The 1,052,447-nt window shown below is 54.8% G+C and overlaps 273 protein-coding genes and 11 non-coding genes across 284 annotated transcripts in view; 157 read left to right on the top strand and 127 right to left on the bottom strand.

Moving 5' to 3' along the window:
- Positions 1-838, bottom strand: part of THITE_2170781 (uncharacterized protein) — a 1,567-nt gene extending 729 nt beyond the window's left edge. Inside the window, exons 1-2 of the mRNA XM_003654832.1 lie at positions 261-838; positions 1-171 (exon numbers count right to left, since the gene is read on the bottom strand). The exon at positions 1-171 is cut by the window's left edge and continues 729 nt beyond it. Of these exons, the coding sequence (XP_003654880.1) occupies positions 1-171; positions 261-348 (259 nt within the window). The 5' untranslated portion in view covers positions 349-838. The remainder of the gene's footprint in view (positions 172-260) is intronic.
- Positions 839-1,343: 505 nt separating this feature from the next.
- On the bottom strand, positions 1,344-2,405 carry THITE_2118088 (uncharacterized protein). The gene is made up of 2 exons (XM_003654831.1): positions 1,612-2,405; positions 1,344-1,541 (listed from the first exon to the last, which is right to left on the bottom strand). Exons 1-2 carry the CDS (start codon positions 2,119-2,121, stop codon positions 1,506-1,508), a joined length of 546 nt encoding a protein of 181 aa, XP_003654879.1. The 5' UTR covers positions 2,122-2,405; the 3' UTR covers positions 1,344-1,505.
- A 709-nt stretch (positions 2,406-3,114) lies between these two features.
- THITE_2090054 (uncharacterized protein) lies at positions 3,115-3,430 on the top strand (the record flags this gene model as incomplete). The annotated part of the gene is made up of 2 exons (XM_003654830.1): positions 3,115-3,234; positions 3,359-3,430. The coding sequence occupies 2 exons, from the start codon at positions 3,115-3,117 to the stop codon at positions 3,428-3,430; spliced, it is 192 nt and encodes a 63-aa protein (XP_003654878.1).
- An 884-nt stretch (positions 3,431-4,314) lies between these two features.
- Positions 4,315-7,183, top strand: THITE_131997 (uncharacterized protein; the record flags this gene model as incomplete). Its single annotated transcript, XM_003654829.1, has 3 exons — positions 4,315-4,828; positions 4,896-5,089; positions 5,148-7,183. 3 exons carry the CDS (start codon positions 4,315-4,317, stop codon positions 7,074-7,076), a joined length of 2,637 nt encoding a protein of 878 aa, XP_003654877.1. The 3' UTR covers positions 7,077-7,183.
- A 2,198-nt stretch (positions 7,184-9,381) lies between these two features.
- Positions 9,382-13,478, top strand: THITE_2118086 (uncharacterized protein). The gene has a single exon (XM_003654828.1). The coding sequence runs from the start codon at positions 9,956-9,958 to the stop codon at positions 13,280-13,282; it is 3,327 nt and encodes a 1,108-aa protein (XP_003654876.1). The 5' UTR covers positions 9,382-9,955; the 3' UTR covers positions 13,283-13,478.
- On the bottom strand, positions 13,478-15,612 carry THITE_2118082 (uncharacterized protein). Its single transcript, XM_003654827.1, has 5 exons — positions 15,139-15,612; positions 14,787-15,065; positions 14,657-14,716; positions 14,332-14,586; positions 13,478-14,261 (listed from the first exon to the last, which is right to left on the bottom strand). The coding sequence occupies exons 1-5, from the start codon at positions 15,493-15,495 to the stop codon at positions 13,674-13,676; spliced, it is 1,539 nt and encodes a 512-aa protein (XP_003654875.1). The 5' UTR covers positions 15,496-15,612; the 3' UTR covers positions 13,478-13,673.
- A 3,628-nt stretch (positions 15,613-19,240) lies between these two features.
- THITE_2118080 (uncharacterized protein) lies at positions 19,241-21,523 on the top strand. Its single transcript, XM_003654826.1, has 2 exons — positions 19,241-19,515; positions 19,601-21,523. Exons 1-2 carry the CDS (start codon positions 19,430-19,432, stop codon positions 21,390-21,392), a joined length of 1,878 nt encoding a protein of 625 aa, XP_003654874.1. The 5' UTR covers positions 19,241-19,429; the 3' UTR covers positions 21,393-21,523.
- Positions 21,505-22,536, bottom strand: THITE_2118079 (uncharacterized protein). Its single transcript, XM_003654825.1, has 3 exons — positions 22,396-22,536; positions 21,892-22,287; positions 21,505-21,793 (listed from the first exon to the last, which is right to left on the bottom strand). Exons 1-3 carry the CDS (start codon positions 22,399-22,401, stop codon positions 21,617-21,619), a joined length of 579 nt encoding a protein of 192 aa, XP_003654873.1. The 5' UTR covers positions 22,402-22,536; the 3' UTR covers positions 21,505-21,616.
- Positions 22,537-23,294: 758 nt separating this feature from the next.
- Positions 23,295-25,147, top strand: THITE_2118078 (uncharacterized protein). The gene is made up of 2 exons (XM_003654824.1): positions 23,295-23,404; positions 23,517-25,147. The coding sequence occupies exon 2, from the start codon at positions 23,869-23,871 to the stop codon at positions 24,955-24,957; it is 1,089 nt and encodes a 362-aa protein (XP_003654872.1). The 5' UTR covers positions 23,295-23,404; positions 23,517-23,868; the 3' UTR covers positions 24,958-25,147.
- Positions 25,148-29,651: 4,504 nt separating this feature from the next.
- THITE_2118076 (uncharacterized protein) lies at positions 29,652-32,038 on the top strand. Its single transcript, XM_003654823.1, has 2 exons — positions 29,652-30,388; positions 30,443-32,038. Exons 1-2 carry the CDS (start codon positions 29,921-29,923, stop codon positions 31,703-31,705), a joined length of 1,731 nt encoding a protein of 576 aa, XP_003654871.1. The 5' UTR covers positions 29,652-29,920; the 3' UTR covers positions 31,706-32,038.
- A 143-nt stretch (positions 32,039-32,181) lies between these two features.
- THITE_124872 (uncharacterized protein) lies at positions 32,182-33,406 on the bottom strand (the record flags this gene model as incomplete). The annotated part of the gene is made up of 3 exons (XM_003654822.1): positions 32,182-32,508; positions 32,576-33,122; positions 33,399-33,406. 3 exons carry the CDS (start codon positions 33,404-33,406, stop codon positions 32,182-32,184), a joined length of 882 nt encoding a protein of 293 aa, XP_003654870.1.
- Positions 33,407-33,852: 446 nt separating this feature from the next.
- THITE_2145661 (uncharacterized protein) lies at positions 33,853-34,911 on the top strand (the record flags this gene model as incomplete). Its single annotated transcript, XM_003654821.1, has 4 exons — positions 33,853-33,884; positions 33,969-34,085; positions 34,173-34,579; positions 34,652-34,911. The coding sequence occupies 4 exons, from the start codon at positions 33,853-33,855 to the stop codon at positions 34,909-34,911; spliced, it is 816 nt and encodes a 271-aa protein (XP_003654869.1).
- A 159-nt stretch (positions 34,912-35,070) lies between these two features.
- THITE_117234 (uncharacterized protein) lies at positions 35,071-36,854 on the bottom strand (the record flags this gene model as incomplete). Its single annotated transcript, XM_003654820.1, has 6 exons — positions 35,071-35,189; positions 35,271-35,656; positions 35,713-35,815; positions 35,869-36,060; positions 36,140-36,373; positions 36,440-36,854. 6 exons carry the CDS (start codon positions 36,852-36,854, stop codon positions 35,071-35,073), a joined length of 1,449 nt encoding a protein of 482 aa, XP_003654868.1.
- Positions 36,855-39,391: 2,537 nt separating this feature from the next.
- THITE_t95 lies at positions 39,392-39,483 on the top strand. Its single transcript has one exon. It is a non-coding gene; the product is annotated as a tRNA-Glu (tRNA).
- Positions 39,484-39,654: 171 nt separating this feature from the next.
- On the bottom strand, positions 39,655-42,227 carry THITE_52349 (uncharacterized protein; the record flags this gene model as incomplete). The annotated part of the gene is made up of 7 exons (XM_003654819.1): positions 39,655-39,750; positions 39,855-40,708; positions 40,741-40,994; positions 41,049-41,169; positions 41,399-41,502; positions 41,565-41,675; positions 41,968-42,227. 7 exons carry the CDS (start codon positions 42,225-42,227, stop codon positions 39,655-39,657), a joined length of 1,800 nt encoding a protein of 599 aa, XP_003654867.1.
- A 676-nt stretch (positions 42,228-42,903) lies between these two features.
- THITE_2090041 (uncharacterized protein) lies at positions 42,904-44,522 on the bottom strand (the record flags this gene model as incomplete). The annotated part of the gene is made up of 2 exons (XM_003654818.1): positions 42,904-43,483; positions 43,570-44,522. The coding sequence occupies 2 exons, from the start codon at positions 44,520-44,522 to the stop codon at positions 42,904-42,906; spliced, it is 1,533 nt and encodes a 510-aa protein (XP_003654866.1).
- A 1,098-nt stretch (positions 44,523-45,620) lies between these two features.
- On the bottom strand, positions 45,621-47,488 carry THITE_2151098 (uncharacterized protein; the record flags this gene model as incomplete). The annotated part of the gene is made up of 2 exons (XM_003654817.1): positions 45,621-47,377; positions 47,463-47,488. 2 exons carry the CDS (start codon positions 47,486-47,488, stop codon positions 45,736-45,738), a joined length of 1,668 nt encoding a protein of 555 aa, XP_003654865.1. The 3' UTR covers positions 45,621-45,735.
- A 2,072-nt stretch (positions 47,489-49,560) lies between these two features.
- On the top strand, positions 49,561-51,810 carry THITE_2118071 (uncharacterized protein). Its single transcript, XM_003654816.1, has 2 exons — positions 49,561-49,677; positions 49,763-51,810. The coding sequence occupies exon 2, from the start codon at positions 49,900-49,902 to the stop codon at positions 51,643-51,645; it is 1,746 nt and encodes a 581-aa protein (XP_003654864.1). The 5' UTR covers positions 49,561-49,677; positions 49,763-49,899; the 3' UTR covers positions 51,646-51,810.
- A 593-nt stretch (positions 51,811-52,403) lies between these two features.
- Positions 52,404-54,200, bottom strand: THITE_2118068 (uncharacterized protein). The gene is made up of 3 exons (XM_003654815.1): positions 53,753-54,200; positions 53,399-53,648; positions 52,404-53,278 (listed from the first exon to the last, which is right to left on the bottom strand). The coding sequence occupies exons 1-3, from the start codon at positions 53,998-54,000 to the stop codon at positions 52,532-52,534; spliced, it is 1,245 nt and encodes a 414-aa protein (XP_003654863.1). The 5' UTR covers positions 54,001-54,200; the 3' UTR covers positions 52,404-52,531.
- Positions 54,201-55,338: 1,138 nt separating this feature from the next.
- Positions 55,339-56,719, top strand: THITE_2049451 (uncharacterized protein; the record flags this gene model as incomplete). The annotated part of the gene is made up of 3 exons (XM_003654814.1): positions 55,339-55,500; positions 55,577-55,762; positions 55,955-56,719. The coding sequence occupies 3 exons, from the start codon at positions 55,339-55,341 to the stop codon at positions 56,717-56,719; spliced, it is 1,113 nt and encodes a 370-aa protein (XP_003654862.1).
- Positions 56,720-57,917: 1,198 nt separating this feature from the next.
- THITE_2050968 (uncharacterized protein) lies at positions 57,918-59,347 on the bottom strand (the record flags this gene model as incomplete). The annotated part of the gene is made up of 3 exons (XM_003654813.1): positions 57,918-58,914; positions 59,005-59,228; positions 59,303-59,347. The coding sequence occupies 3 exons, from the start codon at positions 59,345-59,347 to the stop codon at positions 57,918-57,920; spliced, it is 1,266 nt and encodes a 421-aa protein (XP_003654861.1).
- A 1,501-nt stretch (positions 59,348-60,848) lies between these two features.
- On the bottom strand, positions 60,849-62,754 carry THITE_2145653 (uncharacterized protein; the record flags this gene model as incomplete). The annotated part of the gene is made up of 4 exons (XM_003654812.1): positions 60,849-60,868; positions 61,093-62,100; positions 62,200-62,525; positions 62,606-62,754. The coding sequence occupies 4 exons, from the start codon at positions 62,752-62,754 to the stop codon at positions 60,849-60,851; spliced, it is 1,503 nt and encodes a 500-aa protein (XP_003654860.1).
- Positions 62,755-63,625: 871 nt separating this feature from the next.
- Positions 63,626-65,671, top strand: THITE_2118062 (glycoside hydrolase family 51 protein). Its single transcript, XM_003654811.1, has 5 exons — positions 63,626-63,880; positions 63,956-64,150; positions 64,245-64,372; positions 64,445-64,533; positions 64,602-65,671. Exons 1-5 carry the CDS (start codon positions 63,774-63,776, stop codon positions 65,619-65,621), a joined length of 1,539 nt encoding a protein of 512 aa, XP_003654859.1. The 5' UTR covers positions 63,626-63,773; the 3' UTR covers positions 65,622-65,671.
- Positions 65,672-66,670: 999 nt separating this feature from the next.
- Positions 66,671-68,905, bottom strand: THITE_76090 (uncharacterized protein; the record flags this gene model as incomplete). The annotated part of the gene is made up of 4 exons (XM_003654810.1): positions 68,429-68,905; positions 67,600-68,338; positions 67,386-67,519; positions 66,671-67,289 (listed from the first exon to the last, which is right to left on the bottom strand). Exons 1-4 carry the CDS (start codon positions 68,500-68,502, stop codon positions 66,671-66,673), a joined length of 1,566 nt encoding a protein of 521 aa, XP_003654858.1. The 5' UTR covers positions 68,503-68,905.
- Positions 68,906-72,537: 3,632 nt separating this feature from the next.
- On the bottom strand, positions 72,538-74,100 carry THITE_2151093 (uncharacterized protein; the record flags this gene model as incomplete). The annotated part of the gene is made up of 1 exon (XM_003654809.1): positions 72,538-74,100. One exon carries the CDS (start codon positions 74,098-74,100, stop codon positions 72,538-72,540), a length of 1,563 nt encoding a protein of 520 aa, XP_003654857.1.
- An 892-nt stretch (positions 74,101-74,992) lies between these two features.
- On the top strand, positions 74,993-75,494 carry THITE_159801 (uncharacterized protein; the record flags this gene model as incomplete). Its single annotated transcript, XM_003654808.1, has 2 exons — positions 74,993-75,048; positions 75,146-75,494. 2 exons carry the CDS (start codon positions 74,993-74,995, stop codon positions 75,492-75,494), a joined length of 405 nt encoding a protein of 134 aa, XP_003654856.1.
- A 1,387-nt stretch (positions 75,495-76,881) lies between these two features.
- Positions 76,882-78,512, bottom strand: THITE_124883 (glycoside hydrolase family 5 protein; the record flags this gene model as incomplete). The annotated part of the gene is made up of 7 exons (XM_003654807.1): positions 76,882-76,942; positions 77,143-77,477; positions 77,592-77,833; positions 77,909-77,966; positions 78,033-78,099; positions 78,179-78,225; positions 78,297-78,512. The coding sequence occupies 7 exons, from the start codon at positions 78,510-78,512 to the stop codon at positions 76,882-76,884; spliced, it is 1,026 nt and encodes a 341-aa protein (XP_003654855.1).
- Positions 78,513-79,662: 1,150 nt separating this feature from the next.
- THITE_2118057 (glycosyltransferase family 31 protein) lies at positions 79,663-82,188 on the bottom strand. The gene is made up of 2 exons (XM_003654806.1): positions 81,044-82,188; positions 79,663-80,880 (listed from the first exon to the last, which is right to left on the bottom strand). Exons 1-2 carry the CDS (start codon positions 81,935-81,937, stop codon positions 80,284-80,286), a joined length of 1,491 nt encoding a protein of 496 aa, XP_003654854.1. The 5' UTR covers positions 81,938-82,188; the 3' UTR covers positions 79,663-80,283.
- A 3,349-nt stretch (positions 82,189-85,537) lies between these two features.
- THITE_117250 (uncharacterized protein) lies at positions 85,538-86,536 on the top strand (the record flags this gene model as incomplete). Its single annotated transcript, XM_003654805.1, has 2 exons — positions 85,538-85,784; positions 85,845-86,536. The coding sequence occupies 2 exons, from the start codon at positions 85,538-85,540 to the stop codon at positions 86,534-86,536; spliced, it is 939 nt and encodes a 312-aa protein (XP_003654853.1).
- A 919-nt stretch (positions 86,537-87,455) lies between these two features.
- THITE_2118055 (uncharacterized protein) lies at positions 87,456-90,853 on the top strand. Its single transcript, XM_003654804.1, has one exon. The coding sequence runs from the start codon at positions 87,578-87,580 to the stop codon at positions 90,707-90,709; it is 3,132 nt and encodes a 1,043-aa protein (XP_003654852.1). The 5' UTR covers positions 87,456-87,577; the 3' UTR covers positions 90,710-90,853.
- A 636-nt stretch (positions 90,854-91,489) lies between these two features.
- Positions 91,490-95,127, top strand: THITE_2118052 (uncharacterized protein). The gene is made up of 3 exons (XM_003654803.1): positions 91,490-92,013; positions 92,065-94,005; positions 94,166-95,127. The coding sequence occupies exons 1-3, from the start codon at positions 91,910-91,912 to the stop codon at positions 94,785-94,787; spliced, it is 2,667 nt and encodes an 888-aa protein (XP_003654851.1). The 5' UTR covers positions 91,490-91,909; the 3' UTR covers positions 94,788-95,127.
- A 2,625-nt stretch (positions 95,128-97,752) lies between these two features.
- On the bottom strand, positions 97,753-98,611 carry THITE_2130252 (uncharacterized protein; the record flags this gene model as incomplete). Its single annotated transcript, XM_003654802.1, has 3 exons — positions 97,753-98,259; positions 98,396-98,401; positions 98,447-98,611. The coding sequence occupies 3 exons, from the start codon at positions 98,609-98,611 to the stop codon at positions 97,753-97,755; spliced, it is 678 nt and encodes a 225-aa protein (XP_003654850.1).
- Positions 98,612-99,348: 737 nt separating this feature from the next.
- THITE_2118049 (uncharacterized protein) lies at positions 99,349-102,130 on the top strand. Its single transcript, XM_003654801.1, has one exon. The coding sequence runs from the start codon at positions 99,469-99,471 to the stop codon at positions 102,034-102,036; it is 2,568 nt and encodes an 855-aa protein (XP_003654849.1). The 5' UTR covers positions 99,349-99,468; the 3' UTR covers positions 102,037-102,130.
- A 769-nt stretch (positions 102,131-102,899) lies between these two features.
- THITE_159809 (uncharacterized protein) lies at positions 102,900-104,492 on the top strand (the record flags this gene model as incomplete). The annotated part of the gene is made up of 1 exon (XM_003654800.1): positions 102,900-104,492. The coding sequence occupies one exon, from the start codon at positions 102,900-102,902 to the stop codon at positions 104,490-104,492; it is 1,593 nt and encodes a 530-aa protein (XP_003654848.1).
- A 724-nt stretch (positions 104,493-105,216) lies between these two features.
- Positions 105,217-105,965, bottom strand: THITE_2130250 (uncharacterized protein; the record flags this gene model as incomplete). Its single annotated transcript, XM_003654799.1, has 2 exons — positions 105,217-105,558; positions 105,624-105,965. 2 exons carry the CDS (start codon positions 105,963-105,965, stop codon positions 105,217-105,219), a joined length of 684 nt encoding a protein of 227 aa, XP_003654847.1.
- Positions 105,966-107,244: 1,279 nt separating this feature from the next.
- On the bottom strand, positions 107,245-107,760 carry THITE_2130249 (uncharacterized protein; the record flags this gene model as incomplete). Its single annotated transcript, XM_003654798.1, has 1 exon — positions 107,245-107,760. One exon carries the CDS (start codon positions 107,758-107,760, stop codon positions 107,245-107,247), a length of 516 nt encoding a protein of 171 aa, XP_003654846.1.
- A 647-nt stretch (positions 107,761-108,407) lies between these two features.
- On the top strand, positions 108,408-111,047 carry THITE_2130248 (uncharacterized protein; the record flags this gene model as incomplete). Its single annotated transcript, XM_003654797.1, has 11 exons — positions 108,408-108,613; positions 108,728-108,940; positions 109,006-109,130; positions 109,412-109,446; positions 109,512-109,593; positions 109,655-109,668; positions 109,733-110,208; positions 110,284-110,415; positions 110,642-110,679; positions 110,835-110,891; positions 110,953-111,047. The coding sequence occupies 11 exons, from the start codon at positions 108,408-108,410 to the stop codon at positions 111,045-111,047; spliced, it is 1,473 nt and encodes a 490-aa protein (XP_003654845.1).
- Positions 111,048-111,906: 859 nt separating this feature from the next.
- Positions 111,907-113,922, top strand: THITE_2090020 (uncharacterized protein; the record flags this gene model as incomplete). The annotated part of the gene is made up of 5 exons (XM_003654796.1): positions 111,907-111,958; positions 112,080-112,216; positions 112,326-113,166; positions 113,228-113,780; positions 113,847-113,922. 5 exons carry the CDS (start codon positions 111,907-111,909, stop codon positions 113,920-113,922), a joined length of 1,659 nt encoding a protein of 552 aa, XP_003654844.1.
- A 304-nt stretch (positions 113,923-114,226) lies between these two features.
- On the bottom strand, positions 114,227-116,646 carry THITE_2118047 (uncharacterized protein). The gene is made up of 5 exons (XM_003654795.1): positions 116,169-116,646; positions 115,406-116,065; positions 115,066-115,333; positions 114,782-115,002; positions 114,227-114,694 (listed from the first exon to the last, which is right to left on the bottom strand). Exons 1-5 carry the CDS (start codon positions 116,408-116,410, stop codon positions 114,454-114,456), a joined length of 1,632 nt encoding a protein of 543 aa, XP_003654843.1. The 5' UTR covers positions 116,411-116,646; the 3' UTR covers positions 114,227-114,453.
- A 625-nt stretch (positions 116,647-117,271) lies between these two features.
- Positions 117,272-120,458, bottom strand: THITE_159816 (uncharacterized protein; the record flags this gene model as incomplete). The annotated part of the gene is made up of 3 exons (XM_003654794.1): positions 117,272-118,167; positions 118,234-119,500; positions 119,556-120,458. The coding sequence occupies 3 exons, from the start codon at positions 120,456-120,458 to the stop codon at positions 117,272-117,274; spliced, it is 3,066 nt and encodes a 1,021-aa protein (XP_003654842.1).
- A 3,804-nt stretch (positions 120,459-124,262) lies between these two features.
- THITE_2118046 (uncharacterized protein) lies at positions 124,263-124,585 on the top strand. Its single transcript, XM_003654793.1, has one exon. It carries the CDS (start codon positions 124,300-124,302, stop codon positions 124,525-124,527), a length of 228 nt encoding a protein of 75 aa, XP_003654841.1. The 5' UTR covers positions 124,263-124,299; the 3' UTR covers positions 124,528-124,585.
- A 155-nt stretch (positions 124,586-124,740) lies between these two features.
- THITE_2118045 (uncharacterized protein) lies at positions 124,741-126,459 on the top strand. Its single transcript, XM_003654792.1, has one exon. It carries the CDS (start codon positions 125,064-125,066, stop codon positions 126,357-126,359), a length of 1,296 nt encoding a protein of 431 aa, XP_003654840.1. The 5' UTR covers positions 124,741-125,063; the 3' UTR covers positions 126,360-126,459.
- On the bottom strand, positions 126,460-127,478 carry THITE_2118044 (uncharacterized protein). Its single transcript, XM_003654791.1, has one exon. The coding sequence runs from the start codon at positions 127,317-127,319 to the stop codon at positions 126,549-126,551; it is 771 nt and encodes a 256-aa protein (XP_003654839.1). The 5' UTR covers positions 127,320-127,478; the 3' UTR covers positions 126,460-126,548.
- A 15,381-nt stretch (positions 127,479-142,859) lies between these two features.
- Positions 142,860-143,744, bottom strand: THITE_2050993 (uncharacterized protein; the record flags this gene model as incomplete). Its single annotated transcript, XM_003654790.1, has 1 exon — positions 142,860-143,744. The coding sequence occupies one exon, from the start codon at positions 143,742-143,744 to the stop codon at positions 142,860-142,862; it is 885 nt and encodes a 294-aa protein (XP_003654838.1).
- A 1,123-nt stretch (positions 143,745-144,867) lies between these two features.
- THITE_51372 (uncharacterized protein) lies at positions 144,868-145,836 on the bottom strand (the record flags this gene model as incomplete). Its single annotated transcript, XM_003654789.1, has 1 exon — positions 144,868-145,836. A coding segment is annotated over one exon (969 nt), but the record flags the coding sequence as incomplete, so codon positions are not given.
- Positions 145,837-146,175: 339 nt separating this feature from the next.
- On the top strand, positions 146,176-149,083 carry THITE_2130239 (uncharacterized protein; the record flags this gene model as incomplete). The annotated part of the gene is made up of 3 exons (XM_003654788.1): positions 146,176-146,973; positions 147,044-148,889; positions 148,956-149,083. The coding sequence occupies 3 exons, from the start codon at positions 146,176-146,178 to the stop codon at positions 149,081-149,083; spliced, it is 2,772 nt and encodes a 923-aa protein (XP_003654836.1).
- Positions 149,084-156,515: 7,432 nt separating this feature from the next.
- On the bottom strand, positions 156,516-157,341 carry THITE_2170772 (uncharacterized protein). Its single transcript, XM_003654787.1, has one exon. The coding sequence runs from the start codon at positions 157,026-157,028 to the stop codon at positions 156,642-156,644; it is 387 nt and encodes a 128-aa protein (XP_003654835.1). The 5' UTR covers positions 157,029-157,341; the 3' UTR covers positions 156,516-156,641.
- A 2,721-nt stretch (positions 157,342-160,062) lies between these two features.
- THITE_2130237 (uncharacterized protein) lies at positions 160,063-161,140 on the bottom strand (the record flags this gene model as incomplete). The annotated part of the gene is made up of 3 exons (XM_003654786.1): positions 160,063-160,232; positions 160,545-160,705; positions 160,785-161,140. The coding sequence occupies 3 exons, from the start codon at positions 161,138-161,140 to the stop codon at positions 160,063-160,065; spliced, it is 687 nt and encodes a 228-aa protein (XP_003654834.1).
- A 647-nt stretch (positions 161,141-161,787) lies between these two features.
- Positions 161,788-164,253, top strand: THITE_2118041 (glycosyltransferase family 90 protein). Its single transcript, XM_003654785.1, has 2 exons — positions 161,788-162,757; positions 162,809-164,253. The coding sequence occupies exons 1-2, from the start codon at positions 162,046-162,048 to the stop codon at positions 163,888-163,890; spliced, it is 1,794 nt and encodes a 597-aa protein (XP_003654833.1). The 5' UTR covers positions 161,788-162,045; the 3' UTR covers positions 163,891-164,253.
- A 799-nt stretch (positions 164,254-165,052) lies between these two features.
- On the top strand, positions 165,053-166,008 carry THITE_2130235 (uncharacterized protein; the record flags this gene model as incomplete). The annotated part of the gene is made up of 4 exons (XM_003654784.1): positions 165,053-165,137; positions 165,169-165,300; positions 165,371-165,903; positions 165,961-166,008. 4 exons carry the CDS (start codon positions 165,053-165,055, stop codon positions 166,006-166,008), a joined length of 798 nt encoding a protein of 265 aa, XP_003654832.1.
- Positions 166,009-167,155: 1,147 nt separating this feature from the next.
- Positions 167,156-167,890, top strand: THITE_2130234 (uncharacterized protein; the record flags this gene model as incomplete). Its single annotated transcript, XM_003654783.1, has 2 exons — positions 167,156-167,185; positions 167,246-167,890. 2 exons carry the CDS (start codon positions 167,156-167,158, stop codon positions 167,888-167,890), a joined length of 675 nt encoding a protein of 224 aa, XP_003654831.1.
- Positions 167,891-168,623: 733 nt separating this feature from the next.
- THITE_2034205 (uncharacterized protein) lies at positions 168,624-169,652 on the top strand (the record flags this gene model as incomplete). Its single annotated transcript, XM_003654782.1, has 1 exon — positions 168,624-169,652. A coding segment is annotated over one exon (1,029 nt), but the record flags the coding sequence as incomplete, so codon positions are not given.
- Positions 169,653-170,650: 998 nt separating this feature from the next.
- THITE_2051111 (uncharacterized protein) lies at positions 170,651-171,394 on the bottom strand (the record flags this gene model as incomplete). The annotated part of the gene is made up of 1 exon (XM_003654781.1): positions 170,651-171,394. A coding segment is annotated over one exon (744 nt), but the record flags the coding sequence as incomplete, so codon positions are not given.
- An 857-nt stretch (positions 171,395-172,251) lies between these two features.
- Positions 172,252-173,636, top strand: THITE_2050350 (uncharacterized protein; the record flags this gene model as incomplete). Its single annotated transcript, XM_003654780.1, has 3 exons — positions 172,252-172,855; positions 172,921-173,104; positions 173,213-173,636. The coding sequence occupies 3 exons, from the start codon at positions 172,252-172,254 to the stop codon at positions 173,634-173,636; spliced, it is 1,212 nt and encodes a 403-aa protein (XP_003654828.1).
- A 94-nt stretch (positions 173,637-173,730) lies between these two features.
- THITE_2090003 (uncharacterized protein) lies at positions 173,731-175,883 on the bottom strand (the record flags this gene model as incomplete). Its single annotated transcript, XM_003654779.1, has 6 exons — positions 173,731-174,183; positions 174,288-174,428; positions 174,499-175,070; positions 175,124-175,552; positions 175,617-175,742; positions 175,814-175,883. The coding sequence occupies 6 exons, from the start codon at positions 175,881-175,883 to the stop codon at positions 173,731-173,733; spliced, it is 1,791 nt and encodes a 596-aa protein (XP_003654827.1).
- Positions 175,884-185,692: 9,809 nt separating this feature from the next.
- On the top strand, positions 185,693-195,220 carry THITE_2090002 (uncharacterized protein; the record flags this gene model as incomplete). Its single annotated transcript, XM_003654778.1, has 4 exons — positions 185,693-185,698; positions 194,799-194,970; positions 195,032-195,089; positions 195,142-195,220. The coding sequence occupies 4 exons, from the start codon at positions 185,693-185,695 to the stop codon at positions 195,218-195,220; spliced, it is 315 nt and encodes a 104-aa protein (XP_003654826.1).
- Positions 195,221-196,117: 897 nt separating this feature from the next.
- Positions 196,118-198,132, top strand: THITE_2118039 (uncharacterized protein). The gene has a single exon (XM_003654777.1). The coding sequence runs from the start codon at positions 196,577-196,579 to the stop codon at positions 197,912-197,914; it is 1,338 nt and encodes a 445-aa protein (XP_003654825.1). The 5' UTR covers positions 196,118-196,576; the 3' UTR covers positions 197,915-198,132.
- A 327-nt stretch (positions 198,133-198,459) lies between these two features.
- Positions 198,460-199,443, bottom strand: THITE_2025869 (uncharacterized protein; the record flags this gene model as incomplete). Its single annotated transcript, XM_003654776.1, has 2 exons — positions 198,460-198,662; positions 198,750-199,443. Coding segments are annotated over 2 exons (897 nt in total), but the record flags the coding sequence as incomplete, so codon positions are not given.
- Positions 199,444-200,016: 573 nt separating this feature from the next.
- On the bottom strand, positions 200,017-201,537 carry THITE_128049 (uncharacterized protein). The gene is made up of 2 exons (XM_003654775.1): positions 201,172-201,537; positions 200,017-201,115 (listed from the first exon to the last, which is right to left on the bottom strand). Exons 1-2 carry the CDS (start codon positions 201,358-201,360, stop codon positions 200,255-200,257), a joined length of 1,050 nt encoding a protein of 349 aa, XP_003654823.1. The 5' UTR covers positions 201,361-201,537; the 3' UTR covers positions 200,017-200,254.
- A 1,052-nt stretch (positions 201,538-202,589) lies between these two features.
- Positions 202,590-212,899, top strand: THITE_2118035 (uncharacterized protein). Its single transcript, XM_003654774.1, has 2 exons — positions 202,590-209,326; positions 209,392-212,899. The coding sequence occupies exons 1-2, from the start codon at positions 202,833-202,835 to the stop codon at positions 212,537-212,539; spliced, it is 9,642 nt and encodes a 3,213-aa protein (XP_003654822.1). The 5' UTR covers positions 202,590-202,832; the 3' UTR covers positions 212,540-212,899.
- A 1,094-nt stretch (positions 212,900-213,993) lies between these two features.
- On the top strand, positions 213,994-214,266 carry THITE_2145626 (uncharacterized protein; the record flags this gene model as incomplete). The annotated part of the gene is made up of 1 exon (XM_003654773.1): positions 213,994-214,266. One exon carries the CDS (start codon positions 213,994-213,996, stop codon positions 214,264-214,266), a length of 273 nt encoding a protein of 90 aa, XP_003654821.1.
- Positions 214,267-215,648: 1,382 nt separating this feature from the next.
- THITE_2051582 (uncharacterized protein) lies at positions 215,649-216,026 on the top strand (the record flags this gene model as incomplete). Its single annotated transcript, XM_003654772.1, has 1 exon — positions 215,649-216,026. One exon carries the CDS (start codon positions 215,649-215,651, stop codon positions 216,024-216,026), a length of 378 nt encoding a protein of 125 aa, XP_003654820.1.
- Positions 216,027-216,953: 927 nt separating this feature from the next.
- Positions 216,954-217,262, top strand: THITE_2022370 (uncharacterized protein; the record flags this gene model as incomplete). Its single annotated transcript, XM_003654771.1, has 1 exon — positions 216,954-217,262. A coding segment is annotated over one exon (309 nt), but the record flags the coding sequence as incomplete, so codon positions are not given.
- Positions 217,263-217,576: 314 nt separating this feature from the next.
- On the top strand, positions 217,577-222,040 carry THITE_2096311 (uncharacterized protein; the record flags this gene model as incomplete). Its single annotated transcript, XM_003654770.1, has 6 exons — positions 217,577-217,886; positions 218,720-218,958; positions 219,031-219,347; positions 219,399-219,632; positions 219,685-219,871; positions 219,937-222,040. The coding sequence occupies 6 exons, from the start codon at positions 217,577-217,579 to the stop codon at positions 221,854-221,856; spliced, it is 3,207 nt and encodes a 1,068-aa protein (XP_003654818.1). The 3' UTR covers positions 221,857-222,040.
- A 32-nt stretch (positions 222,041-222,072) lies between these two features.
- On the bottom strand, positions 222,073-223,400 carry THITE_2145623 (uncharacterized protein; the record flags this gene model as incomplete). The annotated part of the gene is made up of 2 exons (XM_003654769.1): positions 222,073-223,020; positions 223,095-223,400. 2 exons carry the CDS (start codon positions 223,398-223,400, stop codon positions 222,073-222,075), a joined length of 1,254 nt encoding a protein of 417 aa, XP_003654817.1.
- A 1,558-nt stretch (positions 223,401-224,958) lies between these two features.
- Positions 224,959-225,695, top strand: THITE_2118032 (uncharacterized protein). Its single transcript, XM_003654768.1, has 2 exons — positions 224,959-225,303; positions 225,406-225,695. Exons 1-2 carry the CDS (start codon positions 225,056-225,058, stop codon positions 225,485-225,487), a joined length of 330 nt encoding a protein of 109 aa, XP_003654816.1. The 5' UTR covers positions 224,959-225,055; the 3' UTR covers positions 225,488-225,695.
- Positions 225,696-227,514: 1,819 nt separating this feature from the next.
- Positions 227,515-229,763, bottom strand: THITE_2118029 (uncharacterized protein). The gene is made up of 4 exons (XM_003654767.1): positions 229,607-229,763; positions 229,383-229,551; positions 227,960-229,308; positions 227,515-227,596 (listed from the first exon to the last, which is right to left on the bottom strand). The coding sequence occupies exons 1-3, from the start codon at positions 229,642-229,644 to the stop codon at positions 228,127-228,129; spliced, it is 1,389 nt and encodes a 462-aa protein (XP_003654815.1). The 5' UTR covers positions 229,645-229,763; the 3' UTR covers positions 227,515-227,596; positions 227,960-228,126.
- A 1,026-nt stretch (positions 229,764-230,789) lies between these two features.
- Positions 230,790-234,183, top strand: THITE_2118024 (uncharacterized protein). The gene is made up of 4 exons (XM_003654766.1): positions 230,790-230,906; positions 231,080-231,231; positions 231,294-233,996; positions 234,108-234,183. The coding sequence occupies exons 2-4, from the start codon at positions 231,175-231,177 to the stop codon at positions 234,132-234,134; spliced, it is 2,787 nt and encodes a 928-aa protein (XP_003654814.1). The 5' UTR covers positions 230,790-230,906; positions 231,080-231,174; the 3' UTR covers positions 234,135-234,183.
- An 861-nt stretch (positions 234,184-235,044) lies between these two features.
- THITE_t96 lies at positions 235,045-235,130 on the top strand. The gene has a single exon. It is a non-coding gene; the product is annotated as a tRNA-Gly (tRNA).
- A 569-nt stretch (positions 235,131-235,699) lies between these two features.
- On the bottom strand, positions 235,700-237,446 carry THITE_2067702 (uncharacterized protein). Its single transcript, XM_003654765.1, has 2 exons — positions 237,119-237,446; positions 235,700-237,049 (listed from the first exon to the last, which is right to left on the bottom strand). The coding sequence occupies exons 1-2, from the start codon at positions 237,336-237,338 to the stop codon at positions 235,941-235,943; spliced, it is 1,329 nt and encodes a 442-aa protein (XP_003654813.1). The 5' UTR covers positions 237,339-237,446; the 3' UTR covers positions 235,700-235,940.
- A 1,014-nt stretch (positions 237,447-238,460) lies between these two features.
- THITE_2118021 (uncharacterized protein) lies at positions 238,461-240,045 on the bottom strand. Its single transcript, XM_003654764.1, has 3 exons — positions 239,526-240,045; positions 239,201-239,454; positions 238,461-239,127 (listed from the first exon to the last, which is right to left on the bottom strand). The coding sequence occupies exons 1-3, from the start codon at positions 239,875-239,877 to the stop codon at positions 238,711-238,713; spliced, it is 1,023 nt and encodes a 340-aa protein (XP_003654812.1). The 5' UTR covers positions 239,878-240,045; the 3' UTR covers positions 238,461-238,710.
- A 4,019-nt stretch (positions 240,046-244,064) lies between these two features.
- THITE_136279 (non-ribosomal peptide synthetase) lies at positions 244,065-252,892 on the top strand (the record flags this gene model as incomplete). The annotated part of the gene is made up of 4 exons (XM_003654763.1): positions 244,065-247,016; positions 247,084-248,231; positions 248,314-252,223; positions 252,296-252,892. The coding sequence occupies 4 exons, from the start codon at positions 244,065-244,067 to the stop codon at positions 252,890-252,892; spliced, it is 8,607 nt and encodes a 2,868-aa protein (XP_003654811.1).
- A 2,198-nt stretch (positions 252,893-255,090) lies between these two features.
- THITE_2130213 (uncharacterized protein) lies at positions 255,091-255,572 on the top strand (the record flags this gene model as incomplete). Its single annotated transcript, XM_003654762.1, has 2 exons — positions 255,091-255,291; positions 255,459-255,572. 2 exons carry the CDS (start codon positions 255,091-255,093, stop codon positions 255,570-255,572), a joined length of 315 nt encoding a protein of 104 aa, XP_003654810.1.
- Positions 255,573-255,846: 274 nt separating this feature from the next.
- On the bottom strand, positions 255,847-258,161 carry lcc1 (benzenediol:oxygen oxidoreductase; the record flags this gene model as incomplete). Its single annotated transcript, XM_003654761.1, has 6 exons — positions 255,847-256,272; positions 256,365-256,433; positions 256,531-257,503; positions 257,554-257,623; positions 257,785-257,863; positions 257,925-258,161. The coding sequence occupies 6 exons, from the start codon at positions 258,159-258,161 to the stop codon at positions 255,847-255,849; spliced, it is 1,854 nt and encodes a 617-aa protein (XP_003654809.1).
- Positions 258,162-261,242: 3,081 nt separating this feature from the next.
- Positions 261,243-263,036, top strand: THITE_117292 (uncharacterized protein; the record flags this gene model as incomplete). The annotated part of the gene is made up of 6 exons (XM_003654760.1): positions 261,243-261,320; positions 261,355-261,371; positions 261,427-261,464; positions 261,497-261,548; positions 261,645-261,793; positions 262,786-263,036. 6 exons carry the CDS (start codon positions 261,243-261,245, stop codon positions 263,034-263,036), a joined length of 585 nt encoding a protein of 194 aa, XP_003654808.1.
- A 3,817-nt stretch (positions 263,037-266,853) lies between these two features.
- THITE_2118018 (uncharacterized protein) lies at positions 266,854-269,304 on the top strand. The gene is made up of 2 exons (XM_003654759.1): positions 266,854-267,607; positions 267,667-269,304. Exons 1-2 carry the CDS (start codon positions 267,130-267,132, stop codon positions 269,088-269,090), a joined length of 1,902 nt encoding a protein of 633 aa, XP_003654807.1. The 5' UTR covers positions 266,854-267,129; the 3' UTR covers positions 269,091-269,304.
- A 492-nt stretch (positions 269,305-269,796) lies between these two features.
- THITE_2118017 (glycosyltransferase family 31 protein) lies at positions 269,797-271,647 on the bottom strand. Its single transcript, XM_003654758.1, has one exon. It carries the CDS (start codon positions 271,492-271,494, stop codon positions 269,842-269,844), a length of 1,653 nt encoding a protein of 550 aa, XP_003654806.1. The 5' UTR covers positions 271,495-271,647; the 3' UTR covers positions 269,797-269,841.
- A 3,267-nt stretch (positions 271,648-274,914) lies between these two features.
- Positions 274,915-275,604, top strand: THITE_2118016 (uncharacterized protein). Its single transcript, XM_003654757.1, has one exon. It carries the CDS (start codon positions 274,947-274,949, stop codon positions 275,370-275,372), a length of 426 nt encoding a protein of 141 aa, XP_003654805.1. The 5' UTR covers positions 274,915-274,946; the 3' UTR covers positions 275,373-275,604.
- A 420-nt stretch (positions 275,605-276,024) lies between these two features.
- THITE_117296 (uncharacterized protein) lies at positions 276,025-278,355 on the bottom strand (the record flags this gene model as incomplete). The annotated part of the gene is made up of 1 exon (XM_003654756.1): positions 276,025-278,355. The coding sequence occupies one exon, from the start codon at positions 278,353-278,355 to the stop codon at positions 276,025-276,027; it is 2,331 nt and encodes a 776-aa protein (XP_003654804.1).
- Positions 278,356-279,485: 1,130 nt separating this feature from the next.
- On the bottom strand, positions 279,486-280,918 carry THITE_2118014 (uncharacterized protein). Its single transcript, XM_003654755.1, has one exon. It carries the CDS (start codon positions 280,554-280,556, stop codon positions 279,711-279,713), a length of 846 nt encoding a protein of 281 aa, XP_003654803.1. The 5' UTR covers positions 280,557-280,918; the 3' UTR covers positions 279,486-279,710.
- Positions 280,919-281,872: 954 nt separating this feature from the next.
- On the bottom strand, positions 281,873-283,835 carry THITE_165162 (uncharacterized protein; the record flags this gene model as incomplete). Its single annotated transcript, XM_003654754.1, has 4 exons — positions 281,873-282,962; positions 283,044-283,574; positions 283,667-283,740; positions 283,819-283,835. The coding sequence occupies 4 exons, from the start codon at positions 283,833-283,835 to the stop codon at positions 281,950-281,952; spliced, it is 1,635 nt and encodes a 544-aa protein (XP_003654802.1). The 3' UTR covers positions 281,873-281,949.
- Positions 283,836-284,608: 773 nt separating this feature from the next.
- THITE_2118012 (glycoside hydrolase family 32 protein) lies at positions 284,609-286,708 on the top strand. Its single transcript, XM_003654753.1, has 2 exons — positions 284,609-284,966; positions 285,042-286,708. The coding sequence occupies exons 1-2, from the start codon at positions 284,849-284,851 to the stop codon at positions 286,700-286,702; spliced, it is 1,779 nt and encodes a 592-aa protein (XP_003654801.1). The 5' UTR covers positions 284,609-284,848; the 3' UTR covers positions 286,703-286,708.
- THITE_2051257 (uncharacterized protein) lies at positions 286,674-288,658 on the bottom strand (the record flags this gene model as incomplete). The annotated part of the gene is made up of 2 exons (XM_003654752.1): positions 286,674-288,327; positions 288,423-288,658. 2 exons carry the CDS (start codon positions 288,656-288,658, stop codon positions 286,674-286,676), a joined length of 1,890 nt encoding a protein of 629 aa, XP_003654800.1.
- A 446-nt stretch (positions 288,659-289,104) lies between these two features.
- Positions 289,105-290,961, top strand: THITE_2118009 (uncharacterized protein). The gene has a single exon (XM_003654751.1). It carries the CDS (start codon positions 289,350-289,352, stop codon positions 290,724-290,726), a length of 1,377 nt encoding a protein of 458 aa, XP_003654799.1. The 5' UTR covers positions 289,105-289,349; the 3' UTR covers positions 290,727-290,961.
- A 785-nt stretch (positions 290,962-291,746) lies between these two features.
- THITE_2118006 (uncharacterized protein) lies at positions 291,747-293,257 on the bottom strand. Its single transcript, XM_003654750.1, has 4 exons — positions 293,024-293,257; positions 292,075-292,926; positions 291,902-292,018; positions 291,747-291,852 (listed from the first exon to the last, which is right to left on the bottom strand). Exons 1-4 carry the CDS (start codon positions 293,159-293,161, stop codon positions 291,826-291,828), a joined length of 1,134 nt encoding a protein of 377 aa, XP_003654798.1. The 5' UTR covers positions 293,162-293,257; the 3' UTR covers positions 291,747-291,825.
- Positions 293,258-294,959: 1,702 nt separating this feature from the next.
- Positions 294,960-296,774, bottom strand: THITE_117302 (uncharacterized protein; the record flags this gene model as incomplete). The annotated part of the gene is made up of 4 exons (XM_003654749.1): positions 294,960-295,368; positions 295,448-295,529; positions 295,606-296,331; positions 296,396-296,774. The coding sequence occupies 4 exons, from the start codon at positions 296,772-296,774 to the stop codon at positions 294,960-294,962; spliced, it is 1,596 nt and encodes a 531-aa protein (XP_003654797.1).
- Positions 296,775-299,994: 3,220 nt separating this feature from the next.
- THITE_2118002 (uncharacterized protein) lies at positions 299,995-303,132 on the top strand. Its single transcript, XM_003654748.1, has 4 exons — positions 299,995-300,153; positions 300,214-300,454; positions 300,538-301,246; positions 301,295-303,132. Exons 1-4 carry the CDS (start codon positions 300,146-300,148, stop codon positions 303,082-303,084), a joined length of 2,748 nt encoding a protein of 915 aa, XP_003654796.1. The 5' UTR covers positions 299,995-300,145; the 3' UTR covers positions 303,085-303,132.
- A 283-nt stretch (positions 303,133-303,415) lies between these two features.
- THITE_52337 (uncharacterized protein) lies at positions 303,416-304,404 on the bottom strand (the record flags this gene model as incomplete). The annotated part of the gene is made up of 3 exons (XM_003654747.1): positions 303,416-303,633; positions 303,748-304,100; positions 304,187-304,404. 3 exons carry the CDS (start codon positions 304,402-304,404, stop codon positions 303,416-303,418), a joined length of 789 nt encoding a protein of 262 aa, XP_003654795.1.
- Positions 304,405-305,128: 724 nt separating this feature from the next.
- Positions 305,129-307,107, bottom strand: THITE_2117999 (uncharacterized protein). Its single transcript, XM_003654746.1, has 4 exons — positions 306,961-307,107; positions 306,376-306,890; positions 306,224-306,304; positions 305,129-306,159 (listed from the first exon to the last, which is right to left on the bottom strand). Exons 1-4 carry the CDS (start codon positions 307,025-307,027, stop codon positions 305,221-305,223), a joined length of 1,602 nt encoding a protein of 533 aa, XP_003654794.1. The 5' UTR covers positions 307,028-307,107; the 3' UTR covers positions 305,129-305,220.
- A 2,286-nt stretch (positions 307,108-309,393) lies between these two features.
- On the top strand, positions 309,394-309,915 carry THITE_2170766 (uncharacterized protein). Its single transcript, XM_003654745.1, has one exon. The coding sequence runs from the start codon at positions 309,448-309,450 to the stop codon at positions 309,787-309,789; it is 342 nt and encodes a 113-aa protein (XP_003654793.1). The 5' UTR covers positions 309,394-309,447; the 3' UTR covers positions 309,790-309,915.
- A 635-nt stretch (positions 309,916-310,550) lies between these two features.
- On the bottom strand, positions 310,551-311,779 carry THITE_51398 (uncharacterized protein; the record flags this gene model as incomplete). The annotated part of the gene is made up of 3 exons (XM_003654744.1): positions 310,551-310,831; positions 310,897-311,156; positions 311,229-311,779. 3 exons carry the CDS (start codon positions 311,777-311,779, stop codon positions 310,551-310,553), a joined length of 1,092 nt encoding a protein of 363 aa, XP_003654792.1.
- A 29,688-nt stretch (positions 311,780-341,467) lies between these two features.
- Positions 341,468-343,887, bottom strand: THITE_2050737 (uncharacterized protein; the record flags this gene model as incomplete). Its single annotated transcript, XM_003654743.1, has 4 exons — positions 341,468-342,943; positions 343,022-343,053; positions 343,120-343,745; positions 343,808-343,887. The coding sequence occupies 4 exons, from the start codon at positions 343,885-343,887 to the stop codon at positions 341,468-341,470; spliced, it is 2,214 nt and encodes a 737-aa protein (XP_003654791.1).
- A 3,389-nt stretch (positions 343,888-347,276) lies between these two features.
- THITE_2117996 (uncharacterized protein) lies at positions 347,277-348,901 on the top strand. The gene is made up of 2 exons (XM_003654742.1): positions 347,277-348,435; positions 348,520-348,901. The coding sequence occupies exons 1-2, from the start codon at positions 347,534-347,536 to the stop codon at positions 348,629-348,631; spliced, it is 1,014 nt and encodes a 337-aa protein (XP_003654790.1). The 5' UTR covers positions 347,277-347,533; the 3' UTR covers positions 348,632-348,901.
- Positions 348,902-349,567: 666 nt separating this feature from the next.
- THITE_117309 (uncharacterized protein) lies at positions 349,568-350,279 on the bottom strand (the record flags this gene model as incomplete). Its single annotated transcript, XM_003654741.1, has 2 exons — positions 349,568-349,889; positions 350,011-350,279. 2 exons carry the CDS (start codon positions 350,277-350,279, stop codon positions 349,568-349,570), a joined length of 591 nt encoding a protein of 196 aa, XP_003654789.1.
- A 1,414-nt stretch (positions 350,280-351,693) lies between these two features.
- On the bottom strand, positions 351,694-354,149 carry THITE_2089960 (uncharacterized protein; the record flags this gene model as incomplete). The annotated part of the gene is made up of 2 exons (XM_003654740.1): positions 351,694-353,134; positions 353,233-354,149. The coding sequence occupies 2 exons, from the start codon at positions 354,147-354,149 to the stop codon at positions 351,694-351,696; spliced, it is 2,358 nt and encodes a 785-aa protein (XP_003654788.1).
- A 1,131-nt stretch (positions 354,150-355,280) lies between these two features.
- THITE_2022936 (uncharacterized protein) lies at positions 355,281-356,913 on the top strand (the record flags this gene model as incomplete). Its single annotated transcript, XM_003654739.1, has 5 exons — positions 355,281-355,728; positions 355,789-355,983; positions 356,055-356,154; positions 356,319-356,644; positions 356,735-356,913. Coding segments are annotated over 5 exons (1,248 nt in total), but the record flags the coding sequence as incomplete, so codon positions are not given.
- A 1,597-nt stretch (positions 356,914-358,510) lies between these two features.
- THITE_14002 (uncharacterized protein) lies at positions 358,511-359,814 on the top strand (the record flags this gene model as incomplete). Its single annotated transcript, XM_003654738.1, has 3 exons — positions 358,511-358,697; positions 358,780-359,478; positions 359,609-359,814. Coding segments are annotated over 3 exons (1,092 nt in total), but the record flags the coding sequence as incomplete, so codon positions are not given.
- Positions 359,815-360,364: 550 nt separating this feature from the next.
- THITE_2117994 (uncharacterized protein) lies at positions 360,365-362,712 on the bottom strand. The gene is made up of 3 exons (XM_003654737.1): positions 362,039-362,712; positions 361,283-361,975; positions 360,365-361,226 (listed from the first exon to the last, which is right to left on the bottom strand). The coding sequence occupies exons 1-3, from the start codon at positions 362,398-362,400 to the stop codon at positions 360,449-360,451; spliced, it is 1,833 nt and encodes a 610-aa protein (XP_003654785.1). The 5' UTR covers positions 362,401-362,712; the 3' UTR covers positions 360,365-360,448.
- Positions 362,713-363,653: 941 nt separating this feature from the next.
- Positions 363,654-365,250, bottom strand: THITE_2117993 (uncharacterized protein). The gene is made up of 2 exons (XM_003654736.1): positions 364,272-365,250; positions 363,654-364,210 (listed from the first exon to the last, which is right to left on the bottom strand). Exons 1-2 carry the CDS (start codon positions 365,103-365,105, stop codon positions 363,881-363,883), a joined length of 1,164 nt encoding a protein of 387 aa, XP_003654784.1. The 5' UTR covers positions 365,106-365,250; the 3' UTR covers positions 363,654-363,880.
- Positions 365,251-368,238: 2,988 nt separating this feature from the next.
- Positions 368,239-369,052, bottom strand: THITE_2130190 (uncharacterized protein; the record flags this gene model as incomplete). The annotated part of the gene is made up of 2 exons (XM_003654735.1): positions 368,239-368,431; positions 368,643-369,052. 2 exons carry the CDS (start codon positions 369,050-369,052, stop codon positions 368,239-368,241), a joined length of 603 nt encoding a protein of 200 aa, XP_003654783.1.
- Positions 369,053-370,926: 1,874 nt separating this feature from the next.
- Positions 370,927-372,069, top strand: THITE_159880 (uncharacterized protein; the record flags this gene model as incomplete). Its single annotated transcript, XM_003654734.1, has 1 exon — positions 370,927-372,069. The coding sequence occupies one exon, from the start codon at positions 370,927-370,929 to the stop codon at positions 372,067-372,069; it is 1,143 nt and encodes a 380-aa protein (XP_003654782.1).
- A 929-nt stretch (positions 372,070-372,998) lies between these two features.
- THITE_2117991 (uncharacterized protein) lies at positions 372,999-373,643 on the bottom strand. The gene is made up of 2 exons (XM_003654733.1): positions 373,414-373,643; positions 372,999-373,346 (listed from the first exon to the last, which is right to left on the bottom strand). The coding sequence occupies exons 1-2, from the start codon at positions 373,476-373,478 to the stop codon at positions 373,226-373,228; spliced, it is 186 nt and encodes a 61-aa protein (XP_003654781.1). The 5' UTR covers positions 373,479-373,643; the 3' UTR covers positions 372,999-373,225.
- Positions 373,644-374,608: 965 nt separating this feature from the next.
- Positions 374,609-376,622, top strand: THITE_2117990 (uncharacterized protein). The gene has a single exon (XM_003654732.1). The coding sequence runs from the start codon at positions 374,771-374,773 to the stop codon at positions 376,475-376,477; it is 1,707 nt and encodes a 568-aa protein (XP_003654780.1). The 5' UTR covers positions 374,609-374,770; the 3' UTR covers positions 376,478-376,622.
- On the bottom strand, positions 376,603-377,655 carry THITE_2117985 (40S ribosomal protein S20). The gene is made up of 4 exons (XM_003654731.1): positions 377,463-377,655; positions 377,200-377,318; positions 376,993-377,123; positions 376,603-376,890 (listed from the first exon to the last, which is right to left on the bottom strand). The coding sequence occupies exons 2-4, from the start codon at positions 377,255-377,257 to the stop codon at positions 376,729-376,731; spliced, it is 351 nt and encodes a 116-aa protein (XP_003654779.1). The 5' UTR covers positions 377,258-377,318; positions 377,463-377,655; the 3' UTR covers positions 376,603-376,728.
- A 252-nt stretch (positions 377,656-377,907) lies between these two features.
- Positions 377,908-380,146, top strand: THITE_2117982 (uncharacterized protein). Its single transcript, XM_003654730.1, has one exon. The coding sequence runs from the start codon at positions 378,007-378,009 to the stop codon at positions 380,020-380,022; it is 2,016 nt and encodes a 671-aa protein (XP_003654778.1). The 5' UTR covers positions 377,908-378,006; the 3' UTR covers positions 380,023-380,146.
- THITE_2117979 (uncharacterized protein) lies at positions 380,147-382,346 on the bottom strand. The gene is made up of 4 exons (XM_003654729.1): positions 382,114-382,346; positions 381,833-381,937; positions 381,573-381,775; positions 380,147-381,519 (listed from the first exon to the last, which is right to left on the bottom strand). The coding sequence occupies exons 1-4, from the start codon at positions 382,157-382,159 to the stop codon at positions 380,272-380,274; spliced, it is 1,602 nt and encodes a 533-aa protein (XP_003654777.1). The 5' UTR covers positions 382,160-382,346; the 3' UTR covers positions 380,147-380,271.
- Positions 382,347-383,072: 726 nt separating this feature from the next.
- On the top strand, positions 383,073-385,135 carry THITE_2117977 (uncharacterized protein). The gene is made up of 4 exons (XM_003654728.1): positions 383,073-383,403; positions 383,470-384,075; positions 384,131-384,363; positions 384,432-385,135. Exons 1-4 carry the CDS (start codon positions 383,338-383,340, stop codon positions 385,123-385,125), a joined length of 1,599 nt encoding a protein of 532 aa, XP_003654776.1. The 5' UTR covers positions 383,073-383,337; the 3' UTR covers positions 385,126-385,135.
- A 1,025-nt stretch (positions 385,136-386,160) lies between these two features.
- THITE_2145591 (glycoside hydrolase family 5 protein) lies at positions 386,161-387,511 on the top strand (the record flags this gene model as incomplete). Its single annotated transcript, XM_003654727.1, has 2 exons — positions 386,161-386,784; positions 386,855-387,511. 2 exons carry the CDS (start codon positions 386,161-386,163, stop codon positions 387,509-387,511), a joined length of 1,281 nt encoding a protein of 426 aa, XP_003654775.1.
- Positions 387,488-388,973, bottom strand: THITE_2117975 (uncharacterized protein). The gene has a single exon (XM_003654726.1). The coding sequence runs from the start codon at positions 388,775-388,777 to the stop codon at positions 387,767-387,769; it is 1,011 nt and encodes a 336-aa protein (XP_003654774.1). The 5' UTR covers positions 388,778-388,973; the 3' UTR covers positions 387,488-387,766.
- A 10,344-nt stretch (positions 388,974-399,317) lies between these two features.
- THITE_2049536 (uncharacterized protein) lies at positions 399,318-399,626 on the bottom strand (the record flags this gene model as incomplete). The annotated part of the gene is made up of 2 exons (XM_003654725.1): positions 399,318-399,499; positions 399,521-399,626. Coding segments are annotated over 2 exons (288 nt in total), but the record flags the coding sequence as incomplete, so codon positions are not given.
- A 7,292-nt stretch (positions 399,627-406,918) lies between these two features.
- On the bottom strand, positions 406,919-407,194 carry THITE_52411 (uncharacterized protein; the record flags this gene model as incomplete). Its single annotated transcript, XM_003654724.1, has 2 exons — positions 406,919-407,021; positions 407,058-407,194. Coding segments are annotated over 2 exons (240 nt in total), but the record flags the coding sequence as incomplete, so codon positions are not given.
- A 7,563-nt stretch (positions 407,195-414,757) lies between these two features.
- Positions 414,758-415,778, top strand: THITE_2117974 (uncharacterized protein). The gene is made up of 2 exons (XM_003654723.1): positions 414,758-415,437; positions 415,501-415,778. The coding sequence occupies exons 1-2, from the start codon at positions 414,843-414,845 to the stop codon at positions 415,521-415,523; spliced, it is 618 nt and encodes a 205-aa protein (XP_003654771.1). The 5' UTR covers positions 414,758-414,842; the 3' UTR covers positions 415,524-415,778.
- Positions 415,779-416,650: 872 nt separating this feature from the next.
- Positions 416,651-417,848, top strand: THITE_159891 (uncharacterized protein; the record flags this gene model as incomplete). Its single annotated transcript, XM_003654722.1, has 3 exons — positions 416,651-416,860; positions 416,947-417,150; positions 417,588-417,848. 3 exons carry the CDS (start codon positions 416,651-416,653, stop codon positions 417,846-417,848), a joined length of 675 nt encoding a protein of 224 aa, XP_003654770.1.
- Positions 417,849-418,135: 287 nt separating this feature from the next.
- THITE_52820 (uncharacterized protein) lies at positions 418,136-419,972 on the top strand (the record flags this gene model as incomplete). Its single annotated transcript, XM_003654721.1, has 6 exons — positions 418,136-418,410; positions 418,472-418,580; positions 418,644-418,974; positions 419,110-419,307; positions 419,452-419,534; positions 419,640-419,972. 6 exons carry the CDS (start codon positions 418,136-418,138, stop codon positions 419,970-419,972), a joined length of 1,329 nt encoding a protein of 442 aa, XP_003654769.1.
- An 87-nt stretch (positions 419,973-420,059) lies between these two features.
- On the bottom strand, positions 420,060-423,792 carry THITE_2117968 (uncharacterized protein). Its single transcript, XM_003654720.1, has 8 exons — positions 423,422-423,792; positions 423,198-423,365; positions 422,798-423,130; positions 422,616-422,742; positions 422,452-422,493; positions 422,303-422,387; positions 422,208-422,253; positions 420,060-422,150 (listed from the first exon to the last, which is right to left on the bottom strand). Exons 1-8 carry the CDS (start codon positions 423,516-423,518, stop codon positions 420,148-420,150), a joined length of 2,901 nt encoding a protein of 966 aa, XP_003654768.1. The 5' UTR covers positions 423,519-423,792; the 3' UTR covers positions 420,060-420,147.
- Positions 423,793-423,938: 146 nt separating this feature from the next.
- On the top strand, positions 423,939-425,792 carry THITE_2117966 (uncharacterized protein). Its single transcript, XM_003654719.1, has 2 exons — positions 423,939-424,093; positions 424,186-425,792. Exons 1-2 carry the CDS (start codon positions 424,004-424,006, stop codon positions 425,350-425,352), a joined length of 1,257 nt encoding a protein of 418 aa, XP_003654767.1. The 5' UTR covers positions 423,939-424,003; the 3' UTR covers positions 425,353-425,792.
- A 2,827-nt stretch (positions 425,793-428,619) lies between these two features.
- Positions 428,620-429,376, top strand: THITE_2117964 (uncharacterized protein). The gene has a single exon (XM_003654718.1). It carries the CDS (start codon positions 428,904-428,906, stop codon positions 429,105-429,107), a length of 204 nt encoding a protein of 67 aa, XP_003654766.1. The 5' UTR covers positions 428,620-428,903; the 3' UTR covers positions 429,108-429,376.
- Positions 429,377-430,106: 730 nt separating this feature from the next.
- THITE_2067650 (uncharacterized protein) lies at positions 430,107-433,877 on the top strand (the record flags this gene model as incomplete). Its single annotated transcript, XM_003654717.1, has 2 exons — positions 430,107-430,931; positions 431,076-433,877. 2 exons carry the CDS (start codon positions 430,107-430,109, stop codon positions 433,596-433,598), a joined length of 3,348 nt encoding a protein of 1,115 aa, XP_003654765.1. The 3' UTR covers positions 433,599-433,877.
- Positions 433,878-434,247: 370 nt separating this feature from the next.
- Positions 434,248-435,251, bottom strand: THITE_2117961 (uncharacterized protein). Its single transcript, XM_003654716.1, has 2 exons — positions 434,528-435,251; positions 434,248-434,382 (listed from the first exon to the last, which is right to left on the bottom strand). Exons 1-2 carry the CDS (start codon positions 435,122-435,124, stop codon positions 434,332-434,334), a joined length of 648 nt encoding a protein of 215 aa, XP_003654764.1. The 5' UTR covers positions 435,125-435,251; the 3' UTR covers positions 434,248-434,331.
- Positions 435,252-435,431: 180 nt separating this feature from the next.
- On the top strand, positions 435,432-437,549 carry THITE_2170761 (uncharacterized protein). The gene is made up of 2 exons (XM_003654715.1): positions 435,432-436,082; positions 436,149-437,549. Exons 1-2 carry the CDS (start codon positions 435,654-435,656, stop codon positions 437,061-437,063), a joined length of 1,344 nt encoding a protein of 447 aa, XP_003654763.1. The 5' UTR covers positions 435,432-435,653; the 3' UTR covers positions 437,064-437,549.
- A 1,990-nt stretch (positions 437,550-439,539) lies between these two features.
- Positions 439,540-440,954, bottom strand: THITE_2117954 (uncharacterized protein). The gene is made up of 4 exons (XM_003654714.1): positions 440,652-440,954; positions 440,308-440,597; positions 440,015-440,223; positions 439,540-439,958 (listed from the first exon to the last, which is right to left on the bottom strand). The coding sequence occupies exons 1-4, from the start codon at positions 440,816-440,818 to the stop codon at positions 439,560-439,562; spliced, it is 1,065 nt and encodes a 354-aa protein (XP_003654762.1). The 5' UTR covers positions 440,819-440,954; the 3' UTR covers positions 439,540-439,559.
- A 1,278-nt stretch (positions 440,955-442,232) lies between these two features.
- THITE_2117949 (uncharacterized protein) lies at positions 442,233-443,242 on the top strand. The gene is made up of 2 exons (XM_003654713.1): positions 442,233-442,756; positions 442,834-443,242. Exons 1-2 carry the CDS (start codon positions 442,551-442,553, stop codon positions 442,940-442,942), a joined length of 315 nt encoding a protein of 104 aa, XP_003654761.1. The 5' UTR covers positions 442,233-442,550; the 3' UTR covers positions 442,943-443,242.
- A 496-nt stretch (positions 443,243-443,738) lies between these two features.
- Positions 443,739-450,540, bottom strand: THITE_2117947 (uncharacterized protein). The gene is made up of 3 exons (XM_003654712.1): positions 447,345-450,540; positions 446,834-447,294; positions 443,739-446,775 (listed from the first exon to the last, which is right to left on the bottom strand). The coding sequence occupies exons 1-3, from the start codon at positions 450,220-450,222 to the stop codon at positions 444,001-444,003; spliced, it is 6,114 nt and encodes a 2,037-aa protein (XP_003654760.1). The 5' UTR covers positions 450,223-450,540; the 3' UTR covers positions 443,739-444,000.
- Positions 450,541-450,609: 69 nt separating this feature from the next.
- Positions 450,610-455,492, top strand: THITE_2117942 (uncharacterized protein). The gene is made up of 5 exons (XM_003654711.1): positions 450,610-451,152; positions 451,224-451,250; positions 451,312-452,297; positions 452,352-454,056; positions 454,115-455,492. The coding sequence occupies exons 1-5, from the start codon at positions 450,754-450,756 to the stop codon at positions 455,105-455,107; spliced, it is 4,110 nt and encodes a 1,369-aa protein (XP_003654759.1). The 5' UTR covers positions 450,610-450,753; the 3' UTR covers positions 455,108-455,492.
- On the top strand, positions 455,332-455,416 carry THITE_t97. The gene has a single exon. It is a non-coding gene; the product is annotated as a tRNA-Ala (tRNA).
- A 207-nt stretch (positions 455,493-455,699) lies between the features above and the next one.
- Positions 455,700-456,970, top strand: THITE_2117940 (uncharacterized protein). Its single transcript, XM_003654710.1, has 2 exons — positions 455,700-456,112; positions 456,190-456,970. The coding sequence occupies exons 1-2, from the start codon at positions 456,059-456,061 to the stop codon at positions 456,802-456,804; spliced, it is 669 nt and encodes a 222-aa protein (XP_003654758.1). The 5' UTR covers positions 455,700-456,058; the 3' UTR covers positions 456,805-456,970.
- A 120-nt stretch (positions 456,971-457,090) lies between these two features.
- On the bottom strand, positions 457,091-458,078 carry THITE_2130168 (uncharacterized protein; the record flags this gene model as incomplete). The annotated part of the gene is made up of 3 exons (XM_003654709.1): positions 457,091-457,157; positions 457,196-457,383; positions 457,584-458,078. 3 exons carry the CDS (start codon positions 458,076-458,078, stop codon positions 457,091-457,093), a joined length of 750 nt encoding a protein of 249 aa, XP_003654757.1.
- A 285-nt stretch (positions 458,079-458,363) lies between these two features.
- Positions 458,364-459,308, top strand: THITE_117337 (uncharacterized protein; the record flags this gene model as incomplete). The annotated part of the gene is made up of 2 exons (XM_003654708.1): positions 458,364-458,376; positions 458,656-459,308. The coding sequence occupies 2 exons, from the start codon at positions 458,364-458,366 to the stop codon at positions 459,306-459,308; spliced, it is 666 nt and encodes a 221-aa protein (XP_003654756.1).
- Positions 459,309-459,613: 305 nt separating this feature from the next.
- On the top strand, positions 459,614-459,707 carry THITE_t98. Its single transcript has one exon. It is a non-coding gene; the product is annotated as a tRNA-His (tRNA).
- A 1,550-nt stretch (positions 459,708-461,257) lies between these two features.
- Positions 461,258-461,787, top strand: THITE_2145578 (uncharacterized protein; the record flags this gene model as incomplete). The annotated part of the gene is made up of 2 exons (XM_003654707.1): positions 461,258-461,420; positions 461,504-461,787. 2 exons carry the CDS (start codon positions 461,258-461,260, stop codon positions 461,785-461,787), a joined length of 447 nt encoding a protein of 148 aa, XP_003654755.1.
- A 113-nt stretch (positions 461,788-461,900) lies between these two features.
- THITE_2079292 (uncharacterized protein) lies at positions 461,901-463,735 on the bottom strand. The gene is made up of 8 exons (XM_003654706.1): positions 463,719-463,735; positions 463,468-463,590; positions 463,361-463,410; positions 463,191-463,292; positions 463,084-463,125; positions 462,914-463,018; positions 462,211-462,843; positions 461,901-462,149 (listed from the first exon to the last, which is right to left on the bottom strand). The coding sequence occupies exons 2-8, from the start codon at positions 463,558-463,560 to the stop codon at positions 462,107-462,109; spliced, it is 1,068 nt and encodes a 355-aa protein (XP_003654754.1). The 5' UTR covers positions 463,561-463,590; positions 463,719-463,735; the 3' UTR covers positions 461,901-462,106.
- A 2,637-nt stretch (positions 463,736-466,372) lies between these two features.
- On the top strand, positions 466,373-467,470 carry THITE_2130165 (uncharacterized protein; the record flags this gene model as incomplete). Its single annotated transcript, XM_003654705.1, has 1 exon — positions 466,373-467,470. The coding sequence occupies one exon, from the start codon at positions 466,373-466,375 to the stop codon at positions 467,468-467,470; it is 1,098 nt and encodes a 365-aa protein (XP_003654753.1).
- Positions 467,471-469,240: 1,770 nt separating this feature from the next.
- On the top strand, positions 469,241-472,328 carry THITE_2117930 (uncharacterized protein). The gene has a single exon (XM_003654704.1). It carries the CDS (start codon positions 469,291-469,293, stop codon positions 472,216-472,218), a length of 2,928 nt encoding a protein of 975 aa, XP_003654752.1. The 5' UTR covers positions 469,241-469,290; the 3' UTR covers positions 472,219-472,328.
- A 594-nt stretch (positions 472,329-472,922) lies between these two features.
- On the bottom strand, positions 472,923-474,200 carry THITE_2117928 (uncharacterized protein). Its single transcript, XM_003654703.1, has 6 exons — positions 473,979-474,200; positions 473,818-473,898; positions 473,674-473,689; positions 473,472-473,597; positions 473,188-473,400; positions 472,923-473,127 (listed from the first exon to the last, which is right to left on the bottom strand). The coding sequence occupies exons 1-6, from the start codon at positions 473,979-473,981 to the stop codon at positions 473,099-473,101; spliced, it is 468 nt and encodes a 155-aa protein (XP_003654751.1). The 5' UTR covers positions 473,982-474,200; the 3' UTR covers positions 472,923-473,098.
- Positions 474,201-476,237: 2,037 nt separating this feature from the next.
- On the top strand, positions 476,238-476,986 carry THITE_2130161 (uncharacterized protein; the record flags this gene model as incomplete). The annotated part of the gene is made up of 3 exons (XM_003654702.1): positions 476,238-476,539; positions 476,611-476,718; positions 476,794-476,986. 3 exons carry the CDS (start codon positions 476,238-476,240, stop codon positions 476,984-476,986), a joined length of 603 nt encoding a protein of 200 aa, XP_003654750.1.
- A 92-nt stretch (positions 476,987-477,078) lies between these two features.
- THITE_2117925 (uncharacterized protein) lies at positions 477,079-479,661 on the bottom strand. Its single transcript, XM_003654701.1, has 2 exons — positions 479,423-479,661; positions 477,079-479,358 (listed from the first exon to the last, which is right to left on the bottom strand). The coding sequence occupies exons 1-2, from the start codon at positions 479,578-479,580 to the stop codon at positions 477,318-477,320; spliced, it is 2,199 nt and encodes a 732-aa protein (XP_003654749.1). The 5' UTR covers positions 479,581-479,661; the 3' UTR covers positions 477,079-477,317.
- Positions 479,662-482,431: 2,770 nt separating this feature from the next.
- THITE_2145571 (uncharacterized protein) lies at positions 482,432-483,789 on the top strand (the record flags this gene model as incomplete). Its single annotated transcript, XM_003654700.1, has 4 exons — positions 482,432-482,540; positions 482,931-483,401; positions 483,461-483,588; positions 483,652-483,789. 4 exons carry the CDS (start codon positions 482,432-482,434, stop codon positions 483,787-483,789), a joined length of 846 nt encoding a protein of 281 aa, XP_003654748.1.
- Positions 483,790-484,266: 477 nt separating this feature from the next.
- THITE_2117922 (carbohydrate esterase family 3 protein) lies at positions 484,267-486,233 on the top strand. The gene is made up of 2 exons (XM_003654699.1): positions 484,267-485,035; positions 485,095-486,233. The coding sequence occupies exons 1-2, from the start codon at positions 484,378-484,380 to the stop codon at positions 486,192-486,194; spliced, it is 1,758 nt and encodes a 585-aa protein (XP_003654747.1). The 5' UTR covers positions 484,267-484,377; the 3' UTR covers positions 486,195-486,233.
- Positions 486,234-486,819: 586 nt separating this feature from the next.
- THITE_2117917 (uncharacterized protein) lies at positions 486,820-488,834 on the top strand. The gene is made up of 4 exons (XM_003654698.1): positions 486,820-487,495; positions 487,553-488,032; positions 488,097-488,205; positions 488,282-488,834. The coding sequence occupies exons 1-4, from the start codon at positions 487,179-487,181 to the stop codon at positions 488,696-488,698; spliced, it is 1,323 nt and encodes a 440-aa protein (XP_003654746.1). The 5' UTR covers positions 486,820-487,178; the 3' UTR covers positions 488,699-488,834.
- A 1,529-nt stretch (positions 488,835-490,363) lies between these two features.
- Positions 490,364-495,489, top strand: THITE_2117913 (uncharacterized protein). The gene is made up of 3 exons (XM_003654697.1): positions 490,364-491,197; positions 491,260-493,368; positions 494,078-495,489. The coding sequence occupies exons 1-3, from the start codon at positions 490,532-490,534 to the stop codon at positions 495,236-495,238; spliced, it is 3,936 nt and encodes a 1,311-aa protein (XP_003654745.1). The 5' UTR covers positions 490,364-490,531; the 3' UTR covers positions 495,239-495,489.
- Positions 495,490-496,227: 738 nt separating this feature from the next.
- THITE_2151052 (uncharacterized protein) lies at positions 496,228-498,330 on the top strand (the record flags this gene model as incomplete). The annotated part of the gene is made up of 3 exons (XM_003654696.1): positions 496,228-496,318; positions 496,907-497,161; positions 497,224-498,330. The coding sequence occupies 3 exons, from the start codon at positions 496,228-496,230 to the stop codon at positions 498,156-498,158; spliced, it is 1,281 nt and encodes a 426-aa protein (XP_003654744.1). The 3' UTR covers positions 498,159-498,330.
- Positions 498,331-498,665: 335 nt separating this feature from the next.
- Positions 498,666-498,753, bottom strand: THITE_t94. Its single transcript has one exon. It is a non-coding gene; the product is annotated as a tRNA-Lys (tRNA).
- Positions 498,754-500,042: 1,289 nt separating this feature from the next.
- THITE_2117910 (uncharacterized protein) lies at positions 500,043-501,282 on the top strand. Its single transcript, XM_003654695.1, has one exon. The coding sequence runs from the start codon at positions 500,169-500,171 to the stop codon at positions 500,967-500,969; it is 801 nt and encodes a 266-aa protein (XP_003654743.1). The 5' UTR covers positions 500,043-500,168; the 3' UTR covers positions 500,970-501,282.
- A 906-nt stretch (positions 501,283-502,188) lies between these two features.
- On the bottom strand, positions 502,189-506,155 carry THITE_124954 (uncharacterized protein; the record flags this gene model as incomplete). Its single annotated transcript, XM_003654694.1, has 4 exons — positions 502,189-504,077; positions 504,225-505,016; positions 505,053-505,958; positions 506,014-506,155. The coding sequence occupies 4 exons, from the start codon at positions 506,153-506,155 to the stop codon at positions 502,189-502,191; spliced, it is 3,729 nt and encodes a 1,242-aa protein (XP_003654742.1).
- A 725-nt stretch (positions 506,156-506,880) lies between these two features.
- THITE_2067623 (mitochondrial 37S ribosomal protein YmS-T) lies at positions 506,881-507,755 on the top strand. The gene is made up of 2 exons (XM_003654693.1): positions 506,881-507,061; positions 507,195-507,755. The coding sequence occupies exons 1-2, from the start codon at positions 506,953-506,955 to the stop codon at positions 507,362-507,364; spliced, it is 279 nt and encodes a 92-aa protein (XP_003654741.1). The 5' UTR covers positions 506,881-506,952; the 3' UTR covers positions 507,365-507,755.
- A 128-nt stretch (positions 507,756-507,883) lies between these two features.
- On the top strand, positions 507,884-508,222 carry THITE_128065 (uncharacterized protein). Its single transcript, XM_003654692.1, has one exon. It carries the CDS (start codon positions 507,938-507,940, stop codon positions 508,091-508,093), a length of 156 nt encoding a protein of 51 aa, XP_003654740.1. The 5' UTR covers positions 507,884-507,937; the 3' UTR covers positions 508,094-508,222.
- A 769-nt stretch (positions 508,223-508,991) lies between these two features.
- THITE_2117906 (uncharacterized protein) lies at positions 508,992-512,681 on the bottom strand. Its single transcript, XM_003654691.1, has 5 exons — positions 511,881-512,681; positions 511,269-511,811; positions 510,973-511,215; positions 510,717-510,903; positions 508,992-510,658 (listed from the first exon to the last, which is right to left on the bottom strand). The coding sequence occupies exons 1-5, from the start codon at positions 512,478-512,480 to the stop codon at positions 509,109-509,111; spliced, it is 3,123 nt and encodes a 1,040-aa protein (XP_003654739.1). The 5' UTR covers positions 512,481-512,681; the 3' UTR covers positions 508,992-509,108.
- A 4,383-nt stretch (positions 512,682-517,064) lies between these two features.
- THITE_2117904 (uncharacterized protein) lies at positions 517,065-520,504 on the top strand. The gene is made up of 2 exons (XM_003654690.1): positions 517,065-517,356; positions 517,430-520,504. Exons 1-2 carry the CDS (start codon positions 517,167-517,169, stop codon positions 520,327-520,329), a joined length of 3,090 nt encoding a protein of 1,029 aa, XP_003654738.1. The 5' UTR covers positions 517,065-517,166; the 3' UTR covers positions 520,330-520,504.
- On the bottom strand, positions 520,462-521,527 carry THITE_2117901 (uncharacterized protein). Its single transcript, XM_003654689.1, has 2 exons — positions 520,636-521,527; positions 520,462-520,551 (listed from the first exon to the last, which is right to left on the bottom strand). Exon 1 carries the CDS (start codon positions 521,330-521,332, stop codon positions 520,679-520,681), a length of 654 nt encoding a protein of 217 aa, XP_003654737.1. The 5' UTR covers positions 521,333-521,527; the 3' UTR covers positions 520,462-520,551; positions 520,636-520,678.
- Positions 521,528-521,897: 370 nt separating this feature from the next.
- On the top strand, positions 521,898-523,057 carry THITE_2117899 (uncharacterized protein). The gene has a single exon (XM_003654688.1). The coding sequence runs from the start codon at positions 522,018-522,020 to the stop codon at positions 522,930-522,932; it is 915 nt and encodes a 304-aa protein (XP_003654736.1). The 5' UTR covers positions 521,898-522,017; the 3' UTR covers positions 522,933-523,057.
- Positions 523,058-523,429: 372 nt separating this feature from the next.
- THITE_2051051 (uncharacterized protein) lies at positions 523,430-524,860 on the bottom strand (the record flags this gene model as incomplete). Its single annotated transcript, XM_003654687.1, has 3 exons — positions 523,430-523,576; positions 523,642-524,687; positions 524,758-524,860. 3 exons carry the CDS (start codon positions 524,858-524,860, stop codon positions 523,430-523,432), a joined length of 1,296 nt encoding a protein of 431 aa, XP_003654735.1.
- A 9,326-nt stretch (positions 524,861-534,186) lies between these two features.
- Positions 534,187-534,569, bottom strand: THITE_159927 (uncharacterized protein; the record flags this gene model as incomplete). Its single annotated transcript, XM_003654686.1, has 2 exons — positions 534,187-534,304; positions 534,472-534,569. The coding sequence occupies 2 exons, from the start codon at positions 534,567-534,569 to the stop codon at positions 534,187-534,189; spliced, it is 216 nt and encodes a 71-aa protein (XP_003654734.1).
- A 3,118-nt stretch (positions 534,570-537,687) lies between these two features.
- Positions 537,688-538,480, bottom strand: THITE_2170753 (uncharacterized protein). Its single transcript, XM_003654685.1, has 2 exons — positions 538,143-538,480; positions 537,688-538,076 (listed from the first exon to the last, which is right to left on the bottom strand). The coding sequence occupies exons 1-2, from the start codon at positions 538,282-538,284 to the stop codon at positions 538,006-538,008; spliced, it is 213 nt and encodes a 70-aa protein (XP_003654733.1). The 5' UTR covers positions 538,285-538,480; the 3' UTR covers positions 537,688-538,005.
- A 1,249-nt stretch (positions 538,481-539,729) lies between these two features.
- Positions 539,730-540,465, bottom strand: THITE_117357 (uncharacterized protein; the record flags this gene model as incomplete). Its single annotated transcript, XM_003654684.1, has 2 exons — positions 539,730-539,882; positions 540,049-540,465. The coding sequence occupies 2 exons, from the start codon at positions 540,463-540,465 to the stop codon at positions 539,730-539,732; spliced, it is 570 nt and encodes a 189-aa protein (XP_003654732.1).
- A 932-nt stretch (positions 540,466-541,397) lies between these two features.
- THITE_2096274 (uncharacterized protein) lies at positions 541,398-550,702 on the top strand (the record flags this gene model as incomplete). Its single annotated transcript, XM_003654683.1, has 4 exons — positions 541,398-541,569; positions 549,486-549,616; positions 549,701-550,069; positions 550,154-550,702. The coding sequence occupies 4 exons, from the start codon at positions 541,398-541,400 to the stop codon at positions 550,382-550,384; spliced, it is 903 nt and encodes a 300-aa protein (XP_003654731.1). The 3' UTR covers positions 550,385-550,702.
- On the bottom strand, positions 548,285-548,356 carry THITE_t93. The gene has a single exon. It is a non-coding gene; the product is annotated as a tRNA-Trp (tRNA).
- A 408-nt stretch (positions 550,703-551,110) lies between the features above and the next one.
- On the top strand, positions 551,111-552,302 carry THITE_2117895 (carbohydrate esterase family 4 protein). The gene is made up of 3 exons (XM_003654682.1): positions 551,111-551,603; positions 551,669-552,036; positions 552,103-552,302. Exons 1-3 carry the CDS (start codon positions 551,320-551,322, stop codon positions 552,177-552,179), a joined length of 729 nt encoding a protein of 242 aa, XP_003654730.1. The 5' UTR covers positions 551,111-551,319; the 3' UTR covers positions 552,180-552,302.
- A 122-nt stretch (positions 552,303-552,424) lies between these two features.
- Positions 552,425-553,903, bottom strand: THITE_2089905 (glycosyltransferase family 1 protein; the record flags this gene model as incomplete). Its single annotated transcript, XM_003654681.1, has 1 exon — positions 552,425-553,903. One exon carries the CDS (start codon positions 553,901-553,903, stop codon positions 552,425-552,427), a length of 1,479 nt encoding a protein of 492 aa, XP_003654729.1.
- Positions 553,904-554,349: 446 nt separating this feature from the next.
- On the top strand, positions 554,350-554,886 carry THITE_2117894 (uncharacterized protein). Its single transcript, XM_003654680.1, has one exon. It carries the CDS (start codon positions 554,595-554,597, stop codon positions 554,799-554,801), a length of 207 nt encoding a protein of 68 aa, XP_003654728.1. The 5' UTR covers positions 554,350-554,594; the 3' UTR covers positions 554,802-554,886.
- Positions 554,887-556,525, bottom strand: THITE_2117893 (uncharacterized protein). Its single transcript, XM_003654679.1, has one exon. It carries the CDS (start codon positions 556,415-556,417, stop codon positions 554,972-554,974), a length of 1,446 nt encoding a protein of 481 aa, XP_003654727.1. The 5' UTR covers positions 556,418-556,525; the 3' UTR covers positions 554,887-554,971.
- A 1,008-nt stretch (positions 556,526-557,533) lies between these two features.
- Positions 557,534-559,716, top strand: THITE_2117891 (uncharacterized protein). Its single transcript, XM_003654678.1, has 2 exons — positions 557,534-558,671; positions 558,767-559,716. Exons 1-2 carry the CDS (start codon positions 557,735-557,737, stop codon positions 559,702-559,704), a joined length of 1,875 nt encoding a protein of 624 aa, XP_003654726.1. The 5' UTR covers positions 557,534-557,734; the 3' UTR covers positions 559,705-559,716.
- Positions 559,717-559,950: 234 nt separating this feature from the next.
- On the bottom strand, positions 559,951-560,038 carry THITE_t92. Its single transcript has one exon. It is a non-coding gene; the product is annotated as a tRNA-Tyr (tRNA).
- Positions 560,039-560,517: 479 nt separating this feature from the next.
- THITE_2130140 (uncharacterized protein) lies at positions 560,518-561,069 on the bottom strand (the record flags this gene model as incomplete). Its single annotated transcript, XM_003654677.1, has 1 exon — positions 560,518-561,069. The coding sequence occupies one exon, from the start codon at positions 561,067-561,069 to the stop codon at positions 560,518-560,520; it is 552 nt and encodes a 183-aa protein (XP_003654725.1).
- Positions 561,070-563,623: 2,554 nt separating this feature from the next.
- On the top strand, positions 563,624-565,230 carry THITE_2049965 (uncharacterized protein; the record flags this gene model as incomplete). Its single annotated transcript, XM_003654676.1, has 5 exons — positions 563,624-563,799; positions 563,868-563,945; positions 563,999-564,174; positions 564,248-564,884; positions 565,020-565,230. The coding sequence occupies 5 exons, from the start codon at positions 563,624-563,626 to the stop codon at positions 565,228-565,230; spliced, it is 1,278 nt and encodes a 425-aa protein (XP_003654724.1).
- A 1,136-nt stretch (positions 565,231-566,366) lies between these two features.
- THITE_2117885 (carbohydrate esterase family 16 protein) lies at positions 566,367-568,026 on the top strand. The gene is made up of 3 exons (XM_003654675.1): positions 566,367-566,666; positions 566,720-567,361; positions 567,429-568,026. The coding sequence occupies exons 1-3, from the start codon at positions 566,480-566,482 to the stop codon at positions 567,755-567,757; spliced, it is 1,158 nt and encodes a 385-aa protein (XP_003654723.1). The 5' UTR covers positions 566,367-566,479; the 3' UTR covers positions 567,758-568,026.
- Positions 568,027-570,404: 2,378 nt separating this feature from the next.
- On the bottom strand, positions 570,405-571,930 carry THITE_159939 (uncharacterized protein; the record flags this gene model as incomplete). The annotated part of the gene is made up of 5 exons (XM_003654674.1): positions 570,405-570,670; positions 570,745-571,333; positions 571,407-571,703; positions 571,758-571,768; positions 571,879-571,930. The coding sequence occupies 5 exons, from the start codon at positions 571,928-571,930 to the stop codon at positions 570,405-570,407; spliced, it is 1,215 nt and encodes a 404-aa protein (XP_003654722.1).
- Positions 571,931-572,706: 776 nt separating this feature from the next.
- Positions 572,707-576,983, top strand: THITE_2130135 (uncharacterized protein; the record flags this gene model as incomplete). Its single annotated transcript, XM_003654673.1, has 6 exons — positions 572,707-572,799; positions 572,925-572,946; positions 573,016-573,209; positions 573,277-573,852; positions 573,916-574,835; positions 574,865-576,983. The coding sequence occupies 6 exons, from the start codon at positions 572,707-572,709 to the stop codon at positions 576,981-576,983; spliced, it is 3,924 nt and encodes a 1,307-aa protein (XP_003654721.1).
- Positions 576,984-577,681: 698 nt separating this feature from the next.
- THITE_2051219 (uncharacterized protein) lies at positions 577,682-578,672 on the top strand (the record flags this gene model as incomplete). The annotated part of the gene is made up of 3 exons (XM_003654672.1): positions 577,682-578,057; positions 578,127-578,242; positions 578,301-578,672. 3 exons carry the CDS (start codon positions 577,682-577,684, stop codon positions 578,670-578,672), a joined length of 864 nt encoding a protein of 287 aa, XP_003654720.1.
- Positions 578,673-579,143: 471 nt separating this feature from the next.
- On the bottom strand, positions 579,144-580,428 carry THITE_159943 (uncharacterized protein; the record flags this gene model as incomplete). The annotated part of the gene is made up of 2 exons (XM_003654671.1): positions 579,144-579,225; positions 579,986-580,428. 2 exons carry the CDS (start codon positions 580,426-580,428, stop codon positions 579,144-579,146), a joined length of 525 nt encoding a protein of 174 aa, XP_003654719.1.
- A 1,514-nt stretch (positions 580,429-581,942) lies between these two features.
- On the bottom strand, positions 581,943-584,707 carry THITE_2117883 (glycoside hydrolase family 94 protein). The gene has a single exon (XM_003654670.1). It carries the CDS (start codon positions 584,398-584,400, stop codon positions 582,025-582,027), a length of 2,376 nt encoding a protein of 791 aa, XP_003654718.1. The 5' UTR covers positions 584,401-584,707; the 3' UTR covers positions 581,943-582,024.
- A 5,617-nt stretch (positions 584,708-590,324) lies between these two features.
- On the top strand, positions 590,325-591,998 carry THITE_2130131 (uncharacterized protein; the record flags this gene model as incomplete). The annotated part of the gene is made up of 4 exons (XM_003654669.1): positions 590,325-590,584; positions 590,636-590,902; positions 590,957-591,767; positions 591,933-591,998. 4 exons carry the CDS (start codon positions 590,325-590,327, stop codon positions 591,996-591,998), a joined length of 1,404 nt encoding a protein of 467 aa, XP_003654717.1.
- A 907-nt stretch (positions 591,999-592,905) lies between these two features.
- On the top strand, positions 592,906-602,830 carry THITE_2145549 (uncharacterized protein; the record flags this gene model as incomplete). The annotated part of the gene is made up of 6 exons (XM_003654668.1): positions 592,906-593,218; positions 593,347-594,198; positions 594,275-594,344; positions 594,437-595,271; positions 595,608-601,046; positions 601,334-602,830. The coding sequence occupies 6 exons, from the start codon at positions 592,906-592,908 to the stop codon at positions 602,828-602,830; spliced, it is 9,006 nt and encodes a 3,001-aa protein (XP_003654716.1).
- Positions 602,831-603,653: 823 nt separating this feature from the next.
- Positions 603,654-604,471, top strand: THITE_2117881 (uncharacterized protein; the record flags this gene model as incomplete). Its single annotated transcript, XM_003654667.1, has 1 exon — positions 603,654-604,471. The coding sequence occupies exon 1, from the start codon at positions 604,271-604,273 to the stop codon at positions 604,466-604,468; it is 198 nt and encodes a 65-aa protein (XP_003654715.1). The 5' UTR covers positions 603,654-604,270.
- A 1,034-nt stretch (positions 604,472-605,505) lies between these two features.
- Positions 605,506-607,004, top strand: THITE_64954 (C-5 sterol desaturase-like protein). The gene is made up of 3 exons (XM_003654666.1): positions 605,506-606,136; positions 606,213-606,279; positions 606,350-607,004. The coding sequence occupies exons 1-3, from the start codon at positions 605,578-605,580 to the stop codon at positions 606,687-606,689; spliced, it is 966 nt and encodes a 321-aa protein (XP_003654714.1). The 5' UTR covers positions 605,506-605,577; the 3' UTR covers positions 606,690-607,004.
- Positions 607,005-608,108: 1,104 nt separating this feature from the next.
- On the top strand, positions 608,109-609,569 carry THITE_2050221 (uncharacterized protein; the record flags this gene model as incomplete). The annotated part of the gene is made up of 5 exons (XM_003654665.1): positions 608,109-608,234; positions 608,299-608,398; positions 608,457-608,783; positions 608,888-609,404; positions 609,482-609,569. The coding sequence occupies 5 exons, from the start codon at positions 608,109-608,111 to the stop codon at positions 609,567-609,569; spliced, it is 1,158 nt and encodes a 385-aa protein (XP_003654713.1).
- Positions 609,570-610,062: 493 nt separating this feature from the next.
- On the top strand, positions 610,063-610,642 carry THITE_2130126 (uncharacterized protein; the record flags this gene model as incomplete). The annotated part of the gene is made up of 3 exons (XM_003654664.1): positions 610,063-610,121; positions 610,162-610,280; positions 610,371-610,642. 3 exons carry the CDS (start codon positions 610,063-610,065, stop codon positions 610,640-610,642), a joined length of 450 nt encoding a protein of 149 aa, XP_003654712.1.
- A 357-nt stretch (positions 610,643-610,999) lies between these two features.
- On the top strand, positions 611,000-611,703 carry THITE_2089888 (uncharacterized protein; the record flags this gene model as incomplete). Its single annotated transcript, XM_003654663.1, has 3 exons — positions 611,000-611,122; positions 611,201-611,279; positions 611,372-611,703. The coding sequence occupies 3 exons, from the start codon at positions 611,000-611,002 to the stop codon at positions 611,701-611,703; spliced, it is 534 nt and encodes a 177-aa protein (XP_003654711.1).
- Positions 611,704-612,224: 521 nt separating this feature from the next.
- THITE_2096267 (uncharacterized protein) lies at positions 612,225-615,016 on the bottom strand. The gene is made up of 3 exons (XM_003654662.1): positions 614,350-615,016; positions 613,674-614,274; positions 612,225-613,583 (listed from the first exon to the last, which is right to left on the bottom strand). Exons 1-3 carry the CDS (start codon positions 614,645-614,647, stop codon positions 612,683-612,685), a joined length of 1,800 nt encoding a protein of 599 aa, XP_003654710.1. The 5' UTR covers positions 614,648-615,016; the 3' UTR covers positions 612,225-612,682.
- A 931-nt stretch (positions 615,017-615,947) lies between these two features.
- On the bottom strand, positions 615,948-617,986 carry THITE_2117874 (uncharacterized protein). Its single transcript, XM_003654661.1, has 2 exons — positions 617,373-617,986; positions 615,948-617,309 (listed from the first exon to the last, which is right to left on the bottom strand). The coding sequence occupies exons 1-2, from the start codon at positions 617,691-617,693 to the stop codon at positions 616,386-616,388; spliced, it is 1,245 nt and encodes a 414-aa protein (XP_003654709.1). The 5' UTR covers positions 617,694-617,986; the 3' UTR covers positions 615,948-616,385.
- Positions 617,987-619,004, bottom strand: THITE_2117872 (uncharacterized protein). Its single transcript, XM_003654660.1, has 2 exons — positions 618,900-619,004; positions 617,987-618,832 (listed from the first exon to the last, which is right to left on the bottom strand). The coding sequence occupies exons 1-2, from the start codon at positions 618,939-618,941 to the stop codon at positions 618,281-618,283; spliced, it is 594 nt and encodes a 197-aa protein (XP_003654708.1). The 5' UTR covers positions 618,942-619,004; the 3' UTR covers positions 617,987-618,280.
- Positions 619,005-619,132: 128 nt separating this feature from the next.
- THITE_2117870 (uncharacterized protein) lies at positions 619,133-620,344 on the top strand. Its single transcript, XM_003654659.1, has 3 exons — positions 619,133-619,452; positions 619,573-619,838; positions 619,912-620,344. The coding sequence occupies exons 1-3, from the start codon at positions 619,320-619,322 to the stop codon at positions 620,212-620,214; spliced, it is 702 nt and encodes a 233-aa protein (XP_003654707.1). The 5' UTR covers positions 619,133-619,319; the 3' UTR covers positions 620,215-620,344.
- Positions 620,345-622,936: 2,592 nt separating this feature from the next.
- THITE_2117861 (glycosyltransferase family 4 protein) lies at positions 622,937-626,181 on the top strand. The gene is made up of 6 exons (XM_003654658.1): positions 622,937-623,408; positions 623,483-623,868; positions 623,926-624,206; positions 624,276-624,478; positions 624,674-625,017; positions 625,087-626,181. Exons 2-6 carry the CDS (start codon positions 623,606-623,608, stop codon positions 625,877-625,879), a joined length of 1,884 nt encoding a protein of 627 aa, XP_003654706.1. The 5' UTR covers positions 622,937-623,408; positions 623,483-623,605; the 3' UTR covers positions 625,880-626,181.
- A 423-nt stretch (positions 626,182-626,604) lies between these two features.
- On the bottom strand, positions 626,605-627,996 carry THITE_2117859 (uncharacterized protein). The gene is made up of 2 exons (XM_003654657.1): positions 627,698-627,996; positions 626,605-627,620 (listed from the first exon to the last, which is right to left on the bottom strand). Exons 1-2 carry the CDS (start codon positions 627,835-627,837, stop codon positions 626,693-626,695), a joined length of 1,068 nt encoding a protein of 355 aa, XP_003654705.1. The 5' UTR covers positions 627,838-627,996; the 3' UTR covers positions 626,605-626,692.
- A 2,045-nt stretch (positions 627,997-630,041) lies between these two features.
- THITE_30931 (uncharacterized protein) lies at positions 630,042-631,161 on the top strand (the record flags this gene model as incomplete). The annotated part of the gene is made up of 5 exons (XM_003654656.1): positions 630,042-630,179; positions 630,275-630,641; positions 630,712-630,829; positions 630,898-630,956; positions 631,034-631,161. Coding segments are annotated over 5 exons (810 nt in total), but the record flags the coding sequence as incomplete, so codon positions are not given.
- A 2,566-nt stretch (positions 631,162-633,727) lies between these two features.
- THITE_76240 (glycoside hydrolase family 28 protein) lies at positions 633,728-635,765 on the top strand (the record flags this gene model as incomplete). The annotated part of the gene is made up of 6 exons (XM_003654655.1): positions 633,728-634,266; positions 634,404-634,428; positions 634,494-634,687; positions 634,762-634,774; positions 634,837-635,360; positions 635,450-635,765. The coding sequence occupies exons 1-6, from the start codon at positions 633,824-633,826 to the stop codon at positions 635,763-635,765; spliced, it is 1,515 nt and encodes a 504-aa protein (XP_003654703.1). The 5' UTR covers positions 633,728-633,823.
- Positions 635,766-637,304: 1,539 nt separating this feature from the next.
- THITE_128077 (uncharacterized protein) lies at positions 637,305-639,278 on the top strand. The gene has a single exon (XM_003654654.1). It carries the CDS (start codon positions 637,529-637,531, stop codon positions 638,804-638,806), a length of 1,278 nt encoding a protein of 425 aa, XP_003654702.1. The 5' UTR covers positions 637,305-637,528; the 3' UTR covers positions 638,807-639,278.
- A 2,732-nt stretch (positions 639,279-642,010) lies between these two features.
- THITE_2050301 (uncharacterized protein) lies at positions 642,011-649,510 on the top strand (the record flags this gene model as incomplete). The annotated part of the gene is made up of 4 exons (XM_003654653.1): positions 642,011-642,166; positions 642,239-647,554; positions 648,014-648,394; positions 648,452-649,510. The coding sequence occupies 4 exons, from the start codon at positions 642,011-642,013 to the stop codon at positions 649,508-649,510; spliced, it is 6,912 nt and encodes a 2,303-aa protein (XP_003654701.1).
- Positions 649,511-662,745: 13,235 nt separating this feature from the next.
- On the top strand, positions 662,746-664,444 carry THITE_2117853 (uncharacterized protein). The gene has a single exon (XM_003654652.1). The coding sequence runs from the start codon at positions 663,129-663,131 to the stop codon at positions 664,323-664,325; it is 1,197 nt and encodes a 398-aa protein (XP_003654700.1). The 5' UTR covers positions 662,746-663,128; the 3' UTR covers positions 664,326-664,444.
- Positions 664,445-664,757: 313 nt separating this feature from the next.
- On the top strand, positions 664,758-665,763 carry THITE_2089876 (uncharacterized protein; the record flags this gene model as incomplete). Its single annotated transcript, XM_003654651.1, has 2 exons — positions 664,758-665,244; positions 665,327-665,763. 2 exons carry the CDS (start codon positions 664,758-664,760, stop codon positions 665,761-665,763), a joined length of 924 nt encoding a protein of 307 aa, XP_003654699.1.
- Positions 665,764-666,596: 833 nt separating this feature from the next.
- THITE_2130113 (uncharacterized protein) lies at positions 666,597-667,207 on the top strand (the record flags this gene model as incomplete). Its single annotated transcript, XM_003654650.1, has 2 exons — positions 666,597-666,971; positions 667,028-667,207. 2 exons carry the CDS (start codon positions 666,597-666,599, stop codon positions 667,205-667,207), a joined length of 555 nt encoding a protein of 184 aa, XP_003654698.1.
- Positions 667,208-674,130: 6,923 nt separating this feature from the next.
- Positions 674,131-675,363, top strand: THITE_52693 (glycoside hydrolase family 18 protein; the record flags this gene model as incomplete). Its single annotated transcript, XM_003654649.1, has 2 exons — positions 674,131-675,252; positions 675,310-675,363. The coding sequence occupies 2 exons, from the start codon at positions 674,131-674,133 to the stop codon at positions 675,361-675,363; spliced, it is 1,176 nt and encodes a 391-aa protein (XP_003654697.1).
- A 461-nt stretch (positions 675,364-675,824) lies between these two features.
- On the top strand, positions 675,825-676,323 carry THITE_2117851 (uncharacterized protein). The gene has a single exon (XM_003654648.1). The coding sequence runs from the start codon at positions 675,957-675,959 to the stop codon at positions 676,239-676,241; it is 285 nt and encodes a 94-aa protein (XP_003654696.1). The 5' UTR covers positions 675,825-675,956; the 3' UTR covers positions 676,242-676,323.
- A 979-nt stretch (positions 676,324-677,302) lies between these two features.
- THITE_159967 (uncharacterized protein) lies at positions 677,303-677,797 on the bottom strand (the record flags this gene model as incomplete). The annotated part of the gene is made up of 2 exons (XM_003654647.1): positions 677,303-677,350; positions 677,549-677,797. The coding sequence occupies 2 exons, from the start codon at positions 677,795-677,797 to the stop codon at positions 677,303-677,305; spliced, it is 297 nt and encodes a 98-aa protein (XP_003654695.1).
- Positions 677,798-681,068: 3,271 nt separating this feature from the next.
- On the top strand, positions 681,069-682,440 carry THITE_117394 (uncharacterized protein; the record flags this gene model as incomplete). Its single annotated transcript, XM_003654646.1, has 3 exons — positions 681,069-681,165; positions 681,267-681,767; positions 682,151-682,440. The coding sequence occupies 3 exons, from the start codon at positions 681,069-681,071 to the stop codon at positions 682,438-682,440; spliced, it is 888 nt and encodes a 295-aa protein (XP_003654694.1).
- An 8,508-nt stretch (positions 682,441-690,948) lies between these two features.
- Positions 690,949-692,444, top strand: THITE_128078 (uncharacterized protein). The gene is made up of 2 exons (XM_003654645.1): positions 690,949-691,330; positions 691,396-692,444. The coding sequence occupies exon 2, from the start codon at positions 691,536-691,538 to the stop codon at positions 692,052-692,054; it is 519 nt and encodes a 172-aa protein (XP_003654693.1). The 5' UTR covers positions 690,949-691,330; positions 691,396-691,535; the 3' UTR covers positions 692,055-692,444.
- A 1,532-nt stretch (positions 692,445-693,976) lies between these two features.
- Positions 693,977-700,202, top strand: THITE_51448 (uncharacterized protein; the record flags this gene model as incomplete). Its single annotated transcript, XM_003654644.1, has 5 exons — positions 693,977-696,024; positions 696,087-696,453; positions 696,565-698,370; positions 698,446-699,972; positions 700,074-700,202. The coding sequence occupies 5 exons, from the start codon at positions 693,977-693,979 to the stop codon at positions 700,200-700,202; spliced, it is 5,877 nt and encodes a 1,958-aa protein (XP_003654692.1).
- A 722-nt stretch (positions 700,203-700,924) lies between these two features.
- THITE_159973 (uncharacterized protein) lies at positions 700,925-702,746 on the top strand (the record flags this gene model as incomplete). The annotated part of the gene is made up of 3 exons (XM_003654643.1): positions 700,925-701,337; positions 701,401-702,215; positions 702,694-702,746. 3 exons carry the CDS (start codon positions 700,925-700,927, stop codon positions 702,744-702,746), a joined length of 1,281 nt encoding a protein of 426 aa, XP_003654691.1.
- A 994-nt stretch (positions 702,747-703,740) lies between these two features.
- Positions 703,741-703,825, bottom strand: THITE_t91. Its single transcript has one exon. It is a non-coding gene; the product is annotated as a tRNA-Gln (tRNA).
- A 432-nt stretch (positions 703,826-704,257) lies between these two features.
- On the top strand, positions 704,258-707,808 carry THITE_52692 (uncharacterized protein; the record flags this gene model as incomplete). The annotated part of the gene is made up of 6 exons (XM_003654642.1): positions 704,258-704,735; positions 704,778-705,059; positions 705,195-706,589; positions 706,641-706,948; positions 707,042-707,672; positions 707,768-707,808. 6 exons carry the CDS (start codon positions 704,258-704,260, stop codon positions 707,806-707,808), a joined length of 3,135 nt encoding a protein of 1,044 aa, XP_003654690.1.
- Positions 707,809-708,695: 887 nt separating this feature from the next.
- Positions 708,696-709,853, top strand: THITE_2130104 (uncharacterized protein; the record flags this gene model as incomplete). Its single annotated transcript, XM_003654641.1, has 2 exons — positions 708,696-708,907; positions 708,971-709,853. The coding sequence occupies 2 exons, from the start codon at positions 708,696-708,698 to the stop codon at positions 709,851-709,853; spliced, it is 1,095 nt and encodes a 364-aa protein (XP_003654689.1).
- A 446-nt stretch (positions 709,854-710,299) lies between these two features.
- THITE_2130103 (uncharacterized protein) lies at positions 710,300-710,968 on the bottom strand (the record flags this gene model as incomplete). Its single annotated transcript, XM_003654640.1, has 1 exon — positions 710,300-710,968. The coding sequence occupies one exon, from the start codon at positions 710,966-710,968 to the stop codon at positions 710,300-710,302; it is 669 nt and encodes a 222-aa protein (XP_003654688.1).
- Positions 710,969-712,487: 1,519 nt separating this feature from the next.
- Positions 712,488-713,478, top strand: THITE_2145534 (uncharacterized protein; the record flags this gene model as incomplete). The annotated part of the gene is made up of 4 exons (XM_003654639.1): positions 712,488-712,600; positions 712,697-713,139; positions 713,332-713,358; positions 713,423-713,478. The coding sequence occupies 4 exons, from the start codon at positions 712,488-712,490 to the stop codon at positions 713,476-713,478; spliced, it is 639 nt and encodes a 212-aa protein (XP_003654687.1).
- Positions 713,479-713,986: 508 nt separating this feature from the next.
- Positions 713,987-716,302, bottom strand: THITE_52325 (uncharacterized protein; the record flags this gene model as incomplete). The annotated part of the gene is made up of 4 exons (XM_003654638.1): positions 713,987-714,851; positions 714,921-715,151; positions 715,205-715,932; positions 715,985-716,302. The coding sequence occupies 4 exons, from the start codon at positions 716,300-716,302 to the stop codon at positions 713,987-713,989; spliced, it is 2,142 nt and encodes a 713-aa protein (XP_003654686.1).
- Positions 716,303-717,026: 724 nt separating this feature from the next.
- Positions 717,027-718,241, top strand: THITE_2130100 (uncharacterized protein; the record flags this gene model as incomplete). The annotated part of the gene is made up of 1 exon (XM_003654637.1): positions 717,027-718,241. One exon carries the CDS (start codon positions 717,027-717,029, stop codon positions 718,239-718,241), a length of 1,215 nt encoding a protein of 404 aa, XP_003654685.1.
- Positions 718,242-718,383: 142 nt separating this feature from the next.
- THITE_2117845 (uncharacterized protein) lies at positions 718,384-719,462 on the bottom strand. The gene is made up of 2 exons (XM_003654636.1): positions 719,166-719,462; positions 718,384-719,061 (listed from the first exon to the last, which is right to left on the bottom strand). Exons 1-2 carry the CDS (start codon positions 719,207-719,209, stop codon positions 718,731-718,733), a joined length of 375 nt encoding a protein of 124 aa, XP_003654684.1. The 5' UTR covers positions 719,210-719,462; the 3' UTR covers positions 718,384-718,730.
- A 3,208-nt stretch (positions 719,463-722,670) lies between these two features.
- On the bottom strand, positions 722,671-724,111 carry THITE_124995 (uncharacterized protein; the record flags this gene model as incomplete). The annotated part of the gene is made up of 5 exons (XM_003654635.1): positions 722,671-722,744; positions 722,829-723,413; positions 723,481-723,609; positions 723,679-723,813; positions 723,883-724,111. The coding sequence occupies 5 exons, from the start codon at positions 724,109-724,111 to the stop codon at positions 722,671-722,673; spliced, it is 1,152 nt and encodes a 383-aa protein (XP_003654683.1).
- Positions 724,112-728,511: 4,400 nt separating this feature from the next.
- THITE_124996 (uncharacterized protein) lies at positions 728,512-730,519 on the top strand (the record flags this gene model as incomplete). The annotated part of the gene is made up of 5 exons (XM_003654634.1): positions 728,512-728,935; positions 728,996-729,442; positions 729,512-729,918; positions 729,989-730,230; positions 730,504-730,519. 5 exons carry the CDS (start codon positions 728,512-728,514, stop codon positions 730,517-730,519), a joined length of 1,536 nt encoding a protein of 511 aa, XP_003654682.1.
- Positions 730,520-732,339: 1,820 nt separating this feature from the next.
- Positions 732,340-734,943, bottom strand: THITE_52603 (glycoside hydrolase family 31 protein; the record flags this gene model as incomplete). The annotated part of the gene is made up of 2 exons (XM_003654633.1): positions 732,340-734,675; positions 734,736-734,943. 2 exons carry the CDS (start codon positions 734,941-734,943, stop codon positions 732,340-732,342), a joined length of 2,544 nt encoding a protein of 847 aa, XP_003654681.1.
- A 1,614-nt stretch (positions 734,944-736,557) lies between these two features.
- On the bottom strand, positions 736,558-738,852 carry THITE_2117842 (uncharacterized protein). The gene is made up of 3 exons (XM_003654632.1): positions 738,086-738,852; positions 737,810-738,019; positions 736,558-737,735 (listed from the first exon to the last, which is right to left on the bottom strand). Exons 1-3 carry the CDS (start codon positions 738,703-738,705, stop codon positions 736,664-736,666), a joined length of 1,902 nt encoding a protein of 633 aa, XP_003654680.1. The 5' UTR covers positions 738,706-738,852; the 3' UTR covers positions 736,558-736,663.
- Positions 738,853-740,404: 1,552 nt separating this feature from the next.
- Positions 740,405-741,806, bottom strand: THITE_2145520 (uncharacterized protein; the record flags this gene model as incomplete). The annotated part of the gene is made up of 3 exons (XM_003654631.1): positions 740,405-740,700; positions 740,773-741,413; positions 741,469-741,806. The coding sequence occupies 3 exons, from the start codon at positions 741,804-741,806 to the stop codon at positions 740,405-740,407; spliced, it is 1,275 nt and encodes a 424-aa protein (XP_003654679.1).
- A 1,919-nt stretch (positions 741,807-743,725) lies between these two features.
- On the top strand, positions 743,726-745,811 carry THITE_2049700 (uncharacterized protein; the record flags this gene model as incomplete). The annotated part of the gene is made up of 5 exons (XM_003654630.1): positions 743,726-743,980; positions 744,037-744,301; positions 744,364-744,639; positions 744,766-745,037; positions 745,119-745,811. 5 exons carry the CDS (start codon positions 743,726-743,728, stop codon positions 745,809-745,811), a joined length of 1,761 nt encoding a protein of 586 aa, XP_003654678.1.
- A 787-nt stretch (positions 745,812-746,598) lies between these two features.
- On the bottom strand, positions 746,599-747,363 carry THITE_2117838 (uncharacterized protein). Its single transcript, XM_003654629.1, has one exon. It carries the CDS (start codon positions 747,162-747,164, stop codon positions 746,631-746,633), a length of 534 nt encoding a protein of 177 aa, XP_003654677.1. The 5' UTR covers positions 747,165-747,363; the 3' UTR covers positions 746,599-746,630.
- Positions 747,364-765,611: 18,248 nt separating this feature from the next.
- Positions 765,612-768,698, bottom strand: THITE_125001 (uncharacterized protein; the record flags this gene model as incomplete). The annotated part of the gene is made up of 3 exons (XM_003654628.1): positions 765,612-767,294; positions 767,355-768,491; positions 768,678-768,698. 3 exons carry the CDS (start codon positions 768,696-768,698, stop codon positions 765,612-765,614), a joined length of 2,841 nt encoding a protein of 946 aa, XP_003654676.1.
- A 1,524-nt stretch (positions 768,699-770,222) lies between these two features.
- THITE_2049425 (uncharacterized protein) lies at positions 770,223-771,584 on the bottom strand (the record flags this gene model as incomplete). The annotated part of the gene is made up of 2 exons (XM_003654627.1): positions 770,223-771,096; positions 771,148-771,584. Coding segments are annotated over 2 exons (1,311 nt in total), but the record flags the coding sequence as incomplete, so codon positions are not given.
- Positions 771,585-773,159: 1,575 nt separating this feature from the next.
- Positions 773,160-822,232, bottom strand: THITE_2170736 (uncharacterized protein). Its single transcript, XM_003654626.1, has 4 exons — positions 821,636-822,232; positions 821,115-821,566; positions 819,970-821,034; positions 773,160-773,184 (listed from the first exon to the last, which is right to left on the bottom strand). The coding sequence occupies exons 1-3, from the start codon at positions 822,128-822,130 to the stop codon at positions 820,311-820,313; spliced, it is 1,671 nt and encodes a 556-aa protein (XP_003654674.1). The 5' UTR covers positions 822,131-822,232; the 3' UTR covers positions 773,160-773,184; positions 819,970-820,310.
- On the top strand, positions 789,187-790,834 carry THITE_128080 (uncharacterized protein). The gene is made up of 2 exons (XM_003654866.1): positions 789,187-789,489; positions 789,548-790,834. The coding sequence occupies exons 1-2, from the start codon at positions 789,305-789,307 to the stop codon at positions 790,773-790,775; spliced, it is 1,413 nt and encodes a 470-aa protein (XP_003654914.1). The 5' UTR covers positions 789,187-789,304; the 3' UTR covers positions 790,776-790,834.
- A 6,357-nt stretch (positions 822,233-828,589) lies between the features above and the next one.
- On the bottom strand, positions 828,590-830,569 carry THITE_2130079 (uncharacterized protein; the record flags this gene model as incomplete). The annotated part of the gene is made up of 1 exon (XM_003654625.1): positions 828,590-830,569. One exon carries the CDS (start codon positions 830,567-830,569, stop codon positions 828,590-828,592), a length of 1,980 nt encoding a protein of 659 aa, XP_003654673.1.
- Positions 830,570-831,150: 581 nt separating this feature from the next.
- On the bottom strand, positions 831,151-831,543 carry THITE_2117814 (uncharacterized protein). The gene has a single exon (XM_003654624.1). It carries the CDS (start codon positions 831,469-831,471, stop codon positions 831,220-831,222), a length of 252 nt encoding a protein of 83 aa, XP_003654672.1. The 5' UTR covers positions 831,472-831,543; the 3' UTR covers positions 831,151-831,219.
- A 1,353-nt stretch (positions 831,544-832,896) lies between these two features.
- Positions 832,897-833,274, bottom strand: THITE_52547 (uncharacterized protein; the record flags this gene model as incomplete). The annotated part of the gene is made up of 1 exon (XM_003654623.1): positions 832,897-833,274. One exon carries the CDS (start codon positions 833,272-833,274, stop codon positions 832,897-832,899), a length of 378 nt encoding a protein of 125 aa, XP_003654671.1.
- Positions 833,275-834,780: 1,506 nt separating this feature from the next.
- THITE_2117812 (uncharacterized protein) lies at positions 834,781-836,725 on the top strand. Its single transcript, XM_003654622.1, has 4 exons — positions 834,781-834,998; positions 835,065-835,112; positions 835,176-835,297; positions 835,365-836,725. The coding sequence occupies exons 1-4, from the start codon at positions 834,855-834,857 to the stop codon at positions 836,659-836,661; spliced, it is 1,611 nt and encodes a 536-aa protein (XP_003654670.1). The 5' UTR covers positions 834,781-834,854; the 3' UTR covers positions 836,662-836,725.
- A 670-nt stretch (positions 836,726-837,395) lies between these two features.
- THITE_2155273 (uncharacterized protein) lies at positions 837,396-839,349 on the top strand (the record flags this gene model as incomplete). The annotated part of the gene is made up of 2 exons (XM_003654621.1): positions 837,396-837,556; positions 837,602-839,349. 2 exons carry the CDS (start codon positions 837,396-837,398, stop codon positions 839,229-839,231), a joined length of 1,791 nt encoding a protein of 596 aa, XP_003654669.1. The 3' UTR covers positions 839,232-839,349.
- Positions 839,350-839,480: 131 nt separating this feature from the next.
- THITE_2089828 (uncharacterized protein) lies at positions 839,481-839,836 on the bottom strand (the record flags this gene model as incomplete). The annotated part of the gene is made up of 2 exons (XM_003654620.1): positions 839,481-839,547; positions 839,670-839,836. 2 exons carry the CDS (start codon positions 839,834-839,836, stop codon positions 839,481-839,483), a joined length of 234 nt encoding a protein of 77 aa, XP_003654668.1.
- Positions 839,837-840,286: 450 nt separating this feature from the next.
- Positions 840,287-842,030, bottom strand: THITE_2170734 (uncharacterized protein). The gene is made up of 3 exons (XM_003654619.1): positions 841,747-842,030; positions 841,374-841,678; positions 840,287-841,312 (listed from the first exon to the last, which is right to left on the bottom strand). The coding sequence occupies exons 1-3, from the start codon at positions 841,883-841,885 to the stop codon at positions 840,617-840,619; spliced, it is 1,140 nt and encodes a 379-aa protein (XP_003654667.1). The 5' UTR covers positions 841,886-842,030; the 3' UTR covers positions 840,287-840,616.
- Positions 842,031-842,273: 243 nt separating this feature from the next.
- Positions 842,274-845,448, bottom strand: THITE_2117803 (uncharacterized protein). Its single transcript, XM_003654618.1, has 5 exons — positions 844,960-845,448; positions 844,259-844,896; positions 843,627-844,195; positions 843,388-843,564; positions 842,274-843,313 (listed from the first exon to the last, which is right to left on the bottom strand). Exons 1-5 carry the CDS (start codon positions 845,193-845,195, stop codon positions 842,663-842,665), a joined length of 2,271 nt encoding a protein of 756 aa, XP_003654666.1. The 5' UTR covers positions 845,196-845,448; the 3' UTR covers positions 842,274-842,662.
- A 150-nt stretch (positions 845,449-845,598) lies between these two features.
- Positions 845,599-846,042, top strand: THITE_2117800 (uncharacterized protein). Its single transcript, XM_003654617.1, has 3 exons — positions 845,599-845,691; positions 845,738-845,815; positions 845,887-846,042. Exons 1-3 carry the CDS (start codon positions 845,689-845,691, stop codon positions 845,962-845,964), a joined length of 159 nt encoding a protein of 52 aa, XP_003654665.1. The 5' UTR covers positions 845,599-845,688; the 3' UTR covers positions 845,965-846,042.
- Positions 846,043-846,119: 77 nt separating this feature from the next.
- On the bottom strand, positions 846,120-847,540 carry THITE_160015 (uncharacterized protein; the record flags this gene model as incomplete). Its single annotated transcript, XM_003654616.1, has 2 exons — positions 846,120-847,262; positions 847,328-847,540. The coding sequence occupies 2 exons, from the start codon at positions 847,538-847,540 to the stop codon at positions 846,120-846,122; spliced, it is 1,356 nt and encodes a 451-aa protein (XP_003654664.1).
- A 598-nt stretch (positions 847,541-848,138) lies between these two features.
- THITE_2151024 (uncharacterized protein) lies at positions 848,139-849,339 on the top strand (the record flags this gene model as incomplete). Its single annotated transcript, XM_003654615.1, has 2 exons — positions 848,139-848,789; positions 848,823-849,339. 2 exons carry the CDS (start codon positions 848,139-848,141, stop codon positions 849,288-849,290), a joined length of 1,119 nt encoding a protein of 372 aa, XP_003654663.1. The 3' UTR covers positions 849,291-849,339.
- A 593-nt stretch (positions 849,340-849,932) lies between these two features.
- Positions 849,933-852,053, top strand: THITE_2130070 (uncharacterized protein; the record flags this gene model as incomplete). Its single annotated transcript, XM_003654614.1, has 5 exons — positions 849,933-850,023; positions 850,102-851,265; positions 851,311-851,462; positions 851,576-851,987; positions 852,043-852,053. 5 exons carry the CDS (start codon positions 849,933-849,935, stop codon positions 852,051-852,053), a joined length of 1,830 nt encoding a protein of 609 aa, XP_003654662.1.
- Positions 852,054-852,924: 871 nt separating this feature from the next.
- THITE_2170732 (uncharacterized protein) lies at positions 852,925-854,038 on the top strand. Its single transcript, XM_003654613.1, has 2 exons — positions 852,925-853,824; positions 853,858-854,038. The coding sequence occupies exons 1-2, from the start codon at positions 853,142-853,144 to the stop codon at positions 853,946-853,948; spliced, it is 774 nt and encodes a 257-aa protein (XP_003654661.1). The 5' UTR covers positions 852,925-853,141; the 3' UTR covers positions 853,949-854,038.
- Positions 854,039-856,826: 2,788 nt separating this feature from the next.
- THITE_2117792 (uncharacterized protein) lies at positions 856,827-858,435 on the top strand. The gene is made up of 2 exons (XM_003654612.1): positions 856,827-857,453; positions 857,540-858,435. Exons 1-2 carry the CDS (start codon positions 856,937-856,939, stop codon positions 858,058-858,060), a joined length of 1,038 nt encoding a protein of 345 aa, XP_003654660.1. The 5' UTR covers positions 856,827-856,936; the 3' UTR covers positions 858,061-858,435.
- A 540-nt stretch (positions 858,436-858,975) lies between these two features.
- THITE_2117790 (carbohydrate esterase family 1 protein) lies at positions 858,976-859,328 on the bottom strand. The gene has a single exon (XM_003654611.1). It carries the CDS (start codon positions 859,186-859,188, stop codon positions 859,018-859,020), a length of 171 nt encoding a protein of 56 aa, XP_003654659.1. The 5' UTR covers positions 859,189-859,328; the 3' UTR covers positions 858,976-859,017.
- Positions 859,329-860,243: 915 nt separating this feature from the next.
- On the bottom strand, positions 860,244-864,293 carry THITE_125023 (uncharacterized protein; the record flags this gene model as incomplete). The annotated part of the gene is made up of 12 exons (XM_003654610.1): positions 860,244-860,264; positions 860,318-860,416; positions 860,470-860,572; positions 860,638-860,685; positions 861,002-861,917; positions 861,972-862,165; positions 862,223-862,253; positions 862,318-862,526; positions 862,627-862,731; positions 862,793-863,361; positions 863,438-863,656; positions 864,234-864,293. 12 exons carry the CDS (start codon positions 864,291-864,293, stop codon positions 860,244-860,246), a joined length of 2,574 nt encoding a protein of 857 aa, XP_003654658.1.
- A 237-nt stretch (positions 864,294-864,530) lies between these two features.
- Positions 864,531-867,388, top strand: THITE_2145496 (uncharacterized protein; the record flags this gene model as incomplete). Its single annotated transcript, XM_003654609.1, has 9 exons — positions 864,531-864,775; positions 864,828-865,008; positions 865,111-865,316; positions 865,425-865,586; positions 865,896-866,104; positions 866,157-866,268; positions 866,489-866,605; positions 866,666-867,118; positions 867,289-867,388. The coding sequence occupies 9 exons, from the start codon at positions 864,531-864,533 to the stop codon at positions 867,386-867,388; spliced, it is 1,785 nt and encodes a 594-aa protein (XP_003654657.1).
- Positions 867,389-868,716: 1,328 nt separating this feature from the next.
- THITE_117441 (uncharacterized protein) lies at positions 868,717-870,029 on the top strand (the record flags this gene model as incomplete). Its single annotated transcript, XM_003654608.1, has 3 exons — positions 868,717-869,066; positions 869,699-869,822; positions 869,886-870,029. The coding sequence occupies 3 exons, from the start codon at positions 868,717-868,719 to the stop codon at positions 870,027-870,029; spliced, it is 618 nt and encodes a 205-aa protein (XP_003654656.1).
- Positions 870,030-871,847: 1,818 nt separating this feature from the next.
- On the top strand, positions 871,848-873,873 carry THITE_2117788 (glycosyltransferase family 20 protein). The gene is made up of 3 exons (XM_003654607.1): positions 871,848-872,269; positions 872,343-872,715; positions 872,777-873,873. Exons 1-3 carry the CDS (start codon positions 871,963-871,965, stop codon positions 873,633-873,635), a joined length of 1,539 nt encoding a protein of 512 aa, XP_003654655.1. The 5' UTR covers positions 871,848-871,962; the 3' UTR covers positions 873,636-873,873.
- A 724-nt stretch (positions 873,874-874,597) lies between these two features.
- THITE_2117784 (uncharacterized protein) lies at positions 874,598-876,989 on the top strand. The gene is made up of 3 exons (XM_003654606.1): positions 874,598-875,140; positions 875,238-876,182; positions 876,253-876,989. Exons 1-3 carry the CDS (start codon positions 874,747-874,749, stop codon positions 876,873-876,875), a joined length of 1,962 nt encoding a protein of 653 aa, XP_003654654.1. The 5' UTR covers positions 874,598-874,746; the 3' UTR covers positions 876,876-876,989.
- A 915-nt stretch (positions 876,990-877,904) lies between these two features.
- On the top strand, positions 877,905-881,688 carry THITE_125028 (uncharacterized protein; the record flags this gene model as incomplete). Its single annotated transcript, XM_003654605.1, has 4 exons — positions 877,905-878,402; positions 878,535-879,135; positions 879,263-881,516; positions 881,604-881,688. The coding sequence occupies 4 exons, from the start codon at positions 877,905-877,907 to the stop codon at positions 881,686-881,688; spliced, it is 3,438 nt and encodes a 1,145-aa protein (XP_003654653.1).
- Positions 881,689-882,175: 487 nt separating this feature from the next.
- Positions 882,176-882,924, top strand: THITE_2117781 (uncharacterized protein). The gene is made up of 2 exons (XM_003654604.1): positions 882,176-882,497; positions 882,576-882,924. Exons 1-2 carry the CDS (start codon positions 882,342-882,344, stop codon positions 882,654-882,656), a joined length of 237 nt encoding a protein of 78 aa, XP_003654652.1. The 5' UTR covers positions 882,176-882,341; the 3' UTR covers positions 882,657-882,924.
- On the top strand, positions 882,773-882,871 carry THITE_t99. The gene has a single exon. It is a non-coding gene; the product is annotated as a tRNA-His (tRNA).
- A 25-nt stretch (positions 882,925-882,949) lies between the features above and the next one.
- THITE_t100 lies at positions 882,950-883,052 on the top strand. The gene has a single exon. It is a non-coding gene; the product is annotated as a tRNA-Met (tRNA).
- A 564-nt stretch (positions 883,053-883,616) lies between these two features.
- Positions 883,617-886,122, bottom strand: THITE_2117780 (uncharacterized protein). Its single transcript, XM_003654603.1, has one exon. It carries the CDS (start codon positions 885,883-885,885, stop codon positions 883,912-883,914), a length of 1,974 nt encoding a protein of 657 aa, XP_003654651.1. The 5' UTR covers positions 885,886-886,122; the 3' UTR covers positions 883,617-883,911.
- A 2,202-nt stretch (positions 886,123-888,324) lies between these two features.
- On the bottom strand, positions 888,325-889,114 carry THITE_2170730 (uncharacterized protein). Its single transcript, XM_003654602.1, is given in 2 exon segments — positions 888,325-889,065; positions 889,083-889,114. 1 exon segment carries the CDS (start codon positions 888,868-888,870, stop codon positions 888,523-888,525), a length of 348 nt encoding a protein of 115 aa, XP_003654650.1. The 5' UTR covers positions 888,871-889,065; positions 889,083-889,114; the 3' UTR covers positions 888,325-888,522.
- Positions 889,115-891,824: 2,710 nt separating this feature from the next.
- Positions 891,825-892,148, bottom strand: THITE_2050467 (uncharacterized protein; the record flags this gene model as incomplete). Its single annotated transcript, XM_003654601.1, has 1 exon — positions 891,825-892,148. A coding segment is annotated over one exon (324 nt), but the record flags the coding sequence as incomplete, so codon positions are not given.
- An 18,150-nt stretch (positions 892,149-910,298) lies between these two features.
- Positions 910,299-910,904, top strand: THITE_125031 (uncharacterized protein; the record flags this gene model as incomplete). Its single annotated transcript, XM_003654600.1, has 1 exon — positions 910,299-910,904. One exon carries the CDS (start codon positions 910,299-910,301, stop codon positions 910,902-910,904), a length of 606 nt encoding a protein of 201 aa, XP_003654648.1.
- A 4,685-nt stretch (positions 910,905-915,589) lies between these two features.
- Positions 915,590-915,865, top strand: THITE_52113 (uncharacterized protein; the record flags this gene model as incomplete). The annotated part of the gene is made up of 2 exons (XM_003654599.1): positions 915,590-915,726; positions 915,763-915,865. Coding segments are annotated over 2 exons (240 nt in total), but the record flags the coding sequence as incomplete, so codon positions are not given.
- A 13,620-nt stretch (positions 915,866-929,485) lies between these two features.
- Positions 929,486-930,290, top strand: THITE_136342 (uncharacterized protein; the record flags this gene model as incomplete). The annotated part of the gene is made up of 1 exon (XM_003654598.1): positions 929,486-930,290. One exon carries the CDS (start codon positions 929,486-929,488, stop codon positions 930,230-930,232), a length of 747 nt encoding a protein of 248 aa, XP_003654646.1. The 3' UTR covers positions 930,233-930,290.
- A 169-nt stretch (positions 930,291-930,459) lies between these two features.
- Positions 930,460-933,622, bottom strand: THITE_2117777 (uncharacterized protein). Its single transcript, XM_003654597.1, has 2 exons — positions 933,357-933,622; positions 930,460-933,185 (listed from the first exon to the last, which is right to left on the bottom strand). The coding sequence occupies exons 1-2, from the start codon at positions 933,373-933,375 to the stop codon at positions 930,757-930,759; spliced, it is 2,448 nt and encodes an 815-aa protein (XP_003654645.1). The 5' UTR covers positions 933,376-933,622; the 3' UTR covers positions 930,460-930,756.
- A 363-nt stretch (positions 933,623-933,985) lies between these two features.
- Positions 933,986-935,850, bottom strand: THITE_2145487 (uncharacterized protein; the record flags this gene model as incomplete). The annotated part of the gene is made up of 5 exons (XM_003654596.1): positions 933,986-934,301; positions 934,362-934,930; positions 934,986-935,078; positions 935,133-935,656; positions 935,751-935,850. The coding sequence occupies 5 exons, from the start codon at positions 935,848-935,850 to the stop codon at positions 933,986-933,988; spliced, it is 1,602 nt and encodes a 533-aa protein (XP_003654644.1).
- Positions 935,851-936,262: 412 nt separating this feature from the next.
- Positions 936,263-939,037, top strand: THITE_2117772 (uncharacterized protein). The gene is made up of 7 exons (XM_003654595.1): positions 936,263-936,556; positions 936,620-936,714; positions 936,771-936,792; positions 936,850-937,086; positions 937,137-938,136; positions 938,193-938,806; positions 938,867-939,037. Exons 1-6 carry the CDS (start codon positions 936,515-936,517, stop codon positions 938,429-938,431), a joined length of 1,635 nt encoding a protein of 544 aa, XP_003654643.1. The 5' UTR covers positions 936,263-936,514; the 3' UTR covers positions 938,432-938,806; positions 938,867-939,037.
- Positions 939,038-940,087: 1,050 nt separating this feature from the next.
- THITE_76291 (uncharacterized protein) lies at positions 940,088-941,280 on the bottom strand (the record flags this gene model as incomplete). Its single annotated transcript, XM_003654594.1, has 2 exons — positions 940,088-940,889; positions 941,117-941,280. The coding sequence occupies 2 exons, from the start codon at positions 941,278-941,280 to the stop codon at positions 940,337-940,339; spliced, it is 717 nt and encodes a 238-aa protein (XP_003654642.1). The 3' UTR covers positions 940,088-940,336.
- Positions 941,281-941,519: 239 nt separating this feature from the next.
- On the top strand, positions 941,520-944,711 carry THITE_2117766 (uncharacterized protein). Its single transcript, XM_003654593.1, has 2 exons — positions 941,520-942,737; positions 942,783-944,711. The coding sequence occupies exons 1-2, from the start codon at positions 941,733-941,735 to the stop codon at positions 944,421-944,423; spliced, it is 2,646 nt and encodes an 881-aa protein (XP_003654641.1). The 5' UTR covers positions 941,520-941,732; the 3' UTR covers positions 944,424-944,711.
- Positions 944,712-947,078: 2,367 nt separating this feature from the next.
- On the top strand, positions 947,079-947,946 carry THITE_160039 (uncharacterized protein; the record flags this gene model as incomplete). Its single annotated transcript, XM_003654592.1, has 3 exons — positions 947,079-947,105; positions 947,320-947,362; positions 947,753-947,946. The coding sequence occupies 3 exons, from the start codon at positions 947,079-947,081 to the stop codon at positions 947,944-947,946; spliced, it is 264 nt and encodes an 87-aa protein (XP_003654640.1).
- Positions 947,947-948,785: 839 nt separating this feature from the next.
- Positions 948,786-949,619, bottom strand: THITE_2089800 (uncharacterized protein; the record flags this gene model as incomplete). Its single annotated transcript, XM_003654591.1, has 4 exons — positions 948,786-948,821; positions 948,879-949,274; positions 949,391-949,474; positions 949,557-949,619. The coding sequence occupies 4 exons, from the start codon at positions 949,617-949,619 to the stop codon at positions 948,786-948,788; spliced, it is 579 nt and encodes a 192-aa protein (XP_003654639.1).
- A 757-nt stretch (positions 949,620-950,376) lies between these two features.
- Positions 950,377-952,075, bottom strand: THITE_160041 (uncharacterized protein; the record flags this gene model as incomplete). Its single annotated transcript, XM_003654590.1, has 3 exons — positions 950,377-950,394; positions 950,457-950,954; positions 952,022-952,075. 3 exons carry the CDS (start codon positions 952,073-952,075, stop codon positions 950,377-950,379), a joined length of 570 nt encoding a protein of 189 aa, XP_003654638.1.
- Positions 952,076-952,837: 762 nt separating this feature from the next.
- THITE_2089798 (uncharacterized protein) lies at positions 952,838-954,175 on the top strand (the record flags this gene model as incomplete). The annotated part of the gene is made up of 3 exons (XM_003654589.1): positions 952,838-952,924; positions 953,033-953,116; positions 953,627-954,175. 3 exons carry the CDS (start codon positions 952,838-952,840, stop codon positions 954,173-954,175), a joined length of 720 nt encoding a protein of 239 aa, XP_003654637.1.
- Positions 954,176-954,246: 71 nt separating this feature from the next.
- THITE_14793 (uncharacterized protein) lies at positions 954,247-954,984 on the bottom strand (the record flags this gene model as incomplete). Its single annotated transcript, XM_003654588.1, has 2 exons — positions 954,247-954,585; positions 954,670-954,984. Coding segments are annotated over 2 exons (654 nt in total), but the record flags the coding sequence as incomplete, so codon positions are not given.
- A 2,513-nt stretch (positions 954,985-957,497) lies between these two features.
- Positions 957,498-957,568, top strand: THITE_t101. Its single transcript has one exon. It is a non-coding gene; the product is annotated as a tRNA-Gly (tRNA).
- Positions 957,569-957,810: 242 nt separating this feature from the next.
- On the top strand, positions 957,811-959,197 carry THITE_2117764 (uncharacterized protein). Its single transcript, XM_003654587.1, has 2 exons — positions 957,811-958,197; positions 958,260-959,197. Exon 2 carries the CDS (start codon positions 958,409-958,411, stop codon positions 959,123-959,125), a length of 717 nt encoding a protein of 238 aa, XP_003654635.1. The 5' UTR covers positions 957,811-958,197; positions 958,260-958,408; the 3' UTR covers positions 959,126-959,197.
- An 848-nt stretch (positions 959,198-960,045) lies between these two features.
- On the top strand, positions 960,046-961,402 carry THITE_2117763 (uncharacterized protein). The gene has a single exon (XM_003654586.1). It carries the CDS (start codon positions 960,070-960,072, stop codon positions 961,171-961,173), a length of 1,104 nt encoding a protein of 367 aa, XP_003654634.1. The 5' UTR covers positions 960,046-960,069; the 3' UTR covers positions 961,174-961,402.
- A 402-nt stretch (positions 961,403-961,804) lies between these two features.
- Positions 961,805-963,085, bottom strand: THITE_2089794 (uncharacterized protein; the record flags this gene model as incomplete). The annotated part of the gene is made up of 3 exons (XM_003654585.1): positions 961,805-962,131; positions 962,227-962,728; positions 962,793-963,085. 3 exons carry the CDS (start codon positions 963,083-963,085, stop codon positions 961,805-961,807), a joined length of 1,122 nt encoding a protein of 373 aa, XP_003654633.1.
- A 2,182-nt stretch (positions 963,086-965,267) lies between these two features.
- On the top strand, positions 965,268-966,694 carry THITE_2117762 (glycoside hydrolase family 12 protein). Its single transcript, XM_003654584.1, has 4 exons — positions 965,268-965,612; positions 965,723-965,990; positions 966,097-966,317; positions 966,374-966,694. The coding sequence occupies exons 1-4, from the start codon at positions 965,444-965,446 to the stop codon at positions 966,451-966,453; spliced, it is 738 nt and encodes a 245-aa protein (XP_003654632.1). The 5' UTR covers positions 965,268-965,443; the 3' UTR covers positions 966,454-966,694.
- Positions 966,695-969,858: 3,164 nt separating this feature from the next.
- THITE_2089792 (uncharacterized protein) lies at positions 969,859-970,260 on the top strand (the record flags this gene model as incomplete). Its single annotated transcript, XM_003654583.1, has 1 exon — positions 969,859-970,260. One exon carries the CDS (start codon positions 969,859-969,861, stop codon positions 970,258-970,260), a length of 402 nt encoding a protein of 133 aa, XP_003654631.1.
- Positions 970,261-972,516: 2,256 nt separating this feature from the next.
- Positions 972,517-974,772, bottom strand: THITE_2117760 (uncharacterized protein). The gene is made up of 5 exons (XM_003654582.1): positions 974,268-974,772; positions 973,890-974,197; positions 973,289-973,814; positions 972,805-973,213; positions 972,517-972,668 (listed from the first exon to the last, which is right to left on the bottom strand). Exons 1-5 carry the CDS (start codon positions 974,442-974,444, stop codon positions 972,592-972,594), a joined length of 1,497 nt encoding a protein of 498 aa, XP_003654630.1. The 5' UTR covers positions 974,445-974,772; the 3' UTR covers positions 972,517-972,591.
- A 4,344-nt stretch (positions 974,773-979,116) lies between these two features.
- On the top strand, positions 979,117-980,568 carry THITE_2117756 (uncharacterized protein). Its single transcript, XM_003654581.1, has one exon. The coding sequence runs from the start codon at positions 979,372-979,374 to the stop codon at positions 980,512-980,514; it is 1,143 nt and encodes a 380-aa protein (XP_003654629.1). The 5' UTR covers positions 979,117-979,371; the 3' UTR covers positions 980,515-980,568.
- A 376-nt stretch (positions 980,569-980,944) lies between these two features.
- THITE_2117755 (uncharacterized protein) lies at positions 980,945-981,940 on the bottom strand. Its single transcript, XM_003654580.1, has 2 exons — positions 981,824-981,940; positions 980,945-981,752 (listed from the first exon to the last, which is right to left on the bottom strand). The coding sequence occupies exon 2, from the start codon at positions 981,654-981,656 to the stop codon at positions 981,045-981,047; it is 612 nt and encodes a 203-aa protein (XP_003654628.1). The 5' UTR covers positions 981,657-981,752; positions 981,824-981,940; the 3' UTR covers positions 980,945-981,044.
- Positions 981,941-982,676: 736 nt separating this feature from the next.
- On the top strand, positions 982,677-989,808 carry THITE_2117750 (uncharacterized protein). Its single transcript, XM_003654579.1, has 3 exons — positions 982,677-983,392; positions 983,449-983,594; positions 983,642-989,808. The coding sequence occupies exons 1-3, from the start codon at positions 982,773-982,775 to the stop codon at positions 989,713-989,715; spliced, it is 6,840 nt and encodes a 2,279-aa protein (XP_003654627.1). The 5' UTR covers positions 982,677-982,772; the 3' UTR covers positions 989,716-989,808.
- A 359-nt stretch (positions 989,809-990,167) lies between these two features.
- THITE_2117749 (uncharacterized protein) lies at positions 990,168-991,861 on the top strand. The gene is made up of 2 exons (XM_003654578.1): positions 990,168-990,200; positions 990,286-991,861. The coding sequence occupies exon 2, from the start codon at positions 990,345-990,347 to the stop codon at positions 991,851-991,853; it is 1,509 nt and encodes a 502-aa protein (XP_003654626.1). The 5' UTR covers positions 990,168-990,200; positions 990,286-990,344; the 3' UTR covers positions 991,854-991,861.
- A 2,476-nt stretch (positions 991,862-994,337) lies between these two features.
- Positions 994,338-994,685, bottom strand: THITE_2050087 (uncharacterized protein; the record flags this gene model as incomplete). The annotated part of the gene is made up of 1 exon (XM_003654577.1): positions 994,338-994,685. A coding segment is annotated over one exon (348 nt), but the record flags the coding sequence as incomplete, so codon positions are not given.
- Positions 994,686-995,991: 1,306 nt separating this feature from the next.
- Positions 995,992-996,624, bottom strand: THITE_2145469 (uncharacterized protein; the record flags this gene model as incomplete). Its single annotated transcript, XM_003654576.1, has 2 exons — positions 995,992-996,379; positions 996,440-996,624. The coding sequence occupies 2 exons, from the start codon at positions 996,622-996,624 to the stop codon at positions 995,992-995,994; spliced, it is 573 nt and encodes a 190-aa protein (XP_003654624.1).
- Positions 996,625-998,548: 1,924 nt separating this feature from the next.
- On the top strand, positions 998,549-1,002,672 carry THITE_136351 (uncharacterized protein). Its single transcript, XM_003654575.1, has 5 exons — positions 998,549-998,846; positions 998,954-999,827; positions 999,888-1,000,838; positions 1,001,351-1,002,203; positions 1,002,278-1,002,672. Exons 1-5 carry the CDS (start codon positions 998,655-998,657, stop codon positions 1,002,573-1,002,575), a joined length of 3,168 nt encoding a protein of 1,055 aa, XP_003654623.1. The 5' UTR covers positions 998,549-998,654; the 3' UTR covers positions 1,002,576-1,002,672.
- A 262-nt stretch (positions 1,002,673-1,002,934) lies between these two features.
- THITE_65044 (histone acetyltransferase-like protein) lies at positions 1,002,935-1,004,645 on the top strand. The gene is made up of 3 exons (XM_003654574.1): positions 1,002,935-1,003,139; positions 1,003,234-1,004,037; positions 1,004,121-1,004,645. The coding sequence occupies exons 2-3, from the start codon at positions 1,003,318-1,003,320 to the stop codon at positions 1,004,130-1,004,132; spliced, it is 732 nt and encodes a 243-aa protein (XP_003654622.1). The 5' UTR covers positions 1,002,935-1,003,139; positions 1,003,234-1,003,317; the 3' UTR covers positions 1,004,133-1,004,645.
- A 1,218-nt stretch (positions 1,004,646-1,005,863) lies between these two features.
- Positions 1,005,864-1,008,013, bottom strand: THITE_2117733 (uncharacterized protein). The gene is made up of 4 exons (XM_003654573.1): positions 1,007,803-1,008,013; positions 1,007,562-1,007,728; positions 1,007,187-1,007,508; positions 1,005,864-1,007,121 (listed from the first exon to the last, which is right to left on the bottom strand). Exons 1-4 carry the CDS (start codon positions 1,007,846-1,007,848, stop codon positions 1,005,983-1,005,985), a joined length of 1,674 nt encoding a protein of 557 aa, XP_003654621.1. The 5' UTR covers positions 1,007,849-1,008,013; the 3' UTR covers positions 1,005,864-1,005,982.
- Positions 1,008,014-1,009,979: 1,966 nt separating this feature from the next.
- On the top strand, positions 1,009,980-1,012,444 carry THITE_2130035 (uncharacterized protein; the record flags this gene model as incomplete). Its single annotated transcript, XM_003654572.1, has 2 exons — positions 1,009,980-1,009,989; positions 1,010,055-1,012,444. The coding sequence occupies 2 exons, from the start codon at positions 1,009,980-1,009,982 to the stop codon at positions 1,012,442-1,012,444; spliced, it is 2,400 nt and encodes a 799-aa protein (XP_003654620.1).
- A 1,597-nt stretch (positions 1,012,445-1,014,041) lies between these two features.
- Positions 1,014,042-1,015,207, bottom strand: THITE_2117730 (40S ribosomal protein S26). Its single transcript, XM_003654571.1, has 4 exons — positions 1,014,984-1,015,207; positions 1,014,806-1,014,916; positions 1,014,619-1,014,721; positions 1,014,042-1,014,470 (listed from the first exon to the last, which is right to left on the bottom strand). The coding sequence occupies exons 1-4, from the start codon at positions 1,015,021-1,015,023 to the stop codon at positions 1,014,365-1,014,367; spliced, it is 360 nt and encodes a 119-aa protein (XP_003654619.1). The 5' UTR covers positions 1,015,024-1,015,207; the 3' UTR covers positions 1,014,042-1,014,364.
- Positions 1,015,208-1,016,055: 848 nt separating this feature from the next.
- THITE_2117724 (glycoside hydrolase family 18 protein) lies at positions 1,016,056-1,017,904 on the bottom strand. Its single transcript, XM_003654570.1, has 2 exons — positions 1,017,283-1,017,904; positions 1,016,056-1,017,217 (listed from the first exon to the last, which is right to left on the bottom strand). The coding sequence occupies exons 1-2, from the start codon at positions 1,017,667-1,017,669 to the stop codon at positions 1,016,396-1,016,398; spliced, it is 1,209 nt and encodes a 402-aa protein (XP_003654618.1). The 5' UTR covers positions 1,017,670-1,017,904; the 3' UTR covers positions 1,016,056-1,016,395.
- A 448-nt stretch (positions 1,017,905-1,018,352) lies between these two features.
- Positions 1,018,353-1,018,748, top strand: THITE_2117722 (uncharacterized protein; the record flags this gene model as incomplete). The annotated part of the gene is made up of 1 exon (XM_003654569.1): positions 1,018,353-1,018,748. A coding segment is annotated over one exon (341 nt), but the record flags the coding sequence as incomplete, so codon positions are not given.
- A 586-nt stretch (positions 1,018,749-1,019,334) lies between these two features.
- THITE_51688 (uncharacterized protein) lies at positions 1,019,335-1,019,703 on the bottom strand (the record flags this gene model as incomplete). Its single annotated transcript, XM_003654568.1, has 1 exon — positions 1,019,335-1,019,703. A coding segment is annotated over one exon (369 nt), but the record flags the coding sequence as incomplete, so codon positions are not given.
- A 1,408-nt stretch (positions 1,019,704-1,021,111) lies between these two features.
- Positions 1,021,112-1,022,347, bottom strand: THITE_2117721 (uncharacterized protein). The gene has a single exon (XM_003654567.1). The coding sequence runs from the start codon at positions 1,022,052-1,022,054 to the stop codon at positions 1,021,227-1,021,229; it is 828 nt and encodes a 275-aa protein (XP_003654615.1). The 5' UTR covers positions 1,022,055-1,022,347; the 3' UTR covers positions 1,021,112-1,021,226.
- A 456-nt stretch (positions 1,022,348-1,022,803) lies between these two features.
- THITE_2089773 (uncharacterized protein) lies at positions 1,022,804-1,023,598 on the top strand (the record flags this gene model as incomplete). The annotated part of the gene is made up of 1 exon (XM_003654566.1): positions 1,022,804-1,023,598. One exon carries the CDS (start codon positions 1,022,804-1,022,806, stop codon positions 1,023,596-1,023,598), a length of 795 nt encoding a protein of 264 aa, XP_003654614.1.
- A 1,137-nt stretch (positions 1,023,599-1,024,735) lies between these two features.
- On the bottom strand, positions 1,024,736-1,028,266 carry THITE_2155249 (uncharacterized protein; the record flags this gene model as incomplete). Its single annotated transcript, XM_003654565.1, has 5 exons — positions 1,027,936-1,028,266; positions 1,027,609-1,027,847; positions 1,027,378-1,027,540; positions 1,025,162-1,027,312; positions 1,024,736-1,025,128 (listed from the first exon to the last, which is right to left on the bottom strand). Exons 1-5 carry the CDS (start codon positions 1,028,239-1,028,241, stop codon positions 1,024,736-1,024,738), a joined length of 3,252 nt encoding a protein of 1,083 aa, XP_003654613.1. The 5' UTR covers positions 1,028,242-1,028,266.
- Positions 1,028,267-1,028,610: 344 nt separating this feature from the next.
- On the top strand, positions 1,028,611-1,030,916 carry THITE_2117715 (uncharacterized protein). The gene is made up of 3 exons (XM_003654564.1): positions 1,028,611-1,028,994; positions 1,029,059-1,029,882; positions 1,029,952-1,030,916. The coding sequence occupies exons 1-3, from the start codon at positions 1,028,763-1,028,765 to the stop codon at positions 1,030,552-1,030,554; spliced, it is 1,659 nt and encodes a 552-aa protein (XP_003654612.1). The 5' UTR covers positions 1,028,611-1,028,762; the 3' UTR covers positions 1,030,555-1,030,916.
- Positions 1,030,917-1,031,089: 173 nt separating this feature from the next.
- On the top strand, positions 1,031,090-1,032,569 carry THITE_76326 (uncharacterized protein; the record flags this gene model as incomplete). The annotated part of the gene is made up of 3 exons (XM_003654563.1): positions 1,031,090-1,031,303; positions 1,031,389-1,031,851; positions 1,031,939-1,032,569. 3 exons carry the CDS (start codon positions 1,031,093-1,031,095, stop codon positions 1,032,411-1,032,413), a joined length of 1,149 nt encoding a protein of 382 aa, XP_003654611.1. The 3' UTR covers positions 1,032,414-1,032,569.
- Positions 1,032,570-1,033,432: 863 nt separating this feature from the next.
- On the top strand, positions 1,033,433-1,042,750 carry THITE_170170 (polyketide synthase; the record flags this gene model as incomplete). The annotated part of the gene is made up of 2 exons (XM_003654562.1): positions 1,033,433-1,041,466; positions 1,041,578-1,042,750. 2 exons carry the CDS (start codon positions 1,033,433-1,033,435, stop codon positions 1,042,748-1,042,750), a joined length of 9,207 nt encoding a protein of 3,068 aa, XP_003654610.1.
- Positions 1,042,751-1,051,860: 9,110 nt separating this feature from the next.
- The window catches only part of THITE_2117710 (uncharacterized protein), a 2,641-nt gene continuing 2,054 nt past the window's right edge, over positions 1,051,861-1,052,447 (top strand). The window contains exon 1 of the mRNA XM_003654561.1: positions 1,051,861-1,052,447. This exon is cut by the window's right edge and continues 2,054 nt beyond it. Within this exon, the coding sequence (XP_003654609.1) occupies positions 1,052,366-1,052,447 (82 nt within the window). The 5' untranslated portion in view covers positions 1,051,861-1,052,365.

Here is a 1,052,447-nt window from a genome sequence, read left to right as displayed (position 1 = left end):
CGACGGCGCCGATGCCTGCGTTAGCTTTGATGGTCTTGCGAAGAGGGCCAAATTGCTGAGCGTGATCGCGGTAGACGCTGAAGGTGGCGTGGGAGGAGCCGCTGGTAAACGATGCCGGAAGCGAATGGGTTGGCGAAGCGGGATGGGGTTGCGGGGAGTGGTCGACGGAGGCTGGCCGGGTGCTTAAGTCAGCGTTCTGTGCCTCGGAGAGACGTTGGGAAGATGCCAGAAGCTCGTGTTCTCGGAGACCTCGGACATACCAGGGGTCGTGCGCCTGCCGATAAATTTAATGGACGGCGTGCGTTCGACGTGGTGAGAAGCTTGGCGGAGTACCCTCGTGGCGAACATGGTCGTTGTTTTGTGGAACTGCTGTCGTGAAGCGGTATCTGGCAACGGCGGCGAAGTCGTGCTCGACGTTTCCGTTTTCCTTTGTTTGACTTTGCCTCTCTTCTCGGGACGATCGAGGTCTGAAATTTCGGCGTAAATGAGCGAAACTAGGTGGGTGGTTGTAAAGCGACGTACGGATGCAGAACAGGCAGAGGGAGGAAGAGAATTGAGAGCGAGCTGTCGAGTTGAAAAGCGGAAGCCAGCGGACAGTGGAAGGTGGTCGGCCAGGCGGGATGGCGCTGATCGCGAAAAATGGCGTGTTTTCGACCATGTGCGAAACTCCGGGCTTCGGGCCAAGGATTGGAGGCTGTCCTCTCATTGGCTGGTCCGCGGGGAGTGGCTTTTGGTGCCTTACCCTGCGCAGCAAAATCGGACGAGGGACTGCCTAGCCCCACCCCGACCCGTTACTTTCCGTTCGACTCACATGCAGGAGAACATCCGGGTTCGTGCGAATGTGCCGCGGCCCGCTGCTGTCTTCGAGGAAATTGAAAAGGGAAAATAAACGATTAAGCCCTTTCCTTTAGTCTTGGCCATTTCGGATAGGCTTTGCGATGCAGTAGTCAGCATAATGTCGTCCTTTTCATGGAGTCGCAACCCAAGTGAAGATTACCCCACGGGCCCACCCTTATCTCTGCCTTCCCCGCGATGCGACATTGATTCGAGATGGATTTGTGTAACGCCCGACTTCCCCACACCAACCGCGATGCGTGTCGGGGTTCAATGAGCGCCTTGCTTATCGATACCTGGCTCCGTCAGAAGGACTTCCCGAGCGGAAGCATTATCATAAGCCAGACATCTCGCTGTCCTTGGATACATCTTTCGATCTAGTTATATCTCTCCTCGCATTGCTGAACAGCGAACTACACAACTCCGTACAGAGCTTGATTCGGCAACCTTCGGCATCCTCAGCATGCCTTCTCCCCTGCCTTGCGCAGGTCCTCGAGCTGCAGGACAGCAATGAGCAGCCCGCATGTGACTCGGGACCCAAACCGGACCTGACGTCTGGTAGAGCGAATGCAACAACCGTTTCTCAGCTGCACAACTATCACGCCCGCATGTACATACACGTGTGAGGCACTTCAGCCATGCTGATTAAATTGAACCTCGCAGCCCCAGTCTCAGTTATTCGCCGTCTTGTCATTGTAGTAATGGATCTGACCGACCGCTTACGTTAGTCGAACGCGCCGCCGTTTGATCGAAGCCTGGGCCACGGATGCTGCTCACCGTCTGGTCCGCACATCCCGAGGGCGTCTGGTAGCCGTAGGCGCCCGTGTTGACGAACAGCGCCTGCTTCTCGCAGACCAGCCAGGCGGCCAGGTTCTGCCGCTTGATGCTCGGCACCGACCACGTCAGGGCGTCGCCCTGCCACGCGAAGGTGCCGAACGGGTTCTTGGTCGTGTTGAAGAAGGTGGCCAGCGTGCGCGGCGGGTTCGCCTTGTCGGCCGGCTCCTCGACCCACAGGTACAGCGGCGGGTTGGACACCTTGTTGACCAGCTGGCCGTCCTCGATGTTGAACTGGCCCGCCGTCGTGTACGAGTCGAGGATGGCCGTCCCCGGCACGTTGGCCGGTTTCGTCTGGAGGTACTTGTGGAAGTTGGGCGCCTCCACCGCCCGGATCCAGTATGCCCCTGGTTGGAGTGTGGTCGGTGTCGGCGTCGAGACGGGGTCGTCAGCTTCGACCGGCGCCGGGGCGGCCAGGCCGGCAGAAAGGGCCGCAAACAGGGCTAGCTTCATTGTCGTTGTCGGCGTGTTTGTCCACTGTCCTGGTGAGGCTTCGGGATCCTAGGTCCTGAGTAAGAGAGTGCCGGCCGGCCAGTGAGTACTGTAGTCGGGTTACAGGTTGTGTGTTTAAGGGTGCTATTGCGCAGGACTTCTGCGAGGCCGGGCAACAGCGGTGGTTTTTCATCTATTTATTGCCGCCAATCTAATTACAAGTCGCAAGCAGGATCCGCAACAGATGCGGCGTCCTTGCTTCCGTGCTTAGAACACCACCTATTTCTGCAAGTTCTTCAGATCCGTACTATATAGTAGCCACCATGGCCGGATAAATAGGGGGCAACGCCGGAAACATGACGTGATTGACACAGTGCAGGGCTTCTATCGTGGTAGCTTCCGAGCCCCGTCGAATACGGAGCTTCACCTTCGTTTCTGCAGTTCTCTCCCATGAAATGTTCTTACCTGCCTCCACAGTAGGCATTTATCGACTGAGGGCAAGGTACTTGGACCCTTTTCCCTGCTACAGCACCAATAGTCGCGTTTCCGGTCTAGGTGTGGGAACAAAGCAGCAAGCTACCTGATACTTCTTCCTTCGACCTTTTCTTCTGCTTCACCTAAAGTTCTGTTCACATTTTCAGGGTTGTCTTTCTGGGGACTCCTTTCTTTTTTTTTTTTTTTTTTTTTTCCTGTGCATTGACGGCCGTTGAAGGGAGTTTGACGCTGTTCACTCCCTATGTTCCTGACGGCGGCGATCACAAGTAAACTCGGAGGGATGGCCTCAAACCGAGATCTTGTTGTCTCGACTATTGTGGCGCTCAACAAGTGAAGTACAACTTCAGCTACATATGACTAAGATGCCAGGTATCCATGTCGAGTTTTGTCGCAGTGGAGCGTAAAGTAGCATTGTCTAGGCCATTCGCAGAGGGCGAGTCCGATGTATCCGCGTCATCCAACTCACATTGCCAAGCATCAGACTTCGACCGGTTCCCATAAGCCTGTGCCAACGCTGTGATGGATGGCAAAAAGGCGTGCGATGGCAGCAGGGTGTTAGCCTTGATCAACGGCTTTGGCGTCACCCTGACGCAGCACCTCGGGGACGAGATCCCACCCTCGCCGGCCTTCGCCATGACAGTGACAAGGTGGTTAGGCTTGCTAAGGACTTCAACGAGAAGGGAGAGCATGTAATGGTGAGCATATTTCATGCCGTTGTTCCGACACCGAGGCTTAGGATATCAGTGCTGACGCTGGGCCACAGAAAGGCTTGGGCACGGCCGGCGAGCTCGTCTGCTTCTCCAACCTCGACCTGCACTACGAAGATAACACATAAAACAACTGGCCTGCGGCGGCACCTGGCTTCGTCAAGAAGCTGATACGGCCAGTGTTCTGGTGGATGCACCAGAGTTCCAGGAAATTTGGCGCTATCGACAGGTCCGGCAAGATGAGGTATCCATATGCAGTGGCCGAATCTTCCAGGGGCAGAATTGAGGAGAATGCAGCTCGGCGCATAGAGTTTAATTGCATAGCTGACAGTAACTACTGATCTCAACTTTCTCAAGTCCTAATGTTCATCAATTTAAGACCAAGAAGTACACGGATTAGAAGAAAACAGAACAGACATCAGAGAACGAAACCGGAGAGGGTGGATATAAGGAGGAGAGCGAACAATGAAGCTACTAGGGAATCATGCATAATTAAAAGTGAACCCTCTATTCCGGAGCCACCTGCAAACTGCCGGCCTAGACTTTGAAATCCTCAAGGATCGCATATGCGAACCTGGGCGCCTGGTATCTCCTGCCGATTTTAGCCTAGCGGTTGGCTGCCGGCAGAGGAAGACAGGAAGCTCGAAGACGTCGAGGTCACGCGCTTCGCCGATGTCGTCCGCAGGCACGTCCCAACAGTCCCTGCGTGTTTCCGGACCCCCGCAATTTTAGCCCTTGGCTCTGGGCACGGAAGGGATCACCTTTATAGGATGCTTGGCTCATGTAACGTTCAACACGGCCGAGACAGGAATGTGTTTCCCCCGCATGGACCGCGCGGTACGGCACCGCGCAGTGTGGACGGGACTGTTGGTGCCGGTGCCAACGCTTATCGTCTCTTCTCGTGGACCCCTCCCTTCCTATGTCCCGACAGAGGCGCTGGAATTCCCTCCCTACGGAACCCAGCGTCTGGGACTGTCTGCCGCGGCAACACCCAGCGTAAACTGTAAGCACGATGGCGGGAAAGGTAGAAGTCGTCGACGAGGTCGAAGCTGCGCCCGGAGCCCCAGGCGGTGACCCGGAAAAGCTAAGGTCCAGATCAGCCGCGCATGAGCGGATCGGGGACCAGATTCCGCACGAGATGCTGGAGGAGCTGGCGCCCAACGGGGAGGGCGAGTACATCCTGGACAAGATCAACAACATGACCGAGGAGGAGGCGATTGCCATCGTGCAGGAGTCGTACAAGTTCCACGCCGACGACTGGAACTTCCCTTCTGAGATGCGCGAGCGCATGCGGCGCCTGCTCGAGGGGCGGAAGCAGTACGGCGAGTTCTACGACCGCGACCTGCGCATCGACGCCGTCATGATGCGCTACTCGTCTCCCTACCCGGGCGTCCGCGCCGTGGCCGAGGTCATCGACGACTCGAGCGTCCCGATCGAGACGATCCGCGCGTACTTCTTGGGCATTTCCTGGGCCGTCATCGGCACGTTCATGGCCTCCTTCTTCAACAGCAGGTTCCCATCTGTCAGTGAGTTCTCCAGAGTTTGCCGTGCATGCCGTGCGTGGATGGATACCCAGCTGACTGGCAACCGTAGCGCTCAGCGGGTCGGTGATCCAGATCCTCCTATATCCCTGTGCGAAAGCACTCGAGTGGCTGCTACCTGACTGGGGAATCACGCTCTTTGGAGTGCGGCATTCCCTCAACCCGGGGCCGTGGACCTTCAAGGAGCAGATGTTTGCGACAATTACGTACAACATCGCAATCTACACGACCAACTCTTACGGGATGGTAAGGACCTTAGACCACTTCCTCCTCTTCTTTTCGTCTCGAGGCTGACCGCCAGCAGATTCTCGTCCAGAAAATGGATGTCTATTACGGCTTGAAGTTCGTTACGTTTGGCTACCAGCTGATGCTGACCCTCTTCGTCCAGCTGATGGGCATGGGCTTTGCGGGATATCTGCGGCGCTTCAGCGTCTACCCGGTCAAGGCCCTATGGCCGACAATCCTGCCGACCATCGCCATGAACCGCGCCTTAACTCGCCCGGAGCCCAAGGAAAACATCTACGGCTGGACGATCTCGCGGTACAAGTTCTTCTACATCTGCACAATCAGCATGGCCATCTACTACTGGCTGCCGGGCTATCTGTTCACCGCGCTCTCGACCTTCAACTGGATGACGTGGATAGCCCCCGAGAACCTGACGCTGGCCATCCTTACCGGGTCGTCTCTCGGACTGGGCTTGTTCAACCCCATCACCACCTTCGACTGGAACGTGGCCACGAGCTCGTACGCGGCGCTGTCGCAGCCCTTCTTCAGCACGTGCACCATGTGGTTCGGCGCGATGTTCGGGGGGCTCATCATCCTGGCCATCTACTACCGCAACATGAACTACACGGCCTACCTGCCCATCAACTCCAGCTCGGCCTTCGCCAACGACGGCAAGCCGTACCGGGTGCAGAACGTCGTGGTCAACAACCGGCTCGACGAGGCCAAGTACCAGGCCTACTCGCCGCCCTTCTACTCGGCCGGCTACATCCTCACGGTGGGCGCCAACTTCGCCTTCTACCCGGTCTACTTCCTCTACATCATGGTCAACCAGTGGACCACGGTCGGGCAGGCGTACGTCGACTTCTACCGGGGCCTGCGCCACGGGCGCGGCAACTACGAGGGCGCCATGGACGTGCACAGCCGGCTGATGGCGCAGTACCCTGAGGTTCCCGACTGGTGGTTCCTGCTGATCCTGGTGCTGGCGGTGGTCGTCGCGGTCGTCTTCCTGTCCATCTACCCGCTCGACACGCCCGTCTGGCTCGTCTTCCTCATGATCGGCGTCAACCTGGTCTTCGCGGTGCCGCTGTCGTTCCTGTCGGCCACGACGGGCACGAACCTGGGGCTCGGCTCGCTGATCCAGGTGCTGACGGGCTACCTGCTGCCGGGCAACCCGAACGCGTTCCTGTTCGCGCAGACGCTCGGCTCGTGGGCGCTGGCCGGCTACGGCGACAACTACGTGCAGGACCAGAAGATGGCGCACTACGTCAAGATCGCGCCGCGCGCCGTCTTCCGCAGCCAGATCGGCACCATCATCATCACCTGCTTCGTCGCCGTCGCCACGCAGAACTTCATCATGGAGAACGTCAAGGGCCTGTGCACGCCCGACCAGCCCAGCCGCTTCACCTGCGCCAACGACGGCGCCCCGCTGTACGCCAGCTCGCTCATGTGGGGCCTGCTCGGCTCCGAGAGGATGTTCGGCGCCATGTACCCGCTGTTCAAGTGGTGCTTCCTGATGGGCGTGGCCATTGCCCTGGTGTTCCTTGTCGGCCAGGGCCTCGGGCCCAAGTACCTGCCGCGGGTGAAGGAGAAGCTCAGGGCGAGGCTGCGGCCGCGCACGTTTGCGGTGCTGGACAAGACGCTGTTCCCCTTCGTCGCGTCGCTGCTGTGGCTGAATCCGATCCTGGTGATCCAGGGGGTGCAGCACTGGGCGCCGTCCAACATGGCGTACAAGACGCCCGGGTTCATCCTCTCCTTCATCTTCATGTACCTGCTGCCCAAGTACCGGCTGGCCTGGTGGGAGAAGTACAACTACGTGCTCTCGGCGGCGCTGACGGCGGGCGTTGCCATCAGCGGGCTCATCATGTTCTTCGCGGTCGGCTACAACCCGGTCAAGCTGGAATGGTGGGGGAACACGGTCAGCTCGGCTGGCATGGACGGGCGGAGCGTGGGAATTTTGCCGATTCCGGAGCGTGGTTATTTCGGTCCTGAGAAGGGGAGCTTCCCTTGAGATGAAGACACCCGGTCCAGGGAGAGCACCGAGCATATCGAGTGCGGGATGGCTGGATGAGAATCCGAGACGCACCCTGCCCGCTTGCTTACACCGGGAGGGCGGAGTGCCACCATTAAGATCAATGGTTTTTAGAACATGGAAATTTCCTTGCAACTCTCCCCCTGTATGTTCACGTTGTCATGCCGCCGCGGCCCGACGGGTTGGAAATGTGCCCTCCTCGTCTCCCAGCCAACAACATCCTCCCGAATCCCACCGGCACATACATGAGCTGGGGGGCTTGCGAGGTGGGTACATATATGCTGAGGCATGAGATGAGCGATTTACGGAGTGTCTGCGTGCGGCGAACGGTGTGGGGGTAATTACCTGGCCGCCGAAGAGTGTAGCTGCGGCAGTTCAGGCATGCTGTGCAACCCAACCGGGAACCGCGTGCATCCAGGAGCGGCTCTCGCACCTTTCTGTCCCCAACCTTCCCGCTGGCGGACCCGGCATCCTGGTATTGGGCACGGCATGGCGGGCCACGGCGAGGCTTTCGGTTGTGCGTGGGATGAAGGGGGGTGAACAGCCCGCATGAAACCTCCGAGACGCGGTGCCATCTTAGTTTGCAGCCATGGCCTGGTAGGGTAGGCTGGTCTCTATCAAGAGACGTACGTACAGTACACGATTAGCAAAAAGGCTGTAAGAGCCGGCGTGTGGCCGCTGGACTTGGTCTGAGCCAACCTGTGTGCACTGAACCTCGGACCAGGGACCTTGGTGAACATCCAATCATCCATCCATCCACCTGAGCGAACCAGGAACATGCTAACATTAATCGTGATGAAGGATGCAGTGGGCGTCATGGCTTCCAGAATCACCGGCAGCCGAGCATTTGATCTTGTCCGAGACGGACCCCGCCGCCATGCTGGCCATTCAGTTCAGCGGCCAGCTGAGGACTTGATTGCGTCGTATTCGGCCCCAGTCCTCACCGCCGGGGTACTGTGCACTTACTGACTACCGTACATCACTCCCATACCGTGGTAGGTGGTAGTGTGTGTAAGCAGAGACAGTCGAGCACGTAGTGTAGGTTCCCTGTTCATCCTGATACACTTTTCTCCGCCGCCTCCCCGGCGCTGTGCTGCGAAGATCCGGAGCGAATCGAGGAGCGAATCGAAGTGTTTACCAAAGTGTTGCGGAAAGAGAAGCTGGGACTCTGCAAACACAGGTCGAGGCACAAAGTTCTCCGCACTCGAACGAACGTGCTCCCATGGAGGCTGCGACGCAGGCCAGAAAATCACGCATCGGCTTTCTGTTTTTGCTTCTGCGTCCGCAGGGGGGCAACTGAGGAGGGAGCATCCCTCCGCACCAGTCTGCTTTGTCTTGAACTGTGTACGGAGTACTGTGTAACTAAGCCGCGAGTTGCCATGGTCCTGACATCCATGGTGTTCCGTGGTCCATGCTGCATGCTGCATGCTCCATGTTACACTGCGTATGTAAAATGTTCCGGGCTGCAAGTTTGCAGGTTGCGGGCGGCCTCCGGCGCGCCAGAGCCCTGGCCCCTGGTGAGAACTTCGGTGGCGCTAACTCCCTGCGCGGGTAGCGAAGGTCGCATACCCGGCAGCTACTGTCGCGTACATAACGGAAGCCACTGCTTGCTGTCTCGCGTGACGGTACCTAATCAGACCATGTCGAATGTTTGGTCTGACTGTGAGCACATTTCCAGATACGGTGATTTCCGAGGCAGAATCTGTGTTCCATGTTTTGTCGTGTAGTAAGGGGCTTTCATGCACCACAGTTGATTTAGCAACACCAACCAGGAGCTCTGCAGCGCAGCGCGGGGGCCGACGGGGCGGTCTGCGCCGGCTTCTCGTCGCTAAATTTACCGCAGTACGCTCGTTTTTTTTTTTAGCGTGGCGCTAAGCTTGGGCTCCCAGTTAGCACTGATATTGGACTGTACACCGAGGTCGCGGCTACGCGTCGCAAACGCCAAGGTATGGCATCTGTACACCTTAACGAGCGGAGCCCTCACCTCGTCGACGGACATCCATCCTGCCTTGACCTAGGTGGCGGAGCATGACAGTTGCCGAAGGAACCAGCAACACGGGGCACATTTCGAAATACGCAGTAAATCACTCAGGTCCATCGTCCTCCATCGCCCAGACCAGTCTGCAGCCGTCACCATACCCAAATCAGGCAGGATACGCAAGAAAATGCTTCCCAAGCACAAAGCAGGGACGACCGAACACACCAAGCGCCCCGCTGCTTTTTGGCAATTTTTCCCGCCTCCTTCCGCTTGCTCCTGCTTGCTCCTCGCTGCCTGGGCAGGGCTTGCTGGTTGCGACTCTGCTAGGTAGCCTGGCTGACGCCAACCCGGGAGCTGCACGGGGATGTCCAATCGAAGTGATCGAACCTGCACGCCTTTGGCTGCATGCTTGGGGCGCTTCCACGTTCCTTGTTCTGGGGCGGCATCAGCAAAGGCTGGAATATGCCAGAACCTGGCTGTGGCGATGGAACAAGTTCCAGGTTGGTGTAGTCGCCGGATCCTGCCTGCGCCGTCGCTGTGCCTGCCCGCCAACAGCCGGCAAACTCCTCCGCGACGATCACCGCCGGACTGGAGCGGTCCGGGCTACTGCTGCGGCATGCGCGATATAAAGAATGTTCGGATAATGGCCTCGAGTTGTTCGCTGGATCTTCCCACCCCTCTCCCGGACTCGGATCCAGCTGCGACCCTTCTTTGTTTGGGTTGTTGTTGTTGGGCCCCGAGCTGTTCATCCGCTGTTCGGGCCCTCGAGGAGAACAACGCTCCACATACTGCCCTCCGGTCCGACTTTAAAAGTACCAGGAAACCGCCATTACGTCTAGCTTCCTGACCGCAGAGTCTGGTCGTAATCGTTCGAGACGCCATGGCCAACGAATCTGCGCCCGGAGCGCCCCCCGATTTAGAGGCCGCCGTCTCTCGGCCCACGGGCATTACGTTCGAGGACGGCACCAACAATCCTCGTGTTCCCCGCGAGGCTCGCGAGGCTCGTCGCGGTCGCTCGGACCGGAGAAGCAATTCGCGGTCTCGCTCCCGCCGCCGCTCGCTCAGCATCAGCTCGGCCGGAGCTGCGTCCACCTCTCCCTACAGCGGCGTTCCCATCGAGTACCGCACCCTTTCCATCCAAGTCGCCGAGTCCCAGGCCTTCCCCGACGAAGCTGGCGAGCTCAAGGGGAAAGCCGCGGGGAAGAAGGACGACCAGGACTATTTCGCCAATCTCAGCTTCCACCAGCTCGCTACCGACCAGATCTGCCAGCAGCTCCATGTCTCCCCTGACCAAGGTCTCTCCGACGAGGCGGCCGCCCGCCGCCTGGAGCGCGACGGCCGCAACACGCTGCCCAAGCCCAAGACGAACTACGCCAAGAAGCTCTTTTGGTATGTCTTTGGCGGCTTCTGCTCCGTCCTCTGGATCGGCGTCATCATCTTCTTCATCTGCTGGCGTCCCCTGAGCGACCCGCCGTCGCCCACCATGCTTGCCCTCGCCATCCTCGTCATCATCGTCATCGTCCTCCAGGCCGGCTTCTCGGCCTTTCAGGATTGGTCAACCGTCCGCACGATGAGCTCCATCATGGACCTGCTGCCGTCCGAGACCATGGTCCTCCGCGACGGCAAGAAGAAGCGCATCTCGGCCGCCGAACTCGTCAGTGGCGACATCGTCTTCCTCGAGATTGGCAACAAGGTCCCCGCCGATATGAGGCTCCTGAGCCACTCCGGTGACATCCGCTTCGACCGGTCGATTCTCACGGGCGAGTCGGACGAGATCGAAGGCGCCGTCGACTGCACGGACCCCAACTTTCTGGAAAGCCGCAACATCGCTCTCATGGGCTGCATCGTCTGCAACGGCAGTGGCATGGGCGTCGTCATCCTCACGGGTGCCCGGTCCGTCATGGGTCGCATTGCTGCCGCCACGGCCGGTGTCAAGGAGAAGCCGACGCTGATTCAACGCGAGATTTCGCGCTTCGTACGCATCATCGTCTGCCTCACCGTCGTCCTCGCCCTCTTGATTCTCTTCACCTGGGTGGGCTGGCTGCGCGTTAAGCACTACAGCTTCATGAATGTCGTGGCCATGCTGAACAACGTGATGGGTTGCGTCGTGGCTTTCATTCCTGAGGGCATGCCGGTTGGCGTCGCCCTCACCCTCATGATGGTTGCTCGCCGGATGAAGGCTGCGAACATCCTGCCAAAAGGCCTCGCGACCGTCGAGACGCTCGGCTGCGTCAACGTCATCTGCTCGGACAAGACGGGCACGCTTACCACGAACGAGATGCATGTGGCCTCGGTCGCGTTGGTCGACCACGAGTTCTCGTCGCCCGAGGACGTCTACCAGGACCTGCGGTCCGAGAAGCCGTCAAACAGCGCTTCCGCCCTCTACCGCGCTGCCGAACTCTGCCATGATGCCTCGTTTGATCCGACCTCAATTCACCTTCCCCCGCGCGATCGCCAGGTCCAGGGAAATGCCACCGACTCTGCCGTCCTCCGCTTCGTCGCTGCTGGGATGCAGGGGGACAGCACACCGCGGAGGCCCCGAGACTTTGAGATCCCCTTCAACTCGAAGAACAAGTGGATGCTTGCCATGTACCGCGACGCGAAGGATGCCACCTCCGAGAAGGCCGATTCGTATCAAGTCTACATCAAGGGAGCTCCCGACGTCCTGCTGCCAGCATGCACGCATTACTGGTCACGCAAAACCGACTCGGTTCAGCCGCTTGACTTGGCTGCTCGCGCCGCCTTCAAGGCCTTTCAGGACAAGCATTCCCGCCTCGCCGAGCGCGTCATCGTTCTGTGCGAGAAGGCCATGAGACCCAGGAGCGCGCACGGTACCAACGCCTTCAGCGACGAGGTTGCCGCCGACGCCATCTCGAACCTCACTGTTGTGGGAATCATGGGCATCATCGACCCCCCGCGAATGGAGACGGCCCATACCATCTCCGAGTGCCGCCGTGCTGGGGCCCGCTTCTTCATGGTGACGGGCGACTACGGCCTGACTGCCGCTGCTATTGCCACCCAGGTTGGTATCTTCACCGGTCCGCGCGAGCCCGACACGTTCGACCAAGTCCGTGCCGCCTCCGGCGTTCTCTCTGCCTCCGAGTCCAGCGACAAGAGCATCTCGACCGAGCGCAGCAGCCTCCTGCTCGAAGGCAACCAGATCGCCCGCCTCACACCCGACGACTGGGACGTCGTCTGCCAGTATCGGGAGATTGTCTTTGCGCGCACGACCCCCGAGCAGAAGCTCCGCATTGTCAACGAGTTCCGTGCGCGCGACAGTGTCGTAGCCGTGACGGGCGACGGAGTCAACGACGCACCCGCCATGCGCGCCGCCGATGTGGGTATCGCCGTGGTTTCGGGGTCCGATGTCGCCATCGAAGCGTCTGACCTGGTCCTCCTCGACCGCTTCGACGAGATCGTGCAAGCCATTCGCCTCGGCCGCCTCGTATTCCAGAACCTGCAGAAAGTCATTGCCTACCTGCTCCCCGCCGGCTCCTGGTCCGAGATCTGGCCTGTGCTCCTCAACGTCTTCTTCGGCGTCCCGCTGCCCCTCAGCTCGTTCCTCATGATCATCATCTGCGTCTTCACCGACCTGTTTCTCTCCATGTCCCTGATCATGGAGAAGGAGGAGTTCGATCTCCTGTCGCTCCCGCCCCGGAACCACAAGCGCGACCACCTCATCAACCTCCGCATCTACTTGCAAGCCTATCTGTTCATCGGCTGCCTAGAGACCGTCACGGCCCACGCCATGTTCTTCCTCTACATGTGGAAGTACGCCGGCATCCCGGCCAACCGCCTCTTTTTCGCCTTCGAGAGCTACTCGGACGGCTTCTACGGCTACACGGCCGACGAGCTGCAGCGCTTCAACGCCACGGGCCAGTGCGTCTACTTCGTCACACTCGTCTTCCTGCAGTGGGGCAACATCCTGTCGGTGCGCAACCGCCGGCTGAGCATCGTGCAGGCCGACCCGATCCGGCCCCAGCGCCGCAACCCATGGCTGATCCTGTCCATGGCCGTCAGCCTGGCCATCGCCGTCTTCGTCACCGAGGTGCCCGGCATCCAGACCCTGTTCGGCACCGCCCCGGTGCCCATCGAGTTCTGGCTCATCCCGATCCCGCTGGCCCTGGGCATCCTGTGCATGGACGAGCTCAGGAAGCTGGTTGTCAGGCTCTTCCCCAACGGCCCGGTTGCCCGTATTGCTTGGTAACAGTTGCTGCGACGGGGGGTAGCGTATCGCGATAGGATTGGGGGGTGACTGAGAAGTAAGCTCGGCTACGGAGGTACCTATGCTGAAAGGTTATGTACCTACATAATCGCGTAACCATAAGAGAATAGCACACTTATCAGACTTTTTCAGGGGCTTCCATAGTTGTAGGCGTACAACAGAGATTTACATAAGATATCGTCGATCTAGTCCTAAAATCACAGTATTACGAAGCCATCGTGTAGCTCCGTACAGCTCTCTGCAAAGTGCTCTCTTCCTCCAATTCCTCCAAGCATCGCGGCGGTAGCTGTGGAGTCTTTCCACAGTTAACCTGTGCTGCTGTGCTTGGCAGCGAGGCTTGGGCACGACACAAATGCGATCATCAACTCACGTTTTAGAACTCGAATCGCCACCTCGGGTCATCGTCCCCGCCCCAGTCTGGCAAATCACCCACCTCTTTCACCTCGGCGGCTATGGCCTCCCGCCTCTCGTTTTCCCTCTTCAGCATGAAGTACAGCAAGGACGAGACAACAATCTCAGCAACCAGGAAACCAAGCGCAAAGCTATGGCCGAGGACGTAGCGTGGTGCCGTATCGGTACGGTAAAGTTGCGTCCCGATGACCGCGCCGAGGTCGCCGATGCTGATCTGCATGGCGTTAGCAACGGCTCGCTTGGTCTGGCCGGACACATTGATGGCCGGCCACGACAGGGCAAGTGCCGTCGCCGGGTAGATGCCGCCGGCCGCGAAAAAGGTGCCGAGGTAGGAGACACCGGGCCGTGCGCTCTGGTCTGTGTTGGCCAAGAGGATGATGTAGCCGATGATGGCGAAGAGCGACGAGGCGATTATGGGTATCGCACGATGTCCCACCCTCTCGGAGACGACTGCGACGCCTGTGGTCGTCAAAAATGCGAAGGCGTAGGGCGGGATGGTCATGAGTTGAGCGTTCGCTGACGAATAGCCGAGATCCTTGATGATGGTTGGCTGTGGCGTGGACGAGTCAGCAAGCTGCCGTGATATAAGGAACCTCTCCATGGTGAGGCATAAGACGTACCAAGAACAGGGAGAAAGTGTACAGTGGCAGACTCGTGGCGTGGAAGCTGAGCCCATATAGCCAGCATTTTGGATCGCGCAAAGCCCGGGAGACATTACCCCAGGTGAAGCGCTCATCCCGGGTCGCGTCGCTGTCTGATGCTAGGCGAATGCGTATGAATTCACGCTCCTTGTTTGAAAGGAAACCAGCTGTGTCAGGGTAGTTGTAAATAAACCAGAACGCAGCCACCGAAACCACGACTGTTGCTATGCCTTCCTGCGTCAGGGTCGTTAGTCCACAAGGCGTGCCAGCAGACTAGCCTCGATGGCCGACTGGAGACACTCACGAGAATGAAAATCCATCGCCAGCCGTTCTTCCACACAATGCCCGCCATGTCTCCAATTCCCTTCAGGGAACAAACGCGTGTCAGCATTGGCTCTGTAACAGAGAAGAGACGAAGAGCTAGGGTCCCTCACATAGGCCAGGATTCCTCCAAAAGAGCCCGCAAGAGCGGCGGCGCCAAAGAACAGCGAGATCCGGAACTGCCGCTCGCGTCTCTTGTACCACATTGAGAAGTAGTACACGACTCCCGGAAAGAGACCGGACTCAGCGATACCAAGGAAGAAGCGATTGGCGAAGAAGCCGGATAGATTCTGGACAACGCCCGTCAACGTCGACACAACTCCCCACACTGCCGTCAAAAACGGCAACCAGAACCGAGGGGTGGTCCGCTTGAGAATGATATTGCAGGGTATCTGGTGACCCGACTCCATGGTTAGGGAAATCTCGAAAGATATGAAGCAAGAGAGAGAGGTGGTGGGAGCTGACTTCGAAGAGCACATATCCGATAAAATAGAGAGTGAGACCCGTGAGATACTGGTTCCCCGTCATGCCGGTGTCGTCGGCGAGACCCTCGATGCGCGCGTTGCCCACATTGCTGCGGTCCAGGAAGGAGAGCAAGTAGAGCACGCCAACCGCGGGAAGCAGCCGCCAGTCGATTCTGCGGAGCAGCGCTCTCTCGTTCACAGTGCCGTCGTCGTTAACCTCAACCCCCTTAGAGGCTGACACCGCCGGGTCTAGGTCATCTTTCAGCTTTGTCTCGGGATCGCTGACGGCCGAGCTGTCTCCCGGAGACTCCACGGGCGGCCCCTCAAGAGGCGTTTTGCCATTACGCTCGGTAGCCATGTTGTGCTAGCAGGTACAGGACAGGAAAAATCCGGATTGGCGGGTTCTTGTGCGCGTCCGCAGTCCTCCTGATGCATGAGCGTCGTGGCGATGGAGGGCGGCCGCTGATCGCTCGCCGGACACGGCATTCCGGTGAGGGGCGCATCGAAGGCCGACATGCCTCCTCGTCTTTAAGAAGAGCATATATGCCTGGAGCTAATCACACTCGACCCTTGAATGGAAACGCTCTTCATCCATGGCGACCCCTCCAATCCCCCCCGCCTGGCGTCAGCCTACCTTTCCTGATGCAGACGCGGTCGCCATGGCCACATTGTCGCTGAGAATTGCGACATCACGCCCCAACTCCGTCACTGGGTCTCGCGCCCCCATGCAGCCGTGCGTGAAGGGTGTCCGACCGCGCAGGGCTCCGATCACGACATTGGAGCATCCCTGTTTTTGGTGATAATCACGATGATAGAGACGCGAAACTTGCTGGATATTGGTCGCTGCTGTGGGCGACAGCTTCGGTCCATTGAGTTTCCGGCGTGGGGGTATGTCGGAAAACACTCGGGGGTGTGGAGCCCGCATCGGCTCTGACCTCGCTCCCCAGCCAAGCCTTGCTTTACCACTCACTTACTGGGACACAGTCAAGGGTCCTGTAAAAGGGTGCTAGCGAGGCTCAACCTTGGCACATACGAGCGTGTCCATGCAGCTGGCTACAGCGAAGCAGACCGAAGCCCCGAAGAAATTTTGACCGCACCTTTCTCTGTACGGTGCTGCCTCCCGCGGGTTAAAGGCAGAACCCGGAGATGCTGAAATACGTGCCGCCGCTAACATAAGGTAGTTAATCGCCAGGGCTCCTCTCGCGCGTTGTGCACCGCCAGCTTGGTCAACGCGGTGGGCCACCAGTGGTGCACATAGTTACTTGGGCCTTGAAGCTGAACCTGACCGCTGTCCACAAACGGATCGCACCGGATAGAAGAACGCTGGCAACGCTCATGAACGGTGGTAAATGAGTGAATTGGAGGTTGGATGCTAAGATTTGGGTTCAAGCAGCTGTCCTCAGTGCCGTAGCAACACCAATTGGGACATGATCGGCGAAATCAGGTTTTGACCAGCGCACAGCGCGTAAGGGGCGACCCCCTAAGTGGACTGCTCTTCACCTGAGATTCTTGGTATCCTCTTGGCACCTCGGCAGGTCTTGTGAGAATATCGGCCGTGAGCCACAAGAGTCCTAAGAGCAAAAATTGGGACCCTAGAGCTTTTAAGCTCAGTGGTCCAACAATTAAGAGTCTCATTTGTCTCGAAAGCCCAATCGAGATAACTGACACACCCCTTTTTAGCTTTGCCAACCGGTTTTGGCTGAGAGGCATAGACGCTTCTCGCTGAAGCTCGTGCTTTGATGAAGCTCGTGCTTTGATCATGATTTGAACCAACCTAATCAGGCTCTTGGGGCAAATGAGAATCTTAATTGTCAGACCACTGAGCTAAAAACGCTTGGGCCCAGTCTTTGTTGGTAGCTTGGGGCCCATATTCCAACAGGTCCTTGGCTTTTTCTCCGCATTGCCGGGCGGTGCACTTCTCGGCACCGGTTTGGCAACCACTTCAAGGCTATATACAATGGGGTCCAAAAAGTCATGCGCCACAGCCCCTCAGTACCACCCAACTTCATCTTCGCATTACTTAACCACAATACAACTTGACAACTTCCTACTCAAAATACTAGCTCATCTGTCAATATTTGATCGGCCTACCCTTTGTAGTGTATAACATTTCTATCCGTTTGGGCATTCCTTCCACCAGCTTAATAAGCAACTCGACAGGCACCTGCTCCCAAGTCCTCTGGATAGCTGTAGCTATCTGGGTAACGTTTTTAATACGGTGCCTTTGCTTAGAGATCCAAATCTTTATCCAGTGCTATATATTCTCAATTGGAGAAAGGTCTGGGCTCTGGGGTGGCCAATCTAAGATCTGGATATTCGTAGCCTTCTTAACTAAGCCTAGGAACCTACTATGGTAGTATATAGCTCTATCCTCTTGCAACTATATACTATAGCCGTATAAGGCCCTCATCTTCTTATAGAAAGGAAGGAAGTACGGTAGGAAGATCTGATCTATATATTCTATCTGGTTTAGCTAGGTCCCCTAAGGAAGGATAACAATAGGGCCTTTGTATAGCCTACAAAAGCATCTCCATACCCCAACTTTGGTCCTCCCACTTTTGAACGATGGTTGAAGACAATCTAGGTGATATTCTTCTTTAGGGGTCTAAGTAACGTAAATAGATCGACTGTCTTCCCCTACTTTAAAGTAGGCCTTGTCAGACTAATAGACTAAAGACCAAGGTATCTACTTATTCTAACGACGAAAGGCTAATCGCTTTATCTTGTTGGTTGGGCTGATCCAAGGCTTCTTGCGAGTATGTCGACGAGCTTTGCTGTTGGCCTTGAGGATAGCTCGAACTGTTGAACGGTTGATCTGTTGGCCTGATTTGGAGGGCGTTGCTAAGGCTGCAAGGGTATTGGTTCGATTGGTATTTGTACAACGAAGAAGATGCTGAACGGCTCGTTCATCGAGCTTGGGGGACTGGCCAGACCTGGGAGCCGATTTGAATAGGTTTTTAGAGCCATTGGCAAGGTTGTTGGTAATTGCTTGGATAGTTCGATTGATGGTAGAGTGGTGGAACCTAGTCTGGGCTGCAATGGAACCTCCTGTAAGCCTAGCAACGTGAAGGCCCCAGATATAGCTTCTCTGGGCCTCTGTGAGCTCCTTTCGAAAGATTTTCGATAGGCCGACTATCCTGGGTTGTTGTTTTGGAGAGGAAGAAGAAGAGCGGTGTACAATAGAGGATTGAAGGTATAAGTGGGAGATGGCCAGAATAGGAAAAAGGTGGCTCGGGAGGGCTGAATGTGGCGTATGACTTTTTGGACCCCATTGTATAAGAACTTATGTTGGCGTTCTTTTGAAAGCGAACAATGATCCGCATAATGCTACAACTCACCCGCTGGGGGGGGGGAAACCCAAGACTACAACCTGGTAATCCGTAGGCGTTGCACCAGAGAGGTCCTCTGTACAAGGGCTGGCTTATCGTTTGCCTTTCTCTTCGCCAATTACAGCCTAGGTACCTAAGTTTCCTACCGGAGTTTGCGTGAAACAACTAGCAAACAAGCTAGGCTTCCTAAGTGACAGGTCGGAGGATGACGACCAGCTTGAGGTTCTTAGATTAGATACGGTCATGGCCCCCCTAGCTCAAGAATACGCCTTTCCTTTGTCGACCGCCCATGTGCGCCTTCGTTTCGAGCGGACGGCGTTGTAGGCCATTTAGAGTTTTTACTTCCGTCAGACAGTCGGCTATCTTCGCGCTGCTCCCCCCTCACATCGCGGCCTTCGCGGGAGCGGTGCTGTGCCGGCGGGGATCTCGCGAACAAGGCACCCTGTGCCAGAATTCTCCGAGGCGCAGCCGCGTTGCCAACATATCTGCTGCTCCGGTTGCATAACGCCGTGCTGGGCAGTGCTGCTAACCTGGACACGCTTCGACGCGCCCGGTGAAGGCCTACCTAGCATGTGCTTTTCGCGGGATGAATATGGGTTGTTTGGGCGGCCGTTATGGACCGTACAGGTTGCTTTCCTTCAAATAAGATAACTAGCACTCGAAAAGAAAAAAAGAAAAGAAAGAAAAAAAAAGAAGAAATAAAAAAGACGCAAAAAAAAAAAAAAAAAAAAAAAAGCTTCCTTATAGATAGATGTCTGTTCAACTCCATTGAGAATCAGCTTCTTCCGTTCGGTGTCCAGTGGTGTCGGCCGCTGACCCACTCACTGAACTGAACAGAGAGCCATCAAGGTCCTCATCCTCCAAACCCCGCAACCGAATTTTTTTTGGGGTCGCTGCGCAGCCTCAAACAGCACGCGACAACAACGTACACTACCATACAGCCGACGCGACCACCATCGCAAGATGCATTCCCTCATCCGCCCTAATGCTTGGGTGGCCCTCAAACTACCATCAGGCAGTACCAAGGTCCTTCAGGTCACCCCGAACACGTAATGTCCCCCCGTCCCCTCTCCTGTTGGCCTGTACCGACATGGCGGGGTCGCTCTCTGACATCTCCATCTCGGCGGGGTACAGGACAATATCGCTGGGAAAATACGGCTCCTTCCCATCGAACCTGATTATCGGGCGCCCATACCACCTCACCTTCGAGCTGCAAGACCGACTGCCCGACGAGAATTTCTCGCGCCTCCGCGTCGTCCCCCCATCCGAGCTCTATGCCGAAGTGTTCGCAGACGAGGCGGCCCCGGGCTGCGAGATGCCCGCCGCCGGCGCCACCGATACTGTGATCTCGGCGACCGATGGGGAGGAGTTCAGCTTGGTCGATGATGACGGGAACGTGGTTGCGCGCTCAAATCGCGAGATCATCGACGAGAGTGCGCGCCAGACTCTGACCCAAGCCGAAATCGAAGAGCTGAAGCGCGAGGGGAGCAATGCCGGCAAGGACGTCATCGCCAAGCTGTTGCTCTCCCATACCGCGCTGGACCAGAAGACGAGCTTCAGCTTGGCAAAATACAAGCTGCTCAAGACGAAGAAGTACATCCGGCGGTTCCAGGTGTCGCCGATCGACGTGGCCAACCTTGCGCAATGGCAACTAGAGGAGAGGGACGCGAGCAAGATCCTGGATATGAGGGCCGAGATGATTGGCCTATTAGGGTGTTGGGGCAATGTGCATTTCGGAGGCGACGATGTGCTGCTCGAGGATCCGGGGGCCACCACCGCGCAAGGCGACGAGGCCTGCGTGCCTGTCGATAGGGATTTGCTGCGGGGGAGGTGGCTTGTCGTGGACGATACCTCTGGCCTGCTAGTTGCGGCGATGGCTGAGAGGATGGGCATTCTCTACGAAACCGAAGATGAAGGGGCGCACAGCAGTTCTGAGGAGCACAAGGAACCCACAGAGCCCAGCGCGGAGCAGAGCTCTGCTTCCGCCGCAGAGAACAGCCAGGAACCGGGTTCCAACCCGTCAGTACCTGCTCCAGCGACTCAACAAGGAAGCGACACGGAAATGGCGGACGCACAAGCCGCACCTCCAGAAAACCAAGGCGGGAAGAAGCCGAGAGAGCAAAAGCCGCGTGCGTCCGACTTTGCGATCCCCTACTCCCAGACCAACACCATCACGGTTATCCACGGGGCCAGCCAGCCGAATCTCTCGCTCCTCAACTACTGGGGCTTCGACATCACCTCGCCGAATCACCCGCCGCACCCCTTGCTCAATCACCTGCTTACCCTCTCCTGGCTGCAATTGCTCAAACCGGAGCTGGACACCTCGTACTCGACACCGCCGCTCACGGCTACTCCGGAGACGCTGGCGTCCTGGAAACCGAGCCGCCGAGGCAATTTCCACCGCAAGCGCAGGAGATACGCCCGGATACGGCACATCGTCGACGCCACAAGGGCAGGCAACTTCTCCGGCCTCGTCTGTGCGAGCACCATGGATCCGATCAGCATCCTGCGCCACACGCTCCCCTTGCTAGCGGGCGGCGCGCCGGTGGCCATCTACTCGCCCAACGTGGAGGCGCTGGCGGCGGCAGCCGACTGCTTCAGCGTGCCGCGCCGCACGGCCTGGGTTGGCGGGGGCGCGCCCGAGATCGAGGGCCTCTCGGCCGAGGAGCTCGAGCGCTGGCCGGGAAACGAGCGGTTCCCGCTCAACCCTACGCTGCTCCAGGGCGTGTCGATCCAGACGAGCCGCGCGCGTCACTGGCAGGTCTTGCCGGGCAGGACACACCCGCTCATGACGGAGCGGGGCGGCGCAGATGGTTACGTGTTGACGGCGTGGCGGGCGAAGCCGGCCGAGGGCAAGATTGCGGCCAAGGGGAAATTCAAGCGGAGGAAAGTCGAGTCCGAGGCGGTGACGCCCGCTTCGGGCTGATGCTCGGAGGAGAAGACGACACTGACAAGAGCTGAACAAGCACTTGGATCGCATCATGGCGTCGTTGAATATACCACCATTGTACTAATGAATCACGGGTGTTTCCGTTGCCTGTTCACAGTGTTTTTTTTTTTTTTTTTTTTTTGGGCCTTCGTGCTTGCTACCTGCCTGGCGCTGTCTATCATGTGGAGGAGGCATCTTTGCTCCTAAAGGCTCGCCGCCACTCATAGCCCCTTGCCCATAAACTTTCTCTTTGTGAAGCTCAACCACCACTTGCTCGGCTTCGCGTCACCCTCGTCGTATACCCTCGCCAATAACCTCGTCGCCAGTTCTTGCCTGACCTGGGACATGTACTGCCGGAGCACCTCTGCTTCTTGCCTGTCTCGCGGAGGTTCGTACATCTGCAGCAGGCGGAGAACCCGTTTGTCAGTACGGACCAACGCCTCCAGAAGAAACAAAAAAAACCCGCTTTGTCCAAAACAAGGAGGTAGGGACCAACCTGATTCAAAGGCCACGCCGGGTCGCCCGGAATGGCAAAGTTCAGGTCCAGCGCCAGGTTCATGACATCCTTGGTGGCCTCGCGCAAGCTGGCGCCAGGGCGGATCTTGGCCAGGCAGTCCGAGACGAACCAGATGCCGTAGACGAGCAGGCGGTCGGCGGGGCCGTGGATCTCAAAGTTGCGGAAGAAGGTGTTGGCGCGGAACAGCGCGAGCACCTCGTCCAGCACGTCGTAGCTCTCCGAGCTCGGGTCCGGCGACTCGTGCGCCGCCAGCGGCGGGTCCGGGAACGGCAGCGCGTACACGGGCCCGCGCACCTTCGTGCGCAGCGGGAACAGCGGGAAGTTGCCGATCAGCCGCGGCGCCGGCTCGGCCGTGTTGAAGACGGAGTTGTAGGCCTGTTGTTGTTGTTTCGTGGCACAGGTCAGCAACGGGGCAACATGGAGAATTGCAGCCTGCAATGGGCCATGATGGAAACTCCCGGTTGTGGGAGAGCAGAAACTCACCGGCATCGTGGGCTGCACGCGCCAGGCGGAAACTCCTTGCTTTGGGGGGGATATGGCAGATTGAGGTGGGATGTCTTTTGGATCGCAGCCTTGCGGGGGTTCGCTTGCTTGGGCGGGATGGGCTGGCCAGCCGCCCGCGATCTGCTGCCTGTGCGGCAGGTGTGGCTCAGCCTCTTGGCATTCTGGATATTGATGCCTGAGGCAACACACTGGTGGGTCACCGACAGGCAGCCACATCATTGTTGGTCACGGCATGGGTACCGCCGGCTTTGTGGAGGGCACGGAGTACGGACGATGTCACGGACCATTCGGCTAAACCGAGCCGGAGTCTCATGACACTGACCTAGTTATGTGTACCACTATGCGAAACACTCCGGCCGCCCTCGCTCAGACCTATCTGTGGGATCGCCCATGTAAATTCTGGACTCGTCTCCGTCGTTAGGCCTCTTGTATCGGTTACGGGATGCTGTGTCGGAGACAGGCACTGGAAATGCTGCGAACGACGCCCGAAAGAGCCAAGGCGCGGCTGAGGGTTCAGTACCAGATACCTGCGGACACGTTGGCGCCAAGCCGGATTCGGCGGGTGTCACGGGATTTCGTGTGTTAGCGCGTCCTGGCCTGGCCCACACACGGTTGGCTGATTTGCGACGCCACCACCGCTGACAGGCACACCAGGGGAGCGCTTATGTGCGAGGGTATTCGGCCGCCCCCCGCCTGTCCCTTTGTGTGTCGCCCTTCTTTAAAACCCACGCATTTCTGCCCAGCCCATCGAAAACCCGCCGGGAAGCCGTTCCGTCGCTGAACAACCGATTCAGTGGATATCCAGAAGTCGTAGATTTTTCTGGCCGTTGCACTGTTGATAACGGGCATCTTGAACTCATATTTTCTCTATCGCGACAGCGACCGCCTTGTCGCGGATTTTTGCGATAGCGTGTCTGTTTTGCGGGGCGACATCGCGACACCCCGGTCAGGCGACCGATCTGCCTTCCACTTCGATGCTCACAATTGAGTAAGTCGCGCCCGCCGAGTCTCGGACAAATGACCGAGTGCACACGGATTCCCGATCCGAAATCTTCCAGCGAGAACCCCTTTCGTTGACGCGCGCGCCATCCTCCCCCCAGATCCTTGTTCGGCAGCAACTTCTTCTGTCAGCTGCGCGCCATCGTCCACATGTCGGCTCTACACGACCAACCCGGTTCGCCGGAGCCCAGTCAACCAACATCGAGCGCGAGCGCCAGCCCAAACCAGCCCGCACCGACGCGGCGGCGGGTATGCAGGAGGCGCATTACGCGGCCCGAGCCGGGCTCGCTGTACGACATCCTGCATGACCATGCCGGCACAGCTCTCCACGTTGTCCCGATCTGCTGGACCGATCTCCATACCCGACTGCTTGGTGCGCGCTTCCACGCGCGCCCCGCCATCGCCAAGCCGGTGCCTGATTTGCTCCCCGGCACGTTTTTCGAGCCATCCAAGATGGCGCAAACGCTGACTGCCGAGCTGCACACACTTCTTCGGGAGGACGCGACGCCAGCCAGAGCGTTCTGCAAGAGTCGTGCCATCAAGCACGTCTTGACGACACTCTTCCCCGCGACGCTATGCCGCCCCAAGACGGGCGCCGAGCTCCACCTCTACTTCGGCCACCGCATCTTCAGGAAAGTGGTCCGCATCCCCTGTATTTGGAAGAGTCCCGGCAGCGTCGACACCTCGTTCGACTCCTGCCCGACCCTGCCTTCGACATCGTTCTCGCAGGTGCCCAAGGTCACCCGGGATGAGGGCATGCCGATGTTGGCGTACATCAACAGGTCACAGCTTGCCAGCATCCGGAAAAACTTGTACGGGGTTGTTCGCGGGCCCAACGACGGCGCCAACGAGCCAGTGTCTCGGCTGCAGCAGTTGCGGTCCAAGATGCTAATGCCCGCGAACGCCGACCACGATCCATACATCGTTGCGATCCTCCTGGCTATGGCGCAGGCACACTTCTATCACGAGTCGCCCTCGCGCCCATCATCTCAATCTTCCCAAGGCTGCCGGAAGACGGTACGCATGCCGCCGCCGTCGTTCCGCGATGTCAAGGTGCAGGTCATCACCCACGACGAGGGCAACGACAGCAGCCCGAATTTCGTCGTCTACACAGCGACCGTGACCGCCACCTTCCTGGATCGCTTTATGTTCCCGCACAAAGCACCAGCACCCCGAGACGGCGAAGACTGCAGCGCCGGCATGGACATCTCCTACACGCCCGTCAGCTTCTGGCCGATCCTCGGCTTGAAAGAGCGCCTCTCCCAGGCCCTGGGGCCCGAAATCGCTGGCGACTCGATCTACGACGACCCAAACCACATCGGCTTCTGGCATCCACTGCTGGAGTCACAGTCCCGGTCGCCGGTCTACCATCCCGTTAGTCTCAAGCGAAGGCGCGCAGCCCGGGAGCCGCTGTCCCAGATGCTGAGCAGCAGCTTCGAGGAGGAACCGCCCAGTAGTCCAGATGATCGGCCCGTGCTCAGTCCTGCGGCTAAGAGGCGGAGGACAGCACGGCGGGCGGTCAACAGCTTGGAGGTTTGTTGACGGCGAGGCCGCTGGTCATGACATCTGGCGGGGATTTGGTTCTTGGCTCTCCACATGCTGGCCCATTCACGACTTTTGGTATGAGCTACGACGGAACAGGATGACAACGGAAATGATGTATGGTATGGCGCGATACCCTTGACAAGACTGGTGGGGTAAACAGGTCAGAGGTGTTCAGGCGGCAAGGTTGATTGGACTCCAGCATCTGGGATAGGAACTGCGATGGTTATGCATCATGATGCATTGCACCTGGCGTTGGAGGTGGTCTGGTGATCCGAGTGGGCAGTTTTATACGAAGGCCGGCGACGCCTCATGAAGTTGGGTTCTCTTCGTAGTTTTGCTATGGACGTATTTTAGAATATCAACGCTTGGCTCTCGTATGTCATTGCACCCTGTCTGTGGTATTCTCGCATCAGCCGTTGCAGATCATCACTGCGCATACACAGTCCTTCTCACTAGAAACCATATGCTGTCGACTTCGTTCCGGCATTGGGCATGTAGCCCGGTTAGCGGTTAGGGGTCTGGCGTCCCGGTATCCCGGATGTTGATTGCTTTTTCCAAACAGCTACCCCGCGGTTGATGTGATGTCATCTTGACATGGGCGGTGATGCCGGGGTGCCGCAGCTGAAGCGAGACCCCTGAGTTACCCCTTGTCGTAGGGAACCGGAACGGATACTGGTTATTTCATTGCCTGAACCATGTGGAGGAGGGACAGAGTGGCACATGTATGTCCTGGCTATTTTTCTTGACCTATGTTGTATCATTGACAACCTGGTCAAAGGGGGAAAGGAGGTCAGCGTCATGCAAACACAGGAACAATTTTCCGATGCTCTGGTCGTCCGAGAAAGAGACAGGGAGAAGGAGAGAAAGAAAGAGAGAGAGAAGAGAGAAGTTGCCCGATAACGTCACATTTGTGAAAGAGCCACCTCTAAAATATCCCTCGGTCTCAGACAGGCCTTCCAGACTCTCGCGATTGCGGGGTTTTGAGTTGTCGCAGGTACAGCGCATTACCTCTCTCTTACTGGGGTCATGAGTTATCCTCGCCGACCATCGTCCTCTGAACTGGTTCTTGAAGGCAACCCATATGGAGGGAGTTTAGGCACGTTGGCTGAACCGAAGCCCAAACGCTCAAGATTAGCTTGACTGTGAGTGAATCAACTGTAGTGTAGAATCCTATTAACGGTTCGAGCAACCCAAAGAATGAGGCAAAGTGATGCTGATAAGGTTAAAAAGTCAGGCCAAATGGCTGAGACACCCCCATGTTCGGGGGTAACGGGTGAAGGAGTGAATACAAGCGGGTAGCCTCAACAAAGCATGTATCAATGTCCTCCTCCGGCAGCACCTCATATCACCACCCGTTGACTCCCTTTTTCGTACCACCATCCAACCCCGCGTCCCTTCCCATGATTACGGCCCCGCCAGCTGCCGCCTCTCCGTCGTGACGCCGCATCTGTCCAACGAGTGCCGGGGACTTTTCGCCGCGCAGGGTTCGCCGCGCAGGGGATGAACCCGGACCGAGGACTTAACAATGCTTCGCCACCGGCTCGAACTGGGTCCCCTCGAACTTGACGCCTCCCTTAACTTGGTTGGCGGTGTTGAGGCAGCAGCCATAGCACGCCAACTTCGCGGTCATGAAAGGGCTGCCCGGGCGGCAGATGACGGAGTTTTTCCACTTCGCGCTCTTGCCTTCGATGAGGGCAAAGGTGCAGGGATCGTAGCAGGCGGCGGGGATTTCGGCCGCCACGAGGCTGATCCAGCCGGCTGCGGCGATGAGCAGAGTCGTGGGGAGGGAGAGCTGCATTGTGCTGCCTGGTTGATGTGGGCGCTCAGCGGGGCGTCGTCAAGAGAGAGAGAGAGAGAGAGTGTGTGTGTGTGTGTGTGTGTGTGTGTATGTGTGTTTTGGACTTGTGGGGAGGTCGAGAAGATGTCGGGAGTGACAGGCGAAAGCGGTGATGGGCTCAGTGACCGTCTTTGCTCAGTGCTAATGGAAGCGGTGTGAGTGCTGTTGTCCCATTGAGTCGGCATCGTGGATGGAGAGTCTGCTATTTCTACACTTCGGCAACGAAGCCCAAGGCATCCCAACGCCGCAATGTGATGGCTTTTGCGCTCGTGAAAGCGCTTCCAGAACCACCCGTGGTAGATACGCATAACGTTCTTCGAACGATATTCCTTCAAAATCCTTCAAATCTCGTCTAGCCCAGGCCGCCTGCGCTTGGCGGCTTGTTGTCGTTGATGGTTACGCATGATGTTCTTGGACCTATATTCCTTCAAATTCCTTCAAATCTCGTCTAGCCCTGGCCATCTGCGCTTGGCGGCTTTTGTCTTCTTGGCGCCGGTTGTTCTCCCAGAGCGCCCAGAACTGTTGGAAGCACTGCGCGCATGCGAGAGATTGAAGCTATCACGATCTGAGCACTCAACAGCAATGCATTCAATTGTGGTGTTGATCTGTGTATTTAGGATGAAGACTATGGAAGAGAGGGCGCCTCTTGGGCTACAGTTGGCTTCTCGGATACTCGGGGGCTACACTAGTGAATAGTTAATGAGAGCGATCTGGCATGTTAGTCTAGCTTGGCAACGCCGATCCAATCCTTCGGTACTGACAGAGGTTCAGGCTTGGGCTGACAAGAACTATCTCAGGATCCTAGACGCCTGTTTGATCCTTGGCTGGGCTTCCGCGGAACTGACGGACTCGCTTCAGGGCGTGAGACCCGCCGTGGATTCCTTGTCTGGCGCCCACTAAGCCGCTGCTCACTTGGAGGGTGCAGCTCAACGTACATCTTGTACGCCACCGATACCTACCTCAAACTTTGGTGTGACTTGAATCTCTCCTCCCGAGGTGGGCTGGTAAGGGGTGCCAAGTAGGGAGGCAGTAACAGGAGATCTGTCACATGCTTCTACACCGTCGTGCTCGGAGGCGCGCAAAGAGGGTTGCAAGCCGAGAAAGGGCAGGCTTTGTCGTATCTCTAGTGCCTGGCGTGCAGGCACAGGATGGACTAAAACTGCGGGGAAAGTTTTTGCGAAGGGTGTCACGGGCGGGAGAACTATTTGTGGATCTAGTGAGCAGAACGCGTGTCCCTGCGGAGATTGTGTTGACCTACCGAAGCTACCTTAGCTACATCTTTACCCAAAGTAACGTTAGACATGTTTGTCAAAGACAACCTTCTGTTTCTGGGATGCCGGGTTCTTCCGGAGTCAAAACACGTGTGAACCATACCGCCGCCAAAGGCCTCAGGTCATGACGCATGGCGGAGGAGTCGTACTCGCATGCAAGAGAACGGCCGAGTGGGTTGTTGCGAAGGTGGTGGCCGCTTCCCTTCATTATCTCCGTTGGTAAGGTTCGTACGGGAGTTCGAGACTCTTCAGAAGTGCGGTGCTGGGCCGTCAGTGCATCGCTAGCGCGAATATATTGGAATAAGTCCTCTTGCCCATGGTCAGGATTTGATTCTTACAACCTGGAAGGCCTCAGTGTCGCTTGACTCCCAGGTGCAGCCAGTTCCGTTCCTCCTTTTCCACACTCTTCTATTCTTTTGTTCTCTTTTCCCATTTTTTCTTTCTTTTTTTCTTTCTTTTTTTTTCTTTCTTTTTTTCTTTCTTTTTTTTCTTTCTTTTTTTTCTTTCTTTTTTTTCTTTCTTTTTTTTCTTTCTTTTTTTTCTTTCTTTTTTTTCGTCCTTCGGATCCCCACCTGGTAGAAGAACTGGCTAGCGTGGTCTCCCGGCGAATTTCGTGAGCAATGGCAGTCTAAGTTGTATGCCCGCAAATGCCGCCTGGAGCTGAACCCCCAAAAGGGAAGTCGTCCCCGACAACTCCCCGCACAGCACTTTCCCAAGGCGCTACGTCACACAAGACCCTGCACGATGCACCCCACACTTTTCCCCAGATTCTGCCGTCTTGCATCCGATACCTAAATTACACCTAACCCGGAATGTGGCGGCTCTCATTTGTGGCCGGTCCCAGTGCGGCCGGCTCCCGCTCGCTTCCGTCTCATCAAATCCGCTTGCCTTCCTAGCAGGATGCCCACTGGGATATTTGGTTAGCGACGCCGATCGTCTCTCCCTGGCCGGCAGTTACGGCCCTCCTTGATCGGCCGTTGCGGGCCTCCAGATCTGGGCCCAGATGCAGGGGCGTTCGTCCCGATCTGGATCTGGCGGACCGGGATTCACCTGTTCGACATTGACGACAAGCACGTGTGCCCAGGGGAAAGTCTCGTTTCTTCATGGCCCGATCCTCTCCCGATGCGCCGATTCGTTCAGTGACCGCCTTTCTCTCCGCCGGTTCCGGCACGACCAAGCCACTCTTAGGGCGATGACGACCTGCCCGTTGCTACCCACCCGCCTGGCCGGTGGTGCTGTGATGCGGGGGAAGCTAAGCGTTGGCCATGGGGCGCCCGGCTGCCTACCAATCAGGGCGCTGGCTTTGGTTGTGTTGCCGAGGCTTGTTTCTATCACAGTAGTGTAATCCGAACATGCCTAGCGCGAGTCACGAAACTCTCCGGGCTTGTTCACATGCCTTTGCGATGGGTGGCCAGCAGCCTGGCCCAGCCTGGTCAGGCCTCGCGGCGCTTTGTTGTGTGACTTGAGGGGATGCAACCATGGCCTCGCCACGCATCATGCGACTGGCTGCATCCCTCGGGGGAGCCACCCAGGGAGGTACCCCACGCAGGCCTCGCAAACAGCGCCGCAAGCACCGCAAGAGCTGGCTGTTCAGCGCTTCCTTCGGACGCTTTCCCATCCTGTCCATATCCCCACGCGCTGCGTGACCTTCTTTTGGGCCGCCCGGGACCCTCGCATCAAACCAAGCCCATCATGAGAGAACTCGGAAGCTGCTATATGAGGCAGGGCCGCGGCCCTTTCCTCGCCCGCAACCGCAAGAATTGGTTAGGGAACTCGGAGTTCTCGTTCCTTCCCCCCACCTACAAACTTTACTCCTCGCTTCGGTCCGGTGCGGGTCACCATCGAACATACCATGAAGGCTATCACTGCGCTGGCGGCCGCGGCGCTGCTGCGTGAGGCTGCTGCAGCACCCCCGGCGCCGCCATCCAGGGTTATTGAGAAGCGGTCCGCCCCAACGGTCGTCATCTCGTCGGGCACCATCGTCGGCGTGAGCCGTGAGGACACCGAGGCCTTCACCGGCATTCCGTTTGCCCAGGCCCCGGTTGGTCCGCTGAGACTCAAGCCCCCTGTCAGGCTCAACTCGTCGCTGGGCACCTTCGATGCGTCGCAAACTGCGCCGGCGTGCCCGCAGTTCCTCGCCAATACAGCGTCCGACGATCTGCTGTCCGAAGTCCTCACCACCGTCTCAAACCTGCCGTTCTTCCAGAAGGCCCTCAAGATCAGCGAGGACTGCTTGAACATTGATGTCTATCGGCCCGTGGGCACCAAGGCCGGCGACAACCTGCCCGTTTTGTTTTGGATCTTCGGAGGCGGCTTCGAGGTGCGTCCGTGTGATTGGACTTTCACTGACTCGCCCACTGACTGAAAGTACTAGCTAGGTTGGAGCTCCATGTATGACGGCGGCCCGCTCGTCTCAGGTGCTGTCAGCTTGGGCAAGCCCTACATCTTGGTGGCTGTCAACTATCGCGTTGGTGGCTTTGGCTTCATGCCCGGCAAGGAGATCCTGGCCGACGGCGCTGCAAACCTCGGCCTCCTTGACCAGCGCATGGGCCTCGAGTGGGTCGCCGACAACATTGCGGCTTTCGGCGGTGACCCGGATAGAGTGACCATCTGGGGCGAGTCGGCCGGTGCCATCTCCGTCTTCGACCAGATGGCCCTCTACGACGGCGACAACACGTACAAGGGCAAGCCCCTATTCCGCGGCGCCATCATGAACTCTGGCAGCATCGTGCCCGCGGACCCCGTCGACTGCCCCAAGGGTCAAGTGGTCTACGATACCGTTGTGAAACAGGCCGGCTGCGCCTCATCCCAAGACACGCTGGCCTGCCTTCGCGCGCTTCCCTACGACAAGTTTCTAGCAGCCGCGAACTCGGTTCCTGCCATCTTGTCATACAGCTCGGTCGCTCTCTCCTACCTTCCCAGGCCGGACGGCAAAGCACTCACCGAGAGCCCGGATGTCTTGGTCAAGGAGGGGAAGTATGCCGCCGTGCCCATGATCATTGGCGACCAGGAAGACGAAGGCACCCTCTTCGCGCTGTTCCAGTCGAACATCACCACCAGCGACAAGCTTGCCAACTACCTCGGCACGCTTTTCTTCAACGACGCGAGCCAGGCGCAGGTGCAGGCCCTCGTGGGCCAGTACTCCCCCTTTGTCTGGGACGGCTCACCCTTCGGCACCGGCCTCCTGAACGAGGTGTACCCCGGTTTCAAGCGGCTCGCCGCGATGCTCGGCGACCTCGTCTTCACTCTCACGCGGCGCGTCTTCCTCCAGGTCGCGACCTCCGTCAACCCAAGCGTGCCCGCGTGGTCGTACCTGGCTAGCTACGACGCCGGCACGCCCATCCTTGGCACCTTTCACGGCAGCGACATCCTGCAGGTCTTCTTCGGCATCCTGCCGAACTACGCCAGCAGGAGCATCCAGAGTTATTACGCCAACTTTGTCTACAACCTGGACCCCAACGATGCGTCCGGCGGCACCAGCGCCCAGAGCAAGGTCGCCGAGGATTGGCCGCAATGGACCGGTGCGGACCGCAACATGATCCAGTTCTTTGCGGATCACAGCGGGTCTCTTGTGGATGACTTCCGGTCCGGGGCGGCCGATTTCATTGCCGCGAACGTGGACATTCTGCATATCTGAGCCGTACGGAACGGGGGAACGGGGGTTGGATGATGATGATTTGCATACAAGCATGGCGATCCTACGGGCACCATCGTTTGATGGTCGGATGACTGACAGCGACTCATGAAATGCGCAGGCCGTGGCGCTCACGATCCCACGAAGGTTACGCCAGGTTGATGTTTGATGTCTTTCATGTCGCATGAACTACAGCGTGTGATAGTCTCTAGGAGTAGCATCAGGAGAGTAGCATCATGATGAACAAAAGCGTCGGGAATGTCCTACTCAACTAATCACTCTCATCCGAAAGGACTAATTGTTAATCAGGCCTGTCCCCGCCCTAGACCTGGCAACTTCCAAGGGGGTGTAAGAGGGACTGGGAATGAGGGGGCGCGGAAGAGCATAGGCGGAAGGCAGATGCAAGTTCCAAGCGGGTTCAGATCCTCAACCCGCACGCTCCAACGTCTGGTGCGAGACTGTAAACCAACGATACTATCCTACAACTCGTCGTGTCCTGCATCGCCCCGCCACGGCTGAACCTTCCCCTGGACAATATCGCCGAGAAACGCCTCCACCGTAGCCGCAGTGATCTTCTCCCTCCTAGCATACGGGTACACATCCCCGGTGTTGGGGTTCTGCACGGATAAGCCCCCGGCTCCCCTCCTGAGCCCCATCATCTCGGCCGCATCGGCGTACTCATTCGCATCCGTCGTGACGAAGTGCAGGTACTCTCTGAGCTTCTTGGCAAGCGGCCGCATCTCCGCGACGTACGCCTCTCGCTCCTTTTCGTTGTGGACGAAGTAGTGGACTATGCTCTTGCGGCTCTGTTGTTGCGTCAAGTCATCAGCGCCCGGGACTTCGCTGGAGATTTGGGATTTTGCAAGAGCTCACTTCGTAGAACGACAGCTCGTTGCTCCTCATCAGCTCCGGGATGAGCGGCGCCGAGCAGAGTTTTACAAACGCCGGGATTGCCCTCGGACTGGCGAACTCCGCTGTCGACTTGTGCTCCCCGTCGAGGTTGTTGTAGCACGCCAGCGTCGGCTCTTGTCCCTGCCGCGCCTCGGCGACGGCAAAGGAGAACCGGTCATGATACGTCCGAGCAGCTTGGTCAAACTGGCTTCGTAGATGCTCGTGGTCCGGTCCGAAACGGCCGATGAAGACCACGTCGTCGATGGCCTGGAAGGCGGTCGCGTTCTGGCTTGTTACGAACGACACTGCTGGCCGCGTCGTCCTGCGAAGGAATCCTAGGATTTCGGATGCTTTTCGTGGGCCACGGTACCGGGTCCGTCTCCCGTTTTGGTGATGCAGTCGGATGGCTGGGAAGGAAGACACGTCGTGTCGTTGACAGAGTTCTGTCTCGACGGAGCAGTCAACGCTGACCAACTTCTCGTCTGCTTCGCCGTCCAGGAGTGAGCTCCATTCTTGCTCGAACACCTGGCTCTTCGTACTGTTCTGGGTGAGCTATGTGATCTCAAACTGCGGTGTCCAATGGCGGGATTGCATACTCATTTGGCTGCAATTAAATCCGCTTGTTAGTCTGGAAAGACCGGTCAACTCTCGGGTCTTCTAGATCTTAGTACGTACCAGAACATCTGGGACGTGTTAGCAATTGACTGAAGTGCCGCTATCCTCGAGCTATTTTAACTCTTACAAGCAATCAGAGTCCTTTCATTATCCCTCAAGATCGTGTCGAGCTCCTCTGATCCAGCAATGCGGGTCCATGCCGCTGACTTCGCGAGAACAAGGGCGAGCGCAAGCTGGGGTAACTTCATGTTCAAGAGGGATTAATGAAAAGCGAGAGATTAACTAACACCAGGTCATATACGAGTTTTTAAGATCAAGAAGAAGATGCTTGTCAGGTGTATAGAGGTTGGATGTGACATTTTGGTCGGGAGAGATGACAGACAGGGGTAGCTCGTGCGCCAGGGGCAGACTCAGGGGCAGCGATCTCCGACTTGACACAAACTGCCCCTGAGCTGCTCAGGTTGGGGATGGCACCACACCACACGTGTTTCACCTGCAAGTCCTGCAGGTTGTCACCATCTGAGAGTCCGGTTTTGCACGACAGGGCAGCAACAGGGGAGAAGTTAAGAAGCGAGGATGAGCAGATCTGAGTTTAGACGCGGCTCCTCATTCGCAATCATGAGCGAACATAACGCCAAGCAGCGATGATGCCTTCATTACGATCAATATTTTCAACGTTCAGCGGTCTTGCCGCGCTGCATTTCGCTGCAGGCTCAGCTAGTCCAGGGCTAGGCGAGCAACAAGCGCCTCTCGTAAGCAGTGACTACCGCTGCGAGCACCCGCCGTACACAGCCCACCTCGTATCCCACTCGCCGCTCGTCATCTACATCAAGAACTTCATCACGCCCGCGGAGCGCGCCCATCTGCTCAAACTCGGGTTCGTACACTTTCCCCTTCCCCATCCACCCTCCCCGCCATGATCACGACGCTAATCCCCAACCCGCCACTCTCCACCCAAAAACAGCAACGGGACCTTCACCCGCAGCGGCGTGACCACTTCCTCCTCCCGGTCCTCCTCCAACAACAACCCCCACAACCACAACCACGGCCAACCAGCCACCGCCCACAACCACCCCGTCCGCACCTCCCAATCCACCACCCTGCCCCCCTCGGACCCGGTAGTCTCCTGCATCGAGACGCGCGCGCTGCTCTTCCAGAGCCCCGGCACGCCGCGCTCGCACCTCGAGCCGCTGCAGCTCGTGCGCTACGCGCCGGGCGAGCACTACCACTTCCACACGGACTGGTTCACGGCGCCGGGGGCGCACGCGGGCGCCGACCGCGGCGGGAACCGGCGCACCTCGTTCTTTGTCTACGTCCGCGTCGAGGAGGGGACGTTGGGTGGGGGTACGAATTTTCCGCGTCTTCGGATCGGTGGTGGTGGTGGTGGTGGTGGGGCTTTGTCTGTTGTCGATGGAGGGGGTGAAGCGGCGCGGGAGGGGGAAGGGTGGTGGTGTGAGCAGGGGATTGTGGACTGTGATGCGGAGTGGGAGGCCGGGGTGACCTTCCGGCCGGTGGAGGGGAACGCGGTGTTTTGGGCGAATCTGATCGAGGGGGAGGAGGATGGGCTGGGTGGCGGCGGCGGCGGCCGGAGGGGGGACGAGCGGACGCTGCATGCTGGGCTGCCCGTGCTGGCTGGCGGGAAGGTGGGGATGAATATCTGGACGAGGGAGGGGCCGGTTGGGGAGGGGATCAGGGGGGGTTAGGCGAAGGGAGGAGGAATGAAAGTGGCTGTGGCCATTACTCGGTGCAAGTTTGTCTTGTGAGACCTAATAGCCGTAGGGTTCCTGCGCTTGTCAACGCCGGGCAAACTCGTCCCGTTGAACCCAACATGTTCGCCATGGTAATGGGGGTTAAACAACGCTCTAACAGGCTCCCACTATACGCCCCGTGTCCCCCTTTGACAGGCCAACCGTAGCCACGCCGTCGCCGCAGTTGTAGTACTGGTTCATCCAGATCGTGTCCGACTGCTGGTCAAAGACCACTGCCGAATGAGTTAGCATTTTTCTGCCTTTACCCACAAATGAGCCCCAAGCCATAAGATGACAACGTGTCGGCCACTCACGGTACGCCCCCCTGATGAAGGTATCCCCCAGCACGTAGTTCGTCGACCCCGCATCGGCGGGCTGCACTCCCAACAAGCAGTGGCCCGGGTATTGCTGGTATATGAAGTCCTTGTAGGGCACGTTGATGACCATGCGGCCGCTGTCGAAGCCAAAGTCGACCGTGCCGTCCTGGTCGCGGTAGGCGCAGTCGACAAGGTAGTTACCGGCGTTGTCGACGGTGGCGTCGAACTGCTGGCCGATGACGGCGACGAGGTCCTCGCGGAGGTACGACAGCGTCGAGCCCGTGTCGAGCAGCATGGGCATGTCGAAGGCGTCGCTTGGCGTGTAGATGACCGGGTGCTCGCCGGGCTTGGTCATCCCGACCGACGTGACGTTGACCCAGTATCTGGGGGAGGTCAGTGTTGGACAGTAATGGGTCTGGAGGAGCACGCGATCACATACTGGATCCATCGCGGATCTTGCTGTGAGATGGGCGGCCAAATAGGCACGGGCACCAGCGGGCCCGAGAACTTCCATGTGTTGACGCCGCCGAAGATGATCTCGCCTGGGCCGCGGTTAGAGAGGCAGGTCGCACAGCTTCGCAAGAGGACAACATACTAAAATTGTCCTGGTCACCGCCTAGGCCCAGGCTGAAGATTGGGGCGGAGATCAGCCCCTCGGAGACCATCAGGTTCAGCACGCTTGGGTAGTTGATGGAGTAGGGGTAGGCATATCCTAAGCCCAGGATCCCCGCAAAAGCATAGTTGCTGTCGTTAGCAACGGCAAATTGGACCTGGGGAATCTGAAACACTGGGCGCCGTCAGCGTTGAGAAGAACGAGCGGCCCGTGTCCGTCAGGGGGCCGGACCGGACGACGAGACGAGACTCACTTGCGATGCTCAAGACATCGGACCAGTAATATCCCTCGACTGACCCTGTGCCGTAACTCACGTCAAACTCGCCGCCCACAAACATGGAGGAGCTGGACTTGTCCGGGTAGTAGGTGCCCTGGGCCTCGCAGAGAGTTGCGGAGGCAGACGTGTCGCATCTGGGATTTACCCACAGCTCATATGAGCCCGTGTCGATGAATACCTTGACAGTCTGTGGTGGTGTACCGATATCCACTAGCAGCGAGTCAGCGACGCGTGTGGGAAGCAGCGGGGGAAAACATGACCAGCAGTGGTACCCACGTTGGATAGTATACGCGATCCCCCCTAGCTCCTCCAGGCTCGACCATCCCCATCGGTTGGTGGCCTGTACTTGGGCATCACGTCGTGGTCTGTGAGACGGGACTGATGGCGACGGTCCCGGCGGGTGCCCGGAGGACGCCGGCTGCGTGGACGATGCTCCGGGTTGGAAGGTGGACCAGGGCCGACGCGACGGCTGCGGCGGCGGCGGGAAGCCCGTGGCACCTGGCGGCGACGACCAATGCCAACCCCGTGACGACTTGCCCGTCCCGTTGAACTGGTGTCGAGCCACCGGCATGCGCACGTATCCCGGATTTCGCGCCGGACCTTTGCCACCTCCGCTGCTGCTTGCCGGCAGACCGGCGCTGTGGCATGCGACGGCAAGGAGTAGCCCCCCGAAAACGGCGTGGGCTAGCATTTTCGGAAGCAGACGTGAGCACCTGCCCTGGCGCTAGGTGGACCGGATGTCGGCTCGGACTTAGCGGAGGTGTTGCAGTAACTTCTCGCTGACCATGGCCCAGTTCATTTCAGTCCACGGCATATGTGGCCGTGAGACGTCGAGGCCAGCACCACAACAAAGTCACCGTGTTTCCAGACTCGCGGCAGCTGCGGAGGCGGTTCTGAAGAAACGAAAAAGCGGGCTGCGGTATGAGGATGTCTTGTACGTGGCAGCGAAATGCAATAACGAATAGGCCGCCCCTTGCTTGGTTCGGCCAAGAACCACGCATCCACTGGCCAGGAGAAAGAAGGATCGAGCCTATACCCGCACAATTCCGCAGGTGGAGCACACGGGAGATAGCTAGCTGGGGGCGGTGGTCGATCCATTGCCTTTGCCAGTTGGACTGCGCCATATGGAGCTGAGCGCTTCTGGGAACAGAACGGCCGAGTGGCCTCAATCTCGACCGGGGCGGCAGTGAAAAGTAGGCCAAGAGGCAAGCGGCGGAATGGGCGGATGCACCAACGAGATGATCGAGTCGGCATCTGGGGTCGCTTTTACCCGATCCGGGGTAAGCAGCGCAATCAATGCGAGATATTGCCGGACCCGCTAGGGCGGGTAAATGCGACGGCGCGCTCCAGTGAACGACGATCTGAGAGCGGCAGCCTCGCGCGGGCGCCGCCTAGTTCGGGAAAGTATGCGAATTGCCGAGGCGTTGCTGATCGTCGAGGCTCCATCGAGGCTTCAGATGGGTTACACTGGGTTCTTGACTCGAAGCACAGGTGGTACTTCCGCACTTTCTCAGGAAACACGTCGATGTCGGAACTCTAACCTTAGAGGGTTGGTTAGAGACAAGCTAAATACCTCTTTGCTGCGGGTAGCTGGAAGTCAATAGGCCGTTACATCTGGGCACGAAGGGGGGGGAACGAGGACACCAGAATGGTTGTGGACCAGAAGGAGCTCCCAGGCCGCCCATTCGTGCCTGCTATGACAGACAGACAGTATCACATTGTTTGCGAGGCAGGTGGGTGTCAGCGTGGAAGTTACCTTTACGGAATCACACAGTCCCGCGACCGGCGGCTAGCCCAGAGCCGTAACATGGAGCTCGACTCCTGGATTCACCTGTGCAACATCCTAGAATACGACTATTTTGAGCCTTGTTAGCGCATTGTATTTCTATCATGAGAGCGAAGCATCATCACGAGCATGCATAGCAGCGAGATGCGAAGGAAAAGGGACGGAAGCTGCGAATGGATCCAAACGGGCTCGCCAAGGCCAAGACAACGCCCCATGGCGGGCGCCTCTCCAAGAGGCTACGGAGGTGGCTCGCGAAGCAGCTCAAGACTTGACCGCTTCATGCCCGGAAACCGACGATCAGGATTGGACAAGCGGCCACCAGCCGACAGTCCCATATACCGGAACAACACTGAACTGCTACCCGAATTACAGCATCCATCCCCAGTTCGGGCGCTTTCCCCCGGTCTGTTCGACAACCTCAACAACGCCACTAGCAGGGTACCTTCCCACCAGGACGAATGGCTGCTTGCAAGCGCGGCAGTAGCCGTCCCGAGACCATTGCCCCCCTTTCCAGCACCGACGCGGTTTGCAGGACCGGGACAACCTCCGGCTATATCTCTGCCGTTTTCAGGGCCGATGACAATGCCGTGGCGGGCAGGACCGGTGCAGCATTTGGGGCCCGCCCCGTTCGTGTGGCCGTGGAAGTCTTGGTGCCCATCAAACTTTGATGGAACCGCGGCACCGTCAATGTCAACCCAGACAGTTCCGCCACCAGGCTTTGCTCTGCCTCCTGGACCATCACAGCCGGCACTACCAGGACCCTGGCGGCCCCAGCCTGCACGCCCCTCGCAGCCGTACGGTGAGAACCTCCCTCAGCCCCGGCGGTCACAGCCGCGGCGGCGTAGGTGCGAACACTGCCAGAAGATGATCTCCTACCCAGGTAGCTACATATCTCCCTGGCAGGTTCCGGGGCCGCGTCAACATGACCCGTGGCTTTGGCTTTGATGGCTTGGACGCCCAAGACACGGCAGGTTATGAATGAGTTGCAACGAAGGGTCATCATGCTATTGCTGATAGATGGCACCAAAGCCGATGAGCTAGAGCGGAAAAGACATCTGCACCAGTCACAGGAGGCAGAGGCAAGAGGCACCGCAGCAGGGTAGCGATCACGAGCGCAGGAGCTGGGTCTTAGAAGTGCAGGCTGCTGGGATAGGCACACAGAAGGCAGAACCCTCTTTTCTTGCTGATCAAATTGATGAGTGACCGAGCACAGTGCGGTAGCGATACAGTGCTTCCGAAAAGGGTTATTGCTGACATGCTCAGTGCGGCAGCGCTACGGTGCGGCAGCGATGCAGTGCTTCCGAAAAGGGTTATTGCTGACTGCGCGCCAAAGGGGCCGAAAAAAAGGGGCCGGGGTGGAGCCGAAAATTAGTATGCCTCCTTACCTAATAGGTTGCCAAATCCTCGGCCCAACTAACCAATCGGAAACCACACACGATTCATCGGGTATGGTGTAGCGGTAACATCGTTGACTCTCACTCCTCAGGAGTGACTGCTCTCTCAACAGCCCCGGGTTCGACTCCCGGTATCCGAGCATGATGTTCTTTTTTCGTTCATTTTCTTAAATTGATTCTCCCCTTTCCCCAATAATGACAATGCCGTCCAGCTCACGGCAAGCTCATGAACAACTCCAGCAACTTCGGAAATATCGGCGTGCTATGGCCAGGTCAGCGGAGAACCGCACGATTCAGCCCTTAGTTGACACTTACCCCAGTCCCGTCACCGGATCCCATCCTTCCTCAACCGGGAAGCCGTTGCTTCCGCAACCTGGGTTGGACCCCGTGGTGATGTCGGTGAAGACCTCTGGGTGCTCGTACTGCCGCTGTCTGTCAGCAGGAGGAAAAAAAAAAAAAAAAAAAAAAAAAAAAAAAAAAAAAAAAAAGCGAGAATGAAAAGGACACCCACCAACACCGGGTGCACAAACCCCACCGTGCTCTTGCCCGCTGCGCGCCGCTCCTCGTTGATCAGCGTCAAGATGGCCGCCCAAATCGGCGTCGCCACCGACGTGCCGTGCATGCGGTTCGCATACGCCCGCAGCACGACCCGGTAGTTCTCCCCGATGGCCGCCACGTCCGGGTACCCCCTGCCGGCCATGTTGAACAGCTTGCCCGGCTCGGGCGACGGCAGACTGTCCCAGCCGGCGCCGAAGCCCAGCACGCCCTCGCCGCTCCCACCCGTGTTCACGTAGCCCAGATCTGACACGTTCGCGCGCGCCAGGTAGGCCCGCACATGCGCGTCCTGCCAGGCCGGGCGCGCAAACACGTTGGAGAAGCCGCCGCCGGAGGCGAACGACTCGGCCGCGACCTCGACCAGCGTGCGGCCGTCGCCGGCCTCGGGCTCGACCAGCGCGGTCGCGCCCACGCTCAGCACGTATGGGCAGTTGCCCAGCGCCCGCGGCGCGTACACGTCCCGCCCCGGGCCCAGGCACCCCGCCCGCGAGTCCGTCCGCGTCCCGCCCACCCCGAAGTCGCCCGACGACTCGAGCACCGTCACCCCCTGCAGCCCCAGCTTCATCACCTCCAGGCACTGCCGCCGCATGTAGTTGGCCGGCCAGCCGTGCTCCGGGCCGCTGTAGCTGAGCGCCAGCACCGGCGTCGCCGGGTAGCGCCCGCACATCAGCGCGCCGGCGTAGCCGCCCTGCGCGGGGGAAGCGTTGGGGTTGGGGTACGTCGGGTCGCGGCAGGCGGCCGTTTCGCAGTTGCCTGTGAAGTTGAAGGCGCTGAGGGTGCAGTAGGATTCGTCGAGCGCGTCGAAAAATGCTACCTCCCGGGATTAGTCCTCTTTTTGTCACGCAGAAAGGCGTGGGGGGGTTTGGGGTAGAGAATACTGTTGAAGAACCCAGGGTACTGCGTATCCGGCTGCAGCTGGTTCTGCTCGTACCACTCGTCGTCCGTCTGGAAGAGGACCGTCTTCTGCGGCCAGATCAACGGCGCCGCCACCTGGATGTCGAGGTCGGCCTCCTCGCCCGCCTGTAATGTGGCGTTGGTGGGACCGAACGCGCCGTTGATGGACCGCAGCTCCGGGTGCGTGCCCTGTGGCACCCAGCTGTCTGTCTGTCAGTAAGCTCTCAGGGGCGCTGTGAAGAAGAAGTAGCCTTACGGGGCGACGTATTTCCAGTAGGTGTCGAGGTCCTCTTGGCTGTAGTGCTGGCTGAGGCTCTCGAAGATGCCGAGTTCGTTCCCCTTTGCAGCTCGTGTGCCGTTGGGGATCTGGTACTGGGCTGACATGTTGGGTTAGGAATGTTGGGGCTAGACTGAGATTATTGTAGCAAAAGGCTTGCTTACTCCTGATGCACTGAGGCGTAATGCTTTCGCTGCACGGCCCCGTTACTCGGAACTGGCTATCGTCTTCCCCGGAATCGACTGGGGGGGTATCATCCGGTTTGCATTTGCCCTTCCCCTTCCCCTTCCTCCCTTTGTCAGACAGGTTTCCAGTGAGGTACCGCCGACCCAGCGTCCGCTTGAGGACTTTCTCTTCGTACCCGCCCGACATGAGCTTGATGCCAGGGGTAATGTAATCAATGTGGTGCGAAACATCGTGCGGAACGTGGTACCTTGCTGCGAGTTAGTAGTCATCCCACTCTGGGAGAATGCATCAGTTTGATACGAAACGTACTGAGAGCACGCAATATTTTTGATCCCGGTCTCGAGATGCTCAAAGATGTGATACCTGGTGAGCAACAACTCCTCGACCTCGTGCACTGGGGCGTCAAACTGGATCCACTGGCTCGAGGACCCCGTTGCGGTCCCGTGTCAGCAGCCTGTTGGGATCAACTACATCCCTTCCCTTTGAGACTCACCTGTTTGTTTGCGGATTGCGATATCCTCCCCTCGCTGATCCCAGCCGAGGTGAGCCAGCGCTTGACCCTCGCAACTGACAGATTCTGGGGTGCGAACAGCTCGATAACTTCGCTCCGTGTGAGGTGCTTCCCGTAGTTAGGGGATCGCGGGTTGGATCTGGCGTCCTCGTAAGCCACGCCCCTGGACACAATGTTCGATTGGATCACGCTGCGGCTTACATGTCCATGAGCCGCTGGTGCCCAACATCGACGTTCGACTGCCTCAACCCGATGCGCACTGGAAGCATCCACTCCGCATCTACAGGCTCGCGCTTGACCCATCCCTGGAGGTGGCCCTGCTCGTGTCTCTCATGAACGACATGCGAGGACGGTACGCGCCTGGATGGTCTGTCCCTGCGGCCTATCCGGCCCCCCGAGGCTGGCCCGACGAGGCCGCAGAGGCCCCAGATTCCAACAACGACAGCGTTCCAGATCTGCATTGCGGCAGCAGCTGCGGTCAGCCAGGAGCGCCCCGGACACTCCGGATGTGAAACTGCGCTGGCATCCGAGGGGCATAACTACCTGGAGAGGGGGGAGGAGGGCCTAGTGTACAATTACACCAAGCAGACCACGGTGGCGAACCAGAGCTCCTAAACTTGGTGCTGAGAGCGAAGGACCCGCTGTGATCTATTTTGGTCTCTGTTGACCATCTTGGCAGGGGTGTGCTATGGCCTCGCCGTGGCACTTGGGTATATAGCTGGCCGGGTAAAATGCTACCTTAATTGCGGTACGGGGTCCAGAACCAGAACCTGCTTCGCAAGCTCGCGTCCTAGCCGCTTTGCTCCCGAGACGAAAACGGCAGGAAAGTGACTGTTCCGATAAGCCCTGCTCCTGTTCCGGTATGAGGCTGTCTTCTGCGCGTGTCCGCGTGCCACCGTCCGCCAGCCTCGACTCGCTCGGATCACGGAAGGCGGATCACGGGTATGCTGCCATGCAACGGCCTCGAGCTGAAATCCGGGCTGCTTCGGTCGCACAGAAGGAACGCTGATACCCTCCAGTCGATATTAAGCCAAACCGCTACCGAAAACCACAGCGTATAACCAAGACCCGCTAATTATTCTCCAAGTGTCTCTGGATCGTCCCCCCGCTTCAACCCCCGCTCTCCTCCAGCCCTTTTTAGCCATTCATCAGGTCATCTGCCAGCTCCCTGGGCAGCCAATCTAGCATCCTCTCCGCGCCGCGATCTTCAAGCTGCCGCTTCAGCGACTCCATCTCGGCGAACACGATGGCGTGCCAGTGCGCCAGGCACGGGTCCGCCGCCGTCGCCGGTTTCTCCAGCACCGCCTCGCGCAGCGCGTCGTGCGCCAGCCGCAGCTGCACGCCGGGCGGCTCCCAGGCGCGGATCTCGACCAGCCCGCCGAAGACGGCCTCGAAGCCCGCGGTCGTGCCCAGCGTCTCGGCGAGCCCCGCGGGATCCCCGTCGCGCGCGAGCCACGCCAGCCGCAGGTGGTCCGGCGCGAACGGGCGCAGCACGCCCGCCGCCAGCGCCCGCGCCACGCCGCGCACGAAGTCGCGCGTGCGGCAGCCGTGCCGGTCGTGGATGTGCTGCAGGATGTCGCGGTAGGCCTGCCTGACGGCGCGCGCCGGGTCGAGCGGCTGCCGGCTCGCGAGCTTCGCCAGCAGCTGCGGGATCTGCCCGTCGTTGGGGTCCGCGATGCCACAGAGCCGGACGCAGTAAAGGCGGGCGACGAAAAACCTGCACGCACGGGAAGGTGATTAGCAGGCGTACATGAGCATCGCAAGGAAAGGGCAGGCGGCGAGAGCGCTCATGGGGAAGCCTACACGCCCGCGCAGAGGCTTGGGAGCGTCTCGGTGATCTGTTCGTAGAGCAGCGTCGTGCGGAGGATGGGCATGTGATTGTGTAGTGTCTCCCTCACGTAGCGCCGGAGGTCGGGTTCATGGGCGCCGATCTCCAGCGTGGCGAACCAGTTGTTGCGATGTTCGCCGGGCATCTGGTCGCTGCGGCCGCAGAGGTACTGGAGCCTGAAAAGGTCGTTGCGCCGGGACGTGACGAGGAGGTTCGCACCGAGGGATCCGAGCGGCCCTGCGAGCTGGAGCGCCGACAGGAAGCACATGAGACGCCGACCGCCGGGGTCGCACTCGGGGCAAGCCAGGGGCATCCCGTCGAGGATGATATAGGCCCGCTCGAACCGCTTCACGCACCGCGCGAAGTAGTCGAAGACCCTCGTTTCCTTGACGAACAGCCGGCACCTAGCCTGGAGGGACGCCCCTCGGTCGCCCGTCTCCGTCGCACCCTGGGCGAATGCCACCTGTGCGAGCAGCTCGGCACACCGGCGGGTCGCCGTGACCCTCTCCCTGCCGTCACGGATGTAGTTATGCATGTCGTAGAGGCAGGCGACAACCGTCTTGAGGGTCGTGTCGGCTCCTGCCGTGGCCACCAGCCTGGCGACCACTTTGGTTATCAGGACCGACTTCCCGGCCCCCGCAGCAGCCGAGCAGAGCAGCGTCTGGCCGTTGTGGTTCACCCATCTCTGGAACTGTGCCGTGTCGCTGACCCAGTGGCCGGTCCCCGGATGCCTGCGGCTGGCGAGGATGCAGTGATAGTCGAGGCTGGTGGGATACCCGAAGTGCGCGTCGATCTCAACCCAGTCTGCGCTTCCCGCCCCTTGGAAATTCTCGAGTCGAGTAATCGACACCTGCCCGTCCAGGTCTACCTCCAGAGAGAAGCAAGGGCCTCCAGAGCGGCTGACGGCAGATCGAGGGCCCCACTCCATCCTCAATGCAAGTTTGGAGCAAGGACTCTGGACCGCGAACGAGGATCCTAAGTCATCGGTTGAAGCGTATCGTCCTGATGCACACTGAAGGAAGTGGTACTTAGGGCAAGGAGCCGGCCACCGGTGCTCCACGTGGTTGTGGTCAGCAAGCCGAGAGACGTAAGACTGAGATAAACTGCGGAATGTTGATGTTGGTTAGGGGTCGCGTGGATTGTGCATGGGGTGAGGGCAGGCCAGGACCAGAAGAAGGCATTCAACTCGGCCAGCATGTCGAATCGTTTTCTCCTTCCATTGCAACCGGCTCGGGTCAAGGTTGGCTGCTGCGCACCTTCCGATGGTGCCATGACGACAACAACGACACCTGCAGCCAGGTTGCTGGGAATCAGCAAGTGCCATCAGTGGCCAGTTTCGATGGAGAGGTGCACCTTCTCGACACATACCCGATTCTTCGAGGTCGGGGCGCACTCCGAGACAAACCCGGCTAGGAACCTAATGTCCGGTCTAACGTGAAAGTACCCACAACATGTCTACTTCATCATCATTTATCCACAGGACGTTACAGTTGAACCACTCGACGCCGTCTCTCACAGTCAGTTGACCGACCGACTTGCAAGCCAGCAAGGAACCAACGCCCCGGCCGAGCCCCAATACCAACATCACTGTTCTACATCATCACGGCTTCGACACCTGCTCCTTCCGCAAGAACTTAAAGAAGCTGGCCGGAATGATCGGCTGGAAAACAGACAGACCCAAAAACACGGGCTCGCGATTCCCGGCGTGACGCCCACAAGATTGACTACTCAGGTCTCTGTCCCCAGGCCACGGAGGACGGACTGCGCAGCAGCAGTGGAGCGGTTGGGCTGGGACTGTCGGGCGGCCTGCTGGTGACTGCCGTCGGGTGTTCGGATGGGCCACGTTGCCACTCGCCTAAAGAGGTGTCCAAGGGGCAGCACCAAGAGAGAATATACGTCGTGTTGCCGGTACTTTCCAGGTTCCTGTTGATTCCGTTCCTCGGAGTACATGCTACATACCTCTTACGATTAAAACCGTTCTGCTTGATTTGGCATCGCTTCACGAGGAAAATATTCACGAAGTCATGTCATCTGCTCCCCTCGACGCATTTGTCAATGACGGAAAGTGAACTAGCTCAGAGAAAAGGTAAACCTAACCAAGCAAGTAGAGAATTCGATAGGGAGACACGCCTTTCTGATGACTAGTGACTCTCGCCCGCCACCACGGTCTTCGCATGGAACCTGGCGAGCCACGACCCGGCCATAGCGACCCTGATGCGCTTGCCCCAGATCATAAAGACGACGACCATGAGGTTGTTGACCACCAAGACGGGCACGAAGGCGCCGATGATGATGGGGACGTAGCCGTGCGCCAGCACCCAATGCAGCAGCTCGAGGCTGAAGCCGAAGCTGAGGGCCTGCTTGCCGAGGCTGACGATGATGAGCTGCTCGGACAGGTTCGCATTGTGCGAGTCGACGGCGTAGGCCAGCGTCAGCGTGAAGTAGAAGTAGCCTGCCCACTGGGTCATGCCGATGGCGAGGAAGTAGCAGATCCAGTGCAGGTCGCGGGCGGCGGCCATGCCGAAGATGACCAGCCCCGCGGGCGCGACCAGGGCGGCGGGCAGCAGCGCGCCCAGGCGCATCTCGGCCTCGCGGATGCCGCCGTTGCGCGTGGTCAGCCGGGCCGCCAGCCGGTCGCTGGCCGGCACGAAGGGAACCGCCAGCGCGAAGCCGACCAGCGTCGCCACCGCCGACAGGCCCGAGTTGGTCTCGGGCCAGTTGTACGGCGGCGCCACGATCTTGAGCGGGAACACAAAGTTGAACGAGAAGCCGCACAGGCCGATGTAGATGCCGTACGTCGTGATCACCCAGAAGGTCGACGGCACGAGCAGGTAGGTGAAGGAGCGCGCCTGCATCAGGAAGAAGTTGGACCACGGCGCCGGGTCGACGGCGCCGAACGGGCGCAGCTGTTGGAGGAAGGTCTTGCGCGGGGGGATGGACGTGGAGGAGGACAGTTCGCGTTCGTGGTGGGAGACGGAATCGTAGGCTTTGTCGGCGGTGATGGTGGTGGTCGTGGTGGCGGCGGCGGCGGGCGGGGGCAGGTCGCTGCCGGAGCCGGTCGCGGAGGAGGAAGAGGGCGGCGGCAGCGGCTGGCGGAAGTACATGGATTCCTCGACGAAGAGGAAGGCGAGGATGAGCAGGGCGCCGGCGAAGGCGAACTCGACGTAGAAGAAGAGGTGCCACGAGTAGCCGGCGTTGAGCATGAAGCCCGAGAACATGGGGCCGGTGGCGCCGAGGCAGAGCGCGATGGTGTACCAGCCCAGCTTCTTGCCGCGCTCGTGCAGGAAGAAGATGTCGTTGACCAGCTGCACGGGCAGGGCCTCGCAGACGCCGGAACCGAAGGCGTGCACGATGCGGGCGCCCATGAGGCCCGAGAAGGTGGTGGCCTCGGCGGCGCCAATCACGCCGGCGGCATAGGCGAGCAAGGCCATGAGCATGACGGGGCGGCGGCCGATCTTGCGGTACAGCGGAATTAGGACGAAGTTGCCGAAGCCGAAGACCAGGTTCGGGTAGTTGACAAGGCCCGCGGCCGTGTTCGTGTCGATGCCGAACTCAGCGGCCCACGGGCCGATGTAGGTGCTGGGGCCGATCAGGGCGGAGTTGCCGAGGAAGGAGAAGGCGCAGCATAAGAACAGGATGACGTGCTTCTTCCAGCGAGGCCATTGCAGCGGGTCGTTGGGGTCCGCCGAGGGCACCGGGAACAGCGCCTGGCCGTAGTGCGTCTCCTCGCCCTCGCGGGCTTGGAGGTTGACGGTGCCCGGGACGCCCTCTTCGTGGGCATGGCTAGTGCCAGGTGCCAGGCTTGTCAGCACGGCCGAACACACGGCTAGTTACTGCTTCGGATAATGTGTGGGAGCTAGCATCTCACCTATGCACGTCGTGTCTAACAGCCATCTTGGCTCCCCGTTTCGACGGCAGCGATGCTTGGCAAGAGGAGAAGCGGGTGAATGCAGGGCCAAGCTCCTGTCCGGGGTTGTTGAATGTTATATCTGCGCCAGCAGCAATTGTCCAGAACCCTGCCCCCGTTGCAAAGTCACATTTGGGTTCCGGGCTGCCGGGGTAGGTCACATTGCCCTAGTGTCCGCTACCAACGTCTGGGGATGAGGGGGGAAGCTCACTAACTTCATGCCTAATGCGGCCAAGAACTTTAATTCATGTTCGCACCCAGCCCGGCAGCGGTCTGGATGGTCCAGCGGGTAGTCCAACGAATTAGCGTACATAAACTATTTCATGCAAGGGAGATCTTTGACAACTCCCGGGCGGTGTCACGGTTGACTATTCCCACGGGAAGCGGTGAGCAGTGCTCGGACCGGAGACGCAGGGAGACCTCGAAGAATCCGAGGGCAATCATGTATGTACACTGGGGTACGGAATACACTAACTACTGTATACCCAGGAGGCAGAAGCAATGTGCGCCTGACGGCAAAACAGCCCTGGTCATTAACGTTAATCTACGGGCTAGGTGTCCTTCCTCTCCATGGTTGCCGGGGTGGGAGTGCAGACGCACCCGAATTCCGGATATTAGGCTTGGCCAATGATTGCTTCCAATGCCTGCCGCCCTCAGGGTTAGGCCATAGAAGTTTGCCCCCCACCCACCCGTGATGCCGTGTCTGGCGTCCCGAGTCCCGTCTTTTTCAGGTTTCCCCTTCTTGACTTCTTCCAAATGGAACCAGTTGGTTGAGGTCGTCAGCACGCATGTACGGAAGTACATACACAGTCTAACGACACTAAAGGCAGACGACCAGCTGAGAGAGCTTCTTCCCCTCACCCGACCCCTGTGTGACAGACGACAATCCTCACTCCCAACAGAGCCGGGGTAGAGACTTCCTGGAGACGGGATTGGTGACCTTGCCTCGACTTCTCAGTCAATAATAAGTCAGGAATTTGCGAGCCCAGAGCCACGCCTTTACGGATTACTCCGTACATGATTCTCAAGCTGCGTTCTGCAAGTAAGCCTCTTGTGTCAGCAAGATGCAGATGCCTCGTTATAGTTAACTATTTGCGTTACTCCAACACGGCGTGTGAGGTGTCGGAACCCAGTATAAGCGCCGATGAGGGGGAATGTCGACCTCGGGGGGTCATCCAACGTCAGCCAAGAATTCGGGCTGGATTGGCGCTCTGCTCTTGCGCTTCCAAGATCAAGACTGCGAGGGTCTATGATTCGGCATGCAATGCGCATCGCAAGGTGTTCCAAGTGTTGGTTGGTTCTCAAAGCGCAACGATTCCCGCCCGTAAGACGCGCTCGTAAGACAAGTTAGTTATTGTGATGGCCACGCCAATGACCACCCACTTTGCCTGCCGATGCCTTCGCGGTCTTTTTTTCTCGATCATAGCCGGCTGGAAAATCGATGGGCTGCGGGGTTGGGTTTGGCACCGAAAGCACAGATGAAGGTCTGCGGTGTTAGGCTGCGGTCATGCCAAGTTCTCTTTACTTCCCATTTTGTGGTTTGCTTTGCCAAGATGGAATCGAGCCGGGTCGACAGGGCTTGGCGACTCGGGCCATGCAAACGCTTCACCTCTCGAAACGACTGAAGAACGTCAAGCGTTGCCGTGCTATAAGGGGCAGGACGTGATTCCTGGCACGATCTCCTTCCGGACTTGTCCGGGCATCTTTGCCTTGCTGGCTGTTGCAACTAGCATGGACTTTGAATCCATGAGCACCATGCGCTGCTCCATCACGGCCCGTCGGATTAATTGTTGCTGAGGAGCTTGTGGTTGTGGTTGTGACGCGCTAACGTTATGGCCGAAAGCAACTGCTCTAGCAACCTGGAAATGAACAGCATGGCCCCGCCCCGATCGAGACCGAGACCGAGAGGACGGAGGAAGGCCCACTGTGCAAAGTGGTTGAACGGTTCACGTGGCAAGTTGGGGCAGCTCGGCGGATGTGGGGAGAACGTGTGGGGAGGCCGAACGTGGCTGGGGTGGATCTGTTCCAGGTTCCACAGGAGCAACAGGAACACAGCCGAGGCAACTGCATCCTTCGCCTGCACTAGTGCGTGTACTGCACAGGATACGGCCGAAGTTAGGTACCGGGCGTTCCGTCTCGACTGCAAGCCAACACCACAACGATGTGAGGAGTGAAGGTCTGATGCTGGTCGCCCAACATATTCCCCAACCTTTGCTGGTTAGTGCCAATTCACAGCTGACACGAGATGATCTCATTCCCAGACCACCGAGCCTCGCACCCGTAACCGCTGATCGCCGACCACGCCCCCCCGACCCCCTCCCCCTAACTTCCGGCGTCCGCGCCGCCCCTACTGCCCTCCGGCGCCCTCCCCGGCCACTCCGCGCAACAAGACTGCACAATGGCTTCCGACTCGTCCCACGCGGGCAAGAAGCCCGTCATCATCGTCGGCGCGGGCCTCGCCGGCCTCGTCGCCGCCTTCGAGCTCTCGCAGCAGAACGTGCCGACCCTGATCCTCGACCAGGAGAACGCGGCCAACCTGGGCGGCCAGGCCTTCTGGTCGCTGGGCGGCCTGTTCTGCGTCGACTCGGCCGAGCAGCGCCGCATGGGCATCAAGGACTCGCGCGAGCTGGCCATGCGCGACTGGTTCGGCTCGGCCCGCTTCGACCGCGAGAAGGAGGACTACTGGCCGCGCAAATGGGCCGAGGCCTTTGTCAACTTCGCCACCGACGAGATGGAGAGCTACGTCAAGGCCCGGGGGATTGGATTCCTCGTGAACGTCGGCTGGGCCGAGCGCGGCGACGGCCGCGCCGAGGGCCACGGCAACTCGGTGCCGCGCTTCCATGTGACCTGGGGCACCGGCCCGGAGGTCGTGCGCGTCTTCGCCGAGCCCGTCAAGGCGGCCGAGAAGAAGGGCATCGTCGAGTTCAAGTTCCGCCACGTGGTCGACGACATCATCGTCGATGAGAAGACCGGCCGTGCCGTCGGTGTCAAGGGACGCGTACTGGAGCCGGACGACTCGCCGCGCGGAGTGAAATCGTCCCGGACAGCGGTCGGCCAGTTCGAGATCCACGGCTCTGCCGTGCTGGTCTCGTCCGGCGGCATCGGCGGCAACGTCGACAAGGTCAAGGCGTGTTGGCCGGTCGACCGCCTCGGTCCCAACGTCCCCAAGAACTTCGTCGTCGGCGTGCCGGCCCACGTCGACGGCCGCATGATCGACATCGCCGAGCGCGCAGGCGCCAACGTCATCAACCGCGACAGGATGTGGCACTACACCGAGGGGCTTGTCAACTGGGACCCCATCTGGCCGGGCCACGGCATCCGCGTCCTGCCTGCACCCTCGTCGCTCTGGCTCGACGCCACCGGCAAGCGGCTCCCACCCTTCCTGTATCCCGGCTGCGACACCCTGGCCACGCTGAAGCACATCTGCAGCACCGGCTACGACTACACATGGTTCATCACCGACCAAACCATTGTGGCGCGCGAGTTCGCGCTGTCGGGCTCGGAGCAGAACCCGGACGTGACGGGCAAGAGCATCTGGCAGGTGCTCATGCAACGCGTCTTCAGCTCCAAGGGCACCGTGCCGGTGCAGAACTTCGTCAAGCACGGCGTCGACTTCGTCGTGCGCGACAACCTGGAGGACCTCGTGGCCGGCATGAACGAGCTCGTCTCGACCGTGAGCGGCGCGCCGCGGCTCGACTACGCCCAGATCAAGCAGGTCGTCGAGACGCGCGACGGCCAGTTCGACAACCCGTACTCCAAGGACGCCCAGGCCATGCTGATCCACAGCGCGCGCAACTACTGGCCCGACCGCCGCAGCCGCGTCGCGCCCCCGCACCGCCTGCTCGACGTCAAGCGGCACGGCCCGCTGATCGCCGTGCGCATGAACCTGCTGACCCGCAAGACCCTCGGCGGCATCGAGACGAACCTCGACAGCAACGTCATGCGCCCCGACGGCACGCCCTTCCCGGGCCTGTACGCCGCCGGCGAGGCCGCCGGTTTTGGCGGCGGCGGCGTGCACGGGTACAGCTCGCTCGAGGGCACCTTCCTGGGCGGCTGCATCTTCTCGGGCCGGGCGGCCGGCCGGGCCATGGCGAAGGAGGTGTTGGCGGCGGAGGCGGCGGCGGCCGGGGGCGGGGCCGAGTGAGTGTTGTGCTTGCTCTGCTTGGACACTAGCTGGGAGTTGGGGGGTGTTGGCTTGCTTTTGCGTTCTTTTTGTTCTCTTCACCTAAGTTCACCTCTCATTCCCGCGATTCCTTACCTACTGCTGCATCTATATCATGAGCATTAATCATACAACATCGATTCTCCGCGCTCAGGTCTCTATTTGGTTGTGTCTCTGTTGCAGTTCCGTCTTCCATCAATACGCTGCCGCGGCCGGGCCATTGCGGCCGTCCGCCGGGACTCGTTTGACCTTTGACCCTGTCCCAGCTCACCCTCCTCCCCACCCCACCTGACACGTCTCCTACACTCCGTGTCACCCCGTCTGCAATCTCATGACCCTCACAGACAAAACCATGCCAAGATGCCAAGAGGTTGGCGGCTGCCCTGAAAAGGAAGCCAACATGAGCCTCTTGGGAACACGTTTAGGTCGGGAGCAGAGGGAAGGAGGGTGACAGCGCTGCGGCCCGAGCCTCGACCGAAGATTCTGGCCTGCGGGCACGCTCTCCACGGCAGGCGCCGCGAAGCTGACCGACCACACCATCACTCGCACACCCATGCAAGCCACAATGTGACAGACCTCGCATGGACGGTTGTCTCCAGGGGGAGGGGGCAACTGGATTTTCGAAAAGTGGAGCCCCCTGGTGCACAGACGCGGCCTCCTCAACGTCCGCCCCCTGACACCGCACACAAATTCTACACCTCGGAAGCACCCGCGTTGTCTGTCTCGTGATATGGAGCAGTTACTGGGCTGAAGGATTTTAAGACTTAAGTATTACGGTGTATTTGACCTACTCTCTCTGTGTCCTATCTCGTATCAAAACGGTCTCTCCCAGAAGAGCAAGCGGTGGGCGGGCAGTGCCCATCATCAATCACAGGTAGATGTAGCAGAACGGGCCGGCGGTGGTGCTCAGCAGGTCCCTGATCGGCAGGGGCGGGCCGCCGGCGTAGCCCAGGTCGACGAGGTCGTCGAGCGTGGCGTTGGGGCTGGGCGGGCTGTTGAGGAACGTGCGGGTGCCCGCGATGGCGGTGGGGCCCTGGGTGCGGTCGCGGGGCGACAGCGACTGCCAGAGCCACCAGACGCGGTCAATCATGGAGTGGTGCAGGTAGAAGGCCGGGTCGCCGGGCGACACGAAGAAGTCGCGGCCCGGGTCGCCGCCCATCGAGTAGTGCCCGCCGCCGTGGATGCCCAGGTTGCCGGTGCCCGGCACGCCCTGCATCTGCATCTGGAACGTGTCGATGTCGCGCGGCACCAGGATGTTGGACACGATGGCCGACGCGTTGGCGAACATCTGGTTGACCTTGGTGGTCAGGTCGCGCTTGAGGCACCGCGGGTTGTACGCGAACTGCCCGTCCGGGTTCGTGCCCACGCCGCCGCCCGCCAGGCTGAGGCTGACCGGCCCCAGGTTGACCGTCATGTTCTGGAACGGGCCCGAGGTCACGCAGCCGCCGCCGGTGCCGGGCGGCAGCACGATCGGCGGCAGGCCGTTGTTGGTCTGGATCACGACGTCGCCCTCGTTCGGCACGACGGCGCCGTTGCCCGACATGGACGTGTCGCTGCCGTCGAACACGGGCGAGTTCTCCAGGCCGGTGATGGCCGTGATACCCCAGTTCCAGTACTGTCATGAATCAACAAAAGTCAACAATGATAAATCTAACCAAAGAGAAAACGAAAAGGGGAAGAGAAAAAAGAGAAAGAAAGAAAGAAACAACGGAGGGACTATTGCGCATCATCGTACCGGCTGGGTGCCCGTGTAGCCGCACTCGGTCTGCAGAGCCTTCTCGTACATCCAGGTGAAATAGCGGTGCCAGGAGAGGAAGTTGGCCGTGTAGTGGATCTCCATGGTCTGGTTGATGTGCGACGCAACGAAGTCATCGAAGCGGTTCTTGGCGCCGGGCACCAGCTCGGAGGGCGTGTTCGCCGGCTTGGACATCAGGCACTGGACGGCGCTGATGTAGGCCTTCTTCTCCTGCTTGCTCAGCGTGCCCCTACATCGCCAGAGGTGGTTCATCGTTAGCGGCGAGGTCCGTCAGGGCGAGGGCGAGGGCAACAGCGAGGGCGGGGGTAAGGGCGAGAGCGAGAAGCAACATACCATTCTCGGCGGACCTTGAGGTTGCTCAGAGTACAAGCGCCGCCGGCGGAGCTGCGGGACGCAACGGTGCTGTTGTTGCTGCTGACAGCGTCTTGGGCCTGCTGCGCGGCGGCGTCGTTCAGCGCCTGCAGCTGCTGCAGCGCCTCCTCGGGGTCCGACGAGGGCACGGCCGTGCTGGTGGCCTGGGGCGCCCCGAGAACCGACGAGGCGGCCTGGAGGGCGAGGACGATCAGCGATCCCGTGCGCATCTTGCAGATCAGCTTGGCGTAAACAAGTGGGACTGGACGGCTGCTGGAACTGAAAACCTGGGAGAGTGACAGCAAGGAGGCGGCGTGGAAGACACCCAAAGAAGACTTTTTATAAGAGCAGGACCGGTTCTGATGGGTCAGACCGCATAAGCGAAAAAGCCATAGTAACCTCGCGTTGCCGAGACCCGGACACAGCTCCCGCTTCTGGGACCCAATAGTGTAGTTGGGAAGTATGTAATCCCGACGAAGACATGCCGGCAATGGTCGGTCGTGCCTCACGGCGGCCTACGAGAGGCCGACGCGGCCGGGCGTGCAGCGACTGGGGTCATGAGTGGGATCGCTTACTCCGTACATTCAACACCGGCGATATCTGGACCCGGCACAGGGGTTCTACACTAGTGTCGTTTATGTAAGGTTCTAGCCTGGGAGCGGCAGGGTTGGACGACCAACTCCTGCGTGCTCAATCTGTTGGTCCCAAGATGGCCTGATATCCGCTGCGTGTTGCATATGCAGGTTGGAATCCTGTGGTCGTTATTCGGGCGGATAATTCGCCCACTATGGACAAGCGAACGAGCGGCTGGTCGAGAGCCCTGCCTGTCTGTGCGCCGGCTCTCCTCCCCGGTCACCGGTGCCTCCACTGCCTGCAAGCTTCGGGAAGGCCTGCAAGCTTCGGGAAGCAAGCTGATTTGTTACCTCGGACGCTATACAGTAACTAGTGTATGTGCATAGACTAGTTAACGGTGCTACATATAGTGTGTTGTGGCCCCCAACGCGACATGCGGTCGTATGAATGGATTAGTATAGTTTACGGAGTGTTCCAGAGCAAGGGGGGCACGGCACCTGTTGAGTCTCGGCCTGCAACAGGGGAGACGGCCAAGACTACACTAGTCGTGTAAGTTCGTTGTACTCCGGACTCGGATTCATCCGTACCCATGCTTCCCCTCGCAAGCCATCCTCGCTTTGCTTGACCAGGAAGGTCCTCCATCGGCGTGGTAGTTGAGCCATCTCGCTAAGAAAGACTTTGTTGAGAACCCCTGCTGCCAGAGGTTCTGGTCCTCGCCAAGTTTCATGGCGTGCGCTGGGACTGCGCCACACAGCGAGGTTTGCCCGTGCGGATGCCAACCATGGCCTGCCTCGAGTGCAGCGTGAGCTCTCGGAGGCCCCGATGTCTCGGGCCAAACTGAGATTGAAGGATCGGAAACTTCAGCCATGAGAGGTCGGCGCTTGAACCCCTCTTCCCGAGCATTTTTACGCCCCGTGCTCCCCCATCTCCTTGTCCCCGAGATCCTCTAGCATCGAAGATCGATCGACGGACGGGCTGAGATCGGGACGCTGATCATGGCGAGTTCTGGCGGGGCCGCGCCCCTCCCCTCGAACCCGAACGACAATGACGGCCCGAGAATTCTGGGGGCGACGCTGGCCATCACCTCGCTGGCCCTGATCACCTACGTCGCCCGCATGTACGTGCGACTGTTTGTGGTCCACAATGTCGGCCTCGATGTAAGGAGACTACCGATATTGACTTCTTCACGACTTACTCGGCGCTGCAGCGGCTAATCGTCGTGGCAACAACCAGGACTACTTCATGACCTTGGCCGTCGCCTTGGTCCTCTCCGGCGAGGGGGTTGTGTGGGGTTCGGTTGTGCACGGCGCGGGCAGACACATCGGCGACATACCACCAGCCGACCTGTCGACCGGCCTCAAGCTGAATTTCGTCAGTCAGCCCATGTACCTCTTCGCCATCTGCATCGTCAAGCTGGCCGTCGGCTCCATGCTGCTCCGTATCGCGACCACGCCATTCTACAGGCGGCTGATCATCTCTATCATGTCGTTCATGGCCGTCTACACGATCGCCTGCTTCTTCGTGAGTCTCGTTCCCTGCTTGTCTTGTCAGCTGCCGAGGGCATACTGGACAGACTGTGCTGACTCCTTCGTGTGTTTCGTAACTGTGCAGACTATAATCCTACAATGCACCGACATACGCGCCCTCTGGGACTCGTCCGTCACTCCCCACTGCTGGCCGCAGTCGACGCTCCAGGGCCTCTCGTACACTAACGTGTCGCTCAACATCCTGACGGACCTGTGCTTCGCCGTGTTCATCCCCGGGCCGATGCTCTGGAACCTCAACGTCAACCTGCGCACGCGCATCTCGCTGCTCTTTTCCCTCGGGCTCGGCTGCTTCGCCTGCGCGGCCGCCTTCATCAAGATCCACTCGCTGGTCAACTACGGCAAGCAGGGCGACTTTCTGTGGGACTCGCGCGACATCACCATCTGGACCGTGGTCGAGTGCAACACGGGCATCGTCGCGGCCAACCTGCCCACGCTGCGGCCCATCTTCAGGCGCATCCTCGGCAGCACGCTCGGCTACGGCTCGCGCACCAACGGCGTCTCGGGCGGTGTCGGCTCCGGCTACCACCGCCAGAAGGACGGCGGCGGCGGCGGCGGCGGCGGCAGCCGCGCGATGTCCTCGACCCGGCGCGCCACCGCGTCCAAGCCGGCCACGGACGAGTCGAGCAGCGAGCGCGCCTTCAACGCCGGCGGCGACTACGAGCTGGCCGACCGGAAGCCCCATCACGGCCAATCGACCGTCGTCTTCGCCGACCCGGACGCGCTGTCTAGCGATGAGACGGTCGACAGGGCGCCGGTGGCTGGCAGGGCTGGGAATAGGACGACGACGACGACGAAGACGGGCGGTCCAGGCCGTGCGAGGAATAACTGAAGCTGAAGGGCAAAGGCGGGATGACGATCACGAGTGTTCCATGACGGTGTTACTGCATGTTGCGTAGGTAAAAATGGCTGTTGTACGTACCCCTGAAGCGGAAGCTGGCTCCCGTGGTTCTGGTCTCTACACCCACGGAGTTCGGAGTACGGAAAACTGAGTACTTGATTGCAATTGAGTTGGCGTGCAACCGCAGGAGCGCTTCGCGACGTCTTCCCACGCCAAGGCTTTGCATTTCTTGACAATCCAAACGTGGGCAATGTAACGCAGTCCGACCATCGTGAAACGAGGGCAACGACGTCGTGCAGTGTTTGAGATGCTGTGCATTGCGGCCTCCTTTCGGTATGATTGTTTTCTAATCAACAACCCCAGACACGTTGAACCGCTTGTTCAACACAAGCAGTCCCTGACCATATTGCAAGGGAGTCGGGCGGGCGGGAGTAAGTGGAGGGTGCCAACTCCTTGTCCGTCGTTCCTGTTCCGCATCATTAACACTAACACCTTCCTTCTTCAAACTCCGAAGGGAATCCCCGAAATTTCTCGGCTGCGGGCCCCGGATTCGGTTCGTAGCTGCTGCCCCCCACTAGAGACTATTAGGAGATCCTCCTATCGTTATATCAGTTACAACATCAAAGCGTGTTGATAGTGTACATACATACGGAAGTAGGGGAATCCCTGGCCGATTTAACGCTGCATTGAAAGACCCCATGCTTCACGTTACATAACTCGATGTGGCGTCGAGGTTCATCATCCTTCATCCTTCCTACACCTTCCACACCCCAGCCGCTGCTGGCCCTGTCTTACACTAGCGGTCTTGGCTGGTGTATGTCCGGAATAGTGTCAAGCAATTTGCCCCTTTCTAGTGTATGCTGCCGAGCGTCTTCGCTATGATTACTGCGTAGGGAAGCGGAATAGCTTACCAAACAACCGTAACGTGTTGCCACGTTGGGTATGGCATCGACAATGAACCTCTCTTCCAGCCCTTGTGCTTGCATGTCTCCCACCGCCAACATCAATGCGCAACAGTCGAGGCCAGACAACGCGAAATGCTGACATTTCTGATCTCGTAATTTCTAACGTTTCTAGATGCACCGATGAAGAAACTGCCCCCAACGCCGACGCTATGGAGTTTGAAATCTTGAGGCCAACACAACCCGTTGCCCATGCGACCACCATCCAGTAGTGTAGTGTGCACTAACTAGTAACCAAACGGCGTGAGCTCGCCCCGGAACGGGCGCTGCAGGTTCTTCACCCGCTCGTCGTCCACCCGCCAGACCCCCTTGGTCTTCTCGTGCTGCAGCGGCCAGTCCAGGCCGTCGGCCAGGCGGTGGAAGACGTGGTGCTCGGCACCGGCCACCGACCGGAACAGCAGGGGCTCCCAGACGATGCCGCGCAGGGCCTCGCTGGCGCGCATCTGGCGCTGCGCCTGCTCGATCTTGGTCTTTTCCGCCACCACGGTGCGCATGTCGCCCGCGTGCAGCCCGCGCAGCACGCCGGCCCACGCGCGGCGCGACTCCCACGGGTCCTGCGCCTCCACGGGCGGCATCTCCATCGGCGCCGGCCCGTTCTCGGGCGCGTCCACCTCGTACGCCTCCAGCACGCGGCCCGTGCGCCCGTCCTTGACCGTCCACCCCTCGCTCCAGCACCCGGCCACCTCGAAGATGCTGGCGCCCTTCTCCTCCCCCCCGCGCCGGTAGACGCGCGCCTCGAACGCGTTGCGCCGCCCGCGGAACACCCCCTCGCCGCTGAAGCGCACCTCGACGGCGACGCCGGAGCTGCCCACGATGTGGTAGGTGCCGCCGATCTCGGGGTACAGGCAGCCGGACAGGAAGCCGCGCACCCTGACGTCGGGCAGCGGCACGAGGTAGTCCTCGCCGTAGCGGTCGACGCGCAGCGTCGCGTGGCCCACCTGGCGGATCAGCACGCCGCTAGCGCCGGAGAAGGTCATCTCGACGCGGGCGTAGCCGTCGGCGCGCACGCCGCCGTGGGCCGGGGTCGACACGTGCATCGCCGTGATGGGTGGGTGGTGCGACACCTGCTCGGCCACGAGGCGGGTCTGTGTGTGCGTGGCCGGGTCGGACCAGGAGGCGAGGAAGAGCTCGCCGAGGAAGGCGTTGAGGGGTTTCCGGATGGAGGGGAGTTTGGTTTTTGTTTTTGGTTTTGAGGTTGGGGAGGCGGTGGGTTTGAGGGTTGGGCTGGCGGGGGGTGTTGGAGGGGAGGTCGGCCGGTTGGTGGGAGTTGGAGCGGTCGTGGTTGTGGCGGTATGGGTGGAGCAGGTGGACGACGGGTTTTGGAGGTCGACGCCGACGTAGAGCTGGCTGCGCAGGGCGATGAGGAACCAGCGGAGGACGAGCAGGGCGCGCTTCTCTGGGCAGGGCTCGAGGGCCGGGGCGGCAAAGACGGCCGGGCGCTGGGCCCAGCAGTGGCCGACCTCGACGACGGAACAGGGGGCCAACATGGACGGCGGGCCGGTCACGTTGGCGAGGTCGCCCTTGACTGTGCCGAGGAACTGCAGCGCCGTCAGAACTCAGAAGCGGGCGCGCGGCGGGGCCTGGGGAATGGGGAACGGGGTGAAGTACACACCTTAACCAACTCGCGCAGGCGAGACGACAGGGTTTTGCTGTCCATGACGGGCGGTTTGGGTGGGATGTACGGAATGTTCCGCAGGTGAGAAGCAGGAAGGAATGTGAAACGGCAATTAAAAGCTACTTAATTATGAGGTAGGCTTCCAGTATTACCTACGGCAGGTAGTCGTCACGAGAATGTCATGAGTCCAACCAGTTCGAAGGAGAGAGGAGACGGGAAAGGTCAAGAAAAGGCGTCCAGAAATGGCAGGCACATCAATGGCATTATAATCACCCCGGATGGTTCAAAGGCCGTTGTGCGAGGTAGGCGCTTTGTCCAAGCCTTTGTGGACTGGAGGCGAGCTTTTTGTTTCATCTTTGTCGCAACCCTCAACCAGCCAGACCGGGAGGCGAGGGGACCGCGGGGCAGTGTAAATTGGACCAACGACAGCGCCCAAAAAACTAAAATCCCCGATAGGTAGTGCGTGCTGTGCGTTTACTATTGGCTGTTGCTTTCAACAACATGGATGATAAAACGTGCAGCTTCCTCTGGAGGAAGTGGAATCTCCCTCAAGCTGGCGGGGTAAGTCTCCGCTGTGTGGCGGGGGCGACGCTAAGGTACCTCACTTAGTTGACAGAACGTCCCTGCAGGGCGAAAGCCTCGAACCGCCACACGGTTATGGCTAAAGAGGTCCCGCCAAGACTAATTTCGGAGACTGCCGCTTACAAGTATTTACAATCGCCACGGGGTAAGCGGCAATCGCCACGGGGTGAGCGGGGCCGCGACGACTTCGAGCAACATCAACAACGAACAATCGTAAAGACTCGTCGCAACAACTTCACGAAACCTCAACCAAATTGAAAAAAAAGAAAACCGAGATAACCCGCACCCTAACCTTAACCCGAATCCTAACCATTAACCCGAACCCTAACCAGCGGGGGGCTGACGCCGCCCCCCGTACCCCCGGCGAACTAACCAGCGTAACCGCTTGGCGATAGTGCAAACGCCTTGGCGATCGGGGCTACGTAATAACGTTGTAAAAACATTGCCGATAATTGGCCGAAATTAGTCTTGGCGGGACCTCTTTCGCCATCAGCCGCCACACCGTTACGCGGTCGTCCAGACTGGAGAAGGTGATTGGCCTGTTGGCGGGTGCCTGGATCGTGACGAGTCATGCGGACCAACTCCCGACTCCAACGCTGTACGGAATACACTTTTCCTGAATGTGGCCAATGTCGCAGGTTGCAGCTCAGCAGCTGCCAGCGGCTGGCTTTGCAATCACCAACTTTGTGCAGCGGTAAAGTTCCGAGCGTGCACCTGCTGCGCCACGCGAGATGTGTGGTTTTTCGGGAGCGGCAAGATGGGATGGATTTCTGCTCGGGTCGGCCGCCTGCCGTCTTGGCGCCAAGCATTTGATCCGAGGGGCGCGGCCGCCCCTGAGTCAAGGACACGACGATTTCCAGTTGGCGTTGGAATTCCACGATTTCCACCACCACCACAGTTGCACAGCAGTTGCACAGCACATTCACCACACCAAGTGACCAAAGTACGGTACGCTGGACCATCACCCTACATTCCATGGTACTACATGGATAACAAGCCAGTACATTCCACTGTCAGCATGGCTCTTTACTCTCATATTACCGCGGTCACAGCATCTTGTCCTCGACTTCCTTCCTCTCAAAACCAAATCCTCCTCCCACCTCCCTTCCCCCTTCCTCAAGTATCCCCGCTCTCAACATCACATTAAGTCGACTAATGCCCCCCGTAACCCGGGTTCGCACCGACTTCGCTGTGCATTGCCTCGCCCTGCTTGGCCTTGACCTCCTCGACGCGGCGCTCCAGGTCGGTGGTGGCCCACTGGCGCTCGTCCATGGTTGGCACGAACAGCGGCGCGTCGGTGAACAGCCGGTTCATCTCCTCGAGCGGCCGGTTGGCCGTCTCGGGCAGGAAGGCCCAGAAGAAGAGCGCGTTGGTGAAGTTGCAGATGACGAACAGGTAGTAGTACCGGTACCCGACCGCCTTCATGGCCGGGTCCGTGACCTGCCCGATCATGGTGTTGAAGGCGAAGGACGTCATGGTCGCGATCGACACGCCCTTGGACCGCGTCTTGGTGTCGAAGATCTCGGCCGGGATGATCCACGACAGCGGGCCGCACGTCGCGCTGAAGCTGAAGTTGTACGTCCACGTCACCACGATGAACCCCCACGCGGCCGCCTTGTTGTTGTTGGCCCCCGGCGGGTACAGCGCCAGCAGGATCGTCGCGATGATGAAGGTGACGCAGTTGCCCAGGTTGCCGCAGATCAGCGGCCACCGCCGCCCGAACCGGTCGATCAGCAGGATGCACAGGAACTGCGCCACCAGCGCGATCACCGACGAGATGGCCTGGTACTTGAGCGTCTCGTCGCCCTTGATCCCCATCAGCCCGTAGATGCTGACCGAGTAGTACTGGATCGCCGACACGCCCGTCATCTGGATCGAGGCCTGCAGCGCGCACGCCAGGAAGAGCCGCCGGAAGCACGACCGGTCCCGGAAGAGCTCCGCGTACGACTTGGCCTCGTGCTCGTGCTCGTATGTGATGGCCTCCTGGATCTGCTCGAACTCGGCCTGCACCCACGCGTCCGTCGTGTCGCCGTGCGCGTGTAGCATCGCCAACGTCTTCAGCCCCGCGTCCGGCCTGTCGTGGTCGATCAGCCAGCGTGGCGACTCCGGGAAGAGCAGGATAAGCGCGGCGAGGAACACGGCCGGGATGACCTGGATCCCGAGCGACGTCCGCCACTGCCCGTCGTTGGTGTCCGCGAAGCCGACGTAGGTGCCTGGTGTGGAAGAGAGAAGGGGGGGTTAAGCTTAATTCATACAAAAACTTCTTCTTCTCGGCAGTCACAGCAACATAACACCCGGGCATCTCTGCTTACCATAGGAAATCCAACCCGCCGCCAGAGCACCGACACCGAGCATAAACTGCTGCAGAGCCGTCACACGGCCACGGATGCTCGGGTGGGACAGCTCGGCCTGGTAGAGCGGCACAATCATACACAGGATGCCGACGCCGACGCCGGCGAGGGAGCGGCCGGCGTAGAGATACCCGAGCGTCTGCGCGCCCGTCTGCAGGCCGCCGCCAAGGCAGAAGACGAGAGCTCCCGACATGATGGTCCACCGACGTCCGAGGTAGTCACCCGCGGGACCGGCCACGGCTGCGCCGATGAAGGCACCGCCGGTAAACACCGACACGACCGCCGCTCTGCATGCCCCCGATGTTAGTTAGCCGGTCGAAAAAAGGAAGGTCTCGACGGGGTCGGGGGAAAGCCAAGGAGCACGCACGTCTCATTGCTGCTGGGGTTGAACTTGGTCAGGAAAGAAGGGGAAGCGATGACCTGGGCAATGACACCCAGATCGTAGCCGAACAGCACAGAGCCGAGTGAGGCGAAGACGCCCACCAGAAACTGGTACCACTTGGGCGGGAGCGCCATCCTGGGGTGGTGCTCGAGAAATGCTGCTGGGAAAGTCGGGCGGCTGTTCGAGCGGGAGAAGAGGAACTGGTTTCTTCTTCCTGCAGCAGCGCGATGAGACGTGACCCACCACCAGCGCACCTTGCCTGCAGATCTCGAGCTTGCTTTTATACTTCGATGTCTGCGTGTGCCCTTCGATCGCGTGCCAGGCCGGCCGCCTCTCGCGTGGTCCGTGGACCTTCCTGAACGCTAGTCCAGTGACGGAGAAGCTCCGGTCTTCGAACTACCTGGTACCACGAGCTCGGAGTAGCTTCTTCGCTCGTGCGTCAGCAAACAGGGCAGTCCGGGTACACTTGCCCAGGCCGAGCCCTGGCCTTCCCCAACCTCTCTCCCCAGACTAACCCCAGAGAGCATCCACGTTTCCCCACGGCCCCCGCTTTCTCCGCTCCCACATCCCGATTCCAGTGCTAGCTCCCCAGCTCCACCCCGCAGTTCCTCGGCCGGCACTGGTGGATATTCTCTGGCCGCATCCCTCCAACCTCCAGCTCCATTCGTGCACGCCTCGCGGGGTTCTGGACCAGAGCATGCGGGGATACGTCTGTTGCCGCGCGAATCAGACGAGTCATTGGCCAACGGCGCCAATCGCTAGCGTCGGCACCGGCGATGTGCTCTTGATCTGGGGTGAACGCCGGTACGCCGTTAGGGCCTCCCGCAACGTGGTCAAGTGGAGAGCTGCGCTCTAAGCGCGCCAGTCAGAGGAGACCGTTTCCCCTTGGCTAGCTCCGTTGCCACTTCCTGCATGCCGTGGTCGTATTAGCATTGGCATGCAACCCCTCGTGCTCATGTGGCTGGGTCCTCGTCGACGGACGGCCCTCCGCTGCGCTCTCGCGAGGGAGTGTGTTTGCGTCCGTCCTGCGGGTTGAATTAAATCACCGGTGCCGTTGGTTGCGCTGGCTGCTGCCGTCGGATCCAGGTCCCCGGAAACACTCGAGTGCTACGGTAGCACTGTTCAGATTCTGTGTTTTCTTTTCGTCGTCGACATGGCCACCTTCACAAGAATCGAGGACGGCGACAGCCCCTCCATCACCATCCACCCCGACCACAAGATCGCCAAGATCGACGACAAGATCTATGGCGGCTTCACCGAGTAAGAGCGTACCACCGCATTATGACCTCCTGGCTTTTCTGTCCTTGCGCTGACCCGCGGTCCGACTGCACGCAGACATATGGGCCGATGCATCTACGGGGGCATCTACGACCCGGGCAACCCGCTCTCGGACGAGAATGGCTTCCGCAAGGATGTCATCGAGGCTCTCAAGGAGCTGAAGGTGCCGGTGGTCCGCTATCCCGGCGGGAACTTCGTTGCCACATACCACTGGCTCGACGGCGTTGGTCCGAAAGAAAACAGGCCGAGCCGGTGAGACCGAACCTCCTCGTCCCTCCGCGTCGAGGCCGCGAGCGTCGCCGGCCGACCCAGCCCGTAGCTGACCGACCATTTGCGCTGTGGACAGACCAGAGCTGGCCTGGATCGGCACCGAGACCAACGAGTTCGGCACGGACGAGTTCATGAAGTGGTGTGAACTCGTCGGCTGCGAGCCATACCTGTGTCTGAATTTCGGCACCGGCACTCTGGACGAAGGTGGGCTCCCCCATTCCTGTCCCGTCTGTGCTGGGGGCATCAAGGCCTGAGCTGATCATCTGCCTGGCGCAGCCCTCGCCTGGCTCGAATACTGCAACTCGGATCGCAACACGTATTATGCCAACCTCCGCCGCAAGAATGGTCGCGAGAAGCCGTACAATGTACGTACAGTCTAGTCTCCGTCTTCCTGCCGATCAAGCAGTGCTGACTTGACGGGTACGCGTCACAGGTCAAGTACTGGGCCCTCGGGAACGAGTGTTGGGGCCCGTGGCAGGTCGAGCAGATGACTAAGGAAGACTACGCGAAGAAGGCGTACCAATGGGCCAAGGCGCTCAAGCTCCTCGACCCGAGCATCACGCTGATCCTGTGCGGCGAGACGGGCTACTCGTCCTGGGACCACTACGTGCTGAAGGAGTGCGTCAAGTGGGACGTCCACGGCCTGGGCAACGAGAACACCACCAAGTCGCTTATCGACATGCACAGCATCCACATCTACACGGCCGACAAGGAGCACCTGGCCAACGCGACGGCGCCGCGCAGCGCCGAGCGCGCCATCCAGATGGCCAGCGCGCTGATCGACCTCGCGCGCATCGAGAACAAGGTGCCGGCGACGGTGCCGAAGCAAAAGGTCTGCCTGGACGAGTGGAACGTGTGGGACCCCGCGCGCGCGCCCGGCGAGCAGGGCGCCGAGGAGCAGTACACGCTGTCGGACGCGCTGGCCGTGGCCGTGTTCCTCAACGGCTTCGTGCGCCAGGCGCGCGACCTCGGCATGGCCAACATCGCGCAGTCGGTCAACGTCATCTCGCCGCTCACGACCAGCCCGCGCGGGCTCGTCAAGCAGACCATCTGGTGGCCGCTGCTGCTGTTCAGCCGGTACATGCGCGGGCACACGGTCGCGCTCAACGTGCGGGCGCCCGAGTACGCCGGCCGCACGCAGCCGGCCTGGATCCGCGCCGCCATCGAGACGCCGCTGCTCGACTGCAGCGCCGCGCTGGGCGACGACGGCTACGTCAACCTGGCCGTAGCCAACCTGAGCGAGGACCGGGACTACGAGGTCGCGCTGCACGGGCTGCGGCCGGCCGGCGACGGGAAGGTCGCCGTCTTCACCGTGACGGGCGACAACGTCCACGTCACCAACACGGCCGACGAGCAGAAGGTCGGCATCCGCGAGGGCGAGTGGGACGGCCAGGGCAAGTTCACCTTTGGCAAGCACTCCTTCACCCTGCTGCGGTGGAAGAGCGGAGCATAAAACCGCATCGCCAGTGAGTGGGCACGCAGGTAATGGGTCTCGGCGGGATAGACGGTCACTATAGAACAGGAACTGCTGCGTAGTAATTGATATTCGACGTTTATACGGAGTAATACCCGGCAATCATACCAAGCCACATCGGGTTCTCATGCAGGAGGCTCGACTTAGTGCGCCATCTGCACGCAGGGGGCGGCCCGACCCGAAACCAGGCGCCGCTGCTCGCCGAAACGTGCTCGTCAGAGACCGCAGCTGTTAGCCACATGGTTGGAATCCGGGGCCGGCCCACACCGTGGATCCTAAGCGTAGCTTAATGTCACCCTGGGGCAGGCGTTGCTCGGCACGCCAATGCCGAGCGGCACCTATCAAGGCCCCTCCAGGGCAGTGGTGAGTGAGGACACGGGAGTAGCGTCTGTGGCAAAGTCTCTGGCCGAACGCTTACAGCTTGCCAGCGTGCGTGCGAATAGGAGACGTCAGGCGCCTGCTCGTGCACACAGTCGCTGCAGGAGGTTAGTCCTGGAGCTCAGACGCGGTTTGGGTATGCGATGAGTGACGGAAGCCGTCGAGCCGGACGACCCGAGGCCACGGAGTAGCAAAAATCGCAGGGGGGACCTGCGGCCACCCCGACGACCGAGGCAACAGAAGTATGAACGACCTCACCGACCTGTACCTGGTTCAGTAAGAGCTATGCTGGAAGCGACAGCGAGCCAAACCGGGCGTACTTGTATGCGTACAGTACGGAATGCACCGCCTTGGCGAGGGCCACCATGTGCTTCCTGCGTGGGTTTTCCCGGGTGTAAGAAAAGTCCTGGCCACACCTTTTTTCTGTGAGTGAAATAATCAGGGAGAGAGATGTCTACGTCCCTGGTTGGGGTGTTTGCATACATTATCGCAAAGTCGGAAGAACAACCAGCATTCTCGAGCACATATCCAATTTACTTCCCCTGGCAAATTCGAAAACAACCAACGGTCCCATTCCATATCCTGGCGTGGCTCCCCTGAGACCAATTCACACCACAATTTCCACAAAGACCACCTCTTCACTCCCCAGCCTAGACCTTCTCGACCTCGCCAACGGCGGGCGGCTCGGCCTCGTCCTTGCGCTTGCGCGCCGCCACGGCCTCGACCTCGGCGGCCAGGCGCGAGTCGCCCTTGCGGGTGTTCCAGGGGTACGGCCCGTCGGGAGAGAACATGAGCTCGACCTCCTCGAGCGTCTTGCCGCACGTCTCCGGGTAGGTCACGAAGAACCAGCCCGCGGCGGCGACGCAGAGGACGCCGAAGACGATGAAGATCTTCCACGTGATGTTGACGAATGCCGGCGGCGTGAACATGCCGAGCGCGAAGTTGAACAGCCAGTTGCTCAGCGCGGCCAGCGACATGCCCGTCGCGCGCGTGCCCAGCGACCACACCTCGGCCGCGTAGATCCAGCACCCGGGCGCCAGCGTCAGCGCGTACACCACGATCAGCAGGTACGAGAAGGTGATGACCGTGTTGGCCGGCGCGCCCTTGTGGACCGAGATGACGATGTTGGCGTTGGGCGGGTCGCCCACCCCGCCCGGCACGTAGGTGCTGTGCGCGCCCATGACGCCGCCGACGACGAAGTGGCAGAAGCCCATGCCGAGCGCGCCAAAGATGAGCAGCGAGCGCCGGCCTGTCTGGTCGATGAACAGCCTGGAGGTTGAGGAATGATCAGTCAAGCCCTAGTGGAAATCGGCCCGCCGGGCCCGATCCGAGACCAGAGAGAAAAAAGCAGGAGAGAGATCGTACCACATGATGCCGGTGAAGACGATGAAGACGGCATACTGAATGCCCGAGGTGACCATGGCGACGTTGCCGGTCAGCCCGGCCATGCTAGCGATGTAAGTGAGGTAGTAGACGATGACGTTGGCGCCGGCCAGTTGCTACGTAAGGCGCAGTAGAGGTCAGCAGCCCGTTCTGTCCTGCGAGATTCTGCCTGTGTTAGTTACAGACGGAAACCCACCTGCCAAGCCTGGACCGACATGCCGGCCAGCGTCCGCTTCCACATGCCATTCTTGAAGAACTTCCTCCAGCCGCGGCCGGCCTCGAGCTCAGCGTGCATCACGGTCTGGATCTCCTCCCACTCGGCGATCACCAGCGGGTCGTTGACGTCGCCGTTGGCCTGGATGTTGGCCAGCACCTGGATCGCCTCCTGGTCGCGGCCGACTTTGGCGAGCCAGCGGGGCGAGCGCGGCAGGAAGGGCAGGCCGAGCATGAGGAAGACGCAGGGGATGAACTGGGTGCCCCAGGCGGTGCGGAACGAAGCCGGGCCGTCGATGGACGCGCAGCCGTAGCCGATGAAGTACATGATCAGGATGCCGACCTCGATGGCGAGCTGCTGGATGATGACGATCGAGCCGCGCTTGTCGGCCTTGGCGATCTCGGCGAGGTAGACGGGCACCTGCGACGAGGTGATGCCGACGGTGAAGCCGTTGAGTACGCGGCCGGCGATGAGCTGGCCGTAGTTCTGGCAGGACACTTGGACGGCAGTGCCGATCAGCCAGAAGAGGCAGGCGAACAGGATCGAGTCGCGACGGCCCATCTTGTCGGACAGCGGCCCGGCGACGACCGAGCCGACGACCGAGCCCGCAGCCAGAGCAGAGCCGATGGCGCCCTGGATCACGCCGGCCGGGTTGTTGAAGTAGTCGATGTACTGGCTGGTCACCACAATCGCAGACATGGACGAGATGTCAAAGCCGAACCTGGGGGGTGAGGCAGGACAAGCGGCGTCTGGTTAGCCATAGGAACTACCTCAATCGATGCATCGGGCGGGCCGAGTGGACTGAACTCACAGCATGCCACCCAGGGTCGCGATGATGGCCACCAGGTGGACATTGTAGATAGTCGGCACCTTCGGCAGCTTCATGTTGGCCGATCTTGCAAAAGTGATGTTCCTTGCTGGAATAAGATTCGTGATGGATGTCGGTTGTAGGCAAGGCAGGTTTCGGTGACGAGGTTTAGCTTAAGGGTAGTAACTCGACACAGAAGATGGTCGGAAGTCGGGTATAGTGAGAAAACAGCAGGAAGAGAAAGATGTCAAGACTGTCCACCGCGCGTGCTCAAAACAGGTTGCCTCAGGTCCTTTCCATCGGAACCCTGAACGAGTTGAGAAAAAGGTGATGCTCCAACGGCTAGCACGCCGGCGTTAGGCACTGCAGGGGTGGTGAGTGAACGGCAGGGACAGTAGACTTGTGCATCCAATTGATAAACTGACTGCGTTTCAAAGTCTTCAGCATCGTCGACCTGTGATATGCAAGACGGCAAGAGGCGGTTCCCACGCACCCAAAGTGCTGAACCGGAACCCCAGATCAACGAGGAGGGTGGCATCCTATATATCTCCTGACCCTCCATGCTGGCCTTGGCCGCGTCAACCCGTCCTGGGGAAATCCAGCGTGAACATACACAGTACACAGTACAAGTTTTGAGGGTGTGGAGGCCTTTTGAAGATCACAACAACTGGAGCTCGTGATAGGTGCGCTTATGGACGACTGCTGCGTCCGGTTGTCTGGCTGGCGGGTTGAACTGGCGATAGGTGTCATCACAGCATGATTCTGACGGCCCCGCCCGGCATTTCTTGGCTGTTCCTCTCCACAAAACTCCGGCCTGGCCATGAGCCCTTGTGGGGGCCTCCGGACCGAATGCTACCCTATGTATGCACAGTACGGAGTACTACTCCACCACTCCTTCCTCGTCCCCGGAAAAGCTGGGCTAGGAGCTCCGGAAAAAAAAAAAAGGCGATGTGCCTTCATAGAGCAAAAGGATCCATCCTGGTTTCATAGAACACCCCATGGGGATGGTGGGCCCAGCAATCCGGTGCCCAGAAAGGTCAGGTTATGTTGCTGCTTAACTAGGTATTTGAAGAAGGGCCCGGAGCCACAATTGTCCCAATAACAAACTGGGGTCCCAGAGTTATCAGCTCAGTGGTCTGACACTACTCAACCGGCATACGCCCGCTCAGTAGGTACGGAGTAAAGAAATTGAGTTTTGAAGGGCTTTGACTCCAACTGACAGTGATTTGCTCGAATTGAACGAACAAGGCTGCCGGTAACCGGTAAGACTCGCCCGACGTCTAGCGGCATCAGCCTGCCACATCGCTACCGGTCTGGCACCGTCACACTTCGCACGATCAGACGATACCAGAAATTGCATGATTTCTCGGACGAGGCGAGGGAAGGTTAGGTCTACCGAGCTGTTGTTGCCGAAGCTAACCTTCGCCCGACTGGTTCGCGAGAACTGCACATCGGGTTACAGCATGATCCTTCTCATCACAATCCCAACCCGCCTCCACGAAGCCATCCATACCGGGATTTATCAGCCTCTTTCTTCTCCAACTCGTCAAAGCTGTAGAAAAGTTGGAGCATAGTCCCTGCTAGTACCGATTGAGCAAACAAGGCACATCCTAAGGCTAACAAACCCTTCGACAAATGGCGCATGGAGGTACTTTTCGACTTCAGACAACGGGGACGACTTGGCAGACAAGAATGATGCTAGCAGAACCTCCAAAGAACACGACAGAGCAAGAGCTTTGGGGGAAGCAGAGTCGTGTAAAGAATATCTGGTCGTCTTGCTTGACCATCCCTACCATAGTGGGAAAATGTAGCACCCAGTAATTGTTCTTTGCCTTCCAGAATACCAAGATGCATTCCAACATCCAGGAATGATTCCGCTCACAGGAATCATTCCAAGCCCCCCCACTTATCCTACCTCTTTAATTGGCTAAATTCGAACATCGAGACATCAACACTAAGAAGTGTATCCTACCTTCCTAATATAGATAGTAGGCAATTGCAACTTCCATCTTTATAGACTACTCCCAACACTTCTACCGCTCCTAACACTTCCTTACACTTCCACTGCTTCCAACCTCCACCACTGCCATCACTGCCATTACGGGGCACCTCCACCGCTTCCAATACCTCTATCACAGCTATTACGGCCATCACTGCCATCACACCTCCACTACTTCCATCACTGCTATCACACCTCCACCGCTTCCAACACCTCCATCACAGCTATCACGGCTATCACTGCTATCACACCTCTACCGCTTCCATCACTGCCATCACACCTCCACCGCTTCCAACACCTCTATCGTAGCCATCACGGCCATCACTGCCATTACACCTCCACCGCTTCTAACACCTCTATCACAGCCATCACGGCCATCACTGCCATCACTGCCATCACTGCCATCACTGCCATCACTGCTATCACTGCCATCACTGCCATCACTGCTATCACACCTCCACCACTTCTATCACTGCCATCACACCTCCACCGCTTCCGACACCTCCATTATAGCTACACCGCAACGCAATACAACGCAATGTATCGCATCGCACCGCAATGCAGTGTAGGCAGCGGTATAAGCGGGTACGGGTAGTAGTATAGGCGGGTAGGTACCGTAGGTAGCAGTGCAAACCCAGGATATAGGGCCCTGTAAATATAGCGCATTATAGGGGGCGCTTGCTGACTAAGTATAGCCGGAATGATTCCTATATACTGGAATGCTTATAAAGGTCTGGAAGGCATCTTGATACAATTGTCAAAACTTTTCAGGCTATGATTCTAGCGCCTACAATGGTTCTGACCCACTAGAGAACCCCGCTGCGGTATCTTCGTCCGAAAACCGCACACCTTTGGACGGTCCCGGAGCGCTTTGTTAGTGGTGGAGACATTAATCCTGTATGTCGCTTTTGGGTCATCGAAATAATCGCTACGCGATGACAACATGACGTCGCCACTTTGGATTGGATTTGTGGTTGAGCAGCCCGTGCTGGTGGCTCGTCGATGGGTCAGTGAAGGATGACCCAGGAGAACACCATCGCCTATACACTCGCATTGTTGTAGCACAAGGCGGTCCACAATGTCAATGCATCTGCACCAAGATCACCTCAAGATTGGGATCAGAACCGGCTCAACGGCAGGTGCAGGCACAGGCTCGATCATGCGGGAAGCCTGGCATTGGCGTGTCGAACCGCGGCAGATGGAGTGCCGCCCGGCATTCCACGAGATGGGGTAGGTGCAATTGCAGAACCATTTCTGGCAAATTGGATTCTGGAAGACAACGTCTCCGATAGAGATTTAGAGAGCCCAGGCTGCTTGTCGACGCCCGCCTGAGACCTTAGACATTCATTAAACACTGCTGGCAGATCTTTTGCTCCTCTCCTTGTACGCCAGGGAAGTCGCTGCGCAGCCGCGTCGTCATGCAGCGAAAGCAGACCTTGCGCTGCCCTAGTGGATCAGGATCCCCGTTAGCATGGGTGCAGTAAAAGCAGAACCCAGTGACGATGTCGATAAGCTCGAGAAGGCGTGCCATTGTTGTCAGGGGCTCCCGCGGAGGCAGTAAAGGCAGGACTAGCAGCAGAAGGATTGCCAGCTCCAAAACTGGGAGCCATTGGGAGAGGAGTGCCAGCCATCGCCTAGAAAGCCTCTTGACCCCGGGCAAGGCGACGCAGTCCTTAAACGGCGGCTGGCCTGGGTACAGTGGAGGCAAAACCCAGTGATGCGGCGGATAATGAGCTGCGGAGGCTATCACAATTCGCGGAAGCTGGCAGGGCTCACCCTCATCGCTCATTGATGAGGCATTCGGGACAAGTCACAGTATTGAAGGGCACATATTGGGAGAAAAACAATACATTACCTTGTATTTACATTTTCGAACCGCTGGCCGGGGCGGTTCCTGCCCATTGTTGGGCCCCATTCTAGTTGAAGTCCAGAGAAAATGCATCAATCATTCATATTTATAGAGAAGAGAAAAAAAAACTAAAAAAAACAGAGAAACCATCCCATCTCCCACTGATCCTCCATCACCCTCCGCCCTCCTCCCCCCTTCGCACCCCCCACCCCTCGCCACCCCGACGGCGTCCCCCCCGCCGCGCACCCCAACCACTCGCGGGGCTCAGTACCCCCGGCGCAACCGCCGCTCGGCGCGGATCTGCGCGGGCGTCGGCGACGCCGCACAGATCTGCGCCAGCGGCAGCTGGCCGGGCTCCCGCACGAGGCGGAAGACGAGGCACTCCTCGCCGCGGTGGTCGGGCGCGCGGCGGGAGGCGACGACGCGGTAGAGCCCGTCGTAGCGGATGCCGACGGGCGGGGCGAGGGCGTGGGCGCGGGCGCCCGCGCCGCGCAGCACGCGCACCGGCGCGCCGGTCCGCAGCGACGTCTGCAGCGCGCGCGTGTCCGACGACGGCGCGGCCGCCGGCGAGTCCGACGCGTACTGCACCGTGTGGCCGTTGTCCGCGTCGAGGTGCGCGTAGGTGGCGCGCGCGCGTCCCGAGATGACGATCGAGAAGGCGCCCTGCGTCGCGCTGCCCGAGATGCCGCGGATGGTCTGGCCGTGCGCGCCGTGGAAGACCGCCAGCGCCTGCAGCGGCCACCAGGCGCCTGGGACCAGGCCGTTGGCGCCGATTACGCGCGCGTCGCGCTTCTGGTGCATGTACCGCGGGTCGTAGCGGTACGTGGGCCGGTTGCCAGGGCCGCGCACCATGTACATGCCGTGCATGATGCCGTTGGTGCCCCAGATGGGGTGGTTGGCCGGCGGGAGACGGTTGCCGTTGGCGTCGGTGTTGGAGCCCGGGGCCGGGACGGGGGCGGAGACGGCGTTGTTGGCGGTGCTGGCGACGTTTGCAGGGGCGGCGTTGGCCGGTGCAGCGTTGGCCGGCGCAGCGTTGGCTGGGACAGCGTTGGCTGGGACGGCGTTGGCTGGGACGGCGTTGGCAGGTGCGGCGTGGGCCGGTGCGGCGTTTGCTGAGACGGCGTTGGCGGGGGCAGCACTGCTCGGGCCGGCGTTGGTAGAGGCCGTGTTGGCAGTGGAGGTGGGAGCGATGGTGGCGGCGGCTGCGGCTGCGGCGGCTGCGTTGGCTGCGTTGGCGGCGCTGTTGGTGTTGTTGCCGCCCGCACCCCAGTTGGCGCGGTCGAACAGGGCAAAGACGGTGGCAGCGGTGCGCGAGATGTCGGCGGGCACGTACTCTCGGTGCGTGTCCTTGAACAGCAGCTGCAGGGCTTTGTCGATCATGTTCTGGCGTGCCCTGAGCTGCGAGATCGGGCCGCTGTACTGGAACTCCAGGTACCACAGGAAGGCCCGGACATCCTCCCTGCGGTTGTGGAGCTCGGCTTCAGGGACGTTGCCCTCCTGGTGGTGCCTCCTGGACCGGGCAATCAATCCGCAGATCTGCATCCTGCCCTGCTCAAGTGAGCCGGTCCAGGCTCGCACCGTGGTGTTGTTGGCGCGGGCGGGGATGGCGGCGGGGGCGGTGGCAGCTGCGGGGGCGGCAGCAGTGGCGGCGGCGGCAGTCGACGCGGCAGCAGAAGCCGAGTTGGCGGGAGCCGGAGATTGAGGATTGGCCGGATTGGCCAGACCGGACGGAGCGGCAGGCACGGCCCCACCCGGCACGGCCCCACCCACACCGGGAGCCGACTGAGCCCGGACCGAACCAGAAACGGAAACCGGTACTTCGGCCATCTTGACGCCTGGGCGGTTCTCTGATTTCGACGCAGAAATTGACTTGGGCGAAAAACGTTGTTTTGACAGCAGGCGAATTAGCTATGCCGCCGTGCTTGTGGTGAAAAGGCCCGTCGAGACGGAATAAGCGGTCGTGACAGAAGAGACGATCGCGACGGAATGAGTGGTTGCGACGAAGGACGTGATCGAGAGAATGGGAAGTTGGAGACGAGAAGCCGAACTTGAACCTTTGAACCTTTGAGACGAGATTTGAGCCGAGAAACACTGTGCAAAGCAGCAGTGCTGTGATCGCCTTGGTTGCCAACTTGGAGGAACTGGGTAGAAGCGAAGAAACTCGATCTTTGTGGTGTCCGCTCTGCCTGGCAGCACTAAGTGCGGTCAGCTCCGGCACACTGGCGCACAACGACGCGCAAAGCGATCGCAAACTTGGATGTAGAGTGATGAAGACGTGAAATTACCTTGATGACAACGGCTGTAATGGTTCTCCTTGCTGTTTCGTCGCAAGAGAATGCTGTTATGACAATTCCGTCCGTTGGAAGCTTGAGTGATCGCTTGTGACGATTCCGTCTGTTGGAGAGTTGAGCGATCGCTTCAAGTTGCGACGACAGCGGCGGAAAGTTAAAACGTGGGGAGGAGACTCGCAAATTGTCGAGAAATAGAAAAGTTCCCGGCCTGATGGCGGAACGGAGGAACAGAGGAACAGAGAAACAGAGGAAGTTTTGGGTGTGTGTGTGTGCAAAATGTGGGTGACAAGGTTCTCGAAGCAGGCGAGATGGTCTTGAAGGAGGCCAGATGGTCTTCAAGAGGGCGAGATGGTCTTGAAGAAGGAGAGATGGTCCTCAAGAGGCCAAGATGGGCTTGAAGAAGGCGAGATGGTCCTGAAGAAGTCGAGATGGACTTGAAGAGGGTGAAGTGGGTGTGCAGGGACTTCTGGGAGACCTTGAAGAAGTGGTGGAACAGGCGAGTGAGCGGAAAGCGGAAAAGCCTAAGTAGTTGCTGAGGCGGGAAGAGTTCGGAGGCCGAGCCGCAGTCGATGGATGAACAGAACGGGCGGCGGCGGAAGCGGCGGCACCGTAAGCGTGAAGCTCGGAAGATGGCGGGACCAGACGGAGCCGGAAAAGAGGGGCGAGCCGGGGCCGGGAGAAAAGCCCAAGCTCGGAAGCCGGCGGAATCGGCGGAAGTGGTCGATGCAGCTGGGTTCACGGGCCCGGCGGGGGCCCGGTCCGGGGCCCGGTCCGGGGGCCGAGGGGCAGGCGGCACCGGGCACCCGGGCAACCAGCGCCAACCCCCAGAAAGTCCTGAACACTGACTTGCGATGTGCTTGTGACCCAGGCCAACCGGCTTCAGCGGAACAGCATATCGTCCTCCCCTCGGCGCCTCACGTCCTGCACTAGCCAGGATACCTCGACAACTTCAGGCCAGAATCGAAGGCCAATACTGTTGTCTGTCGAAAGTTGCCAGAGGGACTCTTAGGTTGACGTGTTTCCCAAGAGACTATTATCGTGACCGGCTTAAACGAGACAGTCACAGAAGCAGTGCGGCACCAGAAAAGGATGCTGACTCCAGGAGCTCGTTGTTCCCAAGCCCTTGTCTAGTTCGGTCGACTGCCTCTCACCCAAGCAGGGCCTGGCTCAGGCTATTATGCTAGTTATTGCACGGCTGGGCTGCTACACATCGTTTTAGTGTCGCCCAAGTGAAAGCCAGTGTTATGTAAAGCCACGCCTAAGACAACACGCCTGAAAGCGGTCGCCAAGGTACCTTATCACTCGTTGACAAACATGAAACGAGTATCGCGGCGAGTTGGCCTCTTACGAATTGTGCTTTACAGCTGCCTAGCCGTATCTAGGTATGCGCAATCCGCAGAGGGTATGTTGGCCAGAGAGTTTTTTCCAGAGAGTTTTTTGTCTCCGAAGGTTTATATTAGACCACATCCACCACGCCGCTGGCACTACGTGACAGGGTTGGTAGTTGAGAAGTCTTGAATATAATATTCCAAGCCGAGGTTGAGATTTCTTTGGTGTACTGAATATTTGACTGGTCTTGGCTGGTGACCGCTCCGGTGGTGACTAAGCAGCGGAGGACCGGAAATTAGCAAAAGGAAGAAGAAGAAATGCTTGGGAACGGGAGGGGTGCGCGCTGATTTATACCCAAACGAAGAGGCCCGTGCACATGATGAGTCATAAAGTATCATACATCTATATTCAAATATTATTTGAAAGATTATTATTATTATTTCTATTTTATTATAATTATTATTATTTGTTACCCTAAAGGAGTAAAATTAACAATAATAATATTATTAAATACTGTAATAATATTAAATATAATAATAATAGTTAAATAAAAGATATCTCTTTTTCTTTTATCTAATGATTGGACACTTCGTCATGCCCTGACCTCAGCGCGAGGCGCTCTGTTTGTGTCTCGTCTGCCTTCTCGTGTTGCATTCTCTGATACTTTTCCCCTGAATTTCAGCTTGCACTCCAGAGGTCGGGATCAAGCAGAGCATATGGTCGGCTTGAGATGTCTAAATGGACAACGAAACAAGTTCAAAGATCTGGACAAATGTTTGCGGCCGTGTCACCGGCAGTTCGAGCGGCGTCCTGTCGGCGCAAATAGAGAGGCCATGACGTATGCACATTCAGGAATTCAATCTACCACAAGTTCAAGTACGTCATATCCTCTCGCCACAGCGGTCTGTTTTTCTGGCACCAACTCCTTCTCTGGCTAGCCGACTGCCCAGTAGACTACCTTCTGTCGACCGCTGCTGGTGATTCCCCATCAGATGTACGCCTGCAGACTCGGCAACACTTTCTGATACGCAACACCACTCGGCGGTTCCCTACGAAAGCAAGATGTCAGTCGAACGGGAGCAACCCACTTCAGAGACAACTGGCACGGCAAGAGAAAAACGAAGGGGGAAGAGGTAACGAAAAAAAAAGAAAAGAAAAGAAAAAAAGAAAAAAAAAAAAAGAAAAGAACAGAAAAAAAGAAAAAAAAAACGAAAAAAAAAGGCAAAAGAAAGAAGGGGAGACAACGCACATCCCATAGATATACGACCCCCACCAGGGCCCAGCACCCCACCAGAGCCAGCCCAGCCAGACGTCCGAGTTGCTGGCCATGTCGCCCAGCATGCCGGTCAGCGCGGCGATGCACTGCGCGTTGGCGCCGCCCGCCGTCTCGCCCAGCACGCCCTTCTTGCCCTGCGCCTTGAGCCAGGCGGTCGCGTCGCGGATGCGCTCCTGCCCGATCGTCGCCGACACGCACGTCTCGGACGTGCCCGACCCGTCCGAGTCCAGGTACTGGTGCATCTCGTACACCAGCTTGTCCTGCGGGTCCGTCAGGCTCGCCAGGCTCTGGCCGTTGCCGGAGGAGGTCTGCATTGTCAGGCATTGTTAGTCCGTCCGTGTCGATGCCGGTACACCTGCTGCCACGGGTTGGGTGCAAGGAGTAATAAACGGAGTAGAGGAGAAGGTAGGGGGGGTATGTACCCAAGTCCATGCGCCGGTCCAGGAGTTGCCCTCGACAAAAATGTACTGCGACGTCGCGCCCGCCCCGCGGATGCCGTCGATGGCCGCCTGGTTGAGCCGCGCCACCAGCGAGTTGTCCATGTCGTGGTACTCGTTGTTGGTGTCGAAGATGACCTTGTCGTTGCTGGCGAACAGCTTGGCCGTCGTCGCCCACCAGGCCTTGAAGCCGTCGACGTCGCTAATGATGTTGTTGTAATACCGGCCTGGGGAGATGGTTACCAATGAGCTCAACTTCAATAACTCGGACAGAAGCGAAGATTGCGTGGTCAAGTCCCTACCGAAGTTGTGAGGGTCGACGACGGCGTAGGCCCCTTTGCCGGTGATGTATGAGACGATCTGCAGATATTCAGTGAGCTTCAGGGCCGGAAGGGTCAGTTACTAGTGATCTGCGCCTCCGCATACATCAGTCAGCCCTTGGGCGTACGTCTCGTTGATGCTGCCAGTCAACTTGGTGGGGATGAGACGCTCCCTGCCGAGTTGTGTTAGCCGCCATTCTGTCTGTTGTACCAGTTCATCCCTTTTCGGTCACCTAGGGGAGCGCAACTCACATCATAATGGGAATTCGGAAGGTGTTCATTCCTTTGCTCATGAGCGTCTGTGGCCTGATTAGCTTCCTCATTTACAGGTTGAGTAAACAACCCAACAGCCTCTATGGTCCTTGCATACGTCAATGCTGGACCTGACCGGCCAGGTGTAGTCCTTGCCAAGTTGGCCTGGAAGCGCCTTGTTGCCGAACTCAGCTCCAGACTCGTTGGCGCCGACGAACTTGAACTTGCTGGAGCGCTTGCCCGTCTTTGCAGTCGGGGTTGGGACATCGGCAGCTGGAGCTGCGAGCGCCGAGGCGGCCGCAGCAGCGCCAAGAACGATATTGCAAAGCTTCATGGTCGTTGCCTCAAGTGATCGGCTGGGCGTTTCGGTGTCCCTGGTGGACGAACCTTCGAGGGTTGCCGGCCTGCTTATACCTCTGCCTCAGCATCGCTGTCGAGGCATCACAATCTGCTCGGAAATGTCTCCTCCGCTGTGGCAACCAGGTTAAAAACACTTGAATTTATTAAAGGCCTCGATATTTAACTTGCATTCCGCCATGTTGTCCCCGAGCGGTAATCTGTTGACTATCTGGCCCCGGGAGACGGCTTGGTGTAATGACTTCCTCTGCGTCAGACACGGTTGGAGTCGCTTCTCGATCCACGCCCAAATAGCCAGGACGTCGAAAGGCCCGACTTTGTGGGGTGTTATTTGTTATGTTGCCTAAATGGAGATGCCTCTTCCGCCCTCTTGAAAATAGCCGGAGACAGTTCACATGACGCCGGGGGCCGGCAAGCTCAGGCACCGTTGGAGACCGCTAGTACGGCCTCGATGAAAAGATAAATCCAGGGGAAAACTTGCACGTCCGTGGCACTGGGGAGTTCAATGACAATCTCGATCTGCATGCAATTCACGAGAACAACTCCAGAGTTACGAAGAAGAGGAAACGAAGCAACACAAAGCGCAGCCAGCACAACCGAGTGTGCCTGATTCATTCGTTCGCTTCTTGAGAATAGACGAGGAAGAAAAGACAGGGGCAAAGAGACCTAGGAAAGGTGAGAGAACAGGAGTTGGATAAGAAAAAGGAGAGAAGAACCAGGTCCACCCAGAAGACTCCGGCGCAGAAGCCAACGGATAACAGGTTTTGGTATGTCCTACCCGATCAATCATTCCCCAGAGTGCATAATGGCGCAAAGAAATAGAAGTAACGGCCCTGGAAAGCTCGCGACACATACGGGGACCGTTCGTTCTTGAGCTACATCGCCGTGTCGTTCAGAGGCGCGAGTTCCGCAACCTACGTCTCTTTAATCATCACAGCCGGGATGGAATACGAGGCCTTCCACCTGAACCCCTGAAGTCATAACTCGTGCGGTGCTCGTGCTGCGTATGTACAACGTCTCTTCGCAAGCGACACACCAAGGACGATATCCAGTAGCACCATTGCCCGGGCCATGGCAGACCGCCAGACGCTGTACCACCGCTGACGCAACTGGGAGACACACGGGTGGGACGGAAGGATTAAGCTTGCTAAACCACTGAGTCGCACCGCCGTCAGCTTCGCGGCATGCCCCTGGGGACCTGAGAAAGTGAAGGGGAGTAGCGATGGAATTCCCCGAACACCAACAATCAACGGATCCGGGCTGGGCCCTCAGGTCAAGGGACGGAAGGATGAGCATTGGTAGCATAAAGCCAGCTCTATTACGTGGATCATGTACATACAATGCGAGAGGCCCAAAATGTACCCTGTCCCAGCACACCCCCCCTCTATCTGGGTACAAGATGGCCAAACATCCCACCCAGATCGCCAGTCTATACCCAGTTGGCGGCATGTCAACCAGAAATCCGTGTCCATAAACGCCAAAAAATCACCATCCAACCGTCTAGGCAAGGCCGCTGTATCCAACAGAGGCTCACGTGGTGCGATCCAAATGCCGTGACCAAACCAGTTCAATTCTTCCTCTCCAAATGGTGTCGGCCACCGCCGCGACTTACCCGAATGGCCGGGCGAGTATGCTCGTCCTTGAGGACAACAGGCCGCAAGCATCATGCGAGGGCAGGGAGCCCCGCAGCTTGCTCTTCCCGGCAGCAGGCATCATCCATCAGCCCTCGTGCCGGTCGCCCAGAGCCTCTAACCGTCGACCTTGACGTCGGGCCAGCGGATCGTGCTGCAGCTGTCCTGTTTCGCGATCCAGGCGTGGATCTTCTCCACGTCCCAGCCGCTCATGACGCGCTTGCTGTCCTCCTCCTCGCGCTTGACCGGCTTGCCCATGATGAAGGAGCCGGCCATGCTGCAGACGCCGTCCTGGTACCTGTACCGGAAGCAGTCCTCGTCGGGCAGGCTCTTGCACGCGGCGCCGCAGGCCTCGAACGACAGGTGCGCCTTCTTCTCGTACTCGTTGTACTCCTCTGCCTTCTTCATGCGCCCGAGCTTCCAGTCGTCCCCCTTGTGGGCCTCCCTGTCCAGGTAGAAGCGGTGGTCGGCCATGTTATCCCAGTCCTCGCGCGTCGCGTTGAGGTGCGGCGCGAGGAACTCCTCGTAGATGTCCTTCATGAGCAGCGGGCGGGACACGCCCGCGTCGGCGAGCGCGCGCAGCTTGCGGCGCTCGAAGTGCCAGAAGGTGTTGATCTCCTCGGCGTTCATGTGGTGCATCGTCACGATCGGGTGGCACCAATGGTAGGGGCCGAAGGGGAGGGTCGCCGGCTTCTCGCCGTTAATTGTGGGCCACTGGAAGGGGAGAGAGGCGGTGTTAGCATGGGTTGGTCGAGTAGGATGATGTAGCATAAGATCGAAGGATTGATGCCAAATCGGATTGATGCCGAATCGACCCCCCTGGTCCTCCAACCGGGGAGAGGAGGAAATAGAAAAAGAGCAAGACGGGTCAACTTACCATCTGCTGCACCCCAACATCAGTCTTGTTCTTCAGGGCGAGCGCGAAGATGTAATCGCCGCAGCACTCGCCCTTCGCGCGCACATCCCACTGATTCCCAACGCCCTTGTTCTTGCCCACGAAGTCCTCCATGGCCGCCTTGCTGACGAGATAGCCGGAGCCGCCGTGGCCGAAGCTGAAGTTGTTGATCATGGTGACGCTTCCGAGGTACAGCTTCTTGGTCGGGTCGAGTTTCTTCAGCCACTGCATCAGGTTCGGCCACAGCACGTACGTGTCGGCGTCGACGAACAGGTACCAGTCGTAGCCGGGGCGCATGGCGTACGACTTCTCGGCGATGTGGACGTTCTTGTACTTGTCAAGGTTCCAGCCTTCGCGGGCGGGATTCCCCAGCTTGTTGCAGTTCTCCTGGTCGACGAGACACCACTTCTGGCGGCGGTACAGGTCGAAGTCGGAGTTGCCCTCCTGCGCCTCGGCCAATACAGTCGACAAGCTGTCGTGGATCGGGTGGCCGCCGATGTTCTGGTCCATGTCGCTGAAGATGAGAAAGTCGGGCAGGCAGCGGAGCATCGTCATCAGCTGCGTGGGCACGCGCGCGTAGGCTTCCGACGCGCCCGTCTTCATGACCAGCAGCACCTTGCTCGTGTCGGGGAAGCCCTCGCACGCGGGGTCGGCGGAGGGCACCGGCGCGGCTGGAGGAGGGGCACCCGTCCAGTCGCATTGGCTGGAATTTCTATCCCCTCGATCGCCCTGGGGTGCCTGGTGGCTCTTGTGAGGGTCGCGGTGGTAGAAGGGCTCATCGAAGCCCGACCAGGTCGTTATCCTGGACGTGTACAGGAGAACGAGGATGCTGACCGTAACCACGGCGATGATGACAGTCGACTTTCGCATCGGCATCTTGAGGGGCAGGCGGACGCGGTCGAGGCGACAGCATTTCCCCGCCGTCTGCGTTCACGAGCGCATCAAGGGGATTCGAAATTTTGCGTTGCGATCGAAAAGGGAAGGGTGTGCGATTGAGCAGCGGACAACTGTCAGAACGGCGCAGGCTGCCATGGGAAATGACTGGTGGCGCAGGAAAATACGACCTAGTGGAAAGGTTCAGCTGGAAGCCCTGCTGGTGCGACTCTCCTGGGGGTGGCGCCAGCGGCGTTTGGTTCGGCGCTGGCGATTGGGTGGTGGGGGCCGATCCATTGCTGGCCCGGGAGACATGGATCTCATCGACACGCTAACGAAGTTGCCTGGGAGCACTCCACTAGTGCAATGTACATAGTGTAGTATACGGAGTACAGTCCGCGACAGAGTCAATCCTTACTCAGGAACCGACCCCCTTAAATCCACTACGCAGATTCCTTATTTCCACTACTCACCAGGGACGGTCCGTGCGCACCCACCAAAACTTGGCAACAAGTGTCACCACGCTCCCTAGCTGACATACCACAACAGGAATTGCGATAGGAACTGCTAAGAAATTCAAACGGTCAACGGCCACGTTGCTTACTAAAGGAGAGAGCATTTGCAAAGACAGAGAAAGAGCTGTGTTAGGTGTTAACCAAATAAGTCTCTTATCGATAAGAGGTCTTATCGATAAGATTACTGTCACGTGATTAGGTAGTAGGCGGTTAAGAGAGCTGTGTTAGGTGTTAACCAAATAAGTCTCTTATCGATAAGAGGTCTTATCGATAAGACGGGGAGCAGTTCGTTGGTGATTGGTGGGTACGCACGGACCATCGCTGGTGAGCAGTGGAAATAAGGAATCTGCGTAGTGGATTTAAGGGGGTCGCTCAGGAACTGCTTCTGGGGCCGTGGAAAGGGAGCTGGCCCCCACTGCAGTGCCGCGAGAAATCCGGTCACATCGTTTCAAAGCGCCGAATCCGGGCGTGAATTGGGCGATCCATGACGTGGGATGGGCGATCCCGAGGATCCTTCAGCGGGACAGGTTATGCGAAGCAACAAAACCTTGGAACCCTCAAGGTCGAATTGTCGCCTTTGCACGTCTACACTAGTTACCCAACTCTTCGATGCAGAAAAATGCAGTTCCTTTCTCTCTGTGGCATGTTTGCCGAGGGTCATACGGAATGCACTCGAGCAGGTCGGAAGCTTTTCCCTCAGCCGAAGCAGCAAGTGAGATTTGGTACTCCGTATTCCGTGCAGAATAAGCACGGAGGGTCCTTGCATCAGCCCCTTTTCCCAATGCGGCGAGGCGCCGACCGAACTTTCGAGATCAGGCCTTGAGCCTTTCTTGGCTGCAGCACTGAGCAGCGCATGACAAGAGGACTCGTCGGAGTTGCTTGGCGAAGTTCGGTAAACTGATCCTTCCCTGTTCTTGCAACTCGGTACCTACGCAGCACTGCTCCTGTTTCTCTTGTAAATCGTATTCAAACCTGAAACCATCGAACAAATTGATGTTAACGTTACACTACTACCGACCCATGTGCTGCATCCCGCGCTTCCAGATTCCGACCCGGAAATGTGGGCGCTATTTTTAGCGTCGCGGATAACCTTGACACGGTTGTATGGTCGTGACTCTCCGGAGTACAAGTGTAAAACCTCCGGTGCCGTCACTTGAGAGAGGAACGAAGGCAGAGGTTGCCGGCCGAAGCGACGATGGCAGGGGCGAGGGCACAATGCACTCTTCCCGAAACTGCGCTGTACGGATTACTGAAGGCAAGCAATGCACAGCGATGGGCGGGGGAAGAGATAACCTTAACCTTGCTAGGTCGGGTATTTGGCTCATGTCTGCGTCGCACACCATCTGCCACCAAGTATGCGAATCTCTTCTGCACTACGTTCCACCTTCCCTCGCGTCCTACATCCGGGTCCAGCAGCCCGTCCGCGATGAAGACACCGCGCTATTGCAATGCGCAAGGCCAACTCCTTGCCTACTTGACGCTCGCTCTGTCCACCTTGCGGATTACATGATCACAGCAATCACTGTCGAAACCTGCCCCACCTCGGTTCCCAGCCCGTGGGATATGATGCGGGGCGGGCCAGCCCACTATCGAACAGGCCAGCCCGGATCCGTTGTGAACACGCTAAGCTCATTCGGGGGTTGGTAAACGATGGCAGGCACAGAAGCCAAAGGACGCCGGCAAAGCACACCTACTGCGGACATCACGGAGGAGTGGAAGCCGCTCTCCGCTCGGGGTCCGGGTCGTCGGTCCTGAGCGCCGTTTGAAGATTCTCAGTCTGGGTTGCTCCCGAGAGAGACCAAGACGGGATTTGAGAGAAGGAAATGCGCAAACCCTAGTGGGCTTGACGCTCTGAGTAGAGCAAGCCAGGCCTTGATTCCCTTTTTCCAGGCCAGCTGAAGCCTCACGAGACAAGCGAGACGATGTCGACTGCGGACGCGACTGCGAGGAATGGAACGAGATCGGTAACTGTGCAGTCGCAACAAGAGCCTAGGTGGGCCGGGCAGCGCTTGCTGACCGCGGAAACCACTGCTTCAATCACAAGGCGCGGGCAACCTGAATGGCCGACTCGCCTTGCATACTGGTGGCCCAGGACGGTCGATCTGGCCGGTCTGGGGATGACTGGCAGTTCTCTGCCCGGCCGGGTCGGCCGTGAACCCCACTTGCACTTGTTGGCTGTGAGAGAGCATGTGCTGGTTGCCGTTGCCTCTGTTGCATTGCTGTGGGTGCACCAGCATTGCGCGGGTGATGCAACACCCGTGACCGCTCGGGGAGCTGGGCATGACTGCTTGCCGTGCGGAACCCTTCCCGAAGCCCAGGGTCACTGTGTCAAGCACCGCGGCGAACAGGTACTAGGTAAGTACGCCGCCAAATCCGGAGCCTCCGCGAGCTGGAAAGGGTGGGGTGATACACTCGTCGTCTGCTGAGTGCAAGCGCTGCTTTGAGACGACATTCCCGTCTCAACCTCGGCATGGCCGCATGGGCGGTGGGTGCTAGCTGAGCATCTTCGGGTCGCATCGCTTGGGGCACGTAGCGGCCATCCAAGCCGCACCATGCTTCTCGCGTCTAAGACCGCAGCCACCCGCGTCCAGGCGAACCCCGCGGGCTCTGCGCAGTCACGACGGCGTGGGCAATGCGTCCGTAGCTTAACGCGTCTGTTGACAGCGCTGTCGCGAGATCATTGGTGCATTTTTCGGATCGTGGTTCCAAGCAAGCGGGATAAGCGCCGTGTCTGGGTCCCGACCGACACTCCGGCCAATACCGGCGTCCTTCAACTGCGTGTTGGTTCGAGCAGGCGCTTCTGCGCACATCGCAACCACTTCATTCGTTCGCCATCACGCTAACCTCCATCGTAGCTCTGTGACCAGACCGGTCGCAGAGGAAAGGCTTTCTGGCAGGCATACCGTGGCGAAGAGTTGCAGATGAGTTGAGGAAACAGCTCAACAGTGGCCACGATGGACGCTGAGGGTAATAAGACCTTGCTTGGGCACCCATTCGGACTCCTCATTCCAGGTCGTAAACTCTGTGCGTGCCGCCGGAACAGCTAGCGGCTTGCCTTGCGCTTTGTGAGTTCGGCTCAGTTGCCAATATGGCGACCTGGGGGCGGCCCGTTGGCCAGCGGAATGCATCTTCCGATCGGAGAGACGAGTACGCCGAAAGCATCCAGAGACAGTACCTGTGGAGCTCACCGAACGGAACCCAGCCCGATTTCTCAGAGTCCTTCACGGACGGAGACGAGATACTCATCTCGTGGAACGCGCTCAACAACAGCATCTACGACCTGTGGCTCACAAGCTGGAAGATGGGCCCCGACTTGGTAGCGCTGTGCCTGGCCAGTAAGTCTCGGACCAACCTTTGCACGGCAAGGCGCTGGGCTCACAAATACGGCCAACCAGGGGCAGTCAACATCGGGCATGATGGAAACCTCAAGCTTGTCACATCCAACCCTCCGCCGGCGCAGATGGCCAACCAGACCGAATATGTCCTCCGCTTCAAGCCGCCGACGAGTCAAGGCGGGTTTGTGGCGTCGGACCCGGACCTTTCGAGTCCGGGCTTTTTGCTCTTGAGGTCTTCCGTGGTCGGCGAAGGAGTTCCCAGCGTAGCGGCATCTACCATGGCAACGGCATCACCGACGGGATTCCAGGCGACGCCTTCGAGGGAAATCATCACCTCGACTCCGGCTTCGGAGGGGTCGACGCCGGACATGTCCCCAGCTGCAGCCGCAGGGCTGACGATTGGGCTGGTATTAGCCGTGGCATTGCTGGCGGCGATCGAAGTGGCCTATCTCCTGTGGCGGAGAAAGAGGCGGCGGGAAAGACACGAGGACGGCACGCCGACGCCAAGCCGCAGGAGGCTGAAGCGGCTGGGAGAGGGCGGGTCGGGTCGCGGATTGTTCGTCGAGGTGGACAAGGCTGAAATGGCCATCAACGACGCGCTTTTGCTGTCGCCCGAGCTGCCGGGCGACTCGGACTGGGGGGAGAGGCTGGTGCATGAACTGAGGGGATCCAGACTGGGCAGGGGAAATTCTCCTGGGCGGGCGCTGACGATAAACAGTTCGGTGGTCGAGTTGGAGGCAGGACGCGGTTGAAGAGGGTCGACAAGATGCTGGATCAACTGCCTGTGGTTAGTCCTCCACGGTAACCCCTGCCGCAGCAATGTGTGCAGTCAGAGTCCCGGGTCACGAAACGTTAATTAAAGAGCAATCGCAATATGTTTCGCCTCGCTATAGCTCCTCAGCGTTCCCAAGCCGGGGAAAAGAGCGTGCTTTGACCTTCTTCATTCCCTTCGGCGTCACCGATGGCTGTTGTTATGTCGTTGCCTCGGAACCGGAGGCGAATGGCGGCTTGAAGTTGCAACAGCCTGTCACTAGACCGAAATTGCAGGGCGGCCTGAGTTGGCTGATGAAGCCCCTCTCTCTGGGGTAGCTAGCGTTAGCGCCATCTATTTTTAACAGAGAGCCCAATTGCCGACCCGTGATTGCGTTAACGGCAGTTAGTGCGATCTCTCAAGCTCCATATCGATAGGTAGCGAGCCTTTGGAGAGGGTCTGGGCAGGCTCCTGCCACGCCTCCCAGGGCTGCCTACCTCAGGTAGCGTAGTCTGGGCCCAAACAGCGCACTTACGCCCCGCTGCTTCCAAACGTGGGAGACCCACCGAAGGTTGTGCTGCCGTCATCATGTGGTTCCCCAGCCTTCCATTCCGGTCATTCCTCCCACCGTCCTTTGTGTCAGCCTCTGCGTCAGCAGAAAGGCCTTCTGGCGCTGGATTTCTGCCGGCGGCTGCCCTCGGTCCTATTCTTCCTCTCGCTACATTCTTTATCCCCGACAGGTTTCTCCCTTCCGTTCGTCACTCGCTTATTCAGACGAGTCTTCAAGGCATCACTTAAGTGTGTGGGCCTCGAGACGCTTCGTTTTCCGGCGCGGCCGTTCTTCGCGGACACTTCTTCCCGAGCATCTCCCAAGCAAATCCGAGACCTACGAGCCCGCCGACTTCATTTGTCATCCAAGTCCATGGTACAGACGCGTATCTCCACTTTACAACGATCCGATATCAACCGCAAACTCCCGCCTTGAGGGCCTGCATGTGGCGCGAGCCGCTTGTTTTGGAAGAACCCCGCATCACTGACCACGATGAGGCGCGCATCGCTGGACCTCAGCGAGCCTGCTCGGAACATCGAGGAGTCGAACGGGCAGCCATCTGCAGGCACGGCTGACGCTGCCGCTGCCGCTGACGGCTCCCTGCCGGCGCCCGCCGAAGAAATGGAGCTGGCCGAGGAAATGGACCTGGCCGAAGGCGAGGGTGAAAACACGAAGGTCTACCCCCTGCCTCCACACATCGCCGCCCGACTGTTCTACCGCCCGACAAACCAGACCCGCCGCAAGGACAGCGCCGCTTCGTCGCGCCGGAACAGCATATCCTCTGCACATTCCCGCTCCTCGCACGGCTGTGGCCGCAGCGGAGGGCCGCAGAGCAAATATGTCGCACAGCATCTGCGCCGCGCCTCGATTCTCGAGGATCGAAAGGCGCGGCTTGCCGACCGTGCTGCCCATGCCGAAAAGGTGCGCCTCCGGGCGGCGCTCGCCAAGGCCATGGCCAGGAACACCAGTGCGAGCGAGGAGAGGGCGCTTGCCGCCGCGCAGGCGCGGGAGCGCAACCTCGCTGAGATTGCCGCTGCATGTGCCGAGGAAGTCAGACGCGCCAAAGCGGTGGCCGAAGCCATGAAGGAAAAACGCGAGCAAGAGATGCGCAAGATGAGGCTGCAGATGGAAGAGCGGCTTGCCGAGGCCGAGCGGCGGCGGGAAGAGCTGCGCAACCGGAACGTGGCGAAAGCCAGGGGGAGGGAGCGAGGACAGAGTCTCGGAACCCGGAAGCCTATGTCGGTTGAGGTCATGCCTGGGGTCAAGGAGGTCAAGGAACACGAACCCAGGCCCCTCACCGTCGAAGCTGCTGCCTCGAAGATTCAGTGGGTCTGGAGGGCTAGAAAGCGGAAGCAGACTGTTGCCGAGTTCTCGGCACTGGGATTGTCGCTGGACGCGGTCAGAGGGACTTCATTTGATGAAGTCACCATGCTGCTGTCCCAGGAGAAGGTGCTGCTCTTGACAGCGCGTATCCTCCGCATCTGCGGACTCAACGAAGGCGATCCCGGCTTGGTGGAGGAGATGGCTGCTGTACGGTCTTTCCTGAGTGCCTTCCTCATCCTGGGCCATCCATCCCAGGTGCTCAGCAACAAGGAGGAACCAGAAGTCCCTGAAGAGACAGGGCCAAGCTATGCACAACCCATTCCCAAAGACAATCTGGCCAACCCCCAATCGCAAGAATTGGTGGGCAAGGCCAGAGATTTGCTGGTTTTGTTCGAGAACATCCTGGGGCGCCTGACCGCTTTCAACAACTACACAGCACCCCCGGCTCTGATGGCGGCTTTTCCAGAGGTGTACGCAACCTTCTACAACGCGTTGATTGCGTGGAAGGCGCGAGACTCCAGCTCTCTCATCGACTTGATGGTAATGCAGTTCGTCGAGCTAGACGCCATTTGGGAGTCCGTCAAAGACACGACGGACGGCTCGGTGGATCAGGTGTACAAGGAGAGCATCCGGAATAACCAACTTCTCCTGCTCGTGCGGATCAAGAAGCTCGCTGGCCCGGCCAAAGGGAAGCAACTGGTCGCAGACGCCGTAAGGGCCGCGCGCAAGGCACGGGCGAAGAAGCCAGTCGGCGATACGAGGCCGCGTGTTGCAGACCATTCGGTCACGGAGACGGCAATGGGGGTCCTTGGCGTGGAAGAGCACCACAATCAGCCATCGCAGACGCAGACGCCGACGCCCCCGGCTACGCCGTCGAGAAAGGCTGAGCCGTTCAAGATCAGCATCGTGCTCCCCAGCGGAAAGAGCCTGTTGCCCGAGAACAGGATCGTGGTCCACGAGTTGGCCATCAACAAGGAGTTCCGCACCGAAGCCCACGAATACCATGAGCAGCAGATGCATCTGTTTGCGCCTCTCTTCGACGAGATGCGGTCGACGATGCAGGCGCACAACCAGGAAGCCCACTTTTTCCTGCTGCTCAAGGCTGCCGAGCTGATCCGAGACAAGCTGCAGCGGCTCGTCAAGCCCGGCAACTCCATGCATACCTTCATTGGTGAACTGCTGGATACGGAGATCGCCCGACGCCAATTCACAATGGGAAGCTTCTCCTACGAGAAGTTTTTCCAGGCCATGGGGTCGCTGCTCCCGAAACTCTGTGCGCCAGTCAGAGACGACGAAGTCAAGACGCTCGTCGAGGTGAAGCTCAGCCAGGGCAGTTACGTTGACCGCCTCGAGGCGCTGAACTCCTTCATCGATGTCATGCTTAGCGACTATGCGAACTACCTACTACAGCTCGCAGCGCCGCAGCTCATCCAGCATGCGCCGGCGTATGAGGCAAAGGCTTTCGCGGCCGACATCGAAGCCGGCATTCACGACCTGTCCGTCGCAAGCCGGGCATGGCGCGCGGCACGGCAGAAAATCCTCGCCGAGACGTCTCGTCGAGATTCTGAGGGCAGTACCCAAGCGGCCTCCCGCCCCACGGCGAATCGCATCTACGCCCAACTTCTTGTCGACCTGTTTACACAGGTCTCTCCAGTCCCACGGGAGGACATGCCCGAAATGTTGCGCCTCGACCACATGCGCGTCCTCGAAGCAGGGCGTGTGACCCGACACATCATCACCACTGGGGCGATCCTGCTGCAGTGCAAAAACCTCTTGAAGCGCGACGTCCGGGCTCCCTGGAGGCAGGAGGCGCAGCGCATCCTCGCGGTGCTCGAAAAGAGCGAGGACCCACGCGCCGAGATAACACCTGAAGTCGCCGCCGAGGGCATCATCGCCGCGCTCGAGGCAGGGCGGTCGATGCCGGCGGCAACGAAGCAGCACCTCCGGGGGATGGTGCACAAGTTCCTCGCCGCCAGCGCCGAGGTGGCGGCGCCTTCGCAGAGGGGCCGCGACATTCAGGAGCCGGTGTTGAGGCTGCTGCTGAACCGGCTGCGCGGACACCTACTGGCGAGGCTGACGGCTGCATCGGCGAGCGAGAAAGTCAAGGCGACCAGCACGGCCGGTGAGAAGCTGGCGTCGCTGGGGCTGGCCGAGTTTGTGGACAAGGTCAGGGACATGTTGGATATGATGGGCCGCGTGTCCGCTGTGGACCGGGACGCGCACGGCACATGGTGGGATCAGGTCGCCGAAGCGGCTGAGGCGGAGGATGCTGGCTCGCGGCTGGCTTCCCCTGCGCGCTGAAGCAGATTGCGGATTGGGTTAGCGGGGATCGGATACCATGCATATTCCGGGGCATTTGGAAGGGGGCGTGTTGGCATTGGGATTCTCTGCGTGGTGCACGATGGAATGGACTCGGACTGCTTGCAGCTTTCTTCTCGGCTCGGTTGCCACATTGCTTTCACTGGCTGTTTTGCTTTCTGTTGTTGCTGCACCTCGGTTTGTTTTCTGCGCTTGGCGTTGGGCTGGTCGGGGTTATTAGCTTGAGGGGGTTCGATTGATCCAAACTTGGTTGCAAACATTGTTGGGCCATCAAGCCCAAGACCCAACTACATGGAAACGGGCAAGAGCGTGGTATCGAGACAGCGGAATGGACATGCATGTCAGAGCATCTTTCTCACCACGGATTTCCATCTGTTTCTTGTGATTCCACCTTGGCCCCTTTGCATCCGTGGAAGTTGTTTGTTTCAATGAGCGGATATCGACGGGTCCTGGTGCTTCCACAGGTGTTCCGGCCAAACAAAATGCAAGCAAAGCTCCACCCTCTCCTGAATGTATGCAGCAGGGGCCTGCCCAAAACACACAGCGACTGTGGGGTTCAAACCCGCGACATCCACATGTCCGGACCCTCCTTCCATCTTCGCGTTGCTCGAACCAAGCTACGCCCCGAAGTGGAAGCTGCATTCGTGACTTTTCATCGCCGGATGCCTGTTTGAGCCTTGCGCGCGCTCCAATTACGTTTCTTTCGTGTGCTGCTGACGCGCTGCTGGGGTGAAATTCCGGCGCTGCAACCCGGACCTCAGCTGCGGACACAGCCGGTAACTCGGGTCAAAACGCTGCGCCAGCGGAGAGAACCCCGCTGTCGCCGTCATTGGAGGAGGACTGAGGGGCATGTTGAAGTGGGGTTGGGCCAAAAGGTTGACCCCAAACTCACGTCAAGCATTCATGCCTCTCTCAACCGTCGGTTCCTCTGCGAGGACTCTCTCCAGAACACAGGTTCCAGCTTCATTGCCATTTCTGGGCCTTGCTTTCCGGACAAGCTGCATCGCACCTAGGCCTGGTGTTGCTTTCCGGGTCGCCAATCCTCGGTACATCTCCTCTCTGTCTCCGAAGCTCCCCGCGAGAACTCGCAAGTCACTTGCACTCCGCTGGGCCGCAGCCCCTGTGTTCCTTGATATCCGCCGCCCCTGTTCGCACGCGTCCTTCAGGCACAGGCAAAAAAACATGACGGATAGAGACATCCTTCCGGACACTTTCAAGCCGGCCCACTACGACCTGGTCATCCGGGATCTCGACTTTGAGAACTGGTCCTACAAAGGCACCGTCAGGTGAATGATGGCTTCTTGCTTGAGCAGGAACCCATTGCTGATTGCCCGCAGGATCGATGGCGCACTTGTCAAGCCCACAAGCGAGATCGTGCTGAATACCCTCGAGCTCAAGCTCCTCGGCTCCAGGATTACCATCAGCGACGGCAAGAGTGACCTGTCATGGGAGTCGACCACCTTCAACGAGGACACCAAGACCCAGCGGTCGACCATCACCTTTCCCGAACAGCTGCCAGCATGCGCCAAGGCCTCTCTAACCATCGACTTTACTGGCGAGCTCAACCATGATATGGCCGGTTTCTACCGCAGCCAGTACAAGCCCGCTGCCCCGGCCGCTGCCAGCGTGCCTCGCGATGATGAGTTCCACTACATGCTCAGCACGCAGTTCGAGGCCTGCGATGCCAGACGCGCTTTCCCTTGCTTCGATGAGCCGAATCTCAAGGCAACCTTCGACTTCGCCATCGAGATTCCCGACGACCAGGTCGCCCTTTCCAACATGCCTGAGAAGGAGACCAAGCAGGTCGGCGGGGGTAAGAAGCTTGTCTCTTTCGAGCGCACCCCGGTGATGAGCACGTATCTTCTCGCCTGGGCAGTCGGAGATTTTGAGTACGTAGAAGCTCACACGACCCGCGAGTACAACGGCAAAAAGCTGCCTGTCCGTGTGTACACGACGCGCGGGCTGAAGGAGCAGGGCCGGTGGGCTCTGGAGCACGCGCCCAAGATCATCGACTTCTTTTCCGAGCAGTTCGAGATCGACTACCCGCTTCCCAAGAGCGACATTCTTGCCGTGCACGAGTTCACCCACGGCGCCATGGAAAACTGGGGTCTGGTGACGTACCGGATGACTGCGATCCTGTTCGACGAGAAGCTGTCAGAGGCTAGGTTCCGCAACAGAATTGCGTACGTCGTCGCCCACGAGCTTGCCCATCAGTGGTTCGGCAACCTCGTCACCATGGATTGGTGGGACGAGCTTTGGCTCAACGAGGGCTTCGCCACCTGGGCCGGCTGGCTGGCCACGGACCACCTGCACCCGGAATGGGAGGTCTGGTCCCAGTTCATCAACGAGGACATGGAGCAGGCCTTCTTGTTAGACAGCGTTCGCTCGTCTCACCCGATTCAGGTCGAGGTCCGCGATGCCCTTGAGGTCAACCAGATCTTTGACAAGATCAGCTACGTCAAGGGCTGCTCGGTGATCCGCATGTTGGCGTCCAATCTGGGAATCAAGACCTTCTTGAAGGGCATCGCCATCTACTTGAAGAAACACACCTACGGCAACGCAAAGACGGAGGCCCTCTGGAACGCGCTGAGTGAGGCGTCCGGTGTCGACGTGAACGCCATGATGCGGCCCTGGATCGAGAAGGTCGGCTTCCCAATGCTTGCCGTCACGGAGGGCAAACAGCAGATCTCTGTCAAGCAGTCTCGCTTCCTTTCCTCTGGAGATGTCAAACCCGAGGATGACCAGACCATCTGGTGGGTGCCGCTTGCCATCAGGGGCAAGGTCGGCTCCCAGGGTGTCGAGTCGCTCGCTCTCACGACCAAGGAGTCCAGCATCGACGGCATTAGTGACGAGTTCTACCACCTCAATGCCAACGCAACCGGCTTCTACCGCGTGAACTACCCCGAGTCCCGGCTGAAGCTCCTCGGCACCCAGCTACAGCACCTCACGACCGAGGACAAGATTTTCATCACCGGCTCCGCCGCCGACCTCGCCTTCTCGGGATACTCCACGACTGGCGCGCTGCTGTCCTTCATCCAGGGCTTGAAGAGCGAGACGCACTACCGCGTCTTGAGCCAGGCTCTGGACTCCATCGCCACGCTCAAGTCCATCTTTGGCGACGACGAGCAGACCAAGAACGGCCTGGAGAAGTTCACGCTCGAGCTTATTGACAAGGCACTGAAGCAGGTCGGTTGGGAGGGTCCGAAGGATGAGGACTTCAACACGAGCCTCCTGCGTAAGCGGCTGCTGCTGAGTGCGGTGGCGAACTCGCATGAAGGGTATGTTTAAGTTGTTCCGTTTCCCCATCATTTGCCCAACGCCCTGGCATGCTTCTGCTATTTGTTGATCCTACGTGTCTCCGGGTGCTCGTTCACCGTTGCGCCTCAGTCGCTTCCCATGAATTTGAGCTGGGGATGAGGTTACTAACTTGTGGAACAGAGTGCGCGCCGAGGCGTTCCAGAGATGGTCAGCCTACCAGTCCAAGCCGTCCGAGTCCCCCATTGCGGCCAACCTCCGCGCTCCGGTCTACCGCGCCGCCATCATCAAGGACACATCCAACGCCGTGGCCGCCCTGAAGCGCGAGTGGTTCACGACGCCGGCGATCGACGGCAAGGAGATCTGCCTTCAGGCGCTCGGCCACACGCCCGACGAGGCTGTCATCAAGAACGACGTGCTGCCCTTCCTCTTCAACACGGCCCCTCCCGCCCCCGCCGCCGACGCGGTCCCTGCCGGTGACATGCACATCCTGGCCGGCGTCCTGGGCGCCAATCCGACCGCCCGGCCGCTGCTCTGGGCCTACCTGCGCGACCACTGGGACCAGTTCAGCGCTAAGCTCGGCGGCAACCCCATCGTGGTCGACCGCATGGTGAACGTCAGCTTGTCCCGCTTTGCCGACCTGGACTCGCTCCGGGAGATCGAGGCATTCTTTGCCGGCGTCAGCACCAAGGGGTTTGATCGCACGCTCGAGCAGGTCAAGGATAAGATCCGCGGGCGGGCGGCGTACAAGAGCAGGGATGCCAAGGGGGTTAAGGAGTGGCTGGTGGCGAATGGTTATGCGTAAATGTTGATTTAGCTGTATCCCAGTGGGGGTGGGGGGTGAAATAGATGTCTTGATTGCGAGTTTGTAGCTGTCTGTAGCACTTGAGGCGTGGAGAGGAAGCGCCGAGCTGCTCGCGAGACCAGTATCTTCGTGCCCAGCGAAGCACCGTTTTCCGCGGCAGCTGGATTCGTGTTCTCCGGTGATTAGGCTCCGGCTATCCGTGCTCTCTTTCCCTCTTTCGACATCAGGCCGATCTTGTCTTGTTGTACCCTACGATTTCTGAGTTGAGGTGTTCCGAGGTGGATTTGTTGTAGTTCGCAGCGCAACAGACAGATAAACTTTGTGATCAGGCTCCAGCGATCCGTGTTCTTTTTCCCTTCTCGACATTAGGTCGATCTTGTCTCGTTGTACCCGACGATTTCAGAGGTAGGGTAATCTGAGGTGGATTTCTTGTAGTTCGCAGCACAACAGGTATTTTACCTAGATAAGCTTAGGGCATCCATCACCTGGCCTGGTTCGATATTAAGATGCTCACCTATCCTCATGCAACTGGCAACTACCTTGATGTTCAGAAGATCCGTTAACAGTCTAGGACGTAGGGACTCTTGTCTGGCCGGCCCGACATTGCCAGCAGCGTATCTTGTACTCTACATGGCACGCCTCTAGTTGAGCACTGTTTTCTTCACATCGGACGTTCGGCTCAATCGAGACACCAGTCGTGGTTTTTCACCTGCCGAATGGGGATATGACTGTCGATGTCCGCTGTGGATGGATTAGTATCAACCAGAAAGATTTGAGCAACCCTACTTACAACCAGGGACTCGAATATTCTCGGTAGGTGTGTGACGCACTGCACACTGCGGACGCAGGACAAGAAGCACTTGATTAGCATATGGGACATCATTCGCTCCTCTCATCCCACAGAGGTACACGGGTGCCTGCCCTCGGCGGCGGCCTGAACCTCACCTGTCAAGCATCGTCGAACGAGCGGTGTCATCGGTGGCATTGGACGTTCTTGAGAGCCCTATCTGCTCCCAGAACAGCCAGCTGCGTGACGGTACGGTCGAGAGATAAGAATAAGATTGCTACTCCGCCGCCCGTCACAGATATGATACTATCACCACAACACACCATGCCCAAGTCATGCAACCGTCCCCGCGACGGCCGGAACCGGCAGGGCATTCGAATCCACATACCAGGCACCGCAGCATTCTATTTTTGGCTGCAGGTGCAACCCTCATGGCACCGCACCCAGACGCAGCATGACACACGCACACCGCACGAGGGCGACGAGACGGCGTCTCGCTGGGCAACGACCGAACCGGCAATCAATATCGGCAACGCGAGGCGGAGGCGGACACGAAACCATGGCAACCCGGTCGAGCACGCAAGCGAGAACCCACGAACCGGGACGTCGCGGAGCCTACCACCAGAACCCCCGTGGCTGCACCGGGTTACGTTGCGGGGGGGCTGACGCACAGATGATTGATTACGCACAGTTCGAGGTGTCCCTATCCATGCGGTCGCTAACTTAAATACCCTGAAAGGGAGAAGGTAGGATCTAACTGGGCTGCCTAGTCCAGATCTGGGTGTGTGACCGGAGGCGTGACCTTTCCTTGTCGTGGGGGGAGGAGGACAGATAGTGACGGCGTTGCGCCCAGACGACAAGGCGAAGGGCTAAGAACGTTTTGACCTGGGGCTACTGCGTCATGCGCATGTTACCACGCGCTGAGGGTGACTGGGCAGCTGCTGCAACGGCACGATGGACAATGGCACCCGACAGGGCCTACACTACGCAAGCTGACCACCTAGGTTAGGTAGCTAAAGTCTATGCAACCGAGCGAGCTTTCAAGCCGGTGTTGGACCCTGGACCAGCTTCGGGTCACATCCACGGCGATTCTTAGCCTGTCCGCCCAGAAGCACGAACAGGCTCGCGGTTGATGTCACCGGCGTCCCACACGATACCCGCGTACGTCGAGCACGCAACACCCGGCACCGCGGGGTGCCAGGGAGTGCGTCCGACTAGCCAGTCGTGGCATACTCAATTTACTCACGGAGCGTTGGCTGGCAACGGGCGGTATGCCCCGACGCCGCCCTCAAAGGGGAGCAGTGTATCTGTGCTGATTACTGACCTCCCATCTCGAGCCTAGCCTGATACTTGGCGACGAGGCGCTCCACAGGCCAGGCGACGACTCAGCGCGGGGCCGAGTCCCAAATGGACTGTTCCGTGGCAGGAGGCGCTCCGAGAATCTAGGGGCGGTTTTGGGAATAGTCGGTGCTCCGGGGGGAGAATGGAATGGTCCAGGACTGGGAGGTGTCTCGGACATCCCAGGAGGCAGAACTTGGCATGTTAATAAGGTCCATGAAGCTTAAGTTACCGAATTGGCCGGCGGCCGCGTGTGCTTCAATGGCGGTCAATCAAGGGGTGGGAGGGAAGGGGGGAAAACCAGTTAAAGGGCGCATAGAAGACAACCACCTGGAACCCCCAGGGAACAGGAATGGAAGCTGAGAGTGAACTGGGCAGTGTACAGACCCGGAGGATGTCTGGACGCCTCTCCGAACGCCTGGGTCGACCGTCGTGACGCTGCGGCGCGGGTCTGCAGCAAACGCCTTCAATCCGGGTTTCGCCGCTCCGCGGACTCAGATCTCGGTCCCGGCGCCCCCCAGCGAGGCATTCTTTCCACTTCCAGCAGGGGCATGTGATGTCTGGCCGCCATCGCGGCTGCTGTCCCGGAACCGAGCAGGGGGAATGGGTAAACTTCGGAAATGTGCCGTGTTCATGCCCAGGTTGCTGACCAAGGCGGTGGAAGGAGCGGTCCAGGGGATCGTGGGTGGGGAGGAGGGGGGAAGAGTTCCAACACGAATCTTGTTGGTGCCAAGGCTGGGGTAGACGCAGGACCCTGGGGAAGGACCGGATGACTGCGCTTCTCGCGAAACAGGGCCAATTTGAGGAGAAGGAAGAGGAAGAGGAAGAGATACCTTTCGCCTACTTCAAAGGCCGAACGACAACGGCCCGGCCCAGCTCCTGCGATCGTGGGAAGAACGGGTAGATAAGCACGCCCAGCCGCCCAGCACACACAATATCAGGCTGTTGCCATGACTGTGCAGTATTTCTCCGAAACGAGATGATAATGTGCACGAGGAAGATGGGATGAGCGCCGCCTTCCCGCCGGAACAGGCCGATTTGTGCCTTCCCCGGGAACGACGCTAAAGCGGCCGGCGAATCACGGCGCTTTGCAAGCGGGCGGGCCAGTGGCATGGCGCTCTCGGGAGCCCGCCGAGCCTTGGAATCGCGGGCCGCAACGCGGCTGGTAGGGGCCACCTCTTCCAGGAGATTCGGAGCTGCGGTTCCGACAAGGTCCCCACCGCGGCCGGCTGGGACCAATTGCGGCGGTTCAAAGTTTCTTGCATGGCCCAGAATCACAAATTGCGCCGGATGCGCCTTCCCTGGAGAGCTCCAGCGACCCCGGCTGACCATTTGACAGCCCAGAGGCTAGCCGCATTCTCCGCCAACATGGGACAAGTGCAGTGCTCTCCCAGTGCCATCCACCGCTGTCTTACGCAGTATGCCACCACAATCCGGATACTGACACAGTGCGGATCCGTAAACTGGTGTATACGACACTTACACTTAACTCCACACACAGCACAAAAGTATCATGGAGCGTTGGTTAGGTTACATGATGATTACCGAGATTCCCGGCGCATGAACACAGCATCGAGGCGGCGTGGGCGACGTGCTCAGCGAACCCCGGTCGTTCATTCGCCTCTTGGCAATGCTTCTGGATCCTCCATGCTCCCCACGCTTCCCGCAACAGAGCTGATGCCAAGTCGTGGCAGCGCATGGTCCAGATGGCAGATCGCAGGCAATCAATTTGCTTCTCGAGCCACACACGGTCCAGCGGCCCTGTGCGGCGCCGCGGCTTGGGGCCCGTCCCCCTCAACCCGCGTTCCGTTCCCAGCACCACCCGCGTACTGTACGGAATACACAATTATACACCGCAGTAACTTAGGCCGCGGAGCATGCCGCTGCTGGAGCGCGAGGCCTGCCCCGCCGCAGCTGCCAACGGCTGGGTCTGCCGCGCACGGAGACTGATGTACCGAGCACCCGCCTGCTGGGCAGGCGGCTCCTCGCCTGGGGGCCCCCTCTGCGCCTCGGGAAAACTGCGGGCATCGTTTGGCGAGAAGGCTTCGCCGTTCCGGTGCAAGGCGAGCAGGTGTCTCGCATTCTGCCTAAAAGAGAGGGATAACTGGGGGGCACCCTTTATATTGATGCCCTTCGCCGTTCCGCAGCCCTGGCTGGCCCGGCACCCAGAGGCCTGGGCTAGCGACCGGGCTTCTGCGCTCCCATCTGATATTTGGACGCCTGCTGAGTCCGTTTGGGATTCATTGGGACCGCCACCCTCACGTTATCAAGGGCGCATGCCCATCCCTTCCCGATCCAAGAGGACGACGACCTGAAGCGGAGGCAAAAGGCAAAACAAGGTGTCGGTGTGTCGAGCCCTGGGAGGAAGTCGACAGGACTGAAAAGGGGGAACCCGCTTGAGGATTTGCCCGAGGTTTTGCCCCAGAAGCGCCGGTCAGCCTGTAACAGAGCAGCAACGGGCACCCCTTCCGGACAACAAGGCGCCGCCCACCACAACCCCGATGCGGTACGACCACGCACGCCCGCCGAGGACTCGATGTTCACTGCAGGGACACGATGACAGGATCAGCAAGCGGCACCGCCGCCGCCGTGTCGGTCCCGGCGACGACGAGGGCGTCATCAGCGTCAGCGGCAGCAGCAGCAGCAGCCCCGGAAGAGGATGTGGTGATGGGCGGCACTTCGACGGCGAGCACAGCAGCGGCGGCGGCGGCCACCCCGATTGTCAGCGCCAGTCTCTTGGCGACGGTTGGCAGCAGCAACCATAGCGCTCATGGTTCTAATGACAGGGGTGCCGAGACCCGGGCGCGGTGCAGCCAATGCGGGCGCCGGCGCACCGCGTGCCACCACCTCCCGAATCAGCAGGGCGCCCAGCAGCCCACCAGCCAGTCGCGGTCTAGGTCCTCCGCACAGGCAATTAACGCGGTTGCCAACGGAGCTCCCAGCGCCGCCCTGGCGCCCTCGCACCCGCACCTGCACCCACACCCGCGACCCCGCAGGATCTCCAAGCTTAAACACCGCGCTTTAAGTGCGGCGAGCGCCGCCCAAACCAATGCGGCCTCCGCCTCCGCCTCCGTTTCGTTTTCCCCTTCCCACGATTTCTCGGGCAACGCCAAGCCGGCCGCCTCCGCCTCCGACAGCAGCGACAGCACGAGTGCCGCCATGGAACCCCCCGTCCTCTCGTTTTACGGCAAGGAGCCGGTCCCGCTGCCGTCGCGCTTTGCCAACATCAAGCGCAGCCTCGTCGCCGGACGCGAGGCCGAGCTCGAGGCCTCGTGGGCCCGCCTGCTCGAGGCCCTGCGCGACGACGTCGACGACATTGCCTCGCACGGCTCCACCCTGACGCCAAGCATCGACTTTGCCGACATTCACAAGCCGGACGCCAAGGCCGCCTTCGCACGCGACCTCAAGCGCTACGGTTTGGGGCTAATACGTGGGGTCGTGCCCCGCGCCGACGCGCAGGTCGCCATTGACGAGACGGTCAAGTACCTGGAGAAGCAGACCGACTTCAAGCCGCCGCCGCCGCAAGATCCGACATGTTTCGACTTTTTCTGGACCCCCGCGCAGGTGCGCACGCGAGCGCATCCGCGCGTCCTGGAGGCGCAGCGGTTCGCCATGTCGCTGTGGGACAACAACGCCGACGACCGCATGGCCATCCGCTTCCCGATTGCGTACGGCGATCGGCTGCGCATCCACGGCGCCAACATTGGCGGTGTGGGTCCCGACACCGCCGCGGCCAACAAGGCCAAGGAGGACGACGGTTCGCCCGACGCCGAAGTCGATGACGACTCGGAGGCTCAGAAGGCCGCCGCGGAGCTGATTGGTGACTTCACCTCCTCGACCGTCATCGCGCAGGTGGACAATGGCAGCCTCGAGCGCTGGGAGCCCGACGGGTACGGCCGCGGCGGCACCTACGACGCTGTGTTCAAGGGCGAGTGGGAGAAGTACGACCCGTGGGATCCCACGTACCGCGTGAGCGCCACGCCCGACCTCTACAACGGCTACGGCTCGTGCAGCATCTTCCGGATGTTCCAGGGCGTCGTCGCCCTGAGCACCATCGAACCGGGCCTGATCCGGCTGCTCCCCAGCCCGAAGCTCGCCACCGCCTACTTCCTCCTCCGCCCCTTCTTCTCCCCCAAGACCAAGGCGCCCGAGTGCCGCAGCGGCCCGGAATGGGAGGCCTTCCTGGACGCCTCCAACTGGGCGCTAGATAAAGACCAAACTACCATCATCCACGGCGCCGTGCCCGGCCACGCGCAGCGCCTGACCGAGCTGTGGCACCCGCACCTCCACCTCCGCCGCACCCTCGTCACTATCCCGACGCTGCAGACGGGCGACTACATTATTTGGCACCCGGACCTCGCATACCATATCACCTCCAACAACCCCAACCTCATGGCCAGCCGCGCGCCGACGCCGCCACCCCCGGACGCGGAATCATCTGGCGCGGAAGCGCCGCCGCCGCCTGGCCGGCCCGTCTCCATCCTCGTCTACGTGCCCGCCGCGCCGCTCACGCAGACCAACGCGCTGTACCTGGCCCGCCAGCGCAAGACCTTCCTGCGCGGGCACCCGGGCCCAGACTTCGACTCGACCGGCAGCGGGCTGGGCAGCGAGGCCAGCCACGTCAGCCGGCCGACCGAGACCGACATCGCCGAGGTCGGCGGGCCCGCCGGCCTGCAGGCCATGGGGCTCGCGCCGTTCGACGTGGCGCCGACGCCGCCGGACGAGGCCACGACTGCGACCGCGCCCGCGAACGGGGCCGGCGGCGACGGCAGCGGCCAGGGGAGTGCGGCGGCGGATGGGGATGTGGAGATGGCTGGCGCTTCTACGGGAGGGACAGCCACTGCGGCAGCGGCGGCGGCTGCGCCGGGTGCGGGTGGGCACTCCATGACGAGGGCTGAGGCCGAGGTGGCGCGCCTGGCGAATATCATCTTGTTCCCGGACCGCTATGACTTCTACATGGCGAAGCCGAACGGGAGTGGCACCAAGCGGAGCAAGGTCCGGGTAGAAAGGAAACCGGACGGGGAGGGCACAGCAGACGGGAAGAAGGCGGACAAGGAGAAGGATCAGGACAAGGGGAAGGATCAGGACAAGGGGAAGGGGAAAGAGGTCGAGGGCAAGACATGAAGACGGGGAACCCAAGACGGGGCGGGGAGCGGCTTCGCACGGCGGGTTGAGCACTTACAGGGTGTTATAGAGGAGATGTTGCCATACCCCTGGTTTTGCTGTTTTGCAGACAAGAAAGAGGGGGGAAGGGTTTTTTCTCGAGTGCAGGTGTGGGCCAAACTGGCCGCATCCTCGGCGCTGCCGGCGGCATGCTTTTTTGGTGGCTTGGATTCGTTGAGCTTGTAATAGCTTCGCATTTGAGAGCCTTGGATCGTGATCGTATATCGAATACAAGAGCGTGTGTCTGTCTCATTGACAGACCGCTGGGGGACATAGGGGTTCCTTGGTTCACGTGCGGGGGCTTCAAGGTGATCTGGTCAGGGGGGAACCTCAAGTTGAACCCCAACCCTGGGGGCGGCGGTCCCCTTCCAGGCCCCCCCAATGCTGTACTCTCCGGCTGAATCTGGCTGAATTGGGAGGATATTCACCCAAACGGCGCTTTAAACGTCCGTCTTCCGTTTCTGCCGGCAGGGTTGTGGGACAGCGGGCAAGATTGGAAGGTGTCCGAAAGCTTCTCACGCACAGGAAGGACAACTGGCTTCCCGGTCGGAAGGAGCATGAAACTCGAGACTCCAGGAATGCGTCGAAACGCCACACCCATTACTCCAGCCCGAACCTTTACTTGGACTTTCGATAGTTGGTGACCACTGAAATCAGCCGTCCGATCAGAAGCTGGCGCTGCAGACAGCCGTCCAGCCTGTCAGACCCATGATGCAGACATATCTGGCCATCTCCCCTCTCAGCCCCAGATCGTCTTTGGCTTCAAGCGAGGCATGAACACGGCCGGAAGTTCTAGTCAGAGCCTCCGGTAAACAACGACAGACATGGCTCGTCGTCGGCTCCAAAACGAGAAGCCCGCCGCTGGGTCTGGCAGGTCGCCGTCAACTCCTGCGCTCGGGGACCCCAGGCACGACAGTGCCCTGCTGGCTAAGCGCCGCGCCAATGTCCACAAGCCAGCGCCAGTCACGTCACATGCTGCCACGGCGACAGGCTCCCAGACTGATTCCGGCATCTCGTTGCTTCCGAGGAAAGCTGCAGCGTTCTTCAGGATGCTCAACCGCGTGGTTTCCCAACCAGCCCCCGCCACAGCCCAGGCCGTCTACAATCCCTCCGCCACCAGCAACCATAACTCTTCTTGGATCTTCTTCCTCCCCCCAGCCCTGATCGGTCCCCCGCTCCCGGTGATCCCCTTCCTGCACCTCCTCCTCGCCCGCATTCCCATCCATCCGCCCATAGTCTCCTCGCCCTCCACCGCCAACGACTACAACCGCCCTCCGCATGCCTCAACCACCTCCTCCCCTCCGCCGCAACCATCCTCATCTTCATCAATCATCTCTCCGCCCAACACCAACCCACACCGCCAGCCGACCCGCCAAACACCCCTCCACCCCCTCCCCGCACAAGACCGCCGGCCCGTTCCAGCGACAGCATTCGCCTTCGCCCATGCCCTCGCCGCCGCAACGCTCAACCACGTCCGCCGCGTGCTTCTTCCTGGTCTAGCACCCTGCTGCTGCTGCTCTCTCAGCCAGCGGTTGTGGCTGCTCGGCGACAGCACAGGGGGGTTGTCTTCGTCGCTGGAGGGGTTGCGGTTGGCGGCGGGGAGTCCGGAGGTTTTTATTGTAAGGGCGCTGGCGGGGGACTACCCCCGCCCCGGAGCCTATCCCCGCCCCGGGGGAAGGGTCTATCGTGGTGCGGGCTGGGAAGGGGCTGGTGAGGGTATGGGCGAGGGTATGGGTGAGAGTATGGATTTGTTAGTTAGGGCGGTTGATTGGTGTGTGATGGGCTGGGCGTGGGAGGTGGTGGGGGGTTGGTTGGCGAGGGCGGTGGTGGGATTGACGGCGGGTGGTGATGCTCCAAGTGCTCGTCGTGGTGGCGGGATGGGGACGGGGAATGGCGGGCCGGGGAATGGCGGGCTGGCTTGGGGCGAGGGAGGAGCAGGGTCGCGTCGCAGGGAGAGGTATGAGGACGTGATCAGGGCGATGTATCTTGTCTGGGTGATGGCTTCCGTCGAGTGCGCTCTGGCCAGGGGGATGAACTGCGCAGCCTGGCTCGTGGCCCCTTACAAGCTGCTGACGGGCGGGGAGGCAGAGTATACGGCGCTGGGGAATATCCTCAGAGCGCACTGGGCGAGGGTGCCGCTCGCTCTGTGGCAGCTGGCCTACACGCTGGAGGCCGGCATCTGGCCGCTCCTGCGGGAGAGTCTAGCGCGTGCTGCCGGCGGCCAACCTGGCTTGTTCTTGGGGCTTTTCGGGGTGGTTGGGGGTGTCGCGGCATTGCTTAAGTATCGGAGCACGTTCTACCTTGCTTTGGAGGTCAGTGGCATGTTTGTGTTTGCCGGGCATTTGCTTGTGGCGTTGGCTTTCTTGCGATCGAGTGCGTGGACAATACGCGGAGGTCAGACGGGGGCATATCGGTAGCGGTTTCGTCACGACAAGAACGGAACATCGTGGTGCAAGGTCCTTCGAGAGAAGGTCTAGAGGAGGGGATCACACTTCATCGGGTCAGGGGATGGGCAGGGGAATGTATCAGCATTCACAGGAGTCTGGGGAAAGGGGGGAGGCTCTGTTATGATGTAGTCGCGTCCGAACAGACGCTACGAATTCGAATGTATGGTGGCATTGACCTAAACATCGAATACGCTCCTGGGTTTAATGCTGTCAGCTAGGTTAACTGTCTCCGAGACCAGCCATTCTTGTTGGGGAGGATCCGGTGTTCTAGCGTAAAGTGTCTAAAGAGTATTTCGAGACTCGGTACGTGGTGCTCTTCAAGTCCATTGCACGCACTCCAATTTCACTCTCTATACCCCAGTTCCAATATCCATCTGCGATAAGTCGGTGGGAAGGGGAGCGGCCGGACGTTCTCGGAGGTTCAAGATTCCACCGCCACCGGAGCATCCACAAGTCAAAATGCTGAAAGTTAACTCATGGAGTGATCTTCATGTAAGTCGACGAATGATTGTGTGGTGCATAGGAAGCTTAAGGGGGAGTTGCTTGCCATTGAGGCGGACGGTGAAATTGGGACTGGGACTTCACTAATCACCGAGGGTGAGCAGGTGGGAGGATCGTTGTCTACCAGCATGATTATGGTACGTAACAGCAGTGATTTGCTTCATGCTCCAATGATCTATTTCTTCTAGGCTCCTTAAATAACAACCTCGAACTCCTTGCCGGCCTCGGCCCACTCCCATGTCTTGGCGGCAATGTTGGCAGGGTTGCGCTCCAGCTCGTCAGGCGAGACGGGGCCCGCCACATTGATGACGCCGATATGCACGCCCTCGGGCCCATACGCCAGGTTGAGGCTCTGGACCAGGTTCCGCTGGGCGGCTTTGACCAGGGACAGCGCAAACAGCTGTGGGATAGGGTGCTGCGGCAGAGCCGAGCTGGTGACGATGAGGGCCGGCTTGGCGGACGGGTCGGCCTTGGCCAGCGCGACCAGATGCGGGACGTACCGCTGGGCGATGACATACAGCGCCGAGACGGTGATCTTGCGGTGCCGGCTTAGCAAGCACCACGGACCACGGGTGAGAAACTGGGCCGGGTAGGACTCACCTTGAGATCATACTCGATCTCCTTGACGTCGTGTTCGAAGAAGGCTGAGGGAAGGACCCGGGCCGCGTTGAAGAAAACACACTCGGGCTTGCCAACGGCCGCGTCTGCGTCGTCGAGCGCTTTGAGCAGGGCCGCGGAGTCGGTGACGTCCACGGCGTAGGTTTTCACCGTGACATGCGAGCCGACGGCCTGCTCAACGGCAGCTCGCTCGGCCGCCAGCGACTCGTCGCGCCGGGCGACGAGGACGACGTTGCTATACCGCTTGGACGCAAACAGCGTGGCTACAGAGCGGCCGATGCCCGGGCCGGAGCCGATGACAAGCAGTGTTTTGCCCGCGGCCATTGCTGTTGACACGGTTGTGGAGGTCGGATCAGGGATGAGGTAGAGGTGCGGAGTAAGTTCAGCCGGGGCTGATGAGGGTTGTGATGAAGCGATGGACGTTGGACGCCGCGATGGATGCTCGAGTTGGCGTGCCAGACGTTTATAGGGTTAATAGGGGTAGCTGACGGTAGGAGTGAGTAAGCGGGCCGATGCTATAACCTGGTTCTCTACACTAGTGCTGACACCAGTGGCCCCAGCCGTTGCGGTTGCCGTTGCTTCCGCTGCGACCGTTGGCTCGTCTCTGTTCACGTTGCATGACTTCCGCAAGGGGTTGAACCGTATTGGTGCACCATCCTGCAGGCTGGGTGATCCTCTGACCGCACGCTCGTGTGTGCTGCGCCTCGACAAGCCGTCACAGGGCCGCACTTAATGTCTCTGACGAATCGATTTTGTGCCCGAGTCCTGGGTCAGGAAGTTGGGGGCGATATCCTGAGACGGGGCATCGCTGCCGATGGCGTGGTAGGGTTGCGCGCTCTTTGCTGTATCGGCAGTTGTAACTTACAACGACGGGTGATGCACAAGGCCGAACTCAGTATGTCCACGCATGCCGCAGAATAACACGACAGAGCGGTGAGCTGCGCCGCAAAGAAGCGGGTGACGAGGCCAAGTCAGATCACGCAAAGCTGCCCAGCTGCTTGAGAGATCCTGAAGGATGCGGGCGTGATCAAGATCATGACGGCTTGGCCATGGCTCCCAGCAACTCAAAGCCATTCAACTCAGTTCAATGCAAATCAACTCAAATCAACGCAAATTGCCGTTGTTCGCAATCAATTACGGCTCTGGATCTGAGCAGTTGTTTGAATTGACTGGATTTGCCAAGATCACATAATAGTTGTTACCTCGGAAGATGCCTCTATTCTTTCCCACTCTCTTTGCTTGACATGCATACAAATGGAGCCAGTCATGGAAACGAATCGCATCACAGTGACTTCCAAGGAGGCCTGCCGAGGGCACGGAAGGTCTGGCATTATGTCAGGTAGATGCTTAGTGGAAAAAAAAATGAAAAATGAAAAAGGCCACTCTCGTGTGAGATCACAAATGTTGGCTTGCGACCAATGCTACCATGGTGTGAGCCGTGAGTGTGAGCGCTCTTTGCTCTGCTCTGCACTTCCGTGACTCGTGAGCATCGAGGTTGTTAGCAATCTGCCAAATCGCCGTACGGGAGAGCCGTGACCAGTCCGATGATTGAGTTGATCATGAGCGACACGCCACCAATGAAAGCCAGCTTCATCCAGACAGCCTAAGCCTTGCACAGACGCTCCTCAATGGGCTCGTCCATGGCCTTGCCATAGCGCACCTGGCAGATGGCGTCCGCCATCAGGCGGAACAGCAGGATGAGAAGCAGCAGGCCGCTCGCCGTGGTGCTGAACATGAGAACCGCTAGCAGCAGTACAATTGAGATCCGATTCTCGGCCTGGAACCGAGCCGCGATTCCACGTCTTCGTTGTTTCCGGCCATACTCATCACGGATGTTCAGTTGCCCCCTCCCCTGTGCCCCCTGGTAGGCGGAACAGATCCTGTCACCAGCCGCCGCCATAGTAATGCCTCGCCCATAGTCACGGCCGAAAGTCTGCCCAGGTTTGACGCCGTCCGAGGGGGGAAATGCCCGGAGATTCGAGTGGAGGGCCAGTCCGAGCAAACCGCCGAGGTACGTCAGACTCCTCCGTACCCGCAGGTTGATGCTTGAGGATGCCGAGTCGAGCAGAATCGTCCGTCTTGCGAGCGAGGGCGGCGACGAGAAGCCTGCGGCTTTCATGACTCGGCCACCCAGGTCATATTCCCATGTGGGTGCCGGTGTCCATGTGGTTATTCTCGTGCCGATTGATGCCCTGCGGGCCGAAGAGGAAATCCAACAGACGGACCAGCCAGACTGGTTGAGCTTCGGCAGCGGCAATTCTTGCAATTAATCGAGCGTGCGGATGCTCAACGCAGCGGGCGAGGAAGGAGGAGCGGAATGTGCGAGGATAGGCAAGGCGGAGAGGCGCCACCCCGAGGGGGGCCACGGGTAGGGGAGGTGCAGAGTGACAGACTTGGTCCTGCATGCTTGTGATGGGCGCGGTAATGTTTCCTCCAATACTAGCGCTCTGTGCACTGCCGCTGCTTTGTTTTGGAATCAGGTGCGTTCTGAGACCCTTGACCAAAGCATCTGGATGCCACACTCGAAAATCATGGTCCATGGATTGAGGTTGCTTTCCCTGTCCTACGGTTTTGACTTCCCGCCTACTTAAAGACCCTGGGTATAGGTATCAATCACAGGCCGAACCCTCCAAGGAGCTTCTTCGCATTTCGAAATCCTCATTCCTTCCTGGACTCTCTCCACTACGCCAGTCGACCTTCACACTGCATACCATCGCTGCCACCCATTCTTCGCCACGCCGGACGTCGCAGCACACACGCCCAACCATGCTCCACGCGTATTGCATACTCGTCCTCCTGGGATGGATGAGCCTGCTCGCGAGTGCAAGCTCTTCTTCTCCCCCCACCACAGCTGCGGTCGCGACTCTCACCCCGCTGGCTTGCACGGCGTCTGGGAAGATGGCGTGCCATGCCCCTCAGAGGTTCTGCCCCTGGTGCTCCAATTTCGCAAATGCGCCTACCAAGAACTACTGGTATGTGAAAGCAGAGCTCTGCTTTTCCGAGTCTGGCTTCGGATATCTCGTTTTGTTCCCGACTTGCTCCCGACATCCCCATCAAGAAAAAAGAAGAATGACATTGTGGGACAGCAACGCGATCGTGCAGGTCCCCGAGACCCTCGGCAGGGTGTTCACGTACCCGACCCTGATCTTCAACGACGATTGGACGGTCCTGGTGAAGACCGAGACGATCATCGAATCAACTCTGTCCTACTCGTGGCACTTTCCCGACCTCGACCTGGAAGCCAACAGAAACATCGACGTAGTGTTCATACCCATGACCCCGAATAGCACAGATCACCCGTAAGTCTGCTTTGACTGCCCCGTTTCTTTTATGTTGTTTACCCGTCTGACGTGGCTGTTTTTAGGCCCAAGTTGGTTTACAACGAGCCCTACTACACTCATGATCAGCCTTGGTACAAGTACACAAAGGCTGGCGAGCTGATTCCCGGCGTGCAGTCGACCATTTTCCACACCGTGTTCATCTGCAAGGGTTAGTGAGCCTGCCGTGGCTTCGCGGGAGGACGCTAAGTCGAGCTTCGGTGGCAGCGGTGGGTAGGCGGAGTTGTGACCTGTCATAGGGTGGGCTTCTGACCATGAGAATGCGAAACCAAGGCAGCATACCCACGGATTTTTGCTCGACATTTTTTATGGACCTTTGAGCATATATTGAGGGGTTTCGACGTAAACTCTCATCTTAATATCAAGGTTACTTATTGGTTGATTTTTAGTCATGCTCCAGCCACTGTGATCTGTTTCGGACTCTATGCTCAGCATGGGATGGTAACAGAGAAGAAGCCAGCTTGTGTGTACGGCTTATGACTGCTCCGATCCATGATTTGCAAGCACCCTGTCTTTGTTACACTCCCACGAGATCACCGCGGCCACGGTGTACCTCGGCAGCATCTCATTCATCGCACAGCAGAGGCTCCCTATCAAGGTCCGGCCCGGCCCGGGTATATATGCCCGTGGGTGTTGGAGTCCTGGGCCGTTCTGATTTACTTGCCAATACGGCAGCAATCTTGGTCACAGTCAGCACTCAGACAATTCAATTATTCAACTGGAACCCCCCATCATTTTGACGTCCTACAACAGTCAGGCGTGATGTTTCGCCAACTCTTCCTCAGCCTCTTTGCGCTGGCAGGCTTAGGCCTGATGGCCGGAACATATGGTTCGCCCACTCCGGTCCCGGACCCGGGCCCGACATCGACGGTTTCGGCATCGAGCGCCTGCAGCACAACGACGACGTCGGCGTCCGCGACCGCGACGGCATCCGCGACCGCGACGGAATCCGCAGCCAGGTACTGCCCCTGGTGCGGCGACCTGGCCGCGGCGAACCAGACCAACTACTGCAACGTCGTGGTGCAGCTGCCCCAGCGCCAAGGCAAACTGGCCACCTACCCCGTCCTGACGTTCAACCATGATTACACACGTCTACTGGGCGTTGACTTTCTCTCGTTCGGTTGGCATAAGCCGTTGAGCTGGGTTCTGGACCCCAGTTTGAATGGGGACAAGGCACTCTGGGTGTATTTCCTGCCCATAGAGAGCGTCTGGAACGTGACCGACAAGCCGTAAGTCTGAGTGCCTACCTGATGCAATTCGTGATAACTGCTCCAGGATGTTGTTGTCTAACCTGGCTCGTTCAGAGGCACGTTGGTGTACAGCAAGGTTGGATACAGCCACGACGAGAGCCAGTGGAAGAAGCTTGAGGGCGCCGGGGAGGTCGAGCCGGGCATCCAGTCGAACCTGTTCTACACTGCCTTTATCTGCAGTGATCCGTAAGTATCTTCGGTCGGGAGGTGCGTGGTGGACTTTGCTATGGAGTTGGTGGCCTTGGGAGGAGCGGAGTTGGATGGCGCTGCTGGGCGGTCACTGAGGGGCTTGGCTCGATGATGTGGGAAAGCGGGAGAGCTAGAACGTATCGAGAAACGAGAAACACAGGCGATCGTTCTTTTATACACCGCAAGCTCCATCAGTAAACCGGAGTGACTAAAGGGCCACCAGGTCTTGGCGCAGGCTGCTCATGATGCAAGCCCCTGGCTGTATGTAGGGCGTGGTAGCGTCGCATTTCATGTGCAGCAACGGCAGCGGCTAATTCTCCGCCACCATATGCAGCTTCCCTGTTCCTATTCAGCGGGGAAACAGTTCACTGACTTCACTCAGCTCGCTTCCGGAAGGATAACTACCTACCTGGTAGCCCGCGTCGCTCTGCAGGCGCAGCAACACGACCATGCAATCTGGGCCCCCGAGGACTGTACATTCTCTTTTTTTTTCGTCGAAGCGACAGGGCTGGCCGGCTGCTGTCCTTTTGAGAGTTACCCGGAGTTTCTTCGGCGCCGGAGAGATGGCCCCCGGGCCCTGGTTTGGGTCAGCGCCGGCAACCGGCAAGGGTGCCTATTGGCAGAATTGAACTGCCGGCAGCTGCGAAGGCGCAGTCAGGTTGACGGAAACCACAGTCGATCAGTGTGTTTCGCAGCATGCTCCTTCCTGTTCGCCTGTCGCCCTCTGGGCGGGGCCGAGAGCACTGAACAGCAACAAGAAGTCTCCCAGAATCCCCAGACCGTGCATCGAATGAAGGGAGTGGTCGACCTTCGGACCCTTGCGCTTCGACATACGAGCAGCCTGACGCATCACGAAGCCTTGGTCGTGCTTCCGGAGTCGCAAAACACATGGCTGCGCTGCCTTGAACGGCTTAGCCTCCCCCATTTTGCCCCAGACTGACAAATCTCGGCATGCACTTTAATGTTGCGCCAACCCCGGCCAACGGGAACCCCCCGGCCACTGCAACCCGCAACCCCGGATAACATTAACGTTGTTGCTGACCCTGCCGTTAGTGTGCGTCAGCGCCGGACGTTCCCTGTCCGCCTCGTGCAAAGGGGATTGGAAAACCATCTCCGCCAGCATCTGGCACAAATTGGGCCGGTCGGTGCATGGAAGCTACCCCAACCCGCAGTAGCAGCGCGGCATACTCCGTACATACGGATCCATACAGACGCTATTACCAGTAGTTCGTTCACTGGTCGCCATGGTTGCCAACTTGCCGGGTGATCCAGACCCAGACCCCAAGCTTTCTCCTCACTTGACTAGCTTGATGATTGCCGGCGTCGCGTACATAAACACGGCTCTCTCCCCCCTCCCGTCCCCCCGGAGATGGCGATCTCTCGATCCTTCCGAATTTCTCAACTCCCCCTTTCAGTCACCCCCCCCCTTTTTAATATATTTTTCTTGTTATTTTCCTTCTCCGGCTCACCGGAGTCGCAGCCGTCAAGATGCCGTTCGGAATCATCGACTGCAAGAAGATGGAAGTCGTGCCTGGCACGGGTAAGCAGCTCCATCTTCCTCTCCGCACGGCAGTTGCAAGTTGCGATTTGCGATCTGCACACATGACTCAGACTCCACGCGATTTGGTTCATTCGTTCGATCTAACAATGGCTTTCCCCAGCTTTCATGACCGACCAGGATGACCTGCCGCCCGAGTACGCCGACATCCCTCGCGAACTGCTCAAGCATGGAACCGGCCGCTACAAGGACGTCATCCTCGTGCCGCAGCCGTCGGATGACCCCAATGACCCGCTAAACGTGAGAATTGATTTCAACTGCACCTTGAACGGTCCTTTTTTTTTTTTTCGCTTCCCCCCTTGTTTTCTTCCCTTCAACAAGACCAATTGCTGACGATACTTTCGCCCAGTGGCCCCAATGGCGCAAAGAACTCTGCCTCTTCATCGTCGGGCTCTCGGCCGCCGTGGTGGGCGCCTACGGGCCCATGCTCTCGCCGGGCTTCGTGCCTGTCGCCGCGGAGCTCAACATCTCCATCGACGTGCTCTCCCAGTCGACCGCCTGGCTGATCCTGACCATCGGTCTTGGCCTGTTCCTCACGAACCCGCTGGCCAAGATCTTCGGCCGCCGCCCCATATACCTCCTGTCCATCATCATCATGTTCGTCACGAGCGTCTGGGGCGCCGCCGTCACCGAGTACAACTCGTTCCTCGGCAGCCGCATCGTCGCCGGCATCGGCATGGCCCCCTACGAGGTGCTGGTGCAGTGCACCATCGGCGACATCTACTTCGTGCATGAGCGCGCCACCCGCATCGCTGTGTGGAACCTGTTCCTGCTCACGGGCATCGCCGGCGGCGCCCTGGTCGCCGGCTACATCATCCAGGACGACGGGTACCGGTGGACCTTTGGTGTGTGCGCCATCTTCTTCGGCGTCCTGATGCTGGCCGTGTTTTTCCTCGTGCCCGAGACGGCCTACCGGCGGAACGCCATTGTCGTCGTGCCGGCCAGCGAGGACGGCAGCGAGAAGGGCGTCCACCACCTGAAGCTCGCCCACGAGCACGAGGAGGGCGGTGTGAACGGTGATGACAAGGAAGGGTCCGCGGGAGCGCCGGCGATCCCCAAGAAGCAGACGTACCTGCAGTCCCTGCGCATCTTTACCGGCCGCTACTCGAACGCGCCCGGCTGGAAGCCCTTCGTCCGCCCCATCATCATGTTCTTCTACCCGGCCGTGCTCTGGGGCTTCTTAGTCTACGGTAAGCTCTCCCATCCTCCAGGCCGAAACCGTTTTGTCTGCTGCTGACAGACCAAATATAGGAACCGTCCTTACCTGGATCGTCGTCTTCTCCGTCGTCAACGGCGTCATCTTCGTCAACCCGCCCTACAACTTCAGCGTCAGCCAGACGGGCCTCATCAGTCTCTCTCCCTTCATCCTGACCATCCTCGGCGAGGTCATTTCGGGCCCGCTGAACGACTGGATTTGCGTCTTCCTGACCAAGAAGAACAAGGGCATCTACGAGCCCGAGTTCCGCCTGCCGCTCATGTTCGTCTCGCTGATCCTCGGCGTCGTCGGCTTCTTCGGCTTCGGCGCCACCGTCGAGTATCAGACCCACTGGTCAGGCCCCGTCCTGTGCTTTGGCCTCGCCAACATGAGTCTGGTGTTTGCCGCCACCTGCGTGTTCGGCTACATCGTCGACAGCTACAAGACTCACAACGAGGAGGCGCTCGTGGCCATCAACGCGCGGAACCTGCTCACCTTCGGCCTGACCTACTTTGTGAACTCGTGGCTCGCCGAGCAGGGCCCGCTGATTGTCTTCTCCATCCTGGGCTCGCTGTTCATCTTCGTGGCGATGCTGACCATCCCGATGTGGTGAGTTTTTCTTGCTTGAGGAACGTTTGCTCCCGTTTGAGCTTGGTGCTGATGATGGCGCTCCAGGATCTTTGGGAAGAAATTCCGCAGCATCACCGCCCGCAGCGAATTCCTGAAGCGCATGATGAATGATGAGCACTGAAGGATGGATCGTGGCCGCGGGGACTGCTGTAGCATGGGTACTGCAGCGTAGACTTGTTCAGTTTCTGCTAATATAATGTCGCTTGATAACGGGGCGCATCAGATACCCCTCGCATGCTCATGTTCACCTTCAAACTAATGCCCGTGTTGCGTATGCACTGTTGTATACATGCAAGATGTTGGCCCTGATAATCTCCTTCTCGATGTTCCGCTGTGCTTGTTCTGACATGTCACCAGGCTTCCGAGGCTTGATGCAGTGGGAGAACTGCTACGTCTCCCGGATTCCTACCTCGTTCTCCCGTTGGCTAACTGCGATTAATCTTGGGCAGGCATCATCAAAAAAGGGCACAACAGTGGCAGACAAACCCATTCCATGCAGCAAGCACTTGAGGTAATGTCAAATCAACCCAGCGGCTGCAAGCCGATGGCAAAGACTAGGCAAACGAGTGAGGACTACGCAATTAAGGGGCCGAGCTATGTAACCTGACTTGGTCTGAACGCCACCTGGAACAAGGTCCCTCACCATTACAGCTCAGTACACGTAGATAAAGTCCTCGTTCTGCAGGTCGGTCATGTCCCGCAGCGCGTTATCCTCCTCGAGGGCCTTCTGCCGTCGGTTGGTGCCGCCGGCGTCTTCAATCTCAACGGCCTTGCTGTCCTCCATCTGGCCCTTGGCCATCATCGACTCGTCCACCACGGCGGCGCTCTTGCCCAGCTGCTCTCGCCGCTTCGCGTGCCGGTGGTTGAGGTACATCAGATAGAACGGGATGAGTCTGTCGGGGATCGTTATTGTTAGACTTGAGTAGCGGGAGTATTGGCACGGGGTGGGAGGATTGGAAATTATTAGTGCTGTGGCTTACGCGGAGATCCCGCCCACTAGGGCGAACATGACCAGGTTGGAGATGAGCCCCGGCCGGTACAGGGGCGCCTGGGACTCGTCGTAGAGCAGCGGCCCGATGACGTTGCCCGTGCACATGCCGATGAACACCATGGCCGAGGTGCACTTCTTCTTGGTGTCGCCGCCCGTATTCTGCGCCTGCCAGGCGTAGAGCAAGGGTGTGATGGCCGCTAGACAGGAGACCTGGGATCGTTCGTCAGTCAGCCAGAAGACATGGACCCAGGAAGGAAGGTTGTCCACACTTACCAGATAGTATCCAAATAGCAGGACGCCCTTGTTACTGTCGCTCCGGGGCACAGTGAGCATGAGGATCGTTCCGATGATCGGCAGCACGCTGACGGCCGCGATGGTGAGGCCCTTCCGCTTCCAGTGCGTGGCGGCCCAGGCGGAACCGATGATGACGAAGAACTGGATGGCGCCGAACGGGATGTTGAACAGGATGGCGTTGAAGTTGGTGAAGCCGAAGTCCCGGACGATGAGGCTACCGAACGTGCTGATGCCACCGCTCGCGATCCTAGATAGATAGACCCAGTCAGCACGACACTCGCGGTTAACACAGACGTCGGCGAGAAAATAAGAGACATACGAGATGGATACAATCGCTACAAACCAACACCACGTCTTCAGATCCAGCAGCGTCTCCCACACGTGGTCCCAGCGCCACTCCCTCGACGCCACGCCCATCTGGTTCGCCCGCAACCTCTCGACCGCAATGACCTTCTCCCTCTCTTTCAGATACTTAGCCTCCATGGGCGAGTCGGGCATCAGCACCAGAAAGACCAGCGAGTAGGCGACAGTCAGCAGGCCGCAGAACATGAAGATGATCTGATACTTGAACAGCACGTCGCTCTCGATGTGCCCGAGACCGTAGGTAAACAGGCTGCCGACGATGGCGGTGACGCCGTTCATGGCGTTCCAGTAGCTGGTGCGCAGGGTCTGCTCGCCGCGGCGCCACCACAGCTGCGTGGCGGCGACGCAGCCGGGCGCGATCGCGGCCTCGAAGGAGCCGAGCACGAAGCGCAGGCCCAGCAGCGCCGGGAAGGTCGTGCAGGCCGCCATGAGCGCCAGCGCCGCGCCCCACAGCAGGATCGCGGCCCCGATCACCTTGCCCGTCGGCAGCTTGACCAGCAGGAACGCCGCCAGCGGCTGCATCACCAGCTGCGCCAGGTACAGGATCGAGCCCAGCCACGAGTACTGCTTGCCCACCAGGTGGGCGTCCTGCGACAGGCCGAAGATGGAGACGTAGCTGGGAGGGGCGGGGAGGAGGGAAGTCAGTTTCTCAAGCATGAATTGGGTGAGGGGAGTCAAAGCCAAGCAAGGCTGGACGGGGTTGGCGGTGGCGGTGTTACCTCAGGGAGCTCTTGTCGAGCTGCTGGAAGAAGTAGGCGGCTAGGAGGAGCGGTAGGATGCGCGCGTCGATGCGGCGGAGGACCTGGCGCTCCTCCTCGTAGGTGAACGAGGTGTCGCCGGCGCCATGGGTCTGGAGGAACTCGGTCGCTTTATCACGGAGCTCGTTCCGAGGGGCCGCGGTGGAGGTGGGGGCAGGCGTGATCTCGTCGGCCCCTGGCGGCGGGCTCTGCTTTTGGCCCATTTCGATGCCAGTTCAGATCCGTAGACTTGATGGTAAGCGGCCTCGAGGCGGAGGCTGATAATCAGGGTCACAACGGGCGGGGACCGTCCCAGATATCAAGACAACGAGACAGTTGCATGGTTGTATCTGCAGCTCTGCAGTCAAGCTTATACCAGGTCAGGTGGGCCAAGGTGAACCAACCTCCCGATCCATCACGGAGTGATCGCTATCCTTTAGACCGAGAATGTCTGTGCCCGCGAGTGTGCATTGCGGGAGAGTGGCCAGTGTCACGACACCATTGACAGCCAGGAAGAGACCAGAGTCTGTGTGCGCTGATGTCCCCGACCTGCCACTCATGTGCCGTTTCGCGTTCCACGAATTCGGGACGCAGTGTTGTCTGCCGATTGGACGTTGCTAACGGCTATTTGCCTCGATGACATGAACCGCTGCATCCTGCCGTGGCTGTGATCGCACTGATTGGGGGATTAATTCAGACTGAACTGTGCCAAGGACGCACCATGGAAGCACAGCAGCCATGCCAAGCTCTCCTCTGGTACATGATCGGCTCTCAACGGTGAGGGGGTCGCGGAGAAGTCTTTGGAGACACACACGAGAGCAAGTGAGGAGCCCGGACATGGCGTTTGAGCTGTCGTCGAGTGGATGTTCTCCCTTCGTCGCTAGTCTGGTCAAACCAGCGTTGCATACTGCCCTCGAACCCGTGATGTATTCTTTCCAGTTTAATCCACCTCTTCTAAGCCTACACCCAAACAACCGCCCATCGCGCCAGCGCCACTGCTGCCGACAAGGACTCTTGGACACCTTTGTATACGGCTTCAGAGAATGGCCACGAAGCTGTGTCCCTGCTTTTCTCTTCATTACTGCCTATTCAAACGGGTAACATTTGCCATAAAACTTGAAATAGGCCCCCGTGGCCTCACTCAGATCCAAACCGCCATTACTTGCCAAGTCAATGCTCCACGTTGTAAACGGCCCAACAAGCGCAAAGCTGTCATCCTTACTCTCGCCGCCTTCGGACATATCCCCATCCACAGTGGTGTCCACGTCAGGCTCGAACTCGCCCGCCGCAATGCGGTACCGGAACTCGCGCGTGATGGGGTTGTGGTAGAACTGAAACTGCGCGTTCGCGGCGTCCACCACCGTCTCGGCGCCGCTGTGCATCAGCCTGGCGCTGAGGAACCCGCTGGCCGTGCGGGCGGCGCCCGTCACGAACAGCCGCGCCCTCGTCACCCGCACGTTGCACTTGCCCGCGAACGGGTGCTGCGCCTCGGACTGGCCCGCCGTGGCCGGCGGGATCACCACGTACGCGCCCTGCGTCGTCTGCAGCGCCGCCCACTCGTCCTCGCTCAGCGGCCAGGTCACGCCGTGGAAGTCCTGCGGCGCCCGGCCCCACGCGTCTAGGGCGTGAAAGTAGGCGTTGAGGATCCCCTTGCTCGCCCGGTCGAGGTCGGCGTGCCGGATCGCGCCGCTCGGCGCGCCGCCCAGGGCGGCCGAGAGCGGGCTGTCGAAGGTGAGGGCCGCGAAGCGGTAGGACCGCTGCGCGCGGTACAGGGCTTCCATGACGGCTGCGACCGAGTCGGAGTAGGCTTTCTGAACGAAAATGTGGATGGCGGGGAGGTTCGGGTCGATGGTCTTGATGACCGTGTCGGACAGGCTGTCGCGCTTGTGGGTGTAGTAGGCCTCGTGTTGCTGGTTGGTGTACCACAGGTTTACGCACGCGTTGTAGTGGAGGACGGCCGTGTTGCGCTGCTCGACGAGGCCTGCTCGCGATGGTAAGGCCACTTGAAAATACGACGCTGGAGAGTGTGTCCCGGTCTTGCACTTACTAATGTAGTTATCGAACGTCTTTTCGACATCTTCGAGCTCGTTGGACCCGAGGAAACTCGTGTACTGCTGCAGGAGCTTCATCATGTCGTCTCGCGCTGTGATGAGCTTAGAGGCGCCCGGATCGGCGATGTCCACGCTTCCGTCGTCTCGCGACTTGAGTCCTTCGTCCAGCGCATCCGTCCTGGCCTCGATCTGGGTGACCTGGTTCACGAGATAGGTCTTGTTGATCAGCTGGCCCTTGTCGTCCGGCACGTTCGTCCCAGCTTTCCAGAGGAGCCCTGCGGTCTGGGCGGCAGCCATCGGTGCTTTGGGACAGAAGATCACCATCGACAGGGCGTCGACGATGTTGGAGAAGGGCATCTTGAAGAGGTTGAAGGACTTGTTGATCTTGTCCTTCTCGTGCTCGATCTGGTCGTGGAGTTTGCTCTTGGCGGCCTTCAGCGGAATGGTCAGGGATGCGACCGTGTCCTCGGTCTTTTTGAGCTCTGCCTTCAGAATGGCGATCGTATCCTCGGCAATCTGGATGCCTTTTTTGCACTGGGTCTGCATGGCCTGCAAGGCATCCCGACGGGCTTCCTGCTTGGCGTCCTCCGCCGTGAACTTATCGTAGGCCTTCTCAGCCTGCTTGGCTGATTCCAGAAGCGAATTGGTAAGTTCCTTGTAGGTATTGTAAGAGAGCATAGGCGCGTAGGCGCCTACATGGCCGTAGTAGTCGAGTCCGTTGTCGATCTGCGTGACTAACCCGCTGGCTTCGGCCAGCACTTGTCGCAGCGAGACGATGCTAGTTGCCTCGGGGTTGGGGTTTGTGTTCGACGGCGGCGGACCTGGTGGGAGGAAGAGCCGGTTGTGTCCGGCCTTTTTGTCCCTTTCCCCCGCCATCTCCTCATCCTTCCTTTCGGCTGTTTCGCCGCCCTTCTTTTCCGGCGCCTCCCCATCCTCCTTTTCTGCGGACACGTAAGCCTGGTAGAGCTTGTCGTCGCGCTGGAGCTGTCTCAGAAAGAAGAGACGGCGCTGGAGCCGGGCGAGGAGGGTGTGGCAATCTACTGTGGAACTGATATCGTCCAGGGAATACAGGCCCTTTGCCTTCTCCAGCAACATGCGGCACTGATCCGGGTGGGCCAGGATTATGTCGGTTTGCCGTACTGACGCCGAGTCCCCTGTGAAGAAGTCGACGCTTGATGTGCCGTCCTTTCCACGAGTGCCGTTCCTGCCCCGTACCTTCGTTCCTAAGCCGCCCATTCCCCCGACACCGCCGGAGACGTTGATCTGAAGAGAATGTTAGCCAGGTCCATGAAACCGAGATAAAGACATAGATATGTACCCTGGGCTTGATCCTGACTTTGACTAAGTCTCCCTCCCTTTCGAACCTGACTGCAAGATCCTGCAGGGGAGTCTTCACCTCGCCCGGTTTACCGGTCTGTATCGCAGCATCAAGCTTGTCCAATCGTGGCGCGAGATCATCTAAAGAAGTGTACTGAGGGTTGCGCCGAATGGTCGTCAAGAGTGTCTTCAGGTCGTACAAAGCCCTCGCGCTTGGTGAGGAAGCGGACAGGCTTCGGTAAAGATCGCTTAGTTGGGAGAGGATGGCCGTGTAATCATTTCCCACGAGCACCTGCACACGCCCTCCATCAGCTCCATTCCCGCCCTTTCCGCCCGCCTCCCAGCTTTTGGTCTTTCCCTCGTTTGAATCGGATTGGATCTCAATCTCTTCCCCATCCGAGCCAGAACCACCGCGGGCGGCCAGATCAACGCCCTTAAGGACGTCGTCTAAGCCGATATCCTCCACCACGCATTGCAGCGTTCCCCCCGGCCCTCCGTCCCTCCCGTCTTGGGGCTTGCCGGCGAGCCCGGCGGGAAGTACCTTGCCTCCGTCCGAGCCGGAACAGTTGATTTGGTACTTCTTTCCGCTGGGAGTTGGAGCGACGTCCAGAGAGTGCGTGGAGATGACCAGATTACCGTTGCTGGTGCGGAAGTCGCCCTGGATGAGCAGGTTTTCCGTATAGACGGAAAATGAATGGCCAAGATCCAACGCAAATGACGGCGGAGATACATCCGAGACGCTGAGGACAAGCTCTGGCGTGCCGGCCGGCGGGAAGACGCGGTAATCCTGCGACTGGGGAATGGTGGGGGTAGTGTCTCCGCTGGGCTCCTGGGTGTCTTGTTCTTTGGTTGGATCGGATGAGCCTCCGGATGCCAGGCGCGGCTTAGACGCAATGTCAGACATTTCGATTGAACAGTGTGGCAGCAATAGAGGTGTGTAAGTGCACGGGTGAGTAGACAACTTTGGAGAGGGGAACACGGAGATCTGGGGATGTCCTCCGCACTGACAACCGGCTCATCGCTGTTCTTATACTACCCGCTCATCTCTTTGTTGTTCTAACCTGAACTCTGCCCGTGCTGTTTCGCGCTCATAGTTGTGGGCCTTACCGAGGTGGAAAGAGAACTTATAAAGAAGAATAATAGGAAAGTACTAAGGTAGTACCAGACTTCATGTAGGTGCGCGCAAGGCGCAAGTTGGGCACTGGAACGTACGGTGACCGACGACATGAATAGCGGTATGTAGACTGTAGACAGATCAGGTAGCTGCGGACATTTCTCCGCTCTTCCGAAGATGGGTCAAAGGAGCTTGACGTAGTTGTTACGGTAACCGCCTGCCGGAGCGGAGCATAGGGCGATATAGCCGTCCGAGTTGACCTCACGAGTGCGTCAGTTAAGCATCGATCGGGATATGCCGTCTCATGTCCATTCAGACAATTGACGGCGTCGTAGGAAACGGACTTGAAGATTGGAGAGCGACAGCCAGCATACGTCGAATAATATGATGCTCTGTCCGAGCATAAAGACAGCTCTCCACTAGCTTCATTTTATTCCTGCTCCTCACATGCTCATGTCCACAATCCCTAACCTCGTCTTCATCCCGCAACCTCCAACCACCGACAATCAACACCATGTCAGCCCCACAAGATAGCCTTCCCACCATAGACGCCTTGTTGACGGCCATGACTGGGGCCAACTCGACGAGCGACTGGGATGTTCTGGTCTCGTACAGCGTGGCCAAGCTCAATGCCATCCTTCCGAGCCTCTGGAAGGGTGACACGTTCGACGACTTGTCGTTCCATCGGGACTACCTCGATTTCGAAAGGCGGACAACCGCCCAGCTCAGTATTGGAGCACCAACCCTCCAATTTGTTGCGGGAGAAAACGCCAGGGCACTCTTAACCATGAAGCTCCAAGGGTGGCTCCGAACTGACACGCTCGCTGTTAACCAAGACACGGGCGAGATCATTAGTGTCACCGAAGGGGCCGACACTACGAAGGTTAACATTGAACCCGGCCGCTACCAGCTGCAAGCCGTCATTCCTTTGGTCAATATGAGTGGCGATGCACCGGAATCCGTCCAGGTATGTTCACCACGCTTGCCAGCACCTAAACCTACCTAGCTGACGAGTTGTTCGTATCAGGGGGCTGGGGAGGTGGTTGTCCTTGGCGACAAGACGCCCGGATCCAAGATCGTCTTCCACTTTAAAAGCCATGACGCTGTGTATAGCGTCTCGCTGGCTCCGGGAATCACGGACAAGCGAAAGGAGGACACGCACATGGCTGACTTGGCCAGTCGGATCGCCCTCCATTTCCAGGACCTCAACAGCCTGGACTATGCAATAGCCGGCGTGCAGCAACCCAAGAACGAGGCCGACCTTGCCCGCATTCTCACCCCCGAGTCCTTCATTTTCACGACGCAGGGCTCTTCGCCTGGCGTGCTCTGCGTCTACATCAAAACGCGTGGGAGCGGCAACAATGCGGGCTGGGCGGCGCCGCATTTCCAACCCAACAACAAGGACGTGCTGCCCATCCCCCAGGGTTTTACATCCAGCATCATCATCCGCAACGACCTCTTCAACGAGAAGTACCTCATCCCTCAGCTCCAGGGACAGGTCGCCCCAGGCAAACTGCTCGGCCATGTCAACAAGGACAACAATTTTGTCAACGGATTTAGGTACCTGTTGCAAATGAATTCGTCGTCATTGAAGAACGACAGGTTTGGCTCCGGCCCGTGGCACAATTGGGACCTGAACATTGACTACGCGTTCACTGACCCACCGCTGGCGCTGACCCTGTCGAACCGGAGTGCGAATTGGTATTGGGACTTCCAAGACTACAGATATGACTGGTCACACTGGAAGTCCGGTACCTCTGGAAAGGTTTACTTTGACGTCCACCTGAACGCGGTACGTCGGTTCATGTTGTTGGCTTGCTCAACCTCTCTATGGACTGTGGACTGACAGAGTTTACCGCTGTACCAATTTGAACTAGAATTACCCCATCGCCTCGGTCACCGAAGAGAAACTTGCCCTCAAGGTGGATCTCAAAAAGCAGGATTTCAACCTCTGGGTACATCCATACCATGGTACTTGGTTGGAGACGCAGAGGTCTGGCTGGTCGGATTCCCTTCGTAAGCACCCTCTGGAGCTTCCCAACCCACCCCCCTACCGATGGTTCGCCTACGGCATCGAAAGTTTTCGACACAAACAAGAGCAGGTGAGGAGACCGAGTACTAACTCCTGGTGATTATAGCTGAAGTTCTGCGAGAGCATTGTTATTTCGACATCAACGACCTGCGGCTTGGAGACGGGGACTTCAATTTCTTTGCCACCGAGAATGTCTTTGCACCGGGGCAGCACATCATCAAGTTGGATTTAGCACAGGGCGTCGCAGCGCCGCACGACGTGCTTCTGGTTGGGGACGTCGTTCCACCGGTTGTGCTTGCATCACATCCTGCCCCGGTGGCTTCGGTGGACTCGGCGGAGGGAGACGCTACGCTCGGTGCCGCCTCACCGTCGGTCGCGCGCCTGAAGACGCTGCTCTTCACGGACCAGCACTTCGTTACTAAAGCATTCGCGGCCCTCCGGGACGGCAAAACGCAGGATTTCGAAAAGACTGTCAACGACAAACAGCTCACCGTCTTGGACAGCGACGTACAGACTCTGCAGGCACAGGCCTCGGTATCGCCATCCTTTGATATTAGACTGGCCGCCGGCATTTATAAGATCAACTCCCCGACCAGCATGGCTGCCATCAGCATGACCATCAGCCCGTTGGACGGCATGGTCTCATGTATGCTATTTGTTCTCGCTCTGGCTTGCGATGTGGGCGAAAAGTCACTGATTCATCTTCCCTTCACAGTTGACAATGTGCATGTCGAAAACCAAACGACGGACACCACCACGGGACTCGTCAGCTGGACGACTGGCCAAGGAGCAAACGTATTTCAAGCAGCCTGGACCACCGAATTCGACGAGAGCGGCGGCGTCAAATCCATGACCTTCGAAGGTCAGACGTGGCCAGCATCCCAGCCCGCCAACAAGACCCCCTTTACCGGCTCTAAGATCATACCCGACGCCGGCGGCGGCGGCAGCAGCTGGTTCCTCTCGGCCACCTCCCAGGGCATCACCTTCGTGCTCTCCTGCCTCGGCATGGTCCCCCTCGTCTACGCGAGCATCATCCTCGGCGTCCAAAAGTACCGCCGGCGAAACGCAGACCCAGCACCCGCTGTCGCGGCCGCGCAGCCCCAAGCTGAGCAAGTCAGCAGAGCCGTGGAGAGCGAGGTCGAGGCCAGCCTGCACGCCCGGCCGCTAGACGCTAGGCCTCAGATCGTCTCCGTGCTCCGGCAGCAAGCAATATCCCTTTCGCGAGCCAGCGCCTCGGGCGCCCGCGCAGGCGAGGAACAGAGCGCCGTGGCCCGGGTAGGAGACGCAGTCACGCAGGGGACATTGCGCAACGCCGAGAGGGAGACGGTGACGAGGCTGAGCGAGCGCTTCAGGGCCCCTACACTCGAGCTTATACGGGACGCTGCTGCACGCGCAATCACGAGCCGAGAGACGTCGGCCCTTGCCCGCAGAGCGGCACCGGATGCGTGGGTCCACACGGTCGCGGAGAGGGCAGTGCACAGCGCGGTGGCGAGCGGGGAGGCACGGGATGCCAGCGCCAACCTCGCGTCGGCGGCTCGGGAGCTCGAGGAGAAGCAGGGGGAGGCGACCCAGCTGAGACGCGAGAAGGAGGCGAAGGAAATGGAGCTGTCGAGGATGCGTCAGGCGGGCGTCGATCCCGTGGACGTAGGGAATGTGCAGGATGAGGTCCAAAGGCTGGAGGCGGAACTTGAACAGACAGAGCGGGACGCAATAGAGGCTGACACGAGGCGCGCTGAGGCGGAAAGGAAATCGACTGAAGAGGAAGAGGCGGCGAAGAAGGCAGAGGAGGATTTGAAGGATGTTGAGGTTATCGATCTGCCCGAGTAGTCAATATGTCCAAGAACAGCGCATCGGATGAGTCGGCAAACTCTTTGCCGCGGGAGACTACAATATACGGTTCGAACGCTTGTCCAGCCCGACGGGTGAGCTCTGACGCAGTCACGGAACCCGGGAACCCGGGCAGTGAATTATCGGGTTTCGCTTGGGGCCTAAACCCAACTTTATCCTGGTGGGTTTTTTGCAAACAACAAGTCACCCCAGCAAAGAGGAGCAAGTCTTCCCCGCTTGTCGTGCGGGGATGAGGAAGATGACACACGTTTCGGGGGAAGGACTCTAGCAAGCCGACTCTTGGCACAAACAGCTTGTCTTTCGGTGATGGGGCATCTTCGGCCGAGGTTGGGGTGTCACGGCATGGGGAGATGCGTTCAACTTCAGACGGCTTCAAGCCTCCCTGCAGCCATCTCTTATAATAAACGAGCCTCGAGCTTGGCGTTTCTCAAGCACCTCCCAAAGCCTCGGAAGGACATCGTCGTAGGTGCTTGAGCCCCCTCTCCCCCTCCCCAGAAGCAGAGCAGACTGTCACCATGGCGGGCAAGAAACGATACGCCCTCGTGGGCACGGGCGGCCGGTCCAGCTTCTTCTACACGGCCATCGCGACCGACTACCGTGCAACCTCCTGCATCGTGGCCCTCTGCGACACGAACCAGACGCGGATGAACTACGCCAACAGCCGGCTCGCGGCGCTGGGGCACGGCACCGTGCCGACGTTCCTCGCCGCCGACTTCGACAAGATGATCGAGACGACCAAGCCGGACGAGGTGATCGTGACGACCATCGACCGGACGCACCACACGTACATCGTGCGGGCGCTGGAGCTCGGGTGCAACGTGGTGACGGAGAAGCCCATGACCATCGACGCGCCGCGGTGCCTCGACATCTTCTCGGCGGTCGAGCGCACGGGGCGGGCGGTGCGCGTCACCTTCAACTACCGGTACGCGCCGCACAACACCAAGGTGTTCGAGCTGCTGCGGGCGGGGGCCATCGGCACCGTCACGTCGGTGCACTTCGAGTGGCTGCTCAACACGTCGCACGGCGCCGACTACTTCCGCCGCTGGCACCGCGACAAGCGCAACAGCGGCGGCCTGCTGGTGCACAAGTCGACCCACCACTTCGACCTGGTCAACTTCTGGCTGCAGACCCGCCCGCTGTCCGTCTACGCCCAGGGCGACCTCAAGTTCTACGGCCGCGAGAACGCCGAGAAGCGCGGCGTGACGCGCTTCTACAGCCGCGCGCACGGCAGCGAGGCCGCCAAGGCGGACCCGTTCGCGCTGCACCTCGAGACGATCCCGACGCTCAAGGCGCTGTACCTGGACGCCGAGCACGAGGACGGCTACCACCGCGACCAGAGCGTGTTCGGCGACGGCATCAGCATCGAGGACACCATGAGCGTGCTGGTGCGGTACCGCAACGGCGCCGTCATGACGTACTCGCTGACCGCGTACGCGCCCTGGGAGGGGTTCCGCGTGAACTTCAACGGCACCGGCGGCCGGCTCGAGGTCGAGGTGGTCGAGAACAGCTACGTCAACTCCGGCGGCGACCCGGCGCTCGAGGGCTCAATCGAGCGCCGGTCCATCCTGCTGCGCCCGCTGTTCGAGCCGCCGCGAGAGATCGAGATCGCGGAGGCCAGCGGCGGCGCCCACGGCGGCGGCGACCGCGTGCTGCTGCAGGACCTGTTCGGCGAGCCCGTCTCCGACGAGTATATGCGCGCCGCGAGCCACATCGACGGCGCCGCGTCCATCCTGACCGGCATCGCGGCGAACAGGTCGATTGCCACGGGGCAGGTCGTCTATGTCGACGACATCCTGAAGCTGCCCGGCTAAGTCTGGGTCGGTGGGTGGGTGAACGAGAGGGAAGGATAGATCAGAACAACCAAGTCTAAAGCTCTCCAAGCCGAATCCCATCGCAGTTGTTCATGCGTGTCATTAGGGAGGGTGTTGTATGCTTATAAACCTGCTACTGTTTAACATAGATAACTCAGGACCCCTTTCGACGCCCAAATAAAAATCCCATCACTCCTCCTTCACCCTCCCGCGCTCCTGCTCCCCCGTGCCATGCAGCCAATCCATCCAGCCGTACGCGCCAAAGTGCACACTGAAGCGCTCATGGTGGCGATCGTGCGCGCGCGCGACGCCGCCAAAGAAGTCGTAGCCGCTGTGCACGGTGGCGGTCTCGAGCAGCATGGCGGCGAGGAACAGCCACATGGTGACGACGTGCGTGCGCAGCGCCAGCGGCGGCAGCACGATCGGCAGCGTGTTGGCCAGCAGCTGCTCGGCCGGGTGCGCGTACTGCGCGGCCAGCGCGACCGGCGCCGTGAACTCGTGGTGCGTCTTGTGCACGGCCCGGTACAGCGCGCGCGTGTGCAGCAGCCGGTGCGTGTAGTAGAAGGCCACCTCGCGCGCGAGCAGGCAGAGCGGGAGGTCGCGGGCGAGCTCGGCCGCGGTGGGCAGCGTGGGGGGCATGCGGAAGGGGGACGGGCTGTTGCGCAGGTGGGAGATGGCCAGGAGCACGAGGGCGCTGGCGACGGATTGCAGTTGGTTGCGCAGGACCACGACGGCGCAGTGGGTGATCTCGGCGCGTGTCGGCTGCTTGGCGGCCGGCTGGATCTTGTGGCGGGCTGAGAAGGCCGGGAAGAGGGAGTCCAGCGCGAGGAAGGACAGCGCGGGGACCCAGAAGAAGAGGACTTGGACGGCGAGCGTGCCCCAGAATTCGATCTGTCGCGGGCTGTACGTGTCGACCGTCTTGGCCCAGAGCGACGCGATGCTGTATTCCAGGAGTGCCATGATGTTCGATGCTGTCGAGTCCGTCCGGTGGCCAAGTGATGCGATGTACGGAGTAGAGATGGCGACTTGTTTCCAGATCTCTCTTTGTCTGTCTGCGGGGCCGTCTTGCCTCGGCATTGACACCTGACGGAGACCCACGGGGTCAAGAGGGAACTGCGGCTTACACTAGCCTCTTCCAGTCATAGGTACACTCGGCTGAATCTTCAACTCATTGGACAGCAAGTCGAGGTCTGGAAAGGGTTGACTACTCGTGGCACCCCCCCACCGGCCCACTTATCTCGACCGTAGCCTCGAACCGCAGGGCCGGTTGGTGGTCACCAGCCATTCGGCTACACTAGCCATTTAGCCACTTTTTCGACACCTTCGACGATATCTATCTACAACCTCCTTAGAAAGCGCTTTTTACCATCTTCTTCCACAACCTCTATAGGGCCCAGTTTGCCAGCCAACCTCCATTTTCTAGCTTCCTTTGCAACCTCCGTAAAGAAGCGTTTAAGCCGATTACGTTCCTTTTAATCAGTAGCCTCAACTAGCCGCCTGGCCTATGCTAGTTTATTATCCTCCCTGATTTTGATGATCTGCCTTGCCTATTCGACAGTTAATACGCCCCCTAATTTTAGGGGCCTGTTCTTCAAAAGCCTTCGACGGGTAGCCAGTTCCTCGGCTATCTTTATCCTTGTAAGGTCCTATTTAACTTAGATAATCTCTATAGCTATAGTTAGCAAGCCTTTAATAAACTAGTCTAATTTAAACATCAATTCCTCCTAGTTATCTTCGTCTTTAGAGAGAGCCTTGTAGATAGAGTTAGCTACCTTATTGAACTGCTAGAGCGTTTAGGGCGTAGAAAAAGGAGAACTGCTAGGTATAGGAGCAGGTAGTAGCGAGGGTGTTCTTTTTGCCTAGCGTTCTATAACCTTTTGTATAATAATATCTAGATTAAATAGCTAAATACCTATCTTCTTGAACGTAGCTCGAATAGTAGATTCCTTAAAGGCCTTGCGATATACTTTAGTAATTATATAAAGGAACTCGACCTTTATAATATTGAAGAGGCTATTGTAAACTAGGAAGTTAAGCCCCTATATATAGTAGTGCTTCAATAGCTAGAAAACAACGACGTTAAATAGTGAAATGGTGCAAAACCTCCACACCAACCTACCCCACCATACCCAGGATCAGGCGCGCGAGATAGCTCCTAAAGGAATATAGTGTACCTCTAGACGGATGAAGATAGTACGTATCGAATAGTAGGAAGGATATTTCCTAAGAGGAAGACATATAGCTTAGGTGCGTCTAGTAGGATATAGTAGAAAGACAAAAGACAATAAGAATACGGTTAGAGCTCAATAGCTCGAATACCTATCGTCTAGACAGAGGTAGGACAACGAAAGGAGAGGCTCAATAGCCTTCCTAAAAGAAGGAGGACCATCAACGTAGTGTCAACGAATATATATTGACAACTACTTAATATCTTACTTAATAATAAAGAAGATAAGCTTAGCCTATTTAAATATATATAATTAGAGGGCTAGACCCTCTAACAACGAATATAATACTCTAAGACAAATAGAAAAATAGAAAAACTAGGTCCTCCTATATCTAGGTAGTCTATCACCCTAATCTATACTTTCTTTTCGAGCTTACTATACACTTCTATAGGCAAGTTTATACCTTAAAAGCTCTCTTAGTAGGCACTTCTTATCGTCGCTACTTCTTAAGCTACTCTCTATATATAGTTTACTCGGCTTGTAAAGGTCTAGTTAGCTATAGTAGCTAATCCTACTGTCTTTCGTACTTCTCTACCTCTTTAATATATATATCCTAGCCCTACTACTATACTAGATACTTATATTTATAAACGAAGGTATAGTTGTATAGGTTGTATAGTAGTAGGCGAAGTAGACGTCTAGGCTTTTTAGGCTTTTTACAAGGGCGTTTACTATAGTACTATACTAAAGGTGACGTCTAGCTAGATGATATAGGTGATCTATATACTTAAAGATGCTTTTGTATTAGCGTATAAGGTATCTTAAGGTAGTCTAGCCTCTTTATAAGTATATAGATGAACGTCTCCTTTTCCTAGAGGTAGGGATTGAGTACTATCTTCTTAAAGGCTATCTATACTAGTATCCTAAGGTCCTTAACTAGGTCGCTACCAAGGAGACGCTCCTAGTCTATCTTGTCTATAGAGGTATCAATAAACCTTTATATTATAGTCATTTATAGTATAGTAATTTCTATAATCTTAGCTTTAATATTCTACTAGGTTGATATATTGTTAAGATCTTCTATAAGTGCTACTAGTAGACCTAAAGTAGTTTACTAGTCCTTTGGTCAAAGGGGTAGAACGGTACTAGGTACTAGAAACGTACTCTATAGTTGTTGTCTAAGATTGTCTATAGGGTTTTATAAGGGCAATGTACTATTTAGCTATCTATTTGGTAGGAGTTCTATAACCTTATAGTAGTATACTTAGTAGGCTATGTCCTTCTTTAACTAGGGCACAAAGATGATTTAGATAGTGGCGATTACTCCTTTTTCGCTTTAGTTAAAGAGTTAGGCTTCTCTAAATGCCACTGAGTATATAGCTAGGATCTTAAGTTCTATATCGCTAAAGTGGTTATAGAGATATATAGGTAGGTTATCGAGTCTAGGAACATTGGACGTAAATACGTCGTTGGCCTAGAGGACTTTGATCACCTTATCTTCGTCGTACTCTAAGACTATAGGCTATATAGGCTCTTCGATTAGAGATAGTAGGTCTAGAGGGAGCTTATATATCTTACTATTGTCCTATAGTAGTGAGGGGACTACCTTAGTATAAAGTAGGTAATCCTTAAAGGTACTAAGAGCTAATCTATAAGTTCCTAACTATAAGTATAATATACGTCGCTATATAACTATCTTACTATCTCCCTAGTATAGCCGAAGCTAGGATAGCCTGAACTATATCTATCTATCTAGAAGGTAGAGCTAGAGTTTTTAAAAAAAGGCCTATATAAACTCGAGGGCGAACTATCTATACTCCTATTTTAAACTTTGCTAAAGGTAGTAGACGATAACCTCCTTATATAGCTATATCTAAAAGAACCTATAGATAGACTAAAAGGCAATCTAGACTTCTAATAAGATATTAACGTACGTCTTTGAGCTTTTGAATAGGGAGTCGAAGTAGTAGAGCCAACCTCCGATTTAATCGAAGATTATAACTATCTAATACTTTCTACCAACGAAGTAAAGGAAAACCTAGAAATAGCAATTATTGGCAATAACCCTTTGGTCAGATCGGTAGAACTCCTTTGATATAGGACTATAGTCTAAGACTAGCTATAGGTAGATCTAGAGACAATCTTTGTAAAGGCGAAAGAAAAACTATATAACGTCTAAGATTATCCTATAATCTAGCTATTCTTTACTGAGTAATATACCTTCTATATCGAAGAACGAAATACCTATATCTATAAAATAGATATCGAAAAACCGATCTATTAGGGACTTTCCTTCTAGCTAGTCTAGGAATAGGTACTTTATAATCTTAGGGTTTATACTAAGTCGAGGGCTTAGGATCTAGTTAGGTCGTCGGTTGATTATATCTTATAGGTACTTCTTTAGAGTCTATAAAAATAGGAAAAGCTTAGAGCTAGTCTTACTTAAGTGGCTTAGTATCTTTAAGCCTAGCTCTTGCTATATAAAGGAGGTGTAATATTATATCTAATTACTATCGCTAGTAGGCCTCTATGAACTTTATAATATATAAAACTTAAGCTCTTCGAGCAGCTACTTCTATCCTAGGTTAGTAGTTATATTGGCCTAGGGCTATATAGGCTCTACGAAATTGGGAATCCTATAATGGCCTATAGCGATACTCGTAATAGTATATAAAAAATTGGCTTATAAGAAAAGTCGCTCTCTAGGTAGAAAGATCTAGACTAATTGAAACGATTGTAAAAAAAAATCAAGGCGTAATAGGCGAGGTAGAAGAAATGGTTAATTATAAGCGAATTAGCGAAAGGATTAAGAAAAAGAGGTAGGTAAACCTTCGAAGGTAGGAGGGCTACTTAGCTCTTTCCTAAACTAGGTAAAAGAAAATAGATAAGGCTCGTAGCGCCTACTAATTAGCTAGAAATAAGTATTCGCCCTCTAAACTCTTAAGGCCTTCCTCTCCTCTTTGCTATCCTAGAACCATTTTCTTCCTTTAACCTTCTTACTACTTTATTCTAATGCTCTCCTCTCTCTAGTCGGATTAGGTTCTTAGCTAGGTCTTTCACTTCCCTTTCGAATTCATATATAGCTCCTATATACGAATTCACAATCTAGAAACTATAATACTAAGCAACTAGTATACCTACGATATATTATAGGAAATTACTAATAAAGTGAACGACTAGAGGCCATTGCTATATAGGATTACGAACCGTTAGATCGATCTCTCGCTAATATTGAAAACAATGATCTTTATAGCCTAGAAGTACGTCTAAGTAGTCTAAAGTAAGATAAGGGATCTGGTAATACTAAAAGATAAACGCTATATTGACGAATATACTATAATCTTAGTTAAATATAAGGCTATCTATAGTATAATTAAGATCTACCGATTAAATATTAGATTACTATATATCTAGTGGGTCCTACTAAGCAATTAGTAAAATTAGTATAGAATATAGTGATCGGTTTATATCGACGATAGGCTAGTTGACGTAGTCGAGTAGTACTATAATACCTAGGTCTTTTGTCCAGTGTTTATAGAGTATTACAATAGTAGACCACTTAGGTATTAGATATATTATCTTACTATATACCTAAACCGAATATCAATGCTTTTATTCTAGGTATAGGGTTGTAAATAAGCGTTACACTTCCTTTTTATATTTACTCTTTAAGTAGAGGAAGACTAATACTCCTATAGTAATAAGATACTTTACTATAGCTATAAACTATTGTACTAACGTTCAACAACTCCTTTTAATAAAGACGAAGACGTCTATATAACTTAGCCCTTTAATAGCTATACTTCTCTTACTCCTCTCTTTAGCAATAAGTACACTAACTGTATCTAGTTAAAGAAGGAGTATATTTAGACTTACATCTATAGGAATAATTAGAAGTACCTAGCTTAGGACTTAATCTTATAGGACTATCTTCTATATGATCTGAAGAATGATCCTAGGCTAAAGTTATATTTAGAAGAGGTAGGCTAAAAGTAGTTTGTCCCGCTAGAGGTTGCTATTAGGGAACAAATAGCGTAGTACTAGGCTAACTATAAGAGCTTATATTACTAAGGGATAGAGAAAATAGATAGGGATAAGTAGGGGGTAGGATATAGTCTAGGAGCTTAGCCTATAGACAATAGATCGAAAGACTATATATCCTAATTATAGATTTTTCTTAGCTTTGACTTTGGTTCTAAGAAACTTAGTTCTATATAATAGAAACTATTTGTCTAGAGGGCAGAAGTGAAAAAGAAAAGGCAAGAACGACTATAAAGCCCCTAAGAGTAGGGCCGCCCTTTAGAAAGAAAACTTAGGTACTAGCGAAAAAGAATAAGGGCCTAAAGGATAAAAATAAGTAAACGACAATAGATAGACGAAGACTAAGTGAGACATAGCTAATAGAGATATTACTAGCGAGTAGGAGGCCGATATAACAATAGGTATTAGGAAGAAAATATAATAAAACGCTAGTGAAACCATTGGAGGTAGTAGCTTCTAGGACCTCCCCTCTTTTTAAACTATATATCCTTATATATCTAGAGGACTAGTGTTAAAAACTAGGTAGTTTTCTATATAGGATTTCTACAATAAGCTCTTAATAAGGTCGCTCCTTCTTTGCTCTCTTTGTAGTAGTATAAGTTTAGCCTACCTAAAGCGCTATAGTACAACTAGAGGTTTCCTCTTTAAGGACCTTCTCCTCTACTATAGTCGCAACGTCCTTAGCGACTATTTATATAATTTCCTTCCTTAGTAGGCTATCGCTATAAGTATAATAAAGATCGTTAAAGCAGTGCTATCGACTAGTTAAGGCGCTATATAGTTCGTCGCTACGAAGAAGCCTAACTAGTTGACTACTATTGGAAGTCTCGATTAGTTGATAGGGGTAATAACCTATAGTCTAGTCGCTAGTATTCTAGTTGTCTTTAGTAGTACTAGACCCTTCTTCGCGATCCTTATAGAGCTTTGAGCGACTGTCGAGGTGGTAGCGTTCTCTTTAGAAGTGTCTAGTATATATTTCCCTATCGTAGAGCGCTAAGGTAGCTAAGTCTTAGCTAGCGCTAGAGCTAGGATCAGCTCCTTTGTTGTTCTATACTTCGTTATAGCGATTGTCGAGGCGATAGCCTTTATCGAGGTAGCTATCGTCGTAGCGACCGTCGTAGTAGCGTTCATTGTCGCTACGCCCCTCTAAGTAGAGGAATAGGTTTATACTATCTACTTCTAGCTAAACGTTATCTAGTTTAAAGAACTTCTTTATACGATTTAGAGGATATAGTATCTAGATAGGTATACTATCTAAAGTCTCTAGGAAGTAAATGTCTTAGTCTTTGATTATCTAAATATAGAATAGGCTAAACCAATGGTACTCTAGCTTCTAGACTAAGCTTATATCTAGTTGTTGAACGTTATTATAGACGAGGATAAGGTTATTGATAAATATTACTACGTTTTCTAGGCGAAATTTACGTTTATAGGCCTTATTATAGTATTTAGCTAGCTTTTTATAAGCTATAGCAACCTATTTAGCGGCAATCTTACAGTTGTACTTAGCTTCCTAAAAGATATAAGTATAGAGGGCAATGAGCTTCGTATAGAGTCTTATAGAATCCTCTCCCTCTATCTAGGTGTAGATAGAGTCCTAGGTAAGAATTCGCTAGGTAGGAACATTAAATTCGACTAGACTAATAGGCTTATAGTTATAGGTAAGAAAGAAAGGAGATATTCTATAAGAGCCTCTAATAGTTATATAATCTATATATAAGATATATAGAAGGAGCTCCTTCTACCTTTTTCCTATACTATTAGTTATCTTTATAAGCGAGGTGGTAATTGGGATATAGCTAGCCTTATTTACTCTATTTGTATACGAATTGTATAGCGAGATAATAACTCTTCTAATCTATAGTTTATAGAGGATCTCCTTAACTTCGCCTTTGAACTTAGAGCCTTTGTCGATAACTATAACAACGAGGTAGCCCTAGCGACAAAGGATATATCGTATAATAAAGGACTTAATAGCCTTAGAGGACTTGTTTAGTAGAATCTTAGCCTTAATATATCCTATAAGATCGTTGTATACCTTGACAAGGAAACACTTCTTCTCCCTATAGCTAGACGATATATATTGAATATCGAGGTGCTATTTAGTAAAAGGGAAAGGCGGAGGTATAGTCTAGTTTGCCACTTCCTCGAATCTCTAGGTATTATATACCTAATATAGTATATAAGCCTAAATCTACTCTACTATATCTTTGTATATACTACGCTAATAGTAGTGGTTCGTTACTCATTAGTATATCGCCTCTCTTCTATAATAGCCAACTTCGCTATAGCACTAGTCGAAGATTAAACGTCTCTCTTTAGGGGTATTAATAATGTGCCTATAATATTGTAAATAGTTTATATTCTAAAGGAAAAGGTGACGATCCTTAACGAAGTACTTTACCGCTTCCCTTTTAAGCTAATGTCGCTTCTAGTATAGCCTATAGCCTAGTAGGGTCTCTATCGTCGATAGGAAGTAAATGATGTCCTAGGAATACTAGAAGTAATCGTTTTGAAGGTGGATAGGCTTTGGCTTCTCTTCTAGATACGATGCCTCTTCGCCTATATAGTTAATAAAGATCTAGGCGTTGACTTAATCATCGATATCCTCCTCTACTTCCTTCTCTATATAGTTAGAGGGCCTAAGAGGTTTATAGGACAATGCGTTGGCTACAACGTTCTTAGGACCTAGGATATACTTGACTTCGAAGTTAAATAGGTAGATCTAGGCGATCTAGTGTATTATTAGAGTACCTAAGATATCGTTTACAACACTATTGAGCTAATAGACTAGAACTAGAGTATTAGTCTCTATAATAAAACGTATACTAAAGAGATAGCAACGAAAACGCTTTAGAAGGAAGAGTAGCCCCTTTAACTCCCTCTTTGTAGTATTATACTACTTCTTTACCTTTGACTAGATACTACTCTCGAACTAGTATAGGTGTTTTTTGCTATTAGGGCCAACCTATTTAAATACCCTGCTCTATCTAAGGATACTAGCGTTGTAAATTAAAAAGATTATATTGAATCGAGGATTACTATAGATAAGTATCGTTAAAACTAGAGTAGTAATGATTTTCTCCTTTAGCTTATCTATCGCCTTTTGTTTAGAGGGCCTTTAGGTCTACTTAGTATCTTTCTTTATTAGGGTATATAGAGGAATCGCAATAATTGTAAAACCCTTGATCTAAATCCGGTAGTATCCGACTATTCCAACGAAGGTATATACCTCCTTGATGTTCGAACAGGTCTTTTATTCCCTTATCTTAATCACCTTTGCTTCCTTAGGAAGGCGCCCCTCTAATGTATAGAGATAACTAAGTAGGACTACTTTTAGTTGCGCCTACTTCGATTTCTTAATAGCAATAGTCGTATCTACTAGCTCTACGTTTAGCAATACTATATTGATGTTTTTAAGATATTTAATAATAAATTCTTAATGTCCCTCTCTATTTAGATAGCTAGTATAATCAGATTGAGGACCTTTTATAGTAATATCATCTAGGTAGATACGATAGACATTAGGGATAAGGTTACCAAAGATCGTTGTTATAGCTCACTAGAACTAGGCAATGGAATTTATATCTCCTATTAGCAATATATATATATAGAAAAGCCTAATTAATATTGTAAAAGTCGTTAAATCCTAGCTATATTTATAGAGGTTGACCTAGTTATATCTAGAGAAGAGATCTAGAAGGGACATTAGTCTATAGCTCTTAAAGTCTTTACTAAATTCCTCTATAGTAGATAGAACGAAAGTATCGTAGATCGTTATAGCATTAGCCTTTTGAATATCATTAATGAGCTATAAACTACTATCCTTTTTTAGAACTAGGAACCAGTTATTACAGTAGCTCGTATAGCTATATTCAATAATTCCTTATATCTACCTCTCTCTAAGTAGATCAACGACCTTCTATATTAGTAGTTTTAGGATTAGGATTGACTTACTTTGCTAGGCCTTATATAGGATAGTCCTAATATATTAGAGTAGAACAACGTCTTTATAGATATATTTATACTTAGTAAAATCTTATATAAGTGTAGCCTCCTAGTTCTATAAGATCTTAGTGAACATCTCTCTCTCTAGCTTAGTAAGAAAACTATCTATAGTAGCAAGTATTTCTTAAAGGTGTTCCTTAGTAAGTCTCGAGCCTAGCTTAAGATCTAAGAAACGAAGGACTATAAGGTCTTCCTAGTCCTTCTTAAACTATATCTTAGCTTTAGCTTTTATAAGCCGCTTTTCTTACTATAATAGGTCTCCTTTCGATATAGAGCTATCTAACGATACTAAGTCGATAGGCTAAACCTTATTTATAATATTCTTCTAGAGTATAAACGTCCTTAGGGCCTCTTTGAACTTACAGTAGAACGCCTACCTTAGCCTTCTATTGGAAAAGAAGTTTCTAATCAGGGTCCCTCTCTTCCCTTTTAAATAGGGCAACAATTTGATCTTGCCCTTCTTCTTTCGTCTAGACGAAGAAGACAACAAATAAGAATATACAATATAAAAAAGAGTACTAAAGAGTAGTATATAGGACTTTTATAAAACGAAATAAAAAACTACTTTATCTATACGATCGTCGAGGAAACTAAGGGTAGTCTCGCCCTCCTCTATCTCTACTTAGTTAAAGATTCTTTTAGGACTCTTCGTTAATCCTTAAAATTGCTCCTAAGCGGATAATTACGTTAGAGATAGTAGGCGATTTCGCTAAGCAATCTTCTTAGAGACAATGTATACCTAGACTATCTTCCCCTCTATAATTAGATTAGTAGTAATTAGGTTGCTATTATAGTAATCGAAGGTTAGGGTGATATCCTTAATAAATAGTATACTAAAGATTACTTTATAGCTATTAATAGTGTCCTTAGTTATAAAGAAGTGAAGGTTAATGTCGACTCTTCCTAGGTATAGAGTGACCTAAGTCTCTTCGATAAATAGTACTAAGCTATAAAGACCTTTCGAGATAACCTTAGTAGGCTAGTATAGTATTATATACTTTTCGACAATATTTATCAAGATATAGTTGTACTCTAAACCAAAGTCGATTAGAGCAAGGTACTTATTATAATAGCCCTTTTAAACTAGATATATAGAGTAGGAAAAGACTATACTTTTATTATTATACTGAGTTCTATATATTATAAGACTAAAAGTATCGAGATAGACTTCTAGAGCAAAGTATAGATATAATCGTCAATGTCTCTAGGTAGACCTTTACGAATCTAACGCTCTTAGAGGCTTCCTATATAGATGCCCTATATATTATCCTTAGTAACTTTGAAGATTACTAGAACCGTCTTAGTCTAACTAGAGGAAGAGTTGTCAAACGTATTTATATTAATATATAGAGCCTATACGTAGACTCCTATATCTTTTAGTATAGTAGTTGGTCTATTAGGCTTAGGAATATTAGACCCTTTATAGTCAATGACCTCGACGTTGGTAGAAATGCCCTATAGGTATATAATTAGAGTATCCTTATACTTAGACGAGATATAGACTAAGTTATTAAAGGTTAGACTAGTCTTTGCCTTTATTATAGTATAGATTATATCCTTTATATATAAAAGCAATATAGCAACCTTCGATATAGGCGGCTTAGACTATAGCTCCTCTTTTTTTATACGATTCGCTATAGCTAGGTTCTTAAGGATAATTATATAAGGAGGCTCCGCTAAAGGTATAGGAGTACCGCCTATCTAGAAGTTATCTTCCCTTTCGTCCTTAGCGAACCGACGCTTAGTAGACGGTATACCTTGAAGTATAGTCTCTACTTCCTTGTCTACTTCCTTTTTATCTTCCCCCTTAGTCTAGTTAGAGAGAGAAAGAGGTAGTTAGCGAAATTCGTTAGCCTTTAGCGTAGGCTATAGGACAACCTTCTAAGTTAAGATACGACCTCCCTCTAATGGAGCTATATAAAACGACAACTGATTAGACGCTATATAATAGAAGGCGGAGGTGAGCTTAGGCTCCCTTTTATATATAAGATGATTAATTGTCGTCTAGACGATTATAGGCTCCTAATATAGTTTAGGCTATTAGAGGTAGTACTTATTTAGTACTAGGGATATATCTAGCTTAAATAGGCGACTATTTAAGCGTTTATACTTACGATAATACGCCTAGTATATAGGGTAGCTATTATACTATAGGCAATAGGCTATATATACGAAGATAAGCTAGCTAATTTTACTAATCTCTTATACGTTGTTAATATCTGCCTTTATAAGGGTGATCGTCTTAGCTAGTGTATAGCCCTTCTTACTCTAATCGCCAAGGTAGTAGTCTATACTTTTATAATATATTAAACCTATAGCTATAGCTTTTATAGCTTCTATATACTCAAGGACTATATAGTTAGAGTTACTATAATAGTAGCAATAGCTAAAGCTTATAGGTCTACTATAGCTAGGAGAACGATTGTCAATATATAGGCTAGTAATAAAGCTAATATATCTCTCCTATAAACGGCTCTACTATTGGAAATATATCTAGAGAACCTCGATCTCATTAAGAGTAGGATCGATTCTATATAAATAGAGGGCCTTGATCTTTCGTTTAAACTACTTAGTGATCTTCTACTTCTAAATATATAGACGCTAGAGCTAATTAGCTAGATCATCGATATCGTTGAATATAAGTATAAGAGCTTTCTTTAGCTCCTCCTTTTTCTACTCCTATAGCTTAGGGGTCGTCTTAATAGTAGGTATAGCCAAAGGTGAGTAGTACTTCTATAGATTGATCTTACGTTTATAGGTCTTGAGAAAGAGGTCTTCTATATTAAGACCCTTCTAAAGAGCATTTTAAATAAACTTAAGGAAGTCTACCTACTTCGTAGTATAGATAGAGTCTTTATCGTCCTTCTTTAAGGTATATTAATAGTTTTTAAAAGCTACTTAGATCTACTAATCAAGTATATACTATATAGTTAGAACAATTATATACTATAGCTCCTTATAAACTTTAGTAGGGGCGACAACGTATATATAGTCGATCAACTCGAAGTAGTTATAGATAACCTTGCTAACTAGCTAGTATCTTCCTTCGATTAGATTATAAAGGTAACTTCTATCTCTATACTATTTAGGATCGTTGCTCTTCTAGCGTTTTAGGAATTTAGCTTTGAAAGCTACCTAGGTCTCTTAGTCCTTTTTCTCTTAGTGACAGATAATAGGCTAAATCATAGTGTTATACTAAAGCTTAAACAGATGTATATAGGTCTTGTTATTGGTAACCTAATAAGCTTTGTATATCTCTTTGAAGGTCTTGATCCAACGTATAGCATTTTGACTAGAGAAGTAGCCCTAAAGGCTAGCCTTCGTCGAGGTTAGAAAGGTTGTACTAAGTATAGTAGTAAGAATATACTTAGTTATCTTCTTTAGAGCTTTGGCTTTAGAGAGACTAGAAGGTATTATTATAGATACCTCTATATAGATAGGTAGAGTAGAGGTATTAAACGAAGATAAAAGGGGTATCTACACTACTTTGGCTAGGTCTTCTTCATTTAGTATACCTTAGAAAGGCTATAAGATAGATATATCTTTAGACTCTCCTTTAGAGGTTAGTATTAAGATTAATAATGTTATAGAGGTCAATAGAATTCCTAGAGCTTCTATAGACAATATATATATATATCGCTAGAGTCTAGTTATTAGACGTTTAGCTATCGTCTTCGAGAAAGGTAACGACTATATTAATAGACTATAAAAAGACTGATATATATACTTCTATAGGAATATTGACTCCTTTGACGTCTATCTAAAGGAAGAAAACCTCTTAAGAAGCTAGGTTCCTTTGGAATATATAGTCTAAACACCTTAAAGGATAACTATAGGCTCTTTGTAGATTACCTAGATACCTTTGGCAACTAATATACTGGACCTAACTAGTGTAATAGCGGTAAGAGTATAGCTCTTAAGAAGAAAAGTAAAAGTCTATACTAAGACCTTATATCCAATATAAAACAATGCTAGATATATTGTTAGAAGGAGCTAAGTGTTATAAAGGTATAGTCTCGAGCTTAGAAGCTTATAAATAGCTACTACGTTTAACTACTTTTGTAATTAGTTCGGCTAGACTAGGGAAGAAAATAATAATCGATAAAAATTCTACCTTTATCTCTACTTAGGAGGATAGAACTATTGTCTTTCGATTGGGTTAACGTTTTATAACTACTACGTCAATAATGACGAAGCCTCAATAGATCTTCGAAGTGTTAGAAATAATAGGATATCTTTTCAATGCCCTATACCGTCTAGGCAAAGGAAGGTCTCCTAAGACAAGGTCTCAATAGACCCTTAGAACGTATATACCTCAATAGGTTTCTACACCTTCTAGAGATGCCAGTATCGGTGTACTAGAGCCTTAATAGGTTGGCTATATCGTCGTTGTATAGCTATTAATATAGTATTATATAGTTCTATAATCTTAGAAGACTTTGTAGTCTATACTATCCCGTTTAGATATAGAGCTAAGCTCCTCCCCAATTAAGCCCCTATTTGAAATAGTATAAAACCTTTATACTAACCTACTCTACTACACCTAGGATTAGGCGTATAAAATAGCTCTTAAAGAAATATAGTATACCTCTAGACGAATAAAGATAGTATATATCGAATAGTAGGAAGGATGTCTCCTAAGAGGAAGATATATAGCTTAGGTACGTCTAGTAGAATATAGTAGAAAGACAAAAGACAATAAGAATATGGTCAAAGCTCAATAGCTCGAATGCCTACCGTCTAGATAGAGGTAGGACAACGAAAGGAGAGGCTCAATAGCCTTCCTAGAAGAAGGAGGACCACCAACGTAGTGTCAACGAACGTATATTGACAACTACTTAATGTCTTGTTTGATGATAAAGAAGATGGGCTTAGCCTACTTAAATATATATGATTAGAGGGCTAGACCCCCTAACAACGAATACAATGCTCTGAGACAAATAGAAAAGTAGAAAAACTAGGTCCCCCTATGTCTAGGTAGTCTATTACCCTAATCCAATAGCTAAATTAGATATATAAAGTATAGTAGCAAGCCGAATAGAACGATATTATACTCTTCGCAATAGTTGACGAACTCCTATATAAGATAGGAGCTATAGCCGTTAAAGATCAATAGCCGGTATTTCCTAGCTATCCTATAGTATAAGTACTTCTCGAAGTGCTTTAGCCATTTAAGGCTAATCTAGTTGTTCGAATACCTAGTTGCTAATGTAATAATAGCTATCTTAGGGTCTAATTTAGACTATTAATACTAATGTACTATATATACTTGCCTAGCTAAGATTAAGAAGGCTAGGATAACTCGCCTTTTTGCTAAGATTGCTTCGATAGCTATAGCTAACTCCTAGTTCTTAGAAAGGCCGAAGTAGTATACCTACTTACGTTTAGTAACAATTAACTAGTCCTTTCCTATCCTAATATAAAAGCCCATCTTATCTATGTTCTAGATATCCTCTAATATAATGCCCTTGTCTTTGAAGATAGTTACAAGCTTCTAGAAGTATTCGACGACAATAGCGGGTTCTTCGGCTTTTTAGCGGTTAGTACTAAGCTTCTTTTGCCGTTGCTTAAGGTAGTTATAGCGTTTAATAAAGCGAGAGGTCTAGTTCTAGCCTACAACTGGTAGGTTGGCCTGCTTAGTACAGCTCGCCTAGGCGGCTAAGATCCGATTTACTACATCCTAGATAAAGGCTAGCCGTACTATAAGGTTGACGTTGTCGAGCTAGTCGATATATCGATATAATGCAGCTTCTTCGGGGCCCGACAGCCGAGTATTGGTTGGTTAACGGTCGGATAAGGTCCTAATGCCGGCTAGCCGACGACGTAGCCGAGTACAGGGGATCGCGAATTCCTTAGCAACTGTAGCCACCTTGGCTCCCAGATTTGAAGCGATATAGTCGATAGCTTCCTAGATACAAGCCTCCATTTCGAACAGGTCGAAGGAACCCAGTTGTAGCTGCAAAAAGTGGTTGTTTCGTCGAAGGTGTCGAAAAAGTGGCCGAATGGCTAGTGTGGCCGAATGGCTGGTGACCACCAACCGGCCCCGCGGTTCGAGGCTGCGGTCGAGATAAGTGGGGCGGTGGGGGGGTGCCACGAGTAACGGCAACTAGTTAGTTGCTGTTTTCTGCAGGGATCTTCCTCCACTTCGGCTTTCTCACCCCCATCCTCCACCAAGTAGTGTATAGCCCATTACCGCGATTGCCTTTCAGGGTACGGTGCCCGATGGCAGCTGTGATGCTCATGCCTCCAGCTTCTTTTGTCACCCAAGGCAGTAGCGTCCAGGCTAAAACCAAAGGAATGAACGAATGTTCCCCAGCCACAGATACTCGTTCGGATACTCGTCGAGGAATTTGGGAACCCAGGCGTGGAAGTCATCAGTCCACTGACTCCACCCGCCACAGCCGAAGATGGCGGTGGCATATTCCCAGTATCGCGGGTACCAGCCTGCCATTTCCCAGTCCAAGAGGACCACCGTGCCATCGGGCCGGAGCATGATGTTCGTGGTCTGAAGATCGGCATGGGTGAACCTCGGCCGTCCATCGCCCTGAAGGACGGAAGGCAAGACGCGGCGGTAGTAAGCTGCCCGCTCGGCTGGGTAGTCTGCCTCGTCTCGCTGGAGTTTGAGAACAAGAGCCTCGGCAATCTCGGCTTCCGTCTTAAAAGGGCCGTTGATTTCCGGCCGAGCTTCTTCGGTGAAAAACAGATAGTCGAGCAACGGGCGGTTGTCGAGGCTGCCGAAGAAGTCGGGAGCGGGGAGGCCGCGGAGCTGGTCCATGAAATCGCGGAGCTGGGAGGCAGCGGCCTCTTTGGCCTCAAGGTCCAGGGAACGCCAAACCATGTCGAGCGTCTGGCCGTCGACATGCTCCATGACGATGTAGGTGCACATGCGACCATGCTCGTCTTCCTTCTGGAAGAGGGCGTAGACGCGCGGAATTGGGATGGTGGTCTTGTCGCTGACGTACAACATGTTCTCTCCCTCGATCGGCTTGACCAGCCACCCGTATTTGACGACGAAGTGTTCCCCGACTCGAACCACGCGTTGGCCTTTAAAATATTTTTTCGGGCCGAGTTCAGGCTGAGCATCCAGCTCTTCCGTCGACGGCAGCGGCGCTGGGAGGCTACCGGTCGGCGCAAAATACGGGAGACGGATACGGTGTGGGGATTGCATGCTTGCAAATATCAGTGTCCAAATCGATAGAAAGGTTGCGGGTGGTCAATCGCTTCACACTGGAAGCAGCCGTGAGAACCGAGATGGCGGTGTGCTTGGGTGGTGAAAAGAGAGGGCAAAAACCCCTGCATATTTGTTGAATTCAACAGCCAATGGAGTCGAGAACAACGAAGAGGCTTGCGAGGCCAACCAGGCAACGGATTGACACTTTGTCTGCGAAATTCGGCGGCACAGGAGGTAACGAATCCGACACCTGCAACAGTCCCGCCACAAGCGAAGGTCTCGGGTTTAAGAAAGTCGAGTAGCCAGACACGACGAGAATACCAAGGGAAGACCGCTCTCAAGCGAGGCACAGCTAGCCTTATGAGAAGGAGACGGCCCTACGCTGGAAGAAGGGACAGTTATTAGTTAGTTACCTTGTTGTTAAATACAGGGCCGTGATAGACAAGACACAAGGCAAAGCTTCCTATTTAAACGGATCAGAAACACCGCGCCGCCCAACCGGACGACTCTCGACGGTCGCGGAAAGGGGTGAGGGCAACGTCTCGATCGCATCACTCCGCCGTCTGTCCGGCAGCCGGCCTGTCCGCCTCGGTGTCCTCCCCTCAACCGGGCTGGGCTCGTCGACCGGCCCGTCGCCCTGCGGCGGCCCTGAGATAGGTTTCCCTGTCGGAGCCGGCAAGGCCCGGGGCGGCCCTGTAAACCACTGTATCAAGGCCGCCAGGTACCTGACGAGCAGGAGAAGGGCCGGGAATTGCGCAAGCTCCTGTATCGCCTGGGCGACTGCATCAGGGGGCGGGGTGGGCTTGACCGAGGGCGGCGCGCTGTTGTTCACGAGCGTCGCGTCTTCGTCCTCGGTCGTCTCGGAGCCGCTCCTCGACTCCCGCACGTGGATGTGGGCGGCGAGGTCACTGCCGACTCGGTCACGTAGCTGCCGCTGGAGAGACTGGAGTATGGGGTCTGGGCTGTCTTCGATATATCTGCGTTCGCGACCCTGGAGCCGCAAAGTTCCCCTGAGCTCCTGAGCGCCGACGCCCGTCCACGGCTCGGATGCGGGGTGCGGTTGCAGCGGCGGGCGCTGTGGTGGAGGCAGCAGGCTTTCCGGCCTGGCTTCGTCGTGCATGAACTGCGCGCCCGCGGGATCCGGCACCTCGACCGGCAGGTTCCCGGTGTTTTCCCATTGCATTGCCATATCGAGGCTCTGCGCGATGTGGTCCAGCGGCTTCCTGAACTCGACGTTCCTGCCCAGGTCCAGCTCGGTTAAGGTGGAATTGTCCTTCCTGCCGAAGCTGGACGAGAATTTGAGCAGCTCGTGCTTCATTTGGCGGCTCCTGTCGCGCAGCTTGCCCTCGACCTCGACCCGCATGAAGACTGGGCGCTTGCTGTGCTCGAAGGCAAAGGCCGTCTGGTACGTCTGCCCGTGCACCTGGTCGGGGTTGATGCTGTTCTCCGAGAGCTCCCACTCCAGGGTCCGCAGGCCGTCGCGGCCCTTGGGCCTGCAAAGGGTGCCCTTGAAGACCCATCGGCCGACACGTTCTGCGGAGCTATTGGACTTCAGGCCGATGCCGCCGAGTTGGAAGCCCATAGCGCCGATCGTCGGGACAAACGTGTGTTCCTTGCTCTCGGCGGAAACGGTCTTGGTGCCGGTGAGGAGTCTGGGGCCATAGTAGTTGGTGAACTGCACTGCGTACTCGCTGCTGAGGGACCGTGTCGGCTGGGTGCTGGCTTGGCGAGGGGCCGAGAGAGCGTACGACGACATGTCTTCGCTCAGGGTAATGAAGACACTGGCGCGCTCAAGCCAGTAGCCGTGGGGCTGCTTGAAGGTGATGTCCATGTAGACGACGCCGGCTGGAGTCTCCTCCCTGCCCAGGACGCCCCATTGGGCCTTTTTCCAGTGATACTTGCAGTCAATGTCTACTTTGCCGATCGTGGCAGACCCGACGCAGAGGTGAGAGCCCCGCGCAGTCTCCTCGTCGAACTTCTCAAAGTCACTGCGCCCATATCGTCTTATCTTGATGGCCGGGCCCCGTCGGGATGGCTTTGTTGTTGTCGTTGTTGTTGCTGGTGCTGCAGTGGCCGCTGTCACTTCCATCGAGACTCCAAGGGGGGAGGAGAAAGCGGAGAAAGAACAATGTGACCTGCATGGGGTGGGGGCGCTGCACCTATTTAATACCTCATAACTACTGGAGGAAGCCAGCCAGGCTGGAAATCGAGGGGACAATGCATTGTCTGCGCCATCTCGCTAGTAGCAAGCGCTGAGCGCGGCACAGCCTCGGGCCAATGCAGCCAGTTGGGGTTTCACTGCATGAGCTGTTCCCAAGGAGGCACCAAGGCATGCCGCGCCACCCCGAGCCATCCACAAAAACGAGGCTTTCCCGCGATCGCCCGACGACCTGGCCTCGTTCACCAGCGCAGACTCGGCCAGCCCACCATGTCGCAAGACGCATCTCGACGTATATCCAGCTCTCGGGTTGGCACCACTGAGAGCATAGAGAGGCGGGACAGGCACTCCAATGTGCCGTGGTTTCTTCGGGAGAGGACCGACACCTCAGAAAGGGGTCTCGTCGTCGCTCGGAGAGACAGGGACGTCCCCAGGCGCGCTCCAGGAGGCCCCGTTGAGCGGTATAGCAGCTCGTACGACGGCGATAGCGACGACAGTGTTGATCAACACGCCATTTATATTGACGATCCCCCATCCTGGTCTCCTTCAGGACCGAGATCCACGTCACGAGAGAGAACTCGCATTATGATTCGCGAGACCGAAGACGACTACGAAGATGAACGTGAATCTGGGCAGCGGCCCCTGCTTCGCGTCGACCCGCTCGCCCCACAGGATGCCACAGTTCACCTGTCTCTTCCCTTGCAAGACGATCTCGAGGACCTGCTCGAGGAGTGCGGGCGGCTGCGCAGACTTGGTCACTTCGCAGACGCCATCGCGCTCTTCCAAAACCGGCTCAGCCACTTCTTCGACAACCGATATGTCCTCGTCCAGTACGCCCAATGTCTCTTCGAGGGCGGCCAGTTTGCCCAGCTTGGGAAGCTGGCCGAAGAAAAGGCCCCACGGCGCTTGCCACAGCCTGATGCTTTGCAGCTGAACTGGGACATGCTGTTGCTGGCCGCCGAAAAGGGTCCTTACAAAAGCCAGTTCGATAATCACGAAGCACTCGACATGCTTCCGGCAATCAAGGATATCATAACCGCTTCTTTGCCGAAGCTGGACTCCACCGAGGTGCGTTCCCCAACGTTGCCATCGTCGTGTGCTGATTAGATGAATGGCCCCTGACCATCGCGCTCCGCAGTGCCAAGTATTGGCCCTGCTTCCCCGGATCGGTCTTCGGTTGGAAACCGTAGTGCCGCTGCCTCTCATTGCCGCTCTCTACAAGAGTCTGGCCGATCGGGGGATGGTGTGGGAATTCAAAGACGTACTCGAGAGTCATTTGGCTAATGCTTGGCCATCCGGTGTTCTCACCTCGGCCACAGCGTCCTTTCCGCCACCTCCCCCACCACATCATCTCCAGCAGCAAGTCCGCTTGAGACATTTGCGCGAGCTTTGGAGCACAGATAGCGAAGAAGACGAGCCAACCCTCTTCGCCTTGCTGGAGATGTTCACCGCCCTCGCCTTGCAGTCCCGGCGACTGGTGTCTTCTACGGCCCGCTCTTGGAGAGATACGATGAAGGACTGCATGGATGCCGCTAATCAATGCGGCTTTGCGCTTCTTGCCCTCGATGATTCTCACCTGATGACTCGACCGTGTCTTCGATGGCTCATGGCCAAACAAATGATCAACGACGACAACGAACTCCTGTTCTTCGACCAGATGACGGCCGGCGGCCGCAACAGCGTTTACTTCTCCCGGCTGGCCTTCCCCTCGGATAATCTGCCCAGATACGACGCCTCACACGGCGCACTGCCCCAGTGGACCCCGAGGCCGGTGGCGCCCGGAAACGACTTCGCGTCCACGGCAGAGATGGTGTTGCGAGCGGCTGACGAGCTGGGAGACCTCGACCTCCAGACCGGCTGCCTCAAAGAGCTGATGTACCGGGGGGTACAACCCCCCGAGAAGGTCCTCGCCGAGCTCCGCAGTATCTGGTCGGCGGCCGGGAACCAGAAGATGCTGCCCTGGTTGAACCTGTTCCGCGCCCTGCTGGCCCACACACCCGCGCAGCGAGAAGAGCTCAAACGCGACCTCCTCCTCGAGATCGAGACGGGGAACAGAAACCAGATAGTCGATCGCTTTTACCTCCTAGCCGTCCTCTCCCTCGATCCGGCGCAACAAAAGGCCTACCTCAACATGGCGCGAGCCACCGATCCGGTCAACTACGTGGTCGTGCCCGACGATCGCGAGCGGGACATACGCGACTCGCAACGCGTCCACCCACCCCTATTCGGCAGGTCCGTCGAGGAAAGAAGATCCCGCAGCAGCGAGGTGACCATGAAAGCCAGACCAGACTCAACCACTCGCGATACCACACCGTCTTCTGCCGAACCCATCATTCTCACGACCAGGGAGACCAGGGAGATCCCCATCCGCTCGCCCCCGCCGCGAAAGCAGCCACGCCTCCCGCCACCAGCCCTGCCCACGCCGCCCCCCCTGGACCCGAGCCTCGGCGACGGCACCACCGCCACCAACCCGCGCGACCAACTGGCCCGCATCAAAGCCGAGATCGCGGACATCGAGACCCAGCTGCGCATGGCCGCCCGCGAGACGGATCCGAGCGTGCTGCGCACGCTACACCACCGGTTGGCCACGCTCGGGGTGGAGCGATACCGGCTGGAGATGCAGCGGATTTGGGACCGGGAGCGGGGGCGGGGGACGGAGGAGCCGGAGCGTGAGCGGGACCGGGAGCGGCCGAGGCAGAGGCAGCGGCAGAGGCACAGGCTGGGACAGGTGACTGTTGCGGGGGGAGGCGCTCAGGGCGGCGGCGGCGCCGCCGCCGCGCGTGATGATAATGGTGGTGGTGGTGGTGGAGGTGGAGGTGGGCGCGGCGGGCTGCTGTCCCTGGAGGAGGAGGACGGGAGTGGGCCCGGGGATGAGCCGCTGCTGAGGTATCTGCGGCGGAGGACGACGGTGGAGGATTATCCGGGCGGCGCGTCGGATCGGGGAGGGGATGACGGGGAGGTGGGCAAGAAGACTGCGAAGAACGGTGAGTCCAAGATTTTCGGAGCTGGTGCCGAGAGCAGTTTGATGGCGGCGGCTAACGTGATGGCAGCTTCGGCGGCGGACTTGGACGGGACCCGGAAGGGGCCTTTGCTGCTGGAATTCCCTGGGTACGGCATGGATCACCATGGTGCCAAGCCCCTGGAGAACGGCAGCTCCGGCGCGAGGGCCCCCGGCTAGTCTGGCGGATCATCTACGGATGCTGGCATCGGCGAATGTGCCGTCGTGTTTGGTCAGAGAAGGAACGGGTGGTCGAATTTATAAAGACAGCTCAGCCGCCGCGCATCTCCTTGCGTCGGTGTCTAGAGATACACCGAGATCCTCTCCTAGGGTTCAATCCAAGATAAGCTGCGGCAGTTCGTGCGCAGCGTCGCACACGCCCCCGCGGCATTCAACCCCTTGATCAGCCCAAGCTTAGCACAATCGAAAATTGTCTGTTGACAACTCCGCCTTAAGCTAGCGAGGGCGGCGTGCAAGATGTGGTCCTACGGCCCCCCCTTGATCTTGTGATGCCGGGTCTTTGCACTGCGGCGGCACGCTTCCTTGGTGAATGTATGTACAATAGTTTGCACCGAACAACTAGGTAAGTAGCGGTTATTATAGCTAAATAACCGGTAGCCAGGCCACGCATCAACCTCAAGCCCATCTCATAGTCTGCCTGCAGGTCGCATCAACCACCTCCCCGTGCCAGGCAGCAAGCAGCAAGACCTCTTGTCAAGATTGCCATGGCAAAATAGCATGCAGCAAAACAACAATTCATTCATTAACCCTCTCAGATAGAGCCTTCCTCCCAGTTAGCTTTCACCAAGCTGAATACCGTAATTAACAGGATGCCACCAACACCATCCCGTCCCCCAGTTCCCCAGTCCCCCAGAGCCGACCGAAGAGAATAAGAACACACGTAAGTCATGATAGCAACGCAAGCCCAAGACAACGCGACTCTATCCGTTGCCTATGACCCTATACAAACCGGAAACCGTCAAATGCCTAACGGCGCGGAACCCCGTGTCAGAACCAGCCCGGCCCGGGGTAGCGGGCCGGCCCACCGAGATTAGGATCCACTAGCTTGATGCCCAACTGCCACCTAAGACTAGGCTCCTAATCAGGAGAACTCTCCTACAATACAACATCCTCAACACTACGATTGATTCCAGTTGTACGTATTGCTTACATCGTAATAGCTTCATCTTCCTAAGCTAGTGTAGCAGTTCTAACAATTAAGAGTCTCATTGGCTCGAAAACCTAGCCCTATCTCTAAGTATATAGCCCTATATATAGTGCTCAGTAGTAACTACTATATCTTCGAAAGCCGATATAAAGATCGATATTATCCTAGCTAGCCTAGATAACTAGGTAGCTTAGAACTATAAGTTCGTTAACAAGGCTAAGTATCTCGACCTACTCAACTACTTTGAAGGCAAGGCGGAGCTCCTCCTAAAGCCTACAATGGCTAATACCTACGATCTCGCCTATAAGTATATTCGATATAAGCTCTAGGAATATATCGTCGAACTATAGGCTTCTACGCTAACTATAGCTATAGAAGCTCTAGTCGATCTAAGAGCATCTACTATAAGCAAGTAGCGGCCTAGCATTGCCTCTATAGCCTAGGATAACGATATAGATTCCTAGACCCTCTCTAAGAATAAAGGTCTATAAAAGTAGCTTAGTATCAAAGTACTAAACGGCTATTAGAGGAAGCTCTATAATAAGAGAGAGAAGTAGTTTAATAATAATATTACTATTGTTATTTTATAGATTAAGAAGGATCTAGACTATAAATATAAGGACTATAAACGTTAGACTAATTACTTTATTTAGATACTAACCTTTATAACTACTATAGTAATAGCTAACTACTGGTCTATCTACTTTACAAAGTATATCGACCTTCGAACATAGTATAATAACCTTAAGAAGACTATTTAGCCGACTATCGAAATAATAATAGAGCTTTAAATATATATTTATACCTACCTCGATATACTTAAATATCCTAGGAATATATATATTAAAGAGGCTAATTTCGAGAGGTAGCTCGTTAAGTAGAAGAACCTAATAGATAAGGCCTCCCTCTAGAAGATAAACAAGGCGAAGGATCCTAGCCTATAGTTCAACGAACTAATAGCTATACTAGAGAAGCTATTCCTAAGCTTTATTTCCCTCTATACTATAAATAAGATAGAGATCTTCGAGAAGCTAACCTTTCGAGATATAGCTATAGAAGTCTATAAAGGAATATACCTATTCCTCGAGAAGGTATTCAACTATATAGGAAAAGGATCCTTCCTAATATATAGCCTTAAAGAGAAAGAAAATAAAGACCCTAAGCAACTAGAAGATTAGGAGGATTGCCCTAAGCGCTAAGCTAGTCGTAAAGAGGGAGCTAGAATCAGCTAATCCTACTCTAAATGTAAATTGAGTATACCTATAGCTCCTAGTACCTCTATAAGGTCCTCAAGTATATTAAGGAAGTACTATGTCTACAATTACTTCTATCTAACTAAACGGTACTACTACTTAAACTCTAAGAGTATACTATTTAAGTAAGAACCTAGAGAATATATTAAAGCTTATATAGAGGCCAATTTAAAGGCCAATTCAACTCTATAAGCAGAGGCTAATAGGCTTTAGATAAAAAGGTCTAGGAGTAGCCTCGCTAATAACGTAAAAAGCAATATAGGCAAAGATCCACTACTACATTGACTAGCCAACTACTCTAAGAGAGCTATAGCTATACTTTTGACGAAGGAGCCTAAGGTCCCTAAAGTAGATATAGCAGATACCAACGCCTTCGAAGAGGGCACTACTCTCAAAGAAAGTACTACCTAGGAAGAGGGTAACACCTTCGAAGTAGGCACCGCCTTCGAAATAGACATCGCTTCCAATATAGGCAACGCCTCTAATGTAGACACTAACATTATAACAATATTTAGCTACTAATATATTATAAGAATATAGTAGTAGAGAGCTATAGGCAAATGTATAGCGAGCTTCGCTATAATTCTAGCTATATTCTAGATAGGCTAAAGATATCCTTTAATCAACTTAGTGATCCTAGATTCAAGGTCAACCATTTATATCGCTAACTATCTAAGTAGGTTTAAAAGGCCTTCTAAGTTAGCTACGTCTAATAACTATATCTAGGTAGGCAAGTACCTTATTTAGATTAAAGGATATAGCAAGATAGATATTAAACTATAGAACAACGAAGGTATTATAGTCTTTATGCTATACAATGTAGCTTACTACCCAACCTTTGTATACAACATTGTATCGTTAAAGTAGCTTAACCGACATAGGATCTAGTAGGACAATAGGCTAGAGAGTATACTAAACTACCTACTTAGACGCTAAGATTATATACTCTTTGAATATATTGCGAAGAAGCTCCAACAATATATCCTCGAATATATACCTAAGGACTATACGCCTATAGCCTTTACTACTTAAACGAAGAGGCTCGATCGCTAGGCTCGCTATATAGAGAGCGTAGTAGATACTATAACTTAGTACCTATACCTCGGCTATATAGGCCTAAAGGCCTTTAAACACTTTGTCAATTGCTTATAAAGAGAGTATATCAAAGGCGTACCAACGTTCAAGTATAATAGCTATAGCTTTAGTAAGTTAAAACGTAGGCTTAATCGTATTTTTAGGCTATTGAACTATAGTCTAGGCGATAGGATCGCCTTAGATTTATACCCTTTCTAGGAAGGTCAATAGTACTTTAAACATCTACTATTAGCAATAGATCGCTATTTAAATATAATATAAGACTACTATCTATACAACTACGAAGCTCTAGGCATTTTAATAGCTATTAAACACCTTGCTATACTACTTAAAAGGCAGTACTAGCTATATATCAAGGTTCTAGAGTATAACAACGAATTTATATAGGCGAGCGCTATTACTACCTAGGTAGAGAGACAAGGTATCCGAATAGAGCCTTTAGCGCCTAATACGCTTATATAGAACAGAGGTACTAAACGCTTAGGGGGTATAATCAAGGAGAAGGCTAAAACGATAGCTATTAGCGTATAGTTGCTAAGGCAATTGTAGCTAGAAGTTATAAAAGCTATGATATATCTCTATAATAGGACATTATCCTTAATAACAAAGTGGATAACGCTACTAGATCGCTTTTATACCTTCTTTACTAAGAAAGATGGCCTAAGAGCCTTAGAGTATAAGCTATACCAAGGGCATTTGAAGGTCTATAGTTATAAGGCATTCGCTATAATAGATACTATTAAAAAGAAAGAAAGGCGCTTTAAACGGTTCTAACTAAGAGCTTAGATCGGCTACCTTATAGGATACAATTCCTCGAATATCTATTATATCTAGAACCTCGCTACCAACTAAGTGGTATATATACGTAATATAATCTTTGACAAAAAGTAGATATATCTAGGCGATTTAAAGCTTATAGTGTAAGACATTCCCTAGATAGACTTTAAAGAGCTAAAGCGCTAACTTAATACTAGAGACGCTAATAATGTCGATTAGCTAGATAATAGCGATCTTATATCTATAGCTAAGGAAGAGGATATAATAGAGGCGTTCGATATATCTTTAACAACCTTCGAAGAACTAGAGGAGAGCCTAGCTACTACTAAAGAAGTGTTGGATACTATTATAGTAAAAGGCGATACTATAGGTACCTTCCTAGAGTTCTAATATCTAACTTTTCCGCCTACTCTACTAAGTACTTTGATCGTAGCTACCTTCCTAGGTTTATATTCGCCTAAAGCCTTTAAAGGAGTATTCCAACTATAGGAGGCCGCCTTCAACGTAGGAACGTTAGGCCCTAGAGCTACTAAATATAGGCACTTAAAGAGGGTCCTCTATATAGAGAAAGAGAGAGAAGAGCTTACTTAAAAGAGTAAAAAGAAGGTTAAGAAGGTAGTCGATACTATTAAGAAGGAAGCTAACAGCGCTAAGAGGATCTCTTAAAAAGAAGTCGATTGCCTATAGTAAAAAGGTAAACTTAGATCTATCTACTAGTTAATGTTCTCGCCTATACCTCGATAGCACTCTAAACTCAAAGATCATCTACTAGGCTAGCTATTCCTAGAGGTGGAATGTAATTATCTTTAAAACTATAAAGTAATAGGCTTCTAGAAAGAGATTCACTATTATAATAAGGAGGTCTAGGGCAAATAGATCTTAGATTATATATAGGTATATATATATAAGTTTAATAAGAGTAGGCACTTTGTTAAATATAAGGTAAGGCTAGTAGTATATAGCGATCAATAAAAGAAGAGGTTTACTAAAGAGAACTATATAGCTATACTCGCTATACAATCCTTTAGAATAGTGCTCGCTACTATAGCGAGGTTCGACCTAGAACTAAAGTAGTTCAATATAGTCAACGCCTTTGTCAATATAAAGATCAATAAAGACATTTATATAGAGATACTATATAGCTATTGCAAGCTAGGAACTATCTTAAAGCTAAAGAAGGCGCTCTATAGCTTATAAAAGTCTCCTCTCCTCTAGTAACGAGAGCTAACGGCTACCCTAAGGAACTTAGGGTTCTAGGCTATACTATAAGAGCCCTATATTATAATAAACAAAGGTATTATTGTCTTCTTCTATATAGATAATATCGTCTTCGTCTACTATAAAAAGGATTAACATCGAACTAACGAAGTGATTAGCTAGCTATAAGAAAAGTATAAACTTATAGAAGGAGATAATCTCCTATAGTTCTTAGATATAGAGATTCATTGCAATTGTAAAAGGCGTTTAATTTAGTTTAGCTAGATAGCTTATATTAAGAAGATTGTAAAGTTAGCCTAGGAAGAAAGAGAGCTGAAGACTCTAATAGCTAAGAGCGAACTACTCCTATACGACGATATTGCTAGCTATAGCTCTATTAGGCTCTATTAAAGGAAGGTCGGCTTAATCCTATATATAGTCGTCAATATACGCCTAGACATTACCTTTATAGCCTCTAAGCTTATATAATTTAATTAGAACCTAGGACTAGAATACTACTATATAGTTAATTAAGTATTATAATACCTCTATTAAACGAGGTTCTAGGCCCTTTAGCTAGGAGGAGGAGATATCTTGATCGTAGCTAGCGATACTAGCTTCGCCAACAATAGTATTAATCGTAAGAGCTTATAAGGTTATACTATTATCCTATTTAAAGGGCTAATCGCCTAGCGAGCTAGTAAGTAAGATATAGTAACTATATCGACTATAGAGGTAGAGTTGTTAGTATTTATATAGGTAGCAAAAGAAGGTATATTCCTTTAACGCCTATTAGAGGTATTAGAGATCTATTTAGATAATAAAATCCTATTGATCTAATATAATAATAAATAGACGATCTAGCTAATTAATACTAAGATGCCTATATTATAGACAAAGCTAAAATATATCGATATTTATAACTATTAGCTATACTAAGAAGCTTAGAATAAGAGGGTTAATGTAGATTATATATCTTTAAACTAGATATTAGCCAATGGCCTAACAAAGGCGTTAGAACTAGAGCCCTATAGGAAGTTTATAAAAATGTTTAATCTAGTAGATATCTAGGCCCTTATTGAGATCTATACCTACTAAGTAGCGTAGAAGGAAAAAATATAGGGCTAGAGGAAAGCTCTAGCTAAACAAAAGGTTTAGTTTACAGTGTAATATATAGGATTAAGAAGGGTAGGCGTATAAAGCTCAGTAGATTAGGGCGATAGTAGAAGGACCTTAATACTATAGAATTGCTAGATCAGGAAGAACGTAGTGTTAGGAATAGCTTTGTAAATTACTAGATTTAGTAGGCCAAAGCCGGAGGCTCGACCTAGGGGGGTATATCAGAACTAGCCCGGCCTAGGGTAGCGGGCCGGCCTACCGAGATTAGGATCTACCAGCTTGATGCCCAACTGCCGCCCAAGACTAGGCTCCTGATTAGGAGAACTCTCCTACAATATAACATCCTCAACACCACGATTAATTCCAGTTGTGCGCATTGCTTGCATCGTGATAGCTTCATCTTCCTGAGCCGGCGTAGCGGTTCCAACACCCCGTTGCGGAGACATGCTGAACGGACCAGGCGACGCAACGCCAATTTGTCAAGCCAAACATACGAAACCGCCCAACCCAAGATGGTATCATGTAACAAAGCCGATTGCGGCCCTCGCAATTAAAGTAGATAGAAAGATGCCGGAGAAAAAAAGCGACAATGCCGAGTTGATGTCCTTTGGAATCCCCGAGAGACCATTCTAACTAGATGCAAGAGAGGAGACAAGGGGGTCAGGTCGGGTATGTATTGTATTGGAAAATGCGAAAGTCGGTTAACTGGTGCCAGCGCGCCGGATACGCCACGCCGATGAGCTGTTGTGTAACACGTTCCCCGCCCCGATGGGGATGGGCCGGCCGCGGGCGGGTGATTGATGTTGGGGCCAAGCGACGAAAGAAGTAGGCGGTTACGGAGGCTGGGCGTTAAATGGCGAACTATGGCGGACGGACGGCAAGACGCGAAATCCGGTTCGGTCGGTCGCAGCGCGGTCACGAGCAACGTTGCGTCGGGCAGGTGTCTCGCAGTTCAGTCGATCGGCGGCGAGCGATGCGCCGCAGGGGTCCGTTCGCGAGGCTCTCATTGGGCTGCATGTGGCTGACGGCAGCCGCACTTCCTCTGGACAGGGAGGTGGGGCCTGTCAGATGGCTCCCGGTCGGGCGAATGGGCCGTGGAAGATGGGGAGGCGGAAGCGGAGGTGAGCCGCTAAGCCTTTAGCTCATTGGACTTTGTGCTGCGATGGTGGTGATGTTGGTGGTTATCTGCGAGCGGATTGTGCTGATGCTGATGACGATGGTGGTGGTGGTGGCGGTGGTGATGGTGATCGGTTTGGCTGTCGACCCGGGGGCGCTCGCGCTGCCGGCCGCGGGTCTCCTCCTCGTCGACGGAGGAGCTCAGCCGCTGCCTGTCCTCCTCATACCACGCACACAGCGGCTTGCCGCCGAACATCAAATCGTCGTCTTCAATGACGGTGGCGGCTATCCATGGCTGGCTCGCCAGGTCCATCTCGTCGGCGGCCGGGTCGGGGAAGTCGGGGGCGAGCGCGCAAGGCTGCGGGGCGCGGCTTGGGGTTGAGCTCTGTGATGATTCCATGGTGACTGGACGGAGTCGGGTTATACGCAGTTGATGAAACCGCACCAGGTCTGGGTTGGATGCTCGGGACTGAAGAGGAGAAGAATGGGTCGTGCGGCTCTGGCCTGGGATAAAGAGGAGAGCCTGTCTTTTTGTTTCTTTGTTTTGGGGTGGCAATTGGGTGCCTGACAAAGGCAGCAGCCAGCAGATCGCTTTTCGGTGAGGGGCCGGTTCAGGATGCGACACAAAGGCCTTGTCGTGGCAGCGCGCGGCGCCCGACCAGTAATCGCGACCCAAGTCAGCAGACGTAGCACGGCTTAACTCGTGCTTGGCCTGCAAGCAACCATCGTTGGGCACAGCGCGAGGGGGCCAGCAAAGGCGAAGCCGCGGAAGAGCGGGGCGGGAGGGCTTTGTCGTATATATCTCAAATGATCAAGCTTCAAGCGTACCCGCCGTCGGTCGCCGTGGTGTAAGTGTCAAATGACAGAAACGCGGGGGTGGGGGTCACGACGTCAATGCGCGCGAACTGTTGTGTGGGATCACGCGGCGCGGGGTTGCGACGGGAGCTCTGGTGCCGATTCCGTTTTGGCTGGGTCGGTCGGGAAAAACGGAGCTCTGGGCGGATCTCGTTTCGTCGGAAGGGAAATGTGTCCGAATTGCAAACGAATGACAGTCAAGGGAACCGTCCACGTCTCAATAAGAAGGATTGGGTGGCGAACACGATCCGAGACAAGGCAGTGGGCGCAATTACGGATCGCAGCTGAGTCTGACCCAGCCGCACGGATACGTGGGCAATGGTTCAGGTTGCGGGGGCAGGCTGAAGCGTCAGTTGCAAGCTTCCAGGTTTTTTTGGGACGGGCTGACTGCGGTGCAGGTACCCCGTCAATAAATACGCCAGCCACCACGAATGGCCACTTCCAAGTTCGCCTGCCGACGTCGCACTGACCGGTAATTTGGGGGTTGGCAAGCCTCAGGTTAAAACGTGTTGCAATGACGTTTTCACGAGCTAGATTCATGTTCCCTGATCCGACAGGGCGCCTAAGGGACGGTTTCGCTGTCGCCGCCCGCCACGACAAAAGCGCAAATCAAGGCCCGAATGACGTTTGAGCCCGAGACTCAGTTCGCCCCCCACCACAGCGCCAAGGCGCCTTGGCAGCCCAGCCCTACCGCCTTCCCTTTCGGGTGATGGGGCCATTTTTCTTTCCCAGATTCGCGGAAATACACTAGAGGGCAGCTCCTGCGATCGAGCCAAACAACTGCGATCGGTTGCTGGTCAACGAGGATTATCCGATCTGTCGGGACTCGCTGCTGAGAACGATGACGCAACCCGAGAACAGCAATGGTTTTCTCTTTCTCTTCTGATTCGTTCCCTAAGCGAATAAGGCCGAAAGGCAGGAAGCGCGTGGCCGTTCTACGGCGCTCCAAATCCTTCACTGTCCATTAACCCAAACCCGTTTGCAACTGACCGCCAGCCGAACAATCGCCACAGCAACCAGCTTACTCTGCTGCAACCCGATTTTAAGAATCGCCCCTCGCTCTATACAATCGCCCCTCGCTCTATACAATCGCCCCTCGCTCTATGCAATTAAAGATATTTGAGCTACCTTACACCTTGCAATACCTCTAGGAGCTATAGGCAGGGCGTATATAAGCTATAGGCAGGGTACACAACTGTGGCTGCCGCAGGTAGGGTGCACAACTATGGCTACCACAGGTAGGGTGCACAACTGTGGCTGCCGCAGGTAGGGTGCACAACTGTGGCTGCCGCAGGTAGGGTGCACAACTGTGGCTGCCGCAGGCAGGGTGCACAACTGTGGCTGCCGTAGGCAGGGTGCACAATTGTGGATGCCGCAGGGTACGCAACTGTGGGTGCCGCAGGGTACGCAACTGTGGGTACCGCAGGGTACATACAAACTGTGGGTGCCGCAGGGTACGTAACTGTGGGTGCCGTAGGGTACGCAACTGTGGGTGCCGCAGTGGTGCGTACACTAACTGTGGGTGCTGCAGGGTGCGCACAAGCTATAGGTAGGTAAGCGGGAGCGATAGGCAGGGTAGGCAATGTTTTATTGCATATAGCGAAGAGCGATTTTGAAAGTGGGCCAGGTTTGTTTGTTTGGTTGGAGTTAGTTGCAAACGAGTGTCACGTTTACAGACAGTGAAGGATTTGGAGCGCCGTACCGTTCCAACTTATCGCTCAGGTGGACCAACAGCCACGACGCCACGGGTGTAGCTGCCTGGCGCTTAGGGGGCATATGGTTGAGGCTCGAAGTGACCAAGATTGAACCCAATAGGCAGCCACAGATGTTCGCGATGCTTCTCTCCTCGTCGTTCATTGACTATACACTACTTGGTAGTCGAGCCCTGGGCTCTCCGGCTCCTCATCACAGCAGGGGGTTCAGCTTAGTACTAGGTTACAACGATCGCCATATAACACAACATTGTCCAGGCCCAAATCTGTTGGCTCCTTGCTTCATGTCACCGAACCGCGTCGCTCAGTCCTGAATGTGGTTAACAAGCCCGATAGATTTACATAATACTACACAGTACACGAGCCACAATCATGTAAACCAAACATCTAGTGTACGGAATACTCGAGGGCGACTGGGAAGTAGAGATTTTCGCTGCTCTCAGTTCGGAAGCGAAACTGAGGGACAGGACCTCTCAATGGGACAACGTCCTGCACACTAAACTTACACCAATACTGTTAGCAGGATACCAAATTTCAAATACCTCAACTATTTTACGACAATTAATGAATTTTGGCAATATACTCTTAGGTGTAATAACTCTCTATTTTGAAATTTTTAAAAGGAATATTGGGTTATAAGTGGTATCCTTCGTTAGGGTCAGGGTAAGTGGTGCTGTCCCATTAGCAAGGGGCTTTCCCAGACCTACCTAAGTTTTGTGCCCCTCTGTTTTCCGCAACACAGAGGGCAGCGAACATCCCCAGGGCACTTTTCCATTCGCCCTTGGGGTACCATTTGCACGGATTGCATGCATGTTTACATGCCACAACCCCAAACAACCCCCAACTCCAAGTCCAACCCACGTTACACTACCTTCTCCAACCCCCCTCCGCCCCATACAACTCAACAGGCCCCGTCACCACCTCCCCTGCCCCTGAGCCCATCTCATGCACCACGTAGCCGCCTCCTCCGCCATGCCATGGCCCCAGCGGCGGCTTGGAATAATCTTCCTGCACCGGCGGGACGGCCGCAGCGCCGTCTGTTTGGGCCCCTGGCATCCATCCCCCTCCACTACCTGCTGGTGCTGCCCCAGATGCGGTGCGATTGCGCCGGATGAGGAAGACAATCACGACGGAGACGCAGACGAGCGCGACGCAGCCGACTGAGGCGCCAACTATCATCCCCGTGTTGTTGTTGTTGTTGCTGCTGCTGCTGCTGCTGTTGTTTGCGGGGTCCGCGGAGGAGGAGGGGGAGGGTGCGTTGGGGCTGCCCGTGTCCGCGACGGAGGTGGTGGTTGGGACGGATTGGGTGCTCGTGATCATGGTCTGGGAGGCCTGTGGTGGGGTCGTACTGGAACTGGACGAGGAGGAGGCCGGGGTGGTGGTGGTGAAGGCCATGAATTCTTCTGTTCTCCCGGGCTTGTCGGCACAGGCCAGGTAGGTGACCGCCCGGGTGGTGTCGCTTGACAGGGTCAGGAGGGCGGTCGAGCAGTAGCGGTTGCTGGAGTCGGAGCTGTAGCGTGTTAGTTCGCCTTCAAGCTCGGGAAGGTAGGCTTGCGTATATGCAGGCATGGGCGTGCTAGGAAACCTACCAGGTCCACGTGTCCAAGTAGGTATTCCCAAACCCACAGCCTCTGGAACACGAGAAGCTATCGACACAGGTACCAGCCATGTCACACTGGTTGGGGTTGTTGCTGCCGCAAAAGCCCCAGGCGCTGTTCGCGACGTCAACCCGGATGTCGTACCCGCTCTCGGCAGTCCGCGGGCGGGAGGCATCTCCGTCCTTATAGACGGTTGACAAGGTGATGAAGCCGTTGGTTTCCTGCCGCTTGTCGAGTGCAAGGGTTGTTGGGCCGTCAATTGGCGGCCGTGGCCGACCCATAGGGGCCGACGCTATCACATGTTCAACGCTGCCAAAGAGAAGCAGCGACAGAAGGAACAGAACCATTGGACCAGAACAGTGGAGTTGACTATCGAAGGGACGACGGCCCGAGGCGAGAAGAAACGTGGACTACCTGGTAGGGACGAAGGGAGGATCATCAGCGGGGAGAAAAAGGAAGTCATCGGCCCGTCCGACGCAGGGTGGGAATGAGCAGTTATTAATGGTATCACACAGCATTCCAATCCCCCATGCTCGCGGCGAAGCTGTTTTCTCGTTTGCGGCTTCGCCTGATACATCCAGCGCTTCTTCGGCCATTAAGGGCTGCAGATAATTACGGTTAAACGAGCAATGAAAACAGCTGGAGTTGGTTTTGCAGCCTTCTGCCCAGGGGAAGCAGAACTCGGACAAATCGCAACTCGGCCCGGCTCAACGATGCACCTCAAGATCACCAACGAGCCGTCCCCCGGCCCGGCCAGCGGGCACAGAAGCCGCCTCTCTGGGGTCTCAGCCCCGCTTTACGACTTGCGCCTCGAAGTCGTGGCTTGATCCCAGGCCTGCCCGCCACTGGGACAATCAACCACGGTCTGTGGGGCGCCACTTGGATCGGCGGCTATTGGGACCCAATCACACTCTGGCTCCTCCCGCGCGGCCCGCTGATCAAGGGGCACACACCCTTTCCCGCGGCCGGCAGCTTGGTCTCCCGTGTCTGTTGGTCCTGTTCTTGTTTTGCCCGTCCTCCCCGCCTCTTCATCTCCCCGTCCTCGCGGCTCCCCGCCTCTCCGTCGTTGCCGATCCGATGGCGCTCTCATTCATGACCGCCGATTCTGTAAAAAGGCATCGAGTTCCCATCTCGAATTCGATTGCAATCCGACGGCGACCGGCATGATCGCTTTGGCGCGCACTGCAGGTTGAATGCCTCGGGCGTTTTGCGACAATCGACTTCCGCCCCTCGCCCACGACGCCCTCACAAGATGGGATTCCCCCCACGGCCCACAAGATGTCTTCGCTACATTTTGACGGCGCTTTTGTTGACCCTCACCCTCCACTTCCTGACGGCATCGGACACAATAGCGTCCTGGGTCTGGCCCTTGACTGGCGCCAACAAACACCCCATCGACGCTCTGATCCAGGCCGCTGAGCGCGAATTCGCAGCCAAGCTCTCCAAGTCGACGCAAACCCTCGCAGCCGCCGCCGCCGCCTACCGAAAGCGCCGAGGCCGACACCCCCCACCATGGTTCGACAAATGGTACAAGTTTGCCACCGAACACGGCGCCATCATCGTCGAAGATTTCTGGGACCAGATCTACCACGACCTGGAACCGTTCTGGGGCGTGCAGCCCGCCCAGATCCGAAAGGATGCCCGCGATTTTGAGATGCGTATCCAGATACGCGACGGCAAGGCGTCGACGGAGAGCGACTGGTGGTGGACCCAGATCTGGCTCAACATGATCCAGACCATCGAGCACCTGCTGCCGGATATGGACGTTGCTCTAAACCCCATGGACGAGCCACGCATGGTGGTGCCATGGGAGGATATTGAGGTATATATGAAGAGGGCGGCCAAGACGAGGCGGACGGCTGATGTCAGGAGCGTGGTCTCTGACTTCAGTCCACTGCCGCCAGTCGGGGAAGCTTCTCAGGAGCATCACGGCGATGCGCAGCCTATAGAGTGGGAGCATGACGGTACAGTTGCCTTCGTCGCTCTCTTTCTCAAGCTCTCCGCTGACAAGACAGAACACTACTGGCCTATCGCGCGCCGCGGGTGCCCGCCTGACAGCCCGGCCCGGCTGGCCGAGGTTATTACCGACTTCGATAAGCCGCCGTCTATCGCCAGCCCCTTTAGCCTTGCGCATATGAGAAATGGCTACGTGGCCAACTACACGCTAAGCACCGACTTCTGCCAGCAGCCAGACCTGCAAGCCCTCGAAGGCATCTTCGTCGAGCCGCTCAGTACCTCGGCAACCAAATCGCTGATCCCGCTCTTCGGCGGCTCCAAGCTCTTCCGCAACAACGACATCCTCCTCCCATCGCCCATATACTGGAGCGAAGAAGACCGCTTCATCGGCGCCGAAGGCGCCTCGATCCCCTGGGCCTCCAAACACTCCTCGGCCCTCTGGCGCGGCGTGGCCACGGGCGGACGCAACCGCGAGACCAACTGGCGCGCCTTCCAGCGCCACCGCTTCGTCGCCATGAACAACGCCTCCCTCCTGGCTCAACGGGCCGATCCGCCGCCGAACTTCGCCCTGCCGGACAAGCGCTACGCCCTCCCCGCCGCAGCGCAGGCCGACCTGCCCGGCTGGATCGCCCGCACCACCGACGTCGCCTTCACGGAAATGGTCTGCCTCTACGAGGGGTTCACCCCGACGTGCAACTACACGGCGCCCTACTTCGCCCCGGTGGAGAACGTGCCGATGGCCGACATGTTCCAGCACAAGTATCTGCCCGATATCGACGGAAACTCCTTCAGCGGGCGGTACCTTGGCTTTCTGCGATCGACCAGCGTGCCGGTCAAGGCGACGCTGTTCCGGGAGTGGCATGATGCGCGGCTGGTCGCGTGGAAGCATTTCGTGCCCATGGACCCGCGGTTTGGGGACTGGTGGGGGATTCTGGGGTATTTCCTTGGTCGGGACCGGGAGGGGACGGCGGATAAGGTAGGCGAGCGGATTGCGCTGGCCGGGAGGGAGTGGGCAGGACGGGTGCTGAGGAAGGAGGATATGGCTGTTTATGTGCTGAGGTTGTTGCTGGAGTATGGGAGGGTCATGGATGACAGGAGGGAGGTGATGGGATGGGTGGAGGATCTGAGGCAGGAACTGTAAGCGCCTCTCTCTTCGGTGCCGATGCCGGCGGGCCCGGCATCCCGCAGACGATTGCGTGCTCCCCTTGCCAAGTACTGTGCCTCTTGTAAGCCATACAGATCCAGTTTATTGGCGTTGTAGGTTCATGGTTCTGTGAGAAAGGACTGGAAAGGAGAACTGAGCTTGACTGCCGCTAGAACAGGCGCTCTGAGTAGTAATTGTTTATGTCATTGGAGATGCATAACAAGACAGGCACACTACGGGTCAGCACGATCACTCACCTAAAGTAAGTGCCTGTGGCGGCAAGAAATGCCTCAAGTGAGACAAGACACATCACCTTGCTGGATCACCTATTTCACACGGTGGAAGGGGTGCGGGCGGCGGGCGGTCCTGCCCTGCTGCCCCCCCTCCCTTGTTTCCGCTATAGCCCAGAGCCACCTGTCGAGCTTCCTCAAGAGAAACCCGTCACGATGGAGCTTTTGAAAGATTTGGCCTGGATCATACTCATTACTAAAAAAGAGCGATCTTCCTTCTCTGTAGATGAGGCCAGGGCGTGACTAGTGTATCATACCGTTCTGCTTTGGCTAGCCACATGATGCTGAGGATTCCCTGACCATTTACTTTCATGATGAGAGGAAGCGTACATGAAGAGTATCGATCTCCGCCTGAGACGGAAGCCGGCATTAAGGCAGGGGCTCTGAACCTGGAATTTTGAGTCAACGATCGCCAAGGTAGTTCATTCAGGCCGGTGCTCGCCAACGTAGAGCGTAATCCTGCCCGCGATGATAATTTTGCCATGCATTGACATACTGGCCGGGCCGGTTCCCCATGTTATCCATTACACAACACGATGGCCGGGGCTTCCGAGCCCAAGGAGTTCCTTGTCGACGGAACTCCGCATTCTTAGCTGCGGAGAGTATCCTTTCCATGCATGCCTGTAATATTGCTCCTCTGCGCCTGAGTATCGGTCAAAAGGGTTTGAAGGCGTTAACTTGCGGTACGCAGCTGCGGCCACTCGCCCAACCCTTGCTGGGCCAGCATTGGGCAATCGGGCATGCTGATCGATCTATCGCGCCTCAACAGAATCGCCGTTAGTGCCGACACCTCGGTCGTGAGCATTGGGCCCGACCAGCGCCGAGGCACCGTCTCCGGGGCCGTGGATTCGTCGTCATTGAGTCTTGCAATGGGGGGTTGGTCCTTGGTGGTGGGTGCCCCTTGGTCTTCCTGGGCCGAACAGCGGCTGGTTGAGTGCTTCAAACCACTTAGAGGTGTGGGCAGGCGGATTTTCTTGCTTCAAAGGTCAGTACGGCCTCGCCGCGGACAACGTGCGGAACGTCGAAATGGTCCTCGCCAATAGCAGCATCGTCGAGGCGAATGCACAAGTAAACCCGGACCCATTGAGGGCCCCCGAGGGCGGCGGCGCAAACTCCGGTAGTTTTCGCCCTTTGCCAACTGCCCGGTTCAGACCTCGGCCAGCTCTCACTACCAACTGGGCCTACAGGTGTCGTGACGATATTCGACCTGTCCACCATCCCCGTTCACGCCGTATATGGCGGGATCCGGGTGTATTCGGCCGCCGAGGCCGAGTCATTCATGCGCGCTCTGGCCGGCTGGCAGCTACGCGCCGGGGTCTTTAATGTACGAGCCACAGTGGCGGCACTCAACTCGATAGGCGGCACGGCGGCGGGCTTGCTCTACTCCGAGCCCGCTGCGGCCCGGGGGGCTGCTTTCACGGCAATTGCCGACATCCCCGTACGTCAGACGGCGATGCCGCCGACCAACCTCTCGGTCCTGGCGGTGATGCAGGCCAGGGATGCGGCGAGCGCCGAGTCCGAGCGTCGCGACTATCGCTCCGTTACCACCCAAATGGACGCGGACTTGTACGCCGACATGTTCAGGTTCTGGGCCGAGCGCGCCGAAGCCGTTTACAACCGGACAGGCGCGAACCAGACGCTCGTGATGCAGCCCGTCACCGCGATTGCGATTCAGATCACGGCGGCGACGCCCTGGGCTTACATCCGTCGGACATGGCCTGTAAGTCACCGAATGCCCCTCTGCTGGTTGCAACATCAGAATTGCTGACCGTGGCAGGGTGGTGGGCTACTCTCATCGACTGTGGAGGGGCGCTGCCAGCGATGACATGGTTCGCGGCGTGTCCATAGCAACGACGGAGGAGTGGGAAAAAAAAGCGGTCAAACTCTCGCCTCCTGTGCATGAACTGCTCGCGACCAAATCCCTTGGCCCGTTACGGCACGAACGCTATGAACAACTGCGCGTTGTCAGCTTCTTTCCGGCGGACAGAGTTCTTCATGCCTTTTCCGCGCCGTGCAACGGTGCGAACGAGAGCCGTGAACAGGATGAGGGTCCACAGAGACCATCCCTGCCACATCCTGGCCGGTTTGGGATGCGCAAGATGGGGAAAACGACGGCAATCTTGGCGAAGTCGCAGCAGGGGAAGCCACATCAGGCAGGCATCGTCGGCACGGACGGATGACATGGGTCATGGGTGTTGTCTGGGTCGTGCCGCTAGGGCCCGAACACATGAGCCTTGTTGACGATCCGGTAGTTAGCATGAATCCCTCCCTGGGCGGATAGATGGCGGGTCGCCGGCCGGGGTACCCTAGGCGACTGCGGATATGGACCGCAACGTGATAGAAACCAGTCACGGGTTCACTATATACACGACACAGGAGACCCGTTGAATACGACCACTGGGATGGAGCCGCCGAAGCAAGGAGCACCACTTGTCTCTTCCACGCTGCGCACTAAAGAACTATACTAACTACACCTGGATATCACGACATGATCCCCAGTCCTTTCGCTCCGGGATTACGCGAGCGTTCTGACCTCGACGTCCAACCAGCACGCACGCCGCCGGGCTTCATCCTTGGAAGTCATTCGCGTGAAGCCCCAAACCGACACCGACCGCCCCGCGCGATTGCGATTCCCACTGTCGCCGGGCCTCCGGCGTGATAAGCGCTAGCGGCGTTCTAGTCCAGGTTCGGTTCCCACTTCTTCGGCACTGCCAGTAATGTAGCGTCATCCACAGTGTAGCGCGAAGCGGGATAATCCTTCAGGGGCCAGGGCTTTGAAGCGCTAACTATTTAGCGTTCGCCACGTGTGAACAGGCTAAAGGCTCACTTGGGGCTTCGTCACGCCTGTCGCCGCCGGCGAATTTGACCCTCACCGGAGGTCTGTCCGGTCTCCTGGGAATCCAGGGTGAAGTCCGCGAGAGAGCGTCATACTTACGAGGTGGTGCTCGCCGCTGCCAGTCTTGTGAAGACCAATGGGACGGCTCATCCAGATTTTGTTTTTGGTTGGCTGTTTCACACCCCGGCCTATGCTCTCTAAGGAACAGTCCTGTCCTGCTTGACAGTTTGTCCCCTCGCACTATCGTATCGGGCCTCACCTCCTCGATCAAGAAAAGGCGAGTTCGTCTGGCGGTATGCAAGTCTTCGGCACCCGACCAGTCGCCAATGCGTTTGCTGGCCTTCAACTCCAGCAGCCAAACCCTGGCAAAGAAGCCTGGTCATCGTCGTGCCCACTGCAACGGTGCTCCCCGCCGCCCCTCGTCTCCCGGGATCAGACAGTGGAGCGGCCCGCAGCGTATCTCCACTTCCTTCCCACAAGCGGGCGCTGGGATCATGGGCATGAGTCCGCTGTCCGGCGTTCCGCGGAAACTGTGGTGAACCGGTTCTTCGGGCCCGGGCCGTCCATGTGCGCCGGGCCGGCCGACGAGACTGGGACGGCGTCGGAGGTGCCGCCTCTCGCCGCCGTCAAGGCCGGTGAGCACCGTAGCCCTCACCCCCTCACCCTGCAGCTGACCTCGGACGGCGAGTGCACGGCAAGCGCAGCATCTTGCACTAGTCTGCCTCGAGCCCCGCACGGAGACAAGCTTCGGCCGCAACTCCTCCGTACGTTCGGCTCGTCGCACCCCAGGGACGGCCCCACTGCTCTGCATCCTGTGGCCGCTCTCCATGGCCGCGTCGCCTCCGTTGAGCCGCTGACCAAGCGTACATGAACGGTGTGTTCCACACTGGCCGTCATTGCCGCTCTGAGAGGTCAGGGGAACTGGGCTGAACAGGTGCGGGGAACTAAGCCATTGGGTCGGCAACAGAGCGGATTGGGCGCACCTAGGGAGCAAACATGCGCCGCAGGATGGGCAAGGAAAGGATGTGCAAGCCGAGGAATGGAGGCTGCCTGGTTTGTTTGTTTGGTTGGCAGTAAGTTGCAAACGGGTGCCGTTTGTGGACGGTGCTCGATTTAGAGCGCCATAGGTCGGGCAGACAACGTGGCACATCTGCGGGCCGTGCAGTGTGAGTATGATCCTGAGCGGGTCCTCAAGGTCTTGGAACCGAGGGGTCAAAAGATAAACCGGTTAGGGCTATGCACTCACAGAATGCGGATCCAGTCGAAGTGGAACGCCATGGGTGGAGGAGGGGAAGCGGGATATCCAGAGAGCAATTACACTAGTAGGCAAGCAAAATGCGAACGAATCCGATGCCATCATGCCATCTTGGTGTATAAAGCTGGGTGTCTTTGCTGCTGCGGCCACCAATGCGCGACTGCTTCCCCTACTATCAAGTTTGAATCAGCACCTGTGCTTCTCTCCTCCCTCCACATCCGCGATGGCCCCTACGGACAGCAGCACGGCCCGCCCGCGCCGGTCTCTCTCCAAATCAGATGCGGAGCTAGCTCCGGGGCCCGCCCCCTCAGTCTCGGTGCAATACAGCAGCGGCAAAGTGACCGGCTGGGTCTCGCTCCTGCCGTCGTCCTGGGTCCCTTACGTCCAGCTTGCGCGCCTCAGCCTCCCAGCCGCCCTCATCCTCATCTACATCCCCACTTTGTCGGGCGTCCTCCTAGCCGCCATCCTCGCCCGCCGCGGCGGCGGCGGCAGCAGCAGCGATGTCCACTTCCCTGCCTCCTGGTGGTACACCTGCATCATCCTGCTGATCGGGTCCTTCTTCTTTTCCAACGCCGCGCACGCATGGGACGACCTGGCGGACGCGCCGATCGACATGCTCATCGCGCGCACGGCGCGCCGGCCGATCCCGCGCGGCGCCGTCTCGCGCCCGGCGGCCTTCGCCTTCGTGGTGGCCAACGCGCTCGGCGCCGCCGCCGTCCTGCTGCTCGGCTTCCCCGACCCGGCCGCCGCGCTCCGCTACGCGCTGCCCAACGTCCTCGCCACCGCCTACTACCCCTACGCCAAGCGCCACACCTACGTCCCCCAGCTCGTCCTCGGCTTCTGCATCGCCTGGGGCGCCGTCATGGGCGCCCTCGCTGTCGGCTGCGAGCCCTTCACCCTCGGCAGCACCCACAGCGTGCTCCGCCTCGCCCTCGACACCCCGCTTCTCCTCCTCACCGCCACCACCACCACCTCCACCGCTGCCGCGGCGGCCAGACCCATCCCAGCGACCCTGACCCTCGGCCCGCTGACGGTGTCCACCCCATTCCTGGGCCTCTTCACCGCCCTGACGCTGTGGTCGGCCATCTACGACACCATCTACGCGGCCGAGGACTTCGAGGCGGACGTGCGCCTCGGCCTGGGCAGCCTGGCCGTGCTGTTCGGCCTGCGCCACACCAAGACCGCGCTGTACGCCCTGCTCGCCTGCCTCGTCGCCGGCCTCGTCGTCTGCGGCCTGTCCGCGGGCGTGCAGGCGGCTGCCTTCTACGTCCTTGCGCCTGGCGGGTGTGCGCTTGCGCTGGGTGCGATGGTGGCCAGTGTCGATTTGAGGGATGCTAGGAGTACGTGGTGGTGGTTTATGTATGGGTATTGGCTTGTCGGTGGGGCCATCTTGGGCGGTTTGGGGGTCGAGTTGGTGACGCGGATGGGGGGTGTTGGGTTTTGAAGGGGGGCGGGCGGTTGTGCGGTGGTTTTGTGGTCGCAGCGGGATGTCGAGGGTTGCATGTGGCGGCTTGCAGGTCGGCAAGGGGGAGGATGCATGTTGGTGGCGTGCAGGGCGGGATCGGGGAAGGGGTGTGGGACTGAGTGTGTCGCATGCTGCCGAGGTCAAGTGGTTGGTTGCAATGGACCATTCGGAGTACATCGGTGGTGGTGGCGTTGGACGGTTTATACACACCGGGATCTCACAGTAACTTCGGGTTGTCGGGGACAGTTGGCTGGACGGACTGGACGGACTGGACGGACAATGCATTTTCACGAAGTCAAAGTTGCTACGACATTAGCTTCACTCTATATACAAGGTCTCACTCTCATGTTTCCGCGGAATGCTACTTGAATCAAGATTCAATCGACAATGACAAATCCAGCCGCGCTTCTCTCGTTTGTGCCGGACGTATGTCCTAACCCCCTTTTCCACCGTCCAGCCAAACGAATTCCCTGTTCAGGGTCAAGCTTCCCGAGAACGGCCAAAACGTCTACCTCCCTTGAAGCGCGAATGACGGCCGGGCCGGGAGACGAGCTTGTTACCACATCCGACCCGGCCAACAGCACATCAGACGACGCGTAGATCCGGGTACTTGTGCCGGCCGCGATCTCATGTTCCTCTGCCGGTGACGCATCTGCAGCAGCGTCCAGGTTGGCAATGACCCGGCCAAGATCCACCTTGAATCCCGGCTCATCGTTGGTAGTCCCGATCATACGAAGAACAGCCTCGTGTTCCGTTGAATCACCCGGCGTCGCCTTTTCAGCGCGGAGCGAAGTGTCCCACGGGCCCACGGACGGCGAAGCGGCGCCCAAGCTACCAAGATCTACCTTTTCCAGCCCGCGAGGTACTGGTGACGCCACAAACAACACAGGCTGCTGACTTGGTTCTTCGGCGAGCCGAGTGGGGCTGTAGCGAAGAAACAGGCTGGAACCTGCCCCGGAGAAGAGCGCGGCAGGGAGCACCACTCCATGGTCGTACTGAAAGCCGTAGCCGCCGGCGGGCAGGTCCGGCGCCGTGAGCACCTTGGCCGTTTCGAGGAGCGTCTCGCGCGAGACCCGGCCCCGAGCGATCTGCGCCAGCAAAGCCTCCCGGACGTCCTGCATCGGCCGCGTTCCCGGGCGCTCCGCGTCGGTCAGGTTGAGCACGACGTCCTCGAAGTTGTCAAACGCGATCAGGCCGTCGCGCAGGCAGGTGATCTGGTGCAGCCACTCGTTGTACAGCATCATGAGCACGGGCGAGCTGCGCTCGCTGCGCAGCAGCCGGCCCGCCGGCGGCACCCACTTGTGGCCTTCGCAGGGGCTGTAGACCGTCAGGGCGGGATTGCCGGGCACGGCGCCGAGGGACTCGCTGGCGTATTGGTAGATGGCCTTGCCGATGCGCAGGATGTGCCGGGTCAGCTCTGACGGGTGCTCGTCGTTCCAGTCGGCTAGGGGCAGCGTGGCCTCGCGGCCTTCGTGCGAGAGGCTGGACCGGAGCCCGTCCATGAAGATGGAGCGCGAGTCGGGCTCGCCAGGCTTGTCGGGGCCCAGCTGGACGATGACGCTCTCGAGCAGGACGGCGATCTCGCGGATGAACTCGCGAGGGGTGTATGTCCCTGGGCGGAACTGCCATTCGTTGCGGCGGGTGGCGGGCGGCATGGGGTGTTGCACCTTGCTGATGCCGGCCAAGCCCGTGGCGCGGCTCTCCAGGAGACCGCCGAAGCTGGAGATGTTCTTTGATCTGACTGACATAGCTCGTGCTGGCGTCCGGATTGCAAGGAGCTTTGAAGTGGGCGTGAAGAGACGGATCATGAAGAAACAGGGGACATCATAGTCGGTTCGCAACGGTCATGAGCGCGGTTGTGGCGTGAGAATGGATGAACTATACACGGGTACCATGGCCTTTCAATGTAAACGGCATGTGGAGGTACCTAAGTCTCGGGAAACGGAGGTCAGCGCCGGGTCCGGAGCAGCACTGACCACCGACCTCCGAAGTCCGACGCCCAAATCAGACACCCTGTCTTGAGATTTCACAGGAGAAAACGCGGGGTTCGAAGTACATAAAATCTGGTGTGAAGTGGCGTGATGGAGAAATCTAAGGCCGCGACCAGTTTCCTCCGAACGCCGGAGTGGACTTCTTGATGCCGCAATCTGGCGGACGAGGTCGCGCGGGAGGCGCCCGATCCGGAAATCCCGATATTCATGTCGCTCGCTACACACAGGAGTAGGACAAGTCCTTCCTGTTGGAGCTGCCCTTGACAGTTTGTGTGCGTGGATTATCAAGCATGCAATTAGTAATCCAAGGCATGCTCACTCCTGCGGACCATATACACGCGCGGTGATGTTCCCCAACACTCGATCTAAACGGGGATTTTATACGCCAGGGGAGAGACCGTGTCCGAATACAAAAAGGCCCAGATGCCACGCCCGTCAGGCTCAGAACAGTCAAGCAGTGCTTGATTAGATCTCTCCCTGCTCCGACTTACCCATTTCGCCAACTTACAAACTCATCTCCAATGGCGCCGCCTCCGCCCTTCCGAGTAGCCATCATCGGCCTCTCCGCGTCGGCGGTCACGTCCTGGGCGCCCGAGGCGCACCTGCCGGCGCTGCAGACGGCAGCCGGCCGCGAGCGGTACCGCATCGTGGCGCTGTGCAACAGCAGCGAGGCGGCCGCGCGGGCGAGCATCGCGACGTACGGCCTGCCGGCGGACACCAAGGCGTATGGCAGCCCCGCGGAGCTCGCGGCCGACCCGGACGTCGACTTCGTCATCTGCAGCACGCGCGTGGACAAGCACCTCGAGACGGCGCTGCCGAGCGTGCGCGCCGGCAAGGACGTCTTCGTCGAGTGGCCGGTCGCGTCAAACACGGCGGACGTCGACGCGCTCGCCGCGGCCGCAAGGCAGAGCGGCGCCCGCGTGCTGGTCGGCCTGCAGGGCCGCTGGGCGCCGCCGGTGCTGAAGCTCCGCGAGCTGCTCGCCGCCGGCGCCATCGGCCGGCTGCTGAGCTGCGAGGTGCGCGCGTACGGCGGGACCAACGACCGCGAGCTGCTGCCCGTCGGCCTCAAGTACTTTGCCCAGCGCGCCGCGGGCGGGAACCCCATCACCATTGGGTTCGGGCACGGTAAGGTCTTGGTGGCTGCGTTTCCGGTGGAGCCCCCTACGAGCGGCAGCTGACATCCCTTACAGTGATTGACTTTGTCCAGTCCGTCGTCGGCGAGCTGGTACCCGGGACCGTGCACACGCATTTTCAGCTGCAGCGGCCCGAGGTGCGCATCCGCGACCCGGCGCGCAACAACCAGATCGTCGAGACCATCCGCTCCGACGTGCCAGACCTGCTCTCCCTACACGGTGAGTCCTACCAACCCTACCCGTCCCAACACCTAACTATCAACCTCTGGATTGCTTAACACCACTCACACCCCCCAGGCTTTGTAATCCCCGCAGTCGGCCCCACCACCGCCGGCACCGGCAACGCAAGCCCAGCGACGCTGACGGTGCTCTTCCGCCGCGGCCAGCCCTTCCCCGGCACGCCGGCGCTGACCTGGACGCTGCACGGCACGGCCGGCGAGCTGCGGCTGGTGGCGCCGGGCGGGATCGCGCTGCAGGCGGACGCGGGCTACGCGGGCGCGGAGCCGGTGCGCATCGCGCTGCACCGGTTCGGGAACCAGCCCGGCGGCGGCGAGGGTGAGGTGGTGGAGGACGTGCCGTGGTCGTGGGGGGACGGGTGGCAGGCGGAGGTGTCGGTGCGGGCGAGGACGGTGGGCAGGGTGCTGTTTGCTTGGGCGGATTATCGGAGGGGGCTGGTCGGGGAGGAGGGGCGGGAGAAGGGCTGGGTGGAATTGGAGGAGGCGGCTGAACGGGCGCGGCAGATTCAGGGGTGGTTGGATGGTTGGCAGGCGTGAGAGGACAAGGAGGATTGAGAATGGAATTGGAGAGCAGAGGCAACTTTCGCAGCAGCATTAATCGAAGGTTTTTTTCTCGAGGGGGAGGGCACGGTCACTGCTTATCTGTGACATCGACAGAGACCACGCTGACGAGCAGCCGCGTGAGTTCGGGCATCCGTGCCAGCGCCCATCCGCCGGCTTCAGCAGCTGCGCCCGCACTCAGCCGGCGGACTGCCTCACCCAGCGTCCGCGGCTCGTCGGCCGGGCAGCGCTCTTCGGCACGCCGCGCGTCGACCCACTCCTCCTCGCTCTCGGCTAGCCAAGGCCCGTCGCTGCACGGCAGCGCGATGCTCTCGACCACGTCCGCCGGCAGCAGCGGCTCGAAGTAGGCGGGTTCGAGCGTCCCGATGAGGCCGAGCAGCTGGTGGATGATGACCACTAGGAAGAGCGTCCGCCGCAGCGACTCCTGCACCGTCCAGGCCTCCCAGTCGATGTCGGGCGGGAGGGGGTGGGAAAGGACTGAGGGAGTGGTGCTCTGCAGTTTTTTGACCAGCCGCTGAGTGGCCTGGGGATCCTCCAGTCAGAGAGACGTGGCAGTGTTGGTGGCAGTATGAGGATGCGGTGATGTAAAGGGGGTAATGCACAGACAATACCACAGGGCCAACTTACCCGGACGAGATACTCGTGGTGTAGCACAGCGGTGGACAGCTTCGATATGTACCGGCTCTCGGATAGTAGCCCCTCGATCTGGTAAATGCACATTGCGTGGAGCGTGGCACAGAGCTGCTCGTGGTCGTCTGAAAGGCAGGGCTGTTCAGGAGAATCAGCACCGCCCGGCAACTCCTGTAACAGTCTCAACCTAGTCCTGAGAAGAACTTACCAGTCTCTTGATCAGCTTATCGCTCTGGTCGCGAAAGGTACTGCACACGAACTGCAAGCCGGACTGCTCTGAATGCAGTTTCATGCCCACGCAGGCCAGCGCCACCGCGATAGGTTCGGGAATTCCCCTCGGCGAGTTCCGACAGAGCCGCGGGTGGATGAAAGGGGAGCGGAAGGTGGCAGCCAGCATCCGCAGCGGATACTCGGCCATCATCTTCAGCGCTTCCTCCAGGCCGACCATGCCGGGCTGCTGGAGACTGTGGTACGCCGGTGACGCCTTGGCAAGGTCGGACAGGCTGGTGCTGTCGCCCGATGGGTCGCGGATGACCGACCTGGACCGGCGGCTCAGCGGCAGCGGGCTCGTCAAGCTACTGTCGGGGCGTGGTGAAGCATCAGGGGTCGGTGGGAAGATCCGCCGCTTCTTGGTAGTGGTTGGCGGCATGCTGGAAGCCAACGACTCGGCGTCGGGGGCTGTGCGCAAAGAGGACCATGCACCGAAGACCGAGTCGGAGGTCTCGGCGAAGAAGTGGTCGGGCCCGGGCTGTCGTGGTCCCATCTCAAGCATTGCAGAGACTGGATGATTGTCAGTGAGAGATGGTGGCCCGCTGAGTTATGCTCTTCGTTACCATCGGCAAATAGGTCATAGTCGAGCAAATCAGGCATAGACCCTGCATCTGAGATTGTTGCCGATTGGAGTGCAAGTGCGTTGCCGATGCCTGACGCAGACGCTGGGGCTGGTATCTGAGCGTCGAGGGGATCTTCCTGCCCGTTTTCTGCAGCCAGTGGCGATGTCTGAAGCACCACCGGTTGCTGAAAAGCTGCGAAAGTCTGGCTGCCTGCCAACGGCATCAGGATACCGGCTGCATCGGCCACGAAGCCCGGCCGCAGATCTTGCGTGCCATTCCCAACGGTGTGCCGGATAAAGCCACCAGCAGCTCCGAACGGTGGCGCTGCGGTGGCATTCGAGCCCAGGGGCGTGTCCTCCCATGCCGGTACCCGGATACGGGGCTCCAGTCTGTATTCGCACGTCGCGGTCCGGGAACGACACCGACCACCTAGGCCAGTGTGTGTGAGCGTCCGATGCTAAGTGGGACAGGGGATGGATAGAGTGGTCCCTACACGAGGGCTTCTCGTAGTCGCACTTGACCTTGGAAGCAATGCATCTCTCACAAGCCTTCTTCTTGCTTTGCTTAGGCTTGCCAATCGACTTCTCGCAGCGGCGTCGGTGTCGGTCTCTCAAGTCCTCTTCCGGAGGTGAGGGAGAATGAGTCAGCTGGTCAGAGGTGAACAACAAGCAGGGCCAACTGCACACATACTGCGGCCGAACGACTTTAGACAGATAGGACACACGTGGCTGTCACCTCCGGTGTCCTGGATCTCCGCCATCTCACTGGGTTGAGCAAGCGTACCTAGAGCAACCATAGATCCAGAGACAGAACTTCGACTCTCCAGCCTCGGCCCTCTCTGCTCCTTGTGAGCAGTCAACGTGAAGGGCGGTCGCTATGTCTCAGTTTTTTTCAACTATCGCGTTGATGTCGCTGTTGTCACTCACTCCGGATGACGTGACACGAGAGGAGAAAGGCGGTAGGCGACTCAACCTCGGATCTGAATTGATTGATCAGCACAAGCTAGTACGGCGCTCCAAATCCTTCACTGTCTATAAACGTGACACTCGTTTGCAACTAACTCCAACCAAATAAACAAACCTAGCCCACTTTCAAAATCGCTCCTCGCTATATGCAATAAAACATTGCCTACCCTGCCTATCGCTCTCGCTTACCTACCTATAGCTTGTATATACCCTGCGGCACTTATAGTTGCGTACTCTGTAGCATCTACAGGGCAGTTGCGCACCCTGCGGCACCTATAGTTATACACTCTACGGCACCTACAGTTACGCACCCTACGGCACCCACAGTTACGCACCCTATAGCACCCACAGTTACACACCTTGCGGCACCTACAGTTACACACCCTGCGGCACCTACAGTTATATACCCTACGGCACCCACAGTTACGCACCCTACAGCACCTACAGTTACGTACCCTGTGGCACCTACAGTTACGTCTATGTAGGGAGGGGCGTATTATACAACATAGGCTAGGTCAGCCTGTTAGTGCCCTAATATACTATTGGAAAATATATCAGTAATTGAACACTTATTTAGCAAATGTATATAGTATAGAACAGTATTATAGGGCACTTTTAGACTGTCCCTATCTCAATAATGTTCTTTGTTTTTATTATATTTAGAAAATATGCTGTTGTAATCTATATAAAATACAAAAATGTAGAAAAAAACAAGATTACCAAGCTTTGTTTGGTACGTTCGAAGGTTATAAGGTACTGTATAATCTAAGATTCGAAGGTTACAAGATACGATCAAAGGTTACGATATGTTTTTTTGCTATTGCCTATAATTGGGATTGAACTGGGGACCTTATAAAATGGTATCTACAATTTTATAAAGAGGTAGTCATAGTCAATTGAACTACAAGGCAGGAAGTCTACAAGCGCGTAGGAAGCGGAAGGAACTTAGGAGTCTATAGAGCTATAGTATAGTTAGGGCATCTTTGATAGATCCGCTCTATTTCATATAAATAGCCTAAAACTAGAAAAACGGAGTGTTGGCCTAGACAAGACTTTCCTTACTATTTTAGAGCTCAAAATGTATTGACATTATATTAGATAAACACTCTATTAAGGTAGTTTCAATCTATTGGGTTTAGTAGCCTTGTTCTAACCTGTTCTAGCATTCAATATCCTGTTGTTACAGACCAGGCTATACCCGAGCTAGGTATATAGGGCTACGCCTAAGATCCGCGGCGGCCCTAGGACGGACCTATAGCGGGCCTACCTTGCGCCTAGAATAACGTTGGTCCGAACCTACTTTGCAAGCCCCTAAAAAACTCTATACGTAGGGACCGTAGCCTATACTTCTCCTTTTTCTTTCCTTAAGGTAGTTGAATAGAACATTGTATACTTATCTATAGACGCTATAAGGCTAGTATATTATAGTTTAACTACCTTTATATAGATAGAACAGTTGTTGCTTCTAAGTATAGACGAGAGTAGTATACTAGGCGTTTCGACGTTAGTACTAAGTAGATTAGACGCTACTATAAATAATCTAGACGTCCTATAGGTCCTAGACCTAAATTAGGTTCGTGAACACTTCTAACTTTTATAAGAGACGATTATATATTAGAATATAACTATTAAAGAACTTTGTATAGCCTAGATTACTATAGTTTAGACTATAAACGCCTCTATAATAGCTAACGCCCTAGCTCCAATAGCTAGTGCTATAGCTCTAGCAACTCTCTAAATATAGTAGAAGCGCCTCTTTATAGGACAACTCTTCGATAGTAAAAAGGAGCTCTTTACTACTTAGAAGGCTACAATAGTATATATCCTAGTAGTAGACTAGGACTTTATCGGAGGTCTTTACAATTAGTAGGTATTTATTTAGAGGAACCTTAACTAAAGGGTCTAGGCTAAGGTCGTAGCTTTCTATAAGTTGGAAGGACCTAGCTACAACTATAACCTAGGAGCGTTTTTTAAATATCTTACAATAGTCTATATAGACCTCTATAAGTAGGTTATAGCTTTAACGAAGTTAGATATATTTCGTTAAAGAGACAATGAGCTATTCTTCTCTTTTATTATTCGCTTTAAGGCGAAGCTATTGAAGGCTAGAGGACTTAATTAGAATAACGAAGTACAATTTATTAGACTATAACGATACTTCTCTTTAAAGTTGAAGTATATTGTAGTAGGGCGAGGAGTCCTATAGAATGACTATGCTATAGCTATTGTAAAGTACTATAAGATTGCTACTAACCTAGAGGCCCTCTATTTAGAGGAACAATACTAGTAGTCCTAGGGTAAGCGACCTAGGCCTAATATAGATATAGAGAAGGATATAGATAAAGATATACTAATAACTAGGATTAATATAATCTATACTACCTTAGCCTAGGGGGGAGCTAATAGAGGTTATAGAGGAAAGTAGTAGCGAAATAGAGGAAAACGAGGTATAAACGTACTATAGGCGAAGTAGGTAAACGACAAAGTATATATAATATACCAATAGGTCAGAGCCTATATCTGTTATAGGCGCTAGGGCTACTTTATAGCTATCTACCCCTTTGCCTTAGCTAAGAGATTAGCCTCTTAGATCGATATCAATAAGTTAGAGGCCAAAGAATAGATAGAAGAGGACTCCCCCTCTAAGAAGGAGGAGGGAAAAGAGTAGCCCCTATACAAAGTCTTATATAGGGGCTAAAAGGACCTAGCTGTTTATAGAACGAGTTTATAGAGATTAGAGAAAGAATAGATAAGCCCCTTTTTCTTATCCCTATTTTCCTAAACTCCTTTAGTTTTATAAATATATAAGTAGATAGTAGGTACTAAAGCTATAGAGCTATTAGTAAGAGAGTATATTAGAGGTTAAAGATCGAGTAGATAAGCCTATTAACTCTCTATACCTTAGGTATTATAGTCAAAGGGGTATAAATTATAAAGAAAATTATATATATCGCCTATATTACAATAGATATCGATAGATAGATTAATACTACTATATTCTATATAGTCCTAGGGCTAGTCTACAATGTTATATTAAAGCTCTTCTAAATAAACTATTATAGGATTGTACTAGACCTAGCTAATAGGGTCTTTACTATCAATTTGTAAAGTGGCCTATAGGTATATAAGTACTCTTTATAGCGGAAAGAAACTAATACCACTTTAGTTATAGGGGCAGTATTTATAGGCTTAGCCTATAGAGTATAAAGGAAGAAGTCTAAAGAGGTATAAAACACGTTCCTCGTTATTAGTATCTATAAGATAACTATTATACTAGGAGTAGCTATCTCCTAGCCTAATACCGACCTAGACTCGAAGGTCGCTTTGCTAAAGGAGCTATATAACTTCGCCGACCTCTTCGACAAAGAGAAGATAAACAGCCTACCCCCCTATTAGGAGAAAGCCGATTATTATATCTATCTTAAGACGGGCCTAGATAGGAAACCTCCTAAGTTCCTATAAGGACCCTTGTATAATATACTAAGGGACTACCTCTTAGAGATTCGAAAGTAGGTTATAGACCTATTAGATAAAGGATAGATCTAGATAAGCTCCTTATTAGTAGTTGCTTTAGTCTTCTTTATAAAGAAGCTAGGAGGAGGATAGAGGTTTTATATAGACTACTAAGCTTTGAATAAAATTACTAAGTAAAACCGGTACTTACTCCCCCTAATTAAGGAGACTCTTTAGTCCCTAGCTAGGGCTAAATAGTTTACAAAGCTAGACGTTAGGGCTACGTTCTACTATATCCAAATAGCTAAGGGGGATAAGTACCTTATAGCATTTTATATAAGGTTTAGACTATTTAAGTAGCTAGTCTACCTCTTTAGGCTTATAGATACTTCTATAATATTCTAAAGAAATATCAATAACGCCTTTGGTCTAACGTTAGGAGACTATATAATAGTATATCTTAACGACGTCTTAGTATATTCGAACGAGAGCCGAAAGGACTATATAAGAAAGGTATATAAGGTTCTTCGAAGACTAAGGGATATAGGCCTCAACCTAGACCTTAAGAAATATATATTTATAGTAAAGGAGGTTAAGTACCTAAGGTATATTATAGAGGTAGGGGTCTATATCCACCCTAACCTTAAAAAGATCAAGGCTATCTACAAATAGGAGGTACCCTATAAAGTCTAAGGAGTATAGAGCTTCTTAGGATTCACTAATTTCTATTACGACTTTATCTCTAACTTCTTTAAGAAGGTGGCCCTATTAATACGCTTTACCTATAAAAACGTCCTTTTCCGCTAAGGTAAAGAGGAGTAGGACACCTTTGATATACTTAAGGCTATATTTATATTAGAGCTAATCCTTGTCTAATAGGATTCTAAACGAGAGACAATTATAGAAATGGACTATTCTAATATAGTACTTAGTAGATGCTTATCTTAGTAGGGAGAGGACAAGGTTCTTTATTTTATAGCCTACTACTCTATAAAACTAAGCCTTATTAAACGCAACTATACTATCTATAATAAAGAGCTATTGGCTATTATCTTATATCTTAAAGCCTAGTCGATAGAGCTTTAAAGTATAGTAGCCCTCTTTACTATTTTAACCGACTATAAGAACCTTAAGTACTTTACCTAGCTATGTCTAATCAGTAAATAGTAGGCCTATTAGACAGAGACGCTCTCTCTATTCAACTTCGAGCTAAAGTACTAGCTAGGATCCTAGGCCTTATACCCTAATATACTTTTTCGATATAAATAGGATAAGCCTAAAGATAGCTAGTATATTGCTTAGCTACTCTCTTTAATTAAGATATACTAGACCAATGTATAGGAGGAGGCTAGGTTGCCTATAGGAGAAACACTCTTTAAAGATAAGTAGCTTATAGCTCTATAGGACGAGGGTATTGCCAAAGACGAGTACTATATTCACTAGCTCTAGGCTATTTACGACGGAGCTTAGAAGTTTCTAAAGGAGGTGAATATAATATAAACCTAGATTATAGACTACTCCTTTAACGTATAAAGCGTACTCTAGTTCTATAGCCGCCTCTAGCTCCCTATATAGGAGCCTTTAACTACTACGATTATTTAGCGGATCTATAACTCGGCTATATCAAGGTACCTAAAGTGTAATAAGCTATTTAAAATACTTTAGAGAGATTATAATACAGGGTAGGAGGAACAGGGGGGTTATATAACCTATGTGTCTGTGTATATAGATTAGATAAGGGTGCCCTGCGCCCTACGTTGTAGAGTTTACAACGCTAGGCCCGATCGAGCAGGCGGGGTGCGCATATATATTCTACCCTGCAGGTATATATTTCTTAGCATACCGCCGCCTAGATCTTCGATCTACTACTATTATTAATCGATATCTTATTATTCTACGCATCTATAGCACTTTTCTATATCAAGTGGTAGCTACAATTTCAAGATCATTGACCTGATTATTCTTTTATTGTTATTAATCGACTAGCCTATATAGCGGCCTTGCCAATAGCAGTAGCCGGTTGAACTACCGCTTTCTTCGTATAGCGACTTGACGAGGTCGATAGCGTTGGAAGTATCCTACCTTCGAACAATGGTTTAGTCAAAGAGCCTCAATTGCGTAGCGGTTCTACCGATAGCGATTACGATCTTTAGCTATTGATCGATCAGTCTACGTAGTAGCGATCGCCGACAACGTTGCTAATAGCAATGGCCGATCAACTATCTAGTTCTTCTTATATAGCAGCGATGGCCAATAGCGATTAGAACGCCTTCTTCTTCTTTAGCCTTTCGACAAACCTTTCAATAGGCCCTCGTCGACTATCCTTAATCGACTTTAATTGGCTAATCAAACTAGTCAATAATACGCCTATTCGACCTAACTTCTATAGTTTAAACTAAGGCGATAGTTAAAATAGCTAATTATAGCTATAATATTCGTTCTTATACCTCCTCGCCAGCTAAACAACTCTTTAAGCACGACGCTACTATATCTAAGAAGATCAAGGAGACGTTATACACCCTATATAAAGGCTTTATTCCTCTGGCTTTGGAGCTACCTACTCCCTAAGAGCGTACTTATTGTAATATCGATATTAGCTAAGATAATTATAACGATATACAACTAGGCAATAAGCTATTCTTTAAAGACACCTAGAGCGACCTTAAAGAAGCTAAAGATATTCTAAACCTCCTAGAGCATATTAAGGTCGATACTAATCGGCCTTTTATTAAGTAGCTTAGCTAGACCGTTAGCGAATACGCTACTTTACTTAAGAGCACTATTGCTATAGTCAATCAACTTTAGGCTAACATTACTAAGATTCGACCTATACTCGATAGGTTAACAAACTTTTACAACTACTTTAAAGACCTACTAGAGGTTATAGGTCAACTTTAGATAGCCGTCGTTTAGACTAGCGAGGTTGTCTAATAGGTCTAGTATTAAAAGGAGCTTCTTATACAGTATATATATAATATAGATAATTAGCTAAGTAAAATCGATAACGCTATTACTCAGTTAGCTATTAAGGACCAATTGGCTAATCCTAGGCCGGCTAAAGAGCCTCCGCCAACTGCTCTTATATCGACTATAGAGCCCTAGCCGTACGCCCCTTCGATTCGAAATTGCTACTTAGTAGCAATAGTAGCCTCTTTGATAGAGAGCCTCCGTATACCTCCCCTAGTCTAGCCCACTTAACCTCGTATATAGACTGCCTTTCCTATTCCCCTAGAGGGCGTCGACATCGGTATAGCTTATAACCTAGCTATAGGTATACCGTTAATACGCTAAGCCTACATTATATACCCTAGCAATTTGCGCTTAGGCAGCTAGCGCTAGGCTACATTGCCTTGTAGCGACCTATACTAGGCTAAGTTGCTCTAGGGCAACCCTCGCTAAGGCGAGCCGCTTTAGGATAGCCAACGTTGGGCTATGTCACTTCTTAGGTAGCCCCCTAGTGCTAGTGGCTATAATCCGAACGACCTAAGCGACCTAGACGATAGCGATAGGGGGCACTGTCCAAATAGCCGCCTAAACAACAACCGTCCACCTTTCTCGCCACCTCTGAACTATAGCTACTAGGAGCACTCTTATAATATCGTAGGTACTAGAGGTAGCCGATCTATCTCTATCTTCAAGATTAAATGTAATAACATCGGCACTTTCAATCCTAATTATAAAGACTTTGACAATATAGGCATTGTTATAGATAGTAAGAATGTAATTTTTACTGATATCCACTACTTTATCTAACGTTTATCTACCTTTCTAAAGGACTTTAACACTAGCTACAATATAGCCTAGTAAATCCTATACCTCCTACCTATAGTTCTTACTAACTAAGCCCTCCTCTAGTAGAATAGCGAAGTTACTATATAGGAGCGTTCGCAATAGCGTTAAGCAGGCCTTTATATAGTCTTTAATCAATTGGTAGAGCGTTTTGCAATAGATCGCTAAATAGCTATCGACAAGTTTAACCGAGGACGGTTAACCATTAGGTATATTGTAGAGAACCTCGACGCCCTAATGAACTTCTTCTAGAAGAAGTTATATTTTATATACGTAGTAGGCTAGATCAATTATAACAATTTAAACTAGTATAACGCTATAGGCACTATCTACAACCGTTTAGATTCGACTATTATATCTTTTCTTCTATAGCCTAAGACAAAGTATACTTTAGTGCACTATATATATAAGATTATAGAAGTATAGCCTATACTTATTACTATAGCTTATAATAGGTTCCTAGAGTTAAAGAAGTCTTTGCTTACTAGTAAGTCTACTACTTCTAGTAATACTAAGTCTAATAAGAAGCTCTTTAAATGTACTAATCGCTATAGTAATGACCACTAGAATTGTGACGATGACCACTATAACTAAGATCGCGATCAAGGCGGTAAACACCGCTTAGATAACTGTGATTCTAAGCGTAATGATCGAGCCCGAGACCGAGTGTACCTTATCGACAACGCTGATTCAAAGACGTTATCCAATTCGGAAGCCGACAACAAAGCCGAGGCCAATTGCAAGTTATCTGTTTCCAATGGCACCGACAAGTCGGATATCGCTTATATAGCTTACGATTTAAAGCTAACCTATTATAAGTGCTATTAGACATTCAATATAGTTTCTACTACTAACGTATATATCTATACCTATAGTAAGACAATCGTTCCTAAGAGCGTTTGCTACTATCGAGCTAATTAAGCTAACCTAGGCCGTTGAACCTATAGATATTACAATACCTTATTTAATTCTTAGAACTAGCTCTTTAAATATCTGAAGGTCTATTTAGTAGCTGCTTCTAGCTCTATTAAGTACTTAGAATAGGCAACTGTAGTTATCAACGATATTTCCAAGGACGATATCTTGCTCGCTAAAGGCTCTAGCCCTATAATGAACTTCGCTACTAACCTAGAAGTCTAGGAGGCCCCTAAAGTAGCCGACCTAGGTATCGATAGCCTATATAGCGCCTATATATACTTATATATCAAGGCCTATGCTTAGCTCGACTATAAGGACCTAGAAGTTTACCTCGATCTAGGCGCTAGCCGTTCCATTATCGACAAGACCTTCTTAAGCACCCTCGAGTATTCGATTAAGCATTGTAATAGCTGAATTTGTAATATCGAAAAGACCTTGCCTACCTAGTAGACGACCTTTGTTATTTACCTACTAGGCGTCACTGCTACTAGCCTAGCCCTCCTTAAGTTCATTTAGTCCGCCTAGGTAGTAGATAAGCTATCCGCCAACCTCCTATTAGAAGCCGACTTCCTAGATCTATATTAGGCCTCTATCGATTATAGTACGAAGATCGCTAGCCTATACAGTATCCTAGGAGGATTTAATATACTATTCGCTATATATACTTAGACGTTTCCCTATATATATAAGGTTAAGACTATATATACCGTTACCTTATAGCCTAAATAGGAAGCGTTTATCGCTATAGAATATAAACCTCTCCTAATAGGTTAGTCTATAATGTTCAATATTCGCTATCCTACTACGTTGAATACCGTTGTTAATGCTAAGACCTCTAAGGTAGTAGCTCTTAAGAACCCGACTAAGGGAGTTCTCACTATTCTAAAGCGCTACCCTATTAGCTAAATTAAAGATATTGACGATAGCGGTTATATTGCCTATTCCTAGGAGATAGCCTTTATAGCATTGACCGTAGCGACTACCTTAACTACTATATCGTCTACTACTATAAGCTCTAGTTTAGTTTAGACCGCTATTTAGTATACTAACCCCAGTGTATTAGCCGCCTTCGATATATATAGCCTAGTTCACGCTATTCTAGGAGACTTAGTATAATTCGTAAACGATATTTCATCTTAATCTCTAGTATCTTCTTGAGATCTGCTAGAGTCCTCAACGCCTTATAGTAATATAGTATATTAGTTGACTACTTTATCTAAATCTAGACCTATATTATACTAATTAGTATACCTATTAGGCTAGCTAGCCTAGCCTATAGTGCGTTAATCAATCTAGGATCCTAGCATTAAAGGCTATACCAATAGGTATAATCTAAGCTCTAAGCTTATATACCTAGATTCTACTAATAGGCGCAATATACCTCCTATATTAGAGGCTAATAGTTATATCAATAGGTATAATCCTAGCCTTGAATTGCCTATAGATGACTGTAAGCCGGTAGTGCTAGAGAAGTATTCGACTCTAGGCCTTAAGATACTTACCGACTTACTAAAGATACTTACTTTAGAGGGCGTATACGTATATACCTAAGATCGTAAGCTAGTATAGCGATTTGTCGATATCATTAAGCGTTATCCTCGCTTATAGAAAGATAAGGGCTAGATTGTCTAAGACGAAGAAGATATAATATAAATGCCTTTCGTAGAAGGCTAGTAGTATTAGAAGATCTATGCCTACTAATACCCTCTAAGTATATATAATTGCAAAGTTCTTAACGCTACCTTCGACGAACTATATTGGTAGAAGCGCTTCGAATAGGCTATAAAGGCCACTCCTTTCATATACCTAGTATTTGTCGTTTAGTATACCTCTCGTAGTAAGATCAAGGGCTATATAGTCATCGATTTATACGCTTTCAACAAGGTTATAGTACCTAACAACTACCCTCTACTACTCTAATTAGACATTATCGTATATCTACGAGGCAAGAAGTTTATTACTACGATCGATACTATGTTCTTCTTCTACTAATTTAATGTCTATCCTCTATACTACAATCGCTTTACTTTGATTAGCCCTCGCGGATTGGAATAGCCGAAAGTATACCTTATAGGCTATTATAATACTCCTATATATATCTAGCGCTTTATAGATTAGTTGCTTCGCCTTTACGCCTCTTTCGCCTAAGTATTTATCGACGATATTATTATCTTTAGCGATATAGCTAAAGAATACACTAAGCACTTAGAGACCGTCTTTAGTCTATTTAAGAAGAAGAACATCTCTATTATACTAGCTAAATCTTATATCGTATACCCTAGTGTAGAGCTTCTTAGTTTCTACATCGATAGATTCAGATTGACCAACATTGAGCACTATATAGCCGCCTTTTAGAACCTCGCCTTTTTAAATAATTTGAAGGCTCTAAAGCAGTATATTGGCGTATTAGGATTTCTATACTATTTGATCCTATACTATATATAGCTTATCGAGCCTCTTTAGAACCGTAAGACTATACTGTTTACGAAAGGCCGAGCTACTAGCTAAGTACAATATAGCAACCCTAGTAAGCGCGCTACCTATTGCGCTAAGACTTTCTTCGAACCTACGCTAGCCAAGAAAGCCTCCTTCGAAGCTGTTTAGGACGCTATCTATAAGCTAGACCTAACTATTTTAGTCTACTTTGATCTTAATAAGACTCTCTTCCTATAGATCGATAGGTGCCTAGAGTGTAGCTTTAGCGTTATAGCGTTCTACCTCGCTAATAGCTACAAATAGAAGCCTAGAACTATTATCTTGTCGACTTAAGTTCGGCTTGTTATATTCTTAAGCTAGTGCCTTACTAAGGAGGAACTCTAGTACAGACCTTCCAAATAGGAAGTCGCCTACCTTGTTTAGGTAGTTAAGAAGCTATATACTATAATCTATTCGTTGTATAAGCCTATCATTGTCTTTACGGATTATACCTTTATAAAAGGCATTGTCAACTAGACTATTTTAGATACGTTGTCTATTGAGCGAGCTAATTGTAGGCTTATCAACGCCTCTATTTATCTTTTATAGTACAACTTAGAGATTTATCACCTTCTAGGCCACTTGAATCTTATACTTAATGTACTTAGCCGTCTAAAGGCTCTATAGGACGACCCGAGCTATAAGAACGGTTCTATCGACGATAACGTAGTCCTTGATAACATTTGGTTCGCCTTCGTGGAAGTGAAATTGGATAACGACCTCCAAGCTCGTTTCACAGCTATATACTTTTATAACGCTAAGTATATCGTTATTATTAAAGATCTTAATGTTGAATCGGCCACTGAGAGCAGTAGTAAAGTTTTCTCTTAGCCTAGCCTCCTATTTATCCTTGTAGATAGCCTTCTCTATAATATTCGACCTAATAGATTACGCTCGCTCTATATACTTTATAAAATGATTTAAACTATCTTAGAAGCTACCTACAATAAGAAGTACCACTTTGGTACTAAGCAGATATTATACGATTTACAAGGTGTGTTGATAGCCTATAAAACCTATAACGTTAAGAAATATATTAAATTGTACCTAAAGTACTAAGTCAACGCAACGGATCGTCGCCCTAATCTAGGTAACTATCAACCGATTCAACTATCCGATACCTTGCTAATATACGTTATTGCTATCGATTTTATTCTAGGCCTTCTAAAGGTCCTAGCTACCGGTTTACCTTAGTAGCTCTTAAACTATAAGCACTTCGATAGCTTGTTTATAGTGTCTTATAAGTTATCGAAATGTACCCTCTTTATTCTAGGCAATTCTAGCTATTCGGCTTAGGAATAGGGGCATATACTAATTCGCCAACTGCTTCTTAGCGACTAGGGTATACCTATCACGATCATCTCTAACTATAATCGTAAGTTTGCTTCCGACCTTTAGCAAAGTGTCTAGAAGGCTCTAGGCACTAAGTTGCTAATAACGATATCCTACTACCTATAGGCGGATAGCCTTTCGGAGCGTGAGAACTAGACTATAGAAATCGTAATCTGTTTCTATATATTTAAGCGCTTTAAAAACAATTGGCTAGATATTATTGTACCTCTGTAATAGCACTTTAACAACGTTTATACTAAAGCTATTAAATCCTTGCTTTATAAGTAGCTCTTTAGCTTTAAGCTTCTTAGACCGTTAGAAGCTCTTACCAACTAGGCTACTACTGAGCTAGCTACTATCCTAGCTTTATAAGATGCTCTACACTAAGATACTCAATTAAGTATAGACTTTACAATAGTATATACTAAGCGCTATTACAATAGTAAATACTACGATATTAAGTTTAATATAGGCGACAAGGTTTATTTACACCTATACTACGGTTACTATCTCCTAGGCAACCTATCCTAGAAGTACTCGCAATAGTGCACTAGACCTTTTCCGATTAAGCGCTATATCGGCTACCTAGCGTATAAATTAGATCTCCTAGCCAATATAGGTATCTACCTAGTCATCTCTATCGCTTACCTTCGCCTAGCTCCTTAGGAAGACGATCCTTTTAGCTACAATGCGCTACCTTCTAGCCTAATTGTCGACTCTCAATTGGACTACTCCTCTAATAACAATGAATTAGGCGATAAATACAAGGTTGACGTAATCCTTAACTACAAGGTTATATATAAAGGCCTTAAATACCTAATCAAATAGACTGGCTATAGCTAAGAAGAGAGCGTCTAGAAGACCGTATACGAGCTACGCTATATATAGCGCCTAATCGACGAATACTAGGCTTACAAAGGCGATTATCTAGATCGCCTAGTCTCTTATAATAAGCCTTCTACACCTAATTAGGCACCTCGACCAGCCTATAAGTGCGGCTAGCTTTGTAAGAACCCTGTTCCTATAGATGACAACTAGATGCGGAAGAAGTCAGTTGACCGCTATCTAGATCAATTCGGCACTACGCTTCTAGCCCTATATCGTAGCGCTCGATTAAAGGGTATTTAATGATATAGAGGATCTAGATAAGCAAGGCAATAAGGGCATTGCCGTTTTTTCCTATAGGCCTAGACTTAATATAGGGTAGGAGGAATAGGGGGGTTATATAACCTATATATCTGTGTATATAGATTAGATAAAGGTGCCCCACGCCCTACATTGTAGAGTTTGCAACGCTAGGCCCGATCGGGTAGGCGGGGTGCGTATATATGTTCTGCCCTATAGGCATGTATTTCTTAGCGCACCGCCGCTTAGATCTTCGATCTACCACTATTATCAATCGACATCTTGTTATTCTACGTATCTATAGCACTTCTCTATATCAGATTACTACTAGGACCTTATATTATCTAATGTAAAACGGTTTATTAGGAACTATAATCAGTGTTATTAGAGCAAGATCTCTTAGTAGCTATATCAAGGGCTTTTACAACCTTTGCCTATCCTTAATTGCTTCTAGAAGCAGATCTCTATTGACTTTATAACCGACCTCTCTACAAAAGACGAAGGGGCGCTTAGTTACTTTATAGTAATTACTAACCACCTCTCTAAGTATATATAGCTCGAGATAATATATTTGATAAGAGTAGAAGAGTATACCCTCTAGTTCTATAATATATAGTAGTACTTCTATAGGTTTTCAACTTAAATTATAACCAACTATAGGTTAGACTAGTTAAATAGGTTCTAGACTACGCTATATAAGGCGATAGAGATAGAGTAGCTCTTATCGACTTCTTACTATCCCTAGACGGATAGGGGAATAGAGTAGGTCAATTAAAAGGTATAAGCTATCTTTTAGATCTTCGTCTCCTTTATATAGTACGACTAGCCTAAATACCTCTTAGCCTACTAGTTTATATTTAACAATAGGGACTTGTCTATAACTAGGGTAAGCTTGAACTACCTCCTCTATAGGTTCGATATAAGCCCTATATAACTTATTATAATCTCGATAGCGCTTATAGCGACCTTAGAAGGCTATACTACTAAGTTCCTTTACTATCTAAAGGAGGGAATAGAGTAGACCTAAGCAGCTATTGTATATATATAGTAGTGGTAGTAGACGAATATGAACTGCTCTCGTTACCTAGTTTTAAGAGGTTTAAGGTAGAGGACGAGGTATAGCTCTCTCTATATAATATAAAGACGAACTACCCTAGTAAGAAACTCGACTAGCTAAATACTAAGTATAAGGTGGTTATAGTACCTACCCCTTTAACGATAATGCTCAATGTACTAAGTAGTCTATATCTAACTTTCTATATCGATCTAGTCGAGCAAATAGCCTTTAATCTACTCCCTTTATAGAAAGTTATAGATAAGTAGCTAGACCCTATATAGGTTATATCGAAGGAGGGTATTTCTTAGTAGGAGTATAGGGTAGAGGCGATCCTCAAAGCTTAGAACGCTAGGGGGAGAGAGAATAACTATAATATATATATTAAATAGATAGGTTATAATAAACCAATGTAGGAGCCCCTAGAGAACTTCTTAGATACTACTATATTTAATAAGTTCAAATAGAAATAGGGAGATATACGATATAACGATAGGCTGGTATCGAACTATAGGAGGAAAGGAAAACGTAATATTTATATATAGACTACCCTATAAGAAACGATAACGATAAAACGAATATAGCTTAGTAGCATTACTAGGTATATAGTTACCCTAATACGTCTAGCTATAGCCTTATTACAAAAGAACGATAAGAAAAATATAAGTATAGGGAGGCCCTAACGTACTAACTAGGTCTCCTTCTTTAGATATAGGTAGTCTTTTAGCTTTACCCTAGCGTTAATCCTATAGTACTATAGGATACCTAGGTACGAGCTAAGGGGAGGTAGGGTCGGTGGCCAATGTATTATCTACTCTAGGATCTCCGAGGTAGGGCGAAGGCGGATATTAAAGTTGCTACAACTACTCTAGTTAGTAGGTTGGTTCGATAATAGGTCGAGGTATAGGATAAAGTGGGAATAGGGCTATAGTAGAGGATAGAGCCGTCTTTAGCCCTACTCTATAGCTTCTTCGTCTTTGGATAGCACTATATTATTGGTAGGCAAGTGCTCAATATCTTCGTTAAACAACGAGAGTACCTCTATAATTAACTATCTATTAGACCTACTAGGGGTCTAGGGAGAGGGATTAACATATTCCTAAGGGACGTAGGCGAGGTTCTCAATAGAAGAAGATAGATAGCGCTAGGGATATAGGATAAAGGGAACTAGGGCAATATCGTGCCTAGTGGGAGTTGTGCTATAACTACTTTGTAGAGAGGGGCTAGACTATAGTAAGCTTAAAACGTAGTCGACGAGATGGTTATTAGTATTAACAATTATTGTAATAGTATCGACTAGATAATATATATTACGCTAGTAGGCTTCCTTGTTACTTATTAAGCGATAAGTTAGGTAGGTAGCTAGCTAGGTAGAGCGGTCTAGAGAGGAGGTAGGTGGATTATAGGGCATTAAAGCCCTATAGTAGCTTGGTATAGTAGAGGAGGCGACTAAGGTCTAGAGGACAATGTAAATCGAGGTCCACTTAATAGTAGATAGAGGGAGTAGTATCGGCTAAATAGGGATATAATACGTCTATACATTGTTAAAAGTAGTTTAGAAAGACTATATTAACTTCTAGAATTTGCATTTAAGGACTATATAGCGAGTAGGCTATAAGCTCGTCTTTTTCTAGGCTAGGGTCTCGATAGCCTAGCCTATATTATACGCCTTAAGGATTTTCTTTAGACTAGACCAAAGGCAGAGGTTTATTGTCTATAATATAGAGTCCTACTTATATATAGTATAGGCCCTTCGACATTCTTTATAGGATTTACTACGATTAGGAGTATATTCAACCTTAGTATTACTAAGAAGGTAGACGATATATTATATATAGAACTCTCCTTTGTCGAAGAGTAGTTTATTTTCTTTGTTGTTAGAGTCTCCTTCGACAACGAACCTACTAATCAATAGTTTATTATTCTTTTAGCAATTATTTTAGTTCTATAACGTCGTAGTTAGCAAGCGACTTAGGTCTATAATAGGGTTGTCTTAGAAGCATTTATATTATAGTCTTCATTATTATCGTTACTAGGACGGTAGCCTATACTACTACCTCTAAGAGTAGTAGTAGCGACTAACATTTTAACATTCCTATATATAAATATAGTAAATAAGTTTTAGAACTGTACTACTATTAAAGGGGGGGACAAAGAGACTTTTATAGGAGCTAAGGCAAAAACGAGTAGTATACTCAAAGATATAGGTAAACGTGAGGTAGGAGTATAAAAGAAAAGAAACGTATATAAGGTAGAATAGGAAGAACGATATTAATATATAAGAAGAGGGAAGGACGGATTATAGGAGAGGAAGGGGAGGTATATATTAGGTATAGGAAGAAAATATAAGAGAGTTAGATTATATAAGAGGAGGGGTTTAAATGATAGTAGGTAGAGTTAGATCATACGCTTATCTGTAGACGCTATAAGGCTAGTACATTACACCTGTTATAGGAACTTATAGGATGTTTGAAGGCTAACAGGCTTATATACATATATTATACGACACCCCCCTCCCTATATAGGTACCCTGCCTACGGCAGCTACAGTTGTATACCTTGCCTATAGCAGCCACAGTTACATACCCTATAGCACCCATAGTTACTTACCTACGCACCCTGCGGCACCTACAGTTACATACCCTACGGCACCTATAGTTACTTACCTACATACCCTGCGGCACCTATAGTTACGTATCCTATAGCACCTACAGTTACATACCCTGCCTATAGTAGCCACAGTTATGCACCCTGCCTACGGCAGCCACAGTTACGTACCCTACAGCACCCACAGTTATATATCTTGCTTATAGCAGCCACAGTTATACACCCTACCTATAGCTCCTAGAGGTATTGCAAGGTGTAAGGTAGCTAAAATATCTTTAATTGCATAGAGCGAGGGGCGATTGTATAGAGCGAGGGGCGATTCTTAAAATCGGGTTGTAGCGGGGTAAGCTGGTTGCTATGGCGATTGTTCGGCTAGCGGTCAGTTGCAAACGGGTTTAGGTTAATGGACAGTGAAGGACTTGGAGCGCCGTAAGCTAGGGCCTGCCAGGATTAGGTAAGCGCTTCCTCCTTCTCTCAGTGTCGCGCTCTTCATTCCTACTCAGGCAGACATCTACCTACCTGCAGTCCCATAAAACCGGGAGTGCTGCTCTCCAGACGAAAGGGGGGTATAGGAATCGGCATCTCTCGGGCTAGCCTGACGGCCAACCTGTAGTCGTCTGGTCTGATGAGGGGAAAGGTGTCCAGCGAGAACGTCCAAATCCCAGCAACTGCTCGAGCCCACCGACTTGCGCTGCAGCGTTCCCCTTGTCGAGGAAGCCTGTTTCATCTCCAGCATCTAGCGACGGCATCCTCTGAGCCGCAAGAACGTCCCTGTACCGGCAGCCCTAGTTTCGAAGAGGCCTGCAGAGCTCCCAGCCGCAATTCCTGACTTTCCCCGCAACCGAACTCTCGGCGCGACTTCCACAGGGGCACAGCCGCTTCCCCGGCTAGGTGGTCGGGATTGCTGTATGGTGCAGAATAACCAGTCATTCCTTCAGGCTGGCTTTAACTGAGCCGCAGACTGGGACATCGAATTGCTCGATGCCCCCGGTCCACAGGTCAAATACCCTTGAGGTCTCGCCGCTCTGGGGATCGGCGTGATAAGTATGGGTTGCCTTGAGCGACAAGTTACATCCAACCTGATGGACAGTATCTGGCGCAAAGCACTGGCCGTGGTTCCCGTTTCCGGACTCAAGGGAAGCACTGCGGGAGGAATTTCAGCCTGCAGCACCATCTCTGTTCTTGCAACTACGGACAATTTATATGTCGAAACTAGCAGTTTGCTTCATCCGGTCTCTGGCCTGTTCTGGTTGCTCTAGCCCGGCGCCCGCAAGGTGTGTTTGGTGTGTTCGGAGAAAAGTTGTCGTTCGGAGTTGAGTGGTCGCACGCGGCTTTGCCAACCACAACTCCTTGGTAGCGGTGGATGTCGCCATTGTGTTTTTTGACGTCGCGATGCCGTACGTTGTAAGAGTGCTCAGCGAGTCAATGTATTGGAATGAAATGAACTCCAGGTTTCCCGAGGACCTCTGTACACTGGGAATGGTAATTACACGGGCATGCCTGCACCTTGCCACTAGAGGCCCTCCAGCTATCTGGGAAGCTTTTAAAGGGAAACAATTTGAATCAGGCAGAATCCTCAGCCTCAACGGAAGCTTCCATCTTGAATCATCTTGTTATCATGACCGGAGATCGCAACCACATCCACCACACTGTGGATTGTGGATGGACCCCTGACCTCCGCGTCCAGGTAATGTACCTAGGGTAACTAACACCATGTGAGACCGGACTGTGACATACATCGCCAGTACTAGCATGTACACACGAGCTGCACCGTGGTTCGAACCCTTACACACCCGGCAGGACGATGCCTACTTCGTGAATCCAGCTTTGAGTCGCGAAGTAGATCACTGTCTTCGTTTTGAGCAAGCCAGATACTGGATTCACTACGGAGGACATCAAGTGCGGTTACACCAACTCGACTCAATTCCGCTCCAGTAACTCTGACAGACCTGGTCGAGGCCCTCGATGCGGCGATCGCTACAAGTTCGTCGGCAGCATTTGACCCAGCTTTTGACGAACACCTTCATACCGAGTTCGAGAAGCGCCCCCCGCGGCGCGTGGGCGACACTGTTCCGAGATCGGCTTACATCGTTGCCGTCGTAGAGCTCTTCGAGCGCTTCTGCCTACCAGGTACTGATCATGGCGCGCCATCAATATGTCCTAAACTCAGGCATGTCTCGACTGCCTAAAGCAATCACCACGCTTTCCGATTTCTTCATCTACGGGAAGACAAAAAAAGAGGTTGTTGCGTAAACACATGTGTGGCGCGGAAAGGTCAACACTTACGCGAGGGACATCTAGCTGCATCGTCGACGCCATCGAGGCACACCAGAACCTGGGGAGATCCGAAGTCAGCATGCTATTTCCCGGCATCTACTAGGTGTTTGTTGCGGGCACGACGATGTATTCTATACTGGAGCCTTCGCTATTTGGGTGCCAAGCAAGACGGGCGGTTTGAGGGGAGCCAAACATGTTGAGGAGCCAAGGTGTCTGAGACCTCGGTCATTCCCCTCGTACAACAACATACTGGCAAGGTAAAATCGCTGCAAGGCAAGATAGTTGAATTCCTCCGTACTTTCGTCCGCCTCTTAGGTTCAGCCTTCCGCCCTACCTTCAGTCCGACTTCGGTATCACATATAGCGGTGACCGCGCAGCAAAATCCGACATTTGAGGTGCTGAGCAGGTGATTCCCGCGGTCAGGAGAGCAAGGCCGCTCGCTGTTATCATGAAACGCGCAGTATGTGCTGTCATGTTGCCAGTGCAGTCTGGGTCGCGAGAGCGATGTCGGCCGCCTCCATCGGTCGTTCTGACCATCCCAGCCGGGCGATGATGGCATGTCCTCCCGCAGTACGGATACCGTAACTTACCCCAGCGAGGTACCTCACCAAGGGATCCAACCAACTTCCGTCGTCCTCGATCCAATGAAATGCGCAACTCCATTGGTGCCAAACACGTCACCCCTGAAATTCAGTCGTCGGATGCAGGTTGCGTGGCGCAAATGTACACTACGGCATTGAGCGAGCCGCAGGATCACCTTCTACTAGGAATTGAGCGCGACGGGATGTCACCGTTTCTGGGGACGGTGATTTAAACGATGACGACGGGGCTTCCTGAACGAGCTAGTTAGGCCTGCGCGTCCCGAGCGTCAGATGACGTATCCGGGCATTTTCCAGCCTCCCGTAACGCGTCCAATAGAACGGCCTGCGGCAGCGACGCTTAGCGGGTCTTCCCGGGCACCGACAAGCGGTAACGCAAGCAATCCAACATGGAAGCGAAGGCAAGGGAAGGTTTCAGTATTCCTGATTGTGCCGTTAACGGCCAAACCCGCGCGGCCAAGAGTCTCGGGCGTCGTCGCGCCGACCATTGATCAAGGGATAGCGTTGCAATCACCGTTGAGTCAACGACAGGAGCCGATCTCTCCGGCAGTGCCGGGGCACTTGCATTCTTGCTTGCGCGTGCACTTCGGCAATACGACGATGACTCGACAGATGGGCCTTGCCCGTGGTAGGTTCGGCCTCTCGGACATGTCTGTTTGCCGGGCCGGGCGAGTCGAAGGATATTACCGGTATAACTGAACCGTCGTACACCGGTGTGTGATGGGGGAGTCTCAGCTGGACACCACCCTGCCTTCACGTTGTCAGATCGGCATTGCACGCTTGAACAGCTTGGACTTTCCACCTTTCTATCAGAGCAAGCACCACCACACTTCCACCCACCCATCCACCAAGCGGACACGATGCTAGACACACATCCCAACCCGGACCCGCCTCGCCCGCTCCGCATCCTGATCTCGGGCGCCGGCATCGCCGGCCCCGCGCTGGCGCTGCACCTCGTGCGCCTGCCGCCGCCGCTGCGCTGCGACATCACCATCGTCGAGCGCCACCCGGACCTGCGCGCCTCGGGCCAGCAGATCGACCTGCGGGGCCAGGGCATCGCCGCGATGCGCACCCTGGGCATCGAGCCCGCCGTGCGTGCCGTCATCGTCGACGAGCCCGGCCTTCGCTTCCTCGACGGCCGCGGCCGCACCGTCGCCTACTTCGGCAGCAACAAGACCGGCAAGGGCGCCCAGACCTTCTCCGCCGAGTGGGAGATCATGCGCGGCGACCTGTGCCGCGTGCTGTACGCCGCCACGAGGGACCTGGACGGCGTGCGGTACCTGTTTGGCACGACCGTGGCGGAGTTTGAGCAGGCGGATGGGTCCGTCAAGGTGCGGTTGTCGGACGGGACGGTGGGCGAGTATGATCTGCTGGTCGGCTGCGACGGCATCGGATCGCGGATCCGGTCCAAGATATGCGCGGACGGCCAGCCCGATATGATCAAGCCCGTCGGCATGGCGATGGCCTTGTACACGATCCCGCCCAAGGAGGGCGACCCGCCGGAGGCGACCTGGATGAACCTGCCGGGGCGGCGGTACTTCATGACGCGGCGGGACCGCCCGGACTGCCTACGCGTGTACATTGGCTACGGCGGGCACAACGAGCAGCTGAAGCAGGCGCTCAAGCACGGCTCGGTGGCGCAGCAGAAGGCGGCGTGGGCCGACATCTTCAAGCACGACATGCACCAGTACGCGCAGGTGCCGCGGTACATCGAGGGGCTCAGCTCGCCCGAGGCCGACGACTTCTGGACGCAGGAGCTGGTCCAAATCAACCCCGCCTCCTGGTCCCAGGGCCGAGTCGTGCTGGTCGGCGACGCCGGCTACTGCCCTTCGCCGCTGACCGGAATGGGCACGTCGCTGGCACTCGCCGGCGCCTACGTGCTCGCCGGGGAGATCGCGCGGGCGTGCGGCCCCAAGGCGCGGGAGCAGGGCGTCGAGCCGCGCGACAACATCCCCCGGGCCCTGAAGGAGTACGAGACGGTGCTGCGGCCCTTCGTGCAGCACGTCCACAGCCTGCCGGTGAGGAGATATGCCAAGTTCGGCGCACCAGAGAGCCGGTGGGCCATCGCTCTCCTCCGCTGGCTCTTTTGGCTTATCGCCACGCTGCGAATCGACCTTCTGTTCCAGCGATTCGCGTCCGACGACAGGGGGCCGTGGCAACTGCCCGACTATCCCGAGCTTTCAACGCCCAAGCCATGAGCGTTATCGCCCAGGACACAGAGACCCAGGGAAGGTAGCGGACAGGAGTGAAGCGACGGAAGCGAGACAGAACCCATCACTCAATGTTGAACATACTCACCTCATGATGTATTATGGCTTTGTGTACTATACCCCTTGGAGATGCCATTTATGGCTTCCTGTACTATACCCCAAAAAGCGATTCTGATTTTTCCATGCACAGCCCAAGGAGCCAGAGGACGGCGGTTGAGCATCTCAAGTAGGTAAGGCACGTTAGGAGGTTGGCAAACTCTACTTAGGACTTGCGGCAAGCCTTTGCCACCCCTTCACCTCAAACTCCTTCCTCCCCCATACGCAATCACCTACGGCATGCCACACAACACCGCCAAATGCCCAGGCGGATGACTCCCATGCTGCACGACATGCACAACGCGGCCGTGACTCGACCAGCCGGAGCCCGCAAGCGCCGGGAAGCCCAGCAGCGCCGGCCTCAGCCCGTGCTGCTCCCCCCCGCCACCATCACCAGCACCGTCATTGCCGCACCCGCCTCCGCCCCTGCCCCCGCGCCGCCGCGCCCGCTCCGCGATCGCGTCCAGATACGTCGCCGCGCCCGTCAGCACGGCCACGTGCGTGAATGTCTCCCCCAGCGCGCCCGCCGCCCCCGCGCCCCAGAACTGGAAGTAGTACCGCGGCAGGCAGTCGCGGGCCTCGGTCCACGAGGCGACGATCTCCTCGCCTTGCTTGGTGAAGCCGAGCGGGCGGCGGGCTGCTGTTTCTGTGGCTGCGTCTGTTGCTGTCGCTGTCATCGAAGTTGTGGTCGTAGTGGAGGTGGTAGTGGAGGAGGAGGTGGTGGGACGGGTTGCGGTTTGTGGCGGCCACCGCGCGCCGGTCAGGCGCACGAGTACGGCGCCCGGCTGGGCGAGCAGCGTGTGCAGCGCCGTCTCGGGCGGGCGCTCGTCGCCCGTTTCGAGCGCGGGGAGCGTCTTCTTGCGGATGCCGCGCGTCTCGTGGCAGGCTGGCGCGCGGCGCCACTCGAAGATCTCTTCCGCCTCGGCCTCCGCCTCCTCCGGCGAGGGATCGGGATTGGCGTCATCGGGGCCGGGATCGGGCGTGGATGCGGTGCTACTGTTGTTGTCGGTGGTTGTGCTGATGGCCGGCAGCGAGAACCGGTATGTCACCGGCCGGCAGCATGTGTGCTCCATCGGGATGGTCAGGTCGGTGCTGCTCGCCTCGTCCCCATCGGCTGGGTCCTGATTGTTGTTGCTGTTGTGGATGGTGATAGTGAAGGCCGGTTTGTCGCCGATGGGGAGGAGGGACCAGGTTGGCCAGTTCGCCTGGATGGACACCAGGGCCGGGCTGTTGTCCTTCTTGTGGCCGCTGGCATGGAGGACCTGCCGGCGCGTGTGGACTTCGATGAACCGGATCGGCTGCTGCGCGTCGTCGCCGTACACTTTGAGCCCTTTGAGCCCGGCTATGCGCACCGCGAAGCGCATTGGGTAGCCGTGAGGGCCGGGCTGAGAAAGGGGCGAGCTGAGGTGTTTGCGCTGCGCCATGATGCTGGTGCCCGGTATCCGGTCAGGCGTCGCTATACCGGTTCTTGCTTAGGTAGGACTCGAAACGGTATGTTTTGAGGAGACACGGTACGTATTGGGGGGATATAGGGTATGTCGGGAGCGTTTGTAGGTGATGCTCCGCGGAAGAGGTATACTCCCTTAACGTCTGTGGGCCGTAGGAGTGGTTGCAAGAAGAATGGGGGCTCAGAGTTGATGTCAAGCCGGCAGCGAACAACAGCACGAGAGCCACCTGCTCCACGGATTTTGGAGCGCCCGGTCCCGGAATGCTCTTTCCAGTGCCACTGCCACTGCTGTTATACCCTGCGAAGGGCTCCTTCTGCTTGGCCGTGACAGGAAGCCGCCCCACGGGGCTACGCGGTGTTCCTTGACCGTTTGGGAGTAAATATGCTTGGCTGACGGACAGAATTCACTGGAGGCGGGCTTTGATTATATTCTGGCCCCCTGCGATGCACTTTGTTCTGCCTCGGTGTCTCGTTCTTGTGATTCGATGTTCTGTGACGGCCTTCGCCAATGTAGAGTTTGGGACAGGCGTTTACAGCCCGCGGTCTTGCCATAAAGTAGAAGGTTGGAGAAATAAGGCCATTTCCCCTTGATTACATCGGTGCCTCGATTACCTTCTGCCCAAAGGTCCCTTTCAATCGCTTCTCTCCCGGCCACATGGCGCTCCAAGCTGCTCCTACCATAACAACAGTGAGCCTTGCGCACATTATTGCAGCTCCCACCTCGCCGCAAACCTCAGGAAATTCCTAGAGAAAACACTTCGGAAACAGAACCTTGGCGCGAAGCCTCAATCCTTCCCCTCCTTCCCCCCCGTCTCTTCCTTTTTGCCTTGCTCATCCGTGCCTTCGTCTCTGTTGCCCGAATCCTGCTTGGACTTGGACCCTTCGGCGATCTCCTTCTCCGCCCGCTTCTTCTTCTGCTCTTCTTCTTTGGCCTTCTTCTCGGCCTCCTTCCTCTTCTTCTCCTCCTTCTTCTTCTCTTCCTGGATCCTCTTCCTCTCCTCCTCCTCCTCCTTGGCCCAGTTCCTGTACCCGTCACCGGAGCCCGGGCCGCCCTTGATGCGCTCCGCCAATTCACCCGTCGACAGGCGGATGTGGCCCTCGCCAACCTTGGCACGGCCGACAAGGCTGATGAGGAGGGCGACGCCCACCACGGCCGTCAGGACGAACCGGTAGGTGCCGTACCACGTCGGCGCCCAGCCCCTGGCGGTCGCGCGCGAGTCAGCGAAGTACAGTGCGCTGAAAGCAGCGAATTGGGTGGTCAGTGCCCACGGGGTGGGCATGAAGATCGTCGGCCAGGCCATAGCTGGTGCCAGGACGCCGGCTCCGTACCGGAACCGAGTCCGGCTGTGGTTGGGCTGCTTCTCGCCGAACTCGAGCCCCCAGTGGATTGCGCCGAGGAACGAGATGATGACTGCTCCGTAGCCGATCTGGAGGGGCTCCAGAATCTGGAGCCAGTGAGTGGCCGAATCGTGGCTGAAGAGGAAGCTGTTGAGGAAGATCGACCGCGTTGGCCATTCGGTGTTTAGGCTCCAGGCGAGCCAGAGGGTGGACAACGAGGTCCCCAGGTATGGGAGGGTGCCGGCCAGCCCAAGCGCGTACGCCTCTCGGGGAACTGTGGCCAATGCAAAAGTCTCTTTGACGGTGTTCTGCAGATGGTAAATATTTGATTCCGTCCATGACTTGAGACAGGGCACTTGCTTACCAGCTCGCTTTTGATCCCAACCATGACATCGGGGTTCTCGTCCGGCGGCGCCTGGCTTCCTTCCAGCACACGGCGGACGCTGGAAGAGGTGGTAACCTCCTCCGGTCGGGCTTCAAGCTTCCTCTGGCCGACCTCCTTCTCGAACTCCCTGTCGATCTTGTTGGGCTGCAGAGGCCGCTTTGTCGACATCTGCGTGCGGGGCGTGCTACGGAGGTGGAGGGCCTCGCCTGGCGTCCTTGTGCCAGTACCGAGTCCTGGGCGCACCGTTGAAACTGGGGAAGGTCTGAGTACCGCTAGGTATGAGGGCGCCCGGATTGTCAGGGGTGCAGATTGATGTGCTCGACTGCGAATGGCGAGGATCTGATTGCGGCCGCTGAGTGGCCTTGCGCCTCGTAGTACGGTGGCCAGCATGCTGGATTCTGAATCACGAAGAGAGCAGAGTCAAGTACGGTAGCTTTGAATGAATTTCGTTACAAATGTCAAAAAATGACAGGGACTGATCAGTATGTCGGGGAGTAAGAGACAAGACGCCGAGGAAAGAACGACTTCGCAAATGAGTTTGGAGGTGGATTAATGCATTGCATTTCGACGGAAGGTGCGGCTGCCTATCACAGCCGGCCGAAGAGAACCAGCGCTGGCTGTGCGACAGCAGTTCGATTGCTTCCATGGTCGGGTTGGCTGCTTCACCAAAACTTGCTCGTGGTGTGTTTGTGTGCTGTGGGAAGGAAGCCGCTGTGACGTAATGTGGTTGGTGGCGGGCGGGTTTTGGCAACTGGAGCAGAAAGAGAGGGGCCCATTCACTGAGGACACCCCACCGTGACACTTGGATAAGCATTCATGTTGTGGATCCTTCCCCGCTCCACTCGGAGAACTCAATCGCGCCCGGGGTTCGTTTATCAGTACCTAGCCTGCCTGTATTTGGTTCGACATGAAGAATTACCGAGTACGGGGAAGGTATTTGGACAGAAAAGAGCGATAAACGACAGTAAGGAAATCCAATGCAAGAGAGACACGAAGAATATCCCTTTCGTTGGGCATACTTGGTTGAATACACGCTGGGACCCACCTTCGACCGGGGGAAGCATTGGACGTTACGGGGCCGAGCTTGGGGTTTTTGGGGCGGGCGCCACTGCAGCACAGGGGCGATCAATCGTCATCGGTGCCTCTCGACCGTCGACCGCCGAGTGTCGCATGCCGTCAGCACAACTCGCAGGTCGCCGCCGTTACTGTGGTCCTGCGATTCCTGCTGAATGCACCTCGGCCTCGAGCCTTGAAAATACCTAATACTCCGGAAAGCGTTTCGATTCTGGCGCGATTTTGCCTTTCCCTCGCCAGGTTCCCGTCAGTTGCTACTCCCCTTGCCCACCCCCTCTACCCCTCTGCACCGAGGTTCGGTACCCTGTGCTCACTGGCGTTGTGTTGGGCAGCTCCACAGCCGACGACGCCATCCAAACCGGACTCGAAACTCGACTTCGGGACTCGAAATAGACGACTCGGCAACACCCGCGAGATTCCGCCGCTTCCTGCCTGCCCGCCCACTTCCCCGACTTCCTGTTGATCCATTCCTGCCCGACACCGTCCCCAAATGAAGCCCCTGCTGCCCGCGCCATAGACACCTCTTTCTACCCACCCGGCCCGGGTTACGGCACCCAACAGTCGAGATGCTGGAAGGCCTGGTTGCGGGGCTTTTGAACCGCTTCCTGGGCATGTATGTGAAGAACTTCGACCCCGCTCAGCTCAAAGTTGGCATCTGGTCCGGCGATGTCAAGCTCAGCAATCTCGAGCTCCGCCGCGAGGCGCTCGACCAGCTCAAGCTCCCCATCAACGTGGTCGAGGGCCATCTCGGCGAGCTGACACTGGTCATCCCATGGTCCAATTTGCGTGGCGCCCCTGTCCAGGTCTTCATTGAGGACGTCTTCCTACTCGCGTCGCCGAAGGAGGAGGCCGAATACAACGAGGAGGAGGAGGCGCGCCGGAAACAGAGAATAAAGATGGAAAAGCTCGACTCCGCTGAGCTGCTGAAGGAGAGGTCGAAGGAGGGTCTCAGCCAGGAGGAGCAGAAGCGCACGCAGAGCTTCACCGAGAGCCTTGTGACCAAGATTGTGGACAACCTGCAGGTCACCGTCAAGAACATCCATGTCCGCTACGAGGACGCCATCTCCGCCCCCGGCCACCCCTTTGCGCTCGGCATCACTCTCGAGGAGTTCAGTGCCGTCAGCACCGATAGCGAATGGACGCCCACCTTCATTCAACATGCATCCGAGACCACCCACAAGCTTGCCACCCTGGAGTCTCTGGCTGTGTACTGGAACACGGACACCAAGCTCATGGGACCCGGCCGCGAGGCCATGACGCCGGGAGTCGAGATGACGCCCCACGATGAGCTCTTGGCCAACTTCAAGTCCATGATTGTGAGGAGCGACAACGATCTGTCCGGTGATCACCAGTTCATCTTGAAGCCTGTGTCTGGCCAAGCCAAGATTGAGCTTGACAAGACGGGGAGTCCGCAAGTGCCGAAATTCAAGGCCAACCTCCTCTTTGACGAGATCGGTCTTGTTCTCGATGACCAGCAGTACCGGGATGCTCTGATGATGGTGGATCGCTTCCATTACTTCATCCGGCATCAGGAGTACAAGAAGTACCAGCCCAAGGGAGTGACACCTAAGGAGGATCCGCGCGCCTGGCTCAAGTTCGCCGGCGATGCCGTTCTGAGCAAGATCCACGAACGCAACCGCCGATGGTCCTGGGACTACTTCCGAGAACGCAGGGACGACAGGCGGCGGTACATCGAGCTGTTCAAAAAGAAGAAACAGGACCAGCAGCTGACCCCCGAAGAGAATGACGATCTGAACAGGCTGGAGTGGAAGCTTAGCTATGAAGATCTTCGCTTCTGGCGCTCATTGGCCCGCAACCAGCTCAAGAAGGAAAACGCGGAAGCCCTCAAGAACCGCCCTCCAGCCCCACAACAGCAGCAGCAGCAGCAGGGCTGGTTGTCCTGGGTCTGGGGCGCGAAACCCCCGCAGCAACAGGAGAAAGAAGACGAGACGGAGAATACTCAGATCACCGAGGAGCAGCGCAAGGAACTCTACGAGGTCATTGACTGGGACGAGAAGGCTGCGCTCGCTGCCGAGGTCGACGTGCCCAGAGACTCTGTCAAGATGCAAATTGAGACGTCCCTGAGCACTGGGAGCTTCACGCTCAAGCAGAGCCCCCACGGCCCCACCAGGGACCTGATCAGCCTGCACTTTGATGTCTTCAAAGCCAAGGGCCTCAAACGGCCCGACTCTTTTCTGGTGGACCTGAGCCTGGGCGGCTTCCGTGTCAACGATGGCACGACGCCGAGGAGCTTGTACAAGGAGATCGTCCGCGTCAAGGACGCACCCACCAGGAGCGCCCAGAAGCGCCTGTCCATCGCCGAGCTTGAGAAGACCAGCGATGAACCCTTCTTCCAGTTTCAGCTGGAGCAAAACCCCTTGGATGAACAGGGCGACGTCGCCGTGACCGCCAAGCTGAAGCCGCTGGAGATCGTCTGGAATCCGAACGTCGTCGTCGGCGTTGCCGACTTTTTCAGACCTCCTGAGCGCCACATGGAATCCATCAACGCCCTCATGGAGACTGCTGGCGCCACAGTGGAAGGCCTGCGTGAGCAAACCAGGGCTGGACTCCAGTTTGCTCTCGAGGAGCACATGACCGTCAATGCGAAGTTGGACCTGCAGGCCCCGCTCATCATCGTCCCCGAGACCATCGTCAGCAGGAGCTCTCCATGCTTGATACTCGACGCAGGTCACATCAGCGTCACCAGCGAACTTGTCGACAAGGACACAACCAAGGAGATCCAGTCCAAACAGACGCAGACCCGCACCGACGAGGATCTCAAGCAGCTAGAGTCCCTGATGTACGACCGTTTCCTCGTTAAACTGACGTCGACCCAACTCCTGATCGGGCCATCAGTGGAGCAAACAAAGAAGCAGCTGGTGGAGAGGGACGACAAGCTCATGTTCCACGTTGTCGACAAGATTAACGTTGACTTCGTCGTCGAGACATCGATCCTCCCTAAGGCGCCGAACCTCACCAAACTCAGGGTCTCCGGGCACATGCCTGTGCTCCAAGCCAGCGCCTCAGACTCCAAGTACAAGACACTCATGCGGATCATCGATGCTGCGATGCCCAAGCTCGGTGCCAACCAGTCTTCTCCCCATCAAGATGACACCCCGCGTAAGCGGCCTCGGCATGAGAGCAGCGCGTCGGCCCGCTCACGTAGGCTGAGTGAGAAAAGATCCTCTTCTCAATTCTTGCCCTTCGCAACAGAGCAGCAAGCCATCATTGTCGACGACGACGAGCTTGACAACGGCCACGACATGTTCGAAGACGCTGAGCAGGGCTCGGATGACGAACAGCTGAGGATGCAGCAACGCATCTTTGAATTCAGGTTCACAGTAGACAAGCTTAAGGGTTCCCTGTATCGCAGCGATCCCGATAGAAGACGGCCCGACCAGCTGCTTGTCGAGCTCGTTGCGGAGCGCTTTGGTGTCGAGTTCCACCTCCGGCCCTACGATATGGGTGCCGATGTCACCCTGGGGTCCGTCACTGTGGACGACTTCGTGGAGAACCCGCCGGCTGAGTTCAAGTCGATCGTGTCATCCGGCGACGTTGAGGACCGCCGGGAGGCAAGAGACCTTGTACACGTCAAGTTTGTCAGGGTCAAGAAGGAGTCGCCTGAGTTCATGGCTGGCTACGAAGGTGTTGAGACCAATGTCGATGTGGCCATCTCCACCATCAACTTGGTGGTCACACGCCGGACACTGCTCACTCTGCTGGATTACATTCTCGTCACCTTTACCAACAACAATAACGAGAACCAATCTCCTCGTGGCCCCTCGCAAAAGGCCCTCACGGATCAGGACTCGGAGACAGACGTTGTCGTGGAGCGTCCATCCCCGGCGGAGCAGCAGGAGGGTGGCGCAATCAGGGTCAAGGTGGATCTCAAGAGTATCCGGCTGATTCTGAATAATGACGGGATCCGGCTGGCCACCTTGTCCTTCAACCATGCGGATATCAGCGTCTTCCTCCTCGGTCGAACGATGCGCGTTGCGGCGAGGCTCGGAGACCTGAGTTTGGTCGACGACATTAATCTCGGCGTCTCAGAGGACTCGAGCCTGCGTCAGCTGGTCACAATTCAAGGCGACGAACTTGCCGACTTACGATACGAGACCTTCGACCCCTCCAAGGTCGAGCGGTATCCAGGCTACGACTCTTCCTTCCATCTGCGGGCCGGTTCCGTCAAAGTGAACTTCCTCGAAGAACCGTTCCGGAAGATCGTTTACTTCCTCGTCAAGTTCGGCAAAATGCAGGCCATATACAACGCCGCGAGGCAGGCTGCCGCGAATCAAGCCAATCAGCTGCAGCAAAGCCAGAGTCGCATCAAGTTCGACATCATAGTCAAGACCCCGATCGTCGTGTTCCCTCGGGTCCAAGTCCTCGAACGTCCGAAACGGGACGTGATCACGGCGTATCTCGGCGAAATTTACGCCCTCAACAAGTTCGCGCCGCTCGACGACTCGGAGGATTCAGACATCGCCATGAAGCTCTCGGCTGGCATCCGTAACGTCAGGCTGACGTCCAATTTCCACTACAGCAATGACCGTGAGGAGGAACTGGAGCTCATCGACCACGTTGACATGGGGTTCAAGATCACGTATGCCGAGCACAAGAACGGTGTGAAGCGCCCAGACCTGGAGATCGAGGGCTCCATGACCGATTTCAACCTCCGCCTAACGCCGTACCAGCTCAATGCCCTGCTCGAGATATCCAGGTCAGTGCCTGCGGTCTTTGCGGGAGATGCCGAACAGCATGCCGCCGAGGCCGAGCGGGATGTCGACGGCGCAACCCTCGAACGCGCCCGGACGATGCCCGGGTATGGCGGAACTGGCACGAACGAGCAGCTGATCGACATGCGCCCGGAGCTCGGGACGCACGGCGAGGCATGGACCAAGTTAGACCTCATGTTTACCGTCAAGGAGATTGGACTCGAGTTGATCAACGCCTCCGAGGATGCTCCTGTCGGCGACCTTGGCGCTGCCGGTCTGTCCAAATTCAGTCTCAACTCGACTCGTCTCAAGACTCGCATGGATTCCAATGGCAGCCTGGAAGCCGAGTTTGCCATCCAGGCCTTTACCATCTACGACACGCGGCGCCGCGACACAAACAAGTTCAGGCGCATCATGACGAGCAGTAACACAAGTGTCGAGCAGCTCATGGCCAGCATTACCATGTCGGGTGGCAAGGACCGGAACATCATCGCCGTGGTTGCCATCGACAGTCCCCGCTTCATTTTCGCGCTGGACTACGTCTTCGCAATCCAGAGGTTCATCACAGTCGGGACACAGGTCAACGAGCCGGGCCTCCCCGAGCGAAGCCCACTGGGAAGTCCCGAGGAGATGAGCGATGCGGATTCTGTCCAGGTCAACTTCTCGGGTAGGCGTTCGGAGAGTAGCAGCAGCCAGGCTGTTCAGAGCACCTCGCATTCGCAGCCGCCGGAAAACAAGGAGCCTAAGACGAGCGTGGCATACCGGGTCAATATCGTTGATGCGCAAGTCATCCTGATCGCCAACCCATTGAGCACCAGCTCGGAAGCGATTGTCTTGGGTACCAAGCAAGTTGTTCTTTCGCAGCAACACGCGCTCACATTCCAAGTCTCACAATGCGGCATGTTCCTGTGCCGCATGGATCGATTTGATGACACACGCCTCCGGATCATCGACGACTTCTCCGTCCAGCTGTCCGTAGACAACTCGCAGCCCTCGGCAACCAAGATCTTCGCTGATATCGAGCCCCTGATCCTTCGGCTGTCGCTGCGCGACATTCTCCTCGTTATGCAGACTGTTTCCAAGGCCTCAGAGTTGTCAGGCGGTGATTATGTTACTCCGGCGGCCATGGCGTCAGACCAAAAAGCAAAACAGTTGAAGGCATCGGGGTTGACGCCGAGAACGGCGAGCGGCAAGGGACCGTCGACCTTGGCGACGAAGACCAAGCGAACGAGCAAAAGCGCAGGTAGCGCCTCGCAGTGGATCGGACATCCGCAGCCCCATGATATTGTCAAGCCGCCATCGAAGTACGAGGAGCTCACCCTTACAGTTGAAGGTGTACGTGTTGTGCTTCTCGGCGACATCCACGAACTTCCGATCCTCGATATGAGCGTCAAGAATTTTACTGCGACCGCGGAAAACTGGTCGTCAAACCTCCGGGCGGAAACCGCCATTGACATGTACACCAACGTCTACAACTTTGCCAAGTCGGCCTGGGAGCCCCTGATTGAACCCTGGCAGGTTGGTTTCGGCATTGCGCGAGGCCAGAACACCGGCGTTCTGTCGGTTGACGTGGCGTCCAAGCGCAACTTCGACGTTACCATCACTACTGCCAGCATTGCTCTCTTCTCCAAGTCCTTCGCCTTTTTCGCCCAGGATCAAGACGTGCTCAGTAAGCCTCGGGGTGTCGAGGCGCCGTACCGTATCCGAAACTACACTGGCTTCGACGTTGTGATGCACGCCAAGCGTCAGGGCAGCGACGAGGTCACGTCTCTGCGTCTCGCCGACGGGCAGGAAGTACCATGGAGCTTCGAGGACTGGGAGAAGATGCGCGAGAGCCTGCTCACCGATACCAGCGCGGCGAACAGCGTCGCAGTCCAACTCGAAGGGAGCGGCTTCGACATGGTGAAGAAGATACGGCTGACTCGAGAGGGCGAGTTCCTCTACGCCTTGAAGCCCAAGGCTGACGAGGTGCTGCACAAACTTCTGGTGGAGATCAAGCTTGGCACCGACAATGTCAAGTATGTCACGCTGCGCAGTCCGCTGCTGGTCGAGAACGAGACGGACCTTCCAGTCGAGCTCGGCGTGTACGATGCCCACGAGGGCCACTTGCTCAAGATCGAGAAGATCGCGCCTGGTGAGAGCCGACCGGCCCCTGTCGGCGCGGCTTATCTGAAGAGCTTGCTCGTCCGTCCCGATCCGGGTTTCGGATACGGATGGAGCACCGACACGCTCTGGTGGAGGGATCTGCTCAGGCGGCCGACAAGGACGCTGGTTTGCAAGGGGGAGCACGGGGATCCGTTCTACTTCCAGATGTCGGCGCGCTGGGACAAGTCCAACCCGATGACGAGGTGAGTTTCCATTCCAAGTTCCTCTTTTCTTCCTGGCCATCTGAGTTGAGGCTGACACCTCGCAGAAACTATCCATACATGCGCCTGAAACTCTCTGCGCCTGTCACCCTGGAGAATCTCTTGCCGTATGATTTCAAGTACCGGATCTACGACAAGAACACCAAAAAGGACTGGCCCAACTTCCTCCGCAAGGGGGGTGTCAGCCCCGTCCATGTTGTTGAGTTGTCTCACCTCTTACTGCTCAGCATCGACATGCAGGATACCCTGTTCAAGCCCAGCGAGTTTGCCATCATCAACGCCGGCGCCACCGACGACTTCAAGAAGGAAACCCACCTCGTCTGCAAGGACGACGCTGGTATGGCTTTGAATCTCAGGCTGCATTACTTCCGGATTCCGGACAGCGGCGGGGCCTTCAAGGTTACAGTCTACAGCCCCTACGTGGTCCTAAACAAGACGGGTTTGGACGTGAGCATCCGCTCCAAGAGCTTCATGCAACAAGCCAGGGCGGCAGCAGGGCAGGCCCTTATCGACCTGGGTGACGGGGGCGAGCGAAAGACGCAACCTCTCATGTTCTCGTTCAACAGCGACGACCACAGAAACCGCGCGATCTTGAAAGCGGGGGACTCAGAATGGAGCAAGCCGCAGAGTTTCGACGCCATCGGGAGCACGACGGAGGTTGTGCTCCGTTCTGCCGCCAAGAACGCTGAGATCCACCTTGGCATCACTGTCGACTCGGGCCTGGGCAAGTACAAGATGGTCAAAACGGTGACGCTGGCGCCGAGGTACGTCATCCAGAACAAGCTTGGAGAGGACATCAACGTCCGCGAGCCTAGCTCCTCCAGCTTGATGTTGCTCAAGAACGGCTCGCTTCGGCCGCTGCATTACCTCCAGAACGGCGCCGTCAAGCAGTTGTGTTTCTGCTACCCCGGTTTCGACAACCAATGGACGGCGCCCTTCAACATCTCGGACCTGGGCATCACGCACCTTAAGATTGCTAGGGCCGGCCAGCGGCAGAGGCTCATCCGGGTCGAGATCCTCATGGAAGACGCGACCATCTTCTTGAACCTCAGCATGGAGCAGAGGAACTGGCCGTTCTCGATGCGTAACGAGAGCGACACCGAGTTCACGTTCTACCAGGTCAATCCCAGCCTCGACGATGATGGCACTGAGGACCGATCGGGATGGAGGCCGGTCCGGTACCGCCTCCCGCCGCGGAGCATCATGCCGTATGCTTGGGACTTCCCAGCCGCCAAGCACAAGGAGATCTGCATCAACGCGTACAACAGGGAGCGGCATGTGAAGCTGGCCGAGATTGGTAACCTGATGCCCATGAAGGTCGTTGGCGCAAACGGCCAGTCCAAGATCATCGACATCAACGTGACCGCCGACGGCCCGACACAAACGCTGATCTTGTCCAACTTCAAACAGTCGAAGAGTCTGTACCGGCAGCGGTCGAATGCCGGGTCGGCCAGCAGCCGGGAGGGCTTCGAAGCCAAGGAACTGGACACCAACACGACATTCAGCGCGCAGTTGAGGCTGTCCGGGATCGGCATCTCCCTCATCAACTCGCAGCTGAAGGAGCTAGCGTACCTCACTTTCAGGGATGTCCAGCTCCGATACAGCGACTCGCCCATGTACCAGACGGTGAGTCTGGCTGTGAAGTGGATCCAGATCGACAACCAGCTGTACGGTGGTATCTTCCCTATGATCCTCTACCCCAGCGTTGTTCCAAAGAGAGCGCAGGAAATCGAGGCGCATCCGTCGCTCCACGCTATGGTAACGCGGGTCAAGGACGACTCGTACGGTGTGGAGTACATCAAGTATGCCACTGTGCTGCTCCAGGAAATGACGGTTGAGCTCGACGAAGACTTCATCTATGCAGTGCTCGAGTTCTCCAAGGTTCCTGGCGCATCCTGGTCGTCAACCGAAGAGGAGGACAAGCTGTGCGACGACAACATCGACATTCCGCAGCCGAAGCAGCAACAGTCCGGCAGGGACATCTACTTCGAGGTGCTCAACATCCAGCCGATGCAGCTGGACCTCTCGTTCGTCCGGACGGAGAGGGTCAACGTGGAGGACAAGACGTCGTCGAAGAACCCCATCATGTTCTTCTTCAACGTCATGACCATGGCCATCGGCAACGTCAACGACGCGCCGGTGCGCTTCAACGCGCTGATGCTCGAGAACGTGCGGGTGTCCATCCCGGTCCTGATCCAGAACATCTCGAACCACTACAGCCAGGAGGCGCTGTACCAGATCCACAAGATCCTGGGCAGTGCGGATTTCCTCGGCAACCCCGTCGGCCTGTTCAACAACATCAGTTCGGGGCTGTCCGACATCTTCTACGAGCCCTACCAGGGTCTGATAATGTCGGACAAGCCCGAGGATTTCGGCCTCGGCCTCGCGCGCGGCGCGGGCTCGTTCTTCAAGAAGTCGGTCTACGGCTTCACCGACTCCTTCTCCAAGGTCACGGGCAGCTTCGCCAAGGGGCTCGCGGCGGCAACCATGGACAAGCAGTTCCAAGACCGGCGGCGCATCACGCGGGCCCGCAACCGGCCCAAGCACGCGCTCTTCGGCGTCACGGCGGGGGCCAACAGCTTGCTTACCTCAGTCGCCTCGGGCGTCGGCGGGCTCGCGCGCAAGCCGCTCGAGGGCGCCGAGCAGGAGGGCGCCCTGGGCTTCTTCAAGGGCCTCGGCAAGGGCGTGGTGGGTCTCGCGACGAAGCCGGCGATCGGCGTGCTCGACTTCGCGTCCAACGTGTCGGAGGGCGTGCGCAACACGACGACGGTGTTCGACGGCACCGAGCTCGACCGCGTGCGGCTGCCGCGGCACATCCCCGCCAACGGCGTGGTGCGGCCGTACAGCCAGCGCGAGGCGCTCGGCCAGAGCTGGCTCAAGCAGGTCGACAACGGCAAGTACTTTGACGAGCAGTACATCGCGCACCTGGAGCTGCCGACCGAGGACGTGGTGGTCATGGTCACGTACGCGCGCCTGCTGCTCATCCGCAGCCGCCGGCTGCAGACCGAGTGGGACGTGCCGCTCAAGGACGTGCAGACCTTCGCCAAGGAGCGCACCGGCATCAGCGTCGTCCTGCGCGGCGGCATCAACGGGCCCTTCATCCCCATCGCCGAGGAGAGCGGGCGTGCCTTCTTCTACAGGATGCTCGGCGTCGCTGTTGAGGAGTATAACCGGCGCTTCAAGGGGTTGGAGTAGGTCGCTGGCGGTATTTGGAACGGGAAACAAAAAAAAATGAGGGGGATGGGGAGATTCTGGAAAGAGGATGAGGCGTATATGGCGGATGGTGGGTGGAGGGAGGTGGTGGATGGAGAGAGCGGCAGATCGTGGCGAGGTTTGGGTGGATGGACATCCGTGGTTTTCGGTGTTTTTTTACAGTTCCTGTGATGCATACCTTTTGACTGGGTGTTAGTTAGCAGATGAGACGATGACAACGCCCTAAACATATGGTTTCGTGTACTGCGTAATACCTACGATTCACCTCACCAAGGGAGATGCAAAAGTCGAGGGAATGACTTTGTTTACGCTCAAGTCAATTTTGTGAGAAGTTGGTTAGCCAACGAATCAGGGTGTGTTCCTGTGTTGTGAAACACCAAAATAGGCTGACGCGATTGAGGGGGAAGACAAGACGGTCTACGGCCGGCGCGGTTGGATCATCCGCTTGTCTCGAGACCAAAGCCTGCAGAATACCTATATGAGAACACCATGGTGCCAGGCATCTGCGCGCAGGTGGTGAGATTCTCGAACCTAGCCATCTGATCTTGCCGGCCTTCCGCACGTTTTTGTATCTTGGCAGGCCTAAGCGCAAGACCGAGCGAACAGAAGAACCGAAGCAAGACCGGCCGGTCAATGCATGAAGTTCAGGCCGCATGTGGCGTGTTTCCGGCCGCCAAAGAAGGAAAAAGCGCCAAGGCGCCCAGGTACCGACACCAAGCAAAAAAAGAGCCTCCAGTCGAGACCCTGGACCGGGGTCCCGCGTGGGCCGCTCGCTTCAGCGCTCGTCTCAAGTCGGGGGTCCGCTACAAGCGAGGTGCCGCACCTGAGACAAGCTTTCCTGCTGCGGCCAATTGCAGCGGCCGATCTGGCGTGGAATCGTCCCAGAAGGGGGCTGTCGCGGGGCCGTTAGTTATCTGATTCTTCGATTTTCGTATCCCCGAGATCCGCATCATCCTTACCCCGTACACTAGGCACTACACTCCACAGTAGTGTAAGCTTTTTTCCCTGCAGGCGGGTTTTCTCGGGCCCGTTCAAGAGCTGGGGCGCTCCCCGTTTCCAGATTGGCCGCCGGCCTTGGCTGCTCTCCTGCAGGCTTCTGCTTCCCGGTCCTTTCTCTATTTTCCTTCTTCCGACCCAGCTCTCTCTCTGCCTCTCTTTTCCGCGCCGTCCGGGCTCCTTTTGCTGGGCAAACAAAGTGCTGGTCGCTGGTCGCAGTCCCGTTCGTTTCGGTCTCGATCCTTTTTCGCTTATTCTTCTCGACGCTCTTTTGGCATCCTGCCTGTTCAACGTACATACCAGTTCCTAGTCATCGCTGGACGAACTTGCTTTTCATCGGACCATTGCTTCGCGGACCGACCGTCATCCCCATCGATCAACGACATCGTCATCCTCCATAACACCCTCCAAACTCGAATTCGCTACCACCACCACCGAAAATGGGCCAGAACCTCTCGCTGTCGGAGAAGTTCGCCGACACCTCCAAGGCCACGCTCTCCCCGTTCGACCGCGAGAACGACATCATCCTCGGCGTCATCTGGGCCTCGTGCTTCTACGCCTTCGGCATGATCTGGTGCGCCGTGACCCTGCTGCGCCGCTGGGCCGGTAGGAACGGCGAGCGGGGCATCAACATATTCTCCATCCTCGCTGCGCTCCTGTTGTCGACCGGGTGGCCTGTCATCCTGCTCTACTTCGCTATGTCGAGCCGGTGATTTAGGAGGCACGATGCGCCCGGCGTGGTTAGGGGCTGGGCACGGGGAAGGGAAGGTGTTCCGGGAGTCGCCGTCGCCTTGTTGGAGCGGGCCAGGATCGGGTGGTTTATGGCGACGCTTGCAGGTCGAGGAATCGGGGATTACGGTCTGGATTTAGGGACACAAACCATGACTTTCCGGGGCTTGGAAGGGAGAGGAACGGGAATGGAGGACGCATCCGTTGTCCAACATACCGGCCTGCCAGGGCAAGGACGTGTTGGGATGCATCAGGCGGCGACAGTTGGGAAGTTCCATGGAAGCACACATAATCGACGGGGTGTGGAGGCCCCCTACGTGTCCATACTACATCAACAATACCCAATATTTGGCAACCGACTTGTTCCTTTCGGTTTTCTCACGGCAGTTGTTGTCCGGTTCACCCATCATCTTCACTCCGCTAGAAGTCACTGAGTTTCCGCCGACACGCAGTGCTAAAATGATGATTAAGGTAACTGGGTCGCCATTAACTGGGTCGTCTGAGTCGGTAATATATCGCTGCTTCACAACTCATTATAGAACAGACGCGCCAATTAAGTTGAGGTTGTTTCTGGTTGGAATCATCGCTTGTCACATCTATACCGTGACAGAAGCCAGCCTTCTCTCCTGTTGATATCCATTTCGCCCTTTTGATCACTGCTCAGCTGCTTATCTCTGTACCGACATACGGATGAACTGGTCACTCGCTCCGCACCTCTGCTCTGAGGAGATCTGCCAATGAACTGCTGGCCGTATTTGCTGTGCGGGGCGCATCACTCAGCTTGACATTCAGTCCACGGTAGAGATCGGGCGATCCATCCTCAAACGGAAGAAGTGTCGGGCTGCCGTGCCAGTTCATGCAACCCGAACGTCGCAGCCGCAGGGGCCTAACTCGAGACCCCAGCTGCGCGACGAACGGGTCGGAAGCTCGGCTAGCCGCATTGTAACCCGCACGCATTGTAACCGCACGGCGCAGAAACGCGCAGCATGTGTTGGGATGACAGCGTTGGGAGCAGGGGTCGGCAAGATGGCAGATCTGTCTCGTCTGATCTCATTCAACCTCCCAGCCGAACGCGGCAGTCCGATCAGGTGCCAGGCGAGATCTCCTGTGCAAAGCACATCTTCCAGACAATCAGATGGTTCCTACGTCCAGGGAACCAGGTAACTCGGAATCGATAAAGGCTCACGTCCCGCCAGACCGTCTTCAAGATGCCACTCTCCGATTTCTTCGCGCAAAACAAGTCAATTCACTCACTGTTGGTCGCCCGGGTTGGCTAGGTTCTGTGAACCGTTCCATTCTCTTCTCCACACTCATTCAATCACTTTCAAACCGCGAGCCGGTCTTTACCAACCATAACTTATTCATCATGCACGCCAAGACGCTCCTCGCTGCCCTGTTCGCGGCCTCGACGGCCTCAGCAGCGGCCGTCAACGCCAGCCAGGCAGATTCGGGCGCCGCCGACTTCGGCAAGTGCACGCCGACGATGGACTTCCAGTTCGGCCGGCCCGGCCGCAAGGCCGACGAGGGCACCTTCCTGCCTACGGACCCGCTCGTCGCCCAGGGCCAGCAGGACGCGCTCAACCCTAACATCATCACGAACCGGATCTGCGACCAGCTCACCAACGTGTGCGACGCCAACGACGCCGCCAAGGCGCTTTGCAGGCAGGCCCAGGCCGAGGTCCAAGCGCTCGGCACCAAGGATGCCTCGACCGCGGACGCGTTCAACTCGGCTCTGGGCTTCTAGGCGGAATGGCTTGCTTTGAGCGGCAGGAATAGTTTGGACTCGGGAGAGACATGCCGCGGAGAGTGTGGCGGATGTCGCGAGGCAAAAGCCGTACTGCACGGGAGGAGCGTGCGCAGGCGTCAACCGGGGACGAAGGTCGCGGGATGGGTTGAAGGCGGGGGGACACTGCTATTGAATCAGATAAGCAGCATATAGCTATTACAATGTTCGTGCCTATTCTCTCAGTCCGGCTTGCTGCTGCCGTCAATGTTCAGCATCTCTCCACTCTCCGTCGTGAAGAGGTCAGCAGGAAGCTTACTCTAGGGTAACCTAATATCGTATCTGCATGCAGCTAACTTAAAGCGAGGTAGATGAGCCGGGTAATAACGACACCGGCTTTGGCTGCGGGTTGCTTCGGTAACCCCTCGCTGCTTTGGCACCCCTGACTTTGACCACACGGGTTACCTATCTACTTGGACAGCTACTGCTGTGTGATGTCATCAAGGCCTTCTACATTACGAATGTAACGCATATTGCTGGTACAGTACACTACTGGTGTGAGACCCAAACTGGCCAGAACCCAGCACCGTTTTGGCGGGTTCAAATAGCGTTCCATTGGCTGATTTTTGTCTCCAGGTTCCCCGTTGGCCCCTGATGTCATCATGATCCGCCGCCGGCTCTCCGCTATTAGATCATGATGCCCTGGAAACATTGCTACAAGTTCATGGCATTGATGTTCGCTAAACCGCCCGTATACTGCGTACCGAACTACAAGTTTACTCCAGCTTCAGGTCTCCGTGCCGGTTCTTACTCACAGCCGGGCCGTAAACATTCAGGAGAGAACGCTATCTCCACGAAAGAGACAGCCGACCCCCAACGAAACCCTCCCATCAAGCTACCCTCCTGCCAACAGCAACGTCCTCCACAACCCCCCGAACCACAAGCGCAATGGCGAACATGTTCCGCTCCCGCGCCGGCCCGCTGCTCGCGGCCGGCGGCATCCTCGGCGGGCTGCTGTACCTGACCTATGGCGGGCGGCAGCAGCCGCGGCCGCAGGCCGCACCCAACACGGCGGTGGCGGGGTTGCCGGTGTCGGAGACGCTGCAGGCGGTGGCGGGCACGGGCGGGGCGCACTCGCGCGCGCGCGACGCCGAGGACCGCGAGAGCCTGCGCCAGTACGACCCCAAGGACACGCGGCTGCACAGCGCGGACCCGTCGGCGCAGAGCAAGCGCAACCCGCAGAAGGTGCGCGGGGATCTGGGCGGCGACGAGACCACCCCCGGCGGCGGCGGGCAGGGGAAGCACATTGGGAACAGGGAGGAGGGGAAGGGTGGGGATCTGCCGTGGAAGAAGATTGGGTCGTGAGATAAGGTTGGAAAGGGGTGGATACAAATGTATGGATAGCTAGAGGTACAGACCTGTTGTTTGATTCAAGACATTGTAGATACCGTGACGGATGTGGAAAATTGGACCATTGTAATAGACATGTCGGCCTGTTCTGCGTGGTTATGTTCGAGTAGGACTTTCAAAATGAAGAACCGGCTCCCGCAGTGGCCGGGTCACGGATCACAATGTCCATCTGGTGCAAGGCTCAAGCTGATCTAATGCCATCATGGTCATGCTTCATTGCAATCAAAAGGAGAAACTACCGCCACCGCCCACACGTTCTCGCCGTCGCTCCTCTGCTCCAAATGGCCGACCTCCATGTCTGTCTGGCCTCGCCGCCGGCGTACGTGCTGTGCGGCACCCACCGAGCACTGTTCCGCTGGTTCGCCTCGGCCAGCATCTGGTCCACCTGCTCCAGAGTCAAGGCCTTGGTCCAGGGAATCAGCAGCACTCATTCTAGCCCCGAGACAGTCCACGATGTTCTGGGCCTGCTTGGTGCGGTAGTGCTTGGGAGTCCATGTTGGCGAGGCAGACCCTCGCTTACCCGCTCACCCGTCAATCTCAAGGGACGTTAGCCCCCATGCTTAACCGTCCCGTCCGGTTCCATCAGACACCAATGGTCAGCTTCGCGTTGCGGATGTATAGCTGCAGTAGCTCCCTGTTAGCTCCCTGTTGCGTAGATTTCTGAGGGTTAGGGCCGGGAATTAGTTCTAGCCTTTCCTGCAGCGCCCGTTCATCTTTCCTGCTTTTCTCTTCCATCATCCATCCTCTCAGCATAAAACTGCCGTCTTTCCCGGGTCACTGACGCAAGGCTCCGTTAGATGTTCAACGACGATCCCACCCGCAATGGAGCGGATGTTCCCTTTCCACTTCGTCGGCACGCCCGCTACGTGCAAACAGTGCCAAGCCCACAGTCAGTCGAGCTCCCATCCCGGCTTCTCAAGTTCTCACAGCCCGCCATTGGCCCGTCTTGGCCTGGACTAGCACGCGATGATGTCAGAGCTGCCGTTCTTGGATCGCGGGTTTGAGATTTAATAGTCATTGAATCCCCGCAATCCGACCTGCCAGTTGTTAGTGCTTCTTGTGCTTGCTTGAGAGCGGCCAGGATGACGCCGAGGAGATATATTTTGAGGTTTGAGAATATTATTTAATGGTTGAGACTCTTCGGGTTCGCCTCAAGGCAAGAACCCTGCAGTCTTGCTTTTTACATCGACTTTATGCCAAACATCTTCGCGGTTCTCGAGGTCAATTGACCTTGTTTCCATCTTCGTCTTTCTCTTAATACCTGCCCTTTTTGTTCTTCCGCAGCAACGGCGGCGCCATGGCAGCCGTGCCGCTTCCGGGGGCCTACCCCGACTCTGTCCCGCAGACCCCTGAAGAACACACACACACGATGCGAACCGAGCGGCAACCCGACCTCATGCAGCCAGAGCAGCAGCTGCACCACCGCCAGCGCCACAAGCTGCACAAGCCCGGCGACCGCCGCGGTCACAAATACTCCGATTCCGGCGTCGGTATGACTGCTGACGAGCCTAAACTGTTTCAGCCCCTCCCTCCCGTGCTCCGCGTGAGCGGCTCGCACTGGACCGGGCCGGATGAAGCCGTGGGCGGTGACGCGTACAGCCGAGAGAACGACTAGCCTATCCGCCCGCAAGAGTCCATCAGGCCCAATCTGGAGACGGCGAACCTGCCGCACGGCATTCAGGATGATCGAGTACAAGCTCCTGACAGCAATGACAGCGGCCTGGAGCATGCTCTTGCTGCCGGCGACGCGGTAGAACCCGGAATGGGGTTCACAAACGACGAGACGGCGGCTCTCAATAAACCTCTCCCTCAGGATCCTTCTCCCTACGGGGGCAGTCTCCCCGAGGGAACCGCCGGAGGGGTTCACAACTCGGTGGTTGGCCACGGCAGCGCCACGGATGACCACGCCGAGCACCACCACCTCCCTCCAAAGTCAGCTTCTTCGAGAGCTGTCATTGTTGGCCGTGTGGCTGATTACCCAAGGGGGAGTGGCGTTTACAACACTGTAGTCGGCCACGGCAGCCAGGATGAGGAGTCCCGGCGCCACCGCCAAACCCGCAACACGGACGGCGCCAGTCCCGACGATGAATTTTTTACTCCTCCGCTGCCCGACATCCCCGAAGAGAGGCAGAAGGATCCCGGTCTCACTGCTACGTTCTCAGATGCCCCGCAGATCGCCCCTGGCTTCCTGCCGGCGACCGCAGTCCGAGACGATGTGTTGCTCGCTGAAGTGGCTGCTGCCAAAGCGGCTGCTGACAAAGATGCCCAGCGCTCCCATCCCCCGCCGCAGATTGAGCCAACTACTCGCCGATCCTTTCCTTTGGTCCCAGCTGGTGCGGGCGGTCACGACAAACGGCGACAGTTATTTCCCTCTAGATCCGGCACTGCCGCCGCCGGAGCTGCCGGTCTCGGGGCGGGACTGGCTGCTTCCGAGTTTCTGGACCAGCGCCGGGATGGTAGCTCTCTGGTCGACCAAGAGAGAGGGCGCTCCGGTCTACTAGCCGAGAATGACCGACATCAGACAGCGGGAGGAGCGGTGGCGGGCAAGCGAAGGCCATCTTCACAGGCTCTTCCGGATGAGAAGACTGGAAGCTACTGGGACGAGTCGCCGAAGGGCAAGAGGAAGCACAAGATCCTTGGCATCTTCCACCGCCACAAACACAGCAGCAAGGGGGAGCACACTGGGCCCCGCAGAAAGTCCAGCGGCGACGCAGCCTATCCCGTGAAGGAGGATGTCACGAATGTGGACAACTCAACCCGTCTCCGTAAGCACACCAGGGGCTACCGTTCTTCTCCAGCAGGAAAGGCCGCCACGGCCGGCTGTGACAGCCATGCCAAGGAGAAGGCAGCCGCTGGGGCAGCTGTCGGAGCGGGCGGGTTTGGCCTCTTGCGTCATCGCAAGAAGCACAGCATCGGCGAGAAGAACGAGGACACGACAAGCCGATTTAGCCCTCTGCTAACTGCGGATGCTGGCGGAGCTGGGCCTGCAGGGGAGGTGCCACGACAGGTCGAACAAGTATCGACTCCGTACGAGCATCCCAGGGAGCCGCCGCTGCCACCGCAAGCGGGGTCCGCCGGCGGTGGTACTGCCGGAGGTCCGGGCCACTACAGCCTCCTCGCAAGCGGCACCCCGTCTGGCAAGCAGCATGTCGTGGGCGCTCAGCCCGGCACCCGAGGGACCACGACCAACGAGCCCGGGAACTACAACACACTCGCCTCAGGGACACCTTCCGGTCTTAACGCTGTCCCTGCTGCGGGATCTACGGGAAGGAATGTCGTAGCGGACGAGCCCCGCGACTACAGCGCCCTCGCATCTGGAATCCCTTCCGGCATCATGCGGGACTCTGCCGTCTCCGCCCCGGAGACCGCAGACCACAACGCCGCGAGTGGAGCGGCCGAGGGCAGCGGGGATACCGCAGAGTACAACGTCCTCTCCTCCGGGACTCCGTCCGGCGTGAAGGTCAAGCCCAAGTCACCGCGCCAAGCCATCCACGGCACCGACCGCGCAGCGCCTGCCCGTGACCAGGCCGGAAATCGGCAGCCCCGTGCGGCCGGGATCCTGGACAGCCATTCCGTGTCGGAGCCAACCGCCCCGGCAACCAGCGGACCAGACAGCACAACAGCCAGCCACCCCGACACCGGCCCGGCAGTTCAGCCGTCCTTCCTCACGGCCACGCCACCCCCCTACGGGCGCGCCACCTCGCACCCGAACCCCAGCCAAGAATCCGTTCCCGGGGTCACCACCTACCCGCGCCCGGAAGCGGCGCACAACATGAGCCCGGAGGTCATGCCCACGTCCTACACCACCATTACCACCACCGCGCCACGCGCCGGGGAGCCGGGCCCCGCCGCCGAGCCGCATCCCCATCCCCAACCGAGCACCGGCACCGGACCAGGCTCGTGCACCAGCGCCGGGATGAGCCCCGCTGTCACGCCGAGGGGGCACATGGCGTTCGTGGCGGACCGCCACCGATCTGCCGGCGATCAGCCCGAGCCGGAAGGGCATGTCGACACGGAAAAGGACAAGGCCAAGGACAAGGACGGCACCGCCGCCGCTGTGCAAAGGCCGAGGAATATGCGCGAGCGGGAGGGTGCGCGTGCGCCTGCGCGCGACCCCGCGCTGGCGGCTGCCTCGGCCTGGTGGGCGCACGCGGAGCGGGGGGATGGTGGCGCTCGTGCTCCTGCTTCTGATGCTGCTGCTGCTGCTGCTGCTGCTGCTGCTACTGCTTCTGCTGCTTCTGCTGCTGCTGCTTCTGCTGCTGCTTCAGCTGGTGCTGGTGGTGCTGCTGCTGGCGGTGGTCAGGGGGAAGGGGCGCGAAGTGCAGGTGGTCGGGGTGGTGGAGGGCTGGGCCCGGGAAAGATTGTGCACCGGTGTGAGCACTGCGGCGGGGAGAATGATATCAGTAGGTACTTTGCGCAGGTTCGGCCGGGGCGGTTGTGACGTTCGCTTTTGGGGGAGGGGTTGGTGGCGGTTATGTAACATTGGAATATAAGCTTGGATGGTGAGGGAGGAGAGTGGTAAGTTGTAACTTGTTGGACGGCCTGCCCGTGTTTTGCTTTCTATACCCGGCAACAACAGTTGTGCTGTATTATTATCTACTACACGATACCTTGACTATTCTGTTCATCCGCCCAGCCCAAAATCAACACCCAGCGCTCAGACAAGGACAGCCATACCCATCGCCCTCGGCCCAGCCGCCTTGCCCAACCCAAAGTGCTGCACAAGCGCGGGCTTCCCCTTCCCCTTTCCTCCGTTCGCCCTCACATCCACAACCGCCACCGCCGCCTGGGTGGTTCCATTCCCCGGCGAAAGCGCATACAAGAACCGTCCCGCAGCCGCCAGATCGATCAGTCCCGGATCCGCCTCGCGGCCCTCGGGCCCGTTCAAGTCCGTCTCGGACACAATACTCGCATCGCTCACACTCATCTCCACGATCCGGTTGGTCGCGGCGTCCGTCACGAACGCGGTGCCCGTCGCCGGCGACAGCGTCGCCCAGCAGGTCGCCTTCTGGCCCGGGATGGCGCCCTTGGCGAGGGTGGTCGCGCGGCCGGTGGCGGGGTCGACGGCGAGCACGACCGCGCCGAAGGAGGCGTCGGTGGCGAAGACGCGGTGCGTGTTGGGGATGGCCCGCGAGCCGAAGAGCACGGCCGTGCCGTTGGGGGAGCTGCGCTGTTCGGTGTGGGAGACCGAGGCCGAGGAAGAGCCGCAGGAGGAGCGCTGCACCGGGAAGGCGGAGAAGAAGCCCGTGGTCGTGTTGCCGTTGCCCTTGACGGTGGCGAAGAGCATGGATTCGTCGGGGGAGAAGAAGACTTGGGAGACGGTGTTGAGGGGCCCGTGAGGGGGCGTGGTCTGGCCGAGGGCGAAGGGGCGCAGGGCGTCCATGGGCTCGACGCCGCGCGCGGAGAAGCGGCTGCAGGAGATGCCGGCGCGAACGCCGGTTGCGCCAACGCAGACGAGGTTGTGCTTGGAGGAGGCGGCGACGGTGTTGGGGAAGTCGCCGGGAATCGGGACCGGTTTGCCCACGAGGCGGAGGTCGGTTGGGTCGGAGGGGGAGATGGAGAGCATGCTCAGCGTGTTGGAGCCGGCGTTGATGGCGAAGATAGTCTGCGGATGGATCATGGATGAGCAGTTACTTCAGATGACAACATGGAGGTTGTTGGTAGCTGTTCATGGCTTACGTGTCCCACAACGGTCAGCGATGACTGGCTGTTCAAGGCGTCGGGAGTGGCGGGCTGGCCGTTGCTGTCTACCGCCACGCCGCCGGCTCCGCCAGTCGGGGTGGTGGTGACGCGGGAGAGCTTGCCGTCGGCCCCAATTGGCAGCGCAACGACCGCATTGGCAGCATCATTGGTGATGAGGTAGACCGCTTTGCCTACCGCGGTCGCTGCATCGGCGGTCCGTGGGGGCGTGGCAAGAGACTGCACTGCCGGTGCCGACGTTAAAAGCGCCGCCAGCAGGGCGGAGAGACTCGAAACGAAGGGCATTATGTAGTGAAAAGAGACCGAGGTTCCAACTGGTATACCCGCGGCGCACGAGTTAAGTAGATGTCAGACCTTGCTCGAGTTGTTTCGTGGTAGATGGGATTGACGCCGTCCATCCGGTTGCTGAGCGGCGAGACGCCATTTTATCATTTCTGAGCCCAATCCAGAGTCAAATACAATCTCTTGGAGGTCAAACTTGTGCCGACCCAAAACGTTACCCTCTGGGCCCTTTCTGGACGTGATTTGTGATGCAAGTTGACCTTTCCATACGCAATCGCCTGGGGACTTACCTTGGTAAATAGCTTGATCAACTCATCAGTTCTTCCTCTTTTGGCTTGGTTCTAGGCTGTGAAGGTGGCTCAGGGGGTCTGCCTGCACCAGTCCAACTGCCAAGGTTTCAGCCGTGCCAGGGGCTGGGAGCGGGCACGACGAAAAGGGTAATTCGGATTATGCGAACGCAATGTCGCTTATTGTTAGTTCGAGTACTCCGTCCACGAGTTGGTAGGGCAGGCCATTTGTGAACAGCCCACCGGCCCCCTGTCCGACCCGGTCTTGGTCACTGCCTCGGAAAGTTGTTTGGGCCTCTGCGGCATATGTTATAATCCAATTTTCCACTTACAGTAGTAGTCATCTGGTGCTTCTCAACAACCGTTTCACAGACGCTCTACGACGCGATCTTGGCCCCTGTTTTTGTGGTCCACTCCCATCAGCTTGTTGAGAACTTGTTCCAAATACAGAATTTTCGACCATCTCCGCATTGGCCAATGGACTTGTTTCGGCACTTTCGTCCGTTTGGAGGTGCGTTGCCGAGCATCCAGCCCCGTGTGCCTTCCCTTGGCAAGGCACTTGAGTAATCGATCTCGGCGGTATCGGTGTGCTGATATCAGTGTGCCTTAGAGCGCAGCGAGGATCGCCCGGGGAAACGGCGGGAACAACTACGACGAGCCCAGAAGTGAGTGTGGCGCATGCCTCGTCCCTGGCCATCTAGTGTACCTGCCTACCTACTTTTAGCTCCCCTCGAGTGTGTCGGTCGTGTGTCGTGCTGTAACTCATCGTCATCAATCAGGACCTACCGTCAGCGCAGGGATCATTACACAAAGTCTCTTGAGAACGAGGTTGCCCGCCTACAGGCCAGAGAAGCAGCCCTGCTGCACGAAGCTAATCAGCTCCGTCACACCATCCACTACCTCGGAAACCTTCTCGCAAACTGCGGGATACATACAGACCTAACGATTGGCCTCGCGAGAGGGACAGAGAATGAAGAACCAAGCGCAGTTCTTCCGTACAGTCCCTTCCGTGAAGAGAGCTGTTCGCCTGGCTGGCAAGATGACTTCCAACTCTCGCTTCAGCACAGTATCCCCGTCGAGAACTGCCGTGTTCCGGCAATCCCCGACACACGTCATCACACGAACGCCCGGCTGGCTGAGCTCGATCCAACGGCCCTGGGAATGGAGGTTGTGTTAGCGTAAGCGCATTCAATGACCCCGTCAGGGAAAGACACGAACACGTCGGACGCCTTGCTGACACGCACCTGTATCACTGACCACTCGCTTCGATCTAGCCTCGAATCCCCTTGCTTGGCTCACATCCACGGGGATCTAAAGGAACCTGCCCAACCAAACGGGCATGCTTTGACAGTGACGTCGCATCTCCTCGCTATGTCACCCTTACCGCCGTCGCCGCAGTCGCCGCCGAGCTCAAAAGCCCTCAGCGAGGAACGCACGAAAGCGCCCAAAGTAATCCTCGATCGTTTGCTCGCACTCTCGAACGACCTCGTCATTGAGGGCGAAGTCACGCCTGTCCAGGCATGGAATCGCATGCAGCGCGAGCCCTTGTTCGGCCGGTTGCGGCTAGGTGACCTGCGGTCTTTGGCGAATCAGTTGCTGGAGACTGTTAAATGTCATGGGTGAGTCCGAGCACGACGTCCATTTGATACTCCGAGTCTTTCGCTACACGAGAAGCGTCCAAACAACAACGAAACCGTCCAGAGGTCTGACCATAGTGGCAGATATGGCGCCGTATTGCGAGGAGATGTTTTTGAGCATGTGCTTCGTCAGGCGCTTGCAGCAGCAGAATCAAGGAACGCATGACCCTGAGATCAAAGATTTCAGGCAGGAGCAAAAGATCCTGGAGATCTACTCTGCAGCTTCTTAACACATGTATAGCAACTCGCCGCAACTAGAGCGCCTCCACTGCGACTTGTGAATCTAGTTTCTGTTTTGCGCCACTTCCTTCTTCCAACGTCAGAATCTGAACTCAAACTGCAACATGTAGCGAAGAGGTGCAAGCCGTCCGCCCGCTCCCAACATCACACGTCATTCTCCCTCATACACAATCACTCGTCCCAATATTGGATGCGTGATATGCCAACTGTCAACACCCAATGGACTGCAATTAGGTTCACAAAGCGTGAGTTCCACCCGCCATTTCTGAGCGGCTTGTCGAGATTATGAGAAGAGGTGCCGGTCGAACGCGCCGCCGGGTCTGCAGGCTGTTGGCCCCATACAGCTCAACGTTCTGTGTACGAGCGAGCTCCCCTCCGCAGTAGGTTTTCCCTCTAGCATGGATAACGCTCATTTTATAGTGAAGCCATTGCCAGTCTGATATAGGTACGATACTTATTAAAATCATCGTGCTGCTGAATCCACCTCTTTCTAGTCCTACTTCCAATCCTGCCTAACGAGGATGCACTCCTACCACGCCTGGCCGCCAATTCCGGGCGGTATACTCGACGAGTTGGCTATTAGCGCTTCGACGCGAATGCCTTCCGCTTAACGGGTCGGATGGCTAGCACTACCGCCGCCTCCTCCACTACGGTTATGCTGGCCTCCTCGATTCAGACCGGTTGCGCCGAACTGATGGCTTTGTTAGCTGCTGGTTTCCTTAGGATCTAGACTAACGGAGTCGAATTCATTGGCGGGTGAGCCGGAGCCATGCACATGTCCGGGGGATATTCCTCCGCGGCTTTATCCGGACGAGTCGTTTTGCTGTACTGTGCTTAGTGCCCAAGATAAATCTCGCTCGCGAAGTCCGAATGCGACGGTGTCATGGGGAAAAGTCCCACGCCGGCGTCGAAGGCACTTTGCTTGTAAGACATTAGTAAACGGCCACGGAGCCAACTTTCGGCCTTTAAAGTCCCACAGGCACCTACAGCACTGGCGTCGTGCATCCAGGAGGCTCGGTGTCGTGACGAGGACCGGGGAAGCGACTGGACGAGGTAACCTTATTCTTGTCCGGAACCGAGAACGACGCAGTCCGAGCCCAGCGTAACATCGAAAGTGCGAGACAGAACCCACATGTAGTCCGAGCCCGCCGTTTCTCTCACGATCGCATACACTTATTTAAAACTCGCCGACCGTTTTCAGCCTCAGAAAGCTCAAGATGCCGCAGCAGCCGCGCTTCTCCAGACACCTGCTCCCGCCCCGCAACACCCTTTCTCACCATACCTAAGACAACCACCCCCAAACCAAGCGCCATGATGCTCCCGCTCGCCATCCTCCCTCTCCTCTTCACCCTCCCGGGCCCGGCCGCGAGCCAAGACGCGACGCAGGAGTTCACAGGCTCAGGCGAGATCCACGTGCTCAACAGCACGGACGTGTGGACAGCGACGCCGGCGGACCGGGTCGGCTGCCTCAACGTCAACGGGCAGCTGACGCTGGACGACTGCGCCGTGTTCACGCGGCTCGACGACCTGCCCTACACGCTCTCGACGGCGGCGGGCAACTGCAGCTTCGGCAACCCGGCCATGCCGACCAACACGGACAGCGTGTACGGGCGCAACGCGCACGCGTGGTCGTGTGCTGATGAGGATTTTGGGACGGTGGAGTATTATTACACTATAGTGAGTACTGCCCATGCTATGCCTTAGCGCGGGGAGGAGACGGGATGCGTGCCAGGGGTAGGGTGGTAGGGGAGCTGTTTTGGGCTCGTTGTTGTAAGGACAGTTGATGAAGATGGACAAAAAGCCACAAGGAGTGGTAAAGGAGTGGTAAAGGGGAAGCTGATATGTTGCTGATGGTCCTGCTTGACTTTTCCAGAACGGCCTCAACTACCCATTCATCTGCACCGGCGATGTCGACTGCTACTACGACATGGTGGGCAAGGTGCCGACCGAGGATACCGCGCCGATGCCGGTCTGGCAGTTCTTCTGGGGCAGCGAGCAGTTCGATGTGCCCCCGGGACATTGGCGGGTGCTCTGGCTGTGGGTGAAGGTCAACGGGACTGGGCAGGGTCAGGAGTAACGGTGAAGGCTACTGAGATTTGGGACTGCACCCGAGAAGCCTTACGGGCTGATCAATGGCAGGGCGATGAACAGTGGTGAACATCGTGGGACACGGCCATGGTGAGTGCGTTGCAGAGTAGCTTGATAACTCCTTGCCTTGAGTAAGCGGCTGGCGTAGCTGAGGAGTACTCGGAGCGTATCCTTCGGGGGGTCTCGGAAAGTAAGCGATCTGTGGTTGAGACCGATTGTTGCCTCGCTGTCCATCCGAGGGACTATGTCGGCAGTGCAAGAGCAATACAGACGCAACATAACCAGGGGTATCTATTTAACGCTGCCGTACCTCACTTGAACTCCCGGAATCCCTCAACTCTCAGCATGGACAACACTCCGCGGCCAAGGCTTGCCGAGGAGCACCGCCCTGCGGCATTGGCATTGTGCTTCCCCCAGGCGTATTGCCCGCCTGCGGCCGGTCTTGTGCGCCGCCGAATTCACCGCCGGCTGCGGTCCCTAATTGGCGAAAATCCGCACATTAAGGTCCACGCTGCCAGTCGCGATGACGCAGCGGATCTGTGCCTCTCCGGTCGCAGCGGCAGCCGTCTTCTTGGGCGTTCCATTGGCTTCCCCGCCTTGCCCGTCGCTCCCGTTGGCCACGGGGACGTCTTTCACCACGGAAGGTGCCCATCGGATGCATTGCACAAAGTGGCCGTGAGCATCCGATATTGTCTTGACGCATCGGCCTTCTTGGGCGAGGTCCCAGCACCTCAAGGTGTAGTCGTCGGAAACGGAGAGCAGGTACTTGCCGCCCGGATGGAAGACGAGGCCCCGTACCCAATTGTCATGCCCAACCAATATCTTGATGCATGTTCCCCGCGCATCCCAGAGCCGGATGGTCTTGTCTCTCGAACCGGTTGCCATAAACTCTACCGCGCTCGTGGCCGGCGGCTTTTTGACACCTGCGATGGCGGCGAGGTGGGGGTAGGAGGCTGCTGGTGCGATCGCGCAGCAGAGAACGACGTGCTCGTGGCCGATAAGCGTTGCCTTCGGTTCGGGGTTCGCGACCGACACGTCCCACAGCCGGCCCGTGTAGTCGTCGCTCGTGGAGAGGATAAATTTGCCGTCGATGGACGGACAGACATCACGCACCCATTCCGCATGGCCCCTTAGTGTCTTGACACAGTACCCCGTGGTCACATCCCATATTCTCAATGTCTTGTCTCGGCTCGCGCTAACCAGCAGGTTGCTGGAGCCGCCGGCGACTCCGGACGGGATGAACCGAACAGCACTGACACTGTGGTCGTGGCCGGGCAATGTGCGAATATTTTTGTAGTCGTCGGACGGATCCCACAGCTTGATGGTGAGATCCGAACTGCACGACGCGAGGAGTGTGTTTCCGCGGGGTCCTCCGAAATCGACGTCCAAGACCGCTTTGGTGTGGCCCTTGATCGTTCGCTCCAGCTCCCCCAGCTCCCAGTCCCAAATCTTGATCGTCTGGTCCTCGGAGCCAGAAGCTAGCGATGAAAACACAGGATGGAAAGCGACGCATGTAATGGGGTTTCGGTGGGACTGAAGCGTGTGTCGTGCGGGCGACTTTGGCAGCCAGTTAACCGGATCCTTGTTTTGCCGTGACGTTGGCGTGGCGTTATCAAGTTCTGACTGAAGAGCGGCATTGCGCGCTTCAAGGTCCATTATCTGCAGGGAAAGCATCGTCAGGCGAACATTCGGTCGCCGGGCAAGCGCGGGGCGGAAGGTCGAGGGGCGCCAACCTTCTTCTGTAACCGGACAACACTGGTCCATTTCTTTTCTAAAAGACCCTCGTATTTCTTGGCTGTCGCAGTGTCGAAGACATCTTCCCCCAGACCAATCTCGGCTCGCAGAGCAGCCGCGGTGCTGGTGAGGTTGTTGGAGGTCAGGTAGGCGATGAGGGCCCGATGTCTGTGCGTGACCGTCAGTATCAGCCTCCCGTTCGAACCCGTCGCGCAAGGCCTACAGCTCGTCAGCCTGCCGAGGCGTCAATAGTTGCGCCATTGTAGAGATTCAAACAAGCAGTCCGGCCTGGGGGTCATCGGTTGGGTGGAGACAGGGGATCGCAGGGGAGATTGAATCGGCGATCCCGGCGTGGGCAACGGAGTCGTTCAAGTCTGGGCGGCGCGAGTTTTAGGGATTTGGCGCCAAACCAAAATTGTCTAACCGTATGTCTATGGGGTTTGGTGACGCTGCCGGCTGTATGATTCCAGGAGGAGTGTTCGTTAGGAAGGTCGCGATGCTCAGCTGGTGTAGAGTTTTCGTCGTCTCAGAATCGACGCAGTCGACAGATCTGCGGTGGAGGGCAAGGGCCAGACGGATGAAGTGAACACGGAGTGAAAACCGGGGCGTGGGGAGGTCGGAGTGCCGAAATGTTGAAGCGAGCAGCAAAATCTGCTTTCAGATTCCCGATAACATCTTGTCACCATCAACGTAGGAAAGCACAGAGCAAGCGTGTGAACTCTTTGCTGCAGTCCGCAGAATGGCGGGGCAGAACCTGGAAGACAGCTGCAGCGGTGGATATTTGTTGTCACTGCACTCAACAGCGACAGCTGTTTTCCGGCTGGCAAGTTCGGTTGTGGGGCAGGTGGCCAGCTGTCCGCGCACGACTGCCAGGCCCAGGGGCCAATGGGGAAGTGACATCACCCGCATGTTGTGTGCCAGGTTTCTCCAGCAATGCACAGACCTAGTCCAAACTCGGGCCATGTCAACAAGCCCAGCAGCCTAATCAGGCGTCGCCCCGCCGCCATGCAGCGAACCCAACAGGTGTGCCAGTGCCGCACACAAACAACGCAGCCATTCTGCATGCTGTGAATATTGAGCACCCTGCCGCTCAGGGGAAGTTGCGGTGTCAAGACACACACAAATACCTACGTAACGTGAACGTTATCTCAGGCACATCGGCTGCTTTCCTCAGTCCTGCATTCATTGTTTGAACTGAACCGGCTTGCGGGGCCCTGGTGCTCGTTGCCCGACTTCCCGGTTCGACCCTAGCAACTGCAAGAGCCAGGGTCGCCCTGCGCTGGCCCTCCACTCCTGAACCAAGTGCCGGAGAGAAGAAATCTTGCGTGGCAGGCACAACAAACCATCCCACAAGATCCTATCCCGGGTATCCGCCGAGAGCGCAGACACAATTGACGGCCGGCACCGCTGGTTCCAATCGCGAACAAAGCAGCGCAACAAGCCGCATCGAAACTAGCCGCATCGCAACAAGCCGCATCACAACAAGCCGCAGTGCGCAGCCGCGGTCCAGCTCGTTCAGCCAGGTATGTCACGCTCCTCGCTCCTGCCCGTCACTCCGCCAGCAGATCGGAAACCAGGAACAACCGGACCTTGCCCACTCGCAGCAACCCCAAAGACGCGTCACCGCTGGCCAATATGAACGGCCGCAAGATGCCCGCTTGGCTGCGGAAACTGATTCGCAAAACTGCCAGGTTAGGTCGTACGCAATCTGACAGCGAAACCACCAAGACACCCTGTCCCGAAGCCGCTCCCGCGAGGTTTTCTTCGGCAATCTTCAGATATCTGCCCAGCATGGCCGACGAAGAGGACTTTAGCTCGCTGCCCCTTACAGATCGCTGGGTGCACAAGGTACGGGGATCCCCTGCTCGCTACGGTGGTCCCATGGCTGACAGCGCGCCGCGCGTGGATAGATATGGAAAGTCCGAAAGCAGGCCTACGAGGAGGCGGCCCAACAGTTCGAGAAGACCCCCGACGAGTACGACCCGGCGTTTCGGCCCTTCATCCAGGACCCGGGACTATGGAAGTCGGCAGCAGCGGATTCGAACGTCGCCGCGCAACAAGAGGGCCTCGGCGCTCTTTGCGCGTTTCTCAAGTTTGGCAGCCGCGACGGCGCCCTACGAGCCCGACAACAGGCAGTAAACCCGATTGTCGAGAAATGCCTTTCGTCCACAAGGGCAGCTACAAAAGCCTCGGCGCTAGAGGCTTTGCTCTTATTCATTGAGGTGGACGTTCCAGGCCCTGTCATTGAGGAGATTATCCCAGTTTTGTCCAACAAGCAGCCAAAGGTCGTTGCTGCCGCGCTGGCGGCCCTGGTGCAAATCTACCACAACTACGGCTGCAAGACCGCGGATCCGAAGCCGGTGCTGAAGATCCTGCCCAAGGCCTTTGCCCATGCCGACAAGAATGTGCGCGCCGAGGCCACAAACCTAGCTGTTGAGTTCTACCGATGGCTGCGCGACGCTATGAAGCCGATGTTCTGGAACGACCTCAAGCCGACACAGCAGAACGACCTCGAGGCGCAGTTCGAGAAGGTCAAGGCAGAGGGGCCCCCGAAGCAAGAACGTCTCCTGAGATCGCAGCAAGCAGCACAGGAGCGTGCTCCCGCGGGCGGCGGCGGAGAAGATGGCTACGAGGACGAGGGCGGTGAAGCTGATGAGCCAGGGGAGGTGGATGCGTTCGACTTGGCGGAACCGCAAGACGTCATCAGCAAGGTGCCCAAGGACTTCTACGACAACCTGGGTTCGGCCAAGTGGAAAGAGCGGAAAGAGGCGCTCGATGCCCTGCACGCGATCGTCAACGTACCGAGGATCAAGGAAGGCGACTTCGGCGAGATCAATCGGGCCCTGGCTAAATGCATGAAGGATGCAAACATCGCAGTCGTCACGCAGGCAGCCCAGTGCATCGAGCTCCTCGCCAAAGGGTTGCGGAAGGGCTACGCCAAGTACCGCTCCACGGTAATGCAGCCCATCATGGAGAGGCTGAAGGAAAAGAAACAAACGGTGGCAGATGCCCTGGGCGCAGCGTTGGACGCCGTGTTCCTGGCGACCGACCTCAGCGACTGCCTCGAGGACATCACGACGTTCCTCGTTCACAAGAATCCGCAGGTCAAGGAGGGCACCATGAAATTTCTCGTGAGGTGTCTCCGGACGACAAGAGACGTCCCGAGCAAGCAGGAGATCGCGGCCATCGTCGAGTCTGCAAAGAAGCTCCTTTCAGAATCGAGCGAGGCGCTTCGTTCGGGGGGCGCCGAAATTCTGGGAACGATCATGAAGATCATCGGCGAGCGGGCTATGAACCCGCATCTCGAGGGCCTCGACGACATTCGCAAGACCAAAGTCAAGGAGTTCTATGAGACTGCCGAAGTCAAGGCCAAGGACAAACCGAAACCGCCACCACCCGCCGCCCGAGGTCCCCCTGCAGCGGGCGGCCCGAAGAAGGTGATGGGTGGAGGTCCCAAAAAGGCTCCTGCCGGCTTGAAGAAGCCCGCTGCTGCTGCGGCTCCTCCTCCGCCGGAACCGGCCGCGGCACCGGAACCGGCACCGGCGGCGGCACCTGCCCCAGCGCGTCCGGGCCCCGGAAGCAAGTTGGGCATGCCGAAACCCGCTGGGCTCGGCGGCCTGAAAGCCCCTCAGAAACGCACGTTGGGCGGTCCGGGGATCACTTCCCCACGGCGCCCGGCTCCGGCACCATCACCACCCCCGATGGAAGATGAACCACCGATGTCTCCGCCCCCCGCTGCAAAGCCGCCTTCCCGTCTTGGTCTTGGTCGTGGTGGGCTCGCAGCTCGCTCCCTAGCCAAGCCTGCCGCACCTGCCCCGCCCCCAGCGCCGCCATCTCCCACCCCCGCCTCGGGCCTAACGGCGATTGAACGTGCCGAGCTCGAAGAGCTCCGCAGCGCAAACGAACGGCTGCTCAAGCAGCTCGACGACGCGCGACATGAGCGCGCCAAGCTCATGTCGGAAATCCAGGAGCTCAAGAACCAGAATGCGAGCCTGATTGAGGACCACACACGGGACGTGCTCTCCATCAAGGCGAAGGAGACGCAGCTCGTCCGCGCCCGCAGCGACGCCGAGGCGGCCGAGCAGACGAACGACCGGCTCCGACGCGAGCTCGACCGGTTGAAGCGCGCGCTGAGCAAGGCCGAGGCCCTGAACGCCGCGGTCGGCTCGGGCAGCCCGGGCTCGCCCGGTCTCGGCTTCAGGACTATGAGCCCGACGCACGACGACGGCGGCATCTACCGCGACGCGGCCAACATCAGCAGGAGCCGCATGAGCATCACGAGCACGCTCAGCGAGGAGAAGGAGAACGGCGATGGCGTCCCGTACACGCGCAACAAGGTCAGCCCGGACCTGCGGTACACGAGCAGCACCGCCAGCAGCGGGCGCGGGAGCCCCGCCAAGGGGTTCCGGCGCGACGTCGGCTATGACGAGAAGGACCCCGGCGCGGCGGCCGTGGGCGGCTACGGCAGCTACCCGGATAGGGCCGGCAGCAGGACGGGCAGCCGCTCGGGCGGCGGCAGCTCGAGCAGCATGACGGCCACGTCGGGCATGGAGAGCTGGAAGCGGGCCGCCGAGGTGACGAGCCAGCTGAAGGCGAGGATCGAGCAGATGAAGGTATGTCGTGCCCCCCCCCCCTCCCCCCTTGTTTCCGCTCCCCTCCTTCAACCCTGGGTCCATCTGTGGTGTTAGTAGCGTCGCCGCTTAGCTGACTTCTTCACCTCCCAGGCGAAACAAGCTAGCAGGCCGCAATAGGAGGGCGGTGCCGCTCCAGGCAGGAAGCCGCGCCCTGCTTCCCAACCGCTGCCCGACTCTGAGGCGGCCTCCCGATGACGGTTGCGCTCTTGTCTGGTCAGGTCGGTCTTGGTTTTTTGCAACGGGTTTCGGTTTGCACGGTTGTGTTGGTCATGTTGCATTGCCAGGGCGTTGGCTGGGACAGGACCCATACCCATACCCATTCCCATTTCCATTCACATTCCCATTCCAATTCCCATACCCCACTTCCTTCTGCCCCCGCTTCACTTCTATCTCGTGCTTCTGCTGGTTGCCCTAGCGCTGGGTTATGCTCTCGTCTACGCCTCCCCTCCCTCACGGAATGATAAATGTATGGCATCTGACTCTTGGGGAGTGTGGCTCTTGGGACGAACAGCAGGGGTGGGTAATGCTGCTTAGGGGGGTAATGTCGGTCTGCTAATAAAGTTGTTGGCTCGTTGTAGTTTGTGTTTACGTGATCAGGACGGGCGGGGACAGCAATCATCACGGTGTTAGACTAGGATATGGGGGTATATGGTAGCGATGAATATGAGCTCGTTCACTTTGATGCAGGCTGTGATCAGTCGTGCTTGGGCACTGGCTGCAGACGAGGCAGTGTCTGAGGTTGTTTGTTGCGTGGGACAGGGCGGGCACGAGTGACGTCGGTGGTAGTCTCGTTTGTTGGGAAAGTGTATCTGCAGAATTTGGTTCGTGATAAGCATGTTGGAGCTTTGCCCCAGGTATCTCGTGTCTCATCTGTCTATTCAACGAGTTCCCAGTCCAGTTGCAACGGTTCTCAGTTGCAGTGTTCTCCGTCGCAGCGTTGTTGCTCTGGTCTTGCTTGTTGGTTTTGATCACATGCTCTGCTCTTAGTAATCGGATCTCCGCTCCCCTGAACAGCGAAGCAGATCCAGCGCGGTTAGTTCAGTGGTTAGAATTCTCGCTTCCCATCTCTACGTGGAATAGCGAGTGACCCGGGTTCGAATCCCGGATCGCGCACACCCTTTGCTTTTGCTTTTTGATTCATTTCCACCTCGTCTTAGTCGCTCCCCATTTGCGTTGCCCTGTGTTCTTCTGCATTCGATTTGACGCGAAACTGGATTTTCTGGACTGGATGATGGTTCTGGGGTGTGGCCGTGTGATGTGGTGGCGTGTTTACTTCTGGTGCTGCCGCTTCGGTTTGTTCACCATGCTTGCCCGGCTCTTCTGGCATGCTGGAAAGCCTCGCGGATTCTCATGTGGTTCGGTTGGGCATCCAGTTTGTGCTTGAAAGCCCGTTATGAAGGTTCAATATCAGCCTAGCGACTTGCGTGGTACCGCGTGCTGCTCAACGGCGGTATAAGGGGGATGGTTGCTGAGGAGGCGCACGCTGGCTGGGAGCACACTCGGCCCTGGGGTGTTGGCACGGGAGGATGTGTGACAATGCCGAGGTTTACGGTCATTGCCGTGTGGAAGCGAGGACAAGAGTTTGAGTCGCAGGTGCATGCGTGCTTGGAGTAGCAGAGGAGCTTCTGATTGTATGTCATGAGCGTAGAGGCAGTATGGATGTCACGCTTCGCTTTAATTATGCACTAAACTAGTCTTCAAGTTCATTTCACTATCTTATATGCAGTAATGACTGCTGTAATTAGGTATCTCACTGTACTAGGTCCCATAGCACAGCGTCACGCCAGGGGCTTGTAGACGTGTGACACATCTGGCTTGGACCCCCAACCGCCGCAGCTGAGCCAGACATCCTATCCAAAGGCCGTAATGGAACAGGCGGCGTCCGAGGGGCATCTGCTTAGCGCGCGAGCTGACAGCTTTGGCCTAACTACCATCTGAAGGGAGCGAGGTCTTGTCGTTCGGCGTGGCCGGATATTCATCATGTCCGTACGTCCTATTGAGGGTGACAGCGCCGACCGTCGCGCCCGACTCGAGCCGAATGTAAGTATCGACAGCCAGGTCCTTCAGGTCCTTCAGGCCCTCGAGCGACACCACCACCTGCCGCGCGCCGCGGATCCAGCTGCCGTACCCGCCATACCCGGAGTGCTGCCCGAAGCACAGGTTGACCCCGCTGCCCTTGACAGTCATGCCGGGCAGCAGCCGATCCCACTTGTAGCACCAGGTATCGCCGTGGTCGTGGCCCGAGAACAGCGCGACCAGCCCCGGCGTGGACGCCACGGCCTGCATGAACGGCCCGTCCTGGCCACCGTACGCGCAGCTCCCGTCGTTCCGCCCGTCGGCGCACCACCCCTGCGCCTGCTGCGCCAGCGGCACGTCGTCGTCGATGCCCGGCTGCCGGTGCGGGTCCACGCCGGCCTCCTGCAGCGCCAGCGACGCGTTGGTGGGGATGTGCACGAACGCCAGCGACGGGATGGGCCGGCCCCCCGCCGCGCGCACCAGCTCGGCGTTGGTCCGCCGGAACCAGTCGACCGCCCGCGCGTCGACCCAGTTGGGCTGCCCGACGCGCTGGCCCGTCGCCGCGTCCTTCTGCTGGAAGCGGAAGCCGCCGCGGCTGTCGAAGAACCAGAGCAGCAGCTCGGGCGGGCAGCCGCCGCGCGGTCGTCCGGGAGGACGGCGGCAGTCGGCTGCGAACACGGGCAGGTAGTAGTTGGACACGCCGGCGTCGGGGTCGGGCACCATCTGGGTGGTGCGGGCGTTGGGCCAGAGCTGCTCGCGCGCCAGGATGGCCGCGGCCGAGATGTTGAAGTCGTTGTCGTGGTTGCCGTAGGTCGACGCCCAGGTCAGCCCGCGCTTGAGCATGGGGCCAACGATCTGGTCCACGTAGTGCGTGCTATTCTCGAGAAACGTGTTTTCGCCCGTGATGAGGTCGCCGTTGAGCACGACGAGGTCTATGTGAGGCTCGGCATCGAGAACGGTCTCGATGACCCGGACAGAGTTGATGTCCTGCTGTGGGCCCCAAGCATCCCAGGCATCTTCATAAGAGAGATGGGCTCATCGTCAGTAGAATGAGGACACGAGGAGGTAGAATTCGAGAGACGCACTCTCGCCAAAGTCGAGATCCTCAAAGATGGTGATGTGGAATGTCCCATCTGGACGAAATCTCAGCGGCCCGTAGCCTGGTGCTCGGCCTCTCGGCAATGAGAGTTGCGGCTTGTAGGCTGGCCCGGCTTGGAAGGGAGAGCCCAAGACGCTGGCGGCGAAGGCGGTGACGGCGATCAACGCCGTGGCCCGCGGTAGCGCGGGCTGCATGGGCGTAGACATCAATTTCGATTTCTGGAATCAGTAATGTATGATATGCTGTGTCCTAGGATTGCCATCTGGGTTGCTGGCATGCGTTTTTTGTCGTTCAGGTGTTTTGATGCCGCCGCTTCCGTTGCTTCCTGTCTTATGAGAAAGAAGCAACTGCCGCAAGTAGGTAACTAAGTGGCGGGCGGGGCAAGGGTGATCTACCCTGAGGTGGTACTGGACAGGAAGTTAATCAATTAAGGTTGACCAGTGGCGTGCACGATGCACGCCACATGGGTGTAAGTCCCAACCTCCGGGCAGCCCGTCCACTGCGATGTTCCCTTCACTCCCACGGACCTGGCCTGACTCAAGCACGGCAATGGCCACCTATGATTGCGCACTGCAACGCCAAGCCACGAGGGCGAGTTGGGTGTAACCGAGCAACTGTGGGTGACCCGGTGTCCAAGTCGACGCCATATGATTCTTCTGCCGCCGGCCCGATCGAAGCTCTGGGCAAAGTTCCCGAAAGCTCGGAACGTTCGATGGACGACACGCGCGATGGCGAGCACGTATACATAAACGCGGGTACTTCCTTTCAGAGTGCGAGTTTAGCAGAGCAGACTAAGAGGACAACACTCAACCCCTCAAGCTGACTAGTCACACATACCCAAGTCAAAGAATGCAGCTGGGCAGGCCCCGCCATGGTGGCCATTGTCACTGTGAGTGAGAACTCAGATAGGCTGGCCGCCAAGATATATATTCCTCTGATTACATCAGGTCGTCCCGGGGAGAGCTGAAAGCTCATCCACCGCTCCGCTTGAAGAACCCTCCAACCACGCATCACTCATCTCATGCCCAGATTTACCCCGCCCCCCGAGCCCTAGACTAACCATGCACAACGGCCACCAGGCAACTGACGAGGGAAAAGCCACAGCGGCTGGAACCGTGAGCTGGTCCAGGGTGTAGGGAGCGACGATGGCTGAGTAGTTGGCCGCCGATAGGGACATCACCAGACTAGAGTGTCTTCCCACAGCAACAAGTAGCCATCGGATCAGGCAGTGGCGTGTCTTGCTCAAAGAGCGTGTCGGTTCCACAGCTGAAGAGCCGGACAGGGCCCAGGGACAGGCGTATCTGGCATCATCGCGGAACCGTCCGCGACGATTGCAAGTTGTGATTGAGCTTCTCCATCAAGAGGAAATAACCAGGCAAGTGATGAATTCCAGCTCCGTTTTCCGAAGTAGTCTAAATAGTGCATCGATGATGTCTCAACCAAACTCCCGGCATCGTAAGCTCCTGCTGCTCACCGTGCCGCAACGCCTCCAACAACACGCGAAGCCAACCCACCCAACAACCCTAACAGACAGAAGTCTGCCAGCAACGAAGCGTCTCGGCATCCGAGGCATCCATCTCAGACAGAAGCCGCCCCGGTGACGCGCACGAGCTCGCCCTCCGTGTGCTCCCACACCTTCTGCAGCGTGCCATCCCTGCGGTACTCAGCGAGCAGCTGCTCCACCTTGGGCTTCGCGCTCTCGCCCTCGATGCTGATGGAATACACCCCGCTGCCGGCCTTGCCGTCGGTGCCGCGGGCGACGCCGACGCCCGGCGCCAGGGGCACTCCGGCGGCTGGCGCCACCCCGGCCTCGCGCGGGGGAAACCGCGCGCTCGTCGCGAAGAAGAGCTGGCGCTCGCCGGCCTCGTCGATCGGGATCGTCACGAGGGGCCCGATCACCTTGAACACGGCCGTCAGGACGGTCATCTGCACCGACTTGACGTCCTTGCCCAGGTTCGTCTTCACGGCGCCAGGGAAGTCGTGGATGAAGGACACCTACGTATTCACCAGTGCCACGTCAGCTCCCTGCCTGCCAAAAGGGTACCGATGCCAAGTACAGTCTACTAACCTCGGGGGCCTCCTTGGCAATAGCTTCCAGGCCGAGGGTCATGGTAGAGCTTATGTGGCCCCGCTGCGAGAGCACGGGGACGTGGCGGGCCTGGAAGTCGTTTGTGTCGATCCGGCCTTCCTTGGTTGCGGTAAAGACGCTTACAACGCGCCGCAGCTCGGTCGCCCTCCGAAGGAGGGGCAGAAGGTTAACCACCAGGCGAATGCGAGCGTAGTACGATACGGCCACAGGGTAGTGCAGGCCTTCTTCTGTGTCTACAATATTAAAGCAATTAACGTCTCTCCTTGGCTGCTCTTTCCTAACAACCCTCCCCTTGGCAACGTACCTTTGCCACTAACCATGGTCCCAATGGACAGAAACAGGAGATTGATGGCCTGCTCCTTTTCCTTGATCTCCAGAGAGACCTTGTCCACCGCCTTGATGCTACTCACGTCGACGCTGAGATAGTGGTATTCCCCGTCGGGATTCAGCCTCTTGAGCTCGGCGCTGACGCGGGCCCCCGACTCCTTCGACCGCCCCAGGAAGTAGATGCGCGGCCGCACGGTGTTCTTCACAAACTGTCTGAGAGACGACTCGCCGATGCCGCTGGTGGCGCCCGCGAAGACGGCGACCAGGCCGGCGGGCATGGCCGTCTTCAACTGGGCATTGGATGCCCGCATCTGCTCGAGCGAGACCATGGTGCTGCTGTGGGCGGACAGTCGGTGCTCAGGTCGCTGGCATCCATTCAAGGTGTTGGTCAACACGAGTCTGGTTGAATCGATGGGTTGGGATTGAGAGCGCGGGCAGTGAATATAAAATGCTAGCACGAGTGCAAGTCTTGTTGGGGGCTGAAATCTGTATATACGCTAATGTCTCGGCAATGCAGGAGGCTTGTTGGGGGGCCATTACTTGCAGGACTCGGGGCTGATAACTGCCCGACGTCCCCCTAACAAGAAACCACAAGAGCCTCCCAAGTTGCTCCGAGGCTCCGTTCATTTCACGCAATTGCCGAGTCCCGAACAGCGTACGGATAGCTCCGTACACAGTGGCAGTTGGCCAGCGGCATCACACGGAGCGCACAGCAGACAGAACAAAGCACCTAGGGAGACTCGGACACATCAATCTCCCGGGCTACGTACAGAACAGTGCACTATTACATGGCCCTACTCGACGTCAAGCCAACGCGAGCCAGCCCGGCCGTCGGCTCTTTTGCGACTATGTGAATCAGGAATAGACTACTCGCGTCGTTGTTAACGAGGCAACTCAAGGTTTAGGTTGAGAAGGCAATGAGGGTTTGGTTCTGCCGTAAGTGGCGGAGGGGTGAAGGTAGCGCATGCCATGTCCGGCAAGTGTTCGATGGGGTCGGGCCTGTTCCAAGCCCACAGCCTTTCGTGCAAAAGCCACCGAGAAGCCAGACTCAACGATGTCGAGCGGTGAGGGGTGCGTCTTCGACACTAGACCGTTCTTGACTGCTCTGACGCTTTTCGCTAGGAGTTTGTCCAAGCTTGCTCGGGGTTGATTCGTTCGGCTCGAGAGAGCTTGACTCGGGTGGCGAGGGTGACAGCTACCCCGGGTGTCACGCCGCGATGCTCAGAAACTCCTCGCCCTCCAAGTTTAGTGGTCTGTCGATTTCGCTCTTAAGCTCATACTGTCGCCTTCGCTCCAGTCCTGCGCGCCACTTGGCTGCCACGGAGCTGGTTAGGCGCATAGCCACCAAGGCTCAGGGGTATCATCCCTTCCCGCCGCTCCCCTGAAAGCACAAGACGGTTCTGTAGGCTTCTTAGCTTGCACATTCGGGGGATATGCGCAAGATAGCATGAATAGCTTGTACAGCGGCTCGAGAGAAACATGAAGACGTAGCCTGTGTGCAAAGACAGGAGAGAAGGAGACTGAAGTTGTTCGGGACCTGGCACATAGGAGCCCGGACATTGAATCAGCCCCAGTCATGGAGGCTGGTAGCCGCCGTTGGGCACACTGAACCCTCCGCTTCTCGGCGCAAGCTGAGTTTGTTTTCCATAATAGCGGTGATATCCGAGAGCAATGCTGGCGACCCTAAAAACCTCGACATAAAGCTACGAAGCCCCCGATTCAGAGCTAGCGTACGGTATAAGCCATGCATACTACTTTAATCGAATTTCTATCCTAGCGCGACCTAAGCCGTTGATCAGTTGCTAACCAGAATTCCCACAACTATCTAGGGTGGCATCGCGACCAGCTTGCCAACTCGGCCGATAAATGTAGACTCTACCGCAGCCGGTTGGCATGAACATCCTTTCGGGGGGATATCTCATGCTGTTGAGGTTCTTACAGAACGCAAGCCGTATCTGTCCAAAACTCCCTTAACCCCAGCCTGGGAGGACGGGCCCCATTGCAGCAGCGGGAACAGGCTGCTGAATGGTACGGTGGTTTATCAGGGGCAGGCAGAACGCTTTGAAAGCTTTGCCTTTGCCCTGGAGTGGCGGCATTCCTCGCCAAGAGTAGAAACAACTGGGAAGCCGCCACAGATTTCCGATCTCTGCCCTGCTCAGGACCAGGGCGTGCGAAGCCAGGGCGTTCTGCCGCAGCTACCTCGGCCATGACTCGGCATTCATCGTTGCAACGGTCAATCCTCCATGCGGCAACCAGCATTGTCGTCGTCAAGCCCCCAGAGCGCCCGCCCTCCCCACTGGGCTGCTGTCGATGTTCGACTCGACGGGCCTGAAGACGTACTTCATGAGGACGACATACGAGATCGATAACCTCATCTACACGTTCCAAGTCGATGCCCAGGCTCGCCTCACCTTCAACAGCACTGAATACGACGGGCAGGCCGTGTATGCATACCACGGCAGCTACTGGCTAGGTCTCGACGCCGGGCCTCAAGGTCTTTCCCTTCAATGTCCAGTCTTAGGGCAGCCAGTATGGGAACGCGGCGTACCAGTGGGCTGGAGCTCGGAGACAGGCGTCCTCACCCCGACGAACACGCCGGTCACATTGTACCTGCAGACGTGCCAGCGCGTGGTTGACAAAGGGATGCGGGATGTCTTGTTTATTGGGACAGCGGTGGAGTCGGATTGCAGCCCCGTCACCCTCTCGATAAAGACTTGGGCTTGATCAAGCGTCAGCATACAGTACATTAGACCTTCACCTCTATTCTGAAATCCGTATCGAAGCCAAAAGGCTGGTTTCACGGCCCTGCGCCACAGTATACGTGCATAACCCAGAAGCGAGTAATCTCAGGCGGGGCGGCTCAGCCTGTGTCGAGCGTGGGGTTCCGGCCCCGCCGCTCTCATCAGACCGTGGACACAGGAGCATGCCCAGACCTGCTCAGCTGCCTGGAAGTGGAGACAAACGTCTGGAGGCAGCAAAAAAAAAAAAAAAAAAAAAAAAAAAAAGAAAAAGGTGATTGGCGCATTTGACGATTGAGGTGCCTTGGTGACAAACCTGGATATTGGGAAAGCGATGGTGAAGTTCCGGAAGCTCTTGGGGAAAGTGCAAGGCAGGCGCCTTTTGAGCCAATTGCGGGGTACCTGAGTCAATTGCTTGGAGGAGCTTCAGGGAGGCGCGCTTCCTTTCGGAATACTCCGTATTTGGGGGCCTTTGACTCGAAACTGCCGCCCAGCCGCAGTCACTAAACCCGACTTGCTTAGCTGCCGTCATTTTAGTGTACTCCGTGGGTATTTTCCGAACAACCGGCAACTTGGAACACTGCCTGGCGGAACAGCACAGCCACCATCAGCTGCCGGACGTTGTCCGATGAGATCTCATGCCTTAGGTGGCTGTGACTTGGATCGCGGGCTGCAAGTGGTGGCATCCCGCACGTTAGGTAGTTATACCATTCCCCGAGTCCTTTGTGGCACACACCAACCGCTGGCCGATGCTCGGGTTCCAAAGTCAATTGATGGGAGGCGGCGCAGAAAATGAACCAGGCTTTTAGGTCTGTACGGAATATTTGCAGTCGCATTCAGCAGTGGAATTTTGTCCCAGTCAGGAAGCTCCCCTGGGCAGGTGGGTCCTGATCTGGTTTGTTCGTCCCATGTTCTGGCCCGTTTCCGCAAATGACCGCACTTCGTATCATTTCTGCCGGGCCCCGACCCCTCAACCCACCCGGACACACCTTCCGAGAGTGCTCACAACTGCCCGGCCGCCCAGCCCCGATCGGGTCGATCTGTCCAGGGTGCGCTGCGGGCCGGGGGCTGAGCCTCGCCTGGCCAGGCACTGATTGGCTGGCTGGCCGCTGGTGTGCGGTCGCACTGTGCACGGAGCTGGCAGCGGCCTCGGTGTCGTTGCCAAGTCCCCAGGCAACCCCCGCCGCGCTGGGGGCGGCGCGGCCAGTCCAGCGGCACAGAAAGAAACCTGGAAGGTAGGTACGTTAGGCACGTCTCCCGTGTTCCGTACCTGACCTGCTTGTCTGCGGAATACGGACAGACGAGTGGGCGACATGACGAGACATGACGAACGGCTGCCCAGACGCCTGCGTGCCTTCCAGATTGCCCCGCCAGCCAGCCCGTTCCTGCCTTTCACTATTCCCGTCTTCCAACTGCTTGCGCATGCCAGCCCGCCCTTGGCTTGCTGCTGCTGTTGCCGCCAACGTGGCCGCCGCAGCCGCAGGCTTCCCCCGGTACCTCGCTTCTCGGTGTCCCGACATGACGGACGGCCCCCTCCTCGAATTCGATGCGCAGTCAGCCCGATAGCCTCGTGCCAACCGCCGCCGCCCTGCTGCGCCATGCGGCTCAGTGCCTGAAACCTCCCGCTTCGTTCTCCTTTGTTGTTTCAAGATACCCATTCGGCGTTTTCTTGTTTATTATTTTTTTTTTCTTTCGTGATCAGTTAGTTATTTTGTTTCGCGTGGCCTTTTCCCCTGTCTCAGATCCCCGTCTCGGCTTCCGGGGGGTTGCCCGTCGCCATGGCCGCCGCCCCGAGGCCCGCAGGCCCGCAAATCGACGCCTCGACATCATGGCTGCTGCTGGAGGACGAAACCACCGAGGCGCGTCTGTTGGGCGTGGTGTCCCAGGTTCTCGGCATCAGCGCTGAGGCGGTCCAGCTGCACCAATCGTTCAAGGACTTGGGTGGTGACGAGCAGAGCGCCGCCGCGCTCTGGAGGGCTTGCATGGACGCTGGTATGGACGTCAAGGTGAAGGATATTCTTCGATGCTCGACCCTCGCCGAATTGCAGTCCTGCATCACGACCTGCGCCCCGCAAAACCGCAATTCCGTGACCGACGCCGTTGTCGAGCCCGTCATGGTCACCCCGCGAGAGGTACACCGCGCGAGCCGCCTGTCGTTCGTGCCCTCACCGAAGCCCGGACACTCCCGAACTTCGAGCCAAGCAAGTTTGCCGGCACACAAGGGGCCAAAGACGGATATTGAGCAGGCACTCGGGACACAGCCGGACATCGGGAGGATCGCTACGGTACGGCCAAAGGCCGGCCTGCTCGAGGGGAAGCTCGTCGCACTGCTCAGCCTTGCCACTGCGCAGACTACACAAGAAAACACGGGTGCGATCAACCTTGTCCCCCATTCCCATGCGTTCTTTGCGGGAACCCAGATTGCCCATCTCAAGCGCGTTGCTGCGACCGCTCTGCCGCCCGAGGCCGTTCCTGATGTCTGGATCGCTCTGGATGGCATGCCATTAACGGACTCCGGCGATGTCGACATGCGGCGGTTACGGACTTGGGTGCAAAATATCAACGAGAGCGTGCATCACCAGGCACTCAGCCTGGAACACCAGGAGACCATCCAGGCCCCCGCAACGGAGATGGAGAAGCTGCTTCAGCGGCTGGTCGGCAAGGTGCTGAATGTGCCCCAGAGCCAAATCGGTGTGAACTTCTCCTTTACTCAGCTCGGTGGCGACGAGATGACCGCCATGGAATTGGCCGTCCGCTGCAAGCACGAGTCGGTCTACATCAACCCGCCCGAAGCACTAGGGTCCATGACATTGTCGGAGCTGGCTGCCGTCGCCGCGACTCGCGGCGGCCTGGCACACAAGTGGGATGAGGAGACGTCCGACTGCTTCGACCTGTCGCCGATGCAGCACTTGTACTTCCAGACAGCAATGGGCGGCGACCTGAAGCGGAGGCCTGTCCTGGATGGGAGTTACCGCTTCAACCAGAGCCTGTTGTTGCGGTTAAAAAAGCACTTTTCGTTCGAGGATATCTCGGCTGCCATCGAGGCCGTCGTGGGGCACCACGCCATGCTGAGGGCTCGCTTCGGACGTGGCCTGAACGGCTGGGTTCAGAGGGTGTTGCCCGACGTTGCCGGATCGTACTCGCTCTGCCACAGTACGATCGGATCAGATCGCGAGCTGGAAGAGATCATCGAACGGACGCAGATATCCATTAATGTCGAGATAGGGCCTGTTTTCGCCGTCGATTACCTCAGTACCAACGACGGACAGCAGCTGTTGTACCTCGCCGCGCACCATCTAGTCGTCGACCTGCCCTCCTGGCGCACCATCATCCACGACCTAGACGAGTTGTTGTCGAATGGTAGTCTCATGTCACAGAGATCCATGCCCTTCCACAAGTGGGTAGACATGCAGAAGGCCGACGCCCTCTCTCCGGATCCCAGGGACCTGCTCCCCTTCGCGCTCCAGCCGGGAGACTACGCGTACTGGGGGCTACAGGACGTCCCCAACACCTACGGCGACGCCCTCGAAGTTAGCTTCTCGCTGAGCCAAGAACTGACCGCGATCCTACAAAGCTCCTGCAACCAAGTCTTCAAGACCGACAGTGTCGACATCTACCTTGCCGCCCTCATGCTGTCGTTCGCACAGACCTTCCATGACAGACCCGTGCCCACCGTCTGGAACCAAGAACACGGCAGGGACCCATGGACGCCAGACGTCGACATATCAGAGACTGTGGGCTGGTTCACGTCCCTCTGCCCAGTGAGCCTCCAGGTGGAAAGCTCGGAAGATTTCATCACAGTGCTGCGCCATCTCAAGGACAGACGACGGTCCATACCCGCCCGCGGGACCCAATATTTCGCGTCCCGCTTCTACCATTACGACAAGGAAGACTTGGTGGCAAGAGACTGGCCGTTTGAGATCATCTTTAGCTATGCCGGCTCTCTCCAACATTTGGAACGCGATAACGGGGTGATGGAGCAACTTGCAATCCCTGGCCGGACGCTAGCCTCCGCGACCTCGGACATCGGGGCAAACGTCGGCCGCATCGCGTTATTCGAGATCAGCGCCATGGTCGACCAAGGTAGCGCCAAAGTCAAGTTCCTCTACAGCCGCTTCTCCAAGGACCAAGCACGCATCTCGCAGTGGGTCCAGAACTACGAGCATCTCCTCCTCGAGGCCATCGGCAGGCTCAGGTACCACCCGCAGGAGCTGACGCTCGCCGATGTACCGCATCTTGATGTCACGTACGAAGGACTCGACAAGTTCAACAAAGATCGCCTCGCCACCCTCAAGCTAGCGAGCATCCGCGACGTCGAAACCATCTACCCCGTCACCGCGGTGCAGCAGAGCATCCTCATCAGCCAGGCACAGCGGCCCGACACATGCTACCTCCATGCAATCTACGAATTTGCGTCTCCGAACGGCGACCCCATCGACACTTCCAGGATATGCGCGGCCTGGGAATGGGTGACCATGAAGCACGCGGCGTTGAGGACCGTGTTTACCGAGAGTGTCAGCGAGACCGGTCTCTGGGACATGGTCATACTGCGCCGGGCTTCGCCTGAGATGCTCTTCATAGACACGGCGCCTGCTGAGGACCCGGTCTACGAGCTCAGCAACCTTCCTAATCTGCGGCCATCAGAGAGCAAGCCGCTCCACAGGCTTACAGTGTGCAAGGCGCCTGCCAGGACGTTGGTGAAGTTGGACATTAGCACGGCCCTCTGCGATGTGAGTTTGCGATCGTCAGCAACCTTGATGGTCAATGCCTTTCCGAGAGCTAACGGTCAGCCCATAGTCGCTGAGCATTCACCTCCTCCTGCATGATTTGAGACGAGCCTACGCGACGGAGCGAGCCATCACCGAGCCGGATCAGTTTTCCTACCCGCACTATCTCTACTTTCTCAAGACGGTTCGGCAAGAAAATAGCCTGGCCTTCTGGCGCGAGAAGCTCGCCGGCGTACCACCATGTCTGTTTCCTCGTTTGACGGTGTTGCCCGACGAGCTGCGGTTTGTGAACGCCGGTGTGGATCTCGACATCACCTCGTACCAGCTGTCGGCGTTCACCCGCACACAAAAAACTGCGGTCGACGCCGTTCTGCGGCTGGCCTGGGGCCTCGTCCTGCGGTGCTTCACGGGGTCCAACCACGTGTGCTTCGGGTTCCAGACCGTGGGCCGTGACGAGTCAATACCGGGAATGCGGCACGCCGTAGGTTCCTTCTCGAACACGGTGGCCTGCAGTTACGAGCTGGCGACATACACTCCAGTAGCCACGGCGTTGCAGATGGTGGAGGAGCAACTTCTGGCGAGTCTACCTCATCAGCACTTCACAATGGCCGAGCTCCAACACGGGATGGGCATGAAGGGCGGTGACCGCTTGTTCAACTCGTGCCTGACCTTCACCGAAGAACCAGCCGGTTTGAACAGCAAATTTACTACGCGGACGAGCTTCGAACTGAAGCCAATCTCTCTCCAGCAGACTTTTGACGTCGATATTGTGATAAATACGCGTTTCGCAGCCGGAAAGCTCGTGGTGGACATCGGCCAACGCCTCATGTCGACCGAGCAATCCGTCAACCTGGCGAATACTTTCGGCATGGCCATCCGCGCCATCATGTCATCGCCCAATACATCCATCGGCCTGGTCGATCTTTTCAGTGACAGGGACTACGCTCAGATCCTCGCCTGGGACGCTGAATCGCCATCGCAAGCGGCGGACCAGACACAGGCTGTGGTCCACGAGCTCATTTCGAGACAAGCGTCCATCCAGCCGTCTTCCCAGGCCATCTGCTCCTGGGATGGTTCCTTTACCTACCTCCAGCTCGAAGAGGAGGCGACCAAGTTGGCGCACCACCTCGTCGACGCTGGCGTCGGCCCTCACTCGGTGGTGCCCGTCGTGATGGACAAGTGCAAGCTCGCGCCTGTGGCCATGGTTGCTGTGCTCAAGTAGGTGGCCGGGTTTCCACCTCCCACGCTCCTACGCTCGTGCGCCGTTTTATAGTTCTTCCTGTACTGACAAACACGCCAGGTCCGGTGCGGCCTTTGTCCCCATCGACTCCCTGGAACTCGGCATGATTCAGCCCATCTTCGAGCGCTTGAACTCGAGAGTGGTCATCTCCTCGGAACTCGCTGCACCTGTCCTCAGTAACCTCTTCGATCAAGTCGTGATCCTGAACGACGAGCTGATGAACCTCCTCCCGCAAGGCCAAGGCCCGTTGACCTCGATGGCGGCTCCGTCTGATCGAGCGTGCATCCTCTTTGTGCCAACGTCATCCAGCGAAGCTCGCGGCGTCACCTTCAGTCATGCGGCCCTGTCGACTGCGATCCTGGGACAAGGCCCAGCGGCAAGGATAACACCATTGAGCCGTGTCATGCAACTGTCATCGTTCAATGTGGACATCTGCGTCGCCGAGATTTTTACGACTCTTGTATATGGCGGTTGTGTCTGCGTCCCGTCGGCGGCCGAGAGGCTGCAGGACTTTGGTGCCGCGGTGAACAGGATGCAAGTCAACTGGTCGTACATGACCCCCTTGCTATCGAGGAAGCTGGACCCATCGCTACTTCCGTCCCTCAAAGTCGTGTGCTTCCGGACCCGAGGGCTCGACGAAGACACGTACAGCATCTGGCATGGAAAGGTTAACGTCATTCTGGCATATGGCCCGCAGGATGTCTGCCCGCTGGGCATTGCTTTCCTCGAGGCGCTTGGGCCCCAGCATCTGAGGAGCATCGGCCGACCGTTCGCGGGGAACCTTGTGATCGTCAATCCGGAGGACCATAAGAAACGCATGCCGATCGGGGCGGTTGGTGAGCTCGTCGTTGAAGGACCGACCCTGGGGTTCTCATACCCCAACAGAGAGTCAACAATGACCCCAATGTCGCCCCTAGGCCCGGCAGCCGGGAGCAAGGCCCGATACTTCAAGACCGGTCATCGAGCCAGGTACACGCAAGGCGGGCTGATGGAGTTCATTTCGAGCAAACGAGACGAGTTGGACCACGACGGCAAGGCCGTGAATGTCACCGAGATCGAGCAGTACCTGCGCCGGTGCCTAGGACAGGGAGTCGATGTTGTGGTCGAATCGGTCATTTTCCGGGGCCAGGCGAAGAACGACACTCTGCTGACGGCCTTCATCGAGCTCGGCGATCGTTTTGACGCCGAAGAGAACCTCACATCCCTGAGCGTGGCAACCAAGGAGCAACTCGCCATGGCCAAGCAGCTGGCCCAAGTCGGGCTGAAGAACAAGTTTCCGCCGTCCTTAATTCCCTCGGCATTTGTACCCGTTAAGCACATTCCCATCACGCCGTCGCTCAAGGTCAACCGACGCCGGCTGCAGAAGATCATCGCCGGCTTAACCAAGGATGACCTCCTGGGCCTTGCTACGGTGCCCAATCCAAATGAGGCGAAGTTTCAGCACCTCAAGCCACTGCCGCTGACGCAGGGCGAGGAACGAATGAGAGCGATTTGGGCCAGGGTTCTTGGTGTCGAGGAAGCCAAGATCTCGGCGTATGACACCTTCTTCAGCGTTGGCGGCGACGAGATACTGGCCGCACAGTTGGTCGCGGCGTGTCGGCACGAGAACATCTCGGTTTCCATCGCCGACGTCGTCCAGAATATTACGTTGACTGAACTCAGTAGGGCGATCGTCACCGTCGACTCGCCACAAATCACACAGGATGCCACTCTGGCGCCGCCCACCACGTCACCGTCGCCGGTGCCGCTCAATGCGAACGCGATCAAGGAGGTCTTCATCGAACGGGTAATTGCGCCCAGGCTCGGTGTCGATGGCAGTGCCATCGCAGATGCGGCAGAGGCGTCATCGACGCAGATCCGGTACATCGAGACGGGCATGCTTTCGGGCCGGACGAACATCAACTACCTGGTCTTCAATTTTTCCGGAGCCGTGGACGCCAAGAAGCTGGAGGAGGCGTGCAGAACGCTCGCATCGATACATCCCATCTTGCGCACCGCTTTCGTTCCGTATAATCGACGGGTCTACCAGGCGGTCATCAAATCCAACAACGTGGAGTTTCGGCGGCATTCCCCCCCGCCATGGAGGCTCTCCGCCACGCTGGACAAGGTGATCAAGAAAGACCAGACAATACCCACCAAGTTCGAGACCCCCATGACCAAATTCATGTTCCTCGATGGCGGCAAGCAGTCGATCCTGATCCTGCGCCTGTCCAAGGCGCAGTACGACGACCTCTCTGTCGCGCTACTCGTGAAGGACCTTAAGCGACTTTACGACGGCTCGCAAAGTCCGCCGCGGCGACCGTCGTTCTGCGACTTCATGCGCACGACAATGGTTGCCAACTCGCACGGAGCAGAAGAGTACTGGCGAGCCTTGCTCGAGGGCGCCGTCATGACCCAGGTAGTCGCACACACCCATCCTTACCAAATGTCGACCAACGTCAAGACGATCCGGAATCCAACGATTCCGCTTGGGTCGCTCTCCAGCTTGGGCATCTCGTTTGAGACTGTCCTGAAGGGAGCATGGGCCATGGTCCTTGCTACCTTGTCTGCGTCCTCCGATGTCGTCTTCGGCGAACTCATTGACGGCCGACATGTCAGACTTCCAGGCGGCCAATCTGTGGCAGGTGTCATGGGGCCGACGGTCAATGCAATCCCCGTGCGCGTGCAGTTCCCCGACACGGCACTCACTCCGCTCAGCCTGCTCCAGTACATCCACACACAACGCGTCTCGGGCATACCATTTGAGAACCTTGGAACGCTTACGATCGTGGAGAAGTCCACGCCGTGGGCTTACTGGACTCGCTTCAGCACTCTTGTGCAGCATCAAACCGAGGACACAGCGATCAACCCGTCCGAACCCAAGTCGTTCCACCTCGGCGCTGCGGCCTGCAAGTTTACCATTACCGAGTCCAAGGCGCAGGACGTCCCCGATCTCTTTGTGAGGTCTCTTGTTCGCCCTACGAACCGGGTTGAGATCTCGATCACATTCTGCGCCGACCGCGTTCCTGAGACTTTCGCCGAGCACGCGCTGCGCATGCTTTGTTCCACCATTAGCGTCCTCACTAGCGTTACCATCATGCAGCCGGTCGTTCCGAGCGGCTCCCAGTACCGGGCTATGGTCAGGAGGATTCCGCTGCCGGCGAAGATAAGCTCGTCAGATCAGAATCCGGAGTCGGCTGATTGGAGCACACGGACTACTCTCAGCAAAGACCAGATCAAGGCCGTCCAGAAGGTCATCTCCGACACCTGGTCGGTAATTCTCAACCCACGAGCATTGGGCGTGCCCGAATCCCAGACGCACCAGGCCGACTTCTTTGATCTCTGGGGCAGCCTGATACCCGCCTATCAGATGATGCAGCAGCTAAACCGCGAGCTGCCCAAGGCGAACCTTCCGGGACCTTCTGCCAATCTCCAGGTCACAATGGAGGAAATCATCGAGCACTCGACCATGTTGAAGCAGTTTGAGCTCATTGCATCCAAGTTCAAACCCCAGCCTAGCAAGGAAACGCAGAAGAGCAAGGACAAGGAGAAGGAGAAGGACAAAGAGAAGGGCGCCGACAAGAGCAGCTTGAGCCCGAAGCCCCCGGTCCAGCCTCACAAGAAGAAGCCAAGCATGAACGTTGCAGTGCCAGCGGCCTCACTCGGCAGCCGCATCCGTCGGCTGGCCAGCACCGTCGCCCGAACAACCCCGCCGCCGACCAACAACAATAACGCCGCGACCTCCAGACAAGGCGCTAACCTTCAGCCGCCAGCTACCCCGACCACGCCCGTCGCTATCGGCATCGCCTCAGCCATGGTCGCCGATCTCTCGCCGTTATCTCCCAAAGTCGTAGGCAGCCCCAGTCCCGGGATTTCCGGTACCCTCACCCCACGTGCCGCGCTCAGCACCAGCCCGGGCCCCATTCCAAGCGCGCCACCTCAGCTCCCCAACCTCCCCGCGTTCGAACCCATCGCAGAGGAAGCCGAGCCCGTTGACGACGCGATCCCACCAGCCCCGCGATCCGCCCCGCTTCCGTCCCAGCGTGGGCCAAGTCCCCAGCAGGGGATGGGCACAAGCACCACCGGCAAGACCAGCGCGACTGCCACCGCTAGCCCGGCCGCCGAACCGGATAGCATGACCGAGGGAAGCACCGCCAGCAGCACCAACGCAAGCGCCGAGATGATGGCGCTGGCGGGCATGACGCTGACCAGCACGCTACTCAGCCCGCTTGCGTCTGCTGCCGTTGGTGGTGGTGCTGCTGCTGCTACACGCAGCGAGGACAAGGAGGCAGACGCTAGCAGGGACACAGACCTGGCCGGGGACGACGACAGCAGAGACAGGGAGACGGATAGGGATACCATCGGCCCACTGCCGACGACGGCCGCGTTGCAGCTCAAGAGGACGCCCCACGGCTGCAGCGCGAATGCGAACGTCAAGGCGCCGGCTACGAACGCGCCTGTCACGCCTCTGACGACGTCGACGACGGCGGCGGCGCCGAATACGACGACGACGACGCTGCTGGTGCGCGGCGAAGAGGGCGCTGCTGAGGACTTGGTCAGCCCGCTGAGTGCTGTTACGCTGACGTCGCCCAAGAGCGCGGGCACGCTGCCTACGCCGAGAAGTGGGGGTGGTGGTGGGGGGCAGTATTATCAGGCTTGAACTTGGGGCTGGTTGGGAAGGCGCTGGTGGTTGGGGTACAGGGATGGGTTGAGAAGAAAAGGATATCTGAAAGAGAGGCATGTACCGGCTGGAGGGCTGTTGTTGTCATGATTGGATGATTGAACGTCTTTTGCTTCGAGTATCGGATGTTGCATTGACCTCTGGGTTGTGGTTACATCGGGTTTGTTACTCTACACCAAGATTTGGATGGCGATTTCGTTTCTGCTTTCCTAGCGTGGCGTTTTACCAAGAGCTGGCGGTCGGTGTTGGTATTCGAGATAGCCATCGTCTTGTCATCTTTGTATATACATAAAGCTGCTGTCACCATCATCTTGTCTTCCTATGTTGAGTTCAGTGTTCAGAGTTCTGGTGAAAGACATCATACATGAACACTCCAAGGCTGGCATACATCGTGTCTCAGGGGTCACCGGGCAGCTGAGACAATGACGCAATTTAGCCCAGGCCGTAAGCAAGACCAAAATGGAAGTTGGGTTGGATACCAATGGGATTGTTGAATCTGGGTGCACGATGGCTAAACAATGCCCAGACTGAGTGTCGCTGTTACAGGAAACAGCTGGGGACAAAGGACACCCCGATAAACGCTTGTCACAAAACATTTGTCACAAGCACACAGGTACAGAACATGAGGAAGATGAAGAGTTCCATTTCTAGGTCTCCCTTGGCTGTTCTGACGACCATGCTGGAACAATCTACCAGTCAGTCCCCTCGGTCTTAGCGAGCATGGAAGTGGTATATAAGCAAGCGACTTGACCTCCGACCAGCTGGTCCAGAGCCAAACCACAACTGTCTCCCACCGGACAGACAGACCCCCACGTGTGATTCTCAACCTTGCGACGCATGCCAAAAATGTGCTCTTTCATCCTCCAGCGCCTGATCTGCAAGCGATGCCGCAGTCCCGGCGAATCCAGGACGGTCGACCACAAGCCCTGCGGGAAGCCCCCCAAGGCATGTCCCGGAAGAAAGAAGAGAGGGACAGTCGTACGCTACGTTAAACCCGAGGAGTGCGACAAATGCAGTTCGGAAGCCGTGGATGCCGAGGAATCTGCCATGCAGCTGGAGGGGGAGGAGGAGCCGGCCCACGGCGGAGAGAGCACGGACGGCGACAGCTGTGAGTGGCCCACCAGCCGCCCTATGCAGCTTGCCCTGTGGATGGACGCGGATGTGGCTCCGGCTGGTCCGAAGGAGCAGCGTGAGGCGGGCAAGGAGCCGCCAGCGACTGAGGGTCGTTCGTAAGATGCTTGGCGACCTTCTCAGCTGATGGAAACCGATTCTCTTTCCCCAGTTCTCTTTGCTTGCTTTCGAAGAGATGCTGCGGGTGACTCGCAAGTTCCAGATGATGTTCCGTATTTGGGCGCTCAATGATGCCCATCTAAACACTGGGGCGTCTCGGTGTATTCTCCTCCTCCTCATCGGGCTGGACATGGCTCAGCACTTCCCAGCCTGGTCCCTTATTCATCTAGCTTAATAAACTCGAACATACTCAAGCTCACTCAACCCCAACCTGGAACCGATCTTTGTACATCCGGAACGCACCGGACCCGACTGACCTCTTCGTAGATACTAGCGTGCATGCCAAGGCCAAACACGAGCCGAGTTGTGTGTGAAAGGGGCTCTCACGACAGACACCATATGTAGAAAGACTTCGCCGGAATCCGAGCAGAACTGCAAGTCGCCGCATTGAGGATACTCCGCGGAAGAATTGCCGGTCACATGGCACTCGGTGAAGAGGGATCTTTGGTTCTGGGTGTTGCACTCGGCTGACAGCGCTTAGAGCCAACCTCACTTGAGTCCGAGCCCGCCAATTGTTGCCATTTAGCGGAGGAATGTTGACATCGCCGGGTGCTAACAACTTCTTGGCTCTCGTAGCGCAGGGCCGGGCTAAGCCTTTGAACACAGGAACCAACTCTGACCAGGCGGAGGATTCACGGAGTATAGGACGGTCGTGACTCTGACTCGGACTTGAAGTTAAGGGGATGCTGCCTATCTCCGCGGTGATGGAACTCGTGCCAACACGAGCATGTCCGAGGGTCGCCATCCGAAGCCTCCGTCATGGTATTCTCTTCCCGTGTATAAATACCCTTTCCATTTGCCTTCAACGCCCACCAGGTCGTCCAACAGAGCACTCAGTCCATCGACCACGATCATCACACCAGCGCCAACAAAAACAACGTATCAAAATGAAGACCCTCAGCACCCTCCTCCTCGCCGTCGCTGCGCTGGCCGCAGCCGCCCCCAACGCCGCCGGCCCGGAGGTGCTCGACCCCCGCCAGACCTGTGTGTACTCGTGCGGCTGCCAGACGGACGACGGGAGTGGCATTGACCCAGACACGGCGACGTGCTGTGCCAACGTGGGCGGCTCGCTGGGGAATGACGGGACGGTGCGTGTTTTTTCTTGCTTTTTTTCGCTTTCATCCTTTCTTCCCCTTCCCCGGGCCCTCTCGCTTCAGTTTATGCCCCCGTCGTAATTTTCCTATCTCTGTTTCTCTCACCTTGAGCGAGTCCGCTTTGTCAATTGACTTGCTAACCCGTGTACTTCTGCCGACAGCTCTGCAATGACATGAACCTGGCCACGGCGCAGGCCTACGCGCGGTGCTGCGGCAGCAGCGGGGGATACGTCTGCTTCCAGAGCTCGAGCAGCTGCCCGCCTGTGACGGTCTAATATAATACCGGGGACATTCAAGCGTTCGCTAGGGGATGGGGCAGCAAAAGAGGGAAAATGGCGGCCACCCCCCACTGCTTGGATTGCGATGCAGTCCGGTTCAGACTCGAGACGTAGTATCAAGCAATACACAGTATAACACAAAGGCCTCTTGTTGCTTTCTTGTCTAGGCCGCATCCGCACACACACAACGTAGCACAAGTTAAAGTCGAGTTAAAACAAAAACCAAGTAGAGAAAAGGGAAAGCTCGAAGCCACATTAAACCCCCGATCAATCAACGAATCAACCACTCGCTGACCTCCACAAACCGCTGCTTCAACCCGGAGTCGACCTTGTGGAACGGGTCGTTGGCGGGGTAGTAGTCGCGCCAGGCGGCGCAGACGCGCTCGAACTCGGCCTTGTCGGCGGCGGCGGCGGCGCCGTTGAGCTGCGCGCGCAGGTCGCTCGCGCGCTCCAGGAACACCACGCTCAGCCCGCCCGACACGTGCCACGCGATGTGGCAGTGCAGCAGCCAGGCGCCCGGGTTGTCCGTCTTGAACGCCAGCAGCAGCCACCCCTTGGCCGGCAGCATCGTCACGTCCCGCCGCACCGGGTTGGTCCCCACCAGCCGCGCCAGGTCCGTGCTCGGGTCGAACGTGTAGGCCACCTGCGCGCCGGGTGGGGAGACGGGGGACTTGCCCAGCACGAGGAAGTCGTGGCCCTGTTGGGCAGGGGGGCGGGTTAGTGGTTTGTTTTGTTTGTTTAGTGTTTGGGTGAGGTGATGGTGAAGGAGGAGGCAAGGGGCACACTTACGTGGAGGTGCATCGGGTGCGGCAGGCTGATGACGGCTTCCGGGTCGTTCTCGATGAGCCAGTACGTCCACTGTTTGTTTGAGGGCCGGCGTCAGTCACACACATATCGAGCTACAGAAGGGGAACAAAAAAATGTGCAAGGATAAAAGAGAAAAGAGAAAACAGACCTGGTCAGCCGCGTCGACCTCGACAATGTTATCGGCGGTCGGGAAGGACAAGTTGCCCTTCATGACGTAGTCGTCGACGGGGTTGTTCCAGTCGATGTTGATGGCGCTGCCGTTGACCTTCCAGACGAACAGCGGGGTGCCGGTGGTGTCGAGGTGGACGTCGAGCGTGTTCTCGGGCTTCTTGACGAAGCTGTTGGCCGGGACGCTGCGCTTGACGACGGGGGTCAGGTCCATATTGTCGAGGCAGTTGTGGTCGACGGGGGCGACGCCCGGGTCGGTGGGCAGGCCGCCGGGGGCGCCGGCGTAGTGGAAGATGGCGGCCGGGAACTTGTTGTTGGAGCCGCCGCACAGGTTGGAGCCGCCGTACGTCACGTTGAACCAGTAGTTGCCCGGGGTGCGCGACGCGTCGATGGTCACGTCGTACCGCTGGCCGACGCCCAGGAACAGGCTGTCGACCGTCAGCGCGTTGACGGGCACCAGGTCGGCCGCGATGATGGTCATGGTGTGGTTGACGAGCGAGACCTGGAAGTGGTTCTCGACCGACGTGTTGATCAGCCGCAGCCGGTGCCGCTTGCCCGGCGTCAGCGTCACGTTGGCGTACTTGCCCTCGCCCGTGAAGGGGTGCACGGCGGTTCCGTTGAAGAGCACGTTGTCGCTGAACGGCGGGCCGTTGTTCTGGGTGTAGAGCACCAGCTGGTCCGCCGTCAGGTTGTACCAGTCCGTGATGGGGAACACGCCCAGGTCGATGTCGTACGGCAGCGACGCCGGCCCGTTGATCTGGATCCCGCCGACCACGCCGTTGCCGTACTGGGCCGAGAAGTGCGAGTGGTACCAGGTGGTGCCGTACTGCACCGCCCGGAACCTGTACAGCTTCTTTCCGCCCTTGGGCGGGATGGGACACTCGGTGACGCCGTTGACACCGTCGTTCAGGTTGTTGTTGAGTTGGCGCAGGCCGTGCCAGTGGATCGAGGTGCTGGTGCATGTCAGCGGTTGAGCGAACCCGGAGAGCGCGGGAGAACATACCCGTTGGTCTGAAGGTTGTTGATGACCGTGATTTCAAGATTGTCGCCCCAGTCAGCGAAGATGGTCGGACCTGTTGGATTCATCGTCAGACACTCTGCTTTCCCCGGCGATGTTGAGCGTAGGCATGCATCACATACCGACAATCGAGTCTAGACCGGGGTCGCGTTGGTCAGTCTCACGAACAACGGCGTAGTTACACAGGACTGCACGGGAAGTCAGGCGGAGACGTACTGTTGACCAGCATCACCCTTTCCTTGACGAAACCGTCTGGGCCCTTCCAGTTGGTAGCCTCGGTCAGCACCAGGGTGTACTGAGTGGAGTTAGTACCGGTTCCTCAGTATGGTCATCAGGTGGTGAGGCCATCACTCTACCTTCCGAGTGACATTCGTGGTGGGGGTCTTCAGTTCATAGTCCGTGTTGATGTCAAACCCTGTTGTCCAGCAGGCCCGGTTAGACGGCGTGTTGCAGCTCGGCAGACCTGCCGCGTCCTGCCTGCCCTCGAGAGGGGTGAGAAGATCCCTCTGAGCTAGAGTGGCAGGGGGCGCGGCCGTGATGGTCGGGGCAAGGATGCCCAACATGAGCGCGACGGCGCCAGCGAGCGACTTCATGTTGACGGCAGTTAGGTGAGCGAACCAGCTATTGTAAAGGCAGGTGGACAAGCCAGGGAGAAGAAGAAGGTCTGAAGACTGAATCAAGCCTGGATCACTGCGGTCCAGATGCCCTGGTGAGGCTAGGAAATCAAACACGCGATGGGTCGAGCACGGCGGTGGTTATATAGACAAACCACCACCACCGCTACGTCGAGAGGGGTAGAGATGACAGCCCCTACGGCACAGCAAGGTGCAATAGTTCGTATCGGAGATGCCTTCTTCCCCTCTTCTTCCCCCCCTTTCCTGAGCCGAGTAAGTTCGTGAGTCAAAGCTCACCGGCAGACGCGGAGGTGTGCGCGGGATGGATTCGGAGCTACGAGGAGGCCGAAGCGGATGAATGCGACGCTGCGAGCACTTGTCCAGGACGGCTCGGTCGGTGTGGTTGCTATCGTCGCACGGGGTTCTCGTTCTTGTGACCTGGGTGCCTGATGGTTCGGCGGCTAGGAGCAATATTGGAAACGGCGCCGGGGTGGTATGATGGGTATGAAGGTGACCCTGACCGGAGCTGCCTGAGGTGAGGAGGAGCAACAGCCTTCGGGCAACATGGTGTGCCGGTTCCCCTCCGCTGTGCACAACGCCGGGGCGCGGAGGTCGCCTCGATCATGAGAAGTAAGCTTAGCGGGCAGTGCTTCACAATCCAATGAGAAGGACGAACACTCAGAACTCGAGAGCCGCCACACGGTAGGGGACGCCACCCCCCTCCCCCCCTTCTTCCCCCAACAACTATCCCCCCCCGCCTGACAGCGGCGGCTGTACTGTTGCTCGCCTCGAGTGCTCAGGGCGTAACCGAGATCGATAGTCCTGCCGCTTGCTGCATGTCTGAAGGATCCGAAGAAGCATGGCGGGAGACAAGCTCGGGAATCGAGGCGGACGGGCTTGTGTAGGTTTGATTTCTTTTCGAGTTGGGGAGCGTGACTGCGACTGCAGGAGACAGAGCCCGCCCACTGGTCCTGCGTCAAAGTATTGGCTTGGCCGGCATGGGCTTGCAGCGTGGCACTTGGCCGTGGTGGACGCCCCCTGGTTTGAGCAGGCCGTCCGGCGCACGAACATGGCGTAAGGGACGGGAAGGGGATGGATAGACGCGGGTGCGGCAGCTTGGGCCGAGCGTGTCCGCCATGCGGCTTGTGATGCGTCCAAGCAGGGGCAACACATGGCCACGGTCTCGTGATTCGGAGGTAAAGGTCTTGGCGGGCGAGCGGTAGAGAGGCCTCGCAGTAAGGGGCCGGTATGTGCTGGGCAACTGGCAAACGCTTATCGGCTTCGCCGGCTTCGCCCCAGTGCCAAGTGTTTGGTAAAGCCATGTGAGAGTCACCGGCGGCCGCAAAGCCTCGTACATCCTGTCTACATACACGTGTGCAGCTCCGAGGAAGTCTGCCAGAGGACGGAAAGTCGAGGCTTTCCGAGTCTCTCCGGCCCGGATGACTCGCATGTTGTCGAGTAGGTGCAAGTGGATCCTACCGAGGCAGGGCCGGTGCTGACGGGAGCCCGGCTTACAGGGGATGTATGCGAGTGCGAGTGGGCAAACAGCCTAGGTACCTAGTGTACGGTGTCTTCGCACATCATACTGTATGTGCAAACGTGAAGTATGCGCTATGTGCGTGTACGGCGCGGCGGATTGACTGCTGTAATCGACTGCCAGGGACCATTGTCGCGGCGTGTCGTCGTCTCTTCGACTCTGTTGCGTGTGCACATTACTATGGAAGTTCGAGCCGAGTTATACCCAGGGTATAGAGGTAGCATTGCACATGGGATGGCGCCATCGCGCCTCGTGAGGGACGAGGGATGTCACGCTCGGGGTGACATTCTTTGCCGATGCTAGCGGCTTTCGTTAGCAGGCTAACGTGGCCCTGCCCTACCGATATGGCATTTTAGATTGTTTAAATTGCTATCCCGCTCGTCTCCTTTTCCCTGGAACGGGCGGTCATTGGCGGATGGCGGGTCGTGGTGGAGGGGATCCGTCGTGTAGAAAAAACCCCGAACCATTGACCCGTCGACGAAGCGCTGCGGGTGGCAGCGTGACGTTGCCTTGCCCCAGTCATCACACACAGGAAGGGTAGGTACCTACCTCTGTATGTATGTACATAGGCAGTACTTGGCCGTCGACCAACGTCAGCACAGATTCCCCCCTTCTCCCTGGCCATGGGCAGCCCATGTCAGCTGCAGCGGACCCGTTGGGCTTGAGCTGAGGGAAGCAGAATTCTTTCCCTGCCACTCGGCTCGCGCGCGAAACCTGTAGAAAATCAGGGATCCAAGGCGCCAAGAATGTCCCAGTCCCAGGTACATGGAGGCACCAGAGCTGAGGGAGCTAGGCTTAGCCCGAGCCTCCCGAGAGCTTAACTCGGGGTCCAACAACGATAGGCAGCCAAAAAAGCCCCTAGCGTGGCGAACCAGATCGGAGCCGGGCGGAGCTAGGGTCAGGAGGGCCCGCTGACCTGGTTCCGGGTCCGAAGCTTACTCCGGCGAGAGGGGGGCGCCTCGTGGCAGCTGGTCGAGGTGCGAACCCCGCACGCCAATTGGGTGTGCTTCACGCGGTTGAGGGTTTGGGCTGACAGCGAGCCGTCTCCCAATTTGGCCGGTGGCGCACACCTGAGAGTTCGGTTTTGTCGCGAAGTGCATATACGGAAGTACTCTGCCTTCCCAGTACCGTTCTGCGAACAGTGCTAAAACAGAACAAGTAAAGTTGAGTCTCTAGTCACTCATCTGGCTTCCATGGCGAGTTCTCGCTTCTGCCACGTACAGTAGTGCACAATGCCGGCTGTGACGCTGCGATGCTGTGGTTGCGCTGGAGTGGCTTCTGCGGTTTGTAACCCTGGCCCTCCCATCGTTTTACAGCGTATGCCGTCTTCCTTGTTAATTTCCGATGAAACATGCCCAGATGGTGTACTGGACATGGAGTCCTCCGCACACGACATGAAAATCAATCAACTGCTCATCCAGCAATTTGCGATCTGCGGTTCTGCGGGACTTGGCAGTGAGAGAACCACCGCATCGGCGTCCCAGATCGTCGTACTCCGCAATCGCGGCTTACACGATCGAACGATGCACCGGGTCGATTCCCGGCTGGCGTGGCGCTGTCCCTGGGGACTGATTGCCGGTACAGTGGTGTTACGGATCACAGTATGTACGGGCTGCTGTACTGCGCATGCATCAGTACTGCAGTGGTGAAGTGTAGGTCGGCCGTGAGCCGTGTTTGGCTGCTAAATATAGGTAACTAAAGCCCGAGTATAAGCCCCGGGCCGTCCGCTATGACACTCACTATTGGTGCGTGTCCCGCTGGCTTTGCCCAATTGCAGCTGGCGCAAATCGGTTTACCCAGCTTCGTAGCCACCTGAACTCTGCGTCCTTGTGAGTTATGGTGCATTCCCCATGCAAAACGGGAATGGTGTGGCCAAGTTCGACGGGCGCCTCGCTTATTTATTGGCGCCGGTAGTTGCGTCTTAGCGTCGTCGGAATAACTCACTACCTGATGTCTCGCCGGTGTCTCAAGCGGCTTCTTTGGTTGGCAACTCTGTCCAAGCTGGGCGGCCGATGCAACTGGCAAATGGCGCTCACGTTACCGCACCTCGGCGAGGATGAGGGCGACCTGCGAGGTATGGAGAGTGAGATGGGGCCGAAGACAATCAGGAGTCGGCAAGGTCGGCAGGTGGTGGAGAGAGGGGAAACAAGAAATCCGGGACCGAGGTCACAAGCGAAGAAGCCAAGATGCAAACAATACGCCATTTCATAAGTTGCCGGCATGTCCCGGCAGCGACCAACCTGCCCACCGCCTACCAGCCGTCCAGCAGTCGCGTTCAGGTGCTCAAGTGCTCGAACCTCTGATCCACACATGGCTGGCGGGGTCTGACTTGGCGCATCCCGTGTTGCAGTGACGAGTCTCATCTTGAGTAATCAAATCAGCCCTTGCAGCCAACGAGTCCGGTTTAGACCGCAGGCCCCCAGGCCACCGCTGCGAAGCCGACAGGCAGCGGCTCTACGCAGATACCGCAGTAGTGTATTGTAGGAACCGGATGGAGTTAGCCGAGCGCTAATGAAGGCGGTCAGGACGCGTGTGGCATGCAACCGCGGGTTGTGGGAGACGCGGCATCGGGAGTCCAAGCAACGGGAGAGCGTGCTGAATCAAGGCGCATCGCCGAGAAGCGTGCAGCGCCCCAAATTGGCCCGCGGGATGGCTCGAGAACATTGCAGCGCGGGCGTCGTGTCGGGCAAACTCGGGCTGGTGGTGGTTGTCGGTGATCTTGTTGGGACGTTGTTTGAAACCGTCGAGGCTGACTGACGTGAGCTCACGACACCGTAAGTCTACCTACCACAGTATTATTCCGCAGCGTAAGGAGGACTGTGAATGGACAGTCTGAGTCAAATACCATGGAATCAAGGACAAGGATGATACGAGAGCGGGCCCGGGCGTACCCTGCTCCTTTCTGGAAGGAACCACAGAACGCGCGGCATTAGGTGGGCGGGACGCGGGAAGAAAGCGTGGCGGTAGGGGTCCGGCTCAGCCGGGCTAAGCGGAGTCGCCACCGCGGGTGGGGTTGGGTTTGAGCTAACTACCGACCCCATTAAAAGTACTATACGATTTCATTAGAAGTACTAGACACCGGGACGGTCCGTGCGCGCCCACCAAAATTTTGCAGCACACGCCACAACACGGCCAAGCTGAATGTCACAACAGGAATCGCCGCACTCAGGATCATGCAAGCTCGGGACCTGCGCAAAGGCAATGGATGCCCGGAACCTGGGTATGCGGGCGCGCAGGCAATGGATGCCCAGGACCTGGGCATGCGGGCAGGCAGGCAATGGAAGCCCAAGTCCCGGTCAGACATTGCCTACGCGTAGGTCCCGGGCTTGCATTGCCTACGCGCAGGTCCTGGGCTTGCATTGCCTTCGCGTAGGCAATGGTCAAGTCATGTGACACGTCCTTATCGATAAGAAGGTACGTTGAGCTCCAACCTTTTAAGTTACGTGATTTTTCTTATCGATAAGCTGGTGCATTGAGCTCCGACCTCAGATTAGTGATCCACATTGCAACATTATGGTGGTGGACGTACGGGCCGTCCTGGTGTGTAGTACTTCTAATGAAATCGTATAGTACTTTTAATGGGGTCGGTTAACTACAGTACAACCCTGGTTTGTTTGTTAGTTTGGTTCTTCGCCCCACTTTTTGACAGGGCCCTGCAGCCAACCAAAAATCGGCCTTTTTACCCACCTGTTCGGTTCCTACACTAGCTCTGGCACTGCATTCCACCAAACCATTAAGAAAAGCATCACCACCATCAAAACCATTAAATCCTTCAAGATCGGCCAGGGCAGCCAAATCAGCGAAATCAGCCAAATCAGCCAGGTGGGCAGTTCAGCTATAAAAAGGCCCCATTCTGTAGGTTCGAAGCTATTTTTTTAGGCGTGGAATGCAGTGCCCTCTGACTATCTGTTGCGGTTGGTTCATTCTATACCAAGTCGGCTGGCGCAGGTGATTGAGAATCGGGGGGGGGGGGTACACGGGGTACTGAGATGGACCTGTTGCGCTTCTGTTTTTCTATGGAAGATTAAGTACCTTACTGTACAGTTTCTGTAATCCACTGTTGATTGGCTTTCAACCCTTGTTGTAACCCACCGTAAGTACCAAACTAACAAACAAACCAGGGGGGCATTGTAATTCCTGGGACCGGCCGCCAGGGCTGAGGCCGCGAACCCCACTACACTCCACTAGCGCTGTGGGTCGTCGCATCGGGCAGGTCACCCCTCAGGTAAGGTAGGTACCCTTGCCATCCACTGAGACGCCGTTCCGTCGGGTAGTTTGATGGATAGCTGGGCAAGAGCCCGAGTGGTCGTGCATACGCGACGGTGGAAGTGCATTCCGAACAATGACGTTATCTAGTGAAGTGTTCGCTAACTCATGTAAGTACATACGTATGCCTATGGGGCCAAACGGGACATCGAGAGTGCGTTTGTCTGTCGCATACATGTATTCCCCGAACCCCGTTTGTGCTCCCGAGCAGGGGGTATCCACGGCGTTAGTTGTAGGTAGGCAATGAGGATGGACCTTGTCCAGCATACCTGCGCCCACGTGCTCCTGCAGCCGATGACTCCGGAAACGGGAACGATCGGTAGGCATGAGAAGCCGCACAGCGACAAGGGCCTACATACACTACATATGTCGTGTACACTCGCTCTCAGGGCTCCCAAGCAATGGAGCGGCGTATGATGTATCAAACTTGTGCGCCAAGGCTGAATTGGTTTCATCCCCAATCGAAGCCCTTCGTCCCCTGTTTCCCGGAACCCGCGGGATCCCTCAAGCCAGCCGCTGGACACCCTGCCGGCTGGCATCGGTGAGAAACGCTGGGCACACCAGACTGGTGACCAGAGGCGGCACGGGTTGCGCGGAGCTGCGTGGTACGCAGCAGAACACGGGAAGCTATCAAAGTGGAGGCCGAGCCGGGGCGCACCAGCCCGGTTTTCTGAACTGAGGGGTTGCCGCTCATCGTGGGCGGCAAAGGAGAGGACACTGGGAGTGCACGTGTGCTCGACAAGTCGTCGTCGTTCCTCTACTCAAGCGTTGTTTTCCACCCTATCTCCAATGAACACTGCTACTGCCGCCCCTCCGCACGCCGCCATGAATTCGGCAGAGGCCGGAGGGAGGAGAAGGGGTGAGGGGCAACGCTGAAAGCCTCCCACTCAAGGAGACACTCAGCAAGAGCACGAGAGAATTGCCGAACCTTACCCCGCGACGCCACGGCTGCGGCTGTTGCACTATTCGGATCTGTTTCCCTTCCGTCCACACCATCGAGAGGACGGTGCAACCGCCTTGGAAGTTCCTTGCCAAGTTCCAGTCATCGGTGCTAGCATACACACTTCAGAGTTGGCATGGTCGTAGACTTGAACGGTGCGGGAGGACAACCCCACGAAGCGAATCCATTTGCTTGACAAACCCCTTATTCAGCCTCATGGCCTCATCTCGTAACTTTTGTTCTGCTTGACCAACTTGTTAATCATTCCCGTGGCCCCCCCCTCTACATCCCGCTGCTCGTGTCACCCAAGGACCTGCAGTCTGCCGCTTGTTGTGGGCTTGGGACCTGCATTCGTCCGACGATGACACCGCGGACGGAGGACTCGCCTCCTCCGGCCAGCCCCTGAGTCGGTCTTAGGCGTTCACAAAGTTCCGAAAGTCCTGAGGCTCTCAATGCTGGATCCCCACCCCCACAACGCCGCAAGATATGGGTTTCACTGATGTCCACACGGATGGAGCGGGAACTAATGACCAGATCCACTGTGATATTGGTTGCAGGCCGCAGGTTGTAGACGAATTACTATCCCATCATGGGCATCAATGCTCAGCAGCCACGGAATCGAATTCAAGCCGATTCCCGTCGGTGTCCTCTCCTGTTCTGACATTCCCCCCATGCTTGACCATTTCTTATCCAGCGAGTTCTTTCAAATCCACCCGTACGTCGCTTTGACTAGCAAGGTCTGGCAATACAAGCCATACTGCGGGCCCTTACATTGTGCGACAACTCGTTGGAGAAAAGCTGATGGACTGGAACAACTCCAGCAGCTTTCAACTCTAAGTCTGAAAGTCTCTACTCTGTCTGCAAGATAACCTGGTGCTTGGTTAGCTTCAGGACGCACGACAGCCCAGGAACAACCAACAACGTACGCTGAATCCAGGTGCCTATTACGGTCTTTCTATGCATACACAGGGCAAGAAGCCCTCTCAGAACGCCAGTATGTAAGTCCAGATTAACTTGTCATGGACGTCATACAGTCATGGAGCTTACAGCTTTTCATCCTGCACTTTCCCCTGAACCATTCGAGCTCCAATGACGGGCACAGAAACGCGCTCATGTCCACGCATGCAGACACTGCAGATCCGATCCAGATCGTCGGGCGAGGGAGGGTCAGCTAATCAACGTCCCGGACGGCATCCCGGAAACACGGGCGACAGGATCGAACCACTGCTGACGGGCGGCCGCATATTACACTACATAGATAGCAATAGCAAGCCACACCTAATCTCCACGATCATATCAGCCATGCTATGATTTCCCGGCGCGTCTGACAGTGATGCGTCCTACGCAACGGGTCTGCCGCCCCCAACCACGGCGTTCCCCGGCTTGGCCCCGGACTGATATTGAGACGAGACTCGTGGCGACGAGGATCTGACACATGCGCATAACGCAGGTAGGGAATCGGCCATGACGCTGATGGAATGATCGTTGATTCACCGAAACCGCATGCGTGGGAGCAGACGCGGCATGTGACGCGTCATCCTCAACAGCCCCCTGTGTGCGACTTACACAGTATGTACAGTACTCCGTACACTAGTAGAGTTAGCGCCGGCTGACCCAACGGCGTGGTTGAGGGAAGAAGGATGCTGTTATCGAAATGGCGCCCGGGGTCCATGGACCCCAACCGAGACGACAACAAAGAAGTATTTTAATTGTCGAGTTGTTTTCGTCACCAGAGCTGCAAGGGACTTGAGCTGTGTTGTTCCCGGAGTGTTCGGTCAAGAAAATGGCCAAGTACTTCAATGGGTCCGAGTCAACATCCCATTCATCCATGATCGCCGAGGTTCATGGAGGAATCAGGGTTGGGGTTCTCGAAGTTCCACAATGTGACGTCAGTGTATCCTTCTGGAGGCCTCTCGTTGCGAGGTGTCCTGAGATTGAATGGCGTCGAGAATCAAGAATGGACATTGTACAAACATGAACTGCTACCAGTTTCTATGCGATTCTCTGACCACCAGCCACCTAGCTTGGTTACGCTGAGCTTCGCTGACTTTCGAGGAATAAAACCGAGAACTAAACCGCCGTGCTTGTGACCCACAGCTGCCGCTCGCTTTCCCCGCACCGACCATCTTGATCAACCCAACGACCCAACAGCAGATAACCCGCCAGCACCACTGAATTCTGCGCCAGACCTACGCCCGGAAGAAATGAGTTCGAACGGCAAGCAACAGCCGCCGCAGGCCAGCCAAGCGGCCCAGCCGGGTCAGCAGCAGCATTTTCCTCCTCCTCCGCGGGGCCCGCCGCCCATTCAGACCTCGCAAGCCGCCCCGCCGAAGCACTCCAACGAGACGCCGCTCCCCGACCCCGACTACCATATCCCCGCATACGATCCAGCCCACCCGCAGTTCGCGCCGCCCCCGACAGCCGCCGACGAGGATATCTACAACGCGTCTCCGACCGACGCGCATCCGCCGAAGTGGGGTCAGCAGGCTCACCATGACGGCGAGGGCGGAGGCCATGACGGGAAGAAGCCACACAGGTTCGCCGCTCTGGGCGCTGCTTTCAGCAGCAAAGTCGCCGGGCCAGTTAATGCCTTGGCCCACAAGTTCGGGTCCGAGGGCTTCCTCCCTGAGTCGCTGGACAAGGAGTGCGAAAAGGCAGCCAGGATTCTGAGGGGCTTTTGCAGTAAGCCAGCCCCTAACCCGACGACTGCTCGCGGAACCTTACTAACCCCTTTCCCGCAGGGGACGGCGTTTACAGCGATACCGTTCCCCCCACCGTCTCCGGCTCAGTCCCGCCAGCGCCGGCCACGACCGCCTCTGCCGAGAAGCCGCCCGCCTCCCCGTCAGACAAGCACAAGAAGTCCCGCGTGCTCCTCACCATTCCATCCAAAGTCATTGCGCGAGCCCAGGGCCTCGCCATCTTCACCGCCGTCCGCCTCGGCTTCCAAGCAACCGGCTCCAGCGGTAGCGGCATCCTGCTCGCGCGCCTCCCCGACGGCAGCTGGTCGCCGCCCTCCGGAATCCAAGTCACCTCCATCGGAGCCGGCTTCGTCGCCGGCGTGGACATCTACGACTGCGTGATCGTGATCAACACGCGCGAGGCCCTCGACCTGTTCACCAAGACGCGGCTGAGCCTGGGCTCGGACCTCGCCGTGACGGCAGGCCCTTTCGGCGCGGGCGGCGCGCTGGGCTGGGGCGTTCCCGCCGGCAGCCGGGAGCAAGCTCAGCACCACGACCGAGGCAGGGACGGCGAGACCACGCACCACCCGGCGACACTGGCGCCCCCGCAGCAGCAGCAGCCCCAGCCACTGTCACCGGACAAGACGCATTTCCAGACTGGTCCTGTGCCGGAGCACGAGCAGGGCATGGGCGACGAGGACCAGAAGGACAAGGCCAGGAAGGAGAAGCGCGCGGACCGCCAGCCCAGCCCGTTCCGTGAGGCCATCAAGAAGCCCGTGTACAGCTACGTCAAGTCGCGGGGCCTGTTCGCCGGCGTGCAGATCGACGGCACCGTGATCGCCGAGCGCGACGGCGCCAACGCGCGGTTCTACGGCCAGCCCGTGCCCGTCGCCAAGATCCTCCGCGGCGAGGTGCCTGCCCACGGCCCGCCGGGCATGTGGCCTGCCGCCGCGCGGGGCCTGTACGAGGTGCTGAAGGGGGCCGAAGGCTGGCACGGACAACAGCAACAACAGTCGGGCCGGCCGGTGAGCCCCGCCAGCCCGGGCTTCGGCGCCGCTGCCGGCACCGGCACTAGCACCACCCCTTCCTTCCCACCACCACCTTCTCCCGGAACCTCCGCCGCCGCCAGCACCTGGGTCCCTCCCCCTCCGCCTCCCCATCCCGAATCAGCGGGCGGCATCCCGGCCGCCACAGCCGGCATGCAAAGCCTGAACCTCGGCGAAGCCCACTCCGCCGCAGGCCCGTCCACCGCCCCGCCGGGCGCCGCAGCCACCGCCACGACGAGCGCGGCATCCGCCAAAGCAGCCGAGGCAGCCGCCGAAGCGGCGCAGTTCCCCCCGCCGCCGCCCCCGCCGCCCATGTACTCTGACGCGCTGCAGCAGGAGCAGCCACCGCACGACGCGGACGATCTGCCGCCGGCGTATGTGGAGACGGAGGAGTCGGAGAGGTATCGTGCTGCGGCGGATAGCAAGAGTGGGTTGCATTGAGCACTCATTTGCGGTTTGCGCGTGAAGAAGGTAGGTAGGTGGGTGGCTTTCGAGAGGGTGGGTTTCTCACCAGCGAGACAGGCAGGCAGATAGTGTTTTGGATGCTGGAAATGGTAGTTATGTCGTTATGGGCTTGCGTTGTGATGTTGAATTGGGATGTAACTAGCTTGGAGGGGTTGTCTGTTGGTGATGGTGATGAGGTGACGACTGCAACGATTGGTTTATGAACAACAATCTCACGATAGGGCAGCAGAAGAGTTGATTGAATGTCGGTATCGCCAATTAGTGTATTGTTCGGTACCTGAACGAGTTGAAGGATGTATGTCAGTCCGTCAACCTGGAGCACGACGATCCGCGCTGTAGACTGGGAGGTAGCGGAGGACAGGGTGACGACGCCAGAGAGGCCTCAGACCTCACATCCGAGGACATGAGACATCGTGGTCACCAGAGGCAGCCAGTTAAGTACCGTCAGAGGGGTTGTGATGAAGAACGTCTCTTACTTCCCAGCGAGCTAGCGAAATGTATGTACATGCGCGATTCTCCCAAGACATCGCAGCTCTCCGCCAGCAAGGCCCGCAGCAAACTGGTTCTGCCTTCTACCAAAGCTAGATACAAGATTACACAACGCCTCTTAATGTTTGTTTACCATGTCGCCGCATGATCACTCCCGCCCAGCCGGTTGAACGCGATGGAAAATCTAACCCCACTCAACTTCAAGAAACAAAACAAATGAAATAAATCGGAAATGCTCTCAGTCATCCGGCATCCACACTAGCTCGATGACGCCGTCGCGTTCAGTCATCGGCGTCCCATCCGGATTCTTCCACCGCCAGTCGTAGTGCTTCAACACATATACTTGACTTACGGTGCCGTCCTCATTGCGGGTCGCCTCCTTCAGGTCCCACGAGATCTTGCGCCCCGTCTTGTGCAGCGAAGGCCGCTGCGGACCCATCTTGTAGTCAAGGTTCCACCCCTTGTTCTCCGGCGCGGCGTGGAATGTGGCCTCGAACTGGTTGAGGTCGAAGTCGATGCCCCAGGGGTAGTAGGCCACGCTGAAGCCGTTGGAGATGATGAAGTTGTCGGCAGTCTGGAAGCGCTGCAGCGTGCAGTCCTCGCCGCAGACGTGCGCCACCTTGGTGTAGTGCCACGGGTGGGCAGTGTGCCAGATGCCGCCGCGATAGTGGTGCAGCGACAGCGGCTTGATGCCGGACTCGTAGAAGCCCGACGGGTCGCCCAACAGGTCGAGCTGCCAGAGGTCGTTGAGCAGCGTGAGCTTCACCTCTGAGTTCTCGTAGATGCACTTGCGCAGGAGGATGTCGCCCTGGGGGCCCCACCCGCTGTTAGATTCGCGGATCTTGTCCTCCGTCCTGCACGTGTCGTACTTCTCGGCGACGATCTCGGCCATTGGCACGCTGAGAAACACGCCGGCGCCACCGAATGCCTGAGACCCGTGCCGCTGGATGTTGTTCACGTCCTCTGAGAAGGTGCCGATGTACATGGGCCTCTCGTGGTCGTACTCGGCAAACTTGTCTGCGAGCGCGTGGAACGAGGGAAAGAAGGTGTCGTCGTCGCAGACGACGAGCCACTTCTTGTTGACTCGCTCTGGGTGATTGTACATCTGGGGCACCAGCGTGAGGTAGCGCACTGCCATGATCATGCTCGGATCTGACCGGTACACGTCCACGTCGATGCCACGGCTGGTGAGCTTGCTGTAGGCATCTCCCAGCTCGCTCTCTGAGGCGTCCAGCAGCATGAGAACCAGTTTTCCGCCGTTTGAGTTGCCCTTGCCGTCGGTGAGCCAGTAGGACCACTCGTTAATCGGGCTCGTGCGCGGGTCGACGAATCGCTTGTAAGTGGTCGAAACGCCGAACATGAATTCGGAGGCGTTGACTGTCTCGGGAAAGGGAGACTGCGGAACCGGCACCACGAGCGGCTCCGGGCACGTCTCGGCTGCGTACTGCTGGTTCACGTCCACCACCTTGACCTCGCCGGCGAGGAAGTCTTGCCCGAGCTTGGTAACCGACTTCCTGGTGATATTCTGCCGCCTCACTTGTACGTACCGCTTGGTGTACTCGAACGTGTCCTGGAGATGGTATTGTTCCTTCCATTTCTTGAGTCGTTCTATGTCGTAGTCGCAAATCATGACGCGTGACGCATTCGAGCTTTGTGCGTGGCTGCCGTGCTTCTCGGCTGACGTTTCTGCGGTTATCCCGAATCCCAGTGGTCTTTGCGACATCACCTCCCTGGCTGAGGCGGCTGTCTTCCGGAGCGCCGACCTCACGTCTATGTCCGACCGAAGGAATATCCAGCTGACGCTGAACATGGCCAGGGTGAGCAACAATGCCCGTGCGAAGGGGTTTCGCATGCTGAAGCATCGGTGCGGACTCGATATCGTGCCGCCCATGGTGCTGTGTGCCGCTGATGTTTTAATAACCCGAGAGTGGAAGGCCCACTGCGGCCCCGTAAAAAAAAATATCGGCTGTGGAAGAACGAGGGAAAGGAAAGGAAGTCGGGTGTCTGCGTGCTTGCTCCTGCCCGCTATGCGCGTGTAATCTCGGGCCGGCGAGGAAGGAAGGTGCGGCAGCGTGCTTCGCACCTGGCACTGGCAAGAGCACTCAGGCGAGGACCAGCTGGTTGGAGGGAGTTGCCAGTCCGCCTTCCCGCTCCAGCCCAGGTCAACTCTCAAAGTCTCTGCAACCCGGTGCAAAGATCAATAAAAGATGGGATAAGACAAGGTGGACTGAAGAGAAAGTGTGTGGGAAAACGAAAGAGATACATGCAGAAGAAGGACAGCGGTCGCACGGGTTGCAGCAGGGGCGGGTGTGACCCACGCTGGCCACTTATTCAGGGATTCAAGGGAGCCGAACTGGGCACAACAAGGGTGACGCAAGTTGGATTGAGGTTCAGCAGCGTTGGATATCCAATGGAGCCAATGGAGCCGGGTGGACTGGGCGGAACGCATATGCACATTGTTGGCGAAGACTTGCTTTGTAGTGTAACGGCGGGCTGCCTTGCCCGGGATCTTGTAGATATTACAGTAAGGAGTGCGTCCTCGCACGGGGAAGTGTCAAAGAGCGGTCGCGTTGGCGAAGGCTCACGAAAGAATGGGATCTACCGCAGTCGTTAAAACAGTAACTACTGAGTTTCAGGCTACCATACCATGGAGTCGCCAAGGGCACCAACTTCAATGTCAGTCGGACCAGCGTCGGTAAGGCCAAGTTGTGCCTGAAACTGGCGTACAATACCTAGTCCTGGAGACCGTGGAAGAAGCGTTTTAGGTTCTTACTTCGACACTTGGCAGCCACGTGGAAACCGATTGAAGCAAACAGAAGACTCCCAACTTACTGTGTATACTGTATACTTCACCTTGTTGTAGCCACCCACCCGGGACGGCAATGGCACAGCCCTGTCGATCAGCAGATCTTGGGTTATGTCCCTGATTCAAAACAAGGATCGGCTACGTCAAGCAGACAAGAGATGCGCAGAATGTTGCCCTTCAAATTTATGAACGGAACAGCTCCCTCCTTGACCAAGCCAGTGCTTAGTGGGAGTTCACTGTTCCACAAGACGACCCGGTCACTCCCAGACCGCTCTTACTGTGCCATCCACAAAGCCCTCTCTTGTTTTCGTGTGATTTCCATCTTCGACACTAGCCGCCGTTCCATGGATGAGGTCATAGGTGGGGCCTTTTTTTTTAGAGGCTTGCGAAAACTGTTTCAGATGAAGAGGTTTGCCGCCCTCTTTCGCGCGGATTTGCACGGAATCGCATTCCCCGCGGTCCACAACTGGATAAAGGTTCATGCAGATCTCAATGGCGCATGGCAGGAATTTGTGTTCTTCACTTCTTGCTTCGACAGGAGGAAGCGAGCAGCAACAAACGATTTGCGGGGTGCCTGGACACTACACTACCTTCGGACAGTCACAGTTCCAGGAGGGTTGGTCCGGGGGGACACTGCGCAATGCAATGCGCAGCAAAATCTTGGGGTTGCACATTGCGGGAGGAAATATCCGTTGCTTCCCTGTCCAATGGACAGGGACGAGTAAGAGGACCGACGTGATTCGCGGTGTTGATAGGTCGAAGCAGGTCAAAAGCCCCGCGCTTTAGCTCCCGCACAAGTGCCATCGGCTGGGATGTTGGCGTCTCACCCTCCTTCGAAGGGGAGCTCCGGTCAGAACGGCTTGGCACCATGTTTGGGAGATATTGGAGAAGGGCCAAGCCCGAATTGAGATCTTCGTCTGCTCTCTCACCGAGGAACTGTGTAACTATATGCATCTGAAAGTCCGTTTCACCAGATGCCGCAAACCTTGCCAGAACACGGAAGCCGTGCAACCATCCTTCGACCATACTGACCATACGATGGACACTCAGCAGCTGTCGCCACCGACACTCGTGTTTCAGGACTGTTGTGGTTCTCAAACACCAGGTTAAAGTGGGTCCAAATGGCTGCACCACACACCCATTTTGACAGCAGTAGCAACAGTGGGCAACCATCGCCATCGAATTTGAAGCTGTAGATACTGCAAAAAACGGCCCAAATGGCCATTTTCTGGTGTTTTCGAGTGCTTGTTGATGTTTTGATACTTCCTTTTTAGGCATCTCCTCTGTTGCGTATGTCGGGCCCGCTAAAACACCTTACGCAGGCGAGCAACGCCTGCATACTGCATTGCCTGCGATATCTGCGATGTGCTTGCGATGGCCAGGATAACTACGATATCTGCAACCGCCGTTGAATATCCTGGGCTCCGACCGCTGTGCCGAACCGCCATGCCGACCGCTGTACCGACCGCAGTTCGATAACCAGGGCGCCGACCGCCGTGCCGACCGCCGTGCCGACCGCCGTGCCGACCGCCGTTCAATATCCAGGGCGTAGACCGCTATGCCGACCGCCGTACCGACCGCCGTTGAATATGCAGGGTGCCGACCGCTATGCCGAACCGCTGTTCAATATCCAGGGCGCCGACCGCTATGCCGAACCGCCATGCCGACCGCCGTGCCAACCGCAGTTCGATATCCAGGGCGCCGACCGCGGTGCCGACCGCCGTTCGATACCCTGCGTGCCGACCGCCGTACCGACCGCCGTTCAATAACCAGGGCGCCGACCGCGGTGCCGACCGCCATTCGATATCCTACGTGCCGACCGCCGTGCCAACCGCAGTTCGATATCCAGGGCGCAGACCGCTGTACCGACCACCGTTCAATAACCAGGGCGCCGACCGCTATGCCAAACCGCCGTTCGATATCCTGCGTGCCGACCGCCGTGCCGACCGCTGTTCGATATCCTGCGTGCCGACCGTTGTGCCGACCGCCATGCCGACCGCCGTTCGATATCCTGCGTGCCGACCGCCGTACCGACCCCTACTGCAGTGCCCGCGATGCCCGCGATACCCACGGTGGCCGCAATATAGCTTCGACGCCGCAATGCCCGCGGTGCCCGCGATACAGCCACGATGCCGCGGTGCCTGCGATACAACGACGATGCCACGGTGCCAGCGATGCCCGCGGTGCCTGCGATACAACGACGATGCCGCGGTGCCAGCGATACAGCCACGATGCCGCGGTGCCTGCGATACAACGACGATGCCACGGTGCCAGCGATGCCCGCGGTGCCTGCGATACAACGACGATGCCGCGGTGCCAGCGATACAGCCACGATGCCGCGGTGCCTGCGATACAACGACGATGCCGCGGTGCCAGCGATACAGCCACAATGCCGCGGTGCCAGCGATGCCCGCGGTGCCTGCGATACAGCCACGATGCCGCGGTGCCTGCGATACAACGACGATGCCGCGGTGCCAGCGATACAGCCACAATGCCGCGGTGCCAGCGATGCCCGCGGTGCCTGCGATACAGCCACAATGCCGCGGTGCCAGCGATGCCCGCGGTGCCTGCGATACAGCCACAATGCCGCGGTGCCTACGATACAACGACGATGCCGCGGTGCCAGCGATGCCCGCGGTGCCTACGATACAACGACAATGCCGCGGTGCCAGCGATACAGCCACAATGCCGCGGTGCCAGCGATACCCGCGGTGCCTGCGATACAGCCACAATGCCGCGGTGCCTGCGATACAACGACGATGCCGCGGTGCCAGCGATGCCCGCGGTGCCTGCGATACAACGACGATGCCGCGGTGCCAGCGATACAGCCACAATGCCACGGTGCCAGCGATACAGCCACGATGCCACGGTGCCAGCGATACAGCCACGATGCCGCGGTGCTAGCGATGCCCGCGATGCCCGCGATGCCCGCGATGCCCGCGGTGCCAGCGATACAGTCATGATGCCGCGGTGCCAGTGATGCCCGCGATATAGGAAGGAAACGCCTAAAAAAGGAAGTATCTAAACAATAAGCCACCATCAGGATATTGCTAAAATGCATCAGGAGCTTCGAATTCGTGCCCAATACAGTGATTTAAGCGGTTATATGCCTATGTTGTGGTGGGCGTTGTAGGCGTTGTTGTGGGCGTTGCTCGCCCGCGCAGTATGTGTAGCGCCTCCGACGTATGCAACAGAGGAGATGCCTAAAAAGGAAGTATCAAAACATCAACAAGCACTCGAAAACACCAGAAAATGGCCATTTAGGCCGTTTTTTGCAGTATCTACAGCTTCAAATTCGATGGCGATGGTTGCCCACTGTTGCTACTGCTGTCAAAATGGGTGTGTGGTGCAGCCATTTGGACCCACTTTAACCTGGTGTTTGAGAACCACAATGGCCCCCACATCTTATCTGCGCCGCAAATCTGGCGCCACGGACAACTCGGACGAACACTTGCATTCCAACTCCAGACTCCATCCATCTCAGCATTACACCTTCATAAGGTGCAAGCTCCAGGCTTTTAAGACAACCCCAGCTTAAACACTTTTCTTTTTTTTTTTTTTTTTTAGAAAATTTTTTTTTTTTAAAAAAAAAAAAAAAACGTCAGCAGCATGAATTCACACCGGCCTGTACCCCTCCAACCGCCCATCGCTCCAGCGCTCCCACATCCCAACCGGCCGCGCGGCCCCCACATCCCGCACCACCACGACGCCGGGCGGCGCAAACCGCACCCTCTTCCGGCTCCGGCCCCTTGATTTTGCCGAAAAACCACCACCACTACCACCACCACCACCACCACCACCACCACCACTACGACTGCGACGCTCCTCCTCCTCTTTCTCTCCCCACAATCGCCGCTGATGACGACCACCACCACCACCCTGGCCCCGCCGCGCCAGCACCGCGTCAAACACCCCGCCCATCTCCACCAGCACCACCCGCGTCTCGCCCCCCGTCACGTCCACGAGGAACTTGATCCCCTCGCACGCGCGCGCCGTGATGATGCCGGGGGTGGTTGTGTACGCAGCCGCCGTGGAGTTCGTCGTCGGTGATGATGGCGATGGTGGTGGTGAGGATGAGGATGATGGGCCGCCGGGCGGCGGCGGCAGCAGCAGCGCGATGAACTCGGCTGCTGAGCGGACGCGCGCGGCGGCCGCGTGCGTGTAGTTGAGGGACCACATCAGCGGTTTGATCCACGGCTTGGTGCTGTCGTCGTCGGTGATGGTAGTGTAGTGGTGGGTGGCGGTGGTGTAGGGGAAGGGCTGGCGGCGCGCGGCGTGGTGGCGCACCGCGTCCGACTCGGAGCAGTACCGGCACGGGAGGTGGGTTGTCAGGGGCTGTTGTGCTTGGCGGTGGTGGTGAAGTGGTTGACGGTCGGTGGGCTGGGATTGTGGTGAGGCGACCGGGTGGTTGGGTTTGTGCCGTTTCAGGGGCGGGACGTCGGCGGTGGGTGATGGGGCGTTGTTGCCGTCATCGCGCCGACGCTTCTTCCCCGGGCTGTGGTCATGACTGCTCATAAGGTTCTGCCGCGCCTCGGCGAGCTGGTCGCCGATGGACGCGAGGAAAAGGTTGCTGGCCATGGTCAGGCCCAGGGCTTGCTTTACTTGAGCCAGCCCCCCTGCTCCTTGTTTGTCTGCGTCGTAATTGTCGTCGCGGTCCTGGGCTGTGGCAGCCTCCATGGCCCGGATCCTGGCCAGCTCTGCCTCTTCAGCGTTCTTTTCGAGGTCCACAGCAAAGAATGACGGCGGAGTCCTGTGCTGTTCGTGTGCAGCCTGCAGGGCGTCGTCAAACTCCCACCGCCACCATCCATCCTTGACACCGTAGGAGCCAGGCTGCCTCGAGCCTCCTGCACTTGGCTTTCTCGTCCTCCAGCGCACAACCAACCACCCACAGTACGAAGCCATCTGGTCAAAGGCCTTTGGTGCAACACCGAGCTCCTGCCGCAGATTGTCCAAGATCAGCCTGATCTCCTCCTTCTGGCGTCGAGCGAGATCCGATGTGGGCCTCTCCGCCAAGACGCGCAGAAGCACAAGCCCGATGACATCGGCAGGGTACTCGTGAAAGTGCGGCACGGTCACGGGCGGGTTATGCTCGGACAGCACGACGATCTTCCTGGCCAGGATTTCACCGCCCTCCCCGCCTCCATCGCCCCCCCTCTTCCGTTTCCTCCCCGCCCTCATCCCTTCCTTTGAACCTTCATCATCCTCTTCCGAATCAGACGGCACGTACGGCGGAGGCGGCGGGCTCCGCAGCCGCCTCCTTGACGAACCCCAACCACCACCACCACCACCACCCGCGCGCTCCGCCACCTGCTCGAGAATCACCTCCCGTTCCGCGTCCTCCACCTCCTGCGCGAGCGTCCGCAGCTCGGCCAGCGCCGCGTCGCCGCCGAGCAGAGACAGGACTCTGATGGCGCCGTCGCGGAACCGCACCCACCGGGCGACGTCGTCGCGGAAGCACACCTCGCAGTAGACGGTTCCTGGCCGGGCGGGCCAGGCGCGTTGTGGGCGGCCGAGCGCGGTGCGCGGGTCCACGTTCCAGATCGCCGGGTTGGCTTTCGCGGCGGGCTCTGATGCAGCTGGGGTGGTGGGCGGTTCTGGGGGCGGGGTCGCTGATGTTGTTGTTGGTTCGGGAGGCGTGGGCAAGGGGGTGCTTTTAGCGGCCTCGCGGGTGGCGGCCGGCTTTGGTTTGTCAGGAGTGACGGAAGCTCGGGGCTGTTTTCTTGGCCGCTTGCGAGGGCCCTTGAGCAGCTTGGGGACCCGGGGCATCGGCCCGGGTCCGACGGGGATGTAGTCCTCTCCCATTTCCCTGTCATGTGCGTCCGCCTCTGACTCGGAGTCGATGTCTTGCCAGCTTGTCATCAATGGGGGCGCGATGGCCTGCTCTGCTGAAACAGGCCCGTTGTCTCGCGGCCAGGGGCTGGGAACATGCTTCTGTGAAATCCCCATGGTAGGTTTTCTGGGCGCGGCATGTTGTCTTTTTGCCGACTAGTTCTTGTGGCCCTGCTTTTCCGTCTTCCCTGGCATGATCTCTTTCGGCATAGTTTGGGTAGATGCGGGCTCGTCGGGAATGCCGTACAGTTCCCAAGGGATGCGAGGGGTCTTGGGCCGAACTGCTGCTTCTTCAGGTGCAGCTTGTGTTGGTGGCCGTTCTGTTGTGGGAGCAACTGAGTTTTTTGATACTGCGGAATCAGTTGTGGGACTGTGAGAAGTGTCGTAAAAGTCGCTAGTCTTGGCTTTAGGACGGATGCGGGAGGTGGGTGTGTTTGCTGCAAGAGGAGGGCCAACAGGCGCTGGGAGGCTTGGGGCTGTGGTCCCCGACTGGGCCGGAGCAGGCGCTTGCACTTTGTTCCCATCCCGGTCTGATGACCCCGTTCCCTCCTTTATTTCACGGATCGTGGGTCTGTCACTGCTTTCACGAGCGGTTTCTGCTGGATCTGGATTTCGCGATGCTTTGCCGGGTAGCTCGCCGGTGGGAGCCCTCTTACCCCTGCCGGCAGCTTTGAATACAGCATTCGGCTCCGACTCCGTGTTTCTTGCGCCCGCGCTCGAGGCTGCGGTGTCGGCAGCAGACAATGTGGAAGGAGCAAGCCCAGCTGCAGCGAGCTGCGCGGCCCTCGACCTCGTGACTCTTCCAGTGTATGGCGCTGGGATACTGTCCATCGTGCTTGACTTGGGGCCGGCTCTCGGTTTCGCCGTCTTCCTGGGCTCGGCTGCGGAGAGTTTGGCAGGGTTCAGATAGTTTGGAGCCTCCTCCCTGGTCTGCAAATGTTGACGGCCAGCCATCTTCACCGGCTGTTTGATACAGGAGGTTCCTTCCTCAGCCGGAGCCCCTGATGAAGCACTCTTAAGAGCGAAAGTCAAGCGAAATCTCATCACAATGCGAGGAATCCGGCAGAATCGCAACGCAGAATCGCCTCGTCAGACACAAAGCCCGGAGCCCATTCTATCTGGGCAAAAATGGCTTTCGGCCAAGGTGCGACCGGGTGCTTTGTTGTTCGCCAGTCTCTTTGTGTCGCAGCCGTAGAGCCTGGTTCATAGTCGCTTCCGGCAGCGACGATCAACTGCGCGGTAGGCCGAACAAAGGTAACATACCTACCTTACCTGTGAACGCAGGACAATCAGTACGCCGAAGAAATCCCCCGTATTGCTTCCGTAATCACCTCTAGACTTCTAGTTGATGCAGCGCCCAGTCACAGATGACCGGGACGAACCAGTTCGGGCTGTGCTATACAACATCAATATCGTACATGCCTCTGGGCCAAGAGCGCAGTCCCATTCCCTTTGTCCCGCATAGTCCAACCTCACACACTGCCCCCACTTGTATCCAGAAGCCTAACAATGCCGTAACTCGTCCCCGCGGCCAGCGCACCCACAATCAACGTCTGCACTGCCCCCCAGAACCCGGCCTTCCGCGTGCGGATGGTAACCCAGTTCTTCAGAAAACCAAACCCAAGCAGGATCACAACCGTGATGAGCACCGACACCAGCAGGGCGCGCTGGGCCGAATGCATGAAGAAGTAGGGCAGCATGGGGATCAGGCCGCCGACGAAGTAGCTCAGGCCCATGGTGGCGGCCGAGACCCAGGCGCGGCCCGAGTCGGGCTCGGGCAGGCGCAGCTCAAAGTCCATCATGAAGCGCACCCATGTGTCCTTGTCGGCGGTCAGCTCGCGCACCAGCGGCTCGGCGGCGGCGCGGCTGACGCCGTACCCGGCCACGATGTCGAAGATCTCGGCGCGCTCCACCTCGGGCACCGTGTCGACCTCGGCGGACTCGCGCGCGAACTCGGCTTCCCAGTGCTGCCGCTCCGTGTCGGCGGCCAGGTAGGCGCCCAGGCCCATGCTGATCATGCCGCTGCACAGCTCGGCGAGGCCGCCGATGATGACGATCTTGGTGTTGCCGAGCGATGACAGGCCGGCGGTCAGCGCGAACGGCACGGTCAGGCCGTCGGAGAAGCCGATGATGACGTCGCGCACGATGGAGTCGAACTGGCCCATGTGCTTCTCGGCGTGCGGGTGCTCCGGGTCGGGCGCGCCCGACGACATGCGGTTCACCGCCTTAGGGCGCAGCCGCGACGGCGAGGGGTGGTCCGGCGCGACGGTGCCGTTGGTACGGGGGAGGAGGGGCGACCGGTCTGATGGGCGAGCCATTGTGAGGATGACGGAAGTGCGTTTTGTTTGGAGATTAGAGGCGCTGAAGAGGTGGCGTAAATTTGTGATGACTTGATGAGATTATTGGGCGGTGTTATGAAAAAGCAATATCAACAACGGGCCAATTCTGGCGCACTGGAGGTTGAGCTTGAAGATGTCCCAGAATGGAAGTTGGTTATGAGTTTGGTTATTCCAGCTGGGCTGTTCTCAACACAACCTCAACGGAGAACGAACGACGGGAGACCACTTAGGGTTAGGGTCTGGCAGCGGAAGAGAAGATCACACGAGTCAAGGCCCTGTGCGAGGCTGGAGTTGAATGGAAGCAAGTCTCCAAAGAAACCGTCATACTTGCTGCTTCCTTCCTGGTTATTATTGTGTTTGCTCTGTCCACGCCACTTACCACATCCGCCCAGGTCTTGCGTGGCTGCTCGGGGAGCTTGGTAATCCACGCTTTCTGATTGGCTAATCTCCCGGGCTCTCACACCACAACCACCCATTGGCGAGCTCACAATCAGTCAGCACTCGCTCAATCCGGTTTTCCAGCAGCGGCGTGGCGGAATTCGTTCGAAATTAGCGAGGCTACGAGTGCTCAAAGATGAGTACACAAGTCTCGGACCGACATTGCGGGTCGCCATTCAGTAAGCGGAAGGGGGCCAATGAAACGAGAGAGCTGACTCATCTCGCGTTTCTTTCCTGTTCTCCTTCTGTTCCCCCTACTTCTCCTTCTGCTTTTTCCTTTGATAATAGCGCTCGAGAAATTTCTGACGATGCTAACTTAGCCCTCGTTATATTGGACTCGATGTTTAGCTACTGTCGGAGGTAGATTACAGTCTCGACACAAGGCGTTTCCAAAGCAACATGACATCCAGGCTTCACGGCCCGAACAACCTGGAACGCCCTCATGCTCGCCTCTCTACGCTGTGGACATCGCGGTCTCTCCATTTTTAGCCGCAGCCGTCGGGTCTGCCCCGGATTCTCCGCATAGTAGCATGGCTCAACAGTTCATGAAGAGCTCTAGGCGCCGAAGCCGTCGCTTGAATAAGGCAATCATTTTCGAACGTCTTCAGAAGCTCAGAGGACAGATGGTCGAGCAAGAGTTTCGCTAGCCGATCTAAACGGAGTGGTTTGTCCACGCTTTTGTTTTCCGTCGGCAGAGTGCTTTTTTTTTTTTTTTTCTTTTATTTTTTTTTTTTGCAAAAAATTCTCAGGATTCCTACGTTCTACAATGGATGGCAAAGCAAATGGTTCCAAGATTGAGAATCAGTTTTGGGTAAGGCACAGTAAGAACCTGTAGGGGGCACGACCTGTCAGACAGGCGCCGGAAGAAGCTATTTAGGTCAGGGTCGTCTTCCAACTCTAGGTAGACAGCAGACCACGCAACCCTAAGGCCTGCCTATGCCACTCTCGATGTTTCGACTCGGACGTGTTCCTCAGTAATGATCCCGTCTTCCTTCTCAACATGCTCTCCTGCGTCATGTCGGCCCATGCCCTCGGCCGCCACTTTCTGAAACAGCCTCGGGGGCACCTTCATGGCATACAGTTGATCCAACTTCTCAAAGGAAAGTCCCTTGGTCTCGGGGAACAGGTACCAGCCCCCGACGCTAGCCATCAGGCCCGTACCCAAAAAGATAAAGCCAACTTTCCCGCCCAAGTTTCCGGCATCGGGATTGATCATGTACGGAACGGTAAACTGCATGATCAAGCCCCAGACAGCATTGGTGATGGTGATGAGACCCTGTGTCGTCGCCCTGAGCCTTAAGGTCGCGATCTCGGACGCCAGCACGAAGCCGGTGGCGCCGATGGAGAGCTGGTAGATGATCGCCCACATATACAGCAGGGCGACAATGCCCCAGCTGGCCTTGGTCTTGTCCGGGACGCAGCCCAGGATGCCGATGATGAGAAGCATGAAGCAGAGCGCGAACTGGGGGCCGACGATCAGGAACCGGCGGCCGTAGATCTCGGTCAGGGGGAACGCCGACATGCTGGCGGCGAGCATGACGGCGTACAGGGCCATGGACGCGGCGAAGTAGTTGCTGACGCCGATCAGCTCGAAGAAGTACGTCGCGTACCCGATCACGAACGTGGCGCCGATCATCTGCTGCGCGGACGCGGCGAAGATGGCGGTCAGCGTGCGCTTGCGGTTGGCCGCGTCGAAGCACTCGGCTGCGCGCTCCACGTCGACGCCCAGGATCCTTTTGCGAGGCCGGCTTGGGTCGATGTTGCCGCCGCCCAGATCCCTCGTGAGACGGACCTCTTCTTCCATGCGTGACGCTTCGATCTCGTAGAATGCCTGCTCCTTGAAGCCATAGATGCGGCGCAGGGCCTTTTTCGCCTCCTCTCGCTTGCCGTGACGGATGAGCCAGGAGGGCGACTCAGGGAAGAAGGGCCAGGCGACGGTGAGGATTACTATCGTCAAGGAATGCAGCTGGTGTTAGCAGAGTGGTCACCGAGACTGCAAGGGAGGGTGGGGGGAACTCTTTGACTTACAGGGGAAGAAGTACATAGCGACGACGGGCAGCCACCACTGCCATTTGCCCGACAGGTGATTGCTGCCCTGCGAGACAACGACAATAGCAAACTGGCCAAAGACGATGCTGGTGTTGAAGAAGCACAGGAAGAAGCCGCGGAGCTCCGGGCGACAGGTCTCGCCGATCCAGAGCGGTGAGATGGTGAACATCATGCCGATGGCGATGCCGTTGACGGCCCTGCCGGCGAGGTGCGTCCGCCAGTCCGGAGCCAGCTGTTGGAGGATGACGCCGACAGTCGAGATGAGCGACGCGGCCAGGATCCCCCACTTGCGGCCGTACTTCTCGAGCAGCGGGGCGAAGATGAAGGAGGTGGCTATCTCCATGGCTGGGGCGATCGAGTTCCAGGCGGATAGGTAGTGGGCCGGGATCAGGTAGCTGCCGTCGTCCTGCAGCACCCCGAACTTTTCCTTGAACGCGGGCAGGGCCGCGAGCTGTCCTCCAGCCACGATGTCGAATCCTTGCATCACGACGCCCGACGAGATCAGGAGCGCTGTTGGTTGTGTCCTTGAGTGTTAGATACATTACCGACATAACCTCAAGTTATGGACAGGACATCTGGACTCAGGGGGCGGTTTGACTAACCCAAGAGCGCAAATCGCGACTGTGATCTCAGCATCTTCCACTTGTTGTCGGGATTGACAACAGAATAGTCGATGCTGGGATGGAATGCTGGTCAGTTTCCGCTTTTGCTTGTGTTGGATCAATATGAGAAGGTAGGCAGGTACTCTACTTACCCGTGTATCAGAATCATCGTGTCAACTCGTTGCGTGATGACTCGCGGATTCAGTGGTGTTGCCGTTCTGACTCTTGAGTCGCTGCAGACTTGTTGTGCCCAAGTGCGAATGGACTCGAATGCCATCGATGACAATGCCGCAAGTCAGATAAAATCAATCTGGCAGGAGCAGGAGTGAGGCTTTATCTCTCAACACGTAGGTGCAGTACCTTGTGCATGACGAGGTGACCGGTTTCTCAAATCAACAACCGGGCTTGAGCCAACAGCCCAAGGACGCAATAGTGTATGTACACTAGGTGGGTGCGGGGGTGAAAAAGCCATTCCCCGCGACAAATCCGCTAATCTGGGTTGATCTGGGGATCCTGGGGAACCCCAGGGACCCCGGATGTTGCGCCACGAGGAACTCCACAGCAGGCGGACTGCTACAACTGAAGGCCAGACTGCGGTCCAGTCATGCAAGGGGATGAACGCGATACATCGCCATTGGGACGTGCAGGGTAGACCCGGGCTGAGTCAGCTAAGAATTAGTGTATCGACCCGAAGACCAGGGGTAGCGTAGGGTATAATCCGTAGTGTACTGTCTTGAGGCTTCGCGGACTTCAACTTAACTCCGCGAAAGATGATCCACGGCTGTTTGACGCCACACTCAGGACAGCCCCCGGGCTAAGTCGGCCAAGAATTACACTATTAGCCCGAACACCAGGGGTGGATGGGTGTAATTCGGAGTGTTATGTACATAGGCTTCGCGGACATCAACTTAATTCCGCACAAGATGATCGCGGCTATTTGACGCCACACTCTATTTAGTTAAGGGGTTTACATCATGAGGGATGGGTGAACATGGCCAACATGAAGCCCTTGATGACAAGTTCGAAACTCAAGGAGTCATTCGCCATATACGTACCGTGCCTACCGCACGCACGCCGTTGTGTCCGTTCCCTCGGCTAGTCCAGCTCTGGAACGCGAGTCACCACTAAGTTCAGACAGTTTCCATCGGCCCCTGATCTGCCTTCTCTTTCTCTCTGTCCACCATGGGACACTCGACGTCACGGCGACCCAGGTTCCACTTCACTGCAAACAGCTGGATCAACGACCCATGCGCTCCTGGCTACGATCCGAACACCAAGACGTATCATCTCTTCTACCAATGTGAGCCTTCCCCAGAGGTTGTGTTCATTCCAGTCACGACAAAGACCTAACGCAAAATCCCATCACCCTACGCAGGCAACCCGTCCGGATGCGAATGGGGCAACATGTCCTGGGGACACATCGTGTCCCAGGACATGCTGTGCTGGACGCCAGCCGACCCGTCCCCGGCGCTCCTCCCGGACCAAGCATACGACGCCCAAGGGGTGTTCACCGGCTGCTGGATCCCTCCCGCCAACGAGTCGGACGGTACCTTGCGGGTTGCGTACTCGTCGGTCAGACAACTGCCCTTCCACTGGAGCACGCCGCCGTACCCGCGCAGCGCAGCGGGCTTGGCCATCGCGCTGTCTCGCGACGGCGGCAAGACGTGGACGAAATCGGCGCGCAACCCCGTCGTGGCTGGCGAGCCGGCCGGCGTGGCCGTCACCGGGTTTCGGGATCCGTTCGTGACGGAGTTGCCTCTGATTCCCTGCGACGCCGAGCGCAGGTCCTCGGAGAGTGGGAGGGGGCCGGTACTCTACGGGCTCGTCTCGGGCGGCATACAAGACCGCGGGCCGACCGTGTTTCTGTACGAGATCCGTCGCGACGATCCTGAAGAGGAGTGGAGATGCCTTGGTCCCTTGGTCGACCTGCCCGCGCGGTTCCAGCCGTCGCCGAAGTGGAGTGGCAACTACGGCGTCAACTGGGAGTGTGCCAACCTGGTGGCGCTGCGGGCCGAGTCGGAGGTCCGACACTTTCTGATTCTGGGCGCCGAAGGAGACGTCGAGAAGGATCATGTGCGCTCTTATGAGCGCTCCGTCACGGCCGCGGCGGCGCCGTCGCGGACGGTGAGGGCTCAGCTGTGGATGTCGGGCCGCCTTGTTGCCAGCGGCGACGGCGGTGTTCGATTCCAATACGAACACGGGGGATACCTCGACCACGGACCGTACTACGCCGCGAACTCGTTCACGGACCCCCGGACTGGTCGGACGATTGTGTACGGCTGGATTCCAGAGGAAGACCTGCCCCTGGGCGCCGCTGCGGAAAAGGGCTGGAACGGTTCTCTTGCGGTCCCTCGCGAGATCTTCCTCCTCCGGATCCCACGAGTCGTCGGCGCCCTGCGGAGCTCCCTGCGGGACATCTCTCCCTTCGTGCTCAGGCCGGAGCCGGACGGGGACACAACTACCTTCACCGTCTTGACGTTGGGCGTGAGGCCGGTCGCGGAACTGGCGCAGCTGCGTGAGGCCAGCCATCATCAGCACAGTGCAACCGACATCGCCTTGCCGGAGTCCAACTCGATCACGAGGCGAGGCATCTGCCACACCCGCTCTACAAGTTGGGAGCTCGCGGCCACCGTCGCGATCGGCGCGGGATGTCAAGACGTTGGCTTCCACCTGCGCCACAACGTAGATCTGTCCACATGTACCACGGTGACATTCTCGGCCGCGACCGAGACCATCGTTGTCGACCGTCACGCCTCGAACACCGACCCGGCGGTCAACAAGTGTCCGGACGCCGGTCCCTTCACCCTCCTTACAACACGGGACGCCGATGGAACAGAGAGCATAGAGAAACTTCGTATTCGGATCTTGTCGGATGGAGACATCCTCGAGGTATTCGCAAACGACCGTTTTGCGCTCGCGACCATGGTGTACTCGGGCTCCGGGCAAGACTTGGGAGGGGTGACGGCCTTCGCGACGGGAAGCGCGGGCAGCGCCGTGTTTGAGACGATCACGGTATGGGATGGGCTGGAGCTGTAATAGTAGCGTCGTCAGGGCACACGTCTGCCAGCCGATCGGCGAGCGTGCGGTGCAACAGGGATAACGAGGGGCTGGCCTGCACGATGCGGACGTCTACCGTCCTTGTCGACCGCAGGCAGGCCAGGAGGTGAGCCCAGTCGACAGCACAGCCGGTCCGCAGACAGGGTGTCGCAGCGGCCTGGAGGACCGCCATCGAGGTGGTGAAGATAGTGGCGTAGAGCGTCCAGCGGTTGACGATGCAGTCGCGGACGGCCGTCAACAAGCTGGGAATGGACTGCATATACGCGTGAAAGAACCTCTCGCAGTGCTCGAGGATCTCGGGGGTGGTGGCGCCGCCGTCCTGGATGCACTGATACACGGCCGGCCAGTAGATGGACATCTTGCAGCAGTAGTACTGCACTCGGAGGAAGTTGCTCAGAGGCTCCGGGGCAGCCAGGTGGCGGAAATGGACGGCGTCGGGCAGGTAGCTCTGCCATTCGTCGAGCTGCGTTTCGAGCTCGAGCGCGATGGCTGGCGCGTAGACGATGTCGCCGTGCGGCGTCCTGCGGATGGCCGTGTAGCAGCGATGGAGCATGCGCCTCATGGCAATCTCGGCTAGGAAGTATGCCTGGACCCTGTCCGAAGCATGGGCGCCCCCGTCTGCCGATGCTCGGCTGATGATGCTGCCGGGAGAGGAGGCTGTTGTTGTGCCCGGAGAGCCGGCATCGAGATCAAAGTGCCATGAACGGCGGCTGTCGGGCAAGTCGACCTTGTCGTCGCAGTTCCAGATGCCGCTGTCGACCATTTCGAGCTGGTCGCGCAGCTCGCTCTCTAGCAGGAGGACGGCCCAATAACACCTCTTTGCCTGCTCGTAGAGTTCGTCCTCCTTTCCCACCTCATGCACGCATTTGAGCAAGTTCTGCACCTTGAAGGAGGCATTCATGGCGTAGTCATAAGCCTGGCAAGGCCTGGAAAGGCAGCAGTGGTAGATGCTCAGCAGCACCAGCGCCTGGATACTCTCGATGCTCTCATCGGTGAGCACAGCCGGCAGCGACGCAGTGGCGGCTTCCAGATAGAGCTCGCTGTTCTTTTCGGGGTATGATGGTGATGGTGCCCCTGTTCGCACCACCTCGTCTTCCAGAGCGAGGGCACCCACCGCCGCCACCGACAGCACCAAGCAAGACTCCGGACCGGGCGCCAGCGGTCCTGAGAGCACGCTAACGTAGCGCTCCGTGAAGCCCGGGCGGAGGATCGGGTACCAGATGTGGACGTGGGCGGAGAAGGCATCGAGCGCGGCGAGCGCTTGCTGCTGCGGTAGAAAGCACAGGCGCGCCGCGAGGCCGATTCGTGCATGCGGTGGCGTGATGGCTCGCTCGAGCCGCACGAGATCCCGCGCAAATCCGGGGCCGAGACCGAGCACCTCCATCATGCAGTCGGTCACTAGCAGCTGGAAGGGCGATCTTTCGACCCCTGTCACGGCATGAGACGCATGGCTATCGGCATGATCTTGATTCTCCGCGTCCACGACCGGGGAAAGCTGTTGGGGATGTTGATAATGCGGGTGCGGGTGCGTTGGATGCGTTGCCTGCAAGGAGCTAGCGATGTAGTCCAGCCGGCGGTTGATGGCGGCAAGCTCTGCCTCCACTCTGGAGCGGGCGAGCAGCGGTGTTAGGACTCGAGATCCGAAGGCGGACACTCCATGTGACGTGTTGTTGCTGAGCACGGGAGTGACAAAACTCACCTAGACGCGGCGCTGGTCTGGCTTTGCTCGTATTGGCAATCGAGTCCGCGGGTGCGACAGAAGCCACAAGCGGGGCTGCGCCGATCGCATCTCGTCCTCCTCGTCCGGCAGGCGTTACATGCCGTGATGGCCCGGCTGCGGCGCTGTCTTGGCGGAGCATTGGGGTTTGGAGCTGGCGGGTTCGCGTCCTCCTCTGGGACCCCAGAGGGGCTTGCTGGAACATCTTGCTCGGCCATCAGATGATCAGATGATTGGACTGTCTCCGTGTCGGTCTCGGCGTGGGTCTCGGCGTCTTGACTCTCGGCTGAGTACACTGTCGCATGGCATTGCCGCTTCCACAGCCGGTGCAACTGCAGACGGCAGATCGGTCAGTAGTGGGGGGTCCGGAACATCCAGGGCATCTGGGGACGTGGGTCTGAAATAGCTATCTCCGCCGAGACTGCCTCCTTCATCTGGTGATGCTGGTCGAAGTTCCAGAACCACGAGACCCGCACCGGCTTCGCAAAAGTGGGAATTATCGCGGAGCTAGCGACAACTCCGCGATGCTACCCGCACGTGACGGATGTTGAGGCGCCATGCTTCGAACTTCCAGGGATATGGCAGTGTAATGGTGGATGGTGGATCCGCAAGGACCACTCCCGGCACTCTGCCAAGCATGGCCAGCCTCCCAGTCTGTCGATGGCCGTGAAGCTCCTCGGTCATTGAATGCCCTCCGTTTTCTTTCATGCCCACAAAGCGGATCTCGAGTTTCTCAAAATCCACCCGTGATCTGGCGTTCCTAAATCCAGGGTATACACTATAAATCGGGCAAGATGTCTGCGTCTCGAGGACTTGATCCAAGTTTGGATCCAACTTCTGCGGATATCGAATCGAAGACACTCACTATACACACATCCAGTTACCTCGAACCCCAACCCACTACCAAAAATGACGACCCCGGTTCCATCCCTCGCCCGAGGAGATCTGCTTTCTTCGGTGGCCCAGCGCAAGACCGCGCGGACTGCTCGCATCTCCAGCTGGGACCAGTCCGGCCTCAACGAGGATGCCTTCGTCGTGCAGCCGGGCGAGACGGCGGTCCTCGCCGATCTGGAGGGCCCGGGCATGATCACCCACCTGTGGTTCGTCCAGACGTGCCGCCGCATCCTCGGTCCGGGCCTCATTCCGTACTCCAAGTCGGGCGTCGCCATGATGGAGATCCACAACGCCCTGGGTCTCAGCTACGAAGACAGTGATCCCGACTACTACCGCAAGGTGCTCATCCGTATGTATTGGGACGATTCCGAGACGCCCAACGTCCTCGCTCCCATCGGCGACTTCTTCTGCCTCGGCCACTCCATGGCCGCCAACTTCCAGTCCCTCCCCTTCACCGTCTCGGTGAAGCCGTCCGAGGAGAAGAAGTTCGGCGGCTCGGCCGCCTTCAACTGCTACTTGACCATGCCGTTCAACAAGCGCGCCCGCATCGAGATTGAGAACCAGGGCGAGCACGCCTACTTCCAGTACTTCTACATCGACTACGAGCTGCTCCCGGCCCCCTTCGACCCGAACGAGATCCTCTACTTCCACGCCCACTGGCGGCGCGAGAACCCCACCAACGGCTGGGCCCCGAACGCCATGCAGACCAACAGCCTCGAGACCCAGGTCCCCAACCTCACCGGCGACGGCTACACCATCCTCGAGACGACCGGCGCGGGCGCCTACATCGGCTGCAACCACTCGGTGCTGCACCACCAGGGCACCTGGTGGGGCGAGGGCGACGACCTGATCTTCATCGACGACGACACCTGGCCGCCGAGCATGCACGGCACCGGCGGCGAGGACTACTTCAGCCAGGGCTGGGGCATGCAGAAGAACGCCTACCCCTTCTGCGGCACCATCATCCACGAGGAGGACGTGCCCGGCTACCAGGTCTCGTACCGCTGGCACCTGGCCGACCCCGTGCGCTTCAGCAAGAAGATCACCGTCAAGCTGGAGCACGGCCACGCCAACCACCTGCGCGACGACTGGTCCACCACGGCCTACTGGTACCAGACGCTTCCGGGGCCCAAGCTGGACATCCTGCCCGTCGACCAGCGGCTGCCGAACCGGCCCACCGTCGCGCCGCCTCCCGAGCCGGCCGCCGACAGGCCCCTGACGGACGCGCAGCGGCAGCTAATTAAGCAGAGAGAGGAGCGGCTCGAAGCCTTTGTGCGGGACCGCAACCAGTGGCTGGAGAGGCGCGCCGAGGCATCCCGGAGGAGAGCGCAGAACAATATCGAGATTGCCAAGGATATCAGGGCGCGCTTCATCAAGAGCTTGCAGGGTTAGGTTCTGTGCCTAGATGGGCAGAGGTGGGAAATGGTTAATGCGGAGCGAGACAGGGCACAACGGTGACGAAGATGTTGTGTCGACCTCGATGCTACTGCTCCGGAGGGAGAAGGAGGATGCAATGTGTTGCAGGGCCCACTATTTCTCTCCCCTGTTTCTCCCGTATATTACACAGAATCAATAGACCACATTCGCCATATCCAGTTGCTCAGTGGCTTGCGAGAGCTTATGAGCCCGCTTGCGCTTCGAACCCTCTCGCAGCTACCATTCTGATCATCCTAATCGCTCAAAACGCATTAATTGCGATACCTTTCCTAGGACTGAATGTTATGACAAACCTCTGTAGCCCTTCCCCTGAGTTTACCCCTGAATGGCCCTGACAGAGTATGCCAGTGGCTTCTTCTACCTTTGAACCGCCTATTCAGGGCTTCTTCTATCCGATCCGCAGCGTTATGGGCGACTGGCAGGGTCCGTCGGCGTTCAACTTCACCATCCAGGAGCCCGGGCCCACGTTTGAGGAGCGCAAGAATGATTTCACTGGGCTTGTGTATCCGATGAGCTGCTGGCTTTTCCTGTGAGCGAGCGCTCGCTGGGTCAAGACCGTGGTTTCTTTCGCAGCTGCCTCGTCGCCTGGGTGCAGCGCTCCAGGCGCCAGCGGCGAGTTGAGCTAGTTAAATAAAGAATTGACATATAAACACCGTAATTCAGCGTTCAGTTGCAACGTTCAGTGTGTTGTAATCGCTCGGCATGTCAATGTCCCTGACCCCCCTCCTCCTCCCTCCCATTCCTCAATCCCCAAGTGGTCTTCGGGTGGGGTGGCGGCAGACAAGGAAAGAGGCAACGGTGCCGGACGGGGCAGCCAGGAGGGTAAGCCGCGGCGGTCAAGGAAAAGAAGGTGTGAGGTGGCCGTCAAGAAGTCTCCGATACTCAAGAAGCCTCTGATACCATCCCACACGAGACCGCTCTTCGAGAAACCGGTCCAAGTGTTGAATGACAGCAGCATTGATTGAGTTGAGACGCTCAACAGAGATGGCATTACCACCCACGATCATGCAAGCTTTGACTGTCTCTCCACACCGTCCAGCCACTTATCTCACCCCTAGAACTGGATGATTGGTTTGATAACCTGCGTGTGTTAGCCACGTCCAGCGCGAAAGCGCGAATAAAGCCCTTACTGCTCCAGTCTTCATGTCCGCAATCGCTGTCTTGAGGTCCGCCACAGGGTACACTTTGCAGATTTTCTCTATGGGAAACTTCCCTTGCTTGTGCAGGTCGATCGGCCGGGGAATGAACTGTCCAAGTTAGCGCCAACCAAAAGTCGAAGATCTGGTGATCCTGGTGGTCCAACCTCTGGCGGGTGAGAGTCGCCCTCGGCGATGGCCAGCCAATTCTTCTTCTCGGCAAAGAAGGACCCCACGTTGACGGTGATCTTGTCCGCCCTGGGCGGAGCGCCCACCGACGCCGCCGTCCCCGCATATGCCAGGCAGTCCAGCATCTTCTCGACGACGGCCGACACGCCGGTCGTGTCGACGGCGAAGTCGACGCCCTTGCCGCCCGTCAGCTTCATGACCTCGTCGACGACGCTCCCCTGGATCGCGGCCGTGTTGATGGTGTGCGTCGCCCCGAGCTCCCTCGCCAGCGCCAGCTTCTGCTCCACAATGTCGATGGCGATGACCTGCTTCGCCGGGATGCTGGCGGCGGTCATGATGGCGGCAAACCCGACGCTGCCGGCGCCGAACACGGCCACCGTCTGGTCGGGCCTCGGCTTGAGCACGTTGAGGATGGTTCCGGCGCCGGTTTGGTAGCCGCAGCCCATCGGGGAGTAGATGGCCAGGTCTTCGGGAGAGGGGCACTTGACGACGCAGAGCTCGTGTGCTGCCGTGAAGCGGGAAAACGAGGACTGCCCGAAGAACTGGCTGCGCACTGGCCTGCCATCGAGCAGCTTGGTTGGGCTGGTGCCATCCTGACGCCGGGTGCCGGTCAGGTTGAGTGGGCCGAACATGCGGCAGCGGCTGTAATTGTGTTTGCAATCATCGCAGTCCCCGCAGGCGGTGAACGAGAGCAGCACGGCGTCGCCCACCTGGAGGGACTTGTTCTTGACGTCGGAGCCGATGGCCCGGACAATCCCCGCGCCCTCGTGCCCGGCAATGGCCGGAAACCCCATGACATCGGCGAGATTGCCCTGCTGGACCCAGAAGTCCTACTCGTGGGTGATGGGCCGAGTTAGCTGTCCATTCACCGGGTGGCTGGAGGGGTCATTGTGAGGGCCGTGAGGGCTGTGACGGGGGCGTACATACGGTGTGGCACACGCCCGAGTATTTTATCTCGACCAGCACCTCGTCCGGCCGCAGGTCCTGGATGACGATCGGCGTCAGCACAAAGGGCCCGCCGGCCTCAGACAACACGAGAGCTTCGGTCTGGAGTGGCAGCTGCATCTTGGTTCAGCTGAAACGCGTTTGGGATTCTTGGCTTCGTAGGAGACCGGTGGGCAGGAAGCGGCGGCTGGGATCGCGCGCGGGGTTTTGTACAGATCGCGAGTAAACAGTGAGCGGGTGACCAGGAAGAAGTTCTCCGAGTTGCTTGCTCCTTCGTGCGACTCGAGTGTCCTACCTCGGCCGGGCCGGGGAATTAATCACTCAGGGGTATCCATTTAGGTTGGACCCAAATATGCCCTGTTAGCCCGCCCAAGTCGTGTTGTTCATGAGGATGCCGGATCACCACTCGCTCACTTATAAGCCAGTCCATTGTCGCAAATACACTACACAGGAGCATCCGGCGTTGAGAGGGGAGATATCGTTGCTGACTGGCAGAAGTGTCCCAGCCCCCTGCTTTGACCCACAGAAACAAGGTATTTTTCCGGTTACCATTTTCCGCCCCCAACTTCACGAAACTCGGCCGTGTATGGAATGTCCAGTTCACATTTGACACAACAGATTCTGAAACGCTCGATCTAGACCAAAATAGTTACCGATGGACGTCAACTTCCGCGTATGCGGCGATATGTCTCAACGCTTCTGAGAATACACTCCACTGGAGATCCGACCTCCTCAGATGCCTTGTGCCGCAGATAGTCCCCAGGATTCTACCTCACGAGCCCGTGTTGTGACCTCGCCGTAGCCGGTGTCCACCCCCAGTTCTTCTCGCAAAAGGGCCGAGTGTATTCTATCTCAGGGCCCCTGCAGTCGTTCTGCAGTCGATGCTGCCTCGCCACTCTTGGGAGGGAGTTGAGTGAGATGATACGAGCCCTCCTCGCCGCTCACAGCAGCCTCGGGTCTGTGTCGAGGAGCCGGAAAAAGAGTGGCGACTCTGAATTCGGCGCCATCAACTGGTGATACGGATTTTCTGTGGGTGAATACGCTGAGATTGAAAATTACGATGAGGAAATCTAACAAATGAAGGCGGTCAGAGTCCTAGGATAGCGCTGAAGTTAGTCCGGTGTAAATTTTTGAATGCTGGCCGCCCTTAGATGGTGTAATAATAATTGAACTGCCTCCTCGCGACATAGCCACCTGTGCCGAATGTCTACAGCAAGACAGTCTAATCTCGCACTTTTTAACCATTCGTCAAGCAAGAGGCGACATGTCCAGCCTATCAACAACTTTACGAATTGCAAGCACCGCTCGAATGTGACTTACCTAGGCGGAGAAGCGAGACTAGGCTGCTTCATATCCTCCGGTTGGACCGTGCCGAAATCCGAGCACACCACCTCGCCGGCAAAAAGGGCAGTTCGTTTGTAGGCAAACCTACACCGGAGAACACTGTCTCCATCGTTAAGGCAATGGTTAGACCGCGCCACAATCTAAATCCCTGCTGGCTTCGCCTCCCAAGTTGGGGGAGTCCGAGAGAAGCTCCCAATTCAAGTTGCATCGGGCAAGAACACAAGGAAACTACAGCCAGCCAGCAAAGGGGGGGGGGGGGGGTTGATGTTCCTGGAATTGTGACATCTGACAGCAGGTGCTAGGACCACTACAACACATGAGAGATAGGATAGATGAAAGACAGAAACAAAACAGAGAAACCGACACCACGCTCCCATCGGCCGTGATATTTCTCATCCGATCAGTCCCCTGCAACCGGCCAGTGCAGCATACCAAGCTACGAATTGCCCCGCACACACCCTCTCGACAGTATAGATCTCAGATGATGCCCCCCTCCTACCCTTCCCACATCAACCCACGCAGACGCAGGACACCACGCACCAGCGGCTCGCAAACGCTCAGGCGCGCGCTCGCCTCAAACCTTCAGCTCCGCCATGACCTCGTGATAGCCATCGAGGATGTGGCGGGCGCGCTCGCGGCTGCGCACCTTGATGCTGAGCTGGTAGGGCAGGGGCTCGAGGATGACGTGGCTGTTGGTGGCCTGGGAGTCGATGGGCACGGGGCGGCCGGTGCAGGGGCAGACCTTCTGCGCGAGGTCGAAGGCCCACAGCACCGCGGCGCCGAAGACGAACGTCTCGTCGTCCACGATCGTCTGCCCCAGGCAGGTGCGCCGCCCCCACCCGAACGTGTGCATCGCCTGCCCCTCGCGGAAGTTGGGGTACCGCGTCAGCGGCTCCTGGTACGTCGGCCACCCCGGCTCCAGCCACCGCTCCGGCCGGTAGTTGTCGCCGTCCGGGTACTTGTCCGGCACGCGGTTGAGGGCCCTGCCGCGCGGGGGTTGGGGGTGGTTAGAGTGGGTTGTTGCGCAAGCAACAATGCGAGAGGGAGGGCGAGCGGGCTTACCATTCGCACGCGAGGATGATGGTGCCCTTCTTGATCTTGACACCCCGATACTCGTCGTCGCGCTCCGCTTGATGGGGGACGCCTGGTCGGATGGAAAAAGTCAGTCAGTTTTGGTGCAAGGAAAGAGGGAGGAGAGACGATGTTCGCAAGCGACTCACCCAGCGGCACGCCCGACCGCCACCGGACGGTCTCCTTGAGGCATGCTCGGACAGTGGGGAGATCAGCAAAGTCTTTTATCGTCGGCATGCGGTCGCCGCACACGCGGTCCACCTCGGCCTGGGCCTTCTTCTGCCACTCCGGGTGCAGCGCCATGGCCATCAGGAAGAACTTGAGCGGCCCGCTGATGGTGACCACGCCGACCAGGTTCAGGAACCCGATCATGCAGCTCGCAAACACCTCCTGGTCCTCGGCCTGGTCGAGCGTCTCGTTGCCCTCGCGCTTCAGCTGCTGAAAGTACCGGTACGCCCACGTGTCGCTGGGCAGGTCGCCATTCTTCATGCGGTGCTTGGCCAGCCGGAAGTTGTTCAGCCACCAGGCGCGCTGCTCGGCCTCGCGCTTGATCTCGAAGTTGTACCACGGGTTGATCGGCGCCGGCAGGTACCATAGCGGCGTCATGGTGTTGGTGATGGGGCCCGACACGCTCATGCAGTGCAGCGTCTGGTCGGCGCTGTCGCCGTTGGCGCGCCCCTGGGTCGCGTCATCCCACGCCAGCCGCGACATGATGCGCCCGCAGTACTCGCGCGTGTAGTCCAGGAAGCGGGCCGGGTCGAGCAGCACCAGCCCCAGGTAGCGCTTCGTCTCGCGCTCGACGTGCCCGTAGAAGTGGTGCTGGTACGCCTCCATCACGGCGGCATGCGCCCACTTGCGTTGCGTTTTCCAGATGTCTGGGACGCGGCTTGTCAGTAACCAGCTTGAACGGGGGCAGAACGGGTCTGCAAGCCAACTCACCATGGCGGTCCATCAAGGCAGAATACGCCGGGCCCTCTTTGTGTCTGATGAGGGATCGGATCTGAGGTCGACCTGAGTAGATGTGGCCCCTCTTAACGAGCAACTCTTCCGCAATCTTCTGGTCCGACACGATGATGAACGGCTGGTTCAGGGCCCTGGTGTAGTAGATGGGCCCGTATATGTCGGCCCACTCCTTGAACTTCAACCAGAGCGAAAATCGGGGCAGGTCATGGACACGCCCAACGATGGGGAACTGCTGCGGTCCAGGAAACCTGGCTTTGGAACCCCCAGCCTTCTTCCATGATAGAATCTGCCTAATGGCAGAGAAGAGAAGGCTCGGTATGGCCAGGTAGAGCAGGATCAATGTGAGACCCTCCATGTCGAGAGAATGGATGTCGGCCAGGGCGGCCACCTACGACATGAACGCTGAGAGATGGTGGATGAAGTAGGTAGGGAGGCGAAAAGGGGGAAGGGTGCCCCTTCTGGTGACCTCAACGCTTCTAATAGGAGCCGCGATTTCCACTTAGCCCATCAACTGGCGAGCGCGAGGTCTGGTTATGAGTGGGACGTGCCGTAACCTAGGTCACGCCTGTCTAACAGCCTGCATCTTCCGGAACCCCAGGCGCTCCTTTGGCCGCGGCGGAGGAGGGCAGTCACTGCCCAAATAAGCAAGCTCGGCCATCCAGAGACACATCGTGCACTGTAACTACAGCCGTACATGGTTAGATGACATACCTTATTTAGCGGCAGGGCCACATTTCCTTAACCCAGCAGCCAACCACGAGCCAAGTGGCTTCACGGGCAGGGTCAGCAGGACTCAAGCGTGGAGAGAGTCCGGACGGGCGGTGGTCTGGCCATGGGTGCCGGAATGCATCCTGGTCTGTGGGATTCCGCCGCACAAAGGCGGCATACTGTTTTGATTAGCCTTGTCGATGCTCGTCATTGGGGCCATGGGAACTCGTCTGCCAAGCGCTCCAGACGACTTGCAGTGGTTCAGGCTATAGCCCAACCATGGAAACCTCGTGTATCCTGCGTCCGGAGCCGGCCCAGCGGGGGTGACAAAACGGACAGTTCTTAGACACCGACCGGGAAGTCGCAATATCACACAACCCGGATTTCCGTTACTCTCCAGCTTCTGCACATTGCGCGCTGCACGCTGCCCCTTTTGGCTAGCGATGGCTTGAAGATCGTCCATTCTCGGCAGGCTCATTCGAGAATCAGGGCCACAAAGTTGGACGCCACAACTGCTCCGTCCGCAGCTGTAGTGCTGCGAGTTTCCCGTAAGAGGCCGAATCAGCCAGTGCGACGAGCCCCAAGACGGCAGGATGCAGTGAGAGCCGCTACTGCGCGACGTATGTCTCACAACAGGAACGAGAACCGGGGCGACACGGTGCCTGGGCTGGAAGGCGCTTTGGACATTGAGTTGGGGATGTCCGGACTTAGCTCCGTGCAGCAAACTGCCACACCGCTTCAGCCCTCCAGTGCGGAAAGGGGGTTGCATGTTCGGCACGGAATAGTCCGTGTCCACTCTTGCATTTTCCAGCGACGTTGTTGACGCAGCCACGGTGCTGGGACGAGAAAAGCTCCGAATGTCGCACAAGCCGCATCCTGTCTGCCAGAGACAGGATCCCGCTCAAGCCCCGATGACCCCGCAGTCAGTCGCCCTCGTCGAATCATCCGCCAACGTTGTTCCCTGGCAGTCGAAGTGAGATAGAGTAGCGGCTTTGCAGTGATATGAGCTGAACATTGTAAGACCATGCACAGGACCTGTGGTGCCATCGCAGCTCTCCTTAACTCGGACGTCCGGAAATCCCTTGGCTGATGGCCCCAGGGCTTTGTGCACGCCGCCTTGCTCCGCGGGATAATTGCATCGTCCAGACTAAGCGGTGCCCAGCCCTCAGATCGATTTGTCCCACTGTTGCAGTTGCATCCCGGGCCGTCTGCTGCGATACCTGGTGTAAGTTACTGTGCATACTACACATGATGTGCTCGACTGCACAAACAAGCTGGATCTTTGTTCAGAGCAGACAAAGTGGTGTGCCAGTCTGCCGGGAAAGCCATGGTTCACATTTGGCCACGACGCACCGGCCAAATGGCAAACACTTTGCCAAGCTTTCCTGAGTGTTCCACTGTTCACTCCGTATGGCGCTGCAGGGACTGAGGCTTTGTGGCTGCAGCTTGTGCAACCGGACCACCTGATGTCTTGGTCCATCAGGCCATTTCCGTATGCAGCGATACCCAAGCATCTGTATCAAGCAGAGTGCTTCCGCAGAAGCGACCCAAGGCAAGGGGCGCTCAGCCCACGGAAGCCAGACTCGTGTTCAGTGAGCTTTGCGGCACCGACAAGATATATGACTGAGTCCACGGACTTGGAAAGTATCGTGTACCCAACAGAGACAGGCGAGTCCTACCGGTCTTGTTCGTGAGACGTGCACAGGGGGGTGGAGGCGACGGCGGCCACGCTGTCAAACGGTCCATGACCTGCAAGGATATGTAGGTAGAATTGAACCTAGGTTCAATGCTGCATGCGAAATGAACAGAATGTATTCTGTTCGGAGGCGTCAATCTCAGCCACTTGGCTGTTCCTTGCTGAACGAAGGCCCCCAGAGAGTGAGCGCGTAGGTGGCACCGCAGCCCTTCGGCAGTCAGGAGGGAAGAAAAAGCATCAAGGCCGAAGCCATGTTCTCGCAAGGATATGATGCGCAGCCCCACATGCTCTTGAACTGAAAATGCGCGCTTTTGGGGACACGAGGGACTGACGACCCGGTTGATTCGCCTTGGGCTCTCAGCCCTGAGACCCCTCTTCGTCCGCATTCGCCAGCTGAGGTTGATGGGTGTCCGAGGCACAGCTGCAGAGCAACCTGTTCAAACATCCTATTTCCTGTGGCATGGCCAATGCAGTTCCGGGAACCGTACAGATCGGATAACGATGCGTGGGCGCTCCGCGCCAGTGCAGTTCCGAGAACCGTACGGATCGGATAAGGGTGCGTGAGCGTTCCGCGAGGCCCGCTCCAGCTTCGGCTACGCCACCTGGTAGTCGGCGCGGGGTTGCAGCACCGGCGGACGCTTGATGATTCTGCAGCAGTCGGTGAAGCCGTGACTGTGCAAAATGAGATCAACCGGAAGCTTGCGAACGAGAACGAAGCGCCTGGTGTGCTTGCCCGCACTGAATGAAGTTGCAGGTCGCTGCCCACTGGAGACAGTGGAGAGGGTCGCGAACATCGGGCCTCTTGCTTTTGGCCAGTCAGCTGGCAGGCGACATCATAAAAAACATACTGTGGTAAGGAATAAGAATGGGAGATAGCGAGGTGACGGAGATGAGTCCAGGCGTGGGTATTTCCAGTCTGTAGCGAGCAGGCAAAAATTTCAGTTCGACCAGACCGAGTTGAACGACACTTGTGCACTTGATGTCGAAATAAAATTGGAATCCTTCCGGTTTCAATGGCTCAGTTGAGGCTCGCGCTGCGAGGCCTGAGGAATTGCCGCAGGCAATCGCAAAGAAAGGCAGGTGGGGCGGGGTGGGGCAAGTTGGCTGTTGCCTGGGTTGCCGCTGACACTGCAAAAATGCCCCGCTAAACAGATCATCCCAAGGATGGCTGCACCAGTTGAGCCGGGTGCCTGATGACATCAGACACCCGACGACAGGAGAACGCTGGACCGGATCGCGGAACGCCACGACAAGGCTCGGCGAGGAAAGGCCCTTCTCGGGACTGTTCGGTGCTGCAAGGACGCACAATTGCACAGTTCGCCATGACAACGTGAGTCGCATGTTTATTCCAGGCGCCAACTCCAACGCCGGCTGACCGCGGTGCGCCCAGCTCCAACGTCCTATCGCTTCCCTTCCGGAAGTCGTCGCAGATATCGCTCGCGTCGTCAATCCGCCAGTACATCTCCCAGAAGTACGACCAGCACCCGGATATGTTCCGCCATGATCTCGAAGCCATCGACGCCCTCCGCCGCGATGCCGTCAACGTCCGCGAAGCCCATCCCAGCGGCATCAAGAAGCTCCAAGCATACGCCGCCCAGCTGGTGTGGATGAGCGGGAAATTCCCAATAGACGTGAGAGAACTCCTATTGCGGCTCCTTTTCATCTTTCCACTCGCGGAGGATGGCCGGGCTGACTTTCTTGGCCGCAACGCCAGATCGGCGCCGATTTCTCCTGGTACCCCGCCCTCGGCTACCACACGGAGCATCCGCTAGTCCAGAACAACATCAAGTACGAGCTAATGAACGTGCTATACAACCTTGCCGCCCTCTACTCCCAGCTTGCTGTGGCATCCAACCGCGGCAGCACCGAGGGGCTGAAGACGGCCGCGAGCTATTTCTCTCAGGCGGCTGGGGTTCTGAGCCACATGAAAGTCGTCGTCCTTCCCGAGCTTCGTATGGCCAACCCGCCCGACGACATGGACGAGGCCTCGCTCGAATCCCTGATCCAGCTCTTCTTGGCCCAAAGCCAGGAGACCTTCTGGCAGAAGGCGGTAACGGACGGATACAAGGACGCCTCGATCGCGAAGCTCGCAGCAAGCGTGTCGGATCTGTACAACTTGGCCGGGGAGGCGGCGATGCAGAGCGAGGCCATCAGCTCGGCCTGGATCCATCACATGAGCGCGAAGCACCACCACTTCGCTGCGGCCGCCCAGTACCGTGCCGCCTGCGACTGCTTGGAGAAGAGGAAGTACGGGGAGGAGGTCGCGCGCCTGGCCGACGCTCTCGCATGCGTGAACGAAGGGTTGAGAGAACGCAAGGGAGGCTACATCAGCAAGGCCGTGGTGGAGGACATGCAGGGCCTCAAGAGGCGCGTAGAAGAGGGCCTGAAAAGGGCTGAGAAGGACAACAACAACATTTACTTCCGTGAGTTCCTTCGAGCGCCCTTCGACGAGCAATGCTGATCCTCGGCAGAGGTCGTGCCACCCAAGTCCGAGCTGAAGATCCTCGACCGCGCCAACATGGCTGTTGCCCGCGTTCCTCCCCAGGTCGCCAAGCCCTACGATTACTTGGGGGATCGCGCAGAATTCGGCCCTGCGCTGTTCTCCAAGCTGGTTCCCTTCTCTGTTCATGTAGCAATCTCGATCTACGAAGAGCGCAGAGACCGCCTTGTCAACAACAACATCATTGCGGAGCTAGAAGCAATGACAGACCAGATCCACCAGATCCTGTCCAGCCTCAATTTGCCAGGTTCGCTGCAAGCCCTGGAGAAACCACTGGGCTTGCCCAGCACGCTTGTCCAACGTGCCGATGAGATCCGCCAGGCCGATGCGCTCAACAGGCTCCAACGAGGGCTCGCAGACATCGACAAGCTCTGCGCGAGCGATCGGGCGATCTTTGAAGAAGGAAAAGCGCTACTGGCCGCCGAAGAAGAAGAGGACAGGAATTTGCGCCTGAAGCACGGCACACAGCGCTGGTCGCGACCAGAGTCTCGGATCGACCCGAGCCGCGACGGCGGGGCGAGGTTGTGGAACCAAGCGGCTGAGATTGACGGCTACTTCGCATCTAGCACCTCCAGCGATGCCGTGGTGCGCGAGAAGTTCGCCGCTGTCAAGGACACGCTGGCTTTGCTCGCGGGCCCTGATCGGGGCCTTTTGGACTACATTCCCAACAGCCGGAAAACTGAGATCCCCGAGCTTCTGAAGCCGGCCATTGGGAAGCTGCGGGGCGCCTACAACGACGTGTTGCGGCTCGAGTCGAGGAGAAGGAAACGCGTCGAGTCACTGAGAGCCAGGAGCCGCGCAGACGATGTCAAGTCGGATATCCTCGCGGAAGCGGCTCGCCTCGAGCGGACGTACCCCAATACCGCCATTGTGCCTGCGCACTTCGAGGACTTCTTCGACAAGCGCCTAGATAGCACTTATGAGTCTGAGCTCGAGGTAGTTGAGAAGGAGCGTGCAGATCAGGAGAAGACCATCGCGGACCTCCAGCGAGCCAACCGCGAGTTTGAGGCGCAGAAACGAAGCCTTGGCGAAAAGGGGAGCCACGACCGCGAGAAGGCACTGCAGCGGCTGGACAATGCCTACTACAAGTACAAGGAGATCGTCAGCAACATCGAGGCTGGCCGGAAGTTCTACAACGATCTCAGCCGGATCGTGGAGCAATTCCGGAATCAGGCCCGCCACTGGGTCAACGAAAGGAGGAAGGAAGCGCGTGAGCTTGAGGAGTCAGTTCCCACAGCCCCACCCCCCCTGTCTGCCATGAGACTGACGTGTAACTCTCGCGCCCCCAGGGAGATCTCCATGCCCCCTCTCTCATCACTCTCCCTCAACCCCGTCCCAGCAGCACACCCGCCACAACCACCGCCAGCCACAACATATCAAAACTCTCCCCCCGCATCGTACTACACCCAACGCCCGCCAACGCAGCCACAACCGCACAGCGCACGGCAGAGCGCGCCCGCCCCGCCGCCGCTGCAGCCCACGGAGCCCGCCCAGATCCAGAGCTGTGCCGATGACGTCCCGCCGCAGCAGCCTCGCCCGATGCCGCCCGTCGCGCCGATGGCGAACATGCAGGGCGCCTGGACCCCTGAGATAGGCATCAGGTTCGCGGGCTCGCCTGCTCCTCCTCCTGCTGCTGCTGCTGCTGCTGGGGGGAGCAACGGGGGTAATAATGCGCAGGGCGGGAGGCAGGCGGCGGCGGCGGCTACTAAGCCGCCTGTGCGAGGGACGTGGGAGCCTAGTGCGGGCATCCGGTTTGGTTAGGTAGGTTTATTCGTTGCTTGGTGGTTGGTAGTGTTTTAGATTAAACATCAGGGCGAGAGGGGTGTTCAAGGGCCGGTTGGCGCGGCGGTTGGGGATTTATGAGGGTGGAATTGTCGGTTTTTCTTGCAGGGAGAGATGGCGCGGGTGGCTGTGATATCCAAGTAGACCGCCTAAGCTGATTGCGTGTTGCAATTGTCCCGAGGCAAAGGAAGCCGCAAGTGAGAGGACTGGCCTCCCACGTTGTGTGTTTGACTGACTGGTTTCCTCCGAGGCCGATCTCGCGGGAAGTTTGTGAACTTTAGGATGAAATTGAACGCTAAAAACCAAGCAGCTACAGCTCAAAATGCGCCAGCATGCCATCTGAGAGAGCGTCAAAGGCCTTCCGACGCCGGCTCACCAAGTCCAGGAACTCATTCTCGGGCCCGATAGAGCCGATGATGACGTGCTCCGAGCCGGTCGCCAGCTGCGCCCACGTGCGGTCCACGAACTCCACGACCGGCATGCCCATCGCCCGGCCGACCTCCGGGCCCATGTAGTCGTGGAGCTCGGCTAAGGAAGGGGGTTACCAGGCGATCAGCAAGAGAACACGACCCACGGTGAGTGGTGAAGGATTGGAGGACGCGGGGAAAGAAAGAGAGAGAAGAAAAAAAAAAAGGAACTTACTTTGCACCACCGGCGGCCAAATCTCAACAATCTTCGTGCGCGCGCCCTGGTGCTGGCGGCGTAGGCAGAGCAGGTAGGCGTGCAGGGCGGCCTTGGAGGCCGAGTAGGCGGGCAGGGTGACGGCGGGGACCATGGCGAGGTTGGTGCCGGTGACGACGAGGGCGGTCGGCACGGGCTTGGGCAGCAGGTGCAGCAGGAACTTGAGCGACAGGTCGACGAGGCGCGAGAAGTTGGTCGCGATCTCGGCGTGGAAGGCCGCCAGGTCGACCTCGGCCGGGCGCGATAGCCGCACCGGGTGCTGCGTGCCCGAGTTGAGGAAGACGCAGTCTAGGTCGGGGTAGGTGGTCACAATTCTGTTTTTCAGTTTCAGGGGAGATGTTGGTTAGCGAAAGGAAATATAGATCAGAAGATTTAGCGAGTCGTGGTTAGGGGCCTCTACTTCTCGACGAAAGCGTCCATCCCGGCGGTGTCGTTGACGTCGAATCTGACGCCACTGGCCTTCTCCGGGCCGTGCTTCTGCACAAAGGCATCTAGTCTCTCCTGACGGCGCCCGACGGCGATGACCTTGGCGCCCTCCTGGATGAGCTTGTCGGCGAAGGCGGCACCGATTCCGGCGGTGGCGCCGACAAGAAGGACGCGCTTGTAGTTGAAAGCCATGATGACGGTGTTTTAAGGGCTTAGGAAGGAGAGTGAGTTCAGGTCGATGGGATTCTGATTCGGTGAGGAGGGGTTGAACCTGAGCTTGAGACTCAGGTATATATCTGTTTTGAAGCGTCTCTTAACCCCGCGGCCATAGCCATAGCAGCGAGCAAGCTTCTCCACACCTGGACTTAAGACAGAGGCGTATCTCCGCACAAGCGGCAAATTCTCCGTGTACTCTGCAGGCAGCGACCGCTCTGAGACAGAGGGACAGTAAGGGGATCAATCCGTGGGCTTGGCTGAAGTACAGGGTGTGGTTCGTCAATCACTGGCTCGCCGTTGCCTCTGCGATGTACCCTGTGGGTGGGACTGTCACGGCTCCAACCTTCCGAGTTCGAGCCAGGCAGACTCGATCTTTTCCGGTCTGCGGTCATGCGCCGTGCCAGTATGCATGGAAAAAATTGTTCTTGAACCGGCCCGCATCCCTTACCATGGTCCTAGCTAGTGAATACATATCTAAGAAAACTGCTGAGCTGAAGAGCGTCTTGTGTTTCCCCCGCTGGCGCGTAATGACAAAGAAAACAAGTTGTAGCGCTGCCCCCACCCATCCAAGAGAGCAGCAAATCCCGATCTGTAGACCCCCACAATAAACATAGGAGACCGTCCGAAGGGCAGGAGCAAAACAATCTGTCGCCCCATCACTGCCACCTACTCCCTGATCCCCTATCCATCTCGCCTCCGTTCATGATGAGGTACGGGAACTCCCGCACCGTCTCACAGCACAAATGATGAGAGAAAAATGAGTGAACTTCCTCGACGCCTGTCCTCAGCTCCTCAGGGCTTCCCATTAGGCTTGCTGTTCTTCTCCAGCTCGAGCTGGGACATCTGGTTGGCCAGACGGCCAAACTGCCACTCGGGCAGCGTGATGCCGGTCTGCTCGTTGATGGTCGTCATGAGCGGCGGGAGCATCTGGTAGATGTTGCGCATGGTGGCGATGCTGCTCTGGTTGGCGACGCTGCCGCCGCCGTGGCCGCCGTCGACGCCGGCCTCGGCGCCGGTGTTCCAGATGGTGATCTTGGGCTGGAGGCCGCGGATGGCCTCGGCGTTGGCCTTGGCCAGCTCGACGTACGTGCCCTTCTCGATCATCAGGAACTGCAGCAGGCCGGCGGGGCCGCCGAAGGCCGCGCTCATCTTGGCGTAGGCGTCGGCCGTGGCGGCGAGACCCTCGGCCTCCTTCAGCTTCTTCTGCAGGTTGGCCTCGGCGTTCTTGACCGCGGCATAGCTCCAGGCCTCGGCGTCCTGCTTGGTCTTGTAGGCGGCGGCGTCCGTGTCGATCTTGACCTTGTACGCGCCCGCCTCGGCGCTCTGCTTCTGCTTCTCGAAGTTGGCCTTGGCCTCCACCTCGATCTCGTAGGCTTTCGCGTCCGCGGCCTGCTGCTTCGACTCGCGGGCGATGGTGGCCTTAACGACGTCGCTGGCGCGGAGCCGCTCCATCTCGGCCGCGGCGCGCTTGATCTGCACCTCGCGCTTGAGGTCCTCATCCTGGGCCTCCGTCTTACGCGTGGCGGCGATGCGGGCGATCTCGACGTCCCGGTTGAGCTCGGTCTTGCGGGTCGCGAGGATGGCTTCGGCCTGGGCCCGCTCGATGTCGCGCTCCGTCTTCTGGACCGCTGTCTCGGCGTGAATCTTGGCGATCTCACGCTCCTGCTCGCCCTTCCGCTTCGCCTCCCCCACGTTGCCGCGCAGTTGAGCCTCGGCGACGTCGATCCGGGCCTGTAATGTTCGTAAGTATGTTGTTTGAATCGAAAGTAGACTCAAAAAAGAGCAAGATCCATACCTGGTTCGTGGCGCCCTCGTGGGCCTTGCGGCTGAGGGATTCGAAATAGACCGAGTTTGGGGCGTCCTTGAGCTCTTTGACCTAATGTGAAGTCAGCAAGAACTAGAAAGAGGAAAAACACTTATATGCACGTATGGAGTTTTGGCACGTACGTTGGCGTTGTAGATCTTGAGGCCAAACTGATCTAGCTCGCTCTGGATGTTCCGGAAGATGCGGCGCTTGAAGACCTCGCGCTCGGTGAAGATCTCCTCCATAGTCATGCTGGACACCAGCACGCGGGTCTCGCCCTCGATGATGCCCTTCACGATGTTCTCGAGAAATTGGCGGTTGTTGGTGCCCTTGTGGTTTCCAGAGTCGGCCAACAGCATGGCGTACTTCATCAGGGCGTCGCCCTGATCCTCGCGCCGGTGGTCGCGGACATAGTCGTCACCCGCGGGGGTGCCGTCACTGCCGGCGCCGGTGATGGGAGCCTCCGGCTGGTGGGCCGGATGCTTAGTGTTGGCGCCGCGCTGGTTGACGTCGGGGCCGACGGTGAAGACGACGGGCAGCAGGAACTGGAGCTTCTCCTTGGTCATGGCCTGCAAGTTCATGGCGTAGTCGTGGGGCTGCACGCTGAAGCGCATGACGCGCTGGAAGGGCCACACCCATGTTGCTTTGCAGATCTTGACTGTGTGACGGGTCAGTGCGGAACCGGACAGGAGCAGAGCATCTTGTGGGACGGGAACGAAGGCGCTCACCATTTTTGATTCCCATGCCCGTGATGGCAAGGTACTCATCGGGGGCGGCGACCCTGTAAGAGGCCATCTTGACGAGCGGTGCGAAGACTCGAAGAATACTCGGGGGTTATGCTGGTTTGGCCGGTCGTCAACGCAGGTGACGCGGTGTGGTGAGTACCTCTGTCGGGCAGGTGGTAGGTGCCCGGCGATGAGGGCCTGCGACTCGTTCCTCCCGCTGTTATATCCTTTTTAGGAAAGGGTCCTTCTTTCACTGCAGCAGCGGGACCGCAACTCTGACGCCGAGCGGGAATCGAGGAGACGTTGGGGTCTTGGTGGAAGATGGAAAAGAGAAAGAAACAGAAAAGCGTTGGGGATTGATGGGAACGGAAGATTCAGAGGATAGAGAGGATCTCTGCACCGACATGTGGGTGTATTTGTATGTGCATGCAGTCCCGGGCAGTCGCCCAGCAGCCAGCCGGTGAGGACATGTGCGCCCAACCAAAAGGCCAGCGGCCCACAGCCGTCTCAGCAAAGCTGGAGCGCACAGCCTTTGTCAATGGAGGCTCGGTTGGGTGAGCCAAGGGGCTGGTCTGAACTTGGCTGCAGGGAACGATGAACTTGAGCCGCAAGGCCAACCATCATCGACGGCAAAATGGCTCTTGCGGAAGCGGAAGCGCTCGACGAATGGTGTCAGCCTCATGGTCGCCAGGGCCAGGATCATCACCAGACGAGGGTGGCTGAGCAGAGCCCAAAACCCCCTCACTCACCACGTGCACTGCTGTGTACCAAAGCTAACCACCCCTAACTTTCCCGTTGCATGTGCATCACGCATGCCAAGTGGAAAAGCGAGCGATTCGCCCGTGCCACGCATTGCTCGCATTTGGATAAGACCGCGACTCAGGGCCATGGTCGCACCTGCCGCCCGGCCAACATAGAGCATGCCTAGGTCAGCAAGCCCAACAAGAAGCCTTGACCGAGCGCAGTTGATTTGGTGACCGAACCACGCAGGCGCGCGGTCTCCAGTCTGCCTGAGCGGCGGGCCTTGCTCCTTGGCCCCACCGGCGACAAAAAGCAGCCCGTACTGCCTCTCGGTGCCGTTTCTTGGGTTAGGTCGGTTAGATCCTGGTTCTTCTTTGTGCAGCTTCAGCCACACGTCGTGTGACATCACCTTCACGTTCAGTGGAGGGTGTTGCAGTTCCCTGAGTGCAAGCGAAGCAGCCGACCCAGCGGCCTGCAGCAGGCCATGGAGTGGTCCACCGACCTGGCAGTCCAGGGTGGGGTTTTGCAGTGCATGAATTGATCGGTCGCCAGATCTGGAGCGCAGAGCGACTCTGCGACCAATCGTTTGCCGACGGTGGGGCCCACGAAGGTAGTGGACAAAGGTACGGAGTACCTCCAGACTGTAACGTTATAACTCCAGAACTTACCCCCATTCCCCGCAAACGGGCTAACTGCAGCGCCTTGCCTGACACAGCCTCCACTGCGACCCAATAATACCAAGCTCGCACCCTGCAAGGCACACACCGGCCAATCTCAGCGGTAGAAGAACACGCCGAATGTCATGCGCCAGCTTCTTTGAACCCGCCATGCTCGATAACACCTGAGCGGGGAGACACGGCATGTGTCATCCCGTTATCATCTTTCATCGGCCATCACAAGAGCCTGTCGGCCACTCCACTGAGCAAGCAACCGCATCACCTTCGAGACAAGTCATCAGCGGCGAGCTGCTGCCAATCTGAGTTGACAGCTGAGGTTGCCTCATCCGCGAAGGCACCAGTCAGACCACCACTCTCTCTGCTTACCCGAGCCTGTCCACAAGCAACCACCACAACCATGGGCTCTCCCGACGACAGCGACAACAACAACAACATGAACAACCGCGCCGACCTGCCCCCGTCCTACACCGAAGCCACCTCCTCCTCCTCCCCTCCCCTCACCAACCTCAGCACCTTCACGACAACCACCGACCCAACAACGGGCCTACCCCTCCCCACGTCCCCACTGACAACCCACCTGCGCACGCTGCCCGCCCGCCTGCGCGCCTCGCAGCTCGTGCGCGCCACCGCCCAGGCGGCGCGCGACCTCGACCTGACGACGCGGCTGGTACCGCACGTCGAGGCGTTCCTGGCCGGGCTCAACGACGCGCTGGCCGCCTCCGCCTCCTCCGCGGTCGCCGAGCTGACGCTCGTCCCCGCCGCCGCGGTACCCGCTGCCGAGGGGTGGGCGCTCAGCGGGGCCGTGGAGAGGCGTCGGGAGGGGGAGGTGGTTAAGGTGGAGAGGGTTGTTGTTGATGATGGTTATAATAAGGGGGGTAAGGGATCGGGAGGGGAGGGGGAGAAGAGGAAGCGGGGGGGCGTGGGAGGGGGAGAGGAGGAGGGGGACGGGCGTGCGAGTGCGCTTGCTGGCGCGAGAGAAGCCGGGTTTGACGAATGGGGCCGGTTTGATAGCGGCGAAGGCGGAGCCGGGGGCGACGGCGGCGCGAACGCGTGGTGGTTCCGCGACGAGGCGATGGCGCGCCGGCTCGCGGCGTACCTGCGGCCCGAGCCGAACCTCGAGCGGAAGCGTGTGCAGGCGGCCGTGGTGGAGAAGAAGGCGGCCGAGAAGGAGAAGTCGGGGTGGGGACGCTGGGGGCTGGGAGGCGGGAGGAAGAAGAGCGTCGGGGAGACGTCGCCAGTGGCGCCGTCGCCTGTGTCGCCGACGCTCCCCAGTCCGGGACCGGCGGGCGAGGATGGCTCGGTCAAGATGACCGTGCGGGCGGATGAGGTTACGTTTCGGAGGGAAAACGAGTTTGGGATATGGGAAAGCAAGACGGGATGGGGAATCGTGGTCACTGTGACAGTGAGGCGGTGAGGTCTTGTTGTCCTCTGGGTAGGCCGTCCAGGGTCATCACGGGTGATGTATATCTTGAGCGTTTCGGAAACGGCATACGGGGTTGCAGGTCAGAAACGGTAACAAATGGCTGCACTGTAAAATGTGGTTCTTGGTTTTCCGTGGCACTCAGACGTGATCAAGACAGCGATGTGAAGATGAGAAGTAAAATGCCATAAGGGGAAAGGTAGAGAAGGTTATTGAAGTTCTCAGGTTCATTACGTCAAGCAAAAGATTGATGTAAACCTGTTTTAGTGGTCCAAGTATCCATCCTAGCCTCTCAACCTGAAAAGCGCATGCGTTCACGGCTGCAAGAAGCCACTATGTTTTTCTCAGTATTTTTGGCTAAACTCGATATATGAACGGTATTGTCTCAGTTGCGATTCGGATCCTCGCAACCGCTTAATCTTAACTGAGAGTTCGTAAATGGTTCAGCCTAGCTTAGGGGTTACAGTTCCCAGAGTATCACCGGAACTCACCGACAAGCCAGACAAAGTAGATGACCCAGGTAAAGCTTCGATCTGACGCAAGCCCATCTCTCTCTATTAGCTATGTTGCGGAACGGCAACTCCAAAAGGCCTCACACAACGCCAACGGGAAGTTAACCACAACCTAAAGCGCAAGCCTCTGTTACAAAGATCAACTTGTCCAAGCAGACGTGGCGCACATGACGGCGGCTGTTCGGACCAGCGTCTCACTCGGGGCATCTCTTCCGTCAATGACGAGAAGGAATATCTAGCAATTTACCACGCCGACAGCAGCGCCACATCGTCGAATCTCGTTTTCTCCGCTGCGTCAAACGCTTCCTCCCACTGCTCCAGAGGAAAGGTGCCGGCAATCTTGACATGGTTCAGGCTCAACACACCCGTCTCTACCAACTTGATGAAGTCCCGAACATCAGCGTAGTCATACATCAACTTGCCCTTGAGCGTTATATCGTTGCGCACAATGAAGAAGAGCGGGAGCTCGGCTTCCCCTACGCCGCCCATGAGGCTGACACGACCACTATGTCGGAGTGACAGGACTATCTTCGTCAGCATAACTGAGATGCTATTTTTTTTTTTTTTCCAACTGTAAGGGATAACGCACTGCAACTCGTCAAATGCGACCAGCCTTTAGCCATCGGCGGCGAGAGATCCAGGACCGCGTCGGCCTTTCTGAACGCCGTGAGTGCTTTCATCTCGGCCTCGTGGTCATCCGACATTTGCACAACATGAATCCGTGGTGACAGCGCTGCTAGGCTATTGAGGGCGGCTAAATTCCGCCCAAGAGCGATAACGCGTGCCCCCATGGCCGCTGCGACGATGGCGCCTGAGCCGCCATACCCCCCTGTGGCCGGCGAGATGATGCTTATCGACGTTAGCACCTAGCACCGGTGAAAGAAGCCCGAGCCACAGACTTGAAGGAGCAGCGAAACCTACACAGTCTCGCCAGCCTGCAGGCCGATGCTTCGGAGGCCGCCGTATGCCACAACAGCTCGGGCGATCCATGTGAGCTGTCCGACCGTATAGCCCAGCTCTCTGCACAGTCTCGTCTCGTTCAGGACATGGCAGTTCTCCAACGGCGCCTTGACGAACTGTGCAAAGCTGGAGTCGCGCCATTCGCCCTCCATGAGAATCTTGCCTCCGTCGCCGCCGGCATACAGGCCCGAGAACATGACGGTGCCCGGGTCGTCACGCGCGTGGATGTACATGTCGAACAGGACCAGCTGACCGGGCTTTAGGACCGTAGCGTCGGGTCCGGCGGCAACGACTCGCCCCACTGCCGATGTGCCCGGCACCATTGGCGTCGAGTATGGGTACTTGCGAGTCCCATTGCAGATCTGCTTCTGGTACGAGATGATGGCCGATGCCTCCACACGGAGAACGACTGAGCCGGGACTAGGTTGCGGAACTGGCACCTCTTCGACAACAAGGCGCTCCGCGTAGCTCTTCTGCACCAGCGCACGTTGGGTTTTAGGTAGGGTGTCCATGCTTGAGATTCAGAGGTGTACAAACTAAGAGAGATGTGAAGATAGCTCGTGGGACATGCAGTCATATGAGATCCTAAAGCAACGAGGGACAGCATTCCTCCCGAGCATTCACCGCCTATATCTTCTTTCATAACTCGAGGAAACGACGGACTTACCGGAGCTTGCTCACAAATTCCACTCATTGCAACCTGCTCGAGTGTTTCTTCCATTTATAATGTCGGACTTAATTGAAGCGAAGCTTCAATGACGATGCCTTTCGAATGTGTACTGTGTACACAGAGGAAGCGAGGAAGGAGACTTCGGTTCATCTACTAGGCAAATCCTCCAGAGTTTTCGTTGTTTCGATTAGATACTACAGCTATACTATGTCTTAGCGGTAGAGATGTCCCCGATCTTTTCTCTATCTTTCTCCCTTTTAGCTATATCTCTTTATAGTGCTAATCCTAGAACAATGTAGAATAGTGATATCTAGGTACTTACTACATCGTTGGCTTATAGTATATATCGGGTTATCGATAGCCGTTTAACGTATCTTAAGAATATAGTATAGTAGGCGCTACCAAGGGAGACGTTGACGTTATAGTAGTATAGCGTTGTAGCTTAGGGGCTTTATTTAATATAGGGCAAGCTGACAAAGCTATACGATAACGAATTTGCTATAGTAGTGTTGAGATTGGGTTATTCTAGAAGCTTTGCGGCACTATAGCTTAGAACCAAGCAGGAGAACTTAGAAGGGCTTACAGGGCCTAATAGGCCTATAGCCTTCTATAGTGGCAGTGCGGCACAGGCTAGATAAAGGACTAATATAGGCTTGCGTTGCGTTGAACAGTTGTTTGTATTCCACTATTGAGCGGGCATCTCCTCTCCCGCTCGTATACCCACCGGCCTAGGTGCAGTGTTCTGCACGAGCTAGCGGGCTGTGGGGCGGATTTCCCACACCCGTAAAACTCATTTGGCCGGGTTTTCCAAAAAATCGCCTCGCGAGCTCGCGAACTAGCTCCAACCAATCACCGGTCCTACTGCCTCTATAGCCCCACCTACTTTAACTCCAAATTTGAAGGCTTTACTAACCCTAACCCTAAATGGTATATATATAGATATATAGTCCTTTGACTAAAGTATCGATATATATAGGCCAGTTCCATTTTGGTAAAGGTTTGGCTAAGATGCAGCCGTTCAAATATAGTGGGTGCAGGGTAGGTAGGAGGTGCAGGGTAGGTCGGTTGGGAGCAGTGCAGGGTAGGTCCTTTGGGAGATAACTACCACTGCGCCGGAGGTGCAGGGTAGGTGGCTTAGGGTAACCACCTTACTACAACCACCACTATAGCAGTTCTCCAACTCTATTTACATAGCCTACTACTATAGTAGGTTCAACAAATAGCCAAAGCTATATACGATTGACGAACTTGCGTATAGTGGATAAACTCACTAGCGGTAGATAAACTGGCTACGGTGGATAAGCTAGCTAGTGGCCAACGAACTTGTGTATAGTAGATATAGCTAATGAACTTGCGTATAGTAGATATAGCTAACGAACTTGTATACAGTGGATAAACTAGCTAGCGGCTAACGAACTCGTATATAGTAGATATAGCTAACGAGCTTACATATAGTAGATAAACTAGCTAGTAGCTAACGAACTTATATATAGTAGATAAACTCGCTAGCGGTAGATGAACTAGCTATAATAGATAAACTCGCTAGCGGCTAACGAACTTATATGCAATAGATAAACTTGCTAGTAGTAGATAAACTAGCTACAGTGGATAAACTCGCTAGCGGCTAACAAACTTGTATATAGCGGATAAGCTGTTTAGCGGCTATAGTAGATAAACTAGCTATAGCTAACGAACTTATATACGATAGGCGAACTCGCTAGTGTTCGACAAACTTACTATAGTGGTAGCGGTAGCGGCAGCAACGTTGCGAATACCTTTATCTCTTTATCCAGATAGCAGTATATAAGCTCCTAAGCTAAGATAGCGATTGTCCAACGGGACCTATAGACGTATAGCTATAGACGTATAGATAGCTTAGCAGTTAAGTAGCCAACTTATAGAAAATAAATAGAAGTAGATAGTTGTAGATACTTTGATATTGTAATACTACTAATTAGTTAATAGGTCGTCGATTTAATTTAAAAGGCTTAAGGATCTAGCGTTTAATTCAAGATATTAACCAACCTTACAATTCTATAGGCTTACTAGGGGTATAACTTTACAATTCTATAGGTTTACTAAGGGTATAAGGACGTAGGCTAGCTACTTTAGTAAAACGACTAGTAACTACCGCCCTATAGACGTTTCCCTTTAGGCTAGAGTATAAGGGGATAGGTGGCAGTCGCTATAGTGGTTGCGCTAAAACTTTTGCTCTTCTAAATATAGAAAATATATAGGAGTTGGAGACCGTTAGCTAGGCAATAGGCGATTTAGCGATAATCGCTATAGTGTTGAGCTCCTTTTTAACGGCTTTAAAGGGGGTAATTATATACGCTAGGCCTACTACGTTGTATACCGCCTAGTATACCTATAAATCGCCTATCTACTAAATCGCTTATCTATCTATTAAGTTGTAAAAAAAGTTCGATCGATCAAATTAACTAAGTTGAATATACTTATTTCAAATACAACGCTATAGCTATATATATACCGATTGACGAGATCTATATAGAATATCTGTCGGTTTAATTGTATATATAACGTAAGCAAGCTATCGCACTTTAGCCTATTCTATTGGCATCGTTGACCGCTATATAGAGCCTTTGTCACTTTAGAGATTATTGCACCTAGTGGTATATCTCCGCCTCCGCCTCTACTAAGCGGTGGTGCTCGGCAACCATCGTTGGATACGTCTAACCTCCTAGGAGGAGAGACTCGCCATTGCTATAAGTATAAGAGAGAGCTTCCTATTATATAGTTCGCTAGTAAGTATAGCCTAACTGTGACTTATATAGATTGCTAAGGTATAGTTATTAAGTATATTAGTCGTCCTTGCTATATTATAATGCTTAGTTTAACTATATTATAAAGAGCCTACTCTAGCTAAGTAGTTAGTTTTATTGCTAAGGTCTCTAGCATTATCTCTAGTACTATCTTCGGTAAATGTACTATTGGCGATACTAACCTCTCTTTACTAGAGAAGCTATATATTAGTGGCCGTTAACCCCGTTTTCCTATCTATAAGATATTTACCTACCTAGGTTCTATACGCCTAGGATCTATACGCCTAGAGCCTATATAGCTAGAGTCTCTAGCAATGCCTCCACCTAGCCTAGCTATCTAATCTAATAGTATTGAGTCTACTATTGTAGTAGGCTCTCCTTAATCTAGTAGCCTCTAGCTGCTATCTCCTATCGTCGGTTAGTATCCGCTAGAGATCGTTCTAAGTCGCTATCAATATATAATGGTCAGCCTATAGGTTAGAATAGTGATCGGTCAATAGCTAGGTTAGGAACATTAGCCTACTAAGTGTTATTTATAGCTATATATGGTAACTAAGGGTTTTACATTTAATCGCCGCCTATATACTCTGGTCGCCTAGTAGCTATTTCTATAACAACTATAGCTATAGCTATAGCTATAGACGCTCTATCGTATTTAGAACTTTCTTTCGTAGGCTATATCTATCGTATAGTATACGCTTTACTTCCTTCGCTAAGGTTAGACTTCCTAGGATTTACCTACTATAGCTATAGCTCGCTATTAGCTTATAATCATTAAGCGTGATTATTGCGTCTACTATTGATATAGCGAGGCTCTTTCGCCTATATCGCTGTTTATAAAGCTAGTTTGCTATACCTATAGCAAAGATCTTGCCCTATTTATACTTAGCACTCCTATTCCAATAGCTAGCACCCCTATTCTGATAGCTAGTACTCCTTCTATTCTAATAGCTAGCACTCCTATTCTAATAGCTAGCACTCTAGCCTTGCCTATAGCTATAGGCGCCTTAGACAACGATCGTTATATTATTTACAACGCTTATAGTATAGTATACCTTCTATAATTTGTTAACGCTATTACTAGCTTCTATTTTTACTATACTAATGCTAGCTAATAGCGGGATCTATTAAGATAGTATAAGGTCTACTTCTACTATAGTATAACGTAGTTATAGAGCGACTTCCTTAACACTAAAGGCGATAAGCAAAATGTCTACTAATAGTGCTTAGTATATATTGAAGGTCTTAGGCAAGTATTATAAACATCTATAAGCAGCTTTAGTTCTTTAGTAGAGATACTGTTATCTAGTAATCCGTTTAGTAGTAGTAGCTCTCTAGCTATATCTACTCTAGCTTATAGGATACTAGTACACTATTATAGCTTAGCGCGCTATAGTTATATCTTACGTATAGCGAGAGCGGTCTTAGCGAGCTAGCCGGTTGAACCTAAGCCTATACCTATACCTAAGCTAGTTCTAAATCCTATATTCGACGACGATCTAGAGGCTAATACATTGACGATATAAGATCGCCTTCTACTATAGAAATTTAAGGCTAAATTAGCTAAGAATATTATACTCGAGTACTCTATATATAAGGAACGCTAGTTTAATATAAAGCTCGAGGATAGAGTCTATACCAGCTATATTGCTTATAATAGAGCGAAGCGCTTTAAGGAGCTACTCTTCTTCTCGGCTAAGAATAATCTTAATTTTAGCGATGTACTAGACAGCTTGCTAGAGCTATTATAGATCGAAGAGCAGTTGATCGCCTATAGATATATTTATATAGAAGTCTTCCTATACTATAGCTAATAGTATAAATATTATAGCTATATTATTAACTTCCTTTATAATGTTAATAAGGTTTATAGCTAGCTCCCCTATCTTCCCTAGGAGCTTGATATTATTATTCTATAGCCTACTAACTTTAACTAATAGCTGTATATTCTCTATTAGTTCTATTATAACTTTTACATTAAGTAGTCTAATATCTAAGTATAGCTAGAGTTCTTAGTAGTAAATTACCCTATTTACTACAATATTGTTATAAACGAGAAGTAGCTAAGCTAGCTACTAGATAGCGAGAGCGTTATTAGCGAGTTCCTAGTTAAAGATATTAACCTAGTAGATATCTAAGAAGTGGTTGACAAGGCTAACGACGAGTTATATCTTATTGACGAGGGCGCTATACCCAATATAGTAGCGGAGGAGGCGAACCTAGACTAGTTATATAAGTAAATACACTTATAACAATTGTCGTAGTATTTTAAGCAGCTACCTTTATAGCTATATATCGAAATAGGCGATATCCGCTAGACGCTATTAAACGAGTTTAACTGTTTATAGCCATTGCTATTATAGACGTTCTCTACCCTCTTCCCCTATAGGTAGGCTAAGTTCGTGTCCCTTTGGATAAGGTCTATTATATACAACGACTATATCTAGTATACTATATAGTACTAGGACAGCCGTTTTATATAGTACTCTTACTTCTAGTTTATAGCGTTCAACATATAGATATAGAGCATCGTTAACGTTAAAAGCTCCTACTTTGTAAAGTATATAAACTAGAACCGTATAGACCTTAAGGAGCTATACCTTACATTTGAATCTAACGCTCCTGAGGCGCAACGCCTGCTCAACTCTATCGTTAAATATGTAGATACTTTACGTAGTATATATACTTTCTAGACTAGCTATAGCTACTAGCTAAATATATATATATATACGCTCGGTATACCTACGTTGTTCATTATATTTAGTTTAGCAGACTTGCACTAGGATAGCCTAGCCTAGTATATACTACGCTACGATAAGTGGAAGTAGGCCTTAGATTAGGAGCAAGTACGTATTATATATAAGAACCTCTATAACAATCTATATATCGCTATATACTACTTCTTCTAGCGGTATAACCTGTTCTAGGAGCTTGTACTAACGCCTAAATTCAGTATTGTCGACTACTAGGATCACTATAAGTAGTAGGCCTATAGTAGTTTTTACAACTATAGCCTATACTAGTGCGTTAGCACTATAGAGCTAGAGCTATAGACCTTAGAGGGCTAACAAGCCTTTTACGAACGCTAAGGCTATTATATTACCGCTATTAACCTATAGCTAGGCTATATTATAGCGTAGGGCGAGGCTAACGTCCTAACGGCTATACTCTTTGAGAATAAATAGCCTACCTTCGATATACTATCCTAGGTTATTAATAGAGTATAGTAGTATATTTATACTAAGATGTACTATATATAGCGCCGCAACTTGCTCGACGGCTAGCTCTCCGACTAGCTAGTATACTAGTTCTATTACCTTCGCCTACAATATAAGGAGCTGATCGTTACTTGCAACTTCAATCCTAGCTACTATATATTTAATAGTATATATAATGATATATAGCTCAATAGCTATAATCGTACTATTTCGCTTAGCTAGCTAGCTAATATAGATATTAGCCCTTGCATTAGCGTCGACGCTATACTCAACTACGCTACTAAGTACTACTCTAAAGGCGAGACGAAGAGCAAATCCTATCTAAAGCTATTATATAAGATTATACCCTGGCTCGCTAGCTATAACTCTATTGTTTTCTTTGCTACTAAGCTAATAAACAAGCTAATTTCTAAGTAGGACTAGTCTACTTAGGAGGTAGTATACCTCCTAATATATCTCTTACTCTAAGAAGGCTTATACGTTATATAGATAGTTGACTATCGCCTATTCGATCGTTAGTATATATCTACTCTAATCAACCTAGAGAATTAACCTCTAATGGTATATTTATAGTATTAGAAGTATCTTAGCTATATTGAGCTATAAGAAGACCTAATATACTTCGACTTCCTTTATAATATCGACTAGAGCTAGGGCCTATATTACTAGTGGCGCTTTATCTAGGCCGAGCTATATATACTTAACTACTTTCCCTATTATAAGCTAGATCTGACGAGCGACTAGTTCAAAGACTTCTACTATATTAAGCTAATATTGAGCTATACATATTATAACTCTAATAAGCTTAAGACTATAGATAATATAGTCTTTAAGATATACTACGAGGCTTATATTTATTGCCTTGAGATTCACTAATATCCTAATAACTACTATAGCGCTATTATTGTACCTAAGCTAGAGAAGGAATTCGAAGAGCCGCCGAGTAAAGAGCTATAGCTACGTAATTAGGAGGAGCTTATAACTACGCTTCTTAACCACCTAGTAGAGACGAAGGACATTGATATCCTTAGTAACTACAATATCGATCTACTACATTTATAGGAGCTATACATTAGGCAATATCCTAATCTCGAAGACATTATAGCTAAGTTCTAGAAGCTAAAGAAGGCTGACTAGTATACTAGTAAGGATAACGATATAGAGGAGCTCTTAGATATAGACCTAGATACCTTTAACACTAAGTAGTATATTATCTTCGATATATTCGTTAGCTACTATAAGGCGTATTTATATAGCGAGGATCTAGCTTCTATTCTTCTTTAGGTCGATAGCTATAGTAGCACTAGTAAGTCGTATATTATTCGCCTCCTCTCTACTTAGCTTAATCAACTAGTATAAGCTTATAGTAAGCTATCCCTAGTAGTCTACGCTACTCCTATAGGCGTGGCGGCGAACAACATCAACAGCAATATAATCTATTCGCTACTACGACTACCGTTTAACAAAAGGGGTAAGATCGATATACTTAATGCTACTAAGTTGAGCAACCTATAGGCTAATCTTAAGCAATTTAAGTACTTTATTATCGATAAGAAGTCTATAATTAGCTTACGTCTACTTATAGCGATTAGCTCTTAGATAGGCGAGATTTAGCCTCGCTATTGTAATAAGCTATTCGGTGGCTAGTGTATAATGCTAATTAGCAACTTTTTCCAGCTACCCCCTATCGTTGAGAGGCCGCTTTATACTAACTAGACCAACCTTAGTGCTATTGAGATAGTTGGACGTAATGTCTACTATATATTCGACTATACCGTTAAGCTTAAGGAGGTTATAAGGTAGTAGAGCGCTAAGTAGGCTAGCTTCTAGGATATGCTTAAGAGTCTATAGTATAATAACCTAACTATATAGTAGTCGCGTTTGCTCTCGACCTATATTCAGTCGGCTCTATTGATATAAGAGGTAGTAAGCTTTGACAACGCCTTTTAGATCTATCTACGCAACTCTACTGTCAACGACTACAACCTTATATATCTCAAGGGCTTGAACCGCCTATACTACTTAGCCGTTGCTAACAACACTAGGCCCTAGGCGAGCGAGGTAGAGGCTACTAACGCTAGTAACCTATATAAGAAGATCCTATTTATACTAAGTATATAGGTTATATTGATAGAGAATATCTAGACTAGCGCTAGCCTCGTCAACGGTACTATTAGCATAATCTATAACTTTATATAGAAGACTAGCGTCGACCTAAGAGCCGAGCCCCCTTTTATTATATTAGTCAAGTTCAACAATTATATCGGCCCTCTCTACTTCGGAGGCTAGCCTAATCTTACTAGAATAGTCTCTATCTTCTAGTCCTACTATAATTTCTTATATAGCTATTCTACTTATACCTATATATAGTTCTCTCTAACAATCGTATATACTATTATAGTATATAAGTCTTAGGGCGCTACGCTTAATAAGGCGGTATTTAACATCTTAGACAAGGATTTCTAGCCTAGGCTTATATATATAGCAGTTAGTTATATTAAGTCTTTATAAAGCGTTATATTCGATATTATATTTGACCTCTTAGCGCTAAGGGTAATAGCTAATACCAACTATATTGTCCGAGCTAAGGATATTACTTAGCGCCTACCCTAGTATATTAAGCTATAGGATCTTATATAGGCTAATCCTCCTATATAGGAAGATTTTGATAAAGATATCTATAGCGCTATACTATAGCAAGGCTTACTAGCCCTAAAGGCAGTAGCGAAGGAAGATATCTACAATGCCTAGATCTATAGAAGTAGCTAGGCTGCCTAGAGTATATAAAGGGCTAGCTAGTATAGAAATATAAAAATATATTCCGCTAGTAGGAGCGGGAGTAGGTGCCAGTGTATAAGATAGTGTAGAATAGCTAGTGCCGGTAGTAGCTAGGCTGCTTAGAGTATATAAAGGGCTAACTAGTATAGAAGTACAAGGATACCTTCCACTAGTGGGAGTGGGAGTAGGTACTAGTATACGAGATAGTGTAGAACGGCTAGCTAGGTAGCCTCTTTAAAGTCTTAAAGCATCTGACCTAACTATATTTTATTACTACTATATTACGTTGTATTTAAAGCTACTATATATTCGATATAGCTATTATTTTCTAAAGCTGCTATATATATTATATATTTAATAGCTCTACTATATAAATAGATCTCTATTCTATATAGTTTTAGCTTTATATTGCAGCTCTATATTATAGCTCTATATATATAGTTTATTTAGTTTAGTACAAGACACTAGACTATAAGATAGGAAGTGGTAAGCGGGTGAGCAGGCCGAGCTGCTATACCGACGACTAGGCCGAGCTAGCCTAGACTATGCTATCGCTAGGAAACAATCCCACTGAGCTAGCGCTATAAGCTAAGACAGCGTTAGCCGTCGTAGGCTTCGGCGTAGCTAGTCGAATTGCTCGGCGTGGCTAGTCGGATAGGCGGCTAGCTAGCTTGGGCGGTCGTCGGCTATACCTTAGTAGGCTATTAAAGGGGTGGGGGAGAGCCTATAAACTGTCTATAGTTGGTTCCTAAAGAGGGGCAGCTCAGTGGCAGTATATATACTATAGCGTATACTGTGTGCTCACATAACAGGGAGCACTACAGAGCGCCCACTTCCAAGTTATATACTATAAGATGCTAATACCGTAAAGGCAAGTGTGATAGGATGCTTATAACTGCTATAGGATGTTTATAACTGCTATAGGATGCTTCTACTATAAGAGCAAGTGCTATAGGATGCTTGTAATTGCTATAGGATAGCGTGAGGATCTATAGATAGGTCGAGTCTTATAGGACTATAGCCGACTATAGCCGACTATAGCCAACTATAGCTAATTCGCAGTGTTGTCGCCATAGCCTAGTGTCTATAACAGTTAGCAACAATACCTATATAGGTAAGGTAGCCCGATTATAAAGGTGTAGTAACAATTGATCAATTTGTATATCAACTGTTACTAAGGCTATCTATTTGGGATATCGCTATAAAGATATTAGGTAGAGAAACTAGGTAAAACCTATCCTATAGCTAGTGTAGAAGCCTAGGTGTATATATATTCCTATATATCCATTTTTCTCTATCTATACTATATTCGTATATACCTCTAGGCTATCGTACATCTTAGTCGTTAAGGGCTAGAGCTACAAAGGGTAGAACTAAGAAGGTAGAGGGAGTGACGCTATAGATACTATATTGTTAGCTATATCAATTATCGATTAGGAAGGGAAGATATACCTGTGATAGTCTAAGAAAGACGAGTATAGTGATAGCTACTGTAAGTGGCGATATAGCCGTCTAAGCTAAGCTATATCCAACGAGCTAGGAGCATTAAGGTCGAGTAGTATCGAAGAAGAATAAAAGGGGGGAAAGAACCTTAGAAAGTAGATTGTAACCTTTAAGCTATATCTATAATATCAGTATCTAGGACCTGTGAAAACCGAATTGGCATAGGAGTGTTAGATAGCGAGAATCTATAGATAGTCTGACTATCGTCGTCGAAGAAGCGAAGGTCTAGAGGGAATATAGGCGTATCGACGTTAGAATTAAACCTATCGAAAGGATTGTTGTCTTTGTCCTTGTTAGCTAGAGGAGGGAGTAATAGGCTAGACTATTATATTAAGTGTTAGTAAAGGGTTATAGACAGAATAGAAGGGTAAGGTAGGTAATAATAATAGAATAATAGAGAGGGCAATATACTATAAATAGGGTCTTCTTAGCTTTCTTAACGTTGGTCTTATTGCCCAACTACTTTATAGCCTTCGTTAGGTAAACGAATAACGTATAGCCAACGTACTTGAACTTATCTAGGGTATAGCCCTAGCCACTAAAGTTGTACTTAATCTTATACTAGTACTTAAGATCCTACTTCTAGCCTTTGACGCCTAGACGCTTAGGTATCCTAGTTGGCGATATAGGCGACGCCTTAGCTATATTGTCGATATCGTTAAGCTAATGCTCTTTGTCGAAGAGAATAAAGAACATCTTAGTCAAGCTTAAGAATATACTTTTAATCTAGTACTTGCTATATAGCTTAGTAGCTATAGTCGTATTAAAGTCGATAAGGTTCTAAATAGGGTGGAAGAAGGCTTTGAATATATTACCGTTAAACAGCTTAAGTAGAGCCTTTATAAACTACTATTTATATCCCCCTTCGATAGCCTAAATAATATACTTAGGGTAGGTGTATATAATCTCGATAGTCTAAAGCTATTGCTTATTAGACAGTAAAAGATAGGATAGAGATAGTAAAGTAGTTAGGTACAACTTATAAAGGTATACCGTTAAAGGAAGTTGGACTTTATCGACGAGAAGCGACGTTGGATAAGAGAGTATAACATTAGGAAATACTCTAATATCGTTAGAGTATTAGAAGATACTTTCTTAGTATAAAAGCTAGTAAAGTCGGAGTTGTTCTAAATAAATAAGTATAATTTATACAACTTATCTAGTATAGCGCTCTCTTTAGTCGAAAGTACTAGACTAGTAGACGTAGTAGTAGACTTTAGGGTCTGTTTAACGTCGGAGCTAAGGTTCTCATCATTGTCCTCGTTATTATCATTGTTCTATATAATAACGATAGTACGACTAGCGACCTTGTTCTAAACAAGCTTTAGTAGCTGATTTTTACAAAGGAGTACAAGGTTCTTATATATTGGCTTATAGAAGATCTAGGGGAAACGATCCTCAATAGGTATAGTGTTAAGCAACGTAGGTCCCTTACCTTTGCTCTATAGTATTGTCAACTATTCTTTATTATATTAAATACTAACTATTTACTAAAGAGGCTAGCGTTTTTCGCTATCGCCTTTATTCTTACTATCGTCGCTACATTGCTAGAGAGTATCGAAGATACTCTAGATTAGGGGATAATAAGTACTATCTATAGTACTACTATGCTTAGGATAGCCAAAGGTACCCTAGGGCTATTACGATATCTTATTAGCTTAAATAGATAGATAGTTGATATAATTCTATAGATGTAAAACATTTATAGTCGTTTGCTAAGAAGCGTCTAGCTAATAGGGGCGCTTTAGTAGCGATGTACTTAGACTAGTAGAACTAGGTTTAGACTGAGGCTAGTCCTCGGTATAGCTACGTAGAGTACGTTTACTACTCGTCTATATACCCTTAGAGCCTATAAGCGTCTTCTTAATAGCGGCCTCCTTAGGAGGTATAGCGGGATTCTAATAGAAGGAATTAGCTCTATAAATTATTACCTTTATTTAAGAGAAGCTATTAGGTAACTAAAATATAGAAGTGTAAGAATTGTAATAATATATAGGGAATTAAGAGCTATAATAGTTATAATAATAAAATAAGAAACGAACTATAAATATGTTCAATAGAAGGTCGACAAGGGTAATTCCGATTGATAATAGGACAGTAGGATTAAAGGTAGCTAAAGGAGTACAATCGTAGAGACGACTAGCGATACTTCGTATATAGGAGTAGTGATATTGAGAGTAGTAGAGAAAGAGGAAGGTTGAGAGCGAGAATTGAAAACTTTGTAGGTTTTAATACCTTCTACCTTATAATTTCTATATATATAATTCACCGCCCTAATTGCCTAAGTTTAATTAGACTGTTAGGTCATTTTTTCATCTAACGTTGTCGCTAGTTAGGGTAGTAATATTGATAGATAGTAGCTAATAATAAAAAGGAGGAGTTAAACAACCGTTAATAAAGATATAGTGCCTATATACTCTTCAATACTATAAAAATAATTATAAAATAAGGACTATTTCTAGGTTCATTAGAGTATCTACGACAGTTGGTATAAAAGAAGTAGTAGATAAAGTGGTGGTGGTGATGCTTTTTTAGAGTGTTCTATTGTTGACGATGCTTTCCTCTAGATTTACCCTTCCTCTTACTACTTCTATATCGATACTAGACTCGCAATAAACTACTAAAATTCTATATAAATTCTGATATCTACTATTGTAGCCTTTGTGGTATTAAGTCTATATTGTTCGATTTTGATCAACTTCATTGACTTCGATACCAATTTCTATTAAACCTCTTATTAAGCCTATTAACTCCGATATCGATTTCTATCGCTAGACTTAGAATACCTGACGATGCTACCGAAAGCTCTCTAAACCTTGTTGTTCCATTTAGGCGGGCGTAAACTATAGCTTAAGCTTAAACCTCGTTGTAGCGCTATTAAACTGCCGCTAGTAGCTAAATAACCAGAGTTAGAGCTATTTTAGGCTAGCCCTTCTACTGAGATAGAGGTCGACCTAAGCGAAGACGCTGCTATATACGATTATAATCCTAAGAGCGATAGCCTAGACGACAATGTCGAAGAACCTATAGAAGAGGCCAACGAGGATTCGGATATAGATAAGCTCGATATAGCCTTTGAGACACTGGATATCGAAGATGCTAACGCCGGTGTACTGCCTATAGATTTATATCTCGACCTTCTACTATAGTTCGATAAATAGGAGTTCAAGCGCGTTGCTAAGTACAATGACCTCCTCGAGGTTGATGATGATGAGCTAGACTTTATGCCTTTCGAAGAGGGTATTGCCAACGATTTCAATAACTAGGCGATATAGCCCAACGAGTCACTAGCCGCCTTTATACTCCTACTACCAATGTTAGGAGCCTTCTATACTAATAAGCTTGCTATAGAAGATAAGTCGCTATTTATTATATACTAACCGACTATAGATAATATCCTAGAATTTAAATTAGTCTGTTAACTAAAGCTCCCTTTGCTCCTAAATAAAGAAGACTAATCTATGTTATTGAATAGGCTCTTAGGCTCTATACGTATATTATAGGCACTAGTATATTGGAATAGGAAACTTTATATAAGATCCTGCAAATAGCCTAGAGCAACGATAGCTAGAAGATTAATAATATTACTAATCTTACTAAGAGGGTCTAGTACTTAAAGACTAAGATTGTAAATCGCCTACTATTGCTTCCAATATATATCGTCGACGTGCTATTTAAACTCGAGAAGATACCTACGACTATGCTTAGCTATAAAGGCAAGGAAAAGAGCTATAAGCCTTCGACGGCCAAGCTCTGGTTCTATGACCCTAAGTCACTTTTCAAAGCTATCTTAGCGTCCGACATTATATACGATATATATATTGGTATAGCAGAGTTTGTCGATAACCCTATCGAGCTTTGGTATAGCTATTGTTGGTCTAGATCTATAAGGATTACCTCTAGTCAATATACTTACTTTGTATTTAGTGATAGCCATCTTAGGAAGCTAATCTTTCCTTCCAACTAGATCTACTTCGTATATAGTAAAGAGGACTGCTATTATATAGGTAGCATTAATAGTAGGGAGAGGTACTACCTTAGTAGAGTTTACAGTGTTGGCTACGACTATCGTTCTAAGAACCTATTCGACAATAGGTATATTACCTTATAGATATAGGAGGCTTTCCAACATTTGGATCTTATAGGCTTATAACCTGCTAGTGGTATTATTATCTTAGATTTCCTTAAAGTAGCAGTAGCATTACTTATCGACGACCTCGATAGTCCGTTGGAAAAGGATAAGGTCGTATTGTACAACAAGCTAGTGTTTATCCTATAGGAGTATACTATTGTAAGCTACTTAGTTTTCTAAGATCTTAGATAGGGTAAGGCTCTTAACGACCCTAGCTAGTATAACGAGGTAGATGCCACCGACTCTAAAGCTAGGAAGAAGGCTAGTAAATAGCTATAGTGTAAGAGGGCTAAGACGAACTACCCTAAGTATATAGTATAGGAGCAGATTATAGGGGAGTAGGACAAGTTCTTAATATATCGATTCGCTTAATATCGAACCAAGGATATTATCGCCCTCTGTTATACTTACCTAATCCGAGTGGAGCTCGAGCTTGCTTACTATAGCTATAAGTTCTTTATTGAGCAGTAGGATTAAGCTAACGAAGGCGTACTCCTAGTCGTCTTACTGCCGCTACTGACCTTTATTAATAGGTTTGGTCTATTTTAGAATATATATCGAAGCCTTGTTGGCATTTACTTAATACTTGCTTCGTTTATAGCCTACGACCGTCGTCGTTATATAAATACCTTTCTACTCCTCCTAAGCCTATACAGTTCAATCTTCGATAAGGTTGTCGATATATTATATACATTGATCCTACTAGATAAGAGCGTTGAGGTCGATATCTATAGGAAAGGGTAGAAGATACTCCTCTATACCTTTACCCTTTGTTTTACTAGTAATATACCTTAATAGAATAGCAATTCTAGTACTCTTGGGCTAGAGGCTTTGAAATATTGCCCTTACTACTTTATTAGTAAAAAGACGACCGTCGATAGCATTGACAACCCATTTACTATCTTAAACTTCGATAAGTATACCTATAGTCGGTTCCATTGGTAGGCGGTTGCAATACGTAAGTATATCGATAGCTTTAATATATCTAAGAGGCGTGAATACTATTTGTAATAGGGGATAGCACTAACGGCACTAGCTTTGGCTCGCCTTACCCTAGCCCTCGATATAGTACTTAGCTAACTACCCGACGTAGTATATTCCGAATATTAGGGCCTATCACTCCTAATATATAAACTGCTTATCAAGGCTATCCTTAAGAAGACTATAGTTAAGGAATATACTCGAGTTCTTTAGACCTAGAAGTTCCCCCCTAGATATAATCATCTATAGTCGTCTATATACTACCTTAGCTAATATAACTTATTAGTATATACCTGCTAGTCAGTTGTAATACTAGGTTTACTCAACTACTATAATATAGAGAAGTGCCGTAGATGTATAGAATAATAAGATGTAGATTGATGATGGTAGTGGATCGAAGATCTAAGCAGTAGTACGCTAAGAAATATATATCTGCAGAGTAGAACATATATACGCACACCGCCTGCCTGAATAGGCCTAGCGTTGCAAAGTCTACAACATAGGGCGCAGGGCACCCTTATCTAATCTACGTACACAGACATATAAGTTATATAACCCCCCTATTCCTCCTGCCCTATATCAAGTCCGGGCCTACAGGAAAAAACGGCAATGCCCTCATTGCCTTGCCTATCTAGATCCTCTATATCATTAAATACCCTTCAATCAAATACTACGACGTAGGGCTAGAAGCGTAGTGCTAGATTGATCTAGATAGCGGTCAACTAACTTCTTCTATATCTAGTTGTCATTAGTAGAAACAGGGTTCTTACAAGGCTAGCCACGCTTATAGGCCGGTTAAGGTGCCTAATTAGGTATAGGAGGCTCTTCCTAAAAGACTAGGCGATCTAGATAATCGCCTTTATAAGCCTAGTATTCGTTGATTAAACGCTATATATAGCGTAGCTTATATATAGTCTTCTAAACGCTCTCTTCTTAGCTGTAGCTAGTCCATTTGATTAGGTATTTAAGGCCTTTGCACGTAACCTTATAGTCAAAGATTATATCAACCTTATATTTATCGCCTAATTCGTTATTATTAGAGGAGAGGTCTAATTAAAAGTCGACGATCGAGCTAGGAAGCGGTGTATTATAGCTAAATAGATTTTCTTCCTAAGGGGCTAGGCGAAGGTAAGCAATAGAAACGACTAGGTAGATACCTATATTAGCTAGGAGATCTAGTTCATATACTAGGCGCCTAACGTAGCACTTAATTAGAAAAGGCCTAGCGTACTATTGCAAATACTTCTAAGGTAGGTTGTCTAGGAGATAATAACTGTAGTATAGGCGTAAATAAACCTTGTCGCCTACATTGAACTTAATGTTACGATGTTTACTATCGTAATAGCGCTTAGCGTATACTATAGTAAAGTCTATACTCAATTGAGCATCCTAATATAGAGTATCTTATAAGGCTAGAATAGTAGCTAGCTTAGTGGTAGCCTAGTTAGTAAGAGCTTCTAAAGGTCTAGGAAGCTTAAAGCTAAAGAGCTACTTATAAAGCGAAGATTTAATAGCTTTAATATAAACGTTGTTGAAGTACTATTATAGAGGTACAATAATATCTAGCTAATTGTCTTTAAAATACTTAAATATATAGAAGCGGATTACGATTTTTATAGTCTAGTTCTTATACTTCGAAAGGCTATCCGCTTATAGGTAGTAGGATATTGTTATTAGCAACTTAGTGCCTAGAGCTTTCTAAACGCCTTGCCAAAGGTCGGAAGTAAACTTACAATTATAGTTAGAGATAATTATAGTAGATACGCCCTAGTCGCTAAGAAGTAGTTGGCGAATTAGAATATACCCCTATTTCTAAGCCGAATAGCTAGAATTGCCTAGAATAAGGAGGGTACACTTCGATAACTTATAAAATACTATAAGCAAGCTATTAAAGTGGTCGTAGTTTAGGAGCTGCTAAGGTGAACTAGTAGCTAGGACCTTCGGTAGGCCTAGAATAAAATCGATAGCGATAACGTATATTGGCAAGGTATCGGATAGTCGAATTAGTTGATAGTTGCCTAATTTAGGGCGATAATCTATTACGTTGACTTAGTACTTTAGGCATAGTTTAATATACTTCTTAACGTTATAGGTTTTATAGGCTATTAATATACTTTGCAAATTATACAATATCCACTTAGTACCAAAGTAGTACTTTTTATCGTAGGTAGCTTCTAAGATAGTCTAAATTATATTGTAAGGCATATAGAATAAGTGTAATCCGTCGAGTTAAATGTTGTAGAGAAGGCTATCTATAAGGATAAATAGGAGGTTAGGCTAAGAGAAAACCTTGCTACTGCCCTTAGTGGCTAATTCGACGGTAAGATCTTTAATAATAGCGGCGTACTTAGTATTACAAAAGTATATAGCTATAAAGTAAGTTTAAAGGCTATTATTTAGCTTCGCTTCTATAAAGGCGAACTAGATATTGTCGAGGACTACATCGTTATTACCAAAGCTATTCTTATAGTTCGGATTATCCTATAAAGCTTTTAAATAGCTAAGTACATTAGGCACTAGGTTTAGGCGGCCTAAAAGGTAATAGATCTCTAAGTTGTACTATAAAAAGTAAATAGAGGCGTTGATAAGCCTATAATTAGCTCGCTTAGTAGACAATATATCTAAAATAGTCTAGTTGACGATGCCTTTTATAAAGGCGTAATTTATAAAGACGACGACAGGCTTGTATAACAAATAGATTATAGTATATAGCTTCTTAACTGCCTAAACAAGGCTAGCAACTTCCTATTTAGAAGGCCTATACCGAAGTTCCTCCTTTGTAAAGTACTAGCTTAGGAATATAATAGGTCGAACCTAGGTTGATAGAATAACAGTTCTAAGCTTCCACTTATAACTATCGGCAAGGTAGAACGCTATAACGCTAAAGCTACACTCTAAATATCCGTTGATCTATAAGAAGAGGGTCTTATTAGGGTTAAAGTAGACTAAAATAGTTAGGTCCAGCTTATAGATAGTATCCTAAATAGCTTCGAAGGAGGCCTTCTCAGTAGGCGTAGGCTCGAAGGAAGTCTTAGCGCAATAGGCAGCGCGCTTGCTAGGGTTACTATTTTACATCTAGCTAGTAGCTTGGCCTTTTGTAAGCAATATAGTCTTACGGTTCTAGAGAGGCTTGATCAGCTATATATAGTATAGGATTAAGTGGTATAGAAATCCTAATGCGTTAATATACTGCTCTAGAGCCTTTAGGTTATTTAGAAAGGCGAGGTTCTAGAAGGCGGCTATATAATGCTCTATATTAGTTAGTCCAAATCTATCGATATAGAAACTAAGTAGCTCTACGCTAGGATATACGATATAAGATTTAGCGGAAGCGATAGAGATGTTCTTCTTCTTAAAGAGGCTAAAGACGGTTTCTAGGTGCTTAGTATACTAATCTATAGTATTACTAAAGATAATAATATTGTCGATAAATATATAGGCGAAAAAGGTGTAAAGGCGAAGCAATTGATCTATAAAGCGCTAAATATATATAGGAGTATTATAGTAGCCTATTAGGTATATTTTCGGCTATTCTAATCTGCAAGGGCTAATTAGGGTAAAGCGGTTATAGTATAGAGGATATATATTAAATTAGTAGAAGAAGGATATAGCATTAATAGCAGTAATAAACTTCTTGCTTTATAGGTATACAATGATATCCGATTACAAAGGCAAAGGGTAGTTGTTAAGTATTATAACTTTGTTAAGAGCGTGTAAATCGATGACTATATAGCTTTTGATCTTACTATAAGAGGTACGCTAAACGACGAATACTAAGTATATAAAAGGAGTAGCCTTTATAGCCTATTCGAAGCGCTTTTGCCAATGTAGTTCGTCGAAAGTAGCGTTAAGAACTTTACGATCGTAAGCGCTTAGAGGGTATTAGCGAGCGCGAATCTTCTAATACTACTAGCCTTCTATAAGAGGTATTCGCATTATATCCTCTTCGTCCTAGACAACTTAGCCTTTATCCTTCTATAGGCGAGGATAACGTTTAACGATATTAACAAATCGCTATACTAGCTTACAATCTTAGGTATATATATATATGCCCTCTGAAGTAAGTATCTCTAGTAAGTTAGTAGGTATCTTAAGGCCTAGAGTCGAGTGCTTCTCTAGCACCACTGGCTTATAGTTATTAGAAGGCAATTCGAGGCTAGGATTATACCTATTAGTGTAACTATCTGCCTCTAATATAGGAGGCGTATTATACCTATTAGTAGAATCTAGGTATATAGGCTTAGGGCTTAGATTACACCTATTGGTATAGCCTTCAATACTAGGATCTTAGATCGATTAGTGTAATGTTAGCTAGATAGGCTAGCCTAGTAGGTGTACTAATTAATGTAATATAGGTCTAGATTTGGATAAAGTAGCTAGCTAATATATTACATTGCTATAAGGCGTCGACGGCTCTAGTAAATCTTATGAAGATGCTAGGGTCTAGGATAAAATATTGCTTACAAGTTATATAGAGTCTCCTAGAACGGTATAAACTAGGCCGTATATATCGAATATAGTTGATACACTAGGACTAGCGTACTAAATAGTAGTTTGAACTATACTAAGGCTTATAGCGGTAGATAATATAGCTATTAAAGCAGTCGCTACAGTCAATGCTATAAAGGCTATCTCCTAGGAATATACGATATAACCGCTATTATCAGTATCTTCGATTTGGCCAATAGGGTAGCGCTTCAAAATAGTAAGAACTCCCTTAGTTAGGTTCTTAAGAGCTATTACCTTAGGGGTCTTAGCGTTAATAACAGCGTTTAAAGCAGTAAGATAGCGAGCGTTGAATATTATAGACTAGTCTATTAGGAGAGGCTTATATTCTACGACGATATACACTTCTTACTTAGGCTATAAGGTAATAGTATATATAGTCTAGACCTTATATATATAGGGGAACGTCCAAATGTATATAGCGAATAGTATATCGAATCCTTCTAGGATACTATATAGGCTAGCGATCTTTATACTATAATCGATAGAGGCCTAATATAGATTTAGGAAGTCAGCTCCTAATAGGAGGTTAGCGAGTAGTTTATCTACTACCTAGATAGACCAAGTAAACTTGAGGAGTACTAGGCCAGTAGTAGTAATGCCTAGTAGGTAAATAACGAAGGTCGCCTACTAGGTAGGCAAGGTCTTTCTAATACTACGAATTCGGCTATTGTAGCGCTTAATCGAGTGCTCGAAGGTACTTAGGAAGGTCTTGTCGACGATTGAACGGCTAGCACTTAGATCGAGGCAAACTTTTAAGTCTTTGTAGTTAGGCTAAGCGTAGGCCTTAACGTATAAGTAGATGTAGGCGCTATATAGGCTATCGATACTTAGGTTAGCCACTTTAGGGGCCTTTTATACTTCCAGGTCAGTAGCGAAGTCTATAGCTAGATTAGAGCCTTCGGTAAGTAGGATATCGTCCTCTGAGGCGTCCTCGACGATAGCGATTATACGCTCTAAGCATTTGATAGTGCTAGAAGCGGCTACTAAATAGGCTTTTAGGTACTTGAAGAGCTAGTTCTAGGAATCGAACAAGGTATCGTAGTATCTGTAAGTTCGACGGCCTAGGTTAGCCTAATCAGCTTAATAGTAGCGAACGCTCTTAGGAACGATTGTCTTGTTATAGGCGTAGATATATACGTTAGTAGTAGGAACTATATTGAATGTTTAATAGTACTTATAATAGGTTAGCTTTGAATTGTAAGCTATATAGGTAATATTCAACTTATCGATGCTATTAGAAACAAATAACTTATAGTTAGTATTGGCATCGTCGTTGGCTTCTAAATCGGATAATGTCTTTAAATTAACGTTGTCGATAAGGTATACTCAGTCTTAGGCTCGATCGTTACACTTAGAATTGTAGTTATCTAGGTAGTGTTTGCCACCTTAATTGCAATCTCGGTTATAGCGGTCATCGTCGTAGTTCTAGCGGTTGTCGCTATAGTGATTAGCATATCTAGAGAGCTTCTTATTAGACTTAGTATTGCTAGAAGTAGTAGACTTGCTAGTAAACGAAGACTTCTTTAACTCTAGGAACTTGTTATAAGCTATAGTAATAAACGTAGGCTATACTTCTATAATCTTATATATATAATACGTTTAAATATACTTTGTCTTAGGCTATAGAAGAAAAGATATAATAGTCGAATCTAAACGGTTATAGATAGTATTTATAGCGTTATACTAGTTGGAATTATTATAATTGATCTAGCCTACTATATATATAAAATGTAACTTCTTTTAGAAGAAGTTTATTAGGGCGTTAAGGTTCTTTGCAATATACCTAATAGTTAACTGTCCTCGGTTAAACTTGTTAATAGCTACTTAGCGATCTATTGTAAAGCGCTCTACTAATTGATTAAAGACTGTATTTAGGCTAGCCTAGCGCTACTATGAACGGTCTTAAACAGTGACCTCGCCGTTCTACTAGAGGAAGGCTTAACTAGCGAGAACTATAGGCAAAAGGTATAAGGTCTACTAGGCTATATCATAGCTAGTGTCAAGGTCCTCTAAAAAAGTTGATAAACGTTAGATAAAGCAATAGATATTAGTAAAAATTATATTCTTACTATCTATAACAATACCTATATTATTAAAGTCCTTATAGCTAGGATTAAAAGTACTAATATTATTACGTTTAATCTTAAAGGTAAAGATAGATTAGCTACCTCTAGTACCAACGGTATTATAGGAATACTCTTAGTAACTACGAGTTAAAGGAGATAGGAAAGGTAGACGATTGTTTAGACAGTTGTTCGGATAGCGTCTATTATCGCTATTGTCTAGGTCGCTTAGGTCGTTCGAATTATAGCCGTTAGCACTAGGGGGCCGCCTAAGAAGCAACGTAGCCTAGCGTTGGCTATCCTAAGGCGGCTCGCCTTAGCGAGGGTCGCTCTAAGGCGACTCGGCCTAGTGTAGGTCGCTAAGAGGCAACGTAGCCTAGCGCTAGCCGCCTAAGCGTAAATTGTTAAGGTATATAATATAGGCTTGATACACTGGTAGCGTGCCTATAGCTAGGTTATAGGCTATACCGATGTCGACGCCCTCTAGGGGAATAGGAAAGGCAGTCTACGTATAAGGTTATATAGGTTGGACTAGGGGAGGCGTATAGAGGCTCTCTATTAGAGAGGCTGCTATTGCTACTAAGTAGTAGCTTCGAATCGAAGGAGTATATAGCTATAGCTCTATAGTCGATATAGGAGTAGCTAATAGAGGCTCTTTAGCCAATATAGAATTAGCTAATCGGTTCTTAGCAGTTAGCTAGGCAATAGCGTTATCAATCTTATTTAGCTAATCGTCTATATTATATATATATTAAACGAAGAGCTTATCCTAGTACTAAACTTATTAGACGATTTCTCTAGTCTAGGTAATAGCTATCTAGAGTTGATTTATAAGCTTTAGTAGGTTCTTAAAGTAGTTGTAAAAGCTTATTAACCTATCGAATATAGATTAAATCTCAACGACATTAGCCTAAAGTTAATTAACTATAGCAATAGTATCTTTAAATAAAGTAATATATTCGTTAATAGTCTAGCTAAGCTACTTGATAAAAGGCTAATTAGTGTCAACCTTAATATACTCTAGGAAGTTCGGAATGTCTTTAGCTTCTTTAGGGTCGCTCTAAGCGTCTTCGAAGAATAGCTTATCGCCTAGTTGTATATTATCGTAATTATCTTAGCTAATATCGATATTACAATAAGTACGCTTTTAGGGAGTAGGTAGCTCTAGAGCTAGAGGAATAAAGCCTTTATACAAAGTATATAACGTCTCCTTAATCTTCTTAGACATAGCAACGTCGTACTTAGAGAGTTGCTTCGCTAGCGAGGAGGTACAAAAACGAGTGTTATAGCTATAATTAGCTATCTTAATTATCACTTTAATTTAAACTATAGAAGTTAGGTCGAATAGGCATATCATTGATATAATACTAGTTAACAAAGGCCTAGTAAAAGGTTTATCGGTTTAAAGAGGAGGGTGTTCTAACTGCTATTGGCCGTCGCTGCTACGTAAAAAGAACTAGATAGTTAATTGGCCACTGCTATTAGCAATCACGATCGCTACTATATAGACTAATCGATCGATAGCTAAAGATTGTAATCGCTATCGGTAGAACCGCTATATAATCGAGGCTCTTCGACTGAACTATCGTTCGAAAATAGGATTAGGTGCTTCCAACGCTATCGACCTCGTCAAGTCGCTATACAAAGAAAGCGAGGGTTCAACCAGCTACTATTATCGGCAAAGCCGCTATATAAGCTAGTCGATTGATAATAAAAAGAATGATTAGGTCAATGATCTTAAAGTCGTAGCTACCACTTGATGTAGAGAAGTGCCGTAAATGTATAGAATAATAAGATGTAGCTTAATAATAGTGGTAGATCGAAGATCTGGGCGATAGTACGCTAAGAAATATATGTCTGCAAAGCAGAATATATATACGTACACCGCCTGCCGAATGGGCCTAGCGTTGCAAAGTCTGCAACGCAGGGCGTAGAGCACCCTTATCTAATCTACGTACACAGACACATAGGTCACATAACCCCCCTGTTCCTCCTGCCTTGTATTATACTAGCTTGAGGAGCATTATATCTAAGCTAAGTTCTAGAACAATGTAGTCCTTTACCTAGCCCTTAGCGGAGATAGTGTCATTGACTATATTGTCTACGTATATATAGCCTTCGCTAAGAGCAATAGCGTCCTAATAGGGTATTTAAACAATGTAGAAGATTATATCTATATTAAGTATATTGCGATACGTTCTCGCATTATATACTAGTAGCTATATATTTAGGTATCTCCTTTCTCTCTTGCTAGCAAAGACAAGGTCCTAGTGTATATAGAAGATCTAGTATATAGCCGTCGCCGCGCCTACGAAGCCTCCGTTGCTAGCGACATAGGTACCGACATATCTGACCTCTTAGACCGGCTATATATAGCTATGTTAGAGGAATCTAAGTTCACTTATATACTTAAGGTACGTATAGAGCAATTTAGCTAGGCTAGTAATTTGGCCACTGTATAGATACTTATAGATGCGATACATTGGCTTAAACTAGAAGAGGAGAATACTATACTAGCGGCGAAGAAGGGCAAGGGCAAGTGGAAGAGCAAGGCGTTCAATGACGAAAAACTGAGCTAGATCACCGATATATTATAGCTAAACATCTACTTGGGTATTCATTATAATGACATTGCGAAGGAATATAGCTACCTAGCCAACGTTTATACGTTGCTTAGTGAGGATTACTACCGGTAAGTCCTATTTAGTTATATATCATCTTGCTATTATATATATATACGTCATCTTGTCGTTATATACGAACTAGGGTATTTTCTATTATAATGATAGAACTAGGAAAACGTTATTTAACTAGCATTGAAGATAGTCCTTATAGAGGTTGGAAAAGGGGTGTTATATAGCTTAGTTATATAAATCTCGCTCTACTATCCCTACCCTCTTCTACACTTAGCCCTAAGTAGAAACCTTTTAAACCCTAAAAATACTATATTCCTAGCCGATTTATATAAAACGAACTTCACTATTATCATTTTCGACCCTAAGAGCATTATTGACGAGATTTTAGTTTTTTTAAAGACAAAGTGTATAAAATAGATCTTAAGAATATCGAACCTATATTGTTCTAGAAGGTCAACGTCTAATAAACCGTTTGTCTCGTCCTTCGCTAAGGCTACGTTTATAACTCAGTGCTTACTAGCTAACTCGTATATATCTAATAAGCGAGCCTTAGCCTATTTAATATGATCCTGCTGAAAGTAGACCAATAAGCGCTATAAGATATAGTAATCGATTAATTGGAGCTTGAGGACGAGTTGTTCTTAGGCAGTTGCGCATTTAGCTATATAGACATTAGTATAACGGGCTATCTAACCGCTATAGCTATATAGAAGATCTACTATACTATTAACGTTGATACGCCTTTACCAATCTAGCCGAAGCAAGACTTCTTAAACCGATTTACCATAGCCCTCTACATAATATATAGCTAGGATTATAGCCTGTCGAACATCTTTATACTATAGACCTGTAATTCCTAGATACAATAGAGCAAGAAGATCGGCTTTATAGACTAGTAGGTAGATTCTAGCTAGCTTAGGCAAGCTACTATATACCTTAGTCTAGGGGTGACGCTAATAGATTGTATACTCTCTACTTAATAGGCAATAGTATTGGCGTGTATATTTCGTTGGCGATTATATATAGTATTACAACGATAAGCTTAGCTATATCAATACTATCTTCACCTACAACCTTGAGAATGATTGCTATACTTTCTTTGTACTAATAGAGGTCTAGGAGTCTAAGACTCGGCACCGCCTACTAGATATACCTATTATATACAACTCAGAGGTATATATTGTAGGTATTATAGTAGTCTCGCTAGTTAATATTTATATAGTAGATAATCGTATAGATACTAAGGGTAATTCCTATAAGCTATAGATTTTATAGAAGGTCAAGTTCCTATAATGCTAGGTATATTTATATATTAGACACTGATTATCCGTCTTATACGCCTAGGCGACTACTGATATAATGTCTATAGGTTCTCTCCTACAACTTGGAACCGACCTAGTACCTAGAACCTAGAAGGTATAATATTGTATTATATTGTATTACGTTGTATTACATTATAATAACTGATTAGAAATGTAAGTAGTAGCATTTCTTAAGATAATAGGCTTTATCAACTAAACAACTACCTAGTACATTGTCTATAATCTACAGTATATTGCCTACGCTATTAGGTACCATCTATATATAGGGTACTATTGTTGATACAACTAGGCCCAACGGTTTCTAGCATTTTCTATAGACTCCCCTCTAGCAATTTCACTTAATTAACGTAGTGTATTTCAGCTATATAGAAACATCTTAGCATCGGAGTTATTGGGTAGCGAGGCTACTAGCTAGAGGGGGGGAGATGGTCAGAGGATCAAAGCCCCGTCGTCAATCCGATAGGCTTCTACGTTGTTCCTAAGGTTGGCCTTTAGACCTTTGGAGGATATCGCGGTACGTACCTATATTAGGGTTAGCAGTATAGTAAAAATGTATAGCGTAGCGCCTCAATTGAATGTACCTAGTCTATGTATGCCCGACCTACTTTAGGCCTACTCTGTGTGACGCTGTGGTGCCTATGATCGGCTATAACAGAAGCCCAATCCCGTGAAAGTTCCTATATTGTGAGAGTCCTACTGAACTGATGCCTCGTAGGTATATACAGTTTGGTGGTACCCTACTATTGTGATCCTCACAGATAACTATAGAGAGCCTATGAGCGCTCCCAACCCCCCTTACGCACTTACTAAGGTAGTGGGCAGCGGTGGTAGCATCGGCTCTGGCCCTAGCCCTGGCCCTGCTAAGCTTCGCTTCACCACTTACTGTGGCGCGGTATAGTCAAGGGTCTTGTACTTAGCTCCACACTTCCCTCTCCGCGCGGGCCATGTGACGATACTCTGCCTCGGCTTTCGGCCTTATGTACTAGAACTCACACGAGCAAGGTGTGGCTTTGGTGGCTTATAAGTGCTGTCTCTGAGGTTCGGCCTTAGCTCTGGGGTTTGCGCAAGCACGGCTCTGAAGTTCAACACACGGCCAGCTATACCACGCACGACTGGTCAATGAGACTGCTCTAGGGGGAGCAAACCCATATAACCGAGGAGACATCGATCGGCCTCAGCCAGAAGCAACTCCGGGATAAGCGTGATGAACCTGCTGCTCTGCAGCTGGCGGGGTCAGTGCGTATATGTTCCAGCTTCGCGTGATTGTAGCTCCTTTGGCCCGACGCTGCTCATGCTGCCCGATTTGGTGATGGGTTGGGGCGTTGGAACGTACGGATTGAAAACGGAGATTTAGAGCAGACCAAAGATGTAAGCCGTTTGGGAAAAGCTCTGAAGCTGCACGAAGGATAAGAGGCCGTCGCTCCGCTATATATAGCGTAAAGGCTTCACCCAACGTCATGACATTCATTGCTCTAGCGTCCACCTGCCCAGAGTTTAGGGGGTCAAAAGATATTTCTGTGAATTGGGGAATAGGCAGGCAGCCTGATGGAGTGGACAATTATGCGGCATAAGGGAAGCTAGCTGAGGTTCTGAGGCGCGAGTGCCAGTCTTTTACGGCTCATCATGGATATATGGCCTTGACAACACGAACATCTCAGGAATATCCACGACCATGGCCCGCCAAAACTCGCTGAAGCTCTTAATAAATCCGTCTATGTGGCTGGCGGAGCTGACTCCGTCGTTGAGGATGCCATAAACGATGAAGTGCTAGGCGCGGATCTTAGGCCCCTCGAACCGCTTGACGCGAAACTTGGGCTTTTAATCAGTCAACAGTCAACACCCCAGAGCTCCTTAAGCTTGGAGATGGTGTGTCGGGATTGTCAAGCTGCTGATGCATTGCGGTATCGGCCCAGAAGCGCAAGGAAGAACTGGAGGTGTACTGTACAAGAAAATGTTGAAGGAGCGCCTGGGAAAGTTCGGAAAATAACAGCAGCTGGGGTGATGGCGGGGACGCTGGGGGTCGGTGGACTTCCCGACTCTCCTAGGCTATTCTGCTTGCAAGGGTCCTCCGAACGTTGCTAGACAGGAGGATCGGGGCCGGTTGGATATAGACAGAATTTGAAGAAGGACAGTTGAGGAGTCGGCGCCTCCATGAGGGTTGGTGGACAGTTGCGTTTCCTCCTTGACTTCCTTTCTTCAGCGGTCGGCTCGGTAGGTGGCGATGAATGTGATGGAGGTTCCTCTAAGTTCTTGCCGCTCATGATCAGGCGGCCCTCGGCGTGATGTTGGGGAAGTAAGAGGAAGGGCAAGAGAGGGGAAAGGGGCTGTCCAGATTCACACTTCGGAGGGTCCCATGCCGTGTCTCTGTCACCTTTTCCTCTTTTTACAATGCGGCGCGCTGGCCAGCGATTAGGCGAAGCGGTCCGTCGCAGCGCCATGCTCGAACGGGAGAACGGCACCTTCGCAATTGCAACAGAAATACGAAAAGTTCCGTGGCTTGCCAGAGGCTCGCTTGAACGCGAGAAACCTGCATGTCAACACGGACCCTGCACTGCCATGTCCAATGAGATACTCTCTGACAGTCTAAATCGGCGCAGTCTAGGAATGTGCCGTCGCAATACTGGCGGTCATGATTATGACCGGTCGGCGCCAAGTTCAGCCGCTTCTTACTAGGGCTTCGCGCTAAACAACCACCGGCCCCCAGAGTGTGGTGAGGAGCATGAGTGAAACTGCTCGTGCGGAAGCGAGTGGCTTATATTATTCCTGGTTGCTCCGCCGTCTATTTTCTGGACTCCTGTCATGTCTCACTCGCTCTTGGTTGCCAACTTCGGTTCATTAGACTATTCAACTCGCCGTCTACCTCCTCGACTTCGCCTCTTGATGCAGTGACAGCCACCATGAGAACGATGCAGCTCGTAACCGTCGTTAGCCTCCTTGCCACCGGCGTCACCGCGGCCTGGACCTTCAACTGCCAGGACGACACTTGGGGCGCCTGCTGCCAGGCATACGACCCTCTGGAGCAGGTCTGCATCCACGGTAGGTTGTACCCAACAGTGAACACTTGCAGCTCGCAGTATCAGTTAACCATAGTGCCTCTGTTCAAGGCAAGTTCGCAACCAATACCACCAAGGCCGGCGCGGCAACAGCCACGTACGAATGCGATGGCAGCAACTACATCTTCGGGGAGTGCTGCAAATACCCCCAGGTCAGTCCCCGTGTCCATCCGTCCCTGTTCACTTCCTGGCCCTGACAGCTTCCACCAGCCAAACCCGAGTTCTACCCCGTACACGAACTGCACGCCCCCCAGGAACTACTGATTACCGGCAGAAGCCGCAGATAGCAAGAGGGTGACAACAGTCCGCGGCGGCGACGGACTCGAATGGGGAATCAAGAATTCACCGCTCTTAGTATGAGGTAGCAACTAGCAAAGTATCCACGGTCCCTCCTCGCGGCCTCTGTTCCCAACGTCTACCCTGACCTCATGGTCCTGAGTCCGGAAAGTGTAGAAGGAAGTTCGGATCTCCGTTCCAAGTCCCCACGTACGGCCCTGCCGGCTCCATGTTTGGATGCTGGAAATACTGATCCAGGAGGTTCTATATCACTGGTTAACAAAGCCACGGCATCCCAACACAACGCCAGCATCCGAAGTGACCTACCCAATCCGGCGTCTCCGCGCCGTCAATCACCTCCGACACAAGATCCGCATACGGCAGCTCCGCGCTGCCGAGAGCCGGCATATCAACACCAGCCGCCGGAGCAGCCGCAGCAGCAGCAGCAGCACCACCCCGGTCCTGAAGCCCGCCATTCTTCTCCGACACCTTGCGAATCATCAGCTCGAGCGCGAGCGCCGCGACGAGCGCCTCGGGCGAGAGCGCGCTGGTCTCAGTCCAGACCTGCAGGGAGGTCTGCAGGGCAGCGAACTCCCTGCGCGCGAGGCCATCGCCGTGGCCGTGGCCGTCGCCGTGGCCGTCATCACCGCCGGCGGCAGCAGCAGCGCCGCCGCCCTCTCCCTCCGACAGCCGCACCGACAGGTCCAGACACAGCACCATCGCGGCGAGCAGGAAGTCGTGCACCGTCAGCGACGTCAGCATCCACCGGTCCTCGTGCAGCCTGCCGCCGGGGCGCGCGGCGCGGTGCAGGTCGGCCTGGCGCGCGAGGATGTCGAGCGCGGCCTCGGCGCAGGCGCGGCGCGAGGCGGTGGTGGCGGCGACCGACGGCCTCGTCGTCGTGGTCGTGGTCGCGGTGCTCTCGTAGCTGACGTAGCGCCGGTGCAGCACGACGAGGCTCTTGAGGTGCAGCAGCTCGAGCGTGCAGCGCTCGAGGATGCGGCTGGCCGGGTCCATGAAGCTGCGGCCGACGTCGCGGCGCTGGAGGATGGCCGGGAGCTGGGCGTAGGCGGCGCGCGCCTCGAGGTCGAGCGCGATCGTCCGGTCGTAGGTCGGCGACGCGAGCGACTGCGTGTGCGCGACGATCTTCTTGAACACGGCCATGATGTCGGCCTTGGCGATGATGTAGAGCACCGGCGTGTCGTGCGTCAGGGGCCGGGAGGGCGGCAGGACGTCCGTGTCGACGGAGAAGTCGGAGTACTCGAGGTTGCGCGGCGGCTGCGCGTCGCAGCACTCGGTGGGTATCATGCTGGGGAAGCCCATCTGGAAGGAGAGCAGGGCATCGAGCTGGAAGATGTTCAGCCAGACGCGTCGCCGCATCTCGCCGTCGAAGGGCGTGATGCCGGGCATCTTGCTCGGGTCGCGGTGGTAGCCCATGCGGATGGCCAGGCGGATGATCGTGCCCATGGCGAACCAAAGATGCACGTGGGACCCGTCGTGCATATCGCTCAGGAAGCGGCTCTGGGTGTGGAGGATCAAGGCTTCGAGGGCGTACGCGTTGGCCGTGGCGTATCCGCCGAGGACCAGGCATTCCACTGTCCGCTGCTGCAGCGGTCTTGCGTGTAAAAGCGTTGAATCATCTGGCTTACCTGCCCTTGCCAGGCGGAGGAGATTCGTTGCGGTACTGAGGAGAGCAAACAGCAGGGCAATCCAGAGAACTGGGGCCTTGGACGGCGCCTCCCAGAATTTCGTGTACTATGATGAGCTGTACGTTAGCCGCGCCGATGGATATCAGGCATCCGCACAAATATTGGCCGATTGGGAACCACTTACTTCTGTTTGAAACTTGTGTGGGTGGACAATGCCTGGGTTTGGCGTCCTCGATGAGCCTCTCGCTTGGCCGTGTTGCGCGACAGATAAATACGACTTACCCAAGACTTGGAACCTGGAATTGAAGTAATGAGAAAGCAACCTATCACACTCCGGTTGTGGCGGGAGAGATTGGAGGATCTCATCAAGACTTAAACTTTGGGGCAGGCCCAACATGGACCTGGCCTCGGGTTCGAGCTCCCATCTGGACGGCGCAGCGCTGCTCGGAGTGTCTTGCGCAACCAGTTCCCCAGGCGGCGATAGGTGCTCCCGGACTTCTCGAATGTCTTCCAATATCGACAGCCAGTGACTGGAGTCGACGTAGTTGACCTGGCCGTCATGAGTCTGCCGTATGCGAGGCGTTTCCGGTTCCAGCCCCGTCTCTTGTTTGCTCTCGCGACTGTCATGCCGAGCTGGCTTGTCGGGAATCTGCGGTTCGCGCAGAATCCCGGGGACGGCTGGGGCATTCACGGCGCTGCCACCTTCTGGTTGCTTCCGCGGTTGGACAACAAGGTCCTGGGCCACAAATGACGAGACCAGAGTCTCTAGATTCCTCAGTCGTTCTGCAAGGTTTGTCTTCTTAACGACGCCGGGTTCGCTGGGTTTGACGTTCGCCGCGTAGTGGCATGATGATGCCCGGTTCCGCTTGGTGCAGCTGTCACAAGGCAAAGCACGGTTGCACTTTGACCTGGAGAGAAAGGTTGATGAGCCACGAAGCCCAGCCCTCGTTGATCCATTCCAGGGACATACTTCCGGGTGCGACACGGTTCGCAGGACAACGGAGGTCTGTTCCTCTTCTCTATTCTTCTCGGATAGGGGGATGAGTCCATGGCGAGAAATTCAAAGGAGAAGGTGACAGTCGCAAATCGACAATGTCTCAGTTAATGCCAGAGGAGCTGCGGAGACGGAGCGGAGATATTATCCCCGTAGCTTCAGCTATCCCCGTCGCCGCGTGGTGTCTGTCATTGTGGTTCTCAAACACCAGGTTAAAGTGGGTCCAAATGGCTGCACCGCACACCCAATTTGACAGCAGTAGCAATAGTGGGCAACCATCGCCATCGAATTTGAAGCTGTAGATACTGCAAAAAACGGCCCAAATGGCCATTTCCTGGTATTTTCAAGTGCTTGTTGATGTTTTGATACTTCCTTTTTAGGCATCTCCTCTATTGCGTACGTTGGGCCCACTAAAACACCTTACGTAGGCGAGCAACGCCTATATACTACAGTGCCTGCGATATCTACGATATGCTTGCGATAGCCAGGATAACTACGATATCTACAACCGCTGTTGAATATCCTAGGCGCCGACCGCTATGCCGAACCGCTATACTGACCGTAGTTCGATATCCAGGGCGCCGACCGCCGTACCGACCGCCGTTCAATATCCAGGGCGCCGACCGCCGTACCGACCGCCGTTCAATAACCAGGGCGAAGACCGCTACGCCGACCGCTATACCGACCGCCGTTCAATAACCAGGGCGACGACCGCCATGCCGACCGCCGTTCAATATCCAGGGCGCCGACCGTTGTACCGACCGCTTTGCCGAACCGTTGTTCAATATCCAGGGCGACGACCGCTACGTAGACCACCGTACCGACCGCTATACCGACCACCGTTCAATATCTAGGGTGCCGACCGCTGTACCGACCGCTTTGCCGAACCGTTGTTCAATATCCAGGGCGACGACCGCTACGTAGACCGCCGTACCGACCGCTATACCGACCGCCGTTCAATATCTAGGGCGCTAACCACTGTACCGACCACCGTTCAATATCCAGGGCGACGACCGCTATATAGACCGCCGTTCAATATCCAGGGCGCCGACCGCTGTACCGACCGCTTTGCCGAACCGTTGTTCAATATTCAGGGCGACGACCGCTATATAGACCGCTATACCGACCGCTATACCGACCGCTATTCAATATCTAGGGCGCCGACCGCTATATCGACCGCTATTCAATATCCAAGGCGCCGACCGCTGTACCGACCGCTTTGCCGAACCGTTGTTCAATATCTAGGGCGACGACCGCTACGTAGACCGCCGTACCGACCACTATACCAACCGCCGTTCAATATCCAAGGCGCTAACCGCTATGTCAACCGCTATTCAATATCTAGGGCGCCGACCGCTGTACCGACCGCTTTGCTAAACCGTTGTTCAATATCCAGGGCGCCGACCGCTGTGCCGACCGCCGTTCAATATCCAGGGCGCCAACCGCTATACCGACCGCCGTTCAATATCCAGAGCGCCGACCGCTATGCCGACCGCCGTTCAATATCTAGGGCGCCAACTGCCGTACCGACCGCTTTGCCGAACCGTTGTTCAATATCTAGGGCGACGACCGCTACGCCAACCGCTATGCCGACCACCGTTCAATAACCAGGGCGATAACCGCTACGCCAACCGCTATACCGACCACTGTTCAATATCTAGGGCGACGACCGCTACACAGACCACCGTACCGACCGCTTTACCGAACCATTGCTCAATATCCAGGGCGCTAACCGCTATACCAACCGCTTTGCCGAACCGTTGCTCAATATCTAGGGCGCTAACCGCTATACCGACCGCTGTTCAATATCTAAGGCGCTGACCACTGTACCAACCGCTTTGCCGAACCGTTGCTCAATATCCAAGGCGCTGACCACCGTACCAACCGCCGTTCAATATCTAGGGCGACGACCGCTATACCGACCGCTATGCTAACCGCCGTTCAATATCCAGGGCGACGACCACTATGTAGACCGCTATACCGACCGCTTTACTGAACCGTTGCTCAATATCCAGGGCGCTAACTATCGTACCAACCACTTTGCCGAACTATTGTTCAATATCCAGGGCGCCGACCGCCATACCGACCACTTTGCCAAACCGTTGCTCAATATCTAGGGCGCCGACCGCTATACCGACCGCTTTGCTAAACCGTTGCTCAATATCCAGGGCGCCAACCACTATACCAACCGCTTTGCCGAACCGTTGCTCAATATCTAGGGCGCTAACCGCTATACCGACCGCTTTGCCAAACCGTTGCTCAATATCTAAGGCGCTAACCGCCGTACCGACCGCCGTTCAATATCTAGGGCGTAGACCGTCATACCGACTGCTACTATAGTGCCTACGATGCCTACAATACCCACAATACCTACAATGCCTACGATACTAGCGATATAGCTACAATGCCATAGTGCTAGCGATTTAGCTATAATACTATGGTACTAGCGATATAGCTACAATGCTATAGTGCTAGCGATGCCTACAATGCCTACAATACTAGCGATACGAACGATACTAGCGATACCCGCGATACTAGCGATATAAGCGATGCCGCGATGCCTACGATGCTAGCGATATAGCTATAATACCGCGATACTAGCGATATAGCTACAATGCCACGATGCCTACGATATTAGCGATACTAGCGATACTAGCGATATAGCTACAATGCTATAGTGCTAGCGATGCCCACGATACCAACGATATAAGCGATACCTACGATACTAGCGATATAGCTACAATACCACGATGCCCACGATGCTAGTGATACAAGCGATACCAGCGATGTCTACGATGCCAACGATGCTAGCGATGCTAGTGATATAGCTATAATGCTACGATACCAGCGATGCAGCTACAATGCCATAGTACCAGCGATGTAGCTACAATGCCACGATACCAACGATGCCTACGATACTAGCGATACAAGCGATACTAGCGATGCTAGCGATACAGCTACAATGCTATAGTGCTAGCGATGCCTGCGATATAGGAAGGAAACGCTAAAAAAAGGAAGTATTTAAACAATACGCCATCATCAGGATATTGCCAAATACATCAAGAGCTTCGAATTCGTGTCCAATACAATGATTTAAACGGTTATATGCCTATATTATAGTAGGCGTTGTAGGCGTTGTTATAGGCGTTGCTCGCCTACGTAGTACGTATAGCGCCTTCGACGTATACAATAGAGGAAATCGCCTAAAAAGGAAGTATTAAAACATCAACAAGCACTCGAAAACACTAGAAAATGGCCATTTGGGCCGTTTTTCGTAGTATCTACAGCTTCAATATTGATGGCACTGATGGCAATGCGTTGCGTACTGCTGTCAAATTGGGTGTACGGTGCAGCCATTTGGACCCACTTTAACCTGGTGTTTGAGAACCACAACAATCTTGTGGGGTCATTGATCTGACTAGCCGAAGACTAGCAACTCTTTTGCCAATCTTGAGACACTGCATGGGCTCCGATGATGCCTCAAGCGCCGGACATAATACGTCCGCCTGTTCTGGCACAATGCAAGGAATCAGCATTCAGATTCCTCGCCCAAGCGCGTCTCGATGCATATATCAATGGCGCTGGTCGCACTTGCCACACTAACTCTCGCCGTATTATGTTTCCGTTCCTCTTCCATCCCCCAGCCCCTATTCCTCCACCCCACGCTCCACGAGCGAGACTCCGACCAGATCCCCGCCCGACATGTCTGCCCTTTCCGTCGCCCACGGTGCCGCCACCACCATATTCTCCAACCTCTTCGTCAAGCTGCCCGTCCCACGAGGAAACCCAGAACTGCCCAACCAGGTCATGATCGTGACGGGATCCAACACCGGTCTCGGCCTGGAGACAAGCCGCCACCTGTTGCGCCTCGGCCTGGGCAAGCTCATCATGGCGGTGCGAAACCTGAGCAAAGGCCACGACGCCAAGCAAGACCTCCTCAAGTCCACCGGCCGGGACGACGCGTCGATCGAGGTCTGGCCGCTGGACATGGACAGCTACGAGTCTGTCAAGGCGTTCGCCCGCCGCGCCGCGCAGCTCCCGCGGCTCGACGGCGTGCTGGCCAACGCCGGCATCATGACGCGCAAGTTCAGCCTCAGCGAGGGCCACGAGAAGACGCCCAATGTCAACGTCATCAGCACCTTCCTGCTCTGCCTGCTGCTGCTGCCCAAGCTGCGCGAGTCGGCCCGACAGACCGGCCGCCCGGCCCGCTTCGTCATCCCCAACAGCGCGCTGCACTACATGGCGCCGCTGGCCGAGCTGGCGCCCGAGGGCCCCATCATTCCGCGCCTCGACGACCCGGCCAAGGCCGACATGGCCGGCCGCTACCCGCTCAGCAAGTTGCTCGTGCTGTACGCGGTGCGCGAGCTGGCGGAGCGGTGCAAGGACAAGGACAAGGACAAGGGGCGTCTGATCATCATCAACACGCCGAACCCGAGCTACTGCGTGAGCAACCTCGCGCGGGAGACCAGCGGCCTGGGCAGCCGGGCCGCCGAGAAGCTGCTCGCGCGCACGACCGAGGAGGGCAGTCGCACGCTGTACCACGCGCTGTGCGACGCGGGCGAGGAGAGCAACGGGCAGTATCTGACCAACTGCCACGTCCAGACGTGAGTATATTTCATCCCCCTATCCTTTCCCCCTTTCCCTCTCATCACTTCGGGTCGGCTGCTAACTAGCAACGCTTGACCCAGCCCCTCGCGCCATGCTTTCAGGCAGTGCGCGCAGCCGCTCCAGGGGAGGTTCTTCGACGAGCTCCTAGCTACTCTTGAAAAGATCCAGCCGGGTATCTCATCGAATATTTAGCCGTGGCGCACGGTGGTGAACCCGAGATGTTTCCGTCTGCGTTTTGCTTTGTAAGGTAGTATCTATCTTGTCGGTCTGTATTTGCCAACGGTGTCGGTGACCCTGGGACTATGTACCCTAAATAATAGACGGTGTGAAGATAGTCAGTGTGCGATTCTGCTTCGGCTGCTCTCAGTTGGTTTGCTAGCCCTCAGATAGTACATCATTGGAGACAGCCTGGCCATCCTCCTGATACTTCCGAGTACAGTTCGGCAGAGTGACGTCTCTCCCCTTTCACTATCTTGGCCCGTGTGGCCGACAAGCTGGCGTAGGTAGGTAAGGACGTTGGCGAGAGTAGAGATATCGACGTCGTCTTTAGGGCGCTCGCCGCTAGGATACGGCGGTTACGTGGTAAGGAGGGTGGAGAAGCGGCGGCAGAGGGAGCAGCTGGGGAGGGTCCAGGTAAGGGAGGTAAGCGTGTTCCGCTGTCACTGCGCAGAAAAGCGGATATTGCGTGAGTCCGAGTTTTTGGATGGACCAGTTCTTTGCGGCGATATCGGAGTGGTGAGGCGCCGTGAAACCCATCAGTTCCCGGAAGCTCTCCCATGGTTCTCGAACAGGCAGCCTTCATGAATCTGTCAGCCATCGTCTTGCCACTCGTACGCTTCCACGCGTACGTGTTGCTACCGTGGCTAGTGGTTTCTAGTTGTGTGGGGAGACAGACATACAGAGCAAGTGGAGTGTATTAACTGTGGCGGGCGGTGGAAGATGAGCTACCCAAGCAGAGTGAAGGAGAGAAAAAGGCCGGGGTGAAGGGGCTCTCTGGGAAAACAACGGTCCTCTGCCACCTCACCGTGTGGTCTTTTGCAATATCCATTGCTTTGCACTTGTCTCCGCCAATGATCAAGCTACACAGTAACGAAGAGTTCTCCCGAACGAAGATGATAGCTGGCTCGACTAGACACCCGGGTAACCCAGCGGCTGGACTCTCCGGTTGTAGTCCGCAGCGCAAATGAAGGTTCTTCCACACATGGGGTTGCCGCAAATGTTTCCAGAATCCACCGGGGGAGCGGGGGGGTTCGAGCCGCCGGGGTAACTTTCACTCCCGCCGTCTCCCAAACCCTCAATTTCGTCCACCTTCCCAATCAGCTCGGCACTGTTACGGTGTGAGATGCCCCACCACTGTTGTCTCTCACTCCCGGTGAACGGTTCCACTTTGACGGTGTGTCCATGCATGGCCAGGCACCTGCCGTCTCCAGTCTTCAGGTAGAAATAGTGCCTATAGGTACACATCCAGGTGGGAGTCAGCACCTGTAAGTGTATCCCTTAGGTGTCCAGGTACCTAGGCACCCAGCCATATATGGCTTGGACACCAAACGGATCAAATGAGAAAGACTTACGCCGGCTCAACCATGCTGACGTGCCACTTCGAAGCAGCGCCACGTGAATGGACCGCGTGCACGGTGCTGCCAGGATTGAAGGCCAGCCACCTCAGCTTTCCGTACACCTTGAGGATTTCGCCGGAGGCATCACTCGAGGTCACCCGAAAGGCCTGCGCCTCGTCTGCGTCTGACCGGTCCAATGCTTTGCCGAGTACTCCGTCGTGCGCGCTATTGAGGGCGAGCAGGAGGCCGTTGTGTCCATTGACTAGGTGAAGAATTTGATCCATTCTGTCAGGGGCGGTCGGGTAGGCTCAGTTGGGACGAATCTGGATACCGTAGTGGATAGGAACTGAGTGCCTAACCTTGGGCTTAGGCAGGAAGGACCAAGAAAGGGTCTTTAAGGGGTTCGTCTTCAGCGGGAGGAAGGGCAGGACCTGGGAGCACGAAATGGGAAAAGCCTGCTGCACCAAGTGAGGCAGCCATCCGCAAGCACTTGCAAGGGTGTTGTGTCCCTTCGTTCTCTCCTGAATAGGGCCGATACAAACCTGTACCTGCCTGCCAGGTGTGTAGGCACGATGCCTATATCTGATTGTCGATGGATTTTAACTGGTCGCGGTACGAGGAAGCGTAACCCGACCGACCTCCGGGTGCTCTCCACCCAATCTGAAGGCTGTACGAAAGCCTTGAGCGGGGGGAGGCCACTCAGGTCCAGTACCTAGTCAACCGTGCAACCCATCCCGGCTTTCAGCTCATGCGGGATGCTGTGGACTTAGTTTCGGCTGATCCGCCGTAAGCGCTTCCAGAAGTTCCTTTCTCACCTTTGAGTATTCACTTGAGTCCAGCCTTGCTCTCCCGGCCCGTGTTGACTCGATGCACTCGGCCGAGATGGAAATGACAGGGCATGAGAAATGACATGACTGGGCGGAATACAAGTGCATAGGCGGCCTTGGAAAAGGGCAAGAAGATGGGAAAGAAAGAGAGGGGTGCCCGGGCCCCCATAATGTGCTGTATCAAAAAAAAAAAAAAAAAAAAAAAAAAAAAAAAAGGGGGGGGGGGGGGGGGTGGGGGGAGAGAGCAAGTCCTGCAATGCGGTGAATGGCTGTGCTCGGTGCGAGAGACCAAGTATGGGAGCACAAGGCCAGCCCTCAAATTGGAGCAAGTGCTGATTTAGTAGCATGGGGGCTGCCCATCAGCGCGGTGCTCTGTGTACTTGTTCATGGACGTCTTCAACGTCGGGAAGGGATCAGCTTTCCCGAACTCAGGAGAAGGTGGAAGGCGACAAGAAGACCTGCAGGCAGACCGCTCCGTCGAATAGTGCCGGGGAAGCCCGTACGCAGCCCACAGAGGCCGCACTACCAAGAGCGTGGTAAGTGTGGTATTCTTGGTCACGCAGACCCGTGGCTTGCGCTGGCCATGACAGCACAGCGACATGGCATACCGCTACTAAGCATACAAGCAAGTTTGTGTTGCCTTCCAGGCAAATGACATGGGGTTTGTGTGGGGATTGAACTCTGACTCCCTATCTGAATAGAGGTAGGTAAGGCACCTTACATTGAGGCTTTCGTGCATGTAGAAAGCGGAAACGAGGAAATAGGTAGTGCAGAGGAGACATAGTGTTCAGCTCTTCGCGCGGTCGGGGAGCCAGAGACACACGCGCATACACACGAAGAGGCATCAAGGTGAGGCATGGCCGCTATGGCCTCAGCGTATGCACCATTCTTGCTGGCGGCCATAAGCCCAGACCCAAATGAAAGGGGCATCCTGCGGGACCGTTTCCGGCCCCTCCAGAGTGATTTCGACGCGGCAAACGTAACGCACTGGAATCCTGCCGGGCACGGTATAAGCCGGATATTGGACGTTGCCTTCTGGCCTGGTCCAGACGGTCCGTCGTATCTCCTTGGCTGTGGCTGGACATGCCGGGATATCGGCGTCGATGATGCCCATGATGGCCCGGAACGGTGGCGGGGGGAGGTAGTCTCGCTGCAAAACTCCTGGCAAAATGACTGCCCATCGCTGGCGAGGACCAAGGGGCGGCGTCTCCTCTAGCACGTCTTGAACAACCATTTCGTACGTGGACGCAAACCATGCCACCTTCGTATCCCCCGGCCATCGCGGCGCCCACCCACGGCCATCTGTCATAGGTTTGAACAGCTTGGGCGAGCCGGGTCGAGGCAGGGCGTCGCTGCTGAACTCAAACCCTCCGAACCGGACAGGCAGGCCGCCGCCGTTGGGAAGAAGCGCGCAGAGCTGAGGGGTCGTTTGAAATCCCGTGTCACGGACGTTGATGAGATCGGGCAGCTGGCGTAGAAAGGACCGCGGAGCCCAACGGTACCCGTCCAGGCCCAGGCGGGGGTGGTTGTGGAAGATGATGCGGGGGTCGAACCGGCCGACGAGATCGTAGAAGCGGGCCATGCGCGCGTCGGCCCCATCCCGCTGGAGGACCTCCGCGGCGGGCAGCCCGAGGATGTTGGCGACACAGACGGACTCGTCCTCGGACCGGCTGGTTTCGCGACTGCGGAGATAGCGGGCGCACGATCGCATGCGCGCCGACACGTCGCGGCCAGCGTCGGCCCCCAACTCCGCGCCCGCGTAAAAGGCCTCGAGCTCGACGGCGCAGAGGAGCCGGAGGGGTGAGCATAGGTTTTGTGGTGCATAGCGGTCGAAGGCACGCATCTCCTCTCGCCTCATGTCCTCAAAGGACTCGGCGCCGTCACGGAACTGGAAGACGAGGCGCCGAGCCAGCTGACCCTCCTGCATAGTCCACAGCCGGTGGTGCCAGTTCGAGAGGTGGATCCGCAGGTACTTGTCGATGACGTCGGCAGAGCGCGGAAGCGAAAGGATAAATGAGTCGAGCACGAGCACCTGCCGAGCGCGGCGGTAGATGTCTGCCATCTGGCCGATGGCCTCCTTACGCAGATCGCGCGTACGGTTGCCTCCAGGGTGGCGGTTCTCGTCTCCCACCGGGACGCAGAGGGTGTCGATCCAGAACGGCACCAGCCGGTTGCCGTCCTCGCCCCTGACCTGCCCAGCCCCAGGCATCTCCATGCCACGGCCCAGCTCGTTCACCAGCGACTGGATACGGGACAGTTGGCAGGCCCAAAGCGAATTTTCCTTGTCATTGTTGCCGAGTCCGTCGGACCACCTGCGCGACGAATTCGTTCGTTAGCCATGCAAAGTCCATGGAGCGCACGGAAGGTATTTGCAAAGCGGCGTGGGCGGCCGTTTGTGGTTATGGCTTACACATGGGATACCGTCACGTATGCATTCGTGTCATCTCCAGCGGAGACGTGTATGGTGTCGCCGTCCCACTGCAGGACCGGGACCTGCCCCTTCTCGACCAGGTGGATGGCTTGCTCGGGGACCAGCTCAGACTTGCACCCACGGCAGCCCGCCGTATGGACCTGCTCATAGTCGCCGGGGGTGATCTTACGGCAGTACTCGTTGCAGATGGCGGTGCTACACCCGGAATGGTCTCCGCGGGCTCGGGGACATCGCAACCCGCCAAAGTAGTAGTCGGCGCTGACGGAAGCGCGGGTCATGGACTCGGGGAAGAACGGCGAGTCGCTGTCGCACCATCCGTTGTCGCGCAGGCGAGCGGCCAGCACAGGACTTGACCCCCAGGACGGCATTACTCGAATTTCGCAGCCGTATATCGCAGAGGCCACGGAGCAGAGGCTCTCGGCCATCGCCTTGATGGACAGTTCAACCAACTGCATTCTCTCCTTGTGCACCTTCGCCATGGTCTGGGTCTCACGACTGTACATATTCAAGTAGTAAAAGGCCCAGTTGAGCATCTCGATAATGTTTTGACCCCGTTGCCACCTGGGGTCGTTGACGTCGCCAACCGCTGCTGGCTCGCTGGAGACGCCCTCGCGCCGGAGCCAGTCCGCGACGAGGTGGGGCAGCTTGGTGGTTCGAACAAAGACCTCGCCGTTTGGCGACGATGCGGAGAGAAAGTCTCGGGTACGAACCGGTATTCCGACCCTCCCAAAGATGGAGATGAGAGTTCCAAAGTAGAGCGACGTCTGAAGTGACTGGGCGATCTCCTCCGGCCGTCGGTCGTGGAAGGAGAGGTGGCCCGTCAGCGGATGGCGAGCCCAGCCAGTGCGATCCCAGTAGCTCTTGAAATTGTACAGAACGTCGTCCGACCCGGACATGTTCGCTTCAAACTCTGGACCCCCTAGGTAAGGGATGTCGATAGGCCGTGAGCCTGGCGGCGTTGGAAGGTGTTCCATCTCGAAGAACGTTTTGGGCGCGTGTGGAGGAGAACCTGTCGGCAGCAGACGCGTTTTGGCACGGGTGACGGGGAGCAGTATGCGGGAACTCGGGAGAGTTGAGCTGGGAGGAGCAGTTCATCCCTCCTGAGTGAGAGTCCCTGCCTGCCAAACCGAATTCAGGATCCCACTCAGGGCCGTGTCGAGAGCTCAGACCAGCTCTTCTGTGAGATAGCACGTCTCCGGAGCTGGACCGGACTGTCCCCCGCCCTCATCCGAGGCACCCGAGCTACCGGAGACCGGGGGGCGAGACTGTGGCCACTCCTCTGTGCAGCTACCGGACGCACCACCATTCATCATTTGTTACAGCTCACATCACGTCTTCCGCTCACTCCCACAGGCCGCCTCGCTCCGTAAGACATCGAATCAGCAAGCGTTGGAGTGCAATTCTTCCTCGTCGCATACACAACAGTGTGCCGCTAATGCCGTGATATTGCCGTGTGTGCTGCTGGAACTTTCATTGTTAGCCAATCATGCGATATATCACGGGTCCGACATGGCGAAATGAGGCTCGATGAATGCATTCCTCGACCTCAGAGGAGGGTAAAAAAAGATTTCGCGGGCGCTTATGGCGGCCTGCCTCGAGTCGCACGCGTGCGGCTGAGGTAAGGATGCAGTGGCCTCCTGCCTACCGCAGTGCGAACCAAATACATGTCGCCGATGTCAATGCATTTGGAGCTCATGTCGCACCGCAGATGCTGATCAATGCGGAGCAAGCTGCGATGGGCCCTAAAGAGGGATAGAGCTGGCCGGGGGACCGCAAAAGGTTGGTCGGCAACCGCCTTTTCCTTCTGCAGAGCCTTCCAGGTTGTTTGCTCTCAGCTGGGCCACCTACCTACTGGCCCCCCAACCCCCGGCGCTCGTTGCTCTCAGTTTGTCGTACTTAATTCTGCCCTCTGACGCCGCGTTGACAACAGATATTTCGAAAGGCAACCAAGCGTCACATGGGAGTTGAGCCCACCAAAGCCTTAACGATTGTGCGATACAGTCGTCGGCGTCACAGCTCTCGCAGAAATGTTGCCCATCATACTCTCTTTTGCCTTGACGGCGCCTCCTCTCGCCGCTGCTCTCGCGTCAGGCGAGAGCCCGGGGGCAGCGCGAGGGGTGGGCTTCCTCCGAGCCGAACTCACAGCCCGCGTCGACCCTCCGGCTCTGCGCCCAGGCAAACGGCAGGTTGTAGGTAGCCTAGGACAGACGCGCACTGTCTACACGATTGACCTGCAGATCGGAACGCCGCCGCAGGCCATCACTGTGGCGGTTGACACCGGTTCCCCAGACACGTGGGTCAACCCCGTCTGCGCGACGGCCGGTTCGCCGGGCTTGATGACGGCGTGCTCGAACATCAAGCCGTTTGCGTGGGCGGCAAGCTCTACCTTCAGAGACCTCGGCCTCGCAAACCAGTTGACGTATGGCATTGGCGCCGCCCTTGTTGAATATGTCTCTGACGTGCTGGGCGTCGGGAGTAAGTCTATCCCAGCGCTCCAAGGCCAGAGAGGCGCACGTCTTTAACGAGGCGGCACAGCTGCCACCATCAAGCCTCAAATCTTCGGAATCGCTATCCAAAGCAGGGACCTGGGCTACGGCATTCTGGGCTTGTCACCTCCGCTTTTGGGCGGCACCCCGCCATACTCATACGTCCTCGACAGCATGGTCCAACAAAAGCTCATCGCAAGCCGAGCCTTCAGCTTGGATCTGCAGGCTGCTGGTGATAAAAGTGGTAAGCACGGCGACGGGTGGAATGGATCCTCCCCGTTGCCCTCTCCTGGCCCAAGTGTTTACTGTCAATAGGCTCCATCATCTTTGGTGGTGTCGACACGAAGAAGTTCATCGGCGCCCTGGCAAAGGTCCCCATAGTGACTCGTCCCGCAACACCGACCGGCCTCGACGGGTGAGTGACTGCCGTCAAGGCGGGTGTACATACACGGATGCCGCTACCGCCGCACCTCGCCCCCCCCCCCCCCCCCCCCCTTTTTTTTTTTTTTTTTTTTTTCCTCTTTGTGAGTCACAAGTATTTAGAGCAAGATCAAGCAAGCTGATGGCGGCAACCCCTAGCTACTGGGTCCAACTAACCGGCGTTGGCATAACGACGCCGGATGGCGTGTCACACACGTCGTCCATCGCGCCCAACCCCGTGCTTCTCGACAGCGGAACCACGACCATCACGCTGCCAGCCGCCGTGGTCGTCGCGGTGAGCCAGTTATTTTCCGGGGCACAGTACGACCCGGGCAGTCGCACCTTTTTAGTGGACTGCGCCAACGCTGGCGCGCCCGGCACCGTCGATTTCACCTTCGGCGGCAAGGTGATTCGCGTGCCCTATTCCGAACTGATCTGGAAAGGCGGGGACCAGTGCTACCTCCTGATCGCAGTTGACAATCAGAGTGAGTACTCGCCTTCTTTACTCCTAGTACTGCCGGAATACTGGCTCAGACACTCAACGTCTAACCTGGTCTTGCTCATTGGTGACACAGACTTTCCCATCCTGGGGACCCCGTTCCTGCGGTCCGCCTACGTTGTTTACGACCAGGACAACAACAATATCCATCTGGCGCAGGCTGCCAACTGTGGCAGCAACGTCATCGCCATCGGCACCGGCACCGACGCCGTGCCGTCCTCGACAGGCGAGTGCACGGCACAGCCTTCGACAACCCAGGTATCCGCCACCGGTGCGTTTTACCTTCTCTCCCTCCCATTTCCCGTGCCGCAAATACCCCCACCGCTCTCTCCCGTCACCCACAGTTGCCATACCATACAATCCGCTGACGGAGTGGAACAGCCACGGTCAGCCTCGGCGACGCGAGCACCGCCACGTCACCAACGGCCATCTTCAGCGGCAGCGCCGTCTCGGCGCCGCCCCTCGGCGCACCGGGGCCGCAGCTGTCGGCTACTTCGGTCGCGGCGAGCTCGCTCACGGCGACGGGGGCGGCCGCCACGTCGACGAGCTCGGGCGCCGCGGAGCCGCTCCGCTGCCAGGGGGGCGCGCTTGGCGCCCTGGCCCTGGCGATCCTTGCGGCGTGGGGCCTGTGATGGAGAGCTTGCTGAGAGGTATTTATTTGACTGTACGCCGGGGCAGGACGGGGACCGTGCTTGGGGGAACGTGCTTGGGGGAAAATGGCTGAACGTAAGCAGAGACTGTCGTGCTGGAAGCGATGTAGGGAGAGGCGAGGCGAATGGATATTAGGCGGTTGAATGCATAATGTCACTGGCACTGGCGCGATATAAGTTCGATGAAACCACCGTCTTCTGTGGCCGCTGCGGGCTTGTGTCAGAGTTCAACGTGCGATAGACCCGATGACGCTTGCTCTCTACTAACTAGGTACTCTTGGAGATAAACTTCATGAAATGGCGCCAAGGCTTTTAATACTCGCCACTCCAATCCGCACACTCAGCACTTGAGCGATGTACAATGGCAAGGTTTTTGGGTGGGGAGAACCCCGGGGAGGGAGGGGGGAGGGGAAACGAAGGCGCGGGAGAGAACCTTGAAGACAGATCCTTGAAGACAAAGGGAGCGGTTTGCTTCAATGGTGTGACCAAGGCGCAGCAAGGCTCTGGGTAATGTTGAAGGTTGACGCTGTGTAACGCGCTAGTGTCCTGGTGAGCATAACTCGGTTGATACATGGATGTACTGCAGCCCACCCCAGCACTCAGCTCGCATGCAGTCCGACGTGTCGGTGCTTGATTGGCAGCAGACATACGCAGGGTCCTGTGACGTGCCGGAGACAGTTTCTTTCCTCGAGCCTGCTCTCCCTCAGGCTCAGCTAGGTCCCCGCTTGGTTACCTGCCATATGCCAAGATGGAAGTTCCCGGAGCATATATCAGGGTTCGCACTGCATGAGCGGGATGCGATAGTTAAAGGGAGCAGAGGCTGGAGCCGTGGTGTTCCTAACGTACTGTACCTTAGCGCCTCGGTCTTCCGATTCTTGCACCCGCCCCAGCCACACTCGGGCGGACGGTCCTCTCACTGAAACCGCGCCCGCCTTTCCTGAACATGCTTGTCCGGCTCGGGAGGTTGTATACAGCAGGAACCGTACTGCTTAAGCAGCCCATTGTCACCGGCTGACCGCCCCCGCGTCCAGTGGTCGGAAACGCCTCAGCACGGTCGTCGTCCCGTGGAAGCCGAAATTGTCCCTAGCCCGCAGTGCCGAAGAGGACCGGAGATGGCGCCGATATGGCTGGCCTCCCTGGCATCATCGTCGGCCACCCATGTGCTCGGCCGAGACGCCGACATGACAGATTCCAGCACCACTGCGATGTCGAGCTGGATGCTATCGCAATGGCGGAACCCAGGAGACATCCTGTCCGTTCTTTTGCTCCTCGGCCCGGATGTCATCCAGCGCGCCATCGCGCAGTTGGCTGGGCGCGCCATCACCCCGGTTGCCTTCTCCTTTGGCTGGGTGGCCTATGCGGTGAGCGCGCTGCTCTCGAGCTTTGGAGGTGCGTCCCCATCCCCCTCCCTCTTCCTTCCTTCAGCGTCCCTGATCGTTGCATCGGTTTAACCAGCTTCTCCCCGTCGCAGATGGACGCCTCATGCCCGAGTCAGAAACGAGCTTCGTGGTCATTGACACCAATAGCGGCCACTCCCGGGTGGCCAGGAACTGGGTGCTCGGCCGCTTGCTACGCGACTTCAATGACCGCCTTGACGAGGAGATGAAAGATGAGCAAGAGCACATCTCGTCGGATAGTCACGACAAGGAGAGGCGGGCGCCCCCTGAGCTTGGAAAAGGGACGGGCGAGGCGAACCAAAAGCACTTCGAAGCGCTGCGTGTCACGGTGTTTGAGGTGGACGACAACCCGCCAGCGCCCCACGGCGTCCCCACACTGGACTGGGTATGGTACTCAGGCATCGTGGTCATGGTCCTTCAGCTGGCCGTCGCGGCCGTCCCGTGGGCCGTGAACGGTGCGTGGAACATCTTCATGGTCACTGCCGCCGGCAACCTGCTGGCTTCGGTTGGCGGCTCACTCCCCCAGTGGCGGCGGGAGAAATGGGCTTGCCCCAAAGCAGGCGGTGATACAGCCGCCATCACAGAGGGCAACGGTAGCCGGAGCGCAATGGTCATCCTGGGAAAGAAGGGCTTGGGCCTCAAATTAGAGGTGCTGGCACGGGGCACCCGCATGGCGCCCGCCACTCGACTCACCAGGGTGGCAAGCACCGTCCTGGCGACGCTCTGGGTCTTGTTCCTCATCACAGTGGCAGGTATAAAGGAGCATACATGGTGTAGGTTTACTGCAGACCTTTTTTTTTCTTCCTTTCCACTCAGCATATGCTGTCTGTCTTCTTGTTTTCGCGTTCCTGTCTGCCCTTGATCCTCCGCCCCGGGCCCTTGGCTAATGTCGGACATGCCCAGATTTGCTCGGCATCGGCCTCGTTGGAAGCATCCAAAACCTCGTTGCCGCCGGAGTCCGCCGCTCGCCCGGGGCTCTCGGCATCCACATCAAGCAGGTCGAGGTGATCCGGGCACGGTACGTGTCCGAAACGCTGAAGCAAGTGGAAAAGAGATACCCGCTCGTTGGCACCGCGCTGTTGAGCGTGTTCTTTCCTGGGTCGATGCGTATCCCGCCGGAGAGAGCAGAGGAGATCTCCTTCTGGCGTGCCGCGCTGGATGCGAGGTACAAGGAGAACAAGCACGGCATTAGATTGGATTGTCTGCCGCAGCTGCTGCAGGAGGAGAAACCCCGCCTGGGTGGCCAGGGGTCGTTGCGAGGATAATCAAGTGTTCCCTCGGACTAATTCGACTGCGATTCATTTCGCGTGTAAGTCTTGCGTTGCCGTGGCAATCCCTTTACTTTGAGCCCACCTCTACAAATGGCGGCCTTCCTCAACCTCCCTGGCCCGCCCTTGCCCTCCCGACCTCGCCGCCCTTCAGGCCGCCGCCCGCCGCCAGGACCCCCTCTCAGGATATTCCACCAACCTGCGCCCGCTGCACACCCGCCTGCCACGCATCGCATTCGAGGTATGCTTTGAGCGGACGGCTGTCATTTTGCCAGCGATTCCGACATAGACGGCTTCAACAACGCTAAGAAAGCGAGAGAGCAGCAAGTAAGTGGCCTCTTCACGGGGATCTGAGACTCGGTACCAAGGACTTGCACATGAGCGAGGCGACTGCGTCTCGTCTCTATTACACTATATTACCAGCAGTCTTGACGAAAGGAGTAGGCGTCGATTACAACAGGCAGCAAGCATCCCCCTAGTGCTGCTTCCCCTTGCACTTCTTCTTCTTGATCAGGGTCAGCTCGTCGCCGACGCTGCCGTCTCCGCGGACGAAAGTCCAGGTCAGCACGGACGCGTTGTGGACGGTCAGCTTGTTGAGGCCGTAGTGCTCCTGATCGAGCACAGCGGTGATGTTGAGGATCTTGCTCTGGTCCAGCGTGCTGTGGCTCTCGATGTTGCCGGCCATGCCGTTGATGAGGTGCGTGATGGACTTGCCCGTGTTGGCGATGTACGTGTGCTTGTCGACGATGGCGGCGCGGTCGATGGTGCCGTTGGCGCCCAGCGGCCACAGGCGCTCGTACCAGTGGATGTGGCCCGAGAGGTATGCGTCCACGCCGTACTGCAGCATCAGGCCCTCGAAGGCGGTGCGGATCTTCTGCTGGTAGCTCGACACCTCGGAGCTGTACATGGGCCGGTGGCTCATGGCGATGACCCACGGCGTTTTCTTGCGGTCGACGCTGGCCAGGTCGGCCGCGAGCCACTTGTACTGCTGGTACGCCTTGTTGTCGTTGTAGTCGCCGTCCACGGCGCCGAACGGCCCGCTGTCGGTGACGAAGGTCTCCTCGGGCGTCGGGTGCGTCTCGCCCTTCTTCAGATCTTGCGCGAACGGCCACTCCGGGCTCCCCGCGTAGTCCGTCTCGCCGTCGATGGCAACGAAGTGGACCAGGCCGTAGTCGAACGAGTACCAGAAGTTGCCCACGCCGCCCGTCTCGGCACCGGGCATGCGGAAGCGGTGCTGGAAGGCCGTGTAGTTGCTGGTCCCGTCAGAAGCAGGCTCGCTGGTTTCAAGGGAAAAAACAGAGAGACTCACCGCTGAGAGGGCGGGCAGCTGTAGTAGGTAAGGTTCGACTTGGGCACCGTCGTGTTCTTCTCGTTGTCGTTGAGGTAGGCGGTCAGGATGTTGCCCGGGCCGTCGAACTCGGCGCAGGCGGCCTCGTGGTTGCCGGGCAGAACCATGTACGGCACCTGCTTGGTCACGTTGTTGAGCCACTGCTGCCACAGGTCCCAGTTAGACTCGTAGAGCACGCTCATGTCGCCGCCCTGAGGCCCGCCCTGGTTGGCAATCTCGCCGGCGGGCAAGGGGACCTTGTATTCGTCGGGGATGGGCCCGCCGCCGGGGAGGCTGGTGGACGAGCCGTTGTAGCACACGGGCCAGTCATCCTCGCAGGGGAGGATGCCCGAGTACCAGTCGTCGGCGTAGGAGATGTCACCGCCGTGCCAGACGAAAGCGGCGTCCTGGTGCAGCACGTCGAGCAGCTGCTTGTACGTGCCGCCAGCGTTCGTGTAGCCCATGTCAGCCAGCACGGCCACGGTGAAAGGCGTGTCATCGCCGGCGGCACGGGCCGTGCTGAAGCTCAACACGTCGGATGCGGTAGTGCCATTGGCGGCCTGGATCTGGTAGTAGTAGGTGGTGCCAGGCTTGAGGTCGTGTAGCTGCACCTCGTGGAAGAACTGGCTGCACTGAGTCACCACGACCTGGGAGCAGGGAGGGGTTCGGTCGTAGCTGATCAGAAGCAATTCAAGTCAGCGCGCCGCGAATGAACGCCGCGTGTGACGGCTGGCTTACGTGTGGGTCGTCCCCGTGGCTTCCTTGTCCAGCTTGTCCTTTCTGGTGCCCCAACGCACGCTCGGGGCGACGCCGAGGCCGAAGGGAGTCTGGAAGTGGATGTTGATACCCTTGGGCAGGTACGACAGCGAGATGACATTGATGTTGTTCGTGGGGTTCGCCGTCGCCGGCCGCACGGCAGGAGGCTCGACCAGACGCGGGAAGCCCTTGCCGTTGCCGTTGACGGTGGGGTCAACCCAGTCACCCACCGGCACGTCGGGCCCGGTGTACGGGTATGCGGTGTCGACGACGGGCGCCGCGGCGGCGGGGCTCCCGGCGAGGGCCAGCAGCAGGGCCGTGGCCGACGTGACGGACGACTTCATCGCGACCTGCAAGTGAATCAACCAGATATTCAAAGCGAGCGGACGATGACTCCTCGAGTTGCGGAGTACATACACAATAATTATGACGCCGTGGCACGCGCGAGGCACGCGGGGGGTGATACGCGAGGTGGTGGCAGGAGGCAAGGACTATATAGTGTATGTACACAACCTACGATGCTACCTACCTGCCCGGGATATCTCGCTGCGGCGCAGGTGCATATCAAGAAGCTGGGTTGCCCTCGAATCCTCCCGCACCCGCAGTGTCCCCCACTTGGCCGCTGGACCACTTGCTTGTCCCTCACTCGCCACGCCTCGCGGTTGCACTCAAGTTTGCCTGCGCCGGGGCCAACACCGCCAATCATCCGCCGGGGACTCGCACGTGCAGGGGCGCGCAGCCTAACTGTTCCCCGATAGGGAGCTCGGTCTGGCGCCCCACAAAGCAATCTCCCGCCATGAAGGACCTGCCAAAGACAGGTAGCCGGCACGAGCCAGGCAGCTCCAGCTTGTTGGCCGGCCATTTGAGAGCCTCGATGATCGTCACGTTCTCAACCGCTTGGCAGGAACGGAGCACCGGGTACCTGAGCTAAACAGAAACGAATGCAACGGCGCTTACTACACTAGCTTCTCACTAACGTCTTTCCACTGACGTTCTACGCAGTAACTTCGTTGCAAGCAGCGCTCAGGTTGCGAGCGGTGGATTGAACGCTGCTGCCCTGCGTACGTTGGAACCAGTTGTGAGGATTGCTTACACTGCCATCGATGGAGTGTTGCACCGGCCATCGGGTAGGCAGTTAGCATCTCTTTGGCATTTGTCAAACCGAGACGATGTCCCCCTTTTACTGGCCATGATTCCTCAATGCTTCTTCTCATGAGGTGCTTAACAAGCAGACAGGGGGGGCGTCGAGTGTACATACACTACCCTAGTTGCTGCGTCCCTGAATTGGAGTAGCAACATGGTGTTGCAACCCGTAGTTGCAACGCAGGAAAATCCGGGGACTTGCGAAATCCCGGTGTGTGATTGCCCTACTGTGGTATTTACATACACTACAGTGCTCCCCCTGGCGAGCTAAGTCCGACGTCTAACGAAGCCATCGTACATCGGCACTTTGGGGAACTCGCTCAGTTCGTTTGACACTCTTGACCTTTCAAGGCGGGGAGGCCTCGGGAGTTGCGCGGACGAGAAATGACTCCATTCAAATGAGCTCTTGACGGAAAGAAAAGTCGGAACTCGAATCCTTCTTGGGCACCGGTTACAATTTCTGGATTCGCGCAGCCAGAGTTGAATGAGCAATATGTGAGGGTGAGAGAGGCGCGCTGGCATTGAATATGTCCAATGTCAAGAATACGGACCCAAAGTGTACAGGGCCGTTTACAGTCAAACTGAGGCCGTAAGTACCTAGTGTTCTGTAATTTCACTGCCGATAACCTACTCATCATCCAGTGCACCTTGTAGGCCGAAACCAACTGGCAACGCACTCGACTAGGCCGACGACGACAACTTGGCAGCCAACGCCCTCATATCCGTGCGCCACGTCGAGTAGAAGTGCTTGCCATACACCTTCAGCGCGGCAGGGTCGGCATTGACCAGCCGGATGACCCAGTCCTCGTGGGCGTGCTCGGGGTCCCTCGCACAGCGCAGCTTGTTCATGGTCGACACGGGGTTCGTGAAGATCTGGAACACGCGCTGCCGCTCGGCCGCGTACGCGTCGAGCAGGTCGAGCGGCTTGCCCTCGTTGAGGATGAGCGCCAGCGCGTCGGCCGCCGCCTCGGCGTCCAGCAGGCCCGAGTTGAGCCCGAGTCCTCCGAAGGGCTGCAGATGTGTTAGCAGTGCGAGCGAGGACTGTCGTGGACGGGTTTAAGTCAGGTCATACGTTGTTGAGGTGCGCTGCGTCGCCGGCGAGGATGCATCGGCCGCGCCTGAAGGTCGAAGCACAGAGCTGGTGGATGCGATGCGGCGCAGCCCTGATGATCTCGACGTCGAGCGGCCGCGGTCCCGGCAGCATCTTCTCCAGAAGATCGCGGAGACTTTCCTTGGAGGCGACTTCCTCGTCGGAGCGCGTGTCTGCCGGGTCGAGCCCAACAGCACACCGGCAGAGGCTTCGTTCCCCGGGCTCATACGGGTCAAGCGGAAGTACGACGCCAAAGTGGATCGGGTGGACGATAAACGAAACTGGGTACTCCCGTTCTGTCGTTCGCGGGACCTCGAAAACGCAGTCTATCGCAACTATACGCTCCGGCCACGAGTGGCCTAAGAACTGGATGTTCAGTAGCTTGCGAGTGGTCGACCTTCCGCCGTCAGCGCCCACGAGGAAGGCAGCTTCGTGGGTCTCTTGGGTCCCGTCGCCTGTCCGCCTGAACGTTGCCTTGACCGAGTCGCCGTCGTCGTCGATGGCTGTCAACTCCATGCCGAAGTGGACCTTGACGAGTCCTGTGGCCTGGACCTCGTCCAGGAACAGCTTCGCCAGTTTCGACTGGGGAAGAACGAGCGCGGACGTCGTGCCGGCGAGGTCTTTGGGATTGCTTGGGGGAAAGGCCACACGCGCGATGATATCGCCGTATCTCATCCCTCCTGCGCCGTCATCAACTGGGGGCTTTCTCCAACACAAGCCTCTGGATACATGACCGAGAGCCACCGCTTTCTTCAGTACCCCGGCCCGATCCAAAGCAGCTAGCGTGCCGCCCTGGTAGCCAGCGCCGCGAGGCATGTCATTCAAAACCAAGGCTCGCAACAACTCAAATCCAGCCAACTCAACTCAATCAAATCCAACGCAACTCAACTCAATTCGGCCCTGTTGGCAATCAAATCTGGGCCTGGATTTGAGTTGTTTGAATTGTCTATTTGCCAAGACCTAGCGCCTCGCAAGATGCCTCCCAGCCCAGCGTAGTCAGCCACCACAGCCACCACCAACAGCCCGATTTTGCCCCACTCTCGATGCTTGGCGATGCAAACGGAGCCAGTCATTCAAACGCATCGCATCACGATGCATCGCATCACGACGTATCGCATCACGACGCATCGCATCACGACGACAAGGTCTACGTAGGACTATCCACTCTCAATTCTATTGTATTTTTAAACGATTTCGCTATTTCGAATGCTATCGAGAGCCGGAGAGCTCGGTCGGGTATAGAAAAAAGAGGTGCAGCATGTAAAAAGGAGGTAGGGTAGGGAAAAAAAAGTAGGGGGAAGCAGTTAGGGTTAGGGATATATATGTGATTTGACAACTATTTACGTCGATTTGACAAATCGCAAATCAACTCAAATATCGCTTCGATATATACAATTCAACTCAAATAGAGCCGTATATTTGAGTTGTTTGAGTTGTTGCGAGCCTTGTTCAAAACCGTGTCCTTCTCCATGACGTCAACGGCGATGCCTGCCTGCGCGAGCAGCAGGGCGGCGAAGAGGCCCACGGGACCTGCCCCGACCACGATAACCCTGCGGCGGTGGTCGCCGCCACTAGACGTAGAGTTTGTCATTGTGTCCGGTCTTCAACGAGAATGGCGAAGAGTGCAGTGCAGAGGGTAAATGCAAGAGAGTTCCGTCGACGTCCCGCAAGAACCAAATCAGGCCAACCCTGCAGCGCTGAACGGCAATCGCAACTGTCGCGCACAGGCATATGTATAGGTTCTGACGGAGGACATGTCTGGCTATGTTTCACTTACAGTGGGGTTACCTGCCGGCTTCGCGTCTACGACGGGCCGATCCTTGGGAGGGCGCGGATGGACGAGCTGGGGATTCCCGCGCTGGGACCGATAAGTCCGAGCCCAACCAACTGCCTAATCCAACTCGCCGGCTGCCACTGTCTACGTCACTGCGAGAGCGGAATGTGACGTTGTTCTTCGGGGGTTGCGTCCTTGACCAGCGTGACCATGCTGCAGCTGGACTGCATCGCTGCTGATGGGCTCGCAGTGTCAAGACGTTGCAGTTCGGAGATCGCGGATGCTGGCGTAAACGGAATGCCGACCATCCGGCTTATAGCCGAGTCGTGCTTTGAAAAAACCGATATTCAATCGGGGAACCGTCGACAAGACGTCCAAAGAAACTAAATATCTTGTCAATAATCTAGCTTGTTTTGTTGTATATATTTGCACGTCACCCGTGGTTTGTGCCAAAGGTAAGGGAACCAAGAATAGAGTATCCGCAATAAGCTTGGTAAGAAGTTCTGTCATCTCTCAAGCTACCTTGTACCTTACATCGTTAGCTATCTTAACAAATAATAGAGTTGGACCTCTGAACTTGCTTCTCGTCAAGATGAAGACCGGACGATCATTACTAATTTCACAAGCAACACTCGGCTTTAAGCTGAAGGTCGGCGTTCGGCTTCCGTTGGCATCCGTACGGCGCTCCAAGTCCTTCACTGTCCATTAACCTAAACCCGTTTGCAACTGACCGCTAGCCGAACAATCGCCATAGCAACCAGCTTACCCCGCTACAACCCGATTTTAAGAATCGCCCCTCGCTCTATACAATCGCCCCTCGCTCTATGCAATTAAAGATATTTTAGCTACCTTACACCTTGCAATACCTCTAGGAGCCATAGGCAGGGTACACAACTGTGGCTGCCGCAGGCAGGGTGCACAACTGTGGCTGCCGCAGGCAGGGTGCACAACTGTGGCTGCCGCAGGCAGGGTGCACAACTGTGGGTGCCGTAGGGTGCGTAACTGTGGGTGCCGCAGGATGCGTAACTGTGGGTGCCGCAGGGTGCGTAACTGAGGTGTGGGTGCCGCAAGGTGCGTAACTGTGGGTGCCACAGGGTGCGTAACCTACTGTGGGTGCCGCAGGGTGCGTAACTGTAGGTGCCGCAGGGTGCGCAACTGCCCTGTAGGTGCCGCAGGGTACGCAACTGTAGGTGCCGCAGGGTGCGCACAAGCCATAGGTAGGTAAGCGAGAGCGATAGGCAGGGTAGGCAATGTTTTATTGCATATAGCGAAGAGCGATTTTGAAAGTGGGCCAGGTTTGTTTGTTTGGTTGGAGTTAGTTGCAAACGAGTGTCACGTTTATGGACAGTGAAGGATTTGGAGCGCCGTACATCCGCAATTTCCGAACTGCGACAGATCGGCGAAGCCGTCGTCAACTCATAGCAATCTGACATGGGCAACACACTAAGCCAGCGGCGCCTGACGCCCAGAACCGTGCTAGGCACGGAGCAGCCAGCCGAATGGGCCGGAAAATGCCTCGAAGAAGCCGAGTTCGGGGGTAACAAGAAGACACGAAACAAGAAACCACTGCAAAGCGAGTGTAATGTGGTGCAGCAAGGAAAGAGACCAGCACAAAGACGTGGTTTCCGGGTCTACGGTTTTCGAAGCAGCGCATCACGCCTGGAAAGAAAATGTGGACTCCAGGGAGGTCCAACAAGAAAGAACGCAAAAACGCAAAGCAAAGCCAGTGACATTGCAACAGAGAAAGAAACCACAAAGTGACTACCACCCCAACAACCTCTCAAGAAGTAAAAAGAAAATACGAAAACACAGTCAGGAAGGGGAGCAAGAGAAAAAAAGAAGGCAGAAAAACCCAGGTCAAGACTCGAAACGAAACGACACAAAAACAAACTCACCCACTTACAATCCCCCAGTCCACCCATTCCCCAGTCCCACCAGCTTCCCTGCACTCTGTTTCCCTCCTTTAACCTCAATCCCTCCCTCCATCAACAACTCAGCGATACCTTCTCAAATCTTTATGCCTCTTCACGTTGTCCCGCCTCCCTCCTCCTCCCCCTGTACTCTGTTTCCTTCCTTCAAACCTTCCCTCCTTCAACCTCAATCCCTGCCTCCATTGACAAATCAGCGATGCCCTCTCAAATCCTCGTGCCTCTTCACATTGTCTCCATCAACGACTCAGCGATGCCCTTTCATATCCCGATGCCTCTTCACATTGTCCCGCCGCCCGCTGTACCCGCACTCGCCGCAGCTGTCGGCCTCGCGCGGCAGTCCGCGCGCGCGCGCCTCGTCCCGGTGGTGCACCCACATGTGCCGGTTGAGGTCCCTGGTCTGGGCGGTGCCGGCGGGGCAGAGGTCGCAGTGTCGGCGTCTGGTGTGGTTGTGCATGTGCCTACTGTTTGTTGGAGGGGGAAGAGCTGGTTGTTAGTTGTTCTGTGTTGCTCGTTTACTGGGAGAGGGCCCGGGTGATTGAGGAGGAAGGAAGGAAGGAAGGAAAGGGGGAAAGGGGTATGGTGTTAGTCGGGGCAAGGGGGAGGTGAGTAAGCAGAGAGGTGAAAAGGGGGCATGGGAAAAGAACGTACTCCAAGTCGCACTGGCGCTTGTAGGCCTTGCCGCAGCCTTGGTAATGGCAGATGAAGGGCTTTTCGGGACCAGCGGGGTTGGAAGAAGACGGACCGGCTTGGGAAGAGTCGTCGTTTGTAGGCGCATCGGTAGGGAGCGCGGTGTCTCCGGCGTAACTGGTGCCAACGTCGAGCGGGCTCGGTTGTGTGGCGGACTGCGCAGCGGCGACATCGTTGTAGTTGAGTTGCTCGGCATGAGAAGCGTCGGGGCCTGCACCGGCGGGCGGCGAGGAGAATGACGCGGTGTCAGCGGGCCAAGAAGAGGGGTCAACGGAGGCATCGAGTCCGACGTCCTGGGACATGCTGAGATGGGAAAACTGAGTGTTAAGGTCGGGGTCAATGCCCGCACCGTCGGCGTTGAGGTTCGTCATGTCTCTGGGGTGAGGCGTCTACGAGCCTGCGACGAGACTAACGGGCTCCGCAACGGACTGGGGCAAGTATTGCTGTGTCGATAGCTGGTTCGGCACCTCGCTGATGTAAGACCACTCGGGGTACGAAAGGGTTCCGTAACCTGCTGAAGATGGCGTGGTTGCGTGGGACAAAGAGCTATCAAGCGGATCTGGGGCTGGGAAGTCTCCAGGGTAGTACTGCGCAGTTAAAAGCCGCGGGTCGATGGTCCCTTGCTCTGGGTTCCAGCCCGTGGTAGCCGAACTGGATGGTCCAGAACCACGAGACTGGTGTCGGTTCCTCCCCTTGGAGGGTGTATGCAGAGGCATCTTCACCAATGCCGCCAAGGCCCGGATGCCGGTACTGTGGGCCAGTAGAGTCGGCTGGAGCAAGAAGTGCGTAAAGATACGCCCCTGGTTGGCTATCCGGACTCTTTGGCGCTGCTGTGCTGGGTCTTCTGGTGTGGTGCCTGCTTGCAAGGGGAGCTGAGACTGGCCTGATATCCGTCACACGCAGCACTGTGCGATCCCTTAATGAGGACGGGGGGTTATCTGGTCTGCCGAGATGGCACAATGGCCAACCTTGGTGTCTTAGTTGGGGCAGCGATGCCACACCGAGTTAGAAGTGTGCAGCTAAGTAGAACAAGAACCAGAGTCTCGAGACAAGCTCGCAGTGAGGGCTGCCACTCGCTGCGAATGCGTCGTGAAGACATCACGACAAAATCCATGGTACAAATACTAACATGCTATGAGCCCGGCCGCCAGATCGCAAACGACAGCCTGGAGGCATCACTTTGAGTCTGCCTTCCGATGACGCCCTACAACCTCAGGCCCCCAGGGGGCAGACGGGAGGCCGACAAGGCTAGCGGGACCTTGCTGCACCGAGACCCAGCCACATTGAGGCCTACAGCAGGGCGAGCCAGACAGCCAGCTCCTTTCATTGAAACCGTGCGAGAGGTGGTCCAATCAGAAATAAATTCCCGGCTGTCCCCAGTCTCCCGTCCAACGATCAGCGTTTGACCACGTTTGCGGCGTTGTTGGAGGTTCACACCTCACCGAACAAAGGCTGCCTGGGGGCAGCGTACCTAGGAGCTGTAAGTAGTCCCATCAAACTGCCTGGAATCGGTACAACAAGGACCTCTAAGTGGGCGACTCGAGGGGCAGACAGATTCTGTTCGTTTCCTTTGTTAAGAAGGGTGCCAGGGATGCCTCTTACTGGGGCATTGTTTGTATGCCCCTCTCCGCCCCTCCCCGCCGTGTAACACTAACTCGAGGATGATCGAAGCAGAAACGGAGATGAATCATGGAACATTGTCCTCGCCTGGGCCTACGCCTTTTTCGCCATGCGACGGAATTTCCGTCAAGGCACCGGTATTGGCATTTTCAACTCTCGGCATGGGCGCTGTTGACTCTCTGCTCGTCGAGTCGTCGCCCATCACCCGCCGTGCATGGCACAAAACCAAGGAGCAACCTGGAACCATGCACCGTACGTCGCCCTGGTGGACAGTATCAGTGTTACTCTCCTGCGTTTTCGCATACAGCTCGAGGTGAAGGGAGTAACGGGAGACCAAGCTTGGCCAGCCAAAATCGACTCCTCGGGCGAGCGAGCAGCGTGGAAGGAGCAGGGATTCGCGAAGCAAGTCGAAGGGAGGAGCAGACCCGTCGCCCATACCATGGATTGTCGCTCCTGCATCCATTAGGGCGAATGTCAGTCGTCCCTGCCAACGCCCGCCAGGGCTTTCATTTCAGTTATCGTGGACTTGCCCGGTCTACCCTCGGCGTAATGGCAGACCTGGACTTCAAGGCGACCTCCATTGACAGGTCCAGATCGGGATGTATATTGAGCTCTCTACAGCACAATGTACTTCTCACCAAGCGGACCGTACCGGTCACTTCCCTCGCCCCCCTCGACAAGCGGGTTCGTGGACGACTGCATTGTCGCCGCGAGGATTAACTCGGACCGTGAACCCCCTCGAGATCTAAGTCCAGACGCCACACCAGCAGTATTCGACTGGCTGACCCCGCGGACGGACTCCTTCGTAACCCTGCGCGACACGAGCGAGATCGAGCCGGCCTACTGGCGCTGCAGCAACCCGAGCTGCAACCCCGACGGCGAGCAAGGATGGCTGCGGCCGATCCCGCACACCACCGTGCTGGAGCAGACACGCCTCCCCGGCCTCAGGTCGACGCAGATCAAGAACCGCTACCGCTCACGCCTGGGCTTTCTCGAGGAGCACCCGCCGTCCGGCCCGCCGGCGCCGCTCAACGGCAGCGTCCCGATGCCCGCCTCCGAGCCGGTGCCAGTCCTCGACTACGCCTCCCCGCCGCCGAGCGCCCCGCCCTGCCAGTGCATGCAGAACCACACCAGCATCGTGTACAACACCTACAAGCAACCCATCGGCCTGGTCGGCGGCCTGAGCCTGCAGCCTGAGCGCCTGCGCGCCGCCGGCTGGTCGTGCGGCGCGCACTACGCGGAGCTGCCGCCGCGCTCACTCGACCCGGCCGAGGGCGGCTGCCCGCGCTGCCCGCTGGAGCGGCAGCTCACGGGCCCGACAACCGAGTGCTTCGTCGTCAACGCCTGGGGCGAGCTTCTGCTGTTCGTCGATCCGGAGCGCTACGTGGACGCGGCCGCGTGGCTCGACCAGCCGCACCTGCAGCTGCAGCTGCAGCTGCCGCCGGCGGCCCTCGCAGTGACGCTGCCCTACGTCGGCGCCTACCCTCACGAAGCGCGCGGCCCGCTTTCTGACCACCTCCAGCATCTCGCCGGTCTGCAGCAGTTGCTGGTGGTCGCCCGGCCCGCTGGGAAGTTTGTGCGGCGCCTGGCGAGGCTCCTGCCGGTCGAGATGGCGGGGCGGTTGCAGGCTATCCTTGCCGAGGACGCGAGATACTTGCTGCTGCGCAGGGTGATACAGGTCGCAGACTTCCGAGAGGCGTGGTATGCCCACCGGTTCCGTCGTTTTGAATGGGATCTGCCGTCGCCGGGGCCGGAGGACGGGGAGTGAGCTCTGGGTCTGTTTATTGTCGATGTAGATAACGCGAAGGCGGACATGAATTAGCGGCTCTCGAAAGAGATACTAGCGCCGGTTATGGTTAATCAGCGTTAGCAATATGAGCAGTGATTAATGTTTGCATGTTCTCCTTCATGCTTGGCGATATCCATTTCCTCGACTTTCTTAGCCTTCCGTGTTCAGTTCCGCAACACTGCAGCCCTGCGTGACCCGGCCGTAATAAATCGACACTGGGAAATGGCCACTCCCGAGTTTATTCATCTACAGGAGTGTGGTAACCGCGCAGATGCTGCGACGAATAGGTTCGGACGCCCTTGCCCTTTGTTGCGCACTGCGGGTACATACCTCTCCTTCGTGTCTCCTCAACGGAGGCCGGTTTTCATTTTGTGGACTCCAGATTCTCAAGGTTCTGCAGGACCAACAACAGAGCCAGAAGAGCACTCGCAGCAATGATACTAATGATGAACTTGGCGGTGAGCTACGAAAACGGAAGATCTCGGCAAACTGACCTGGGGAAAAGCGGCTGGCCAATGTCTCATATCAAACAGCAATCTAGTTAAGTACGTTACGCATTAACTCATGGCTGGTTTCGGAGAGTTTGGCGATTGAAGCTCCGTAGGGGAGGGGAGGAATAGGAGGGAAGGGGTCGCTGCTGCAATCTGCGAAGGCTCACGCGATGACGGAGGCACGCACGATGGAGAGGGTGCAATTCGGCAGGATTTTCAAAACAGTAGATCGTGCTTCCGGCAAATACTTCGCCATCAAGATGATCAAGTCAAAAAAAAAAAGGGGACAATCCTGATCGAGCTCGCGCACTGTCATTCATAAGGAGATCAAGATCCTGGTCCCCTTGCGCTCTCTGTCCGTGTCTAACCCTGCGGTAGGATCACATCATCGAGCGCCCCGGCTTCAAGGTTTTGCACGCCGACGAGTGACTGATTTTGATCTTGATCCCCTTGCGCAAAACGGAGCCTTCCATCGCTGGCCGGAGGCAACAAGGGTACGAACCAGCTCTGCGACCAAGCAATGATTTGGGGGGGATGCAATGCTTGGGGGGCGGGGGCGTTGCAATATGGATGCATTTTGAGGCAACGAGTTTTTTAGATTGAGTCAAGAATTGAAAGCCTTGAAGGACTGCCTAGCACGAACCTCACTTCTTCTCCTGTCCGGTCTGCTCTTGCCCCTTACGACTTCCAGCGCCGCTACCGCTGTCCTTGGCTGTCTCCTTGGCTGTGTCCTTTTTGGCGCTTCTCTGCTTGGCCAATTGTTTCCTGCGCTCTGTAAGCCCGGCTGTCTCGACGATGCCGATGCCCACGAAGCTGAGGGAGGAGAACGCACTCTCGCTCTCGGATCCATTGGTTCTCCAGCGCCTTCTCGCGGTCGGACAGAGGATTAGGGTTCATAACGGATCTATGCTCAAGAGGGCGGAGCGTGCCAAGTGAAGCCAACGTATTATCTCTGATTGAAGATGGGTGTCTTGTTTTCTTTCTGGCCGCTACCTGTTGATGCACTTGGAAGTTGGAGCTTACACGAGCATCTGGGGGAGCGAACTCGACCCTTGTTACGTCACTCTGGGCAGCTTGGATTTAACTGATCGTTTGAGTTTGGCGATGCAAGACAGCAATTCCTCGCGGATCGGGGAAATTGTATTCCGTACACAGTGCAGCAGTCCGGGACACTCCTCTCCAATACTCCTCCGTATTCCGTCCTTCGTTGACCGTCTCGTGACATAGAGCGAAACGAAATTCCCAAACTCCGCCGCAAAGCAACAAAACAGATACCGAAAGAATACCACTTAACAGTGTATCTCACTGAGATCAACCACATGTTCTACATCTCTTTACGTTCAGAACAGTTCTGGGGTTGTTGAAATGGCTGCTTTTGAATGATGCACCTACGATCCACCCAAGCAAGGTTGCACTGTATTCCGTACTGTTGTTCCCTTACCTAGCCGACCACAATCGACCCTCTTAAAAAAACATCCTAGATTTCTTAGAAAAACGACCCAGCCAGGGGCGGCCCGTGCGCTCCCACCAAAACCTCGCAGCGAACACCGCCACACGACCCGGATGACATGTCACGAAAGGAATCGCGACAAATCGACGATACAAAGGTGGAAAATGGAGACTTGACTGAAAACGCCGAATCGGCTAAAAAGCTTAAAAATGTAGGTAGTTGAGCTAGCTTAAGTACTACCCGCCTTAACAACCTAAGCTACCGGAGCCTCTTAGTTTATAAGTCATATGATATTTTCTTATCGATAAGAGACTTCTTATCGATAAGAAACTTAGGGAGTTGACGCCGAATATACCTACTAGGTACCTCTTTATCCGTCATTGCAGATGCCCTCTCCTTTGGGAGCCAACATCTCAGTTGACCGTTTGGATGGCTCATCAATTCCTATCGCGATTCCTGTGGCGATATGTCATCCGGGGCGTGAGGTGATGTTCGCTGCGGCGTTTTGGTGGGAGCGCACGGGCCGCCCCTGGCTGGGTCGTTTTTCTAAGAAATCTGGGATGTTTTTTTTAAGAGGGTCGCACCACAATAGATATTCCGTACATCCCCCATGTCCCCTGCCTCGGGCCGAGGGCGCGTCAGAAGCTTCCTCCCTCAGGCCATTGTGGACGGCATTTTTTCTCGGACGGCAATTGCTGCCGTCGACCTTCACTATCCGCCAACACGAAATCCGCCGACAATGGCTGGAGCATTGCGAGTCACACGCCCTGCTGGCCTTTTGGCTGCGCGTTTTGCGCGCGCCGCGCCCTGGGCTCTTGGGTCGGCGCGGCTCTGGCAACGAGGCGGTAACATTCAGCAAATCGCCGCGTGGCCAACAACGTATCTCGCAAGCCAGTCCAGGCGCGGTGGTCTGGGCCTCACGGTCCGCTGCACCCACACCACCACCGAACCTTCTGACAGCACCCCCGAACCTCCTTCCGGCAGCACCGCCGAACCTCCCTCCGGCAGCGCCTCCGAACCTCCCCGCGCGACCCGGTACCCCAAACCTCGCTCCGGCAGCGCCGCCAAACCTCCCCGCGCGACCAAGTACCCTCGCCGTGCCCCGAGGCAGAAGCGTCACCAGCTGTCTGAACCCATCAGGACCGCCACCAAAACCGGGGTCGTGACCCGTACCGGGGGAACGCTGTCCTTCGTCCGTTTTTCTGACGGCAATTTGCCGATCAAGCCGACCATTTCTCTGCTCTGGCTGCGCGATGCGTGTCCCTGCAGTTTTTGCGTCGACCCCGACTCGGGCCAGAAGACCTTTTCGACCACCGATGTGCCCAACACTCCGTGGGTGCAGCATGCAGAGCTGACCGACGACGGTTCGCTGAAAGTGGTCTGGGAGAGGGACTTCCTCAGCGGCGGCCAGTCGCACACGTCCGTCTATCCTGCCGAGGAGCTGACAGCCTGGCAAACGGACGAGTATTGGATAAGGCATGGGAATTTAGCCCTCTTGCCCAGGAGCATGCCTTGGGACCGGGCGGCGTACGAGGCGCTGCTTGCTGAAGGGCGGTGCCGCGTTAGCTACCAGGATTGGATGAATCAGGACGATGCTTTCTGGAAAGCCTTCGGCGACCTCCGGGCGACCGGTCTGATATTCATCACGGACGTGCCGCAGGACGAGAAGGAGGTCGAGCGCATCGCGAGCCGCATCGGCCCGCTGCAGCACACCTTCTACGGCTGGACGTGGGACGTGCGGTCGAAGCCGCAGGCCGAGAACGTGGCGTACACGAACAAGTTCCTCGGCCTCCACCAGGATCTCCTGTACCACGACCCGGTCCCGCAGCTGCAGCTGCTGCACTGCCTCGCCAACGACTGCGAGGGCGGCGAATCTCTCTTCAGCCACGGCACGCACGCGGCGTACCAGCTCATGTCCCGGAACCCGAGGGTCTTCAAAGATCTCAGCTCCTTGAAGACCGCCTTCGGCTACAAGAATGGTGAGCACCACTACGTCGCCTCGCGTTGCACGATATCCATCAACCCGAGCGGGCTGCCCACGGGGACGCGGTGGGCGCCTCCGTTCCAGGCCACCTTCCCCATGCCGTCGAACGACCGGCAGATCGTGAATCTTCGCCGCTGGAAGCAGTCCGCGAAGCGCTTCCGGAAGGTCATCGAGGCGCCCGAAAACGTGTTCGAGGTCAAGCTCAAGCCGGGCGAGTGCGTCATCTTCAACAACTGGGAGGTCCTCCACGGCCGGCGCCAGTTCGACACCGCCGAGGGCAGCAGGTGGCTCAAAGGCGCGTACATCTCGCCGCAGACTTACAAAGCTGCGGTGCATAGGTTTACGGAGCACCTCGACCGCTCCGGTCAGTTGCGCGCTAAGAAAGCCGAGCAAGAGCCGGCGGAGGCCGTGCCGGCCACTCCGTCCGAGTCTGCCGAATCCCCAGCGTCGCCGGCGGCTTGACATTAGGGTAGGATTCACACAGTGAGCTCATGCAAGACTTGTACACATGTGCACGACGCTGCTGCTATCGGGAAGGCACCCCAATACATTGTCACTCCCAAATGCCAGCTAGCAATTCATTTCCATGTCGAGAGCTAGACAATCTTGATCTGACCGCTCCCGAGATGTGCACCTGGGTTTTAGAACTCCACAGCAGAAGCCGGGAGCCGGTAGCCGGCGCCTTTTGACTGCCCCCTTTACCCTCTCTCCACTTAAGCAGCAATCGTGACCTCCACCTCGACACCAGCCTCGATGTTGATGATGATCTGCTTGACGATCTCGGTCGGCGCGGTCAGGTCGATCAGGCGCTTGTGGATGCGCATCTCGTACGCGTCCCACGTCTTGGAACCCTCACCGCAGGGGGTCTTGCGGGTCTATTTTGTTGCGAAAATCACGTCAGTCTCCCGTTCTCTTCCTGTTCAATCCGCGCTGCCATATTTCCAGGCCCTTAGTGATGATGCCGGGGGCAAACGCACCGTGATCTTGAGGGTCTTGGTCGGTAGGCGAACGGGGCCCTTGGCGCGGAGGTCCTTGTTCTTGGCGCGCTCAATGAGCTCCTGGCAGACCTTCTCGAGCGACTGCACCTTGCGCGAGGTCAGGGTGATGCCTGTGGTCCATTGTAACATCAGGTTAGGAGGAGCGTTGCGAGTGCGGTTGTGTCTATCCGACGGCGGGAAACGCACGGATCTTGTGGACCTTGGGAGCCTCGCCGTACTCCTTCTCGGGCTTGTTGTAAGACATCTTGGCGGATTGGTCTCGAGTATCGAGGGATCGGTTGCTGGTTTGACTACGTAGAGGGTGCCTTCACGACTCGAACGCGAGGACGTCGACTGCGAGGTCTGGTTAGCCTTCGTTCCTCATGCTGCAGTTACGTCGTTGGATCTCCGCGCCAATGGAACTCTGCTTTACAAGGAAAATGAGCTCAAAAGCAAACAGCGCGACGTACCCGTTCGGCAAAGTGATGAAGGCGAATGAGCAGCTTGCTGGATTGACTTGGCGGAGATTTCACGATCGCGAACTTTTTTCCACTTTCCGCATATTTTGCGACTCGTGGTTTGGTGGGGTGAATCTTGGCGAGGGCACGATTGGCCCCACTCAACCGTGGCACACTCTACACTAGCCGCATGTGGCTGATTTCCACTCACGTTATTGGATCCCTGCTGCCTGTCTCTCTTGCCAGGGATCGCGGCCAATGACACATCCGGGGAAGCTCACTCATCACAGGGGGGCAAACCTCGAGCATCTATCTCATCACCAAGCGACCGGTATAAGTTGACGGTCGTCCTCCAATAAACCGGGACACACTCCCGTCGGTGGCTCCTACCTGTCTCGTCTTGCTTAATTCATGCTTTATCCCTCCGTTCCTCTCCACTCTATTTTGCCTCCTTTTTCGTCCAAAAAGCAGCTGGCGCCTTCTGCAAGCTCCTTTCCAAATTGAGCCAGCTGTTAGCACCTTAGCACCCCTACCCCCCTGCGCCTGGATTCAACGGATGGCTTCATCAACACTGCCAGCCTTCGCGCTGTTCCCTGTTGCAGCCTGGAGGGACCAGCTGCTGCCGGACGAGTGGGTCGGCTGTCTCAATGCCTGGGTGGCTCTTATCGACAGCCACCTGTCGCTGTCCGAGGCGGATTTCTTGACGGTCTCAGTCAAGGACGACAGTCTCCGAGCCTTTCTCACCACTTTACTCCGGGAGGTTGCTCTAGGAGGCCTCGGCGTTCTCGGCTCTTCTTCGTCGGCAAAGAGGTTGTTGAAAGATGCCCTGGCTCTTGTCACCCGTCTACTGCAGTCGTCCTCACCTCCCCATGAACTGGCACAGTGGGAGTTCCTGGGCGACCTGAGCCGTGTGTACGGGAAGAAGAAGGCTGAGACCCTCTTGAACAGCCTCTCCCCAGCTTCAAAGGGGTATTTGGATTCGTCCTTGGCTGCTCTTAAAAGGTTTCTTGTCAAGAACCTTGATGCCGGTCTCGATGGGGGCGATCTCAAGGGGATCGAGGACCGTCTGGAGAGGGTAAACGACCTGCTTCGCGTTGCTCCCTCGGTTGCTGAGTTCTTCTTCGCCGGCAGCGACTTTGTTGACGGCCTCATCAGTTGCTACAAGATTATGAACCCTCCCCTGAGAAAAGCGCTGATAGCGACAACCTACCTGGGTCTGATGGGCCTGGCCGAGGGCCAAAAGATGTCCACTCTCACCGACCAGCTTTACTCGCTTAAAGCTGCCGCAGACATGCACAGGGCCGGGCCCCTCAACGTTAATGACTCTCTTGTCGCCGAGCTTGTGACCTCCACACCTCTGCTTCAGCGGTTGCAGCGCAAACTGGAGGAATCCAACAGTTCCTCCAGCCGGACCAAATCCGTCCTTGCGGAGCTGGGAAGCTTCAAGAAGCCCGGCGGCACAATGCCCAAGCCTAAGCGGTTAATCAGGCGCAAAATCGACAAGGGCAAGGGCCTCGCCGAGTACGACGAGGCACAAGCCCAGCAGGAGCTGCACATTCACCTCATGAGCCACATCTCCCAAGTCCAAGAGCTCTTCCCAGACCTCGGCTCAGGCTTCATTGCCAAGCTTCTCGACGAATACGATAATAATCCCGAGGAGGTCATCGCCCGCCTTCTCGACGACTCACTCCCTCCACACCTGCAATTCGCCGACCGCAGCGAGGACCTCACCACCAGCACCACAACAACAACCAAACCGACCATCCGCCGCTCCTCCCTCGCCCCGCGCCCAACCCCACCCTTACTCCCCTCCCACGCCGACGCCGACGTCGACGCAGACGACCTCGACCTGCTCACGGCCCCCACCTCGCGGCTCCACATCGGCAAGCGGCCCGGCGACGCAGACACGCTGCTTGCCGACCGCGCAGCGGCACCCAGCAAGGCAGCGATCCTATCGGCACTAGCGGCGTTCGACGCAGACGACGACGAGCGGGACGACACGTACGACGCAGCGGACGTGGGCGGGGCCGTGGTCGACGCGCCGGCGGCCGAGGAGGCGCTGCTGCCGGAGGGGACGGAGGCGGTGCTGTTCCGGGCGTGGGCGGCGGACCCGGGGCTGTTCGCGCGCGGCGCGGAGGCGCGGCGGCGCGCCGAGCGGGCCGCGCTGCGCGCCGAGACCGGCATGACGGACGAGGCGGTCGAGGGGTGGGCCGTGATGCTGGCGCGGAACCCGGCGCTGAAGAGGCGGTTGCAGGCGAGGTACGGCGAGTGGAGTGGCGAGCAGGAGGAGCTGGGGAGGACCGCTTGGCGGGCGGGGGCTGATGACGAGGAGGGGGAGGGTGAGGGCGAGGGCGCTGGGGCTGGGGCAGGGCAGGCCGCGAGAGGCGGTGCATATGGGAGGGGCCGAGGTAGGGGGAGGGGTGGAAGGGGGAGAGGCGGCGCGGGAGCGGGACCGCCTGCGGATTCGGACCTGGCGAGACGGAGGAAGGAGGCGAATAAAGGGAGCCGCGCGAACCATAACCGGCGCGACCAGCGGGCGAGGAAGATGGCGCGGGGCGGATTTGCGGGTTAAGCCGGGACTTGGCAGACGTGTCAGGATATAACCGTCCAGGCCGTCATCACCCATATAATATACCTCCGTAGAAGTGGCGGAGAGCCTGTCCATAGCATCCCCTGGGTCAAACAAAGCACACCCCAACGCCTCGGCCATGCTCTACCTCCATGATATAACCTGCCACACTCGCGCGTTGCATCCATGCGCGATCGCCAAATCCCATCGATCTTTCCCAGCGACATGCTCCCCCATACAACCTACATATAGCTAAAAATCCCACAAACAAAACTCCCTCTTAGGCGGCACCTCAGGCATGACGCCGTCCTTGAACCGGCCCGTCTCCACAAAGTACCGCCACTGCTCCTTGACGGCCTCGTCCTCGTACTGGGCCGGCTCGGCCTCGGAGTCGGCCGTGTACGGCGGCGGGCCGTTGGGCATCCAGATGCGCACGGCGCTGCCGTCGAAGTTGCGCAGCACGGGCACCGGCTTGCCGCCGTTGCGCGGCGTCTCGTACGTCACCGGCCGGCCCTTGAACGTGCGCAGCCGGCCGTCGGCGTCGCGGGTGCTGTAGGTCGACGGGTCCGGGTGCTGGCGCGTGGCGCCGGGGCCGTAGGGGTTGGCGGCCTGGCCGGCGCTGGCGGCTGCGGATGCAGCGGCGGTGGCGGTGGAGGTTGTTGTTGTTGGTGCTGGTTGCGCGAAGGCGTTGAGCGCGGGGGGGGCGGCGGCGGTCGTCGCGGGGCCGCCGAAGGGCTGGGTTGCTGGCGCCTGTTGCGGCTGGCCAAAGGGCTTCGCTGCGGCTGGTGCTGGTTGGCCAAAGGGACTTGTTGTCGACGGCTGGCCGAATGGGTTGTTCGCAGGTTGAGCAGTGGCTGGCTGGCCGAACAGGGAGGGAGCGTTTTGCGCCTGCGGCTGCGCTGGCTGGCCGAAGGGATTGTTCGGCGGGACTGGTTGCGTCACACCAAACGAGCCTCCTCCGCTAGCTGGAGCTCCAAATGGGTTTGGCTTTGCCCCCAAAGTTGCCGGCTGCCCGAATGCCGGCTGGCCAAATCCCGATCCGCCCGCCGGTTGTGTCGGCTGAGTCAGGGCTGGCGCCCCAAATGGATTGGGCTTCACCCCTAATGCGCTTGTTTGCCCAAAAGCTGGCGTCCCTCCTAATGTCGACGGCTGCCCGAAAGCCGGCTGAGCGGCTTGACCGAAGCCAGTCGCCGGCGCGCCAAACGGACTGGGCTTCTGACCCAAAGCCGAGGGCTGTCCAAAGGCGCTGCCGACCGAGGATGTGGGGGTGGCGGGTGCGCCAAACGGATTTCTCGGGGGAGCCGCCGGTTGGAAAGCATTCGCCGTGGTTCCAAACGCGCCGCCAGCAGCGGCCTGCCCGGTTGAGCCCTTACACACGTCGATGCGGTTCGGATGTCTCTTTTCCGCGTCCAGAATGAACTGTATCGCCGCTGGGATGTTGTTGACGGTGTGCTGGATCTGGTCCATAGCGTTCTGGTACAGCGTCTGGATGTCGTTGAGCTGCAGAGCGGTCAGCGCCTGGCATGGCAGCTCGGGCAAGCGCGTCAACCCACGGCCCCGTTGGGGTTCCCAGCCATGGCCCCCATCATGTAATGCAGCCTTATCTCCTCAAAACTTTGCTCGCGCGGATAGCCCCCCCAGAGCTGCTCGGGCGCATCCCTTCCCGGGCCGTAGCACGACAGAATCCATTGTGGCAGCTCGCTCGTTAGATCTCGCTGGATAGCGTCGGCGGTCAGACCGGGGTATGGCGGCGAGTCTACGGCGGGGAGCTAGTCAGACAAAATCGGCGACGTCTCTAGCACGCGGGCCATACCTGCTGCTCGCCCGCTCGTGGCTGGACCGGTTTGCCCACCGAAGACGCCGAAGCGATTGTAGTTTTGCTGCCCTCCTTTGGGAGGGTGTTCGAACTTGCAGGCATCTAACACTGGCGGTCAGCAAGACGTGTCGGCGTAGAGGTGTTGGCAGGTGTTGGCAGCGATGCAGGCCACGGCTTTTGTGTCGCGGGCATGACAGGCAGGCTGCTCTTGGTCTGCTGGCGAGTTGAAGTCGCGGACGGGGAACGGAGAGGAAAGAAAACAAAGGCAACCTTCGTACTTCCGTATCGGCAGTAGCCTTGCTGGTAGAATCGGCAAACCGTCATCGTTGCTTTATTACGGGAGGCAGCTGTCAGGAACGAGCCATCCAGCATCCAGGTATAGTGCGGTAAACGGAATAGGTTCTTGCAGTTGATGCGCCATCGGCGCGTTGCGACAACGAGTTATCGTTAACGGTATCCTTGGCTTTTCTTCAGCCTTTCAGCCTCGCCGCAGGGGTCCTCCACACTGCCGCGCCACAGCATTGGGTTGAGGACAGTGGGAACCGCCGACCCACCTGCCGAGCCTGCGCACGGACCAACAGCAAGAACACCGTTGCATGCCGAACCTTGCTCACAAGACCTTGCTGCACATTGACGTCCATCCAAAAAAAGGTTGGATGGGAAGCGCAACTCGAGCAGACTGGAGCCATTGATCAAACTTGATCAAACAACAACTGAGCTACACTACAAACGAGGTTAAGTTTTTGACGGGTGTGACTAAATCCCACGTCAGTATTCCACATCAGCTTCCGAGTAGGGGCCTTGTAGCGACCTTTGCGCTCTGAGATCCGAGGTCTCGCCTGCTCCGCTCGGCGTTCGCGTGCGCGAAGCTGGTCACCCGCAATGCAATCGCCAGATGAAGCGGTTCTCCTCGTGTGGACTCGAGTGTCTTGTTCGCTCCGGTCCATACCCCGCGGCTGCTCACTGATGGAATCTGGGGGATCGCGGCGACAGTGGCAGGACCGCTTGTCATCGGGGCCGAACTCCGATTTTCCGCTCGCATTCCGCACAATGCCTGCCTGGTCAATGGAGCCTTGGAGCCTTCCACGGTTCCATCCATGGGCATCATTGGCATGCAGAGCCGCTGCGGTGTATTCCAAAACAAGAATGTGGACATCATCATGTGGCCGGCGAGTCCAGCGATAAGCCGATAAGGGGCAGTGCCTCCCCCCTTATGCCGCGGAAACCCGAGGTTGTCCAAGCACTCGCAAGAAGGAAGCTTCGGGATTTGGGTCATTGCCCAATAACAGCAGGTGTATTCGGTGGACATGAATGGCAGAGCACGGCAATTGCTGACCTAACGGTGGAGGGGTTGCTGTCGACCTCTGACCTGCCATCTGCCCGTTGCGTAATCAGGACCGAGGCTTGTTACAAAAACAAAGAAGGATGCCCGCCCTTCCGCAACCTTCGAGGTTCACTGCCGAGTTGCGTTGCCATCTTGGACTCTGATCACGCCGCTTGCCATGGCCTTCACCGCCGCTCACCTCCAGCTCTGGCTGGGGTTGCTCGGAGCAGCCATCTTCCTCTACGTAAGTGCGGCCGCGGGACGGGCAGGAACTGGAGAAAGAGGCGCCCGCTCACCAGGTCTGCCATAGACAACATGTCTCGTCGTCTACCGACTCTTCTTCCACCCGCTGGCCAAGTACCCAGGGCCGTTCCTCGCCAAACTCACCGACGCGTACATGCTCTATTACGCCTGGCGAGGCGACCGCCACCTGGAATTCTGGCGCATGCATGAGAGGTACGGCAAGTTTGTGCGCTTCGGGCCCAACTCGCTCTCCATCAACTCCAACACGGCCCTGAAGGACATCTACGGCTTCCGCGCCAATGTGCGCAAGGCCGAGTTTTACGATGCCTTCGTCCACCCGGCCCCGAACACCCACAACGCCCGCGACAAGGAACTCCACGCGCGGAAGCGCCGAGTGCTCTCGCACGCCTTCTCCGACGGCGCCATCAAGGAGGTCGAGCGGTACATCCTGGCGAATATCCGGACCTTCTGCGACGCCATCGGTGAGTATGGTAGGATCATCCCCGAGAACAAGGGGTGGAGCTCGCCAAAGAACATGTCGGACTGGTTCAACTGGCTGGCCATGGACATCCTGGGAGATCTCTGCTTCGGAAAGGCCTTCCACATGCTCGACCGTCCGGACAACCGATATGCCATTGACCTGGTCGGCGTGGCCGCCAAGCGGCATCTCCTGGTACGTGAGCCTGCAGTGGCGGGGTTGCCGTTCGCCAGGCCACTGACAGCCGCAGTGCGGAACCATGCCCATCATCAACAAGCTCAGCCTCGACAAGATCCTCTTCCACAATATCGCCGCCGGGCGAGCCAGGTACATGGCGTACAGCCGACAGCAGCTGGCCGAGCGGACTGCGCTCGGCGACGAGACCGATCGGCGTGACTTCTTCTACCATCTGCTCAAGGCGCGCGATCCCGAAACAGGCCAGGGCTTCACCACTCCGGAGCTCTGGGGAGAATCGAACCTGCTGTGAGTAGCACACCGCCCCCGGTACTTTTTCCCGCCTCCACGCCCCTTCTAACCCTGCCTCTGCGTAGCATCATCGCCGGCTCGGACACCACGTCGACGGCCATGGCGGCCACGCTCTTCTACCTCGTGCGCCACCCGGCCGCCCTCGCCAAGGCGACCGCCGAGGTGCGCGGCAAGTTCTCCCGCCTCGAAGAGATCTACCAGGGCGCGCAGCTCACCTCGTGCACCTACCTGCGCGCCTGCATCGACGAGGCCATGCGCCTGTCGCCCTCGGTCGGCGGCCTGCTGCCGCGCGAGGTGCTGCCCGGCGGCATCACCATCGACGGCCACGCCATCCCGGCCGGCACCGTCGTGGGTACCCCGCACTACGCCATCCACCACCACCCGGCCTACTACCCGGACCCGTTCGCGTACCGGCCCGAGCGGTGGATCGTCGGCGCCAAGGTGGCAGGCGCCGACGGCGCCAACGGCACCATTACCACCGAGGAGCAGGTCGCGCTGGCGCAGAGCGCCTTCTGCCCCTTCTCGATCGGCCCGCGCGGCTGCATCGGCAAGGGCCTGGCGTACGTCGAGATGAGCATCACGCTCGCGCGCGTGCTGTTCCTGTACGACGTGCGCCGCGCCGTCGGCGTCGCGGACCCGGGCGAGGGCACGCCCGGCGCGGAGTGGGGCCGCGAGAAGGTCGGCGAGTTCCAGCTCATCGATACGTTTACGAGTTGGAAGGACGGGCCGATGGTCGAATTTCGGAGGAGGGAGCTGTGACGGGCGGCGTGGTGGCCCGGTTAGCCGCGCTGTCGGCGGGGTCGGGGATGTTTGTGGGTAAGGGGGTGTTCGAGGAGGTTGTGTGGACTTTCCTCTGCAGCGAAGTTTGCCCGTCTATGATGCATTGCGAGTGTATCGCGTATAGCTGAACACCTTGGTCTTTCCCAATGTAAGCAGCGTAGTGAGCAGTGAGCGGATGCATCCTTCGGGAACATGGGCAGTGCAACCACTCGAATGGTTGAACTGAAGGGAAGCTCGATTCGCGGAGAATCTTGAGCCGTGTCCGGCTCTACTCGGCACACCGCCGCGGAATGTAACCAGGAACGACACCTGCCTCCGGCATTCAAACCCCGAGCCCCATGCAAACGAAAGCGGACGATGACGGATTGAGGCAGGGGCATATGTTATGGGACGTTGGAGCCGCTCGAATGAGGATTGCTGCCATGTTTCAGCCCATCGAAGTCGCAACTATGAGACTCGTCAAAGGGACGTCATCGCCCATGGCGGTGGACAGTCCGCGGCCTCGAGGCTCGACACGCAAGCGTAGGGTGTGCGTCGTCTACAACTCGGTGGCGATCTGACCCCTGAATCTTATCAACAGCGTGCCGGCACATCGAACCTCTGGCTTATAAACTGAGAGCTCTAACGACGAGCCAACTCCGGCAGCAAATTTTGAGCAGCTCATGCTTTTGGAGAAACACTTCTTGTCGGTATAAAACCCGGCGAGATAGCATCACATTGTCTGCGAGCCCCCGACGCTGGGTTACATCCACGGCCGGGCGAATAGCCTCCGGTGGCTCACCCCTCTCGGGTCTTAATTAACACTATAACATGACATGGTACCTGGCATAGAGAAGGTGACTTTCCAAATTCAGCCGACTCCCGTTCTCGCCCTCACACGGTAAAGCGGGACAGAAGCAATCCATAACAGTACATAACCACGGGAGAGACGTCTTTCCAAATCATGCCCAAGACTCCGTGAAACAACTCGTCCGACGGTCTACTCCAGGGTTGGAAAACAGCGTCGCGGCCACCATGAAGCCCGTACTCGCGCTGTTGTCACTGGCCAGCCTCAGTGCTGCTGCCCCAAATTCTTCACCCTTCGCGCAGGATGAACTGTCCAGGCGCGCGGACTGGCCCAACGGCCCCTTCGTCACCTCCGGCCGTTGGATCCTCGACGCCTCCGGCAAGAACGTGACGTACGCCGGCGCGAACTGGCCGGGACACGCCGACGTCATGATTCCCGAGGGCCTGCAGTACCAGTCCATCGAGAGCATCGTGCAAAAGATCAAGAGCCTCGGCATGAACGCGGTGCGCCTGACCTTCGCGATCCAGATGGTCGACGAGATCTACGCCAACGGCGGCAACGACATCACCATCCAGAAGGCGTTCGTGCAGGCGCTCGGCCAGGCCAACGGCACGCGCGTGCTCAACCAGGTGCTGGCCAAGAACCCGCAGTTCAGCGCGACCACCACGCGGCTGCAGGTCTTCGACGCCGTCGCCGCCGAGCTCGCCAAGCAGCAGATCTACCTCCACCTCGACAACCACGTCTCCAAGGCCATGTGGTGCTGCTCCAGCACCGACGGCAACAGCTGGTGGGGGGACACCTACTTCTCCGTGGCCAACTGGACCCGCGGGCTGGCCTACATGGCGAACCACGTGCGTGACCGCTTCTTATTCAACTTTCCTGTTGCAATCCCATACTAACCCGCCGAATAACAAAACCCAGGGCAAATCCTGGCCGGCGCTGACGTCGATGGGCCTGCGCAACGAGCCGCGCGAGCCGACCAACAACGCGGCGCTCGACCGGTCGTCGTACAACTGGCAGAGCTGGTACGAGTACATGCGGCAAGGTGCCGCAGCCGTGCACGCGGCGAACCCGGCGCCGCTGATCTTCCTGTCGGGCCTGTCGTTCGACACGTTCCTGACGCCCGTGGTGCAGGGCACGGCGCTGACGCCGGGCTCCGCCGTCTTCAGCCGCGCCGACTTCCCGGGTTACGCCGACAAGCTCGTGCTCGAGCTGCACAACTACGAGAACAGCATCGGCAGCTGCGCCAGCCTGCAGAGCAACCTGCTCCGGGACGGCTTCCAGGCCCTGCAGGGCGGGAGCGGGATTAATGTCTTCCCCGTCATGATGACTGAGTTTGGGTTCCAGATGGACGCCAGCACCTGGAGGGGCGTGTACGCCAGCTGCTTGGCCAGCTTCCTGCCGGCGCAGAAGGCCGGGTGGCTGATCTGGGTGCTGGCGGGCAGCTACTACATCCGGTCGGGGATTCAGGACTACGAGGAGGGCTGGGGCCTGCTGAACCACGACTGGAGTGCGTGGCGGAGTCCGTCGTATGTGGACGGCGCGCTGAAAACGATGGTTAGAAATACGCTGAGTTGAGGCGTGTCTGTGGTCTGTGGGGGAAGGGGGTTGTTGTTGACTGGGACAGGCAGTGGCCATCCAAAGCGCCTTTCCCTCTGGCTGTAGGATTGATGGGCGAATAACTAGCGATACCTCTGTCCCTAGAGTCCGAAAGCAAGGAAAGCAATGATCGAACCTCTGATCCGCGGTGAGCCGTCAATTACCCGTAACTCTCTCTCACTTCCAAATGCAACAACAAAACTGGGACCTAGAAAAAATACATAGAGTGTTTGGTCAACAGCCGTCAACGCGAATTGCCTCCACCATCTTCCGCAGCTCGAGCAGTGTCGGCCGGTCGTCAGGCGATTTGCGCATGCAAGCTTCGACGACAGCTTGGAGTGGTTCAGGCACGGGCCACTCGACTTGGTTCGTGATGGGCGCGTTGGCGTACACCATGCACTTGATGCAGTTTCCAATGTCGTAGATGTCGGACCGGGTCGTCCATCCCGAGTTGTCCACCCCCCCGTCGAAGGCAATCTCCGGGGCGGCGCGCTGCCCCCAGCGGCTCTCAAGGTCGCAGACCACGAGGCGGCTACCGTCCGGGGTGAAGAGGCAGTTGTCGATCCGGAGATCCCGGTGGACGATGCCGAGGGAGTGAAGGCAGGAGAGGGCGTCGATGATGTGGAGAATCCAGCGCTTGTAGGTCTCGAGGGAGTGGAAGCGCCCCAGAATTGATCCGCGAGTTGACAGCTTCTCGAAGACCAGCTGTCCATCGGCGGAAGTGCCGAGGAGACGGACAAGATGCGGAGAAAGAACAGTGCCGGGGCATGAGCCTCCCTGGCACTTGAGGAGGTTCTCAATCTCGCTTCTGTATTTCCCTTTCTTAAGGAAATGCTTGGAGGGGTCGACATCAATGCGCGGCAGCTTGGCAATGAGGTCGGACACATCCTCGAAGTCGTCTTCGGGTTCTATTGGGTAGTCTGGGCATTCGTCGAGATTGCGAATAACGTCTCCTTCAATTTCGTAATGACCGTCCACCGCCGGGAGGGGGCGCTCAAGGCGAAGGATATCGCCAGACAGGGTTCCTGGTATATCAAAGAGGCGAACGTATTGGCCCAGTTGCGTGCCGTCTTCGTACCAGATCCCTACGGCTGGTTTATCGCCTGGAACGAGCTCCATGTCCAGAATGGGACGTCCTGCAGGAGGGAAGGCGTTGGACTTCTGTCGCTTCGCCTGGTATTCGGCTCGAAGACGAGCGACTTCCTGGGCAAACCTATTTGCGGCATCGGTGGCAGTAGTGGTCATGGTTGCGGCCACAGATGATTCTCTTCATGTGCGCACAAGAGGGAGAAGGTGGGGGACGAGAGTCGGGCTGGAAGGTGGTTGGAAGAAGAGAAACCGGTTGGGTACGGCGCTCTAAACGAAGCACTGTCCACGAACCAAATCCGTTTGCAACTAACGTCGCCCACTACCTTCCCGAACACACCAGGATCTCAAACACCGGCCCGAAACGGTCTACGAAATTTTGCCAAGAGAATTTCGCCAGCTGAGAGCAGCTGGAATCGGTCCGGTGTTTGAGATCCTGGTGTGTTTGGGAAGGTAGTGGGCGACGTTAACTGCCAACCAATCGATCGCCACAGCAACCAGCAGGCCCCGCTGCAACCTTAAGAATCGCCCCTCGCTCTATGCAATTAAAGACATTTTAGCTACCTTCACCTTGCAATACCTCTGGGAGCCACAGGCAGGTTGCGCAACTGTGGATGCCGCAGGCAGGGTGCGTAGCTGTGGGAGCGGTTAGCAGGGTGCGCAGAAGCCATAGGCAGATAAGCAACTGCAAGAAGGAGCGATAGGTAAAGTAGGCACTGTTTTATTGCATATAGCGAGGAGCGATTTTGAGAGTGGGCTTGGTTTATTTATTTAGTTAGCAGTCAGTTGTAAACGAGTGCTACGTTTTTAGACGGTGCTCGATTTAGAGCGCCGTAGTTAAGCAAAGGATCGAAAGCTAAGTGCTTGTAACGTGCTAGCCTTATAGCGTCTACAGATAAGCGTACAATGTTCTATTCAACTACCTTAAGGAAGGAAAAAGGAGAAGTACAGGCTGCGGTCCCTACGCGCAGAGTTTTTTAAGGGCTCGCGAAGTGGGTTTGGACCGATGTTATTCTAGGCGCGAGGTGGGCCTGCTATAGGTCCGTCCTAGGGCCGCTATAGATCCTAGGTATAGCCCTATATACCTAGCCTAGGTATAGTCTAGCCTATAATATACCTCCCCTACCTTGTTAGGCAGTTGAATTGGAGTATATATAACGCTATATTAAGCGTAGTTCAGGTCTAGTATAGCGCTAGTTATAATATACACTAGTACCTACTACTCGGTTGTATAGCGCCTACCTTATTATTGGGGTAGCCTAGTATAGTTGCCTACTGAGGCTTTACCACTTATAGTCGTCCTACTACCTAAACTCAAGTTGTTTATTTATATTGCCTTAGTAAATCGCTAATTAGCTCTTCCCTACTTTATATATTTGTATATCGCAACTATATTATACTAGGTATACCTACTGATTATATATAACCTAGCCCCCCCTTATACTATTAAAACCCCCTCCTTCTCTATAAACTTTGTACCCTACGTTTTCTTCTTACTTCTACTGTATACCCCTATCCCTCCTTTATATTCCTATCCTCTATCCTCTCTATACGTTGGCTCTTCCTACTTCGTCTCTATCTTATACCTATTTCTCAACCTTCTTATATATAGCAATGCCTATATCGCCTATACTATTTTCGTTGTACGTTTGTTCTACACTCTATTAATAATATTCGTTATTTCTTTATACGACTATTCTATATCTACGACGCTACTACTTTAACTTTGATATAAACCTAATAAGGACCTGCTATATACCTAGTTCGTTCTTATAACTCTTTCTCCTTATATATACTTAGCTTTCTACCGCTTTCTTTATATATATGTCCTATATACATTTTATCTACTTACTCCGACCTCTATAGTAGCTTTCTATTCTCTTTATAATAGCAATATATTCTTGAAACTTATTTGCTTTGTCCTTGTTTATACTCTTTAAAATATTGGCTATAATTACTTTGCTTAGTAGTAATAGAGAGGGACGTCGTCCTAGAGAAGACGACAACTAGGACTACAACGTATATTATCCCTTATTAGGCTTACTTTAGCTCTAGGCTAGAAGCTAATAGTATCTTAGATAGAACTGTAATAATCGTAATAACTCCTTTTACTACGCTATTAGCGGCTATATTGTTAAAGGCGACTTAGACAACAAGGATAATGCCTTTCCTAAAGAGGAAGGGGATATCTGCCTAAACTACGTTGAGTAGCTTATATATAGTAACTTCGTTAAATATATCTAAGGATATAGAGAGAGCTATATAAAGTATACTAAGTTGTATATTAAATATCGCTAGGATTTAGTACTCTAGGTAACTAACCTCTCTCTATATACTAGCTTAAAGTATCTAATTAAATTCTATATTAATAATAAAGCTATTATAGAGCCTACTTATAAGAAAACTGAAACTAAGCTAGCCTACTATACTATCTTAAAAGCGTTGTTTATCGCCTTTATATATAGCTTTTGTAGCGCGATTGGTATAGCCTTTATATACTAATCTCTAGTACGCTTCGCCTTTGCCTCCAACGCGCCCCTAGTCACCTCCCCTACACCTTCGACCCCAAGCTAGCGAGAAGCCCTAGTTCTATACTAGGCCCCTTAGGACAATCTCGCTATATAGTACTATAGTCGCCTTGTTAAGTATATAGTATAATATCTTAATTCCTCCTAGTAGGAGAATCAGTATATTATAAAGGCTATTTATACTATAGTATAGTCTTAAGTAACTGTCCTTAAGATGAATTTACGCCTTACAGAGTATATTATTATACTTACCTCCCCTTTGCCTATCTATACCCCTTAGGGGTCCCGCCCCTGTTATTTACCCTATATATATATATCTCTTTACGACCTGTACTATAGACGACACTTGTCCTCCTCTATAGAAAACATTTTATATATCTGTCAAGCGTATATATTGCCTTTGCTCTATACCCCTTATATACCTATTCTGCTTTTATATATACCTACTCTGCCTATATACCTATTTAAAGATAAGGAGGAGGACTTACTAGATATAGGACCTATTATAGAGCTAGAGTAGGTAGCGCTAGTTGTACGTCTTATTATCTTTTTATATATAGCTATATTCTATTTAGTTTTAGGAAAATAACTAGATTTAAGCGTATTATAGTTTCCCTATACCTAGGTAGTTATATTTGTCTAAGTTGTTAGTCTTTATAGGGTAGTTTATATATAAATATAACGTTTCCTCTTCCTTCTCTAGTTCGACATTAGCCTATTATTGTACTATATATCTCTCTATTCCTATTTAAACTCGTTAAACGTAGTAGTATCTAAGACGTTCTCTAAGGGCTCCTACGTTGGTTTGTTATAACCTACCTATTTGATATATATATCGTAGTTGTTCCCCCTCCCCTTTATATTCTAAGCTTTAAGGATCGTCTCTACCCTATACTTTTACTAGGGAATACCCTCCTCTTATATAACCTATATAGAGTCTAGTTGCTTATCTATAACTTTCTATAAAGGGAGTAGGTCGGAGGCTACTTGCTTAACTAGGTTAATATAGAAGGTTGGGTATAGGCCGTTTAATATGTCGAGCGTTATCGTTAGGGGGGTAGATACTACAACTACCTTATACTTGGCATTTAGCTAGTCGAGCTTCTTACTAGGGTGGTTCGTCTTTATATTATATAGGGAGAGCTATACCTTATCCCTAACTTAGAACTACTTAGCTAGACAATAGGAGTAGTTTATATTTACCTACTACTACTACTATATATATGCAATAGCCACTTAGGTCTACTCTATTCCCTTCTTTAGATAGTAGAGGAACCTAGTAGTATAGCCTTCTAAGGAGGCTATAGGCGCTATTAGGATTGTAATAAGTTGTATAGGACTTATATTAAACTTGTAGAGAAGGTAGTTCAAACTTACTCTAGTTATAGATAAGTTCCTATTATTAAATATAAACCAGTAGGCTAGGAGATATTTAAGCTAGTTGTACTATATAAAGGAAATAAAGATCTAGAGGATCGTCTATACCTTTTAATTAATCTACTTTATCCCTCTATCTATCTAGAGATAATAAAACGTTGATAGAAGCTACTCTACCCCTATCGCTTTATATAGTATAGTCTAGAACCTACTTAGCTAGTCTAACCTACAGTTAGTTATAATTTAAGTTAAGAACCTATAGAAGTGCTACTATACGTTATAGAACTGAAGGGTATACTCTTCTACTTCTATTAAGTATATCGCTTTAAGCTATATATATTTAAAGAGGTAGTTGGTAATTACTATAAAGTAGCTAGGCGCTCCCTTATCCTTTATAGAGAGGTTGGTTATAAAGTTAATAGAGATCTATTTCTAAAAGCGATTAAGGATAGGCGAAGATTATAAAAGCCTTTAACGTAGCTATTAAGAGATCTTGCTTTAGTAGCACTGATTATAGTTCCTAATAAACTACTTTATATTAGACGATATAAGGTCCTAGTAATAATCTCTCTAAAGTATTTTAAATAGCCTATTATACCTTAGGTATCTCAATATAGCTAAGTTATAGATCTGCTAGATAATCGTAGTAGTTAAAGGCTCCTATATAGGGAGCTAGAGATAGCTATAGAACTAGAGTATACTTTATATATTAAGGGAGTAGTCTATAATCTAGGTCTATACTATATTCGCCTCCTTTAGAAACTTCTAGGCTCTATTATAAACGGCTTAAAGCTAGTAAGCGTAGTACTTATCTTCGACAATACCTTTATCCTATAGGGCAGCGAGCTACTTATCCTTGAAGAGCGTCTCTCCTATAGATAACCTAGCTTCCTCCTATATGTTAGTCTAGTATACTTTAATTAGAGGGAGTAGCTAGGCGATATACTAGCTATCTTTAGGCTCGTCCTATTTATACTAAGAGAGTATATTAAAGTATAAGGCCTAGGATCCTAGCTAGTACTTTAGCTCGAAGTTGAATAGAGAGAGCGTCTCTGCCTATTGGGCCTATCGTTCATTGATTAGACGTAGCTAGTGAAATGGTGCAAAACCTCTACACCAACCTACCCCACCACACCTAGGACTAGGCGCGTAAGATAGCTCCTAGAGGAATATAGTGCTCCTTTGGACAGATAAAGATAGTACGTATCGAGTAATAGGAAGGATATCTCCTAAGAGGAAGACATATAGCTTAGGTACGTCTAGTAGGATGTAATAGAAAAGACAGAAGACAATGAGAATACGATCAGAGCTTAATAGCTTAAATGCCTATTGTCTAGGCAGAGGTAGGACAATAAAAGGAGAGGCTCAATAGCCTTCCTAGAAGAAGGAGAACTATCAACGTAGTGTCAATGAACGTATATTGACAATTACTTAATATCTTATTTAATAATAAAGAAGATAGGCTTAGCCCACTTAAATATATATAACTAGAGGGTTAGACCTCCTCTAGCAACGGATATAACGCTCTAAGATAAATAGAAAAATAGAAAAACTAGGTCCCCTATATCTAAGTAGTCTATTACTCTAATCTACACTTCCCTTTTAAGCTTGCTATACACTCCTATAGGCAAGCTTACACCTTAAAAGCTCTTTGATATACGCCTCTTATTGTCGCTACCCCTTAAGTTACTCTCTATATACAACTCTCTTAGCTTACGAAGGTCTAGCTAGCTATAGTAGTTAATTACACTATCTCTTATACTTCTCTACCTCCTTAATATATATGTCCTAGCCTTGCTACTATATTAGATACTTATATTTATAGGCGAAGGTACAGTTGTATAAGTCGTATAGTAGTAGGCAAAGCAGACGTCTAGGCTTCGTAGGCTCCTTATAAAGGCGTTTACTATAGTGCTATACTAAGGGTGACGTTTAGCTAAATAATATAGATAATCCTTATACCTAAAGATACTTCTATACTAGAGTATAAGGCATCTTAAGGTAGTCTAGCCTCCTTATAAGTATATAGATAAGTGTCTCCTTTTCCTAAAGGTAGGGATCAAGTACTATCTTCTTAAAGGCTGCTTATACCAATGCCCTAAAGTTCTTAACTAGCTTACTCCTAAGGAGGTGCTCCTAGTCTATCTTATTTATAGGGGCATCGATAAGCCTTTATATCGTAGTCGCTTATAGTATAGCAATCTCTATAATCTTAGCTTTAATATCCTACTAGGTCGATATATTGTTAAGATCCTTTATAAGTACTACTAATAGACTTAAAGCAACTGGCTAGTCCTCTAGTTAGAGGGGTAGAACAGTACTAGGTGCTAGAAATATACCCTATAGCTATTGTCTAAGGTCGTCTACAAGGTCTTATAAAGGTAGTATACTACTAAACTATCTGTCTAGTAGAAGTCCTACAACCCTATAGTAATATACCTAATATACTATATCCTTCTTTGACTAGGGCGTAAAGATAATTTAGGTAATAGCGATTACTCCTTTCTCGCTCTAGTTAGGGAGTTGAACTTCCTTAAACGCTACTGAGTATATAGCTAGAATCCTAAGTTCTATATTACTGAAGTAGTTATAGAGATACGTAGGCAAGTTATTAAATTCGAGGATATTAGATATAAATACGTCGTTGGCTTAAAGGACTTTGATTATCTTATCTTCGTTGTACTCTAAGAGTATAGGCTACGTAGGTTCTTAGGTCGAAGACAATAGGTCTAGAGGGAGCTTATACATCTTCCCTTTATTCTATTGTAACAAAGAGATTCCCTTAGCGTAGAGTAGGCAATCCTTGAAGGTGCTAAGAGCATTCTTATAAGCTCCTAACTACAAGTGCAATATACACTGCTATATAATTATCTTGCTATCTCCCTAATATAGCTAAAGCTAGGGTAGCCTAAACTATATCTATCTATTTAGAAGGTGGGGCTAAAGCTTTTAAAGAAAGGCCTATATAAACTTAAAGGCGAACTATCTATATTCCTATTCTAAACTTTACTAAAGGTAGTGAACAATAACCTCCTTATATAGCTACGACTAAAGGAACCTATAGATAGATTAAAAAGTAATCTAGACCTTTAACAAGATGTTAACATATATCTCTATACTCTTAAGTATAGAGTCAAAGTAGTAAAGCTAGCCTACGACTTAGTCGAAGATTATAATGGCCTAATGCCTTCCGTCGACGAAGTAAAGGAAGACCTAGAAACGACAACAGTTAATAATAACCTTCTAGTTAAATTAGTAAAACTCCTTTAGTATAGGACTAATATCTAAGATAGGCTATAGGTAGAACTAGAGATAGTCCTTATAAGGATAAAAGAAAAACTATATAACGTCTAGGATTATTTAGCTCTCTAGCTATTCCTTAGCGAGCAGTATACCTTCTATATCGAAGAGCGAAACACCTATATCTATAAAACTAACTTCGAAAAACCGATCTATTATATACCTTCCCTCTAGCTAGCCTAGGAACAAGTAGCTTACGATCTTAGGGTTTGTACTAAGCTGAGGGCTCTAAATCCAGTTGGGCCGCCAGTTGATTATATCTTATAGGTACTTCTTCAAAGTCTATAGAAATAGAAAAAGCTTAGGACTAGTCTCCCTAGGGTAACTTAGCATCTTTAAGTCTAGCTTTTACCCTATAAAAGAGGTGTAATACCTCGCTTAATTGCTATCTTCTATAAGCCTCTATAAACCTAGTAGTATATAAAACTTAAGCTCTCTAAGCAACTGCTTTTATCCTAGAGTAGCGGTTACATTAGCCTAAGATTATATAGGCCCTACGAAATTAGGAATCCTACAACAACCTATAGCAATACTTATAATAGTATATAAAAATTTAGCTTAATAGAAAAGTCGCTCTCTAGGCAGAAAGATCTAGACCAATTGAAGCGATTGTAAGAAAATCCAAAGCATAGTAGGCGAAGTAGAAGAAATAGTCGATCGTAAGAGAACTAGCAAGAGGATTAAGAAAAAGGAGTAGGCAAGCCTTCAAAGGTAGGAGGGCTACTTAGCTCTTTCCTAAACTAGGCAAAAGAAAACGAATAAGGCTTATAGCGCCTACTAATTAGCTAGAAATAAACATTCGCCCTCTAAATTCTTAAGGCTTTCCTCTCCTCCTTACTATCCTAGAACTATTTTCTTCCTCTAACCTTCCCGCCACTTTATTCTAATGCCCTCCTCTCTCTAAGCGAATCGGGTTCTTAGTTAGGTCTTCTACTTCCCTTTCGAATTCGTATATAGCTCCTATATATAAATTTACAACCTAGAAACTATAATGCTAAGTAGCTAGTATACCTACAATACATTGTAGGAAATCACTAATAAAGTAAGCGACTAGAGGCTACTATTATATAAAATTATAAACTGCTAGATCAATCTCTTACTAGTACTAAAAACAACGATCTTTATAGCCTAGAAGTATATCTAGGTAGTCTAAAGTAAGATAAGGGATCCGCTAATACTAAAAGATAAGCGCTATACTAACAAATATACTATAATCTTAGTTGAATATAAGGCTATCTATAGTATAATTAAGATCTATCAACTAAACATTAGATTACTATATATCTAGTAGGTCCTGCTAAGCAATTAGTAAAATTAGTATAGAATATAGCAATTAGTTTATATCGATAATAAGCTAGTTAATATAATCGAATAGTACTATAATACCTTAGTTCTTTGTCTAATGTTCGTAGAGCATTACAATAGTAGACTACTTAGGCGTTAGATACATCATCTTGCTATATACCTAAACTGAACGTTAACGCTTTTAATCTAGGTATAGAGTCGTAAGTAAGTGCTATACTTCCCTTTTATACTTACCCTCTAAGTAGAGGAAGACTAATACTCTTATAGCAATAAAGTTCTTTATTAAAGCTATAAACTATTGTACTAACGTTTAACAACTCCTTTTAATAAAGATAGGGATATCTATATAACTTAGCCCTTTAATAGCTATACTTCTCTTACTCCTTTCTTTATTAATAAGTATATCAACTATATTTAATTGGAAAAGAAATATACTTAGACTTATATCTATAGGAACGATTAAAAGTACCTAGCTTAGAACTTAATCTTATAGGGCTACCTTCTATACGATCTAAAGAACGATCTTAGGCTAAAGCTATACCTAGAAGAGGTAGGCCAAAAGTAGTTTATCCTACTAAAGGATACTATTAAGGAGCAAATAGCGTGGTACTAGGCTAATTGCAAGAGCTTACGTCGCTAAAGGACAGAGACAACGGATAGAGATAGGCAGAGGGTAGGATATAGTCTAGGAGCTTAGCCTATAGATAGTAAATTGAAAGACTATATACCCTAATCGTAGATTTTTCTTAGCCTTAGCTTTAGTTCTAAGAAACTTAGTCCTATATAATAGAAATTATCTATCTAGAGGATAGAAGTGAAAAGAAAAAGGTATAAATGACTATAAGGCTCCTAAGAGTAGGGTCACCCTCTAGGAGGAAAACTTAGGTACTAGCGAAAAAGAATAAGGTCTTAAAGGCTAAAAACGAGCAAAGGATAGTAGACGGATAAAGACTAAATGAGATATAGCTAATAGAGATATTACTAGTGAGTAGAAGGCTAATATAACAATAGGTATTAGGAAGGAAATATAGCTAAACGCTAATAAAACTATTAGAGGTAGTAGCTTCTACGCCCTCCCCCCCTTTTAGAACGTACGTCCCTATATATCTAGAGGGCTAGTATTAAAAACTAGGTAGCTTTCTATAGAGGATTTCGACAATAAGCTTCTAACGAGGTTACTCCTTCCTTACCCCCTTTATAGTTGAGCAAATTTAGCTAGCCTAAAGCACTATAGTACAATTAGGGGTTTCTTCCTCAAGGACCTTCTCCTCAACTATAATCGTAACGTCCTTTATACTATCCTCTCTCAACGTCCTATTATTATAATCACTTATACTACGGACCTCGTTGTAATCTAGAACTATAACGCTATAGTAGAGAAGCCTACTTAGGTAACTAGTATAGCTACCTAGGCTAGTAAAGACATAGGCGTAGTCCCCTTCTACCTAGTTGAGGCTAGTACTATTAGCGATGCTATATTCCCCTTTGCTATCGTTGGTAAGCATCAAGTTATATATATTTGAAGAATCTCGCTCCCTATCGCTACGACCTTCGTCGCCAACCTCGTTGTAGTACCTACCGTTATAGCGCTCCTCTCTACAATAGAATAGAATCAGTCTATCCGCTTCTAGCTAGACGTTATCTAGCTTAAAGAATTTCTTTATATAGTTTAAAAGATATAGCGTCTAGATAGGTATATCGTCTAGAGTCTCTAGGAAGTAAATGTCCTAGTCTTTGATTATCTAAATATAGAATAGGCTAAACCAACGATACTCTAGCTTCTAAACTAAGCTTATATCTAGCTAGTGTACATTGTTATAGACAAGGACGAGATTACTAATAAATATAACTGTATTTTCAAGACGAAATTTACGTTTATAGGCCTTATTATAGCGTTTAGCTATCTTTTTATAGGCTATAGCAACTTATTTAGTAGCAATCTTATAATTGTACTCTACTTCCTAGAGGACATAGGTATAGAGGGCAATAAGCTTTGTATAGACCTTCGCAAAATCTTCTCTCTTCAACTAGATATAGATAGAATCCTAAATAAGAATTCGCTATATAGGAACATTAAACTTAACTAGACTAATAAGCTTATAATTATAGATAAAAAAGAAGGGAGATATCCTATAAGAGCCTCTAATAGTTATACAATCTATATATAAGATATATAGAAGGAGCTCTCTCTACCTCTTTCTTATACTATTAGTCATCTTTATAAACAAGGTAGCAATTAGGATATAGCTAGCCTCATTTACACCATTCGTATATAAATTATATAGCAAGATAATAACTCTCTTAATACCTAATTTATAAAGGATCTTCTTAACTTCGCCCTTAAACTTAGAGCCTCTATCGACAACTATAACTATAGGATAACCCTAGCGACAAAGGATATATTGTAAAATAAAGGACTTAACGGACTCGAAGGACTTGTTCAATAAGATCTTAACCTCAATATATCCTATAAGATCGTTATAAGCTTCGACGAGGAAACATTTCTTTTCCCTATAGCTAGATAGTATATATTAGATGTCGAAGTACCATTTAGCAAAAGGAAAAGGCGGGGGCACTGTCTAACCTACTACTTCCTTAAACCTCTAGGCATTGTACACTTGATATAGGGTATAAGCCTAAATCCAGTTCACTATATCTTTGTATATACTACGCTAGTAGTAGTGGTTTATTACCCATTAGTACATTAGCTCCCTCCTATAATAGCTAACCTTATTATAACACTAATCGAAGATTAAACGCCTCTCCTTAGGGATATTAACAACGTGCCTATAGTACTATATATAATTTATACTTTAAAGGAAAAGACAACAATCTTTAACAAAGTATTTCAACGCTTCCCTTTTAAGCTAACGTCGCTTCTAGTATAGACTATAGCTAGATAGAGCTTCTATCGTTGATAAGAAGTAGGCAATGTCCTAGGACCGCTAAGAGTAACTATCCTAAAGGCGAATAGGTTCTAGTTTCCCTTCTAGATACAAAGTTTCTTTGCCTATATAGTTAATAAAAATTTAGACATCGACCTAGTCGTCGATATCCTCCTCCAACTCCTTCTCTATATAGTAAAAGGGCCTAGACGGCTTATAGGACAATACATTGGCTACAACGTTCTTAAAGCCTAGGATATACTTGACCTTGAAGTCGAATAGGTAGATCTAGGCAATCTAATATATTATAAGAGTACCTAAAACATCGCTTATAGCACTATTAAGCTAATAGACTAGAACTAGAGCATTAGTCTCTACAGTGAAATATACGCTAAAAAGGTAGTAGCGAAAACGCTTTAGAAGGAAGAGCAGCCCCCTTAGCTCCCTCTTTGTAACATTATACCACTTCTCTACCTCTAACTAAATGCTGCTCTCGAACCTATATAGGTGTCTCTTGTTATTAGGACTAATCTACTTAAGTATATCTCCCTAGCTAAGGATACTAGCGTTGTAAACTAGGAAGATTATACTATACTATAGATCACTATAGACAAGCGTTGTAAAGACTAGAGCAATAGTGATTTTCTCCTTTAGCTTGTCTATCGTCTTCTATTTAATAGGCCTCTAAGTCTACTTAGTATCCTTCTTTATCAAGGTATAAAGAGGAATTACAATAATTATAAAGCCCTTAATCTAGATCTAGTAGTATCTAACTATTTTAACAAAGGTATATACCTCTTTAACGTTAGAACAGGTCTTCTACTCCCTTATCTTAATTACCTTTACTTCCTTAGGAAGGCGCCTATTAGATATATAAAGATAATTAAGTAAGACTACTTTTAGCTATATCTACTTCAACTTTACTATAACGATAGTTGTACCTACTAGCTCTACGTTTAGCAATACTATATCAATGTTCTTAAGATACTTAACAACAAATTTGTAATGTCCCCCTCTATCTAAATAGCTATTATAATTAAATCAAAGACCTTTTACGATAATATTGTCTAAGTAGACTCGATAGACATTTAGGATAAGATTACCAAAGATCGTTGTTATAGCCTACTAGAACTAGGCAATAGAATTTATACCCCCTATTAGCAGTATATATATATAAAAGAGACTAATCAACGTTAAAAAAGTCGTTAAATTATAGCTCTACTTATCGAGATTGACCTAGTTATAACTAGAGAAGAGATCTAGAAGAGACATTAGCTTATAGCTACTAAAGTCTTTACTAAATTCCTCTATAGTAGGTAGGACAAAAGCGTCGTAGATCGTTATAGTATTGGCCTTTTAAATATTATTAATAAGCTATAATCTACTATCCTTCTTAAAAATAAAGAACTAATTATTGCAATAGCTTATATAGCTATATTTAATAATCCTATATATCTACCTCTCTCTAAGTAGATCAATGACCTTCTATATTAGTAGCTTTGGAATTGGAATAGACTTGCTCTGCTAGGCTTTATATAAGATAGTCTTAATATACTAGGGTAGGACAACATCCTTATAGATACGCCTATACTCAGTAAAATCCTATATAAGCGTAGCTTCCTAGTTTTATAAGATCTTAGCGAATATCTCCTTTTCTAACTTATTAAAGAACCTGTCTATAGTAGCGAGTATTGCTTAAAGGCGTTCCTTAGTAAGCTTTGAGCCTAGCTTAAGATCTAAGAAACAAGGGACTATAAGATCGTCCTATTCCTTCTTAAACTACATCTTTGCCTTAGCCTTCGTAAGCTACTTTTCTCGCTATAATAGGTCTCCCTCTAGTATAGAGCTATTTAATAGTGCTAAATCGACTAGTTGAACCTTGTTTATTATATTCTTCTAAAGTATAAACGTCTTTAAGGTATATCTAACCTTGTACTTAAATCTCTACCTTAGCCTCTAGTTGAAAAAGGGGCTTCCAACTAAGGTCCCCCTCTTCCCTCTTAAATAAGACAACAATTCGACCTTCGTCTATCTAGACGAAGAAGATAAAGAATAAGAATATACAACGTGAAAAAGAGTACTAAGGAGTAGTATATAGGACTTCTATAAAACGAAATAAAAAACCACTTTACCTACATTATTATCGAGGAAACTAAGGGCAGTCTCGCCTTCCTCTATCTCTGCTTAGTCAAAGATTCTTTTAAGACTCTTTGTCAATCCCTAGAATTGTTCTTAAATAGCTAGTTACATTAGAGATAGTAAACAGTTCTACTAGGCAATCTTCTTAGAGATAATATACGTTTAAACTATCTTTCCTTCTATAAGCAAATTAATAATAATTAGATTGCTATTATAGTAATCGAAGGTTAAAGCAATATCCTTGATAAATAGTATACTAAAGATTGCTTTATACCCGCTAGTAGTATCCTTAGTTATAAAGAAGTAAAGGTTAATACCGACTCCGCCTAGGTAAAGAGTGACCTAGGTCTCTCTAAGGAACAGTGCTAAGCTATAAAGACCCTTCGAAACAACCTTAGTAGGCTAGTATAATAGTATATATTTCTTAACGACGTTTATCGAGATATAATTGTACTTTAAACTAGAGTTAATTAAGGTAAGATACTTATTATAATAACCTTTCTTAAACTAGATATATAGAGTAGGAAGCGACTATACTCTTATCATTGCGCTAAGTTCTATATACTCTAAGACTAAAAGCGTCGAGATAGACTTCTAGAGTAGGGTATAGATACAATCGTCAACGTCTCTAGGCGGACCCTTATAAATCTAGCGCTCCTAGAGGCTTCCTATATAGATGCCCTATATATCGTCCTTAGTAACTTTAAAGATTACTAGAACCGTCTTAGTCTAGCTAGAGCAAAGGCTACTAAATATATTTACATTAGTATATAGAGCCTATATATAGACCCTTATATCTTTTAGTATAGTAGCTAGTCCATTAAGCTTAGGAATACTAGACCCCTTATAGTCAATAACCTCAATATTAGTAGAAATACTTTATAGATATACAATTAGAGCGTCTTTATACTTAGGCGAGATATAGACTAAGTCGTCAAAGGTTAGACTAGTCTTTGCTTTTATTGTAGTATAGATTATATCCTTTATATATAAAGGTAATATAGTAACCTTCGACGTAAGTAGCTTAGACTATAGCTCCTCTTTCTTTATATAATTCGCTATAGCTAGGTTTTTAAAGATAGTTATATAAGGAGGCTCCGCTAAAGGTATAGGAGTACTGCTTATCTAGATGTCGTCTTCCCTTTTATCCTTAGTAAACTAACACTTAGTAGGCAATATACCCTGAAGTATAGTCTCCGCTTCCTTATCCACTTCCTCTTTAGCTTCTCCCTTAGTCTAGTTAAAGAGAGGAAGAGGTAGTCGGCGGAATTCATTAGCCTTTAGCGTAGGTCGTAGAACAACCTTCTAAGTTAAGATATAATCTCCCTTTAATAGGACTATATAAAACGACAACTAATTAGACGCTATATAATAGAAGATAAAGGTAAGCTTAGGCTCCCCTTCGTATATAAGACGATTGATCGTCGTCTAGACGGTTGTAGGCTTGTAATATAGCTTAGGCTACTAGAGGTAGTACTTATTTAGCACTAGGGATATATCTAGCTTAAATAGACGACTATTTAGGCGCTTATACTTATAGTAGTAAGCTTAGTATACAAGGTAGCTATTATATCGTAGGCAATAGGCTATATATATAAGAATGAGCTAGCCGATCTTGCTAACCTCTTATATACTATCAACATCTACCTTTGTAAAGGTAATCGTCTTAGCTAGTGTATAGCCCTTCTTACTCCTATCGCTAAGGCAATAGTCTATACCCTTACAATATATTAGACCTATAGTTATAGCTTTTATAGCCTCTATATACTTAAAAACTATATAGTTAGAGTTACTATAGTAGTAGCAATAGCTAGAACTTATAGGTCTACTATAGCTAAAAGGACGACTATTAATATATAGACTAGTAACGAAGCTAACGTATCTCTCCTATAAGCGACTCTACTACTACTAAAAATATATCCGAAGAACCTCAATCTCATTAGAAGTAGAATCGATTCTATATAAATAGAGGGCTTTGATCTTTTATTTAAACTACTTAACGATCTTCTACTTCTAGATATATAGACGCTAGAGCTAATTAGCTAGATCGTCGATATCATTAGGCATAGGTATAAGAGCTTTCTTTAGCTCCTCCTCTTCCTACTCCTACGACTTAGGAGTCGTCTTAATAGTAGGCGTAGCTAGAGGCGAGTAGTACTTCTATAGATCGATCTTACGTTTATAGATCTTAAGAAAGAAGTCTCCTATATTAAGACCCTTCTAAAGAGTATCCTAAACGAACTTAAGGAAGTTTATCTACTTTGTAATATAGATAGAGTCTTTGTTGTCCTTCTTTAGAGTACACTAACGGTCTTTAAGAGCTACTTAGATCCACTAATCAAGTATATACTATACCGTTAGAACGATTATATACTATAGCTCCTTATAAACTTTGATAGAGGCAATAGCGTATATATAGTCGATTAACTTAAAGTGGTTATAGATAACCTTGCTAACTAGCTAGCATCTCTCTTTAATTAGATTACAAAGGTAACCTCTATTACTATACTACTTAGGATCGTTGCCCTTCTAACTCTTTAGGAATTTAGCTTTAAAAGTAGCCTAGGTCTCTTAGTCCTTTTTCTCCTAGTAATGGATAATAGGCTAGATTATAGTATTATACTAAAGCTCGAATAGGTATATATAGGTCTTGTCATTAGTAACCTAATAAGCCTTATATATCTTTTTAAAGGTCTCGATCTATTGTATAGCATTCTAACTAGAGAAGTAGCCCTAAAGGCTAGCCTTCGCTAGGGTTAGAAAGGTTGCACTAAGCGTAGTAGCAAGAACGTACTTAATTATCTTCTTTAGAGCTTCGGCTTTAGAGAGACTAGAAGATATTACTATAGGTGCCTTCGTATAGATAGATAAAGTAGAGGTATCTAGCAAAGATAGAAGAGGTATCTACGCCACTTTGGCTAGGTCTTCTTCGCTTAGTATACCTTAGAAAGGCTATAAGATAGATACGTCCTTAGACTCTCCCTTAGAGGTTGATATTAAGATTAATAGTGTTACAAAGGTCGACGAGATTCCTAGAGCTTCTATAAACAATATACATATATATTACTAGAGTCTAATCATTAGGCGCTTAGCTATCGTCTTTAAGAAAGGCAACGACTATATCGACAGACTATAAAAAGACTAATGTATACACTTCTATAGGAATATCGACTCCTTCGACATCTATCTAAAGGAAGAAAACCTCTTAAGTAGCTAGATTCCTTTGGAATATACGGTCTAAAGGCCTTAAAGGATAACTATAGGTTCTTTATAAATCACCTAGATACCCTTAGCAACTAATATACTAAACCTAACTAGTATAATAGTAGTAAGAGTATAGCTCTTAAGAAGAAAAGTAAACGTCTATACTAAGACCTTGTATCTAATATACAATAGTGCTAGATATACTATTAGAAGGAGCTAAGTGTCGTAAAGGTATAGCCCTAAGCTTAGAAGCTTATAAGTAGCTACTACGCTTAACCACTTTTGTAATTGGTTTAACTAGACTAGAGAAGAAAATGACAATCAATGAAAATTCTACTTTTATCTCTACTTAAGAGGATAGAACTATTGTCTTTCAATTAGGTTAGCGTTTTATAACTACTATATCGATAATAACGAAGCCTCAATAGGTCTTTGAAATATTAAGGATAACGGGATATCTTTTTAATGCTCTACGCCGTCTAGGCAAAGGAAGGTCTCCTAGGACAAGGTCTTAATAAACCCCTAGAATGTATACGCCTCAATAGGTTTCTACGCCTCTTAGAGATACTAGTATCGGTATACCAAAGCCTCAATAGGTCGGCTATATCGTCGTTATATAGCTATTAATATAGTATTATATAGCTCTACAATCTTAGAAGACTTTATAGTCTATACTATCTCGTTTAGATATAGAGCTAAGCTCCTCCCTAATTAAGCCCCTATTTGAAATAGTATAAAACCTCTATACCAACCTACCCTACTATACCTAGGACTAGGCGTATAAGATAGCTTCTAGAGGAATATAATACTCCTCTAGACAGATAAAGATAATGTATATCAAGTAGTAGGAAGGATGTCTCCTAAGAGGAAGACATATAGCTTAGGTATATCTAATAGGATATAGTAGAAAAGACAGAAGACAACGAGAATATAGTTAGAGCTCAATAGCTTAAATACCTATCGTCTAGGCAGAGGTAGGACAACAAAAGGAGAAGCTTAATAGCCTTCCTAGAAGAAGGAGAACCACTAACGTAGTGTCAACGAACGTATATTGACAACTGCTTAATATCTTACTTGATAATAAAGAAGATAGGCTCAGCCTACTTAAATATATATGACCAGAGGGTTAGACCTCCCCTAGCAACGGATACAACGCTCTACGACAAATAGAAAAACAGAAAAACTGGGTCCCCTATGTCTAGGTAGTCCATTACCCCAATCTACTAGGTAAAGTACTTAAGGTTCTTATAGTCGATTAAGATAGTAAAGGGGGCTACGATACTCTAGAGCTTCGCCGACTAAGCCTTAAGGCAAGAGATAATAGTTAGTAGCTCCTTATTATAGATAGTATAGTTATATTTAATAGGGCTTAGCTTTATAGAGTAGTAGGCTATAGGGTAGAGAACCCTATCCTCTTCCTACTAAGATAAGTACCTACTAAGCGTTGTACTAGAATAGTCCGCTTCTACGACTATCTCCCTTTTAGGGTCCTACTAGACGAGGATTAGCTCTAATATAAACGTAGCTTTAAGTATATTAAAGGCTTCCTATTCCTCTTTGCCTTAGTGGAATAGGATATTCTTATAGGTAAGGTGTGTTAGTAGAGCCGCCTTTTTAGAGAAGTTGAGGATAAAGTCGCAATAGAAATTAGTAAATCCTAGGAAGCTCTATACTCCTTAGACTTTGTAAGGCGCCTTCTACTCGTAGATAGCCTTGATCTTCTTAGGGTTAGGATAGATATAGACCTCTATCTCTATAATATACCCTAGATATTTGACTTCCTTTACTATAAATATATATTTCTTAAGGTCTAGGTTGAGGCCTATATCCCTTAGTCTTTAGGGGACCTTATATACCTTTCTTATATAATCCTTTTAGCTTCTACTCAAGTATACTAAGACGTTGTTAAAGTATATTATTATATAGTCTCTTAGCGTTAAACTAAGGGCGTTGTTAATATATCTCTAGAACGTTGTAGAGGTATCTACGAGCTTAAAGGGGTAGACTAGCTACTTAAATAGTCTAAACCTTATATAAAACACTATAAAGTGCTTATCCCCCTTAGCTATTTAGATATAGTAGAATATAGCCTTAATATCTAGCTTTATAAGCTATTTAGCCCTAGCTAGGGACCAAAGAGTCTCCTTAATTAAGGGGAGTAGGTACTAGTCTTATTTAATAATCTTGTTTAGGGCTTGGTAGTCTATATAGAACCTCTATCCTCCTTTTAGCTTCTTTATAAAAAGGACTAAGGCAGCTACTAATAAAGAGCTTACTTAGATTTATCCTTTATCTAATAGGTCTATAACCCACTTTTAAATCTCTAGGAGGTAGTCCCTTAGTATATTGTATAAGGGTCTCTATAGGAGCTTAGGAGGTTTTCTATCTAAGCCTATCTTAAGACGAATATAATAGTTAGCCTCCCCCTAATAAGGGGGTAAGCTATTCGCCTTCTCTTTGTTAAAGAGGTTGGCGAAGTTATATAGCTCCTCTAGCAAGGCGACCTTTAGGTCTAGGTTAGTATTAGGCTAGAAGACGGTCGCTCCTAGTATAGTAGTTATTTTATAGATACTAGTGACAAGGAATATATCTTATACCCCTTTAGACTTTTTCTTTTATACCTTATAAGCTATACCTATAAATATTGTACTTATAACTAGGGTAGTGTTAGTTTCTTTCTACTATAAGGAGCATTTATATACCTATAAGCCGCTTTATAAATTGATAGTAAAGACCTTATTAGCTAGGTCTAGTACAATCTTATAGTGGTTTATCTAGAAGAGCTTTAATATAACGTTGTAGGCTAGCCCTAGGACTATATAGAATATAGTAGCACTGATCTACCTATTAATATCTATTGTAATATAGGCGATATATATAATTTTCTTTATAATTTATACCTCTTTAACTATAATATCTAGGGTATAAGGAGTTAGTAAGCTTACCTACTTAATCTCTAACCTCTAATATACTCTTTCGCTAATAGTTCTATAGCTTTAGTATCTACTATCTACTTATATATTTATAAAACTAGAGGAGTTTAGGAAAATAGGGATAAGAAAGAGGGGCTTATCTATTCTCTCTCTAATCTCTATAAACTCGTTCTATAAGCGGCTAAGTCCTTTCGGCCTTTGTACAAGACTTTGTATAGGGGCTACTCTTTTCCCTTCTCCTCTTTAGAGGGGGAGTCCTCCTCTACTTATTCCTTAGCCTCTAACTTATTAATATTGACTTAAGGAGCTAGTCTCTTAGCTAGGGCGAAAGGATAAATAGCTATAAAGTAGCCTTAGCGCCTATAATAGATATAGGCTCTAGCCTATTAGTATACTATATATACTTTGTTGTTTACCTACTTTGTCTATAGCGTATTTACACTTTGTTTTCCTTTGTTCTACTACTACTTTCCTCTATAACCCCTATTAGCTCCCCTCTAGGCTAGAGTAGTGTAGGTTATATTAATCTTAGTTATCAATATATCTCTATCTATATCTTTCTCTATATTTATATTAGGCCTAGGTCGTTTACTCTAGGACTACTAGTATTGTTCCTCTAGGCGGAGAGCCTCTAGATCAATAGCGATCTTATAGTATTTTGTAATAGCTATAGTATAGTTGTTCTATAGGACCCCCTATTCTATTATAATATACTTTAACTTTAAAGAGAGTTATCGTTATAGTTTAATAAATTGTACTTTGTTACTCTAATTAAGTCCTTTAGCCTTTAATAGCTTCGTCTTAAAGTAAACAATAAAAGAGGAAAATAGCTCGTTGTCTCTTTAGCGAAGTATATCTAGCTTTATTAAGGCTATAACCTACTTATAGAGGTCTATATAAACTATCGAGAGATATTTAAGAAATATTTCTAGGTCGTAGTTATAGCTAGGTCCTCCTAACTTATAGAAGGCTATAACCTTAGCCTAGACTCCCTCGCTAAAGTTCCTCTAAATAAATATCTATTAGTCGTAGAGGCCTCTAATAAAGTCCTAGTCTATTACTAGGATATACGCTATTATAGCTTTTTAAATAGTAAAGAGCTCCTTTTTATTATTGAAGGGTTGTCCTATAGGGAGGCGCTTCTACTATATCTAAGAAGCTGCTAGAGCTATAGCATTAGTCGTCGAAGCTAGGGCGTTAGCTACTATAAAGGCGTTTATAGTCTAAGCTACAACAATCTAGGCTATACAAAGTTCTTTAATAGTTGTATTCTAATATACAATCGTCTCCTATAGGAGCTAGAAATGTTTATAGACCTAATCTAGGTCTAGGACCTATAAGACGCCTAAGTTATTTATAGTAATATCTAGTCTACTTAGTACTAGCGTTGAAATGCCTAGTATACTACTCTCGTCTATACCTAGAAGTAATAGCTACTCTATCTATATAAAGGTAGTTGAACTATAATATACTAGCCTTATAGCGTCTATAGATAAGTGTATAATGTTCTATTCAACTACTTTAAGGAAGGAAAAAGGAGAAGTATAGGCTATAGTCCTTACGTATAGAGTTTTTTAGGGGCTTGCGAAGTGGGTTCGGACCGACGTTATTCTAGGCGCGAGGCGGGCCCGCTACAGGTCCGTCCCAGGGCCGCTACGGATCCTAGGCGTAGCCCTATATACCTAGCCTAGGTATAGCCTAGTCTATAACAGTGCTAGTATAAGTTAAACAGTTAAATATTAGCTTTAGCCTCTAGTATATAGACACTGCAAATGTAGCTTGCCTGCAATAATATGTTATATAAGTATCTTTAAAGTATTTTTAACTGAATGTCGCTAAGCTACCTACTTGTCTAGCAGCTCTTAGGACTAATTACTATACTACGCTACTTGCCTAAGAGAAAATAATATTATAAATAATCCTATAAAGCAAAGATAGCTATACGTATAAAATTATTATATAATAGTGAAAAGAGGAATTGAGAGCGTATTAGGTAGCTAAGTAAAAGCTAAAGAAAAGAGGATATAGAAGAGGTTATAGATTGAGAGAGCTCCTCCTAGTATATGAGAGGAGAGCTAAGATTTATATACATAGGCGGGAGCTTAGCTCTATAGATACTAAAGTAGTGTAACACCTCTACACCAACCTACCCTACTACACCTAGGACTAGGCGCGAGAGATAGCTCCTAAAGGAATGTATTATCCCTTTAGACAGATAATAAAGATAGCAAATATTAAGTAGTTAGAAGGATATCTCTTTAATAGGTAGATATATAGCTTAGGTGCGCCTAGTAGGATATAGCAAAAAGGCAAAAGATAATAAGAATGTAGTTAAAGCTTAATAGCCTAAATGCTTATTATTTAGACAGAGGTAGAACAATGAAAGAAGAGACTTAATAGCCTTCTTAGAAGAAGGAAGACTACTAACGTAGTACTAACGAATATATATTAATGTTATACGCAACTGTAGCAAGGGCACCTATAACCGTACTGCAGTCAGGGGTAACGAGCGTTCCCTTAAAAGAGAAACCTCGTCTACAACTCCTTCGTAGAATAGCAGACTGCATCAATATACTTTTGTAACATATACTAGTGTTCACAAGTGCCGCCTTATCGGCTAACGAGGCTGAGAGGCATTGATCTTTCTTATCTTTACACGTTTACCGCTAGATAGTCACTGAGGACTATCCATGTATAACAATTAACAACTGTTTAATGTCTTATATAATAACAAAGAAGATAAGCTTAGCTTACTTAAATATATATAATTAGAAGGCTAGATCCCTTAGTAGTTGTTATTGTTGAGATTGAGTTATTCTAGAAGCTTTTGCAGGCACTATAGCTTAGAACTAAGCAAGAGAACTTAGAAGGGCTTACAGGGCCTAAAAGGCCTGTAGCCTTCTACAGTGGTAGTGCGGCACAGGCTAGAAAGGACTAATATAGGCTTGCGTTGAGCTAAATAGTAGTTTGTATTCTACTGTTGAGCGAGCATCTCCTCTCTCGCTCATATACTCACCGGCCTAGGTGCAGTGTTCTACACGAGCTAGCGGGCTATGGGGCGGATTTCCCACACTCGCAAAACTCATTTTACTAGGTTTTCCTAAAAATCGGCTCGCAAGCTCGTGAACTGGCTCTAACCAATCACTGGGCCCACTGCCTCTATAGCCCTACCTACTTTAACCTCAAATTTGAAAACCTTACCAACCCTAACCCTAAATTGTATATATATAGATATATAGTCCTTTAACTAAGCTATCGATATATATAAGCCAGTCCCATTTTGGTAAAAGTTTAGTTACGATGTAGCCATTCAAATAAAGTAAGTATAAGGTAGGTAGGAGGTGTAGGGTAGGTCGCGTGGGAGAGATGCAGGGTAGGTCGGTTGGGAGACAGTGCAGGGTAGGTCCCTTGGGATACAACCACCACTGCACCGGAGGTGCAGGGTAGGTGGCTCGGGGTAACTACCTTACTACTACTACCACTATAGCAGTTCTCTAACTCTATTTACATAGCCTACTGCTATAGTAGGTTTAACAGTTATACACAGATAGTCCTCGGTGACCATCTAGCGGTAAACGTGTAAGGATAAGAAAGATCAATGCCTCTCAGTCTCGTCAACTAATGAGGCGGCACTCCCGAACACTAGTATATGTCACAAAAGTAAGTTGATATAGTCTGTCTTCCTACGAAGGGGTTCCGGGTGAGGTTCTCTTTTAAGGGAACACTCGTCACCCCTGACCGCGGTGCGGTTATAGATGCCCTTGCCACAGTTGCGTGTGATAGTAGTGAATGTAACGATTTGAAATAATAGAAAAACTTGGTCTTTATATCTAGGCAGTCTATCTTTCTAATCTAATACTAGATGTTAGAGCTTTATAGGTGTCTAAGCCACAGAGCTATAGAGCTATAAATAGGAGAGCTAATGTAGTATATAATAAATAGCTTATTAAAGAGTCGATTTTATATACTACTAACTTTTACTATATAATAGTTATTTTAAATCGTAAGCTATTTTAAGTTAAATGCTATTTTCTAGATTGTAAATTACAGTAAAATATGTATATTATCACTTTATTATCTTTTTTATCTTTTTTACTTTATACTATTATATATCTTATTAAGAATCTACGCTCTAAAAGAGATTTGAACGCAAAATCTCTACAGAGAATATTTCTCTTAGTAGGGCAAACTACTATGCAACAGTTATAGTTTGAGAGATAAGTATGTATCTGAACTGCGGCTACGCATTTGAATTACATCTACGCATTTGAACTGTGGGCGTGTTAGGTGGATTGAACTGCAAGCACGCTAGGCGGATTGAACTGCGGGCGCACCGAGGGGGGAGAAGGATTGAACTGCGCCCGCGCTAGGCGCATTAAACTGCGCTCCTAAAGGAAGGGGGAAAATTGAGATGTTGAAGTGACGGAGCATGAGCAAGGCACACACAGAGCCCAGGCTGCAGGGGTAGCATGCAAGGAGGGTGGGCGAGGTGTTTGCGTGAACTTTCGCCTTCTCTCCTCCCTGCTGCTTCCACTCTTCTTCTCTCTCCCATCCCGGCTCCCAATCGACCTCCGCATCAGCCTTCATTCATGCCGAACGGCCCAGCTCCGATCCTCAGCTTGCATATTCTTTCCTTGCCCATCCTGAGGCGAAGTGTATGCTCAGCTCCCCTGGTGCGCCCAATCTGCTCTCTTGCCGTGCCAACTGTCTCAGTTCCCCGCAGCTGTTCAGCTCAGTGCCCCTTCGAGCGTCCCTCCGAGTGGCCCGCTTGATCAGGGTGACCACTCTGCGTCCTCGATGCGCATGCAGGCTTCCTGTGTGGCGTTCCGCATTGGGTCAGGCTTGGCCGAGGTGCCGAATGGAGGGTGAAGGAGGTCGGCCCGGTAACTAGCCGTTGAGGTGCCGAAGCGGGGCTCGTTGGTCGGGCCGTTCAGGTGCATGACACTGCGATGGCCGCGATGGCCGCGATAAAGCTACAATACCCGAGTGCTCACGATCACCGCGATCACCGCGGTATAGGAAGGAAACGCCAAAAAGGAAGTATCAGAACAATAGGCCATCACAGAGATATTGCAAAATGCACTAAGAGCTTCGAATCTGTGCCCAATACAGCGGTTTAAGCGGTTGCATGCCTGTGTTGTGGTGGGCGTTGTCGTCGGTTGTCGCCGTCGTTGCTCCCCGCGCAACATCCACGGATGTGTCGCGTCTCCAACATGCGCAACATGTGTACCGTCTCCAACATGCGCAACAGAGCAAAACGCCTATCAAAGAAAGTCTAAAAACATCAGCAAGCACTTAAAAATGCTAGACAATTGCTATTTGGGCCGTTCTCTTCAACATCTCCAGCTTCAAATTCGATGGCGACGTTCGTCCACTGTTGCTGCTGTTGTCAAATGAGGTGGGTGCATGTTTGCAGGCATTTGGACCCACTTGCCCCGGTGTTTGGAAACGACAAACACAGCCTGATTTGGATATTCTCGGCCGGGCAGTTTCAGAGGTTCTTTGTTCTGTGGTCGCCAGCTCGCTCCCCGCGTGGCCAGAGGTCACCAATTCCAGTTCCCTTCTGCTCGGGTATCAGCTCCCTCTGCCCGCTACCTACTAATGCGTACCATGTAAATCATCCGTTAGCACCAACACCAGGACTGTTTTTGATACTATCGAGCATGTAGGTACACACATGCCTACCTACCTAACCTACCTAAGGTAAGTACCAGGTAGGTCAGGTAGGTCCTGATTTAAAGATACCGTATTTACCTAGGTACATACACCAGGCGGCCTGAGAGAGACCTGGGTGCCCACATCTGAATCCGCCCAGTCGGCTGAACAGGCACTGCCTTGCCGCTTCGATTACGAATCATCTCGTTCCATTTTCAACCTGCTTCCTGTTGGCAATGTGCCCCGATCCAAGCGGTCCCAGGTTCGCTAGTTCCCTTCCACTCTCGTCCCTCAAAACCCCGCCTCCCTCACAGACACTGCAGGGTGGATGAGTCCAATCGTCTCTTGAATGTTGTATCATAGAGTCATGTAGATTATTCCAGAGACATCAGTTTGATAACCCACTCCAGCTAGGACAATGCATGGCTCCCATCATTGGTGCCCGCGCTGTTGCCCATAACTACTGCTGCGTCATGAGGCGCAAGTTTATGCGGTTGGCTGCAAGTGTTGTTGTTGTGTGAACCAATGAGCTGCTCAACAGCGAACATCTGATCACAGAGAGGTAGTCAGCTCGGAATCAGCGTTTCCACGCATCCCCACGCTGAACAAGACAACGGCTCGGAAGCACCAGTCCTTTGCTCGGCTATTACTTCCCCATTGGGCCCATCGCGGGATGTCGGGATGTGTTGGAGTGGACTGGCGGTGGGTTGGCTCAGGGTGATTGACTTAGGGAGTCGGGCTGAGGGAGGGAGAGCCCGCTTCTATAAAGCCCCCTGTTTCTGACCCGACTTTGATCTTTAGAATCAGGAGTGTCGGGCTTTTCTTCTCGACTCTTGTCTCCGTCTTTGCAACAACGCTTTGACGCCTCTTGCTTCTTTGTGCCTTCGACTCCTTCATCATGGCTGCCGCCGCCGTACAAGTTCCAGTTGCTCATCTTTACAACACCCTTCCCACCCTCGGAGATGCTGACGCTCGGTTCGTCGAACGCGAGCCCGTGTTCAAGCAGCTTGCCAAGCTGCTTGCCCAGTACAACAACGTGTTCGGCATCTGCCTTGTCCATTCTCACTGCAAGCTCGACGATACGGAGATCATGCTCTCCAAGGGAAACGTCTCTCAACCGGAGAGACTGGAGAACATTGAGCGCTTCTACCCAGAGCGCTGGCTCGCCAATGGTACTCCGTACGAGTTCACAACTCGGCAGACGGAGGAGCCGCCTCGGGATCTGGTCGACAAGTTCCTCGACATCACCCGGCAGTTCAATCTGCAGGACATCCTTGGCTTCTATCACATCGAGGGTGGAAAGGATGCCCCCGCTCTCATCGAGTGGACAGAGGGCCGCAAGAACCTCACCAGGATTCTGACAGAAGAAGACAAACCTGCCGAGCCTGTGCAGACCGCTTGGGACTTTGGTCGCGGTGATCCCATTACCATGGCTTGCACCATTGTGTGCGACACGAGAACCACCCGCAGCGGCAACGCTAACACGCACAAGAGTAATAGCTTCCCTGTTCCAAATGCTTACTTTGTGTCGTGCTAACCTCCAATGCTTGTCCTAGACACCCAGAGCCACCACAAGTGAGCCGCATTTGTGGCGCGCAGCTGTGCACTGCTGGTTTCTGCTGGTGTGACTGGAGAGAATCGGTGAGGCATAGGGTCCGACACACGAAAGAAGGCGGCGGGGACTGCCCCTGGTGAAGTTCGATGCCCACATCGTTTGCTCTTGAGCAGAAACAGGCAGTGCTTTTGCGTTGCGGCTTTGACAGAGCAGAATTGGACACTGGAAACGGGTAGAAATGAAATGATGATCTTTCCTTTTCTCACATCCCTCAGGGCACCATTTGCCAAAACCAACTGTGAAGCGTGGGGTGGTGTTCACAGTGCGCGGTTTCTGGTCCGGTTCTGATCCCTTCAGCTACTAGTTTTGGATCCTTCTGAGCAGACTTGCTTCAGATTTCTACGAGCTTGTATGCTTATGCTTGCGTGTGCCGGAGCTCAGACGCTCCCTGCCCAATGCGGGATCAAACCGCAGAAAATACGACGAGCTATTCAGGCCAGATCAGCGAAAGAAGATGATTTATGTGTCTGTAAAGGGTTCAACCGATCCACCTACTCCACCACCTCGGGGATCCGTATAGGCAGCTCCTACATGTCAATTCTTCGATGTCCGCATGTCTGTACCAAGGGCCTGTCCAAGCCAGCTCGCGTTAGAGGGTGGAAGTAAGCCCGGTAAATGCCGATGCTCGTCAACAAGCCGATTGTGCAGCACACCGCACCAAAAAGGGTGTTGGAGATTCCCCACCTGAGAATCAAGGCAGGGCCAGGAGCCTGTCAATGTGGTGCCAAAAAGAAAAAGGTGAAGAATCAAGATCTGTGAGGCTAAGACGTGCCGCTCTCCGCAAATGAACGGACAACATGAATGGAACCAGAGAAAATCAAGCCGGCAACCGCCCAGACCAATGGATTGGGAACTTTGCCAATGTTCATCCTTAATCTCTGAAGGCGATTCGGGTGGATGATTAAATGGATGGCCCAGAGCCGGGGGGATGAAAACATGTAAAGTCAGATCCCTGAGGAGACGCACGGCCAGGCCGGATCAAGAAGCTCGGAATATGCGGCCTTTGAGTAAGATGCTCCCCTCAGCAAGCATGCTGGCAGGCAGCAAAGCCAATGTCATGACGGTACATCCAGTGGGCATGTAATCCCGACATGTACAAGCAGAAACCGTTGGAGTACTCCGCGATACAAGAAGGGCCCACGGAATCTGCACTGCCGCGTGTCAACTTGAACCGTAGCGGCGTCAACGCCGTCGGGTGGACCATGGAGTGCTCGATTTTTGGCGTCGTCTCCTACCCTGACAGCTCCCACACCGGCGTCCCGACCCCGCTGCCGTGGTTCACCGCGCTGTCTGTCGTCGGTGTATTGCGGGGGTGGTGATCGGGTGCGTAGTGGGCGTGTTGGCGCTTGCGGCAAGCATAGTTTAGTTTCTACGCAGACGCTCGCAGGTGGTGGCGGCGCCGGCGGCGGAGCTGGATGAGGCAGACCGTGAGGCGCTAGAGATGGATGGCACGCGCTCGAGCTACACAGATCCCGGGGACAAAGTGGAGCTGCCCGAGGACCACACGGCGGCCGCAGAGGAGGACGCGTGGCTGTGGCCTGTGACGATGGCGGCGGCGAGCGAGCACACGGCGCAGGCCGACTCGCCGACAGTAACGGAGCCGCTGGAGAGAAGGTGGAGGCGGACGAATTCAATGTAAAACTATGAGTTGGAGGAGCGCTGACCGGTGACTAAACGACGGTGTGAGTGTCGCCGAGGGGTCCGAACGGAGACATTTCGCAGATCTCATCGCTGAATTAGGGGAATAAACAATAATCAAGATGGAGGAGTAGGGGGCTAGCAAGCAGAGAAAAAACGTGGCATAGAACTCGAGATTTCTTAAGCACTGAGCTCTAGACTCATATATTGAGGAGTCAGTTCACTTCAGTAATCATTATAAACCGATCTCACAATCCAATCCATCCTGTTGCTGTCTTCTTTCATTCAATTCATACTTCCTACAGCGACACCGGCAACGGAACAGGCATGTACGCCAAACCGTTATCCCATGACTGCCCGCGCTCCTGCTTACACAGTACAATCTTGTAGATGGAGCCCCGTTCGGTTTTCGGCACCAACGCGTCGGCGGTTGTCCCCGGAAATGAACCCCGTCCTCCGGATCGGATCCGGGCGGTGTTGGCCGATGGCGTGATCGCCAGCGGGGATGATGTTCGATGTTCCTGGGCCGACCCAGCCGCTCCGCACAACACCCCAGAAACCGCCATGCTCCTGAAATTTTTGTTCGGTAAAGTAACACGGAGTGAGCCGTGGGAGCACCTGCATCCTGCCGATCATCGGTACCGGGCGTAGCATTTCGACCCTCGCGTTGGGGGCACATCGCGCTTGCTTGGATCAGGGGCTTGCTGGAATCGGCGAAGTTAGGCCTACCGTGAGGCCAATGGGTAGAGGCAATTCCCGATGGCGCAATCTAGGCGCCGTTTTGTGATTGAGGCAGAAGTGGGTTCCTGGACCTCCATCGGTGAGGGTCGACGCGACGTCCCGCGTCGAGCTCTGTTTTATCATCCTCAACCTGTAATATTGGGTAGCGTGAAAGCTGCCGCTCAAATTCAGCCAGAACAAGTCGACCGGCCAACGTCATGAGCGGAACATCGTTTCTTCGTCGCGTGTCGTTACACAGACTGCGCAAGTCGCTTTCGAGTCCTCGGGCAGAGGGGCCCCAGCCGGCAGCGGATGAGACACCAAGCCAGGAGCCTCCCCTAATACCAGAGACCCAGACCGTCCTCTTGTTGCACGGCGCACGGCAGCCCTACGAGCTGACGGACAGTCACCCGGTCCCGGAACTGCACCATGACGGTGAGCTGCTGGTCCGGACCCAGGTCATTGGGCTCAACCCGATCGACTGGAAAGCGCCGTGAGTGTCCCCTCAGCATCCCCTGCACGAGCAGGTCGCAGTGGACTTACACAGCCCAAAGAGACTTCAATTTCGGCATCCCAGAACTACCCTACATCGCGGGCCGCGAGCTGGCCGGCGAAGTAGTCCGCAAGCCAAGCCGATCATCGCGCCTCCAGGTGGGCGACAGAGTACGCCACCTTTATTCTTCCCCTTCCCCTCATTCAGTCCTAACCAACTAACGCTGGGCCTAGGTGCTCGTGATCTCGACAGACTACCGCGACCTGCGCAAAGCGGCCTACCAGCAGTATGTCGTGGCGCCCGACTACAACACGGTGCGGCTGCCGCCGACGCTGTCGTTCGAGGCGGGCGCGACGCTCGGCGTAGCCTTCGTCGCCGCCGCGCTCGCCCTCGGCGTGTGCATGGGCGTCGACTTCTCGGGCGTGCTCGACGGGCCTGACCTCTACGCGCTCGTCCGGCAGATCCCGCCCGACACGCTTGCCGCCGACATCCGCGCCGAGTGCCTCGACAGCATCCGCGCCGACGAGCGCGCCCAGCCAGGCGACTGGCTTGCCGTGTGGGGTGGTAAGACACCCCCTGCTTTCTCTGCTCCCCTCCTTACTCAACATTCCCACTACCACTCCTCCTTTCCCATCCACCCCCAAAGCCTACCCCCCCAAGGCAGAGAAGAGAGCACTAACCCTCCAACCCGCGCGCAAGCCTCCTCAACCTCGGCAAACCTCGCCCTGCAACTCGCGGCCCTCGCCGGCCTGCGCACCCTCGCCGTCGCCGACACGGCCAAGCACGGCCTCACGCTCGCCGCCAACCTGCCCGCGCGCCTGCGCCCGCGCCTGCTGGTCGACAGCCACGAGCCGCGGCGGGCGGTGGCCGTGCTGCGGGCTAACACGTCCAATAACAGTAACAGGTCTACCGCTTCTTCTTCCTCTTCTTCCTATTCATCATCATCTTCTTCTTCGTCTTCTTCTCGCGCGGCGGGAACGACGACGACGACGGCGGCAGCGGCGGGGGATGCGGATGCGGATGTGAAGCGCCCGGCCGGAGAAAAGCAGCTGCGGTTCGGGCTGGACACGCGCGGCGCCGAGTCGGCGGGGTGGTTGGCGCGGGCGCTGTCGCCTGGAGTGGCTGTCGTCTCAGCAGAGAAGGGGGATGGCGGGGAGGCGGAGGGGAAAGCATGGGATGGAGGCGTTGGGGATGGCGTTGATGGCGTTGATGGTGATGGCGATGGTAAGGGAGGTGCGCCGCCGCCGTCGCCACCGGCCACGCCGCGGTCGTCGGCGCTGCTGTCGGCGCACCTGGTCGGGCTGACGGGCCTGCCGAAGCCGGGCGCGGGCGCGGTGCCCGAGGGCGTTGTTTGCCATACCGTGCCGATCAAGCTGTTCCACGAGGTGCCGGCGGTCGGGGAGGCGCTGGTCGCGTGGCTGGAGCGGCTGCTGGCCCGGGGCCTGGTGACGCCGCCGCCGATCATCGATGTGGAGCAGGGGCTGGGGAGCGTCAATCGGGGGCTGGATCGGATGCGGAAGGGGGAGATCAGCGGGGGGAAGCTGGTTGTGAGGGTTGACTGACGCGAAGGGCTCTGAAGGATGGAAAGGAGCACTGGGGCGGTGGCGGCATCTTGGAAGAACATCATGAAATGTTTCTTGATTTGGTTGGTTTTGTTTACATGAGCAGCAAGGAAAAACGACACCGTCCCAGCGAGAATCTTACAGTGCATAGCCAACCCCGCGACACACCCATCATCTAAAAGTTGAAATACCTCGGCTCGTCAAACACATGGTACCGATGCCCCCGGACGCCCTCCCCCCTGAACATGGCCGGGAACCGCCAGCCCTCGGGCACCTCGTGCTCGGGCACGCGCTTGTCGCGCAGGGCCTTGGGCGCCGTCCACACTGACACGCTGTCCGCCTCGGTCGCGGGCACCACGAATTTGGCGACCTGCAGCTCGGTGTCGGTGATGGTGCTCCTGCTCACGCGGGCGTAGCCCGTGCGGCGCAGGCCCTTGAACAGGATGTACTCGCACCAGCGGTCGTCGTCGGTCTCGTCGACGTCGTGCATGCCGCTCCGCTCCGACACGTACGTGTTGTAGTTGCCCTGGAGCGGCTTCGTCACCAGGTACGAGAGCAGGATGCTCGGCCGGTTGGAGCTTCCCATCAGGTTGGACAGGTACTCGGACTGCAGACGGCGGTCCTCGGGGTCCTCTTCCTGGCCCGAGTGGAAGACGAACACGTCGACGGCGGTGCCGTAGACGTCGAGCGTGGCGTGGATGGCGGGCGCGAGCTCGCCGACGGGGCTGGGCAGCAGGTGATGGGTCGAGTTGAGGATGGGGAACTTGGAGAGCAGCGCGGCGCCCCACGTGTGCTTGTTGGGGCCCGGCCCGTAGTCGACGTACATGCCGAGGTCCTCGGCGAGGAACTGGGTCGTGTCGCGGTTGCCCATGATGATACGCTGCAGGTCCGACTCGAGCAGGCCGACCACGTCGAGTTCCAGCTCCTTGATCAGGTCACGCATGCGGTGCTCGGACGACCACATGTCGTTGTCGAGCGAGAAGTGGATGGTCCAGATACCGGCCGTCAGGAGCCGGTCGTCGGCATGGTAGGGTTTGTAGTCGTTGGTGGGGAATCGCAGGAAGTTGGCCGAGAGGAAGAGCACGTTGAGGAGGCCGAGCGCGCCTAGGTGGTATTTCCGGTGGCCCGTGGCGGCGGGACGGCGGCGGTCCGACGTCTTGCGGCCTGACTTGGCTCGCTGGGAGATGAGGTCAAAGACGCCGGCGCCGATTAGCAGCATCATGGTGATCATGATCCAGTCCGTGTGTTCTCGGACGAGCGGGCCGCCGGGCACGAAAGCGTAGGCCACAACCCAGACGTGGAAGAGAACTAGGAAGTTGTAGATGAAGAAGCCGAGACCGAAGGTTATGGCAGGGTTCTTCTGGGACGCGCTGCCGATGAGTGGGACAGAGATGGCCATCAGGTAGGCCGCGATGGTCAAGGCACCGTAGTAGCCGAGCCAGCGCTGGTAGAGGGTGAGCAGCGCGGCACCCACGCACCCAACGCCATAGGCAGTCCAGGTGGTAACAAGAGCCGGCCTGGAGACGCCAGTAACAAGGCCGGCGGTCATGGCTGCAATGGTGTACCAAGCATGCACGTTCGAAACTGGCCCCCGAATCGGGTAGCCGTCCCAAACCCAGAGGATCATGGTGCTCGTGTCAGAGAGCAGCGAGTGCAGACCGAAGAACAGGCCACCGATACCGAAGGCAGAGAGCAGCGCTGATCCGCCCTTGTTCTCAACCGGGTTGCCACCCTGCAGGGGCGCACGACGGGTAAACCTGAAGGCCGCGAGAATGGCAAGAACCAGCCCTGTGCCGTTCCAGCCACCGTTCGCGGCGTGCATGATAGGCCAGATCGGGTTGTTGGTGTGCCAGGCGAACTTGGCGACCGAGGACATGAGCAAGCCGATGGTCCAGGCAAGAATGCGGGCCTCCAGCCTGGCGGGCTGCACCGAGTCCGAGTACAAGGTGGCCGCCCATCCGAGACAACTCATCCAGACGCCGAAGCCGACCGTGAACAGGCGGCGCACGGGGTGCTGGACCAGGTACGCCAGCAGGCCGGCGAGCGAGAGAAGGTGGGTGACGCGCTGATTCTTGAGCACCAGAAAGCGCAAGGGCCGGATGGCGAGAAGAGCGGGCGAAATGGTCGACATGACGAGCGCTTCATAGCCGGAAATGCCCATGTGCCACAGAGGGAAGTCTGCAGGAACAATTAGCCCGGATTGTGCTGGACGATGGAGGAGGGAACAGCACTTACACCAAATGACGACGCCCAAGCTCGTCAAGATAGACCAGAACACGAACTAGACTGCATTAGCCGGGCCATGTCTGTTCTGCCGTCGAGGCACTTACCCCATGGTACACATCGGCAGCGATATCCAGAGCCTCGCCCAGGCGGAAGCCAGCAGAGAAGACACCGGCGGTCGCCTTCTCCTTCCTGCGTGAGAACGCATTAGCCATGAACCACTTGACAGAAGCCTGAGAACCAACGGGCCACTTACTCCTTTTCGAGGACGGCGGTGGGCACAGAGGACGTGTTGACACTATTGAAGGCAGCTTTAGGACATGACTTCGTTGTCTCATTCAGGAGCATTGCGTGTATGTACAAGCCCTGGCCCTCAGTGTGCGAGGGTCTAGGGGCTATAGCGGAAGCCATCGGACATACCCCTTGCTTGCGCCCTTGACATCCCTGACAATCACCTCAAACGTGTCAAAGTCCAGAGCCGTCACGGCGTCGAAGCCGACGTCGAGGAGGATCAAGGCCCATTCGAAGAAGGCGTAGATCGTGTACGCTGGACACAACGTTAGCGTTGTGTAACCCCTGCACTGGATCAGTGACGGACCTACCTCCGGGGATCCTGTGCACCTTGTGCTGGATGAAGAAGTAGACCAGGGGCACAAGCGTGCCGAAGAAAGTGCCCGCCAAGTATTTCCTATACTTAATAGCCTTGGCGTTCGGCGGGCTCAGCGCGATGCAGCCGGCCGTCCACGGGATCGTGAAGACGATGTACGAGATCATCAGGATATCGTGCCAGTCATGATCGTCGGTCGAAGTGATGTACGTCCAGCCGCCACATGTTAGCGTCCGGATGACGCCCGAGATGGCGATCGCTTTGGGGAGGGTGTGGCCGGGCTTCGCGGTGAGTAGGTACCATAGCCCGACGAGTGCGAATCTCGGCCCTTGTGCGCGTGAGCGGATGCCGGAGGCGAAGCAGTGAATTGAACAGGGGGTCGGCGCAGAGCGTACCGGAGGTGATGGCTATGAAGATCATGAAAATGGACCGCTCGGGGTAGCGGTCGCCAATGGTAGCCGAGACGGACGGGAACCATTCCTGTGGGTAGCCGTACCACTCGTTCTGCACGATCTTGTGGTAGTGGAGCGCGGAGCCGATGATGAGGGCGCTGAGGAAAGCGACTGCGACAGTCAGAATACCGGTGCGAGGGCTGGCGCAGGGCGCTGGAGTCACGCACGATACGCAACGACAGTGTGCGACCAGCTGACCCATTGGCCGCCGAAGGACAGCACAACGCCGCCGTCCCTGTCCTTGTCCTTGTAGCGGGATACCATCGTGTCGCGGGGCTTCGCGGGGAGGACCAGTTACGCCGAGGGCAGTGTCAAGGTAGAAGGAAGGCGGTGATTACGCGCAATGCAGCATGTCAATCTGCCAAAGCGCCCAAAAATAGGAGGAAAAAGAACGAATCGAAGCGAAACTGGCAGCAAAGAGTGTCAAGAAAGAGGCGATGCCGTGAATGTCCGGTCCGGCAACCCCAGGACAACAATGGTGATAGGGAGACCTCGGCGCTCGATCAAGGGCGAGCTGATCTGATCCACAGAAAAGCCCCGAGCCCCTGTCCGAAGCAGCCGTTGGAGCCAGGGGCGGAAGGGGCGCCAACTGCCCATAGTTGGATCCCGGGCGGTGAGCAGCGGCGGTAAGCTGCCGCCCCACTAAAAAGTCCCGGTCCAGCACTGCTCAACCAAAAGCCAACTGCAACTTGGATCAGTTTCTGGTCTGCTGCAAAGCATCCCATTCCCGCCATCGACCTCAGCACAAAATGGCTGGCGTCTCCGACAAGGCGCGCTTCTACCTGGAGCGTGCAGCTCCCGAACTACGCGAATTCGAGGAAAAGGGGATCTTCTCGAAAGTCAGTCCCTCCGACTTCTTCCCTTTCTCTTCTCCCCCTTCTCCTCAATTCATCCCCTCTCCCGCCGCTAACCCCGCATCTTCCCTCTACAGGACGAGATTCGCACGCTAGTAGCCAAGCGGTCCGACTTCGAGCACCTAATCCTGGCGCCGGGGACCAAGCCGGACGACTTCCTGGCCTACGTGGCCTGGGAGCGCTCGCTAGACCGGCTGCGGGCCAAGCGCTGCCGGCGCCTCAACCTTCCCCCGCGCGCCTCCGCCTCGTCCTCGCGCGCGAGCCAGGCCCGCACCTTTGGCATCTTCGAGCGCGCCGTGCTCAAGCACCCGGGCTCGCTGCCGCTGTGGCGCGCGTACCTGGACTTCGCGGCGGAGGCGCGCGCGTCCAAGCGCTGGCGCCGCGTCGCCGCCCGCGCGCTGCGCCTGCACCCGGCCGACGCGGGCCTGTGGGCGCTGGCCGGCCGCCGCGCGGCGCGCGCCGGCGACATGCAGCGCGCCCGCGCCCACTTCCTGCGCGGCTGCCGTTTCTGCAACCGCGAGCCGACGCTGTGGGTCGAGTACGCGCGGTGCGAGATGGAGTGGCTCGCCCGCGTGGAGGCGAGGAAGAGGGGGGAGAGCGGCGGGAAGGGGGTCAGCGCTCTGGAGGCCATCAAGGCGACCGAGGCGGTGCAGGAGGGGGATGTGATTCGGTTTGATGACGGGGAGGGTGAGGGGGAGGGGGAGAGCGGGGACGAGGACGAGCTGATGCTGCCGGATCCGGATGCGGAAGGGCCGGGGGTCAAGGCGAAGCCAAAGGTGTTTGACGAGGAGACGGCGCGGAAGATGGAGCAGAGCCCTGCGCTGAGCGGCGCCATACCGATGGCGATTTTTGACGTTGCGAGGAAGCAGCCCTTCTTCGGGCCAGCAGCGGCGGAGGCGTTCTTCGATGTGTTTGCGGGGTTCGGCAACCTCTCGTCGCAGGAGAAGATCGTGAAACACGTGCTCGAGGCGATGGAGGAGCTGTTCCCGAACCACCCCTGCACATGCAGCTGCCAGATCCGGCAGCCGTTGATCGGGGTCGGCGTGCTCACCGCGGCGTTCCCCAAGGCGCTGCGAGAATCCCTGGCGCGACTGAAGGATGCACTGGAGAGGACAGAGGACAGGAAAGCGCTCGCGGAGAAAATGGCCGCATGCGTCGGGGCCATCCTGGCCACGGAAGGCCTGGATCCAGCTATCAAAACGGTGTTGGAGCATACGAAGCGGTCGTTAGAGTCTCCGAGTTGAGGTCTGGAAGGGAACCCGGGCGGGGAACGGAGGCGGCGGGTTATTTGGTGACTCTAATATTACAATATCCACACGATGCCCTACCTGCACCTGCCTTGACCATATCGCTGCAACAAGCTCATTTACTGGGCCGCCTTCTTCTCGGCCAACCCCATCAGGAACTCCCACTCGGCCGCGCTCACTTTGCTGACGCTCAGTCGGGACTGCTTGAGCATCTGCATGTTCTCCAGCGGCTGGCCGGGCTGGCCCAGCTCCCGCAACTCCTTGAGCCCGATAGGAACGGCGAACTTGCTGCGGAACTCGACGTGCACGACGCTCCACTTGGGGTCCGAAGGCTTAGAGCTTGGGTCATAATACGGGGCCTTGGGGTCGTGGGCGGATACTGCCGTCTTGTTAGTTATCTGTCTGTTTGCTCTTGCGATACCCGGAGGCGGCAGGCCAAGGGCTCACAGTCGGGAGAGTGCTCCTGAACGATTTCCATGGTCCCCACGATGCCGGGCTCCTTGCAGTTGGAGTGGTAGAAGAATGCCAGGTCGCCCTTCTTCATGGCCCGGAGGTTGTTGCGGGCTGCGTAGGCGCGGATCCCTGGCGAGGGTGTGTCAGTGCCGTTTTTTGTTGCATGACTTGGCTCGCGTCGGACGGACTCACCGTCCCACGGCTCCGGCTCTGTCCTGGCCGCCAGGTCATCGATTGAGAACTTGACATCGACGCCATTTTCGATTCGCGATTCAGGCTCGGCTTTCATGAGCCAGTAGGTCTTTTCCCCGTCGGCGCCGACGGTTCTATTGGTGGTTGAGGGTGCAATTCCATCCTTGGCGCCGGACTGGGTACCGCTCTTGGCCTTTGCCGCTGCAGCGGCGGTCGGTTTCGCCGTCTGCTTGCTCGAGAGAGCTCCCTCCGCCGCGTGCTCCGGCGCGACCTCGGGCTGCTCCTGTGTAGCCTGTCAGAGTTGCGGTCGGGGGCTTGAGGGACCGAGCCGGGGCAAGGCCAGGAAGTACGGCGGGAGCAAAGAGAAGGGAGGAGTTCCGTCGGGCGGGGCCCGCCCTCGTGGCCACATGCCGTGAGGTGGGGTTTAGATACCTTCCTCGCGTTCTTTTTGGCGCCGCGAGCCGGCTTTGTAGTTGTTGAAGCTGTCAGTGCCTCGCCGTTATCTGGTTTCTGGAGTCGCACGGAGCGCCTGCGGGCTGGCTCGGCAGCAGGCTCCTCGTCCGGCGCCACCTTCCTCTTCGGCATGATGCCTGCAATTCACAATAACTAGGTATTCGAAACGTTTTCACACACGGCAGGCAAGGGAAGGCAGTCAGCAGGGATGAAGGTGAGGCATCGGCAGATCATCATGGTTCCGTTCCTGGTTCCCTCGAATTTTGGAGGCGGACTTGAGAAAAAGCACAGTGCGGATGGCCCGCCCTCGTGAAGCTCACGACCCCTGTTGCTCATCAAGAGTCACATCTGGTGCTTCGGGAAAGAAGGCGGTGGTCTCTGTATTTCATTTCGGTCTACGGCAGCCCGCTCTGAGCACTATTGGACATGCTCTCTAGCTCGTCGTGCTCCCAATTTTGGTGTGCATATTCTAGCATGCTCGACCGGCAGGTTGATTCGGGTGGATGGTTTCCGCTGCTTTGGCGTGCCCAAGCACAGCGGCGAATGCCGGATTTGGCACTTCCACGGCTGGGGTCCTGCGGGAGAGTCGGCGCCACGGACGAGCAGGGAATCACGTCAAGATCCGTGAGTGCTCCTTCGTTACATACCAGACCAGGTATTCAGACCTGTGAGAATTATCTCGCCCCTGTTCGAGTCCCGAGCCTGTAGATCGAAGCCGTCAGTGGCAATTCGAGGGATGCTCCACTTGCTGGGAACGCCAGCCATTGCTGGCGGCGACGAGCAGGGATCGCTTGGGAGATGACCACCGCCGCTCGAAGTCTGGGTCGCGTTTCGGGAAGAGCCTATCGGCGATGCAGGCTGCAATCTATCACAGTAGGTAAGCAGCTACTTATCTACGAGCCCAACTGCTGCGCAAGGTCGCAACGTCTGACTGAGAACCGCAGTAGAGCAGTCCAGTCACCTCGGACGGGGTAAGCTATTCCGGCCCAGCCGTGAGGGGAAAGAGGACGAATTTCCGTAGCACATCGCGGCCGAGCGGCGAGCTCGAAGGCTTAGTTACGTCCTCAAACCCATGTTCATCTCTCGCCCGAGAAGAGCGTTTTGGTGACACGCGGGAGCTTGGCCGTTTTCACTGTCCGGGATGTGCGTGCCGTCATGTAACATGATGGATGGGGACAAGGGCGCCTCCCGAATCGCGCCTGGGCTGGCAGTTATCGCGCGGATGTGGTCGAGACCCGGGAATCCGAGCAGCGAGTGACTTCCCAGAAACGCCCGAATAATCTCTGTGCTGCGCCTCGAAGCTTACAACGCCCAGCTGTTTTCGCAACTTGTCGAGCCGTTTCCACCGAGTCGCATGGGCAAGTTTGTGTGCAAGCCCGCTGGGCTTGGTGGCCCGCCGATGTGACGAATTGTAGGCGATAACTTAATGGGGTGGTGCTGTGGCCGGAGAAGTTTTAGTGCCCGGCTGTAAAAGGTACATGTACATTGAGTCGTCAGCGCCTCCTTTTAAGGGCCCAACTGCCCCCCTCGCCCTTCGTTTCCTCCGTTTTTTCTCGTTTTCCGACCTCATTCCGCACGCATTTCTTCCATTTCTATCTTGTTTCGTTTGGATTTTCGACGTTGTGGCCCCTGCAGGCGGATTCCGACCACGACCGCTGCCATCGGGCAAGTCACTCCCAGGCTGCTTTCCCCGTGACCGTCTCAGCGGTGTTAGTGAAATGGGAGAACGGGCAACCGGCACTGAACTCGAAGCAGCGACACAGCGATGACAGGAGCCTGGAGAAGGAAGGGCCGGTAATCCACGCTGGAAGAGGACGGTTTTTGCGGCCGAGCCGACAAAGACGCAATCTGCAGCAGTTTTGCACGCTGGGAGCGACGGCATTTGGGGTTCCACGTTATTGGCGGCGCCCGGGCCGCTGGGCTCGCCTGTGGGTGATGGCCGGGATGGCCGCCGCGACTCGGCAAGCCCTGTGGAAGCCCCAGGAATGCCAGCATCCACCCGCTGGCCAGACTCTCAAAATATGATACCTCGAAGGTTCGCGTTGGCATAATCGGAGGCAAGCATCGAACACGCCCAGCGATGAATCCCCAAAAGGGTGGACACAATCTCCACCTCATGCGGTGACGCGGTGGCTTAAGCGTTATCCCGTGGCGGGGCCGCTGGCCTCGACTCCAGCGGTCAACGCCCCGATACCTCGAATCGCCAAACCCTTGGAAACCCTTGGGAACGCCTTCCCACCAACTGATCCATCAAATTTGGTCCCTGATGAAAGCGACGGACAGGGGCCAAGCTGCTCTTCACCTCCCGCCTGCCTCGGGTTCACGGTGTATGGGCGGGGGCCTGATGGTTCGACATCCCACGGGCCGTGACTGCGGCGAACTTCGGAGCCACTCGAAATCTGCGAGCGACCAGTCCCAAGGCTAACGTCTTTGGCCCGGAGCGCACCGGCATGGCTGCCTTGTCAGTTTCGCTTGGCCAGAAACGTTCACCAAGCACCTCGGCTTGCATCAAAAAGGAGGACTGGAAGCAGGCCTCGACATCCCAGGCCAGCCGACTCCAGGCTCTCGCTCCTGCACCGACACATTGCCGGTCTCCCAAACTTCCATCAGCAGGCGATGGGAGGAGTGCTCCCTTGGGTCACTGTGCCCTGTAAGATCACGCGCCTGCCCATTCTCCATTGAGCGAAGAATGGGAGGCAAGGAGGATCAGATCAAGTGGACAGGGGTGACACTGTTTCGCGCTTCCGATTCGACAGACCTGTGATTATGGACCCACCGCGCTAGGCCGCTTGCGGATACCTGGCTTGGGCCCGGCTGAAAGGACCAGATCGCTCTCGGCGGTGTCGCAGCACTCTCTGACAACTTGTGCCCAGCCAGCGGAATCCGACAAGCAACGCGCAGGTCGGCACAGAGGTAAGACCTGTCCTTCGCTCGTCCGGTCTCCCACCCCCATCCACCCCGGTCTGTCGCTTGGATTCGCCGACACTCTCGGTCTCGTGCCCAGCTCGATGCCATCGGGAGTGCGCGGCCACTGATTGTCGGCTGAACACTGGCGTCGCCGGGAAGCTGCCTGCGAAAATTTCTCGCGGCTCGCTCCACGCACCCGGCCTCGCATATCCCCGTCGGGGCGTCTGATTGTACGTTGTCTGGAAAACCCCCCATCCAGCCCTGACCGCCTCCACTCCCCCGTTCCGGCTCTTGCGGCCGGCCGGTGTGCGCTGGCCCGTCGCTGTCTCTGGTCCTCCGGATCGGTGTCGGTGCCGGCTTCCCGTCGCACTTGCGCGCCCGCCCCGTTTTCCTTCCTTGGGGGCGCTTCCGGGCCACCTGGGCACCCCTGGTGGTTCTTGCTGCTCGCTCTGCGGGTGGAGCCACAACCCCCCGTCCGCAGCGCTGGCCACCGCCCCCCCAGCCCACAGAAACCCGTCTCTGCCCCGTTAACACTGCAAACTGCCTGCGCTCCCACCCCAACACAACCGCGACGCGACTTGCTCCATCGCGACAAGCCACAGCCGCGCCTCTACCCATCTTCATTTCATCGCTTCTCTGATTGATGGCCCTTGGCCCCCACGAATTTCGTGGTCGCTGACCGCGCTGCAAGGAATTCACCTGATGGGCGCGACCGCTGCCATTGCCGCCCTCACCCTTCGACCGAGATGAGCTCCTGGATCAACGAGGCCGCCGTCCCCAATCACAATGGCAACGGCTTCCCCCACATCAACGACCCCTCCGCAATCGCCGGCGCCATGATGGATCCCTCCTCCTACATGGGCAGTCCTGCCCAATTCAACGCGCAGTTCGCGAATCCCCAGCAGATGGTCATGCCCAACGGTCCCATGCGCAATGCGTCGCCTTCGTTTCCCAACCCGATGTACCAGACCAATTCCGTCATTCCTTCTAAGCGACCTAGACCGAGGGAGGATGGCATGAACCAGTCACCGCGTCCGGCGCCGGGCATGCTCCCGACCTCGCGCGCCGAAACGCCGCAGCAATCGGGCTTCCCCGGCTTCCCGCAGCCGGGCATGTCGCAACAACAACCCTCCGGCCAGCCTTCGCCGTATCCACACCTTCAACCAAACGGCTCGTCGAACGCGACGCCGTCACCCATCATGGCGAACCAAATGCGTCCGGGCAGCGTTCCACAGCGCGTCGCATCGACGTCTCCGCACCCTTTCTCCCCCGCCGCGCCACAGTTCCCGCAAACGTCTCCAATAACCTCCGACCATGGCGGCACGCCACAACCGTTCATGCAGCAGAACGCTTTCCCACAAAACTTCAATCCTCAGTTCGCGGCGTCGGCCGCTCAGTCCCCCGCACGGCCACCCCCGACCCCGAGCTCAATGCCTGGCCAGATGATGTCCCAACAGATGGCGCAGATGCCAGGGCAGATGGGGCAAATACCTCCGCAGTTACAGCAGATGGCTGGCCAGATGCCTGGACAACTGCCCGGACAGATGGCGGGTCAAATGCCTGGCCAGATGGTGGGACAGCTGATGCCAGGACAAATGGCAGGCCAGATGCCGGGGCAGTTACCGGGACAACTGCAAGGGCAGATACCCGGGCAGATGGCCGGACAGATGGGCGGACAGATGGGCGGACAGATGCCGGGCCAGATGCCCGGCCAGATGACGAACATGATGTTCCCGCCGCACATGGCGCAACAACCTCGGAATGCATTGGAGCAGCAGAAGCTTATCTACCAGATGCAGCTGCAGCAACAAGCGCAGCGGACAAGCTTGCAGATGCAGCAAATGGGCGCCCAGAACATGATGCAAGGGCAACCCAATCCCAACCAGGCTCAAGCGCAAGCGCAAGCGCAAGCGCAGGCTCAGGCACAAGCTCAGGCACAGGCGCAGGCGCAGGCGCAGGCCCGGAACATGATGGCCCCGAGGCCTGGCGTTCCCAACGGTCAGATGCCGCCGGGCGCGATGAGACCGCAGGCCGGAGGCCCTCAGCACGCCATGGCTCGGCTACCCTCTCCGGAACAGTTCATGAAGCACCTATCGGCGTTCATGAACTCGAAAGGCCTTCCCCTTGATCCGCATCCGGTCGTCGACGGCCGCCCGATCCCGCTCTACAACCTGTTCCAGGTCGTTTTCAACAAGCTCGCAGGATACCGCAATGCGACACAGTCGAATAGCTGGCTCCAAGTTGCGCAGATTATGGGCTTTGCGCCTCCCCAGATTCCCGCCGCTTCCCAACAACTCAAGGCCATCTACGAACGAAATCTGCTTAAATATGAAGAACTCTGGACCGCGCAGAAGATGCGCCTACAACAACAAGGAGCAATGGCGAACGCCCACAATCTACAGCAACAGGGCGCCCCGACAAAAGGGATGCCTGCAGGACAGATGATGCAACCAGGGCAGCAACCACAGATGCACGTAGGCCAGATGCAGTCCCCTGTCAAGCCGTCCGGGCCCCAGCAGTCCGGTGTCAATGGGTTCCCCTCTTCTCAGCCTCCCCCTGGCCAGCAGCCCATGCTCTCAGGTCCAGGACACACCCGCAATAGCTTGTCGAGAAGTGTCCAGCCCACGCCCACGGCGGAGGAGTTCCCTCTCCCTTCTCCTGCGCAGAGCAAGGCGGGAACGCTTTCCCTCCCCGGCTCTGCCCACCCCGAGAACCAGGGGATGGCTGACGACGCGACCAATTCGCTGAAGTTCCCAGCACCGTTCGCGACGAACCCGGACGAGTACATGCCTTGTTCCCGGGAGATTACGACATACGGCGGCCTCGACGTGGGCGCCCTCTGGAAGATCGGCGACGAGCTGCTGAGATCCAAGATCGATGTCCCCCTCCCGATCGATTTTGGAAACGTCGACATCCATGCGCTCACCAAGAGCATCCAGAGCGGCATACACGGCGAGGTCCGACTGGCCCTGGATACTCTGGCGTCCTTAACGTCGAGTGATTACTATTTCGTTAGCCCCACGCAGCCGGTCCCCATCCCCCAGATCGATCTCCGGCACTGCGATGAATTGGTGGAGGCCCTTATCGAGTGCGCCGAGGAGCAGCTCGACCTCTTGGTTGAGAATTCCGAGGAGGCGTCGAACGAAATCACCATCACCCCCTACGAGGAGGTCGTCCGCGCCTGCCGGATCGAAAGGCTTGCCCTACGTAAAGTACATGCCTTCGGTTCTCAGGCCTATGCGCTGGACCGCGCAGTGGACCGGCTCATTTGCATCACCACCGTCCTCCGAAACCTCTCCTGGCGGGAAGAGAACCATGCTAGTCTAGCGGACGAAACCGTTGTCCGCTTCCTCTGTGTCGTGATTAGGTATCTCGGCACTCGTGAGATGCTCCTCCGGACTCACGTCGACACGCTAGATCTGATGAAGGATCTGGTCACGCTCCTGTCGAACATTGCAAGCTCGGTGGAGATACCTGGCCGAGAGCAGGCGTTTTGCCTGCTGCAGTTCCTGCTCGCTTTCGCACCAACGCCAGGGCCAGCTTTGACAGACGGCACGCTCTTTTTCTCCCCCTACGATCCGGCTCTGCACCCATACCTTCCTCACGCTGTCGATTGCCTTGCTAAGTTGCTGGCGAGGGACGAACCGAACCGAACGTATTACGCGACCGTCTTCGCTGCCGATGCTGTGGTCAACTCATCGCTTCCATACGAGCTCCTTACTCGCTCATTCTGCCTCGCCGTATCTCCCATCCCGGACCACTTGCGGGATCACCGCGGCATGAACCTCCCGCCTTTGGTCGAGGCACGCAAGCCGCTCTTGATGCAAGGACTCCTCGCCGCCGACATTATGGCGGGATTAGCACCCGGCTTTGAAAGTGGCGTCACGCGCGCCTGGCTCGCCTCCGGCAACGGGTTCGCTCAAAACCTTTTCCAGCTGGGCCGGCAGCTCAGTGCCCAATTCGAAGGCCCGCCTGTCAGGACTGGCGGCGGCCAGCAGCGGGGGCAGCCTAAGCGGGATCCCGACCTCGTCTACATCATTTCGCTGGCCTTCAGCATCCTCAAGCGGCTGACCGAAAAGGCGCGCGACCCGAGCGACCCCACTGGAGCAGGTGGTATTCCGCCCGGCGTTCTTCCGGCCAAGGAAGGTGTGCTCAGCGCGCTGCAGATGCAGGCGCAGGAGTGGGCCAAGGAGGGCATCCTGGCGAACTTGGTGGAATATGCCCGAATGGGTGATTGACGGGACCTTGATGGTGAGGCGGATAGAGGAATTCTCCGTTGGCTTCTGGGCGTTGGGTAGCGAGCGCGTTGAGATTTTCGCATAGACTGTTGTCGGGTCCTGGGGCAATGGCGCGTTAAAGGTTGAGGAGCTGGAGGATGTTGCTGGTTTACCGCCTTGGCAGCGTGTATGTATCCGTTTGTGTGGTGGAAAATGATGGGTTGGATGACATAGAAGGAAGGGGGGTAGTGCCATGGCGTGCGTAGTACTATACTCAAACGGACGCTTGTTCATTGCTTGATGTTGCTGGCTGGTTGCTCTGCTTGTTTCAACCCTTGAAATGAATGCACAGGCGCCGTTGAAGTTGGAATTGCGCACGGGTCTCTCTGGTATGAGAGGATCCGGGCGCAGTGCAAGTGATGCCGACAGCGGTTTTACACGGGTTGTATTTGTACACGAGCCTCTCCCTCTGCCCAGGGAAGGGGCGCCCAACGGCGCCCCTGTAAGGTTACCCTCTATCATGTTCCAGTCCTCACAGTCCATCGTACACGCCGCCTGTGGCTCGATGCCGGCAAGAGAGTTTTGACCTCCTTCGGGTTCGCACGAGGCACCGACCTCTTGCCGCTTGGCTAGCTTACAGACCGGCCACGGTCTGCCTCCAACGCAGGTCCCCTCGGCTGCTTGACGACAGAGCTTCCCTGCCGTCCTCATCCCAACGGCCGATCCCACTGGGTCTAACCCCCCCATCCCCTTTCTAAAAACCCAGCTTCTCAATGAAGTTCTTTACCCACACCCTGCGATGGCCCTGGTTCATCATCATACCCCGTTAGCACGATGCCATAGGTTTTCACGCGTCCCCACCCAACCGAGCAACTCGGCGAATACGCCAACCAACACAGCGCAGAAGAAGAAAGGGGAAAAAAAGGAACAGAACGACAGAAAGAACGTACCGAAACAACCACATGCCCAGTCACAGGATTCAACTTGACCAACTCCTTCGCCTTGGCCTTCTTGCCCTTGTCCTTGGCCTCGGTCGTGTCCGTGGCCGTGTCCTTCCCCCCCGGCCCCTGCTCCTCCTCCTCCTTCTCCGCCCCCTCCTCCGCGCTGGTCAGCGCCTGCGTCAGGAGCTCCCGGAACGCGGCCCGGTCGCCCTCCACCTTCTTTATCACGGTCTGCTTGAGGTTGCCACCGCGCTTGGAGCGGTGGTAGATGGCTAGCCGGTTGGACGGGGTGCGGGAGATGTGGAAGGGCAGGGCCGCGCGGCCGGTAGCCCCGGCGGCAGCGGCGGAAGGGGTTGCGGGTTGTGGTGGGGCTGGTTGCGGTTCAGGGGCTGTCTTCGCGGTCTGGGGTGATGATGACGATGGCGATGAGGCCGAGGCTGGTTGTTGCTGTGGCGGCGGTGGTGGTGTTGTGGTCGTCGTGGTGGAGGAAGCTGTTGTTGCGAGGGAGCGGCGGCTGGCGAGAGGGACGGTGAACGCGGGGAGTTGCTGCAACAGCCGCCGCGACGGGGCGGCGAATGCCCGGACCAGGGCAGCGGGGCGCAACATTGTCGCAGTTGCGGTGGTTGTTGTTGTTGTTGTTGAGGCTGCGGAAACCCCGAACGGGCGGCTGCGTGTCTGTCCGTCGCGATGATTCTTCTTGCGATTCCTAACCGCCTTCCCGATCCGGCTACCCAGGAGCTCCACTGTAAAATGTCGGTGGGCGGCAGAATGATTCGCCGGTGCACTGACGTTGTGCTGGCACCCACTTCCAGTTCCGGGCTGGCTTGGCGCTTGGCATGCTGCCCGCATCCACCCACTGCAGGATCACAGTTTCCAATTTTTGACCCCACCAAAGATTCCACCACAGAATCGAGACAACCGCCAACGAAAATTGGTGGTGCACATCGTCGTCGGCCTTTTCCCGTCCTCCCCCCTGCGCCTCCGACTGCCGACTTTCGCCTGGCCGAGCGATCCACATATCATATCCAACAAAGAAGTTGCTTGACGGCGCTTTCCTTTGGCGCAACAACTCACTGATACCCATCTCCTCCATCCTCTTCACCTTGCCAGGTGCACTCCCCCCGCGACGACAACCATGGCTTCCGCACCGACCGCCAATGGCGGCACCTCGCTGTCCCAGTACGACCTAGTGCTCAAGCTCGCTCAGCACCTCGACCGCCACATGATTTTCCCGCTGCTCGAGTTCAGTGCCAGCCAACTAGTCGACGAGGAGCGCGGAGAGGTCAAGGACGACGCCAAGGCGCGCGAGATCACACAGGCCAAGTACGCGCTGCTCAAGAAGACCAACATGACAGACTACGTGGCCGACCTCCACTGCGAGCTGGAGGGCCTTAAGGAGCCGCCCGCCGAGTTCGCCAACAAGAAGCAGAGGGTCTTCAGCCAGCTGCAGAAGTACGAGCAGGAGACGAGCAAGATCATCGAGCTTCTGGAGCGGGACGACGTGGTCAACAACCTGCGCAGCGACAAGGTCGCCAACTTGGAATTCTTGAAACGGGAACACGAGGTATGCTAGTTGCGGAGTCGCCGCCTGTGCATGTCGTGCTGGTTGCTGACGGCCGGCTGGTGACAGGTCACGATCGAGATGGTCAACGCGCTCTTCGACCTCGGCAACCTCCAATACAGCTGCGGAAACTACGCCGACGCCTCCGAGATGCTCTACCGCTTCCGCGTGCTGTCCACCGACAACGACAAGGTGACGTACGCCACGTGGGGTCGGCTGGCCTGCGAGATCCTCACCATGAACTGGGAGTCGGCCATGGAGGAGCTGCAGAAGGTGCGCGAGACGATCGACTCGAAGCTGTCGCAGAACCCGCTGGCGCAGCTGCAACACCGGACCGCGCTGATCCACTGGGCCCTCTTCCCGCTCTTCAACTTCGAGAAGGCGCGCGAGCCCATCCTCGACCTCTTCTTCAGCGCCGGCTACGTCAACACGATCCAGGCCAACTGCGCCTGGATCCTGCGGTACCTGACCGTGGCCGTCATCACCAACCGCGGCCGCGCCAAGAACCCCGGCGTGCACCAGAAGCAGATGAAGGACGTGGTGCGCATCGTCAAGCAGGAGGCGTACGAGTACCAGGACCCCGTCACCCGGTTCGTGCACGCGCTGTGCATCGACTTCGACTTTGAGGAGGCGCAGCGCCAGCTCGTGCTGGCCGAGGAGGTGCTGCGCAGCGACTTCTTCCTGCTCGCGCACGCCGACAGCTTCGTCGACTCGGCGCGGCACCTCATCTTCGAGAGCTACTGCAAGATCCACGCCCGCATCTCGCTCAAGGACCTCAGCGCCCGCCTGGGCCTGAGCGCCGACGCCGCCGAGAAGTGGATCGTCAACCTGATCCGCGACACCCGGCTTGACGCAAAGATCGACTATAAGGAGGGGACGGTGGTCATGAACCACCCGCCAAGCTCGGTGTACCAGCAGGTGATCGAGAAGACCAAGGGCGGCTTCTTCCGGACGCAGGTCCTCAGCGCGGCCATTGCGAGATAGGAGGGGCTCGGTGCCGCCGGGAGGCTGCGTGCGGTGGCCCTCTAGTTAGAGGCAGCGAAGACGCAGGCCGAGATGGAACGCGCTGCTATGGAGGAGCAGGAACGGTTGGTGGCCGACACACGCCGGCTACTCCAGACAGAAGACCATGTTACTGCTGCAGATTTGGAGATGCTACGACGAGCAGATCACTGGCGTGGCCTGCGCAGTCTCGGAGGCCCTCCGACCTGGACCAGGAATTGACCGGTATATTTCATCATGGCTTAACGGTATCTGATCGGATGACCTGGGTTGGGATCGGAAAACTTGGGTTTAGGGGGGTTTAAAGGGGTTAGCAACAAGCGGTAGATGACATCGTGTGAATGGCGGTGATCCCCCGTGACTCTGTCGCACCCAGCGATGGATGGATGGGCAGCGATGTACTTATACCTTGGTTGACTTTGCATGGAAATGAGGTTGAATTCCCTCATCGTGAGGTCTTGCTGTCTTCGATTGTGCTCCTTTCGGTCCATGCAAAGGCGCGTGTGTACCTGGATTCGCGTCGCTTACTGATGTGGTCAAGCCAGGTCGTCTATGTCTCCTGGATTGTGTCAAACCAGCCCTTCTCTTTCCTTCACCCCCTTCCCCCCCAAACCCCCCCCCCCCCCCCCCCAAACACACGCACACACACACGCACACACACACACACGCACACGCACACACGCACACACACACGCACACACACACGCACGCACACGCACACGCACACGCACGCGCGCGCGCGCCCAAAAAAAAAAATAAAATAAAAATAAATAAATAAAAAAATAAAAAAAAAGGGAAAAACATGGGAAAAGACCGAGTCCGACTCTGCTATTGATTTGCTGCTGAAGTGCTTGCCGCCCATCATAGCATTTATTCTTGAGTCGAGTTTTTTCTGATGTTCCTGCTATGGACCTATGGTCCATCCCTACACTGACAAAACGAGCTTGTCCCTGTCTTCGTTCGGGGAGCCTGGTTTGGGGCGGGGGAGGCCAACTACCACCCCAGCAATCCGCTAGGATGTCCAGGGAGACAGTTCATTACAGCATTTTTGAATCCGAAGACCTTGGCAGGTTCGACTTGGAGACATCCTTGGCGGTGATGAGTGTAAGATTTCTCTTTTCGCGCATCAAGGCCACCCGTGGACCTGGACGATCCCGCACGTCATTCTCTGGACCGGCAGCCCACATGGCAGAGCCTGCCTGTTAGGCTTGATTGGCCTCGCCACTCTTTCTGGACACTCTCCGCACGATGGATGGTGAAGCTGACTGGTTGACGGCAGAGACAACTCGCCCTGCATTTGATGTTGTCGAGTGCCTTGGTGGCGGTTGGTGGTGCGAATGGAATATTTACACCTCTCCTTGAACGGGAAGCAGACATGAGGGACTTCACCCGTGTCCCAAAAGTTTGGCATTGGTAATGCCCTGTTATTCAAGGGGAAGTTGGTATCTGGATACATAACTGTTGGATCTGGATGTAGTGTCGAAACGGGCTCTTGAGTGAAAGGTGTGTTCCCATCTGGCTCCTCGAACCAAGGCTGCAGCGTGACACGTCACAAGCGCAGAGGACTGGCAGATCAGTTCGAGGAACGCACAAGAACAACCTGGGGTGCGTCCGGCACGTTCCGCAACAGGAGGGCGTCCGCGGGGTGAATTTGCAAGAGGCCTGAGTGCGAACTACCTAGGCACAGCCGAGACTGACGCCCTGCACCTCGTTCTCGACGACAGCTTAAGCGGCTCCCTCACCGAGCGCTCTAGAGAACCAGCATACGGAATGCCACGACGTGGGTGGAGGCAACGCTGGTCATATTCCCATGACGTGTGCCACTTCGACTTGGCTGCGGAAAATCACACGTTCGCAACTAACAACCAAGAATGACCACTAAGGTCGTTAGGACGAGGCCGATACACTGAATGAGGTCCATCCCCGGCTGCTGTTATCACACTCGGGGTCTACGAGTTTGTCCCGCGTCGGACAATCCTGCCGTCTACTGGAACTGCTGCAGCTTCTCAAGCCAGTTCTTGATATGCGTAGCAGGTTCCCAACTGTCGTACGTGTGCCTGAGTTCTTTCCCATTGACTAACTAGGTACTACTCCATCCGCCTTGCTCGCCGTCGCGAGTCCAAAATCTCCTCGACCTCGAAATACTCGTCTTCTTGAACATCTTGTTTGATGGAAATAACTTGAGATGAGTGGTGATGTGCCTGCTGTCGGAAGGGTCCTTCTTTGGTGACTTGCGACGGGGCTTTCAGATATGCGATGCCATTATTGTGCCTGTTCGGAACAAGTGTTCCACCTGGAACTCCAGCTGCCCACTGTTGCGCGCTTCAGCGTCGAATTGTCAAAGAGGTTCCTTCCTCCAACTTTGCGACAGTGGCCTCGGCGATCTCCTCTTCCAGAGTGCATCTCCCCGAAGATCGCTAGCGGAGATGGCGGGCTAGACACACCCGCCTCCTGGAAAACCAACAGATGGCTGCCCAACTAGCGAGCCTCGCTTTGAGCCTGCAGTTTCTCTGGAAGCGGAACCCTGGTGTCCTCGGACTCCTCGGTGAACCACTCATCCGCAAGCAGCTGCTCTGCCGTCGGCCGGTCACGGGGATCCAATTTCATAATCCTCCGTATGAACTTGTTGTCTGCTGGGGACACTTCCTTTGTGGTCACGCGGTGAAACGGCTTCTCAGGCGGGCCTATGTTGTTGATGTAGTTGATAATGGTGATGGTCCCGCGGTCATGGAAGTCTTCGTATGACTGCGGGAAGGGGCCAAAAAACTTGTACATGCGTTTGAGCACGGTCAGTTCGTATTCATCATCGCCGGGCTTAAGTCCCTCAATGCCGGGGTTGAAGAGGTGGTAGTCGCCGCCGTAGATGAGACTGAGAATCTAGAACCATATGAAATCAGTAGTTGGTTAGGCACGGGGGATGATCCACGTCTTACAGCGTTGCCAAAGGACCAGATATCCGTAGCGGTCCCCCATGGCAGCTGGAACGTGGCTTCTGGGCTCCGAGTGAAAGCCGCGCCGATCAGGTGGCCCTCTTTCGCGAAATCGGAATCCTCGGACACTACTCCTCCGCAGTCGCCCAGCTGTATCGTGCTGAACCGCTGATCTTGGCCGTGGTTGACAAAGATGTTGTCCAGCTTGACATCTGTTTCCAGTTATGCCTGTGAGATTTTGGGGCTCTACCTGTCATCGAGAGTTGGAAACAGGAGTCGAGCACGTGATTACCTACCTGTATGGACCAGCCCATCTTTGTGTAGCACCTGGAGAGCCTGGAGCACGCACTTGGCAACCTGCTTGATCTCGGGACGGGACAGTCTCTTCCGGTTGGACTCGGTCAGGAGGTCGCTATCAAGGTGCTTCAGGACAATTGAAGGCGGGTCTGATGGTTCGACAATTTCATCCAGCAATGGGCGGAGAAACGGCGATTGGGCCTGGTACTGCTTGAGAATGTCGGCTTCATTCTGTAAGCGCCAGTGGCCCCTGATGCTCTTGACAATGCACTTCTCGTTGTTTTGGTTTCTGGACGGGCGCTTAGCGATGAATGAGCAATAATTGCTAACAAGAGTCACTCACGTCGCGAGAAACACGGCGCCTTCGTCAGCGGCTCGATGAAGCTCCTTAACGATGGAGTATGTCGAAAGCCGGCCTCTGAGGGCCGTTCCGACCTTGAAGAAGGAGGCCATAGAGGGCTCTGGCGGAACTTCGTCGCTTTTCGGATTACCGTCTGTTGCATGCAGCATGGTTCGCGAGGAGAAAGGAGAATTGAGAAAGTGAAGCGAGAATTTCGAGGCGTCTGTTGGAGGCCCGTGCGAGCCCGACTGCAAACAAGCCCCTGTTTGGATGGTCAAGGGTGAGCGGACATGAGGAACATCCGCGAAAGCAACCTGGTCCAATGCTTGATGGAGGGGGAACTCTGGCCCGTTTTATGGGTCGTCGTTAAAGAGGTCCCGCCAAGACTAATTTCGGATTTTACCGCGTACAAGTAATTACAAATCGCCAAGGGGTGAGCAGGCTATGGCGACTTCGAGCAACATTAACAACAACAATCGCAAAGACTCGTCGTAACAACTGTATAAAATCTCAACCAAATCGAAAAAAAAAGAAAACGAAGATAACCCGTATCCTAACTATAACCTATATCCTAACCTTAACCTAAACCCTAACTAGCGGGGGGCTAGCGCCGCCCCTTGTACCCCTAGCGAACTAACCCTTAGCGATAGAGTAAACGCCTTGGCGATCGGGCCTATATAAAAACGTTGTAAAAACATAGCCGACAATTGGCTAAAATTAGTCTTAGCGGGACCTCTTTAACGTCTACCGTTTTATAGCCGCTAATACAAAGATCTGCTTAGGGTGTTCAGTCTGTTTAGCCGACGATTAGGCAACACAAGGTCCTAGATTAGTCGTTGTTAAAGAGGTCCCGCCAAGACTAATTTCGGAGACTGCTATATACAAGTAATTACAAATCGGCTAGTCGCGACGACTTCGAGCAACATCAACAACGAACAATTGTAAAGACTCGTCGCAACAACTCTATAAAAACTCAACCAAATCGAAAAAAAAGAAAACGAAGTTAACCTATATCCTAACCTTAACCCGTATCCTAACCTTAACCTAAACCCTAACCAACCGGGGGTATGCCCCACCCCCTATACCCCTAGCGAACTAACCGTTGGCGATAGAGCAAATGCCTTGGCGGTCTTGGCGGGGTACTGACGTTGTAAAAACATAGCCGACAATTGGCCGAAATTAGTCTTGGCGGGACCTCTTTAACGTCCACCCCTAGATTAGCCGAAAATGGCCCCAGGCCCCTGCGTCGGGCGGCGCTAACTGCTTGATGGTTGGCCACTCGCCAGGGGGAAAATAACGGATGGCCTGGCCATCAGGCTGTTGTGAGGGCTGTTTGTGCTAAGCTGAGCATGTTGTGTATGGATGCACCAATGAGAGCTCGCATGTCCGCGCTGGCAATAACATCTGTTCCTGGACAATGCCTAGTGTCTTCGAAGGCTTTCTTAAAATAACTTACAACCTTCCACACACGCGCCCACGAGGACACATTCCTAACACGCATTCCTGTATGGGGCAGGCAGGCGGCACCCGATACTGTCACAGCCCTGCTCGGCGCTTACAAGCGTGCCCCTTATGACCGCCTCAGTGACCCAGAACAACATGTTCGCGCGTCTTCGTGACCGAGGAAGTTGCCCACTCGCTCCCAGCAGGCCGCCCTCAACGGCCTCCTCACCCGCGCGCTTGAGATCAAACCACTGCCGCAAGTAATCAATCCGTTGATGAATTCTGTGCCGAACTGGGAACGGGAATTAGCTGGCCAGGAAGAGACAACATGGCTATAAAAACCCTCTTGCTCACCAGCTTCCGTGCTGGCTGGACTGGACCATTCAGACAAAGCCTCTTCTTACTTTCGGTACCTTTGGACGCTTAGCAACGCCATCTGCAACTCGCCGCCGTGTCACCATGTCATTCAACAGGATCCTCGTCAAGAGACTCCTTGGGACCGTCGTTACTCCCAGTGGGAGACTCATCAGTATTTCCGCCGCCACCGAGACCGATGACTGGAGAAGACCGGATTGGCTGGCTGAGAAAATGAAGCCTGACTTGGAGAAAGCTGTGCCGGCCAACGAGCATGTTCTTCCTCCGGACACAGTCGAGGTCTGCGCCCGGTAAGCAGCAATCCTTTGCCTGACTATCGACTCCTGCGGCCTTCAGTCCGCTTTTCTGACGTACACCTGCGTTATAGCGAAGGCGACCATGACAGCGCTTCCGACAAAAGGTCTCACATTACCGCCGTGGCCTACAATAACAAGGGGGAAGCTCGGACTGTGCATCTGGCAACGCAGAGGAAGTGATCTCGGCTCTGGGTGCTGTTGTATCAGGTACATATGCGCGGGGATGGAGGACTGGAGACTGAAGATGTATGGGCTTGGATTATCCGGGGAATTGTTCATGTGGTGGGATGGTTCACAGCTTCTGGCGTCGGATAACAACTAGCATTGCGCCTGTCAGTTTGGACATGCCATAAAGTCGGTATTTGTTTTCTATGCCACAGAATACATCGCCGCCTCAGCGTGATGGCTCGCCGAGCTTTCCCCTACCCACCCTCACCCCCTTCCTAGTCCAGCAATGTGCCAAAATTGACACTGTGCAAGCCGCGCTAAGTCACACGACTTGGGCCTTTCGGCAAATCGCTCCTCGAAAATCTCTGGGAAGAAGCCTGGTAAATGGCCTGGAAGCGAAGCTGAGCTTCACTCCTACAGTGTATATACTCAACGTACCTCTGTAACCACTGTCACGGAGCTTCATCTTGAAGACCTACTATTCAACTTATTCCAGTGCGGGCCATAACGGACAGCCAACTTTAGGCTATCAACTTGCCCCTGACCTGATAGTGCCCAATACCAGCGTTCTACGGATACTGTGTAGGTGCCCTCTTCCACGGTCTTCAACTTCAAACAGATCAACACCACACTTGAGCACACGACCGTTGAGCCTCCAGTTCGCACTATATATTGTGCAAGCCGCGCAGTGGATTCCGACATGTGGAATTATTACAATCCTTATATAGCGAATTGACTATGAATTGTGGTTATAACGCGGTTGACAAGCTACTTCACGAGATCACCAGAGAGTTTATAATGAACACTTCCAGCACTGGCAGCAGTTGGTATCTGGCTGAGATCCTGGCCAAACGCTTCAAAAAGAAGTCGTGAGCCACCTAGGAGTTACACCTAAAATGACAACAATGATATCGGACATGACGACCGCAGAACTGTCATTCGAGGGACTGGCGGATGAACAAAACACATCATTCTATATCGCATGGGCTGCAGAGCGTCAGAAGCTATACCTCTCTATTTGGCGAACGTCTTCCGTATCAGATACCTCAACACGCCCCAACCACTGACTCTCACTCTTCGCGGCCAGCAAGCCACACCCTCCCCTTCAGCTCCTCAATCGCGCTGTCCCGCAGCCACCAGCAAGGCTCCGCCCCTTCCATCACGCTATCGCCCGCCGGCGGCCCCATCTCTGACTCGCCTCCCAGGTCCTGGAGCGAAGGCCCCACGGCAACCTTTTTCTTGCCCTTCGCCGCGGCGCCGGTCTTCTTCCCGCGCTTGCTTCTACTGCTAGCAGCAGTAGCAGTAGAAGCAGCAGCAGCGCCACCCTCCACCGCCGCCACCCGACCGCCCCTTTCCCCGGCAAACACGCCCCTGCGCTCGGCCCACTCGAACAGCAGCCGCAGGCCGAGCAGCCGGTCCCGCGACCAGCAGGCCGCGTCCAGGCCGGCGCGCAGCACCAGCCGCGCATCGACCGCCGTGCTGGCGCCCTCGCCCTCGCCCACGCTGCCGTCGCCCGACCCCAGCCGGTCGAGCACGACGGCGCGCTCGGCGCGCGTCAGGTTCCGCAGCGCATCCGTCCCGAACACCCACTCCAGCGGCTCGGTGGCGCGTTGGTCAGCCGCACCAGTCTCGAGCACGGACGCGCCCACGTCGCTGTTGATGGCGAGGTTGTTGGTGTTGTTGGCGCCGAGGGCGCGCAGCGTTGCGGGGAAGGTGCTCTCATGCGCGGGCCGGCGGCGGAGGTAGACCGTCTGGTTCTTGCGGAAGTCGTGGGCCAGCTGCGGCGAGTGGGCAAAGTCGAGTGTGAGGTCCCAGTAACCCAGAGAGCGGGCGTCGGTGACGACCCGGGAGATATCATCAAGCGGCGGGAGGAGGCAGGGAGTCTGCCGGCGGAGAGTGATGGCTTCGGGGTCAGACGGGTCGGAGCCTGTCTGCGAGGCCGCTGCGACGGCCGATGCGCAGCCGGGCTTCAGGTGGACGAGGATGGGGACGTTGAGCGGCTGGCCGGTCGCGAGGTCCTTGGCGACCAGACAGCGGGACTCGGTTGCTAGGACCCAGAAGTGTATGAAGGCTTGCAGATGCGAGCGGTTGTCCTGGACGTTAGCCGGGAACAAGGGGTAGAAGGCAAGCAGCAGAGCGGCGATGGCGAGATCGTTCGTGCCGAAAGTGGCGGTCCCGCAGCCGAGGAACAGCGCGCCGATGGCAAGGTGGGCGGCCAGGTGGCTGCCGTATGTGGTGTTTGCATCGTCTCTGCCGTGAAGAGCACGGAGCCGTCGGAGCACGGGGATATCCCCGGTCCCAGCCATAACCGTGGCGCAAGACAACGCGACCAGATTCATGCACATGGTCGCATTGCTTCGAGCCAGTTCGCTGTCGAAGTTGCTCACGGGGATCCGGACAATGCGCATGAACTCGTCCAGGTAGTGAATGAGCAAGTCGCGGACTCTCACGTTGGCGGATCCGGCGAATCGCAAGCCGAGTGCGAAGCAGAGGCCGGCAGTGATAGAGAAGAAAGGAAGGTCCTTGCTCTGCAGTGAAGCGATACTTGTGAGCTGGAACCGCGTTCTGTACTCGGGCGGAAGGCCGTCTCTGATCCACTCAAAGGTCGCGTCGACCTCGTTCCACAGGATAAGGTTCTTCGCCACCGTCCGCAAGAGCAGAATATCTGGTCGGACGTAATCGAACTGCAAGACCGTATCCGGTACGTCGATCTTGCGCGCCACGACGTGGTCCTCAGACTTCATGTAGATGAGTGCTATCGCTACCACGGCGCCGGCTGCCGACCAGTCGAGAACGTGCACAAGATCGACTCTTTTGGTGGCCGTCGCCATGGTGAGCAGCTTTTCAGTCAGATGCATATCTCGCAAGCCCCTGAGGTCGTTCCCCTTGCCAAGGTTGATGAAACCCAGGGCAAATCCCGCCGCGAGACGATAACTTTCGTCGCGGACGCACTCTTCCTCCTCCTCTTCATCGCCGACATGTTCGATTTCGGACAGCATGATCTCACTCATGCGGCGGTGCTGGCTGTTGCAGTAAAGCAATCCGATGCCCATGACCCCGGCGGTCTGGGTGGCCGTCGACAGGTTGAGGTCGGCCGCACCTCGAGGCAACATCCGAGTGACGTGGACGGACAGGAGGCGGGTCATGAGCGCGTCCATGGTGCCGAGGTAAGACGCTGCCAAGCCCAGAAGCAGGCCGATGGTGGTCATGGTATGCTTGGGCGTCAGGTACTTAAAGGCCACCCATTTAGCGACCGACTTGAGGTGACCATTCAGCCCGAGGGCCAACAGAAACCCGGCGTGGCGGTTGCTCAGGTCCTGTCCCGGTTTATTATACAGGATCCATGAGGTGTCGATCCCCTTGGCCTGCGGCGATATGGCTAGCCCGCCAGCAACTCCCTGGTGGAAGAACGCCCAGGTCATCTTCTCCTCGGGGAACTGGCTCTTGTCAACGCTCACCATGTTGTTGACGGGTTTGACGAGGCATGTCAGGTTGAAGCCGGCAATGTGGTACTTCTGGGTAAGGAGCGGGTACCGGAGACCAAAGTACAAAAGGCCTCGCCCCGCAGGGATGGCCAACGTACTGGTGGCTACCGTCGTGACCAGCTCTTTTTGCCGCTCCAGGTATTCGGCCTCCGTCCACTCCGGCTTGGGTTCTAGCCGCACGATGCGGTTCTTGACGGTTGAAAGCAGCGCTTGGGCCTCATTCAGCCTCCTGTCCTCTTTGAAGATGGAACGCACGACAGCCTGGCGCTCTGCTGCGCCTGTCTCCTCAACATGGTCGTTGAACCCGTCGAGGTGCTGGCTCAACATGCGGAAATCCCACTTGGCATCATGCGAAGGTGCCTGGAAGGAGGTTAGTCGTCGCCCGCAGTCCGGGGATCCCGACATTCGCGGTACTTACGCTGACCGCTGAAGCCAGGGCCCGCCCTGTCTTATGCGGCTGCAGCACGCCGCTCATGTCCGTGCGACCGACGAGCGTAAGCAGACCCTTCGGCCACGATGGTGGAGGGCTTGGCTGGCAAATCGAGATGGCGTCTTGCAAAGGCGTGAGAACGGCTTCCGGTAAAGACTCGAGCACCTGAGGGGTGAAGCCACACTCGTGCATGGCCACTACTGCTTCATAATGGTTGGTCGACGGACCGAGACGGGAAAAGAACTTCTCAAACATCACGGTGCGAGGCGTGAGACTGGCCCATAGCTGCCGCCGCAACCGCCCACTCAGAGGATCGCCGGTCGCCGTCGTATATAGGCTAGACAACGTCGGGAACTCAGATCCGCCGCTCCCTGCGAGGTGTCGCTGTATCCAAGTCAAGACGCAGTAGTCCGATGCGGGCTCGGCGAGACCTGCACCGGCGAATGAGGCTGAAACGAGATCAGCATTCACCCACAAAACTAGACCTGAATCCACTTACCCAGGGAAGGGGAATTTATTGGATCGGCCTGGCCGCCAAGCGCATACGTAGCCTCGTACCGCATCCATCCGACCCAACGGAAGAGTTGGCAGAGGATCGCTTTCAGGTCGCTAAGACCTGGAGATACATCCTCTGGCGACAGAATGTTGAGCTTTTGCTCCTCGACTAGCAGGTGCAGCGCAAGGAGCAAGCTTGAAGCCGCCGCCTCTCGAGGGTGGCCGATCCTGTTCAATGCTGTTGGGAGGTATCCCTCAAACCCAAACGCGGCGAGTCCCCCGAGAGAAGCAATCCATCTCTTTGCCAGGCGTATGTGGAAAGTGATGAAGTTATTTGACGGCCAGGTGTCGGGGTTGCCAGATGCAACGCTGACCAGCGATTGCCATGCCTTGCTTCGCAGCCATGGCGGCAAAGCAGACGAGTTGGGGGATTCCCGCAACTGCACTAGTTCCCACTTGTTCTTCGCGGTTGCTGTTGTCACGGGCTCAGCGCCAAGTGTCCGCAACGAAGTTTCGCTATTGTGCCCTAGAGCCAGGAAGCAGGCCAGGAGCAGAACCGTCACGGCTGACCACTCCATATCGGCAATCGGCTGCTCCAGTCCTCGAAGCCTTGCGTCTCGGAGCCACTGCACGACATGGCACCAACCAGCAACCATCCTGTCCGCACACGAGGCGTGGAGAACACTCCGGCACACATCGAGGACCGCGCGCACCTGCGGGGACGAGGGCTGCAGCTGGATTCTAATGCGATGGAATCTTCCCTCTCTGTCCCGGAGGTCCACCACCCCGCGGGAGCTGGGGTGGCAGAGCGAGTCAATTTGGGTCCCGGAGATGTCTAGACCAGCAGCAGGCCATGCGAGGCCGGCTCCGTCGGGTTTGAGGCCGCCACGATACTCGAGACTGCTGACGTTATCCTCGAACAGCAAGGGCGGGGACACGGTTACAACTTTGCCCCACGGCGACTGCAAGCTGAGCGCTCTCTCGCCGGTCTGGTCTTCGGAGAGAACCAGGATGGATTCGCTCCCATCAGAGATTTTGCATGAATCAACAACGCTCTGAACCCTCCTAGGTTCACCGGCGATGACGTTGATGGCGCTCCAATGCTGAGGCGCATTCTTATTGGTTTTGGGCGGAGTCTGGTCTTCATGAATCTCGATGTGAAGGGTGAGGAGTTGTAACCTTTTATCGACCGGGTCCTGAATGGCGACCAAAAGCAGCGCACGGCCGTGGTCGTCCGTCGCGGTTGAAGGTCCAGCGAGGATGAATACTTTGGCCTGCGTTCTGGCAGGCTTGCTGGACAGCGAATACCGCACGTTTGAGTTCTCCATGCTGACGCTTTGGATCTTGGTGAGCAGTACCTCGTGGGCGAGGCCGTCGAAGTCATGGTCGTCTAGACCCATATTGTGGAATCCTTCAAAGTCTCCCCCGGCACGCAGTTCTTCGAGGAGGTCGTCAACCGGCGCCTCCGGGAGCTGGCTGACACTACGATTGAAGTTGAACGGTCCCCCAAAGCTCGGCCCGCCGTAGCCGCTGCTCAGCCGCGGCCGCTGGCTGCCGTGCGAGTCTACCCGCCTGCCCCCGTGGCCGGCATGCATGGATTGCTCGGCAAACGTTGCCCGGTCTTGGGACGCAGATAGGTCAGCTCGGGCTAGGAGGGAGCTCACTCGTCGGGATTGACGGCGCGTAGCATCATTGCCCTTTCCTGGGTCAAGAGAGCTCAGTGCCTTCTCGAGCGCATTGTCCTTCTCGTCGACCTTGCCGCTTTTTCTCGTCTTCTTGCCGGGCAGGGGTGCCCCGAAGCTCTCCCTCGTTGACGCGTGAACAGGAGTGGCAGCGCCGCTTGCCAGTCCTGGCGCCATGGAGCTCCGCCGACGAGTTGGCCTGGGCTTTTTCTTAGTTTGAGAGCCGAAGAACGGATCTTGGTTCTCGAGGTAGGTAAGCTGCCAAATGGTGTACGTGCTTGCTTCCCGGTTGACCGTGACGGCAATGGTGAGCTCAGCTGAACCCGCTTCGAATGTGCTCGGGATCTTCACAGTCTCGATGTGGAGGATCTCTTCGGATCGAGCTAAAAACAGAGGCCCAGTGGCAGCCTTTCGAACTTTTCCGGCCTTTTGCGTATCAGAATGAGTCACCACCAACCCAATCTCAAGCAAAGGATCTGTCAGGCAGACGAGACGAGGCCAATGGCTGTCCGGCGTCTCGATGGGTTGCTGCCACATATTCTCCAAAGTCAAGCTCGTTCTTAGCGGGAGAACTCTGAGGTTCCCCAAGCCTTCGGTCGAGAACTCGGTGAAGCTCCGATCGCGGTTGCGTTGGGGGGCGGAAAGTGGTTGCGACGAGACAAACGAGGCAGGGGGCACTTTCGGCAGTTTCAATGCGACAGACGTGCCATCAACTCGCGGCTTGCGCTGGATAATGACGCCGCGGGGTCCGGCGCATGCCGACTCGACCTCGAAGGGCATGTGGACGACATGGCTTGTGCCAGAGAGAAAGTAGATGTGCGCACGCGTCTTGAGGAAGACGACCAAGGCTCTCGAAAGCGCAGGCCTCTTCTTCTCGGCCCGATCGTCGGCGTGACCATTGGCTGCCGGGTCGGCTCCGGGCTCGTCTGCAGCGGCTGGGAAGTAGGCGAGGAGGGCCTGCGTGACGGATTCCTTCTCGAGCTCGAACCGGAAAGTCTTCCTGAAAAGCCCCCCTCGGGACCACACGACAGCGCTGTCGGTGGTAAGCAACTCGTCTTCATGCTCGCAGCCGTCTTCGTTGCTGACTGTTACCTCCCAGGTATACGTGGACGCTGGGGGGTTTGGGGGCAGGATGCCTTCCTCAATTGCATGTCGCAGACCGATGGGCTGATGCACCCCGAGCGAAGTGACCGAGGCCATGCTTTGGTTCCGTGGCTACTCTGCAAGGTGCAGACTACACGGAAAATCGGCAAAGTGGCGTTGGGCGTCGTGTTGGGGAGCGGTCGGAAGGGGCCATAGCGGTCGTCGTTAAGTCGGAAGCCGCAGCAGGCACCGACTCGGCTGCCCAGACCCAGAAAATGAATGAGAAGTTGGCTTTTCCAGACTCAGGTCAACCACCCAGGACTTGATGTGCCGTGCGGGAAGGCGCGTTCAATGTTTAACACGCGACAGACGACGAGCGGGAACCGTTGCTGCCCGCCGCCCCGCCAATGTCAGGAGGGGCAGGCTCTAATTGGCTGAAGCTTAGCGCACCCCCTGCATGGTCAACTGCCTGCCGCTCTGACGTAGTTCGTGGCTCTTGGTTGGGGCGCCCAAAGCTCCCAAGGGCCCGAAGTCGCAACGGCATCGAGAGCCAGAGCTGCATCCAGCAGACTTTCCGTCGCGCAACTCCGTGCCGCCTCGCCTGGACCTCGAAAACGCCATGACGTTGTCTTTGCCGCTCGAATCAACATGACAGAAACCCCGCCACTGCCTGGCGACAACGATCCGCACGATGGGGCCACAGAACCAGCGCCCGGCAGCGAACGCGTGATCAGCCAAGGCAGCAGCACGCCAAACCCGAGCCCGTCCTCCCAGCTTGGACATCTCTCGAATAGCGCCAAGGAAGCTGAAGATGCACCGGGCAGAATGATGGAGCAGTCGACGGACGAAGAGGATGGCGATGACGGCGACGACGGTGGCGACGACGGGGAGGAGGAAGAAGAGGAGGAGGAGGAAGAGGAGGAAGACGACGAAGAGGAGGAGGACGAAGAGCCGAAGCTCAAGTACGCGCGCTTGACCCAACACCTCGGGCCTGTCTACCGAAATGGCGATGCGACCAGCGCCTTTCTTGTCGCAGGGGACAAGATGGTCCGAGACCCCAATCTCCCCAGAGATGTCCTTGGTTGCCCGGCGGACTAACCCGGTTCACAACGAGACAGATTGTTGGGACTCACAATGGCAACATCGTTAGTCACACGCCGCCAGCTACATCTCCCGGTCATTCTCTACTGACCTTCTCCCGTGCAGCACGTCGTCCAGCTACCAGCATTCCAGTCTTTGCGAGTCTACCACGCCCACTCCGCCTCCGTCACCTCGCTGTCGATATCCCCGTTTCCGCCTCCACTCCCTGCCTCCAAACCTGACGTGGCTGCCAGATCGGTTTCTGACAGTCCTCAACGACCAGCCACGGCCACGAGCAACAGCCATTCCTCGCCAGCTGCCACCTCCCGAAGACCGAAAGAGCAGCAGGTCGTGCCGAACACACCGTCGAATAATATCTACATCGCCACGTCCTCCACGGATGGCAACATCTGCGTGCAGTCGCTGATTGACGTCAAGGACGTGCAGTTGCGGAACTTTGCCCGCCCCGTGCAGGCCGTCGCCCTGTCGCCCGAGTACAAGCACGACCGGACGTATCTGTCGGGCGGACTGGCGGGCCAGCTCATCCTGACCGTCGGTGCGCCAAATGGCCGGAGCACGGCCATGACCACAGGTGCCACCGCACATGCGGCTGGCTGGCTGGGCGGCATGGTTGGAGCCGGCACCGGGAGGGACACCGTCTTGCACTCGGGCGAGGGGACCATCAACACCATCAAATGGTCCCTCTCGGGGCGCTACGTGGTCTGGCTCAATGAACACGGCATCAAGATCATGCGCACAAAGCTCCATCTCGACAACGCCGACGCCGAAGATGCCTGGAAGCGGATAGGCCATATCGACAGGCCTCAGACAGACGAGTGGGAGACCATGGCCAGTGTGTGGAAGGGGCGGGCGGAGTGGATAGACGAGCAGGCGGTTGAGCACGACGAGGTTGCCGCCGAACACCGCGAGGCCGTGCTGTCTCCAGCGGCTGAGAGCCTGAAGCGGCAACAGCTCAAGAATGGCAAGAAGGCCGAGCGACTTCTCGTGGGGTGGGGTGGCACCATTTGGATCATCCACGTCCACCCCGGCGGCATCGGTGCGGGCAAGAACGCTGGGGAGAGGTCCGCTGGGCGGGCGGAGATTGTAAAGATGTGAGCGGCTTCGGCGTCAACAACTCTGCTCGGTGTGCCCTGCTGACTATCCAGACTGCGGATGGATTGCATCATTTCCGGCATTTCGTTATATACCCAGAACCTTTTGTTGGTTCTTGCTTACTGCTTGCCCGACGAGGAGGAAGAGGACAACGAAGCCAGCGAGCCATCTCGAGGCCACAGGCATGCGCTATCTGAGAGCTCTACCGGGAGCGGGCCTTCCGGAGGGATCCAGCGAAAGCAGAACAGGCAGCCGCCCGAACTGAGACTCATCGATTTGTCGTCGCAGGCCGAGGTGGACAAGGACGGATTGACAGTCAGCCGCTTTGAGAGGTTATCATCGAACGACTATCACCTCGGCATCCTGCCCGCCCAAAACGCCGCTGCCGCGGCATCATCCAAAGGCGCCCTGGAGGCGCTCGCAGGGCTAGGCACTGACGTCCTAAACGCTGCCCTGAACCCCATGTCACTATTCAGCTCCGCCGCAAGCGTCATGAGCAAAGGCAGCGATGGCGCCTCGGCCTCCAACGTGCCTCCTTCGGCGGCCCGGTCAGGCGGTGCCTCGGTCCACCCGCATCTGCTCAAGCCAGGGGTCAAAATCTTCATCCACAGCCCGTATGACTGCATCCTGGCTACCAGGCGCGACCTCAGCGACCACCTGGCATGGCTCCTAGACCACAATCAATACCAAGAAGCATGGACGCTAGTCGACCAGCATCCCGAGATCATGTCGGCGGCTCCCGATGCCACGCCGACATCGCCGCAACACACGCAAACCACCGACGACTTCTATGACGAGACTGCGTCGGTCGCCGAAGGCATGCGGTCCTTCAACTCAGCTGCAGAGAAAGAGAAGCGGCGGATTGGCGAGCTGTGGATACAAGATCTCATCGAGGCTGGCGACTGGGCTCTGGCCGGGCAGATATGTGGAAAGGTCGTCGCCACGCCCGACCGTTGGGAGAAATGGGTGTGGACGTTCGCCGGTGCGAACAAGTTCGACGAGATTGTCAACTACATACCCAGCGAACGCACGCGGCCCCCCATGCGAGGCACCCTCTACGAGGTCATGCTCGGGCACTACCTGCAGGTTAGCAAACCCCGATTTCGAGACCTGCTGGATCGGTGGTCGCCCGACCTGTACGACGTGAGTGCCATCACGTCGGCTCTGCAGGACCAGCTCATGTACCGAGACGTGCGGGAGGATAGTGTCGAGGACGGAGAGGTCGGCCGGGACTGGCGGATCGTCATGGAGAGCTTGGCCAAGCTGCACGAGGCGAGCGGCAGGACCAGGGAGGCGTTGAGGTGTCACATCAAGCTGCAAGATGCCGACTCAGCAATGCGGCTGATCAAGGAGGGCCACCTCGCAGACGCCGTAGCTGACGACATCCCGAGCTTCATCAGCCTGCGCGTCCCTCAAGACCACGCCGCGAAGATGAGCCGCGCAGAATTGGAGCAGGCCACTGCCGAGGCCATCACTTTACTGGTAGACGAGGCACAGCACGGACTGGTAAAGCCGGACGTTGTCGTCGCGCAACTGCAGGACAAAAAGCTGGATCTGTACACGTTCTTCTACCTCAGGGGTCTCTGGCGGGGAGAGGGCATGCACGAGCACCCGGGCGAGACACAAGCTCGCCTCGTAACCGACAGCCAGTCGCTGGTTGACCAGTTTGCCGACCTTGCTGTCCATCTCTTCGCCATTTTCGATCAATCCCTGTTGATGGAATTCCTCAAGACCTCGACCGCGTATGCATTCGAAAAGGTATAGTCCGAGGCCCTCTAACAGCCCAACTGCCCCGTGCGCTGACAATTACCTCCAGGCAGCGCAAGAATGCGAAGCGCACAACTACGTCCCCGAGCTTGTCTACCTCTACTCCAAGACCGGCCAGACCAAACGGGCGCTTTATCTCATCATCGACCGCCTCGCCGACGTCAGCCGCGCCATCGCCTTCGCCAAGGAGCAGGACGACCCGGACCTCTGGGAGGACCTGCTCACGTACAGCATGGACAAGCCGCGCTTCATCCGCGCGCTGCTCGAGGAGGTCGGCACGGCGATCGACCCCATCACGCTGGTGCGGCGCATCCCCGAGGGCCTGGAGATCGAGGGCCTGCGCGAGGGACTCAAGCACATCATGAAGGAGCACGAGATCCAGCACAGCATCTGTGAAGGTGCGGCGCGCGTGCTGCGCAGCGAGGTGGCCGCCGCGCAGGCGCTTCTGCGGAGCGGGCAGCGCAGGGGCGTCAAGTTCGAGGTCGTGCCGGCGCCGAAAGCCGGGAGCAGCACCAAGCCGCCCACCTTCGCCGGTACTGCTGCCCCCGCCTCCGGGCATGCAGACCCGCCGCCGGCAGCCAAGGACAAAACGAAGTCTTCGGCTACCACAAATGGCGAGGCCGCCTACCCATCCGGCACAACCCCCTCTTCCAACACCCCCACCACCAGCACCGCCGCCGCTGCCGCCGACCCCAAAGAAGCAGCACCCAAGAAGTGGACGCCGGGCCACTGCGCGGACTGCCTCGCGCCGTTCTGCCCCTGGGAGACCGAGACGCTCGTCGGCTTCGCCTGCGGCCACGTCTTCCACCTGAGCCACCTGCTGCAGCGGCTGCACGCACCGGGCGGCGGCGGCGAGGAGGTCGACCGTTTGGCAACGCTGAGCGGCGTCGGCATCGGCGTCGCGGGGGAAGAGCCGAGCGCGGCGGCGGCCGCCGCCGCGGCGCACCTTGTCGGCCCCAAGGTTGCGCATGCGCGGCTGCTGCGCGATCGGGTTGCTGGTGGCTGTCCGGTTTGTGTGAGCGGGGAGAAAGGGGGTCGGTGAACCGTGTGGAAGGGTTGGAGGAAGGGAAGAGAGTCAAGGCGGGAGGTGGGGTAAGGGGAAGAGAGTGTGGCATGCTAAGGATGGCGCTGTTTATACTGCATTGTACACACGGTTCTGCTTTGTCTGACTAAGGTATATACCAAGAACTTTGTTGAACTCTCACCGCCCACAGGCCGCGGTGATGAACGACGCCGTCGAGGCCCCTTGCCAACAAACTTCGCCCAGGGCGTGTGGCTCAGTTGGTAGAGCGTTCGCTTAGCATGCCCTCGTGTATGCGAAAGGTCCTGGGTTCGATTCCCAGCTCGTCCAAAGGCAAATCGTAACACGGCTGTCTGCTCTTCGCTTTTGCTTCTTTTCCCCAGCTCGTGCGTATTTTTTGCCTTATGTCAAAGGTAGCCTCGGGTTGTGGGTTTGTCCCGGAGGGTTACAGTCTCTTACGGCCATAGCTCCGGCTTTGATTTGTAAGACGGGCCACGGTTCTTGCGCTCGGGACACCACACTCCACGGTGCAGTCGGCAGTCTGTCTCATAGCGGTCCGCTCTAGACTAGTTGTCCCGCAGCGGTGGAACATTCCAGTCGGTTTGTGTCCCGAAGTGGAAAGCTCAAGAAGTGGGGTGTTGCACTCGATACCGCTACACTACGCGGGAGAGAGGGCGCTGAAACACCGATGGGGCGAGGTTAGCGAGAGCGAGAGTGACGAAGTGTTTTGCGGGCAAGTGGAAAGGGAAGTCGAAACGGCCAGCGCATGTGGTGGACACGGAACTTGTCCAGATGGGTACACAAGTGCCGAGGGGTCGTCCCGTCATATAAAGGGAGGAGATGCCCTGGGCTCGCGAGAGTTAAACTTCGCTGCATTGAGACTCTTGCTGTTGTCATTTCCTCTCTTGAGCACGCCATCCAGAGTTTCGTTGTCTAAGAAACAGCCTTCATACACTCCCAACGCCTCTCGCCATGGCTCCCTTCGGCAGGATCTACAGCTACCCCAACAACTTCCGCGTCCAGCGGGTAAGCATCCCGACTTCCTCTCTCCTATCCCACTTCCCTTCACCATACAACACACCACATCCTAACAACCCGGCCAGGCCCAAGCCCTCGCGGCCATGAACGGCCTCGAGCTCGAACTCGTGCCCGGCTACCAACACGGCGTGACCAACCGCACGCCCGAGTTCCTCGCCAAGTTCCCTCTCGGCAAGGTGCCGGCGTTCGAGTCGGCCGACGGCTCGCTCCTGCTGACCGAGGGCCACGCGATCGCGCGGTACGTGGCGGAGAGCGGGCCGCGGGCGGCGCAGCTGGTCGGCGCGGACGCGGCGACGCGCGCGCTGGTCGAGCAGTGGGCCTGCTTCTCCGAGCAGGAGCTCGCCGCCAACCTGATCCCGCCGCTGCTCATGTGCCTCCTCAAGGTCGTGCCCTTCGACCAGGCGCGCTACGACCAGTGCCTCGGCGCGCTGGAGCGCGCGCTCAAGCGGCTCGACCTCGCGCTGCAGGGCGGCAGGAAGTTCCTCGTCGGCGAGCAGATCACGCTCGCGGATGTGATGGTCGCCGGCGTGCTGGTGCCCCTGGCGCGGAACCTGATGGATAGCGAGATGCGGAAGGGGGTGCCCCACGTGGAGGCGTATCTGAAGGCGGTCATGGAGGTGCCCGAGATGAAGCAGGCCTTTGGGACGGTCGAGTTCTGCGAGACGCGGGTGAAGGCCTAGTGGAGGGAAGGGGCTTTGATTTTTTTGGTGTTCGTCGTTGCGGTAACGGGAACAACAACTGGAAAATAAAGACAGTAGTTTGGAAGCATATTGCGTGGATTCCTAAGGCCTGTGGCCAAGTCATTGATAAACAAGCTCCTCCGAAAGCTAATCACCTCCCAGGGCGGCTTAGCGGTCAACTTGCGGGAGGTTGCCGGCTGTTTCTCCAAGGCCAGGTTTACCGACAGGGATATTACGGGCAAGGTCGGGAGGCTTTGTTCTCTTTTCCGTCCTTTTTTTCTTTCCTTCAGGAGGAGGAGAGAACTTGGCTTCCGAGCCTCGCGGTGGAGTTTGTTGTGCCCACCGAACCAATTCTGTAGGTGTCTGTAATCATAAGGAGCAAGTACCTTACCTGTTGCCCAGACCTGAGTGCTTCATGTAACTTAACATCGTCCTCTCCATCTGCTGGTATTGATGCTCAGGCGGTTGGCCATGTGGACCAAATGAAGCATCAGGCTGCTTGTAAATCTTGCCGTCGTACTTGATGAGGTCTGTGCCGGGCTCTTTGATAGACCGGCGCAAGTCTCGAAATTCGGAATCCTCTGAACTATCAATCAATCTTCACGATGCGAAGTTTGATATGGTCACGGAGACCCATTCGCACTTTACAGTGCAAGTCGGACTCGCTAATCAGGAGGAACATCGTGTTGGATTCGTAATCGTACTCGAATTGTTGGATTGTCGCTAGGTCGAGTTCACGCAGCCTATGGTTCAGCTGTTTTGGGAACCCGTGTTCATACCTTGCTTTCCTCCCAGTGGAAGCTGAGAATCAGCTCGTTGTCCCAGTCGCGAAGGTGGACGGCAGTGTGGTCGATGATCTCCTCGGTGGTGAAAACGTCGAGCGAAATCTGTGAGGGATCAGCATCTGCCAGCTGCGCGAGCGACGAGAAAAAGGCCCTTAGTACCACACGCTCATTGTGATGCTCGCTACCCAAGGAGGCAAGGAACCTCGCCAGCGAAGTGGGGGCGATTGCGATTTGCGAATCCGTTGCTGGTGCAGCCAGGCTCCTCACAGTTGCAACGATTGATTGTGGGGCTTCAAGCTCGGGGAGTCTGTGCACATACTGGGTCAAAGCTCCACCTGACTCGGGGACTTGGCTGTTCCACTGCCGATTCTTGGCTGGCCAGTTCCACAGTGCTTCTTTGCCTGAGAACAGCAAGTCGGATACACCACACAGTAACCGGGCGCAGCCGTGGCGCATCACGCATGCACTCCCCGCCCGCACGCATTGCATATCCATGGAAGACTGATTGACTAGTCACCTGCAGCTGATCTCGAAACCATTGGCACCGCGCAACCCATCCGCCCCCAATCATGCTGTCGAGCTGTACATATTGTCCCAAGTGCAATATTGTACAAGTGCAACCTCGGACCCCACGCTGCCACGCACAGCCAGTTGCAGTGAGAGGTTGGAGCTTGGGGCCCAACCGGGTTACTGTATACACATACCCAGCTTAACGCACCTTGAGGCGCTTGGGCAATAAATGCGGCTCTGTATGTTCGCCTCAGCTCAGGTACAATGCAGTTGCCAGGTCCTGCTCGGACGTCTCTTCTTGCTTCTTATTCTGACTCGTTTTAACGCCGCTGTTATGCTCTGCGATAGTCAGGACCATCACGGCGATTCTCTCGGCAAATCGTCTTTGAATGCCTCGTCTCCAGCACCGGCGATGGCGCCTCCGCTCGCGTATTTACGCCCTCAGGGGCTGACGGGGATGAAGGAGCTCATTGACCAGAGATTCCTTAGCAAGTGCCTGCTCGCTGTCTTCGCTCTAAATGCTTAAGTCGGTTCAACGACTAATCCACAACCACAGCGCCACCCAAACCAGCCCTCACGCAGACAAACCCGCCATTTTGGGAACTAGCCAGACGGCCGACGAAGACGAGGCCACCGAAGCTGTTCCCTCTCCTGGCGCACGAATTGGCCGTCCCCGGCTGCGTGCCAAACACAGCTGGCGGGCAGCAGCATCCCAGTCCTATCTCAGCGCGATCGGTCGGAGGTCCAACTGCCAGCACCCCACTCGCGCTCGGCAGCAGCAGCCTCGCAGTCCTCGACCCAGAGAAAGAGGTGAGCACGCCCTGGGAGCCGCTGTACAAGCGGGTGGCGCCCAACGCCGACGAGGAGGAGCTGTCCGGCTCGAGCGACGGCAGCCCCGGTCCCCCGCCGCCGAATCCGCATGTTCCCCGTAACATTAGGGAAGGCTGGGGGGACGCACTGCTCTTGGATGTGATGGACCATCACAGGAAATCGGTGGCCCATTGGACGGAGATCTTGCGGAGCAGCCAGGTGGATCATGGTCGCGGCGGGAGGGACAGTGGCGGCGAGGCGGAGGAATCGTCGGATGCGATGAGCGTGGATGAGGAGGACTGGGAGTCCGAGACCGAGGACGAGGGAGACATAGCGGTGGTGGATCGGTTGGAGGGCACCGGATGGGTGCTTCTGGTGGGAGCTAATGACCGGGCATAATCAACGCTAAACATGGGGAATTGCTTGCTTGAAGGGATGTCCACTTCTCGGAACGCGAGCAGAAGGGTGGAATAATGCCGTGCTTCTCGGCTGTCCTGGCGCAGCGCAGTTCGAATTCCTGGCGTTGCTTCGTCTGCTTCTCGCGAAATAACAGGGCAGATCAATATGGTCTCGCTTATTCATTTTCATTATCCATGGACGAGCGGGAGACTTCAAAAGGAGGAGAGGAAGAGGAAAGCACAGAGGGGGAATGTTTGGTGCATAATAAGTCAGGATCTCGCACCGCCCAATCAAGATAAGCCGGCGGGTGTTTAGTCTAGTGGTCAGGACGCTTCGTTGTGGTTCCCCTGGAGGATCGCAACGACCGAAGAAACCCCGGTTCGATTCCGGGAACGCCCAATTCTTTTGCGTTTTTTTTCCTGCTTGAACCTGCTTGAAATTTCTAAAGAGGGCAGCAACCCGATATTTTGCAGCATTGCCGAATTTCACTGCGTACCGTCTGCGACAATGGTCGGTGTCAGAAATCGTAAATTACCTACAGGCCCAGGCATGCCTGCTCGCATGCAGCATAGTTGAGACTTGCCATCCGGGAGTGAGACCTGTCATCGCTCCCCGAAGGTGAAGCATGCACCATAACTCGGTAGCCTGGGCGGGAACTCACTCTTCGCAGGCTTCAGGGAGCCAGGGCACCTCCGTAGTCGAAGCCCTTCTGGCAGCCGACTTTAGAGTCACGGCAGTTAGCCGGGAAACCTCCTCCGCAACCTTCCCCAGCGGCGTCGACGTCCGTAAGGCCAACCTCTTGTCGGTTTAGTCGCTGATCTGGGCCTTCGCCGGCCAAGACGTAGTGAATCATCACCATCGCCGCTCTCACATCTGGCAACCAAAATCGACGCTCTCATGGCTGCCGGCGTGAAGCGCCTCCTCCCGCCGAGTGGGGGTACAGCACGCAGCGTCGGTTCTTTAGGGGTGACTTTAGAGCTCATGGAGATTAGAGCTACTGGTTGACACTCCGGCCGTGCTAGGTTGGCGAATCGCCGTCTCTGAGGGATGGCCAACTCAATCTAACCTCGACCACCTTCCTTCGCGCCGCTGACTTGCCGTCTCGGCAACCGACCAGTAGGGGTTCAAGCTGCACAGTTCACCCCAAGACCCTACCTTGGTAGAGCCTTGCCAGGCATTCCATCGTTTGCTGCACTGCGTCCAACTGGTTGCGTCCTCAACGAACCGGTGAAGGATGGGAGATGGGCTTGATGACTTGATGACCTCAGACGCAAATAAATTGGCCCGTCTGACACAGACTCCACTTCGTGTCGTCACAACCACTGGACATGAATATGATCGACGAATCCCTCAGCAGCAAATTCAATTCTCGGCAGACGTACTGCTGCTGCATCGTTCGTTCACTGCATACACGTGGAGTAAGGGATCGCACTGCATACCACGGGCACCGCATGGCAGCCGTTCCTGGGGCGACAGGGCTAGGATGGGCCATATCCCGCTTCCCGCGGTGGCAGCAGAGCGGTCCTTCGAATCACATTAACCGAGAGCTGAACACTTCCGAAGATCGAGGGTCAGCTGCTTTGCAGTCGGGCATGCTATGCCCCAAGTGCCAAGCCGCGACTTCGTATCGGCCTCCTGTGGCGCATCTGCACCCACAAACAGCGTGACATCATATTTGGCTAGATTAAGAGCTTGAGCCATGCTTGTTGAGCGTGGCGAGGGGTGGGCACACCGCGGTTCCGGTCCCGCCTGGGCAGCTAGCTGCACGGGTTTTCTTCCAGGCAACAGGAGAGTCAACACACGTTGGGTCGCCGGCAACGTGTTAAGGTTTAAAAGGGGCTGGCCAAGGGGATATTTCTGGCAGTTGAGTCGATGAGATTCTGTCCTTGAACCGTCCCCCGGATTGCAACATCAGCTCACGCCATCGAACTCGACTCCAACCCCCAAGGATGAAGTACTTCGCCGCCGTTGCAGCCACGATCGGCCTAATGGCCACCACATCCGCCGTGCCCCTTGAGGAGCGCGACGTCCAGACCGTCCACCTCACGTTCCACGGCGGACCAGCCCAGTACGACATGGCCTTCCCCGCCGACGGCAACATATACCCGACGAGTCCGTAACCATAATCCATCCATCCCCCCCTCCCTTCCCCGCCGCACTTTTGAACCCTTACTCATCATAACCCGCCCGACCAGACAACGACCTCTCGATCAGCATCATCGACGCGCCGGATTACAACGCCTTCACGCAGTGCAAATTTTACACGGCCGGCGACGCCGCCCTCGCCAGCAGCATCTCGCCCGCCGGCGTCAACCAGATCATGGTCGGCCCGCCCCAGCCCGTCACCGGCGTCAGCTGCCGGGGCATGTGCGTGCCCACGTACGGCGACTGCTACGACGCCAACGGCCAGTTCGTCGGGCCCTGCTGCAGCGGGTACTGCGCTGCCGACAAGTGCCGGCCGTGGATTAATCCTTCTTAGAAGGGAGGCGCGCTTGTCAATCATCTACTTGAAGGAAGCGTAGAACAGAGGTCACATGTGGTTCGCGTTTGATAGCTACACCGCGCCTAATCTCCTGCCCGAACTGTCTGTATGCGTCCGAATATGAGTTGACTTATCGATTCATGTCGTTAGGTATGTTGCTTACGACCTGATAATTACATCCATGAGTATACTTGTTCGTGAATGCTTTCGAAAATAGCCTTAGGTCTCCGCTATTCAAGATCGTTCGCCATCTCTGCCTCAATCAGCCGGGGTTGTTCTCTCAGGCTTGTGGCACATGCCAACCGTCAAAGCCCACTCAGGAACTGGAAGTCAGTGGCTTCTGTGTGTACACAGTTTTCCTGCAGGAGGGTTAGCCTTGCGCCGATCAAGTCCTCGGCTCCGGGCCGGTCATGTCCTTACAGAGGATAGTAGGCGTGATACGTCGGGTTTCCGATTGCCTCTCGCACTTTTGCCAGGAGAACCGTGACCTCCTCGTGCCTCCAGCCGAGCACCTGGGTACAGATGTAGGTGGCGAAACCCTCGAGCCCCTGCTCGAGGCTCAGCTGGTTGAACAGGCCGACCTCCTTCCAGCGCGGGTCGCGCGGCCAGCCGCCGATGGGCAGCCGGGTGGACTTGGTGTGCAGGGTCTCGGTGAAGCCGGCCTTCCGCAGCCACTCTTCCCAGTGGTCCGTGACCTCGAACGAGCGGCCCATCTTCCTGCCGGCCTCGCGGAAGACGCTGCCCCAGTCGTGCCAGACGCAGTCGTCGGGCAGCGGCGCGTCGTTGCCGGCGATGGGCAGCGCGAACTCGTGCTGCTCGAGCCAGCCGCCCGGCTTGAGGCAGCGCAGGCACTGGCGGTACAGCGCCTCCCAGTCCTGCACGCAGCCGACCAGCCCGCGGATGTGGATGTAGTCGAACGAGTTCTCGGCGTAGGTCCACGGCTGCTCGCAGTTGTCGAGCTCGAACTTGCAGTTGGGCGGCACCCAGGCGGGCTGGATGGGGGAGAGATCGGTGCCAATGACTTCCGCGGAGGGGTGCTCGTCCGCGAAGTCGCTAAGGGATACGTGCGTTTGGTTAGTGGAACGTCCCCTTGTAGTCGATCCCGCGGAACAGCTCAACTCACATGGCCCAGATGCCGGTGCCCGTCCCCACATCCAGCACCTTCTGCGGGTTCTCGAGCGGCGCGAGGTACAGCTTGTCTTCGAAGGCGAGATACATCATGTGGTGGCTGTCGCGGCACGAAGCGAGTCAGTTTCCTGGTGTCTGGGCCTAATCATTGCCCACTGCACTCACGCCATGTCGAGCCCTTTATTCTGCCTGTCGTCATTTGGTCCCCTGAAGTTCTTGTCAGCTGCTGATGCCTGGTCCCAAGGCGATGTCGGTCAGTCCATGTGTCGTACCAGTATTCGGCACCCTCGTAGTTCTGATATGTCCTGCCGTGAAGCTTGCGGTAGTTGAGGATCGTAGAGCTGATGGACGCCGTGGAACTTATGATAGAGTTGCTGTGAGATAATTAGATATCAACGGCCGTTGCTCCGATTAGCCCAGCGGAGGAGGAGGAGGAGCCTACGCGTCAAATACAGAATCGACATCGGAAGCAAGCGACTCAGGGTCAGGATCCTGGTGAGAATATTCGTTCAGAGGCCCCGTCGCATTCTTGATCGTACTGTCACTTACCGCTTGAAGCCGTTCGTCCGCGGGACGTGACGCAGATTTGGGCGGCGACTCGGGGGGCGACTTAGACGGCGGCTTATGAGATTCGGTCGCCATGGTGCTCACAGCTCACTTTTCGCCAGCTACCTATTTTTTGAGAGTTGAGAACAGATGCGATGGCGAGGGATCCCAGGCGGAGACGGGAGACCTGAAACGAGAGCGAGAGGGGTAGTTCTCTCTGGAGAAAAGATGGATGCAGCTTTGCGCTAACTTACTGCTGTGGGGTGTTCACAACACTAATGTCCGTCTTTGATTTGCGATTTGCCTGCTCCGTGGTCGGTTCGTCGGGAACGGGCCGCGTAAATACCACTAGTGGATGGGTCTCACCCTAGCTACTGCGGTACACTCCAACCCTTGTTTGTTTGTTAGTTTGGTACCTAGAGTGGATCACCATCAGCATGTGCAGACTGATTGGTTGAATTGGCTGGTGTGGCTGATTTTGGTCGATTCTGGGACAGCAGGGTGTGAAGTCCCGGAGCCAGTTAATGGAGCGGGGGGGTAAAAAGCCAAATTTTGGTTGGCTGCAGGCCCCTGTTAAAAGTGGGGCGAAGAACCAAGCTAACAAACAAACAAGGGTTGGAGTGTAGTGCTGGTGGGCAGCCCATCAAGAGGCCCGTCGAGAGTTCACTTGAATGGCCACGGGATCGCCGCAAGAGGGCATTGGCTAATCTATCCTGATTATCTTCGCGTCCCGTGGTGTGTCCTACCAATCTCTATTCCCTAACGGGAATGGCTTTCTTCTGGGCGAATGTAACCATGGATTAGCGTAATTTGGTAACTGAGGAATTCCTTGACAACTTCGCTTCAGGGCGCCGCTCACCTTCGAACGGGAACTCCGTCCAACACACAGGAGAGCGCCGGAAGAGTGTCCGAGTTGGCGGGTTGGTGAGCGAAAGAGCAAGTCTGATAATCTGATTTGATAAGTTCCTATTTACAATCCGAGTGCACATGCCTACCTGGTAGATTGGGATGAGCATCGTCATCTTCCCAGAATTGATGCTGTCTACCCTACAACCCGGATCACCGTGTAGCAAAAGCTTATACGTTCTGTTCTGGCTTTCTAGATGCCAGTTAGAGCCTCACTGCCCCTTACTCTGTGAACTGTCTGCAGAAGTGTTGTGCCACTGTGCGAGACGCAGGCGTTCAATTTCCATCAATGTGATACTGGACGTGATTGGCCATCGAGGCGATCTGCTATGCTTTGCGAGACGAAAACTGAGAGCTGCAAAGCAGGGAAAGTTTCCTTCTGGAACCGTTCTTCCTCCTACTCTATCTGCAAGTCGTCGCCCTCTGACGACGACCCACCCTTTGCGTCGTGACTTCGCAACTCCCTAGACAACCAAAGGAAGAGTCAGAGAGCAAGATGACCCTGAGAATAAGAGTCCCTTTGATGCCGGGATGGGAACTAGCTCGGATAATGCTGGCTCAAGCCGAGCGCAAACGTATGCGGAACCGCATGGCGGCGGAAAGGTTCAAACGTGAGCTCATCAGCAGCTGTTCGGTTGCACGAGCCTTTGTCCCTGGCAACTTTTCCACCTTGAAATTTTGTATTCTACGCCATGTTGGTCCCTGGTCCATCACTTGACACTACTACCACTGACACTTCCCTTGAATGCCAGAGAGATGTGCTGAATGAGCGGCTCCTGGAGGCAAAACGCTAGGAGAAACGACGAGAAGACCAGCTTGAACATTAACGCCATACAAGCGATGCCACGTTGAACGGACCATCTGCTTTTGGCTTCTCTCTCGCATTGCCGTCCATGCAGAAGCTCAACAAGCCGCCAGCAAGTCGATCATCACCATCGACCCGACAAGCGCAATCTACATCAACTTCACCTCCAAGGTCTCTGGGACGAGGGGACGCTCGCGGAGGCCTTAACGGATCCGAACTCGAGGCTTGAGGACACTAGGGATCGTCGTTGAGCGACGGGAGCCATCAGCCGGCGGTATCCACTTCACGCAGCCACGAGAGAAGACCATTCCGAGGCCGTGCGCGAGTTGTCGACACGCGGGGTTGGCTGTCACGAAGAGGATGACGCAAGTCTCGGGAGTGGGAGCCCTCGCGTGGGACCTTCTTCTCATTGCATGGGTAAACAGGGCGGCTGGTCCTGACAGGGTTAACCGAGCAGGCACCAACCGTGGTCCTTGGACGCGAAGGGCCAGTGACGAGATACTACTCTCACCTACCTCAATGCACAGGCTGCCCTCAGCCAGGTCACCCTCGTGTAAGGAGCACACACGTTGGGATGTAATTGTAGCGACGCGCTGTAATTGAATTTGTGGATATCTGCTGGGTATGCTCTAAACGACGCTCATGGCGAGGACCCAATCAACCTCCCCATGTTTCACTAGAGCCGTCTGTGTCAAGTCGCAGAGAAACCTCATTCCGCTTCTTTTCCTCCCGCCATTGTCACAGTTTCTAGTCATCATCTGCTCTACGAAGACATCCCCAAGGTCTTGTTGCTTGCTACGCGTGCGCTCGCTGAGCAGTAAAGTAAGGGTCTCAGGACAGCCGTGCCAGCCGTGCGAGTCGGTAGCGCACTGGTACTGGTGCCTCGGCTTGCGCCGATGATTGGCATGGCTGCAGTGTGGATGTCAGATGCAATGCAATGCACATTGGCAAACAGCCTCAGCGGTTACGGGCCGCCACCACGCTATGACTGGCTGCTTTGCCCCGATCTTCGCCAGATTGGCGCCCAGACATCGCCGAAACGCCCTTAAAGACAACTGACCTCGCTAAGGAGGCCGAGGGTCCTGCTGGACGAAACACCTTCTTCGATTGACCCGGCGTCAATCATCACCCCATCCCTTCCTGTCAGAAACCGAGCGATCATTAGGATCCCCAACTTCTTGTCTTACTTGTCTCGCAATGACGCTCACCAACAATCTCGTCGTCCTCACCGGCGCCACCGGTTTTGTCGGCTCGTCCACGCTAGTCTTCCTCCTCCAGGCCGGATACCACGTCCGAGCCATCGTCCGTGCGGAAGGGCAAATCCAGTCGGTGCTCGCACGAGCATCAATCCAAGAGCTGAAACCCGGGCCACGGCTCTCCTTCGCGGTAATCCCGTCCATTACCGCGGCCGGGGCGCTGGACGACGCCATGGCAGGCGCCACCCACGTCGTCCACACCGCGTCGCCCCGCGCCGCCGGCGGGGGCAAGAGCGTCGTCCCGCCCGAGGAGCAGGTCCGCCACTTCTACGAGCCCGCCGTCGCGGGAACCCTGAACATCCTCGACGCCGCGGCCAAGGCGGGCACCGTCCGGCGCGTCGTCATCACCAGCTCCATCTTCGCGCTCGCCCCGCTCGCCCAGCTGCAGGGCGAGGAAGAACCGCCCACCGAGCCGGTGACCGCACGGGACCGCGCGCCCGAGACGCCGCCCACGCGCGCCCCCTGGCCGTCCGACCTCGCGGCCTACGCGCAGTCCCAGGTGTCGGCGCTGCTGGAGACGGAGGCCTGGCTGGCGCACGGCTGCCGCCCGCGCCCGCCGGCCTTCGACGTCGTGCACCTGCACCCGGGCGTCGCGCTGGGGCCGGCCGCCGGCGCCACCCGCGCACCCGAGGTCATGCGCGGCGGGGCCAACTCGCTGCTCTTCGGCCTCCTGCTCGGCGGCGCGGGCAGCGGCAGCAGCAGCATCCCGCCCACCATCGGCGCGGCGGTTGACGTGCGCGACATCGCGCGCGCCCATGTCGCGGCGCTGCACCCGCAGGTGCCCGGCGGCAGGGGTTATATTCTGGCGCGGCCGGTGGTGTGGCAGGACCTGGTCGGCGTGGCGCAGCGCCTGTTCCCGGACCGCTTCGCGTCGGGCTTCTTCGTCGCCGGCGGCCGCGTCCGGACCGTCCAGGTGCCCTTCGACACCGGCGACGCCGAGGCCGCCCTGGGCTTCAAGTTATCGCCCCTGGACGACGCGGTGCGGGACGCGCTTGGTCAGTATTTTGCGCTGAGAGCTGCGGGGGAAGCCGCCCCGTGAAGGCCGGCTGGCGGGCCTCAATGAGCGCGGCGGACCGTTCAGGGGGAGTCGTGAGCTCCCAGTCTGTGGGCGCAAAGGTGGTGTCCATCGTCTCCTTCGTCTCGGATCGACCCAATGTTTGTTGTGAAACCAATGCTTCTTGTCAATCGTGGGTTTGGCCCCGTTGTTTGGAAAGATGACGGACTTGAGCGGGTCGTATCCGGCACAGTCGGTGGTAAGGTCGACCAGGCCGGGCCTGGAGGGCCAGGGACTGGGCTGCCGGGGAATCCTGCAAGCAATCTGCGGGAAAAGTGTTGCCGAAGTTGATTGGAAGGTCTGGCGTCTGGAATTGGACGAGTGCTGTTCCAGAGGGAGCGAAGTGGCTCTGTGGCTTAAGGGGTTCCCGATCTGCGGTCACATCTCTCGCTAGCGTGGGGGATGGTTTCAACAATATATATAGAAATATCACCATTAACTACCTTAGCGCGCCATAGGGTGGTGCTAAAATGGTCATGACTCCCATTTTCTAGGTCTCAGAGGGTCCTCCAGACCGAAATTTTTCACCTTCAAGACAAACGCCTACCAGTCACTCCTTCCTAAACTCACTACCTACCTAAAATATTTCCTCTTGAAAATAATCCCCTTAGTAGAAGATATTCGTTTACGTTAGAGTACGTCCCTTAAGCTATATTGTACTCTGAGAGGAAAGGAGATTTGACTAGGTAACTTTCGTTGTGATGGTTTCAAAAATTCAAGATGACTTGCCGGCTATGTATTGCAATCCCTGCTAGAGAACGGATGTAAGATCGTTTTGCCACCACCCCATGGCGCGCTATGGTATGTGGGTACATTGCACTTATCTTCTGCTTCGGTGTGCCTGGAAAGTACTGCGTTGTTTGGCACTGCCGGTGGCCTCCCTGCTGCGTCTATGAGCCACTGGCTCTCCTACCATCTGTGGTCTCCTAATTACGCTAAAGATCGAGATATCGGTGGACCTCAGATCAACGTGGCGCGACCCTTCAACAGGTTTGTAGAGCCTTAGTCAGTAGTCCTTTTTCTCATCCTCGTAGAAATACCTTCTCCTCACCAGAGCCACACTTAGGTAGGGAAGCTCTACGAGCCAGGAAAAGCAAGTCTGATACCCGTTCCCGGCTAGCGCACCGTTGCCAGCGTCCAAGGGGGCATCAAACGGACCGCAAGCCTAGTGACTATAATGCTCAGCGTTTACGAGGCGTCCTCGGTCCATGTCCCACGTTTCATTTCTTGTGTCGCGTGAAGAGCGACATGCTTGATTCAACGACAGGCGGCGACAAGGACGGGGGTTGGCGGTCGAGGGAGTCAGTGAACGACTGGGGACGGGCACGGCGTCAAGCGGCCCGCAGAGGCGAAAGAACCTGTGCCTAAGATGGCTCGCAAATCGAGGGAGAGATATAGCGCCTATTGTGAAATTTGGCGCCATCAGTGAGGTCCTGTCGGTTTGCTAAGTACCAGTGTAAGTTCGCAAAGTGTGAACTTGGGCAGCTCGTATGCATTTACAGGGAGAGTTGACTTCGTTATTTGTGCACATTACTGTACGGGTACGCTACATACTGCGCTTTGGAGGTAACTAACGTTAGCCGTTTAACGTGAGATGCAAGAAAGTGGCATTGCATAGAGCACGGGAGGGGTAGATGTAAAGTACCAATGTACTCGGTAATCGTAGCCAGAAGACCGCCGTAGTGGGGCCAGTTTCAGAGCGACGGCAGTTGCCGGGCTTTTGACGCCACCGAGCCTGCTGCCTTCAAAGCTTCCAGCAAACCCATCAAACCACCGCCAACCTTTGCTGTGCATCGCAAAGCGCCATGGCGCGCCTGGACGATATGCGGTTCGATCCCGCTCGCCTGAACAAGGCGAGCGCGGCAGATTACTCGTCGTCGGAATCCGAAGCCGACGAGGAAGACGAGTATCTGATGCCCTCGCGCAACCCCCACGACGACGAGTTCGCCGACTACAACCCGCGCAAGCGGCGGCGGACTGGTCGCGATGCCAAAGAAAGCGCCGCTTTGGGAATCTTTGGGTCCGACAGCGAGGACGAGGGCCCGAGCCGAAGGTGGAAGCACAAGACGCTCCGCAGCAAGGGCGTCCGCTTCGTGCCGTCAGGCAAACCCAGCGCGGATTCCGACGAGGAGGAGGAAGACGGGGAAGCGGAGGATGGTGAAAAGGAGGACAATGAATACGACGATGACAATCCCGGCGCCGTGCCGCCCGAGGCCGACGCCGAGGCCGAGGGTGACGAACCCGAAGACGAAGACGAAGAGATGCGTAGTGTGGGGCTTGGCTTCCGGGGCGCTTCTGCCGCTGCTACTGCCGCTGCCAGCACCCAGGGCCTGGGCTGGACGCCTCCCACGCAGCAAGACCCGCGACCGAAACGTGCTGCTCCGCTCTTAAAACCGTTCGTCAAGTCGAAGTTCGACAGCGCCAACCCGCTCGGCAATGGCTTCACGCCCACGTCGGCGCGAGGGCCGACGCTCCTGGTCCAGGACGACGAACCGGATACGCCCCGTGCCGCCCTGCCGAGTGCTTTCGCGCAAGGAAGAGACGGCAAAACAAAGATCAACTCCAAGTCGTTCGGCGCTCGCATCATGGCCAAGATGGGCTACGTCGAGGGCAAAGGCCTCGGCAAGGAAGGCCAAGGGCGCAACGTTATCATCGAGGCAAACCTGCGGCCACAAGGTGTGGGCTTGGGCGCGGTCAAGGAGAAGACCGAGTCGGAGCGGCAAGAGGAGAAGCGGCAGGCCCGGCTGCGCGGTGAAGAGGTCATCGACTCGGAGGAAGAGGAGAAAAAGAAGAAGGCTGCTCGCCGAAAGAAGGCTCTCGCGGGCGGTGTCAGCAGCGGTGCGGTAAGCGGAGCCAGCACTCCGCGGCGACAAAAGCCCAGATACCTTACCATGGACGAGATCAAGAAGGCAGCGCCGGGCCTGGAGATCCCTGACGCGTTCACGCCGATTCTGGACATGACCGGCCCCGGGAAGAAGCTGCTCACCTCGTCGTCCGGGCTAATGACCCCAACAGCAGGCGCGGCACCTGCAGAATCCGCCGAAGCTGCCGAAACTCGGAAACTTGTCAAGCGTGCCCAGAGCGACTTCATGGCCATTCTCGAAGAGTGGAAGAGCCTGCAGGAGCGGAAAGCCTATCTCGACCTGCAGCTCGAGCAAGAGAAGCAGGAGTTGGGGGAGCTCTCAGCCAGCTTACAAGGAAACCGATCCGTGACAGCGGCATGCGAAGCAGCGTCCCAGCCCATCGAGAGCGGCGAGCCGGACAGAAAAGCGGATTTGAATTACCGCTTAAACCGGGTCATATCTGGCCTCGGCGATGCCAACGCGTCCCTCTCAGATTCCATGCTGCCCCAGATCAAGGAGGAGCTCGCCTCCTTAGCGGTTGCCGCAATCCACCCCTTATTCAACCAGTACCGCCAGCTTTGGGAGCCGCTTGAAGAGCCCAGACCTGGCTTCGTGGACGGTCTCAACTCTATCCGCGCACTCCTTGGCCTGGATCAAAAAGCCAAGAAGACGTTCCGCCGACCGACTGCTTCACCCTACGAGACCATGATGTACGAGCTCTGGCTTCGAACCCTGACAGCCGCGGTGCGCGAATGGAACGTTCGCGACTCCGACCAGCTCATCGCCGTCTTCGACGCCTGGGACACCCTCCTCCCCGCTTTCGTGCGCACCCAGCTGCTGCAGGACATTATCCGCAAGCTCGACGAGGCGCTGCAGAAATGGCAGCCCAAGAAGCATACCCACAGCCTCCCGCACCGCTGGATCTTCCCCTGGCTGCCCTATCTCCCGCCGTCCCAGCTCGACCCCAAGAGCCCCAACGGCCTGGTCGCCGACGTCCGCCGCAAGTTCCGCCAGCTCATCGACGCCTGGGACTTCAACCGCGGCGCCATCCCCGGCCTGAAGCAGTGGAAGGACGTCCTCCGCCCCCCGGTCTCCGCCGGCCACGACCACGCCCACGCCCGCGACACGTGGACGCCGCTGGTCATGAACCACGTGCTGCCGGCCATGGCGCGCCACCTGCGCGCGCACTTCCGCGTCGACCCGCAGGACCAGGCGCCCTACCTCGACGCGCTGGACAAGCTGTTCGAGTGGCTCGACGTGCTGAACCCGCGCGTGCTCGGCGAGGTGCTCGTCGCCGAGGTGTTCCCCGCCTGGCACGACGCGCTGTACCGCTGGCTGCTGCTCGACGAGGCCAACTACGACGAGATCGGCCAGTGGTTCCAGTGGTGGCAGGACGACGTGTTCCCCGAGGCCATCCGCGCCCTGCCCTCAATCGCGGCTGAGTTCGAGAAGGGCTCCGCCATGATCGAGCGGGCGCTCGACCTGGGCGAGCGCGCGAGGGAGGAGCTGCGCCCGCCGGAGAGGGGGCCGGCGCTGAAGACCTGGAGGGAGGCTAGATCCGAAGAAGAAGAAAGAGAGAAGCAGAGGGACAAGGAAAAGGAGAAGAGAGGGGTGCAGCCGGAGGCGGCCGGGAGGAGGCCAGAGGAGGTCTCCTTCCGGCAGGTTATGGAGGAGTGGTGCCAGCACCATGACCTGCAGTTCATGCCCGAGCGGAACAAGGTGCATGCCGAGGGCCCGCTGTACAGGATTTCCGGGCCGGAGAGCAAGCGCGGGGTTCTCGTTTACTTCAAGAGGAACAGCTTGTTTGCTCAGGTCAAGGATCGGAAGCCGATTGAGATCAGACGGGAGAACGAGGATGATTGGGGGTTGCTGATCGAGCTGGTTTCTTAGATGCCAATCCATAGCATAGAATGGATGGCGAGTGTCCCTGGATAATGAACCCTCTGATATCCGTATTGCCTGCAAGTCCACTATGCAAGAGGATTCGTCCTCCTCTTCCCCCCCCCCCCCCCCCCCGGCGCACGTCCCCCAATGTGCACATGCAACACGAGTTGATAGTGCTGAGCCTGAACCATCCGCGCTTGCAAAAAGCGTTCCGATTTGCTTGCTTGCCGTTTTCCTGGGCAGCTGTTTAGCAGGGTGGCTGAAGAGTAACCACCTTGTTAGACTGAATTTCAGGGGCTCTCGAGGCAACCGTTGGCGCCTACGCCTGTCCCAGCTCCAAGAGCCCATCGACAGCATCGCCAAGGTACTTAGTAAGTGAAGAGCGGGCTTCGAAAAATGAGCATGCTTTACAATTTGGACTCTGAGTATCGCCTGTTTCTGATTATACGCCTTAGAGATTAGCTGGGCGGGAAGTGAGCGCAGGTTGAACAGCACGATTCGAGATTTGGGATGTCCTGGGTACCTATGTGTTCCATTACTCGAACAAGCCAGCATGTGGTCGCCGGGATTGGACATGTATGAGGTGAACGTTGAAATGGGAGGGAGCAGATGAAGCAGGTGTTCGCCGGGGATGGGAGCGTGGTTGCCGAGGGCAACAGCGCGACTAACGGAACAGATAGGATGAGGATCTCGGCGGGATTCGCAACTTCAACTACCATGTTGTTGAAATTGTGCCAGGGCGTACGGTGAAGGAAAGTCCAATTCGGTTTGGTCGCTTAGCCATACATACAAAACTCAAAATGGGCAATTCTGCAACGCTGCTGCTATCTCTGGTTCTTTCTGCCTCTCGCTGTTTCGCCCGCGTGCCACTGGATTTGGCAAGAACTCATTTCATGATGCTAACAAACTCATGGTCTTCGCAATGCGCTGATTAGTCATGCAGGACACAAATAAGCGAGGCTCGGGCAGGCTCACAGTCAATCTGACCATCGCCGTTGCGGTCGGCGAGCTGGAGCATCTCGTCCAGCTCCTGGTCGGTCAGGTTCTCGCCGAGGGACTTGAGCACGTTGCGCAGCTCGTCGCTCGAGATGGTGCCGCTGCCGTCCTTGTCAAAGACGCGGAAGGCGTTGAGGAGTTCCTGCTCCGTGTCCACCTCGCGGACGGACTGGGACATGAGCGTGAGGAACTCTAGTCATCTCCGTTAGTCATTCATTGCCAGCATTGTGCCAGTTGAGGCACGTTGAGTGGGCGAGACACACCCTCGAACGAAATGACGCCATCCTTGTTGAGGTCGGCTTCGTCGACGAGGTCTTGCAGCTCCTGATCGCTTGGGTTCAGGCCGAGCTCCTTCATGACCTGGCCGAGCTCGTCGGCAGTGATGTCGCCTGGCGTGGCGCATGTTAGTAACCTCGCCGGGCACGATCCCGAGCAGGCGGTAACCCGACGGTAACGGTAACCCACCAGTTTTATCCTTGTCCTGCATCATTCAGTGCACAGCCACAGCCAGGCGGGTTAGCTCTGTCGCTTTGCCGGGCCCTGCGCCGGTTCCTGGTCGCGTGACCCGAGGGAGGACTTAGAGGACTTAAAGAAGGCAGGTTGACGCACAAACATCTCGAACGCTTGCCTATACTGGTCGATCTGGTCCGCAGACAAGCCGTGCGAGCTTGGCTTGGAGTCCTTGAACGCCTGGAGTCCGCAGCGCGGCGCCAGTCAGCAACCACCTAGTCCGGCACGTGCCATCTGCTGCTGGGCTTCACTGTGCTGACCATGATGTTGGGCAGCCTCAATGCTAACGGTAATGCTGCTTCCTTGCTGCTGTTGTAGGGATGAACTTTGGGGGGATGTTTGTTCCAACAATGAAAATCGAGAACCACGCCAGAAACACGATATCGGCTTCAAACTCGGAGCATGAGCTGGTGAGAGGGAGGGGTCACTGTCGACCTGGCTGCTCATGAGACTCGTGCATTGGTTGGCGGAAACGCGAGCCGTTGACGCTGTGCATCGCTGGTTGGCTTGCTGATTCGCTGATGACCGAACACGGTCGCCATGAACACTGAACCCTAACCCTAGTCAAGTTGCATCTGCCACTCCTCTCTCTCAGGTAAACAAAAAAGATTTCCTCGAGATAGCCAGCCGAGGTAGCGATCATTTTGAGCAAAGGCCGCCATGAGGGCCTATCGGCGCTTACGTTCGGTGGCCACTACCGGCGGCTGGGTCAGCAGTGTCAAATGTGTAAAGAACAGAAAACACTTAAGCAACCTGGTATTTGCGCTGGCCCAAGCTGGACTATACCCAGCGACCCCGTGCCCAATTGCCGAGTCGTCACTGAAAATATAGCAAACCCATTGTCAGTACCTGATTGAAAGAAAAGAAAAAGAAAAGAAAAGAAATCCTGCCTTGCAGACGTTAAGGTTTGTTGCTTGGCTCTAAACCTCGCCCCTAAGTCCCTCAGCGAGGTTCGAGCCGTGGCGAAGGCCATGGCGAAGAAGGACGACGGGCTGACCAACAAGGAACTGCTCACGACTTGTCTCGTTGAGAACCTGGCGTTTTTGACTTATCTGGCCGTCAACGTGCGCGGTATGTGAACGGATAATTCGCACGACCTTTTGAAGCTATGACATTGAATAATAAGCTAAGGGGAGAGCGCATAGACATCGTTCGGCAGACAGAGGTGACCACCAAACTTCGCACTCTGCAGGAATCATGTTGTGGGTGGCGGGCGGTAAGCTTCTGATCTTCCGCTCCTACCTGTCTCCTCGGCTAAGGCCGGTTTCCCGTTATGGGGAAAGCGACAGGTATCAATGACTACGGTCACGGTCCAAACGATTTGGGGGATGAGGAGTGGTCAGCCGTCTCGGACCGGACTATCACAGTAAGGCTGTCAACGGACCTCCTGTAAGATGGGGTCCCAAAACGTGATGGGGTCCGAAAAGTCATGCGCCACAGTCCTGCAAAACTACCCACCATCATCTTCGCATTACTCGCCACACTACAACTTGACAACTTCTTACGAACAATGCTAGCTCAACTGTCAATACTTGATCGGCCCACCCTTTGTAGAGCACAATACATCTATCCGTTTCGGTTTCCTTTGCACGAGCTCTTAAAGCAACTCAATAGGCACCTGTTTCCAAGTGCTTTGTATAGCTATAGCCATCTAGGTAACATTTTCTATGTAATACAGAAAGTACTGAGTAGCCTACTCATCGAGCTTAGGTTACTAGCTTGTCTTAGTAGCCAATTTAAATAGATTTCCAAAGCTATTAGGATGGTTAATAGTGATCATTTTAAATGCTTAGATTCGAGTCAATAGTAGAGCAGTAGAACCTAGTCTAGGCTAACATCATTAGAACCTCTAGTATGCTTAACAACGTAAAGGCTTAAGATCCAGTTCCGTAGGCCTCTGTAAGCTCCTTTTAAAAGGTTCTCGACAGCCCAACTATCCTAGGTTATTGTTTTAGAGAGAATAAAGAAGAGTAGCGCGTAATGAAGGATAGAAGGGATACGTAGTGGGCGGCCAGATCAGGCAGAAGGTGGCTCGGTACAGCTGAATGTGGCACATGACTTTTTGGACCCCAATGTTCGCTGCATAAATCATTCTATGTAAGAGTCCTCGAGCAAGGTTGCCGAGCGGGGGACCGGTGCGGCTGGGCAGGTTAAAGGATTTGAACCATCATAATCGGTTACATGCGATTTGCCAAAACCATCGACCATGCCGCCTGATCTATTGAGTCTGGCCAAGAATTCCGGCTGACAAATCGACGCAGTGTCGATGAATTGGGCGGACACGGTTGCCTAAGGGTAGGCGGCTTGAGATAGCTGACAAATTATCTGAGTTGTAGGCATGGGGATGAAGACAACATTGACAGGCTCAAGCAACTGGCTCAGGGTATAACAAAGGGACCGAGGCATTGGGATTGTCCAACTCCTCTCATCACCACTTTGCCCTCCCACTTTGCCCTCTTCTTCTATCAGACAAGCAGGCCGCTCCACATCGTTATCCGTCATAGAGTATCACTATCAAAATGATTTCTGTCCTCATCACCGGCGCCTCCCGCGGCTTTGGGCTCGCGCTTGCCCGTGAGCTCGCTTCTCGCCAAAATATCAGTCGAGTCTTTGCTACGGCTCGTGGAAATTCCCCGGCCCTGAATGAACTCGCCCAGCAGTCGCCCGATCGGGTCGTCGTTGTCAAGCTCGACGTCACTAACCAAGAGTCAATCAAGAAAGCTGCCGCCGAGGTCGAAGGAAACCTTGGAGGCAAAGGGCTGGACATCTTGATCAACAATGCCGGCGTCTGCCAGTATTCTTTCGGAGGAGTTAAGTCGATGTAAGTTCCCTTCTTCTCTCATCCAACAAGGACGCTAGTGAACAAACCGCTGTGCTAAACCGCTGTCTCAGGGACAACCTTGAAGAGAGTTTTACCATCAACGTTATGGGAGTCCACTGGGTCACTCGCGAATTCCTCCCGCTTCTGCAGAAGGGCACCCTAAAGAAAGTTGCCAACATGTAAGTGGAAGGCTGTGCCAGCTCAGGACACCCCCCCAATCCCGGTCGCTTTTCAGCGCTAACCCCAACGTTAAGCTCGACCACAATGGGCTCTATTACCCTTGCTCGCGCCGCCGCTGCCCTCCCCAGCCCCCCTTACAAGATCTCGAAGGCAGCCATGAACGCCCTTACCGTCCAATACGCTCTGGAATATGAAAAGGAAGGGTTTTCGTTCATCGCACTTTGCCCCGGCGTATGTACCACCACCCTCGTTCGGTCGATGATTTAACTTCGATGCTAATGTCTGGTGCCTCATCAATTAGTGGATGAAAACCGACTTGGGCGGCGGTGACATGGCGGATTTGACCCCAGAGCAAGGGGCCCAGGCTTCGTTGGACATCATCTTTAAGGAGGGACAGGAGTACAACGGGCAGATGCCCAAGGTCTTCGTCAAAGGCTGGGAGCATCCCCGCGAGGGAAACGTGTATGACGGGACCAACGCTCCGTGGTAATTTGCTGCGTCTCTGCCTGTAACTACTAAGACCGTCTTACGGGGGGACGGGGAGTGAGGGCACCAGTGGTGGCAATCACGGGCTCGCAAAATTCAGCTCCCCAGGTTCTCACTTATCTTCGCAAGACCACAGTCCCGTTTCCTCCCCGAACCGCATGATGCGGTCGTGTAATTCGCCGCGGCGGAGTGCTTCGTAGATTTCACTGGCCATGGTGCCCAGGATCCTACTACGAGCCGCGACATCATCGTCGAGTTTGGCAGCCCCGTTGGCGGCATTCCCATTGTCGGCGCCGGCTTTCCGCAGCAACAGCGGTGGGTGATCCTCCACACCGCGGTTGAGAGGAATCTTCAAGTCCGTACGCACAAAGTCGTAGACCACCTTCGACGCCGGGCTGATGTACTCTCCCGTCCTTGGACGGGCGATGAAAGCCGCTCGGACATCGTCGTAGCAAACCTCCAGCGCGGCAGCCATCTGCCTCTGATACTCGCGTATCCTCTTCATGTCGGCGCCGTGGTCTCCCAAACAGTCAAGCACCGCGCCCAGCGACTCCCTCACGGCAGTCGCACACCGGTCCGGCAGGTCCAAATGAGCCAGCTGATCCCACCGCTGCAAAATCGCCGCCGTCACCCGGTCCACAACCTCAGCCTCCCCCACCTCCTCATTCCCGAGCCCTCCCGCAAAGCAACACCGCCGCATCACCTCCCCCACCACCCGGTTGACCGCCCGCCCAAACTCCACCCTTAAACACCTCAGATCCAGCGCCTGACACAGCACATACACGTACGTAGCCGCCATGAGCGCCAGCACCTCGACAGCCTCGAGCACGGCCCTGGCGGCGACGAGGGCCATCGAGTTGACGCTCTGGTTGCCCATCTCGGCGACCTGGACGTGGGCGCTGACTGGGCGGGCGAGGGCGGCCAGCTCGGCGGCGTACGCGGCCATGTTGACGTCGAAGCCCTTGCAGGTGAAGCTGGCGGACGGGTCGTCGCACGACAGGTTGGGCGGCAGGCCCCTGCTGGTCGCGTTGTTGAGCAGCTCGGCCGACTGCGCCGCCAGCAGCCGGCCCAGGTTCTGCAGCGCCAGCAGCGTCTTCTCCATCGCTGACGTCAGCGCGTGCGCCTGGAAGTTGCCGCCGTGGTGGATGCGCCCGTGCGCCGCGTCGATGAGTGGGTTGTCCGTCGTCGAGTTCAGTTCGATGGTGATCTGCCGCGTCGCGAGTTGGAGGTCTTCGAGCTGCGGGCCGATCCATTGCGGCGCCGTGCGCAGCGCGTAGCGGTCTTGGGCAAGGCCGACGCGGGAGTTGGCCGTCGGGGTAGTGGAGGGTGGACTGAGTTTGGAATGGGCGAGGAAGGAGTGGATATTGTGGGCGACTTCGGCTTGGCCGGGGTGCGGGCGCACGGAGGAGATGAAGGGGTGGTAGTTGTCGGCGGTGCCGTCGAGGGCTTCGGTGCCCATGGCGGTGAGGAGTTGCGTGAGGATGGCCAGCTGGTTGGCTTGGTAGATGGCAAGGCAGGCGGCGGCGCAGCTTGGGGCGGTGCCGTTGGTGATGCCGAGGCCCTCCTTCGCCTGCAGACGGACGGGCTCCAGCCCTGCCAGTCTGAGGGTCTCGCTGGCCGGGAGGATCTTGGGTTCGCCGTCCTCAGTCGCGGTGCGGACGTAGATGTCCGGATTGCCCTCGATTGCGCCGGCGATGTAGGACAGCGTCGAGAGATCGCCCGACGCCGAGATGCTGCCTCGCAGCGGGACCACCGGCGTCATGTCCAGCGACAGCAGCTTCATCACGGACTCGATGACACTGACGCGCACGCCCGAGTGGCCCCGCATCAGCGAATTGCAGCGGATCAGCATGGCCGCTTTCACGATCGGGTTCGGGAGGGCATGGCTGCGGAGGAGCCCGTTAACGGGGGCTTTGGCTGAAGCAGCGTCCGTCTTGTCGGCCTGGAGTAAGATGCCGACGTTCAGGTGCTGGATGGCGGCGCTCTGCAGGCGCTCGAAATGCTGGGTCCTGGTGTCCGCGCTGCCGCCAAAGCCCGTGTTGACGCCATAGATGATGTGGCCCGACGCGAGCTCCCTCTCGAGGAAGGAAACACTGTCCTGAACGAGTTGGAGGTCTTTGGGATCAGCAGTGAGACCTGCCTTGGCCTTGTATCTGTCTCCGAGTCAATGTCGCTCCAAATCACAGTCCGATCGCGAGGGGCTCGTCCAATGCTCACAGCGAGACAGCCACGACATCAGCAATGGTCAAGTCACGGCCATTGACCACCACGGCGTCACGGGTTCGAAGCCTGCTTTGCAACGCAACCCAGTCCGCATAGGCTGCATTTGCGTGCGGCGTGAGGTTGCACTGCCGGGGGCGTCCGATAGAGCCCATTTTTCAAGCAACGGACTAGGGGTAAGAGGTTGCAGGACAAGGTAGTGGTGACAACTCGGCGGCGTTGCGGTGAAGAACCCCAGCGGAACAGTTTGTGGTTTGAGATTTTCAGCCCTTGTTCAAAGTAGCGTGCATGAACCGGCTGCCCCCGGCTTCGGAAGAGAAAGGGCTAGAGCGGACCAGCAAGACAACAAAACAGATTTCCGTGTTGAGAGCCGAACTGAACAGCTTTACGCTACATCCCGCCTCGTTCCTTCCCGGAATTTTTTTGCTGCTGCAATCTGAAACAACCCGCAAGTGGATTTGCATCATGAAAACTTCAATGATCCATGAAGCTCTAAGTTTGTTAGGGTCACCGAGACCCCAGAAAGCTAAGGTGGCTAGCCGAACCAGGTCCTGCCCAATTGCTCTCCTGGCCAAGTTTCAGGCCCTGTTGGCCGCCGTTGTGGGCCGAATGGCCGCTGTTGCAACCTGAATGCAGAATGGAAGATGCAGATGGTGGTGATGATGAATTGTGTGTGGAAGTGGAGGAAGTGGTGGGAAAACCGAACACTACCTTAACTTAACCACTGGCATTAGGAAAAGGTGGATGGCCAGGTAATTATCCTTTGGAGAACAACAGGAGAATGCGGAACTGGGAAGTCAGCAATGGCCACTGTAGCATGGTGTCTAGTGCAGAGCCTACCTTTCTGTTGGAAACATCTGACAAGAGAACTTCCCAACAGCTACCTAGGCACTCGTTGGTAGCTTCACGATCGCATTTTGGCTGATCTCCCTCTTCCGTTACTTGCAACAGGTTCCGGCGGGCCAATCAAGCCAGCCACCCATCGACTCAACAGCGGAGGAGTCGGCCAGTTGGGGCTCTCGCTTTCCACAGAAACCCTACCGTGTTCCTTGCTTTCCCTCCACTGATGTCTTTTCTAGTCTTGAACCTCCGTCCTCCCTTCTGATTGGTCTTGATGTTCAGCATAACTTTCAGAATAGGGTCCGTATACACAGAATCGAGGAACTGAGCTGGGTGAATCCATGGTGAACCCACTGGACAGGAACAGCATCTTGTTCAAGCTGCCTCACTTCTGCTGTTCACTTAGGAGACCACTTAGGTGGAGGTTCTTGCTTGCACTGCGAAGGCCCGGAGTCGTGGACGGTGCGGCAGTTCCAGCATCGAAGCACCGTTTCTGAAGGCCAAAGTGTGTTCCTTAATGAGAAATTATACCACCGCGCTCCGTATCCGCACCACCTCCGGTCTTTTCTCAGCCGCCAGATTCTGCTATCCCGTTCGAGCAGCCGGAGGTCCGGCTCGGAGCAGTGGGGCCGGAACTCCCAGGTGTCTTGGCTGGCTGTCGCCTTCAATGTTTTCTAGGACGATTCCGGTTAAACCAGAGTCGTTAAACGCAGGATAAATTTGACGATGAACTACCATCACGTACATTGCTATATAAAATACATACAATAGCTTCCAGTTTGTCACTGGGACTACGCGCAGGAGCTTCAGAACATGTCGGCATTCGGACTCATCCCTCGAATGGGCGTGGACTGGTTGATTCGGTAGTGATTCTCGACACCATGGATTTCCTCCAGGCGCGAAAGTCAGCTCCAACATGTGCCCGGAGACGAGAGCTGGGGCCACACGTGATGAAGAGAAGACAGAAACAGGGCTGCCGCAACAACCTGGTTAGCTTGGGCTTCCCGCCGTTGCAGATAACGATGGAGAAGAGTCATTCGCCAGCGGATCGAAGCCCCTCATAACCACGGAGCTGGGTAGTGCTGTGAGTCAGAAAGGGAGACTGAAAGAGGGTTTAGAACTCGACCTGCCCATGTCCCGGTCTCGAGCGTTAAGGCACCGACGCCACACTCGTCAGGACGAGAAACCAAGTGAGCTTGCAGCGTCTGTCATTTACAAGGTGCGATTTGAGTCCTGTGAGGTCCCTTGTCTCGAGATGAGCTAGGCAAGCTCCCTGCCTACCAGGTAGGTAGGTGGCAGCGCAAATCATGCGCCAGAGAGAGATAAAAGGAGGAAGCCAAGGCATTACATTAGATTAATTAGATGCGTCGCCCGTCCACGGGCCGAACGTCCACGGGCCGAATTAATAATGCGCCGCCCATATGTGTGCTAGGACGGCAGATTCCAAGCTCACCAGAGTTCAGAATCGGAGATCAGGAAGGGGCGATCTTATCAAACGCTCCTGCAATAGACCTTCCATTGCTTTCGGAAATCTTACGGGCTGTCGCCGATGAGCGAGAAGCCACGGCCGATGGGAGCCGAACAGCCTCGTGCCTGCCCCTCGGGCTTTCACGTGCAGGCCCCAAACTCAAAGTCCTGGAGGATCTCCTCAGCCAACTTCAGACTGCCGGCAAATAAGAGGATCAGAGAAGATTCAACTTGGCGCTCGTGCATGGATGTTCGGGCCAATGCTGATTGTTCCGCCAGCATCTCCGAGGTTGCGCCAAGTCCGTTAGCCAGTCCGGCATTCCTCCAACGTCGTCCGACGGCCGGAACTGCCCCTGGGAAGGCGCGGATGCACACAACATTATGGGGAATCGTGACTGCTATACGAACGATATAAAACATCAAGTAGAGCCCTCGCTGCCTGCTGCCTTCCTTCCACCAACGGAATCGTCTAATCTTTAACTCTAAAGTTCCTGCCCCGTGAAAGCGTCCTGTGGGATGAAACTCGCTCAGATTCTCCGCCGTCTCCTGTCTCACTTCTTCACCTCACGCTCCGCACCAGAGACGCACGAGACCAAACAACAACAGCCATCCACCAAACCAGTATCACGCACTTCATCGGGCGCGACGCTTGCGAAACCTTCAGACAACATCGCTCCTCAAGCAACGCCCGCAAACAAAATGCCTGGCGTCACTTCGAAGACGGAGAGCAAGTACGACAAGATCCCGGGCCCCCTCGGGCTGCAGTCCGCTTCGCTGCATGGCAAGGTTGCTCTCGTGACGGGTGCCGGTACGTACCATTGTGTCTTCTCTCGAACCAGTATTTTCTCTTCTTCTTCGGCCGGCATACTTTCGGTTGCAGTAGCCTCATTTTGGGCCTGCATGCTGCATGGATGTACTGCATGGAGGTGCTGCTAGATGGCACAGCCCCGCGCCGGAGAGTGGCCAGCAGTTTACCCCAACTCATGTCCGGTTGGCGGCAGGGTGACGGTCATCCCGCACCTCGGCATCCAATGATGCAATAGCCACCGAAACGCCATGTGCGGCGCTCAGGGGCTCGAGCATCTCCGAATTGCACCGGCCCCTTGGTTCAGCTGCGTCTTTTCTTGGAGTTTACATCATGCCATTCTTCACACCTGTTTTGGCCGGAAAGTTGACGGTGCCCCCCTGGGGGTGACAGGTCGAGGCATCGGTCGCGAGATGGCCCTCGAGCTTGGCCGCCGCGGCGCCAAGGTGATCGTGAATTACGCCAACAGTGATTCAGCAGCGCAGGAGGTCGTCTCCCAGATCAAGAAGAACGGGTCCGACGCGGCCGCCGTCAAGGCCAATGTGGCGAATGTCGATGAGATCGTCTACTTGTTCCAGGAGGCGAAAAAGAAGTTCGGCAAGATCGACATCGTGTGCTCCAACAGCGGCGTGGTCTCGTTCGGCCATGTCAAGGATGTCACACCTGAGGAGTTTGATCGGGTCTTCAACATCAACACCCGCGGCCAGTTCTTCGTTGCCCGTGAGGCGTACAAGCACCTCGAGATCGGTGGCCGTCTGATCTTGATGGGCTCCATCACCGGCCAGGCCAAGGGCGTTCCCAAGCACGCCGTCTACTCGGGCAGCAAAGGCGCGATCGAGACCTTTGTGCGTTGCATGGCGATTGGTATGTCGGAGGGGCAGGTAGACGCGGCCTTAGTACCAAGGGGCTGACGCTCGTGTCAGATTTCGGCGACAAGAAGATCACCGTCAATGCGGTCGCCCCCGGCGGCATCAAGACGGATATGTACCATGCCGTCTGCAGGGAATACATTCCGAACGGCGACAAGCTCGATGACGAAGAGGTCGACGAGGTAGATCCTCCTTTAACCCCCCACTCCACCCCTGCTCGAACGAGCTCTCACTGACTGCAACAGTACGCCGCTGGCTGGTCGCCGCTCCACCGGGTCGGTCTTCCCATCGACATCGCCCGCGTGGTCTGCTTCCTGGCATCCCAGGACGGCGAGTGGATCAACGGCAAGGTGATTGGCATCGACGGCGCTGCATGCATGTGAGAACTGTAAAATTAGAGGGCTCGTCTTCTTGCCATGAGTTACTTTTTTTTTCCCCGAAACAGTTACAGAGGCGGATTTTATAGGCGCCTAATGGAGGCGAGTTACGGGTGCAGAAGGACTGGCATGCAGTAGAACAGGACATGGATGGGCGGTATCATTGCATTTTAGGCCCCTTGCCCTTAGAGTTCAATGGAGTGAGCTGAGGAACGGTACCGGTACATGCGAGGGTGACTCGACATCTTGAGCCCGCGGATACCTGCGGCAGCAGACTTCGGATGTTCGTGGTCTTATTTTGCCCATCCGCATCGCCATCCCATGTCACGGAGCCCTCCCGCACTCCCTCATGCTCCATGATGTTGACAGACACCGGCAGCCAACCCTAACCCCGGCCCTCCGCACTTAACAGGAACCCCACCCTCGGGGCCGAGGTCAGTTGCCGTTCGTCGCCGTCAAAGGCGGGAGGGGTGGGGGGCCGCAGAACTCCACTCTCCTCCGCCCCCAGAGCCGACGGTCGCCGAGTTTCAACGGACTGAACAGAACTCAGGAGCTGCGACATTCGGACAAGCGCGTCCTCGCAACCACTCCAAAATGGCGACCTCTACATATGCGAGCAGCCAAAGGGAGATCCGCGTGATGGTGGTCGGCGACTCCATCTCGCACGGGCGGGAGGGCGATTGGACCTGGCGATACCGCATCTGGGAGTGGTTCAGACAGCAGCGGATCCGCGTGCGTTTCGTGGGGCCGTACAAGGGCACCTCGCCTCCCGACGAACCCCATCCTCCGCCGCCGCCCCCGTTGGACTCGGAGCCCCCGGATCCTCCAACGCCGCTCCGGACCGATGGAGGATACGCAACGGCTGTCGATCCGGAATTCCTCGACAACTCGTTCCACTTCGCCGCAAGCGGGCGGCAGGTCATGCAGGCTAAGCACCTCGTCGCCGAGCAGGTTGCGGCCTACCAACCCGACTTCTGCTTCGTCCAGCTTGGATTCAACGATCTCGGCTGGCGCGTGGCAGGGCCGCTGCACACCATCACTGGCATGAAGGACTTAATCGACGCGGCAAGGTCCGCGAAGCCCGACTTGAAGTTTGCTATCGCAGACGTCCCGCATCGGACGACTCTTCCCGGTCGGGAAGACTTGCCCCGCCACACGGACCTCTACAACGACATGCTGGCCACGTGCATTCCGCACTGGAGCACGCATACGTCTCCGGTCGCGCGTGTCCGCTTCTGCGAGAACTACTCGTGTAAGTTCAGGCGCCCTGATGGACGCGAGGAAGGCGTGGGCCTCTGACTGTTATCCCAGGCGGCGGCACCAACTCCGAAGCTGCCTACGACGGACTGCATCCCAACGCACTTGGCGAGTACCAACTCGCTCAAGCCTTCTCTCGCACGCTCGTCTCGGACTTTCACCTGGGCCGGAGCGAGCTTGAGATCCCGCAAAGCATCCCTGCCCGCCCGCTGCCCACGCCGGCGAATCTCGAAGCAGTCACTGCTCCGAGTGGGATCATCGTCACGTGGGACGCTGTCTACGGCGCATACGGCTACGACCTGCAACATCGCGATCGCGGCTCCGCCGACTGGGAGTTCACCCACATCGAGTGCAACCGCTTCGACATCGTGCGGCTGCAGAAGGGGCAAGAAATCGAGTGCCGGGTCCGCGCGAGCGGCGGGGACAGCCTCCATTCGCCCTGGAGCGAGATCGTCTCGGCGGTTGCAGACCCGCAGACGGCGCCGCCGCCCGTCAACATGGTCACTCACGCCACCGCTACCGGCTTCACCATCACCTGGAACCCCCCGCCGCCCCCGTTCGCCGGCGAGATCGATCGGTACGGCCTCATCACCTTCGACGATGACCAGCCCGGCGCTTTCCCGTCCATCCGCGGCGTGCGGGACACCAGCGCAGAGCTGACCGGCCTCACGCCCGGCCACCGCTACTACATCGCCATGGAGACGTGGACCACGGCTGCAGGCGGCGGCATGCCGGGCGGTGCGCGCCCCGTGGTTGTTGGCCGGGGAGCGCCGGCTGCGCCGCGATCTGTGCGCCTCGCGCTGATCGACTCCTTCTCGGTCGAGCTCAGCTGGCCCGAGGTCCCTGGTGCGGCGGGGTATGAGGTTTGGCGCCGGAAGGAGAGGTCCCTGCGTGAATACCGAAGGCTGTTCGGATATCCCATTGAGGGTCCACTGGGTTTTCCGATCTCACGCGAGGAGGGAGACTCCGGCCAGACGGTGTTGAGGTCCGTTGTTTCGTGGTTCTGGGTCCGGGACTGGGAATTCGCCGTTAGCGCCTACAACGGTGACCTGTCGTCGGACCTGTCTGAGTGGGTCACCGCGCCGCCCCCGGAGCCCGAGCAAATATCCCTGACGGAGACGGACTCCATCCACGTTGTCCTTCGACGTGGATAACTGCACTCATCGGCTTCCAAGGGCGTCGGTGTGGCCTGGTTGGCCGCAATCCGCACAGCGTCAGTCCGCCCGAGACGTCACGGGCTTGTTTCTCCCCTGACGTGAGCTGCTGGACCACGCGGCGCGGTGGTCCCCCCGGTATCTCCAGCTTCGCACTGAACACCTTGATGATTGGCGTTGAAGCAAACCGATGCATCGCAGGTGATATGTGGTGCCCTCGTTCTGGGTTCACGACTTGAGAGCTGCAGTGGCAACGCGTAGCTCATCCAGCGGCCATCAAGAAGCTCGATGGTGTTATGCAGTAATGCACCCCTGTCCGGGCGATCGGCGCCCTTAGCGGCGTGGGGGCAGAGGAGCCGGGGATCACGCAATCCCCGGGACACCTCCCGACGCAACCCCAGATTCCGCAGATCAACAAGGCACGATTTGGGCTCCAATAACAGCCTGACGCCTAAAATCTCGTTTTGAGCGGCTGCGGCTAGTATTGCACCTGGATGGCGTCTTCATGAGGAGCACCTCCGAAAGCGGCTGTGCCTGGCAGCGGACCCCCGGGGTGCGGCTGTTACGCAAGATTCAGCGTGTCTGCGTCTGCGTCGGGGCATTCGATCATCGCCTCTAACGTTTGCGTGATTCTGCAGCTTCGACATTTCTGGCCAATTGTGGTGTCGCTGGAGCGCATGACCGGCTGTCGAAGCGGGGTCTAAGAGAGCCAACGACTTAATGAGAGGGGTTGAGAGTTCTCAAGCTCTGCTGGTGGTCGGCGATGTTGGTGATGAAATCGAGGTGGCTTTGTGCGCTATGGCGACGATCAGGATGGCGGGGTAGGAGAGGAGTCGATATGAAGAGCTGCTGTGCGTCTGGAGCATATTAAGCGTGCTCAAGGGATTGTTTTTCTCCTTGATGGCTTGCTGTCCTTAAACTGCATCCAACGTTTGCCCCTGACAATCGCGTCTGCCCTGGATCAGAGGACGAGCGCTACACACCATGGCGACCACCGAACTGCCCGTGATCAGCAAGGCTCCTTCGAGTTCAGATCCAGCCATCTACCAGGAGTACGAGTCAAAATGGGCGACACTTCCTGAGGATGCCGAAGGCTGGCTGCAGCGCGCCCGGGACGTCGCTGCCGTCCTGGCCGTCGACGCCGCAGCTCGTGAAAAGGCGAACAAGTCGCCCAGGGCTGAAGTCGCGCTGCTCAAGCACTCCGGCCTGCTCAAGGTTCTCGGCCCCAAGAAGTACGGCGGTGGCGAGCAGCCATGGAGCGTGGGGTACAAGGCGATCCGTGAGGTTGCCAAGGGGGACGGGTAAGTCCGCTGAGCGTGTGCCTGTCATCGCGAACGACCGTGGCTGACCACTGCCAGCTCCATCGGCATGCTTCTGGGCTACCACCTCCTCTGGTCGCGCACCGCCGACGTGGTCGGCAACGAGGAGCAGGCGGACCGCTTCCAGAAGCTCATCATCGAGAATAACTACTACGTTGGCGGCGCCGTCAACCCGAGGGACAGCGACCTGAAGATCACCTACGACGACGAGAAAATCACGTACAACGGCTTCAAGAACTTCACCACGGGAGCTGCGGTCTCGGATCTGATCGTGCTGGAGGGCGCCGTGGACGGCCGGCCGCCGGAAGAGCACATCTTCGCGATCGTGCCGACCGCACAGGCCGGGATTGTCTTCAGCTACAACTGGGATAACATCGGCCTGCGGCTGACCGAGTCCGGCGCGGCCAAGATTGAGAATGTGTCTGCCCCCTGGGCGGATGCGTTGGGGTGGGATGCGGCCACGAAGAAGCCGGATCCCGCCGTGCTGGGGATCGCGTTCCCCTCGCTCTTGCTGCCCAGGTAGGCCGCCCATGTATCGCTTTTTCTCCTCGGCGCAGATGCTGATTGCTCGCCTCCTCCACAGCATCCAGCTCGTCTTCACCAACTTCTACCTCGGCATCGCCTTTGGCGCCCTGGATTTCGCCAAGAACTACACCATCACCCATACCCGACCATGGCCGTACGGCGGTGACGTAAGTTGCAACCGCTCCCCTCCCCTCTCCATCTTCCTTCCCCCCTCACATCGCCCCTTACTTACCCCCATCACAGCCCAAGCCTTCAGCCACGGACGAATTCCACATCCTCTCGATCTACGGCAACTTCTTCGCGCACCTGCGCGCGGCCGAGGCGCTGGCGGACCACGCCGGCGCGGAGGCCGACCGGGTATACGGCGCGTACGGCGGCGGCGGCTTGGCGCGCCGCGCCGAGCTCACGCCGCGCGAGCGCGGCGACTGGGCCGAGTGGGTCGCCAGCGCCAAGGTGGTGGCCACCGACACGGGCCTGCGCGTGACCGCCGGTGTGTTCGAGGTCACGGGCGCGCGCTCGACGACCAGCAAGGTTGGCCTCGACAGGTTCTGGCGCGACCTGCGCACGCACACGCTGCATGATCCGGTCGCGTACAAGAATAGGGAGCTGGGCAGGTACGTCTTGCTCGGGGAGGTGCCGGCGCCCACGTGGTATACTTAGAGGTCGCCTGGGGGGAAGGGGTCCGGAGGCTGGTTCCGGGGGCCACGGGGTTGATAGTCAGTAGGTAGGACGTTGGATGGGTAGATAGCCATGCTGGTCATTTAGTTGACCCATTCCGTTCCGTCTCTCGTCCTCTTGCCTGCTCGAGTAAGTGCTCGCCGTTAGAGTTTCCACCCCGAGATTGAGGCCGTCCTTTGGCTCCGCGGCATCGTGGCGCATTCCACTGCTCGTGCTGTCCACAACGCCTTCCGTGGCGCCAAGTACATGAGCGAATGCCCTCTTTTTCTCTGAACACTTGCGGCTGTCGCCGGACTGGTGGCCAGCAGCTCGCCCGTGATTGCCCGGAAGAGGTGGGATCGCCGCTGTTTGGACGTGAAATGCCGAGATTCACCAGCGAAACGCGGCCAGTCAATCTTCGGCCAGGCAGCACCGGCTAATAAATAGCCTGGAAAGAACCTGAAAAGGTTCGGATCTGGCAGCAGCACGTGCCGACCGGGATGCGAAACGTGGCCAGCGCGGGTCGCGGCGGCGGGAGGGTGATCAACCACGGCATTTTCTTGGCAGCGTCCGAGAAACTGTGGCCCTCCATTGAACCTCGGTGGTGTTTGCAGTTCGTTGGCGCTCACCATTCGCCAGTGCCAGCCAGCTATTTGTTCTAACAGCAAACACCACTCGCTACCTACATGCAACCCGCCGAGGCTGTACTGTGTACCTAGATAAATAACCCGATCGTGTGTAACGGAAGAAGCTGGAGTAAAAGGGGAAGGTTCGAGCAGGGGCCATCTAGAATCGGGCTCGAACAAAATCACTTCAATTCCCAATATGCGCAGTGCAGTTCCAGGTTGTGCGCAGCAAACCAGTTTGGGACCGAGCCTGGTGATATGGCGGATACAGTGGGCTAACGTTAGTGCAGGGCCGACGCGCTTAGGTGGTCCAAGCGTTCCAATCTCAGCCGGGGCTGGCCGCCGTCCAATCACGCGTCCTGCGCAGCCGGGTCCAGCTAATGAGCAGGCACCCTGAGCTCCTGGGCGGCTGCCGTGGCCAGGAGAGACAGGGCAATGATGAGGGCATGTGTCATGGCCCAACCCGCACCGCGGAATCAACCTCATTTCTTCATCAAGCTCCATTCGCAACATCCCGCTGCACCGACACAGCAACGCGACCCCGCGCGCCTCCGCTTGTCCTGGCGACGTCGGCGAGATTAGATCTCTCTTTCTGTTCTTCGGCTCTTCGTCCGGCTGTAAATGTAGCATTAGTGGCATTCGACAAGAGTTTCTGTATGTTTGCGCTTCCCTTTTGCCCCCTGCCGCCGCCGTCCCCGACGATCGCCGGTCTTTGGCCGACGTCGCGCCGAATTGCCTCACACACCCTGCCTCGAGCGAAACCTCGCGACGAGCTGCTTGGTCCACGACGGACAACAAGATCCCTTGCCTTGTGGCCGTCCGGGCTGCCATCGTTGCTCCGCCGCGGCCACTGGCGTCTGGCGTCGATTTCAACGCAACCCCCCCACTTTCAAATGCTCGCCTGTGCTCGACATTCCCCGCCAGCCCCCTAGCTGACGCTTTCGAGCCCCGCCAGATACCTACTTTGTTTTAGACATTGAGATACCCGTCCGTTGCTACCAATCAATTCCAGCATTTGACTCTTCGACGGACCTTGTTCGCTCAGCAACACCATCACCATCGCGCCTGCCGGCGTCGCCAAGCGACTTCCGGCCGTCCCTGTCACCGACCTCCAGTCGACGTATGACCTCGCGAACCAGCTGCGGATACCGTCGTTGCCACGATACTTCTCGAACCGGTGCGGTGACATAACAACCGTCGGACGCCCAACATGTTTTGGAGATTCAGCGGCTACGCCAATGTCTCCGCCATCGACAGCATCCTCGAGAGGGACAACTTCCAACTCGAGGAACTCCTCGACGAGGGCGATCTGGTCCAGGAGCTCAAGCAGCACAATGCGAAGCTAATCGAGTACCTTCGGAACCCGGAGGTGCTCGACAAACTCCTTAAGTACGTAGTCGCGCCAAAGCTCGAGCCCGTCGCCTCCCCCGAGGACGATGACGATGAAGACGTGGACGAGAAAGGCAAGGGCATTGCGCTGCCGTTTTCCAGGTCCAGGAGCTCCTCGAGAGCGGGCGACGCCCGTCGGGAAGACTTCGAAAAAAAGCGGAACCAATATGCCGCCGTTGCCACTGAGCTCCTGTCCTCGGACAACTGGTCGATGTACGAGGCTCTGATGGAGAGCAAGGACCTCATCCGCGACTTCTGGCAGTTCCTCAAGCGCCCGGCCCCGCTCGATCCTCTCCAGGCCAGCTACTTTACGAAAGTAAACGAGGCCTTGTTTGACAAAAAGACGGAGGAAATGCTGGACTTGTTGAAGTCCATGGATGGTGCGGTCTCGGATATCCTGAAGCATGTGGACTGTCCTATGATCATGGACCTGCTGCTCAAGATTATCAGCCTGGAGCGCACCGACTGTGGGCAAGGCATCGTTGAGGTACGGAGGAGAATGGATCCCGTGCCGTGCCTGCGTGCCCAAGGCTAACTTCGCTCACATAGTGGCTTTACACGCAAAATGTCATGCCGACCCTCATTTCCTTCCTCGGGCCGGAGCACAATTGGGCTACGCAAACATCGGCGGCCGATTTCATCAAGGCCATCATCACGGTTTCCGCAAACGCGTCGCAAAACGAGCAGACGTGCATCGGTCCGAACGAGCTCACACGCCAGCTCGTCTCGAGCCCCTGCGTCGAGCAGCTCATCAAATACATGCTCGGCGGTGGCAACTCGTTGACTTGCGGCGTGGGTATCGTGATTGAGGTCATCAGGAAGAATAATTCGGATTATGATCCTGAAGGCGTCGATATCAATGCTGCCCCGTCGAGTCGCGACCCGATCTACCTTGGGAAGCTCCTCCGCCTGTTCGCCCAGCACGTTCCCTCCTTCATGAACCTGATCACGAACGCTCCGGCTCAGAACCAGCGCCTCGCATCAACCTTTGGGGACAAGATAGAGCCGCTGGGCTTCGACCGCTTCAAAACATGCGAGCTCATGGCCGAGCTTTTGCATTGCAGCAATATGATGTTACTCAACGAAGCCGGCGCTGAAGAGTTAATCGCCGCCCGCGACGCGCAACGGCACCGGCTAAGAGCCGAAGGCAAGCTGCTGCCTGTTGGCGCCACTGAACCCTCGTCAATCGCCGACCTCTCAATGAGTGCTTCCCAATTGTCAGGCGCAGTCGAAGGTCGGAAGCTGGAAGTCATGAACCTCTCTGCCGATGACGACGAGTTTGAGCATTTGTCGCCCACGTCGTCCTTGATCGACAAGGTCGAGGCTAGCATACCGGTTGACGCTTCCCGCTTGTCTAGCCTGAGCCCGGAGGAGGATGTCGACCAGACTCGGCAACAGCCCCCGTTTGAGGATGTCGACCTGATGGTCGCTCCACTTTCGCCCCCCAAAAAGGCCCCTCGGACGGCGGAAGGCGCCGAAACCAGACAGGATGCAGTTGCTGGAGAGTCTTCTGAAGAGGCGGGGAGCCGAGGCGAGGGTGAATCGGGTCAGACACCACCGGGGGCTAAGAGCGAACCAGCGGGGAACGCGGTCGGTTCGCCGGCTGCGCCAGTACTGGAAGACCAACATACCGGCCGCGCTTCAAGCTCTGCTGAGGACAACTCGGCATCCAGCGGAGATATGTCCGCTCCCCCAGTTGACCCTTCGGCGCATTTGGTGCCGGCAGCGAACGCTGCGTCAACCCCCGAAGAACCGTCCGCGGAGTCGGCCGCAGCCGCCGCGCCATCAACCCAAACGTCAGTGTCGGGCCCCAATCCCGCGCAGTCCGAGCAGTCGCCTGTACAAAGTGCACCACAGATGGGGGACACCTCTGTCGACGCGGGGGCCACGGCTGAGACACCAAGGCCGGTGGCTGACGTTCCGACCAGTTCCACCCCTGTTGTGGGTGACTATCTCAAGATGCAGTTTGTCGAACATCGTGTTGTTCCCACGATCCTCGGCTTTTTCTTCAAGTACCCGTGGAACAACTTCCTTCACAACGTCGTGTACGATATCGTCCAGCAGGTCTTCAATGGACCCATGGACAGGGGCTACAACCGCACGCTCGCCATCAGTCTCTTCGACGCCGCCGACATCACCAATCAGATCATCAACGGCCAACGCGCGAGCGAGAAGTCCCAAGCTGAGAATAAGACACGCATGGGCTACATGGGCCACCTGACTCTGATCGCCGAGGAGGTGGTGAAATTCACAGAGCGCCACCCGCCCGAACTCGTGAGCGAGCTCGTGCTCGAGAAGGTCATGGCCCCGGACTGGGTCAATTACGTTGAGGGCGCTCTTGCGGAGACGCGCGAGCGCGATAACGCAATCCTCGGCGGGGTGCGGCCGGAGGTCGCTATGAGCAACCGCGCCAATGCGCAGGGTCTCATGGGCGCCGGGTTTTCCGGCCTGAGCTCGATCGGCCTCGGAGGCGTCGGATCCAGCGCTCTTGCGGACGCTGGGCTGAATGGAGGCTCAGATCCGACCGAGGGCTCTGCGGCTGGTGGTGGAGTTGGGCCCTTCGCTATCAGCGCCGGGACGCTGATGAGCGGATTCGGCAGCTCGAGCGACGAGGACGATGACGAGGAGCAGGAGACCGAGGAGGATGTGCACAACGAGGTTGGTGTTTCCGATCCTTCTGATGGGGACGATTTCTTTTCCCTTCCCAATTACGATGCGGCGTTCCCAAGTGGGTTGGCCAGTTCCACGACGAGGACATCACCGAGGCGAGGTGGAGATAACACCGGCAATGCTCAGAGCGTTGTCGGCATCGCTGAACGTGACTACGACTCCGTCGCGGATGCCTGGGACTGGTTGGCCCCGTACTCGGTGCCTGACCAAACCCCGGGCGCATTCTTCTCAATTTTTCCAGGAGCTTGATAAGTTACCCCTTTGGCCAGCAGAGACGAAGGCTCGCGCGCCACTGCCAGGGCTTTGGGCTCGAAAGCCCTCCTTCATTTTCTTTTCCAGGCAATTTGTGCTTTGGTGGTATCTTAGTTTGCAGCGGAGTGCTGGTAGCTGTGACTTCACAAGAAGTCCAAGGCTGCTTGGCCTCTTCCTTCCAGAAAAGTGCATTGGAATTTCGGTCTTTTTGACCCTGTTTTCTCTTTCCTCATCTGAAGTCAGACGGACAGGCTCGGCCTTGCCTGGAACGGGTTGTCGCTTCCGCCAAACCTTCAGTTCTTCCATCGCTGCGGAAGTCCGCGGCGGCAGTTCCTACTTTGGCTGGTCTCGCCGGTCGCCTCTTGGTTATCTTCCTTCCCTCACTCGCCTTGTCTTGCTTCGCATTTCTCAACCCCAGTACACGTTGCTAACCTCGCGCCTGCAGTTTCGAGCGTACACGGACGCCCTCAACTCCAACTCTAATTCGATGAGCCCGCCTTCGATCCCCCCTCCGCCGCCTCCACCACCGCCGCTGAACATCGCTCCGTCCCGGGCTCGCCTCCAGCTCGCCGCCCGGCTGGCCATGAACAAGCGCAATGCCGCAGCGGCCGCTGCCGCTGCTAACGGCGGCCAAGAAGGCAGCTCCCCTCCCACGGCGGACGACACGAGCGGCACCGGCATGTTCGCCCTTCCCAGCTCAGCAGCCGGCGAGCGTCTGCGGAATCCCTTCGCCGACTACGAGGACGATGATGAGGACCACTCTGGCAGTGGCAGCGGAAGCGACGATGGCGAGAACGTCGAAGGCGACGAGCTAGGGATGGACACGACCTCGACCGGCTGGAACCGCGGTTCGTGGTGGCGCGGGGTCGTCCGCAGCGCCAGGGGCGGGGCCAGGAGGCGCAGCGACACGGAGCAGGACGTCCAGGTCGAGCGGTTCGGCGACGGCCGCGACGATGACAGCAGCGATGAAGACGGCGCGCGGCGCGTTGGTGGCGACGACGATGATGAGATCGAGGATGAAGAGTTTGGCGACTTTGCCATGCCCGAGGTCGAGGATCGCGTCGGCGGTGGCAGTAGCGGCGGCGGCAGCGGCAGTGCGGGTGGTGCGGGCGGCGGCCGCCTGCTCTCGGGCATCGACCCCGCCCGCGAAGCCATCCTGGTCAAGCCCCTGCCGCTTCACCCCACTGCTGCCGGCGCGACGGCCGCACTCAAGAGCAGTGTCAGCCCGTTTAGCAGCCTGTGGCCGTTCTCAAGGGATAAGAGGGAGGATGAGGCCGCGTCTGCGGGCGCAGCCTCCGCCGCGGGCGCCGGCGGTGCTGGTGGTGCTGGCGGGTCTTCTTCGGCCTCTGCTCCTCCTGCTTCGGCCTCTACCCCTGGCTCGGGAATCTCCGACGAGCCGGTGGAGGTGACGGCTGCCGGGGAGGAGGAGGAAGAGGAGGCGGAGGTAATCGATGAGGACGGGAAGAAGATCGATCGCGCGGTCGAGGCGACCAGCCGTACGAGCATCGAGGATCCAGATGAGGATGATCTTGATGTCGGCGTCGGTGTTGGTGTTGGCGCGCGCGGCGAGGAGATCGTGGTGCATCGCGCGGCGGGGGTCCGTTAGCGGCGGGCTGCTGCCGCTGCGTGGAGGATGGACACGGTATGGCCTGGCATGGGAGGGGATTAGGATCGGTCGGGGAGGGTGGGTCTAACGAGGTATAGCTGGGAGATGGTGATACTGTGATGGGATTTTTTTTTTTTTGACATGAGGAGACGGGTATGGATGGATGGGATGGGGTGGGTGAATGGGAAAGGACGGTGGGCTGTGTGTCTGTACTTGGAGTCTATGTTAGCTGCTTCCTGACGCCTTGTTGTTCCCGATGAGCCCAATGGGCTGATTCAGGTGTATGGCTGGGTGCCTGGTCGGTGTGCCACGTGTGGCCGTGATGAGATCGCTGAATCAGATATCGGAACATTGGCTAAGCTCTGCCGGCCCTGAGCTGATTGAGCTCTTCTCCACGACTCATGATTCAGGGGCAGTTGTGAGGTCCGTTCATTTTCGCCTGCCATTGCCTCCTTAGTTACAAGCGTAATAAGTTTGTGGAGAATTCCGAGTTTCTTCTGATATGCCTTCCTATCCCACTAAGTTGCCTGGAAGGCGATGTTCATTTTTCCTCGACCACAATTTCAGTCATCACCATATGACATTCACACCACTTCGGAAACAGCCCGCAACGGCCTCCGCCCTGCTGGAGTACATTCCTTGGGCCGTGATGATCCCACTCTCGCCACCGTCTCTCTCCATCCGATCTTGCTTCCGGGAGATCACAACACCCCGGATAGGTGTCCGGGCTCGTCAATGTCACTGGCGCCTTACGAGATGTAGACTGCGCGTCCAGAGGCCGGCAGTTGAGACAGCTGAGGCGACGCGACACGTCCGGCGGCTCAGCAGTTCCGCGGCGTAGCGGCCCCGGGCACTGCCGGCAAGCCGCTTTATCACGCCAGCACAACGTCTCGGCACGCAAGTGGCCATTCAGCCACAGCCCCCAGGATTGCACTGTCCGTGCTGCACCCGTGCCCTTGGGCCCCCAAGCCTTGCCCAGGAGGGAAAACATGCTTACCCCACATCCCGCATCCACGCGCGACCCGAACAGCCCGACGCAGCACGCGGCAGCGGCGGCACGGCGGCGCCAAGACCTGAAGTGTGAGACAGCGTGGTAGGCCAGGGAATTTTGCAGCCTTGGGCTGAACTTCTGAAGGAAGATACGCCGCGCTTCTAGTGTCTCGCGTCGAATTCGGAGGGGCCATCTCATCATGTCAGCCATTTTTATCCTCGATCCGCCCTGGCATTCGAATCTTGCATAGGGACGAATGAGGCCGTGCCAACATGCATTCGGCTACAGTGCGGCTGTTGGCTCAGCTCACTTAGTTACTGTGGGATGTGCATGTTGGTTGCTGCCGACTGGGGCTTGTCACATTTCGTTGGCTTCGTCCACCGCCAGTTAGGGCGCTCTCTGTGCCGCGAACACAGCATGGGTGCTTGCAGGCGCGAGCTGCTGTGCCGTACAAGATTCCTCGCCCCCAAAGCTCACCAAGGACAATTTGTCTTTCTTTCCGGAGCTTCCATTTTTCTCTCGTTCTGTCTCGTGTACCCCAAAATCCCGTGTCTGCTTCATCAATCCTCCGATCAATCACGCCGCCCCGGTCGTTCGAGAACAAAAAGAGAAAAAAAAGCCCGCCACAGCCATGCCGAGGAAAACAAGATGGAGGACACGGCTTGTAATCCTAACAGGTCTCATGGCAGGCCATGCCGTAGCCGACTCAATATGCTACGACACTTGGGGCAACGCGGACTCAAACCAGCTGCCCTGCTCCGCCTCGGACTCGGCAGACGGAAGCGCGACGACATGGTGCTGCAACAAGGGCGACTACTGTCTTTCCAACGGCCTCTGTCTCAGTCCCGGGTCCAACAACCTGATGACCCAGCAAGGATGCACCGACAAAGCCTGGGGCTCCCCGTGCAAGAAGTTCTGCCCCCCGAGCGGTGGTACGTCGTCTCCCAAACTACTTCCCAAGAAAAAGAAAAGTTGCTGACCCTGCCACCGCCAGACGCAAACCGGGCGCTCAACGAAATCCCCCTCATCCCCTGCCCCTCCAGCCTCGACACCTCCACCAACGACATCAAATTCTGCTGCGGCCCCGACGCCGCCTCCTGCTGCCAGAACGCCTCGGCCTGGACGACCATCCCGACGGGCAGCATCCTCGGCTTGCCCGCCTCCGAAACCTCCTCCTCATCAACAACCTCCTCCTCCTCCCTCCGCATCGGCCTGGGCATCGGCCTAGGCATCGGCATCCCGATCCTGCTGGTCCTGCTCGCGGTCGCCTACCTGCTGGCGCAGCCGCACCTGCGGCGGCGGCGGCGGCGCCGCGCCCGCGCCCGCGCCGGCACCGCCGGCACCACCAGCTCCGAGAAGACCGGCTCGGACGCCGCCGCCCCGCGCTCCCGCCACCGCCGCGACTCCTTCGGCCGCGTCAACACCAACGGCCCGCCCAGCGACGACGGCGACGACTGGAGCCCGCATCACCCTCACCATCACCATGCATGGCCGCCCACGCTCGCGGCCTGGGCCGAGCGCTCGTGGGGGGCAGCGGCAGCGGCCGGAGACGAGCGACCGCAGAGCCCGCGGGAGATGGAGGCGCGGTCGGGGAGCAGGCTGCGCGGGCGACTGTTCGGGCTCGGGTCCGGGCCGGCGGCGGCGGCGGCGGCGGCGGAGCTGCCGACCGAAGGGGGCAGCAGCCGGGTGGTGGTGGAGGACGGGGCCGGCGGGCGGGGCAAGGTGCGGGTCGCGGCGGAGGAGGTGGAGCTGCCGACGCCGGATACGCCCCGGCCTCCCGCCGCTGCGGCGGCGGCGGCGGCGGTGGCGGTGGCGGGCGGGAGCGAGGGGAAGAGGACGGTCGGCGGGGATATGGAGGCTGGGCGGGGAGGGTATCGGCCGTCTCGGGGCGGTGGGGGGCAGGAGGCCGGGAGGGAGGGGGAGGCGTGAGCTGTGAGCTGAGCTGCTGGGAGGTTTTTCTTTTTTTGCATAGGTAGTAATCTGGGGGAGTACTGTGTAATCCGGGAGCTGGGGATACCATTTGAGAGGGTAATGGAGCTTTGTGTGTATACATACCGCCGAGACGGCAGGTTTCGTATCTCGACAAGTACGGTCACAGTCCAAGAAGCAAGTCCAGTAACTGCACAACCGTGGAGATTGTTGGGTCTGTGGCAAGTGAACAAGCCGGTGTGGTAACCACCAGCGGAGCAAAAAGAGGCCACCTAGTGTCGATGAAAAGCAATAATGCTGCCGCCGAGCTCCGCAACGAGGTGAAATCCTTCCACAGCTCGAGGAGCGAAGAAGCAAATCGAAGACGGAGTATCGGTCCGAAATCGGGGGTCAAACCCGCAAATGGTGAGTTGGCAGAGAAAGCTGATGCTGCTCCTGAAGAGCCTCAGCAGAAGCTCGGTACTGGGAGGCTGCAAAAAGCGAGTAGCATGGTCGCGTTAGGGATTGAGCCTAACGTGGGGGTCGAACCCACAACCTTGAGATGACGGAGAACCTCCTTAAGAGTCTCACGCTCTACCGATTGAGCTAGTCAGGCTTGTTGAACTGCTGCACAGAGATGTCGGTAGATGTTGATGGCAGCAAAGGTTGGCGAGAAAGCCGGGATGGTGTGGATATAAGTGGTGAGAAGTTTTCGTTGATGGATCCACAGGTGGAGTAGCGGACTAGGGGTGAAGGCGGCCGAGACCGATTCAGGAGCCCGCCATATGGACCCTCCGACATGGCCTCTACACTATTTTCTGTTGTAGCACTCCTACCGCTATCCCACATCGAAGTTCAAGCTCCCCAGGCGCGCTTTTCTTTGTGTCCTCTTCGCCACGCTCTCAGGCGTGCACCGCTAAGTGGCCGATACAATCCAGCCTCCTGCCCCGGATACCGCTGATTCGAGCAGATTGAAGTGGTGCCCTTGAGGAACCAAATATCAGGGATTTCCTGCTGGCTAGGTCTCTAGAATGTCTTGATATTCCCACAATCTCGTTGGAAGGAGGGCGGCGAGCTGGGTCGCACTCCTTGGCCACCACGGCCCCTCCCCGACCGTAACTGAGCATTCGACTCCCGCCACAGTTAGAGCGGGCGGCTAAAGGTAGAAGGAGCATGTGACCTGTTTCTGAGTAGATTCTGATTCACTTTGTATGTCTCTATTGCATCTCTTGGCATGTGGGCAGACTGTCAGGAGACATGCAGTACGTTGCCTGGCCATATCGGCTTGGAATGATTGTTGCTTTTGTCAGCACAACCGCTAAGTTGCTGTGAATACACATATTATCTGTTCTATTTTAGAGTACGAACAACACAGAATATGGGGGTGCCAGGAGCTGCTGTTGGTTTGTTGATCGTCCCAAGTCGAGCCTTCCAGCTCACCCAGCTGTTCAGTGTTGACATACGGGGGTTGGACAAAGAAGCTGTTCACCGTTGGCCTGGGGACCATGAACGTGGCCAGTGACGAACATCACAGGAACACACGGAAAAGATGTGAACAACACAGTACTAACAAACGGCCACCTTGTTCAGGTCACAGGGCCTCGAGTCAAGTCACCATTTCTTCCCTGGCTTTAAATACGGCCTCCTCCATGGCTGGCGGTTAGCGACCACACCATCTTCTTCTGGCGGCTATCCACCAACAGCCATCCTCACATCCTGGCCCTTCACCAGCTCTCAGACATTTAAGCGCGTGTTCTCCATCATCGTGCGATTTTAAGTACGATTCCTTTTCTAACACCGCACCCACCTGGTCTAGCATCAGACCCCTCTCCCAACATCAAGCAGCCAACACACTACTACCTGGACTTTGTACTACTGCTACGAGCATTTCTTAGCAGTGAGTCGCGGTCACAATAACTCAGCACCGCAACAACCACCAGCGACAGCTGTGCTAACCGATCTTGTTCCAGTCGCCCTCACTCTTGTCACTAGCACCCCAACCGAGACCATCAAGGAGAATCGCCCAGCGCCATGTCGAACTCGCACATCATTTCGAACTTGGACATCATGTCGGACTCGGACATCGCGTCGGCCCTGAACGCCGAGATCCTCCCCATGTCCGCCTACCTGGAAGACTACAAAGAGCGCGTCTCGGAAAACCTGCAGTACTACGGCTGGGGCGGCCTGCACGCGACACACATCGGCGACCAGTTCCACCACGGGCGCTACACCGTCGCGGCCAAGCTGAGCCACGAGCCGCAGTGGCTGTCCTGGCTGGTGCGCGACACCGTCGCCGGCAAGTGGCGGCGGCTCGACATGTACAGCGGCGTGCACAGCGAGCTGCCGGGCCGCATCCAGGACGCCAAGTACGCGCTCAGCCACCGCGAGGCGGAGGAGAGCGACGCCGTCGCCGACGAGGAGGGCTACGCGCTCGAGTGGTTCCTGCACCACGGCCCCAGCGGCACCCACGTCTGCGTCGTGTACCCGCTCAACGGCGAGGGCAACTACTTCCGCTGGACCGTCTGGGACGAGAACCGGATCAACGAGAAGTGGATTCTGCGGCAGTGCGTTAAGCTGCGCAGGGAGCGCGGAGAGGAGGAGGAGGCCGGCGCCGGCAGCGCGCCGCAGAGCGTGCACGACATCCCCGAGGACGAGATGGTTCGCATCTTGGGCGGCAGGAAGCTGATCATGGTCACCCCGGAGCTGCGGGAGAGGGCCCATGTCGAGCCCGACGTTCGGGACGAGCTGCTGCCGCGCTACCTTGTTGCGTCCCCGCCGAGGATCCATGATGACCTGGACTACTGGCTGAGCCCCGAGGCTTTCCAGCGTTGAGGAGGGGGAGAGAAGATGGGATTTTCTGTAAGACTGTGATGGCTGGGTTGTTATTGGGCTGGGTTCTTACTGGGTGGGATCTTCGGGAAGTGTTGTGCGTTAGACAAGGTTTGGGGCAACCCAGTGTCTGAGGTAGTATACTGTAGGGTGAGTCGTGATATCTGAATCTTGACGGCATGGTGCATGAGTTGTACGGGACACAAGCAGAGCCTAGACTTCTACATGTCTCGCAACCCAGTCAGTCTGTCTGATAATCTGACGTCCAGCCAGCAATCTCCTCAAGCTGTAGCTCACCGCAACAAGACCACTGCTTGGAGTAGTGATTCCGGGGCGCTGGTCCTTTAGGCGGAATGTGAAGGGCGTGGGTAGGGGAACGGTCCTGATGTACGACAGATTCCACAAGTGCATAGAAAGGAGAGAGCTTGGAGTTCCGAGTTGGGGATGACTGTCAAAATCCATCAACTCTCGCCAGCTGCTCATCGCCAACAGAGTCACCGCCTAGAATGCGAAGGTCTTGAACCACTTCCTCCGCACATTCATCTTCCTTGTGCCACATTTCCGCGTCACAGCACCATGGAGGGGTTAAGAGGGGAAAAAGGGGGGGAAGGGGGCCTGGCTCGTACTCCAGCCACACAGCGCCGTCCTCCGCCAGGTCGTTTGTGGAGACCGCAGCGGAGGACGCGCCGATATATATATCCAGGAGAACGGGTGCCCTCACTCAAGAACATATTGGCCCACGCCGCCATTTCTAGCTTGCTCGTGGTAAATCCGGTTATCGTCGGTAACGCCTTTGAGCGCAATGACCTGCTCTTGTGGCTCTGTGACCTCGAGGAGCTTCTTTTCTGGCTCGAGACGGGTGTCGTCTCTGAGGGACTAATTCAGGGACACTCAAACACTGTCTCGTCTCGACCTCCCCAATGAAGGTGCGGCTTCCTGCGGCAAGAACACTTGCTTTCACCAGGAGAGTACTGCGAAGTATCGACAGTACCATTCCTCCACCAGAGCTGCTATGTAACCATCTGCGAACAAATCTGTACGACCACAACTCTAAACGCATAATCTAGACAACCAAACACGCATTCTCGTTCCTTCAAACGCACAGCGTCCCGCAGATTCTGACAACGGGGGTATCCGCTTGCCTAAGCCCAGCACCCGAAATCCAGTACACGCAGTCTAGTCTAGACCAACACTAACAAGTTTTTTTTCGACCACCATTTGTTTAGACAGCCGTCCGCGCCTTGCGCTTCGGCGCCGGCGTGCCGTTCGCGCTCATGCCCAACCCCGCGATCTTGGTGCGCCTCGTCGCCATCCCTGCCCGCCTCGGAGCCGACGCCGATGCGGATGCCGATGCCGATGACGACACAGCAGCCGGCGCCGCCGCAGGAGGCGGGGCAGCCGGGGCAGGGGCAGGGGCAAGCTTGGGCAGGGACCTCGCCCTGGTGCGCAAGCTCGGGGCAGGAGCAGTAGATGCCGGAGCAGCAGCAGCAGCAGCAGCAGCAGCAGCAGCAGCCGACGCCTTCTTCTTATCAGCAGCCGGCTTCTCCCCGGCGGCGATCTTGGTGACCGGCGTCGGGGGCGGCAGCCGCGACGATCTCGTGCGCCTCGTCGTCACCTGCGGCACAGGCGCAGGCGCAGCCGCAGGCGCAGCCGCCGGGGCCCCCGGGCTCGAAGCGGCCTTCCTCGCCGCCACGCGCGCCGTCTTCTCCTTCACAGGCTCGGCAGCAGCGGGCGGCTCGGCCTCGGCAATCTCGTCGACGCCGCCATCGCCGGCCGCCACGTCCGCCAGCAGGCCCCGCGCCAGGCCCCTGAACACGCTGGGCTCGTCGGTGTGGACCCTAACCAGCTCCTCGGCCCAGCGGACGCCCTTGGCCTTCCTGCTCTTCCTCCCGTCCCCATCGCCGCCGCGATTCCCGCCACCGGCGGAATCACCCGCGTCATCCCCATCCTCCAGATTCGCCCGCCGCTCCTTGGCCTCGAACACGCTCTTCAGCTCCCGCAGCCGCCAGCTCGGATCCTCGGCCTGCTTGGCGAGCACGACCTGCGGCGGCACGGCGGCGCCCTTGTTCTTGCGGGTGTTGACGCGCGTGACGGCGGCGAGGTCCCTGCCCTCGGCACGCTGGCGCGCCATGGCGGCGGCGGAGGAGAGGTGGTGGTGGTGGGGGGGCTGCTCGAGCGAGGCGCCGGCATCGTCCATGGCGCCCATGCCCGGGAGGCGTACGGGGATGAGGGAGAGGGCGATGGAGTTCGCCGAGGGCGCCGCGGGTCGGAGGCGGCGGGTGCGGGTGGACCGGCGCGGGCCGGGGGCCGGGGAGGAGGGGTTAGTGGTGCGGGAGTTGGGCTCCGGGGAGGGTGTCGCGCTGTCGAGGGAGTCTTGGAGCACCGGGTCGATGCGCTTGCGCCGCCGCTTGAGCGGCGGGTTGTCGGACCGCTCGTCGGTTAGGTTCGAGTTGGGTTCGGGCTTTTCCAGGTCGGCGACGAAGAGGGAAAGCTTGCGCTTGTTCTTGGTCGGGCTGGGGCTGTTGGCACTCCTTTCGACCAGAGGCTTCCTGTTGGTGGGGTTGCTCGTCTCCTGCCTGGCCATTGGTGATCCGGTCGACGATGTAGTGGAACCCAGAGAACCGGAGCGACGTGCTGCTCGCGCAGTCTTCTTCGCGAGAGCAGCGGCGGCGGCTGCCGCCTTGGCGTTCTTATCTGCCGTCACCCGCGTGACAAACTTCCTCAGCATCTCCGTCTCGGAGTCGTCTTGCATGGCTTGCAATTGGAGGGTGTCATTCACGGGCCGGGGCGGATTAATCGTTAGGGTGTCATCCTCGATGGTAGCAGCAACATCCTGTTCCTCCTCGACTGCTTGGAGCTCCTCCTCGACCACCTCGTCCACGTCAAGTTCGTCCGACTCCTGTTCAGCCGCTGCTGCGACTTCATCCTGAAGACTGCTGGACACATGTGGGGGCGAGATTTGGCGTCCATTGATCGGAGTGAATCCGGAGCGTTCCTGCTGCACGCGGTCCGCGACCGCACCGGGACAAGCCCTCGGCGTTGAGACAGGCTCTTGCATCGTCGCAGTAACAGTGATTGGTGACCCAGGCACCTGAGGCGGTGAGCTGACGGCTTGGGAAGCACAATTTGCGCCCTCGGAAGCACTCAAGGCGGGCATGGGCGGCGCCTCATGTCCGGGCGCAATCCCTGGAGCACCGGTGTCTTGAGCCAACCCCTCGACTTGAACTTCATGGGATGCTATATCGTCAACCATGTGACGTTCCTTCTCTTTCGATCCTTCATCTGTCCGCGGAACAACAACGGGGCGCTCAGAGGCGCCCTGTGCGTCTTCATCACGTCTCTTGCGTGGGCCTTGCATGGCAGGGCCGGTGGTGGACCTCAAGTCGTGGCGCGGTGGCGAATCAGACGAGGACAGCGGATCTGCGACGTGGGCGACGTGGCTGGCGGAAACGGTCACCGAGTGAGGGGTTCCAGCCGTGAACCCCAGCGCGGTCTTGTTTGTGTCTGCAATTTGCATTGCATTTGCAATCTTCGGTCCTGAGGCGGGGGGCGGCGGCGACACGGCAGCAACCGTAGCGGACGTCGTGGTGTCGGGGCTGGTGATGATTCTGCGCGGCACAACCGACGACGCGAGTTTTTCATGAGTGCTGTATCCGAGGTGGACTTCCTCTTTGCGTGGAGCTTCGGAAATGGATGACTCTTCATAGATGGTCGAGAGGCCTTCGGGGTCGTGAGGCGCAAACAACACCTCGGGCTGGCCGCCCTGGGCAGAGGTTGCCAGGTCCTCGGAGGCATGGGCATCGGCCAGCTGCCCTGTCTCGACACCAGAATTACCAGGGCTCGTTGCTGCCTGACGGGGGCTTGCGTGTTCCGCTCCGGCCCCTGCCCCTGCTTCCTCCGTCCCATTAGAGACTTCTCCAGAGGATGTAAGAGTCGGGTCCAGCTTCTGACTTTCATCCTCATCTGCAGTGTGACCGGGGAGTGCTGACTCGGGGACCTTCGTTGGCAGGCCAAAGATGTCGAGATTGGTCTTCATATCGATCTCGACCACTTTGTCGATCCTGTAATGGCCCGCCGCTTTCCCACGGCTGTCACCAGCGTCGATCCCCCGGGTCTCTGGAGGCGCAACAGAAAAGACATCCATCGTGTGGCGCCTGCCCTTGAAGCCTTCCCGCGGATCGACAGACAAAAGCTCGTTTGGGGTAGAGCTGTGTCGGCGGCTGGGTCTTTTCCACCCGGACTGGAGAGCCAGCAGTCGCAAGGCGCCAGGGGAACCGCGGTCGCTCCTACGCGCACAGTGGAGTGAGCGGCGCCTGCGGGTCTCGTACTCAGGTTCAGTTTGCGCGTCCAACGTCGGCTGATCAAAAACGAGCGGGACAGCGTCCGTTGCAGGATCTGCTGGGGACGCGGGATCGGAAGGATGGTTGGCGGGCGTAGAGACGGTATCCTCCGAAGGCGGGAGAGGGGAGCCAGAAAGCCTGGACGGAGATCTCTCGGGCGGGCCGGCGGTGGGTGATTCCAAGACGACCTTCGTCGGGGTAGCGTTGACCCTGAACGACCGGAGCGGAGAGTCTGCCACCTTGGTGGGTGGCAGCGACACTCGCGGTCTCTTGGCGGGCGACAGCACCGGGGCCGATGTCTTCGCGGTCGATACAGCGATCTTGGGGAGCTTCCTCGGCGACCCATCTCCAGGGATAAGCGAAACACGCCTGCTGAGGCGGCGCACCGCCCTGCTCTCCATTTGACTCTCGTCGATCTGCATTTTGGGCTCGAGGGGTTCGGGCGAAGGCGGCACCTCGAGCGCGACTAGCGGCTGTAGCTCGCCCACCATCGGAATGGCTTTCTCTTTCTGTGGTTCTATCGGCCACCGCGAGTTGTGGCGCTTCCTTGGAACCCATTTTAACCGTTGCTCGGGGAACGTCGCCGGTCTCGTTCGGGTGTTATCCGCCCGCCGCGCAGCTTTTTCCTCTTCGATGGCGGCGACGACAATAGCTATCCGCCCAACGTCAGACCGTCGCATTGCAAGTGGATTTTCAGAATCTCGTACCTCGTGCCTCAGAAAGATCCTTCTTGCCGCTTAATCGCTGTTCGGCTCTCGAATCCCACCGCGCGTCACCCCAGGCGGGGACATGGCCGGCTTGCCGCGCGCGCTTTCTGGCTCCCTGACCCTGCCGCTCCAGTTCCGCCATGGCACGATTGTGGGCATCGTGATCAGAGGCAATCCCTAGACCACCCACCCTTTTCCAGATCTTGGGCTGGCGACGTTGGCCAGGTACGGGGGCGACGGGAATGCGCTGCCACGCCCTAGGGAAGGGCGCTCGAGGCGGGAGGAAACATTCGGCGGTAATAGGTTCCCTATTGCACGTGAGTCAGATCCTGTCCATCCCAGCAGCAATGCACAACATACTGGCGAGAAGGGTGTGGGTTGCCGTCGCGCATGGCCGCGCAACCACCAGCAGCGATGTCCATCGTTAGATTCCCAATAACATGAAAAATGGGGAAAACGGGGTATAGGTCGTGCAAACGAGAAACAATATCAGCAGTAGCTCATATCAACAAAGAGAGCACGAGAGCGCCGGCAATTTTACATGTGCAGAGGAACTTTGCGACGCGTGGTGACAGAGAAATCGCGAAACTCGTGATGGTCTCGAGAGGGTCTCGCGGACACTGTGACAGGGGTCCTGGCACCCATTGTTTACATCTCCAACTTCCAGCCTATGAGAGGTCACTTTTATTCGAGCTGTCCAGAACAGGCAACGGCCGCCGAGAGCTGGCCCACTGTTTCCCGCCCCACCCAGAGGCATTCAAATGCGCCGTGAAGCTTAACTAACGTTATCGGCACGTGACCAGCAATCGCGACTCCGCAGAGCTTCGCATCGCAACATTCTCAATCTTCGACTCTCGGCGCAAGCGACTCAACCCCTCGCGATGCCATTGCGGCAGTAACACAGTCCCCTCAGCACCCCCAGCACCAGGCGCCGACACCATGACCAACAAGAAGCCGATCCGGCTGCCGCCGCTGCGCGTGCTGCGCGTGCGCAATCCGAACCGCCCCGAGCCGAACCGCTGCCTGACCGTGATGTCGTCCGTGCTTGGTATGCAGCGCATCCCATCCCATCCCGTCCCATCCAACCCCCGTAACTTGCACTGTGTCCTCTCCCATATGCACATGCGACATAGGTACCCAGGTAGCTAACCGCACCACTTACTTGCTTGCCACCGCAACAGCCTGCTGGGCCTCGGCCGGCTACCACGGCAGGGGCTGCACGACGGTCGAGCAGGCCCTGCGCGCGTGCATGGACGCCCCGGCGCCGCCCAAGAAGAGCCCCAACACGGTCAACTACCATCTCGCCCGCTTTGCGAAGAGGTTAATCTCCCAGGCGAGCAAGAACAAATAATTTAGTTGGGGGCGTTTTGTTTGTTCTTTCGGCACGGGAGCGCGATACGGACCGGCCCACAGGCACCCGACGCATGCACCGTACATTCTCCCGGGGGCCAGAGCCCAGGAGTAGGAGGGGAAAAGCACGGATTCCTGGTTCCGGGGATGATCTGGACTTGTCCCGCGTCCACGGGACACTGTCGAGGGGCCTTAGTGGCTAATCATTGCCGCTGGACGAGAGGACTCGCCCTCAGCGCTATCCGGCTAGTCGCCAAGAGGAGCTGTACATCACAATTGTCGGTGCTTTGATCCAGAGGACATGGCGTTCAGTGGCAGCGGGAGGTCAGATTTGGCTATGTACAATGTATACTAGAATATTGGCTGGGGAAAATTCCATACATGGATTGACACATAATCGTCAGCCGGTTCTGCTGTGTTGCCTGCCGAGGATGCTGGCCCGCAATCATCTGATTGAGCGCATGATCCACGAGACGGCACGACCGGGCACGAGAACACAGATGAAACCACCCTCGAAGATAGGAATGCACCTGGGGTATTCATTCATATCTACAGCAGCATTGGAAGCAAAGAAATGAGTAACGCAGGGACTAGCAACGAAAATCCAACAACCTCGGCACCATCCTCACCCCCTCCTTCTCCCCGTTTCCCCTCCCCCCCTCAACTCGACCCTCCTGACCCTCCGGTCTTGCTTTGTTCCCCGTTCGCTGCAGCACAACCAACCAGCTAGCCAACCAACCAACCAACCAACCAACAAAACAACTCAGAACCCTTGAGAACAGTAGACAAAAGGAAATGTAGAAGAGAAGCAGCCAGAAAAGACCCGCAATCGGGACCCAACAAACCCCCGGTCCGATGGTGATCCAATTCCCAAACACCAACTTGCAAAAGAATGAATGGAAGGGCGGAAACGCCGCCACTGTAACGTGCTAGAAAAAAAAAAGAAAAAAGAAACAAAGGGAAAGTGTGAGAGATAAACAAAGAGAGAGATAGAGAGGGAGGGGGAGGGAGAGGGAGGAAGAGAATGGAGCCGAAGTCCGAGCCAGTCAAGAAAAAAAGAAAAAGAGCGGATGCAACGAGAAATAACCTAGCGTTGAGCCCAAGGGAGCGAGGGAAAAAAAAAGAGAAAAACACAAGGAAACCGATGCCCCGATCGCTGCTCTATGAGTGTGTGTGTATCGTCGTCAGAAAACGTGGTTAGGAAAGCGGTCGCAGGAAGGAAGCGGGATAAGGGCGAGGCGACAGCAGGGCGTTTCGACGCAGGCTGCGCCAGGTCGGTTTCGGCCGGTGAAGTAGATAGAGCTGTGATGCCGAGAACGTCGAGAATGCTGTATCTCGTGTTTTATCCGAGCAGTTTCGTTTGGAGGAGATGGAGGCGGATAGGAGTGAAGGAGTGATTGAGTGCGAGTAAGGGACCGAGCGACGGCTGAAGGTACCTGACCACGGCTTGTCCGAGGCGGTGCTGAAATTGTGGAATCGACGAAGCAATCCCTCCCCCCTCCGTACGCCATGCAGCGATTGGAACATGTAAGCGGATAAGCAGCGGTAAAGGGAGATGCGTGGTCAAAGACGCTGATGCGATAACCGAATTCGAATGGTCGTCCTCGGGGCGCCGTCTAAACAACGATGATCTCCATCTTGATCTTTTAGGTTTTCTTTCTTTTTTCTTTTTTCTTTTTTCTCTCCCCTGTTTCTCCCCCTTTTTTTTGTTCTCTGACATTCTCGAGCCCGCGTCTTCCGTGCGACTAGTTCACATCGCCAACGCAGAACAGCTCGATCTCGCCGAGGCCACCGGGTGTGCTGCCCTGGGCCTCGCGCCATTCCGAGATGGCAATCTGGATGTCCTCGTCGCTCTCAATCGTGACGAAATCGCCATCCTCGTCCCGGTACCGCAGCTTCAGGTCGCCCTTAGCGATGCTGGTATTGCTTTGGGTATGCCGGGCCAACTTGACGTCGATCCGATCGACAAGACTCTGGTACGTGATGTTGTATTGCGCGACGAGCGTAAAGTAGCGGCCGGCATCCCAGTTCACCTTCACCAGGAGCTGGTTCGGCATGGCGATGTCGGGAGTTGGCGGGACCATTCCGTGACTCGATGGGAGCGGCGCCGTCCCAAGACCTGGCGCGACCGTCCTCGACGGGTCAATCGGGGCAAGCGGGGCGATTCCCGGCGGGGGTGGGCCGGGCGGTGGCAGGTTGGTGACGCTGCCTGGCGTCCCCTGACGCGGGTAGACCGGCTGAGTAGGAAACTGCGCCATGGTGCCTCCATACTGCCGTGGCCGCTGCGTGCCAGGAGAGTTTGTGTTGGTTCGCAGAGGGAGATCGTTCGCCGGACTGCCCGTATTGCTACGCGGGATGCTGGAATCGTGACGAGCGTGCGTCGGGTAGGGTGGCTGGCCTTGGTGCAAATGAGGCGGAATGCCCGGAACCGCAGGGATAGACTGTTGCCCCCGGGAAGCCTGCCCGTTGATATCCGGCGTGCTGTAACTCCGGCTGCGTTGCTGCTGCTGCTGCGCGGATTGCGCCAAGTCGCGAGGCATGACGGGCAACGAGGGCCCTCGAGGATTGCGCCCGTTTACGCCAAAGCTGTTGGCGGGCGACGAACCATCGCGGGAAGGCGCGCGAGGCGCCGCCGGGGCGGTATGTCGGTTCATATCATCAGCATTCCAAGGCTGAGGGGTTGTTGTTTTGGGGAACTGATACCCCTGGGCGCTGAAGATCCCGCTCGTCGTGCTCGTACGACTGGACACCGGAGACTCGGTCATCGGTGAGAAGTACGAGTCGGTGGGTACACGCGGTCCCGGTGATGGCTGGCCTGGAACCTGGGTCTTGAGACTGAGGGACGAGGTGGGGGGGGGAATCATGGGGAACCGCGGAGGCGGCACCCGACCAACGCCTGCAACAGACTGGGTGCTGTCACTCGTCGATGACCGCTCACGGCGCAGATTAGTGCCCGAAGGATTCCGCTGCATTGTGCCCGGCATGGTGGTGATCGGTGTGCTGTATTGAGAAGGCGTGGGTGTCGTTCCCGCAAGGCTGTTCTCACCAGCCTCACGGTCGTCCTCCTCGTCGCTCCCGTCCGGTTCAACATAGGGGTTCTCTGGGACGTTGTTCGCGATCCACGCGAAGTTAGGAACCCCCTTGTCAGCATTGGAATGGTGTTGGGGCGCATTCTCCTTCCGCTGCTGGTCGAGACCGGCCGCCCACTTCTTCATGGTCTCCTCATTCTGGAACCTGATCATGAAGTTCTCCACGCCGGGGTCCCCCTTCCACCAGATTTGGACGGTGTACGAGCCTGCCAAGTCCTGTCAGCACCCCCGGATGTGGGCATCATGGACGGTTCCAACGCTTACCGGTTTTGGACATAGCCACCACGTCGGTGACATTGGTCATGAAAATGCGGCCTTTAAGCTGCAGCTTTGCATTCTTGTTGCGCACCTTGGGCCCCGTCGACCGAGTCTTGTCCTTCTTATCCTTGCCCTTGCTAGGGTCTTTCTCCTTGCAGCACAGCAAGATGCACTGAAACAAGTAAATCTCATACTGATGGGGGAGAAGGTCAGTGAATGCTTGTCACAGCAAATACCGGGGGGAGCGCACCGGAGAACCTACATCCTTCTCTTGGTCACCTTTGCCGGTGATGACGGTGTAGACTCCGTGCAAGAGAAGTTTCCCAAACTGCTCGACCCGGTGCTTCTTCCAGTCTTCGACTCGGACGATCAAGTCTTCCAAGGCCTCGTCCAGGAGATCGCGATCCACAGCTTCGTTCGCCTTCTGCAAGACTCGTTCAGCGGCCTCGATCCCCGCAGTTAAGTCTGCCTTCGTCGCCTCGTCTTCGCTCTTTTTCAACAGATCCTAGGAAATTGTCAGCTGTGCCCGTGTCCACCGGGAAACACGGGTCTCCGCACCTTGAGGAGGAGGGGATACTTGACGAGGCGCTGCATGGGCTTTAGCAAGAAACCGTCAAGGGTATTGAAGTCGCAGGCGACTGGGTGGTCGGCGGTCCGAATGCTGTCGAAGACCTGGCTGGCGAGCTGACCGGCCTTGCGCTGGTTGGCGATGAAGGGCTGGTAGCACGTATTGAACGTCTCTTCGTATGCAACGAACGGGCTTCCCCACTCCTGCCTCTCTGGCGGCATCGAGTTTGTGGTTTCCACTCTGATGAGGAACTTCCGTTGGCAATCCAAAATGGCATTGATGTTGAGGAAGATGTTGTGGACCACGTCGCCGGGGATGATGCCGTTCTGCTCCAATGTCTTCTTCAGGTCGTGCAGATTTTCCAGGTCCTGGACGTATTTCCGCTCCGTGTCTACCAGCTCACGCACGATGTAATCTCGGTAGCTCATCTGGGAACCGGTCTGCATCGAGTCATCCTCGGGGTAGGGCTGGACCTGCAGGAGCAAGCCCCGCTGCTCGGCGAGGTCAAGGACATGGTTGATAACGGATGTGACCTGCCGTGCATGTCAAACGGGTGGCTAATTAATGGCGGTCACGGACAAAGTCAAAGCAAGAGCACTGACCTTTACGAACCCCGTCGTGTCGTTGCCCGCCAGGTCGGTGATGATGAAGACCTCGGTTGGAGGCAGCATCAGCTTGGACTTGCAGGCTTCGACGAAGCGGAGGATGGCAATCTTGGACCGTTTTGCCTCTGATGCCCCAGCCGGTTCCTGGACCTGCAATGGCGTATCCGGCTGCAGCGCGTTGTAGATGGCGAGCAGCGGATATCCAGTGCGCAGGAGCTTCCACAGGGATTCAACAGGCCCCCCCTCGTCCGGGTCCTTCGACATCTGCTCGAGTTGCTCCATGTACCCTTCGAAGCCCGGCACCTTGGCGAGCCGCTGCTTCAGTGAGACGCATATTTGGTAGAGGGAGCGCGAAGCGTCGGCTCTCTGGTTGATGATGTTGCTGGTGGCTACGACCTGGCCGTTTGGCGGTGCGCCGGCAGTGGTGGCGGTGGAGAGTGAGTTCAGCGAAGCCGATGAACTGGTTGCGGGAAACGTCGAGCCAGACAGCTGGCTCGCGCGCGTAGCGCTGGGCATGCCGATAACGTTCATTTTGTCAACGGTCTCCATAGGCGCAGTAGGGACCGTGTTCATGCGAAGGAGGGGGGCATGGGCCATAATTACCATGCCCAGCTTCCCACGCGCGCAACGCTAGTTGCAGCAACCAGGGTCGCGAAGGAGCTGGGGTGGGCTGCACCCCCGGCGATGTCGAGGCCAACTCTCAATCGGGGATGGGCACGAACCCGATGAGCACAGAGGATCGAGAGGCGGTCGCAGACGGGGCGGTCGGGCGGGCGACTCGATGTCGTGCGTTTTCAGTGCGTCGACAATATCAAGGAATGCGTCGCGATGCTGACACCCTCGAGGCTCGTCAGCGCCGTGTCTTGTTGTCCTGTGGGTTCCCGGCGCACGCAGTGGGGTGGACGTGCCGTTGGAATGGCGGGGAACGACGCCGCGCAGTCGTGTTCAAGCCCTCGCCCGATATTCGCCGTCACTTGTCTAAAATAATCGTTATTGAAACTTGGAGTCCTGTATCTGGGTGCAGTGCCGTCTTCCCTGGCACTGGTGACAGTGGATTTCGTGGTTGGCCTTCTTCCTTCCTTTGGCTTTCGAGCCCAGTCTGTTGTTCGCTTTGACTCTGTCGGTAGTTTGTGGCTGTGTCGAAGTTGCCGTGACACCCTTTCTGCCCTCGTGAGTCTTCTTACGACGGGCGGCCGTGAGTGCCGAAGGCTGCTGCAGGCAAGTGACCGCTCTCCGAGATGGTTGGTTCGCGCGTAGTGTCGAAGTGCGGGCAGGCCATTCAGCGCTCAAGCCTTTTGGGGTTGGGGGGCGCCGATGTGGGTGGGTTCACCGTGGGAAGAAAAATGGGCCCAGAGAGAGCGCTGCGGGGCGACGAGCGGCGTGATCAACCGCAGGCGTGCCGCTGACGGCCAGCTTTTGAAACACTTTGCTGGTTTAAAACTTGTAGAAATACAACCACACTCTTGTGAGCTTGATAAACCACTCTGACGAGTGTACAAGACGCAAGAATTAATCTGTCTGCAGTATCTTGATTCTGGTCTGGTTAGAGCGGCCGCCCAAGTCATCCTCACGGTCCCCAACCTTCCCGGCCCTGGTTGCATGATAGCCATAACTACGACGTTCCAAGCGTTCCGCGGACCGATGTGGGAATCAATCAGCCGGCGGGTTACGGCTCGGAAGAAACGTTGGATTCTTACCTTATGCCACCGACTTCTGCTCTGGCAGACACGCTGTGGACAGCGGAGCTCATGGCATGCGTCACGAGCAGTCGGCGAGCATCTTTGCGGTGAAAGCATACTGTTGCCTGTTGTGCTTCCCGTGGTCTAGGCTATCTCTACAGGACTTCACACAGGTAGCTAACAAATGCCACGTTCAATGTTCATCGTCCGCACTCTCGGTGGCCAGTATCTCGGGGCCGGTAGGCCCCTCCATCAGCTGAGCATGAACTCGGGACTCTGGCGATGGAGGGAGTCCCCGTTTCAGAACCCCCACAGGCCGGGGCACTAAGCCATTCTTGTCCAGCCAGGTTGTGGGGCTCTCGCAGGTTTGGGGGGTTGGAGGCCGGGGATGATGCACGTGAGCGCGGACCAAGCCGTCGGAAAGCTCACTGCCGCGGAAACAACTCCCGATAGAAGAGCAGCAAGACAGAATACAGCCTCAGAGCGGTCGCTACAAGGTTTGTCCATCGCAATCATAGCCGCTGTCAGGCTAAAGTCAAACCATGGCCCGATGAAGCCTCCCATGCAACAACAGAGTCGTGGGCTGTTCAGGAGCGAGAAACTCCCAGAATAGCCGCACGTACTGTGTAACACAGCGATTCGGTTAAAGAGGCGGGTCTCCTCCAGTCCGGTTGTTAGACATTTGGCGTGCGGTTGGATCACCTTCTACCACAGTACGCACCAACGATAGGTATGACCAGATCGCTCAGTAGTGTACGGGAATTGCAATCTCGACATACTCAAAGGGAAACAAACCCTTGTGCGGATCGTGCAGGCCATTGCAGGTAGATCCTGCGGCCGGATCGCCATCAGCTAGTGGACAGAGGAGGTGTCTGGAGTTGGCGTAGCACTCTCATGCCTGTCTCCGGGGATGGAAGCTGCAGCTTCTTACGCTGTATCGAGGGCGACGTGAGGGTTTGAACGCTGCGGGCACAAGCAGGATTGGCATTCGCCACACCGCCGCAGCACTGTGTGCCGAAGTTAGCTGGTTCCAAATCCAAAGGTGAAAGCAGCCCGGAAGACCGTCCGTCAAGCTGAGAATGAGGGAGGTCAGACTCTTTTACCAAGTATTGTTTTATCATACTTGTGGCACAGCACAAGGCAGAATATCGCCTGGACTTGAAATGAACAGGCTGCGCTCATGCCATTTCAGCACCCAGTTACCCCAGGTAGGCCGACCCCATTAAAAGTACTAAACGATTTCATTAGAAGTACTACACGCGGGGAGGGTCCGTGCGCGCCCACCAAAATTTTGCAGCACACGCCACAACACGGCCAAGCTGAATATCACAACAGGAATCGCCGCACTCAGGATCATACAAGCTCAGGACCTACGCAAAGGCAATAGATGCTCGGAACCTAGGTATACGGGCGCGTAGGCAATGCATGCCCGAGACCTGGCCATACAGGCACGTAGGCAATAGTCAAGTCACGTGGCACGTGCTTATCGATAAGGAGGTGCGTTGAGCTCCAACCTTTTAAGTCACGTGATCTTTGCTTATCGATAAGATGGCGTATTGAGCTCCGACCTCAGTTTAGTGATCTACAGAAGCTCCTACCAAATGAATCCGCTCACCGCCTCCAATGCCAAGCCTGTAAGCTATAGTAAAGTAATAACACTCTGCACTGGCCATCCCTACGGAATCCATCTCCTGAACTTCTCCTGAATCTCACGATCCCTGAGATCCAACTACTCGAATAAAAAAGAATAAAGCTATTCAATGCCCTTAACTGTACTATAGATATATTTGTCAAAGATATATAGGGGGAGAGGGGAGGAGGGGGGGGAGGGGGGGGCGTAAGAGGCGAAGGGAGGATATTAGATCGAAGCTCCGAATAAGAGTTGTTAGCTAGGCCGTTCAAAGTCTTAAGGTTCACTGTTAGTAAGTGCTTCGACCTACTTGTTTTTAAGCTAATCGACTAGCTTAAGAGTAAACGCTTAAGCCTACGTAGAAAATATTTGCTAAAGGGGTTCAAGGTAGTTCTATTAAAGAGGATGATGATGAGAAAGACATAGATTGAGGGCACAGAATGGGGGAAGGAAGGATCTATATATCGATGTAAATACTGGCTAATTTTGCTGGCCGTACTGAAGGCGGTAAGCGGGTTCTTTTAGTAGGAGCTTCTGTACACTGCAACATTTTAGTGGTGGACGCACGGGCCGCCTAGGCGTGTAGTACTTCTAATGAAATTGTATAGTACTTTTAATGGGGTCGCAGGTAGGCAGGTTACCTAGGTACTTTAAGATACTGGAGATAAGAACCTTCAAGATTAGAGGGGAGGGAGAAGCTTAGGAAGGCTGCTCCTAGCTCTCTTTATTACCTTGGAGCAGCCACTTACGCTCTATCACGCATAAGCATTTATCTGAACAGTGGTAAAGAATTTCCAGAGGAAAAGAAGAGAACAAAGCGATAGTCCTACCTTAGCTAATCAAGGGAGGAACTCTAAAAAGGTGTCGTGTTGGATATAAACAGCCGAGAGCAGCCTTGCGAGTGGGGCTGTGATTGGGCGCTAGTGTGCGGAATGTCCCGCCTACCTATCTTAAATGCAGATTCCACCTTGCTCCGCTGGTCAAAGCACAGTATTCTATATTCAGTATGGAAGCTTCTACCAAATGAATCTGCTCACCGCCCCCAATGCCAAGCCTATAAGCCTTGGTATAGTAATAACACTCTGCACTAGCTATCCCCGCAGAATCCATCTCCTAAACTTCTCCTAAATCTCACGATCCCTAAGATCTAACTACTCGAATAGAAAAGAATAAAGCTATTCAATGCCTTTAACAGTACTATAGATATATTTGCTAAGGATATTTAGAGGAAGAGGGGGGGAGAGGGGGGTATAAGAGGCGAAGGGAGGATATAAAATCGAAGCTCCGAATAAGAGCTATTAGCTAGGCTATTCAAAGTCTCAGGTTTAATGCTAGTGAGCGCTTCGACCTACTTATTCTTAAGCTAGAGAATTACCTAGATAGCTTAAGAGCAAGCGTTTAAGCCTTCGTAGAAAATATTTGCTAAAGAGGTTCAAGGTGGTTCTATTGAGGAGGATGATGATGATGATGATGATGATGATGATGATGAGAAAGATGTAGATTGAGGGGACGGAATGGGGGGACGAAGGATCTGTATGTCGATGTAAATACCGGCTAATTCTGCCGGCCGTACTGAAGGCGGTAAGCGGGTTCTTTTGGTAGGAGCTTCCGTACATACAATACATACAATACGGTAACCTTGGTTTGTCAGCCGACAGCTTGAAACCTGCACGAAAGCTGTGTCCCATCTTCCAGCAACACCAAACAAACCCCCACGGCTGGGCAGCAGCGAACCAGGCTCGCCAGTAATCTCCATGTCGCACGGCTGACAAACATTCCGCGCCGCGGGGCTGCTGTGCATCAAGACAATCATATACTACGAAATCCCGGCTGCGAATCCCTGCATAGCGCCATCGACAGCAGCTACGCCTTGTCTTTCTCTCACGATCCGGACCGCCCACCTCTGTCAACGCTACGCTCCTCCCCTCGTCTGCAAGCACCCCCGGATGCCGGGTTTGCAGCCTCCGCCTAGCAATGTCACGTTTCACCCCTCAGTCCGACGAAGGGTACTCGGAGGATCCGCTTACTGCCCAATCGGCCGCGACGTCCTCGCTCAAATCGCGCGAGGACGCTGCTGAGACGCTGGCCCCGGCGCGGTCGGGCGGCGACTTCCCACCATGGTTGATTCATCACCTGGCTTGTCTTTCCATCTCACGGAAGACGGGTAAGTCGCCGCGCTGTGCCTTTCCTGCTCGGTCCGTTCCGCCATGCTGATGCTCACTCCTCTCTGCGACAAGAGCTCGCCATGGCCCTCCTCAATGACCTACCCACCAGTGTCGTCTCCGACATTGTTAGGAATCTCTCCCCTCGCCTTTACATCGACTTCGTCCGCTATCTTCCTCCCGAAGTATGCCTGAAAATCCTGGGCTACCTCGATCCCGTCTCCCTTATCAACGTCGCGCGATGTTGCCGAGCATGGTACAGCCTCGCGCTGGACCGTAAACTGTGGGAGCAGCTTTACTATCTAGAAGGATGGAAAGCGCTTCCCGACGAGATTGCGGCCGCAGAGCGGGAGATGAACGCTCCCTTCTCGCATTCAAGCACGCACGGCGTGCTGCGTCGAATGCAATTCCAGGACGATGGGCGTGCATATAAGAAGCGCGCTATCTCGCTGTCGCCCGCGCTCGACGCCGATACGGACACGGTGATGGTCGATGCAGCAAGCAATACGAAGCAGGAACAAACGGAGGTGGAGCCGGCAGAGACGAGCATTTTCGGCGGCCCGCGGGGACCATTGGTGAAGAATACCATCTCGCGGCATAGGAGCGATCTCGACGGGCAGAATGCGGGCTTAAGGCTGGATCCGAAGGGCAAAGGGAAGGCGTTCTCGACTGACTCGACCAAGTCCACGTCCGGTCACAATGCATCTTGGCAGACGGGCCCGGCGCGTCTGGCGCCGTCGACTCTGTGGCTTTGGGATGACGGATCGGCGCAGTTCAGGATCAACTGGAAATATCTCTACACCATGCGGCGGCGGCTCGAGTCAAATTGGGAGCGGGGTAGGTACACCAACTTCCAGTTCCCGCCCCCCGATCACCTGGAAGACGGCCACGGAGATTGCGTATACACTCTGCAGTACAACTCGAAATACCTGGTGAGCGGTAGCCGGGATCGGACGCTGAAGGTGTGGGATATGAAGACGCACCGCTGTCTGCGGACGCTGGCCAAGCACAAGGGCTCTGTTTTGTGCCTGCAGTTCGACTCGGACCCGGAGGAGGATATAATCGTCTCTGGGAGCTCGGACTCGGATATCGTCATCTGGAAGTTCTCGACGGGGAAGCCGATTCAGACGCTGCGACATGCGCACCGCGAATCGGTGCTCAGCGTCAGGTTCGACAAGCGGATCCTGGTGAGCTGCTCCAAGGACAAGACAATCAAGGTCTTCAACCGCAAGCCGCTTCGCCACGGTGATCTTGGCTACCAAGAGGTGAACCCGGTGGCAAGGACCATCAAGGATTACGGACACAGCATCCCCATGACCCCGGATGACTTCCCCGTCATCCCGGCGTGGACCATGATCGCCTGCATGGAAGGTCACAGCGCCGCCGTCAACGCGCTACAGATCCATGGCCGCGAGGTGGTCTCAGTTAGTGGAGATAGACACATCAAAGTCTGGGACTGGCCGACTCAGGTTTGCTCCCGCACGATCGTCGGCCATAACAAGGGTATCGCTTGCGTGCAGTACGACGGCCGCCGCATTGTCAGCGGGAGCAGCGATAACGAGGTGAAGGTGTTTGACCGCCAGACCGGCCTGGAGGTTGCCAGCCTCCGTTCGCACTCGAACCTGGTGCGCACGATCCAGGCCGGCTTCGGAGACCTGCCCTACAGCGTCGAGGACGATCTTGCCGCGGCAAAGCAGGTGGACCAGGACTACTTCAGGGCGCTGGAGTCCGGTCTGCTGACCGAGCGAGCGCGGCCCACCCGGGGGGGTCGCCGGATTGGTAACGCCGGGTCTCGGCGGCCAGAGGACATCTGCGCTTACGGGGCCAAGCTGCCCCCCGGCGGCGGCGGCGGCAAGTACGGGCGGATCGTCAGTGGCAGCTACGATACCAACATCATCATATGGCGGAGAGACAAGGAGGGCCTCTGGAAAGACCAGTATCACCTTAAGCAGGAGACGGCCCTCCTCAACGCAAGGGCGGCGGCCGTGGCAGCACGCCTGGCGACTGGGCTGGATGCCGCAGGGCCATCCACGGCCGCCGCAACCCCCTCTTCTCGGTCGCAAACCGCGAGTGCGCCACCAGGCTCGGTAACTGGACCAGGCCCGGCGCAGTTTGGGACGCCGACGCTCGAGCCGAATCAACCTGGCTCGTCGACTGCAAATCTTCACATGCTCCCACAGATCATCGACAACGCGGTACAGGGTGGTCAGCTGGCGCTGGCTCAGGCCATCGAGGCGCACCCCGCCATTCTCGGTCTCCGCAGTTACGTGGAAGCATCTATCGACCGGCAGCAGAATCCCGTGGTCAGGAGCCAACTTCGCCAGACTTTCTCCACCGCATTGATCCGAGCGCAGTTTGAGCAAGGGCGGCAGAGACGCGAGGCGCTGCGGCACCAGGAGGCGCTGGCAGGAGCGTCCTCCTCGGCTGCGGGTTATGGGTCTTCGCAGGAAACAGCCGCCGCTCCGCCAGCCGGGCAGCCTACTCCGGACCAGCTGGCAGCCGTCGCGGCCCACCAAGCTCATGCACACGTCCCCCACGGGGCGCCCCTGCACCAGGTACTCAATCCCGTTCCTGCTGTTGCCCCCGTTGGTGCTGCTGTTCCTGCTTCTGCCGCCGCCGCCGCCGCCGCCGCTTCTTCTTCTTTTTCTTCTTCTTCTACTGCTACTTCCGGGTCCGCGCCTGGGCCTGCTGCGGGGCCGGCGGCTGCAAATGCGACTCCTACTCCGATGCCGCCGCAACCGCCAGCGCAGCCCCAGGCGCAAGGCCAACCGCACTTCCCACACGTTGCCCAGGCACCAGCTCCTCTCGAGACGCATGACCTAGGTTACCCGTCCCCGGCCCGGGTGTTCAAGCTGCAATTCGACGCGCGACGCATCATCTGCTGTAGTCAGCGGTGTGTGATCCTCGGCTGGGACTTTTGCAACGGCGATCCGGAGCTGGAGGAGGCGAGCCGGTTCTTTGGGCATGTGGATTGAGGGGTCCGAAGGCTTTTGGCTTGGTGCTAGCAGTAGGCGCAATTCCTATCTAGCTAGGATCAGACGGGTATGGGGAAAGCTTGGGGAAGCGGTCCTTTGCGAGTTATCGCATGCGTGGCTGATGTTTGGGACGGCGAAGACGATACAAGATGCGCCTGGCGCTCAGCGATTTGTACAGGTAGCTATTATGAAGACGCCAACCATGGTAATTCTATGGAATGGCTAGCAGAACGATTAGATTCATATCACCCAACATGCTCTGACATAACGCCATGGATGAACGAACCCACCAACTCCCCAACTCACCAAGTCTCACCGCTCGTTCCCCCTTACACCATCTCCACCCCTTTCAGCCAGCAGCCTCCTTCACCTTCCCCGCCGCAGCCGGCGGCTCGTCAATAAACTCGGGGACCTCATCCTGCATAAAACTCGGCAGCGCGCCCTCGGCCCCGGCCCCGGCCAGTTCCCTTTCCAGCTCGACCTCCTGGCCGAGCGCCTCCAGCTCGGCATCCAGCTCGGCCTCGTCCACGTCCTCGGGCACGTCGTAGCTGCGGGCCAGGCTCTCCTGGATCTCGTTGCCGACGTCGAGCAGGTCGGCCATCTCGTCCTGCAGGCGCTCGATCTTGTCGATGTCGACCTTGCCGTACTCCTTGCGCAGCGCCTTGTTGGTGCTCTTGAGCGCGTCGATGGTCACCATCGTGTTCTTGAGGTTGTCCTGCATCGTCTGCGCCTGCTCCATGTTCCACACCTGCGCCTGCAGCTGCTCCCGCTGCGCCTCGTACTGCTTGCGCCGCTGCAGCACCTTGAGCGCCTTCTGCTTCAGCGCCGCCTTGCCCGGCCCCTCCCGCATCTTGGACAGCTTCGCCTGGTACCCCTGCATCTCCGCGTTGATCGAGGCCAGCTTGACGTCGATCGACGAGATGCGCGTGTCGAGGTTGCTGATGGCCGAGCTGAGCGTCGGCTTGGGCGCTTTGGGCGCCGAGCTGCCGAAGAGGCGGTTCATTTTGTTTTTTTTTTTCTCTGTTTCCTTCTTCTTTCTCTCCAGTGGAAGGACTGTGGTCAAAATGATATCTCGGTGATTTCGCTTTTTGGTGGTTCTTCGTGGCTGTTGCCTGCGCCAGCGTCGGCAACCGGGGTGGCGACGCAGTGGACGCGCCAGCCGGTGGTCAGGCTGGCCGCTTGCGGACAGCGAGGGGCAGCAAGGCGATCGAAGTTCCTGCCTTCCTGCGCAGGAGGTCCTGAGCGGGGCATATTGGTGGGGCAGCAGCGGGATCCAACCGTTCTGTACGGAATACAGTACATACTCCGTAGCTCTGCCAAGACCCGGCCTGCCCCTGTCACTTTCGCGCAATGCAGTTCGGGACCGACGTCAAGCAGCTGTCAAGGTGGCGGCGTTTACCTCTCAGAAACCTGTCAGAACGGGCACGCCTTCCTCCTCGCCATAATTGAAAGCACCCCGCGACCTGAAAATATACGTAGCTTGTTGTCGCATGCGTCAACGTCGGACAAAAGCTGCCGGTTGCAAAATACAATGACCCCCTCTGCCTTCAATCCGGAAACGTAGACCATCCCATCCCCTTCTGCAACCGTCAACGCTGAAGAATCCCGTGAGCCCATTTAACGGGCTGTTCTTGACTCTCCCAGCGCAGCACTTGGCCACGCAACATCAACCAATCCAATCGTGCACCATGACCGCTCAGAACATCCTCGTCGTCGGCGCAACGGGCAAGCAGGGCGGGGCCGTCGTCAAGGCACTGCTTGGCCTCCCCGAGGGCAGCACCTGCTTCCACATCCTCGCCCTGACGCGCAACGCTCAATCCGAGCGAGCCAAGGCCCTCGTCGACGCCCACAACGGCAGCGTCGAACTGATCGAAGGAGACAGCACTGTGCCCAAGCCCATCTTCGACTCCAGGCCCAAGGGCTCCATCGCCGGCATATTTATCGTCACCACGCCCGGCCGGATCTCGGAGGAGCTGCAGGCCGTCCCGCTCATCGACGTCGCGGTCGACCACGGCGTCAAGCACATCGTCTTCAGCTCGGTCGACCGGGGCGGCGACGAGAAGAGCTGGGACCACCCGACCACCATCAAGCACTTCCGCGCCAAGCACCACATCGAGGTGTACCTGCGCGACAAGGCCGAGCAGACGGGCAGCAACTTCACCTGGACCATCCTGCGCCCCGTCGCCTTCCTCGACAACATGAACCCGGGCATGATGTGCGCCATGTTCACGGCCATGTGGACGGCCGCGCTGAGTCCCGACAGGAAGCTGCAGCTCGTCGCCGTTCGCGACATCGGCCTGTTCGCCGCCCAGGCGTTCAGCGAGCCAGGCAAGTGGGCCGGCCGCGCGGTCGGCCTGGCCGGCGACGAGCTTACGCTGGCGGAGGCCAGGGAGAAGTTTGAAAAGGTCACCGGCAAGCCATTGCCGCAAACCTGGACGATCCTCGGCAGGGCCGTGCTGTGGGGGGTGAGGGACGTGGGGAACATGTTTGCTTTCTTTGAGAAGCACGGCTACGGGGTGGATATAGCGGCGAGGCGGCAAGAGGTGCCGATGCTGGACTTCGAGACGTGGTTGAGGGAGGAGAGCAAGTGGATGAAGGAGTAAAGGTGGGTTACGCTTGAGTCGTCTTTACATTGTGAGGTCTTCCGCTTGCTGGACATCCCTTTTTTTGGGCATAATGAGGGAATATCCGCAAGGTCCTCTAGGTACTCTCTTTTCAGTCGGACTCGCCTCCCACATTGTAGCGGGTCTCCCCCCAAGCGTGGTTGACCAGCATATTATTGCCATACGAGGGCATTCAAGGCGCGCCTCAGATCATTGGCCGGGCGAATGAGATGAATCACGGGAGTACTCCATGTCTGGCTCCCTTGATATCGTCAAGCGACTAAAGCATCGTCAACTGGATCGGCCCGCAGTGTTCAGCCAAGACGGAGACTGGGGGGGGTTGGCTTCCCCTGTGCCAGAGCGTTTTCTTGTCTATCCTGAAAAGATTCCTAACCGGTGTTGCGACAAGTCCTCAATGCTGCAGGCCCTGACATACCAGCGGGGCCTGTAATGGCAGCAGTGGCAACTCTTCCAGCGAGCGGAAACCCTAGGTAGACTTACTGCGACGCCCCCTTCCATCGAGGCACGAGCTCTCCATACACAGCCCGTTCCAGCTCGTCATACATCTTCAACACCGTGGCGTCGCAGTAGGGCAGGACGCTCACAAGGAGCACGCCCCCAATGCCCGTTTCGGGATCGATCCACTGCACGCAGCGCTGTCAGCAAGCCTACGCCCAGATACGCCACGTAGGTAGGCAAAGCGACTCACCCAGCGCATATTGGCCATCCCGGACCACATGATGCTCCCCTTCCTCCTCTTGCCCTCCACGTCCGCCACATTCATGATCCCCCCGATCCCGCTATCCACCGGCGTATCGGGCGGCAGCTCCGCCGCCGACCCATACTTGAAGACAATCCCTTTGCACCACTCCCGTTGCGTCTCGTTCAGCTGCGGCCGCAGCATCTCCCGCACCGTGTCCTTCCCGACCACCAACCCCTCCTCTTCCCCCGCGGCAGCCCTCAGCAGCGCCTGCATCACCTTCGCGTAATCCTCCGCGCAAGAATACAACCCGGCCCCGCCGCTCTCCAGCACGGGCTCCTCCGGCCACGGCACCCTCCCCTCCTTGAACTCCCCCGTCTCCGCATCCCTCTCGGCAACCGGCACCCATCGCTCATCCGCGGCCTCCCCGCCGGCCGTCAACACCTCCCTCCTCCGGAACCCGGTCGCGCGCAAGCCCAGCGGCCCAAACACGTGCTCGCGCATGTACTCCCCCAGCGTGCGCTTCCCGCCGCCGCCGCGCGCGGCCACGGCGCGCTCGAGGACCTGGCCGGCCCAGTCCGGGCCGGTGCCGTAGTACCAGGCGGCGCCGGGCGCGAACTTGAGCGGCGCGGCCCAGCCCTCGAGCGTGCAGCTGCCGACGTTGGCCGTGCGCCCGACGTGCGCCGCCCAGCGCTGCAGGTCCGGGTCCGCCACGTCGACGCCCAGCCCGGACGTGTGCGTCAGCAGCTGCCGCAGCGTGATCGGCTGCGTGTTGGGCGTCAGGATCGGCGCGCCGCTTCCGCCGTTGCTGCTGCTGCCGTCGGCGGAGGCCGGCTCGAAGCCCGACAGGATCGGCAGCGCGCCCAGCTCCGGCACCAGCGGCCGCACGTCGGTGTCCAGGGTCAGCGTGGGCGCGCTGTGCTCGAGGAGGTGCATGAGCGTGGTTGTGGTGATCAGTTTGGTGCCGGAGGCGAGCCAGGCGATTGAGTGGGTGGTGAAGGTTGGGGAATCAGGGGCGAGGCGCGTGCGGCCGGCGGCGCCTTGGTAAAGGATTCCTGGGCGTAGGTGGTTTAGCAAGATGGGTCTGGTCGGTGGAGAGAAGCGGGATGTGGAGGGGGGGCATACCATCTTTGTTTACGACGACGAAGGCTGCTCCAAGGAGCTTGTCCTTGGTTGTCGTGTCGTTGGCGATATAGTTGTTCAGGATCTCGTTCAGCGTCTCCGCCATTGGTCAGGTCTGAGTCGAGGTATAACTCTGGGGCACTGGAGATGTAAACTTGTGGAATAGAGGTAATTGATTACTCGCAAGGTAAGCTTGGCCGGAGACCAGTGGTCGTGCCGTTGGTGAAGCCCTATTTCACAGCAGTATCTGCTCCGTGTCTGGGGTATCCTCTGCAACACGGAGAACATGGACGCTCAAATACACAACCCCTCGCAGCTTAGACACTCCACACACACCCCGGGAATCTGTGTGGTGGAGATCTTCTGGTTGATGCCGTCGCGATGGGCAGCGAAGCAGTTCTCCGAGTGAGTCACGCCGTCCGTGTCGCCAATCAGCCAATGGCATGGGCTCGCAACACGGCTTTCAGCCTGGTTCCAGAGCGGCGTGCAACCAAGAAATAGTGGAAGGTTGTCGGTCTGATACTACCTGGGACACGTCCGACCGTTTGCAAAGGTCACTTCATACACAAACGGAATGCGTGAATGGGTCTCCGAGGTAACGAGCCAGGCTGAGAGGTATTCCAACGGAGGATAGCCAAAACAAACCTTACCTTTGGCTTCTCCATCAGTGTTGTGTTGGAGTAAGCCCCAATTCTAACCCAGATGACGATTCTAGCAACGGGATCTACATTGCCCCGAATTGCAGCCAGGAAACAGCTCGAGCGGTAACCGTCGTGGGCGACCGATTGTACCAAGGTACAGGCCGGAACCACAGAACGCCGTTGCTTCAGCCACTCCGAGGTTGCAGGCTACCCCTTTACACTCAGCAAGACGTCCATGCGAAGTCTTGCTGCAGGCCTTGGTCTCTGACGCTGGGTACCTAGCCTTCCCCGTCCAAAGAGAAAGCCATTCCAAACGCCGTCACGTCCCCAACTCCTAAAACTCACTTAGGCCGCATTGTTCCCGCTTCTCGGCCCGCGGCCCTAGCATGACGGAAAAACGCCTGAGCGCTGTTCCGCTTGAGCTTCTCGTCGTTACAGTCGGTGGCTGCGCGGCCGGCCATGCCAAATCTCTTCTTCGGGGGAGGAGGACGTCGCGAAGGATGATGCCGGCGGAATCGGGCACGGCATTCGGGCTGGGCGAGCACCTCTAGCTGGCTCTATTAAACGAGCCTGTTGTCTCCTCCTCGTCAGTGCTGAAGTCGATGGGAGCAGCCCTGGCCTGCTTTTCTCTGACGACACGACTGCCGTGGCGCACCGTTGCCGGCGCCGTTCGTCTTTGCCCGCTTTTCGCACGACCAGCCGCTCAGCCGTCTACTTCAGACAGCTCGAAAATGGCTCCTGGCCCAGTTTGCACCTGTGCCATGTTCCCACGCGATTGACTTTTACCCGGAGCCTCCTTGGCGTATCGTCTCTGGTAGACTCAAGTCGCGACTTTCCCTGTGTCAGCAATTCGTGTCCCTGGCGACATCAAACGGGGAACGTGCGTGTGGTTTGCTAGTGGGATGCCGGGTTTGCCCCGCAGTGGACCCCACCAAACTGCCAATGGAAGCAGCCTCAGTGAACTTCACTGATCAGTACGGAGTAACGTTATCCGTTACGCACTGTGTTAACTCAGGTATCCCACAGCAGGGGGTTCTACGCGAAGCTACAGGCTACTGGTCGTCGGACGCTGTATCTCTTCCGTACCCACCGGAAGATACAGACAAGGCGACATTCCCGCTTGCGGAGGTACCAGGTAACCAACAGACAGGAAACCCGATCGCTGGGTTTTGTGCGTTACACGAGATTACGATCTTGTGTTGCACCGGGAACGTCCACGTCGGGAGTGTCCGTTTCCTCAAGGAGGAAGAATTCGGGCTTGTCACAGTGTTTCGCCGCGGACGAAGCGATGGAGCGAGCAAACTCCGCGGCGAAACAGAACCGACTAACTCATGCGCAACCCAGGTTGCACCCGGTGCAGGGAGCACAGGTCGACTGGGTTCTCTGGGTGCCCTCGTGAGGTGGTTCGCAGGCGCCGTTTGTTTGCTTTCGTCACCGGGTTTCCTTTCGGTGGTGGCTGGCTGTGACTGGGAACTAACAACCGGGAAGGTGGAACTGGTCTGTCACGCGGCAGGCAAGCTGTGACGAGAAAGATTGCTTACTGCTTGCTCCTTGCTGCGTGGTTCTGCAGCTCCCCCAAACAAAGTCATCGTCCACATGCATGGTACTTTGTGCGCGGATGACCCGATCGAGATCCCCTGCATCCAATCTCGATTGCCCAGCTTGGAAGCAGCGCAGGCGCAGGGGATTGAGTGGTCGATGCTCTGGCCAACAAGCGCGCCACAGACGCGACCCCGGCAGTGGATCACGTAGCGAGTTATCGTCGACTCGAGCGGAAAAGTGATAGCTCGAAAATGGCACGGCTCGCTCTTCAAAGAGGGACGGAGCTATCCGCTTGCCTCCCTTTTGAGGTATTCGGGCTGAGTGATACCGCTAGTGTCGGTTGAACAGACCCTCGACTTTCTGGACTCGCCCTCCGGTTGAATCGGCGAGACATTGCTTGCCAAAAAGCGACCTCGTCGTTGAGATATCGCACGCGATGGGAGCACGGCCTCTGAGCCGCAGCTTTAACCGGTATACTTGTTCGGGAATCCCTTTTTAGCGCCTCTCCATACCGCAGATCCGGGGCCCGGCGCTGACGCTCCGCCCGAGACCTTCTTGGAGATCACAAGGCAACAAACGCGCAAGCTGGTGTCGTGACTGTGGCGCGCAGCCGGTTTGGGGTGAACTGCCCGGAAGGGCTCCCCGGATCGAGATGCGGCACCTCGCCGGTGGGGAGTGGAAGTTGCCACCAACAGGAGATGCTAACTAGCTGCCTCGTGACAACTCCGCGTTCTCCCCAATTGCGGTCAACATATCGACCGCGATCGACCACGAAGGGCTAGGAAAGGGAAGCCGCTTGACCATCCATCTGTGGACTTGAGCGGGTGATGTCTCAAACCGGTGCAGGACGCGACCTCGGCCCCGCTGCAAGCGCCGTGGCAAGGATGTCTCACATCGGGAGCGCGTCGCCGGCGAGCTAGGATGACGCCCTACATGTGCAAATGTACATGGTTCATGCCTAATTCCGTTCATTGAGAATGGCGATGGGCACTTTTCTCTCGTCTGGAGCTCAAATCCCCCATTCCCCCACGGAGCTACATGAGGACGAAAGGGGAAGTGGCAGCTGCTGGCTGTTGCCGAAACGGAGATGGAGGCCAGTCAAAGGGGAGAACGGGCTGTGGAAGAGCAGCATGCTCCGTTTGTGGCGTCATGTACCTTTGAGATTCCTCCTTTGTACCGTCAACTGACTCGCGTCGTTGTTCTGGGAACAATGCATGCATACACCACATCCCGCGCTGGCGACTTTCGAGTCCTGCACCCTCCCATTTGCGACGTCCAAGACAACGCTAAGTTTCGATGCATCTTCCCTCCAACAGCCCTACAGCGGGAAGCCACGCAGATACGGGCCAACCAGCGAGCCTACCTAACGTCCCCAACGACATTCGTCTCTCGTTGTCAGTCAAGCCACCAGCATAGCGGATGGTTGTCAACGCAATCACCACGACCTTCCAAGCTCAAAGTTGAGGAGCTGAGCCATCCATCTCGAGTCTAGCGACAGCGTATGTACTGTACATACATGTACATGCGGACCTATCACCACCTGCCCTGTGGACAGGCGAGGCTTGGTCTGCCTCCGCTCACCGGTAGAGGGCTTACCTCCGCCTTCTGGCGTCCTCGGTGCGAAATCTACAGCATGCACAGTTGGCTACGGGAGTCAGTCAGGTGACAAATTGCGCTGGCAATCGCCTCCTTGTTTCCTCTGACCGGTGCCGTGGATCCCTGCCTCACGATTCCAACGTGGAAATATTCTCCATCTGGAATATTGAGCCGAAAACCGTTGCGCCGAACCGTTGCGCCGCAGCGGATGCAATATACTACATACAAACCTCAAGCCAGGCGGGAAGCGAAAGACATGCATGCACCTTGCAACGCCCGCTGATCTTGCTCCGGGGTATTATTTGATGTTTTCCCGCCGTCACATCAGCCCGCCTGGTGCATCCTGCACAGTACGAACGAGCAGTCGAACGAGCAGCCGCGCAAAAATGCGAAGATAGGGCTGCTGCTGAGCGGGAAAATCACCCGTTGGTCTGCGGTCACATGAGCAGCGCGCCATGCGGCCCCGGCATGGGCCGTGTTGGGGCGACGAGGTCTCAGGCTCTCAGCCCGCGGATGCAAACATGTCTCGGAGTGACCCCTGTCCATGCCGTGACAATTGCCAACGGTCGAGGTGCCATGTCGCCCGATTCGAGAGAGCCGTCGCGAGCTGTCCCCCCACAGCTGCTGACTACGATTGTATTGTGCAAACATGCAAACAACAGCCACCGGCTGTGAGGAAATGAAGCCGGATCGGAAGGAGATGACGATGCCCGCGTCTTGACACACTGAGACGAGCATGCCATCGTGACGACGTTTGAGCTCTGCATACTACGTACAGACTCGCCATGGGTGGTAACCGCGCTGATGAAGTGGCGTTTTGTTCTCATAACCCTGACCGACGCGCTAGCGTGTCCTCCTCTGGTGTTCCGGCGGTTTAACTTCCTTAATGAGATCAATACCAAACTCAGCTGGGCCTACTACCAGGAGTGGCGACGTCGGCAGCGTGATTTGAAGCTCCAAGGACTGCCCTACGCAGACCCATGCCAGCCATCCGACGAAAACCGTGAGAAAACTTGATCGGACAGGATAAGCAGCCGGTCGGCAGCGTGAAATGTAAAGCTCTATCCGGCTCCAGCATCTCCACTCGGCACCACCCTCCGAGTCTCACGGAACTCCACCCGGAGCATTGTGGGGCACGCCCGGAGACTAAAAGGGCCGGAGTAGGGCACCTTCGGGGCTTGGCATTGCCGAACCCCCCCCCACCCCCTCCTACCCAATGACCCCATTCTCCGCGGCGGGAGGCTACCACACCACGGTTCAGGACAGGAAGCCCGGCGTGGGGGGTTGATGCGCTCAGAACCCACAAGGGATGGGGGATGGAACGCGGCGCTTGGCCTCACCCCCCCTTTTCGTCCGCAGAAGAAAACCACCTACAAAAGCAGTGAACATCAACACTTGCCGACGGCGTTGCGCCCGCCGCCACCGACACATTTCGTGTAGTTACATGTATGTACTGTGCATATTTCCCAGTAGTAGTAAGCAGAGATATTCATCACCACACTCGACCTTAACTGCCGGCACACACACAGGACGTATGCAGCAGTCCGCACGGATCACGCTCGAGACCGGTGAGAAACTCCGTGCGGGATGGATGGGGGGGGGGTTCTGTGGCGCAGCGCCAGGTCTGGGATTTTCCCGATGGTTATACCGCGGAAATTCGTTAACTAAGGTACCTTATACTACCGTGGACCGTGGCCGTGCGCTCAATGCATGAACGCATGGAGCATCCCGGACGAGGAGGGCGCCCGTTGTCGGGTCAAAAATAACGTTAGCCTCCGTGGGCTGGAAGGGCGTCTGCTTTGCAGCAGCAGTGGGGGAGGGGGCTTTTGGGGGGATTGTTACCTAAGAGGTAGTATATATTCCGTACTTACCACAGCACGGAGTACGTAATGTAATGAAATGTGCCACTGTACGGTGAAAGGACTTCGGGAAGTGGGCGGGCCGTGGAAGGGCTGAGGAGTGCCCGTGGACAGGAGACTGTGATACGAACCTAAGGTACCTTAGGTCTCCGTTCACACCGTTACGTACCATACTGTGTACACAAGTGAACGTTAGGTGCTGGAGGCGTGGACTTGCTTTTCGCCTTCGCTGACGCGGCCTTGCTGCCATCCTGCACTCAGTGGGGTTAGGACTACGGGTTACAAGGGCAAATACGAGTGCTGACGAAGTGCCGACTGGAGGCGGTGACGCCGACGCAGAATGAGTGAGTTGAAGCATTGCGTGGCTGTGGGTGGGAGGTTTGCGCATATTCACAGGCTAAACTGTCACAGGAAGCTGTCTTGATTCAAGGACCGGAAAGTGGGGGTTAGTCGCCTTGCTTTTGCTTCAACGGGCTGGTTTGGCGTTAAATCGGCGTTAAATCGGCGTTCAAAAATGCAGGCCAGACTCGGTCGGCTTTTCAGCATTCAACGGTGATGGTGTTGGCTGTGTTAATGGTGGGATACTTACCTTGTTCGTTAGGTGGTTACCCTCTATGCAGAGAGCCGGTTGAGAACTTTCGGCTTGTCGGCGGAATCTCCTAGCGAATGTGGCCAGGGGTCTCGGGAGCTGTACCCCCGAGGCGGAGCGTTTTGGCCTTTTTGGGCACCTAGGGGGGCAGTTCCCGTCGGTTTGTACCCGGGCTGGGAGAACAAGTGAACACGACACTAGTGTACTGCATTGGGTTCGGTGCAAGATTCAAAAAAAAGGGATGGAGGCACTGCGGCCGGTTCCAGATCGTCGCAGGGGTGCACCAGCAGACACTCGGTGGTCCGAATTGGTTAAGGTAAGGTACCTGGTAGGTAGGTAGGACGGCACCAGAAGCTTGAGTTCGGGTTGGGGTTGGCAGAGTGTGGGGGTAACTCCAGGAGTGCGTATTGCGGCCTGCGGGAACCGCTCGTGCTCATCCGCAGTGTACACACTGTACGTACAAGTAATCCGGAGAAGTCAGATAGTTGTTTGCGCCGCACTGACAAGTCGCGAGCGGCAGGACGAGTAATTACCTGCATCGAGGGAGATGCCGAAGGTCTCTGGGAGCATCTCACAAGGCGGCATCCAAGCTGTCGGTATTCTCGGGATCAACTGGCCAGCGGGCTCGAATTCTTTGTCAACGGGAATGTACAGTGTAAGACAATCTCCGTGACACGGATATTTACAGAAACCAGACACGAGGCGGTTGCTTTAACATTGGGTGCCCGTTGCGGTACGGTGCAGGTACTGGGGCAAGTGAGGATGTTCAACGCCGGTCTGGGACTCTTTCGTGTCCTTGAAATCCCCCGATGCGCAGGACGTATACTACTACGCATACAATATGGCTTCCAAACGGCCCAGGGAGGGAGGGCTCGTTGCCTCTCAATATCCCGAAACAATCTTAATACAGCCCTGTTATAACCCGGTGAGCCGGCAGCTTGGGCGAATGCGACCTTATCTGTGAACATGGGGGGTTCGGTGGACTGAACTTGAGCCGCGCTGAGTGGTGGACCGTAACTCCGTACCTTCAGGGGTAACGTTGCCGAAACAGTGACACGAAAGGTGGTGGGACGAAGTCCACCGAGATCCGGGGCTTGTGTGCCAGGAGAAAGCTGTTGAGCTTCACATATATACGTAAGGTACTATTGAAAAGAATGGGCGTGTAAGAAGTATGTAAATTATTCCGTACTCCGTATTTTCCGGCCGTGGTACATACACTACACTACACTAGTGTTGGGCGCTGCGCCTGGGAAGCGTTTCCGGGGTCGTGGTTATAGAGGTCCCGCCAAGACTAATTTCGGAGGTTGCCGCTTACAAGTATTTACAATCGCCACGGGGTAAGCGGGGCCACGACGACTTAGAGCAACATCGACAATGCACAATCGCGAAGACTCGTAGCAACAACTTTACCAAACCTCAACCAAACAAAAAAAAAAAAAAAAGAAAACGAAGTTAACCCGCACCCTAACCTTGACCCTCACCCTAACCTTAACCCGAATCCTAACCAGCGGGGGGCTGGCGCCGCCCCCCGCACCCCCGGCGAACTAACCCGTGGCTAACCCGTAGCGATAGTGCAAACCCCTTGGCGGTCTTGGCGGGGTACTGACGCTGTAAAAACATTGCCGACAATTGGCCGAAATTAGTCTTGGCGGGACCTCTATAACCTCCAGCGTTTCCGGTGGCGCTCTGCGACGGGCCGTTGCGGCGCTAACCATGCCCTACGTGGACGTCCAAGCACCGCCAATTCGTGAGCGACACAAGCAATGGCACCTAAGCAGAGCAGGGAGGCCGGAAACAGGGCCGTAAACGCGAGGGACCCAAAAACCATTGCAACATGGTGCGAGCCAGGCACCGGCTGCATCCCTAGCCGGGATTACTGGCAAAGCAGCACACCATTAGGAAGAATTGGAAGCGTAAAATTTGAGAAGGTCGGGACATCGGCTTGGCGCAGCCGGCCCTAAGGTCGTCGTCTCGGCCGAGCATCCGTCAGGCTGAGATTAGATGCTGCATTTTTATCTCACTGCAGAGCGCAGCTTCCCATCGTGTTTTACACGGGATGCGGCCGACGGAGGACGCGGGGAACCGCGGTACATCGGAATCCTCGGCGTGTGTTTTGCTGGCCTATCTCGGACCTCCGAGCCGCATGCTGTTTGTCAACTGTCGGGTGCTGGCATCGAGCAGCGAGGACTCGGCGTATGCGCTGGCTGCCTGCCCCGGTTCGGTCCAGGTGCGAATTGGCCGTTTTGGAACGGGTTTGGGCGACTGTGCTCCCGCCCGGCTGGTAGCATCGTAGGTACAGTACTGTAAGGTACCCAGAAGAACCGAGCAGGTCACATTCCTTCTGTCACGGTGAGATTTAGGCTGTGTACAGGTAGGCAATGGCTATTTCCCTTGCTGGTCCGCCAGAGCGAGGCACATGCCGCCGAGGACCACTTGATGCAAGGTTCTGAAGGACCGGCCTTGACTGTGGCATCGAACATGACCTATTGCCAGACAGGAGCCGGGCGGTGAAACGCGCCATAGGTGCTGCCTACCTAAGGTACCTACCTTCCTACCTGGATCTTGCTCATGCCACGCACCTTCCAAGAAATTGCTTGCACACTTTTTGCCGTGCAGCAGTAACTACCTACCTAATGGATTGCCGCGGCGATCTAACGTTATCTGTCATTTGTGACTGACGGCCAGCCCCTCGCCTGCTCTGGTTTGATCTTTGGATCTATCGATTCGAGAACCGGGCTTCTTCGCGCGATAAGCCAATGCGGGAGCACCTGCCGGAACCTGGAAGGTCCTGCTGCATCTGCCAGCTTCCGGAATGATGCAAGCCCCCAAGCACCGACGGTAATACGTATTTCCGTACACTCGGCCGTACCAGATGAGAGTCGGTTCAAGAAGGAGTGAAGATGGAAGTTTTACAGGGGATAACTACGGATTACACTGAAATGCCCAGGAGGCATATGAACGAGCGCCCTTTGTGGGGTAACGTTAACTGTCGCCTTTTTAGCGACCATTCTCGAAAAATCACCGAAACATCGAGACCCTGCTTTTGCCTGGGAATGATACCGCGGAGATGGCTCGGCCGCAGCAAAGGACGTCGAGTGACCCTGCGCCGTGCAACCTGAGCGGGAACTGCCCGCATGCTGGGCGCCCCGCTGTCTGCAGCCTCCCCGAGCGTGACAGAGCGCTGGACCTGGAAACGTGCTCTGCTTCAGGCTGCTTGGCCCCCGCCATCTTGCGAGTGCTGCAGCTGCAGCTGCACCCACCCGCAGTATGACCCGCCGAAGGAGCCATTAGCGGGGTTCGTCCCCCCCTGCTCGCCTGCAGTTCTGATTCCCACATCGAAGCGAACTTCCATCGAAGTGAGTGCGGGATCTCCTCCACTACGTGCGACTTTGCGGTCCGTTCGTTTCCCAACCCGCGCGGCCTCTGAGTCTCCTGGTAGTTTCCCAAGATGCACCCGCCAGCTCGCCGATAAGTTGATCAAGTTACGTACGAAAGACCCGTTGAGACAAGGGGCGCGGCCCTCGGGCGGTGGGTAGCCATCCTGCGCGCGAACAAGCGCTCCAATCGAGGGTCCGTGCTGGACGGCATGACAGACAGCAACACAAGACTTCGCAATCTTCTCTGGATGTGCATCCCTAGGTCTCGCTACCGGTGTTTACCTCGCATCGACACATTGCGATCCAAAACTGGGTAGTCTTGGATGGCCCACACTGGCGAGTTGGAGGCTGCGCTCGCCAACTCGGACTATTATCGACTCTCGTCTTTCAGCTTCAAGACCACGGCAGGCTCCGCTATGTCAAGGCTTAAGACCCCGAGAGACCTCTGGGGCCTGCCCTGTCACTGTTGCGTACTGCGCAGAGCACTGCTTCCATGCTGTGTGTTCCTGACCGAAACGATCCGACTGCAGCATGCGCATCGCATCGCCGTCCGATGGACTGCGATCCTCGGGACTGCGCAGCAGGCGTTGTGTCACCTCGCCGGCAGAACAGTATCTGCAATAATTGCGTGTGGCATATCTTCGGTAAGGTTGTCAGCAAGTGAAATCGACAACACACTCGCCGAGGTACCTTCCATTGCTGCGCACCACAGATGAAGCGATCTCCTACAGATTTCCCCCACCTCACGCAGCGACGTTAAGAGAAGGCTGTCCAATCTTCAGTGCCACAACTTCTCTCGTACTGTGCCAATCGGGACTGCACATATCCCGATCATCCTGTACACCGGGTCACAGCATGCCGCTGCTCGGATCACAGTGCGCTCTCGAAAGCTGCGGGAGGGTCTTCATGTCGAAGAGTTTTCTGCCTTTCCAACCTCGACCGCTGCAGCCGCGGCTGCTGGTCAGCAACAGTTTGCCTCACCACCCATCCGCAGTCTTGATGGTTGGTCGTCTATTGCTGCCCGGCCAAGAGCTCAACGCCGCAACTTCACCGCAGGGTGCAGGGAGGAAACGGCGAGTTGCTGAAAGAGTGCCTATGTTAGGGTACCTACCTTATGTACTGTACATACAAGTACATACGCTGGAAGCTGGCCCTTCCAACAGCCTGGCTAGCCGCTTCTGATCGGCGTTGCCCAACCGCCGCTGCCGGCCGTAAATCCGTGCTGTATCGATTCGAGATCGGATTACGGAGAGTGAGTTACACAGTAGACAACAGCCGCACCGGGGATGCAAGCGGAGGGGTACAGCATCCGACGACAGCAGGTGACGACTCCCATCACAGCTACACAAAGGAAGACCTTCAAGTTGTCCTTGGGATTCCTTCTGGAGCAACGGAGCGTTTTCCTTTCCCACACCCTCAAAAATCGTGTGGTGCAACTCTAGCAATCAAGCCGTCGTGGACCGGCCCCACTGCGGGCGGCACTTGACAATTTACCTAGCCGCGATTTGCCTGGCATCCACACATGAGCTAATGCAGACACACGTGTGTCACTTCTGATAGTTTATTGTTAGGTTTCTTGTTGCTCCGTCTCTTAGCCGCAGGCCCGCGTTGTGACGGTCTCCGGTCGTTTTCGGTGCCCGGTGATTGTCTCAAGAAGAGAGGCCACTGGGTCCCGCCATCACCACGTCGATTCCTCGGCTGACCTGATTTGGTAAGGCCCCGTTGTGATGGATGGGGGCAGCCGCCAATCCCACGGCAAAGCACATGCACTCGGCTCACTCGGTGGGCTAGAGGGGGAGAAACAGATGGGGAAGTTAGCAGGGAGCGCAGCGCGGGTAGTGAGTGGAGGGGGCAGATTCTTGGGGCAGAAGGAAACGGCTGACGTGGAAGAACACTGCAGTATCCATATTCCGTAGTGTATCATCATGTCGGTCGGCTCTTGGGGACGAAGTTTCCGGTAACATGCGGAAATCAGGGTACCCGACCCATTTGGCAATTGACCCCCAAGCAGAAGCAATATTCGGGAAGGGGGGGGAGGGGGGGACGGCAGGGAGGGGGGGAGGTCCCGAACCGACTTTTGGTCCCGAACCGACCTAAAGTACAGTCGACCCCTTGTTTGTTCGTTAGCGTGGTACTTATAGTGGATTAGACAGGGGCTCTAAATCACAGGTACCTACCTAGCCGTCTTGGCATGAAATAGACCAACCGCAACAGGATGTCAGAGGGCACTATCGCCTCTACCTACAATATAGCTTCCTTCGGTGTCTGACCAGCTAGTCAGGTAGGAAAATGGCGTTCAATACACTGCTTTATCCATATCAAACGTGCTTCAGTCAAACTTGGATTCTGAAGAGTGATGAGGAACAGGTGGGTAAAAAGGCCGAGTTTGGTTGGCTGTAGGCCCCTGTTAAAAAGTGGGGGCAAGAACCAAACTAACAAACAAACAAGGATTGAACTGTAACCCACCCTTGCGCGCCAGGCGCCGAGAGACGCCCCGCCTGCCCAATGCGGCCCATGGCGCCCAGGTGATGCCTGATGCAACCGCGTATCGCGCTGATCATGATGGTATCCCACCAGATCATGACACTTCAAGTTCGCTCCAAAGGGAAACCGCGCACAAGCCCGCAGCAGCCCATGAGGTCCAACATCTTTCGGGCGCAAGCATGCATGCCTACATCCTCTTATTTTGGGCTTGCAGTACAGTCCAAGTATCAAACGCACAACCCTCGCAACAGAGCATCCTCCTGCCCCAACTCGTTGCTCCCTCCTCCTGCTCCTCCTCCTCCTCTTCCTCGGAGAGTGGGCCCCGGAGGTTTACCCAAAGCAAGCAGTATTGCCAAATCAACGGCATCCCATGCCGCCATCTCCAGAAACCCAAAAATCCAATCCTGTATAATATAAACACCGTAAGGTATCCAAAATCTTGGCGCCCGCAGCCCCTCCTTCCCAAACAACGAGGAAAAAACAAGCAAGAACAAACTTGTAGGTTCTGGAGGTGCCTCAGACGACGACAAAATATGCAATTGGGAATCAAAACAATGAGTGCCAAGAGCAACCCGCTGAACGCCGGAAGCCGCTCTCAGATGCCAGGCAGGCTTCATGCATCCGCCCGCCCATCCAACCAATTGAGGGGAAAAAAAGGAACTGCAGCCGAAACGGTAGTAGGAAAGGGTATACAAGGGCTGTGAGAAGAACCATTAAAGCGACAATTTAAACCCGGTTGTCGGTGGCGGCTCATGCGGGCCTCTTGGATTTATTGTTTCGCGGCGTTGCGGGCGCGCGCGGGGGGGGGGGGGGGGGGGGGGGGAAGGGAGGACTGCAGATGATCCGGCTGACTCGCAGCCAGATCGATCGAGGTTGTGTGTGTCAGGGGGCGCGGGGGATTCGCTGTGGTGCTGCAGTGCCTCAGCTCCGCTCGCTTTGGGCGTGTCGCGCGCCGCGTTGAGCTGCGCGTGCGATTCGAGCACGGCTCGTCGGCTGTTGGTGTAGTGTGGTGCGTGCTCGTTCACGGCGGTTGGAGTGCTGGTGATGTGCATCCGTCCCGGCCGGTTGTTGTCCACCTTCCCTCGGGACAGGAACATGGTTCCATTTCACGGCGCCGCTGCTTCCCTCCCCATCTCCGGTCCCCAGGCGTGGGGCCAACGCTTTTAGTAGGTCCGCTGCTTGGGGCGCTTGATCAGGTTCTCCCACGGCGGGTACTCCTTCGGTTTGCACTCGCCTGCTCGGTGGGGAGAAACATCAGTGGCTGCTCGGGGAAGGGGGGAAGGGGCGGGTCGGGACATACCGCAGAGCTCCTCGGCCCGGTACTCGAAGTGGGTGACGTTGGGCTGACACCTCTTGTGGGTGATGGTGTAGTCGCGGCACCACTTGGATGCGATCCACCGGAAGTGGCCGCACGAGTACTCTCGTTGGGTGTAGTCGCACATAGTGTCTGGTCGGTCCGCTTGGGAAGGATGGAGAAAGGCTGGGGACGCAGTTGAACGACGGTGGTGTCGTTCAGCCGAGGCAGGTGGGTAGCCGGGGAGCTGAGGAAATGTGATGTGTGGTGCACGAAGTGGAGAGTCGAACTGTGCCGGGATCAGGCAAGAATTGGGCAGCTTGTCCTCTTGTCAAGTCGTCTTGGGGTATCGCGATGTGCTGAGAGAGAACGCTCGCAAGTGGTGAGGGCGGGAGTGGCATTTATGGGCATCATGGAAAATAGGCCCAGACACGCAGTCAAGAACAGGGGGAAAAGCTGTCAATCCTCGTCGGACCGGGAACCCATGCTGGTCTGGGGGCGTCATGCAGGTCGTCTGGAGCTGGGAGATGTGCGATGGAGCACTGTGGCAGGGTAGGGGGGTACGATGTTCACGTTGTGTAGGGGTGGAGAAAGCAGGGCACCGATGGACAGGGGTGGGGGCGTGCGAGACGAACCGGCAGGGATCATGGAAGATGGAAGGAAGCGTTCCAGACATGGTCCATCTCGAATCTCTGTTATACATTGTAATTCATAAGAAATTATCCCGTACACTACTGTATAGTGTACTGTGGTACAACAGAACGAGGACTTCTACATAGCCATGTGACGCCCAAGATGTCCTGCTCCGTGACTCGGCCGTTTGGGCCGCAGTTGGTCTCACAGATGCCGAAACCAGGCGTCGTGCTCCGTGTACAGCAGGTGTCGTCGGTAGTTATCCGTGTCCCGGCTGAATCAGTTGACGACATTCATAGGTACAAGCTTGCTAAGGTATCTCACTTGCGTCGCACTTCCAGACGTTCTCCAGGCTCCCTCCCTCAATCGAGGCTTGCGAGGTGGAAGCGAGGTTGGTTGGTTGATCTCGGCCGGTCAGGAATGGCTCGGGTACACTATGTACCTACACTGAAGGCGTGCAGGCAGAGCTTTCTCGAATAGGTAAATAATGCCATCGCCCCAAGTTCCGGAAAAGGCAAGGTCTACACCAACAAGCAGGCAGCAGGAAGCGAAAGGTACTGTGTGAGTGCCGCGCTGGTTTGTCCCAGGCGTCTGAGGCGCGCATTTGCCGGCCTGCCGGTTTGCCGCCAGCAAGACGGTGGTGCTGGCGCCTACTTGACAGGAGCGAAACCGAACGGAGACCAAAACGGCGGGGGCGCTGTTGCCAAGGCTGAAGTACCCACTATTGGCATGCGCCGTACCACAGGACACCGCCCGCACTACATTACTGCGTGCTGCGTTTTGGGCGCAGTTGTGCATCGGGCCACCAGCAGCGCCCAACATCTCGCTCGCGCCAACAGATTGACGCCGCCAGTGCGCGCCAGCTGCTGGTTAGCTGCTCTGCCCATAGCGAGGCTCTCAATTCACCTGCCTTCTCCTCTTTCTAGGTACATTCGGAGGACTGGGCCCTGAAATCCATCTTCAATGCTGCTCCAGAAGCCCAGCGGAGCTCAGGTCGCCCGACTTGCCGCAGGCGGTCCAGGCCCTGGCCGCTGGGCCCCACGGAGCCCAGCCTCTCGTCGCACCAACGCGCGAGAAGGATCGGCGATTCATGTGAAGCCAAAGCGCGGATATCTGTACAGTAACATTAGCGTACACTACACTACATTAATGGTTTGCGAGCGAGATGCGGGACGGCCTCGGCACCGCGGGCCCAAAGCACGTGTCGGCTGTTTGTGGACGAACAGGGGTGCCCATTCGGCCTCTCGTTGACGGTGCATATTGTGGTAGTTACACGTACCGAGGAACTGCATTCATCCAGCCTGGCGAGCCCAAACACGCTCGTCCAAGACCCTTTCTCCGTCGGGCCGTGTTGGCGACTTGCGGCTCTTGTCAGAGCGGGGTGACAGTCAGCGTGCGTCGTGCCTGGTTCAAGAGGCAGGGCTATCGCCAAAAGAGGGATGTTTCGCGCTGCAAGACCGTTGATGCACCCCTTGGGACCCGCACCGGTGAAGAAGAATGTTGCATCGACCAGACTCTGCCATCGCATCCTCCGCTCCATGCACGCTCCGCATGCAGCGATACGCTGTTGCACATCTTGGCGGTGGATAACTAGCAGCGACATGGGTCGCTCTCCGGGCCTCCCGGTTTCCCTATCGCCTGATCTCTCTGTGACGGATCCGTACACAGTACCGATGAAGCTTTTGGCTTTGGCCATGACGCCACCGAGCCGAGCTCTCTGTGCGGAATTAACTTGTCCTGCTCACGTTATCCCTCTGGAGAAGCTTTGATCCTGATTTGCGACCCGCGGCTCGGCAATCCGGCCGCGAATTGCGACGAGCCAGCAGAAGGGCCGCTTTCCGACCCTTCAGATTATCTCGGATTCTTTCGGATCCCGAGAACCGGCACACGCTAACGGTACCATCGAGCCGCAACCTTGACAGAAAGGAATTTACGGATTATTGTGTCGGGCCGAGTCTGCGGAAAAGAGGGTCGGCGGGGCGAGGTGAAAACCACGCAAATCAGCACCACCTGGACTCACATGGGCGAAGCTCCGCCGTGTCGAGTCGAGCATGGAAGGAGCGATGTGGGTAACCGGTGTAACGCTGACCTTTTCCTTGGCTACCAAATCAGGGACGCTGGTCCCGTTTGGGAAGCTTCGACACGTGGAAGATTCCACATCCCTTCAATTCCCGCCGAACAGCATTTTACCCGGCGCCCAGACAAATTCATGCTTGATGTTCCCACTTTCGAAGCCGAATTCGAAGCTTCGATCAGGGACGCTACGGGCATCCATAAAGCTGCATGCAAATTGCGGTCGTGCTGCTCAAGAGAATTGCAACTCCACAGAATAGCTGCGTAACCATACACTAAGCACATCACAGCCTGTAGCTGTCTTGACAGCACGTTTGACCTGGGTTCCATCGAAAAAAGCTGCTGCAGAGGGATTGGGAAGCTCTGGACTCTTCTCGGAGGGGGAAGAAGGGAAAGACCTGGAGTGTCGGATTTCTTTTCCCCGCTCCGGCCCCTGCTTCGTCTGCTGATCCTAAGGAGATGATCAGCAACTCCAGATCGGCCGTCCGTGAACAGCAGAGCTGAAATTGAACGACGAGGCATTGACGGCGGCAACATTGGCTTGGAGGAGAAAGCATGGGGTTGAATGGCGCTGCTGTGCCCGCCCGGCCGACCCCGCGATCCATTCTAACCACTATCAGCAACAGCAAACTCCCGTTTTTGAACAGCCTCCAGTTCCAGAACGACGGGCCTCACCCTGCCATCATCCCTTTCACCATTTCGCCCCGGCCCCAGACCGAATCGCGGGGTGCGGGACAGATCAGGCGCAACCATCTCGACGCGCCGCACTTCTAACTCATGCCGACTGTGTGCTCTTGGCCTTGACTTACCGCATCACCATCTATTCCGACATCGAAGTCCTTTCCCCGCCAAATGCCGGTTCTTCAGAGCCATCCCTCAGAACGCAACGCCGTCTCTGTGCTTCGGCAAGCCCCGGGCCAGGGGCATTCGAACTTGCTTACAAAACATGCACTAAGCGTCGACCTCAAAGCTTGGGGGATCAGCCACCGGGCGCTATCATTTCCCGGCCTTCGCCGAGAGCGACAGAGCGGAATTCCGCCAGTAGCTGAGAGGCCTCTCGCAACTCTTTCGGCAATCCAAGGCTTCGTATACACTGTAGTTAGGTACCTTACTTCGGTAACTCACTAGAGCCGAGCTCAGTCGGATGATGTTCAGGGGAGTGTCTCGCGGTCGGTGTCCGCCAGGGCGGATCCATGGATTCATGTCGCCGCCGCCTCACCTCTGGTCGACGCGACGGGAGTTCACATTTGACGCTGCAGCAATGCCCCGCAAATCGCTGCGAATGGCAAAGTTCCCAAGACGCGTTGACGTTCCTGCGTTGGACCATCTAACGTTACCTATTCCGTAATTAGTGATCTCTCCGATGTGCACTCAAGCCAGTGAGTGAGGCTTTGTTCTGGAATCCTCCCTTTGAGATTACATGGCATGATAATATCGAGAGGGGAAGCCGTGAAGCAAGAGTCTTGGAGTTAACTGCCCCGGCAGCACGGATTCGGCTGTTGGCTGCAGGCGCCAACCGAGACGGTGACCAATTGTAGCCTCCGGGCCCTCCCCCGCAGACAATTCCCCAGACGCCGCCAGTCCGGGTGTGGGTGGGTGGTGCAGGGAAGCGTGCAGAACCGAAAAAGGAGGCTCTGGCCTGCTGCATTCGAAAAGCCGAGCATCCATCCGTGCTTGTTGGATTCTGCTCCTTCCTCCTTCGCCAAGCAACCTACATGGGTCCTCTACCTAACGAAGCCTGGAGACGTCGGGGAGTCGCGTGGGCCGTCCTCACCCATCGCAAAGGATATCCTCACACAGAACCAGTACCAAGTTGAAGGGCAGCCGTCATGCGTCGTTCCGCCTTCCGGCAATCAGGAGCTCGGCAATCGGTGAGACAAAGCTGCGTGCATAAGTCAATCTCCGGACCGGGACGGATCTGAAGCGCCCAACCACAGCGCTCGACTCCAGATCCACACGAAGATTGACGATCATCACATGCACGGAATTGTCCCTGCAACATCCAGCATGTTGGGGCTACACAGGATGTCTTCCCGCTTTTGACACACACTAATCACTAACTAGTGTAGTCCAAGTACCGAGTGTCCAGCGCGGCGTTCGACGGTCAGTCTGCGGCTGATGTTGATGGCGCAGACGCCGCTCTGCCTTTTGGTTCGCCGGAGCCAGCTCCGGTCGACCCCTCACCACGCCGCCCCCAGAAGCCAGGGACCTGGACAACGTCACAGTCGCCTAGCCAGCATGCTGCGTAGTGTACACTACTACCTACACTCGTGTACTGTACACTACACTAGAGAACAGTACGGATACTGTAGGCGTATAGTATACGCACCGCGGCCCTGGGCCGGAGCCGGCTCCGGTCAAACTCCTTATTACGCCGCGCCGAATAACCAGGGACCTGGTCAACTTCGCACGATCTTTCAGGAACTTCACAATCGACTGGCTGGCCGGCAGGCTGCGTACTGAGTAGTGTGTCTCACAGTATGTATTACGGATATTGTGCGGAGTTGGCGTATGTGCACCGCGGTCCTGGGCCGGAGCTGGCTCCGGTCCAACCCCTCACCACGCCGCCCCCAGACATGGTCAACTTCGCACGATCTTTCAGGAACTTCATCAGCGGGCAGCCAGCATGCTGCCTACAGAGTCGCCCTGGAGGTGTATACCGCAGTCGTGGGCGGCTTTCCGCTGAAAAGATAGGATCGCAAGAGGATCTTGAACTACGAGTCGCGGGTAGTGTAGTTTGCTAGTTCGCCTACTTCCAAGCTTCACCAATCCGGGTACCGTTCACGGATACCACGGCCTTGCTCTACACTACTTACCGAGTCGTGTTGACTGCCGCGGTCCTCTTCCGCCATTGACCCGCCAGCGTAGCGGGACTTTGTTTCCACTCCTGGTCCTGGACACTCTTGCCTTTTCGGCACTCACGCGCATGACAAGCCCGAAGCCAGTCCGAGGGATGCGGCCAGTCTTACCAGATGAAGAAACCCGAGCCTCTGAGACATGGCCGTCCTTGACACTAGTAAGTATCAATATTGCAAAGTTCCATGGATCTCCATGCTCGCCGCTTCGTGTATTGTGTGTGGGCCATCTGGAGGCCTTCTGCTATCCAATTGTCTGGTAGAACCCGGCCAAACGCGCACGTGAGGATCTGCCAGGTCAGGTACCTACAAAGTATTCGCGCGAATTCCCGCTCAGCGCTCAGTGGACACTCCACTACACTAGCGTACACTACACTAATCTGGTCATGGACGAGCAATATTCTGTGTAATAAGGCCGAGCAGGGAACATTCGCGCGAGTCATGATGTGACAGGGTACACTAGTGTCCACAACTCTGTTGCCTGTTGCCTCGTTGGGAAGCTTTCCTGCAGCCATGTGCGACTTCGCCCAGCCAGCGGTCGTTGTCGTGGCGGGCTTCTCACGGAGCCCGGTTCGCAAAAACTTGCATTTGCTCATCGAGGTTCTGTTGCCAAGCTTGATTGGATCTCCGGGGTGCGTTAGTGTACATACACTAACGTTAGTGTATGCCAAAGTAGCTGGCGATCCAAGCACATCGCCAATTTCAGCGACGCCGAGCATGTGGCGAACAGGGAACAACGGCCGCCCCCGGCAGAACCCAGCTCCCGCCGTCTCTGCCCGCACCGTCAGGTCCACATCAAACACCGCGCGGCATCCATAGCGTGAGGGCGGAGACCATTAGCATCCACTTTTAGCCTCGAACAGCTCGGCATATCATGTCCTAGTGCACTAGGTACACAGCAGTGTACACTAGCGGAGTGTACAGCCATCAGGGGACGAGCAAAAAGAAGCCTGTACCTGACGCGGTCAGAAACTCCCCGTCTCCCGGCGTAGTGTAGTGTATACTAGGTATACACTACGTCCACTGAATCGTCCCTGGGATGGTCCATGTTCCGGGGCTTGCCGAGACGGGCCGGGACGGCCGAGACTTTTCGGCCCTGGGCCTCGCGCCGGCCTTCAGGCTAGGGGTATTTCCGAGACGCCAATTCCCGCCCTGGTGATTCTGTTGTGTACATACTACACCCACTGCCACCGCACCGCACTTCACAGCTCTCTTGCGCCGGCAGTCACAGGTCACAGCCACCCTTGATGCATCACGGTCCCAGCGCAGAGGGGGGATCTACATACTACGGAATACACTAAGGTCAGTTAGGGCAGTTCCGCGAGCCAGCTCATACAATGCCCCCCTTGTTTGGCTGGAGGTTATAGAGGTCCCGCCAAGACTAATTTCGGCCAATTGTCGGCAATGTTTTTACAGCGTCAATACCCCGCCAAGACCGCCAAGGGGTTTGCACTATCGCCACGGGTTAGCCACGGGTTAGTTCGCCGGGGGTGCGGGGGGCGGCGCTAGCCCCCCGCTGGTTAGGATTCGGGTTAAGGTTAGGGTGAGGGTCAAGGTTAGGGTACGGATTAACTTCGTTTTCTTTTTTTTCGATTTGGTTGAGGTTTAGTAAAGTTGTTGCTGCGAGTCTTCGTGATTGTACATTGTCGATGTTGCTCTAAGTCGTCGCGGCCCCGCTCACCCCGTGGCGATTGTAAATACTTGTAAGCGGCAACCTCCGAAATTAGTCTTGGCGGGACCTCTATAACCACGACCCTTGTTTGTTCGTTAGCGTGGTACTTAGGGTGGATCACGACAAGCATTCTAATTCCCTCGAGCTATCATGTACCTTCCTAGCCGTCTTGGCATAGAATAGACGAGCCGCAATAGAAAGTCAGTGGGCACTGCGGCCTCTGCCCGCAATGCAGCTTCCTTCGGTGCCTGGCCAGTTAGCTAGATAGGAGAACTGCGTTCAATCTACTGCTTCACTATACGCGAACGTGCCTCATTTGAACTTGGAGTCTGGAGAGTGATGAGGCCAGAGAACGGAACAGGCGGGTCAAAAGGCCGGCTTTGGTTGGCTGTAGCCCCCTGTCAAAAAGTGGGGAGAAGAACCAAACTAACAAACAAACAAGCATTGTATTGTATGCACACTACAAAGTAAGTTAGCGTACACTAGCTACGGTCTCGCCAAACCGCCGCGTCGGGCCCGAAACAGCCACGTCCCGGAGCAGCACGTTTTTGGTCTTTTGTGGGCCGCCCCCTTGCTGAGGAAGCCCAAGCGGTCGGTTCCCTCGGGCCAACGCCGCGGGCGCGCCCGCCGCTTCGGCGTCGCTGAGCGGGGTCGGGGAGCGGAGGAATGTGATGCTACTGGATGGCTGGCGGGCTGGGTTGCACAAGCTGGCTCGATAGCTGGGGCCTCCGACCTGTGAGGGCTCGCGATTTGCGCACGAGGGCGCCCGGAGTTGCCGACTGTGGTAAGGTTCGGTGAATGTGTATCAGGAGCTATCGGGAATTGCACAGATAAAGTGCTGATAAACGTTGCTTAACTAGCGTTTACTAACTTGTTACGGAGTAACTAAATGGTTGGTTTGCCTATTGAGGCTGGCCCGGTTGGCCGGAATGGGGCAGGACTCGGGGAGGCCGCTGGATTCGGCGCCAGGAGCGTCGAAGTTGATGCTTTGGGGGTCCTCATTTCTGGGAGTGTCTTCCGTCAATTGGGATCCAATACGGAATACATGCTTGCTTGCGTGAAAGCGGTGAGCTCTTCGTCGGCGCCCATTTGCTCGGCGGAGGATCGAATCCTGGTTGCTTGTTTTATGGCTGGCTGGGGCTCGAGACGGGCTCTCGATGCTCGACGATCTTCGATAAGGAATGTCACCACAGTCTCGCTGGACGAGAGGACTCCAGGGGTGGGACGGACCTGGACTGGCCCAATCGTGACTTATCAAGGATTTGGTGATCACAATAAAGTTGTTGCTCGAGGCTTCACGCCCGGCGCAGGCCCTGCCGCAGACCTTCACCATGTCTATGCATGCTGAGTAGGATCGATCTACGGGAGAGAGAGAAGGCACCCTGTACTGCCTGTACATACAACAGTTCTCGCCCATTGGGTTTCGTCGGCGGCGTCATAGCTGGCCTGTTACGCCACTAGCCCCCTGATACGGAAGAATGCGAAGATGCGGAAGAATAAGAGTGCTTGTTGGAGTGAGGGTGGACGCGCCTAGGGCTAAATGCGGGAAGCCAGATGACGTGAGAACGTGGAGAGTGAGAGCACGCTTTACTATCAATGCTCTTCGTACGTTCAAACAGCTAACCGTGAGCGGACGGAAGCAGAACAGCGGAGCATGAGGTGAAGTCCCATCGCATCAGCCGTGGCCAAAATCCCTGAGCGTGTCAACCTTTTCCTCGGAAGAAAGCCTTCATACTCTGGAGGCTACTCTCTATAGACAAGTAAGAAACCAGTTTACCCAGAAGTCCAGTGGGAATGTAGTCGAGGGCTTCCCAACTCTGGGATATGGGGATCGGTGCTTGCAGCGGGATGCGAACAAGGGGCCATATCATTCTGTTCAGCCTCCCCCTCGGTCATCGTCGCTGTATCCAGAAGCCAAAATACTCACACGTCCTCATTCTAGGGCGGAAACTCTCCCAGGGTTGCACGTACTGCTACAGTACGAACAAAGCTAGATGGAAAGTGATCCACCGAAATGCATCGCACAAATGCTTGTAGCCGTGCTTAGGTAGGACGTTGTAGTTTCCGGCTTGTGCTTTACCTAGCAAATCAACTTGAAGTCGGGTATTTGTTGGCGTGTGGCAGACAACTCGGCCCTACGGTTTCTGCATAGACATGCATGGCTTCAAGCTTTCTTTACGGATGTCGTCAAAGGGGTACGGAGCAGTAGCTGGACGGCAAGCCGCCTGGGAGCTGCTCCCCAGCCTAGGCCTCCGTCGTTTTCTCTGTCATTGAGCCTCCTTTGGCCATCCCGGTAAGCAGAGCAGCCACAACAAACAGTCAACTCGGCCTCAGTTGAGTAGAGAAGAGTAAAGGGGAAGGCTGATAACCGGCGAGGGCTGGGCGGTGTCCGGCTCAGTCTACCCTTGAAGTCGGTTCTGCTTCAAGCACGCATTTGATCCTCACGAAGATCGATACAGCACACCAGTCTACTGGGGGCGCTGCTTCGATTGCTGCTGTTCTTTCCTAGGACTCTGCATCTGAACACGCCACTCGGAATTCGCGATGGAGACGGTCAGAACAGCATTCTTAGCAGGAGATGTACAGTGCTAACTGGTGCCATCGTTTGCGTAGACTTCAAGGGCTGTACAGCAACACGCTGGTCGTTGCTTGTAGTTCACGCATTAGCGATGTGCCCTTGTGAAACGGTGTCCTAGTAACGTGGCCGCTGACTTGCTTGATGTCCCGGGCCGGGTGTGTAGAGGATGAGGAAACCAGCATTGTTCCCTCGGGGTATCTGGGAAATGTAATGCCACGAACAACTCTCATAAACAGCGGCAAGAGGACACAAAGCTTCATTGACAAACGCAGGAGAGGCGGAGTCTGGGTGGTGGTGCAAAAATTCCCGTCAACAATTCGGCAAAAATTAACTCGCCTGACCCCGACCCGATTTGAACGGATAACCTTTCGATCTGGAGTCGAACGCGCTACCGTTGCGCCACGAGGCCGCTCGCTGTCTTGGGGTGAAACTGCTGAAACTTTTCAGCATATGAGTTCACAAAGATCGATTCGCATGGCGAACCCTCTGCCGACTGACGGCCGGACGAGGGGTCGGGAATCACATGGTGGACACAAAAACATGGGTAACCACCGTCCCGGTTGAAGTATGTTCCTTCCCGGCCGCTGGTGGCGCAGCCCGAGTTCCGCGATATGGCCGCAGCTCGTGCGGCGGGCGGCTTTGCCACCGTGCCCTGCTCAGGGGCAGCAGGATTGGCGAATCGACATGACTTAACCACCTTCGGATAATTACCTAAGCATCGTAACGGTAGACGTTAAAGAGGTCCCGCCAAGACTAATTTCGGCCAATTGTCGGCTATGTTTTTACAACGTTTTTACGCAACCCCGATCGCCAAGGCGTTTGCTCTATCGCTAAGGGTTAGTTCGCCGAGGGTATAGGGGGCGGCGCCAGCCCCCCGCTGGTTAGGGTTTAGGTTAAGGTTAGGATACGGGTTATAGTTAGGGTGCGGGTTATCCTCGTTTTCTTTTTTTTCGATTTGGTTGAGTTTTCGTAGAGTTGTTGCGACGAGTCTTTGCGATTGTTGTTGTTGTTGTTGCTCGAAGTCGTCGTGGCCTGCTCACCCCTTGGCGATTTGTAATTCCTTGTACGCGGTAAAATCCGAAATTAGTCTTGGCGGGACCTCTTTAACGACGACCATCGTAACGCTAGTCCTGTATTCTGTACATTACTGTGGAGGCGCCGTCGTGGGAGCTGGTGTGACGCAATCCCACTGCAAAACATACCTGCAGGATTCCAGATTTGACCTTCACGAAGAAGCTGTTTTCGGGCGTTCTTCTCCTGCACCGCCTTCCTCTCGTTCGATTCGAGCCTCCAACCTGAAGATGGCACTCTCTTGACTCATGAAGCGCATCGTTCTTTTTGGCGTCGCTGTTGTGGTAATTTGACGCTTTCCCATTTTACGTTCAGTGGCTCCCTGGGTTCGTCCAACCAAAGCGCCGCGTCGCACGTCTACTTCAACAATCCCGCGCCGGCAAACCCTTTTGGCGACCTTGTACATGCATGAGCCCATCAAGCTCCCCGACACAGCCCAGAGCTACGCCGGCCAGCGGGGCAACCAGTTGACAATGGCGGCCACCAGCATTGGCAGAAGCCCTTGGGGCGCGACATCTTGATCGTCGACATCGACATGAGGAGCCCGAACGGGGAGAATGAGGTGTTCAACAACGCCACCAAGATGGCCCGGGAGGCGGTAAAAGGGAGGGATTCCGGCTTGTTGACCATTCCCATGTGAACCATTCCAGTTATTCTGAGCCGCCGGGGCTTGCTGCGCCAGTACAAGTTCGTCGTCTTCATCAACGCCGACGCCATGATCGAACCCCTCGAAGTGCCCATGGGGTTTCTGTTTAACCGGTGGAATATCTCGCCGGACACGTCGATCGCGATGCCCGTCGACACCAAGCCGGTCGTTGACGGCAAGGACCACAGCAGCGCCGACAGCAAGGGAAAGGAGGTGCTCAACACCGGCGATATCGTCCTCCAAAACCTCCCCTACACCTTCGAGATGCTGGACGCCTGGATCGACTGTACATCCGAGAAGAGGAACCCCGGGTGCGGAGAGTGGAGGCAGAATTGGAGCCACGAGCAGCGCGCCTATTCGGAGTACATCCGCATCGATATCAAGCCAACCGGCAACAACGCTGTTGTAGGTGCTTAGCTTCGACCCGTGCAGTTTTCTTCCAATAGCTTGCACGCCACTCACCGCTAACCTAAGTCGCTCCTGCCACAGGAAATCCCGTGCAACGAGGCGAATGGGTGCCCCGGGGAGATCGATTTTAGCGAGACAATCATCGACGATTGCCGGGGCGAATTCACCCGGCACTACCCCGGCTGCGGCTCGCACAAGGACATCCTCAAGACGAACACGGCCGACGCCATCGTGCAGAGCCTGGGCGAGCTGCTGCAGAAGAAGTTCGAGCTCAACCAGGAGAGGATTCTGGTAGAGGAGGTGCGGCAATAGAGGCTGTCGGACCCGCTGGGAATGAGGTCGATAATGAACTGTGGGCGCTGGACCGTTATTACGCGGATAATGATGCCGCAGGTCAGGGAGTTCCGGGTAAGAAAATGGGTGGTTTGTTACAGAAAGGGAGACCCACGGCATGAGCGCGGTGGATATATTACTACACGACGTCTCCGTCACGCCGCAGCCGCCTGCCATTGCTGGGAGTCCCACCATATGCCTAAGCTCACGCAGTATCTATCTCGTTTTGTGTATTTACACTTTGAGGAGGCGTCCGCTTCGCCGAGCAACAGGTATCCCGCTGTCGCAGATAGCCCCTACTCTCTTCCCTCCGTTCCTTAATCATTGTCCCCCTTCCTCACAGGATAGTCCACTCGGTGCCCTTAACTTCATATTTTTTTTCCGAATCCCTTCGCCCGGCCACCGTGCCCAGCTGGCTTGTCCCGTTGACGCATGCATTGCACTAATCTTGGTGCCAGTCTCCGCGACCACGCTTGGGCGCTGCCCAGACGGCTAAATGCGGCACCGGTTGCTTGGTTAATTGCATGATTCCAGTGTAGAACACGTCAGCGTCTTCCTCAAGGGCAACCCTGGGTCCCACATTCATGCAACCTCGACCCCGGAGACCCTACACTGCTGCGTATGTACTCCGTAGATTCATGTGCAAATATCAACGGTGTCCGTCGGGGAACAACGGGCGGCGCCGCGGCCGGGGCCTGGTGTTCCGCTCCTTTTGCCCCGGACCGATGCCACATTGCCCCACAGAAGCCCCGGGGAACGAGACGAAAGGAGTTTTGAGTTCCGGGCTCGACGGGACTGCCGATGTCCTCGGCTGCCTGGATATATAGATGGCCATTGTGGAGCACTCTGCTGGATGACATGTGCGCTCATCCAAGCCTCAGCTCCAGCCGAGAACCAGAGACACCGGCGACACGATGCTCGCGGAAACTGTCCTTGCCGGCCTGTTGCTGGCTTCTGGCGCGGCGGCCGCCGCGACACCCGGAGTGGTCATCCAGAAGTGCAGCAACCCGGGGATGCTGGCGCTCGCGTACGACGACGGCCCGTACCAGTACACGTCGCAGCTGGTGGACATCCTCGACCAGGCCGGCGCCAAGGGCACCTTCTTCTGGACCGGCACGCTCTACGGGTGCATCTACAACCAAGCCGCGGCCGTCAAGAAGGCGTATGCCTCGGGCCACCAGATCGCGTCGCACACATGGTGAGGCATTCCAATCTCAGGGGACCCCCTTAGCAAAGCACGCCCCGCTCACCCCGCAAGCGCAGGACGCACCCCTACCTGGGCCAGCTGAGCGAGTCGCAGATCCGCACCGAGATGACCAAGGTCGAGGACGCGCTCGTCAACCTGATCGGCAAGAAGCCGGCGTACATGCGGCCGCCGTACCTCGACACGAGCGGCGCGGTGCTGCCGACGCTGAAGGCGATGGGCTACAAGGTCATCACCGACGACATCGACACGGGCGACTGGAACCATAACACGCCGGCCCAGAGCGAGGCCCTGTTCACCCAGGCGGGGCCCGGCGGCAACGGCCACATCCCGCTCATGCACGAGGTCTACAACACGACCGTCCACGAGCTCACGCCCTGGCTGATCAACTGGGCCAAGCAGAACAACCTAAAGCTGGTCACTGTTGGTAAGTTGATACTGACTGACGACCACTGATATCGAGGGAGAGAGAAGGTGCTGACAACGCCGTTAGCCGAGTGCCTCGGCGACGCTGGTGGCATGTACCAACCGGGAAACTTCACGCCCAATGGCCAGACCACTTGCTCGTGAAGCACGGGTGCATCACAGTTCATGTGGCTCGGCGAAACCACTTCTGCTTGCCAGGGACGCGTATAGAGCGTTCTGGCTTCGCTGTACATATGTCTCCTGCACATTGCATATCTGTACATTCATCGACCTGGAATATATTCTGCGGTGACATGGCTGCGGTCCGCGAGATTTCCTGAATACTCGTATCACATCCCACGTCTTCTGCTTTGTTCACCCGTCCATTCCGGGGACTTCGACAAACCACCCTACCCCTGAGTGAGCGCACGCAGCTCCCTCTCGACCACCTCCAGGGGATTCCCCTTGGCCACCTCGACTGCCAGTTCCCTGGCCCGGGCCCGGTACTTGTCGTTTCGCAGGATCTCATCAACAGCAGCGGCCACAGCGGAAATGGACGGTCGTCCGGTGCGGAGGTTGATGCCGACCCCGGTCCACTCCACGCGCGCAGAGACCTCGGCCTTGTCCTCGGTGATGCCTGCCGCCACAACGGGCACGCCGTTGACGACACAGTGCATAAACCCGCCGTAGCCAGCATTGAAGACCATGACATCGGCGTATGTAAGCACCGAGTCGTACGGGATGAAGTCGGCGATGCGGACGTTTCCGACATCGACGCTCTCCTCGGGCGACGGCAGAATCCCCGGCGGGACCTCAGCGCCCTGCCTCCCCAGCAGCGCGATGAGCAGCACGTCCTTCCTGCCAGCCAGCGCCCTGATCGTCGGCGCCAGCAGCATGCTGTAGTCCCTCACCAGCGTGCCCTGCGAGACGACCACGACGCTGCGCCTGGCCGGATCGTCCGCGGCCAGCCGCGCATTGCCCACCACGTCCCGCTCCCACCAGGCCGGAAACACGAACCCCGGCGGCACCGTCTTGCTGGGCGGCAGGCAGCCCGCAAACTTGACGTGCTCCGGCAGGTCCGCGCGCGGGTACTCCAGCAGCGGATGGCACAGCTGCAGTGTGGTGTCGTGCGCCGTCACGCTCAGGTTGACCATCCACTCGTCCGGCACCTCGGTCCCGCCGCACGCCTTCATCTTCTCCCTGAACGCATCGTACGCCTCCTTCGCGACGTACTTGTACAGCCATTCCCTCAGCAGCGCGTCCCGCTCCCTGACCGCCGCCGCCGCCAGCGGCCCCCCACCACCCCCGTCACCCACGGGCGTCAGCCCGAGCGGAAACGGCGGCATCCCTACCCCATCCAGCATCAGCGGCGTCACGTTCACGCCCAGACTCCTGGGCATGCTTTCCCCTTCCGCCCACCCCTCCGGCCTGTCCTTCTTCCCCCACTTCCACGGCAAATACCCAAACCACATAGTCTCGCAGACAACCAGCACCTCCCTGCCAGCAGGCCGCGCCTGCCGGCGCACAGCCTCCAGCGCGGCCTGCGTGCTGCGCACCTGGCCCTCGATCTGGCCGACGAAGAAGGTGGCGAAGTCGTGCGCCATGCGCGGCCAGCCCTCGGGGATGCGCGCGCGCGCGGCCGCCCAGCGCGGCAGCAGCGGGCCGTGCTCGGGCGTCAGCGACCCGTCGACGGGGAAGAAGGTCGCGCCGGCCGCCTCGATCAGCGCCCGGTGGTGCGCGCCCCCCACGAAGGTCACGGCGTACCCCCGCGCGACGAGGTGGCGTGCGATGGCGCAGAGCGGGAGGACGTGGCCTGGTGCTGTGGACGAGGTGCAGAGGATGAGGATCAAGGGGAGGGGGGCGGAGGGGGTGCCGGTGGGGGTGGACATGGCGGGGTGCGTTGGTGCTGACGGGGTAAGTAGGTAGGTGGATTGGATCTGGTCAGGGGGAGTGTTGGTTGTGGGTTGATGGGTGCTTGGGTGGGTTGGTTGATGAGTGGATTGGGTTCCCAGTCCGGAGGCAGGGAGTGGCTTGCAAATATGTCTTCGCCGGATGGTATAATGAAGCCTTCCGGCGGACGTCCCCAGGTGTCCGGCGGCGGCGGACAGGTGGCGACCCCGATGCAATGTCATATTACCGGCACAGCTCGAAGATGCTACCGTGCCTATCCGGTAATGATGAGGTCTGCTTGTGCGACATTGGGAGACCAAAGCAGGCTGTCCGGGGGCCAATTTGCGGGGAAGACAAAGACTCGGCCCCTTTGATGAACCGGGCTTGTTTGCAGGATAGTACCAACGACCCGGCTCCTGCGATCATTGATTAGCCGGGCACATAATCGGCATACAGCAGATGTGGTTTCTGCATCCAACCAGCGCCCGGAGCCGACAACTCGGGACCGACCCGGTCCCGGAAACCGAGCAACGACAGGTCATGCTTATTTGAAAGAGGCTGCCGCGGCTCCTGGCTGGTCCGAGTGCCGAGAGACCTCTCTTATGCAGGTCGGTTGATGAGGTTGGTGGTGGACATATCAAAAGGTCGATGTCCTTCAACGGCTGTAAAAGAAAGGACACCAGAAATCAGATGGCCAGAATTAACCCGCCGTCGCCTAACGAGCACCCTGCTGACCCTTTCCTGCATCCCCGCACCGGCTTCCTTCGCACGATTGGTCTATTTCGTGGCTTCGACGAAGTGCACATCTCTCTGTGGATGAAGACACGGGGCGAATGCTCCGAATCGTATCTCGCAGCCAAGGGAATGCGGAACAGGGAGCGCCCCAAGGCGCAGTGATGCTGTTATCACCGCCGTGGTACTTGCACAAGCCGACTTCGTCCGTCGCCTGCCGCGAGACGTGACAGGCCAGAACTGCGGAATAAAGTGGGTTTGCAACCCCAAAAACCCAGCCCAGCTTCTGCTGTCTGCATCCCAAGCATACGCGCTGGCCCGGCCCACTGACCTCCCTATCTCTCACCCTCCCCCATCAATGCCTCCAGCGCGGCATGCAACACGCTCTTACACCGCTGCCGGTACTCGACCGCCAGGCGCTGATTCCGATTCCCCGGCGGCGGCAGCGCTTCCCCATCCCCATCCCCATCCCCATCCCCATACTCACCGCCATCCCCGCCCTCCTCCACCGCCTTCAGCCGGTGATAGTCAAACCACAGCTTGCCCGCCAGCATCTCCTTCACGCGCGCAACCAGTCCCTCTTCTGCCGCCTCCCGCTCCAGCGCCAGATTCTCCCCCGACGCAGCGGCCAGCGCGGCGGCGAGGTCGTCGACCAGCGCGGGCTCGCAGTGCGCGAAGGGCGGCAGCGCGGAGATCGCGGTGGTGGCTTTGGCTGGCGCCCGGGCGGCGGCGCTGTGCGAGGCGAGGCGCGGGTGGACGGCCAGCGAGCTGGGGTCCGTGACGGGGCGGAGGGAGATGAGGAAGTCGCCGGGCGTGGAGGGGTCGCCGTCCTCCTCCGGCTGGTCGCGCTTGCGCAGGTGGACGTAGTCGTTGTGCAGGGCCGGGGTGGGCGGGAGGATGAAGCCGTAGGCGAGGAGCAGCTCGCTGTTGGTCTTGAGGCCGTAGTTGTTGTAGACCTGCTCGCCGGGCTGGTAGGCGTCGTGGCAGACGAGCTGGCAGCTGGCCGGGTCCGAGGCGACGTCCCAGGCGTAGCGGGCGGTCATGGAGTGGTTGGCGATGTCGAACAGGGGCTGCAAGATGGAGAAGTCGTCGAGCTGGCAGCCCGGCGGCAGGAGCTCGGCCATCTGCTGCTTGGCCGGCTCGGAGAGGACCAGGGACGGGCGGAAGCTGCGGCTGGTGAAGATGCAGAAGGCCCACTTGTACAGCATCTGCGTGTAGTCCTGCCAGGCCGGGAAGCCGGCCGCCTTGAGGGCCTTCCGCGCCTGCTTGAACTCCGACTTGACGTTGGCCTGGATCTCGGCGATGGCGACGTGGGCGTTGGTGCCAGCCAGGTAGGCAATGTCCTCTTCCGGCCAGAATGCCGGCAAGGCCCAGGCGCTGACATGCTCGGGCTGCGGCAGGGTCGCGATGTAGGGCGCCCAGAACGAGTCCCTGCCCTTGAGGTACTCTTTGATCAGGAAGAAACGGCCGATGACGTGAGGCGGTAGCGACTCCATGAATTGGGCAGGAAAGGCCGGTGTTCCCGGGGTACGTCCCGAAGGGCTGGAGGCGAGACGGACGGGGCCGTCGACCAGGGCATTGAGATACGACAGCGTGGTAGACAGGGGGCACGCAACAGCCCGGAAGCCCGGCTCGAGGCCATTTTCGAGCGACGGCCGGACGCGGAGTGAAAATTTAGTTACGTCGTCATGGTAGACCTCCAAAGCCGGATGCAGCTGTGCTCCGTGTTGCTCCGACCACGCGAGCAGCGCCGCGAAGCGGCTGCTCTCGGAAGGCTTCATGGCGGCCGGTGCCGTCCGGAGGTCGAGGCCCGGGGTCGGAGCAGAAAATGTCACTGCAACCATTCAGTGCAACTGGAGGGGCGATGTACTGTACTGTAATCCGTACAATACCGTACCTAGTACTCCGTAACACTGCAAAGACCCTCTAAAAGCCCCACTCGGCGCGTTTGGAATACTGCCCTGGGTTGCCGGCGCCGTCAGATTTGTGGGATGCAGCACCGACAGCGACCCCTCGGCCGCACCCATGCGAGTGTTCGAAAAACACCACAGCTAACCACGCAGGGGCAGGAAGACTCGGTCATTCGAAAGCGAATTTCTGCTCCTTCGCCTTGCCTCTCTGGCGTGGCGATGGATAGCCATGGCCGGCATGACCACCACCGGTGTCCGTTGGTTAAACCCGGTGCCGCTGGGTGGCCCACCTCCTTCAGCTCGAAGGCGACAATGCTGCAGTTGTATGGAGTGTGCCGCCTACTCGCCTTGGTGTTGTGGTTCCTGTTTCCGCATTGGCGGGTTGCCCAAAACGCTCAGCGTAATGAGCCATCGGCGAGTGAGACTCGGAGGTGGTATCAGCACACTCAGAGGGGGCGAAAAGGCGTGCGTGCATGTCGAGAATTCTTCGCGGAGAGCGGCCGCGGCGCTCCTCCGATTCATCCGGAAATAAAAAGGAGATAACTGAGTTCGTGTTGACCGCAAATTCCACACAGAGCAAGCCATTAAGGTTCACGGCTTCAAGAGACCTTCGTGGCAATTGTTGGACGCTTTCACAACGAAACCACTTGGTCTCGACGCGGGATCAGCATCGTGTATTCCGTAATCCGCACACCGTCACTTGCTGCCAAGACAGCGGACAAGCGCCGAGGACCGGCGGGGAGGAACCGGGCTTGGCGACACCGATCCGCTTCGGCTCGAGAGGCACGGTGCGGCCCCACACCGGCACACCGCTCGCGCTCGGCAGTCTCACCCCCGAGCCGCGATAAGGAACCAAGGGCACAGAGTTTTCGGAAGCCCACCTAATTGGCTGGCGCAGCGTCTCGGATGTCCACTTAATTGGCCGGCGAAAAATCTTGCCAAGCTTATGTTTTAGGATTTTGAGCGCATCAGCGGTGATTGCGGCGCCGGTGAAGCCGCTGTCAGGCGGTGCCAGTCCTCGCCTTCGTGTCTCCGATGTTCGCCGAGGAGCAATGACGTCGTAGCTTGCAGCGAAGATGGAACGCATTTTTCTCCACCCTGCAGCCCAATTCTTCATATATCTAGCCTGCCCCGCGACCCGTAGTGCAAGACGGTCCCAACGACTTCTCGCCATGAGCCACTCACGGAATGGCAGACTCACACCGGCCCTTGGACCCGCAGCGGGCCGAGGACGGTTCGTCCCATCGCGAACCGTCCGACCTCGCTTACGAAAAGGACATCCCCACTGATGTCGACGACGATGACGACGCCGACGACGCCTTCGACCCTGAAGGCGAGTACGATGGTCACCGGCCCACGCGCCTCGAGATGCGCAAGTCCCTCTCCCGCACCCGCGCTGCCGCCGATGAACCTCCCACCGCCGGCGCCGCGGCCGCAGACTCCTCCGTAACCCCCACAGCAGAAGACACCACCACCACCCCCTCCTCCGCCCCGACCAGCTCCGCCAACAACCTGGCGCGCACGCTCTCGCGGCGCTCGACGGCCGTGCTCTCGCGGCTGCGCTCGCGGCCGACGGGCGCCGGCGCGCCGCCGCACTTCACGCACCCGCTCTCGCACGTGCCCACGTCGGCCGACGTGCTCGTCGACTTCGACGGCGCCGCCGACCCCTACCGCCCGCTCAACTGGCCGCGCCGCAAGAAGGTCGCCACCACCCTGCTCTACGGCCTGGTCACCATGACCGCCACCTGGGCCTCGTCGTGCTACTCGGCCGGCACCGCGCAGATCGCGGCCGAGTTCGGCGTCGGCTCGCAGACCGCTGTGCTCGGTACGAGTCTGTTTCTCGTCGGGTTCGGCATCGGCCCGCTGCTGTGGGCGCCGCTCAGCGAGGTGTACGGGCGGCGGGTCGCTGTGTTCGCGCCCATGTTCGTGGCCGGGTGTTTTAGCTTTGGCAGCGCGACGGCTAAGGATTTTCAGACGCTCATGTTGACCAGGTTTTGGGGCGCGTTTTTTGCGAGCGCCCCGGTGACGAATACCGGCGGCGTGCTGGGGGATTTGTTTGGGCCGGCCCAGAGGGGCATTGCCATGGCGGGTTATGCGATGGCCGTGGTGGGCGGGCCGGTGATAGGTGGGTGCCCTGGTTTTCTTTTTTTCCTTTTTTTGTCTCTTCTTTTTTTTTGTCCCCTTTTTTCCCCTTCGCGGCACTGGCTGACTGTGCCCAAGGCCCGATTGTGTCTGCTGCGGTGGTGGTCCGGCCGGATCTGGGCTGGCGCTGGACCTTGTACCTCGCCGGCATCCTGCAGTTCTTCTTCCTCACGCTGGGGGTCATCTTCATCGACGAGTCGTACCCGCCGAAGCTGCTGGTCTACAAGGCCCGCCGGCTGCGCATCCAGAGCGGCAACTGGGCGCTGCACGCCAAGTTCGAGGAGTGGGACGTCAGCGTCGCCGAGCTCGCCCGGAAGTTCCTCGTGCGGCCCGTCCAGCTGCTGTGCACGCCCATCTGCTTTCTCGTGGCCACGTACGCCAGCTTCTGCTACGGCATCCTGTACATGCAGCTCGGCTCGATCCCCATCATCTTCAACGAGGTCCGCGGCTGGTCGCCGCTGGTGGCCACCCTGCCCTTCCTGTGCATCCTGATCGGCGCCATCCTCGGCTGCTCGGTGAACGTGTACAACCAGCTGCTCTACAACAAGGCGTACCACGCGGCCGGGAACAGGGCTGTTCCCGAGCGCCGCCTGCCGCCCATGATGCTCGGGTCGGTGCTGTTTGCGGGCGGCCAGTTCCTCACCGGCTGGACTGCCAGACCGGACATCCACTGGATCGCTCCGTGCATCGGCCTGGTGATGCTCGGCACGGGCTTCTTCACCATCTTCCAGGCCGCCCTGAACTACCTCGTGGACACCTTCACCAAGTATGCTGCCTCGGCCGTGGCCGCCAACACCTTCTTGAGGTCGTGCTTCGCATGCGCCTTCCCCCTGGTGGTTGGGCCGATGTTCCACAATCTCGGCGTTGGCCCGGGGTCGTCGATTCCCGCGGCCTTTGCCACGCTCTTGATTCCCGTTCCGTACGTCTTTTTCGTCTACGGGAAGCGGATCCGCGCCGGCTCCAAGTGGTCCCGGCCTTCGGTGTACGACGAGGCGAAGGAGAAGCGAGGTGTTTGAGAGACAGGAGATACCTTTGATAGATTAGCGTTCCATGCCTGGTATTTGGGGAATACGATTTGTAATGTCGGCGAGATTCCAGCGGGATGGCCAGGGCTGCAGCTGAGGTTGAGAACCCCGCCATTGCGGGTCATCCATTCCCAGGCAGACTTTGCGACGACCAAGCAGTGCTGAAACCTGCACCATTTTCAGGGCAAGGAAGGAAGTGGCAAAAACAATCAAGCAAAAAATAACTGAAAAAGAGAGTCCCCTCGACCGGAATCGAGCCGGTGACCTTTCGGTATCAATAAACGCATTTACAGCCGAACGTGATAGCCAACTACACCACAAGGGGATTCGCTTAGGTTGCGCAGCGGGGTCGACAGTGGAGATAATGAGAGCTGCCGTGACCTCACCGGCCTCGACCCACCCCCGGGGCGGAAGTCTCAGTACTGGACACTCATGCCATTGCTCTGGCCCAAAACGTGTGCGGTCAGCCCTTAAACGATGCTCATCCGTTGAACTAAGCATTTCAAGCAGTTCGAGATGATTAGGCATCAGCGCTGCATTACACTTATGGGCCAGCTTCACTTGAAGCCGTCGTGATAGAGCGACCGCTGTTCACAGCATACCTACATGGGGAGAGTATATGCATAGAAGAATATGGACGTAAAAGGACAATTTCTTCCTGATTGGATTGCTCAAAGAATGTACTTTAGATTGCTTGACTTACCTGAGGTGGTTTACCTTTTGATTTTTTTTTTTCTTTTTGGCCAAAAAAAAAAAAAAAAAAAAAAAAAAATCGCCTAAGCGAGGAGCTACCCACTACACAACTTAGTTCTTCTCGGCCGTCTCTGACTCGTCCTTAACCAACGCCTTCTGTTCGCGAATGCGCAACTCCTCTTCCGGGTTGAAGTCGCTCGTGATGTTGAGAATCTCACGGATCTGCTCGGTGGTCTTGCCGCGGATCATGTTGGCGACGAACTGGCAGCCCAGCTCATACAGCGGCTTGATATCGAGGTAGTTGGCGGCGATCAGGATCTCATAGAGAGCTTCCGAGTCGAGCGCGTCAAAGAACTTCTTATCCCAGTCTGAGAAGGTCAGAGGCTTCCAGTTGACCGCGCTGTCGTCCGGGCCGCGCACGGAGCCGTCGTCGGTGGTCTTGGGAAGGTCCTTCGAGTGGGTCATCCACTCGAAGACCTTGGCCAGGCCCTTGTCGCTGACGTCGACCGAGATGGGAATGATCGCTTCCAGGTCGCTGTCGTCGAAGTCTTGGAGCAGCATCTGGACAAGGCCGGAATGCTCAGCTGCCGCGCGTTCCACCTCAAACACCTTGCCTCCAGGCTTGAAGGTGTTTTGAAGTTTCAGGATCTGAATTGGGGCCATGGTGAGTGAATACTTCAGGTGTGGCTGGTGTGGCTAATTGGGTGTATCCGAGCTCGGGGGCTGGCTTGGTTGGGGAGCGGGAAAAGGACGAGAAGGTCACATCGTCGGTTTAATATACCGTCCTGATGATGTCTCGCTGTGCGCTTGTGCTGAGAACAATATGCTTTGTTTGCTTCAACAGCAGGGCTCTGCGAGGCGCCTGAACTACCACAGGAGGGGGTTGGCGGGCGCGAGAGAATGGAGGCTGTCCTGTGCTAATCGACTCCTTTGTGGCTTTTCAGCTTTTCCGGCGCGGGCCAGTCCTGGGGCAAAAAACGGGAGTTCTAGTAGCTGTGACGTTCTAGCCACAGCCTGGGGGTTTCTTTGTTTTTTTGTTTCTGAGGAAACGCAGTCCTTTGCATTGCTGTGAAATCCTTACCCTGCCTACACGGGTACTGAGGAAATCAGCTACCTTTGTATGTACTGTACTGTAGCCAAGATACGAAATAGACAAGTAGCAACCTGCTCATGTCGTCCAGAGCGGAAGGGTGTTCGACATGCTCTGATAGGTCTCCATTGGCGCAGGGATCAGAACGTTTTAAACCCTGCCAGCAGGGGTTTCCCGAGTCATTACACGATGAAGACCGGCTACATCGCTTGTCTGGGTCTGGGCCTCCGCCTTATCAGATGGATGAAGGGATCACAATGGCCTGGCAAGGCAAGGGGAGGTTGCGGTTCCCTTTCGGGCCGACCCCGTTAGAAAAACTAGGCAGATTCATTAGAAAAACGACCGCGAAGGGCGGCCCGTGCGCAGCGCCACCACGAGCTCCTATTGGGCCACAAATGTAGAAGCCCCTTATCGATAAGATAAAGATCATGTGTAAGCTTCTTATCGATAAGAAGAAGATCACGTAGCCTGCCATCAAACATTTTCGGTAGAACTCTGTCTTAAGGGTTAGCGCTTGACGTAGGAGGAGGTCAAGGCAAGTCGTTTTCTCGTTGCAACGCTGATTTTACTGCATTCTTAAGCTTTTTAGCCAATTCCGCTAAGCGATCTTAGCCAGATCATTCCAGCTTCTTCAACGACCCTACCAACATCGTCGATTTGCAGCGCTTCCTGTGGCGGCATGTCAGCTGGGGGTGTGGTGACGGTCGCGGCCAGATTTTGGGGGGGAGGCGCACGGGCCGCCCTCTCTGGATCGTTTTTCTAATGAATCTGCTTAGTTTTTCTAATGGGGTCGCTTTCGGGCCCAATAGCTAGCGCGGATCTCCGCTCCAATGGCGAGCTCGCCCCGTCTGCTCGGGCCTCGGATTCGGCCCCAACTTGGGCTGAAGCTGCCCGCTTCAGGGGCCAGTGCGGCTGGATCGCTTGGAAAATGAAGGCCAAGAAGCTGAACGGATGCCGCTACACAACGGATAACGTTAGCGCGATCCCCCAATGTGAACTATCTTTGCCAATAGTGTCAGCGAACCCTGACCTGTGACACCCACACCCAGCGCAGCTGGTGATCTCGGAGGTGGCGCTTGGATCTCACAATGGTACGCAAGGATTTGCGCAAGAAGAACGATGCCACCCACGTGTGGCTAAGATTTGGTCTGAACTTCGGCCGTCCGGTCTCGATCGAGCTCGAGCCTCGGAAGAAGCATAAAGACGCACAGAACAAGCACAGGATAACCCCGCTTTCGATGCTCTCTTCGTCCTGCGCTATTGGCCGCACGTTCACACACGTCCTCCTGGCCGTCTGCTACCCCTCTTCTAGTGTACATACAGCCTTTGCTTCTTATTTGCTTCTTTTGGGCGGGCAGACGGAGCGCACTGACACGGTACGGTAGTCGGGAATGTTTCGAAACAAAGATCTTCCGTGCTCGCGGGCATGGTGGTCTCCGGCACATCCAGTTGACGGTTCGGTCTGTCGGGCGGGGGGGAAGGGGGGAGAGGGAGTAGACAGGGAGAGACAGTGGCGGGAGTGACGGCGTCACTTCCAAGGAATTATGTCTGGGGGGAGCCTGCCATGAAATATCTCATCAGATCTCAGCTGTGAGAGGAGGGCCAGGCTTTTCCATTTCTGGCCACCAGGATCATTCAGCTCGCGGGTGGGCGGGTTGCCGTACTCGGCTCTCTCACCAGCTCTCAGCTGCTGCGGTGTCCACCACCAATCTGGTAAACGGACGGCCAAGAGAAGAAAAGAGAGAATGCTACCTTCTATCCATCCCTGACCTGGCAGCCACCGATCCGTTGCCCCTGCTCTTGTATCTCATCCGCTCATCGGACACCTGCATCCCATCATGCAAGGGCTCGGATCCATTGCACGCCATGGCGGGAAGTTTCTCGAGCTCGCAACGCAGGTCCAAGCAAACAGGCGGACAGCTGCCAATTTTGCGAGACGGCTGTTCAGTGCTGCCGCTACCCGCTTTGCCCCGATGGCAGCCCGCACATATCTCTCCTGCCAGCCCATGTTCCTGAGCGCTCACTTTTCCTGTCCGCTCTACTTTGCTTCATGGCGTCCTCCCTACATTCATGGGCTATCGTTCCTGATTTGAGTTTGATCCCTGGCCTTCGACCTCATCCGCCGCCATGCAGCTCAAGTTCCCCTCGTGTCTGAGCTGGTACAAAAAGCCCGAGTACCGCGACATCAAGGAGTATGCCACCAACATCAGCTCGGGCAAGCGCACCCTGAGCCCCGATGGCCGCAATGGAGGCATCCCCAGCCGCCTGCGGCTTGAGCGCATCCTGGCGAACAAGACATGTCCGTGAAATGAACCTGGCGCTGCACCCGCGTGGTGGCGTGTCTCAAGTTGACGCAGATGTTTGCAGGCAGCCCGATGTCCCTGTATGACTTCTACATGTACCTCAAGCACATTGAGTACTCGGAGGAGAACCTCGAATTCTACATCTGGTGTGTAGAAGCGCATCAGCTCTAGCACTGCCTTGGCGTCTGATGATCAGCAGGTTCAAAAACTACGAAGCCGCCTACGCGAAAGGGTTGACCATCGACAACAAGGACTACCGTTTCATCCCGAGCGCCTCCCAGTCCACCTCGTCCGTGGCGCACATCAAGCTGGGGGACAGCCTCACTTCACTCGAGCAGCCCGAGTCCGAGGACGACGAGGAAGACAGCGCGGAAGGTAGGTCTGCGCCGCTCTTCAACCTCACTCTTCTTGCCCCTACCATCCAGTCTCATTAATAAACCCCCTACAGCAAAGGAAACACTGGATCGCATCTCCCAGATGATCTCTACCACTGCCCTCTGCGCCTCCAAGTCTGGCACTTGTGCCATCCCAGCCCCCATCCACACCACCTCCCCGAGCAAGCCCAGTTCCAAACAATCCCCTTCAACTCCCGCCGACCCGCCCCTCGCCTCCGAAATCACCACAATCATCAACCTCTTCCTCCTCCCGTCCTCCCCAAAAGAACTCAACATCCCGCCGGCGCTGCGCGCCCAAGCGCTCGCCGACGTGCGGCGCTCGACCTCGCCAACGACCGGCCTGCCGTCGCCGGACGCGCTGCGCCCCGTGGCCGAGCACGCCTACTCGCTGCTGCGCAACTGCTCGCACCGCAACTTCGTCCGCCTCGGCGTCGGCAACGGCACCTTCGAGACCGTCTGCGTCGCCACCGTGCTCGGCGCCGCCAGCCTGCTCGCCGGCTTCCTGCTCGCGCTGTGCCGCGCCCTGGCGTCCCCCGCCCGCGGCGCCCGCTCCCGCTGGGAGGCCTGGGCCGCCTGGCCGCTGTGGTGGCTTGGCATGAGCCTTGTGCTGAGCGGCCTGCGCGGCAGCTGCTTCTTTTTGCTGCTCTTCTCGCGCAGGCAGCGGCTGCCGTGGGAGAGGTTTGATGATGAGTCTGGTGCGGGGGGCGAGGGCGAGGGCGGCGGTGGTGGTGGTGGTGGTGGTGATGGCGAGGGGAAGGGGGGGAGGAATAGTGGCGAGAGCGGCAGGCACGGGGCCGGGAGGAGGAGGAGGAGGGGTGGGATGAGCGAGAACAGGTGGCTTGGTGCCGGCGGGTTCAGCTTGGTCAGGTCGGTGAAGCGGCTGATGATCTTTGATCGGCGGCTTAAGGTGCAGGAGCGCCATCTGAGGAGGCTGCAGCGGAAGATCGTGCTGCAGAGCCTGGCCGGTGGGAGTGTGTTCGCGACGCTGTGTGTTGCGTTGTTTATTGTGCTTCCGGTCTGGAGGGAGACGGTGTAGGTGGCTGCTAAGACCAAGTGGTGCTGCTGCGGTTTCTTTGACTCTATGCTCTGTATGGGTGAGGCGGGTACGGACACTGCATGGGAAGATGGCGGCGACGGTGATACCTTGGGCTGGGGGGGATATTCTGTCAAACTGCCAACTTCTTGATGCCGCTTTCTCATGTATTAATGCTGTTTCAGATTAACACCCAGAAACAATAAAGCAGTTGTTTCCTTTCACTTGCAGATCAACGCTGTGAACTGGTTGGTCCAGCTTGTAAGCTGGATTACCTTCTCTACTGAGCGAGGCCTCGATTCTGTACGGCTCTCAGTCTTTGAGAATGGGAACCTTCTCATTAAACCACTTGGGTTCCATAAACAGGATTGAGGTCTGTATGGCAATACGTTATCAATTACACTGGTCTTACCTATATTGAATTCGGGCATGTGCCTCATTCCGAGGACGCTATTTTCGAGAAGCGTGATGCCCTGTCTGGCAACTAGCCACAACATGTAGCGGGATGAGTGCCCAGGTATCCTGCTTGTAGTCCAAGCTTTGATTGAGTGCGTGAACATGCAATTGGAACTTTGGGATTTTGGGATTTCTCTGATGGTCGTGGAGCTACAGGGAAATTGAGATGCTGTCGTCTACCCTCGCTTTTGAAGCTACACTTTTGAACCTACCCTGCCTCTACTCCGTGGCCAAACCCGTTTTGCACTAGCGGCCTGCTATTCCTTTCTCTCGATGCATGCTGTGCTGATAAGCTACATATGGAAGCTACCCTATAAGTAAAGGCTTCGGCTGGAATGAACTAAGTACTGCGAGTGCGGGTCTCAACACCGAAAGGGCCCAACATTGAGACGGACCAGAAACGTGGCATCCCCTCGAGTGTAGTCCAGTCGCACTGTCGGATACCGCCTGGAAACCCAAGTTCTCCGCAGCGTCATCTTGATCCCGCGATCTCGGCTCGCGGGCCCGGTTGAACGGCTGCTCCCGCAACGTCTCCTTCCGCCCTCCTGAATTTGGAGGCTCCACGGGCTACTTGCCCCCGTCCCCAGAGACAAAGATCCGCCAATCATCGCGCTACACCCGGCGACCGGCTGCAACTCCAGCCCGGCTAGCGGGACAAGCGAAGATGGTCTCTATGGGGCTCCCGCGGGCCGGTTGACATAAAAGCCCGAGGACGTATTTCGATTTGGCCATCAAGGTATGTCTGCCGGTCCAGTTCATTCAAACTCTCGGCGTGCATCTTGACCAACTTTCTACGATGGGGCTGCAGTACCTGAAGACGACGACGGCGGCGGTCGCGATCCTTGCCGCGGCTTGCGGCTCTATGCCGGGAGTGCAAGCTGCAGATGTGGCCAGCCTATGGGGCCAGTGTGGTGGGATCGGCTACACAGGACCGACACAGTGCGTCTCTGGTGCTGTGTGCACGCACTACAACGACTGGTACTGTCAGTGATATTTTCCCTTTCACGATGCACCCTGGATGCTGACAGCGCTGCAGACCAGTGTATCCCAGGGGCCACCACCAGCGCGGTTACCACTTCCAGCACTTCGCCTGTCAAGTTGACCACCACATCCACGCCAACGACGCTCTCCACATCCACAAGCACAACAAGCTCGGGCAGCGGTCCCACCAGCAGCTCCGCCCCAGCCGCAGTAAAGTACCTCATCACCTTTGGCGACTCGTACTCGCAGACGGGCTTTGACATCAACTCGACCAAGCCCGCGCCCGGCAACCCGCTCGGGAACCCGCCTCTGCCTGGCTGGACGGCCAGCGGTGGGCTCAACTGGGTCGGCTTCCTCACGTCTGTGTTCAACACGACCACGGTGCTGACCTACAACTTTGCCTACGGCGGCGCCACCACCAACGCCACCCTCGTCGCGCCCTATGAGCCCACGGTGCTGAGTCTGATCGACCAGGTGGCAGAGTTTAGCGGCAGCATCGCGTCGAAGCCCTCCTACGCGCCGTGGACGGCCCAGAATTCGCTGTTTGGTGTGTGGATTGGCGTGAATGACGTGGGCAACTCGTGGTGGCTGTCGAACTACACCCAGATCGTCGACCAGATCATGGACAGCTATTTTGGACGACTGCAAGTCCTGTACGACGCTGGAGCGAGGAACTTTGTATTGCTCAGCGTGCCCCGTAAGTCATTGCACAAACTGGATTCCTTTGTTCAAGTCAAGGGCCAGACTGACACCGTGTCCCACAGCCATCAACCGGACACCCCTGATGCTTGCGGAGTCAACAGACTCCCAGCAGGCAGAGGCAACCGCCATTGCGGCATACAACGCTGCCCTCACCACCAGGCTGGCTGCCTTTACGAGCAAGAACAGCGGTGTCACCGGCAAGATCGTCGACACGAGCGTGCCCTTCAACACGGCGCTTGACAACCCGACAGCCTATGGGGCTCCTGACAACACCTGCTACAACAGTGATGGCACGTCGTGCCTGTGGTTCAACAACTACCACCCGGGAATTGCGATCAACAAGTTGGTGGCGCAGGCAGTGGCCGATGCCTGGAAGGGCACCTTCTTCTGAACGGACGGGGGGTAGATCGGGGCAGTTGTCACTAAGGGGTGATCATTCGGGAGCCTTCCGCAGCTGGATTGTGCGAGACACCCCTTTGTTCAGCTTCTGCAGCGGCATTGTATGCTATCGTTCATCTCCAAGTAAATAGTTGCTACCGGCAGCCGCGCTGTTCAACAGGCCCAAGGCGTTCATAGCACCAACCAATGAACAAAGGAACACTTGGTGAGCAGTCGACCACTACTTAAGCAACTTACACTTCTTCGTCTTGTGGCTCTGAGCACTTTGGACGGCCGGCCCATCGCCGGTTCAGGATCACCCAGTATCCCGATATCCACCTACCCCCGGCAAAATCACCTTTTCTCCCTCGCTGAGGCTCCCACAATCAGCATGGCCGCCACCCAGGTTCCCACGATTCCCTACCTCTCGACCCCCCAGGAGAAGCAGAACTTCCTTGACGCGGTGCTGCTAGTCTCCCTCGACGACATCCAGCGGCCCCAACACCGACTAGAAAAGCTAGACGGCCTCACTCCCACCGAGCAGCTCGACCTCACCCTCCTAGCCCGTGGCAACAACCTGGTGAAGACGAGCGGCATCAACCTGGTGAAGACGAGCAACAACAACACCACCCCCGCCCGAACCCTCGCAGCTCCCAAGCTCCCCCCTGGGTCGGCATCCGCCATGAGCATGAGCCTCGCGGCCGAAGTAAGCTGGAAAACAACGCGCTTCCTCAGCGCGCTCTTCCGGCTCATGCTCCGGGGCCCGCCGCCGCCGTGCAAGCGGCCGTCGAGCAACAGCGTCGCGTTCGCGCACACCATGCTGATCAACGGCGCCGAAGGCCCTGCCATGTCCCTCTGCGCGCAGGCCATGAAGTCGGCGGTTGTGCACAAGGTCGTCGACGGGGTCGTGGGCAGTCGCCGTGAGGCGGTTGTGAAAGGGCGGAAGGTCGGGATGGGGTTTCTGAAAGGGCAGAAAGCCGGGATGGGGCTTTCGAATGGGCAGAAGGCCGGGATGATCGGAGGAGGGCGCGGGAAGGCCCCTCCGGGGAGGGGACGGCGGTGGGATGAAGACGGGATGGATGAGCACCAGCGTGCGGTGAGGGGGCAGGAGATGGCAGCGTTGGATCAGTTGGTTGATGAGTGGATTGAGATGGAAGATAAGAGGGCTAGGGGGCTGTTGGAGGAGCCAGAGTATGTGTGTGATGACCACGACTCTGAGTGGAGTTTTGAGATACTCTGCACTGAATTGGCGCCGAGGCGTAGCACCAAGAAGTAGTGAGCTGTTGGCTCTTTGGCTCGTTGGATAGAATGACGATGAAATTAAGGACAGAATGATGTGCTAAGCAAGACTCAAGTTGTCTTGCGATATGCCGGGGTGGTGCATATAAAGAGTGTCGATGCTCAGCGTGGCAAAACATTCTGTGCGTGCTGCTGCTCCTAACATTAGAGGGCGAGGCGTCGGACAACGTTGTTCTACTGTACAAATGATATACTGAGCTGTGTGTCAAATGGGTGATGGCAGTGACACGAGCAACCGAGCTACGGTACAGCACTTAAAGCCCCCTTCCCTTTCTCCAACCCCTGACGGGCTCTGCTGAGCCATTGTTGTTTCTCACTCCCCACGACACAGCAGATGCTACCGGGTGTTACTCGAATGCTCCACATCTGAATGCCGTTGTCCTCACATGAAATTGGGGAGCTGTGTGCCTTGTTCTTGGGCCGTGAGTCTGATCCGACTAGTGTCAGAATATAACGGCCCTGGGCTAGAAGTCCCAACGACGAAAAATGGGGCACCAAGTGTTTTTAGCTCAGTGGTTCAACAACTAGACCTGGTTTTTGATCCACCGAAATCCAATAATCCAGGTCACCATGCTCCTTTCGGGCTTCAGCTGTTGATGAACCTCGCCGCTGCAGAACAAATTCCGACCGGCATCGAGAACGTCGGCCAGCCCTTCACGAATAAGGAGGTCACCCCGGCGTCGCTCGCTGCAGTTCCTCCCATCTCCCAATGCTCCCAGGGCAGTCTTTCGCGAAGTAGGCCCACTCTTTTGCCAGCATATTCCCCCTGGAGTTGATCACCGGAGGATGCGTGCGAGTCTCGCCCTCCTTTCTGCCCTTGTAGCCGTTGCCTCTGCGGGCCCGTGTCGGCCCAAGGTTTCGTCTTCGATCGTCAACCCAACCACTACCTCAAGCGCCGCAACAGTCCCGAGCACATCTGTGAGCACCCAGCTTGTCGAGGTTAAATGTCCTCCGGGTCGCCTGCATTCGTCTCCAGCGCCATGGCTACCTCCAGCTCTGTTCCCGAACCGACAGAAACGTCGTCGACAAGCACTACTGTGGCGGCGACCTCCGCAACGTCGGCCGCACCGCAGCCAGCTCCCACCGTTGCCGGTTTCTGCATCAAGGCTGCTACTCCCGACACCAGCGTTTACGGCCAGCGCGTCGTCTTTGTCGTCCCCTGGAGCAATTTGATGCTCGAAAGCTCGAGCGACCCGACCCAGAAAAGATAGACTTACTTCCGAACTATGTAATTATTTTCTTCGCTCCGTTTGAACCAGGAAACAGGCTGTTTAATAGAGCACGGACAGCCAGTCAGCCTCCGCCGGACAGGCTCCTGACGATTAGGCCTTATGATCGTTGAGGTGAGGTGATTTCCACATCTAATGTTCTCCATCCTCGCAGTTCGAAGGATCCTTGCTCAACCCAGACACGACCAACATACTCCGCGTGACCTGCGCCCAGTCGTGCAGGGCAAGAGTGTTCTCCCTGTTCTGCGCCACCACGTCGCTCCCGCGCTGCCAGACCTCCCGCTCGTACTTGGCCACCGCCCGCGCCAGCTCCTCCCGGGTGTGCGCCTTCATGGCGCGCAGGTGCGTCTGCAGCTCGGCCGCGTCCGTGATGGCGTTTCCGAGGCCTTGGCCACGGTCTGCGACATGCGCCGCAGGTCAGTTACCACACGATGCCAGAACGGTTGGTGCAAACGAACGAAAGCAGACGCACGGAAAGTCATCGTATGCGCCGCATCCCCGGCAAGCGTTACCCGCCCGCCTCGCCCATCCCACGGCTTCGTCAGCCAGTAATTCAACTCCGCCGTATACCCCGACTTCGTCCCGCGCGGGATGCCCCGGACCATCGCGTCGAAGGGGAACGCCAGCGGCTCGGCCATGGCGCGCATCTTATCCAGCAGCCTATCGCTGTCGCGCGCCAGCGCGGCCTGCTCGTCGGGCTCGTCGGCCGGCCAGGTCAGGAGCACCATGAAGGTCCACTGGGCCGGGTCGGCGGGCGCGCAGTCGTGCAGCGCGGCGAAGGTGAAGACGCCGCGCGGGTCGATCGCGATGAACCAGGTGGACGGCATCGCCATGAGGGCGAGCGCGGTCGGTGCGGGGAGCGTGGTCAGCGCGGCGAAGGCCGAGATGGGCACCCGCTGCAGCGCGCCGTCCGCCGGCGAGGACCGGAAGAGCCAGGCGCGCGTGACGCTGTGGGCGCCTTCGGCGCCGATCAGGAGCGTGCCGTGCTCGGTGGTGCCGTCTTCGAAGGCGGCGCTGACGCCTTCGTCGGTGGTGGTGATGGAGGCGAGTCTCTTGCCGTACTGGGAGCGGAAACCGTCAGCGATGGGGATGGCTTGGCCGTGGCTTCGTTCTGCGGGGGAGGGGGTTGCTTACGCGCACGTCTAGGCCCGTTCGGAGAAGCTGTAGCCATGGCCTCCTCCGGAGGCGGATGGCATGCGGAGCCGGGAGAGCTCTGAGCATTTCCCCTGTCACACCGTTGTAGATGGGGAGAACGGACGCTTCGTGGTGCCGGTAGGACGGATCAGTCTGGACGGTGTCTATGAGAGCGTTCAGCTCGGGAGTCAAACATTCCTGGATTCGATCCTGTGCCCAGTAGACGCCGAAACTCCAGTCCCGCGGTCGGGCAGTGGGACTTTCGTCCTGCTCGAACACGGCGACGTCGATTCCAGCCTGGTGGAGTTCAGCGTCTCCGACGGGCTACAGGGAGGAGAACCAGGTGCGCACCTTCTTGAGCACTTGGCCCATCAACAATCCAGCCGAACCTTTCGTTTCGGTAATTATTGCCCAGTTAGAAACGGTTTTCAATGTCCGAAGGCGGCAAGCCAGGAAGTTGATAGAGCCGTACCCGCGCCGATGACCAAGACTCTGAGCCCGTCCACTGGTCGCTTGGGGTCCATTATTGCTCAAGTAACCTATCGCTGGTATTGAGGGGGTAAGATTACTGATGAGGAAGGGCTATGAGAGGAATGGAGGAGACTGCGGAGTTTTGCCCTGACTTCGACGGAACGCTTCCCCTCGGAACGCTTCCCCTCGTTTGGACTGTTACACGGCATTGTTCCATCACTCATGCTGGACGAGCATTTTGCAAGATAGGCGGATTATTGGCTACGGCTGCTGTCACGGCTCGTCGAGATGCATGGAGGGACTGGCCGAAAACCCGAAGACTTGCAGGTCTGCATTCCCAATCATCAACACCAAGTCGGCCAAGTTGTCCACAACCGCTCTTCTCCTCGTCGACGAGATGGTTTCCGCAAGGCCGCTGACAACTTTGACCTGGCGTCCATTGATCGGACAATGCTTCGCTCAACTGAGGGAACCTGCCGGCCACCTATAAAAGCTCCATGGACGTGCCCGCGGCGCCTGCCGAGGGAGTGAAGTGGTCCCGCCCCAACGTTTAAGACATGCAGGTCCCGCCTCGACTGGATTAAACCGAAGAATGGACGAATTTCTCTGGCGGAGAGGGGCATGATGACGGTGACACCAAGCTCACCAGAAGCGGGCGTGGAAGTTGGAGGAGATTGAAATGATGGTGAGAAGGCAGATAATTATGGCTAGCAACCCGAGGTTAGGTGCACGTACGAGAGTTGTGCCACAACATTCAGCGGGTCGGCATCAGACCCGTCGATCCATTGCTTTGGACCCGCGCTGGATGTTAAGCCGCACGTTCGTGGACATGACCTCGTCGAATGAGGTGACGCGGACTTCCGCGTCGGACTCGAAGCCGTCCTGGAGCGCGGAGACCGTCGATTGGCCGGCTGAGGCTCAGGTGCGTCGCCAAGCCGGCAAGGACGGGCGTGGAGCACCTCGCCGACAAGCCGGGCTGCGCAAGTCGAGCGGAGGGGGACAGCGAGGCTGTGTTCGTCAGGGCTAAACCCATTTCGACCTGGAAAGGCACCAGGCTCTCTCCTGGGCTGTACGCGGGGTCTTTTTCGTTTTCATCGAGTGCTCCTAGGACTTTCCAATCTATAACTACATTGTAAAGTTCATTTAACTTCCAGTTTGATCACAAATCACCCCCCTTTCACGCGGAAGCTTCAACCGTTCAAGATGGTCCAAGGTGCCGCCCAGGAGCTTTCACCCGATATGGGACTCCACGACAGCCTCAACTTGCTCCGGGACATTAATCTGAGGGAAGTCATGAGCCGCGAGCAAGAACTCGACTTCCGGACGCGCCTTGTTCTGAACTTTCCGGGCCACATACAATCTCCACCACAATCCGCGCGATCTTTACGCCGCCATCGAGCATGCTGAAGTGGCTCTTCGCCTGGGCGCATCACCTCCCGTAAAGGTGGACATGCTGAACTCGCTCTCGTGGCTCAATATGTCGGCTTTCTACCTTGACGAATCCGTGGCACGACTCCAGGAGGCCATCGACTATGCGAGGCTGGCGCATGCCGAACTCCAGGTTGGGCCCGAGAACAAGCATCAGCTCACTAGGGCGTATGAAAACCTAGGTCATGCGCTGTCTGCCAAGTCGCAGCTGCAGAACGACCCGCAAGCTCTCGATGAGGCCATATCCTGCGCCAGAGAGGTGGTGCGCCTGGTTGAGGACGAAGAAAGGAAGGCGTCGGCTTCCGTGAATTTGGCTACCCGCCTGCATCTGCGGTATAGGAAGAAGCACCAAGACTGCGACGGGACGGAAGCGCTTCGAATTCTGGCAGAGAGTTCGGAAGTTCTCCGTCCGGGCAGCGCTAGGCACGCAAGCGTGCTATTTGTCCGAGGAGATATTGGCTTTGAAATGTACAAGCACCACGGCGATCTAGAGATCCTCGACCGGGCTATCGCCAACTTTGAACAAGCCCTTAGTTTGGACCCTGCGGTAGACGGACGACGGGTCGACCTGCTCCGCACGCTCAGTCACTTATACGAGATCAAGCACTAGAAGACAGCCGACGTCTCCGCACTCCGAAGCGCGGCCAAGTATTTTGGCATGGCTGTCACGGATGCCCCCGACCACCCACTCAAGATGGACTTCATCTTCGCCCAGCTCAGCCTCCTCGGGAGGCTCGCCGAGGCGGAGCAGTCGTTGTCGGGAGTCGAGGCGGCCCTGGACCAAGCGCAGTCTCTCTTCGCCCAGATCCCACGGCGACATGAGAAGTGGAACCACGGTTCGCAATACGTCAGCTTCATCATGGCCGGCAGGTACATGCTCACGCGGGATCCGGTTCACTTGAAGGCGCTGGTCGGCCACGTGCTGGAGAATGGCAAGATATGGAACACCGAATGGGGATGGACTGGGGCGCGCGTGCATCTTGCTCCTGCTGAGGCGTTGCAGACATGTCTTGACGCGCTTAGCCAACAGCCGCACAGGGGGGCCACCGCGACTGCTACTGCGGATACGATCTACGGCTTTTTTGCGCCGGCTTATAAGGCTTCTGGACCTACGAAAGCCGCACTCAATCTGTACTGCGAGCATGGCCCGGCCTTGGAGCGGCTTTGTCGGCCTCATGTTCACACGACCAGTCTACCGGCCGCGGAGAAGAGAGAAAAAGTGACAGGTACAGAGGAGGTGACCACAAAGAAAGACTTGAGCATTCGCCGGCGCCCGCAAGAGGGCGGCTCGGGTCAGTTTCAGGACCGCTACCGCGATCCACTCACCGGCCTCCGCTACCTGGCCCCGTCGGCTTCGGGAAGGGTCATCGTGTCGGTAGAGCCCGTGGTGCGGGACATTATGGGTTACCAGGAGGGCGATCCCGAGCCGCCGACGGTCGCCGAGTTCCTGGCCCGAGAAGCGAGGCTGGAGGCGGAGGCGCTGCAGCGCGAGAGAGAGAACAGAAGAATCCAAATCCCGCTCTGTGCCGCGTGTGCCGGCGTAAGAAAACCCTCAAAAGGCAGAAAGATGGCACCATTGCTTGGAACCCAAACCTTTGGTTGCCGTGGGGATCCTGGGACCAACTGCGTGGCCGGAGTCACTGCGCTATCTGCCGCCTGATCCTGTCCCTCCTGACTGCCAGCAGCCCGGGGGGTGAGCAGACCCTTCATCCCCGACTTGCTCGGATCGACCCAGAGATTCAAGGGGTTGAGCTCGAACTGCAGAGGCTGGCCACTGGCGAGCTCGTGCTCGGCGTGCTGTATGGCTTTGTGGCAGTGGGCGGCCTGAGGATTGTAACTGAGGCCAACCGACAATACGCGATACGGGATGGCGGCGGCGAAGCTGTCCTGTCGGAGGCGCGAGCCTGGCTGGAGACCTGCAAGCTGTTTCACGGTCCTTGTTGCAGCAGCTTTCTGAGCGAAAAACGCTGTGCGAGCCCAATCCCGCTTCTCTTTGTTGACGTCGTCGACCACTGCCTTGTCAGTGCCACGTCGGCGGAGAAGTACTTCACTCTGAGCTACGTCTGGGGCGGTCCACAGACATCTGCGACCACCAGGAGCAACGTTGAAGAGCGGTACCGGAGCGGCTTTCTGGCGGATGGCCGATGCGCCCTTCCCAGGACCATCCGAGACGCCATGGTCCTGGTCCGGCGCCTGGGCGGACGCTACCTTTGGGTTGACTCTCTGTGCATCGTGCAGGACGACGCCGAGCACAAGCACCGGGACATTCATCGAATGGACATTGTGTACATGATGGCCTTTGCCACTATTGTCGCCGCCCACGGACAGGATGCAGATGCCGGATTGCCTGGAGTTCGACCGAGAACCAGAAACGCACAGATTACAAGCTCCGTCTCCATCCCAGCGTCGTTATCTTCGAAGTCAGACTCCCAAACTTTGCTCTTGACCACGACGGCTTCCCCGCTCCCTCTGGTCCTCGAATCTTCCGTTTGGGAGTCTCGCGGATGGGTCTTACAAGAGCAGCTGCTTTCCCGCCGATGCATCTACTTCACCTCGGACTGGATCTACTTCCAGTGTGGGCGCAAGACAGTCTCCGAAACGGCATCGGACGGCGCGGTCGCTGCTCGGTATCGGAGAGACTCGCGAGAAGTGGACGACTTCCCATCCATGGAGAATCCGCTCGTTGAGCTCGGCAAAATTGGTCTCATCTCGGAGCGCGAGCGCTTGTGCCGTGCCTTTGACGTCTACACCAAAGTGGTTGGAAAGTATATCCTGCGCGACCTCACAGTATACGACGACATTGTCGACGCGTTCTCGGGCATCCTGACTGTCCTGGAGGAGCACTTTGCCGGTGGCTTCGTGAGCGCGCTCCCCGTTGCAGCGCTCGATCTTGCGTTGCTCTGGACCCCGGGGCAGAAGATGCTGAACAGGTCGTATTATGGGAACGCCAAAAAGACAGGCAGCCCGCAACCATATTTCCCTAGCTGGTCCTGGACCGGGTGGGTGCCGTGGGTCGGACACCCCGCGTACCATCACATCTTCGCCAACATAGAGCCGCAGCTACTTCCTGAGCCCATGGTCGATTCGTTCTGCCTTCACCACCAAGGAACACTCCGCACCATCCCCGCCCGCAGAAGCGCGAGCGTTCTACATCCCGCCACTCGCCAAACAGGCGTGTCGGGTCCTGATATCGGCCCGGAGGTCCTCCAGTTCTGGGCCGACGCCGTCGACGCCGCAGCCTTCCACTTCGCCACGGACAGTGAACTTGGGATAGTGGAGCCCGAGCGGCTAAGCAGCCGCGAGAGCGTCCACACCGAAACCTCGCACGCCGTCATCCGCTTGCAGGACCGCGAGGAGCGGCACTGCGGGCTGTGGTACGACAACAAGAACCACAGGCTTGGGTGGGCCGTGGAGCGCGGGAAAAAGAACCCGCGGGTTGAGATGGTGGCTATTTCTCGTCTCACGGCCCCCGAGATCAAGGGGCCGTACCGAGTCGAAGGAGAGATTGACATCTTTGACGAGAAACAGTTCCCAAGCGTGGGACCTCAGAGTGGCGTGGTGAATTGCTTGGTGATTGAGTGGTATGAGGAGATCGCCGCGCGAGTCACGGTGGTTCAGGTGCATTGGGCAGCCTGGCAACGGGCCAGGCCGAGAAGGAAACATATACGGCTCATTTAGGGAGGCGAGATGCCGGCAACCACAGAGCACTAGGGTGATGAGTGAGTGTTGAACTCCCAACACTGAGAACAGGTTGGAAACCTGCCCAAATGGTGGGTTTATATAGGCCCAGCCCAGGCCTCGGGACGACAGTGGAGGTGGTGAAAGGGCGAGCTCATTCAGGGTCTCAAAGGCAGTGAAGTACCTTCGACTCCTGAAAGGCCAACAGACCAGCCTCGACTCGCCAGCTATACAAAGGCCCAGGCAAGTCCCTTGGTGGATTCGCAACGCTGGGCTCGCAAGCACTTGCTAATGGTCTATCAGACGGCTCGCCTTGGGTGGCAGTGGCCTGCCCCCATGATGCTGCAGCATGCCAGGTTGCGTTGGTTCTCCGACCTCTTACATCAATACTGTGGGGTGGTTGCATCTCTCGAACTCAGCTACTGGCTGTGGTTGGCCCATTAAATCCTAGACGCAGCTGCGGCCGGCTCGTTGGTGCAAAGCTGACTGTTGGATCGTGGTGATGTGTGGGGGCCAGAGCGAGTCAACTCCCTAAAGTTGGGGCGACTCTGAACTTGTTTGTGCTAATGCAAGAGCATATAACATCTTTCAGAGATCGCCGTCATTCTCTGCCGACAAGCCAAGCTCTTTGCCGCTTCAACTCTCTTTGCCCAAAGCTCATTGCCAAAGTTCTGAGTCTGCCCGACACCCACGCCATCATGGCATCTTCTTCGGACCTCGCCGTGGTTCTATGCCACGGCTCCTACCACACCCCCGCCCCGTACGGGCCCCTGCTGGAAGCGTTGCAGGCGGGTCGAGGGATCGAAGCCTACTGCCCTCAGCTCCCAACGGCCGACCTTTCAAAGCTCAACGTCGGCGATGTCCACAGCCCCGACTTCGACCGAGGACCTCCGCCCGAAGGCTATCCCCAAGGAGAGGAAGACACCAACACCGTCTTGGACGTGCTGAAGCCTTTGGTCGAAGCGGGAAAGGAAGTCCTCCTCGTCGCTCACTCCTCTGGTGGCTGGGTCGCCACGCAGGCTGCGCGGCCTGAGCTACAAGCTAAAGTCCGGAAGTCAAAAGGGCTTGTCGGAGGTAATGCTGACCTCTCCATTTCGCTGAATTTTGCTGCAAGGCTGTTAACAGTGGGGGCATTTTCAACAGGCATCATCGGTATCCTCTACGCAGGGGCGTTCGTCGTCCCTGTTGGTGAATCGATCCACAGTTTCTTCCAGCCCAAAGACGGCAACTTTGTTACACCGCCGTTCATGACTTTCCACGTAAGTAGAGTGCCCGCCCCTAAACTGCTCCTCACCTAGACTACTGACATGTCAAAAGAAACACGGTGCCGCCGGCCTCGGCACGATAGTTCAGGCCGAGAAGTTCCTGTTCAATGATCTGGACCCAGCTACCGCCGCGAAGTGGGCGGCTACCCTGACTGCGTCGCCCATTCTGACGACGAAGCTGACGAATGACGCCTACTCAACGCTTCCGTGCGCCTATCTGGTTCTCGACGGTGACCTGACGTTACCTCGTGAGTACCAGGAGGGTATGATTGCTCTTCAGGAATCCAAGACGGGAAACTTCTCCGTCTACCATTGCCCTGCTGGCCATTCTCCCCATCTGAGCTGGACTGAAGGCTTCGTCGATACAATTTGGGACTTTGTAGAGAAGATCAGAACTGCAGATGATGCCAAGGGAACAGCCTAAACTCATTGTAGTAGGAAACAGACCATGATGGGAATATCCCAGCCAGACCAACCACAAGATGTTCCAAGGTGTATTCCGCTGTGAACGGGATTTCCTGCTGCTGTAGTGAAGAGTACAACCGGACAAGCGTGTTGTTAACGCTCATGTTCATCGTGGGGGCGCTCTGGAGCGCGTCAAGAGAGGTAGTAACGAAGAAGTTCTCAGAGATGATTAGCACAGACCGTCGAGGACGTGGAGCTTGAAACCTCGGGCTCCACCGGACAATCCAGCGTGGATTGCAGAGCGTAAATGAACTGGAGGGGATTCAGACTCGTCTGAACCTGGTATGTCAGTAATAGGCCACGGGAATCCCATATTAAGGCTCCGTTTTCGGCGGGCGTCAAGAGCTGCGCCTGTCCAAGCCCCGCGGATTAGCGGGGAATCCCACCAGCTCTCGTGCCTATACATATATATCCATCTCCTCAGGACCGTTTATCCTGCCGTCTTCCGCACCTGCGGATGGCTGGGCAGCACGCCCTGCGCTGGAACCGCAGGCGATTCGATCTTCATGACTCTGGAGGCGTAAAGGTAGCAATGCTCCGATGTCAGTACGACGGTCGGGACCAAGTTCAGACCTAGTTTTGAAACCTCGAACGAGTCCGGGAGAATGAGAAGGTTACAGAGTTTTATCAAAACAACTACAGTTAAGAATGTTGCGCGGCAGGCGTCCAACCTGCAGCGTTGACATGACTCGGGTTGAAGCACCGCCATGTGCATTCTGTACACTCCCTACCAAAGGCTACGATAACACAAGGAGTGCTGACAATCTTCTTGATTAGTGATTAGGGTAGTTATATCTCCTTCCACGCTTCCTTTGTGTACATGGTCCCTGTTCGAAAGACTCGTCATCGAGGATTCACTTCAGTCAAATTACCCAGTCATTGCTCGCCATCATCAATCGTTCTCAACGTCCCCCATTGCTACCCGAACCCATTGGCTGTTGAAACTGAAGGCAAGCCATTAGCAGCGACACTCCCAAAAATGCCCTTCACGACAACCTTCCTGCCTTGATGCACCCCTTTTGTCGCATATCCCATCGCCCCTCACCCCCCTACCGCCTCAACACCACCGGACATCACCATCCGTATCCTCCATAGCCTCTGTATCCTCCGTATCCTCCATAACCTCCGTATCCTCCATAACCTCCGTGTCCTCCACGCCCTCCATATCCTCCATAGCCTCCATGTCCTCCACGCCCTCCATATCCTCCATACCCTCCATATCCTCCACGCCCTCCATACCCACCCCCGCGTCCGTACCCTCCACCCCCATACCCATATCCATATCCCGGCCCACCGTAGCCATGGCCCGACGCGCCATACCCAGCACCAGCATACCCCTGCTCGCCCGCACCCGCAGCCGGAACCTTGATGCCCTCCTGTCCATCCGGCCCGGCCTCCTCCTCAGGCACGCCGTCGTCCTCCACCCCGCGCGCCATGATCGGCGGGACCACCGGCATGGGCCGGTACACCATGGGCGGGTACATCACCGGGTACAGCGGCGGGCTCATCACCGGTGGGATCAGCTTGCGGGCGGTGTCGCTGTTCTCGTTGTTGTTGTCGCCGGGCGGAGCAGGGTTGGTGTTGGTGTCCCGGGCGGCGGCGGCCGTGTTGGGCTCGCCTTTTCCGGAGCCGGGGCCGGGGATGGCGGTTGCCAGGGTGGGGAGGGTGAGGGCGAAGGGGAGGAGGATGGTCATTGGGAGCATGATGGGCTTCATTGGTGAATTGTGTGTGGCTGGTGTTGGTTTGTGGTTGGGCGATTGTTGGCTTGTGATTGATCACTGGAGGTGTGCAGTTGGAGAGGGGAGAGAAGGGCGAGGCAGGATGGGGGACACGGCTACTTAAGCTGTCTGTGACGCGCACCCGCATTGCTGTTCGTCAGCGAGACTGTGATCTGGTGTGCGATTACTCACTTGAGAACGTTCTGGGCGCTGTCTCGCGATCAGTAACGGCATCCGCGACCTCCGGGGACTCTCCCCGCACTCCAGGCCACGAGGATCAGGATAAACCGGGATGTTCGGGAACTTGTGGAGGATGAAGAAATGCTTGCGTCGGACTGATGCCGTCCTCAGCCTCTCCGGCATCGAGAGTGGTGATGGAATTCCACCATATACGGATTAACGCCGTTGTAAGTTGGGACGTCGGAGCAATGGATGTGTCGAGACCCTTGTTGTATCTGAATGCTTCAGTCTGACTGGGCGCCGCGCAACTGGCACAGGGAACAGAAGGTGGGAACACTAGTCTTGTGATCGAGGTGCTTTGACAATGCAGAGAATCTCAAAGTCGCATCCCGGCGGCATCCGAGATCGAGGCCATGATGCCGGGAGATTGGAAATCCAGTTACTAATCCAGTCACTCGGCATTGCGGGATCGCGAAATCTAGTCTTGTCGAGTCATGAACCCGAAGCCGTCGGATACCGGCGTGCTGATGTAGACGTCATCACCATCTCAACTCAAGAAGTGGGCTTTGGCTAAACGCGGCATCAACTCGCCACACGACCAAGACGTAGTCATCAACTACACAGGACGTGCTTTAAAGCAAGAGGATTTGTTTTAGTGCTTGTCTTGACGTAGACTTGAATTCCGAGAGCCGGCCCGAGGTTGGGGGGTGAGGGAGATCAAAGCATACCAGCGGTGTTCTTCCGCAGCCCAGGGGTAGCTACTCGAGGCATGGAAGAACAGAAGGCTGCGAATATCCCCATCTTTCCCTTCGCCTTTGGGTAGCCGTTGAGTGGCGGTCAAGCACCGCGTTACTCTTCATTTTCTTCTGTGGGGACGAGTACAACACCACGAAGCCATTCCTCAGGTCGCGCTCATTCTGTTTTCCATCCTACTGTGTACCGTCGACCTGGACCAGAATTTCCAACGTGGTTATATCATGACGCACTAAATACCAGGTAACCCCTGACAAGGGGCTCGACAAAAGCCGACCAGGTCAACGACAGGCAAGAACAGATGACCGCCCATCCTCCCATCAGATACCCAAGAGTGAGTTGCACGTCGGTGACTGGGACCCCATCACAGAACAGATCCCATGTTCACTGCGAGCTTGCTCGAATCCTTCCATTCTTTCCACCCAGCGAAGGTGTTCCCTCCAAAGGTCGTGAACGACCCGGGTCTCGCAATCCAAAATACAAACGGCTAGCCCCATTTTTATTACTGAAACCCTCCCAAGGCATCTCAAAACGAGGGACAAACGAATGAAAATGCCTCCAGAAAAACCATTTGATCCCGAATCGCGGCATTCCCCTTTTAATCCTTCGAGACCAGAACAGACCAAAACAAACCACGGCGTCGAGGAGCCAAGGTCCCACCTACTTGGGCACCAGCACCGAAAGTCGGTAGGTCTCACCGACCTTGATGTCCGTGACCTTGGGCTGCGGCAGGACCTGCTCCCCAATCCTGACCGTCACCTCGCTGACATCCCCCCTCCGGATATCCAACTGGAACGTGGCACCGCGGAACTCGCGGGTCACCTTGATCGCGTCCCACGCGCTCGGCAGCTGCGGGCGGATGGCCAGGCCATCGGGCTCGCCGCGCAGGCCGCACAGGCCCTCGATCACGCACCGGTACGCCCACGACACGGTGCCCGTGTTGAACAGCTGGCTGGAGCGGCCGGCGGTGCGGGGGAACTCGCGCCAGCCGCCGCGGTAGTAGTTGGGGATGTAGATGGGCAGCTGGCCGCGCTGGCGGTAGTCGGCCTCGGAGGGGCCGGGGAGCAGCTGGCGCAGATGGGTGTAGGCGCGGTCGTGCTGGCCGCCGAGCTGGTACAGGCTGTAGACGTAGAAGACGGCGGCATGGTTGTAGACGGCGCCGTTCTCGGCCGAGCCGGTGGCCTTCTGCGTGACCCGGCCGATGTCCTCGCGCATCTTGGTGAAGGGTGGAGCGCACATGAGCACGCCGTAGGGGGTGGTCAGTTGAGCGTCAACTTGCGGCAGGATGCGCGCGATTTGTTGGGGGCTGGCGGCGCCGCCGAGGATAGCGAAGGATTGCGGGTTGAGCCAGATGCGGCCCTCCGGGTCCTTTTTGATGCCGAAGACGACGCCGTCGTCGGTGATGCCGCGGGCGAACCAGTCGCCGTCCCAGAGGTGCTTGTTGGCGGCGGCGTTGCAGTCTTGGGCGCCGGCACGGTAGCGGTTCGCCAGGTCGGCGGCACCTTCATGGTCGCAGACGTCGGCCCAGAGATTCAAGGCGTAAGCGGTCGCAAGAGTGAGCCATCCGGACACGCCCTTCCCCTTGTAGCCGACCATGTTCATCGGGTCGCACCAGTCGCCCTGCGCGATGTAGCTGAGGCCGCGCTCATCGCGCGACTTGAGCAGCCAGTCCATGGCGCGGCTGACGCGCTCGAATACGGTGAAGTTGTCCCCATTCTCTGTGCGGACGGGCTCCTTTAGTAGACCGTAGTCGCCGGTCTCCCCGAGATACACGTCCAGGGTGAGGGGCAGCCAGACACAGTGGTCGGTGTGCGGGATCTGGTTGATGTACTTGAGCTCCGCGCCCTCGGCGAGAAGGATCCCGTCGGGCATGGACCCGTTTGCCTCTTGCTGGGAAAGGGCCTTGAGGAAGGCGCCGCGAGCCACTTCGGGCCTGATATAGTTCATGCCCATGTTGTCCTGCAAGTAGTTGCGTGTCTGCGGGTCCGTGGTCAGGCGGTTGACGTCGCCATGGTAGTACACCTGGCGGGGCAGCCAGTTGTTGACAAAGTTGTCGAGTTCCTTGTCGGGCGTCTCGATGCGCAAGCAGCCGCGGCCGCGCTCCATGTAGGCGGCATACTCGTCCGCCGTCCGCACAAACGCCTGCTTGCTCAGATACCGGGATCGCATGGTGCGAATCTCAGCCTCGTCGTAGGCGGGCCCGAACATGAAGCGGTACTCTTGGTCCTCGGCGGCCTCGAGCGCGACGCGGTACTGCACAGCGGCTGTCGGCGTCTCGTACCGCGCATCGCTGTTGCTCAGCTGCGGTTCCTGCAGGGCGGACGGGTTGTGGAGCCCTCCCTCGCCCTCGAACGCTTCCTGACTTGCCTCCCACGAATCTGGCGGGGTCTCGCACAAAAAGTACGTCTTGTCCTTGAGGTACTTGTTCTTGAAGTAGTCGGTGGCCTTCTGGTAGGGCGTGACGCTGCTGGCCACGACGCCCACCAAGTCCGGATTCCACTCGGCCGACTGGTTCATCCACGACATGTAGCCGATGGGGAAGTAGGGCGTCACGCTGATCTTGCGGGGGCGGCCGGAAATGTTGGTCACCTTGATGGTCCACAGCTCGGCCACGTCGTGGGTCGGCAGGCCCATAACCATCTCGACGCGGATACCCATGTGCTCGACGGCCCAGGCAACATCGCTCTTGCCAACAGAGAAGACGAAGCGGTCGAGACTGGCGCGCACAGGCTCGTACGGCGCCGAGAAGAGCTGTCCGGTCTCAAGGTCCTTGATGTAGACGAAGCGGCCGGGGTGGTGGGCGTAGTAGTTTTGCTCCGGCTGCATGAACGTTTTGGCCTCGATGTTCGGCGCATGGGCATACTTCGCCGGCTCGGGCTGCATGAACTGCGCCGTGGCATACCCGCGGCAGGTGATCTGGATCATCATCTTCTGGTTCCAAAGGAAGCCCCCTGCCTTGGGCATCGCCGTGGGGCTTGTGAGCTCGTAGCGGTCCCCATTGTTGGAGGGCTGCAAGATTGGAGCCTCTTTCCTCATCCTGGAGGCAATTGTGACTAAGTGCTGTTTTTAACAACAAGGTACCAGAAAAGACGTGTGCCCTGCAACGACTGAAATGAATGTGTAAGGTAGTCAAGTGTCCCTCTCAGGCGCCATGAACTCCTCTCCGTGAAGGGCAAGGACGGGCAAAGGGGGGAGGAATGCCGGGAAAACCCAGTAAGATGTCGCACGGGCTCTCTGTCAGCCATACATACGAGTTATAAACGAACTACTTTGTGTCCTTACGGGACGGAGTCGGAGCCCGGAAGGCCGTGACCCACGGGGGCTCAGCTGACCACACTGTCCCAATGTGCAGGGAGTTAACCGGCAGAAAAGTGTTCTTATTTAAAACAGCTCACCGCTCTTCACTTGGCATTCTCGAGCGCCCAGACACGAGATGCGGCGCGGAGCCTTGGCCGTCACGAAGGAACAAGAAGTGCCATTTTTGCCCCGATGACGGGCACTTTTGCGTGCGTCGGCTGGCGGCCTGTGGTCCCATGCGGCTTCTTCGGGCCCATTGCCGACGCCCACAGCCCGGGCCAGGGCCGAGTTCGCTCATCGATCGATCGCAAAGAACCACCCCTTGCCAACGGTGGCATCGTTTGGGGGTTCTTCGTGAATGCGGATGCAAATGCAGATTCCGCGAAATCCATTCGAGGCCGGGCCTGTGGAGCACCCCCAAAACTGCCCCCGCGGGGGCCCCCTCAAATTGAAAATGATGAATGAATGGATCAGCCTGCCTCGACATGAAGCCTGGTGCCTAATCGTGTTCCCGTCGCATTTCGGATGCAGCTGGCACAGCGGCTTTGCCAGTTTCTGGAAATCGCCCTTTCCTCGGGCGGATGATTTGCAGCGAGACTGACCAGTAAGAAGGCCATGGAAAATTGCCCCTCGACGTGTATCTTTTTTTCCCAAGGCGTCACAACAGAATGCTGGACAGAGTTCCCCGCATCCCTTCCACGCCAAGTCACCTGGAGCAGCAAGCGCAATTTGAAGTTGGCCAAGCCTTTTCTGTTGCGTCTTTTCGCTGCTACCCCGCTCTGGATAAATTGCATCGAAGACGGGAAGAATCCGGGTTTTTGAACCAAGCAAAGTGACATCATCTGAAGCCTGCAGGATTCCGAATTGTGTCTCAAGCGAGAACCGGCAGGCTCGGCAAATGCGTGCTCTGTCGTGTTCGGAGGCGGAAACTGGGCGCGTCTTGCAGTCACTCGCCAGGACGCCGCTTTCCCTCACCGTTGTGGCCGGCCCAACGAGGACAAGCTCGTTCTCCTAGATCTTATGGACTCAAAGGAATGAATAATCAACAGTCTGGCACGCGTTAACGAGGCGAAAGGTCCTTCCAGGGACCGGACCCGACGGTTTGGACAGAGCGGCTCGCTAATCTTTCCCGCAAGGTCCTTTTTTTTTTTGGCTTCAACGTTGCAATCAGTGACCCTTGCAGTAGGGCGGCGGCTTAAGGGATCGGCCTATAGATAAGAAGTCGTCTATCCAGACGACGTGTTCGCTAGTCTAGGCTACCAAGCGGAAGTTCTGAGCTGTCTCCTACGTTATCGCGGGCAGCCCGGTTTCGCCCGGGAAGTTGGAGGACTGATAAATGGAGAATGCCTGGAAACTGCGCACATCTAATAAGATCCCGGAGAGGAGCTCAGGGAAGTCATAGGTTTGATCAGGCCACTTGTAGACAGCCAATAGTTTGTTGTCGAATCCTCGTGATGTGCAGCTCTCCATCAAGACAGCAGGATCTGTTGAACCACTGGGCTAAAAACTTTGATTACCCCATTTGTTGTTATTAGGAATTTAGCTCAGGGCCGTTATATTCTGACATGATCTTGCTGGTAGGGCAATACACCAAGTCCGACCGGGCTGTTACGACAACGGTTGCAACCGAAGCTGCAAACAGCGCTCGACACAGCATACTTCTTGAAGGTGAAAGCCAGTCGGGGTTCGGGCAACCAAAGGGTCGGCATTGATCGGCCGAGAGAGCCCAGCCCTACGAAGTCAAGACGCTGACAAACGCGCTCTCGGCGGGTACAATGCCATGGCCGAGATTACCAAACCATAACTTATCTACAAGAGCAACGTCGGGAGTGACAAGGAGACTGGGCAAGGTCTACATCTTCAATCCCTACGCTAACTACACCTACCAGGAGGAAGAGGTTGGACGGACATCAGATACCGCGATGCATATATCAAGAACTTCCCACAGAGTGTGCCTGCAGCCGGGCCTGACTACACAGGAAAGAAACAGGTAGAATTCTGTTGAAACCCTTCTTATGTACTTAGCGCATTTCCTGAGGTCGGTCTCGCGGAGCCGGGCTCCGTAAGAACTGCAACAGCTTATCAGGAAACCTGGTGACGAGTGTAACTAGGGCAGGGCAATCACAGTATCGCTGCTGCGGCTATAGCCTGGTGGTGTGTCACTATTGCTGAGTGTTTTGGCTTTGATCCGTCGACAAATTCCGCTTACTACACGATGAACAGTGCCTATGCCGTGTGACGGAGAGACGCGCGCGGAGAGAAGTAGCTCGTGAAGGTGGAGGTTCCCTGCCGGGTGGGTATATGTAGTTTAGGCGGAACATGAGGAAAGAACGGGATGGCGTGTGACGCGGCTGACGGACGCAACACTCGACTGAGTCTTGCTCCCATCAAGATCCACTGAAAGGGGAAGGGCGGCACGGAGGCCGGCATCTGAATCAGATCATATGACGATCTGTGCAGCTATAAGCGAAGGAGCCCCATGAACACCCTTATCCGGGTCGGGCTACGCTAACTTTACCTGGCATCAAAGCGTTAGCTGTCGTCAAAGCGCCAGCCAGGCCGGAGTCCAAAACAAAGGCCCGGTTCTTGAACGGCCCTGGGTTAAGAGGCTGTTGCTAGCGAGCCGAGTGCCGGAGGTGCGTCAAGAATTGGTTTAGCGCCTCCACATATGAACCCGTTCACGTTTGTAGATACATGGGTATTGCGAGCCAAAATAGACACTAATGAACACTACGTACGGATTCGGCAAAGCTGATGGCCGAAAAGTCGATGAGCCAACCATTAGCGTTAGTAGTGTATACGGAGTACGCTACACTACGTAGCACACAGCAGCGACGGCCAAGAGACGGAGACAGAATGCAGGGGTATTCCGTCTCACTGTTGTCGTCGGAACTTGCTTCATCGCCATCTGAGACAGGAAGGAAGATATGTTGGACCATCTCGGAGGCAGGGAGCGGAGAGAGAGAGAAGAATGTAGATCGAGCTGCTCCTATAGAGACCGGGAGGAGGGCAGACGTCTACATGCACATGCGGAAGAGGTGCCCACCGTGCCACTGAGCTACCTGACAACAGAGCCTCGAGAGTGCCAGTATGCGACACCATCTCACACGAGACCCAGGAGAATTCGCTGGTTGTTTACCGAAGATCATGTATCTGCGTGTATACTTAACGGGGCGAGGGTCCCGAGTATTGGCGTGGTCGCTGGTGTGTCCGAAGTAAACACAGGTTCAGCTGAAAGACGAGAGCACGCTCAGCTGTTGGCTCAGTTGCGGCTGCTCTCTCCGGCCCGCGCCCCCGGGACCATCCCGCCGAGCTACATCCCGAGCTATATATATGTTGTTGTGCCTTGCCCCTACATGCCAACAAGGTCTCCCATTCGCCTTTCCGTTGGAGCGGGCGAGTACTACTCTGTGAGCATGCTCACTGGTTCCTTGGCCCCCAGCCAGGGCGCCCGCGGGGCGCCCGTTCGAAGCAAAACTCCACAGGGGTTTTGCTTCCTGGCCTCCTTTTCCCGGCCCGGGGAGCTGGTCAGCAGCGAGCGTTTTTGGTTTCCCGGTCTGAGCGGTCCTCACTTCACCCATGAGTGTGACGGGCTGCAGGCCGTTGCCAATGGCTCCTAGTGAGCGTTTCACGATCACAAACTATTGGGACGGCCTTGCCCATGTCCTGGCCCGGGGGGGGGGGGGGGGGACAGTTACCAGGTAGGCATGCATGTTGGGTGGCCCAGTGTGCCTTCCCAACGGACATTCGTTTTTGGTGCACACAACAAAACGCAACACATTACCTTCCAAGTTGTCCATTGAGGTGATGAAGCGATCGGGCTCTCATGGCACAGTATGCACCATTACGCATGGAGGGTGGTAAGCTCGGACATCCAAACGCCCCCGCCTCTGCGGCTCGAGCTGGGATCCGGCAGTCATTGGGCGCCACCCCAACTTCAAACCGCAAAAATAGCGCCCATGAACGTCCAAAAGCGAATTTATCCAATCCCAAAGACTTCGGCTTGATGCAACGACTCAGCCCTGCAGACATCCGAAGGGCACTGTCAGACCGCGAGTGTTGGTCAGAAAAGCAACGCAGTTCTCAGCAGCCGTGAAAAGGGGCCAAGATGATTGGGGAGCTGGTGGATGGCCCTCTGCCTGCTGTCCACTCGAGAGTCCTTGTGGATGAATCGTTTTATTCCTCGATGGTCTCGGGAGGCCCGTGTGGCCGGAGCTGCAGCCAACATGTCGGAGGGCTCGTGCGCATGCAACCACATGCAGGCCGGAGCCGGGGATGCGCTCCCCTGAGGAGTGCCATATGCAGGCCGGGTTCCTACCTACTGTGGTAGTTAACTGGTCTGCCGGCCCGGAACCGAGGGGGCTGCATTGTCTGTGCAAGCTATCACAGTATGTTATATGCACACCGTCTTGTTCGCTACCGAGGCCCGAGGAAGCTGGGTCGCGCGATCCTTCCCAGAGGAGGCAGCTGCCCGTGATTGCGACCCTTTATCACGCTGCATTCCAACGCGCGACACGCGCCCGGGGGCTTTACCAAGGGGATCATCACCAAGGATTGACGTTGGGACGATTTGCTGTTTCGTTTGCTCTCACGCAGCATAGGCCTAATGATGATCGCCTCTGATGCCCGTCTGGGGTGGGAACCTGCATAGTCCAATAACGGTCAACCAACGAATGCCAACCAAAGGATTTCCAAGCAGTCCATTTCATCGAATCCGCATTGAGTCCATGCCTGCTTCTCGCGTCACCCTTCAACGGAAGATTACGACTCTCGAGGCGAGTGTTGGACTGGATTTCTTGCTCAAACCCCAACTTTTTTGCGCGTCTGCAAGCCAAGATGGCCGCACGACTCAGCAACAAGGCGACTCCGGGTTCGAATAGTTTCGAGGCTCCGTCACAAAACAAGTGGCGTCATGAACGACATGTACATACCTTACTACCTACGTACGGAAGAGTGTACCTACACCACGGGAATAAGATGGGGTGTGCTCCGCTTCCTGAGTCAGGCGAGGACGGTCAGTATCGACCCCTCACTCCCGAAGACTGAAAGCCCCAAACTTGGGTGGCGGAGGCCCAGTTCAGGGGTGAATAGCTTCGTCTGCCATGTCCGTGCGGTCTATGTATGTAGTGCAGTGAGGGCCGCTGCTGCGAGCAACTACACAATTCGGTAACAAGCGCGCAGCCCCAGTGCCATCCTCCTCCTCCAGTCGTGAAAGGGGCCAACTCCACTCAGGTGGACTGATTCCCCGGATTTCGGATACGTCCACCACAGGAGTGCAACCCACCCCTGTCTGGCACAGCAGCCTCAGCTGCATGACGAGCTCGGAATGGCCACTTACCCTTCACCCAACCCATGGCGACCGTAAGTGGCGTCTGGCTCCATTCCTTTTTCCAACTTTATTTCTACTCCGTTCACCCTGCCCTTCTTGACTCGCTCTTCGCCCGTTTGCTTGCCTAGGAATGATTGCCTGCCAACGCAGCACAACGAACCGAGGAGCTGGCCGAACCGGGCCCGAAGGAGCCCCGTGTGGAGGTTTCCTGGTGCTGCCTTACGCCACTTATATGACAGAACCCCTCCCATGAATGGTACGCTCATGGGGGTACACAAGGGCTCTCCGCTCCATTCACGATCTCGCGAACCCCTAAACGGTAGCGTTGCCAACAATGAGGGGCATATCAGCAGAAGATGCCGAGAGCGTCGTCGCCATCGAGCGGACCTGCTCGGCCCTCTCCTTCTTGGGGTGTGTCTTCGTGCTGGTGACCTTCTCGCTCTCCGATGCGTTCCGCCAGCGCGCCATCAACCGCTTGGTCTTCTACGCAACGTTTGGGAATATGTTGACGAACGTGGCGACGCTCATGACAACGACCTACATTGACGACGTTGATTCCTTTGGCTGCCAGCTCCAGGCGTTTCTCATTCAAGTGTAGGACACCCAGCACTCTTCGTCCGTAGCTCGCGGCTCACCCTTCTTCAGCTTCATGCAAGGCGATGCATACTGGGCGTTGGCCATGGCCGTCAATGTTTACCTCACGTTCTATCGCAAGTACGACGCGAGGATGCTGAGGAAGATGGAGGTGTTCTACTTCGTTCTTTGCTACGGGGTGCCGTTCGTCCCTGGCTTCACTTTCATCTTCATTTCCACCAAACATGCCGGCAGGCCGTATGGCGACGCCATGCTGTGGTGCTGGTTGAAATCGGAATGGGAGGTGTACCGAATCGCCACCTTCTACGGTCCGGTGTGGTATGTGTTTTGGCTTTCTGACCAGGACTGCTTGGCATGAGCTGACTTGCACAGGGTGGCCATCCTCATTGCGATGACGATCTACCTCCGCACCGGCCGGGAGATCTACCGCAAGCGCCGAAAGATGCTAAAATTCAGTTCCAGCGCCACCGGCACATTCACCGGCACAGCCACCGGCTCTGAACCTTTCTCTCCCCTCTACGAGTTCTCCCCAGCATTCAACTACAAAACAACCGAAGTCGTCCAAACGACCGAGATCATCAAGCCCCCGCCCGCCGCCAAGCCAGGTACCATCCCTCCCGCGCCGCCGCTCAAGGACCCCAACGTCTCCTACTCAGTCACCATCTCCGCCGACATCGAGGCCGCGCGCCAACTCAACCGCCGCGTCTCCTTCGAAGACACCATCGACACAGCCAGCCCGCCAATCCCCGCACGCAACAACAACAGCAACAACAACAAAAGCAGCCGCGCCGCCCGCGCCCTCTCCAGTGTCCAAGCCTCCATCATCTCCGGCACCACCACCACCCAGAGCACCAACCCGCACCCGCACCCTCCTCCTCGTCCACCTCCTCCTGCTCCCACCCACCGCCGCCGCCACCCCCACCACGACGCCCACAGCGCCGCCTGGTCCTACACCAAGTGCGCGATCCTCTTCTTCGTCGCGCTGCTGCTGACCTGGATCCCGTCGTCGGGCAACCGCGTCTACAGCCTGCTGCACGCGGGGGCCGTCTCGCGGCCGCTCTTCTTCGCCAGCGCCTTCGTCCTGCCCCTGCAGGGCTTCTGGAACGCCATCATCTACGTGGTCACCTCCTGGGCGGCGTGCAAGAGCTTTGCCGGGTACTGCGCGGCTGTCGTGGCGGGGTGGGTTAGTTGCCTTGGTGGTGGTGGTGGGCGACTTTGTGGGAGGCGGTGGGGGAGGAGGAGGAGGGAGAGTGCTGCCGCTGCTGCGGTTGTTGGCGGTGGGATGGCGAGGAGGGGGTCGCAAGTTGGGATTTGGATGGGAGGTAGGCATGACGGGGACGGCGGAAAGGACGACGGGACGAGCATGGAGGATCTGACCGGGGAGGGGAGGGCTGAGAGGGTGTCCCCTGTGTAAGGAGTCAGTTACAGACGTAATTAATTACTTATTGCTGTTTGGTGAACTGCTCCCTCTTGCATTCCCCTGATGCTATTTCGCGTTCGTGGGTGAACTGATCTTACGGGTACTGAACTGGCGCAAGCCCACCGAGACCCAGCAAGAGAGACTGAGAGAAAGAGAGAGAGTGAGAGAGAGTGAGAGTGAGAGAGAGAGAGAGAGAGAGAGAGAGTTGGGGGGGGGGGAGAGTGAGTGAGTGAGAGAGTGAGTGAGTGAGTGAGAGTGAGAGAAGAAAGAAAAAAGAAAGAAAAAAAAAGAGAAAAAAAGAGAAAAAAAGGAGAGAGAGAAGGAGAGGGAAAAGGAAAAAGAGAGGGAAAAAACAGAAAAAGAGAGAAAAAAAGAGAAAAACAGAAAGAGAGGGAAAAGAGAAAAAGAGGGAAAAAAAAAAAAAAAAGAAAAAAGAGAAAAAAACAACTAGCGACAATTTTTCTTTGCTTGTGCTCTGTGAGCTTTGATTCAGCGGGAAGCAATGACTTGGCCATGGCGATGTATTTTCCTGCAACAGACCGGCAACAAACGGCGACTCCCTCCATGCACTCGTTCTGATTCGATCTCAATGGCGGTTGCCTGCCGCAGCTGCCGGCCCGCTGAGAAGAGGGAGCCTTCACACTGTGGGCTGGCCCTCTTGACCATTGGGCAGCAAGCAGCATGCTTGTTTTCAGATGGGAGCTTTTGTTTTTGGAACCTCTTTTCCACTTGGAAACCAGCAAGCCAGCTCTTTCAAGTTTCTTCCCCCGAGTCGCCAAACCTCGCCTTCGCTATTAAGAGCTCTCGCCGGATTTTCCCCAGCATTCCACTCGTTTCTTTCCTTGTAAATCTTTTCTAAGATTCGCTCGATCGTGCTCGAGCGAAACCTCGAGATATCGAAATGGCTACGTCGGCTTCCAGCTCCGGTTCGAAGTCGACGGGCGCAGGCTTCCTGGAGTACCAGATCAATCATGTGTTTCTTCCCCCCAAGCTCCCCCAGGAAGATGACATGGACATCAGGCAGGAGAATTTGCTCGTCAGTTCCCTGCTTGAATCAACCCGCGACTTTTCGCGCGAGTGTTCGCCATCAGAGTCTCTACACCTCGGCCGCGTCATTGGCATGCTCGAGCAGTTACTCAAGATGAAACCGGGGCTGGACAGCAGCACGAAGGAATCTGTCATGCAAGAGGCTATTGAAGAGCTTAGTGAAGGCGGTAGGTTGCTGTTCTTTCATCCAGACCTTCCTTAGCCTCTGACATCTATCTCGGCTCTTTTCAGCCGGTATCTGGCAGTTGCCTCTTCTTCGGACCCCGTTCTACTGACGCTTGGGACTGGCTTCTAGAACACCTACTCTTCCATGTCCGCGCCCAGAACGCCGGTCTGCTCCTGACTTGCCAGGAAGACCACGTGGTGGTCGAGGCTTTCGAGCTCTCGGCGCAGAACAAGGACGTCATGTCCTGCCAGGGCCGTCTCGTCCGCCACTTTCCCGACAGCGCTGCCGTGGTGGACCGCAAGACGATGCAGGACCCGAACTTGCTGGGTGAATTTGTCAAAGTTCTCCGCGTTTTGGAGCTACAAGCCTCCCCGCTCGCTCGCCCAAAGTCCCGAAAGGCCGGTCAGGACTTTGAAGAGGATCGTGACACCGACTCGCCCTTGCTTGTTACAGGCATGCTCGTCGGCACCCTCGCAGGGATCGGCCAGAGCGTTGAGCCACAGCAAATATGCAAGAGAAGTCGGGAGCAGACGAGCTGGCATAGCGCTCGTTTGCCCTTCCACAGGTCGCCCACATGGCTGCTTCTGCGGGTGGCTCTGCGATTGGTGCTGGATCGCGCCGAATCCCGAGACCGCGACGTGTCGGTTTACAAAGCCCTGATCGCTTTCCACCACGGTCGGCTGCTGGGCCAGGCTGCCACATCCGGCTTGAACAGCGAGCTGCGGTTCTGTATGGCCGCAAAATTACTGAGGCGTCTTGTTAAGCTGAAGCCCCCGGAAGATGCTCCCTGGGTTCAGCAAATGCGACAAATTCTCACCACGAACGACGACGACCTCCAGGCACGATGGGAGCAGACTCAAGATGGACTCGTCACGCACCAAATGGGTCGTCTGAAGCTGCTCTCCTTCGAGGCCGACACCAATCTTTCTCTTAAGGAACTTAGCCCCCACCTCTCCTGGATCCGATCGCGCTCCGAAGACAGTCGAGTCACGGCGGGAACAGGCGACGACACGCTGAATTTCTCGTGTCCAGAGGACAAGATGCCCAGCGTTAGCAGCGCCACTGGAGGCGAACCGTTCGCTCTTCTCGAGGTGGAGTCCTGGATTGAGTCAAACCTCACCTCCTGGGTCGCCAACCGGTCGGAGACTTGCAAAAACAAATACGACGGTGACCTTGAGGCGCTTCACGGACTCATAAGGGAGTACCATGAAAAGGCCAGCCATGCCTACGCCGGAAACCCAGAAGCTCTCTCCGTGATGTACCTGAGCGTCATGGAGCTCTGGGTAGCCATGGACACAATCGCCGGCAAGGCTATTCCGCTGCTCCTCGACTACGATCCGGGCTTCACATTGGACTTCCTCCATCGTCTGATCCTGCCAACACGTACTCAAGTGGCCCGACTGCAGAGGATTGAGCACTACCTTTCCTCAAGGAGGAAAGCAGCCGCCACCAACTACCCGCCCATGTTTTCCGGCGTTGGGGAGCCGGGGTCGTTTGCAGTTCGGTACTTCGATTCGTCTCGTACGCACCAGGCGCTCCTTGACAGGATCAAGACTAGGGCAGAAGAGGATATGCGCCGGAAGATCCTGGAGTATCGCGGCAAGTTGCATAGACATGGCGAACTGACCCGTCAAAGGGCCCAAACCGACCACGAAGAGGAGCAACGTCGGAACGGTCGGCGATACATGATGGTGTGCAAACCAGCATGCAGCGCCTGTTCCATAGACCGCGACATAACGCGGCTGACGATCGATCTCCTTGAATGGCCCCTGCCTGACAATCTCGGTTTGGCCAAGGCGGTTGTCTTTGAGATCCACGTCCCACGAGCAGTCGCCATCTGGCGCAACGTGACTGCGAAGCTCTTTCTCGACATCCTCCCAGACCCCAACCGGCCGGAGGGCAAGAACAAGATTTGGTACGCATCATCCCGCTCCGGTCTCAAACCTTTTGCCACCTCAATGAGCCGGATTCAGCTCGCTTCCCCGGCGAAGCCTGTCGAAGCCTCGCATTACAAGGCGAAGCACATCACGGCGGTTATCGAGCAGGATCTTTGTGTGCGCTATCAATGGCCCGATTACGGCTACTATGACGAGTCCACATGTCTTGCCGCCACCGACGTCTTCCGGAATCCAACTCTCCCCGCGACGTGCTCGTTTGCGGAACATCAACGGCACCCTCGCCTGGCAGCCTGGACGCGTTCAACGAGTCACACGTCCAACGAGGTCATCGCCGCCCAGTCGGATTGCCCGAAGGCCATGTCGCTTGGCGAGTTCCGGGCATTTGGCCACGTTAGGTCTGATCTGCGTCTGCAATGGGCCAACGTGCTGTGCCAGCTCCTCGCTCCGTCGCTGAACTGGAACAGCGAGTCGACCTACTTCTTGGTGCTGCAGGCATGTCTCGAGGCCGGCCCCTCCAGCAGCGACGGCTCGGTGGCCCGAGAGGCTCATGCCGATCTCCTGAGCCCCGAGTTCGTGGACCGCATGGTGACGGCTCTGAACGACACGCTCACTCGGTTGCGGGCGAACTGGCAAAATCAGACTGCCGTCAGCCTTCTTATCTGTCTCGCCACCCGAATCTTATCTTTTACAGCTTCTGGCGCCCTCGTCGACTCGCTGTTGGGCTTTCTTTCTCGTGCCAGGAGCGTGACAATCCAGTGGGCGAGGCAACTGCTCCAAACGAGAGCCAGTTGCAGTACTGCAGAGAGGCGGAAGGAGCTCAGCGAACGGGTGTTGATGGCAGCATTGTCCTGTCTCGCAACTTACAACATCCAGCCAAGCCTGCTCGAGAAAGTCCTCGGTTCCGAGGACGGCCTTGCAGTCTTTGTGGAGGCTGCCATTCTTGCACATGATCATACGCCGGCCACCGGCCGCATGCCCAACTCCATTCTGAACATACTTTCCCACAGATGGCGCACAACCATGCATCGCGCGCTGGACTTCGTCAAGGGGGAAGTTGTGGCGGGGGAGAACTCCGGTTTCCATGCGGCTATCCAGCGCTTCTGGGCCGACTACTCGCCGTCAACCACGCAGTGGGCGGCCCAATGGGGCAGTCGAGGCCATATTTTGAGAGGTAAAATGAGACCGGCAAACAGCAATGCGAACATGGATCCCACTGACATCTCGTTCAACCTCCTCCACGGCCGCCTTCTCGTCAACGGTTATCCTCTCTCTCGCCTGCCTGACAAGTTCGTGTCTCATCGGACGTATGGTCAGTTGTTTGGCTCGCAGGTCTTGGAAGTCATGCCGTCAACGCGCAAAGGCATGCAATTTTCGGCTTGTCGCGAGCAGCAAGGTTGGGTGGTCCACTTCGCCATGGTCGACTCCGAGCTGGTGATCCAAGCTCTCCGTCGGCAGGACCCAGATTGTCCCGAAGACTGTTCAGCTCTATTCGAGTTCATCCCGCCCTGGAAGTTGGGAAGCGACGTGCCCAACTCCTTCAAGAGGGGCTACTCTCACTGGTTGGACATATCCAAAGGCATAATCGAGTTCCGGCCATTGGGTGAGCCTTGGGTGCGCTCCTCTGACAACTGGCTGTTGGAGAGGCGCGGAGGGTGCAACACCCTCACGCGGAATGGTTGTTTTCTCATTGACCCTCACAGCCCTACTGCAGAGGCGGTCTCCACGTTCCTGAGCCCCATCGAGTCCATCGACAACGTGGACATTATTTACCACCCGGAGAAGCACACAGCGGTCATCGATCTGCCGAGATTTTCGCTCTCGTTCACGCTACTCGAAGGCGAGTCCATGATCAGGTCCAAGCATTACTCTGGTATGCGCATCGATGAGTGCCAGCGCATTGGAGCGCTGGTTGGGCTCCAGAACAAGCTGGTCCTCAAGCAGGATGGCATCCCGGAATGCTGCACTCCGCTGAGGATAGTTCTCGTGCCCCGTGGGCCGCTTAAGTCGAGGATATTGTCCCACCATGTCAGCGTCGAGGTTGCCTGTAACCCTGGCGAATTGCATGTCAAGCACGACGCCTTCACAATCGATCCCCTGCTCGGGCAAATCAGGACCACCGGGTCACTCTCCAGCAGACTTTACCTTTGCCGCCTCCACGCGCTCACCTCGCACTGCCTTCCCGACCCTCTCACTGGCAGGACGGGAACCGAGGAAGCACTGAGAATTTTGCGGTCAGCTTCGGTTCGGTCATTCCAGCGGCTAGATCCAGAGTCGTACAACCAACTGCGTGGGCTCGCCAGCTTGTCCCCTCAACGACTCTACTATCCCGAGCGCAAGGATCTCCAAGAGATGGAACGAGTCCTCTGGGCACATGACCTTCCCGTGCTGTCCCAGAACGACGAATTCGAGCCAGCTGCTGAGTATCTTCTCGAGCATGCCCGCGATTGCGAGATCTTGCATCGGAGTGATGAAGCCAGTGCTGGGACGCTCGATCTTCGCCCCCTCAACCGATCTTGTTCGGTGCTGGTTAACAGGGCAAAGGTTAGGAACGCCATGCTCAAAGTCTCCGAGTTTGGTGCGGAAGACTACACTACCTCATTCGATCACTCTTACCTCGGACGGCACCGAGGCCGGGAAGGACAGGATCCCACACTCTTCACCAGAGTTAAGGCGGTGACGAGTAGTGTTGTTTCGGGCGGTCGGTACCTCCTGGACCGTCCCTCAGCTACATTGCGCCAAGATATACTTGAATTCATTGGCAAGTCGTTTGATGGAGAACCTGATGTCGACATCACCTTCTCGATTGACCATCTCCGACCACGATCCACCGAGTTGGGGAGGCTGTGGTGCTCACTTCACCGAGCCCTTGCTGAAGAAACCAACAAGTACAAAGTCTCCTTCTTCCTCTCCGCCCTGGTCTACGCAGAGGAAGCAGACTGGGACATTGTGCAGGCGCTCATGGCCATCGCCAATGCCCGCGACAAATTCGGCACGGAGATCACGCCGCCTCGGGCGCAGCGCTTCGAGCTCGACACCAACATCTCATCATTGCACAGCATCGTTGAAGGCATTATTGCCCAATACCGGCTCGGGTTTTCTTCCTGTCCCGAAGCTGGCCTGCCGCGGTTGCCAGACGAGTCAATGAAAGCAGCGAAGCAAAGGCGCTACAATACATGGCAATCGCAGTCTACCAAGATGGCAACGGAGTTCAGCCGCGCACTGGAATGGCAGTGGCAGCGAGAACCTCGGACCTGGAAGGTCACAATGCCCACGGGGAGGACGTACGGCTCTTACCTGGATGTGAATGCCATCATGCGCGAGGTCGCCGAGGCTCTGAAGCTTGCTCGACGGACGGCCTTGTTTGAGACTTACTTGGACAAACTGGTCACTGAGCTTGGTCGGATGAAGAGGCTCCCATCCGAGACGGCTCCCCGAGACGCGCCTTCCCCCTGCATCACGGCGCCCCTGAGCAAACAAAAACAAACTTCCGGATTGGGATATGTGGAGGCCCGCTCCCTGTTTCGCAGGTCGGCTCCGCAGACACAACGTCCCGAGCCAGCCAATTTCAGCTACCTCTGGGAGGAACTTACCCAAGTAACAGAGGACAACAATCCGTTGGCTGACCTTCTCGATCGACTCTCCGTCCTCTGCGGAAACGGGCCCTACCGTGCGGCCTACCTCGAAGAACTCCGCAGCAGCTCGGGCAGTACCGCGAGTCCCCGTTATCGGCTGAAGAAAGCGCCAAACCGCCTGAAGCGTGCCTTAGAAAAATATCTTCGGAAATGCAGGCTAGCATCAGAGGAGATACGCAGCTGCATTGACAACGCGCTGCGCGGGCACAGCCTCACCGACACGCTTTGCCAAGCAGCCGGTCTGTACCCCCGCATTTCGAACATTTTCCTGCTAGAACGCCTCAGCCGCGCGTTCTGGAAGGATCTTTCCCCGGAATGGCGCGAGTGCTTGGTCAACTACGGCCTGTCACTGGCCTACCTACAGCAAGCCGAGCGCCTTGTCGCCGCAAGCAGGCGGGCCGACCGGCAGACCGATCTGCTCAAGGAGCTCCTCAACACGGGCAGCCATGGCTGCCAGGAAGGCGACCCCCTCTCCTTCCCGGAGAGCCTCCTCCTCGAGCTGGAGCAGGGCATCCTCATCCGGCCCGTCCAGCAGAGCATCGCGGCCAAGATGCGGGAGCCGCCCGGAGGCCACAACTCCGTCATGCAGCTGAACATGGGCGAGGGCAAGTCCTCGGTCATTGTCCCCATCGTGGCGGCCGCGCTGGCGGACGGGCAGCGGCTGGTGCGCGTCGTGGTGGCAAAGCCCCAGTTGAAGCAGATGATGCACACCCTTACCGCTGCGCTGGGCGGCCTCGTCAACCGCCAGATCTTCTACCTGCCGATCTCGCGAGCTGTTCGCCTAACCAGCTCGGATGTGACAGCTGTGCAACGAATGCTTGACCGGTGCAAGACGGAGGGCGGCGTGCTGCTGGTGCAGCCGGAGCATCTCCTCTCCTTCAAGCTCATGGGATTGGAGCGCATCTGGACGGATGGAGGACGGGATTCGTCGACCGCCAACCAGATCCTCGAGACGTACCGCAAGTTCGAGGACGACTCCCGAGACATTGTAGACGAGAGCGACGAGATCTTCAGTGTTAAGCACGAATTGATCTTTACGCTGGGCTTGCAGCAGCCTGTTGACATGAGCCCGGACCGCTGGACGCTCATTCAGGAGCTCATGGACATCCTGCTCGAGGTTGCGAAGGGACTCGTAGACGAGGATACCAAGTCAGGCAGAGCAAGAGGTCTTCTCTTTGAAGAAGACAAGGCGAGCGGCCGGTTCCCGACCGTTCGCGTCTTGGAGGAAGCGGCGGGCAGGCGTCTGGTCGGTGCCATCGCTGGGAGGGTGTGCCGCACCGGGCTCAGAGGTTTCCCCATCCAACACCAATCGAAGCAGATGCGCGAAGCGGTGCTGCAGTACATCCTGGAACCGAACTTGACCCCCCAACAGATTGCTGCCGTCCAAAGCGCAAGCAACGGGTGCTTCAACGATGCCCACATGAAGAACGCGATTCTTCTCCTGCGCGGCCTGCTGGCAAGCGGAGTAATTCTGTTCGCCCTTGGCCAGAAGCGGTTCCGCGTCAACTACGGCCTCGCCCCAGACCGGGTGCCTCCCACCATGCTCGCGGTTCCCTACCGCGCGAAGGACTCGCCTGCCCCGCGATCAGAATTCAGCCACCCGGACATCGTGATCGTCCTGACCTGCCTGAGCTACTATTACCAGGGCTTGTCGGATAGTGAATTGCGTACTTGTCTGGAGAAGTTGGACAAGTCCGATCAAGCCGAGGAGGAGTACAGTCGGTGGGCGGCGGCATCTCCCCTGCTCCCGGCCTCGTTGAGGCACTTCTCCGGCGTCAATCTGGAGGATAGCACGCTTTGCCGCCGGAGTGTCTTCCCCGCCCTGCGATTTGCAAAGCCCGCAATCGACTATTATCTCTCTAACGTGGTCTTCCCGATGGAGATGCGCGAATTCCCGTGGAAGCTCTCTGCATCTGGGTGGGATCTAGGCAAGCGCACTCGCCATCCGCTGACCGGCTTCAGCGGGACCACGGACTCCAAGTACGTGCTCCCGTTGTCAGTAAAGGCCCTTGACCTTCCCGAGCAGCGCCACACAAACTCAGCGGTCCTTGCATGCCTCCTGCGGCCGGAGAACACAGTCTTGGAGCTGGGGGGCAACCAGCCCCATCTCTCTGCTCTGACGGTAGACATGCTGCTCACGGCGGTTACCACCTCGCCACAGCCGATGCGCGTGATTCTGGATGTCGGGGCGCAGATCATAGAGCTGAGCAACCTGCAGGTGGCGGAGCGCTGGCTGGGGATGGTGCCCGTCCACGAAGCGGATGCGGTCATCTACTTTAATGCGCAGGATGAGCTCTCGGTGCTGACGCGCAACGGCATGGTCGACTCGTTCCTCACGTCGCCGTTCGCCACGCAAACGGACCGCTGCCTGGTCTATCTCGATCAGGCACATACCAGAGGAACGGATCTCAAGCTGCCCGACTCGTACCGGGCTGCGGTCACCCTGGGACCAGGGGTCACGAAAGATACGCTCGTTCAAGGTATGGACTCGTCTTCGTTCGCAACGTGTCCTCCGTTTGCAATGGCGCCTCCGACTTCATGTCCAATTCCCTCACTCTCTCGGTTGCCTTAATCTTCAGGGCCTAGGCTAACCGCTTCTTTTCGACAGGGTGTATGCGAATGAGGAAGCTCGGAAATGGTCAGTCGGTTACATTTTGCGTCTCTCCGGAGATGAAGAAGCGAATTCGAACATTCGGGCGGATCCAAGGCGCCCGCAAACTCACAGTCGCCGACATCTTGGTGTGCGCCATTGCCGAAACCTGGGACGACGCGCACCGGAGCCTTCCGCTGTGGGCGACACAGGGCCTCCGCCACCAACACCAGGAGGTCGTCTGGAAGCGGGTGGATGCATGTGGCGTGCTTTCCAACAAGGACGTCGGCAAGTATCTAGAAGAGGAGGCACAGTCGCTCGAGCAGAGGTACCGCCCTGTCTTGGGTACCGGCGAGACCAGCAATGCTCAGAGCCTGACAGCCAGGCTGAACGCCGCGCAGGGTCTGAAGTCGCGGCAGGACCAAGTTGCGCTGATTCGGCAGAAATGTGTGGAATTTGGCCTCGCAGAGCTGGATGCGATGGGCAGCCTCCAGGAAGAGCAGGAGCGGGAGCTCGCGCCCGAGGTCGAGCGGGAGCGACAGGTCGAGCGTCCGCGCGCGCGAGATCCAGCCACTCACCACCTCCACCCGGACGTCCAGAACTTTGCCATGTCCGGGATCCTCGCGGCCAACAGCAAAGCCTTCGTCCCAGCATTCCAAACCCTGTCCGGCACCAGCGCGGCCAAGCTCTTCCCGCTCGCCGAATTCCCCAGCTCCCTGCTCGCAACCGCCGACTTTGCCCGGACCATCGAGCCCGCGCGCCACGACGCCGCAGCCCACACCGACGCGTACCAGCGGCCGGTCCAGTGGCTGCTGACGCAGCACACCCCGCTGGCCCGGCACGGCATGCGCCTGGTACTCATCAGCTCGTTCGAGGCCAACGCGCTCAAGCCGCTCCTCGCCACCCCGCTCCCGACCGCCACTTGCACCACCAACAGTTGCAACCACCCGCAGGTCTACCTGCGCGCCTACCTGCCCCGATCAAACCCCTCGCTGCCCTCGCTCGAGGGCCTGACAACCTACACGATCCCCTCCAACCCCGCACCGCCACCCCCACCGCACCAGCTGGTAACCCAACTCAACCTCTTCGCAGGCCAGCTCTACCTGGCCAGCCACGCCTCCTACCTGCGCCTGTGCTGGTACCTCGGGCTGGCGCACGCGGCGAACGAGTCCGACGACAGAGCCGTCGCGGCGGACGGGTTCGTGGGGCGGCGGCGGCGCGCCGACGGCGGAGGCGCCGGTGCTGCGGGATACGAGGAGGAGGAGGAGGAGGAAGAGGGGTGCGAGTTTGCGACGAGCCCCGTGGGGTTCCTGGCGGTGCTGCTGCGGCGGGTGCGGCGGGACTGCGTCGGCGTGGAGAGGTCGCACCTGGGGCGGGTGCTGGCCGGGGAGGTGTTGACCAGGCGGGATTTTGAGGGGGTTGTTGGGGCGCGGGAGGAGGAGGGGGTGGAAGAGGTGATGGAGGAGGATGATGTGGAAATGCGGGATGTTTAAGGGAAATAGGAGGTAGGCGGTTATGGGAACAGAAAGGATGTTGGGAAGGACGATGGAGACGAGGTGGAAGAGGAGGGCGAGGCCGAGGGGCAAGAACATGAGTGTTTGTGAGATCTGGGCAAGAGGGAGAGGAAGAAAGAGTGGGCATGGAAGTTGGGATCGAGGACCAGGTGGAAAGCTGGACACTGGATGGGCAAGATTTGTCGGGACTAAGAAAGCTCCTTGCACTATGATGGGTATGTTTACTGAAGGTCCGGGATAGGTAGAAAATGAAGGTTCTTAGCCTGGTAACTCCACATAAGGGACGGTCTGTTTGGTTCTCAATTCCTAGCTAGACCTTAAGGAACTATCTAAAGCCTAATCCTTCAGCAGTTTCTACTCTCTATTAGCAATAACAAAGTAAAAGAAGGAGAAGGGTTATATGATGTCTTCATTTTTTTTTCTTTCTTTCTCTCTTTCTTTCTTTTTTCTCTCTTTCTTTCTTTTTTCTTTCTTTTTATATTTCCTTTTTTTATTCTTTCCTTTTTTTATTCTTTTCTTTTTTTGTTCTTTCCTTTTTTTTATTTTTTTCCTTTTTTTATTTCTTTCCTTTTTTTTCTTTCCTTTTTTTATTCTTTTTTTATTCTTTCCTTTTTTTATTCTTTCCTTTTTTTATTCTTTCCTTTTTTATTCTTCCCCTTGTTTAATTCTTTCCTTTTTTCTTCTTTCTTTTTTTTTTCTTTTTTTCTTTTTACGCCTTGGCTTCCGCGGCCTTGATTAGACTTGTTGCAACGGGATTGTGTAAGTTTGCAAAACTGCATTGAAGCGGTGCGCCGCACACTTGGACTGCTTTGCTATACGAGCTGCAGGCGCGGGCCTGCCGCTGGGCTGAAGGCTGAAGGCTATCTGAGATTGCGACATCCAGAGCAGCGGGAAGCAAAAAAGTCGAGGTTGCCGGTTCCGGGCCTCGCTGCATCCGCTTCACAGGCCCAAACGGGTCTGGTTGGACAACTCAAGCTGACGGGGGCCAACACAAGCTGACGGGGACCAACACAAGCTTACGGGGACCAACACAAGCTTCGGGGGGCCATCACGGGCTGACGGGGTCCGAAACGGCTGCCACGGAGTTCGAAGCCAGGTCCTTTTAAAGGTCGAAGAGAGGCTTTGCTTCGTTTCCCGTCCTCCCGCCGTCGGCTTGTTTTTCTGTGTGCGCCTGGCCTCAAGTTGTGTTCTGCTCCTTGTGCTCCACCACACAACAGTTTTTGCGTCAACCGCAGGTAGCGAAGATTTCTCCTCACGGTACCCTTAGATACGGCTGTCGCGGCCAAGCATGGTGCTAGGCATACGCACGATGCTTTTGACGACCCTCCTGCTGGGTTGGGAATCGCTGGCCAGCAGGCCGACCCGAGCAAGAAGCCGGGCTTCACGTGCGCGCCAGATGGGTCGAACGACGTGTACAACATGCTGGGCACGGTCCTGGTGACGTACTACGGCTTCTACGACACGGCGGAGGTCTTCACGTTCTGCGAACCTGGGGTCAGAAAGCTGAGTCCGTCGAAGGCTCCCCATCAACGAATGAAGTTCCGGCAAGTTGCCATCAGACGGCAGTCTACCGGCAGAGAGCGCCGGGATTCAACGCCAGTGTGCCAATCCTGCTGAACTTCACGTTGGACACGTCCTGGTGTTTCAACGTGCGAACAGGTGCAAGCGGCATCGACGGCGCCACAGCGCGACCTTCAACCTTATCGGCCAGGAACGCAGCTCGGGCGGGCAGGCATTCTTGCCGGACTCGGTGTCCACTGTGTCACCATCACCCTCCTCGACTTCTTCGACTTCGTCGGCGTCGTCGACCTCCTCCACAATGTCATCGAGCGCGACGGCATTGGTCGCGGCGTTATCGACAACTGGCACCCCTACCGCGGTCGCGAGCGAAGCCAGCATGTCTTCCTCGTCGAGCGGATCGGGCGGATCAGGCGCATCGGGCGGGCTCAGCGCCGGGGCATCAGCAGGGATCGGCATCGGGCCGGCGATGGGAGTGCTCGCGCTCGCGGACGGCGCATTCTTGCTTCGGAAATGGCGGCGACAAGCTCGTCAGATGGGGACGGCAGAGATGAGGACGGCAAAATTTGACGGCGACAGCGGCGGTGTTCAGGCGGCCGCCACCTCAGCGAGCTGGCGGCAGTACGTGGGCGCGCCATTCGGGCCAAAAAGCACTCCGCCGCAGAACTCAACTCGAAGAACGGCCCCTTGCAGATCGCGACGTCGGGTCGGATGGAGAGCGGGAGAGTGCACCAAGAAATGGCATGATGGATGCGAAAACGTTCGTTTGCTTCGGATCTGCTGCATTGTGTAAGCATACCTTACACTAGCGCTTCAGGAAGGTAAGGGCTTCCCAAGTCAGTGGTCTGGAACAAGACGTCGATTATCGTATCGCCGAGCTTCGTGGAAAGGGAAAGATGGAGGGGAAGCATTGCAGTGACGCTAACTCGCAAACACGCACGGAAGCCGGCTGTTCCGTGAGAGCAGGGACGAACCACAATGGGCCTTTGTCTGCCCACTGCAATCTCGCCGCAGCGGGGTGGGGCACAAAAATTAGCCGAGTGGGGTGGGTGGTCCCGTGGAGCAAAAAACAAGAAACAGGGGTGCGATTCCGTTGAAGATGGAGGGAAATTTGAATTGACTTCCGGGGACCTTGAAACTCACACTATCACGACATCTCGTGCAACTCAACCCGCACTGCGCTCATGAGTTGAACAACGCCTCTCACGATGGACACTGCCCTCGAGATCCTCGACCCGCTGGTCTTCGACAAGGCCTACGCCTACTTTGTGCCCGCGCGGACGGCTCCGACCAATGGGTCGGCTGCTGCGGCCGGCGCGCTGGGACTGGACGGCTTCACCGGCGCCTCCGCCGGCTCCGCGTGGGGGCGAGACAACATCCTGCGCCAGTGCATCTCCATCTTGATCATCACCCAGATCGGTGCCACGAGCCTGTACTGGATCTTCAGCGCGCTGTCCTACTACTTCATCTTCGACCGCCGGCTGGAGTACCACCCGCGCTTCCTCAAGAACCAGATCCGCCAGGAGATTGTCTCGTCCATGCGCGCCGTCCCCTTCATCAACATCCTGACCCTGCCCTTCTTCCTGGCCGAGGTGCGCGGCAAGAGCCTGCTCTACACCCACGTCTCCGACTACGGCTGGGCCTGGATGGGCGTCTCAACCGTGCTTTTCATGATCTGGAACGACTTCTTCATCTACTGGATCCACCGCCTGGAGCACCACCCCAGCGTGTACAAGTACATCCACAAGCCGCACCACAAGTGGATTGGTACGGGTTTCATTCCGCGCTCTCAATCAGCGAGAAAAAGCTCGTTTGTTTGAAATCCCGCTAACTCGCTCGCCAGTGCCAACACCATGGGCCGCTCTCGCCTTCCACCCGCTCGACGGCTACGTCCAGTCGCTGCCCTACCAGTGAGTATCCCATATCGCCTCACGTCCCCCAAACTCACTGCCGCTCTCAGCTTGCTGAGACTCCCGCCAGCGTCTTCGTCTTCGTCTGCCCCGTGCAAAAGTACCTCTACATGGTGCTCTTCATCCTGGTGCAGATCTGGACCATCCTGATCCACGACGGCGACATGATCTCGGGCCACTGGCTCGAGAAGTACATCAACAGCCCGGCCCACCACACGCTGCACCACATGTACTTCACCGTCAACTACGGCCAGTACTTCACCTGGGCCGACAGCTACTTCAACTCGCACCGCGCGCCCCAGCCCGAGCTGGACCCCCTGCACGAGGCCCTGCGCGTCATGCGCGAGAAGGGCCTCGTGGACGAGAACGGCCAGCCCATCCCCGGGGCGAAGAACAAGAAGGACCAGTGAGCGGGGGCGCTTGGCTGGGGACGCGGGCTTTTTGAAGAGCCTTGGGTGTCTCGGGAAGAATCGCCGCGGATGACTGAAGCCAGCGACAGCGGGTCTTTCTCTGGACTGACCATAGCGAAGGTTTCAAACAACAAGCATGTTATGCGTGGATGAGCGTTATGGAAAAAGAAGAGCAAGCGTACATAGCCTGGGTTTCTGTTGGGCGCCCTGTAAGCTGGAGCGTTTGAGTTCTTTTAGCGTCGTTAGACCGGGGGCTGCCTGCAGCAACCTGGCTCCCTCTTAATTGATAGGTAGTTTAATCGTTGTGACGCGGTAATGATCACATCACATGGTCCTTCGCTCCTGAGTCGAGTGATCATATTCAAGGAGCTTGCTCTGTCAAGCCCTAGGAAGTAACTGGGGTTGGTGTCTCTTGCACTAGTCGGCCCTCGGCTCCTTCTGAAGAGATGTAAACCAAGATAGTACGAAGCTCGTCTGAAGACTACGTTGGTCTTTGAAGGCAAAGGGGACACAATACTTAGCAACGCTTTCATACTGGGGAGTTCCAAGTGTGGCTAAGATTTCATGCAAATAGATCCAGGCCAGGGCCGCTAGATTGGACGAATGGGGCCATTGGGGCGAGCTGTGGAAGGAAAGTCTTGGGTTATATACGCGAGCCAACCAAGTAGTAACCACTTGTCCTGATGGGCATCAGATCTCACAGCTAATAGCTCTTTTAAGCCTGGAATATTCGAGTCCGAAACCAATTACGACTTGCTTAGCAAGCCAGCCAGAGCCGGCATGGAAGTACTTGGGTAGGCGTGTCGGCACAACCAATCTGCACCTCGGACGATAAGATCCGCGTTATGAGCATTTCCACGAATCCCGAATGCTCTGGGTCTCGTTTGGCGCTGGCAGGTAGGGTAGTAGTATAAGATCCCATCCGAGACCCCAAGCTGACATGGTGCACAGCAAGCGCAACGAAAAAGGGGTAGACACCACCGAACGGACATCCGCCCTCCCCGACCGCCACGCTGCTGGTTCATGATTGGCGGCAGCCGATCCAGCCTGTCGGGGTTCCTGCATGGCAGGGCGGCGGTGGCACCCTATACCACGCCTCCACAACTCAGCCTGATATCCCGCAATAAGCGGCCCCACAACCGGTTGCATCTTTGCCCAGCGGAGAATCTTTCCCTACTACTTTCTTCAATCTGGTTGTATCCGGGGGCTGTCGGCAGACCGAAGGATCCAAGCAGCAGGCGCTAGGGCCGGATACACAAGTGGTGTGCGGAGAATGGCATGCTTGTTGGGCTATATAAATATCAATGGGACCCCAAAGAGGAGGTTGGGGGTGAAAGGTCGAGTTTCTAGGAGCCGAGACACCGCACCTCCGCCGCTTCGTTCCCGAGATCGAACAGGCCAGGTCCAGGTCAACAAAAGATGAAATTTGCCTTGCTCTTCGCTGCCGCGGTGGCAGAGGCTGCCGTCGTCGCCCGAGAATGCACCGCCCCGGGGCCGGATGAAGATGGGCGGTACACCATTTCTGCGCCGGGAATCAAGGCGCAGGTAAGACGCCTACGATCACGAGAGCCCCTGTCCGAACCGAAGCTGACATCCGTCGATTCTGTAGTTCATCCCCTATGGCGCGACCCTGACGAACCTCTTCGTCAAGGACAAGAACGGCAGCGACATTGACGTGGTGCTCGGCTACGACGATGTCAACTACTATCGTGAGTGCCCTTACCGGAATGAGGCGTCTCAACACCGAGCGTTGACGTCGTGCAACAGCCAAGGACCCCAGCCACCCCGTGTACAACGCCGTGCCTGGCCGGTACGCCAACCGGATCGGCAACGGGCGGTACACGATCGACGGGGTAACGTACCACACGGAGCAGAACGACGGCAACAACACGCTGCACAGCGGCACCAACAACTGGTCGTACCGCTTCTGGAACGTGACGGCCTTCTCGGCCGACTCGATCACCTTCTCGCTGCTGGACGCGTCCAACTCGTCGCTGGGCATGCTCGGCCGCGTCGAGGCCAATGTCACGTACAGCGTGACCAAGGACACCTGGCACATCAAGATCACCGCCCGGTCGCTGGACCAGAAGACGCGTAAGCCGTGATCTCCCCTCCCCCCTCCCGCCCTTCCCTACCTCTGTTCACTATTCCATCTACCAAGCGCATCAAGCTAACCGCGCTCCCTCGGGGCCCGGCAGCCATCATGCCCACGCAGCACACGTACTTCAACCTGGATGCGTACCGCAACCCTGCCAGCCCCAAGATCTGGGACCACACGCTGTACCTGCCCTACTCGCCGCGGTACCTGGAGGGCGACCAAGGGGCGCTGCCGACGGGCAAGATCCTGACGGCGGCGCCGGGGTCGATCAACGACTTCGCGTCGGCGCCGAACCTCACGGTCGGGCACGCGCGCAACCTGACCGGGTTCGAGGGCAACTGCGGCGCCAACGGCGCCTGCGAGGGCTACAACGGCTACTGGCTGATCGACAACCCGCCCCCGGACGCGGACTTCGTCGCGCGCCTGTCGAGCGCCTTCTCCGGCGTCAAGGCCGAGCTGCGCACCAACCAGCCCGGCCTGGTGCTCTACTCGTGCAACTGGATGGACGGCACGGCCAGCCTGAAGAAGACGCAGGGCATCCCCGGGGTCAATGAGAAGGTTGTCCGGAGCAGCTGCATCGCGATCGAGGCTCAGGACTGGCCGGATGGCATTAACCAGTGAGTCTTCCTTCTCTCTTCGGTTTGTCTTCCCTGGGGAAGCTTGAGCTAATCATGACCGTGATGTGTTTGTTTAGTCCCGAGTGGAACCGTACCACGGCGCAGATCTACGGTCCGGGCCGGACGCTCAACTGGGAGAGCTCGTGGACCTTTGGCCTGCTTTGAGCAAGGGGATTGCGTTCGAGAGCTGTGAGGTCTCGGCTGTGCTCGATAGCGGTAAGTGCTAAGATCTGCAGGAAGGAAGGGCAGGGAGTTGGATTCTGTTTCTGGGATCTGCCCGTGATGGGCCTCCAGGAGAGAGAGAGCTTCCAGTAAAACAGTGCCAGAATATTCACTGCAAATGGCCACGTACCAGCAACTCGGGAACTGCGAAGAATCGCTATTTGTTGCTGCCTGCCACCTTCCGCAGAACCAACCCAGCAGAACGCACGCTTCCTGTTGATTGGGCATATTCCAACGAAAGCCTCTGAGCCCTCTTTCTCTCTCATAAATACCATCGTTCCTCTTCTTCTCTTTTCCTCCAGCCATCTCGCTGCAAGCTATCAGATCATTCGGGTTGAGCACCATCTCTCCGAACACAACCTGGAACTGCCACACCTTCAAACAACGCGTTTCCAAACCCAACACAGAAACTTCACTCTTCCCAGAGAGCCCCAACATGTCTGACAACGCCGCGAAAGTCGTGGCCAAATCGCTGGTCAAAGAAGCTGAGGAACTGTTCCAGAAGGTAGCATACTGCCCTCGACTCGTGTACTAGCAATTTTCTCGTTCCATCATCAACTGACGTCGATCCGAAGGCCATCATCGAAGTCGCCTTCCGAACTCTGCTCGGCAACGGCATGACCATCGTCAAGATTGAGGAAATGGTCGACGACGGTACGTATATTGCAATAAGCAACTATCGCTCCGTTCCCTCACCCACTGGTTAACCGGCCGACCTCGCTGACCGACATGTACACTACTTAGTCCTCAATGAGCTTGAAGCCGAGCAGACCAACGAAGCCCTGAAGAGCAAGAATTCGAATGGCAAGGCTGCTACTGCCCGCCGCCCCGGGGCGGGGTTTCGCTGGAATGATTCGGATGCCAATTTCGAAACTGAGGCTGCTTCTTGGGATGATTGGGACTACGCCGGCGCCAGACCCGGGAATTTGAAAGAAAAGTCCGCGGCATATTGGCCTCCTCTCCCGCCGCGTTCGCCTACTCCCCAGGAATGGGAGGGGAGCTGGGACTGGTATTGATGCCGGCGCGATCGAGATGGTGCTTCCAAGGCTGGGGGTAAGAAGGCTGGCTGGTCGCTGCTGCGAGGCAGGCGGTGGTGGGATCCCTTTCCTCTGCTAGCTTAGATCACGACTAAACGGGAAGTCATGACTTGAAATTGCCAAGTGGTGCCTCCTGAAAGTGTTCCTTCCTGGTGTTTTACACTTGCGGCAACTTCACGGCTGCTTGCTGAGTGAAACTCTTTCCCATGCCACTGCAGCATTCGTTCGCCTCTCCACGCCGCATATTAATATCTTCACTCGCCAGAACGTAGCTAAAGCGGACTACAATTTTCTGCACCCATATCAACTCCAGCAGCTATTCGAACTGGCATCGACATGGCGCCCACCACTGACGTCCCGTCCCCCAACGGCGCGACAAAGTCCAGCGGCGGCGACATGGACTCTCCGATGCGCGGGTACAGCGACTCGCCGCTTGAGCAGCATCGTCAAGACCTGCAGGTCCGTTCCACATACCACACCCGCCTGTCACTACTTGCTGCCTCTACTAACGCCTCCCGCCATTCTCTCCCCGTGCAGCGCGCCATCGAGCGGTCCATTCGCACGCTGTTCAGCACCGGCCTGACTCCCGACGCCGTCTCCACCATCCTTCGCAAGAGTACGCTGACACCCCCCCCCCCCCCCCCCTCTCGTGCTCCAAAAAAGCCGAAAGAAAAAGCCCAACCCTTGCTAACCAACCCCCCGGAGCAGCCTTCTACACATCGGCAAAACTAGAAGGCCACAAAACCCGCGAGATCCGCGACAACATCAGGGAGGGCGGCGTCGCATCTGCCGCTGCTGCCGCAGAGGAGGGCCCCTCCGCCTCCTTCGGCCCGGGGCCGCTGCTTGAGGAGGGCTACGGCCAGGGCTGCCCCGTGCGCGAGCAGATGGTCGGCTTCGGCGCACAGCTCGACCGCATCAGCGCGCGCGTCGACGAGATCACGTCCATGGTCAAGTCTGCCACGTACCGGGTCGAGGTCTCGCGGGGACGGTCTCTGCCGAAGAAGAAGAAGGCGAATCGTTCGGCTGGTGCGGAGGAATAAGCGATGATGGTTGTTATGAGAAAGAGATGAGGCTGACAGGGGTTTGTTTCCGGTTGGTGCTTGGAGATGTACATACATATCCTTAGAGGCAGCGCCTCGGTTCTATCGTGGGATAAGGAAGGGCCTTAGCGATATATTCTTACTGTGGCGTGGAGGCCAATGGATTTCGTTGTGTCTTGTTCCCGGGCGAGAGAGCTGAGGCTTGAACCCGTTGAGAGCTTCATGGTTATCGAGCATGTCACTGACGAGCGGAATACTTGACTGCTTGGTATAAACTTGGCATGAGTAGGAGAGGTGAATGGTTGACGGCCGTTCGTCTAACTTCCGCTGCTGCAAAAGACAACGCTCTGCCCAGGATCTTCCAAATCCAACCAAACCCCCCAAATAAGTCAACAGTCAACACCATGCCCAGTTCCAAGTCAGTCCCCTGCTCCGAGCGAGACGTTGGCCGGACCGGAATGTGGTGCGAGGTGACGAGGCACGCGTCTCGCTGTCCAGTTCGCGCGGCCAGGCGAACTGCTGTGGGGAAGCCCCGGGCGTTGTCATTCGCTCCTCAGCCATTCCAACTACAATTAGCTACAGGCACCGTAAAACAGGATCCCAAGATTCTACACTTGAGATGGTACAAGAGGTAAGTAATGTATGTACAAGAAGGCAGCAAGCCGGAAAAAAAGGTAGCCAGACAGATATGGGGCTTGAAGATGGGGATGTCCAGAACCCGCCCAAAACACAAACCCCTGCCAAGCTCCGTAACTCCTCTCTCCAAATGACAAGACAGAACAAAAAGCCTTCCTCATGGTAGTTACATCATACGCCATGCAAAGTAACAAAACTATACGGCTCCGCTGTTGGATGGATGCCCATTATCCTCGCAACCGTCCCCCTTGCTCTCCTTAACGAAGGCGCCACTGGCCTCCCCTTCATTACACAGCCTTTCTCCGCGTTGCTCAATTAACCCCCACGATCAAGCCCGCCTGATCTATTTCTGATGCTTGACCGGATGCAGGAGGATATTCGGCGCCCAGAGCTTCCCGTCGCGGTCGTCGAGGATCCAGGGCCGGGGCTCGCCGCTGTCGAGCTTCCTCCCCATCCACTCGTAGAAGATGTGCTTGGCCCAGTCGGACTCCCACCAGAAGGTCAGGCCGTTGCCGCGCGGGTGCTCGGACCTGTCCGGGCCGAGGCCGGTGGAGCTGGCCTTGGGCCCGCCGCGCCACCACTTGGCCTGGGCGGCGTGGTCGTCGCGGTCGCGGTGGAAGATGGGCTGCTGCGGGAAGGCGAGCTTGAGGCCGTGCCAGAGCGCGAAGCTGGGCAGCGTCGCCTCCGAGGGGATGCTGACGCCCTGCTCGACCTGGGCCTGGTGGATGACGAAGAGCAGGTTGCGCGACGCGCGCATGATGGCCGGCGGGCAGTAGAAGCGCGGCGTCTTGGTGCCCGCCTCGAAGCCGTAGATCCAGTTGCGGAACGCCCACGAGTTGGGGATCGTCGCGTCCATGCAGTACGACGTGGTGATGGCGTCGGCCTCCTCGCCCACGCCCCACTGGAACGTCTCGTTGCGCGGGTCCGCCACGGGCGGCTCCGGCCCGATGGGCAGGATCTCGGGCACCCGCATCGGCCCCCACGCGTGCGACCCGCCCTTGTTGGCCTTGTCGACCGCCTTGAAGAACTCGTCGAACTCGCCCGTCTGCGAAATCATGTGCCAGAAGCTGGCCCGCTCGAGCGCCTGCTTACGTGGCTCGTTGCGCGCCACTGTGGTGAGCTGGTCGATGAACTTGCCGGCGTCGCCCAGGAAGCGCATGTCCATCTCGAACTGCCAGAAGTGGTCGAACTCGGGGTAGTGCAGGGCGAGGAGCTGCATCGGCTGGAAGACCTGCCACATGGTTCTGCGGTGCGGGGAGGGGAAAAAAGCAAACGCATTAGCCCGAGGAGGGGGAAAAAATGGTTTCACGAGATGTGACGGCGGTGTGTCTTACCTGTGCTCATCGATCAGGGGGTACCAGCTCTTCAGGAGACGTTCGTCCCACAAGAGAGTAATCGACTGGAACTCGGGCGGGACGCCAGCGTCCTCGAGCCCCTTCTGGTACGCCTCGTCGGATTCCCAAATGTTGTTGTCGTAGCCTTCGTAATCCTTCATATCGACCAGAAGAATGACCTGGTACTCGGCGCCCGACCGCAGCGCCGCCTCGACGACGAGCGAGCGGAGATAGTACATATCCTCGGGCAGGTATTCGTACCCGCGCCACGTGCGCACCACGATGGCTGTCCGCCTCGACGGCTCGAACTCGTGCCAGTGCCGAATTAAGGGGGTCTTGGCGAGCTCGCGCGGGGCGAATCGGGGTTTGCTAACGCGGGTATCTTCGAAGCGCGAGGCGGCGACCGGGAAGCGATGTCTGTTCCGCTCGAAGCAGTCGTTCTGCATAAGGCCCCAGTCGATCCTTTCCCAGTCCACCTTTTGTCGCTTATAGTCGTCCCTGTCCTCGCCGTATCCGTACGGACCGTATCTCTGGTCCGCCGTCATGACCACCAAGTCGAGGCCCAACTCCTCGAAGGAGCCAGCCCAGGGCGTCAGGTAGGCTGTTTCCGGCGGGGAGGGTCAGTACGGCGAACATTTTCCGAAGCGGAAGGGCGCGGGGTCCGAGGTGCACGTACGGCCGTCAAGCTCTCTGAACAGCAGTTCGTCGTCGCGATTGGTGCCCAGCAAATGGCCGCGGGGACCGTGGCAGGGCACGCGCTCCTCGAGCGGCGGCAGGACGTTGTGTGTCGGCATGCGCCTGGGAGGTTTCCGCAGGTCCGGAGGATGGTTGTTCACCACGGGCGACCGAAGGGGCGACTCGCGGCGGAACTGCAGGCCGAGGAACCACACGATGCATATCGCGAACGCGAGGAAGAACGTCTGGCGAGTGAAGAAGCGGCGGAACCTGGCGCCGGCCAGCGCGAGGCGACCCATCTTTTCGACCGGAGACGGCGTGCCACCCGGTCTGTACTCTTTGCTGGCCTCCAGGTTGGCGGCGGCGACGGCGACAGACGGCCCCGACGGGGGAAGAAGGAGGCGGAGGGAGGCGAGCAGACACGCGGGACAGGGGGAACGTCGCTGCTACTGTCACCCGGCGGGCGACATTCGAGGGATAAAACAGCCAATGGCGTACCAGTAACGTTAACGGGCCGACTTTCAACGAACGAGGGAGCGAGCGATAGAAATGAAGCCTGAATTACGAGGTCGCCGGGGCAGCGAAGGGAGGAGTTGGACGGGCCGTTGCTGTGGGTTGGCAAACCGAGCGGCAGGAATAAAAATTGAGATTGCCGACTTCTGTGGTGGAGGAGCGGCGGGCTGCTGTCTCCTGACAGCCCCCTGTCCAGAGAGACGCAGCGGCGGGGTAGACGTTAAAGAGGTCCCGCCAAGACTAATTTCCAGCCCTGGTCTTACACCGTCAGTACGTAGCCACCATCGCCACGGGGTTTGCACTATCGCCACGGGTTAGCCACTGGTTAGTTCGCCGGGGGTGCGGGGGGCGGCGCCAGCCCCCCGCTGGTTAGGGTGAGGGTTATAGTTAGGGTGAGGGTCAAGGTTAGGGTGCGGGTTAACTTTGTTTTCTTTTTTTTCAATTTGGTTGAGGTATCGTAAAGTTGTTGCGACGAGTTTTTGCGAGTATTTGCGGTTTGTCTTCGTCGCTGATGCTCTAAGTCGTCGCGGCCCCACTTACCCCTTGGCGATGTGTAAAAGCCTATAATTCTTAGTGTCTTGGCGGGACCTCTTTAACGACGACCAGCGGCGGGCCATCGAAGGTTCATCCACGCTTCCCGCAAACCGGCGCGAGGGTCCCGGCGAAAGATGGTTGGACGCTGGCGGACCCACAGGCCCACTCGAGTCCCCAGCAGCTGGAACGGCTTGCGTGGGCAAAGCCTCAACGCGGATTTCGTGTTTTCAGGCATCCAAGAAACAAGAAAATGTCAGCCACAGGCAGGGCCGTACATACACTCTCCGAGTGCCAAAACACGAACAGTCTTGACTATCCGTACTTGTGTTCAATTGCGCTTCCTTGCCGCTGCCAAAACTGGGGACCACAGTCTGATGCACCGAACTTCAGACGAGGGGCAGCCGAATGACTAGCGCGGTGGCCACGCACGCTCATCTCGGTTTTCTGCCAACCCTTGATCCACAGTGAGAGAAGGGTGACGCGACTGCAATGGTGGGGAACCGTCGCCAATCTCAAACACGTGCAAGCAAGTCAGTTACACAGTCGAGCCAATCGCAGGTGAAGCTCACGCTTGCTGCTCAGCTCAGATCGGGTGGTGCAGGTTACTGTGTAGTTAGGTAGAGACAAGGCGGGAAGCCTGGAATGGTTTGTCGTGCATTCCGCCGCTTGCCCCTTAACTGGCGCCGAACGATACGAGGGAGAAGAGTTACGTAGGGAGGGTTGCGACAAGAACGTATCCCTCCCTATCCCGTCACTACGAAGGATCTCGCATGCGGGAGGCGACGGCTGCGATGGAAAGACAGTGGCGCGGTGGAAGACAGCAACGACAAGACAGGAGCATATTGAATGATGGGGATGGAGGTTACATGACAACAGGGCTTTGGCATTGAAGCGCAAAGCTGGTGTCCTGGGGGGGACGGACCGCGAGAGAAGCCATCCCCATCCCAACCACCCTTTTGGGAGACCTTCACTTCACAGACAGGTAAACCCTCACTCCCGGCCCGCAACGTCGCCGGCCGGCGCCGGCGACTTCTGGAAGCTCTTCATCGGCTCGAGACCCCAGCGGCCGAACATGGCCGCGTCCTCGTCCCATCCGTTGCACTCGGTGGTCAGCATCTTCTCGCCGGTGAAGATGGCGTTGGCCCCCGCCATGAAGCAGAGCGCCTGCTGCTCCTCGGGCATCGTTTTCCTCCCCGCGGCTATGCGGATGATAGTGGCGGGCATCAGGATCCGGGCAGCGGCGATGGTGCGGAGCATGCTGGTGAACTCGATCGGCTTCCGGTCCCCCAGCGGCGTGCCCTTGATGGGCACGAGCGCGTTGACCGGGAAGCTCTCGGGGTGGCTGGGCAGCGTCGCCACGGTGTGCAGCAGGCCGATGCGGTCCTCGGACGTCTCGCCCAGCCCCAGAATGCCGCCGGAACAGACGTTGATCCCGGCGTCGCGGACGTGGCCGAGCGTCTTCAGCCGTTCGTCGTAGGTGCGAGTCGAGATGATGCTGGGGTAGAACTCGCGACTGGTGTCGAGGTTGTGGTTGTACGCCGTGAGCCCCGCTTCCTTGAGTTCCCTGGCCTGCTCCTCATCGATCATGCCGAGCGTCACGCACGCTTCCATGCCCATCGCCCGCACGCCGGATATCATCTCCTTGATGTTGCGCAGGCTGTTCTTGCGGCCGCGCATGTCGCGCCATGCCGCGCCCATGCAGAACCGTGTGCTGCCATTCTCTTTCGCAATGCGGGCGGCTTCGAGAACGGACTCGACCGTCTCGAGGCGCTTGGCTTGGAGGCCGGTTCCTTTCTGGTAGCGGGTTGACTGGGCGCAGTAAGAGCAGTCTTCGGTGCAGCCGCCGGTCTTGATGTTCATCAAGGTGCAAAGCTGGACTTCGGCGGGGTTGTGGAATCTGCGATGAACAGTGGCCTTTTTCAAGAGAGGTCAGACGCTGTAGTGGTCTTGCGCAGCGTGAGTAGCTCAGAAGCTCACAGCTTGAAACGCCAATTCCATCAACGGTTGGTAAAAGATGGCCGAAACCTCCTCCCTCGTCCAGTCGTGCCTCGGCGCCGTCGCCGCGACGGCTTCCCGCAGGATTCGCCTGGCTCTGCGCTGGCGTTCTGCATCCTGCTGTGGTGTCGTCGCTTGGTGGTGTGGTTGTTGAGGAGCTGGCGGGGGAGGGGCTCCTGGCGATGGAACGGTCTGCCCCGCGGCAATTGTTGACATGCGGGCCTCGGAGCTGCCAAGACGAGCGACAGGGGCCAGCTGCGCGCGGGCAGCCCGCAGCAAGACCGGTGGGAGCGAAACTCTCATGTTGTGGCGCTGTGCTGAAGCAGCAATTGTGAGAACTGGGAAGTAGTTTGAAAGTACGGCGTAACTTTGAGCTGGGTGCAAGCGGGGCCTGCTTAGCTCTCAATTTGTTGGGGCAAAAAACGCAACAGAAATGCAGGAGGCGGCATCCCACGTTCAACACGCAGCCCTATGTGGGGTCAATCATCTCCAGCGCGGGGTGACTCAAACCTTCGACGACTGCAAACTCAAAGGCAGAGAAATGGAACCGCAGCGATGAAGGCGGCGGGCGCGGGGGTAAAAGGGAAGCTCAAGACCCTCCGGTGGGCGTTGCTGCTGTTTGTTGGAAGCCAGGCAAGAGCTTCCAGGTTAAGACCTGGGTTCGGTGTCCAACGTGTGGAGATACCCCAGGCCCCGCGAGCGTTGCCTGCAAAGGTTTTGGGCGGTCCGAATCCCCGAGTTTCTCAGGAGGCCTGTCGGACCGCCGCTTCGCGCATGGGAGCGAGGTCGGTCGTCGTTGCTGGTGCTCTTTCGGAGGGCAAGCCTGGCGGCGGAACACCCCCAAAAGCGGCTGCAGCACCGTGGCTAGAGCGCCAGATGGTGCAAGCAGCTCAATGCTTCTTGACCCCTTCCATCCACTCCTTGCCAGCTTTTGCCCCATCATGGGCCTTGCGGAACAAATTCCTTTCCCATTCGTCCAGGCCCCTCAAGAACTCGTCCCCGGCACCGCCAATACCAAGATTGCTCCCCTCTTCAGCCGCGCCTTTGCCTTTGCTGTGCCCAACACCGCCTACTTTGCGGGCATGCAGCGCAATCTCGGACGCGCGGGTAACAAACGTTCTGCGTAGGACGGCTGGCAATTCCTGTTCCTCCGACAGCTCCATCATGCGTGTAGCCAGTGCGTAAAAATGTGCGCTCTGGTCCCGTAAGGGCACAGCGCGAGGGTCGGCCTTAAGCGCTTGGAGGACGTCGTTTCCCAGTGCTCGTGGAAGGTCAAACGAGACGAAGGACTTGCCCTCGACGTCACCAGTGTTCGCGATGGCGAGCATCTCGGCGAGCCAGAGCGGTAGGCCGACTTTCGTGCCGCTCTTTAACGGTTGCGTCGGAGTGTTGTCAAGGTAGCCCAGATCCGGGACATCGAGCTGGAAGGTGCAGGGGATTTTCTACGTCATTGAGGAACTCTTAGTGTCGGTTTTCTCAAGAGGGAGTGGCCGACTATGGGCGCTTTACCTCGGCATCGGTAAGAATAGAGTCAATGTCGTAGTAAGACATTTTGGCAACACGTTGGCGGGATTCAGGGAACGAGAAATGTCGAAGGAAGCAGCAACATCACCAGCAATTGCTTGGAGGCGCGGATGTGGCTAACCAATCATTCGTTCAGGTATGCGCCAGCCACAAACCAATCACGCTAGCCACAGCGAATCCTGTCTTGGACGACCGGCGCAGGAGGTGTGGGGCCATGACGAAATTGTGAAGTTGCCGAAGCTTCCACCGAGCTTCGACGGATCGCCGAGCAAGGTTTGGCAGCGCGAAACTCGGCTCTGCGGCACTCTTCCAACTTCGCAGTAGTAAGCTGATGCCCGAGCATCTCACTTCTGGCACTTCGTGACAATCAATTGACGTTTCATCAACCAGAACACCAGCACCACCATGGCTTCGACGCTGCTTCGCACTGCTCCTGCCCTGCGCGGAGCTCTTCGAGCTTCCGGAATCCGGAAGCCCGCGGTCGCCATGGCCAGCACGAGCTTCGTGCGCGGCAAGGCAACGCTCCCCGACCTACCGTGTAAGTGATTTTGAGGCGTCAGTTAAATTCACCGCACACTCCAAGCATCCAATGATTCAAGCACGACGCCGACAGTGCCTGGCGCAGAGGTGACGATGACTAACCGACCCACTTCTGCAGACGACTACGGTGCCCTCGAGCCGTATATCTCGGGCAAAATCATGGAGCTGCACCACGCGAAGCACCACCAGACCTACGTGAACGGCCTCAACAGCGCTCTCGAGACCATTGCCGAGGCCGAGAGCAAGGGCGAGTTCACCAAGGCGGCGTCGGTTGCGCCGCTCCTCAACTTCCACGGCGGCGGCCACGTCAACCACAGCCTGTTCTGGGAGAACCTGGCGCCGGCCAACCGGGAGGGCGGCGGCGAGCCCGACGGAGCGCTCAAGGTGCGTCTCTCATACAGCAGCCACTCCACCGCTGGAAAGAAAAACACACGGACTAACTCGGCTTGCTGAACAGAAAGCGATTGACTCCGACTTCGGCTCCTTCGAGACCTTCCGCAAGCAGATGAACACCGCGCTCGCCGGGATTCAGGGCAGCGGCTGGGCGTGGCTGGTCAAGGACAAGTCGGCCGGCACGCTGGGCCTGGTGACGCGCGCCAACCAGGACCCCGTCACGGGCCCGTACGTGCCGCTGCTGGGCATCGACGCCTGGGAGCACGCCTACTACCTCCAGTACCAGAACCGCAAGGCCGAGTACTTCGAGGCCATCTGGAATGTGATCAACTGGAAGACGGTTGCCGCACGGTTCGAGAAGTCCTAAGAGGCTTTGTGTGAGGCTTAGCGCGAGTTCGGGATGTGTGTTTTGATGTAGTGTGCAACGGGTGAATTGCAAGTCGAAAACACCTTTTTCTATGTCTGTCAGAGTGCTTATCCCGAGCGTGCCATGATCCCGTATACCGGTGGGCGTCGGTCCCGTTGGTGCTTGCGCCAGCGGCACTGCTTTTCGATCCCAGCTGCGGCCAGACAGTTCAGACTTCTTTTCGCAAGTGTTCGTTCTCTCAAACACGGGCGCCAACCACTCAATTCCGAAGCACGCTTGAACGGTTTTCAGATCCCGCGTATTTCAGCCAACTGCTCGGCAAGGGGGCTCCGGTCGGAGGCACGGGGCGGATGGCCAAGCTCCGTATTTCTCGGGCAAGTCGCAGCCCAACCCACCAGAACATCGGTACGCCAAACCACCATTTCTTCCAGCTCTCTGTCGTCACACGCCAGCTCAGCAGCCGCTGCCCCACTGTGTCCCGTCCAAATCTTTGCGAAGTCGGCGTCCAAAGCTGAAAAAGACATTGCCAGAGGAAGTACAAGTGCTGCATTGTGTGTACTATTACAATAATTCGTGTAATAAAACGAAACTCTGCAGTTCGTATCTTACCTCGACTCCACTCCCTGTCGGTGGCTCTCTTTTTCACCAAGAAATGCAGCTCTAATATACAGACATGTCAAACGACACGGAGATAATTCTCGAATATTACCTCCGATAGACCTTTTTTTGATGTTTACTTGGGCAAAATTTTTCTTAGTTGAGACCTGCGTCGGCAATACCGTTGCAGCGAGCCTCATGTAGTTGCCGTCCTTCGTTGCCAGTGGATTTTACCACCAACAAACAGGCACCAATGCACTGGGAGGTATCTCCTGATGCCGACAAAGTTGCATTGGGCATCCCAACAGGAATATGCATCCGGGTCACGACTGTTCGGCGGGCAGCAAGCACGTCTGGATCTTTCTTTTCGAAATCTGGAACGACCAATACATGACACTAAGACACATTATGGCTATATTCGCTTCCAGTGATTCGTTTGCACCGTGGCCGCTCCTGTCGGCCCTGGAGACGGGAGCGGAAAGTGGCGTGTCAAAAATCGTCCCCGGTGTCTGCAGCATCGTATGACACTGGCCGTTGGTGAGCGAGACGCAAGTATAATAGCTTGAAATGTTGACTGGGAGGTCCGTCATTCAGCTCTCGCGTCCACCTGAGTCCTGACATGAAGCGTCAATCTTGAGAATCCGTCTTCTCGCAAGTTGTCCTCTGTTTTTCGGGCCAGAACCGTCCGTGCCGCCAGCTTCGAGCCGTTGCGACCCTATCAACCCACAGTGGAGCCGTCGCTAATACCCGTCTTCCCCACACCCGCCGTCTAGGTAATCCGTACTGTGGCCCATCCATGCGGGCGACCCCACCATCGCCGCCAACAACAAGCAGCACGACTTGGATTGTCTCGCTGGTGACATCACCATAACAGGCAACGCTTCGCCTGCGTCGGTAGTAGGCACAGTAGGTAAATAAATACAATCTGTTTTAGGTTGAGTATCCCCAGGGATCGGTGAGAAACATTGTGGGAACTTTGCTCGGCGAAATTCACCGGAGACGCTTACTGGGGGACTCAGTGGCTGCCAAGCAACCGACAACGTTGCGTCTCCCACCTGAACGGAAAGCCCGGACACTGCAGTAAGACCAGCCGGCAGGACCTCCGGCAGGCCACCACATCCGAATACCCATCTCGGATCTCACCGCCAGCTCAGCTGGGTACCCCTGGAAGACAGCAGGCCCGTCCGTGTAAGTCGGGTTCCAAACCGTGCCCCCCGTGCTTTGCTCTCCCCGGTTCATTAGCCCCAGCTTGCGCTGCCCCTCACCTCACCCTTGATATACGCTATCACAGCCAGCCAGTCCCTTTGCCGCACCTGGTTAGGACCACAGCTGGCACAGCATGGTTTGATGGTTGGTTCGTTCACCGACTTTGTTAGCCGCATCCCATGCACGAGCACCGACAGCAAGCCGTGGACGTGGCAGTCTGCGTCCAATGGCCCCGTCGGACTCGCCGCCGGGTTGCGGCATGCGAACAGACGGGTTTCACCCTGGCTCCCCCGTTGGCTTGTTCTCTGTCTGGCCGACAGCGGAGAAGCTGGCGCGTTTGCAGCTATGGGCTGACCCGATCGCGGGGTGGTGTGTGTCATGTGTCCTACATCCGGGTGGCGTTCGAAGGGGCAAGAAGCGCAAAAAGATCCCGCGTCTCCTGGTACACAAGGTTTCCGAGTAGCGAGTCGAGGCGTTGACAAATTTCGCTGCAATAGGTGACGACTCGGGAAAGCGGAAATTTGTGAGATCATGAGCGACGGATCTACAGACCGAGGCGGCACTCGCGGGAGGCAGGAAGGAGCTGCCCCACCCCGCCTGGCCACCCCCGACCTGCAGCTGCACGAGCAGCTGCATCAAGGCGACCTGCGTCACCGCCTCGAAAGTCACGACTCCCTGGTATTTTCGAGCCCTACTCTCGGCGCAGGTTACCCCAGCCCACGCCCCGACTCCGGCACCAATTCCACAAAGCCTGAGGAGGGGCAGGAACCAGAGCATTCAACTGTGGCCGTTGTTTCATCCCAACCGCAACCTCAAACACAACCACGGGCACGAGACTCCTCGCCTGCCCCACCCCCGCCCTCTTTCTCTCCTTTGCCCACTGCCGCAGCTCAGGCGCCAACTTCCGGAACTATAAGCGCAGCTTCTGCCACTCGTGCTCTCGCACCTACTCCCCGCCTGCTTGAGCGCGACCACGTCCGGCCTCCTGCCAGCGGCGAACCATCACCGACTTCCAGCGGCTACGATTCCTCGACCGACCCATCCCGGCGCCGCCACCACCATCACAAGAGCATCCGACCCTTCATTCGCGCAATCATGGCGTTCGAGAAGAGCCGCAAGTTCTCGACGGGCACTTCGGTGCACCGTAAGCGCCAGATGAGCACGCTGGTTGAGAAGGAGGGCCACTTCGGTCCTGCTCTCACGGTAAGTTGTTTCCCTCTGCTTCCCTCTGCAGTTTGCACTCCGAGCTTTCGCCACCAGCAAACCGCTACTTCTCCGTCGATTGGGCCCCAATTCATGTTTTCTGCCGAAGGCGACGACCGGTTTGCGGGGATGGCAGCCAAGCGCAACTTTCGTTGCTGAAGCATGCCATGTTCCCCTGAGCGAGCTGGGTCGGTCGCACAAGTCCCGCTCTCGGACACCGAACGAGACGTTTCCTTTGATCCCTGGCTAACTCGCGACGAAGACGCTCTTTTTGGGCATTTCGGCTGTCTTCTCCGACGATCACACCGCTGTCGTGGCCCTGGCCATCCACGACACGGTCTACTTGGTCGATTTCTCGGTCAAGCACATCGTGCTCGACGATGCCATGAAGATGGGCGCCGATCTCATCGCGGACTACGTGATCTCCGAGGTCGAGAAGTACGAGCACGAGAATTTCTCCAAGTTCATTGGCGCCGGTCTGCCCACGACCCTGAAGTACATGAGCCCTTCGCTGTGCTCCCGTCTGTGGCTGGAGCTGGACATCGTGCCTATTGTGATGCGGCCCGATGACGAGCACAAGGAGAAGTCGTTCTGGGATGTTAAGCGCGTCGATGAACAGGCCGACTCTATGGCACGGAAGTGCATTATGTGAGTCCTGAATCACACCTTCTCCTGGTTCATACTCGACACTGACATTGGACCAAGGAACTTTGGCCCTTCCCTTGTCCCTCTCCTTCAGGTCGGCTGGCGCGGCATTGTCCAGACAGACGCCGGATTCCGCGCCCATTTGACGACGGTTCAGAACCACAAGGACACCTGCAGCACTGCCACATGGGAGACCATGTTGACCTACGCCAAGAAGCTCCGGGCCAACAAGACCAAGATCGCCTTCTTCAGCTCTACGCCCCAGGGTGGCGGCGTTGCCCTCATGCGCCACGCATTGGTGCGCTTTGCGCGTCTTATGGGCGTCGACTTGACCTGGTACGGTGAGTGCAATACGCCCCAGTCCTGGCACGCTTGCTCTTAATCGTTAATCGTGCACTAACAAGATATAGTGCCGAAGCCTCGACCTGGCGTGTTCCGTATCACCAAAAACATCCACAACATTCTTCAGGGTGTTAGTCACCCGGACCAGCGCGTCTCGGCCGAGGAGAAACAGGCCATCATTGACTGGATCACCGACAATGCGAACCGGTACTGGTTCTCTGAGGGCGGTCCGCTGCGCGCCCCCGAGGAAGGCGGCGCCGATGTCGTGATTGTGAGTGATTTGCTGTGGACTTTCGCGACACCCTGCACGCCTGAGAAGTTCTTCCCCGAACCCCGGTCTCTCCCACCCTCCTTCATGCACGCCCACGCTGCACCTCCTGGCACATGACCAAGCCTGCCCCTGGTAGCGTGGGGGTGGGATTTGTACTCTGCTCACCGTTGTGACAACGCATGCTGACAAGAACAGATTGATGACCCGCAAATGCCGGGACTCATCCCACTTATCAAGAAGACGACGCCGGACCGCCCGGTTCTGTACCGGTCCCACATCCAGATTCGGAGCGACCTGGTCGCCAAGGCCGGCTCGCCTCAGGCCGACATCTGGGAATTCCTGTGGAGCAACATCCAAGGGTGTGACATGTTCATCAGCCACCCGATTCCCATCTTTGTCCCCCACACCGTCCCCCGCGAGAAGGTTGTCTACCTCCCTGCCACGACGGACTGGCTCGACGGCCTCAACAAGCATCTCAACAAGTGGGACTCTGGGTACTATGGCCACATCTACAATGTCGCCTGCCACTCTCAGCGCATGTAAGTGTCTTCTGTCTCGGCGTGGATGGGGTCATCTAGTGGCGGGTGAGATGCTGACGACAACCCCAGGACTGAGCTTAACTGGCCAGCGCGCAAGTACATCATCCAGGTGGCCCGCTTCGATCCCTCCAAGGGCATCCCCACTGTAATCGACTCCTACGCCGAGTTCCGCCGGCGGTGTGAGAAGGAGGGCCTCACCGATGTCCCGCAGTTGGTCATCTGCGGCAATGGCTCCGTCGACGACCCCGATGCCAGCCTGATCTACGACCAGACCATGGCCCAGCTCGAGACGTACTACCCCGATCTTATCAAGGATGTCAGCGTCATGCGCCTCGACCCCAACGATCAGCTGATCAACACCCTGCTGGCTAATGCCCACGTGGTGCTGCAGTTGTCGACCCGCGAGGGCTTCGAGGTCAAGGTTTCGGAGGCTCTGCATGCCGGCCGCCCTGTCATCGTCACCAACACGGGCGGCATCCCGCTGCAGGTCAAGGACAAGGTCAACGGCTTCCTCGTGAACCCGGGCGACTGGAAGGCCGTGGCCGGCCACTTGATGGAGCTCTTCACCAACGATGAGCTCTGGAAGAAGATGAGCCGAGCCGCCAGCACAGGCGTGTCCGACGAAGTCGGCACCGTCGGCAATGCCCTCTCCTGGTTCTACCTCGCGTCCAAGTGGCACGAGGTCGGCGTCGAGAAGCACGGCAAGGGCGGCCTCAAGGGCTCCGAGAAGTGGGTCAACGACATGGCCCGTGAGGAGGCAGGCTTCCCCTATTCCGAAGGCGAGAACCGCCTGCCGAGACACTTCACTCAGTCCAAGGAGGTGCCGGTCCACCCGAAGCCTGCTGATGGCGATTCTGCTTAAACCGGCGAGAATATTGGTTTGGGATCTGGATGCCGTGATCTTCTGCAAGCACGACCAAGATACCATGGGATATCCTACCGGGTCTTTTATATGCTGCTTTCCTCGCGTTGCCTTGGAAAAATTTTCCGCATCTGTGTTCTTGAAAAGAAAACGGCGTAGGTTGGAGAGAGGGGTAAGCAAGGCCGTTGATCTCGCTTCAACAATGCGCGATAGAGGCAAACGGAGACTTTACATGGGGTTACGCAAGACGGTGGTTTGAGAGGTACCTACCTTGAGTTAGACAGCCAGAAAAGACAGACAGACAGATTCCCATTGGTTGGTCATAAGGTTCCTGGCAGCTATTATGATGATCGATCTTTGTGTCTCCGCTGTGTGAGTGCGTGTCGGGCAGAAGTTGAGAATCATGCAGAGTGGGAACAGGGTCACCGCAACGTACCTAGGCAACTGCACCACAGTATTTGAGCACCCATCTCGAAGAGTTCCTGATAAGGAATGTGTCCTTCATTCAGTTAAGACGCAGGGTAACGGAAGCCAGCGATGTCTTTCATGGCGACATACTTGTCCGCAACCGACCGCTCTATCAGAAAGCCCATCACTGCTCGACAATCCCAAAAAAGACCATACCCAAGGCTTATAAATCCCATCACAGAGCTCCCTCTCCTCTCCTCTCCTCCCTTCCCTGTTTATGCCTCCTCCCGCTCCAAGTCTTCTCAACCCCTCACCCTCACCCCGTCCCCGTCCCTTGTCCCCGTCCCCGTCCCTTGTCCCCGTCCCGGTCCCATCCAATCGATGACCCGATATTCCGTACTCAATTTAAACCGACATCTCCATCGGGATCGGCGCCTGCGGCTTGTAGCCCTTGATGACGAAGTCGTCGGGGCGCCAGCCGTCGATGCCGCCGCCGCGCTCCTCGTCGCGGTCGACCAGCTCCAGCTCGGGGAACGGCGCGCTCGGCTCCCGCGCCAGCTGCGTCCGCAGCGCCGCCACGTGGTTCACGTACACGTGCGCGTCCCCCATCACGTGCGTCAGGCTCCCCGGCACCAAGCCGCACACCCGCGCCACCATGTGCGTCAGCAGCGCGTAGCTCGCGATGTTGAATGGCACGCCGAGTCCCATGTCGCATGAGCGCTGGTACAGCTGGCAGTGTAGGTGGCCTTGCGGTTTTTGTTGTTGTTGCTGTTGTTGTTGTGGTGGTGAGCAGGCGGAGGAGTCGTCATTATCGGTTGGTGGTGGGGATTGCGGTTGGGAGCGCGAGTTGGGGAAGGAGACGTAGAACTGCGCAAACATGTGGCACGGCGGCAGCGCCATGCGCGGCATGTCGGCCGGGTTCCAGGCGCTCAGCACCATGCGCCTGTCGTAGGGGTTCGTGCGCAGCGTGTGGATGATGCGGGCGAGCTGGTCGACGCCCTGGCCGGTGTAGTCCGTCTTGGCGTCGACGTACTGCGCGCCGAAGTGCCGCCACTGGAAGCCGTACACGGGGCCCAGGTCGCCCTCCTCGCGGTCCGTCAGCCCCAGGCTGTCGAGAAACTCGCGCGAGCCGTTGCCGTCCCAGATCTTGACGCCCTGCTTGGAGAGCGTGTGCGAAGAGGTGTCGCCCGAGATGAACCAGAGCAGCTCGGCGATCACAGCTTTGGTGTAGACGCGCTTCGTGGTCAGCAGCGGGAGGATGGGCACGCCGTCGCGGTTGAGGGAGAATTTGAGCGGTCGGGGGGCGAAGATGGAGTAGGTGCCGGTGCCGGTGCTGGAAGCAGTGGCGGGGTCAGTAAGTGAGCGATCCCGGGAAGCAAAGCAGAAGAGTGCGAGTGCGAGTGGATTCACCGGTCTTGACGGAGCTCGCCGTGGTCGAGAATCTCGCGGACCAGATCGAGGTACTGATACTCTTCGTGGCGGGAACTGGAGGAGGACGACCCCGCCGCTGCTGGTGCCGCTGTGGGCGGGTCGTTTTCTGGGACTGTCATGCCGGGATAATTTGACCTGAACTGGTTTTATTGAGGTATTGGGAGTGTGGGCGCAGTGTACGTGTACACCTTCCTGGTTTCAGGGGAGGCGTGGTCTGGGAGACGGCGGCTGGTGGTTGGGAAGACGCGATCCAAGCCTGTTGACGCGTCGGTACGGATTACAAAGTACAGAACGCAGGTCGTGTCTGGCCCCTCGGCGTTGACCCCACCAAACCACACAGCGCTGCGGGGCACTTCCACTCTTCCAACCCTAACCCCCAACAATCCCGTGGGTCTCTCAGGTTGATCATGAATGGCAGCCTTCAAGGGAACTGAAACCCGGAGCGCTCTCACCTCACTGCGGATGCAACATTCCTTGCCCAAGCGCAAGTCATACGCCTGGCGTCTGATATCTCGGCAACGACGGAGACTCCAACGGGACCAGGGCAACGCCGTGCAAGATCTTTGAGTTGGAATACTGAAACGGAAAGAATGCGCCGAATGACGCGGGGTCTTGCTTCCGAGCGGTCTTGGAACGCACCTTGATGACATGAGGCTCACAAACTTGCCGCGTTCTGGGTTTCCCCTCCTTCCACGACCTTGGCTTAGGTTTCATTAGACAACCACAACTCGGGCCGACAACCTCACGTACCGCCATGGTCGATGTCTCGGCTCCTCCGAGAGGGTGCCTTCTTTGTGTGTACTAACCTCCCCACAGATCTTGGGGAAGCGGGCAGCCACGGGTTGCTCTCCAATGTATGTACACTATGTGCAGGCAAACCCACTCTCGCTTTTTTTAAAGGAGAGTCAGATACCATAGCGCACCATTGTGGACGGCAAGAATGGGCATAGTGCCCGTCTCCTTGGTCAGAGACAGTCCTACAGACCGAAATACTTACCCTAGAAGAACGTGCGTTGATCCCTCCTACCTAAAATATTTTCTCTCTTGAGAATTGTCCTTTCTCTTGAAGATGTTCCCCTTCACTGAGGGATATTATTTCAACTATATTATGTTCTAAGAAGAGGGCAGGTTTTCGTTTGGGCAACTCTCATTGCGATGATTTTGGAAACTCGAACATCTTCCAACTACCTACTGTGATCCAATTCGTGCTCCAAGGGGGTAGTGAAGGCCATGTCTGCCAACTCCATGGCGCGCTGTAACTACACTACGCCAACGTTCGTGACTCGACATCGGTGGTTCAGCCGCTTCATCTCTCTCTGGGCGTGGCGCCGTCGGTCCGAGTCCGCGGGGGTGAGACTTACGTCCGGGATGCGCCACGCAGCGCACTGATCGCGAGAGGGCGCCAACAACTTTGCCGATCCAGGAACTTCTTGCGAGAGGGGCGTGAGGCACCTAACACTTTGATGGAGGGCTGATGATCGCGCCAAAAACCGCAGATACACGACTCTAACAACCTCATGTGAAGAAAACCAATCAACTGCCAGTGGTGGTGCTCGGGCCTGTAGAACCAAACCCACTGGTGCAACAACTGCTTGACGCCAGTCAGATGTGACACGACGGGGAACGACTGAGGTCGCCGTTGAAAGATTTTGTGGCGGCGGGGGTGGACGGGCTTGCGGCACAGCCGCTACAGGCCACCACTGGCTCGCAAGCTGATACTCAACCTAGTGTAAGAACTAAGGTATGTCCGGAGTGCTGTGGAGTAATCGTGCGCAGCGCTTCGCCTTTGGTGGCTAGCACGATCCCATTAACTAGCGTCCCAAACCTAACTATGCCCACGATAAGGTTACGCTCAGACCCCTTGCGTGACTGTGCAGTGATTGTTGATGGGTGTGATCGACACTGCAGCCGCTCAGCGAAGTGAAGTGAGTGGGAAACAGGATTCCCCTGCACTTCCCGCCGTTCCGTCTGCCCCGGATTCCAGCCCTTCGGGCCGCCTGGTGGCCGCTCCGCACCGAGAGAGACCTCGGAGTTAGACTGCAAAATAGTGTGCTTAGTACATAGTCAACATGGAGCAAGGAAGCAATCAAAGTTCAAATACCAGCCGACGAACCCTACCTTGCTTCCGTATCCTGGGAGAAGCGAGTCTCGGCAAGTTCGAGGTATGCAGGCCCACCTCGATGTGGTGCTTTGCTGCCCTCCTCACAGTCCCATTCCTCACCCACCCATGATGTGGATCCAACATCACCACTTGCGCAAGACGGCTGCCATGGACCTTGCCGGGTTAGCAAGCCGGGATGGGCCACCGCCCAAGGAAGTCGTGAACTACGCCGGGATGCTCGAGGCATCGATATGGGCGTTGACAGCTGTGTCGGGCGTCTTTCTCGGGTTGCGGATCTATTGTAAACTGACCCGGCATCGATCGCTCTTGTGGGACGACCACTTCTTAGTTCTCAGCTGGGTATGTACAACACAACACCTCTTTGCTACGTTATCGTCTCCTCCCTTGGCCGAGCTCTCGTTGCTGATCCGACCTGTCGCGCACTACGATGACAGATTTGCATCCTGGTCTCGTCGGCCATGCTCACCGAAGGCACCAAGTTCGGCATCGGCATGCACTCCCAGGACGTTGACCCCACCAAAATGCCCATGAGTTCCCTGATGTCGTACTCGGCGGGCTTGGCTGCCATTCTCGCAGCGGCCTGGAGCAAGACCTCGTTTGCCATCACCCTCTTGCGCCTTTCCGACGGGTGGCTGAAGTGGTTTATCTGGTTCATCATCCTCTCGGTGAACATCATCCTCGGCGTTTCGGCCACCATCATGTGGACGCGCTGCTGGCCGGTTGCGAAACTCTGGTATTCCGACATGGAGGGCTCATGCTCGACATTGGATACCATGGAACACTACCAGACCTTCACGAGTGGTAGGTCGGCGCTATGGAGGAGCGCAAGACTACTCAGCTCTTGCGGGGATTCGCTAACGGACGCGGCCAGTGTATTCCGGCGCGATGGATATCACACTTGCTATCCTCCCATGGAAGATCATTTGGAACGCTTCGATAAACAAGAGGGAGAAAACTGGCGCAATGATCGCCATGAGTATGGGCGTCTTGTACGCATTGCACAACCCCGTCCCCCCTATGATCAGTATCCGCTCACCAACTACTCGTTCTCTATTAGTTCAGGCATCATAGCGTTCTTAAAGATCATCTCCCTGAAGGACATCACAGATATTCGCTGTCAGTCAGCCGTCCCTTATCCCCCTCCGATGCCCGCAGTTATTATCCCAGGTTTGAATCTGACAGCATGTCAACAGCCACAACTGTGGACTTGAAGATCTTTGGTACCGCGGAGCCCGCCATGTCGGTCATCGCTGCATCGATCCCGATCCTGCGAGCCTTCATTCGAGGAAAAGCCACACAAAAAACAGAGCGGTCGATACAATTCGTGCAGCTTTCTCATACCCCCAAGCCTTCAGGATCTGACGCAAAGAGGCATTTCGACAGTCTCGTGAAGCACGCTTCGCCACCGTCGCAAAGGTTGGCGGACCAGAGAGAGGTTAATCCTAGTACCAGTTGAGCTGCTGTGACATGGTGGTCGGGGGGTGGTTTTGGTGGGGATAGAGGAGAGAGAATGGACAAGATCATGGTAAGCAGGTTTTCATTTTTTTAAAGCTTTCTTCCACTCCTGCCACCTGAAAAATAGGCAGAAAAGCCGGTTACTAATATTGTCATAGACCTATCTTCGTAGCTATATCTGAGGAAACCTTGGTATAGCACTGGCCCTGCTGCTAGTTTGATAGCGATGAGTGGGGGTGAGCGAGATGCGGCCAAAGCTGCGGCCCGGATGCAGACTGGAATGCCGTGCTTCCCTAGCTTACAGACCTAAACATGGGGGAGGTATACAATCGTCCCAGGCTTTGCGTGGACGCAGTCACCCCGCGTGAGCGATAGTCAACGAGACTGATATGTCCGTTGGTAGCTTACAATCAAGCTTCGTTCACCAGAGTGCTCTGGAAGTTCGAACCTGATCTACACCCGGCAGCGATGCTCCCTTGGACACCGCAGCCATCCAGGAGTTGGCCCTCAATAGTGCATCCGCCGTGCGACCAAGTTCACGCACTGCCGAGTTCCAGCGTGGCCTTCGATCGAGGTGAGCGGTCATGTTTCAAGGAACGACAAGTCAAAGTGTTCGGCATGATCACCTTTGGGTTCAGAATGCCGAACGGTAAAGTTACCGACAGCGGAGGAGTGAGCGGTGAGACATCCCCAAGTGCTAAGTATGTATGTTTTGCGGGAAACAGCGGGGTATAAGTGCCACCTTTCCCAAGAAAATGGTTGTTACCACTGCCAAGGAGGGCTTTATTTTGGATGAGGTGTTGAGATGAAGTCAGTGTGTTGGACAGCATAGTGGAGTAGAGTGCCTTGAGCAGGTACATCTGAAATCATTCACAAAGGTCTCCTGGAAAAAATGGGCAAGCTATATCTGTGTCATTGGAGCATGGCCACTCCTTCCTCTACACGTTTCCAAGCGGAAGATGATTATCCTGGCAAGGTTCGGCCGGCCCCTCACCGCTTGGTTGTTCTGGTCACGGAGCGTCTCTTGCGGGATTGTTAAAAGGAGAAACTCCAACTAGTTTCTCCTGGCGGGAAACTCAGAACTGTGCGAAGGGAGTCTAAGCAGGCACGGTGGATCGTCATTTTCCAAATCTTGTTTTAAAGGGGAATGAGCCGTAGGATATGCTTTTTTGGAACCCGACCGATTAGGGCGCTTATACTGGAGATCCTGCCCAGAAAAAGGCATTGGTGGACTTATAGATGCCCGATGCTGTTGCTCAGCTCGGCCTTAATAATTACCGCGGCGGTGGCACGTGGTGCCATCTACGGGGTAGGGCAGGAATACTCCGTTGGTCGTTACCTATGTAACCTCTGGGCCGGCCCGGGAGGCCCAATGGAGGTGGTATGGATGCAGCTGAGCGGATGGCCATTGCCAAGTTCTCTGGGGCTCAGAATCCTCCTCCTTCGAATTCTTACGCATCACATGCAAACTTCCCTAGAAATGACTGCTAGTCTTGCTAATCAAGATTCCGAGACTGCGATAGCTCCTCATCATTTACGATTTTGTGTCCAAAGTCGGGAGCCTAGTTGTCATGGCCAACCCAACAACATCTGGCATAATCTCGTTTGCCAGTGAAACGGGCCTCCGTCTCAAGCCTGCTTTCCTGACTTAGTACCTTAGGCAGTGTCTCGACGAAGTTGGTCAAGACCAGTCGTTCCCTTCAATGGGACAGATCTGAGATTCGAAGGGCACTAGCAGCTATTAGTAGCGAGATGAAAGGCGGCACTGCGGCGGGATAGATACCTGACTCAACGTGTAAGTAGGGCTGAATACACTGAGGCCACATCGAACTCAGGTTCCCGGCACCGGGAAGCGAAGAGCAGTAAACCTCTAAGCAATTTTAGTCTACGTCTGTTACCGAGGACCGTACACTAGAACTTAGGGCCGCCTGCCCCGGCCGATCCCTGGTGGCAGGGTGACATCGTTGATCGACATGGCCGTTAATCAAGACCCAAAGATGCTCGATAACGTTCCGCTAGTTAGTGTTTGTGCTCCTCCAATGGATGTTGCCTCCCTCAGGGCTTCCGCCAAGTTCGGGCTTTGACAGCGTCTCATTTGGGATCTAAAACTGAACTTGCAGTCATCCCTCAATCCGACACTTCGGAACCTGCCCGCGAAGACACGCCCAGCAAGAAATGGTCTTGTCATGATCGTGCAAGCGAGGGGCAACTCTCCCCGTTATCGAGAGGTGGATCAATTATTTCCGGGTCGGTAAGTGGGCGTGAGCGGAGCACTAGACATGTTCGGTACGGAGCTAGCAACGCCGAAAGGTACGGAGCCATCAAGGCCGAGAGTCTAGCTAGAAAGGGAAACTGAAGCAACTGGAACATATCGCCGAGTCTTTCAAGATGGCCTCTAGGTAGCCCCTTCTTATTCAAGTCTTCGCCAATGACTCGACATGGCCTTGTCAAACCCAGTACTCCATTCTTGAGATCTCTCTCTCCTTGCCCAGCACTAGGCAGGTAGATGACCACATTGAAGCGCTGCCATGAAGTACCGCCCCTCCCTTTCCCTCGCCGCTGCGGCTCTGTTCCTGCTGGAGCCATGGGTGCAGGCGCAGCTCTCGGGCAGCGTCGGCCCCACGACGAGCCGGGCCGCAAAGGCTGCTAAGAAGGTGTGCAACATCATGAACTACGGCGGCGTGGCCTCGGCGACCACGGACAACAGCGCGGCCATCACGGCCGCTTGGAATGCTTGCAAGGGCGGTGGCGAGGTGTACATCCCGAGCGGCAGCTATGGGCTCTCCAGCTGGGTGACGCTCAGCGGCGGCTCGGGCGTGTCCATCAACCTCGAGGGCGTCATCTACCGCATCACGAGCGCAACCGCCGGAGGCACCATGATTAGCGTCTCTAGCACTACCGACTTCGAGTTCTACAGCGGGAATTCCAAGGGCGCCATTCAGGGATATGGATATCTCTTGAATGCAAGTGAGTAGCTCACGTCATGATTCTTTCGTGAAAAGCGTGGTTGATGCTGACGAGTTCGCTTGGCATTTAGACGGTGCAAATTCCGGGTATGACTCCGTCGATGCTGATGCCAACGATTGTGTGACTGACTCCTCACCGCAGCCCGAGGCTTGTGCGACTCACACAGGTCTGTTGACACCTCTGCATCAGCCTAGTGTAACGCTATGGCTGAGTCGCATTGGGATTTGATAGGTCACCAACTTCAGCTTCCACGACATTGCCTTGGTAGACGCTCCCGAGTTCTCTCTGGTAATGGACACGTGCTCGAATGGCGAAGTCTACAACTCTATCGTACGGGCCGGTAGCGAGGGTGGGCTTGACGGCGTCGATGTCTGGGGCCAGAACATCTGGATCCATGACATCGAAGTGACCAACAAGGATGAGTGGTACGTCTGCTCTCTCTCTTTCACGTGGAGGAGGCACTTGGATTGGTGCATCGCTGACTGAAATATGTTGCTAGTGTTACGGTGAAGGTACCACGTTCCGTTTTTTCTCTCAGTTACGACAGCTTTCTAAAACTTTGAACGGCCAACAGAGTCCAGCAAGCAACATCCTGGTTGAGTCCATCTTCTGCAACTGGTCCGGTGGTTCAGCCATGGGTTCCCTGGGTGCTAACACGGACATCTCCAATATCTACTATCGCAACGTCTACAGCCAGAACTGCAACCAGATGTACATGATCAAGAGCTGGGGCGGCAGCGGCACCGTCAAGAACGTCAAGCTCGAGAACTTCTGGGGCCACAGCAATGCCTATACGCTTGACCTGAACGCGTATTGGACCAGCATGACCCAGGCTCCCGGCGACGGCGTCTCCTACCAGAACATTACCTTCACCGGCTGGAAGGGCACCAACTCCAACGGCGCTCAGCGCGGCTCAATCCAGGTCCTCTGCCCGTCCGCCGTGCCCTGCACCGGCATCACCATCTCAGATGTCAACATCTGGACCGAGAGCGGCAGCACCGAGAAGGAAATTTGCGAGAACGCGTACGGCACGGGGGGTTGTCTCCGGGCCGGGTCCGGCGGGACGTACACCACGACGGTGACGCGTACCACAGCCAGGTACGTTACCTGAATCTACAATACTTACGTCAAGATACCTTTTCCAACTCATTTCTAACCACATGGCTACTTTAATTCCCAACCTCTAGCAACTACGCCATCCAGACCATGCCAAACGAGATCAAGGCCTGGGGCCTCGGCACCGAGATCCCCATCCCGGCGATCCCCACGAGCTTCTTCCCCGGGCTGCGCCCCATCAGCGCGCTGATGGCCGCGTCCAGCAACGGCGGGGGGGCCACGCCTACCACAGCGGGCCCGACTCCGACGACCACCTCAGCCGGGACAGGCGGCGGGGTCCAGTCCGAGTACGGTCAGTGCGGCGGCAGCGGGTACTCGGGACCCACGGCCTGCGCGGCGCCGTACGCCTGCTCGACGCTGAATCCCTACTATGCACAGTGTCTTTGAAGGGTGAGGTGCAGAGGGCTGAATTGTGGCTGTGTTGCGGCCTGCAGAAGGCCTGGCCTGGTGGTATATTGTGTGGACAGGTGAAAGAAAGGACTGGGTGGAGGGGGAAAGGGAAACAATCTCTTTCAATTCCTCGTAATTCAATCTGCCACATCGCCGAGCGATTGCGTACCATGGACCTACTGCTGCATCCCCTAACTCACCGCAGCGTCACACCGAAACGTGTCCAGTGACGTGGAGGGGACACGGCAACCGACGGATCGTAGCTCGACGCTTTTTGCAGAGTTGTAGTCACCCCCGAGTCTCTCTGTGTTGATGTTGTTCTTGTCCCCCCCACCTGAGTGGCGAGAGCGAGCCATGAGCGTTGTTGTGGAGTTCGTCTCAGCTTCTCACCCGAAATGCTGCGAGCACTGTGGATACACCGGGATAAGCATGAAATAGTGTACGCAATAAGCGAAGGAAAAATTTTGCAGAGAACTCATCAGGAGTTCCATCGAGCTTTTCGCGAGGGGCCCAGCGCCGGTTCGAGACTGTTCCGGGTGTGTTTTCAACTGCCGGTTGTCGTCATCCAGCAGACGGGAAGCGGGATCCGAACCCGGAACCGCGCCGGGCGGGGCAAAACTAAGGTACCATCGGGACGGAGCACTGCTGGTGCTTCGGTAACTAATGGTAAGATGTCATGTCAAAGTTCGGGCAAATATGGCATAAGTTAGTTTTATTGTGCCGTTCGGCCGGGCCCGGGTGATGCGGAAACAACTTACGATGGTTAGGCGATTTCCAGCGGTTTGCGTGGAGTTTCTCGCCCCTGGCGCCCTGGCGGGTGGAACGCTGTACCTGGCCTGGACTCCGGGACCGCCCGTAGTTCTGGAACCCCGCCACTGGCCCCGTAAAAAAAATCCGCTAGTGAAATGGCCCGAGATTCGCATCGAACGATGCGTGGCCCGGAAGTTCGCCTCCCCCTGAAAGTATCGAATTTTCAAGCAATGTCATGCTTGCAGCTGAGCACAAAGCGGCCGACATGGCCTCGAAGAAAACCGGAGCATCCCGAGCTGCGGGTGTTTTCGCCGCGGAAATGCCAGAGTCCTCATCCCGCCGTCTCAAGGCCCTGTTGCCCTGGATGACTCAGCAGATCCTGTTATCAATTGTGAGCTGATCCGTCTGGGCGTGCCTGCCTGGGCATTCCCCGAGCCCGATCCCCCGCGCAACACACTGGACGAACGGCCCCATCCCAGCCAATGGCAGGCGACTTGATTGTTATCGACCCTTTTATCGTGCAGGGAAAGAGAGATCGCGATACCGTCTTGGCCCTCGGAGATGCGAAATTCTGCTGCTGTTTATCTGATGATCACCACGTCGACGCCCTTGGCCCATGTCAGCCCAGGCCGCGAAGCCGGGCGAGAAACTCCGGCGATGGTTTCCGTTGAGTTTGGTCGGTAGCAGAGGGGTTGGGCGATAAGTTGGTGAAGGTCGAGATAAATATCGAGCATCCCACGCGGCTATCGCGTCCGGATGGTGGTGGATCGGCACTGCTTGTCCTGGATCTTAACATCATCGGAGTGCGCACTTCCCCACACCTGGCCAAGACTCTGAAATTGAGGTCCGAGGAACAAGGCAGAATAAAAAGCGGACAGAATCTGACACTCGTCAAACCCCTCGCATCCCAACCCCGTCCACGGCAACACAAGCCTCCCCTTTGGGAAGACCCATCGGAACACACATCGCACAGGAGAAACACGCAGACGCAAGCACTTGCTTCCATCACCATGGCCGCCCCGCTCCCCGAAAGCCAGCTCGCCATCGTCAAGTCGACGGCGCCCGTTCTCCAAGAACACGGCGTCACCATCACGACCGTCTTCTATGAGAACATGCTCCGCGAGCACCCGGAGCTGAACAACATCTTCAGCACCACCAGCCAGAGGAACGGCCGCCAGGCCCAGGCGCTTGCCGCCGCCGTGCTCGGCTATGCCACGTACATCGACGACCTCCCGAAGCTGGCGCACGCCGTCGAGCGCATCGCCCACAAGCACGCGTCGCTGCAGGTGACCCCTGCCATGTACGACATCGTCGGCAAGCACCTGATCCAGGCCATCGGCCAGGTGCTCGGCGACGCCGCCACCAAGGAGATCGTCGACGCCTGGGTCGCCGCGTACGGCGTGCTCGCCAACGTGTTCATCACGCGCGAGGGCGAGATGTACAAGACCCACGCGGCGAACCAGTGGGCCGGCTGGCGCAAGTTCCGCATCGTGCGCAAGGTGCCTGAGAGCAGCGTCATCACGAGCTTCTACCTGGCGCCGGTCGACGGCCTCACGCCGCTGCCGCGGTACCTGCCGGGCCAGTACGTCAGCCTCCAGGTCCACGTGCCCGAGCTGGGCTACCTGCAGAGCCGGCAGTACAGCCTCAGCGAGGGCCCGACCGACAAGGGCGAGTACTACCGCATCAGCGTCAAGCGCGAGGACAGCCCCGAGACGGGCATCCCGGGCATCATCTCCAACATGCTGCACGCCAAGTACGGCGTGGGCGACGAGGTCGAGCTGTCGCACCCGCAGGGCGAGTTCTTCGTCGACCCCAACGACACCAGCAAGGAGGGCGTGCCGGCGGTGCTGATCTCGGCGGGCGTGGGCGCGACGCCGCTCAAAGCCATCCTCGACAGCCTGACGGCCGGGCCGGACGGCCAGCCGCCGGCGGTCAAGCGGCCCGTCTCGTGGATCCACACGGCGCGCTCGAGCGCGGTGCAGCCGTTCGGCGACGCGGTCCGCCAGATCTGCCGCGAGAACGAGAACGTCACGGCCAACGTGTTCCTGCGCAACCTCGGCCCGGACGACCGCGAGGGCGTGCACTACGACTTCGGCGACATGCGCCTCGACCTGGCCAAGCTCGACCACGACGCCCACCTCTTCCTCGGCAACCCCAAGGCCGAGTACTTCATCTGCGGCCCTGAGGCCTTCATGAAGGACGTGCGGCAGAAACTCGCCGCCATGGGCGTCGACAAGAGCAGGATCTTCCTCGAGTTGTTCGCGACCGGCGACGTCGCTGATGACTAAGGGCGTGGCGGTCTGGGAGGTTGGGCTGGTGTAGGTTGGTCAGCATTTGAGGCATCAGACATCAGAATCAGCGGGAGGGGGTTCGGAGTTGGGGTTTTGGCTTTGCTCCATGCTTTTCTGTCGTTTACCCGCGTATGGTAGGATACCTCGGGGGAATTGTACGAACTTCTCTACTCTTCCAAGTGTGTTTGATGTTGGGACGTCTGGCTTATGAAGAATGGGCCGACACGCTGTTTGGTCATGATGTGGTCACAGGACTTAGCGCGAGGGGACTTCTCCGCGGTTGGTTCCGCGGCACTGTCTCGCCATTCCTGATTCGAGGTTTTTGGCTGATCACAACTTCCCGGTCCCAACCCCGCTTCATGCCATCGTCGTTCTTCCGCGGAGGAGTCGCAAACTAGTGTACACAGTAAACCTTCCACGGAGCCCAGTTCGCTGGGTTAGCTGCCCGTCAATGGGTTGGCCGCCAATCGACGTTGCCGTGCCGTTTGGCCGGTTTTGCGGGGTGAGCGACTGCCACATGGCAACCTGGAACCACTGACGGCGTTTGCATTACCCAAAAACGTTTGCGAAGGATTCGCTTTTGCCAACACAACTCGCTACTTGTTCGTCAACAGCAGAACACTAGAACCGTGCACCGTGAGACGGACTGCTGCACACGCGCCTCGAGCCCTCAAGAATGCTCTTGTTTCTATCTGGGCGTGACTTGCTAGACCCAGGCAATGGGATAGGATGGCCGAGATACTTCGAATTGCCAGTTTGGCACAGGCTGGGAAAGGAGTGTCAGTATGGAATACCGCAGTACAACTGGCCCAAAACAGAATGTGCTTTGGCAGACACTCCAACCCTTCATCAATATTCCACATCCATTCCCCCCACTGCAAACAGCCTTCCTCAGCTGACGTGATTATTTCGACTGTGCATGGAGATGATACCGGGAGAGGCCCGACGTTCTAATCCTCTGAGGCGGCAAGCTTGAACAAGTAGGCGCAGGTTGACGTGGCTCTTAGGTGGCGTCCATGAACAAGAGGTACTGTCCACAGGGGCCGCTCACAAACGTGGCACAGCCTCGGCGCTGCATCTCGGCATCCGACCGATCGACTTTCCCAACACGCTACAATGCAATTATGCCGTTCAAGTCCGCGGTTGCAAGTGGCAGAAATCCAGTCACTTCCCACGTACGTGTCGCCCAAAAAACCGGCCCAAGCAATGACAGTCGGCCCGGAGCGGCTTTTTGCGGACCGGCTCCCGGCTTACATAGGGAGTTCCCGGCTTAGTTACTCCGCCACGGGCCGACGCCAAGCGACCCTGGCTGACCAGGTGACGCATTACGTCAGCAAAGTAAACAACAACCCCTTTCATCGAAACCATCAGTGCCAAGGTACCTTATACATTGCCGCTAAGGCAGAAAGTTCTGCCGTTCAGTTTTTGTTCCATAGCAAATGAGTTGAATTGGTATTTTGATCTTCCATTGACCTCCCACGACTCGATGCACAACTGATTAGGATATTCGAGAAGCTCTCCTAGTTGAGGTGTTCTCGAGGCAACGTGCTGGAGTAGCATGCTATCGATGTCCCGAGAGGGCCAGCGCGGGAGACATATAAGATCAACTACTCTGGAAGATGCGAAATCTAGGCACATACATGGGGATCTCTCTTTTCCCTGCGTGCAACAGTTGGAAGGCCAGGAACCGCGCATCTCCGGGAAGCGGACCAATGAAGGACAGGTCGTTCTCCTTGCAAAGGAGCTGGGCATGAACCAGCGTATGTAATCTGGCATCTCATCAGGCCGCTCTGCTTCAGACCTGTGTGGGCTAAGACGCCAGTTGAATAACACGCGATTAGTATGTATGTCCGCACGGTCCGAGTCCCCTGAAGGACCCAGTTCCATGCCAAAGTGCCCGTACACTGCTTTCCCTGAGTGCCAAAGAAGAAAGCGAACAACATACAACACGTGGTGCGTTGTAACTACATTTGTGGCATAAACCGGTGAAATAGCAACTACTTAGTCGGGATCAAGAAGCTTGTAAGGATGGGGTTCAGACATCCAACGTGCAGTCCAGAGGCGATAGAACCTTGGACAAGGTATTCACGCAAAAGCCTGCCCCCCTTCCTCCCAAGTGGTAGGAATTGCCCTATCTAGAAAACCGAAAACTATCACTGGCGAATGTTTCTTTCTATACGAGCTGTATATTCAATCAAACACAGTCATGTTGTGCGATTTGACTCGTTCAAGTTGGTGCCTTCTGCCACCAGTGTAATTTACGAGACTGGGACTCGCTGGCCTACCCAGCGGAGCCTATAATCTAAACAATAAGACCCCGGCCAGAGCCTGTTGAGCTTGACATTTCAACGTCTTCGTGGAAATTGGGGGCAAATTGCGGGTCCGGCGGGCCGGGCGGGAGCACCGCGGATGTCCCCGTACATGACCCCGAGCCCAGCGAGGATCCATAGCAACCCGTGACGCATTTCGCTGCTGGACTTGCGGGTCTGTTGATTGCCATCACTGATTATTTCTTGCACAGGGTACTTTGCCTTTGTGATGTTCGGGAGATGGGGCGTTAGGGGGGAGTGCTTACATTGGGAACGTTGTTCTAGGAACACTACACGAATGCCAGTTGGTTGAGCTCCCAGTGTATTCAGGGCTCTACTTCTTATTGTGCCTTGCGGAACCACCGTAATCTTCGTATTTGAAATTCGATGTCAGTGACACCTGTGATGTGTTCGAGAACAGCCTAGGTGAACAGCGCCGAGAACAACAGCCTTGGTGAACAGGCACCAACGTGCCGCAACACGCCGCACCTTCTTTTTCTCCTAACTTCGGTGTGCCTAGGGTAGCCGAGAATCCCGCTCCTCGTGAACATCTTGAACAACTCAGTTGTTCTCTTGAGTTCCACCATTCATTGGGTGTGTGATCGCCGGGGCGGTCTTTGCACACTTAGTCACCCACCCTCTTCTTCCTGTCTGGTTGCGAACTCTTCTCTTCCCACCACAATACCCAACACCTTCAACATAACTCGCCATCACTACACGAACACAGACCCCATCGTCCGTAAAGTACTGTTCTGTCTTGCAATACTTGTCGATTACCTTCACACCTCGACGCTCTCATCGCCTGTCATCAACAGAACGGTACATTACTGACCGATCTATCTGTCGCATCTCGCCGCCAATTTTCACTGTTTGTATGGCAAGCAACCGCACCATGGCGTACAAGAACCCTGTCTCCGAGCCCATCGCTATTGTTGGGGCGAGCTGCCGCTTTGCCGGCGGTGCCACTACGCCGTCACACCTGTGGGAGCTCCTCGTCAACCCGACCGACCTAACCCGCGAGATTCCCGCCGAGCGGTTCAACATCAAGGTAAGTCACATCCATCCCCCCATTTTTTACCCTGCCTCTCAGTGGCGAACGATAGTGCTGACTTTGTCCTAGGCATTTTACCACCCTGACGGGGAGTATCACGGCACGACCAACGCTCCCAAGGCCTACTTCATCGACCAAGATCACCGCGTGTTCGACGCCAGCTTCTTCAACATCACCCCCAAGGAAGCCGAAGCCATCGACCCTCAGCAGCGCATGCTGCTGGAGGTTGTTTATGAAGCCCTGGAGTCTGCTGGCTATACCCTCCACCAGTATGCCGGCGAGAAGGTCGCTGTGTTTGCTGGTCTGATGACCGGCGACTACGACACTCTCTCGCAGCGCGATGAACTCGACACCAGCCAGTATTATGCCACCGGCAATGCGCGCTCCATCCTCGCGAACCGCATCTCATACTTCTTCAACTTCCACGGTCCGTCAATGACCATTGATACCGCTTGCTCTTCCAGCCTGGTGGCTCTCCACCAAGCCGTTCTCAGCCTGCGGTCTGGAGAGTGCAAGATGGCTTGCGTTGCCGGCGCGAATCTCATCCTCACTCCTGAGCAATTTGTCGTCGAGTCAAGCCTGCACATGCTCAGCCCCAGCGGCCACTGTCGCATGTGGGACGCTGACGCTGACGGATACGCCCGCGGCGAAGGCGTCGCCGCCATGTTCATCAAGCCCCTGAGCCAAGCTCTTGCCGACGGCGACCGCATTGAGGCCATCATTCGCGAGACTGGCGTCAATTCCGATGGCCGCACCCGCGGAATCACCATGCCGAATTGGGAAGCTCAGTCGCGCCTCATCCAAGACACTTACAAGCGGTCGGGCCTGGATTCCCGCAACCCCGAGGACCGCTGCCAGTACTTCGAGGCTCACGGAACCGGCACTGGCGCCGGCGACCCCAACGAGGCACGCGCCATCGAGGACGCCTTCTTCGGCCGGACCGTGCGTACTTCTTCTTCGACCACAGACCACGGCAAGCTACTGGTCGGTTCCGTCAAGACCGTGATCGGCCACACGGAGGGCGCCGCCGGCTTGGCTGGTCTGCTGAAGGTGGTGGAGAGCATGCGTCACAACTCGGTGCCGCCCAATCTCCACTTCGTGAAGCTCAACCCCGATGTCGAGAAGTATTACGGCAACTTGTTTGTCCCGACTTCTCTCGTGCCTTGGCCCCACGTCCCGGCCGGCCAACCCAAGCGCGGGAGCGTTAACTCCTTCGGTTTCGGAGGGACGAACGCTCATGCCATCATTGAGCAGTACGTTCCGGAGATCCACAATGCCGTCGCCAAGGCTTTCCGCCCAGGTCTCGAGGTGGTTCCTGAGCTTGACTGCCACGGGGGCTACCTGAGGGACGTGCGAGTTTGCCTGCCACTGACTCTTTCGGCTCCCTCTCCGAGATCCTTGATCAATGTCGCCACGGCATATCGCGACCACCTCCTCCAGGGCTCGGTTTCGACTCCCGAGTATATCGCCTGGCATTCGTACGCCCGGAGGACCGCTTTCCCGTTCCGCGTCGCTGTTTCAAGCCTTACGGTCTCCGGTCTCCTTGATAAGCTCAACGCTCTCATTGTCAAGGCGGAGAAGTCGCCGTCGGTCACAATCGGCAATCGTGCTCGACCCCCCGATGAGCAGCCGAAAATCCTGGGCGTCTTCACAGGCCAGGGCGCTCAATGGGCTACAATGTCGCGTGGCCTGCTGCTCTCCAGCGAGGTGTTCGCCAACACGATCCGCACTCTGGACAGGATCCTCCAGACCTGCGCCGACCCGCCTTCGTGGTCCTTGGAACAGGAGATCTTGGCCGACGAGGGCCGGTCCAGGGTGCACATGGCATCGGTCTCCCAGCCTCTCTGCACCGCCGTCCAGCTCGGGTTGATTGAGCTTTTGCGTCATCTCGGCATTACCTTCCACACCGTGGTCGGCCACTCCTCTGGGGAGATCGCTGCGGCGTACGCGGCAGGCAAGATCAGCCTTCGCGAGGCGATTCTGATCTCGCACTATCGCGGCACGGACGTTCACATGGCACGCGGAGCGACGGGCGCGAAAGGCGGCATGCTTGCCGCCGGCCTGTCCAAGGAAGAGGCCGCTGCGCTCTGCGCGGAAAAGAAGTTCGCGCGTGGCCTGTGGGTTGCCGCCAGCAACGCGCCGTCTAGCGTCACCCTCTCTGGCGACCTCGACGTCGTGAAGGCGGCTTGCGAGCACCTGACCAAGCAGCAGACGTTTGCCCGTCAATTGTTCGTGGACACTGCCTATCACTCTCCGCACATGGAGGCTCCTGCGGCTCGGTACCTCGAGAACCTCAATGCCTGCGCCATCACACCGACAGAGGGCAATGGGACGATCTGGGTCTCCAGCGTTTATGGCTCCGGACAACCCTCACAGAAAGAGCTGAAGGCCAGCTACTGGAAGGACAACATGGTCAAGCCGGTTCTCTTCTACGAGGCCGTCGGCACTGCCATCGACACTCTCGGCCCGTTCGACTGCGCCATCGAAGTTGGGCCGCACCCTGCGCTGAAGGGCCCAGTTACTGAGACCGTGAAAGAGAAGAGCGACTCGGCCATCCCTTACTCCGGCTTGCTTCACCGCAAGACGGATGATCGCGAAGCCTTTGCCGACTTCCTAGGCTGGATGTGGACGCAGTTTGGCTCCTCTTCTCAGCAGATCCGCCAATTTGTCCTGGGCTCCGTGCAGCCCCAACTTGCCAAGGTTCGGCTGGCCGATGCGCCCTTGTATCCGTGGGACCATTCCCAGAAGTATCATCGCGAGTCGCGCATTTCTCGTCAGTATCACTTCAAGCCTGACGCTCCGCACGAGCTCCTCGGCGTTCGGACCCGCGACGACAATAAGCACCAGCTCCGATGGCGCAACATTCTCAAGTTCGAAAGGCTTCCTTGGGTGAAGCATCATAGCTTCCAAGGCCAGGCACTGTTTCCAGCGTCAGCCTACCTTGTCATGACCCTGGATGCTGCCCGAGTCGCCCTGGCAGGCCGTCAGGCGTCGGTCGTCGAACTGCGCGATTTGAGGTTTCACAGCGGAATCATCCTCGAGCCTAATACTGCCGGCATCGAGATCTTGTTCACCCTGACCATCGAGAGCGAGAGCCATACGACGATTGAGGCCTCCTTCATCATGACCTCCGCAATTCCGGACGGCGGCACCGACATGAAGAAAAACTTCACCGGAAACCTTACCATCGCCATCGGCGAGCCGTCCTCTGCGGCGTTGCCCCGGCGACCCAAGGAACGAGCGGAAGTGCTGCACGCAAGCCCTGAGGCCTTCTACCACATGATGGCCGGAACCGGTCTGGTGTACACGGGCCCCTTTAAGGGCTTGGAGACTCTAGAAAGGCGGTATAATTTTGCTTCCGGTACCCTTAAGAAGTTTCACGAGGAGGACACAACAAAGCTGGCCATCAGCCCAGCTACTTTGGACAGCTGCCTGCAAACGGCATTTGTCACCATCTCCTCCCCTGGGGACAACGCGATCTGGACGCCATTCCTTCCTCTCGCGATTGAGTCCGTTCGCTTTAATTTGGCGATTAGCGACATCAAGGACCGCGACAGCGACTGGCTTGCTGTCGATGCGTACTTGACCAAGGCGACGCCCATCACGGCGGAAACTGCGGCGTCCTTTACCGCGGACATCGATATCTTCAGTCCCAAAGGCGACATGGAAATACAGGTTCAGGGTCTTACGGTCGGGTCGTTCAGCCCAACAAAGCCAGAAGACGACTACGAGCTTTACCTGACGACGACATTCGACGTTGACCCGGAGTATGAGATCATCTCTGCAGAGGACTCCGACATGCACGCTGCCGACCCGATGCTGATCGAGAGCTGTGTGCGAGTCGCATCATTCTACTCGAACCACGCGTCCACCAGCCCGCTCCCGCCTGCTACGTTGGCAGAGATCCCGGGGCAAGTCGAGATCATGGATCCGCAGACTTCGTGGCCGCACGAGACGGAAGAGACTCTCGACTCTTTCGTCCGGCACTCGCCCTACTTCCTGGCTCTGGACTTGATCCGCGAGCTGGGCAAGGATCTTCCGGACGTGCTCCCGGGCATGCTGCCGGCAGTCATCGAGGAGGCGCGCCAGCTTACCAGATTCCAGCGTCACGTCTCCCGCGTCGTGGGCCAGATTGCCCACAAGTATCCGCGCATGAACGTCTTGGGTCTGACGGACCCCGAGCTGGGTTTGACTGAGCACGTCCTCGCCGGCTTGCAGGAATCTTTTTGTCTTTTCAGGGTTGGATCCGAGCCCGAGAAGAACCTCGAGGCTCGTGTGCGCCTAAGCGATTCCGTCCGGAGGAAGGTCATGATTGACAAGGTGGACCTGGAAGCGACCGAGCCGGAGAATGGACCATTTTACGACCTCGTTCTCTTCGCGACTTCGCTCATCGAGACGGAAAAGACCGCGACTGTGCTAAAGACGGTCAAGCGCATGATGCGGCCAGGAGGTTTCCTCATCCTGGTGGACGTGTCCATCAGCCCGCTGAAGAATCGGATTCGTCGTGGTGTTGGAACTCTTCAGGACGAACCGGCCACTTCTTCTCCGCCTGACTGGCCCGATCTCCTCGACCGGTGCGGTTTTGCGCGTTCCATCAAGAATGCGCACCAGTACTTCCCGCCTGGATTCTCCCTGATCGTCTGCCAAGCGGAGTCACCGGAAAAGGCGTTGCTGCTCCGTCCACTCGCCAACGCGGCCACATCCAACCTCACGGAGCGCCTGCTGATCGTTGGCGGAAGGCAGCGATGGACGGCACGAAGGCAACGATGGACGGCACAAATCTCGCTGGAGGTCTGCTCGTCTCTCGCGGCGCATTGCGGCGCCATCGAAGTGGCAGAGACTCTCGAGTCGGTCGAACCTCGCTCCTTGTCGTCGTACTCCGCGAGCATCCTCCTCAACGACCTGGACGAGCCGATCTTAGCGACCATGACCAAGGAGCGCATGGAGGCTCTGCGCGCCCTCTTCAGGCCCCAGATGACCATCCTGTGGGTGACATACCAGGCCCGCTTCGCCAACCCGCACCACGCGGCATCACTCGGCTTCACTCGGACCCTGGTAGCCGAGACTCCCGGCCTGGTGTTGCAGGTTCTCGACCTGGACACCATGGATCCTGCACCCGCCGCAGAGACAATTGCGGAGACCTTTGCCCGGCTCGCTCAGCAGGGCCTGGTGGGGACGGCGGGTTCCACGAAGCCGCTTTGGATCAAAGAGTCCGAGGTGCACTGGGAGGGCGGGCGCCGCCTGGTGCCGCGCCTCAAGCCATGGAAAGAAGGGAATGACCGGATCAACGCGGCTCGTCGCGTCATCTCGAACACGGTCAACACCCTGGAGAGCGTCGTGCGCGTGGCCCAGGCCGAGGACGACTCGACCAAGCGCGAAGTCAGAGTCTCGAGTGTACGCGACCTTGAGGAAACACCGGGTCACTTGACGATCCAGGTGGACTACAGCACCGTGGACGCTGTGAGCGTGGGACCGGTTCTCTCCCACATCTGCATTGGGCGGAGCTTGGAGACGGGCAAGATCCAAGTCGGGCTTTCGGAGGCAAATGCATCGTACATCTCCGTTCCGCCTTCGAATGTGAGCACCATCGACGACGCTGCACTGCCTCGGCCGGTGCTCCTGGGACTTCTTGCACGGTACCTCGCGGCTCTTACTATCGCCGGCTCAGTCCAGAGCCGATCGATCCTCCTAATCGAACCGGACAAGACGTTCTACGAGTGCGTCAAGGAGGTTCTCGGCAGTCGCAATGTGCAGCTCCGTGTCTGCTCGGGGGATGCCGCTCGATGCGCCGCCAACATGGACATGGTTTACTTGCACCCCGGTTCCCCCCTGCGAGAAGTCAAGGCGCTGCATTCCCACGACGGCGCCTGGGTGATTGACATGCTCCCAGAGTCGAGCAAGCTCTCAGCCATGTTGGTCCGGACTTTGCCAGCGAACTCGCAATACACCTCGTACTCATCTCTCGTCCGGACTCGTCACTTCGCCACCCCGACCGACGTCGCCGCGCCCGGGCGGCTGTGGGACGAGGCTGTCGCCCTTGCCATCGCCAGGGCGCGGACATGGACTTCCGAGATTGAGCCTGCCATGGTGACGGTCAACGAGCTCCTCCGCCCCAATGCCCGGGTCCAGCCGTTCCAGGTCATTGACTGGAAGGCTGAGCGATCAGTCTCCCAGATCGTCAAGCCGTTGGCCGGCACCCGGCTGCTGAGTCCGGGAAAAACATACGTCTTGGTTGGCCTCACCCGCGATTTTGGCCAGAGTCTGTGCACCCTCTTCGTCCAGCAGGGCGCACGCCACATCGTCCTTTGCAGCCGGAATCCGCCGAAGACCCAACCGAAGTGGCAGACCGAGATGCTGTCCAAGGGCATCACGGTTCGCTTCGAAGCGCTCGACGTCACTTCTCTGGAGCGGGTGGTGGCCTTCAAGTCCAAGCTCGCACAGACCCTGCCTCCGGTGGGCGGCGTCGTCAACGGCGCCATGGTCCTCGAAGACCGCGTCTTCTCCCAGATGTCCCTGGAGACCCTGCACCGCGTCATGAAGCCCAAGACGGTGGGCTCCGCGAATCTCGACGCTGTCTTCGACAGCCCGGACATGGACTTCTTCATCATGACGTCGTCATTCGCCGCCATCGGCGGCCACGCCGGGCAGTCCAACTACGCCGCCGCCAACATGTACATGAACGGCCTGGCCGCGTCTCGTCGCCGCCGCGGGCTCCCCGGCTCGGTGGTCAACATCGGGGTCATCTACGGTCTCGGGTTCCTGCACCGCGAGAAGGACGACCTCTACGAGGGCCTCGAGCGCGAGGGCTACCCGCCCATCTCCGAGCGCGACATCCACCACATGTTCGTCGAGGCGATCGTGGCCGGCAAGCCGGTTCCGGGCCAGATCTACGACATCACGACCGGCATGCGGCGGTTCCATGCCCACGCGCCGACGCTGAACTGGCACACCGACCCTCGCTTCTCGCACCTCACTCGCCGCGACGAGGGGCTGGAGGTCGACGCCGCCCGGGACGGCTCGCAGCAGCAGCAGAGCCTGAAGGAGCAGATGGACGCGGCACAGACCAGCGCGGAACTCGTCGATGTGCTGGTCCAGGTTTTCATCGCGCGACTGCAGAGCCAGCTCCAGCTGGCGGAGGGCAGCGTGACGGGCGACCACAGCATTGCGGAGCTCGGCGTCGACTCGCTTGCCGCCGTGGACATCCGGGCGTGGATCTGGAAGGCGCTCGGCCTGGATGTGGCGGTCATGAAGATCCTGAGCGGGCTGACCATTGCCAAGCTGTGCCAGGAGATCGCGGGCCCGATCATGGAGTCGCGCGCCGGAGGTCGACCCCGGTCGTGAATAGCAATGCTGCGGCGCCGGCAGCCGCCACGCTTGTGAATGGTGAGGCTCACGGCGGTGCCGAACGGGATGAAGGTCTTGTCGCCGGTCATCTAAGAGGAGGATGAAGGTTGCGTATAGGTCGCGGAGGTTAGACTGAGGATTCAACTGCTGGACTTGGAATACAGGAGCCAGGGGAAATGAACTGGGTTGGTGAATTTCGGGATTTGTTTTTGAGGAAAGGAGGATTGGACTATGGATCAGACAGATCCTTTGTTTTTCCCATTGACTTTATATGGAGCCAAGGGTCTTTCTTGTGGTCATGAAGCGGCCTTCATTGGGAGTGTAGCCTGGATAGGTGGTCATTGGTCGGAGTTGAGTTGAAAGAGTCATACTTGGCGGGGCACATGTTTGTCTGTCTGTCTGGTGATTGCTTTAAGAACGGCTAGGAAATGCATCACGGTACTGCGCCATTGTTTGCGCGCTGCAGTGAAGGCTCCCGAAACCGGAAATGTGTTGTGGTTGTCAAACACTAGGTCAAAGTGGGTCCAAATGGCTGCACCGTACACCTAATTTGATAGTAGTATACAACACACTGCCATCAGTGCCATCAATATTGAAGCCGTAGATACTGCAAAAAACGGCCCAAATCGCCATTTTCTAGTGTTTTTATATATTTGTTGAAGCTCAACAGCGTATTTTAGCTTAGTTAATAGCCGTTCAATTAAATCAGGGGTATAGCGCACTAGCAATTACCCCTGATTCCTAGCCACTGAGTTATTCCTAGCCTTTCTAGGTATCTCGTAGGCTTACCGCCATCTCCTAGGCTTCCTAAAGCTATAGATATATTGCTAGAGCCACCAACGAAGACGCCGCTATATAGTTCCTTAGTATTATACCCTCGATACCTCCTAGCTAGCCTAGCGTTGGTAAGCCTATTACGCGACCTCCTACCTCTATTCTTAGGCGCTTTAGTGATCTACTATATATAATCTATCGCGCCTACCCTCTTCGTAGCCTAGTACAGTTCTCGATAGCGCCTTCGAAGCGTAGTCGTATACTTATATAAAGAAGTAAAGTACTAGATCCTTCTCGCTATAGTGCCTACCTAATTTACGAAGCTCCTAAACCTTTTAAACCCTCTAAAGCCGCTAGGTAGATTAAGATCGTATCGTACTATACCGCTAAAGCCGCCGAAGCTGTCGCTACCGCCGCCCTAGCTATAGCAACGCCTATCGGCAATAAGCAGATCAGGATCGTATTGTACTATACTACTAAAGCCGTCGCCGTCGCTATCGCTAAAGCTCCTACTGCTACCCCTACCGCCGCCTCTACCACTAAACCTCCTGTTGCCGCCTCCGCTGAACCTCTTACGCCTAAATCACCGATCTAACGTCGCTAGGTATATAATATATTAAAGTCTTGTAAAATAGGCGTATCCGCTACTTGCTTACGCCCTCGATCGAAGTCTAGCTCTCGTTCAAAGCCCTTAGCGCGTTTGAAATCGCGTTCTATATCCTAGGGTCGACTAGATCGTTAAGTATAGCGTTCCTAGCCACCGCCATCCAAACTGATCGAGATAGCTAACTCGAAGGAAGGTTCTAATACTATTGAATTAGGGTGATAGACTACCTAAGCATAGAGACCTAGTTTTTCTATTTGTTTCAGTGCATTGCATTCGTTGCCAAGGGGTCTGGCCCTCTAGTTATATATATTTAAGTAGGCTAAGCCTATCTTCTTCGTCATTAAGCAAGACATTAAGCAGTTGTTAATATACGTTCGTTGACACTACGTTAGTGGTTTTCCTTCTTCTAAGAAGGCTATCGAGCCTTTCCTTTTATTGTTCTACCTTTGTCTAGACAATAGGCATTCGAGCTATTAAGCTCTAACCGTATTCTTATCGTCTTTTGTCTTCCTACTATATCCTACTAGACGTACCTGAGCTACGTATCTTCCTCTTAGAAGACATCCTTCCTACTATTCGATACGCATTATTTTCATTCGTCTAGAGGGACACTACATTCCTTTAGGAACTATCTTGTACGCCTAGTCCTAGGTGTAGTAGGGTAGGCTAGTATAGAGGTTTTACACCATTTCACTATAGAGCGTACCTAAGGCTACTTATAAGAGGAGGATACTAATATCGATATTATAGAGCGCTCCTAAGGTCGTTTATAAGAGGAGGATACTAATATCGATATATTCGCTTTATCGCTATTACTAGTATATTCCCAATCACTAGATATATAGCTATCACTAGTATAATCGTAGGCTTGAACTAGAGGCTACTCTCGCTTATCTACACTAGATACTACGTCGCTAGCTTATATTCTACGATCGTTTCACTATCGAAGTAATACGCTCTTTGATAGACCTACCTTGCCTAGCATTATCGTCGTTAATATTGCTTATATCGTTAGGTTCTTTCCTACCCCTTTTTATTAAGGTCTTCGAACGCCGCTACTACTTCTATAAAAGCAGAACTATCGCTACAAGGTCGCTATAGAACATACTAAACAAGGCGAGGTCGACGAAAGGAGGATTAGCAATGATTTAAGGCTAAAGATCCAAAATACTATATATAGCCTATATAACGAAGTAGTTAATAATATTCAATAAAGTAGAATCGAAATAGAACTCGTATATATTGCTATTATAGCTAGTACTATAGTCTACCTTAGTCTAAAAGCTACTTTAAAGGTTTAGTTGAATTCTAGAAGAGCAGATCGCCTATCGATACGCCTAATGTTTATCGCTACTAATCGGCTAATAAAAACGTTGTTGAGCTAGCTAGCGAAGGACTATTCTATTAACATTAAATACGAATTTAAACTTACTAAACTATCGTAGGTAAGATCCTTAGCGGCTTCTATACCCTTGCCTCCTACGCCTACGCTTACTTACTAGCTATTCGATTATAATACTATAGTACTAGCCGATATTAGTCGATCTATATGCCCTACTATACTAGCTATACCTACTAGTTAGAATAGGAGGTCGATAGCAACCTATAAAACATCTATGAATACAATGCTAAACGAGGTACAAAAACGCAATGCCTAGGAGCTAGATAAAGTGTATTTCTACCAACTGAGCGAGAAATAGCGTTGTAGCCTAGGTATATATTGCTAGAACTACTCTAAAGATATAGATATATAGCTCTAGTTCTATTACTAAGCGAATAGCGATAACGCCTATCTTCCTATCACTGTTTAGAAGATAGGCGAGTAGGCGAGCTAGATCGAACGAGGGAAGGCTACTATTAATAGCCTGCTAGGCGCCCTAATCAAGAAGTAGTTCAGCTCTATATAGGCCAAGGCCAATTAGGGCGTTAAAGTATATTCTAATAGCGAGGTTATATATAAGCGTATACGAGCTATAGGAATATATTTCTACCTATAGTTTAACATTATAAGCAATGTAGGCGATTAGAACCGAATAGAGCTATCTCTATAGCACTATAGTACGCTATAGCTCTATCCTAAACCTCAACAATAGTATATAGTAGCCTCGAATATAGTAGTAATGTACAATATAGCTAAGCCAACCTTGCTACTAATATCTATTGCCTTAAAGGCGCTTCCCTCTACTACTAGTACCGTTACCTTATAGAAGACCGTTATATCGATACACTCTTTGTCGCTACTATCTAAACTATATAAAAAGGAGTCTTCAGATATTATTAACGACTTCGTTAAAACCTTTGCTCGTTAGCACTGCCTATTTAGCTAGAAGGACGTAATAGCAACTTTCTACTAGGTCAGTAGATCTCTCTATATAGAGGGTAGGAGGGTTTATAATATTCGTTAGCTCTTTAATATATAGTTTTATAATAATAAGTTCCTATAGTACCTAATTCCTATGTTTTATAATATAGTAAAAGGCTTCCTTAAGGAGGAGGTAGAGCTAGCTAGCTTTGACGATAGCCTAGTTTAAAACGCTTAATAAAGTACTTAGTAAAGCGTTTAATAGAATAGTATATTCTTCCTATATTGCTAAAGTACTATAGTTTACGTTTAATAGTATACTAGCTTTATTAAGTACCTAGTCTATTTATCCACTATACAATTCCCTTGTTAACGCCTTAGCCTATTATACGCCTTTGCATTGCCTATTGGATTTAGAAGAGGTAAGACTTAGATATATAGAGGAAGTAATAGAATAATAGACGAAATATAGCTTGGAAATAACGTCCTTTATAGAAGAAAAAGAGGAGAAAGATGATAAACTATAACTATAAACCTATCTATAGGGCGTAGTATTCAACCTACTATACTAATATTTTAGAACTTCTAGAACTACTTAGAATACAATGCTATATAATCCACTATTTCGCCTTCCTTCTAGAACGGTATTATAGCCTTCCTAAAGTGCCTATATATAGCTATAACGTCGTTGGTAATAGTAGTATAAATATTATAAAGGAACTCCTTAAAGTCTTTATCCAAATAGTCTAGTATAAATATCTTCTAGTAATTCCAACGAATATAGGCCTTGGTATTATAGAATGTCGCCTCGATTAGGTTGAAGTCTAGCGAATATAGCGGTAAATACTATAGTAGAACGCTAGCCTCTTAATAAGCCTATTTAACGGCATTAGCTCAGTACTACAATGCGTTATCTATAATAAGGATACTATAGCAGTCTAGGAATAGCCTTATCTTAGGTAGAATATACTCCTTTAGCTATATAAGGAAGCCTTCCTAGTTGGAATAACTTTATTAGACCAATAGATTAAGAATACTATCGACTATAATAGTAAAGAGAATATAATAGCATTTACCTCTCTTTATAATATTGTCGACGATAAGGGTAACGCCTAGTAGTGCCTAGCTAGTATAACAAATACTGCCTCTTTAATTAAAGCCTAATTCGTTATAGAATATAAACATCTCTATAATAAATATAGCTACCTTTCTAAGGTAATTGAGCTAAAGGATATAGTTCTACTATATAGCCTTTTATAAAGCTACTTTTTTTCTCTACTAAGCCTTATATAGATAACGAGATATTGTCTTAAAGAATATAAATATATAGTATTCTTTAAGAAGGAAGGTCTATATTTCGTTGAAATAAAGGTCGGACTTATAGATAAGGTGGTCGAGGAGTTCTTAGCAATTGTAGTACATTAGCTAACCGCTAAGATATATCATCATTAGTATATTAGAAGGAACGAACCTCTAGAGCCTAAGGCTATAATATATAGGCGTTCTATAGCGTCGTCGGCTTTAGAAAAGAATCGCTAATAAGTTCGAATAGCCGCTTATACCAGTATACTTAGCGAAGGCTAACCTCTGCCTCGTATACAATAACCTATAGCGTTTCCCTAGTATAGATTATAATAGCGATTAGGCGCCTCTAACGCTTATTGATATATCGAACTATAGTGCCTAGGCGCGCCCTATTACCGAGTAGGAGGCTAGGGCACGTTGCGTATAGAGCGCAGTGCAGAGGCGTGTTCCTGGCTAGGCACTTCGCTAGATAGTAGGACAGGAGGCGGTTCAAAGGCGTGTACCTAGGCGGTTCAAAGGCACGTACCTAGGCGGTTCGAAGGCGGGCTCCTAGGCGGTTCGAAGGCGGGCTCCCAAGCGGTTCAAAGGCGTGTACCCAGGCGGTTCGAAGGCGGGCTCCTAGGCAGTTCGAAGGCGGGCTCAATAGCTAGGTTCAGGGGCTCGATGGCTATACTGACTAAGCTACAAATATCAACAAGTATATAAAAACACTAGAAAATGGCGATTTAGGCCGTTTTTTACAGTATCTACGGCTTCAATATTGATGGTGTCAGAACTAGCCTGGCCTAGGGCACCGGGCCAGCCTACCGAGATTAGGATCCACTGGCTTGATGCCTAACTGCCGCCTAAGACTAGGCTCCTAATTAGGAGAACTCTCCTATAATATAACATCTTTAATAGTATGATTGATCCTAGTTATATACATTGCTTATATCGTAATAGCTTTATCTTCCTAAGCCTATATAGCGGTTCTAACAATTAAGAGTCTTATTAGCTTGAAAACCTAGCCCTATCTCTAAGTATACGGCCCTATATATAGCGCTTAGTAGCAACTACTATATCTTCGAAAGCCGATATAAAGATCGATATTATCCTAGCTAGCTTAGATAACTAGGTAGCTTAGAATCGTAAGTTCGTCAACAAAGCTAAGTATCTTAACTTACTCGACTATTTCGAGGGTAAGGCGGAGCTCCTCCTAAAGCCTATACTAGCCGATACCTACGATCTTGCCTATAAGCGTATCTAGCGTAAGCTCTAGGAATATATCGTCGAACTATGAGCTTCTATACCGGCTATGGCCATAGGAGCTATAGCCAACGTAGGAGCTCTAGCTAATCTAGGAGCGTCCGCTATAGGCGAGTAGCGGCCTAGCACTGCCTCTACAGCCTAGGATAACGATGTAGACTCCTAGACCCTCTCTGAGAACGAGGGTCTGTAAGAGTAGCTCAGTGTCGAGGCATTGAACGGCTACTAGAGGAAGCTCTATAACGAGAGGGAGAAGTGGTTTAATAATAATATTGCTATCGTTATTATATAGGTTAAGAAGGATTTAGATTGTAAGTATAAGGACTACGAACGTTAGACTAATTACCTTACTTAGATACTAACCTTTATAACTACTATAATAGTGGCTAACTACTGGTCTATCTACTTTATAGAATATATTGACCTTCGAATATAGTATAATAATCTTAAGAAAACTGTTTAGCTAACTATCGAAACAATAACTAAGCTTCGAACGTATATTTATATCTACTTCAACGTACTTAAATACCCTAGGAATATATATATTAAGGAGGCTAATTTTAAGAGGTAGCTCGTTAAGTAGAAGAGCTTAATAGATAAGGCTTCCCTCTAGAAGATAAGCGAGGTAAAAGATCCTAGCCTATAGTTCAACGAATTAATAGCTATACTAGAGAAGCTATTCCTAAGCTTTGTTGCCCTCTATATTATAAGTAAGATAGAGATCCTTAAGAAGCTAACCTTTCGAGATATAGCTATAGAAGTCTATAAAGGCACATATCTATTCCTTAAGAAGGCGCTTAACTATATAGGAAAAGGATCTTTCTCGATATATAGCCCTAGAGAGAAAGAAAATAAGGACCCTAAGCAACTAGAAGATTAGGAGGATCGCCCTAAACGCTAAACTAGTCGTAAAGAGGGAGCTAGAATTGGCTAATCCTACTCTAAATGTAAGCTAAGTATACCTATAGCTCTTAGTACCTCTATAAGGTCTTTAAGTATATTAAGGAAGTACTACGCCTACGATTATTTCTATTTAACTAAGCGATACTACTATTTGAACTTTAAGAGTATACCGCCTAGGTAGGAACCTAGAGAATACGTTAAAGCTTATATAGAGGCTAATTTAAAGGCTAATTCAACTCTATAAGTAGAGGCTAATAAGCTTTGGATAAAGAGGTCTAAAAATAGCCTCGCTAACGATATAAAGAGCGATATAAACGAAGATCTACTATCGTATTGACTAGCCAACTACTCTAAAAGAGCTATAGCTATACTCCTAATAAAGGAGCCTAAGGTCCTTGAAGTAGATATAGCAGATGCTAATGCCCCTAAAGAGGGTACTACTTCTAAAGAGAGTACTACCTAGGAAGAAGGTACCACCTCCAAAGTGGGTATCGCCCCCGATGTAGGCAACGCCCCCGATATAGGCACTAACATTATAGCGATGTTTAGCTACTAATATATTATAAGAACGTAGTAGTAGAGAGCTATAGGCAAATGTATAGTGAGCTTTACTATAATCCTAGCTATATTTTAAATAAGCTAGAGATACCCTCTAATTAACTCGGTAATCCTAGATTTAGGGTCAACTATTTATATCGCCAACTATCTAAGTAGGTTTAAAAAGCTTCCTAAGTTGGCTACGCCTAATAACTATATCTAGATAAGTAAATACCCTATTTAGATTAAAAGATATAACGAGATAGATATTAAACTATAGAACAATAAAGGTGTTATAGTCTTTATACTATATAACGTAGCTTATTGCCCAACCTTCGTATATAACATTGTATCGTTAGAGTAGCTTAATCGACAAGGGATCTAGTAGGATAATAGGCTAGAGAGTACACTAAACTACCTACTTAGACGCTAAAATTATACGCTCCTTGGATATACTACGAAGAAGCTCTAACAATATATCTTCGAATATATACCTGAAGACTATATGCCTATAGCCTTTGCTATCTGAACAAAGAAACTCGATCGCTAGGCTTGCTATATAGAGAGTATAGCAGATACTATAACTTAGTATTTGCACCTTGGCTATATAGGTCTAAAGGCCTTTAAATACTTCGTTAATTACTTATAAGAAAGGCGTATTAAAGGTATACCAATGTTCGAATGTAATAGCTATAGCCTTAGTAAGTTAAAATATAGGCCTAATCGTATTCCTAGGCCATTGAACTATAGCCTAGGCGATAGGATCGCCCTAGATTTATACCTCTTCTAAGAAGGCTAATAGCGCTTTAAATATCTACTATTGGCGATAGATCGCTATTTAGATATAATATAGGACTACTATCTATATAACTATAAGGCGCTAGGTATCCTAGTAGCTATTAAACACTTTGCTATACTGCTTAAAAGGTAGTATTAGCTATATATCAAGGTCCTAGAGTATAACAACGAATTTATATAGGCGAGCGCTATTACTATTTAGATAGAGAGACAAGGTATCCGAATAGAGCCTTTAGTGCCTAATACGTCTATATAGAATAGAGGCGCTAAACGTTTAGGGGATATAATTAAGGAGAAGGCTAGAACAATAGCTATTGGCGTATAGTTGCTAGGGCAACTATAGCTAAAAGTTATAAGAGCTACGATATATCTCTACAATAGGATACTATCTTTGATAATAGAGTGGATAATACTATTAGATCGCTTTTATATCTTCTTTACTAAGAGAGATGGCCTAAGAGCCTTAGAGTATAAGCTATACTAAGGGTATTTGAAGGTCTATAGTTATAAGGTATTCGCTATAACAGATATCGTTAAAAAGAAAGAAAAGCGCTTTAAACGGTTTCGACTAAGAGCTTAGATTAGCTATTTTATAGAATACAATTTCTTAAACATCTATTGTATTTAGAACTCTACTATCGACTAAGTAGTATATATATACGATATAATCTTTGACGAAAAGTAGGTATACCTAGATAATTTAAAGTTTATAGTGTAAAATATCCTTTAAGTAGACCTTAAAGAGCTAAAGCACTAGCTTAATGCTAGAGGCGCTAATAATGCTAATTAGCTAGATAATAGTGATTTTACATCTATAGCTAAAGAAGAGGATATAATAGAGGCGTTTAGTATACCTTTAATAACCTTTGAAAAACTAGAGGAGAGCCTAGCTACTACTGAAGAAGTGTTGGATACTATTGTAGTAAAAGGCGATACTATAGGCACTTTCCTAGAGTTCTAATATCCAACTTCTTCGCCTACTTCGCTAAGCGCTCTAATTATAGCTACCTTTCTAGGTTTATATTCGCCTAGAGCCTCTAAAGGAGTATTCTAACTATAGGAGGCCACCTTCAATGTAGGAATATTAGGCTCTAGAGCTGTTGAACGTAGATATTTAAGGAGGGTCCTCTATATAGAGGAAAAGAAAGAAGAACTTGTTTAAAAGAGTAAAAAGAAGGCTAAGAAGGTAGCTAGTACTATTAAAAAAGAAGATAATAGCGCTAAAAGGATCTTTTAAGAAGAAGTCGATCGTCTATAGAAAGAAGGTAAGCTCGGATCTATCTATAAGTTGATACTCCTACCTATACCTCGATAGTACTTTGAACTCGAAGATTACTTATTAGGCTAGCTATTCCTAGAAGCTAAATACGATTATCTCCAAAGCTATAAAGTGATAGGCTTCTAGGAAGAGATTTACTACTATAATAAAGAGGTCTAGGGCAAGTAGATCCTAGATTGTATATAGATATATATCTATAAGTTTAATAAAAGTAGGTACCTCATTAAATATAAGGCGAGGCTAGTAGTATATAGCAATTAGTAAAAAGAAGAGGTTCGCTAAAGAGAACTATATAGTTATACTCGCTATATAATCCTTTAGAATAATGCTCGCTATTATAGCGAGGTTCAACCTAGAACTAAAGTAGTTTAATATAGTTAATACCTTTGTTAATATAAAGATTAATAAGAACATTTATATAGAGATACTATATAGCTATTGTAAACTAGGAATTATCCTAAAGCTAAAGAAGGCGCTCTATAGCCTATAAAAGTCTCCTCTCCTCTAGCAACGAGAGCTAACGGCTACCCTAAGGAACCTAGGGTTCTAAGCTATACTATAAAAGCTCTATATTATAATAAACAAAGGTATTATTATCTTCTTCTATATAGATAATATCGTCTTTGCCTATTGTAAAAAGGACTAATACCGAGCTAACGAAGTAATTAGCTAGCTATAAGAAAAGTATAAACTTATAGGAGGAGATAACCTCCTATAGTTCCTAGGTATAGAGATTTATTACAATTGTAAGAGGCGTTTGATTTAGCTTAGCTAGACAGTGTATATTAAGAAGATCGTAAGGTTAGCCTAGGAAGAAGGAGAGCTAGAGACTCTAATAGCTAAGGGCGAACTACTCTTATACAACGATGTTACTAGCTATAGCTCTATTAGGCTCTATTAAAGGAAGGTTAGCTTAATCCTATATATAGCTATCAATATATACCTAGACATTGCCTTTATAGCCTCTAAGTTTATATAGTTCAATTAGAACCTAGGACTAGAACACTATTATATAGCTAATCGAGTATTATAATACCTCTATCGAACAAAGTTCTAGGCCCTTTAGCTAGGAGGAGGAGATATCCTAATTGTAGCTAGTAATACTAGCTTCGTTAACAATAGTATTGATTATAAAAGCTTATAAGGTTATACTATTATCCTATTTAGAGGGCTAATCGTTTAGTAAGCTAGTAAATAGGATATAGTAACTATATCGACTATAGAGGTAGAGTTGTTAGTACTTATATAGGCAATGAAAGAAGGTATATTCCTTTAGCGCCTATTAGAAGTACTAGAGATCTATCTAGATAATAAGATCTTATCAATCTAGTACGATAATAAGTAGACGATCTAGCTAATTAACGCCGAGATACCTATACTATAGACAAAGCTAAAATATATCGACATTTATAATTACTAGCTACGCTAAGAAGCTTAGAACAAGAGGGTTAATATAGATTATATACCTTTAAACTAGATGTTGGCCAATAGCTTAACAAAGGCGTTAGAACTAGAGCCCTATAAGAAGTTTATAGAAATACTTAATCTAGTAGATATCTAAGCCCTTATTGAAATCTATATCTACTAGGTAGTATAGAAAGAAGAAATATAGGGCTAGAAGAAGGCTTTAGCCAAATAGAAGGTTCGGTTTACAGTATAATATATAGGATTAAAAAGGGTAGGCGTGTAAAGCTCAGTAGATTAGGGCGATAGTAGAAGGACCTCAATACTATAGAATTGCTAGATTAGGAAGGACATAGTATTGGGAATAGCTTTATAGATTACTAGATTTGGCAGGCTAGAGCCGGAGGCTCGACCTAGGGGGGTATATCAGAACTAGCCCGGCCCGGGGCACTAGGCCAGCCTACCGAGATTAGGATCTACCGGCTTGATGCCCAACTGCCGCCCAAGACTAGGCTCCTGATCAGGAGAACTCTCCTACAATACAACATCTTCAATACCACGATTGATCCCAGTTATATGCATTGTTTGCATCGTGATAGCTTCATCTTCCTAAGCCTGCGTAGCGGTTCCAACAGATGGCACTGATAGCAGTGTGTTGTATACTGCTGTCAAATTGGGTGTGCGGTACAGCCATTTGGACCCACTTTGACCTAGTGTTTAACAACCACAATGACTTACACACGTCTCCCTGTCTCCGGACGGTTGACCCCGCGGTATCCACCAGCACTCGGTCATGCGCGTCACAACCCCGCAATCTTTACCGCAGCCTCATTCGGCCACTTGCAAACGGGTGATGCGGAGTGCAGTAGCGCTGAATAAGCTGGCGCTTGAACGGGCAGAAGACTCTCACCAGTGCCACAGCAGAGGCCAACTCCAGCAGTTTGACCCGGATCGCACCTCGAGCGGGGTTGCCCTGCGGTCGATGTCTCGGGGCAAGACCAACCTTGGAAGGTATCGGAGGCCGGGATGCTCCTGTTGTGTCTCGGCCGCTGCTGCTGGTTGATGTATGTGGGCCGCGGGTAATGGCTTCCATACGGGGCACAAAGGAGGTGCTTAACCCCGACCCGACTGCGCCGATCGGAGGAGGGGTAAGGACGACAGGTGTGACGATGTTACAGCAGCTTCCCCTTCCCGTTCCTGGTCCTGTTCTCGTTCTCGTTCAAAAAGAAAGGTGTCACCCTCCTCGGGCAGTCGCAAGTCCCGCGCCAAGCAATAACCACCCGCTCCCGTTCTTTGTCTGAGACTCGTGGCTCATACAGCTGCAGTTGTGTCCCTCGACTCAGGCTACGCTCCGGTGTCTGCTAGCCGTGTTTCCATCTGCATCATCCCCAGTTGGGATCAACCGTGCAACAACGATCGGTCGCTTCCAACCGCTCCTACCCAACCTGGTTCCCCCTCACCGCGTTTGCCACCCGCCATCCACGCTCACCGAAGGTCGTCACAGCTTCCTTCCATCGTCACTGAGCCGAGCCGCTCGCCCCAAACCATCCATCCATCCATCCATCTAATCCACTTACCGCAGCAAACACCCAACCCAGACCCACCCAAGCCCACCGCAATGCCCTCCGCAACACCCGCCACCACCAACCCCCCCTCGGCCGAGCGCGTCGCCCCGGGCTCCACCAACCTCCCGCCGGCCCCCTGGCCCGTAACAGCCACTTCCACCCGGACCACCGGTTTCGACGCCGCCGCCGTGGCAGAGCAGATCGTCGCGGCGCTGAACGACGCCCTGGCGAAGCGGGACGCGCACGCGGCAGCAGAGCTGTTCCTCCCCGACGCCGAGGGCAACAGCGCCGGGGCCGACCAAGCGGATGGCGGCGAGGCAGGGCCCCAGGCGACTGCGTTCTGGCGCGACCACCTCGTGCTGAGCTGGCGGCTGCGCACGGTGAAGGGGCAGCGGGGGATCCGGGCGTGGCTTGCGGCGGCGGAGGAGACGGCTGTGGAAGGGGTCAGGCTGGCGGTGGACTGCTCGAGCGGGGTGCGCCGGCCGCAGGTTACGGACTTTCGGCCGCGGCAAGGGGTGGAGGGGGTCGGGTTTTTCGTGACGGTGCGGAGCGCGGTCGGGGTCGGACGCGGGGTGGTCAGGCTGGTGGAGTGGCGCGGTGGGTGGAGGATTTGGACGCTGTTTACGACCCTTGAGTCGGTGACGGGGTACGAGGAGCGTACTGGATTCAGGAGGGAGGTTGGTGTGCAGCATGGCGGGATGGAGGGGAGGAGGAATTGGGCCGAGAGGAGGGCGGCGGAACGGGAGTTTGTCGGGTCGGAACCGGAGGTGTTGATCATTGGTAGGTCGTGGATGGGTTGTTGGGACGATCACGGTGCTGAAGCGACAGGTGCTGACGGCGTGCGTACCTAATTAGGCGCTGGCCAGGCCGGCTTGACTGCCGCAGCCCGGTTCAAGATGCTCGGCGTCCCGGCTCTCGCGATCGACAAGAACAGGGCCGTTGGCGACAACTGGCGGAAGCGGTACCACCAGCTCGTGCTGCACGATCCGGTCTGGTACGACCATATGCCGTACATCCCGTTCCCCGAGTCGTGGCCTATTTTCACGCCCAAGGACAAGCTGGGGGATTGGTTTGAGTCGTATGTCAAGGCGCTCGACCTGAACGTGTGGACGCAGTCGGAGCTGGTGTCAGGTTCCTGGGACGCGGCCAAGGGCGAATGGACGGCCGTCGTCAAGCGCGTGCGGGAGGACGGCCAGACCGAGACGAGGACCCTCCACCCGAAGCACCTCATCATGGCCACTGGACACTCAGGCAAGAAGTTCATGCCCTCTGTGCCCGGCATGGACGGCTTCAAAGGTGACCTCCTTTGCCACTCCTCCGAATTCCCCGGTGCCCGGGAATCTGGCCGGGGCAAGAAGGCCGTCGTCGTCGGAGCGTGCAACTCGAGCATGGACATCTGCCAGGACTACTTCGAGAAGGGCTACGACGTGACGATGGTTCAGCGCTCCTCAACGAATGTGGTGTCCAGCGACGGCGTGTTGAAAGTGTTACAGGGAGACTTGTACGAGGAGGGAAGCCGCCCGGCTGAAGACGCCGATATCACGGTTTGGGGTTGGCCGAGCGCGGTTTTGAAGGCGATCGAGGTGGACCATACCACCACTCTGAGAGAGCGGGACAAGGAGATCCTCGACGGGCTGGAGAGGGCTGGCTTCAAGACTGACAGCGGCCCGCACGGGGGCGGCCTGTACTGCAAGTATCTGCAGCGAGGAGGCGGATACTACATCGATGTTGGCGGGGCGAAGCTGATCATTGACGGGAAGGTGAAGGTCAAGCACGGGCTGGAGGTGGCGCAGGTGTTGCCGAACGGGCTGAAGTTGGAGGATGGCAGCGAGTTAGAGGCGGACGAGATCGTGTTTGCCACGGGATACATGAACATGAAGGAGACGGCGAGGGGCATCTTGCCGGATGCAGTCCTTGACAAGGTGGGAGATGTGTGGGGCTGGAATGACGAGGGCGAGATGAGGACGATCTGGACCGAGAGTGGGCATCCTGGACTGTGGTTCCACGGCGGCAACATGGCGTTCTGTCGGTACTACTCGAGGTTGGTGGCGCTGCAGATCTTGGCCAGACTGAAGGGTTTGGTGAAGAAATAGGGGTTGAAGGAGGCTCTTTGACATCGAATGGACACAAGCATGCTGTTTACTGAGTCTCGGGATGCCTCAAATATCCTGGTGAATTAGAAAAATAGGTTAACTATCCCATTTGCTAGCAGCCGAATTCTCACGTACCCTACTGTTTGTCGGCGAAGTTTCTTGGCATTCAGGGGTAACCAAGAGGAATCACCTGCTTACGGTGGACAGCCCCGCCGAAATAACGTCGAAACCAATGTAATATTACGCAAAACATTACGGATTTACAAACTGACTGCCCTGGGATTGGGCATGGATGCAAGAGGCGCCCAAGATCCGCTCAGGTCGCTTCGCAAGCCCGCAATATGCACGGAGTGTGGTTTCGCCTGAACGGCCAGGCGGCTTCTTCCCTGAAGCCAATCTCAGGTCGTCGAGCTCCCTAACCCCATTTCACAAATGGAAAGCATCAAAGAGGAGACGGTGCGATCCCAGCTCCCAGACTTGAGTCTGGCCGAGTTTGACTTCCTGGATTCATCTTTTTTCCGCGATGCGGGCCGCAAGCTACCGAGCCCAGAAGAAGTCCTGAAGGCGACTGGGAAGGAGATGGGCGATGACGGAGTCTACCATATTCGAGAAATAGGTGTGCTGGTTAAATATGGCCACAGATCGCGAGTCCACTTGGACGAAGCCCTGGCACTGCGCTTCATCAATAAAACATTTCCTGCCGACCAGGTCCCTGCCCCAGAGGTGTTTGGGTGGAGGACCGCTGGCGGACCGGGTTTCGAGTCAACCTTCATCTACATGAGTTTTCTCCCAGGCCAGACGCTTCGCGATGCTTGGCCAACTCTCAGCCACGAGGAGAAGTCACGCATATCCCATCAGCTGGCTGACGTTGTGAGACGGCTGAGAACCGTGCAACAAGATCCCACAGACCAATTCATCGGTAGGTCTTAGCGTCACCGTGTCTATTACACAGGATCACGTTTATCTCATCTCTTCATCTCTGATCGAAACCATCTCATCAGGCTCCTTGCACCGAGGGCCGGTCCAGGACATCTACTTCAGCCCCGACCAGCACAGAGGCCCGTTCGCCACCGCCCGAGAGTTCCACGACTTTGTGCAGCTTGTGTCGGCAGCCGCAATACCGGTCGAAAAGAGGCTTCCCGAGCCGTACCGGGACATGCTCCCCGATACCGCCCGGATATGCCTAACACACGGTGACCTCCATCTCGGAAATATCCTCGTTGCTAGGTCACCGGAGGATAACCGAATCAGCCTCTCGGGAATCGTGGACTGGGCACAGGCAGGTTGGTACCCCGAGTATTGGGAGTACTGCAAGGCCATGATCGTTGGACCCTACGGCGACGAGTGGAGAGATGATGGATGGATAAACATCGTGCTCCGGCCTTGGGAGGACGAGTATGAGGCGTTTGACTTTTACTGGCATTCCCGGTGCCCCTGATATACTGCATTCGTACTGCAGTTTCTGCAACAGCCACGGTGCATAATAACAGCTTACGCTGGGTCACACGGCCGGTCAAATAACGAATCTCGTGCGGTTCTGGACTGAATCGGCTCCCACCAACCGGACGTTGACACCGCTTTGCTGGGGCTTAAGCACCTTGTTATGCACAACTGCCTTGTCTCCCTGCCGACCACAGCCAACAGATGAGCCTCGGAGCGCCGTGGCGGGCCGCAGTAACGCACACCTTTCGGACTTTCTCATCTTCATGACCAACTGGGCCAGTGGCTCCTCCATCTCAATCCCTGCTGGCTGGCTTTTACACTCATGAGGAACAAACGTCAGTCATCATTGTTTTTGTCAATCAGATTCAGGGCACGATTTTGGAGATCATGATGATTGGTGGTCTGCAAATCTGGTCGAGCACAAGTGGCCCTTGACGAGCCGAGGGGGAAGAGCCGCGCGCTTAATAATTCGGCGACCGCCCAGCTTGGGATGATGCTGGGCGACTCCAGATACGGGTGCCGTGTCGAACTGGTGAGTGGCTGAGTCCCTGGCTGCATCGGCCCCGGCCCGCATGCGGGGCCAAGCTCAGAATTTCTGGACGGCGCTTGAGAAAGGATACCATCCTCCCCTTGTTTCTAAAATAAGACCCTCCATGGCGAGTCTTTCGAGAACATCATCACCTCTGTTTTCTCTTACTCGTCGGTTTCTTGGCTGCTCAGCCGGCAGATCTCGCGCCCCCCAGTACACTGGCCTGCATCTCTGGGGCCGACTCCCTGGTGTCCCGTCGTCTTCTTGTACTTTCATTCCATTGGCCACGAGCAGCAGCAATGGCTTCTTGTCCCGTCTACCTCCTTGTGTCCGGCCGCACTAGCAAATCACGCGGGCACTTTTCCATCTTCATCCCAAATGCTTCAGAGGTCAACAAAGTGCCCTCAAAAGCGCAGCCTTGCATTGGAACCAAGATCCACGTTGTTGGAAACCCGTTTTCGGGATTCTACCACGAGTTCAAGCGCAATGACAACCCCTGCGGCTCCCAGTCGCTGAACACTGTTGTTTTGCTGGGATCAATCCCGTCCGCTCTTCACGTGGAGTTGAACGGACAAAAGATGTCTACCGACAACATCGCTCTGGGAGCCCTAGATGCCGCTGCTCTCCAGGTGCCTGCGCCTGGCCCAAGCGACGCTAGAGCCCCCGTTGACGGTGTAGGAGCTTCGCTTCATCTAAATGACATCGCGTTAGGTTGCTAACGAGTTTAAAGGTGCTCAACAGACGGTGCCAGGAGTGGACGATGGAGTATGTGCAGCACCTGGTCCGCTTGGGCTACCTGGATAGCAGCGCTGTTCAGCTTGTCCAGGACCAGCGGGACCCTCCTACTCATGGGATCATGCTTCGTCGCGAAGAGAATTCCAGTGGCGATGGGTCCGCGCCCGGGTCCTGAATCCACGGGTGGATAAAGAACTTGGATACACAACTTGGATACACGTCGGAACAGCAGGACTCGCAAAATTTGGGTTGACTTTTGAGCGGGTTGTCAAGCAGTCACAGTGTCACTTGAGCAGGCAATTTTTTAGTATATGAATTCACTTTCAACAGTTGTAACTAACTAATCAATTAGTGCAAACGTAGCGGTCGACCGTACTCTCGGACCAGATCTCTGTCAGAACCAGCCCGGCCTAGGGCACCGAGCCGGCCTACCGAGATTAGGATCCACCGGCTTGATGCCCAACTGCCGCCTAAGACTAGGCTCCTGATCAGGAGAACTCTCCTACAATATAACATCTTCAATACTACGATTGCTCCCAGTTGTATATATCACTTATATCGTAATAGCTTTATCCTCCTAAGCCTATACAGTGGTTCTAACAATTAAGAGTCTTATTAGCTTAAAAACCTAGCCCTATCTCTAAGTATATAGCCCTATATATAGCGCTTAATAGCAACTACTATATCTTCAAAAGCCGATACAAAGATCAATATTATCCTAGCTAGCCTAGATAACTAGGTAGCTTAGAACTATAAGTTCGTTAATAAGGCTAAATATCTCGATCTACTCAACTATTTCAAGGGCAAGGCGAAGCTCCTCCTAAAGCCTATATTAGCCAATATCTATGATCTCGCCTATAAATATATCTAGTATAAGCTCTAGGAATATATCGTCGAACTATAGGCTTCTACACTAGCTATAGCTATAGGAGCTATAGCTAATATAGGAGCTTTAGCCAATCTAGGAGCGCCCACTATAGGCGAGTAATAGCCTAGCAATGCCTCTATAGCCTAGGATAACAATATAGATTCCTAGACCCTCTCTAAGAACAAAGGTCTATAAAAGTAGCCTAGTGTCGAGGTACTAAATAGCCGCTAAAGGAAGCTCTATAACGAGAGAGAGAAGTAGTTTAATAATAATATTACTATCGTTATTATATAGGTCGAGAAGGATCTAGACTATAAGTATAAGGACTATAAACGTTAGACCAACTACCTTACCTAGATACTAACCTTTATAACTACTATAGTAGCGGCTAATTACTAGTCTACCTACTTTATAGAGTGTACTAACCGTCGAATATAGTATAATAATCTTAAGAAGACCGTTTAGTCGACTATTAAAATAATAACTAAGCTTCGAATATATATTTGTACCTATCTTAATACGCTTAAGCACCTTAGGAATATATATATTAAAGAAGCTAATTTCAAGAGGTAGCTCATTAAATAGGAGAGCTTAATAGATAAGGCCTCCCTCTAAAAGATAAGTAAGGTAAAGGATCCTAGCCTATAGTTTAACGAACTAATAGCTATACTAGAGAAGCTATTTCTAAGCTTTATTTCCTTCTATATTATAAGTAAGATAGAGATCTTTAAGAAGCTAACCTTTCGAGATATAGCTATATAAGTCTATAAAGGTATATATCTATTCTTTAAAAAGGCGTCTAGCTATATAGGAAAAGGATCTTTCCTAATATATAGCCCTAGAGAGAAAGAAAATAAGGACCCTAAGCAACTAGAAGATTAGGAGGATTGCCCTAGGCACTAAACTAGTTGTAAAGAGGGAGCTAAAATTAGCTAATCCTACTCTAAATATAAGCTAAGTGCGCCTATAGCCCTTAGCACCTCTATAAGGTCCTTAAGTATATTAAGGAAGTACTATATATATAATTACTTCTATCTAACTAAGCGATACTACTATTTAAACCTTAAAAGTATATCGCCTAGGTAGGAACCTAGAGAATATATTAAAGCTTATATAGAGGCTAATTTAAAGGCTAATTCAACTCTATAAGCAAAGGCCAATAGGCTTTAGATAAAGAGGTCTAGAAGTAGCCTTACTAACAATACAAAGAGCAATATAGACGAAGATCTACTATTATATTAACTAGCTAACTACTCTAAGAGAGCTATAGCTACACTCCTAACGAAGGAGCCTAAGGTCTCTAAAGTAGATATAGCTAATACTAACGCCTTTAAAGAGGGCACTACTTCCAAAGAGAGCACTATCTAGGAAGAGGGTAACGCCTCTAAAGTAGGCACCGCCCTTAATATAGACAACGCTCCTAACGTAGGTACCAACATTATAGCAATATTCAGCTACCAATATATTGTAAGAATATAGTAGTAGAGAGCTATAGGCAAATATATAGCGAGCTTCACTATAATATTAGCCGCTTTCTAAATAGGCTAGAGATACCCTCTAATCAACTTAGTAATCCTAGACTTAGGGTCAACTATTTATATCGCTAACTATCTAAATAGGTTTAAAAGGCCTCCTAAGTTGGCTACGCCTAATAACTATATCTAGGCAAGCGAGTACCCTATTCAAATTAAAGGATATAACGAGATAGATATTAAACTATAAAATAACAAAGGCATTATAATTCTTATACTATATAATATAGCTTACTACCTAACCTTTATATACAACATTATATCGTTAGAGTAGCTTAACCGACAAGGGATCTAGTAGGACAATAGGCTAGAGAGTACACCGAACTACCTACTTAGGTACTAAGACTATATACTCCTTAGATACACTATAAAGAAGCTCTAACAATATATCTTCAAATATATATCTAAAGACTATATGCCTATAACCTTTGTCGCTTAAACAAAGAGACTTAATCGCTAGGCTCACTATATAGAGAGCGTAGTAGATACTATAACTTAGTACCTACGCCTTAGCTATATAGGCCTAAAGGCCCTTAAACACTTTGCTAATTACTTATAAGGAGAGCGTATTAAAGGCGTACTAACATTTAAATATAACAGCTATAGCCTTAGCAAGTCGAAACGTAGGCCTAATTGTATTCCTAGACCATTGAACTATAGCCTAAGCGATAGGATCGCCCTAGATCTATACCCTTTTTAAAAAAGCTAATAGCGCTTTAAATATCTACTATTAGCGATAAATCGCTATTCAAATATAATATAGGACTACTATCTATATAATTACAAAGCACTAGGCATCTTAGTAGCTATTAAACACCTTGCTACACTACTTAAAAGGCAGTATTAGCTATATATCAAGGTCCTAGAGTATAACAACAAATTTATATAGGCAAGCGCTATTACTACCTAGGTAGAGAGACAAGGCATCTAAATAGAGCCTTCAACGTCTAATACGCCTATATAGAACAAAGGTACTAAACACTTAAGGGGTATAATCAAGGAGAAGGCTAGAACAATAGCTATCGGCGTATAGTTGCTAGAGCAACTATAGCTAGAGGTCACTAAAGCTATAGTATATCTTTATAATAGGACATTATCCTTGACAATAAAGTAGATAACGCTATTAGATTGCTTTTATACCTTCTTTGCTAAAAGAGATAGCTTAAGAGCTTTAGAGTATAAGCTATACCAAGGGTATTTAAAGGTCTATAGTTATAAGACATTTACTATAATAGATATTGCTAAGAAGAAAGAAAGGCGCTTTGAATAGTTCTAACTAAAAGCTTAGATTAGCTACTTTATAGAATATAATTCCTTAAATATCTACTATATCTAGAACCTAGCTACTAACCAAGTGGTATATATATATAATATAATCTTTGATAAAAAGTAGGTATACCTAGGCGATCTAAAGCTTATAGTATAAGACATTCCCTAGATAGACCTCGAAGGGCTAAAGTGCTAGCTTAATACTAGAGGCGCTAATAATGCTAATTAGCTAGATAATAGCGATCTTACGCCTAAGGCTAAGGAAGAGGATATAATAAAGGCGTTTAATACACCTTTAACAACCTTTAAAGAACTAGAAGAGAGCCTAGCTACTACCGAAGAAGTGTTAGATACTATTATAGTAAAAGGCGATACTATAAGCACCTTTCTAGAGTTCTAATATCTAACTTTTCTACCTACTCTACTAAGCGCCCTAATTATAGCTACCTTCCTAGGCTTATATTTGTCTAAAGCCTCTAAAGGAGTATTTTAACTATAGGAGGCCACCTTTAATATAAGAACGTTAGGCCCTAGAGCTATTGAACGTAGGTACTTAAGGAGGGTCCTCTATATAGAGGAAGAGAGAGAGAAACTTGCCTAAAAGAGTAAAAAGAAAGCTAAAAAGGTAGTTGGTACTATTAAAAAGGAAGATAGTGGTATTAAGAGGATCTCTTAAAAAGAAGTTGATCGCTTATAGTAAGAAGGTAAACTTAGATCTATCTATTAGTCGATACTCTTACCTATACCTCGATAGTATTCTAAACTTAAAGATTATCTACTAGGCTAGCTATTCTTAAAAGCTAAATGTAATTATTTTTAAAGCTACAAAGTAATAGGCTTCTAAGAAGAGATTTACTACTATAATAAGGAGGTCTAGGGCAAATAGATCTTAAATTATATATAGGTATATATCTATAAGTTCAATAAGAATAGGCACTTTATTAAATATAAAGCGAGGCTAGTAGTATATAGCGATCAATAAAAGAAGAGGTTTACTAAAGAGAACTATATAGCTATATTCGCTATATAATCCTTTAGAACAATGCTTACTACTATAGCGAGGTTTAACCTAGAACTAAAGCAGTTTAATATAGTCAACGCCTTTGTTAATATAAAGATCGATAAAGATATTTATATAGAGATACTATATAGCTATTATAGGCTAAGAACTATCTTAAAGCTAAAGAAGGTACTCTATAGCCTATAGAAGTCTCCTCTCCTCTAGTAACAAGAGCTAATAGCTACCTTAAGGAACCTAAGGTTCTAAGCTATACTGTAAAAGCCCTATATTATAATAAATAAGGGTATTATCATCTTCTTCTATATAGATAATATCGTCTTTATCTACTATAAGAAGGATTAATACTAAGCTAACGAAGTGATTAGCTAGCTATAAGAAAAGTATAAACTTATAGAAAGAGATAACCTCCTATAGTTTCTAGGTATAGAGATTTATTATAATTATAAAAGACGTTTAATTTAGCTTAGCTAGATAGTATATATTAAGAAGATTATAAGATTAGCCTAGGAAGAAGAAGAGCTAAAGACTCTAATAGCTAAAGGCGAATTACTCCTATACAATAATATTACTAGCTATAGCTCTGTTAGGCTCTATTAAAGGAAGGTTAGCTTAATCCTATATACTACCGTTAATATACGCCTAGACATTGCCTTTATAGCCTCTAAGCTTATATAGTTTAATTAGAACCTAGGACCTAAATATTACTATATAGCTGATCGAGTACTATAATACCTTTATTAAACGAGGTTCTAGGCCCTCTAGCTAGAAGGAGAAGATATTCTAATTGTAGCTAGTGATACTAGCTTCGCTAACAATAGTATCGATTATAAGAGCTTATAAGATTATACTATTATCCTATTTAGAGGGCTAATTACCTAGTGAGCTAATAAGTAGAATATAATAACTATATCGACTATAGAAATAGAGTTATTAGCATTTATATAGGCAGTGAAAGAAGGTATATTCCTATAACGCCTATTAAAGGTACTAGAGATCTATCTAGATAATAAGATCCTATCGATCTAATATAATAATAAATAGACGATCTAGCTAATCAACGCTAAAATACCTATACTATAGACGAAACTGAAATATATTGACATTTATAACTATTAGTTATATTAAAAAGCTTAGAACAAGAGGGTTAATATAGATTATATACCTTTAAACTAGATGTTAGCTAATAGCTTAACAAAGGCGCTAGAACCAAAGCCCTATAGGAAGTTTATAGAAATACTTAATCTAACGGATATCTAAGCCCTTATTAAGATCTACGCCTACTAGGTAGTATAGAAGGAAGAGATATAGGGCTAGAAGAAGGCTCTAGCTAAATAGAGGGTTTAGTTTAAGGTATAATATATAGGATTAAGAACAGTAGGTATATAAAACTTAGTAGATCAGAGCGATAGCAGAAGGACCTTAACACTATAGAATTGCTAGATTAGGAAGGACGTAGTGTTGGGAATAGCTTTATAGATTATTGGATTTAGTAGGCTAGAGCTAGAGGCTCAATCTAGGGGGGTGTGTCAGAACTAGCCTGGCCCAGGGCACTGGGCTAGCCTACCGAGATTAGGATCCATCGGCTTGATGCCCAACCTGGAACTGCCGCCTAAGACTGGGCTCCTAATTAGGAGAACTCTCCTACAACACAACATCTTCAACACCACGATTGCTCCCAGTTGTATATATCACTTGTATTGTGATAGCTTCATCCTCCTAAGCCTGCGCAGCGGTTCCAACAATCTCCTCCCACCGCTGCTTGACGTCGTCCAACCGAAGTCGCCCCCGGCTGAGAGGTTACGATCCTGAGGGGACACGCTCACAGTTGAATAATACTCGTCGTCGATAGCTCTAAAGCGTTGCAGCCAGCCGGCCCTCATCCGCTCAAACTCATGACCGTTGAAACCCTTCAAGTCGGGATGATCACTATCCCAGCTGGCATCACGATGCAGCTTATGGGACGAGCGCCAGTGGTTGCTCTGCCCCCGTAAGCCATCCATGCCCTACTCCAAGCTTGGGAACTGGCGACAGATGGCCAGGAAGACGGCGTCATCGTCAAGCGGTACAGTCACTCCAGTCCCGGAGCGTAAGCCAGCTTCCCACTCGCTGGCCAAGGAGGACGCATTGTTGACAGAATCAGTTAGACGCCAACCGTTACGATGACAACGGTGTCGATGAATGTGGTCGGCATCACTTCCGTTTGGCCAGAAGTCGAGTGCTACGCAGCGGAAGGGAAGGCGTGACCAGCAGACGTGCATGCGAGTTCGTCGTTGCCCGTTTCCACGTGCATCTGACTCCATCGCACAACCTGGAGTCTCCGTTCGACCACGCGTCGTCACCGAAGACCCTCTACTCCAGCCTCTATCCTCTCCTTTGCTGTAATACTACTTAATTTCTGTATCGTTAGCATGCACTCCACGCTCTTCACTCTAGCTCTCTTCTGGGCAGTTGTCTGCGCCATCCCTTTCCGGCGGCGCCTGCTGTCGAGGGCCGACGAGAGCTCCGAGATCCCCCGGCTGGTCATCTACTACCAGACGACGCACGACTCCTCCGGGCGCCCCATCTCCGTGCTCCCGCTCATCACCGAGCAGCAAATCGCGCTGACCCATCTGATCGTCGCCGCGTTCCACGTCCACGCGAATGGCACGATCCACCTTAACGACTACCCGCCGGAGCAGCCCCTGTTCGACACGCTTTGGAACGAGACCCGCATCCTGCAAGCCGCCGGCGTCAAAGTCCTCGGCATGGTCGGCGGCGCCGCACCAGGCTCCTTCACAGCGGCTACGCTCGACGCCGATGCCGACGCCATCACCACCGCCACCACCACGCCCGGGAACCGCACCAGCACCGCAACCTCCCCCACCGCCGCGTTCGAAGCCGCCTACGCGCTCCTCCACAACGCCATCACGACCCACAAGCTCGACGGGATCGACCTCGACGTGGAGCAGGCGATGTCGCAGGCGGGCATCACGCGGCTAGTGCGGCGGCTGCGGGCGGACTTTGGGGCGGAGTTCGTGATCACGCTGGCGCCGGTGGCCAGCGCGCTGCAGGGGCGCGGGGCCCCCGGGCGCAACCTGAGCGGGTTCAGCTACGCGGCGCTGGAGCGAGAGGCGGGGGACGCGATCGCGTTCTACAACACGCAGTTCTACAGCTCGTTCGGCGACCTGGCGGCGCCGGCCGACTTCGAGCGCATCGTGGCCGCGGGCTGGGACCCGCGGCGCGTCGTGCTGGGCCAGCTGACCAGTCCGGTGCACGGCACAGGGTTCGTGCCGCACGCGAGGCTGGCGGAGGTGGTCGCTGGGCTGAGGAAGAGGTATGGCGAGATTGGGGGCATCATGGGCTGGGAGTACTTCAATGGCGTGCCGGGCGGGGCGAGGGAGCCGTGGAGATGGGCGCAGGCCATGACGGCGATTCTGAGGCCTGGCGGCGCGCTGAAGTTGAGGATCACGAGGGAGATGGCGGAGGGGCTGAACCGGACGTGGGTGAGCAGCGCCATGGCGGCGGCAGCGGCGGTGGGTGGTGGTGGTGATGTGGAAGAGGATGATGGTGGTGGTGCGAGACGGAGACCAACACCGGGGACTCCCGAGCGGAGGGTTCGACTGACGCCGAATGTGGACTACATGGCCATGGTCAATGCGTGAACTGATCCTACCTGGTACCTACACGAGATAATGCTGATAGTAATATCCTCTTTTATGGATTGGTGGGCGCCTTTTACACTATTTCTTGTCGGGCTGTCGTGCGGTTTGCGAAAAATAATCGATGGGGTGACCAGTGCAAAGAATAACTGCCGAGAAAGTTTAACCCCACCTTCTTGTTGCGACCTGAATCGCTGAGTCAAAGATGCGAGCTGAGCACCGCTGAGCACCGCCACCTGGCAACTGCCAATTTTGCTGTCAGCTGTTGACGGGTTGAGTTACCGCTCCGCAATCGGGCAATTCCAAAAGTTCTGCGCCCTGGTCAGGTGCCCACCTTACTGTGGTAAGCAGTGGGCGCCAATAACTTACCTTTTCTAGCAAGTTCTAACAGGCCCCACCCACGGCGCTAAGCAGTTCGTGTCGTCCGTAAAGGCTGGAAGAGGTGCAGCCCCACTTCTCCACGGGCCAGCCAACGACAGTAATTTCCCACCCCGACCTCATCGTCGACGGCGCGCGTTCGCAGTACGACGGCGAACGTTGATCGAAATCCCCAGTTCTTCAACCAAGTAGCTGTGCGGGCTATCCATCTGGCACCAATGGGTCGGCCGCCCGGAAGCGTGGGCCGGCCGCAGCTGAAGGTGGAGGACCTGCTGCGGATCCAGACGCTGTCGCGCGACGCGCGCATGGGGCCGACGCAGATCTCCAAGATCACCGGCTACTCGCTGCACCAGATCAAGTACGCGCTCAAGAAGAAGACCCCGACCGTCGGCGTCCGCTCGGGCCGGCCCAGGAAGGGCGAGGCGCCCAAGAAGAAGCAGAACGCCGAGCCCGCGAGCGTGCCCGCCGGCCGGCAGGACACCGTCATGGGCGAAGCCAAGTGAGTGATCTTTCCGTCTCATGCCGTCTCATGCCATGCCGTCTCATGCCATCTCATGCCGTCTCATGCCATCTCATGCCGTCTCATGCCGCAGCGTTGCTTGTTGTTGCTAGTTGGCAAAACTCTTCATTCCGGCATGACGTGCAGGCCTCGTGCTCATCACTGACTCGTCGTCCCACAGGTCGCCGGTTCAGCAAACTGGACAATTGGAACAGGTTGGGCAATCCGAGCAGGCTGGGGAAGCGAGCGCGTTGGGTCCAAATGAGCCAGTTACTGCGCCTGAGCCTGAGCCTGGGCAGCGATTGGGAGAGCCTGTCGATGTTGAACAACGACTTGTCGAGCAACTGGGGTCGGGACAGCCACCGCCGGATTATCAACCGGAGATGGCGTCTCAGCAGTGAGATGGGTGTTGAGGGCGCGGCCCTGGTCATGCCCGCGCCGCTCCGACAGGGTCACTTTACGTTCGTGGGTGGTGGAGGAAGGGAGTGAGCGCGAACCCTTCGAGAGGGATCCTTGGACCCGAGAACAGAAGATGGGAACGGGCATTGCGATATGGGTGAAGAGAGTGCGAGTTCTGTTGAGCGCCAGCCGAGTCTTCAGCTCTGTTCAACTAGCACCGCAAACCGGACAAAGGCCGCCGAGGTCCGCCAACGGACCACGTAGGAAGGAGGCAAGGCGAAATCGCAAGTTCAAAGTTACACCGCTTACAGCTTTAGGGCAACAAGCGGCATGCAACTGCTGTCATTCACCGCCATGACATGCAAGCGAGCCATCCGGTCCCATCACGTATATATTCTGCGGTACGGTCTCAGGGCGAGGACACAATAGCAAGCGTCCTCTGGGACGAATCACCCTCAATGCCAAACAGCCAGCAACTGATCGAATCATGCAAGAATCCAGTTTTGATTCTCGGAAGTGCGTAAGGAGCTTGCCACAGGCAGAGACAGATAACCCCAACTGCCTTGAAGCGCCGCCAAAGAAAAACACACTGTTTTTCAATCCCCGGCCGGGTTCCTGATTCCTCGCCAGCTATGCCGAGCCGAGCGTCCTTCCTTCCACGCTTGCTTAGCGCAGGAAGACGCAGTTGAGCAGGTTGATATCGATCAGCGTGCCCTGTCACCCCCATACACACGCACACACACAAACAGCTTGTCAGCCTTGCCAAGGACACGACGTTGAATTGTAATATCAAAGACAGCACCGGATGGGGTATTATTGCTGTTGGTGGCGCGGGGAAGTTGTGGTGGGTGGGAGAACGGAAGAAGGTGGGAAGTGCAGAGGGGAAGAAGGGCAGAAGGGGGGACCACCCACCGGCGCATCGTTGGTCGAGCAGCAGTACGTCGAGCCGGCGCAGTTGCTGCCCAGCAGGGACACGAGGCAGCCGAGAATGCCGTTGCAGCAGACGGCCTGCTGGTGGTTGTCGCAGCCGGAGCTGCCGCTGCCGCTGCCGCCGTCGGTGCGGGCGGTGACCGCGTTGGCCTTGGCGTTGTCGGCCGTCGGGAGGGCCGCGGCGGTCATGGCGAGGGTCGCCAGGGCGGGGAGGAGGTTGGTGAGCTGCATTTTGCTGGGTGGTGTGGGTGTGGATTGATTGCTGGTCTTTGGATGGTTGGCTGTTATTTGTTGGCTTGCTGGTTGGGTGCGTGTGTGCTGTCAGAACATAACCGCACTGAGCTAAGTCCCAATAACAACAAATGGGGCAACCAAAGTTTTTAGCTCAGTGGTCCAACATGTGCTCTGTTTGAGGTCGAGTCTGGACAGAGTGGTGGGAGAGGATAAGGGCTTTATAGCCTTCTCTGTGTCTCCAGAACCATGGATCATCTCGTAACGAGTTGCCAACTTGGACGACGAGTCTCTGCAGCCAGGCACGAGCGCCGATGGTTTCGGGATAGGCTGCAGCCGTCTGCTCCTCGGCTTTGGTTTGCCAATCTTGATGCCTCATCTTCCTCGTTTTCCCTGTAAAGCTCCCTGATTCATCACATCCTCTTTCCCCTTCCGTTCGACATGATGCTGTGCAACCGCAGAGGCACGGAAAGCGGCAGCAATAGCCTGGCCGGCTGGGACCGACTAATAATGTTCACCCATGTCTCCAGTTGGTGTGGCTGGTACACTGCGGTTGTGTCTTTTGCTGCCGTTATTTTACTCAGTGGACGGGGTTGGGCGTCTAAACAGAGACCGGGGCCCGGGTAGGAGGGATGCTATGTTGGTGGCTCTTTGTGAAGATACATCAAGACTCAACACTATTGCTCATGCATGGTCAATCTTGCGCGTGTTGGGTTAAGACTAAGCAATATCGGTGTAAGCCCACCAGTACATGGCTACCTTAGGTCACCAAGCCCAACTGCTGATTCCAGGGCAGATCTCCTGCAAAGCACGATCCTGGAGATGATTCTGTCCCAGTGGGATCCGGCCCTTACGTTGGGATGCTGGGGGGAGAGGCATCATCCGCTGCTGCAGGCTGTCGCATGTGTCTCACCAGGAGGAAGGCTCCGCTGGGAGATGGTCCAAGCCTGGTCTGAAAGACACGAAGTAAGTACATTAGATATTATTCCGTTCCTACCTAAACATCCGTGTGCAGGCACAAGGGTAACATTGTTATGGTGTAATTTTGTGTTGACAGTATCCGTACTTGTCTCTGATAGCCGAAAACCCGAGGACATCTTATTCTCGGAAGAACCATCGGCGAGGGATCGAACGATCGTCGGGGCTCTGCAGCCGACGCCGGTCTGCCGCTGGTCCACGACTGCCCCAGAGCCAGCTGAATCAATAAAGCCACACACTGCTTGCTCCGACCCGCATATATGCTACGGATCCGGGGATGCTTTCACGATATGCGAGTCGGGGACTCTATGCGGGAAGCCCGCCCCCTCTGCTTCTAAAGTTGCGTTGCCCCGCATCAATGCCCCTTTTCTGCCACGGGAAGGGTCGCGGGTTGTCAACCATCGTCTACATGCCGAGAGCATAACATGTACTTATCCCTGTTCAGGGGATTCAGCACCTGCGAGTTGTCGGCGGCTAGCGGCTGCTTTTCCCGGCCACAGCTGAAGCGGCTGGTAACCCTTTGGCGCGCGCCGCTGCTTGGTTTCCGGCATGCTGGGGCGAATGAAGCTGTCCAAGTCACACAGATGCTGCGGGGAAGCGATAGATCAATTCTATTAGCGGTATGGCTTACAGCGCTGTCCAGTATGTCTCATGCATTCCACAACAGAGTTGCGGTTACCTGCTTGTTTCCCATCAACCGAGAACCACGTATGCGGAAAATGTCTGCATGTCTTCCTGTCGCGGAAATGATTAGCAGCCATTCAAGCCAACGAGCTCAGCTTTTGGTTCCTGTTTAGACCGACGCACGGCTTCGTTCTCAGCTGAGAGCCGGGATGTGAGAGTTCGTTTGGCTTGCCAAAGCCCGACGGATTGCAGAGTAGGGAGGATTGCAACACGGTAAGGGCAGTTGTTGTCATCTTGTTTGTTCATCTTCACTCTCCTGCGGTATGGAATCGCCAGAACGGAGAACCGGGTCCCGTTGACGGAACCTGCCTGCCAAGATGTTGGACTTACCAAGGGCCAGCCACAGCTCCCTGGCCACACGCCTCATCTTCCCAAGGAACCAATGGAAGCCTTCTGGCCCTTTTGGATGGAGAATGCCTCCACTCCTCCTTAACCTTACCGTGATGAGTGACGAGATGAACCCGGTGCCTGCACCAACAGCATGAGGCATTCCATGAACCCAGCTCCGCCCAGTCATGAACCTCGGTATGGGCAGGCATTCGGGTGCTAGTTGTTCCTTTCCACTGCGCCACCCAAATCCCCAACGTGATGGCCGTACTGATTACGCTGTTATATATCAGTGGTCAGTAGTCTTGGAAGTTCTCCAGCAGGCGCCAGACATTTGGTGGTCAACCGGAGCTCAGAGATCAGCGAAAACTTGCAGGCTCGGCAGAAGGACGTCCGGCAGCTCACGACCATAGCCCAACGCTGGATGTGAGAGACGGCGACCCGCGGCGGTCTTGGTCTAGAGGATGTATGCTCGACGTCAAATTGGTTGCTATTCGCAGTAGTCCTGGGGCCAGGTTTCAAGAGGATCCCGGCTGCCTGGTGTCGTGTCTCACTGCGCCACGGTGAACCTGGGCTGTTTGATTCCAAGAAAATAATGAGGCCAGAGATCTTCGCGAAAATTAATGCAATGTCGGGCGGGGTGGAACCTGGAGGTTTGAGTTCTTCGCCCAAAGCACCCCAGACCCCTCATATTCTGGCCTGCCCTCCCTCCACTTGCTTTCAGGCGTTGTACACTGCGATTCCGATTGTTTCAAGAAAACAAGCTCAAGTCCACAACCGTCTCCACTCTCCCCATGGCGTATCGCCCGAGTTTTGTAACGTGTGGCTGAACCCCTCGTTTCGAATGTTCGGTGGCAACACCATCCGAGCGCTCAAGACTCAAGCGCACAGGGAGCATCCCGTTTCAACTGTGACTTTCCATCTCAACGTCAAACAACATGGGATGTTTGGACTGACATGCTGTCCCAGCTCCTTGGAATTGAGACGTCCCGGCACTTCAGCTGAGGCTCAACCTCGCCACTCCCATTCTGAGCTTCGATGTTCAGCGCGTCAGCCGGTAACGTAGTTAAAGACGGCCATCCCGTTCCCGCTCTAGCCTCGATAGCTGTCACTGTTTCATCAAGGCAATTCATTCATTCTTCCACTTTGTTTATCCACCAACAAGACAGCATCGACTGCTACACTTTCGCTTCTAGCCATCACTTTTCGCTCTTCTAAACCAACCACACACCGCTGGCTCGGCAACCAACCAATCGAACCAAAACCAAGAAAAACCATCACAATGCATTTCACCAAGTCCTTCCTCACCGCCGTCGCCCCCCTCCTCCTTTTGGGGGGTTCAGCCTTGGCAGAGCAGCAGCATAAGGGCGGCGTAGCAGGTAGACACCACCAACCCTTCTTCCCGTCTCGACCCCCCCCCCCCCCCCCCCCTGTATCTGGACAACAGCGCGTCAGTCAACTGACCACTCGTCCAAAACAGCCACCACCCTCGCGACATCCGTCGTACCCGCGCGCGACCTCACCGCCACGGGCGCCGCGCACGCGGCCGCCAATACCGGCAGCGGCGCCGCCGTGGATGCCACCTCCGTCGATGTCGCCGCCGCCGACGACGCGGACGAGGAGGGGCTGCAGGAGCGCTCGTACTTGCGGGTCAAGAGGCAGGGGAAGGGAAAGGGCAAGGGGAAAGGAAAGGGTAAGGGCAAGGGGAAGGGCAAGGGCAAGGGCAAGGGCAAGGGAACGGCTGCTGGCGCTGCTAGTGCCAGTGCTGCTGCCGCGGGGGCCGCTGCTACTGCCGGCACTGGTGCCGGCACTGGTACCGGCGCGGCTGGCGCGGCTGGCACGGCTGCGGGTGCTGGCGCCGGTGCTAACGCCGGCACGGGCACTGGGACGGGCACTGGGACGGGTGCGGGCGCCGGGACTGGTACTGGTACCGGTGCGGCTGCTGGGTCGGGTGCGGGCGCCGGGACTGGTACTGGCACTGGTGCGGCTGCTGGGACGACGGATGGGACTTCGGCTTGAGCAGTGGGCGGACCAGCTTTGGACGCTACAAGGGAGAGCTCGCAAGCAGATTCCGTGATGTGCGTGGGAATGCTTGCGTGACTCCAGTACTGCTTGCGGATGAGCAAGTCAAGCGCAGCGAGTCAAGGTTTAGACAGATCGTTGCGATCCCAAGTCGGGAAAAGGGCCGGCCCTGCGTAGTTTTTCCGTTTAACTACGGAAAATACACTCGTTCATGTTCCTCTGCCGTGAGGAAGCGCCCAACGCCGTAACTGCACCAGCTGAGTAAAGATTGCCAAGTCTCCGCGTGGCGTCGGGCATCTTCACTTCGGAACGGACGGGCCCACGCCACGGACATCCGTGCAGGCCAACAACGAGAGGAGGATATTTCGAACTGGGGGCATGTTGTCGGCATCTTTGCCCCTGGCGTCGGGATTGTGAGTCCGTACAACTCGAGTGACCACGCAAATGCGCGGTTGAGCGGCACCAGCATGGCTGCGCCCCATGTTGCCGGCTTGGCTGCTTACTTCATTGCGCGCGAGGGCCTCTCGGGGAGTGCGGCCGTGTCGAAGCGGATACTGGATGCCGCTGCCCACGGAGCCGTGGAGAGGAAAGGGGGTGCAGATCGGATTGTGTACAACGCGGGCGGATTCTAATCAGGGGCAGTAAACCTTAAAGGGGCAAATTAACATAGTACAGTGCCGTTCGGTTCACCTAATGACTTTATTGATGTGTCTACAGCTACATAGATTCCTGAATCTGGCGTAGAATCCTACCTAGACTGATCTAATGGTACGCAGGCTGGACCTGGCGTCGCAACATCGGATATTTGGGTCGGGGTTTGTCAGTATTACTGAGCATCTGTTGAAAGGCTTTGATAATGAATTCCATCGATATTGTCTCAGAAGCACATTTAGATCCCAAAAGCCAGGACATGGAGTGGTGAGGTGCGTGGAACTCATCTCTTCCAGCAAGAATCCCCGCTTCGACAGTTCCGGGCACGCCGCTCCATCTCTCTTGCTTCATCACCCACTGTTCTCGACTACCTCCACTTCCTGGAGTTGTGAAAGCCTTCCCTACTACCCCCGACTGCTCGTTGCTCTGCCTCTTGATCTCCATCTCCGCAATCACGATCACAAACAGCTCGGTAAACTGCAGCGCGCTCAACCCAGCCCCACGCGCATCAAGCCTCCCCTCAATCCGCTCGTAGCTTCCCCAACCGCCTTTGGCCCATGCCAAGAAGGCGGCCAGCTAAGAAGCAGTATGTCTCTGGATGGGCACGATAACACATGTCAGGTCTGGACAGTTTGATCTCGAAAACCCAACGTGGTACAGAGCGCAAAATGCCTAGAAAACTATGGTCAGCATGGGGATGACGAAGAGCACTAGGTGTGGCGGCGACGACAGAATGCGAGGGAGGCAGTGACATGCTGCGGTCCAGCTTTCCGAGGGCGAAGAGTCCGAGCTGTGCCACGGCACACTGCGAAACTGGAGTGAGAGTGCATCCGCCGAATATATAGGATGATGAGATGAATCGGCATCACTTCTTGGGTTCCAACTCCCATCCTATCCCATCTAGGACCTTGGATTCGACCTTTTCAGTCCTGGTCATCTTCAGAGGATCTGCAACACTACTCACATTCCAAGTTGCCGACAGACCTCAAAGCCCTGTATCTACTGGGTTAGCGAACCTCGGACCTCAACAAACACGAATCAGCATGGCACTCTACCTTCTTCTTCCCCTTCTCGCTGCGGTCGCCCCAGCAGTTGCCCAATTCGCGACAACCACCTCGGCGTCCGACGTCACCAGCCTTTTTGTCATGGATCCTCCCTCAGCAACTGAGAGCTTATCCATCTCGGCCTCCATCATACGCGTCGTGCCTTCGCTATCCCAGACAGAATATTGGATCAAATGCGCCCTGCCCAGTCAGGATGCGGCACACTTCGGCCAGCCACTGGACGCCCCGTGCAACTACATCGACGGCGCGAGCGTCACCATCAACCCGACAGCGATGATGTTGACCGTCCATCAGCGGGTCTCGCAAATCGTGGACGGCCGACAGACCGGTGGCCAGCCCTCTGTAACCAAGGAGACCTTCGTCACGGTGTAAGAAAACACCAGCCCCCCGTCCTCACCACTAACACACGCACACACATACACCACACAACTGACTGACTGACTGGCTGGCTGACTAACCAACTATCCGTATTTGAACCGCAACAGGCACGCAACCGCCTCCTGCCAGATCGACGGCACCAAGTCGGCGAGCTGCACAGGCCAGATGACCAGCACGCCAACCGTGCTCACCCACTCCGGCACAAGCACATGGGGCACCGCCAGCACGACCGTGACGGAAACCATCTCGACCGTGTTCGCCGACGTTACCGCTCACAGCGTCCCGGTGAGCATCACGGCTGGGCTGGAGAACCTGCTTGCTAGCACCACCACCTCGTCGGTAACGACGAGCAGGTCGAGTGGCAGCGGAGCGCGGCCGACGGGACAGGCCCAGGCGGCTGTGCTGGCTGGGGTGGCGGCGTTGGTGGGAGGAGGCGTGGCGCTGGCGTAGTGTAGTGTATACTAGTGTACTGTGTAGGGGGGGATGGGGGGAAACGGGCCGGGGGGCGTTTCTTGCGTTATTATCCGCGCAGCTGGGCTGTGGTTCGCGAAATTAAGGGATCGCGCGGCTGAATAGGCAATTAACTATTCGTGTCGTCTTGAAAGAATTCCTCCGTGGTGCAGGATTGCCACTGTGTGAATATTTCTCGACAATCATGGCATGCGTCGCAGGATCCTGCTCACCAGCTAGTTGGTCGCTGTGTCCAATATTGAACCGACCCCGACGTCATTTGGCCGAAACCGCATTCTCCGTAAGCTTGTCAGCGAGGTGCGTGGCATCCGCTCAGCTCGACCTCAGGACTCCCAACATCCGACACGACTGCTGTGCAAGAGGCAAGACAATGGCAGATTTGTCCTGAGGTGGGACGTGCTTTGTTGCGGTTGAAAATTTGTCTTCGACAACCTAATCCCGCCTGATCGATCGAGCTGCATCCACATGAGATCCTCTTCACTGATGTATGGCGTCAGAAGAGCGACCGGGACGGATGATCAATGGCTGATCGTCTGATGGCACAGAACGGCCGCGGTGTGACGTTTCTCTTCCGAGGTTGCGGAACTGACATGGCTCTGCCATCCTCAAGCCTTTCCCTATTTACACTAGGTAGATTAGTTCTCCTTATCCTTGCTTCACAGTAGTGTAGTGACCATCCTTCTGAGGGTGCGGTGATGGCACCGTCGCTGCCATGTCCCTGGCCCAGCGATCGCCGGCTGGACCTCGTTGTGGATGACGAAGGGCTGTCTCAACGGGATACTCTACCGATACGAGCCTACGTTGAGGAGTATGCTAAGTTTCTGACCGCACCGCTACACAGCGCAAGCCCCTCGTAGCTTCAGCATGCCGCATTCAATCAGGATGACTTCAGGCTGCCGCCGCACAAGCGACGCAGCGTGCGGGTGATTACGCTGCCGGGCGAAACGGCTGTGTGGTGACGACGGCGAGCACAATGGGGCAGGGTGGCTGGGAGAGCACGTTCTGGGACGGCGGCGACGCGGATTGTTTTGCGGCCCGAAAAGTTGCTTCGAGGCGGAGTGAGCGGCGCCGCCGTTCTGGGGCATTTTTGAGGGTCAAGGGCCCGGGACACCGAGAGCCTGGCGCAGACGGGGCGCTGGGTGGAGCTCACGTTTGTAAGCGGAGAGTTTGTTTGGGTGGGGAGGGCAGGGGCATTGCGGTGGTGGACATGGGGATGATTTTTTGCTCTTCCCTGCTTTTGCTTCCCTGTCCTTAATGGGGCGTTTATTTGGCAGGGACACGGTGATCAGAGGATCCGAGTCAAGGTTTGGCATGCGGATGGATGGATGATCGCCTGGCTGACTTGCGCAATGCAGCTCATGAAACGGCGTCATCTGGTCACACTGATCGATCTGATGGAGCCCGCCGAAGATCCATCACCCGGACTTCTTGGAGGTGCGTAACTTTGGGTGAGGGTCGAGAAAAGATGAGAGGAATGTTGTGGCCGCTATCATTCAATTTAGAGAATCAAAGATTTGTGCTTTTCGCACTTGCCGGTGTGGCCACGGTCTCGAGTAGGAGGCATGATGTGAGGGGACGGGACTTTTGAGATAATGTGAAGAGTTTGTTTTGACGGGCTGTCTCGCTTCCTCCAGGAATCCCATTTTGCGACGGAATCGGCCCCGGCCGCCGGGGGGGGGGGGGGGTGTTGGCGGCCCCCTGCGAACAGCAGAATCCCTCCCCTTCAACTCAACGATGTAGTGTAGTGTATCCTGCCATTTTGGCTGATATGCTGGCCCTCTGGCGTTGGCCCTTTGCGGAAGGTGCCGAAGTGGACAGTCGTGGACGAGAGCCTCAAGGCGGGAATGTGGGGTCACCTCGAGGCCCTGAGTCGGGGTATTCTCTCTCGACGGTCACCCTCGTGCTGATCCGGTGTTTCGAGTCTCGAACCACATGAGCCAGCCGGCCGGGTTAGCCTGGCAAGCCACACGTTTCCCGAGCCGCGGCGTCGGTCAACTCGGCAGGAAAGGAGCGGGCGATGAGCACCCCCTTTTACTGAAATTGCACATCCCCGCTCCACCACAAGCATTATCCTGGTGGTGAGCCGAATGTGGGGACCCTACATTCTGTGGGCCGAGTTCTGTCCGAATCCGACGTCAGCGGCCCGCTTGGATGCTTGCTTGAGCGCTGTCGAAGCACTTGGCTTGACGACGGACTGTGATCCGGCGCCTTCTTCGTGGACACATGCCCGAGCACGAGAGTCGAGCGAAGGAATTTGAGCTTCGCCTCCGACTTCACTCGCTAAGCGTTAGTGATGCACATTTAAGCATCTCTGGGGCGAATGTACCGAGGTCACAGTTCAAGCTGAGCCTTGGATAATATCGGGGGATGCCCGGCGGCCAATAATATCCTGTGCTGTCTGCCGCAGGCGGCGAGGGTTGTGGGAAGGCGAAAAGTCAAAGAAAAGGGAAGCAAGTATGAGGAGTGTGCCGCCTACGAGAAACTTGGCCGGCGAGAGTTTGCTCTGGAGCCATAACATGGGAATCAAGACCTTGAGGGCTAGTAACGCAGTCTTGATTAGCAACTCGGCGACCCTCTTAAAAAAACAAAACAGATTTCTTAGAAATACGACACCCTGCAGCGGTCCGTGCGCCCCCACCAACACCTCCCGACGAGCGTCACCGCAACCCCAAGCTCACATGTCCCCAAAGGAATCGCTACAAATTGACGACGTTGCGAGTGTGATGTGATTGAAGAGGCCGGTAAGTATACAAAAAAAAAAAAAAAAAAAAAAAAAAAAAAAAAAAAAAAAAAAAAAAACGACCTGCCAAAAAAGCTTGAAAATATAGGTCACATGACATTGGTCTTATCGATAAGATAGCTTATCGATAAGCTATCTTATCGATAAGTATAGTACTTTGCAAATGCCTTCTTCTTTTGGTGAGCAACGTGTCAGTTAACCGTTTGGATCCTTTGAACCTTCGGGTCTCTCATCAATTCCAGGTTCCTATCGCGATTCCTGTAGCAACACGTTAGCTGGGGGGTGTGGTGGTGCTCGTTGGGAGGTGTTGGTGGGGGCGCACGGACCGCTGCAGGGTGTGTCGTATTTCTAAGAAATCTGTTTTGTTTTTTTAAGGGGGTCGGCAACTCGGTCATCGAAAGCGGCTGGGGCTGTGTCTCATCCATCTCTGGTGCGACAGGAGGTCATGCAGTTGATGGAAGGTGAAAATTCAGGGAAGCGGCCAACGTACGCCCGTCACCCACATGCCTTCCCAGCTTGTATAGACAAACAGCAAGACCACAATTGATCTTCGAGATAGGCCTAGCATTGTCCTTCTGATCCTTAGCATTGTGTGTCTACCGCGTAGTTTCTTTGTTCGCCGCCCGCCGTAACCCCAGCGGGCGTCCCACGTGTGGACTGCAATTAGCTATGTCTCTTTACAGCAGCGAAGCAAAGGCGGAGAGCATGGGAGCAAGGCTTAGCGACAGTGATAAGACCGTCTCTGCGTATGTACCTCCGTCCACTAGCAATCCAGCTATAATCCGCACCGTAAGCAGTCTCGGTGTTTGGAGATGATCAAGGAGTTTTGCGTGACGCCTCAGTCCAAGCCACGCGCCAACGAAAGAGCACGTGTATTCCTCAACAGGCGGCATGAATTCGTCCTCGGTGGGAACAGGACTGGGATGCCACGCCGTCGAGCTTTAGTGTAGTGCATTCCGCAGTGAAGTTAAAATGAGCGCAAAAAAAGCAGGGGCTGGTAATTGGCAGTTCAGTTAGCCTGCTTTTTCTTCGGGGGGCCCGTTCCGTTCATGTTGGCATCCCCCCTGCCTCTCCGCAGACGGCACACATGTAGTAGTGTATACAGACACAGTACACACTGCACAGTCTGTGCGTGTTCGCATCCGACATGTTGCGGTCCAGGACCCTCGAGAAGTCGCGTCGATCCGATCGTAGGGCTGCGGCCGTCTTTGGTTGATGCGCCGCTGATCCGACAAGCAAACTTTCGTTGACAGAGCAGTCGGGAACTCCACCTCACCGCTGTTTAACCCCCTGGGAGCGGAGTGCATGCCCATTGAGCCCTTGTTCAGTAAAGCATCCCGGTGCTTATCATCCTGCTCGCAACTGAACCTGGAAGGGGTATGAGGTGGAACTCCAAGCGGAATTGCGCGTGGGGGGCAGTGATATGCACGGGAACCCCTGCCCACGTACACAAACATGCTAGATCTTAAAGAGGTCCCGCCAAGACTAATTTCGGCCAATTGTCGGCAATATTTTTACAGCGTCAGTACCCCGCTAAGATCGCCAAGGGGTTTGCACTATCGCCACGGGTTAGCTACGGGTTAGTTCGCCAGGGGTACAGGGGGCGGCGTCAGCCCCTCGCTAGTTAGGGTTCGGGTTAATGGTTAGGATTCGGGTTAAGGTTAGGGTACGGGTTAACTTCGTTTCCTTTTTTTTCGATTTGGTTGAGGTTTCGCGAAGTTGTTGCTACGAGTCTTTGCAATTCTTCGTTGTTGATATTGCTTGAAGTCGTAGCGACCCCGCTCACCTTGTGGCGATTTGTAAATACTTGTAAGCGGTAGGTTCCGAAATTAGTCTTGGCAGGACCTCTTTAAGGATAACCTATAAACATAGCGCTAAAAGCAGCAACCCTGGCGTATGCCCAGGAAATCACTATCCACGAGGCTGAGCCGCTGGCTGCAACCCCGCGTTGGCACAGAACAACTTCCGGAGTATAAACCAGTCAGTCAACAACCATGATGATCAAAAGGTTCATTGTCAAAACCTATTTCCGGATGCGAGTTCTCTTTCGGGTCGTGGCAACTGCGCTGCAACGGTTCAATGGTTCGCACGCTCCACTAGTTGCACTAGGCAGCTCCCAAGCTCGCCAGCAGCTGCCGCCACTGGCTTGTTGCTGCCTAGTCCCCACCCCCATGCACGACCCAGGACCCAAAAATGTCGGCTCGCCAGCGCTAGCCCCAACTGGGGCAAGCGCCAGGGACCGGGGAGACGATCGTTTCCTAAACAGGCACGAAGGGCCTCGACGGTTATAAGCTAAGGGTTTTCAGCAAGAGCACCCGAATCAAGTCGCTAGATCTTAAAGAGGTCCCACCAAGACTAATTTCGGCCAATTGTCGACAATGTTTTTACAGCGTCAGTACCCCGCCAAGACCGCCAAGGGGTTTGCACTATCGCTATAGGTTAGCTACGGGTTAGTTCGCCAGGGGTACGAGGGGCGGCGTTAGCCCCCCGCTAGTTAGGGTTCGGGTTAATGGTTAGGATTCGGGTTAAGGTTAGGGTACGGGTTAACTTCGTTTCCTTTTTTTTCGATTTAGTTGAGGTTTCGCGAAGTTGTTGCTACGAGTCTTTGCAATTCTTCGTTGTTGATGTTGCTCGAAGTCGTGGCGACCCCGCTCACCCCGTGGCGATTTGTAAATACTTGTAAGCGGTAGATTCCGAAATTAGTCTTGGCGGGACCTCTTTAAGGATAACCATCAAGTCTCGGCAGTGCGGGCGAGCGTTCACGTTCGGCGCCATGGTGCCAGAGACACCGACGCACTGGGGGCCATGTGGGCAGATGCCGCGGTTCGTATGGCATCCTGCGCCTTCCCTGTCGCTCATCACCTCCCGATTCCTCCCAGTTCTTGCGCCTTGCCGGGTTCGAGTTCCTCATTCCTCCCTCGTTCGTTCCCTCCCAATGCTTGTCCACAGTCTTCACTCTTTTGACTTTGGGACACGCTCAACTCTCCCTCACTGTGGACATAGCATCATTCCAAAACCATAGGCCTTCCGTCATTCCTTCTGGACTGAATTGTTTGGACTCCGACCTGCCACCGATCTCCTGCCCTCATTGTGGGTTGCCATGACGCCCTGACCGTGTCTGTGCAACGTTTTTGGGAAGCAGCAAGATGCGACTTCCGCCGCTGGGGCCCCTCCCGGATAAGGCCCGGGAGAAGCGGCTCCTCGGGCAGGTCTTGGGCGCGGTCGGTAACGTATTGTGTGACGCACTGCCCGGCGCCCCGGGCTGCGAGAGCGCGAAACCCTCCCCGACTCCCACTCCGGCGCCGACTCAGGATCCCCCGGCAGCGACCCCGACGCCGCCCGCTGCTTCGCCTACACCTGCGAACAACAACCCCCCAGCGCAGCAGTCTCCGCCGCCAACCACCACGACCGGCTCGACCGGCACGGGTTCCAATGGTTCGGGAAACTCGGGCTCTAATGGTTCGGGAAACTCGGGTTCCAATGGTTCTGGAGACTCGGGCTCCAACGGCTCAGGAAACTCGGGTTCCTCAAACTCCGGGTCTTCGAATTCGGGTTCATCCAACTCCGGTTCCAACGGCTCTGGATCTTCTAGCTCAGGCTCCAATAACGCAAACTCGTCCAACCCCGGATCTGGGTCTTCGAGCTCCGACACGGGAAATTCGGGCTCTAACAACGGCAATTCCGGTTCTTCCGGCTCAGGTTCTACCGCAAACTCGGGTTCTGGATCCGGCAGCGGTGGTGGCGCGGCGGCGGGGCCCTCTGTCGGTATTACCTCCCACGCTACTGACACCACGACCACGGGCAGCAATGGGAGCGGGTCCGGAAGTGGGAGCGGCGGCTCAGTGGGTGCAGGCACCGCGTCGCAGGGGGGCCAAAGCCAGGGCTCCGGCTCTCAATCGGGCTCAGGAACTGGGTCCAACTCTGGCGGGTCTGGCGCCGCCGGCCCTTCTGTGACCCAGGGCGGTACGAGTGCAACTCCGGCCTCCGGATCGACCTCTTCTGCGACGGCTTCAAGTGTGCTTACCGACAACGGCTTTGCTTCTACCGACTTCGGTGGACTGGCAGGATCGAGCGCTTCCGGAAGCGGCGGTAGCGCCGGCGCTGGTGGAAACGGAAGCTCGTCCACTGCAGGTGGCCCCAACAGCAGTGGGAATGGCGACGGGTCCGAGACCGGGTCGCGTCCGAGTTCCGTGCCGGGAATTGTCGGCGGAATTCTTGGTACGTTCGCCCCGTCCCCACCTTCCCCCCCCCCCCCCCCGAGTTGGCATTGACCGGTCCTCTAGCTGTACTGGTCCTCCTCTTCGTGATCCTTGCCCTGCTCCTCTACAAATATCGCCGTACTCGGCGTGTCCAGGCTTTCCTCACCAAGTTCACCCCTTTCAAGATCTCGCCGTACTCGGACTCTGAAAGGAAGCGGTCATCCATGGGCGCTGGCTTACTATTCACCGATGGCCACCACGGGGACGTCTTGATGAACGAGAAAAGGACCAGCATCGGATACGGCACCCTCCTACCCTCGCCCGTAACCCACCCGAGTCCGACTGCCGCCCGAGCCGAACGACCCGATGTTCCTCCGCCGCTGGTCACAACGGTCCCCGCCCGGCGGCCCGAGAGCCCAATGAGCCCCTTCGAAGTGTCTCCTATGTCACCCGGCTTTCCACAGACTCCACCGCCGACGGTACCACGCCGCTCCAGCCAGGATTCTGTCGGTGGAATCAGCATCGCCAGCAGCGGCGTCTTCTCGCCTTCCCTTCTTTCTTGGCCCATGCCGCCCTCCGCTGCGCCCAGTGCCGGGACCTCGCCGCCTACTACTTCCCACGGCAATGTCGCGGACCTGGCCGCGCGGTACAAACCTATGACGCCCACGAAGCCCACGACGCCTATGAAGCCGGTTGCCCCGCCTACGCCGTCGAACTGGAAGAAGCCGGCAGACTGGGATTAGCGGGTTTGTTTGCTTCGGCCGGTTTAAAACCTCACGTCTCCTTCCCGTCCAGTGGCGCCCGAGCTGCGCCGTCGCAGGGTTGAATGTCATGATATGAGCATGAGGTGTCGGGCGTCGTAGGGGGGATGATTCCTGTACAAGCACATGACTGTGCAACTTTCCTTTCTCTATGTTGTGCGACAGGCTCCGATGACTCGAAGCAGCTGTCGTTGCTTGTTTGTTCTCCACCCATTCTTGAAGGCGGCGGAACTGGGGTTTGAAATCTAAAATAATACCAACCCTTGTCCCCATATACCCCCACGTCTCAAGTTATAGACAGACACCCTAATAAGCTTGTTAATGCTTCCTGTATATACTTGAGAAAATACCAGCTCCCTTCCATTCGGGTTTACCTCTGGTTCCTCCTGCGCTTGGATCTCCGTCCTCCGCTACATCGATCATTTCACTCAGTCGGTCGTCCCAACCGCCATATCTCCAACGGCTTGTTGAGCGCCAATGTTTGTATTGAGAAGGACAGTTACGTTGCGATCCTATATTGCGAACCGAGATCGGACGCCCGGTCATGGCCGTAGGCAATCTGATTCGAGGGATAAGGATCCCGGTCCGCTTTAATATTCGCGTTAAGCTTCTCGTTAATTCTTCATTCAGTGCAGGTGGTACGGTCTATGGCAAGCTCAACTGAATTACCTGCAGTGTATTCATGACAATTTGATACCCGCTGGCTTCGTCTAAGAGCTATTTCTCCTGTGAAGCACACTTCCTGGCCAATGCGGCGCACCAGGGTGTCTGACGGGGATGCTCGTTAATCTGTCACTTTCCGCTGGCAGTTCCAAGGAGAGTGTTAGGGGAATGGCTTGTATTGAATATTAGTGGCCCGAGTTCGGGAGGCTACCGCTGTCTTCATTTGCGGAAGATAACCTTCAAAACATTGTGGAATCTACGAGAAATCCATGACAGAGTGGACAACGCCGTCTGGATCGAGGTGGGCGGGTTGGCCACAAACGGAAGTGAGGAAGAGCCGGCGGCAGGGAGCAAGACTATAGAACTTCTGAGTTATCGCGCACTATGGCCCCTAAACACCTTATGCACGCTTCCGTCGGCGGCAGCCGGGCAGTGTTGTTGTGCACCACAAGATGACTCACTAGTGACTGTTGGATGCACGAGGCAGAGAAAGGGAGGACCAATAGAGTTCAAGGAAGACAAAGCTGTTTGTCTAACTATCAGGTACTGGATACAAGGAGCAGTGTACCTTAGTGTACCTTAGAAGGGACAGAACGAGCCTTCCATGCAATCCCTTCCATATCATTCACCGAGTTTCATCTACCAACCACCGCGGCCTGAGCAAACGCTCAGTGCTTTTCGGTTGGAGCCCGCTTTTCTCCTGCATTCCGTCGTCCTCTCCTCCGGCCAACCAGCCTTTGGGGATAAGTGAGGCCTACAGTCTGCCCCGCAAGCCTTGCCACGACGTTGGCCAACAAGACTGGCCACGGCCGGGAAGAGGCAGACAGGAGGCAGACACGACCGGCATAGCCCATATTAGGTAGTCTGGGTAGTCCAAGGGTCGCTATGCAGAGAAGCACTTTCGCCTGCTGCCTGGGATTAAAACCGCGACGGGCACCCGCCATTATTCACTCTTCGTCATTTTCTTGCTTTGACTGGATTCCTTTTTTTTCTATCTGCACTGCTAGGCTCTTCTTCATTCCACTTTATTCAAGCCCGGGTGTGAGGGTTCAGGAGTTCTGACCTACCTGATCACACTTTTCGACCCGAAACCCCGAAATTTACCTGGTACTTCCAAGTGCTCGCGTTCCCCCCCCCCCCCCTTTTCAATCTTGAACCAGGTGCGACCCGTAAAGGCTGCAACTTATCTTCCACTGGGCCACCTGACTAATCGGTTGCAAAATATGCAGGCAAAGTCCAGTATGGCATCACGAGGTCCCCGTGGTTGGCGCGGCGCCGGTGGAAGAGGAGGGCATGGGTCTTCCGCTCGCGGAGGGCCAGCTTCGCGGGGCCGGCGCATCTGCCAGCACTTCCTGAGCGGGCGATGCAACTTCGGGTCTTCGTGCAAGTTTTCCCACGAGTCACAAGGCATACCCCGCGATGAGACGCCATCTTCGGGCGCGATGGCAGCCGGAAGGTTGCAAACCCGAGAGGACTATTCCGACTTCCGAAGCAGCATCCGCCGACACAACAACGCATCCCAGTTCAGTCTTTCCTGGCAGGCGTGCGCAGAGACATGGGAACTGGCGGCTAAGGTCCTGGGCGGCAGCAACAGAGAGTGGCAGCAAGCTGTCGCACGGGACTTGGCGGACGACGAGCTTGGTGGTCTTTCCTTTGTGGCGCGGACCGTCCGGCTGTGCACCTCGCTTCCAAGCGATGAGAACTGCCTCGGCGTCGCGCGATCTTTTTTCCAAGCCATCACCCACTCTTCGTTCCTCCGGTGCCTGTCCATTGACAGCTTCGTGGGGACGATCTACCGTGTGATCGGCGGCAGCAACGGGGATCAAGGCATCGCCTTCTTCGGCAACTTGAACAAGCGGCTGATTCCAACAACACAAGCTTCGTCGACGTTCCTCGCTCTCATGGTGTTGACGCTGTACGAGCTTCTCCGCCGAGAACGGAAGTGTCTGCTAAATGACGACCTGACCGCGTTGCTGGGAGCACTTGACGACAAGGCCACGCAGATCAGAGAGGGAAACACCGGCGATCTTGGTGTTGCAGCGAGCCTTGACACTGCGCGAGCACATATTGACATGATTCGGCGGATGGCAGATGCGGCGCGCGGCTGCCTGGCTAACGACGATCCAGCGGACATCACCGCTCCCAGGTCGGCCAGTAACATTCTGTCGACTTTTCCCATGGAAGTGATCGTCCCCGGCGGCAAGCACGATAATGACTTTGCAGACATCACCACGATCCAGATATTTCCGACCTTCGGGGAGATCACAAGCGAGGTCTCGGACTACCTGCCCGTGACCGACTTCACACAGCCCCATTTTCTCGCGGACCCTGTGCAGCGCCACCTGGATTCTGCCTTTCGCCTCCTGCGCCACGACATCTTTGGACCCCTCAAGGAGGTCATCGGGTTCGTTCTGGCCCAGCCAGATGTCCCCCACGCAGCATCATTGAGCCGGTTTATCGGCGGTAACATTCGAGCCCACAGTTACTCCAGGGCCAGGATCCAGCACGTCTTCATCGATCGTGGACTGGAGGCGATCGTCTCGTTCAGCGAGCCGCCGCAGCTTCGCAAGCATTCTCTAGGTGACCGCCGGCGCTGGTGGCAGCAGTCCTCCCGGCTCGAACCCGGCAGTCTCATCTGCTGGGTCTCGGCACGAGGGGACGAAAAGTCGTTCTTGTTGTTTGTTGTCAGCCAAAAGAACACCGAAGATGTTCCGGAAGGGAAGAACGAAAGTACCCTCGTTTCAGAGCACTTCAATCCCTCTGTGACCGTACGGCTGGCGTCTGAGTCCCTGCCCAACCTCTCCGTTCTCAGTCAGTTGTATGTCCGGAAGCAGGAAGGCTTGCTGATCCAACTTCCCGGCCTTATCCCCGAGACCTTTGTGCCCATCCTCGAGAATTTGCAACAGATGATGCGCGATGGGAACCTGGCATTTCGCCAATGGATTCTGCCGGGTCCCAGCGGTGGCCAGGCGTCTACGCAGGTACCTGCACCTGCCTACGCTCGTCGAGCCGGGTTTAGATTCCGGCTCAACTCAATCATTCGGACGCCGGGCGATGCGGACCTCTGTCTCGACCCGACAAATCCCAACGACAGCGTTAGTCCCGAGGCGCTTGAAACCGCCACGGGGCTCGACCGTGGGCAGGCGGAAGGCCTGATCGCAGGCTTGAGCTGCGAGTACGCGCTCATCCAAGGCCCGCCGGGGACTGGAAAGTCCTACCTCGGTGTCCAGCTGGTGAGGGTCCTACTGGACCACAAAGCTGAAGCAGACCTTGGTCCCATTCTCGTTATGTGAGTTGTGCCGGATCATCCAAGATCATTTTCGCTGTACGCTCTTCGCTCACGCCACGCAGTTGTTACACCAACCATGCACTAGACCAGTTCCTGAAACACCTGATGCAGGTTGGCATCGACAAGATCATTCGAATCGGTGGTCAGAGTCGATCTGAGGAGCTCGACGGGAAGAACCTGAAGGTGGTGAGCAGAGATGCCCCGAAGACCAGATTAGAGAACCAGATTCTCGCCCAGGGCTACTCGGAGTCAAAAAAGTGCTTGGAGACTGCAGGGAACCGCCTGAAGCCCCTCCACCAGGTTCGCAAAGCCCATCCCAGCTGGAACAGTCTCCAAACGTTTTTGCGGCGACGTCTTCCGCGCATCGCGGTCCAGTTTGAAGCCCGGGACAGCAAAGAGTTCATAGTAGTTGGCCGTGATCCGCTCAAAGTCTGGCTGGGCAAGAAGAATCCGAATCATGAGGGCGCCGATTCGACCATCGATATGGAGGAGCTACGTCTCCGAGCCGAACAGAGCATCCACTCGCTTACTCACCCAGAGCGCTGGGTCCTGGCCGAGAGCTGGGTTGATCAATTGGTCCAGGAACAAACCGACGGAATCTTCGAGCTCCTCGACGGGGCCAAACGATGCCGCGAGAACCTCCGTGACGTCCACGACGATGTGAGCCGGCGAACGCTCCTTCAGGCCGATGTTGTGGGCGTGACCACGACCGGGCTGGCTCGCAACATCAAGATGCTGCGCCGTCTTGGGTCCAAGGTCATCATCTGCGAGGAGGCAGCCGAGGTGATGGAGCCGCACCTCATCTCCGCCTTGATGCCGGGGGTTGAGCACTTCATCCAGATCGGCGACCACAAACAGCTTCGCCCGCAAATCCAGAACTACCTCCAGTTCAGCCTGGAGACACCGGCCGGTCGTGCTTATCAACTCGACCGCAGTCAGTTCGAGCGCCGAGCCGTGGGTGAGCCGGGCCTGCCGCCGTTGCCAGTCGCGCAACTCAAGGTCCAGCGGCGCATGCGGCCTGAGATTTCCCAACTTATCAGGAGGGTGTATCCCAATCTCGAGGACCACGGTTGCGTCAAGGACCTTCCATCCGTCATCGGAATGCGCGACAACCTCTTCTGGCTCGATCACAGCCATCCCGAGGACGGCAAAGAAGATGACGCCCACTTGAAGTCGCATAGCAACCCCTGGGAGGTGGCGATGTCGGTCGCTCTCGTGCGCCATCTCGTTCGGCAAGGAGAATACAATAGCACGGACATTGCCCTCCTCACGCCGTACACCGGGCAGCTTCAAAAGCTTCGTGCCGCTCTGAGCCAGGATTTCGAGGTCTTCCTCAGCGACCGTGACATGGAGAAACTCGCCATGGAGGGCTTCGAGGCCGATCTGGGGGAGGAAGCGAAACCAGCCTCTGGACCAGCGAAGGCAGTTGAGAAGAAGCAGCTCTTGAAAACAATCCGGCTAGCCACCGTCGACAACTTCCAAGGCGAAGAGGCCAAGGTCATTGTTGTTTCTCTTGTCCGCAGCAACAGCAACTGCAAGGTCGGCTTCCTCCGCACGGAGAATCGCATCAACGTGCTTCTCAGCCGCGCGCAGCACGGCATGTACCTGATCGGAAACGCGAAGACGTACCAGAATGTGCCAATGTGGGCCGAGGTTCTCCAGCAGCTGATCGAGAGGAATGCGGTTGGCACGTCGATTGCCTTGACCTGTCCCCGACACCCGGAGACACCGATCCTCTGCTCCGAGCCCGGGGACTTCGCGGCCAAGAGTCCCGAAGGTGGCTGCTCATTGATCTGCGACCAGCGTCTCGAACCTTGCGGCCACCGATGCCCGGCACCGTGCCACTCCCGCCGGCTCCACGAGGCGTTTGATTGTCTGCAGCCCTGTCCTCGGCTGCGCTCGACCTGTCAACATCCATGCCGAAGGCTCTGCGGCCAGGAGTGTGGGCCGTGCATGGTCAAAGTCGACGGGGTCAAGCTGCCCTGCGGTCACGTCCAGGACAAGGTGGCCTGCCACCGCACGCTTGATCTAGCGTCGATCAAGTGCTCTCGCAATGTGGAGAAGGAGGTTCCGGGGTGTGGACACTTGGTGATAGTTCCTTGCTACAAGGACGTGACATCGGAACTGTTCTCTTGTCCGACGAAATGCACCGAGGTCCTCAAATGTGGCCACCAGTGCCCTGGTGCATGTGGACAGTGCCGAACGAAGAATGACAGCGGCACCGTCAAGTTCACTCACCGGAAGTGCAACAAGATCTGCGACCGCCCCTTTGGCACCTGCAATCACCGCTGTTCGAGGACATGCCATGATAGAGAGGCTTGTGGGACTTGCACAGAGAGATGCGAGGTAGGTGGCCGCTTGCATCACGCACTTCCACACCCTGTCATAAGGTTGTATACAGTTACGCTAATAACCTTACAGGTCCGCTGCCCTCATTCTCGCTGCAGCCAAGCATGCCGGAAACCCTGCGCTCCGTGCATCGAAAAATGCACCTGGTTCTGTGAGCACCGCGGGTCTTGCTCGATGCCATGCGCAGCTCCTTGCGACCGACTTCCGTGTGACAAACGCTGCACCAAAACACTGAAATGCGGCCACCAGTGTCCGAGTTTCTGCGGGGAGGAGTGTCCTCAGGATCTGTGCCAAGTGTGCTGCACTCGCAAGGACGCGCGTGTGGACTTGATGGAGTTCAAGACATACGGCGAGATTGATCTTGACGAGACGCCCATCGCGGTCCTCGGCTGCGGCCACTTCTTCACCGGCGAGACGTTGGACGGCCATGTGGGCATGGGTAATGTCTACACTTCCGATAGGTCCGGCCGCTACAATGGCCTCCAGGAGCTTTCCGGGGCGCTGACGGCCATCCCGGCGTGCCCGGACTGCCGGGTGCCCATCCGCCAATTCGCTACGCGACGGTACAACCGGGTCGTCAACAAGGCCGTTCTGGACGAGACGTCGAAGCGGTTGCTCCTCGCGGGACGTCATCGGCTGGATGAGCTCGAGAGGCGGGTGACTGACATCGAAAAGGAGCTTTCCGAGTCCAGAGACGCGGTCATCACTGCGCACCCGGACAGGCGCGACCCAACACCCGGCCGGTACAAGGATGCCATATCGCTGATGAAAGAAACGGCCAAGCTGCGGCGGGAGATGGACACCGAGCATCAACCAACCAAAAAACTGCTCGACGCGATCAAGACCTTCCAGCGACTTGCACGCGAGCGAACTTCCCTGGATCAGAATCTGCAAGCCCTCAACCTGTCGGGCGCCAACAACACCTCCGTCGCGGGCTCTGCCATCCTGCAGCCCGTTTACGACCAACAAATCACTCTCGGCGCCCACCGCCTCGAGCTCCGCATCTGGGAAGCCGTTCTCCGCGACAGCTTCACCCTCCTTTCCAAGCGCAGCGGCCCGCTCGTCACCCCCGACATCCCGGGCGGCCCGCTGGACCAACAGTCCGCCAGCTTCCTGAAGCAATGCAAAGTCCTCATCTACCGCGCAACCGAAGCGAAGCTTCCCCGACTAGTCATCCAAACCGCGCTCTCCTTCGCGCGCATCGCCCAGCTCGACGGATGGTACCGGCGCGCCACCTCCACTGCCGCCGCCGCCGCCGCAGCCGTGGCCAACCCCACCGCGCCCCCTCCCGCCAATCCCCCAGCGAAACAAGCAGGCAACAGCAGCAGCAGCGGGAGCAGCAGCGACGAGCCCGCCGACACCACCGACACAGCGCGCAAGCTCCTCGCCGCCGCGCTGGACCTGTGCGCGTCCCTCCCGGGCAGCGACGGCGAGGCGTACCGCGCCGAGATGGAGGAGACGATGCGGCTGTTCGACGGCCCGCGGTACGAGACGGTCTCGCCGGAGGAGATCGCCGCCATCAAGAGCGCCATGGTGGCGGGGCCGGCGGGGATGGCGACGCACGCCGGGCATTGGTATACCTGTCGGAACGGGCATTCGGTGAGTAACTGCCTACCTACGTGCTTTCGTTCGTCCATGCTGTTGTGATTGGTGAGATTGAGCAGTGGCGGGGGGAAAGTGCTGACTTGATCGTGCGGTAGTTTGCCATCGGGGAGTGTGGCATGCCGATGGAGAGGGCGCGGTGCCCTGAGTGCGGCGAGGTTATTGGTGGGGAGGACCACATGCTGGCAGAGGGCGTGCAGAGGGATCTGCGGATGGAGATGGCTTAGCAAAGGGGGTGGCGGTGAGTGAGGTTGAGTACGTGCGTGAGGACTGGGAGGCGAAGGGGCCGTGGCCGGCTACGGTTAAGGTTTGTTGGGGCGAGTGAGGTGTGGGAGGTATTGGGGTGGTGTGGTTGCGGGTTGGTGGCGGTGGCTGAAGTTGGGAGATTGTGGCTTTTGATGCCCAGGGGGGTCGCACAGTTGGACACCGTTTGATACCACTTTTCTTGGACTGCGTCCTTTGTCTCCTTATTTGTGTCAAATGCTGTAATACTCGAGGTAGCCTTCAATCGTGACTAGGTGTCTCCCTATCGTCTCCCGTCACGGGCGGGCCCCCCCTAGGCCAATGGAGGTATGCCGAGTCGACCAAACGCGGTTGCGACCTTACCCTATCCTTTCCGAGACTGCAAAGCGCAGCAGCGCAGCAGCTGAGTTGCCAACTAGGCATGGGCAGCGGGGTAAACGCACAGCCGCGGCCCTGCACCTGCACAGCCCACTGGGAAGAAAGAGACGAGATGAAATTAAACGGACATGGCGGGGAAGTGGGGGAGCATTGCGGAAAGCCAGAGCTCCGTTGGAGCCTCGTCTGCTTGCTTCAACTTCTTTTCTCCTTGATTTCGAGGTCGGTCAGCATGGATGATATCCCTATCTGGTGAGTCGACGGTGGCCATCGGACAACCCTTGAAGCACAGTTCTTACTGGGTCTTCGTCTCCGCGCCGACAACTTTAACATGGACCCTGTCAGCATTACGACCGGCGCTTTGGGCCTTGCTAAAACCGTGCTCGACGCTACGGCGCTCATCAGGAGTGCCGTGGACAATTTCCGGGACGCGGCCGCGGTCGCTCGCGACATCGAAGACGAGGTTTTGGTCATCCAAGCTTCTCTACGTCAAATCGAGACGGCACTGACACCAGACCCCTGGGTTGTTGGGCGTTTGGGCCTCGGCCATATATTCGAGATATCCGTCGAAGGTTGCTTGGAGATCCTGCAGGCCATCGACGCCGAGTTTTGGAGCCTCCACCGGCGTGACGACTGGCGAGCCCGGTTGGAGATATGGTGGAAGGAAGGGGACATTCGCCGCTTGCTTGGTAGATTGGACAGGAAGAAAGGGGCCTTGATGCTCCTGGTGCAGGCGCTGAACTTGTAAGCCGCTGTCTCGAGTAAACCTTTCCGTTGGACTTACTAACGACTATCCACGCTTCGCAGGCGGTCCGTATTGGATTTGCAAGTCTTGCTACACCAAAACCAGTCCACGCTCGACCTTGCGCGCCTTGGGCTGGATGACATGGTTCCCTCGTACCCCGCCATCAAGGGACACGGCCTGGACTCGGTTGCTTCTGAACTCTGTTCGAACGCTAGTCTGCTGGGAGATCGAGAATCTCTCCTCAGTGACACTCGCTTTGCGTTTGACGGCATCTGCTTCGGCAGCAAGGCGTATGCGCATGCAGTTGCCAGGGTGACGGCTGAGAAGAAGAAGGGAAACCGGACAGATCCGACGTCGACCGAAACACGGCCTGACGACCGGTTAGAGTCTGTCAACGAGAAGCACGGCCAACTGCCTGAAGACAAAGTCACTCCTATTATCCAGACAGGTGTCGATCCCGCAATCCACGAGGCAGTATGCATCAAGCTTCGTGAAGCGGAAGCGCGCATCAAGGCGCTCGAATGCGAGCTGCAGCATTATACTCGAACACGAGCCGGGAACGACGATGCCCGAAAAGAAGTGCTGCTTCTTGGGCAAGAAGGTCCTTCCCACCGGAAGGCGGCACTCATTAATGCTGCCAAGCAGAACGACAAGCCCTTGGTGTCCCATGCCACTCCGCCAGAACGAGAGACAACGAAAAAGGTCAGGACCAAGATTGGGGACTCGCCGTCGTCAAAAAAGTCTACCCAGGTTTCGCGGCGGTCTCCAAGCTTTTCGAAGGCCCACACAGCAGCACATGTCGAAGCACAGGATAGCATGGCCACGTCGGACAAACCTGCCGAGAAAGACATATCCCCACCAGACTCCAAGGAACGGGGTCCACGGACTAACGACAGGCCTCATTCGACTGTTACGAGAGCTCGAAGCCCAAGCGGTAACAGTTACATTTTGGTCGGCCCACCTGGCGGCAAGCAAACGAGATATCGAGACTTAAGCTTCGGAAGGCGATGTGTCTGAACCACTGCGTAGGATGGAAGCAATGAAGCTATCACGGAGTGCCAGATATATAGAGATGGTGATCAATGGTGGTGTTGTTGTTGTATTGATAGAGAAGACTGTAGTAGAGAGGGCTATCTTGGGCACCTAGATCTGTGGCTCTGGTAGATCCTAATTACGGTAGTTCGGCCCGAGGGTGCTGGATGGCCGGTATTGAGGCCCAAGTTCTGACACGATGGACCGGGAGCAGCTAGCGGTAAATGCAGCTACAAAGGCAGTCTTACAGCAGTCTCCCGTGGATACTAAATCATCCGACTATAGATTATCGTCTTAGGCAAAACAACTCCACAGAGCCACAGGCCACCATTTTGGAATGGCCCGAGAACGGAAGCACTTCAGCCGGAGTCCGTAAGCCGATTGTAAGGGTCACAATTCCCCCCTCCCTGAGAAAACTGGAACAGTGGGCGGGAAACGAGGACAGAAAAATGATCACACCGGTTAGGCCATGTCTTGTGGGCGAGACCCCCCTTCCCGGACATTGATGAGTTATCGGTGGCAGATGACTTCTCTGTAATTCCACCGTGCTCATTTCTCGGAAGCTCAGAAGTTGAGGCAGGAAGCTGTGTGGCACAATGTGGATGCGGAAAAGGGACGTAGATTGAACGTGCTCCGAATGAGAGGCTGGGAGTAGCGCAGAGGTCTATATACATGCGGGAGCAGCGCACCTCTGCTCATTACGTGACGGGGCAGCGTCTCTGGGATTCCGACAGATTCGGTTCTGGGTGGATGTATTTTAATCACACCCAGCACGATACGTGCCGCATCATCCGTGAATGGGAGATGCAGAAAGACTCAGTGCACGGACGAACATGAGGGGTATGAACCGCGAAACGATGCTGTCCTGTTGATCTGCGAACTGCGGGCGCAACTGCAGCAGCTTCTGGTACTGTTGCGACACGTCAAGCCCCCTCTTTGAAAACCACGTCACTCCTCAGCAGTCATGACAGAGAAGAAGAAGAGACTTAGCCATTCTTTAGATACTACTCATGCTAGAGTCCAGGGGCTCTGACCTCAGAGGGATCCAGTCGGGCTAGAGGGTTGGAGTTGAGAAGATAATAGACGTGTTGGACCACTGAGCTAAAAACTTTGGGTGCCCCATTTGTTGTTATTGGGACTTAGCTCAGTGCCGTTATGTTCTGACAAGACGCTCTTATTTCGGCGGCAAGGAGAGGAACCGGCTCAGAAACGAGATCTTGGAGAAAGCCACTGTGTGAGGGATCAATAAGGTGCTAAGAGATCGAACAATTCCAAGCGGAAAAGCGGTATCGCATCCAATTTGATGGCATAAAGAGAGTAAGCGGGCAAGCCTCAACATATTTCCTTGTTAGCTCCGGGGGCAAAAGTGTAGGTCCCACCCGGACTCGAACCGGGGTTGCCGGAATGTTCTGACAGAATCAGAATCCGGAGTGATAACCGCTACACTATGGAACCTTGCGCGCACTCCGATAATTTTGCGCTAATGTACGGAGTATGCAACTGCCTGTGGCAACCTCCATTCCGCCAGGCGCCGGATTTGACCCCTCACCAACTCTTTCGCCCTCCCTTGGCTTCGCCGCATTTGGCCATCACATTTCCGCGGTCCACAGCGCCGGGTCAGGCCATTCAAAGCTAGTGTGAGAGCGGGGTGTCATTCTGTCACGACCGCATTCACCAATCAGCACAGCAAGCCCCTTGGTGAAGACGTCATCGCCCACGTCCAAGTTACGTTTGATATCCAATTTGCAATCCGCTGGTCTAATCGGCTGCCATGGGATCTGCAATAAGGTCTCGTCCTTTGTAGGACTTGCAAACTGGCGGAGTTTAAAAATGCTTACACAACATTACTGGTGATGTGTTAATGAACCCAGCGCTGATCGCCCGACCATGCCTCACAACGTGCCCTGGGAAGTGTCCGTGAAAGACCACCCCGGATCCCCGGAGCAGGACATCCGGGACGAGCCCGATTGGATCCAGCTGCAGTCCCACGCGATCGGATTCAAGAACCGCGATGGCCGCCGGCCGGGACTCACCCACTTCGAGCGCGACCATGAAGAGGAGGTTGAGGCTGCCCGACGTCTCCGCGAGGAGCTGCACCACAAGATAGATCTCGGTAGCCTCGTAAACTTCCGCGATCTAATTCAGGACCAGCCTGACTTCCACCTCCGTCACCCGGAGAACCGGTCGCTGGGCTGGCGGTATGTGCTGGAAACGTCCGAGGACTGGGTCAAGAACAAGCAGAAATGGCCCGCCAACATTGAGAAATGGGAGAAGGAGAAGCAGGAAGCGGAAAAGAAAAAGAAGGAAGAGGAGGGGAAGAGTAAGGAGCGCGGCAAGCAAGGCGAGGGTAAATCCCAGGACGAGGGTCAGGAGCAGAAGGAAGAGGACCAGGGCCAGTCCATCGAAGAAAAAACGCCCGAGCTCACCCCTCAAGAACGCGCCCTGGCGGAGACATTTCGGCGAGAATCACGCTATATCGCCAGCCTGAAGCAGAACGACGGCAAGCAAGCATCGCCCCAGACGCGCAATCGATCGTCCGTCACCATTGACGAGCAGGACCAATTCTCGCCCGACAACTGGCTGCCGCGCTGCCCGGACTTGATCCGCCTCACGGGCAAGCATCCCATGAACGCCGAGCCTCCACTCATCCGGCTCTTCGAAGGCGGCCTGATCACCCCCAATGAGTCGCGTATGTGAAATTCCAGCTCCTTTTTTCCAATTACGGTTCCCGGTATAGGTCTTAGTTGCTCCTGAGACACTTCCTTTGATCCCTAGCTGCTCCCGAGCTGCTTCCGAAGTCCCGCTGACTCCTGTTGTTAAACAGACTTCGTCCGCAATCACGGCTCCGTTCCACGCCTGCTGTGGGAATTTCACCGGCTTGACATCGAGCACAACGGAAAGACTCTCTCTCTCACCATGGACCAGCTAAAGGAACGATACAAGGACCGCTTCATCAACATCCCCATCGCCATTGCCTGCACAGGCAACCGGCGCAAGGAGCTGAACCTCCTGCGCAAAACAAAGGGCGCCAACAACGCCGCCAGCTCGGTCGCCTGCGCTTACTGGAAAGGCCCACTGGTCCGCGACGTCCTTCTCTCCGCCGGCGTCCCCGAGAAGCTCCCTCCCTCCCCCAACGGCACCCGATACTGGGTCAACTTCGCCGGGGCCGACAGCCTCAGCGAGGGCGCGTACGAGACGTCCATCCCGTTCGACTACGTCATGGACCCGTCCAACGACGTGCTGCTCGCGCTCGAGATGAACGACCTGCCGCTGCCGCCGGACCACGGCTACCCGGTGCGGCTGATGGTGCCCGGCTGGGTCGGCGGGCGCTGCGTCAAGTGGCTGCGGCGCATCTGGCTCAGCGACCGCGAGACAGAGAGCTACTACCACGTGTGGGACAACCGCGTGGTGCCGCCGTTCGTGCGCGACAAGGACGGCGAGCTCGCCGAGGCGCTGTTCCGGCACCCGAGCACCATCTGCAACGAGCAGGTACTCAACTCGGTCGTGTGCAGGCCGGCGCACGGGGAGAAGATCGCGCTGCGCGAGGTGGAAAAGGGCGCAAAGTACAGGGTGCAGGGGTTTGCGTACAATGGAGCCGGGCACGAGGTGCAGCAGGTCGAGGTGTCGATGGACGAGGGAAAATCGTGGCTCTGTGCGGCCAGACAGTTTCCCGAGTATCCGATCCGGCACGGGAACAAGTTTTGGACGTGGCTGTTCTGGGAAGTCGAGGTCGAGCTCGCCGATCTAGTGCGCGCGCCGAGCATCATGGTGAGGTGCTGGGACACGCTCAAGAACACGCAGCCGAGGGAAATGAGGTGGAACATCCTGGGGATGATGAACAACGCGTGGTACACCGTCAAGACGGAAACACTACTTGACGGCGACGAAAGGACGCCTGCCGTGATCTTCCGGCATCCGACCGAGGCGGCTTCTTCGTCCGGCGGTTGGATGCAGCCGTCCGAGGAACTCAGGATTGCGCAGGCCAAGCAGGAGGCGGCGACGCCGCAGAAGCAGTTCACGCGCGAGGAGATTGAGAAGCACGACAAGGAGGATGACTGCTGGCTCGTGATCGACAACAAGGTGTACGATGTGACAAGCGTGCTCTCGTGGCATCCGGGTGGCAAAGCGGCCATCATGGGACACGCGGGACAGTGCCACAGTGCCACGACGGAAGAGTTCTCCAGCATTCACGACGACTATGCGTACCAGAAACTCCAAGGTTGGCGTGTTTCCTTCCCGAGAAACAACTGTCCACTGACAATGACCGCAGAATGCATCCTGGGCGCGGTGACGAAGAAGACAGCCAACTTCATCAAGCAGACCGCGGAGATCGCCGCCAAGGAGCGCGCCGAAAACGCCCAGCAACAAGGCGAGGGCGCCCGGCTAGCGCTCCAAAAGCACCGCTGGGTACCTGTGAAACTGATCGACCGTCGCTCCATCTCAAAGGACACGCGCACCTACACCTTCGAGCTGCCGCCCGGCAAGCCCGAGCTCGGCCTCGGCACCTGCCAGCACATCCAAGTCGGCTTCCACCTGCAAGACAAGATGCTCGTGCGGCCCTACACCCCAACCCGGCCCGTCATGCCTTCCGCGCCGCGCAGCCCGACACGCCAAGGGAGCGCAGCCGGCACCGCCCAAAAGCATACTCCCAAAGACGAATCCCGGCCTGAGCAACCACCCACCCCTCCCGACTCGCCCACCTCCACCACCTCCACCGCCAACAACAACAGCAACAAACCGGCCACCTTCGACCTCACCGTCAAAACCTACTTCCCGACCGACGCCCAGCCAGGCGGCGCCTTATCCAACCTGCTCGACTGCATGCCGCTAGGCGAGGAAGTTGAGATCCGGGGGCCGACGGGGGACATCGTGTACGCGGGCGACTCGGAGTTCTTGGTGGCGGGTGCGGGCGGCGCGGGCGGCGGGGCGACGCGGCGACTGCGCTTCCCGCGCGTGTCGCTCGTGCTGGGCGGGTCGGGCATCACGCCCGGGTACGCTTTGGTGGCGCGGATCGCGCAGGCCGGCGGCGGCGACATGACGGAGGTGCGCGCCGTCGACGCGAACCGCACCGAGGCGGACATTCTGCTCCGTGAGGACCTCGATCGGTTCGAGAGGCAGTCTGGCGGCAGGATCAGGTTCACGCATGTGCTCAGCCATCCTGGCGAGGGGTGGCGGGGGGAGAAGGGGCGGGTGGATGCGGCGATTTTGAGGAAGTACCTGTTTCCGCCGGGGGAGGGCAATGTGGTGTTTTTGTGTGGACCGCCCGGGCTGGTTCAGAAGGCGGCGTTGCCGGCGCTGAAAGGTGTGTTTGCATTCTTCCCCCTTCCCCAACCCCCGGGGGCCAACGGCGTCTGGCCAATATCGGAGCTAAGCATGGCTGCTAACGTGTGTTGCTAGAATGGGGCTACGTGGAGGACGAGAATATGTTTGGATTCTGAAAAGGTAAGCAAACAGGGTGCAGCATACCACGGCAAGAGGGGCGAGAATCTAGGTAGCACTCTTGCGAGTATAGCTCCGGCTCTTCCACCATTCCTGGTGAACTGGGTGAGCCGCGTGAGCCGGAGTAAGCTCTCTCCGCCTTGAGCTCACGCTGCTTACCCGGGTTGCGCGGCCGCCTGACCAGAGGCGGCCTGCCTGGTCGCTTGTGGGTGAAAGTATTAATGGGACAATTTAATAATCGGGTTGAGACAGTGGAATTCGGCACACTTGATTAAGCCATAAAGTTGTGTCAGCAATACAGGGAACTTGGTGATATCGTCCGTGGTGTTTTGGTGATCTGGTCTGTTTTGTTTGTGTTTCGTCCGGAAGTATGTCTTCCCAAAGTCCCAATACCTCCCGCCTTGGTCCTCCACAATCTGGGGGCGATTGAAGGGGCCATTCGTCCGCTTTGGCATTTCCATAGTTCATTATCCTAATCCAAACGGAGAACCAGCGCAGTATGATCCACAATAAGCGGATGATTTAGTGTATGCCTTGCCAAAAATTGTTTTCAGCTGCTTTCAAGCTCGACAACTATCGATTCTAAGTGGGGAACAGACAACAGATTTCCACAATTCATTGGGCGTGGTGCCTCGGCCCCGAGGGCCTGGGTGCGTCCGAGAGACGATAGCACATCCATGACGGCCATGAGGATGACACGGGGAAGGACTGCAGCGGTCGCGGTGTCGGATATACTGAATCGGGAGGTACCTAGGCTGTATGACCTGACCTCCGTCCTCATTCTTGCCTTTTCTGCTTTCCTCTTCCTGTTTCCCACCACTTTTCTTTCTCTTGACCCCCTCTTGGTTTCCTCTTGCCCATCACGCCGGCAGTCGCTCGTTACAAAATGCGTTGTATCTTGCTCCGCGCGCTGATTGCGGGCGTCTCGCTCGTTAGTGCTTCACCCATCTCCTCGCAGCTGGCTACCCCGACAACATGCGTGGCCGACGAGTTGCTGGTTCTGCTCAGGGCGAATGCGGCCTCAGCCAGGCCGTTTTGCCGTACTTACCTCGGTTATGACTCGGCCTCCATCGTTGCAACCGTTACGCCGCCAGCAGTGTAAGCACCCTCTGTTGATGAGAACTCGTCGGTCTTGCTGGCAGATTGGTCTGACAAGCTCAGGACCATCGTCACAACCGAGACACGCACTACTACTCATTTGGCAACCGTAACCGTCACGGACATCGACACCATCTTCACAACCGTCATCGGAACAGTTGTCGTGGAGACCCAGACAATCACCATATCGCCGCCGGCCAAGCAACGCCGTCAGCCACTCACCGCCGTGAGCGACTACCCGGCTGCCTCCATCTCCAGCGCCTGCAGCTGCCTGAATGTTCGCAACTGCGGCAAGAAGGCTACCACCACCCTCCCTGCCGCAACCGAGACGTCTGTGGCCAGCACGGTTGTCATCGATACAACCGAGACGTCGACGCTGACTGAGGTCGCTACCACTACACTCGCGACGACCGAGACTTCGTCGGCTACGGTAGTCACAGTTGTCATCGCCACGCCGTCAACGGCGCCAAGCGGCAGCCGCATGGTGGCCACGACCTCGTCTGACGAGAAGTACTACCTCAAGAGCGTGCCGCTGGAGGGCTCTGGGGACCTGCTCGTCGTCGCGCAGGATGCCTCGCAGGCCATCGACACGTTCCAGCTCGACGATCAGGGCCTGCTGTCGTTCGTCAGCCCCGACCTCAACCAGCAGCTCGTGTATCCGTACTTCGCCACCATCTGGTGGATGAATACCGACGCGAAGAAGCTCATGTTCAACACGCAGGAGTTCATCGACAACTGGGACTACCTGGACTGGAAAAATTTCCAGTGGGTTGCGGACTCCCAGACGGGTGCTCTTACGGCGGCGAACGCAGGCCTCCCGTTGTATTCGCAGTTGTGTCTGAGTGGTCTTAATGGGGTACTCGAACAGGAGCTGATGATCGGTACGGCGACGCCAATGAAAGGTTCCGGTTGTATCCCGGCTACCATCTCGTTGGAGTCGGCCTGAACTTGTCGAGGAAGGAAAAGTTCCCTGATATGCAGTCTCCAGATTCTTAGTGCGTCTTCTAATTAACGTATCTTGATTCTTGACATACTCTGCACTTCCCACACTCAGAGTATCCCACCCAACCTATCTGCCTTTGCCGCCGCTCTTCTTTCCCGGCCACTACTCCGTAGTTGCACTCTTTGTAATGCCAGTTTCCCAGCTCTGGTTAGCACCCCCCGCGGCATTATTGCTCTGTCGAACTGAGGGTCGGATGGTGAAGACTGTCGCTTCGGAAAAGGGTCTAACTCGCTTGTCCGGGGAGTTCCTGTCCGTTTGCGTGGAGCGTAGAACCCCAGACGCAGTGCATTTTTTTTTATGGCCTAAATCAATCTTGATGGGTTACACCTACATTCCTGCTAAGATCAAAACAAGAATTCAAAGCAACAATTCACAACTCTTGGTCGACACTAGACCCCTGACTGATGACGGCTCCTGCGACGCCGAAACAGCCTCCTCCCACTATTCGCCGGCAGATAAAAGTAGAGAAACCGGCCGTCCTGCTTCGGCTGACCGCTCGCGCGCCGCCGCACGCGCGGGCGGGACGGCACGCCGACGGGGAACTTGGCGTTCGTCTCCTGGACCTCAACTTCGACGTCCCCGATTCCCGCCCGTTCGAGCACGCGACGGCAGCAGCGCGCCATGTCCATCCCCTCCCGCCAGCTGAGACTTAGCGGCGCGACGCCGACCAGCAACACGACGGCGGACGAGGTCGGCGACGGCGGCGCGAAGGCGTCTCCTCTGCGCCTTCTTCCTGCTGGGCCGGGAGAGGAGGCGAAGCCGATGCGGACGGGCTCGACGAAGGTGGGCGAGAAGTTGCGCTCGTTGAGCACGGCGACAACGGCGGCCTTGAGGGCGGCAGGCCACGCCGCGGCGATCGGGTGGCCGCCAAGATGGAAGAAGCGCTTGCCTTGCGGCTGCCAGTTCTGCTCGTCCCACGGCCAGTGACGGAAGGACCATGGAAGCGAGAGCGAACTTGTTCGTGCAAGGAGGCGGGCGTCGTAGTCGAGGCCGAGGTAGTAAAACTCTCTCTCCTCCTCGCTGGGGGGGTTGGGCGCAGAGCCAATGTGGTGCCCCATTGTAACTCGTGGCAAGTCCGCGGAGGGGCGTCTGGTGGGCGATTGTCGGCTGTGAATCGAGGGGTGTTTTCTAGGATCCAGCAGTGTTTGAGGATATGTGCTGGTATGGAGTCTAGGGGACTCGGGAGAGGCTTGGAATGGAAGGACAGCCTTCGGATGCGGCCCGTGGTTTCATAGCTGTCCGCTCGAAGCATGTGAGCAGTGGCCGCTGCCAGAGCTGGCGGTGGACAATGTGTGAACAGCATTACGAAGCGCCGAGTGTAAATAAGGCCATGCAGTCACATGCTCCGCAGAAAAGCAAGGTCCCATGCACATGCAACTCGCCCTCGTCACTGTGTCTGCTGGTTATAGGCAAGCAAGTGTTGAGCAATAAATTACGTGTACTGCTCCATGGGGAACCCTCAAACACCTCGATTATATGCGACATTGTGCCTACCAAAACGCTTGATGTTGGCCAGACTGCGAGGTAATCAGGCCGAGCAGCAACCCAAGAATTCGACGGCTCTCAGGGTTCCGCGAAATGTTGATCTCGCGAATATGCACTGGAGTTGGTCAACAACAACACGCACCTGGTTCAGGGGCCAGTTTGCCAAGCCCATGGGCATCGCCATCCCAAGTCTCGCTGATCTGCGCAGTTTTTTTTTTTTTTTTTTTTTTTTTTTTTTTTTTTTTTTTTTTTTTTTTTTTTTTTTTTTTTGTCCATTGTCCGGTAGCGTCACCAGGCTCATGAGAACTGTCTGACATACCCAAAATCCTCGGTTCGCTAAACACTATGTGGTTGGTGAAGTTGAAGGTCTGTGATCGCTGGAGAATCAGCCCTCGACGCGAATGGGTCAAGACGGAATAATCCATCCGGGAACGGAAGAGAGGGAGGCTCGGCAGCCGGTCAACGACGGCGAGCGTAAACAGGTGTAACTTCCCCGCAGCATGGGGATGTAAACTCGGCGGTGGCATCCTGGCGGCGCAGTGGTGCGTTACCAGAAACTGCCACAGGGCAGGTTGACTGTCCCGAGACGTGTTCCCCACACCTTTCTTGCGGATCCGGCCTGCCGCTTCCTTCTTCTCTTCAGTGATTTCGGGTGCTTCAAGAATCTGAGAAGAATTGTCAGACGGGCAGGAGTCACCCGCCTATGGCTTCCTCAAGGAGCAACGACATGCCTGGCATTGTGCACCCAGTCTTTCCTGCGCCGGATCAATCCGCGCGGCAGGCACTCCCAAAACACCCGCCAGCAGCCATCACCATCCAGGGAAGGCCCAGAGGCAAGAATGCAAGGAAGGAGCCCGCAAACAACGAACATGGACGGCAGTAGCAACTCCCTTCCGTCGGCAGCATAAACGTCGGCTTCTGCCCCCGACTTCTTCTCTCTCCCTCCAACAACTTTCGGCTCACATCTCCAGCAACATAACCACCCCGTTATCGTCGCTTTTTTTTTTTTTTTTTTTTGGGTTCGTTGCTCGCGTACATCATCATCAACGTTACTCTTCATCGCCAGACAAGCCTACGCTCAGCATCTTCACCATGCCTTCTTTCGCGGCCACCCTTCCGCTGCTGGCCAGCCTGCTGGCCTTTGCCAACGGCCAGAACTTCCCACTCTCCCCCGTCGCCTCGGGCGGCCCCAATCAAAACATTCCGTACACCCCGGCTCCCAACACACAAAACGGCGCCTATCCCGCCCCATACACACCAGCTCCCTACACACCGCAGAACGGCGCCTATCCCACACCCAGCCCGACGCCTAAGCCAGAGCCCTCCGTTTTCTTGCTGACCCAAGTGCCCGCCACCCCCACCGTCACCGGCACAGGCACGACAGGCGGCCAGGACCAAGGGCGCTGCGACGAGGTAGCAGCACGCATCACCCCGCAGCTCATCCCGAAGCCCACCTACCCGCCCGCGCTGAAGCAGCAGGCCGACAAGCTGGGCGGCGTGCAGTTCGACACGTGCCACGAGGTGAACTTCACGGCCCGCGCCAAGGACATCGACCAGGTCGAATTGAACAAGTTCACGCAGGAGCGGTACAGAACGTTCATCGTGCCCATCTGGTCCAAGGTGCACGAGCTGTGGCAGGCCTGCGGGAACCGCACCAAGGACTTCAAGGCCGTCTCCGCCGAACCGTGTTACAAGTGGGCGCTCGATCTCTCGGCGTCGTCAGGCACGGCCGGAGGGGTTGGTGGTGCGGGCAGTGTCAATGCTGAGTCCAAGGACAAGCTTGGACGACTGGGCGACGCCACTGAGCGGCTCCCCGAGGCGCTGCCGAGCGAGACTGGCGTGGTCGCTGGCGCGGGCGTCTCGCACAGTGCTGGACTTGGAACGGCCGCGCTGCTGGCGCTGTTCTCTGCGGCGATGCTCGCATGATGGATGGGAGAGTGGAAGAGGGCGCTGTTGAGGATAAGTGGGAAACTTGCGGCATGGGACACTCATGGGTCGCGTTGGGCGGCTTGTCACAGCATTGTTAGTTGATGGCCGATGGTGTTTTAGGAACATGCTTTTGCCTGGTGGGGGAGTTCGATGATGATACATGGAATAGGGAGACATCCCTAATGTGGGGTTCTTGTCAACGATCTGAATTGATCCCTTGAACCCCCATTCGTACAGTTGGAGTGGCGTGAGCGCTTGCCGCCACACCCACATTCTGTTGCTGTGACAACACGCTCGCGAAGGGAAACGGAGCCGTGGGACGGACGCCCACGTGATGATGCCAGTGTTCGTCATCTCCGTACCACGAACGAATCGGCCAGGATGCCAGGATATTTATTTAAATTGGACTGGAGGGCGTTTTTCAGGCCCCGACTGGCCGTTCATCCGTGTTCTTAGTGGAGTTCAGGTGGCCGGCCCTCCTGGCGAAATCCATCGCTAGCTCTGTGCAAATGGAACCTGTTCTGATCATTGGCCATTGAACTTGGGCCTCATGTTTGCCAGCACAAACTCGAGGCTACATCATCCAGCCGTTCAACCAAGGAAGAGTAGCAGTAGACCTGGAAAACCAACGCGCGTCCATGAAGGTGATCGCCTCTCTCCCCTCAATAAGCCACCCACTTCTGCCCGCCCATGGCCACCAACCGATTGAACAGCTCATCCCGCAACGGCACCGCCGTGACCATATACTCCTGCCCCTGCTGCGTCCGAATGACCAACCCATCCTTCACCTCCCTCTCCATCGACCACCCAACCACCAGCTTCGCCTTCCACCCATACCCCCCAATCTTCCCCAGCTCCGCCACCTCCGCCACCGGCACGCTCCACTCCGCCCGCACATCCTCCCTCTCCCGCCCCGCAATCCGCACCGTCCCCGCCCTCTCCCCCTTCGCGAACGCCACAACCGGCACCGTCCCGCCCTGGCACCCGGAGATGTACACCCGCCCCTTGTCCCCTTCGTACCGCGCTTCAAACTCCACCGGCTCCCCGCCGGTCCCCTGCTGTCCGCCTGCGCCCGCGGCCGCCGCGATCACCCCGAGCCGGTGCCGCGCCGGCTTGTTCCCCACCTTGGCACGCAGCGTGTCGGTTCCCACCGCCAACTGCACCAGCGCTTTTGTTGTGCCCTTTAATAGGCCTAGGATCGTGCTGCCGGGTTTGTTGGGGCCGTGCTCGGCGCTGCTGGGCGAGGCGTCGGTGTCGGCTTCCCCGCCGCCGCCGTCGGCACTGGGAGGGGGTGGTGGGTTGGGGCTGGTATCGGGGGTGGTGGCGGCGTTGAGCTCCGCTGTGGTGGCGCTCAGCGGGGCGTCGGTGCCGGCTGCGCGGAGGTGGGAATCTGTTAGCGGGGCGGGTGATGAGGGCGGTGGGGAGGTGGTGCGTGGCGGCGGCGGGAGCGGCGCGTTGTGGGCTTCCCCGTGCCGGAGGAGGGTCAGGGTCAGCTGGGCGTTGGTGGGCACGCCTTTGAGGAGGGTGCTGTGGATCGAAAGTTAGACTTCGAGCCCGAGGGCATCTAACAAGGCGGGAGGTGGTGGCATGACGTACTTGCGCGGTTGGAACAGCTTCTGCCAACCGGGGATGGTGCGGTTGAGCCAGGCGAAGACGCGGGAGAGGATGGGGTCGCCGAAGAAGAGGAAGCCGATGAAAAAGGAAATGACTTTGAGGAAGAGGTAGGGGGTGACGAAGAGGGAGGCGCCAAAGACAAAGGGGAGAATGACTGCGACAAGTCGCAGACGGTAGACTCCGGAGGGGAAGAGCGGGATGGGGGATAAGGCGCTGTTTCAGTGTCAGCGTCGGTCATGTTCCGTTGTTTATGTCGGGAACCGTACTTTGCAAGTCGCTCCCAGGTGTCGGCAATGGTGCCCAGAGTGTGCATGATGGGCCGCATCTTGTTCCACATCATGGTCTCCATCGGAACCTTGGTCTTATCCTGCATGGCCCCGGTTTTCCCGCCGCTGGCCACGTCCTTGGCATCAGCGGTGCTGGTGGCGAGAGCTGTTGGGTCAGGGGCCGCGTCAATCGCCGCGGTCTTATCCGAGTCGGGAACCCCCTGAGGGTGTTTACCGGCAGCGCTGCCCATGGCGACAGAGGCAATGCCCCTGACAAAGCTGCTTGCCTCCTGCTCAACTGCCTCGCCCTTGTGTTTTTCCGGGGCGCCCGTTGCGCTGTCGTGGCTGCCCAGCACACCAGCCTGTGGCTTCTGCACGCCGCCAGTCTTGCTGTCAACGAGCGCGACGGGAGCAGGCGGAAACAGAATGCCGCGTATCTGCGGAACACCGATGAGAGCCACCAACACAGCCGAGAGAAGAGGAACGAGGAAATCGAAGATCCAGGCGACGAAGTACGCCGTGGCGAAGCACGCCGTCCGCTGGGTTTCGCGCCAGGACCGCAAGCGAGCAACATGCTTGACCGCCGCCAGCATACCAACGCCGACAGTCATGTAGAGACGCTCGACGTTGGCGCGCAGCTTGTCTGGCGAGAACTCCTCATCGTCCGCGATGTACAGATCCAGGCCTCCAGGAGGAGGGGAAGGGGTGGCCTTGACATTGTAGATTTGCTGCGGACGGTCAGTGGACGGTGCACCAGCTTGTTCCCACGAAGGAACCAACCTTGTTAAACCGGCGAGTTAGCATCCATAGTTCTTCGTTATCCATGCCGCCGATTAGCGGCGCCGCGATGGCCTCCTTCCTCTCGTTCCAGCCCAAATTCAGCACGTCTTTCTCGGGGTGTTGCTGCACGTGCCCGTGGTCGTCTTGGGCTTCAGTCGCTACAGCGTGTGAGAAAGTAGGATGGTTGTCAGACGTATCGAAGCTCTCCTGATCTTGGGAGCTTCCATCTACGGGATTGGGTGCCGGAATCGGGAGGAAGTCGGCCATCGCGGCACCTGGCTCCGGACATGAGCTGAAGGGATTTTTGTCTGACTGCATGTTAAAGGCTGATTTGGAGGAGTACTATGCTCTTGATTGTGTATCTCAAGGTTGGGTAAGCAATGGACGCACTGCGGTGCCTGCCGCGGTTTGCAGGGAGGTTGAGTATGTGGGTGGGAGGTGGAGTTGGCATAAAAGACCGATGACATCAACGACGCCAATCGAAGGTTGCCAAAACTGGGACCTGTGACGCAGACGGACCCAAACCACTGGTAGGATCGGCGAAGCTTGAATATTGAGCTCAGGCACAAGGAAAGCAGCACGTATTGCCTTCCTGGTAGCGATACCTAGCAGTCTCCCGTCTCGACTGCCCTGAATATGTAGGGCAGGTCAGCTGAAAATCTCCCCTCCAAACGTCTCACAGGGCAAATCACAACATTTTAGTTGCCTTTTGGCCAGCACATCGCACGGCTGCAATAATTTTGGTTTGAGAAACTTCCGGAAGTGAGTCGAATGAGACCGCCGAGTGCGTGCGCGGCATGGCTGTTCTGGCTCGTCTCGGCCAAGCACCCGGCGCCGAGACCCACCCGCGCCGATCCGGACTCCGGCCCCACTCACACCGGACCGGCCCCACATCCGGTGGTGACGCCATGATGTGATGACGACATCGTGCGATGAGAGCAAAGACTGGTTCCTACGCAAATCCACTGCAATAACTTCTAAGCACCGTGTCTGTTTACACTTCAGGTCACCTAGGATCAATAGATTCGATATCAGGACCAACATGTCTCGCCGCGTTTTTCAGCTCAAGGGCAGCTGCAATAACTACCCCTGGGGAAAGAAGGGGCAGCAATCTCTAGCGGCCCGGTTGTGCAAGAAGACGGATAAGGACTTCGAGATCAAGGACGATGAGCCCTACTCGGAGATGTGGTTCGGGGACTACCCCGGCTACCCAGCTCGCGTGTTGAAGACCGGCGAGCTGCTCAAAGACGTGCTCGAGAAGAACAAGGAAACGCTGCTGGGCAGGAAGGTCATTGAGAAACTGGGCGGCCAGCTACCCTTCCTCCCAAAAATACTCTCCATCGCCAAGGCCCTCCCACTGCAGATCCACCCCAACAAGGAGCTTGCCGCCAAGCTACACGCCAGAGACCCGGACAACTTCCCCGATCCGAACCACAAACCCGAAATCGCCCTCGCCCTGAGCGAGTTCGAAGTCTTCGCCGGCTTCAAGCCGCTAGCTGAAATCGAGCCCCTCTTCCAGCTCCCCGCGCTCCGCCCCTTCGTGCCGGCCGACACCACCCACTGGACCGACGCCACGCTCCGCGAGGTCACCCGCAACCTGCTCAAAGCCGACGCCCACACAGCCACGCACGTTTCCGACTCGCTCCTCACCACCCCGGCCACCGACCTCGACGACGCCGCGGGCACCATCCCTACGCTCCTGCCGCGCCTGCGCGCGCAGTACGGGCCCGCAGACCCCGGCGCGCTCGTCGCGCTGACGTGCATGAACTTCCTGGTCCTGGCTCCCGGCGAGGCGCTGTTCGTGCCCGCCGACGGCATGCACGCGTACCTTAGCGGCGACGTCGTCGAGTGCATGGCGCGCAGCAACAACGTGCTCAACGCCGGGTTCTGCCCGGCCGCAGAGCGCGGCAGCATCGATCTGTTCGCCGACGCGCTCAGCTTCCGCGCGCACGGGAGGGACGATGTGATGCTGCCTGCTAAGCCGACCGGGAAGAGCAGGACGGGACGGACAAGGGTGTATGCGCCGCCCATGAGCGAGTTTGATATGCTCCGGGCGGAGTTAAGGGCCGGGGAGGAGGATGAGGTGGCCGAGAGTGACGGGCCGGCGGTGTTGATTGTTACGCGGGGGACCGGGACGATGGAGGCGGATGGGCGGACGGTGGAGTTGGGTGAGGGCGCGATTTGGTTTGTTGCGCCGGGTGTCAAGGTGCGATGGGCAACGGAGAAGGGAATGGAGGTTCATATGGCGGTTGTGTAAGAACGAGCTATTCATGAACAGTGTTTGCGGTAATAGCAATGTTTGTAGTCATGCTTCTGTGGTCTAGTCCAGGCTGATGGCACCTACTCTGAGAGGTATTAGTTCAAGGCTCTTCGAGTTCACCACCGTTTCACAGGAGCCAGTGGGTGTGATGGCACCACCCTATAGTCTAGCGCCGTGGGTAGGGTGTCCAGAGTCTTGATACTCCATTAGCAATCGTTCTTACAACGGGAGTGTCTGGTCATTAAGATCCGGAGCCGGAGTTGTCGACGGGCAGTGCGTCGACTGCGTGTTTTATGTGCACAGGTTCTTGTTGATTGGGTTATGGCACGAAGTAAGCGGGATCCTAAAAATGGGCCCCGCGCGGATTCTGGGATATGAATATCAAGTAAATGAGCGTATTGAATCGTTGAACCACGCGTCCGGCAATTCGCCTTTCCTTTCTTTTGGCACACTCCCAACAACACCAGCCTCCCCGCTGTTCCCCGCTCAAGGCTTCACGGGCAAACAAGTCGGGCAGCCAAGGCAGCCGCAGATGGCACAGCCGCGCTCAGCCTCAACGGTGACGGTGCAACCCTCGGTGACAGTGCCGATGATTGTGGTCGGGGCCGGCGCTGGAGCGGCAGTGAGGGTCGAGCCGGGAGCGCAGGAAATTGCGATCGCTGGGCAGTAGATCTTCGGGCACAGCGGGCTGCCCGGCTCAACGCAATACAGTGGGCAGGCATGGGCCGTATACGACGTCGTGGTCGCGTACTCGGAGCATGTCGTGGCCGCAGCGCGCGGTGCAGGAGTCACGGCCGGCGCCGGGCTGCCAAGGGCGCTGTTGACATCCCCGTCAGTATTCGGACGCCGACGAAGATAGGTTAGGGGATGCATGGCAGTTTTGGCCTCGAGCCAGGACAAGGAATGGAGCAGTGAGCTCACCTGCCGGCCATGGCGGCCACAAATGCAGCAACGGAGTACTTCATGGTGGAGAAATAGCCGGCGGTTCAAGGTGAAGGAGACACTAGCGCGTGATGACTGCTTTGAGTCCAGAGAAGAGCGAGTCAAGAGAACGGGCAACCAGCTGAGATATAAATAGACATCCCATTATGCCCGTGCATGCCCTCTCTGCATCGAATCATTTGGGTTTCTTCGGAATTCTAGCCCATGAGTATGATGGGCTCTTTCCCCTGCACACCACTTCGGCCATGTTACCCAGCGCAATGTTGGCCCAGCTAGGCACTCGGTTACCGACGCATCAGACCTTGCTACACGGTGTATATACGGCTGAGACTGAGTCCACGCTGGAGCCGGGATGACAGGCGAGCCGGCTTACCCGCCAACCCGGTTAAACCACGCGGCCTGTCAAACTTGTTCCCGTTTGGGGACGGGAGTTACATCGCCGGTGACAAACCGGAAGACTCATGATTGGGCCGGTGCCCGAATTAGCACCTCGTACCCAGGCACGGTCAAGAACCGTCGCAATTTCGGTCCATCAAACAGACGAGTGGCGCAAATACCAGCTGCTGAGTCGTCGATCGACCCCCCGGTTGGCGGGCGTCAGCCTCCGTTGCACGCACTGCGAGCAGCGTTCGCTAAGTTTTGCATGCCAATAGTTTTATGTAGGAGAGTCACCCACGGGCCAACACCGCCGACTCACCGGCCCTTGATTCCTGACGTCTGCCTCCGGCTCGTCTTGCGTACCCCGCATTCCATTGCAAGTCTCGCGTGGGACATAGCACACTGGTGGCTGCGTACTCTGAACTCCGTGATGTTGCAATCCTTGTCTCTCATCATGCAACTTTTTCAAGACACAACACTCCAATGGGTCAGCCCCCGCGCAAACAAGCTTTCGTTTATTTCGTCAAACTCTTGGCAGGCCTTGGCAAAGTTCGGTCAAAACCGGAGCCTTGTCCCCGCAATGGTCGATTGATAACCGGGCGGTTTCTCTCCGGCCGACTCAGCTGTTGGGAGGGTTACACAGTAGTTCGGATTCTCCTGGTTCTGCTTATGCTTGCCAAGTCTGGCTGTCCAGCGTGCCCGGCAGGTGCTCCTCCCGTCCCAACGCGGTGCTCGTTGCCCATTGTACGTTTCACACGTCCAACTTCTCACTCAGGTCCTTCCATCCAGAGGTGTTTGTGGGCTCAGATACAGTACATGTTCCATACCCCGGCGTGCACAGCAGCAGGCGGCTGTGGAAGTGCCCGCGGAGAGTCCCGCAGAAACCCAAGCTGAACGAGCCTGTTTTGTTGAAAGCACCGCGCGGAGGAGAACAACCGAAGCTATCGCAATCTGAACACTCAACAGCAAGGCGTTCAATCGTGGTGTTGATCTACATGATGAGAAAGAACACTGTGGAAGAGAGGACGCCTCCATGTTGGCCTACTGTGTACAGTTGAGCTCCCGAATATCCGGGGCTGGCAGATCTTAATGATCCTAAATATAGAGTACCTAGTGTACCTTAGCGATCCGGCCCGCGTGCCCAGGGGGCGCCGATCCAATGCTGCTTGTGCGGTTCTGACATTTTTCCGTCCTGAATGCGTCTGAAAGAATGACGCCGATCGAAACATTCTGATCTCCTGCCTCATTCTACGGGACTTTTGCGGTGGATGAACTTTCATTGTAGCACAATGTCATCACCAAGGCCAAAAAATCCAGATTGCTCCGGAATCGAACGGATGGTGGCGACTTACATTCGAGCCACAGGGTGGTAAATCAGATGATTTCCACATGTTGCGGTTAAACCCATTGCACCACCATCCATTCGATGTTGTTGGTAAAGAGCCCGCGCAGTCTGGAATGTAAACACCGAGGCGCGGGGCATGGGCGGCGTGGGCAGTGGTTCAGGCTCGACGTGTTCCGGGAAGTCACGAAAGTTGGGATGATATCGAGGTCGGAACCTCAGCCACCGGCCTCAACCTCCCCCAGACTTCGCTCGTTGGTCCGCCCTCCGAGACTAGGCACCCTTCGCTTGTCCTTCGCTTGCTGGTGTCAACGATCTTGAATTTCTTGCAAAATCGGCCCCTTTTTTTTCACAGAGAACTGACAACCACGATGCCGGAAGTTGAGTCCTCCCAAGGAGGCGCAGAGAGAAACGCAGGGCGTCAGCTAACCTCTGTCAGAAACAGAGTCAACCTAGTAGCTCGAATCATCCGGATGTGGTCCTGTGGAGACCAATCAAGCAAAAACGACCGGATGGAGTTGGCGGCCCGAGGTAAGGAATTCAATAATACCCAGATATATATATGTAAGGTGATGACTTCACGTGCGTTGCGATATATACCTTCATGTCTTAAGAACGACAAACTGTCCATTGGCGGATTCGTTGTCGAAGGCGATTCCGACGATGAAGAAAATGAGTTGCTCCCCGACAAGGGGGAATTTTGCGTCCTGTGCGTGTCCCGCCTCCTCAGCGGGAACCAGGTTGAATGCATCCCCGGGCGCGGAAAGTCCTGTGAGGAATGCAGAAAGGCGCACGCCACATGCGAGTAGGACTCGGCATTGTGGGCGACCAACCCACGTCTGCGCTCCGGACTGAAGAAGATTCTCAAGGCATACGAGACGGGTGACGCCATCGAGGTCCCGGCGCGGATGCTCTGTCGGTGACCTATGAGCGCTACGCGCACCCACCATCTCCATGTCGCCCGAGAAAAGAATGTACGGCGGTTCAAGACCGAGGCGCTCATCTGAGCGGCTTCTCTATTCGGCTGGTCCTGCATGACCGCCCTGCCGACTGAATCACGTTCGGTACTCGGGTATCCCTAAAGTTAAGAGTCCAGTAATCAAAACCAGCTTCTCATGTCCCGGCTTTGACGCTATCATTTTACATGTCAGGGCACTCCATTTTTAGGCATACGTTCCAAAATCCCCTTGTTTCATTTCCAGTTTCTCACTTGTGGTGACTTGCCAACACCAAGCCTTCGAAGTCTTTTCCTGGTCGTTGCTTCACTGAGGCATTCGTCTGAGCAAGGCCATCTCAATTTTTGCCTCGAGCACCAGGGCATCCAAGGCTCGCTGCAGCAACATGGTGTCGAGCCGAGGGGCCGAATATGGTGTCACCAAGCGGCAACGGCGACGTACCCGAAGTGTGGCCTCCTTTCGTCTCGTCACACACTGATCACCAGCGACCCAGTCCATCCGGCGATACCCATGAGCTAGGTACTCGGACAACGGAATTGATTCTTTGCTCTCAGGCTAAACGTGCACTATCATAATCTCCATCAAAATACAAACTGCGCCAACACACTGTACCAACGGGCTCGTGTAAGGGCAAGCCTTTTGTTGAAGGGTGATCTCAACTTTGGTGGTACCGTTTTGACTTTCCTGTCTCGTCCCTAGCCCTTGTGGCGTGAACGCGTTGGGCCAGGAAATGAGGGAACAACACATGTGAGCAGGCCAGATGGGGGACGACGGACATCAACCAAGCCCTTTCATGAACCAAAACCGATCACTCGTTCTGTGCCGGAGTGGGGGAGGGCGAGGGAGAAGCCGTCGGCGTTGCTCCAGGGGGGACAGGGAATCCCGTTGGAAACCCGGACGGGAAGCCCGAAGGAAAGCCGCCAGGAAACCCTGAAGGGAACCCGGTCGGAAATCCAGACGGGAAGCCAGATGGGAACCCCGACGGGAAGCCGGATGGGAATCCAGACGGGAAACCACCCATTCCAGCATTCGGATTCGCCACGCCACCATCCTCATAGAAAGTCGCCGCGGCACTGACCTGGCGGGCCAGCGTGGTGTTGACGCCGAAGCTAAGCCAGGCCAGCAAGCCGTCGTCGACGCCCTTGCCCAGCACCACGTACTCCATGAACGGGTCCGACGACTGGGCGGCCGTAGCAAGCCAGATGTCCTGGTCGTTGGTCGTCTTGTTCTGCGTGTTCAGCGTGTACGGCGCCCGCGTCTCGATCTCGTCGATCAGGTCCTGGTCGAAGTACATCTGCCCCACGTGCGCCGCCGTCGTGTCGAGCAGCGTGCCGTTGGGCTGCGGCTGCGCGTTGAGGTGCACCGCCACGTGGATGTGGATTGTGCGGCCGATGTAGTGGCCCGGAAAGATGGTGTGGAACTGAACGGCGCCGGCGTCGTCGGTCTTCTGCACGCCGCGTAGCATCGTGTTGTTGAGGTTCGACATGTCGAGCTCGCCGACGCCGTTGCCCCTCGCCACAACGCCGCCGTACACGCCTGTGGCGTTGCTGTCTGCACGTCTTGTCAGCGTTCTGCTTCCGGTCCCGGCCCTACTCGTGAAGGGATAGTTGCCACTTACGCCATATCTCCAGATATGCGCCCGGAATAGGCTTGCAGGTGTCCATGTCGACGATTTGGATGTCGACGGTCAAGGGAACGCCTTGCTGGTCCTCCGTGACATTTTGACGCACCCTCTCCCCGGCGACATCTAACGTTGTGCAGAGTTATCAGACGTTGTTCAACCGTCTTGTGACATGACGGTGTCGGCCAAGCTTACAGTACGGGCCCTCGATCTGCTCCGGGCTGAGGACGCATGAGTTGTTCCCCGCAAACACCGTGGAGAGATCCGTCTGCGCCGTATAGCTGACGCTGGATTTGTGGGTCGTGTTATACGGGTTTGAGATATCTCGGACTAACAGCGCAGTAGAACGTGAGTATGATACCTGCGAGCTTTGAGGCATTGATTTTGGGATTCTCGTACCTTCCAAGTTCCGCTTTTTCATGAGATGTTCAGCAAGCTGTGTCCTTCGTCTGGCGTTGATCGCGTCGAGCCCGCGAGCCCGCATTTGCTCGGCACAGTGGCTGAGGTCATTCCTGTTGTTGGCCAGGAAATCGAGCCTTTCGCGCAGCTCTTTGGAGAGATCGTGGCCCGGATGGCCGGCAACCAAGGTTGCCACAAGCGAGGTGGAGAGTAGAGAGAACAGGCGCATGGTGTTAGCAACTCGTCTTGGACTTTCGAATCTCTGGCGTTGAGACAACGCAAGCTCACTGCGAGAAGCCGCTACTCAGAGTGTTCAGTACAACGCGAGGACATGTCGCCACCACCACGATATATATAGTTCTACTTGACTCGCGCCACGCGTAGTAGCAGTCACATCCCGGGGATGGATTGCGTGGCCATGTTGCTTGCTCGTGCCATTGTCTTCCTCCCCAAGTTGACATCTTTTCGCCTGGCCATCATTGCCAGACACCAGGCTACGAAATCAATCATTTGTTCCGATGTGGGGGATCCGAGGGGCGGGGGAACCACGGGACAGCAGGAGCCGTTAACGGGAAGAATAACCGGAAGGAAGGGGAAAGTAGGCGATCGATGCTCTAAGTACCTACCTAGATTTAGGTGCCACACTTAAAGCCAAGGTTGAGGCACAACGCGTCATGTAAGGGGCAACCAATGGAGGAGGGCTTAATGTATCCAGAATTGAGGACAATGATTGGCCTGCTGGAGTCACTGCACAGGTTTGTGAGCGGTAAGTGGCTCGGTGATGCCCGAGTTGTAGATGAAAGAAGTGGTAATCGTCAAGATGGCCATTGGATCAACACCATCCCGGGATGCCATCCGATGCCTGCAGGTGCTGGGATGCAACGTCACAGAGCATGCAGGCAGAGCTTCTCCGGCCAGGAACGTACTCAGTGGCCGCGCGTCTGAAGGTGCCAAGACGAAGTATTCCGCCCGGCTGATACAACTCCCGGCTTAAGCGGCGGGTTGATTTTGATTGCCGTAATAAAAAACTATGTCTGGTGCGTTCGCAAATGCTCTGATTGGCATCACGGGCGGTTCTCTGAGCGTTGAGGAACGATCGATCGAACAATGACCCATATAAACTCCGGGAAACCGTTGTTCCCGGCTCCACTTCATGCTGCCGAAGTGATCCTCAGGAGGGGCACACGTTCATCCCAACGTAACCTGGATTTCATGTTGGTCCCGACGGTACTGATGCTCCTCGCTGCCAACGCGGCATTCGCGCTGTCGGCGAAGAAGGAGCCACTCGCTACCAGAGTGACCTGACAATGCGTGTGGCAGAGGACTCGACGTGGATGGCACAAGCCTCCATTACCGTCCTTGGGGTGCAGCAGCCGTGTTGATACTTGTTGTGGCGCGGGCACACACTTACTGACAGGCCGGCACCTAGAAGAAAGCGTATCTTGAGGCTGAATCCTTTCTTACGGGCACGCCGTCAACACTCAGCATTCGCTGAGGCCTGACCAAATAAGCCTGAATAAATATGACGATTTCCAGGCGGCTCATGTCCTGCAAATGGAAATCGCCCAATCTGTGGATGGCGCTGCCTCTGACCATCTTCAGCCTTCTCCGGCAAGCAGGACTGTTACGCGACCGAAGAGGGCCAGGTTCCCCCCTCCCATCGCCCGTTTGTGTAGGTGCTTGCGCGAAGTAACATTCGAGTGTCGACACAACAGCATTTCCCCTGCTCTAAATCGGCCGCCAACCAGAGTATTGTGCGAATGGAGAGAGCCAAGCAGGCCACCTTGTCTGCCAGGTCCTGGTGCGCAAACAATCCTCTCTCTTCTGGCTTTCTCTGCTTTCTTTCAACTTGCTCCTCTCATGAGGTCCCTTCCACATAGATCTTGAAGGGGGCCACGAACCGAGTCGAGGCTTTCGATCTCCCAAACCCGATTTAGCATCCAAGCACAGCGTCGTCTCCGTCTTGATTGCACTCTGCGGCAGCATGGACCCGTCCGCGAATAAGCCATGGCCACCAATCCCACACGATATAGACAACGCCGAGCTCGAAGTTGAGGAGCCCCAAATCCCGGTCATGTCACTGGAAACAGTCACATCTATAAAATCAAGAGAAATGACCCCATGGCCTTCCTGGATGAGAACAGCTTGTCGCAAATATGAACTTCAATGGGCGGCTGGGAAGTGGTTAGGAAAGCCAAGGATTAGCAACGGAGACATATTTCATTTCAGCATCATGATGGATCGTGTGACTCCCATTCCGATGACTTTGCAGCCCTCCAATTGCCGAAGAATTATGCACCAGATGATTGGTGTTGTCCGGTGACCGCGCGACAGACGTATCATCCACGTAGATGTGATGCTACAGAATATGCTCCTCGTCAAGACGGCATCGTTCGACTTTGTGACTTTGCCAAGGGATGATACATAGACCTGGACGGGGGCATTCAGTTTGGGATTTTGTGGCACTGCGAGTCACCAGATCGGCCTTGGAGGGCGGACTAGCTTGGCCGTTACCCATCGCCACCGAGCGTCGAGGATGACCTGTTTGGTCTCAGCCTTAGTATCTCGCACACTGGCAAGATCCCGCACCAGGATATAGCGATGATTGGCCGGCGTCTTAATGAGGAGCAACTCAGAGGGGAGACTGTTGATGTGACCGAGGTGGATTATGAATAGGCGCGCGATATAAGGCCGTTGTCCGATCCATCTTTGTGTGGCCAGCCCACTCGATGCCTGGTATCCGACGTCCACATAGTCTGTTGAGTCGGCTATGAGTTCATGTAAGGTAGTGCAGCGAGCATTTAGGTAAGTACTCCATTTTTCAGCTGCCTTGGAGGAAACTCCTAGTACTCCCAGTGCCCAGCGTTAAAAACTATGATAACCCTTCCTCAACTTCTTAGGTTGTTTGCCGCGCACGGAAAAGTGGCTTAGGAAACAGCTTTGACCGTCAAAGAAGCTCTGGCCGGTGACACAAATGGGCGCTCACTTCTCTCTGCTTTCTTGGTCAATGGCAGAACATCTTAATTGCAGCGAGGGCCTCCAGAAGTTACACATTCGGACCGACTCTGATATCGCGCAGTCAATGTGGACCACAGGACAAGAAACAGGGCCGATTCCTGAGGAGAAATGCGGTATCAGGATCTCCTATGTATGTACCACGGCACAGGCTCGGATCAGCGGATTACACCCACAGCAACTGACGGGAAGCGCTCAGAGTTGGGGCAAATGGGCTTTCAGGAAAGCTATCTCCTCGGATTTGGACTTTGGATCTCGTCTTCATCAAAAGAAGAACGGTATTGTTATGGTGTCTTCGAGATAGCGAGTAAACTCGGCAGGCAACATCAGCGGGTACAGACTCCGAGTTACCTACGTTAACGCGCCTTGCTAAGCGCCGCGTCCTCAACTTCTTTGCTTCCATGATCGGCATCTAACATATCCACGTGGCGCCGCTAGCAAGATATGCCGTGCCTGTCGGCCATATGCTGCTCTTTCAGGGAAGACCCTGGGAAGAATTCGGCCTGAAAGTTTTAGACTGGATACAACATGGAACACCTGCAGCCAACACCAGTCTCGAACATCTGCTGTGTAGTACAAGTGCAACACAGAACAGCCGATTTTCTTTGCACCCCAGCTCTCCTGCAGACTCAGGACACACGGTTGCCCATGATATCACTCACTTCAAATAGACGAACCATTACTTCATGGACTCGTGCCCAATGGTTGCTCTCATCTGACGTAGGTGCAGTGAATCTGACACCACCACACACATGTGGCTCGAGCAAGGTTCGAGGCCGGAGTAACCCGGAGATGCCAGAGACGGCCGGCCCTGCTTAGGCTCATGGTCAAACCTGCCTGGCTGTGTTTCTGCCACCGGTTGGTCCGCAAAGTCAGCGTTGCCGGCATCCCAGTCCTTGGGATCCCGCAAGCAACCAGACAGCTTGCTCATCCATCCAATACTGCGAAGGACCGTCGTGGACATCCACGGCGTTTGTTACGCGCCTGCTTGGGCTTGCCATATCTCTAGTCTCCGTAGCCTCGAAGATGGATCCTTGTCTGCTCTGATAGCCTCACGACGTTTCATCTTTGGCATGTGGCATGTGGGTAGCCCCACGCGGCTACCTCGGCGCCTTGCTCGGAAGGAGACATCATGCGGATACGTGGGCCCCCGGATGCAACGGCGGTGTGCTCGGGCGGACTGGAACAACACCCTGCGTCGTGCACAGCAGGAGACACGCTTGATGAGACCACTTCCCCAGCATCTCCACGCTCTCCGCGGCCCGCCCCAGGCGCAGCCAGCGTCATGATGCATCATGTATTGTCTTGTGCATATGGAAAGGCGCCGCGTGCCGGGACTCACGTCACTCTGTCTGCCAGGCTCTCTGCACTCAGTGGGCACATGTCAGCTCTGCCCACACATAAATAGACCTCGGTGCTCTCCCATTCTGCATGAGAGGTGCTCCTCTCTCAATGCGCACCCACTTCGCTGCAGCTCTGGGAAGGCCTTGTCATAACACCTGCTGAGCTCCTCCATTCTCGTGGACACAACATCATCTCCTTCAACCATTCTCTTATCCCTATCCTTGCCTTTGCTTCTTCTAACAGGTCCTGCCGAGTTGACTGCCTATCACAATGACCCTCGGACTCTCCAAGCCTGTCGCCGAGGCCGGCTCTGCATGGCCGGCCATCGTCATCGGCGTATTTGTTGCTTTTGGCGGCGTGCTGTTTGGCTATGACACCGGCACCATCAGCGGCATCCTGGCCATGGACTACTGGGAAAATCTCTTCTCGACGGGCTACCGCAACTCCAAGGGCCGTCTCGATGTCTCTCCTCCCCAGTCGTCTGCGATCGTGTCCATCTTGTCTGCCGGCACCTTCTTTGGATCCCTCGCCTCTCCACTCCTCGCCGATAATATCGGGCGCCGCTGGGGTCTCATTGCCTCATGCTGGGTCTTTAACCTGGGCGTCGCGCTTCAGACTGCCGCCACCGCGCTGCCAATCTTTCTTGCTGGCCGCTTCTTTGCCGGATTGGGTGTCGGCCTCCTCTCGGCTCTTGGTAGGTATCCAGCTAATTACCCTGCGTAACAAACCTCCGTTGACCAGTAAACACTTCTAGTTCCGCTGTACCAGTCTGAGACGGCCCCCAAATGGATCCGCGGAGCCATTGTGGGAGCGTATCAGTTGGCCATCACCGTTGGCCTGCTCCTCGCAGCCGTTGTGAACAACGCGACGCACCTCCGTAATGATACGGGTTCCTACAGGATCCCCATCGCCGTGCAGTTTGCGTGGTCCACGATTCTGATTGTGGGGATGTTACTGCTGCCGGAAAGCCCCAGGTTCCTGATAAAGCGAGGAAAACTGGACAAAGCCGCGGCTGCTCTCGGTCGTTTGCGCCGGTTACCCCAAGACCACGATGCCGTCCGCAAGGAGCTTGAGAGAATTCGGGAGAACCATGAGTACGAGATGAGCCTGGGTCAAGTCGGCTACCTCGACTGCTTCCGCGGCGGCATGCTCAAGCGCCAGCTGACTGGCATGGGCCTCCAAGCGCTGCAGCAACTGACCGGTAAGGGGATATCCTCCTTCCGCATTCCATGTCCGCTTTTGCTCGTAACTGATCGGTGGCCTTGAACAGGGATCAACTTCATTTTCTACTACGGCACGCAGTACTTCCTCAACTCGGGCATATCCAGCGCCTTCACCATCTCGCTCATTACCTCGTGTATCAACGTGCTGTCCACCATCCCGGGTCTCTATGCAACGGACGCCTGGGGTCGCCGACCACTGCTGCTCTTCGGCGCCGCCGGCATGTGCGTGAGCCAACTGATTGTTGCCGTCCTCGGAACAGCTACCACGGGGCAGGACAGCCAGGGCAACATCCTCGTGTACGACCTCGCGGCGCAAAAGGCCTCCATCGCCTTCGTCTGCGTCTACATCTTCTTCTTCGCCTCCACGTGGGGCCCCCTGGCGTGGGTTGTGACGGGCGAGATCTTCCCGCTCAAGCACCGTGCCCGTGGCCTGTCCATCACCACGGCTACCAACGTACGTCGTCGCCCACCCTTGGCCCCTCCCCCCCTCGGCTAGGTACTAACCTCTCCGCTTAACCTCACAGTGGCTCCTCAACTGGGCGATCGCCTACGCGACGCCCTACCTGGTCAACTACGGCGAGGGCTACGCCAACCTGCAGAGCAGGATCTTCTTCGTCTGGGCCGGCTGCTGCTTGCTGTGCGTCGCGTTCGTGTACAGCCTCGTCTACGAGACCAAGGGCCTCTCGCTGGAGCAGGTCGACGAGCTGTACGCCGACAAGGCGTGCCCGGCGTGGCGCAGCGCGGCGTGGAAGCCCTCGGCCACGGGGTTCCAGGAGGAGGGCGACGCCGGGAGCGAAGGCGACGCCGGAAGCGGTGGGGCTGGCGGCGGCGGGGCGGGCCGGGCGGCGAAGGACTCCTCGTCCGTCACGGAGGTTTTGGCTGTGGAGGTGGTGGGCGCTGACAGGAGAGTTTGAGCTGTCGGATGGGTTTTTTTGAGTTGTTGGAAGACTATCTTGGCTATGACAGAGTTATTTATATATATTTATTTTCCAGTTCCCCTTTCTGTCTTGGGAACCTAGGTCGACCCTGGATGAGACAGGGCGTTCGTTTCTTGAGTGCTTAGCGGGCATTCCAACCACCTAGAACCCGAACCCCTGGATGCTGAGTGCTCCTCGTAGCTCTGATTTTTGCTTTGTCCGTGTGACGTCGCCGACTGCATTCCATCACGACGCGGGCTGTGAAGTGCAAGATGGAGGCAAACTGGAAACGACGCGGCAACCCAGGTCGAAGGTTCATGGATTTCACGCTGGAGCGAGATTTTTTGAAACGCCTTCATTCGCGAGAGACTATTCCGTACATCTGTTTGCTGTAACTTGGATGTGCTCACCGCAGCTGCGTATGACAAACTTTTGTTCGCCGAGCGCTTGACAGATGAACCTCACAGCCGCCGTAGTAAGCATGGCAGAACTGGCTGGCTCGTCCCCTCGGTGCCTTCTTTGCTTGGATATTATGAGCTTACTCTGACGCATAGGTAGTATCCCAAACAGAGAGAAGAACAGTTAGACTACCTAGGTATGGTTTGCTAGCCGTTGGACTCGGCGAAAGAGAGATTTGGCAAGCCAGGTTGCTGGCGTAGAGCAGCAAGCTTACCCCGACAGCCTAGTTCCAAGTGTAGAACTGGAGAGCCATGATTGAGTCTGCGGTAGACAGTTGTCGACGAAGGAGGAATACCAGTGCTGTTCCAGAAGCTTGACATTCCGTCTCTGGGCCCGCGTTACGCCCGACAAATATTCTCTCCACGCCATTCGAGCGTGTGCTGTTCATATGCACCGTAGGAGCGAAGAAAAGCAAGCGAAGCTTGAAATGCAGCTCCGTAAGTGTTACATACGCATCACGTTAGTGTATGCACCGTCGGTGCGAAGCTACCTAGGTCAGCTTTGCTTCATTTACCAGGCTATTCCTCCAGAGTTTTTCGAGGAGCGCTTGGTCGAGAGGCCCATACCATGCGACTTAGCGTAGTTTGCACAGTGTCATTTTTTCTGTAAACTGCCAAGGAGTAAACCTTCGCTTCAGACGTACGCGGACAGGCCAGACAGTCACCGGAGGGTATTTTTTGAACAGCGTCGTCACCTGGGGATGTTGCAACAGCGGCTCTCTCGCGTCGCTGCCCCAGGTACGATTTGATGGACGCTCTCCGGTCTCGGCAGAGACAAGCAGTTTCTTGTCCTCCGCGCTCAGTTTCTTGCCGCATTCGTGTCCGCCGCAAGGATAGGTATTCCAGCCCCGTGCGACGGGTTTTGATGGGTGTGCGCCGGAATTTGAATTTCAGGAGATCACCATGCGCAGAGGATCTTATCAAACATGAGCCCCAGGGCGGCACGTCATCCTCGGATGCCCGCCCCGTCGGTTGCGCCATGCTTTGGTCCGGAAGTGGGCGTGATCCAACCGTCATTTCTTCGCAGCGCTGAAGTGAGGTCCATGGTGCGATAAGATCTAGGCGACCATGGTCTGGGCCGTCATCAATGCGGGAGAAGGAGAAGGCGTAAGGTGTCGCCTGCAACCCACCGTCGCCGCCAGGACCATCGTACATGGAATTTGCGGAACATGTCTGGATGTTTACAGCTTGCCCCGAAGGCTTGAGCGGACTCTCTAAGGTACTCTCCCGCAAGGCGAGGGAGCTGAGCGATTCGTTATGCAGCATGTGTTAGACAGCTTGATCAATCGGAAGTTGATGGGTCTGGCGCATGTGACTCTCATTGTCACTAAATCTGGTCAACGATACCTATGCTAAGCGCTGCAGCAAAGCCCTAGGCTGAGCGGATGCTATGATCTCGCAAGTAAAGATGCCCGCTCCTGGTAAAGATTCCCACTCCTGGTAAAGATACCCACTCCTGGTCAAGATACCCGCTCCTCAACACGACTCGCTGTACGCTGGCTAAGGGCGAAATGTAAATCCCTTGCTCAAGCTCAAAGGTTTCGCCAGGGCCTTCTTCGCCTCCCCCTGCCCGAGCACCGTCACGCTCTCGATCACGAGGTCGGTGTGATACCCGAATGTGCCCTCGGCCGTGAGAACCGATCCATCCCACTTGAAGGTGATCTCGGACTTGGCGTTGCCGACGTCCAAGCTCTCGCCGTCATCGAGGTACAGGAACCCCTTGGCAGTGCCATCCGAGCCCGGCGCCACCGTGAGGGCAAAGTTCTGTTTGCGCAGCTCTGCCGTGGTGTTGGCCGACTTCGACCGCAGGGCCAAGATGCTGCCACCCCGGATATGCACCGGGATATCGGTGAAGTCGAGCGTGCCCATCGTCTTCGTCTCTCCGGCGCTCACCACCTTCTCCCCAGTCCAGAAGTCGTACCACACATCCTTCGGCAGATAGAAGGTCACCGACGTGCTATTCTCGTCCACGACCGGGCTGATCAGCAGCGAGTCTCCCAGCCCCCACTGCGTCTGCACCGTCCACGTCGCCTCATCGCCGGGGTACCAGAACCACAGCGGGTTGATCGCCGGCGTGCCGTCAACGCTGGCCCGCCACACGGCGGTATATATGTAGTCCAGCAAGCGGTAGCGCACATCGATGGCCTTGCGCGCGGCGGCGGCGACGATGGGCCAGCGGTAGAACTCCTGGTCGGGGGCGGTGATGTCGGCGTGGTTGCGGTAGAAGGGCTGGAAGGCGCCGAGCAGGGCCCAGCGGGCGCACATGTACTGCTCGGCGACGCCGTTGAAGCCGCACACGTCGGAGCCGACCATGGGCACGGCGTGCATCGCCGCGAACGCCAGCATCTGCCGGATCGACGTGCGGTAGTGCTCCCACGTCGACGCGTTGTCGCCGAACCAGTGCGCCGCCGCGCGCCCCACGCCCGCGAACGACGACCGCGTCAGCACGAATGGCCGTTTGTTCGGCCGCCGGGCCAGCAGGGCCGCGCGAGACGCCGACGCCATCATCGAGCCGTACAGGTTGTGCGTGTCGTACTGGCGGGAGCCGTCGGCGTTGGTGATGTTGGTCCAGAGCGTGCTGGCGTAGATGGCACCGAGATGGTTGTTGATGCGGTACTTCGGGTTGAAGAGGTCGCGGCCCGGGAGGCCGAGCTTGGGCGCGGGGGAGGCGCGGCGGGTGTACCGCGAGACAGGCCTCCGAGGGAGTGAAGCGGCGGTGGATTGGGAATTGAAGCAGTTTGTGTCGCCGCAGAAGTTCGACACCTCGTTCATGTCGTTCCAGAGGCCGTCGACGTCGATGCCGGTCTTCGGGTCGTAAAAGGCTTGGATTTCCGACGTCCACCAGTCTTGAGCGGCGGGGGAGAACCAGTCAGGCCACACGACCTGGCCGGCCCACTGCATGCCGCGGTAGTCCGAGCCATCGGCGACGCGGAGGAACGCGCCCTTCTGCTCGCCCCGGGCGTACGGGCCGTAGCTACCGTTCCGGCTGATTCCCGGGTCGAGAATCTGGATGTAGTGCTGGTTGTTGCTGTGCAGCGAGTCGACCAGTGCACGCACCTTATCCAGGGGAAACCGATTGGGATCCACGGTGAAATCGCGGTGAGCGTCCATGTAGTCGATGTCCCCCCAGACGGTCTCCAGCGGGATGCCGGCGGCCGAGTAGTTGGCCACCACTTCGGCGACGTGGTCGATGTTCGGCCAGCCGTACTTGCACTGGTGGAAACCAAACGTCCAGTAGGGCATCGCGGCGGGCAGACCCACGACTTCGGCATACTGCTTGCTGACGGATGCGGGCTCGGGGCCGGCCAGGAAGTACAAGTCGAGGACGCCGCCCAGGGTGTTGTACTCCAGATACTGCTGTCCCGAGTCCGTCTGGTCGATGCGGACATCCATCCCGTTGGCGTTGAGCAGAAACACGCCGTGTGTGCCTGAGTTGCCGCGGTGCTCAAAGTACACCGGGTGGCTCCCGTACAGGTTGGATCGGGTGGGAAGGAAGGCCCCGTCGGCATTCCAGAGCGTGCGCGTGTAGCCCACGGTCGGCAGGCGGAAGTCGTCCGAGTGCTCGCCGAGCCCGTAGAGGTACGGGTTCTGCGGCAGATTGGTCCGGAGCCGGACATACTGCGACTCAAAATTCAGCGGCGAGCTGGAAGTGTCGAACAAAATGTCGCCGTTTGACGCCCGGATCACCTTAAAGGTAAAAGGATTCTGGGTGAAGTTGAACTTCAGCGCCGCCTTGTTGGCCGGGGTGTTCTGGCTCTTGGGTCGCGGCAGCACCCGATCCTGGATCTGATACACCTGCTCGTCGGCATCCTCGATCAAAACATGCAGTCGGGTGTCTGTGAGGTCAGTCAGTCGCACGCTCGCCGCCGGAGCTCAACCATCAGCAATCAACCTACCGGTCTGATATTCGACGAGCAGCTTCAGCTTCTCTACATCCTTGCTGAACACGCTGCAGTTGGCGATCAGCACGAGGTCTGCGGACAGGTAAGAGTCGCCTTGGACAACATTGGTCGCTCGGTAGCCACGGCACTGGGTGGCAGGCTCCGAGAGTTGCGCGAGGGCCGCAGTCGCGGACAGCGCCGCGAGGATAAACTTGAAAGCCATGCCGGTGGTCAGGCAATGCCGCACAACTGCTTTGCACACATGGAGATGATGCAAGGAAGCGATTCCATGAAATTAGGAATGCAGATCAGAAGTTTAAGTAGGTACAATAAGTAGGTACAAAAAGGGTTCAAGAACAGGAGAGTTGTAATCCGCACAGCCAGCAAGTGTCACGCTCAGGGCATCTCGTCCGAAATGCAAAGCCCACCGTACCCCGAACTCGACCGAAAATGCACCCTGGGGCCAGGTGCGGGAACACCGTTGACCGCGGTTTCCGGGATACACGCAGATGCCGTGGCCCGCTAGTGCTGTCACGACGCAGGAGCAGGAGCGCGCGCCTTGTTATGGGACAGGAAGGTGGTGTTTTCCAAGGCGCTGATCCGCGTCTAGTTGGGACGGAGTGCCGCATTGGTCAGGGGCAGCAGCCTATCAGACAGCAGGCTGCCAACAAACGACCAAGACATGGGGCAGCCGCATGACCGAATTGTTGCACCGCCTGCGGGGGAACGGCGCCGGCTGTTCCTCCCACCTGCCGGACCCGCCGTTCACGTCAAATGAGCCCGAGCCGCCAATCGCCTTGCTGGGCTCTCCTCCGCTCGCTCGGCGCCCCGGACACGTGGGGCTGGTGCCTCGGTGCCAATACTTTACACGTTACATACAAACCGATCCCATGTCTATATCATCCCTCCTCCGAAGGAGACATGACCTGCCCCTGCGGCGTGGAAGATCGCACAGGCGGCCTGTTCCTGCAACTGCAACCTGCCATTTTCGGACGGGCAATGAGCAACAACGAGCGGCCACAGGACCATCATGAGTCCGCCATGGACATCTCGTCCGGTCACGATGCTACTATGCTCGTTGGTTGTTGGTAATCAAATGGCGTTGTAGCACCGCGTTTTCCGGCGCATGGCCGCTCCGAGACGGTCTGGCCCTTCGGAGCAACACGACTTGCTGCGACCTGCCTAGCTCACAATGCCGTGCCTGGTCTCCAATACGACGAATCCTTCGGCGCCAGGTGATACGGAATACCACGACTGTTTTCCTCCTCCGAGGGATTCCCCGCAATATTCGCTCGCTATGCTATCCGGTTTGGCCCGCCGTTGATCAACTTGGGGGCGGAAAGCCTGGACGCCCGAGCATCGATCGGACTTGTCGGACTTTGCCCCAAACTCGGTTGCGTGGTAAAATATTTCAGGTCAGACGCTCGCCCTGGCGGTGAACACGTGGGAGCTGGTGGTACATGTACGGCGACTCCCCGAGGGCGACTCGATTGTTTGCGTACATTAGGTACCTTGATGCAGTCACGCCGCCCGCAACAGGCCTTCATGCCGATACCAAGCCTGGGCACCACGATATCTTACGGCCAATTTCTCGATATAGGGCAGCATGAAGAACGCCTTGTCACCTTGGGACTGGTCAAACATGACACGTTCGAAATCCATGGCCAACGATCTCCCGTCCCCAAACTGGAGGTTTCCTCGATACAGCGAACGCAAGGAGCGCACGGTAGGCTGGCTGCAAGAGCCCTGACAGTTGCTGGCCCCCCCAGCTGAGACCAACGAGGCGCCGCCACGATGTTTACCTAGGCATCAGCGCCCGAGACCCATTGTATTGGCGCGCAAGTCCGAAACATCTCGGGATCACTTTGCCCTGAAGAACCGAATGTCGGCGATCAACGCAAAAAAATCAAAAATCCTATTTGATAACCAACGGAGCACTGAAGTCAACAGATAAACCTATAAAAATGCTTCCACATCGGCCAAGATTGACGCTCTTCGTCCTCCTGCGCCTTGATAATCTCTAACCGCCCGAAGTCCCTCCTTCCCGTGTCAATATCCATCTCCTCCGCAGTCACAAAGCGGGTCCGGAACCACAGCTTATGGCCCAGCCAGAAAACCAGCACCACCGGGATCGCCAGACACTGGACAAAAAAGTTCTTCGCCAAGTCCACCGCGCTCCCATCGCCTCTGTTCCCGGGGAGCGGCGAGAGGGCCACCCAAATCTGCGCCACCAAAACACAGATATTACAGACGAGCCCAACCCAGCTCCCCAGGACGCCGGCCTGCGCCCGAAACGCCAAGTCCTCGACCGAGCGGCGCTGCAGGGCCCACGCCTTGCGCATCCTGATGTGCGCCAGACAGGTGCTCGCCCAGGTGAAGATGGTGCTCAGGCCGCTGACGGCCAGCAGCCAGTCGAAGACGAGGCTCTGGGCGTGGAACTCGGCGAGGTAGGCGAGCAGGCCGACGGAGGAGACGGTGAGGACGGCGACGAGGGGGCGGCCGCGGCGGTCGACGTAGGCGAGGACGCGCGGGGCCTGGCGCTGGGCGGCGAGCGCGGCCAGCGTGCGCGACGAGCCGAACACGGCCGAGTTGCCGACCGAGATGACCGAGACGAGGATGACGGCGTTCATGACGCTCGGCAGGATCGTCGCGCCGGCGGACTCGATCGCGATCACGAAGGGGCTGGCCGCCGCGTCGGCAATGCTCGTCGCGCTGAGCAGCCGCGGGTCCGTGTACGGCACCAGCAGGCCGACCAGCGTCAGCGAGACGATGTAGAAGAGCGTGATGCGCCAGAAGACCTGCTTGATGGCGGTCGGGAGCGACTTGCGCGGGTTGGCCGTCTCGGCGGCCGCCAGCCCGACGAGCTCGGTCCCGGCGAAGGCGAACGCCGCGGTGACGAAGACGTTGCAGAGACCCTTGAAACCGTTGTGAAACGCACCTGGGTCTTGCCAGTACTGGCCGCCGATGTAGCCGCCCGTTGGGGTGCCGCCAATGTTGATCACGATGCCAAGTAGGCTGTGAAACTGTTAATCAGCGCAACGGGCTACAAGGGACGAGGAACTTGAAGGAACAAACCAGACGGGACTCACATGAAACCCACTACAGCGGTGACCTTGACGATGGCAAAGACAAACTCGGCCTCGCCGTAGGCTCTAATGCCCAACAGGTTGATAGTCACGATGATGGCAAGAAAAATGGTGACGAAGATGGCTTTGTCAATGCCAGGGTTCCAGTACCCGATGGTCATGGCGCCAGCGATGACTTCCAGGGGAAGGACGACCATCCACTGCATGGCATAACTGCGGCCGGACGGCGTTAGTCCCCCAGTTGGTCACAAAACAGATTGGTCTCCTCGGGGAACTTACTTCCAGCCCATGGCAAACCCCCAAGACGGATCCAGAAACCGGGTCGAAAAAGCCGAGAACGACCCGGCCACGGGGAAGACCACGGCCATCTCGCCGAGCGCCTGCATGGTGCACCACAGCATGACGCCAATGACCAGGTAGGCAATCAGCACGGAGGCCGGGCCGCCCTGGCTCAGCGCCTGCCCCGAGGCCACGAACAGGCCCGTGCCGATCGACCCGCCTATCGCAATCATCTGCAGGTGCCGGTTCTTGAGCTCGCGCGCCAGCAGCGTGCTGGCCGTCTTGGCGTTCGCCGAGCGCAGGTCGTAGTACCGCCCCCCGTGGTGTTCGCGGACGACGGCCACGCCGAGAGCTTCGCTGGCGTCATGGTCGGGGATATTCACCAGCGCGGTCGCGCTGATGCCGGCCTCGCGGCGGAACGAGTCGATGATGCGGCCGACGCGGGATTTCGAACCGTGATCGTCCCGGCCGTCGGGGCCGCGCGAGCCGGGCCAGCCGGGCCCGGATACGGATGGGTGGCCCTTCCCCGCGTCGAGGCCGTGCGATGTAAAGATGCTGCCTTGTGCCGGACTCCGGGTCCGGGACAGTCGGTCCATCGGGATGTCGCCGTCGAGTGGCATGGCGTGTGGCTCGCTGCGTTGTGAATCTGCTGTGTTTGGTTGCTCTTCTCACCAGGCTTTAGTTTCCTCTTAAATGCCCATGGGCTGAGTGACACGGCGAACTCAGTCGCGGCTTTCGAAAGGCGGTCGTTTCAGGATGCAAAGGCAGGTGCCGGGTGTTGGCCTCCTCGTGTGGCTGCGCGAGGTCGTCCGCCAAATACCTCAAGGGAGGGAGATCGGACGATTCGGGAAGAGCTCGAAGCAGCCGGTTGTGGTTCGGGTCTGCACGTGCCGAGTGGTAGCCGTGACGAGCCTTCAGTAAGGTTCAGCAACACCATCGAGAAAGCCTCGGCGCCTCAACGGTGGCTCGCCGTTCAGTCGCCTGGCACGAGGATTGTGCTCATCGCTGGGCGTTGAGCGGGAGAAGGCGAGAAAAAGTCGATGTAGGTTGCGCCTCGAAAGACCAATTGATTGTCGGGCAAATGGGAAGGGGATGCTTGCCATTTGGAGCTCAGGAGCAGACCTGAAGGTGCACTAGTAGGTGGCGTCCCCCCTCTGTCAAAGCGTCAGCGTTTCCAATGCACTATTCAATGCACTATTGATTTGCAGACCGTCGCGTGCCATGCGGGGTGACCGACATGGTCATGGCGCCCTGGTCAGGGACAGTCCCACAGACCGAGATATTTCCCCAGAAAAGCGGATGTTGAGCCCGACCTGGAGGTGGACTCGGTGGAGTTGCCCCCTCGGTCATAGCGTCAACGTTTCACCAATGCACTAGTTCTTGATATATAGAGCATAGCGCGACATGCACAGTAGGGGTGGCTGACATGGTCATAGCGCCCTTATCTTTAGGTGGTCAGGGACAGTCCTGGTGTAATCCGGGCAGACCGAAATATTTCCCTAGCGGTGATTCTAGAACACTGGACATTCTCCTACAACCATGGATGCGATCCAATTCATGCTCCAAGATGGGAGTGAAGACCGTGTCAGCCACCCACCATGGCGCGCTATGGTATCTTGGCCTACATGAGAGCATGCTAGAAGAACCGACTAGTGTAGGTAGTGTACCTGATTTCCATTTGCGAGGGTTGACCGGTCCCGCCGAGCCTCGGCCCGGGATTGGGGGACTCAAGAACGGCACATGCCCACATGGAGCTAAGTGGTTGTTCGAAATGGTGCGTTGCCGGGGGGGGAGGGGGCGGGGAACATCAAAATTAGCTCGTCGTCCCCGGACACTACGCGCTAGCGTTATCGGGCCCGCCAATCTAGTTGAGGTACTCGAGACCGGGTTTGAGATGACGCCCACAACAGTCGAGCAACACGGTCAGGAAGCCGGAGCAACAGCAACGGCAAGGGTGCGTCGACGGCCGGAACTGGGCATCGGTTAGCCCTGAGGGAGCACCGAAGAAACGCGATGGGGAACGCTTGTTAATGCGCAGTATGCAGGACACAGTTCGCCTGCTTACTACCCGAGGAATTGATGGAGGTTAACGAGCGGCAGGGTAACCAGTTAGTCATTGCCCGGAAGCGCACTGCATCAAAGTGATCAACGATTGCTCTTCATCGAGGAAATACCGGAGGAAACGCCTATGATTAGCTGTAGCAAACCCTTCAACCATAACGTACATAGATATACAGACTGGCTCAAAAAGCAAAAGTGATGAAAGCCCTGATCGACATCGTGGCCCGTGACATGCCTTCCATAAGATCATTCTCCCTCTCATTGGCCTCGTGGGCCTCCGTGGGCGTCAGGCAAGGCGTTCAGATTTTGAAGCGGAATGGCTGAGCCTCGTTGCCTGCCCCTAATACTTGCCATGACCACGCCATTGACAGGTCTGAGCATCAGTCCCCTTGTTCCGTCCCTGTCTTCGTCGTGTGGGGGGCTCGGTGCCGGCGAGACGGTTATGTTTATGGTTGTAGTTTTGACGACCGCGGTGGCGTTGTCCGCCGTTGAAGAGTCGAAGCGGTTCTTCGGGAACAATAAGTCCGGGCTTCCGCTCCGGCTCGAGGCGCTTCCTCCGTTATCAGCAGTTATCCCTTCACTCGTGTCGCCTGATCCCGCATGCCGATGCTCCTTGTTGGGCAAACCTCGTGCTGCGGCCTCGTCGTCGTCACCTGAATTTGATTTGTGCCGAGAGATGCCCTTGACCCTCGACTCACGCCGCGCACTCGAGCCCAGCCCAGACTCCGAGTGAGGCTCATACCGCAGCCTCTTCTTCTTCGCGCCCGTGCCCCTCACAAACGTGCCGATGGCAAGCGCATTCGCCGCGAACGTCGCCACCAGTATCTCCGCCGACGCCCACATCGTCCTCGTCGGCTGGTATCCGTCCTCCTGCAGGATCTTGGGCACCCTGTAGATCGCCACCACCACCGTGGGCACGTGCAGGCAGAACAAGCCAACCAGGATCACCTTCCTCCCCATCGACAGCCGGCTCCGCACCACGATCGGCACGGGGAAGACCACCAGCAGCAGGTCGGTGAGGACGTTGCAGACGGTGAGCGTCAGGAGCTGCGCGTATCCCTGACGGCACTGCCCGCCGGGGTCGGGGACCACCTGCCAGTAGTGGGGGAAAGGCCGGCACTCGGCCAGGTCGGCGATGATGATGGCGAGGAAGGTCACGGGGAGCGAGACGAGCAAGGAGCGGAGGAGAAGATTGTAGCGTTTCTTGCCGGCCTGGCCCACGAGCCGGTGGAAGAACTCGAGCGTCGCGGCTTTGAGGAGCCATAATCTGCGCTGAGTCAGTTAAACCAGGGGCGAAGATGCCTTTCAGCGGGCCGACTCACATTGCTGGCTGGAGTATCCGACTGACCAGGACCAAGCGGCTGCCGATTGAGCGGCGCTGAGCCTCTTCGTCGCTTAAAACGGAACCGTCGGGGACGAGCACGTTGTTCGTGCCGTAGATCAGGATGGGGTGCACGAATGCCATTCGCAGAAAGAGCGGGATGAGCGCCGCAGCGACGTATGTGTCCTCGAGGAAGAGTTTCTCGACCCGCACCCATCGGCCGAGGAGACGGACCACGATGGTGACGGCGCAGAATATCGTGATCCACCATGATACCAACAGAACCGGCTTGGTATCAGAGAATGGCCGAGCCGGTGGTGGGGGAGAGTACAACGCCATGGCGAGATGGTTGTTGCGAGTTACTGTGGGAGTGCCATTAGTGTCGAGGCTGCTGAGCGATGGCCATGGAAATAGGTAAGTGGGAGAGGGGGGTGGAAGCGGGGTCGCAGCATGAGAAGTCCAGACTTGGAACCTTGAACTTCCAGAATTGTAAGGGTGGAATCCTAGCTCTTTCAAGGTTCAGGGGGCAAAGTTAATGCAGGTCTGAAAGCTGAAAACCATTTGTTGATGCACCCCCTACTTATTCCTTTTTGCGGCATGGTGCGATTGTTACCTATCCGATCATCAGCCTCGGTTGGCTCGATTCGGTTAAAAGGCAGCGTGATAGTTAGGATGAAGAGGCCAGCTGCGTTACGATGTAGCGCCACCGTACGTAAAAAGTGAAGTTGGCATTGGGCAGGCCTCATGAATCGCGGCGCATTCTGCATTTCCAGTCACGCCCTGGCCACGTTGTCAATTGACTGCCTTCAATCCATGGATCGGAATGCCATGAAAGTCAAGGATTCGGGGATCTAGGGTGGCCAAGGTCCCAGAAAGGATGCCTCGCGCGTGCCGTATTGTTTGATTTCGCGTGCTTCTTGCGAAGACCTATGCACCACGTTCTGTCGCGCCGACGCGTGAGGATGGAATAGACCATTTGGCTGACTTGGCGATTCAGTAGCAATGTGTTCGCTCTGGATCTGTGACACACATGTTTTCGTCATGCCCTATCCCGGAACGGAGAGGTCCTCGGCCACATAAGGTACCAATGCATGTGCATGCCACTCGGCACTATTAGGTCGTCGACTACCCAATAGAGACAAGGAACTGGCTCGAGTTCCAGCAGTGAGTTCCTTGTACTGTCCGCCGAGAACACGGACCTTAAACGTTCCGCCACTGACTATCAGCGCACGCCTGGATCGCTACCTGGCAGATACACCACCTCGAGGTCTTTTCTCACTCGTTTCAAATCAGCCATCACAGAAAAAACTTCCAACGCACGCTAGGCAACGAACTTGCGAGCACGTTAACCCTTGACTGTATTTCCTGTGCTTCTGGGAATGCAAAGAAAACAACTATGATTTTATTGCTGCCCTGCGGAGGAACGGGAATCAGTGGGGGACCATCCTCGTCACCCGTTAGCGGTAGTGGAAGGGGTTTCGATGTCTGCCACCCATGGGCAATCCCTTCGGAAGGTGGAAGCTGAAGAAAGGGACCTTATCTCTGCATAATAAGTGGCGAGACGCTGGATCCAGGCAGGGCCAAATGGAAACATCCAACAGAGCTTAGACATTCCTGTCGCTCTGTAACCGTCCTTTCTTGGCCGTGGAATCTTTGCTGTGATCTTCTCCAAGGCAGCAATCAACAGGAGCCAGTGTTTGGGTCCGCTAGTTTATTTACCACCGCATTTGGGTGGCGATAACGTTACTGGGGCGCATCTACAACCCCCTTGAAGCTTCACACGGTTTGTATTGACCGCCGAAAGTAAATCGGCTGCCTGAGCCATGAACAATGGATTCGAAGAACGCATCATATGAAGGCGGCTCGTATTTCTGACTTAGGCAGCCGCCACTGTCAATAATTCGCAGTGCGCCAAGTCCTGCTTTGTTCCAAATGGTGATGCCTAGCGGACAACACAACTGAACGGATTGGATTGGCTAGAAGCAGCACAACTGTAATGCACCAATTGCGGTGCGATTGATGGACGGCATGAGTGGAGCAGCAACCGGCGACACACCGTTGCCTGGTAACTGGAACCTCAGGGGGCGATTGTTTGTCCACGGCGGCATTTTATTTTCCATTCTGCTTAAAACGACTCGGACTCCGTCGGGGTTCAACATGGCTGAGAGCTCATCGCCTCTTCATTCATCGAAACACTCCGCATTCTGCCCTCAAACGCGCCATATCCACCGAGTCAACCCGAGCAAGCCGAAGCCGCCATGGACGAGTTTATCATTGAGCACGCCGAGCGCTACAAGCGACTCGTGTCGACCTTCAAGCCGAGCTCGCCCGGCGCAAAAGCGACCAACTCCACCTCTGCAAGCTCTGAAATCGTGGTCAGCGCACGCATCCGGCCCATGCTGGAGGATGAAATCGCTCAGGGGTTCCCCCAGGGGGTTTACCAACGCGCTGACTCCAACATGGTCGACTTACACGAGCTCCGGAGGCCGGTGAGAGGACTGCCCACAATTAACGTTTGTCTACCGAATGTGTTGAATAGGAGGTAGGCACCCTGGCTGACGGCATACAGTCGTTCAGTTTCACCGTTGACCGAGTGTTTGGTCCCGATGCCGCTACTCCCGAGATCTACGAATCGGTGGTCAAGCCGCTTGTGCCATGGGCTTGGGGCGGTGGCGTCGGAACTATGTTCGCATACGGCCAGACAGGTTCCGGGAAAACGTATACCGTCAGCGGCTTGGAACGGCACGTTGCGGAGACTCTGATGGACGGGTCGCTGGACGGCGAGAGGAAGATACACATCTCCGTCATCGAGCTAGCGGGACAGACCGCCTTTGGTAGGATAGTGTCATGTATTCGGGCCGACGGGATTGTGTGCACTAACAAGAGCCCTCCTCAGACTTGCTAAACGATCGTAAACAGATTTCGATCCTCGAAGACTCCTTCGGCAATACCCAGATGGCTGGTGCTTTGGAGCACAGGGTCACGGACAAGGACGCTCTCCTCCAGTTCATCGAGGCTGCTGCATTCCTCCGTCGAACAGCGCCCACGCTCAAGAACGACACCTCGTCGCGCTCCCACGCCATCTGCCGTCTCCGGTTCGAGAATCCCCTTCTGCCTTCGGCCGAAGACGGCCTTCTTTACCTGGTCGACCTCGCAGGATCCGAAGCAGCCCGTGACAAGACAGAGCACGACACAACCCGCATGAAGGAAGCGAAGGAGATCAACACTAGCCTGTCGGTCCTCAAAGACTGCATCCGCGGCCGCGCCCTCGCCGACGCCGACGCCTTCGCCGGCAAAGCGAGCAGAAAGCCCGCCTACGTGCCCTTCCGGCAGAGCACGCTGACCAAGACGCTCAAGCACGTCTTCGACCCGGCCAGCGCGCGCAGCTGCAAGACCGTCGTCGTGGCATGCGTCAATCCCTGCCTGGCCGACGTGGGCGCCAGCAAGAACACCCTGCGCTACGCCGAGATGCTCCGCGTGCTCGTCTCCCGGCCCAAAGCAGCCGAGTACAGCCCCACCGTGCCGGCCACCTGGAACAACGAGCAACTCCGGGACTGGATCGAGCGCAATGTAAGCATCCCAAGCACACCACTCCCATCTACTCCACGGCGATTGCTTGCGCCAGCCAGCTAACGTTTCTCATCCTCCCAGTCCGGCGACCCACCCATCACCGCCTCCATCCTCGCCCCGCTCGAAACAGGCCCGCAGCTCCTGCGCCTGCCCGCCCCAGAGTTCCTCTCACGCTGCCTCAAGACCCCCGGCGTGTCCCCGGAGCAAGCCCAGGCCTTCCACACCAAACTCTGGAAACTGCACATCGACTCCCAGCATCAGCTCTCCTCCTTGCCGGCGACGACGGGCCGAGACAACAACAACAACAGCAGCAGCAGCAGCAGCAGCAGCAGCAGCAAAACCGACCCCCTCGCCTCGACAGCAGCAGCGCGCCTCGCCCAACTCGACTCAAGCGCCGACCCGGACCAGGCCGCCGCCGCCGCAGTCCCGTTCCAGCAGCGCATCCGGCCCGGCATGGTGGTCCGCTGGCGCCCGCCGCCCAAGTACGCGTGTGTTGCCGCGACCGGCGGGCAGGTCGCCTACGCCGTGGTGCTGTGCCCGGCGGCGGCGGTGGGGGCGGGGGTGAGGGACATGAAGGGGGTGCTGGTCAACCCCGGCGGCGAGGGGTCGGGGCTGGGGGATGCATACCTCTGTGCGACGGTCGTGCCGGGGCTGTTGCCGGGGTCGTTTGGGGTGGGGTTGTGGCGGCAGGTGGTGGTGCGGGTGGAGGAGATGGAGGCGGAGGTGTTGATGGAGTGGGATGAGGCGACGAGGTATTATTACATGACTGTGTAGTGGTGCTGCGATGCGTTGGGTAAAAATTAGGGGTGCGGTCGTTGTCTTCTCAGGTTTACTGGGGAATTCGATACGGATGGCGACCACCTTGTTCGTTCACACGTTCAATAAGGATAAGGTACCTGACAGATCATGGTTACATGGTGTCAACGTCCCAGCCTAGCCACTTTTCACTCAAATGCAGATCACGATATGCCTCCATACGTTCCTCATAGCGACGTTGTGTCTTCTCTTCGTTATCCTACTCCGGCGCCATGCGTCAAGAACGACGTGTAATGCCTTCGACAACGTCAACCCAAGGTAATTAATTGCCCACTGCAGGTTTTCCGGAAGGTCCAAGCAAATGAAATCCTATCTCAGTTATAGTGCCCATTCTGTGCCTGTAAGGCCTGACATGGCAGGAATGGAGACGCACAGGTAATCCAGGTCACACAGCAGACTATGTCACACGATCACCGCATCTGAGACAGGCATGCTCAGAGACACTGCGCAGAACACGAGCCACGCTTCCATGCCGTACTTGCGCGCGATGTTACAAGACACGTGGCCGTCGTACGGTAAGACATCCCCCATGTGGTGCTTGTTGGATGGATTGTCGCTGTCTGCGGCACGACATCACCACCTCCGAAGGAGGAGACCAAGCTCGCAAGAACAGTCGCGCGAAAAGCCGCTTCCATAAACCCAGCGCAACAACGCGCGGTTGAAGGCATTCCAGACGTAGAAGATACTCCTGGCAGAACCCTCATCCATGTACATAGCGGCTTGCCCAAAAGGCGAACGAGACCAACCTTCCCTCCCCCGCCATCAGCCGATCCATCCTCACCGCTCAAGACCCCTCAACCACCCCACCACACCTTCCCCTCCAATCCCCTCATAAACCCACCCCCTCTCCTTCAGCCTGACCAACCCAGTCAGAGCCCAGTCCTGACAATTCCACGCGGCGCCCTCGTCCTGCACGACCTGCACGCCCGCCAACACCTCGTGCACGGCCGCGACGTCCCCCGCGTCCACCTGCCCGACCTCCAGCATCTCGCGCACCGGCCCCGGCTCGCCGCCCTGCGCGGCGTCGAGGCGTTCCGGCCCCGGGTAGTGGAAGCCGCCTGGCATGCCGCGCAGCTGGAAGATCAGGCCGCGAGGTTGTTGCTGTTGTTGTTGTTCTTGGCGCGGGGCTTCGCGGGCTGGGGAATGGGGGGTGTCGCTGGTGGGTGGCGGGCTGGTAGTAATGGAAGTAGTAGTAGTCGTGTCGTTGGTAGTGGTGTCGAGGAAGTATGCCCAGTGGTGTGGCTTGGGTTGGCCAGTGAGAGGATGCCGGCCGCGGTCGTAGGTGACCAGGTAGAGGGTGTTTTTTGGCATGGTGAGTCGACTCAGGAGAGAGGCCGGTCTCCGGTTTGCGGCCGTTGGGGAATATTCTAACGGGTGAAGTACGTGTTATGGTGGGCGCTTGTCGATTATGATGGTTGGCTGTTGATGAGGGGAAGCGCTTGAATTGGGATTGGCGGGCTTTTCTGCAGGCTGAAGGAGGCAGACCGTTGGCTGCCTGGCAAGGCAGCACCTGAGTGTCGTTTGTCAGAACCAGCCCGGCCCGGGGCACTGGGCCGGCCCACCGAGATTAGGATCCACTGGCTTGATGCCCAACTGCCGCCTAAGACTGGGCTCCTGATTAGGAGAACTCTCCTACAATACAACATCTTCAATACTACGATTGATCCCAGTTATATATATCGCTTACATCGTAATAGCTTTATCTCCCTAAGCCTACGTAGCGGTTCCAACAATTAAGAGTCTTATCGGCTCGAAAACCCGCTTCTATCTCTAAGTAAACGGCTCTACGTATAGCGCTTAGTAGCAATATATCCTTGAAAGCCGATATAAAGATCGATATTATCTTGGCTAGCCTAGATAACTAGGTAGCTTAGAACCGTAAGTTCGTCAATAAAGCTAAGTATCTCGACTTACTTGACTATTTTGAATATAAGGTAGAGCTACTTCTAAAGCCTATATTGGCCGATAGCTACAATCTCGCCTATAAGCGTATCTAGCGTAAGCTCTAGGAATATATTGTCGAACTATAGGCTTCTACGCTAGCTATAGCTATAGAAGCTATAGCCAACGTAGGAGCTTTAGCCGATCTAGGAGCGTCTACTATAGGTGAGTAGTGGCCTAGCACTACCTCTATAGCCTAGGATGACGATATAGATTCTTAGACCCTCTCTAAGAACGAAGGTCTATAAAAGTAGCTTAATATTAAGATATTAAATAGCTGCTAGAGGAAGCTCTATAACGAAAGGGAGAAGTAGTTTAACAACAATATCGCTATCGTTATTATATAGCTTAAGAAGGATCTAGATTATAAGTATAAGGACTATAAACGCTAGACCAACTACTTTACCTAGATATTAACCTTTATAACTACTATAGTAGGGGCTAACTACTAGTTTATCTACTTTATAGAGTATATTAACCTTCGAATATAGTATAACAACTTTAAAAAAACTATTTAGCTAACTATTGAAATAATAATAGAGCTTCGAATATATATTTATATCTACTTTAATATATTTAAATACCTTAAGAATATATATATTAAAGAGGCTAATTTCGAGAGGTGGCTTATTAAGTAGGAGAACTTAATAGATAAGGTCTCCCTTTAGAAGATAAGTATAAGTAAAGCAAAAGATCCTAGCCTATAGTTCAACGAATTAATAGTTGTATTAGAGAATCTATTCCTAAGCTTTGTTTCCCTCTATACTATAAGTAAGATAGAGATTTTCGAGAAGCTAACTTTTTAAGATATAGCTATAGAGGTCTATAAAGGTATATACCTATTCCTTAAGAAGGCGCTTAGCTATATAGGAAAAGGATCCTTCTTAATATATAGCCTTAGAGAGAAAGAAAATAAGGACCCTAAGCAATTAGAAGATTAAGAGTATCGCTTTAGGCGCTAAACTAGTTGTAAAGAGAGAGCTAGAATCGGCTAATCCTACTCTAAATATAAGCTAAGTACGCTTATAACTCTTAGTACCTCTATAAGGTCCTCGAGTATATTAAAGAAGTACTATATTTACAATCACTTCTATTTAACTAAGCGGTACTACTATTTAAACTCTAAGAGTATACTGTTTAGGTAGGAACCTAGAGAATACGTTAAGGCTTATATAGAGGCTAATTTGAAGGCTAATTTAACTCTATAAGTAGAGGCTAATAGGCTTTGGATAAAGAGGTCTAGGAGTAGCCTCGCTAACAATGTAAAGAGCGATATAGGTGAAGATCTATTACTATATTAACTAGCTAAATACTTTAAGAGAGCTATTGAAATAGTGCAAAACCTCTATACTAACCTACCCCACTACACTTAGGACTAGGCGCTTAGCCTCCTTATAAATATATAGACAAGCATTTCCTCCTTCTAGAGGTAGAGATCGAGTGCTATTATCTAGAGTACCGCTTATACTAGGGCCCTAAGCTTTTTGACCTACATACTACTAAGGAAGTACTCCTAGTCGAACTTATCTATAAGGGCGTCTACGAGCCTTTAGGTCGTAGTCGCCTATATCGTAGCGATCTCTATAATCTTAGCCTCAACGTTCGCCTAGGTCGATATATTGTTAAGATCTTCTACTAGTATAGCCAATAGCCCTAAAGTAGTATTCTAGTCCTCTAGTTAGAGTAGTAGAACGGCCCTAAGTACTAAAAACGTAGCTTACAACTATCGTCCAAGGTCGCCTATAGAGTCTTATAAAGATAGCCTACTACTTAGCTATCCGTCTAGCGGGAGCCCTACAATCCTATAGTAGTAAGCCTAGTACGCTACCTCTTACTTTGATTAGGGTATAAGGATTAGCTATATAGTAGCGATTAGTCCCTTCTTACTCTAGTTAAGGATCTAGGCTTACTTAAATGCCATTAAGTACATAGCTAAGGTCCTAAGTTCTATATCGCTAAATTAGTTATAGATATATATAGGTAGGTCGTCGAGCCTAGGAATATCTAGCTTATTAGGCGTAGATACGTCGTCGCCCTAAAGGACTTTGATCACCTTATCTTCGTTATACTCTAAGAGTATAGGCTATATAGGTTCTTAGATTAGAGACAATAGGTCTAGAGGGAGCTTATACATCTTGCCTTTGTTCTACTATAGCGAAGAGATTCCTTTAGTATAGAGTAGGCAATCCTTGAAAGTACCGAGAGTATTCCTATAAGCTCTTAACTATAAGTATAATATACGCCGCTATATAACCTTCTTACTATCTCTCTAATATAGTTGGAGCTAAGGCATCTTGAATTATATTAATCCGTCTAGAAGGTAGGGCCAAAGCTTTTAAAGAAAAGTCTATATAAACTCTAGAGCGAACTATCTATATTCTCAACCTATACTTTGCCGAGGATAGTAGATAATCACCTCCTCGTATAGCTATAACTAAGTAAACTTATAGATAGACTAGAAAGCAATCTAGACCTTTAATAAGATATTAGTATATATCTCTATACTTTTAAGTATAGAGTCAAAGTAGTAAAGCTAGCCTACAACTTAGTCGAAGATCGTAATAGCCTAATATCTTTTATCGACAAAGTAAAAGAAGACTTAGAAACGATAACGATTAGCAATAACCTTCTAGTTAGACCGGTAGAACTTCTTTAGTGTAGGACTAGTATCTAAGATAGGCTATAGATAGAACTAAAGATAGTCCTTATAAAGACGAAAGAAAAACTATATAACGTCTAGGATTATCTAGCCCTCTAGCTATTCCTTAGTAAGTAGTATACCTTCTATATCGAAGAGTAAAACACCTATATCTATAAAACTAATTTTAAAAAACCGATCTATTATATACCTTCCTTCTAACTAGCCTAGGAACAAGTAGCTTATAATCTTAGGGTTTATACTAAGCTAAGAGCTCTAAATCTAGTTAAGTCGCTAGTTGATTATATTTTATAGGTACTTCTTTAAGGTCTATAGAAATAAAAAAAGCTTAGGACTAGTCTCCCTAGGGTAACTTAGTATCTTTAAGTCTAGCTCTTACCCTACGAGGGAGATATAATGCTTCGCTTAATTGCTATCTTTAGCAAGCCTCTATAAACCTAGTAGTATATAAAACTTAAGCTTTCTAAATAGCTACTTCTATCTTAGAGCGACGATTATATTAGCCTAAGATTATATAGGCTCTATAAAATCGAGAATTCTACCACGACCTATAGTAATGTTCGCGATAGTATATAAAAATTTAGTTCAATAGAAAAGTCGCTCTCTAGGTAAAAAGATCTAGACCGATTAAAGCAATTATAAAAAAATCTAAAGCGCGATAGGTAAGGTGAAAGAAATGGTTAATTATAAGAGAGTTAGTGGGAAAATCGAGAAAAAAGGTAGGTAAGCCTTTAAAGGTAAGAAGGCTACTTAGCTCTTTCCTAATCTAGGTAAAAGAAACTAGATAAGGCCTATAGTGCCTACTAATTGGCTAGAGATAGGCTAGAAAAGAGCGTTCACCTTTTGAATTCTTAAGGCTTTCCTCTCCTCTTTACTATCCTAGAACTATTTCCTTTCTTCAACCTTCTCGCTACTTTATTCTAGTGCCTTCGTCTCTCTAGCTAAATTAGGTTCTTAGTAGTTAGGTCTTCTATTTCCCTTTTAAATTCGTATATAGCTCCTATATACGAATTTACAATCTAAAAACTAAGATATTGAACAACTAGTATATCTACAACGTCTTATAGGAAATCACTAATAAAGTAGACGACTAGAGGCCCTTATTATATAGGATTATAAACCGCTAGATTGATCTTTCGCTAGTACTAAAGACGAATATTTTTATAGCCTAGAAGTATATCTAGGTAGTTCAGAGTAAGATAAAGGATCTACTAATGTTGAAAAATAAACGCTATACTAACGAGTATACTATAATCTTAGTCGAATACAAGGCTATCTATAGTATAATTAAGATCTTTTAACTAAATGTTAGACTACTATATATCTAGTAGGTCTTGCTAAGCAACTAGCAAGATTAGTATAGGATATAGCGATTAGTTTATATCGACGATAGGCTAGTTGATATAATTAAATAGCACTATAATACTTTAGTCCTTCGTTTAGTATATATAGAGCACTATAATAGTAGACTGCTTAGGCATTAAATACACTATCTCGCTATACGCTTAAATCGAGCTTCGGCTCTCTTAATCTAAGTATAGGGTCGTAAGTAAGTACTACGCTTCCCTTTTATACTTGCTCTCTAGGTAGAGGAAGGCTAATACTCCTATAGCAACAAAGTCCTTTACTAAAGCTATAAACTGTCGTACTAACATTTAACAACTCTTTTTAGCGAAGACAGAGATATCTATATAACCTAGCCCTTTAATAGCTATACTTCTTTTACTCCTCTCTTTACTAATAAGTATACTAATTATATTTAGTTAGAGAAGGAATATACTTAGACTTACGTCTATAGGAATAATTAGAAGTACCTAGCTTAGGACTTGATCTTATAGAGCTATCTCCTATATAATCCAAGGAATAATCCTAGGTTGAAGCTATATCTAGAAAAAGTAGGCTAAGAGTGGTTTATCTCGCTAAGGATACTATTAAGGAGTAGATAGTACGGTACTAGGTCAACTATAAGAGCTTATACTACTAAGGGATAGAGACAATGGATAGGGATAGATAGAGGGTAGAATATAGTCTAGAAGCTTAGCCTATAGATAGTAGATTAAAAGACTATATACTCTAATTCTAGATTTTTCTTAGCCTTGACTTTAGCTCTAAGAAACTTAGTCCTATACAATAGAAACTATCTATCTAGAGGGTAGAAGTGAAAAGAAAAAGGTATAAATGATTATAAGGCCTTTAAAAGTAGGGTCACTCTTTAGGAGGAAAACTTAGGTATTAGCAAAAAAGAATAAGGTCCTAAGGGCTAAAAACAAACGAAGGATAGTAGATAGACAAAGACTAAGTAAGATATAGCTAATAGAGATATTACTAGTAAATAGGAGGCTAATATAATAATAGGTATTAGGAAGGAAATATAGTTAAACGTTAGTAAAACTATTAGAGGTAATAGCTTCTATGCCCTTCCCCCTTTCTAGAACGTATATCCCTATACGTCTAGAGGGCTAGTGTTAAAAACTAGGTAGTTTTCTATAGGGGATTTCGATAATAAGCTCCTAACGAGGTCGCTTCTTCTTTACCCCCTTTATAATTAAGCGAGTCTAGCTAGTCTAAAGCGCTATAGTACGACTAGGGGTTTCTTCTTTAAAGACCTCCTCTTTAACTATAATTGTAGCATCCTTTATATCATCCTCTCTCAGTAACCTATTGTTACAATCGTTTATATTATAGACCTTGTCGCGATCTAGAACTATAACATTGTTATAGGGAAACCTATTTAGGTAATTAGTATAGCTACCTAGGCTAGTAAAGACGTAGGCGTAGTCTCCCTTTGCCTAGGTAAGGCTAGTATTGTTAACGACGCTATATTCTCCTTTATTGTCGTCGATAGGTATCAAGTGATATACATTTATAGAACCTCGCTCTCTGTCGCTATAGCCCTCGTCGCTAACCTCGTTGCAATGCCTACTGTTATAACGCTTTTCTCTACAATAGAATAAGGTCGGTCTATCCATTTCTAGCTAGACGTTACCTAGTTTAAAGAATTTCTTTATATAGTTTAGAGGATATAGCGTCTAGATAGGTATATTGTCTAAAGTCTCTAGGAAGTAAGTATCTTCATCTTTGATTATCCGAATATAGAATAGGCTAAACTAATGGTACTCTAGCTTCTAAACTAAGTTTATATCTAGTTAGTATATATTGTTGTAGATAAAGACGAGATTATCGATAGATATAACTGTATTTTTAAGGTAAAATTTACGTTTATAGGCCTTATTATAGCGTTTAGCTATCTTTTTATAGGCTATAGTAACCTATTTAGTAGTAATCTTATAATTATATTCTACTTCCTAGAGGATATAGGTATAGAGGGCAATAAGCTTTGTATAGACTTTTATAGGGTCTTCTTTCTCCAACTAGGTATAGATAGAGTCCTAGGTAAGAATTCGCTATATAGGAATATTAAACTTAATTAGACTAATAGGCTTATAATTATAGGTAAGAAAGAAGGGAGATATTCTATAAGAGCCTCTAACGGTTGTATATTCTATATATAAGATATATAGAAGGAGCTCCCTCTACCTTTTACCTATACTATTAGTCATCTTTGTAAACGAGGTAGCAATTAGGATATAGCTAGCCTTATTTACACTATTTATATAGGAATTGTATAGTGAGATAATGACTTTCTTAATACCTAGCTTATAAAGGATCTCCTTAACTTCGCCTTTGAACTTAAAGCCTTTATCAACAACTATAACTATAGGGTAACCCTAGCGATAAAGGATATATCGTAAGATAAAGGACTTAATGGACTTAGAGGACTTATTTAGTAGGATCTTAGCCTTAATATATCTTATAAGATTGTTATAAACCTCGACGAGGAAATACTTCTTCTCCCTATAGCTAGACGATATATATTAGATATCGAGGTACTATTTAGTAAAAGGAAAAGGCGGAGGCGCTATTCAATCTGCTACTTCTTCGAACCTCTAGGTATTGTACATTTAATATAGGGCGTAAGCCCAAATCTAGTTCGCTATATCTTTATATATACTATACTTATAGTAGTAGTTCGTCACTTATCGATATATCGACTCCCTTCTATAATAGCTAACCTTATTATAATATTAGTCGAAGATTAAACGCTTCTCCTTAGGGGTATTAACAACGTGCCTATAACACTATATATAATTTATACTTTAGAGGAAAAGGTAACGATCTTCGACAAAGTACTTTAACGCTTCCCTTTTAAGCTAACGTCGTTTCTAATATAGACTATAGCTAGATAGAGCTTCTATCGTCGATAAAAAGTAGGCGATGTCCTAGGAACGTTAAAAGTAACCTTCTCAAAGGTAGATAGGTTCTAGCTTCCCCTTTAGATACGAAGTCCCTTTGCCTATATAGTTAATAAAGATTTAAACGTCGACCTAGTTGTCGATATCCTCCTTCGACTCTTTCTCTATATAGTTAAAGAGCCTAGGCGGCTTATAGGACAACGTATTAGCTATAATATTCTTAGGACCTAAGATATACTTGACTTCGAAGTTGAATAGATGGATCTAAGTAATCTAGTGTATTATAAGAGTATCTAGAATATCGTTTATAGTACTATTGAGCTAATAGACTAGAACTAGAGTATTAGTCTCTATAGTGAAATGTATACTAAAAAGGTAGTAGCGAAAACGCTTTAAGAGGAAGAATAGCCCCCTTAGCTCCCTCTTTATAGTATTATACCGCTTCTCTACCTCTAACTAGATACTGCTTTCGAATCTATATAGGTATCTCTTACTATTAGGACCAACCTGCTCGAGTATACCTCCCTAGCTAAGGATACTAGTGTTATAAACTAGGAAGATTATACTATACTATAGATCACTATAGACGAGCGTTGTAAGGACTAGAGTAATAGTAATTTTCTCCTTTAGCTTATCTATCGCCTTTTGCTTAGTAGGTCCCTAAGTCTATTTAGTATCCTTCTTTATTAGAGTATAAAGAGGAATTATAATAATTGTAAAGCCTTTAATCTAGATCTAGTAGTATCTAACTATTTCGATAAAGGTATATACCTCTTTAACGTTAGAATAGGTCTTCTACTTTTTTATCTTAATCACCTTTACTTCTTTAGGAAGGCGCCTATTAGGTATATAAAGATAACTAAGTAGGACTACTTTTAGCTATATCCACTTCGACTTTACTATAGCGATAGTTGTATCTGCTAGCTCTATATTTAGTAATACTATATCGATATTCTTAAGATACTTGACAATAAATTTGTAACGTCCCCCTCTATCTAAATAGCTATTATAATTAGATCGAGGACCTTTTACTATAATATTGTCTAGATAGACTCGATAAATATCTAGGATAAGGTTACCAAAGATCGTTGTTATAGCTTACTAGAACTAGGCAATAGAATTTGTACCTCCTATTGGCAATGTATATATATAGAAGAGACTGATTAGCGTCGAAAAGGTCGTTAAATTGTAGCTCTACTCATTGAGATTAACCTAGTTGTAACTAGAGAAGAGATCTAAGAGAGATATTAGCTTATAGCTATTAAAGTCCTTATTAAATTCTTCTATAGTAGGTAGGACGAAAGTATTGTAGATCATTATAGTATTAGCCTTTTAAGTATTATTAATAAGCTATAATCTATTATTCTTTTTAAAAATAAGGAACTAGTTATTATAGTAGCTTATATAGCTATACTCGATAATCCTATATATCTACCTCTTTCTAAGTAGATTAATGACCTTCTATATTAGTAGCTTTAGAATTGGAATAGACTTGCTTTACTAGGCCTTATATAGGATAGTCTTAATATACTAGAGCAAGATAATATCCTTATAGATATATCTATATTTAGTAAAATCCTATATAAGCGTAGCTTCTTAGTTTTATAAAATCTTAGTAAATATCTCCTTTTCTAGCTTATTAAGGAATTTGTCTATAGTAGCGAGTATTGTTTAAAGGCGCTCCTTAGTAAGCTTTAAGCCTAGCTTAAGATCCAAGAAACGAAGGACTATAAGATCGTCCTAGTCCTTTTTAAACTATATCTTTGTCTTAGCCTTTATAAATCGCTTCTCTTACTATAATAGGTCTCCTTCTAATATAGAGCCATCTAATAGGGCTAAATCAACTAGCTAAACCTTGTTTATAATATTCTTCTAGAGTATAAACGTCTTTAAGGTATATCTAACTTTGTATTTGAATTTCTACCTTAGTCCCTAGTTAGAAAAGGGGTTTCCAATTAGGGTCCCCCTCTTCCTTTTTAAATAGGACAATAATTCGATCTTCGTCTATCTAGACGAAGAAGATAAAGAATAAAAATATATAACGTGAAAAAGAGTATTAAAGAGTAGTATATAGGACTTCTATAAAATAAAATGAAAAACCGCTTTACCTATATTATTATTAAGGAAATTAAGAGTAGTCTCGCCTTCCTTTATCTCTACTTAGTCAAAGATTCTTTTAGGACTTTTCGTTAATCCCTAGAATTACTTCTAGATAGCTAGTTATATTAGAGATAGTAGGCGATTCTACTAGATAATCTTCTTAGAGACAATATATATCTAGACTATCTTTCCCTTTATAAATAGATTAGTAGTAATTAGATTGCTATTATAGTAGTTGAAGGTTAGAGCGGTATCCTTGATGAACAATGTATCGAGAATTGCTTTATATCTACTAGTAGTGTCCTTAGTTATAAAGAAATAAAGGTTAATACCGACTTTGCCTAGGTAAAGAGTAACCTAGATCTCTCTAAGGAATAGTACTAAGCTGTAAAGGCCCTTCGAAACGACCTTAGTAGACTAATATAGTAGTATATACTTTTTAACAACGCTTATCGAGATATAGTTATACTTCGAACTAGAGTCGATTAAAGTAAGATACTTATTATAATGACCTTTCTTAAACTAGATATATAGAGTAGAAAGCGACTATACCTTTATTATTGTACTAAGTTCTATATACTATAAGACTAAAAGCGTTGAGATAGACTTCTATAGTAGGGTATAGATATAGTCGTCAATATCTCTAGGCGGACCTTTACGAATCCAATGCTCTTAGAGGCTTCCTATATAGATGCCCTATATACCGTCTTTAGTAATTCTAAAGATCGCTAGAACTATCTTAGTTTAGCTAGAGCAAGGACTATTAAATATATTTACATTGATATATAGAGCCTATATATAGACCTCTATATCTTTTAGTATAGTAGCTAGTCTATTAGGCTTAGGAATATTGGACCCTTTGTAGTCGATAACCTCGATATTGGTGGAAATACCTTATAAATATACGATCAAAGCGTCCTTATACTTAGGCGAGATATAGACTAAGTCGTTAAGGGTTAGACTAGTCTTCGCCTTTATCGTAGTATAGATTATATCCTTTATATATAGAGGCAATATAGTAACCTTTAATATAGGTGGCTTAGACTATAGCTCCTCTTTCTTTATATAATTCGCTATAGCTAGGTTCTTAAAGATAGTTATATAAGGAGGCTCTACTAGAGGTATAGGAATATCGCTTATTAGGAAGTTATCTTCCCTTTCGTCCTTAGTAAACTAACGCTTAGTAGGTGGTATACTTTAAAGTATAGTCTCTACTTCTTTGTCTGCTTCCTCCTTAGCTTCCCCCTCGGCCTAGTTAGAGAGAAGAAGAGGTAGTCGACGGAATTCATTAGCCTTTAGCGTAGGCTATAGGACAACTTTCTAAGTTAAGATACGACCTCCCTTTAATAGAACTATATAAAACGACAACTAATTAAACGCTATATAATAGAAGGCGAAGATAAGCTTAGGCTCCCCTTTATATATAAGACGATTGATCGTCGTCTAGACGGTTGTAGGCTCCTAATATAGCTTAGGCTACTAGAGGTAGTGCTTATTTAGCACTAGGAACATATCTAGCTTAAATAGACAACCATTTAAGCGCTTATACTCGCGATAGTATACCTAGTATATAGGATAACTATTATACTATAGGCAATAGGCTATATATATAAGGACGAGCTAGCCGATTTTGCCAACCTTTTATACGCTATTAATATCTGCCTTCGCAAAGGTGATTATCTTAGCTAGTGTATAGCCCTTTTTACTCCTATCGCTAAGGTAGTAGTCTATACCTTTGCGATATATTAGACCTATAGCTATAGCTTTTATAGCTTCTATATACTCGAGGACTATATAGTTAGAGTTACTATAATAGTAGTAATAGCTAGAGCTTATAGGTCTACTATAGCTAGGAGGACAACTGTTAATATATAGGCTAGTAACGAAGTTAACGCGTCTCTCCTATAAACGGCTCTGCTATTAGAAATATATTTAAAGAACCTCGATCTCGTTAGAAGTAGGATCAGTTCTATATAAATAGAGGGCCTCGATCTTCTATTTAAACCACTTAGCGATCTTCTACTTCTAGATATATAGACACTAGAGCTAATTAGCTAGATCGTCGATATCGTTAAATATAGGTATAAGAGCTTTCTTTAGCTCCTCCTCTTCCTATTACTATAGCTTAGGAGTCATCTTAATAGCAAATATAGCTAGAGGCGAGTAGTACTTCTATAGATCGATCTTACGCTTATAGGTCTTAAGAAAGAGGTCTCCTACATTGAAACCTTTCTAAAGAGTATCTTAAACGAACTTAAGGAAGTCTACCTACTTCGTAGTATAGATAGAGTCCTTATCGTCTTTCTTTAGAGTATATTAGTAGTCCTTAAAAGCTACCTAGATCTATTAATCAAGTGTATACTATATAGTTGGAACAATTATATATTATAGCTCTTTATAAACTTTAGTAAAGGCGATAGTATATATACGATCGATCAACTTAAAGTAGTTGTAGATAACCTTACTAACTAGCTAGTATCTCCCTTTAATTAGATTACAAAGATAACTTCTATTACTATACTACTTAGGATTATCGCCTTTCTAGCACTTTAGAAACTTAGCTTTAAAAGCTGCCTAGGTCTCTTAGTCCTTTTTCTCCTAATAATAGATAATAGACTAGATCGTAGTATTGTACTAAAGCTCAAATAGATATATATAGGTCTTGTCATTAGTGACCTAATAAGCCTTATATATCTCCTCGAAGGTCTTGATCTATTGTATAGTATTCTAACTAGAGAAGTAGCCTTAAAGGCTAGCCTTCGCTAGGGTTAGAAAGATCGCGCTGAACGTAGTAGTAAGAATATACTTAGTTATCTTCTTTAGAGCTTCGGCTTTAGAGAGACTAGAAGGTGGTATCATAGATACCTTTATATAGATAGGTAGAGTAGAGGTATTTAGCGAAGATAGAAGAGGTGTCTACGCTACTTTAGCTAGGTCTTCTTCGCTTAATATACCTTAGAAAGGCTATAAGATAGATACGTCCTTAGACTCTCCCTTAGAGGTTAATGTTAAAATTAATAGTGTTATAGAGGTCGATAGGATTCCTAGAGCTTCTATAGACAGTGTATATATATATCGCTAGAGCCTAGTTATTAAGCGCTTAGCTATTGTCTTTAAGAAAGGCAACGACTATATCGACAGACTATAAAAAGACTAATATATATACTTCTATAGGAACGTCGATTCTTTCGACGTCTATCTAGAGGAAGAAAACCTCTTAAAAAGCTAAGTTCCTTTAGAATATATAGTTTAAAGGCCCTAAAGGATGATTATAGGTTCTTTATAGATCACCTAGATACTCCTAGTAACTAATATACTAAACTTAACTAGCGTAATAGTAGTAAGAGTATAGCTCTTAAGAAGAAAAGTAAAAGTCTATACTAAGACCTTATATCTAATATAAAATAGTGCTAGATATACTATTAGAAAGAGCTAAGTATTATAAAGGTATAGCTCTAAGCTTAGAAGCTCGTAAGTAGCTACTACACTTAACCGCTTCTATAACTAGTTCGACTAAACTAAAGAAGAAAATAACGATCAATGAAAATTCTACCTCTATCTCTACTTAGGAGGATAGAACTATCGTCTTTCGATTAGGTTAGCATTTTATAACTACTATATTAATAATAATAAAGCTTTAATAGGTCTTCGAAGTATTAGGGATAATAGGATATCTTTTCAATACTCTACGTTGTCTAGGCAAAGGAAGGTCTCTTAGGACAAGGTCTCAATAGACCCCTAGAACGTATATACCTCAATAGGTTTCTATACCTCCTAAGAATGCTAGTATCGGTATACTAGAGCCTTAATAGGTTGGCTATATCGTTGTTATATAGCTATTAATATAGCATTGTATAGTTCTATAATCTTAGAAGACTTTATAGTCTATACTATCCTATTTAAATATAGAGCTAAGCTCCTCCTTAATTAAGCCCCTATTTAAAATAGTATAAAACCTCTATACTAACTTACCCTATTATACCTAGGACTAGGTATATGAGATAGCTCCTAAAGGAATATAGTGTTCCTCTAAATAGATAAAGATAATGTATATCGAGTAGTAGGAAGGATATCTCCTAAGAGGAAGATACACGGCTTAGGTACGTCTAGTAGGATATAGCGGAAAGATAAAAGACAATAAGAATATAGTCAGAGCTTAGTAGCTCAAATGCCTATCGTCTAGATAGAGGTAGAACAACGAAGGGAGAGGCTTAGTAGCCCTCCTAGAAGAAGGAGAACCACCAACGTAGCGTCAACGAACGTATATTGACAACTACTTAATGTCTTGCTTAATGACGAAGAAGATAGGCTTAGCCCGTTTAAATATATAGGATCAGAGGGCTAGACCCCCTAGCAACGAATGCAATGCATTGAAACGAATGGAAAAACTAGGTTCCTATGTCTAGGTAGTCTATCACCCTAAATTACTATAGCTATACTTTCGACGAAGGAGCTTAAGGTCTATAAAGTGGATATAGCCGATGTCAATACTCCTAAAGAGGGCATTGTTCCTAAAGAGAGTACTACCTAGGAAGAGGGTAACGCCTCTAAAGCGAGTATCGTCTTCGATATAGGCAACGCCCCTGATATAGGTACTAACATTATAGCGATATTTAGTTACTAATATATTGTGAAAATATAGCGGTAGAGAGCTATAGGCAAATATATAGCGAGCTTCGCTACGATCCTAGCTATATTCTAGATAGGCTAGAGATATCCTTTAATCAACTTAGTGATCCTAGATTTAGGGTCAACCATTTATATTGCTAATTATCTAAGTAGGTTCAAAAGGCCTTCTAAGTTGGCTATACCTAATAACTATATCTAGGTAGGCGAGTACCTTATTTAGATTCAAGGATATAGCGAGATGAATATTAAACTATAGAACAACGAAGGCGTTATAATCTTTATACTATATAATATAGTCTATTGCCTAACCTTTATATATAATATTGTGTCCTTAGGGTAGCTTAATCGACAAGGGATCTAGTAGGACAATAGGCTAAAAAGTATATCGAACTACCTTTTTAAGCGCTATAATTATATCCTCCTTAGATATACTACGAAGAAGCTTTAACAATATATTCTTAAATATATACTCGAAGACTATATACCTATAGTCTTTACTATTTAAATGAAGAGACTCGATCGTTGGGCTTACTATATAGAGAGTGTAGCAGATACTATAACTTAGTACCTACACCTTAGCTATATAGGCCTAAGGGCCTTCGAACACTTCGTCAATTGTTTTTAAGGAAGGTGTATTAAAGGCGTACCAACGTTCGAGTATAATAGCTATAGCCTTAGCAAGTTAAAACGTAGGCCAAATTGTATTCTTAGACCGTTGAACTATAGCCTAGGCGATAGGATCGCCCTAGATCTATACCCTTTCTAAGAAGGTCGACAACGCTTTAAACATTTATTATTGGCGATAGATTGCTATTTAGGTATAATATAGGACTACTATCTATATAACTATAGAGCGCTAAGTATCTTAATAGCTATTAAATACCTTACTATACTATTTAAAAGGCAGTATTAGCTATATATTAAGGTCCTAGAGTATAACAACGAATTTATATAGGTAAGCGCTATTACTATTTAGGTAGAGAGATAAAGTATTTAAATAAAGCCTTTAGCGTCTAATACGCCTATATAGAACGGAGGCACTAAACACTTAGGGGGTATAATCAAAGAAAAAGCTAGAACAATGGCCATTGGTGTATAGTTGCTAGGGCAACTGTAGCTAAAGGTCACTAGGGCTATAGTATATCTCTATAATAGGATACTATCTTTAACAATAGAGTAGATAACGCTACTAGATCGTTTTTATATCTTCTTCGTTAAGAGAGATAGTCTAAAAGCCTTAGAGTATAAGCTTTACTAAGGGCATTTAAAGGTCTATAGTTGTAAGGTGTTCGCTATAATAGATACTATTAAGAAGAAAGAAAGGCGCTTTAAACGATTTCGACTAAGAGCCTAGATTAGCTACTTTATAGGATATAATTCTTTAAACATCTACTATATTTAGAACCTAGCTATTAACTAAGTAGTATATATATACAATATAATCTTTGATAAGAAGTAGATATACCTAGGCGATCTAAAGCTTATAGTATAGAACATTCTTTAAATAGACTTTAAAGAGCTAAAGCGTTAGCTTAATATTAGAGGCGTTAATAATGCCAATTAGCTAGATAATAGCAATCTTATACTTATAGCTAAGGAAGATGATATAATAGAGGTATTCGGCTTACCTTTAATAATCTTCGAAGAACTAGAAGAGAGCCTAGCTACTACCGAAGAAATGTTAGATACTATTGTAGTAAAAGGCAATACTACTAGTACCTTCCTAGAGTTCTAATATCTAACTTCTTTGCCTACTCTGCTAAACGCTTTAATTGCAACTACCTTCCTAGGCTTACATTTATATAGAGCCTCTAAAGGAGCGTTCTAGCTATAGGAGGCCGCCTTGAATATAGGAACGTTGGGCCCTAGAGCTATAGAACATAGGTATTTAAGGAGGATCCTTTATATAAAGGAAGAAAGAGAGGAACTCGTTTAAAAGAGTAAAAAGAAGGCTAAAAAGGTAGTTAGTGCTATTAAGAAGGAAGATAGTAGTACTAAGAGGATTTTCTAAGAAGAAGTCGATCATTTATAGTAGGAAGGTAAGCTTAGATCTATCTACTAGTTGATGCTCCTACCTATATCTCGATAATATTCTAAATTTAAAGATTATCTATTAGACTAGCTATTTCTAGAAGCTAAATATAATTATCTTCGAAGCTATAAAGTAATAGGCTTCTAGGAAGAGATTTACTGTTATAATAAGGAGGTCTAAGGCAAATAGATCCTAGATTATATATAGATATACGTCTATAAGTTCAATAAGAGTAGGTATTTCGTTAAGTATAAGGCGAGGCTTATAGTATATAGCGATTAGTAAAAGAAGAGGTTTATTAAAGAGAATTATATAGCTATACTACCTATATAATCCTTTAGAATAGTGCTTACTACTATAACGAAGTTCGACTTAGAGCTAAAGTAGTTCGATATAGTCAACGCCTTTATCAATATAAAGATCGATAAGGACATTTATATAGAGATGCTATATAGCTATTGTAAACTAGGAACTATCTTAAAGCTAAAGAAGGTACTCTATAGCCTATAAAAGTCTCTTCTCCTTTAGTAATAAGAGTTGACGACTACTTTAAAGAACCTAGGGTTCTAGGCTATACTATAAGAGCCTTATATTATAACGAACAAAGGTATTATTATCTTCTTTTATATAGATAATATCGTCTTCGTCTACTATAAGAAGGATTAATACTAAGCTAACGAAATAATTAGCTAGCTATAAGAAAAATATAAGTTTATAGGAGGAGATAACCTCCTATAGTTCCTAGATATAGAAGTTCATTATAATTATAAAAGGCGTTTAATCTAGTTTAGCTAAATAGTATATATTGAGAAGATTGTAAGGCTAGCCTAGGAAGAAGGAGAGCTAGAGACTCTAATGGCTAAGGGCGAATTACTTTGATATAACGATATTGCTAGCTATAGCTCTATTAGGCTCTATTAAAAGAAGGTTAGCTTAATCTTATATATAGCCGTTAATATACGCCTAGATATTGTCTTTATAGCCTCTAAACTTATATAGTTCAACTAGAACCTAGGACTAGAACACTACTATATAGCTAATTAAATATTATAATACATTTATTAAACAAGGTTCTAAGCTCTCTAACTAGGAGGAGGAGATATTCTAATTATAGCTAGCGATATTAGCTTCGTTGACAATAGTATCGATTATAAGAGCTTATAAAGTTATACTATTATTCTATTTAGAAGGCTAATCACTTAGTAAGCTAGTAAATAGAATATAGTAACTATATCGACTATAGAAGTAGAGTTATTAGCATTTATATAAATAGCGAAAGAAAGTATATTCCTTTAGCGTCTATTAGAGGTATTAGAGATCTATCTAGATAATAAGATCCTATTAATCTAGTATAATAATAAATAAATAATCTAGCTAATCAACGTTAAGATATCTATACTATAAACAAAGCTAAAATATATTGATATTTATAACTACTAGCTATACTAAAAAGCTTAGAATAAGAGGGTTAACGTAGATTATATACCTTTAAACTAGATATTGGCCAATAGTCTAACGAAGACGCTAAAACTAGAGCCCTATAGGAAGTTTATAGAAATACTCAATCTAGTAGATATCTAAGCTCTTATCGAGATATATATCTACTAAGTAGTATAGAAGGAAGAAACCTAGGGCTAGAAGAAGGCTTTAGCTAAATAGAGGGTTCGATTTACAATATAATATATAAGATTAAAATAAGTAGGTATATATAGCTTAGTAGATTAGGGCGATAATAGAAGGACCTCAATACTATAGAATTGCCAAATTAGGAAGGACATAGCGTTGGAAATAGCTTTATAGATTACTGGATTTAGTAGGCTAGAGCTGGAGGCTCGACCTAGGGGGGTATATTAGAACTAGCCCGGCCCGGGGCACCGGGCTAGCCCACCGAGATTAGGATCTACCGGCTTGATGCCCAACTGCTGCCTAAGACTGGGCTCCTGATTAGGAGAACTCTCCTATAATACAACATCTTTAATACTACGATTGATCCTAGTTGTGTATATCGCTTGCATCGTGATAGCTTCATCTCCCTAAGCCTGCGTAGCGGTTCCAACATCGTTGACCGCCTGGGGAACGATGGCTTATCCAAGGTAGATATATTGTTCCAAATATGTACCTTATTCCACATTTGCGAGAGGCAGTCAGTTCCACACATCAACAACCCCCTGACCGCCGCCCACGGCCTTCACCCTGCCGCCAATGTCCAACGGACTGCCCTCCCAGACCACAAAATGGCCCTCCTCCACGCCCGGCTCCTTCACGCCGAGCAACTTGTACAGATTCCCACCCACAAGCTCCAGCGCGCCGCGCTCGTCCACCCTCCCCTCGCCATTCCGCCACACAATCCCCGCCAACAAGCCCAAGTCCTGCACCGCCCAGTCGGAGTCCCCATCCAGCCCGATGCCCGTCAGCACGCCCGCATCCAGCAGCCGATCCACGGCAGTGCCATTCGTGAGCGGCGCGCCGGTCAGCGCGCGCCGCTGGTCCCAGTAGTGGGCGTACGAGAAGGCCGGGGCGAGGACGACGCCGACGCGCGCGGCCGCCAGCTCGTCGGCCAGCAGGTGCGATTCGGCGCCGCCGAAGACGACGAGGCGCAGCGCCGCGCCGGCGCCCGCGCGCTCCTCCTCGACGGCGGCCTTGACGCGCAGCAGCGCGGCGATGGCGTCGACGCTGTGCACGGTCACCACGAGCGCCAGCGAGCCGTTGACGACGCGCTGCAGGTAGAACTGCTCCGAATAGGCGTCTGGGGTGGACGACGACGCGTTGCGCGCGGCGGCGGCGGCGTGCAGCAGCTTGCGCCGGAGGGCGCCGACGGCGCCGGAGATGGAGGTCACGTCCGGCTGGCGGGCGTTTTTGACGGAAAGGTCCAGCGTGTAGTGCACGGCGGCGTCGCTGGCGAAGATGGCGTGCTTGCCGAGGGGGGTCTTGGCGCCGGTGGCGAAGCCCACGCTCGTGCCGTGGTGTGTGCCGTGGCCGGTGAGTCTGGGGGCCGAGATGGCCTTGGTGACGCCGTGGCTGTGGGCGATGGTTGTTTTGATGGTGTCGAGCGCGAGGCCGTCTTCGGCGCGGGTGAAGGCGCCGAAGTTGGGGCCGTTGTCGGTGTCGGCTTCGGCGTCGATGGCGTTGAGGCCGACCTTGGAGCCGAATGCGGTGAACGACTCGGTGAGATGGCCATTCTTGAGATGGATAACGGGCGTGCCCGCTCTGGTGGCCGCTTGCAGCTCCGGCTCGCAAGCCCCGAGGCAGGTGACCTTGCCCTTTGAGAGCACGACGGTGCTGTTGGATGAGAGCTCCTTGACCTCCTTTCTGAACAGAACCCTAGAGATGCCCGTGAAGACCACCTCTTCCATGGGCGTTGGGCCATCGAGGATCTTGGCAAGCGTCTCGTCTGGGACAATGAGCTCCGCAGGAGGCTTCTTCAGTACCACTGGCTCCTCAAACTGCGGTGTCCCATCAATCCAAACCTGCACAGGCGCGGCGCCCAGGCTGAGCGGATCGCTATCCCAGACCACGACATCGGCGTCAAAACCCGGCTTAATCTTGCCGAGCCTGTTGCCGAAGCCTAGGCGCTCGGCGGGGGCCGTAGTCACGGCAGCCAAGGCAGCGTGGTAGGGCAGCCCGTAACGGTAGGCCTTGGCAGCCTCAAATATCACATGTTGGGCGTTCAGCACCGGGTTGTCGCTTACATAGATGGGTGTCAAACCGTTGTCGTACAGGATCTTGCCGGCATATTCCGAGGCGGTGGCCGACTCGGCTTTGTAGTATGCATTGTCAGCAAACAGACAAGAAGCCGGCGGCTCCCCCCCGTAGGCACGTTTGAGAATCTGGGCACAGGGTCAGTTGCAGCTCGTCAAGGAATAATCCGTGGGGATGAGCTGACGTGCCTCAGGGACTAGGAAGGTCTGATGGGCGTGATGGAAGGCCCGGACCTTGAACTTGAACTCGTTGGTGTGGTCCACGAAGGCTTCCAAGTCGGGGATGGTGTAGCAGTGCGTGTTCAACCGGACCTGGTCGCGCAACAAAGCCCCCAACGATTCCCAGCGCAGCTCTTGTGGAAGGTAAGACTTCATGTGGTGGACTCCCAAGGCGGCCGCAGCATCGCACCAGTCGTCCTGCTCTCGCACCAGTTTCGTGGCCTGCTCGAACGCGTGCCGGAATTCCCAGCTCTCGCCCAGCCGGCTGGTCGGACCCTGCTGGCCCGGCCTGCCATACACGCGCTTCGCGTTTTCGCCGCAGGCCATTTTCATAAACCTCCAGGTGCGGTCCGGGTCGGCGAGCATGTCGGCCGCACTCGCCTCGTTGCGGCCGTCGGCTTTGCCGACAGCGAGCTTGATCACGTATGCCTCGCCGCCCATGTTATTGGCGGAACCGGGCAGGATCAGGGTCGTGGTAACGCCGCCCGACTTGATAACCTGGAGCTGATGGTCGCCAGGTTGGATCCCGTCGATGGACCGCACATACGGGGTGATGTCGGACGCCATTTCGTTGGTGTCCTCGTCGCCCCAAAGCTCGGGCAGCGAATTAACCCCGGCGTGACTGTGCATGTCAATGATGCCGGCGGTCAATGGGCGTCCGTGGGCGTGGAACACAACCGCGTCGGACGCGACGGAGGACAAGGCGATGGACGGCTCAACCCTCTTGATGAGCCCGTATTCCAGATACACGTCCGCGTTGATCCAGCTGTAGCCCGTACCGTTTCGGGCTGCTTCTGCCGGCGTCCCCGCGTCCGGCTCGCCGACCCAGACACTTGCATTCTTGATCAGCACCGGGGGGTGGCCGTCCAAGTACCGCGCGTTTCGCTCCCGCCCGGCGCCAATTGGGTCCTGGGGCTTCGCGCGCAGCTTGGCGCACGTGGCCAAATCTTCCTGTAGCCGTTTGACCGAGAGGCCGTGGATCGTGAGTTCCGGGCTCGGCGGCAGCACCGAAGCTGCAGGTCGCGAGAGCTGCTTCCACTGCGCGAAGGCAATGAAGCACAGGCAGCCAAGTGCCAAGAGTCGCAGCGCTCTACTTCTCCTCGGCCGCTGCCGCCGCCATTGCGGAGCGTCCGCGGGCGGCTGGTACGAGGGCAGTATGTTGGTTGTTTTTTCGTCCATGGCACAGACACGGACACGACGTTTGGGATTTTACGAAGAAAAGAAATTCCAGAAGAAGAGAGTTGGGGATTCTGGTGGCTGGGCAACTGATAAGGCCATCGACAATTTACCCACGAATGACGCAAGCGGGGGCATTGCTGACCAATAGCCCATGCTTGACGCCTACCAGAAACGGAAGGTGAATGATTGCCTACGGATGGAGAAATTGGAGAGTTGCCAGTCTTGTTCAAGCTTGCCGGTAGGCAGGATGCTTCAGTGGATGTAGTGATCAAGGTGAAATGCTGCTAAACCATCCAAGACCTAGCCTAAGTCTCGTCTAGTCGGCCACCTCGGTGACTGCACAGGATAGCTTGGGGACGCTGCGGATCACCAGACACCCGAGTGCCCTGACTGTGTTGCTTAGCAACGACGCTGGTGCTAGCAGCGCCGCTTGAGCTATCGGGTGCTGTTGAGTCGCACATCATTTGCTTTTGACAAACAGATAATGTTAGCGTAACAGTAACCGGAACTGTAACTGGAGACCTGTTTGCTGGTCGGCCGGTCCAACCCACCACACGTCTTGTGCGTTGATGCACATACCCCTCTCCCAAAGCACAAGGCGGGTGGCCGCAGCGAGGCCTTTCTATCCCTCTTGTCTTGTCCCTCTGGTGTTCGAATTCAGATGTTTTCAACCTTAGTCCTACTGATGCCGCCACAGCAGCCACGCAGCCACGATGGGAGCCACAAACGCTGAAACCGTCCCTGCCAAACTCGGCACAGCGTCGGGAGCAATCACTGCCCCAAATGATCCGACAGAGCCTCCCCCGAGCGCGCCGAACGACTCGTCCACGTTTGTCATTGTGGCCATTATTCTGGGGAGCGTGGGTTTAGCCGTTGCCTGCCTTGGTATGGCTGGATGCGCCTTCGCCAACCCGCTGCTCCGCCAAGCGAGGCGTCAAAGACGGGACCAAATGACTGAATACGCCTTGCCGGTCCCTACACCCGCGTCAAGCTCACCACAGCCGTGAGTGAGGCGAGCACCGTCCTGCCGATGCGTCGAAACACCTCACTGGGCACTGACTGGGAAAGAGGCCTGAAGTATCTGCTGTCTACTTCCCTGGTGTGGAACGAGTCAGTTTGCTCGATTCAGCTGGAGGCGCCACAACCGTGTGGGATGCACATGATGGACCAGGCTATCCTGCTCGGGTGTTGATCCCAAAGCGCTTGTTACGCGAGCCATCCGGGGGGCTCATGTTTGAGATGCAGCGTCCCAGGAAATGGAGCATCAAGGATTTATTCGGGAGAAGGAGCCCATAGGGCATGAACAAGACTTCTTGACCCCATGACTTAACTCCAATTGTAATACGAGGAACAGTACGTCTAGTAGCATTTCACCTCGTTAGAGTTTGCAGTGATCTCAAATATGAATGAATTTTCTGTGGCTATCAAACAAACAAACAAACAAACAAAAAAAAAAAAAAAAAAAAAAAAAAAAAAAAAAAAAAAAAAAAAAAAAAAAAAAAAAAAAAAGATCGCAAGAAATTGGCAGCGCCGCTCTAATCATAGGCAGAAAACTCAACCTCAAACTTGCTCAGCTATGGGCGCCCTGAACGCTTCGCCGTCCTGAAAACCACCATCAACGCCGGGAAAGAGAAAATGTTCAACCCAAGCCCCCAATGGCTAGTGCCCACTCGCAGAATGCCCTTTATATGCATGGGGGCTGGCATCCGCAGCAAGCATCCCGGTAACCAACGCCAGGATCTTCCCATGGATGGTCTCGTCGGCCGTGATCAACCCCCAGCTCTTCGACAGCTTCTCCCCGGTGGTGAAGTTGATGGGATTGCCAGCCAAGTCGGTCACCTTGCCCGCGCCCGACTCCGCGTAGATGAGCTGCGAGCCGGCGTGGTCCCAGATGGACCACGGACCCTTGCCCGGCTTCGGCCAACGCAGCTGCACAAACTCCCGCCCGCCCAGCGCCATGGCAGCATATCGCATGTGCGACGAGTACAATTCGGTCGGCGCCGGATAGAGCGCCCCGGTGATCTCGGCCAGCTCGCGCACCTTGCCGGTTAGCGTCGCCGGACTGTTCGACGAGTCCACAAAGTGCACATCGCGCAGCTCAACCGGGGCGTTCCCCCTCCCACGATCGATCCTCGTCGCAGGCAACAACCCGCCCCTCCCCATCGGCCGCCAGCTGGCCCCCTGGCCCTTCACCGCAGCCAGCATCACGCCCATGCCATCCCGATCGCACACCCGCTCCTGCACCCTGCCCCCAACACCAGGCATCAGATTCGGACACCCAAGCACGCCGAGCACCTCCTTCCCGTCCTCCAACAGCGCGAGCGAAACCGCGTACTGCCCGCCCTGCAAGAACGCACTCGTCCCATCCATCGGATCCATGCACCACACCCGCCCGCGACTCGTATCCCTCCCCTTCCCCCTCCCATCCGCCCCACCACCACCACCACCACCACCAAGCGCGATCAAATCCAGCATCTCCTCCACTGACCTCGGCCGGCCGAGCACCACCCGACTCCCACTCCCATCACTCCCACTCCCACCAACATTCCATCCCTCCCCACCGTCCCCCTCCCCCTCGAGCCACGCAGAATCCACCACCTCCCACACCCTTGCCGCCAGCGCCGGGTCGGCGCGCAGCGCGTCCGCGTCCTCCTCCCCCAGCACCGCGTCGCGCGGGAACGCGGCGTGCACGGCGGCGACGAGCAGCGCCTGCGCGGCGTAGTCGGCCACCGTCACCGGCGACGTGTCGGCTTTGGCCAGCGATCGGTGGGCGAGGCTGGTGGTTTGTGATGATGCCCGGTCTTGCTGGGGGTGGGGATGGTGCCGGAAGGGGCTGATCGGGGTGTGAGCGGCGGTGGAGGATGGTTGGTTGTCGGAGGTCTGGTTTGCGTTGGTGGTCTGGGTTGTGGGTGGGGGGATGGTGGCGAGGACGAGCTTGGTTGCGAGGGAGGCGCGCTGGACGGCGAGCTGGGCGATCAGGAGCTCGCGGGCGAAGGGCTTGGGATCGGGGACCGTCATTGTGTGCGGATTTCTTGGTCGGGTTCCGGTGTTGTAACGCACCAACTGATGGAAAGGACGAGGAAGATGGGTTGGTGGATGGGCTTGATGCGATTGTGTTGAGCGATGTGATGTGCAGTCGAAGTCTGATCAGGCCAAACTAAAGCAGAAATTTGGCAGCGGTTTCTTGCAGAACGTGAATAGAGAGGCTGAGGTGAGCCGTAGTGACATATACACGGAGTGCTGTGGGATACTGCACGTTACAGGTGATCTTTGGCAAGGGAGAAACCGGTACCTGGGTTTATATATCTTTTGCGTGCTGGAGGGTTCCCGAGGCATCTCGCCTCCTCGCCGTTGTCCTCTCACGCGACGCACAACCCCGTTGTTCACGCACTGTCGGCACACGTAGGTCGAGTCAGGCGGCCCAGGCAGGTCGGCGTCTGTTCATTGGCTCAGAACCACGTGGTGGGGCCGCCTTTCAGGTGGATGGCGAGGCTTGGGGGGCGCATTGTTCTGTGTTGGGCCTAAAAACCGCCAACCGATGGCTGGCAGAGGCTGCCTTTGTCGCTGGCCGGCGCTATTGAAACAACTTCGAGATGATGAAGGGCGCTGTTCCCACAGCTTGCACAGTGAACAATCAACCTGCAACTCCCCGCAAGCCGCGGGTCCAGCGGACCGGCATCGCTGCCGCACAGCCGGACGCCTCTCGGGTGTTCTCGCGGGAAGCCTTACAGTGAGCCCGGGGCTGGCTGAGATTGCAAGCCAACCGCTCCCGTCCCTGTCCCTGCGGAACCTTTCCACTGCTGGCTAGGTATCTTCGCGGCCCATCCCGTTTCAAGCCCGCCGCGCGGCTGACAGAAACCCGGACGCGTCTACCCTGTTTCCTGTGATGACGAAGCAAACATGGCTTGTGCTATGTCAGTGGTTACAATTCGCGGTCCTCGCGCCTTGGATGGGGTGCAGAAAAACGCCTTGCCGCAACAAGTAGGTACCGGTACTGTACCTGCAAGCTGCTGCAGCAGTTGCCCCTATGGTTGGGAACACCTCGAGCTGACTCCTCAAACAGGCGGTAAAGGACCCTGGTCCGGTCCAGCGTAAGCTTAATTGCTGTCCGGGAATCGGCTGTCTGTTTGCTCAGCCACCTTTCTGTCGCGAACCCATCCATGTGTCGCGCGGACATGGCCGGGTCAGCAAGGAGTACCCACCAGCTGAAGAGTGCCCACGGGACAATCGCAAAGAGATTGCCGGTTCTGGGCAGCGACTTGCGGTGTAGCTCCCATAATGGCCAGTATTGCGAGAGGCCAGCACAACCATGATCCCGGGTCCTCTGAGCGCTCAGGTCTCTTATAAAGGGAAAACATGGTGTGTAACTCAGCACCATTGCAAACTCGGGGTACTCACTTGTCTGCGACAGCCGTCTTTTGTTGAGCCTTCACAGCTCGCGGACCTGCGAAGTTGGAAGAGCGAGAAGAGAGACACCTGACTTGCACACATTGCAATAAGAGAGATTTTTTTATGGTTTCGTTGATGCAAAGTTGTTCAAGTAGACTTCATGAATACCTCGCAGCCTATAAATGAATTCTTTGCGTCTTATGAGGCGGTTTTTTTTTTTTTTTTTTTTTTTTTTTTTTTTTTTTTTTTTTTTTTTTTTTTTTTTTTAGACAGCGGAATTTCCTAAATACCCTGTTTGTGACTCCATAGGAAGTTGATGCTGTCAAGGCAAAGCCTAGAAGCTTGAGCGACTTGCTAGAACCGCAAGAGTGCAGTTCCAACACACGTTGCTTGCGGAAAGGCGAGTCAAATGCACTTGGGAAGTTTTGCTCCGATTCCTGATCTGCCAGGAACCTTTCAATGCCTAGATGTGAAGGGCTCCATGTCTCTCATTTTTTTTCGCTTGGCCGCTGATTGAACAGGCCATCTAAATCCCTGTTCAGGCCGAGGATGTGCGGGACTGTGCCTTTGGTAGACATCATTGTACTTACCGTCCCAAATAACACTACGACCGTCGTCGAGACACGCGGCTTGTCCTCGTTACGTGATCCAAGCAGCCACTAGATGGCCTTGGATATTAAACCTCACAATGCTTCCCCCACCTGGACCGCACCCTTCAGCGCGCGAAACATCGCACAACACCTCGGCACCGCACCAGGTCGACTACCTCGCCTGACAACACGCAAACAGGAGCAAGCATCCCTGAAGCACGACACAAACACATCCTCTCGCAACCATGGCAACGCCTCAAAAGCGTCGACCCTCCAACTCCGCATCGACGGCCAACCGTCCCGCTACCCTCGTCCGCGGCAACATCGCATGGTTGCCCGCCCAGCGCTACATCAAATGCAAGGTGGGAAACATCCCCCCCGATATATTCGACCACCCAGTGCTCATCTACAACATCCCCTCTCCCGATCAGGCCGAGATATTTCTGATAACATCCTTCAGAGCGGGCGAGTCGCTTGGCGGCAAGTTCCAGTCCGACTCAAACTTCCGACGGCACCAGATCCCCCTCCACCCCAGCCCGCCGCACCCCGACACCGGCGTTCTCCTGACGCTGACCGACGAGCGACCCTGGCCGAAGCAGTCGTATGTCAGCCTCAGACTGTTCACCGTCCCGTCCGACGCGCTCAGGGAGGAAGCAAGGGGTCCCTGGGCCCTCAGCCCCGAATCGTGGACAACTCTGGAGAGCATCATCGCCGGCCTGCCGCATCTTCCGGCCTGGGGAAAGCTTCCGCCCATGTCCAAGGACGACAAACTGGCAAATGAGAGTGCTATCGCCGAGGATGACGAAGAGGACGAGAAAGACGACGGTTGGATCAAGGTTGTCAAGAAGAGGAGAGCTTCGTCGATGCACTTCAGCGGGGCCAAGGTCGGGGACAAGAAGAGGGCGATGACGATGTTCCCCACGGAGGGTGCGAAACGGCCCAACTTCCGTCGCAATTGATGGATCGTGGCAGTGTTGAGGTTGTAGAGATTTCTGGATTGATATGAAGCATTCGGACTTGGATCATGGGAATTTAGCATGGAGTTTTGGAGTTGTACTGGGACGATCGGGGTCTTGGTGCTTTTTACGGGAGCGGGGGCTGTGTGATGAACAGAAGGTAATATCACAGCACACTTGAGCGGATCTAGTTGTATCAGTAGGAATTGTGCAGTGAATAGTAGTTACCTCTATCCTGCGCTCAGGAATTATTCACCTTACAATGAAACGCCAAGGGACAACGGGACTACCGCTGCCATCGCCAAAAGCGCCATTGTTCGTTCACATCGCCCTGTGGACAACCGTTTCCCAGAAGTCGAGTATCGGCTTATGTGTTGCATCCAGACGACAGCTATATCCGTACCTAGACTGTTTACTCATCTGGTCCCCTAATTACTTATACGTAGGTAGGTATGCTCAGACAGTACCCCCTGGGTGAGGCATGGCGCGGCGATGTTCTCGAACCATTGACGCTGCAGAGATGATGTCCTCGTGAAGATAACAACTGGAGACAAACACTCTCTTGCAGTAATTACAGCGTTCGATAACGGAAACTCCGGTAGCATCATCGGATGCCGTAACAACGGTGCGGCGAATCAAGGAACTCCCAAATTACGGTTCCAGCGCACGTCTCCAACTCCTGCATGCCGTACTCGTCCATGTTGACGATGTTGGCTGGCACGGAATTTGGCGTTCACGGCGCGTTCGCGCGCCGTGTTTATGCGGTCAGACAGCGTTGTGAGGGGTGGCAGTTGTTGTGGCCATGAGGATACATCCACGGCCTTGGGAAAACGAGGACGGCGAGATGGGTCAGGGTGAGCACCACAGCTCGATCGCTGCCTCTTTCAGTCGACACATTAATCAGTGTCCTCATACCTTCGGTCTTGGGAGCGAGCCATGATCACCCGGGGCCCACGTGAGGTTTCAATCCATTATGTTATGATATGAGATGAGACGTTATACGATGCCAAACCCCGAACTCCTGGCTCGTGAACCCCGCCTCCATGACTCTTGCTCTCTAGCATTCATCCAAGCATCCACTGTCCTTCTCCTGTGGTCCAGTTCCTGCCCTCTCCCTTAGTGATGTCCCAAGTCGCTCAAATTCGGGCTCAAAAACCCCCTCAACGCCTCTTCGACCGGCGTCAAAGGCGGCATCCCCTCCCCATCCGGATTGCTGCCCATCTCAGGCGAGCCCATCTGGCCCATCCCGGGCGCATTCCCCGCCTGAGTCCCAGCCACGGGGGTCGGAAACCCCGTCTCCATCCGCGGGCGCGCGAGCACCCCGCTTGGGTCAACATGCACCTGCGGCGGCGGAGGCGGCGGCGGCGGCGCGTACACCATCCCCGGCTGCGACCCGGCATACGGCGGGTACGCGCCCACGATTCGCGCGGAGGGGATGCCCTGCATCCCCAGCCCCTGCGCTTGGTGGTGGTGCACGCTCGGATGTGCGAACGGGTGCGGCGTGGGCTGGCGGATGCCAAAGACGTTCTGCACTTGGGGCATGGCGCCCGGGTGCATCGGCCCTATCGCCATGCGTGGCGGCAGGGCGTGCATGGGCGGCGATGCTGCGGAATACGCCATGGGCGGCGGCGGCGCGCAGAGGTCCTCGATGATCGGGCCGTTGGCGAAGGTTGAGCTCCACATCGCACCTGGGGAGAGGGAGCCCTGCACGGGTGACTGGCCCATGTTTGGTTGTGGGCTGCCGTACGGCGATGGCGACATGTTGGCGAGGTGCTGGGCGGGCATCATGCCCGGCATCTGAGTTTGTGGTTGGACGGCGCCATAGGGCTGCTGCTGATATGGGTTGACGGAGTATGCAGGGTTAGGTTGGTAGCGGGAGCGGCTCATGGTCGAGGATGATAAGGTGGTATTCAGAGTTGCCAATATTTTCAGGAACCGGTCGTGGATCTCTTGGATCGACCGATGATCGTGTATTCCGAATCAAGCAAAGACAAGAAGTGAGATGAAGTGGATGGTTAGCTGCTCGGATAGGACGGCCCAGAGAAACCTTATAGTCGTCCCTGGTCCTGCATCAGCCTGGAACTCTGCGGCTGACTCGGGACCGCGGTGCCAGACGGGGACGCTCCGGTCACCGCCGAAAGGCCAAATTGTGCTCCTTCGCTATTGTTTTGGGCGAGGTCCCTGGCCCTTTGGCCTATCGCGCCCAGGCGGTGCATGGAACCGTGGCTGAGAGGAGCCTTGCTTGTTGTTATGGTCTTTGTTGGGGGCCGTTAGGATAACGGCCCAACCAGCTGGCAACTTTGCGGGCCGTCCAGTGTTTGAAGCCTGTTCCATTCGCCTGTTTCACAAACTGGTCCAGGCTAGCCCGGTTGACGGTCTGCGTCCGGCCCGTTCCACTTCTCGTGCGGCACGGAGCCGAGATCGCGCGCCGCAGCCTCGGGGCTTTCCGAATCGGGCTTTCCGAAAAATAGATCGGAAGGATTGGCCAACAGGACATCAGTCTTAGGTCCGGCCATCTCCTGGTTGGCTTGAGCCAAAGCGTCCATCTGAGATGGCCCTAAAGAATCTCGACGTGGTGGCCATTCCAAGCCGCCCTATTCCCTGAGACCTGGCTCAAGCCCCCTAGGCCCAGTATTTCCAAAATCACACGATGGAGGACAACCGAGACGCTCCAGCAGGATGGTCTCGAATATTTCAGTATTTTGGGCCGATTTCTTTCAGCTCTCAACATACAAACTGGCAACGCTCTCCACCCCATTTCTTTGTGCGTATTCTCGTTGACTAGCCCTCACCCTGCCAACCAACATATGTCCTCGACAGTTGTTTGGGACCTGCGCTTGACTTTGGAAAGCCTTCATTCTTCTATCTACAGCCTTCAGCGTTGACCGAAATCCACTCTGCCACACATCCCCCGCCTCCACGATGTCCAAAGCCACCACTTCCGAGGTGTGGTTTCGACGCGCCTTTGACCGGCTGTCCATGGTGACAAGAAGGCCCAAATTCCGAGAAATTCACTGGCACGATGACGGCGAAGTGCGCCCGGTCACCCGCGGCAAGGCAAAACAGTTCGCAGCTTCCGACGCGATCTCGCCAACCGCTGTATCGAGCGGGATCCCGGCTTACCGGATGAACTCGAGTCTCTCGTACTCGTCTCAGGTTGCCCTGATCGGGGACAGTGCCACACTGGTCAAACGCCGAAAGCCGGATCATGATCGCTCTTGGTACTACGTGTCATTGTCCAGGAAGTGAAGACGGAGGAGGTTGGGGGTGTTTCTTTCGCATGTATTATTCTCAGTAGCGCAACCAGCTGTCTGCTCCCGAGCATCGGATGGGTGTTGGTCTTTGGAGTTAGGCGTTTCGTACGGCCGCGTCAGGTCGGCCCGTCGGGTTGTATGTATAACTGGCGTTGTATCTTAGGTTGGGTGATGTGGTAAAGCTTTCGACTTTCTGTTGAACAGTCCTGAAATCTCCCTAACAGCGAGTTCGCGAGATTCCCTGAGTCCTCTCCCCGCCCTGTCAGGCAACGAACATGAAGAGATAGCATGAAACTGTCTTATTATTCAGTACCACAGACACCTATCGCAACTCCGCGGCCCGCGGCTGGACCCTGAATCTAAATGCCCAAAACAATAATCTAAGATGACGCCAACACCATACGCCCCAGCAGGCCTGTAGAAGGACGAGATCCCTCGTAACGCCATTCATGAACTCAAGCCACGCCCGTCCCAAGAATGCAGGATACCCACTCCGTTCAAGTGTCTCACTCTAGGACAAAAGAAAAAATGAAGAAAATGAAAAAGAAATAAATCACCAGCCACGCTCACACCCCGCAAACCGACCACAAAAGAAGAGAAACACCACCAAATCCCACGCCATTTAACCATTCTCACACCCTGCGGAGTATCCCCCCGCCACCTCGCCTAAAAAGACGACGCAGTAAATTTCACCATCTGCTCCTCAATCTGCAGCTGCACATGCCTCGGCAAGCTGCCCAGCGGCGTCCAGTTGGGGAGGTAGTGCGGCCCGCGGTTCATGTACACGCGCGTGCGCTCCGCGGCGGGGTTCCGTGACGCGTTGGGCGGGTAGTACGGCGTGCGCCGCGCCGGGCGCACCATCGCCACGCCACCGCCCGACCCCGTGCCGGTGCTTGTACTGGTGACCGCCCTCCTGAGCAGCAAGTCCCCCGTGTCGGCTGCGTCGATGTCCATCTGGCTTGGGGACGAGGAGGAGGAGGAGGAGGCGGAGCTGGTCGAGGAGATGGAGGAGGTGCTCCGCGAGCGGGGGCGGATGGGCAGGCGGTGGTGGATGCGCTGGGAGAGAGTGGGCCAGCGCGGCCGGGTGGTGGTGGAGGAGGAGAGCGGGGAGCTCCCTGCGGAGGGGAACGTAGGGCCTGGGCTGCTGGCGCTGCTGCTGCTGGTGGTCGGGCTGGGCAGGCTGTTGAGGGAGGAGAGGCTGAGGCTGTGGGTTGGTTGGTGGGGCGTGCTGGGTGGTGATGGCAGGTCGAAGTAGTCGAGCAGGGAGCCGTCCGACGGGGCCAGGGTGGGGAGATGGGTGGCGGTATTCTTGAGGCCTGGACTGTGGGTGTAGACAACGTCTTCCATCATGTCGTCGTCGGTTTTGGAGAGAGACCGGAAGCGGTCCGGCGTGTAGTGCCTGCTCGTGAAAGACGGCATCTTGGCGACCTCGGCTGTGGAGTTTGGTGTTTCCCTGACGCCCGCAAAACAGCGATGCTAGCGCGGGCACTCGATGACTCGAAATGTGACAAGCGAAAGGAAAGCAGCGCAATATTGGGAACGATTCAACTGCCCTGAGGACCTCGAGGTCATCTTGCACGGCGACCTGACTGGTGTCTTCTGTTTTAATGATCCGCGTGTAAGACACCCCGGTCACCGGACCATAGGCCCGGGTTCATTGGCCCGGAGCTCGCACCTTCAAAACACGTTTCGGGCGCTAAAATTAGGGTCACCCGCCAGTTTGGGACGCCGCCTGGGGAGGCCATGCGGCGCCGGACGCTGTCGTCGAATCAGCTGGCGCTGCACGGCCAACGCGCATTTCCCAAACGGCTTCGACGGGGCAAGCCATCCTTATTGTGGCGTAAGCGCTGCTATGTCTTGCAGACTTGCCCAATTTGAATTGCTGAAACTCAACAGCGGCCACCTTCACGGCCATGTTGGCCAGCTCTTGAAGCTGTAAGGGTGCGATGCCGATCATTCTCAGGATCCAGTCGCTGTTGAGCCCGTCACTGTTCGGTTTTCTCAATTCAAGCTACCTGCACGTTCGGCGCTTCTCGTCTTCAGCTTGGCGGCGGCGACATTTGGACGGGTAACGCTGTGTCGATCAGCGCAGTCAAACGTTTCTAGCTGCTTCTTTGCCATGATGTCCCCTAACTAGAAGTATGACGCTCCACCGGCCATTTTCAAAATTGATGTGGACAAGACGGATAGGGCGAAGAGTCGAGAAGCATCGCACCTGTGTGTGCATTAGCCGCGAATGTCTCAGCCCCCCTTGAAGACGCGGTCACTCCACAATCCCTTAGCAAGTCAGGCTGGTGGGATTCCAGGAGCGCCATCCGGCGCTGAAGCAGCTGTACTGGTGGCATCCGGCAGAAGAGGCCGTGAGATGGTGGAGTTTCCCGTGTGACATGAATACAACCTCTCCAAGAGCGGTGTTCGTTGCAACGAGATCCTTCATCCAGTGCGATGCGATCCAGATGGTTACGGAACGTCTTCTACCTCGGGACCTGCTAACTGCAGCTTAGCGAATGCTACAATGCTATCTTACTTTCCTGCTCCTTCTGAATACCATGTGAAGGAATCAGTAGGGTAACCCTCCGACATCTCTCGAGCGACGCGGTCTTCAAGCGGATCCTCGGCCGTGTGTACAGGAGTTCGGAGTGAGGATGAGAGTTTAGCCTAAAACTCTGTTCATTCGTGGATGGCATGCTCAGTAATCCGGCGAGCGACACTCGACGGCGGTCTGACAGTCTGGAACGCCGTGCATATGGACGATACGGCAGACTTGCATGAATTCAAGCTTGTAACCGTCAGGTAATTTCCACTCTCTCTCGCTGTCCTGACAACACGTATTCTACTTATGCCTAGTTGCTCGTCTAGAGCACGGATTCCGTGGTTGTCAACCCCGATACCACAAAAACGGCTTACCTATAGCTTGCCTTCGGCCATGCAGGGAGGCATTTAATGATGGAATGTAATGTGAGAAGTGGACAATCGCATGGAGCGCGCTATAGCGGGGCTTGGAATCCGTTCTTGCGCGATCGCTGAATCTAGATTTACACCTTCACTCTGCCCAGCTTATCTCGTTATTGGGCTCCTGGTATGCGGCCAATGATTCGTACTGCCTCGGCTCGCTTGCCATGATATCTGCACCCCCACCGCCTGGCCCGAGGGCCACGGTGATCCCGCTTCCTCCGCCCTCGCCGGGTTTCATCATTTCATGCCTGTTCCGCAGCCAAACCACACTGACTGGAGGCCCAGCGCAAGCGCGGCGCCCATCCAACTCTCGCCGCAGAGGGCGCCAAAGACATTTAACGTTGAAGAAAAAGATGTTGTTCATTCAGAGCCGCTGTCTCAGTCCACACCGCCTGGGCCGGCCTCATCTGACACCATGCAAGAATCTGCTTACGAGATGAAGCTTGCAAAGACGGTGATGATTGTTCCTGCTGTTTCATCTCCACCGGAAGGTCAGGATACGAAGAAGTGGTAACAAAGCACTGGGCCCGTTGTAGAGTCGCCATCTCCGCCGACACTCCCCCGGCCGGCCGGATCTGACACTCTAGAGGATTCCCCTCACAAGGCAACGCTGGCTGAGGCCGCTGAGAATAATCGTCTAGACGAGATTGATCGAGGACTAACTCCCCATCCACAGTCGCAATCAGCTGCGCCATCACGATCCCGCTTACCTGCATCCCGTTATCCCTGCCCTACTTCGGCCCCTGGTGGGCCGACACCAAGACCCGCGCGGCGGCGTGGTAGACGCAAACACGAGCCAGCATAGCCCGTACGTGGAGAGACGGGAGCGCCTCCCGGTGATGGCACGTCCTGGTTCCTGCCGCAGCACTTGTAGTGGAAGCGGCCGTCGTGGCGGCCATCTGGACGGCGCCGCTGCCGCCGGGCATCAAGGTGGCCGTGACGGCGAGCATCTCGGTAATTGAGAAACAAACAACTGGACGGCGTGGTCCAGTCCCTCAAGTTGATCGAGCGCTCGTGCTGGGGCTGTGCGTCGAGTGGGCCTTGTTGGAACCGCTGCGCAGACTTAGGAAGATAAAGCTATCACGATGCAAGCAATGTATACAACTGGGATCAATCGTGGTGTTGAGGATGTTGTATTATAGGAGAGAGGCTCTTCAGGAGCCTAGTCTTAGGCGGCATTTAGGCATCAAGCTAGTGGATCCTAATCTCGGTAGGCTGGCCCGGAGCCCTGGGCTAGGCCGGTTCTGATATACCCCCCTAGGTCAAGCCTCTAGCTCTAGCCTACTAAAACTAGTAATCTACGAAGCTATTCCCAACGCTATATCCTTCCTAATCCAGTAATTCTATAGTGTTGAGGTCCTTTTATTATCGCTTTAATCTACTAAGCCTTAAGCGCCTACCTATCTTAATCCTATATATTACATTGTAAATTGAACCCTCTATTTAGTTAGAGCCTTCTTTTAGCTCTAGGTTTTTTCCTTCTATATTGTTTAGTAGACGTATATCTTGATAAAGGCCTAGATATCCGCTAGATTAAACATTTTTACGAACTTCCTATAGGGCTCTAGTTCTAGCGCCTTCGTTAGGCTATTAGCTAACATCTAGTTCAAGGGTATATAATCTATATTAACCCTCTTATTCTAAGCTTCTTAGTATAGCTAATAGTTATAAATATCAATATACTTTAGCTTTGTCTATAATATAGGTATCTTAGCATTAATTAGCTAGATTGTCTATTTATTATTGTACTAGATCAATAGGATCTTATTATCTAGATAGATCTCTAGTACCTCTAATAGGCGTTAAAGGAATATACCTTCTTTCACTGCTTATATAAGTACTAACAACTTTACTTCTATAGTCGATATAGTTACTATATCCTATTTACTAGCTCGCTAGACAATTAGCCCTCTAAATAGGATAATAGTATAACCTTATAAGCTTTTATAATCGATACTATTGTTAGCGAAGCTAGTATCGCTAGCTATAATTAGGGTATCTCCTCCTCCTAGCTAAAGGGCCTAGAACCTTGTTCAATAGAGGTATTATAATATTCGATTAGCTATATAATAGTGTTCTAGTCCTAGGTTCTAATTAAACTATATAAGCTTAGAGGCTACAAAGGCAATGTCTAGGCGTATATTAATAGCGGTATATAGGATTAAGCTGATCTTCCTTTGATAGAGCGTAATAGAGCTATAGCTAGCAACATCGTTGTATAGGAGCAATTCGCCCTTAGCTATTAGAGTCTTTGGCTCTCCTTCTTCCTAGGCCAACCTTATAATCTTCTCGATATATACTATCTAGCCAAGCTAGATTAAACGCCTCTTATAGTTGTAATAAATCTCTATACCTAGGAACTATAGAAGGTCATTTCCTTCTATAAGTTTATACTTTTCTTATAGCTAGCTAATCATTTTATTAGCTTAGTATTGATCCTTCTTACAATAGGCGAAAACAATGTTATCTATATAGAAGAAGATAATAATGCCTTTGTTCATTATAATATAAAGCTTTTATAATATAGCCTAGAACCCTAGGTTCCTTAGGGTAGCTATTAGCTCTTATTACTAAAGGAGGGGAGACTTTTATAGGCTATAGAGCGCCTTCTTTAGCTTTAAGATAGTTCCTAGTTTACAATAGCTATATAGCATCTCTATATAAATATCTTTATCGATCTTTATATTAACAAAGGCATTAACTATATTAAATTGCTTTAGTTCTAGGTTAAACCTCGCTATAGTAGCAAGTACTATTCTAAAAGATTATATAGTGAATATAGCTATATAGTTCTCCTTAGCGAACCTCTTCTTTTACTAATTGCTATATACTACTAGCCTCGCTTTATATTTAATAAAGTACCTACTTTTATTAAACTTATAGATATATATTTATATATAATCTAGGATCTATTTGCCTTAGACCTCTTTATTATAGTAGCGAATCTCTTTCTAAGAGCCTATCGCTTTATAGCTTCGGAGATAATCGTATTCAGCTTCTAGGAATAGCTAGCCTAGTAGGTAATCTTTGAGTTTAGAGTACTATCGAGGTATAGGTAGGAGTATCGACTAGTAGATAGATCTAAGCTTACCTTCTTACTATAGGCGATCGACTTCTTTTTAAGAGATCCTTTTAGTACTACTATCTTCCTTTTTAATAGTACCGACTACCTTCTTAGCTTTCTTTTTACTCTTTTAGGCGAGTTCCTCTCTCTCTTCCTCTATATAGAGGACCCTCCTTAAGTGTCTACGTTTAGTAGCTCTAGAGCCCAACGTTTCTACGTTAAAGGTGGCCTCCTATAGCTAGAACGCTCTTTTAGAGGCTCTAGGTAAACGTAAACCTAGGAAGGTAGCTACAATTAAAGCGTTTAGTAGAGTAGGCGAAGGAGTTGGATATTAGAACTCTAGGAAGGTGCCTATAGTATTGCCTTTTATTACAATAGTATCTAATATTTCTTTAGTAGTAGCTAGGCTCTCCTTTAGTTCTTCGAAGGTTATTAAAGGTATATTGAACACCTCTATTATATCCTCTTCCTTAGCTATAGATATAAGATTATTGTTATCTAGCTAATTAGTATTATTAGCGCCTCTAGTATTAAGCTAGTACTTTAGCTCTTCAAGGTCTACCTAGGGGATGTTTTACGTTACTAGCTTTAGATCGCTTAGGTATACCTACTTTTCATCAAAGATTATATTATATATATATACTACTTAGTTGGTAGCAAGGTTCTAAATATAATAGATGTTCAAAGAATCGTATCCTACAAAGTAGCCGATCTAAGCTCTTAGTTAGAACTGTTCAAGGCGCCTTTCTTTCTTCTTAGTAATATCTATTATAACGAATACTTTACAACTATAGACCTTTAAATGCCCTTAGTATAGCTTATACTCTAAGGCTCTTAGGCTATCTCTTTTAGTAAAGAAGGTATAAAAGCGATCTAGTAGCGTTATCCACTTTGTTATCAAGGATAGTATCCTATTATAGAGATATATCGTAGCTCTTATAACTTCTAGCTATAGTTGCCCTAGCAACTATATATCGATAGCTATTGTTCTAGCCTTCTCTTTGATTATACCCCTTAAGCGTTTAGCGCCTCTATTCTATATAGGCGTATTAGGCGCTAAAGGCTCTATCTAGATGCTTTGTCTCTTTGCCTAGGTAGTAATAGTACTCGCCTATATAAATTCGTTGTTATACTCTAGGACCTTGATATATAGCTAATACTACCTTTTAAATAGTATAGCAAGGTGTTTAATAGCTACTAGGATATCTAGCGCTTTATAGTTGTATAGATAGTAGTCCTATATTATATCTAAATAGCGATCTATCGTCAATAGTAGATATTTAAAGCGTTGTTAGCCTTTCTAGAAAGAGTATAGATCTAGGGCGATCCTATCGCCTAGGCTATAGTTCAATGGTCTAGGAATATAATTGGGCCTACGTTTTAACTTACTAAGGCTATAGCCATTATATTTGAACGTTGGTATACCTTTAATACGCTCTCCTTATAAGCAATTGATAAAGTATTCGAAGGCCCTTAGGCCTATATAGCTAAGGCGTAGGTACTAAGTTATAGCATTTGCCACGCTCTCTATATAGCGAGCCTAGTGATCGAGTCTCTTTGTTTAGGTAACAAAGGCTATAGGCGTATAGTCTTTAGGCATATATTCGAAGATATATTGTTAGAGCTTCTTTATAGTATATCTAAGGAACGTATAATCTTAGCGCCTAAGTAAGTAGTTCGATATACTCTCTAGCCTATTGTCCTACTAGATCCCTTGTCGGTTAAGCTACTCTAACGATATAATATTATATACGAAGGTTGGGTAGTAAGCTACGTTATATAGTATAAGGACTATAATGCCCTCGTTGTTCTATAGTTTAATATCTATCTCGCTATATTCTTTAATCTAAATAGGGTATTCGCTTACCTAGATATAGTTATTAGATATAGCTAATTTAAAAGGCCTTTTGAACCTACTTAGATAGTTAGCGATATAAATAGTTAACCTTAAATCTAGGATTACTAAGTTGATTAGAGGGTATCTTTAGCCTACTTAGAATATAGCTAGGATTATAGTGAAGCTCGCTATACATTTGCCTATAGCTCTCTACTACTATGTTCTTACAATGTACTAGTAGCTGAATATCACTATAATATTAGTACCTATATCGAGGGCGTTGCCTATATTAAGGGCAATACCTATTTTAGAGGCGGTACCCTCTTCTTAGATAGTGCTCTCTTTAGGAGCAATGCCCTCTTTAGGGGCGTTGGCATTTGCTATATCTACTTCGAGGACCTTAGGCTCCTTTGTTAGAAGTATAGCTATAGCTCTTTTAGAGTAGTTAGCTAGTTAATACAATAGTAGATCTTCGCCTATATTGCTCTTTACATTATTAGTAAGGCTATTCCTAGACCTCTTTATTTAAAGCCTATTAGCCTCTACTTATAGAGTTGAATTAGCCTTTAAATTAGCCTCTATATAAGCCTTAATGTATTCTCTAGGTTCCTACCTAGGCGGTATACTCTTAGGGTTTAAGTAGTAGTACCGCTTAGTTAGATAGAAGTGATTATAGATATAGCATTTCCTTAATATACTTAAGGACCTTATAGAGGTACTAGGAGCTATAGGCGCACTTAGCTTACATTTAGAGTAGGATTAGCCGATTCTAGCTCCCTCTTTACAACTAGTTTAGCGCTTAGGGCGATCCTCCTAATCTTCTAATTGCTTAAGGTCTTTGTTTTCTTTCTCTCTAGGGCTATATATTAGAAAGGATCCTTTCCCTATATAGTTAGATACCTTCTTAAGGAATAGGTATATACCTTTATAGACTTCTATAGCTATATCTTAAAAGGTTAGCTTCTCGAGGATCTCTATCTTACTTATAGTATAGAGGGAAATAAAGCTTAGGAATAGCTTCTCTAGTATAGCTATCAATTAGTTGAACTATAGGCTAGGATCTTTTACTTTACTTATCTTTTAGAGGGAGGCCTTATCTATTAGGCTCTTCTATTTAATAAGCTACCTCTTAAAATTAGCCTCTTTAATATATATATTCCTAGGGTATTTAAGTATATTAAGATAAATATAAATATACGTTTAAAGCTTAGTTATCGTCTTAATAGTCGGCTAAGTAGTTTTCTTAAGATTATTATACTATATTTAAAGGTCAATATATTTTATAAAGTAGATAGACTAGTAGTTAGCTACTACTATAATAGTTATAAAGGTTAGTATCTAGGTAAAGTAATTAGTCTAACGTTTATAGTCCTTATACTTATAATCTAGATCCTTCTTAACCTATATAATGACAATAGCGATATTATTGTTGAACTACTTCTTCCTCTCGTTGTAGAGCTTCCTTTAATAGTCGTTTAGTACTTCGATACTAGGCTACTTTTATAGACCCTCGTTCTTAGAGAGGGTCTAGGAATCTATATCGTTATCCTAGGCTATAGAGGCAGTGCTAGGCTATTGCTCGCCTATAGCGGACGCTCTTAGATCGGCTAGAGCTCCTATAGCTATAGCCGACGTAGAAGCCCGTAGTTCGACGATATATTCCTAGAGCTTACGTCGGATACGCTTATAGGCGAGATCGTAGGTATTGGCTAGTGTAGGCTTTGGAAGGAGCTTCGCCTTACCTTCGAAATAGTCGAGTAGGTCGAGATACTTAGCCTTATTGACGAACTTATAGTTCTAAGCTACTTAGTTATCTAGGCTAATTAGGATAATGTCGATCTTTGTATTGGCTTTCGAAGATATAGTAGTCGCTACTAAGCGCTATACGTAGAGCTATATACTTAGAGATAGGGCTGGGTTTTTGAGCCAATAAGACTCTTAATTGTTAGAACCGCTACGTAGGCTTAGGAAGATAAAGCTATCACGATGCAAGCAATGTATACAACTGGGATTAATCGTGGTGTTGAGGATGTTGTATTGTAGAAGAGAGGCTCTTCAGGAGCCCAGTCTTGGGCGGCATTTGGGCATCAAGCTGGTGGATCCTAATCTCGGTGGGCCGGCCCGGAGCCCTGGGCCGGGCCGGTTCTGACAGGCCTGCACGACCGCGACGCGGCGGCCCCAGGGCCCTGACGCCTCCACCGGCGAAGACCGTAGCGTGTGGTCAGAGACTTCCAGCGTGCTTGTGGGTTCGAGCTTGGGCTTGAGTTTTGTGGATACTACTAGCGATTGACCTCGTCGGTAGAGTTGGCAGCGCAGGGGGTGTTGTTGGAAACGAGGACATCCCGTCTGTCGCCAGCGAAGGAGGACAAAGCTGACGAGTATCCGTAAGCGATGGGTACGCACTCTAACACGAGACGTCTCCACGCTCCACCGTCTTGGCCCGTCACCGCGGAAATCGACGGCTAATCCCCCTCGCAGCGCAGCGGAACAACAAATGTGTCCATCCCCACGGGGAGAAGTGGGTTCTTCCCCAAACTTCCCCGGGAGTTCCGGTCGGCCGGTCAAGCTATTCGGGAAGGTGTGGACTGTGTATTGCTGCGGTCAGCTTTTTGGCGGGTTCCAGCGCCCGCATAAATGCCGATCGTTCTGCGACTGCACGAGGGAGTGGAGTGTTTGAATCAGGGGATGTAGACCCGCAGGTCCCAGCCGCACCTGCACAGGAGACCTCTGCCATTTTCTGGACTGTTTTCTCGCAGCCAGACACTTTTGAACTCTGACCTACACTAGAAGGAGATAACTGCCTGCATTTGTGGGGCTCAGGGGAAGCAGGTCACCAAGATGGTGGAAGGTAAACAAACGCTTGGTCGGAAAAAGGGGCTGGATGGCGGTGCCCTGCCCTATATGCCTTACGGACGCAGCTCGGCATTCTAAGAGTCATCCATACCTAATTCGGGTGTGTGGTATGAGCTTATGAAATACCAGCGGAGTTCGTTCGGCAAACATGTCGGGATACCCTGGTTGGCTCCTGTGGATCTCGTGGCGCGTGGAACGGCTCTAGAAGGTTGATTGTGACAGATGATCCAGACCTAACAATGTTGGGCCAGCGGCAAGTTGATCCTAAATGTCGCAGCGACAGTTCCTCAGCAAAAACTACTTTGAACGAACAAGAGATCTTATTACGGTGGATTGGCCCCGCCGTCAGCCGGTCATCCGCAACCGTTGTTCTGAACCGCGGATCGGGCGGGTTTGTGTTTCGTAAAAGCTCCACCGCGAGTCCATCTCGGCGAGCAAGCGGACATGGCAGCGAACGAAAATCGAAAATTCTCATGTACCCCAGACGGAACCGCTCCGCCTTGCCACTCCGCGGCTCCACGAACCCCGTTCGTTCCAGGTCCTGTAGAGCTGCCTGGTCCCTGTTCGAAATTTTCTCATCCCTCCGGTCGCGGACGGACGAGCGCGGCGAGAACTGCTGGGATTGGTTCCGTGGGCAGCATGAGACGAACGTGTTCCCGCAATAAATTCGACTCTTCCCCTGGAGAAGGCCTTCCCCGGATTTCTCTCCATCTGATTTAGAAAGCCTCACCCACTACCTTCAGCCTCTGCAAGCTTGCGTCTTAGCGCTAGGCGCAGCAGCAGACTCCAATTTGCCAATCTCAGATAACTTGGACTTCAGGGGCCCACCCGCTGCCAACCTCGATGGCGTCAGACGTCGCAGTTGCCATGGCCGGTCCAGATGCCTTCTCAGAGAAGAAGTTGGACGATACAAAGAACGATGTCGAACCCTTCGGCACCGGTTTCCAACCAGCCACCCCCAGCTATACCCCGGCCGACGAGCTGGAGATCACCTCCGAGGATATCAACTACCACACCCTCACCTGGTGGTATGTTCGCCCAATAAGAAACCGAACCATAGCACTGAAAGCTGACTCTCACTTATAGGCAAGCCGGCGTCGTCCTGATCGCTGAGACGGTGTCGCTGGGTATCCTATCGCTCCCTGCCGTCGTGGCGAACCTCGGACTTGCTCCCGGGATCGTGATCATGGTTTTGATGGGCGTCTTGGCGACTTACTCTGGCCTCGTCATGGGCGAGTTCCGGAAACGGCACCCCTGGGTCCAGAGCTTCGGCGACGCCGGCGAGGCCATGGGCCGGTCCATCGGCATGGGCAAGGTCTTCCAGGAGGTCTTCGGCTGGGCGCAGACCCTCTTCCAAATCTTCGTCATGGGTAGCCACCTCCTGACATGGACCATCTGCCTGAACACCCTGTCCAGCAGCGCCGCGTGCACCATCGTGTGGGGCGTCGTCGGCCTGGCCGTGTTCTGGGTGCTGAACACGCCCCGGACCCTGCGAGCGGCGGGCTACTACTCGTTCGCCTCGTTCGCGTCCATCTTCTCGGCCGTCATGATCACCATGATCGACGTCGGCATCGAGAAGCCCATCGGCACGACGAGCCTGGAGGTGTCGCGCACCATCGGCTTCACCTCGGCCTTCCTGTCCGTCACCAACATCGCGGTCGCCTTCAGCGGCCACTCGTGCTTCTTCAGCGTCATGTCCGAGCTCAAGCAGCCCAACGACTGGCCCAAGGCGCTGATGCTGCTGCAGCTCAGCGACACCGTCCTCTACATCGTCGTCTCGGTCGTCATCTACGTCTACGTCGGCCCCGACGTGCCCTCGCCCGCTCTCTCGGCCGCCGGGTCCGTCGTGGTCAGGAAGGTCATCTGGGGCATCGCCATGCCCACCATCATCATCGCGGGCGTCATCTACGGCCACGTCGCGGCCAAGTACATCTTCGTGCGCGTTTTTGCCGGCACCAAGCACGTCGCCAAGCGCACGACGCGCGGCTTCATTGGCTGGCTTGGCGTCACAGCGGCGATCTGGATCGTGGCGTGGGTGATCGCCCAGTCGATTCCCGTCTTCAGCAACCTGCTCGGTCTCGTGTGCGCGCTATTTGCGAGTTGGTTCTCCTACGGCATCCCCGGAGCGCTGTGGCTGTGGATGTACTACGGCGAGTGGTTCGCGAGTCGCAAGAGGATCATGCAGTTCTTGGCCAACGCTCTGTTGGTGCTGGTGGGACTGGTGCTGTGTGCGCTCGGTTTGTGGTCCTCTGGTGAGGCGATTGCGCAGGACGCTGGCAGGCAGCCGTGGTCTTGCGCGAGCAATGCCGCCTAGACAGATACTGCGTGTTTTGTTGATCTTTTCAATCACAGTCGACATGTTACTTTCTGACCATCCGCTCCGTGCATTCGCCACCGTGCAGCTCCATTGAGAACCCGGGTCTCCCGGGGATGGGAATCCTCGATGAGCGAAGGCGTCTCAGCGGGAGCTAATGCATGCCTCCCGGACTCCAGCCAAGACTCTGTGCCCTTCTTGGCTGCCTCTTTTGGATGGAGGCATCCAGAGTGAGTATGTATGACAGCCCATAACTCCCCAAACGGAGAGCCCGAAGCATGGGATGCGCCGCTGACAGTGTCATAGCCAAGGGAGGTCCCGCACCCGACCTCGTCAGTCCAGAATGTGAAGACAGACTGTTCGGTCTGTCTCGGATTGGCGCTTCCCCTCCCATATCACATTACTCACCCCAGGAGCGTTGAATGGTCTGGTGCCACGACACCCGGATGCTCCCCAAACACCCGGACATGCGTGTGACGGTTTCTCTTCTCGCCCATCCGATGCTGCTGACCCCAATGGATTGTTTTCTGATCCAGCCTTGTTGGTGGAGACACATCCACGAACCTTTCCCAAACTGTTTCTTTCCAGCTGCTCAGGCGCCGATGGTAACCGTCGTGGAGCGGGGCCTTGGCCTTGGGGGCCAGTCTTGGAGAGGCGTTGCAGCCTTGCGGGCATGCGAGCATTACGCACGCACTCACGCCATGATCGAGGTGGCAATGGTCAGGCCCGTACGATGTCATTCACTTGCATCTGGGGGCGATGCTCTCTCAGGAGTCCATGTTCACCTTCCCTCCCGTGTCCCTCGAGAGTTCACCACACTCGTGCTCTCATGACAAGAACGGAATGCAGCCGGCCGAGGATATCCACGATCAATGGCTTCGGTCTCGAGATCGCAGCAGCCCGAGCGCTCGAGCCTACCGCCTTGCTCTCGGCTTCCTCCCCTTACTCGCCTCTAGCTTAGCGCTGTGGGCTCTCCTCCACGCCTGGCATGTCGACCTCTTACCCAGCTATCTCCGCCACCACTACGCTTCCCCAGACACACCCTCTCCCGTGACAACATGCGGCACCTCGCCATCCGAAGCACGGTCTCGCGGCTGTCGCTTCGACGTCCTCAGCTTCGCCTGGCAAGCGCCCGAGTGCTTCGACGAGGAGATCCTGGACGAGTTCGTGCGCTACAACGACTGGAAGTTCTACACGCAGCCCGACAACAGAAATACCTCCGCGACGGTGGACCTTGCTACCGCCATGGAAGGCGAGCGGACGCTCTACGTCGATTGGGAGTACCACGTCGTCCATTGTACCTTTGCGTGGCGGCAGCTGCACCGGGCGTATGCGCTGCGCGGATACGTCGACAGTCACTTGGATAGCTACAAGCATACAGTGCATTGTCAGTGGGCGCTGCTGCAGAGGGAGAAGCCGTTGGATAGTGTGACGGTTGTGGCTGCGCTGAAGTATCCTGCTTGTAGGAGGATAGGAGAGGGAAAGCGATGACCATGGACCTTGATTGTCTGACGCTTAGCCTTGAATATCCGCAACCATGGTCTCATTGACATTGGGAAATCAGGATGCCAACATGTTTCGTATTGCAGTCGTTTTTGGATCCATGCTGTCTGTTCCTATATCACTCAGAGTTTCCCGGCAGTCCGTTCACCGGCTTGAGATTCTCATCCAGCAGCCCAAAGGTAGGATGACTGAGGATCCTGTCCTGCAAAAGAAACGAGTGATTTCCGGTCCAGTCGTACAGCCACTTCCAATCCACGCACTTCCTCTCCGCCTCCGAATCCGGGATGGGTGCGGGCCTCGTGCGGTCCCAGTGGAACGTCCTCATGGAAGTGTCACCGTGGCAGAGGACTGATTCCAGCAGACTCGCGATGCAGTGCCCTGTGCCATGTGTTAAAGTTTTTCCTCATCTCCCTTCTCGAATATCCGTGACTCACGATAATGGCCCATGAGAAACTTGTCCTGTGCTTGCTCCTCCCACGTCTTGTTGGCGTAGTACTCGGGGTAGAGGAACCAGCGGAATCGCATCTTCACGGGGCGCTCAGCCACTGCTCGTCGTAACATCGGACGACGCGGTGGAATCACATACCAGACAATGCAGTTCGTGATACACGGTCAGCGTAACGTAGTAGTCACCGGATCCATCAGCCACGCGGACCGACGGGCGATTGGGCATGGTGGCTTCGTAGCGTTCCGCCGGAACTCGGGTGTTGAATGCTGCACAACCCGCGTCAGCTTTTTCTGCAATCGTTCTTTTGGCTGCCACGTCGTTTCATTGAGCACCTACGTCTGAGCAGAGCAAACCATGCCTCGTCGACCTCGGCGCTGGGCTCGCCGTAGACAAGCTGATGGAGCCATGGTTCTCCGACTTGCCCGGTTTGTTTGATCACGTACTGCTTCTCATCGGGGTGCGGAACTGGTGACCGTCAGCTAGACGAAGACCGATAGTGTCAAGCTCTCGCACACTTACAACTCGAAGCCGGAGCTGCAACGTCGCGATCATGGTGATGTTGTAAGGCAGCCTTGGTGACCCAACTGACGGCGAGAGTGTAAAGAACAAGAGCTGCCGTCGCGAGAAGAGATGTTCGGAGGCTCTGGTTCCAGCAGTTGCTCTGGAAGATGTCGTTCTTCTCAGTCAGCGACGGTGCATCCTCGTCGCCTTCCTCTGGATTGGGAGGTGGTATGATGGAGTATCTCGGGCTCATCGTGACTGTCGACCTAGCTTCTGAGATCAACCACATGGAACGATTACGAACAGAAAGGTGTTAGAAGGGGTCCAGCTGTGGAAAGCACGGGGATGTGATGGGCAAGCAATAGGCCGCAGGATCGTTTGACAAGCCCGTGACGGTGCCGCAGGCGTACTCTCCTGTATGATGTCCCTTTTGTCCACAGCCACCGCCACCACTACTTCCTGCCTCTGTTGGCGGCACGACAGTGCTCGACACTGGCGTGGGGGTGTTTGCCCATGATCAGTTTTCATCTTGTCCTCACATCAGTCTCGTCGAGCCCGAACTGAACGCCGAGGTTTTCCTTGACAAATCAAAATGCTGGACATGCCACGGTCAGTCTCATCATGTGCGCCTGATTTCAGCAGGGAACCAACACGCATAGAAGGCACCCAATCAAGTCCCAACGATATTGGTCATTACCTGAGAGGACAATTGCCCGGAAACCAATTGCCCGGCAGCCTTGTGCTCATCGACGTAGTGAAGGAATCGTACTGTGGTAAGCGCTAACTCGGTCCGATGCTGCCTCGGTCAGATGCTTGATCAGTCAGATACTGGCTCGGCCCGATGCTGGCATGGTCGCTCTCCGGCCGTGTCACAAGTTTGCAATCCAATCGTGGCCATGACTTCCCTACTATGCTGCAACCGCTGGGTCGTGTGATATGTCTCCAACCTCAGAGAGTGGCGTGAGGTGGGCCGGAGGTTGTTTGACCTTCCGAGCCTGATGACGACGGACGCGCAAGGCTGCGGCGATCACACACCAGCAGTGGCCCACTGTATGGCACACCCAGGACCACTGGTACACTTCTCAAGGCTCATCAGCATGGACGGTGGTACCAAAAGTTGTTAAATACCTCAGACCTCTTCCGGGATGCTGCCCAGGTCAACACCCATCATCTGGTTGAACTGTCTTTGAACGACGATAACAAACGCTGCTGACACTCGCCCGACTTCAGCAAAGACCAACCAACCTTCCTGTCATCATGTTCCTCAACAACTGTGTTGTCGCTGCCCTCGCGGCTTGTGCCTCGGTGGTGCTGGCTCTGCCCCGCCCTGATGCGTTCGAACTCTCGCTCCCGGGAGGTGAGGACCACGGCTGGGAGTATAAGAGGGGGGTGGCCGAAACATTCGTTTGCAAGCGGGGCAATGAGTATGTATCCTTTATTTCTTTCAGTTCCATTCTTCAGGCAAGTGATGCTGAGCTTCATGACTAGCGAGTCGCTCACCTGCCTCCGCAAAAAGGAGGTGGTGGGCGAGGTGGGGGACCAGTCCAAAACGGCCTCGAAGCTGTAAACTGCCCCATGTGGAGGGAATGAACCGGCGCGGCATTCATGGCGCTGAGCTTTCCTGGTGCCTGCTTGGTTCGGGTTCGGTTGTCAGGACGTGCTTGATGAACTTGGTCTCTCGGGGACGGTGAGGCATACTCGCGAGGAAGTTGATGACTGTGCGGAAGGGATCCGCAGCCTTTCATTTAATACTGCAGCTTTGTTTGCTAGAAGCAGTCTGCGCAAGACCTATCGCAAGTTCGAAACAACGCGGTTGAATCTTCTGAAGCTTCTTCGCCATGCGTTAATCCAACGGTACAGCGGAAGCCGCCACATGGCGCTCCCAGGAAAACTAGGTACATTAGAGGGACAGCGGATCTCTTCCTGACCATGGCATTGGCTGGCTTAGAGAAGCAACCAGTGGAGAACGGAAAGGAGCGGAGGTCGCTCGCGTTCTCTTCACCCGGGGAAAACCGACGAGTGGTCCGATGTCCCTTCAGAAGCCCGTTACCCAGCTCCAAGTAGCGTTACAACTGACAGCATATTGGGACTGTAGCCCCCCGAACCGGGGGACTGTATCACATGACCCCGCCCCACTTCTTTCCCAATTCGCCTACCGCACTTTGGATCCATCCGCCCACCACACTCTGTTCAATCCGCCTACTACACTCTGGCTCTCTGGATCTCTCTAGCGCTAGCTAAATCGCTTAAAAATGCAATAAAATCCAGAGAGCCGAATCTTGTTTTTTTCTGACTAAGTATTCTGACCAAGTAAACGATAGTTCGAGCCATTAAACCGTCGATCTAAGCCGCAACACAGTCAACTATATATAAGAGCCGCCTAGTACACCCTCTGTCACACACAACTGTGGCAAGGGCACCCATAACCGCACCGCGGTCAGGGGTGACGAGCGTTCCCTTTAAAAAGGGAACCTCGCCCGCAACCCCTTCGTAGAATAGCAGACTGCATCAATATACTTTTGTGATATATACTAGTGTTCAAGAGTACCGCCTTATCAGCTAACGAGGCTAAGAGACATTGATCTTTCTTATCCTTACACGTTTACCGCCAGATAGTTACCGAGCACCATCTGCATATAACACCCTCCTAGCCTTTTACTATACCTTTGTAACTAATAGCCATTTACTAGGTATAGCTATAGCTAGCCTAGGTGTTCCTAGGTACGATAATAGCGACAACGAACCCCCTAAATCTTCTATTACGCTACTCTCGAACCTACCGCCGAACTATAAGCTCCTTAACTACTATTATGACTCTCTTGACGAGCTAATCGACGATCTCTACAAATAGGGCGTAGAGGCTCTCTTTAACATTCGTAAGGCTCAAAGTAGTAACTTTATTAAGGGTTTTAAGGCTACAAAGGTCGACTTCTATTATATTAGAGACAAAATATAGCCTTCGAAGGCCTTTACCTACTAAAAGGCGTTAACAACGAAGACCAACTATATATAGCAAAGCACTGCTAAAGCGTTGGTGAATAATGATCGGAAGTAGACGTTCAAGCTTTAAGAAGACTATAAGACTTACAACTATCCTTCTATTAAAGGCTACAAAGATATCTCTAGCCTATAGAAGTTCAAACTCGAATATAAGGCCTTTATTGCCTCTTTCCTCCTTCGACCTACTATTACTACCTACTAGCTCGCTAAAGCTCTTCGATAGTAGTTCTTTAGTATCTTATTTACTAGAACGTAGCTTAAGAATACTCAACAACGGTTATAGAAGGCTATAGATAATAGCTATACGCTATTCTAAAGAACAATAAAGCTTCTTAACGATTAGGGCATCCTTTATAGAGTTCTATAGTTAGAGTTAGACCCTAATAAGCTAGAAGGCTTAGTATAGACAACCGACTTTTATAAGGAGCAGTAGGCTTTAAACCTATAGGTTTAGATATACGACAATACTTATAAAACAAACAATAAGGGCTTAGCATTCTTCTAAGTTATTAGCATTGGTAGCCTAGGCAAGATCTTTAGTTGCGCCTTTGGCTTGATCAATAACAAGCGCTAGGAAAGCTTTGACTAGCTTATAGACTAAGTCAACGCCCTACGCTAGGAGGTCAACGCTAGTCCTCTTTTAGTAACGATTACCGACTTCGACACTATATTAAGGAAGACCGTTGCCTATGTCTACCTAGATACGAAGCTATAGCTCTATATCTTCTGTTGAGATTGGGTTATTCTAGAAGCTTTTGCGGCACTATAGCTTAGAACTGGGCAAGAGAACTTAGAAGGGCTTATAGGGCCTAATAGGCCTATAGCCTTCTATAGTGGCAGTGCAGCACAGGCTAGAAAAGGACTAATATATGCTTACGTTGCATTGAATAGCTTTGTATTCCACTATTGAGCGGGCATCTCCTCTCCCGCTTATATACCCACCGGCCTAGGTGCAGTGTTCTACACGAGCTAGCGGGCTATAGGGCGGATTTCCTACACCCGTAAAACTCATTTAGCTAGGTTTTCCAAAAAATCGGCTCGCAAGCTCGCGAACTAGCTCTAACCAATCACTGGTCCCACTGCCTCTACTGCCCTACCTACTGTAACCCTATATTTAAAGGCCTTACTAACCCTAACCCTAAATAGTATATATATAGATATATAGTCCTTTAACTAAGGTATCGATATATATAAGCTAGTCCTATTTTGGTAAAGGTTTAGCTAAGATATAGCTGTTCAAATATAGTAGATACAGGGTAGGTAGGAGGTGTAGGGTAGGTCGTGTGGGAGAGGTGCAGGGTAGGTCGGTTGGGAGACAGTGTAGGGTAGGTCCCTTGGGAGACAACCACTACTGCGCCGGAGATGCAAGGTAGGTAGCTCGGGGTAACTACTTTACTACAACCACCACTATAGCAGTTCTCCAATACTATTTACATAGCCTACTTGCTATAGTAGGTTTAACATCTTCTATATTAATAAGAACGTTGTCCTATAAATCAAATGTAAGTAAGATAAGTAAGTGGCTACTATAGTAGCTATAGTAGCCAACGTAGGCAACGTAGAAGCTAACAACGACTTCGACAACGATAACAATAGAGTTGTTAAAAGGATTAACCGAATAGCGGCTTATAACGAGGAGGTTAGCCTAGTCCTAGAGACTATTGAGTATTTATACGCTAGCTTATACAAGCTATAGATTTATATACTATATACTAGTACTGTTAAGAACTTCAATCTTATATAGGAAAAGCTCTAAGCCTTCTTTTCTACCTAGATAGCTATTATCCAGTATATCGAGGAGACTTATCTTCCTATTATTTAAGACTAGGCTACTTGCTATACTAACTATAACCTCAACTTTGGCCACTATATAATATTGCTAGTTGAATTAGCAAATAGATACTTTAAAAGCTTCCTCGTTAAAGGAAGTAGCACTGTTAAGCAAGTGGTTGAACAGTCGTTCAAAATAGTTAAGATAATAAAGGAAGCTATTTAGAAAGCTCGTCAACACTAGAAAAACTATCTTCGACGTAATTTCTTAGGCAAAGCTTAGCTTAGCGATACTCCCCTCCTAATTTTACACTAGGCGTTGGACCTAGTTAGCTAGGAGTATTACTATATACTAGGCGCATTGCCGTCGGACAAGGAGCTAGACTAGCCACCTCTTACGCCCTATACTCACCAGTTTACTATGCAGTTCGGTATAGTATATCGATATAAGCTTCTTTAGCGACATTAGGATAGCGATCTTAGGCTTTAGAAGGCGGATTTCCATCTATACTAGTAGCTAGATAGATCTTTAGCGGATAAGGATAAGTATCTACGGTTCTATAAGTTTAACTATATTAAACAGTTGTATAGCCGACCACGGTATACCTAGCTATTGGCCTTAGACCCTAGGGCGCTACAGTCAATAGCATCTATCGCTATAGGCTTACTCCTATTATAGCTAACAGGATTATAGCCGTCGATACGCTAGAACCTATCTTAATGGGAAGGCATCGACCTAAGCAAATTAGATCGCAATAAGATTATTCCCAATAGCCAACCGGTGACCTAGGGACTTACGTAGGCACCCGCATAGCTAGGAACATAGGCGGGCACGCAGTTGGGCACGCTATTAGAAACATAGAAGGGTACGCAAGAGGGCACGTAGGTGGGCACGCAGTTGGGCACGCCATTGGGAATATAGGAGGGTACGTAGGAGGGTACGTAGGCGGGCACGCAGGCGGGCACACAGGCGGCCAGAGGCAGGTCGGCCAGAGGCAGGGCGGGTAGAGGCAGGGCGGGCAGTAATGCGGCTTAGTCAGTAGCTACTTGCTTAGTTAGAAAAAAATAAAATTGTGCACTCTCGATTTTATTGCATTTTTGAGCGATTTAGCTAGCGCTAGAGAGATCTAGAGAGCTAGAGTGTGGTAGGCAGATTGAATAGAGTGTTGTATACAGATGAGTATAGCAGCCAGATTGGGAAAGAAGTGGGGCGGGGTCATGTGATACAGTCCCCCGGTTCAGGGGGCTACAGTCCTAATATGCTATCTCTTACAACTAGCTCAACTCGCACTAGATGATACTCTCGACGCCGTTCAGGACTATGAAAATCTAGGTAAGCCACAGTTTTTTCTGGTCCTATATCAGGCTGAGCCATTCCGGCTCGGTGCGCTCGCTCGAGCTCGGCATCGTCAACATGAAAATGTCAAGCGCCGTGACCTCCCATTGTACCCTCAGCGGTGGGATAACGTTCCTGTTCATCAATAGGCCTAAGTACCTGGGTTCCGTGGCCTCCTTAACCTACGCTAGGATCTTGACGTACTCTGCGTCGGGCCAGTTGTGCAGGACTGATTGTATGAAGTATGCGTGGGCCCCTATCGTTTCACTCGCAGTCAGTCGCCAACCTCGCCAAAAAGCTAGTTATCATAGGGATAGGCATGGGAACCTAGGCATGGCCTACCCTTGACTGACTGCTCTGAGGAAAAGTCGTACACCGTCTTCTCGATCCGCCTCGCGGTAGGTCATCGCTGTCTAGAAAGGTTTACGCTTAGGTCAAAAACTGACACGCTATAGCGAGCTGCGAGGTGTAGATACAACGGTAGGATCGTAGTAGAGCATTGGAATATAAAGAGAGTATGTTGTTCTAGTATAAAGGAAAGCTAAGGACTGAATAGAGTGTAGTATATATATATCTAGGAGTAGAGAAACTATAGCTAGTGCGTTCTACTAAGCTCTAGGCCCCTTACCTTTGATGTAACACACCCCTTAGTTGTTTAATAAAGCGCCTAAGTATACGTAGTTGAAGAACTATAAAACTAGAATATAGGAAATCTTCGCGAATAGTAGATTATATAGGAGTAGGTTATATAAGGCTATAAGAAATTCTAAAGCGCAGTTCTAGCTAATTAGAGCACCTAGATCTAGAGGGAGGTATAAATTCCTATCTATAGGAGCTTAAGCTTCCTTTTTCCTATATATATCCTTTTGTTTATATATATAGTAGCTACTACTACTATTACTATTCCTAGCTCCCTAGAGCGTATAAAACTATTATACCTCTATACTTTGATATCTTCTTTAACGAATCGCCTATACCTTCGTCTACTCTTTCAAAGGAGGGTAATAACGCTAAAGAGCTTATAGTAGAGCCTATTACCTTATATACTACTTCTAAAGAGCCTGCTACGCCTTTTTCCAATTAGCGTTGTAGTCCCTTAGTCGAGTAAATTATATACTTTTCCTTCTAGCTTACTGCTATATTGCCCTAATATACCCCCTAGTTACGCCCTATAAATGACTATAGAGCGTAAGATCCTATACCTAGGTTATATATACACTACTTTCGTAGGCTTCTACAATAGAACCTACTACAACTATAATAGCTATAATATACATTGCTAGCATTATAAACGCTTTAACTATAACTATAAGCCGATTCTATCTACTACTATAGAGAAGGTATAAGCTTTAACTATAGCTATTAACAACTTCGACTAGAAGGTAAGTCCTAATTATCTGCTACTTTATAACCTTCTTTTAATAGCTAAGTAGGCTATAAAGAAGATTCGCCCTATACTTTATACGCTCTTAAACGATCCCTAGAAGGTTAAGGAAAAGAGAGAGTAGTAGAATATAGAGATAGTAGAACTAGAGGAGTAATAGCCTTAGTAGTAGGTATAGGTATAGAAATAGGTATAGGAGGCTCCTATAGTTGTCTAGGGTAGAGCCTTAAATAACCCTCTTAGTTTTATACCTATAGCGTTAAGAAAAAGTAAAGTGTAGAAGGTACTCTCTAAATAAATAGAGAGCAATAAACTAGTTAATAATTAGGAGCTAGAGCAAATTATTATATATATAATAGAGCTAGTAGAGCGATTAGAGATATAAGCTAAGATCCTTTAACTTTAAAGAAAGGTAGCAATAATAGAGCTTATTAATCGCTAAAATATATAAAGCTAGAGTATAGAACAGTAGTAGTAGATAGTCCTTAAAAAGAAGATAGTTGACTCCTCTACTCTTTTTTTATCTAATATATATCTTAAAGGTTTAATAGAGTATAGAAGTATTTAAACTTCTACCTTAAGAGCTACTTCGTTAAACCGTCTATAGGCATCTATACTATAGAAAAGTAGAGTATATTAAACTACTTATTCTAATACTCCTAACAAAGCTATATATTATAAATATCTATATAGCGTAGACGAGTATTAATCCTTATATACTTTTCTACTATAAGGCGAATCGTCTACAAGTTGTTATAGAAGATCTTCTAGAGCTCTTTAGTCTCGAATATAAAGTCTTTAAATAAGCGCTTTAAAGCAATTGTCTTAGCTATAGTAAACGATAGAGCTTTTAACTCTACTTTAGTAGAAGATATAGTAATAGTATTTTACTATATAGCCTTCTAGGAGATTAATTCGCTAAAGAGTATTATAATATAGCTCTATAAAGAGCATTGTATATCGAGATCGTTAGCGTATAATATATTGGACGTAATCTAAAGTACCTAGTAAACGACCCTACCCCTATACTATATACTAAGGAAGTATATAGTATATAGGTACTAGATAACTCGTTTTATCGCTTTGATATACTCTAGTCCTAGATTCGTTAGGAACTAAGAGAGCTTTATAGCTATAAATACAATATTAGGCTAGATTATAACTATAGAGTAGAGAATCGAGCTTATAAGCTTTTAGTATAGTTTGACCTATTTAGAGGTCGCCTCTCTTTTAAATTTATAAAGCTCTTTAGCAAAGAGAGGAATAGCTAAAGCGCTTATAATATTAGAGAGACTATACTTCTTTGTAATCTTCTTAATATACTAGTTGTATATAAGCTAGATTTTATATACTCTATAGTTATAGATAACCCTAATCCTAAAGAAGTATTTGACATTGCTTTACTTATATACTTTATACTTCGCTTTAATGCCCTTTATAATATACTCTACAACTATAGCATTATCTCGATAGTAAACTACCAAGAAGTTGTCGATATAGAAGATAAGGATTATCCTCTTCTTAGGGTCAAAGAATAGGCAAGGTTCTTCTATAAAGGGCTATATACTAAGCTTCTTAAAAGTACTATAGAACTTATTATACTATAGGAATAGCAAGTCCTTTAGCTTATAGAGAGCCTTTAAGAGCTCTATATAGATCCCTAGTTTCTTAAATCTCTTTAGAAGCTTATAAGTCACCTACTCTATATTTAGCTTCTTTACATTTAAGAACGCTTACTTAATATCGAACTACTTTACCTTAAGGTCGAAGTATATTATAAATGCTATAATAGTATAAAAAGAATATATAGTAAGGGTAGCTATATATATATATTTGCAATATTAGTAGTATTTTATAAATCGCTTTATATATAAATATACGCTTTATACTTTTTAAAGTTACTATCCTTATTAAGCTTATAGTTGAATACCTATTTTAAAGGCAAAGGCCTTGTTTTTATATACTCTCGCTTAATCTCTTACTATATTCCTTTGCTTATAAGATTATAGATCTCCTTATATATAGCTACTTTAAACTCTTTCCTATATAGGTAGTTCTTTAAGTCTCTCTAGCTCTTTAGAAGAGGGGGAAGCTTAGTATTATAATATATTATTAGTATCTAGCTAGCGATAGTAGTAAATATTATATATAGGGTCTAAAACGACTTTAGTAAAAGCGTTTTAATACCTTTCTAAAATATAGGGAAGAGCGTCTTATTACTATTATAGTATTCCTAGAGAATAGGATCTAGGTAATTAGTCTAGAACCTTAGCCCTAGGTTCTCCTATATTTCTAACGACCTAATAAAGAAAATATATATATACTTTAAAGCTATACTTAGAGCTATATTCTTATATACTTTTGTAGAAAGCTTCTAAATCTATATACTCCTCTTTATAGATATAAGATACTCCCTAGGCTTATATTATAGTTTTAGTATACTCGTTCCTAGCTTATTAGTCAAAGGTTGTATTTATAGAGCTTTAGGCCCTATAGGCTAAGCATTTTACTTTGCTATATATTCCATTGTATTATAGAATATATCCTCTTCCTCACTTTATAGAGCTATAGACTCTATAGGCAGAGACGCCTCTTTATACTCGCTTTATAGAGCTAGGGGCTCTATAGGTAGAGAAGCCCTATATTCGCTCCTAGAGGTAGCGCTTTGTAGGATAGCTATAGCTAGCCTAAGATCTCTAGGTGCTCTACTAGTCTTTAGAAGAGTACTAGGATTATCGACTAGACCCCTATTCCTATTATTATCTCTATTTGTAAGCTCTTTCTATAGCTAAGCCTATAGTACTAATAACATCTTAGGGGTTAAAAGTCTACCTTATATATACGTTTCTCCTATCTCTAAGTCTTAACCTAGTAGTATACTCTTACGTTTAGGAACTATAATAGTAATAGATTTAAACGTTAGTCCTTTATACTTAAGTTCGTAGAGCGCTCGAAGAATCGACCTAGCGTCCTAGATCTCTTTAACCCCTTTATCTAAGTACTCTACTATTTTCTTAACAATAGCAACTTCTTAAGCTAGAAGCTCTTCTTTACTTAGATAATAAAAGGTCCTTTTATCGAATATTATATTCTTTATTATAATAACTTTATTAAGCTTAGGCATCTAGATATAGTAAATATTAGATAGTTTATACCTAACTAGGTACTTAATTCGCCTATATAGCTATACTTTAAATTCTCTCTTCTAATGCCTAGCTTTATACTCTTTATCTAAAGGGTATACTCTATAGCTATATACGAAGATCCTAGACTAGTCGAGGTATAGATCTACTATTAGCGCTTAGTAGAAGATTAGCTTCTACTAATAAAAGTAGTTTTTAAACTAGAAGTAGAGTACTTTATTAAAGTTCTAAAGACTATAAGTATAGCTAAGCGAAATAGTATATAAAAAGGCTACTACCTTTACTCCCTTTAGCTAGAGCTTTATAGACAAGTTTATAGTAGTAAATATCTTTATACTCTTTAGCTATAAGACTTGTCCTACTTACTCTAAAGCTCTATTTAGCTATAGAGTATATATTAGGGTAAGCTCTAAGTCGATACCTTAGTTATATACCTAGAGTTAATAAGCTATTGGTTGATAATCTTCTAGTACAATAACTCCTATATCGTTATCCTAGCGAATCTTATAAACGTTAAGTCCTTATTGCCATTTAACCTAGTGTTCAAAAGCTCTAATAGTATTAAAGAGCTTGGTTTAACCCTTGTTAAAGAATGTAAAAGCCTAGATCTATCTATTGAATTCGTCCTTAATTATAAGAAGATACTAGGATCTATTAAACCTAAAAGGGAATAAGAAAAGGTCTTAGGAGATACGCTAAAATAGGCATAGAGTACAATGCTCTATCTTATAAAGTATATTATACTTCTTAGCGTATAATAGAACGTATATCTTATATTCGATTGTCAGCGTTCCCTAGATTTTAACGTTCTTAGCGCTCTACGCTAATGCCTAAAGAGCTCTTTAACCTAAATATCTAGATCTCTTATACTAGAGCTCCTTAGTATCTTCTCTCTTTTAAAGTATATATAATATATATAACCTTATATTATCCTTATAAATAACTATATTCACTGTTATTAAGCCTATAAAGCTCTATAAAGGTTAGAGAGTATAAAAGTAAAAGGAAAGGTTCTTTAATTTAAAGAAAACTATATTAAACTTATAAACTAACTGTTTAACCTTTATACTTTTCCTAAACGTTCTATATTATAGAGAGTAGTCTAGACCTAAATACTAAATACTAGCTATATATAAAGCGGTTTTTAATATAATATTAGTATAAAAGCCCTCTACTATAGTAATATTCTTTAAATAGAGGTCTATAGTTCCTTTCCTTTACTCTCTATCTAATACCCCCTTTATAATATACTCTCCTCTTCCTAAAATAGAGAAAATAGTAGTGCCTACTTCTATATAGTTATCGTCTTCTAATAGTATAAAGGTACTAAAAACTAGGAGCTTCTTATCGTTGACAATATATAAAGTAGTATAGTTATTGAGGAAAATACTTTAAGAGAGCTAGTAGATAATAGTAGTCGAGAATATAAATAGATAGTAAGCTCTTTTACTAAAGAAGCTTAGATCGATAATAGTATAGACGATCTTATTAGGAAGAGCTAAGCTAGAGTTCCTCTACTCTATAGAGCTAGAGCTATACCGCTTTTAAAGGCTCTCCTAGAGGGAATACTACTTTAGTTCGTTAAAGTGCTTTTCAATTTCAGTAATTTATACTTCTAAAAGCTTATAATAGCCCTTCTCTACTTTAGAGATTACTATCTAGAGAAACTAGTAGTCAACTAGCTTCTATTTATACTTGCTATTAGCCTTATAAAGATATAGGTAGAGCTTTAAACTATAAAAGCCTATATTATTTAAAGAACTATTGCTTTAAGCTACTTCTAGAGAGGTAAATACGCTATAGCCAAGCCCCTTTAAATCGGTATTATCGATCTAAATGCTAAAGCGAGTACCTAACTTATCGAAAATAGGAATTAGGCGCCTTTTAGCTTCGAGTACCTCGATCTTAGAGAGCTAGTAGCGAGCCTAGTCTAGGGTAATCTAGTAGCCGACTACTTCGATAAAGTGCTTAGAAGCTTTAGGTCTAATAACCTCTAGGATATCGAAGCTCTTTATATATAGATACACCTTGTTCTAAGAATAGTACTACTTATATAGATTGACATCTACTCTATAAGCTTCTTATAGGACTATTATATACTAGCGAGTAGCTATATCCTCTATAAGAGTATTAGTAGATGTAAGCTACTTATAGAGCTTATAAATAAAGGTCTAAAGGCTACTAAAGCTAGTGATTAAAATAGTAATATATATAGTATTAAGTAAAAGCTAGTAGACAAAGTATATAATCTACTAGTTAATAAATAAATACGACTTAACCCTATTTTCTTAAATAGTAAAGATTATAAGATAGTCCTTATATATAGCTTTAAGTTTAGTAGTAACCTCTTATTTAATAGGAGCCTAAACTTACTTTAGAGGAACGCTTAATGCTTTAGTATACTTCTTACAAAGCTCTTTGATCGTGTTTTCCTCTATAGGGACTTTTAATTGTTTATCCTAGGGCTTATTAAAAGTATCTAGATCGTATTTATCCTAGATACTATTACTTAAAGCTAAGATCTTAAGCTCTATAAACTATTTAGTCTAATCTATATAGGACTAGAGTATAATAGTTAAATTACTCTTAATAGTCGTTATATTAAGATATAGAGTATAAGAAAAAGAAAGAGAGAGAGCTTACTATAGGTTATTTATTATATATAATTATAGAGCGCCTAGGCTTATAACTAATATACTATAGCGAGCTATAAGGTGTAGATACAATAGTAGGATTATAGCAGAGCATCGGAATACAAAGAGAGTACGTTGTTCCAGTATAAAGGAAAGCTAAGGACTGAACAGAGCGTGGTATATATATATCTAGGAGTGGGGAAACCATGGCCAGTGCGCTCTGCCAAGCTCTGGGCCCCTTACCCCTGACGTGACAAAAACCAACGTTACTGGCGTCCACGTGTTCGGGGTCGCTTATACGGCCCCGCCGCTGCGCTCGGCATTCACTGGAAGGTCGTCTGCGGCGAGAAGAACATCTACCTCGCCGAGGGCAACGGTCTAGTACCTTCGGGCAGATACGACTCGGAGATATGCATATCCTTCACGCTGCAACGGCGGAGCTGTCGAGTTTACCTCTAGGCGGGTTATCCCAGTGGCTAGTGAAGGAGCTGTGCTTCGGCAGCATCCAGACCATCGTCCGGCGAGATAGCCAGGACTGGCCATACCCGTTTCTAGAGAACCCCAACGACAATAAGACCGAGTTTTACAGCCGTTACAGGCTATGGCTGGGCAGCGAAGGCGACACGGCCGAGACCTTCAGCGGGCTGGGCCTTGATTTCGACGCTTCCCTGTGTTTCATGCGTCCCCAAAGCCGGACATCCCATCTCTTCCCGGATGAGTGTTTTTTTCGGTCCCAAGTTTCAGGAATCAGCTAGGCGGCAACTTGCTGACACCCTACAGTTCACTTCGAGCGCCTGGGCATGGTAGCGCCCACCCTCTACATCAAGGGGACCTTATCCAGCTATTTCCGAAATCCTAGCATCCACCGCTGGGGCCGTCGGGCCTTTTCCCTCCTCCACCTCACGTATGCCTTCCGCCATGGGCCTGCCGCGCTCTCCCCCACCAACGGCCTCGAACACCTTTTTGGGGAAGTCGACCGCCTCCTGAACTGGCACGGGCCTCCTGATGGCCCTTCTGCGGCGGTATGCACATCATTCAGCTGCGCGGACTGTCTCTTGGCGTTGCCGGAGGCCTTGGATGCCAGTAACTCATTCATCAAGGGGCAATGCGCAGAGAACACGGTCCTCGACGTCCTGGCCGGCCACTTCCCAGCAGTTTGGGATTTGCTCAATGGCAAAATTGGGCACCCGCGGCTCGGTTTGCTGACGAAGCGGCGGACAGCGTCCACGATGGAGACCACAGGTCAGTTGGAGTTGGGGGCGCTGGTATCGTGATGCTAACCCTCCTGCCGATCGATTATGGCGGCGACAGCGGCGGAGTGGCACTCGATGTGAATGCAGACGCCGCGGCGCGCACTCAGGAGGTCCAGCGCCAGCCGGCAGCGGAATCACGCCAAGTTGTCTGGTGTTGGCTGATTTGCTGCATGTTGCGCTGGCTGCAGCTGCACGACTTCCACAAAGACGATGTCATGCTGCCACGAAGAGAACTGCTGAGAAGCTGGCTGCCGGTCTACATATTCCGAGGTTGGCGGGCCGGATGGCCGTCCGCATTTTCCCAGTTGGAGCTCTCCTCGGCCTGCTGAACGTCAACTTTTCCCAACTACGGATCTATACGCTCCGCTGTTACCGTGATATGAATCGACGACAGCGTAAGAAAGCTCTTCAAGGGACGAGCAGGCCGACGTCCTGAACTCGTTACTACAGCCAATCGACCTAGGCCCCAACGACGCCAGCAACCGGGAACACCAGCAGCGGTCGGCGGCCGGCGGGCCTGGGCACGCGCGGGTGCTCGCGCAGGTTGGCGTGGTGGCCGGTTGTGGCCTCGACGATGGGGCAGTTCGCTGGGAGTGGAGGCCATTTGGTTTGAGGGTTGATGCTTTTCGCGGGTAGAGGAACTTTGGTCAAGGTCGCAGGTCTGCCGCAGTCTTCGAGGCTTGCTTGGGCCGGCAACCTCAGGATTCACTCGCAATGACTCGTTTGCGGGTGTGATGGTGGGTGAAATCCAATTTTTGAGGCCAAACGAAACGGAATTGACCGTTCATCCTGCCTTGGCTCGAACCTGCGGCAAGACGAGCTCCCTCTGAATTTCGGTGGTTGTCGGTGGGAGAAATGACGTCGCTGGCAGCCCAACCACTTCAGTGTGCGCACTGCCGCAGGCAGCAGCACCGTAGCTGGTGGGGCAATGCGGGGGCGCCTGAGCGAGGCGGGGCCCCGCAGCCGCTGCCAGCTGGGCGCCAGTCCTTGACAGGCAGCTGGTTGAATGTTCGAGAACTCGCACCATGAAACACCACCAGAAAGCAGCTGTGCATTTCTGTACATACACGGTAGAGCGACCATGTCTCAGCTCGGCTGTTGTCGTCCGGGGCAGGCATCTCAAGCTCATGAAATGGGCCGCCGTCGCCCGTTTTGTACGTCTTTTACATGTCCGTAACAGCTCAACGCAGAGTTTAGTTACCGGTTACGTCGACTCCGAGTCGTTCGCGGCCTCCCTCGGTTCCAAGGCATCGCTCGGTCGTTTCAATCCGCAACAACAACGATTGGATGACGGTTCGTGGAGAAGATTGGCCGAGAGCCTGTGGTCGTCGAATCGGAATGCGTCGGCCTTCTTGGCAATGCGCGACAGTGCGCTCTTGAGCGAGCGCCATGGGTGTTCGATCGTTGCACTGGGCCGTTGATGACGTCGGTCTTACACGCAAGCTTGCTTCCTGCACCAGGTGACCACACGCTGGGGCAAATTTCACATCACCGCACATCACCGCTTCGTGTAGTGTCGGGCCGGTAGTTATATGGCAGGCTTCAGTCGTTTCAGTTCTTTCTCCCGACCACCACTTGAAACATTGTCACCTCTTGGTCTGGTCTCCCGCCGAGAAAGACAGCCACCATGATCTCCCCCGAGCAAGTCGCCGAGATGCTCTACCCGGCAGCAATGGCCACCACCACCTCCAAGCCGGGGCCGATCCCCACGGTCATCCGTACGTCTGCCCCTTTTTCTCCCTTCCCACATCCCCTACCGAGCGACTAACCCGCTCGACCAGCCACCCCCCCGCACTTCCAAGTCTCCCACGAGACGGGACACCGTACCCTCTGGGTCGTCTTCGCCATCATGACCATCTCCTCGGCCATCTTTGCCCTCCTGTCGTGGAACGTGCCGGTCTCGAAGCGCATCTACCACGTCACGACGACCGTCTTCACCATCATCTCGGCGCTGGCCTACTTCGCCATGGCCGCCGGCCACGCGTCCTCGCTCTCCTGCCACTCGGCCCGCGACCACCACCGGCACGCGCCCGACACGTACCACGACGTGTGCCGCCAGGTCTTCTGGGCCCGGTACGTCGACTGGGCGCTGACCACGCCGCTGGTGCTGCTGAACCTGTGCCTGCTGGCCGGCGTCGACGGCGCCCACACGCTCATGGCCATCATCGCCGACCTCGTCATGGTGCTCGGCGGCCTGTTCGCGGCCTACGGCGCCGAGCACACCGCCCAGAAATGGGGCTGGTTTGCCATCTCGTGCCTCGGCTACCTGTTTGCCGTCTGGCATGTCGGCCTGCACGGCTCGAGGTCGGTGTCGAACAAGGGCGCGCGCGTGACGAGGCTGTGGGGCGCGCTGGCGACGTACACGCTCCTCCTGTGGGCGGCTTACCCTATGTGAGTGTGCCATTGGCCTGGGTCTAATTCAGGCGTTCACTTTACTGACTCTCGTCTCCCAGTGTCTGGGGCATTGCGACCCTTGCTCGCAAGACCAGTGTCGACACGGAGATTCTCATCTTCGCTGTGCTCGACATCCTCGCCATGCCAGTGTTCGGTCTCTGGTTGCTCGTCAGCCACCGGGCTATCGCTGAGACGAACATCGACTTGGGAGGCTATTGGTCCCAGGGCCTGCCCACTGAGGGGCGGATTCGCATTGGGGAGGAGGAGTAACAGCCACGCAATACAAATTGTCAACGCTGAAGGCTCAGCGCGCCTATGAGACGATGAGAGGAGAGGGGAAGGTCAAAGCTTGGAAACGGGGATACGGAGAAACGACGGGATTTGATAATTGGTGGTCGTAGGACTTGAGCCGGTGCGCCCTTGGCTGTCAGACGCAGGGCCGGCCATGTTGGGTCTACTTGATGCAGTTTTGTGTCTGATCCCATAGTTTGCATTGAGGGTAAGACTGAAACAGACGACAGAAAAGCCACAGAAAATATTGGAACATGCAGCGCAACAAGCATTGCTCGCCGGCCTCCGACTTGCTGGCTTGGCCCGGTCGAGGCTCATTAATACTGGCTGTCTCATTGAAGGATAAAACTCAAGATCCATCCAGACCCAGACACCGTCATCCAGTCTTCCTAGACACCCAAATTTTCCTGAGAAGCTGGGCGCGCTTAGCGGGAGCTGAAGGAGCTGGCAACCCACTGTGCTTAAGGCGATACCCTATGTACAACCTTCGATTACGGGTTGTAAACATTGCCAGAGGAAAGTTGACGGGGAAAATTCGGAGATGTTTGATATCTCGGTTGTCTTGAACAGGCCACACTTGTCTTGAGTGACGAAGGTGACGGATGTCTTGAACTCAAGCGAATGGGAAGGTGGCCGTTCGGTTCCCCTGGGCGAGTGAGCAGGGGCATGGTCTCATATGGGGTGCCTGATGCCGAAGCCGCCGATAACAAAACTGATGTGTCAGTCTAACTTCCCATGCCAGGCAAGGTCGGAGCTCCTTGGTAGGTATCAAGCTCAGCTAAGAACCTATTATGGAGGCAGGACAAGAACCGATGGACTCCCCCAGTTCCACGGTGTGAGGAGGCATTGACGAGCAGAGGAGCGGTCTTGCGAAGTTACTGATTCCGCTGGAGTTGGGGAGCAGGTTGATGCAGTACGCAACAGTTGCATGGATTGCGAGTGTGACCGTTCCTGATTGCTCAGGGCTTAATTACCCTCCTTGGGCTCTCTAGCATCCAAAGTCCTAGATAACGACGCCTCCCAGCTGGCATATCTCCGTCCCGACACTGCGTTCATGACGTTGGCCTCGAAGTGCCGTCTTCCTTGCCACTGGGACAGCAAGGTCCGAGATGTGGGCTTGAGAAGAGTGAGTTCTGCTCAAATACGAAGGGGAGGTAGCGTTGGGTATGCTTACACAAGAGGCTTCAGTGCCACACAACGCGACACTTCGCATGCTACCATGACAGGCTGGTTTCAGACTGCCGTGGGCGAAACTTACTGTATCCCGAGCGCCCGCTATCTGGGTCATCGGTTTGGTTGACCTCGTTGTCCACAGGACGACAGGCAACCAGCACCGCAGAGCAAAGGAACCCCCAAAGAAGTACGCTTGACAAGCGAAACGCCAACATGGCTGGCAAATTCTGAATCGAAGGCTGGGGAGAAGTGGCGTTTGTAGGATCTGGCTGGCGATGGACTTTTCTGTTGAATGGAGCAGTTCCAGTCTGCCCGAGCAGCTCAAGACTCGACAGATTAAGGGCAGGTTTGAGGGGCTTTAAGCACATCATATCTTGCGATGAGGTCAGGAACTTTGCTCAGATGCCGCTTACGAGGGACGTCCACGTCATGGTGATTATTGACAGGCGCAGCACGGGTTCCGCGCTTATCCCAACCAATGAGAAAAAAAATCATCCCAAGGCAAACCACGATGGTGTGCCAACTCCAGCAACGGCGGCCAATGACAGTCTCCATTTACTGAAGCCTTATCACCCAGCCCGGCCATTTGTGTGACTCAAGGGTGAACAGCCTGCGGTCAGCAAAGCGGCACATAACCACACATTCGGCGTCACCGAGGGCGCCTGGCTCCATGGTGCTGGTTGCGGATGCACAGTTATCAGAGGTTGGAAGTTAGTCGCGCACCATTGGGCCAACAAGGCGGGAACTTTCCTGTTCTCCGCCCGAAGACGGGCAGCATCAAGGGCCGGCCCGCCAGCGGAATCTGTTCTGACCGGCACCTGTCCAGGCAAATGAACACATTTGGACAGCATTGCCCAAACAGGCGGGTTAATGGACCAGCACCACCAGCAATGCAGTGGTGAAACTCTTTCAAGACACTGGGTGGTGCGCCAGGTCGCAGCTACGTGAACATGCAGGTAAGGCCCAAGGCAGTTCCCTGTTTGTAAGCTCGCTGGGATATCCCAAGCGCGGCGCGTACAGTGCCTAATGACTGGTCTGATTTTCTTGCCTTCTCGATCCTGTGGAGATTAGGGTGCTTCAGCTCCTGTATTTGTTTGCCTTAGTTGCTTTCGCTTCTCCCCTCTTGCTTGAAAGGCACGAGCAGATACCCATTATCTGGTCTCTTTGGCTCTCTGGTGCTAATCCCCCCTCTAATGAGCAGCATGTTCAAGCCATCTACGCGGCGGGTGAAAGGAATCTTAATCGTAATGGCTGCTACATCATGAGGACGGGGCGTTCTGTGAGACTGTATCTGGTAGAACACTGGATCTTCATCTAAACTCGACTTTGCGCCTTGGGGGCATGCCTGTCTGTGGATGGCGGAACATGATGTAACTACCTACCCATGGACCTCTTCCATCTTTGGTCTATCATGAACAGACAAAGACTGAAGTTGCTCAGGGATACACAGCTATCCAACCCCGACCTACCCAGACTGTCTTAACCATTCGTGAGAGCATGTGCGTGGCTCCGCCGTCATTGTAGTGGTCATCATCGCCGCCACGGTGGAGTGTCCCCGTTGGAATCAACCAGCGCGGCGCTCCGGCACCCCGGACCGAGCCCGGCCCCGGCTCCGGAGGGCCGCCCAGATCGGCGCCGCCTCCTTCCCGGACGATTCATGCGGCACCCCCGGTCCCGGTGTGAGGTTCAATCCGATTCTCCGTTCGAAATCAAGAACCTTCTTCTTTGTTGGCAGTTCGCAGCGTTCTCTTCCTTTCCTCCTCCCGCCATCCGAACCCGATCGCTCTTCCGGCCTGTCGACCTTGCACCACCACAGCACACAACAAAGCAGACAACAACACCAACAATGGCAGTTCCGCCAGAGAGCGTGAACCTCGTGTGGGCACTTTCAGTGCTCACATTCTTCACTGCAATTTTCGTGGGCTTGCACATTTACGGTAAATGGAAGCATGACAGGCCGATCGCCAAGGACGGCTACTGCTTGGTGGCCGCGGAGGTACGTGTCACCTGAGGCCAGCAGTCGAAAATCGCCTCCAGGATGGGTCAGAAAAGATGCCCGCGGGCCAACTGACACTTACTTTGGCTCAGGTCTTCCTTGTCACTTCGCTTATCTTGGTTGCCGTCGCTGTCCGATTCGGATATGGCCAGCGCGTCGAGGATTTGAAGTACCACCCGATCGAGGCGATCCGGCTGGTCGCTGTCTCCCAGTTCTTCACCTGCGGCGCGGCCGCCTTGGCTAAAACATCGATCACGTTTCCGGCGCTCAAGCTAGCGGCGAACGACTTGCTGAAACTTATCCCGGTTGTGGCACTGACCGTGTTCGCCAATTTCTTCGGCTGGCTTTCCGCCGTCATCGTCCCGTTGGGCATCTGGGGCCTGCGTGTCGAGGGCACTTGCAGCCGCCATCTCTGGATGTTGGGGCTTGCTCTCCTTTCTGCATGTGAGTCGAACACCCAGACACCATCCGGGCGCTCTCGCTGATCCCAGGTAATAATCAAGACTGGTCGGTCGTCACGGACATTGGTTTCGCCATCCTGCCCTGGTTCCTCGTCCCGCTCCGAGACATGCGAGCCGCGGAGAAGATTGGCTTGGGCGTGGCGACGAGTCTCGGCATCTTGTGAGTGCATCCCATACCTCCTGATAACGCCGTGCGAAGCCCAACGGCAATTTGAGGCGCAAGCTAACGAGTCTCCCTAGTGCTGCCGCCGTCGCTGGGGTCAGGATTAACAAATACCTGGGCTGCAACGAGATCGGCCTGGACGTTTCCGGTAAGTCTCGCTGGAGCAGGGAAGATAATTACCCACGGCTTGGCCAACTGACGTCGGGCGCAGCGAATTCGGTCCCCCTGGTCATCTGGACGTTTGTCGAGTCGGCAGTCATCATCATCGCCGCGAGCATCCCCGCCCTCCGCTTTGTCATTAGGTGCCCGACCAGAGAATGGGTTCTACGGACTTGGTTTGGCCGTCGCAGGGGCTATGAAGCCAATCCCGACTACTCACGGTTCTTCTTCCCGTCTCCACGCTTTCGCCGCGAGCCCTGGTCGAGAGGCTGGACTGTCCTCGAAGGAGGAAGCGACACGTCCATTTCCCTCGACACTCTGGACCCGCGGGAGGACGACGTTGTTCGGATGACCGAGGTCCGAGTGAGCGTGGAGGAGGTCACCTTTCGCACGACGCGGGAGGTCGCTCTGAGAATCCCCACGCCGTCGTTGGCCTGCTATCGGACTGGGCGGTCGCAGATGTTCTTCGAGGAGTGGGAAGACGACAGAGAAGACGAGACTCCGGCTGGCAGCTGGGGGACTATGGGTGGCCGCCGGGGAACTTCGGCTGGCCGCTGGGGAACTTCGGCTGGCAGCTGGGGCACTACGGTTGGTAGCTGGGTGACTGCGACCAGCAGCTGGGTGAGTTCTCACTGGTCCGGCGAGACTCTCCTGTAGGAGGTTTGAGGAGGATGAAGCCAGGCTTCGAGCCGCTCGAGCCAAGCCAGATAGGTAGTTATCACATCCTCGGATGTGCATGGAGCGTAGGAAATCGAAGGTGATTATTCCATCCTGCCTGACGTAGGCTTTCCTGAATGGGGCGAAAAGGGGGAGAGGGTGTGAGTGGGGGGAGAGATCTGAAACAGCGATTGACACTGCCCCTCTCTGGCACCCCACCGATGCATGTCAACTTCAGCTGCAGCTTCACCTTCATTCTTGCTTCTGCGGCGGCCTTTTCATGGTTTGTAGCCATCGCGAAGCAACGTACAACGCAGTCATCAGAAACCCGCCCAACATGGCGCCGCACAACGGCCTCGTCCACCTCAAGGAGTACGACATCAAAGACAGCAACGTCGAGCTAATCGGCTCCGACCTGGACCACAAAGTGAAGCACGCCTCCGCCGAGACCGAGCCCGCCTGGAACGACGGGCGCGTGGGCATCGTGCCGGGCCTCTTCGTCTGGCGCATCGAGGACTTCGCCGTGGTGCCCATCCCCCCCGCCTCGCACGGCATCTTCTACGACGGCGACAGCTACATCATCCTGCACTCGCAGGAAATCCACTCCCGATCCAGCACTCAAGATCCCAACAACCACCCCAAACTAACGCACGACATCTACTTCTTCCTCGGCGCCCGCACCTCGCAGGACGAGGCCGGCACCGCCGCCTACAAGACCGTCGAGCTGGACAGCTTCCTGCGCGGCGCCGCCACCCAGCACCGCGAGCTGCAGGCCCGCCCCAGCGCCGCCTTCCTCGCGCTGTTCCCGCACCTGACGCTGCGCCGGGGCGGCGTTGCCTCGGGCTTCCGCCATGTCGACAGCACCCGCACCACCACCCACTTCCCCTTGGAGGGGAAAGAGGAGGAGGTGGTTACCCTGCTGCGCGTGTTCAGGCACCAGCCCTCCTCCTCGTCTGGTAATGCAGGCGGCGCGGCGGTGGTGGTGGTGCACGAGGTCGAGCCGAGCTGGCGCAGCCTGGACGAGGGCGACGTGTTCGTGGCGGAGACGGCGGCCGGCAAGGTGTGGGTGTGGCAGGGCGGGGCGAGCTCGCCGATGGAGCGGGCGCGGGCGGCGCAGGTGGCGCACGACTTGGCGCTGGCGAAGGGGGGGGAGGTGGAGGTGGTGGCGCAGGCGGAGGCGCGGGGGAGGACGGTGGTGAGGATGCTCGGGGGCGGGGAGCAGGAGGGGGATCCGGTGGATGGGGCGGGACGGCTACGGGCCGAGCGGCCGATCACGGGAGCGGTGGCGGCGCGGCCGTCGACGCAGGGGCGGGAAGAGAGGAGGAGAAGGAGGTTGTTTAGGCTGAGCGATGAGTACGGGGAGCTGCGGTTTGGCTTGGTCAAGCACGGCGCGGACGGCATCTCCAGGGCGGATCTGGATGGCAGTGATGTGTTTGTGCTTGACGACGGAGGCGAGACGATCTGGGTCTGGGAGGGTCAGCGGGCGAGCAGCGCTGAGAAGGCCATGTGGCTCAAGGTCGCGCAGGCGTACGTTCGCCACTTGCAGCGCGAGGGCGACGCTGACGAGGCCCATCTCACGCCCATCGCCAAGGTGCGTGAGGGCTACGAGAGTCCGGCGTTCCTACAGGCGATGGAAGCCGCGTGAGGGTGTGGCAATGCAAGAAGGCTCGGCGTTGGACGATGGCAAACGAAAGGTCTCCCAGAGCTTGCAATCCAATGCCCATATACATTATGTACGCGCCTGCACCCTAGCCAACAAACTCCGTGCCCGGTTGTACCTGCCACCCATTCGGATGCCATCATCCCCTGCCCTTACATCCAACCTTATCTAATAATGTCTTTGCTCGCTGTTGAATATGCGATGGGTATACAATGTTGAAAACCGCCGTCTAGCACCGACCAACCGCGCTTGACCTGCTCACTGCAGCAACCAGCTCAGACAGAGAGATCCTCGCCCCAGACCTCCTTGGCGATCTCGACCTCGAGCCGGACCTTGGCCCACTGCTGCTCCTCGGACAAATCGTTGCCCTCCATGGTCGAGCTGAAGCCGCACTGGTGCGAGAGACACAGCTGGTCGAGGCCGCGCGGGCAGAAGGTGGCCGCCTCCTTGAGCCGGCGGATGATGTCGGCCTTGTCGTCGAGCTCGGCCTTCTTGCTCGACATGAGGCCCAGCACGACGGTCTTGTTCTCGGGCAGGAAGCGCAGCGGCGAGAAGTCGCCCGACCGCGCGTCGTCGTACTCGAGGAAGTACACGTCCACGTCCAGCTCCCGGAACAGCACCTCGGCCACGGGCTCGTACCCGCCCTCGGCGAACCACTGCGACCGGAAGTTGCCCCGGCACAGGTGGATGCCGATCACCATGTCCTTGGGCCGCTGGCTGATGGCCGCGTTGATGAGCGCCGCGTACTGCTTGGTCAGCTTCTGCGGGTCCTCGCCGTGCCGCCGGGCCGCGTCGGCCCGCATGCCCTCGTCGCACAGGTACGCCAGGTTGGTGTCGTCCAGCTGCACGAACCGGCAGCCGGCGGCGTACAGGTCGGCGATCTCGGCCTGGTAGACCTTGACCAGATCCTCGAAGAAGGCGTCCAGCTGCGGGTACGCCTCCTTGGAGATGGCCTCGCGCCCGCCGCGGAAGTGCACCATGGTCGGGCTGGGGATGCACACCTTGGTGGTGGTCGTCACCGGCTTGGCCCCGCTCCTCGCGGCCTCTTCGGCCGCCCGCTGCCGCACCCCCTCCACGAACCGGTAATCCTCGACCTGGATGGGCTCCGGGTGGCCCAGCTTGCCGACGACGACGATCTTGGGCGGCGTCATGCCGTGCGTCGTGACATTGGTCGACGACAGGCTGCCGTGCCGCTCGACGCCGGCCAGGTGCTGCAGGAAGTCGATGTGGAACCACGCGCGGCGGAACTCGCCGTCGGTGACCGACTGCAGCCCGCTGGCGAGCTGCTGCCGCACCACGCCCGCGATGTGCTCGTCCTCGAGCGCGCGCAGGTCCGCGGCCGGGATCGGGTTGGCCGAGTCGAGCGTCTCGCGCGCCGCCAGCACGGCCTTCGGGCGCAGGAAGGAGCCCACGTGGTCGGCGCGGTAGACGCCTGCGGGGAGAGGCATGTTGTCGGCGGTTGTTGTGGATGTGTGGGGGGTGAGGTGTGGGGGTTGGGGGGGAGTGTCGTTGTCTTGGTCTCGGCTGGGCCGGATGGGCGCTCACTGCTCACACGAGCTGTGTGAGACAGACTCGCTGGGTGACACACGGACGGAGCGGGGCGCTGTGCTGCGCGTGTGCCGGGCAATTCGGCCCGTTGGCGGGATCGCGGAGCGGCGTGCAACGGGGGACAGGATTTAGGGGGTTCCGGCGGGGATACGGGCCCGGTTCCAAGGTTCCGGAGCCACTGGTGCGCGGTGAGCGACCGTGACGCACGAGGGAATGTGGTTAGGTAGTGAACGTATTCTTCTCAGGGAGGGTGGCACCGGGTGTCGGATGGGCGCCGCGTGCGATAGTTATACAGCAGTGAGATCGACGACACGGCGCACGCGGCAGTGCCGCATGGAGGCGCCGCTCGATCCCGTCCAGCTCCGTGCTCCGTCGACCACCCGACCACCCGTTCCACACCGCAATCGGCCTAGTCGAGCTCCATTCGCGAGGCCAGCGCACCCACCGTGCCACGCGCGGCAGTGAGGCAGCCCCATCGCCTCGCCCAATCTCAACGACGGGTGCGGGGTAAGGCGTTCTGGCAATGGAGGGGAAGTCGTACACGAGATGCCATGCGGAGAATAGATCTCCCTCTCGGCAGCTGGGCGCGGGAGCTGCAGTTAACTACTGCGTACATAGCGCGCCATGGGGGGTAGTTAAAAGATGGCATGGCACCCGTCTCCTTGTTCAGGGACATGCCCATAGACGGAAATATTTCCCCTGGGAGAAGAGGAACTGAAATGTGAATTCCTCCTTCCAAAGGCAACCCCCAACCTAACATATTTCTTCTTAGAAACAATTCCTTCATTTCATGTTATTCTCTTATGTTGAGAGACTTTTTTTTTTTTTTTTTCTTTTTTCTTTTTTTTTTTTTTTTTTTGAACTGTTTTGTGTTCTTGGGGGAGGGCAGATTTGTTTTGGCGACTCACATGGCGATGATTTCCGAAAATTGAACCTTCTCCTTCGACTGTGTGATCCAATTTGTGCTCCAAGATGGGAATGGAGACCATGTCGGCCACCCCATGGCGTGCTCTGGCAGTTGGCGGCCCTGCGGAGCGCATCGGCCGGATTGCCGAGGGACGCAACGCCTCGCGCGCTCGCGACAGTCACGTCGTCCGGCCCGTTGCCTGGTTTGCCAGCTGCGCGCACCTGTTGTGGAGATGACTTCGCAGAGATGACTTGCACCGAGTTTTCTGTTTGCTGCCAGTGGATGAGCCGGGTTCTTCCCACTTTGGAGGATCCATGATTGTTTCAACGAAGATTCAAATTTTCTGCCTGAAACTTTCCGTCACGCAATCTCAGAGTTTCCGTCCCTGTGCGACCTGCTGTTATTAGGTATGTTAATCAACGAAAATCTCCAGCGTAGCTGTGTTACGTTCCATTGCACCGGGGCTGTACTCCGCAGCCCCGGACGTTGTTTTCAATGTCCAACGGTGAACTCCGTACTGGTGTACGACTCGCGGTGCAACCGGCATTTGGTCTGCTGCTTGAAAACCGTCGCGAGATTGGAAAAAGGCGGTGTAGTGACGCGATTTTCTGCCCGACGCTCATCTCAAAGCGCCACGGAGACCCCTGAAAATCTGAAGATCGGGACCCCAATTGAAAGAGCATTGCATATCCCAAATCTCCCGATGTTCCACCGCCCACGGACACACAACGGTCTCGGTTCCTCATGTTGATCGCAGTGTGCGAGGCATCGACGACTGCAACAGGGAGGCAGCGAGTGGGAAGATAACCCAAGGTTGGAGATTCCTGCTCGGGATTGCCAGAAATTAGGAGATTATTTACAAAGTCGGGATGCTTGTCCCGATGCAGAAAGAACACCACAGTTATCCGTACAGATGTAGATCGTTTCACATCTCTCAGCTCAGGTATCCTCCCGCCAAAGAAAAAAAAGCCAACCCTCAAAAAAAAGCCAACCCTCATTTCACCGAGGCAGCATCCAACCAGCACTTGTCGCATGTCATGGCATATGCAAATCCGTAACCCGTAAAATTGCTGCACCAGGCTGGGTATCCTTATAGGGAGAAAAGACAAGCAAGCAAGCACCTGGGTGGAAGCTGCGCGCGCGCCAAACCCCACTTTACACATTGGCGTCGGTGTTCTTGGTGAGGTAGGCATCGTCGGCGCCGACGGTGGCAGCGAAGGTGGTGGTGGGCTTCCACTTGCTGGACGTGCGCGGGGTGGTCTCCTCCATCATCTTGTCGACCTGCTCGAGCGACAGACCCTTGGTCTCGGGCACGAACAAGTAGGTGTAGACGACGGCGCACGTGCACAGACCGCCCCAGACGAAGAAGACGGAAGACTTCATGTTGCCGTGGTTCTCGCCGACCATGTAGGGGGTGATGACGGCGATGATGGTGTTCCACAGCCAGTTGGAGGCGGTCGAGAGGGCGACGCCACGGGAGCGGATCGGCAGCGGGAAAATCTCGCCGATCACGATCCAGGCGCCAGGACCCCACGTCGAGGCGAAGAAGAAGATGAAGATCGCAATGAAGGCGATCTGCGCATTGACGGCCGGGACGTTGTTGGCGAGCGTTGTCGTCGGGTCGGCCGGGTTGGGGTGCGTGTGGTTGAAGCCCACCGTCACACCGATGATGGCGACGAGGAACTGGCAGATGACCATGCCCAGGGCGCCCCAGAACAGGATGGTGCGGCGGCCGAACCTCTCGACAGTGTAGAACGAAAGCGGGGTCGAGCAAACGTTGATGATGGTGAAGATCATCGAGATCACGAACGTGTTGGAGATGGCCCCGGTCGACTGGAGGAAGGGAGTCGAGTAGTAGAAGATGAAGTTGATGCCGGTCCTGGGAGCCCCAAGGCGGTCAGAACACACGCGAGTACACAAACAACCTAGCGAGTCCAGCAGCGACAGTAGCAAACTCACCATTGCTGGATCATCTGCATCGAGGTACCGAGAATGGTCTTGCGCAGGTTCGAGTTTGCCTTGAAGACCGAGCCCTTGAAGCAGTTGGCCCAGCTGCCGAACCACGTGGTGGCGGGAATCAGCTGACGCTCATACTCCTCGTTGGCAACAATCTCGGCGAGTTCGACCTGGATGTACTCCGAGTCCTTGGGCTGGCCACGGAGGCGCGAGAGCGAGGCGGTGGCGGCCTCGAGATTGCCCTTCTTGACGAAGTAACGAGGCGAGTCGGGGAGGAAGAGCAGACCAACGCCGAGGATCAGCGCCCAGGTGAACTGGATGGCAATCGGAATGCGGTAGTTGCCGGTATCCGTGCGGTTCTGGGTGGCGTAGACGACGCAGGACGCCAGCATGATACCGATAGTGATGCAGAACTGGTAGCCGGCCACCAGAGCACCGCGGACCTTGCGGGGGCACTAGCATGATCGCTCTGGTTAGTCCCACGGTTCGCGAGCCGCCAGTCCACAACCCAGCGGGCAACTCACGATCTCCGACATGTACAGGATAACGATAGCGGACTCGAAGCCGACACCGAAACCGGCGATGAGACGACCAGCAACGATGGCGCCGAGCGCGTTGCCGAGACCAGTGATCATCTGGATGACGACACCAATCGTGTAGATCAAGCAGCCGGTAATGACAGTCCACTTGCGGCCAATGAACTCGGCCACGTCACCAGCGATCAGGGCGCCGAAGAAGGTACCGCACGAGAGGATCGAGACGATGAGCGACTGGTGCGAGTCGCTGACGGCCTTGGCGCCGACGAACTCGACGGCATCCTTGAAGATCTGCGAGCCGAGGACACCGTTGATGTAACCGGAGTCGTAGCCGAAGAAGATACCACCGAACGAGGCGAAGGCGCAGATGAGGTATGCCTTCCAGGTCACGGGAGCCTCGATGCGCTCGACGTCCTGGGTGGTAGCCAGGCCGGCGATGTGCTTGGCGGCCGGAGCCGTAACCTCCTTCTCGGCGGCCGACATGGTGGAATCGGTCTGCTTGCCGGGTGCCAAGTCTTGAGTCGAGATGATGCGGGAGGCAGAAGACGTTGGGCAGAGAGGGATGCGGAACAGGAAAGAGGGACGAGATCGGCAGCCGCGAGGGAGGGAGCGAAAAGATTTAAGTACCCAGACACGGCTGCAAGTAATAAAGAGAGCGGACGGCGTATCCGTCAAACGCATGTGGGCTCCAACAAAGGGCCGAAGCAAACGACAGACTGTTGCATGTGTACGGAGTATCCCCCTGGCGAGCGAGCGCCCCGTTGCAGGTTCTGGAAACTGGCAAGTGTTAGTGACGACGGACCAGTCACCTGGCAGGATCCATGAGTGCACATGCGCTATTCCCGACATGGTAAAAATCCTGCCGGGGGGCCTATTTCGCCGCTGTCCCGCCGGATCGAGTGCATTGGTGTGCATTGGCTGCATTGGTCTGGAGCGGCGACCCACCCGCGTTGGACCCCGCGGGGATTGGCCCATGCAGAATACCGCCGAGCACTGGGACTGCTCTCCGTCAGTTCCTGAACCCCTGGTCTCATTGCAACGTCTGGGGGCAAAGGCGGGCATCGCGATGACTCCCAACCGACCCCATTCAAGATTCAAGCCCGTATCACTGTGGAGAGAATGCAAACCCCCAGGGACAGCCCTACGACTACCACCGAAATCTTGCAGCGAGCGTCACCACGCGGCTCAGTGGGTTGAAGCCATCGAAGGCTCCAGGGCCGTGGCGTCCACCGCACTGGCTGCCGTTTCGCCCACTGCATTGGCTTCCACATCGCCCAGCGGATCGGCTCCCGCATCGCCCAGCGTCACCACGCGTAGTGTAAAGTCGATTCCCAACTCGATCAATGCCCCGGGCGGGGCCCGCCCCCGGACCCAAGACAGAAACCGAGACCAGCAAGGCCACGCCGCGGGAATGGAGCCACAAGTTCCCCAGTCCTCTGTCCCCACGGGGCCTCCAGAAAGGGTGGTGAGCCCGTCAGCGGAGCCACGCATGGCTTCACTAGCGGTCGAAATTGGCCGAGTCGGTCCGGCGCGTCGCATCCTTTCGCTCCCATGCCGAAATCCGGTTTCGATTCGCTGGCCATTCCGCTGGAAGGTTGCACACATGAAGAGCAGGAGAGCCAACCGCAGCGCAAAATTACCGTACGATCGTTACGTTGCAGGACACTCCTGCGATGGTTGTGGGTGCTGCCGAGGTTTCACACTCAATCGTGCCTACCCCGTGGGCCCCCGCCGAATCCGGGGTTCTGCCCTGGGCGGCTGCCTTCGCGCAAATCCTGCAACGACGAAGGGGAACCTGGAACCCGTGATCCACGCAGGGCCGCAACCACGTTAGTTGTGTGTCAACGGCAGCTGATGGCTGTGTTCCGAGCTGATGAATTGGCCGCTATGGGGGCAGTGGTCGGCATTCCTGTCGCCGCTTGCGTCCGGGCATCGGCTTCATGTCCTCGTGCGTTTGATAGTGTACGCGGGTGAAAGGCGGGAGGGAGCTTCCGCCTCGCCTCCATTCCTTGTCCAACACTGGCGTTTGCACGCGGCCGCGAAGCGCAGGGTCGCGAAACGCACCACCGTCGGGCACCGTTCGGCGCATGTCACGGCGGTTATCCGTATTCTTTCGCTTACCGTTAGTCAACAACAATGTACTGTGGTATGTACAAAGGTCTGCAGACCCCAAATCAGTCAGCGCTGGACAGGTGACCCCCCGCGGTCCACCTAGCCCGCTTGCGGCGAGGAGCACTCCAGAAAAGTCCCAGAAGTCCAGAGAGTGCTTCCAGCTCGGGGCGCTCGATCGAATTCGGGCAAGTCACCTTTCTGAGGTGAGCGCCCGAAGCAGTATGGAGCAATTGGCAGGGAGCCGTCCGCTAAAAACGGTCCGTTTCAGGTGGATTTTCTGTCGTTTAGCGCAGCGCAGCGCTAAGCGCCATCTCGGGGGCCCACAGAATCGCAGAATCTTTGGGACCATTCTCCAGGCTCCAGGCTCTCTGCTGTGTCGTCGATTTTCTGCTGTTTGCTGGAGACGCCCTCCGCCACACAGGCTGCGACTCCGGGCAAGACCTCCCTTGCCCTTGCACGGAAGACGTGTGTGGCTGTCTTGGCCTCGGTCATGCTCGCAATTGGTCAGAAAACCCGAATTAAGCGACAGCTCATCCTCGCAATGCCAAGCCCATGTTGGGCGGCCAGGCCGTCATCAGGCACACGAACTAACCGGGCTTGATTTCCTCAATCACACTCAGATCTTTTTTTCTGTTTACGCCACACTACAACATACACTATTGCCCCGCTACGGACACACCTGGGCGCTGTGTATCCGTGCAGATTACTGTGTGCGGAATACAGGCAAGTTGGACCTGATCCGAATCCGGCTGCACACCCCTTGCTGAACGCGTTCCGCGCCGTCCGAACTGGTACAAACTCCACGGCAAACAACACTGGGCCAATTGACGAAAGCCGGCTGGCACAGCTGGTGTGTTGTAATCCGCACACAATGGAAGTAATTCGTATTTGCTTCATAGCTGGCACAGGGAGGGCATTCGTGTGCAGTCAAGCGATAATCAAACATTCGCCTTCGGCGTTGCCGCGGTCCACATCAGCAGCTGATGGCCCAGGTGACCGAGGCGGTGGCCCGCCACCGGGCCGGTTCGGCGCCAGCGAACTCGCCTTCACGTGGATCTCTCCGAGGCCAGCCACTGCACTCCCAAGAACCAAACGGCGATGTCCCGCTGGCGCCGTCGCGGTGGGTACCTCATCGCGAAAATCGTGGAGCCGGATTCGCTCCGCTGGGAGGATTCTGCATGTCGCGTGCGGCCGGCGGCCTGGTGGGATCGGGCCGAAAGCCTCCACATTGGTGCATCATGTGCTTTGCGCGCTGGGTCTCCAGAGAGACGTCATCGTTTTCGCCGTCGAATGTCAGCGAAAAACAAAGGACCTTGACCGTTCACGAGATGGAACCGACAGGTTGGAAACATCAAAGCGTTGTTCATCGAGCAAATGAGCTCGGGGGACCAATGATGACAATCAGGTCGCGAAAAGCTCCCCTTTCACCTCGGCCCGCAGAAACAGTCTCTGCTCTCCCTCGGCGCGTTAAGCTCATGACCTGCGGCAGCGTTCGTTGGTTCGCGCCGGACGGAATACATTCCCATCATGTGGGAGGAGTGTGCCAGCATGTGTGGCCATTCAAGCTTGGCCAGTGCTCTGATGCACCTGGCTCCCTCGTTCCCAAACCCCAACAACCACCCCCCTCCCCCTCTTCCCCCTTCTTCTCCCCTCAATCCTGGTCCCAACCCCGGCCGCCCCAGACCGATCCTCACACGAAGGGAGCCATGCCAACCTCGGCCAAGTGGACGCGCTGGATCTTAAAGAGGTCCCGCCAAGACTAATTTCGGCCAATTGTCGGCAATGTTTTTACAGCGTCAGTACCCCGCCAAGACCGCCAAGGGGTTTGCACTATCGCCACGGGTTAGCCACGGGTTAGTTCGCCGGGGGTACGGGGGGCGGCGCCAGCCCCCCGCTGGTTAGGGTGAGGGTTATGGCTAGGGTGAGGGTCAAGGTTAGGGTGCGGGTTAACTTCGTTTTCTTTTTTTTCAATTTGGTTGAGGTTTCGCAAAGTTGTTGCTACGAGTCTTTGCAATTCTTCGTTGTTGATGTTGCTCGAAGTCGTGGCGACCCCGCTCCCTCGCGGCAATTTGTAAATACTTGTAAGCGGTAGGTTCCGAAATTAGTCTTGGCGGGACCTCTTTAAGAATAACCGTGGACGCCGCTTTTGCGGGGGAAAAGCTTGACCGTTTGACGCGATTGGCGAGCTGCAGCAGCAATGCGCTACAGGTCGCGAATCAGCTGAGGAAACTCGCAGGGAAATTCGTACAGGGAGGCAAGGGAGAGACGAAGAGAAGAAAATGAGACGATGGACCGTCTTGTCTTGTCTGGCGGTCTCGGCTTCCCGCAGGCGGTCCCATGTCCGGGAGCGCATTTGCTAGGCAAACAGACATGGCCTTGCATTCAGCTGGGCTTGCGGTGGCGCGACGGTAAGGTTACGGTTACACGCCCTTCGGGAGCCTACATTACCCGCCAACTCAATCAGGCTAGGCAGCAATAGCTGTCATGTTAACGTTGCGGTGACATCCAACCACCAACCCAACACCCGATCTTCCCGCTGTTGCACAAGCCCTAAAGAGGCAAACGATGGCCGATCAACGGGTTTGCCATCCATCACCGGCACACCCGGCTAGACCTGTCGATCAGGGCCGCCGCCACGGGACGCCACGCTGGTCTGGAATCGCGGGAACCCCGTCTCACTGCACTTGCGCGTCGGCGAATCTTAAGGCGCGTCGACGGTGACACAACAGGGTGTCCGCCCGTGATCCATCGAAGCCTATCAGAAAAGCAGAAGCACACGCGGTGGTTGCACTGTTGCAGTAACGGCGTTTGCCAGGGCCGCTTGGGCTTCGCGACCAGGTTCCGCTTCGAAACCGGTGTTCCGACGGCTCGGGCTCCCACCAGAAGCACGCTCTTTGGCCCTCTTGCCCGGGCGAGGAGTGCCCAATCGAGCTTCCGTACGGATAACTACGGATCCGAAGCTCTGGACTCCCTCAAGCCTTCCAAACGTTCTTGAGCGAGCTGGCAAGCAGGGCTGCAGGCCGCTTGCCCCAGTCCCGTCCGGTTCCCAACAATGGCCACTCAAGAAGTTAATCCGTAAGGGGGTTGTTTCACCGGGGTGCTGGACTCAGGTGCTGTATGTTTGTGTCTTACTGCACAGCAATAATCCACTACCCTGTCAGGTCGAATCCTTCCCACCAGATAAAGTTTTTGGAATCCATGCAATACACTCCAGTGCAGGAGCGGTTGCGCAGGATCTGTTCACGCACATCTTTTTTTTTTTTTTTTTTTTTTTTTTTTTTTTTTTTTTTTTTTTTTTTTTTTTTTTTTTTCCTTTGAACGGTTGGCCGACTCGCCCAAGCCACACATCCGCAGTAAGAGACGTGGAGCGTGTTGGTCCCTCCATATTTGTCGGAGTATTCCGTCCAGTTCCTTCGCTCCTGGCCCCTGCACTCAGGTTGTCGAAGCCATCAAGCCACGCCGGCAGCCGCTGGTTTATATTTAGGCGTCTCCTGCCGATCCCTTCGGCAACCTCCAACACGAAGTTGCACATCCATCCAACCGACCTGGCAACTGCCGGTCGCCAAAAAGCAATGCTCATTACCTGGTCGTCGTTAAAGAGGTCCCGCCAAGACTAATTTCGGAGACTGCCGCTTACAAGTATTTATAATCGCCACGGGGTAAGCGGGGCCGCGACGACTTCGAGCAACATCAACAACGAAGAATTGCAAAGACTCGTAGCAACAACTTCGCGAAACCTCAACCAAATCGAAAAAAAAAGAAAACGAAGTTAACTCATACCCTAACCTTGATCCGTACCCTAACCATAACCCGAACCCTAACTGGCGGGGGGCTAGCGCCGCCCCGCACCCCTGGCGAACTAACCCTTGGCGATAGCGCAAACCCCTTGGCGGTCTTGGCGGGGTACTGACGCTGTAAAAACATTGCCGACAATTGGCCGAAATTAGTCTTGGCGGGACCTCTTTAACGTCTACCCATTACCTGCACACTATACTATGTGCCGTACACTAGTGTATACACGAGTTACTGGGTACACTACCTCTCTATCACACTCCGGATTACCTTCCAGTACGGGCATCGTGAACGTCAACATGCACACAGAAACCCCCTGAAATGAACACTGTGGTCCCCACCGAAACAACAACAACAACAACAAAAAAGCGCCACCAGACCCCACGCACGAACAACCAGCCTCAGCTCACCGGTCTTAATCGAAAACCAAGACATCTCCGTCCGCCCCTTCTCCTGCTCTTGACGTTTGCGCAGCGGATGAATTCGGATCACTAACGCCAGCATGATGCCCGTCCAGTCTGTCGCTCGCAACCCGTTTCTGCGCTAACTGCCCGGGCAAGCCGTCCGGCTTTCATGTGTTGTCTCGGTGAGTGGCGCACAGGGGCGGTTGTTCTGCCCGGGTTTGGGGGTCTGGTTCGGATCGGGCGTGCGTAATGAATGGGTATAATGAGTGGGAAGAGGCCTGGTTAGAGTCGGGGCGTTGAGGGATGTCGGGCCGCTGTCGCTGTGGCGTGGGTTGGTGGCGGTGGTTAAAGGCTTGCGCAATGCAATGGCGTAGTGTAGGGACTGTGTAGGGTGAGGTTGGTGTTGCGAAGATGAGTGTATGGTGGGTAAGGTAGGTAGGTATGTGTAGGTATTCACTCCGGGGCGCTTGACTGGCCGTGAGAATCGGTGCATCCTGGGGTACCTGCTACGCTCTGGTAGATAAATCACGGCGGTCGCGAACCACCCGACAAACACAGGCGTAGGACGAGCCATGCGATGCGGTCGAGGGACGCTACTGACCGCGTGCTGGGAGCAGAACAGCCTGTAACAATGTCAACACAGGGTCACCTGCTCAAACTCCCAGCCCTCCTCGAGCGCCTCCCCGTTCATCACGCCATGGACGTAGCACGAGCCCACAAGCTGGTGGCAGCCGGGATAATCGGTGCTCCTCCGGAGAAGAACTGGAACCTGGAGGCCTCGGATGATCCAGACCTCGTCGCCCCTCCGGAAGCACGCTGGCAAGCTCGCAGGACGGCCACGCCGTGTCCGCGCCAGTTGCAAACGATGCCACGCCGCCGAAAGCAGAAAGTAACCGAATTGTTTGCTGTACTCCTGGGCCTCGCCCTCACCCACCCTGAATTCGTCATGTAGCATTCGATAGACTTCCGGGATTGGGGAATCGCCGGATGTATCAGCTTGGTCCCTGTGGACCGCCAACCAAGATAGCAGGCGGAATGCTATCGTTCTCGTCTGATCCGTCATACAAGCCCCTGGAAGCTCGCTCCCAAAGATCAGGGCCGACGTCACAGCTCCATCAGAGAGCCCGACCGGTACTGGCGAGACGGCAGCGATGTCGTCGAATACTGCCCGCATATTCAACGCGAGCTCCTCAAGAAGAAGCCCCCATACACCCTTGCCCTGGATCTGCTGCAACGGTCGGTTAACCTGGACATGCAGCTCCGCGTGCGGCTCCTGATCCACTCGATCGACGAGCATGCCGCGAACGGTGACCAGGTGGTCGATGCCCGGGGTCATAGTCGCGTGGAATGTCGTGTCACCGGCAGCCTTATTCGTCCCCGGAAGCCATGTCGAGACCCGGATGAAACTCGCGGCCTCGGTGAAGTCAAGCACCCACGAGGGAATGTGAGCCGCTGAATGCTGAACAAGCCCCCCTCGACCTAAGGAATCGGCGCCGTATCCTTTCTTCCATAGAAACCTTCCAACCCGGGCGATCACGGTAGCGGTTGGTGAGGTGTAGTCCGGTTGGAGTTCGGGTTCGTCCTCGGCGACGTCACAGGCGATGGCCTTTAACGCGAAGTACCTGTCCCTTCGCCGCGTCGTCACGCGGTCGTGCAGCAGCGCGAGCAGAGGGAACAGGCCGTACTCGAGCTCCACGCCGGTTGCCGCCAGCCATGCTCGCCCCACAGGCGAACGCCGGAGGAGGCGCGCCTGGCGTCGGCACGCTATCATGCCAAAACTGAACATTCGCGCCACGCTCAACGCAGACGCGGACGTGATGGCCAATGTGCCATCGGCTATCGTACGGAGCGTCGCGCCCACAACGTCTCGCCACGGGACTTCTCGACGCCCACATATGAAGACAACCCTCCTAGCCAGCACAAACTCTTGAATCACCCACAGCCTGGAGAACCAAGGCCTGTCGAAGAACCTCGCCACCGCATCCCCGTGGTCCGGCAGCTCCGTCTCCTTCAACTGACAACGCTCCGGCAGACTTGGCAACTGCACATCCATGAGCATAGCGGCGGCCTCCGGTCCGACTACGCGGTTGCCGATCAAGATCCCATCCCACAGATTCTTCCTCCACCACGCATGCATCATGTTGATCGCGTCGTCCAAATCCTCGCTCTCTTCCCCCAGATCGATGATAACCCTTTGCGCGGCGCTATAAATATGCCGCATCAGCGCCACCTGCTCGGCCTTCTCAACCGGGTCGGCCTGGTTGATGCACACGGCGTCGGCCCACAGCCGGACCGCGTGCGGTGCGATGACCCTGCGCAGGCGCCGGAGCAGCGAGTCAAGCGAGGCGGTGATGGGCAGCGGCCTGCCGTCGATGGCCAGCCGGAACGGCTTGGCCTCGTCGCCCCAGACGTAGGAGACGCACTCGTAGTCGAGCTCCGGGTACTCGCCGTCTTCGTCGTCCGGCTTGGTGAGCTGGTATTCGAGGAGCGTGCCCTCGAGTGGTGCGTCGTCATCGTCATCATCGGGCGCGGTGGGAAGTAAGAGCAGCACGCGTATCGTGCGGGCGGTCAGGGGGGTATACTGGTATTCTTCCATGATTGATTCGTCGTTCATGATGGCTGATAGCGGAGGGGAATTCAGAGCCTCTTTTCAGGAAGAGAGCACGAGGGTACTTCAGGTGCGGTTCCAACCGCCCTCGCACGTTTTGATGCAGGCTGTGCTTGTCCGCCCTAGCAGGGCTGACATGCAGCTGAGCCCGCCAGTCTGCCCGAGGCGGATTTTGGAGCCAAGGAGCAACTGATTGGCTCAAAAAATTTTTTATATTGTTTGAAACCTAAGTACTCCGTAAGTTGTGGAATACCAGAGTATGGGTCATATCTCTGCTGAGGTATGCCCGCGGCGGAAGTCTTCCGTTGCGTACAACGTGAAGGAGGAACAAGGAGGGTGTTTGGCCCTCCGTTTATTCATTCTGGGCGCTTCGCAAGAAATTATCCCATTTTACATAGTCGCTTGGAACCATCCAGAGACTGAACTCATCCTCCAGGGTCTGGGTCTGTTAGACCATTATCCAACCACCCCCAGCGCCCACACCGGCCAAGCTCTCTCCGCTGCACCCGCCCTCGCCATCGTCCCACCAGCCTTCAATCTTATTCGGCTCAAGCACCAATCTAGCCACCCGTCAGCCGGTCTCCTCTCTTCAGGGGCAGCAAACACAACCCAACAGGGCCACGGAACCCCAGACGCGGAAAGACCCCAGCAATGAATCATAGGCTGACAAAGACGAGACTCACCTGCCACACATCGAGCGCGATGCCATCGGCCGTCGGCGCGCCGCTGGCGTACGCGACCGCGCGGTTCAGCCACGCGTACTTGTCGCTGGCCGTCTCGAACAGGACCTGCACGTCCGGTGCGTGGCCGCGCTCGAACACGAGCACCGTCGCATTGTCGTCCGTCTGCAGCGTGTACAGCGCGTCCGGGCTGAAGATGCCGCCCGCCGAGGTCAGGCCCCAGTCCATGCCCGTGACGATTTTGCCTGTGCCGACGGAGGAGAGAGGGCAGGATTAGTTAGGATTGTGCTGCTGGTTGGGAGGGGGAGGGGTGGTGGTGTAGTTACCGCTCAGCTTGGGGCCGGAAAAGGTTCCCCCTGAGATGGGCAGCAGGTTGCGCGTGCCTGTGGGGACGGAGCCGATACTGACGGTGTCGCCGAAGGTGACGTTGGCGCTGTAGAGGTAGGTTAGCTTGGGAGGGGTTGGGTCTGCGGCCACGGCGGCTGTCGCGAGGGTGAGAAGCGGGAATGGAAAGGCAAGCATGGTGTTGGTGGTGATCGGGTAGCAGTGGATTAGGGGTTTGTGGCAGAGGTGGTTGCTTCTGGGTGCGAGAACTTCCGTGCTCGGTGCTTGAGAGCGCCATTTATATCCAGCAATTTTTCTTCCCGCTGTTTACCTCGTCTTCTTTCGCATGTCCGGTCGGTTAATATATCTCGGAAGTCCTGGCGGGACCCGAGGTCTCAGCCCAAGCTCTGTCCGTGTTTTGCCTGAACGATCCTCATGACCTAAAATTGAGTGCAGTGCATAAGCCCGGCCCTCTTGAGCATCATTGGCCAAAAAATCAGAGTGCCATGAGTTCCTGCGTTTTAATATCCCGTTCCGTGGTTGAACCCATGTACCGGGACCGAGCCGCAGTCTCGGGGTGGGGGCTACCGGTGGAAAACAACCGGCAGGTTCCAGGTTCTGAGTCCGGACCTCTCGACGAGACGCACCCAAATCGCCACGTCTCCTGATTTCCAATAGTACGAGAAAACGACTGGTGGACCGAAATGAAACACCCCTGGCCAGAGCCCAATGTGCAGCTGATTGAGTTGCTTAAAAGAGAAACTTCAATTGCGGCGAGTATACTCAAAGTTTGTAAGCTTGGAAGTGGTCACAACGTGCAAAAGTTACCGAGGTTACCGGATTCTCACGCTTGTGAGGTAACATGGGATGAAGGCAGCACCAAGGTTCATTTCGCGCGGGGTCAATGTGAATGTGTGGACACGTTGTGACCGAGAGAAAAACAGGAAACAACCTGAAAATCAGCAAACTTGCAACACAGGATAGCACGGCAAGGCCAGTAGACTGTGGTATAGTCCACATGACCTTGTGAATTCAAGGGCGTGCCTCGCTCTACACCACAGTCAAGGGCATCAAGAATGAATGCACTGTTTAAGGAGAGGAAATCATCCCATTGAGTGACTGCCTTGGGCAGATACCCAACCAAGCAATCCCAAATCAACCTGAACCAGGCCAAGCATGCCTTAAGACGGCATCAAGACCGCGAACTCCATATCGGCGCCCTCAATTCGCATCTCAGCCGTGTAACCTCCGCGCGGGATCCCATCAAAGACACCGAAAAGCCCATGTCCCAATCCGACGTTCCTCTCAGTTATTTTGGCCCAGACCCGATCAGAGCCAGTTCCACGTGCCCTGGAGCACGCCAACGCTCAAATCGGCCAGAGCCGAGAAGGCGGCAGGGCTCAGGTCGAGGTCGCCCGAGTTGCAAGCGACGCAGCGGTCGACGACGGTGACGTCGACGGTCTTGCCGTTGTAGGCCGCCCGCAGCTTCTTGCCGCACAGCGGGTTCTCGTTCGGGTTGCCGTTGGGGGTGGATGGGTCGAAGTCAGCGTGGCTGAGCGCCACGACGTAGTCTGAGTCCGTGTTGGTGTAGCCGCACGCGCCAAGGCCCGGGTTGTAGTAGGTGAACCTGCCCGAGGTGCTGGCGGCCTCGCCGGTGCGAGCGGTAATGGCGGTGGGGATGTTGTTATCGTTCGGGATGGTGGTCATCGCAGTCGGCGCGGCCATGGCGATGCCCGCGAGGGCAGCCGTGGCGGCGAGAAGAGAGGTCATGGTCTTGGTGAACATTGTGGATGGTTTTGTTGTGAGAGAATGTGAGAGGTAGGCTGTGAGGATGCACTGGATTGTGTGCTGAGCGAAGCTTGAGTGTGGCTGTAGCAGGAGGATGGGGAATGGGTGGAGGAAGAGGAGGAAAAAGCTGGTCAAGGTAGGAGGTATCTATAGTCAAGTGAAAGCAAACCTCATCCGATCTCCAGCGCAGAACAGTCCTGTTATTCTTGCAATCCCGCAGAGTTCCTGGCAGGGCGCTGGGGCGTGACCGCGTTCTCATACGTGTAGCTCCGTCCTATGTTTGGCAATGCTCCCTCCACTTATTGTCCCGTAGACAACTTTCCTAGGTCTGGAATGCAGAGAGGTGGTGATATTCAGCCCTGGAAGTTGGGTAATTCAGCATGAAGTGTGGCACCCGCTACCTCGTGATGACAGCATGTCAACAGCATTCCAGCCTACCAGATCGATATATTGGAGGAGGTGAGGCTGTCAAACTTGAAGGCAAACAGTTTCACTCTTGCGCAAAAAACACCGAACGGGCAGGTCCCATATGCAGAGGACAAAGCCGAGAGCTTATTACTTGCTGAGTCGCAACTTACATGAGATTGATCACAATATCCCGTCAAACCTTCTTACCGATTGTTAAAGATCACACTCCAATTGAACAACATCTGAATCCCTACCATCGGCATCCACAAGGGGAAGCTGGAGAAGGACTGTAATCTACTTCAGAGCTCAGGAGGCCGAAGTTCATATACTAATGGGCACCTGAATGTGACGATTGTGGGAGGGACAGATTAAGTGCACTCCAACTGTTTTCTAATGATGATTTCCGCTTCCAAATCCACCCTGCTTACGAGGCGTCACTACTTAGACGACGGTCTCGAGACAAGGCATCTAGTCCAGAACTGAGTGTCCCGCTGATGCGCAGCTGACCAAAGTTCAAGGAATTGCATTACCAGCGGCTATCAGTTATTCATTAGGAAATCTCATTACGCCCGTAAAGAGCCCCTCTCATGACCACCTGTAAACAACAATCATTTGCAGACGTTAAACGAGCTCACTGCGTGCGAAAATTGTGGTGTGGAGGAGGGTTGGGGTTGGGGCCATTACCCCTTTTCCAGATGGGTCTTTCTGTCTTTGCCACCGGCATCACAAATCTTGACAGTCAAGCACCCGAGGTCCCGAAGCTTCTTAGACATCCAGCCAAGCACAATCTCCACAACGAATCGGTATTCACTAAGTTTGGTGGTTCATGGGTAGTCCTCAGGACCTGTCGTCGAAACTTGCTCCAATCCACGTGCTCCAGGATGTGTTGAGGGGAAGCTAGGGGAATGTCGTCATTAAGAGAAAAAGCAAACCATAGCGACGCTAGCCGCTTTCGTGCATAGCTCATTTGTTCAGCCTGACAAAGAGGCCTATCTTGTTCCCCTCCTCAGCCGCACTGTTTCCTCTTGCCCCAGACTGAGGAATGCTTCCTCTTCCAACAGAGCCTAGCACATGAACAAGCGGTGGCAGAAATGGGCATCAAAGATGGATGGCCAGCCAGCAGCTGGGTCGCGCTCACAAACTGGAACCTGGGACCAAGGTTCTGGAATACACTGAGGGAGAATTGGCATCTCGGGTTTACTGCATTTGGCGGGCCGCCGGTGCATTTCAAGATTGTAGTTTCGCACTTTCACTTGTGACATTGTCAAGGGAACACGGCTAATCACGGTCTTTTATCTTAGTTCCGCGACAAATTTGTCAACAAATCGCAATGGATTGACGAGCAAATGGTGGGTTTTGACCGAAACACGACAGAGTGGAAGAAGCTGACTGAGCGCGATATATGCTGGCAGTACCAAGAGCTCTTCAGCGTTTGTCAAGCCGTCACCGGCCCGGCCAGCACAAAGATGCTCTATTGCATCAATTTGATCCATGACGGTCTTTTGCCTGCCGTGCTGGCGTTTCTTCTCTGGAGGTGTGTCGCCTTTGTCGCTCTGCCCGCGCTAGCAGACAATACTAAACATATCTCACTGTCAACGCAGCCTTCCTGGTGCCCTGGGAATGTTCGGCCTCGCCATTGGCATCTCCAACGTTGGCGAGACGCTTCCCCGAGCCGTATATGCGCTGCTCTCAGGGCTGAATGCCGCCACCGTTGGGATTATCGCGCTTGCTGGCGTGCAGCTTGCGCAAAAGGCCATCACTGACAAGCTCACGCGGCTGCTGGTCTTCTTCGGTGCTGCTGCCGGCTTGTTGTACAATGCGCTGTGGTACTTGCCGGTGTTGATGTTGATTGGCGGAATCATTACCGTTGTCTACGATTTCCGCTGGTTACATGGGCCGGTCAAGTGGCTCGTTGGTTTGCCGAAAAGAGCCAGGGGAGGCAGGAGAAGGGAACGAGCGGCGGAGGTGGAGGAGGATGAAGAGCACGAGATGTCTCGACCGCAGCACCCCGTACAGCCAGGAGCAGCAGCAGCACCACAGCCACCGCTTACCCGCACGGCATCCGCCAACAGCTCCCGCACAGATGCCGCCCGCCAGCGGCTCCCCGTCACCAACCAAGACACCCAACACGAAAGCCAACGCGAGACTCCGGGCGCGGACCACAGCCAAGAAGAAACTCGCATCGTCCCCGCGGACCGCCGCCTCAAGATAGGCTGGAAGTCCGGCCTGCTTCTGATCGTCCTCTTCCTGCTGTCCTTCGCAGCGATCATGGCGGTGCGCAGCAGCGCGCTCGCGCACGAATCCAACTCGCTGCTCTACCGGCTCTTCTCCAACATGTACCTGGCCGGCACCATCATCTTCGGTGGCGGGCCGGTCGTGATCCCGCTGCTGCGCGAGTACGTCGTCGCCGAGGGCTGGGTCTCGGCCCGCGACTTCCTGATCGGCCTCGCCCTGATCCAGGGCTTCCCGGGGCCCAACTTCAACTTCGCCGTCTACCTCGGCGCGCTGGCCGCCTTCAACGCCGGCTATTCCCCCGCCGCCGGCGCCGTGCTGGCCTTCGTGGGCATCTTCCTGCCGGGGCTGGTGACGGTGCACGGGATCATGGGCGTGTGGCGGGCCGTCCGCGGGTGGCGGTGGGTCAGGAGCGCGCTGAGGGGGGTGAATGCTGCGGCCGTGGGCCTGATCTATACGGCTGTGTATCGTTTGTGGCAGATCGGCTGGATTGATGAAGGGTTCGAGCAGGGGACCAGCCTGGCGGATGACCCGTGGTGGGTCGTGGTTACGGCGACGAGTTACGTGGGCGGCTGTTGGTTTGGCATCAGCCCTCCTGTTGCTTGCATCTTCGGAGCTGTTTTGGGCTTGGTGAGGTACGGTGTTGTTCAGGGGCAGGGGCTGTAGGGGCAGGCAGCTCTGATGAGTGTGCGTGTATCCAAGGAATGGAACCGCTTGCCCTGTTGCCAGAGAGGCTGGTCGCTAGCTTGAAGACTGCGTCTTATGTCCTATTAAAGCTTGGGGATTCAGTATCTCAGTCTGTCAAATGGGAGGGCCCAATAACCGAACAGGTTTTCGGGCGGAACGCTGAGCTGCGAGGGTGGCGAGTGACGGGGCTCAGAGGACGCAACAGAACCCAAAGCCACAACAAGGAACCCAAGGCATCCAATCCAGGACCGCCGACTTCATTTGACCCCCCAGGACTTCGCGCCCGGGATTTGGTCTGACACAGCAAATCTGCTGGCCAGTGAGCACAAGGGACACCACGCGTCACCAAGCAAGGCAGACGCCAGGATTTCTTCCTACTGCCAATTTGGAGACCTGTGGCGAGACGCCAAAATGCCATTGAATATTTCCCAAAAAAGAGAGTGTCTTTTCGCCAGTTGCGCTGTTGCAGGCCGAATTACACGCTACCGAGTTCCCCGATCCTGCTCCCGTCGGGGTTAAGAAGCATTCTTGCAGGGGCAAGGGGGTGTTGCTGAGCTGAGCCAGACCCCGCACGCCACTCTTGTGCCGCGTGTCGCGCCTTCCGCAGGCTGGCGACACCACTCCTTCCTGCCTTTGCAAAAAGCGCCGCTGTCTGTGGGTTAACGGCGGCGTTGAGTTGGTCTCTGTGAGTCAATTTTCCTCGACCCTCACCAATGGACTGCGAGACAGAACCCTTTCTCAAGGGCGGAAAGCCAGCGCCTGACGACCGCCCGCCACTGGCAGCAGCTGCCAAGCGGACCTGGCGGCGGTCGACACGTGACACCCTTGTGGCTGCCCTCTTCCTGGCCATCTGCCTCGTGTCCTACCGCGTGGCGTCCGGGGCATCCTTCCACGTCCGGGCGCACCGCTGCAGCCACAGCCATGGCCACGGCGACTCGCCGCCGGCCGTCACCTACCCGGGCGAGCAGATCGCGTGGACGCCGTGCGGCACGCTGGCCAACCGCACGCTCGAGTGCAGCGCCATCACCGTGCCCATGGACCAATTCAACGCAAGCAACAACCAGCCCGGCAACAAGAACTTCACCATCCCGCTGCTGCGCCTGCGCAGCCCCAGCGCCACCACCGCCGCCGGCGCCCGCACCCCCAACCTGCTGCTCAACCCGGGCGGCCCGGGCGGCTCGGGCACCGAGTTCATCTACCGCCGCGGCGCCCAGCTGGCCGCCATCGTCGGCGACGGCTTCCACCTGCTGAGCTTCGACCCGCGCGGCGTGAACGGCTCGCGCCCCGCCGCCCGCTGCTACCCGACGCGCGACGACCGCCGCCGCCTCGCCGTCGTGCGCGACAAGAAGCCCGTCGAGGACAGCGGCGAGCTGTGGGCCTGGACCGCCAACTTCGTCCAGGCCTGCCGCGACACCATGGGCGAGTGGGGCGCCTACGTGAACACCCCGCAGACCGCCGCCGACATGAACAGCATCCTCGAGGCGGTCGGCCAGGCCGACGAGGGCTTGTATTACTGGGGCTTCAGCTATGGCACCCTGCTGGGGCAGACCTACGCGACCATGTTTCCTGAGCGCGCGACGAGGGTCATCATTGACGGTGTGGTGAACCAGTTTGATTGGTACGACTCGCTGCTGGATCGGGAGTCGCTGGCCGACGTGGACCGCGTGTTTGAGGGCTTTGCGGACGAGTGCATCAAGGCGGGAGAAGAGAACTGCGCCTTGGCCGGGTTTGCGAATTCGAAGGAAGAGCTGGCGAAGCTGGTGGTGGAGCGCGTCGAGCGGCTGAAGGATGACCCGATCGGGGTGTACGTCAACAACACGCTGTACGGCGTGCTCGACTACTGGGCCGTGTGGTACAATGGCGTGTTTCCGGCGCTGTACAAGCCGGCGATATGGAAGGATCTCGCAAGCAACCTCGCATTGCTGTTCCGCGGCAACGCAACCGCTGCCTTCCTCGCCTATGGCAGGGACGGGGTATGGGATGATTTCGGCGACGCGACCAAGTTCATTACTATCAACGACGGGGCGTCTGGCGCGGCCAGGTGGCCGGTGGATCGCGTAGGGCTGCTCGATCAGCTGCTGCCCTTCTTTAACCAGTCCCTGTTCGGCGGACTTGAGCTCAACTTCTACTTCTCTAAGCAGGCGTGGGTGATTCCACGCACACACAGCTACGGTCCCAAGCGCGGGATCAAGACGGCAAACCCGCTGCTGGTGCTGACGACAACGTACGACCCGGTGTGCCCGCTGATATCGGCGCGCTCGGCAAACGACGCGTTCGAAGGGTCCCGAATTGTCGAGGTCAAAGGGTACGGGCATTGTTCACTGGCGGTGCCATCTATGTGCATCGCTCGGCATGTACGGGACTTCTTGTACGACGGGAAGCTGCCCGACGACAATGTTCAGTGCGAAGCGGACGGCAAACCTTACTTTTCGAAGCCTGAAGATGAGAAGGCTCTTGTTGACGCCTTGTCGCTGGGAGAGGAGGAAAGGCGCATTCGGCTTGCACAGCAAGAACTCGCCAGGGACTCGTGGCTGAAGCCCTGGTGGTAGGGAACGCTGCCGCCTCGCTGTCGATCCCTCAGTGTTCTTTGAATCTTTGATGGCGCTATCTTAGTGCTGCGACCGTGGTCAATGTTAGTCAAATAACCTCAACATATGCCTTGATTCTACCTCTGACGGCATGAATGGCCTCAGCTTCCTCCCTCTAACAGCTTAACCGTGGTGAACGTCAGCGTGGTGCTCCTTGCCCGGTACGTCCGATGAATTACGGCTCAGTATCGGTTACAGGGGCTCGGCCGGTTACACGATGCCGAAGCTCAGCAACAACAGCGCCGCGAAGAGCAGTATCTCGGTTGTGGCAAAATGCCTGCCGGGACCGAGCATAGATCCCCCAGCCGAAGCCGCTGAACGCCACCGGATTCAACCTTGGCTCGCCCGGCTTCATCATGAACCGCAGGTGATTGAACTCGTCCACATCCAAGCCCCCACACCTCCCTCGACTGATGCTGCACCGTGGCCGACATCGTGACCCTGCCGCCCTTCTTGATCAAATGCTTCCCGTCATCCAACCACACAACCTCCCTCGCGTGTGGCGCGGCGAAGGGTGAGACGGGGTCGCCTGCAGCACTGAAGCTCGAATCCCAAGTGATCGACATTCTGGCCCGAAGTGCGGATCTATTGGGGCTAGGCATGAAAAGTAGCTAGGATGCTCGTAGTCTGCCACTGGCTCCCACTGCGAAATAGAAGCGACGAGAATGTCTGCTTCCGGGACGCTAAACCGTCAGCAACACGCGCATTACCAGGGACCTACCATTACATACTCCAGCCTTCTGCCGAACATCTTCTTCCCATGTTCGGAATGTGTTACGTTGATCTTTGTCAGCCGTGTTGCTTGCCACTCTGTGTCACACAGCAGGAACGCAAGAGCGTCGTCCTTGACCGTTGTCACACAGTCTCGGCCGAGCCAACCGTAGGTCAGGGAAGGTTGGGGGCGGACATTTGAAGAGTAAGCATCCCTTTGGGGCTATCTTTGGGGGCTGGAAATGCAACGATGTCCGCGATGTCACATCACGCAGCAGATGCGAGGACCGGCTTGAAGCCACCATGATCGAAAAGAGAGCTTCTGGCAGCTCAGCAGGCCGCTGCTTACTGCAGTCCCCAGCTTCCGCTGCACCTACTTCTCGCCTGGGTAAGCACATATACATCGTTTCAGTTCTCAAGATGAGCGTATGGTGGCAGCCCATGTACCATGTCGTCCACCTCGGTCACCCCTTGCTCGATGTTGCCTGTGTTCTCAAGCGCGTTTCTGCATCCTTTCCAATCACTCTTTGCCCACCGTCGTAGATATTCGTCTGCAACTGTCCAACAGGCGTTCCACACCGCAGCCACGTCGCACCCGGCAGCGCAATCCCATGCCATGCTCATAGAGCAAGCCCTCACTCCCTGCCGAAAGGCTTGGGCTCTGGGACGTAGTCCGTAGTTCCCCCCATGGCCAAGAGCCGCACAGTACCCGGCGTCTCGGGAACGGTCTGCCCCCACAAGAAATTGAGCGGGAAGCCGAGATCGAAGGGCACGGCCGCCTCGATCTCGCGGATATCCTCCTCCGACAGCTTCAGCTTCAGCGCCTCGATGTTCCCCTTCAGATGCTCCACCGTCCGGCCGCCCACGATGGGGAACACATACGGCGCCTTGCTCCGCACATACGCCAGCGCCACGCTGGTGATGGGCACGCCGCCCTTGCGCGCGGCGACCGCCTCGAGCGCCCTGCTGACCTTGACGTCGGACTCGGTAGGGGGCACGGCGCGGCCGTCGCGCTCCGCGGCCTGCCGCTGCGCCTCCGTCTTGAACGCGCCGCCGCCGAGCGCGCCCCAGGGCGCCAGCGCCATGCCCTCGGCGCGGCACATGGGGATGATCTCGCGCTCGAAGTCGCGCACCGCGGCGGACCAGCGCCCCTGGTACACGGAGAACTGGCGCAGCCCGTGGCTGCGCGCGTACTCGTTCGCCCGGCTGACCACCCAGGCCGGGGTGTCGGACACGCCGAGGTAGAGCACCTTCCCCGCCGCGACCAGGTGGTTGAGGGACTGCATCAGCTCCGGGATCGAGGTCGAGAAGTCCCACCAGTGTACGTAGAGCTGTGTTATGTTAGTTGGGCAGAGGGATGCTTGAAAGGGACGTGGGAGACGGGAGACGTACGATGTCGATATAGTCGGTCTGCAGCTTCTTCAGGCTGGCCTCGACCGAGGTGTGCAGGCACTTGGAGCCGTTGCCGTTGAAGTTGATGAGGATCTTCTGCTTCGGCGGGTAGGCGGCCTGGTAGTTGGTGGAGAACTTGGTGGCGATGATCATCTGGTCGCGGTTGTTGCGCTTCTTCATCCACGCGCCGATCCGCTGCTCGGACTCCTCGAACTGGTAGTTGCCGGCCGTGTCGATGAAGTTGCCTCCTTGCTCGTAGAAGTAGTCCAGGATCTCCTCGGTCGTCTTCTCATCACACTTTCCCACTACGGCCGGGTGGTCAGGCCACGATGGGACTTCTAGACACCGGCATTGCGGTAGGGAACGGACTCACTGTAATCCTTCCAGGCGTCACCAAAGTTCATGCCGCCCAGGCACAGCGGGCTTACACGAACCGATGCCGTTGGAGACAGTATCTGGTAGCGAGCCAATGGGCTCTGCGGAGGCGGTGGCGCGGGAAATGGGCTGGACATGTTGGAGACTGCTCGAAATCTTGCGGACGTAGTTGGGGACAGTGCACTGAAGAAGGAGAAGTTGACGGACACTGAACGCTTCCCCTTTCATCCTTGGACAACACCTACTGGCCGATTATATACACTTAAACTGGGACAGGTCTCCAAATGCCGAAGTCCGCTCTTGGCCTCACATCCGGTTGATGCGAAGGATTCGGTATAACTCTACCGGAGTGGTTCACGGAGTTCGGTCCGTGCGGCTCAACTTTTAACGCCGACGCCTGCGGTGTTAAGGAAGCGGCATCTTCGGCCGTTAGGCAGGCCAATCCAGGTCCATCCCGGCCCATCGCTTCGTCTTCGTCAGTGCGGTCTCACCTGCATATCCCGTTCCATGGTCAACGCTGCCAACCCGCAGAGTATGGCTGCGGCCAAGAGCACGAGGATTCGATTCCCAATGGACATGTTGGTTTCATCTGTCTGACTCTCACCGCAACTCGGATCCTTATTGGGCAAGTGGTTGCGAGGAGTTCAGGCCAAGCGGCATGAACAAAGGGCAGTAGGGACTTGGAGTACAGTCACCAGGAGCCCAGCTGTCTTCCACATGCCACTTGGTCCACATCAAACCCACAGAAACCGCGGCGGGACAAGACCGCAATATGCAGCATCTATCATTTTCGCCACATCTCTCATCGTTAACACCGCAACCACCGCCCTGCTGACCGCACCCGCCCAAAGGGGGGGCTGGCTGCATTCAGCCACTCCGGGACAACAACCCCGACCCCTCCAACAAACCCCAGCCTAAAACAGCCCCAAGAGGTCCTCACTCCCCTTACTCTGCTCGCCAGTCTTGCCAAACCCATTCCCGTTCCCATGCCCCAACTGCTGCCCGGGCGGCGGCGGCGCGCTGGTCCCGCTCAAGTCCATCCCCGCGAACCCGCTCATGAGATCGCTCATGCCGCCACCACCAACACCACCAACACCCCCGACGCCGCCGCCGCCGCCGCCGAACCCACTCCCAGCAGCGCCGGCCGGCGCATCAAACAAGCCCATGATATCCGCCATCCCGCCGCCGCTCGGCACGCCGGGCGACAGGGGCGCGCCCGCGCCGGTGGGATTCTGCTCCGCGCTCGCGGGCGCGGCGCCGTCGAAGTCGATATCGAGCAGGTTCTCGATGTTGCTCTGCGGCGGGGCGGCGGAGCCGTTGGCGGCGGCGGCCGCCGCGGCGACGGAGGCGGCGATGGGGTTCTCGGCGGCGTTTTGGCGCTGTTCCTGGATGGCGGCGCGCTGGATGGCCTCGGCGCCGAAGCGGCCCTTGCCGACGAACGACTCGGGCGGCTTGTGGTAGACCGAGGCGAGCGTGGAGAGCTCCGACAGGAGCTGCTCGAGCAGGACGGGGGGGAGGCTGGTGACGGTGGTGGTGATGGCGGGCTTTTGGGAGAGGATGATGTTCTGTTTGGGGAAACGGGAGTGTTAGTAGGTTTAGGGGGGCTGTGAGGTCGGCGGGCGGTGAGCGCTGAACGCACCTTGGCAATATCGAGATCGCCGGACAGCAGACGCCAGTAGATGTAGGCGCGGTCGCGGAGATCCGGGTTGTCGCTCTCTGCTGTGGCAAGCTGAAGGACTTTTTGCACCAGCCCCTGGTTGTTACTGGGTTTCTTGAGGAACAGTTTGACAACGGCCGTGAGAATTTGTAGTTGTGTCTACTTAATGTCAGCACGCCGACCCATTAGTTTGTGCCACGATAGATGGCGCAGCGTCTCACCTGGGTGAACTCTTCTGAGAAGACATCAACAAACCCGGATAATATTTGGTCGGCATTGTTGATCTTCTCGGCATACTCCCCCACAATCCAGATGAGAGCCCCTCGCGCAGTCGGCTCGTCCAACTCGTCGATGTGCTTGCAGAGGGTGGGGATGACACCCTCGTAGCCAGGATACTTGCGGAGGATGTCCTTGATGACGACGACAACCTCCTGGACGACGTAGTTGACCTTGGTCGCGATCAAGTCGAGCAGCGCATTGACGCACTTCTCGCTCGCCGCCTCGATCTTGATGGCCACCTGGCCGATCGCCTTGACCGCGCGCTTGACGAAGTCCATGTCGACTTCGAGCGCGTACTCCTTCAGCTCTGAGAGCAGTTGCTCGAAATTTCTGTCGTTTGCTATCCTGACCATGATCTCGAGTTTTTGGAGCTTGACGTAGGGAGGGTCGTTGTATTTGCAGAAGAACACCCTAAGCTCCTTGCTAAGGATGTCCGGCTTTGCCTGCAGGAGGAGGTCGATGTTTCTGAGAGCGACATATTGCACTTCCGGGGCAGATGAAACGAGCGTGACTGCAAGCCAATGTCAGCACCTTTTATTCGTTCCGGTTTCCGTGGCGGTCTGAGCCTGCGTACCCAAGGGAGGCGCCATCTTTTTTAGGTATTGCCTGACCAGATCGGGATTGATCAGCTTCATGTGGATGAAAACGACCTTGACGGCGGCGAGGACGACGCTGGGGTTGACGTGTTGGAACTGTGGGGCGACTCTTTCGCAGATGTGCTCCGACTCCCTGACGTCCGTGGGTGGGTAATTCGCCAGCGTGCTCAAAATGGTGACTCTCCCCCACTCGGTGCATTCGTTCAGGGCCATAAGCAGCTTCTTGAGCGTGTTGGGCGTCATGACCAGCGCCTTGGTCTCGGGCGCCGTCTCGCTGATCTCGGCGAGGGCCTGGACCGAGTTGGCCACGACCATGGGGTTCGGATCGCCGATGAGCTCTTGCAGGGTCTCGATGAAGCCGTTCTCAATGCACATGGTCGGGTTGAGGTCGAACAGCTTGGCCACGCAGATGGCGGCCGTCTTCCGAACGTAGGGCGACTCGTCCCGCAGCGTCTTGCGCAGCGGCTCCTCCATGTAGTCCACCATCTTGTCGACCCGGACGCAACCCATCGTTCGGATCGCTAGCGCGCGAATCAGCGGGTTCGGGTCTTCGGAGTCCTGTACGAAGGTGTTGACGGCGAGAATGCAGAGGTCTGGGTGCGACTTTGCGTAGTTCCTACAACTCGTCAGCCACCCGGAGGTCGGCGCTACCAATCGGTCAACCACAGCAGAGCCTCACATTAGGTACAGGTAGACCAGCTTCTTCTGGTCCAGATCTGCCGTCGCGATGTTCTTGAGAACATCCGGGAACAGCGCCGACACGTCCTTGCCCAGCGTCATGGCCATGATGGTCTTCTGGATGGCCTCCTTGCGCTCGTGGGCATACTGCGACACCAGACCAGCCCGCAACTCGAAGGTCTCGCCCTTGCGCGGCGGCGCAAAGGCGCTACGAATGCGGTTGACCGCCTGCGCCATCGTGCGAGGAGGTCTTCTCAGAGAAGAATATCGGTTGGGTGGCGGCGGGCGAGCGGCGGGGGAACGGTCAAATCGGCGGTGCTCGAGACCGAAATGCAAACGCTATTGCGGGTAGCACCTTTGCATTTGTTGGTGCAGCTATGTCAATCGTCGGACGCCGTCCGTGGCGTTGCGCGAGGTCGGGCGAGTTGTTGAAGCGCCGTAGCACAAGGTAGACGGCATGCTTGGAGCCTCCATCTGCAGCCTGGCCCCCGACCCCTGGAAATCGCTGTGGCTTACGCCTGAATCGGTTCTGGCACGGAATATTCCCGGCTCTCACTAGCCACAAATGGCGGGGTCCAACGGTGTGGCGGCAGAGAGTGGGTTCAGCTCCAGCTGCTGCAGCCTGCAACCATTCAAACCGACTTAAACTGCCCGCGACTCAGCCCTCTTGCCTCCTATCAACCGCACCCGGTTTGGCAATCAGAGAAACATCAAAGAGAATTGCAATTGCATGGTATGTCCGCTGTTATATGTAATTTGATGCAGCTAACGAGTTGCAGGCAAACTTCCCGAACCTGCGCCGCCTCTTCATTGAGGCAAGGACCGACCATGAAGAGCGAGATATCTCAAGGAGAGCTGTGAGTCGTGTGACCTGCTGCGCAAACCTGCTTCTGGCCGACGCTTTGGCTGATACTGCGGGCCATGTCAGTTCTACAATGCGGTGCTGTTCCTCGGCTCCGTCACCGTCTTTAGCTTGATCGCGCATAAAATGAATGCCAACAAGTGATCTGCATCTGCTTCCGCCTGAACTGTGACGCCGCCCTTCAAACTGCAGCAATTTTGAGGAAGTGGGTATCTGTACGTTCCACACGCCTCAACTCCAACTGCCGTGAGAACACCCGTCCATGGCCCAACAAGTGAGGGCACGCGCTCTGACCCTCCTCACTCCGACTCGCTCTCGTCCCCGAGGAAAGCCAAATCCGCCCTGCGCCTCACAGAACCCTTCCCGCGCACAGCAGGTTTCCCGCCCTCCTCGTCACTGTCAGGCTCACTCCCGCGACCACCAGCATTCCCCGCCTTCCCCCGACTCTCTGCTTTCCCAGACTCGTCCGCCTCCTCGCTCTCACTCCCAGACTCTCTGAAGCCCTTCCCCTTCGCCGCCGCCACCGCAGCAGCACGTCTCCTCGCCCCCCTGCCACCGCCGCCGACACCCCACCTCTCCTCTCTCCGCATGACATCCTCCAGATCGGCCTGCAGCTCGCGCTGCTCCTTGATCTCCCTGGCCCTCGCCTCCGAGAAGCGGCCCTTCATGCCGACGTCAACGAGCATCTCTTTGAGGAGCTTGATCTTGGCCTTGGCGGTGTCGGCGCCGCGCTTCTTGAACTCGAAGGCCCACACCTTGCGCACGCCGCACTTGCCGAGCTGGGTCTGCAGCGTCTTGATCTGCGCTTCGTCGGGCGAGAGGCCAGCGGTGCCGGCGGAGGGAGCGGAGGAGGAGGATTTGGTCGTGCGGGAGCGCTTGGATTGGGCGGTGTCTTTGCCTTTACGCTTGCGTTTTGTCGGTGCTGGCTCGTCGATTACGGAGGAGAGCTCGCTTGAGGAATCGGCGGCCGCCGCGTCGCTGGATTTGGTTGCCGGCTCCGTTGGCGGGGGTTTGGGTTTCGTTGTCGTCTTCGCCTTGGGTTTCTTAGTGCGTGGAGAGGACGCGTCGGTCTCTGCAGAGGATATGTCATCTCGATCGCTTTCGCTCTCACCATCCTCTACCGAACCAGGAGAAGCTTCTTCCGTTTTCGCCGGAGCTTTGCTCTCCGAGATATCGTCAGGCGGCTCGGACAAGTCACTCGAGTCCTCGCTTGGCTGCTTTGACTTCCTTTTGCCGGCAGGCTTCATCTTCCGTTTCTCGATTTGGCGCGCTGGCGCACCCTCCACATCACTGGCCTCATCATTCCCGGACACGCCTTCTGATGAAGCGCGGGCCTTCTTCGTTGGGCGCGGTTTGTTCCTAGCGCTCGGTCCAGATCCCTTCCCCTTTGGACTGGGTGGGGTGTTCTTAGCACGCTCGGCTTCGGACTCTTCGGCCTCTTGCTAGGAGAGAGGATGTAAGCAGCCATTGCTCGCGGGACCGGCTCGACGGACGCCGTGTAGCTTACCAGAGCGTCAAAGATAACTTGCTTGCTCTTGGCCTTCCAGTCGCCTTCCTTCAGAAACCCGTCACCAAGGCCGAGCTTGGCCTCGACCACTTGACGCGCATAGTTCACTGTCAGTTTGCTTCTCTCGTCGCTGGCGTAGATATTTCGCACTGCGGTGCGGAGCTCCTTCACGATTTTGCTGTTGGATACCTCGGGCGGGGAACGCGGGGCCATCTTGGCCGAGGATGGAGAGCGTCGGCGGGAGTTTGAGTTAATGCTGAATAGCAGGGAAACCGCCGATCAAGGCGTTATCGACCACAGATTCGATGCGTACATGAATGTACGACAATTGGCGCTGGAAATTGGGTACGGGCTTTGTTCAGTCACAAAGACACGACCGAGGCTTGACGCGTTGTTGTGGGGAGCTTCCAGAACGTTGACAAGGGGTCCACTCAATCTTGCTCAATCTTGGCGTCCGATCTTATCCGGCTCCGCACGGTGCGAGTTCCCGAGAGGACAACACGATGGTTGGAGCAATCAACAAGTCAACATCTTTGAGCCGAAATGGATGCAGGACAAACTGATACTCAGCTTTCTTGTAACCATTGTTCTCTCATTTTTTTTCCCCTTGTCTTGCCAACCCGCCAAGGGATGTTGCTGGGACAGATCGACCAGCGATTCGGTGGATAGCGGGTTAGGGTTGGATTAGGGGTTCGATCGCGGCCTTCGGTGTCTCGCACAGCCGAGAACTGTTCCAGCGATCCGGCCACCAGCAAAGAACTGCCGCCAGCATTTCCCTTGTCCTGCCACAGACAATACTCGGTGGTGCCAGATGACGAGTATCCAACCCATCCGCTTTGCGCCCTTGGCGCTCCCTCACCTCCTCCCCCTCCTGCTCATCCCCCTCCTCCCCTCAGGCATCCTCGCCAACCCCCACCACAACCCAAACTTCCCCCTCGTAGTCAACACCTGGGGCGGCCCGTTCACCGCGGCCACAGACGCCGCCTACCTCTCCCTCACCAACACCACCACCTCCTCCCCGCGCCACTCCGCCGCCCTCGACGCAGTCGAGATCGGCTGTGCAACCTGCGAGCGCGCGCAGTGCGACGGCACGGTCGGCTTCGGCGGGTCGCCGGACGAGGCGTGCGAGACGACGCTGGACGCGCTGATCATGGACGGGACGAGCATGAAGAGCGGCGCGGTGGCGGGGCTGCGGCGCGTGCGCGACGCGATCGGCGTCGCGCGCGCCGTGCTCGAGCACACGCGCCACTCGCTGCTGGTCGGCGACCTGGCGACGCGCTTCGCCCTCGAGAACGGCTTCGGCCCCGAGGAGGACCTCGCCACGGACGAGAGCCGGGCGCGGTGCGAGGCCTGGAAGCGCGGCGGGTGCCGCGGGAATTACAGGCTGAATGTCGAGCCGGATCCGCACGTGTCGTGCGGGCCGTATCGGCCGGTGCCGGTTCAAGGCGGTGTGGCGGGGTGGGTGGGTGAGGGTGGTGCTGGCGGTGAGGCACAGGTCTCGCATGATACTATCTCGATGGTGGTCATTGATGCTGCCGGGGCCATGGCGGCGGGCACGTCGACGAACGGGGCGGCGTTCAAGGTCCCCGGCCGGGTCGGCGACGGGCCGATTGTTGGGAGCGGGTCATATGTGGATGGCGATGTGGGCGGGTGCGGTGCGACGGGGGACGGAGATGTCATGATGCGGTTCCTGCCGTGTTACCAGGCAGTGGAGAACCTGAGACGAGGCATGACCCCAACCGAGGCGGCGGAGGATGCGGTGCGGCGGATGCTGAGGAAGTACCCCGACGTCTCGAGTGGGATAGTGGTCGTGAACAACAAGGGCGAGCACGGAGCGGCTGCCTCGGGTTGGACCTTCTCTTACTCGTTCCGTGGCGGCACAATGGGCGCCACCAAAGTCATTACAATTCCGCCACTGAAAGCGGGATTATTTGTAACCCACATGAACTGGGGCGAACTTTGAGCACCAATTCTCCCAACCGGTACATGAAGCTCCGGAGTTTCATTCCTCGATTTGGGTTGCCAGGGCTCTGGTGAATTTCGATGTGTGACACAAGATGTGGTTCATTGCGTTGAGAGAAGAGGCAGACTCGAATGGCTGCCTTCGATCACATGTCAGTTCTCTCAAACGGTGATAGCCCTCCGAGTACCTGGTTACCGGTAACAGAGTCCATAAGTTTCGACGGTGAAGGTAGCAACTGTCGCAGATAAAGGCTAGATAGAGAAGACGATCATGCCCGAGGAAATATCGGCCTTTGGCCATGTAAATAACCATCAACAGGGCAGAGAGCCTTAGTTATTTTATTTTATTCTTTTTTTATTATCTATTTATTTATTTTCTCCTTTGGTGGTCCTGACGATCTTGCTGAGACAACAACCAGAAGCGGGATGTCGACGAGGCCAGTCGCTGTGTCAGTCTTGGTCGCCTCTTCACTTGACTCAAGAGTCTTGAGTCAGGACCTCCTGGGATGTGCACAGACCACCGGCTAGGCAGCAGTTCCTTGCCAATCCCGAAGCATGCCCTTCACTCAAATCTGCAGGCCACTCAACCCGCCTCTCACCCCCAACTTTGACATAAAACTGTTTCTCTCAAATCTTGAACAACATGCCAATCACGCGGGTATGCTGCCTCGTCTGTGGCTCGAAGATTGAGGACCAGTCTATTGATCCCCCTTGGCTGGGCCGATTCCGTGTCCGTAAGTGTTCGCACAATGAAACAATCGCCTGAGCCACAGGACTTGCCCAGAGCTCACATTAATTGTTCGATTATCCAGTGTACGCGACCGAGGAAGAACCGAACTTTGCGCGACTTTCTGGCCTCGGAAGTCGCCAACAGTTCTCCGACGTCGTGCGTCTCGACGCTGCCGACACCGATGCCGACGCAGAACTGGTTGACATTTGGTTGATGAGAACGAACTTCGGCGACCAGCCCCTGGCAGTTCCTGAGGCTGTAGATCCACCAGTATGGGGTTTTCCGCTTCATGCAGCCTGCTGGAGCATTATGGCAGAGGTCTGCTCTCCCCACAAGCCCGACATCCAATTGTTTTTTGACCTTTGCCGCTCCTTCCCAGTCGACCTGGGAATCCTGAACTGGGGACATGACTACGCCGGGTCGGTTTGCTATCTTGTACATCAATCAGAGCTCGCTGCCGGTGAGGAATCCCAGCTCTGGAATACAATCCGCGCGGGGACCCACCGCTATGATCCTCTCAATATCCCGGAGATAAGTCGTGTCTTCGAGCACTCAAACCCAGATATCGTCGATTTTGGCCCCGTCGCTCTACCGCGGGTGGACACGAAAAGCGGCTACAGGGACGACTTCGCTCGGCTTCCTATCGAGCTGCTACAAGTGATCCTCACATACCTTCCGACGGCCGACGCTGGCTCTCTGCGGCGAGCCTCCCGTATTTTCGGAGCGATTCCTCTGCATGACGAGTTCTGGAGGTCTCGCTTCTGGCCTGGACGGGAGTTTGACTTCATCTTCGAGTCCAAGCAGTATTTTCCGCTCGTGAAGGGCCGATGGCGATCTATTTACTTCTCCATCAAGGCGTTGAGCGCCTGCCCACCTGTGGCTAATAGACAGCGGATCTGGAAACTGGGGTCGTGTCTCTGGAATCTGCTGTCCGAGGCGCAAACAAAGCTCAACGGCAAACTTCTGGGTGATCCTTCAGGGTCCGACGCTGGCCCATCGGAGCCCGATGTACATTGGTCCACGGCCAGCAGGGCGATCATTCCTCTGAACGAATCTTTCACATTCGGAGCAAGGGTGCTCTACGATCGTATGATTCCCGTTCCCGACCAGCTAGCAGCACTCTTTGTGTCGACAGTCGAAATCTACGGCAGGCACTATGTTTCCGGGATCCGCTTCCAACAGAGAAGCGGCAATTCTTTCAGCCTGGGATACATACGACAGCTTCAGGAAACCCGACTAGTGGACTGTAAGCAGGGAGAGCTCTGTTTAAGAGGCTTCTACCTTGCCCAAGATCAGCGCGGTATCCGCGGCCTCTCCGTCATCAACGCAAACACCAAACGCCGTTCACAGTGGGTCGGAGACAGTGAAAGCATTCCCAGGAGGAGGCTTGTTCCAGGCTCGGACCTTCGCAGCACCGTCAAGTTTCTGAAGGGCGGGTTTGACGTGGGTGCCCCGCCCAATACCCCAAATTCTGAACTCTCTAACGGTTCAGCTTCTAAGTTTAGGCTCTTAAACTTGTTTCGCTATCTGTGTCGGACGGGTGTCGAAGTGACCAGGCTCGCGACGACGTCTTGAGCTTGCGAGACTCGGTGCTCTGGTTTCCGGATGTACCTTTGCCGCACCTCAAGTTTTCGGGCGCGCAGCACATGAAAACTCGGAAGGAAGACTTGCCTGTTTCAACGTTCGTCTTTGGCGGCTACCAAGGCCAAGACTTGGGAAAGCTTCTCCGTCTAACCGTCGATGTTAAGATGGATGACACTATATTAGCCCTCGAGGCTGCTCTCTCTGACGGTCTACCCCCCATCCGCGCCGGCATCTCCAAAACTGGCAAGTCTGTTGAGAGGTTGGAGTTCGAGATAGACGGTCCTGCGGGGGAACGAATCATTTCCGTCGAGTCGTTCTGGATAAGAGCGAACACGTTCTTAGGGTTCAAGGTAAGCTATCCACAACTCGGCTACATCCTCTCTGGTCAGTGGACGTGGGAGTCGATTGCAAGAGTAAAACTAATGGTTAAATCGCACAGATCACCACTAATTGGAGTCGAACGGTCGAATTCCCGCCTATCCAACCCCACCAGCACTCTCTCCTTGACTGGCGGACGAAATTCACGGAAGCTGACGGCGACGTTCTTGTGGGTTTTTGGTTCCTAATGGCAAGTTCTGCCAAGAATCCACACCTGACATTACACGCTAACTCAGCCTGGATTTGTAGTCAAGCTGCGAAGGCCTCTATGATATTGGTGGTATCTGCATTGACTCGAGTGTCAATGTAGACACCTAGGCCGTCGGGTTGACCAGGCTTCTGCTCGCGCAGATGGAAGTTCAGAACCTGCTCGGTCTTTCGCAAGTTTTCCGACATCCTGAATCCTAGACAGGGACGTCTAAATGCCTCTCAATTTAAACGACTCCAGTTTGAGCCTTCAGAGCCGGGCACAAGTCACAAGAGTGCATTGCACCCCCCCCCCCCCCCGAGCCCACCTAAGTGTCTGCTGGGTCCGCGGTCGGAAAGATTTCATCACCTCCAATTCTTGGCACAGTACCATCCGCCTGAAGTAGCAGGGCGTATCCATGCGGATGTTGGCACAGGTCAGCTTTCGTAGCATGGCTTCCACCTTATATCTGAATCGAGGAGTCGCTGTGTATGGAACTGGGCGCTCTCCTGATCCAGCCATGGCCAAAATCGAGCACTCTGGCAGGCAGTGCCGGGCACTGCCAGCTTCTTTCTCTTTCCTGGGCCCCGCTTCTCCACACACACAGGCCAACAACATTCAAGCTGTGCCTGGGTCTTGGCATGCAGGAACCAATTAGCGAGCCCCACATATCCAGCGCTAGACTAACTCCGTTTAAGCGAAAGGCAATCTCACTCTGCCGCCCGACCCGTGAATTTTTCCTCATCCTGTCAGCCCAACATCAAGCCGTCGCGCGTCCTCGCCGACTCAACCGCTTCCTGGCGCCGACGACGCGGTGATCCCATCCGCCATGGTGCCATGTCGTTCATTTCACCGCTGTTCATGAGTCGATAAGTCATTCATTAGTTAGCCCGCTGGTTCATCGACTCGCATTCCTCGGCAGGAACCATCGACTACAGTTCGCGACGATCCATTCCTTTCGTTTGCCGCAACCATGCGCACCCTCATTCACTTCTTCTTTAGCTCGCTCGCCGCAAATGCGGTGCGGGCAGCCAGCAGGACCGTATGGGCGACTCCTCACGAGAGCTACTCGTCTTCTGTCGGCGTGCTAGGCTGCAAAATCGACACCAACCGCGTCGCGTATTGGCCGACCTCGGTCGATTGCAACAACATCTGCGTGTCGCTCAGTTATAGCGGCAGGACCGTCCACCTTCTACGCATCGACCAGTCTCAGGGCGCCTACGATGTGAGCTACGATGCATGGAACTACCTCGTCACGGGCTACCCGGCGACGGAGAGGCCCACCACCGGCGGCGCCATCGCGATGGATTACGAGGACGCCGATCCGTCCGCCTGCGCCGATCTGCTCCACACCGACGGCAGCAAGCTGCCGCTGAGCGCCGCCAACAGCATGAACTTCCTCGCCAACTGCCTCTCCCACGACACCTGGGTCGGCAAGAACTACGTCCTCTACAACATCCTCGACCCGATCTGCTCGTGGGGCCATGACGAGGTCTGCTCCCTCGACTGGCCGACCACGAACCAGCCCACCTGCCCGACCCAGCTGGGCACGCCGTCCGTCCTGACGTCTGACCCCGTCTACAACATCCAGTACAAGACCGGGAATAAGGTGCTGGCGTCCAGCGGTCAGGTGGTGGCGAACGCGAGTCAAACGAGTGGCGCGAGCATAAGTTCGCCGCTGGACTTGAGTGAACAGTCTGGGGGTCGTGCGGGGAGGGTCAACACAGTCCTGGTGACGGCGATGGGCATGCTCACTTATTGGCTTCTATACGGGATATGAGCCTGACTAGGGGTGGTTGGTTGGGCTCTTTTTGGGATGATGCTTGCCAGTTTTGGATACCCTTTACGCACGAATACACGATTTTATGAGGTCGGGCCGACGCTCTTTGTTTTCCATTGCATGTGTCATGTGGCTCGTACCGTAGACCGCCAGTTACGATATCGGATTAGCAAGACACACTGGCAGACCATGCGGCTGTCGAGGTATGTGTATCTGGTTCCTGCGCTGACATGGCGGAACGCGATCATTGCGTGAGTGCTCCTAGCGCTGAATCCTAGTGATGGGTTCCATGCTGCGCCATGATATTGAGTTCAACGTACAGGTGCTCTGGATCAGTCATGCCGATACTCGTTACCTACTTCGCTCCTCTCCGCGCGCGTTTTTAACCCAATCCCATCACACAGCCCTGTTTCGCCGTGAAGCGTTCCCCTTCCGTTAAGTGGTCACCAAGGCTAACTAACGAGCAATTGAAGGAGGACAGAACCCATTTTCCTGCCTGGTGGCATTTTCAGGGTCTTGACCTGGTCTGAATCATGGACGAGAAACCGCGACGTCAATCGCTTGCGACGAGCTGGTTGACAACGGTGCTTGCTATTTGAGACCGCTGCGCAGTCTTCATCGCCCCGCTTGGCCTTCCACTTATCATATAACGTCCGCGTCTACGCTCTTCCCGAGGTCGACATGAGGCTCGCCGCCATGGACTTCGCTCTTACCGCCTGACGGGCACTGCTCTTGCTGCTATCTCCGCGGCCGACGGTAGCCCTCACGGGTGAACGTCGCCGAACCAATTAGCACGTTGCTCACCCATAATCAGCTGGCGCTTAGGCAAAGGATAAACAGCTCAGGGATACAACACAGTGCGACGAGAATGCCCTGAAACAATGCGTGATTAACTGTCCCCCCTTGATGGTCGGAGTCGACACCGACTCGTGTACGCGCAAGACTTTCATTCCTCCTGTTCATCATCCGGCCGCCTTCACAAAACCACCCTACCTCACGCTCTTGCTTATTCGAGGGTCGACTTTGGCTTTCATCACTCGCATCGTGACTTATTCTACTTGATCCCGCCATGCAACTTGACGGCGGGGACTGCCGATCTCGATCTGCGCTTGGCTAAGGCACCAGCGTAGGGCGGGCTTCTCACGAAGAGGGTGGAACAGGCCGGGAACCGGCGGCAAGGTTCAGTGCAAGTCCTGCGCCAAGGGCAAACGAGACTGGTTGGAGACCGGGTAGAGAGTCTCAGCGCTGGCGCCTCCTCTGGCTGTCCAAGCCGCTGGTGCCTTAGCGTTGCCTGTGTCTCTCTCTCACATTGTGTTTCACATGACAGACACATACGCATCTCGACTCAGTGACTGACAATCCCCAAATCCTTGCTTCGTCCTTGCCGGCCGAGAGGCACCCCGGCATCTTTGCCGGAACAACTTGCCGACGAGTTCAAGGGCCGTCCGGCAGGCTGCAGCACAACTGCTGCTTGGACAATGGAGCTGTGCGTGAAGCTTCAACCCTCCCCAGGAAAAGTCGGCGAGAGTTGTCAAGAGGCTGGCATCGATCGGCGGGCATTGCCCCGACTTACCATCCCCGACCTAGTGTACCAGCCACGACACTTATCACTCGCCCAACCTGAGAATCCCCCTTCCTGCTCATCTCTCCCGCACGTGGGGTTCTCGGCGCGTCCCGCGGCCCGATGATTGACACTGGGAGTTCCGCCCTGCGTAGTGTAGTGTATGTAGTGTACTTAGCTCCGAACACGGCTAGTGCGACGCATTGGCGATGCGACGGCTACTGTGGACATGGTGTTGTTCTTGAGGGAGCTGAATGGAAAACGGTGGCATCCAATCGCGGGCTGTGCAAGATGCCAGGCCTGCCTAGCCGTGTAGATCTCCAACCCTAACCGGTTGGGCTTGCCTATGGCCAGTGGAACCGGTGAAGTGGGCCAAAGCTGGGGTTGATGCCCGCATCGCTGATCATCTCAGCCGCCCGTCCCAGCGAGCTGCAGCCTGCAGCTGCAAACGGTAATTGCTCTGCAATCAATGAGAGCTGAGTCTCCAGCGTGTGTCTTCTGTCACATGAATCGGGTCCAAATACGCCTCGACGATGGACATGCGGAGGGGTGATGCATCTCGGTGATCAATGGGGAGTCCTCGACTCATCCCTTCGGTTTCAACCAACCAAGGCAGATAGATCCTCCGCGATTACATGCCGCTCAGCAAGCCCGAAATCATGTAGTCATGGAATAGTGTCAAAGAAATCACCTGCAAGCTGCGAGACGGCAGACCATATCACACCCTCGATGGGACCTACCTTGACAGCAGCGACATCCACTCTTCTCAGCTCTAATACTGTCGTCCACTGGCGTGGGAGAAGAAATCGTATGTCCCAGCTTGCCCTTCACATGATTATGAACATGAGGTTGGGCAGTATGCAAGGAAAGCCATGAAGCAGACGCCTGCTCCTAGCACCACTGACTATTACCTCTTCCAAGCCGAAGTCTTTTCAGGGCCCAACAACCCGCATGAAGAGCTATCTGTAAGGGTAGTATGTAGATCCCGTCACACCGCACCAAGCCATCACTGCGGCATCCCTGCTGATGGAGACCGGTCAACCCACCGGCGGCCCGCTAGATGCAGTCAAGCGACTAGCTCAGCAAAGTCAAAGCTGCGAGGTTATGGACGGGCCGACCAGATCTGCATCCATGGCTGAACGTCATAGCCGGTAAGGTGCCAGAAGGTGATTGCTTTCGGAGTGGCGATCGTCCCACGGGAAGGTGCCAGAAAGAGATTGCCTGAGGAGTGATGATCGTCCCACTGGAGTCAGTCACTCTCACCGGAAGACACGAAGTCCAAGGGCCATGGAAAAGCATAAAAGGGGGACGGACGTCCCGGCCAGGAGACTCTTCTCAACCATCATCGCACCAACACTTGCTTTAAACCAATCTTCATCCCGTCGTCGAATCATCTCTGCAAATCTAACTTATCCGCTTCCATCGCCATGAAGACCTCCACGCTCACCCCAGGCCTCGTCACCCTGCTCCTGCAGGCCATTCCCCTCTACGCTAGGGTGTACGAGAAGAACATCCTGGTTTACGAGGTGAGCCCCGACGCGAAGATCACCGGCCAGGAGATCAGATACAGCGATCCGGACTGCAGGCCGGGCATGCGCTGCACCCGCATCGAGGTCTGCGATGCTGCGGGCACTGTTCCCACCCTCAGCGAGGATAAGAGGCACTTTGCTTGTTGCTACAACGGACAGCGGCTCCTCGGCAGCCCCGAGACCGCGTTCGACTGCTGCGCCCCCGGCCATGATCTCGTGGGCTCGCCGCAAGCGGGCTATCACTGCTGCGCGACCGGATCCACCTGGGACGGCCAGCAGTGCGTGCAGACGTGCAAGAACGGGAAACAGCTCGTGAACGGGAAGTGCGTCTGCCCCGAGGGCACCATCGAGACCGCGGATGGGAGTTGCCAGACCAAGCGGACGCCGTCGCATTGCTCCTCTGGACTGGAGACCGGTGAGTGGCCTTTCGCCATCCTCGCCCACGTACATCTATCCTTGTGGAAAGAGGAGCCCGCGATCTCGCTAAGACGCACAAACCAGGAAAATGCTACACCTTCACCGCCGAGAACGGCGACCGGCTCGGCTTGCGCAGCGACGGCTACTACTACGCCGGGCGGGACAGCGCGGTGCAGCGCTACGGCAAGTTCCAGCTCTGCAAGGACGAAACGTGCACGCCGGGCCAGGCCATCAACCCGTCCGACAAGACCTACATCAAAGACCTGTACGGGGACATCGGGACGGGCGCCCACCACGGCCAGTGGCTCAACAACGCGCAAAACGGCGCGCACATCAGCCGGACCAGCATCTTCGCCAACGCCGGCCAGTTCTCCATCAGCAAGTGGCCCTGCGGCAAGTACTGCCTGGGCGGCTTCACGGCCGGCATCGGCCCCGCCTGCCCGGACGCCAGCCCGGCCTTGACGTTCTACTCGCAGGATCCGCAGATGTGCATCCCCTTCGTCCTGACCGAGGTGCCCTGCGACCTGAAGTCCGATGCGAACAACTGCATCTGGAAGAACGGAGACCAGTGCTGCAACCCGGTGGACTGCGCCGGAAAGCATTAGGTGGTTGGCTCAGCTTGATGATAGCTTATTGGCAAGTTGGCGTGGAAGAGAGACAAGTGATCTTATGTATGTACAGAAGTTATTCCGTTCATGCATGGATCTAGCACACGCCCAACCCGCGGCGAGATGCTGGCTGGGCACAGACAGAACCTAGAGCAGCCCAAAGAATTTCAACATGACAGGCTCGTTGGGTGGCGCAAAGTGCCCGACGCCCTGGCCAAAGTAACCCACCAGCTGCGACCCATCGCCGTAGACGATCTCCGTGTACTGCGCGCCCTCGGGCACCGAGCTGCCCGTGACGTTCCTGGTGTTGGTCAGCCCCAGGACGGCCGACCACTGCTTGAGCTGCTCGTAGCCGCACTGGGGGCGGACCAGCGTGTCGGCCAGGCCGTGGATCACCTGCATGCGGGGGCGCTTGCCGGAGTAGCCCGGGTAGGCGTTGTGGACGAAGGCGGCCCACTCCTCCGGCGTGTGCTGCAGGCCCTGGGCGCACGTCTGGTTGGCGCCGAAGGGCGTTGGCGGCGAAGTGCTGCCGGCGAAGCAGGCGAAGGCGACGCCCGAGTAGGACGCCCCGGCCTCGAACACGTCCGGGTACGAGCCGGCCAGGACGTTGGTCATCATGGCGCCCGACGAGGCCCCCATGGCGTACACCTTGGTCTTGTCGCCATTGTACTTGCTCAGCGTGTAGTTGACCATGCTGACGATGCCCAACGCGTCGCCCGAGCCGCCGTGCGTGAGCGACCCCGCGTTGTTCACATCCCAGCAGTTGCTGTAGCGCGTGGTCTGCGGGTAGATGATGATGAAGCCGTTGCTATCGGCATACGACGGCAGCTTGGTCCCGGAGTACCATTGCTGGGCGGAACCGCCGCACGGGTGAAGCTAGGTGACGAGGGATGAGCTATCACTCCATCAAGTTCCTGGCGTGGGGATTCAGGATACGCAGCGTGAGGGAGACGGTTATCTTACAGCAACGATAATAGGAGGGTTCGCTGCGAGCTTTGCTGGCACGTAAATGAACATTTGGATCGACGTCGGATTGGTGCCAAAGTTAGTGACCTGCTGGAGAGACGCTCCAAGCGCAGAACTGGCCAGAGCCATCAGGCTCACGGCACCGTTGAGGAGCTTCATCCTGGCGGGGGTTGTTGTTGGTGTTTCCGTGAGTGAACGCGAGTGGGAACTGATGTTTTCCGTGTTCTTCGTCTCATTGTTGTCAAGGTTCGCCGGCTTTTATTCACGAGTTTTGAGAATCCACGGTCACCATAGTGCTCGAAAGCCGATGGACGAAGCCGATACAAGGGCTCGATGGAGCCGCTGTTATTATCCTGGAAGCTTTGCATCCGGATGGGCGAAAGGAGACTTGGTTGCACACATGCGTGGAGCTGCCGGATAGGGGTCCGGAGACTACACAGCCATGTGACACAGATGATCTGTTAGCATGAGCAAGCAATTTTTCATGAGGCGAGGTTCAGTAGTTCTACACAGGCGAGCGTAACATCGAATGCCCAAAGACTTCCCGATCTGCATTCCGAATCGAGGTGCAGTTGCGGCTAAATGCTGCGTCCCTGCTGTGGCTGAGGTAGCAGAGTTGCAGTGCCACGTTTCAACCTGTCCACGGAGGCTTCTTTTCCATCCGGCCCCTGCCAAACCCCGCAGTCTTTCCGGGAACATGGTCGAAACGAGAGTTCGGGACGAAAACGCGGTAACCATGGAAACGGGTACCTGGGAGTCTCGGAGGCCGAAGAAAGCATGGATCATCCAGCCCAGAGATCTGACAAGCACCCCGCTGAGACGAGTTTAAGCGCACCAGTCGTTGGAAACGTCCCCAAACGCCAAGCATATCATGGATAGAGTGTAAAGTGCCCAAGAGCGCGGTAGATGCTAACGGCAGCAAAATGCCTGGGGATGCGAGCGGCACCTCTCGTCCGCTATTGAGTATCTTGATAGGTGAATACCGGGACCTGAGATCAGATATCCCTAAGCCAAAATAGACGGTCTAATGCTTGCGGCCATGCTCGCGGCCGTCTGAAACGAATGCAGGAAAATAAGATCTAGGCCCCGACGCCTAGCTCAGCAACTGAGTTTGATGGAATCATTAGCCCAACATCAAACGCAACCCATGAGTTCCCTGCATGAAGCTCAAGGACGGACCCAAATCGAAACGTGGCTCTCATGCGCCGCAGCTCTCAGAGTAGTGCTCTTAGTTTCTGAGGACACGTCAGTACCTAGCGAGACGTTATGTTGGACTCCAAGCACTTACATGAAGACCCCCAAAGCTATCATCGCCCTGATCCCCGTCGTGAGGGGAGAGCAGCACGCGAGCAAGCTGCTGCTTGACGTTTTGCAGCTCCATTACTCGCTGGTATCACTATTTAGCCGAGTCCAACTCTTTGCTTGCTTGGATGAACGAACCTCTTCAAACGAGTCTCGGATGTAGAATCGCACCGTTGTCACTTCTCGTGTCTGGCCTATTCGGTGGATCCGGGCAAGGGCCTGTTCTTCCAGGGTTGGGTTCCTACGGCTCGATTTAGCATTAGTCGTAGGGGGCGGCACCTTGACCGTATTAGATTCATGGCGTACCAGTGAGGCTCCATCAAGTAAGCTCGCGAGGCCACCGTGAGGGTCAAGCTAAGCGCTGTTCTTAGTGGTCCGGGACAAAAGAACGACACTGAGGGCGGTTGGATCTCACCCAACGGCTCCGCACGAGAGCGTCAGCAGCATGACGCGGATGCCGGGATCCGCCTTGAACCTGTCGACGACCGACTGTCGTTCTTTCTGCGCTACATTCCCGTCGAACCGGATGGTTCGTATGCCGGCGCTCTCGAGGCCTTTCTCGACCACGTCGAGGGTTAATCTCCAAGTCGAGAACACTACGCTGTCAAGGATCAGTATGTAACCATCTGAGAAACGCTGGTAAGACAGGGGTAGGTAGGATGATAGATACCATTTGACATCGGCCGGCACAGCGCTAATGTCCGCCACTAGTGCCTGAACTTTCGAGGGCAGAGCTGTGCGCGGCGTCGACGCCGTCTCGGACACCGCCGCGGGGACCTCTTCCATAACGGTGCGGCTGATAGAGACTGGTGCCACGAGACACGAGGGCCTGTGGCCGCAATCCAGCGTCTGATTCGCTCTCTGCAGCTTCCGTACGCAGTCTCCGCAGGTAAAGCGCAAGCATCGGAAAAAATGGGGTTGCTGCCGTGAGGGAGACGTGTCGTGGCTGTCGTCCAAAAGAGACTCGGTGAGACTTGTCGTCGAGGAGCATTGCAAGCAGAAAATTGGACCCATTTCACGCTGGACATTGAAAGCCTGTTGCGCTGCGGCGGCCCATTCGTCAGATGCCGAGGAGCTCGGTGCCGCACGGTTGCGTCGTGTGCGGTAATGCAGTCCGAGGTTGCAGATCAGGCGCAGGGACTCGATCTGCTGCAGGACGTTCACGTACACGCCCGCTCTTGACGCTTCCGAGTCCGTGTGGAGGGCTTCGTCAATCCTGGTGATTGTCTGCTCCCTCGCCTCGTCATATGCCGCCCTCTCCTCGCGGCTGAAGTCGACCGGGCACGTCATGTCGCGACGAGCAGGGAGACTGATGGTTGCTTTGGCTCGTCGTAAGAGGAGGCAAGCGGAGAGGCACTTCAGTCTCTTGGCAGTCTCTTCGTCTTCCCCAGACTTCCAGAGCCGCGAAATGTCCGCTTCGAACTGCTTCGGGTCGTTGTACGGATAGGCCCGGATGAACTTGAGCTGCGCGGCAAGGTCGCTAATCCGGTTTTGAATGGGTGTGCCTGTCACTGCCCAGCGGGAGACCGAATCCAGCTCGCAGGCTGCCCGGGCCATCCTGGAGTTTCCGTTACGGATGAAGTGTGCTTAACCTGTCAGCATATGAAGCACTCAGAGAGACAAAAGATTATAAGACCAACCTTCGTCCAGAATGATCCGCCGCCATCGAACTGAGAACAATACGGAGCTGGCTGGTTGGTTGTCAGGCTTCCACTCCGCAGACACTGTATGGTATGTCGTCAAGACTATGTTGACACCATCGAGTTCGCCGATGTTGCTAAGCCTGGTTTTCCCATGATGGCGCCGGAATTCCATACCACCTGGCATGACATGCCTGATGCAGGGGAGTCAGTTGGCGTTGTTGCTTTGGCAATGCTTGGCTGGTACTTGCTCTGTTAACTGTTCCTCCCAGGTTCCAATCACTGGGATCGCCAAGTCAGCCTAGAGAACGGAATCAGCCTCGATAGAGGGCTTCTTCTGGCTTACAAGGAGGTGGGATGATGATGAGTGTGGCCGAGACGCGAGGCTTGGCTTGTTCGTCAGCGTCCAACGCAACATTTTCTGCCGCGTGAATGGCGTCTAGATCGGTGGCCACCAAAGAGATCATGGTCAGTGTTTTGCCAAGGCCCATTGGGTCGGCAATGATCCCTCCGTAGAATGGAGGCGGTTGCTCGTATTGGTGGGCCCCAGACACTCTGTTCAGGAAGCTTCAACGGTGTCAGACTGTCAGCTCCGGCCGCCGCCGAAGTTTGGGGGAAATGGGCAATGAGCCGAGGAGGAGTAGCCACTTACTACTCTCCGTGGCCAACATCCAGATGCTCCCAGAGGTCGGCCTGCTTCTCTCCGAAAGCCCAGCCTCGTTCGCGACGGAGCATGAACGTCAGAGCTTGCTTCTGATGCCTGGCCATTCAGTTAGCGCGTTTCTGTGCCTGGACCCAACAATTCGGGGGAGGTCAAGTACTTTTTCAAGACTGCGCGAATCACCAGGGGCTGCTGCGTCTCCTCCAACTCGCTGCCGTTGCTTAAGAGATCGAGCAGATCCGGTCGATCGGGAACGTCCTGGAGCAAAAGCGGCCTGGAAGACTGTTGGACGACTTCGGATACCGTGGGGCAGGAATCAAAGCCATCAACAGAGAGTTTGTGAGGGTTGCAGTACTTGGTGTCGAGGTGGACTTCACGAGGATCCTGAAGGTAGAAGTCGTAATCTTGAAACCAAGCGCCAATATCTTCGAAGAGATCGCCGGGTCCGTAGACGGTGATGTTTAGTGTACATGGCCGAAACAATTGAGACGCAACACGGTTCGACTTCCGTCCCGCGGGCTCAGCGTCCAATGTACACGTGGCGAATAGTTGAAGGCTGCGTTCTTCGAGGAGGCCTTGGATCATCTGTCTATGCTCTTCTGCGATCTTTCCGCTGCCTTCAGTGCCGTTTGTGGGGGTAAAACGGTCTGATGACACGATCTGGACTGGAATCGAGCCAGAGGCTGTTGAAATCATTTGTCTGTCACATCTTCCAGGAATTGATGTGATCTTCAGTCATATTTAATTAGAATCGTCCATTCAAGCCTTCTAGCGTGAGGGGTTTCCTCACCCTTCCAAAACACACGACCGTGCATGAAGGAGCACTGTTCTGCTCTGATCCGGATACGGAGATGGAGTTCTTGGGTTCCTCGTCTCGCTCTTGGCCGCAGACGGCAGCTTCGCACGGAACTTCGATGGAGGTCGAGAAGGAAGGCAGGATAGACATAGCATCGTGGACAGCCTGTGTCTGTTGGACTCCTGGGCGCCCGAACGATGTTTGGTCTTGGAAGGGCCATGGAGCAGACTGAGTCGGCTCAAAACTCAGCGGCGGCGAGAAGACCCTGGCTTGGTAGCCGTTGTCAGCTTGATTCGAAGTGGTGGGTTGGAAAGGCCATGGAAGCTGTCCTCCACCACCTGAAGCCAAGCCAGCCGACGACGTGATGGAGTTGGAGGTTTGAGCTACAATGAAATAGGAATGGTTCAGTGTAATGTAGCCTGCGTATGGTTGATTCAATTGATGCCTGCTCAAAGTTGGCTCCGGCAGTCGTGATGGTGGCGCTTGTCTGTCTGGATGGGCTGCCGGTTGCCAAGCATCGGGAAGGTCGTCCAGGCGGCGTCGCTTTGCAGGCTAGGTCCCATATTGCCGATTTGCTGAGTTGTCAGGCTCCATACAGGGTGCAGTCTGCTCAGCGTATGAGGGCGGTCATGAAGTTCGTGATAGACGTGATATACATTGAAAGGGAGGAATCAAAATGGCACCTGTACAAACGAAAAGAGCACGTCAATCGGCAAAAGTAGAAGGCAAACTCTGGAGAGGATCGCCCACGCAGACGAACAGTCAATGGCGGTGAGCAGAGCTTGACGACGCTCGGCTATATTACACCACATATGCAGGTTGCTTGCAGCAGAACCCTGTGGCGCAGCTGAGGCAGCCTTGACATAGCCCTGCCCACTCCGGCCTCACACGCAAGCTGCGCCTCGATCTCACGTGAAACGCGTGAAATTATTCATCCAGCTGCGAGGCCTGTGATAATTCTCACACCATTTTTCGCATCCAACATCCATTTCCGACCTCCTGTTCAGACCTGCGCCTGGGCTCTTGATACGCTCTTGATACTCCCGAGAACATCAAGTCTGGCTCAACTGGTGTCTGTCAACTGCCAACCCAAGGCGACGAGATGCCGTTGGCCCCCGTGGCCTCACCCGCGGCGAGGCGGACGGTGCACGCAGCGTTTGAGGAGCTTAGGCGAACAATCACCCCTCAGGATTCACGCGACTTCCACAAGACGACGCTCCAGGACGTGAGGCAAGCCGCTCTCAATATTGAGACCCAGCTTGCTGCAAGGGGGTGTTTACGCAACATGCGGCGGCTGATGCCTCTCTTCAAGGGGCTAGAGCACTACGAGAAGGCCATGAGCGTTTTGTGTAACGGCACCCCCTATCTGCCTTGGGCTTGGGCGCCCATCACACTTAAGAGTTGCCTGCGAATACGTCGAGGCGTTCGAACAGATCATGAAGGGATACTCGCGAATTGCGTCGGCTCTGAAGAGGTTCGAGATTCTTGGGGAAGCATTCTCTCGTGATGCCGACTTTCAAATGACCTTGGCGGTCTTCTACTCGGATATACTCCAGTTTCACAAGTACGTGTACAAGTTTGTGCGCCGAAACGGTTTGTGGTCCTACATCTGAGTTCGTATTTGGCGGCTCCGTTATTAAATTTTGTTTTCAGGCTGGAAGCTTCTCTTTCTCACCTCCTAGGGACGGTTTCAGCGGCGGTTCGACAACATCCTAGAGAATATAGAACGCCACGAGAGCCTGATCGACCTGGAAGCAAACGCGCGCGACATAGCAGAAGGGCGCCGACTACACCAAGAGATCAGACTTTGGAGAGAGGAGAGTGTCGACAGGATTCGCCAACTCGACGAAGAGTATGCAGCAAAACAGTACAAGGCCATCATATCCTAGTTGAAGGCCAATGAATCAGACCAGCTAGCTATATTCGAATCCACCTCCGCCGAAGGCGCAAAACACCCTGGGACGTGCAGCTAGATCTTGAAGACTACTAAAGTGAGCTCTTGGCTCCAGAGGAGAAGAGAGACAACGATGCTGTGGTTACAGGGGAGTCTAGGCACCGGGAAGAGCGTCTTGTCCACCCAGCTCATCAACTATATAAAGGCGGCCGATATGTTCGTCATCCACTACTTCTGCACTTACTCGTACCCGTCTTCAACGTCGTACGAGCAGATCCTGAGATCCTTGCTCCTCCAGCTATTGCGCAAAGACGGTGATTTGGTTGCATATATCTACAACGAATACGTCCTGGAGAAGAAGTCGCCGACCATCTCCTCGCTAGAACAGCTACTACAAGTTCTCCTAGCCAGCCTGTCGAGCGAACCTTGCTAAATCGAATATGTCTGGCTTCTCCTCGACGGCTTGGACGAATACGATACTAACAAACAAGAGAGACTGTTAAGCCTCCTGAATCAGGTAGTCTCGAAGTCCTCCTCTTCGGAGTCGACAATCTGCAAAGTCCTCGTCTCGAGCCGTCCTACGCGCGTGTTAGCAAAGCGTCTCGGCAAAAAGCAAACCCTCTCGCTCACCGACGAGAAGGCGGCTTTGGAAGAGGCCATAAGGCAATATATACCACAGAGATTGCAGTCTCTTCACCAGAAGTTCTCACAGCTGGATATTGGAGCCGACGAACTCAGGGAGATCGCGTATAGAGTCGCCCGGAAGGCAGACGGCAAGTCACGTTGTCCAGCCATGCAATATACGAAGACAGCTATTAACTGTTCCTCCATCAGGAATGTTTCTTTATACGCGGCTAGTCCTTGACTACCTAGCAACGAACATCTTCTTCAGCGGCGAGGAAGTCAGGACATCCATCGACCATCTTCCAGACAAACTTACAGATTTGTACAGCGCCCGCCACTTGCCTTTCTTCACCTCATATGCAAGCCATAAAATGCCTATAATAGCTGACACGCGTTTCACCCAGCTACCGACGGATTCTGACACATATACTTGCCCATCTTGACGCCCGCTCTGTCGAACGAATAAAGTGCATTCTCGGATGGGTTGCGTTTGCGAAACGCCCCCTAAAAAAGCTCGAGTTCCTGTCCGCGGTTTCATTCAGCTCCGGGGACCCTAACGTCACCCACATCGCTCCTCAATACATCCTAGACATCTGCGAGCCTTTAGTCGAAGAGAGGCGCGACGGAACGCGGGCTTTCATCCATGTTTCCGTGAAAGAGTACGTACCGAATCAGTCACAGGCATGGCTTAGGTAGGGCAAACTGACGCCATGTGGTAGTTTCATTCAAAGCCCGAGCAGCAACCTAGTCATTCGCGAGGAAGAAGCACTTCAGCAACACGCAGCGGCCACTCTCGCCTGTCTCATCTCCGGGTTTAACGTGTTCGTCGAAGGATACCCTGAACATCCGAAAGCATTACGGGTCATCAAGGGGATACATGGTCTCCATGTCTACGCGACTGAGTACTGGACAGAATACCTTCTCTCCGAAGCTAAAAGGCACGGCGGCATAAGCTCGGATACTAGTGTCTTCCGTCTTGCACGTCAGTTGGCGAACAAGCTCGAGAAATTGGCCCCGCCGAATGCACAGAGAGACGACTCGGACGCGGGTAGCTTCGACGAGCGGCTAGTACTCCTAGGACAGCATGAAGCACTCCAGGAGTACGTCAAACGGAGCCTGAAGTCGAGAACTGCGGAACAGCTCGAGCGCGAGCTTCAAAACCAGGAGGGTAGGTTAAGGAGCCTTCAACTATGATTGCACTCCTGAGTTCTGAGCTGGACTGACATCGCAAACACGACAGGCTATGCCCCACCGACTTCCGAACCCCCTGACGGCATCTTGGCAATGCTCACGGCATACCAACAATGTGTCCGATCCATACTCGGCCAACACGACTTTCCAGGCGTCTCAGTGGAAGAACTAGAGCTCTTCAAAAGGCAGTTCTCCACGTCTGCCTTCACCTGTCGGCTCAAGTCCTGCCCACGAGCAACTATAGGGTTTGATTCTGCGCGTCTCCTCCAGGAGCACGAGCTTTCACACGTCTGTCGGCTCCGATGTGCTTTTCCGGCCTGCCAATACCCGCCCTTCCCGTCTGCGCAGGCTCTGAGGAGTCATGAACGCCGAGTTCATCAGCAAAATCAGACTTGGAGACCTATCCGCCGAGTAGGGAACCTTGAGCGGAATCGACCTGCCAAGTCGAGTCTAGAATCGCATAAAGAATATCTCCTGGAGCTGGAAGAGAAGAACAGAAAGCGACTTCTCCGCGCCCGGCCGGAACAGGGGATAACCACGGACGACGGCGCACTTTCTAACCGTAAACAATTGTCGCATATAGAAGGGATCCAGTTAGTGGAGGAGATCAACAAGAGGCGGCTAGAGGAGCATAACAGAAGGCAACTGGCCCTCGCCCGGGCGGAACAGGAGATGACCAAGGGCGGCGTCACGCTTACGGATGAAGAAGCTATCCGAAAGTTGGATGAGCAGAACAAAAAGCGACTTCTCCGCGCCCGGGCGGAACAGGAGATGACCAAGGACAACGGCACGCTCACTAACGTGAAGAACAAGTCGCATAGAGAAATTCTCGGGTTGTTGGAGGAGCGTAACAGAAGGCTGGTGGAGGAGGATAACAGAAGGCGATTGGCCCTCGAGGAAAAGATGGCCACGGACAACGGCACACCGGGCCAGGAAAAGGCGGCTCTGGCCGACAGGAAGTTTCGGTTTGCAGCATGATGCGTGGGATTGAGATGGGCAGGCACGCAAGGCTTGGTGGATCAGGGCGATGGCGGATGAACCTCAACACCATGGCATTGCTGGATCAGGAGGAATGCGTTGATGGGAATAGCTTTAAGGATTACCGCTTTTGGCAGGCCAGAGCCGACGGCTCGGCCTTTGGGGGGGGGGGGGGGGGGGGGGGGGGGGTGTCAGAAACGGGGCCATGATACGGCCCCGACCCGGCGTCTTGGGCCGGGCCGCCGGCATATCGCCCGAGATTAGGATCCACCAGGCCGGGCGCCCAATTGCCGGCCAACCTGCGCCCTCTCTTCCACAATACAACATCTTCAACACCACGATTTACCTGAGACCTGCCCCATCGCCGCTGCCGCCGTCACCCGCACAGCCGCAACCCCAGCTCCACCCGGAGCCGCGACTAGCACTCCCTCCGCCGCCTCCAGTAAATTCAATTCTGCAGCAATACCAAGCCGAACTGGAACTGACTGAGGCTGGGAGAAGGCAAAGTCGTCAGCAGTCATAAGAGACGTTGGTGCAACAACAGCTGCATGCAAACGAAGCCCATCTCCACGACATGCAAAATGCAGAAAGGCGGGACGTAATGCCGAAGCCGGCGCGACTAACGGCTGACGGGGACAAGGAGCTCGAGTCCGGGCAAAGGCGGCCGCTGCTCATGGAAGGAGAGGTTCGGAATGTAGCACGCCTGGCTGCGGCGGGGGAGGGAAAATCGGGCCGTGGCCCATCGCCGCAAAGAAGCGACGATAGGCCTCGCGGCGGCGCGGCGTACGAGTATCCTAGCATGGCATCGCCGGGCGGGGACCTCTCCGTGGACTACACCTTCAAGAGGATGCGGCCGAACAAGCCCAGTATGACCATAACACACGAGACAACGCGGTGCGCCACAGGTGGCCCACGGCACCCTGTCGCGGACAGCAAAAACTCCGGAGCTAGGTAAGTTTCGCGACGCCAGTTTCGAACGACAAACCCGAGCGTCCCCCGCGAATCCTCTGCGCATGAATTGGATGCTTGGCGGTGTGTCTGCCTCAGAGCAACGAGAGGCTCAGACTCTCCCAGACGGTGATGATAAACAGTCCTCTTCTCCACGGACGGGGAACCGCGATGTCGGCTCTTGCACCTTTGACACTGGCGCAGCGCGGTTCCTGCACCGCCCAACGGCATCGCCGGTTGCTTAGGAGTGACAATTGCCGACCCGTTCCCACGCTGTGCGTGTTGATGAGACGTCACAAGCGGCCATGTCCGGACCGCACGGCTTGACTCAGCACCCTAGGCGCTCCGACGCGGCAGGACGCCAGGACCTCGAGCTTATCTCAACCGCGTCATCTAATCCTTGGCAGCGCTCTCGGGTCTAGTTCTCGGCCTGCGAGGGTACTGCAAGCTGTGGAGAGAGAGGCAGATGTGATGGGACGACTATGTCTTGCTCGCGAGCTACCTAGGTATATTCTCTTTGCCTGCACCCCTCACAGGCTTCCCGCTTAGGGGTAGCAGTCAGCCACGTACTCGGACACCGTTCCAACGAACTCGATGCGGCTTATCGCTCTCCATCTCCCTACTGCGCCTTTCAGACGGCCGGGTGGAGACGTTTACCTGGTTATTATCGTGACCGTTAACCTCGTGCTGGTCTCCAACTGGATCATCCAGGGGCGCAACGCTGTCCCGTTGCGAAGTTTTGGCACCATTACATGCAGGGTTCGTGTTTTCCGGCGAGCATAGTTTAAAACTACAACACGTTTATCGCGAAACATCGCGCAGCTATTCGGGTCTGACGGACATTTTTCTCGCCCTGCTTCCGTGAAAGATCCTCGGCGGCGAACTCAGTTCCGAAGTCATGGCTTTCTTAAGATCCCGACGCTCTATGTCATCAGCGATGGCAACTCCGAGTCGTGGTCCCCTTGAGCTCTCTGCCAAGGCACATCGGTCTCTTACAACTACCAACGTCCAACTCTTCGTCTTCAGCACCACAGAGCCCGCCACCGCGATCATGGCAGCGTCGATTTCGGTCCTCCGCGCCCTCGCCCGCTGGGAGGCGCCAAAACCGGCACAATTCATCGAATTCATACGCATTCACACGCAACGGTCAGCGGATATCGGAAATGCACAAACAGGGAAAAAATAGAAGAAAAAACAATAAAGCAAGTATAGTTTTATATCAAACATTTCCGCTAGTACCAACTAACCGATGTTTGATCGTAGACTTGCTACACTGACAGATTGGGTTGCGGGAGGCATTCTTCCAACTTGTCACTGGGGTTGGTGAGGTCAGCGGGCGTCTGGTACGTTTCGTTTCGGTTGCACTACATTCAATGCAAGCAGGTGGACAAGCTTGTGATCTCGCCCCTTTATTCGCGCGGTGGGTTCAGGGCGGACATAGGACTGTTGTTGAGCTCTCAGTGAAAGCGGCATGAACGTACAGTGAACTTATTCGCAATAAGCCTCATTGTTAAGTTGCCCCTTCATTGAATTCTTCCCGCAGTTCCAATCCGAGAAACAATTGGGTAACCTAGCGTGGTATTGGCATTGGAACGTCACTGTGCATTTTTTCACGTCGCGCGGGGCCACTGGGCGTTTCGGCCCGAGAAACTCATCAGCTCGACCCTTGTGCCTGGTTGATTGGGCTGCGATTTTTGTCCCAGCCGCAGACAACTCACGTTAGTTCCCGTTACTGTGCAGTTACCAATCGGCTAAATCGACGACAGCAGGAACAGATCCAGGCGCTCGCTGACGCGGGGAGCTAGGACGTGGAGCGTGTGAAACAGTAGTTCGTATTCCCGTATACCGACGTCGAGCCTCACAAACAACTGTACTGTACTTCAAGGAGCTGCTCGTTGGCGGAAAGAAGGTCCGAAGAGAACCTCGGCAGTTCTCCTTTCGAAAAACACCTCAACCATCCTCCTCTCAATTCGGTTCGGCGCCATCATGCCTGCCGCCTCGCCTATCCGGAGAAGAACTGCATGATGCGGCATTTCCGTGCCGCTGATGCAAAGCGACTCTGCGTTCTTGCTGCTGTCTCCGTCCGTAACCACCGTATGCTAGGTATCGACTCGGTAGTCCGTACTGTGTACTGTGGCACCGTTCACGCGAAAACGCCACGGGAGGCCAGCAACTTCAGGTAGCACGGAGACCAGCAACGTTACGCAGTAACAATGAGGCAGCAAGATTCCAGTAGACAGGGGAATGTCGCCGGGAATTTATCGTGCCGGTTCTGGCGTGTTACACAGTTCCAGTCGGCGCTTTACTGCGCATGCACAACAGGGGGCCCAAGCAGCAAGGCCCCGCAGCTGGAATCCTTGTTCCTCCATCGAAAAATACGTCGTCTGACGCCCAAACTGAAAGCAAGAGCTTCCATCTCTCCTGGCGGTTCCCGTCGGGCATCCTTCACCCTCATATACTCTTCGTATCCGCCACCTGGGCGGTTCCCAGTGCCGTACTTAATTGTTTGAGTCTCTTTGTTTATTAGGTATTGTTGGCTTCGTAACGCAATTTTCGCTGAATCACGTCTCTCATTGACGTCGTGAATTGCCCCGCCCCGTCCCTGCGCCTGCCCCGCCATCTTCCCCTCCGCTGCGCGCTCCAAAGCTTGGTTCTCGAGGTCCCCCATTCATAACGTCACCACAGCCGAGACCCCCAATGCTCGGCCGCCGCGGAAGGCTCTAGAACACAACGCAACACCACCGATTCTTAGCATTCGATCCTCCGGCGCAGAGTCGCAGAGCAACCATCACCAAAGTAGCGCGGCAGCTTCTGCGATTGCCCACCCCGAAGCAGTGCTCCACCGGCACTGCCTGCGTCACAGTTCCCCGCTGAATCCCGTCGAGTCGCCGCAGCCACGATGCCTGGTGTCATCGAAGATCAGAGCGGTGCCTCGGGCAGGCTACTCCTGATTTCCAATCGCCTGCCCATCACCATCAAGCGCTCCGAGGATGGCCAGTACAGCTTCTCGATGTCCTCGGGCGGTTTGGTTACTGGCCTGAGCGGGCTCTCCAAGGCCACCAGCTTCCAGTGGTACGGCTGGCCCGGCCTGGAGGTCCCGGAGGCCGAGGCGGGGCCCATGCGCCAGCAGCTGAAGGAGAAGTACAATGCGATCCCCGTGTTTGTGGACGACGACCTGGCCGATCGCCACTACAATGGCTTTGCCAGTGCGTCATGCGTCTTTTCTTGCTTCGTCACCGCACCTTTTCCCAGGTCGCTAACCATGAGAGACACCACCAGACTCGATTCTCTGGCCCCTCTTCCACTACCACCCCGGCGAGATCACCTTTGACGAGTCCGCCTGGGCCGCATACCGCGAGGTTAATCGGCTGTTCGCCCGGGAAGTGGTCAAGGATGTGCAGGACGGCGACCTGGTCTGGGTACACGACTATCATCTGATGTTGCTGCCGGAGATGCTGCGCGAAGAGATCGGACAGACCAAGAAGAACGTGAAGATCGGCTTTTTCCTGCACACCCCGTTCCCCAGCAGCGAGATCTACCGCATCCTGCCCGTGCGCGAGAAATTGCTGGGGGGCATCCTGGAGTGCGATCTGATCGGCTTCCACACGTACGACTACGCGAGGCACTTTTTGAGCAGCTGCTCGAGGATACTGTAAGCGCCACCCTCCCCCTTTCCCCCCGGCTGAGCGAGCCTCCGACACTGACGGGCGCAGGTCGGCCTCGACAGCACCAAACGGTGTCGAGTGGAATGGAAGGTTCGTGACGGTCGGCGCCTTCCCGATCGGCATTGATCCCGAGAAGTTCGTCGAGGGCCTCAAGAAGCCGAGCGTGCAGAACCGCATCGCGACGCTCAAGCGCAAGTTCGAGGGCGTCAAGCTGATCGTCGGCGTCGACCGGCTCGACTACATCAAGGGCGTGCCGCAGAAGCTGCACGCGCTCGAGGTGTTCCTCACGGAGCACCCCGAGTGGATCGGCAAGATCGTGCTGGTGCAGGTGGCGGTGCCGAGCCGGCAGGACGTCGAGGAGTACCAGAACCTGCGCGCCGGCGTCAACGAGCTGGTCGGGCGCATCAACGGCAAGTTCGGCACGATCGAGTTCATGCCGATCCACTTCCTGCACCAGTCGGTCAGCTTCGAGGAGCTGACGGCCCTCTACGCCGTGAGCGACGTCTGCCTGGTGAGCTCGACGCGCGACGGCATGAACCTCGTCTCGTACGAGTACATCGCGACGCAGCGCGAGCGCCACGGCGTCATGGTCCTGTCCGAGTTCACGGGCGCCGCGCAGAGTCTTAACGGCAGCCTGATCGTGAACCCGTGGAACACGGAGGAGCTGGCCAACGCCATCCACGACGCCGTCACCATGTCGCCCGAGCAGCGCGAGGCGAACTTCCGCAAGTTGGAGCGCTACGTCTTTAAGTACACGAGCGCCTGGTGGGGGCAGAGCTTCGTGACCGAGCTGACGCGCATCACCGCCGCCGACGACGACGGCAAGGACGGCAACAACCACGCCAACCACTCGGCCAAGCCGGTGCTGCGCGTCGCCGTTGACGGCGCCGCTGAGGCCGCCCACTAAGCAATCCAGGGGGCGCAGGGCGCGCTGTTGCCGTGGGCACGGCCCGGGCGACAAGGGCTTGGGGTAGATCCGAATGCCGTTGATCTTCGCGACCCCTGCGTTTCTTTGGCCGCTTCGGGGAGGTCCTCAAGGGGTGCCCGGAGGAAGAGGCCGGCCTGTGCGAGGACAGGTCAGAGGGTCACTTTGCAAGTGGCAGCGCGAGCGGTTGGTTGGAAAAGGACACAACCCCGCTTGCATGAGGTTACGAAGCCATTTCGGGAGCGTTGTTATTGTTGTGGTTGGTGGCGGTGTCGTTGTGTGTAGCTTGGGGTTTGCTTGTCGCTTGTGGGCTGCTGCCATTTTCACCGCATTGAGGATACAGAGAACTGCATGGTCTGAGTCTGGAGCTGGGGATCATCATCGTGCTTCACCTTGTGCAAACAGTCGGTGTCTCCTCTGGAAACGAATTACCAAGTCTGGCAGGGTCACCGCCCAGCATGTTTCCTTTCCTCCATGGAAAAGCGACGACGTGGAGGCGCAGCAGAGGCCTCATCGCATCCGTCGGGTTCACGATCGACAGACAGTTGGGAAAACGCGTGGCCATGCGGGAGGGCCTGAAGTCGAGGCCAGGAAATGGGGGGCCCCACCAGGCCACGCCAGCGATCCACTCAGCGAGCCAGCTCCTGGACTCAAAAAACGTTAACACACTTCCGCTGGTCGAATCCGAGCAATACGATCGCTTTTGTCGGGGCCGGCCCCACAGGGCTCGCCTAAGTCTCGCTCGGGAACCAATCAGGGGCGCTGTGGAGGAGCACTTTGCAAAAGCTTGTTAGCTTGTTAGGTGGAGCTTGTCCTCGGCAGGGCTGTGCAGAGTGTGATCGCTCGCATGGAACCCTCCCCAAAGCGCTCTGCCTCGTGGGGCGCCTGGCCGCTGGCAGTGGATTCGAGGTTGAGGCAAGTGTCAGACGGAGGAATGCATCAGGACATGTCGTGTATAAGAGCCATGGCTTCTCAATTTGGCGTCAATTCGCATGTAAACACTGGAAGCCAAGAGATCTGACTGTCGACACCCTTTGTGCCTGTCTTTCAGTCCTTATTATTATTGACATCTTCTTGCCCAGAAACACCGGCCATGTATTTGGCGTACAAGTACGCGAAAAAGCGGTACCAGCAGCGCCAGGAGGAGAAGGCGGCAGCGGCCGCGCAAGCAGCTTCAGCAGCGCCAGTACCCTATGCCCAAGGATATGGAGTTCAGTCCGACGTTGTTCGATCAGACCTGAACGCTTCCCCCGACCATGGCACTTCATCCTCGAATGAACCGTTCAACCCTTCGGCCGTCTCAGCCGAACCGAAGACGACAGAGCCCAAGTCCAAGGAGACCGAAACTCCAGAAGAGATCGCCGAGAAGAAGCGGCGCCGCCGATACCGCTTCAAGATCATCCTCGGCCTTTTCCTCCCCTTCACGCTCCAGGCCCTCGACACGACCATCATCGCGTCCGCCCTGAAGTTCATCGCCGACGACTTCCGTCAGTTTTGCCCCCCTCCCACTCCCAGCCTCCCACACTCCTACATGAACCCCTCCGCAGCACCGCCACCCCCTTGCTAACCCTCCACGGAACACAGAGCAACTCAAACAACTCAACTGGATCATCACGGCGTTCAACCTGACCTCGGCGTCGTTCCTGCCCATCTTCACGCAGCTGTCGGACGTGTTCGGGCGGCACGCGGCGCTGCAGGCGGCGCTGGCGGCCATCACGGTGGGCTCGGCGCTGTGCACGGCGGCGCCGACGAGCGCGTTCCCGCTGCTGCTCTTCGGGCGCGCCCTGCAGGGCGTCGGCGCCGCGGGCATCAACATCTCCGTGCGCACCATCCTCGCCGACCGCGTCTCCCTCCGCGAGTTCGCCAAGAACTGGTCCATCTTCGCCTTCGTGTCTGGTATCAGCTTCAGCGTCGGCCCTGTGGCCGGTGGATACCTCACCCAGGTCAGTTGGCGCTGGTGCTTTGGCATCAATCTGCCTGTGGCGGTCGTCGGGATCGTGCTGGTGGTCGTGCTGCTGAGGAAGGAGTTGCTCGGGCCTCTGCCGCTGGAGAGCGTGACGAACCCGGAAGCGGCAGAGGTGGTGCGGCACAGGGATCCGGCGACCAAGACGGGAAGGTTCCTGATGCGGCTCTCGACGCTGGATTTCGGCGGGCAGTTGCTGTTCTTGTGGGGCTTTGGCCTGTTGGTGCTGGCGTTTACGTGGGGCGGGAGCACGTACGCGTGGGACTCGGCCGCGGTGCTGGCGCCGCTGGTGATCGGGGCCGTCCTGGCGGTCGCGTGGTTCGTGTACGAGTGGGCCATGGTCCCCGGCAGGCTGATGGCGAGGGTGTTCCCGCTGCAGAAGGCCATGATGCCCTGGCAGCTGCTGGAGCAGAGGAACGTCGGCCTGCTGTTGGCCGTCAACTTCGCGACGGGCGCATGCATGTTTGCCATCATGTACTTCATGGACCTGTACTTCACGTTGGTCCAAGGCCGCGACGCCAGCTCGGCCGGCTTGTCGCTGCTCTACTTCTTGCCTGGTCTAGGCGGTAAGTTTGACGCCTCCTTCTCTGGATTGCTCGCAGCGCGCAGGGCACTGACTGGCTTCTTTCTCTCCAGTTGGCGTCTACACTGCCATGTTCCTCATGAACGTCTGGCCGCGGCAGACCATCCCCGTCCTGACCCTCGGCTCCATCAGCTTCTCAGTCGGAATGACGGTGATTGCGTGGGCCTGCCACGTCGAGTACTCGAACCTCATCTACGGCATGATGGCGCTCACGGGCTTCGGCGTGGGCGTGAGCATGAATCCCGGCACGCTCCACGCTCTGGCTTACTTCCCCGGCATGACGGCGCCCATCACCTGCTTGTCGTCCTTCACCATGCCGTTCGGCGGCACCATCACCTTGACCATTATGTCGACGGTGTTCAACAACCGCAGCGGCACCAACCATGCGGATCCCAAGACCGGCATCGTCTGGGCCTACGTCGCCGTCATCCCCTTCGTGTGGCTGTCGGTGTTGGCCACGACCTTCATGGGCAACGTGTGGATTGGCAAGGACGGGCACCACCAGGTGATCCACGGCGCCTGGCTCTGGGACACGCTCAGGGGGAAGCGTCTCGAGAAGGTGACGATGGCGAGGATGGAGGATAACAGGTTGGCGGAGGGATACCAGAACGTCGGTCTGAAGGACTTTCCTCGGACCAGACCGGAGGCCGGGGAAGATATCGAGCGGGGAAGATAGGTAAGCGGGAAGGGAAGGGTGCAGCATTGAGGAGACGGAGCGATGCGGCGGTGGACAGGGGTGTTGTTCCCGACCTGTTTGGATTAATTGTTTCGACGGAGTACCTGGCGGGCAAAGCGACGAACACATTGACTTTTGGAGTACGGAAACTTATAGATTGTTGTACAGTACCACCTTACCCACCAAAAGCTTGCGGTGTCAGTGAGGGTACTTGCACGGCAGGAAAATATGCATCTACGGTCGCATGCATCGCGCGATGAGAGATTTTTCTACCGTCATCAAATCTTTATCTCGCCCATCGTCCCCCGTTCTGCACTCGCAAGTGTAGCGGTGTGGTTTCCGTTTGGTGCAAGGGCACGTAAGAATGACCGCGACGGGGTACCGGCCTCGGCCAGTCCAGACTCGCGCCCGGGCCACGTCCAGCAAATAAACGTGGATGTTGAATGCGGATGGCAGCGGCTGACATCGGGGATTGGCCATCGGCTGCTGCGCGTCTTTTTCGTCCTTTGTCTTTCCCGCCAGAAACGGGTAAGAACTGAGGACCGAACGGTGTGAGCGCCGCTTCCCACCCGCATGTCGGTTCCCCGGGCCCAAGCGCCGTTGGTGGCGGTTTTGTAGTTGATGCCCGCACTGCACCCTGCGGCCTACGTTTGCCCCTCCACCTCCGCACGGCGGCGTGATCTGGCTTCTGGCTTGCCTTTGTTCGGGGGTTTGCCCTCCAGAAAACCTGAGTAAATTAATTTCATAATTCTTCCCGCTCGTTTGAACTTTGCTCTCTCTGTCCCTCGGAGTCGCTAGCCAGAAGTCGCTCTCCTCCCGACGCGAGCTCGGGAGGAACCGCGCTTGATAACAGCTTAAAAGCCCACTCACTCATTACTCCCGTATTCCCTACACCCATCCTCATCATCCGTATCACTTCATCGACACCACAAAGCATCAAAAGTTCGTAAACATCTGGGTCGACGAGTGGCCGAGCCAGCCCAGTGGCCTAGCCCGACCCGCGGTTCAACGCACTTCTGCGGTCCTGCAATGGCCGATCCGGAGAAGGCTGAAGCGAGCCATGGCGCGGTGACAAATGCGACAAGTGCGACGGGGCCCGATGCGGCGCCCGTCGGGTCTCGCACGAACATCACATTCAGCGACCAGCGCATCCAGTTTGTCTCGCCAGCGCGGCCGCCCCGGGCTCCGCGGGCTGGCAGCACCGACAATGCAGCGGCGCGCCCAAAGGCCCCGGCGATCCCCCAGGTCCTCACCTCGGAGGAGCAGAGTCGCCGCCAGCGCCAGCAGGAGCACGAGAAGAAGCATGTCGACATCGACGAGCATCTCATGGCGCCCGAGGAGGTGGCGGCCAAGTACAGCACGCGCATCAACCTGGCCAAGCCGGCCGAGTCGCTGGGACTGACGACGCAGCAAGCCGAAGACAAGCTCCGCGAGCACGGCCGGAACGTCCTGACGCCGCCCAAGAAGCGCCACCCATTGCTCAAGTACCTCGACTACTTGACGAGCCTGTTCAATTTGCTGCTGATCGTCGCCGGCATCCTGGAGTACATCCTGCTGGGCATCAACTACGAGGCCAACTTTCCCAACGCAAGTCACGGTCCTCATGCGTGCTTCATTTGATTCAATGAGTGACGCATCGTCGCTAACTCGTCGTGGCAGACCTACCTCGGCGCGATTCTCATCGCGGTCGCCAACATCAATGCCTTCATAGAATTCTACCAGCAGCGCAAGTCGCAGGCCCTGCTCGAGTCCTTCCTCAACATGATCCCGGCCAAGTGCATGTGTCTGCGCGACGGCAAGCTCGCCCAGATCGAGGCCGCCCAGCTCGTGCCCGGCGATGTGGTGTTCGTGCGCATGGGCGACAAAACGCCGGCCGACGTCCTGGTCTTCTGGGCCTCGGACTGCAAGGTTGACAACTCGTCGCTGACGGGCGAGTCGGAGCCGCAGGAGCGCACCAGGGAGAACGACATGCAGAACCCGCTCGAGGCCCACAACGTGCTGTTCAACAGCACGCTGGTCGTCTCCGGCGAGGCCTACGGCATCGTCATCCGCACCGGCGACGCCACCGTGCTCGGTCAGATCGCCCACCTCACGGCCGGCGAGAAGAAGGTCACGTCGCCGCTGACGGTCGAGATCGGCAACTTTGTCAAGATCATCGCCACCATCGCCATCATCACGGCCCTGATCTTCTTCGGCATCTCGTTCCCGGTTAATAACAATAACGTGTCGTTGGCCATCAACTTTGCCATTGGCATCGTGAGTTTGACCTTTCCGATTTGCGCAAAACGTTGGACATGTTGCTAACGGAATGTCTCGCAGTTTGTGGTACGTAACCGGTCACTTCGCTGCACCTTTTGTGCCGTGTTTTGCGTCTGTCTAACACCAAGGCTTCAAGGCTTGGGTGCCCGAGGGTCTGCCGGCCACCGTCACTCTGCTGCTCACCATTGCAGCCAAGCGAATGGCGAAGCAGAATGTCCTCGTCAAGGATCTGCAAGGCGTGGAGACGCTCGGTGCTATCACCATGCTGGCCACTGACAAGACAGGCACTCTGACGCGGAACCAAATGAAGGTGGCCAATATCTGGACATGTGGCGAGCTCTACGAGGCATCGTACGGCGCGCTCCAAGAAAAGAAAGTGGCAAGTCTCGACAAGCCTGGGGTTTCCGAGATATTGCACATCTCCTCGCTCTGCTCGCGCGCCAAGTTCGATCGCACAGACGTCCCCGTTAGCAGCCGGGAAGTGCTGGGCGACGCGACCGAGACCGGGCTCATCCGCTACGCTGCCGACCAGCTCAGCAACTTTGACATCCTGGCCGAAAAGTTCCCCAAGGTCTTCGAGCTGCCCTTCAGCTCGGAAACAAAGTGGCATATGACAATCCACCAGAAAGCCCACAACGACGGTGCGTTGACGCTGTACATCAAGGGCGCGCCGGAGCGAGTCTGGCGTCTGTGCAACCGCGTCCTTGTCGGGCCAGACGGCGCCAGCGAGCCCCTGACGGACCAACACAAGCAGGCGTACGACGAAGTCTATGAGCAGCTGGCCAGCCGCGGCCATCGTGTTCTGGGCTTTGCGCAGCTGCTGCTTCCGGGCGACCAGTACCCCGAGGACTTCGTGTTTGACAAGAAAGAGAAGAACTATCCCCTGGGCGACTTCGTCTTCGTCGGCCTCGCCTCGCTGCAGGATCCGCCCAAGCACGGCGTCCGGGAGGCCATCGGAGCCTGCCGCGCCGCCGGCATCAAGGTCATCATGGTCACGGGAGACCACCCTCTGACCGCCGAAGCCATCGGGCGCAAGATCAACCTGATGCTGGGAGAAACCAAGGCCATGGTGGCGAAGCGGACCAAGCGGCCGCTCGACCAGATCGCCGACAACGAATACAAGGCCGTGGTAATCCACGGCGAGCGGATCGACTCGCTCACGGACGCCGAGTGGGACAGCATCTTCATGAAGGACGAGATCATCTTCGCGCGGACCTCGCCCAAGCACAAGCTCGAGATCGTGCGCCGCGCGCAGAGCATGGGCCACATCGTCGGCGTGACGGGCGACGGCGTCAACGACTCGCCCGCGCTCAAGGCGGCCGACCTCGGCATCGCCATGAACAAGTCCGGCTCCGACGTGTCTAAGGAAGCGGCCTCCATGATCCTGCTCGACGACAACTTCGCCAGCACCGTCCGCGGCATCGCCGAGGGACGCCTCATCTTCACGAACTTGAAGAAGTCCATCAAGTACACCATCAGCCACTCAATGCCCGAGGTCATCCCGAACCTGCTCTACGTCATCGTGCCCATCCCGCTGCCCCTGAGCGCCATTTTGATCCTGGTCATCGACCTCGGCTTCGAGCTGATCGCCGCGCTCTCCTTCGCCTGGGACCCCCCCGAGACCAAGGAAGGGCTCATGCGGCTGCCGCCGCGCAAGCCCGTCACGCCCGAGACGACCGACATCTTCCGCCGCCGGGCCCTGCGCCGTAACCGCGCGCACTTTGACGCCGAGGCCGGTGTCGTCGTCGCGCCCGAGAACCAGACCAAGCTCCAGGCGTTCCTCCACCGGCTCCGCCAGCTCTTCACCAAGGACTACTGGGCCGACAAGTTCGAGCACACGGGCGCGGAGGTGCTCGTCGACGGCTCGCTGCTGTCGTGGGCGTACCTGGAGATCGGCGTGCTGCAGTCGGTCGGCGCGCTGACGGCCTTCTTCCTGGTGCTGCACACGCGGGGCATCTCGATGAGCGACGCGCGCGCGATGCAGCGGGGCGCCGGCCCGCCGACCAACTACTGGACGCGCGACGCGCAGCCGTACAACGGCATCGACGGCCCGGCGCAGGCCGACATCCTGGCCGAGGCGCAGAGCATGTACTACTGGGCCGTCATGACGATGCAGATGTTCAACCTGTTCGCCTGCAAGACCCGCCTGACGCTGCCCTTCGGCCGCTACATGTTCGCCAACCGCAAGACGTTCTACTGCATCCTCGCCGGCGCCTCGCTCGCCACCTTCATCGTCTACACCCCCGGCGTCGAGGTCGTCTTCGGCACCAGCCGCAGCCTGCTGCCGCTGTACTGGCTCGTCCCCATGGCGTTCGGCTGCGTCATCATCGCGTACGCCACGCTGCGCATGCTGATTACGCGCCACACGAATCCGGTCAAGTGGTGAGTATTTCTGTCCTCTCGCCATTGTTTTGGCTGTGAGATCAGGCAAGACATGCTGTGAGCTAACGTCCTTCTTTTTACCTTCAGGAACCCCGAGATCCCGGGCTTGCAGATGTTCCCGACCATCCGGACGGTCCTCAGCAGGTCCAGCAGTCAGCACAGGCCGGCGTGAAGGCTGGGCAAGGCAATGAGCACGGGCATGGGCATGGACATGGACATGGGTTTGCGAGAAGAGTGCTCGGGATGTTCGGGATCTCTCTAGAGCGCAGGCGTTGTGGCTGCTCCTCGAAAAGCAGCCCGCCTACAACTCTGCCGTTTATGATCTACGGGACCACACGTGGGTTTACGTCTTCGATAAAATAAAAAGGGTGACTGAAGCGGAGTGAGTGGGATGAAAATACAGGTAGAAAATGCAAGAAGTCTGCCAACCCGCATGATAAAGACCCCTCGCCGGTTTCATCTGTTCCTCTTCAGGACCAACATTCGCTGAAAGTTGCACTCGATGCAATCATTAGACCGACCCCTGACTTGCTGCCGCTTCGGATGGCGCAAGCAATTCCGTCATGGTGATCCTGTTTCCTTGTGACGTCACCCACCTTGGCTTCGGGGAAGGGTCTAGCTCGTTACACAGTACATACCGTAGGCACTAGGTAGTGTACCATTCACCCAGTTCGCCCTAGACAACCGGGCTCCCATTTCAGTTAGGCATTGCCATCCAACACAAGCAACCGAGATTTCTCCAGGCACCTGCAACTGTCCAGCTGTACAACTGCGACTCGATCGTATCCAATTAGCCACAGTTCCATTTGCAACTCCTCCACGAACATGCCGTCCGAGATCAAAGACAAGAACGCCGAGCCCATCAATGAAGGCGACCACGTCTTTGCCCGGTCGCGCGGCGGACGACACGAGGGCGAGGTCGAGAAGATCGTTACCTCAAAGGAGGAGGCCGAGAAGGAGGGCGTGAAGCATCCGCCCAAGGTATGTACGGGCCAGACACGTCTCCAAACACGCCTCGGTGGCCGGTCAACAGGACGTTATTGACACGCAGCGTGCCAGGTCCTCTTCACCGACCAGCACGGCCACAAAGTCGAGCACAACCCGGGGGTGTTGCAGCATGGGGAATACAAGCAGAAATGAGCGGGACGGGGTGGTAGCGGAGAGTGGATTTGGCACCGCGCAGTGTAGTCATACATCATGGGCATTGTGTGACCGCGGCGGCCGTCACGGACATCGTCAGTCTCGGCGATCGTCAAGGGTAATTAGTCTAGTGGTCAGGACGCTTCGTTGTGGCTCCGAATGATCGCAGCGCGCAACTCTCCGAAGAAACCCCGGTTCGATTCCGGGATTGCCCAGCGTTTTTGCTTTGTCGGGGACCTGTTCGACACGCTATTAGAGACAATTCGTTCAGCCCATCTTCCAATCAGTTGCTTGGGAGCTTAGCTCAGTTGGCTAGAGTGTGGGTCTCATATCACATATGAGTCGGTCTCAGGCCGTCCCATCCCAAGGTCGTGAGTTCGAGCCTCACAGTTCCCAAACTTTTGCGGGTTGCGCAAGCTGCGACCTTTTTTTGCCCCCGGTTTGGTGCTGTTGACAAACGCTGTGTGGACTCGTAACCCGCACCGGTCAGGTAGTGTGTAGCAGGTGCTGCTGGACGTGGTGGCGACGGGGCAGTGTGACCTGGCGGTGAACTACTTTGAGCTGGCGATTGGGAACTCGACGTAGGATATGTATTTGGATGGCAGGCAGGTCGGGAAGTGGGAAGGGCGATCTGGGCTATGTGATGGGCAGGCGCCCACGCCGTCCATTGATCGCCAGACGGCCACGCGGATGACGTTCAACTTGGTGAACATCAAGAGGGGCAGCGCGCTGAAGATTGTCGGCTCCCCGGATGGGCAGAGGCCGGCGCCGGTGGACTCTGTGTCGATTGTGTCAGAGGGGGTGGTCAATTTAAATGGATTAGAAAGATGCAAAACCGGTGCTACTGCAATACTTCGTACTGCATTATGCCAATCTCTAGATGTGTGATCTGCTAGGGCGAGGGGGATGACCTACTCAGGTACTATTGTCTTTCAGTGGTTTGCCGTAGTTCGCGCATTGTGGGATGATGGGTTAAAGAAGATGAGCAAGCACAAGGCTCGAGCTGGTCGAGTTACCTAGAACGGGGAATATATTTGTTGAAAAGGTATAGGACAATTACTAGGACTAAGGGTATTTGTCATTCATCAAAGTCGTCAATCCCACCTCCCGGCCGTCCGGTCCATGCGATGTTGCTGCCGTGATACCTCCGTCTAAAAACAAGCCATCGAGTACCAAGCACCGCGCCCAAGCTGGTCCATGACCAACGTGTGGCACACGGCGTATCGACACAAGCATCGACCAGCCATGCGATGCATTACCCCTCCACAGCCCCAACCTCCCGCTGCCCACCGCGGTCCCACAGCAGCCCGCTGAGCTTCTTCTTCAGGCCCATCCGCTGCCGCAGAGACGGCTTACTCCCTTTCCCCGACGACCCGGCCTCCACATCCGACTGAAAGCCCGGCGAAACCAACGAGACGGGCAACGCACACGGCGGCAGCCCTGAAAGATTCAGCGGCTGCGGCAACGGCCGTGGCTTCCCACCTTGCGCCTGCCCCTGCTGCTGCTGCTGCTGCTGCTGGGGCTGCTGGGGCGGCGATTTCTGCAGCGTATTCCTACCGCCTTTTCCTGGTGCCCCTCCTCCACCCACCACCGACGTCGCCGCCGCTCCCCCGATCTCAACTGGCGACGACCGCACCGTTTCCGAGCTCCGCTGCGGCTGATGACCGCTACGGTAGCCGCTGTCGACCGACTCCCTTGGCCCCGCCGCTACCGGCACGGCGGCACTGGTTGAAGACGGCGCGAGGTTGAGCTGCGACATGTGCGCCAACACGTCCGTCGTGGGACCCCGCGCTACCGCGGCTGGGGGCGGCACGTGCTCGCGCGCGGCAGCCCACTTGCGGCCCTCGGCAACTTGGTCCTCGAAGCGTCGGGACCGGTTGCTGAGAAGCGAGGACGTCTCGTCGTTGAGGCGGGTGGGTGTGATGTCTACATGCCGGAGAGACTGAGTGCGAGGCCTCATGGGGTGGTCAGCGGTGATGTCCGTCTCCGGAGGGGTGGCTGTCGGTGCGGAGTGGGCATCACGCTGGTATTGGGCACCCTGTTTGGGAATCTGGAGGTTGTCCAGACGCGGTCGAGAGCCCGATCTCCTGCCGGGTGGGACGTGGGAAGGGATGGAGGCAGGCTGTGAGGAGATCGATGCGTCTGGTACTTGACGATGAGGCTCCGGTGAGGTCGTGGCTGAGCCCCTCGACTCGGCAGGCTTTGTCGCGAGTGCTGCCCTCGTGACGTCGTCCGTTTCTTCCGGGACCACGTCCTCGTCGATCCGGCGCATTGCTGTGTCTACGCTCCGGTCACGAACAGACCGGGGACCAGGCCTCCGCCCCCGTCGTGTCGACATGCTGAAGGGAAGCTCCGAGTTGTTATCCGGGGAGCTGTCACCGGAGGGTGACACGGTGTTGGGTTGGATGGGCTGGATGGGTTCCACCTGGCCATTCTCGGATTGCCTGAGCAGACCCTCGCTCCGACTTCGATGGACACTGGATCGGCGGTGCATGTCTGGGCTACTCGGCAACCCGACGACGCCAGCTGGAAGCGGCACATCCAGTGCAGGCCTTGTGCCTGCTTGCTGAAGGCCGCTCGTCGATGCATGCGACTCATCCGCCTGCGTCGTAGTGGGCTTGAGGGGCAGCGAGGCCTCGCTGTGCCCGTCCTGGATCGAACGGGCCGGCCGAGGCGGTAGGGCGACGTCGGCTGAGCTCGATCGCCGGTGTAAGTTGCCGTGGGACGCCGTGTGGTTCTGGCTGATCCCGAGCCCGTGCTCCGCCGGCCTCCTCGCCCGGTCTGCGGTTCTGGAACGTGGCGAGAGGGAGCTTGATGATTCCGAGTCTGAGGATTCGGCGGCGAGCCCGCGTCGCGACCTCCGTTGCCGCACCGCTCTCCGCGGAGCCAGTGGCTCGAATTCGCGGGCAGCAGCGCTTCGCCCAGGAGTCCTGCTCCTAGACGCTCCATTGCGACGGCGGGAGGTGCTCCGAGCCCGAGTGTTCTCCTCGTGGTCCAGGGCTGTCGCATTGGCCGGCTCGAGAACGTACTGCTGTACTGCGACGGGACCGTGGAGGGGACAAGATAGGACGTTGGCCGACAGCTTCCGGAGCTGCTCAGCCTGGACCGACGCGTCCAAAGAACAGTACCTCCCTTTCTCCACAGCCCTGTTGCACTTGACCCACTGGATGTAGTAGTGCTGCTCGCCGGCGCCGCAGCCGGTGTACGGTGTGTAGTCGTACGTGCACATTTTGGACGCAACGGCTTGCTCCTGGGTCAGGGTTGGGAAGGCGAAAGAGCCCTTGGTCACCGAGGCTGGCGGTGAGGGTCAGGTTGAGACGCTGTCATGGCATTCTTGGGGGTCAACAGGGATCCTGTCCCCGTGTGTGGCAGGTGAAAGTGGCCCTTAGTTATACCGAAGGCCGGCAGCGAGCCGGTCAAAGTTTAGTGTCATCGCGGCATTCTCGGCCCCAGCGGTGAGTGGGCGTGACCGCAGACTTCACATCACGTTCCCAGCCATTGGCCCAATCGGGGTTGATATCGGCGCTGGTCGTCGTTCGATACTCGCTGGAAAGATCCGCGCTCCAAGTCCCCCCGCACCTGCTCACAGTCTTCGCTGAGACAAAAATAGTATTTTCCGAGCACATCAGCGACGCCATTGGCGCTCCGGCTGCTGCCATGCAGCCCTTGGCAGAGCCGGATTGGCCTGAATTGGGTGCTGGCCCGGCTGCGAGGGCGGGCGACCCCCGGAAATGGCCCAGATTGGCTTGGCGTATGCAGTGCGACAGAGTCGGAACGTGCAGCTCGGCGCTTAACGGTGTGATGGTGAATGAGAAAGCGGTTATTCTTAAAGAGGTCCCGCCAAGACTAATTTCGGAACCTACCGCTTACAAGTATTTACAAATTGCCGCGAGGGAGCGGGGTCGCCACGACTTCGAGCAACATCAACAACGAAGAATTGCAAAGACTCGTAGCAACAACTTTGCGAAACCTCAACCAAATTGAAAAAAAAGAAAACGAAGTTAACCTACACCCTAACCTTGACCCTCACCCTAACCATAACCCTCACCCTAACCAGCAGGGGGCTGGCGCTACCCCCCGCACCCCCGGCGAACTAACCCGTGGCTAACCCGTGGCGATAGTGCAAACCCCTTGGCGGTCTTGGCGGGGTACTGACGCTGTAAAAACATTGCCGACAATTGGCCGAAATTAGTCTTGGCGGGACCTCTTTAAGATCCAGCTGAGAAAGCAGCTCACGGAGTTTTTGGCTGGGAATGGAACAAGATCGCAAAAGAAGTCTTCGTTGTTGGACGAATTGGCAGCAAGGAGAATCGATAGTTTCTCTTGGCCATTAGGGCATGTCAAATTGGTGATCGTTCTTCCAGCCGGCCCGTGGACAAGCCCCGTGGGCTTAATCATATTCACCCATGCGAACGCAAACTGGGTTGAAGGGGCTCCTTCGCGGGTGGTTTTGTGTGTCCTGGGTGGACCAGATGCCAATACACCGATTATGTTGGAAGATGAGCCGAATTTAGAGCAATTTAGAGCACAGACAGCTCGGCGATGAAAACTCGGAGTCTTGGAGATCGCGCAGGATGAGGATGGAAGCATCAAGATTGGCGGAAGCGAGCATGCCGCGGGGAAATCCTGGCGGCTGGATGTGACTTCCGTTTTGGGCACACCCTGCAGGGAGGGCCCCCCACTCCACATGTCTTCTGTCCCGCGTCCCGCATATCGTCAGCTCACGTCCGTCGTCCGGCAGGAAGGATCGACTGAGTCTGCCGGTCACGCACTGCAGGTGCGACGGACGAACCCCATTCTGGAGAAGGGAGAGAGAGCGCCCACTTGCTCAGCACTGCAGTTAATGGGACCCGCTGCAATAAAGTGGCCTTTTCTTTGCGCGGAACATTTCAGTCCTCCAGCATGCTGTCGTGTAGATGCGGCTTCAACAGCGCCATGTGGCACCGGCAATGCGGTGGCACATACCAACTGCTCGGGCTCGAGACGAGAAGGCCTTGTCGCGCGCTTCGGCACTTCTTCGAGAATGGTACCAATGGGAATGTTCTGGCAAGCACTGGTGTGGGTGACACGGTGGTCAAGGGAGGCTGACGTACTAGCTTACTAAATGCGAATGCACACGGAGATAATCCGTATGAGGAAAAGGCACTTCCTCGATGCTTGGTTTCTTCGGGTTGCCGCCGCGGCGTTGCCTCTTCTGGATTCATCGTCTGGCGGCTGTTGGCAGTCCTTTGGTGCCGTCAAAGGCAGTGTGGCTCAAGCCGTGTCAGTTGTCGTTGGCCAGAATTTGATGGTTGGTGCCGCGTCCGTGACCAGGCGGCAAAGAAGAAGGGGGCATCGGAATCTCATGAGCCTTGTCGTGAGCAGTGGGAAGAACGTGACGAGATCGAGCCGTCCTGGGCTTGGAAGCGCTGCGATGTTTGGCGCTGCCCTGCCCATCTCATCCTTCTTCGCAGGGGCTCACTCGCAGCAGCGCTACTGCTCTTCTCAATTGATTACCACCACTCATTGTGCCTGAAGAATGGTTAGGATGACTCTGTCGCTCGCCAACCGAAGGCCACGGATTCAAGCCAACTGTTGGCGCTTGGAAGTCTTCTCAGTGCGGAACGGAGCAAGATGCAGTACCCAGCAAGGGCGCAAGTTGATTCTGCTACATATCTATAATCCGTACGTTGTACATGCATTCGCACAATCGCCAGCCTGCTCCAACTTGTGCTTACGCTCTGCCAGCCAGGACCACCAAAAGTACACATAACGCTGCCTGAGCATGTACAACATGCTCGCAGTCGAAACATCAAATCAAATCATGTACCGTTACTCATGACCACATTACTTGCATTATTGCCTCCGCCAAACCACCCTGCATCGATCACCCACTAACATAATGCCCCTCCTGGCTCCGACTCCTCGACCGTTTCTCCCCAGCCGCCGGCTCATAGACATGCGTCGCCGACGGCCACCTCGGCACGGCACAGTTAACCTTCTCCTCCAGCACGACGGGCCGCGGCGTCGACGACCGATGCCTGCTGCGGCGCCAACTTTGCCAGAAGCGGCCGTGGTGATGACGATGGCGATGCCTGCTGCCGTACGAGGCCGAGCGCGACCTCGAGCGCGACCTCGACCACGGCCGGGCCGGCGGCAGCGGCACGGTGTCGTCGTACCAGCCCTGCCGGCTCGGGTCGGGCGGGCCGCCGCGGTGCTGCGCCCACGCCTCCATGAACAACAAGAGCAGGAGGACGCCGGCGATGATGCCGATCACGATGCCGGCTATGGCACCGCCTGAGAGGTTCAAGTCGCTTGAGTCGTCGGCGGAGTTGACGACGACGGTAACGGTGGCGGTGGGCTGCTGTTGGCGCGGGATGAGTCGCGTCAGGCCCAGGGGGAGAGTTGGGGTTGGCGCCATGGTGTCAAAATGTCCTCCCCGCGTAGGGGACGTTTGAGCTCGAGGTCAGCGGCTGATGGAAGGCCGACGGTGGAGGCAAGGGTGACGGATGTCTTGCCGATCCTGACCCGGTGGTGACGGGAGTGTGGCTGGCTGCACGACTTCGTCAGTTGCTTCCGTCGAAATCTACTCAGGTCCTTTGCGCTGATATGATGCCATATGAGGGATGGCAAACGATGTGTGGCACGAATGGTGCGTAATGCGTAGATTGATTGATTGCGATGATGATGGTCGGATCTCCACCCCTGTGTCTATCTTGTATAAGTACAGTACTATGTCTACGCCACTCTGGGCTATAGGGCTGTAACGGATGCCCCTGCCCTGGTAATGATGCCTTGGATGCCTTGTGGGAAGTGCTTCCCACAATCTGCCGCTATACGAAAAATATCGACGCCCTCGTCGATGCAATAATACTATTGATGTTGTTCTCGCTATACCTATAGCATTTGCAGTACTACCGTTGCCAAATGGTCCTCAGTGACCTATTGATCGTACTCCCTGCCTAGTCCTTAGTATATAACGAGATATTGCGGCTTGTCGTTGCGCTTTCGTTACGCTATAATAGCGTCAATGTATAACTCGGCTATAGTAATAGGATAGATTACTAGGAGCTATCTACTATATAGGTCGAATGTATAGGGTTCTAGATAGTCAACGCTAACTACGTTATAGATCCTCTATAATAGTGGTATTTATAGCCGGTAGGCGGATCGTCCAATTCGCTCTAGGATAGTCAAGGGTCCTACGTATTGCTAGCTGAACTTGTTGCCGATAATACCGGTTACAGGTATAGAGTAACCCTTATAGAGGCGTAGCTATACCTTGTCGCCAACGTTGAAGAAGCGTGCCTTATAGCGACGGTCGTAGTAGTATTTAGTCGTTATAGCTACGATAGCGATAGCGTTATATATATCTAGGCGTAGTTATAGTAGTAGCGTTGTCGGCTTTAAGTTATAGTTGGCAATAACGTTAGCAACAGTAACTAGGTTAAAGCCTTTGATGACCTTATTAGGCGATATACCGGTTATAGCTATATAGGTAGTATTATATTCGAACTATAGAAGTAGGATAACCTCTAGCTATCTATAGAAGTTATTAAGGGCCTAGATGTAGTGCTATAGAGCCGATTCGATAGTCTAGATCATCTGCTTAGTTTAGCCGTCGATAGCTAGATAGTACACCGTTGTATATAGGAGCTTAGTACCCAATGACTGCCAAATGGTCTACTAGAGTGCTACTATAAACTTTAGGTCTCTATTTAACAGTATAATCTTTAGTAGGCCCTAGTTTACTGTTATAAGCCAGTAGAGTAGGTATTTGCCCTAGTCCTTAGATGTCTATATCGTATTGCTAGGTACGATTTGGATTTCCTTGCTAAGCTTATCAACGATAACTATAGCAGCGTTATAGCTATCTATAGACATTAGGAGGCCGATAATAAAGTCGATAGTGATTATATGATATAGGCACTTATTACCGATAAACGGTTATAGAAAGCTATATAGCTAGTAGTAACGAATATCATTGGCCTTATACTTAGGGTAGGCGTCGACGTACTTATATACTATCTATATAAGTTGACGGATAAAGAAGTTGCTAAGATATACTCGTAGTACTTAGTATCTACGGTAGTTGCCGTTGTAAATAGTGTTCAAAACGTTGGTCACGTAGGAGCGTAGGATATAGAGGCGGGGAACCTAGCTGCCTATCTTCTAGAGAAGGCTACAGTATAGTTGAAATAGAAGATTCGCCCTATTTTCAAGTGCAAGTACATTGTTCTAGTTGACTACCGTAAGGGTCTTCTTCTAGATAAGGTCTTCGAAATAACCCTATTGTAGCCACTTAACGAAGTCCAGATAGATATTCAATATAACTATACTAAAGGTTATACTGACTATAGGAATACTAAGACTAACATCCTTATTAGTAGCCAGTTCAGGGAATGCCTAGATAGGTAGCAAGCGCAACGGTTCACTGGTATATATCGCCTAATGTTCTATATAGTCGTCTAGAAGGTCATCAAGGCCACCTATAGCGTTCAAATCTATAGTGTTGTTAGTTAATAGTATCTATAACAATACGTCGAGCACTACGTAGTATTTACTAGGCTTATAGAGAATATAGAAGTCGTATTGACTAAAGTACTCTATAGCGTAGATAAGGCGTTTATTTGTTAGGGCGGAGGATATAGTGATGTCCTTAGTTATATTGTTAAGGCTAAAGATAGCCTTGTAGTCGGTAAAAACGTAGATAAGTATAGAACGTATAGCGGTCGTCCACTTTTTACATTTCGTAAGCGTCTATACTAGACTAAGGACTTCTATCTCGGTAGGCCAGTACTTTTGCTCTACAAAAAAGAGCGTATACGAAAGGTAGGCGATAGGCTAGATAGTAGTATATAGGGGATATATAGCGATAAGACCGTCTTTGCTAAAGAGTTTTCGTAGTACTATCGGCTCAATGTAGTAGATCTTGGCACCGATACTATGCTAGGAGATATCGATGTCTATATACAAGGGATCGCTATCGCGGAAGAAGGTAATAGATATATTACAGGAGAGCGCTACCTTGACCGCTTTGAAAGACGCAAGTTCCTTGGCCATTGGCAACAACAACTGTATAGCGTATAACTATAATTTTCACTTGCCCTTACGATTATAGGTCTTTAGAAGGGCTATCTTCCGTCGCTACAACAGAGCGATAAAGATGGAATATAGCAGTATATTGTACTATATAAAGCCGGTAGCGCCGATAAAGTACTCGAGGTCTTTAAGGGTACGTAGGAACTCTAGCACAGTAATCGCTACTAGCCTTTCGGCTATAGTGGACATGCCTATACTGTTGACTATTTGGCTAAGAACTGTAGCGCTAGGGAACGCGATAAATGATTTGTTAGGGCCAATAGAGATATTACGCTTATATAGGGCTTCGAATATAGCACGAAGATAGGAAAGGTAGCCGTTAGCAATACCGAAGTCGTAGCTTCCAATAACAACGTTATCGCAATAGGCGTCCACAGTATCGACGTCCTTAAGGAGGAGGTCTATTTGCCGCTATATATACACGTTGCTATTGTAGTAACCTATAACGACGCAATTGAACGTATACTAGCCCTTAGTAGTGTTCATTGTAAATACCTAGCGGTTGTACAGATCAACTAACTATTGGTAATAAAACGCTATAGCGTCTAGGATAGTAATATATTTCGTGTTGGCTAGCTATACTATAATATCGTCTTAGGATTTGATAGGATAAGCGTCAAGGAGGACTATTTTGTTGAGTAGATAGATGTCAACTACTATCCGGCCTTTCCTTATACCATTGGACATAGTACACTAGATAACGAAGACAGGGAAAGAAAAGGGGACTTGGAAACAGGTCTTAGTAGCCTTGCTAACGGCCTTGAGCTTAGCAACAGTATCTTTGACGATAGCTCTATCCTCTATATTAATAGGATAGATACGACATTTCTTAGGAATATAGGCCTCTTAACTAGGACGTAGTTTAATATATTGGATTAGGGTAATGGACTACCTAGACATGGGGGGACCTAGTTTTTCTGCTTTTCTGTTTGTCTCAGAGCGTTGCATTCGTTGTCAAGGGGTCTAGCCCTCTAATTATATATATTTAAGTGGGCTAAGCCTATCTTCTTTATTATTAAGCAAGACATTAAGCAGTTGTCAATATACGTTCGTTGACACTATGTTGGTGGTCCTCCTTCTTCTAGGAAGGCTGTTGAGCCTCTCTTTACGTTGTTCTACCTTTGTCTAGACGATAGGTATTCGAGCTATTGAGCTTTAACTATATTCTTATTGTCTTTTATCTTTCTACTATATCTTACTAGATATATTTGAGCTATATATCTTCCTTTTAGGAGATATCCTTCCTACTACTCGATATATACTATCTTTATTCGTTTAGAGGTACACTGTATTCCTTTAGGAGCTATCTCGTATACTTGATTCTAGGTATAGTAGAGTAGGTTAGTATAGAGGTTTTATACTATTTCAAATAGAGGCTTAATTAGGGAGGAGCTTAGCTTTATATCTAAATAGGATAGTATAGACTACGAAGTCTTTTAAGATTGTAGAACTATATAATACTATATTGATAGCTATACAACGACGATATAGTCGACCTATTGAGGCTTCGCTATACCGATACTAGTATCTCTAGAAGGCGTAGAAACCTATTGAGGTATATACGTTCTAGGGGTCTATTGAGACTTTGTCCTAGGAGACCTTCCTTTGCCTAGACGGCGTAGGGCATCGAAAAGATATTCCGTTATCCCTAATACTTCGAAGACCTGTTAAAGCTTCGTTATCATCGATATAGCGGTTGTAAAACGCTAACCTAATCGAAAGACGATAGTTCTATCCTCCTAAGTAGAGACAAAGGTAGAATTTTCATCGATCATTATTTTCTTCTTTAGTCTAGCCAAACTAGTTACGAAAGCGATTAAACGTAGTAGCTACTTATAAGCTTCTAAGCTCGGGACTATACCTTTACGACACTTAGCTCCTTCTAATAGTATATCTAGTACTATTTTATATCGGATATAAGGTCTTAGTATAGACTTTTGCTTTTCTTTTTAAGAGCTATACTCTTACTGCTATTACGCTAGTTGGGTCTAGTATATTAGTTACTAGAGGTATCTAGGTAATCTATAAGGAACTTGTAGTTATCCTTTAAAGCGTTTAGACTATATATTCCGAAGGAACCTAGCTTCTTAAGAAGTTTTCTTCCTTTAGATAGACGTCAAAGGAGTCGACATTCCTATAGAAGTATATATATTAGTCTTTTTATAGTCTATCGATATAGTCGTTGCCTTTCTTAAAGACGATAGCTAAGCGTCTAATAACTAGATTCTAGCGATATATACGTATACTGTCTATAGAAGCTCTAGGAATTTCATCGATCTCTACAACATTATTAATCTTAACGCTAACCTCCGAAGAAGAGTCCGAAGATATATCTATCTTATAGCCTTTCTAAGGTATACTAAGCGAAGAAGACCTAGCTAAAATAGCGTAGACACCCCTTTCGTCTTCGCTAGATACCTCTACTCTACTTGTCTATATAGAGGTACCTACGATAATACCTTCTAGTCTCTCTAAAGCCGAAGCTCTAAAGAAGATAACTAAGTACGTTCTTACTACTACGCTTAGTACAACCTTTCCGACCTTAGCGAAGGCTAGCCTTTAAGGCTACTTCTCTAGTTAGAATGCTATATATTAGATCAAGACCTTTAAAGAGATATATAAAGCTTATTAGGTTACTAATAACAAGACCTATATATATCTATTTAAGCTTTAGTACAATACTACGATCTAGCCTATTATCTATTATTAGGAGAAAAAGGACTAAGAGACCTAGGTAGCTTTTAAGGCTAAGTTCCTAAAGTACTAGAAAGGCAACGATCTTAAGTAATATAGAGACAGAGGTTACCTTTATAATTTGATTAAAAGGAGATACTAGCCAATTAGTAAGGTTATCTATAACTACTTCAAGTTGATTGACTATATATACATTGTCGTCTTTACTAAAGTTTATAAAGAGCTATAGTATATAATCGTTCCAACTATATAATATATATTTGATTAGTAGATCTAGGTAGCTTTTAAGAACTACTAGTATACCCTAAAGAAGGACAATAAGGACTCTATCTATATTACAAAGTAGGTAGACTTCCTCGAGTTCGTTTAGGATACTCTTTAGAAGGGTCTTAATATAGAAGACCTCTTTCTTAAGACCTATAAGCGTAAGATCAATCTATAGAAGTACTACTCGCCTCTAGCTATACCTACTATTAAGACGACCCCTAAGCTATAGAAGTAGGAAGAGGAGGAGCTAAAGAAAGCTCTTATATCTACGTCCAACAATATCAACGATCTAGCTAATTAGCTCTAGCGTCTATATATCTAGAAGTAGAAGATCGCTAAATAGTTCGAATAGAAGATCGAGGCCCTTCGTTTATATAGAATCGATCCTACTCCTAACGAGATTAAGGTTCTCTAGATATATTTCTAGTAGCGGAGCCGCTTATAGGAGAGATATATTAGCTTCGTTACTAGCCTATATATTGATAGTCGTCCTCCTAGCTATAGTAGACCTATAAGCTTCGGCTATTGCTACTATTATAGTGACTTTGACTATATAGTCCTTAAGTATATAGAAGCTATAAAAGCTATAGCTATAGGTCTAATATATTATAAAGGTATAGACTACTGCTTTAGCGATAGGAGTAAGAAGGGCTATATACTAGCTAAGACGATTACCTTTATAAAGGTAGATGTTAATAGTATATAAGAGGTCGGTAAGATTAGCTAGCTTGTCCTTGTATATATAGCCTATTGCCTATAGTATAATAGCTACCTTATATACTAGGTGTACTGTCGTAAGTATAAGCGTCTAAATAGTCGCTTATTCAAGCTAGATATATCCTTAATACTAAATAAACACTACCTCTAGTAGCCTAAACTATATTAGGAGCCTACAACCGTTTAGACGACGATCAATCGTCTTATATATAAAGGGGAGCCTAAGCTTACCTCCGCCTTCTATTATATAACGTCTAATTAGTTGTTGTTTTATACAGTTTCGTTAAAGGAAGGTCGTATCTTAACTTAGAAGATTGTTCTACGGCCTATACTAAAGGCTAATGAATTTTGCCGACTGCCTCTTCCTCTCTTTGACTAGACTGAGGGGGAAGCTAAGAAGGAAGTAAACAAGGAAGTAGAGACTATACTTCAAGGTATATCGCCTACTAAACGTTAGTTCGCTAAGGACGAAAGGGAAGATGACTTCTAGATAGATAGTACTTCTATACCTTTAGTAGAGCCTTTTTGTATAACTATTCTTAAGAACCTAGCTATAGCGAATTATATAAAGAAAGAGGAGCTATAGTCTAAGCCGCCTACGCTAAAGGTTACTATATTGCCTCTATATATAAAAGATATAATCTATATCGCGATAAAGGCGAAGACTAGTCTAACCCTTAATAACTTAGTCTATATCTCGCCTAAGTACAAGGACGCTCTAATCGTATATTTATAGGGCATTTCTACCGACGTCGAGGTCATTGACTATAAAAGGTCTAGTGTTCCTAAGCCTAATAGACCGACTACTGTACTAAAAGATATAGAGGTTTATATATAGGCTTTATATACTAATATAAATATATTTAACGACTCTTCCTTTAGTTAGACTAAGATAGTTCTAGCAATCTTCGAAGTTACTAAGGACAGTGTATAGGGTATCTATATAGGAAGCCTCTAGGAGCGTTGGATTTATAAGGGTCTACCTAGAGACGTTGACGATTATATCTATACCTTGTTCTAGAAGTCTATTTCGACGCTTTTAGTCTCGTAGTATATAGAACTTAGTGTAATAATAAGAGTATAGTCTCTTCCTACTCTATATATCTAGTTTAAGAAGGGCTATTATAAACAATACCTTGCCCTAATCGACTCTAGTTTAAAGTGCAACTATATCTCAATAAGTATTGTTAAAAAGTATATAATACTATACTAGCCTACTAAGGTTATCTCAAAGAGTCTTTATAGCTTAGTACTGTTTATTAGGGAGACTTAGGTTACTCTATACCTAGGAGAAGTCGATATCAACCTTTATTTCTTTATAACTAAGGACATTGCTAGTAGCTATAAAGTAATCCTCAGTATATTGTTTATCAAGGATATTGCTTTGACCTTCGATTACTACGATAGCAACCTGATTATCGCTAATCTAATTATAGAGAGGAAGATAGTCTAGGTATACGTCGTCTCTAAGAAGATTGTCTAATAGAATTGCCTACTATCTCTAATATAACTATTTGTTTAAAAGCAATTTTAGGGATTAATAAAGAGTCTTAAAAGAATCTTTGACTAAGTAGAGATAAAGGAGGGCGAGACTACCCTCGGTTTCCTCAACGATCGTATAGGTAAAGTGGTTTTTTATTTCATTTTATAGAAGTCCTATATACTACTCTTTAGCACTTTTTTTTATATTATATATTCTTATTCGTTGTCTTCTCCATCTAGATAGAAGAAGAAGGGTAAGATTAAATTGTTACTCTATTTAAAAGGGAAGAGGAGGACCCTAATTAGAAACCCCTTTTCCAATAGAAGGCTAAGGTAGGCGTTCTATCGCGAGTTTAGAGAGGCCCTAAGGACGTTTATACTCTAGAAGAATATTGTAAACAAGGTTTAGCCTATCGACTTAGTATTGTTGGATAGCTCTACGCTAGAGGGAGACCTATTGTAGCGAGAAAAGCGGTTTACAAAGGCTAAAGCTAAGATATAGTTCGAGAAGGACTAGGAAGACCTTATAGTCCTTCGTTTCTTAGATCTTAAGCTAGGCTCAAGACTTACTAAAGAGCGTCTTTGAGAAATGCTCGCTACTATAGATAGTTTTCTTATTAAGCTAGAGAGAGAGATGTTTACTAAGATCTTATAGAACTAGGAGGCTACGTTTATATAGGATTTTACTAAGTATAGACGTATCTATAAAGACGTTGTTCTGCCCTAGTATATTAGGACTATCCTATATAAGGCTTAGTAGAGTAAGTCGATCCCGATCTTGAAACTACTAATATAGAAGGTCGTTGATCTACTTAGAGAGAGGTAGATATAAGGAATTATTGAGTATAGCTATATAAGCTACTATAATAACTAGTTCCTAGTTCCAAAAAAGGATAGTAGTTTATAGCTTATTAATAATATTTAAAAGGCTAATACTATAACGATCTACGATACTTTCGTTCTACCTATTATAGAAGAATTTAGTAAAGACTTTAAGGGCTATAGACTAATGTCCCTCCTAGATCTCTTCTCTAGATACGACTAGGTCAACCTCTATAAGCGTAGCTAAGATTTAACAACTTTTACGATACTAATCGGGCTCTTCTATATATATATACTGCTAATAGGAGGTATAAATTCCGTTGCCTAGTTCTAGCGAGCTATAACGACGATCTTTAGTAACTTTATCCTTAATGTTTATTGTATCTACCTAGATGATATCGCTATAAAAGGTCCTCGATCTAATTATATTGGCTATCTAGATAGAGGGAGACGTCAAGAATTTGTTGTTAAGTATCTTAAGAATATCGACGTAGTATTACTAAATACGAAGCTAGTAGATACGATTATCGCTACTAAGAAATCGAAATAGGTATAACTAAAAGTAGTCCTACTTAGTTATCTCTATATATTAGAGGGGCGCCTTCCTAAGGAAGCGAAGGTGATTAAGATAAGAGAGTAGAAGACCTATTCTAACGTTAAAGAGGTATATACCTTTGTTAGAATAGTTGAATACTACTAGATTTAGATCAAGGGTTTTACAATTATTACGATTCCTCTATATACCCTAATAAAGAAAGATACTAAATAGACTTAGGGGCTCTCTAAATAGAAGGCGATAGACGAGCTAAAGAAGAAAATTATTATCGCTCTAGTTTTAGCGATATTTATCTACGATAATCCTTAGTTCAATATAATCTTTTTAGTCTACGACGCTAGTATCCTTAGATAGGGTAGGGTACTCGAGTAGGTTAGCCTCAATAGTAAAAGACACCTATATTAGTTCGAGAACGGTATCTAGTCAAAGGCAAAGAAGCAGTACAATACTATAAAGAGGGAGTTAAGGGGGCTACTCTTCCTTTTAAAGCGTTTTCGTCGCTATCTCTTTGGTATACGTTTTATTATAGAGACTAATACTCTAGTTCTAGTCTATTAGCTCAATAGTGCTATAAGCGATGTTCTAGGTGCTCTAATGATACGTTAGATCGTCTAGATCCGCCTATTTGACTTCGAAGTCAAGTATATCCTAGGTCCTAAGAACGTTATAGCCAATATATTGTCCTATAAACCTCCTAGGCCCTTTGACTATATAGAGAAGGAAGTAGAGGAAGATATCGACGATTAGGTCGACGTCTAAATCTTTGTCAACTATATAGGCGAAGAGGCATTATATTTAGAAGGGAAGCTAGAGCCTATCTACCTTTAAGACGGTTACTCCTAGCGTTCCTAGGACATTGCTTACTTCTTATCGACGATAGAGACCCTACTAGGTTATAGGCTATATTGGAAGCGACGTTAGCTTAAAAGGGAAGTAGTAAAGTACTTCGTTAAAGATTATCACCTTTTCTTCTAGAGTATAAACTATTCGTAGTGTTATAGGCGTGTTGTTAACACCTTTAAAGAAAGGCGTTTAATTTTCAACTAGTGTTATAGCGAAGTTGGCTATTATAGAAGAGAGGCGATATACCGACAAATGACAAACTACTACTATTGGCGTAGTATATACAAAGATATAGCAAAGTAGATCTAGGCTTATATACTATATTAGATATATAATACCTAGAGGTTTGAGGAAGTGGTAAACTAGACTACGCCTCCGCCTTTCCCTTTTGCTAAATAGTATCTTGACATCTAATATATACTGTCTAGCTATAGAGAGAAGAAGTGTTTCCTTATTGAGACGTATAACGATCTTATAGGATATATTAAGGCTAAGATCTTATTGAACAAGTCTTCTAAGGCTATTAAGTCCTTTATTATATAGTATATCCTTTGTCGCTAGGGCTACCCCGTTGTTATAGTCGTCGACAAAGGCTCTAAGTTTAAAGGCGAAGTTAAGGAGATCCTCTATAAGCTATAGATTAGGAGAGTTATTATCTTACTATATAATTTGTATATAAATGGAGTAAATAAGGCTAGCTATATCCCAATTACTATCTTATTTATAAAGATGACTAATAGTATAGGAAAGAGGTAGAGGAAGCTCCTTCTATATATTTTATATATAGATCGTATAACCGTCAAGGGCTCTTATAGAATGTCTCCCTTCTTTTTTATCTACAACTATAAGCCTATTAGTTTAGTCGAGTTTAATGTTCCTACTTAGCGAATTCTTATCTAGGACTCTATCTATATCTAGATAGAGGGAAAGGATCTTATAAAACTCTATATAAAGCTTATTGCCCTTTATACTTATATTCTCTAGAAAGCTAAGTACAACTGTAAGATTGCTACTAAACAGGTTGCTATAGCTTATAAAAAGCTAGCTAAACGCTATAATAAGGCCTATAAACGTAAATTTCGCTTAGAAAACGCGGTAATATCTATTAGCGACCTTGTCCTCGTCTATAATAACGTTCGACAACTAGATATAAGCTTAGTCTAGAAGCTAGAATACCGTTGGTTTAGCCTATTCTATATTTAGATAATTAAAGACCAAGATATTTACTTCCTAGAGACTTTGGATAGTATACCTATCTAGACGCTATATCCTCTAAATCGTATAAAGAAGTTCTTTAAGCTAGATAACGTCTAGCTAGAAGTGGATAGTACGAACCTGTTCCTCTACTTAGAGGGGTATAGCAACGACGAGCGCTACTACGACGGTCGCTACGACGATAGCCACCTTGATAGAGGCTATCGCCTCGACAATCGCTATAACGAAGTATAGAACGACAGAGGAGCTGATCCTAGCCCTAGCGCTAGCCAAGACTTAGCTACCTCGGCGCTTTATAATAGGGAGATATATACTAGATACTTCTAAGGAGAACGTTGCCGCTTTGATAGTCGTTTAAGGCTCTATAAAGATAGCGAAGAGAGGTCTAGTACTATCGAAGACAACTAAAATACTAGCGACTAGACTATAGGTTGTTACCTTTATTAATTAGCTAAGACTTCCGACAGTAGTCAACTGGTTAGGCTTCCTTATAGTAGTGAACTATATAGCGCCTTAACTAGTCGACGGCATTGCCTTAGCGATCTTTATTATACTTATAGCGATAGCCTACTAAGGGAGGAAATTATATAAACAGTTGCTAAGGATATTACAACTATAGTAGAGGAGGAGGTCCTTAAGGAGGAAACCCCTAGTCGTACTATAGCGCCTTAGGTAAGCTAAACTCGTATTATTGCAAAGGGGGTAAGGAAGGAGCGACCTCGTTAAAAGCTTATTATAGAAATCCTATATAGAAAACTACCTAGTTTTTAACACTAGCCCTCTAGATATATAAGGACGTATAGTTTAAGAAGGGGGGAGGTCCTAGAAGCTATTACCTCTAATAGTTTCGCTAGCGTTTTACTATATTTTCTTCCTAATACCTATTGTTATATCGGCCTCCTATTTGCTAGTAATATCTCTATTAGCTACGTCTCATTTAGTCTTTATCTATCTACTATTGTTCACTTATTTTTATCCTTTAGGCCCTTATTCTTTTTCGCTAGTACCTAAGTTTTCTTTCTAAAGGGTGGCCTTGCTCTTAGGAGCTTTATAGTCGTTCTTGCCTTTTCTTTTTCACTTTTGCCTTCTAGATAGATAGTTTCTATTGTATAGGACTAAGTTTCTTAAAGCTAAAGTTAAGGCTAAGAAAAATCTATGATTAGGATATATAGTCTCTTAATCTATTGTCTATAGGCTAAGCTCCTAGACTATATCCTACCCCTTGCCTATCCCTGTCCGTTTTCTCTGTCTTTCAATGACGTAAGCTTTTACAGTTAGCCTAGTACTACGCTATTTGTTCTTTGATAGCAACCTCCAATGGGATAGACCACTTTTGGCCTACTTTTTCTAGGCGTAGCTTTAGCCTAGAGTCGTTCTTCGGATTATATAGAAGATGGTTCTACGAGATTAAGTCCTAAGCTAGGTGCTTTTAATCATTCTTATAGACGTAAGTCTAAGTGTACTCCTTCTCTAACTAGATATAGTTAGCGTATTTATTGCTAAAGAGAGGAGTAAGAGAAGTGTAGCTATTAAAGGGCTAAGTTATATAGACGTCTCTATCCTTATTGAAAAGAGTTGTTGAACGTTGGTACGATAGTTCGTAGCTATAGTAAAGCACTTTATTGCTATAGGAGTGTCAGTCTTCCTCTGTTTAGAGGGTAAATATAAAAGGGAAGCGTAGTACTTACTTATAACCCTATATTTAGATCAAAAGCGTTGACGCTCAGTTTAGGTATATAGTAAGATAATATATCCAACGCCTAAGTGGTCCACTATTATAATGCTCTACGAATATTAGACAAAGGACCTAGGTATTATAGTGCTATTCGATTATATTAATTAACCTATTGTCGATATAAACCGATTACTATATCCTATGTTGATCTTGCTAATTACTTAGTAGGACCTACTAGATATATAGCAATCTAATATTTAGTTGGTAAATCTTATTTATATTGTAGATAGCCTTATATTTGACCGAGATTGTAGTATACTCATTAGTGTAACGTTTATCTTTCGGCATTGGCGGATCCCTTATCTTGCTTTAGACTACTTAGATATACTTCTAGGCTATAAAGATCGTTGTTTTCAATATTAGCGAGAGATCAATCTAGTGGTTTATAATCCTATATAGTAGTAGCCTCTAGTCGTTCGCTTTATTAGTAATTTCCTATAATATATTGTAGATATACTAGTTGCTTAGTATTATAGTTTCTAGGTTGCGAATTCGTATATAGGAGCTATATACGAATTCAAAAAGGAAGTGGAAGACCTAGCTAAGAACCCGATCCGACCAAAGAGAGGAGGGCACTAGAATAAAGTGGCAAGAAGGTTAAAAGAAGAAAATAGTTTTAGGATAGTAAGGAGGAGAGGAAGGCCTTAAGAATTTAAAGGGCAAATACTTATTTCTAGCTAATTAGTAGGTACTATAAGCCTTATCTATTTTCTTTTGCCTAGTTTAGGAAAGAGCTAAGTAGCCCTCTTGCCTTCGAAAGCTTGTCTACCCCTTTTTCTCAATCCTCCTACTAGTTTGTTTATAATCGACTATTTTTTCTACTTCGCCTATTATACTCTGATTTTTTCTTATAATCGTTTCAATTGGTCTAGATCTTTCTATCTAGAGAGCAACTTTTCTTGTAAGCCAATTTTTCACGTGCTATCGCGAGCATCGCTATAGGCCGTCGTAGGATTCCTAATTTCGTAGGGCCTATATAGCCCTAGGCCGATATAACTGTCAACCTAGGATAGAAGTAGCTACTTAGAGAGCTTAAGTTTTATATACTATAAGGTTTATAGAGGCCTACTAGCGATAGTGATTAGGCGCGGCATTATACCTCCCTTATATAGTAAGAGCTAGGCTTGAAGATGCTAGGCCATCTAGGTGAGACTAGCTCTAAGCTTTTCCTATTTTTATAGACTCCGAAGAAGTACCTATAAGATATAATTAACCAACGACCTAACTAGATCTTAAGCCTTTAGCTTAATATAAATCCTAAGATTATAAAGTACTTGTTTCTAGACTAGCTAGAGGAAAAGTCCTCGATAGATTAGTTTTTCGACATTTGTTTTATAAATATAGGTATTTCGCTCTTCGATATAGAAGGTATATTACTTAGTAAGGAATAGCTAGATTATAAAACGATTTTAGACGTTATATAGTTTTTCTTTCGCCTTTATAAGGACTGTCTCTAGATCTACCTATAGCTAGTCTCAGACTATAGTCCTATACCGAAGGAGTTCCACCGATCTAACTAGAGGGTTATTGCTAATAATTGCCGTTTCTAGGTTTTCCTTTGCTTCGTTAGTAGAAGGCATTAGGCAATTACGATCTTTGATTAAGTCGGAGGTTGGCTCTACTACTTCGACTCTCTATTTAAGAGCTTAGAGATATATACTAATATCTTATTAGAGGTCTAGATCGCCTTTTAGTTTGTCTATAGGTTCCTTTAGACGTAGCTATATAAGGAGGTTATTATCTACTACCTTTAGTAAAGTTTAGAATAGGAGTATAGATAGTTCGCTCTTAAGTTTATATAGGCCTTTTTTTAAGAACTCTAGCCCTACCTTCTAAATAGATAGATATAGTTTAGGCTACCTTAGCTTCGACTATATTAGGGAGATAGTAAGATAGTTGTATAGTAGTGTATATTATACTTATAGTTAGGAACTTATAGACTAGCTCTTAGTACCTTTAAGGATTGCCTATTTTACGTTAAGGTAGTCCTCTTACTACTATAGGACAATGGTAAGATATACAAGCTCTCTCTAGACCTACTATCTTTGACCAAAGAGCCTATATAGCCTATAGTCTTAGAGTACGACGAAGATAAAGTGATCGAAGTCCTCTAGGCTAACAATGTATTTGTATCTAATGTTCTTAAACTTAATGACCTGCCTACGTATCTCTATGACCACTTTAGCGACGTAGAACTTAGGATCTTAGCTATATACTTAATAGTATTTAGGGAAGCTTAGCTCTTTGACTAAAGTAAGAAAAGAGTGATCGCTACTATTCGAATTATCTTTATACCCTAGTCAAAGAAGGACATAGTCTATTAGGTATACTACTATAGGGTCGTAGAACTCCTACTAGACGGATAGCTAAGCGGCGTATCGCCTTTGCAAGACCTTGTAGGCGACTTTGGACAATAGCTATAGAGTACGTTTTTAGTACCTAATACTGTTCTACCCCTCTAACTAGAGGACTAGCAAGCTACTTTAAGTCCACTAATAGCATTTAGAGAAGATTTTGATAATATATCAACTTAGTAGGATATTGAAGCTAAGATTATAGAGATTGCTATACTATAAGTAACTACGATATAAAGGTTTATTGATACCTCTATAGACAAGATAGACTAGAAGCGTCTCCTTAGTAGTAACCTAATCAAGGACTTTAGAGCACTAGTATAGGTAGCCCTTAAGAAGATAGTACTCGATCCCTACCTCTAGGAAGAGGAAACGCTTGTCTATATACTTATAAGGAGGCTAGACTACCTTAAGATGCTTTATATACTAGTATAGAAGTATCTTTAAGTATATAGATCACTTATATTATCTAGTTAGACGTCACCTTTAGTATAGCACTATAGTAAGCGCCTTTGTAAAGAGCCTACGAAGCCTAGACATCTACTTCGCCTACTACTATACAACCTATACGACTATACCTTCGCTTATAAGTATAAGTATCTAGTATAATAGTAGGGCTAGGACGTATATATTAAGGAGGTAGAGGAGTACGAAAGACGGCGAGATTAGCTACTATAGCCAACTAGACCTTTATAAGCCGAGCGAGCTATATATAGGGAGTAGCTCAAGGAGTAGCGACGATGAGAAGCGCCTACTAAGAGAGCTTTTAAGGTACAAGCTTGCCTATAGGAGTATATAGCAAGTTCGAAAGGGAAGTATAGATTAGGGTAATGGACTACCTAGATATAGAGGGACCTAGTTTTTCTACTTTTCTATTTATCTTAGAGCGTTATATTCGTTGTTAAGGGGTCTAGCCCTCTAATTATATATATTTAAGTAGGCTAAGCCTATCTTCTTTATTATTAAGTAAGATATTAAGTAGTTGTCAATATATATTTGTTGATACTACGTTAATGGTCCTCCTTCTTCTAGGAAGGCTGTTGAGCCTCTCTTTACATTGTTCTACCTCTGTCTAGACAGTAGGTATTCGAGCTATTGAGCTCTGACTGTATTCTTGTTGTCTTTTGTCTTTCTACTATATCCCACTAGACGTATCTGAGCTATATGTCTTCCTTTTAGGAGACATCCTTCCTACTATTCGATACGCACTATCTTCATCCGTCCAGAGGTACACTGCATTCCTTTAGGAGCTATCTTGCGCGCCTGATCCTAGGTATAGTGGGGTAGGTTGGTGTAGAGGTTTTGCACTATTTCAATATATCCATTGATCCTAGTCAAGGTTGATGAAGCCCTTGTCCTTAAATATATCCTAGTATTTTATTATAAGTGACTAGATAGGCGTAAGCTCGTTGGGCGGAAGGTTGTAAATAGTGATACTATATAGGTGTTTAATAGTGTCGAGGCTAGCTGTCGACAGTGGCTTATCTGTGGGCTACAGTAGCTTTTTAATAGCAAGTTCGGTGGCTGTTAGGTCGTCTACTATATACGCCTAGTATCCGGGTGCAATAGAAGTTAGGGTACCGATCCTATAGCCTTTAGGGACTGTAACAAGGTTGCTAGTGTTATTCTATATAAGGATAGAGGATATATAGTAGTCGGCGACTACTGTAAAGACTAAGATATAGTTGGATATACTTAATTCAAAAAGAAGGGCCTAGCTATCGTCGATATAGATACTGTGGTCGATTAGAATGGTTATAATAGTATATAGTAGAATAATGAGATACTTGGCGATAATAATGTATAAGTAGTATAATCTTCTATACCGCCTAGTGGTAACTAGTATCTAAATATCGCTATATAAATTAATGATAACAGTGCTTTAAGACAGTAAGATGTCGAAGCCCTTAGGGGTTATATAATCTATACCCAATAGTATATTAGTATAAAGGTCGTTAACGATAGTTACTTTGTATATAAAGCTAGCGATAGCGGGCTTACTAGAGGGCAAGGTGCCTTGGAAATTAAGGTTAACAATAGTGTAATCGAGGCTGGAATATATGTCTGAACTAATGCTATAGACTATTAGGGGGCTAGTACAGTGCCTAGTAACAGCGTTAGGGTAATAGGTAGCCAACCATTGCCGGTCGACGAGTATAGCTATATAACCTATATCTATATAGATCTATTGAAGGTCGTCTAGTTAGTTGGTATCTAGTATAATGTTGATCTTTAGGTAGATCTATAACTAGAAGCCGAAGCTAGTACCTCGATCCAGCGTAGCATCAACCTTTGACTGAATAATAGGTATAGGCAACTACGTAGCTATAGGCTATATTACACTGTCCGCTCTACCTACTATAAGTAGGGGCGTAGCTCGTTTTTTAGATCGACGATATTGGACAGGTATATCGGGTTATCTATCGCTAGCTAGGCGTCTGCTATATCGGTGAACGTGACCTTCTTACTAGGCTAAGGCCACTTAAGATAGTCGGCGTAGATATAGGCTATTAACTTGTTGTTAAAGGGGAAGGTCTTATTGTAATAGTAGTACACTAAGCCGATAGATATTACCACGAACTATATGATGACTTTGTTGTTAATAGAGTCGCTAGGTAGATATAGCTCCTCTAGTGCGTCAAGCTAGTTAGGAGCAACTAGATATTCGCTATCTAGGAATAGTACATTGCTATAGAAGGAGTCCGCTAGGCTAAATTGATCTTTGTCTTTAGGGGTATCTTCAACGCTAGGTTGCTAATACGTATGGCTATAAAAGGTGGGCGTGGGTCTACTAGGGTATTGCTGCCCGTTCTACTGCCTTTGCTAACGCTATAGTAGTACTAGGAGGCGACGATTCTCTAGAACTAGTAGCTATTGCGGCAGCTAATTGTTAGGCCGTTGATTCGATAGTCTAGGATCCTAGTTATACTATTACGCTAGTAGTGTCTACTAACGTAGGTGATATAGTAGGCAGTACAGCGGTGCTCGTAGGCTATTATCTAGCTAGCGATAACCTTGCTACTAGTAGCCGCCTCTTCCTTAGAAGGGGGGTCGATATAGCAGCTAATATAGTTAGTACAGGGGCGGCCTTCGGTAGCGCTAAATACATTGTCGAAGAACGCTTTCTCGTTCCTAGATTTAACAAAGAAAGGCGTCGACTTCTATAGATAGTATTAGCTTATCTAGCTCGCTTTAGATATCGCCGTCAAAGGCCTCGAATACCGTAATAAGTTGGCTATACTAGCTTATATCGCAAGCCTTTATATAGCGTATTATAGTCTAGGTAAAGGCTATAATGTCCTTGCTATTAGCAATGTCTACTAAGGTAAATTGTAACTGCTTAAGTATATCGAAGGCGACTAAATAGTCGATTTTAAAGTGGCTTTTAAGCTTGTTGCAAATAGCTGTAATAATTGCGGTATAGAGGAGCTTACAGTCCTTGTCGGTTAGTATATACGAGTGCTATACCAACGTAGGACCTTGTAAGTACTACGTCTAGATATAGTATATAGCATCGTCGCTATAGGTTACGGCTAGATCGGCAAGGCGGTCGTAGAATAGGAATATATCGGTATATTTATTGACTTTTCTATTGGCGATAAGGCTAGCGCTAGAAGGATCTATAGCGGAGGGGTCGAAGTAGCCTATATCGGCTAGCTTGAGGGTACCGTTGGCCAAAGGTGGCCACGACTACTGCTCTATAGCCGCCGCTAGGAGGTTGCTTATATCTATATTCTAGTGCTAGCGGTACTAGTGAAATGTGGCGTATATTAGCTCTGCTACGACTATGGCTATAAGAGGGGCGTTAGGGTCGACATTGTTACTACTATAGTTGTTAGCTATAACCTACTAATAGTACCTACGTCCATCGTTGTAGACGTCTATATTAGTAGATATGCCACAGTGGTTATAAAGCTTCTAGGTACTTCCTTCGAAGGTATTGCTGGTAGATAGACAGTCGTAAGTAGTGCCTAGCTTAGTAGAGGGCGTGGATAGCTATACCTACTACAAAGTAGGTGGTGCCTATACCTATACAATATCGTTAGATAGAGTAGGGGTCAGTAATAACGGCGTAGTAGGTGTAGATGACGTTGAAGCTACGGAAGGTACTACGGATTATAACGTTAAAGATATAGAAGGCGCTATAGACTATAACGTTGACTATAATATCGTAGCCAATGACGTCGCCGTCGTCGTTAGCGTTAATAGGCGCTAATTCTTCTACTAGCTGTAGAACACGTTGAAGGACTGCTTACTAGTCTCCTAAGCTAGCGGCTAGGGTAGCGAATCTATAATAGTATAATATATATCTCCTATAAGCGAACAAGCGTAGTCGAGGTCCCTACGGTCCACGGTGATCGTATAGGCGTGCCTAGAGTCGTAGAATCGGAGCAGTTGCCGGGCTCTAAGTTGCCTATCCACGATCTTGGTCGGTATAGAGGTAGGCAATGGCTTGCGTACGCGAGATGCCGTTGGGTCTGGTATAGCCGTATCGCAGGCTGACTGGTATAGCGTTGCCAACTGGTGCGTGGTTACGAGTAACTAGCTGATGGCCAATAAGGTTCGGCAACACGAAGTGACGAATATAAGGAAGATCGTTGCTAAGGCTATCGTCAGTTTGATCGTATAGTGGGCACCAAATTGTGGTACGAATGGTACGTAATACGTAGATTGATTGATTGCGATGATGATAGTCGGATCTCTACCCCTGTGTCTATCTTGTATAAGTACAGTACTATGTCTGCGCCACTCTGGGCTATAGGGCTGTAACGGATGCCCCTGCCCTGGTAATGATGCCTTGGATGCCTTGTGGGAAGTGCTTCCCACACGATGAGAAGGCTGTGAGTCAGCGGCGAGTTCAAAGAAGCTATGTTAAATCCTGCACCCTGAGGACTCGCAATGTCCGTTGACGCGGCAGGCCCCGAGAGCAGGCCGGCACGTCATCACAGCATCAGGGTAGTGGCAACTCGTGCGGTATGCGGGGGCCTACTTCCACGGACATTGGACATTGCTCCTTCGCGATCATGACGCCACCGGCGCCCAGTGACCCTGGCCACCAAGAGGGAATCAACACTAATCAACACTTGTTTCTTGGGTGGAGTCCCGCCGGCACCAAGTCTGGGTTGTGATGAACTTGGAAGTTCCAGTCGTCAGATCTGGAAGTGCTCAAGCACATACGGGTGAGAAGCAACGCGACAGTTTCCAGGTACCATTTCTGCATAGGACGAGCCGACAGTGTCCAGGTAGTCGAACACGGTTCACCAGATGCTGCTGGCATTCCGCTGCTGTCGTCTGCTGCTCATAGGGTAGCACGACGCAGCCTCCCTAGTTGCTTGCTAGTCAAATTCATTGAAGAATCTATGAAAATACGCAGGTGGATGCGGCTGGTACATACAGCTCGCAGTTGATAAAGGCATTATCCGTACACGCCCCCTGCCGCCTCCCCTGACCCTCGAATCATAGTGACGGGAAATACAAGATCTGCGCAACTCAGCTGGTCTTCCTCATGCGCCTCCGCCAAGATGGTGGGCTACCACTTGGGCAATTGGAGGATAGCGACTGGCTCGAAATTAGCAGTGACGCAATCCACCCACACCAGCCACTGAGCCACGCCACGGCCAAGTTACCTACCTGCTCGTGGCGGCAAGGCCAGACGGCTATGAATGAATCCGACCAGCTCGGCAATGCTATGGCTATTGTTTGAAGACTTCAGGCATCGTACTGAAAATCGCACAACTGCCCCAACCCCTTTCAGCTTGCAACACTCAGCAAGCAACAGTTTGGTACAAGTGATCAGTCCCATCCATCGCTTACCTGACCCCCAACATTGCGTCCCCTACAACAACACCACACACAACTCCCACAGATCCATCACAATGTCCGACCGACGCGGTCGACGATCAAGCCGCTACGACGACGGCGACACCACCACCGATTACTACCAGCCCCGCCCACGGTACCGGTCCCTCGGCCGCCAGGCCCTAGACAAGCTGGAGGACACCATGAACAGCCTCGGTCTGGGCGACGGGCGATCCCACCACTCCGCCCAGCAAGACCGCGCCGTCGAGCGCTACTACCCGCCCCCTCCGCCTCATCACCACCACCACCACCACCACCGCGGTCGCCGCCGCTACCACAGCAGCTCGCCAACCCGTGCCTCGCGCCGCTCCCACCGGTCGACCGCCGCCAGTCCACGCGACTCCTCTTCGCGCAGCCGCGGCCGCTGGGAGCGCGGCATCGAGGCGGCCGCCGAGGCGGCCGCCGTGGAGGCCTTCCGGCTGCGGCACGAGCCCGGCCGGTGGCGCGGCCCCAAGGGCGAGCGGGTGGCCACGGAGGCGATCAGCGCCGGCGTGATCGGCGCCGCGACGGAGCAGCGGGGGCAGGACCACGGCGGCGGGAAGCTGGGCACGCTTGGCTCTGCCCTGGGTGGGCTCGTGGTCAATCGGCTGGTGAATGGGCCGAGGGATGAGGTGCGGCGGTGAGTTTCGGTTGGATGGTTTGGTGCTTTTGGACGCCGATTATGGACGGGCGGGACGGCGGGAGAAAGGGCATGGTTGGATCGAGGCATGGTTTCACGATGTTACAAGACCCTTGACTATGCCACGCCACAGTAAGTGGTGAAGCGAAGCTTGGCAAGGCCGGGGCCAGGGCCAGGGCCGGAGCCGATGCCGCCACCGCTACCCACCGTAGCCGACGACCGCCCAAGCTAGCCAGCCGCCTATCCAACTGGCCACGCCGGGCAATCCGACCGGCCACACCGAAGCCTACGACGGCTAACGCCGTCTCGGCTTACGGCGCGAGCTCGGTCGGATTGCTTCTAGCGATAGCACGGTCTAGGCTAGCTCGGCCTAGTCGTCGGTATAGTAGCTTAGCCTACCTACCCGCTTACCACTTCCTATCTCATAGTCCAGTGTCTTGTATAAAACAAACTATATATATAGAGCTACAATATAGAGCTGCAACTATATAGAATTGAGATACATTTATATAATAGAGCTATTGAATATATAATATATATAGCGGCTTTAAATATAATGGCTATATCGAATATATAGTAGCTTTAAATATAACGGCTATATCGAATATATAGTGGCTTCCTATATATCCTAGCTAGCTATTCAATATTATCCTCTATAATCGTCTCTACTTATTAAGGTAACTAATACCAATAATCGCCTCTATTTATCAAAGCTATTAGCACTAGTAATCCTCTCCGCTTATTAAGGCAACTAACACTATCTCTACTCTGTTAAACTATACTATTATCACCCTCTTAGAAAACTTTCTAGAATCTCTAAAACTAGGATCTTGACCTAGCCTTGTCTATAGGCTAGAAGATCCTAGCAAGATATAATAAAGTACCTATACCTAGTTTTATAGGTATAGGTCTAGGATCTTCTAGCCTATAGACTAGGATAACGAGAGAACTAGGCTTCTATTTACTCTTCCTTCTTCTTTACCTATTTTAAGAGCTATTGTCGAGTGCTCTTAGAGACTTTGTCCTAAGAGCACTTAGTAGCAGCTTCCTTAGGGAAGACTAAGGAAGAGCTATTGTCGAGTGCTCTTAGAGGCTTTGCCCTTTAGCGCTAAAAGCATTTAGTAGTAGCTTCCCTAGGGAAGAGCGGCTACTGAATACTCTTAGAGACTTTACCCTTTAGCTTTAGAATAAATTCTAAGAGCATTCGATAGTAGCTTTTTAGTAGCTTCTAAAGCAGGTTAAGAAGAAGGAAGATTATTTAGTGTTCTAATAGCTATAGCAACGTAGAGAAAACTAGGCTTCTACTCACTCTTCCTTCTTCTTAACCTACTCTAAAAGCTACTACCAAGTATAGATAGATCCTAAGAGTATTTAGCAATAGCTCATTAGAGAAGAGCAACTACTAAGTACTTTTAGAGACTTTACCCTTTAGCTCTAGGATAGATCCCAAAAGTACTTAGCAATAGCTTCTTAGTAGCTCCTAAAGCAAGTTAAAAACAAGGAAGATTGCTAAGCAATCTAATAGCTATAGCTACTTAACGTAATAGCTATAGGATTATTTATTTTGCTTAAAGGCTAGCTTATTTAAGCCGTTAAATACAAAGATTAGGTAGATAGCTAGCTCCTTAGCTATCTAATAGATAGCTAGGCTAAGGAGCTAGCTATAGTAGTAGAAGAGCGTTCAAATTATATCTAATCTTCGTATTCAATAGCCTAAACGCTTTACTATACAATAGCTACTATATCGCTATAACTATAATGGATTATTTAGGTAGATAGTAAGGTCGAACCGCCTATTAAACTCCTACCGCTCATTGCTACCTAGAGGAGCTGGACAAGGTGGTAGAAGAGAGTATAGATCTGTTACGGACCGGGCTATACCCGGGCTAGGTATGTGGGGCTGCGCCCAGGATCCGTGGCGGCCCTAGGACGAATCCGCGGCGGCCCTAGGACGGACCCGTGGCGGGCCCGCCTTGCGCCCGGAATAACGTTGGTCCGAACCCACTTCGCGAGCCCTTGAAAAACTCTGCGCGTAGGGACCACAGCCTATACTTCTCCTTTTTCCTTCCTTAAGGTAGTTGAATAGAACATCGTACGCTTGTCTACAGAACGCTACAAGGCCAACATATTACAGTTCAACTCCTTTATGCCAATAAAGTATTCGCTACTTCTAGGCATAGACGAGATAAGTACGCCTAGCGTCTCGACGCTAGCACCGAGCGGACTAGATACTACTATAAACTACCCTAGTATCCTATAGACTTTGGACCTAGATTAGGTTTACAAACACTTTTAGCACCTATAAGAGACGATCGTACGTTAGAACATAACTATTGAAGAACTTCGTGCAACCTAGATTGCTATAGCTTAGACTATAAACACCTCTATAGTAGTAAACGCCTAGGCTCTAACAACTAACACTATAGCTCTAGCAGCTCCCTAGATATAGTGGAAGCGCCTCCCTATAGGACAACCCTTCGACGGTAAAAAGGAGCTCTTTACCGCCTAGAGGGCTACGATAGTATACATCCTAGTAGTGGACTAGGACTTTATCGGGGGTCTCTACGACTAGTGGATATTCATTTAGAGGAACCTTAGCTAAAGGGTCTAGGCCAAGGTTACGGCCTTCTACAAGTTGGGAGGACCTAGCTACAACTATAACCTAGAAACGTTTCTTAAGTATCTTACAACAGTCTATATAGACCCCTATAAATAAATTATAGCCTTAACAAAGCTAGATATACTTCGTTAAAGAGATAACGAGCTATTCTCCTCCTTTATTATTCACTTCAAAGCAAAGCTATTAAAGGCTAGAGGACTTAATTAAAGCGACGAAATACAACTTATTAGACTATAACGATACCTCTCTCTAAAGTTGAAGTATATCGTAGTAGGACGGGGGGTCCTATAGAACGATTATACTATAGCCGTTATAAGGTACTACGAGATCGCTACCGACCTAGAGGCCCTCTGTCTAGAGGAACAATATTAATAGTCCTAGGGCAAGCAACCTAGGCCTAACGTAGATATAGAGAAAGATACAGATAGAGATACACCGATAACCGAGATTAATACGACCTATATTGCCCTAGCCTAGGGGGGAGCTAACAAAGGTTGTAGAGAAAAGCAGTAGTAGAACAGAGGAAAACGAAGTGTAAACGCGCTATAGACAAAGTAGATAAACGACGAGGTATATATAGCGTGCCAATAGGCCGGAGCCTATATCCGTTATAGGCGCTAAGGCCACTTCGTAGCTACCTATTCCTTCGCCCTAGCTAAGAGACTAGTTCCTTAGGTCGACATTAACAAGTTGGAGGCTAAGGAATAGGTAAAAAAGGACTCTCCTTCTAGGGAGGAGGAGGGAAAAGAGTAGCCCCTATACAAAGTCTTATACAAGGGCTAAAAGGACCTAGCCACTTATAGAACGAGTTTATAGAGATTAGAGAGAGAATAGATAAACCCCCCTTTCTTATCCCTATTTTTCTAAACTCCTCTAGTTTTATAAATGTATAAATAGATAGTAGATGTTAAAGCTATAGAGCTATTAGCGAGAGAGTATATTAAAGGTTAGGGATTAAGTAGATAAGCTTGCCGACTCCCTATACCCTAGATATTATAGTCAAGGGGGTGTAAATTATAAAGAAAATTATATATATCGCCTACGTTACAATGGACATCGATAGGTAGATTAGTACTACTATATTCTATATAGTCTTAGAGCTAGTCTACAACATTATATTGGGGCTCCTCTAGATAAACTATTGTAGGATTGTACTAGACCTAGCCAATAGGGTCCTTACCGTTAATTCGCAAGGCGGCCTATAGATATACAAGTGCTCCTTATAGTAGAGAGAAACTAACACCACCCTAGTTATAGGCATAGTATTTATAGGTATAGCCTATAAAGTACAAAGGAAGAAGTTTAAAAAGGTATAAGATACGTTCCTCGTCACCAATATCTATAAGATAACTACTATACTAGGAATAGCCATCTCCTAGCCCAATACCGACCTAGACCCGAAGGTCGCTCTACTAAAGGAGCTATATAACTTCGCCAACCTCTTCGACAAAGAGAAGGCGAATAGCCTACCCCCTTATCGAGGGGAGGCCAACTATTATATCTATCTTAAGATAGGCCTAGATAGAAAACCTCCTAAGCTCCTATAGAGACCCCTATATAATATACTAAGGAACTACCTCCTAGAGATTCGGAAGTAGGTTATAGACCTATTAGATAAAGGATAAATTTAAGTAAGCTCCTTATTGGTAGCCGCCCTAGTCCTTTTTACAAAGAAGCTAGGAAGAGGATAGAGGTTTTATATAGACTACTAAGCCTTAAACAAAATTACTAAGTAGGACCAGTACCTACTCCCCCTAATCAAGGAGACTCTTTGGTCCCTAGCCAAGGCCAAATAGCTTATAAAGCTAGATATTAGAGCTGTATTCTACTATATCTGGATAGCCGAAGGGGACAAGCACCTTATAGCGTTTCGCATAAGGTTCGGACTATTCAAGTAGCTAGTCTACCCCTTTAGACTTACGGATACTCCTACAACGTTCTAGAGATATATCAACAACGCCCTCGGTCTAACGCTAGGAGATTATATAACGATATATCTTAATAACGTCTTAGTATACTCGAGTAGAAGCTAAAAGGACTATATAAGAAAGGTATATAAGGTCCTCTGAAGACTAAGGGATATAGGCCTCAACCTAGACCTTAAAAAATATATATTCGTAATAAAGGAAGTCAAGTATCTAGGGTATATCGTAAAGGTAGAGGTCTATATCCGTCCTAACCCTAAGAAGATTAAGGCTATCTATAAGTAGAAGGCGCCCTATAAGGTCCAAAGAGTATAGAGCTTCCTAAGATTCGCCAATTTCTATCACGACTTTATCCCCAACTTCTCTAAAAAGGCAGCCCTACTAATACGCTTTACCTATAAGAATGCCCTATTCCACTAGGGTAAAGAAGAATAAAAAGCCTTTGATACGCTTAAGGCCACGTTTATATCGGAGCTAATCTTTACTTAATAGGACCCTAAAAGGGAGATAGTTGTAGAAGTGGACTATTCTAGTATAGCGCTTAGCAAATACTTGTCTTAGCGAGGAGAGGACAAGGTTCTCTACCCTATAGCCTACCACTTAGCGAAGCTAAGCCCTACTAAATACAACTATACTATCTACAACAAGGAGCTACTAGCTATTATCTTTTGCCTCAAAGCCTAGTCAACGGAGCTCTAGAGCGTAGCGGCCCCCTTTACTATCTTAACCAACTATAAGAACCTTAAGTACTTCGCCTAGCTATATCTAATCAATGAACGGTAGACCTAATAAGTAGAGACGCTCTCCCTATTCAACTTCAAGCTAAAGTACTAGCTAAGATCCTAAGCCTTACGCCCCAATATACTCTTTTAGTATAAATAAGACGAGCCTAAAGATAGCTAGTATATCGTCTAGCTACTTCCTCTAATTAAAGTATACTAGACTAGTATATAGGAGGAGGCTAGGTTGCCTATAGGAGAGACGCTCTTCGAGGATAAGTAGCTTATAGCCCTATAGGACGAGGGTATTGTCGAAGACGAGCACTATATTCACCGACTCTAGGCCATTTATAATAAAGCTCGAAAGTTTCTAAAGGAGGCGAATATAGTATAAACCTAGATCGTAGACTACTCCCTTAACGTATAAAGCGTATTCTAGTTCTATAGCCGTCTCTAGCTCCCTATATAGGAGCCTCTAACTACTATAATCATCTAGTAGACTTATAACTCGGCTATATTAGGATACCTAGAGCGTAATAGGCTATTTAAAATGCTCTAGAGAGATTACTACTAGGACCTTATATTGTCCAACGTAAAGCGGTTCATTAGGAACTACAACTAGTGCCGCCAAAGTAAGATCTCTTAGTAGCTACGTCAAGGGCTTTTACAACCTTTACCTATCTCTAATTGCTTCTAGAAGCAAATCTCTATTAACTTTATAACCGACCTCCCTATAAGAGACAAGGGGGCGCCTAGCTACCTTATAGTGATCACTAACCGCCTCTCTAAGTATATATAGCTCAAGGCGATATATTTAATAGGAGTAGAAGAGTATACCCTCCAATTCTATAACGTATAGTAGCACTTCTATAGGTTCCTAACTCAAATTATAACCGACTATAGATTAGACTAGTTAAATAGGTTCTAGACTACACTATACAAAGCGGTAGGGGTAGAGTAGCTCTTATCGACTTCTCACTATCCTTAGACGGATAGAAGAATAGAGTAGGTCAACTAAGAGGTATAAGCTATCCTCTAGATCTTCGTCTCCTTTATATAGTACAACTAGCCTAAACACCTCCTAGTCTACTAGTTTATACTTAACAACAAGGACTCGTCTATAACTAGGGTAAGCCTAAACTACCTCCTCCATAGATTCAATATAAGCTTTATACAACTTATCACGATCTCAATAGCGCCTATAGCGACCTTAGAGGGCTACGTTGCCAAGTTCCTCCGCTATCTAAAGAAGGGAATAGAGTAGATCTAAGCAGCTATCGTATATATATAATAGTAGTAGTAGACGAATATAAACCGCTCTCGCTACCTAGCTAAGAGGTTTAAGGTAGAGGACGAAGTATAGCTCTCTCTATATAATATAAAGACGAACCGCCCTAGTAAGAAACTCGACTAGCTAAATACTAAGTATAAGGTAGTCGTAGTACCTACCCCCTTGACAATAACGCTCAATATACTAAGTGGTCTACACCCAACCTTCTATATCGATCTAGTTAAACGAATAGCTTTTAACCTACTCCCTTCGTAGAAAGTCACAGATAAGCGGCTAGACCCTATATAGGTTACGTCGAAGGAGGGTGTTCCTTAGTAGAAGTATAGGGTAGAGGCAATCCTTAAAGCTTGGAACGCTAGAGAGAAGGGAAACAACTGCGATATATACGTTAAGTGGGTAGGTTACAATAAACTAATATAGGAGCCCCTAGAGAACTTCTTAGATACTACTACGCTCGACGAGTTCAAATAGAAATAGAGAGACGTACAATATAACAATAGGCTAACGTTGAACTAGAGGAGAAAGGGAAAATGCAATGTTTATATATAGACTACCCTATAAGAAACGACAACGATAAAACGAATATAGCTCGATAGCACTACCAAGTATATAGTCACCTTAATATATCTAGCTACAGCCTTATTACGAAAGAACGATAAGAAAAATATAAATATAGGGAGGCCCCAACACGCTAACTAAGTCTCTTTCCTTAGATACGGATAGTCCTTTAGCCTTACCCTAACGTCAATCCTATAGTACTATAGGATACCTAGGTGTAAGCTAAGGGGAGATAGAGTTAATAGCCAATATATCACCTACTCTAAGATCTCTAAGGCAGGGCAAGGGCTAATATCAAAGTTACTACAACTGCTCTAGTCGGTAGATTAGTTCGATAACAGGTCAAAGTATAGGATAAAGTAGGAGCAAGGCTATAGTAGGGGACAGAGCTATCTCTAGCCCTACTCTATAGCCTCTTCGTCTCTAGACAATACTATATCGCTAGCGGATAGGTATTCAACATCCTTATTAAACGATGAGAGTACCTTTATAATCGGCTATCTATTAGACCTACTAGGGGTCTAGGGTAGAGGATTAGTACGCTCCTAAGGGATATAGGTGAGGTTCTCAAAGGGAGAGGATAGGCAACGCTAAGGATATAGGACGAAGGAAACTAAGGCAATGTCGTACCTAGTAGGAGTCGTACTATAGCCGCTTCATAGAGAGGGGCTAGACTATAGTAAGCTTAAAACGTAGTCGACGAGATAGTTATTGGTATTAATAACTATTGTAATAACGTTGACCAAATAGCGTATATCGCGCTAATAGGCTTCCTCGTTGCTTATTAAGCGATAAGTTAGGCAAGCGGCTAGCTAAGCGAAGTAGTCTAGGGAGGAGGTAAGTGGATTATAGGGCACTAAAGCCCTATAGCGGCTCGACATAGTAGGGGAGGCGACTAGGGTCTAGAGGACAATACGAGTCGAGGTCTACTCGGTAGTGGACAGAGGGAGCAGTGCTAGCTAAGCGAGGATACAATATATCTATACATTGTTAAAAGCGGTCTAAAAAGACTATGTCAACTTCTAGAATTCGCGTTTAAGGACTATATAGCGAATAGGCTATAAGCTTATCTTCTTCCGAGCTAGGGTCTCGATAGCCTAGCCTATATCGTATACTTTAAGGATTTTCTTTAGACTAGACCAAAGGCGAGGGTTTATTACCTATAATATAGAGTCCTACTTATACGTAGTATAGGCCCTCCAATATTCCTTATAGGATTTACTATAACCAAAGGTATATTCGACCTTAGTGCCGCTAAGAAGACGAGTAATATACTATATATAGAACTCTCCCTTGTCGAAAAGTAGTTCATTTTCTTCGTTATCGAAGTCTCCTTCGACAACGAACCTACTAATTGATAGCTTATCGTTCTTCTAGCGATTATTTCGATTCTATAACGTCGTAGTTAGCAAGCGACTTAGGTCTATAGTAGAGTCGTCCTAGAAACATTTATATTGTAGTCTTCGTTATTATCATTACTAGAATAGCGGTCTATACTACTACTTCTAAAAGTAGTAGTAGCGACTAACATTTTAGCGTTCCTATATATAAACGTAGTAGATAAGCTTCGGAACTATATCGCTATCGAGGGGAGGGGACAAAGAGACTCTTATAAAAGCTAAGTCGGTAACGAATAGTACACTCGAAGGTGTAGATAGACGTGAGATAGGAGCGCGAAAGAAAAGAAACGTATATAAGGCAGAACAGGGAGAACGATATCACTATATAAGAAGGGGGAAGAACGGATCGTAGGGGAGGAAGGGGAGGCGCGCGTTAGGTATAGGAAGAAAATATAAGAAAGTCAAATTATATAGGAGGAGGGGTTTTAATAACAGTAGGCAGGGTTAGATCGTATACAATTAGTAGGTACACTCGGTACAACGCAGTTGCGATATACGAACGTACAAAGCGAGGAAGGGCTAATCAACGGCTTACTAGGCGATATAAATAAACAACTCGAGCCTAGGCAACAGGATAGCTATAAATAGCAAGGCCTTAATAGGCAGCTACACCGAACTACCCTAATAGCGAGGTAAGCGCTATATAGCCGGATAGCAAGTACTAGCGTCTATTACAACTAGCGTTGTACTAGACCCGAACTATACTTAATACAACGTTATATATACTCTAATTCAGCTACCTAACGGGGCGGGGGGGGGTATATTACGGACCGGGCTATACCTGGGCTAGGTATATGGGGCTACGCCTAGGATCTATAGTGGCCCTAGGACGGATCCGCGGCGGCCCTAGGACGGACCTGTAGCGGGCCCGCCTCGCGCTCGGAATAACGTCGGTCCGAACCTACTTCGCGAGCCCCTAAAAAACTCTACGTATAGGGACCGTAGCCTATACTTCTCCTTTTTCCTTCCTTAAGGTAGTTGAATAGAACATCGTACGCTTGTCTGCAGAACGCTACAAGGCTAGCACGTTACAAGATCGTAGAGTTAACACCGCTAGCCAAGGTAGTAAAACAGAGTATAGATTATAGAGTAGTTAGCGCTATTAAATAGTTATTGTATATACAACTTAGATATAGGGTTACTCTAGCAACTGGACTTATCGCCGCCTAGCTATAGAACTACTATATTGAAAAGTCAATAGCGAACTAAAGAGCCCTTAGGGCTATTCTCAATCTCTAGTTGATAGCTATACTAGCTATTCTATACTATCTTATACACTAGTACCCGCTTTTGCTTCTACTAGCGGAAGGTATCTTTGCACTTCTATACTAGCTAGCCCTTTATACATTCTAGGTAGCCTAACCGCTACTATAGAGCTAGGCATTATAGATGTCTTCCTCTACTACTACCTCTAGGGCTAGCGAGCCTTACTATAGCGTAGCGCTATAGATATCCTCGTTAAAATCTTCCTATATAGGAGGATTAGCCTATATAAAATCTTATAGCTTAATATACTAAGGTAGGCGCTAAGCGATATCCTTAGCTTATACAACGTAGTTAGCGTTGGCTATTACCCTTAGCGCTAAGAGATTAAACACAGTATCGAATATAACGCTTTATAAGGACTTAACGTAGCTAACTACTATATATATAAGCCTAGGCTAGAAATCCTTATCTAAGATATTAAACACCGCCTTATCGAGCGTAGCGCCCTAAGACTTATATACCGTGATAGTATATATAATCGTCAAAGGGAACTATATACAAGTATAGGTAGAATAGCTATATAAGAAATCACAATAGGACTAGAAGACAGGGACTATACTAGCAAGATTAGGCTAGCCTCCGAAGTAGAGAGGGCTAGTATAACTATCGAACTTAACTAGTATAACAAAAGGGGGCTCGGCTCTTAGGTTAGCGCTAGTCTTCTATACAAAGTTATAGATTATACTAATAGCGCCATTGACAAGGCTAACGCTAGTCTAGATATTCTCTGTCAATATAACTTACGTACCTAGTACAAGTAGGATCTTCTTATATAGATTGTTAGCGTTAGTAGCCTCTACTTTATTCGCCTAGAGCCCAATATTATCGGCAATAGCTAAGTAGTATAAGCGGTTTAAGCCTTCGAGATATATAAGGTTATAGTCGTTGATAGCGGAGTTATATAAATAGATCTAGAGGGTATCGTTAAAGCTCGCTACCTCTTATATCGACAAAGCCGACTAAACGTAGGTCGAGAGTAAGTGCTACTACTATATAGTCGAATTGTTATACTATAGACCCTTAAGCGTATCCTAGAAGCTAGCCTACTTAGCGCTCTACTACCTTACAACCTTCTTAAGCTCAACGATATAATCGAATATATAGTAAACGTTATATCCAACTATCTTAATAGCGCTAAGGTTGGTCTAGTTAGTATAAAGTAGCCTCTTAGCGATAGGGGACAGTTAGAAGAAGTTGCTAATTAGCATTATACACTGGCCATTGAACAGCTTATTATAATAGCGAAGCTAGATCTCGCCTATCTAAGAGCTAATCACTATAAACAGATATAGGCCGATTATAGACTTCTTGTCAATAATAAAGTACTTAAACTACTTGAGATTAGCCTATAGGTTGCTCAACTTAGTAGCATTAAGTATATCGATCTTACCTCTCCTATTGACCAATAGCTATAATAGCGAATAGATTATACTACTATTGATATTGTTCGCTACCACGCCTATAGGAGTAGTGTAGACTACTAGAGATAGCTTATTATAAGCCTACGCTAGTTGATCAAGCTAGGTAAAGAGGAGACAGATAATATACAACTTACTAGTGCCGCTATAGCTATCGACCTAAAGAAGAATAGGAGCTAGATCTTCGCTATATAAATACACCTTATAATAGCGAGTGAATATATCGAAAATAATACACTACTTAGTATTAAAGGTATCTAGGTCTATATCTAGGAGCTCCTCTACATCGTTATCCTTGCTACTACGCTAGTTAGCCTTTTTTAGCTTCTAGAACTCGGCTATAGTATCCTCGAGGTTAGAGTACCACTTAATATATAGCTCCTACAAGTGTAGTAGATCAATGTTACAGTTGCCAAGGATGTCAATGTCCTCTATCTCCACTAGGCGGTTAGGAAGCGTAGCTACAAGCTCCTCCTAGTCGTATAGCTATAGCTCCTTACTTAGCGGCTCTTCGAATTCCTCCTCCGGCTTAGATATAATAACGGCGCTATAGTAGTCATTAGGATATTAGTGAACCTCAAGGTAGTAAATGTAAGCTTTACAGTACGTCTCGAAGACTATATTATCTATAGTTTTAAGCTCGTCAAGGTTATAATATATATAGTTCAGTATTAGCTTAATACAGTAAAAGTCCTTAAACTAGTCGTTTACTAGACCTAGCTTATAATAGGGGAAGTAGTTGAGTACACGTAGCTTAGCCTAGACAAAGCGCTACTAGTAATATAGGCCTTAGCTCTAGTTGATATTACAAAGGAAGTCAAAGTACATTAGGTCTTCCTATAGTTTAATATAGCTAAGATACTTCTAATACTATAAATGTACTATTAGAGCCTAATTCTCTAGGTTGATTAAGGTAGATACGTACTAACGATCAAATAGGCGATAGTTAACTATTTGTACAATGTATAAGCCTTCCTAGAGCGGGAGATATATTAGGAGGTGTGCTACCTCCTAAGTAGACTAGTCCCGCTTAGAAATTAGCTTGTTTATTAGCTTAGTAGCAAAGGAAACAATAGGGCTATAGCTAGCGAGCTAGGGTATAATCTTATATAATAGCTCTAGGTAGGATTTGCTCTTCGTTTCGCCTTTAGAGTAGTACTTAGTAGCGTAGTTGAGTATAGCGTCGACACTAATGTAAAGGCTAATATCTATGTTGGCTAGCTAGCTAAGCGAAATAGTACAATTGTAGCTATTAAGCTATATATCATTGTATACGCTATTAAATATATAGTAGCTAGGATTAAAGTTATAGGTAACGATTAACTCCTTGTATTATAGGCAAGGGTAATGGAACTAGTACACTAGCTAGTTAGAGAGCTAGCTATTAAGCAACTTATAGCGCTATATATAGTACGCCTCGATATAAATATACCGCTATACTCTGTTAATAACCTAGGACAATATATCGAAAGTAGGCTGTTCGTTTTCAAAGAGTATAGCCGTTAGGACATTGGCCTTGCCCTATACTATAATACGGCCTAGCTATACCTTAATAGCGGTAATTTAATAGCCCTAGCGCTTATAAAAGGCTCGTTAGCCCTCTAGAGCCTATAGCTCTAGCTCTATAGCACTAGCGTACTAGTATAGGCCGTAGTTATAAGAACTGCTATAGGCTTGCTACTTATAGCGATCCTAGTAGTTGATAATACTAAATTTAGGCGTTAGTACAAGCTCCTAGAACAGGTTGTACCGCTAGAAGAAGTAGTATATAGCGATGTATAGGTTATTATAGAGGTTTTTACGTATAATATATACCTGCTCCTAATCTAAGGCCTACTTCCACTTATTGTAGCGTAGTATATACTAGGCTAAGCTATCCTAATACAAGTCTACTAGGCTAAACGTAATAAACAACGTAGGTATACCAAGTGTATATATATATATATTTAGCTAGTAGCCGTAGCTAGTCTAGAAAATATATATACTATATAGAGTATCTATATACTTGATAATAGAGTTGAGTAGACGTTACGCCTTAGAAGCATTAGATTTGAACGTAAAGTCTAGCTTATCGAGGTCTATATAGTTCTAGTTTATATACTTTATAAAGTAGAAGCTTTTAGCGTTGACGATACTCTATATCTATATATTAAACGCTACGAACTAGAAGCAAGGATACTATATAAAACGGCTATCCTAGTACTATATAGTATACTAGATATAGTCGTTATATATAATAGACCTTATCTAAGGGGACACGAACTTAGCTTGCTTATAGTGGAAGAAAGTAGGGAACGCCTATAATAGCAATAGCTATAAGCGGTTAAACTCGTTCAACAGTGTTTAGCGGATATCGCCTATTTCGATATATAGCTATAAAGGTAGCTACTTAGGATACTACGACAGTTGTTATAAACGTATCTACTTACGCAACTAGTCTAGGTTCGTTTCCTCCGCTACTATATTAGGCACTGCGCCCTCGTCGACAAGGTATAACTCGTTGTCGGCCTTGTTAACTATATCCTCGATGTCCACTAGATTAATATCTTTAATAGGAAACTCGCTAATAACGCTCTTGCTATCTAGTAGCTAGTTTAGCCGCTCCTTGTTTATAACAATGTTGTAGTAGGCAAAGTGATTTACTACTAAGAACTCTAGCTATACCTAAATATTGGACTATTTGATATAAAAGTTGTAGTAGAACTGATAGAGAATATATAGCTATTAGTTGAAGTTGGTAGGCGGTAGAATAATAATATTAAGCTCCTAGGGAAGATAGGGGAGCTAGCTATAAACCTTGCTAATATTGTAAAGGAAGTTGACAATATAGCTGCGATACTTATACTATTAGCTATAGTATAGGAAGACTTCTATATAAATATATATATAGGCGATCAACTGCTCTTCGATCTATAACAACTTTAGTAAGTTATCTAGTATATCGTTAAAATCAAGATCATTCTTAGCTAAGAAGAAGAGTAGCTCCTTAGGGCGCTTTACTCTCTCGTAGACAATGTAACTAGTATAGACTCTATCCTCGAGCTTTATATCGAACTAGCGCTCCTTATATATAGAGCACTCGAGTATAATATCCTTAGCTAGTTCGGCCTTAAACTTTTAAAGCAGGAGGCGATCTTATATCATTAACGTATCCGCCTTTAGATCGCCGTCGAAAGTAGGATCTAGAACCAGCTTAGGCGTAGGTATAGGCTTAAGTTCAACTAGCTAGCTTGCTAAGACCGCTCTCGCTATATATAGGACGTAACTATAGTGCGCTAGGCTATAGTAGTATACTAATATCCTACGAGCTAGAGTAAATGTAGCTAGAGAGCTATTGCTACTAAATGGATTACTAAATAACATTATTTCTAATAGAGAACCAAGGCTACTTATAGATATTTACGATAATCGCCTAAGACCTTTAATATATACTAAGTACTATTAGTATATATCTTGCTTATCACCTTTAACGTCGAGGAAGTCGCTCTATAGCTATATTATACTATAGCAGAAGTAGACCTTATACTGTCCTAACGGATCCTACTACTAGCTAGTATTAGTATAGTAAAAATAGAAGCTAATAGCGATATTAACGAGTTGTAGAGGGTACGCTATATTATAAACGTTGTAAATAATGTAACGATCGTCGTCTAGGGCGCCTATAGCTATAGGTAAGGCTAGAGTACCAGCTATAGGGCTAGGCGTCATTGGGAGAGGAGTACTAGCCATTAGAATAGGAGTGCTAGCTATTAGAACAAGGGTACTAGCCATTAGAACAGGAGTGCTAGCTATTGGAATAGGAGTGCTAAGTATAAGCGGGGTAGAATCTTTATTATAGGTATAGCGAACTAGCTCTATAAACAGCAGTATAGACGAGAGAGCCTTACTATATCGACGGTGGACGCAATAATTACACTTAATAATTATAAGCTAATAGCGGGCTATAGCTATAGTAGGCAAATCCTAGGAAGTCTAACCTTAGCAAAGGAAGCGAGGTATATACTATATAACAGATATAGCCTATAAAAGAAAGTTCTAAATACAATAGGCCATCTATAGCTATAGTTGCGGCTATTGTAGAAATGGCTACTAGGCGACTAGAGTATATAGGCGGCGATTAAATATAAAACCCCTAGTTATTATATATAGCTATAAATGACGCTTAGTAGGCTAGTATTTCTAATCTAGCTACTGACCGATCGCTATACTAACCTATAGGCCAATCGTTGTATATTAATAGCAACTTAGAACGATCTCTAGCAGATACTAGCCGACGATAGGAGGTAGCGGCTAGAGGCTACTAGAGTAAAGAGAGCCTACTATAATAGTGGACTCGATACTACTAGATTGGATAGCTAGGCTAAGCGGAGGCATTGCTAGAGACTCTAGCTATATAGGCTCTAGGCGTATAGATCCTAGGCGTATAGAACCTAGGTAGGCAAATATCTTATAGATAGGAAAACGGGGTTGATAGCCGCTAATATATAGCTTCTCTAGCGAAGAGAGGTTAGTATCGCTAACGGTATATTTGCTAGAGATAGTGCTAAAGATAGTGCTAGAGACCTTTGTGATAAAGCTCACTATATAGCTAGAGTAAGCTCTTTAAAATACAGTTAGATCAAACATCGTAATATAGCAACGACGACTAACCTATATAAGAGTAATATCTCGGTAATCTATACAATTGACAGTTAAGCTACGCTTACTAGCGAATTATATAATAGGAAGCTCTCTCTTATACTTACTATATTTACAAGTCTCTCTAAGGAAGTTAGGCATATCTAAAGGCGGTTGCTAAGCGCCGCCATCTAGAAGAGGTAGAGACGGAGGTATACCACTAGGTACAATAATCTCTATACTGACCGAGGCTCTATAGGGCGGTTAGCGATGCTAATAGAATGGGCTAAAGTGCAAGGGCTTGCCTACCTACATTATATATACAATTGAACCAACAGATATCTTAAGATAACTATATAATTGAACTACCTACGTAGATATTGTCAATTGATATATATATAGCTATAGCGTTGTATTCAAAGTAGGTATAGCGTTATATTCGAAGTAGGTGTAGCGTTATATTCGAAGTAGGTGTAGGATTTAAATTTTTTTTTTATAGTTTGATAGACACGTAGGAGATTTTATATATAATTTGCTAGGCGGTGAGCAACGTAGTAGGCTATATATATATAACAGCCCCTAGCCTAGGTATATATAATAACCCCCTACCAAGCTGATAAAAAAGAGCTCAACACTATAGCAATTATTATAAGATCGCCCGTTGCCTAGCCAATAGTCTTTAACTCTTACCTATTTTCTATATCTAAGAGAGCAAAAGGTTCGGCGTCGCTGCTACTATGACTGCTACCTAGCCCCTTATACTCTAGCCCAAAGGAGAACGTCTATAGGGTAGGTAGTTGTCAGTTGTCTTACCAAAGCGGCTTGCCTATATCCTTATTCCTCTACCCCAACCTTATATATATATATATATATATATATATATATGTGTAGTTAGTATCTTAAATTGAACATTAGATTCTTAAGCCTTTTAAATCGAATTAGCGACCTTCTTAAATTGAATATAAGATCCTTAAGCCTTTTAAATTAAATCGACGACCTACTAAGGTAGATTAGTAGTATTATAATATCTATCTATAACTATCTACTTCTATCTATTTTCTATAAGTTGGCCACTTTACTGCTAAGCTATTTACACGTTTATAGCTATATATCTATAAGTTCCGTTGGACAATCGCTAACTTGGCTTAGGAGCTTATATCCTACTATCTCGATAAGCGTATTTATAGCGTTGCCGCTACTACTACCGTAGCTAGACCACCGACTATAGTAAGATTATTAATTGTAGCCGCTAGAGAGTTTGTCTATTGCCTATAAATCTGTCAACTACTATAGCTAGCGAGTTCGTCAACTATATATAGCTCGAACTACTGTACCTAGCTTCGTCAAGTGTATATATAGCTTTGTTAGCTATACCTAGCTTCGCCAACTGTACCTAGCTTCGTCAACTGCACCTAGCTCAAGTATATCTATAGTATCATTAACTATAGTGTACTAGGGTTTGCTAACTATATCTACCTTCGCTAACTATACTTACCTTCGTTAACTGTACCTACCTTCGCTAACTGTACCTACCTTCGTCAAATGTATATATAGCATCGTCAACTATACCTAGCTTCTATACCTAGCTTCGTTAAATGTACCTAGCTTTGTTAAACGTATATATAGCTTCGTCAACTATAGTAGCTTTATTAGCCTACTCCTATCGATAGAGCCTATTAGCTATACCGCTATACCACTATAACGTCAACACTATACTCAATAGCGCCTACTATATTATATCTTCGAGAGACGTTAAGCAGCTATTAATGATCCTATATCTCCTATAAGCTAATAACGAAGTGAATACCTAGATATCACTATTCTATATCGATTTAGGCTTAACACTATAAGGAGATATAGCTAAAAGGGGGAAAGATAGAGAAAAGATCGGGGACATCTCTACCGCTAAGACATAGTATAGCTATGGTATCCAATCGCTATAATGAAAACTCTAGAGGATTTGCCTAGTAAATGAACCGAAGCCTCCTTCTTCGCTTCCTCTATATATACAGTACACATTCGAAAGGCATTGTCATTGAAGCTTCGCTTCAATGACACGCAATTCGTTACTGGTTCTTTGTGCTAGGTTTAGATTGAGCATCATCAATGGGCTCGAGGAGGCTAATCCTGGCAATTCATGGTCGTTTTGGGTCGGTATAAACGTCGACATACTTCCAATTGATTGCCCAGCGTTACTAGTAAGTGTCAACAACCTGCTTATGGTGAAGAACGTTAGGTGGGAACTCCGTGCGATTGCTGGTCTCTCGGAGGACTAGGGCTCCGCAGTAACCGTGATCTGCACAATGTCTCGATCTTTCGGAGTAGTCACAAACACGGCAGTGAGAGCTGGAGGAAATGAAGTGTACTGTCATGCTGCGCGGCGGTTCCTGTGGGAATGGGAAAACCTGTTTAGCAGCCGGTGGCTACGTCATACAAGCCCCTTTCAGGATGTGGCTTGTGGATGTCGAAGCCGTAGTTGACCAACCACGGGCATGACCGCGCTCTCAGTCTCAGCCAGCTGCAATTGAGAAGGTGATGATGAGGAAGGGTGCAAAAGAGAAGCCGCCCCTGGTGATTCCCGCTCCAACACGCAGTATGACGTCGCATGATATCATCCGCCAGCCCAGCAGTTGCCAAGAACACATCCCTCGCCTCAAGGCCGTCTATATATCCCAGTGGAAGATGCCCTTGGCAATACTTCCACCTTCAAGCAATCACAACAGAAAGTATCAGTTGCAAAATAACCCACAAGCAAAACATACACCATCAAGATGTTCAACCCTAACAACGAACGCGGCACCCGCAACGCCAACACCGCCGGCACCACCACCGGCACCGCCGCAGCGGCCGCCAACCAGCCCCTCAGCTACGGACAATCCGCGGCCTCAGGCCCGGCACCCACCACCGCCGGCCCGCACCGGCACGACATCCTCAACAAGCTGGACCCGCGCGTCGACAGCACGCACGACCGGCAGCCGATGGCACAGACAAGAAGCGGCGTCCCGGAGGGGACGTACGGCCCGCACCGGTCGCGGCTGGCCAACGCGCTGGACCCGCGGGTGGACTCGGACCTGGACAGCACGTGGGCCGGGGCCGGGATGGGGGCGGGCGGCGGGCTCGGCGGCGGGGAGGCCGTGCCTGCTTCGGCGGCGGCAACTGGGGCTGGGGCGGGGGTGATGGGCGGTGCGGCGGGCGCGGCCAGGGGCCGGGGTGTGCCAGTCGCGGAGCGGACGTACGGGCCGCACTCGTCGCGGCTGGCGAACGCGCTGGATCCGCGGGTGGATTCGGACCGGGACCGGCACGTCGGGCCGGGCGCGACGCATGCGCCTGGCGCTGCCGCGGCGGGCACGGCCGGTGCTGGTTACGGCGCCGCCCGCACGAGTGCCGGGGCTGGTGGGGTGGCCGGGACGCAGACGGCGGGGCCGCACCGCTCGAATCTGATGAATAAGCTGGACCCGAGAGTGGACAGCACGACGGGCGCCTGGAAGGGCGGTGCGGGCCCCGGGGGTGCGATCTAAAGGTGTGGCAGGATCAAGGAGGGGAGTGAGGATGGTGGGAGAGTGGGGAGGACGGGAACGTATGATAATAGATCACGGTTGTTTTCTGCAAGGGAATAACGCTGGCATTTGGCCCGGTCATCTGTTTCGCGGTCTTGGGTTTCCTTTGTGTTGCTGCAATAGACAACCAAATTCCTGGAGAATGAGAATGAACATAGCACGTCCCTTTGCCTCGAGAATGTGGCACATTTTGCTTCGCAGAGAACTGACGAGTGCGAGGAGAAAAGACACACAGCGAGGATGAATTGGAAGAGGTATCAACCTAATGAGCTAACCAGCTCTCCCACAAGACGAGACGGGGTAATACCATGGAACTCCTGTGTTGGGAAACCGGAAAAGGGCAGTGGACTGGAGGGTCGTGTAAGGCGTCCGGAAAAGGGGTGACAGCTGCAGCCACCGAGAAAAGAAGAATCCGTCACTGCCGATAGAGCAAAAAGACCTTAGCCACCCGCCAAAGAGCCACCCACCCATCGCGCCAATGCCGCTTAATACGCCTCCTTCACAATGTCGTCCTTCCCCAGCTTGTACCGTCCGCTCGCAGGCGTCCCAATGCGCCCCGAGCCCCTGCGGCCGGCAATGCCAAAGTCCCCAGCGATGCTCTCCCGCGTCGGCCGCTTGAGACGGGCGTGGTTGACCATGTTGACCTCGTGCGGCAAGGCCACAATGACATTCTTGTCGGTGCCGAACTTGAAGTCGTCGGCCTTGACGTCGTCCGTGTAGCGCTTGATCAGGTAAGGTGCCTTGCGCCCGGTCAGGACCTTTTTCAGGCTCCACTCAATAATATAGGGCCCGGTGGCGGTGATGATGCTGGTCTCTTCGGCGCCCTCGCCGGTATTGAACTTGGCCGGCGTGAAGCTTATGCCCTTTCCTGTCTCGTAGGCGAACTGCGCGACGTGCTCGGGGGTGAGAGCGAGACGGCGCGGCTGTGGCTTGGCGTCGGCGGCAAACGACCTCTCGAAGCCCAACTTGCCTTCGTTCTTTCCCGACTTTTGCAGCGCGTCGATGAGAAGCAGGTAGGTCCGGCAGGTTGCCAGAACCCAGCGGCCGTCAGCGGAAACATCCAGGCCGATGATGGGCTCGCCGAGCGCGGGAATATGCGTCTTGGCGTTGATTCCGAGGCGGTCAAAGAGACGGACATCGCCCTTGTCAGAGGCGACGGCGATGTACCCCTTCTCCGTCGTCGCAATGGCGGAAAAATCGTTCTTGCTCGCGTATTGTTTGAGCTGAGATTCGACCAACTTGCTGCCCGACAGCCGAGGATCCACGCGGTAGAGAGCGTTCTTGCTGATGCCGAGGAATGTCGGCTCATGGGTCATTTGGGCGAACTTGTTCTCAGGCGCGAACGTCACGACCGGGATATCCTCGTGAACAGTCCACTCGTCAACGACTTTACCGTATTCGAGATCCATGCGGTAAAGCTTGTTCGGCTCCGAGTCCTTCTGCAAGATGAGGTTCCGGTCTTCGTTGTGCAGCATTACCTTCTTGGGTGAGAACAGCTCGCCCCTCGGAGTCTCCACCTTCGAGATGTTGGTGCTGAATTCGAGATGGTTGTTGGGAGTATGCTTGAACACGCCAATCTTGGAGCCGCGAACCACGAATGACCGGTCGTGCTTGTAGCCAACAGCGAGCTGCTTGTTGACATCCCCATCCTTCGGCTTGTACTCGACATCATCGGCCTCTTCGTCGCTGTCGTAGTGCTCGCTTCGCGCGCGGTCATCCTCTTCCTCTTCTTCCTCCTCAACGCGCTCCTCTTCCTCCTCGTCCTCGGGCCGCTCGGAATCTTCCATTGTCAAGTCGTTGAAAGCATCAGCCACGTAGTCGCGATCCTTATCCTTGATCTTGGACCACTTCATCTCGTTCAACTGCTCCCACAGAGCTTGTAGGAGACCATTCTGGAAGCGCTCGAGCACCGCTTGATCCTTGAACCGGAGGAGCCAGGAGTAGGCCGATCCGTCGTCGGTGAATTGGTTGAAGATGAAGGAGAGGAACTCGAAGTTGAAGACGGGGTTGATGTCAGCGACCACGGAGATGCCCAGCCAATCCCGGTCCGCGCTCTTGACCTGGAGCCAGTATTGCCAATCGCCGATCTCTGTAACTGTCGCGGTCACGGACGGATCCTGAAGGATGAATGTGCCCGAAGGGAAGTCGAAGAAGTGGAGTTCAGCAACCTCCGCGGCCAAAATCTCACGCGCCTCCGGATGGGCAGCCACTGCTGGGGGCTTCATGGCCCTAGACTTGCCCGTTTTGGTGGGCGTGAGGTCTGGCTGAGCAGCCATATCTCGCTTGGCGCCGGTATTGGCCGAGGGTTTGCCGAGAACCATCGAGTCGGAGGGATCGATCGATCGCACGAGCGTGGGGCTGTGCACGGGGCTCGCTTGCGGAATCGGTTGCTCGTCAAACTCAAACTGCAGAAGATCTTCCTCCGAGGCTGTGGTGTGCGGTTTCCGGTATTTGCGCTCGTACTGGCACTGGCGCGCGACGAGCTCAAACTCCTTGACCTGGGATGGAGATATGCTGGAGTCACAGACGAACTCGTACACGTCGCCCGCGTCTCCGCTCAAGTCCCGCCAGGCGAGAACCCTCTCGCTGCCTTCCCGGTTCTCGACACGGAAGTGGAGGGCCTCGTCAAGAAGAAATGTCTTCTCGTCGCGCTCGCCAGCAAGAACGTCCGCGTCCGCCTCAGCGTCCTCACCCTCCTCTTCGGCAAGTAGTTCGGCCTCTCCTTCTTCGTAGACCCGCTGAACGACAAGTTGGTACTGGAAGTCTTGTGCGGTTCGTCGGATTCGCGCCGATGCGTCCTTGAAAATAAGTTCGGAGTATCCCTTGGGCGAGAGCGGTCGGACAAGATAAAGTTGACCCTGCGGCAGCTCAATCATGGACTCCTGGTTGCTGGAGCCAAACAGAAGCTTGCCCACTGCGAGACAACTGGTTAGCCTGGTCCACCTGGATCAAAACCAAACCACAAGACAATGGAAAAGAGCCGGCGCGGTGAAGTGGCCTGGGGTCAGGCTGAAACATGCGACCAGGCTGCAGCTGGATATTCATCGCGCGCGCGAAGAGCCTGGCAAGGGTGGGCGGGGCTTACCATTCCTGAGCACAAACATGGTGCGCTGAGGGGTCCTGGGAAACAGGGAACGCGTGTTGGAAGTCAGCGCTCAATGCTCTGGAAGAACTGGAGGAAGGAACCTGGAGCGAGATATGGAATGAGGAAAAGAGAACCTTCAGTGTTCGAGAGAACACGCCTGACCTGCCGATTTGGTCTCCTTGATCCGACGGCTCGGCAAGAGCAGGCGGGATCTTGGCTTTGTGCGACCGCGCAGTGCAGCAGTGAAGACTGCGTCATAACATCACGAACAACCATTAAAATTGATTGCCAGGGCAATGGAGGGGCAACCTGCACCGGGGCCTGTGCACAGCCAATCGCCACAGTTCGATTGCCGCGTGGGGCGGCGCCACGACCAGGCAGCGGCTGACTCATCGAAGCGGGCGCCAAAGAGAAGTGGCAGGCAGCTGCAGCTCTCTTGACAGTTGAGACAACAGGCTTTCTTTCTGTTCTCCTGCCGCTGCAAGGCCGCACTAAATTGTTCTCCTGACATGACTGACATGAAGAGTGGCAAAACACACCGCATCAAGGACGTCTGCCATGTCTCACCAGTCCGTCCGATCATTGACCGTCCCATCCGCTGACGCAGCATGGCCGGGCGGCGCCTGTTTCTAGTTCAGGATTCGCTGCTTGTCCTCCCAAGCAACACCGTCTCCACCCCTTTCCAGCCCGCTGCTGGACCTGGTGATCAGCATGTCATCAACAATCAGCCGTGCAACGTTCTTCCCCATTAGCGCGTTCGTCTCCATGGTTGAGATGAAACTCTCCATGCCCGCTGTGTAGTAGACCCCCTGGCCGACGACGGGGTCCTGGAACTTCACTCGAGGGTAGGCCTTTGGGTAGGAGTGAAAAACATGGGCATGGTACCACGTGATTGGGCTTGCCTCGCCGGTGAAGGTCTCCGGTACGGTGCTTCCCAGCAGGCGACTGCAGGACAAGCAGGCGAGTCAGACTGTGTTACAGCAGTAGGAGTGTACGCGAACTGACCTCAGGAAATCGGGAGTAAGTGCTTCGGGTGAGAAGACTTTGTAGACATTCTCCTCCCGCAGGGTCTTGGGGTTAATCGCCTTGCCAATGTTACTCAAACTGAAGAATCCAGCTTTGCCAGCACCGGCGACCCCGGAGTCTGGAGTATCGGTGCTCGCGAGAGTGGTCAAGACAAGGCCTGGTGGCTTCTGCGAACTCCTTAAGCCGAAGAACCGAGGGCTGAACCAGGATGGCGATGTGAAGATGGTGACATGCAGCTCCACATAAGGTACCGCTTCGATAGGGGAGTCGAGTACACCAAGTCCTGCAGACATCCCGCTGAATTGATAGGGGGTGGCGATAATGACATTGTCGAAGGCCACGGGATACGTGGTTGTGTCGTCTGGTGCAATGCCAGAAGTGGTTTGTAATGTGTACCGCGGTCGGTCGGAGGCAGCATCCTCGCCTTTATCAATTGCAACGACGGTTGTATTCAGAGCCAGGAACGCACTCGACCTCCGGGCCATCTCGCTGAAGATCTGCCAGTTACCGCCCCGGACACCGATTGCACCGTTAGCAGCAAGGGAAACCTGTAAAGTGTTAGCCGGCGGTCCAGTCCACGACTGACATGATTAAGCAACCCACCAGGGTATGCAGCCCATGTAGAACAGCGATGTTCGAGGCATAGTTGACCCGGGTGCTAGCTTGCACGACGTCGTGGGCATAGAGTGCACCGATCTACATGGTCAGCGGCGGAAACGAAGTCGGATGGGTAGCGGCCCAGCGACCCACCTTGTTCTCCTTCAACACCTGTTCTCCAGTGACGCCTGTGAACGCATCGAGCCCGAGATCCTGTGCCCGCTGGGTCAAGGATGGAAAGGGGAAGAAGGGCGCGTCATAGATCCGGAGGAACTTGGCAATAGTGGCGGCCGTAAACTGCTCGGCCCTCCATGGGCTTGTCAAGCCGTACCTCAAGGCGACCTTGAGGCCTTTCCACCAGGATGGCTGACTGCGGTCCAGGGTGAAGACGAAGCGGTCGCCGTCCCAGATACCAATGATCGAAGACGAGTCGGTCTCCGCTGCTCGCGTAGAGAGATTGAACTCTGTGACGGAGTCGTTGAGGATGTGGTTTACCGGCACAAAGATGCTGGCGCCCAGTTCGAACAGCTGCGCTAGGTCATTGAACGGGTTGACGGTGAGCGTCCGGCCGCCGATGCGGTCCGTCTTTTCAAACAACGTGATATTCACATGGAATCCAGCGTGCGTGGTATAATTTCGGAGGAAATACGCAGCTGATGACCCGGCGGCTCCGGCTCCTGTAGCTGGGAAGTTAGTAAGCGCCCCCGAAGCATGTTCCACTCGGAATCGGAGCCGGCATCAGCACGAGATATCCGGCCGCGGCAGACAAACCGATGATGGCAATCTGCCGAAAGGGTTGGTCTGAGGGCCATGCCGAGCAACATTCCACAAGTGCGGCCACGGCAGCCGCCAATTCAAGACGAAGCTTCATGATGGTCAGGCGGCGAGGTTAGAGACGCGTATTGGGGGCTGTGGATGGATAGGGAAGCGCAGAGCTCGCGCAAAACGCCACGGTAGCGGTCGATGGAGGGAATAATGTGCTCAAGAGAGAGCAATGCCAAATGATGTGTTCGATGTGAGTTTCTCTGCGCCTGCTACACGGGTGATTTTTGATGGCGGCATGGAAAGATGGAAAACGTGCTGCACATGAAAGTACGGCTGTACCTATTCATCACCGTTTTTGTCTAGAAAGCGCTGCTGCGTAGTAGCCCAATCGATATGGAAGTCCTCAGCCACAACCCATGTGGTCGAGGGTGGTTCGACACCAGGAAAAAACGTCGTGGTTGGCCCGCGATGATGCGAGAGACCATCGGAAATTCGGAATTAGGTAGGTGCCACTTACACCTCCATACAGTAACTCTCCCAGTCTCACACCGTGCTGCAGTCATCCCGCCTGCTTGGTCCGAGCTCCCTCTGCTGCAGGCACCCTTGCTCCGCTGCCTGGCCCCTCCTCAAGCGCAAATCGATGCTTGGCATCTGGCATCGAAATCAAACGAAAAAAGTTCGAGATCAGCGAGAGCTCGAGCTCAATCTACGTCGGCATTCTCCTCCTTGACGCGCTATCCAGCCTGTCGTTTTGCCAAAGAACTGCCGCTATGTCTGCCGCGCAGCTTCTCAACCCTAAGGCCGAGTCACGGGTGCGCCGAAATTGTCGCCAGGATTGCATTCCCAGAGCGGATTCCTAACTGCTCTGTTGACAGAGGCGGGGTGAGGCCCTTCGGGTCAATATCAGCGCCGGCGAGGGACTCCAAGATGTTCTCAAGTCCAACTTGGGCCCGCTGGGCACGATAAAGATGTATGCAACTGTTTATGCTTCTCAGCGGTGGCGCTTATGGCTGACTGGAGATGCAGGCTCGTCGACGGGGCGGGTCAGGTACACACATTGGTTCGCTGCGTGGAACGACTGCGGTCCGCTGACGGCGCTGTGTAGATCAAACTGACGAAAGACGGCAATGTCCTCCTCCGCGAAATGCAAATACAAAACCCCACCGCCGTCATGATCGCACGGGCGGCCACGGCGCAGGACGACATCTGCGGCGACGGCACAACATCGGTGGTGCTGCTTGTCGGAGAGCTGCTGAAGCAGGCCGACCGGTATATTCAGGAGGGACTGCACCCGCGCATCATCACGGACGGCTTCGAGATTGCCAAGAACGAGGCGTTGAAGGTTGGCTTCGCTCCAAATAGATGCCTGCGGCACGCTGCTGATGTTCCCAGTTCCTCGACCGGTTCAAGCTTCCCCGCGAAGTCGACCGCGAGCTCCTCCTGTCCGTCGCCAGAACCTCTCTTGCTACGAAGCTGAGCGCGAGCCTGGCCCAAACCCTGACACCAGCTGTCGTCGATGCTGTGCTGGCCATCTATCAGGCCCCTGCGAAACCGGATCTCCACATGATTGAGATCATGAAGATGCAACACCGCACCGCCTCTGATACCCAGCTGGTCCGCGGCCTCGTGCTGGACCACGGCGCAAGACACCCCGACATGCCGACGCGCGTCGAGAACGCGTACATTTTGACCTTGAACGTGAGCCTTGAGTACGAGAAGTCTGAGATCAACTCGAGCTTCTTCTACTCAAGCGCCGAGCAGCGGGACAAGCTTGTCGAGAGCGAACGTCGCTTTGTAGACGCCAAGCTCAAGAAGATTGTCGAGCTCAAGCAGCAAGTCTGTGGCAGGGACGGCAAGAAGAATCTGGTCATCATCAACCAGAAGGGCATTGACCCCCAGTCTCTAGATGTCCTTGCCAAGAACGGCATTCTGGCCCTGAGGAGAGCCAAGAGGAGGAACATGGAGCGCCTGCAGCTCGTTTGCGGCGGCGTTGCGCAGAACAGCGTCGACGACCTGAGTCCCGAGGTGCTCGGGTGGGCTGGTCTCGTGTACGAGCAGCAGCTCGGCGAGGAGAAGTACACCTTCGTCGAGGATGTGAAGGACCCAAAGTCGGTTACGCTCTTGATCAAAGGCCCCAACCAGCACACCATCACCCAGGTTACCGACGCCGTGAGGGACGGCCTGCGCAGCGTCTACAACATGATCGTCGACAAGAGCGTGGTTCCCGGCGCCGGTGCGTTCCAGGTAGCATGCGCGGCACATCTGAAGAGCAGCGCCTTCGCCAAGACGGTCAAGGGAAAAGCCAAGTGGGGTGTCGAGGCATTTGCGGATGCTCTTCTTGTCATCCCCAAGACGCTCGCCGCCAACGCCGGTCTCGATGTGCAGGATGCCCGTAAGTTTATCTTGCGGCGGCGGATCATGGATTTCCGCTAACCTCACGTTGCACAGTTGCATCCCTCCAGTACGAGCACGCCGACGGAAATGTGGTGGGCCTTGACCTGGCCACGGGCCAGCCAATGGATCCAACCCTCGAGGGCGTTTACGATTCCTTCCGGGTGTTGAGGAACTGTATTGCCTCTAGCTCCAGCATCGCCTCGAACCTCTTGCTGTGTGACGAGCTGTTGAAGGCCCGCCAGATGGGACGGCAAGGCGGTCCCGGCCCCGGCACGGACGGACCGGAGCAGTAGAAGCATTCTGTCTACATGTGTAAGATACTTGCTTAGACATGGATGCTCGGTAATAGATGGTGCGTGCCAAAATTCGTGACGGTCTCAGGTGAAAGAAGTATGGCCCCAGTCCCGTGGTCAAAATGGATGGCGGGGCAAAACAATCCGCCTACCCCGCCAAATTTTTGTAGTTCTGCAGCCCAAAATTTCCTGGCACTGCTTGATCAGACAGCAATTCGCAAAGCTGGGACTCTGCGCACTCCGCACGAAATGGCTTCATACGATAGTGACTCCTCCGGAGCAGAGGACGGCGACTACACTGAAACCAACGTCCTTTTGGGCTATGCCTCCGTTGACGCCAACGGCGAGGAAGTTAGCCGGCTTGGTGGCCGCCCAGTATGGCCCTCACTCAAGATGCGCTCGGGGAACACTGCCGTTCGCTGACACCAAGTCCAGGATTGGATAGATACGGGCAAGCCACCATCAGCGGCGCTGGCGAGATGTAAGGTGTGCAAGGACCTCATGGTCCTGCTCCTGCAGCTCAATGCCGAGCTGCCGGACCGCTTCCCCGGTCACGAGAGGCGGTTATACGTTTTCACCTGCAAGAGAAAGAGCTGCCGCAGAAAGGAGGGGAGCATACGCGCGATAAGGGGTGTTAGGGTGTCTGCTGAACCATCCACCGCTGGCACGGGGAAAGAGACACAACCCAAGGACACCGCCACGGCGAAACCTACCTCTCAAGGACTAGGTGAAGCTCTCTTCGGCGTCAAACCTCAAGCAGCCGCGGCGTCGGGAACCGCTGCTCGGGCCAACCCTTTCGCGAGTCCATCCACACCGGCCACCAACCCCTTCGCACCCAGGCCCGCCTCCTCCGCCGCCACCATCAACCCCTTCAACGCCGAGCCCGCCCCTTCCGCGCCCCAACCTTCCCCTAACCCCGACCAACCCACCGAATCCCTCACCAAGACCTTCGCCGAAACCCTCGCCCTCAACAACCCCCAAGTCGCCCACGGCCCGCCTCCCCCGCCCGAGCCCTGGCCCGAAGAGGCCGCCCAACCGCCTGCCTACCCGATCCGCTGGCTCGCCGACGCCGAGTACGAGACGCTCGACCCGACCCCGCTGCCGGCCGTCCCGAGCACAACGCCCATGGACCTCGACTCGAGCGAGGGCTCGTCAGGCGCAGCAGGCGGCGGAAAGGAAGACAAGGAAGTGTTCGAGTCCAGCATGGACGCGACGTTCCAGAAGTTCGCGGACCGCGTGGGCCAGAACCCGGAGCAGTGCATCCGGTACGAGTTCGCGGGGCAGCCGCTGCTGTACTCGAAGGGGGATGCGGTCGGGCGGGTGCTGCATGCCGGCGAGAAGGAGGTCTCCAAGGTTGGTGGTAGTGGTGGGAAGGGGGGGATGCCGCGGTGCGGGAACTGTGGTGCGGGGCGGGTGTTTGAGGTGCAGTTGATGCCGCATGCGATTCAGGAGCTGGAGGCGGAGGAGGATGGGCTGGATGGGATGGACTGGGGCACGATCATCGTCGGGGTGTGCGAGCGGGATTGTCAGGAGCGGGGTGTCAGGGTGGGGGAGGCTGGCTACCTGGAGGAATGGGCTGGCGTGCAGTGGGAGGAGTTGACCATGAAGAGATAGGCAGAGAGCGGAGGGCAGAGGGCGGAGAGGGGAGGGCCAAGTCAACTCATGTCATCGTGTTTGCATCTGCACGGGGAGGCCGTGATCTAAACATAGAATCCGTGGAAATTCCTGACAAACACCCGTTTGCATCCCTCCCAATCCGCGGCGCGCCCATGCCGCCGTAACATCCCATAAACGCCGAGGCTTTTGCCGCCAGATGCAAGAAGAAATCGTCGCTAGGGACCAAGCAGCCCGAGTTTCCATCTCAAAAGGAGATTAGGTTAACCAGTCCCGGCCAAGCAAGAGATACTAGGCATTGTCCTCCCACGCCCTCTTAATGACGCGGCTGAACATGTCCACCGAGACATCCTCCCTAATCTCCGTCTTCTTCGCCTCGTTCTCGGGGTTCTTGGGCACGTGCACGAGCCCGGCCTCGTCCACCTTCCAGCCGCACGTCTCGACCACGAACTTCTTCACCTCCTCTTCGCTGTCCAGCCCGAGCCAGCCCTCGAGCACGCTCGTCTGCACCTCGCGGAACGCCTGGCTGACCAGCTGGGCGATCCGCACGCGGATCATCTCCTCGAACCCGGCGATGTCGGTCGTCAGGTCCGCGTAGATGTCGTCGCTGTCGAGCGTGGCCCAGAAGCGGGCGTACTGCGCGCCTTCCAGCTGCGCGTTGAGCACCCGCAGCTTGGACACGGCCTCGGCGAGGTCGGAGCTCGAGTTGGGACCCGGGTTGGAGTGCGAGGGCGAGAGCAGATGCAGGGCGAGGTCGAACTGCGGCGAGGGGAACTGCGTCATGGCCTTGACCAGGATGTTGGTGATCACCTCATCCTTGATCCGGTCGGGGTTGAGCTGGTAGCTTGAGGACGCGCCGGGTTAGCAGGGTTTGGACTCGTAACGGCGACGAGACGGCGCAGGAACAGCAATTCGGAGGGGGTCCTCTTTTCAGATAGAGCTAATAGAATCGACCTCATTGCCGGCGGGTTGATTAGGCCCGGCCAGCAGTCTGGATAATAGGAAACGTTGACTTGATCATCACGAAGAAGAGTAGGAGCGAAATGCGACGAGGCAGGAGATGTAACTTACAGCTTCAGCAACGCCCGGTTGGCGTTGCAGTCACAGAACTTCTCCTCACATTGTTGCTGCAGGTAGGCCTCGAGGACATCGGCGGCTTGTGGGTTGTACCGCTCGAGCCCGTTGATTATGTTGCGGATCTGCTCTGGCCGCTCTTGGGGGTCTTCGCCGTTCATGGTGGGCGGAATTGTGTGTGGTTTCAGCGGGGTGCAGGAGGAAAATTCGCACCTCTGCGTTTTGCTCAAACCCTGTCCAGACACAAAACCGAGGTGGGGCACGAAATCCTGATCGCAATTGCTTCTCTGAGCGCACCGGATGGGGTTAGTGGCGGAATCTTACTCATCACGTGCTTCCGCGGTTAGGTCGTGCAAGCTGAAGCGCGCCACGTCGGTCCTTCCCTCACGTCATCGAAACTCGGTGCCGCTTGGAGGACGAAACCATTTCGGAAAAACGATAAACAACAATCACTATGGCTATCTTCGAACCAAAATTATGAACCCCAAATCGCTATTTTTCACTGACCTTGTGAAGCTGCTTGGATAACGGACGTCTTCGCATTTGCGACGCAAGTCATGACCCTGCACAGTGCAGTCTCACTTTCACATTTCCGTCGCTCCTTTCTGCTGCCATGGCGAGCCCTACGAAAAAGAGGAAGTTGAACTCTGATTCGAAGCAAAAGACTGCCCCAACAAAAGGGCTAGAGTACTTCTTCGAGAAGCAGAGACGTAATGGTTCCTCGTCGAGCACTCCACCTGTTCCAGAGCACGATGCGAAGCCGGAGCAGTCCCAAGGCTCCTTGACGGACGAAGAGCTTGCGAGAAAACTTCAAGCTGAGTGGGATGCCGAGGTTAGGGCCGCCTCGGTCCCCGCTGCAGCCCAGCCGGGGACAGGGGGCTCCGGGATGACCAAAGCAGCTTCGGAGCCAGAGTCGGCAACGACTCCCCAGCCGCCGGAAGCACCGCTTGCCTCCCCAGGAATTGGATCGACACGCACAAAGAAGCCCCTTCTGCTGTCTTCTGCAGCGGCAACAGAAGACCAGGCGACCGCTTCCATCCCGTTGGATGAAAGCCCACTGACCTTCGACCCGGCGAAGTATGTCCCTGAGCTACAAAACTCCTGGGCTTCTGAGGGTGGAGATGCATCTTACGCCTTGCTCACGCGATGTTTCGTTTTGGTCAACGGCACTCAGAGCCGGATCAAAATCGTCGACACGCTTGTCAACTGTATGCGGTTGCTGATCGTGGGCGATCCTGCGAGTCTCCTGCCGGCCGTCTGGCTGTCTACCAACGCCATATCCCCTCCCTACATATCCATGGAGCTCGGAATTGGCGGGTCTGCCCTCTCCAAGGCACTCAAGCAGGCATGTGGGCTGGACAACCGGGCGCTGAAGTCACTGTATGACAAACTTGGGGACCCTGGCGATGTTGCTTTCGAGGCCAAGAAGAAACAGAGCTTCACTTTGCGCAAGCCGAAGCCGCTCACAATTAAAGGCGTCTTCCAGTCTTTGGTCAAGATCGCAAAAAGTCAGGGGCAGGGGAGCGGTGAGGTGAAACAGCGGATTGTCGACAGACTTCTGCAAGACGCGCGCGGAGGGGAGGAGAGCCGATACATCGTTAGGACGCTCTGTCAACATGTACGTTGAAGCCGCCCCGTCATGACCGCCACTAACATGGCCCAGCTACGGATCGGTGCCGTCAAGACTACGATGTTGATCGCTCTGTCCCGCGCGTTCTTGCTTTCTAGACCTGCCGGCGCCGGCTTTCCGGTCAAGGATCCGCGGGAACTCGCTAAGCTCAAGAAGGATGAGCTGGCTGAGGTCTGGACCAGGGCAGAAGAGCTCGTCAAAGCTTCCTACGCGCGACATCCTGACTACAACGACCTCATTCCCGTGCTTCTGGAAATCGGCGTCTCCGAGGAGTTGCTCGTGCGCTGCGGTCTTACGCTCCACATTCCGTTGCGGCCGATGCTGGGAAGCATCACCCGCGATCTGTCGGAGATGCTCACCAAGCTGCAAGGCCGTGACTTTGCCTGCGAATACAAGTATGACGGACAGCGAGCTCAAGTCCACTGTGACGCCAATGGCAAAGTCTCGATCTTTTCGAGGCATCTGGAACTCATGACAGACAAGTACCCAGATCTGGTTGCCCTTGTCCCCAAAATCCGAGGCGACGGTGTTGAGAGTTTTATCCTGGAGGGCGAGGTGGTTGCTGTCGACCGTGCCACTGGCGAACTGAGGAACTTCCAGACACTCACTAATCGTGCCCGAAAGGACGTTGCTATTGGGAGCATTACTATTGATGTCTGTCTCTTCGCGTTCGATCTCATGTACCTCAACGGACAGTCGCTGTTGGACCAACCTTTCCGGCATCGGCGGGATCTGCTTCGGTCTCTTTTCGTCGAGATCCCCCACCACTTCACATGGGTCAAAAATCTCGACGCGACGTCGCAAGATTCCGAGGCGGTTCTCGAGTTCTTTAAGTCCGCCCTCGACAGCAAGTGCGAGGGGATCATGGTCAAGACGCTCGACAATTTTGCCGAGCTCGAAACCACGGGCGAAGATGCCTCCGAAGACCGCTCAGCATCCGAACCGCCAGCCGCAAAACCAACCCCCCAATCCCGCAAGTCGAAACGGACCACACCCCCCGAAGCGCACATGTCACTCCAACAACCAGCGCCCCCAACCAAATCCCGCCGCAAGCCGCTCCTAGCAACCTACGAACCCGACAAGCGCCTCGAGTCCTGGCTCAAAGTCAAAAAAGACTACCACGCCTCCACCGCGGACACGCTCGACCTGGTACCCATCGCCGCCTGGCACGGCCAGGGCCGCAAGGCCAAGTGGTGGTCGCCCATCCTGCTGGCGGTCCGCAACGACGAGACCGGCTGCCTCGAGGCGGTGTGCAAGTGCATGTCCGGCTTCACGGACGCCTTCTACAAGGCGAACCGGGCGTTCTACGACGACGGCAGCGGCGGCGGCGGCGAGGCGCGCAACACGCACGCGCGCAAGCCCCCGTTTGTCGAGTACGACGGTCCCGCGCCGGACGTGTGGTTTGAGCCGTGCGAGGTGTGGGAGGTCGCGTTTGCCGACGTTACGCTCAGTCCGACCTACACGGCGGCGATTGGGCTCGTCAGCGAGGAGAGGGGGTTGAGCTTGCGGTTTCCGCGGTTTTTGAGGAAGAGGGAGGATAAAGGGGTCGAGGAGGCCAGTACGAGTGGGTTCTTGGCCGGGCTGTGGAGGAAGCAGGAGGCGAAGGTGTCTACGGCGGTGGGGGAGGAGGCAGCAGCTGGGGTGGGAGGGGAGGAAGACGAGGACGAGGAATGAATCGCGGGTCAGGTCAGAGCCATGCGTCATTGCTGGGGTGCTGTTTTCCATTAATCTGCCGAGAGTGTCGGCTCTAATTGCGATTCCGCTACGCCTTCCACGCCCGGTACACGATCCGGCAGCCGTACTTCTCGCCCTTCTTCAGCAGCATCTGGCTCTTCCACTCGTCCACGTTGCACGCGTTGACGTACCGGCTCGGCTCGACGCAGAAGCCGCTGTGGGCCTTGCGCGCCGGCACGCCGGCCACCTCGGGCACGTCGATGTACTTGCCCGTGTAGAACTGGAAGGCCGGCTCGGTGCTGAGCACCTCGAGGTGGATCTGCGAGTCCGGGTGGTGCGCGCTGACCAGCTTGGTCAGCGGCAGCGAGCGCGTGTCGGTCGGCACCGTGCCGGGCGCCTCGTTGATGACGAAGCAGTCGTCGATGTCCGGCTCCTGCGCGCCCAGCGTGAACGGCTTGTTGGCCTCCACCTTGCTGAACGGCTTGGGGCCGTCCGTCGGGATGCCGCCGTCGTCGACGGGCAGGTAGCTGTTGGTGGCCAGGGTGACGACGGTGCCTTCGATGGAGGGGCCGCCCGTCAGGTTGAAGTAGCTGCGGGTGAGTGGTCAGTCATGCAGTTCTCTTGCTTTTCTTTGGTGAACCATATCCGTGGTTGCTCGCAGCAGTGGGGACGTACGAGTGATTGGTCATGTTGATGACGGTCTCATCCGCCCCGCCCACCAGCTCCGCCTCGTACTCAATCCCGAGCACAACCACCTCTTTCCCGTCCTGCACCTGCTTGGCGACGGTATACACCACGCTAGCCTCGACCGTGCCGGGGAATCCCTCGTCGCCGTCCGGGCTGACGAGCGAGAACTTGACGCTCTCGGCGCCGTCCTCGAGGCCCTCGATGCCCGGGATTGGGCGCACGCCAACGGGCGTCGGCCCGTCCCACACCTTCTTGCCCCAGCCGACCACGCCGCCATGCAGGTTGTTCGGCCCGTTGTTGGCGGCCAGCGGGTAGGACCGGCCGCCGTTGAGGCTGGCCAGCCGCGCGCCCTGGATGCGGTTCGCCACGCGCCCGATCGTCGCGCCAAAGTGCGGGTCGTTGTGGCGCTCGTAGTGCGCCTGCTCCGGGAAGCCCTGCACGATGTTCACGCCGCCGACGCTCAGCGACTGGATGATCGCCCCCAGCGGGATGAAGGTGACGGGGGTGTCGGCCATTGTTTCCGCTCTTTTTTTGTTTGGTTCTTGTCGAGAGGCGGGGGTTCCACTGGCGATGGTGGTGCGAGTGAGTGTGGGGTGAGGGAAATCCGGAGGATTGGAGTTGGAGGGGTTTGACTGCGCTGATTTCTTTGCCTCGTTTCAGAAGCTGCGCAGGCAAGTCCCAACTACGCGAAAGATGGAAGAGGAGACAGACAGAAAGCAGGGGATGATAATACACCGAGAAACCGAAGATATGCCATCTTTTCGTGCGGGAAAACGGGACGGCTTCCACCTCACATGACCTTCACATGACGACGATCTGATTCAGGCTATATTGCGGGATGAAGACAAATCCCCTCTTTCAGTGGAGCACCTGCTGTGCAGTGGGTTTTGCATGATCCGCTCTGTGCCTGGCGATTGGAACCGTCTTCACTTATCACTTACATCCGATTCGTCCGCGCTTCCTGTCCCAAACAAGCTCTGATTGGGTGGGCCAGCTGGTGATTGAGCTTTGGGAGCTGTTCGTAGACCTTAGAGGCCTGGATGGAAGGCTGTAAGAGTGCTTTCGCGCTGGTAGCGAGCTGTCTGGGGCGGCTGGGAGCTGACCCCATGCCATTGACTCGTGGGTGCTCTGGCGGTTGATTCCCTCAACCACTGGGACCCCCCAGCGATTTAGAAGAGGGGGCGAACACAGCAAGCATACTACCTAGACTTGCGAAAATGCCGTCGACGTAAGAGCCGATTATTTCCCTAACTGTGCTCTGCTGAGGAGAACAGAATTGATGGATCGGAATTCTCATTAAAGTCAAGGTAAGTCATTCAACCATGCGAATCCGTGTGGGCGCAGCATCCGGTATTCAAGACGCCATTCAACTGTTGCCCGTGACTTAGGACCTGCCAGTTCACGGATGGCTCTTCGTTAACTCACGACCATGATGTGGGCCCACCGTCGAACATCCCCTTTTCCGAGGGGATGATGGGGAATGCGATACTTATTGCTGGACGGAGCAATTACTCTCCATGCCTCTTAGAATAGAGATAAGTGAAGCGTACCGTAAGGGTGCTGTCTCGGCATGCATTTGGAGCACAAAATCATAATCATCCATAACCACGATCCAGCGATGCAGGGCCAGCTTAAAAGCGACCCCCAGATTGAGAATTGGTAGTCAATGTCTTGCTCAGAACATTCTTGGGTACCTTAGGTAGGCCAACTAGTTTGTGAGTATTACGCTTCGGAGCGGTTGATGGTCTCAATACAATAACATGTCTCAATACAGAAAGTAAAATATTTGATAATGCAGATTTTTTGGATGGAAGATTGAAGTGTAGTAAGCGGGCTGCTGGATTACGCCAGCAAATGCGAGACAAAACAGCAAAACTCGTGGTTCAAATTGACAGTCACCTGCATTCTAGTGCCCCGCTCGGAAAGTGATGTTATTCGAGTACGGGGAACTGTGTTGGCGGTGACAAGATGGAACGAGTGAACGGCTTGGCGAAAGTGAGTGGGTGCCGACCTGTGACTTCTGGTTGGCGGTCTGCTGGGCGTACGGAGTGTTCAAGGGGAAGACATCCATTACCGGCATCAGGAGCGAATTTACGATACTGGATATCTCGCGGACTGCGGATGTTCTTTCCCTCAACGTTGGCGACGAGGGTGCAAAGTTTCTTTCCTTTCCCATTTGATCCGAGGCACCATGCTAACAATTCCTCAGGTGAAGCGCCGGTCAGGACGTGGATCATCCATTCCTGAGCCGTGTACGTCGTTCAGCAGGTGGACATCAGCTGTCTCCGGTGCTGGGTCTCGCAGTTCAGGTCCTTCGACAGCAACGGCATCCTCGTGACGCAGGCCTCTGGCACATTGATCAGCGCTGTGTGTTTTCCCGGAGCTGTGCTGCACATCGGCCTGTCCATAGCCACTTTCTTGGGCCTGCCTAATCACTACCGCCGAACTCTATGTTCCATTTCCTTCTTCTTCAAATCCATACTCTGCCGGAAGCTGACCATCGTAAGCGCCTTCACCACTTTCCCAAATTCCCAGGCCATACTGACGCCATGCCAGTGCTACCTCATCTCCGTCCTCATCTAAAACTACCTCCTGTCCCAGGTGAACGGCCGATCGTGGCGCTCCCTGTGGACGTCGGCGAGCGTCGCGCCCGGGCGGGTGGTGCTGCCCCGTGCCGCCCATCCCCGGTATCGTCCAGGCGCTGCTCGTCGCATATCTCGCTCACCTCGTCCGCGAGCACAGCTGGCTGTTTCCCCTGCTGGTCATCAGCCTGGGCGCGCTACGCTGGGCTCAGATCCTGTGGGGCGTGTCCGGCCTCGGCATCTCGCTGCCTTGAGGGGGCTCGGGGTCGCCCGAGACCGGCGCGCTGCTCTCGCGCACCTTGTGGTTGTGTCTCGGCGCGCTCACCGCGCTTCAGGGCACCGGCGTGGGCGTGATGCTGCTGCAGACGACGGCGAGGTTCCACAATAACATTGTGCTGGTCGCCGCGCAGGTGCTGGGCTCCTTCGCGACCGCTCTGGGGAGGGCGACGCCACCGGATGCGGAGGGACCCGGCCTGGTGTTTCCTAACCTTAGCGCTAAGCCTCCGGGCTGGACGGGCTGCGGAATGGCTGGTTTTTGGTGTGCTTGCTGCTGCAGTTAGAGATTTGGGTGCTGTTTGGAATGTTCTTTAGGTAGGAGCAGTTGAGCAGGCCCTGAGACGAGGTTTGGGTTGGATAGGGTGCATTACATTGATCTCGTTTCCTGAATTGTGGATCTGGTGATATTCTTTCTTATCGTTGTTAGGATATGAAGGTTCATGCTTTGTGTTTTCCTTTGGGGATGGCAATGTTGAATGTGCTAGCCGTCGAGGATAGACAGTTCGTGCTTCACAAAATGACTACAATTGGTCGAAATGCTTGATTGCAGGGCGTTGAAGGGCCTTTGTTGACAGCCTCGGTGGATAATGATGCCGGAAGAGGGGCGCTAAAGCCTACGAGAAGACACAGACAAACAGGCGAAACACCTCCATTGTTGGCATCTCGGGGATTTACTACGTTTCTTCCGCGATGTAGCTCGAGGAGCACGAAGCTCCAACCTACTCCGCAGATATCTCAGAGCGCCATCATCAAGACCCAAGATACCAGCTGTACCCTCCAAAGTCGACCCTCGCTCGAGGCAGCAATACGCGATGTCTTAGTTGGCGCCGAAGTTCCTGAGTGCCTCAACATACTGCAAGCGCGGTTAGCGGAGATTGACCACGGCAACGTGAAACGCAGGAAGTAGTACCTCATCCCAGCCCATATCGCCTTCCTCGAGAGCCCCGAGCAAGTCATTCAACCTCGAGGACCGCTCCATAACCGGCACCATAGCATCCACAATCTGTACATTTAACTCGAGGCACTCCTCCAGCTGACGAATGAGCAGCTCAAGAGGGGCCCCAAGACGGTGCATCTCCATGAGAATGCGAAAGCGGTCACGCAGGATCTCAAGCTGCACGACAAGGACGTCTTGAAAGGAGAGAAACTCGGTCAAGGTGGGGAAGCCGGGGATGTCCACGCCCTCCGGGTTGGCGAGACGGAGCCACACGTCTGACGCCTCGAAACTCGCACGCCAGAAGGGATCAGCGCACATTTGCAGGACATTGTACAGGCAGTCGTTGACCTGGTTGATCATAGACGCAATCTAAGGTTAAAGTTTGTCAGTTTGTGATATATTAAGGTAAGAATACGTGCCGAAAGCCAAGAGCAGCCTCGCGAGACGTAGAGGTGTGAAGTGAAGTGCCTCCTCGATGGACATACCGTGCTGCGGTCGAAACAGTCGGTTTCGGAACCTAGGACCGATTCGGAACGAGCTTCATTGTCTTCGTCCTCCATGGTATCAGTCTTGTGAAGGAAAGATCTGTCAGTCTTCTGGGTCTTTTTTTAAGGAACTGCAACTTGCTGGTGGGGGCAGATTTCTGCGTACTTGACCAGTGGCTGAAACCTCCTGGTCGCTGTCGGAGACGTCGTGAACTTCGGGATGCGACATCTTTGGAAATTGGGTAACCGGCGAAACGTAACACGGGGCCGAGAGAGAAGAAGCGGATCCGAGGTATACTCGGCCGGTTTGGTGGGCGCCGGGACGCGGTGTGAGGGTAAAGTGGAAAACAGAGGTGGGTGCCGGCGTAAATGGGAAGAAGATTGCGGGCGGCAGAGGTCGATTGTGCTACGATAACTGGGAAACTCTCAATCCAGGAAATGGGGCCCGATGGAAAGGAAGTCAGCACAGAAACACCCCCCACGGTCGGCTGGGTGAATTGATGGAAAGCAGGTCAGGTGGTTGGGGAGAGAAGCATCATGCAATGGGACGAAAATAACTTACCTTGACATGCCGAGCAAATGCATTGATCCCACCAATGCGAGTGACCAGCAGCGACGGTTCATGTTTTGGCGCCGCGATTATGGCATCCACATCTCTCTTCCGTCTCGCGGGGCAGCCTGCGGACCTACTCTTCTGGGGTGGAGACGATAGTGGCCCATGAGTGTGATGATACATCGGCCATCTACAATCTGGAAGTGTCAGATGCCACTGGGGCGCAATTTCGTGGTCCGCTCCATGTCATGGGAAGCCGGGGTTTATTGCTACTCATCATATCGGAGCCCATCATCACTATGACATCCGAACCAATGGAAACCACCTTGCACATTGCTTTCCCGGTATCGCCGTTGCGCCAATGAAACCAGCAACCGCACTCCCTTCTGACCAAGCCACGCATTTTGTGATCGCATTTGACAAGCCCTCGGTGTCAGTAGTGATCAACAAACTATCACAGGCGTCAGCAAACGTGAAAACTCCAATGTTTTACCTTGGGCAAGGATGACACACCTCCGCGCTGTTGAGTTCTTCGGATTCAAGGGAAATCAGCAAATCGCGTATGAGCATGACCTGGTGATCAAGATCTTCGATTTTCTTGTGGACGTCCTCGCGCATTTTCATGAATCCGTCCCGCTCCTTGTAGAGCTCACTGAACATCCACTGGCGCTCAAGCACCTCCACCAGACGCTGGATGCTGCGTACAATTTGCAGCTGGCTGGCCACGAGAGCCTGAATTGCGGCTTTCGATGCGTCCAGGTTGGTGGAGGATGACCGCGCATTGTAGTCAGCATTGTCGACGCCACCTTCGTTGCCGGCGACCGACTTGCGGCCAGCGACATTGTCAGCGATATTGTGGACGTTCATGTTGGCATTGGCCTTGGAGGGAACAAATCGGTCAGCCTTCTGGGTGGTCGAACCAAACGGGGAAACAGATGACGAATCGTACCGTTTCGCCACCTTCAGCGGCCGCGAGACGGGCAGCTCGGGCAGCTCTGCGCCGGCGGAGAACTGAGGAATGAACACGGGGCATCTTGGTTGTGAGTAAAAGGCAGAGCAGAAAATAGAGACAGTTATTGTGAGTGCAGCTTGGAGGAGGGAGGACGAAGAGGGCAGAGCCGCGGAGGGTGATGGAATCCTTTGGTGGGAAAGCAGGAAAGTGGGGCCCTCTATTGAGCCGATTTCACAATAGAAACCAGCTGCCCATGAGCAAAAAGTGAAAAACATTGACGGGGATAAGATTCGCCCCAGTTTGGTCACCTGGGGGGTGCGGAAGGCGGGCTTGCAAAAGAAGCGCACCATTCACAGTCCACACTGTGGCCGCACACTGGTCGCGAACACGGTAGAAATGGAGGCAAAAAGCTTCCAATCGGCGGGGAGATCCATTCAAGTTGAAGATACGTTGATTGAGACTTGGTTATTTGCCTTTGCAAGTCCCAGCTACTTAGCAATGCAACTCGTGACACAATGCCACTTGCGGGTTCGTTCCCACTTGTCAGACTCGTCGTTGGCGTCCAAATCGGGCAAGTGATGAAGACCCACAGTGGAAATGCGGCGGCCTGCAGTGGCGGGAAGCCCCACCCGGGCCGACCCGAGACAATGGAAACACCGGGCCCCGAGCCAGCCAGGTTTCTCCTCAGCCTCAGGGTTGCATCTCGAATCCAAAAGCTGCTGCCCATCAGCGCAGTAAGCAGTCAACACGACCGACCTCAGAGAGCCAGTTAGGAACCCGAAAGAGCATTATTTACGGTATATCGGGAGCCTCGCCGCATATCTGGTGCGAAAAAGGAAAACAGCTGAGATCAAGGATTAGGCGGGGGGTTCAACGGAAACGTGCTTGTGGATTGAGGTCTGTTCGCTAAAGCGTGCCGTTCTCCTAGAGCTGGGACGCTCGACTAGGATTGAGGGCGAGCTGGGCCTCAAGGCAAGGGCGATGTAAGAGGGACGAGGCCTGCGTCGAAATCGGGTTCCTGTTGTAACTGGGACCCTTGGCCATGAAGTGTTTTGGAACATGAACCCGCGGATTGCGGTAGGGAAATCACCGACTGCACAGGCAGATGGAATCGCAATACACATACATATTGGTCCTTGGCGTCAATGCTCCCGCGGCATTCTAGACCTTCCCTAGCCATGGCCATCTCACAGCGGGTCTAGAGAAGGGGTTGAGAAAGCTGAGGTTTGGGAAGAGCGAGTAGCTGAATGCCAGCGGTTTTCGCCGAGAGACTCTGTTTGCCCAAGAGGAAGGGGCTCGCCACGTTCTGGCCTGTGCAAACTTCGGGGTAAAAAGTCGCGACGAAAAATCGCGAATGATTCGAAACTCAGTGACGCGCTCGAAAAAAAAAAAAAAAAAAAAAAAAAAAAAAAAAAAAAAAAAAAAAAAAAAAAAAAAAAAAAAAAAAAACGTCCCTCGCACCTGCACCGGCGCTTCCTATTGTCCTCTATTCATCTCTATTCATCTGCTATTGTGCCTATTGTGCAATGAAGCTCAATAGCTCAATAAGCCCAATAATCAGCCCCGCTGTTCACCCTCAATAAATTCCTGACCTGCGCCGTCCTCTGCTCTTCTCTCCTCCATCCTCTTTCCACCACACACCTCTTCCACCTCGTATGCCGCAGAGGCAAAGCCTTTGCAAACTTCCTCAGCTTTACTGAGTTAATTGCACCGACATTCTGCCACAAAGCTCACATCTTCGGTAAGTGCATTCAATCGCATTTCTCTCATGCGGGTACTCCGAACCCAAACACACTCCCCATCGCAGCGATCGTTAGCTTCCCCAAGTGAGCTTCCCCCAAGTCGGATTGCAACAAACTGAGCATCTCTGCGACTTCCTTCACTTCCTGAACTCCACGACCCGATTGCTGACCACAAAATCGAGCTGCAGAAAATCTTCAAAATGACAAGGAACCGCAAGCGCCGGAGAACCAAGGGCAAGGGCGAGGGCGACTTTGACATCCCCATTAGGAGCTTCGCAGCGGCGCAGGTATGAGTTTACAAGTCACCCAGCTTTCCCCAGCGCCACGCAGCCTGCCTTTCACATCTGCTGGTCCATTCTGATCCAACGCTCCTGACGCGGTTGTCAACTGGAAAGGCTACCGTCGAGAACGTCGGCCCCGACACCACGCCGACTGATCAATCGCTCCCCGCCGCGTCGGCGCCCTCAGACACTGACATGGTAAGTCCGCGTCGCGTCCACGCCAGAACTCCCTCTATTGCATCCAACTGCTGCCAAACCCTCCTGGGGGCGGAAAATTTAAGCCTCTGCACAGTTCGTCGAGACCTAATCATCGATCTCTGTCTCCCGATTTGGACCACGCGCGCCGAATCGATCGACGGAGGGGTCTCGTGTTCCACGGCTGGCTGGGGGAGCACCAGGCTCTGCGACTGGGTGGTTCTTAGTCCGTCAGATCTTGCACAGCCGTACCCTGCCCTCAGTTGCTTCCCGGGAGCACCTCTTTCTTACTATGCTGGCCGACGATGGTAGACGAGAGAGCGCCATCGGGCTGGGGTGACAGGCGCATGCGGCTTAGACGGCGTACAGCTGAGTCCAGGTTCGTCCATGTCGAGTCATTCGGTGATTCCGTGGGCGGGCTACGGACCGGGATCGAGGTGCAGCAGTGCAGGCCGGGGATGTTCTGGGCGATGACTTACTCAGCTTTGGTTTCCATTGCTGACTGGACTTAAGACCGCAGGCGACAATACCGAAGAGACCATGGCCGCTCAAACGGAGGACGAGGAGACCGAAGACAAGCCTCTCGATATGGCCGTCGTTGCTGCCGCCTTGAAGAAGGCGGTGAATGACTGCTCGGAGGAGAATCTCGCCGCCCTCCTTAAAACAGTTGACTACGACATCGAGTCTCTGGCCAAGCTGGCGTTCAACGACGGAAGCTCGCTGAAGGCCTCCAGCCTTCTCCTGGGCGCCGCGGTCGTGCTGGCAGAAGGCAAGGCCATCGAGGCGGAGACCAAGGCCGACGAGGCTCATATCAAGGCTACTGATGCGGATGGCGTGGCAAGTGAGGCACAGAGCTTGGCGATCGAGGCCGAAGGACATGCAGTCCACGCCATGCTCGGCTACGAAGGCATTAAGGAGCAGATCTCGGGGATTCAGCACCGCGTCTTGATTCTTGAGAACATGCAGGCCAAGGTGGACAAGATGGAGGCCCGCCTCCAAGCTTTGGAACGGGAGAATCTGATGCTTCGAGAGAGGCTCAAGGAAGCCACTACTCGCCAGTGATCACAGATGTATCGATATACGTCTTCGACTGTACGGCGAACTGCGGGACAATCTCAAGGTCAACTCAGATTCCCAGCCAACATCTCCTTACTCCCGTAGATGCTCGGCCGCAGCCCGTACTCGTTCTTCCCGTAGATCTCCAAGTACGTGTACGCATCGCACTTGTACATGATCCCCCGCGGCATGTCCGCCCTGACCAGGCCCATGTCGACCAGAGAGAGCAGCACCCTCTTCACATCCTCCACATCCGTAAAGTCCTTCGTGTACACGCAAATCAACCGCGTCGGATCCCCGTCCTCCTCCCCCGAAGTCGACACCTTGGCTCCAATGCCAAGCCTGTCGGCATCCACGCCCTCGCAGACCTTCCGCCAGACCTCGTTCACCTCGTCCACCTTGGGAAAGAGCATCCACTGTCCACACATTAGCGTCTTTCCCCCACCCTCGAGTTTAAGTTAACCATCCCCCTCTGTGTAACCGTAGCAAAACGTGCCTACCTTGCCAGTGGTAACCCCGCACCGCCTCGCAAGCGCGGCAATATCCTCCTTCAGCCCCTCCCTAAGCTGCTTCCGGCGCGGGTCATTCGGCGTGCACAGCGCCCGCGCGAGCTTAAACCGGCGCAGCAGCTCGCGGCCGTCGCGCAGGAATGCGGCCATGTCGCCCGACTCGCCGTCCGCGGTGTTGCGATGCGGGTTGTCGATCCAGTACCACGGCGGGAGCAGGTGTGCCGGTGTGGTCTGGGCCGCCTCGGCCGGCGACAGGCGCTCGAGGAATTGCGAGAGCGGCTCGTTGGGGAGGCGCGCGCCGCGTCGGGAGGGGGCTGGGCTGGAGGGCTGGCTGGGCTGCGGGGTTGGGTCGGGGGAGGACTGCATCGTGGGTTATGTTCTGAATGAGGTGTTTTTGTGTTGAGAGCGTCGAGAAATCGGTTCAAAGTTGATGTTTCTTCAAGTAGGGGGCTTTTGCGGTGGAGGTTGCTGCGGGATACATGTTGGTGTTACGTTGAGTTGAGTGGGTGACGTGGAAACGGGATTCTGCAGGCACCAACGCAGGCAGTCACCACACCTTTTTGCTTTGCTGATGGTTGGCCACACACGGCGCCACAAAGCTGTCAATGCCACTCTTCTTCATCTCCCAGCTGGCAGATGTTTGCTGGTACAACTGTTCGTTGGGGCAGCAAATGTATAAGGCCTTTCGGCCTGTTTCTCGTTGAAACACAACATCACCGTGCGAACAGTGATAAAGGGGCGATGTGGTCAGCATCAAACGCATCAAGCATCTGACTATCGGTTTCATGAACATGGGGTATCGCTATGTAAAGTCTTTCAGGAGGAGCTCACCCCGCCGGACCCGCCGGACGGGAGACAGAGGAGAAAATGAAAGAAAAGTAAAGGAAAGGAAAGTAAAGGAGAAGGAAACCGGCAAGAAGTGACACTCGCAACCGTGGCTTCCAATGCCCAACCACTTCATCGCTTCCTCACAGTCTCATACCCATAGCAAGAGGGGAATTGCAGCGGATTCCGCCCTCCAACGGCCATCAACAGCAAGCCAACTCTCCTTTGCTTGCGTGGGCGGCCCAGCTTGGGGGTGAACCGGCGAGATGGCGAGCAGCGCACCGGGGCCTTCCTTCGAGGTGCTTGGTTAAGCAGCGGCTGCCTGTTTTTTTTTTTTTTTTTTTTTTTTTTTTTTTTTTTTTTTTTTTTTTTTTTTTTTTTTTTTTTTTTTTTTTTTTTTTTTTTTTTGTGCCCGTCGGCGGTGACAGCCGCCGTGGCATCTGCGGAACCTGCATCTCCAGGGGTTCGGCGTTGAGCCGTCGGGTTAGTGGGTATTGAGGCTGCCAGACCCAGCTGCTGGCTGGCTTGAACCCTGGTAGCCGATTTCGAGGGACAGAAACCGGAATTGATGAGGGATCTCGTGCGGGAGGATCCTGTGTCGCTTGCTCGGGGGCATTCTTCGCCGTGACGGCTTGCTGAGCTGGCTGTTGTGCCTGGTACGCAGATCGTCTCACAAGCCTGGCCCGTTGACTCTCGGCTTTGGCTCGCGCCGTCTCTTGAAGAGTGCTCAGGCTTTGCGAAACCGAAGCGAGAATCATACCACTAGATTAGCGGCCTTTGCTAGATTGATGTGCTGAAAAGGGGTGGGAGACTGCTGATGAGTAGATTTCCGAGTTTGGCTGAGTTTGTGGTGTGGGAACGTGGGTGTGGTGGGAAAGGGGCGGAGCTCTGTGTGTTCGGGGCTGATAGCTAAAGAGGTCCCGCCAAGACTAATTTCGGCCAATTGTCGGCAATGTTTTTACAACGTTATTACGCAACCACGATCGCCGAGGCGTTTGCACTATCGCTAAGCGATTAGTTCGCTAGGGGTATGGGGGGTGGCGCTAGCCCCCCGCTAGTTAGGGTTCGGGTTATAGTTAGGATATAGGTTATAGTTAGGGTATAGGTTATCTCGGTTTTCCTTTTTTTCAATTTGGTTGAGGTTTCGTAAAGTTGTTATAACGAGTCTTTATAATTGTTCGTTGTTAATATTGCTCGAAGTCGTCGTAGCCTTGGCGATTTGTAAATACTTATAAGTAGCAGCCTCCGAAATTAGTCTTAGCGAGACCTCTTTAGTGTAGCTATAACCATGTTCGAGTAGAGTTTCTAAGGCCAACCTTGTTTCTATCCTTAAACGTCCTATTACTGCGGATACGTCAGAAGGGGGTGTTTAGTGGTCGTTTTTCTGTCTACTCCTTCTTTTGTTAGCCGTTCTTCTTAGCTAAACGCACAAGATTCGCTAACTTAGTATAGTCTTCTCAGTCCCAGCCTCTAAGGCACCTTGGAGAGACTCCACTTAGCCTAATTCCAGGTAGACGTTAAAGAGGTCCCGCCAAGACTAATTTCGGCCAATTGTCGGCAATGTTTTTACAACGTTATTATATAGCCCCGATCGCCAAGGCGTTTACACTATCGCTAAGTGGTTAGTTCGCTAGGGGTACAGGGGGCGGCGCTAGCCCCTCGCTAGTTAAGGTTTAGGTTAAGCTTAGGATATAGGTTATAGTTAGGGTATAGGTTATCCTTGTTTTCTTTTTTTTCGATTTGGTTGAGGTTTCGTAGAGTTGTTGTTGTAAGTCTTTACGATTTTACATTGTTGATGTTGCTCGAAGTCGTGGCGGCCCCGCGATTTGTAATTACTTGTTCACGGCAGTCTCCGAAATTAGTCTTGGCGGGACCTCTTTAACGACGACCCGATTCCGACCAAGCTTTTCCAGTATATTCGGGCCATGCAGACCCTCACCATGTCCACACAACAGAGGACATCCCCTGTCGCCGACCCAACGATTCAGTTCTCAGCGTCAGTGGTTTAGTGGTAAAATCCATCGTTGCCATCGATGGGCCCCGCGTTCGATTCGCGGCTGACGCATTGTTCTTCTTTTTTCTGCAACGGAAAGGCTATGGCTGTCTCAACGAAGGGCCATGTATGCTTGTCTCAAGTGCAGCTGTCAGGCATTTGACGTTGTTGACGACGCCCGAGAGTTGTGATGCATGGGGGGCTGAGTGAGATCGCTGCGCCTTCAATGACTGGGCGACGGACTTGAGAGCCCCGCTAGCCGATACGAGCGACAAGTGTGTGCCAGGGCAGCCTGAGAGGTTGTGTTAGTAATCATTTAACTGGCCTGTTCATGGTTAAGTTCATGGATTAGGAAACAGCCTACAAGATCAGCAGCAGGGGAGAAGCAGAGCATACGAGGCATTGATTGAGACAACGCCATTTTGTACGGTCGTTCTGGCTGCTGCTGCATGCAATTCTCCAATGATCGTTGACGCGTCGATGTTCTGCCTCGTGTTTGGCCGCGATCGTGGTTCGTTCAAGAGCACAGAAAGCTAGCCCAATGTTATGTTTGAGTGGGGAAGTAACCTTGCGCCAGTTCGAGTCAGTCAGACAGCAGCTCCCTCACAAACCCTGGCTCGGGTTTGTTTTCGGAATCCGAGAAACTGTTCGAATGCGTTGTTGTCTCAGAAATTACCCCTCTCGTTTTTTCTGTGGACTGAGTAAGCCGCCATTCTTACGGAGTTAAATACCATCGCTTGCCGACGCTGATCGCGACTCACAGGCTCCGCCTCACCCCAGTCGCTCCTTTCAGCGAAGGCTCGCCCGGCCGCCGGTTCCGGACCTGCAGCAACTCCTGTCGCCCATCTCCCGCCACCATCCTCGACCTGCTCACGGAAGGACAAACAAAGCCACATGCAAAGTCCCGCACAAATGGCCCACAACGAAGTCTTCCAATACTCCATCATCTCGGCGCTCATGGACGGCGTCGCCTCGCACGGCACGCCGATCGCGCGGGTGCTCGAGCACGGCGACCACGGGCTCGGCACGTTCCGCAACATGGTGGGCGAGATGATCGTGCTGGATGGCCAAGTCTACCAGATGAAAGCGGACGGCTCCGTGGTGCACATCGCCGACCCGGAGGCGACGGTCACGCCTTTCGCCACCGTGACGCGCTTCCGTCCGACGACGGCGACGCGGGCGACGGTTGTCGGAAAGGCCGGCGTGGAGGCCCTGCTTACCGGCCTGTTTCCCCAGGCGCGGAATCACTTCATTGCGGTGCGGATGGATGGCGTGTTCCGGACGGTCAACGTCCGGACAGCGGGCGGACAACTCAGACCCAGGGAGGGCATGGTCGATGTATGCGCGAGGCAGACGACGCATACGTTTGAGGGAGTCAAGGGCACGATTGTCGGGTTCCGGTGTCCGGAGTATGTGATGGGGATTAATGTGGCGGGCGATCACTTCCACTTTATCAGCGAGGACAGGCAAAGAGGAGGGCACATCCTGGCGTTTGAGACGGAGGGGGATGTGGACATTGGAGCTGCGCAAATGTCCAAGTTCCATCTGGAGCTGCCGACGGAAGACGAGGAATTCAACGAGGCCACGTTGAAGCTCCAGGCGCAGCGCATCAAGGCAGTGGAGGGTTGAAGTTGAGCCACTGAGTCGGGCGTGGTGTGACCCAAAGTTATCAATTACTCTGTTTACCCATTCCACGCTCTGCTTGGCCCGTTCCGCTGACTCCCTGCAATCTGCAAAGTCACTGGCTGACGTTGTGACACTGCGTCGGGACTTATCGGATCCTGCCCAATGGCAGAAGTCGCGCGAGATTCGTCATCCTCTCCGTCCCAGGCAAAAATGACCAGAACAGCACACGGCAAAGGTCTCCAACAGGATAAACCACCACTTTTTTTTTTTGCAAGCTTGACCCGTATATCAACAGAGCAGGTCATATTTAGCGAGGCAGGCTGTCGGTCTGCGACATGGCGCGCGCCGCTTTCTTTGCTGCCGCCTATCTGACCGCCATTGCGTGCCTCGCGTTTGCAGCATCGGCCCCCACCACCAACCGCACGCAGTTCGGTCCCAGCGAGGCTGCTGCCCGCCAAAATGCCTTCGCTATTTTCAACGCCGTCCACTCGGCCATGCGCCAGTGGGGATCATCCCTCAATCACAACGGCATGTCGTTCTTCTTGGTCACCGTGCCCCCCGGCGTGATCCTCTACCACGGCACCGACAGCCCAGACCCGCCCCCGGGGCCAGAATGGCTGGCCTTTGAAATCGAGCACGCCGAAAACTTCGCCCGCCCGCGACGACGCAGCCGCAAGGCCGTCCCACCCCCGCCACCACATTCACCATCTCCAACCCCCCTCTCCCCACCTGCACAACAACACCCCCTCCTCCAAGACCCTATCTCTCCCCCCATCAACGACTCCCCACATCCCCAGCCCCTGCCCCAACCCCCAGACAACAACGACGACGACCCCGATGATGACGACGACGACCCCCTCCCGGCCCACGGCTACCTGCACCTGTACCGCACCACCGCCCCGCTGCACCTGCTCTACGTGGACGGCATGTCGGCGGGGAACACCGCGATGGGCACGCTGGACACGCAGGACCTGCTGCTGCGGCTGAACCGGAGCGCGGGGGTGTGGGACGAGTACGGGCGGGCGACCGAGCTGTGCGCGCTGGCGGCCGCGTGGGGCTGCGGCAGCAGCAGCGGCGGCGAAGGCGGAGGCGGAGGCGGAGGCGGCCTGCTGCGCGGCGTGCTGCGCATGGAGGCCGGCTTCGAGGTCATCCGGTGCGACTTCGCGGACGGCGCGATGGAGCTGCTCGACGCCCGGCAGCGGCCGGATGTAGCCCGGTGGCCTGGGCTGCGGGGGCTGCGGGCGTGGGAGTTTGTGCGGGCCGTGGCGGCGCGGTATGGCGGGATTGGCGGCGGGCGGGTGGTGGTGGATTGGTCGAGTATGGTGTCGGCGCTGTTCTATGAGGTGGATTTGGGCAATCCGGATGGGAGGTTTGAGGGGCTGCCGAGGTTGGTTCGGGTGTCGGATGGGGAGTTGAGGGGGATTCGGGACAGGGTGGCGGAGGTTATGACGGAGAGGGCGAGGATGGGGGAGAAGCGCGTGGTGGATTGGCAGGCGGTGGTGGACTTGGTGGTGTCGCGGTACGCGGACCGGCTGAGGTATCTGGCGGAGGGGATCGAATCGCTGGAGATGATGCGGGCAGAGGTGAACAGTCTGTTGGACACGCACATCGACTACGCGGTCGAGGACGAGGGATTTCAGAATGCGACGCAACGTTGTGCACGGCACTACACTTTGAGCGCGGTTCCGGGGACGCAGGAGGATAAGCTGATCCTGACGGCTATCGAGACGGTCACCCACGCAATCTGCTCCGCGCTCTTCGAGGTGCGCAAGCTGGTTGTGGAGGATCCGGAGGCGGACGACGGCTCGCTTGATGCCGCCAAGCGGACCATACGGGGGCTGATGGGGAAGCTGAGGTGGAGCAAGTGGAAAGAGTGTGCGGGATGCGCGTACGACGAGGTCTGTTTCGTTCCCATGTGGCCGTTTGGGGACAAGGAGTCATATGAACGACCGAACTGCAGGAATTCAAGTACCATCGAGGATGGATGGCTCGACAGGGGGTATTGGATCCCAGGATTGGGCATCAAGCCAAACACAACGAGGGAAAGGTAGCAGTTACAACGCAGGCACGTTGAGGGAAGTGTCCAGCAACTTCCACCCGAAAAGAACCCAAGTCTGCACTGAAAGAGCCGTAGTGGACTTCTCACTTGGACTTCGAGCAAAAGAAGGTGCTGTGCCGGCGCAATGGCGGACCTAGCCCGAAGCTATGCGTCAGCCGCGAATCAAAGCCGGCGCCTATCGATGGCAACGATGGATTTTACCACTAAACCACTGACGCTGCGATTGTTGGCGGGGTCATAATTAGACCTGCTGAGATGGGAGCAGCGGTTTGTCGCACTGGAAAGCCCAGCATTTCTGGACCTCCACCCTTCCGCGAGCCAAGACCAAGCGAACCGAGATGGCCTATTTCAAATCGGACGATATCTCTCCCCTTCGGACAACAGGCGATATCCTGCTTTTCCGAGCTGGTGCTTCCAGGCAGGACCTTCGTGACGCGATCGCCAGCAGCCCGCGGAACGTCGTTTCGTAATTCGGATACCAGGTAGTCATTCACGAATCAAACCTCAGATCATCAATCGGATTGTCGTCAATACAATACGTATTACCAACTACGATTTCAACTACTCGGCTGCATAGGGAAGCTCCGAGGACGCCTCATGCCGGCCATTGTCAAGCTCCATTATCAAGACGCCCAGCAGGGGCCCAGGAACAACTCGCCGTCCGCGGCCGGGGCAACGCCATTCAACGCCATCTCCCCGTACTGGCACTGTCCGGGTTGGGGGACATCGGAAACCGATGCAGGGACGATGAGCAGGCTGCACTCGCCGTCCGCCGGCGAGATGGCGGCGGCGCAGTCCATGATGGTGTAGCACAGCTGACAGCAAGCCTTGGATGTCGCAATGCCGGGCACACCTTGCAGCCGGCTTTGCAGCTGGGACAGGTCGACGGTGGTGCTGTACCTGAAGTCGCAGGGGCCAGGGGGGGAGACGGTGGCCGTCGCCGTGGCGGTCTGCCATGCCGGGCACGTTAGTTAGCCACTTCAATGATCAAGAGTCGAAGTGAAGGGCAGATCTGGTCTGCAGGGAGGTGGCACGGGCGTCGTACCTGTGTGACAGTGACATCCTGGGTAACCACAGAAGTGGCCAGATCGGTTGAGACGGTCGTTTCGGACTCAACGACGACAAGGATGCTGGTTTCTGTGGAAGTCACAGTCGATACGGCAGCAGTGGTGGCGTCAAGCGTGACGGTTGACGGCTCCGGGCTCAGGCAGCTGCAAGCCCGGGAGAGCCGCGAGGCCGGATGGCGGAGTAGATGCCTCGTGGCTAGGTCGATGCAGCTGGGCGCTGCGTTCGCAGTGGCACTGGCCGTAGCGCTGGCCGTAGCGCTCACCGCAGGCGGACCAGTCACGACAGGGAGGGAACCAGTAGTGTCCGGAAGGGTCGTACTCGTTCCACCGCTCGCGGGCGAGCCTGTGGAGCTGAAAGTAAGTGTACGGCGCCGCACGACGGTGCCGATGACCGATCCGCTTTCCGTTATTGTCTCCGTCACGGTGGCCACGGCCGTGTCAGTGACAGTGGTAGTCTGCTGCACTTCGACTGACGTGATACTGTTCAAGAAGAAATCAGCCTCTGCTCGGGGCGAGCGTTAAGTGACAACAACAGGGAACGGACTCGACTTCAACCGCCGTAGTGATGACGGTTGCGGTCTCGGTTACCAACTCCGTCGACACCGGGGTCACCGTGGACTGGTACACGGTGACGGGCGCGATGGACAAGTAGCTTGCGCACCAAGCGGACGCCTGCTCGGCCAGGTTGTCGAAGCAGGCCTCGGAAACCGGTTTGCCGCAGGTGAAGTACCGGAGCACAGACTCGACGGAGCAGACATCGAGGTTGACGGCAGCCCCTAGCACACCGGCGGGCAACATCCCCGTGGCAAGGGCCACAACAACCGCACCTGATCGCATCTTGTGGCGATGGAGACAGAAACGAGCGACAGAAATGAGTGGCAGGCAATCAAGCCGGGAATCGAGCGCAAATTCCACGACAAGAGAGGCGAAAAGATGCAATGAGGAAGAGCAAGGGCATCCAAGCACTTCCGATGACCTTTTCGCTCTTTTTTCAAGTATATGCCACCCCTGCGTTCAGCTCTGTCTATCCACCGCACTATTGCCTGCCATTTGTTTAAGCGCATCTGGGCCTCGCGGGTTTGAGCTGAGGTGGAGTCCAGGGACCAGCTGGGTCCTTGCCGCGATGGCCTAGTCGAGACTCGAGATGCCAGCTTTCCTAATACAAAAATCATTCAAGTCGGTCCACGATCGCAAGAACAGGACGTGGTCCGTGTGCTTGTACGCATACACTAGGTTTCAATTAGCAACGGTTGGGTGTGTGGGTTGCCGGGTGCGTGGAAGTATCCTGGGCTGACATAATTGGAGAATAAGGTACGGACACATCCTGTTCTTCTCTTGGCTCCCTTTGGGAGATGGAAATCGCTAGTGTAAAACTAGCTGTTGCTACAACATCGCGCTTGGGTGTGTTAGGTTAGTGGGAAGCGGATCGTAGATGAAAGATTGGCTGTGGGCGTCAGCTTGGCTCCTTCAATTGCGTGCTGAAAGGTGAGGTTAGGTTGGAGACTATACGGAATGCTGCGTAGGAGTTTCGCAAGGCTTGATATCATCGACCACCTCCCGTGGCCTAGGAGCGGTCAATGGAGGTCGTCAAAGGTCCGGAGGGAGGGACTCCCGACGTTTCATTGAAAGGTTCCGGTCCGAGACTTCGCTTGGGATAAAAAGCTGATGGGGCCCTTATCACCCCAGGGGGTCTGACTCGGGCCGGCGACGTCGACCACCGACGCCGCGCGCATCCTCCAGTGAAGCAAACCCTCCCGTGGGTTCGTAGCCGGCTACCTTCCTTCGACCGAGAAGGGGGTTTAGCCGGTGACCTTTTTATCATCTGCCGCTGCTGCTGCCCCTTCCCGGACTCCGGGCTCAAATGCCAAACACCGATGAGATACCTTAACTGATAATCGAACAGACAGAACTTGAGTCACTTCCGGCACCCCACCTGGCTCCGCCGTGGCATCAATCGCTTCGCACCAAGCGACCATGCTCACCTCAACTTTCGCATCCCGCATTTTCTATGACACACGTAGCTGTCTTTCACGTGGCACGAGGTCTCGTCGACACGCGCAGCCGAGCGGTTGCTCTTGCGCAACGCTGAACTTCCTAAACCTAAACCTGGGCGAGTCCGAGCTCGCCTTTGAAGGAAGTCGTTTCTAATCTATCTGACCAAGTCTGTCGCCGCCCTTGTGAAAGGTTCTTGAACCATGGACCCAGTTAGGAATGACCCTCCGGTGCATGCAATCGCGTTGGCAAACAACAGAGAGGTATGAGTGTCATTTACAGTTGACTTTCAGCTCTCGGGTTTTGACTAACGCTCTAGTTTCCGCAGATCTTTCCACGTCCCAGATACGAACCGCGACACACGCCTGCTGGTGAACAACTGCGATCGAGCTACAGAACTCGAATTTAACATGAAGGAACACAGGTCATCGAATAGTTTGCTTGGGGTTGATCCTGAGAGGAATCACAGGTGAGGTGGAGCGAATGTCTAGGTGGTCTCTTGCACACTCAGGTATTCCGCAGATAACCAATACTACGCCTGGCCAGGGGTGTTTGGCAGATCCTGAAGCGCGCCAATCGACCGAATTCCCCCGATGGACCGAGGACAGACCGAGTCTACCAGCCCAGCCGTCCATCCTTAAACTTCATTCGCCCGCATGGAGTGGAATGGTAGCGGCAGACGGTAGCAGTCTCCATCCACATCTGACAACACTGGCTGTCTTGCTCCTTCATTATGCCAGGTATCCATGCGGCCCGAGCAGCCTATGACATGAACAGGTTATCGAAGGCCCGTTGACTCTTCTTGTTGGTGAGTTATTCTCCAGCCTCAGGCTCCGAGAAAGCCACCGCGAACCGGCCGAGAATATAAAGTGCATGAAGGACTCGGCAATCGCCATCGGCTTCTGCTCATCCTCGCAACATTGCCGAGCGCGGGGGAGATGCGGCCCAGGTTCCGACCCCCGTGGGGACCGCAGGACACGATGTTACCTCGTGGACCGGACCCGGAAAACGGTGTGACCCTTCCGCTTATGTGGGCCCATCCACAACATTGTGCCGAAGCCAAACACCGTTCATGTGAATGAGACCTGTTGTGTAGCTGCGGGAGGTCTTAAAGACATATGGTCGGACTCCAGTTACGATGTGTCTGTCCCTCACTCCTCACCGCCCAAGACTCGAGAGAGACTGGGATTGTCCTTCAACAACATGAAACTGCTTCTTTTCGTCTCCGCGCTCGCAGCTGCGACGCCCCTGGGGTCTCTGGAACCCAGGCAGCAGGCAACACTCTGCGACCAGTATGGCTACTGGTCCGGCAATGGTTACGAGGTTAACAACAACCTTTGGGGCGAGAGCGCAGCCACCTCAGGCTCGCAGTGTACGTCGAAGTTCCGGCATTCACGCCCCCTCTGCTCTCGAGATTGCCACTATTTCATGGCCACCTCTTCCATATGCGGCTGACCTGTCACCTCCTTGGTACCTACCCAGGCACGTACGTGGACGGCAGCTCTTCTGGCGGCGTCCAATGGCACACGACGTGGACGTGGAACGGCGGAGACAACAACGTGAAGAGCTTCGCCTACTCGGGCAGGCAGATCACCAAGGGCCAGAAGATCTCCTCCATCAGCAGCATACAGACGTCGGTCTCGTGGTCGTACAGCAACACCAACATCCGCGCTGACGTCGCGTACGACATCTTCACCGCCGCGGACCCCAACCACTCCACCAGCAGCGGCGACTACGAGCTCATGATCTGGTCAGGCCAATTGCCCTCTTGCCCTCGTGCCTTGTGGATAGACGACTGCCCTGTTCGGAACCTCAGGTGCTAACACGCAACTCCACTTTTCGGTTAAATGATGCAGGCTCGCCAAGTACGGCAGCATCTCCCCGATCGGCTCGTCGGTCGGCACGGTCAACGTGGGCGGCCGCAGCTGGGACCTGTGGGTGGGCTACAACGGCGCCATGAAGGTGTTCAGCTTCGTCGCGCCGAGCCCCGTCACCAGCTTCAGCGCCAACGTCAAGGACTTCTTCAACTACCTGCAGAACAATCAGGGCTTCCCCGCCAGCAGCCAGAATCTGCTTAGTGGGTCGCCCTTATTCCTCTGGTGTAGAGTTTGCCGCTGACATCAGCTATCCCAGCTTTCCAAATCGGCACGGAACCCTTCACGGGCGGACCGGCCACCTTCACGGTGTCGCAGTTCTCGGCCAACGTTTCGTAAAAAGAGGTCCGTAGATTGGAGCATTTCGGGATGATAAACAAGCGAAAGGAGGATGATTCAAGAGGGCTGGTAGTGGCAGGAGATCTAACGCAGCAGCGAGGACAGCACAGAAGCCGATAAGGCGATACCATTGTCTTCGAAAAAGGATGAACTTATGCCACTTCCATAACACCCCAGATGAGATGGGCCTGTATAGTCGGCTGCTCATTTGTGCCTCCTCCTTGTCCCAGTGCAAGATCCCAGGCGCCGGAGATTTAGGCCTCGCCCATAGCGTGATCAGGAACCCAATGCACAGCAACCAGAAGCCACCCCAAGTTTCCCATTCCAACGCTCCCAGTATATCCTCAAGACGCCGGGCGGCGGACGGGTCCCGACTAATGAGAGAATCCCCGCACTCCGACAATTCGTACTTCGTCCAGGACCCCAAGCTCGGCATAATCGCAAAGCTCATCGGGACTGCCGCACCAGCCTGGGGCAAGGTGCCACTGCGCTAGGCCTCGGCGAGGCGGTCCAGCCTGCGGTGAATGAGCAAGGTCTTCCCTTACGGAGCGGTCCAAGAGTGTCAGGACAATGATCCACAAACGATGGACTGCGTGCTGGGCTCTGACGAAGTCTATGAACAGTCAGTTCCCTTGGAGCTCGACTCTGTCCGTCCATCGCCGCTGACGTACCAAACCTCACTTCAACCTTCCACGACCAAGTGCGGGAACATCTGCGAGGCGCAGACTCCCCAGCACAGGCAACTATTACATGATCCTCGGAGCTTGCCTTGCTTCTTGTCTTGTTGCGCACCCTGTTGAATGCTATGGTCACGTTTGTGACTGCTTCGACGAGCAGCATATTGGCATAGCGCAAGCAACTCGAATGGAGAGAGAAGACACTGCAATTGGATTCTGCTATGTATACTAGAGTCATGCGTGTTACTCGCTAGCCGAGTGCTTCTGCTTCGTGTGTCTATTCACAATTTGGGAATGTTGCTGAAGGCTGAGTCTTTGACTAGCGAGTGTTACTTAGTTCAGCCTAAACGATAAGGACCACATTTGAATGGCAGAACGGAATACTGCCTCGTTGATGGAATCAAACACGTTTTATATAATGTAATGTCAGTGCCACTAACATCCAACCTTGAAGTCACTGCTGCTCATTGTGCCCCAACACCATTTCCATGGCCCTTATGTCTTGATTAGCCGTGTTGCATCGCACTGTTCAAGGACAGAAGCGAAGTCCCAGGTCAGGTCAAGATCAGCTTCATATATAGCACTCGGGGGGTTGGTGACGGCACTTGTTTTAATCCAGCATTCGTGTCAGTAAGAGCAATGAGTTCATTGAACAAGATGAGACGGTTCTGCTCGTAGGGGAGGTAAACCCACGGGCCATACGAGAATTGCGCGCCAATCCCACGCACGTCGTTGATTCTGGTCTCGTTCTTGTTCTCCGGATTGCCCGCCCTGATCGATCTACCGCTAGGGACATCAAGAGAGGATTCATGTCGACGCATAACGGGAGTGGGGGAACCATCCCTTGCGGCAGTGCTCCAAATATCGGGGTTGCTTCTGTTGCGAGATGATTTAGCTAAGGTGGTAATGCGGATGGCTTCGATGATGAGGTTTGCCACGTCCTCACTGGGGCTGTTTGGAAACGCGCTTGCCGCACGTAGGGGAGAATGAGAATGGGAAAGGCCAGAAGAGGACTCGGCCATGCGAAGGATACCACAGTAAAGAAGAAAGGGGCAGGGGTAGATATGCGGTGTGCTGAGAGGGACGGGAGAAACAGGCGGGAGAATGGGACGGTGGAAGAGGGACCCGGGCTTAATCTACTCTCTTGTCTTATTCTATGTACCATGACAATTTGCTTCCTCGTTCTCACAACACGAAGTCCCTAGACGTTCTGCACAAGGAGCGGTGCGAATGCCTCAAGCCTACCATCCTTCAGTTGTACATGGGCAAATACGAGCCCAGTGGGCAGTCAATGACCACGGGCCAGGTGGCTGCGTTCATGAAAGTCAACGACGGACTCCTTCCTTGCTGCGTAGGTGCCAATGGCCTCCGGTACTAGGACTGCAGCCATTTCGCCCGGACTTGCCGGATTCCGTTAGCGCAGAGAGTCCAGTATCGAAACTGGTTCAGCACCTAAATGGGGCGTCCGCAGATGCGTTCATCGGCAGGAGTTCCACACACACACACACCCCCCCCCCCACCTCTTCCTTCCCCGGAGCACTTGGATCGACCTAAGAGCTTGAACTGCCCCTGGGCGCTGCCATTCTCATGGATGTTCCCCCCCCCCCCCCCCCCACACACACACACACACACACACGAAAAAGTCTTCTGGAATGAGAGCTTTGGAAGCGGCAGGCCTTTATCCTCACTTCTACATTTACCTCCCACACCCCCCAATTTGGTCTCAAAAGCGCCTTGCCTCCTCAACCTCCTCCTCCTTCTTCTCGTCCTCGCTGAGATAGATAGTTTCCAGACCTCGCCTCGCCTGCCAGGTCAGCTTCCTCGGTGCCTAAGGATGAGCACGTCGCTTGTCAACCTCGACCCCGACAAACCAGTAGACAGAAGACAAATGAATATACTTGTGATGTCAGACCCGCCATCGTAAGGCAGAGCTTATGTCGCCTGGTGTGTCAGTCTTCTGTCCCATACAGGGCGGGGCCCCAGGCTTACTTCCCACAGCCCATCCGATTCTCGTCACGAACCTCCCCTATGCAGGGTACCTCGAGGCCGAGGATAGGAAAGTGGCTAACTTCCAGTCTCTTTTCACAGTGACGCCACATGGAGCTCCTTGAGAACTATGGAATGAAGACCGCATATACAAGAGCAACTTGTCTCGTCTTTCTTGCCCTGCGCTACCAGCTGACCTGCCCCAAGCACGATGACCAGTTATCTCCACGACTTCTACATCTAGTCCTTCGCCGTCACAAAGTACTGGGGTCGAGCTCCTCAGATGGGTCGTGGACCGCAGGCTTGGTATCCGTCCTCACGCTTGGCCCCCTTGATGTTGCCAGTCCGGCGAGCCTCGCATCCGCCATGTGGCCAGCTGCGACCCGGACAGGCTGGACAAACTAGAGGGTCCTACATAGCTGTGCCGATGGTCCATTCACGTCTGTTCCATCGACTATATGGGAATTCAAGAAGCGTCAGTGGATGCATAGGTTGGGTTCGATATATGGGACCCTCGGTTGTGGACAAAGTGGCAAACTCCACCAACGGGAACACTCTATGTCATCCGTCGTTTGTAGAGGAGATGGCGGAATCTATCATCAACAGCTCATTTTGCTTTACGCCACCCAGTGACTTGCCCGTCTCAACCGAATCGTTTTCCACACTCTGTGCAGCATGATTCGTAGCTACTACGGGTGGATATTTGAAAGCTTGTGATTTATATATGGCTGGTAACGTCGATATGCTGGACCGTTTGCGGAGCGAAACACTGGGACTCCTGGGCGGGATCGATGAGATCTTTCCCTTCTACCTGACAGCCTCCTTCCTGGACGGTGGCTATACGTGCTGTAGCATGATCATGGCGCTCTCTTCCGCATTCGGGAATGATTGCCTCATCTTCTACGACCGCGACGACTTGGGTTATACCGTGCTGGACAATCTCATGATCACCGTCCCTCTCTCGCACAGGAGCGTCAGGCCCGAGCACGTCAGTGCGAGACTCAACCCACCAGACCACTCTCCAGGAGAAGAAAAGGACATCTGGGGCAGATGGGATGCCAACTCACCGGACGTCCGCGCCCTCTTCCGGCACGGATACTCCCGCATCCAACAAAGCGAAAGCATGCCTTCTGCCACAGCGTAATCGCCATCAGGGGCTGGCCTGCCTCCCCGCCCATCGATGCGCGGAGCGGACTGTTCATTCGATGCCGTACTAACTGCGGATTGAAACTCAAGCTTGGGCCGCTTCACACACTCGTCGGCGTGGCGTTTTACCTCGCATGCCGGGGAATGCCTGGGAGGCCACGTTTGTCGCGATGGAGATCCTGGTCTGTCTGTTGAGCCTCGGAGCCCGCGCTTCGTTGACGACAGTCATGTCGGTTGAGGATGTCCTCGGGCGTACGGGGCCCGGGAGATGCTGCCACCAACGCATGGACGCCTCTATTTTGATGCTCGCGGTGCCGCATGACCTCGCCACCCACTGGAGTACGGACGGCAAGTCAGGACAGGCTGGATGTGCATTGTGTTAGTTTTACTCCTGGCGAAGCGTGACAGACAGTGACTCCAAACGAGATGCTGCTGACTCCGGCCATGAGTCTGAGGGCGACGACTTCGAGGGAGATTCAGACGCTGATTCGAAGGAACACTTTGACGGCCCTGGCCAGGGCTATGGCTGTGACCTTAGTATGGAAGGCTTATGAGCTCAGCGCATACCGAGTGGCTTGAGCTGCCCTGCGGAAAGCCTGAAACTTGGCCTCCTTTGGGCAACGATTCAAATTGAACTCCTCATCTACCGCAGAGTCGATATTGTGGACCGTTGGGCTTCGAGCAGGTATTCAATGGGCGCCCTGAAAACCTGGTTGGAAGGGAGTCGCTTGGATTCCACACTCCTTTGGTGGAAAGAGAGATGATACGGGATCAGTCACCTTGCGGATGTTTCGACTACGATGATTTCGTCTGTCCCGTTTCCGAGGAGATATGCGAAGATCGCTTCATGAACAGGGACGTTTACGACAGGGCTACCTTTCGACATCGGCCAGACTGCACCGACAGGTAGCTGGACGTCTTTGCTCCGGACAAGGAATATTTTCCCCACTGGTCCAACCCACCGCCACAGAAGCCATCCGCGGCAGGAATCCGTAGGCATTCAAGAGGCTAGATCCTGCCCGCTTAGCCACGTATCTCTTCGCCGCAGGTTCTCTCTTCTTTCTTTTCCTTCCTTCAAAATTGATATATTCGTAAAGTCGTCCTCTGCTACCTGGTTTGCAATACATTCCTGGGACCGTTCCAATAGTAGCACGCGGCTTGACCCATCGACCAGTAATCCTGAACTAAGTACGTGCAAATCTGCGGGTCTGGGACGTGGCCAACAAACCGGTATGTCTGCGGGGGTGCGGATTCCTGCTCCCGTCCCCACCACCACTCTCCGTGCATAGGGGAGAGCATAGGCTATGATCTCCAACTGACTGTGAAAGTGGGATCTGACGTGGATTATCGTTTTCGCGTAAGGAAGGGGTTTAGCTGAGAGAGCGGCCTACAGTGAAGAAAGAGGAAAGGCGAGCAGAGGGGGACCTATGCTTGATAGCCGCCCTCGAACATCCTGCAGAACATTTGTCCCTTGGCCACCAATAACAACTTTTATCGCAGTGGCGCTGGCTTTTTGTTTATGTCGTAGGTCCTGACTAGCAGCTGCGGCGTTTCCCTGCGTCTGGAAGGCCGTGAAGGGGAGCAAGCCGTGAGCTGGCGCTACCCCATACATATGCTATCATCGTGTTCTCCCCTGCCTCAACCCCTAAAGACGCCAACTTCTGGGCTATCGCGGAGGCCACGATGCATCGCTGCCTCCTGCCGTCGCTCCGGGGGCGGCTATGTATGGCCCAGAAAAGTGAACAGGGATCTCGTCCAACTAAACGTTGAGCGAGCGATGTGCCGCGTCTGCCGAGGCGGCAACTGCAATTGTGCACTGCCAGAGACGCCAAGGTTCGGGTCATGGCACGAGATACAGACAGCAGCGTTGCCATTGCATAGTGAGTTGGAGGAGGATGATGAGTCAGGGCAGAGATTGTGGGTGAACGGCTCTAGCATATAATGAAGACGTCGGAGATCTATCTGACCAGGGTATGTGCTATCGCGAGCTCAGGAGACCTTGATGGAGCCCGCTCAATTCTTTCCACGGCGCCAATGGCCTTGCGTAGCCCCTGCGTTGGTTACAGAGGGGCAGGCACCTGTACTACTAGTGACGGCGGGTTATGTCTCTCAGATGGCATACACTTCTTGTCTTCTCGCGTTTGCGCCTTGGATAATGAACTCATGCGATAGTTTCTGAATACAGCAGCAGTCATGTCTCGCCAGCTCCCAACTGAGCCCTTTTCCGGTCTTCAACTGAGCCGCCGAATACCCAGGAATTTCCAACTTTTTCCCATGTTGCCAAGGGAATATGCCACATAGGTATATCAACATATTCCTCCGACCTTCGTCAGGTTGCCGGTGCCCACCCAGGATGACCGTCCCATTTGCACTCCCACCCCTTCATGTCCACCCACCATCTCACTCCTGTTCAACAATGCGAGTTAGTTCTTCCCTAATCAGGACATTGGGAGCAACTCGGGAGCAAAGGAAATGTCTCGGGAGCAACTAAGAGCTACCCGAAACCGTAATGGGCAAAAAAGAGCTCAGGTTGTCGTACCACCCGTCAACGGCGTCCGGCATCTGAAACAAGCCAGCTTACGGCCCGCTACCAGCTGAAGCTCTCTCAGGCTCTCCGCTTCCACCTCGGCCAGCATCTCCCGCCTCCACAGCGTCGCGCAGTTCTGGCAGATCGCTTCGTCCAACACGTCGTAGGCTCCGACACTGTTCGTCTCCACATTCCTTGAAGAGCGGAACCTTTGCCTTGCCCACTGGAAATAGCGCCGTAGTTCGCTAACCCAGGACGGATCGAATTGGCGCCGCGTGCTGCTCCCCCGGGCTCTGGCGTAGTCGGCGGGAGTAACCCGCTGCACGCAGTGGTTCTTGTAGAAGCACCTCGAGCAAGCTGGGCGGCAGGCTCTGAGGTGCCGAAAGGCGCCGGACAGGGGAATCAGCGCACGGTGCTCGCATCCCTGGTGGAGGATATGTTAGCAACAAACCTAGATTTCGATATCCTCGACAAGCCAAGTAGACAATCAGTGCTGTACCGGACAAATTTGGATCTTGCAGACGGCGCAGCGCGCGCACGAAATCTCTCCTCCGCACACAAACGGGCGCAGGTCCTTCATCGCCTGTTCTGGGCTCCGACTTCCGAAGAAGACGGCGCGTAGAGCCTTCGAGGACCGGCTGAGGTTGACCAGGTCGGCGTAGTGAAGCTCCCGAACAATCATGATCGCCAGCTCCAAGGGGAGACGGGGACCGCCGTGGTTTCCAGACTCGCCCTTTGCGTTCTTCGGCGGCCGTAAATGCTTGGTAGGTCGGAGCGTTAACTTCTTCTTTCGTGACATGTATTTTGACACATATCGGCAGGCGAAGTACAAGGATGCGCGGAGATGTTTGTAGACGTAGACGACGGGCTTCAGGAGGCAACGCAGCGGGCCGAACATCCATCCGAAAAGGTCGATGTCGTATTGCGGAGGGAGCCCAAAAGCCGTTCTGGATCCAGGACCGCTGTGAGCAACCCCCCCAAAACCAAGCAGTATGTTGAAGACACCGCATAGCAGGTACAGGATGCTAATACCCAAGAAACGCGTTAGCAGGAAAATGGCTAGGACGGGAGGGATGGACTCGACGAAGCCTCTCACTCACATGACCACAATCGCCATGACCCAAATCTGCACGATGTTGTGGCATATGCTGTTGGGACCATCGCTCCCAAACGCATCTGTGCCGTTCGCCACAACGAAAAAGTTACGGCCGTCGGTGGCGTTGTTCCAGTTGGAGGCCCCGTTGCAGCCGCTGAACGTGCCGGGGAGGAATCGGCGCTCCAGAACAACCCCGGCGACGAGAAGACCAGCCAGGGCCAGATCGACTAGCCCCGTAATCGCGAGAAGGTTCCCACGCAGGAAGGGGGACACCGCAAATTGAAAGAAATTCCAGGCAAATGTGGCAGTCCCCTAGGCCGTTTGTCAGCGTTAATTGCGCTCTTGAGTTGGAGACCAGCGGCACTCCTGAGATTGCGCATACCGCTCGTCCCACGTATGATAAGCCTCGAACGAACTCCGCGCCGTGTGGGATTACATTGAGAATGTCGCCCAACCCTCGGACGTTGTTGTACGTGATCAGGCCGTTGATGCCCGCGAAGCCCGTGGGAACGTGACAGATGAAGCGGATTATACACGACAGTCCACCGGGACCCCACATCGTGACTGGCGAGACTGGCGAGAGGAGCAAATTGAGCGCAAGATCACCAGCGGAGTTGTCGTCAAAGGTTCGTAAATTTTCCAAGAGGGGCAAGGGGGCGCTTGATCATTGATAACGGGCCCCGGAACCGCGGTTGACGCTTTACCGCGCAATCCTGGTGCGGTGGCACGGTGTGGCATCAAAGCCTCATTGCGGGCTCAATCCAGTGGCCGACGACGAACTGAAAACACGCCTAACTGAGAATGGTGAGGAGGGCGAATGGCAGGGGGCGTGACCTGCTTGCATTCCCAATCAGCCTTAGCTGAACACCAACTGCAGTACACTATTGAAACGTTCCCATAACCGAGGCTGTGCAGGCTGGCCGCAGCGGCCCAACTGCGGTGGATGTGCCTTATCTTCCATCCAATATCGCGGATAAAAATGCCCTTAAAGCCGAAGAGACATTCGGGGAGGGAAGAAGGCTGGATTCACATACAACTACCAGCAATTGTCGAGTCAAAAAGTTGATGGGAATTGTCCTACCTTCGATGCAACTCAAGTGAATTACGACACCGGCAACCAGCCCTTCCGGAGAATCAACGGGACTGCATCCGAACTCTCAGTTCTACCCGAGGGCCAAAGGAAAAGTGGGTATTTTCGTAGCCCTCTCTTCTTCCAGAAGAGAGGGGCACAAAATTGCCGGACACCCCAAAAAAACCGGACACCTCCGCACCCATTTTTGTATATGATCGCGTCCTGGCACAAGGTATCGCAATTCGCAACCGCATCAATTCGACTACCCTACAAATGCGTAGGATAGCTCAAAAAGCTTAAAAACGCAATAAAATTCGATCTAGATCAAATTGAAATATACTTATATAATATATAGCCAGCTTATATACCCTGACTACGCGCCTCGACTGCTCCCCTAACTACGCGCCTCTAACTGCTACCTACTTATTACAAGGCGGCTAAACCTATAGATACTGGCTCGCTATTGCCATCTAGGCGTATCTATATATATAGCGAACTATCACGATCCTCCCTGGCTATAGATTCTTAGTGTTGAGCTTCCTACGCTACGTACCTCCTCGCCTTATATGCCTACCACTTTGCGATAAGCCTATTGATCCTGTTGTAGGCCAGTTGGCAAGCGCCTTCGCTATTGTAAATGCTTCTATATAGTAGAGGCGAATCAGTATTATCGTCGGTATTATTATCGGTATTATCGTCGTTAGATTATATCTAGGAGAAGCTATTATCTTCGTTGGTAAGTAGCTCCTATTTATCGCCTATTTAGATACTACATTGCATTGGCTCTAGCTCTAGCACTAGGAAATCGTATAGTAGTCGCTCTAGCCTATAGGTATCCAGTTCTTTGCTTATTATATCGATAAAGAAGAAGGGCTTAGATAGAGGATCCTCGCTATACTATATATTAAAGATTAAACAGTCGTTGGGATTAAAAGGTATAATGTCGTTGGTCTAGCCAGTCTTTTTAAGGAATTCTTCGAAGGTTATTATCTATAGGCGGCTATTGCCTATAACCTTGTTGCTTAATATCCTTTTCTACTCTATCTACTCCTTCTTAAGCTCCTTTTCCCTAATATATATAATGTTCTTTATTACCTTATAAGATTCTTTAGTAATAGCCTCTATATACCTCCGATCGTAAGTAGCCTATATATAGTAGATATCTTCGATAGATACGCTAGTAATAATAGCGCTAGATAGCTAGACTAAACGCCCTTTAGCTTACTTCGTAGTATACGATACTAGCTATTGTTTATTGTTAGCTATAAATATAGTAAGGTGCTCTTATACAAGCTAACCTTCTTATATTATAGTAGCGATATCTATAATGTAATAGCGTATTAGGGAGCTAAATATATCGTTGTATTTGGTTTAGAGGCGTTCAACGCCTTTAGTAGCCGACTCCTAGCGATCTTGCTTTGGAAGTAACGAAGGATATACTACGCTATTGGCTTGGAGGTTAGCATCTTCGAGCTTAGCGATATAGATAGTATAGTTCGATAGCTATATCCTTGACCTTATAAAGCTAAAGATGATCCTATTCTTTGTAAAGCCTTTATCAACGATTTGCTAGTTGTATATTAGAACTAGTAATAGGTTTAGCTCTAGGTAAGGCAATGAACTTAGAGGTTCTCAACGAACTATATACGTATAAAGGTTAGCTCGCCTTAGCGAACTACTTAGCGAAGGTGTATTTGATATACCTTCTTAATGTGTTGGAATACGCCTATATCTATTAGTTATATCTTATACAATAAATATAGTAGTAGAAACTTAATAATAATGTTGTATATAAGGCAGTATTTGTAGATATCCAACGTATAGTACTCTAAGAAGCTATCTATCACTAATAGGTGGTAGATATAATCCTTAGGACGTATATTATTCTACTTAGATTCTACAACATTGTCAAGGCTCTAGAAGCTATATACACTATAGCTAAACTACTCTTTAAATATAAGCTCGTATACCTAAACGATAGGATAGTATTAGAAGGAGTGTCTATTGAAGTGCTAGATCTAGTTGGCTATAATATTATAGTTATTAAACGCTATTTCTAAGGCATTGAACTGTATTTCACTATCAAGGCCGTCGATGTTCTAGTTCTCGTTTAGCTACTACTTAAAGATACTATATATAGGTATAGCGTTGCCAATAGTATTAGTATAACTAATCAAGGTTATCGACTCCCTATTATAGAGGTTGGGGAGCTCTAACTAAGAAAATAGTATAATAAGTAGATAATAGACCTTTAGTATTAAAGAACAACCTTTAACCTTTTTATTCTTCTTCGTCTTAATAGCTAGGATCTAGAACTTCCTACTCAATATCGCTAAACAGTAGCCTATCTCGTCGACGTTCTAACAACTAGCTACTATAATCTTGAACCTCTTAATAGCATCTTTATAGTAGTCGAAGAACTTATTTAGTTTATCGATCTATTATTAAACAGATAGTTGTATAGCCTCTACTAGCTTCCTACTCATTATAAAGTATATAGGATAATCGAACTGCTAATATACCTATTAGGTATAGTTGATAGGGCTTATAGGAGGAATATAGCGTATTTATAGGTAATTCGTAGCGCCCTCAATAAGATCCTATATAGACAAGGATCCTAAGGTGGATAGCTACTCTATATATATATCGAGGGCACTATCTTCTATATCTATAAGTGTATATAGCTGCCTAGCGATACAACAGGTATTTAGTACTAGCGAGCCAGTATTACAAAGAGCCTTAAGATACATAGCGATCTACGATTTACTATAGCCGAACCGCTTAGCCGCAATACGAAGAGAAGGTATTGTACAGCTATTAGCCTTGCCTCGAAGGTAGTTAGTATAGTAGCGCGTAAGGGCGTTGTTGAGCTAGTGGGCAGCGCGTATACTACGTAGCTTAGGCGGGAGGTTCGAAGATCTAGGTATGTTAAAACACTATAAAAAACATCACTATTTGCAAGTTGGCTGGCGGCAATAGCTTCAAATTGATGCGGTTGACGCGGTTGTGATCCCCCGTGCCAGGACGCGTTCGTATACAAAATTAGGTAGGGAGGTGTCCGGTTTTTTTGGGGTGTCCGGCAATTTTGTGCCCCTCTCTTCTGGAAGAAGAGAGGGCTGCGAAAATACCCACTTTTCCTTTGGCCCTCGGGTAATTTTTCTTGGGCTCCCGGTCCCTCCGCACCCGCCAGCGTATACTTGACCCAAGAAGTGTACTGCACCATACGTCCCAAATGATGCGAAAAGTTTTAACTGTCCTGAAATTGCTAGCTATAGCCCGAGAATGCACACCGCAAAATCGCCAGCGTCGTGTTCCGTCGGCCCAGGTTGAGTGCATTCATGAGGTCTCCAGAGCTTGATGGCTGCAAGGTGCTCCTTTATAGTTCCTTACTATATCAAGCACATGGAAATGCTGAATACAGAGAGCTCGGGAAAGCTGATTCTTCAATGGCTTGTGCACTAGTACCATCTAATCCAAGTGATATGCCACGGAAGGTCCCCGAAGAATGATTACCGTTCGTGCTGAGAAACCTACCTCACGCTCAATGGCAAATCAAAGCAAGCAACGCCATGATGCCAGTCCGAGCTAACAGGATGGAGGCCAGAGTTGACTCGAGATGTCCGGTCACCTCGAGTGCTCAGCGCGACGTGGCACTGCCAGAGAACCGACACCTGTTGTCGTGACAACAGTTTGCAGCCCGAGACTGGGCAACGTGGATGCCATGTGGATAATCATGTTCGAATTCGCGGAAAGCTTCGAGACGTCCATCTAGTGGGCCAGAACCAAATGCCATAATGATGGCATCTTCCAGGTATATCTGTGTTGGGTGAAGAGAACTGGGTTAGGTAAATCAGAGCGCCACAGATCTAGATGTGCATTAACTGGTCGCCAAGAATCATTGCCAATGCAATGCAAGGAACGAACGGAACAGTTCCGCGAAAGGCAAGAGCTTGAGGGATCCAAAACAGAGCTTGCCAGCTCAAGTTACACCAGCTCCGTGGGGCATGGCGGGGCATGACGCGTGGTTCAGTGGAGCGTGCCACCCATGTCACCCGACCAGGGGGCCCACAAGGCAGCGGTTCGTTGGCCCCACAAGCACGCTCCCGCTTGCTCGTTCGATGCAACCGACTGGGCGGCACATTGATGAGGGATGAGCGCTTGCCACATCCGGACGCCACGCACGCAGATCTCAGGTTAATTGCACCTCGAGATTGAGGGCCACGACTTAACAGAGTTCTCCTATCCAAGGGTACAATATATTCCTCCGCCTCGCCACGAGCTTGCTGCTGTCGACGTTGCCGGTGGCTTCCATCATTGCAGCGCAACCAACCTGCGGCTTCCGGGCCCGACCTGATCCAGTGTTAAGGCGCGATTTGACCAAAGCGGAAGGGCCCGGCAACGGGATGCCGCAGCAATGACCGACTCCCCGTTCTCGACCCCGAAGAGGAAACGCTGCGATATGCTCAACGATGCCACACCCAAGCTAAACACTTCGGTGCGCTTCACCTTTGACGTCAATCCGTCTTCAGAAGACGGCAATGCGAGCCCACGCACTCGAGTCGCACGTAGGTTCCGGGGCCTGGCGTTGGATGGTGGGGGCGGGGACGATGGACGTTCAGCCGAACCGAGCATGGTGGACAGCGATGTCGAGGATGGGGCTCGGAAACGGGTGAAACTCCCCGATATCGAGATGCACGACGCTGAGAGCCTCCCTGCCGCCGAGGTTGTCGCCCCAGCCGCAGAGCCAACATCACAGCCACAAAGACAGCCGCCATATACTTTCAAGAACGACGCAAGCCCAAGCAGGCCACGCTTCGTAGCCCTCGACGATGCCGTGGTTGAGCAGTCAGAGACAATAGCCAACACAAGTCCCGACGAGGACGAAAACACAGGCACAAGCACGAGCACCCCCGTTCCCGACAGTCCACCACCGTCAGTCACCCACCTTCCGTTCCCGCCTCTCTCGCCACAAGCCCGCAGTCGCCCGCGCCGACGAGCAGGCACCCCGCCCTTTCCCTACGCTGTGACCGTCACCAACTCCAATTCCAACACCGACCCCATCCCGAAACCGAAGTCAAACGCCAAGCGGAAACCCAAACGCAAAACCAGACCCCCAACCACCACACCCTCGAAACCGACCATCACCGACCCGCTCCGCGCCTCGCTGACCTGGCACGACGACGAGATCACGGTCTACGACCCGGACGACTCGGACGACGACGGCACGGGCATCAACGGCATCGGCTTCAAGCCGACGCCGGCGATCGCGCACGCGCGCGCGCTGCGCCGCCGCCAGCAGCTGGCCGAGTACCGGAAGCGGGAGGAGCGGGAGGCGCGGGCCAAGAGGAGTCTGCGGCGCAGGGGGAGGGAGGGTAGTAGTGGTGGTGGTGGGAGTGGGGGTAGTCCAGCGCCGCCAGCAGCGGCGGAAACAGCGGCGGATGCTGTTGCGGGTGGGTGGGCCGGGAAGAAGGGGAAGAGGGAGAGGAGACGGGTGAGGTTTGTCGAGAGGGAGGTGGCGAGAGAGAGGGAGGGAGCTGGGGACTTGACTGAAAGCTGATGCCTCGCTGGTTGACGGATTGATAACGCTTGCTTGGGCGGATTAGCATATTTGGGTTTCTCCGTGACGGGTTGGGTTTGCGGTTACGAAGGACGACTCGGATGGCTGCTATGACGTCTGCTGCGCTTGAGCTTTTGATGATACTCCTTTGGTTTGCTGGGTAACGAGTGGGACATTTGCTTGGAGACGGCGTTTGGTCAGGTGCAGGTGCTTCACGGCGGGCTGGGCTGGGTGCACAAGCCGGAGGGTCGGACGGCGTTTGGAAGGTTGCGAGATTTCGAGGGGCTTACTATGTTCAAAGCTACGCGCTGGAAGTGAACTAAGTGGCATTCACAAGGACCCCTGCGACAATATCGAGGGCTTGTTGACGGTGTTGCCACAAAAACATTCCGAATTCTATGCAACAGGATCATATAGTTGTGACCCCCGATTCCATGTGTGAATGTACACGTATAGTACATGATCTCTCAACCCACCTTCACAACGCCTACCCGTTCTCTTCTGTCGGTATCCTACACGTCCCTACCCCCCTACCAAAGCCGCCACCACGACCTCCCGCCCGTCGTCCCCTTCTCCCCGCCCTCCCCTTGCTCCCTCACCTCCCTGGCCTTCCGCCGTTCCTCCTCCTCCTTCTCCTCCTTCTTTTTCTCTTTCCTCTCCCTCGCCTGCCGCGACGCGTACACCTCGACGACCCGCTTCACCTTCTCGCGCTCCGCCCGCCGCTGGTACTGGCAGTACTCGTACTGGCCCAGCGCCGCCAGCGCCCCCGCGCCCACCGCCCAGTTCGCCGCCTTCGGCACCGGCAGGCCCATGATCCACCGCAGCGCGCCCACGCCCGCACCCGCGCCGATGCCCGTCAGCAGCCCGTTGCGCGAGCACGGCGCTTGGTGGAACGTCAGGAAGTCGGACGGTTTGATGGTTCGGATCGCGTCGCTTAGGGTTGGCGGGCGCTGGGACGGTGGTTGCGGCGGTTGGGCGGAGGGCGGATGTTGTGGTTGTTGTTGTTGTTGCTGATGGGGTGAGCTGGCGGATGAACTTGCGGGCTGGGAGGTGGGCAGGGAACTCGAGTCGGTCTGCTGGAGCCAGGGGCGGCTTGGGTCTGCGGGACCGTGTTCCCGCGAGGGAGGTTGTGGTGTTGACATGGCGGGCGCCGCTGAGTCGGGGACTGGAGAGGTGGGAGGCGTGCGTGGGCAGGTCTCAGAGTGGGATTGGGCAGGGACACTGGAGCTTCTTCTCTTCTCTTGCAATGCGGGTTTCAGTCATTGGTCATCACTCAGATCCCAATTGGGTCAAACTTCGGTGGACTCACCTTGGGCGGACAGCAGCCTCGGACAAGGCAGCTCGAATGCGCAGGTTGCGCTGCAACTCGCCAAGCACCATCTGATCTTCAATCTTTCGGTTCGGCTGGTGCTGGTGGACGTTAAAGAGGTCCCGCCAAGACTAATTTCGGCCAATTGTCGGCAATGTTTTTACAACGTTTTTACGCAACCCCGATCGCCAAGGCGTTTGCACTATCGCCAAGGCGTTTAAGCGGTTAGTTCGCCGGGGGTACGGGGGGCGGCGCCAGCCCCCCACTAGTTAGGATTCGGGTTAAGGTTAGGATACGAGTTAAGGTTAGGGTGCGGGTTATCCTCCTTTTCTTTTTTTTCGATTTGGTTGAGGTTTCGTGAAGCTGTATAAAGTTGTTGCGACGAGTCTTTGCAATTGTTCGTTGTTGATGTTGCTCGAAGTCGTTGTAGCCCCGCTTACCCCGTGGCGATTGTAAATACTTGTAAGCGGCAGTCTCCGAAATTAGTCTTGGCGGGACCTCTTTAACGTCGACCCTGGTGCTCTGCCGACTCTGCCAAGAGCTGTTTTGGTGGGGCCTCGTACATATCAGGGTTAGGGTCAAGCGCTGCTGCATGATCCCTGTCAAGCGTCCAATGAACTGTGCCCCGCCAGTCGCGCGTCGCGTCCTCCAGTCGCGGTTCCGCGTCTCCTTTGCCGCCAAGTTTGATGGGTTCTGTTGAACCAAGACGCCAGCAGCCGTTACGACACCACAACCCGAAGAGGCTTTGGCCAGGCATTACCTGACGACTTTCGACCTCCCGATCTCGAGATCTTCTGTTCCATGACGATCATTGCGCCTGCAGGACGGTTGTGTCCCTGTTGCCTCTCTGTCTGTGCCGGAGACGGAGCGGATTGTCGAAAGGCGACTTAACGGGACGTCCTCAGCTTCTAATTAAGAGTCTACGTGACGGTTCCATCCCACGGGAACCATGCCCAACACCTCTCTTCGACGGCCAAAAAAAGGCTACCGCCGCGGTGGAAAGGTTGCCTACCATGGCCCACGGACCCGCACATTCGCCGCGTCCTCGAGCGCACGCGGCGAGGCGACCTCGACGGACGAGAAGTGGGAGCGGACGGCGCTTGCCCACCAGATTGACGAGAACATGGGATTTGGACGCTACGACGCGGGGCGCAAGCGCGAAGGCTGGCTCGTCAACGTGCAGCCCACTTCAATCGACGACCCACGAGTGCCAGGCGGCGGCGGCAGGGCCGCGCTCGACTGCTACTTCATCGAGGAGGATGGGTCAACCTTCAAGGCCACGGTGGAGTACGAGCCGTACTTCCTCATTGCCTGTCGGAAGGGCCACGAAGGAGAGGTTGAGGAGTGGTGCAAGCGGGTGCCCGGCGCTGGCGTGGTGAAGCACATCAAGCGGGTCGAGAAAGAGGATCTCAAGATGCCGAACCACCTGCTGGGATATCGGCGGACATTCCTCGAACTGCGGTTCCACAACGTGCAAGATTTGATGGCGGCTCGGAGAGATATCATGCCCATTGCCGAGAAGAACAAGAAGGGGATGGATGCCATGGACACATACGCCGAGGTTGCGACGTGAGTTCAAGGGGCCATGCATGGAGTGGCTGACAGACGGCTGACTCCATTCCCAGCACGAACGGCGGCTTTGATCTTTTTGACGACGACCCACGAGCTGATGAGCGACGAAATAATGCTTCTTTCGCTGAGGCGAGTGACTTCATTGTCGATATTCGGGAATACGACGTTCCGTACCACGTTAGAGTAATGATAGACTTAGGTATGCCGAATCCCGTTGCGCCAAAAATGCACCGCTGACGTATGTAGACATCCGTGTGGGCAATTGGTACTTTGTGGAGGCCAAGAACGGAGTCACGACAGTCACCCGCAACGAGGACCGCCTCGCTCCGGCGGACCCCGTCGTCATGGCGTTCGATATCGAAACGACCAAGGCCCCGTTGAAGTTTCCCGACGCCGCCGTCGACCAAATCATGATGATGTCTTACATGATTGACGGCCAGGGGTTCCTCATCACCAACCGCGAGATTGTCTCGGAGGACATTGCCGACTTCGATTACACGCCCAAACCCGAGTACCCTGGGCCGTTCATGATCTTCAACGAACCGGACGAGAAGGCTGTTCTGGAACGATTCTTCCTCCACGTCAAAGAGGCTCGCCCTACCGTCATCGCCACCTACAACGGTGACTTCTTCGATTGGCCCTTCGTCGAGGCCCGTGCCAGCGTCAACGGCATCGACATGTACCACGAGATTGGGTGGAAGAAGGACAGCGAGGATCAGTACAAGTGCAACTACAGCGTGCACATGGACTGTTTCCACTGGGTCAACCGCGACAGTTACCTCCCGCAGGGCAGTCGAGGTCTCAAGGCAGTCACCGTCGCCAAGCTTGGTTACGACCCCGACGAGCTCGATCCCGAGCTCATGACCCCCTATGCCAGCGAACGGCCCCAGACTCTGGCCGAATATTCCGTCTCCGATGCTGTTGCCACCTACTACCTCTACATGAAATACGTGCACCCGTTCATCTTCTCCCTCTGCACCATCTTGCCTCTCGGCCCCGATGACACCCTGAGGAAAGGCACAGGCACGCTTTGCGAAATGCTGCTGATGGTGCAAGCCTACAAGAAGGAGATTGTGCTGCCGAACAAGCACGTCGCACCGAAGGAGTCGTTCTGGGAAGGCCATCTTTTGGAATCGGAGACGTACGTGGGTGGGCATGTCGAGAGTATTGAGGCGGGCGTCTTTCGGTCGGATATCCCCGTGAACTTCGCCGTCGATCCCGGCGCTGTGGACGAACTGCTGCGCGATCTGGATGCCGCCTTGACGTTCAGCATCACGGTTGAAGAGAAGAAGTCGATGGACGACGTGACCAACTACGACGAGGTCAAACAGCAGATCGCCGCCAGGCTCCAGAACCTCAAGGAAACACCCAACCGCAGCGAGCGCCCCTTGATCTACCACCTCGACGTCGCATCCATGTACCCTAACATCATGACGACCAACCGGTTGCAACCGGACTCCATGATCTCGGAATCCGACTGCGCAGCCTGCGACTTTAACCGCCCGGGAAAGACCTGCGACAGGAGACTTCCTTGGGCTTGGAGAGGCGAGTACTTGCCAGCGAAACGGGACGAGTACAACATGATCAGGCACGCCCTGGAGAATGAGAAGTTCCCCGGCAAAGGGGTCAACAGCCCAATGCGCTCGTGGCAGGACTTGAGCGCAGATGAGCAGGCCACGCTCACCAGGAAGAGACTCCAGCTCTACTCGCAAAAGGTCTACCATAAAATTCACGACTCCACCACCATCGTCCGCGAAGCCATCATCTGCCAGCGAGAGAACCCCTTCTACATCAACACCGTCCGCGACTTCCGAGACCGGCGCTACGACTACAAGGGGAAAGCCAAGGTCTGGAAGGGCAAGGCAGAAGCACTGAAAAGTTCGGGGGCGCCAGCGTCGGAGATTGACAACGCCAAGAAGATGATTGTGCTGTTCGATTCGCTCCAGTTGGCGCACAAGGTCATCTTGAACTCTTTCTACGGCTATGTCATGCGAAAGGGTTCGCGTTGGTACTCGATGGAAATGGCCGGCGTCACCTGCCTGACGGGAGCGACCATCATCCAGCTGGCCAGGTCGCTGGTGGAGAGGCTGGGCCGCCCCCTTGAACTTGACACGGACGGTATCTGGTGTATGCTGCCGGCCACATTCCCAGAGAACTTCGCCTTCAAGCTCAAGAACGGCAAAAAGCTGGCCATCTCGTACCCCTGCGTCATGTTGAACCATTTGGTCCATGCCAGATTCACCAACCACCAGTACCAGACATTGGTCGACCCGAAAACCTTCAAGTACGAAACGCACAGCGACAACTCCATCTTCTTCGAAGTCGACGGCCCGTACAAGGCCATGATCCTGCCCACGTCCAAGGAGGAGGACAAGAATTTGAAGAAGCGATATGCCGTCTTCAATCTTGACGGCAGTCTGGCAGAACTGAAGGGCTTCGAGGTCAAACGGAGAGGCGAGCTCAAGCTCATCAAAATCTTCCAGCAGCAGATCTTCAAGTTCTTCTTGGAGGGCACCACGCTAACCGAGTGCTACGCTGCCGTGGCCAAGGTCGCCAACCGATGGTTGGATGTCCTTCACAACAAGGGCTCTACGCTCGCCGACGAAGAGCTCATGGAGCTCATTTCGGAGAACCGCAGCATGACCAAGACCTTGGAGGAGTACGCTGGACAAAAGTCGACGTCCATCACGACGGCAAAGCGCCTCGCCGATTTTCTGGGCGAGGGGATGGTCAAGGACAAGGGCTTGAACTGCAAGTTCATCATTTGCGCCAGGCCCAGGAATGCTCCAGTCACTGAGCGCGCCGTCCCCGTGGCCATCTTCTCCGCGGAAGAGGAGACCAAGCGCATGTACCTGAAGAAGTGGCTAAAGGAAGAACCTGCCGACACTGACCCGCGCGCCTTGATCGACTGGGATTACTACCTCGAGCGTCTGGGCTCCGTCATCCAGAAGCTCATCACTATCCCCGCTGCCTTGCAGAAGGTGCGCAATCCTGTGCCGCGCGTTCCGCACCCGGACTGGCTGCAGCGCCGAATCAACAACAAGGACGACAAGATGAAGCAGAAGAAACTCACGGATCTGTTTGGGCCGACCACCAAGGGTGGGCCCCTGGAAGAGATCGACATTCCTAACACCAGCAGTCGCCTTGGTGACATGGAAGACATTGGAGATCTCCTGAAACCCAAGACCGTCAGCTCTGCCATCGCGGCGTCGCAAAAGGCATCAACCGCTCAGAAACGCAAGAGCCCGGAGCCAGCTGAGAAGCAGGATCCATTTGCGTCGCTACCGAAGAAGATGCCCTCGCCGAGTGAGGATTATCCGGCGTTCCTGGAATACCAAAAGTTAAAGTGGAAGCTCCAGAAGCAGGCGCGGGCGCGACGGCGGCACCTCTTCGGTGACCGGCGCGGGAACATTCAGAGCAACCTCCAACAGACTTTCCGGAACCAGGCCGAGATGACCTTCAAGAACACGTGGCAGGTGCTCCAACTCAGGGCCACCGACAGCCCTGGCATTGTCCTTGCCTACGTGCTCATTGATGCCAAGATCCATACCGTCAAGATCAACGTCCCGCGTCAGGTCTTCCTCAACCTCAAGAGCCGAGAATTACCTGACATCGAGGTGGATGGATGCCACGTCGAGCAGGTCAACCACACGCTGCCCAATGGCCACTCGTCAGTGCATCTCTTCAAGCTCACGGTGCCGGAGGAGATCTACTTTGCCGAGGCAGAGAAGTTCTCGTTGCTCTTCAACCATCCCAGCGTCGAAGGCGTGTACGAGAAGGAGCTTCCGCTCAATCTTCGCGCCCTGCTTCAGCTTGGGAACCGCTGCACCATCGATCAAACTCAGCCCGGCGTGCTGGGCAAGGGACTTGACCATGGCTTTGACCTGGCCAGCCTGACGAAGCCGGCGAAACCGAAGCCCTACCTCGAGGGGGCGCGCATGTCGTACATCTACCTGTCGCACATCAGCGCCGGAGAGCGCCAGATCTTCGGCCTCTTCTCGACATCGGGCGACCGCGCACACATCATCATCCAGCAGAAGAGCAAGGACGGCGGCCAGGATCTGCCGAACGTCTCCAAGCTGTACGCGGACTTCCTCGCCCGTAGGCGCCGCGAGGAGCCCGCAGATTCCAACTGGCAGGAATGCTTCCCATACCAAGAAAAGTTGGCGTTCAAGGTCACTCAGGTCACCACGAGGCGAAAGGCGTTCCTCGAGGTCGGCGATGTTGTCAAGAAGATGAAGAAGGAGGAGTCGGGGCCGACCATGATGGTGATTCAGTCGTCCCAACGTAACCTCCTGGTCCACGACATCCCGATCTTGGGCGAATTTCCAGTACTACCGCTGCGGTACGACCAGGCCGATAGCTCCTTGCCGCCCCTGGGCTGGCAAACCGTGGCTGCTCGCCGCTTGGTCAACCACTACCTGAGCCTGGGCTCCTGGATAACCCATCTGACCGCTCTGGCGGCGTACGGGGATGTCCCTCTGTGCAACCTGGAACGCGACGACCCTCGGTTCCTGATCGACGTCGCCTATGCTCGCCGCCTGCAGGCCAACAACGTTGTCCTGTGGTGGTCAGCAAGCCCGCTCCCCGACCATGCGGGCTACGAGAAGGATGATGTTGCCGGCCCGCTCGACCAGGTCCAGATGCCGTCTGTCAACAATCCCGGCACTTTCGCTTCTGTCTGCGTCGACCTGGAGGTCCGCAACCTCGCCATCAACACCATCCTGACCTCCTCGCTCATCAACGAACTCGAGGGCGCCGACAGCATCTCGTTCAACCCGGCAGGCGACGGGACTGGAGAAGGAGACGAAGCCCTATACGCCGAGAACGCCTTCACCAACGCAGGAGTGCAGGTTCTCCGCGAGATGGTCAAGTCATGGTGGGCCGAAGCTTGTAAAGGGTCGACGATGGCTGATGTCATGGTCCAGCACCTTGTCCGTTGGGTCGAGTCCCCGGCCTCGTGTCTGTACGACCGTGCTCTACATTACTACGTGCAGATGATGAGCCGGAAAGCCCTTCTCCAGCTCATGGCGGACTTCCGGCGGGTCGGATCACAGGTCATCTTTGCGAGCCCGAACCGGCTGCTCCTGCAGACGACCAAGGCGGAGGTAGCCAACGCCTATGCTTACGCGCAGTATATCCTGAAGAGCATCAAGTCAAAGCCCCTCTTCCACTTCATCGACCTCGAGATCAAGGAGTACTGGGACTACCTCGTCTGGTACGACGAGTTCAATTACGGCGGCAAGGCGTGCCAGCAGGTTGTCGAGCGGGACGAGCAAGACCTCCAGCTGATCATGCACTGGCAGATGGCGACCTTCCTGCCCATCCGCCTGCAGCCGACCTTCCGTGACTGGGTGGTTGAGTTCATCGAGCTCATGCACAGCCTCAAGCGGCCCGCCACGGGAAGCGACCCCACGGCGACGCCGCGCCTGACTCAGCTGCCCGTCCGCAACGGCAACGCCGGCCTGGCCGAGGACGCCCCAGGGCAGATCATCCTCGGCAATGCGTTCGAGAAGCCGCTCAAGAAGGAGATCATCTCCCTTATCGCGACGCAAAAACGCGAACTCCTCCACCCGGAGCTCGCATCAGACTACACCTTCCCTCTCCTTCCCGGCTCGCACCTCGCCCACCTCACCCCGCAAGCCGCCGTCACCAGCACCAGCACCAGCACCAGCACCAGCACCAGCAGCAGCAGCAGCAAACCCTCCCCCCCATCCACCGCCAACCCCGTCCTGGAGCTAGTCAAGTGCCTGATGCAGGTGCTCTCACTGGACCGGAACATCACGCTCGAGGCGCGGCTGCTGCGCAAGGAGCTGCTCGCGCTGTTCGACGTGCGCGAGTTCGCGCGCGACGGCGCCTTCGCCAACCCGTCGGCCTCGCTGCGCCTCGCCCAGCTGAGCTGCGACGCCTGCACCATGGCGCGCGACCTCGACTTCTGCCGCGACGAGGACCTGCTGCCGCCGGGTTCTGCTGCGGGGGGGGCGGCGGGCGGTGTTAACGGTGGTGGTGGTAGTGAGGTGACGACCTGGCGCTGTGCGTTCTGCGCGCAGGAGTACGATCGCAACGAGATCGAGGAGCGGCTGCTGGCTGGCGTGGAGGCGCTCGTCGTGCAGTGGGCCACGCAGGATCTCAAGTGTGTGCGGTGCGGCGCGCTGCGGGCGAATGAGTTTATGGAGCACTGTACGTGCAGCGGGGAGTGGAGGGAGACGGTCGACCGCGGGGAGGTGGTCAGGAGGTTGGGCGTGTATCGGAATGTGGCGAGGTTCTATGGGCTGAGGATGCTGGGGGATGTGGTCGACGGGGTGTTTGAGGGGCTGTGATGCTTCCCTGCTGCATGTTTGGACGGTGCGAGCTGTGATGTGTAGGGCCTGGACGGAGTAAGGTATTTGTTTTGCAATTAGTGGAATTGTTGTTTCTGTCCTGACGCTTCCTCCGTTGCTTGTCCCGTCAGCCCTGTCTGATTGCCGACCTAGCACGCTCTGACTGCTTAGGTGGACGGAATACCTCAATCAGGTGCCCAATCGTCTGTCATCGCGTGGTTGTGAGAAGCCTTGTGGGGCTTCTTTCCTGCCTCGCCACACCGCTCTCGGTGCCTAACGACCTCCGTTTGCTCCAACCACATGGTGACCACAAGCCAACCCCAGCTGCGAGCTCTGATGACTGCTTGCACTTCTGCCATGCGGTCCCGTATGTCGAGCTCCCAGCGTCGGTCAATGAATCATGCATGGGCAGCGGTGACTGCGACTAGACTCCAGAAGCAGGCATCGGCAAACCCCAATACCTAAAAGGTTGTCAGCTCGATCTGGTCAGTGGCCCAGGACACCTTCGGCTTCGCCCCTCCACCCATCTGTTCGTTGGACACACACGCCTGACAGTCGATAACTGAGCAGGTCTTTTTCTTTCCATCAATCACTACCCTCAGCAGCTTCAGCTTCACATTGTCCGGAATATGCTCAGCGACCAAGAAATCGAGCGGGCGGAGGCCCAGCTAGCCGAATACAAAAGGAGCGATGCCCTGTCGCGGCTCCTCGAACAATATGCGGTCCTGATCGAAGACTACAAGCGCCTCAAGAGCGACTACGAGGAGGAGCGAGAGGCACGAGAGAAATACAAGCAGTTGGCCAGGGACCAGGAGCGGAACCCGTTCGTTCTCCTCCTGGTTGACGGCGACGGCTACGTCTTCAACGACACGCTGCTTGCCAAGCGCGCCGACGGTGGGAGCGCTGCGGCCCAACTGCTGCACGAGGAGGTCAAGGCGAGCCTGCGGCGAAAAGGGCTTGAGCACTGCCAGGTCATGGTGCGCATATACGCCAACGTCTTCGGTCTGTCTAAAACACTCTCGAAAACGGGCGTAGTCGGCGCCGACAGCCGGTCGCTTGCCCCTTTCATCGCCAGCTTCAACCGCTCCTACGGACTGACCGACTTTGTCGATGCCGGCCAGCTGAAGGAGAACGCAGACTTTAAGTTGCGTGCGCTCCTCCGTCTGTATGCGAACAATGCGCAGTGCAAGCACATCTACTTCGCAGCCTGCCACGATGTCGGCTACATCTCCGAGCTTATACCCTTCACGGCCAACAGCTCCAAATTTACCCTCGTCAACTCGCCGGGCATCCGGTTCCACGACGAGTTTACCAAGTTGGGCATGGGTATCGAAGAGTTCCGCAGTGTGTTCCGGCATGCTCCGCTTGAGGGCAACTCCCAGTACCGGCCCCCCAATATCGGCGTCGCTAGCAGCAACGCCATCTCGGCGGTGCCTCAGCCGGCATCGCCGAATAAGCAACCCGCTCCTCAAAACCCGGCATCCGCTATCGATGATCAGAGGCCTGTCTGCCTCTTTTACTCTTTGGGCAGGTGTCGCTATGGCAAGTCTTGCAAGATGCTGCACCTAAATCCTCCGGCCGATGGTGCCAGTGCCGCATCGCAGGCTGATGAGCCACCGCCGACCTGGTCTAACCCCGTGGACGGTCTGTTGGACGCGGCGGAAAAACTCGACAAGTTGCCTGCCAAGTGGGAGATCCCGTTGGGTTGCGTCGCGGTCAACAAGAACAACTACCGACTCGATCCTCGTCTTGCCCCGGTCAGCGCCGATGTCATCGGCCGCCTAAAGGCTCGCGTGGACAAACGGCGGGTGTGCAACAGCTTCCACCTGCAGGGATCCTGCGATTCTGGTGATCGATGTGAATACGATCACGAGCCCCTAGAGCCCGAGTTCCTGCCGGCCCTGGAATCGCTCGCCCGCTCCCAGCCTTGCCCCCGGCGTGGCGCATGCCGGGTCGAGGGCTGCACTCACGGACACATCTGCCAGAACCCGGAATGCAAGCACCGCGGTGGCAAGGCGTACTGCAAGATACCATATCATGCACATCTCGAAGACTACAAGGCTTATGACTTCCCTGCCAGCATCTCCAAGCCAAGGCGAAAGCCGGCGAACGACAGCAACGAAAGCAACAGCGAGTAGCCGGTACACCGGCAGCTACTTGAGTGCAGCATGAGGCGATACGAGCACGAGTATCGTCAGCCTATTTTCCAGCGCCTGTGGCGGGCCGCCGGGGCGCCGTGGTGCCCTTGCCCGTCTATGCTGGAAGCTCAACAACTTTGAGCACGCCCACCGGGGAGGCGCTTGTCTCACCATGCAAGCTGCCCTTAAGAGGGATGCTTGGCCACACACACACACCTCACATGTCCAGGGGAGAAACGTGATCATTAACAGAAACTACTAAGCTTGTTTCGGGTATTACATCTCCGCATCCTTGCTTGAGCTTGAGCGCTGGGGACTCCAGTGCTTGGCGCTAATAACAAGGAGCCTGTTGCCGTCGGTCGCTGGAAGGCACCGACGGAGATGAGCTGGCTGGTTTAACCGGTCTCGTGGAATAATGGGAGGCGGGTGGCGCAGGAGAATTTGTGAGCAACATGTAGTGGCCAGCTTGCTGCTCTGGCCGCAGATGATGTCGCCTCGAAGGCCAACAGGTACAATGGGTATCTTAGATTGTAATACAGCTTAGTATACCTGTTGGTATCCCGGTTTCTCATCGGACCAGGTCGCATCCCGGCCTGTTGAGGTCGCTTACCACAGTATTGCGGAGTGGAGAGAGAAAGCGCCATGTAAGACAAGGAGGTGTCGAGGAATAACTAAAGACCAGTGATGCTCGCCACTGACGCCGCATCCCAGGGCTTCTCTTTCTGCTGCTGTCTGCGCATATCCAATTTTTGGAACAACTGGACCGGCCAGTATCTGAAGAAGCCAACGTTCTTGATATTCCATGCTGACGTGGCCCAACAACCAGGGCAACCTCTGCCAAGAACGCACAGGGAGCAGCCCCAGGGCAGGGGTGGAGCCGGGCCTTGATCTCGGATCAGCCAACCAACTGCGAGCAATTGGTGAACTTGGGGTGAAAAGGGCAGGTGGTCTGTGCTCCATGCAAGCCGCTGGGCATCAAGGTCAGGGAGTCAGCACATTTGCTTGGCATTTGGCAACAAAACACAAGATGGTGAAACGAGGAAAGGCGGGATGTGCGGGATGTGGTGCTACGCCGGGGACCAAAACCGAGGGAGGTAGCCACATTTCTCCATACACAGTATAGGTAGGCAAGTCATGTGGTTGTTGTGGAGAAAAGAAAAAGAAAAAAAGAAAAAAGGAAAAGGAAAAAGAAAAAAGGAAAAGGAAGAAGAAAAAGGAAACAGAGAAAGGTAACGCACCAGTTAGTTCCAAGTTATTACTGTTGATCGAGGGACGTTGTGAAAGTTTACTCGTAGCTAACGTGACTCTCTGTCCCTGACCGGTAAACTCTTCCAACGCGTGTGTCCGGCACCAAATGGTTGTGCGTTCTCTATGCTAAGGCAACCCAGTGGCCTAAGATGCTGTTACTGAGGCACCTCCCTAAATACCTACCTATCCACTCGTGCTGCATTGCAATGCTAATCCGCCGTTGTGCAAGCCCAAATACCTCCTCAACCACGGGTATCACCAACTGTGCTCCTGCCCAAACGGCCCGTTCCCCAGTATGCCCGGCCCGTCAACGCCACCAGTCATCATCTTGCGGGCATCCACGCCGAAGCAAATGTTGACTCATGCTGGTGATATGCGTCTAACCTGTGCCCGACTTGCATCCAAACCGCAAATCCGGATTCCAAGAGGACCTGACCACCATTCCCAAGAGAAAACTGCTGGTCCACGTTGCGGTCGCTCCACGGGCGCTAAGCATGCCGCTTGGGAGCGTGACCCGACGTCCGAGAGTATGTCAACCGGAACTGCCCTGCCGCCAGGCTGCATGTAGTAGGCCACCACCCCGTCCTCCGCAGCCGCAGTCGCAGCAGCATCTTGTCTGTAGGACAGGAAGAAGGAAACACGTAACCGGGAACAAATCCATGTCCGACCGCGTTTGGCTCTCGAACTTGACGGCGGCGAGTAGAAGGTGACGTAGTAGAGGGCACACAAGAGCTGCATCGTAAAATCAGAGAAATCGGCCAAATCAGTACGGCTGAGATGGGACGATCAGGAGAGCGTACGGTGAAGCTTTGGAACAGCGCGCAGGCGAACAGGGCGAGCGCCGATGCCTCACTAAACAGAGACGGACGCAGCAGTAGCTCTTGGGCGCCGTAAACTTCTCAGAGAATTGCTAGCGCGATGTGGACAATGCCGGCGACTAGAGGCGCGACGGTTTTGACGCTTTTCCATTCAAACTGAACGCCCGCCCACGATATGCTGATGAGGAAAGTCGTCAGGCCGCCGATGAAGAGAAATCCGCCGATCCAGTTGACACTGCCGAGTTTGGATAGAAGCGGCGTGTCCGCCGCGAGCTTGAGCCTGACGGAGACTGGGACAAGCAGGAGGCCTGTGGCGCAAAAGGAGAGCTATGAAGAGATCAACATGTCCATCAGCGGACACCCTAATACTCACCGCTACAGACCAGACTGCACTCACGCTGATGTAGAAGCACCACCCCTAGACGGTTTTCTCCGCCAACGGGCCTCCGACCAACGGACCAAGCACACTGCGAAGCGCCCACGCGGCCAGCACGAGCGAGTAGTACTTCGGGCGCTGTCGCGGCGGCACAATTCCGGCGAAGATGACCTGCCCCAGCGTGATGACGCCTCGGCCACCAACGGCCTGGATCGCCCGGCCGACGAAGAAGGCAGGGAAGCTCTTGGCGACGGGCGCGCACTCGGCCGTCCCCAGCGTGAAGAGCAGCGCCGAGACGAGGAGCATCTCGCGGTGCCCAAAGACGTCCGACAGCGCAGCGATGAAGGGCTGGCACACGGCGCACGACAGCAGGTACGAGGTGCCCGCCCAGAGCGTGTCGGTGGCTCGCTCTGCCTGCCCTCCGGCTTGGCATCAAACCCCAGCAGCCGCCGCCGCGACACCGCGCCGCGGCGACACCGCGCCGCCCGACCTGATCGTCATCACGTCCTGGACCGGCGCCGCACCCGAGCACGTCGCCAAGTACACGGCCGCCTACAACACGCTGTACCCGGGCGTGCTCATGCTGCTGATCACAACCGCCGTCGCCGACCTCGTGCTCCGCTTGACCGCGCAGAAGCTCGCCGCCCTCGTCCCAGCCGTCGCCTACCTCCTCTCCGAAGCGCCCGCCACGGACCCCTCACGATCCCTCCCCCCCGCCGTTCGGCCCCGTCCCACCGCTTCTCCCTCCTCCCCACAGGCCTCGCTTCTCCACCCGCCTCCTGCACGCCTTCTCCGAAGGCGGCGCGCGCAAGGCCGTCCTCCTCGCGCGTGCCTGCCAACAGCGCGGGTCCTCTGCCTCCTCGGGCGCGCGGAGCGGGCCGGGGGACGACAGACCTGCTGGCGGAGACGCGGCGGGCGGCGAGCTGAGCGACGCGGCGGTATGGCCTGTCGGCGGGGCGGTGCCGCGTCAGGCATCTGTTCGGGGAGGTGGACGGGGTGGTTTGATGGGCGGATGTGCATGCGCATGGGGTGGAGGCGGCGATGGGGAGGGGCGAGGCCCGGGGGTGATGATGCTGATGATGAAGGGGGTGGGGAAGGGCGTGGTGTCCCGAGTTTGATGGTCAAAGGTTTAAGCGGACGGAGCATTGCGCGTATGCGAAGGGGTTGGTGAACTGGGAGGTGTATTGACCGGCCGTGAGGAAGACGTGGGAGGCGAGGATGGGCGGCGATGGGACGGGGATGCGCTTGGGGCGGGGGAGGAGGTTGAGCTTGGATTCGTTGTGCTGTGGTGATGGCGACGGGGCGAGAGCTGGTGAAATGGACCGCAGAGGACGAGGGCTGACAGTCGAGACCTCCAGAGAGTGGCGCGTTCTTGGTGCAACCCCATCTTTGGGTTTGTCACTTGTCATCGTGGAATGCTTCCGGCGGCCGAAGCGGCGCTTCACTCAAGGAGAAGGAAAGCGGCTTCTCTGCTGAATAACGATGCACAAGCTCTTGTCGGTGCTCGGAAGACAGACAAGTCTGGCTCTAGTTAAGTCTAAGATGACCACTCGGTTGTTCGCTTACACAACTCCAACATAAAAGCAGGCTGCCGACCGTAAACCCGGATATCGTACACCTAGCTGTTCGTAATTCATGTCTGGTCCTCGTTTCTCGTCTCGAATCCGTCCCACCACCTCTCCGCCTGGGAGCGCCGTCACCTGCCCTCGGCCAGCGGGCTTGGCCGGCCTCCCTCTCGCTTCGACCCCTGGGCGTAGACGCTTGGGGGGTAGGACGAGCCGCTGCCGGACCGTACTGATGCTGCATCGTCGAATGGGTTCAGATGGCCATCCGACTGCCCGCCGTGGTACTTGGGCTCGGTGCCGGCCTGCAAGGGCTCGCGCGACCGCCTGCCGAAGCCGCTGGATCCGTCGTTGGACCACTTTGCCTCGTCATCCCGCCGCGGTTTCCCGGATGACGGGACATCGTCTAGCCCGTAGTCCGACATCTGGAACCTGTCTTCCATGTCCTCGCGCTTGTCCCGCTTCCTTCGCCTGAAATGGAGGAAGACGAGCACCGCGAGGGTCCCAAGCACCACCGCGCCACTGCCGATGGGTCAGCATCGCGCGTGGGGAAGCATGGGGCGTTGGGAATGATGAACTTACAGAGCGGCGCCCACGATGATCCACGTAACGCTTGTGGATGATATCACCGGCTTCTCGCACAAATTGATTCCTGGCTCTGGGGAGCAGTCCTTGTGATCTCGCCCCAGCAGCGTGCCCACCGCACGCCTGACGTTTGTCGCAAATGAGTGGACTGAGGCGGGCATCGCTTCCGTTCGAGCCTCCATTTTTCCTGCCATTGTTGTTGCCTTGGCGAATTCGGCTCCCCGATTCTCAGCTCGTCGCCCTCGGCCAATGCGAGACTGTCGAGTGTCCGTCTCTACGCCCCGACCAGAGCAAAGGACGCGCCGGATATGTGGTGTGCGCAACGAGTGGCGACGCAGACCTTTTTTTTTAACGGTTGCTGTCTCGACCGTGTTGGCCGGCGTGCGGCCGAATTGTGTTACGCGGCTGTGGCGATGGCCAATTGCCAGGTGCAACGGAGGACGTTTCGCGGGGTCGCGCTGCTGGAAGGCTTTTGCAGCGTGGGTCGCGGGAGGCGCGGGAATGCAGGGACGGCAAGGACGGCACAACCTCTTTCGTCGGCACGCAAATGCAAAATTGGGATCTGTTCTTGCGCGCTGCATGCATGCAACGGCAGCGAGTCCAAGCAATCGTTGTCGTGCCCTTTGAGAGAGTTTTTCCGCCCGAAACAGACGCAGTGCTCCCGTCGTCAGCTAACATTATCAACTTTCCCTCATGGTACCTAAGTGACGTAGGGGAACGGCCCCACATCGGGCCAGGGGTTCCAACGCCCCATCGTGTCAGGGAGATTTGCCAAGAGCCAGGTGCGACCTGATTGGCGCAGCATAAACCAGTGCCTGGAGCCAACTGCTCCTGCTGCTGGAATGCTCTTGTTCGCGATTGGGTCAGGGCATCCAGATTTCTTGTTTCATGCGTGCTGCAGGAATTCCAAACCCCCGCTCTGTGGATTCGGCCACCGAAACAATACTTGAAATGACGTCTAGCAATAATTGGCCGATGTCTAGGCTTTCCGCAAGGCCGCGGGTAGGAAAACCTGATCGGTGCATGCGGACACTATGCTTCAATTTGCTGACTCTAAATTCCTGTTTCCTGTGTGACATTTTGATAGAATGAGGACCGTGGCATGCTGAACAAACGATCAACCGCACCATGATCACCACTTTTCACTTAAAATCTCACCAGGCCGTTTCGATAGTTAGCGTATGCATGAAACCGAAAACTTCCAGCTACAAAAGCTGGACAGTGTTTGTGTCGATAATTGGCAGTTGGAAACAGTACGACAGCAATGAGATTATGAGAACAACTGGAATTCTGTTACCAGAGATCGGACCTGCTCCCCACAGGTTTGACGACGCGGTAACTAAACAGAGCGGGTGTATTCTTACGGTCTATGAAGATGGAGAAGGTTTCTTGGCCCTGATGTTACGAGGTGAACTTTTCTGTCCAAAAGAAAACACCGACTTATCGATATCCTTTGCTGGAGACGCGGCAAGAGCCGAATCAACGACCCCCTTAAATCCACTAGCAGATTCCTTATTTTCACTAATCACCAGGGACGGTCCGTGCGCACCCACCAAAACTTGGCAACAAGTGTCACCACGCTCCCTAGCTGACATGCCACAATAGGAATCGCGATAGGAACTGTTAAGAGATTCAAACGGTCAACGGCCACGTTACTTACCAACCTGGAAAGGAGAGAGCATTTGCAAAGACGGAGAAAGAGCTGTGTTAGGTGTTAACCAAATAAGTCTCTTATCGATAAGAGGTCTGATCGATAAGATCATTGTCACGTGATTTAGCTACTCAGAGGCTTAGCTAAGTAGGTAGTAGGCGGTCAAGGCGGGCAATATTTCCCCTACGAGCCAGTGTTTACAATACGAGGTGGTCAGCCCGGGGAGCAGTTCGTTGGTGATTGGTAGGTGCGCACGGACCATCGCTGGTGACTAGTGGAAATAAGGAATCTGCATAGTGGATTTAAGGGGGTCGCCGAATCAAGGGTCTTCGCGGCTCAAGCTTGGTCCGTGCGGTTCCCAGCAAACCAGGGGCCAGACCTGAACCCGTGTTTTCCCTTGCCTCGTCTGATGCATCGGCCCATTGGCCGTTGCTTGCAGCTTTTCGGCGGGTTCACGACCTCGTGCAAAACCACGCAGCAGGTTCTCAACGCTGGGAGATTATTATCTTCGCAGTCGCTTATTAGATTTACTGTCGGTGTGGACCACGCAACAAGTCCATCATGTCGGTCAATCCGGGGACTCTCCGAGGCACGCCGAATCGCGGCCAGTCGCGCGGTGCCATCCCCTTCGCGGGCAGCCCGGCGACGTCCGCGATTCCGAGGCCGGTCCACGAAAACTCGCCAGCTGCTGGTAGCGATGCCGGCACCTCCTCGGTCAGCGCCAGCCGGCAGAAACAGTCCAAGAGGGACGAGGTGCGTCGCTTTCCTTGAGCTAACTCGGCAGCTCACCGCCCGTCGGCTTCCACATCCGCTTCCACTTCCTGAACCGCGCGACACGAGCTGACTCGGCAAATACACAGGCCATCCGCCGCAAGATGGAGAGCGACCTCTCCAAGAAAAAGCATCTCACGACCCGAGCCCGGCAATCGCGAAAGGCCCCTCCGGGCACCGTTCTCGCCCTGAAGCCGAGCCAGGCGCTGCAGATCAAGCCGACGACTTCGGTTGCCGAGGCCGCGCAGCTCATGGCTGCCAAGCGCGAAGACTGCGTGCTGGTCACCGACGACGATGAGCGGATTGCCGGCATTTTCACCGCCAAGGACCTGGCCTTCCGTGTTGTCGGTGCCGGCTTGAAGGCGAACAACGTCACTATCGCCGAGATCATGACCAAGAACCCTCTGTGCGCCCGGACCGACACGAGCGCTACTGATGCGCTGGACCTGATGGTCCGCAAGGGCTTCCGCCATCTGCCGGTCATGGACGAGAACCAGGACATTTCGGGCGTGCTCGACATCACCAAGTGCTTCTACGACGCTATGGAGAAGCTGGAACGCGCCTACGCCTCGTCTCGACGGCTCTATGACGCTCTCGAGGGCGTGCAGTCCGAACTCGGCACCAGCCAGCCGCAGCAGATCATTCAGTATGTGGAAGCGTTGCGCTCCAAGATGTCGGGTCCGACTCTGGAATCTGTCTTGAACGGCACGCCGCCGACGACGGTGAGCGTCCGCACGTCGGTAAGGGAGGCCGCGCAGTTGATGAAGGAGAATCACACCACGGCGGTCCTCGTCCAGGATCAGGGGGCTATTACGGGTATCTTCACCAGCAAGGACGTCGTCCTGCGTGTGATCGCGCCGGGCCTCGATCCCGCCACCTGCAGCGTCGTCCGCGTCATGACGCCGCATCCCGACTTTGCGCCTATGGACATGAGCATCCAGGCGGCACTGCGCAAGATGCATGGTAAGACAAGCCGCCGCTACCGCATACGACCCAGTGGTCGGCCAAGCTGACAGAACCTAGATGGTCACTACCTGAACCTGCCGGTCATGAACGACAGCGGCGAGATCGTCGGTATGGTCGACGTCCTCAAGCTCACCTACGCGACGCTCGAGCAGATCAACAGCATGAACTCCGCCGACAGCGAAGGCCCTGCGTGGAACAAGTTCTGGCTGTCCCTCGACCACGAGACCGAATCCATGGTCTCGGGCGACGGCTCTCATCATCACACCCACGGGGGGCCCAGGTCGCTGGTGTCGCCCGACGTTTCCCGCAGCGAGCGCCTCGTCACCGACAGTGTCGCACCGGGCGACTCTGCAAGCCACGCGGGCCTCGAGTCGCCGCACCACAGCGCCGTGGGTGTCTCGCCGGAGCTTCCGCCTAGCGAGATCCCGTTCCCGTTCAAGTTCAAGGCGCCCAGCGGCCGCGTGCACCGCCTGCAGGTCATTGCTGCGCACGGCATGGCCGAGTTCGTCGCCAACGTCGCTGCCAAGCTCGGGTCCGAAGTCGACGCAATTGGCGGCGCTCCGGTGCTCGAGGATGGCAAGCTGTCCGGCGGATTTGCGCTGAGCTACTTGGACGACGAGGGGGATTCCGTGTCCATCACTACGGACCAAGACCTGTTGGAGGCTATTGTTCTCGCGCGCCACGGCCACCGCGAGAAGGTCGACCTCTTTGTGCACGACCCTAAGGAGCCTCCCGTGGCGCCAGCCCCCGCGCCAGCCCCCGCGCCGGAACCGGCGGTGCTGCCGACCCCGCCGGCGTCCTCCGTGGTCCGGGAGCGCAGGAAGCCTCTTGGCGGCGACGACGCGGAGGAGGACGGCGAAGAGTCCGAGGAGGACGAGAGCCCTGCCCGGCGGAGCAGGCATCTGCGCACCCGCACCCACTATCAGCAGCCTGAGCAGGTCATCGCGGGCGTCCCCAACGAGCTCCTCCTTCCCGGTGCCATTGCGATGCTGGCGGTGGTGATCGTCGGTGTGTTTGCCATCTCGAGGCTCTCGAGCAGATGAGGCAGTTTTGAGAGAACAGGGTTGGTGGGCTTCTCTCTCTGGGTCTGAGGAGCGTGACGCCTGCCAGGGCCACCAACTAGCAATTATGAGTAGTTAGGCCGGGCTGGGTTGTAGACTTTGCCTGTATCAAAGACTTCATCAGTTGCTTGTTGATTCCATAGATCATCTAATACACACACCCATCCGGTCCATCGCATTCAATTGGGCTTCATGTTCCTTCCTGGACCGAGAGGCGTCCAGAGAACCGTTACTGACCGAAAAGTGGGGCTCAGCAGCAATGTCCATGCACGGGCCATCCCCGTCCAGTGAACTTCCAGAAAAGTTGCTCGACCCATCGCCAAACGCTCCTTGGCCGGGCAATGAGCGCAACACCAACGTTCCCGCCATGATCCTGAGGAATTTCGGCGTGCGGCACGGTAAGCAGATTGGGCACCATGGATCTCGAATGCCCTTGCTAATTGACCTCCAACAACACAGGCCGCCGGGCCCTGGCCGCACCGATCAGCCGATCATGTCTCCGAAGCCTCTCGAATTCCGCATCCAGGACGACGGCGGCGCCAACCACACTCGCTGAACCCCCCGCACCTTCTGCCACGACAACGGCACCACTCAACACTTATGGCACTGCTACTGCCAAGGCCGCCGCGCGGCAGGCCGAGCTCGCCCAGATCCCCGCCAACTTCGCCGCGATGCAGCACCAGCGCGAGCACACGCGCACGGTCGGCTCGCGCGTCGAGTCGCGCTACCACCCGGACCAGATGCTCCTCGACCCGCCGCACGACGTCACACTCGAGATGCTCATGGCCGCCCAGGCGCACATGGGCCACCACGTGTCGCAGTGGAACCCGGGGACGCAACGGTACATCTACGGCGAGCGCGCCGGCATCCACATCATCAGCCTGGAGACGACCGCGGCCCACCTGCGCCGCGCCGCCCGCGTCGTCGAGGAGGTGGCCTACCTCGGCGGCCTGATCCTGTTCGTGGGCAACCGCAAGGGCCAGGTGCACGCCGTGGTCCGGGCCGCCGAGCTGGCCCGGGGGTGCCACCTGTTCCAGAAGTGGACGCCGGGTGCCATCACGAACCGCGACGTGATCCTGGCGAGCGCCCGGCTGAAGATCGTGGGCGAGCGGGACCAGGAGCTGCCCGGGTTCGAAGAGCACCTGCGCGATCGCCGGCCCATCTTGCCGGACCTGGTCGTCTGCCTCAACCCGCTCGAGAACTACGTGCTGCTGCACGAGTGCTCGCAGGCCAGCATCCCGACCATTGGCATCATCGACACGGATGCCGACCCGACGTGGGTGACATACCAGATTCCGGCCAATGACGACAGGTGAGTGCGAGGTATTTTCCAGCATGGGGTGTTTACGGGACCGTGACTGACGGAGAGGGGGGGTTGGCGCGCAGTTTACGGGCTGTCACGCTCATTGCAGGCGTCCTGGGCAGAGCGGGCGAGCGGGGACAACAACGAAGGTTGGCTGCTGCAAATGAAGGCATCGTGACCTGGCGGAACCCTGATGAGGTCGCGTTGTTCATCCAGAAGGACGCCGACCGAAAGCTTACGGCAGCCAAGGCCGCCGCCGAGGAGGCAATGGCCACGGGAGAGTTGGACGAGAAGCCCCTGCAGCGAGAGGATTTCTTGACAGACGACGAACTTCTGCGGGAGATGTACGAGAACCCTCTTCTGGCCCCCCCAAGCGATTGAGAAACCGGTCTGGTTTCGCCTGTACTGTATGTACCATACTTCTACCTAGCCGCCATAGACGTGATCCGTTGTCAGAATACCGATGTATATTGCGCACAGATCGCAGTTCGGAGTACTCCGTAATGCTTCCGTATCCGTCAACCAGTTGGAATTGAGCGGGCCAACAGAGAAATTGTTAGTGAGGCAACCAATGCGCCGCTGACTCAGCAGTCCTCATCTTTTTGCCGCTCGCCCGGACTGAGATTTCCGCTTCCCTCGCACAAATCATCACCAAGCACATTTCAGCACAGCACGCACGTTCCGGTCACGTCACAAGCACCCTGCTCGCTCGTCGCATCTTGGTCACACCTGGAATTCCTGTGATTGGTGTGCCTTGCAGGCGGGTGCTCAGACATTCGCGGGTACCTGAACCGCTGCAGGCTCCGAATCCAGCCCGGGCAAATAACTGGTCTCGCTCAGCCTGCAGAACAGTGTCTGCGAGGTTCGAGCCCATAGAGCTCATGGTGCATTGGGATTGGTAGGGGAACGGCAGCTGTGTTCGCTCACTTAAACGCTGGACCTGAGGTACGGTTCTCTCATAATTCAATGTCCATGCATTGATAGACCAAGTAGCAATAGGCTGTGTTCAAGCACAGCAGCTGACTCGCTATTCTCGCAGGGGCTCCGAGGTTCCGTTCCTTTGTCTGCTGCGTTGTGCAACCCATCCCGGTGGTGTGTGGGGCACCGGTCCGTTGCCGCCGAGATGCCCGCCATCCTCGACGATCCCGCGGGACCCCCCATTTTCCGTGTCTCGGGGGATCCCCCGTACCCGGACCCCGCCCATCCGGCCGTGCCGCCCAGCATCGTGCCACGCCATGTGACGCTCCGCGATCGGCAAACGGTCGCTACCGTCGTGCCGTTTGCATCCCGCCACGAAGTCCCCGAGTCACTGCTCCGCTATCTGCATGACCAATTCAACAAGGAAATCGAGGGCGGCGACACGTACCCGATGCTGGAGCCTATGCCGTTCGACAACTTCGCCTCGTACTGGTTCCAGAACTTCGGCGGCATCATGCTGCTTGGCCACATCAACAGCGCCGCCGAGGTCGTCGAGGGCAAGGACTGGTCGAAGGACTGCCTGGGTACCTTCTACATCAAGCCCAACTACCCCGGCCGCAGCAGCCACGTCTGCAATGGTGGTTTCATCGTCACCGACGCCTCGCGTAATCGCGGCGTGGGCCGGCTGATGGGCGAGGCGTACCTGGATTGGGCGCCCAAGCTGGGGTACAAGTACTCAGTCTTCAACCTCGTCTACGAAACCAACGTCGCATCGTGCAAGATCTGGGATGCGTTGGGCTTCAAGCGCATCGGGCGCGTCAAGGGCGCCGGCAACCTCAAGAGCCATCCCGACCGGCTGGTGGACGCCATCATCTACGGGCGCGACTTGGGCGACGCGGCAGGCGGCGCCGGCAGCGAGGAACTTGTGAGTGAAGAGCGTTTCGACAAGATCAAGTTCTACCTCAAGTACGGCCGCTATCCCAACGGCGCTGACCGGGCCGAGAAAAGCAGGCTGCGTAGCGCAGCGACCCACTACAAGCTCCTGGACGGCGACGTTTTGATGCTCAAGGACAAGGAGGTCATCTCGGACCCCCAGCGCCAGTACCAGATCGCCCGGAGCGTGCACAACCTGGCGCACGGCGGCATCAACAAGACCACGTCGACCATCGCCGAGCGCTACCACTGGAGCCGCATCAAGGAGACCGTCTCGGATGTAATTAGGAACTGCGCCGAATGCAAAGAAACGGGCAAAGCCTCGTCCTCCCAAAGCCAGCAGCCGTCTCCGGGAGCCACCGGCACCGGCTTGAAGCGTCCCAACTTGAGCCCTGCTCCTGCCTCTGCTTCGAAGCGTGCCTCGCCGAGCCCCTCGGCGGCCGGCTCTGCTATGGACCTGACGACCGCCGTACCGCGTATGCCCGCATCTTCGCTCGCAGACCCGTCTCACCTGTCTCCGTTTGCCGTCTCCTCCCACCACCCATTTGCAGACCCCAACGCCATCTCCATCCTCCCTCCGCCATCACATCACGCACTGCAGTCACCAGCCGACACCACCATGACGGACCACGACGCCATCACGCGAGATGCCCACAGCCCGATGCTCCAAAGCGCCTCGGGCCCTCTACACCCGCACCACCACCATCCGCCCTCAGCGCGCCCTGTCTCACTTCCATCCCTTGCCCCGGACCCGCACTCGCTCCCAAACGCAGACTACCAGCCCATCGACCCACAAATCATCAACCAGTCCTCCGCAAGCGTGGAACTTCACCATCATCACCACCAGCAGCATCCGCACCACCACCACCACCACTACACCTTCTCCCACCCGTCCCCACAAGCGCCATCCCCTGACGGCCACCACCCTGACCATCACCCCCATTCCACGGCCAATCACGACCCTGACGTCGACGCCGCCGACGCCGAGACCTTCCAAGCGCTCATCAACGCCGCCGCCACGGACGACGATGACGACGGCGACGCAGACGACGACAGCAACAACGCCCTGGGCGTGGGGTTACACGTCCAGTCAACACACCATCGGCAACCACCCCATCCTCATCTCCACCACGACAGCGGCGAGAGTGATATCACACAGGCCCCATACGCCGTGCGTGCGCCAAACACAGGGATCGCACCACCCCCAATCAATGATGGCAACCCGGCAGTCACACACGCATCAGCGTCAGCACCGGCACCACCACTACCACCAGGTGTAACGCACGCAGAAGCGGAACCAGAGACAGAAGTGGAAGGAGCCGCAGACCGGGATCTGGACCTGGAAATGCTGATCGAAGCGCCAGACGAGGAGGACGTCCACACCGCCGCCGACGACGACGATGACGACAGTGGCGGCGGCGGTGGTGGTGATGACGGTCGCGGGGCAGAACGGGGGGATAGGTCTGCCGGCGGGCAGCAGCATCACCACCAGCACCAGAATCAGGAGCAAAATCGAGGTGCTGAGCAGGAAGGGAAAGCGAAAGTACATGGGCCGGGGCGGGAGTCAGCGGATGTGGATATGAACATGGGCATGGATGTTGGGGAGGAGAGTAGAGCTAGCGCGGGTAGAAGGATCAATCCGTCGCGGTTGTTATCCGGGATGGACTACGGGATGGGGGAAGGCGGGGAGACAGGTTGAGGGAAAGGACTGGGAAGGAGAAGCGGGATCACTGGCGTCTCGGATAGATTTTAGATGTTCATAAAAAAAATAGAACCTGCTGGCGTGAAGTCATCGGCACGATCAAAGACATGTTCACTCAATGATATGTATGGACACTGGCGTCAAGAGTTGCACATGTACCCCGAAGATTACTGTGCGTTGCCGCTTGTCGGACAAATTTTTCATTCCTCATCTCATATGCACAAGCTACCGATCCTCACCGCCTCGGCATGCCGCGGCCGCGCCCACGCAGCGCCCGCTGGGCCGCTCCCGGAGGCAGGGGCTTGCTAGGCGGCTGGGGCGCCTTGCTCTCCTCGTTGCGGATGGTCTCGTCGACGCCGAGGATCAGGCAGGCGGCCTCGGTGGCGGCCTGGATGGCGTTGACCTTGACGAGGGCGGGCTCCCAGACGAAGCGGGCCATCATGTCGGCGACGCCCTCGTTCTGGAAGTCGACGCCGGCCCAGGTGTTGCCGCGGCGGTGCTCGACGCGCAGCCGGTTGAGGATGTCGGTCGCGTCGAAGCCGGCGTTGTCGCACAGCTGGCGCGGGATGATCTCGAGGGCCTTGGCGAAGCTCTTGACGATGGCCTGCTGCTTGTTGCGCACGTCCTGGTCGGCGAAGCGGTGCAGGTACGCCGACACCTCCATCTCGGTCGCGCCGCCGCCGCCGACGATGGTCTTGTTGCGGATGGCCCGCTTGACGATCATGATGGCGTCGTGCAGCGACCGCTCGACCTCGGCAATGAACTGCTCGGCGCCGCCGCGCAGCACCAGCGTGCATGTCTTGGCCTCCGGGCAGTCCTCGAAGAAGTTGAAGCGCTCGCCGCCGATCTGCCGCTCCTCGAAGCTGCCGCACGTGCCGAGGTGCTCCGGCCGGATGTCGGAGCAGGTGCTCTGGACGACGGCGCCCGTGGCCTGCACCACGCGCTCCATGTCGTCGGCGGACACGCGGCCGGCGCAGAAGATGTCGCGGTCGGCGAAGTACTGCGTCGCCAGGTCGCCGATGGGCAGCTTCGACAGCACCACCTTGGCGCCCGTCTTGTAGAGGGCCTCGAGCTTCTTGTAGATGATCTGCCACTCGGCGTCCACGATGGCCTGGTACTCGGACACCTGCTCGACGCGGACCTCGGCGTTGTCCTTCTCCGCCTTGAGCTCGAGTTCGACATTGAGGCAGGCGATCTTTGGCTTCTTGAACGATTTGGGCTGCTGCTCGAAGCCGGCGTATGAGAAGGTCTTCTTGAACGCCACGCCGTTGACGAAGAGCGAGTCGGTCAACGAGCCACCCGGGATCTTTTTGATGCCTATTAACTTCTCATTGAGCTCATCTTGGTCGAGGGAGAGGACGGCGTCGACGACCACTGGGGATCGTTGTTAGCAAGACTTCGATCTGTCAATCCGCCAACATCCGTTGAGAGCAGCTCACTCTTTGTGAAGAAGTCGGTGTTGCGCTTGATAAGCTTGCTCGTCATGGCCGTCGCGGCCAGCTTGGCAAGCGTGTCTCTCCTGTTCGCCTCGCTCGTGCTGATCTGGATCTCCTTGATCTTGTTGACCGCCATCGCCGACGCTCTCCTCAGGCCCTTGATGATGATCTGCGAACTGACGCCCGCCTCCACGTGCTCCTTGATCTCCTTCAGAATCTCGCCGGCCAAGACCACCACCGATGTTGTGCCGTCTCCGACTTCCGCATCTTGGGACCGCGCGATGTCAACGAGGATCCGAGCCGCTGGGTGGACGATGTCCAGAAGCTGCCTGCCGTCAGACCTGTCTGGAAACACTTCCGGTCGCTTTCCCTGCGCACCTTCATGACCGTGGCTCCATCGTTCGTAATCGTCTGCTTGCCGTTCGCATCCACCAGTAATAGGTCGCCGCCATATGGACCAAGGGTCGACTTGATCGTGGCCTGGACGGCTAAGCAGGCGTTGATATTTGAGATGATCTGGCCCTTTCCCTGCGAGGTGTCGGTGCCTGCGATGTGAGAGCCGAGTCAGCGGGGGGCAGTCGTGGATGTTTATCAAGCAAAGAAAGGAGGGGTTCCCAACCCTCTTTCAGGACAATAATCGTCGGTGTCTGGCCTCCAAACGACATCTTGCGGAGGAATTAAAAACGGAAACGCTTCTATAGAATGTAGCAGAGCTCCAGACACAGTTGCAGCTAGAGAGGAGAAGGTGCGGTAATGGAGGGGTGGGCTGCGGTGAGCTTTCGCTTTGCATCGAGGCTTCGAGAGAAAATATCGAAGCCCCTCGATTGCTGGGGTCCGGAGCTTGGAGCCTGCTCTCTCAGCACGGGCCAGGTATGAATGACACAAGCTGGGCCGGCCAGTCACGTGACGCTGTCAACAACATCGAATTCAAGCCGCATGACAATCCCGACATTCAACCCCGAACGATGTCGAGTACGGAGCGAAATGCACTCAGTTTTCCATCCTTGGCAGTGGCCGTCTTTGATATTTCTCCGAAGCCAAATATCTTCCCCAAATCGCTCATAAGCTGCTCCAAAATATTGTAAGAGGCAGTCATCCACCATTATCACAGTGTTGATTGTCAATCTCATACGATTCACGCACGGTCCAGACTTCCCCCACACCTCCAAGCAGCAAAGATGTTCAGGCAGCACGGCAGCACATCTGCAACTAACAACATGAACCGCGGGATCTCGCTGCCCTTGTACCGACCAACTGCCTTCTTTCTCCGTCGTCTGCCGCGTGCTGCTACAGGCCCAACAGGCTAGCATTTCATCACGCTGCCGAAAATGGACTCATTACGCCCGCCCGTCGGCTCCATCCCCGCGGACGAAGGGTGGACTGGGTGTCGATGGCGCCAGGGAATGGAGCAAGCCGGCCTGTACATACCGGTGGAGGCCGCATGTTGCTGCCTCTCCGGGACACATCAACTTCGCTCAGCTGCTTCTTGACAACGATGCCCACGCCGACGGTCTGCTGTTCGATGGCGACGGACATTCCACCCCTGGGCTTCGCCAAGGATCTTGCCGCCAACCATTGTGTTATCAACCCCCTTGAGCAAGAACGCCGCTGTACCTTGCGATATTGTGTGGCTTTCCTTCGCTGGGCGGCTGCTCTGAGCTAGCCGGGCTTCAGCCAATTCAAAGTAAGGCATGTAAAGCGGCGACGAGGTGTGACTAGAACTGGACCTGATCCTTCGTTTGCTGGTTACTGTGTTGATGTGTGAGACCTCGGAGACATGTATATTTGCCGCTGGCAACGGAAACAAATGCGTTTGAGGAGTGTTTGGTGTGGAAAGAAGTCCTTGTCCTCAGAATTGTTGCTGGCAAATAGGGGTCGTACGGCTTCCAGCTCCGTCTGGAGTGGCTTCTTTATAGAGTCCGCTTAATCTCAGGGTTTCCCTGCTTCTGCCCAGACTGGACCTTGGAGAGCAGATCTACTGCATTGAGAACTCTGTTGCTCTGTCTTTGGTCAATAACGAGCTTGGTGTATAAGTCCCACGACCGGTGAACCCCTGACTGCTGGTAATCATCCCATTTCACCACATAACCTGTCCGCCATGGTTAGCAGAGTAAGGTCAACTTCTTTTAACACGTAGAGTTCTATGATACTTCGTCTGTTTAGTGCGAGAACTATCCTCCTTTGTTCTCGCACTGTCTATGTTGATTCCTTGACTTTGGACCGTTCTGATCTGTGACTACCGCTCCTTCCGTCTCAACCCAAGAATCAGATCTCGTCACTGACATGTACCTTAAGGCGCTAAGCAGGCACTCTTCTCAGGTAATAAATTGCTGTCTTTATAGTAATCTTCCTCTTGTTTTCGCGTTCAGCAAATAACTAGTTTGTTTTCTTTTTGCTGCTTCGACCCCAACGACCCCCCCCCCCCCCTCTCTCCTCCCCCTTCGCTCCCTTCCCGAAAAATAACACTGCAAAATATAGACGTCTTGAGGTCAGTCATTCAGTTATTTTCTTTTTTCTCAACTCCGTTCAGCAGCGTTTCCTCCCAGTCGGTTAGCCGTCCTCTTGACGTCGTCCGACCTGCACTTTCTTGCCTTTCTCCCGCCTATTCCCAGCTGAACCGGCGACCGGTCACAGGGAAAGGCTGGTAGTCGACTACCTCCAAGTCGTTGCTTTCCTGCAATTGAGTGTTGACTAACGGTGCGCAAGGACATTCAGTCATCAGCGCGGTGCCATTTTGCAATCAACCCAGGGGCCAATTTTCTCAACTCGAGCGGACCAAGGCAACTGTCTGGGATCATGGAAGACGGTATCACCGACCTGTCACCCGTGATAAGACCAACGTTGATCCTGGTGGTGCTGACACTCCAACAGTTTGGGGTCGTGGCGTTAAACGCCACGCAGAGGACAGCGACAACGGGGCCAGTGGCCCCAAAAGACGTGCTGGAGCTCAGCCGTCCAAGGAAATCAGCGGCAATACCGTCCCCTTGCCCGCCCCTATGCGCCTCCCAAATGAGACGCTCCTTCACATTGCCGGCTACCTCGAAGAGCCCGATCTCTGGGCGCTCTCCCTTGTCAACCGCCGCTTCGCTGTCGTGGCCACGGGACTGCTGCGAAAGCAGCTCTACAACGACCGCCGGAGATGCATGGAAGTCCTTCTGTGGGCTGTCGAGGTCGGCAACAACAAGCTGCTGCGAGAGTTGCTTGAGCGCGGCGTGAACCCAAACTTCTACTTCCGGTCAGCCATCCTCAGGTCCCGCTTGTTGGATGTCATTGCCGCACAGGGACGACGCGGAACCCCAAACCCTCACAAGGACCGCGCGCTGGCCGCTGAGCTATACCGGGAGCACTACTGTCGTGACCTCCGCGAGCGGAAGCACGTGCTTTGGCTCCGCTGTGCCGCCGCACGCGAGACTCCGATGGAGCAAGATCTGGACTGGAACCTCCTTCATGCCCACATCGTTGAGCGACCGCATTTACCCAAAGACTTCGGCGTTGTGGGGTTTTCCGGACTCAGCAATATCCGGATGTACTGGGCTTGGACACCTCTTCATGTTGCTGTCCAGCGAGGGGACAATGATGCAGTTCGCCTCCTTCTCCATCACGGCTCGGACATCAATGCCCAGTGCTGGGGCTTATGCGACTGTGCCGCCCTGAGCCTCGACAGCGTGGACACTACCGCTGATTCCGTCGTACCACATCGCTTCCGGTCAACCTGGACACCATTGCACGTGGCGATATGCTCTGGTCACGAAGAGACGGCAAAGCTCCTCCTTGACCACGGTGCGTGGAAGTTGACGGGCGGGCTTGTTCACCAAGTGCCCACTGTGCACCGGAAGGTTCGGCTTAATATGACAGCGCTCCACACCGCGATTTCTGTCGGCAACGCTCAGATGTGCAAGATGCTTCTCCGGGAGCTTCCCTTGGAGGCGTGGTATGACCGGAGAGTCCGTGGATACCAGTGTCCTTTGCTTGTTGCCGCAGCCGAAGGCCACATCCAGACTGTTGGCAAAGTGCTGTTAGAAAGCGGAGCCAGATTGGTTTCCGATGCTTACCCCTTAGAAGAGCAAGAGGGTGTGGTCATCCGGGATCCACTGAGTTTCCTTTGTTTGCAGTACAGGTACGACGACGCGAGATGGCTTATCGAGTTTTACCAAGCTTCCAACTGCTATCCCGTTGGTGATCCCGCGCACCATTTCACCAGGAGCCTCGCGGTTCTATGCGGCCTGCACCCGCGCAAAGTCTATCACAAGCTCTCCCTCCGCGAAAGACAAGATCACCTGTACCGCCTGAACTTGTCCGACCTGAGCTGGCCGGCACAGAAACCCGGCACACCGGAAGAGATCGAGGCTAGCAAGCCTGAAAGAGTGCTACTCGCTCAAACACTCCTGTCACTGGGTGCGGATCCGGACCATCAAGAGGACGAGCGCAGGTCGTGGATGCAGCTGTGGACTTTGAGTGGGACGCAAGACTGGGGATGCGTTGATATCGGCCGGAGCCCACTCCAGATTGCCGCAAGCTATGGGTTTGCTGAGATGGTCAAACTTCTCATCTCCCATGGGGCAAAGTTTGATATGCCCCCCAACTGGCGGCGCGTTCCCTCGGAGCTACCCTTGATGTTGGCTGCCAAACAGGCTCTTACTACAACCGGCAACCTTGAGACTGTCAGGGCGCTCCTAGACGCCGGAGCCTCTCTGGAGAATCCCGGCGACGAATCCATCCTGATTTATCTCTACAAGCTCCGGCCGCGCCCCAATATTCTGACCTCTTCAGATCACGATTGGCCTAGCTGGCGCAAGTGGCTCTCCATCGTGGAGCTATTCTTACAGCATGGCGCGGCCCATCATGCGAGCCCCGACAAATGGAAGAAGGTCCTGCTGCAGGCTTGCGAACCTGGCAACCTGCCGTACTGCGAGATGCTCGAGAAGGCGCGGCCCCTGAGCGACTTCGACTCCGAAACCCTTTCTGCCATGCTGGGCCTGATCGTCAGACGTTGCTGGTTATTCCCGCCTCCGGGGCTTACCCACCAGGGACCCCCGGGATTCACCCAGGACACTGAGATGGTCGGCTGGGTGCTCCGTCACTGTGTGGACGGCGAAGGTCGAATGATTATCCCGCGTCAGGTGGTGAGCGATCTGCAGCAGGAGGCCTACAGTCGCCATATGCACCGAATCGTTGAGCGGTTGCGCGAGTTCCTCGCTCGCGGGGAGACGACCGAGCCCGAGACGCCGTCTTCGTCTCGGCCTTCGATGGAGAATTCTTGATCATGGCATAAGTGGGTAGCTTTCTAAGCCGCGGGAAAGCAACAAGTTCAGAACACAGGGGGCATGGCGTGAACGATATCAAGTTTCTTGCCGCTGAACGCAGCGGCCATGAGGGATTACCGTCGATGGTGGGACGACTCTCTGGACTTCTCGGCGAGACGAGCTGGTGTCTTTCTGCGGGGGACATGACTCGATATGAGTCCGAGTTTTGAGCATGGCCGGTTGGCCTCAGGATTCCTCCGACTTCTTGAGGAGATCTTCTTTGTACTTAGTACCTACCTATCCAGCGCTCGTAGCTGTGTGTGATGTATGTAGATCTGTGTATACTCTGCCACAATCAGGAACCGTTGCTTGCCATAGGTAATTACCGTCAGCAGCGCGAGCACGAAGGTTGACCATCTATGCCAATACCAATGGTGTAGACGTCGCGAACCAGACTCCCCTGCCTGTCCTATCCAACGACGCTGGGCCATTAACACCCAGACATACCAAAGGAGGAGTCCCATGAAACCTGATCTGACCTATTCCCGCTAATCCATAAATCGCCTTGCTTGTCCACACCCGCCGAGCCCACAACCATGTTCCTCCTACCCCTTTTCCGGCCCGTCCTCCCGGCACCGCCAAGCCGCCCTCAACAAATTGTACCTGAGACAGAGGACCGCCCTCGTCCGGTCTCAACCCCCATCGTCCCTTTCGCATTGTCAGCTACAGCTGCACCTCCCACACCGTCCCGTCCTGCCCCCGCGCCAGATCGACTGCCCTTTCCTCCTCGCTCAGCCCCGCGCGTCCGCATCCGCCACCAAGCTCGCCTGCCGCCCAGGTTTGTCTGTTCATCCCCGGCCTCACACGCATCCCCAGCACGGTCAGCGTCACCGCCAGCAAAATTGTGGTTATCTTACAGCTTTGACACTTATTGCAGTTTCCGCTGGGCCCGTTGTGGTCGTTGCCCGGGGTGGCGCCACCGAGGCGGAGGCATGGGAAGGGCAGAAAGGAGAAGGGGGTGCGCTCGGCGGTCGTTGGGCTGAAAACGGAGAGATTGGGGAAGAAATGCCGGATGAACGGTTTGGGCCGGTGTGGTGTCAACCAACTGTGTCTTCTCCGGTGTCTCTCACTCTGGCAGGGATCCTTGCAGAGTCTCAGCCCAGCGCCATGGTCAGGTCCTAACAAGCGATTCTTCTTCGTTCCGCTCATCTCATCTGTTTGGCAGTCCAACTCCGCCACTCCTTTGGATGAGGGGATAGGATGCGGACCATGTCTGGCATCAACATAAACGGGCGAGATATTAACGTTAGAGGGGACGCGAATTCGCTGCCCGTGACGCTCACTTTTGAATAAGCCTGTACGCATGTCGCTATTGGTGCTGTCACCAAGTTGATGAGTGCGTACGGTAGGTATCGGCTCGTGAACAACCTCGCCCTTACCTGCGAACACGTTTGGGAGAAACTAGCGTTAAGTCCTGCGAGCAGTAAAGCTGGGTGGCGGCATCTACTTAGCAGCAGGGGGAGTCACGCAGTCAAGGATGGCGAGCAAAACGTTTCTTTCACGGCCCAGCCGAAATTGGCGTCGTTTTCCCAGTCTGGGGAAGTCCACCAGGGGTTTCGCACAGAAACAAACACCCAAGCTCATGAAGCAGGGAAACAGCGACCATACGACGTGGATCTGGCTTGTCATGCATGAAAACGACAAGCCGAATGGCAGATCATTCCGTCACAACAAGTGCTCTGAATTGCTGACTATGGCTCTTAGACGACGCCGCCCGTGGGACCGACTGAAACGCCAGATCCGTCTCCGCGGTGGCTTAGGCCTGTCATGCAGGCCGAGTCATGATCTCATAAAATTTCTGATCATCAAAGCGCCGTCTCCCCGTCTAGGCCAGATGTTGCAAACTCAGAGCGCAAAAGCAAGAATGTGGTGGGCAGCTTAGGCAGTCTTAGGGCCCTGGGTGGGCGTGACCTTCTTGCCATCCTTGTTGTAGCGGACGCGCGGGGGAGGAGCCCGGTTGCGGCGGCCCTCGCGGGAACGGACACTGCGCACGTCTTGTCAGCGAGTCGTGTTCTCGGATCGGGGGAGTATCGGGACAACGAAATGGCGGTGGAGGTTCGACCAAGGATCATCTCAGCCGCCCACGTCGCCAAAATGGCGAACGTGGTTGTCCCCGCCATGGACAAACGTACCGGACAATCTTGCCGTGGATAGCGCAAGAGACGCAGTACTGCAGCTTGAGGTACATCTTGGGAACCGTGTACTCCGAGAACACCGAAGCGTCCGAGATATCACCTGGAGGCAACACCTGTCAGCGGAGATTGGACCGGGGGCGAGGTGGTGCGGCGGTCGGGTGAGGCAGTGCTCAGCGATACGTACGGATAGCCGCAGACTCGACCATGTTGCGGATGGTGAACCGCTTGATGGCCTTGTCCTTGGGGGTGCATCGCGAGCAGTTGGAGCACCGAATGGGCTTGACGTGGCCGCGGCCTGCGAAAAAATGCCAGTCAGCAAGAGAGCATGGTACATTGCGATCGAAGAAAAACCCAATGCTCACCCTTCTTGTTGCGGCCGTTGTTCTTTCTCTTCTTGACCATCTTGCCGGTGTCTTGAGCGGACTGGTTCTCAAGAGGTTGGTTGGGAGAAGGGCCAGGAGTTGAGAAATCGCTGTGCTGGTGTTGGAAATCCTAAAGGGTGCTGCTGGGCCCCACCGAGAATTCCCTGCCTGCGAGGCTCCAGAGTGGACAGGGCAATTTGCCCAGGAAGCCCTAACGCCAAAACACACATATCAGCTGACCCACACCGCGAGAAGTGGGGCGCTACCAAAAGTTCAACTCCCAAGGCCGCAACTCGAATTCCCATCTCCTCCTTCCATCAAGCGCAACTTCACAACATCTACAGATTGCTGAGGAAGACACTCGTGTCTAGGTATGTCTGCACGATGTTGAGAGCCGGCTGCGCTTCGTCCTCTCCCGTCATCCTCCTCCCGTTCTACGCATGATGATGCCCAATCTTGTTCTCGTGGCGCTGCTGCAACCGGCTTCGAATCTGCGCACGCCGGTTTGAGAATTCCGGCGGGCGCAGTTCGTGCCGGATCTCTTCCACAGACTTGATCCCACGCCAGCCGTGCTCTTCACCAGGCCTTCTCTCCTCTTTTTGCCTCTAACGCATCCTCACCACTTCTCAGTAGGCAATCATGCAGATCTTCGTGAAGACCCTCACGGGCAAGACTATCACCCTTGAGGTGGAGTCGAGCGACACGATCGACAATGTCAAGTCCAAGATCCAGGACAAGGAGGGCATCCCGCCCGACCAGCAGCGCCTGATCTTCGCCGGCAAGCAGCTCGAGGATGGCCGCACCCTCTCGGACTACAACATCCAGAAGGAGAGCACCCTCCACCTTGTGCTCCGCCTGCGTGGTGGCGCCAAGAAGAGGAAAAAGAAGGTCTACAGCACCCCGAAGAAGATCAAGCACAAGCGCAAGAAGACCAAGCTCGCTGTGCTCAAGTACTACAAGGTTGATGGCGATGGCAAGATTGAGCGCCTCCGCCGCGAGTGCCCGAATGAGACTGTGAGTTGATCTTCGCAACCGAGCTCCCAGGAAATGTTTTGCTGACTCCTGCCTGTTCTAGTGCGGTGCCGGTGTCTTCATGGCTGCCATGCAGGACCGCCAATACTGCGGCCGCTGCCACCTTACCTACGTGTTTGAGAAGAGCTCTTAGAGGGGTGGCGATGACCGGGCTGGGCCGCTTGGGTTCGGGAACGGAATTGCAATGAGTCTGCGATGGGCAAACGATATTCACGACTCGGCGTTTATGTACCTTAGAGGTGGACATATTCGGGCTCTCGCTGGCAAGGAAATGCAGTTTTGGGATGCGACGACAGAGCAGGGGTTCAGCCATCCCGCGCTGTGTTACTACGCCGTGCAGGTAGCTGCTAGCTCTTAACCAGCCGCGTTCCCGTTCCGACCTAATTGTTGGGGAAGCCCTCCCGTAAGTTGTCGTACTTGGTGTGCGGGTATCTGATGCAGTTCGCGCTCGACTCGAGGCAGTTCGGCCCGCCGAGCACCTCCACCACGTTCCCGATCAGACTCTCGGGGCCGTCCTTGTCAGCGCTGCTCTCCCACCACATGCCTCCTCCCAGCCCCCGCTGCTTGATGTATTCGGCCTTCCTCCTGGCAATGTCGACCGTATCGTAGCTCACCAGCACCCTGCGCCCGGGATGGTAGCAGTAGCTCGCGACCGCCTCCTCGTCGATCCGCACCTCGGCGCCCTCCAGCGGCAGCCTCTTGTAGTCGTGCACGCCGTTCTCCCACGTGCCCTCCCCGACGCCGCAGTAGGGCCGGCCCGGCCCGTCGGTGCCCTCGAACGCCCGCCCGTACAGCGGCATGCCCACGACGATCTTGCCCGGCGCCACGCCCTGGCCGATGTAGTGCTGCACTGCGGCGTCGGTGCTGAACGGCGTGCTGGCCGTGTTGGACCTGCTGGGGAACAGGTTCGCCTGGTGGCCCGCCACGCTGTCCCACGACCCGGCGTAGTCGTACGCCATCAGGTTCCAGAAGTCGAGGTACCGGTCCATGCCGCAAATGTCCAGCGTCCTGTAGTGCTGCGTCCCCGCCGGGCAGGCGACCGTCAGCTCGAAGTGGGGAGGGTGCGCCGCGTCGACGGTCAAAGCGTAGCGGTCCAGCGCGGAGCGCACCTCGGCCAGCAGCGACACGTAGTCGGCCGCCTCGGAGGCGTTTTGCGGGTACTCCCAGTCGATGTCGATGCCGTCGAAGCCGAGGTTGGAGAGCTGGAGCGCCAGGGGGGTTAGGTAATGGGGTTAGGATGGGGGTTCGGAATGGGCGCGAAGCCTACCAGTTCAACGGCGGACGAAGCAAACTTGCACCTGCCCTGGGGCGTCGAGGCGGGCTGCCTGAAGTTGCTGCTGTAGGTCCACCCGCCGACGGACAGGAGCACCTTGAGCTTGCGGTTGCGCCGCTTCAGCAGGTTCAGCTGCTTCAGACAGCCGTACAGGTTCTTGCCCGTGTCGTTCCAGCTGTCGCCCTCCCAGTGGATGTCGGTGTCGGCCCACGAGTCCGTCATGTACACCTCGCCCGAGTCGGGCCGCACGTTGGCAAACGCATAGAGAACGTGGGTCAGTTTCTCGACGGGCAGGTCCTGCGGGCGGTGCTTGCGGGCGTAGATGGCCCAGTTCACGAAGTAGGCTACCGAGCGGTAGCCGGTGGCAGGTCCACCGCCCATGTTTGCAGGTGTTATTGGTTTTAATGATGATGCAGTGGAGAGTGAGACGCGGAAGCTTGGAAGGGAGCTGCTGCTGTGTCGGGCAAGAATGATTCCAAGCAGTACAGCTGCGATACTGGAGAAGATGAAGATGATGCAATGTCGGAATCGAATTCCGGACATACAGCAGCTTAAATACTGCTCTCTTGGGCCATGTCCTTCAGGCTTGTTGGGTAGGAGCTGTCCAAGAGGGCGCCCACCCCCGGGCTTGGCAGGGGAGGGGTACGGAGGCTCCGAGCTCAGACTCTTCGAAAACCCAAACCACAACCGACTTTCTCGCCTTTACCTCCCCCGCCTACCCACCTGCCCCGCCCCCTCTTAAAAATTTTTCTAACGTGTACAGAAAACAAGCCTTCCCTACCTTCCAGGTACCTTACCGACTCCACAGTGGGCACAATACTTCCGTACAGTGGTCGGTTCGAGGGCAATGCAGTGATTGAATTGACCACAGTGCAGTGGTCGGGTCGAGGGCAGTGCAGTGGTCGGGTCGAGGGCAGTGCAGTGGTCGGGTCGACCGCAATGCAGTGGTCGGGTCGACTGCAGTGCAGTGGTCGGGTCGAGGGCAGTGCAGTGGTCGGGTTTGCCTGTGGCTTGCGTGCCATAGCCACAGGCACGCAAGCCACAGGCACGCAAGCCACAGGCACGCAAGCCACAGGCACGCAAGCCACAGGCACGCAAGCCACAGGCATGCAAGCCATAGGCAGGCTCAACCACTGCACTGCCCTCGACCCGACCACTGCACTGCAGTCAGTTCAATCACTGTACTTCCCTCGACTCGACCACTGTACCGCGATCGACCCGACCTCTGCACTGCGGTCGACCCGACCTCTGCACCGCGGTCGACCCGACCTCTGCACCGCGATCGACCCGACCACTGCACCGCGATCGACCCGACCACTGCACCGCGATCGACCCGACCACTGCACCGCGATCGACCCGACCACTGCACCGCGATCGACCCGACCACTGTGGAGCAGTGTAATTGGCGAAGAAGGTAAGGAAGGTTTGTTTTCTGTAGGGCCTTGAAAATTTTTCTTGGCAATAGTAGGGCAGCTAGGTGAGCGGGGTAGGTAAAGGCAAAAACATCGAGGTGGTTTGGGTTTTCGAAGAGTCCGAGCTCGGAGCCACCGTAGAGGGGAGGGGCAGACAACGCCACACACGCAGCGGGCCCACCTGTGGACTCGTCACTCCAGTCAGGAAGCTCAGCCACGCAGGTAACCTGGAACCGCGTCACCTCAGGTCCAATGCAGTCTCGGAAACCGAAAACGGGTCTGAGGCCTTTTTGTCTTTACACGGAAATCTGTGAGATGAGTCGCGGAAACACATCTCAGCCGCGAGCTATTGACAAGGTGGGGCACGACTCGGGTGGGGAGTCGATGTTTGTTACGGGTAGGTTACGGTGATCGTGCGATCAGAGCTGTCATTCCAGCTGTCCTTCTCACCTCAAGTTAGGCTTTCCAAGACACCAATTGAACCCGATTTTCTCCAGCAAACATCACCACGAGGCATTCGACGAAGAAGGAAACCGTTTTGAACTACATATACCTACCAGACCGCTTACCCCTTAAGCCAATTTCAAGGAACTTACCTACCTACCTACTTACCTCCGGACTCCATCAGATCGTTCTATTGAGGAGGCAAATGCGGCTGAGCACTGACCTCACAGCAGCACATGATCCCCCGCTCGGCAAAGTAGTCCCTACCGTAGTTGATCAGCACCTGCTCGCCAGCAGCGATGTCCGTCTCCGCGCGGAACGCGACGATCCTCACCTTGCCGATCTGCTCCGGCGTCGCCGCCACGTTGGGCCGGCACGACGAGTTGACGAAACGCGTCCAGTTGCCGTGCGTCTGGGCGTCGACCACCAGCTCCGGCACCCTGTCCGCGGCGTAGCCGCGCAGCGTGAACGCGTACGCGCTCGTCTGCGCCTCCCGCGCCGCCGCCGGCAGCACCTCGCCCAGGTACTCGCCCAGCCACTCGCCCGCGGCGATGCGCTGTCCGTCCTTGACGAACACGCCCAGCCCCGTCGCGTGCGGCCCCGGCGCCGTCTTGCGGATCTGCAGCTTCTCGCGCGCCGGGTCGAAGTGCGCGGCCCGGAAGGCCGTGTAGCACGCGAGCGTGCATGCCCTGCTGGCGGGGCGGCGCCGGCAGGACAGGCAGGCGAACTGCGGTGCTTTGATGCGCCGCGGCGGCTTGAGGATGTCAAGTGCCTCCGGGCTGAGCCCGGTGGTGGGTTGGTCGTTTCCGAGCTTTCGCTTCTTGTTTGGGGCCTCAGCTGTGGGCTCGTTGCGAGGCCGTTTGCGAGTAGACTTGCCGCCGTTAGTCGAAGGGTCACTCGGCGTGCTGAGTTGAAGGCCAACAATGTCTGGGGGCGAAAGCGTGGTCGATGGGGAACATGATGCGCATGACGATGGGGATGGGGTTGCCTTACCAGTAAGGCGCCGAGTCCTGTTGGATCTCCTCACCAGTCCCCACCTCAAGGTGTCGATGATATAGTTGCGGATAGGATATACGGTTTCGAGGTAAAAGCACTTTCTTCCGGTGTGGTCGTACGCTCGAAACCTACCATCGTAGGGAGACTCCCTCTGGACTCTGGTTGAAGCTGACATCGTGGTGCTAATTGGTAACCCTTTTTTCGTCTGCTTGGATCTCTGAGTGATAAGGGTGATTTTCGGGGAATTCGAACCTCTGTGGTGACCTCTTTACCCCCGTACCCGCTCAAGGCTGAACAAGCTTGATCCTACTGCTATCGAACTCGACGTCGATAGTGCGAAGTCTCTGTGGAATGACAAGTATGAGCCGTCGGAAACAGGGTCAATAAAGACATATTAGTCTCCCTTCGCTGATCTTCGGTTTGAATTCGGACATGAAAATGAGCTGAACAGTCCAGGGGCAGCAGTTCAATGGCGTGCCCCTTGAACTTATATGGAAGACAATTCATTGTTCAGTTTCTTTGTCTTTCGAACAACTCGACCTCACATTGCCATTGTCCTTTTGAAAGGTATCTTTGTCTTGTCCTTCTGCGTCCCAATGGATGGCGGTTTGTGACCCTGGCGCCTATCGTGTCTGGCGTCGAAGCTTCATCCACCAGGTTAACCTTGACCGGGCCCCTGTATCCCACACCTACATCTCAAACCAAGGGCAGAGTGAAACCCTTCACACCTGTTCAGTAAGTTGATTCTCTCACTACAACGGGCTGTTTGCTGAAGGGGCGGGGTCTGGCACAAGTTACGGAGACTCGAACAAAGGAAGTTTGGATGACAAAGGGCCAGAAGAGGATGCCTTGTAGCCGCTGGAAAAATACCTAGAAACACCGAACCAAAGCACCTCTCCAAGTAGGAAGCGACAGAGAGATGATGACAAAATCTAGGTGGCTGTGCCTCGCAACTACTGAACCGGCTGGGAGTAGCATATTCCGTCCACCGTCGAGACGGGCCCCCACAGCTATGTCAAACAGGTGGACTGCTGACGAATTTACACTCCCGCCAAAGATGCTCTAGGATTCCAGTCGATATCCCACTTAGATACCGCCATTCTTTGACTTTGAAGGGAACTGCTCAGGGTGCTTTCTCACCCATTCTGCCACTTCCTCGCAGGGTGCAACCCATATCTGCCCATCGTCGCTGATCCGCTTCAGCACGTCCTCCAACACCTCAAATTTCTCCTCACTTGTCTGCAAGAATGGATGAAACAAGATCGACATGAATCCACCCGCCTTTGCCACCTCATCAATCTTTCCCATCAACCACTCCTTGAACTGACCCGGACTCAACACCTCCTCCCTCTCCCCATGGCCCTTCCTGATCCCCGCAAATTTCTCCATATACCAGAACGCATCTACCGCCCGCCATTCAAAAGGAAGCACCACCACTCCCTCAGGGCCAATCCCAAACTCCCCCAACGGCGAGACATACTCAACCCCAAACTCCCTCAACAACCCCCACGTGCGCTCGTTGACCTCGCCACCAGGCGGCCGAAAGCCCCTATAGCGCACCCCGCTCTCGGCAGCAGCCGCCCAGCTCTTCTCAAAACTCCGCCGCTCCTCCTCGGCCCTGAGCCCGCTCCAGACCTCGTGCTGAAACCCGTGCCAGGCGACCTCGTGCCCCGCCGCGGCCAGCGCGCGCACCGCGCCCGGGTACACGCCCAGGCTCCAGGCCTCGGCGAAGTAGGTCGCGCGCACGCGGTGCCGGGCCAGCAGCGCCAGCATGCGCGGCAGCTGCGCCGTCACGGCCGGGTGCGTGCCGATGGGTTGCGCCCAGCGGCCCTGCAGCACGTCCTGCGCTTCGCCCAGGTTGTCCATCGTGAAGCTGATGGCGGCTTTGTATGGCGCCGGCCAGGGGGAGGGCATGATGGTGGTCGCTGTGGCGGTGGTGGTGATGTTTTCGGTTTGGGAGACTAGGTAGTCTGACAGCGGAGTGGGATGGCTGCTGTGGGGATTACTGTGAGGTGCGATGTAAAGGCGACTTGGGAGTGTGAGTGTGGCGACGGGCGGTCACACAGGCCAGGTAGATGGAGTTCGTTACACCTGGAATGGGAAGGGAAGAGGACCTGTTGGATAGCTCGTCTGCGATGGGTTGATGAAGATGACGCCCCTGTTCTTGTGGTTCGGCCCGCACTTGGCTCATCACTGAGGGTTCCCGTTTCCGGATTTTGGAATGGGGGGTGGAACTTCGGCAGATGATCAAACAGCCTTTCGTTAACATCGAGCAACCCTAACCCTTGGCATACTCCCACCGGACATATATTCGAGTCTGGGGAACAAAGAACGACTCGAGTTGCAGCATATATGTGAGACACAGCTGGAAACTGCAGGCGAACAACGGTGATGTACGCTATCGCGACCGGCAGGGAAAGCTGGAGATATTGCTGTTTGCTAGCCCAATCTTCTCCTCCATCACCCAGCCCAAGTTGTCTTAGAGCTCCCCAAAGCACAGATTTGTTGTGCGAAGGCGGGCTGGAAGGGCCGCCCTTCCAGTTAGATGTCTATAAATGTTGAGCAATCATCTCCAGTGTGAAATTTGTTCTGCCTTCCTCACCTCAACATCACCAAGCAGTGAGTTGCGTGCTACCAAAGCAACCAAGAACAACTCAAGAGCAATGGCATCCGATTCCATTCACCAATCAGGCGGCGAGACCCCCGGCGAGCCCTCTGGTCCAATGCCAAACTCAGATCCGGTCAGTGTTGCCAGAATCTTCGAAGAAATGCTCATCACCGCCCAACAGGACAGGCCAGGTGACGGCACCATCATGGACTTCATAAGTCGCCGGCTTCGCAAACTGAGGCTGAAACTCCACGTCGGCCATACCTCGAAGAAACCCACAGAACAGGCTGAGCCAGAAGAAAGCCTTAACGCAGAAGCCGGACAAATTGAATTCAACGAAGCCACTCCGTTCAGGACAACGGTCAAAGGTAAGATCATAGCAGTGCGGATTGTTACGACGCTTCCGCATGCGCCCCAACCATCGGCGAGCACGAGTGCCTCTGTGCGGGATGGCGAAATGCCCTCCTCGGCCTCGCCGTCTCCGAACACTCTTACGGTCGCGGTGAGCTTTGTGACACTCACAGCCCCTTCACCACTTCGCTACTACGTTTCGGAGAGGATACCGGCACTCACCGGCTCCGAGAGCCGAGCGGCTTGGGAGCGCGCTCCGAAATCGCTGTTCATCTCCAGGCGCAAGAAGAAATGGCCGCCAGGGTTGGTGCTGTGGGGGCGGTTCAGGCGAGTATGCGACCATGGCACCATCACAACCTGGCTTTTCTATTTGAAACGGGAGGGTATGGAGGCCGACTACATGTCGATACCGAACCGGTACTGTGGGGAGATCTACAAAATGCCCTGGAACTTTGGACTACCAGACAACAACGCTCCTGACAGGGCAACGTCGTCCTAAGGTGGTCACTGTCGAGTTCTTCATAGAAGAACTTAGTATTTGAAGACTTTTGAAACTCACTGGTAGCTGTGAAAAGAAAGCACCTCTACCAAGACTGAATTCGTCCCGAGTTATGTAAAAGCAAAAATGAAGCGGATCCGCTGGTGCATTTGAGATAACAACCAGAAAGCCAGCGACTACGGACTAAGTAATGTAGCGACAACGGACCTATCTTACCAGTGATTCGTGCAAATTGCCTGTGGCATGTGTGGAAGCGGAGTGCAGTGGTAGGTGGATTGGAGTCTGGCGATAGCTGATCAGCCGTGGTGACGACGGCGGCGGCAACTTAGCCCGACAAGCTGGAGAGCCTCATTGTTTTGCGGTGGTGGCTCCTCTCAGTGCTGCGCCAAGGTCCTGACAATGTAGCTCTTTGTAGCCAAAATAAAGGGTTGAGATTGAATGTATCCAAAGACTTTTACAGCGTAATTCGGATGGGGGCAATGCCTACAGAAGGGCGTGGCCTGTCTCCTTGGTGTCGACATTCGTCAACAGAGAAGTGGTGGGATACCTACCAGGAGGTACCTTACGTTAGTCCCTGGAAACGAATGGTGGTTTTACTGGATCTAACCATTTAATATCCGGCCAATCACAGGGGCTTACATAGCTCCACACGCGACCTTTCCACAATTTCTTTCTCCACACACAGCAAGCAGCGACTTGCTTCGGCGATCATTCACAGCGTCAGTCTCCGCTCGATGGCTTTCCTTGAAACGACAGAGGGACAGCAGAGCATCGAGTCGGCACAAGCCCTCACTTCGATATTCATCAATGCGAAAGGGGTTCTTATCTTCCATCTTACAGACGTCACTCCAGGTCCTCGACTTCGAGAGGACTTCCGTCTTTTGCGTCGGTGCCTGGTGGACATGCACCAGAGCCTATATGGCAATGAAGGAGTGTCTACGAACGACTTCTCGGACAGGAAAAGACGCAGTTTGATTTATAGTTGACGAAGCAGCGACGACTTGGAGGCAAGCAAAATTCGCATGAAAGCTATGCTCAAGACTCTAAGTTCCACTCACCGCGGCCGCAAACACACTGACACGAGTCGGAAGCACCAAGCATATCGGGAACCAACTGCACGGCCTTGCCCAGCGGCCATCACGACCACACCGACGCCCACTCGGCCACCCACTTCCGCACCCATCCCGGCTCGACGGGGCCCAGCGCCGCCAACGCCGGACTAGCCGCGAGCGCCCGCTCGATCGCCATGGGTGCCACCGGCTCGGTTCCCTGACTTGCCCACAGACCCTGGAAGAAGCCCAGCAACTTGAGGGCGGGCAGGCGGCGCGCGGCGGCCTCGATGTTGTCGCCCTCCTTCGTCGCGGCCTCTTGGAGGCGGGAGAGCCAGGTGGCCGGGGCAACCACCTCGACCGGGCTCGGGGCCCCACCGGAGACCGGGGCGGCTGTGGCGAGCGCATCAGCGACGGCCGGGAGCAACGCCGCCCACGGGACGGGGTGCGGGTTACGCAGGTTGAACACGGCCGCGCGGCGCTGCTCCTCCACCCCGCCGGGTGGGTTGAGCACCTCGGGGGCGGCCGTGGCGAGATCGACCACGGCGTCGGCGAGGACGTCCACGGGGACGAAGTCGACCGCGTCGAACGCGGCGCCCAGGCTGTCCGGCAGGCAGCCCAGCGCGGCCGAGCTGCGCACCATGGTGGGCAGCCACTCGGCCGGGTTCCACAGGCCCGGCCGGCGCACGGGGCCGGCGACCTGGCCGACGCGGGCGACGGCGACGTCGACGGCCGCGGAGCCGCCGCTGAGGTGCGCCGCCGCGGCGTCGCACAGGCGCTCCGCGAGGAACTTGGCGCGCGAGTAGCCGGTGGCGTACGGCGCGTCCGGGTCGGTTGGGACGAGCTCCGGCGCGGGCTCGCCGCTGCGTGCGGCCGCCGCGCCCACAGCGCTGACGGAGGAGACGAAGAGGACGCGCGCGGGGCGGGCGGCGGCTGCCGCGAGGGAGAAGATGTGCACCAGGCCGGTCAGCTGCGGACGGAAGGCCGAGAGGGGCAGGTTGAAGTTGACGGGCCACGCGTTGTGGATGACCACGCTGGCGCGCGAGCGGATCGTCTCGTAGGCGGCCGCGTCGAGCCCGAGGCGCGGCGCGGCGAGGTCGGCCTGAAGGAAGGAGACGCGCGCTGCAAGGTCGTCGTTGCCGTCACCGGCTGACAGTAGCCCTGCGTCAGCGAGCTTTGCTCTCTGCACGGCGCCCGCGTCGGCGCTGCGGTTCAAGCAGAAAATGTGGCCAGTACCCGGGCGGCTGAGCAAGGCGTGCAGAAGAAACGTGCCGACTGTGCCTGTCGATCCCGTGAGGACAACGTCGATCAGCTCGCCCGCGCCGCGTTTCTTCTCGGTCGGCTGTGCGATCTCCTGAATCAGCCGGCGATACGTCGCCAGCATCGGCTCGATTTCGGCCCGGTCGCGATCCGATTCAGCGCCATTCAGGCCACCTTGAGCCTGCGCCAGTACGACCTCCGCCAGCGCTTGCACGCTGGGGTGCTGGTAGATCGTGGAGAGCGCGAGGTCCTGGCGTCCAAAGGCACGGCGGACAGCGCGCGTGAGCCGCAGCGCCTGGAGCGAATCCATGCCGCGCTCGAAGAAGCCGTCGGCGTCTTCGAGCGTGGGCCAGCCGGTCACGGCCCGGACGGCCTCGCGGATGACGCGCGCAACACCGGCGGCATCTGTCGGCGCCGCTGCAGCTGCCGCCGCCGGCGCCTCGTCGTCCTCCAGCGTCTCGTCCGCTTGCGCGTAAAGCTGGTCGATCTCGGCCGCGTACTGCGCGACCGTGCTGGCGCGCTGGATGGTGCCCTTGCCGGCGCGGATCGGCGGCCGGTCCGCCGGGGTCACCAGGATCAACGACTTGTCTATGCGCGCGTGCATGGGGGCGCTCTGGTTGGCTTCCTCCACGCTCGGCCAGACGCGCTCGATGAGGGCGGCCTGCTCGGCGGTGGTCAGCTTGGCCGTCGACACCGGCTCGATCAGCAGGGCGGCCTGGATGCGCTGGCTGCCGACGACGATGGCCCCGCGCAGCTCGGGGTTCCTGGCGACGATGTGCTGCTCCATCGAGACCGGGTTCGTCTTCTCGCCGTTGAGGAAGACTATGATGTCGTCCGCCCGGGCGCACCACTGCCACGCGTCCGGAACGGTCGGATGGGGCACGAACAAGTCCTTGGTGCGGTATTCTTTCTCCAGCTGCACAAAGTTCTGGATGGCAAATGTTGGCTGGGTATCGGCCACTGCCTCATCCCGCCGGATTACGAGCTCGTACCCGCCATCGGCAATCTCGTCAAACGCGGCGCCAACACACGGGTGGAAGCGGACGTAGCTCCAGCCGCCAGGTCCTGCGAGCTCGGGCGCGATGACTTGCTGCGGGATGCCCACCTCGGATGCACCCCACTGGCACCGGAGCTGCACCTTGGACGCGACAGTGTCGCCGATGGCTTGCGGCAGAGCGCCGCCGATGAAGAGGATCATCTCTAGGCGGGACGCGCAAAAATCCAGCAGCTCGGGGTTCTGGGCCAGCTCCGCCACCACCGACGGAACGGCAATCACCACCTCGGCTGGCGTCTGTTTGAGGGTGTCCACGATATCTTGGGCCGTGGGGATGGCAGCCGTGCCCACCGCAATGGGAATATTGCCGAATGGGATGGCGTTGAAGATGTGCTGCGAGATGCCAGCTCCCTGCGTTGCGGCTAGTCAGCTTGACTCTGGACGTAGGTCCGTCCCAGCGGGTTCTGGACGCATACATGGAAGAGCGGCAACATGGAGATCACCCGCTTGCCGCGCGAAGCACTGTCCAGCGAGGGCAACCCTCCTGGAACAGGACGGCCGACACATCGCACTTGGCGCGCCCAGGCCTCGTGGGTGTAGATTATAGGCTTCGGGATGCCTGTCGACCCCGACGTGTGTCTGCCAGAGATCAGTTCTGACGGGAAAATCAAACATCGAGCTGGGGGCTCGATGGCGGGCTCGCTCACATGATTAGTAGGGGATCCCATTGCGCCTCTTGGAAGGTCTTGTCAAAGGCAAAATGCGGGTACTCCTTGCCCAGGAGCTCATCCACGGACGGCACAATCAGATGGCGTGCCTCGACCACGTCGATGACGGGTCGCACCGGCGGCGGGACCGGGTCCGAGGTCAACAGCGTCCGGCACTTCAGCCGGTCGAACAGCGAGCGGTGCGCCTCGAGGCTGTTGCGGGGCGAGGTCATGAAAAGCTGGCGCCCCGTTTAGCAATTTTCATCTCAGTCGGATTCGAGAACATGCTGTCTCGGGGCAAGGAGCCTAAGGGCAAGTCGGACATACCACATAACCCGCCTTGACGGCGGCAATCAACAAGACGACATAGCGCACGTCGGTCGGGCCGACGTAGGTCAGGACTTCAGCGTCACGACCACCGGGGCCCGGTCCAAGCTGGGACACAAGCCAGCCGGCCGCGCCGTTCACGGCGTTCGCCAGCTGGCGGTAGGTGATGGTGCGCAGGCCCGACGCGGTCGCCCAGATGCTGTACACGCCATCCGGCTTTTCCTCGCCGAGGCGGTCGACAACGCGTGGGAGCGGATCGTTTTCCCAGCGCGAAATGCGCTGGTGCTCGTCAGCGACAGCATCCATGGTCCCGGGGGTCCACCAATATTGTGGTTGGAGTGCAATGCGGTGCAGGAGTGCAGGGTCGCAATGCGATGGACGATAACGATGGGGAGGATCGGCCGGCCCCCATTTTCAGCATGGGCCCGGGGGCTTGGCTCGCGTATAAATAACACCTGGGGCAGCTTTTACTGTGCCTTTCTTATGTGCCCGCCTTGCGGGATGGCAGCATGCCTTACCAACGCACCAACATTGGAAGTCGATTGGTTATTAGACTCCGCTGTCAACAACCAACTGCCTACTGCAGCTAGCTGCGGAGCCACCGATTAATAAGACCAGTGCAGGATCTCACTTAGATAGCTGGGGGACCCCATCATACCTCGCCTGCGCCTCATCTCTCTATTCCTTCCTGGCTGTTGTCCAATAATCTTGTGTTTTTTTTTTTTCTATTTTCCTTTTGTTCCCCCTTCTTCACCCCAACTGAACCTGGCATTAAGAAGACGGAAAAACCGTTTTCGGCCATTCAGTTGTCGTTTCGTGTCGTAGACATGTCAGAAAAGAGCGATGCACCCGATGGGAGCGTGTCCAAGACGAAGGACCAGGCAGACACTACTGCTGTGGAGGTTGAGCCCGGGATGGAGAAAGACAGTGAGAAGCAGGACGAGAGTGGAGCGGAAGATGGCAACGATGACGGCCTGATGCGCGGCTTACAGCTGGTAGTGTTTACAATAGGCATGATGGCAGTGATGTTCCTGATGTGCCTCGACCACTATATCCTGGGTATGTACGCCCCCTGCAGGCAGCGGCATGATTAGGTACCTGTTGTTGCTGACAACGTGAGCAGCCACTGCGGTGCCGCGGATCACCACGGAATTCAACGCGCTCCAGGACGCGGCCTGGTACAGCAGCGGCTACTACCTCACCAACATGGTGCTGCAGCCTGCCTTCGGCCAGATGTACGCGCTCTTCTCGCCCAAGCTGAACTACCTGGTGAGCCTGGTGGTCTTCGAGGCCGGCTCGCTGATCTGCGCGCTCGCGCCGTCGTCGGCCGTGCTCATCGTCGGCCGCCTCATCAGCGGCGTCGGCGGCGGCGGTCTGTACATGGGCAACGTGGTCTTCATCGGCGCCGCTGTCCCCGGCCGGTCGCGGCCGCTGTATATCGCGCTCATCTGCACTCTCGACGGCGTCGCCTCGGTCTGCGGCCCCCTGCTCGGCGGCCTGTTCACCGACTCGGAGCGGCTGACCTGGCGCTTCTGCTTCTGGATCAACCTGCCCATCGGCTTCGTGGCCTTCTTGGTGCTGTGGTGGTGCCTGCGGGATCCGCCGAGCCTGGCCCGGACCACGGCGGCCATTCCCGTGCTGCAGCGGCTCGCCCGGGTCGACTGGCTGAGCATGACGCTGCTGACGGCCGGCTTCACCATGGTGCTGCTGGCACTGCAGTGGGCCGGTCCGGTGCACCCGTGGTCGGATCCGCGCGTGTGCGGCTGCCTGGTGGGCGGCGGGATCGCCCTGGTGCTCTACTTCGTCTACCAGCACTACCAAGGGGAAGACGCAGCCATCCCCTACCGTGTCCTGCGCCAGAGGACCGTCTTCTTCAGCGCCGCCTTCATGCTTCTCATGAGCATGCTGATTGGCGCGCTGGTCTACTACCTGCCGTTCGAGTTCCAGGTACATACCTCCTTGTCCGTTTCACTTCCACGATAGGGACTGGCTAACCGTCTGGGATCTCCAACGCAGGCTGTACGCGGCGACGATGCCACCGCCTCCGGTATCAGCAATCTGGCGTTCCTGATGCCGGTCATGATTGTGCCACTTCTGAGCGGGGCGTTCATAAGCGTGACTGGCTTCTACGTTCCGTTGATGTACCTCGGCGGGGCCCTGGCGACGGCGGGCAGCGGCCTGCTGATCACGCTGCGGCCCAGCACCCCCCGGCCTCGGATCATCGCGTACCAGGCCCTGGCCGGGATCGGCGCCGGCCTCTGCCACCAGATCCCCTATACGTCGATCTTACACGTCGTAGCGCCGCAGGACACCATCGCGGCTAGTGCGCTGTCCAGCCTCGTCAACAGCCTCGGCGCCATCCTCGGGATCGTGTTCTCGCAGGCCATCTTTGCCAATGTCCTGATCGGCAATCTCGGCGGCGTCCCCGGCTTGGACGCAAGTGCCGTCCTGCTGGCCGGGCCAACAAACATAGGCACCGCTGTCCCACCTTCCCTTGTCGGTGTGGTGCGAAACGCATACGCCGCAGCCTTGCATAGCACATATGTTCTTCCGGCGGTGGCTGCGGGATTGAGTTGCATCTCCGCCTTGGGTATGGAATGGAAGCGGATCCGCAGTTGATTGGACCAAGGGGGGCTGGGCGGGACGGGAATGGTGGGACTGACCGTTGGAAAGATGGCAGACCCCCTCGGCCATCCTCCCTTGATCCAGTCCTCGGGTTTGTTCGGATTGTGGCGTGCGCCAACCCGTGCCGCGCGGCTCCCTGCTTCTTCCACTTAGCGAATCTTTACTCGATAATATCCGTGTCGATTGCTGATTCTGTGTTACATGCCAAGTAGCATGCATAGAAGATAAACGGCGGCACAGCGCCAGGGTTGGCACCATGATTGCATCAGCACAGGGTTTGCGCGACGGATTCCCGTTGCATCGGGAGAAATTCGAATCGATGGCGACTGCTGCGCCGTCCTGCAAGTGCAGCCGGAGAGGGTTACCACATAAGTAGACGCAGTAGCGAGGAGATGGGTGCTATCTCGCGTGCCCGCAACAACTGACCGCGCTGCCCGTAAAATAAAAAAAAAAAAAAAAAGTCCAGCGGCATTTTCTTCCTCTGACTCAGGTCCGAGCGAACGCAGGTTCGATTAGCTTGCGGAGCCGCACGATGGCGAGCGAGGCTGACCCGTCCAGCCTCTCCGAGTATGTCGGATACCGGCTCACAATCTTCGTGGGTGTCTTCATACCCCTCCAGATCCTCGCCGTTGCGCTGCGATTCTGGGCGCGCAGCATCACGCGCGGCAGCAGCTACGGCCTGGACGACTGGCTCGTCCTCGTCAGCCTGCTCTGCCAGTTGGTCGCTTGCGGCATAGCCATCGGTAAGTTCGGGGCGGCCCGGCGCCGGCAGCGAGACGGAGAAGCGGGTGACGCACGGCCACTCACTGACCGGCACGATCGACGCAGGCAGCATAAAGCAGGCCGGCGTCGGGTACCATGTCGTCTATCTCGAGGAGACGAGCCCCGAGACCGTCGTGTCCTTCTTCAAGTACTTGGTGGCCATCTCGGCTTGGTACACGAGCACGGTCAGCCTCGGCAAGCTGGCCATCTGCTGCTTCTACCGGCGGCTCTTCCCGCAGAAGCCCGTGCACATCGCCGTCGGGGCCACGGCCGCCGTCCTGATCGGCAACGCCATTGCCAGCACCATTGCTATCCTGGCCGCCTGCAAGCCCTTCTCCGCGAACTGGGGCTCGGCCGAGGTCCAGGCGACGCACTGCATCAACAAGGAAGCGCTGTTTGTCTGGGGTACGCTGCCGAACATCCTGACCGACGCCGTCTTGCTGGCGGTGCCGATCCCCATTGTCTTGCGCCTGCACGCCTCCAACGGGCTGAAGGTGGGGCTCTTGGCCACTTTTCTCTTCGGAAGCATGTAAGTGGTGTGCCCCGTCTTCTCCCCCAGTCAACGAGCGCCATCCCGTGGTGGCTGCGGGCTGACCAGAAAACCGCGGACACTTAGCGGTCTCATCGCATCCATTCTACGCTTCGTGGCGTTCCACAACACAAACTCCTTCACCGACGCCACGTTCAACGCGGCCGAGCTCATCATCTGGACCGTGTGCGAGCCCGGCATCTACCTGATCGCCGCGTGCCTGATGGTCTACCGGCCGCTGCTCGAGAAGTTCCACATCATCAGCCCCTCGGGCAGCAAGAGCGGCACGGGGCCCGGCCAGTCCGGCGGCGCGTCGGCCCACCACGTGTCGTCCACCTCCCGGAGCCGCGGGCTGGGCTACCTGGCGGAGGCGAGCGCGCGCGGCATCCCGCTGCGCTCCAAGGACGGCAACGGCCGCTTCGAGTCGCTCGAGGACCGCGCGAGCGACGAGCACCCCTTCAAGCACAGCGGCGCCATCACCGAGACCACCTCGGTCCAGCTGTCCTGGGAGCACGTTCCGCCGGGGACGCGCCCGTATGGAGCGGCGGCGTGGGAGCCCTAGTGTCTCAGGAGTGGGGGGGGGGGGGGGAGGGGCGCGCCCCGGTGGAGAGAGATGATGGGCGCTGTGCCCGGCTGTGCCACGGGGCATGTAACTTCGTGTAACGGTGATCACTTGTACATATGTATGAATACTTCCGGTCATGGCCTCTTGTACGCTAAGCAGGAGCAGATCATGCAGAAATACCCGCCGAAATGTCACGTAAGTCTGCAGAACCGACCCTTGCGCTAGCCTATCAGGTGGGGATCCTGGGTGCTTTGCAAGGGCCCGAATCGCTTCGGATCTGCTTCGGTGGGGACCCCTGGCGCGGGTATCAGGCCCGCGCCCCTTTTCTCCTGCTTCTATGATGCCACTCAACGCTGCAGGCACGGAGTGTTCTGCGCATCGTACGGCGTGATAATCACACCTTCCCATTATGTGGAAGATGTCCCGTCTTACGTGGCGCCGCGGTAAAACTCAGGCCGGAGGTTCGGCGTTGGTTGAAGCAATCAACAGCCGACTGCGCCTCTCTTGGACCCGGTCGTTCGGAAGCCGAGATGCCCCCTTGGGTCTTAATTTGTACTGTCCTCTCCGCGCCCTATACCAAGGTATTGCGTGTGCCAGGCCGAGGCCGCAATTCGCTGCCTAACGGCTGCGCCGCATATAACGGCACCACGACATCAGCACAGAGTTGCATACCAAGACGGCGGGAAGGACCTAGCTCCGTCCCATTGGCAATTGGCGCTGTCATTCCGAGACACCGGTTCCTTGACTGGTTTCTTTATCTGTACTGTGTATGCGGAGAGGGGGCAACAACGGCGGTGCTTGGTGTCCGGCCTCCATAGAGCGCTAGACCCAGCCAGCCGTCTTGTAGGCACGAAATGGACTGGCAGTATCCCACTAGGTAAAAGAAGAACGTTGCCATGCAAAGACTCGTGTGCGGGGCAACTTTCTGCCCTCCCAAGAACGTCCCAACTACTTCGAAAACAAGGTGAATAGGAAGAAGAGGAAGAAAGGGGAAAGAAAAGGAGAAAGAAGAAAAGATGGCTGCCGACGGCTCAGCCCCTGAACCAGTCGCCATCGTCGGCGTGTCATGCCGGCTGCCGGGAGGGGCCAACCATCCCGACTCGTTCTGGTCACTGCTCTCGCAAGGCACGTCGGCGTGGACTCCGGTGCCGGCAGACCGCTTCAACGAGACGGCGTTCTGGCACCCGAGCGCCGACCACCCAAGCGCCACCAACCACCAGGGCGGGCACTTCATCACGGGCGACGTGCGCGACTTTGACCATGCCTTCTTCCACCTGTCGCCGGCACAGGCGGCCGCCATGGACCCGCAGCAGCGCATCCTGCTCGAGCTGACCTACGAGGCGCTCGAGGCGGCCGGCTGGCCGCTCGAGCGGGCGCGGGGCACGCGGACGGCCGTGCACGCGGCCATCTTCACGACCGACTACGACCGGAGCCTCACCAAGGACCTGCTCGACCTGCCCGCGTACTACACCATCGGCACGGGGATGGCCATCCTGGCGAACCGCGTCTCGCACGCGCTGGACCTGCGCGGGCCGTCCGTCACCCTCGACACCGGCTGCTCGGGTGGCCTCGTCGCGCTGCACCAGGCGTGCCTGAGCCTGCGGGACGGCGAGGCCGACGCCGCCGTGGTGGCGGCTGCGAACTTGAGTCTGGCGCCCGACGCCTACGTCGGCATGAGTAACCTGCACATGCTCAGCAGCACCGGCCGGTGTTACCCCTTCGACGTCCGCGGCGAGGGCTACGGCCGCGGCGAGGGGTTTGTCGTGATGGTGCTGAAGCGGCTTCGCGACGCCCTCCGCGACCGCGATCCGATCCGCTCCGTGGTCCTAGGGACGGGCGTGAACCAAGACGGCTACACCGCCTCGGGCATTACTCACCCCAGCCGCTCTGCCCAAGCGGACCTAATCCGCTCTGTATATGCCCGCCTCGGCCTGAGGCCGCACGATACTGCCTATGTGGAAGCCCATGGCACGGGCACAGTAGCGGGCGATCAGGAAGAGCTAGCCGCCATCGCCGACGTCTTCACCGGGACGGACCGCTCGCTGCCTTTGTACGTCGGCTCGAACAAGGGGAGCATCGGCCACACCGAAAGCACGAGCGGCCTCGCCAGCGTCCTGAAGGCCGCTTTGATCCTCGACCACAAAACGATCCCGCCCGTGGCCGGCTTCGCCAACCCCAAGCCCGGGCTGCCGCTGGATGTTATCCGCATTCCCACAGAGCAGATACCGTGGCCACATGCCGCCGGAGTGACCCCCCGCGTCTCTGTCAACAGCTTCGGTTATGGCGGCACAAACGCCCATGCCATTCTGGAGAGGGGACCGTACTTACAACAACAACAAAATTCTGCCTCCAGCTTGGCGCCTTCGCCCCGGCTCTTCATCCTCTCGGCCAACAGCCGTGCATCTCTCACGGCCATGATCCAGAGCCATCGCGACTGGGTTGAGCAGCGCGACGAGGTCCCGCTCGCGGACCTGTCCTACACGCTGTGCCAGCGGCGCTCCCTGTTACCCTGGCGATTCAGCTGCGTGGCTCAGGATAGAGATTCACTTCTGGAGGCGCTGGGTCAGGGTCTTGCCTCGCCTCCAAAAGAGCGCGTCCCGGCAAAACCGGACGTCCTGTTCATCTTCACGGGACAGGGCGCCCAGTGGGCCGGCATGGGCCGCGAGCTCCTCCAGGCGGCCACTCCGTCGCCCGTGTTCCGCGACTCCATCCGCGCCTCGCGCGACATGCTCCACTCGCTCGGAGCCGCGTGGGACCTGGAAGTTGAGCTGCTGCGGGAGGACAGCGACAAGATCAACGAGGCGCAGATCGCGCAGCCGGCGACCACGGCGGTGCAGATCGCTCTCGCGGCGCTGCTGCGCGCGCTCGGCGTCCGCCCGTCGGCCGTCGTCGGCCACTCCAGTGGCGAGATCGCCGCCGCGTACACGGCGGGCCGGCTGTCGCACCGCGCCGCCTTGCGCGTGGCCTTCCACCGCGGCTTCGTGGCCGACGTGTGCAAGACGCGCGGCCTGCCGCGTGGTGCGATGCTGGCCGTCGGGCTGGGCCCGCAGGACGCCGAGCCGCATCTCCGTGACTTGACCCGGGGAGAGGCGAGGATAGCTTGTATCAACAGCCCCAGCAGCGTGACGATTTCGGGCGACGCGGACGCTGTTGATGAGGTGGCCGCGCGCATCGCCGCCCGCGGAGATGGCACCTTCTGCCGCAAGCTGCGTGTCGACACGGCGTACCACAGCCATCACATGCGCGCCGTGGCGGACGAGTACCGCGAGCGGCTGGGCGACATGGACGTAGAGGCGCCGCCGAGCACCGGCGACCAGGGCAACATCGCCTTCATCTCCTCCGTCACCGGTCTCCCCTGGTCGGACGAACTCGACAGCTCGTACTGGGTCAATAACCTTGTGTCGCCGGTGCGCTTTTCCGACGCCGTGCAGACGCTGGCGCGCAGACACCACGACCACGGCGGGGGGCATGCGTTCTTCGTCGAAGTCGGGCCGCATTCCGCCCTGGCCGGGCCGGTCCGCCAATGCCTGGCCGCGCAAGACGTGCCGAGCTTCGAGTACGAGTACCGGTCGGCGCTGCAGCGCAAGGTGAGCGCCGTCTCCAGCGCGCTGGCCCTCACAGGATCCCTCGTCGAGCGCGGCATCGAGGTGAACCTGGAGGCCGCCGCCGCGTTAGCCCCGGGGTTGGTCACCGCTGCCGTGCTACCGGACCTGCCGGCGTATGCCTGGGACCACTCGACAAAGCACTGGCACGAGTCGCGCCTGAGCCGCGAGCACCGCCTCCGCGCGGAACCATACCACGACCTGCTCGGCGTGCGCATCACCGACTCGACGTCGCTCGAGCCGCGCTGGCGGCATCTGTTCGGCCTGTCCACGCTGCCGTGGCTCGCGGACCATGTTGTGGACGGGCTGGTCGTCTTTCCCGGCGCGGGCTATCTCTGCATGGCTGCCGAGGCCGTGGCGCAGCTCGCGCGCGAGCAAGCTCCGCAGCGTGAGCTCGAGCTTGTCGTCTTCCGCGACGTGTCCTTCGTTCGCGCCCTCGTTGTGCCGGACGCACCGCAGCGTGTGGAAGCACAGCTGACTTTGAAGAGCCAGCCAGACGCACCGTTCCACTTCACTTTCTCCGTGACGGCGCTTTCCGACGGCCAATGGCACGAATACTGCACCGGCGTTGTCCAGGGGCTGCTGGCCGCTGATAAGGCCGACGCCGGTCCGCATGGCATGAAGGACGCGGGCATCAAGATGTCAGCTCCGTCTGCCGAGGAGCTTGGGGCGGACGCCACAACTAGCCAAGGCAAAGAAATTTACCTCGAGATGGCGGCCGCTGGAAACAAATATGGACCTACGTTCGCGGGCATACGCTCGCTCACGGTGAAGGCGGACGGCTCGAAGGTGAACGCCCTGGTCGAGGTCCCCGACATTGCAGCCACCATGCCAGCACGGCATCAGGCACCTCACTTCATCCACCCTGCGACCCTTGACGTCGTGTTGCACACAGCTCTCCCAGCGGTTTGGCGTCGCCTTGGCACCGGCTCCGTCATGCCCGTCCGGATAGGCGAGCTACTGGTGTCAACCACCAAAGACGCACACGCGCTCCACACGCCCGGCGCCGAAGTCCAAGTCTCGGCGCAGCTGACCTCTGAGCAATTCCGCACGGTCTGGAGCGATGCATCCGTCCTAACGGCAGAGGGCGGCCTGGTCTTAGCCGGTTCCGCTATCGAGCTGCGAAGCATGGCCGCGCAACCGGCTCGGCCAGATGGCGCGGCCGACTCGGAGGGTATCTGCTACGAGCTGGAGTGGCAGCCTGATATCGATTACCTCCGCGCAGAGGATCTCCCGCAGAACCCGATTCTTGCAGACTTGGTTGGCCACATCTGCTTTAAAAGGGCGAATCTATCGGTGCTCGAGCTAGGTGGCGGCAGTGGTGATCTGGCACTCGAATTCCTGGGCGCCATCAACGACCACGACGGCACCCTGGCGACATACGACTTTACCGACACCACATCCGGCCTCTTTGAAGAGGCGCGCAAGCGGCTGGTCGGCCACCCTCAGGTACACTCTCGTGCCCTGGACCCCAAGGACGACGCGGCCTCGCAGGGTTTCGCGGAGCATTCGTACGACGTGGTTCTCGCCTCGGACGTCGGTGCCCTTCCCGCCCAGGTGACGGCTCTCGCGAAGACGGGCGGGCTGCTGGTGCTGGTGCTCCCGCCCGGTGCAGATCCTGGCTGGCGCGCTGCCCTGCAGCGGACCTGTCCAACCGTGGACGTCCAGTTGACTTTCACAGACGCCGCCGGTGGGCGCCTGGTTGTTGTTGCGCGGTTCGCCCACGCGAAGGCGGATCTGGCCGGCCAGGTCAAGATCCTCACGCACTCCTCATCAGCCTCGGCCGCGCTGCCCTGGGCCGCCGCACTCGAGGCCGGACTGCGCGACAAGGGCGTCAGCACCGGGCCACCGGATGCATTGGCGACCGGTGCTCCTCCCGCTGCCGCCGACACGGATGCGGTTAGCGCTCCCATCCTGGTGTTAGACGACCAGCCGCAGCCGATCCTCGACGACCCGCAGTGCTTCGATGCCGCGGTCGCCTTGCTGAGGCGGCCAGGCGCAATGGTCTGGCTCAGCCCGGACAGCCCGCTGCCGATGCACAAGATCACGGGTGTCGCGCGGACCGCACACGCCGAGAACGTGGGTTTGCGGCTCACCACGGTGCACGCCAGCGCCGGCGCGCTGCTGCAACAACAAGCGGGCGACGACCCACAGGCCAACAGGCTTCTTGAGGTGCTCGCGCGCAGCCTCGCGCAGGTGGCAGCCGATGGAAGGGGTGCCGCTGCCGCGCATTGGGAGCGGGAGTACCGTGTGCGTGACGACGGCGCCGTGCTCATCCCGCGCTTGCGACGGAGCGCGCGCCTCAACCGCGCCGTCCTCCACAGCCACGGCGAGCAGCTCAAGGGCGCTCAGGCTCATAGCCACAACATAAAGACCCAGACGTGCCGCTTCCTGGACGGCGCCCGACGTCTCGTTCTGGCCGCCGACAGCAGCGACGATGTTTTTGTCGACGAGGACGAGGACGAGGGCAATATCCTACCGGATAATGTCGTCGAGATTGAGACCCGGGCATTTGTGCTCTCCGAGTCCGATGGCCCATATGCTTACTGCGGCAATGTCGCAGGTGCGGGAGGCCCCGCCAAAATCGGTGTTGGTGACGGTGCAGGCGCTAGCGCTGGCGACGTTGATGCTCTGCTGCCTGGCACACCTGTCGTTGCGCTCTCGCCAGCTGCCGGTGCCAGCCGCCCGCGCGTGGCCCGTGCGCACATCGCCCGTCTGCCCCCTGGCGTGCCTGCCGCTGCTGGCGCTGCGCTGTTCCTGCCCACGCTTGCTGCCTGCCACGCTCTGCACAACCTCGCCCGCCTCACGCCCTCGGCCGTTGGTGCATCGGTTCTCGTCCACAACCCGCTGAGCGATGTTGGCCGTGCAGCCGTCGCCGTGGCACGGCGCCTCGGTGCGCGCGTCCTCGCCACCGCCGCCGACGCGGTCGCTGCACGGCGCGTCTCGGAGCTGCTCGAGATCGATCCGGAACACGTGCTCGTGACCCGCGAGTCGCTCTCGCTCTCCCCCCGCCGCGGGAACCCTGGCTACTTGGCGCCCGGCACCATCGATGCCATCATCCTAGCCGGCAGTGAGCGGGTGCCGTCCGCCGCCTGGGCTGGCCTTAAACCCTTCGGTGTCGTTGTCGACGCGGTTGGTAATGGTGCGGCCCCCCGCCGGGTCTCCCCTTCCCTGGCCGGGGAGCTGCAGCCTCATAAGCTCCCGCCGAATGCAAGCTTGCACCTGTGCCGCATCTCCGATCTCCTGCGCGCCCGGCCAGACATGATTGCCGAACTGGTGGCGCGGGCCGGGCCGGCCCTTGCGGAAGTTCCCCTGCGCGGTTTCGACCCGCCCCTGTACGATGTCGCCCAGCTGGCCGACGCGCGGCGCCTCCTGCGCACTAGCACGGCATGGGTCGTGATTGAGGCCGCGCCGAGCTCATTGGTGCGGGCCTCCGTTGGTCCTCGGCAGCCCAGCGATGACGAATTAGTCTCGCACGCGCTGGACCCGGACGGTGCGTACGTCGTCGCCGGCGGGCTCGGTGATCTCGGCTGGCGGTGGGTGCTGCTGTTGGCGCGGCGCGGGGCGAGGCGCATCGTCACGCTCTCGCGCCGCCGTGCTGAACCCGAGGAAATCCGCGAGCGGCAGGCGCAGCTCGAGCAGGAGAGTCCCGCGGGCTGCTGCCAGCTAACCTGCGTCGCCTGCGACATCACCGATGAGAGCGCCCTGCGTGCCTCGGTGGCCGCTCTGGTCCGCGAGGGCTTGCCCCCTGTACGCGGCGTCATCCAATCCACCTCTGTCTTCAAGGACAGCACGCTGGAGTCGATCACGTTTGATGACTTCCGGCTTGTGAGCCATGTCAAGACGGATGGCACACTAGTGCTCGATCGTGTCTTCGCGGGGCCTCAGTTGCAGTTTTTCATCGCCTTGTCCTCGGCCGTTAATATTGTTGGCACCGCCGGTCAGTCAGCCTACAATGCTGGCAATGCCGTCAAGGACGCCGTCGCCCGGGCCCGCGGGCCGGGCTACCTATCGCTGAATATCGGGTGGATCGAGGATGCCGTGCACACCGTCAGCCACGAGGTGCGCCTACAAGCTATTCGGCGTGCCGGCTTGAGACCCATCAGTCATGCCGAGTTGTCTCGTTTCTTTGACTATGCGCTTGGGGCAGCCGCCAAGCATATTCCTCCTCTGCCCCAGGCCATCATCGGCTTTGACACTGGCTCTCTGGCGCGCGCGACCACTCGCAACGGTACTATGCACTCGGCCCTCTTCTGCCACGTTCGGCAACAAGACAACGCTGCGCCCGCAAAGGAGGCTTCCTTTTCCGCCTCGAAGACCCCTGGCGCCGAGATGTCTTTGAGAGAGACGATAGAACGCTGTACGGACCCCGAGGCCGTAATCCATCTCATCGCCCGCGCCATGGCAGGCCAACTGGTCAAACTCGGGTCTGCCGATGCCAAGCAGGCGAGCGAGCGGGCCGGCTCCATCCTCGACCTCGGCCTGGATTCCCTTGTCGCCATCGAACTGCGTAACTGGATCGCCAGAGAGTTGGACGCGCCTTTGCAGACTTCCGAGATCTTGACGACCCAGACCTTCGGCGACCTGGCCCGAAAAGTCGCGCGGCGCTCGGCTATCGTCCTGGCGGCCGGTCAACGTGCCCAGGAAACCCGCAGCAGTGCCGACAAAATGGAAAAGCAAGAGGCAGCAACGCCCCCGCTGTCGATCGACTCTGCTTCCCCGACGCCCAATTCGACGAGCACTGTGGCTACCACGGCGCCTAGTCCAACCAGACCCCTGAGCGCGGAGCCTGCCCCTCCCAAGTTGCCCCCCCTCCCGCTCCCGGCACTGGAAGATACGCTCCGCGCTTTCGAGGACTCCCGCCGAGCCATTGACTCCGAAAGTGACCAGCGCGAGACAGCGGACGCCGTGAGGGCCTTTCTCGAAGGGCCTGGCCCTGCGCTCCTCCGACGGCTCGAAGCGGCCGGGCCCGACTCCATTGCAGACGCCTACGAGCGCCAGGTGTACCTGGAGCGTCGCGACTCCACCATCGAGGCTGACCAGTTTTCCCTATTCCATCCCGTCGAAGGCGCGCCTGCACATTCGCAGGCCATGCGCGCCGCCGTCTTGACCGTGGCCGCCATGGAGTTCGCCCGCCGCGTGGCCGATGGAACCATGGCCCCGGACACCCTTCACGGCGAGCCAGTCAACTCCGAGGGCCGGGAGTGGCTGTTTTATGCTACCCGGCTTCCGGCGCCCGGCTTGGACCGGATGGAGCGCTACCCCCCCAACCACACCGTTGCTGTCCTCCGGCGCGGCCACATTTTCTTGCTTTCCCTCCCCGATGGCCAATCTCCCCTGCATCTCTCGGCGGTTCGTGCTGCATTCCAGGAGATTCTCCGGGCATCGGAGGAGCCACGTCCGTCCGTCTGCACTCTCACTGCTGACGACCGTGACTCCTGGGCTTCGGTACGTGCACTTTTCCCACTTCTTCACACTCCTGATTAGGGACCTCATGGGTACATTCAGCAATTGTCGTGTGCCAGCTGCGCTAACTTTTGTGACCTCCCTGACAAACAGATCCGTCGAGATCTTGAACAAGACCCCAACAACGCTACTACCTTAGCTGCTATCAGTGCAGCCGCATTCGTGGTCTGTCTCGATGACGAGTCTCCGGCCGGCTCCACAGATCGGTACACACAATTCCTTCTCAACGGTCTGCGCCGCCCCTTCGCCAACCGCTGGCTCGATAAGACATTCCAGCTGGTCGTGACTGCCAACGGTCTGTCCGCCGAGACATACGAACACGCCAAACTCGATGGCCTCGATCCGCGCAGCCTGCACGCCCACCTACTCCGCTCGCTGCAGCAGGATTCTTGCACCATTCCTACAGCAGGGTCCTCCTCGGGCGAGGCTAGTCCTATCGGCATTCAAGAGCTTACTTGGAACAACATTAGCCCTGCCGCCCTGCAACGCATTGAACACATCCAGGACCGCTGGCGCGCCTTCGGCCCCTTCGACAACCGAGTGGTCGACGTCTCCCGCCTGAGCCTCGACGCCCTCCGGGCCAGCCGTGCGCCGCCCAATGCGGCCGCGCACTTCACCGCCCTCCTGGCCGTCCACCTCGTCGACGGCGAACCCAGTCCCCGCCCAGCGTGGGAGAACGTCTCTCTGGGCGGCTTCGCCCGCGGCCGCATCGAGTGGGTGCAGACGGTCTCGGAGGCCACGCGGGATTTTGTCGTCCAGGCGGCCGCCGGCGCTGCCGCCACCGCCGCGGATCGCGACCGGTCCGCGCAGCTCCGTGCCCTCTTCGACCGCGCCGCCGCGTCGTACGCGCGTGCCCTCGTCGAGGCCGGCCGCGGCCACGGCGTCGTGGGGCCCATGTACGCGCTGCACTTCGCCGCCACCAGCGCCGCCGCCGACGACGCGCGGGAGGTCGCAGCAGCGACGGCAGCCGAGCAGAACCTGCCGGCGCTGTTCCGGACGCGCGCCTGGGCGGCCACGCGCCGCGGCGGGCCCGGCCAGGACGTGAAACTCGGGTTCGCGCGCTTCGTGCCCGACGACTTCGACGCTGAGCACTGGGACGCCGGCGGCTTCCTCATGCAAGGCGAGCGCGGCGTCTACATCCACTGCGGCGTGCGCAACGGCCACACGAGGTTTTCTGTCTCGGCCAAGCCGGCCTATGCCGCGAGGGTGGCTGAGGCGCTTGGAAGGGCTGGGGATATCGTGGCGGGGGTGTTGGGCTTGGCCTAGGACTGTGCTCTGGTTTTGCCTGGGGGCCTGAATGGGGGATGAGTTCTTCCGGAAGGTTCCTTGGGCCTGCGGACGCAATGGCCCTGCTCAAGCATGGACCAGTTATGCCTGGCTTTAACACAACTACCCGAGACATCACAATGGTTTCTGAGACATCCATGTTCTTCCTGAAAAACACGCCGTCTTGGTATTCTGAAACCTTCAGAAACCACCGTCTCTCCATGTACATTGGCCTCTAGTTCAGACTTTGAACTTGGGCTGTGAGCAATCAGTCTGAGCATCTGGGTGTCTTTTGATGTAGGAGTTTAGGAAGCCGAAGTTGTTGACGCCTGAACCAAATCTGTGCCGGAAACTTCTGGCTGTATCTCTAAGCTTGGACAAGGTGTGGGAAGGCATGAGGGCGAAGCTGCGAGCAACAGCGCGATCCAGATGCTATCCAAGCTGCGTTTAGCATACATACATAAGAAGCACTTGTCGCCAGCTTTTTTTCCCTCTCCACCCCGTCCCAAGCTTGACCAGACGTTCCCTGCCCCCTGGCCCATCCGAGACTCAATTCCAAGCTTGACCCAATGGGCGTGCTGCGCAAGTTATGTGCCAAACTCCTTGGTGTGCTCAGGGGCTACAAGCCCAGGGCATCACCACATGATCGCAGGTCCTGCCCCTATTGCCGGGACCTTGAGGACGATTCGGACGACACCGAGAGCGAGGACGGTCTCAAGTCCTTTTCGGTCGATGGTTTCAACTTCTGTTCTTCCGACGACATTCGAGCAAATACTACGGCACTAACAGAGCAAGCACGTCCAGTGACAATGTGTCGGTGGTGCGTGACGGCGCCACTCCCCTCCCAGATCCTCTCTGACCCTGTCGCTGGTCCTGACACCTATGTGAACTAGTACTCCTGCCCTAACCTCTCTGGACCCTGGCGGTACATCCCCGCAGGGAGTGCTGAAGCCCAGGTGAAAGCTGCCCCTCGCGGTGTCCGGAGGGGCTACCCAAGGAGGCATCACGGATATGAGCAGGCCGAAGGGGTCTACGAGTTCAGTGTCGACCCACCGTGGATTGAATTTCCGATCATCAGGCCGCAGGAGCGGAGCCGGTGTTGGAGAAAAGGCATCTGCCCGGGCCCTGTCCGAGTGGTGTACAACGACATTGACCGAAGTAAATTCGATGTCATTTACCACGACCCGACGAAAGACAAGGAGGGAAGTAAGTTTTCGCCCTTCAGCATGGCCAACTATCGGGGGGCAACTAGCGCCGGCACGGACGAAGGAATGGAGACGCAACCGACGGAGACCAGCGAGACGAAGCCAATTTCTCCAGAGGGGTTTGCTTCGGCACAGTACGCGCCCGAAAGTTGCGAAGCGGTCGTCAGCCTAAGGTCCAAAGTCATGTGGCAATGGGCCCGACGCATTCCATGCAATTGATGCTTGTCTCGGGAGCGGAGCAGCGGGGACACATGGGGATTGCGGATTGCGGAGATGACGGAGGTTGGACTTGACTTGCCAAGTTGCGGGATCCGAAGCATGGAAGGGTTGTAGTTATCACTGTCAAACCGGGAGTGAAACTGAGAGCATAGAATTGTTTACGGCAGCTGGAACGGAGTGCCAGCTGCGGAGTCGAGGGTTGCACAAATCGCACGTGAGTCAGATATGGCAGAGATGCTAGATGAGGGGAGGTTTCCGCCTTTTAGGCCTCCCAAAGACTGTCCCAGCTATGTGCTACGTGCCGCAGACTAGGGTTATAGAATTCAGATCCGAAGCAGGATAACCGATTCACCAAAAACAGACTACCTTAGGCAAGCAAACTGGCTGTTGCCGATGGCGATGGTTAGAGTCGGTATCGATAGTCGACTTATCCAGCAAGGAGTTGCTCCAGAATGCAGCAGCCTAAAGCAAGTCCAATAGCTTCTTAGGGTTCTCGTGGCCGATTTTGAGCTTTCCTCTTCGACTTAATTGCTTGAGTGCATATGGCTTTGTTGAACTATCGATAGCGGAAGGTGATACGCTACAGCGAGCTGCGAGGTGTGGATGCAACGGTGGGATTGTAGTAGAGCATCGGAATGCAAAGAGAGTGCGTTGTTCCAGTAGAAAGGAGAGCTAAAGACTGAACAGAGCGTGGTATATATATACCTAGGAGTGGGGAAGCTATAGCCAGTGCGCTGTACTAAGCTCTAAGCCCTTTACCCCTAATGTAATATACCCCCTAGTTATTTAATAGAGTACTTAAATATATATAAGTTGAACAACTAAACTATAGAAAAAATAGAATATAGGAAATCTTTATAATTAGTAGGTTGTATAGGAGTAGATTATATAAGGCTATAAGAAATTCTAAAGTACGATTCTAGCTAATTAGAGTATTTAGATTTAAGGGAGGTATAAATTCTTACCTATAGGAGCTTAAGCTTCTTTCTTCCTATATATATCTTCTTATTTATATATATAGTAGCTACTACTACTATTACTATTACTATTCCTAGCTCTCTAGAGTATATAAGACTACTATACCTCTATATTTCGATATCTTCTTAGACGAATTGCCTATACTTTTGCCTACCCCTTTAGAGGAGGGTAATAGTATTAAAGAGCTTATAGTAGAACCTACTACCCTATATACTACTTCTAAAGAGCTTGCTATACCTTCTTCTAACTAGCACTATAATCCTCTAGTTAAGTAAGTTATATGCTCTTTCTTCTAGCTTACTTCTATATTACCCTAATATATCTTCTAGTTATATACTATAAATGACTATAAAGTATAAGATCCTATACCTAGGTTATATATATACTACTCTTATAGGCTTTTACAATAGAACCTACTATAACTATAATAGCTATAGTATATACTATTAGTACTATAAACGTTTCAACTATAGCTATAAGCTAATCCTATCTACTACTATAGAGAAGGTATAAGCTCTAATTATAGCTATTAACGACTTTGACTAGAAGGTAAGTCTCTATTATCTACTACTTTGTACCCTCTATCTAATATCAAATAAGCTACAAAGAAGATTTGTTCTACGCTTTATATACTCTTAAACAATCCCTAAGAGGTCGAGGAGAAGGGATAGTAGGAGAATACGAATATAGTAGAGCTAGTAGAGTAGTAGCCTTAGTAGTAGGTATAGGAGTAGATGTAGGAGGTCCCTATAGTCGCCTAGGGTAGAGCCCTAGATAACCCTCTTAGTTTTATACCTATAGCGTTGACAAAGAGTAAGGTGTAGGAGGTACTCTCTAAGTAGGTAGAGAGCAACAAATTGGTTAATAACTAGGAGCTAGAGTAGGTTGTTATATAGACAATAGAGCTAGTAGAGCGGTTAGAGATATAGGCGAGAATCCTTTAGCTTTAGGGAAAGGTGGTGATAATAGAGCTTATTAATTGTTGGATTATATAAAGCAAGAGTATAGAATAGTAGTAGTAGATAGTCCTTATAAAGAAGATGGTTAACTCCCCTACTCTTTTCTTACTTAATGTATATCTTAAAGGTTCAATAGAGTATAGAAGTGCTTAAACTTCTACTTTAAGAGCTATTTCGTTAAACCGTCTATAGGCATCTACGTAGTAGGGAAGTAGAGCACGTTGAACTACTTACTTTAATACTTCTAGTAAAGCTATATATTATAAATATCTATATAGTATAGACGAGTATTGATCTTTATATACTCTTCTACTATAAGCCGAATCGTTTGCTAATTGTTATAGAAGATCCTCTAGGGCTCTTTAATCTTAAACGTAAGGTCCTTAAACAAGTGTTTTAAGGCGATTGTCTTAGCTATAGTAAACGACAAAGCTTTTAACTCTACTTTAGTAGAAGATATAGTAATAGTATCTTGCTATATAGCTTTCTAGGAGATTAACCCTCTAAAGAGTATTATAATATAGCTCTATAAAGAGCGTTATATATCTAGATTATTGCTATATAATACATTGGATATAATCTAAAGTACCTAGTAAACGCTCTAACCTTTGTACTATATACTAAGGAAGTATATAGTATATAGATACTAAATAACTCGTTTTACTGCTTTAATATACTTTAGTCCTAGATTCGTTAAGAACTAAGAGAGCTTTATAGCTATAAATGTAACGTCTAGTTAGATTATAATTATAGAGTAGAGGATTAAGCCTATAAGCTTTTAGTATAGTTTAACCTACTTAGGGGACGCCTCACCTTTAAACTTATAAAGCTCCTTTATAAGAAGAGGGATAGCTAGAGCGCTTATAATATTAAAGAGACTATACTTTTTTATAATCTTCTTAATATACTAGTTATATATAAGCTAGATCTTATATACTCTATAGTTATAGATAACCCTAATCCTAAGGAAGTACTTGACATTACCCTATTTATATATCTTATACTTTGCTTTAATGCCTTTTATAATATGCTCTATAGCTATAGCGTTATCTTAATAGTAAACTACTAGGAAGTTGTCGATATAGAAGATAAGGATTATCTTCTTCTTAGGGTCGAGGAATAGGCAAGGTTCTTCTATAGAGGGTTGTAAGCTAAGCTCTTTAAGAGCATTGTAGAACTTATTGTACTATAGGAGCGGCGAGTCCTTTAGCCTATAGAGAGCCTTTAGGAGCTCTACGTAGATCCCTAGTTTCTTAAATCCGTCTAGAAGCTTATAAGTCACCTGCTCTACGTCTAGCCTCCTTACATTTAAAAACGCCTACTTAATATTAAACTGCTTTACTTCGAGGTCAAAGTACGTTGTAAGTACTATAATAGTATAAAAAGAGTATATAGCGAGGGTAGCTATATATATATTTGCGATATTAGTAGTATTTTATAGATTGCTTTATATATAGATATATACCTTATACTTTTTAAGGTTACTATCCTTATTGAGCTTATAATCGAATACCTATTTTAAAGGTAGAGACTATATTTTTATATACTCTTACTTAATCTCTTGCTATATTCCTTTGCTTATTAGATTATAAATCTCTTTGTATATAGCTACCTTAAACTCCTTCCTATATTTATAGTTCTTTAAGTCTCTCTAGCTCTTTAGAAGAAGGGAGAGCTCGGTATTGTAATATATTGTTAGTATCTAGCTAGTAGTAGTAGTAAACATTATATATAGGGTTTTAAATAACTTTAGGAAAAGCGTCTCAATACCCTCCTAAGATATAGGGAAGAGTGTCTCGTTGCTATCGTAGGCTTCCTAGGGAGTAGAATCTAGGTAATTAGTCTAGAACTTTAACCCTAGGTTTTCCTATATTTCTAACAACCTAATAAAGAAAATGTATATACATTTTAAAGCTATACTTAGAGCTATATTCTTATACGCTTTTATAGAAGGCTTCTAAATTTATATACTCCTTCTTATAAGTATAAAAGGCTCTTTAGGTTTACATTGTAGTTTTAGTATACTTAGTCTTAGTTCATTGGTTAAAGATTATATTTATAGAGCTTTATACCCTATAAGCTAAGCTTCCTACTCTACTATATATTCTACTGTATTATAGAATATATCCTCTTCCTTACTTTGTAGAGCTAGGGGCTCTATAGGCGGAGATACTTTATAGTCACTTTATAGAGCTAGGTGCTCTACTAGTGGAGAAGCCTTATATTTACTTTTAGGGGTAGCGCTATATAGGATGGCCACTACTAGCCTAAGGTCCCTAGATACTCTACTAATCTTTAGAAAAGCACTAGAATTATCGACTAGACCCCTATTTCCGTTATTACTTCCATTTGCAAACTCTTTCTATAGCTAAGCCTATAGTTCTAGTAATATCTTAGGGGTTAAGAGTCTACCCTATACTTACGCTTCCCCTACCTCTAAGTCTTAGCCTAGTAGTATACTTTTGCGTTTAGGAACTATAATAGTAATAGACTTTAGCGTTAGTCCTCTATACTCGAGTTTATAGAGCGTTTAAAGAATCGACCTAGTATCCTAGGTCTCTTTAACCCTCTTGTCTAAGTGCTTTGCTATATCCTTAACAATAGTAACTTCGTGAGCTAGAAGCTTTTCCTTACTTAGATAGTAAAAGGTCCTCTTATTGAACGTTATATTTTTCATTATAATAACCTTATTGAGCTTAGGTACCTAGATATAGTAAATGTTGGATACTCTATACCTAACTAAGTACTTAATTCGCCTATATAGTTATACTTTAAATTCTCTCTTCTAATGCCTAGCCTTATACTCTTTATCTAAAGGGTATACTCTATAGCTATATACGAAGATCCTAGACTAGTTAGAGTATAGATCCGCTATTAGCGTCTAGTAGAAAGTCGGTTCCTACTAGCGAAAGTAGTTCTTAAACTAAGAGTAAAGCACTTTATTAAGGCTCTAAAGACTGTGAGTATAGCTAGGCGAGATGGTATATAAGAAGGCTACTACTTTTATACTCTTTGGCTAAAGCTTTATAGATAGGTTCGTATTAGTAAGTATCTTTATATTCTTTAGCTATAAAACTTGTCTTATATACTCTAAAGCTCTATTTAGCTATAGTATATATATTAGCGCGAGCTCTAAGTCGATACCTTCGTTGTATACCTAGAGCTAGTAAGCTGTTGGTTAACGATCTTCTAGTATAATAACTCCTATATTATTGTCCTAGCGGATCTTATAGACGTTGAGTCCCTACTGCCGTTTAACCTAGTGTTTAAAAGCTCTAATAATGTTAAAGAGCTTAGTTTAACCTTTGTTGGAGAGTATAAAAGCCTAGATCTGTCTATTGAATTTATCTTTAATTGCAAAGAGGTACTAGGATCTATTAAACTTAGAAGGGAATAAGAAAAGGTCCTAGGAGATATACTAGAATAGCTATAAAGTGTAATACTCTATCTTATAAAGTGTATTGTACTCCCTAGTATATGATAGAGCGTATACTTTATATTCGATTGTTAATGTTCTTTAGATCTTAATATTCTTCGCGCTCTACACTAGTGCTTAAAGAGCTCTTTGACCTAGGTGTCTAGATCTCTTATACTAGAGCTCCTTAGTATCTTCTTTCTCTCGAGGTATATATAATATATACGACCTTGTATTATTCTTATAAACAACTATATTTACTGTTACTATGTTTATAAAGCTTTATAAAGGTTAGAGAGTATAAAAGTAAAAAGAAAGATTCTTTAATTTAAGAAAAACTATATTGAATTTATAAACTAACTACTTAACCTTTATATTCTTCTTAAACGTTCTATACTATAGAGAGTAGTTTAGACCTAAATATTAGATACTAGCTATATATAGAGCAGTCTCTAATATAATATTAGTATAAAAGCCCTCTACTATAGCAATGTTTTTTAAGTAGAGGTCTATAGTTTCTTTCTCCTACTCTCTATCTAGTACTCCCTTTATAATATACTCTCCTCTTCTTAAAATAGGAAAAGTAGTAGTATCTACTTCTATATAGTTACCGTCTCCTAATAGTACAAAGGTGCTAGGAACTAGGAGCTTTTTATTATTAATAATATATAAAGTAGTATAGTTATTAAAGAAAGTGCTCTAAAAGAGCTAGTAGGTAATAGTAGTCGAGAATATAAGTAGGTAGTAAGCTTCTTTGCCTAGGAGGCTTAGGTCAATAATAGTATAGACGATCTTATTAGAAGAAGCTAACCTAGAGTTCCTCTACTTTATAGAGCTAGAGCTATACCGCTTTTAGAGACTCTCCTAAAGGGAATTCTACTTTAGTTCGTTAAAGCGCTCTCTAATCTTAGTAATCTATATTTCTAAAAGCTTATAGTAGCCCTTCTCTACCCTAGTAATTATTGTTTAAAGAAACTAGTACTCTATTAGCTTCTACCTATATTTACTATTAGCTTTATAGGGGTATAAATAGAGCTTTAAACTATAAAAGCCTATACTATCTATAGAACTATTACTTTAAACTACTCCTAAAGAGATAAATGCGCTATAGCTAAGCCCCTTAGTAGCGGTATTGTTGATCTAAATGCTAAGGCAAGCGCCTAGCTCTTTGAGAGTAGAGATTAGGCGCCCTTAGGCCTTAAGTACCTTGATCTTAGAGAGCTAGTAATAAGCCTAGTCTAGGGCGACCTAGTAACCGACCGCCTAAATAAGGTGTTTATATACTCTAGGTCTAATTACTTTAGAGATATCAAAGCTCTTTATATATAAGTACGCTTTGTTCTAAGAGTAGTACTATTTATATAGGTTGATATCTACTCTATACGCCTCTTATAGTACTATTATATATTGTTAAGTAGCTAAATCTTTAATAAGAGTATTAGTAGATATAAGCTATTTATAAAGTTTATAGATAAGAGCTTAGAGACTATTAAGTCTAGCGTTTAAAATAACAATATATATAGTATTAAATAGAAGTTAGTAAATAAAGTATATAATCTATAAAAGGATAAACGAATATAACTTTATCCTATTCTCCTAAATAATAGTAAATATAAAGTATTCCTTATATATAGCTTTAAGCTTAGTAGTAACCTCTTATTCGATAAAAGCTAGAGCTTAGCCTATAGGAATACCTAATTCCTTAATACGTTTTTTATAAAGCTCTTTATCTATTTTATCCTCTAAAAGAACTTTTAGTTGTTTATCCTAAAGCTTATCGAGAGTATCTAGATTATATTTGTCCTAGATACTATTGTTTATAGCTATAAGCTTAAACTTTATAAACTACTTAGTCTAATTTATATAGGACTAGAGTATAATAGTTAAGCTGCTCTTAATAGTTGTTATATTAAGATATAGAGTATAAAAAAAGGAGAGAGAAAGAGCTTATTATAGGTTACTAGCTATATACAATTATAAAGCGCCTAGGCTTATAATTGATACGCTATAGCGAGCTACGAGGTATAGATATAACGGTAGGATCGTAGTAGAGCATTGGAATGCAAAGAGAGTGCGTTGTTCCAGTATAAAGGAGAGCTAAAGACTGAACAGAGCGTGGTATATATATACCTAGGAGTGGGGAAGCCATGGCCAGTGCGCTGTGCCAAGCTCTGAGCCCCTTACCCCTGACGTGACAGAAGGGGAAGTTGCTCGTTGGTCGCAATAGAAGAGCCAGGTTGAAACATAACCAAGCCTATCCGCTTTGGGAATAGCGTATTTTCTGGCGGGCGCAAGGCTGGCCCAAGCTTCACGCGTTTGCAACCGCGCCGAAATCTGTGAACCAAGCTTCCCAAGACCCTGTCGCCGACCTCGTCACCTTCCTGGAACTAAGCTCGCTCACCGAATTCATCCAAACCTGCGACAGTTGCAGACTCCCGCCCGAATACCTGATTTCTGCAACTGCGATTTCCATGTCGATGCAAGCCTAACGCTGCAATTGTCCCGCCGTCCCCCGTTTCCGCGCGGCCGTGGCCATGCAGCCGGCTCCGAGAACGCGGCGCACGCCGCAGAACACACAGCACACGTCCGTTACACGCCATACTGCCCTGCCCTTCGTCTCGGTTTGCCTCAAATTAACTCTTGCCGGCACAGATACTCCCTCGGCCGCCGGATACACGATGTAAAGACGTACCCAGTTCAGTCGCCCCAGGGAGCTACAATCCTTCTTTACGGTCACGAAACCGGCATTACCGTTGTCTGGCGCGGCGGCCGCCGGCTCAAGGCTCCCAAACAACCAAACAGCGACAAACGGAATGGCGCGAACTCGGAAGATGCAGTCATGATTATCGACTCGGACGATGAGGCGGCCGCCTCCGCCGCGGCCTTCGTGGACAAGCCTGAGTTCGAGGACAACCCGACCG

This window comes from Thermothielavioides terrestris, chromosome 3 (genome assembly GCF_000226115.1).
Source record: "Thermothielavioides terrestris NRRL 8126 chromosome 3, complete sequence".
Lineage (NCBI taxonomy): Eukaryota > Fungi > Ascomycota > Sordariomycetes > Sordariales > Chaetomiaceae > Thermothielavioides > Thermothielavioides terrestris.
This window is presented reverse-complemented; position numbering and strand designations above follow the sequence as displayed.

Excerpts from the sequence above, each read along its gene's own strand:
- THITE_2118088 (XM_003654831.1), bottom strand. The coding sequence starts at position 2,121 with ATGAAGCTAGCCCTGTTTGCGGCCCTTTCTGCCGGCCTGGCCGCCCCG. Across the intron at positions 1,542-1,611 it reads CGGGATGTGCGGACCAGACG|ATCCATTACTACAATGACAA; the intron begins GTGAGCAGCATC and ends GCGGTCGGTCAG.
- THITE_2118086 (XM_003654828.1), top strand. The coding sequence starts at position 9,956 with ATGGCCAACGAATCTGCGCCCGGAGCGCCCCCCGATTTAGAGGCCGCC.
- THITE_2118082 (XM_003654827.1), bottom strand. The coding sequence starts at position 15,495 with ATGGCTACCGAGCGTAATGGCAAAACGCCTCTTGAGGGGCCGCCCGTG. Across the intron at positions 15,066-15,138 it reads TCGGATATGTGCTCTTCGAA|ATACCCTGCAATATCATTCT; the intron begins GTCAGCTCCCAC and ends TCGGGTCACCAG. Across the intron at positions 14,587-14,656 it reads GGCGATGGATTTTCATTCTC|GAAGGCATAGCAACAGTCGT; the intron begins GTGAGTGTCTCC and ends ACCCTGACGCAG.
- THITE_2118080 (XM_003654826.1), top strand. The coding sequence starts at position 19,430 with ATGCATTCCCTCATCCGCCCTAATGCTTGGGTGGCCCTCAAACTACCA. Across the intron at positions 19,516-19,600 it reads CTTCAGGTCACCCCGAACAC|GACAATATCGCTGGGAAAAT; the intron begins GTAATGTCCCCC and ends GGCGGGGTACAG.
- THITE_2118079 (XM_003654825.1), bottom strand. Across the intron at positions 21,794-21,891 it reads CGGCGTGGCCTTTGAATCAG|ATGTACGAACCTCCGCGAGA; the intron begins GTTGGTCCCTAC and ends CGCCTGCTGCAG.
- THITE_2118078 (XM_003654824.1), top strand. The coding sequence starts at position 23,869 with ATGGCGCAAACGCTGACTGCCGAGCTGCACACACTTCTTCGGGAGGAC.
- THITE_2118076 (XM_003654823.1), top strand. The coding sequence starts at position 29,921 with ATGAAGGCTATCACTGCGCTGGCGGCCGCGGCGCTGCTGCGTGAGGCT. Across the intron at positions 30,389-30,442 it reads TCTTCGGAGGCGGCTTCGAG|CTAGGTTGGAGCTCCATGTA; the intron begins GTGCGTCCGTGT and ends TGAAAGTACTAG.
- THITE_2118071 (XM_003654816.1), top strand. The coding sequence starts at position 49,900 with ATGGCTTCCGACTCGTCCCACGCGGGCAAGAAGCCCGTCATCATCGTC.
- THITE_2118068 (XM_003654815.1), bottom strand. The coding sequence starts at position 54,000 with ATGCGCACGGGATCGCTGATCGTCCTCGCCCTCCAGGCCGCCTCGTCG. Across the intron at positions 53,649-53,752 it reads CTCAAGGTCCGCCGAGAATG|GGGCACGCTGAGCAAGCAGG; the intron begins GTATGTTGCTTC and ends CTGGCGATGTAG. Across the intron at positions 53,279-53,398 it reads GCTACACGGGCACCCAGCCG|TACTGGAACTGGGGTATCAC; the intron begins GTACGATGATGC and ends GATTCATGACAG.
- THITE_2118062 (XM_003654811.1), top strand. The coding sequence starts at position 63,774 with ATGGCCACCTTCACAAGAATCGAGGACGGCGACAGCCCCTCCATCACC. Across the intron at positions 64,151-64,244 it reads AAAGAAAACAGGCCGAGCCG|ACCAGAGCTGGCCTGGATCG; the intron begins GTGAGACCGAAC and ends CGCTGTGGACAG. Across the intron at positions 64,534-64,601 it reads GTCGCGAGAAGCCGTACAAT|GTCAAGTACTGGGCCCTCGG; the intron begins GTACGTACAGTC and ends TACGCGTCACAG.
- THITE_2118057 (XM_003654806.1), bottom strand. The coding sequence starts at position 81,937 with ATGCCGATGCGAAAGTCGACTGTCATCATCGCCGTGGTTACGGTCAGC. Across the intron at positions 80,881-81,043 it reads ATGTTGGGGTGCAGCAGATG|TGGCCCACAATTAACGGCGA; the intron begins GTAAGTTGACCC and ends CTCCCCTTCCAG.
- THITE_2118055 (XM_003654804.1), top strand. The coding sequence starts at position 87,578 with ATGAGGCGCGCATCGCTGGACCTCAGCGAGCCTGCTCGGAACATCGAG.
- THITE_2118052 (XM_003654803.1), top strand. The coding sequence starts at position 91,910 with ATGACGGATAGAGACATCCTTCCGGACACTTTCAAGCCGGCCCACTAC. Across the intron at positions 92,014-92,064 it reads TCCTACAAAGGCACCGTCAG|GATCGATGGCGCACTTGTCA; the intron begins GTGAATGATGGC and ends GATTGCCCGCAG. Across the intron at positions 94,006-94,165 it reads GTGGCGAACTCGCATGAAGG|AGTGCGCGCCGAGGCGTTCC; the intron begins GTATGTTTAAGT and ends CTTGTGGAACAG.
- THITE_2118049 (XM_003654801.1), top strand. The coding sequence starts at position 99,469 with ATGACAGGATCAGCAAGCGGCACCGCCGCCGCCGTGTCGGTCCCGGCG.
- THITE_2118047 (XM_003654795.1), bottom strand. The coding sequence starts at position 116,410 with ATGGGCCAAAAGCAGAGCCCGCCGCCAGGGGCCGACGAGATCACGCCT. Across the intron at positions 116,066-116,168 it reads CTCGACAAGAGCTCCCTGAG|CTACGTCTCCATCTTCGGCC; the intron begins GTAACACCGCCA and ends CGCCCCTCCCAG. Across the intron at positions 115,003-115,065 it reads TGCTATTTGGATACTATCTG|GTCTCCTGTCTAGCGGCCAT; the intron begins GTAAGTGTGGAC and ends GAACGATCCCAG.
- THITE_2118046 (XM_003654793.1), top strand. The coding sequence starts at position 124,300 with ATGGAGCTGTCGAGGATGCGTCAGGCGGGCGTCGATCCCGTGGACGTA.
- THITE_2118045 (XM_003654792.1), top strand. The coding sequence starts at position 125,064 with ATGGCGGGCAAGAAACGATACGCCCTCGTGGGCACGGGCGGCCGGTCC.
- THITE_2118044 (XM_003654791.1), bottom strand. The coding sequence starts at position 127,319 with ATGGCACTCCTGGAATACAGCATCGCGTCGCTCTGGGCCAAGACGGTC.
- THITE_2170772 (XM_003654787.1), bottom strand. The coding sequence starts at position 157,028 with ATGGAATCATCACAGAGCTCAACCCCAAGCCGCGCCCCGCAGCCTTGC.
- THITE_2118041 (XM_003654785.1), top strand. The coding sequence starts at position 162,046 with ATGGGATTCCCCCCACGGCCCACAAGATGTCTTCGCTACATTTTGACG. Across the intron at positions 162,758-162,808 it reads TATAGAGTGGGAGCATGACG|AACACTACTGGCCTATCGCG; the intron begins GTACAGTTGCCT and ends CTGACAAGACAG.
- THITE_2118039 (XM_003654777.1), top strand. The coding sequence starts at position 196,577 with ATGCTAGACACACATCCCAACCCGGACCCGCCTCGCCCGCTCCGCATC.
- THITE_128049 (XM_003654775.1), bottom strand. The coding sequence starts at position 201,360 with ATGTCGACAAAGCGGCCTCTGCAGCCCAACAAGATCGACAGGGAGTTC. Across the intron at positions 201,116-201,171 it reads TTGGGATCAAAAGCGAGCTG|AACACCGTCAAAGAGACTTT; the intron begins GTAAGCAAGTGC and ends TACCATCTGCAG.
- THITE_2118035 (XM_003654774.1), top strand. The coding sequence starts at position 202,833 with ATGCTGGAAGGCCTGGTTGCGGGGCTTTTGAACCGCTTCCTGGGCATG. Across the intron at positions 209,327-209,391 it reads AAGTCCAACCCGATGACGAG|AAACTATCCATACATGCGCC; the intron begins GTGAGTTTCCAT and ends GACACCTCGCAG.
- THITE_2118032 (XM_003654768.1), top strand. The coding sequence starts at position 225,056 with ATGTCACCCTTACCGCCGTCGCCGCAGTCGCCGCCGAGCTCAAAAGCC. Across the intron at positions 225,304-225,405 it reads GAGACTGTTAAATGTCATGG|ATATGGCGCCGTATTGCGAG; the intron begins GTGAGTCCGAGC and ends CCATAGTGGCAG.
- THITE_2118029 (XM_003654767.1), bottom strand. The coding sequence starts at position 229,644 with ATGGCGCAACTATTGACGCCTCGGCAGGCTGACGAGCT. Across the intron at positions 229,552-229,606 it reads CCTCGGCAGGCTGACGAGCT|ACATCGGGCCCTCATCGCCT; the intron begins GTAGGCCTTGCG and ends GGTCACGCACAG. Across the intron at positions 229,309-229,382 it reads TTGTCCGGTTACAGAAGAAG|ATAATGGACCTTGAAGCGCG; the intron begins GTTGGCGCCCCT and ends CTTTCCCTGCAG.
- THITE_2118024 (XM_003654766.1), top strand. The coding sequence starts at position 231,175 with ATGGCCGACGAAGAGGACTTTAGCTCGCTGCCCCTTACAGATCGCTGG. Across the intron at positions 231,232-231,293 it reads CAGATCGCTGGGTGCACAAG|ATATGGAAAGTCCGAAAGCA; the intron begins GTACGGGGATCC and ends GCGCGTGGATAG. Across the intron at positions 233,997-234,107 it reads CGAGGATCGAGCAGATGAAG|GCGAAACAAGCTAGCAGGCC; the intron begins GTATGTCGTGCC and ends TTCACCTCCCAG.
- THITE_2067702 (XM_003654765.1), bottom strand. The coding sequence starts at position 237,338 with ATGTCTACGCCCATGCAGCCCGCGCTACCGCGGGCCACGGCGTTGATC. Across the intron at positions 237,050-237,118 it reads GGATCTCGACTTTGGCGAGA|ATGCCTGGGATGCTTGGGGC; the intron begins GTGCGTCTCTCG and ends TCTCTTATGAAG.
- THITE_2118021 (XM_003654764.1), bottom strand. The coding sequence starts at position 239,877 with ATGGTCTCGCTCGAGCAGATGCGGGCATCCAATGCCCAGTTGAAGACG. Across the intron at positions 239,455-239,525 it reads GACCATGGTTAGTGGCAAAG|ACACAGAAGAAGGCCTGCAC; the intron begins GTACGTTGCCAA and ends TTAATATTGTAG. Across the intron at positions 239,128-239,200 it reads TTGCCAAGGAGGCCCCCGAG|GTGTCCTTCATCCACGACTT; the intron begins GTTAGTAGACTG and ends GTGAATACGTAG.
- THITE_2118018 (XM_003654759.1), top strand. The coding sequence starts at position 267,130 with ATGAGTTCGAACGGCAAGCAACAGCCGCCGCAGGCCAGCCAAGCGGCC. Across the intron at positions 267,608-267,666 it reads GATTCTGAGGGGCTTTTGCA|GGGACGGCGTTTACAGCGAT; the intron begins GTAAGCCAGCCC and ends CCTTTCCCGCAG.
- THITE_2118017 (XM_003654758.1), bottom strand. The coding sequence starts at position 271,494 with ATGGGCGGCACGATATCGAGTCCGCACCGATGCTTCAGCATGCGAAAC.
- THITE_2118016 (XM_003654757.1), top strand. The coding sequence starts at position 274,947 with ATGCCGCGGTGCCAGCGATGCCCGCGGTGCCTGCGATACAGCCACAAT.
- THITE_2118014 (XM_003654755.1), bottom strand. The coding sequence starts at position 280,556 with ATGGCTCGCCCATCAGACCGGTCGCCCCTCCTCCCCCGTACCAACGGC.
- THITE_2118012 (XM_003654753.1), top strand. The coding sequence starts at position 284,849 with ATGGGACACTCGACGTCACGGCGACCCAGGTTCCACTTCACTGCAAAC. Across the intron at positions 284,967-285,041 it reads GTATCATCTCTTCTACCAAT|GCAACCCGTCCGGATGCGAA; the intron begins GTGAGCCTTCCC and ends CACCCTACGCAG.
- THITE_2118009 (XM_003654751.1), top strand. The coding sequence starts at position 289,350 with ATGACGACCCCGGTTCCATCCCTCGCCCGAGGAGATCTGCTTTCTTCG.
- THITE_2118006 (XM_003654750.1), bottom strand. The coding sequence starts at position 293,161 with ATGCAGCTGCCACTCCAGACCGAAGCTCTCGTGTTGTCTGAGGCCGGC. Across the intron at positions 292,019-292,074 it reads GCGACTCTCACCCGCCAGAG|TTCATTCCCCGGCCGATCGA; the intron begins GTTGGACCACCA and ends TAACTTGGACAG. Across the intron at positions 291,853-291,901 it reads CGGACATGAAGACTGGAGCA|GTTATCAAACCAATCATCCA; the intron begins GTAAGGGCTTTA and ends TAACACACGCAG.
- THITE_2118002 (XM_003654748.1), top strand. Across the intron at positions 300,455-300,537 it reads GCGGGAAATTCCCAATAGAC|ATCGGCGCCGATTTCTCCTG; the intron begins GTGAGAGAACTC and ends CCGCAACGCCAG. Across the intron at positions 301,247-301,294 it reads CAACAACAACATTTACTTCC|AGGTCGTGCCACCCAAGTCC; the intron begins GTGAGTTCCTTC and ends GATCCTCGGCAG.
- THITE_2117999 (XM_003654746.1), bottom strand. The coding sequence starts at position 307,027 with ATGGCCTCTTACAGGGTCGCCGCCCCCGATGAGTACCTTGCCATCACG. Across the intron at positions 306,305-306,375 it reads TCAAGATCTACAACGCCAAC|GTCAAAGAGCTCAAGGACGC; the intron begins GTACGTGCCAAA and ends ACTTCACATTAG. Across the intron at positions 306,160-306,223 it reads ACGAGGGCGCCACGAACCAG|GCCCGGATCGACGTCGCCGA; the intron begins GTATGGATCTTG and ends CGAACATTACAG.
- THITE_2170766 (XM_003654745.1), top strand. The coding sequence starts at position 309,448 with ATGGCGCGCCGGCTCGCGGCGTACCTGCGGCCCGAGCCGAACCTCGAG.
- THITE_2117996 (XM_003654742.1), top strand. The coding sequence starts at position 347,534 with ATGTCTGCCCTTTCCGTCGCCCACGGTGCCGCCACCACCATATTCTCC. Across the intron at positions 348,436-348,519 it reads ACCAACTGCCACGTCCAGAC|CCCCTCGCGCCATGCTTTCA; the intron begins GTGAGTATATTT and ends CGCTTGACCCAG.
- THITE_2117994 (XM_003654737.1), bottom strand. The coding sequence starts at position 362,400 with ATGAAGTCGTCCGTCACGTCGGCCACGGCCCTGCTGCTGGCCCTCGCC. Across the intron at positions 361,976-362,038 it reads GCCACGGGGACGACCCACAC|CTACGACCGAACCCCTCCCT; the intron begins GTAAGCCAGCCG and ends GCTTCTGATCAG. Across the intron at positions 361,227-361,282 it reads AGCTGCCCGCCCTCTCAGCG|CAACTACACGGCCTTCCAGC; the intron begins GTGAGTCTCTCT and ends TGACGGGACCAG.
- THITE_2117993 (XM_003654736.1), bottom strand. The coding sequence starts at position 365,105 with ATGCCTCGCGGCGCTGGCTACCAGGGCGGCACGCTAGCTGCTTTGGAT. Across the intron at positions 364,211-364,271 it reads ACGCAGCGCACCTCAACAAC|CCCTTCGGAGGACTCGGGCT; the intron begins GTATGACCTGAC and ends ACACATCTGCAG.
- THITE_2117991 (XM_003654733.1), bottom strand. The coding sequence starts at position 373,478 with ATGAACCCTAATCCTCTGTCCGACCGCGAGAAGGCGCTGGAGAACCAA. Across the intron at positions 373,347-373,413 it reads CAATGGATCCGAGAGCGAGA|GAAACAATTGGCCAAGCAGA; the intron begins GTGCGTTCTCCT and ends TACAGAGCGCAG.
- THITE_2117990 (XM_003654732.1), top strand. The coding sequence starts at position 374,771 with ATGGCTGGAGCATTGCGAGTCACACGCCCTGCTGGCCTTTTGGCTGCG.
- THITE_2117985 (XM_003654731.1), bottom strand. The coding sequence starts at position 377,257 with ATGTCTTACAACAAGCCCGAGAAGGAGTACGGCGAGGCTCCCAAGGTC. Across the intron at positions 377,124-377,199 it reads TCCCAAGGTCCACAAGATCC|GCATCACCCTGACCTCGCGC; the intron begins GTGCGTTTCCCG and ends AATGGACCACAG. Across the intron at positions 376,891-376,992 it reads CCAAGACCCTCAAGATCACG|ACCCGCAAGACCCCCTGCGG; the intron begins GTGCGTTTGCCC and ends GCAACAAAATAG.
- THITE_2117982 (XM_003654730.1), top strand. The coding sequence starts at position 378,007 with ATGGCTTCATCAACACTGCCAGCCTTCGCGCTGTTCCCTGTTGCAGCC.
- THITE_2117979 (XM_003654729.1), bottom strand. The coding sequence starts at position 382,159 with ATGACGGTTTGCCGATTCTACCAGCAAGGCTACTGCCGATACGGAA. Across the intron at positions 381,938-382,113 it reads AGGCTACTGCCGATACGGAA|ATGCCTGCAAGTTCGAACAC; the intron begins GTACGAAGGTTG and ends CGCCAGTGTTAG. Across the intron at positions 381,520-381,572 it reads CTGGGAACCCCAACGGGGCC|CTCAACGACATCCAGACGCT; the intron begins GTGGGTTGACGC and ends ACCGCTCTGCAG.
- THITE_2117977 (XM_003654728.1), top strand. The coding sequence starts at position 383,338 with ATGGCCTTCACCGCCGCTCACCTCCAGCTCTGGCTGGGGTTGCTCGGA. Across the intron at positions 383,404-383,469 it reads GAGCAGCCATCTTCCTCTAC|ACAACATGTCTCGTCGTCTA; the intron begins GTAAGTGCGGCC and ends GGTCTGCCATAG. Across the intron at positions 384,364-384,431 it reads TGGGGAGAATCGAACCTGCT|CATCATCGCCGGCTCGGACA; the intron begins GTGAGTAGCACA and ends GCCTCTGCGTAG.
- THITE_2117975 (XM_003654726.1), bottom strand. The coding sequence starts at position 388,777 with ATGACCACTACTGCCACCGATGCCGCAAATAGGTTTGCCCAGGAAGTC.
- THITE_2117974 (XM_003654723.1), top strand. The coding sequence starts at position 414,843 with ATGGCTGCCGCCGCCGTACAAGTTCCAGTTGCTCATCTTTACAACACC. Across the intron at positions 415,438-415,500 it reads CAACGCTAACACGCACAAGA|ACACCCAGAGCCACCACAAG; the intron begins GTAATAGCTTCC and ends TGCTTGTCCTAG.
- THITE_2117968 (XM_003654720.1), bottom strand. The coding sequence starts at position 423,518 with ATGGTATCCCGCTACAAGGACAAGGACAGGGACGGCGGCGTTGTGCTG. Across the intron at positions 423,131-423,197 it reads CTTCATAGCCATCACCTCCG|GGCCGAGATTCGCACTCGTC; the intron begins GTACGCTCTGCG and ends CACGCGCACAAG. Across the intron at positions 422,494-422,615 it reads GTCAAGGGCGCAAGCAAGGG|TGTCAACACGTCCTCTGTGC; the intron begins GTATGTCCGATG and ends TGCCTTCAATAG.
- THITE_2117966 (XM_003654719.1), top strand. The coding sequence starts at position 424,004 with ATGGCTGGCGTCTCCGACAAGGCGCGCTTCTACCTGGAGCGTGCAGCT. Across the intron at positions 424,094-424,185 it reads AAAAGGGGATCTTCTCGAAA|GACGAGATTCGCACGCTAGT; the intron begins GTCAGTCCCTCC and ends TTCCCTCTACAG.
- THITE_2117964 (XM_003654718.1), top strand. The coding sequence starts at position 428,904 with ATGGCTGCCTTGTCAGTTTCGCTTGGCCAGAAACGTTCACCAAGCACC.
- THITE_2117961 (XM_003654716.1), bottom strand. The coding sequence starts at position 435,124 with ATGTTGCGCCCCGCTGCCCTGGTCCGGGCATTCGCCGCCCCGTCGCGG. Across the intron at positions 434,383-434,527 it reads CTGGGCATGTGGTTGTTTCG|GGCCATCGCAGGGTGTGGGT; the intron begins GTACGTTCTTTC and ends ATGATGAACCAG.
- THITE_2170761 (XM_003654715.1), top strand. The coding sequence starts at position 435,654 with ATGGCTTCCGCACCGACCGCCAATGGCGGCACCTCGCTGTCCCAGTAC. Across the intron at positions 436,083-436,148 it reads TCTTGAAACGGGAACACGAG|GTCACGATCGAGATGGTCAA; the intron begins GTATGCTAGTTG and ends GGCTGGTGACAG.
- THITE_2117954 (XM_003654714.1), bottom strand. The coding sequence starts at position 440,818 with ATGCTGCATGCAACAGACGGTAATCCGAAAAGCGACGAAGTTCCGCCA. Across the intron at positions 440,598-440,651 it reads GGCGCCGTGTTTCTCGCGAC|AAACCAAAACAACGAGAAGT; the intron begins GTGAGTGACTCT and ends GCGCCCGTCCAG. Across the intron at positions 439,959-440,014 it reads TCTGGTCCTTTGGCAACGCT|ATTCTCAGTCTCATCTACGG; the intron begins GTAAGACGTGGA and ends ATATGGTTCTAG.
- THITE_2117949 (XM_003654713.1), top strand. The coding sequence starts at position 442,551 with ATGTCATTCAACAGGATCCTCGTCAAGAGACTCCTTGGGACCGTCGTT. Across the intron at positions 442,757-442,833 it reads ACAGTCGAGGTCTGCGCCCG|CGAAGGCGACCATGACAGCG; the intron begins GTAAGCAGCAAT and ends CCTGCGTTATAG.
- THITE_2117947 (XM_003654712.1), bottom strand. The coding sequence starts at position 450,222 with ATGGCCTCGGTCACTTCGCTCGGGGTGCATCAGCCCATCGGTCTGCGA. Across the intron at positions 447,295-447,344 it reads AATAAATTCCCCTTCCCTGG|CCTCATTCGCCGGTGCAGGT; the intron begins GTAAGTGGATTC and ends ATCTCGTTTCAG. Across the intron at positions 446,776-446,833 it reads CCCTGGCTTCAGCGGTCAGC|GCACCTTCGCATGATGCCAA; the intron begins GTAAGTACCGCG and ends ACCTCCTTCCAG.
- THITE_2117942 (XM_003654711.1), top strand. The coding sequence starts at position 450,754 with ATGACAGAAACCCCGCCACTGCCTGGCGACAACGATCCGCACGATGGG. Across the intron at positions 451,153-451,223 it reads TTGTCGCAGGGGACAAGATG|ATTGTTGGGACTCACAATGG; the intron begins GTCCGAGACCCC and ends ACAACGAGACAG. Across the intron at positions 454,057-454,114 it reads CCGCGTATGCATTCGAAAAG|GCAGCGCAAGAATGCGAAGC; the intron begins GTATAGTCCGAG and ends AATTACCTCCAG.
- THITE_2117940 (XM_003654710.1), top strand. The coding sequence starts at position 456,059 with ATGGCTCCCTTCGGCAGGATCTACAGCTACCCCAACAACTTCCGCGTC. Across the intron at positions 456,113-456,189 it reads ACAACTTCCGCGTCCAGCGG|GCCCAAGCCCTCGCGGCCAT; the intron begins GTAAGCATCCCG and ends CAACCCGGCCAG.
- THITE_2079292 (XM_003654706.1), bottom strand. The coding sequence starts at position 463,560 with ATGGCGACCGAATCTCATAAGCCGCCGTCTAAGTCGCCCCCCGAGTCG. Across the intron at positions 463,293-463,360 it reads GTCGATTCTGTATTTGACGC|CAACTCTATCATAAGTTCCA; the intron begins GTAGGCTCCTCC and ends ATTATCTCACAG. Across the intron at positions 463,019-463,083 it reads AATAAAGGGCTCGACATGGC|CCACCACATGATGTATCTCG; the intron begins GTGAGTGCAGTG and ends GTGCCGCGACAG.
- THITE_2117930 (XM_003654704.1), top strand. The coding sequence starts at position 469,291 with ATGGCGCGCCTGGACGATATGCGGTTCGATCCCGCTCGCCTGAACAAG.
- THITE_2117928 (XM_003654703.1), bottom strand. Across the intron at positions 473,401-473,471 it reads TGGCGTCATTTCGTTCGAGG|AGTTCCTCACGCTCATGTCC; the intron begins GTGTGTCTCGCC and ends GGAGATGACTAG. Across the intron at positions 473,128-473,187 it reads CGGCGATGGTCAGATTGACT|ACCATGAGTTTGTTAGCATC; the intron begins GTGAGCCTGCCC and ends CGCATTGCGAAG.
- THITE_2117925 (XM_003654701.1), bottom strand. The coding sequence starts at position 479,580 with ATGGGCTCTATCGGACGCCCCCGGCAGTGCAACCTCACGCCGCACGCA. Across the intron at positions 479,359-479,422 it reads GATGTCGTGGCTGTCTCGCT|ATACAAGGCCAAGGCAGGTC; the intron begins GTGAGCATTGGA and ends ACTCGGAGACAG.
- THITE_2117922 (XM_003654699.1), top strand. The coding sequence starts at position 484,378 with ATGGCGACCTCTACATATGCGAGCAGCCAAAGGGAGATCCGCGTGATG. Across the intron at positions 485,036-485,094 it reads CTTCTGCGAGAACTACTCGT|GCGGCGGCACCAACTCCGAA; the intron begins GTAAGTTCAGGC and ends CTGTTATCCCAG.
- THITE_2117917 (XM_003654698.1), top strand. The coding sequence starts at position 487,179 with ATGGCGACCACCGAACTGCCCGTGATCAGCAAGGCTCCTTCGAGTTCA. Across the intron at positions 487,496-487,552 it reads GAGGTTGCCAAGGGGGACGG|CTCCATCGGCATGCTTCTGG; the intron begins GTAAGTCCGCTG and ends GACCACTGCCAG. Across the intron at positions 488,206-488,281 it reads CATGGCCGTACGGCGGTGAC|CCCAAGCCTTCAGCCACGGA; the intron begins GTAAGTTGCAAC and ends CCCCCATCACAG.
- THITE_2117913 (XM_003654697.1), top strand. The coding sequence starts at position 490,532 with ATGTTTTGGAGATTCAGCGGCTACGCCAATGTCTCCGCCATCGACAGC. Across the intron at positions 491,198-491,259 it reads GTGGGCAAGGCATCGTTGAG|TGGCTTTACACGCAAAATGT; the intron begins GTACGGAGGAGA and ends TCGCTCACATAG. Across the intron at positions 493,369-494,077 it reads AGGAGGATGTGCACAACGAG|TTTCGAGCGTACACGGACGC; the intron begins GTTGGTGTTTCC and ends TCGCGCCTGCAG.
- THITE_2117910 (XM_003654695.1), top strand. The coding sequence starts at position 500,169 with ATGTCGAACTCGCACATCATTTCGAACTTGGACATCATGTCGGACTCG.
- THITE_2067623 (XM_003654693.1), top strand. The coding sequence starts at position 506,953 with ATGACCAACAAGAAGCCGATCCGGCTGCCGCCGCTGCGCGTGCTGCGC. Across the intron at positions 507,062-507,194 it reads CGTGATGTCGTCCGTGCTTG|CCTGCTGGGCCTCGGCCGGC; the intron begins GTATGCAGCGCA and ends CCACCGCAACAG.
- THITE_128065 (XM_003654692.1), top strand. The coding sequence starts at position 507,938 with ATGAGTAACGCAGGGACTAGCAACGAAAATCCAACAACCTCGGCACCA.
- THITE_2117906 (XM_003654691.1), bottom strand. The coding sequence starts at position 512,480 with ATGGCCCATGCCCCCCTCCTTCGCATGAACACGGTCCCTACTGCGCCT. Across the intron at positions 511,812-511,880 it reads ACACGACGGGGTTCGTAAAG|GTCACATCCGTTATCAACCA; the intron begins GTCAGTGCTCTT and ends CATGCACGGCAG. Across the intron at positions 510,659-510,716 it reads GGTGGCTATGTCCAAAACCG|GCTCGTACACCGTCCAAATC; the intron begins GTAAGCGTTGGA and ends AGGACTTGGCAG.
- THITE_2117904 (XM_003654690.1), top strand. The coding sequence starts at position 517,167 with ATGTCACGTTTCACCCCTCAGTCCGACGAAGGGTACTCGGAGGATCCG. Across the intron at positions 517,357-517,429 it reads TTCCATCTCACGGAAGACGG|AGCTCGCCATGGCCCTCCTC; the intron begins GTAAGTCGCCGC and ends CTCTGCGACAAG.
- THITE_2117901 (XM_003654689.1), bottom strand. The coding sequence starts at position 521,332 with ATGAACCGCCTCTTCGGCAGCTCGGCGCCCAAAGCGCCCAAGCCGACG.
- THITE_2117899 (XM_003654688.1), top strand. The coding sequence starts at position 522,018 with ATGACCGCTCAGAACATCCTCGTCGTCGGCGCAACGGGCAAGCAGGGC.
- THITE_2170753 (XM_003654685.1), bottom strand. The coding sequence starts at position 538,284 with ATGTGCGACTACACCCAACGAGAGTACTCGTGCGGCCACTTCCGGTGG. Across the intron at positions 538,077-538,142 it reads CCGGGCCGAGGAGCTCTGCG|GCGAGTGCAAACCGAAGGAG; the intron begins GTATGTCCCGAC and ends CCCACCGAGCAG.
- THITE_2117895 (XM_003654682.1), top strand. The coding sequence starts at position 551,320 with ATGCTCGCGGAAACTGTCCTTGCCGGCCTGTTGCTGGCTTCTGGCGCG. Across the intron at positions 551,604-551,668 it reads CAGATCGCGTCGCACACATG|GACGCACCCCTACCTGGGCC; the intron begins GTGAGGCATTCC and ends CCGCAAGCGCAG. Across the intron at positions 552,037-552,102 it reads CCTAAAGCTGGTCACTGTTG|CCGAGTGCCTCGGCGACGCT; the intron begins GTAAGTTGATAC and ends CAACGCCGTTAG.
- THITE_2117894 (XM_003654680.1), top strand. The coding sequence starts at position 554,595 with ATGGCCAGAATTAACCCGCCGTCGCCTAACGAGCACCCTGCTGACCCT.
- THITE_2117893 (XM_003654679.1), bottom strand. The coding sequence starts at position 556,417 with ATGAAGCCTTCCGAGAGCAGCCGCTTCGCGGCGCTGCTCGCGTGGTCG.
- THITE_2117891 (XM_003654678.1), top strand. The coding sequence starts at position 557,735 with ATGGCAGACTCACACCGGCCCTTGGACCCGCAGCGGGCCGAGGACGGT. Across the intron at positions 558,672-558,766 it reads GGTGGGCGGGCCGGTGATAG|GCCCGATTGTGTCTGCTGCG; the intron begins GTGGGTGCCCTG and ends ACTGTGCCCAAG.
- THITE_2117885 (XM_003654675.1), top strand. The coding sequence starts at position 566,480 with ATGGGGCTGCAGTACCTGAAGACGACGACGGCGGCGGTCGCGATCCTT. Across the intron at positions 566,667-566,719 it reads GCACTACAACGACTGGTACT|ACCAGTGTATCCCAGGGGCC; the intron begins GTCAGTGATATT and ends ACAGCGCTGCAG. Across the intron at positions 567,362-567,428 it reads TGTATTGCTCAGCGTGCCCC|CCATCAACCGGACACCCCTG; the intron begins GTAAGTCATTGC and ends CGTGTCCCACAG.
- THITE_2117883 (XM_003654670.1), bottom strand. The coding sequence starts at position 584,400 with ATGAGGAAAGAGGCTCCAATCTTGCAGCCCTCCAACAATGGGGACCGC.
- THITE_64954 (XM_003654666.1), top strand. The coding sequence starts at position 605,578 with ATGGACACTGCCCTCGAGATCCTCGACCCGCTGGTCTTCGACAAGGCC. Across the intron at positions 606,137-606,212 it reads GCCGCACCACAAGTGGATTG|TGCCAACACCATGGGCCGCT; the intron begins GTACGGGTTTCA and ends CTCGCTCGCCAG. Across the intron at positions 606,280-606,349 it reads GTCCAGTCGCTGCCCTACCA|CGTCTTCGTCTTCGTCTGCC; the intron begins GTGAGTATCCCA and ends GACTCCCGCCAG.
- THITE_2096267 (XM_003654662.1), bottom strand. The coding sequence starts at position 614,647 with ATGGGTCGCCTCGCGCTGGCCGGCGCCAGGTTCCGCCGCTTCTTCACT. Across the intron at positions 614,275-614,349 it reads GTTCAGAGAGCTTGACGGCC|CCTACCTGACGCCCTGGGCT; the intron begins GTACGTGCACCT and ends CGCCGGAAACAG. Across the intron at positions 613,584-613,673 it reads CCCCTGATCGATGAGCACAG|AACCATGTGGCAGGTCTTCC; the intron begins GTAAGACACACC and ends CCCGCACCGCAG.
- THITE_2117874 (XM_003654661.1), bottom strand. The coding sequence starts at position 617,693 with ATGAGAGTTTCGCTCCCACCGGTCTTGCTGCGGGCTGCCCGCGCGCAG. Across the intron at positions 617,310-617,372 it reads TGGAATTGGCGTTTCAAGCT|GCCACTGTTCATCGCAGATT; the intron begins GTGAGCTTCTGA and ends CTCTTGAAAAAG.
- THITE_2117872 (XM_003654660.1), bottom strand. The coding sequence starts at position 618,941 with ATGTCTTACTACGACATTGACTCTATTCTTACCGATGCCGAG. Across the intron at positions 618,833-618,899 it reads CTATTCTTACCGATGCCGAG|AAAATCCCCTGCACCTTCCA; the intron begins GTAAAGCGCCCA and ends TCAATGACGTAG.
- THITE_2117870 (XM_003654659.1), top strand. The coding sequence starts at position 619,320 with ATGGCTTCGACGCTGCTTCGCACTGCTCCTGCCCTGCGCGGAGCTCTT. Across the intron at positions 619,453-619,572 it reads AACGCTCCCCGACCTACCGT|ACGACTACGGTGCCCTCGAG; the intron begins GTAAGTGATTTT and ends CCACTTCTGCAG. Across the intron at positions 619,839-619,911 it reads AGCCCGACGGAGCGCTCAAG|AAAGCGATTGACTCCGACTT; the intron begins GTGCGTCTCTCA and ends CTTGCTGAACAG.
- THITE_2117861 (XM_003654658.1), top strand. The coding sequence starts at position 623,606 with ATGAAGATGGGCGCCGATCTCATCGCGGACTACGTGATCTCCGAGGTC. Across the intron at positions 624,207-624,275 it reads CGTCGACTTGACCTGGTACG|TGCCGAAGCCTCGACCTGGC; the intron begins GTGAGTGCAATA and ends AACAAGATATAG. Across the intron at positions 624,479-624,673 it reads GCGGCGCCGATGTCGTGATT|ATTGATGACCCGCAAATGCC; the intron begins GTGAGTGATTTG and ends TGACAAGAACAG.
- THITE_2117859 (XM_003654657.1), bottom strand. The coding sequence starts at position 627,837 with ATGACAGTCCCAGAAAACGACCCGCCCACAGCGGCACCAGCAGCGGCG. Across the intron at positions 627,621-627,697 it reads GGCGAGCTCCGTCAAGACCG|CACCGGCACCGGCACCTACT; the intron begins GTGAATCCACTC and ends CACTGCTTCCAG.
- THITE_128077 (XM_003654654.1), top strand. The coding sequence starts at position 637,529 with ATGGCCGCCCCGCTCCCCGAAAGCCAGCTCGCCATCGTCAAGTCGACG.
- THITE_2117853 (XM_003654652.1), top strand. The coding sequence starts at position 663,129 with ATGCTCGGCGTCCCGGCTCTCGCGATCGACAAGAACAGGGCCGTTGGC.
- THITE_2117851 (XM_003654648.1), top strand. The coding sequence starts at position 675,957 with ATGGGTCGGCCGCCCGGAAGCGTGGGCCGGCCGCAGCTGAAGGTGGAG.
- THITE_128078 (XM_003654645.1), top strand. The coding sequence starts at position 691,536 with ATGGGCGCTGGCTTACTATTCACCGATGGCCACCACGGGGACGTCTTG.
- THITE_2117845 (XM_003654636.1), bottom strand. The coding sequence starts at position 719,209 with ATGAAGTACTCCGTTGCTGCATTTGTGGCCGCCATGGCCGGCAG. Across the intron at positions 719,062-719,165 it reads GTGGCCGCCATGGCCGGCAG|CGCCCTTGGCAGCCCGGCGC; the intron begins GTGAGCTCACTG and ends GGATGTCAACAG.
- THITE_2117842 (XM_003654632.1), bottom strand. The coding sequence starts at position 738,705 with ATGCCACTCGACGGCGACATCCCGATGGACCGACTGTCCCGGACCCGG. Across the intron at positions 738,020-738,085 it reads GGGTTTGCCATGGGCTGGAA|TTATGCCATGCAGTGGATGG; the intron begins GTAAGTTCCCCG and ends GTCCGGCCGCAG. Across the intron at positions 737,736-737,809 it reads ACCGCTGTAGTGGGTTTCAT|CCTACTTGGCATCGTGATCA; the intron begins GTGAGTCCCGTC and ends ACAGTTTCACAG.
- THITE_2117838 (XM_003654629.1), bottom strand. The coding sequence starts at position 747,164 with ATGCCAAAAAACACCCTCTACCTGGTCACCTACGACCGCGGCCGGCAT.
- THITE_128080 (XM_003654866.1), top strand. The coding sequence starts at position 789,305 with ATGGCGTCAGACGTCGCAGTTGCCATGGCCGGTCCAGATGCCTTCTCA. Across the intron at positions 789,490-789,547 it reads TACCACACCCTCACCTGGTG|GCAAGCCGGCGTCGTCCTGA; the intron begins GTATGTTCGCCC and ends TCTCACTTATAG.
- THITE_2170736 (XM_003654626.1), bottom strand. The coding sequence starts at position 822,130 with ATGTCGGCCGCCGAGAAGGAGGTTACGGCTCCGGCCGCCAAGCACATC. Across the intron at positions 821,567-821,635 it reads TCCTGTACATGTCGGAGATC|TGCCCCCGCAAGGTCCGCGG; the intron begins GTGAGTTGCCCG and ends CGATCATGCTAG. Across the intron at positions 821,035-821,114 it reads ATGCAGATGATCCAGCAATG|GACCGGCATCAACTTCATCT; the intron begins GTGAGTTTGCTA and ends TGGGGCTCCCAG.
- THITE_2117814 (XM_003654624.1), bottom strand. The coding sequence starts at position 831,471 with ATGGACTGGGGCCTGACCTCGGCGGGCGGCATCTTCAGCCCGGACGCG.
- THITE_2117812 (XM_003654622.1), top strand. The coding sequence starts at position 834,855 with ATGGGCATCAAAGATGGATGGCCAGCCAGCAGCTGGGTCGCGCTCACA. Across the intron at positions 835,113-835,175 it reads AATGGATTGACGAGCAAATG|TACCAAGAGCTCTTCAGCGT; the intron begins GTGGGTTTTGAC and ends ATATGCTGGCAG. Across the intron at positions 835,298-835,364 it reads CTGGCGTTTCTTCTCTGGAG|CCTTCCTGGTGCCCTGGGAA; the intron begins GTGTGTCGCCTT and ends CTGTCAACGCAG.
- THITE_2170734 (XM_003654619.1), bottom strand. The coding sequence starts at position 841,885 with ATGTCCAGCCCATTTCCCGCGCCACCGCCTCCGCAGAGCCCATTGGCT. Across the intron at positions 841,679-841,746 it reads TGACGCCTGGAAGGATTACA|TGGGAAAGTGTGATGAGAAG; the intron begins GTGAGTCCGTTC and ends ACCCGGCCGTAG. Across the intron at positions 841,313-841,373 it reads AGACCGACTATATCGACATC|CTCTACGTACACTGGTGGGA; the intron begins GTACGTCTCCCG and ends AACATAACACAG.
- THITE_2117803 (XM_003654618.1), bottom strand. The coding sequence starts at position 845,195 with ATGGCGCAGGCGGTCAACCGCATTCGTAGCGCCTTTGCGCCGCCGCGC. Across the intron at positions 844,196-844,258 it reads AAAGATGGCGCCTCCCTTGG|TCACGCTCGTTTCATCTGCC; the intron begins GTACGCAGGCTC and ends ATTGGCTTGCAG. Across the intron at positions 843,314-843,387 it reads GCGATCTCGATATTGCCAAG|AACATCATCCTCTCCCAAAA; the intron begins GTGCGTTCAGCG and ends TTCCCCAAACAG.
- THITE_2117800 (XM_003654617.1), top strand. Across the intron at positions 845,816-845,886 it reads GAGATATCTCAAGGAGAGCT|TTCTACAATGCGGTGCTGTT; the intron begins GTGAGTCGTGTG and ends GGGCCATGTCAG.
- THITE_2170732 (XM_003654613.1), top strand. The coding sequence starts at position 853,142 with ATGCGCACCCTCATTCACTTCTTCTTTAGCTCGCTCGCCGCAAATGCG. Across the intron at positions 853,825-853,857 it reads GCGAACGCGAGTCAAACGAG|TGAACAGTCTGGGGGTCGTG; the intron begins TGGCGCGAGCAT and ends GCTGGACTTGAG.
- THITE_2117792 (XM_003654612.1), top strand. The coding sequence starts at position 856,937 with ATGAAGACCTCCACGCTCACCCCAGGCCTCGTCACCCTGCTCCTGCAG. Across the intron at positions 857,454-857,539 it reads CTCCTCTGGACTGGAGACCG|GAAAATGCTACACCTTCACC; the intron begins GTGAGTGGCCTT and ends CGCACAAACCAG.
- THITE_2117790 (XM_003654611.1), bottom strand. The coding sequence starts at position 859,188 with ATGAAGCTCCTCAACGGTGCCGTGAGCCTGATGGCTCTGGCCAGTTCT.
- THITE_2117788 (XM_003654607.1), top strand. The coding sequence starts at position 871,963 with ATGCCTGGTGTCATCGAAGATCAGAGCGGTGCCTCGGGCAGGCTACTC. Across the intron at positions 872,270-872,342 it reads CCACTACAATGGCTTTGCCA|ACTCGATTCTCTGGCCCCTC; the intron begins GTGCGTCATGCG and ends AGACACCACCAG. Across the intron at positions 872,716-872,776 it reads AGCAGCTGCTCGAGGATACT|GTCGGCCTCGACAGCACCAA; the intron begins GTAAGCGCCACC and ends TGACGGGCGCAG.
- THITE_2117784 (XM_003654606.1), top strand. The coding sequence starts at position 874,747 with ATGTATTTGGCGTACAAGTACGCGAAAAAGCGGTACCAGCAGCGCCAG. Across the intron at positions 875,141-875,237 it reads GTTCATCGCCGACGACTTCC|AGCAACTCAAACAACTCAAC; the intron begins GTCAGTTTTGCC and ends CACGGAACACAG. Across the intron at positions 876,183-876,252 it reads CTTCTTGCCTGGTCTAGGCG|TTGGCGTCTACACTGCCATG; the intron begins GTAAGTTTGACG and ends CTTTCTCTCCAG.
- THITE_2117781 (XM_003654604.1), top strand. The coding sequence starts at position 882,342 with ATGCCGTCCGAGATCAAAGACAAGAACGCCGAGCCCATCAATGAAGGC. Across the intron at positions 882,498-882,575 it reads GCGTGAAGCATCCGCCCAAG|GTCCTCTTCACCGACCAGCA; the intron begins GTATGTACGGGC and ends GCAGCGTGCCAG.
- THITE_2117780 (XM_003654603.1), bottom strand. The coding sequence starts at position 885,885 with ATGTGCACGTACGACTACACACCGTACACCGGCTGCGGCGCCGGCGAG.
- THITE_2170730 (XM_003654602.1), bottom strand. The coding sequence starts at position 888,870 with ATGGAGGCGTGGGCGCAGCACCGCGGCGGCCCGCCCGACCCGAGCCGG.
- THITE_2117772 (XM_003654595.1), top strand. The coding sequence starts at position 936,515 with ATGTCTGCCGCGCAGCTTCTCAACCCTAAGGCCGAGTCACGG. Across the intron at positions 936,557-936,619 it reads ACCCTAAGGCCGAGTCACGG|AGGCGGGGTGAGGCCCTTCG; the intron begins GTGCGCCGAAAT and ends CTCTGTTGACAG. Across the intron at positions 936,793-936,849 it reads TCGTCGACGGGGCGGGTCAG|ATCAAACTGACGAAAGACGG; the intron begins GTACACACATTG and ends GGCGCTGTGTAG.
- THITE_2117766 (XM_003654593.1), top strand. The coding sequence starts at position 941,733 with ATGGCGAGCCCTACGAAAAAGAGGAAGTTGAACTCTGATTCGAAGCAA. Across the intron at positions 942,738-942,782 it reads TTAGGACGCTCTGTCAACAT|CTACGGATCGGTGCCGTCAA; the intron begins GTACGTTGAAGC and ends AACATGGCCCAG.
- THITE_2117764 (XM_003654587.1), top strand. The coding sequence starts at position 958,409 with ATGGCCCACAACGAAGTCTTCCAATACTCCATCATCTCGGCGCTCATG.
- THITE_2117763 (XM_003654586.1), top strand. The coding sequence starts at position 960,070 with ATGGGCACGCTGGACACGCAGGACCTGCTGCTGCGGCTGAACCGGAGC.
- THITE_2117762 (XM_003654584.1), top strand. The coding sequence starts at position 965,444 with ATGAAACTGCTTCTTTTCGTCTCCGCGCTCGCAGCTGCGACGCCCCTG. Across the intron at positions 965,991-966,096 it reads GACTACGAGCTCATGATCTG|GCTCGCCAAGTACGGCAGCA; the intron begins GTCAGGCCAATT and ends TAAATGATGCAG. Across the intron at positions 966,318-966,373 it reads CAGCAGCCAGAATCTGCTTA|CTTTCCAAATCGGCACGGAA; the intron begins GTGGGTCGCCCT and ends CAGCTATCCCAG.
- THITE_2117760 (XM_003654582.1), bottom strand. The coding sequence starts at position 974,444 with ATGTGGGGTCCCGGTGGACTGTCGTGTATAATCCGCTTCATCTGTCAC. Across the intron at positions 973,815-973,889 it reads GTCATGGCGATTGTGGTCAT|CATCCTGTACCTGCTATGCG; the intron begins GTGAGTGAGAGG and ends CTTGGGTATTAG. Across the intron at positions 972,669-972,804 it reads ATGCCGGACGCCGTTGACGG|GAGTGAGATGGTGGGTGGAC; the intron begins GTGGTACGACAA and ends ATTGTTGAACAG.
- THITE_2117756 (XM_003654581.1), top strand. The coding sequence starts at position 979,372 with ATGACCGACTCCCCGTTCTCGACCCCGAAGAGGAAACGCTGCGATATG.
- THITE_2117755 (XM_003654580.1), bottom strand. The coding sequence starts at position 981,656 with ATGTCAACACCACAACCTCCCTCGCGGGAACACGGTCCCGCAGACCCA.
- THITE_2117750 (XM_003654579.1), top strand. The coding sequence starts at position 982,773 with ATGCCCAACACCTCTCTTCGACGGCCAAAAAAAGGCTACCGCCGCGGT. Across the intron at positions 983,393-983,448 it reads ACATACGCCGAGGTTGCGAC|CACGAACGGCGGCTTTGATC; the intron begins GTGAGTTCAAGG and ends CTCCATTCCCAG. Across the intron at positions 983,595-983,641 it reads TAGAGTAATGATAGACTTAG|ACATCCGTGTGGGCAATTGG; the intron begins GTATGCCGAATC and ends TGACGTATGTAG.
- THITE_2117749 (XM_003654578.1), top strand. The coding sequence starts at position 990,345 with ATGCTCAGCGACCAAGAAATCGAGCGGGCGGAGGCCCAGCTAGCCGAA.
- THITE_136351 (XM_003654575.1), top strand. The coding sequence starts at position 998,655 with ATGTCGGTCAATCCGGGGACTCTCCGAGGCACGCCGAATCGCGGCCAG. Across the intron at positions 998,847-998,953 it reads AACAGTCCAAGAGGGACGAG|GCCATCCGCCGCAAGATGGA; the intron begins GTGCGTCGCTTT and ends GCAAATACACAG. Across the intron at positions 1,002,204-1,002,277 it reads ATTCCGGCCAATGACGACAG|TTTACGGGCTGTCACGCTCA; the intron begins GTGAGTGCGAGG and ends GTTGGCGCGCAG.
- THITE_65044 (XM_003654574.1), top strand. The coding sequence starts at position 1,003,318 with ATGCCCGCCATCCTCGACGATCCCGCGGGACCCCCCATTTTCCGTGTC.
- THITE_2117733 (XM_003654573.1), bottom strand. The coding sequence starts at position 1,007,848 with ATGTCGTTTGGAGGCCAGACACCGACGATTATTGTCCTGAAAGAGG. Across the intron at positions 1,007,729-1,007,802 it reads GATTATTGTCCTGAAAGAGG|GCACCGACACCTCGCAGGGA; the intron begins GTTGGGAACCCC and ends CTCACATCGCAG. Across the intron at positions 1,007,509-1,007,561 it reads ATGGAGCCACGGTCATGAAG|CTTCTGGACATCGTCCACCC; the intron begins GTGCGCAGGGAA and ends GACGGCAGGCAG.
- THITE_2117730 (XM_003654571.1), bottom strand. The coding sequence starts at position 1,015,023 with ATGGTCAAGAAGAGAAAGAACAACGGCCGCAACAAGAAGG. Across the intron at positions 1,014,722-1,014,805 it reads GGTCGAGTCTGCGGCTATCC|GTGATATCTCGGACGCTTCG; the intron begins GTACGTATCGCT and ends TGTTGCCTCCAG. Across the intron at positions 1,014,471-1,014,618 it reads ATCCACGGCAAGATTGTCCG|TGTCCGTTCCCGCGAGGGCC; the intron begins GTACGTTTGTCC and ends AGACGTGCGCAG.
- THITE_2117724 (XM_003654570.1), bottom strand. The coding sequence starts at position 1,017,669 with ATGGGCGGTGGACCTGCCACCGGCTACCGCTCGGTAGCCTACTTCGTG. Across the intron at positions 1,017,218-1,017,282 it reads CTTCGTCCGCCGTTGAACTG|CTCTCCAACCTCGGCTTCGA; the intron begins GTAGGCTTCGCG and ends CTGGCGCTCCAG.
- THITE_2117721 (XM_003654567.1), bottom strand. The coding sequence starts at position 1,022,054 with ATGCCCTCCCCCTGGCCGGCGCCATACAAAGCCGCCATCAGCTTCACG.
- THITE_2117715 (XM_003654564.1), top strand. The coding sequence starts at position 1,028,763 with ATGTCAGAAAAGAGCGATGCACCCGATGGGAGCGTGTCCAAGACGAAG. Across the intron at positions 1,028,995-1,029,058 it reads CCTCGACCACTATATCCTGG|CCACTGCGGTGCCGCGGATC; the intron begins GTATGTACGCCC and ends CAACGTGAGCAG. Across the intron at positions 1,029,883-1,029,951 it reads ACCTGCCGTTCGAGTTCCAG|GCTGTACGCGGCGACGATGC; the intron begins GTACATACCTCC and ends TCTCCAACGCAG.